This window comes from Mustela putorius, unplaced genomic scaffold (genome assembly GCF_011764305.1).
Source record: "Mustela putorius furo isolate JIRA1106 unplaced genomic scaffold, ASM1176430v1.1 tig00000738_pilon_pilon_pilon, whole genome shotgun sequence".
In the NCBI taxonomy this organism is placed as follows: domain Eukaryota; kingdom Metazoa; phylum Chordata; class Mammalia; order Carnivora; family Mustelidae; genus Mustela; species Mustela putorius.
In genome coordinates, this window is record NW_025421463.1 from 10,674,007 (window position 1) to 11,827,439 (window position 1,153,433).

The 1,153,433-nt window shown below is 45.3% G+C and overlaps 10 protein-coding genes, 2 long non-coding RNA genes and 1 pseudogene across 23 annotated transcripts; 6 read left to right on the forward strand and 7 right to left on the reverse strand.

Moving 5' to 3' along the window:
• Positions 1-114,079: 114,079 nt before the first annotated feature.
• SYN3 (synapsin III) lies at positions 114,080-561,590 on the forward strand. 2 transcript variants are annotated; one of them, XM_004743091.3, is made up of 14 exons: positions 114,080-114,220; positions 150,151-150,598; positions 168,507-168,564; positions 200,571-200,662; positions 260,331-260,487; positions 263,891-263,980; positions 490,065-490,127; positions 536,901-537,043; positions 542,075-542,149; positions 546,515-546,617; positions 551,029-551,163; positions 552,036-552,123; positions 556,893-557,181; positions 560,358-561,590. In XM_004743091.3, exons 2-14 carry the CDS (start codon positions 150,288-150,290, stop codon positions 560,488-560,490), a joined length of 1,737 nt encoding a protein of 578 aa, XP_004743148.1. In that variant the 5' UTR covers positions 114,080-114,220; positions 150,151-150,287; the 3' UTR covers positions 560,491-561,590. The 2 variants fall into 2 exon arrangements, with proteins under 2 accessions (XP_004743148.1, XP_044939898.1); XM_045083963.1 differs by lacking the exon at positions 490,065-490,127.
• LOC123393108 lies at positions 195,952-196,122 on the reverse strand (annotated as a pseudogene).
• Positions 265,837-322,358, reverse strand: TIMP3 (TIMP metallopeptidase inhibitor 3). Its single transcript, XM_004743089.3, has 5 exons — positions 321,921-322,358; positions 279,576-279,658; positions 271,788-271,899; positions 270,973-271,094; positions 265,837-269,772 (listed from the first exon to the last, which is right to left on the reverse strand). Exons 1-5 carry the CDS (start codon positions 322,039-322,041, stop codon positions 269,575-269,577), a joined length of 636 nt encoding a protein of 211 aa, XP_004743146.1. The 5' UTR covers positions 322,042-322,358; the 3' UTR covers positions 265,837-269,574.
• On the reverse strand, positions 429,920-463,047 carry LOC106004888. 2 transcript variants are annotated; one of them, XR_006607826.1, is made up of 4 exons: positions 462,960-463,047; positions 445,779-445,871; positions 440,042-440,165; positions 429,920-430,400 (listed from the first exon to the last, which is right to left on the reverse strand). It is a non-coding gene; the product is annotated as an uncharacterized LOC106004888 (long non-coding RNA). The 2 variants fall into 2 exon arrangements; XR_001177953.2 differs by lacking the exon at positions 429,920-430,400 and adding an exon at positions 437,579-439,961.
• Positions 561,591-566,813: 5,223 nt separating the features above from the next.
• On the reverse strand, positions 566,814-589,515 carry FBXO7 (F-box protein 7). Of its 2 annotated transcripts, none has more exons than XM_045083964.1 (9): positions 589,371-589,515; positions 584,783-585,077; positions 580,360-580,587; positions 578,471-578,612; positions 576,034-576,117; positions 572,402-572,497; positions 570,311-570,487; positions 568,448-568,485; positions 566,814-567,502 (listed from the first exon to the last, which is right to left on the reverse strand). In XM_045083964.1, the coding sequence occupies exons 1-9, from the start codon at positions 589,490-589,492 to the stop codon at positions 567,113-567,115; spliced, it is 1,572 nt and encodes a 523-aa protein (XP_044939899.1). In that variant the 5' UTR covers positions 589,493-589,515; the 3' UTR covers positions 566,814-567,112. The 2 variants fall into 2 exon arrangements, with proteins under 2 accessions (XP_044939899.1, XP_004743145.1); XM_004743088.3 differs by lacking the exon at positions 589,371-589,515 and adding an exon at positions 589,138-589,260 and having other exon boundaries at positions 584,783-584,925.
• Positions 589,516-589,733: 218 nt separating this feature from the next.
• Positions 589,734-601,439, forward strand: LOC123393094. 2 transcript variants are annotated; one of them, XR_006607828.1, is made up of 6 exons: positions 589,734-590,750; positions 592,832-592,929; positions 597,275-597,353; positions 599,132-599,309; positions 600,356-601,261; positions 601,391-601,439. It is a non-coding gene; the product is annotated as an uncharacterized LOC123393094 (long non-coding RNA). The 2 variants fall into 2 exon arrangements; XR_006607827.1 differs by lacking the exon at positions 601,391-601,439 and having other exon boundaries at positions 600,356-600,539; positions 600,787-600,872.
• A 60-nt stretch (positions 601,440-601,499) lies between these two features.
• Positions 601,500-641,257, forward strand: BPIFC (BPI fold containing family C). 2 transcript variants are annotated; one of them, XM_004743086.3, is made up of 17 exons: positions 601,500-601,555; positions 602,502-602,594; positions 610,064-610,187; positions 611,615-611,735; positions 615,517-615,645; positions 616,817-616,972; positions 617,097-617,160; positions 619,204-619,264; positions 620,752-620,843; positions 622,222-622,398; positions 623,544-623,597; positions 624,563-624,733; positions 625,370-625,437; positions 635,915-635,957; positions 638,003-638,066; positions 639,013-639,089; positions 640,647-641,257. In XM_004743086.3, the coding sequence occupies exons 3-17, from the start codon at positions 610,064-610,066 to the stop codon at positions 640,767-640,769; spliced, it is 1,524 nt and encodes a 507-aa protein (XP_004743143.1). In that variant the 5' UTR covers positions 601,500-601,555; positions 602,502-602,594; the 3' UTR covers positions 640,770-641,257. The 2 variants fall into 2 exon arrangements, with proteins under 2 accessions (XP_004743143.1, XP_004743144.1); XM_004743087.3 differs by lacking the exon at positions 601,500-601,555 and adding an exon at positions 602,016-602,127.
• Positions 607,613-608,207, forward strand: LOC101680010 (ATP synthase subunit d, mitochondrial-like). Its single transcript, XM_045083965.1, has one exon. The coding sequence runs from the start codon at positions 607,663-607,665 to the stop codon at positions 608,146-608,148; it is 486 nt and encodes a 161-aa protein (XP_044939900.1). The 5' UTR covers positions 607,613-607,662; the 3' UTR covers positions 608,149-608,207.
• A 1,598-nt stretch (positions 641,258-642,855) lies between the features above and the next one.
• On the forward strand, positions 642,856-662,493 carry RTCB (RNA 2',3'-cyclic phosphate and 5'-OH ligase). The gene is made up of 12 exons (XM_004743085.3): positions 642,856-643,119; positions 645,873-645,951; positions 647,160-647,227; positions 648,980-649,079; positions 649,989-650,145; positions 651,720-651,876; positions 653,486-653,645; positions 654,806-654,981; positions 655,478-655,666; positions 656,343-656,453; positions 657,798-657,917; positions 661,449-662,493. The coding sequence occupies exons 1-12, from the start codon at positions 642,871-642,873 to the stop codon at positions 661,554-661,556; spliced, it is 1,674 nt and encodes a 557-aa protein (XP_004743142.3). The 5' UTR covers positions 642,856-642,870; the 3' UTR covers positions 661,557-662,493.
• Positions 662,494-679,636: 17,143 nt separating this feature from the next.
• Positions 679,637-683,331, reverse strand: ASCL4 (achaete-scute family bHLH transcription factor 4). The gene has a single exon (XM_045083966.1). It carries the CDS (start codon positions 682,622-682,624, stop codon positions 682,109-682,111), a length of 516 nt encoding a protein of 171 aa, XP_044939901.1. The 5' UTR covers positions 682,625-683,331; the 3' UTR covers positions 679,637-682,108.
• Positions 683,332-700,489: 17,158 nt separating this feature from the next.
• Positions 700,490-728,684, forward strand: PRDM4 (PR/SET domain 4). 5 transcript variants are annotated; one of them, XM_045083968.1, is made up of 12 exons: positions 700,490-700,611; positions 700,996-701,262; positions 705,402-705,535; positions 707,335-707,520; positions 709,198-709,992; positions 714,245-714,394; positions 715,545-715,663; positions 716,855-716,940; positions 717,572-717,699; positions 718,357-718,671; positions 719,999-720,167; positions 726,962-728,684. In XM_045083968.1, the coding sequence occupies exons 2-12, from the start codon at positions 701,252-701,254 to the stop codon at positions 727,272-727,274; spliced, it is 2,406 nt and encodes an 801-aa protein (XP_044939903.1). In that variant the 5' UTR covers positions 700,490-700,611; positions 700,996-701,251; the 3' UTR covers positions 727,275-728,684. The 5 variants fall into 5 exon arrangements, with proteins under 5 accessions (XP_044939903.1, XP_044939904.1, XP_044939905.1 ...); XM_045083969.1 differs by lacking the exons at positions 700,490-700,611; positions 726,962-728,684 and adding exons at positions 700,625-700,799; positions 720,992-721,579; XM_045083967.1 differs by lacking the exon at positions 700,490-700,611 and adding an exon at positions 700,626-700,799.
• A 22,837-nt stretch (positions 728,685-751,521) lies between these two features.
• Positions 751,522-776,135, reverse strand: PWP1 (PWP1 homolog, endonuclein). The gene is made up of 15 exons (XM_004743084.3): positions 775,925-776,135; positions 773,138-773,196; positions 772,823-773,007; positions 770,555-770,640; positions 770,360-770,456; positions 766,328-766,438; positions 765,376-765,506; positions 764,719-764,780; positions 758,450-758,546; positions 757,726-757,787; positions 756,187-756,298; positions 754,169-754,259; positions 753,963-754,084; positions 752,646-752,751; positions 751,522-751,883 (listed from the first exon to the last, which is right to left on the reverse strand). Exons 1-15 carry the CDS (start codon positions 775,994-775,996, stop codon positions 751,774-751,776), a joined length of 1,503 nt encoding a protein of 500 aa, XP_004743141.1. The 5' UTR covers positions 775,997-776,135; the 3' UTR covers positions 751,522-751,773.
• An 18,468-nt stretch (positions 776,136-794,603) lies between these two features.
• On the reverse strand, positions 794,604-1,084,716 carry BTBD11 (BTB domain containing 11). 3 transcript variants are annotated; one of them, XM_013051557.2, is made up of 17 exons: positions 1,083,023-1,084,716; positions 917,045-917,194; positions 903,957-904,161; positions 871,584-871,736; positions 842,659-842,824; positions 840,304-840,393; positions 838,220-838,321; positions 836,162-836,255; positions 835,910-836,045; positions 834,964-835,184; positions 833,336-833,514; positions 819,311-819,416; positions 814,759-814,861; positions 811,561-811,642; positions 805,585-805,653; positions 803,735-803,848; positions 794,604-796,766 (listed from the first exon to the last, which is right to left on the reverse strand). In XM_013051557.2, the coding sequence occupies exons 1-17, from the start codon at positions 1,084,194-1,084,196 to the stop codon at positions 796,557-796,559; spliced, it is 3,354 nt and encodes a 1,117-aa protein (XP_012907011.2). In that variant the 5' UTR covers positions 1,084,197-1,084,716; the 3' UTR covers positions 794,604-796,556. The 3 variants fall into 3 exon arrangements, with proteins under 3 accessions (XP_012907011.2, XP_044939907.1, XP_012907012.1); XM_045083972.1 differs by lacking the exons at positions 834,964-835,184; positions 835,910-836,045; XM_013051558.2 differs by lacking the exons at positions 903,957-904,161; positions 917,045-917,194; positions 1,083,023-1,084,716 and adding an exon at positions 871,891-872,021.
• Between the last annotated feature and the right edge of the window lie 68,717 nt (positions 1,084,717-1,153,433).

Genomic DNA, 1,153,433 nt, shown 5'->3' on the forward strand with positions numbered 1-1,153,433 from the left:
CTACATATATTACATATACATATAGCATATGTGTGGTGTGCACATCACAAAATTAATACACAAATACTGTATAAAGTAAAACATCAAGAAGTATTCACAGTATGTGTTAAGTCCCCTTTCTCCATGGGTGTGTGAGAGCCTGCTTCCGCCAGTTTGCAGGAACCTACCATGTGCATCTCCTTCCTACTGTTGTGTTCTGTGCCTCACATTGTTTGTTGAAATTGGCCATGATGGTAGTATTTACACCATGGCCATCAGAAAATCACAAATCAGGGCACCCTCACCACCCCAAGAGCTGGTTGTTAAACATCAGTATACCAATGCCTTTTTCTCTTCCCTATAGTACACACAGAGATACACACACTTTCACTCACTCCAAAATCATCTTTTCTAGAGAAAACCATTGTTAGATGTAACTTGTAATGAGTCCCTACCAGCTACTTGAGCCGAGTGGAAATGTACTAGAAATATTGGTTCCTTGATGTTTAAAAATCAATTTTTAATTCCCTAAAGCCTTTTATTTTTCACATGTTTTACAGCCCCTGAATTCCGTCCAGCCACCTTGCTTTCAGTTGCCTATTTGTAGAGTTGTGACCATATAACTTACCATACAGATTGGGTCTCCTCCGAGAATATGAGCAGGTGCCAAGTACTTTGAGACAACAGGTATACATTGGAGGACGATGTAGCTTCATGTACCCTGAATTTATTTTTTAATTATTTTTATTTTTTTACATTGTGTTTGTTTATTTGCTAGAGAGAGAGAGAAACCGTGTGTATGAAAGGATAAGCAGGGAGAGTGGCAGGCAGTGGGAGAAGCAGGTTCCCTGCTGAGCAAGGAACCAGATGTGGGACTCAATCCCAGGACCCTGGGACCATGACCTGAGCCTAAGGCAGATGCTTAACTGACTTGAGCCACCCAAGCATCCCTACCCTGAATTGATTAAAGCCAGAAGCTGACTCTCCACACCAACAGGAGAAAGTCCTATTTCCCCAAAGACAGGTTCCTGACAATGAAGCCGGTGTCACTGAAGGCTAGAGCTCAGATGCTGGCTAATGCCCAAGTTCAACATAGAGGCTGCCAACCCAGGGAAGGCTGAGGTCTGCACAGCCTATGGAATGAGTTCCCAGAACTTACACTGGGAGCAGCAGGTCACTGCCAGCTCCAGTTCATGGGCTGTAGCCCTCTGGGCAGAGGCAGTTACTATGCCTGGTGATTCCTTAGTCTCAGAGTGCCAGGACAAACCAAGCTTATAAATGGATCATGCTGGTGTTTTCATGCTTCCATAAGCCAATACAATCTTGGCTTTCAGCTGGGAGGACAGAAAGCTTTCTCTCATGTAGCCCCCCTAATATCAGTGTCTGGGAGAGCGAAGATTCACTGAGTAACCACTATGTAAAAGGGCCTGTTGCATGCATTAGCTCATTGAATCCTTGCAGCAAAACTGCAAAGTTTTTTTTGCTATACTGCTTATAGATGAGGAACCCCGGGGAGCTCTGGGAAATTAACTCCCTGAAATTCACACCATCACTCTATGGCAGACCCAGAGTTCAAACCCATGCCTACTTGGATGGATGCCAAACCAGGTAACCTGTAATGCTGCTCCCTCCCCTGATAAGAAAGAAACATACGAAATACTGGCAGAGGAGAGGATTTGAACCTATATAGGAAGAGTATTAGATTTCTAGTCTTCCTCCTTCCACATTCATCCAGTAACACAGCCCAGACAGCAACCTCTCCTAGATGCTCCAAATCTTGCTACGCCCATGGACTTCTTGAAAATTCATTTGAAATAGACCTGGCAGTCGATAATCCTACTTGGATGGCTGAGATCAACTCTAGGGAGCAGTCATCGACTCCCTGAAGGCTTCTCCCAGCCTACATGGCACAGGTAGAGAACACTATGTTATAAGCTCCCCCTCAGACCTGAACTTAGCTGCTTGCTGCTTCAGAGTGGTCTCTGAATGTGTTGAGCTAATTTACAGAGCACAAATTTGCTGAGTTGACTAATAGCTTCTTTGTACCGCATCATGAAAGGACAGATCCTACTTTTAATTCTGTCCCTTTCAAAGACTCTACTGTCTTTGAGTTAAGACTTCATTTGTGGTCACCAGGCCTTTCGGGAGCTCTGTATTTAGTGGAAGAAACGTGATTAAAATCCCCTCAGACACGGCTCCTGCACCCTCTTAGGGAAGACAATAAGAGCTGCCCTTTCACTGAACAAAGATGTCTATGGTAGTTGGGAATGATGAGCCTTCACCAGAGCATAATAATATAAGGAAGGTGTTACTATCCCTGTTCTTTAGCTAATGGAACCGGCACACAGAAAGTATGTGAGTTGCCAAATCACACAGGTTGTTCATGGAGGTGCTGAAATTTAAGCCAAAATCTGGCTCACGTCAAAAACCCATGTCTTTCCACTCTGTGCTGTTGTCTCCCCATACAACACTGAAGTCAGCTTGGCTGCAGGCTTATGTGGCCACATGGTCATGTAGTTCGTGGGAATACACTTATTTTTTTCCCCTTGCTTTTTTAATCCTGTTTATTTTCCATTTTAATGCCACTAAACATAATGAAACATGAGTTATCTTCTACATATGTTCTAAGAAATTTCAGGCCCATAGAATCTAACATCAGAGATACCATGGTTTCTGTCTTCATTTACTTAACAAAAATGTTCTTAGCCAATGTCAAGGAATGATTGATGATCCCCAAAAGATAATGGGGGCATCCCAAACGTGACTATTTGACAGAGTCGGTCCTCGGTTTGTTCCGACACCTTCAGATCATCTTGAGAGACAGTATTTTCTGGAATGAAAGAGGGGGGTCAGTTTGGGGAAAGTGTTTCCGAGATTTGAAACCAATGAGGCCGGGACGATGTCAAGGAATGATTGACGGGACTTGCCCAGAGCAAAACTCTTCAGCAGATTCCTGGGTAGGTCACGCTGCTGAGATTCTAAAGGAAGAAAGAAAGGGCTGCAGTGGGGGCAGAATAATGTCATCGTACTCCCTGTTACTTCTTTCTGCGTTCCACTAACACGTATGGAGCATCTGCTCTGTGATGGGCACTGTGCAAACAGCAGTGAACCAGGCACAGGCAGCTTTCATGTCCAGTTACCTGGAGAGCTGAGAAGTACACATAATGCTATGAGAGGTTTCATTTTATTACATTCATGTAGACACTTTCAGGTTTTTTTTTTTTTTTTAAGATTTTTTAATTTGAGAGACAGCATGAGTGGGAGGGGGAGAGGAGACTCAAGCAGACTCCACACTGAGTGGGGATCCTGACGCAGAGCTTGATCTCACGACCCTGAGATCACAACCTGAGCTGAAACCATTGGATGCTCAACCAACTGCTCCACCCAGGCACCCCGGGTTTATTTTTATTTTTAAACTTGCATACAGAAGAGTTGTGAGAGTAATACAATGAAGTTCTATACATTCTCCATTTAGATTCACTGATAGTTAACATTCAGCCATCTATGCCTTATATCTCTCTATCTATAATATTTTTTCTGGAACCTTTAAGAGTGGATTGTAGATACCATGTCCCTTTAAGTCTGAATCCAAAAGCGTGTATTTTTTGTTTTAAAAGGACATTCTCGCATAACCACGATGCAGTGGTGAAAATTCAAGAAATTTTTGCTACAATACAATCATCTAATACACAGCCTACCTTCAAAGTTTGCCAACTACTCTACTAATTTATAAATAACAGGAACCACCCCTGGTTGGGCCATCCAGTCTAAGACACATTGCAGAGTTGCCTACAGTCTCTAATGAGGAACACTGTCTTGGTTCTTTACACTTTATGACAATGACATTTTTGAAAAGCAGTGATAGTCATTTTGCTAGTTTGTTGTTTTGAGTGAGAAATAGGTATACGCACATAAGACAATTCATAAAATAAGCATATATGTATTGTGACTTTCTAAAAAGCATATCATGTAACATAAAATCCTATGACAGAGTTCAAGAAACCAGTCCTCGGAAGGATCACCATCAGTGTGGATGCACGTGCATTGGTGGGATGATCCAACAGGTGGGACCCTACAACAGGCAGCACCTACTATCATGGGGACACAGCACTAACCCCACTTAGTTGTCTTAACACCAGACAATGAAAGTGATGACTTTCTACTTACTTGAAAGTCTAGTAGCAACTTTTTTTTAAAAAGACTTTATTTACTTATTTGACAGAAATCACAAGTAGGCAGAGAGGCAGGCACAGAGAGAGGGGGAGGCAGGCTCCTCGCCAAGCAGACAGTCCGATGCGGGGCTCGATCCCAGAACCCTGGAATCATGACCTGAGCTGAAGGCAGAGGCTTTAACCTACTGAGCCACCCAGGCACCCCTCTAGTAGCGACTTTTAAGATACATGCATTAGCTGAGCTGCTTTGTGTTAGGATGAATGTGTATTATGTGTGGATATAAACATGGACATTTTTAGTTCAGTTTCTCAGAGCTACAAGGGAAAAAGATAAAACAACAATGCAGGAATTCTAACCTTCATTATGTATGGACCCACATTAACCAGCTCATTAATATTTCCAACCTCCCCAAAGATTATTTAATACTTAGGTAGAACTGAGCAACTTGAATTTCTTATCCATGAATATTAAAATCAGCATCTAATATTCAGACCTTTAGAAGATCAGAAATGTCTTCTAAGTAAGTGAGAGAAAAACGGTCTCACCCGCTGATAGCAACAGTGGAAATGATATGGAAAGACAATGAGCCTTCTTTGTGTACACTGGCCTCAAAACAAAAAACCCCACGCAGAAATGCCTGTCTTCCTGCTGGTCCCTGGTTACCATATCACAGCAAGCTAGTCACACTCCGATTCCCAAGCCCCTCTCATCTCCGTGAGTGACGCACCCTACCGTCCAGCATGCCTGGTGTATGTGCCTCAATAATGGCAACTATGAGCTTGGGCTTTTCATCGACTCCGAGTTATTAGAATATAAAAATCTATGTCTCATCCAGCAGAAAAGACTGATGGAAGACTCCCTAGTTAATCATGACTTCCAATGGGTCCACTTTGAACATTCTGCTATTGCTCAGAGCTACCTTTGTGCAGCACCTAAGTGCTGGAGTGCTAATTCTTTGCTCCTGGTGTCTACAGGAATCCCACGGGAGGGGGGATTATTATTTTCATAAATAGGGAAACTGAGGCTCAGTGGGATGAAATCTTTGATGGGGCCACCAACCAAACACTATTTTTCTGACTCCACAGTTTGTGTATATGGAGGGGAAATGAATATGGAGTACAAGGACAAGGAGCATGGGGCGAATCAGCGGACAGAAGTCTGTCTGCTGGTCTCTTGCAGCATTCCCAAACCCACTGTAGAAAATCTAGACCTCATAGTCTCCTTCCCTAAGAGTCTAGGTCCTCTTATACTGCTGGTCGGGTGTCACGAACCATTCTGAATGATGCAAGCAAGAATCAGTTGGAGCTGGGAAGGAGGGGAATGGAACAGACATTTGCTGCTTAATACACAATTTGAATTATTTATTCAGCAACAGAAGGTATAATGCAGTACTATCTCTATTTTAAAGGTAAGGAAACAGAAGTTCAGAGAGGTTAAATAAGAGCCATGACAATCGAACCTAGATCTATATGCTCCAAAGCTCATGATGTTTCCAAATGTCTGCACTGTTCCTAGGGATTCAGCCAATACATTATAGAATCTTTGTTATTCAAAGGACCCTAGTAGTGAGAATAAGCCTAGGCAAAAGCGGGGTATATCTCTTCTTTGGCATACAACTAGTGCTTCTCCAACTATAATGTGCTTGGGAATCCTTTGTGAGGATCTCATTAAAAGCTGATTTGGAGTATTCATGGCCTGAAATTCTGCATTTCTAACAAAATCCCATGTGGTGCTGCGGCTGCTGGTCCACACAAGTAAGATGGTCTCTTCATACCCTTAAGATTCTCAGCTTCTCTCCAAATCTTTGTGGAGCTCTGACAGCTTAGCAGACATCACTAGACACCTTGGAAAATCGTTGTTCAAGAGATTGATTGGTTCATTTTTAAAAAACAGTTACTAGGGTTTACCAATGGTGCCAGGTGGTGATAATTCAAAGATGAATTAGACACAGTCCTGGAGCTCATGGAATCCACCTCCCTCAACCCTGGAGAAGACAGGTGCATGAAGAGTGACATATGGGAAAGTAGCAGGAGAGGGGCCGAGGGTGCTGTGGGAGCTTGGCAGAATGGGGCTCACTCCAGGCTGGGCTCCTGGAAGACTCTCAAGACAGATGATGCCTATTAAAGAAAAATTACTGATTGACACTCGTTAAAATGGTACGGATGGCTTTATTCAGGTGTCAAGACTATTGCAGTAGGAGAGAGAAATTGGACTTGGCTCTGAAGACGGGAGATTTATAAACAACAAGCCAACTAGGGGGATTGGTGGATGCACAATCACAAAGAGCAGACCTCAAAGGTAGTGGGATTCTTGCTAAACGGAGTTAACAGGATTCTTGCTGAAGGCACGTCAAGGACTTATGTGTCAAAGGTGGGAGTGGGGCGCCTGGGTGGCTCAGTGAGTTAAGCTTCTGCCTTCGGCTCAGGTCATGATCTCAGGGTCCTGGGATCAAGCCCACGTCTGGCTTTCTGCTCAGCAGGGAGCTTACTTCCCCACTCTCTCTGCCTGCCTCTCTGCCTACTTGTGATCTCTCTCTCTGTCAAATAAATAAATAAAATCTTTAAAAAAAAAAAAAAAGGTGGGAGTGAAGAACTTGCTCAGATGTCAAGGGTGATCAGCTATCAAAGGTAGGCGATTCTTACTAAATTGATTTAGCAGGATTCTTTACTACAGTGGGCTGGGCTTGCCAAACAACAGGAAGGGACCATGTCCCAAAGCGGGCTCAGAGGAACCTGTACAGAGTTTGGCTAAGGAGACAGTCCTTTTTGTCACACCTGACAGAGGACAGTCATGGGCCTGAAGAACAAAGAGGCAAATCTGATTAAAGTGGCTGACCCAGCAGGGAGAGACTGGAAACTGCCTCGTTTTTCTTCGCCCCCGCTTTAGGTCTGATTTCCCCTTGAGTGAATTACGATATGATGTTATCATCTGGAATCCAAGAGCCTTACCTTCAGGATTAAATGCAGTTTGTGAATTTCAAACCATCCCTCTGACCTTGAACAAGACATCTTTGGAGCATAGTTTCTATGTCTATGAGATGAGGGCATTGGGTGTGTGTGTGTGTTTGAACACAAATTGTGTTCCTGTTTTGGTTTTGATTTGCTCATGATTTTAGGAAACTCTTGGGTAGTACTTGTGTATCAGGCCCAGTTCTAATCATCTTTTAGAAAATTCAGTAGGAAATTAGTTTAAGTAGTAACCGCAGATAGGTACTATTACTAGACCTATCTTACAAAGGGACAAATTGAGGCACAAAGACGGTAAGTAGTTTGCCCAAAGTCACACAGTAGGTAGTGGAGCCCGGATCCAAACCAAGGTAGGCTGGCCCCAGAGTTGACATTCCTAAACACTATGTTCTACCACCTCCCGATGGGGGAAGAAATAGCGCACAATTATAACCGATATCCTTCCTTGTGCTCTTTGTATCTTTGTGGAGTGTATCATTTTTCTATTGCTGTGTAAAAAAGCGCCACAGCCTAGCTGATGTAAAACAACACACCTTTATTACTTCATTGTTCCTGAGGTTCAGGAGTCCAGATATGGGATGACTGGGTCCTCTGATCAGGGTCTCACCAGGCTGCGACAGAGACGTCAGCCATGGTATGGTTCTCATCTGGATTTCAGGGTCCTCTTCCAAGTTCACTGTTTGTTAGAAGAGTCCTCCTCTAAGTTCCCTGTTTGTTGGAAGAATTCAGTTTCTTGTGGTTGTAAGACTGAGATCTGCACTTTCTTTTTTTATTATTTTTTATTTTTTTTAGTCAAAGTATAACTAACATACAGTGTTATATTAGTTTCAGGTATACAATAATGATTCAACATTTCTGTATATTTATTACCCAGGGCACTGTGCACTAACTGTGCTTTTAATCCCCTGGATCTGTTTCACCCATCCCCCCACTCAGCTGCCCTCTGGCAACCACCAGCTTGTTCTCTGTATTTAAGAGTCTGTTTTTTGGTTGGTTTGTTTTGTTTTTTAAGCTCTACATATAAGCAAAATCATATGGTGTTTGTCTTTCTCTGATGGATTTCACTTAGCATAATACCCTCTCAGTCATGTTGTTGCAAATGGCAAGATCTTGTTCTTTCTTAAGGCTGTGTAATATTCCATCGTGTATATATACCACATCTTCTTTATTCATCCATTGATAGACACTTGATCTGCTTCTGTATCTTGACTATCTTGCTGACTATTGGCCATGACCACTCTCAGCAGTTAGAGGACACCCATCATTCCCTGCTAAGCGGTCCTCTTCATGACTTGCCAGTTTCCTTCTTCAGAGTCAGCAAGAGAAGCTTTCCCTCGAGCCTGCTAAGACAGAGTCTATTATAAGGTAATGGAATCATGGGATTGATATGCTATCACATCCCCAGGTCTGGCCCGCACTTGGGGCAGGGTAGAATTCTATAGGACTTGCACACCAGGAGATGAAAATCACCAGGACCTCCTTCTGCCTGCCATGGTCGGGGTGGGGAGTGGATTCTGACATGAATTTTGGCCAAAAGGATTTCTGCAGAGTGAGCCCATTGCCCTTGAGGGAAAAGGAAACCATTGGTTTTCATCCTAACTGAAAGGCACAGAGTTCTGTGGGAGCATGAAGGGGCACCCATTCTAGGCTGGGCATCAGTTCAGACTTCCTAAAGAGGTTTCACCTGAGCTTAACCTTGAGGGGCTGGAAGGACCAAAGGTCTTCCCGCAGAGGAAGCAAGCTGTGGGGAGGAGGGATGGCATGTGTCTCCTCATTGCAGAAGAACCAGAGGTGACACCAGCAATGAGGGACTACAGGCCTTAAACAGAAAACAGTGTGACTCTCCTGGCCATTCCCCTGTGTCCCAGAAAGGGTTTGACCAAAAGCAAAGGAGGAGTGAGAATTTCCAGAAGTTTTTAGAATGTCCTGGTCATAGGAGCTCTGTACTTGAGGTCAGACCCACAGGAGCTCCCGTCTCTCCTAGACCACTTAACAGCGAGGTGATGGTGAAACCAGCTAGCATCTCTGCCCCAGGTTCACTCAAACCTGGGAAGAGAAAACTGTGAAAAATCCTGCCTGTCTCTTAAGATTTTGAGAAGATCGAAGGTGTTAACGTGAGTGGATATGTTTTACACTTAAAGCACTCCATCCACATAAAGTACTGTTTGCTCAAAAACTCTTCCTGCATTTCCTTTCAGCATGTGGGCTTCTTTGAGTGGGGAAAGAGAACTAAGAGGGGTGTCATCATGAACATCCCATAAACAGAGATTCTTTGGGGGCATTTGTCTGAAGAGCTGGAAGGAAAGATCACAACCATTGTGGCCTCTGGTTGTCACCCAGTTTGATTCTTTACTCTAGTGAGGGAATAAATCATTCCAGGGTTGAGGAACTTGAGGCCAAAACAGAACAAACTGATTCCCAAAATCATGGTAGGACAGATGCAGTCTTCTGATTTCAGACTCATTTCTTTCCCTCTTCAACACACGGACAGGACCTTGGAGGTAGAAGAACCTCCCTGGAGTTCTAGAATGATAACAGGTTTGAGTGTTTGTCTGGGCCTGCCTCTGGCTCTGGGTTTGTTGGGGCTTTTCTTCTTTTGTTTTGCTTTGTATTACATCTTGGCCTTCGTTCAGTTTTTTCTTTTTTGTGCTTTTTGTAAAAGAAACCACCTTTTCACACATTCTCCTTCAGAGAGCCACTTTTGAGTCACAATCTGAATTTGGGACACAGGAAAATGGTCCCGGTGCCTTCAGGCAACGGTTGTATCTCAGGTCCTCTCAGGAGCGAGCACAGGTAGAAGAGCGGAGAGCCTGAGACGGAACCCCTAAAATCCCACTTGTCATTTTCTCTGGATGTTAAAACATTGCAAAACCTGTGAGAGAAAATAAATCCAAAGAACAACTCTGAGCACCAATTACAGCATCATGTGGAGAAACCTCTAGTTGGCACAACCCAACAATCGCAACACTGTCCTCTGTCTGGGTCAGACTGTGCCCTCCTTGAGAGAGTGTGTCCCGCTATGTCCGGTGACTGGGACTTTGTCCTTCAAGGGGTGCTGGGTCCTTGCTCAGTGTGAATTGCCAAATGTCAGAGACTGTACTCCTCTTACTCTGGGCGATGCCAGGTGTGGCACCACCACGCATGGGCTACTCACATTTAATTTTGAAAACACTGACTTCCAGGAGAAATCCCTCCATTCTGTGACAGATAGCTTTACTCCACAGTGACTCCTTCCTTATCATTTTTCTCTCATTCTCTTGCGCTCATTCTTTTCCAAGAGTGGGATTTTTCTTTAAGTAAACGCAGCAAACATTCAGTGAGAACTTTTGTGTGTGCTGGCTTTATCCCCGTGGGCACTGAAAGGACTCCGAGAAGAGACTCACTGTTTAGTGCAGGAGGTGAACATACAGAAACCACCAGAGTCAGGTAGGGGAACAGAAGTGAACACGAGGAGCAGCCATGACTCCAAGGGAGGTGTTTCCTTCCTGCGATTGGCTGAGTGGGATCATTTTTTATGTGACCTCAAGGTGGTCCTTTAGAAAGAAATGATGTCCCGGGCACCTGCTGTTGTGCCTGGGGAGCAAGATATCCTAGTAGTCAAGAGCTCAGACTCGAAAAATCCTCATTTTAAAATCAAGAAGGGTCACTTCCCAGCTAGTCATTACACATTTCTGTGTCCCCAGTTCCTCATTTGTAAGGTGATGACACAGAGGATCCCCACTTTCTAGGGCCAAGAGGTTTACGTGGGACAGCACTTGGGACAAAGTAAGTCTGTGTGCACACATTCACACACACAAGTACACACACACATCCTTTATCTTCCCTGTGGCTTTCTCTGCCCCCTTCACAGACGTTCCTTCTAGAATCCTTGAGATAAGAGAGAAAGGAAGGTCTTTCAGGCTGGACTCCCAGCCGACAGGGGGCTGGCAATGGTCTGTGGGAGGCCTGGATGGTGGGGGGTGGGCAGGATATGCCTTCTATACCAGGAAGGAGAGAGGAGAGATCAAGGCACACGGAAGAGGAAAAACAGAGGGTCCACCGACTGCCTCTCATGTTTTTCATGATAGTTCTCTCTGGTGTCAGACCACTTCTCATGTTACCCTCCTCATCCAAGGTGTTCTGTCTGCTTCACAAAACAGTCCTAAGGATAGAAGCAACATGCCCATTTTTATTCTTTTTTTCACAAATGAGAATGTGAAAGCTTGGAGCGGTTAACCAATGTGCTCCTAGGCATGCAGGAGAAGCAACCTCAGAGCTGGAGCTCAAGCCGGACGCCCAGTTCTGTGCCCGCGGGAGCCCCCTGCTGACAGGCTCGGCCAGAGAGCCGCGGGAGAGAGCGCGGGGTCCACGCGGAGCTCATCCAAAACCCGCTCTCAGAACCTGTCAGAGTCCGCCGGGTGCTCACGGAGGGGAAAATAAAAGGCTCCGGTTGACTGGAGGTTAACGGATAAAGGAAGCAAAGGTTGAAAAGCTTACAATAAATCATCCATGGATCTTCTGCAAGATTCTCGGTTGACTGAACAGTAAAACTGGCAGGCAGAAAACAGCGAAGGAGGCTCCCGGATCACTGGAGGGAGGGGGGAGCCAGCATGCGTTCAGCAGCCCCGGCGTCCTAGGGGCTAGATGCCCGGTCTGCACGTTCTCATCTAAGGCTCCGGCAGCCCTTTGGGATGGCTGCTGTGGGCCTCAGTTCTGTGCGTGGGGGAGTGAGGGTCCAGGAGGTGAAGCAGAAGGCCCACAGCCTTGCAGCTGGCACCTGGGTCAGCAGGCCTAGGGCCTCAGATCTGCCAGGCTCTGAAATCCATGCCTTTACCCCTAGCACATAGGGCGGGGGAGGGATGGGGCAGAGGGCTTTCACATGGGCCTCCTCCGAAGGGAATGAAAGAGGCTCTGACAAAGAAGGCTGAAAAGGCAGGCTTTATTTTTATTAGATATGACGAGGCCAACAGATCAGGAGGTGACTTTTACGGAGGAGGCAGTTGGTTACTCACAGTTCCCAAGAGGAGGCAGTGGGCCACATCGTGCAGGGCCTCATGGGGAGACACCAGGATCAGTCAGAGGCAGAGGTGGTGGAGACCTGATTGTGGTTTCCAGGGAGGGAACCGGTGAGGCAGGGGAAGCGGGGAAGCGGGCTTAGGATTGGCTAGTTTGAATAACTTTAGCGGGCTCTGGGGTTAGGGCTGTCTGGAGCTGTCTGGTACCCAGCCCTCTGGGGACTGCAGCAGGGGAGTGGCCCGAAGTGTAAGAGCCAGATGAAGGAGGTAGTAGGGGTGTTGGTTGATTTGCAGATGGAAGGCCAGCCATGGGAGGGGCAGTCCCTCCGCGGTCACGGTGCCTGCAGAAAAGCAGCATTCAACCAGGCAGACAGCTATCACAAACCTCCCTTGGTGGATAATAATGGTGCTCTGGGGTCTTCTCTATGTTCTTGAACCAGAGAGTGGAACTCTATAACACCAGGAGCGACCTCTCCCTTGAATTACCACCATTCGGAGAAATCAGGATGGGCAATACTTTCAGCACCCTGACAGCAAGTAATCACAGACCAAATGACCCAAGTGGATAAACTAATTAGAATTAATTGAGATTAATCAGAATAAGCTCTGTTATTCTTGTATCAGGAATGTCAAGAATATTGTTAAAATGAAGAAGTCCATGTGAAGAGTGTGTGTGTGTGTGTGTGTGTGTGTGTGCAGCACACACACAAATCAGGCTTGCAGAGAAATAGAAAGCATTCGACTGCCCAGGTGGCTAACAAAGTGTGATGTGACAAGGGCCTGAAGGAATGTTTTTCCAAGTTATGTTTTCACCCTTTGGATGGTTCATGGATATAAATAGAAATCGACTCTGCCTCCTCTTACTTCTCCTTAACATTATTTGTCAGTGTGCTTAAAGGTAAGGCATGGAAATAGGAATCAGATAAACCTTTCAACATTTCTTAGGAGGAGGATAAAATTTCTTATCATGGCTTAGAAGGAGCCACAGACTCTAACCTCTACCTCCATTTCTAACCCATTCATGCCCCGTTCTACCTTGCTACCTGAAATGCCCTTTGCTCCCTCATCCAGCGGCTGTCAGTCATGCGCCCATCGTTAGCTCTAGCTGAGGAGCGTGTGCTGATCTCTCCATCCAAGTCAACACCTCAAACTATGCTGTCATAGCACCAGGCTTTTCCTCATAACACCTGCCGCTGCTGAATCTCACTGTTCTTTATATAGTGATTGGTTCAGTGACACCCTCTCTGACAAGGCTGGAGGCGCTAGAGGTAGGAAGAACTGAAACTGGTTTTATTCACGGGGGGAGCTCAAGACCCTAACATGTAGTGGGTCCTAAATAGATGTTTGCTAAATGAATGAATAAGTAAGTGAACTTGGATTCTCTTCCCAGAACCATCTCTACACAGCTTCGCATTCCTGAGCAAGTCACTTTCCCTCTCTTGCCTTCCTTTCTTCATCTGTTAAATGGAGGAACTGACTACACGTATTTCTAAAGACTCTCCTGTTTCTATGCTGTTAAGGGCTGTTCAAAGGTTTTCTAGGTCCTATGGGGAAATGTGTTATTTCCTAGCAAGGTCTGTTTTCTTCATGGCAAGGAGAAAAAAAAAAAAACAAAAAACTTCCTTAAGATGCATGAAGGGGGTACTTGCAATGTTAATGGATGACCAGAGAAAACCTCACTGGTAAGATCAGATACTTAAAGGCAGTAAGAGTGAGACAGATAGGTATCTGGGAAAGAGTAGGCAGATAGAACAAAACAGCTGATGCAAAGGCCCTGAGGCAGGAGAATCTCTGGTGGGATAGATGATTAGCAAGAATGCAAGGATGGCTGGAGCAGCGTGAGCTGGGGAAGAATGAGAAGCAACGAGGACCCAGAAGTCAGGGCAGGAGGAGACACAACACACAGGGTCTGGTAGGCCATTGTAAGTCTCTGACTTTTACTCAGAATGAGATGAAAAACCACTGGAGGGCTTTGAGCAGACGTGAATTTAGGACCTAACTGGGTTTCTGGATGACAGTGAACAGATCGGCTATTGTAAATGGAGCTTATCTTCCCTATAGGTGCGAATTCCCTGGAGTTCCATTTCCATAAATCCATGTCATTCCATAAAGGTACTGTCCTTACTGAAGAAAACAAACATAAAACATACCTTAGAAAAAGACAGCTTTGGAATTCCAGCCTCTCCTTCCCTACTGCCTTTCCAGTGGCCTCCGTGTGAACAGTATACACAAACATACACCAGCTTCAGAGAAAACCCCCAATTTGAATTTTGTCTCTAAAAATTATCACTCTGGGGCGCCTGGGTGGCTCAGTGGGTTAAGCCGCTGCCTTCAGCTCAGGTCATGATCTCAGGGTCCTGGGATCAAGTCCCACATCGGGCTCTCTGCTCAGCGGGGGGCCTGCTTCCCTTCCTCTCTCTGCCTGCTTCTCTGTCTACTTGTAATCTCTGTCTGTCAAATAAATAAATAAAAAAAATATCTTTAAATAAAAAAAAAATAAATAAAAAAATAAAAATTATCACTCTGAGGCTCTGAGCAAGTAATCACTTCAATTCCCAGAACCTTATCTGCCAAGTGAACACAGGAGCATGTGTTAATATGCACCACACAGGGCTGGCGCAAAGGTTAAAAGAAAACACACCTGTAATATGCTTTGTAGCATTCAGTGTTTCCTTGGTGCCCAGCGCAGGTTGGTCTCCTTTCCTCTCTTTCCTTTTGCCTGGTTGGAACAGTAATTAATCTGGGGGCGGGGGGCTGGGATTTGATTTGTTAAGATAATAACAATACTTGTTTTTAATTTTTTTTTTTAAGATTTATTTATTTGAGAGAGAGAAAGAGAGCACTCGTGCTCAAGAGTGAGGAGGTGGGGCAAGTGAGGAAAGGGCAGAGGGAGAGCGTCTTTAAGCAGACTCCCCGCTGAGCACAGAGCCAATTCAGGGCTCAATCCCATGACCCTGAGATCACAACCTGAGCCAAAAACAAGAGCCAGGTGCTCAACCGACTATGCTACCCAGGTGCCCCCACAATAGTATATATATTTAACTAGAACTTAATTATGTTTCTAAACACTGTACTGGACAATTTTGTGAGTTCTCCGGAAGAGAGATTATTATTCCCATTTTATAGATGAAAAGAGTTCCTAAATTCGAGTGGCTTGAATAGGATCCCAGAGTGAATCAGAGGCAAATCAGGGGATTTTCCTTTCACCCAGGAGTTTTGCTTTTGTTTCCTTCTGTGTTCTTTTCAGCTACTTCTCCCCAGGGTTTGGCTTCAGTGTGTTTCCAAGGTCAACCAATTTCAAAGAACGTGGGGCACCTGTGGATGGTTTAAATAACAAAGGCATTCCCCATAGGTGTTGTCCACACTATGGCTAAGAATCTTTTCTGTAGTCCTCCACATGTGTAAAAACCACATTGGGAAGATTCAAGGAGCTGTGGCTTCTCTTTAGGTAGATTAAATCAGCTGGGAATTCCTAATGATAAATTCTTGGCTTGCCTTGCTGACAGTTCCCTGCCCAGGTAGGGGAGGAAGCATCAGGAACTGCCATTCTGGACTTGTTTTAGATCCATAAGGAACAACTGACTGCTTATCTGGAAATGACAATGAAGTAAGAGCAACAGGTCAGCATGGGTGAAGGGAGGGAGGCCTCCAGCCCTCTCCAGGCCCAGAACTTTGATAATGCAGATGTCAAATGTGAGGCAAAAAAAAGCGCACATGATCCCAGAACGGACTCTTCACAAAAGCAAAACACTTTAGAAGAAGCCTAAAAATGAAATCTGACAATATAATTTGAAGTATTTCTAGCCAGAGATGGAAGAGACACCTTGAGAAATGAATGCATTTGCACAGGTAAGGTCTGTGTCTTAAATAGGGTCCTTTTGAATGTGAATAAAAAAAATCCCTTGGAATTAAGTTTAAGAAATCAAATAAAGAGGAATCTATTTAAACGGTTCTAAAATAAATCACAAAATCCAAGGGCAGCTAAGCCTCTTTAATCTCAAACAATAAACTCTGATAGCAAATATTACATCAACTTACATCTGGTTTTGCTTTTCCCATCTTGCTAGGTTGGAGAGAAAAAAATCTTGGTTATCTGGGGGACATTCTTGTCTGCCTTTGCCCGAGGGGGCACCAAGGAACAGAAGAGTCCTCTCCAGTTTTTGGTCAGCAGTCATGAGATTCTACCCATTGTTCCCTTTTTCCCATTGTCTTTTTTTTTTTTTTAATTAATTTTTTTTTTTAAGATTTTATTTGTTTATTTGACAGAGAGAAATCACAAGTACACTGAGAGGCAGGCAGAGAGAGAGAGAGAGAAGGAAGCAGGCTCCCTGCTGAGCAGAGAGCCCGATGCGGGACTTGATCCCAGGACCCTGAGATCATGACCTGAGCCGAAGGCAGTGGCTTAACCCACTGAGCCACCCAGGCGCCCTTCCCATTGTCTTAATTGGTAGTTCATGTCCAGAAGTATCTGTCACTTTCATGCTGAATCAGACAGGATTCGATCTGGCTGTATACAAAAATTAAAAATAAAGTAGCAAAGAGTTAAGATAGAAGTATCTTTCCAACTTGTACAAACATGATTCAGGCACTTTGACATGGGTGGCTAGCTAAAATTTAGCAGGAAGAAGGAAAGAATAGAAATTGGGTAGCAGCTAGTAGTCTGTCCCCATGGCAGCCTCTGGACATGGGGACCTCTGGTGAGACCTGGAAGCGGGGTCCTGCTTTCTCAGACTCATGAGGCAGCCGTCCTGTCTGAGGTCCAGACCCATCATCAGACACTGTGTCAGTGTGTTGCAGGAACCACTGCTCTTCCAGGCCATTCTGATCTCCACTCTACCTGGGCAGCTTCCACCCAACACATCCCAGGTCCTCAGAGATGCTCCTTGCTCAGTTTCACCCTCCGGGACACTTATCACTGCCGTTGAACTAGTTTCAGGCTTCGGGGGAAAAAAACAACTAAGATCATTAAAAAAAAAAAAAAACCTTGCACATATTAGTTCTTTTGTGACGTGATGGTAATTGTTCTAGGGTTGTTACATTTTTAGTTAATTGTCATGATAATCCTACAAGGTAGGAGCATTATCCTTATTTTCCAGATGGGACATGAGGGTGACTAAGTCACTTGCCTAGGTTCTCACAACCAGGAGGTGACACAGATTCTTCTAAACCATATGGCCTGGCTCGAGACCCCTGCTCTTACCTGTAGCCCTACACTACTTCTCTGCATTGCTGTCAAGCTGTTTGCTTTCTGCCCTCTCACATGAACAGTCAAAGGAGTAGCAAGAGTCTAGCCCCTGCCTCATAATGGGAGCAGGAACGAGCAAGAATACACATAGAAATTTCCAGAAATTATCCTGCCATGCTTTGCTAGGACCTGGAAAGCCATCAGGTGCTCATCTCCTTGGCACACTATCTTTGCTTCATTCTATACATATGTCCATTCTTCTCTCACTAATTTATGGTGTACCATCTAACAAGGCTCCATTTCATGACTTCTGAGGTCCTAATCTCTCCACTCAAGTGGCCAACCTAGATTCAAAGAGCAATCCCGTCTCAGCTCTGAATTCTTGGGAGAGAGAGTCTGGTTTCCCAGGTGTCCACTCTTTGTCCAATCAACTTTGGTCAAGGAAGATCGTGGCCTTGCAGGAAACTTGAATCTGGCAAGGGGCTCTCAGAGAAAGGTGGTGACCTCAACAAGTGTCCCCTAGTATAGAAGCATATGTACAAAATATAGAAGAAGGAAATCCTAGCTGAACAACAACAAATTATGAGACCTGAAAGGATATTGCTAGGAAGAGCTGAGGCTGGCAAAGTTGTAAATAATGCCACGGAGGAGACAAAGGTAGAGACTCAGTTCTTAGGGCAGATACCAGAATGTTAACACATGAAAGAGAAAAGCAAATGATTCAGTTCCTACTTGCCTTCACTGCCAATGGGAATAATTCTAACAATAAATGGTAGAAAAGCTATCTTCAACCAGATAATTCCCAGAAGATAAAATATGATAATCAGAGAGCATTTAATGTGCTTTAAATTAATTCAAATTCTCAGGACCAGAATACTTCTATCTCAGGATATATAAATAAGTTGTGTCTATGTTGATGGATCAACATTTCTGCTAAAAAATGGGAAATTCAGCTAGACTGGAAGCCTGGGAAAAGGTAAACATTGTTCTGATCTATCAACAAGGTAAAAAGAAGGTCCCTCCTTTTATTATTGGAGTTTGAAATTAGAACAAGAAAAAACTAAGAATTATCATTAAAAAGATGGTTTGTGAACACTTACAACTTAAAAAGATAATTATTGGGCATTAGCAATGGTTTATATGATTGATTAATTTACTCATTTGTCAAAACATCTGCTGAGTATGCAAGACATGCCAGACACAGGGTCATAAAAATATAGGAGATTAAGCTTTACCACCAAGTTAGTAGCACTTACTAACAAAAATCCAGAACAAACTAGCTTCATTTCTTTCTTGATATTTTACCTACCAGTCTGGTGGAACACAGGTATGCACTGAGGTTTCAGCAAGCCCTTTGAAATGGACTCTGTAGCTTACAGATGAAATGGGGATATTTGGACTGGTTGATACTGGCTAAATATTTCCATAACTGGCTAAATCACCATAAGCAAAGGCTCTTGACTACCTGTCAGTCTTCCATAGTTGGAGCTCCTCTGAGACCCAGGCATTCTGTTTCCCAGTAGGTGGGGAGAAGTAAGCTTAAAGAGTGTGTAGGTTCCTTCTCTCCCCAAGGTGGGACAACAGTGGGGAAACTGATCCTATAATAGTGGCTGGTATTAGAATTTGAACAAAGCTAAATGATAGCACCTCCTTTTCTAACCCTTTGAGTTGGGTGAGAGTTGTGAAAATAAAGGCAAAGAGAGCCAAAGTGCCACTTTTCCTATCAAGAAAAGTTGATGCTAGTATCTATGATATATCTGCAGGCCAGCTGATCCCTGATACTAAAACCTAGGATAGACAGGTCCACCCACCTTGTCAACAGGTGGCCGGGTTGCCAAGTGATAGTAGCCCCTGTTCCATGTTTGGCATGATCCCAAGGGGAAATGGGAAGAAGGCACTAGGTTACCCATGCCCACTTTCTCCCTCAAAACTTACAAATCTGGGGCGCCTGCGTGGCTCAGTGGGCTAAGCCGCTGCCTTCGGCTCAGGTCATGATCTCAGGGTCCTGGGATCGAGTCCCACATCGGGCTCTCTGCTCAGCAGGGGGCCTGCTTCCCTTCCTCTCTCCTACTGTGATCTCTCTCTGTCAAATAAATAAATAAAATCTTAAAAAAAAAAAAAAACTTACAAATATGCTAAGTAGGCTAGTTAAGCCCAGGTGTGGTTTACCAGCTGAGCTACCTCCACATGGAAGGACCATCAGCAGTGAAAGAGAAGAGTGTCTTTTTTAATGAGCTCCAGAAGGAGCACACAAGTAATTCATATTCAAAGGAACACAGTAGTCCATCTTACTGCCAAAATTCAAGCAGTTGGCTCCAGGATATTCAACATGGTAAGGGAAGGAGGGTTTTCAAGGGTCCAGGTAGTGAGCAACAGTAAGGAGTCAGATTGAGTCATGGGCCAAACATCAATGGTAAGGTTCCAATCTTGGGGGGAAAAAATGGCAAAACTGAGGACTGATGTTCAGTCAATAGTCTGTGATTCAGAGTAATTCCCAGCGGGAGGCTTTCTGAATCTGGTCAGAATTGCTAGCACGAGCCTCAGTTTCTCAGCATTTGCAGAGCACTTCATTTGTTGCAAACAGAACACCAATGTTTAATCTTATATCCAGCTTGACAATGAGTAGCCTGAGACGCATCCCAGGTCCCACAACCATATTTCCTACTCTTTATTCCTTCTAAATTGGAAGATTCCAATTCATGATTATAAGGATATTTAGTTAATTCTGGATATTCAGATAAAACATTGACTCAGAAAGGACAGATTTATCACTGAAGATTGCTTTTCATGTTCCATTAGACATAAATACATCATAAACAAAGTTTTAACTTTCAACTTGAAAGATGAATACCAATTCATTCTTTGGTTGAATGTGTCTCTGGAATATATTTCTAAATGGTTTGTGGTAGCATTGGGATGTGATTTTTCAAACACTATCAATAATATATCATCAGTTTCTTTCTCTGACAGTAGAAGAAAGTTATTATCCATAATGACTGAAGGATTTCTTCACAGTTTGTTCTTCTTAAGAAATTCTAATACTGTATCCTAAACATTTGAAATTATAATCCCTTAGCTTTGAAATGATAGATTCACTTTATTCAGATACTCCAGTTTTGAAATATATTAGTTCATCCAAAGTAATCGAAATGATCAAGTCACAAAGAAATTTTTTTTATTCCTAACTTTAGAGGACTGGGTGTGGTGCATAAACAATGAATCACGGAACACTGAAAAAATAAAATTAAAAAAACACATACTTAATAATGAAAAAAAATCCATTTTTGTTTTTTATCAACCACTATGTGTCAGTGTGAAAAGAAAAAAAAACAGAGTTTTGTATTCACCAACCATTTCTCAACATGTCGCAGTGAAAAGATGTACATATCCTGGCTATGATTCAGTCATAGTAAAAATTGCCCCAGTATTTTCAACCTTGGATCAAAATTGAGAGGCATATTGTTGGCTACTGATTAGCCTCTATGAATAAAATATTCAAGGAAATATGTGTGCACTGTTGGTACGGGTCCCAGTGTATTTGTACTGCCCTCTTCTTGGCTCGCAAAATCATTTTCTCTTAAATGAAAAAAGTCTGCTTATGGCACAGGCTTTCAGGGATAATGAGCTGCTGAACACAGCTCTGTCATATATGCACTGCACGTATCCAAGGAGTTGATTTATACTCTGCAAACCAGTGGTTTGTTCTACATGTAAAGCAAACTACGTGCTAGAAATTCACCCTGGTACTTTCTCTTCACATTTTTTTTTTTTAACCATTGATAGTAAGCAGTATCCAAAAATGTTATTGGATTAAGGAATTTTGCAGTTTTCATTACCTTTTTGACAACTTTAACAGTGTTTTCAGCAATGGTGTGCTTCGTACATATTTTGAAGAATGCCTCTGGAGCTTTGGGGTCTCTTCTGCATTTGGATACACAATTCACTTAAATCATACTAGCAAATGCTATTTGGTGTGAGGACGAGGAGGGGAAAGGTGACTGGATTACCAAAGAGTTTCCTATTTTACTTGAAAATGGTACATTTCTTTGGCTATCTGTCAGTGTTTGCAAGGACTTAAAACTGACAGTTCTTGGGGCAGCAGAAGCAAATGGATTGCAAGCCCAATAAAATACATTTTCAGATAGGTATTATTACATTTTATGTTTATTTATTTATTTTTTTTTTGGCTGGATATTTTCTCAGCACTCTAGGTTATACGAAGACCTTCTCATAATTTGTAATATTATTTTAAATTTCTCTTCACTCTGCATTGTATGGAGATCTTTCTACAGTTTACATTTTTTATATCACTACTATTTTCATGATTTTTGTGTTTCAAAGAACTACTTGGAGGCAATGATACACTTTTTAAAGAACATTTTGAAACATAAGGTAACGTAGAGTAATACTGAAAAATAAAGCTTTAAATAAATGAAAACAAGCACACTGATGATGTAAATGATGTAAAGTATTATACCATGGCCATGTGTGGCATGCATAAAATTTTTAATGAATACAATGATTTTAAGAAACAATGAGATTTCTATAAAAAGCACAAGTAATTATAATTCGTGTCAAATATGTGAACAAAATTATTTCCTTGCTTTTATGTCCCCCTCTGTCAAACCACTTGCAAAGCATTAACTATTTGGGGTGGGGGGTATACTCTTAGCACACAGATAGGGAAGTGACAGGGTGAGGGGAATAGGAAAGTCAGGATATGGAATGTGATGTGCTATGAAAGGGGCATGTCTGCTTGTCATCTTAAGGATGCCCATATAATTAGGAGCAGAAGGAAGTACCCAAAAGGCATGACTGGGTCATCAAATCCCAGAGTGTGAGAGGAAGATTTGATAATCAACCCCACCAGTGAGAAGGGAGGGGAGAAGCTTATTGGATCTTGCTTCAGCCTGCATCTTCGTAGGAGCTTGAGACAGGGGAGAGTTAGCAGTGGCTCCTGTTCACTCAACCTGGAGTCCGCAGAAGCAAAGGAAATAAAGTAGGGCTATTACTTTAGTTGCTGGATCTCACAACTCAGAAAGAAGAGATCAAATCTAATGAAAAAGAGCTAATATGAATGACAAAAGTGGAACTGATGATTATCCTGACAGACTAGAATGAAGTGTCCAATTCAACTAAGTAGAAATTTGTAGTGTAACATGAAGTGTGTCCTTTTAATCTCCAAAAGTCAGTTGCATAAGTGCAGATGGGAAGGAGACCTAAATGGACAGAATTCCTGTAAGAACAAAAGAAGATATTTGTAGGATCACAAATTCAAGAGTACCAATGCAGCATCTAGAATACTAATGAAACTGCAAGCTACATTAATCGTTGTGTCCAGACACAAATATGTACATTAGTAAGGGTAATCATAATGGCTTATCATTTCATAGTATACTATTAGCAAAATTATTTCATTCTCTTTGTGTTTTTCCATTGCACTCTGCATAATTTTGTCCAAAATGGGATAGTTCTTGTCACTTTATTTAAAAGATGACAGCACTTTGAGTCATCTTCATGAGGTTGTCATAAATAAATTAGATAAGATATGGGAAGCCAGCACAGACCACACAGCAGCTCCATAAATGATAGTAGAGTCTGAAAGAGTTGAATCCATAAAGGTATGCGAGAGCATGAGGATAACATTTTCCTGAATTATTTTACCCAGTTTAATCTTCCTGATAACCACATAAGCTTGGTTTTAGATGTTCCTCACCAGGCAAACTGCTGTATATTCTTAAGGACTTACATTAAGTGTTACTTCTCAGGGGAAGTCTATCCTAGTCCTGAAACAAGGTTTGATAATTCTGTTCCATGCTCCCATTTAATCCTGTAATTTCCATCTCCTGGTGTTTGTCTCAATTTCTTGTTAACACTTCTTAATGATCTTTCCTCCTCACTGGATTACCTGCTTGATGAAGGTAATGACTATGTCTGCTTTGTTCAATGTTATATTCCTAGTACCTTGGACAGTGTGTGGTTAAAAAATTAGAGCTTAATAAGATTGGTTAAATGAATGAATGAATGAATGAATGAATGAATGAATAATATTGAGGTTCAGAGTGTTACAGATGCTAAAAATCTTATAATTTACAAGCAGTAAATTCCTGTATCTATACCCAAATTATCTTCCTCCAAAGGGTTTGGAAACTATGTCTTGCACACTTACTTTAGGAATGATCTAAATTTCTTCAAATCCTTAAAAGTGTGCCATATACTAGGAGTCAACTTACTCTGTTACTTCAGTGAACTAATTGTATCCAATAACCTATAGCACATGTCATTTCAGCTCCAAACAGGAAAACTTTTTAAAAATCAAGTAGAACTGCCCCATCATGGCATTTAGTACCTCTGGGGTTTCTTGTCCCTGGATATTTTAGAGCAAAATAGAATAATCACCTATTAGAGATGCTGGGAAAGAATTCCTGAAGTTGGTGGGAGTAGGAATCCAATCACTTCAAAAATTTTTAATTGTGGTAAAATACATATAACATAAAATTTACCATCTTAACCATTTCAAGTGTATAATTCAGTACTGTTAGGTACATTCACATTGCTGTGAAACAGATCTCCAGAACTTTGTCATCTTGCAGAAATGAAACTCTATATATTCATTAAACAACTTACCAGTCCCCCCCACCCAGCCCCTGGAAACCACCATTCCATTTCTTGTTTTTATGAGTTTGACTACTCTAGGTATCTCATATAAGTGGAATCACAGAATACTTGTCTTTTTGTGACTGGTTTATTTCATATAGCATATTGTCCTCAACGTTCATCCATGTTGTAGATTGTGTCCTCATTCCCTTCCTTTTTAAGACTGAATGATATTCCATTGTATGTATATACCACATTCTGTACATCACTCATCCATCAATGGATATTTGGGTTGTTTCTACCTTTTGGCTTTTGTGAACAATGTTGCTATGAACATGGGTAGATAGGGGTGCCTGGGTGGCTCAGTCAGTTGAGCATCTGGCTCTTGATTTTGGTTCAGATTGTGATCTCAGGGTTATGAGATCAAGCCCCGAAATGGCCTCCATGCCCAGTATGTTGTCTGCTTGAGATTCTCTCCTTTTGCTCCTCCCCCTGAGCTTTCTCCCTCTAAAATAAATAAATAAAATCTTTTATATATATCATATATAAGATACATATTTTGAGGCCTTGCTTTCCATTCTTTTGGGTATATACCCAGAAGTAGAGTTGCTGGATCATATGATAATTCTTTTAATTTTTTCCATGGCAGCTTTACCATTTACCTTTCCACCAACAGTGCACAAGAGTTCCAATTTTTCCACAACGACATCAACACTTTATTTTCTGTTTCTTTGGTAATAGTCATTGTTATACATATAGGGTGATATTTCACCATAGTTTGATTTGCATTTCCTTAATGATTAAGGAAGGTTGAGAGGGGATCCAGTTACTTTCATTGTCCTTCCCAATTCTGAGTATATGACAGTGGATTCTTTGATGGCCATGTGTTATGTCAGGGCTCCTTGAGCTTTTTCTTTTTCTTTTCTTTTTTTTAAGATTTTATTTATTTATTTGACAGAGAGAAATCACAAGTAGATGGAGAGGCAGGCAGAGAGAGAGACAGATAGAGAGTGAAACAGGCTCCCTGCCGAGCAGAGAGCCCGATGCGGGACTCGATCCCAGGACCCTGAGATCATGACCCGAGCCGAAGGCAGCGGCTTAACCCACTGAGCCACCCAGGCGCCCCGCCTTGAGCTTTTTCTAATTGAAGTTCCAGTGCATCAATATAATAGGAAGTGAGAGTTGAATTTTTAAGTCACAGTCAAGAAAAGGGAGTTTTCACTTATTCATTCATTCATTTCTTCACTTTGAATGACCCAACATTCCATTCTAGAGTATTCACCTAAGAGAAATGAAAACATGTGTCTACAAAAAAGACTAGTGTATGAATGCTCATAGCAGTTTTATTGAGGAAAGCCTAAAACTGGACACAACCCGATTGTCCATCAAGGAATGAGTGGATAAAGAAGTTCTGGTATATTTACAGAATTAGATACTACTCAGAACTGTTGGGGAAAGTCACTGAAAAGATGTCACCAGCAGCTGACCTGTGACCAGTGGACCCTGGCATTTGGAGGCTTTTCACCCCTTCCCCTATCCTTGGAATGTGGGATCCACTTGGCTTTCCTGCTCCTAGAGACTTATCTGAAGACATAGGCTTGAGAATGTGATGTGTTGGGGCACCTGGGTGTCTCAGTTGGTGAAGTGTCTGCCTTCAGCTCAGGTCATGATCTCAGAGTCCTGGGATTGAGGATTGAGCCCCTGTGTGGGTAGGGAGTCTGCTTCCCCCTCTGCCACTACCCCTCCCCCTGCTCATGCGCATTCTCTCAAATAAATAAACAAAAGGGGGAGGGTAATTTGAACACACAGAGAGAACACCAGGTGAAGATGAAAACACAGAGATCGGCATGATGCTTGTATAAACCAAGGAATGCCAAAGATTCCTAGAATGCCAGCAAACCACCATAGGCTAAACAAAAGTCATAGAGCAGATTCTTCCTCACAGCCCTCAGAACAAACCAATTCCGCCAATGTCTCAGACTTCTAGCTTCCAGAAACGTGAAACAATATATTTTTGTTGATATGCCGCCCAGTTTCTGGTACTTGGTTATGAAAGCCCTAGCAAACTAATACAGGTCCCTAGAGTTTAGTATTCAGCCTTGCTAATTGTTAAAATCAGCTTTTCTTTATGGAATGACATCAAGGTATTCTACACTATCTTGGGCCCTGTGGGAAAACACAGGAAATAAGAACTGCCCTCTATGGGGAACATATATATGAAAAAAAAAAGGGGGGGGAAAGAGAAACAGTTCTTTCGGTTTCCAGCAGGAGTTCTAAGATTGTATCCATGTCAACCAAATAATATGATTGCTTTAAAAAACAGCGAGCCAAAATACTAATTTACAATGTGTGATCTATCTGCCAATAGACTAAGAATGTATTCACTAGTCAACCCATTTCCGTCCCAGTTTAAGAAATCTACTTGGGAAGTGCATTAAGATTAGAAGACTGATTGGTGCATATACATTGAATATGGATAAGGGATATTTTTAACAAGTGCTGGGAGCAGAATGAGTCATCTTTCTCCACCACAGGTACATAACTTCCATGATGTCTTTAGTGAGTCAGGGTTCCCATCCCCTAGGAGTATATAATATAGTGACATACTGACAGTGTCTACTTATTAATTTTTTAATTTATCCATACATTTAACAAATATTGATGGAGAGCTTTGTGTGTGCCAGGCAATGTGCTAAATTTTGGAAATTCAATAGTGAGAAAGACCCAGTTCCTGCCTTCAAGGGGCACAGTGTAATAGGGCTGCAATGAAGAATTGTCCACTGTCATTATGAGAGCTCAGAAAAGGACATCTAAACCTGTTTCAAAGAAGCAGGAAAGGTTTCTAAGCTAATGGGATGGGAGTGAGTATGTGTGGGGAGGGGAAAAATTGTTTCAGGAGATAGGTATAGGATATGCAAATTCCAGATGTGAGAGAGCTTGTGTGTTTGAGGAACAACTAGTGGCTTATTATGGCTGAAGGAAGAGCACAAGGCTGAATTTAAGTGATGAGGCTAAAGAGGTACGAAGGAGCTTGGCCATGTGAGGGCCATATTAAGCTCAACTCCCAAGGATACAACACATCCTATGGAAGCTGCAAATGAGAGTGCCTTGTTGCCAAGACACAGAGTTCATAATACTGAGACATAACCTGAGCAGGACTCACCCAGGAAGGAGACAAGCTATGAACTTGGGTAAGTTATGGATTGGTAATTAGAAGAGAATAGAGACATCAAAGGAAGAGACAGTACTGGTACAAACTGAGTTTAACTGGATGGCAAAGTGAAGAGTATAGGGAACTCAGAAGAAGAAAATAAGTAGTGCCTAGACCTAGAGTTAGCAATGGACAAGAAAGAGTTCATCAAAGGCAATGGCTTTATGATCAATATATAAGAACACCTGTTCTCCCCAAATTGATCCATAAGTTCAATGCAATACCAACCCAAAACCCACTGACAAGCTTATTCTAAAATTTCTATGGAGTTAGAGCACTGGTCTTGTAGAATTTCTATGGAAATACAAGGAATTTTGAAGAGCTAAAGCAATTTTGAAAACTAAGGAAAAAGGGGACTTGGACAACCTGATTTCGAGACTTACAAGGTCAAGACAGAATGTTACTGAAATGAGGAGAGACAAACAGATCAATAGAAGGAAACGGTCCAGAGATATACCCACTCATATAAGGTCAACTGACTTTTGGCCAAGGCACAAAATCAACCAAAAAAGGATGTGAGGTCTTTTTAACAAATGGTCTAATATTATTAGTTTATTATTAATTATATTATTAATATAATAAATGGTTATTATTAATTATAATAATAATAATTATTATTATATATAACAAATGGTCTGAATATTATTTTGGAAAAAAGTGGCACAGGATTCATACCCAAAATATAAGAATGTAAAATCCTTCAAATCAATGATAAAAAAGCAAACACCCAATAAAAATGGGCAAAGACTTGAAGTGACACTTAAAATATGATATATAAATGGCAGTATGTAAATATTAATCTTCAGGAAATTTTATTTTATTTTTTAATTTTTTTTAAAGATTTTATTTACTTATTTGACAGACAAGTAGGCAGAGAGGTAGGCAGAGACAGAGAGAGGAGGAAGCAGGCTCCCCGCCGAGCAGAGAGCTCGATGCGGGGCTCCCAGGACCCTGGGATCATGACCTGAGCCAAAGGCAGAGGCTTTAACACACTGAACCACCCAGGTGCCCCTCTTCAGGAAATTTTAAACTAAAACCACATGATCCCAGGACCCTGGGATCATGACCCAAGCCAAAGGCAGAGGCTTTAACCCACTGAGCCACCCAGGTGCCCCTCTTCAGGAAGTTTTAAACTAAAACCACATGACATATTTCATACCCTCTGTAAAGACTAAAGTAAAAAGGACAGACAAAATCAAATGCTGATAAGGATGTAGAGCAACAGGAACTCTCAAACACTGCTGATGGGAGTGTAAAATAATACTACCATTTTGGAAACTGGCTTGGCAATGCCTTTCTACATTATGATCCAGCCTTTCCACTCCCAGGCATCCATTTTCTAGAAATGAAAACATACCTGCACAAAGCCATTCACATGGCTTGCAAATATGTTTTCTTCTGTATCAGGAGAAACTTGTTATGCATTTAACTGTCATAAGATTAGTGTCTAGAGTTTATAAGATCTTCTACAAATCTAAAAGAAAAATGTAAACAATATAATAATAAAATGTGCAAAAAATATGAGAGAGCAATTCACAGCAGAGAATATATGGAAATATTGTCAACATACTTATAGCCAGGAAAATTCAAATTGAAACCACTATAATATACCACTTCATGCTTATCCAGCTGCAAACAAAACAAAATAATAAATAACAACCTGTTGATACTAAATGTTGGCAAGACTACAGATAACTGAGTGCTATAAATCACTGCTGGTGGGAGTGTAAGTTACTCTTTTTTCAAAGCTGGCTGGCAATATGTATTTAAGTAGAAGGTACTCTTCAACCTAGAAAAGGTATATACCTTTTCCCCCAAATTCTGGCATGAATAAATTACCAACAATGTTTAGTACAGCATGGTGTTTTTTGTTTTTTTTTCTCTTTATTTTTTATGTTCAATTAGCCAGTGTATAGTATATCATTAGTTTTTTGATGTAGTGTTCAACGATTCATTAGTTGGTATTTTACAGTTTAAAAAATATGCAATCAGTCCATTGCCCCTCTTTTTCCATTCCTAATCAGGTTAATTTTTCTGTTCTCTTTTTAAAAATTGATCTTTTGTTTAATTTTTTAGTCTTTTGAAGATAACTTTGGTTCAGTTGGTCTTATTGTTTCCACATTTTCCATTTCATTAATTTTGACTCTTCCTCTTAGTATTTCTTCCATTCTATTTTCTTTTGGGATTATTCTTTTGTTTCTCTTCTTTATTATAACAGCTTCCTAAATTATTTTCAGAATTCCTTGGTTTTCAATATATATATTTAAAATTATAAATTTCCCACAAAGTACTGTATTAGCAATGTCATAAAGTCTTCTGTATTTACTGGTTTCATTGTTAAACAATGAAAAATAATATTTTTGAGCGATAAAAAATATTCTAAATATTTTCTAATTCCCATTGTAATTTCTTCTTCAAACCATTAGTTATTAAGGTGTATATCTTCAGTTACCAAGTGTGGCTTTAGCAGATGGTATTTTTGTTACTGATTTCTAATTTTATGGCACTGCAAAATATTACCATTACCAATTACTCTTTGGTATCTGCCAAGATCTTACTTAAGGGCTATTTGTGGTCAGTTTTTGCACTGGTTTCCCATGAGCCAGAAAACAAATGTATTCTCTGTGGTAGTAAATCTCTATGTGTCCATTAACTCAAGTTTGCTTATTAGATTTTTTATTCTAATTTTGTTCTAAATACTACTAATATTTGGTCACAATCTATCAGTTTCTAAGAGAGATATCTTGGAAAATCTTTTTGTGATTGTAGATTTATCATTTGTTCTTTGTAATTATGTCAGTTTTGCTTAATATATTTTGAAGTTCTTTGGTTTTTCCACTAAAGGTTGAAGATCTATTTTGGACCCTTATTCTACCCTCAATATCTAACTTCTATTTCACATATTTTTCTCCATGTCTGTTTGTTGCATTCTGGGTAATCTTCCTAGTCTACTTGTTCTCTCCTTAGTTGTATCTAATTTAATTTTAATGTAACCACTGGGTTTTTCATTTCAATGGTTTTATTTTCATTTCTTGAAATTCTATTTGTTGCTATTTTAAAAAATTCTAAATAGCTTTCCCCCCACAGTCTCCCATCTATCAGTATTTTTATTTCATATTACTTTGTTCATTTTAAATATACTTACAGCTCTTAGATTTATTATATTATTATTATTTATTATATTAGTTCCAGTTTAACAGGAAGGGGCAGATAATTTTCCTATCATCACACGTTCTCATGAAGGTTCATTTGCTCATGTATTTTGTAATTTTTTTAATCTTATTTTTTATTTATTTTCATGACCACTTGATTGTGAAGATGTTCCCTCAGAATAGTTTTACATTTAATCCTGTTTGAAACCTGTCCTGTGGTTCAAGCATCTTGGGCTAATTTTGTTTTCGGATTTTCAACAAAGGACTTCTCATGAGGCAGGTTTAATGCTTACATCCATGCACAGCAAAGGCATGGACTTTCGTCATCTCATGGGTGACTTTCTCTCTACTTCTTTTGCCTGCCACTAAATTACCTGGATAGATAGCAAACTTCCTCACCACTGACGGTTGGGTCTCTAACACATTTATATGGTTGGGGGTTCCCTATGAGTGGAGGGTTATGGTGCAAAGATTTGTTGGGAGCTGAAGTCCATCAAGATCCAACACTAAGCATCCATGATAATCTCTGCTTTTACTTACATCTTACTTACTTACTTAATTACATTTTACTTACATCTTTCAAAGCTTATCTACATCCATTGACTCAGTTGATGAGATGCCAGTAATTCCATGGTCTTTAAGCTTCAAGCCTTAAATCTCAGATTCCTGGTAAACAGGGGAGAACAGGTTCCTGAGGCATATTCAGAAGGCACAGGAGACTTACAGAAGCCTCTTCAGTGCTTGGAACACACTCCATCTTTTCAGACCTATTGAGTAGCTGTTGCATATGCCCATTTCCTGGGGTCTTCTAGCTTTGGGCTGGACTGGCCCTGGTGCTTTGTGCAGAGAAGTGGTAACAGCATCCATCAAACTCTTGGTGATAAATTATGGTTTCTTCATCTCAGCCACAGCAGGAGCTCAGAAATTGTCAAAACTGTTGCTCAATCTTTATATCCTACTGAGAAAAAGTTTGGTATTCAGTCTGGTAGAAAAGACAGTGAAACTTGCTGGTTGAGGTGTAAGCTGTAGCCCTAACCCAGAGAAAAAAATATTGATGGTTTCTTCACACCCCAACACTTTCCAAAGAAGATACTGGGAGCTTGATAGCAAGGAACACACACACAGAAACACAGACACACACGCACATATATAAAAATAGAACATATCAAAAAAATAGAACATATGGATTATTAAAGTAAGAGGAAACCAGATGATAGCTCCTGAGCCTATTACTGTGTGGGATATGAACACTAGTAGCAGGTTCTGTTTTTCCAAATGAGGCCCTGACAATATCTGTCACCGTTGTTTTTCTCTTCTGCAATGTGACCTTCACACTCATCAAGAGGTGGAGTTTATTTCTGCGCCTGTTTATTAGTCTTCTAAGCTGCTGTAACAAATTACCATAAATTGAAAGGCTTAAAACAATAGAAATTTATTTTCTCCTAATTCTGGAGGCCAGAAGTCCTAATTCTGCAGAGTCAGTTCCTTCTGGGGACGCAGGGAGGAGATTCCCTGCCTCTCACAGCTTCTGGTGGTTGCAGGCAATCCTTTGGTGTTCCTTGGCTTGCCCGTATATCACTCCCAACTCTGCCTCTGTTACTACAAGGGGTTTTTCCTCTGCATCTCTGTCTCCATGTCTCCCCTTTTATACCGGGATGCCAGTCATTAGGGTTAGGGCCCACCTCAATCCAGTATGACCTCATTTTCACTTAGTACATCAGCAAGGACTCTACAAGTTAAGGTTACATTCCTGATATTCTGCATGGACATGACTTTAAGGGAACACTATTGAACCCAGTTCAACCCTCTTATGTCTGGCCAGGCCTTGTCTCATTGCTTCAACTATCAGAATATTGTGGATGTGATTCTGTGCTGATTTTAAGCTGGTTTTGTTTTCTGCCTCTTGGAATGTTTGGTCTTGGACATCCCCTATTGGAACCTCGCCATCGTGCTGTGAGTTCTCCAGTGCTCCTTGCCAAATATTTCTATTTTCTGTCTCTTAGACACATGGTAGGATTGGCCCTTTTAAAAATAGCCATGGTCCTGTGATTCATATTGTCCAATAAAATGTATGTGGACATGGCACATGTCACTTCTGGTAGGGGAATTAAGAGTCAGCATTTGATACGCCACAGCCTTATTCTCCCTTAATAGTTGTGTATCACACCTTAGGATGGAGGCTTCATCAGCTGGGCCCCTGAGTGACTATGATGATCAGAGACTTTTTGCTGACACATGTTGGACATGTAGCATGAGCAGGACTTTTTAGATGAACACACTGTCTATGGGGGTACAGCTACAGCTGATCCTGAAAAATGTAATGTGTTTCCTAGCACCAAGGCATGGTGGGGACATTCTGGCCCATTAGAGGCAACATGATACAGGAGTACAAGGTAGGAATAATGTCCAAGATATTTAACTACCACTATGGTACAGGCTCTCATCAGTCTGCATAGTGGGACCTGAAAAGCTGGAATAGGAGCCTGGAAGACCCTGGAACTAACCCTTACTGTGTAGATTTTGAGCTGGTGCTCCTAGGGGTGGAGCTTTGGGGACAGTGTACCCAGAGGGTATTAAGTCCAAGACTACCAGTTTTATGCCAACAGATATAGAAGCATTTGACATTTTTATCACCTATGTGGGCATGATGTTAGGTAGTGATTAATGTTAGCTCCGGTTAAGAGCTTGGCCTATGCCTTGAAATCTGGTTCTGCCACTTCCTTGCCTGTAACCTAGGGCAAGTTCTATCTATGACTCAGTTTTCTTATCTGTGAAATGGGGGTAATAACAGTAGCTATTTTGTAGGGCTGATGATAGAATTAAATGATCTGATCAAATGAAGTTATAATCTATAATAGCACCTGGCATATAGTAAGTGTTACATAAATGGCAAGATTGATTATCAATATCTATACATGTCAACATTCTCTGAGATGTCCTTGTTCATATCTTAGGTAGAATGCCATTGTTTCATTCTTTTTTCTGATGACACAGGTTTTTAGAGCCTCCACCTATCTGTGCCATGTCTGACCTGTTCTTAGGTACAAAGGGCTTGGCCACTCATAATTTGACAAATTTTGTGAGATGAACTCATGCTTTCCTGCATAGATACAACACATAGCCATTGGGGTCTTATTGCTTTCTTATACTATTTGGGAAAGAGGATCCGGCAAATCCTCTGTACTTTTCCCTCTTTCCTTAAACTACCTATGGTTTTATTGTGCTCCTTGTCCCTTAGGCCATTGTTATGAGCTAAAAATGTGCCCACCAAAGTTTATATGTAAAAGCATTAACCCCTAGTACATTAGAAGGTGACTGTATTTGGAGATAGAGTTTTGAAAGAGATACTTAAGTTCAAGTGAGGTCTTAGGGTAGAAGCTAATCCAGAATGACTGGTCTCCTTATTAGAAGAGGAAATTAGGACAACAGATACACCAAGGGAGAAGAGAGCTACCTGCAAACGAAGAAGAGAGAACTTAGTAGAAACCAACTCTACAGACACCTTGATCTTGGACTTCTAGACTCTAGAGTAATGAGAAGATAAATTTCTATTGTTTAAGCACCTCCATGGTATTTTGTTATGACAGTCAAAAACCTTAGTCAAAAAAATGAGTAGAGCCAGGTCCCAGGGTGCTCAGCTAGGAGACTCTTTTCTTAGAGACCCTCTTCAATACCACAGCTTTGTGTCCCCCCGATACTCTCTTTTCACCCTAGTCTGGGAACTCTTTTCTCATCCGCCACTATACCTCTAGCTCAGAAAACTTGATCATGTGTTCTCCATGGTCTGAGCCTCCCACAACCCAGACTTCTCAATCTTGAGGCCTAAAAAAAAGGAAAGAAAGAAAGAAAGAAAGAAAGAAAGGTAGGGAACTAAAAGCAAAGTATGTGGGATGCCAGAAGGAGGAGAAAACTTATGACCTCTGTAGACATATGACATCTCTTGTACATGGAAATTCTAAGCATAGATCTGACCTAGACTAAATGCTTTGCAAGCGGGAAGGGCTGCTATGATATCATCGTTGTCAGCAGCAGCAGCACCCATCACCATGTAGGCTGCTAACAATATGATATAGGTAACTCCCTCTACCTGGAAGTTGACCACTCACTCCTACACCTTCATTGTGCTCTCTTTTTCTAGAGCCTCTCAGAATTCCTCCATGCCCCCTTGGATGCTCAGATGCTAGACCTGCCTTAGAAAATCAGCTCCTGGCTGATTCTAAGCTAGACCTGCCTTAGAAAATCAGCCTGGGTGGCTCAGTGGGTTAAGTCTCTGCCTTCAGCTCAGGTCATGATCTCAGGGTCCTGGAATTGAGTCCCGCATCTGGCTCTCTGCTCAGCAGGGAGCCTGCTTCCTCCTTTCTCTCTCTGCCTGCTTCTCTGCCTACTTGTGATCTCTGTCTGTCAAATAAATAAATAAAATCTTAAAAAAAAAAAAAGAAAATCAGCTCCTGATAAGATTTAGCAATTCTTTGGAAAATGAGAATTTGAATGAGTTGGAAATAACTCAGAATTCAAAGCACATCCTATGAAATTCTGCAGAGGTTTCCAAGACACATGAATTCCCCAGCTCAGATGACAAATGGTGCACAGAAATGCCACATGAGGCATGAGCATGGGCTCCTGCTTCCCGCTCTCAGAAAGGTGGGTTATATTTGGCGTGCAGTCACTTGCTCATTTTTCTCTATCATTTTGAAGCACAATCACCAAGTTCTAAAAGACATATGAGTCCATAAGTCCCATACCTTGCAAAATGGCTACCATCACTCTCCCATTTTTCACACTGCCTTGAGGAAAGGCCCCATTTATCTGTAGCTTCCATGCTGCACAGCTTTCTCCTCCCCATTACTGCTTTGTGTCTTGTCAAATAGACTTCAGTGAGGCCATCATCTCAGGATGCACTTCATCAAGTAATTATGCCAAGAGTTGGAACAGAGGAGCCAAAGTGAGAAAGGTGAAGCTTCAAGGCTTTCCAAATACCAGGAGGAAGACAGGACTTATCTCAAACCAATCTTCAGGCCATCTTCTGCCAGATTCCCAGGCCCATGGTGGTTTTATCTTGGTTGGTTTTTTTGTTCCCCTCTTCCCGGCAGATGAGAATGACAGAGCTCATCCTTGCCCTTGGTCCCCAGATGACGTCCACAGACTTGTCATTTGCAGGAAACATTGCAAGTCAGTGGGAACGCTCTACTTTGATGCTGTTACAGTTCTTGGAACAGAAGCATCTGCTGGGTGTAGAAAAAGCCATCAGCCTGTGCTTTTTCTAAATCATTAAAACGCCACTGGCAGTTTGACAAATTGGCACCGATCATCAGGCTCAGCAACTGGGAGTAATCTGTTTCGCTGGCTGAGAGAAACAGCTGTAAAATTCTGGTAAAAATCTGTTCTATTGTACTCAAATACATCTTAGGTAGAGAGGCTGATTGGTGAAATAGAAAAGGTATGGTCTTGAGAGCTAGCAGTATCTAGGTATGAATCCTGACCCTTCTGCCCACTGGCTGTTAGTGGTGAGCAAACTACTTAACAATTTTCTCATCTGTAAAATGGGGAGATAAGTACATTTCTTGTAGAGCTGTTGTAATGATTAGAGATAACTTTTTTTTTTAAAGAAAATACTTTTTTAAAAAAAATGTCTAGCACAAGGCTGGTACATCATAAATCGTTCTAGTGGGGAGGTAGTGAGGTTAACACAACAGTGGATTTAGTTACGGTTTCGGTAATAGAGGCAGTAATAGCAGTGGTTGTCAGGTAAGTATTACTAGTGGCTCTTGTTGTAATAATAATAATAAAGTGTGAAAATGTTGGCTTGGTTATGAGCCAGGAGACTTGGATTATATCAGTGATAGAGCTGACAGAATGAATGGGAGATTGAGAATCAAGACGCCTGGTATCTAGTCTTGGCAGTTTCTCTATATTTTGTGAGTTGGTGTAGAATTATAGAAAATTGGGAGATTGTATGGTCCTCTCCAAATCTTCATTTAGATGCCTTTCTCTTACCTCCAATAATATGTAAGTGGAATAGCAGATATCCCTTCCATGTTCTATGTTGTTTAAGTGTTAATAAAAATAATAGCAATGCATGCTAATTTATATTGAGTATGTCCATGTATCAGGCACATTTTAATATTACATATATTACTTCATTAAATTATTGCAAGTATTATATGAGTAAGGCCTTAATTTTATTCCTATGGTTTGGTACTGAGACACAAAGAAATTAAATATCTTACCTAAGGTCACAGAACTAACAGTAGAATTAGAATTAGATCTCAGGAAACCTGCCTCCAGAGCTTGCATCTGAACTTCTGTATTGTACCATATCTGCTTTAATGAAAGTTGTCACAACTGGATGTTATGTCACAGGGCTTGTATAATAGAGATTTATCTTTCTTTACAAGCTGATTTATAATCTAGCTATAGCAATTTAGCACAACTAAGATGCCAAGACATAAGGAGATATGAATTACTTTTGTTGTCTACGGCCATACCACCCTGAACGCGCCCGATCTCGTCTGAATTACTTTTGTTTATTCAGTCAACTAATCAACCGCCAAACAACTTATATTTACTTAATATGTATTTTTAATTTTTATTTTTATTTATTTTTTTAAAAAGATTTTATTTATTTATTTGACAGAGATCACAAGTAGGCAGAGAGGCAGGCAGAGAGAGAGAGGAAGGGAATCAGGCTCCCCACTGAGCAGAGAGTCCGATGTGGGGCTCAATCCCAGGACCCTGGGATCATGACCTGAGCCAAAGGCAGTGGCTTTAACCCACTGAGCCACCCAGGTGCCCCAATATGTATTTTTTAAAATGGGTTAGTGAATGGTCCAACCATTTGGAGGAGAGTGTTAGTTTAGGGAGTAGTAAAAGGTTACCTTGGAGAAGTTATGATGGGACATGATGCTGAAAGACAGAATGTCAAGTTAAGTCTGAACTTATAGACAATGAAGATTTAGACATCTCTCTGAGTGGCCATGGGACGCCACTTCCCTCCTTTACAGAGCATGCCCTCTCTTTATAGTGATTATAAACTTACCTGTTTCATTCAATATCTCATAAGCTCTTTGAGACTGTGATAATTGAAGTAATTACAGTTTTCCTGACCAATCCAGACAACTACGTGTGTCTTCCATCAGGGATTCACAGGCCAGTTCAATTACCTGCCTATAATATGAACCCAGCCTGTCTCCAAGAAGAGATTTTCTCTGAGAGGCTGGAGTAGGTTAAGAACCTAAAATTAGTCCTGACATATCTGCCATGAGTTTCCCTCCTTTCTCTAGAGAGAAAAAGACAGTTTTGTTTTCTTTGGGGAAATTCTAACTCCATAAATACTGGTATACAGTGATTTCCAGAGTCCTTTTAATTTGCTGCTCTACGGGGACAATGGTTAGACCCAATTGCTCTAGCATGCTCACCAATGTAGTGTTTCATCACTGCTCTTGAATATGAGAGCTGGCATTGAATTCCAGGATGGCAGTTATTTTAGTAAGAACTTTGAGGATACCATTTTACATATCTTTGGTCTCTATTGTTGTTATAGGAACTCTGCAGTCAATCTAATTGTAATTCTTTTGTAGGACAATGTTTTTTCTCTCTCATTGCTTTTAGGATTAAAAGGTTTTACTGTGATGTGTCAAGGTATGGGATGGTATTTATTTTCTCTTCTCAAGACTCAGTGTGTGTTTAATTATCTATGTATACTTTAGGAAAATCCTTAACGATTCTCTCCTTATATATTACTTCTCTCTCATCTTTTTATTCTTTCCTTCTGAAATCTTTATATTTACTCTTTCTGAAATGTCTATTACATGTACATTTAAACATTCTTCTTATGTCCTCATTTAAAAATGGCTCATAATTTTATTTCTCTGTGACATAATCTACTTTATTTCCTGAGGTTTATCTTCCAGTTTATTAATTCTCTTTGCAGCTGTATCTAATCTTCTAATTAGATCCAGCATGCTGTTTTCAATTTTAATGACTATACTTTTTATTTTTCAAAGTTTTATTTGCTTATTTTTCAAATATGCCTATTATTTTGTGCATACTCTTTATTTTTTAAAAAGATTTTATTCATCTGTCAGAGGGAGAGAGAGAGCATACACACAAGCAGGAGGAACAGCAGGAAGAGGGAGAAGCAGGTTCCCTGCTGAGCCAGGAGACTGATGTGGGTCTCAATCCCATGAGTCCCTTGCTCATGACCTGAGCAAAGGCAGATGCTTCACAGACTGAGCCACCCAAGCATTCCCATACTCCCTATTTTTAATATGACTTTTGTTTTATCATTTTAGTCTCTATTTTACATATTATCTTTAATTTTTTGTCAGCTTGTTTTCTTTTCTCCATGTTGTGTTAATTTTTCTTTTTATTTCCTGCTGAATTTCCCTATGATAACTTTGATTTTTAATTTATAATTTATTGAGAACTCATGTTCAGAAATTTTCTTCCCTCTGTGGTAGGTCCATATGTCCTGGAAGTATCCTTGCTGAGTGGTTTTGAATTTTTAGCTGCCAAGATCCTTGTGGTCACATTAATTCCAAAACAAACTGCCTCTATTTCCTATTTGGTGGTTTTCTGAATTTTGATAATAATGTGAATTCAGATCAATTAGTATGTATGCTTCGGGGTCAACAATTTTTTTTTTAACTATTTATTTATTTATTTATTTATTTTAGAGACAAAGTGTGTGCAGCCAGGGGGAGGGGCAGAAGGAGAGAATCTCAAGCAGATTTCCCACTGAACATGGAGCCCCCATAGGGCTTGATTCTACAAACCTGGGATCATGACTTGAGCCAAAACCAAGAGCTGGACACATAACCAACTGAGCTGCCCAGGTGCCCTCAGGTTCAACATTTATATTTCTTATGGTGACTTTGTTTTCTCACCCAGAGTTATACAGAAACTTCTGTGAGCTGGAGACTGAAGTTTTATCTCTTTTCCATGTTGTTTTATATTTCTTTTTATAGAATAGTATTCAAAGCTTGCAGCCTTATGCATGTGGTTCAGTTACAGCTCAATCAATCTCTCTCTCCCCCCCTCTTTCTCTCTCCCCAAAGTCAAGTATCTTACCCTTGTGCGGTTGTAAAAATCTCAGTCACTAGTTCATATGACCTATATATAAGAGCAGTAATCCTTTGGACCAGTACAGCATTATCCCTTACTTAACACTTCTGCTTCAAGTTCTTGTTTGGTTTCTAGCACCCAGGTGTTTCCTTTGATTCCTTTAGAGTGCAACATAAGGCCAAGAATATGGCTGGTATGAGAGAGAAACTGTATGTACTTAAACGACTATGTATTGGGGCGCCTGGGTGGCTCAGTGGGTTAAAGCCTCTGCCTTCGGCTCAGGTCATGGTCCCAGGGTCCTGGGATAGAGCCCCACATCAGGCTCTCTGCTCAGCAGGGAGCCTGCTTCCTCTCCCTCTGTCTGCCTCTCTGCCTACTTGTGATCTCTGTCTGTCAAATAAATAAATAAAATCTTCAAAAAAAAAAAAAGACTATGTATTCATTTCTTTCCAGTTTTAGTTTAGTTAGTATTTGTGGCCCTACGAAAATCCTGCAAGATGAGCTCAGTCTGACATATTGTGCCAAGTTGCCCTCTCCCCACATCATGGATTCTTAATTTTCACATAGAGCCAAGATTGAAAAAATATGCGGATAACTTCAGAATTGCTTCCATAGCATCCCTATGATGTTAAGGCACTGGTCAAGAAACAGAAAAACTATGTTGGGTAATTTTTTACTCCCACATAATATTTGCTTAACCAAGTACAGTCTTGGTAAAGATGTACTCCATCTCAGTTATAATGATTTAATTTGAGTGGCAGCTACACTACATGTATCTTTTATCTGTATCACCAGGACCTACTGTTATGGTTGGCAAATGATAATAACAACCATTAACATTTTTTGAGCTCTGACCTACATGTCAGGTACTGCTATTAACAGTTCATATTCCATTTTATCTTTACAACAAAGAACTGAGGCATAAAGAGGTTAAATAACTTGCTGAGGGTCACATAGCTAGTAAGTGGTGGGCCCCCAATTCAGATTCAGACATCCTAATAGATGAGCAACTCGAGTGAACACCTAAATAAACATCCATTGGATGAACAGGACTATGTTGAAGGCATTGTTTTTACTATTGTCATCGCCATATTTGAAGAAGATGAACGCATTGGAGAGAGACCCTCACTGACTGTGAGTGAATGGAAGATCAGTGGGCAAGAGAACACGGAGGCAAAAGCATAAGGAAGCTGTGTAGCAATAAGCCTGGCCCAATGACTTACAAGTTGCTTTTTCCCTTCACATATGGCTCAAACACACTGCTTAGGCAATTGATCATTGCATAAGCTTTTCTTTGAAATTCAGTTTTTCTCCTTCTGAACTGTTCAAGCCTTACTTAGCATTGCAGATTAAGGGTTTAAAATGAAGCAAATTTAAAAAAAAAAAAAACTATCTTTGGTAACACCACATAGTCACAGTGCTCTGTATAGTAGAGAGGACATATTTTTAAAGAGTCAAACAGGTAGGGGGTCAAATCCAAGCTCCACTGCTTACTGTGCCTCAGTTATCCCAGTTGTAAAATTGAGAAGACATACAACCATCAGGGTTGTTAAAAAGTCCCATTTGGATAATGTAACTGGTGGAGGAGCTTTAAGACAGTATATCTGAGCCCTTGATGGTGAGAAAAAGGGACACACTGGACAGCATTTCTTCTCTCAAATCCCATTATGTAAGCTTGGGCTTGTCTTTGGGAGTAGGTCACCCTCTGTGTGGATGGGGACCACTGAAGCGAAGTGTGGTGGGTAGTTAAGAGCACTGACTACAGAGCCAACTGACCTGGGCTAAATCCTGCTCTGCTACTTCCTGGCTGTGTGACGTCAGACAAGTCAACCAGTCTCTCTGTGTCTCATCTGTCAAATGGGAGTAAAAGTAGATGCTACCTTTTATGGTTGTTACAAATATTAAACGAGATAATATTTGCACAGCACGGTGCCTGGGACTCAGTAAGTGTTATGCAGGTCTGCTAAATACATAAATACACACATCATTTAGTTATTCAGAGGTAAAAGCAAATGACAAGTTTCAAAGGCATACGCTTTAGACAGGATGGTCAAACTTTCTGTTTAATAACCATAAGGCTATCTTCATCGTGGGTGATGCATCTCCAGTGCAGTGCGTTTACATTTTAAAAAGATTTTCTGCTTCTTCTTGGGAGGCCCTGAGGATGAGGAAAAAGAGAAGGGGCCTGGAATTGCAAATACAGGACTTTTAAGAGGGGATTTTTGTCTGACTAGATAAATAAGCCCCCATATCATGGCCTGAGGTCAGCAGCAAGGGGCCACAGTGACAGGAATTGACACCTGCGAACAGGCAGGGCTGATGTGTCCTAGAAGCAGTGGCAACAGATGTCCAGTTATGGAGTAGTGTCCTCATGTTATTCTTACACTTCAGTCAAACACAGTTGACACAGCAATCTTGTGTCTGCTGTGTTTTGGGGCTTCAAGGAGGATCCTGTGTCTGCTCTGGGGGTGAGGTGTATGTGGCAATGTGAAAAGTGGTTGAGAGACTGAACTATGGAGATATGAATTTGAGGCTGCAAACATGAAGGAACTCGAGTTCAGAAAGAAGCCCAGGGGGAAGGCAAATCAGGTTTTGGAATGTAAAGCAGTCTCTGGGAAGTCTCAGAAATACCTGGAAAATGCCCTGGCCTCCCAGTAAACTCGGATGCTTTTATTATTTGGTTATTTACCAATCAAGGCTTACTCTGAAATTTTGTAAAAGATGGATATCCAATATTTATTCCTAAAGCAGCCAGCAGTGCCTCGCACATCTTCTTCCCCTTATTTTTAAAAATTTTTTTTTTGTGGACTAAGGTAAGCCCGAGGCACCCCACAATGAGAACCAGGAGGGTGGCAGTTCCTCTCGCCCTCCTCCCAACCCCAGAGTGGCCTCCACAGCTTTGCTAAGCAAGTCAGTCTCTGCTGCCTCTCCTGGCTAGTTTTTCTCACACCCAGGGCTCTACCACCCAGGGACACCTGTTCCCTGACAACGCAGCAGATGTCGGAAAGCAGTGTCTTCTATCGGGATGCTGAGCAAAAGCTTTCTCACTGAGCCTTGGATGGCCCTGACAACCGATGCCAAGGGGACTTCATCAGGAAGTGCAGAGCGTGGAATTGTCTGGGTTTCCTGACAATGTCTTGGCAGGTGCTAGCCCACCCAGCGAGGGTCACGCTTATCTAAGCATTTCCTGCAAAAGAAGAAAAAAGTCTCCTCCCCCTTCCAAGCAAATGACTCTGAATAATTGTTCTGATTCATTTCCTCTGGCTGGCAGGCATGGCTCTGTCTTCTTTTGATGGGTTGACAGTTTGTGAGCTTGTGGGCCTGTGAGCCTGTGGCCTACCTCTGCTAGTCATTCCAGACACCAGCTCTCCCTGTCCTCTTGCTAACAAGTGTCACAATCTGTTCTGCCTTTGACAAGGCCTGTGGGTAGCCTGATTCACCTGGCACCAGGGGGTTTGTGGGCTCTTGATTCAGCTCGTGATGGACCCCAGGACCTAGGGCCATGCTTCCCGAAGTGTGATATTTGCACAATAGTTAATACATGACGGTGTTCTGGGGTGTGAGATTTGAACATTTTACTATAATACAAAGATATCAAGATACAGTTTTTCATTCAGTTAGGATTTTTACTCAAAACATTTAAGGGAAAAACGTGAGTTAATTTAAATGATATTAACAATATGGGTGTGGGAAAAGGTACAAAGGTGATATATGAATGAATAAATTTTGGACAAATGTGACTCATGGAGGACGCCACACTATGTACACATGTGGGGGAATTTATCTATTTATCCATTCATTCACCAGCTTTTTGAGTACCCGCTATGCTAGGCTATTGCAGAGATGGGGAAAACTGAGTGGAGGTTACACATGGATCCTGGATCATAGCTGGGCTGTGTAAGCACTTGTAGACTGTTTGGGGATTGGGTGACTGGTATTTATGATAACAAGCTGTAGGGTCAGGTGCTTGGTAGTTCTGAGAAAGATCTGGTATCTGAGACCTAAAATAAGATAATGTTAGAGGCTGGGGGCGTCTGGGTGGCTCAGTGGGTTAAGGCCTCTGCCTTCGGCTCAGCTCATGATCCCAGGACCTGGGATCGAGCCCCGTGTTGGGCTCTCTGCTGGGCGGGGAACCTGCTTCCTCCTCTCTCTCTCTCTGCCTGCCTCTCTGCCCACTTGTGATCTCTCTCTGTCAAATAAATAAATAAAATCTTTTTTAAAAAAAAGATAATGTTAGAGGCTGATCTGTGCAGAACTTGGACATCTTCAGATAGATATCACAAGGATGGTTCCTGGAGCCCAAACTGAGTCACAGACAGGGCAAGCCAATCCAGTAAGCAGCCTTTGTGGGACTAGACCGATTTACACGAGGGAAGAGGGAACTTGGTGCATGGGTGTCCTCCTTCCCCCTATCATGGTGTACTGACTGTCTCTGCCTGCAGGACAGATTTTACAACTCTGAAGGGTACCAATCTCTTCTTAGACATTGTCCATTTGTACCCAGATTGTGACAGTTTCCAGAAGATGATAGTAAACTGTCTCCTTCTATGCAAATCAGCACATCATGACCATTTTCCAGTAGATGGGAGTAAAGTGTCTTAAGGAAGAGTGCCTCTGGCAAATGCCTGAGCAGTCCCACACTGGGCATCTGGTTCCTTTTGATCTGGATTTTGTCTGCTGTCAATATTCTGGGTCCATTTTCTGCTCATGGCTCTGCCTTGCCCTTTTGGAATTGATTGCTTTAAGGTCTTAGGAAGGGATTAAGTGACAGTCTACTTTCTCCACCTGAGAGATGGGCAAAAATGTCTCGTAGATAGAGATAAAAATATCACCTTTATTACAGATGAAGCTGGAATAATATGGACAGGCCTTATGCAAAGTGGTCTTGTTAATTAACCCTGAGTAAGACATGCTTATTCATCCTGACACTGGCACAGATTCTTCACATTCACATACCTCCCTGGATAGGGGCAGCAGAGAGCAGATGAAATTATGTGCATGGGCAGATCCCAAAGAGCAGAGCTGAAAACTCCCTAATAAGTCATTTTACCTTCTGTGGGGAAAAAGGCCAGGAATGGTACTCAAAGGTCCCCATACAGAGTGATGTGCAAATTTCATGCAATCCATGCCAAGATTCCAATTACATTTTTCATAGAAATAGAAAAGACAGTCCCCAAAGGCCCTGAATACCAAAGCATCTTGAGAAAGAAGAGCAAAGTGGAGTCTTCACACTTCCTGATTTCAAACTATATTACAAAGCCATAGTAATCAAAAGAGTATGACATTGGGATAAAAACAGACACATCGACCAATAGAAGAGGATTGAGAGCCCAGAAATAAGCCCATGCATACACATATGGTGAATTAATTTATGATAAAGACACCAAGAATGCACAATGGGGAAAGGGCAGTACCATCACTAAATGGTGTTGGGGAAACTGGATGTCCACATGCAAGAGAATGAAACAGGATCCTTATATTATGCCATACGCAAAGATCGCTCCAAATGGATTTAAGTCTTGAATGTAAGACCCAAAACCATAAAAGTCCTAGAAGAAAACGTAAGGGGTCAGCTCCTTGACGTTGGTCTTGGCAATATAATTTTTTGAACTTGACACCAAAAGAAAGGGCAACAAAAGCAAAAAGAACCAAGCAGGACCAAATTAAACTATCTTTTATAACTAACATTTTTTTTTTCATTTTTTAATACAAAGAAGAAGCAAAAATTTTTTTTTTAAGATTTTATTTATTTGACAGAGAGAGATCACAGGTAGGCAGAGAGGGAGAGAAAGAGAGAGAGGGAGGAGGAAGCAGGCTCCCTGCCTAGCAGAGAGCCCGATGCGGGATTTGATCCCAGGACCCTGAGATCATGACCCGAGCTGAAGGCAGAGGCTTAACCCACTGAGCCACTCAGGCAGCCCCAAGAAGCAAAATTTTTACTTCAAAATTATGTCCTGACCTTCATTTGGCAGGTAGCTCCTCACAGGAGAGTATCAAGACTGGCAGGGTAAAGAGAGTGAGAATATAAGAAGAAAAGACACAGCCTCCTCTCCTGGATGTTTACAATTGACCTTCCTAGCCATGTGAACAACATAATATGTGTAACCAGAACTGTCTGTCAAAATAACCTTTTCAATTAATTCCTTTTTGCTCTTTCCTCTCTTTTCTTTTTCAAAGGCAAAGTACTGAGCAGAAGAGAGATAGGTGCCCCTCACACTTGTAATACATTTCCCATTGGGGGAGGATGTCCCATTCTTCTACTTCTAGGGGTGTGAAGTGAGGAGAAGAAACCTAGAGCCCCATGGGAGGTCCTGCCTGACCTTCCAGGTTTTCAGAGTCTCCCTCACTTGGGAGTGCGAGAGAGGAGAATGGGGCTGATCAGAGTCCAGAATCCTTGCACTCCTCATGCAAGACCGGGAAGCTCTGGCCCCTAAAAAGCAAGGGATTACATGCAGCTGTGTTTCTAAAAGAGAAGCATGAAGGATTCAGCTGAAAGCTTTTCTGGGAGATGGGAAGACACAGAGGAGGGCAGCCAGCACGGGCCTGGAAAAGGCGCCAACCCAGAGATTCGTTCTTTTTCTGGGGCTGCCCCCTCTGTTAAATAGCCTTATACTTCCAGTGGTCTCTGGACAGCCTCAGTGCTGTGCTCAGGCAATTTAAAATTCTCTAAGATTATCCCTCAATATCTGTTTCAGGCCCCTAGGGAAAAAGAAACAGGGTCACTGACAATGGTGGGGGGCGTCAGGACAGTGAGAATCTTATGCCCATGTTCTCTTCAAATGAAAAAGTTGGGAGTCAGGACCTAAATTTTCTTCCTCTCTCACCGGACTATGTTTTTCACCCTCGATCTACTCTGCTCACCTTCTCTTTGCTAACTCTCCACCCCCCTCCCTTTCTTTCTTTAGCCTTTTGATTTGGTGCAATTTTTCTTCTCTCTTGACTTTTCCACATTTTAAACAACCATGAAAACAAAACAAAAAATAAAACCAACCAAAGAGCAGATAAATATTGTTTTATAGCCTGACCTCGGAGTCTCTAACAATATTAGCATATCTTTCCCTAGAGAGACAGTCATTTTGAGAAAACAGCTTGAGCTGGCAGCAAACTCAATAAATTCCATGCTGCCCGAGCTGTGCGTGACCTCACAAATCCAAAAACGGCCTTTCTTGGTGCCTTTCTATTAAGAGAAGTTAGCAGTTCTCCCCAGAGCCAATAGTAGTGGAATTCAGGGTTGAATCAAAGCCATGATCGGTTGGATGATTCTAGAGGTTATCAGACGTCATAGGATGCTCTGCAGAAACCAAGCTTACTGCAGACTTTTATTAGGAAGTAATCATAAAGTTGTTTTTTTTTCTCCTCTCTGGACAAAGGCTATTTGAGTGGGAAGATTTCAGATCTTTTATGAAAGATGTTATTGGGAACAACCACCCCTGGTGACACTAGGGAGTTTTATCTTAACTGTCTCACGAAGCTTCAGGCCAGCTACCTGCTCCGTGGACAGGCTGAGCTGTAAGATCAGCAGGCATGGGGTCTGAGTTCTGGCAGCTTTAAGAAAAAGCCTCCAGAATCAAGAACAGCAGAGGGCCATTTCTGACAATGGCTTAATGCCTCCCTAACCTAAGGAATCCTAAATGGTGCTGTGCAGTGGGGTTTAGGGAAACAGCACTGGATTTGGAATCCAGAAGACTAAGGAAGGTGTGGGGTCCCTTTGCCAATAAATGCCCTATTGGCTCATACTTTTGTTCACTGTCTTACGCAATGCTTTTGGATCCCTACTCTGTGCAAAGCACTATGCAAACTGTGTGGACAGCATTGCTTTATCTCCTGGGAGATAGTTAATGATGCAGATTTCTTTCTTTTTTTTTTTTTTAAAGATTTTATTCATTTATTTGACAGAGAGATCACAAGTAGACAGAGAGGCAGGCAGAGAGAGAGAGAGGGAAGCAGGCTCCCTGCCGAGCAGAGAGCCCGATGCGGGGCTCGATCCCAGGACCCTGAGATCACGACCTGAGCCGAAGGCAGAGGCTTAACCCACTGAGCCACCCAGGTGCCCCAATGATGCAGATTTCTTGTCACAAATACCAGAGATTTTAATTCAGAAAAATTTGATTGAGGTCCTAAGCTTGCATCTGTTTCAGATACCTTGGAATTTACCCCTTTCAGAACTCTCATGATTTTGAGTTTTTAAGAATCTATCTTTAAGAATCTATCCCATTGTGTTAAAATCGTTTTTACCTATGCCTTTTCTAAAACCCCTGTATTATCTATCACAAGGACCATGTCTCATTTGTTCTTGTATCTCTGTATTATCTTGTACAGACTATGTACTTAAGGTTGGCTGCATGGAATTATTCTTATGCAACAGAAGAAAATCACAGGATCAATGCTTAGAAACTTCTCATTGTGCCTAAGCTTGGTGACCCCAGAGAAATTCATATGAAAGATGGGGACCACTAGAATATAAGCCCTGAAGAAAAATCTTATATGCAAACACTTCACTGGGGAGCTCTGTCTCAAGGGAGTGAGGGAAATGGGGTTGTGTGGCAAGGAAGGAGAACAGAGATGGCTACAGCTTTTTATGAGACCAAGAGGTTACTTGGTTTCCAAAGTCATGCTGAGAGGCTTCCTAAAGAAGGTGAAAAGGAAGGAGAATTTTTCTACTGGATTCCATCTCACATATTAGCCAAACGCCCATTATCGGCTGAATTGTGTTCCCCCCACCTTGAATTCATCTCTTGTAGCCCTAAACCCAAGTACCTAAAAATGACTGTATTTGAAGATAAGGCCTTTAAAAGGTGATTGTGTTAAAATGAGGTCATTAGGGTGGGCCCTAATCTAGTATCCCTGGTATCCTTATAAGAGATTAAGACACAGACACACTCAGAGCAAAGACCATATAAAGACACAGGAAGAAGTTAGCCATCTACACGGCAAGAAAAGAAGACTCAGAAGCAGCAGCCACCCAACAACTTGATCAAGACTTCCAGCCTCCAAAAGTGTGAGAAAATAAATTTATGTTGCTTAAGCCACACCGTCTGTGGTCCCTTGTTACGGCAGCCCTAGCAACCCAATATAATGCCCATGGGCATCCCCTTCCTTACCTTTGGGAAGGCAGCAGAGGTATCAGTGGAAGGAGGTACAGAGCATGGGGAGGGCCTGTGAGTGCCTGAAAAGCAGAGAACATGCCTCCCATCTGCTGGCCACTTGAGGGGCCTAGTCAGGTGTGCCCACTTTCACACAAAGCACTTGGAGTTGCTCAGTGGGAATGAGGGTGAAACAGGGAAAGTATACGTGGTGTGCACGCCAAGCTTGAGGCAAGGCGTGATCAGGCTATGCCTGTGAGTGATCTATCACAGGCTATGCCTGTGATCTAAGGGCTGGGAACAGTGGGTCTGTCGGCAGGGCAGGCAAAGCACCATGAAGGCGGTGAAGGCTGAGTTCATCAAAGACCAAAACCTCCCCTCTGTGGTTTCCAAAAATGGAGTTCAGCCTGGCGATCTTCCCGGAACGTCATTCATTCCACGGGACAGAAAACCACCATGTAGCCAGTGCAAGGATGCACGCAGACCCAGTTCCATTGGTGACTTTCTCTTGTAATTTTCCAGGAGTTGGGATAATTGACAGATTTATTTTCACCACTAGATGTCACCCTTGTGCCACCCAGCCCTCCATCTTCACTAGGGCTAGGTTATGCAGAGGGGAAAAAAAAGAGTATCAGGGCAGGGCTGTTGGTCCTGTGGAGGTATATGGAGGTTTGAGGTGGGGTCAAGGACCAAGGATGAGAAAGAGTTAATGCTGAGTGAAATAAGTCAAGCAGAGAGAGTCAATTTTCATATGGTTTCACTTATTGGTGGAGCATAACAAATAGCATGGAGGACATGGGGAGTTAGTGAGGAGAAGGGAGTTGGGGGAAATTGGAAGGGGAAGTGAACCATGAGAGACTATGGACTCTGAAAAACAATCTGAGGGTTTTGAAGGGGCGGGGGATGGGAGGTTGGGGTACCAGGTGGTGGGTATTAGAGAGGGCACGGATTGCATGGAGCACTGGGTGTGGTGCAAAAATAATGAATGCTGTTATGCTGAAAATAAATAAAAGAAAAAAAAAGAGTTAATGGGAAAGGGAAACTGACAGACTTCTGAATTTGGAGCACACAGTCTGTAGTACTTTACAATACCGTTTCTCAACTTTGGCTGCATACCAGAAACTTCTGAAAAACCTTAAAAGAAAAACAAAACAACACTCCCACCCCCCAAAAAACCCCACAAAAAAAACCCAAAAAACTGAAGTCTGGGTCTTACTTTCAAGGTCCTCTGTGTAAATAGGTTGGGTGTGAAAGTCCTAGGTATTTTTAATGTAGAGCCAAGGTTAAGATTGAGAGTTACTGTTGCAGGCTCTTATTGTGAATCCCAATATTGCATAAAAAGCAAATATTCAAATATTCATCAATTGAATCATTAGTGAAATGTACTGTGGGCACTTGCTTTCGTGAGCAAAACAGAATAGAGAAAAGTCAGTGGAACTGGCCCCCACACTATCACATTTTCCTATGTTTGAATTCAATTTGAAAGACATCCATTAAGCACTCATTTTATGTCACATCCTGTATGGGTTACATAACACTCTAGGGCTCTGAAGAGTGCCAGTGAGGGAGGCAAATTACTGTAGATTCCATCTGCTACCTATGTAAGTGTCAGCTCTGGAAAGCTGGGGTTGTGAAAAGAATCATAGAAAGACAGTTACAAAATGGAAACTGTAAAAAAAAGGGGTGACTAGGTACACAGTGGTCTTTTGGGCACATGTTCTCTTGCCATTAGGTTTCCAGAGGGATGCTCATAGACTTCCAATGGCCACACACCAGGAAAGCTTAGAATGCAGCACGAAGAGTAACGATGTTTCTGACACTACAAAGAACTACTACAAAGAATATGTAGGAAGAATACTGATGGTGTGGTCACCATGTTACCTGCTAACTAAGGAGCCCACACAACTTCAAAGTGCTGGATTGCTTGAAACCTAAAATACCTATGTAGGGGGAAAGAACTGACATATCCTTATCTTCCTAGATTGACACACCAAGGGAGATCTTCCAGCCCATTCTACATGCTTTGCCCTATTTCCTTGGATCTTATTTTCTTGGCCTTCTAAGATCCTCACCCTGAATTTCTTTTTTTCTAGCTCATCTGCATCTAAACAGGTATAACAGAAGCCACAAGCTAATGTCCGAAATCTGAGTGCAATGAGCACTGAGCAACCTACATTGTGAGCACGGGGCTCCTCTCCATGCTTATCATGACAAGACCCCTCCAGGATGATGACCAACACTCATCCATGCCCCCTCCCGTTTACAGAAAGAAAAGACTAAAATTTGACAATGAGTGCCTCAATTAATTGAAATTTGTTAGAATATGGAGCCATTGCTTTTAGGGGAGAAAAACTGTATCTTTTTTCCCTCTTCCCTTTATGGTGTTCTTTCTCCACCCAAGTCAAACTGGGGAGTTCTCTGAAAGGACCACTTGGAGATCCTGTGTATGCCTGCAACGTGGAAGCCTATTATCCCCTTGCCCTGTGGACATCTGCTGGAGGAGTGGCTTTCTCATCTTCCCTCCATGTCTATTCCTGCCCCCCAGCTTTACTGAAGTATAATTGACAGACAGAAATTGCACATAACTTGATGTTTCAATACATGTATACATTGTGAAATGATGCTCACAAGCAAGCTAATTAGTACATCCATCACTTACATGGTTACCATTTTCTTCCCTCCCTCTCCCTCCTTCTTTCCTTCCTTCCATTTGTGTGTTGCCTGTGTAGTGAGACCCCTTAAGATCTACTCTCTCAGCAAATTTCAAGTGTATAATACAGTATTAACTCTCATCACTATGCTGTACATTAGATCTCCAGAAGTTATTCATTCTGCAGAAATGAAACTTTGTACCCTTGACCAGCATCTCCCTGTTTCCCTCCTCTGTGTATATTTGAGTAAGGGGAATAGAAAGAAATGGACCAGTGGCAGGGCGAAGAGAGGAGCTGGTAGCAGAGCAGCTTTACCCTCACTTCCTGTGTGGGTCACCTGGAAATTAAGAGTTGGTCAGAGCTGAGCTTATCCTCCCAGCAACCCCTCCTTCCCACCTGCATGGATCCTAGTCTACAGGTGAGGCGACCGTAGAAATAAGGTATTCTGGAGTGTATCCCCTGGGGCAGGAGGGAGGTGGCTGTTTGGAGGAGGTCAAGTCAAAAGGTTCTCCCCCATCCAGGAATCATGCAATGGGGAGCCCTAGGTTCTTGCAGAACCTCTGAAATATGCAACTCAGTGGAAGTCCACCACAGCCAGGGAAGAACCATCAACTATACCCAAGAAAAAATGATTTCACCACTTGCCTCTTCTTTCAGAACCTGATCTTGGAGAGGTCCAAAGCATCAGAATAAAGTGGGAAGACGTATGAAGGAGAAGCAAAAGCAAAAGGGTCCAGTCCCTAGTGTGCAAGGCAGGCCTGGGCTGGTGGGAATGGGAGATGCTTTGAATTGGATATAAGAATAAGATTTTAAACTGTGCTAACGGGACTGAACATTTTAACATCAGCAGGTGTCTGGAAATCTGTGAGATCTGCCCAATATGACACAAAGGAGCAAGAAAGGAAGAGCCAACAGCACTTGTTTGAAAACTGAAGGGCAAAAGGTAATTTTCCCTTGTGACCCACCAAGTACAAGCATATCTCATTTTATTGTCCTTTGCAGATACTTATTGAAGACCTGTAACAACCCCGCATCAAACAGGTCTATCAGCACCATTTTCCCAACAGCATTTGCTCACAGTATTTCAAACAACTTCAACAGCTACTTCTCCTCCCCTCCCCCTCCTGCTCCCCCTCCTCCTCCCCCTCCCCCTCCTCTTCCTCCTCCTTCTTCTTCTTATCATATTTGTTATGGTGATCTGTGGTCAACAATCTTTGATGTTACTATTGTAATTGTTTAAGGGGGCCATGAACTATGCCCATATACAACAGTGAACTTAATCGATAAATGTTGTGTGTGTTCTCACTGCTCCACCACCGGGCTGTTCCCCCTTCTCTCTCCCTGTCCTTGGGCCTCCTTATTCCCCGAGACACAACAATGTTGAAATTAGGCCAATTAATAACCTCTAAGCGTTCTAGTGAAAGGTTGAGTTGCACGTTCTCTCGCTTTAAATCCAAAGCTAGAAATGACAAAGCTTAGTGAGGAAGCATGTCAAAAGCTGAGAGAGGCTGAAAGCCAGGCCTTTTGAGCCAAAGAGTTAGCCAGGCTGTGAAGGGGGAGGGAAAGTTTTTGAAGGAACGTGAAAGTGCGATGCTAGTGAACACACGAAGGATAAGAAAGTGGAACAGCCTTATTGCTGATCTGGAGAACGTTTGAGTGGTCTAGATTGAAGATCAAACCAGCCACAGCGTTCCCTTAAGGCAAAGCCAAACCCAGATCTTGCCAGATCTTGCCAGAGCAAGGCCTTAAGTCTCTTCAATTCTGCAAAGGCTAAGAGAGGGAAGGAAGCTGCAGAAGGAAAGTTTGAGGCTAGAAGGGGTTCATTTATGAAGTTCAAGGAGAGACACATTTCCATAGCATACAAGCATACAAGATGGAGAAGCTGCAGCAGTGACCCAGAAGCTCAAGCCAAGATCATTAAGGTGGCTGCACTAAGCAAGAGATTTCAGTGTAGACAAAACAGCTTTCTATGGGAAGAGGATGCCATCTAAGACTTTTTTTTTTTTTAAAGATTTTATTTATTTATTTGACAGAGAGAGAGATCACAAATAGGCAGAGAGACAGACAGAGAGATGAGGAGAAGCAGGCTCCCTGCTGAGCAGAGAGCCCTATGCGGGACTCGACCCCAGGCCCCTGGGATCATGACCTGAGCCAAAGGTAGAGGCTTAACCCACTGAGCCACCCAGGCGCCCCGCCATCTAAGACTTTGATAGCTGGAGAGGAGTCAGTGCTTGGCCTTAAAGCTTCAAAGGGCACATTTGACTCTCTTGTTAGGGGCAAAGCAGCTGATGACTTTAAGTTGAAACCAATGCTCATCGATCATTCTGAAAACCCTAGAGCCTTCAGGATATGCTAAATCTGCTCTGCCTGTGCTCTACAAAGGGAAAAACATAGTCTAGATATCAGCATGTAGGTTTACAGCATGGTTTATTGACTATTTTAAAGCCCACTGTTGACACTGCTCAAAAAAAAAAAAAGATTCCTTTCAAATTATTAGCACTTGTTGACATTGGACCTCATCACTCAAGAGCCTTAATGGAGATACACAATGAGACTAATTTTGTTTTCGTGCCTGCCAACACAACATCCTTTCTGCAACTCATAGTTCAAGGAGAAATTTTGACTTTCAAGTCTTATTATTCAAGAAATACATTTTGTAAGGCTATAGCTGCCATACATAGTGATTCTTTTGATGAATCTAAGCAAAGTAAACTGAGAGCCTTCCAGAAAGATTTCACCAGTCTTGATGTCATTAAGAACACTTGTGACACATGGGAAGAGGTCAATATTATCAACGTAAACAGGAGTTTGGAAGAAGCTGATTCCAAACCTCATGGATGACTTTGGGGGGTTCAAGACTTGAGTGGAAGAAGTATTTGGAGATGTGGTGGTAAAGCTAGAGATCTAGAATTAGAAAAGGAGCCTGAAGGTGGATGGCATTGCTGCAATCTCATAATAAAACTTGAACGGATGGGGAGTTGCTTCTTAAGGCTTCTTAAAGTGGTTTCTTGAGATGGTATCTATTCCTGGTGAAGATTTTGTGGAGATTGTTGAAATGACAACAAAGAATTTAAAGTATTACACAAACGGAGTTGATAAAACAGCAGCAGGGTTTGAAAAAATTGACTCCAATTTTGAAAAGTTCTAGAATTCTATCAAATAGCATCGCATGCTACAGAGAAATCGTTCATGAAAGGAAGAGTCAACCAATGCAAGAAACTTCATTGTTGTCTTACTCTAAGAAATTGCCACAACCACTTCAGCCTTTAACAACCACCACCCTGATTGGTCAGCAGCCATCAACTTCAAGGCAAAATCTCCCACCAGCAAAAAAGATTACAACTCCTGAAAACTCAAATGATAGTTAGCTTTTTTTTTTTTTAAGCAATAAAGCATGTTTCAATTAAGGTATGTATATTGTATTTTTAAAGGTAATGCCATTGTACACTTAAAAGACTACTGTATAGGGTAAACAACTTTTATATATACTGGGAAAACATAAAACTCATCAACTTGCCTTATTGCAATATCCGTTTTATTACAGTATTTGCTTTATTGTGGTTGTCTGGAGCTAAACCTGCAGTATCTCTGAGGTATGCCTCTTTAAATGTTCTGATTTTTTAGTTAATCAGTCAAGAACTTTCCCTCATTATCTAAGGCATAACAATCCTAGAGTGGGTCTTATCATACCCTCCCTGTTATGACCACCCCAGAGTCCCCTCTCCCACCTCACCTCTCTGCCCCTCTATATTCATGACCTGAAAGTTGTTATTCTTTAAGTTTATTGAGGGATAGGAGTGATGTGGAAATTTTAAGAGTTGGGTATGAAAAAGAACTGGAGATTAAATACTTGGAGATACATTTTATAATTAAAATTGCTTTCTGTGGTTCACTGTGTTTGAATGAGTTCTTCCCGCCCTTCTTCTGGAGACTGAGCAGGACATGTTGCCGGGGCAGCCAGAGGAGGTCACTCAGGCACATATTTAACTCTAGATCTGAGTCACTGGCCTGTTCGGAATTCACTAGAGATTCGGTTATGGCCCCAATAAAACACTCTCAACGGACTACCTGTGCTCAAAAATAAAAGGGAAACTTTTCTGCATCCCGTGTGGATCCATCTTCAGATCCACCTGGGGATTGGTCATCTAAGAGAAAGTAATCAGAAAAGTGCATTGATAGGAATGGGAGGGTTAAGAAAAGCTGGATCTTCCCTTGCTTGTTCCCTCTCCCAGATCTCCCTCTTGGCACATTGATTTGCTCCAGCAGCTGCATAAGAAGGATAATCTATCTTCTCTCAAGTGAGACAAATCCCTCTTCTGTCTCTAGAGGGTGCTGAGAATCCACAGATCTAGACACCAGCAGCTTCTGAAACAAGAGCACTGAAGAGCCAGAGCAGGAATAACACAAAGCAGCAGTGGAGAGCTTTAAAAAAAAAAAAAGGAAAAGAAAGAAAATAGAGCAAAATCCTCCTCCCTTTGGGGAAAGAATCAATGACCATTGGTTCTCTGGTTTGTTGGTCCATAGCATTTCAATGAGCACTTGGCCTTCACCCAACAAGTTTCTTTGGAGACAGAACTGATCTGTACATACTTCAGTGCCAGACGCCAGAGGGATAGCAGTATGTAAGAATGGAATAAATGTAACTATCATTAAATGTACATCCATTTTGTGTGTTACTCTGTTCAAGATGCTTTACCCACACACTATATCTTGTCCTCACAGCAACAGGACAGGATGAGTTTTATAACATTCACTTTATAAAGGTAGAAATTCAGTTGCAGACAAGGTGAATAGCCTGCCCAAAAGGAACACTACTTTTTTCATACTGGAACAAATTTCAAATCTACAACTTCTCCAGTACACCATCCAGCCCTTTCCTCAAGATCTCAAGAAGTCCATAATGGAGTTAAGTAAGCAATGATTACACACACAGTGCAAATTAGCAATGCAAAATTTTAAATGCAGCTTACTAAAGATCTAAGAGCAGGAGAATCTCAGGGCTACCTGACCTCAGAGACCATTCAGTTCAAAACACAAATCAGTGAGTCAGTCTTCATCATGTATTGAAAGGGTAGCTCCCCAGCTTCTGCTTTAAGGGCTCTAATGAAAAGGAATCCGCTACTTCACACATATATCCTTCCACTGATAAACTACTCTGTCAGAAAAATTTTCCTCGTGTCACCCCAGCTCTGCTGCTCTGAAACGTCCGGCAAGCTCCTAAAGCCATCCTTTTCAGCCACACAGTACAAGACCATTCTTCATTTTTAACAGCAACATTTCGCATGTTGCATGCCCATGTAGCTGGCCCTACCCCTAGGATCTCTCATCTCCAGGTTAATAAACAGAATCCAAGTTCCATCTCTATTGCCCTATATGGTACGGGTTTGAGGTTTACCCACTATTCTTGTCACCTTATTCAGACACATTCATAAATGTGGTACCAAGAACGAGCAAATATCTAATCATATCTAATCATTACACACACACGTGAACTAACTCACCTCTGTCCCATCCACTGCAACCATTTCCCAGACTGTTTCCCTTCTCAGAGCCATTCCTCTTTCTAGAGCTAGACCTGCACATAGCATTTCTGGGTTGTAATTCTAGCTCCACATCTGTTTCTTGAACAAGAATTTGAAGGCAGGAACTATATTCATCTTGACGGCCTTCACACAGTGTCTGGAACATACTGGATGCTCAATAAATGTTTCCGTTCTCTCATGGCAGAGATTTTGTCTATTTTGTTCACTGATGTGTTCTCAGCACCCACCCAGAGCCTGACTCTAGTTCTCAAGAAATATCTGCTGAATGAATGCGCGAATAACTCAACATAGTGTTCCAGAAAAAAAAAAAAACCATTAAATCATGAATTATTTTAAATGGTAATCTGCCAAGCTTATACTATGTGTGGGGCATTATTCAACTCAAAATAAGTCTATAAATGCAACCCAATGTGTCACTTCATTATTTTGACTGTTTAATATGATCTAGCACTCTAGGTTGTTTCCAGTAAAGACAAGACGCATGTCTTTTTTTCCAAGAGTCCTTGATGAAGCCATCCCTCTCACTTACCCTCACAGCAGTGTTCGGAGGTCTAGAGGCAACGTTGTAGATTTATTTCCAGTGCAGTTCAATTTGCTCTTTTCTTCCCTTCATGCCAGGCTCCTGATAGTTTTGTGAATCCCGATTCTATGACACAATCCATTTGTTCTTCCCCTCAGCCTCAGAGCATCCTGAGATTTGATTAGAGGGCCATCAATTCTGTTATATGAAACACTGATAAAAATGTGGAACCGGACAAGACCAAACAAACCTGGAGCTCTTTCACGGAGACCGTTTTCCTAGGCTGACACTGATCCATTAGTGAGCATTTCCAGGGCACAGCCATTCAGCTACCACTCCACTCACTGCTAATGCCATCAACATTTTATCATTTGTTCACAGAAGCATAATGAGATTTCGGTAAATGACACACTAAAACCCACTGCCCTGTGACCCTAGGAATCCCCTCAGTAATTCATTTATGAGCAAACAAACAACAAACAAGGCTTGTTTGGTATGATTTGTTCTTAGTAAACCTCTGATGTTTCTTTATAATCACTTTACTTTTCTGTGTCTTCATGTACAATCTTCTTGGTATTCTTAGCTAGAAACTCTCCTAGAATTTTCCATCAAACTCACAAACTATAGTTCATGGCTTCCATTTTCCTCCTATATTTGAAAATAAACACATTTTCTTATATCTTCGGGAAATCAGTCCCAATACTTCTAGGATCCCTAAAGCTGTCCAAACAAGTTAAACTTCTTTTGAACACTTACATATTAATTTTAAAAAGGGCAGGAGTATAATCTGAGGAAAGTGTTTATAATACGATGACCAAGGGCACTGTTTGTGTCATTTATCTGACATCCTCTTCTCCGAGAATCTATCCCAGACTCTTCTGCTGACAACACAATGCTATTCCCCGCCATGTCCCCTATGTGCTCATCTCTGTGTCACAGGAGCCAGAAAAGTGTGAAGGCTGACCACGTATCCCAGAGTTCCTGACAACTAGTTTGCCAACGTGAAGAATTTTCACAAATTTTGGAAGACCAGGATGGATGGATGGATGGATGGATAGATGGATCATAGTCTCAGCTTCTTTGGAAATAGAAGATCTGTGGGCTGCAGCAGATGTGAGATTCTGAGTAGCCTCCAGGCATTTTCTTGCAACTCACCCACCTCAGCACTGAAGATGTTTGTAGTTACTGCCAGCAGCTTCCTGCTGAGGTCCTTTGCCTTCCTGATTGCTTGAAAACTAGCATCATAACTGAAAACTAGCTGCCACTTTCCTTGGCTTTTTTCCCCTTTGGCTCTTACTGTAGTTTTATAAGTATCTGATTTTCTATATAGAATCTCTTACTGCTAACAAAATAGGGAGTGTTTTCTGTTCTAACAAAATGCCGATAAGGAAAGCAGTCCACCTCCACTCTATGTGAACCTTATCGGACTGACAATCAAGGTCATCTTTTTTTGTTTTGTTTTGAACCCCAAGAACAGGTATTGTTGGGTCCCCAATGTTGGGTCCCCCAATAATGGATCCGTGATTAAAGGAGCGAGACTGATACAAAGCGAAGGTCAAGCAAAGCTTTATTTTACGCCAAGCATCAAGAATCAAACCGACCGTCAAACAGACTGGTCGGGGCTTTTCCTTACAGAGAGGGCGACCTCTCTCTCCCTCACAGACTAACTTTTATAGAGCAAAGGCCATGTGGTTGGGCCTGGCCACACACAGGTGGCCAATGAAATTGTAACACATAGAGAAACTTGCATAGTCATGCTAGGCGACCAACTGAATTACAATTTACCCTAGTAGATATTTGAACTAGCCTATCACCTTGGTCAGAATTGGTGCCCAAAAGGTGCCCAAAGGGCGGGGCCCATACTCCTTGGTAACTAGGGAGACACTATTTGTCGTCCCCCCCCACCCGCCCCGCATTGGATGTCTCCACCTGGCCTGACCCACCCTTGTATTTGGGCTTTGTTACCTGGGACTGGTTTCCCAGACTTGTTTTTAATTAAGTTCCCCCGGGGGGGGGGGAGTGGGGGCAGAGTCCGTTTAAGTTTTACAACAAAATGACAGTTCAACCTGGGTGGGGCCGCTCTGGCTGAATAGGCCCTTACAGTATGTGCCTCAGACTGGCCAATGTACCCCATCCTCTAGTACAGTGATTGATCCAGGCAGGGATAAGTATCTAAACCAAGCAGAGAAAATCAAGAGTATTTTAAGTTTTGCTGTTAGATCACTGGACAACAGATTTCCCCTCCTCTGCACAATGGATGGTAAGGATGTAGGGTTGGGAGTACCAGTGGCTATCTGACCTGCCTCACAGAAAGATCCTACCAGAAGATGAAGCCAACACAAGAGGAAGGTGGGTTTAAGATATGGGAGAAAGTGCCCTGACTTTGTGGAAGCCCCTAAATCCAGAAGATTCTGAAGCCAGATGTGTCTTGGGACTTCCAGTTTATATTGTTGATGCCCTCTGGCCAAAGATCCTTAGTGACACATCTGTAGTTAAACAAGTTGGGGTTACTGATTACTGTGGTGGGAAAAGAGGGTCAGGGGAACAGTGGACCATTTCAGTAAAAGGGTTTTAGAAAGGTTTAAGGATTTGGCTTTAGTATTGTAATTTGGGGAAGGATAAAAGGAAGTGAACTTTGCTCTGCATTAGAGATTGTCAAGGGGGGATATTTTCTCCTTGGATAGTTTAATAAATCTCATCTATAGGGAGGGAAGACAGGAGCAAGGCTGAAGGAGTAATTGGAAAAGAAGCAGAAGTCACCCATATGACTCAGGATATTTGCTTATTTTTGTGGTCATGCATTTAATTGTTCCGTGATAGAGTGAATTCACTACTAGAGTAGTAAAAAAATAGAGTGAAATCACTACTATTTCCATGATATTGTCTGAGTTCAACAGACCTAACTGTGAGTTCCAAGCTGGCTCCTAGAACACCAGGACTTCTCTACCAGCACCAGGCCAACTCCTCAATATCAGGAATTGCTTTTCTTTTTTCTTAACATGCACTCAACTATTGTTTATTAAACACCAGCGATGTTCTAGGAACTCTGGGATACTGACATTTTTGAGAGAGACATATAACGTGCACAAATAAAATTAATAGGTAATTACAGATTTCGTCAAGCTCTATACAGGAAGGAAATAAATGGCATGATCTTCAATGAGCAAGTAACTCCCGGTGGACACTTTCAGTAAGGTGGTTAGGGAAAGACTCATTGGGAAGGTGACATACGGACAGAGGCATGAAGCATGAGAATGAGAGAGATGTGTCAGGCAGAGGAAACAGCAAGTGAAAAGAACCCCGGAATGGGCAAAGGGCTTGAGGGAACTCAGTAATGGAAAGGAGATCATGTGCCTGGAATATGGCCAGCAAGAAGAAGGTTAAGACCAAATAAGAGAAAGACTCAAGAGGCCAATCATGCCAGGTCTTATAAGTTCTTCGTAGGGATATTCAATCCTCCATTCCTCATGTCTCCAAAGGATGCAATTGAAGTAGTAGTTCTGGAGTCTTCATCCTTCACCCGCTCTCCTTAGAAGAAGGAACAATTTATCCAATGTGTGACTTTTAGAAAATGAACCCTTGCCTACCTCTCTCTTCTTTAGCATCCAAAGTACCTAAAGGAGGCAGATATTCTCTGTCCCTCCTTGCCATAAATTTCACATGGTCAAGCCCTACAGGAGGAAGCCTGAGGTTGTCCGCATCTGCCTATGAACCTGTAAATCAGACAATTTCTTGGGTGCTGTCTTAGCAAGCCTCTTGTATTAGTGGGCTTGGACCACCATAGCAGTATCACAGACTGGATGCCAGATAAACGACAGAAGTTTATTTTCTCATAGTTCTGGAAGCTGGAAATTCCAGATCAGTATGGTGGGGTTCTAGTGAATGCTTGGTTTGCAGATAGCCAGAAGCCATGCTGTTTGAGTGTCTTTACACAGTCTTTCCTCTGTGCATGTTCATGTCCCCTTCTCTCCCTTTTTAAAAATTTATTTATTTTTTTAAAAGAATTTTATTTATTTGACAGAGAGAGAGAGCACAAGCAGGGGAAGACGCAGAGGGAGAGGGAGAAGCAGGCTCTCTGCAGAGGAGGGGAAGCCTGATACAGGACTCCATCTCAGGACTCTGGGATCATGACCTGAGCCCAAGGCAGTGGCTTAACCAACTGAGCCACCCAGGCGCAACCCCCCTTCTTCTTTATAAGGACATTAGTCCTATTGTATTAGGACCCCATCCTTATGAACGCATTTAACCTTATTTATCTTTCAACAACACTATCTCCAAATACAGCCACACTGAAAGTCAGGGCTTCAACCTATGAATTTGGAGGAACACAATGCAGTCTATAATTCCTTCAGATGTCAACCTATTTCTATTTTTTTAAGAGAGAAAGAAATAGTGAGAGAGAGAACATAAGCTGGCAGGAGGGAGAAGCAAGTTTCTCGATGAGCAGGGAGTCCACAAGAGCCTCCAACCCAGGATGCTTGGACCTGAGCCAAAGGCAGACACTTAATAGACTAAGACACCCAGTCGCCCCCTTCAACCTATTTCTCCACAGGCTTATGCCATATACTCCAAACAAAGGTGTGAAAAATATTCATTTATGGCTTCCTCAGTTTGGAACTCAGGTGAAGAATGAAAATAACATTTTCCCGGCCACCGAAAACTCTCACATTGACCAAGGTAGGCCATAAGAATGGGAACATTCCATGCACTGGGAACATTTCAGAGTTTAAGCAGGAAAACAACACAATCCGATTTATGAGGATTAATCTCGCTATTGTGTGGGATATCTGTTTTAAGTCTTTTTTAAGCCCATGTGACCAGGTTCAGCTGTAAGTGTCTTAAATTATTGAATTTGTCCTTACTACCACTCAAGAGATGGATGCTGTTATCCCCGTTTTGCAGATGAAGAAACTGAGGCAAGTAGCCTCCCTAAGGTCGTGCAGTACTACAGACCAAGCCAGAATACACATCCACTACATCTAACCAACAGTTAAAAGTGAAAAATCACTTTTATGTGGTTGTCTCAAAAGTCTGAAAGGATGGGAGAGAAGCTATTAACAGTGTCTGCCCCTGGATAATAAGATGTTAGCAGCCATAATGCAGGGTGAAGAAGCTGCAAATAGCAGTTAAGAGCACATGCTCTGGAATTCATAGATAATAAATAATGGACATCCGCACTTACTCTTTTCCACACACTGTGCTGAGTGTTTCACAGTTGTTAGCTCCTTTATTCTTCAAACTAGATCTGCCTGCCCTTAAAATCCCATTCTTTTCCCTCTAGTGAATCTTGCCTGGATAACTGACATTCTTTTAGCAAAAGAGCATAAGAACGTGATGGCGACCAATAATGCTAATATCAGTTAAGAGTCACCACATACTGGGTACTGTTCTATGCCTTTAACATGTATTAGCTAATTGGATCCTCACAACAACTGTCGGTATTATTCATATCCCCATTTTACAGAGGAGGCACTGAGGCACAGGGTTATGTGACTGTCCCCAAGACATGAAGTTATTAAGTGGGAGAATCAGGTTTCAAACCAGAGCATGGCTCCAGCGATTGAGTCCACCATCTGGTTATCATCTTTCCTAAACAAGTGAAAACAACCAAGGCTCAGGGAGGAGGTTAAGTAACCTTCCTAAACTAGCAAGTCATGAACATAGCTGGGCAACTGTGCATAAGTTGCTTATCTTCTCTTGGCCTCAGCTTCATTAGCTGTAAAATGCGTAAACACTACCTGCACAATAAGTTTAGAGAGATCATTTTGTTTGTTTGTTTGTTTATGTATTTGTATTTTTTTTTTTAAGAGAGTGTGTGTGAGTGCACACCCATGAGGTCAGGGAGGGAGAGAGGAAATCCTAAGCAGACAGCCTATGGGGGCTTGATCTAATGATTCCAACATCAAGGCCTGAGCGGAAATCAAGAGCCAGAGGCTCAACCGACCAACCAAGCCACCCAGGTGCCCCTGCGGAGATAATTAAATGACATAAATACGAATGAGGCTCTATGCCAACTTCCTGCCACAAAGTTAGTGCTTGAAATAGTTCCTATTGATAGCTTGAGAGTTTTACAAAGAACATACACTCCTTCGAAAAAACAATAAAGACATTCCCAGTTTGAAATGAATGTCTAAACAATAAGATTTGAATGCATTGAAACAGAACAAGACACTCTCAATAGTTTTTATTTCCTTCAACCAGTGTTAGCTCCCACTCTCCTGACCCAGTGATTAATTCTCCCAGCGGGGAGGACAGAGACAAAGACGACTCTGGTCACAGGTTATACTTCTTCTGGAGATTTCTTTTATCGAACTAAAAATAGGCTTCCTACCAACTTGGCTGTTTCTGTTTCCAGACCCTCTTCAAAGGGGCTCCAGCCCGCCCAGCCCACCTGCCACATTTTGGACACCTCCTCTCCATGGCCTACTTATCAGGAGAGCTCACCATGCAGGCGCATCGACTTTCTTAGACAACAGCTCTCCCCACCTCTCCACTTCCTTCTCATCAGACCATTTGTATCTATTAACCAGGATTTCATTTTCCAAAGGGCTTTTCCTTGTACTTATTCATTGGTTGCATGTGTTACATTTTCTGAGTGCATCCCGTGACCACGGCTGCTACCACCGATGGTGACAACTGCTTTCACTCACTGGCGCCAGCTTTTGCTTTGTCCTCAGCCAGCCTCCTGCTCCCTCATCATCACTATGTGGCAGACACTGTGCTACGTACTCTGCATGTACGATCTCACTGAATCCCCTAACAGCTCTGGGATGAGGGTACCATTACTACCCTCCATAAATGGTTGAAAACAGAAGAACGAGCAAGTGACAGACAATGGGGACACTTTCCTCTATACCCGCCTCCACCTCCCAGGTCCAACCTGCCACTCCATCATCTGACTGGTTGGTCAGTCTCCTAACATGGTTGCCTATCTACAGCCTTGACCTTCTGCAATCTATTTTCGTCTCCAGCAAGGAGAAGTTATAAAACCATAAATAAGCCCTTTCGCTCCCTTGTTTAAAATCCTTCAGTGACTCCTCATTTTTCTTATGAAAAGTCCTTGTATGGCTTTGAACTATCTGGATTAGCTTGAGCTCTCTAGTCTTGATTTACTTCCCCTCGTCCCTTCCCCATAGCCTACGACCCAGCTCTATTAGACTTCATTTGTCCCTAGGCTTTGAACGGTCTGTGCTCTCAGCTCAAAGTGTCTGTCTCTTGCCTTCCACCCTCATCCCTGGGAGAAAATAAAGGCATCTCTCTTGCTTCTCTGCTTTATACTTCCTCCAAAACCACAAGAATTCCCAGGTAATTTAATGCATTTGCCAGATTTTTACTGCATCATTTAATTCATCCTCAATCCTCTACAGATGAGGAAGCTGACCTCAAGTGACCTGCTCCAAATCAGAGTTCCAGCAAGCAAGCAGCAGGGTAGGGGTGCCTGCTCCCGCCTGTCTGCCTCTGGACACTGATCTTTCCTCTGAGCTTTGTTGCCATGACGTTTTGTCATTTGTCCAATGTTAGAAACAATAGCAGGTAAACATGGGTATGGCTCAAAGGAGGGATTGTCTTTGAGGCTGAAACTCATCTAATAAAGGGAGAGAAAAGGCATCTTAACCTATGTCCCTGGGGATGGGAGGGTTGGGAATTGAGCTCCAGCTGGACAGTGGGTTTCTGCTTTTTGACTGAGAGTAATTTCCTTGTCTACCTTTGTGTGGCTACAATGACAGGAGCTATTTTATTAATGCCCTTGGCAAAGCCCAGCAAGATGATCTGTCCTTAGTGATGAAGGGGTAAGATGAGGTCAATTCTAGGGAGCCACAGACTCAACAGGGCACTCAAAGGACAACAGAAAGAAAATTTGCCAGAGAGGCAGGGATCCTGAGAAACCAAGGTTCTAGAAATTTGCTCCAGAGGGTTCTGGCCACCTCTCCCTCACCCTTCCCTGATACTGCACTCACTTGCTCATTTGAAAACTCTCCAGGGAAGGGTGGACCCTGAGTGTCTCACAACTTTGTGTTCTTGCTCTGCTGTGGGACTTCGTCATGTCCCATCCAGCTTCAGTTTCTTCTTTTGTAAAATATAATAGCAGTGCTACTACTGCACAGGGTTGTTGTGATTTCCTTGAAATCATTGTATATAAGAGAGACTAGCATAGTGCCTGGCACATAGACAGGTTTTTGGTTTTTCTTTAGCTTATCTGGATGCTGCCACTCTCCTACACCTGCAGAAATGTAATTGAGAAAATGCATGAGATTCCTATGTGGGATGGAATGCCCAGAACTTTTGGTCTACACTTGCACCTAACTTGCCTGAACAACCTTGATCTGAGTCACTTCCTCTCCTATTTCATCATCAATCTGCTCGCAACCACTGAGTGCACACTATTTGCCATGGACTAAGGAAAACAGAGATGTATGTTACCACTCATTGCCTACTGGCCCACTAGACGGACAATTGTCCTTGTCATCCACTAGGGCTGTTTCATCTGTTATCATCCTGTTCCATGGTAACAGGAGCTGGGGCCTATAATCTTTCCAAGGGCCTAGGGAAATCCTTGAGATCTCAAATACACAATTATTGGTTCTGAAATACGAAAGTGGTAGAATTTAAGTTAATAAACGTTGTGGTTAGTGTGTCTACAAAATGCATCACATCAATTTTTATAATTTTTAAAATTTTATAATGTAATTTTATAATTTATCATATATAAATTCCATTTAATGTGGGATGCAGGGGCAATTTAATATGTTTAAGGTGAAGAACCAAAGTCAGAAGACCTAAAGTTAAAGAAGGCCTTAGAACTGTACCAGGACCCTACAATAAACGGACTCCATCTGCTTCCCAATAAACCTTCCTTAGTTCTGTATTTCTTTGCAGAAATTATTCCTCCCCACTTTGTAGCTTGTGCTGATTGGCACTGGGCAGGGCCCTCTACCTCCTTAGAAGGCTGTCCTCTCTTGGCTTCAACATCCCCTATTACTGTCTGTTAATACAGCACAACCTCACGAACACGAGCCTACCCATGGGGTAAGGGACTTCCTTCCTCATGTAGACAAATCCACACAAAAACACAGCATTAAACCGAACTTCTAATGGATGGCAGATATCCCCTTTGGCTTTCTCTATCTAAGAATTACTTGAACTTGTAGGACCTCTCTAAAGTACTCAAATCTCTCTTGGCTGGACCCATTGTCTTCAGAAGCTGTCTTGATTAGGGCATTTCTCTGTAAGCTCCTCTATTGATAGTGGGAAATCAGGGAAGTTTGATAATAGCTACCACCAGCTCCTCCTAATTAATAATCAGGTCTCCAAGGGAACTGGTGCCTAGTGTGTGATAAAAGGCTCGGCGCCTTGCTCTGTCTTTGGCCCAATTCAGTTTAGCATTTTTTAAAAACATGCCAGACACACATCATACAGCTTTATCTTTATATAAGCCTTCTTTTTTAGCAGAGCTTTTTTATCTCTGCCTCACATGGAATTTTCCCCTTTGTTGTTTTTATTATCTAAGCAATGCATATTTATTATGGAAGAATTAGACCAACAGATAAACAATGACTCAAACCACATTACTTTGGCATTGTGACTGATGATCAAATCTGCCACTGTAGCAGAATGCCAAAAGCCTTCTGCCAGATGGTAAACAACTTGGGTAGAAGAGCCATGTCTGCAGCCAAGCACTGTAGGAAGGCATGGATCGGGGAGTCACCCTGGTTCAGACTTGGACTTGGACCCCACCTCTCTGTTTTCCTGGCTGTGCAGAAATCTTTCATGTATTTGGAATAAGTACATCTATTCGCCCACACGGATGAAAACTTCAGGGTTAGCTTAATCCAGTGGTCTCTGTGATTCTCCTGGCCATACCCACGCCCTGCACTATGGGGCATCCCCAGGATGATAGCAAGAAGTCTACAGCACCTCAGACCCATACACAACATCAGAGGACAGAACAGTCTCCTGCTAAGGATTTCTTTAAAGACTGGACAATATTTGCAGAAGCTGTAGAAAATTTTCCGTTGTACCTTTTTGATCCAAATGTACTGAGCTAATCCTGTGGCCAACAGAATGCTCTGCGCTAATTGGCTTAGGCCTGGGTTCTCCTGCTGGAGACTGGGATATGATTTCCATGATTAGCTGAGACTAATCAACTCCTGCCCCTGCAGATGGTGTGGACTGGACGTTGGGAAGTCAACAGCAACGCTATAGTCTTGGACAAGAGACTCAACTCCCCTGAGCAGGGACACTCTCACTTATAAACCTGGACTAGTGATACATTGTGTGGTGGACAGCACCCTAGATAGTTCATGTAAAATGACAAAATGCCATGATTGACCCTTAGTAGAGGCTTAATAAGTGAATAAGTGTTTGATGACTCTATTAACTAATTAATCAGTCTTAAAGGTAATAATGACCAAGTAGATTAACATTCCCAATTGAGCTCAAGATCTGCAACTTCTTGACTATGTTACTTGGAAACATGACTCTCTATCCCCAAACCTCAGTTTCCTCCTAGGTGAAATGGGTCAATAGTCAATACCCATTAAACATCGTGCTTTGGACGGGCATTGTTCTAACCAAGTACAGGTAGAATCTCATTTAATCCTTTCCACAACCCCATGGCACTTTTATAAACCCATTATAAAAGGAAGAAAATTGAGGTATAGAAAGTTACTTGCCTGAAAGGACACATTTAATAAGTGTGGAGTCACGATTTTAACACAAACAGTTTAGCTTCAAAGCATGGCTTCATCGTAATTAAATTCTACTCCCTCTCAGTAGTCATAGTATCTATCTCAGGGGATTTTTGTGGTGATAAATGATAAATGAACGTACAGTGCTCAGAAGGCTATAAATATTGTGAATTATTATTATTATTTGTCACATGTGGTTATGAAATATTTCTATGTAAACCCAAGACTTGTACTCCACTGTAACAATAATCCCTCTAAATTTTTTTGATTCATTACTTTAGAATATATTTATTGATGGTTCAGTCAACTGTCTCCCTACATTTGTTGAGCTTACAGGACTCTGATGGTTCTCCTGTCATCCAAGGGAAAAGTCCAGTTGTTTCCCGGATTCTGCCCTCACCAGAGAGCACAGCAAAAGGGTGCTCACCAGAGCCTGCTATGTTCCACTCACGTTGTTTCCTGTGGTAGAACAGTCACCTCCTCTCCCACCACGTTGACTGAGAAACTCCTTCTTCTTCAGATCAATCCCTCCTTCCTCTGTGTCCTGGAACCAGTGGGCAGAGCTGTCCATTAGCAGAGACTGTAATTGATCTGTTTCATCGGTTTACATGTCTGTCTCCCTCTTGGTCCTGGGATAGGACACCACCTGCCAACCACCTTCTTTCCGTGCTCGATACAGAGCTGGCACATGTACAGACTCATGGATATTTGTGGAATAAATCCCTAAATCACAATTAGGATGAACACCAATGAACACTGACTGTGTACGAGGTAGCACCCAGCGTGGTTCCCATGCTGCATTACAGCTGTGGTTACAAATGAGAAACACATGATTTAGATAAGCTCAGGAAAAGGAGGGAAATCTATAAGATGATAAAATCTGGTGGTTATTTATTTATTTAATATATATGTATGCATACTTGTTTTATTCATCTTCTGTATGTATATTTTATTCATTTTCCATGTGTATGTCTCAAATTTTACTTAATTTTTAAAGCATCCAAACAAAAACTTGAAGGCAAAAAAAAAAAAAACCCACCCTCATTAGTGAGAAGAATCACAAAATTAAATGAAGCCTCATGGTATTTGGAATATTAAAATCTGTAATTAATTTTTAATATTTGTTTTTAATGTGGTTTAAGATGCAATGTCCTAAATAAATGTTTTAAAATTACTGAAAGGCATATTGAAAGTGCTAGCTGTGGTAAATATATTGGATGATGAGCATAATAGGGCTAGAATCTTTACTAGAATCTTCAGTAGACATTATTCAATCTCTTACTCTTGGGATTAAAAGTTTTCTTAGTTGAGGGGTGCCTGAGTGGCTCAATCGATTGAGCATCAGACTCTTGATATCAGCTCAGGTTGTGATCTCAGGATCATGAAATCCAGTTCTGTGTCTGGCTACCTGTGCTGGGCATGGAAGACTGCTTGGGATTTTCTCTCTCCCTCCCCATCTCCCACCTGCAACCTTGTGTGTGCGTGCGTGCACATGCTCTTCCTCTCTCTCCCTCTCTCTCTCAAACAACAACAAACAAAAACCATTCTCAATTGAGTAGCCCCTATCATAGCATGAGAACAAATTTTCTCTCATGGTGATACTAAGGGATGAAAACCATCTTGAACTACTTTTGCTGTCTGGAGAAAACTATATGGATATTAAAATGCTGGATCATCTGAGGAAAATGAATTTTGACCTCTCTGGTCCTTCCATACTGACCTCTCTCTCATCAAAACTTTTGGTTGAGGTGGGGAAAATCTATTAACTGACTGAAGCCCTCTGTTACTTGGACTCCTGTGGACTGTTCTTCGGTTTGAGTTCCTTGTGTGTATCTTTGTCAGGGCTTAGTGAAGCCATTGGTGCTACTTGTTGTCCATATCCCTGTGCACACTCTTGTTGTCCATATCTTATTGTCCATATCTCTGTGCACACTCTTGTCTGCTGGACAGGAAGCTAGAGAGGGAGCCTCTCTCCCCAGCTATCTTCCAGATGCCTGGCACAGGAGAAGCACCCAATCAGTGGGGGCTGATTGAGCCTGGTTCATGGGAGTGTGCCATGGGTCATGTCAGCATTCCTTTCTCTGCAGTTAACATCCCATGCCAGTCTAGGACCTGACAGTGAACCAGGAGACTTGGCACTTGGGAAGCTGCTGAGATAAACTGTAAAGAATTCTGGAGCCAAAGGGAAACTTGAAAATCATCCGGACTTAAGTTTTTATCTTACAACTGAGCAAAAGGGGACCCAGAGAGGTAAAGGGTTTTGCCTTAGTTGGGACTAAACCTCATGTCACCTGGTTTCCAGCCCAGGATCCTCCTCCCTGTCACCCCTTCCGCAGCTCAGAGGGATGTGTGCCCTTGCTTTATCCGAAGTACAGGAAGTTTCCATGCTGTGAAGTACCCTGCCATCTCCAAGAAGGGGAGCTTGCTGCCACCCTGTCTTTGGAGAGCTCATTTTTCAGACTTATCAGGTCTTGGCATAAACAACCCAGGCCCACGGGAGATGTTTCTTACAAGGAGCTGCAATGCAGTGATTGTTCACTCTGAGAGCTCTGACTCACCCCTTCCTCAGCCCCTGGGCTTATTTTAGCCCCACTTTCTGGAGGAGGAAATGAGAACACGATCAAGGATCCCGTGGGAAGAGCCCGGGGCCCTCCAGTTCTCACTGGGGGCCTCCGGCAGCACCTCGCAGCTCCAGCTTTGTTAGAAATCCACAGCCAGAGGCTCCTATAGAATTAGGGCTGCCAGCCTGGCCAGGTTTCAGTGTGCCTGCTTTAGGAAAACCTGCCATCTGGAAACGAGAATTAGGCAAAAAGGACAAATTTGAAGTTGATAATTGACCTAGCAAAGAGTTTCTTTCCCTTCTTCCCTGAATGGGGAGCAGTAGAATGAGCAAGGCTGTTGGGAGGCCCTGTTTCCATTAATGAGCTACAAAACCTTGAGCTTGGGATTAGCTTTTCTGAGACGGGCAAGTGGGAGGAGTCCTGGGTTGGGTCCTAAAAGACAAGTAGGGAAGAGGAGAGGGGGTTAGGGCCAAGGTAGAAGCACACGCAAATTCTTGGGGTTGGGAAACTACATGACCTGTGCAGGAAGGGGATCTGGGTAGGCAGATCCTGGAGCAGACTCCTTAGTGACCAAGTGGAGAAAAATCTCTGCTATTGTCTATTTGTTTTATTTGCTTTGCCATGCAGTTTACTATTTTTTTTTTTAGTAATGCACAGTATAATTATAAACAAACACACATTATACATGTATATAGATTATAATTTGAAAATTACAAATTATATATATGTATACTAATTATTACAGTTACTCAGTGATTTGTTTCTAAACAGGTTATAACAATTCCTATTGCCATTAGCAATGTTTAAGAGTATATGCAACTCCTGACATCCATACTAACAACTGAAGATAAAGATTTTAAATGTTCTGTGTGGAGAAAGGTAACTGTTTTATTATTTAAATATGCATTTTCATTTTACTGTGAAATTTATTATTTTCACATGGTTATTTGCACTTATTTAAATGGCCTGTTTATCTTTTTTACTAATTTTTCTTTTAGGTAATCTTTTCTTGTATAGAGCTCATTTTTTTTTATACTGTAGATATTAATCACCAAAGTATCATTATGTGACCATTTTTTTCAACTTATCTTTGGTTTTATTGACATCAAATATATCTACATGTTGTTAATAACTTCTGGGTTTCCAATCTTGGTTAAGATCTCCCCTGCTTGAGATTATACACATAATCTCTTAAATTATACAGTAAAACAATTTTATTATTACTTTATTTATTTATACTTATGTGTATAATATATCTAAAAGGTTTCTTTTAATGGTTCAAGGGAAGGATCCAATTTTATTATCTTCCATTTAGATAGCTAGTTGTCAGCACCATGTATTAAATTACCTGCAGCTTCAGTCAAATATTAAATTATCATATATGTTAGGACCTACTTTAGGATTCTACATTCTGTTCCACTGACTGATAAGTTAGTCCATAGCTATGTCAATGTCATATCTGTGAAAACCCTCTGCTTTTACAGTGCTCACTTCATTAGTTCAAGCTCCCCCTGAGTGATCCCCTTTTCTTAAAGTCCATAGCATGTAGCACAACCTAACTAGAGGAAAATCTAGCATGTTCGTCATCCTGGACAGGGTTCTTAGGAACATCTTAGAATTCTGTCCACCGTGCTCTCCATACTCTTTTCTACAGAGGAAGGAGTTTTGCTTTCAGGGTCAGTTTCTGCTCTCCCCTGGAAGTGAAGAACTGGGCAGATTTCCACCCAAAAGCAGTGAGAGCTACAGCTACACTTCCTCTCCCAGCAGGCTGCAAGATGTAGAGAAGGCCAGGAGCATAGGCTTGCTGAAAAGGAAGGAAGTGGGCCAGTGAACTTCAAGACTGGACAAGGAGGATGTCATAGGAAACAGCTGAGGAGTGAGGGATGGGCAGAGGCAATGTCTGGGCCCACTACATGAGTGGGAAACAGGAAGAAAGAGGCAGGAAAGAATCATGGGCTTGGTTCCAGGTAAAGATTTGGTGAGAAGGCAAGAATGAGAAAGGGACTTGGGATGAACAGAAAAAAAAAATTAAAACATTGCTCTCCATTATAAATTGTATCTTCTGAGACGCTCTTTAAAGAAGCCAGTACAGGGACGCCTGGGAGGCTCAGTTGGTTAAGCGTCTGCCTTTGGCCTGGGTCATGGTTCCAGGGACCTGGGATGGAGCCTTTGCTGGGCTGCCTGCTCTCTCTCCCTCTACCCCTTCTTCCCACTCATGTTCTCTCTGTCTCTCAAATAAAATTTTTTTTTAAAGAGAATCCAGGAAAACATAAATTTGCTCTTAATAATGTTCATATTGGACTGCCTTTCCTTAAATAGGACTCTGTGCAAAGACTGGGCCTGATGACATATCTTACAATTGCACATGTAGGAACCTTATCTTACTGGTCAAGCTGCAAGCATGGCTGCCCTATAATGTCAACAAAAATATTAAGCAGCAGAATAAAAGCATAGATTTTTGTAGAAATGTACCATGATGAGACATCTTTTTCTTATTCCACAAAGTACATGATATTTCATTCCCAAAGACCTATACTGATGCCAGACATCTTCAGTTCTACCTGGGAACCTTTCTAGGTAACGATCATCACTGTGTTTCTTAGTTCCTAGCACAGAGTAGATATACGAAAAAATATGCCTTGCAACAAAATCTATTTGATTAATAAATAAAATTGCTAGCATCTATCAGACACTTCCAAAGTTTCAGACATTAGAAGATATTGTTCTATTTTGATGATAGAAAGTGAGGCACAGAGAGGTTAAGTAACTTGCTCAAGTTCACACAGCAAGTAGATTTCTAAAGCCAGGAATTTAACATAGGCATTCCGATTCTTTAATCCATGCACTTGTCCATATGCCATGAGCTTCTAGTAAAGGACAGTGGGACTAATATACTCTATGTTTTTTTACCTTGAAGGGAGAAATAAGACCCAGGGTGTGTGTGGGAGGAGTTAATGCAGAAGCCCCCTGGGCACCATCTCTTTCCTATGAGTACTGGGGAACACGCTGTGGCTTCTAAGTCCCTGCTACTAAAGGGTGTCTGATGAACCATCAGCATCAGCATCACCAGGGAGCTTAGCAGAAATGCATATTCTTAGGTGCCACCTCCAGACCTAATGAATCAAAATCTGCGTTTTAAAAAGATCCCTAGGTGATCTCTATGCACATTCAAGTCTGAGCAGCATATGACTCGAGCCACACTACCTAGGCCAGTGCAGCAGATTAAACTTCGTGCAGTGATGGGAAAGCCCTAGATTGGCACTGTTCAGTACTATAAGCCCTATAACCACATGTGGCTAGCATGACTAAACAGATGAATTTTTTGTTTTATGTAATTCTGATAAACTTAGCTATAAAAAGCCACACATGGCTAGTGACTATCTTACTGAGCAGCACAGATTCTAGGCTTACTGTTCCCCTAGGTCTATCTCCCTATGATCCAATCACCTTTTGTGAAGTCTCATTAAAAGAGCCTTATCTTGAAATAGCCCTGTTAGGGACTAAGGTAGAGCACGTTGTGTCTCCACCTGGCTTGGGTCAGAGCATTCCATGAGCTGACTAACCTTGCTGTCTGCCCGACACCCCTATGTGTTTCTTCGGCTGTCTGTGCATTCTATGGTCACATACGTAGTGTCATCTTCTGGTTACTCACCTGTATTAGCTACCAAACACATGATCTCCAAAGACAAGAGCCAAGATTTATTAGGAAATTGCTATAGCCCTCAGGATGCCCTCAGCTCTAAGTGACAGGAAAAAATTGTTCTCAGAAACACCCCTTGCATACCTTCCAATTTTAAATCACCACGCTCCTCCTTCACACTCCTGTCAACTTTCATGCTTTATTTTTCTTTGTACCATTTATTCCCATTTGACACATGTCGGGGGGAGGGAGAAGAAAACCTTTCTCCTCTACTCTATGTTTTCTAGGAGGCCCTGCTGAAGGCTTGCATATTAAGCTGACAAACAACAGACTGGCAAGAGTAAAACAGATTTTATTCACATATGCAGCATGCATACACACAGGAGAAAACCCGTGTTGAGTAATTCAAAGGGGTGATTAGAACTTGGGCTTATAGTGCATCTTAACAAAGAACAATAAGTGTGCAGAAGTGATAAGACAAAGAAGGCTTTAGATTTCCAAGGGTGGCAAGTTAGGGAAAGTAAGTATGTGCGGAAACTAATGGAGGGTGGTTTTTTCCACATCCATCTCATTGCTGACCTTCTGTCTTTCTCATGACATGAAACTTCCCTGGGAGGGAGGATTTACGGTAGCCCTCACTTCTCAATAGTTTTGCTTTGGTTTGATAAGGGAAGATCCTGGAAGGCATCTTTCTGAGTCTGTTGGTTTTCATTCGCCTCATTCAAAATAATCCTTATGTGAAAGTAGCCTATTTGGGGTGGCCTATTTTGATCCCCTATACTTGCTTTGTACTTTAATTGCTTATTTGTGTAAGGTCTCACTTCAACAAAAGCTTTATGAAGGCAAATACTAGTGTTCCCTAACACTAGTTAGGATAGCAAAACAAAAAAGTACTTTTGAAGTGTTTCAGGTAACTAGTTATTTATTAATAGATACCATATGATTAAGTTTGCCACTATACGCCATGATCATTTGAAGCACTTGACAAACATTATGTCATGTAATTTTTACAGTAACTCTAACAGAGCAGTGATGTTATTTCAGATGATGAGATTGATAGAATAAGTGTACCCACCTTCCTCTCACTTGACCTAAATTCTTAATGTTTGAGTTAGCTATTCAAAAGACACCAAAAGATCTTCTTGTAGGGGTACTGGAGCTTCTAATCCTAAGATTCAAAGAAAATGAGTTAATTCTCTTGGATAGAGGTGTCTTTAGAGGCTATTAAGATACAGTACTCTGTCCTGACTTATGTTTTTCTTGGGAAAAAAAATCGATTTATTTGATTATCTCTTTTGCTGTCCCCTTCCTCCATATTAATAGTTTAATCTTCCTGATAAGTGTTGGATGTGTACTGTGGGGCTGTTAACAGCAACTGGTGAAGTGCTTAACATTTTAAGGAAATTAGCTGTCTGGTGAAGAGGACTCCAGAGACAGAAGAGCAAGAGACAGACAAGATGTCTGATAATTCTGGTGTTCCTCTGGAAGGAGGATAAATGAAGCAGCTTTTTCATGGTCTCCTCCTTGCTGACTCCTTAAATGTGGATGTTCCTGAGGTACCCCAGCCTTGCCCAGAACAGAACTAGAATCAATCGGCTCCAGAAAAAGAAGTATCCAAATATTCACACCACATCACACTGTGGTGTGAATATGACAAGTCACTCCACTGAATGGACTCCGAGACTTTCAAAACCCTGCAGAACTTTCAGAAGGTTGCAAACCAAATGAATCCAAAAGCCTCTGGAGAGTTCTTTGGGGATGCCCTGGCCTTGCCCAACACAGGTTCTAAAACTGTGTCTTCTCAGTCTGGATGGACTGATAAAATATCACAAATAAGTGACTGATTGACATGCTGCTACCATCTAGGAAAAAAAAAAAAAAGACAACAGGGAATAAGGCCTGGAAGAAGGCCAACATACAGAAGAAAGCAGAGCAAAAAAAAGAGGCGAGAAAATATAGTGTCACTGGGATTCTTGATCCAGCCATGCTTGAAGCAAGACTATCCTAGGACTATCCTGGATATTCTTAATAGAATTCAAACCTCCATCATTTTTACTCTTTTGTTTTAAGGTGGCTTGAATTGAACTTACTATCCATTACCATCAAACGAATTGTAACAAAAATTTTCCATCCATATGGAGATGACCTCCAACTGGATATCCCCTACCTATGTTTCTTTCTGGAGCTTCAGACCTGGGTATTCAGTGACCAACTTATCTGGATACTTCTCTAGAGATCCTTACAGGTCCCTCAGCTAAACATGGCACCAGCTGAACCTGCCATCCCTTCTCCTCTGCCCTTTTGCCATTCTGTCCCTCAGACTCCATGACCTCCTTCTATCCCAGCTCCTACTCACCTAGTTGCTCCTTTCCATCTCCCCCACAAAAGCATTCATTTAGCTTTCCTCCAAAATAGTTTTTAGAGCTCATCTTCTCCTCTTCAATCCTACTTGTAGTTCCTTGAGTCAGTCTATTACCACCTCTTAATTGGCTCCACGCTCAATGTAGACCTCAATATAGGATTGATCTCACAACTGAGTTCATGACCTGAGCTGAAATCAAGAGTTGGACTTTTAACTGACTGAACCACTCAGGCGTCCCTGGTTTGTTTTTCTTTTCTTTTTTTTTTTAAGATTTTATTTATTTATTTGACAGGCAGAGATCACAAGTAGGCAGAGAGGCAGGCAGAGAGAGGAGGAAGCAGGCTCCCCACTGAGCAGAGAGCCCGACGTGGGGCTCGATCCCAGGACCCTGGGATCATGACCTGAGCCGAAGGCAGAGGCTTTAACCCACTGAGCCACCCAGGCACCCCTTGTTTTTCTTTTCTAAGTGTAGCTTACAATCATCCTATTCTACAGATATAAAACTATCACTATGCCCTCACCCTACCACTTTAAAAGTTTTCCGTGTCACCCTGTAACTCCTAGGATGAATTTCAAATCCTATAACATGGCATTCAAAGTCACTTATAACCTTCCCAGTCTCCATCTCTGGCCACTGAGCTCACCCATACCCTCCATGTGGTTTTGTGGTTTTGCTGTTTCCAGACTATTCCGTGCAAGCTGACATCTCTGTGCCTTTACATTGGTAAAACTGCACCTGTCACCTGTACCCTTCTCTCTGCAGCTGCCTCTGACCACACCTCAGAATCTCTAGGAAAGAATTAATTGTTCCTTGTGTGCTCCCCAAAGCACTATATATAAAGCTTCTTTTAATGGAACTGCATTATAATTAATTTCTGTCCTATGTTTATCTTATTCACTAGACTTCTGAGAGTTCCTTGAGCAACTGGACCAGGGCTTAGCTACTTTTATATTCATGAACTTAATGAAGTGTCAGACATAATAGATGCTGAATAAAAAATACTGATTTAAGTTGAAATTAAAGATGCGATTGACCCTTCTCTCAGCTTGCGTTTCTCATGTTCCCAGCCCACATTTATTTGCTGGTCTTTGTATTAGGATATACACCTATTCTAAAAATTATAATGTTATAAATTGTAATGTTATACATATATGTTATACATATAGGACAAAAACATAATCTTAACTTACTAAGCAAAATGAACAAAAAAGGACATTGATCAGATGAACATTATTTGGTCATATTCTTTGGTCCCTGCCAGAACAGGAGGAATACTGAGTAATATTTAGTTCCTATCCTATATCTACAACTTACTAGCTGTAGTAAATTGTAAAGATAAACATGAATCTTCTTATCGTTATATTCTTGCACTTTTGTAAAGTGACCTTGAAGATCCTCCCCTCAAAAAGGTGGATGCTATTTCCTGACTCCTTGAACGTAACTTTGACTATATGGTTTGCATTGAACAATATGATACAAGAATAGATTGTAAAACACATGAACATTAGTTCTTCCCTTGTTGTTCTTGGAAATTCTGTGACAGCTGCTGTATGAATAAACCCGGGATAGTTTACTAGAGACATGACCCAATCATCTCCATCACCCCAGCTGATAACCAGCACCAACTATCCAGCACTTGAATAAGACTATCCTAAAACAACCAGTTCTCAGCTGTAGAAATGAGCCCAAGCCTGACCAGTAGAAGAACTGCCCAAGGGATCTCAAGTTAGATTGCCAACCCACAGGAACATCAGCTAATAAATGAGTGATGGCTTAAACCACTAATTATTGCAATGGCTGTTATGCAGCAAACACTAGCTGATACACTATCTATGTGACTTGAGGAAGACATGTACTCTCTAAGCCTGAGATTCTTTTTTTTTTTTTAAGATTTTATTTATTTATTTGACAGACAGAGATCGCAAGTAGGCAGAGAGGCAGGCAGAGAGAGAGAGAGAGAGGAGGAAGCAGGCTCCCTACCGAGCAGAGAGCCTGATGCGAGGCTCCATCCCAGAACCCTGGGATCATGACCTGAGCCAAAGGCAGAGGCTTTAACTCACTGAGCCACCCAGGAGCCCCTAAGCCTGAGATTCTTTATAATTAAAAGGGGATAGCATCACCATCCTGGCTCACAGGAGTGTTATAAAGGTCAGCTGAAATGACTGTAAAATCCCTTTCTAAGTGAGGATCAATTTATAAGTATGGCACTTATTTTGAGATATTTAATTAATATACATATTTGGCACTGCTTCAATCTCTCTTTACAGACTATGCAAAGTGTACCTGGTCTTAGACCAAGTGTTCCCAGAAGCCAAGGCCAGTTTTTTATTTGCTCAGTAGTGTACATAGTGTGAAGAAAGAGACTCATTAATATGTGAGTATGGCACTAATGATGAGATTCAGGATATCTGAAGTTACTGGACTCCAAAGATATCTGAACCCTGGGAACTATCCAGCAGGAAAGTGGTGCCATCTTTCAGAGTCCCAAGGAAATATTTTAAAGACCATCAAGAACCCCAAGAACAAGTACCAATATTCAAATGTTTTTCAACAAAGTGCTTGCATCCTACTTGCTACTGTCTCAGTCAATGTGAATCACACAGTCAAGGCTATGTTCAAGGACAAACGGTCTCTACCTTTTCGATGGGAGGAACTGAAAGGTCTTCTTGCAAAGGAGTGAGAAAACTGGGATAGGAAGAATGTGTGTCAAAATACATTCTAAATACTAATACTAAATAACTAAATACTAAATAACTAATGAATTACTTCTGCATCCCCTAGCTCAGCAACCTCAAGACTAGGTATTATCCCTAGTGAATTATCCCAAGTGAAGAAACAAGAAAACTCAGAGCAGAATAGGGGTGGGAAGTGGGGACTTGCTTCAAAAGATCCTACAGGTCTATTCTCCAAGTAGATGCAGAGGGTAAAACCCTCACCACTGCTGAATGGGAGCGGGACCCAGTGATCTTTGGGTAATGGGGGTCCCAGCTGGACGTCCACGCCCGTGAACTTACTGACAGGGAGGTCCTGGCACTCTGGAATCAGAAGCATTGGTAGGTCTATTTAAAGCTATTACTCAGGGTGAGCTCAGGATTGTAAAAAACACAGGGCTGGGAAGCCCAGGCACTTCATAGGGAGGAAATGAGAGCTGAAGCCTCATCTTATTCTCCTCTGTAACCTCAGCACCTATACTAGTATAGGACTAGTATAGATGAAGGCACAGTGAATAAGCGTGTACTGAGATAACTTATTTTTCCTTTCACTCGTCATTTATGCCCTCACCATTTAATGAGCATTTTTATGTACATCCTATACACCAGGCAATGTCAATACACAAATATATAAAAAAGTAGTGTTGTAGGTTGAGTTGTATCCCTGAAATAAGATATTTTTAAGTCCTAACCCTCCCCAACGTGCAAATGTGACCTTATTTGAAAACAGGGTCTTTGCAGATGTAATGAAGTTAAAATGAGGCCATATTGCATAGGGTGGACCCTAATCCCGTGACTACTATCTTTTTAAGAGAAAGAGAGGGAGACTTCGACAGAGTCACACAGAAGAAGGGGATGTGACAACAGAGGCAGAGACTGGAGGGATGTACATGCAGACCAAGGAGTGCCAAGGATCACCTGCCATCATCGGGAGCTAAGAACAGTCAAGGAAGGGTCCTTCTCTATAGCCTTCAGAGGGAGCATGGCTCTATAGACTCCTTGATTTCAGACTTCGAGCCTTCAGAACTGTGGCAGAACACATTTCTGTTGTTTTAAACCTGTATGTGGTACTTTGTTATGGTAGCCCTAGGAAAATAATACACTGAGCCCATTCATATTCTAGTGGAGGAGGCATGAAGAGGTCATTGTAATACAATATACCAATTATAAAGTAATGGAGCTATGTGCAAAGTGTCTTAAGAGCATCGGGAGGGAGTAATAAACTCTTCCTAGAGGACCCAGGAAGTCCTCATAAATAAAGTGATATTTGAATAGGATCTTGAAAAATGGATGAGAATTCATTAAGAAAAAAAAAAAAAACTGGAGAAGGCTCTTTCAGGCAGAGTAGACAGCACACACAGAGGATATTGGAGGCTGGATTTGAAAGGTAATTTTAAGGGATGGCAAATAATTTTGAAAGACCACAGCTAATAGGGCACCCAGGTAGCTCAATCGGTTAAGTGTCCAACTCTTGGTTTTGGTTCAGGTCATGATCTCAGGGTCATGATATTGAGCCCTGCTCTAGGCTCTAAGCTGAGCATGGAGTCTGCTTAGGATTCCTTCTCTCTTCTTTCCCTCTATCTCTTCCCCCTCTTCACGGGCATATGTGCATGCTCTCTCTCTCTCTCTAAAAAAAAAAAAAAAAGAAGGAAGGAAGAAAAAAAAAGACCATAGCTAAGAGTGAGCTGGATGTGAGGTTGGGAAGTTCCACTGAAACACGAGAGTGAAGGATACAGGAGCCTTCTGATTGCCAGGAGAGCCTTTGAAAGTGATGTATAATCAGATCACAGGGAGAACTGGAGTTGAGACTGGAGGCAGGGCCCTGGTTAGGAGATTGTTAAGTACAACAGTCCAAGCAAGAGACAAAGAGCTTCTCAACCAGGATGGCAGAAAGAAGGGCTCGATTTGGCTAAATAACCAGTCCTCATATTGATCCAAATACGCTGCAGCCTTTTCCCCAACTTCCCATCTCCCACACCAGAATGGCTACAACCCTTCAGAGACAGTGTCTGCCCTTATCCCTTGGCCTCAAATGCACAGTGAACTCATTGCCGAGCTGTGTCCATGATGAGAAAGAGAGTTCTAATTATGTTCATTATATTGTATTACAAGGAAAGAACCCGCTTTCCTGGATTTAGAATAAAAGCACACTTTGTTACAAGGTTAGGCAGCCAGAATGTAGGTGGATCACTCCACCTACCCATAATACTTGCCTGTGACCCACTAGAATGACTCCCCAAATCACCTCTATAGCCTCTGAGGAGCTGGACATGGAACAATGAAGCTACTTCACTGTATTTATTAATTTGTCAAAGGAAATAAGGAAGGAAAAAATCCTACAGAGTCCACATATCTCCTCTTAAGGAATTAAAAGAAAAGCATGAAGTGTGTTTGCAGGGGTGCCTGGGTGGCTCAGTCGGTTAAGCGTCTGCCTTCAGCTCAGGTCATGATCCTGAGATCAGGTCAAGTTCCTGAGATCGAGTTCTGCATCAGGCTCCCCACTCAGTAGGGAGCCTGCTTCTCCCTCTCCCTCTCCCCCTGCTTGTGCTCTCTCTCTCTTGCTCACTCTTTCTCTCAAATAAATAAATAAAATCTTTAAAATAAATAAAAGAATTTTTTAAAAAAGGAGTATTTTAAAAAAAATACTCTCTAGTATTTTAGCTAGGGACTTAGGAGGCTGTATTTTGTGAGATCTGGCTCTGCGAATAAAATGTTACAGAGGATGTGGGGAGGAAAATTTTGCCAAAGGTACAGAAGAGATTTTCTAAAAACCAACTTCAAACCCTCACAAGGTTCCAGACAACTATAAACTCATCAAACCACTAAATTTTTGCAATACATTTCCAAGGTTGGAATTACCATCTTCACTTCACAGATGGAGAAACAAAGGTTTAGAGAGACTAAACCACTCCCCAGAGACTCACAATAATATAGGGGCAGTGCCAGGATCTGAACCCTTGCCTATTGATTTCGAAGTCCTTCTTCTCCTTCACTACACGACCACCAGGATGTAGGCCAAGGCCCAAGCCAAGGATGGGATGGCTCTGGCCTGGCCAGAGCATGGCCTGTGCCTCTCCAACCAGGCACATCTGGGCTCCCTTCTGGCCATAAAGTAAACAGAGCTGGAGCAGAGTCCGAGGACAAAGAGCATAAATCACATGTATTTGTCAGATGAGAAATGACATCAGGAACTAGGTATTGGCTTGGGGAAGAGAAAACTCTCGGGATGTGGCAGCTGTCTTCAAGTATTTGAAGGGCTGTCATGAGGAAGAAAAATGAGACTTATAGTCTGAAAGGCCTTCAGGGGGTAGAAATATAGGTGATGGACAGCAGTGACAGTCAGGTGTCAGCTCGGTGAAAGAGAGACTCTTACCTGGAAAAACTAGAAAGATGGTTTACCTTGGGAAGATGAGAGCACTCTGTCACTAGGGTGTCCAAGAAAAGGCAAAATAACTCTATGGTGGCAATGTTGTGGAAGGAATTCACAGATTGACAAACAAGAAAACTCAGTTCCCTTCAGTGTCTCTAATAGTTCAGAGAATCTGATTTTGTAGTCTACTTATACTCTCAGCACCCAAACTGACTTGAAATCACTAGGCAATTAGTAATACCAGGCCACAGTCTTCATAGTGTCCTACAAGGCCCTACATGCTATGGCCCCACCTCTGTCACTCCAGTCCTGACACACTGGTCTCTTTACTGTGTTCTGAATATATCAAGTGGACGCCCACCTCAGGACCTTTCCAGTGGCTGTTCCATTTCCTGGCATAGCCTTTTCTCAATGATATCTGTGCTTATTTCCCTGGCTTCATTCAAATAATTTGCCCCACACCCTGATTCTCAATGAGACCCAACCTAAAAATTTTGGTTAAAATTATTTCCCATCTCTACATCTTACAGTTCCAATTTCCCCTAGTCTGTTCTATTTTTGTCATAGTGTCCATAATTTTCTAACACACTGAATATTTTGCTTATTATGCTATTATTTATCACTGATCTCCCTTCACCACTAGGATGCAAGCTCCAGGGAGGCAGGAAGTTTGTTTGTTTGTTGTTGTTGTTGTTTTGGTTTTTACCATTTTGTTTACAGTGGAACCCCAAGCATATAAACAGTGTCTAAACCAAAGTACTTAATAAATGTTTTTAGAATGAATGGACGAATGAGATTTTCCTTCCATTCTCATTTTTCATTCTTGGGAGGACATTTGTTGGTAAGCCTAAGTGAAGAGGCAGAAATTGCCTAATGAGATAACACAGCTAAATTCAGCTATGAAATATGGTCAAAGTCAGCAGGAAGATTTAACAGATATTCTATCCTGCAGAAAAATGAAAGACTTATTGTCTCTTGGTGATAAGCTGGATCTTAAAGACTTGTGATTTCTTATTTATTTATTTATTTGAGAGCTAGAGAGAGAGAGAGAGCATGAGAGGGGAGAGGGTCAGATGGAGAAGCAGACTCCCCACTGAGCCTGAAGCCCAATGTGGGATTGGTCTCAGGACCCAAGCCAAAGGCAGTCACCCAAACAACTGAGCCACCTAGGTGCCCCAAGTCTTGTGATTTCTTAAGTTAGAATGAGTACGCTGTGTGGAGGACAGAGATATCAGGGAGAAGGTAGATGGAAGAAATCACAAAAAGAAGAAAATTCCTGGAAAAGACAGTCTCTTCAATAAATGGACAAAAACTGGACAACTACCTTCCAAAGAATGAAACTGGATCACTTTCTTACACTATATACAAAAATAAACTCAAAATGGATTAAATACCTAAATGTGAGACCGAAAACCAAAAACTTCTAGAAGAAAACATAGGGAGCAATCTCTTTGACATCAGCCTTAGGAACGTTTTTCTAGATATGTCTCCTCAGGCAAGGGAAATAAAAGCAAAATTAAACTATTGGGACTACATCAAAATAAAAAGCTTTTGCACAGCAAATGAACCCATCAACAAAACAAAACATAACCTTCTAAAGGGAAGAAGATATTTGCAAATGACACATCCAATAAGGTGTTAATATCCAATATATATAAAGAACTTATACAACTCAACAACCAAAAAACAGATAATCTGATTAAAATGGTCAGGGAACATGAATAGACATTTCTTTAAAGCAGATACTCAGGTGCCCAACAGAAACACAAAAAGGTGCCTGACATCACTTCTCATCAGGGAAATGCAAATCAAAATCACAATGAGACATCACCTCCCACCTGTCAAAATGACTCGAATCAAAAGGACAAGAAATATCAAGTGTTGGTGAGGATGCAGAGAAAAAGGAACCCTTGTGCACTGTTGCTGGGAATGTAAATTTGGAAAACAGGATGGAGTTTCCTCATAAAATTAAAAATAGAAATAACCTATGATCCCGTAATCCCACTACTGGATATTTATACAAAGCAAACAAAAAATACTAATTTGAAAAGATATATGAACCCTTATGTTTATTGCAGCATTATTTATAATAGGCAAGTTATGGGAGCAGCCCAAGTGTCCATCAACAGACAAGTGGATAAAAATCTGGTTATTACATATAAAAAACTATATATATATATATATGATACACACGTGCTCTGGAATATTACTCAACCATAAAAAAGAACAAGATATTGCCATTTGCAACAACAAGGATGGTCCTAGAGGGTATAATGCTAAGTGAAATAAGTCAATCAGAGAAAGACAAATACCTATATGATTTAACTTATATGTGGAACCTAAAAAACAAAGCAAATGAATAAACAAACCACCCCCAAAATGGACTCTCAAACACAGAGAAAAGAGTGGTGGTTGCCAGGAGGAAGGTAAGTAGGGGGATGGGTGAAACAGATAAAGGGGATTAAAAGGTACAAACCTCCAGTTATAAAATAAGTAAGTCATGGACGTGAAGAGTACAGCACAGGGTACGTAGTAATTAATACTGTAATAATAGTGTATGGAGATAGATGATAATTATACTTAACGTGGTGAGCAATGAGTAATGTATGGAATTGCTAAATCAATATGTTGTATGTCTGAAAGGAATATAACATTGTATGTTTATTATACTTCAATAAAAAAGGAAAAGGGAGTGCTTGGATGGCTCAGTTGATTAAGCATCCAACTCTTGAGTTCTGCTCAGGTCATGATCTCAGGGTCATGAGATCGAGCCTCGCATCAGGCTCCACACTCAGTGTGGAGTCTGCTCTTTCCCTTTCCTTCTACCCCTCTCCCCTCTTGCACTCTAAATAAATAAATAAATACAAAAATAAAATCTTGAAAAAAAGAAAAAGAAGGAAATTCCTAGATGTTCATCCATGGTACGTACACTCAGCATGGAAGATAACCATCACTAACCATTTACTGAGAACTTAATATGTGCCAGGCAGTCTTTAAAACAATATATAACGCTTATCTCACTCTTTAATAAATCCTAGGAGATAGGCCCTATTATACATCATCCCCATTTTGTAGATGACAAAAATGAGGCATAGCAAGTTAATTAATGTCCCAAAGTCATATAGCTGCTAAATCCTAAATCTTAAATCTTAAATACCCTAACAGCAGGACACTCTGGTTCAGGAGCATGGACTCAACTATTTTTCACAGCTTGAAAAAATAAAATAAACAATTTAAGTACTAGTCTCTGAATTTTACGTGTCACTGTGATTTAGTTAATTGTAAGACATATCAACTATGCCTATACATATTCCGTCAGCAACATGGGTTTCCCTAGCTGCTTCACAAAGCTGTCCTGCTTTCTACATATGACATGGATACTTTCTGATTGGTGTGGCATTCAGCCTGAGACAGATTTCCCACTGGCATTGACAAGACAAAAAACACTAACATTTGGAGAGTGTTTTAAAACTTATAAATAGAAATATTTTTATTTGATCCTCACAGCAAATATGTGAAGTATTGGAAGCAGTCTATTTTTTTTTTTAAGTAGGTTTCATGCCCAGCATGGAGCCCAGCATCGGGCTTGAACTCATGACCCTGAGATCAAGAGCCAGATACTTTTAAATGATTGCGCCACCCAGGTGTCCCCCAAAACAGTCTTTTTTAATGAGGAGAAATCTAATACATTCAGCTAAGGACCTACAGAGTGAAGACTACAACCCTGGTCATCTGGCCTAAGGTCTTATGATTTTCTCCATCACACCATGCTGCCTTCAACTATACGGGTCTCTATACTATTCCAACTTCTAGAATCCCCAGCAGTCTATTAAAACTTGGACATTGTCTCTGTACCACTGATCTTAGATTAGAGAGAAGTTGAGAATGATGCCACTATGTTTAGGTCTTAATTTCCAGGGTTCAAATGTAAAATTGGGGAAAGATGTATACCTGAGTTGGCTGATCCTAAAGAGGGTTGTTGATTGCATACAATCTGTTAGGTCTGTGCTATCCAGTGCAGGAGCCCTGGTCACATGTGATTTTTGAGCATTTGATACTAATGGGCTAATATCACTGATGAACTAAATTTTTAATATTATTTAATTTGTATTACTTTAAATTTTAATTCTAAAATGGAAACAACATAAAATATTTTCCATTAAACAAACCAAGCTTTGTTTCAGTAAAAGAATACTTCACTTTAGCTTTTGCACTGCAAAAGACAATTCTGTTGTATAGTAATGTATTCATGGGGTACATGGATTGTTTCCACCAATACAGATAAACACATTGCTGATCAACTTAAAGTTGATGTTTCTAGGGAAAAAAAAAAAGTTTTTTCCTATACATGTAATATTATAACATGTTTCTTAGAATATTTTATGCTGGCAGCTCCAACTACTGTGATAACTATGTGAATTTTAATTGCTAATTAAATTGAAATACTTGCTATTATTTTAATTATAATACCATTAGATTTTTTTAAATATACAGAATAAGCATGAACAAATTTTAAATTTTCAGAACAAAAACAGACCACTGATACAGAATTAAGTGGAAATGCAGAAGCTAATACTATGATCAGAATAGAAAAGAAAATAAGAGATTGGAAGAAAATTTTACAATGAATGGTAGTTGTAGTATATTTAGCAGAATAAAATGAAAAAGCTCTCTGTTTCGTTAATAAAAAAATAGCAGACAATATTAGGAACATTTACAGCAATATGGTTAATTTAATAAAATGTTTCTTCTCAATAGTCAAAATATAATTGACTAAATTAGTCATCTAATATCAGAATCAGCATTAATCAAAAAATTTTAAAGATTTTTGACAGAATCTGAACTTATAATTCTGGCCAGGTATACACGACAAAAAAAATTTTTTTATGATTTATTTATTTATTTGAGAGAAAAAGAAAGTGAGTGGGGGAGGTAAGGGCAGAAGGAGAGGAAGATGATCTCAAGCAGACTCTCACTGAGCACAGGACTCAATCTCAAGACCCTGAGACCATGACCCAGACTGAAACCAAGAGTTGGACACTTAACCGAGCCACCCAGGTGCCTGATATACAAGACAAACTTACACATACATACACAGAATCATTTTTTGATAGATAGTAAAATAAATTATTATTGCACTTAATAAATAAAAAATTTTTAGAAAATTATGAGGAAAATACTAAAAACGAGACTTCACAGAAGTGGAAGATCTTCAGTTAACACATCAAACAATTGCCCATAGACTGTAAGACCTCTCTAACAATATCAAAGATCAACATTAATCTAAATTTGAAAATTTTCAAGTATTTTTTTCAGCCTTCCATGAGTTGGTAAATATAAGAGGTACTGCCTAATAAATACTTTGGGTACATATTGTCTCAAATTTACAATAAATGTAAATAAACATTTACAATAAATGTTGCCACTACATAACTTAAAATATGGAACTTGTGGCATAGGTAATTTTAAATCATTGTATCTGTCAAAGAAGAATTTTACTGAGATGTAAAAAGAAAGTTCCTATCATGATGGATAATGCTCTAAGTTAGATTTAAAAAATAATTTTGATTTTTTGGAATTTTGAACAACAGACTGAGACTTTTTTTCAGTCTATGATATATATTGAAAATATTTGGATTAGGCTTCTGAAGCATACTCTGTGAAAACTATCATTTTGCAGTTGTTAAAATTCTTTAGTACATATATGTAAATGTTGTGAATGATTGCCAGTTTACAGATCTGTTGACCAAAACAGAAGAGCAATGAAGTCAATGATCTGCTGGGATTTTTTTTTGCCTGTACTTGTCACTTGAGCTGTTTTGTGAAAATTTACTGTACTGTCAACTTCATTTTTTTAAAAAAATCATATATTTTTTAAATTTCTCAGAGAGAGAGATATTATTTTTTATTTGTCAGAGTGAGTAAGAGAGAGCACACAAGCAGGGGGAGTGACAGGCAGAGGGAAAAGTAGGCTCCCTGACCCAATGCAGGACTCAATCCCAGGACCTGAGCCTGGGAAGATGCTCAAATGACTGAGCCACCCAGGTGTCCCTGTATTATTAACTCTAATTCAAGATTTTCTTGAAACAAAACTGAGTAAATCAAAGACAAAAAAAAAGTCAGGGTGATACATCACACTACAAAAGAACAGGCTAAATTTGAAGTATTGTGGAAAAGAAAAGCTCATTTGTGACTCAGCAAAACCAGAGTGAGAATTTGTTGAAATTAAAAATTCCATTACACAGAACAATAATAATAATTTAAGCCTTTTTCTAATGAGTACCAATACCCAGAAAATTATCAGTGCAATTAACAAAAATCATGTACTTTGGCTGCAAAAATGACAAGAGAAATTTGAAGGGTTTTCTGGTTGTTGTTGTTGTTGTTGGTAAATTTAGAACTCCTTTTCAATTTACACAATATCTTTTGAACCCAGTGCTAACACTGAGTTGACAGAAGAGTTGGTGGATGTATTGTGGACATAGTTTTGAAATGGACATGTTTTAACTTGAAAGTCAAATTAATTGCTCTAAAAATGATGAGCACTTTTGTCAATGTGGATTTGAATATTAAGGGAAAATGATATATTTTTTTAAAAGATTTATTTATTTATTTGAGAGAGAGAGAAAGAGAATGCGAGCAAGCGAGGGCAGAGGGAAAGGGAGAGACAATCCTCCAGCAGTTCCCCACTGAGCATGGAGCTCTATGTGGGGCTTGATCCCAGGACCCTGAGATCCTGACCTGAGCTGAAATCAAGAGCCAGACCCTTAGCCACTGAAAAGTGATATTTTTGTATTTATTTCAGTTTTTAGAAAACTTTTTAAGTATGTTTAGAACAGTTTGAGCATGTGGTTTTACTTTTCTGAGAATAAATTTTGTAAAATCTAAACATAGATCAAGTAATTCTGATGAAAATTTAGTTTCTGCATTGACATGGCTGTAAGCACAAAATACTCACTAGATTTTGAAGACTTAATGTGATAAACAGAATGTGAAATAGCTCGATGATTATTTTCTACACCAATTATGTGTTGAGATGGTAATGTTTTGAATATATTGGGTAAAGTAAAACACATTATGAAAATGAATTTCATCTGTTTCTTTCTACATTTTAATGTGGCTACTTGTAAATTTTAAATTACATATGTGGCTTGCATTATATTTCGATTGGACAGTTCTGAGTTAGGCAAAGAGAATACAGAGGTGACTAAGACCTAGCTCCTTCCCTCAAAAAGAAAAGGAAGCACAGAGACATCTCATGGTGAAACAGTGATGTTATCAAGCAGTAGTATAGATAGTAGATAGAAGATGCTATCAAGGGATAGCATCCAAAAGATGTGGAAGAAGTAATAGGGAGAGCATCTAACTTAGATTGAAGAAAACAAGGAAGACTTCTTGAGGAAAACAAGGTGATAACGGGATAAGACCTTTAAAAGAGGACTAGGGATTATATACTAACAAAATAAAAATAAAAAGGGCGCCTGGGTGGCTCAGAGGGTTAAAGCCTCTGCCTTCGGCTCAGGTCATGATCTCAGGGTCCTGGGATCCAGTTCCACATAAGGCTCTCTGCTCAGCAGGGAGCCTGCTTCCTCCTCTCTCTGCCTGCTTCTCTGCTTATTTGTGATCTCTCTGTCAAATAAATAAATAAAATCTTAAAAATAAATAAATAAAAATAAAAAATAAAAATGGATTTCCATTGGGGTAGTTATTATCGGCAAAGGCCTGAAGGGGTAAAATAGTATACTCATGTGGGGAATGAAAAGCAAGATGGCTTCTGAGGGTATAAAATGTGAGAAGGGTAAAGATAAAGGGTAAAGGCCAGAGATCAGGTTAGAGAGGTCAGTTGGATCATCATGGGTATAGTAGAGCAGACTTGGGTTGGGGCTTCTTTTGTAGGTGAAGGTACAATCCACCAGTAAATTCTGTAAACTCTAGTTCTAGGTTTTTCTTTCCTAATCTGTTTTGCAGAGGAGGAGTGAGCACAATGTTCATTTTCACTGGTTGGTTGAACAATGTCAGCTGCGACCTTGCCTGAGAGATGAACACTTATATTATAAGGTAGCTGGTTTCATGTCATTAGAATCAGGCTTTCCTCATATAACATATTTCTAAGCTGCACAGCTGATGTATTTCTGGGCCTGAAGCCTTACATTTCAGCATTTATTTATTTCACTGATAACTTTCTGATATAATGTTATATATTTGTGTTTCAGATTTCCCCACTGGAATGTAAGTTTCATGAATCAGAGACTGTCTTGTTCATGACTGTACACCTAGCACCTATAAGACAGTCTTTCATATAGTTGGTATTCAGGAAACAGGTTTGAATATATAGATGAGATAGTGGCATCTACTGGTAACATGTAGTATTGCAACCCAGCTCAATTGCCATCTGTAGATTTTTTTTTTTTTAAGATTTTATTTTATTTATTTGACAGACTGAGATCACAAGTAGGCAGAGAAGTAGGCAGAGAGAGAGAGAGGGGAAGCAGGCTCCCTGATGAGCAAAGAGCCTGATGCGGGGCCTGATCCCAGGACTGAGATTATGACCTGAGCCAAAGGCAGAGGCTTAACCCACTGAGCCGCCCAGATGCCTCCCATCTGTAGTCTTGTATAAGATGCTAAAGAAGCCCAATTCCACCAACAGGGTGTCATTATTTCTGAATGATGCTGACTTAACTGGCTCAAAAACTTAACTACAGGAAGTGGAAAGTAAAGGGAGGAAAATGTATATCTAGAAAAATGAGGCAGCCTAGTGTAGTGGAAGAAAAAAGACTTCAGACTGACACAGGTTTCAACTTCAGCTCAGGCTTTTTACTTGTTTTGTGACACTGTGTGACACTGTGCAAAATATCTCACACCGCTGAGCTCATTTCTTCATCCTGAAAAATGGGCAATAAAACCAATGGTGTTTGACATTGGAAATAACATATTTCGAGTGTGTTCTATAAAGGATAGCTAGTATTAGCTTCAATAGAAGATGAGAGAGGGAAGAAAATGGAGTGAATGGTTTGCTTGTCTGTTTCCAACTATTCTGTCTTCATTTTAGTCTAGGAGGATCCTTCCAATCATTCTCATGCACTTGGTTTTCAGAGAAGGTAGTTTCTTTGCTCATTGCATTATAGGCCATTTCCTGGCCCTGTATGATGGTGAGTGAATAAGGAGATGCAAAGATTGCTCAGGCTGCCGAGACCAGAAACATCTCTCAGGAGGTTTTTCAGGCACTAGAAATCAATATCTATTGTCAAGCAGCTTCAAAGCTGATTATCTTGAAATGAATGGTCATGCCTCCTTTTTAGGTCACCATCCTACTCTTGTTCAAAGGATTGGCTGCAATACATTAGGTTCCTAATTAAGAAAGATGATGCTCAGCAAATGACTTTTTTGAGCAGAATACTAAACCACTGGAAAAGTCTTGGAGCAGGTCTTCTGGCATCCACACAGAGACAGCATATGCAGATAGAGTTGGTACTGCCTTAATTGGTAGTGGTGTAGGGCTTATATTTCACTGTTCTGCTGGGAGTAATAAAGACTGACATTATAATCAGTGTGGCAGTAAAGAAATGGAAACAGAATCTGAGCTGTTCTGTTATTCAACTAGAGCCAGCTGAAAAGGAAATGGATACTGCCTCAGCTGGTTGAAAATACAGACCCTTCACCTAGTAGTAAAAATACCCATGGTAGAATGAAACAGGACTCTCCATCTAATAATAGTAATAACCTCCGTAGTGAAGCCAACCTTGATTCAAATTCTTTGTTCTTTACTACCTGTTTAGCCTACAACAGGTTGCTTAGTCTCCCTGATACTTGGTTTCATCATTTACCAAATAAGACTTTGAGAAATATGTTAAATAAGTTACCACAACTGGCAAAGTTTCTGGCACAGAGAAAGCTTTCTCCCTTCTCTTTCCCTATGTATTGTTCAAACATCTTTATATTTTCCACAAGTTCCCAACTTGTGGCCTGAATGGACATGACAGTTGGGAGCTGTGAAGCTCCTATAGTATAGGTAAAATGTTCTATGGGTGTTAACTTTTCTGGTGAGCATGTCTACGGTTTTCAGCAGATTCCCAAGGGGGGTTTTCACCCAAAAACAAAGTTTAAAAATCACTGGCCTGGGGCATCTGGTAGCTCAGTCAGTTAGGCATCTGCCTTCAGCTCAGGTCATGATCCCGGAGTCCTGGGATCGAGCCCCACATGGGGCTCATGGCTCAGTGGGGAGTCTGCTTCTCCCTCTTCCTCTGCCCGCTTCTCCCCCTGCTTGTGTGTTCTCTCTCTCTAACAAATTAATAAAATCTTAAAAAAAAATAAACATCAGTAGTCCATATCTTTCTTTTATGGTCTTGTTCCTGCCTCCCTCTGCACCTTCATTACCTACCATTTTCCTTCCCATTCATTATACTCAAGCTATTCTAACACTCTCTCTGTTCTTCAAACATGCCATGCTCATTGTGACCTCAGAGCCTTTTGCTTGTAAATCCCTCTGCTCCCTAGATGTTCACATGATAAACTCAGCTCAAATATGACTTATTGAGATGGTCCTTCCCTGATTTCCCAATCTAAAAAGCCCCTCACCCTGTCTCTTCTTATCACATGTATAATTAGTCTATTCAGGAAGGATATAGACTGCTGCATAGATTGGCGGGCTTAAACAACAGACATACATTTCTCACAGTTCTGGAGGTTGGGAAGTCCAAGATCAAAGTGCTGCCTGATTCAGTTTCTGGAAAGAACCCATGGTTTGCTGATGGCTGCCTTCTCACTGTGTCTTTACATGGTGAAGAAAGAGTAATCTCTCTTTTCCTCTTCTTATAAGCCACTATCCCATCATGAAGGACCCACCCTCGTGACCTCATGTAAACCTAATTATTTCCCAAAGGCTCCATCACCAAATACTATCACATTGTGGGTTAGGGCTTCACTATATGAATTTTAGGGGGACACAATCCAGACCATATCAATATCATTACATTTAAATGGCTTCAGAGCCTTTATCCTTAACTTGTTCATTCCCTTATTTATTTTATTCCTTACCCAATGCTTCATAGGGTGTAGAGAAATGTACCCTCCATAAACACAGGAAATTAGTCTTATTCACCATGGATTCACAGCAATTAGAACAATAATTGTCACATAGTGGGCATGCCAATCAATTACTGTAAGAATGGAAGTCGGGATGGATGGATGTCGGGATGGATGGATGGAAGGATGGATGACTTCTGAGTCTATCTTTCTGAGATATGGAAGAAATCTCCATTTTTACAGATGAAGAAACAAATTTAGACAGATTCAGTGTCTTGGAAAAGGTCTGTACACAGTTAATAAGAGCAATCTTTGGACCTGACCAGTAGAGTTGAAATCCCAGCTCTGCCACTTAAAAACTAGGTAACTTTGAGCAACGCACTTAACCTCTCTGTTCTTCAGTTTTCTCATCTGTAAAATGCTGATAATAATAATATATTATGGTAGCCTTAGAGCTGTTCATCAACGTTCTGGTTCTCTTCTTTCAGGCCCACTCGAAGTTAGGTATGGCCAAGAATTGTGATTTGAGTAACTGTATCATTTCTACATGGAAGTTTTTAAGAGCCAATGTGTGATCCATCCTTTTGCTTTCCCTGATATGAAATGTGAAATGTTCCAGATGGAGATTTCTCTATTAGCCCTGATCCTGGGGTAAACACAGTGTGGAACAGAATTCCTATGGACATATAATGAAAACATGGTGTGCATTAGAAACAAACCACTGAGATTTTTTTTTTTGTTATCACTGCATAACCTAGCTTAGTCTGACTAATATATATACCAAATCACTGAGCTCTTGTGAGGATTAGATGAGTTGATGAAAGTATCATGTGTTTGGCACATGGTAAATACTACATAAGTGCTTATTATTATGATTACTCAGTTAAGGTTGAACCTAGGACTAGAATTCCAGTTTTCTGACTAGGATTATGATGTGGTTTTCACCACATTTTGTTATTCCACAATCTACAAAAGAACAGTAGAGAAGGAGAGGGAAAGGATAAGCAGAAGTCTTGCCCACACATGCCATGTGCCTCTAGTTCTAAGAAACCCAACACTGGGAGGATGACTATTCCTGAAGACAAGTTCCTGAGCACATGCAAGAACAGGGTCACCCTGGCCAATGATTTCAGCTTGGGGAGAAGGGCAGGGACCTATTGTCATGGGTTTCTCCCTCAGCAGAACATCCTTCCTATCCTTTCCCTTCCTTCTTTTCTCAGGGCCCAGAGTGAAATTGTGCCTTGAGGGAAAATTTCTGGGCAGGACTAGTTGGCTGGGATATTCTCAGCAGAAGAGACAGTTCAAGGTTTGAAAAAGGGATAAGGGCATCCGTTTTGTGAGGCAACTGGGTTTGGTAACTGTGTTGATGCTTACGGAAAGCTGGGACATGCTCGAAAGAAAATGATAGTACATTGTCCAGCCATCTGTATGATCTCTAATACAACAATGAGGAATTAATAGGCATCAAAATATAATAATATAGGATATATTACATATATTAATATATGTAATAAAGGTTGTAGGTAATAAGCGTGATAACTAGCTACTGTGGTGTGCTTTTAGTAAAATGCCAGGCCTGCTCCAAATGATTCATGGACCTTAACCCATTTAATCCTCACTACACTACCAGGAAGTTATTACTTTTACCTCCCTCATGGTATAAATGAGAAACTGAGGCACAAAGAAGCTAAGGAGCTTGCCACAAGTCACGAAGTAGAGCCAGGATTCAAATCCAGGCAGTCAGGCTCCAGGATCTGTGCTTCTAATCACCATGGGGTACTCTCATCTGTCTCACACTTCCCTGCCTTTGCCTGCGCTGTTTCTTCTGAATTTTTGAAAGTTATATCCAGAGCTTGCCCTGACTTCTCACATCCTCCCCATCGAGGCTGTCACTTGCTCTTCTGTAACCCTCTCTGCCTTTATTATAAAGAATTTCAGGGGCGCCTCGGTGGCTCAGTTGGTTAATCATCTGCCTTTGGTTCAGGTCATGATCCCAAGGTCCTGGGATCAAGCACCATGTCTGGCTCCCTGCTCAGTGGGAAGTCTGCTTCTTCCACCCCCACTCCCCCTGCTTGTGTTCCCTTTCTCACTCTCTGTCAAATAAATAAATAAAATAAATAAAATCTTAAATAAATAAATAAAATCTTAAATACATACATACAAACTTAAAAAACCAAACAAACAAATTTCACACTAAGCCATGAGTGCCTTAGGGGCAGAGACTACATCTGACACAATGCCTGGCACAAAATAAAGGTTAATTTGTTACTGAATTGATGTTCAAAGATATGAGTACATAAAAGACAGTAGACATACCAACACCGAGTATAACCTCTGGAGTCAGATTGCTTAGTTTCAAATACCAAACATTAATTTTCATAACTCACAGGTATGAACAAGGGATTTTTTATTTTTTTGTGTGCCTCAATTTGTGCATCTATACAATGGGGAGAATAATAGTACAAACCACCATGGACCACTGCATGGATTAAATGAAATGATGTAGTAAGGAACTTAAGCTGGGTCCTGGAGCATATTAAGTTAATGAATGTATGTTCAATAAATGTTAGTTCCTTCTGCTTGAACATCCTGGTACATTTCACACTGAAGGTGCATTATAGATATGCCTATCACGGACTAATGAGAAAATAGCTCAGACGAATAAGGCTAAATGATGACAACTTGGCAGACTGAGATGTGTAAGCTAATCTATCAGTAAAGCTGCTGTACTCTAGTAATTTAATGCATGCCCAACAGCAATCAGCACATGCTTAACATTTTCCCATTCAGATGGATAGAGGTTGAGCAGTCAAAAATGGGGAAAAAAGAAATAACCCTAAGAAAATTGATTATACCATTACCAGTTATCTTCTGGGACCATAATAATGTAGCTTTCATTATTTCTTTTATATGCCAGTCTCTTACTGCAAATTGAAAATAGTACATGCAATTCAGATATCTCTGAAAAGAAGCCTAGTTTTGGAAAAGAAATGGAAACAAAACAATGGTGTATAAGCACATCCATCCTGACTGGACATGAACAACAATTTATTATATTCACTATGTATGTGGAATTTCAGGTGAAGAATGTTCAGAATTCTAGTTTAGACTATTAACCCCCAAAACTCAAAAAAGATCATCAAAATTATTTTAATAATGGGATTAGACGTGAGGACAGTAAACTTAAAAGCATAACATGTCCTAATCTCTGTATCAATATTCACAGATAAAATATACACAGCATGTCTTTAGGATCTCCACACTAACTGTGCTTAACTGGAAAAGGAATGGAAAAAGTACCCCTTACCACCCACTCAAGGAAAAAAGACAGAAATATTGGAAATTCATCATGTCTTCTGTGCAGTTATTATGGCTCAATACTGAAGGAAGATGTTCAATGTCAAAGTCCCGTTTGAGCCTGCAAAGTCTCTTTGAGCCACCACCTTCTCTTCTACAAAAAATGATGCTTCCAGGACCAGACTGATCTCCTTATCACCAACTTGGGAAATCAAAAATATTTAGGAGTAGTAAAGTGTTGTATTTAAGGGTCCAGATTTTGGATCTAGATAGCCTAGGTTCAAATCTTAGTTCTTTTTTTTTTTTTTTTTAGGATTTATTTATTTATTTTAGAGAAAGAGAGTAGGCAGTGATGGGGGGCAAAGGGAGAGAAACTCAAGCAGACTGTGTTGAGCCTGGAGCCTAATGAGGGGCTCAATCTCAGGACCCTGAGACCATAAACTGAGCCAAAACCAAAAGTCAGATGCTTAACTGACTGAGCCACACAGGCACCTCCAAATCTTAGTTTTGTTTTTTTTTTAAATTTTAATTTTAATTTTTTTTAAGATTTATTTATTTATTTGACAGAGAGAGATTACAAGTAGGCAGAGAGGCAGGCAGAGAGAGAGAGGAGGAAGCAGGCTCCCTGCTGAGCAGAGAGCCTGATGCGGGACTCGATCCCAGGACCCTGAGATCATGACCTGAGCCGAAGGCAGCGGCTTAACCCACTGAGCCACCCAGGCACCCCAAATCTTAGTTTTAAAACTGCTATGTGGCCCTGAGAAGTTACCTAGGCTCTCTGTGTATGAGTTTCCTCCCTTTATAATGGAGATAATAGTACACTTAGATTGTGATACTGTTGCGAGGAATTAGTAAATTAATGTCTCTTGCATAATAATCTCCCAATAAATTTTAATCATTATTATGCATCTTCAATATATTATTCATAAATATCCTTAACAAAAGACATGGAAAGAAAAAGTATAATAACAATAATGGATAGGATTTTAATATTGCAGGTTAAGTTTTCAGCAGTTTTTTATGTTAACCCTTTTGATCTTCATAAAAACCTTTTGAGGTAGTCTTTTTTTTCTTAAGATTTTATTTATTTATTTGTCAGAGAGAGAGCTCAAGCAGGGGGAGCAGCAGGCAGAGGGAGAAGCAGACTCCACACTGAGCAAGGAGCCTGATGCAGGACTTGATCCCAGGACCCTGGGATCATGACCTGAGCCGAAGGCAGACACTTAACTGACTGAGCCACCCGGCATCCCCCTTTGAGGTAGTCTTATCAGATGGAGGTGAAGTGACTTGTCCAGGGTCATAGTCATACAGCTGGTAAGTAGTACACCAGGGTATGAACCCTGACAGACTGATTTTAGAGCTCTCACTTCTGAGCATTAACTCTATAGTCACTTCTTTTGAGCACCTGCCTGAATGTATTCACCATTCACTCAAAAAATATTCACTGAGAATCTGCTCTGGGCTAAGTACCAACCCACTTTGGGATACATTACGAAACAATGAGAAACACAGGATCTTTCTCTCATTAATATTTAATATATTTAATATATATTTCTATAGATATAGATTCTTTTAAGCTTGTCCATGTTCATTTTGTTCATAGGGATAAATATTATTTTCCAGGTCTATAGCTCTTTATGAAGCCTAAACATTTGGTTTTGTTTCTTTTACCTTTCCCCTACTAGCTGTAAAGATCCACCTTTAGAAGCCTAAGGTCTTGTATAATTCAGCACCAGGGACAGTAGACAAAAACGACAAAAAGCATTAGGAAGATATATGAAGTTTTCTCTCAGATTTCATTAAGATTTGATACCTCAGCACACACACACACACACAGAGACACAGAGAGAGAGAGATCTGAACAAGTATCCTAGATTTACCAAGCACATCCGTGGAACAGAAAGGGAAATGTGCATCCACAAGGCCATACACGGGAAGCCAAGAACTAAGTTCCCAGAACTAGTCTAGTTACAATTAATCTCAAGTGTCTTGTTATCACCAAGCAGAACTGTGTATATATTCAGTAACATGGATGTGCCATATGGTGACAATCCCTAAAGTAGGAATCGAGGAAGAAGTCAAGTACTCTGGCTTAAGCTCCAGAGGAAACATTATTCAGTCAGTTAGGAAGATTCATTTCCTAATATTATTATCTATTATTTCCTATTCCCTGTATACTTGCTAATATATTTGAAAGCATGGATGAATAAAAGTTTCAAGGTTCATTAGAGGAGAAACAGATCCAAGTTACTACTGACCCTGCCTCAGACACTGCATTTCTTTGACATCATTGAGTACATTAGAATTCTTTCCGGCCTATCAATGTTTATTAGATTTGATGTTGCCTAATTCTGACGTCCCAAAGGAAGGTGACTCACTCCAAGTAAGTGTGTTATCAGTTTCTAAGGACATATCTAATCTGGATGACATCATCTTGTCTGGAAGATACATTTTAGGCAGATAGTTCCCAGAGCTCATGAAAGAAAAACTTTCCATTTGCTGTGCTTCACTAATCCCATTCCATTAAAGTGGCTATGAGAGGCTGAAAGGGAAAAGAATGTGATTCTGTGGAGGAATATAAAATTATAGATTTAATCACCCAAGACTACATTTAATATAATAGTGCAAAGTTCTTCAAGGAGTCTCCATTGATATAAATAAGGATCTCCCTAAATCTTTCTTCTCTGAGCTCCTTTCAACAATTAATCAAGTACTAGCATGTAATCATGGAAAGTTACTGAAGTCCTCTGAGTCTCGGTCACCTCTTCTGTATAATGAGGACTCTTTGACTTGTGATTCCTCACTGGGGCCCTGTGAGGAATAATGAGATAATTTGCTACCGCATGGTATAAAACAGTGGCAAGCAGAACCAGAGCAAATAGGGCACAGGTGACTGACTCACCTAAGGGGGCTGACATACAGATTTTTAAAAATGAAGGAAATCCCCCTAAGGACTGGCATAAGGACTTTCATTGTTACTATCAACAAATTTCTTCAACTAACCAAATGTTAAAAAGCCATGTGATTTGGGCGCCTGGGTGACTCAGAGGGTTAAGCCTCTCCCTTCAGCTCAGGTCATGATCCCAGGGTCCTGGGATCGAGCCCCGCATTGGGCTCTCTGCTCAGTGGGGAGCCTGCTCCCCCCCTCTCTCTGCCTGCTGCTCTGCCTACTTGTGATCTCTGTCTGTCAAATAATTAAATAAAATCTTTTTTTAAAAGAAGCCATGTGATTTGAAGTGAGAACTGGCCTCAAACCTCATCTCTAGCATAGAATAGCTACTATACCTTCCTTCTTCGCCAACTTTTACTTCTGTAGGCTACGAAAAATATAATTATTTCACTGAAATATAGTTATCATTATATATTGGTAAAAGATCCAGCCAGGGGGCACCTGGCTGGCTCAGACAGTAAAGCATGCAATTTTTGATCTCAGGGTTATGAGTTTGAGTCCCACATTCGGTACAGAGATTACTTAAAGATAAAATCTTTAAATAATAATAATTTTTTAAAAAAAGAATCCAGCTAGTTGCTTGGATTAAAAGGTCGATAATAGTGCAGGTTCTAGAAGTGATTTGGCCTAAATTCTGATTCTACCATTCATAAACTGAGTGACTTTGTGCAAGTTTCTTAATCTGTCTGGCGTGGATTTACGTATCTGTAAAATGGGGATAATATCAACAACCATCTCATGAGGATGTTATGAACATAAAATTGCTCATAGGTATAAAGCACTTAGGACAGTATCTGACACATAAGAAGGACTCAACAAATGTCACCATATAGGGAACATACCAACCAGACATAAAGTAGTCCAGGCGCTTCGGGTGGGTACCCCCTTTATTTACTTCCAGACAGAAGACTAAAGACAGAGAGGGGATCTTTCTTCCTCTGTAGATCTGTTTATTATGAAACTATATCTTCTTTTCACTTATTTATTTTTCTAAGGCCATTCTTTGCTTGGCTGATGATAATTGTGATCACGATTATGGGGGGGTTTATTTTACTCTACATCACGATGTATGGAGTTCATTCTATGGAAAGAAAGGAGAAGTGGAGAGGGGTCTGAGTGAAGGAGCAGGAGACCTAGGCTATAAAGAAAAGTGAATAAGGCTTGAAACAAAGCTTTGTGCTCTTGTTCTAATATTTACAGATGCTAATCTAGATGTCTGTTGATTCAGCCAGATTGTCATGCCTCCCTGTTGACGTTGATTCCAGAGCATAGAAACACAAGAGAAATCACTAGAACGAAGAGATAATGGACTTGGAGGCACTTGAGATGAGAAAAGAAGAGAGATTCATGAAGGAAGCCTCTAGTTAGGAGAGACTGGAGGTCTGAATGCCTCCATCCTACTATGGGAGGATTATAGGAATATCAGACAAATATTATTACAGTGGCTCTCTACAGGACTGTTATCTGTAGCACAGATGATAACTTGAAACACACAGATGAAGGACACAAGATTTATTAGTGTGTCTATATTCCCAGTCTCCATATCCTCTATGTCACCCCCATTAAGGCATTTTTTTTTTCTTATTTATTCAGCAATTGGTAGAGTTCTGGCCTGCTATTCCAGTTATTAGAGTTTTATGATGCAAGTTGAGAACAGGAAGAATGTGAATGAAGAGACAAGTCTGGAGATTCAAAAGAAAGGAGAAGAGAAAACAAAACAATAAAAGCTGCAGGGTTGGGGTGTTAGAGTCTGAGGGATTTCATGAGGATGGGTTCTGGAGGACCCCTGGGGGTGGGGCAGAACAGAAAGGATTAAATGAGACTTAAGAGAGTTGTTCTAGGTTGTAAAATAGACTCCTTTTATGGGTCTTCAAGAGGGCCAAGTATAGGTCAAAATTACTTTAAAATTCCATTTGACTGCTAGATTGACTTTTACGGATAGGACTTTAGAGACTGGCCCAGGGGCCCCCAGTAGTTTAAAGGGAATAAAACAAAATCCTCAGTCTTTTCTTGAGCTGAAGTAGAAGGCATTTAACTACCACCTCTAACCTCTCTGGAGAAGAAAAGCCAGTCAATAGATGACCTGTTTAAATTGGATGGGAGCTGACATAATGCTCACATCATCAGGGAAATTAACAACTCCAAGAATAGGAAACGCTTATCCCTTGAGACAGCTGCAAGGAAAAATTGCTCAGAAATGTCTGTGCTGGGGACTCACAGGGAGTGCAGCTGGAACGGGAATGAGCTCTGGGGTTTCCTAGACCAGTGTTTGACAGCCAGGCTGTAAACAGCCTTCACTAATATGAGCAGGGCCCAAGAATTGATGAAAAAGGATCCGGGGCTATGAACTGTGGTCTGGGGCAGGTGGCACTGGGCTGGGACTTAGAGCTGGGACAGAGAGAGTCAGAGCTTCCTTACTGAGAGGGTGAGGCTCTGCCAGGCTGGGAACTGGTCCATCACCCACTAAATGTTAGCCCAGCACTTGCCAGTTGGTCTACATGTCAGAATCTCCAGGGACTATCTTTAGAAATATACATTCCTGCACCTTACCTGTGGAGACCCTGATTCAGATTTCAGATGAAGCCTGGGCATGACTCTTTCATAAGTTTCTTGCTTAATTCTCGTGAAGCTTATTCGCAAGCCAGAATTTCAGAACTGCCAGTTGAGGCAATCACTACTATTCCCTTTCTAACCAGATCATTAAGACAATGATTCCACTTGTCACAAAACTATAAATTAGGGACTTCTTTTTTTTCCATTTCCATAGTAAACTCTCTTCATGACAAAATGACCGTGCAACCTTCTACTCCTCCTCCTCCTTCCCTTTCTCCCCCATCCTCTTCTTCCTCCTTCTTCCTCTCCTACCCTCATCCTCCTCCTTCTTTTTAATTTTACACCAAACACAAAATAGCTTTAATGTATACACAACCCACATCAAAACATAAATGGGCTCTGAAACGTAGTTGTCTTCACCAGCTCTTGAGAGACAATCCTGTAGACCCAGGAATGCATGAGGGAATCATGAGTGTTTGGGAAGGAGTGCTAAGAGGTGACAACAAGAAGCAAACATCTCACTCAGCATCACGCAGAGAGGTTCCCATTAGGATTTGTGGATAAAGGATCCATAGTACTCCAAACTCAATTCAGAGGACTTTAGCAGGATTAAGAAAGGTCAGGTGATGGCTCACACACAGTGAGACCAGGGACTTCAAGGCCCCCAGATGGCAAGAGTCAGGAACAGCCAAAGTATGAAGGTTGGAGCCTTGATATCAGTTGGCAGATCAGAGACACATCATCTGACTGACAGCGTAGTACTTCCCAAATACCAGACCCTGGACATCAGAAGTAGCCAAGGAACTAGTTTGAAACACAGACTCCCAGGCCCCACCGCATTTGTGATCCTTGCCGCTCTCCATCTTATTTATGGCACTCATTTACGCTCACTAGTCTGCTAACTGCATGAGAATAGGAACGAATCTGACTTGCTTAGTCCCAGGGTTTAGTTCAGTGCCTAAAAACAATATCTATTCATTCAGAAAAATGCAGTAAGTGCTTACTTTCTGCACTAAGCTAGGCACTAGGATACAATGACTAATAAGTATGTTCTCTATAGTAAGTCTAGTGGAGGGTCATGTCTGTCTTTCTTTTACCTTGTCCTTAGCACCATTTTATTTGACAAGTATTCAAACAATATACATAGACATTTCTTGCCTTCTGAATCCACCCCACACAGGACCCAGGGAGATTATCCTAAAACACAAATTCAGCCATGATATTGCTTAAAGACAGTCAATAGTTCTCCTATGACTCCTCTTCCCAAAGAGGGTCTATAGCCTCCATGTAGATAGGTGTCTAGAAAAGAAGCTTCCATGGTCAAGTAACTGTGGAAGACTCTGGGATAAGTTAAATGAAATGAATCAGGTTTCTTTGATGCAGGATTTGTCAGAAACTATATGATACCAACAAGACTTGTAAATCTCCAAACGATGGGTAGGGGGAGGTAAGTAAAAAAAAAAGGGAGGGGAAGGAGTAGTATTCAGTACCTTTCTTTTCATTCTTATTTGACTGTGGCACTTTGGGGGCACGTCTTAAATAACTACTGCTTAGAAAACAGACTTTGGAAAATTCTGTCTGACCACAACGGGCGCAATGTTCATATACACATCCCTCATGATCTCCTGCCAAAGCTCTGCTTCCCACTCTGGTTCTTGCACTTTAACAAAACCAAACTTGTTCTTACTTCCAAGCCTTGACTCACGCTGCCTGTCCCCCAACACACACACACATTCTTCAAGCCCTGGAACATCCTCCAACACACACAGAATTCTCCTGAAGATGATACATGTCTTTGTAGAGTCAGCTCCAGCAGAAGCTTCTGCTGTTCAGGTGCTTCTTCTGTGTGGGTTCAGAGTGCTCTCACCATTGCCACACAGCACTCACTGCGCCATATTATCTTGGTCCTGCTAGACCATAAGCTTTTGGAGGGAAGGAGTCTTTGTGAGGGTTTATCTCTGCTCTGCTACACCAGAGTTCTCTTGGCACACTTGGCACTGGGGCTGGAAAAGTCTTTGCTGTGAGAGGCTGTCCTGTGCACGGTAGGATGTTGAACAGCATCCCACTGGATGCTACCATCATCTTACCCACCAGCTTCCCCCAAGACGCAGGAACCAAAGATGTCCCCAGACATTGTCTGATACTTCCTGGGGGAACAAAACCATCCCTAGCTGAGAACCACCATCCTATATCAGTGCCTGGTATTCATTAAACAAGTATTTATTGAACATGTACTACTTGTCAGGCCTGAGCCATGCACAGGGAATACAACTGTGGACAAAACACTTGCCCCTGCCTTTAAGCAGCAGGACTCAAGAAGCAAACAGACATGATTATGAATATAATAATAATCATAGTTCTATGAAGGCTGAGAGAGACTTGTGGTATTTTGTTCATTTCTGTATCTCCCAGCAAGTTAAGACTGTATCTGGGACATCCTAAGAGCTCAATAAATATACGTTGAGGAATCATACCAACTAAAATTTACAGAGCACTTCTAATGTGCCAAAAACTCTTCTAAATACTTTATGTATATTAAAATAATTGAGCTCCATAAAGAACTTATGAGGTTCTATTATTATACTCATCTACAGATACGCAAACTAAAGCATAGAAATTTTAAGTAACCTGGCAATGATCATGTAATGAGTGCAAGGCAGAGTCAAGACTTAAACTCAGGCAGCCTGGTTCCAGAGTCCAAGCCCAAGTGACTCACATATTGTTACCAAGGATGGCCAATACTGGTGGAACTTTCCACCAGTGGCATAACAACACAATAAGTGATTTCTTTTACCTTGTCCTTAGCACAATTTTATTTGAGGAAACTTAAAGCACAGGATGGTTAAGTAACCTGAATTCTCGCATAAGTGGTAATTGCCTGAGCTGAATTCTATGCCCCGTCTGACTGTGGGGACCTGTGCTGTTAATCACCATGTTATACTCCCCAAATGTGGAAGCATAATAAATAACCACTAGATGACTGAATGAGGAATGGTCTACGTACTTTCTGAAACAACCCCCCCCCCCCATCACTAAGCACAGTGCCTATACAAAGATGGTGCCCCACACATGATTTTTTAAAATGATGGCCATCAAGTACAAGGAATGTGACTCTCAGTTAGGGATCAGGTCTGACTTCTCCTCCTGATTTTGCCTTTGAGTTGCTGTGTGACCTTGAAGACTTCACTCCCAAACAACCAGGTCCCCATCTAGCTCTCTAAAATGGGAGTTTTCCAATTTCCTGAGTTCCCTTCAGCTCTGATGCTGATTCTAGCAGCCAGTTCTGAGTGAACCCAGATAGTCCTCTTTCCGTCACCGGGGCCAACCAGGTAAAGCTCCTCCCCTGACTGTCCTGATTGGTTTGCTCACCTCCTGATGCAGGTGCTGTTGTGGTTGCCTGGTAACACAGTGATGGAGACTGCCAGTTCCCAGAGGAGAAATGAATGAATGAGCAGAGATATTCACAGTAGGAGCCGTGGCCACAGCCAGAGTAGCACATTGCAGATTTCATTAACTCCACCGGTCTGAAATGTGCTTTTCATCTAATGTTGATACAGCAGCCTAATGGGGAGTCTGGAGGTGGCAGAAATCCTTCTGTACAATCCTATCTGCCTATAAGAAGGTGACTCTATCACAAAAATCACAAGCACAGTAGTGTGTTTTAGTATTGATAATAAAAGTTCCCCCTGCTGTTCTCTTCCATGTAAAAGACTACTGTTCCTGTGTTCTATCCTGCCTTTAAATCCAGGTTCTGAATTACTGGTCGGGTCATATAAATTGGAACTGATCTCTGTGATCACTCTGAAAGGCAGGCAGAACTGAAGTTCAACAGAGAGGGGAAACCTTTAAAACAGCTAAGAGCAATGGTTTTGAAAGTATGTAGACCTAGGTTCAATTCCTACCTTTGCAACTTTTTAGAGCCTTAGTTTCTCCATCTGTAAATTGGGGATATTAACATCTATCTCACAGTATCACTGAAAAGAACTAAGTAAGATAATAGAAGCTGAGGCACTAACCCAGATGCTGGTGCCTATGTGAACAATTTTTATCATTATTATTGTTATTGTTTAGGGTCATATGCCATTTAAATGATAAAACTGCGATTTGAATATGGGTCTCTAGTAATCACAAAGCCAACTTTTGTCATCATGTCATCCCTTCTCGGAAAGGAAAAGTCATAAGCATGTGTTCCTTCAACAAAGACTTATGAGACACTACATAATGGTGTTGAAAATGATACTAACTCTTACATAGCAGTTTTGAGACCAAGCAGTGCTTTTGGATGCATCCTCTCACTTAATATGATGGTCACTTCTCTGACATCTGGATAGAGATCCTTCGGGAGAAAGCAATTGTCTGCCTCTGGAAATTAAACTCCACTCTTCTCCCAGGAGCTTGAAAGTCAGGAGAAGGAGCCCCATCCCCCAGTGCAGGGGAGCCACGCAAAGGGCATGTGAGCAAAGGGCACTGAATTATGTGCTTACGTCCCTGACCCCTTATGCAAGAGATAAGTGATCTCAGCAAGTTCATTTACCACGATAGGCCTGTTTTCATAATCTGTAAAATGGGAGTCATGTATATGTTTATCTCTGAGAGTTGTTGGGATAATTCAATAACCATATGACTGCAGAATGCTTAGCACAGTGCCTCCTTGGCAGCTGCCACAATGATTATGACAATCACCATGATCCTTATTATTCTTCCTTATGCAGTATGGGTACCTTCCAGGGAAGGTGGGCCTAGTTGAAATACCACAGTCAGCCCATAATCTCTAGGCGTCAGAGGAAAGAGAAGAAAGTGAAAGAGGAAGGGCAAAAGGGACAAACTGTATTGTCTTTGTAGCTGGCCCCAAGAGGGTAAGGACAGCGGGATGCCAGACTTGGTTGATGCTGTTGTAAAACCCATGGTCCAATAAAATACTTGAAGTCTGGGACAAATAAGATAGAAGCTAGTGGTGCATAAGGTTAGGCTCCATCCACACCTCTGGGTCATACTCCCTCATAACCCAGGGGTCAAGGGGTCTGCTCACTGCCTGAGCTCTAAATGATGAAATTTATGAGGTTCTTTCTGGGGAAATCTTGGATTTGATAATTTCAATGCAAATAAAATGGGGAACACTTGAAAAGCACTTATTATGTACCAGGTACTCCCCTAAGTTTATATGTTTTAATAGATTTTACCCTCGTGCAACTCCTGAAGGTAAATTTATCTCCCTCTTTATGTAGATAAGGAGTCTAGGCAAACAGTTTACCTAGAGTCAAAGTCTAAGAAGTAGCAGAGCAAAGACTCAAATACAGTCGAGTTCCAACTTTCATGTACTCAACACATATAGTTATTGCTTCTCCATGTTGTTGAGGGAAAAAAAAATCCACTCTCCATCTTGCCTGGCTATTCCTCTGGCCATTGAACTTGCTGAAATGATGGGGGTCTATATAGAGGCCAATCTAGGCAGAGTCATTATTATGTGGGGTTTAGGAAGGAAGGAAAATTACACAGAAGGGGTAGCTTCTTTGTTGTGCCTGTATGGACAGACTTCAGACACTCAAAGTGGTGGAAATGGAGAGCAAGGAGATTTTAATCCTCCCCCAAAAGTGGGTTTCCTAACCCCATGCTGGTAGTAAGTCACATGCAACTACTATTGGTGTTATGGTAATGGCCAGGCACTTTCACGGTTAAACTTCACAACAGTCTTGCAAAGCTAGTTATATTACCTTATTCTACAGCGGAAGCACCCAAAGCTTGAAGAAGTGTAGAGGCCAGTCCAGGACTTCACAGCCAGACAGGAAGCTATGGGCCAGGGACTCAAAATCAGCTCAGCCGTGCTCAACCTTGACTATACAATGATGTTACCTGGGGTGCTGACAAAATACATACCTACTGGTGAGAAAATATACACCAGTGGTATGGACTGCTGCCTAGGTGTTTTCATGGCCCATCCCACTGGAGCTGGTCTTTTTTCTGCCTCAATACATCTGCTTGCCAGTGAGTTGTGAAGGCAGATGTATTAGAACATTACCTTTGAAAGTGACTGATCAGCTAAAACCTTCAAGCACCCTTAATTACAAAGGAACACCCACTGACATCTGCCTCCCCTTAAGGGTAACTCCAAGGATATGGAAACTTATTTTTCTGGTTGCCATGACAATCTTTTGCAACGTCAGCAAAAATGCTCTGTGTTACAAACATGCAACCATAAAACCATCAAAATCTTTAGCTCAGAATTCATCTCAGCTCCAGACCATGCCATGCCCCCTCTGAGCCATTACCTAGGGATTCTAGAAAAGAACTATAGATGTCAGGACCCTCTAAACATTCCCCTCATTTTACTAGGGCTCAGAGATAAGATGAATTGCCTCATGTCAGGGAGTAAATTAATATTTTCAGATTTTCTTTTATTCTATACCTCATTTCCCCATCTTCCTAAGACATTTTTTAATCCAAAGAGAAAATAGCTGAAATTGAAAAGTTCTCTCATTTTTACTGTTCTTATTTTTATAAGTCAAATTTATTTTTATGCTTTTTAATTAATTTATTTTAAAATAAAAATGTATCTATTTAAGGCATACAACATGATTATTTGCATATATATATAGGGAAATAATTACTACCTCAACCCTCTTTGGATAGACTCCAGAGCCCTCTTACTACTGCATGTGTTTTAACTCTCACAGACTTATTTGTGTTTTGTACCCCCAATCAATTTTAATTATAGCAATTCATCTTTCTGCAGATTTTAGGCACCATGATAGGTAGTGAAGAGGAAATACTGAAAGATCATTGTTGTCATCTTAAAAATCTCTCCATGGGGCTCCTGGGTGGCACAGTTGGTTAAGTGTCCAACTCTTGGTTTGGTTCAGGTCATGATCTCAAGGTCATGAGATCCAAACCTGCCTTGGGCTCCCACTCAGTGCTGGAGTCTGCTTGGAATTCTCTCTCTGCTTCTCCTCTGCCCCTGACCCTGCTCAGGCGTGTACATGTGCGTTGGGTACATGTTCTCTATCATAAACAAATAAAATCTTTAAAAAAAAATCTTTCCATGGGGGCACCTGGGTAGCTCAGTGGGTTAAAGCCTCTGCCTTCAGCTCAGGTCATGATCTCAGGGTCCTGGGATCGAGCCCTGCATCAGGCTTTCTGCTCAGCAGGGAGCCTCCTCCCCACCCCCCTGCCTGCCTCTCTGTCTACTTGTGATCTCTGTCAAATAAAAAATCTTTCCATGGATGGATAACAAAATTAAGTCTGCCCTTGTTAGCAAGTATGAACAAACCATAGCTGAATAGAGGAGAACTTTCCTTGCTTGGGACCTGGGCTCCAGCTGCAACTCTGTCACTCACTAGCTGCGTTACATCATTCCAAGCTGTGTGTGTTAAGGCACACACACACAATGGCCTTCATTGTTAAGACAGCGTTTTGAGTTCTCACCTCAACTATGTGCTAAGCGACTTTGTGCAAGTCTGTTTCTTCCCCTATGAAATGGAGATAATATCTCCTTAAGAGGGTTGTTGGCCCATGGATATATATAGCACTTAGCACAGTGTCTGATAACACAAAACTGTGCTCAATAAATGAAAGTATTATTACTCTAATGAATACTATCTAATCTGCCTACCTCATAGGAGGGCATATGAAATAAGGGACTTAGCAAGCTAGAAAATTTACATATAAGAGGGCTTATTTCTACAGTTGATTTGTTATTATAGGACTTGCTTGCTTTTTTTAGATCAGATAAGAATAGCAGATCTGGGCTCTTATCAAATATAAATATCTTTTTAAACCACCACCACCACCATCCTGGAGGGTTGGATTTCTTACTGAGGGGTGAGACAATGTGCACACCTGTCACTGTGGGTGCATCCATATGTATGCAAATTCCTGAGCTGAATTGTTCCCCAGAGAAAGGATCCTATGATGCATTATGTTTCTCTCCTTCCTGGACCCATCAGGATTCTTGGTTAAAAGCGAGAGAAATAATGTAGGCTGTTAACACAAGGAGGGGATTTAGCAGAGATGGAACATTCATAAAATAAAATTGGATGGGGGACAGGATGGCATGAAGGATCAAGCTTGGGAAACAGGCAGAAATTAAAGGAATCTCGAGGTTGGCCAACAAGATTCATGACCAAGCAGCAACCAATGGTCCAGCCTCTTTAGGATGCAGATGCTGCTGCCATCATCCAGTCTGGTTAATCTCACAGCCAATCTCTTTCCATGATTGTCACATTCCAGAAAGACAAAGTCCCAAGAGTGAGCAACTTGGCCCAACTTAGGTGACACCGCTACCTCAAATATTTTTAGGGACCAGGAGAAAGCAAATTTTGGAAGGGTCTGGCCCTGGGAACTGCCAGGTCCCCACACAATGAAAAACTCCCCCAGTATCTTCCAGGCAACCACCTTTGGTCCAGCTCTCATTTCATTGATGAAGAAGGTTCAAAGAGGTTGTTCAATGACTGTGTATCAAGTCTTCTGTTTTCCAACCCCATATTTACTCTCTTACACAAAACCTAGCAATTTATAAAGTTATAAGTTGTTTCTCCGGCTTTAAACAATATCTCAGGTGGGGATAAAGGGACTTACTATGGAGAGTCATTATCTGTTTTCAGACCCTTTTTATTACATAAGCTCAGCACATGAGAATAAATAATGCTGGAATGCAGCTGACCTCTAATACATGATGGGAGAATCTCATTACTGCAAAATCCTTGGTGATAAATATAGAGAACTGGCTATGATACATTGAATTTTCAGCTGTAACCATTAAGCACTTCTGCATCTAACCGCCTTTTCTTTTCTTATTCATGGTGCAATAAAAAAATAATTTTCCATGCCATAATTTGCCTGGTTTTTGATCTACACTTCTATCCCACTCAGTTTCCTCTTAAACAAAACAAAAACAAAAATAAAAACAAAACTGGGGCACCTGGGTGGCTCAGTGGGTTAAAGCCTCTGCCTTCAGCTCAGGTCGTGATCCCAGAGTCCTGGGATCGAGCCCCGCATTGGGCTCTCTGCTCAGTGGGGAGCCTGCGTCCTCCTCTCTCTCTGCCTGTCTCTCTGCCTATTTGTGATCTCTGTCTGTCAAATAAATAAATAAAATCTTTAAAAAAAATAAAAACAAAACTGATACTAGTGGAGCTTTTTGAATTTATAAACCCAAACAAGAACACCCTTTCCATTTTTCTCCAAGCAACTCTCCTGTGTATATTTGAAAGCCAATAGTTTTTTTTTTTTTGAAAACTACATAAAAGTCCAAATCTTAGAGTTGGGAGGCATCTTAGGGGAGCTCTGCTCTGACCTCATTTCACAGGTAAGGAAACGGAAGCTTAGAAAGAATGTGCCTGGTAGGTAGAGGCAGAGATGGGCCAAATGCCATCAAAAACTATGCTGGGTTTCTGAATTGAGATTTCCTTGATCCTCTTATGTCCACTACTGCCATTATTTGCTTCTGAACAGAAACTCAGGAAGGATCTGAGGTATTGCTTAATCCAGAAGTAGAAAGTAGTAGTCAAAGGGGCAAATCCTGCCTGTACACGGGTTTGATTTTGCTCAACATTCTTGGCTCACAGAGTTCTTTAAAATTATTTTAAATTAATTGCCAACATATAAAAACCTGGAGATTTAACATAATCTGAATTTCTGACTCTTTAGTAAAAGTCAGATCATCAGCAACTCAAGGTCCCTACTGCCATATGGCAAAAATGAGTTGTTGCCGAGTAACAAGCTGCCCCCTTAGGCAGCTGTGCACACCCCAATATGCCACAGTCTCCACCCCTCCCTGTTCTATCACATCCTGCCAACTTCACTTGCTACATTACTGCCTGTCTCCAAAATTTGTGATTCCTAAGCTAGTCTTACTCCCTTAGATACTGAAGTTGCGTCACTCCCTCCTATTGATTGAGGTCACTTACTAAGGGTCATGCAGTAAGCACAGATGATGGAAGACAAACTTCCAAGGGCTCAGTCCTTGGCTCTCCTCTGGTCTCACACTAGGAGGTCTCATACTGCTCCAGGTCAGAAGACTCCCCCAGGCACATTTCCAGCCCCAGACTCACATCTTGCTCTATGCTTGGGTATCCAGCCGTCTCTTTGAACAAGTTGATTAAACCTTTCGGTGCCTTCATTTTCTCATCTGTGATATAATGACGATGAGATTACTTTTCCACCATACAGTTATGAGAATTACATATACAATTGGTTAATATATGCAAAACAATTTGAAGAGAATCTGGCACTACGGTTGTTGTAAGTTGCCTTATGGGTCTCTAGAATGTTCATGATGGAGCTTTTATTTCCTTCTGCCTCCAATCTGTTCCTTCCCAGGCTTCCTCATGTTGGTAATAGCACCATTATCCCATGGATGGCTCAAGCTGAACCTGAGAGTCACTGTTTGTTCATATGTTTTCCTCATTCCTTAAATCCAATTCATCATCAAGCTTTTCCATAATACTCTATAAATGTATTTCAATTGGTCTACCCTCCCCATCTCTGCTGTCCCCACCTTGGTCCAAGTCACCGTCATCTCTTGCCTGGGCTTCTACAGTATCCTCCTGTTATACACTGAACTATGACCGCCCTCCCCCCAATCATATGTTGAAGCTCTAATTCACAATGGGATGGTATTTGGAGATGTAACTAGATTTGGCCTTTGGAGGGTAACTAGACTTGGATGACGTCATGAGGGTGGGAGCTCATCACGGGGTTAGTGTCCTTATAAGAGACATGAGAGAACTTGCTTGCTTGCTTTCTCCCTGCCATGCAAGGATACAGGGAGAAGGCAGCCATTCATGCACAAGCCAGGAAGAGAGCTCTCATTAGAAACAGACCCCACCCGCACCTTGATCTTTACCTCTACAACTATAAGGAAATAAATTTCTGTTGTTTAAGCCAACCAGTCTACGGTAGAGAGTGAGCAGACTAAGACACCTCCTAAATGATCTCCCTGATTTGTCATTCTTTCTCTTCCAAAATCTGTTCCCCACACAACAGCAAGCTGTTTTAAACACGTCGTAGGCACCCCCTCCCTCCAATTCTTCAGTGGCTTATTTTTGTCCTTATAATGAAAGGAAGGCCTTCAGGGTGGCCCACCGGGTTCTGGGAAAATCCGCCCCCGTTACCTTTCCAACCTAGCGCCCCCTGCCCTTGCTCAGCGCTCTGGGCCAGCCTAGTCTCCGGTTCTGTCCTCAGAACCAAGGTGCATCTGGTGCCCCCTGCCGGCCACGCTCTTCCTCCAGCCGTGGAATCCCTTTTCGCTTTCAACTCTCACATCAATTATCACCTCCCCAAGTGGCCACAGGAAAGCACCCGATTCAGAGCGTCCCTGACCCCGTTCCTTATTTTAAATCACCTTTTCCTTTCATAACAATCTTACATTATCTTCTTTGTCTGTTTCTCTGCATTTAATCTGCCCCCTACCCCCGGCCCCATGCAAACTACAGGAGGGCGACAGACTTCGTCTTGTTCCCCGGCCCTGAGTGCCCATCACACTACCTGAGACACGCGCGGACGGTGCGGCGGGGTCTCTCTGAGGCGCCCCCTGAGGTCCTGAGAAGTCAGGTGCCCTTTTCAAAGCTGGCTTCCAAGGACGCTGCCCTCTTCGCACTCCCCAAGGGGCGTCGAGACGCTCCTGGGATCGAGCTTAATCACCGCACTCTGCTGCCTGAGCCTGGGGAGGGATCAGAGTCTGGGAGCAACTTTCCCGCGTAGAGAGGTGAAGCGCGAGCAGGGGGGAGGGGAGGGGAGAGGCGGAGGGGGCGGAGTCTCCGGGGGCGGGGCCTCGCTGTCCCAGCCAATGGGGCGTCTCGGCGCGGCGGGGAGGCCAGGCGGCAGAGGAGAGACGCTCCAGCGCGGTCGGTGCGGAGGCTGAGCTCGCGGACCCTGAGCGCTTCCTCAGGCGGGCGGCGCGTTGGAGGCAACCGCCCCGCTACGCCCCGGGCGCTGGTTTCCTGGCAGCTCGCACGGTAAGCGGAGCGCCGCCGCGAAGTGGACTTTGTGGGGTTTTCGGAAACTGAGAGCTAACCCTCCCGCCCTCGGCCCCTCAGAAAGGGGCTGCCGGTGGCGTCCTCGCGCCCGGCCGCGTCCCCGGCGCGCCGGCCCTGTGCCCGCGGGATGCGGGCGCGCGGAGGGCCCGGGAGGGAGGCGACGAGCCGCCGCGCCACGCTGCCTCCACAGGCTGCCGCAGCCCGGCCCGGGCCCGACCCTGCGACGGACGGGTCGGCGCGCGGGAAATGCCCGGGGCGCGGGACGGTGGCCCCCGGCCGGACCTCCGCCCGGCCCAGGTCTTCAGACCCCTCAGGACCTGTTGGCCTGGGGCTGGGGGTCAGATGTATCACCCTATTTCCCATTTCCACCCGTCCTGAGGCGCAGGAGGAGATCTCCGATCGGCTCCTCGGCCGAGCTCAGAGCGAAGACTGGCCCTGGTTGCCGCGCCCCGTGTATTTATTCAGCCTTTACCCGGCTCTCCCTGCTGTGTGCCAGGCACTATACTGAGCCTTGGTGTACGAAGACGGGCTTTGGAGGGCCTCTTGGGGCCCAGAGGGACAGTAGGAGGAACAGTTACCGAACACTGCAGTACGGGGGACTTGAGGTGGAGAGCAGGAGTGAGGAGCCTGGAGGGCTTCGGGGCGGAGGTGACCACTGAGTGAGGACTTGGAGGGTTAGCCCCGCTGAGAGCTGCGGGGAGGGGATGCAGGGGGAGGGCTGGTGGGACAGCGGGAATTCCAGATAGATTTTCTTGTGCGAGGCTAAGGAAGCTGAAAAAGTCCAGTATTCCATCAGATAATCACATCGGACTAAGGCTTACTGTGGGTAGCAAAAGAGCTGTGGGCATGGCAAGAGGCTAAAACACGCTCCGGCCTTAAAAATGCAGCCTTAGACTATCTGAATTTTGTCCTGGGATGGAGAGCAGTGGAGGAATTCTGACCTGTGACCAGGTCACTCTGGCAGCTCTGTGGAGAATGGATGGAGACCAGAGCAGCAGAGAGAGCTGGTTAAGTTGTAGTTGCTGTTCCGACTTGGCTGTGAATACTCTGGTTCCAGAAGGGAGCCCCAGCTGCCCAGGAGCCTTGCTCCCTGGCCTCCAGGCATGGACTGGGGCCAGGGAGATGTAGCCCACATTACATTTGATTCTACAACTTGCGGGCCATTTTTATATTGTTTCTGGAGGCTTTGAGCTCAACCTTGTCATCAGGGATGGACTCTGGAGAATGGAAGGGTACCTCTCCCCTTCTCTTTCTGTCTTACAGAGGCAGTGTCTCAACTGTTAGAGGCTGTAGTTAAAAGCAAGGTGTCACTGGGGAGTCAGATCAGAAGGTCATTTAGCTGTGTGCCTGGAGGGTGTAATCAACCTTTCTGAGTTTCAGTTTTGTGACTCAAAAGGAAATATCATAACTACCTTTATTAGGTCAGGTTCCCTCGAGAAAGACTCAGAGATTCAGAGGTTTGTGGGACTTTGGGGGAGTGGTCTCACTGTCCAAGGGGGTGAGGGGTAAGGAAAACAAGATTGGGCAGAGGGAGAAGTGGACCTGTGATGCAGTGCAAAAGAAGCCTCAGTTGATCTCCTGAAGTACGGGGGCCAAGCCTTTGAAGCCCCATGTTGACCAGCCAGTAGATGCAGGGGGGTCATAACTTTGGTTATGGTCAACATGGGGCTTCAAAGGCTTGGCTCTCATACTTCAGGGGGTCAACAGAGGCCGGGGAATTGGGGGGATTGAGAGCTGTGCCACAGCAGGCACCTCTACAGGATGGCCTTGGGAAGTAAATGTAGTAACTTGACAGAAACTGACTGGCACTGCATCCACTGCAGAACAGTCATTTAAAAAGAGTTCATTTCTCTTGCCTTTAAACTTCTTGACTGTGTCTGAAAGTGAATTGGGAAGTTAGAATTGGGTAAATAGGATTTTTAGAAGAAAGGACTTTTAATTATAATAGCCACAGTGACTACCACTTCCCATTACTGAGTGCCTATTACCTATATGCGTTCTCTCCTAGTTGTCTAGTAATATTTGGAGTCGGGTACTTTTGTTTTATAGTCAACCTGGTCTTTTCCAAAACACAAGAGTATGCATCCTTTGCCATAAAATAATAGCAATAACAACAGCAGAAATCAAAACAGTGTGATTTGTTACATGCCATGAAGTGATTTCACTGGTGGTTAATTAATTAATTTATTTATCAGTTATTAATTCCAACAATGTGCAGCGAGTGCTTCCTAAATGGCAGGGTGCTGTCCTAGGTGCTGGGAATGCAGTGGAGTCTATCAGGGGAGAGACAGACATTAAATGCTTTGATTTTTTTCAGGAGCAAATGTTGAAGGATAGAACATCCTGTTTACAAAAAATAGGTCCCTTTTCCCAATTTACTTTCTCATTCTTCAGTTTTAGTATAACCTCCTCGAAAAGGTTTCTTGGACCTTTCTGTGTAAGGCAGGTCTCCTCCCTTTTACTCTCCTTGATCATTCATTTTACTAATTTCCTTGTTGGTGGTCCTCCTCATTAGACTGAAGCTTCAGGAGGTCGCCTGTTGCTTTATCCCAAGATCCCAGCACAGTGATTAATACAGATTTCTTGAATGAGTGAAATGAATAAGGGGTAGATTTGCTTAACAGAATGGTTAGGGAAGGTCATATTGAGGAGTGATATTTATATTGAGATCTGAGGGATGAGAAGGACCCAGCAGTACCAAGCAATGCCAAGATCAAGAGTCAGAGAGAGCAGCTTGTTCAAGGATCATGAGGTGGAGGAAAGGAGCCCAGTGTGACTGGGGAACAGCCTGAGATGAATTTGAACACATCCTTGAAATGCCATGCTGAGCTTGGATTTTATTCAAAATGCAGTAAAGGTCACTGAGGGATTTTAAGCCTGATGATGACTTAAGGTTGTAACATATATTTGTTTGTTGCCTGTTATGCTTCTAGGAGGCAAGCCCCATGAAGAAAAGTGTTCAGTAAATATTGCTAGAGTTAATGGATGATCTGGTTTATGTAGCTACCAAGTGAAAAATGGAGGAGGGAGAGCAATAGGATTTTGTCACAGACTCAGAGTTAGGTGAGAGATGTTAGTGTCTTAGGTACGGAACAGCAGTGGTGTTGGAGAAAGGTAGAAAGAATAGAGTTATATTTGGTTGTAAAGTGGACAAGGACTTGTTAACACATTAGATGTTGGGAATAGAGGAAAAGGAAGAATCAAGGGTGACCTGTGGGTTTATGGTTTAAGATTGGGTAGATGCCAGATGCCCATCAACAGGTGAATGGATAAATAAAATGTAGTATATACTGACAGTAGAATATTACTCAGCCATAAAAAGGAATGAAGTGCTCCTATATGCTATAATGTGAATGAACCTCAAAAAAGATGCTAAGTGAAAGAAAGACAAAAAAGGTCACATGTTGTATGATTTCATTTATATAAAATGTCTAGAGTAGACAAATCTGTAGAGACAGAAAGCAGATTGCTGTTTGTCAGAGACTTGGGGGAAAAGGGTAAATGAGGCATAATTGCTTAAAGGGTAAACAGTTTCCTTTTGGGTTGATGAAAATGTTTTGGAACTAGAAAGAGATGGTGGTTGCACAACATTATGAATGTACTAAATGTCACTGAATTGTACACTTTAAGATGGTTAATTTTGTGTTATGTGAATTTCATCTCAATTTCCCCCCAAAAAAAAGAAAAAAGGAAAAATTGGGTGGATGGGAGAACCAATAACAGAGTGGAGGAGACTGGGAGGGGAGCAGGTTGTAGAATTCACGTGCTGTCTTAGAGATACCCGTGAGACATCCACATGGAGCCTAGGGGGAGGTCTGGGCTGGAGATATAAATAATATGGGAGTTGTCAGCACTTAGATGTCAGCCAACAAAAATGGATGAAATCTAGGGAGAGACAGTGTAAAGGAGCACATCACAGCCTGGATCATTCTTTAATTTGATCTTCATACCTACCAATGAAGGAGGTGCTGTTGTCTTCATTTTCAGATGAGAAAACTAACCCTTCTCCCCTGGCCCCCACATGAACTTGCCCAAGGCCAGACACTTTGTTCTTGAGCATCTCCTGGCTTCCAATGCTTTGCCATTCCCATCTCAGCATGATGCCATTTAGAACTTTAGCAAGGGCCTTCCCTCCCCTCCTCCTCTCCCCACCCTGACTGAATACTCACATGTGGCAGGCACTGTGCTGGGCATATGTTGGTGGAGAAAGTAGAAATGGCTCTAATTTTGTGGAGTTTACCCAGTAAACAAGCAACTGCAGTCCACTGATACAGGGCACCTTAGGAACCTGGAGCAGAAGCATTTGCCCCAGTTTGGGAGTAGCAGGAGGCTTCCTAGAGAAAATGACCGCAAGCTAATATTTGCAGCAGAAGCAGAAAGAGATGATTCTCTGGAGGGTTCATGATATCTGAACACCTGCTGTGGGAATTCACCATTCTTTTCATTCCCCAGTTTTTCATAGGTTACTGGCATTTTCCAACTTATTGAGAGGGTTTCCTATATTTTCTATAACTCTGGAAGTAGTAAGCAGACAACTGGCCTAGTTTGATTTCAAGCTTCAGAGGGGTAGCCAGGTAGAGTGCAAACAGCCTGATTTTCAAAGCCAGGCTTCATCTCTTGAGCAAGTGACTTATTCTCTCTGAGCCTTACTTTTTATACCTACGAAATGGAGCCAGTAGTGTGCATTGCTTAATGTAAGAAATAAATGAAATGACACTGTGAAGCATTAAGTACATAATAAATGCTCATAAAAACAATATCTCTTTTATCTTTTGGAGAGGAAGAGTTTCTGAAGAGACTAGTTAGTTAAGTCCTCGCACTCTGCACTATTTGAAATACAGATATCCATCTTTCCTCTGAAGGCTCTGATGGTTCAGGATGGAGCACAGTGTTCTGTATGTTTAGAAATAGCTCACATGATCCTGGTAAAAGCAAGTCTAGGAACCTTGGCTTGACCAAATACTTGAGTCATTGCTATGATGAACATGAAAGGGTTAAGCACCTAAAAGCAGAATTTTGCCTTCTAGGAATTATTAGCCAATGACAGTGCTGACCGATGATGTAATGTCTTTGGCTGGCACTCCATTGGTTAAGTGTATTGTTTCTCTCGCTGCTTCAGCTGTGTGAGGAGCTAAGCTGGAGCCCAAGGGTTAATAATTCTGTGGCAGCAGATAGAGCTATTTTTTTTTCCATTCCTCTTCTGTTAGGTGTGAGTATAAAGCCCAGCTCAGCAGATTGTTGCCCTTCTCCTTCCAATAAACAGCAGCATCTTCCTCCTTACCTCTTCCCAAGCAGAGCACATGTCTCCGTAGTACTACAGAGGAGGAGGAGGAGGAGGAGGGAGAAGGGGAGGAGGAGGAGGAGGATCAGGATCCTTTAGGGAAGAGAGAACCCTTTCAAAGTTCCACGCGGCAGTCTCTCCTTGCCACTGGGGACAGGCACAGCCCCTGCTGCTCTGGCCTACAAATGTCCCACTGGATGAATTGCTAAACTGTCACCTGCTACTGAGCATTGTTCAACCTGGCGGGATCCTCAGAACCGGGAGGTGAGCCCAGGGTTTTGGAAGAGGGAGTGGGCCTAGCAGAAAGGAGCTCTAGACTGGAGGTCTAGAGAAAGGAAACAGCTCTAGACTGAAGGTCAAGCATAGGTCCATCCCATAGCCCTGGCATGCGGTGTAGGCTTGGGCAGGATGGTTTCCCGCTTTGGGTCTGTATACTCAAGTTCACAGTGTGTGGCTTGGATTAGCGCCCTCTGAATTCTGGGAGACACCGGCCAGGGATTGTGCCGACCAGAGCGATAAGCATACTCTTGGTATAGCTTTCTGTCAAATGATCTCTGCAGATAAATGCTTTGCTCTGGGAACCTTGGGCAGCAGGGGAGTTTCAAGCGAGGGCTGTCTCCTAGGAGCCAGCTAAAATCCAGGCTCTTCCTCATATTGTCTGGACTCTGTCTTCAGTGCTCCCACTTGGCTGAGTAGCCCTCGGTAGACTCCAGGCTGAGGTTTCTCCAGAAACACCTGAATGGTCTCAGGGTTTAATCATGTCCTTTGAGGGGACCTTTGGGTCCTGACACTTGAGTTATCAGTGTGCCTTAATGAATTTGGCTTTCCTAGTTGTCCCATGCTGGAGCTCCTAAGGTGGAAGAAAAACTATTTTTGCATTATTGGATAGCTTAGCTGTGACAGTTTTCTTCTGTGTTTTTAGTGGGCCATGCATTATTGCCCCAGCCTGAAACTTCTCACCTTGCCCACAGAGGTCTTAATGTAAGCATGCAGCCTCATGGTATAAATTGAAAAAAGTAGAAATAGGGTGGGGTGGGGAGAGGGGAGCAGAGTAACTGGAAAAGGCTGATGATAAGAAACTCTGGCCTTCATTTCATAGGTAATTCAACAAAGTTTGCATTTTACAGACAAGCTATGATGCTACTTCTCTGTTTACTTCCTCTCCAAAAAATACATAAGTAAAAAGTTCTATTATTTTTATTTTTCAGAATTTAATTATGTGTGGGGAGTTTCCAATTTCTTTAGGGAAAGTAGAGCCTGCAGAGTGTTCTCTCTGTGTCTTATATGACCGTTGGCCTCTGCCGCCCTGTGTTCTGGGTTAGACTTTGCTGCTGAGGAACATATGAGCCCTTGGACAAGTCACTGTGTCCCTCTGAGCCTTGTGTTCTGCATATGTCAATCACAGGGGCTGGAGAGAGTTGAACTAGCTGACTTTTAGAGCCCTCATAGCTCTGGCTGTTTGTGCTTTGGATTGCAAAAAGCCTTTGTAATCTGAGGCTATTGATTAAATGGGTTGGATAGGTAAAGAATCTTTGAATAAAGGAATATGCAGCATGAGTCTTCTAAGTGTGGGACTGTATCTATGTTTTAACTCATTTAACTCCCTCAGTAACCCTAGAGTACATGGAATTAACCCCACTCTACAGATACGAAATTACCCAAGATCATCCTACAGTAAATACTGAGACTGGTATTTGTGCCTGTGACCATACTGGGACGGTGGTGCATGTCAGGGTAATGGAAGGGCTGGAGCTGGAATCCTTACCCTCCTTTGCTTCCATGCATCTTCTCCTTTCTACTTCAGATCAAGAACTGATTTTAAGATGGACTATTTCAGCCAGATTAATGGCTGAATGTGGACTATCCAGTTTAATATCTGGGACAGCAGAAAATTAGGGGACCCTGGGTCTGAAAAGGACCTTACAATCTTTTGGACCAGGTCCCTCGATTTATAGCTGAGAAAATGGAGGTCCAGAGAAATTAGGTGACTTGTTCCCTGTTACTCAGTGAGTCGGTAGATAGCCGGGATAGAGACCAAGACTCCTTGACTTAGGTGTTTGAAGGTATATTGTTATTAATAAGTTTAAAAAAAATACCTTCATCTGAGAAATTTGGGATCATTTGAATTTAGCTATTCTTAACTTTGTCTATTCTTGCCAGTCCTATTTGAAGTGCCAGTGGGTTGAAGTAAGAATCACTGAACACTTAACCTGCACTTGGCATTGTGGCAGGTGCCTGAACCATGAAAGGAGGGTGGTAAACAAGCTAAGTATGAGACCTGGTCAGTTTCTTTCAGGAGCCTCATGATGCAAACTGTATTTCATGAGAGTCTGACTCACAGGTCAGCGATCTCTCTTGCAGGATGAGCAAGAGTGGGTGGGACCCTGCCCCTATTACTGTGTGTGTAGCTGGCACCTAATTTATACCATTATAAGAATACTTGCTGTATGATATGTGGTCTCTCTTCTTTGTCTTTCCAACTAAGCTGCATGTTTCCCAAAATGTGGAATTTAATTAATCAATGGAGCTGCCTAATGGAGAGGTAGGTGTCAGTATCTTGGACTGCTGAGATGTACACCCAGAAATAAAAACCATCCAATTTTTTATTAAAAATTGTAATTATTACAGTTATTATTGTTATTGTTATTACAGTATATGCAGATACTTGACTCCTTCCTTCATCACTGTAACGTTAAGAAAGAATCCTCTTAACACAGGCTTCAAACATCCTAATGATTATCATAGGAAAGAGGGGTTATAATTATTCTGCTGGGCTGAAGAGCAAAACTAGCAGCAATGGGAGAAAGTTGAAGGGAAGTAGATAGGAAGGACTTAGAGAAGAAAAGTGTACTGATGGTAGGAGCTATTCAATGGGTCTGTCCTATCTTCCACACCCTTGTCATCAGAAGAGGGTGGACCCTCAGGGATTACTGCCCCCAGCTAAGAGTAGCACTTGGTAGCTTTTAATGCCCCTTGTAGACTTAAGATTTCTTGATTATTTGTAAGCAGGAGTAAATGAAAAGAGGCCTAGACTAGAACAGAGCTGCATCTTAGTCTTTAGGGTCCAAAGCCATAGAGTATGGGGTGGAAATCATTCATAGCCAAAATAACTGTTGACAGTATTTTAATTGCCAAAAAATTGCATTAATGTAGTTTTATGTATGCAACCCTAAATGGTAATTCATATGCTAACTAGTGTGTAAAACACTGATTTAGACTAAGAGAAGTAGCAACATAAAGCCTATCTGTAGTTGTTTGGGTCTTCCTACTGTTCTGTGTTTAAAGTAACTCTAAATTTCTCACCTCCATGGGGTAGGGGGTGGAGAATTCTCAACTGTCCTGCTGGCTTATAAGTATAATGCTGTTCTCTGTGGTTAACCAGTCTTTAATACCATTAAATGTGTTTAACAGTTTGTTTTTAATGATAGTGAAAATTAAATGAGATAATGTAATGGAAACCTCAAACCCAGGAACTGTTACAGAATAGATGCTCAGTATAATTTTACTGAAGGGAAATAAGCATCTTGGTTTAGCATACTTGTCTATGCAGGTCTCTGAAAAGTTTTAGAGAAGAACCTGGCCACCTGTGTCCAGGCTGCCATTTCCTATCTGAAGCCAGTCTTGTTTGGCTTCTCTCCACAGTGTTCACCCTCTTGCCTTTGAATACTGTTTCTAAAATCCAAAGTGGAAAAAGAATGAGGTTGGAAGCTTCACAGACCTAAATTCAAAACACTAGCCATTACCTATCATTATGTGTCATTGCCCATGTTACTTAACCAATCCATGTTTGTGAAAATGTGATCAGTCAACCCCACCTTGAAGAGTGGATGGGGACTTAAATGAGAAACTTTAGAGAGTATCTGAACATATATAGAGTAGGTGTTCTATAAATGGCTGCTTTATTTATTCTCCACCAAAGATGTTACAGAGAGGTGTTGGTTTTTTTTTCCCCCTTCACTCTCATCTCAAACTTCTTTGCCCACATGAGTAGCATTTCTATATAACTTTGTACAAACTTTCAGGAAACCCTATGTGACATTATTCTAAGAATGCATTTGCTTGCAGCCTTGTCCCCTCCTAGCTCATCTTCATGGCAGTCACCTAACCAAGCATCAGAAAGCTGCACTCAGAAGGGATATGTTGCACCTAATACATTTTTATTTTATTTTATTTTATTTAAAGATTTTATTTATTTATTTGACAGACGGAGGTAACAAGCAGGCAGAGAAGCAGGCAGAGAGAGGAAGAAGCAGGCTCCCTGCTGAGCAGAGAGCCCAATGCAGGGCTAGATCCCAAGACCCTGGGATCATGACCTGAGCCAAAGGCAGAGGCTTTAAACCACTGAGCCACCCAGGTGCCCCTACATTTTTAAAACCCCAGGGGCTGATTTAAATATTCTGGGCTGGGATACTTACTCAGGGGCCAAGTGGGCATGTAATTTGAGGGGTGCTACAGAAGCCAAAGTATGGCTCCAGATTCAAAGCATTGTGGATTTCTTCACTGAATTTTCATTCCTTGGGCTTATGTATTCATCCATTTAACAAATATTTATCGAGTTCTTATACTGTGATAGGCAGCATCCTAGGTGCTGGGAATAGATCAATGAACAATGCAGACAAGATCGCTACCTTTGTAGATCTTATATTCTGATGAGGAATGGAAAATAACCACAAAATAGTTACATTATGGTATGTCAGTCAGTGACAAGGCCCTTGAGGAAAAAATAAAACAATGTAAGGGCATAGGAAGAGGCCTTATAGAAAAATCCATTAAAGGTCTTTGAGGAGTTGCTATTTCAGCAGGGGGAGAGTTTGAGAAGGTATAACTAGAGGAGTACCCAGAACCAGGTCTGATGGGGACTCATGGGCTATAGAGAGAGATTTGGACTCTATTCTTAGTTAGTGGTTTCAAGTAAGGATGTTACATGGTTTGACTTATTCTTTTAATTGGTTTTGTTTTTTAAATTGCCATATGGTAAATTTGATATTGTTTTGGTATTTAGTTCTATGACTTTTACCACATGTGTAGCCACATGTGTAGATTCATGGAAGTACCAACATCACAATGAGGACAGTTTCATCACCCAGAAAGCTTCCTCCTAATGTCCCTTTGTAGTCACAAACTCCTCATCTCTAACATTTGGCACAAGAACTCTACTTTCCATCACGGCCATTTTGTCTTTCTGAGGTGACATCAGTGGAATCACAGTATGTAACCTTCTGAGGCTGGCTTCTTTCCCTGAGCACAATGCCTTTGAGATTCATCCTTGTTATTGCAGATATCAATAGTTTGTTCATTTTTATTGCTGGCTAGAATTCCATTGTGTGGATGTACCACAGTTTGTCCATTCATTTACCCTTGAAGGACAATTGGGTTGTTTTAGGTTTTGGCAGTTACATATAGAGCTGCTATAAACATTTGTGCTCAGATTTTTTTTATGAACACACATTTTAGGTCTCTAGGGTAAATACCCAACTGTTGGATTGCTGGGATATAACAATAAATTTACACTTAACTTTATAAGAAACTGCCAAACAATTTCCAGCCTGGTTTTACCATTTTGCATTCCTATCACCGATATGTAAAAATTCTACTTACTATGCATTCTTGCCAGTACTTGTCATTGTCAGTATTTTTTTATTTTAGCCATTCTAATAGTTTAATTGTATCTTTCCATGGTTTTAATTTACATTTACCTAGTAGCCAGTGATTGAATATCTTTTCACCTGCTTATTTGCCATCCTTATATTCTCTTTAGTGAGGTGTCTGTTCAGATCTCTTCCCCACTTTTTAAATTGCTTTTGTGTTTCTTACTGCTAAGTTTTGAGTACTCTTTATATCTTCTAGATATCAGTGTTTTCTTAAATATGTGATCTATAAATATTTAACTTGTTTTTAAGGAATCATTCTGAATTCTGTAGTGGGGGAGGGGTGGAAGCAGAAGAATCAGCAGAAGACCATTGCAGTAATTCATGGTGAGAGATGATGGCAGTTTGGACTAAAGTCATTTGGGTGGAAGAGGTGAAAAGTGGTCAAAATCAAGGAATCTTTTGAAAGTGGAGCCATCTGAACTTGACAATGGGTAGAATGTGGAATGTGAGAGAAAAGAGACATCAAGGATGACTATAGTGCTGGAGGGACTGAGAATTTAAATATAATTCAGGTACGTATAATAAACAGTTCACCTGGAATACATACAACCTCTGTGCTCACAGAGGTTATGTGAAATGAACTAGGGGAGCACAGATGATGGAAAATTTACTAAGTGTAAGATCTGTGAGGCCAGCTTTCTGGACCGCCACTCTCAAACTTCAGTGTCTGTAAGAATCAGGGGAAAAGGTTATTAAAAATGCAGCTGGCTAGGCTCCTGCCCCAAAAGTAAGAGACCTATGGTTATCAACTCCACAAATCATTCTGTGCAGGTGATTGACTGACTATTACGAGAAACTCTTGGGAGAACTGTGGGCACTTCAGAGAAGAGGTGATGTCAACTTTGAGTGTTTGGTGGAAATTGTGACTTGAAAAAACCTGTGGAAAGGGCAGCCAGGCATGGCATAGCTTTTGTGAGGGAAGAGCAAAAGGAAAACTTGGAAGAACTATAGAGACTGGCTGGATCCTAGAACAGTGTAGGTGGGGTGATGATGATGACTGTTGACCAGAGAGCACCTGTCTGGGAGTTAGTGATGGGTCATGGGACTTCCTGTGCTCAATGAGTCTAAAGTGGTTGCCACCACCCAGAGGCTCCCCAGGTACTAACAAGGGGCCCACGTGGTGAAATGTACCAGACAGTCCAATGCTGGTTGTTCAGGGTGACTGTTGTGCTTTCAAAGTCTCATGTGACCAAGTATCTTTGAGGAGAGAATGAGCCGGCAGGGGGTTTGCAGAAGGATGCCCTGTCCCCCGGACCACTTTGGGCCTTTCTTGAAGCTTACAGACTCTGCATCTCCTTTTCACACATGAACTTGCCTACTTCCCAAGGATGCTGAGCCATAGCTTCCTGTGGCACAACTACTAATCACTATATGCCAAGCATAGTTCAAAGCACTTTATATGGATTAAACCATCAAATTCTCCCAACAAGCCTATGGATGAAATGGAACAGTTATTTCTGTTTTATGATGAGCAACCGAGGCACTGAAAGATGAATGACTGGCTCAAGGGCACAGTGCTACAAAGTAGAAGAGCTGGCATATTAAGCCAGGGAATTTTGACTTCGGAGCCCATGCTTTTAACTGTTATGCCACATATGCCCTCTAGGGGCATCTGTAGAGGATGAGAGGGATCAAGAAGCCAGAGTGGCTGCAGTAACACTGGCACTGTAGTTACTGCAGCCCAGGCCCTGTTGTGCGGCATTCACAGGGTTATTATTCCCTGTAGGGACTATCTCAGTAATACACTTTAATGTTAAAAGATTTTTCTTTTTTTGATTTTAGCTTTTGGGTTAAACATTACTATTTTTATTCTTTTTAAATTTTGTCTAGTTAGTAACAATATGCTAAATCAATTGTGAGGTTCAAAATAGCAACATAAGGTGTTGTAGTATCATGATGCTCCTATAAGTTGTTGTTATATGTGGAACTGTTTGCCTATATACTAAATGGCCCTAGGTTATTATGTTTTAGAGTTCTTCTAAAATTGTTTTCAAGTAGCTGGTATATTTTCGTCTAGTAGAATTCTAATTTACCACGTCTGTTTAGATGAAGTCAGGGAAGGCAAATGACCAAATATACGTGCATTGTTTTCTAAGGAAGAATCAATAGGCTCTGACTAACGGGACTTTTCCTTTTTTTGTTACGTTCGGAGAGAGGTGTTGTAGACTCATGGATCTAGAGGCCTTTCCTGCCTTATTTTAAGGTTCTCAACTGTGCTGCTGTAACAAATTTCTGTAGACTGGGTGGTTAAACAATAGACATTTATTTCTCATGTTCCAGAGGCTGCAAAGTTCATAATCAGGGGTTCTGGTGAGGGCCTTCTTCCTGGTTCACAGATGGCCATCTTTTTACTAACATTGTGGAGAGCAGGGAAAGAGGGCATAAGCTCTCTGTGTGTCTCTTCATGACCTGATTATCTCCCAAAAGCCTCATCTCCAAACACCATCATGCTGAGGATTAGGGGTTTAACATAGGAATTTGCGGGTGACACAAACAGTCCATAGCAGTTGGGTGGTTGAATTTGCTATGCAAGAGATGTCCCGACAGTGCAGAAGGAGTACAGTGTGATCTGAGAGAATTTTGAAGTTTCCTTGCCAGAGAGAGAGAGCAGGAGTTTTAGGAAGGCTTCCTGAGCCTAGAGCTGAGTATTGAAAGATGAATGGAGTTCACTAATCCAGTGGGGTGAGGAGGAGCTTAAAGAAGAGTAAAACCGGATGCCATTCCAAGAGGCAGGAACAGCATTTGCAAAGGCACAAGACCACATGGCAGGTAAGCAGGTAAGTGTTAGTGAATACTATGTTGCCAGATGAAGCTGGAAATAAAACTGGCATAGATTAGAAAGGGTCTCAGTGCTGCATGGAAGGGCTTGGACTGACATCAAGGAGCAGCTGCCATATTTAAGTGATGTGGTCAGATTTTTATTTTTAAAAAATGTCTCCGAAGTTTGTGCTATGGAAATGCATTTGAAAGAGACCTAATTCTACGCAGGGAGACCAGGAAGGATGATTCTGCAGTGGTCCACACAAGAGATTATGCATGTATGAGCTAGAAGTTGAGAGATGAAGACAGTATCAAAGCTTCCCTTTTATTGAACCCCATACCCAGAATAACCCCCTTTTCTCTGTTATGGGGCTGTCTGAAGGTGAATTTGATATGATCCCTGTTCTCAAAAAGTTTATAATATAGAGATATCTAAGAAACCATTGGCAATGCAAGAGATGGATTTACCAAGTTTCTTCGATTCACAAATATCTTTTGAATGCCTCCTATGTGCCAACCCTTTCTGGGGGTTATGATGTGACAGTGAAAAAAAAACCCAACAAAATTCCTGTCTTCACGGGGGTCACGTTCAAGTTGGAGAGAGCACAGAAAGCAGACACTACAAAGGTTAATATATATAATATGTTACATGGTAGCGGATATTACAGATAAAAGAAGGGGAATTGGTGTTAGAGGAGGGGCTACAATTTTTTAAAAGGTAACATTTGAATAAAGATCTAAAGGGGGAAAGGGAATAATATCCATAAATGTAGAAACTAAAATACCGGGGCGCCTGGGTGGCTCAGTGGGTTAAGCTGCTGCCTTCGGCTCAGGTCATGATCTCACGGTCCTGGGATCGAGTCCCGCATCGGGCTCTCTGTTCAGCGGGGAGCCTGCTTCCTTCTCTCTCTCTCTGTCTGCCTCTCTGCCTACTTGTGATCTCTGTCAAATAAATAAATAAAATCTTTAAAAAAAAAAAAAAGAAACTAAAATACCTATCTGGAGACATCATGGTATAGCAACTTTGAACATGACCTTTGAGGAAAGACAGACTTAAATTTGAATACTGGCTGGGTGACCTTAGACATATTATTTCACCTCCTTGAACATGGACTTCCTTAACCCTAGAATGGAATTGGTGACATTCATCTCCCAGGATGGCTGTGAGGATGGAAAGTGATACTTCTTGCTTGATGCTGAGCCTGGCATATTGAAAATGCTCATTATCTGGTACATATTCATAATGTTGGGGGTGATTCTGGTGGGGCATCACCAAGGAAAAGAGCCCTGGCAGGAGCACCAGGGGGTTTTGAAACAGGATTTCCTGACTAGGGCTCTCTGCACTGCTGTTGCAGGCTCTGCAAAACTGAGTCATGGGCCCTTGGGGGCAGAGAGGCAAAAGTCCCAGAACAGCTTCTTCAGTAAAAAAGACAGGAGAGCCATGAGACCCAGTGTCATGCCATGTTCTGCATCTTGGGGAGGATTCTGTCCCTAGGCAAGTCCCAACCCCCTGGGAAAGGATGTGAGAGAAGCTTTTCATGCTTTAAAGAAATAATGGAGGTGAAAATTGGTGGGTGTGAAGGCAAGTCTGGCTTTTCTTTAGCAGTTTTACCGGTGAGTACAACAGAAATGGATGTTTTCTGCGTGGGCTAGAGGAGGCAGCTGCCAAAGCCGCCATTCCCATCCGGCTGTGAAAAAGCCCTTCCTTGCCTGCGAGTGACAGAGGAGAGGGCTGCTCTCCGGAAGGAGTCAGCAGCAGCTGCTGGGGATCTTTGGGTGGAAATCTAGGATATGAAAGCTCTGCTTCCCGTGGGCGCTTCCTTCTGCCTCTCTCATGTCATCAACCATTGGTATCATGGTTCCTGCCTGAGGGGGCATTACTGCCACTTGGCTAGGCTAGCCACTTCCCAAGGCTGCTTTTGGGGGACAGTAAGCCACTGCTGAGCAGGGCAGTGAGTGAGGGCACAGCATTGGTTGGGATTCCTCTAATCTGTTCCTTTTTCCTTTTTTCATTGTCTGAGTCTTCGTTTTCTTACATGTTTTTCTTTATTTTGTTTCATTATTTTATTCATTCACCACCACCCCCATTCTTTTTCTTCTTCTTCCTTCCATTTTCATTTTCTTCTTAGATCATTCTTTTTCTTCCCCTTTCTTTCCTTCTTTTCATCTACTCACTCTGTTAATTCATCATCAATCCATCAAGCCTGTTCTCTGTGCAGTGCTAGCCCAGGGCACTGATAACACCTTCCCTGTACTCAGGAGCTCAGCTGCTGCAGGAAGAGGGAGGAGTGGAAATAAACAGGCAAAGCCTGCAGTCAGTGGCCTAGACTCCAGTCAGACAAAACTGGTTAGAGTTAGCCACGTCCTCCATGTGTTACCTTGGGCAAGTTACTGAACCTTCAGCTCTCAGAGTACTAGAACCTTCTTCCTAGGATTGCTAGGAGTACAGGAAGGAGTGCAGGTGACATGCTTAACGGAGTGCCTGGCATATAGCAAGAATGCAGGCGATGTTTTTATTAATATAGTGTGACAAATATTATTAGGCATCAGGATAAAGGAAGTGAGAGAGAGAAAATCACTTTTCTATGTCTGGTTCTTGTCCTGAAAGTAAGAATCAAAGATATGCCACCGAGTTCCTCAGGGCCGAACCCCTCATTTTATAGATAAGCAAAGAAGTCCATGGGTAGAGGAGTGACTTGCCTTGGGGATGCCTAGGGATAGAATGGAGTCCAAACCACCTGAGTTGAATCCTTATCCTGCATAGAATCGTGGTGACAACTGTGCAAGTTACTCTAGCTTTCTGGGCCTTAGTTTCCTCTGTATGTAAGTGGATAATAACAAGGGATTACGGTTGGGACTAATTGGTTTAATATAGGAACAGGGCTTAAAACACTACCTAGCACATAGAAAACAGTGTATAAATATCAGGTGCTATTATTACTGATATTAGCATTACTGTCATCATCATCATCACTATTGTTCGGGCCACACAGTGGGCCAGCGGTGGTGGTTGCCACCCCCTTCCTTTATTGGAAATATGTATGCTAGCCTTGCCCACACCTGCCCCTTTGCACAAGTGGTGAGGCTGCCAGCTTTCCTAGCCTACGAGAGGGAGCTGTTTCCCCGTAATTGCAGCAGAGCCTGCGTATTTAAGCTGTTCCCTGAGCCTTCTGAACCAGTGCCTGGATTTAGGCGCTCTGAGGTGAAGGGCACTGCAGCCTGTCACAGGCTGCCCAATAGGTGTCAGGTTACAGGGAGTACCCCACTGATGTTTAGCACCAGGAGAGTTAGGGGAAGGGTGGGCCAGCAAGCCAGGGTGGCACAGTGGTTGAAGGTCTGCCTCTGGAGATGAACTAGACTGATGTAGAGGCAAGATTGAATTTTGCCTCATACCTGGTACATGATGCTCTGCAGGTCGCTTTACCCTCTTCAGCCTCAGTTTCTCACCTGTGAAGTAGAGTTAATGGTAGCATTTGCTTCACAGGGTTCTGTGAGGATTAATGAGATGACAGTTGTCTTGAGTTTAGTGCTAGTAAGCAGTGGGCCACATGGTGGCCACTACTTTCTGCTCTTGAAGAGAAAAGTGCTCCATGTCTGGGGAGAGTGAAGCAAATGACTAGCAACTGTGCATTGACATCCAGAGAATCTTATATTTTAATTGTGGTAATTTTGTAGTCAGAAAAAAACACTAGCTGAAAACTCAGCTAGTTCTGGTTCTGTTCTGGGCCTGGCCTGGCCTCTATTTCACTGAGTGACCCTGGACAAGGTACTTCCTTGTGTGCATTGTCTCTCTATCAGGCAACAAAGTCGTGGGAGCAGAACTGTCACCCTGCAGTTCTGTGTGTTCCACAGGGGCCCCCTCCCAGTCCAGCCCCACCAGGTAACTGTCTCTGTCAGGGCTCAGCCTGTGCCCCCCCCCCCTAATCCCAGAGTTCTTCACCAGATGCTTCCCAAGGGCCCATTGTGCCAGTCCCATGTCCAAGTGCTGTGCTTGGTGCCTGGATGAGGATGGAGAAAGCAGGGTCATGGGGGAATCTGGCAGGAAGTGAACCCATTCTTAATATAAGGAAAATGCTGCAGGATAATAGAAGAAGATGCACAGTGGGCTCCCTTATCCATGGTTTCACTTCCTGTAGGTTCAGCTACCAGTGGTCCACCTCCATCTTGAAGCAGATGGTCTCCTGAGGTAGTGTCAGAAGGTCACAGTAGCCTATACACTGCATCCCCATCCCCATCCCCATGTCTTCCACCTCACTTCATGTCATTACGTAGGCATTTTACTATCTCACATCATTACAAGAAGGGTGAGTACAGCACAACGAGATATTCTGAGGGAGAGATCACATTAATATAACTGTCATTACAGTATGTGGCAATAAATTGTTCTATTTTATTATGAGCTATTGTTGCTAATCTCTTACAGTGCCCAAAATAGAAATTAAGCTTTCTCATAGGAGGACAACAGCACAGAGCGGGTTTGGTACCATCCACAGTTTCAGGCATCCGTGGGGTATCTGGGAACATACCCGCCCCAACCATGTATAAGGGGAGCCTACTATAGTTGGTGAAGTACACTAGGGTCAACATTTAAATGGAGTGGTCAGGAATGGATGCTGAGGAATGACATTAGAGGTGGGACCTGAATGACAAGGAGGCAGCAAGAGGAAGACAGAGGAAAGAACATTCTGGGCAGAGGGAAGAGCAAGTGCTAAGGCCTGAAGGCAGTGGGGCAGGGACGTTGGAGAGTGAGGTCAGCTTGTTTGAGAAATAGAAGGGCTAGTTTACTTTGGGTGTAGAAAATGAATGAAGGGAAGGGAATCCAGATGATGTATGTGCCCCTCCCCACGCTGCCCTGCAGGCTGTGAAAGAAGCTTGAGTGCCATCCTCTGAAGGGTGAGAATCATGGCGGGGGAGCAGGTGCAGGGAACAGGGACGGCAGATGGGAGCTTCCTCGCTGGTCCAGGTGAAGATGACAGTGGCTTGGACCCGGGTGGTGGCTGTGGAGTTGGACAAAGTAGATGCACCCAGAGGCTGTGTTAAGGAGGAGGGTTGATTATGATGTGTGGGGGATGGCTGGAGAGGGAAGAATCATGGGATCTCCCCACATTTCTATCTTAAACAACCAAGTGTAGTTTTACTGAGATGGGAAGATGAAAAGAGTACAGTTTGGAGTGGGGGAGATGGCAGGAAACAGAGTTCTGTTTGGGACGTGATAAATTTAAGATGCCTATTAGTGTGCTTTTGCTTTTCTCCAGAGTAAACTTGCTAAATTACTCATTAGGGCAGCACCTGCCTGCCAGAAGCACCGCCAGGCTGGCCATCTGCCCTCCCAAGCTTGGGCAGGAGGCTGCGGACTCCTGAAGGTGATAGGATTGGATGTGCAGCACTCAGCCTGGTCTCTGCAGGGGTGTGTTCTCTCCCCATCTCTCTCTCTCTTTCTCTGCTTCTGTCTTTCTCTCACTTTCTCTGTCTATATCTCTCTCTGCCCCTCTCTATGTTCTCTTCTGTCTCAGTGTTTCCTGTCTCTCTTTTTCTGTCTCTATCTCTCCCTGTCTCTGGGTCTCCCTATTTCTCCCTCTGTATGTCTCTTTCTATTTCTTTCTCTGTCCCCCGTCTCTCCCTGTGTGCTTCTTTGTCTATCTCTCCCTGCCTCACTTTGTGTCTCTGTTTCCCTGTATGTGTATCTCTGTATCTCTCTCTGTCTCTGTATGTGTCTGTGTGTGTTTATGTTTCTCTGTGTCTCTCTCTGTCTCTTTCTCTCTCACCTATCAATAACATCATTCAGATGTTCCAGGTAAAGCTGGTGTTTCCCTTCATTTAAGTCTTTGTCCTTTGCCGAAGTGAGCCTCTCAGAGGTCTCATGTGTCTCTAGGAAGAAGGTTACTTACTTGGCTCTTTGTGTTTTCTGATCTGGCAGAAGGAAACACCATGTCTGGTTCCTGGACCTAGGAAATGCTTGCATCTCTCCTTGACTCTGGCTTCCCAGCTGTGCCTGCTACTGTCTCTAACTCAGTGAGGCCACAGCCACTCTTAGTCCCTCCCCCAAAACCACAGAGACAAGTGAGCACAGGGCTTTGCAGGGACACAGAGCAGCTCTGTTAATCTCAGTTGGTCAGTGAGAGTAGTCAGGGAAGCCTCCCTAAGGGAGAGGGGAATGATCTATGTCAGAAGTAACCAGCTACGGAACATAGGAGAGCAAAGGGAAGAGGGAACAGAGATGTGAAAACATTGTGTGGGGGCCAGGGTGTAGATGACTGGGAACTCTGAGCAGCTCTGTAGAGCTCAGCCATGTTTATGGCACCCAACAAGCCAGATTCAGGGCTCCCAGAGGCCCAGGGTACTGTGATGTAAGAGAAAATCATTAGGCCCTAGACCCAGAAAGCCCTGCATTTGAACCCAAATACCATGGAGGAGCAGTGCTGCCTAGTGATTAGGTTCATGCCCACTGGAGCCAGGTTGCCTGGGTTTGAACTGAAGCTCTGCCACTTAGCAGGGTGACTTTGGGCCTCAGTGTCCACAACTATAACATGTAGGTGATAATAACGCATCTGCCTTGTAAGACTGGAGGAAGGATGGCGTGAGTTAATTTGTATCTGGTGCTGTAATGATGATTTACAAGTTGACCATGTAAATTACTTATTGTCTCGGTTCTCAGTTTCTTCCTGTGTAAGTGGTGGTGATGGCTCTTCCTGAGCAGGATGGAGATACACATATAAAATGTGTGTGTGTGTGTGTGTGTGTGTGTGTGAATGCATACACATAGGTGTGTATCCTGCTCATGATAGCACAGTGTTTGGGATTTCATAGATTCTCAATAAATGATAGCAGTTAGTTTTACATTGTAAACTCTATAGAAGGGAGTTCTGTATGGACTAAGAAATAGTATCAACTCCAAGTCCCTTTTAAATTCAAAATTAGTTCCTGAAAAAGCAGCTCTGATTTAATGGAGAAATAGAAGGTAAAGAATTAGGAAGGAAAAAAAGAAGGAAGGAAGGAAGAAGTGATAGAGGGAAGATGAAAGGAAAGAAAGCCCAGTTTCTAAGAAGTAGCCTCTTTGGAAATGCTCTTTGTAAAGAGAAAAAAGACAAAAAAGATGGAGCCGATGCTGCCTAACTTGCATTTTCTGAGCAGGCCCACATGGAGATGAGGCACCAGGAGCTCTACTGAGGGAATCATCAGAGGTCCCCCACTGCATTCCCCTGCTCCCGCCATACTCTGCACCTCAGTGGCATACCCAAACCTCAAAACTTCCTGACTTCATATAGAGATAATCCAAGTATTCTGTTTCCTGGCCTGTTGCTGCAGAGCAAGGTGTTGGCAAGAGAACCTTCATGTAGGTGCCACTCCAAGGGCAAGGGCATTGGCGAACACAGACCCATAGTGATGTGTCCAGAGACCTGGATGTTGCCTTGGATACTAAGCTTTCCCATTGTATACAATAGCAAGGTTTTCTCAACAAAACCAGGACATGGGGCTTTCTGGGTTTTCACTGGCAGGGATTGAGGAAGCAGAGCATTCACAGCTCTGAACCTGCAAGTGGCCAGCACTTGGGTTTCCAGCCAGGAAGATGGGTATGAGAGCCATAGCTCTAGGAGATGCAGATGTTCTCCTGAGAGTTGGGAAGTGGATTCCCTTGGGGGAATACCACTCCAGTGGGTCAATCCCTGAAGAAAGGCTCTAGGACCCCAGTCATGGAGTCAATGCAGAGAGTGGATACTGCAGTCTTGTTGGATTACTGGTGGCTGGTAAACTGGAGAGCCCAACTGACCACAGAAAAGAAAACAACTTAGCAAGGTCAGCTCTTGGGCTACTCAGAGATTTGATGTTGGAGGTAATAGGCAGTGGTATGTTGACCTCAGGATTAAACAGGAGCCTGGGGTACCCTTGGACAAGCTCTGCATGTGACGGCAGAAAAGATCATCTGGGGACCTGAGAAACCCTAGCCTCCATAGTTAGTTTTGGAAAAGTGAGTTAATCCTAAATGCTTTCAAACAGGGCCGCAGAGAATATTGATTAGAGTTTTCTCAGGAAATAGAGAAAGAATTAATCAATTAATTAATGCTATTATTTACTAAGGTTATTCAAAGTGCTACAGATACAGAGCTGAAATACAGACCATGCCTTCAGTGATCCTGAAATCTCAGCTAGTCATTGCTGTATTAGGAGCCAGTAGTATAACAATCACAAACCTGATAGTGTAGATGATAAGCATTTGTTTTGCTCATGCATCTGCCAGTTGACTGGTCGCTGACTGATCTTGCCTGGACTTGTCTGGGTGGCTGTAAGGTCCTACTTGAATCTAAGTCTTCTCCAAGTGTCTCTGTTCCTTCTCAGGTCCATGGGACATGTTCTCATGGCACTGGCAGAGGTACCAGAGGGCAAGTGGAAATACATGGTGTCTCTTAGATCTGTGGCTCAGAACTGGTGTACTGTCATATCAGCTAAAACTAGTCACATGGCCAAATCCAAAGTTAGTGGGCAAGGGAGTCACTCAGCTTCTAGTGGAAAGAACTTCAAAGTCACTTGACAAATTGTGTAGATTCTGGGAGGAATGCAGAATTGTAGCTACTAATTCAAACTATAAAATTGCCCACCCCAATGTAGGTATGTTCATCTAAGTTTAAATCATGAATATTTTACTGGTATACTGTAACTATAAAACATACACCAAAAAGAATTTAGATTGAAAATTTGGAAATAAAAGTTCAAACAATTTTTTCCCTGTACCAGTGCATCATTTTGAGAAGCCCTAGGGGATGTATTTCCCATTTTGGTGATTCTTGTCCAGAGAACTAATTCTCAGAATGTAGCACATATACCAACTGCAGTAAATCATTTGGACCACTTGGAGAGCTTGTTAAATGCATATTCTGGGCTACTTTCCTAGCCTGCAAAATAAAAGCTTCTGTGGCGCCTGGATGGCTGAGTGGGTTAAAACCTCTGCCTTCAGCTCAGGTCATGATCCCAGGGTTCAAGCCCTGCATCAGGAATCTCTGCTCAGCGGGGAGCCTGCTTCCCCCTCTCTCTGCCTGCCTCTCTGTCTACTGTGATCTCTGTCTGTCAAATAAATAAAAAAAAATCTTAAAAAAAAAAAATAAAACCTTCTGAGGGTGAAGCCTGGGAATTTGTATTGTTGGGAGCCCCAGGTATTATGGGTGCAAAATGGAGTTTGAGACTTGTAAACCAACAGAGCAATCAGCCTCTAATGGAAAGAAACCCAAGCGTGGTTTCCAAGAACATTGAAATACCCCCTTTACCCGGCGCTAGGTGTGGTCAGGAAGGCCATTCCAAATGAGTGGTGCAGGAGGTGAGTGCTGAAGGAAGGGGACACTTAACCATAGTGTGTGGAGAAGGCTGTACCTAGAGGTCATTCCGTGTAGAAGAGCTGTCCTTGAGAATGGACCTGCCATGTTTAGGGAGCCCGTGGTTAGCATATGTGGACGAGGGGATCAGGGAATGCAACCCTGAAGAGTCAGTTAACAGATAAGACCGAGCAGGAGAAATGAAAGGAGGGTGGAGTGAGGGCAGGAGTGATCTGATCCAAGCTGGAGGTGAGAGGGTTGTAGTTTGCAGCATGAATGTAAATGACCTTATCTTGGAAGCTGTTGCAGCCACAGAAAAATTTTCTGCAGAAAGTGACATGATCACGTCTAGTCTAAGTGCCCAAGAGGTCAGCTGGCTTCCATGTAGGCAAGGGACTGGAAGTAGAAGAAGGGGTGCAGGCTGTCACTCTTGCACCCGAGAGAGGTGAGGATGGCCTGGCACTGCAGGGAGGAGAGAGATGAGATTGGATGCCATAATCCATGGAGCAATGAAGAAGCAGCAGAAGGAGAACTACGGAGCTATCTTTGGGCATTTAGCTTTAGTGGATATGAAGTGAATCTGAAGCCATGACAGAAGCAGAACCCTTGGGAGCGGGGCTTGCCCAGGGGGGTCTGCATTCTAATTGATCACCAAAGTGCATAGCTCTCTGGCCCAAGAGTTTAGAATGAAAATCCCTGGAAGAAATATAAACATACCCCCCAAATTGCATATAGTTTATTTTACATTAAGGTAACATTGCTAAAAGTCACCTTTATTTATTTTAAGGGCCCATCATGGTCAGCAATCACAGAGGGGGCCCAAAATGGCCATTTAGCTCTAGACCTCAGGTGATCAAGAGCCTCTTTTTGGATTTTTGACATGACGTTCAGATGAAGGTCTGGATCAATCAGAGACAAGCCAGTGTGATTGTCAGGTAACACTAAGCTCATGTCCCAATCCTACGTGATGCTGCCTGAAAAGCTTTATAAATTCTGTCTGTAAATGAATCCTGTGGTTATTTTGTAGATAACAGTTATACCTCCTTTATAATTTTAGGTTAAAAACTTGAACTTGTTTTATGTAAATGCTCATGTACATGCATATTTTTTTGTGAGCCTGTTTTGGCATTTCTCTATTGGAATATATTTTGGATTAGTATGGGTGGTCTCAAATAAATGGAAGACTTTCACTTCTCTTGAACTCTGGGACATTCTCTCCCATAACATTTCTGATACCCCGGGGTGCTCTTCAGCAAGGGGAGGGAGTTACTGATGCAGAAGCCTCTCTCACCCATAAATCCTAGCTCTAAAGCCCGAGTCCTACTTGGCTGGGGACCTGCGGTGTCCCATCTGTGGGAACAAGAGTGTTGCCACTCACAGGAGATCAAGGCCTGTGTGAGTGGATTGGAACTCATCAAAGATGGCACACACTTTCATGTTGATGTGGCTGAAACAGAGCTCTGCAGATGAAAGACTCTGCAGGTCTGTCTGTATGTGGAGATGGAGCTGCTCCCTTGGCAGATGCAGGTTTGACCTTTCTTCAGGAAATTAAGTATCTCTTAGCTTTGCAACTTGAGTGGCACAGCCTCTGGATTCTCAGGCTCACACTAGCTCCCACACCACCTTTACTCATCAGTATATTGATGAAGCCAAGCCCATGTTGTCTCCATGAATTTTTAAACTTTCTGCTCATGCAGAAAAGATTTTAGCAGCTGTTAATTACTCAAATGCTGGTTCCTAATGGGGAAGGAAGAAGAAAATCTGTCAGCATTCGCTGAACAGAAGATGGAAAGAGAATTTATGAGACTTGCTGTATTTACATGAGGGAGGAGCTCGCTAAAAATTAGATCAGATATTCTTTTGCATTATTCCAGTTGTGGTTCAGCTTAGGGTTATGTGTCATATAGCTGCTTTTCTTGTATATAATCACACTTCTAGACTTCACAAGCAAAAGGTGAGTGTGGTTTAATTTCCTTCAGGTTATTTTAAACATATTCACTCAGCAAATATTTATTGACCCTCTATTACATGCTAGCTACTTTTCTAAGCACTTGGGATACAGCAGTGAACCAATCAGAGAATAATCTCTATTCTTGGGGGACTTTCTATCAGATGGAACGGAGAATCAGCAATAAGCAAAAAAAAAGTATGTAGGGTTTTTGTTTTTGTTTTTTTAAAGATTTATTTATTTGAGAGAAAGTGCCTGTGGAGGGTGGGGAGGGCAGAGGGAGAGAAGTGAGGAGCCTGACACAGGGCTAGATCTCACAACCATGAGATCATGACCTGAGCTGAAATCAAGAGTGGGGTGCTTAACTGGCTAAGCCACCCAGGTGCCCCAATAAGTATATAGTTTTATGGAAGACGGTGCATGCTATGGAAAAAACAAGTGGATTGGGGAAGGAGAGACCCAAAGTACTGTACAGTTTAACATTGGGTGGCTAGGAGGAGGCCCCTCTGAGAAGGTGACCTTTGAGCAAAGATCTGAATGACATGAGAGAGTGAGCCATGGGGGTTTCCAGAGAAAGTGTTCCAGGTGGAGGAACAGCCAGGGCAAAGGCAGCTGGTGAGCAGGAAGTTCAATGGTTAGAATTCATCTTTCTTTATTTTCTAAGACATGTGCAGGGCCTTCAATGTTCCTTAACTAATGTCCCATTGTAGGAGATCCAGGTAATAGCCCATGAAACATTATGCCATTGACATTTGCAAAGCACTTGAAAGATTAAAAAGCAATTCCGTGTGGGGTTATGGAACTGTTACGCATACCCTGGTTGTGGCGTTGTTTACCTAAATGCATTACCATTCATAGAATTCTACACCAAAAAGTCTGTTTTACTTTATGTTAACTTAAAAAGTAAATATTTTGAAAAACAACTTAATGCATTTTCTTTTGGTAGGCTCCAAGCCCTGTGAAGTAGGAAGGGCAGGGATTAGCATCCTGCTTTGCAAATCAAGAACCTGAGGGCATAGGTTACTCAGCTGCTAGGGGCAGTGCTGGGTTTCAAAGGCAGATACTTTCTAAAGCCAGTTCTCATGTAAATACTGCAGTCCCTGGCACATTGTCTCTCAAACTAATGCTGACCACTCTGTTTAGACCTTCAGGAATGAGACATGCACACTGTCTAAAAAACAGAATAATAATAGCAGCTAAAACAGATTGCTTATCATATGCTGGCACTATTCTAGATATATTCTAGATACTATTAGACTATCCCCATCTTACAGATGAGAAAACTTGATGCACAGAGAGGTCGAGAAATTTACCTGAGGCCAGGTAGTTAGTAAGTAGCAGAGCTGTGATTAGAGCACAGGCTGCCTGGCTCCAGGGTCTGTGAGCTTAACCTTCAGGCTTACTTCCTCTGTCTGGCTGTGTCCAGCACCAGGATGCTGAGACCATAAGAGTCTTTCGCTGGGTTTGGTAGAGGCTTTGCACTTAGAAAGTCCTGTTTTTTTCCCCGAAGGGCATTTTTGTTTTGTTTTGTTTTGTTTTAGTTTAAGGTTCACAACAAATTAAGGGAAAGGTACAGAGATTTCCATATGGCCCCTACTTGTATACACATATAGCTTGCCCCACTATCAACTTCCCCACCTGAGTGGTATATATGTTTGTTACAATTGATGAATCTAAATTGACACATCATAATCATTCAAATTCTGTAGTTTACTTTATGGTTCACTCTTGGTGTTGTATATTCTGGGGGTTTGGACAAATGTATACTAACATGTTTCCATTAATATGGTATCATACAGAATATTTACGTTGTTCAGAAATTCTCTGTGCTCTGCCTATTCAGTACCCACCCCTTAGTCCCAGTAGCTCCTGGCAACTACTGATCATTTTACTGTCTTCATAATTTCGCCTTTTCTGGAATGTGATATAGTTGGAATTATAATTATACTGTATGTAGCATTTTAGACTTGCTTCTTTCACTTAGTAATGCACATGTAAGGTTTTCCATGTCTTTGCATGGCTTGATAGCTCATTTCTTTTTTCTACTGAGTAATACTCCATTGTCTGGATTACCACAGTTTATTTATTCAAGGACATCTTGGTTGCTTCTAATTTTTGGCAAATATGAGTAAACATGCTAATGTAAACAAGACTGGCGGGTATTTGCATGGTCATAAGTTTTCAGCTCCATTGAGTAAATACCAAAGAACGTGATTGCTGAATAGTATGGTAAGGGCATGTTTAGTTTTATAAGAAACCACCATATTGTCCTCCAAAGTGGCTTTACCATTTTGCATTCCCATCAGCCGTCTGTTGCTCCATATCCTCGCCCACATTTGGTGTTGTCAGTGTTCCATTCTAATAGGTGTGTAGTAGTATTTTGTTGTTTTAATTTGCATTTTCCTGATGACATTCAGTGTGGAACATCTTTTCATATATTTATTTGCCATCTGTCTTATCTTTCTTGGTGAGATGTCTGTTAAGGTCTCTGTCTCATTTTTAAATTTATCAGCATGTGAACCAAGTATATGGTAGGAATGATGGAGGAGAGTGGATGATATTGAAGATGTTGGGAGAGACAGCACTGATGGCCTGGTGACTAAGTGCTGAAATGGTGAAGGTCAAGAAGAAGTGAAATATGAGTCCAGGTTCTGGTCTGAGCGAATGGACAGGTAGTGGTACTTCTGGCAGGAAGTGGGGGGCCCAAGTGCATAAATTCATTTGAGAATGAGCAAGGAAGTGAATCTGGAAGTGGATTTGGAAGTGAATCTGTGAGACATCTGAGCAGAGATGTTCACTCTCCTGTCTAGGCTGATCAGTTGCTTATCTTTTTCCAAAGAAGCCAGTGTTACTGTTATGGGGCAGCTCTCATTCTTATGGAGTCTTTCCCACATTTTTTTTTTTTAAGATTTCATTTATTTATTTATTTGTTTATTTGTTTATTTAGAGAGTGCTAGCAGGTCAGGGTCAAAGGGAGGTGGAGAGAGAGAATCTCAAGCAGACTACCTACCTGTTGAGTGGGGAGCTCAAAACAGGGCTCAGTCTCATGACCCAAGTCGAAATCAAGAGTTGGATTCTGACTGAGCCACCCTGGCTCCCTTTAGCCACCCACATGCTCCATCTTTCCCACTTTTATGAAAAATTTTTGCCCCTATGATTTACACCTATTTCTGTCTTGTGGCTTAACCAACAACTCTGAGAAGTCTTCAGCCTTTTTTTACCTTTCCCATTTAAGTCTTCATTCCTGCCACAGCCTCTAAGAAGTAAGCTTGCAAAGTTGTATTTTATTTTATTTTATGTTTCCTTTCTGGTGTGGCCACTCCTGCCCTCTGGTGGCCATTTGTGAGGCAGCATAGGGCTGAGTACTACCCTGGCCTCCTCCATTCTGTCCCAGAGAGAATTCCTGTCCTTTTTCCCTCCCAGAATCCCTCTCATCCCCACTTTGTTTCACTATCAGATTACATTTAGCACAGAAGAGATATCCAGTGTCCAATGGCACAAGAAGTGAGTCACCCACAGAACAGGAAGATACCTTGCAAATCACATCATCCAACTTTTGTCTTTCACACCTAAGGATCCAAATGCCTGCAACAGCCTCCTAACTGGTCTGACTGCTTCTACCCATATCCTCTACAGTCTGTTTTCTACTCAGTGGCCAGGCAGACTAAATTATGTCTCTCTCTTTCTTACTTTCACACATGAATTAAAATCTAAATAATCATCTGTTTGGTCCTTCATGATCTTGTCTATTTCTCTAAACATTTTCTTAAAAAAATCTCCATCTTTTTTCTGGTTGGGCTGGCCTTCCTTCTATTCTTCAAATGTATCTAGGTCTTTCCTACTTTAGGGCCTTTGCAAGAGAAGTATACTTCTCTTTCCCCTCGTCTTCCATGTCTCAGCTTAAAGTTCACCTCAGAGAGGCCTCCTCTGGCCCAACCACATGTTAATCTTTATAAAATCACTCTAATCCTCACTAGCACTTGCCCTGATCCATGAATATTTGTTTACTTGTTTATTATCTGCTTTCCTCTATCACTGTGAGCTCCACTGGGACCTGCAGTAGGGAGAAGTTACAGGATGAGCCTTTGACTAACATTGGAGTTGGTCAAAGGATAATGAGGTGATTTGTCTTCCAGGTGTGGAATTCCCACCGTTGTAAGATTGACCAGAGTTCCTAACAAAGGGGTTGTTAAATAATCTCTGAAGTCCCATAAACTCTAGTATTTTATTAACTTCTATCCAGTAGTATAAAAATGGAAAAGGTTCAGCCTGATTAGTAACTCAGTAGCTCATGTTGGACTAATCCTCTCATAGATGATAATTATAAACTTTGGGTAAAATATTCAAAAGAAACTATTTGAGGTTCCTGGAGAGAAACAAAAAAGTAGGTAGAATCTGGAGGGGATTTTACCCTTGAAAGAAAAGACTCAAACCCACTAAGTGAGATCTACATTTATGTGACTTTTGCCCTGAAAGCATTCCCCAGTCCACATGGCATGGAACAGCTAAACCAAAGCAGGAAGTGGCAGTTATATTGCTTTGACAAGTCTCAGACGGAGTATAGGTTAAGAGAGTGGCTGGAAAATGAGGAAAGCTAAAGAGATGCCCGGCTCCATCCTCAATAAGATTGACTGATGCCTCTGTTAAAACTGCATTGCAATTCAATTCATTTCTGCTTTTCATACTTGCCTGCAGCTGTTAATCTTGGGAGTACTCTCCTATAAACTTCCTGCTTACAAATCACCATAGCAGAGTCATCTTACTGGCTAAGGAAACTGACCAGCAACCATCTAATTGATATTTATAAAATTACCCTAAACAACTGCAGAATACCCATTCTTTTCAAGTGTAAATGGAACATTCATCAAGATAGAGACTACTGAGCCATAACATTAATTTCAATTAATGTCAGAGATTTCAAAGGATTAAAGCCTTATAGACTATTTTCATTGCTCACAAATGAATATTAAAAGCAACAATAATAAATTGTCTGAAATAGTGGAATTTGAAAATTAAAGGCGTTTATATAATACACGAGTCAAAAAAGAATAATAAATTAAGAATCATTTGAATTAAACAAAAATGAAATAATGAAACGCCTAGTTTCTGAGATGTAGCTTAAAAGCAGTGTGTAAAGGGAAATACATTACTTTAAATGCTTATATTAGGGACACTTGGGCGGCTCATTCAGTTAAGTGGCTGCCTTTGGCTCCGGTCATGATCCCAGGATCCTGGGATCAAGCCCCAGGTAGGACTCCCTGCTCAGCAGAGAGCCTGCTTCTCCCTCTTCTTTTGCCTACCGCTCTGCCTACTTGTGCTCTGTCAAATAAATAAAAACTTAAAAAAAAAATGCTTATATTAGAAGAGATGAAAGGTTTAAAATTAATGATTTACATTTCTATTTTAAGAATGTAGGAAAAAAAATCAAATGCTTAAACCCAAAGTAAGGAGAAGAGAGGAAGTATAAAGAGAATAAAGAACAGATACAAGTGAAATAGAAAACAAACAATGGAGAATATTGGAAAAGCTGCAAATTGGTTCTTTAAAAGATTAGTAAATTTTGTAAATTCCTAGAAACGCAGATTAATCCAAAAGTGAGAGACAGAAAATCACCAGTTTCAAGAATATCAGGGAAAATCACTGATGAGCCTACATAAGGTAAAAGGATAATTTAAAAAATTTATAATAACTTTATGCCAGTAGATTTCACAACCAAGAATGGACAAAATTGCTTGAAATCACATATTGCAAATACTGAAATACGAAACAGAGAATATGAATAGATTTATAAAACAGATTGAGTTCATTATTTAAAACTTCCATGAAGAAAATGTCAGCCCCAGATGGCTTCACTATTGAATTCTTCCAATAATTTAAGAAAAAAATAATACCAATATTACATAAACTCTTTCAGAAAAAAGAAAGGGCAGGAACATTTCCCAGCATATTTTGTGCCAAAATCTAGTGCCTAATCCTAGTGCCAAAATCTAGCAAAGAAATTATTAGAAAAGATAATTATAAACCAATATTTTTCATCAACATGGATGTAAAAATTTTCCACAAAATATTATCAGATTGAATATATAAATATGTAAAACTGGCAATTTACTATAACTAAGTGGGATTTATCTCAGGAATGTAGGTTTGGTTTAACCTTGGAAAATCAGTCAATTTACCACATTAAACAAATAAGTGAATTTAAAACTATAGTTCTTCTCAACTGAAAATCACTTGGCAAATTCAACATCCATTCATGATAAAAATCTCAGGCAACTAAGGCTACTAGGGGACTGTCTCAGTCTGATAAAGTGCATGTACAAAAACCTACAACTAACATCTTAGTAAGGTGAAATTGTGAACATTTTCCCCCTAAGGTTGGGAAAAGGTAGGTGTCTACTTTCATCATTTCTGTTCAATGGTGGAGGTCCTAGCCACTGTAATAAAAGAGGTAAAAAAAAGGAAAGTCATTAAGTTTGGAAAAGGAGAAATAAAGATGTCTCTATTTGTAGATAACATGATTGCATCAATAGAAAATCTTAGGAACTCTATAAACAACCACTAGAAACAATTGACTTTATCACATCAACGTACTGACAATAATTGGCAAATACATGATACTAGCAGCAAACAAATGGAAAACAAAACTTAGAGAACAGAGTCTTTTAAAATACCATCCTGCCCCTCACCCAAAAAAAACACAGAAGAAATAATTGGGAATCAGTTTAACAAAATATGTGCAACACTTCTATGTTGAAAAACATAAAACGTTTCTGAGAGAAACTAAAGAATATTTAGTAAGTAGAGTGCTCTACCCTGTTCATAAAACAAAGCATTCAGTAGTGTTGAGATGTTATTTCTACCCAAATTGAGCTGTGGACTCTATATAATCCTAAACCATATCATCCTAAACCAATAGACTCTTTCATACAAGTTGATTTTAAAATGCATATGAAAACAGGACCTAGAATACGCTAAACAATATTGAGAATCAAAATCTAAGTTGGAGGACTCATTTTGTCTGATTTTAGACCTTTCTGTAAACCCACAGTAATTAAGACTGTTTAAGGACAAACAAATCAATGGAGCATAATAAAGAGTCCAGAGATAGACCCATACATATACAATTCGTTGGCAACAAGAAAGCCACCAAAGCAATTCATTGACCATTCTCTTATACCATACACAAAGATAAACTCAAGATTGATAAAAGATCTCAATATGAGGCAGAAATCCATCAGAATCCTAGAGGAGAACATAGGCAGTAACATCTTTGACATCCGCCACAGCAACTTCTTTCAAGATACGTCTCCAAAGGCAAAGGAAACAAAAGCGAAAATGAACTTTTGGGACTTCATCAAGATCAAAAGCTTCTGCACAGCAAAAGAAACAGGCAACAAACCAAAGAGGCAACCCACGGAATGGGAGAAGATATTCCCAAATGACTGTGCAGGCAAAGGGCTGATATCCAAGATCTACAAAGAACTCCTCAAACTCAACACACAAAACAGATAATCATGTCAAAAAATGGACAGAAGACATGAACAGACACTTCTCCAATGAAGACATACAAATGGCTAATAGACTCATGAAAAAACGTTCATCATCACTAGGGAGATTCAAATCAAAACTGCATTGAGATACCACCTTACACCATTTAGAATGGCCAAAATTAACAAGACAGTAAACAACGTGTGTTGGAGAGGATATGGAGAATGGGGAACCCTCCTACACTGTTGGTGGAAATGCAAGTTGGTGCAGCCACTTTGGAAAACAGTGTGGAGATTCCTTAAGAAATTAAAAATAGAGCCTCCCTATGACCCTGCAATTGCACTACTGGGTATTTACCCCAAAGATACAGATGTAGTGAAAAGAAGGGCCATCCATACCCCAGTGTTCATAGCAGCAATGGCCACAGTCACCAAACCGTGGAAAGAACCAAGATGCCCTTCAGTGGACGAATGGATAAAGAAGATGTGGTCTTTATATACTATGGAGTATTGTGCCTCCATCAGAAAGGATGAATACCCAACTTTTGTATCAACATGGATGGGACTGAAAGAGATTATGCTGAGTGAAATAGAGAGAGTCAATTATCATATGATTTCACTTACTTGTGGAGCATGAGGAATAACACAGAGGACATGCGGAGATGGAGTTGGGGTAAATTGGAGGGGGAGATGAACCATGAGAGACTGTGGACTCTGAGGAATTAACTGAGGGTTTTGGAGGGGGATGGTGGGAGGTTGGGTGAAGCTAGTGGTGGGTATTGTGGAGGGCACATATTACATGGAGCACTGGGCATTGGTGCATAAACAATGAATTCTGGAACACTGAAAAGCAATTAAAAATAAATAAAAATTTTAAAAAACAAAGCAATTCATTGAGAAAAAATATTTTCATAAATGATGCTGGAAAACTAGGTGAATGAACCCCACCTCACACCACTCAAAAATTCAAGTTTGGATGGATTATAGACCTAAATAGAAAAGTTAAAACTATTCAGTTTCTGTAAGAGTTTAGAAGACAATATCATCATGATCTTGGAGTTAGCAAAGGTTTTTAAGTGGATACAGAAAGATCTAATAAGAAGAATCTGGTAACTTGAACTTCATAAAATTTTAAACTTTTGTTTATCAAAACATCTACAGATTTATGTAACAGATTTCATATATGTACATATAAATATATATACTTATGTATGTATATATACATTTTGTATGTACATATAAAATATTCCTAATAGCCAAAATACAGAAGTGTAATCTGATAATATAAATTTTTTTCTTGTTGGAACGTTTTTATTTCAAGGAAACAACTTTTTGTAAGGGTTATTTTATTCTAGCAACTTCTGTTCACGAAGGACATGAAATGGCAAACCAAAGACAGAGAAAATGTTCACAATGTGCATATCTGATAAAGGACTTATATCCAGAACATACAAAGAACTCCTAGTCAAATAATACAAATCAATAATAAAAATATTAACAACCCACATTTTAAAAATGGGCCAAAGTCTTGAACAGATACTTCACCAAAGAAGATATATTAATGGCCAGTAAACCCATGGAAATTGCTCAACCTCCTTAAATGTTAGAGAAAATTCATTAAAAATACAATTAGACACTATTTTACACCCACTAAGATTAAAGACTGACAACAACCAAATGTTATGAAGGATGTAAAGCAACTGGAACCCTTAGGAGAAATGTGCAAACTAGCACAACGACTATGGGAAACTTTCTGATGGTTTCTTATAAAGGTAAACATACTTCTACCCTGTGATCCAATAAATTTTCTTCTAGATATTTTCCTGAAGAAAAGTCTCCCCTTCACTCTTTTTTCCCCCATTCTTTCTTTTTCCACAAAAATGCTTAAGGAAAAGATCCTTATAACAATCCTAGTCATAATACCCTCTAGCTGTAACCATTTCAAATGCCCATCAACAGGAGAGGATATAAAAATTTGTGGTTTGAATCATCTGGTGGAGTGCTACTCTGAGATTGAAAAACAGAATGTCTATTGATACATGTAGCCTAGATCAGTCTCAAAACCACTCTGTTGAGGGCAGGAAGCCCTTCAAAAAGATTAATACATATGATTACATTTATAGGAAGTTTAAGAAGAGGTAAAATTAACATACAGTGACAGACATCAAAAGAGTTTTGTCTACGAAGATGTGTAGGCTGACCAGAAATGGGCACAAGAGAACTTCCTGAGACGGCATAAATATAATAAATCTTTCATCAGTGTATTCATATATCAAAACTCAAAGAATTGTACACTTGAGAACTGTGCATCTCAGTGGAAGTAAAATTTACTTCTATAAAAATATAAAATAATCAAAACTCTATGAGTTTTTTGCATCATTTATATAATTAATTGCATAATTAGATAATCATATTTAAATAATTATTTTTCTCAATGGGTTATCTAGATCTCAAGTGAATAATCTGGTTTTTTTAAATTAACTTTTTTTCTTCTGTTCAGAAAAGCAATACATATGTTTTATTAGTCATTCTGGGTTGCCATCACAAAATACCACAGACTTTGTGGCTTAAAGAACAGAAATTTATTTTCTCACAGTTCTGGAGGCTTGATGTCTGAGATCAGGGTCCCACCGTGATTGGTTTCTGGTGAGGGCCTCTTCCTTGCCTGTAGACAGCTTCCTTCTCCCTGTGTCCTCACTGGATGGAGGGAAAGCAAGCTAGTGTCTCATTTTATAAAGCCATGAATCCCATCCGGAGGGCCTCACCCTCATGACCTCATGTAACTTCCATTACCTCCTGAAGGCACCATCTCCAGTTACCAGCGCATTAAGGGTTAGGTCTTCAACACATGGATTTGGGGGACACAGCTCAGTCCGCAGCAATATATATTCTAGAAAATCTTGAAAATATAGGTAAGTGGGAAGAAAAAGAAAAATAAACCACATAATTGCATTACCCAAATGTAATTATGGTTAACATTCCAGTGTATTTGCTTTCCAAAGTTATATTATCTCGTCCTTTATGTGGTTGTAGTCATTCTGTCCCAATAAACTTGTAGCATGACCTTCTTAATTACAAATGAATTATTTTCTATGGTACTAAAATCTCTTTATAAGTACCCTCTTTTAATAGTCAAAGGTTTTCAACTGAGTGACTGTGCTGTACTTTATTTATTCATTATTTTGTGACTGAAGGTTGGAATTCTTTCCAGTATCTTGCTAGTGTAAATAATGCCATGGAAAATATATCTGTGCAGGAGGCTTTTCCAGTAACTGAGATTCATTTCTTGGGATAGAATTCCAGAAAATCGAAATTATAGGTTAAAAGGTTATGCTCTAATTACATGTTGCCAAAGTCCTTTCCAAAAGGATGTCCCACTTTATATTGCCCCCAACAGTGGGGCAGGAAGGTGCCATATCTATTTGCTCTTAAGGGGTGGAGGTCATTTCCACTAATGTATGTGTTGGCTTGTTTCCACAGGTTAGCAAAGACAGCTGAAGTCGACTTGTGCAGGATTCCCCTGGCTCTTCTGTGACCTCCTCTCCCTGGTAGCCTGTGTTCTGGGCCTCACCTAAACAAGTCTGAGTAGGAACAAGCCATCTCTTCCATCCATAGCCATGAATTTCCTCCGGCGGCGCCTCTCTGACAGCAGTTTTGTGGCCAACCTGCCCAATGGCTACATGACAGACCTGCAGCGCCCAGACAGCTCCACCAGCTCTCCTGCTTCCCCAGCTATGGAGAGGAGGCACCCCCAGCCCCTGGCAGCCTCCTTCTCCTCTCCAGGATCCAGCCTCTTTAGTTCCTTCTCCAGTGCCATGAAGCAGACCTCACAAGCCCCCTCAGGGCTGATGGAGCCTCCAGGTCCCTCTGCTCCCATTGTTCAAAGGCCCAGGATCCTATTGGTGATCGATGATGCCCACACAGATTGGTAAGCCAGAATCTGTAGGAGCTTCCACCAATGGGCAAGAGAGGAAATGGGTTTCTCTCAGTCCTGGGGTGGCGGGAGGCGGGGGGAGCTGAGAGGCTTTGTGGTATCAGAGACTAGGCCGAGGGGAAAAAACAAACTATGTTTATCATGTGGTTGCTCCATGCCAAGCACCATGGCATCTGCTTTTTGCTTTACATTTATAGCTCCCAATCCCTTACCTGTAAATCTAAAACCAAAAAGCTCTGAAAACTGAAAAATATTTTATAATCCATTTGGCAACAAAGCTTGGTCTGAGGGAAAGTGAGATTATAATAGTCTTCATTATACTACTCACTGTGCTTGATCATATGATCTACTGCAAGCTTAGTTTACATGTTAATACGTTTGCTGTGGGGGTGCTGTCTAGAGCTCATCGGGAGTATTACATAATATATGGTATGTGTGCCATATTACCTTCCTAAAAATGGAAAACTTTAAAAATCTAGAATAACTCTGGCAAGTTGCTTACTATCTTTCAGCCTCAGCCATCCTCTGTCCATTCAGTTAGGTTGCTATGAGGGTAAAAGAAACGAACACAAGGCCCATGGTCCTTATCTAACACCCTTGGGACCAGAGTCCCTGGGTTTGTATCCCAGGTCTTCCATGTACTGGCAGTCTGGCTCCAGAACCTCTTCTCTTAACACCAAGCATGAGCAGAGGCGATGTTGGGCATGCCAACAGATGATAAGCTCTCCAGATGCAGAGACTAGGCACATGTGTCAAGGTCATTGCAGCAGTTGTTCCACAAGCAGTTACTAGTACCAGTCAAGTGTAAGTCACAGTCTTAGGTGCTCAGGTGAGTGGTGAACAGACCCTGTTCACATGGATCTGGACAGTTGGAGAATAGGGCTCTATACCAAATTTTTGGTAGAGGGGAGTGATAAATAGTATCAGTCCTAATTTGAGGCATAGAATTTGCAGTCCAGGAATTAAGTCCAAATGTGGAGACATGGAGGCACTCCATCCAGGGTGTTTCTGACAGACCCATACAAGATCATGGGGCTGGAGGGCAAGGTTGCATGCATATGTCTCCAAAGGCTGCCACATCGTAGGCTCTCAGTAAATACGTCTTGGTGAATAAATTAATGCGTATTGTTCACTGAGCATGCCGGAAGCTCTGCTGTTCTCACATGCATGTGTGTACTCACATTCATTCCTTCAGAAGTGAACTCAAGCTGGGAACGATTGAGCCTGTGCTTTGGAGTGGGATATTTATAGCATGTAATACATATTCAGTACAGTCAATATGGGAGCATGTTCAGCAGGTGTAGATAGCAGTCTTTACTTTCTTGCTAAGAAATCAGTTCATCTTAAGCAAGATGGTTATGTGCACGGCCTTTGTTCTGATCCAGTGTGCATTATCTTTGGTGTTGCTGCTTGCTTGAACTTGTCATCATGACGCCTTGTTTATTTGTTCATGCGCTTATGTAAGCACCATCTTTATGTCCTGAGCATAGCGGTTGATTTCTGCAGAGATATTGCTTCCAGGCACTCTTGCCTGTACAATTCTGCTGCCTGTCCACCCAGTAATCAAAATGCCTACACGGCCTTTGCAGTCCTCTTGTTTCTTTTTAACCCAGTGCTTGACCTTGATTTGGAGCATTCTCTGCCATGTTATCTCTAGCTCAGTCAGGGTTTGCCATGATATGGCAGTGGTCAGGGGTTATTTTAAAAACCTGTTTGTCAGGGAACTTAACTCTCTCTATGGAGGTTGAACTGATAAATGACAGCACAGTACAATGGTGAGGAACACAGACTTCAGAGTTAAGCCGTCTGGATTCAGATCCCATCTCTACCCCATAGTAGCTGAAGGACCTTTGCAAGTTACTGCACCTGAATGTCAATAAGACAGTATCTACCTTGTAGAGTTAATGTATGTAATTGGGTTAAAATCTCAGTTACTGTAAAAGTGCTTAGGATGTGTCTTATAGACAGTAGGTGTATGTCACTGTTGGAGACTATTTGTGACCTTCTATGCAACATTAGTCATCCTGACGGCAGCCCCTTATAGGCATGTTTATTTAATCTCTTCATCCCCAATAATGGGCAGAGTGGATTACGATTGATCTCAGTGCCAGAGTTTTCTATTAATCACTCATGCCTATTAGTTCCTGAATGATAAAGTTGCTTCTTAACGAATCTCTGTCCTCCTGGTGTCCATGGGGTAAGTAGTATAGTGTAGGGGCACAGTGAATGAGGTTGAAATGCAATGAATGGCCTCACCCAAGTAACCTTTATTTATTATTATTTGAAGTTTGTATTTAAATTCCAGTTAGTTAACATACAGTGTTATATTAGTTTCAGGTGTACAGTATAGTGACTCAGCACTTCCATACATCATTCTGTGCTCATCACGACCAGTACACTCCTTAATCCCCATCATCTCTTTCTCCTATCCAAGTAGCATTCACATTTTACTTTAGCCTTCCATCTCTCTAATCCACAGGTATGACTAATGGGTGAATTTTAAACTGTGCATACTGAGGGGGGACACAATTTTGGCTTAGAGGAATGTTTCCCAGTCTCTTTCAATCACGCCTGTTATACTCACACTTTAATTGGGCCTCAAAAGCAACAATCCTTTTCTTGCCCCTCAGTAGCTAATAAAGGGGAGAAGGGGGAAACTGACACTCATTAACTTACCTGGAACCTCATTCTGCATCCATTGGACATTTGTGATAGAGACTTCCTGCCTGCAGACACACCAGCTTTTCCTGCAGAACTCCATCTTAGATTCTTCAACTTCCTATCATCTCTGAATCTTAATTCATTTCCAGCTTTCCCCAGATCGATGCAGGCTGCTTAGGAATCCGAGTCCTCTTCTGCCGAGTTCCTGAGGATTGCCTGTCCCCGGCCACCAGGAGTGGCCAGCAGGTGGCGAGCCAGCCCCGCTGTCCTGGGGTGGCTTTGGCAGAGCCTGGGCTGCCTGAGTCAGCCCCTGCCCAACCCCTCTTCCATTGTGCAAACTGTCTCCTGAGAGGAAGAAGTTGTTAAAGGGGAGAAGCCAGTTCACAGGCCCCTTTCCCCTCCCCCTTTGAGATGATAATGAAGGGGGAGATAGCTACTGTCTAGACTGAGAGTGAACCCACCAGGAACAATGCTGCTCCCTTTTCTCCCTTCTCAGCCCCAGATCCTCTGTCTTCCCATTCTGGGTTCTGGGCTTTCCTGCAGAATCAGGTTTCCCTATAGCTAGAGAATTTGCAAGAAACTCCCTCTCTCCCCCTCCTGGTGGAGGCCAGCTTGATACTCTGGACCAGCCTGGGCCCCCCAAGGACTATCTGATACCTGCCCAGTGACCTGGGGGGAAGGACCTTTCATCCTTGGAGGAGAAACAGAGGGATACTTTGCTGAGAAACACAGTTCATGCTGAGCTTTGTAAGATCCCACCACCTTTTGGAGTTGGACCTGGAAGAGCCCAGCTAGGACAGTGGTGTTTAGGGAACTTTGGGCCAGCTCAGTAGTAGGTCTGAACTCAAGTTGGTGCTGTCCTTTGGGATGAGGGGAAATCAGTCAATCTTGAGAACTACAAGGGAAAGGAGAAATAAAATAAATGGATGTTAAACTCAGTATTCTTCAGCCCTACTGCCTGTCCACTCATTCTCTTGCCTAGAATTTTCAGCAGCCTCAATGGTTCTGGGTCTCCAGTCTTGACTTCCTGGTTAACTTCCATGTTAACCTTGGATGGTAACCAAAGGGTAATTTTTTTTGAAACACAGACTTGATCAGTTTGCTCCCACCACACATCCCCTATTATAATCCTGTGTTGCTGCATCATTGCCCTCAAATTTAAATCAAGTCATCAGCTTGCTTGCCTCCCTCTAATTCTGTCTCTAGCCCCACTTCCTGCTGTACTCTTTATTCCACAGAATTAACAAACAGCCTGTAGTTCTCAAACACATTTGCCTTAGCACCTTCTGTTCCCTGCTACCTGGAATACCCTTCCCTATCTTGTTCACTTGTCCAATTTCCATTCATCCTTAAAAGACTGCTCAGGTGTCACCTCTTTTGTGAAGTCTTCCCTGACACACTGCAACCTGCCAACAGTGCTGACAGCCACCTCCTTTATTTAACTTAGAGCATTTTGCATTGTGCTACAGTAATTTCACACTGTGTTATCATTGGCTGTTAGGTGGCTGTCTTTTCTGCCAAAACAAGGCCCGTGTCTTGTTCTTCCTTATATTCCTGGTGCTCAACAGTTGGTGTTCAATTAGCATTGTCATTGCCCCCCTCCAGTCCAATGAGGATAACTTTTAATGGGCATAATGAGGCATGAAACTCACCTTACCTTGAAAGTCAGCAATATAATACATAGAGTTGAGGGGTTTCAGTTTTTACTCACCTATGTATAAAATCTTGGCTCTTTATTTTCCAGTGTGGGAGTAACTGTAAGACTGCTATTTGAGATTGTTAAAAGAAAGTTGGCACAAAGCTTTTTTTTATTGCCCACTGAATATACCAGAACCCCAGGTTTGATTTTGAAATCAGAACATTGAACGCGACAAAAAAAGAGATTGCTCATATTCAGGCTTGGGTCGGATGTACCTCCCTGCTCATGGTTTTGCCTTTAAGCCCTCCAGAGCCTGGAGGAAGCTGAGTTAACAGGGTGTTGAGGTGAGGGGATAGAAGCAGCTAAGCCTTTGCCCCCACCCCCTCCCTCCAGTAGCTTGTAGAACTCTGGCTCTCCTCTCCTCTTACCTCACCCATGGCCTTGTTCCCAGAATGTCTGCTATTCCATTTCAACAATGATCTATTGTTACCTTCCCTTCAATTCTCCACCCTTCCCTATGTCTCTTTTTTCTCTTATTTGTTGGGTAGGAAATGAAGAAAGTATTCTTGGTTTGAAACACCCCTCTGCTACTGTCCTTCCAGCCCAGAGTGTATCAGGCTACACTGTCCTCCTAAATAATGATCGGTGATACCCAATAAGGTACCTTGTGCATTTTTAGATTCACCAAGAGATGCTGTATGATAATTTGTGTCCCCACCACCACCCTCCCCCACCCACTCCCAGATGGTCTATTTGCATCTCAGTGCCTACAACAGGGCAGGCAGTTAATTAGGAAATGTCTGATGACTGAATGAGTGACTTTGGAGGTGATAAGTTATTTGATAATGACAGGTGGAGATGGTGACAGTGAAACTAAAGAGTGACTTTGGTGACATTCTGAAATCTCCTTTTTCCCCTCTCATCTCATACTCAATCCAACAGAAAGTCACAGTAGTCACATGAGAGCATTTATACCCCAGAAACTGGCAAATGCTACAAAACAGGGCTTTCAGTTCTCTTCACAGAGCTGGTCATTAATCTTTTGCCAAGAGAGCTCTTGTCATAGTCACTTCCTGAGTTGCCCAGGGGGTGTTATACAGGTGAGGAAGCAGAACACAGAGACCATGCACCTGCTCAAGAAAGAACAGGTGGGAGTGGCTAGGGTGGGACTTGAACAGGTCTAACTTCTTAAAAGGCATTTCTAATGGCACCACAGTTCCTGCTGACCCCTGCACAGGACTTCAGCGTTTGGCACGAGGTAGATGCTGAAAATTCTTGGTCAAAAAATGAACAAACGCACAGATGAACAAATCATGAGCTCTTTGGGGATGGGGTCATGTCTTCATCATTGTCATGTGGCAAACATTTGTGTACTTTCCACCTCCAGACATTGTGCTAAATAGTTTTCTAATTCTATCCTCCCAACAACTGTATGGAATACTTTTACTATTCTCATTTTATAACTAAGGAAAACTGAGGCTCTGAGCCCAAAATCAAAATGGATGTCAGTGGCATCTGGGATTCATCTCGGACCATTCTGGACACCCCTGTTCCTTGTCTTTTTTCCTACTCCTGCCAGAGCACAAGCCCTCCTGTGCTGTGTGTGAGGGCACTGGCCTGCAGAGCCTGCTTGGGAGGCTCACACATGTACACACCCACACACGCCCAGTGTCTGAGAGCAGTGGGAGGAGACAGAGTGGCAGGACTCCATGTAACAGCACTGCAGCCAAGCACAGGATCCCGGTGACCTCACCCTCGGAGGAAAGTGCCCCACCTCAAGCCAGGCAGCTCCACCCTGCTGGAGTCGTGTGGGCAGCTGGAACGATAAGGTGCCAGGAGGAAAAGAGGTTCCTGTAGCCATCCAGACACTTGTGATCTCAGGTTTGGGAATTGGAACCTTCGTAGAAATTGCCTTTGGGCTATTTTCCTCTTTTTAAGGCTCTAGCAGGATCTTTTCTGCTCAGGGCTGGCAGGTGGCAGGTCAGAACTGAAGTCCCAACTCTGCCAGTCACCAGCTCTGTGGTCTTGGCCAAGCCGCTTTACATTTCCGAGCCTCAGTTTCCTTTTCTGTAAAGTGGGGACCGTAATGCCACCACTGTCACCATACCACTGAGCTCACAGGAATGTTAAAGGCTCCAGTTAAAAGCCTGTTGTTCCTCTCCCTCCTGTTGTCCTGTGTGTCCAGTTTGTTTGCCTGTGCTATGGTCTGTGCTAGAGCATAAGCTCCAGGAGGGTAAGGCTTAAACAAGCCTCCCTTGTTTGAATACCATATTGTCTGAGGCTAGCACAGTACCTGGCACAAGGTAGGATAGGCTACACAGATGCTTTAATCAACAAACAAATAGATGCTCTTGCCAGAGGCTGATACTACTATTATGGGAGAGTTCAGGATCAAGGATGCCCTAGGGAGAGTCTTTCTCAGAAAACACTCAGCTGCCCTGGAATTCAAGAGTACCTGATGTCCAGGCTTTGCCCAAGGCTCCCCCTTGTTGTTCAGCTGGTAGCTCAAAGGCTTCAGGCTCCACTTGGGCTGAACTGCTTCAGGCTGCTTTGACTGAAGACATGAGGACTGCAGGGCATCTTGGCAGGCTCCTTCAAGCCTTGCAGTGGGCCTAATTGGCCCCATGGGGACCACTGTGCCACCTACAGGGGGGGTATTTGAACTGAGAGCTGGCATCACCAGCAGTGGCTTTGGGGTAGGATGACTATATTCAACAAATAAAAATACAAGACCCTCAGTTAATACTTAGATAAATAATGAATCTATTTATCTCTTGCAATATTTGGTATAGACTTATACCATAAATAGACACTTATATGTATAGAATTTTTGGTTATTTACCCAAAATTCAAATTTAACTGGATAACCTGTATTTTATCTCGATAACCTGCTTATGGGGGATGACAATGAGAAACAGTTGCCAACATCTCAGTCCTGCTAATATGGGCCCAGTGAGAGGCTACCCTTTGCACTTCCTTGCTTTCTGGTTGGAGAACCAAAGCAGGCCCCCCAACTAACCCCATTCTCAGAGAGCAGCTTTCCCCACCTATAACAATGACTGAGGATTGTCAGTCAGCAGCAGGGAGGGAGCAAAACTAGTAGACAGTCCCAAGGCAGACTGCCTAGATCTCTTGTCCCTCTCACTTACATGACCTTGGGAAGTCTGACCTCTGAACTTCACATTCTTTAGCTATGAAGCAGGGCTATAGTATATCTTTTGTGAAAGGTCATTGCAAAGATTAGAGATGATGGCACAGGTGGGGCTGATACAGGGCTTAGCTTGTCATAACAGGCACTGAAATGGTAACTGTATTAACAATTAATTGCAATTACTAATTGCTGATGAATATAATGGTGCTGGAAGCCAGGGGGAAGGAAGCCACTTGGCATACTTCTCAGTTCAGCTGGATAGGCTCAAGGGCTGTCTTCCAGGAGCCCTGGAGGAGGGGTGTCTGGATGCTGGTAAGCTGGCAGGCACTCTACTGTGAGGATGAGAAGATGGAGGCCTGGGTTGGTCCCCTCCTCCTAGACTTGCTTGTGGGGCTCACAGCAGAGACACGTACCTCTCTGTTGAAGACAGGTGGCTCTGGGAAACAGAATCCTTACATCTCTCCCCACCACTTCCTCTATCACTAAACGTCTCCTTGAACAAGGCAGGCCCTGGCTCTTGCTAGTGGGGACATGCAGGGATGGAAGGGAGAGGAAGAAAGGAAAGGTCTAATGTCACCTTCCTCCTCACTTTATTCACCAGTTCACACAGGCCATCCAGCACCACCTAGAGTGGCTCTGGACTTCTGGATTCATCCCTCCCACTCTGGGCACCTGCCCTGCAATCCTGCCCCTCCCCCTTGCCGCCCTGGCCCTGGCCCTGGGGGAGGGGGAAGGGCCTTGGGCATTCCCCAGCAGCCTGCCTAGTCGCCTGGAGACAGGCTCCGTTTTCCCAGGCCCGGCCCCTTTTATCAGGGAGACAATGTGCGCACACAGTGAGGGCCTTGTGTGGCACCCAAGCCCCAAGCCCTTTGACTTGAGGAATTTTTCAAGTGCTGACCTCTCTCCGTGAGGTCTTCCTGCTGTCCAATCCTGAGGCCTGGTGCTCCTGCTGTTTCCTACCCAGCTCTTTCAGGGGGAGAGAGAGAGGGAGGGGGAAAACAGTGAAGAGCTGTCTCTTGCCTGGTAGAGTCTTCACCCTCTGAAACTGGCTAGAAAATCTGGGGGAAATGTCTTTGAGCTGAAGGGAATGTGGGGAGAAATCTGATAGATGCTGTTTCTTCCAGATTACTCCCTTCTCTATTGATGCTATGCGATCATAGTGGAGCCACTGTTCTCTCTGGGCCTCAGTTTCTTCTTAAGTCAAATGATGATGGGACTAAGATCACATTCCCCAAAATACGGTTTCTATCAGAATGACATTCAGATTCCCAGGCACCACTCTACACCTTCTGTAATAGTTAGAGTTCTTTGTTTGAAAGAAAAAGAAATAGACCTTGGCTGACTTAGTCAAAATGGGGGTGTATTGGAATGTGGGAGGCTCACAGAATCAAAAGGAGATATGAAAACCCAGGTCTTAGAAAGACCAAGACCCAGGGCTCTTCTGGGCTCTAGGAGGCTGGGACTTATGGTCAGCCTTCTCTAGAGAAGTCAGCTCCTGTTTCCCCCAGCCATGTGCCTCTCTGCTCTCAAATCAAATTCCTGGTGAAGAACAAATCTGGCTGGTTCCACAGTGTGTTCTGGGACACTCCCAAGACTGTGTACCACAGAACTGCTTGGTTCCTTCAGTACAAATGCAGATGGAGGTGGTGTTGCTGGATGTTCAGATGGGTGCAAGACAGGCCACAGTGCAATGTACCCTTAGAACTGCTAAATCAATGGAGCTGGGAAACTGTATTTTTTTTTTAAATGATGATGAGCCAAGTTTAGAAACCATTGAGTTAGAGGACTTCTTTCATGTGGCTTCCAACTGGTAGAGCTGGGAACAGTAGGGCCACCTACACTAGAGATCTATTTCAGCTCAATATATGGAATGGCGAAGATCCATCCAGAGATCAGTTGGGCTGCTTAGTGACAGTGTGAGCTCCCCATCATTTGCAGGCGTTCAGGCATGACTGGGCGGCCATTTGGGAAGAAAGTTACAGAAGAGGCCTGACTGTAAAGGGGTTGGCCTATAAGCCCTTATAGGAGTCTTGAGCCTAAAGCTTTGTGTTCTTTCCTCTGTGACTTTATGTCTCAGTCCCTTCTCTGACCTTGTCTTACTTTTCTCCAAAGATCTCAACTGTTCACCTTGTGAGTCTCCCCTCTTCCTCCAAAGCATGGTTTTCTTGCCCTGGTTCTCTGAATGACCTTTTCAGTGGAGTCCTTCAGATGCCATGGCTTTCTTAGCAATAGCCGTTTCAGCACTGGAGTCTACAGACTTCATCCAGCCTGGTTACAGCCTTGCCCTGGGGGAGGCAGGTCACTGGGAAGATGCCAGCCTCATTACAGAACGTCTCCTCTCCTGGGGCCTGTGGAAGCCTGCCTAGGATGTGTTCCCTTGGCAGGAGGGAGGCTGTCTGTGATGGCAAGAGAGAGGATGGTGCTTTGTGTCCATTTTCCTGACCTCCCACCCTTGGTCTGCAGGAAGGGTAAGAGTACAGGTTTCTTGAAGATTTTCATTGAGCTAATTGCCATCTTCAGAATGGACTTAGTTAAATTAGGGGTTGCATGTACAGCTGCTTATAGGAGACAAGAAGGTCGGTGAGTGAAGGGGCAGGTGGTAGGAAAAGGCACAACCATAGAGAAATATTTCCCTGCTGCAAGGAAAACAACAACACATGCTTTATGGCAAATGGTTATCTGCCACTTGGTTTCAGCTTCAGCAAGACAGAAAATTGGGGACTGTGTTGGGCGTGAGAACTGGCGTCCCCTCCAAAGGCAGCTGCTGCAGTTCACTCACCCAGTTGTTACCATGCAAGAAAAAGGGGCTGGTGTTGCCAAGTCATTGATTTTTCAAGGGCAGTCAGAAATCTGAATTTTTATATGAATTTTCTATTTTAAAATTGTAAGCATACAATTTAAGTCCAAAATAAGACTGTGGACTTCATGAAGTTTACCAGTCAGTAACTTCTGATTTAAAGAAGACATGAGTCAGGATAAATATGCAAGATAAATATTCTTCTGAGTCTGTCTCCAGCTAGATTGTATGCAGCATGATGGCAGGAGGGTTGTTTTGGTTAGTGCAATACCTAGGGTCTAGCACAGTCCTGGGTCCATAGTGAACCTTGGATAGGTGGGTGGATGGATGGATGGATGGATGGAGGGAGGAAGAGGAGGGAAGGATGGATAGAAAAGAACTCTTCTCAGCCTTTTCCTTCTGTTCCCCGTTCTTTATACCTTGAGAGGCCCCACACCCCCTTTCTAAATCAAACACTTAATATTCTCATGTGCTCTTCTCATCCTCCTTATACCATTTAAATCCCTTTTCTGGAATGATAGATATTAGTCATTTGCAGCTTGGTATGAATTACCTTTTCAGTGTATTGCCTTTCCCATGGGCATTTCCCCAGATGGGCTCTTAGAGGATGCTCAGTAAATGTATGTTTGGTGAGGGGATGGCTTAGCCTTCTAAATGTTAACAAACTCTCTTTGTGTAATAAAGATTGTGGACTTTCAGATATCCTTAGGAATGAGGGTGACACAGTGTAGTGTCTTTGGCAATGAGAGGGATAAGGACTGAGATGACATTCTAACCTGATTTCTGCTGTTAATGGTGAGTGGGTGGCGGATGACTTTGTTTGCCCTAAAGACCTGTACTGGGGAGGAAGGGGAGATCCCAGAGAGTTGTTCAGGCAGGTTTCCATTATGCTAGACTTCATGAAGCAGGAGTTCCTTTTAGAGCAAGGAATATGTTGCCCCTTCCTCCTCTTAGAGAGAGGAAATGACAGGTCAGTTCCCCAGGGACATACCCAACAGACCTCAGCCCTCTCCCCATCCTGGTGAAGATCAGGAGGGAAAGAGATGAGCATTAAACACCTGCCATATGTCAGAATGTGTCAGAGATAGCGTTCCTGAGCACTTACAAATGAAATGGGCGTGGGAAGGTTGATGTGTGCCTGAAGCAGCACTAGGAAATAAATAGCAGAGCTGGACAGAACTCGAGTCTGTCTCTGATGCTGGCAATGCCCATCGACCACTTTACCTGGAGAGGAGAAGTTCCACCTTTGCAGCCCACCAGTGAGCAGCACACTTACTAGCACGTTTTTGGCAGGTTCCCAGAGTCTTCCGAATCTGCATCCTCACTTAAGCCTCATACTAACCCTGTGGGTAGTCTTCCTGTCCCTGTTCTACAGATGATGAGGCAAGGGTTTGTCCAGAATCATATAGCAGGTGCCCCAGCTGCCAGCTCAAATCTGGGTCTTCTGCTTATGCCTATTGCTCATTTTCCCCACACAATTAGAATATGCCCCAGCAGAATTCATCCCCTCCCTGAGCACCCCCAGTACCTGCCCAACTCATTTGCCCTTGTCTGTGCCTTTCACACATACACATCCAGACCCTCTCACATTCATCTTGGTAGCCCTTGACCCTGGCAAAGAAGAGGCCCCAGATATCGGATACATGGATGGATGAACTGGACCACTCCCCAGGGAGTGACCCTTGCCCCAGAGATGGGCTGAGCTGGATCTTTGGGCTAATGCCCTGTGTAGTCATGGTCTATACATGGTCATACATAGAGTCTCTCCTTCCTGTTAGGTGGTAAGCCCCCCAGAAGCCAAGAACTACTTAGAGGCTGCAGGCCCTGGCACAAAGTGGATGATCAGTAAATATGTATTCGGCTTCTTCTGAAGAAGCCTTCCGTGACAGCCTGAGTGAGATCTCCCCTGCTCCTCACATCTTATCCCCTATCCTTTTGTGCATTTTATTCTCAGTACTGACCAGTTCTTTTTCACCTGGTCAGTTTTCTGACTTTTCTGGGAGCACGAGCTTCCCCAAAACAGGCAGCATGTCAGCCTTTTCCCCTTACGGCTGGTGGGGTCCCTGGTCCCTGGGAGGCTCAGTAGATAGTTGTGAATGGTGACCAGACCTACCCATGAAAATCTTTGCTGTTGCCGTCAGAAGCCAAGGAAGGGACATTTGTCACATCCTGTGGCTTGGGGCTCTAGTTCCTTACCTCCACAGATCCCCATATGGGTGCAAGGGGCCTGGCCACCCTCAAAAGGTCCCTCCCCTGCCTGACTCACTGGAGTTCCCTAATTGCAAGGTGGGATGGAGACGCTGCACCTTCCTTGGAAGATCCCCTCTGGCATTGGGAAGGGGCCAGGCAGGTTAGCTGTATTTTTGAGTAAATAATGGAGCTAGAACGGATCTCCGAATTGGACCTTTGTGTTCAAAGGTCCTGCTTTTGTCACACCTCCCTCTAGCCAAGGTGCCATTTGACTCTCCTCATCTTACTGACTGGGGAAGCCTTGAGCATGTCTACCTTCGATGGTTTCCTGCATGGTCCATACTCCATCTCACCCTGCTAAAGTCCAGGCCACAAATAAGCAGCGGATATGTTGCATCAGAAACACAAGACTCCCTTCCCCAGGGGCCAGATTCCTGCATCCCTGCCCTCCTTCCCCCTACAGGGGCCACCTGTGGGAAGAGGGCTATGCCTGAGACAGAACCTTCCTGACCCCTCCTGCCTGGGAAAGGCATAGCCAAAGCCCAGCCACATTGACTCTACATCCCAGACACATTTATTAGGAGAGTGCCGCTTGGACACAGGTGGATCCTGTTTGCGCTAATTCTCCTCTTCCTTCTGCCCCTGCTGTCGCCATGAAAGAACTCAGTACCCGCTCCTCATAAATCTCTCTCACACACCACATCCCGCCTCCCCAAACTTGGGATTTCCCACCCCAGGCAGCGCTGGTTTTATAATATTCTCCTTCCTGGTGCCTCTGATGTGGCAGTAAAATATGAGACCACCCACAGAGAAGGAAGCTTCCTGGAATCAAGAGTTTTCCCCACCCCCTTCCCAAGGCCAAGGCCTTGAGTGATTGGCTGGGATATTCAGGGAGCTCATTATAGGGATAAACATATTAGGGCATTGGGAAGAGGTCTGCATTAGGGAGACAGCCTTCAGGCACAGTGAGGCCCTCCATTTTGCCTGAGGTCAAACAGCCAGGCAATTACAAAGGCGGCAACCCCAGCCCCCAAGGCATCTAAAATTCCAGACCATCCCTACCCTTCCCTCTGCCAGACAGGACTGTTCAGAGGCAGCTCAAGCCTGAATGAGCCCCCGGCAAGGAGGCAGCAGTCTGTGTGGCCTGTCAGGAGACAGACTTCTGACTCCCAGCCAGGCAGGGGGATGGACTGCCTGACCCTCAGCTTCAGCCGGAGTCCGTCTGCCAGGCTTTGCAGTAAACATTCCAGAGATGGGCAAAACAAGTGTTTCTCCTGGGAAGGTGAGGCCTTGTGAAGGCCAGAGCTGCTTGGGTGGTATTGGTGTAGTGTAATGTGTTCTGCGTTCTGGTTAGAATCGAGTTGAGGGCTACCCGTCATTCAGGTTGGACACTGTACCAGGACCCCACATTGTAATCAGTGGAGATTTGTAAGTGTACTACAACGGTGTACCAGTAGATGACAGTAAAGTGTCTTGAGGACAGGATACGCAGGGCTTATCCCTAGAAGAAGTGACTCATTTATCCAGTGACCAAACACTTATTAAACGTGCCTTGTTCCCTGGCACTTGGTGCCAGATACTGGACTCCGTGAGCACTGAAACACAGTTTCAGGTTTCCAGGAGCTCTCAAACTGGGTGTATGCGGTCAAGGTAGAGACAAATACCGTGTGGTTACAACAGGGAGTGATAGGTGTTTTAATAGTTGTTAGTATAGGATGCTGTGAGAACCCCAAGGAGGAACACCTAACCTGGCCTCACTGGTGGGGTGGGGGTGAGCACTTTCAAGGAAAACTTGATAGAGGACGTGAATGAAGATCTTGGAGGCGCCAGCCAGGCAGAGAAGAGCAAGAAGCCATCCTAAGCAGAGAGAACAGCCTGTGCAAAGGCTCAGAGGCATGAAGTGTACCACCAGGCTAGAGAATCGCAGGAAGTTGCCTGTTTCTGTGACGTGGGCAGAAAACCAGAGGAGAAATGGGTCAAGGTTAGCTGGATCCAAATCATGAAAGACAAGGAGGGTCTGAACTGAATCCCCAAAATCTTTAAGTTCAAGATCTAAATCACCGGTGCCCCTTAGAGATTTAATGTGTCTTTGAACAAGGACTTCTCCATCTGGAATATATAGGGACTGATCCCCACCCTACCTACTCTCAGGGTTGACATTAGGGTCAAATAGGAGGAGGGATGTGAAGATACATGCAGGCCTTATATACCAACAGCGTCTGTTTATTATTATTATCAACACCCATCACTCATTGAACTGGTGGAACAGATCAAAGTGAAGTGAATCACATTTCTGTTTTGTAACCTCCATGAAGGCAAGATTATGTTTTATTTGTGGATCCCAACCACATGATACCCACAGGCACAGAGAAAACAGTCAGTAGTTCTTTATTGTTGATTCTGTTTTAGGCCCTGGGTTATATACTTTGGAGCTAACTATGTGCAGGAACTTTTCTGAATACTTTATACATCTTATCTTGGTTAATCTTTACAAAATCCTGTGAGTTAGTTACTAGTATCAAACCAACTTCCCAAATATGGAAACTGAAACACATGGAGGTTGAGTAAGTTAACCAAGGTTACAGTGAGTGGTAGCGCTGGGATTGCATCTCTGTGGTTGCCCTGAGTCTACTACACTCTGCTGTCTTGTTGCATAGAGGATCAGGTGAATTTATCCCTATAGCCTTGGCTGTAGATGTTATCACCCTTGACAAATGAGAAAACCATGACCTAGAAGCATGTTGGCTTAGAACATGTGGTGAGTGAGTTGTAGAGCTCCAATTTTGCCCAAGCCACACTTTTTCCAGTGTACCAGTGATTGTTCTCATTAGTTACCCTTCTGAAGTCCCAGGCCCATCTAGTATCTCTTTTAAACCTAAACTAGAGGGAACCTTGCCCTAAATCTGACTCCAGCCCTTACTAGCTGTACCCCTTCTCATAGCAAAGGAGGTCCCTGCACCATGACCTTGCAAACTGTACCCTTAGACCATGCAATGGATACACAGAACCCTAGAATTCCCTGCCCAAAGGGACCCTGGCCCAGTTCATGCCCTGTGTATGCCGGTTCCCCGTCCATCCTCCTAAGTCATTGCCAAGGCAGAACTGTTGGTGGGGGCATGAGTGAAGAAATGAAGCATGGATCATGGGCTAGGCAATCCATGAGCCTGCACAAGAATCCTGGGAAGTGCAGGAAAGAGAGAAGGGTAGAAGGGGAATTAGGGAAGACTGTAGGGACCAAGACATGGCAATCCCCATGTTGCCTTATTCTGGGTAGAACTCTAAAAATTCCAAGAAGTCTACATTCTGATCCTTCCAGGCCATTATGAAGTTGTACTTGTTGAGGAAGGAAGACAAACGTGTTTTATTTTAATGTTTGCTGGATTTATTTATCAATTATAAATATTAGATATGTGATATAAATATTATAAATATTAGATATGTAAATAGGCCTCCATTTGCTCTTTTTCCCCAAGCCCCACAAATATTAGAAGTGGACTTATCCCAGTATCTGTAGTTTGCTGACACTACATTTAAAGGTTTGTGGTAAAATTCACACTGTGGAAAGGTCCCCTTTGCATGAGCCTCACTGCACACACATTTTGTCAAACACCATGCCTGGAAGAAGAAGCAGAACTTTCAAGTCACAATAACATCTCCTATCCCACTAAAGTTTTGTTTAGTTGACAGCTAAGCCTGTCGACGTTGTAAGAAAAAGTAGAGTTAATGTTAGAGCTACCAGTCAGTGATTTGGACAGTCTTGGAAAGAGACGAACTCCACTGGCATCAGAGAAGTGTACATAGAGACTTTTTGAAAGCAGACAGACTGAAGCTTGGTCAGAGAATTTGTAGAAAATACTCCTTCTTTCATAAATGGCAGGTTGAGAAAACAGGTAACAACATGGATATTCCAGGAAGAAGAATGGAAGAAGAAACTAAGAGTATTCTTGGATGTACTACTTACAAATTATTGATTAGAACTCAATCAAGTAGCCACACCTAACTGAATGGAGAGTTGGGATCTTCCTGTGTGTGTGTGTGTGTTTGTGTGTGTGTGTGTGTGTGTGTGTGTGTGTGTATACCAATCTGTAAGCTCTCTTAACTGTGGCAAAGAGGAGAATGGGTATTGGAACAAAGAGCCATCTCTAACCCAGGAAGGTTTATGTAAATGCTTAACACAGTGCTCAGTTTATAGCAAGTGACTGAGAACTGTTTCTTCATACCCAAATCCAAAAGGGCAAATGGAAGCTTTTGTTACATTTGCCTTGTATGTGGGAGGACATCTAAACCTAGAGTACCCCAACATTTGCTACTATTTTTCAGGGTTGAGCAAAAACATAGACGTGGAATTAGAAGGCCAGGATTTAAGTCCCTTAGGGAAAATATTTCGTCTCTCTGGGTTTCAGTTTTGTCTTTTTTTTTTTTTTTTAATAGGATGGAAATAATAATGCCTTCTTCATGGTGGTGGTTGGAAGCATTAAATGAGAAAGGCTGTATGGGTTAAAGCCTACTGCAGTTTCTGGCACAGAGTAAATACTCAACAAGTGGGTTTTTTCCCATCTCTATCTTCACTCATTTATTCATTCAACAAGTGTTAATTGAGCTCCTACTGTGTGTTAAGTGCTCTGGTAGGTGTTAGGAGTATTTGTTCCTTACTTCAAGGAGCTGTGTTATAGTTTAGTGAGACACAGGCATTAAACGCAGTTACTGATTATAACTAATTATATGTAATAAGTACTATGGAAGAAGAGTAAAAAAAGAATATGTGAAGAGAGGTAAGGGGGTCAAGATTAGAGTGCTTATACAGAAGAACTGGCTACTGGTTGGGTTTGGGAAATAATTAGAATGTAGAATCAGTGGGGACAGGAAGAGAGAAAGAGATGACAAGAATGAGGTCTGTGTTTCTGCCTTGAACAATGGGTAGATGAGATGTCATTACTGAGAAGACAGAAATAAGGGTATAGAGGAAAGATGAAGGAAGGATGGATGGATGGATAAAGGGATAGATGAGGGCTGCTTCCTTGGACAGATGGACAAATGGAGGAACGAGTGGATGGATAGATAATTTATTAAGTATATAGAGTATAACTATAAATACTAAAAATAGGCAATTCTGCATTATTTATATACGTAAGATTCTTTATGTCATTTGGTCCATAAAATAACCCTTAGAAATATGTCATGAGGTATTAATATCTTCCTTACAGATAATAAAATTGAGACAGGGAGGTCGAGCCGCTTGGCAGAACCAGAACCTGAGTCTCCAATCTTCCCATCCAGTATTCTTTCACCTCTTGCCCACAATGCATAAAATAATGAGAGAATCAGAAGTCAAGGTGGGAGGAGAGAGCATGAAGTTACAAATGTGTCTGACATGCACCTCTAGGGGTAAGACCTTTGGGAGAAGAAAGAAAAAAATAAAGCAGTCTGCACCCTTACTCAGTAGCTCTCTTCCTTTCTTTCACAGGACCAAGTATTTTCATGGAAAGAAGGTGAATGGAGAGATTGAGATCCGAGTAGAGCAGGTAGGTTGGAGCTGGGTCTTTGATGCTATCACCCTGATATTTTCCACAGCTGGAGCAACCTTGGTCCTCATCTTATGTGGCTGCTGTGAGCTGAGATTACCAGAAAATCCTGGCTTATGCCTGGGAGTTTTACTAAATTCCAGAATTATTTAGCATAATGTTTTTGTTTTAGCAGCAGAACCTTTCTTCAAAGGAAATCTCAAGTAGGAACCCATTTTACAAAAAAAGAGACAAGTAGAGAAAAGAGAACTGATGAAATGGGCAAGGGGAGCTCAAAAATCTATCTGTTCCATCCTGTTCTACCTTCTCCCCATTCCCCTTATGGCCCCCAAGGCATCTCCTTGGAACTGCTTGGGCTAGGCACCACAGTGGGTTTGAATCCTGGCTCTCTCATTTAATAGGTATGGGGCAGGTGAGTCAATTACTCTGTGCTTCAATTCCCATGTATTGTGGTTGGGATTAAATTATTTAAAACACCAAATGAGACTAGAATTACAAATACTGGCTCTTGCTGTTACTGCTAATATCAACAGCTAGGCACCTCAATTTATGGGGAAAGAAACATGAACTTGCTAAATGCTACATAGGAAGTCAGTGGCAAAATGAGGGCTAGAACTTGTGATCTCCAGATCTAGGGCTCCTCCCATTCATTCAGTGAATACTTGTTGGGGCCTACTAAATACCAAGCATGGAGCTCAGCCTTAGGAGAGCACATCAAATCTTGGGCTCTGGAGCCAGACTTTAGGTTGGAATCCCAGAGCCACTCCTTACTAACTGTGTGACTTTGAGCAGTACTAAGCCCTTTGCAGCTCGGTTTCTTCATCTATACAACTAGGTATTAATAGCATGAATTTCATGTGGTGATTATGAGGATCAAATGAGTTAGTCTCCAAGTACTTGAAACAGCACCTGGTACATACCAGGCACTTAGGAAATATTACTCATTTATCATCATCATCATCATCATCAAAGACAAAGAGTTAATAAGATAGACGAGGTCCCTACTATAAGATGAACTCAAAAAAGTTCAGTAAGAAAATAGAGGGTGTGACTTTCTCAGCATTCTTTGAATTTGGTGTGTTGGAGGAACAGAAAGCCTTTCTGAGCATCCAATTTGAGTTGGCGTAGTATTAAAACACCTTAAGCTTGAATTTCAGTTTGATCTGTGGCTTTCAAGTCAGTCCAATGTCTACTGGTTTTCCTTCCATGGCAAAGAGTAGGTTATTTTTGTTCACTTAATAAATATTTGTCAAATGTCTACTATGCTAGCTCATTAACATGTGGGGAAGGAGGATATAGAAGTAGAGGCTCTGTCCCAAAAAGTTTGTGGTCTAGGAAGGGAGGCAAGATAAGTCTTCATAGAACCTCAGTACAGGTGGAGTCCAGGAAAGAGAGCTCCAGACTTAGTGCTAAGGGCAGCAGAGGCCATCACTAATTGAGAGAGTGAGAATGGCTCCAAGGAGGAGGTAGTATTTGAAGGGCATCTTGACAGATGGATAGGATTTCAACAAGTGAATGTGGCAGCGTGAAGAGTAGAGATGGAAGCATTGTAGGCAAAGTTAAGAAGGCTGGAAGTATAGGGTAGGGAATGGTGGGAATCCAATTTGGTTGAGTCCAAAATAGGACACATCATCTTCCTCTAGCCCCAATCTGTTTGTCCTCCCATGTTCTCTCTCTCAATAAAGAGCACCACCCCCTTAATCTTCCATGTTAGCGAGAAACCTGCACAGGCTCCCCGGTGACTCTCCTCCCTCCACCACTATACCCATTCAACTACCAGAACCTGTTGACTCCACATCCCATGTCTCCAGTCCATCCACTTCTCTCCATCCTTATTGCCTAGATCCTTGGCTGAACCAGCATTAGCTCTCACCCAGTCTTTCTTATCAATAGCCCTCTAACTCTATCCTTTTTACCCACTTCCAATCTTCCAATTTATTTTTACTACTAGAGCTGGAATGATCTTTCTTTTTTTTTTGGTAAAGATTTTATTTGTTTATTTGACAGACAGAGATCACAAATAGGCAGAGAGGCACGCAGAGAGAGACTGGGGGAAAGCAGGCTCCCCGCAGAGCAGAGAGCCCCATGCGGGGCTCGATCCCAGGACCCTGAGACCATGACCTGAGCTGAAGGCAGAGGCTTAACCCACTGAGCTACCCAGGTGTGCCCCAAATTGTTAGCTTTTAAATCCCTTCCTCAAAGACTCCTCCTCTCACACCTTGATCTAAATCAAATCAGCTAACCTGGTTGTTCCCTATCATAACACTGAACTTTTCCTTCTTAGCCCTCACCCATATATATAGGTGTGGGATTATTTGCATGAGCATGGGGACCATGGCTATTTGGATCTCACTTTGTTAAGTAGCGCAGGGCCTGGCACATACTAGAACTAAAGAAATACTTGCAGAATGAATAACTGATAGTTTCCACAGATTCCAGACTGCTTGTCAGTTTCCAAGGGAGATAAATCACTGCTTCTTAATCCCCCTCAAAAATCTGGTTTTTCCATAAGCCATCTGGCAAATGCTCAGTTACCAGTTTAGCTAGCCCTATCTCATCCCATTTGTGAAAATTCCAGAGCCATGTTTTAATTTTACCCATTTATCTCAATGATGCCCCTTGTCCAACTTATGGATATAAAATCCATGAGTAGGAGCATCATTGGTAATTGCCCTAAGAGTAACTCATGCAGAGGCTCTGGGGACACTCAGCCAATCTATGAAGCCTGCAATCATGCTGGAAAACATTGGCTAATTTAGAGTCATCCTGATTTCCAGCCATCCCCCTCCATAGAAGCCAGAAGGCAAATTAGCCAGGAGACCAAATAGCAGGTTATTTGGGCCTTTTTCCCTGAAAGACATGCCTTCCTAAACCTATCTTAGAGCCTGAATTGTTTGCCTTTTCCCATCTGGATGAATGGGCGGGTCACATAAGCAGCCCCCCCAGGAATCTCATATGTATTCTCTCACACTTAGGAAAAGTCTTAGGATGGAAGCCACTGTTTAGTCTGAGCTGGTCTCACATTTTGGAAGTTTGTCTCCCAACTAAGGGCCAAATTAACCAGATAATTGCGCTGTCTGGGTTTTGCTGGACAGAGCAAATGAATTAGTTGTGGTTGGCCTAGAGGAAGCCTCACCCTTCTCTCCACCCTCTTCCCCCCAAGTTCAAAAACTGCTTGCCTCAGCTGTTGTAGAGCCAGGAATCCTGAAACCCTGGGGGAGACTGGGGAGGTGAGGGGGGTAGGGACTGCATCATGTTGCATTCCATTACCCAGAATGCCCTGTTGGCTCTGTGGGGCCTCACAGCAGTGTCCTTGAAGGGTCTGAGACGTTCTGGCCAGGGTGGTTGGCGTGACAAACTCTCCTCTATTTATATTTAGGGCAAAAGTTTTTTTTCTCCACAGGTACAAGTCACCCCTCTGTGGGACTAAACAATGAGTTTGATGAATGGCTTAATCTCAAATAGACTCAGTTCTGAAAGAGGAGCAGACTAGGACTTGGTGGGACAGAGCCTTGGGCGGCTTCTTTCCTCTCTCATAAAAAAGGCTGCAATTACAATGGTCAGTCTTTCCTCAGTGATAATAGAGGTACCAAGGCATAAGCAATGACAGTGTCTTGCTCTAGCAGATGGAGAGAAAGACAAGAGAAGGTAAAGAATCTGCTCTTGACACCAATGAAGGAAGCTGGACAAGTCACAGGTTCACATATGAATGCCAGTGGCTCCCTTTGAGTCCTGCCTTCCTGTGACACTGGAGTTGGGATGGAGTTAGGTAGATGTGTGGATCCCAGGAAAGGCTTTCGTGATTCAAATGCTATTCATCTTCTGCTCTTTATTTGTTTCTTCAACTCACATGTCTTAGGAAAGCAAAGGTGGGATTTTTCTCTTATAATAGTTTAAACACTCTTTCCATGTTATGGACACTGCTGGTAAACATTGGGGTACATCGGGGTAAATACCTAATAGTACAATTGAATGGGAAGAGATCAGAGAGGGAGACAAACCATGAGAGACTCTTCACCGTAGGAAACAAACTGAGGGTTGCTGGAAGGGATTTGAGGGGGGGTGGATTAACTGGGTGACAAGCATTAAGGAGGGAACATGATGTGATAAGCACTGGGTGTTAGGTGTAACTGATGAACTGATGAATTACTGAACTCTACATCTGAAACTAATGATGTCATATATGTTCACTAATTCAATTTAAATATAAAATAGTTTAAACACTCAAGACCATGATGTATACATTTTGCATACCCACTTCAGCCTTCCATTCACAGTTCTTTATATGTCAGCATTTCTTGGAATGGATCTTTGCTGTAGATAGTCTATTGACCATAAAGACCATGTGGTATTTCAAGAAATAGTTGCTAAGAAGATAGAGAAATGAAAGTTGGATGTTAATTCAGATCGATAGATCGGTAACAGGTTGAACATTACCCCCTAGGAAATGATTATTTGATAGAAATATACCTTGAGAGAAATACATGTAATGGCAGAGCCCTTGACTTTATTCTTTTCCTTAATAGAGACTTGTCAAATTATGTTTGCTGATGACTTGAAGCTGAATGAGAGATACAGTATGCTACATTAAATCTGAAACAATCAAATGGAATATAATATAAGGCCCTATGGAAAAACTGAGCTGAAGAGCAGCAAGATCAGGGAGCCTTAGCTAATTAAAATCACATGGGGAAAGAAAAGATCTAAGATTTGAACAAATTCTTAATTTTTGTGGAGGAAGGCTAGTGTGGAGATTAAGATTGTAGCTTCAGAGTAGGAGGGACTGGAGATGGATCTCAGCTCTACCACGTTTTTTAGTCTTAACCTTCTACTTATAACATTTCTATGCATTTTCCTCATGAAAAATGAGGATAATAATTTCTACCTCCTAGAGTTATTGTATGAATTATATGAGTCAGAGTAATTATATGCTTACCAAGGTTTCTGGCACATATATTAGGTGCTCAATAAACTACAGTTATGGTTGCTACTCTCCCAAAACCTGATGCCTCTTCAGGCTACATTATTAAAGAACAGCATTTAGAATCCAGGAAGGTGATGCTGCATAAACACATGTGTGTACACACACACATGCACATGCACACACATATCTTACACACACACACGTACTTATACCGGTCAGACTCTAGTGACAGATCCAGTTTTGGTGTCACACCACAAGGGGTACTCCATGAAATGCCCTGTGAGGAGAGTGATAGGAGTCAGTGGAATCTGACATCTGTGAGCCAAGGGGATCAGGATAAGGAAATGGAGATATTTAGTCCAGAGACAGAGGTCTTTCCTAAGATCGCATCTACTCACTGCAGAGTGTCTACCACCTGAATGCTTGGGTGACCGTTTTTCATTGTTGGGATGAGCACCAGCATTGCCTCCATTTTATAGAATCTGAGACTCAGGGGTAGTAAGTGGCTTTCCCAAGGTTGCCCAATTTATAATTGGCAGGAACTTGTCTTTGAACGCAGGCAATCTGATTTCAGATCCCTCCTATTATATCTAGTGCATTTTTCTTCCAGTGGTGCAGATATCAAGAGCAATAACCAGATGTGTTGGTTAAGTCCCTTCATGTGCATAATCTTATTTCAGCCTCCCCACAACCTTTGAGATGGACATTACAATGCTCGCCATTTGGCAGAAAAAGAAAATGAAGCTGAGAAAGGTTCCATACCTTCTCTGAAATGAGTGATAAAGGATTCATGTGCAGGTGTGCTGAAAAACCACCCCAGATTGCCTCATTGGAGTTAGAGTTCAGTTCAGGCTAATAGTACTATCCTGTAAGAACATGGATTTCAACTTGGTATGAACATACTGTGAAGCACTACTGAGTAATGATGAATGGCCCATGCCCCTTAGGTAGATGGGGAGTTCCAGCACAAACTGGGTGGCGAATGTGGCGAATATTTCACAGAAAATTTAGGTACCTTATCAGAGATAACCTTTATTATTTTTCTCTTTTATTTATTTTTGGGGTAAAGGTAATATACACAAATAGCCAAAAATTGAAAAGGTAAAAAATGATATCTGATGAAAAGTCTACCTCCAACCTTTCCCCAACTTACCAATTTTCTTTAGCCATCCATTAACCAATTCATTTAACAATTATCACTAATTCCTTGGGCAACTTTACAGAGAGATTTTAAATGCAATGATCAAATATACATGTATGTATGTTTTCCTTTGTTTTTCATAAATGGTAGTTGCTTCAAAAAACAAACCAGTAGGTATTTCAGAAGATTTAATAGGAGGATTGATTACAATGGTTCAAAAGGGAAAATGTAACTACCCAGACCACAGCAGCCCTATGTTCCCTGTTGCTGTTGTCACTACTACCATGGCCAATGGAGAACCACAAGTCCGCACTCCCACTGATCTGTGGGAATTGCCACCAACTCACTGTAGCCGCTGAGGCTGTCAGTAGCTGCCTCCGGAAGCAGAACAATTGCTACCTCCTTCCTGACTTCAGCTCTTGCATAAGTGGCTCCCATTTGTAGAAATTAAGTGGGTATGCATGTGGCAAAAGAATCTGGGAAACATTAGATTTAGGCTTTCAGCCCCCACAGTACAAGAGAGAAGAATGGATGTGGGTCTGAGGGGCCATAGACATTGTGTAGCACAGTCCGACCCTTTAGCTTCATACCCTTCTACTTATCTGTACTGTTCTGCACCCTGACTTCTCACTTAACGTACTGGTTGTTTATTCCATGAGAATACATGCAGAGCTGCCTCATTCTTGTTAGTGGTTGCTTGGAATGCCGTCATATGGATATCTAGTAATTTATATTCCATAATTTTATTATTACAATTAATGCCAAAGCTATGTCATTGCAAATGTTTGTTAGCATATCCATAGGATTCCTTCCTAGAAAAAGAACCACTGGTTCCAAGAGCTTCACATGCCTTGAGTATTATAATACACCTGGAGGAATAAAGGACTTCCCCTAGCTGCTGGCATTGCTACCAGAAGCCAACCCTCAGCTGTCAGCCCTCTTCTGAAAGTGCCTCTGGTGAGGACAGCTGCCTTGCATGAACCAGCATCTGAGTTACCTGGTGGCAGCTACATTCAGTTACTGGTGGTACAAAGACCTTGCTCATTTACCCTAATTTGGGACAACTCTGAAGGGCCATCCCAGCTCCAGAGCTCTTTGTGGAGTTGACAGAGGCCTTTGCTGAGATGGCAGTGAAGCCCAACTTCTCCTTCTACCCAATGCTGCATCCTTCCTTTTTCTTCATATCCGGCAGTGGTGATTCCCGGACTGCTCCCTGATGAACCTCCCACAGACTGATGTCTATCTCAGAGTACACCTCCCATTATAAATATACACTTATAATTCTGATAGATATTGCCAGATCACCCTCCACAGAGGTTGTATAGATGATCTATCTATAAGACTCTTCTGGTGTGGATTTCTAGGGCTGTAATTGACCTATGGGTTCTGGTATCTATCATGCACATAACGTTCTCCGGGTTTCGGCTCAAGCACTGATGCTGAATTCTGAAGTGCTCCATAATTTGCTCTTCCTATTTGACCTCCTTGTGTTTGAAATTCACCAGAGCTTGGCGTTTCTCTGCAGGGCTGAGTCCGGCAGAACTCTACCCGCTCTGATCCACTAAGCCTTGTTTTGTTAACAAAATCCTGCAAGATTTATTTGTTTGGCTTGGCTTACCCTGACCTCAGACGTTCTGTTTTGTATTATTTTTAAAAGCGTGCAGGTCTCCAAGGAGGCCTTTTTCTTTTCAAATCTAAGAACCAGCTGGGGGAATGAAAAAAGCAGGTGGGACACTAGGGCGTATTAACTGAAACATAACTCATTAGAGGAGCAAGTGTGTCTCTTCTTAACCATGGCATTTTTAATGTGAGTGAGTTTAGCACCATCCTGGCTCTGTCTTTAGGCTCACCAATTTAAGACAACAGAGAAATGGAGAAACAATAGTAATGGTGATGGTGATTAACTTTGAACATTTTCTGTATGCTGGGTGCCATGTTAAGTGCTTCCTGTGCCTTGACTCATCCCGAAAATGCCTGTTGCTGAGGAAGCTGAGGCTCAGAGATCTTAAATAAATTGCCCAGCCAGGGTCACACAGCTGGTAAGAATGTGATGCCGCTGGGATCTGAACCTAGGTCCAGCCGATGCCAGGGGCCTGCTTAACCAAAGTAGATCTCTCAGAGTATATGTTGGGTCTTGAATTTGTCTTCATCGGGCTTTTTTGCATTTCCCTTCTTGGCTTAGGTTCCTCAAGCACATAATACCACCGTCCCTTCCTATTCACCTTACTCTTTTGATCTACTAGATAAATTATAATTTTTTATGAGATGTCCTTCTAGCAAAAGACTCCTTTATTTACTAATCCTGGTGGCTCTAACTCATCATTTGATGTTTCTGGCTTATTGCTGGATAGTCCTTCTATTAATAATTCTGTTTGTTCTTTGTTTTCCTCCAGGAGTAAATGTTTACTATTTGTTTCTAAGTGTAGTTGTACACTTCATACGACATGAAGACTATAAGAGCTCTAACTCTGGAGCCAGACTACCTGGGTCTGAGTCCCAGCTCTGCCACTCCCTAAGTGACCTTGAGCAAGTAACTTGACTTCTCTGTACTTCAGTGTCTTCAAATATAAGATGAAATTAATAATAGTGATAATAGTAATCACAAGATGTACCTACAGAGTTGCACAAATGCAGTAAATCACTGCGTGCGAGGTACTCAAAGCAGAGCCTAGCATATAGAAAGCGCTCATTAAGTGTTACTAACTCGTTTTACAGTCTCCTTTACATTGCTAAACACATGTCATGTGAGTAATTTCTGGGTGTCAGTCTCAGGGATTATTCAGAAATGGAAAGGATATAATCCATGCTTATGCTGTATTATAGTTGGGGGGAGGATAAGAAATATAAAACATTCCTGCTTATGTGTGTGTTTTTATCATTTACATATATATCCAGTCATATCTCCCCATACATATGGCATTCAGCTGGCATCTTGTGCAAACTTCTTCCTTGACAGCTGATAGCACAGGTCCTGGTCAAGGTGTTCAATAAGTGTCTGTTGAGTGAATGTTTGGTGCAATCATAGCACGGTGGGGCTAGAAAGGGAACTTAGAAATCATCTAATCCAACCTGTTTGTTTAACTGCTGAGGTTCAGAGCACGTAACACACCAATGTAGAGACTCCAGACTCCCATCTCCCATGTCACCAATTTTCCTACTGTATCTCTCCACCTGCCAATGTTATCTTTTATCTTCCCTATTTAAGAAGCCATTAGTCGGGGCACCTGGGTGGCTCAGTGGGTTAAAGCCTCTGCCTTTGGCTCAGGTCATGATCCCAGGGTCCTGCATTGGGCTCTCTGCTCAGCAGGGAGCCTGCTTCCTCCCCTGTCTGCCTGCCTCTCCACCTACTTGTAATCTCTGTCTGTCAAATAAATAAATAAAATCTAAAAAAGAAGAAGAAGAAGAAGCCTTCTGATGGTTTTGGTAGCAAGCAAGTTAATCTTAATGAGTTAATGAGTCAGGAAGTCCATGTTTTCCACATTTACCTGCAAGAGGCCTTCTTGTGGGGGTTGGAGGGTGTCTAGGATGAATTCTGAGCCACAGCTGATGGCCAGAGGCAAGCTCCACATATTGAAGACTGGGGGAATATTGAGACCGTGGTTGGATGAACCCTGCTGATTCTAAATGTGACAGGGACTGCTTTGTCAGGTGGACATTTCTTCATGGCCTACCTCCCTGGTTTGGCTGTACTACTCATTAGCCCCTTAATCAAAGACAAGAGGAAAGGAACCATAAGAATGAGGGCAAGTCCATCTTCTTGTACTGGGAAATTCAGCTCATAGTGCCATTGCCTCTACCTAGTATGTTTGGTAATTTTCCCCATCCTCACTGCCACATCCCTCCATCAATATCTGCTCTGCCCCCTGATAGTATCAGAGCTAAATGAGACTCCACTGAAAATTAAGCAGCAGTTCTAAATGAGAACTTAATAAGCTCTTTAATTTCTTGAAGGATGTGTATTAAAAAAAAAGAAGAAGAAGGACTTGACTTACCTCAACCCACTCCTTATTTCAATAAATGCTTACTGAGCACCTGCTCTGTACTTGGCCTTAATGACAGAACCTTCCACTTGCACAGTGTTCTCCCCCTGCTGGAAGGTAGACATTTGGGGACAGTGACTGTAATGCATTAGGGACCTGTGCAAACCCTAGTGAATACAGAAGAGAGATCACCACCCTTGACTAGAAAAGGTTTCACAGAGAGGTTAATGCTGGTGGGGATTTGGGGAAAAGAATTAGCTTTGCATCAGGCTATGAAGCAGGCAGATATGCATATCAGGCCTCCCAGCTAAAGAGCATGATTTAATCTCAGCTTGTCCCTTATGGGGAAAATGACCAGAGTATAGGGTGCATGAGGGGGTGTGGGTTGGGAGATAAAGCTGGAAAAGAAGGCAGAGAACAGCCTCTTTGTGTGGCAAGGCAGGCAGCTGGAAATCATGTCAAAGAGGCTGTGGGGACATACCTGCTAGATTTTTAAGCTGTGGAATGATATGATCATTTTCATTTTAGTTTTCATTTTAGGTTGCACAGGCTAATAGTGCTTTAGAAGTCTGGCTGGGTGGGAGTGGTGGCAGGAGACTTGAAACAGAGGAACTCCATCCTGAATTGAGTGAAAAATGCATCTTACCCTTGAGTACTGTGCTTGGGGTGGTTGGGTTCAGAGAAAGGGCTTGGTCACTCTCCAGCGAAAATATGTAAATCCCTGCTACATGGTCTTTAGGTTCATTCTGTACCTGCAGCTTGCATTTGAAAAGGAAAAGAGATGACCTATTTTTTTCTTAAAAGCAGAGAGGATGGAACCAGAGCCACATGTGTTTGAGCTGGCATCCCATAAAGCAGGCGCTGTCAACTACTCTTGTTCACCACCTTTGTCCCGGCCACTTGCCCTCACCCATTTCTCCCTCCACATTCCAGTTTACTCCCAACCTACCTAATCTCTGGCCTTGTGGTTGCCTTCCACTGCTTATTATATCCCTCCTCTGCCCTCTCCTCCCTACTTCTCCCCTTTCTTACAGCCTCTCCGGCTTTGACCTTTTCAGCTTTTGCTTGGACACACTTTGCATTTACTGCCAGCTCTACTGTCATCTCTACCATTTGGGGTCTGGCTCACTCCCTGATGAGAGGAGCTCCCACTGGCTTCACCCCACTCTGCCAACAGCCCCTGCCCGGATGTGCTTACACACGGGATTTCAGCCTTTGCATTTCAGTAGGAATCAAGGGTTATTAATTAACCCAGGGTGGAGCCTATTATGAAACATCCCAGAAAGCTGGAACAAACCAAAGGGACTTCTGAACTCACAGCAGGGAAAAATGCCTTTTAATTGACTAGGATGACTTCACCACAAAAATCTGTCTAGCTGTTATGCTAAACTGGAAACTAATCTATTAGATTGTCTAAGGAATCTCCCAGCCCACCCTGACCAGAATCTCCTGAGGAGGAGAGTCAGGCCTGCACATAAATAGGGCTTATGCTTTGAAATGGATTCTTTTGGATTCTACCCAGATTGGCTGCTGCATTTTCCAGTTCCTGGGAAAGAGAGGGGAAGCTGGTATCTGAGAGTAAGTTTGTATGTCTTACAGTGTCTACCTTTAAGATCACATGAGATTTCTTTGTCTTTTTTTAAAAGATTTTATTTATTTATTTATTTGACAGGTAGAGATCACAAGTAGGCAGAGAGGCAGGCAGAGAGAGAGAGAGGGAAGCAGGCTCCCCGCTGAGCAGAGAACCTGATGTGGGACTCGATCCCAGGACCCCAAGATCACGACCTGAGCCGAAGGCAGCGGCTTAATCTACTGAGCCGTCCAGGCGCCCCTCACATCTTTTCTAAGGCACCACTTACTTTAGAATTCAGCCTCCGCTGAACCTGGCTGGGACCACTTGTCTAGGGAAGTTTAGAGAGTGACGTGAGTGACATCCACATCCATGGATGGTATTGTCCTGGGCTTGGAAGGGACTGATGATAATAGTCACTTCTAATCACATGGTTTCATGCTGTGCACCCACTGAGTACTTCATGTGGATTAGTTCATTTCATCCTCCTCTTGATCCTGTGAAGAGCAGTTAGTCTGTGGTTCCCCATTCTCCAGATGAGGAAGTGAAGACTGAGAGACGCTGTAAGGCTGCACCGCTTACAGGCGGCAGAGCCAGAATTTACAGTCTAGCTCCAGATGCTATTTGAGGGGCCAAGGTGTAATACAGGGAAGTAAAATCTAGGAACAACTTGGTGAATTTCTTCTCATGTGTAAAAGCTGGCTTGTGCATGAAGCTTCTTCCACGGGATGCAAACTTGGCCTCCAAAGTCTTCTGTGACCTACCCCCTGCCTGGCTGGCTTTCCTCTCTCTATCCCCCCCCCCCCCCCCCCCCCCCCCCCCCCCCCCCGTTATCTAGTTTAGATTGCAGTCCTCACAAACACCTTGTGGCTCCTCTCCTGTCCTAATCCCGTCTTGTGTTTGCATACCCACCTATGCCTGTGCTCACGGAAATCTCTTCTCCTGGGACATTGTTTCCCAAGTTTTGCCATATCTTCAAGATTTAGCCCTGGCATTATTTTTATTCTGCTTCCCCTGACCACCCAGGGGAGCCAGGGCCAGGTCCCCCTGATCCATGCTCTTACACACCTCATGCATATTTCTGCCATTACACTTAGCAGATGGCTTTAAAATGACTGGTCCATTTGCCTGTCACTCCGTTTAGACTCTGGGCTTATAGAGAACTTTGATGGTATCTTGATTCATCCTATGAATATTTACTGAGTGCCTACTATGTGCTAGGGCTACAGTGATGATTAAAAACAGATATTGTCTCTGCTGGATAGAGCTTAAAATCTAAAGGAAGAGACAGATATTAATTGCATAATCAGTCTCTCTCTCTTTCACACACACATACACACACACACACACACATATACACACCATAATTACAAGCTGATTAAGAGCTGTGAAAGAAAGATACACAGTGTTATAGTAGCCTGTGGTGGATAGGCTACCACTGGGCACTTATTCACGTACTTAGCAGGTGCTCCGAGTACCCAGATACATAATCTGTGCTCACTTAGTATTGCTCTAACTTATCTGGGGTAGGGAAAAATGAAAAAGCAACAGAGAAAATATTGGATCCACCATAAGAACTTCCTAGGAGATAGACTCACCCAAATATCCTTTTGTCCAGTAAATGACACAGGTTAAGGACTAGTCTGACACCAGCGATACAGGTAAAGCAATGATACATACAGGGAAGGCAGTGATTGACATTACATGAGCACAACAAGCCAGCCATTAAGACATTATCTCTATAAATTCATTTACTTTCACCACAACCCCAGCAAAGAAATAGTTGGAAGTAAGTCTTGACGGGGTAAGTGTCCTGCCCTCAGCCCCACAGCTGGTAGGTGGGAGAGTGGAGATGTGGAGGCTCCAAAGATGCCTGGGAGCCCACACTGCCGACCCTACATCTTACTGCGTCGCCCCCTCTTTAGAACTGGGGCTCATCACTGCGTACTTCCTCACCCAAGGTCATGGTGCTGGACTCCTGTCTCCTGTCTCCTCTTGGCCAAGTCTGGCATTGGAGTTCCCAGGGGATGACCTTGGCAGTGATAAGAAGGTAGCACCAGACGGCAGAACTGAGCCTCATCTTGGGGCATCCGGGGTTATGCTTTGGGGGTTCTGAGAGTGTGTTAAAGGAAAGAAGGAAGATTAGCTACTGCAGATCAGCTGTGTGCTCATCACCCTACTAATTCTCTCATGTTGCTGTGCTCAGTCCTTCAGCAATGCCAGGAGCAGGAGTCTTGTGATTATCCAGATGAGGAAATAGGTCAGGAGAGGCAAAGTGGGTGTTTGTGGAGTTAGTGGCAGAATTGTGACTGGAACCTATATCTGCCTACTCTGAAAGCCCATGATTTTCCCCCTTAACTCATCTGTTGCCCATCCAGATCTGGAAAAAAGGCTTGCGTTGTATGGCCTGACACAGTTTCTCAGATTGATTTTCTCAGAGACCACAGACAGCCCCTCTGGTTTTCTGACCTCCCTCTGTGTTGCTGGAACCTTTCTCTGCTCCCTGAGCAACAACCCTGAAGTTCCCTTCATAAGCTTATGGGTGGGTTCTCAGCCTGTTTAAGATGGAATTGAACCAGATGACTTCCCACCCACCCCACCTCAGGGCCTCCATTCTGTCCAGACAGGGAGGAGACTGGCAGCCCACCCCCTCTGGCTTCCAGGAAAGCAAGGAAAACAGAGGGGTGAACCTCCCCTGGCTGGGCCAGCCATATACCAGGGACCCCCAACTTTATATTCATTAGACAGAACCAGGTTTTGATCATTTGTCTTCATTTGCTTATTCTTGTATAGCCGCTTTGGTCTTTCTCTGGCTCCCTTTGCTCTCCATGGTCCAGGCTCCTCCATGTCTGTGGGATGAAAGCCAAAGTCCTTAAGCAGCACCAATGCACTCCCCAACCAGGCATAAGCATGCCTTTCTCACCACCTCTCCTTTCCTCTTTCTGCCCAGTGGTGCCCCTGAGAGTCTTTGGAGCCAGTATCTAATTTATATGGTCTCTTGTTTATAACAGCTTTCCCTTAGGTTCTGCATCTCGGTTTCCAAATATATATATATCCATCTTTTCATCCATCTGTATACCTATTTGTTTATGTATTCACCTTCTCTCTAAAACCTAGGTCTTTTCCCTTCTCTTTTTTGTAGTCTCTAAGCAGTTTAGAGCCAGACTTCTTTCCTCTAAACACCATCATGAAATTTAGTATTTCATAGTACCAGTAACAGTGATAATATAAGGACTCCCATATGTTAAGTACTTGCTTTACACACACACAGAGATACCTGATACTCTGCTAAGAATTTACTATACATACCCTTACTTTATCCTCACAGTGGCCATGTAAGTTTCGTATTACTATCATAGGTCCAGGAAAGCAACTTTCAGTTGGCAGAGTCGTGATTTGAACCCCTGGCTCCGCAGCAGCCCATATTCTATAAAGCACTGTATTCTCCTAACTCCCACTGCTAACTCCCCCTTCATTCCTGGGGATATGCATCTACTACCTGTTCTGGTTTCTTCTAACCCTTGCCTTCAGTGCACTTTGCATATATTTATTGGGAAATGACATTAAGATTCTCGAAATAAACAGGCTAATTTTTACTACTAATTCTTATTACTACTCTATATTTTACTTGTGTGGAGGAAAATTATTTGTTGCCTCAGAAGAAAGAAGAGATATCTTGAGACAGTTTGGCATGATGGATGAAGCTATGCCTTGGATCAGAAGAGCAAGGGATTGAATCCTGGTCCTGCCTCTTATTACCTGTGGGATTTTGGGCATGTGACTCTATAGTCTAAACTTCAGTTTCTTTATCCATAAAATGGAGAGGGTAATAGCAATACTACTGTGTTCAACACGTTGTAAGAATCTGGCCTATTTTCATTAAATCAGAGGGGATCCTTGATCCAGGCTCATCATTTTGTAAAAGAAGGAACTGTCAAGTGCATGGAGAATTTTCTACCTGCCAGCCCTCCCCCAACCACAACAGATACAACTGCTCAATGAAGGTACTCTTCCCAGCTGAGCTTAGGGCAGGCAGCTTCATTATTCTGTACCCAGCAGCCAGAGCTGGCAGCAAAATGAAACCCATAGGATGACCCCAAAGGAACTTTCAGTTCTCACATTCTGTGGGTTTAATCCAAGCCTGCTTAAAAGGGATGACAAATTATGGATAAGGTGGTTGGATCCTGAAAGATGAGCTCGGTTAATAAATATATGAAGGGAACGAAACCAAGAACTCTGAACAGCAGACCTCTGATTCTGTTCTGGCGATCTGTAACTTGGAGTTATCTGCTAGAGCAACTGGTTTCCAGTTGTACCTCTTAGAGCCATGGTATTCCACAGGGGTACCTGGGGTTGCAGACCACTGAGAGTCTTTGGAAAGGCTTGAGGGGAGGGAGATAAGGGAGAGGGAGAGAGGAAGGAAAGAAAGAAGGAAGGAAATGGGGAGGGGGGGAGGGAAAAGGGAGAGAACTTAACTCATTCCTACTTCTATATCAATAATTCACAAACCAGGGGAGATTTTGGTCTCTACAGGATGTTTAGCAATGGCTGGAAACAGTTTTGGTTGTCACAGAAGGGAAATGCTACTGACATCTATGGGTAAAGGCCAGAGATGCTGCTAAGCATCTTAAAATACACAAGCTAGCCTCCCAGAGCAAAGAATTATCTAGCTTGAAATGTCAATGTGCCAAGGTTGAGAAACTCTGTTCTAGACAGAAAAACCCAAAGATGACACCTTTTGTGCCAGGAGTCCTGTGGTTCCATAAAGATAGGTAATAGTAGTATAGTTTATGGTGGTGAGGGCTTCCCAGATCAGACCTCTCCAAAGAAACTTCAGGGACAAGGACAGGACAAGGACCTTCTCCCACATTCTTACCCGACAGAGGCAGTGAAGCAGAAATTCCCATGTTTCCCCAAGAGCACACAGCTAGGAAGTTCCAAGAATGGCATCTGTCTTAGCCCATGCTGGGTGATTTTGCAATGCAATCCCACATTAAGAAATGTGTCCACTGGCTTGCACCCAGTAGCTCAGCAGAGGCCTAGAGTCTGTTGAAATCCTGCAGGCTGGATCAGACCTGTTGTAAAAGTACCCAGGATTTTAGGGAGAGGGTAGTTGGGTTATGGACGTTGGGAAAGGTTTGTGCTATGCTGAGTGCTGTGAAGTGTGTAAACCTGGCAATTCACAGACCTGTACCCCTGGGGCTAATCATACATTATATGTTAATAAAGAATTTTTTAAAAAGTACCCAGGATTTGTTTTAGTTAAGTATGGTGAGGTGCACGGAAGTGACTGACATGAAAGATAAGTTCATTGTATTCATAGTCCCCTAAATGTAGGTCCCCCACATTGGGGGACCACATGAATACCATGGCCCATTAGGAGGCAGAGGTGCTAGGGGGAAATGTGGGCGGAGCCTTTATTATGGCTTTGCAGGAAGGAAAAGGCAAGCAGGGTAAGCAGCCTTAGGATGGGCTAGCTGGAATAATTTCAGCAGGCTCTGGGGTGTAGGGGGCTGTCCCTGGTTGTCTGGTACCTGGCCCTGGAGTCTTAGGGCAGGGGGATGGTGGCCTGGAGTGTGAGAGCCCCACAGAGAAGGTGGTTGGCACATGGGCTCTGGATTGGTTTTGGCTGGCATTTGAAAGGCACTCCCTATGATGAGTTATTTACTATCTCTAGGAATTCGCAAAAACTCTGTGAGAGGCAGTCTTTCCAGGGTCAGCAAGGCCTCAGGATGTCAAAACATCAGAATACAGAAAATAAGACTTGGTTTATACACCTGTCTAAAATCCAAAGCCTCACCACACTACAGTTTTTTAAGTCTTTTAAAACAGAACTCTTTTATTTCCATTTAAATCTTAGATAAAAACCCCACATTTAAATAAATTAGAGAATAAAAATTACTGCTCTGTTTGATTCATAGTTGGAAAACCCCGAATCCTTTGACCCTCCAGAAATTGACTAAGGCCTCTTCAGAGGTAATTCTCCCTGCAATCCTACCACCACCTCTAGGCCTGCTGCTCCTCTTGCCTTAGGGTGCCAGAAGCCTGGTAGAGTAGCTAAGAGCAGAGACCCTGGGGGCCAGACTGCTTGTGTTCACTTGGTCTGTAACTTCCCTTGAGAAATAAATGTAATCTCATTATGCCATAGTGCTCCCAGCTATAAAGTGGACATAGTAATAAGAGGACCTGCCTCAGGTGGGTACTGTCCTTAGAACAGTGCCTGGCACATAGTAAATGCTTAAAAACTACTACATTTTAATCCTAATATAAATATCATGTATGATATGAAATTATGAATACACTGCCACTGGAAATACCCATGGTATCCATATAGCTACCTCATCTCGTCCTATTACAACTAGTCAGTAGTATCACTGTTTTGTTCTGCTTCTCCAAAGACTACAACCACTGCTTCTCCTACTTATGCCTCTGTTGCTGCTGCTTCTCTTATTATTGTTCCTACTGGGATCACCACTGCCACCATCGCCATTGGACATCACTACCACCAAGTGAAAGTAATATCAGCCAGGTCCTTAGAGTGAAAGCAGCTGTGAAGGTGCAGAAGACATCACTGCCAAGCCACCACTGACATACTCATCCTACATCTCTTATACCCTCTTTGCATCCCCCTTTCTCTGGGTGGGGGAATTATTTATGAAGTCCCTAGACACATGGGGCCATCATTGATGAGGCTGTGTATGTAATCTAAACTGATGAGGTGTTTTCTCTGAGCTTGCAAGGTCAAGAAGGACCCATTTCAACTCTTGTGGCACTGGATGTGCACGTGCCATTGAGAATCAGCAGTAAGAGGGTCACCCTGCTCCCCAGAAGTGGACAGAGGACCCCTCCCCAACCTTGCCTTGGCTTTTTGTCATGGGAGTGCACTGATCGCAAGTGGCTCTTTTTCCCTGTCCCTGCCCCTTGCAGTCCCCATGTGGGGATTCGGTTCAGGTTGGCTCTGAGCCCTACCTGGATCATGCGATCTTGGAACTACTCTGGCCCTATGGGAAGTAAATGAGCATCTGAGAAGAAGAACGTGGCTTTTTAGAAAGAAGAATCCCTATTGAGGAAAAAGAATCGAGGAACAGCTCCTTTGCAAGGAAGAAAGTGGCCCTTGGTCTCCCCCTTTCCTGAGCCCAGCCTTAATTTGGAGATATTTCACAGTGGGCTTTTGAAGGGTGACTGGTTCATACCAAGCTGCCTTAAATGCTTGAAGCAGAAACCTATGGGGACTTGCAAATCAACATCGGGAAGAGAAATTAGCTATGTCTTGTCTCAGAACTCCCAAAGCCTGCTCCAAAATAAACACATAAGCCGTGCCGGCCGGGAAAGCATGGGCCCTTTTTCTTCTTCATTTTAGAAACTCCATGTGTGCATTATTTTAAATAGGCGCCAGTACACGAGGCCCTTTTAACAAGATTGAAAACAGATGGGGCCTCAGGCTGTTCAGTAGCTCTCAGAAACGAACATGGGAAGTGCTAAGCCATCTTGTGTCCAGGCGAAGTTCATTTTCTCCTTGAAGCACCAGTCTGCCAGGCCTCTCATTCCCAGGGAGCAGGAGTCCGCTTCCTGCATCAGGTGTGTCAGCCAGGGGAAGGAAGTATCTCCTTTCACTGCCTTTATCCGTGTTTGCATTTACTTAACCCTTTGGCAGCTTGGAAGAAAAGAGAATTGTGCTGTCCTTGGAGGCCCCAGGCTTCTGGAGCTGGAAGCATTAGGTTTACCTTCCTTATTATCAATGGGATTATGATCCTTCATGGTTCACATCTCTCCAGAGGCTCCCAGTCTCACTCCAAGTATTAGCCAGAGTCCTTCCCACAGCTATAGGCCCTTCAGGGCTAGAGTTCCTGGCATTCTTCCTGCCCTTTCCTGCCTTGTCTTTCTTGCTTACTCTGATCCAGGCATGCTGGGCTTCTCACTTTTCTTTAAAAATCAAGTGACAGAAAACAAGAGTTGGTGAGGATGTGGAGAAATCAGAACCCTTGTGCATTGCTGGAAGGAATGTAAAATGGCACAGCTACCGTGGAGAATAGTATGGCTATTCCTCAAAAGGTTAAACATAGAATTACCAAATGACTGAGCAATTTCATTTCTGGGTATAGACCCCAAAGAACTCTAAGCAGGGACTCAACCAGATGTTTTTAACTCCATGGTCATAGCAGCATTATTCACAATAGCCAACAAGTAGAAGTACCCTAAGTGTTAACTGACAGATGAATGTGTGAACAAAATGGGGTCTATCCTTACAACGGGATATTATTCAACCTTAAAAAGAAAGGAAATTCTGACAAATGCTACAACATGGGCAAACCTTAAAAACATGCTAAGTGAAATAAGCCAGACATAAAAGGACAACTGCTGTATGATCCCACTTATCTGAGGTCCCTAGAGGACTCAGATTCATAGAGACAGAAAGTAGAATAGTAGTTACTGTGACCTGGGGGGAATGGGGAGTTAGGGTTTCATGGGTACACAGTTTTTGTTGGGAATGATGAAAAAGTTCTGGGGATGGATGGTGGTGACAGTCGCATGACAATGTGAATATACTTAATGCCACTGAATTATATACTTAAAAAACAGTTAAAATGGGGCATTTTATGTTGAGTGTATTTTAACACAATGAAAAAAAACTTTCAAAAACAGTGAGCACACTCTGCCTTAGGGCCTTTGCTCTTGCTGTTGCTTTTGCCTAGAACCCTCTTCCCCAGGGTATCCTCACTGAGGTTCTTTGTACCAGTGTCCCCTCCTCAGAGATGCTTGGCCATTCTCTCTGAAATGACACTCCTCCCATGCACATTTCTCAGTCACTCTTTATCATTTTACCTCCTTCATTTTCCTTCACAGGATTTAGTGCCCTGAGTCCTAAAATGCTAGCCTTTCCAAAGTATCTGGTGCCAAGCTGGAGCTGCTATAGAACAGCAGGGCCTCAGTGTCTGGGGTTAAAACCTTCATGTTCCCAGAAGCCCCAGTGGGAGGAAGTGGCAGGTCCTCAGCTCAGGGTGCAGATGGGATTAAACAGAGAGTAGGTGAGACACAAAGAGACGGGTGGGGCGCAGCTCTGGGAAGAGAAGAGGAAGTCCATGCTATGGGTCGCAGTGGGTAGGAAAGAAGGGTTGAAAGAAAGGTCTTTTCACTTCTACAACCCTGAAAAGGAGTTTGGACCTTCAAAATGAAAAAATAAAAAAGTACATTAAGGTAAGGTAGAGCATTTGAGTTTCTCAGAGTTTTGACGGAGAAGATATTCCTACCATCACATTTCAAGTTTAAGTTGGGAGAAAGAAACTCTGTAGAAATTAAATGTCATTAGCCTGTTCAAGTTCCCTCAGTGTCTCCCCTTAGCATACATGGCAAGGTCATGTGCACAACTACATCTCAGCTCTTCTCACCCCAGACAGTTCCTCCCAGAGCTCCAGCCTCCCAGTTTCGCACACACCTATGATATGACTGCATGCAGCTGTCCAGCAGTGGCCTTTACTTCCGAATCCCAGTCTCCAAGCCCCCAAATCTTCCATTGTCCCTTTGGGGAAATGTAGGGAAACTTTCACACCTGGTTTGCTTAATCCTATAAATATACTTTCCTGAACATTCAGCAGAGTAGTGTTTGAACATGTGGAGCCAGCTCAGCAACGAGGAAAAGTAGATGTCGAGGCGACATTAACATCAATTTCTCGGTGTACTTAAGCTGTGGCCTTAACATTTCTGAACATTTGCCTTACCTGTTGTAGGTAACAAAAGTCTGTGGTAGGTGGCAATGCTCTTTTCTAGGTCTCTCAACCTTAAAAGCTCAGGAGCCTGAGGTGGTCCCACCATTCTGTCTCCCTAGACTTCCCCTCCCCTTCCTTCCTCTTAGCTCTCTCCCATCCCCCTTCCCCTCCTTTCCTCCCCTGAAGACATTATCAAAAGCTCTCTTCATCCTTGAAGCTGACCTGGCAAAGGCAAAGGATGATGGGTCCAATGGGTATTTTTCTTTGATTCTCAGCTGCTGCTCTTTCTTGTGGGTACAGTTTTCGGGGAAAGAGACAGGAAGGGGTGAGTGGCAGAGCAGAACTCGAGCATTCCCAGGTGCCCTGGCTGCCATCCACCAGATCCCCACCTTAATCTTTACTAAACGCACATCTAAGCTCTGGAGAACAAAACTGGGCCATTTAAAAAAATCATTAAAAACCAGAGGGGTGCCACATTTATTAGTAATTTTTTTTCAAACTGGACTTCTGGGGTTCTTGCATTGCCAAATGTGGTGGTGATGGTGGTGATGGTGATGTTGAATCTTCCTCGTTTTCTTCATCGACTATGTGAAGGGGATGATGTTGCTCATGAGGATAGTGATGGTGGCAACACCTTAACCCTGTCATCCAGAATAAACTCCTGATGGGATCCATCCACTGGCCCCTCCGATCTCTTGTCCTTCCACTCATTCCCTCACTCCCTCCATTCCAGCCACACTGCCTTCCTTGCTGTTCCTTGAGCCCTGCACATATGCTCCAGCCTCAGGGCCTTCCTCCTTGCTGTTCTCTCTGCCTACAAAGCCCTTCCCCCTCTTACTGTATGTTTAGCAAAACTCCCTCATCTTGCTTGTCTCACTGATCAAGTGCCACCTTCCCCTGTCCCCCCTTATTTGACATAACACTCACCTCCTGGTGCTTTGTCCTCTTACCCAAATTGGTGTTTCTTTCCCTGACATATAGTTTATTGTTAATGGCCTATCTCCCCCACTAAATTCAAATTCCACAAGAATAGGGAATGTTGTTCCTTTTACTTCTACGTCATCAGACCCTATCCTTGGCGTAGTAGCTGTTAAGTGCCCGAATGAATGGATGAATGGAGTCAGAGTTGTCGCTCTCTTACTCCATAACCTTGTGATCTTGGCTGAAGTCATTTGTTCTGTCTGCTCTTCAGTTTTCTCTGTTTTTAGTGGAAATGCTAATATCTACCCTCATATCAAGAGGTTGTTGTAATGATCCAATCAAATAGCACAACTGTGATAGCTCACATTCATTATGCACTTATTTTCACTTAGGCACCTTGCTAAGGGCTTTTTATCAATTCATTTAATGCTCACAACCACCATAGAAAGACTCATTTTACAGATGAGGGACCAAGGCAGAGAAAGACTAGCGTGCTTCTAGTTGTACAGCAAGTTAAGGCATGGAACTCACACTCAGACTTGTGGTCTGAGTCTGAAAACCACTCAATACCAGACACTTTGTAAACTGCAAATCACTATTGTTGATTTTTTGCTCTGTTTCTAAAATGTGGCCAATCCTACCTAATTTTAGATTTTCCATTACTTAAACATTTAAGAATGTAGGTTTTATCATTTTTATTTTTTCTGTATTTTTATACTTATTTGGACATGTTTTTATGTATTTATTGCTCCCTGCCCTGCCTTCTACATAAACACACACACACAGGAGCATTATGATGTTTTGTTGAGCAGAAGATGCCTTTACATCTCCCCACCATCAGCACACTGACCCGGTGGCCCAGGCCCTTCATTGAGATGCCAGGTGCTTCTCCTGAGTGAGATTTCCTCAACTGGAATGGGCCACTGAGAGAGTCTGCAGACTCTCAAAGCCTCTTTTGTCTACAAGATGAATCTGAAATGGTGCAAAAGACTTCAGATACCAGTCAAGAAAGTCACTGAACTCACTGGGCCCTCAGAACTAAACACACAGCCTGTGCCGGGAAACCTACAGGAAGTAGTTCTTGCCAACAGCAAGCCATGGGCCACCTGCCAAGTGTTTGCTGGAGCGGGCACTTCGAAGAGGCAGAGTGATGAGAAGGCACAGGGGCCCTTGGCTTTTGATGACATGGGAAGGTATGAAAATGAAGGCAGCCACATGCATAAGCAAAGCCCCAAACCAGCCAAGCAGCCCTTTAGTTGACCCAGCTCTGCAGTACAACACAAGTTCGCCTCCACTAAACCACTTGGTGCAGTGTGAAAGGTGTTGGCCTGGGTTTGGGTCCCAGCTGATGTGACTATCGGATTGTAACTTTGGAAAAAGTCACTTTGCCTCCCTGGGCCTCACCTTTGACACCACAAAATAGACATTCATTTGTTCAGTGATAATTATTTGATCATTGTGATGTATGCCAGTTACTGGTTTGGGGATAGGGATAGAGCCATGAATGAAACAGACCTCACTGCCCCCTGGAACTTCTCTGGTTGAGAGAGATGGACAATTGAATATTAAATTGGGATGGATGTAAATCATGTCAGATGGGGATAAGTGTACAATTATGTCAGTAGGGGATGAGTGTAATAGGGTGAGTTCTAGCGAGGAAAGGGGGCATGGTGCACAGCAGATGCTTTGCAGGGGGTTACCTGGGGGTGGGGAGGCACCACTGAGCAGAGGTTAAGAGTGGAGTGAGGAAGGGGGCCTTGGCTGCCATCTCTAGGAAGCTCTAAGTATTGGAGGGCTGGAGCCTGGGATTTGCTCAGCATGCTTGGCAATGGAGAAGGGACCAGTGTGGCAAAGGCAGAGTGAGCTGGAAGTGGGGAACAAGGAGTGATGGGAGGCAATGTCAAGGAGGTCATCGGTTGTTAGTGTCTAAATTATGTGGGACATTAGAGACCAGGTAGGGCTTGGGCATTCTGTATTTAGTGTTACTTTATTATTGTTGTGTGTCCTTCTAATGAGTCTCTTAGACCTCGTGAGATTCTGTGAAAGAACTTAAGACCTGAAGATCACAGTACACACAGAATGCTGATTTTTTTAAAAGGAATTTGTTAATGACACAGTTTTGTTCCCAAGAGTAAACATAACAATCTATTAGGGATTACAGTGGAATTTTGATGATAACTTGCTAGAGGATGTAGGAATGCCCTAATCCTACCTTGAAAATCACCACCACCACTCTGTTCTAGGTTCCTAAGATAGCCAAATACACAGGGAGGAATAGCAAAAAAGAGTTGAAATACCACTAAGTGTTAGGCAGCCGAGACTCCTCCAATCCCAGTGCAGGGGTCTCTGCTAAAGCTGGCGTGAATCCTGAAGTTAGGCTCCAGATCATTTGTGGATGTTACTTATCAAGCATGTGGCTGTTATTACTAAATATGCCCAAGGTATAACAAACACAATTATGAAAAGAGAGAGCAGGACCTCTGGGACTTCTGGGAATCCATCAACTCATGGAAGGGAGAGCAGCAGAGGGAAAGATGGATACTGAGGTGAGGTGAGCACGTTTGAGGAGCTACAAGGAGGAGGGAAGAATCAACATGATGACCACCCAGATCAACAGGCACTCAACTGCAGAACAGCGAGAATCACACGTGGTTGCCTGACTTTTCAACCTAGCAATGACCTTGCCTGCTGTCAGCTATAGCATGATGATGTCCTGACCCACAGACTAACAGTCCTCTGCATGGGGTGTAATGGGAAAGGTTGGAGAATAGAGCCCAGGGTCAGAGGTTGACCACCTCACAGTAGGAAAGGTACTGGAAGCTGCCCACCTTTTTCTATCAACTCTGTCTGTCTGTCTATCTCCTTCTCTCTCCTTCTGAAAAATCTATGGAATGCCTAAGGCTGTGAAAAGGGGCATACTCTAAGGGTTTAAGGGTACAGTCTGGACCAGATAGGTCTTCACTAACTGACAGGAATTTCTAGTATCTTATCAGCCACCCTTGGATTCCAGAACAGTCTGTCTGCCAGTTTCTTGCCCTTGGGATCTCTGGACAACATCTTTTTATGTCAAAATCCTCCTTCAGTCAGGCTTTGTGGTCAAGGCCGATAGCTGCCACCTTCACATTCCCACACATTCTTGGTTTCTTATTCACATTCCCATCAGTCATCCATTTCCAAGTCCCACTTTCAGTTTCTGTCCCATTGATCTGTTGGCCTAATTGCATCCTTCAACTCACCATAATGATTGCAATCACCACTTCCATTCTGTCATCAAAGTCATTATCATCACAAATGCAATTATTAGTAACCAGCTTTGAATACCCCCATGCTTTCAGAAATATTATCTACTTGGCATCACATGCTTGCCAGGTGTCAGTTCCAGTGAGAATGCAGCCAAAGACCCTGTAGAAAACTGAATGCATTCCATGTTATTCCCCTGCATGGGGTGGGGGGAGCACATGTGTACGTGTGCTTGTGTGTGTGTGTGCATGCGCCCACGTGCATGTGTGTTTCGGAACTGAACGTGAGTTTAGTTGTAAAGAGGTGCTTATATCACCTTCTGATCTAAGGAGCTGTAGAAAAGATTTTGTTGGTGGATAGGTTTCCAACCATATCTTGTACCTGTAACAGAGCTTGGAGACTAGAAAATTCTTTGCCTGTATTTGTTATGTATGTATGTATATTATGTATGTATGTGTGTATGTATATATGTAACCACCCCCCTCCTCGGCAGCCTCCCATGTTTCCCAGTGCTCCCCCCCCAAAATGTTAATGCCCTACCCCTGGACCAGTGAAAGTGATATTCAAAAGGGACTTTGCAGATATGATTATATTATGGACCTTTGGATAGAGAAAGTGACTCTGATTATCTGGGCGAGCACACACAAGTCTTTAAAAATTACCTGTCCCCCTGACAGAAATGTGGTAGATGTGGAAGTTAAATGTCTAAGGATAAGAAGGACTTGATGTGCCATTACTAGTTTGAGGACGGAGAGTGCTATGAGGCACACAGTGCAGACGGCCTTAACTGGCTGGGGCAGGCTCCCAGCTGACACCAGCAAGGAAGTGGACCTCAGTCCTCCAACCACAAAGGGCTGAATTCTGCCAACTACCTGAAGGAGCTTGGAAGCACTTTTCTTCCCAGAGTCTTCCAATAAAAAAAGCCCAGATGATTGACACCTTGATTTGGGCCTTGTGAAGCCCAGAACAGAGAAACCCGCCAAACTAATATGGGCTTCTGACCTACAGAGCAGTGAGATAATAAACTTGTGTTGTTTGAAGTTGTTTACTTTGTGGTCATTTGTTATGAAGTAACAGAAATACTAGTAAGGGAAGATGAATGCACTATATAATGATATTTGTGTCCCCTCACAAGGAGTTCAAGATCCTTCTGGACTGGTCTCTGAGCCACCTTTCTAGTTCTGTTTCCTATTATGTTCTTGCATAAACTCCATGCCCCAGCTACAAAAGACATCCCACCTTCCATTGACCTGATGGCCCTATGTTCTTACCTGTGCTTTTTTTTTTTATTGTGTTATGTTAGTCACCATACAATACATTGTTAGTTTTTGATGTAGTGTTCCAAGATTCGTTGTTTATGTATAACACCCAATACTCCTGTGCTTTTGTTACTAGAAGCTTAGATTGGGCCTTTCCCCTCCTTTCTGCTTAGAAACACTTTCCACAGTGTTATGGTGTCTAATGGATCTGGCAATGGACAGAGTTTCACAAGGCAAGCTATACAGCATGCATACGTATCTGGCCATCACAAATAAAAATAACTCCTTATTCAACAAGCACTTTTGGATACCTACTGTGTGCCTGAAGCTGAGTATAAGGCAGTGAACAGCTTTCTACTAAAAATATTATTGCTTGGCATTCCTTTTTCATAACATGTGACGTGATAATTTTTCCTTCAGTGTTAATTGGGGGAACACTAGTTGAGAAAGAAAGAGCTATAAAAATGAAAAGCATTATAGATATAATTGACTCAGTTGATTATAACTCTTTTATTTTAAAAATGAAAAGAATTAGAGTGGAGAGTAAGGGATTTGCCTGTGGTCATGGTCATTGGGTCATTGTCAAATCCAACATTTAGATCCCTGGTCCTCAGACTTCAAGTCCAATTCCTTTCCCACTATTCTTTGATTCCTCCAAGCACATGTTTTTAAAAGTCACAAACAGGAGAACTCAAATAATCCAGAACTTTCAGGTATAATTGAGATCAGTGTTGAAAAACTCCCACACCAGTTTTCAGGTAGCAATAACTGCACCTTGGATAAATCTCATTGGCTACAATACTGCCACTGTGCAAAGCCACCAGGTTTTAACAAGAGTAACAAAATGCAAAATCCCCGTATGTGCTTAATACTGCAAAAATCTGCCTGTCTTTAATGATGTCTAGAGATAATCTCCCACAAATGTATAACATAATTATTTTCCCTTCCAAAACAAAATCTTGACAATCAAAATTATACACAGCCTCCTTCATCTTCCAAAGCCATACATCATGGTATTATTTTTTCTGTTAAAAATAAGGGAAATAAATTCTTTAAAATGCTCCTCATAGCAGATGGGGGAAAATGTAATGCAGTCGAGATAGTGGGCTCAAGCTTTCAGTAAGGTGTAAAGAAGCTCAAATAATAGAGGATGTTTAGCCCAGTGCTGAAACCCAAAAGTTCCTTTATAAAGCAAAGAGAAATTTGTAGGTGCAGATGAGCATGACAGCAGTGGAGTGCCATAGGCACCATTCCTCAGTATGGGCAAGACTTGAAGTCATGGTGGTGCTTGACTTCATGAACTTCTCAGCCCGCCTACCATACTTAACAAAACGGGAGGGGCTGAGCTCTTGATTTTTTTTTTTTAATTCCTTTTATGGACATTGGGGAGGGTACGTGCTATCCCTTTTTAACCTTTAGTGAGGTGGGGATCCCCTGAGGAGCTCTTTGAAAGGTCAGGCCACAATGGTGGGTTGCAGTGTGAATCAGAATAGAACACATTCCCTTCAGCCAATCATATCACTGGGGAAACATTCAGCTGGTTTATTCAGGATAGAGCCTTTGAGGACATCTGGTTGCCCAGTAACCTTATTTTGGAGTGGTTGAGGAGGACGACTTTATCTGATCAGAAGGGTGGTTATCCTACTTTGTCTTTGGACCTGTTATCACTGGGTCCTCTTTGGGCTACTTCCCTTTTGGAATATTGTACTACTTGATATCAAGACTCACTGTAAAGCTGCAGTAATTGAGACAACTTGGACTAGACTCCAGGATAGACAAACAGGTCGCATATGAAGTGACTTGAGGTTTGACAAAGCACTGATGCAATTCGGTGAAAGCATATTTAATAAACAATGTAAAGTATTTGAAAAACCATATAGAAAAATTGAAACTTGAGTCTTACATTAGATCTTATATAAAAGTTTAATTCTAGGTGGACTAAAGATGTAAATGTGCAAAGACCTTGTTTCTAAAAAAAGTCACGTTTCTATGTATCAGGGGTTAGGGTGTGGAGATATCTTTGGGGGGAGACAGTTCAAGCCATTACAGTTTCTTTTCCTTTCTTTCTTTTTTTTTGATTAAATGGTTATTCATTTATTTTTTACAATTTTTTTTATTGTGTTATGTTAGCCACCATACAATACATCATTAGTTTTTGAGGTAGTGTTCCAAGATTCATTGTTTACACGTAACACCCAGATCTCCATGCAATACATGCCCTTCTTAATATCCACCACCAGGCTTACCCGTTCCCCCACCCACCTCCCCTCTACAGTTTCTATGTGAACTCTGAGGCTCTTCAAAAATAGGTGCTCTTTGAGATTCTACCAAGAGGGCCATCATACTATCTTGAAGGAAAAGTGCTTGGTTACTTCTGTGTTCATTTCCAAGTTTTGTTTGTTGAAGTTTTTAAAAATAAAATACAGAAGAGTGCCCTCTCTTCGCTACCCCAACTCTATGCTTGATCCAACAGAGACTTGCTACACTATGAACCCAAGCATTCACCTCCTATAATCATTCATAAACCATAACTGAGAGATAGTTCTAGAAACCTTGAGCTGAACACGATGAACTTCTAACTCGTATATCCAAGCCTGAGTGTGTCTTTTATATAGATATCTCTTTCCATTTGGGCAGCAAGAAAGCCTCTGGGGCTTTGCCACCTTGGAGTTGGAGATTCTATCATTCAAAACACTGATTTACTCCCTTTCTTCACATTTTTTGGTAACCAAATGTTCTGTGTTGCAACTTTATTCTGACTTCTTTTTCTCTGCACACTCACGCAACAACTTTTATTGCCAGTTCTTCTTTGTAATCTCGCCAATGAAGTATCTTAAACATGATGGGACTGAATTTTTAGGGCATTAGACTTAATAAACAGGTCATTACCACTATTTACTAACCTGGACTCATTAACGGAGCTCTTTGCTTTTCACCTTGCCACAACATAATGAGGCTATTAATTAAAGCAAGAGACATAAGTGCTCTGGGTTTCCTTTAATGTCATCTGGGGAGATGACTAGGTCTTTGGTCATAATTCTGTTAAATGTTTCCAAGGGGATACATTTAAATCACTGTGAAATGATATTTCCTTTCAACATGAACTTGGTTTTCTCTTCAACTGGGTTATTTTTAGGTCCCCAAAATTCCCAGTTGTAATCCACCCAGTGCCTGATTCAGTTAAGCAGTGGGGGTAGGGAGCTATACCAGTTAAAAGCATAGGCTGGAGTCAGACTGCCTGGGTTTAAATTCTGGCTCTGCTACTTACTGTGTACATTTTGCAAGTTATTTAATCTTTCTTTGCCTTGGTTTTTTCATCTGGATAAGTGTGAGGATTAAATTAATTCGTACATGTAAAATGCTTAGGACAGTATTCTGGCACATAGTGAGTTTTTCATATGTATGAGAAGCTATTTTTATTCATTTAATCTTGAGAAATAGCTTTTGGCATCTTCTGTGTGTAAGGCACAGTTTGGTACTATGCATTTTCTAGGATAGGGTTATAGGTTCAACTGTCTCACAAAATTCACATGTTGAAGTCCTAAGCCCAGTACCTCAGTGTGATCTTATTTGGAGATAGGATCTTTCTAGAGTTAAAGTGAAGTCATTAGGATGGACCCTAATGCAGTGTGAGTGCTGTCCTTATAAAAAGGGTGTCTTTGGATACAGAGACATGTACAGAAGGAAGATGGTGTGATGAGAGGGAGAAGGTGGCCATCTACGAGTCGAGGGGAGAAACCTGAAACAGATATTTTCCTCACAGCCCTCAAAAGGAACCAACCCTACCAGCACCTTATTTTTGGACTTCTAACCTCCAGAACTATGGGAAAAGAAATTGTTGCTGTTTAAGCCACCTAGTGGTATATTTGTTACCTTAGGAAACTTAGATGGTTATAATAGCATGGAATCACTGTCCCCAAGGAGTGTATAGTCTGGTAGGAGGGATGTATTCCATAGGGCTTTGGTCAAAAGCAACAGAAATTCAGCAGATCTTGCTTAAACAAGTAAAAAGGCAAAAAGATGACTTACAAAGATACAGAGGTATTGCCTAAAACCCAAGGGTAGGATTGTAGCTGGCACATAAACATCAAGAGTACTCCTCATCTCTTGCCTCTACTCCTCCTCTCTTAGTGACTGTGATATTTCTCCCTCCACCCCCTTATTTTCTGTACTTTCCCAATCCAGATGGTAGGAAACATGGTCTTTAATTATACTTAGGTTTTATGTATTAAATCCAGCCCAGAAAGAAATTACATGAATCACTCAGCAGTTTCAAATTCTAATACCAGGGCACCTTATTTCCACACCCTGGGTCAGGTGCCAACCCCATCAGCTGTGACGGTGAGAGCAGTATTTCAGTGCATAGACATGGTTCCTATACTGTAACCATGTAGGTGGATAAAGGGGAGGGGCCATGACCAAAAGAGGAAGCAATGGGCAGATGATGAGGAGGACTCCATTAATTGGGTTACACGATTACTAGCTGTGATGTTTTACCACTGCATAACCTGAAGCTGAAGAAATGTAGGGAAAATGTTATATTGAACAGCCTCGTGTAGTCCTGAAGCTGGAGTGGCTTCTTCTGCTTTCAAGGAACTAGAAATTAGTAGTGGTTAAAAGCATAGGTCCTTGAATCAGAGACAGGTGGGTTTCGATCTAACTTTGCCTTTTATTAATTATGTGGCCTTGGACATGACAACATGCCTCTGCACCTCAGATTTCTCAGGTTTCAGAAAGGAAAGTAAATAATATTACCAACTTCCTAAGTTTCAGGAGAGGCATAAATGTGTACTTGGCACATAAAGAACCCAATAAATGTTAGTCGTTTTTAGCATCGTTAGTTTTTTTTTTTTTTTTTTTTTTTTTTTTTTTTTTTTATTTTTTATTTTTTTTAAATTTTTTATTTTTTATAAACATATATTTTTATCCCCAGGGGTACAGGTCTGTGAATCACCAGGTTTACACACTTCACAGCACTCACCAAAGCACATACCCTCCCCAATGACCATAATCCCACCCCCTTCTCCCAAACCCCCTCCCCCCGGCAACCCTCAGTTTGTTTTGTGAGATTAAGAGTCACTTATGGTTTGTCTCCCTCCCAATCCCATCTTGTTTCATTTATTCTTCTTCTACCCACTTAAGCCTCCATGTTGCATCACCACTTCCTCACCTAATAGTAAAATTTACAAGTCTCAATGACAAAGAGAAAATCCTGATAGCATCGTTAGTTTTTGATGAATCCTTTTGTGTTTTGCTTTCTCCTTCAGGCTGAATTCTCAGAGTTGAACCTAGCTGCCTATGTTACTGGGGGCTGTATGGTGGACATGCAAGTCATGAGAAATGGGACCAAGGTTGTGAGGTAAGGAGGACTGAGAATCAGAAAGCCTTCATTCAAGAGGCACGTGTGAGATACCTCACAGAGCTAACCCCTCTGTCAGCTGCCTCTGACCTGACTTCTGCACTACATGTACTCTCATGTACCGAGTATTACTTCCAAAGAGTTCTAGGTGCTACTGCTATAGGAATGACTAGCAACACAAATAATTGAGGGAAACAGTGGTGGTGGGCTGGAATGAGCGCTGGGCTTGCAGAGAAGAGACTGGATTCCATTTCTGGCTTTGTGACTCTATTCAGGTGTATTATTTGGTCTCTTTTACCCTCTGATTCCCATCTGCAGCATGATTGCAGCACCACAAGTAACAGCATGGATGTGAGATCGCCCTGTTCATTCTAAAGAGCTGTACAAATGTAAGGGTTTATTAGAATGAGCTATGGCCTGTTTCCAGCATATGGCAGACTAAATGTTCAAAGAATCCCCTCCCAGGACATCAAACCTTAAAGTACTGGATATGCCATTTTCCAGAGAGTCAGTTTATAATGTACGTTGAGCTTGAGGTGGAGTGAGAAAATTCTTCAGAAGCCCAGAAAAGTCAAGAAAGCACAAATCCACAGAAGAGATAAAGAGTTATATTAATATATTTCTACCTGTATTTCTAATATTAATATATTAAGCAACCAGAATAACACAGACCAGGTCTCATGAGGGTTTAGCTGGGGAAGAAATAGGATTCAGATTTGGGGAAGTAAAACAGGAAGAACTTTGAGGAAGAGGTGGCACTGGTTCTAACCTTTATCAGTGGTGGAATATGGGTATTCTATGCATCGTAAGGGGAGGAAGCAGTCTTTGTAAATGCAGACAGGCAAAAAAAAGAGACCCTGCTTGGGTATTTATGATAATTCAACTAATTCAGTCATCATTAACTGAGAGCCTACCATGTGCCAAGAAAGACATTATGTGGCTTTCCATTTCTAATAATCTTGGGCTAGATTATCTGGACCAACATTTCCATGGAAAACAATTTAAAAAACTGGTTTTAAATAGTATCATCTCTAAAGCCTTCAAAGAATTGGCAAGTCATTAAGGTATTACCAAGAAGAGAATGATGGGGAAAAGGAAACTCAGAGAGATGAATGTGTACAAGTTATATTTTTCTATGAAATTTGCTAAGTCTGGCAAATTTGAAAACTGGTTTTGATAGCTTATCAGGAACAATGGCAGTAGAAATCAATGTCCACTCAAGGTGGAGAGCGTAATGATAGGCCCTCCTCACAATAAGCTGAGACCCAGAAGGACCACATCTTCAAGGTAAATGTGAATTATAAGTACATGAGCCCTTACAAGTAATTGCAGCTTAAACTGCAGTTTGATTTTTCATCCAGGGAAACTTAAATTTGGTTTACAGTGATCCCAAACATGCCAGAAGTAAAAAACAAATCATATGTAGAGGAAGGCACTTTCATCTTAAGCTTCAAATAATTTTTTTGTACAATAGCTAGCACAGAGTCCGAGATAACCAGGCATAGACACCATGAATGAGAAGAAACAGAAACAATAGACAACAGAAAGAGACCTGAAGGACATCAGATACTGGACTAATCAAACAGCAATTCTTTCCCCCCCCCCCCCGGATATCATTGTTTGGGGGGGGAGTTGGTATTTTTCTTTATTAAAAATTTTTTTTAAATTAACACATAATGTATTATTTATTTCTGGGGTACAGGTTTGTGGTTCATGAGTCTTACACAATTCACAGCACTCACCATAGCACATACTCTCCCCATCAAACAGCAATTCTTAAAAAAAAAAGTTATTAAGTTGAAAAAAATCAGGTTTGAAGATATCTTCCAGAAATAGAAAACAATAATAATAAAAAGTGACACAGCCAATTTTTTTAAGATTTTATTTATTTATTTGAGAGAGAGAGAGAGCGTGAAAGGGGAGAGGTCAGAGGGAGAAGCAGGCTCTCCACCAAGCAGGGAGCCCAATGTGGGACTCAGTTCCGGGACTCCAGAATCTTGAGCTGAGCCAGAGGCAGTCGTCCAACCAACTGAGACACCCAGGCACCTGACACAGCCAATTAAAAAAAAAAAAAAATCAAATACAACTTCTAGAAATGAAAACTACACTAATCAATCACTAATTATTGGATGTGTTGTGTTTAGCAATATATGACACACCATTGAAAAGGCACTAATAAGTGAAAATAGAGCTAAAGAAATTATCCTAATGAAGCACAGAGAGGAAAAGAAGAAATGCAAAAGAGTTGATTAGATTTTGTGAGAAAGTCTCTCATTTAAACAGAATCCCAGAGGCGCCTGGATGGCTCAGTGGGTTAAATCCTCTGCCTTTGGCTCAGGTCATGATCTCAGTCAGGGTCCTGGGATAATCTCAGGGTCCTGCTCATGTCAGGCTCTCTGCTCAGCGGGGAGCCTGCTTCCTCCTCTCTCTCTCTGCCTACTTGTGATCTGTCAAATAAATAAATAAAAATCTTTAATAAAATAAATAAATAAAGTAAACAGAATCCCACAAAAAGAATGGAGCAGAGGCAGTCTTTTAAGAAATGATGGTTGAGAACCTTTCAGAGGGATACCAAACCACCAAAACCAGAAGCTTACTACTTTTCAGGGATCAATAAAAAGAATTATATACTGACACACAATAGTGTAAGTGCAGAAGGATGAAGAAAAGCATTAAAAACAGCCAGAGAGGAAAAGGGCAGATTACTTTATTAGAGTAACTGACAGCTCCCAGGCAGCAGCAGTAGAACAACAGCTTCAGGTGGCCAAAAGAAAATAATTGCCAAGCTCTTCTATCTTCAGAGAAATATTTTTTATGAATAAAGGCAAAATAAAAACATTTACAAAGATAATACTCTCACTAAGGAAGATTATAAAGAACCTGCTTTCAGCAAAAAGAAAATGATCCCAGAATAACAGAGCTACAAGTAGATGTATACAGCAAAGAAGGTAGTAAATGTAAATAAATATTGTCTATAAATAATAATAATAATGTCTTACAGATTTAGAAAATACACAAAGAATTAAAATACATGACAGGAAGATAGTATGGGCTGAGAGGAAATGGAATTAAGGTGTTCTGAGGCCCTTGTATTGTTAGGGAGGTAAATAATGTATCAATTAACAACAGGCTGTGAAAAGTCATAGATGAGGGCAACTGGGTGGCTTTCTAATCATTAAGTGTCTGCCTTTGTCATGTCAGGGTCCTGGGATCGAGCCCTGCATTGGGTTCTCTGTTCAGCAGGAAGTCTGCTTCTCCCTCTCCCACTCCCACTGCTTGTATTCCCTCTGTGTGTGTGTGTGTGTGTGTCTCTCTCTGTCAAATAAGTAAATAAAATCTTAAAAAAAAAAGTCATAGATGCATGATGCCAGTAATTTAAGTGATTACTTAAAATAAAGAAAAGAATGTAGTAAAACTTAAAAGCTATAAGAGAGGGAGGAGCACCTGGGTGGCTCAGTCGGTTGTGTCTGACTCTTGATTTCAGCTCAGGTCATGATCTCAGGGTGGTGGGATTGGGCCCTGCACTGGGCTCTGGCTCAGCATGGAGTCAGATTGTCCCTCTCCCTTTATTCCTCTCTCACCCCACCCCCCTGCTCTCTCTCAAACTAACAAATAAAATATATATATATATTTTAAAGCTACAAGAGAGAGAATAGAAGAAATAGTAAAAGAGGACATGAAAGAGAAAAAAACCAACATGGAATATGTATTACAACTAAAATAAGATGGTGGATTTAAATCAAAATATATAAGCAAACTGATTATTATTCTAAATGGCCTGTATAGCAGTGCTATAAGTACTGCTATACAGGCCATTTAGATTTAAAGTATTTAAAATTTGCTATACAAGTTGGTAAATAGCTTCTGCCCTCAACCTGAGTATCTTCAGCTACACTTACCCCATGGATGGGCAGACAATTGGACAGCTCTTTTGTCCCCCAGTTCACCACATTGCTGTCCCCCAGCTCATATCCTTGTTCTTCCCATGGTCAGAGGATGCCCAAACATTATAGGGAAGGCACACGCTTGGAAGCAGTGGTGGAACCCCAGAAAGAACATTCCTGATTTCCTCTGTAAAGGCTGTAAATGCCTGTGAGTCCACTGGAGTCGCCCTCTCATGGTCACTTGTGAGAACTACAACCTCCATAAAGTACCCTCTAAGTTGTTAAATATTATCACCAATATATATCATTAATTGCATTAAATGTAAAAGGACTGAATGCTCTAGCTTATAGAGCATCTACATTAAAAACGTTTAAAGTAGTTTTTTTAAAATCCAGCTATATTCCATTCACGGTACTCATCTAAAACATAAGAGTATAGGAAGTTTGGAAGTTAAAGGATGGAAATACACACACACACACACACACACACACACACATACACATTTAACTGGTCAAAAGAAAGCCAGCTGATGTAGCTATACTAATATTAGGTGAAAAGTGCTACTAGGGCAAAGGAAGTAATTTATTATCATTAAGATAAGAAAGAGACACTAATTTTAAATTTATGAGCATCAAACAAAAATGCCTCAAACTATACTTCAGAAACTATCAGATTTATTTGTGCTTATTTATACCCTGCTTCCTTATCTGGAAAAGGAACTGAATTGTCTTATTTTGTAATACATAGAAATGAGAACATGCATCCTATTAGTTCTCAAATTTGGCTATAGATTAGAATCACCTGGGAAATGTTTTAAAATCCTGATGGCCAAGGAATATGCCGGACCAACTTCACTAGAATCTCTGAAGGTAGGATTTGGACCTCTGTGTAGTTTTAATGCTCCCTAGGTAATTCCAATGGGCAGCCTGATGGAGAACCTCCCCAAACAGCTCTCACATTGGCCCTGCACCCTGGCTGAGTCAGCTGGGGCCGGGTGTGTTTCCTGACACAGAGACACAGGGAAAAATGCCATGTGATGATGAAAGCAGATTAAAGCAATGTGTCTATAAGCCAAGGAATGCCAGTGATTGCTGTCAATCACTGTAAGTGAGGAGAGAGACATGGAACAAAATGGAACAGATTCTCTTTCAGCCCTCAGAAGAAACCAATCCTGCCAACGCTTTGATTTCAGATTTTTAGCCTCCAGAACTGTGAAAGAATACTTTTCTGTCATTTTAAGCCATCCAGTTTGTGGTACTGTCTTTAGGCAGCTCTAGAAAACTAATTTAGTAGTGATTTTCACATTTTAAATGCATATCCACCCCCTAAAGATCTTGACAAAATGCTGATTCTCATTCATTAGGTCTTTAGGTAGGACCTCAGATTCTAAATTACCTACAGTCTCCCAGATGAAACCAATACTGCCAGACCTGCAGCCTCAGTTTGAGCAGCATGGGTTTGGACTAGTTTCCAGATGCTGCTGCTGGTAGAAGACCATACCTTGAGTAGCCAGAGCTGTGAGGGCAGTTGCCAATATGGCCAAAGCCCTGGGTTCAGGGCTCCGTGGAGCTGTTGAGGTTTATTCTGTCCATGCCTAGGATGGTGCTTAGTGTCTCAGCTAAATAGCTTGCTTCGGCAACCACAGTTACAGACCTGGGAGAATGTGCACACAAACCAGGTAGCCCCAGCCCAACTCATGGTGTGTCTTGCAGTTAGGGAGTCCGTAAGAATCTTCCTCGGCCATGTAGTGCAGTTTCAAGCCCTAACTGTGGTCTCCCAAAGTAGAATGTTGAACAGTGAGTGCCCTTGCCCTGCAATATATGCCTTCAAAGAGAATTAGGTGTTGCATTGAAAATGCCTTTAATCACTTCCAAGTGTGCAGTATGAGCAAGGCCTACATCTTCTGAAGTAATGTTCATAGGAAGTACCTTCAGAAAAGTTGGCCAGGATGGGTGGTAGAGCAGACCACAGCTGGTTTTCTCCAGCATCCGTTCTTTCTTCTTAGGGGAACAGCACTTAGATTTTCCATCTGGGTGACCCCTCCCCAATTTACAGTCTGTGTGGTGTCTAGAGCTGATGTCAGCTGGTGTCAGACTGAATCAGAATATTGCAGTGGGATCCAAGCCAAGCCAGTGAGGAAACCATTGTGATACTTTTACTGGAACCCTTGGGTGGGAGACACGTGTGTATTTTGCTGGGGCTGCTGAGCTGCCGGGATGGATATGTGGAGCTGCTGGTGGCCATCTCTTTTTTCCCTTGAGGGAAGGCTTTGCTGAGGTTGAAGCCAAGCAAAGGAAAATACAGCCAAGGGAGAGACAGAGAGTGAATGACCCAATGATGTTATTCAAGGCCCTGGATCCAGATTCATCTCCAAACCTTAGCCAAAAAATCCCTTTTTGATTAAGCCAGCTTGAATTACACATACAAAATTCATGAATTTTTATTTATTTAGCAAACACTTTATAGCACTTCCTACGTGCTAGGCACTATTCCAGGCGTTTAGCATGTATTGACTCATTTCATCCTTTCAGCAACTCTATAAGGTATGTACTATTATAATCCAGATTTTCTAGATAAGAAGTCTGAAGCACCAATGAGTTGGGTAGTAGAATCAAGGCCTCCAGTTGCTAAGTGGCAAATCTAGTGTTTAAATCTAAGCAGTCTGATGACAGAGCTTGTGTGGGGCACCACTGCCCTGGACCAGCTGTTCAAAAAGGGGGAGACTGTTTCACAGAGCTGCTTAAAGAAGTGGAAAGTTTCTCCTTGTGAGCAATATGCTAAAGTACCACAGCCATTTGGTAGGAAAATATTGTGGGGATCCAAGCACCTGACTTTCAGGCAATGGGAATTTACTAAGATGAAAGGACATGAATTGGTAACATGAAAACATATGAAAATATACAGTTCATCAATAAAGTTTAAGTATTTGTTCAGATGCAGAATACTCTAATAATGTAATGGTAGTGTGTAAATCATTTTTAACTCTAGTAAAAGGTTAAAAGACAAAAGTATCTTTTTAAACAAAAGTATTATGTCTTTTAAATAGCTATAGAACTATAAAGTAACTATAGCTATAATCATGTTAATGAATACATAATATAAAAAGATATGAATTGCGACATCAAAAACATAAAATGTTGGAAGGGGGAAGTAAAAGAGAATATGTGATCAAAGTTAAGTAGTTATCAGCTTAAAATAGACTGTTATTACTATAAGATGTTTTATATAAGCCTCAAGGTAATCATAAAGTAAAAACCTATAGTAGATGCACAAAACAGAAAAAGAAAGGATTCAAAGCATACCACTACAGAATATTATCAGATCACAAAGGGACACAGCAAGAGAAAAAAAAGAACTACAAATCAGCCAGAGAACAGCTAACAAAATAGCAATAATAAGTCCTTACCTATTAATCACTACTTTAAAAGTAAATGGGGTGGCGCCTGGGTGGCTCAGTTGGTTAAGTGACTGCCTTCAGGTCAGATCATGATCCCAGGACCCCAAGATCATTCCCCTGCTCAGCAGGGAGCCTGCTTCTCCCTCTCCCTGTGCTTCTGCCCCTGCCTGTGCTTTCTCTCTTGCTATCTCTCTCTCAAATAAATAAATAAAATCTTTAAAAAATAAGAAATAAAATAAATGGATTAAATTCCCCAATCAAAAGACACAGAGTGGCTGACTGATTTAAAAAAACAAAAAACAAAAAGCAAACAAACAAACAACAAAAAAAACAAGATCCAGCAATATGCCACCTGCAGGAGACTTTAAATAAGCAGTTATTTTAAAGACGCACATAGGCTAAAAATGAAGGAATGGAAAAGGCTATTCCATGCTAATGGAAACCGACAGAGAGCAAGGTCACTATACTTACATCAGACAGAATAGACTTTAAGTCAAAAACTGTAACAAGAAACAACAAAGGGCATTGTATAATGACAAAGGGGTCAGTTCATCAAGAGGATATGGTGATTGTAATTCCAACATCAGAGCACCTAAATATATAAAGCAAGTATTAACAAGTCTGAAGGAAGAAATAAACAGCAATAGATTAATAGTAGAGAACTTGAGTATCCACTTTTAACAATGGTTACATCATTGAGACAGAAAATCAGTAAACTAACATTGGACTTCAGATGCACTTTAGGTCAGATGGACCTAACAGAGACACACATACACAGAACACCACATCCAATTGCAACAAAATACAAGTGCACAAGAAATATTCTCCAGGATAGATTATATGATAAGTTATAAAATAAATTTTAGCAATTTTAAGAAGATTTAAGTAATAACAAGTATCTTTTTGGACCACAGTTGTATGAAACTAGAAAAAAATTAACAGGAGTAAAACTAAAAAATTTCTGCACAGCAAAGGAAACAGTCAACAAAATGAAAATACAATGTTGAGAATGGGGGAAATATTTGTGAACCACCTATCTGATAAGGGATTAATATCCAAATATATAAGGAACCCCTATAACTCAAGAACAAAAGACCAAGTATCAGATTTTTTTAATGGGCAAAGGACCTGAGTAGACATTTTTCCAAAGAAAACATACAAATATTCAACCAGCACATGAAAAGATGCTCAACATCACTAATCAGGGAATTGCAAATCAAAACTATAATGCAACTACTATGCAACTAATAAATCATTGAGCACTACATCAAAAGCTAATATGTTGGCTAATTAAACTTAATAAAAAAATCAAAACTAGGGTGATATATCCTTTTCACCTGTTAGGATGGCTATTAACAAAAAGGCAAAAGATAGCAAGTGTTGGTGAGGATGTGGGAACAAGGGAATGCAAATTGGTGCAATCACTGTGGAAAACAGTATGAAGGTTAAATTTTTAATAAAAAAAAGTTAAAAATAGAGCTATCATATGATTCAGTAATCCCACTTCTGGGTATATCTCCAAAGAAAATAAAATCACTATTTTGAAGAGATATCTATACTCCCATATTGCAGCATTATTCACAGTTGCCAAGATGTGGAAACACCTGCTTATTTGTCAGTGGGAGAATGGGTAAAGAAAATGTGGTGTATATATATATATATTTTTTACTTTATATATATTATATATATATATATAATGGAATATTATTCAGCCTTATAAAAAGCAAGAAACCTGCCATTAGCAATATCATGGATAAAACTGGAAGACATTATGCTAAGTGAATTAAGCCAGACACACAAGGCAAAATATATATGATCTTTCTTGTATGTGGAATCTGAAAAAGCTGAACTCATAGCAACAAAGAATAGAATGGTAATTATTAGGGGCTGGCAGATTTGGGGGAATGGGAAGACATTAGTCAGAGGGTACACACTTATAAGATGAGTAAATTCTGGGGAATGTACAGTATAGTGACTGTAGTCGATGATAATGTATTATATACTTGAAATTTGCTGAGAGAGATTTCAAGTGCTCTTAGCAGGAAGGAAAATGGTTAACTAGTTTGGTGGTGGATATGTTAATTAACTTGGCTGTTGTAATCATTTCATAACATAAGCATATATCAAAACATGTTGTATACCTTAAATATATGCAGTTTTTATTGGTCAGTCACCCCAATAAGGCTGGGGAAAAAGGAATTGGCAGCACTTGGATTTGAACCCTGGTTTTTGGTTTTATGCCAAGTGAATTTCCAAGTGTCTTTAAAATCCGGGATTTTGTTATTTTCTTCCTCACTTTACCCCTGCCCACTCCATGGCATCTGGCCCTGTTGAGCCTACTCCAGGCTGGCATCTGTGAACTCTGTCCCTATACAGAAAGCATCAGGACTCAAGAGATTTCTCCAGGACATTGAGTGTGGTGCAAAGCTCATCCAGGGTATAGGATGTGTGTGTCAAGCATTGGGTGTTTTACACAAGCAATGAATCACGGAACACTACATCAAAAATTAATGATGTACTGTATGGTGACTAACAACACAATAAAAAAAATAATTTTAAAAAAGAAATGTGTTGCTCAGATCTGAGGAGTTACCTCTCTGAGCCTTCATTTCTTTATCTGTAAAAGGTAATCATATTATTTTACATAATTCGGTGAAAAGCTTGCTCATTTGTTCCATAAATATTTATTAAGGACCTGCTAGGTTGCAGGCTGTGTTCCAGATATTGGTCATTGTATCAGACAAGAACTAGGCAGAAAGCAGAATTCACCCCCAAATGGGTTATATAAAGATGATAATGAAGGAACCACATACAGCGGTGTGTGTCAGGCTAAGGAAACATGATGCATCCAGAATCTAACAACAGCAGGAAGCAATTATCATCCCCAGGGACAAAGGGGCAGGAGAGGAAATAGAATTCGTAGTTTTAATCTAGTAGGTTTCACCTAGACTTGAATGGGAGAGTCCCCCACTTGAACCAGCAGTGGCAGAGGAATTCAGCTACCAATTCTCAAGCACGGTGGGCTTGAGAAAGACGCACTACTCTCCTTCCCTCCCTTGCCCTCTAGGCTCCAAAGTTAAGCAGAGACCTGTGAGTAAGAGAGCTGGGTTGATGCCTTCCACAAAGACCCCTGGGGGGCAGGAGGCACAAAAAGAGAATAACTCTCTTAGGAAATCACCAGTGAACAAATCAGAGCAAGTCTCTGTTCAAGGTCAATTTTTGTAGTGTTTTATAAATAGCAGAGTATTGCACACAAGTTGGTTAAATCATCAGTAATTATAGCAATTAAAATGATAGAGTCCCTTACTCTGGTTTCTGTCAAATTCCCAAACTAAGGGTGTGCTGCCAGGCAGCCTGAGGTGCTTAAGAGCAACCCAGACATCCAGGTTCTCAGTAGAGTTGCAAAATTCTATTTGGAAAGCGGAGCAGGGGCCATCCCAGGGCATGCTAAGATTCATGCTTTGTGATGGCCGTGGCTGTTCTGGGCCCAAATTCAAGACTAGCTCCACAATAGAGTGATAAAAAAAAAAAAAAAAGAAAGAAAAGGCGGGGGGCAGCCATGCCTATACAGACAGATGGGATTCAAAATACAGGACAGGAGAAATCAGGAATGAAAAATACTCAAGGAGGCAGATGTTAATGAGGCCCCAGGCTAATTACACAAGCCCTGCTCTCAGTTTCCAGCGTTAGGCAACACTAAATTACAGGCACCCGTTCAAACCACAGTGGCTGATAATGTGCATCCGCTCATTAGAAGGTCAGACCTCAGAGAGGGTTGAAGAGAGGGAGCCAGAATCCTAAGTAACACAAGACCTTGAGGAAAGGGATCAAAGACTCAGATATTCCTCCTGGTACCCATCCAGTCGTACTGTTTCCAGGTGTTTGGGATGTTTGGGACAAGACAGATGTGTGGACCTGTCCCAGAGAGGAGGGTATTTTATAAAATCTTAGACGTCCAGAGTTAGAAGAATCTCTCTTCCCTTTTCTTTGTGTCCCCATTTTACAGATGGGCTATCGGTAGCCAGGAAGGGAGGGAAGAGGGTGATTTGTTCAAACCTCCTCACACATTAGCTCCTGAGCCACTATCAGCTCTCAACTTCCCTGTCTCTCCTAGGAATTCTCAAACATCCCATTAGAGCATATTATAAAATAATGTTCCTTGACTCTTTATTTCACACAAAATTACCTCAAGTCTTCTGAGCTTTAAGAACCTAGAATTCAAAACCACACTGAGATACCATCTTATACCAGTTAAAATGGCCAAAATTAACAAGACAAAAAACAAGTGTTGGAGAGAATGTGGAGAAAGGGGAACCCTCTTACACTGTTGGTGTGAATGCAAGTTGGAGCAGCCACTTTGGGAAACAGTGTGGAGATTCCTCAAGAAATTAAAAATAGAGCTTCCCTATGACCCTGCATTTGCACTACTGGGTATTTACCCCAGAGATACAGATGTAGTGAAAAGAAGGGCCATATGAACAAGGGCCACCCCAAAGTTCATAGCAGCAATGGCCACAGTCACCAAACTGGGGAAAGAGCCAAGATGCCCTTCAACAGAGAAATGGATAAAGAATATATGATCCATATATACAATGGAGTATTATGCCTCCATCAGAAAGGATGAATACCCAACTTTTGTATCAACATGGACCGGACTGGAGGAGATTATGCTGAGTGAAATAAGTCAAACAGAGAAAGTCAATTATATGGTTTCACTTACTTGCGGAGCATAAGGAATAACATGGAGGACATTAGGTGAAGGAAAGGAAAAGTGAATTGGGGGAAATTGCAGGGGGAGACGAACCATGAGAGACTGTGGACGCTGAGAAACAAACTGAGGGTTTTGGAAGGGAGCCAGGTGGAGGGATGGGTGCGTGTGATGGTGAGTATTAAGGAGGGCACATATTACATGGAGCACTGGGTGTGGTGTACAAACAATGAATCTTGGAACACTGAAAAAATTAAAATAAATAAAATAAAATTCCAGATATTTATTCAACACATATTTATTGAGCAAATTCAGAGTGCCAGGCTCACTCCAGCAAGTATTATGTGGAGTGCAGTTTCTGCTCTCAGTGCCTGTGTCTGTTTGGAAAAGTGCTCCCTTTAACTCTCCTAAATTGTTACATATCTACTGAGCTTTGCCTGCTTTCTTTTCATATACTCACTAAAGATGTGCCAGGAACACAGGATAACAGCAGTGAACAAAACAGACAATAGCCCTTGTGGACCTGAGATCTATCTAAATGACAGAAAGTAGAAAACAAATAAATAAGCATTCTAATGGCAGGTCATAAGCAATGGTTGAACCAAAAGAAGACCTAGGGATTGGTTTTTGAGGAAGTATGAGCAGGGGAGGTGACTTAAGAAGAAATTTAAATAAACTGAGCAGAGTGAGCCCTGTAGGTTTGGGGGGAAAGCTTTCCTCTCTTTCTCTTGGCAAACATGCACACAGGTGAGGGACAGCTGCCTGGGGTGGGTCCAAACCCCACATTCCACAAGCCACAGGGTCCTGGATTAGTCTCTCCACCTTGCTCTAGCTCTTGGTTTCCCCATCTGTAAAGAGGGAAGAAGTGGCCCTTACTTCTAGAGTGATTTGTATAAAGTAGGTAAAGCGGTGTTTGGTGCATAATCTTTGCAATCACTTCCTTCATCCTAAAACACCATGCCTCACCCTCTCACTTCCTTTCAAATTTCTGATCAAATCCTGCCTCCTCAGAGAGACTTGCCAGAACATACTATCTCTGCTCTCTAGGCCCAACCTAGCACTTTTTTCTTTAGCATTTAGCACTCTTTGAAATTATAGATGCTTGGCAGGTGGATAACAAGCTAGCTAGCTAATAGATTACTAATGTAATATATAGATAAAGATGTAATTGGTTTTATTGTACTATTTTCTAGAACAGAAGACTGTGTAAGCAGGGACTTTGTTTTGTTACCACCGTATTCTCAGGCCCTGTCACATATGAAGTTCTCAATAACTATTTGTTCAGTGAGTGAAGGAGTGAACCAGCTTTCAAATGATCATTATTGTTACTTCTCATGCCTCCCACCAGACTGGACCTTCCTTGAGGATCAGGTTAAGGACTTTTTTTCCGAATCGTACCGCCAGTACCTGGCACAGTGCCTAAATCTTTGCTGAAAGCATTCAGGACCAGCCGACTCTTCGAATGAATAAGAATCTCACAACTTTGCAAAGTAAAGCCGTAGCTTGCACCAGGTGCGGACTTGCTGACCGGCACACCACCTCCTCTCCCAGGGAGGGGATGGGGTCTGGGAGGCCAGGGACAATGAATCATTGAGGGTCCCAGCAGAGCAGCCTTGGAGGGGGATCTATCTCTTCGCCCAGGGCCTTTGCCCTCACAACTGCAGGATAAAGCAGGATCCCTGGGGACTCGCAGAGGTGGGGCGTGGGAACGGGAAGAAAGCTGCACAAGAAAGAGACAGTGAGAGTCTGTAAAGAAATGCCAGGCTCTGCTGCCCATGCGTCTCCAGCCAACGGGCCAGCAGCGGATCTGCCAACTCCCCCAGGAGAAGGAGCAGCACTCTGACAGAGAAAAACAGTGTGGCTCCTGATTCCCAGAATCATAGAAATTGGGGCTGGGAGAGACCTGCAAGACCACCAGCCAGCCCCCGCAGCCTTCTGCACCTTCTTCCCACATGCTGTCACCGCTCCTGGAAATGGCTCGGATGCTGGGTCCCATTTCACGTTCCCTTGGCTCCCAACCTGACTCAGTCCACTGTGGAAGAAATTGCCCATGGACACCTGAGTGGTTCAGTCTGTTAAGTGTCCAACTCTTGATTTTGGCTCAGGTCATGATCTCAAGGTCATGAGATTGAGCTACACATCGGGCTCTGTGCTGGGGCAGAGCCTGCTTGGGTTTCTTTCTCTCCCTCTGCCCCTTGCCCATACTAGCTCTCATTCACTCTTTTTCTTTCTCTTAGAAGGAAAGAAAGAAAGGGAAGGGGAGGGAGAAATTGTCATTATGGTCACTTCAACCTTTGACGTTCTCGCCTTTTCTTATTTCTTATTTCTAAGCAATTACTTTTTACTAAAAAGCTATGGGGTACACAGTACTTCTCAGTGACAAGTAATTTTATGCCCTTTTGAAAGAAATGGGTACTTCCCAAGAAAGGTAATACCTAGTCTGAGGCCATGCAGCTAATGAATAGAGGAGTAGGGTTCAAACTACTGTGATTTTATATCACAGTGTCCTTCCACCTAATTGTCACCTGATTCCCAGCTTGATACTGGAAAAACACTAGGGTTGGAGTCAGGCAGTCCTGGGTTCCAATCTTGACTTCCCACTTGCTGTTTGCGCAATGGCCCGGGTAACCCAACCTCCTGATTCCCAGGTTTTTCCATTGGAAAATGGAAATAATGCCTACTTAGACTAAAACATGGAAAGTCTGCCAGTGTCTGCACTTCAAATGTGCCTTCTGCCCCTTCTTCACCACTTGTTTTGCACACTCTTCCCTACCTGGTGGGAGGGAGAGGGGGAGACCCCTTTCCAAGACAACACTGTAGAGTGAGAAGAGCTCCAGAATAGGGATGCAGTGATCCATTTACTTCGCTAAACTGTATTTAAGTAAATCCATCTGCTTCCTGAGGGCATGTGGATCCACCAATTCAGTGACTTTCAGAATTTCCCATGAAGGTGAAGAATTTAGGAACCTCCTCCCTTGCTTACTAAAATGCAGATGGTTAGCCCCCAAACCAGAAAGCCCAATTCCTGGCTGGGGGCCAAGCACTTTCCACAAGATTTCAATGCCAATTCCTTGGACCCCCACTTTAGAAACCATTGCACAACTAGCTTATGGAAAGGAGAAGGAGGCAGACAACTATAACACAGGATGGATGCTACATGATTTTATTCTTTGTAGTTTTAAACAAATGTGGAAATTTGTTTAACTACATTGTTTTATGTTGTTTTAGAACAAATGTGGAAATTTTAGTGACATATACTAAAAAAAAATTTTGAACTTACTGAGAGAAGTTATAGGTTCAAGTCTAGCTCTAGCACGTAATGCCTGTGGGACTTTAGAACAGTATCCATTTCCTCTCTGAGCTTGCTTCCTCATTTGTAAACGAGGATGGACAATTGGTAGAATCAGAGGAGGTCATAGGTCTGAGCATAGTTGATAAACTGTGAAGTTGCATATACACATTTGATGTTATATCCAGATGAACAGGTTTTTTCTGGGACATTTTTTCATTTTGCTAATGAGTAATATTTATGTGCCTTAAACCTATTTCCTGGCAGTCTGTAATGTGTCTTCTGTAATGTTTATCCTGATGGCAGTGAAGTGTCTAACAGCAAAGTCAACCCTCGGACAGCCAGTCCTTCATTGAAAGAGATAGCTTCAGAGAGGGAACCAGTGCCAACGCTGTGGGATTTGTAGGGTCTCCAGACCCCTGACGTTCTCCCAGTGATGATGATAGTGGTGTGTGTTTAACTTTCTCTTGTTAAGAGAAGCCAAGTCACCTTTCTCTCTCTCCTGGATTTCTGTAGTACCCTCCTCAGTGGTCTTCTTGCCATCACCCACATCTCAATTGCTATGTAACAAACTTCCCTAAAACGTAGTGGCTTAAAACCACAACGGTTTTACTTGCTTTCAGTCTGTGGGTCAAGAATCTGGGCAGAACTTGGTTATGCAGTACTTCAGCTTCATTTGGTGTTGGCTAAGCTAACATGCAGCTGTTGGCTTGGCTGGACTGGAAGGCCCAAGTGGGCTTCGCGCTCATGCCTGGTGTCTTAGTGCCCCTCCACATGATCCCTTCTCCATGTGACTATTATACTTCTTTAGAGCAGTGCAGTCTCAGGGGAGCTGAACTTCTCATATAGCAGCTGGTTTATAACAGGACAGATTACAAGAGGGGTGGAAGGTGTCTGTGTCTTAAAGGCCAGAGTTTAGAAGGTACATAGCATGACTTCTGCCATGTTCTAGTGGCTGGAGATGGGCACAGAGGAAAACGGGATTTAAGGAGACCCTACCTCTTAAAAGGAGCAGCAGAGAGGACATGTTAATCCCCCTTCAGTCCATTCTATAAACAGCAACCAGAGTGATTCTTCTAAAATATAACCAGATACCAAGCTCATGTTTAAAATCTGGCAAGGACTGTCCACCCTCTTAGAGTGAAATTCACAGTCTTAACCATGGTCTGCAAGGCCCATATACAAAATGTTCCTTGCCTGTCTCCAGCATGAAATATAAACTCTTTGAGTCCAGGGATCTCATCTGTTTTGCAATTCACTATGTCCCTAGTGCTTAGATTGGTGGCTGGCACTATTTTGGTTGCATGAGTGACTGATTTTTATATCCTGTCTCTTGTTTTATTTTCTGTATTTGAGCCTGCCTCCCTGCCACCAGGCTGAGAGGTCCTCGAGGGCACACATGTTGCATTCATCACTGCAACCAGCAGGTTCCTAGCATCATACTTGATAACCATTAGCTGGGTGTTCGTTGAGTTTGAGCCCCAACCTTTGCTTGAAGCCACAGGCTTACGTTTCCAGAAATTCCTATTGTCCTCCTTGGCTCTGAAACATACATTGAGCTCTTACTATTTTTCCATATAATGTGATAAGCTAGTGAATTACAAGCATCTTACCATTTAATCCTCAATACAACTCCATAAGATATGGTCTGTTATGATCCCCCTATTACAGATGGGAAAACTGAGTCAAAGGGTAACTATATAGCTGGCCTGAGGTAACACAGAAAGTTGAAGAGCCAGGATTTAAACCTAGGCAGGCTAATACTAATGCCTGATCTTAACAGCTATACCATACTGTTTCCCGAGTGATATTATCCTTGATCATGGCTGGTCTGCTTTGTGCGATCTTAAAACTGTTCTGTGCCAGCAAAGTCGGTTTCCCCAGTTAACTCAAGTTTGTATTTTCCATCCTCTTTTAAGCCAGTTCTGTCACTTATGCTGGGCAAGCTGATGAATTTTTTTGTGCCTTGGTTTCCCCAGATACAAAACAGAGGTAATTACAGTACTCAGTGGAAGGACTGGTTGAGGAAATGAAATGGGTTTTTTCACATAAAGCACTTACAACAGTATGTGCCACATAGTTAGCACTCAATAAAATATTAGCAATGATTGCTACTAATTTCCCCCAAAGCAGGAAACACAGCTTTAGCCCTGGGGCACTTATTCTGATAAATATTTTTGCCTCTCTTAGTAAACAGTGAGATTTTTTTACCTGTTATGAAGCTACCTGTGTTCTACCATCACAGGATGTCCACTGTCACCACACAAAGAGCTTTTGTATCCTGAGGCGCTTTGCCATTCTTCACATTGTCATGCTCATTATTTCACATTCAGCCTGTCTGGTGCCAAGCTTTCTGCGAGGCATTTCCTATGCACTGTGTCACTTTATATGTTTGTCCCCATATCACAGATGAAGAAATTGAAGCTCTCAGAGCTTAGGTAACTTGCCCCAAGGAGCTCAGAACCTAACTGGTCCTCCCCAATCCCCCAGCCCACCTCCAATCTATTCTCTACACAGCAGCCAGGGGTTTTCCTTCTCCTTCCTTCTTTTCTCCCTCCCTCCCCCCTTTTTTCCTTCATTCCTTCATTCCTTCCTTTCTTATTAATAGACTTTACTTTTTTAGAGAGGTTTTAGGCTCACAGGAGAATTGAGCAAAAGGTTCAGAGATTTCCCAAATACCCACATGTGCACAACCTCTGCCACTATCAACATCCCCCACCAGAGTGGTACATTTGTTACAGTCCATGACCCTACATTTATACATCATAATCATTCAAAGTCCATAGTTTACATTAGAGTTTACTCTCCATGTTGCATATTGGATGGGTTTTGATAAATGTATCACAGCGTGTATCCACCATGTATCTTTCAGAACAGTTTCACTGCCCTAAAAATTCCATGTGCTCTGCCTATTCATTTCTTCCCCCAATACCCTACCTACCAGCCACTGATCTTTATACTGTCTCTGTAGTTTTGCCTTTTGCAGAATACTGTATAGTTAGAATCATGCAATGTGTATCCTTTTTAGAATGAGCTTTTGAGTACTCTGATTTGATCATGTCATGCCATCAGTTAAAACCCTTTCATGAGCACTTACTTTTGCTAGTCCCTGCCCACCTCCCTGGCCGCCTCCTCGTGGTCTCTCCATCAGCCACATCGGCTGTTACTCAGGGCTTTGATCCATTCTCTTCACATGTTCTGTTGCCTCTGCTGGAAAGTTATTTCCTCCCTATTTTACCTAGAACATTCCTGCTCATCTTTGAGATCTCTGCTCAAGTGTCACTCCCCTAGAGAAACCACTTAAACCCTCCTATATGATATTCACCGCACCTGGTCCTCAGTCGGCTTGCAGTCAGTCTTCACTGATGGTGTGACAGGACCTATCTGTGGGGCTATTTGAAGCACTTACTATGTCTCAGGCACTTTGCTGGGCACTTTACATCTGTTATTTGTAATTCTTACATCCTCTCTGCATAGTCATTATGATAAGTTGTATTTTGTACTTGGGAAATTGAGGCTCAGAAAGGTTTGCTATCGTACCCAGTGTCTAGCAAATCACAAGGGGTGGAGTTGGTGTTTGAATTCAGCTCTGGCTGAATGTAAAAACTACGTTCTCACAACTATAAACCACGCCCCCTGCTTTTTCTAAATGTTAGAGCCAGTGTTTGGACCTCTGTTGGTGGCAGGGCACGGGGACTTTCTGGGTGGGTGGGCTAGTGACTACCCATTTCCATGGGTCAGGGGTCAGGAGAGAGGTTGTTGCCATTTTAATAACATGCAATAGCAGCTCTGCAGTTGGGCAATTGGAGCATTTGTTCACCATATGACGGTTTGGCTCCCATTCAGCTCCCCAGAGAGAGCCATACAGCCATCTTTTATTACCACCCTCAGTGCTGAGAGAAAGAAACATAAAGAGATAAAGTAACTGTGTGGCTTGCCTTTGCTTTGGGCGATGGGGATCATGCAGAGCTTCCTGACTGCACAGCGTCCATGCTCCCTCCTCTTATCCACAGCCACCACATGCATCAGGGCAAGGATGAGTCCATTCTTTGTCTTTCATGCAGCCAAATTTATGCTCTTTTTGTGCTTCTCAGACGAGATCGGGCGCGTTCAGGGTGGTATGGCCGTTCTTTTTGTGCTTCTCTCTACCGAACACTAAGGCAGGAGAAAGTAAGGGTTGTTGTGTAAGGCTGTGCAACTTGTGCACTGCTCTAAAGCATAATGCTACCCTCCAAGTGGGAGCTGAGAATCTGTCCATTCTTTGTTCACCTGTGCCTCTGCCTTTTTTCTCATTTACACAAAGATGTCTTATGGGTCAGTAGGAAAGAATGGAGAATTGGCTTGTAGAAAAAAGAAATGCAGATAGACTTGGGCTTGGCAACCACACATCTCCCAGTCTCTGCTTGGGACCTACATTCACTAAGTTGCCCAAACTCTGGAGCCTGTAATATCAAAATTCATGTAGGCATAAATTACTGTAGTCATCATTAACTTCCCCTCCACCTACTCTTGGAACCCCTTAAGCAATTACTATGACCAAGACCCTGACCTTTAGGGTCAAGAACAAAGCAGTCCCGGCTATATTAAGACCACAGTCTGTGTAGTTGAGCAGACTTGGATTCAGGTCCTCTTTCCATCATTAGCTTTCTGTGTGACATCGGGGAACACACTTCGCTTCTCCATGCCTCAGTTCCTTCACCTGTGAAGCAGAGTTGTGCTTATAAATATTAGATGTCTAATTTATGCACCCATGGCAAAAATGACTGACATCAAATTGCTTACTACGTGCCTGCCGCTGTTATAGGCACTTTTATAGAGATTAATTTCTTTAATCCCCTGAACAACTTCTTTTCCAGATGAAGAATCTGAGGCATAGAGATTAATTAACTTGCCCAGGGTCACACAGCTGCTAAACTGGTGAATCTGGGATTTAAATCATGGCACTCTACTGATTCTCAAAGTAAAGTATATAGAAGCAAATTCCAGCCTCTGGCACAAAGAAAGTTCTCAATAAATAAAAGCCATTACTTTTATCAGCAACGGCAGCTACAGATGCCAGGATCTGAGGCTGCCGGGGCACGAGAGTCTATAGATTGGCTATCATGTCATGCGGTTCTTGAGCCCCGTTCCACAGAGGTACCTCCTGGTTTCTTTCAGATTGTTGGTGGTCTTGGGGGCTGAGTGGGCAGGATTCCTTCTTTCCCCTTCTTACCCCCATTTCACCCAAACAATCTGTTCCACTTTCATCTATTTATATATTAAAATTTCAAGGAAAAATTTGTTTGAGAAAGATCTCTGCTGCCAAGCAAAAGTTTAAAAACACATGGCCCACCTTAACCCATTCATTTTTAAGTAAATGTGCCATAGAGAGGGCAAGTACCTTGCTCAAAGTTGCACAGTGAGTGAGTTGAAGACCATGCCAGAGCAGGGCTGTTTCTTGATTCCCAGAGCAGTGGCTTTTTGCTAAACCTCTTTCAGGGTCTTGTTTTTTGGTAAGCTCCTTTCAGGGTCTTGTTTTTTCCCCTCAAGTGGCAACCTGGAGAATGTATTTTGCTCACATTTCCCAGAGCCCCTCATTCCAACACGCTTCCTCCCAGTCTCCGAGCACACCGCCTATGTCTGCATCTGACCTGGGTGCACCCCCCCCCTTGCAAATGGTGACAGGTGCCCCCAATTCCAGGCAGACTGACCCTGGCACCACCCTGCTTCTCAGAGGAAAGTCCAGGAAGTTGACTTCATGATGCTGGCTCCATCTCTCGCTGTGCAGGTCAGACCTGAGCTCAGAGAGAAGGGAGGGCTGACAGGTTCATAGTGTTAATAGGATACATTTGAGAAATGCTAAACCAACAGTGTTTGGAAATTCAGGCCAGCAGCCAGGCACAGAGCCGGCCAAATTTCAGCTGGGGTGGGAGGGGTGGTTATTCTGAGGCAGAATTAGTGTCTTTTAAAAAACTGGATGAAGACATTGTTTATTCAAGACCCTGGGAGCACAAAGATAAAACATGCATAATGGATTTGGGGTCTTTCACCAGACAGCTCTCCTAAACTGTCTCCATCATAACAAAGAATTGCAGCCATCCCATGAGGCCTGCTTAGTGGCCTGTGCTGCTGGCTATGCATAGATCCTCTCCCTGCAGTAGATTGTATGGCACAGGTTAGGAGGTTGAGATTCAGAGAGAAGGAACTCATTCAAGGTCACACAGCTTGTGGGTGTGAAGGAGCCAGGATTTAAGCAGGTTTCTCCAACTAACAAATCTCCATTCTTGATTGAGACTAGGGCCTAAGACTAGGACCCTGACCTCTAGTGTCAAGGGCAAAGCAAATTAGGTTGAGTGTTTAGATTCATCATTGGATTTAGATGGAGAGCACTGAGATTCCCTAATCTGAGAGGGGCAGCATACTAGGTATGGATAATTAAGACATCCTCAGAACATTTTAAGTCTATCAGTCAATTTAGGCTATTAGGGTAGGTTACCTTAGCAACAAGACGCGTGAGTCTTGGCTTCTAACGGATATAACAGAAAGTCTGGACATTCCCAGGTAATTGTTCCTCTAGGCTTGATCATAATATGATATGCTAAGGCTTGACCGTTCATTTATTCAAAGAACATTTATGGAACACCTTCTCTGGGCCAAGCATTGTGCTAAACTCTGGGAAACAAGGAGGCATTGGCATTCATCAGGAAGTCCATAGCCAGGTAGAGCTGAAAAGTAATCATCTTCAGAGACATACCTGGATTCCTACCCCATCTCTGTTCCCTTCTGAGTGTGAGCTTCTGTGCTGATCACAGGGTATTCCATAGTGGTTAAGGGCTGGGGTTATCCAACTTTGTTAAGGGCCAGATAGCAAATATTTTCAGCTTTGCAGCCCATATGGTCTCTGTCACCACTGCTCCACTTTGTCATTGTGGTGTGAAAGTAGACCTACATAATACACAAGTGGATGAGTGTAGCTCTGTGCCAGTTAGATTTTATTTACAAAAATAGGTAGTGGTCTGGATTTGACCAGATTTGACATAGGGATATAGTTTACATACATGTATACTCTTCTGATTGTAAGTGTATGGCCTTTGGAGTATGGTTGCCTGGGTTCAGATTTTAGCTCTGCCTTTTACTGGTTGTGTTGACCTTGGACAAATCGTAAAACTAATTTGTGCTTTAGTTTTATCATATGTAAAATGGGGATGACGATGATCCTTTCCTTATAAGGAGGTTGTGAGAAATAAAATAATATTTGTAAGGTATGTATAAAACAGCACCTGGCATGTTGTCAACCTTCATAATCATTAGCTATCCATTGAGAGATTAGTGTATATGAAACAGTAAAGGTATTAATACCTGCCCTTGGGGGTCATTGTGCTAAGAATTAGATGTTCTTCTGAGCTCCATTAGAGCATGCATTTTTGAGTGTTTTGTTCTTATATTATTGTCCACTAATAAAATTTTTACAGAAACGGTTGCCCAGCCCATAGACCATGGCTTGACGATTTGGTTTTATTAAATATTATTTAAAGAGGGAGAGGGGTACCTCTCCCTCAAAATTTGTGCCCCAGTTGAATGCTTTACTTATCTCATCGTAGTTCTGGCCTGGCTGGAGCTTACTTAGAACAGTTCCTGGCACATAGAAGACATTCAGTTAATATCTGCTTGATGCCTGAAGTGCCTGGACAGGGGGTCTGGCAGTCAATGGGTCTTCCAGAAATGGAACCTCCGACAGTGTCTGTGTGTCATAGGGATTAAGAGCTCGAGTTTGGGAGTCAGATGGCCTGGGTCTGTATGTGGATGAGCCACTTACTGTGTGACTTTTTAAAGTTTCTTAGCCTCTCTATGACTCAGTTTCTTTACATATACTATGAAGCTAGTGGTAGTACCTATCTTATAAGGATGCTGTGAGGATTTTAAATGAGTTGATCCATCTAGTGTTTAGATTATGGGACAGATGGTGAATACTCAAGAGATAGTAACCTTTTTATTATTTTTCTCCTGAGGTTAAGGATCACTGATGGGCAGAATGGCTGACATGAATGGTACATCTAAGGAAGAACTTGGTGTAATTATTTCAGAGAAGTGGGGTTTTCTATTGTTAAAACTTGGTGAGCATCAGAAATGTCTAATGAACTCTTCTAACATGCAGATTTCTGTTCTCCCCTCCTGAGGATTTGGATTCATTATGTTTGTGGCCTTAGAATCCCCTTTTCTAACATGCCAGGTGCGTGTGATGCAGGGGGGTCCCAGGAGCACTCGTTGAGAAACGCCAGATCTTCAGTTTCCAGGGAATGGCTTCTCTCAGGCCTTGCGGCTTCCTGAGAACTGGCAGATCAGCCACTTCCTGTATCCTTTCCTCCCTCCTTGTCCCTGGAGGGGGCTCTGCTTCCAGATGGGGTCAGTTCATTTCAGCTGCTTCCAGGCTTTTCCCCAAGGCCTCCAGCTGTGCAAACCTCTAGCTGTCTTGTCTTGGGGACTTGTCGGCTAGCATGTGGAAGGCTCTGCTGATGATGCCTACCGTGCTGCACCCCCCCCAACTCAATGTGGGACCTCTCTGCCAGGGGGACCTGCAGGCTGAGGTGTCCGCAGCAATCTGATTCTGTCATTCTTGACTGTCAAAGGGCAGGATGCCAGAATCTCTTCTTCAAGAGCAGGGGAAGTGGGAACAACTAGAACGTTGGGACAGAGCTGTGCCTAGAGTAGAGCAGAGGCAAAGGAAGGGATGCAGGCTCTGCAACCACGCAGACCTGCTTCAGGTGACCTGTGTGGGGGCTTTGATCAGTAACTTAATATCCATATGCCTCTTGTATCCCTCTTCCTTGAAGAAGGACATTCATGCCCTCCTGGAAGAGCTCCTGTGAGCATGAAATATGAAGGCAAACCATCCACTTAGTGTCTTGCGTGCAGCAAATGCTCAGAGTGTAACTGTGTCTGTAGAGAAGCAGTAATTGGAGGTGGGTGGGGGGAATTAAGGTAGAGCTTTTCACTCTGCCAACCGACCATCTAGACTCTGTGCCCCTTTCTCTAGGATGTTTCTTGATTTTGTATGTATGCTTCTCGTGTTCCCAGCTAGGCTGTAGGTTGAAGGCATAAGCGAACACAGTATTCTACATCAGTTTGCCACCCACCTTAAGTATACTGAATAGCAACTCTTTGTGAAAAGCAACAAACAGTGAGGAATTCCAATTGCTCTTTCATTTCTCCCCCCAAAAATCTTATTCCTCTTCATTTTGTGACTAAATGAAATAATGTGGAAGAATGTCTGACCCGTCCTGGAATCAAAATATTTCTTTCTTGAGTGAGATTATAGCTGGCAAGAAACTCTCAAGTTCATCTCGTTCCACCCTGTGGGGTTACAGATGAGAAAACCAAAACTCAGAGAAGGGAAGTGGCTTGCAGTTGGGAGATGCTCCTGTGAACCACAGAACATAGAAAACTACGTGAGTTTCTATTTTCACAGTTCTCCCAGACGTGGTACATAACTCATGTTGTGTTTCTTCTTAAACTTTCTTTCCGTTTCTTTTATCAGGTGCAAGGGATACCTTTGGATTGGGGGCTTAATTTTCTCGCAGAACTGGTTGAGAAGGGTACCTGCTATGTGTGTAATTGGTACCAGAGCTATGGCTAACCCAGACACTTTACCCTATCTGAGAGCTTCCCACAGTGGGTGAGAGTCACAGTCCAGTGGTTAGTGGTGTAGAAGGAAGAGACTGTCCCATTGCTTTTTCAAATGCTTTGTAAAATCCAAAGACCCCACAAACATAAAGGGATTTGTCTGTGTGTTTGGAAAAGGGTAGAAAAATGCCTCTAAAACCCATGTTCTGGTCTTACTGTATATATTAGGGTAGGCCAGTTGTTGGGGGAAAACAAACTAGGTGGCCTACTATAAAAGAAGTCCACTTCTCAAGAGTTTAATATGGCAGAACTTCATCAGTTATTCGGGTGCCCAGGTGGACCCCTTGCATCTTGTGGCTCCATCATCCCTAGGTCCTCAGAATCCTCCATAGGCTGTCTGCATCTGCTAGCTGATGAGAAAGAGGGAAGAGGACTATGTGGAAAGATTGTTATGGGCCAGGCCCATTCATCATTCTCACCAGCATTTCATTCCTTTCAGTGATCAGAACTCAGTCCCATGGTTGCCCCCAACCACAAGGGCTGCTGGGAAATGTGGTCCAGCTGGGTACCCAGGTGAAAAAGGAAATGAATTTGGCCAACAGGTATCTAGTTCCTGCTACTCTTTGTAATTTCAAACAAACTTTCTGCTATTACCCATCTTTAAACCCAGGAGATAAGGCATGCTTGCAATATAGGATTGTGCCAAGGATCAAGAGAGATAATGACTGTCTGGGTGCTCAGAAACAGTGCATATAGGTGAACTTCATTACCTCCTGAATGCCTGGCCCAGAGCCAAGTATACAGTAGGTGCAAAACAAACCATTGCACACTTGGTGGTCTTCCCATCAGCCTCCTGAATGCATGCTGTGCCTCCACTAGCTGGCATCTGATTCACACACACATCTTTTCGACAACTCACCCATTGCAATCAGTCATTGCCGACTGCTCCTGCCAGCTATGAGCTGGAACACAGGAAGGGTTTTATCTGAAGCCTGAGACATCCTGAAAGGATTAGGCCTCCCTTCTTGGGTCCCTGGAAGGCTGCCCGTGGCACCTCACATTCTTTTCAGCCTAGCGGCCGATGGTAACCATGAGCTCACTGAGGGGCTTCCGCAGTGAGCTATGAAGGCAGCTGCTGAAGCATGGAGCTCGTGGCTTGTGGCCTGGAGACCTTGGTTCTTTTCCCTGATCCCTCCATGAACTCCACCATTGCTCAGAAGGAGGAGGAAAAGGCCCCAGAGATGCTTTCAGAACTTGATCATCAGCATGTACCTAGCTCACCATACCATATTTAAGTGGACCTTATGAATGTTTAAGACAAAAGTCACCTCTCAAATAGCAACAACAGTAACAGCTTATACTTATGTAATGTTTACTGGGTGCTGGGCATGTTAACTTGGTCTCCAAGATAACCCTATGAAATAGGCATAATTATTATGCCAATAGTACAGAAAAGAAAATTGAGGTATAAAACATTCACTGGCCTTACCCAAGATCAATCACAGAAGCATTCCTTTAGCATGGACTCTGTAGTTCACTGTAGTCCCCACTACTCCATAATGTCTTCCAAACAAAGGCAGAGTGCCTGTTGCCATTTCTTTGTACAAAAAAAGTAGTCGAGAGTATGCTCTTTAAGATCGTGGATGCTGAGTCCAGACCATCATAGTTTAAATCCTGGCTCTGCCACATTTCAGCTTTGCAAACTTGGGCAAGTAATAAACTGCTCCAAACTTCATCTGTAAAGTCTGTTTAAAATCACTGGTTCGGGGCGCCTGGGTGGCTCAGTGGTTTGGGCTGCTACCTTCGGCTTGGGTCATGATCTCAGGGTCCTGGGATCGAACCCCGCATCGGGCTCTCTGCTCCGCAGGAAGCCTGCTTCCCTCTCTCTCTCTCTCTCTGCCTGCCTCTCTGCCTACTTGTGATCTCTGTCTGTCAAATAAATAAATCTTTAAAAAATAAATAAATAAAATAAAATCACTGGTTCTGTGTGCCCTCCATGGGCTGTATTTAATCCAAGCTACTGATGTGCAATTTCTAACTTGAGGGATATTCAGATCTGCTCCATTTGCCAGTAGGAGTGAAAATGACCCTCTGGCAGATGAAAACAGATGTGGAAATTGGAGCTCAGAAAGTTCAAGTAACTTTTCCCATGGTCAGAGACAGTACCAGACCATCCGTGAGAAGTTGGGTCTATAAATCTGCCCACCAGCTGCATCATTCTTTGATGTGCATGTTTTATAAAAGCCTCTTCCCAGAACCTGGGGTGGATGTGTTGGAACAACCACTTACTTGCAGGGCGACTTTAAGCAAGGTACTTCCTGAGTCTTCATTTTCTCATCTGAAAAATGGGCTAATAAAAACTATATTCCATAAGTTTGTGGTCTGGAAGTGTTGGCCCATCTTGCCTGAAAAACCTGTTTTGCCATCTTACCTTCAGAGAATATCCTTGACATGGCCAATGTCCACCTATCTTACTCATTCCTTTTAAATACTTAATTGCATTTAGAAGTCTTCACTAGCTAGGTTGTCCCTCAGCCCAACCTGGGATTTGGGGCTGCATGGGATACCCTCACAACATTGTTTTAAAATGGCCTATATTCTTGCTTGTCTCCCAACACCATCCCAGACTCAAGGGCTGCAGATGTCTTGCTCAAGAATTTATGTCTAGCACCATGCCCTATGTTCATGCAAAAGAAATGTGTGTTGAGAACAGTGACAACCCAGGCGGTGGCATGGGATGTGCCTCCATTCCCTTCCCACTGGTGGGGAATTTGGAGCAGAGTTGGAATATCCTCCTTGACTAAGCTGTGCAACCTCTCAGTTTTTACGGGGATCTCTGGGCCTCTCCTAAGAGGCAGGCTGCACTATTAAACATGGTGCTGCTCTCTTCAGAAAAACAAAGATGTTGGGAGGCAGGAGCCTGATTGTTCCTCCCTCAGGCAATTTCAGCTCTAGCTGGCAAGGCTTTGCCTGGCTCAGAAAATGATTGGTGGTCCTTGTGAGGCAGAAAGTCAGTGTGGACCTTGGGCTCCAGACATAGCATTCAGAAACAGACATGCCTGGGTTTGAATCTTAGCGGGGCCCCTTCCCAGCTGAGTGCCCTCAGCAAGTTACTGAAATCTCCTGGCCTCATTTTCTCATCTGAAAAATGGTAACTGAGTTCAGAGGGTTGTCCCGGGGACTAAGGAATTAAAATATGTGAACTTCCAGTGATAAGATAAATAAGGACTAAGGATGTAATGTACAGACTGAGGACTACTGTTACCACTGCTGTGTCCTGTGTATGCAAGTTAAGAGAGTAGATCCTAAGAATTCTCATCACAAGGAAAAAAAATTTTTGTATTTCTATGAGATGATGGATGTTAACTAAACTTATTAAAGTTATCATTTCATGATACATGTAAGTCAAGGCATTATGCTGTACATCTTAAACTTACACAGTGCTAGACATCAGCTATATCTCAATAAAACTGGAAAAAATCTCTCAAGCATTTGTAATAGGATATGGTACATAATGAGTATAATAAAAATATTTACTTGTTAAATACAAGTCTAAGCAGGAAAAGTAGGGTACATGATCAGTCCCTGTGAGAGAAGCAAAAGGTAGGGACAGATGCATGGAGCCATGTGATGATAAAAAGAAAAAAAAGGGAGGGGGTGTTCACGGAGACTAAGGAACTTGACTCAGGGCTGGAGGATGGAGAGAGTCTGCTTTCATGGCAGGAAACAGTAAGAGCTAACAATTGTGCAGCTCAACTCAAAGCCAGATACTGGACTCCGTGCTTACTGTGCATTTGCTCATTCAGGGTTCATATTCCCAGTGAGGAAACAAGTGTGCAGGTGGGTTAAGCATCACCCAAAGACTCAGCTAGTAAATCACAGAACTGGGACTTGAACCCAGATCTTATTCGGGCTCCGAAGCCCATTTTCTAACACCTAACCTATAGCAGGAATACAGCCCTTTGTCATTCACAGCGCTGTTTTAGTTGACTGTCAAGGTACTTGTTACTGTGCTAGAAGCCCAACTCCCATTCCTAAGTGCCTTCTACTAAGCACCTGGCATCTGCTGTGCCTCCACCACCTGCCTAGGCTGGTTAGCACTACAGACTGCAGCTTGCATCATTTTGTACCTCTTGCAATTGCCTCTTCATTCTCTAGTACTCATTCATTCAACATTTTTTAGTGCTGTTTGCTAAATACATATCAGATGCTATTGCTACCTCAGCAAACTAGACAGACATATTTCTTGCCTTCAGGAAGCTTAGAGCGTGATGGGCAAGGGAAAGATATTAATCAAATAATCAAATGTGCCATTTTAGAATCTAAGTAGGAAAGTATTGGGCCCTGAGTCTTGTCCAGAAAAGATTCTCAGTACTTAATAAATGTCAGCTCATTGTTTGGGATGGGGTAATAATAATGGGTCTTTGTATCAGGAAAAAAAATGTATTGTGGACACTTGAGTGTCTCAATCAGTTAAGCATCTGACTCTTGATTTCAGCTTAGGTCATAATCTCAGGATCTTGGGATCGAGCCCCATGTCAGCTCCACACTTAGCGCATGTCAGGCTCTGTGCTCAGCTTGGAGTCTGCATGGAATTTCTCTCTCTCCCTCGCCCTCTGCCCCTCCCCCACATCTCCCAAACTCTCTCTCTCTAAAATAAATAAAATATTTTTAAAAAATGTATTGAATATATACTATCTGCCAGGCATTCCAGTGGAGAATTAGGGATGAGATAAAAAGTTTTCCTGACAGAGTGTACAGTCTAATAGGAAGGGTGACATGTAATATAAAGCCTATTAATACAATTACAGAAGTCTGTATAAAGGGCTGGATAGAAAATACTTTCCTCATTAAAATGATAGGGCATATATTTTATTTTGTTCACTCTGTATCCTTTAGAAGAGTGCCTGATACATAGTAGATATTCAATAAATAATCAATGAATGTATAAATGATCCTGATATAAACACTGGATTTTGAAGGATAAATAGAAATTTGTCAGGAAATTTGCCTGGAACTTGGCCATGACCTAGATATAAGGGATTCCATCAGGGCTAAAGGATGGAAGAATCTATGAACAAGGATATAGAAATGGTCCCAGGGTGAGTGGCATCTTGAGATCTATTGTATTTCAACACTCTCTTGACTCAAGTCCATCTTTATGCATTGGTCTCCGTTTCAATTGGAAAGTTCCATCAGAGACAGAGCCAGAAGGTCACACTCTCTCAGTCTGTTTGAGCTGGAAAAGGCCACAGAAGTTCTTCTATCTAACTTCCTCATTTTACTCATAAAGGGACTGAGACTCAAGAGGGGAACTGCCTTGTTCAAAGTTTTGGCTGGTTAGTGACAGGGCCGGGACAGGAAGCAGGTTTTTAACTCCAGGCCTATATTCTTTCCATTATGTGAGGGGTTTCCAAGCCTTTTAAATTTTTTTATTTATTTTTATTTTAAGCAACAGAACTTTTTTTTTTTCTAAGTAAAACTTTATGTGGATAAATGCAGAGCTGCCCTGGACAAAGCCACATGGAGGGCCAGTGGTATCCTCATAATCTCTATCACGGACTGGCTTTCCCCTCCCTACCTGCACACTCCTTCTTTGATAGAGACAGCTAACATTTTCTCTATCTTCTGAGGGTGCATGTGAATGCTGCCTCAATGCCCTAAGCCTGTTCCTGCTTATACAAAGATTTCTTCTAAATATCACTTTAAAACCAGTGCACTGTAAGTAGTACAAGTAAAGCTCTTAACATAACACCTGGCACAGAGTAAGTGCTCAATACATGCTCATTGTTACAATTTTTATTGCAGATTTGGCTCAGTCCATACAAATGAGACAAGTGGAGACAGGACCTGCTGCTTATGGGCCACCAGCTATGAAGGGGGTACAGGACTGGATATTTACCACATCTATCTTAGTTGATCTTCCTAACTAGATCAGTACCACTGTCTTACAGTGGAGGACACTGGAATTCGGACAGGTCAGCTACTTGCCTGTGGTCACACAGGCAAGGAAGGACTAGCCTAGGACACCAGTCCAAGTTTCTTGACAGCCCAAATCCCACTTCAAGACACACACACACACATACACACACACACAGTGATAATTCAGCATTCTTTGTCAGAGAAAACTGCCTTTCATTTTCATTCAGTCCTGACAATGGAACCATTCCGCCACTGAATGAATATTGAGCACCTACTATGTGCTGGGCACTTTAGTAAGCCTGCTGCAGGCATAGGCAGCAGAGATGGGGACAGGCAAGCACATGAGTAACTACAAGTGTGATGAGTATTACCAAAGGGAGAAAAGAGAATGATTTCAGCCTGTGTTATCACTCCCCATTATACAAATGAGGCAACTGAGGCCAGTTAAAGACCTGCTCATGCCAGGCATTTTTCGTGAACTCACTTAAATCCTCTTTACAACTCTATGAAGTACTGTTCTTTGCTTTATTTTCTAAAGGGACCCAAGTTACAGAGCTTGAAAGTAATTTGCCTTAGATTGCAGGGCTCAGAAGTCGCTGAGTCGGGATTTGAACCCAGACAGTCTGGTTCCAGAGCCTACATTCTCAACCCTTTAAATCCAGATGTGATGGACTCCAATGCTGCATTTCTGCAGAGGGAGAGAGCTAGAAGCAGGTTCAGAGTCCCTGCCCTTCTGGGCATCCTGGGACCCTTCTGAGTGTCACCGTGTCATTGTCATGACTGAGAGCCCTGCTCCTGGAAAGCAAAGATGCCCTTGCCAGGCAGAGATGGCTCCAAAAACAGCATCCTGCAGCTCAGCTTGGTCTGTGAAGCACCTCCTTGAACAAGTGGTGCTCCCCAAGAGTGAGCCTCAGATCTCAGGTGATTAGAGGAAGATTCACGCTTTAGGAATCTGAGACCTCAGCTGAAAGGAAAGCAACATTCCTGCTGCCAGTGCACCTTTCCCTTACACTGGCAGGCGCCAGGCCCGGGCACTGTCATTCCTGAGGTGCCCAGATGCTCAGCACTTGGCAGGCAGTTCGTCTGAGGGGGCGTCAGGGCAGTTCCTTCACAGCCTGCCTGGCCCCAAGGACAGAGAGTTTGAAGACCCAAAGAGAGCCAGAGAGAGTTCTCTGAGAGCGAAGTGTGTGAAACAGGGCTCTCAGGAGGGTATGGACCCCTTCCAGGGGATTGCACTGGGGGTGGGAGTACAGGCTGCCAAACATCACCGGAGAATACATGATTTCTGAGCCACCACATAATGTAACCTCACACATTTTTTGAAAACTGTTTTAGAAAAGTTAGAGAGTATTTTTACTCTTGCCACATCCCATGTGAGCCTCATGATACGTGCATGGTCTCTCATCTGTGAAATGAGAATTATGTTTATTATATAATGCAGTGAAGATCAAAATGAGACCAGGTTTGGAAAGAATTGCACATAATATCTGCCTTTTCCTCATACAATTCAAATTCATGACAGTGCTTTAAAAACTATAAAAAAAAATGCCATAAGTATCTTTTGCTATTTTACATGATCACAATTCATATCAAATCCTGAGGTTATCCCCAAATGCCTTACTTCTTTTGTTAACACATAGTAATGGTTCTGTCATCCACCAGTTTATCAGAATATTCCTTAAAGGCTGAGTTAAGTTTTTAGCCTTGTCTCTCTTAGAATAATGAACTGCTAGGTTTATTTTAGAATAGAAAAAGTAAAGGGATTCTCCTTTTTTTCAATTGTGGACGTTCATCTTTAAAGTTTCAGGGCCATATTTGTATGTGCAAGTGTTTTTTGACTTCCCAGCTAGACTCTAAACCCCCAAGGGTCTGACCCATGTTTAATTCTTAGCTACAATTAGCTTTTTTTTTTTTTAAAAGATTTTATTTATTTATTTATTTGACAGAGATCACAAGAAGGCAGAGAGGCAGGCAGAGAGAGAAAGAGGGAAGCAGGCTCCCCACTGAGCAGAGAGCCCGATGCAGGGCTCGATCCCAAGACCCTGAGATCATGACCTGAGCCGAAGGCAGAGGCTTTAACCCACTGAGCCACCCAGGCACCCCTACAATTAGCTTTTATTGAGCCCTCTTTTATGTGCCAGGCACTGTTCTGGGTGCCTTCCATGAATTCATTGAATCCTCCCACCAGCCCCATTGAACTATTCTATTATGATCCCTACTCTACTAGCAAGGAAACTGGTACACATAGAGACTAAGTAATGTGTGTAAGTGGGCAGTGGAGCTAGGCTTCCAAGCCAGGAGCCAGGAGATCTGGCCCTAAAATCTCCACTCTGACATTAATTCCACCACCTCCTTGAAATCCCTTACTTGGAATCCAGCACTGCAAGGCACTGAAAAATGCCATGGGTTTCATTTAAGGCCATTCCCTTCCCCTGTCTTACTCTGAGTGTGTAGCTGAGGAAATGAGGTTCATAGATGTGAGATGATTGGGTGGGTCAGGAATGCTCTCACCGCATGTAAGAGAAGACCTGATGTGTAGCAATGCAGGCAATGAAGACATTGCTTTTTCTCACATAGTAAGACTCTAGATGGAGGTGTTTCCAGATTGGGTGCAGTGAGAATTTGCTGTCAAGGATCCAAGTGTTTCTTTTCTTTCTACCCTGCCATCTTTAGCATGTTGGCATTTTATTAACCTGCTGAACACCTCAATGTCAATGTTGGTGTAGGTTCTCCAGAGAAACAGAAACAACAGGAGCAATATATAAATATGTATAATATATGTTGTATATGTTTTATATTATGTATTTATATGTATAGATTACAAGGAATTAATTCACATGATTATAGAATCCAAGAAGTCTAAGATCTGTGGTCGTCAAGCTAGAGACCCAGGAGACCTGATGATGTAGTTCCAATCTGTGTCCAGAAGCTTGAGTAACAGGAGAGCTGATGGTAAAAATTCCAGTTCCAAGTTCAAGTCCAAAGGCAAAAGGAGATTGGTGTCCCAGCTCAAGGTCAGGCAGAGAGAAAGCATTGTTTCTTACTCAGCCTTTTCTTCTGTCCAGGCCTTCAACTGATTGGATGAAGCCCACCCACACTGGGGAAGACAATCTACTTCACTTAGTTTATGGATTGAAAAGTTAATCTCATCCAGAAACACCTTCACAGATACACCCTAAATCCTGTTTAACCAGATATCTGGGCACCCCATTACCCAGTCAAATTGACACATAAAAGTAATTGTCACAACTTGTCACAACTTGGCTGCCATAGTTAAAGGAGTTGTGTCAATGTTTGGGTCTGGAAGAAGAGGTCCAAGGTGGCTCTTCTCCTCTTATGTCACTTCTATTTAAGGAAAGTAGAAATATCCCCAAAAGTCCTTCCTAGATTTCCACTTTTGTCTCGTTGCTTAGAACTGGGTCACATGGCTAGAACTAGATATAAGGGGGGTTGGAAAAATTGAGTATCTGACTTTTCAGCCTCAACAATAGAAGGCCAAAAGAGAAGGAGTTGCTGGGTTAGCCACCCACTAGCACGTATCATGGCAACCTGTATAAGGGCATAGGATCAATAATAGAAAATTCGAAGTAGGATTCTGGACCATTTTCTCCTTTCTATAATATCTAAAGGAGAATAGCTTTTTATTCTCTAGACTACAATTTGTATTTGAAGCCTTCACTCCACAAATCTTTCAATTTTGGTTTCTCATCAGTGATTCATCAGCCCCTAGCTCCCAGCCTGTAAGTGTTCATTATAAGATGGAGCAGTCAGAGGATAAAATACACACAAGCAGGCCAAGGACAGGGGCCCAGGATCTAACCCCTCTCTAGAACAAAACTATCCAGTTGAACAAACACTTACTGAGCGCCTACTATCTGACTGTCATAGTGATAGGCTGTGATAATGTTGCAAAAGAGAAAGCACTGTCTGTGCTCTGGATGTGTTCCCAAACTGGCAGAAAACCAAGTTGCAAAACAAATGTACACCACTGGGGAGCTGAGGGCCATGAGAAAGAAGTGTATAAGGTATAGTGGTGCACAGCAGAGAGAGGCCAGCTCCCCTGCGGGGCTCAGAAAAGGCTTTCATTACCTAGAAGGTAATATCTGAGCCAAGTCTGAAAGGATGAGTAGGTATTTGTCAAGCACACAAGGTAGAGGAGGCCATCCCAGGCCAACGGAGAAGATTATGCAGTGTGGTATGAACCTCTTAGGTTTTCCTGACTATGGAGTGAAAATGCTCCTTCCCCACACATATGTATAATTGTGAAGCTACAGAGTGCTTACACAAGCATTCTCTCCCTTCAGTGCCTTAATTTCCAGTCTCTGGCACTTGAGACCCAATTCACCCAGTTTTTAAGACTCTACTTACTCAAAGATCAGTTCCTCCAGGAAACTGTTCCTGGCTGATGTAGGCTTCCCTTCTCTATACTCCTGTGTTATCTCTGCCATTTCTTTATCATTTTAGCAGTATCTGTGTATATGTGAGTCTCTTCCAGTGTTCCATGTGCCCCAAGAGCAAAGACTGCCTTGTTCATCTCTATAGCCCAGTGCCCAGGGCTATGCCTGATACGAGTCATGAGCCAGTAAGTAGCTGAGAAATGAGGAGAATGGGCAAGCCCTGGAGGTGGGCATAGCCGACGTGTTTATTCCCACATACAGAAGAAGGAGCTGAGGTTCAGAGCTTTAGGCCCATGGTCTCACAGACAGTAAGTGACCCAGTGGATCTAGAACCTAAGTCAGCTCATCCAGTTTTATTCTATTTCACCATGCTGCCTCCAGAAGGAAGTGGAGCCCATTTTTCATTTTGGAAAGACCAGGAATAGATTCCAGATTATCAGAATTCCTGGCCATTTCACAGTATCCCAAGCAGCTGAACCTTCTCCAACACTTCTAAGTTCCCATTTCTCCTATTAACCAACCTTCTCCTCTCCTTTTTCCTGAAATGCACCTCTCTGAATTCTGGCTACTCAGCCATCCCCCCTTCACCCCACAAGTGGGCAGCTCTTCCCAGATATTCTCCAGTGTGTAACAAGCTGGCATTCCCGAAGCATATGGATAACTCAAGGGCAAAGAACTCTTCATCATCTTCCTGGCCAAGACCTGCATTTCTGCTTTCTGAAACTCTAATCAGAAGAATGGATGGATATGGGAGATGGGGCAGGCGATGATTCTGAGGTCTTAGGGTGGCTGTGACAAATGAGCCTAAATATCCAGTTCTCAGAAATGAATTGCTAGACCACTTTCTTTTTTCATTCCTTCCAGATTTACTGAGATCAAATTGACAGTATCTTGCAAGTTTTTAGGTATACAGTGTGATTATTTGATATCCATGTATATTGAGAAGTGATCACCACTGTAAGGTCAGTTAACACCTCTATTACCTTATGTAGTTACTATTGTGTGTGTGTGTGTGTGTGTGTGTGTGTGTGTGTGTGTGTGTGGTGAGAACACTAAAGATCTACTCTCATAGCAACTTTCAAGTATACAGTACAATATTGTTAACTAGTTGCCATGCTGTCCATGACATCTCCAGAGCTTGTCTTATAACTGAAAGTTCCCAGACCCCTGTGTATCTAGTTTTTACTTCTTAGAGACCCCCAACTATTTCCTTCATAGCACTCAGCACAATTTATAACTGTCTGTGTGTGTTTCCCTGAGTTTCGTTTGTCCATGCACTAGTGCATAAAAGCAGGAACCACGGGGCGCCTGGGTGGCTCAGTGGGTTAAAGCCTCTGCCTTCAGCTCAGGTCATGATCTCGGGGTCCTGGGATCGAGCCCCGCATTAGGCTCTCTGCTCAGCAGGGAGTCTGCTTCCCTCTCTCTCTGCCTGCCTCTCTGCCTGCTTGTGATCTCTGTCTGTCAAATTAAAAAAAAAGAAAAAGCAGGAGCCACATTTATCCTGTTCACTTCCATATCCTCAGCTCTCAGCACAGTTCCTGGCACATAATAGGTGCACAGCAAATCTTTGTTGAAATATATATAGATATATGTTTCATATATATAAATATATTTATATGTCATGAAAAAATATATATATATATAATGGCTTTTGTTCTTAGTAAAAAGTAGTCCTAGCAATGCCTGGTTTTCATGTAGTACTTTTTAGGTAGACCTAGAATTTACTTCCAATTTTACCACCTCCTCTGATCTTCACAGTAATTCTATGAGCTGGTAATTAGGGTGCCTAGTTTGTATAGAAGAAAAGTAAGTCTCACAGAGCTTAGTAACCCACCCAGAATTGTGCTAATACAAGGAAAGGCAGCTCAGTGCATTATATGGAGGTAAATATTGAGCATCTGCTGCTTGTCTGAGCCTGCATAGCTCTGAGAACAGTCCCCTGTATCAGGCATTGTCTTCTCAATGGTATGATTTTTAGAGATAAGCCAACTAGACACAGAGAATCTAGACAACTTGCTCAAGCAGGTATGGCTAAGCTAGGATATGAACCCAAGCAGGATAGCAAACTCAACCATTTCTATTATATCTTTTGCAAGGAAACCTGCATATAAAGAATGACATCAAGACCTAGAGGATGCTAGAGACATTGCAGTGAACACCTGCAGAGAGGAGGGGTGAGAAAAAATCTGAGCAAGTACAAAGAAGTGGCAGGACTTAGAATTCATGGGAGATACTAGAAAAATCCATTGGAATTCAGTGCTGGCAACAGAATATATTGTAGGAATTTTTAAGCAGATAGGAATGTACTGTATGGATTTAGGTACCTAGGCCATGGAAAGAACTGGAGAAGTAGGCTCCAGGCTAGGCTTCCAGGAAGCTCCTGGAGTACCATAGAAGTGACCCACCACATGTTTCAGTTCAAGAGTTTTCTGACATCACTGGGATTCAGAAAGCTAGAATCTGGAAGCTTCCACCATCTCGATGGCCTCTCAGCACCCAAGAAGCTGGAGCAGGGTTCCAGAGAAACCATTCTCATGCTTCTGGAAACTTGGCTGCCCTGGGAACAGACAGAGGGGGCAGAGAGATGATCACCACTTCACTTCTGCTCTCTGAAGTTCAGCAAGTGCTTCCAGTCAGCCAAATTCAGAATCTTAGCCAGAAGAGAGTCTGGGAATGAAGTTCCCAAAATTTCATCCTCTGCAGAACAAGAAGATACACTAGCAGGAGGCTGGATTGCAAGTTGTGTGAGCATCCACTCCATGAGGCACAGAGAAGCTTTGATACATCTCACACCAGTGGGATAGTAAGAGCAAGGAAAGTTAGAATGCCTCCTGGCTTGCTACCATGGACCCCTCTGTAACTCATCCCCATAGTCTCTCAGGAGCAAAAAGCCTATTCAGAGAAATAACAGATTCAGAGAAAATACTGCAAACGGCAACAAAGGATCACTACCCCCGTATTTAAATAGTCCTTATAACTTAATAAAGATGAATATCACAGCATAAAAAGAAAAAGTAGGTATAAACCTAATTCATTAAAAAGAACAGCCTGTGAACAAATAAAGCTAAAATCATGCTAAATAAATAAATAATGCTAAAAATGCTAAATCTCAGTAATTATCAAAGAAAACATGAAGGTAACCAGGAGACATTTTTTTTAGGTTCAGAAAGATTAAAAAGATTGATTTCATGTTGCTGAGAGTAGAGGGAACTGACGTTCCAAGTAACTATTTATATAAATGAAGTTTTCCAGGGGGCAGTATAAATTTAAGTGCTCTTTGGCCCTGTAAGTTCCCTACTAAAGATCTTTGGTAAGGGGAAAGTTAGAAAAGTCCAGATTAGTAGAGGCATTCTTCCCAGAACTTTTGTTGTAATAATTTTTAAAAAAATCTAAATGGACACCAAGTATACTATGTAGCCAACAAAAAGGTTTAGATGTTTACATTTTGACATGCATTTTGACAAAGATCTCTGTGAAATAAGTGCAAAAGAAGACTAGGAGATGGCATGTTTGTGTCATTCCATCTTATCTGGAAATGTGTGCATTTAGATGTATGTTTGCATATTGAAAATATGGGGGGAAATACTTTGGAATGTCAACATTGCCTCTGAATCTTGGGACTACTTTTACTCTCTTCCTTATATGTTGCTGTGCTGTTTTTTTTTTTTAATTGTTGTTGTTGTTGTTGTTTAAGCATATGTCACATTTATTAATAGAAAAATCCCTATAAAACTTCTTTTCCCCTTTTGAGAGAAAATTTGGGCCTTGAGAAGCTTATTAGGCACAGTGACTGCCTTTATCCTTCTCCAGATGCTTTAGAAAACCAACCTTCTCAGACCCCTTGAAGCAAGGGTGTTTAGATCTGAGACGTGGAGTTTGGGGCCATGGGAGTAATTAGAGTTGGGGCAGGAGGAGTGGTGAGGAGGGAGATGTGCTAATTAGAATCTCAGCTAGGAAGTTGTTCCAAGATTCCTGTAATGTCCCCTTCTACATGCTTAGCTCTGTCCTCCAGCCTCCCTCCCCAGTGACTGCAAGACTAACCCAGGCAGTAATAGACTTTAGACTGTAACAAAATGATCAAAATCTCTGCTGCTTTAAATAGAGGTGTTTGGCACCCTTTGGATGGCAGATCTGGCGAGCTGGGATTCTCAGCACTCACCCTAGTTTGAGGTCCTACAATGAAATCTGTGGGATTTGAGCTTTCCCTTCATCTCCAACATCTCTAAGAAAAAACTCCCCATTATCTGTACACTGGGTAGTACTGTCTGCCCATGAAGTCATCCAGGTCAAATCCTGGGGACTCTGGCATTCCTGCTCCACCGCCACTATTACTTAACTTCTCTCACTTTTTCTCCTCTTGCCCTTCCTCAAGACAAGGATTTAGAACATATTGTTAAAAGTGTACATTGTGGGGGCACCTGGGTGGCTCAGTCAGTTAAGTGTCTGACTTGATTTCAGCTCAGGTCTTGATCTCAGGGTCGTGAATTCAAGCTTAGCATAAAAAGCATACTTTGTGGGCCCTTTATAGAATCATAGAACTTTATCTCTTAAGGGACCTAAAAAATAGTATAAGGCATAATGGCTTTCTTTTATTTGGCATTTCTTAAAAGACAATCACATTATATATGTAGTGCTTTCTTAAAATAAGATATTGGGATGACAACACCTTGAGATTTAAATAAGTATTTGACAAAAGAAGATATATAAAAAATGCCAATAAGCCCGTTCAATGTCTCCAAATTTCATTAACTACCAGGAAAATGCAGATAAAAATCCATAATGAGATATCAAATCATAAAGACTGACCATGCAAACTGTTGGCAAGGATGTGGAACAACTGGAACTCTCATACACAGCTAGTAGAAGTGTGAAATGGTACTGCCTCTTTGCAAAAACAGTTTAGCAGTTTCTTACAAAGTTAACTATATATTTCATTATAATCCATCCATTCTCCTACTATATTTTTCCCCAGAGAGAAATGAAACAAGTCTACAAAATGACTCACACAAGAATTTTCGTAGCAACTGTATTCATAGTAACCCCAAACTGGAAACAACCCAATGTCCATCAGCTGGTAGATAGAGAAACAAAATATGATACATCCACATAATGGAATGCTTCTCAGTAACAAAAAGGAACAAACCATTGAGAGATATATATTACTTTTCTATGCTGAGTAACAAATCCCCACACATATATTGACTTAAGATAACACATATTTATCATCTCACAGTTTCTGTGGGCCAGAAGTCTGGGCACAGTTTAACCATTTCTTCTCTAAGACTGCAGTCAAGATGTCATACAGGCCTTGGTTCTTATCTGGAGGCTTGACTGGCAGTGGAACCACTTCCAAGTTCATGCATGTTTTTAGCAGAATTCTTTCCCTCATAGCTTTAAAACCAAGGCTTTTCACTGGTCATCAACTGAAGCCACCCTCATATCCTGGAGGCTTCCCACTGTTTCTTGTCACATGGCCTTTGCATAAGCCCTTGCACGACATCCCGCTCGCTTCTTCAAAGCAAGGGAAAAAGAGAACAAGTCTGCGGCAAGACAGAGACTTATATAAAGTAATGTGATCAGGAGAGTGATAGCCCATTACCTTTGAGTATTCTAGGAACAAGTCACAGATCCTGCCCATATTTAGAGGAGGGGCTCATATAAGTGCACGAACACGGATAACAGGAGTCATGTTGGGCTACCTTCCAGTCCATCCTCCGTAACATACAACACAGAGTCTCAAAAATACTATGCTGAGCAAAGGAAGCTAAACACAAAAGTGTACATAATTTATAATTCCATTTGTATGACATTCTAGAAAAAGCCACAGGACCAGATCCCTGGTCATTCAGGGATCAATGTTTGCCTAGGGAACGAGGGAATTGAGGGGGTTGACTGCAGAGGGCACAAGGCAAGTTTTCGGGTGATAAAAAGTAATTCTCTTGACTCGTGTGATAATTAGTTGGGCATATGCGTTGGTCAAAGCTCGTCAGACTATGCATTTTAAATTGATACATTTTATTTTATGCACATTTTACCTCTGTCAAGTATTATTTTTAATGGCTTTATGAATTCATATTTTTATCACCATTTGCCTATGAAGAAACTGAGGTCCAAATCTTTTGCATAGTCACACAGCTGATGGAGCTGGAATTCTAAGGCAGGTCTAACTGCAAAATCAATTCCCTTTTCCTCTATCCATAACTTCTTATTTTCTTGCAAGCTGCAGAGGCCTGTAAGGATAAAGAAAGATCCCCCAGGCCCTGCTTAAAGTGGCAGAGAGTCCAAGATTGTGTTTTCTGATTCTGAGTCAAGAGTTCTTTGAACTGCTAGGTCTGCCAGACTCCGTTAAAGACTTGCAGCAGATTTTAAGAGTTATAAATGCATTTTTAAATTTATCCATATGTCTCATTATAAATTCACTTAACAGTATTGTTCTCTTAAAACATATAATCAATCCTATGAGCCAGTTCTCATATGGCCATCCATGAAAGTAAGGGTTCAGAAGGTATGCTGTATGCTATTGGTTGCTTACCTTCTTTCTTCCCTACCAAATCCTGAGTCTATTCAGATGTTTGGTGGCCATATGCTTCAGGGAAACACAGGTCCTTCTCTGGTACCAGGGATGAATCTTGGTTCCTTTCAGCTAGTTTTAGTCTTTCTTTTCCCACTGAGAGATGCAGTTCTGACCAGGGAGGTCTGAGAGGCATCTGCTGGGGAGATTCTGGGAAGTCTACCAAGCTTCTTTAAAGTAATACAAGAAGAGGGTCCTTTCTGGCAGGCATGAGAGTATGACTCAGGGAGCTTGGGGGCTCACTGATGACACAAAGGGACAATATGAGGACAAAAATCTATCCCTGAGAATAAGAGTTAAAAGGATACAAAGCACTTAGGTCCTTGAGGATGAGGTTGAGCCCCCAATGTACTCACCCCTGTGACTCCCCCATCTCAGTGATAGAAGTAATACACTTTATTGACTTAATCATCACTGTTATTTGTAGCTCAAATCATCTTGCATACAGAAGATAAAAGCCAATACTGTCAAACATCTTTTTTTGTGCCTAACTCCATGGCACATGACATTCTTATAAATACTTACTGGCACTATATTACATTCAAAGCTGTATGGCAGGCAATTGATGTTATATGCGCCAAGATTAGTTTCATTCTCAGAAGTGTTTATTGATAGCTACCGATTAGAAACAACCTCAACTGTCCATCTGATATTGGGTAAGTAAATTAGCAAAAATCCATATAATGAGACACAATTAAAAATAAAGAAGTATCTGCATTTGTACTGATATGTAAAGATTTTCTAGATATGCTGCTATGTAGAAAAATAAAAGTCAGAATACTATATGGAAGCCTTTGAAATCCATGGTCATGGAAAAGCATCTGAAGTTCCTTGCCAGGACTGTGGTGGTACAGGCAAGGAACTGGGAAGGTGGACACAAGACCCTAAACAGAATTTTCACCAGGGATGGGACCACTGAGGACATAAAGTGATAATAGCACTGTGAGAAGCTTGTTGCTATCAACGGCAGGAAATCTATGGGACCCACTGGTGGAGCTACAACATGGAAACATCTGGCAAGTTCTGCTTCTTGAGGGAAAGCAGCAGGGATAAGGTGGTCATATAGCAGGGCTGCTGTATGGGCTCTCATGTACATGAATTCCCTATTTTTAAGCTATAAAGACATTTTAAAAAATCATATTTATAGAAACTCTGGTGTCACCAATGAATGCTACTTACCTGTCAGCATCAATATTATGTTATGTTATGAGCTAACATAACATTAATCAAGGGCTCTTTGTGTGCCAGATGCCAGCCTCAACTCTATCTGGATTGGCTCATTTGATTCCTGTAGCCACACTATGAGCTGCATTTTATTGTTACCATCCTAATTTTTACAGCTGGGTAAACTGAGGCATCAACATGTTAACTACTGTTTCAGGATCACATAGTTGGCAAGTGGTATAGAAACAGGAATTGATGAGGGTTGCTGGGGAGAGGGGGGTTGGGAGAAGGGGGTTTGGGGTTATGGACTTTGGGGAGGGTATGTGCTTTGGTGAGTGCTGTGAAGTGTGTAAACCTGGCGATTCACAGACCTGTACCCCTGGGGATAAAAATATATGTTTATAAAAAATTAAAAAAAAAAACAGGAATTGAGCCCAACGTCCATGCCCAGAACACTCCACTAATCAACCTCTAGGGTTATTGGAAAGATTAAATGAACTCATGTATGCTTAGTCAGTGCTTGCCTTAGCCAGTCATGCTCAAAGAGGAGTCTGTGCACCAGCAGTGTTAAAATTTTGTTAGAAGTCTATTAAAATCCTTAGATATATTGCCCAGGTTCAGCCATACTTGACTTTATGTGATCACCGCATGCTGGCATGTATCTTAGACAGAATTGAGTATATGGAGTCCCACCCAGCAGAGGAAAGAATAAACCCATACCCTGGCTGAGCCTTGGGGAAACATACCTTGCTTTCTTGTTCCATAGCTATTCATTGACAATCACCGCAATAGGCCAGAGGTATCTGACATGGTCTTAGGAGGTACTGAGACCAAACCATTCCCAGTCTGGCTATGTAATCTATGCACATCAAAACCAGATGAATAATTCTTCTGCTCACTTTAGGCGCTCCATGGGACAGAGATCTCAAACTCCTTCCTTTCCCAGGGCCTGTCATATAATAGATGGTTAATAACAGTGCATTGAATGAGGATGCCATCACAGCTCACCTGGTGGTAGCTGTCTTTTATGCAGAGAACACCTAACAGAAGCTCTCAGCCTTGGCTGTCCATTATAATCATCTGGAAAGCTTCTAAAAATCCCCAGCCTCAAGCCATCACATCAGAATATTTGAAGGCGGGGAAGGAGAGGGAAGTACAAGGTGTGAATAGTTCTGAGAGCTCCCCAGGTGATTCCAGTGTGCTGCCAAGATGGAGGGCCCCTACGCTAGAAGCCAAATTGCAGAGGGTTGACTTGGCAACTGCCAAACCAGCAGAGTCACAGTTTGAGATGCAATGGGTAAAGCACAGATGGCTTCCTCGAAAGCTGCTTCTACCCTCTACGTCTTTGATGGGTATATGAGTGGAGCTGGGAGCAGCCAAGATCCTGTCTTAAGAAGTTCCTGAGCACAGTGAAAGGTGCAGCTGGAAGCGTTTATGCTGGAAACCCTGACTGGGTGATAGTCCTAAAAATTATTGCCATCTGTCTCCAGTAGGGAGGGCCCACATTTGTTCCCTCCATCCTCCACAGCCTTGCCTCCATCCGCTGCTCAGTCTTCACCCATGGGGGCCCCTGGAGTGGCTCTATTTAGTTTAAGAATTTTATGGAGCATCTAGATTTCTTGCAATAGACCAGGCCCTAGAAATACAGATATAAATCCAACATCACCCCTTCCCTGGTGGAATTCACAGCCCAGAGAGAGAAACAGGAAATAAATCTACAGCTAGGATGTGGTATGATAAGGGCCACGAGAATACTACAGAGGATAGAGATCTTAGAGGAGGCAGGTGAGGAGGGGGCTTGAGGAGGTTCCAGAAGGCTTCTGAGAAGAAGTGGCAACAACACTGATGATTTTTTTCTTTCCCTTTTGAAATACTCATACACCTTTTAAAAATAATTTTAAAGATGTATAGTTGAACACATCAATTTATTGAATATTCACATTTTGCTGTGCTTTATTTTTTTAAATTAACATATAATGTATTATTTGTTTCAGGGGTATGGGTCTGTGACTCATCAGTCTTATATAATACCAAGTGCTCATTACAACACATACCCTCCCCAATGTCCATCATCCAGCCACCCCATCCCCTACCTCCCTACTCTCCAGCAATCCTGTTTGTTTCCTAAGATTAAGAGTCTTTTATGGTTTGTCTTCCTCTCTGGTTTCGTCTTCTTTCATTTTTTCCTCTCTTCCCCTATGATCCTCTGCCTTGTTTCTTAAATTCCACATGTCAGTGAGATGATATGATAATTGTCTTTCTTTGACTTATTTCACTTAGCATAGTACCTTCTAGTTCTATCCATGTGGTTGCAAATGGCAAGATTTCTTGGTTTTTGATGGCTGTGTAATATACTTCAGAGCCTTAAAAAAAAAAAAAAGATTCTAAACTATTTCATGCATAGAAAAAGTACAGAGAATACTATAACAAACACCCATATACTGAGGTGGTTGAGCTGCCATTCTGGAGCCAGGCTGCCTGCCTCTGCGGTGTGACATTAGAGAAGTTACTTAACCTCTCTGTGCCTCTGTCTTATTTTTTTTAAACCAAGCACTACCTCAAATAGGTAATTGTCAGAATTAATTAAGATAAATCTTTTAAAAAGAAAAATGTCCTCACACATACTCCATGATTCATAAACAATGTTACCTGTATGTTCATGACCCTGATTGTTGATTCTTAACATTCTGTGCATTTGTTTTAGATATTTTCTAATAAAGAGTATCCTATGACATAAACTTTTTAAGAACCCTCCGTACAGCGCCCCCCCCACCTTCTGACTGCTAAGATAGAATAAAGTTAGCCAGAGGTCAACATGGAAAAGTCCACTGCAGAGCACAGAGCAGGGGAGCCCCCAGGCTTCTGAGGAAACCCTTCAGTATGGTCAGAAAGGAAGTTGACCTATGGGCAGGGGCAGATACTAGAGAGATGGCCAGGGCACATCAGGGAAGACCACCAAGAGCTCATACACCGTCCATGAGTCCTACCTGGGAGCCCATTTCCCTTCACAGACCTCACATCCAACTCTCCCCTGCCAGGAAATCCTCAGAGTCTCTTTTAATGGCTCCCCTCAAAACATTAACAACAACGAAAAAAAACCAAAAATAAAGAAACTTCTCCCACACTTGCTCCCCAATCTGGAGGATTCCACCATGTATGGGCCAGCATTGAGAAAAGAGGGGAGACCCACAGGGGCATCAGGAAGGGGGCTTAGCCTCCCTGAAGTCACTGCCACTTGATTGCCCCAGAAGCAGGAAACGGGTGATTTAAGGCTGTAGCCCAGCCAGGACCATTTAGCTCCCCTGGGCCCCAAGACACTTGCACTGAGCAATTAGCTTGAGGAAGGAGTCTTCCTGGGAACTGTATACCCCACCAGGTGGATATTCATGCCGAGTGAGCTGATAAGAAGGCCCCCTGACTTGTTCCATAGTTAACCTGATAGAAGTACATATGTGGCTTGTCAGGCATGGATATTTGTGGGGAAGCCTTGGGTACAAGTATACACTACCGCCCAGTCTGGGTTGGAAATGTGTTCTCCCGTCACTTCCCAGCAGGACCATCATCTTTTATCTCAAAATGGGCTGTTCCCCATCCTTCCCTCCCCTCCACTTCTCCAGCATCCGTTCCAGCCGCTGCTGAGGAACAGCTGCTCTGAGGTCCGTCTCTCATCAGCTGCCTTATCTCCCTGATGAATAATGTTCCCCTTTCCTGAGCAGCAGCCTGGCAGGAGGCCTGCCCCGAGTGGAGCAGGCATGGAGCAGGCCGCTGACAGCCCTTGGAGCCCAGGCAGCTGTTGGAGAGTGGGGCAGTCCCCCAGCCCCCACATGGAGTGAGGACTGACACTCCTGCCTCACAGAGACATGCCACCCTGAGGCCCTGAGCCCGCCAGCCCTTGCAAGCAGCAGCTCACAGACTCAGCCGTTCCAAGCACATCTCAGTCCCTATTCACCATGCTGGGTGCTGGGGGAAACACAGGCACATGGGACCTTCAGGGATGGGGCCTGTTTGTGGGAGATTCGGTCTTTACCTACTAGTACAAACCTCCATACTGCATGTTGAATCACTCCAGGTCTTGGTTTTCCACATCTGTAGAATGGGCTAATTGTAGTGTTGTTGAGATGGCTGTGTTTCTCTGCTCTTATCCCCTTTGCCAGCCAGCACACCCATCCTCCAGCACTGTGAGTGCCCCAGTAACAGTTGTACCTCTAGCTTCTGAAGAGCCTTTGGCTGATGGGCTGATGGCCACTGCATCCCTGACATAATCTAAAGGCTAACCTCCCTCTGTCATCCATCCCCTTTTGGTCAGGGAGTTGGTAACTGAATGATACTGGGAATGTAAAAACTGAGGCCTCTTTCCTCAGGGTGAGAGCTTCAGAGCAAGCCCTGTAGATCAGACTAAAAGTGGGCTTTACTCACAACTACACCCCTTTCTGTCCTGCTTCCCTCACCCACTTCCCGGCTTTGCTTCAAGAGCACACCCTCCCTCCTGGAATCACAGCTTTTTGGAAGCTTGTTTGGGGCTTGACTTCTAGGAGGCCCAGCCCTAGATAAGCACCTACTTCACAGGGGCTTTATGTGAGGACTTGAAGAGATAAGGTTTGAAAAGCCCCTTGGTGCCTGGCACTCGGCAAGTACTCAGTAGCTGGTAATCTTGATTCTTATGAACTACTGCTATGTGACAGAATGTCACAAGGGAACTTGGACAGACACAACAGAGAGGTGGGTGTTGAAAGCCTTGGTTCTGAGTCTGGATTGGAGGGCAGTCATGCCAGGAAAGGCCCCTGGAGGTCACTTAGCCCACTTTCTTTGTCCCAGTAAGGAAACGGGACCCAGAGAGAAGCAGCAGTCTCAGAGATCCATGACAAGTCAGGGACAGAGCTGGACTAGCTCATGTCTTGCTCTTTTCCCCTCACTCTGCCTGCCATTTGGGCATCTTCAGATCCTCTTTTTTCCTGGTAGTTGTTGAAGTGTTGTTGTCTTTAAATGGTCTAAGACCCTGAGAAGTAAAGCCAGAGAGCACTCCTTTCCCATGTGGATCTCTAGGGTACCTACTGCATATGGGACACCTGCTAGGCACTCAGGGAAGGATCCACAAACATAAATACCACCCCCTGGTTGTTACAGAGAGCTTCACCACTTTCATAGTGTGTGTGTGGGTGTCTGTGGGTGTTGGTTAGTTAACACTAGCTTTCCCAAGAAGTGAATAATCCAGCCCATTCTACAGGACAGGTATTGTTAAAAGCAATCTTTTAAAGATCTTTAAAAGCAGGCAGGTGGGCAAGGGTATTTCTGGACTCACTGTGTTTCCATATTAAACACTAAGAAATATTCTTAATTTCCACAATGCTCTGTCTGAATGGTCCTTTGATATCCCTTTCATTTTCCCCAAGGGTGTACAGAGTTTCAAACACAAGACAAGTCAAGTCTTTTGGGGGATAGCTGTGGTCCCATGTGGTTAGAGTATACTGCATATCCTAGGGGGTGGCCTCAGTGGAACTCAAGAAGTCGACCGAAACCGTACTGAATGTAAGACATTGGTATCATTCAAAAGTGTTTGATCTACAAACAATGGGCAGCATTCAGAGCCCTCTGTCCAGGATGCTGACATGGTCAGACGTGGGTCCTACAAAGATCTATCTGGGCACTGTGAAGAAGAGACTTTAGGGGCAAGGCAAGACCTCTGTCCCCAGGAGATACCCTTGAACAGGTGAAGAGTTAAGTAGATGGCCACAAATTGTGAGCTGTCAGAAGACATCATATGGATAATTTCCATGTGACTAAGACACAACTGAGGGTGACAGGAATGGAAGATAAGGAGAATTCACTGAGGAAGTGGGGTTTGAGTTGAGCAAGTTTTTGAGGGGCAGATTCCTAAGCATGGGGAGTGGCAAGGACAGAGCGCATTTGTGAGCAGATAGAAGATGACTGTGAAGGGCAGCAGAGCCAGGGGCCAGGCAGAGGAGATGCAGCTAAGAGGAGAACCAGACCACTTTCTGAGGAGCACTGAGTACCAGGTAAAGAAGTAGGAACTCCCATCTGTTGTCAGGAAAGGCTCCTGGAGGGCTTTGAGCAGCAGCCAAGTAGCATGAAGAAAGCACGATTTGAAGATCAGTCCAAGAGTGGAATGCAGAAGTGGTTGGCAGTGGGAGTGTTACCTCCCCAAGTTACAGATCATGCACTGACCACTTCCAGGCCACATGCCCTGTCCAGGAAAGTTGGAATTGTCCACCCAGTGTGGTCCAGCACTTTTACAAAAGGCAGATTTCATGCAAAAGATCTCCTAAAGACAGATTTCTGGATTCATTTTAAAAACAGAGGATTTGGTAAAACCAGACGCAAGTATTTCCACGTGGACATTGTCTGCTGGAGTTGGGTCGCCATGGTCTTCTTTAGGCGCAGCCTTGAGTTTCATGAGAGTTTTCCCATAGAAATCCTGCTTTATTTATTTTTGGTGCCAGCCTGCATGGTGATTTTTAAAACTTCTTTTGAATGAGTCATCAACATTTAAGTTTTTGAGGATTTCATATAAATATCCAGATTTGGGCTTCAATAAAAAGTCATTAGGGCCATCCGGGACCTCATTCTTATGTGGCCATAATGGCTGGAGTTCAGGCTGTTCTCTCATTCACCAGCCCCCTCTACCCTGCCTTGCTCCTGGCAGAGGACTGTGTTAGCTGCCATTTATCAAAGAGATTATGCTTGCCTATAGAAGTAGGAAATGTTTCTTGTACTTGAGTCATTACCAAAAGTGGGAAAATGAAAGATGGTGCAAGATGTGTGCCAGAAAGGCCAGAGAGTACATTGTGGAAATTAAGAATATTTCTATGTGTTTACTATGAAAACAGAGTGTGTGTTAGAAGGATACCACTGAAAAAGCTACTGGACAAGGCTAGCACACTTCATCCAGCCCTGAGGTCACCTACTTGGGCCCTGTGGCATTTAGCTTTGGAATCCCTGGTGTGGAGGCAGGGAAATTAAATAACACTCAACAGTCTGGATTCTGAGTCAGGCCCTGTGGTACAGAGAGGAATAAGGTAAGAGAGTATGACCCCAGGGACTAGGAGCTGAGGGTCTATTGAGCTGTCCTGGGAATGAGGCAATTGGAGGGAAATGAGAGCAAGAGGGGGATACTTCTGGAAGGGAGAATCGGCAACATTGGTGGCTCCTTACACAGTTGGTGTCAGAGAGAAGAATCGGAGATGGCTTCAGGGTGACAGATCCTGAGATCCTTGGAGCATGATGGGTAAGAGAAGTCAAGCGATCCACTTTGAGCGAGGCTGACAACTTGGGCCCCGGCACAGGGATTGTGAAGTGCTGAGTGTTCAGGTGGGTGGACAGTGCTGGTTGTATCATGGTTATGCACATTGGCTTTGAATCACTCAAGTCTCATGTGGACCTTGTTCTTGCTTTGCTTAATCTCTCCATGCCTTAGTTCCTTGAAAATACTCCTTTCCATGCAAGATCATGGTGGGGATTAAAGATAGCTTAATTAAAGCTTAAAAATGACTCCTGGCAGGGGGCGCCTGGGTGGCTCAGTGGGTTAAAGCCGCTGCCTTCGGCTCAGGTCATGATCTCAGAGTCCTGGGATCGAGTCCCGCATCGGGCTCTCTGCTCAGCAGGGAGCCTGTTTCCTCCTCTCTCTCTCTCTCTCTCTCTCTCTCTCTCTGCCTGCTGCTCTGCCTACTTGTGATCTCTGTCTGTCAAATAAATGAATAAAAATACTAAAAAAAAAAAAAAATGACTCCTGGCACAGAGAGAGTACTCTCGAAACCTGAGTCATTTTCACTATTGCCTTTCACTATTGGCAAACCTCCTGAACAGAGATGATTCCATAGGCAAAGAACCAACATGGAGGCTTGCAGAAAAGCCGCAGGAAGGGAGAAAATGGTGAAGTGAAGAGCCAGGAAGAAGTATCTGGGAAACAAGGGGAGAGGGTGTCTTTGAGGCAGAGAGCAAGTGTTTGGGAGGGGAAGACAAAGATCATGCTGCAGAGGCCACGGAGGAGCTTAACAGCAGGGGTTCACCACTGGGAGAGATTTGGTGCCCAGAGGACTCTTGACAATCTCTCCAGACATTTTGGGTTCTCACAATCCGAGATGGGGTGCTATTACATTTAGTGGGTAGCAGCCAGGGATGTTCCTGATACTGTGCAATGCACAGGACATCCCCCCCCAACAAAGAATTATCCAGCTCTAAATAATCAATAATGCAGAGATTGGGAAACCCTTCTCTAGAGCCAGGAGGCTATCAGATTTGACTCATCGTTACACCACCAACAGATGTGTGACTTGGGCAAGTTTCTCAACCACTCTGTGCCTCATGTTTCCTTCTCTGGAAAATGGGGATGATAACACCTGCTGTCAGACTTAAATCAATGATGATATATAGAGGGCTTGGAATAGAGGCTCTTGGTATGTTAGCTATTATTAGAAATCAGGGAAAGTGAGGACATAGAAGAGGTCATTGCATCTCAGTTTGGCATTTTGGAGTGACCTCAGTGTGATTTCAGAGAGGTGGAGAGGAGGCTGAGCCAGATGCAGAGGCTTGTGGAGATAAGTACATGGGAATTGGGACATCAGGCATAGACTGCCCTGTCCAACAGTTGTAGCAATGGAAGGAACAAGAGGCTAAGTATATGGCCACCAGGCCAAGTAGAAGAGCTTGCTTCACATTCATTTATCAATGCCAACCTAAAGTTTTGGTTAATGCCCGAACTGTATTATAGTTGACCCTTGAACATAGAAGTTATTAGGGGCGCTGATCCCCTGCACAGCCAAAAATTCGTATATATAACCTCCAACTCTCCCAGAACTTAAATACTAATACCCTCCAGTTGATGAGAAGCCTTATCAATAATATAAACAGTCAGTTAACACCTACTTTGTGTACTATGTTTATCTATATTCTCACAATCAAGTAAATTAGAGAAAATATTATTAAAGAAATCCTAAGGAAGAGAAAATACATTTATATTACTGTACTATGTTTATAAAAAAAAAATCTGAGTATAAGTGGGCCTGAGCAGTTCAAACGCATGCTGTTCAAGGGTCAACTTGGTCAATGGAAATTTTCAAAACAAAAGAAATCACCAGCAGTCTCACCACCTTAACAAATTAGGAATTTTCCATCTCTTCTTCCAGGACCATCATTTTTACTGTGTTCCCTTTTCCATTGTTTTATGTCACATGAAATTGTCCCATAAGCATTTTCCATGATATTACATCATTGTTATATGTGTCATTTTTTTCCAAAATGAAGATAACCTCATTGTTTTTTCCTGGTTATAGAAATGCTCTGTGCTCCCCCCTCCTTTTTTTTTAATGCAGATAGTACCAAAAAGTCTGAAGAAGAATACAATAACCCCCGTTTTCTATCCCACCCTTCAGAGATAATAACCAAGTTAGCATTTTGGTAAACATCCTTCCAAATACATCTCCTTGGATTTATCAATGTGTTGATTTGTTAATTCTTCCATGTACATATGAACATTCCTTAACCAGCAATTCATTCTCAGCCTTAAAGCAGAAGTTTCTTTATTATTGGGGTGGGGGTTGTCTTGGGAAGTGGGGAGGCAGCTGTAGGGAGCCACATACAAGAGCAAAGAAAGCCAGGAAGCTCTGAAGGTGGTTAGGAGGAGGAAATGCTGCCTAGGTGTGCAGTGTACTCGTGACCACAGGCTGCTGTGGCTGAGCACCACAGGCTGGGTGACAAGCAAGAGAAATTTAGTCTTGCTCAGTTCTGGAGGCTGTGAGAAGGGCCACACCCCCTTCTCAGTGATGCAGGTGACTCCTTCCTTGCCTCTTGCCAGCTTCTTGTGGTTGCCAGCAGTTCTTGGCATTCCTTGGGGTGGAGACCTATCACTCCAATCTTTGGTTCCTTTGGCACATGGCATTCTACTCTTCTGTGTGTCAGTATCCAAATTTCCCTTTTCCTCTAAAAACACCAGTCATGGGATGAGGACTCAGTCTACTCCAGTATGACCTCACCTTGACTTGATTAAATCTGCAAAGACCTATTCCCAAATAAGTCACTTTCACCCCAACAGGGAGTAAGACTTTGGTGTATCTTTTTGGGGGACACAGTGTAATTCATAACATGTGGGATCTCCAGAGTGATGGAAGAAGAGGATAGAGCAAGGATAGAGCAGTGAGGACTCCTTCTCCGAAATGAAAGGGAAGGAAGAGACTAGGACAGAGAGATGGAAGATTCTTGAGACTTGAGAAGGGAGATGAGGAAGCCTCCTTCCTCCAGCAAGTCATGTCTGTGTTTTATTAACCTCCTGATGGTTCACAAAGGGGGCCCCGGATTCTTCAGAGAGCCCAGCCATCCATACACCCCATGGGCCCCCTTCCCCACCGTCATCATGCCGTGCAGCTGGCAGCCGCTGTGCAGGCCCCACAGGCCTCACTGCAGCATCCTGTTGTCCGCTCCTTGCCAGACTCTTGGTTGGCTGCCACCTAATTTCTTTTCAGCCTGGACTAATTTCTTGCAGTCCTCAGGCTGGCGGGAAGCATCCCTAATTCCCAAAGCCCTTCCATATGGCCCTCCGTCTGCAAAGTGTACACAATCTCCTCTGTTTTATCCTTGTCACAGGACAGTCATCCATAAGCCTTCAGGAGCATGGAGACCATTGCAGTGTTTTGATCTCCTCCCTTCTTCTCAGCACATCCGTGCTCATTTCTCTTGGTCTCCTTTCTCTGGATTCTGTACCCAGGGTTGAATTTTCAGACATGGAGGGAGATGGAGAAGGTTCAAGAAGTGTGGAGATGCTTCAGAAGAAACCAGAAGCCTCTCTGCTGGTAGACACCAATGTCAGAAAGCCTGGAGCCTCCCCAGGCACGGCTGGGGTCAGATCTGGTGTGATGGGTCAACATGTGATCCAAAACAGCAGCATCCCCACCCGTTGTCATTCTGACTCTTGGGGGGGAACAAGGGACCATTACAAAATTGCAGTCAAGTGGCTGAGAATAATGAGGCTTCTGCTTATTAACTTATGTCCTAGGCGAAGCCCAGCCAAGATCTGTTCTTGCTACCACAGGCTTCTGCATATTTGAGGGAGTCATTACACTTCTCTGATGCTTAAAAGTCACTCAGCCCTCGGCTGCCTGTCTCTTGACACTCCCTGATGCACCCCGTAATCTCCGGCACTGCATCACCTATCCCATCTCTACCATTTAATTATATGTTGTCCTTGATTTCCTCTTCAATGCTGACAGCCAGTCAGATCTGGAATCAGGAATGCAAATAACATAGCTCATATTTAAAGCTGAAAGTACAAGAAAACCCAGGTATAGGCTCCAGCCAGGATGTGCGATATTGAAGGCAGCCTTCTTTTTTTTTTTTTTTTTTTTTTAAAGATTTTATTTATTTATTTAATTTGATAGAGAGAGATCACAAGTAGGCAGAAGGCAGACAGAGAGAGAGGGGGAAGCAGGCTCCCCGCTGAGCAGAGAGCCCGATGTGGGGCTCGATCCCAGGACCCTGAGATCATGACCTGAGCTGAAGGCAGAGGCTTAAACCACTGAGCCACCCAGGTGCCCCATTGCCCAGGCATGAAAGACACAGGGCTTGGACCAAGTGGGACTGTGGAGACAAGGACGCAGGAAGAGGCTCATGAGAGCTGTTGGGATTTCTTACCCAGCCTCATCTTTTGCCACCACTTCAGACCTTATACTCCAGTAGCCTTATACACTCCTCTAACCAACTGCAAACTTTGCCACTTCTTCCCATTATCAGTCAGAGCAAAAGTAATGGCAAGCAACTGACCCTATTCACCAGTGTAGACAACAAAGGGAACTTAATAGGTCATATAACTCAGAAGAAAAAGATGGAGACAGGGACCATTCCCTCTACCTGGAACACCTCCAAAACCTTGCCCAAATGACAAACCCTAACTCTTTCTTCAAGACCCAAGCCTTCCAGCATACACTGACCCCCCACTCATTCCCAGACAGAGATGAATACATCTTTGGTCCACCAAATCTTCGAATTTTCTACATGCTCCTATTATTTCACTTACTTACTGTGGCACTTTGAAAGTCTTTGGAACTGCACCCAACTCCTTTTGGATTGTGAGTGTCCTAAAAACAGGGATCATGTCCCTGTCATCTCAAAGTCTCCAGCCTCTACCAGGGTGCTTGGACCACTGCCAGGGCCTAAGAATTGCTGGTGGCCACATCCTTGGATGTTGGAATAATATTAGGACTTGGCCATTCCCCGACTGAATAAAGAAGCTGGGGTGCTGGGAATGGAGGGAGGGACTTCCTGCCACAGGTCACTTGGTTCAAGGTACTAATTTTTCTGCATTCCTTGCAAATCCCTCCTATCACAGACTGTCAGGAAGGACCCTGTGCATTTTTTTGCAGCAGTGAGTGGTAGCATTTGAACTGTAATATGTGCCTGGTTTGCGCAGGTTTATCACTCATAGAAAGTGTTTATTTTTCACATATTATACTTGAGAATCTGAAGAGGTCATGGGGTCCATCTTGAATTCCCTAGGGTTAAAACTTTCTTGATAATGTTAATATATCTCTAAGAATACAGAGCATCTTCCCTTGTAAGGTAGCCCCTAGCCACATGATACATCCTGACAACTCTGTCAGCACCAGTTCTCTTCTCTAGGAGTACCGGTAGAGAGGTCCTTCATTTTTCCAGTGGTCATTTCACTTCTTGCCCATTCATTTATTTCCTCATTTACACATGCATTCATTAACTTGGTCATCCATTTAACAACATTGGTATGCTCTATTTTGTTCAAGACAGGCAGATCTTCTGTTCTCATTGGGCTGTCATCTTTAGTGGGAAGAGACAGATAAGAAAAAACTAAGTAGATAAACCGGAGAAACAAAATTGCCACAAGTGCTGTGAAGAAAGGAAAGTAGGACAATATGGGGTTTGACACAAATTTCAATAGAGAGACCAAGATCAGTATCTTTGTGGAAATGAACCCAAGCTAATGAGTAAGTGATAAGGATGAGGCCCCCTGGGCATCTTTTGGGGAAGAGCGGCCGGAGAGAGTTAGAGGAAGAGAAGGTGTCAGTGTGGCTCAGTGGAGGTAAGGGAGGGAGAAAAGTAAAAAATGAGGATAGAGAGGTGGGCAGGGGTCTTGTTGCCATGGTAAGGAGCCTAGGATATGCTGTCAGAAAGAGGAAGCCTAGAAGGGGTTTTTAAGCAGGGAAGGGCTATAGATTTTGAAAAAGAGCACTTTGAACATAGCATCTTGAGGTAGATTGCCAAATCCTTAAAGACAAAGAGGGGGTGACTACTACTTTTATTTCAAAGAATTAGAAAGATTCCAATTTAGAGGTGAGTTCTTGAAGTCCTAGAGAAAAAGCACATCTTAATATCTGGGACTGGAATAGGGCCATCCCAGCACAGGTACTTCTCTTGGACGATATCTTGGAAGGGCTCCCTCTTTTTCTAGAGAGCCAGATTTTCCCCCTAGGCTGTGTCTTTCTTATGAGTTCTCCCCAAACACTGAAAACCTAGCAGTCTAGCGAGCGTGAAAACTTTAATTATTTCCTCCTGGGGCAGAATGGAGTTACCCCCAGTGAGACACCAGGTTTGCCACTGCTGTTTTCTGTGGGGGAAGCTACACTGCTGGGAGTAAGGGGTGTCTCATGGAGGACCCTCTGATCATCAAAGCAGAGAGAGAAATCAGAAGGGAAAGACTGATAGATTTGACTAGGAGGGAATGGAAAATGTGTTTATATGGTTTTTGAAAATGCATAGCCATAAAAAAAAAGGGGGAAGCAAACAACTAGTAAAAATATTGCCACACAGGACAGTGTGATAAAGGACAGCACCCTATACACAGAGCTCTGTGAGCAGACTTTTACAGAAAAGAAAATGCACATCGTTAATGAAAGTACTCAAGCTCACTAAAGTCACAGAAATGCGAACTAAAATAGCAGTGGGGATATAGGGTATCTTGTGGGAAGTTACTTATCAAATTAAAAAAGTGTCTGCTATGCTGGGGAAGCCATAGTGATGTGGATACTGTCATGTGTAATTGGCGGCTTAGGTCTTTAGAAAGGGGGACATGTTTGGGTATTAAAAAAAAAAAATTCATACCCCTTAAGCCAGTAATCTCACTTCTTAAAAATCTATCTTAAGGAAATAGTTAAAAAGGAATTCATTGATTTGTGTGCAAACATGTATATGTGTGAAGTGTTGGAAACAGACTACTTGATAATAGTGGATGACAAGTTGACTTCATTACGGTATATCCATTCAGTAGACTGTTGGGTGGCTGTAAGAAACAATATTTTTGAAGATATTTTGAAGATTTGAAGATATTTTGGAGAGAAATGCTCACACTAAAATATTATTTGGAAAATAGAAAGCATGAAATCAATTATGAGTATGAATGTACATTATATACATTAAAAATAGATAATTGGATTGTAGTATACATATAAGGAGACATATAATAGGTTATTAGGGATTTCTCCGGTTGAGAATTACAGGTAATTTTGTTTACTTTTTTGTGTTTTCGAAGCTTTTTTTCCTTTTACACGGCAAACATACATTGCTTTTAAAATCAGGTAATAGCAGAAAATAGTTATATTTTGTGAGTGCTGTCGTCATCAGTTCCCAATTAGAAGCACACCACTTGCCTCTTCCTCTCTTCTTTCTCTATTGCTGTAAGAGCCAGCAAATTGGAACACAAAGAGCAGGAAAGCCAGAGGAGAGACCTGGGTGTGATGTGCTCTGGCATGGTTTTGCCTGGGACACATCACTGCCTTGCTATGGGCTTCGGTTTCTCTGTCTGTAAAACACATTAGTTGGACTGGTTCAGCTCTAAGAATGCAATAAGGATATAGACATAATAATTACAAGCTTCTAACCCAACTCTGACCCTAACTACAGAGTGACATGATTGACCATCTCCGTGACCACAGTGTCAGCCATACCCAACATGTTTCCATCCACCTTGTTCCCTGGAATGAGTTACAGCTCCATGGGGGAGAACTTAACCATTTCCTTTAGGGACAAGAGGATGATGTTCATGTACATCATTCATTCCTTCAACATGTACTTATTTCACCACTGCTCCCCTGGCACCAGACCCTGAGGTGTACAAGGAGACCCAAGCTCATACCAATTTGAGAAGTATCTGTACCTGCAGCTCATTCTTTCCTTCTGTCTCCAATGGGGCAAGTTCTTTCTGTTTGACAGTTATTTTAACTTGAATTTGAATTATTTCAAGAAAAATAGTTTATTTGAAGCTAAGTGTCTAACTCGGGATGAGCCAAGTATATCATACCATTTTAAGGGTAAACCACCTATGCACTGTGAAGCCGATTTTCTTGTGTGACCTAGAAGGGAGGAATCTAGAAATAGATGGATCCTTGGCAGTGCAAGTAAAAGAGTGTATGAATTCATTCCCCTGGAGCCATGTGATGGAGGGAAGACTATATGGACTTGGAATGATCACCCGAGTTCACACATGGCTCTCCTGCTTCCCAGCTTTGTGACTTGGGGAAGTTTGTAACTTCTCTGGGCTGTGTGTTCCCATCTACAAAGTGGGGACATAGTCCCAACCTTACCTTTGTCTGCTTGTGAATACTAATCAGTATCAGGTTTCCAAAGGGGCCCAGCAAAGAGACTACCATGTTCTTGGTACATGAATATTCTTGCTGCTTTCCTGAGGCTGCTACTTAAAAGAGACAAAACATGTTTGAAATAAGCAGATTATATATGGATGTACACATATTATGTATATATACACACATATATGTATATATACATACCATGATGCATGGTAGTTGAGAATTAGGGCCATGAGGCTACACATATCTGAACCTGTCGTGTACCTGCAGCATGTCTTTTTGAGCAAGTGACTTAATCTTTATGAGCCTCTGGGTGCTGTTGACACAAAATGAACAAATTTTGGAATAAAAAAGAAGAGTTATTCAAGCCCAAGAGTATACACAATCTTCCAAAGAAGAGAGTGTTCTGGTAAGGGAACATTTGATGTAGGTTTATATATATTTTGCATAAAAAGTTGCAAATTATTAGACAAAGAACATTTCAGAAAGTTGCAGGCCTTATCTTAAGTTTCTAATATTTGCAAGGCTGTGTGACTTGAATCTTACTAGAACCAGGGAAGTTTCTTACTTTTTCTTATCTTTGTGTTCAGAATGTTCCTTTTTGGTTATTTTCTTTAACAAAGCAGATATACACCATGCGCGCTTGGGGCAGACATAGAGCCTGTGCTTTGAGGTTTTGCCAAGTCATTTTGACCTTGGTAAATGGAGTATAGCTTCCCTGGGAGCTGAGGAGCAGGGCCCACAAACATTGAAAGTTGAAAATTTCCTTTATCAGTGCTCCTCTGTAAAATGGAATTTCTGGCAGCATTGCCCACGTTCTTGGGCAGTTATGAGAATTCAGTAAGGTAATAGGTGCTGCCTAATAAAATGGAGGTGCATTCACATTGTCCTCTGATAACAAATGAATATTTGTTCAATTTAGAAAATCTAAAAAACCACCTAAAAGAGAAAATGAATAAAATATGAGTTCTTTTCAGCCCTTCCATTTTGTAGCTGCTGTGCGTTTGCATCTGACTGTCCCCATCCACACTCCCCCACCCCATCCACATTCTGAACTGAGGTTCCTGGGCTGGCAGCACCCATGCCAGGTCATTGCTATCCCCTGTAGGCTGTGATCCGATGCCCTGGTGTTTCAGCAATGCCTCATGTAGTAACACTGCTGCGGGCACTTCTCTTTGCAGATCCTTCAAACCAGACTTCATCCTGGTCCGTCAGCATGCCTACAGCATGGCCCTGGGTGAAGACTACCGAAGCCTGGTCATTGGCCTCCAGTATGGAGGGTTGCCTGCTGTCAACTCCCTCTACTCCGTCTACAACTTCTGCAGCAAGCCCTGGGTGGTAGGTGATGGTCCAGGCTGACCTAGAGTGGGGTAGGGGGTTGGCAGCTGGTGGTCTCCCAGCCCTGAAATAGGCCCATCCTCCAGCATGGAGGCCTCAACAATAGGTCTTTTTTAAGGAACTGAATAAGCAGACTGGACCCCAGGCCCCTCCTGGTAATTATTGCCTAACAAGTATCATATAACAACATAGTATGAACATAGTATGATATAGTGTTATATTATAATAACATTAGTGGTAACAGGGATATTATTCTTACTAATATTAAATTATATCATTTTTGTTAACACTGGGCACTATTTATTGAGCACTTACTATGTACCAGAAAATTATGCTGCCTGGTGCTCAAACTATTGCTATCATGTGAAGTGGACATCATTACTCCATTTGAAAGAAAAACAAGCTCAGCTTCAGAGCAGCTAAGGAACTCACCCAGGGTCATGTAAACTATGAGGGATGAAACCAGAACCTGAAGCCATATCTCCCCAAATCCCAAGACTTTATTTTCTCTCCTTTGTATTCATAAATTTCATTCATCCTTTTATTTATTTGAGTCTCCATTCAAATGTTACATGGAAGAGAGGCTTTTCCTAGGATACCACCCCTCTATTCCCCCCAATACTTTCAATTCCCTTACCCTGCTTAATTTTCCCCCTAATACTTATCTCTATCTAGAAGGATATATTTATCCATTCTTTTGTGTATTGTTTGTCTTCCTACCAGAAGTAATTCATTCACTCAACAAATATTTATTCAGCACCTGCTATGTTCCAGGCACTGTTCTTAGTCCTAGGAACATGGCAGTGAGTAGATCAAAGTCCCTGACCCATGCATCTTATATTCTAGTGATCAGAGGCACATACAGTAAGTATATTAATAAATTGCCAAATACATAATATAAGTGCCAAGAGAAAAAATAAAGCAGGGAAGGGAGATAGGGAAGGTGGAGGCTGGGGATATGTACAATGTGCTCTGTGGATCTCTAGCCATCTTGTCTCTTGTTTCCCTCTGCTTGATCTCTTGGTGGTAGGACAGTGGTTGAGGACATGGGTTATGGAGCCAGACTGGCTAGTTTCAGGAGCCTCGGTTTATGAGCTATGTCATCTTGAGCAATTTGCTTAAACCTTCTAAGATTATTTTCCATATTTGTAAATGTTGATAATAATAAGGTCATTCTGGTAGGGTTATGAGTGAATACATTTGGCTGACACAAATCATACACTCAATACATGGGGACAGTTATTATATTTATTCAATAAATATTGGGTGCCATCAAGGTCTCTGCAGAGTTGGCACTCAGTATTTATTGAATGAATATATAGATTAATTTAGTAGATGTGGAGAGTTTTTAACCACTATTTTCATGGTTCTGGTCTCCTTCTCATTCTACCCTGAGATTTTTGGCTTATAGCATCCCAGATTTGATGCCACTGTCTGGAAGGGTCTTAGATAGTATTAGCCCACACCCCCTGTTTTTCCACATGGATATCGTGATGGCAGCAGCTACCACTCATCAGCCCTGTGTCCTGTGCTGAGCCCTTAATGTACATACTGTATTTGATCTTCAGAAATACCCTGATAAATACGTATTTCTAATATCTCCATTGTACGTATGAGGAAACTGGAGGTGGGCATCTCCAAAACTCATGTGCTTGATCGTAGACTTTCTCTCTCTCTAGACTTCAGTATCCTTCTCTCTAAACTGAGGGATCCCCCATTATTTCCCATATTTCTGAGTTCCCTCAAACCCTCTAGGTGGACTCAATGTAGCATCATACCTGCAGACTGTACCCCAAGAGTTTGCAGGCCAGTTCTAGTGTGATGCAAAAAGTTCTTAAGTTAAGCATTCTCTCTGTCTGAGCCTTTAGTGTTGAGTTACTCCATGTCAGTCTGATGTAAGACTTAGCGCCCATTCTAGCCATTGGACCCCAAATTGTAGCTTACTCCTTCCTGATCAGAATTTACCATGCCCTTTCCACTTATGACCACTAGGATTTCTCTTTTGCTTTCTGGGTAAGTTCCAAGCTCCTTGTTCCAGCCTTTAAGACTCCCAATGGTCTGTCATGGATCACCCTCTGTCATCCTCTCTCACTGTCCCCTATACCCAAGATCAAAGCTATGACAGCCACTGCGTGTCTCCAGGGCACTACTCTCACTGCACACCTAGAGTACCCTTCCATCTTCTCTTGTGTCATCGGTTCCAGGGAATCATCCTGAGCCCTACTCTTTCCCTCTTCCAGGTCCCTCAATCCTCTTGCTTTCTTCCAGCAAGACATTATTATCTCAGCCACCTGCCCACAATCTTCCCTCAAGGCCTGGTCTCCTGTGCTAATCTTCTTATGGAAATATTAAAGCACAGTACTGAGCACAAAATGAGCTCCCAAGGGTGCTGAGTGGGGTGGCATAATTGAGGAAAGTGAAGTCCAAGACCTGTCTTCCAGGAGCTTACCCTCCAGCTCTAGAGATGGTAGCTACCTCTATGGCAAAACAAGGCTGTGCTGAAGCAAGAGGAGCCAAGTGTGGAAGGGATACAGCTCAAGCAGTTGGAAATGAGTGTGGTTGTAAAAGCAGAAAAAATAGAGTTGACCCTTGAATAGTGCATGAGTTGGGGTGCCAACACCCTGGTGCAGTTGAAAATCTGTGTATAACAATTGACTCCCCCAGGACCTAACTACTGATAGCCTATTGTTGATTGGAAGCTCTACTAATAACATAAATAATTAACACAATTTCATATAATACATGTATTGTATGTTGTTTTCTTACAGTAGGGGAAAATGTTAAGAAAACCATAAGGAAAAGAAAATACATTTATAGCACTGAACTAAATATAGTTCACTGAAAAGAATCCACATGTAAGTGTTCCTGTGTAGTTCAAATCCACGTTGTTCAACGTGTTAGCTGGGATCTAACATTTGAGTGCTCCCAGGGACCAAGGGCAGCTATTCATACATTGTGTATTACTGGATCTCCTATTTTTTCCATTTACAAATGGATTTGCTTTCTAGGTTACACATTTAGGAAGTGGTGGAGAATTTGAATCCATAGTCTACACCATAAACTGTTACATAGTCCTACCTCTAGAAAAAAAGGCTTTGCAGGCTGGGATTGTGGCATGAATGTCAGCAGATTGTGCTTGTGTGAAATGTTGAGTGTGTAGTAAATGCTCATTAAATGTAATTGAGCTAAACTCAATTGTCTGGAGGAAATGAAGGGTTGATGCAACCAGATGATTGAGAGGATGAACTTCTGGCCAAAGAATCTGGTTTTTATCTTGTAAACAGGGACTAGCTATTGCAGCTCAGCTCAGAACAGTCAGTTTCTTGAGGCCTGGGATCAAGTGGGAGGTTCCACCATACTGGATAACAATGATTGACCAGTGCTCTCTTTTCTTCTCTCCTAGTTCTCTCAACTCATTAAGATCTTCCATTCCTTGGGTCCTGAGAAGTTCCCACTTGTGGAACAAACATTCTTTCCCAACCATAAGCCAATGGTGAGTGCCCTTTTTTACTCTGATTAACTTCGTGATACGGAATGAACACAGATGTCCATGTTTTCCATCCCTTTGGATGGAGGAGTGAGCTAAGGGGTCACTCCCTGACTACCTGGGTTCTAAGGAGGTTGTGGTGTCCTGTGGGAATGCCTGGTTTTCCTAGGGAAAGAATCAACACTTTAGGTGAAGTTTCAGGTAGCAGGGTAAATGACAAAGGTGGATGGCATTCCTTGGGATATTGAGGGAATTTTCAGCAAGTCTGGGGACAACTTGAGCTGGCATTTTGGAGACAAAGTTTGATAATAAAGATAAAAGATGTTTCAAAAGTTGGAAGTTGTTTCCCTTGAGCCCTGGGCAGAACCTGGTTTCAACTCTCATCTCAATAAAAACAGTAATATTTTATTGGTGTTGATCATCGAAGGGCAGTTTCCTTGTATGTTCTCTGCATTTTGACTTTTGGATGTACCTGAGGTTGTCTCTGGGAAATGGTTGGAGCTTAGCTTGGAGCACATGGTAAAGCCTCTCATTTGGAGGACAGCTGGGTGGGAAGGTTAACATCTTTCTGAACAGGGTAGAGAGTTCTCCACCCCACAGCCAGAAGAAGTTGGGCATGAGAGTTTTGTGCAGCTGGAAATAGCCTGTGATGTGTGTGCTTGTGTGGTTGGTGGTCTTCTTAAACTGGTTAAAGGAATGCTGGGCCATGGACCCATGCTTGCCTCATGAGGAATGTGAATCTTGGGGAACAGGGTAGTTAACACGGTATCCAAATGTCCTAGATGGACCCAGGACTGTGGCCTGGATGTAGAATCCCAAGCTCAGACTGCTGACCTGGACGATTCTGTTTGGAGGCACTGATGAGTAGGAATGCAAGCTCCAAGGAGGAGCAATCAAAACAAGTAAAAAGGTTTCCATTGATTATCTTTCCCTTATATCTGATCTGGTAAGAGTCTTAGAATCCAGGATGTGTTGCTTAGAATATGAAGATTTGTGGAACCTGGCATATTCCAACAAAGCATGAACACAGTAGAGAAAAGTCAAGGTTTATCATCAAGCCAGAATGAGTTTGAATCCTAGACTGCCAGTGTACTAAGTCTTGAGCAATGAATTAACTTGAGACTTGGGTTCCTCAGCTGGAAACTATGGAGGACAGTGGGGCAACCTCATTGGGTTTTTGAAGTTTAATGTATTCATGTGTATAGAGTGCTATGCCTGACATATGATAGGTGATATAAGTTGAATAGTTTAAAATAGGGGCATTATACCCTGGAACATTGTCAACAATGTAATGAAAGTTGGGTGAGGGGTCTGGAGCCAACCCAGCCCATTGAGGATAATAGATCCAGCTGTAAGCTCTGGGAGGAGCTCACCAATTAGTGGGACCTCTTGATTTCCTGGCATTCCCCACTAGACTGAGCCACACTTGGAATTTCAGGCAAGCATTTGGCATCGGACACTGATGTTTTCAGCCTTCCCCTCTCACTTCCATGGTGTGAGATTCTTAGGAAGAAAATGGGGAAAGCCATATCTGGTCTGGGAATACCTGTACTGGTTACTAATAGTTAATTAGATGGAGATCCAGATTCTGTAGAGCTATGGAGAACCTTGACTGTGGAATCAGGGAGCAAGCTCAGGCCAGGATTAGCAGTCAGAGGGAAATCTACAATGCCACTCTTGAAATTGTTCCAGCCTTGGGAAAGGACTAGAGCATGGTGGGCCCAGGCTGTTGAAGTGAATGAATGGAGGGGAACATACATGGACCTGCAGCCAGGACAAGCAGGACCAGCTTCCAAGGCCCTCTACTGTCTATATTACTCCCAGTGGTGGTCAGGATATAAGGAGGCAAGACACTGCAGGTGTGTGATAGAAATAAAACCATTTTACTGTTTAGAATAAAGGACACACTATAAAAAGTGAACATTATGCAACATTACAGACAATATACATTCACGGAATATAAAATTCATAAATAACATGGAGGAAAACTGTAAACAGTGCTACAAAATTTAGCAACAAATACATTCCTTCCAGACAGGGTTTTCTCTGGTTGGTTTCTCTCCATCACTTCTGGGTCTCAGGACAGCAGACTGGCTAAAGGGAAAGGTGTGGGCCTGGGAGAATCTATGAAGCCCTCCCCTCAAAGCAGGAACTGGTCTTTAAGTTCTTCCTCTCCTCACACCTCCCAAGAGCCAATTTGGAGGCTGTTGATTTCCATCTCCCCTATACTCCCACATTTTGTTTTGCATCTGTCATCAGATTTTTAAAGTGTTTTCCTTGTGTGAAACTTTTGTAGTGATATTTTTACTTTTGGTAGCCAGGAGCCAAACACTCAGGTGCCATCTTGGGGTAATCCATGTTGGCGACCATCGAACACAAAATGAAAGGCCAGGGCAGGGGAGGGTACTGTCTTCCAGGGGGCCACAGTGTCTCTGAGACAGAGTTGTTCCAATTGTTTCTTAAATTGTTCAAGAACCATCGTATGAAAATTGGTGCTCATGGGCTATACCTAAACTGCCATGATGTAGGTCTGGAGCTGGGTGACAGGTCTGGAGCTGGACAAGTCTCCAGTATTATCTACCCAGGCACATGGAGCACAGGTCTGAGAGGAGATAGGCTGGGTGTAGTGCTTTCTAGATAGGTGGATAGGGAGGCAGAAGAGATGGCCACATGAGGCCAAGAGGTTTGGAATTACAGCTCCCATAGCTCTGGATTTTTAGGAGAAATCATGGCTTCCCAATTGAGTGGTCAAAGATCAAGGGGAAGAAGAATAGGACTGACTAGCAGACTGCCCAGTGCCAGTTGATACAGAGCAAGGACATTTTCTTTTGAAAATAGCAAGTACTTCTTGCTACTCTAGAAAGCACTGGGATGCCGATAAAGGGAGGGGGACAGATGAATCTCAAGTGTTAGTTCCTTCTCATTTCTCCAGTTTGCCAGTCAAGCTGCCTGCACAGTAGAAGTATTTCACCCTCATTTCCACTGTAGAATTTGATTCAGGAAAATGGCGGCATGTGGGTTCCATTTTTTTTCTCTTAAACACAATGTACACATATCAAAGCCTACACATGACACAAGATTTAGCAAAATAAAACGTTCACGATATGATTGAAATACGGAAGTGTCTCAACTACATAAATGACTTTAAATTATACAGTAAGTGAACAGGTGAAATAAACAAAGCTATAGCTTATAGAAAGCTCAAAAACCGCCCTCTGCCAACATCGCTTTGCAAAGGACCTTTCTTTGCCCAGGACCTGCTGTCTCTTTGCCAGGGCCTGACAGATGGAACTGTGGTTCCACAACATTTCTGCAGGGAAACTTCAGATGACTCATGTTCAGGCCTCACCCCAGGTCCCGCCTTGTGTGAGTGGAGGTGGCCCCACCAGGGACCAAGAATCACTGATGCTTCATAGAGGGGATGCTGTTGTCCATTTGTGGGAGGGCACTTGTGTGAGTTGGACCAGGGGTTCCACCTTAGAAGACTTTGAAGTTGAAATCAAGAAATTCTCAGAACACCAAGGCTGGGGCTTACTTCTTAAGAACCTCTGGCCTGCTGACCTCAGCTCCTTTTGCTTATACGGCTGCATTGAAAAGGCAAAGCCTCCCATTTTCCACCTGCCAGATGGCATGACCATAGGTGAAAGATACAAGATAATAAAATGAATCCTACCGAAGCCAGATGCCTGTACTGCCTTCCCACTGAGGGGTTCTGCCAAATACCTTGCCTGGGCATTTGTGCATGTGTGTGTGTGTTTGTGCATGCAAGACATTACACTGTGTTGTCTGCTTCTTTTTTTTCTTTTTTCTCCTGTTTCAATTGGCAGCTCTGTTTCCTAAAGTGGAATGAACTGAAGACACAAATACTAGGAGGATAAATACCCATAATCTGAAAAAAGAGACAGAGCAATCATGTTAAATGTTACCAACCTACCACCCCCAACTCTGTAAAGTATACTTTATCACCTACACTTGGCATCTCACTTTCAATACTTAACTTAAAATAATTTTATTTAATCAGAGAACTTATATTATAGTTTTATTTAAAAAAAAAAAAAACACAACAAAATCCCTACAGCTGATTGCAGAGTCAGGCTTCTCCAGTGACCACTGATTTTAATCCCATGAGGTAAGGACCTCAGGAGATGGTGTTTGCCCACCAGTGAGCTGTGGGAAGAAGAGCAGGCTGTCTCGTAACCCAGGAAAGTGGCCGTCTAGCTGAGGCAGGACACTTCGCAGCTTTCACTCTTGTGCCTGGGGCCTCTGACCCACACTAACTCTCATCTCCCACCTGAGCCAAGCCAGTAAGGCAGTTAAATGAAGGCCCAAAACATGAAGCAGGAGAACAGGAGAGGGACAGAGGTCAGCTGACCCCAGTTAGAGGGATGTCAAGGGTGTTCAGAATTTCAAATTTTAATTAAAATGAAAAAAAAAAGTCAACTTGGAATGTCATGATTTTCTTCAAACAAGCAACGACAACAAAATAGAAGAGATTATACTACTGGCATATTTAACAGCATTGAACAGAATTCTGTGTCCTGTAAAAAATTAGCTTATGTCCCCGTGTGGGTATATGCAAATGTGTATACAAACACATCCCCCTAGGTGATCTAAACCCTACTTTGGAAATAGTATTCTCTACCCAAATCTACTCGGCTATATCTGTGGATAGTGTACGGTGTGTGTATTCCTCCAATTTACATAAAGGCAAGCTCCTGGCCAAATCTACCAAAGAGTTTTCCAGGAGGAAGTCTTGTGGGAGATAGAGAGAGGAAAGACATTCATCTCAGTCTTTCACCTGAGCTTTTGTACAAGGCAGGCAAATTGCCTCCTGACCTCAGGCAGATGTTTAAGTCTTCAACAACTAAGAAAGTTCTGTTATTCTGGCCTGGCTGCTTGCTCCAGACTCAGAAACATCTGGTCAACCCCAGCAGCACTGGCCTGGGGGAACTGTGCGTGCTGCATCCTCTCAGACCCTCTCCTGCCATCGCTGTCGCTGCCTTCCCTCCCTCACTCTTACATGCAGACACAGACAGACACAGTCTGGCTGGGACATGCAGTAGCATCTCCTTGGTGTATAAGATCTTCTGCGTACCTTGAGTCTATCTGCTTGCTGCCCTGGACTGATCCTGAAACGGTTGACCTCTCAGAAACTTCCTTGTCTGTGTCTTTTATGTACTGGGGTGGAGGAGAAGGTCCAAGGGAGAAGGGTCTGGGAGTTGGTGAGGTGGGAAAGAAGAGAGAGGGGTAGGTGTTACAATGCCCAAATGGGGTAGTTTTTCGATTTTTGTTTTCCTAAAAAAATAGATTATATTATCATGAAGAAGAGGAGTGTACATTCCTCATTCTTTCTGGCATGGCACCAAAAGTTCCCACGTGGAAATGGGTGATGTCAAGGCCAAAAAGAAGGGGTAGTGTGGGGCCAGGAGGATGGTTCCAAATAAACTCCATATGACAGCATAGACTTTTCCTTAAGTGTTCGAAGTGCTAAATTTGCAAGAAAACAGGCACTAATGTCATTGTCATCATCTGGGAAGAGTTAGTGTCCGAGGGAAGCTCAGCGGGAAGGGAGGGAGGTGAGGTGGGGCAGGGTCTGGTGCTCAGGGGTCTGTGGCATTGATGATGCTTTTGTCCGGGGGCGCCCATCCTCGGTACCAGCTGCAGTAGCCACCCTTCTGCCGGATGCAGGCATAGTGTTTGGACTGGTAGCCAGGGTAGCCGAAATTGGAGAGCATGTCGGTCCAGAGGCACTCATTCTTGGAGGTCACAAAGCAAGGCAGGTAGTAGCAGGATTTGATCTGCAATTAGAGAATATCCAAAGGTTGGTGGGCTCTCTCATGGGGGACCCAGTCTTGATGCTTCCTCAAGTCTAGATGCATACCACTGTAGGTGGAGCCCAGCCACATCAGTCTCTTAGTGAAAATAATAGAACACTCACTAACACTTTCTAAGTACCACTGCGTACCAGATATTCTGCTCAGTGCTTCTATGTTATTCTCTTTAGTTCTTAACACTAAAGTTGGGAGTTGGTGAGGTGGGAAAGAAGAGAGAAGGGTAGGTGTTACAATGCCCAAATGGGGTAGTTTTTCGATTTTTGTTTTCCTAAAAAAATAGATTATATTATCATGAAGAAGAGGAGTGTACATTCCTCATTCTTTCTGGCCCTTGACAGATAAGAAAATAGAGGCTCAGAGAGGTTAAGTAACTTGCTCCAGGTTACAGAGCCCGAAAGTGGTGGAATTAGACATTTGAGAGAGCTTCCTCTATAGGCAAGGATGAACGATCTCAGCTGTTGTGGCAATTAAGGAATTAAAAAGATTAAAACTTTGGGCATCCAGCTGCCCTGGGAGAGAAACCAGACTCAGTGAGCTGTGTGACCTGGGGCTAGTTACTTGAGCTCTCTGAGCCTCTATTTTCTCATCTGCAAAATGAGCATAGTAGTAATTAAAACGACACAGAGTTGTGAAAATTAGTGAGAGAACAGTGCAGCTCCTCCCACAGCAGGAAGGCTGTGTGCCATGGCCTTGCGCTTGAGTCAAGGAATTAGGCCTGATTGAGGAGTGATGTCCTGCGGTATTTGGTATCAGCAGTCCTGTGCCAGCTCGCCCACCTGTGGCAGGGGCCACCAGTGAGGCAACTTCCCTGGTGAGTCCACTTGAGACTGCTCAACAGGACCTGTCAGCGTGAAGGTCTTGCACCTGGCACAACCTTGAACCACAGGAGGGGCCAGGGATGCTAAAGAGTCCTTGTGACCCAGCAGCTGCCAAGTGGGCTGCATGGTGGCAGCGATGACAGCAGAAAGGCATTCTTCCTCCGCTTTCTTCATTGCTCAGCCTGGGGGCAACATTCCTTACCACCGCAGTTCAGACTTGCCCTTCTGCCCTGACCCAACATTCATGCCCTTCTCAGCACAAGGGCCCAGTGCCCAGTACTGCAGGAACTGATGTTTCTGGGGCTGTGAGCCAGCACTGCCCCTGCCTGCCCTCTCCAGGGCTTACCTTGCAGTTACAGCCCAGGTGATACCGGTAGTTGAGCCCCTTGCGCTGGGAAAGGGTGAGCTGGTCCCACCTCTCCACAAAGTTGCACAGTCCTGTGTACATCTTACCGTCATAGACACGGCCTAGAGGAGGAAAGAGGACAAGAGGAGAGTTGTTTTTTCCAGAGCTCAGCCATGAAAGAATTCTCACCCCCTGAGTACCCACCTTAGACCAGGTACTGTGCTAAGTACTTTCTAATCCTAAGATTTTGTTTCACCCTGCCCAACACCAAACTGTGTCCTTATTTTCGAGGTGGTGAAAACAAAGCTCAGAGAGGTTAAGTGATTTGCAAAAGTCTTAAACCCGTAAAGTGCTGGAGCTAGGACTAAGGTCAGCTTGCCCCTTCCCTCATCAGTGGTTGCTTGGTTTTGACCTTTTTTTCCCTTTACCACATTGACTGCCTAAAGGTGGGCAACTTTCAAAGATAGACCCAATAAATAGATTGATTGTGAGGTATAGAGGAATGGGTACTAGCAATCCTTTTTTATTTATATAATATAGTAAAACTAAGAAACTGCAAAATTAGGCAAAATTACATTTCTTCAGTGGGGCCGGTGGTGGAGCTAAGACTAAAACCTAGTCTCCATGCAGAGCCTCGAGTTCACACCACAAGCCAAGTGAGATGCACTCTACACAATACTCCTTACAATTCACTGGGTGGGTGGCCAAGGTCCTAAGGATACGTGGGCGTCAACTGCTACTTCTCTATCCTTCTGAAGGAAAGGACTGGTGGACCTTGGCCAAACCCTGGCCTAGATGCTAGAGTTGGCCATTACCTGTCAGCAGGTACTGGTACTTGTTGACTTCTAGCTTCAAGCCACAGAGACTTTCCGAAGCTTCTGTGTGGATATACTGCACGTGGGGCATCTTGGTGAAGCCTCGGTACATCTGTGGGAGAAGGAATGTCATGAGAGAGGACCAGGGCTCCGAAAGCTTGCTGGCGTTTGTTCTGTGGGGATCTGATCCAGTCACAGTCACTGACCTAACCACCCCAGGGCCTTCACTCCAGGTAAAGCCACCTATTCACCTTTTGTCTGAGCCACCGTTTGTGCCTTTCCAGAAAAACCTTCCCATCCAGCCAGTCACATCGCTCATTCCAACGTCTTCACAACACTGCACCAGATATATACTCCTGTCATATCCCAACACCTTTTCAGAAATCCAAAGAATTTGCTTGAAAGGGGTCCTGCCTCCCTCACCAACCTCAGCCCCCAAGTTCCAAGGAGGCAGCTGACCAGCATTCTAATGACAATTCTGGGACATTTCTCAGTATGTAAAAGCATTCCACTTACATTCCCCTCACTATATCCTCCCAAGAACCCAAGGATGTAGGTATTATTGTACCCATCTTACAGACAAGACTCATAAATTCTGTTTGGTTGATGGACGTTAGAACACAGGCCAGGATTCTCCATGCTTTTATTTTTCTGAGCATCTGTTGAAAGCACTGGGTTCCTTTACGCCAGATAAGGCATATAAACACATACACAAAAATTCTAGATTTTTAACTAAACACTTTATAATTACTAAGTTGCACTGTATGAAAATGCCGATACTTGGCCATTTTTATCTATAACTTAATCTAACATAGTGGTTCTCAACTGGAGGCAATTTTACCCCCACCCCCGGAGACATTTGGCCATATCCGGAGACATTTTTGATCATTACAGGTGGGAGGGAGTGGTGGTTGCTACTTACATCTATGGGAAGAGGCTAGAGATGCTCTTAAATACTCTCTGATGCACGGGACAGCCCCCAAAGCAAGGAATTATCTGGCCCCAAATACCAGCAGTACCAAAGTTGAGAAATCCTCTTCTAATATTCACCCACCTCATTCCCATGATAGCCCCGTGAGACAGGAACAATTTATGCCCATTTAATAGATGAGGAGCCTGAGCCCCAGACAGGTAAAGTGGCTTATCTAAGGCCATATTGTTGGCAAATGGGAGAGGTAGGATTCTAGGCAGGAGAATCTTCTCCAGAGTCCAACCTGTGCTGTCTCTCACTGTGGCTTCACAAGTTCATGCCCAAGGGCCTCTGGTACAGCCAAATGCTACTTATGGCTATTGTGCCTCCTTTATCTGCATGTCATCAGAACCACTGGTGTGACCATAACGAGGCTGACCCCACTTGGTGGATTCCAGGTGAAAACCATGAGTCTCACATAGGTTCAGATCTGTTGAGAAAACTCTATTAACTGTGTGAGCTGGCAAGGGTAGGAGGGGGCTCCAAGTTGTGGCCCAATCCCATTATCCCCCTGGTTCTCAGAGCACATGGGCCCAGGATGGCTGGTGGTCTCCAAGGGTTTACAACAGGGCAATGTCTCTCCCTTAGTTCCTGGCATGCGTTATTAATTTACTTACAGTAATTAATAAAAAGCCAGACATCACCTCATTGTTGTCCCATCTAAGTGCCTCCCATTTGCACTAAGATCTGGGTTTTCTCCTTATTTTGTTTTAAGAGGGCACTGGCTGGTGGGGGTAGATAGTCCACAAGGACCTCCACCATTATAAAGGGTCTGTTGGACCCACAGAGTTCAGGAGCCTCTGTCTTTTTAAGGGAAATGCTGTTCTAATTGTGTGCAACCATCAGTGCAGATGGTTTTAATTTACCTGGCCTCTCTTTTAACCCTTTTCTCCCGAGAGGCTCAACAGCTGAATGAGGAAACGCAGCCAAGCACTGTGAGAATTGCTGTCCACACTCGGTTTTCAATTATGCCATGGGGGAGCAGGGGCGGATCACATCGTACCCCCCACTTCCTCAGTGATGGATGGTTCCTCTCCGGCTTTAACAGGAACCATGCCTAAGAGCACTGCTCTGTGTGTGCCATCAAGTGTGGCCTTCAAAAAACATTCTCCACACTCCCTCCTGTGTCCAGCAGCTTCTCCTCTGTGTGGCTGTTCCTTGAGTTCCTGGCAAATGTTTCAACTTGATCCTCACTCGGGGTCTTTCAGACCCAGACCATTAGAGCCTCAGTACAACCTTGTCAGTCTTTCCCTTTCATGTCCTCTCTGCTTCATGAGTGAGGATCAAGGCCCTGTCTAGGGTCCAGTGACTTAAGCTGCCCAGTTGAATTCTCATTCCTTTTGAATTTGAAGGCATCTTGATTTCAGCATGGCTTGTAGCACTTGCATGCAGAATCAAGACGTTTGTGCATTGTGAACGATAAGGTCTGACAAGTACAATGTTGCCTTTTTTAGGGTCACTTCTGAATTTAACCATATGGTAAAGGCAGATTGTACTCATTCTGTTATCTTTTCTTTATATTAATCCCATGTTGACCTAAATATCGACCCTATAAGTATCATTAGGTCTATATTCATAGAGACTGAGAATTGGTTTGACAAATTTAGGAGGGTCATGATAGGTTTGTAATGCCCTGACGTCAGAGAATCATAGACTTTCAGAATTGGAAAAGACATTAAAGGTGACCTAATCCAGTCAAAGCATTGGAGGATTAATGGTCAGCTCAGGTTCTGGAAACAACCAGCCAGTCTGAACCTTGTCTCTGCCACTTATCAGCCACTTAAGCTCCTTGGGCCTCAGTTTCTTCATCCATAAAATGGGGCAAAGTATTTACTTCATAAGATGTTTTTGAGAATTAAGTGACTTAGAGTAGCACATGGTGTGCAACATTCAGTAAAAGTTATCTTAAAACTAGTTCTACTGGAATTCATATCAGCAGAGGGTAAGGTTTAGTCCTCTTCTTTCTCCATATCTTTGCCCAACCTTATCTCTTAATGCAGGGATTTAAAGCTGACTTTGAACTTCAAACTAAGTGGGTTGTGTTCTCTCTCTCTCTGCCTCTCTCTCTCTCTCTCCCCAGCATATTGAAGTGAGACTGACAAATAAAAATGCGTATGTTTAGAGTGTAACAACATGATGTTTTGATATCTGTATACGTTGTGAAATGGTCACCACAATCAAGAGAATTCACACAACCATCTCTACCAGAGTTACCTTGTGTGTTTGGGATTCTCCTTAGCAAATTTCTTGTCTTCAGTATGGTGTTATTAATTATAGTCACTATGCCATGCATTAAGTCTCCAGACTTAACTCATTCTAGTTCTGTAGAACTGAGAATTTTTACCTTCTGACCAACATCTCCCTATTTCCACCACCTTCCAGCCTCTAGTGACCATCATTCTACTCTGCTTCTGTGAGAAGTTCAACTTTTTTTAAAGATTCCACATAAAAGTGAGCTTATGCTATATTTGTCTTTTTGTGTCTGGCTTATTTCACTTAGCATAATATCCTTCAGGTTCATCCATGTTGTCACAAATGACAGGATGTCCTTCCTTATTAAGGCTGAATAAAGTTCTGTCATGTGTAGACACACAGCACATTGGACTCTATAAGCCTCTGGACATCCCATCTTGGTAGTATGTACACAAACGTTTGAAGAAGTTAGTTTCCCTGGGGTGAAAAACCAAATAATATAAGAAAGAAATTTCTGAATCTGGGGCCTTCGAATATTTCTTGTGGAGTGCCTGGGTTTCACTCTGCATTGACAGCAGGAAATGTCACCATCATAGCAAATATGTCCAGCGTGCCTGGATTTGAGCGCTGTGCTGGATGCTGCTTTACACCATGAATTCCTTTAAACCCGCAACTTTATTCTCATTTACAGACCGAGCAACTGAGTTTCAGAGACATTAGATACTTGACTGAGATACCAAGGGCAACCAAAGTCTTTCTTTTTCTATGAGAGAAAAGTCTTTCTCTTATTATAGAATGGGCTGTCTAGCAGGGGAAGCAGTGCATGTGAGAATGCAGGCCATCTCTGTTGAGGGCTAGCTGAGATACGCAGACCAGAAAGAGTTACAGGCATTGAGAAGGAGGAGAATGGCTCCCTGTGAGCTGGAGGGCAGAGAGGCTTCCAGCTGGAGCTTCAAAGGCGAGACCTTGCAATAGTGCTCATTTGATTAGACAAACCACTGAAGGAAGGAAGTCCCCAGGGGCCAAGCATTCCAATTGCCCAGCGAATCTGTCCTGCCCAGAGTCAGGACATGCAAAGCACATGACCAGTGCGCCTTCCCATGGATCTCCCCCCACCCCCTGCCCCGCTCCACCCAGCCCAGCCCAGGGCCAGCTGGGACATAATGTTCCCCACGTGTTGTCCCCTGCCACGTTAGCCTGGGAGCATGTCTCCACAGCATAAAATGCAGCTCCTGGCAGAGCCCACGGCTTTCTCATGGTCCTGACCGGAGATAAGGTCCCGATAGATTAGACGGACCAATTCTGGCAGCCGCTCCAACTATCTCCAAGTTTGATTTTGCAATAAGCTCCCTTAACATTTGTATACCCCCACACACACCTGTGGGTCTCTGCACACTCGAGATAGGCCTGTAATGTGTACCAGACATTCTGGAATTAGCATATGGGAGAGGGTCTGCCTGCCTTTCATCTGGGTGAGAAGTTCGAAGGGGGGATGTGGGAACTCTGAGACAGAAGAGAGGTGAGACAGGGCGGCTCCAATTCTCACGTTCTCCAAGCTCCTTTAGTTCTGCTCTAAGGGAGCCCTTGCTCACCCATCTGACTCTCTGGGGTAGACTCTCTAATCTACCAGAACAAAGCCACCCAGGGACCAGTGCCAAAACTCACGCAGGCTCCCCTCTCTGGCCTCTCCTTCTTCCCTCCTACAAAGAGTTTTCAGTGCACCCTTTGCAGGATGTTGCAAGTCAAGAGCTACACTGCTGGATGACAAACGGACAAATGCAAACTAACCTCTTTTTGTTCCCTGGGGAAACTACACACAGATGGGGTGGGGTGGGCCCCCAAGGGGGCAGGAATGATGAATCAGCCTGCAGCTCCACTGCTCTGTAATCTCTCTGTTGGCAAAGGCTCTATAGCTTCCCTGGCGTCTGCCACTTTCTATTCCTATGAACTTGACTGTTACATGACCTTTCCAAGTCTGGGGCTGCCTCACCTGTAAAATAGAGGATAATGTAGATCTACTTCATAGGGTTGTTATGAGGACTGTTCCATGCAAAGGGTTAGCAGAATGCCTGATACACAGTAAATGCTCAGTACATGTCACTTGAATAGAGTCTCATATTTGTTATAACAAATATAACAAATATTAACCTGCTATCCTGAAATTTTATCCTGGTAGCCTGAAGCACAGTGCTGAGCGAGAAGGGTGCTTCTGTGAGAGAAGAGAGCTCTCTCACAGCATAGAGAGAGAGAAGGAAGGGAGGGGAATGCTTAGACAAACTACTCCAATCCTTATACCCCGTACCTGATTAGCAAAGTGCTCCCTGAGAACAGCAGAATTCAGTAGCCTCTCAGGACAGAAGGGCAACGACCCTTCTATGAGTTATCTAATATTGGGCTGGTAGGAGGGGCAGAGTTAATAAATGGCATTACATAGTGTTTGATGATCAAAGCGAGATGGTGGGGAAATTTGGGGAGCCATGTAAAGAACACACAGGATTGGGAAGGAATCCCAGCACCTTAGCTTGGGAATGAGATCTGTCTTTAATTAAATGCATGACTGGGCAAGTCATTTCCCCTTTGAACCTGTGTCAGAAGTAGAACAAGGAATTTTACTTCCCAGTGCCCAGCACCCTGGTTGCAGGAGTCCGGGTAAAGGACAGTGAATGGATAGTGTGATGCCACCAGCCTGGGAGTGTGTGTGTGTGTGTGTGTGTGTGTGTGTGTGTGCTCTGAAGCTGATGGGTGAAGAAATGTAATTTGGCCTCCAAACATCTCCCTACCAGAGGCTGGCCTGACACCAGTGAGGGGAGGAATGGGACATTCTGATCACCCTGGTCTCCACGCCCGGAAGGAAGAGGGAAGCTAGGCAAGTTTAGGAACCACTGTCTCCCAGCTGTTTCCTCAGATCTGCTGGCCAGAGTGTCTATAATGTGATGAGTTGTCCCAGAGTGGGAAGGGAGTGTTGCTTGAACCCCTGCTTTGTCTAACATGCTTCGGCATTTTTGCTTGCTGGCTGCGGGGGTGGGGGGCATACAGTGGGCGTTTCTTTGGTTGTTGTTGATCTTCTTAGTTCTCCCCTCCAACTCTTCTCTCCCCACGGCTGTCTGAAGACATAAGCTGGTCCCATGACCAGACTTGGGCAGCCAAGGGCACCTAGCCAGGGCTGACTCTGGACATTACATAACCAGAAGGCTGTGGGTGTTTCCAAAGTTGAATCCAAAGCAACAGGTTCCACAAATGTAGTACATCAAACCTCAGGCCTCAGGATGCAGGAATAATGAGGCCTGGAAGTCTGCCTCCAGGATGGTTGGGTACCACCCATGGGCTGTGGGCGGTACCTGGGTGTCAAGCCTTGTCTCCTCTGGGGAGTTTTCAGGCCAGTAGGGTCTCAATATCATTTCTCCATTAGATGGATAAACATCCACCAAGTCCCTGTTGTGAGCCATGTCCTGCTCTAGTTTCTGGGGATGCAAATATGAGCAGTGAGTAAAAGGACCGGCAGTCCACTTGGACCTGAGCGTACCCCATATTGAACTTCTGAGTAGTCATGCCCATGTGTCTTGGGTCTTCTCTCCTGACCTGACTATACTTCCTGAACATAGGAACCCCATCTTCCTCGTGGCCTCCATGCTTCTGACACAGGGTACTAAACATAGGGGGGTGCTTACAAATGTGGGGTGATGGAGCAGCTGCTGAGCCATTCAGGGTGAGTGAGTACCAGAGTGAGTCCTCTGTGCTAAGACAAACACAAGTACCTCTTTCCAGCGCCCAGAGCAGCTTTTGCTTAGAAGTAACACCACACATGTCCCAGGGCACTTAGAATCCTGAAATGCCTGAGCTGGAAGGGCTCTTAGGGGCACTACGCCCAACCCTGCACTGTTAACAGGTGGCAAAACAGAGGTCCAGGAAAGGGGGGATTCCAAGGTAAGCAGGCTATTTGGGAGTGGAGCTGAGATACGGAAGCAGGTTCTGCAGGTTTCAAATCTGATGTTCTTTTTGGTAAGGTGGACTTCCTTAGTGTGCTTCATAATATTAATGTGCTCAGGAATATGTTCAGTAATATGAATATGCTTAGTAAATGGTGCTAAGCAGCTGGGAGGCAAGCTCTGGGAAAACAGGGAAAGAGGATGCAGTTCCTACTCCAGGATACGTTTCCTGTGATCAGCCAAAGTTCAGCGTAGAGATTCGAGGAGTTAAACGTAAATGGTACCCCGGCAACTGCGTAAGACCAGTAGGCACTCTTGAAACTCAAAACTGAGAGCTTCGAAGAAGAGCCTGTAAGACAAACTTGTCCTACGTCCCCTCATTTTACAGATGGGAAGACTGACACCCAGAGAGGGGCACTGACTTGGCCAGGGTCTTGCAGTTGCCAGAGAACAAAGCTGTCTACCATCTGGTTCCAGAATTGAGCCTCTTAATAATGGTCTCTGAGGGACTCCACTTGCACTGGCTCTAGGGTGAAGCAGCCACCTTCCCACCCCGACTTCCTGCCATCATCTCTTCTGCCTTAGCAATGCCCTCTCCAGCAGTGGGGAGGGTTATGCACACCCACCTAGCCTCCCCTAGCTAGGACTCTGCTGCCAAAAAACCAAAGAGCTCTCCTGGAGCTGGATTCTGTCACTCACCTTCATCTGCTTGATGGTGTAGACCAGCGTGCCAAAAGGCCCCTCCTTCACCAGCTTCTTCCCTACCACCTTGGCCCGGATCACTGCAGAAAAAGGCAAGATACAGACAGGAAAGAGGTTAGGAAGACTTGAACCACATCAGGGATCACATCTCAGGTTGAGTGACTGGAATTGCTTTCTTATCTCTGGGCCAACTTGAATAGATGACTGTGTTTATAAAAGTAAGAATTCAGATGAGAGACACTGGTTGGGGACGGGGGTGGGGAGAGGAATGGAAGAATGAAGGCAGGCAGTCATCATTCAACTTAATTATCCCAAACGTTCACAGTTGCCAACCCTGGAAATTCCTAGGCTGCATTCACCCCTGGAGGAGTTTCTTGACCCTGTGGGTTTACCATAATCCAAAATCTACTGCTTTTGTTAGAGCCTCTTGCCATCCTCCATTGTCCATCTGGCAATTGCCTGGTCTTGCAGAACTATTGTCTTTCCACCAGGACCTCTTCCTAAATGCTATCTCATGTGGGGCTCTCCTTTGCATGCATACATTCACTGAGTCCTGATGGGCCCGCAGGACTGCAAAGCATCCCAGCCGCTCTCTGTAGCTGGTCGGCATTCTGATGGGACCCTTGGTTCCCAGCACTTAGATGGCAAAGTATGCAGTAAAGCGTAGCTCAGTTAGGATGTGGTGGAGGAGGGAGCTGTTGGGAGTAGGAGCTCAGGAATCAACAGAGCTCTGCTCTGTATGGCTATTATGACTGTGGGCAAGGAATTTTGCTTCTGGCCTCCCATTTCCTCCTATGCACAGGATAATAATGGCACCAATCTCCTGAACTGAAAGCATTAGGTAAGATAACACATGTGAAACTCAGCGCCGTGTCTTCCACACGGTATATGTTACATAAACATTATTGATTTCATCATATCATCATCATCATCACCAAAAATTGCATATGCTGACGATAGAAGGGTTGCTGCCATTAAAATTTGCTCCCATCTATCACATGCCAACTCTATGAGGAAGTACATCTCATGCATTTACTCCTCAAGACAGCTTACACGGGCAGTATCACCATCCACATAATACAGACAAGGAAACTGACAGAGAAGTGAAGCCACTTGCTCTTCTGAACCTCAGTTTTCTCCTCTGGAAAGAGGGTATAACTACCTATATCAAAAAATTGGAATGAAGATTAAAGAAAAGATCTTCTGAAATTTCTTAGTACAACGTTTGGCAGAAAGGAGTTGCTCAGTAAATACTAATGGACTATGAACAGGAAAAGTATAAGACAGACCCAACTTGAGGAAGGCTGGAAGATAGGCATTTACTACATGCAGTAAAAACACAGAGAAGGGAAGCATTTCTTAGAGATTATAAGAGACTGTGCATTCTTTTTGTATTTTACATGAAAAGGAAGCACCCAGTAACTGCCTTCAGATATTTATGGAGCTCGCACAGGGAAGAGTAATGAACAGATCTTAAAGACAATTCAGAAACTGCAGATAAGTTGTGTTCGTTAGCTCACCCCCCCCAAAAGGCATCTAATAACAAAAACTGGCAAGAAACAGGGAGGGGCTGCCATAGGGATAGAGAGAGTCTCCATCAAGGGGTTCTGGAAGCTCTCAGGCTAGGACCTTCCCCAAAATGGAATGGATTTTGCATGTATAGCGGCCATGCTTTGAGTCACATTGAACTCTTCCAGTTCCAAGATCCTGTCACTTTTTTTTTTTTTTTTTTTTTTACCTCCAGTTATACTTAGCTCCTAAAAAAAGTAGGTCCTGAATAAATGTATGTTGAACAGAATACCCTACACACACACACACACACCCCTGCCCATTCTGGTGGCTCTGTTATCCCTGTTATCCCTGGTATGCTTCCCCATTTTGGATGTTCCACCACATTTCCCAATTCATTGACTCTAATCTCTAAAAACAAAACAACCTTTATTAGGAAACAACCTCCGCCATCCCAACTGGATTCTGTCCCGTTCCTCTCCAAACGAGTTGGGACCCTACTCTTCCTATCAGACATGAAGTCAAGACCCAGATGAACCAACAGCCCCTCCAGAACTTCTTGCCAGGGAGGGTAAAACACAGAGCCCATTGGCGAAGTTAGCAATTTAGCAGACACAGCTCAGTTTGGGAGGAGGCGAGTGGCTGTTTCCAAGTCCACTGCAAAAACGAGAGGTTGGCAAGATTCCAGGCAAAGCTCCCTCAAGATTCTGCCTCCACCTCTTTGTCTAACTTTGTAGCAGCATCCTTGGCAGGGAGCCAGCCTCCCAGAGGCCCAGGGACTATTTCCTCTACAGCAACTCCCACAGTCAGGTTGTAACAGCTTAACTGTTGGGCAGAGAGCATATCTGCCAGGACTTTACTATTGATTCTTCCTGAATTGATTTGGCTCCATCCTCTGCCGCTTCATTAACACAGAAGGTAAACTACCAAGTGAGTCTTTGCCTTAGGGGGGAAGAAATTGCAAAACGGATTTCTTTAAATAGCAGCTTCTCCCCTTCCCTGGCTCAAAAATGACTTCATTTAGACATAACATGTCATAAGCAGACCTGTCCCATAAAGCTAGGTACTTCTGGAAGCTTCTGCACACACAGCTAGCCAATTCCTTCCTTACCCTGAAATGGCCTGAGCTTGGAACCTTTTCATCTGAGAATTGTTCAGTGAAAAGGGAGTCAGTTTCTGTAGTCAGGAAGCCACATTTGTGTTTCGTTCCATCACTACCATGCGGCCTCAGGCAAACCCGTGTGTCCCCAACCTCCTTTCTCCTAAATCTTTCTAATTGTCTTGGCCCAATGCCCATCACGTGGCCTATAAGCGATGTCCTAATTCTAGTGGAGCAGCAGCATGGCAGAGCATGGAAGACCAAGGCTCTGGAGCCTGACACCTGGGTTTGAATCCTGGTCAAACTGTGGTGTCGCATGACCTTAGGGAGGTCATTAAACCCTTCTTTGTCTTCATTTCCTAATCTACATCAATTCCTCATAAACCTCATGCTGTGAGGGTTACATGTAGACACTGACAATGGTGTGTTTGCTGTCACTGCTGTTAGAATAACACCCCTACCAGTGACCTCTGTTGTAACTTGTCTGAGTTTCATTATCTTCTAACATACACCATAAGCTAAGGCCTTGGGGTGCTCTCTGGGATGGGAAGAAAGGCAAACTCCTCAAAATATCTGGCCGTGTAGAATTTCGGGGAGAGGTAGGAGAACACACATAAACTGGTCAAAACAAACATACCAGGTGTTTTTAAGTCTGGAGCACCCACCTCATCACAAGGACCTGCCCTATCTCATCACCCACATGTAACCCAAGAGCAGCCTACCAGAACCAAACTCGATCACACGGTTATGGTCCAGAAAGGCTGGCAGGGAAGGCCCAGCATGGAGGCCACACCAGTTTTTTCTTTATAAAAACAAAACTGTACTACACTGAACTAAAACTAAGTAATATTCTGCTCTCCCAGAGAGATTCACAAAGTTCTTCCAGAGTAAAAACACCAGCCAACCTCAGATCTGCCCATTAGGTCTGAATTAATATGTCTTTATTTGCTTCGGTTTCTCCTCTGCAATGCAAATGTGTGCTATTTTGTACTTTCTTGTCTGGCAGTAAGGGTGCTCCTGAGCATTCTCTGGCCTCAGGGCCACAGTCGACAGCGGAGGTATGGAAGGTCATGGTTCTCCAACAACAACAGAAGACAGTTTCCAAACTTAGAGCTGGCAGCTTGTGGGCTGTTCCCGCCACCTTGGTGTAGTGGCTAGAAGCCAGCTTTACAGATGGGCTGGGCTAGACAAAGGTTTTCTTTATTTTCCTTCCCGCTGGAATGTGGCCCCACACTGTCTTCCCAGTGTCCTCCGGCAGCTAAGCCAACATAGGAATGAGCTGGGTTGGTGTGCTGGTGGGCATGATGACGAGAAATAGAAGTCCCATTTCCTACCTCCACAGAGACAGTCTAGTGGGAAAACAAAGTTTAAAAGTTCATGGCTAGAGGGCTAACCTCCAAGGTGTCTGAAAGCACCAGTCAGAGAAAGGGGCAATGACGAACAGCCTGAATCTCAGTTTTGGAGCCTCTTATGCCCCGGGAAAGGAAGCTGGGCTTCCAGGGATATGGAGGTCAAATGAAAACAGAGTAAACAGTATTTTCACTTAAAAGTCTGTAAGAAGAAACTGACCGGGCTATGTGTGCTTATATAATTGGCACATAGACCTGTAAATATATGTAGGGCCCTCTTAAATATATCATACACCTGAGGATCCAGATGTAAAGGTATATTTCTATATAATTCTCTTTCTTCAAATAATTTTTGTGAGGAGGGCTAGTAAGAGCTTGCAAAAACAAGAGAAACAAGGCACATTTATCCCTTCCAGAAATATATTGGGTGCTGCCTGCCCCCACCTCCATCCATAGTAATGTAGATAGACCACAAGCAGCACAAGTTTTGAACAAAAAACAATTCCAGTGGCAAACAAGATTCAGCTTCCAGTGTAGCTTACTGCTATGTCCAGAAGTTGTACATCTCCTCTTTGTCAGCATATTCAGAGGGGACAAGATGCCCACGAGAAAGCCCCTGCCTCTTACCCTCTCCTTCCACCTCCCATACAACTACCTTCAATCAAGTCCAGACCTTTTTACCCTGATCTGATGGTTGGACTTTTCTGCCAGTAGGTTGGAAGGCAAAGTTTGGCTGGATTTTAGATCAAGGATCCCTTAAATGAATTAATGTATACCAACTTAAGACCATGGATTCTGCCCGTCTTAGATCTTGGGATCCTGTTGACAACACTATAAATCCTCCCCATGGTAAAGGAGTTGATTTAGCCATCAAATAAGTGAGATACTTTCACTACCACACACACACACACACACACACACAAGTGCCCCTCACCCACACACACACACACACTCTGCTCCCATTCCTGTCTCTCTGAAGGCCCTATAGAATGACTTTGCTGACTTGAGGCATGGTTTTTAGGAGGACAGCAATGTAGGTAAGGCACACCTGCCCAGCAGGTAGGATGAATTTCTCCAAAAGCAGAAGTCACTGTTAGAGTTAACCCTAGGAAGGTGAATGTTCTTCTGATAGGACCCTACCAGGCAGGATCTAGGTAAGCATAAAGGCCTAGACTATGGGCTTACCAGGCTTTTGACTTGGACTTGGAAGAAAAGAGGGGTCTGGAAGTGTCTGATAGTCACTTGATGTTCATTTCCTGGTTGCCATCCACATGGGCCTTTCTGAGGCCAAGAGCTCATGACAAAGACAATAAGCAAGAAACCCACAGCAAGGCAGGCCCACAGCCCATCTGGCTCAGCCCATTAGGCAATTCTCTGGTCTTGTGCCCCATGGAGATCCTGCATTTTAGCCTATCCAAAGAAGGCAGAGCCAGGCTTCCTTGCTCCAGCAGCTGCCCAGCCATTCATTAACCATCAGCTCTCTGCATTTCATTACATCATGTTTGTAAGTCTAGGGGAGAGGGAGGGACTAGAACACACTCATAACAATACCTACTATTCATTAAGCCCCTCCCATGTGCCAAGCATGCACGCATGCTATCTTGCTCTATTCTTAAGATAACTCTATAAGATGGCTATTATTGTCCCCGTTTTCCAACTATGAGGAATAAGATCAGGTACCCTGAGGGTGGTTTTGCATCCCAGCAGAACAAAAATTGGTGGGTCCCCTAAGAAAGTGGACTGCCTAAAGCCTTTTCACGGGATTTGTACTGATTGCAAAACATTTCATAATTTTCTGCACCTCCCCACTCCCACTGTCTGCTCTGGTAAGGATCAGAGAGATGGATTTGTCCCTAGGAGGAAGGCCCCCCTGATAAGCCTCCAGTGACCCCCATCCCTTTGATCACCCCACACTCTCTCCCAATTACTCACACATGTGCCCTCAGATTGGTAATAAGAATCTATAAGTAATCACCATCAGTAGTAGAACAGAATATCATCATGTGCTTTCCAGCAAGGCTTTTAAGGAAGAAAATAAAATAACTTAGAAACCACAAATCCTGAGGATCCCTGAGATTTCTCACAACACTATGGGTCTGAAGTTAATTAGACTGATTAATTAGATGAGACAATGTGTATGTAAAAAGGCACTTTGTAACCCTGAAGCCAAACAGATGATATACTATTATGCTGCTGATGGTGATTACTTGAAGGTTCTGAAATGTACTGATCAGAGGAAGATAGCAAGAGCCCTGATCCAGCATTTCCTCATCCCCCTGATGATCTTTGGTATCTTCCTCCAATGACCCTGGCCAGAGTTCTTCACAATTATCTGCTGCCTCTTTGGGGATACTTTGTTGATGTCCAGGTTTGAGGAAAGGGCCTTTGGAATGAAGGGTGGATGGCAGACACCTGAAGGCCTACCCTACTCAGGTCCTTCTGGTTTCCAGCCCATGTGTCACCACACCCAAACCCCAAAAGCCTCTCTCCAAGGACCTGGAGGCTGAAAGTTCAGATCAACAAAACCTGGAATGAGCAGGCCTGGAAAGTGTGGACTTGGATACAGTCAGGGCTCTGTCACTCTGTAACACTGGGCAAGTCACTTTCCATCCTGGTTTCTAGGTCAGGGTGATGATTACCAACCTGGAAAGGTTCTTGCCATGACCTAAGCTCCCTCTTTCTCTTCATCAAAGCAGCTCTCGTCGAGGTCACTGGAGACCTCCGCGTGTTCAGTCTGGGCAGTTGTGGGTTCCTCATCCTCCTCTCCCTTCCACCCAGCTCGTGGCTTTGTACCTCTGTACACTAGCAGCTCCCATTTATGCATCATCCAACCCCAGAGCCCCCACAACATGAGTCTACATTTAGTATCCCCTTATACGTGGAGGTCTAAGAGGACATTTCCAACTCAATCCATCCAAAACTGAGTTCCTGAAAATGCCCCTCACTCACCCATGGTCCTGTTACCTTCCTTATCTTTGGAAATGGCAACCTGTTCCACTCTAGCCCCAGCCCCCTACTCCTTGTGCACCTCCCCAAACACCACCTCAGGGCCTCTGCCCTTGCAGTTCCCCCTACTGGAACACTCTTCCTTCCAAAGCCACATGGCTCACTCCCTCGCCTACTTTGATTGTCTGCTGGTCAGGGGGCCTCCATGATCCCCCATAATCTTCCCTCATGCATTCCCTGTCACCCTTGGCCAGCCTCTCTGTGCTCCATAGCACTGGCCACCAGCTGACATAATCTGTATCCATGTGTTGTTCACTAGAATGCAAGCCTCACGAGAGGGCGGGTTCTTTGCTTTACTACTATAACCTGAGCAACCAGGGAGAGCCCGGCATGTAAGAAGTCACTACTATATATCTGCTGAATGTATGAAGTTAAAGGGCCACATACATGAAGGGTGATTTAAAAAAAAAAAAAAGAGAGAGAGAGAGAAATGACTCCTCTGGGTAAGCTTTGGCCTATGACCAAGTCTTTCTGAACCTTCTTCCATCAGAAGGGGTTAATAGCAGTTCTCAGGCTATAGGGCCAGATAAACATCTGTTCAACAATCATTGTGGAGTACTGTGCTAGGCTCACAGGGACAAGGAGATAAATGAGGCCCTGGGGAATTCAGAGGCAAGGAAACAGGTAAATGGTATTCAAGGAGAGCAAACACAGCAGTATGAGCAAGAACAAAGAGCTGGCATCGCACAAAGAGGGGTGAGGTCTGTTCAAGGGGAGGGGCAGCTAGAGCTCCCTAGACAGCGGATCTAGGCCTTAGCCCATCCCCAAGCAAAGACTCCGTTTGCTTTATCTGAATCCAGAGGAAGCAGAAGCCTGGACCAGATCTGATGGGGAGGACCCAAGGAAGGAGTTGGGAGTGAGGCAGAATCCCAGCCAGGCTCTGAGCAGAGCCAGGATCCACTTACCCACCTTTCCAGGAAGATGGCCCTGGAGAACAGGAGGGGAGCAGGGAGGGGCACCCCTGTGAGGAAGAGTGCCCCTTGGAGAAGTCTCACAATAGGCTCTTCCGGGCATCCTATCCTGGTCCCCTGAGGGCACTTCTCTCGGTCAGTTTCAAAGGCCTTTTTTCGTTGGTGTCAAAGCCAGGACCAGACAGTTAAGATGCACTCCCAAATCAAGATAGGGAGTCTCTAGTTCAAAGCCTGTCCTGACTAACTCTTTCCGTTAAGTAAAAATATTAATCTTGGTTTTATTTAAGCAGGTTTTTTTGGCACGGAATGAACCCCTGTGGCTAAAAATAAACTCAAATACACACACACTCTCAGAAAAATCTGGAGAGCTGCAAATCATTTCAACCCAAGTTTCCATCTCAGGGAAAGCTATTAAAAGCAGGAGGATATTAAAACCTCTCTGCACAGAGCCTCTTTTCTCAGTGCCTGCCTTGTGTTCTAGGGTCCTCGAGGCAAGGCTGTCCTGGGGAGGGCCTCCCGGCAAACAGGGGGTCTGCGGGGGGAGGAGGCACTTGTGGGCTCCTAGCTCTCCTCACCTTGGAAGCAGTGTGGGTTTCTGCCTGAGCAGTCGGGGAAACATGTTGGGGCCTCAGCTGATGTCAGTTGTATGTATATCAAATGAAGGGGCCCAGAGAGGCAAGCAAAGGGAACACAGGTCCAGAAAGGTCAAGTTGCCTGGTACTTTGAGATTATCCAAAAGGAACACAAGCAAATTCTGTGTCTTACTCCAGCTTTCATGTTTTAAGTGGCAATCTTGATTTTAAACTATTAAAAGACAAAATTTAAGAGTCACCACCTAGGTATATGTCTGGACTTGGCATTAATACATTTCATTTGCAGTGTAACCACTTTCAAAGTCGGCCACCCTCAATTTCTTCCTGTAGCCACAGCCAGTTTGGGAGAAAAGTACAGATCATTTGACCCAGAACAGGGTTAAAGTCCTAGGATACAGGGCTGACTTACTTGGGGGGGGGGTTGTGAGGACCATCTGAGAAGGGAGGTGCTGTTCCTATGATCTGGGTTTCTAAAAGGCTGGTAAGGTGACTGCCCCAAAGGGTTTACCAAAGCCTTAGAATTGCTGAAGCTTTTGTCCTGCAAAGGGTGGCCAGAGGGGAGATGTCAGTACCCCAAAGTACAGAAAGTAGGAAGGGAGATCCTTCCCCAGAGCCCCCTCCACATTCTCTCAGTAACAGATGGGAGTGACAACCCTACCCACAGCCCCCCAAGCCTCCCTTGGTTTTGCAACGTAACAGGATAATTTTGAATAGCACAGTGATGTATAAATGGGTCTCTGGGGTTTGGATCTCATCCCAAGTCCTGCCACTGCAAAGCCTCCAGCACCCCTTATAACTTCCCTGCTCCCTGCCCCACTACACTGACCTGCCCTGTGATGCCCATTGTCTCAGTGAGAATGACTTTCTCCCCAGTCATTTGCCTACACGTCTGTTTCCCTATAAGACCTACCTACCTGAAATGCCACCTCCTCCAGTAAGACTTCTGCCCACCTTAGACCACACTAAATCCCTCCAGTCTTCTTGGCTTCCTTTTTTCCCAAAGATGTTCTACCTTAATGGTCAGTTGCTTGGCACTCATTAGCCTGAATTGTTAGATAATAGGCCTGAATCTGACTCTAGCACCTGACAAGGTGCCTGGAATATGGCAAGGTTTCGCCAAGTGTTTGTTGAATGAAGAATGAGGCTACAGGAGGGAATCAAAGGTAATACAATAAAAGGAGACAGAGATGGATTTGGGTTCAAGCTTTTGGAGTGCAGGTCAGGAGTCTGAGCTCCTAAACATCACCCAGAAAAGAAGAGAGGGAGGCAGGTAGAAGTGTGATCTGAGAAGCTAGAATGGGACTCTAATATCCAAATGCTGAAGATTCATATCTAAAAAGAGGGGAGTTATGGGGTCCATTTACAAGAGGCCTAAGTTAACAAATGCCTTTGGGGGGGGCACCACCCAAACTTCAGTTAAGAAACCCAAGGTTTAGCATCAGAAAGGTCAGTGGTGCCACCTCCTTATTCTCCTCCTCCTCCTCCTTCTCTGTTCTCCTCCACCCTCCTCCACCTGAGTCCTCCCCCCTCCCTCCCTCCTCTTTTCTCCTCCTCCCTTCTCTCTTCCTCCCTTTTCTCCTCCTCCTGCTCCCTCCTCCTCCCCCTCCCCCTCCCTCTTATGCCTCCTTTCTCCTCCTCCCTCCCCACTTTCCTCCTCCTTCTTCTCTTCCTTCCTCCTCCCTTCCCTTCTCCTCCTCATCCTTCTCCTTCTAGCATGAGTTGGAATTAAATCACTTATTCACTATTACTTCAGACGTGTTCGACTACATGCCTTGGATCTTCTGCTATGCCTTGGGGATTCAGCAGTCAGCAGGTAAACAAGGTCCTACCTTCACGAAGGTTATTTATATCCTGAGACAAAAAGACAAGTGATTATAGCCCAGGAAGCCACAGGAGCATGTATCAGACACACTTGGCCAAGCTAGGCAATTTCTGTACTTTGGGGTATTGGCATTCTCCTCCTGGTCACCCTCTGCAGAGCAAAAGTCTCAGTCATTCTGATCATGCTTGGTGAACACTTTGGGGTAGTTGCCTTATTAGCCATTTAGAAACCTAGAGCACAGTAACACCATCTCCCTTCTAAGATGGTCCTTATTCCCTAGGTAAGACCTGGTGGTGCTATGGATGCGTGTAGGTGGGAGACATTCTGCCTTGCTGAGATCTGAGAAATCAGCAGAGGTCAGCTCAAGCGAAGAGGATTAAAAGGCCTTCAGGTGGAGGAGGGAGCAGAGGTGAAGGCCCAGAGGCTGGAGAGCCTAGCCTATCAGAGTAATAGAAAGCAGTGTGTGTGACAAGGGGCAGGGGATGGTGGAAGCCAAGAGGTAGGCAGGAATGCCCAACTCTGTATAGGCTGGGTCTTGCTCCAACACATGTCATTTCTCAGGTGGGAAGTGATAGAGAAATCACTTCATCCTGGCCAGCGACCCTTATGTTAATATGTGCCCAATGTGTGCCTGAATGGTCAGCTGATAGGAGGGCCCCAAAGCCTCAAGAAACCCCTAGAAACATGTTCAGGACTTGTTTGCCCCACTTTGCATTAGACCCATTAATGGTCCCATTCCAGTTCACATCCTGTTTCTGATCTCCAAAGTTAAGATTTAAGGAATCCATGTCTCCCCCAACACCTTCCTCCAAGCCCCTTAATCTCTCCCAGTCGTCTTACCTCGGGTGCTTTGGCTGGCTCAGCTCAGTGTGTGCCAGAGCCTAGGAAGCCTGCTGATCTCTAGAAAGCTCTACCCTACTTGGTTCAGAGGCACTGACCTGCTCACTGTTGTGCAGGCACACAGGTCAGGGGTGCCCAGAATACACCCTGCCGAGTGCTCCAGCCCTCCCCTGGGGCCCATGGGAAACTTTATCCCAAACAAGAGGCCACCAGAATAGCAGCCTGGTCTTCAACCATGGCCCCTTTGAAGCAGTGCCCAGAAAAATACCGTGCCGACGAATGGTTCTCGGAACTTAGAGCTTTCAGGTCAGGTCATTTCTGTGAGACCAGAATGGTTGGCAACATCTCAGAAGGTGTCTATAGTATTTTATTTTTCTGCTAATTGGGATTTTGTTTGCTAGGAGAGCAGAGGGAAAGCCAAGGAACTGTAAAGCAAAGGGACCTCCCTCGTTTGTACAGCAGACCTGCAGATGTGTCTTTGCAGACAGGGAGTGAATCTGTTCCCAAAATGCAGTGAGGATGGATAAGAGACTTTGTTGTGGTTTCAGTAAGAAGCAATGTCTGCTCCCCTCTCTGTCTCAGGGGATTATGTAGCACAGATGCCAAAAAGAATGTGGTACATTTATAATAACCCTTTGGGTAGCTTTTAAAACAGTCATTGCTTCCTTTCTCTCTTTAACTTCCCTAACTTCAGCCAGGAGGACTCTGGACACCAGGTGGACCCAGTGCAGGGGTTCCCATTTAAAGCAGGTGCTCCCCTGCCTGGCTTACTCAGAACATTCCCACCGGCTCAGGACCCAGGTAGTGGGCACTCAGGCAGAAACAGGTATGAAGAAAAAGAAGGCAAGACTATAGATCTTCAATCCCCAAGACAGTTATCAAAAGTAGCTAACGTTGAAAGTGTGGAAGAATGGCTGGAGATTAGATACAAGAGCCGTTTAAGGAAGCCAGCCTTGTTTTAAAGAAAATACAGAAGAATGCTTAAGGCTGCCCTCTTTGGTCAAAGTGGGTAACAGCAGAATGATAAACCTGTCCCTGGCATCTTTGCACACAACCTGCCCTTGCAGTGTGATAGGAAATTGTGACAATGGTTAAAAAAGAGAGAAGAAAGAATGAATGAATGAACTACTCACCCGTCAAACCTGAATGCAATCCATAGTGCCTGAGCCTCTTGTGCATTCAGTAAAAATTTCCTGAGTGGCTACTATGTGTCAGGCACTCTGTCAGGTGGTGGAAATACACAGTGAACAAAACAGACACACCTTACCAGTGTTACAGCTAATCCTTGAAACTAACTTGCAAGAGCATTTTTTCCATTGGGTAGATCAAGAAAACAAGACTCAGAATAGATAAGAAACATGTCAGAGGTTACACAGCCAGAAATTAAATCAACATATGTCTGCTAACAAAGCTTATCTTATCTGCTTGACATTTCACAAATCTGAAACAATCAGCCAATTCAGATGCATCCGACGTGCAGAGTAAAGGAAAATTCTTAAGGCTTAATTATCAGAGAATTCACATAAGCCATAGATGAGAATTCACATAAGCCATAGATGAGAACCTTGAGGTGGGGTTAACTCTCTAAAACAGAGAAGTCCAGTAATCAGCCTAACGCCTCATGGTTTGGGGAGGGGAGCACAGGGCTTAGGACCAAGAAGGGTGACAAGGGAGGAGACAAGTGAACTCTACTGGACACTTGATTGTCAACACTGGTCTAACTCTGCTCAGGTGCAAGGGCCTCAGGGCCTTTGTACATGTCATTCCCTCTGCATAAGACCTTTTTATCTAGCAACTCCTATTCATCCTTCATATTTCAACTCAGAGATACTTCCTCAGAGGAGGATTTCCCTGACCCCTCCCTCAGCACCAGATTAAAATAGTAGTCCTGATAGTACTCTCATATTGCTCAGTTTGTAAGTTTGTTTGGGAATTCTCTTGAATAATGTCTCATTTCCTAGCATTACACACTAAATTGAGATCATGACTTGTTTTGCTTATCACTATATCACCCATATCTCACACAGTGCCTAGAACATAGTAGGTGCTCAGTAAATAGGTACTGGGTAAAGGAAGATACCTTTTCCAACCTGGCATATATTGATTACTTCCTGAAAACCTCCCACTCCATCTTCCTCTATGATACAGCTGCTTCACTCACTGTATCTGGCTGTAACTGTCCATGGCCAGTTCCACTGCCATGAGCTGGCCAAGAAAAAATGTGTTGAGTTTTGAACATGGAAAGAAAAGAAGGAGGATATTCTAGACAATGGGAAGACCTTAAGTAAATGCCAACTTCCCTGGGTGATAGAAGCTTGAATGGGGGACTTTTCAGGACTGTCCCACAATCTGGGTCTGTAGACAATGATGCTACTACTTCTCTGTTCCTGGGATCATCAGCCCCCCAAGACTCTGCCTGATGCAGTTCTGATAACATTTCACTGGCCATGCTCAGGCTTATGAGTGTCTTGGAGAATGGACTTTTGAACCCAGCCCACTGACTCATTCCAGCTGGGCAGGATACATAAACTCCTCGGGCTTCATTTTCCTTGTTCTGAAGAAAGGTGACTTATATTTATGAGGATGAAAAATAATGAAGATGGAAATCAGCTGGCACAAGTTTTCCAAAATAAACCCAAACTCCCTCTTCTCCCTTTCCCCCCAGTTACTCCCCAATGTGCAGGCTCATTCCCTCCCAACAGAGTTTCCCATGAGCCCAGTGGTGCCACTGAATTAAGAACATAGATAATCTCAAAAACATTTCAAGGGCCCAAGACTCGAGGTTGAGTGGAACCTCCTCTGAATTTCTCTTCAGTCTCATCCCAGGATTAATCTGGCAACTATGCAAACATCTCTGAGCTAGGTCAGCCTGTTCCATGTTAAGCCATATTTTGACTATACCAAAATTCTTTCTACCGCCTCTCTGTGGCCTTCTCCCAACTGCTTGACATCTTAAGCTTACACAAAAGAAGATAATTGAACAGCATGGTCATATTCCCTAAATCATCTCCAGAATAAATATTTTCATAAGTTTTGATGGCTCTTCCCCACCTGTGATGTGGTTCCAAGTCTCCTTCCATCTCTGTCTCACTTGGGGCCTTTACCTCTCTAATCTGTTGGTAGAGGGGAAATGCACATTTCCTAGGAGTTGCTGCCCAGTGTACAAAGTTGAGAGATTCACCTTCCTCACCCTGGATACTTTCAGTGCTGGCAATGCAGGTTAAGATTCTACCACCATCCATGAAAAACTCCTATTTTCAAAACAGATTCTGTCTCCCAGTTTTGACATGATTTAATAAATCACCTATTCCACTAAATAGCTATATTTATTTGGGTTTGGAAGTAAAATGATTGTTTTTGTTTGTTTGTTTGTTTTGGGAAAAGGGTCTTATTATATAGAAAGTATTGAGTAGTAGGAAGAATTCTGGGCCAGGAGTTGGGAGCTAGGTTGTCTGTCTGGTTCTCTCCATTTGCTATGAGTCTGACAAATCCCTTCCCTCTTAGAGCCCTAGTTCTTTATTCTGCAGGAGAGAGAGAAGTTGGAATGGATGTAGTCTAAGGTTCCTTACAACCTAGTGGTCTCAGGTTATTACCATCCTCTTCTAATATACACACATCCTCTGAGTTCGACTTTCTCTTCATTAGTAATGATCCCAGATGCTGTGTCCTCCCTGTGTTCTGGGTCTAGAATCGCATCTCTGAAAAGTTAATCAAACCTAAATAAGTAATTAAGATACTTTAGGCACCTCTTCTGGCCTTGTCTCATGGTCTTCCTTCACCTGATATCTGTCTGGACAATTTGCTGTGGCCAAAACTGGCAACAGCCACCAAGTACGAAACTGGCCCCTAAGTCACCCCACCTAGTCCATCAACTCCACGGTTTGAGTGGCCCTCACCAACCTGTTCTCTTTATACCGCTGTCTGTTCTTGTTGCTGTGGTTTCTGCAGCAATCATCCTATTATCTAGGCTGACGGTACAGCAGAGAGTTTATTTCCCCAAATTTAAACAAACCTGGGATGGTCTCAGTGGTTAAAGTATATTAGGGGAGCATTAAACATTAATGCCAGGTAGGGTCTGTTGTTCTGAATGTCCCCATATCTACCGACAGAAAGATTCTAAAGACTGCTGAGGAGAGGACTTCTGTCTTTAATCCCCCCAACTGTATATTAATCTGCAGTAATAAAGATGCTTCCAGGATGACATCTCTATGGGGACTATGCTCTAATAGCCTCACTCCCGAGAGGGGATAGGCTATGTGCTTGAAGATAAAATACTCCCACACTTGCCCTGATGATTTAGGTTGACAGGAGCTAAGACAGTGTTGGAAGAGATCTGTTGATTCTCTAGCCCATCCAGTGCTCTGAGTAACTTGGAATAATTCCCCTGCAGTTTCCTGTAGAGTGGGACAGGATACTGTCTGCTTCCATCATCCCTGGATGGCTTATTTAAAATGCTCCTTGAACTCCTCAGAAAAAGCTGTTTTTAAAACAGGAGGGAGCTCTCTTTTATACCCAGGCTCAGTCCCCATGGCCCCATGAAGGGTGTACTTTGAGACTTTATAAAGACCAAGCTGCCACCTTGATCCCAGACTTCAACCACAGTCCAACCTGAACTCACCAAGCTGCATCCCACCCCCAGACATTTCTATCTTTGAAACAGAAGTAATATTCAATATTTTTCACTTTGTCAATATTTTTACCTTCATCTCCCTCCTCCTCCATCCTGTCCCCATGCCCCTGGTTGGGGAAAAAAAGATTTTTTTTTTAAGGCCAAACAAAAACAAAACTCAGCCCAGGCTTAGGCCAGCACATAGTGATGTTCTGGATGGATTTCGCTACGTGCCAGCAAAGACTGTCAGCAAGATCTACAGGAAACACCTTGCAGAATCCACTGGGAAAAGCAGAGGCCACCAAGAAGTGGAGGGCAGATACACTCTTGGTCTGTGTAACTGGCTTTCCAGGCCCGGGGTACAGGAAATGGCTGTGGGATTCCAGGCCTTGGGAGGGCAAACACACAGCGGGGGGGGGGGGGGGACTTACAGATCCTTCTGGTGCTTTCCATTGGGAATTACTTCAACTTACATATCTGTTCCCATCTGCATGTGCATGATCTGTGCTGAGGGGACCCAATAAGGGTCAAAGGCAGCTTCCCAGGGGTCTTCTGTTCCAGGGTACAACCAAGCTATGTTTTCTTGAAAGAGAGACGTGCAATGCAGGAGTCACAAGCATGAGGATTTGGGCACCAAAGAAGCTGGAGTTGAATCCCAGCTCCAGCTATTATAAGCTGTGGACGTTTGGGCAAATCATTTAATCCCTTTTAGGCTTGAGAGTGGAGATGCCATCAAGCCTGCCTCAGAAGGTTGTGAGGTTGAAATGAGACACCCAGTCTATGGAATTTAGCCCAGTACTGGGCACACAGTAACCTCTCAATAAACAGTGGAGATGATGAAGATTTCACGATAGCTCCCCTTTCCCAAGGCAGTGAAGGGGCTAGAGGGCAGTCGGAGAAAGAAAGAAGCAGTTCCAAAAAGAGAGAAAAGAAAGTGGGAAGCATTAGCTGGGACCCATATGGGACATTGTAAGCTCACAGCCTGGCTGCCAACCTTCCCCTCGTGAAATGTCGGCTGCCCCACTTACTCTTGTTCAGGACATTGCAGTTTCAGGTCAGGTTGAAGTGAAGGACATTAACTGGCATCAGTCCAAGTCGAATGAACACCCCAGAGCAGTGCAAGAGACAGGGAGAGGAGGCATTGCTAGAAATGTTTATGAATAATTAAGCCTTTTAGAGTCACATCTTGGTCCTCTTTCTACCCAAGAACAAGGCCAGTTAGGCCCAAAGTGGTCTGTCAGAATGTGTGGGTAACCCTCCCTAACCTTCCTTGCAGAGAAGCCATGGGTATGGGAAGCCAGCCCTGATGTGCAAAGTGAGGACTGAGAGCCATGGAGTTGGCAGGCCTGCTCAGGCCCGGGTCAGCGGCCAGAGCCCAGCATTGTTCTGGCCGGAGGAGGGAACAGCCAGAAGCCAGCATTCTGTGGGGAGGCCATGGTAGAGTGAAGGCCAGCTGCAGAGCAATTAGGATTTGATGGAAACCAGGGCTGATTTTTACAAAACAGGAGGTGGGCAGCCCTGCAGTGGTAGACATGCTGGCTAGATGGAACATCTAGCACCCATCAATCCCCAGGTCAAGCAGCAAACCTCCATGTGGGTACAAATGAAGTGACAAGGTCACCCGCCTACCCCTCCATCTCTGCTATAATGAAGTGCCAACTGGGAGCCAGCTGGGCAAAGAGGGCATGTTTCCTTGCTCTGTCCGCTGTTTAGTAACAATTATGGGTATTCTTTCAGCACCACCAGGAACAGTAAGCTGGGGGCATTCTTTGAACCTCCAGGGGTGATCAAGAAAGGAAGGTTCAGATCAAAGAGTGTACTGGTCTGAATGTTCAACACAACTCATGCCTCTCTGGCTTGGGATTGGGGTCAGCATTGGTGGTAGGGCCTGCTAGGAAGTGCTGAGCTGAATTTAGCAGTTCCTTTTTTTAATCCCTGCCCCCTCTTCTTCAGCATTATACTCTGGCAGGTAGAAACAGTGCCAGTTTCAGCTAGTCCCTTGTGCCAAGTTCAGGTCCACTATAGGGAGCAAGCTTGTGGTCTCCTCTCACCCTCAAGGCTACATCTGGGGCAGTGAGCAGGTAAGAAGCCTCAGAGATCCTTGTTTTGTTTTTGTTTTTTTTCTCTGCTTCCCCATCATGGGGACCCCTAATAAGATAAAAGAGTGTGAATTTCCTTATGTGACTCTCTCCCCCAGCTTGGCCACTGGACTGTTTCACCCCAACGCCACTCCCCTCTGCTGGCCCCAGTGCTGAATCTGAGAAGGCTCAAACCAGTGTGCTGATGAGCCAAACACATGGAGGCAAAATGTATGGAAGAGTGATGTACTTTCTCCCAAAGCTGGGCCCAGCAAATCTACAGTGGGTAGATAAGAACTCTGGCTGAGTTGGGAACCATGACCACTAAATCATGAGGTAGCCTTGGGAGCAAGTTACTTCCCAATCACTGGGAAGCAGAGAGCTTGAATAAAAGTCCTTAAAAGTCTATGAGTCCATATGACCCGTGGTCAAGAAAGCTCATCTAGATAGGCAGAAAAAGCTTCTTTAAATTCTGGTCCTTCCTTCCTGGGTGGGCACCATTCAGCAAGAGTCTAGATTGCTGACCTCCTTCCGAGGCTAACACATCGGCCGACAGATGGCAGAATCTCCCAGAGGCTTGTATCCCTGAAAGATTTGCTGCTTCCAACAACATAAAAGAATGTTGCCCTGAGAAGCTGTCTGCTCCTAAGTGGCCCTGTAAGAACTTTCCTTCTTGAGTTTCACCCACTCTAGGCTGGAGTATTGGAGCTAAGTTGGAGTCCAGTATTGCTAGTCACTAGCTGGGTAAACTGTGATAAGACACTTCAGTGGTCTAAGCCTCAATGTCTTTGTCAAAGGGCATTTGTTCATGCATTTAAACAAATTAATATTTCAATATGTTCTAAGCAGTGAATGAGCAAATGAGGTCTCTACTCTCTTGAGTGCTTAAATAATGATGTAGAAAACAGACAAAACAATCTGACATCTGCGGCTAGGGAAAAAAGAAGATAGAGAATGGTGGTGGTGGTCGGCAGTGATAATAAGATAGGGTAGCCAGGGAAAGCCCCTGTGGGAGGGTGACAGTCAAGTTGACACCTTCATGATGACAAGGAGCCAGCCAATGAAAATCTGGAGACAATGTGTTCCAGGGAGAGGGGGCAGCAGTTTCAAAGACTGTGAGATGAGGACAATTTTGGAGCCTAGAGCATTCGAGCAACAGCTAGAAGGCCAATGTGGCCACAGGAGGACAAGGGAAGACAGAAGCCAGATCCCCTAGAGCCTTCTAGAACTTGTTTAAAGAGTTGGAAGGCTTTGAGAAGGGCATGGTTGAGATCTGAATGACATATTTAAATGGTCATTCTGGCTACATTTGGGGGACTCGATTGAAGAGGGGTGACTGGAGTAAAAGCAAGGGAATTCATAATAGTCATAACCACCACTTTCCTGCCCACCACCCAGGGTTACTGTAAGGTTCCCATAAGATTCATGCTGACGCCTGGAAAAGTCTAGAGGCACAGGCAGAGGTATGTATTCTCACAAGTTTTTAAATCCATTTCTACAAGTAGGAGCTTGCAGGGCCTGGCACCAGCTATTTGAAACTGTGTTCCTGTATGGATTTCAAGGAAACAGGGTAGGGTGGCAGATTCTGCCCTGCCTGAGCTATGCAGCTGTCCAGGCCCAGATGAATTCACATATTTAAACCAGGAGCCACGCCTGGCTCTGCTCTTGGGGCTGGTGCCGGACAGCAGTAAGCTAATACCCAGCAATGTGGAGAAGCTGACACTCCACACAAACTCACTTGCTGAATTCCTGGCAAAAGCTCATCTCTCCTGGCCTCACTTTTCAAGGCTGGGAGGGAAAGAGCAAAAGAAATGGAGATTTGTTCACTTAGGCATTTTTCATTTCAGAGGCGTCCCTTGCAAGGATCATGATCAGCCAAGCCCCCAAGAGAACGCGTCCCAGTGCTCAGAGCCTCAGAACTGGAAAGCATCAAGGGTTCCAGCCCTTTTCCTTCTGCTGGGGCTAGGGGCACCAGCTGGGAAGCCAGAATCGTGGGTTCAAATCCCATCTCTGCCTCTAGGTTTCCTCAGCTGTAGTTAAGAGATGGACAACAGCAGCAACCTCTCAAAGCTGTTGCGGGGATCGGGTGGGAAAGCGAATGCGAAACCGCCTGGCTGAGTGCCTGGCTTCATTCACTCACCATTCACTCACTCACGGACTTCCTCCAGGTGACAGGCTTTGGGCTGAAGAGTGGATAGCCTGGTGCTTAGTCAGGGTTTAGGGAATCTGAAGATGCACAGTAAGTTGTATTTCATCTAAAATGGAATACTATCTAAAATGCCAGGAAGTTTGCAGAAGAGACTAATTAACATGCACTGAGTATCATGTTTAAAAATAAAATTAACTTCTCAGAACCTCAATCCCCTGTCACCTCAACAGCAGGGACACTGAAATCTCCTAAGGTCTCATAGCTGGAACTTGACAAAATGAGATCAAAATGTCTTTTTTTACTGCAATTTCTGGTCCACGCTCTACCTGTTTGTTTTCTGGGACTTTCTGTATGCTTTCTATTTTCTTGTGTTACTTCTTTTTTACACAAGTAATACAACTTGAAAGTTGGGAGGAAAAAAAAGTGGTACAGAAAAAGAAAACTGTATTTTAAAAATTTGTTTAAATTACCTATATTCCCACTATCCAGTTATAACTATGCTTCAAACTCATTTGTTAACTTCAAGAACTTTTCCTTTCTTTCTTCTTTATCTAAATTCAATTAGCCAACTTATAATACGTCATTAGTTTCAAATGTAGTGTTCAATAATTAATTAGTTACGTACAACACCCAGTGCTTTTCACATCACATGACCTTTTCCTATGCTCATATAAACCTGTTATGCGTCTTTCCATAATCTATAATAGGATCATATAGAACATACTTTTTGGTGATCCTGGGTTTTTTCAATCCTGATATATCAGTCCATATAATTCTGCTTCATTTCTTTGAAATAGCTGTGTTGTTTTTAATTGCATATTATACAACAGTTTATTAGGCATTTTTATAAACAACTCCATGATAAACATCCTTGTGTGTCTGTTTATGTATATGTACACGTATACAAATGTTCGTGGACATACATATACTAAAACATGTATATATATCCACACATACATCTTAGCATACTTGCCTGATGATTTCCTATGGGTCTAGAATTATCAATACTTTTTAAACCTATCATTTTCATATTAATGGAATCCAAGTCAGCAAACCTTTCCCATTTATGAGGCAGCTACTCTGCAAACACCTTAGTTTTGCACTGAACATAACTAAAGAAGCATTAGGCACAGTTTCCTACAATTCACTACAACCTACTCCCCCCTCATCCCCCCACTCCCAGCTCCTGTCCCTACCCTACCATGGCCAGCTGGTGATCAGGGCTGAAAGAAATTCTGCCGAGTTCCATCCCTTTTCTGCCTCGCTGGACCCAGGATGCTATTTCAAGTTTTTTATAGGGTCTGAGTAAACATCCCAGGACAGGCAGGGTCCAGAAGAGCCCAATTTTTTATGTCATAAAGTCACTAGTGAAAGCCACCTCCCCAAACAAGGTCTCTTCCTGCCTCTGTGTGCCCCTCTCTACTTATAAAAGCTCTCGTTTGTAATGGGCAGTTTTAGTATGCTGCACGGGTAGGGAGCATCCCTTTGCATCAAAGAGTGAATGCAAACTGCCTTCCCCTCTCTTTGCTTAGTATCAAAGGCATTTGCCTCCAATATGGGTCCTGAAGCAAAAGAATGACATTGAAAGGAGAGAAAACAGATCAGAATGTTTTTCATGAAAAGAACTATAAAAATAAAACATTCAACTAATAAAAGTAACTTCCTTCTAAATGTGTACGGGGAATTTACACCATACGTGTATACCTCTAACCAATCTGAACTCAATGATTCTGTTAGGTATAACTTAAGTATATCTTATTGTTAAAAAATATATATATATATATGTACACACACATATATGCACATATATGTATATATAAAATAAAACATATACATACAAAATACATTTAAATATATAATAAAATTATATATATATACATATCCATTATTTATATACACATATGTGTGTACATATATGCATGTGTGTATATTTTTTTAAAGATTTTATTTGTTTATTTGACTGAGAGATCCCAAGTAAGCAAAGAGGCAAGCAGAGAGCCTGATGCTATGCTCGATCCCAGGACCCGGAGACCACGACCTGAGCTGAAGGCAGAGGCTTAACCCACTGAGCCACCCAGGCGTCCCTATATATATATATTTTTCTCAATTTTGAAAATTCCAGTTCCTCCCACCCCTGACTTCTGAGTGAGCTTGGCCAGGGTTCTGCAGTCTCAGTGGCATCAGTCCCTGTATGGCTAAAGGATTCAAAGATACAACATGTGATTGTCTTAACGTTGTGCTCTTCCTTCCCATCCCCTCAGAAACAACCCAGTTCCTCTGAGGCTGAAGAGTGATTTGTGTCAATGCCCAAGGAAGACTCAGATAGAATTATAGAGAGATAGCACTGTTTTAGAGGGATTTCAGAGCTCTGAAATGTGGCTAAATGTGGCTCTTCGCCTTTCTATGTGGTGACTTTCTAAGGTGTCCCTCCATTGCCTTTACAGCCATAGGTGCCAAAAGACCTTCCCCTACAATCACCTTGCTCACAGGATGTAGGAACACCAGTTTTCTGGGTATGGAGATGGGGGCTTTGAAGTAGAGTGACTTGCCTAAGATCTCATGGATGGTGGGAGGTTTCATGATAACTGCAACCCAGGTCTTTTCACACTGAGCACACCATTCCCTCCCTGCCCCTGAAAGCCTGTGAAGTCTCTTCTGGCCTCAGCTGGTCACCAGGCTGCATGTCCAGAGCCTAGTCCTCATGGTCCAAGTTCCTCTTGGTGATGCTTCTCTTCTCCTTCCCTCCAACTATTCTTTCTGTTGGTGGTTGCTCAGCCAGTCCAGACCACACCCCTCCACCCCTGGCCATCCTTTGCACCCTGGCTATTTCTAGTCTGGGACAGAGAGAGCCATCTGCTTCCTGGTTTCTCAGATGTTAACTCTCTGGCAACCCCCCAGGTGCAAATCTGGTGCATCTATTTAGAAGAGAAGCAAAGGAAACCCACCCCGCCCACAGCCCACAATGGGAACACCCCCTTCCTGCATCCCCTATGGCAAATACCAGCAGCTCCCCCGCCCACACACACACTGCAGGTACCCCAGAGATGAGGGGAAATCTGCACAGGTCCTCGAGAGCAGGACAGATGGACAGTAGGGGTTCCCAGAGAACCCACCGGAGGATGTAGTAACCCTTCATCCCCAGGAGCCAAAAGTGAGCACCCAGGAAAGGGCCAGGCTGCTATTTGCATCCCACAGTAGTACTCTAGACTCAATCGAGGGGATCGGCTGGGTCCTTACTTTCCCACCATTGTTCTTTTATCTGATTCTAAAAATAATGTGTCACACCTTAAAAATTAGTCAAAATTAAAATCACCCCAAATTCTGCAACCCAGAGGTAACTAATATAATATTTGGTATTGAGACTTTCAGATTTTCCTCTAAGCATCTATATACATATTCATACTTTTTTTTTTTTAACAAACTATCTTCGGTTACCCAAAAGTGCAACGTGGGAATATTCCCACATCAATATTTAGAGACTGTTCAAGCTATTTTATGGCTTCCTAGTTGTCCACTGCATGAGTGCACCATAATTTAAGCAATTGATTTGTGACAGACATTGAGGTTAATCCTCTGTGTGTGTGTAATTATGAACAATGCAGACATGGATCCCATTGCTTTATTATTCCTTTGGACTAAATCTCTAGAAATGAGATTATAATCTAAAGGGTATGCACAACTTTGGGACTCTCGATTCTTAGGGCCACACTGTCCACCAGAAAGGCCATACCAATTGTTTTTCCCCTCAGCCATCTGTGTAGGCAAGAGACCAAACTCTGTGAGGATGGAAAATGCCGGTGTCTGCCTTCCCTGCACCACTCCACCCAGTCCAGGGACACTATCTGGAAATCCCCAAAAGCATTAGCGTGGGAAACAAACTAGATGCTGGCAGTTATGGAAAGGACAGGTGAGAGGGGCTCCAATAAGTTCTGGAGGGCCCACATGAGGTTCCCTTTGTCTTCCCAAATTGTCCCTCCACTGTCCACTGGGTGAGGCATAAGATGACAAGAGGGTCTCCATGGGGCAATGATGATACCCAGCCCAGAAATAGGGTCACTGGAAGCTGCCTTTATCAACCAGCTGTGCGACCCTGGGGAAGGGCCTCACCTCTCTGGGCCTCTGTTTCTCCATCTGATCTGTCAGACATTCATAATTCTTTGATCTCAGAATCAGCTTGAAGACTAGAGTAGAGGTCTCCACCCCATCTTCTCTCCATTCACTGAGTCATTTGCCTTTGATCTCTCCATCATATTCATTTATATAAACTACCTCCATGAAAAAACACACCAACATTTTTTGGCTTCTGTTTTTATTAGCATGGCAAACCTTAGTGGTTTGCAAGAGAGAGAGAGCAGCTCTTCACTGGAAAGTAAAGAATATATTTTTCAAATTCAGCTTTAGTTCAACTTTTGCAGGAGCCCCGACCCTGCTGATAGGGCTCACCCACCTTCCCATCAGCCCTACATTATCACTGGGTCTCTTCCCATTTGCAGTTGGGAAAACCAAGACTCAGAATTTACATTTTAGTCAAACTTACCCCATGAGTAAAAAGGCAGAGTTGAGATTCAATCTCAAGTCTATTTGACATCAAGCTCCATCTCTTTCTAAGCCTTCCACTGTCTGTCTAACCAGCCCAATGGAAGCATTCTTCATGCTCAGAAACATGAAATACTGTCGTCCAGGGCTGAGAGTTGGAAAAGCATGAAGTCACCTAAATTTCTCAGATTGGTCATGCTTGGCTCAGGACCTTGAAGCCAATTAACATGTCTCTCTGCCTAACTTTTATCATCTATAAAATAAGCAGGAAGAGAATTAATTAGCAGTATCTGGCAAAACCTGCTCAGCCTCTTAAACATTCATACAGTACTTCACAACCAGTAAGTAAGCAGTAAGTGTCCATTCCTCCTTCTAAGAAAGAACCAGCATCAGCAGCCCTAGATTACAAATAGGTATGAGCAAGCTTCTGTGATTTCTGCCCCCGGAATATAATGCAAACCCCAAAATCCACTCGTACCCTGGTCCCAGGTCTTTCCTGGCACCTAGTGGTAGCCAGGTCCTGGTGACCCCAGGACTTGAATTCTCTGAGGCCTGTGCCCATCCCTAAATAAGCATGTTGCAGACTCAAGATGTTCCAATGAAATATGAGTCAGGAAAAATCTCTGACTGACTCTGAAGACTATCTCTCATCCTAAAATAAGTGGGATTAAAACAAAAAGCCAATGAGCGGGGTACCCATTGGTTCCTGATGCCAGGCCTTGTCCCCAGGCTCAGCTTTTTAGGTCCCCAGGTAGTACCAGGAGCTGCCATAGAGCAGGTTGACAGGCAGAGTGCCTGCGCGTGCGCATGCACTCACGCGTGTACACACACACACACACACACACCCCACTGGTGAAAGAAGGGAAGACTAGGGAATGACTTGTGGTCATGCTCAGGAATGAAAATGGCTTTGAGCCTAGAGCCTCACAGAGGGCTGGTCCAGGAGAGAGGTCTGATTCACTGCCCTTGCTAAGCCAGGAGCAACACCTATCCGGCACCTCATGTGAATCAGAAAAAGGCAACCCCTGCTAGGTGTTAGCAGCCTGCATCACCCACTGCACCGAAGAATACCTCTAAGGTCCAGTGCTCTTGGGCTCCAGGAAGAAAACAAGTTAATGGGTTTCCAAGGAAGCCATGAGGTAGGATGGGCACCAGAGAAAATTTCCATGGACCCCTGGGCAGAAGAGGAAGTCAGGCAATGAGTGGGCTACAAGACAGTTAGTACATTGGCTTCTGCAGAATCCCTTTTTTGTTTTCTGAATCTTTGAAAACCAAAGATGTGGTGGAAAATGGGGGCCCTTTAGCGTGCTTCCTGCATATCCTCAATTGTCCAAGCTCTGGAACTGTAGAGAAGAGAGGGCAGAGCCATAGCAAAGAGGAGACAGGCTGAGCAACAGCTTCAAGAGTAGGGGCCATGGCCTATTCACCTTTGTGACCCCAGCACCTCTCCCAGTGCCTGGAACATAGCAGAACATAACATGTTCAATAAATCTTTGTTCAAGGAGTGGATGGACCCAGAGCAAAGGTACTCATGGGACCCTTACAGAGGGAGGGAAGCCATATGCCCAGCTGGGCAGGAGGCAGCCAGATTGGGAGATGATGGTGATCAAGGCCTGTGCTTGGTGGTCTCAATGAACACATGGCTGGTAGCTGAGGAAGAAGATAGAAATTGGGCCACAGATTTCTGCGTGTTTGGCCTCTCACATGGGGCCTGGCCGGGCTTGGGAAGGAGGCCACAGGTCCTGCCAACATGGCACCCAGCCCTCTGAGTATCCTGAGATGCCTTCTTTTTAAGCCCTTGCTGCCCTGTAGCCCTAGGATCTACAGCTAGCAGAGAGGCAGCTCCTTGCAGGCTTAACCCAGCACCTGCCCAAGGGGGAGGTTAAGCCTCTTCAAGCCAACACAGATTATTTCCTCTTTCACTACCTCATTCCCTAGTGGAAACAACAAGAAAAAAAATTCCCCTGAGCAACCTGAAACCTTGTGACCCTCTAGCTAAGTGGCAGACGCAGCTCCACCTTAGTCCCTTCCACTTTGCTCTGGCTCACCTATGCTTAAGCCCAGAGGCCAGCCTCGGAGGTTATTTATAACTGTGTCAGAGGAGAAGGAGGCAGGAAATAGGAAATTATGAAGGAGGGGGCGAGGAGGAGTAGCAGGGCCAAGTGACCCCGCTGGCTTGGATCCTCCGCCTGCCTGGCCTGTGGCGTCAGAGCCCCATGACAGGGATTCTTCCCCAGCCCACACTCCTCCCAGCCCCAGAGCCCTACCTGCTTCTTTCAGGCCAACCACTTCCGCTTCCCCAGGCCCAGGTGGGAGCAGTTTCATGCAGAGGCTTCTCTTCAATCTGACTATATGGACTTTTCCACTTGGAGTTAAGGGTACAGGAGCTGGGGTTCAGGCAGGAGGCTCAGCCCTGGGAGTGGGATAGGCAAACACCCAGCCTTTCTTCTTTCTTTTTACTTTTTTTTTTAAGATTATATTTATTTATTTGACACAGAGAAAGAGAGAGAGAGAGGGAGAGAGCATAAGCGGAGGGAGTGGCAGGCAGAAAGAAGGAGAAGCAGACTTCCAGCTGAGCAGGGAGCCCAATGTGGGGCTCAATCCCAGGAACCTGGGACCATGACCTAAGCTGAAGGCAGAGGCTAAAGGGCTGAGCCACCCAAGTGCACCACCACCCAGCCTTTCACCACCAGCAGCCCAAATAACGCCCTTCTCTCTTTTCTTCCCCCTCTTGTTTAAAGACCTTGGAAGCTGGAGTCTGATTAGTCAAGGCTTCAGACCAAAGACTTATCATTACCTGCATCATGGGGCCTCAAAATGGAGGAGACTCTCCTAGAATTACACAGCCAGAAGGAGCAGAGCTAGGCCTGGTGCTCTATCTCTTGGGGGCATCAACCCCTATTCTATAGCCCCATGCTGTCCTCCCTGGGATCCCAGCTAGCCAAGACTTCTGGTAAAACGTGAACATAGCTGATACTCTGTAGAGGGTAGGAGTTTCCATACTTGCTTAGTCCAGAGCCATGAACTAGGAGATGGCATCCCAGTTGGGCAGATTCTATATAAACTGAGGCAAAATATTCAGCAATGAGTTCATGTACCAAAACATTCCAAGCAACTGCCGAATCTGCAGTGCCACTAACTTTCAGTTTTGGATTAAGTTAGGTATTCTTGTTTTGTTTTGTCTCCTTTGTTTCTTGCTTTGTTTTGACACATCATCATCAACTCAGTGATTCTTTAAAACAACTGTTCTGAATTGGGTGGATGGGTTGATTACAGATGGCTTTCAGGAAGATGTCAGAAACTCTAGAAGTTTGTATGTATAGCTCTAATCAGATTCTCAGAGACACTCCCCTCTATGAACTGATTAAGATGCTCATCTAAAAGAAGCATAGACTGAGAGCTCAAGCTAAGACCAGTGGGGGACCAGAGGTAGGTATATCCCCTTTGCTACCTTCTCCACAATACTTACCTCTGGTCTTTCAAGTCTTAAATATGTCCCATTCATGCCAGCCACAGTTCCCTTCCATCGGGTCTCTAATAGTATCAAAGGATACCAGGATTTTAAAAATCTGATGTGTGCCCAGAACGGACCAAATAAGATTGTAACACAAGTCATGGACAAAGGCTGGATCATTAAATCTGGCCAGTGCTTGGCCTTGAAGGTCACTCTTTCCTTCCTCCATTTTGTTCCAGCCCCATAAATTGCCCCCTCACTGATGCAGCCCTCTTTTTGGCAGCCCCAGATGAGCACCTTTCCTATGCAATGCAGATAGTAGCTCTTATTTTTTCCTTCCCTCTTCAACAAACACACTTCTGCAAGAAGGCAAAAGGTTTTCAGAATCCTCAGGTGGGCAGTCTTACCACTTAAAAACTGATTCCTTGATCAGGGAAACACTAGATTAAACAGAACTGAACAGGTTACCACACAGCAGGACTTTTCAGAACTTTTACTATGCTAATGGTCATTGTGCATCTCCAAGAGGGAACTACAATAAACAGCTTTCCTAAACATGTTGGCTGAAGGAACATTTCTTAGGACTACAATAAACAGCTTTCCTAAACATGTTGGCTGAAGGAACATTTCTTAGGACTCGTGTTTGGAAGATCACACTCTGGGAAACACTGCTCTAGGCTTTCCCACAGTACCTGGAAATCTTCCTTGCCCCTATCCTCACAACTCACCTGATAAATTACACAAGGTGGCCGTGCTAAATTTCTGCCAGGAAGGCAACCTCGATTCTTCCAAGCCAGACCATGAGGTAGCCTTCAGGAAGGACCCAGGAACTTGGTATTGGAGAATGGATAAAAGTCTCAAGACAGATTTGGAGGTTCCTATCTTAAGGCTCCAAGGAACTAGAATCTGCAAAGTGTTGTAGAGAACACCGAAGTCAGGATAATAGAACAAAAGGAAGTAATTCCCATCTTTCTAGCCAGGTGGAATAGCAGGAAAACACAATTTGTCTTTCTCTGACATTCTAATTGCTTGTTGTTCAGCTGGCCCCAAAATAAAAGACATTGGCCTCAACACAGCAAGAGTAGACAAATAAAAGTAACACAGGTCTCCAGCCGGCAGGGAGACCCAAATAACCTAAGTCTGAAGTTCTTTTTATATAGAGCACAGTCTCACTGGCTGAGGGCCCCCTAATGACCCATTTTCAGTATTTGTTTATTCCTGTAGTGTACCCACATTTATTGAGCACCTACTAAGTGGGATGGCCTGTGGTCAGGAATACCCATCAATTTCCAGGCAGCAAGGCTATTCTTAGTTTTCTGGTCTCTATTTAAAGAGTGCTAATCCTCTCAGCCTCTCCCCCCTGCAATTAGACTCATACCATTTTCCAACCTGGTACACTGACCTCGCCCAACTGGGAAGGCAGAATTGGACAAGTGTTCTTCCCACCCTCTTGCACTGGGCCAGGAATTTGGCCTTCAGGGGCTCGGGCAGCCTGGGAACCAGCCAAGCCAGAGGAGATGTGCCTGCTTGCCTGGACCTTTCATCAGTGCTGGAGTCCAGAGCCTCCCTGGTCTGGTTCTTACTGGCAGCAGGGTGAGGCAAAAAGTGCTAGGAAGTCAGGAGAAGTATGATACAGGCAGCAAAGCAGGACGGTGAAGGAAGACCCTGGACCACGGAACAGATGTACCAGCATTAACACCAGCTTTGCCATTGCATGGCTGGCTGACTTTGGGCATAATTTGTAATGAAGAGCTTGGACTCAAATCTAGCAGCCTGGGCTCAAAGCCTGGCTCCATCACGTCCTACCTGCATTTTAGGCAAGTGATGTAGCCTTTCTTGGCCTTTTTTCCCATCTTTAAAGTGGAATGGTGGTGACAACAATGGTAATAATTCCTAATGTGTAAGCTTACAGAAAATCATAGAATTTATATATATGCATATGAAGTTCCTAGAGTCACTGTCAATAAATATTAGCTGCCTTAATGTTTCATTCCTTTGAGGCTAGGTTTCTTCATCAGCAAAATAGAAATCAGAGTGCTTTCTCATCGGGTGGTTATGAGCGTTTAAGGAGCTAATGCATGGAAAGTTCATGTAACATGAAAACGATTCCATAAATGTTAGATGTTACCAAATATAATTTTTATTCTCTTTCCATCTCTGTGTCTTAGGCCAAGCTACTCCAACTCTCTGGATCTCAGTTTCCCCATCTGTCAAGTGACAGCACTAAGTCACATGCCTCCTACAGTATCAGAGCAAAGGGGCTCCCTGCACTGGGCCCACATGGCATAAAAGTCACTTGCCACAAAGCTGAGTCAGGAGGCTCAGAGCCTTGATTGGCCCAATGCACCTCCATTTTCCCCACATTTCTGTGCACAGCTCATTAAACAACTGAAAGGAGAAAAAAAAGATGCCTTGTATTTGCATACATTCTATCGACCCACATTGTCCTGTTCATGTGGTGGCCATTAACCATGGTGTCTGTTGAGCTTTTGAAATGGGACTAGTCCAAACTTAGACACGCTATGAGCATAAAATAAATACTGAATTTTAAAAACTTAAAGATTTTAAAACCTTACTAATAATTTTAGAATTGACTACATGTTGAAATGATATTTTGGATAATCTCGAGTTAAGATAGTATCAACATTCATTTCACTTATTTTTTGTTGGTTTCTTTAAGGCGGCTGTGAGCAAATTTAAAATTACATACATGGCCTGTGTTTGTGGCTCTCCATATTATTTCTCCTGGTCCGTGCTGGTCTACCCTTGGCCTTTTTGTCTCCCTGCTTGTGAGTCTCCCGATAAGAAACTCCTCTCCAAGGAATAGAGAAGGAATTTGAACTATTTGGGGTTAACTTTTTAAACAAAATAAAACACAGATGTTGACTATCCAGGTGGGGCATTAAATTTTAAGAGCCTCCAGGAATCTACTCTGGCTTAAAGGGACCCTGAGTAAATAAAAATCTGTCAGGCTGCCAAAGCATCCATGATGTTAGCACTCGTGAGCACCTGAGCTTTGACATCTGCACTCTGCTTGCCTCAGCCAGCTCTTGTCTTCTCAGCCGGAAAAGGATGGCCAAGGGCTTTGGTCTCATTTTCCAGGACAGTTGCCACTGTGTAGCATGCTATCCAAGCAGCTTAGGACAGCTTTTTCTTGTGGAGCTGCTCATTGCTTAACATGTGAAAACTGATTTCTCATGTCTCTCTCTCTCTCTCTCTCTCTCTCTCTGATACACACACAGAGCCAGTGAACTATTGCCTGGGAAGTTCTTTCATATCCTGGAAAAATATCTTTCTCAAAGGTCCTCCTTCATTCAAGTTACTTTTATCTCATACCTACTATGCATCAGGCAGTGAGCTGGTATGGTGTGACTCCATTCTCCAGATGGCTCACCATCTATGGGGAGGCACTGAGTAGTAAAAATCTGATAGCTGACATTAATCAAACCGTCACTACAGGCAGGCAGTGGGCCAAGCCTGCAACTTCCATTATCTCAATGAATTCTCCTACAACCCTATAAGATTAAGAGGACTGTTCTGGTGTAGTCCATTTTAGAGATAAGAAAAATGAGGCTGAGAAAGATTGACTTGCCTGGGATATATAGCTAGCTGTTGATGGAGCCAAGGTTTGAACCAGTCAGGCAGTCTAACTCAAGAACCTGTGCTCTGACCCACCTCAGGAACTGTGGAGAAGTGTGATAACAAACATATAAGCAGTATTCTCTGGTAAAACAGAGAACAAGGTACATCATTTTGCCTGAAAATGCAGTTGATCTTACTCACCTAGAAATCCTACAGCTTGAAGAGATTCAGACCATCATCTAGACTCAGAGTCACAAAACTCTTAAGTCACAAGGCTGAATCTGGCCCAAGGACATGTTTTGTTTGGCCCCCACAAATATGTGTGTGTTTTTCTTTAATTGTGACAACATTTAAAAATTAGAAGATTTCATGTAAAATTCTGGGTATCTAGCTTCTACTAAGAGACTGGAAATCTGGTAATCCTCCCGGGCTCCCCTTCTGAGAGGCCAGAGCTGATTCCTCCTGATCCGCTGGAGAAGGCACAGGGATACTTCAGATCACATGGTTGCTGTTCTGCTCTGTTGCCTCCCTCACTCCAAGGCCAAAGATGAGCTGCTACTTAACATCACACCTGCCCATTGTTTTGCTGTTCACCTTAGAATAAAGAAATATTTTTAGTACCCATTTATCCCTTCCACAGTTGGAAAACAAGAGACTAGGTAACCACATACATATTTTCTTGGTAGAAATGAGTAATGTTTCCATTTATTTCATAGGCAAGCATCTGGCTTCTGTGACTGGCCTCTTTAGGCATTAGGGTTTGTGATCTGACCTAGGTAAGAGGTAAGAAAACCCAGGCCAAGAGAGAATCAATCAAAGAACAAACAGACTCACACCTACACTTGCCTGGCTCAGGTGCAGCTTCTTTGCATTGTACTCATTTGCTCAGAAATGTACCCTGAGAACAGTATGGATGTTGGGATTCTCTTATATCTGGCTGTCCTTCTGGTAAACATTTTTATCAAGAAGCTACAGTCAAGGGAACTGGGGGGTTTCTGTCCTACTGTTGGGGAGAGGAGTGGTTTGTGATTGCCCAATAGGACACAGGTTTGCTCTTTGTCTTCTAAACTCTGTCCTCATTCATGTGAACCATGTTCCATCAGATCACATACATTTTAATCACAGGCCTTCATCTGAGCCTGCCTTACACAAGAAAGGTCTTCTTAGCTACAGAGGTTTCAGCCAAGCCATTAGCCACATTTTCTGGAATAAGGAACTCCTCAGATAGACTGGATCGGGAAGACCTTGTTTTGATGAATAAGGAGTCTAAATCCCACTTCTTATCCATCAGCTTCAGTGATGGTGTTAATGGGGATCAGAAGAATTTTTACCAGGCTCTCCAGTCATCAATGACAGACACCAAAGTGATCTTGATTTTAAATTCTAGCCATCAGCTAGGTCTGCAGGGTTGCTATCTGTTTGGCAAATCAGCTCTCCTCCAACAGGAAGTTTGGTGGTCTAATATGTCATCCAATAAATTATGTCAGCTCATTAGCGGTTTTGTTCAGTTGAAGCCCTCATCCACTTTACAACCACAATCCTGGCTCTTTTCATAATAGACCATATTTCTAAAGAAATTACCTCCTAAAATGTGTTGTTGATAGATGTGGGTGCTCGGTTATTCAACTAGAGAGCCCCTTTGAAGAGAACTTGACACACAGTAAGTGTTCAGGAAAATAATATTACCAGAAGGATATGTGAAAAAGGTACATACATACCACATAGAGCCAATCCTGCTATTTTATAGATAAAAGCTTGAAATCCAGAGAAGTTTATATCACCAAGGTACTTCCAAAATCAGGTGGTGACTCAGATCTAGAACTCAAGTGTCCTGACTCCAGGCTGGTGCTCAGTCCTATACATTGCACCTCTCCTAACCCCAGGATAAATGGGGGTAGATGGGAATATGAACTCGACATCCAAGTTCATTGTCACTGATCAATTTCCCAGGCCCTCCCATTGGGTACCCCAGCATATTCTACCTGTGCCTGTCAGAGTCTAGGAATATGGGATTTGGCCTCCCAATTTCACGTGAGGGCTGTGTGACCAAGCTCTAGAATCATACTAGTTCTCACTATCCACATCTGTGTAATGGGAGCAGTGACCCTCCTCATCCTGTTTTCCTTGGTGGAATGTTGTGATCATCAAATAAGATCAAGTGGACTTAAGACTCTCAAGTAGGGAACTTGGTTATTGGTTTCACTGTTTTGTGGGAGGCAGTGTGGTTAAGTGGGAAAACATTAGACTGAGGGATAGGGGTCAAACAACCATGATTTTGAGACTCAGCCCTCTGTGTGTGGCCCTGGAAGATATCACATCTCTCAGAGCCCCATTTTCCTAATCAAAAATAAGTGAGAATATGCATTCTGCCATATAATACACCACCACCACAACTAAAAGCTACTCTTGGTTGAGCTTTTAGTATGTGGTATACTCTATGCTAAACATCTTTCTTGAGTTATTTCACTTACTCACCAACTCAATGTGGTACTATCATTCCCCCTTATTTTGAAGATGAGCAAATTGAGGCCAGAGAATTTACCCAAGCTCATGAACAGCAGAGCTCATAAGAGCTACTGTGTTTCCAAATCTCAAAGGCTATGAGCCTATTCATGATGATCAAGTCCAAGTCAAAAAGAAATCCCTCCTAACACATAAACCACAAGCATTCAACCAAACACTGGTGATCCTTTAAGTGTTGAAACTATGTCCTTATGAGCTCTGACCCAGGTTGCAACAATGTTGGCCTTCCCATGCATAGATCTAGGGGATTGCAGGAGCCCTGTATTTCTGAATGAAACAGCCCTTCTCTACAGGCTACTGAGCTCTCAGATGCCCGGTGCCCTCATTCTGAGAAAAATGAAAAATGAGAGGAGGTGAGGGGATAACTGCCACGTGATATTTAAGGTCTCTGGTTCTAGACTGGCTCTGATCTCTCTGATCTGTGCAAGACTCCCCAATCCCTGTCCTACATTCCACCCCCCTGACACTGGCTGAACTTTACCTTGGGTTCTCTGAGGCCAAATCTCACAGCTCTCCTTCTCTTCCCCACTCCCACAAACAAGCCAGGTGGCCATAGGTCTGGGTATACTTAGCATCTCTCCTCTCTCTGCTATGAATGCCACTGTTAGGTGATACAGTTTACATGAACATAAATCAGAACTGGGTGTTGGGCAGCATGGATCATTCCTTCTGTGGCAGCCAAACCATCCAGGCTCACAGATGCCTACAAATGAATCAGAGTTGGACTGTTTTTTTATTAATTTTCTCTCTATTCTGGGAAAAACCACCCACCACATTTCGTGTGTCAATGATTTTTCCAAGAAAACCAGTTAAACTATACTTATAATGGCTGAAAATAGCCATTTTTTCCCGACATAATCAGCTAATACACAAACTATTTGCAGCAAGAAGCAATGATACTTGGAGTCTTCTTAAGCCTGAGAAGCTTTCTCATGGGTTATTGGATGGTTTATTATATGATTTGAGTTGGCTTACTGAAGTGCTAAAGATAGCACATGGACCCTTTGTAGACCACTATTCTTCACTCTGAACAACTCTGAGAGTCGTTCTTTAGTTTTACAGTGATTTACCATCCCTCCTCCACGTGGGCAGGCCCGCACACTTAAGACTCTTGTCATCCTTCTGTTTAGCCACAGCGCTAAGAACGGGCTGGTAGAGCTAGCAGGTTACCAACATGTCCTACATAATCTTCCAGAGGAGGTGACATGGGTTTGGGTGTTTGTTTTCCCGTGTTCATCTCTGACGGGCTGAAGTAAACAAGTACACATTGATTATAGCTAAAGGAACTCACTAAATAGCATTTGACAGGAGGTCACAAGGTGTCTGTCCCAGCCATAGTGGAACTAAGAGAAGTTTTTGCTTGGTTGCTTAAAAAATTAGTGTCTAGAGAAGGCAAGGGGACCTAGAGAAAATGTCCTTATTTGAAATATAACTTCAGGATAGACCAAGCAACTGTAGATTCTAATTCTTAGAGGTGTGGTCTTGGACAAGCAATTTTACCCCTCTCACCTCAGGTCACTCAGCAGGCAGCTGGGATGGGTCATGTCTACCTCACAGTGTGACAGATAAGCAAGCAAGGATTTTGGTACAGTGCCTGGAACACAGTAAATACACCTGAGGCATTTTTGGTGACCCCTGATGGAATGGCATTTAGAAATCTCCAAGCTTTTTTCTCTGGGAGTATGAATGGAGTATTATGGCCCAAAGATGGGACTGGACTGATCAAGTAATGCGGACAGCAGAGCAGGTGCTTCCTTCTCAGAGGGGTCAGATGCATCCCTCTGGGTAGAATACAGCCCTTAGGTCTCTCTCAGCCCAAAAATGACCCACTCTGGGAATTTCCCATGCTGCTTTGGAGAATTTGGTTTTTATTAAACATAGTGTTTTTCAACATGCTCAAAATTTTGGGCAAGGTGTGACTATTCTTCTACACTAATGCCAGGGAGGTGGGAAGGGAAATGAAACCTGAATGGGAAGTTGATGAGGGTGTTCAAAAACTAGAGGATAGCATGGGCCAAGACCCAGACAGAGAAGCTGAGCAGCAGGAGCTGGAAAGGCCAGTGATGAAAGAATGATGAAGAAGGAGGCAGGGGTCAAACTGGTCCTCATTAGAGTCATTTTATGACACTTCGTCCCAAGAGTTCAATGAAGGGTTTTAATCAGGACAGTGACATTCTCTCTTAAACCAGTCCTTCTAGCTTCCATAATGACCCCGGCATCTTTCTTGGCTAGAACCCACCATGCTTTCCTCTTTTCAGTCCATCTCCATTCCCCATGGCCTCCCACCATTCCCATCCAAGCACCATCCAAATACAACAGCAAGGGCAGTAGGGAAACAAAGGAATGAGTCCCCTCACTGTCACCATAAGTCTGGATAAGGTCAGTCAACAAGGGGACATTTTTGAGTCGGCAAATAAAACCGTGCACACATTTTCAACGTACAGCCACATGTGCCTAAAACTGAGCTCATAGAAAACCCCAAAGTCAACAACTTAAGGTAATGAAAGCCCCTTGCTTACTATGAAAGCAAAAAATGAAACCATCCTCAACTGGAAGACTCCCAAACTGCATCATGTCAAGAGACATGGCTTTCCGAGCACTTAAGTATTATAAAAATACTCCCATCAACTTAATCTAAGTGGCCCTAATTTTGCTCCCTTTCAGAGGGACAAAAGGACAAGCAATAAGAAAAAAAAACACTTCAGAAAATAAATAAAAATTAAAAACTGTTCTCCATTTGAGAGAAGCATGGAAGTCCCTGCAGCACAGGGCTGTCATAGTCCCTCCACTCCTTCATGTTGCACATCCAAAAAGTGCAGTGTGAACAGAGCCACTCTGGAGAGAAAACTGGCAGGTGCTGTTTAAAATATAAATACAGTTACTTATGTCCAGTAATTCAAGTTGTATATTTGCTGTGAAGAAATATTTGCACATGTGAACAAGAGGATTAGACAACTCTTTATTGCAGTGCTCTTTGCAAACAGGAAAAGCTATTAAAACCTATACACCTATAAATAGAGAAATGGCTAAATAAATACATTCTGTACTTACAGGGATACATATTATAATAAAACAGCATAGAGTAATATAGAATATTATATAATATAAGGCAATTAACATCTAGTATAGCAGTTGATTATATTTTAGAACCAGTCCGCTGGGTTTTAAACAGTCTCTGCTATAATCTCGAACAAGCTATCTAATTTTTCTAAGCCTCAGTCTCCTCATCTGTAAAATGGGAATGACAGTAGCATACTTGCCTCATAGGACTATTGAAAGAATTAAATGAGTTAATGCATGTTAACTATTTAGAATGGTGCCCGGCACTTAATAACCACTCTATACCTGTTAGCTCTTTACAGTTATAATCCCATGGAATACTATATATAGAATGATGTGGATATGTATGTGTACTAACTGAGAACAATCCCTAATACACATTGTTCAGTTACAAAAAGCAAATGCTCTATGTGGTATTCCGTTATTTATTGTATCCTATCATTCATGTGTCTAAGAGAAAAACTACTATAAATTTCCCTTGGGTACCTATAAATGTAAATGCATAGAGAAGAAAGGACCTGGAGAAGAAGCTAGAATTAGAGGAAGTGGTCCAAAAGGACATCCGCTCTATCTAATTTTAGATAGATGATAAGTAAATAGATACACATGTGCATATACAGTTACATACATGGGCATAGAATGTATTCATAGAACCCTTGTGACTTTTAAAGTGTGGAGAAAACGTAAAGGGCCAAGGTGTTGCAAATTATTATTCCTCTTTTATAAATGAGGAAACCAAAGCTTAAAGACATCCATTAATGTGCCTAAGAGCACACCACCAACAGGCCCCAGAGGAAGGATTTAAGCCCAGCTCTGCCTGCCCCACAGCCTTTCCACCACCCCATGCTGCCTCTCAAGGCCACCCAGTAGTTGATGATGACAAAAGCTAGAAGAAGGGGCCTCCTTGTCCACACCGGATGGAATGGTAAAAGTCAAATGCAGTGGAGAATTGTGTTGTTGTTTTGTTTTTAATTAATGAACCTGTTGGAATGTGCCATTCAGCAGTGGAGCTGAATTGTTCCTGCTGTTCCTGCAAAACAAACAAAAGTCCCTCCACCCAAGCCACTTCTGTGACCACTTTTCTAGCCTTATCTATCCAGGGATTGTGAAAGGGACACAGAACTGTTGGCAGAGGGACCTTCTCCCACCAGCAGGGACCCAGTCTCTGGTCTTCCTGCCACCACACTAGCCATCTACATAGACTGGGCATCTCACCCTCGGCAGCCCCAACTCATCCCCATATAGAAGGGGAAGAATCTTGAAGTCCAAGGTGTTTTGTCTCCATTAGCTTTACTTCTCCCTGGGTCTCGGTGTGATAAACTGAGTCATTATTTTACTGTGACTTGGTGGTGTTGAGGTTCTCTTTCAGTTCTAACAGCCAAAAAACTTTAGAAATTTTCCTCCCTTTATACCCTAAACTAATAATAATAATAATAATAATAATAATAGTGATTATTATTATTATTATTTCTCCTTCTCATAAGATGATATTTACTTAAAACCTCAGGTCATTTTGGCTCTCTTCATACTGTTAATGAAAACTTCCCAAATCAATAAGTAAAGCATCCTTCAAAAGCTAACCTTCCATCCCCCTTCAGTCAGAGGAAGGGTCGTTTTCCTTAGACTATCAAGGGTAAATGAAAGTTGAAAAGGTTTTGAAGAATGGCATAACTAAGAATGAATTCATTGTACCATTTAGTAGCTGGGTGACCTTGGGAAAGCAAACCTTTCCTAGACTTGATGTTTTCCACCTGAAAAATGGATGTGATACCTACTCTTAAGGTTGCTGGGTGGATGAAGGACACGGGATCTGTGAAATGCTTGTACTGAGTAGGAGTCTGAGAGCTGGCCCTTCCCTCCTACATAGAGCAGCTCTCCTCTTTCCAGGGTTCCCAAGATTTGGGCAGCCTGTGTCCCCTCCCCAAGTGGCTGGCTCCTCTCTGAAGTCTGATCCTTTTTATTTTCCTTTGGTCACAAAGCCTAGTGTGGAGTGTAATTGTGTGTGTGTGTGTGTGTGTGTGTGTGTGTGAGAGAGGGAATGGGTCTGGCTTCTTTGAAAATGGCTTCTTTGCTAAAACCACAACCTCGGATCTGATACCAAAAGAATCTGCTGGCACTGGTCCCTGTCAAAACAATTCAGAGATATCCAGAGACTGTCCTCCAGGGCTGGCAGCGGGCCCCCAAGCTCAGCCTCACTCTTGAATTCCCAACAGGCTCAGGAGGCAGGCCCCCAACACTCCATGGCACAGCCCCATTCCTCTATGCAAAGGAGGCTGAAGAGAAGGGCTTGGCATTCTGAAGCAAAATTCTCTCTCTCTGCTGCCTGCCTCCTGCAGAAACCACACACACACACACACACACACACACACACCAATTTTCAGAAGGCTCTTGGCACTGCCTACCCCTTCCTGAGCTGGACAGAGCTGCTGGAGCAGGATCTACCCAGTCAAGGCTGCCTCCTTCATTCCCAGCCCCCTCCCTTCCCTCCTCCAGAGTCAAGGTTTTGTCAGGAGTTTCAGGGGCACTGACTGGTGGGGAGGGGGCCACAGACATCCTGGCTGCTGCCAAGTCCTTTTCTTTCCCCCACAGTATGTTTTATAAGCCGGCATGTAGTTTATTCTTCTCCTAAACACTTCACTAGGGTGCAGGGCCTGGAGTTGCCATAGAAACACCTTTTAACTCCTCCCCATCCAGAAAGCAGTGCCAATCCCCAGGGTTTGAGGGGAGAAAGGCAAAAAGAGACACCTGTGGATGAGGAGAAAGGAGAGGGAAGACCATGGGGTTCGTTAGACAGGGCCAAGTCAGGCATACGGTTCCCTTTACCCAGGAACATGGCACTCAGCCACAAAGAGAAAACAGCCAGGAAGGTTCTGGAAGAAGAAGCTGGTGGTCTGGCCTGAGCATCTTTAATGGGCTACAGCGTTGAATGGTGGGGTCGTAAGGGCCAAGGAAAATGGGGAGCTCCTACACATTTCCTTCAGGGAGAGGACAGGCAGAGCTTCAAGCCAGACTGGAAACAGAAAGGCTCTTCAGCTAGGAAAACTGGGAGCCACCTACTGGACACCAGCTGGGTACTGTAAGGCAGCGGAGGTCAACAAGCAAGCAGTCCACATCCACACCTCCCATTTTGAAAAGCATTATCTCATCCCTACCACTAGTGCAGTGCACCAAACCCAGGCAGAACAGTTTTGGATTGGTGCCAGCATATCGAAAAAAATTTTTTTTGATTCCTTTTTATTTTCACTACCACAATGTTCTGGTCTTCGGGTACTTCCTATTAACTTAGCTTTTCTCTGGACAGTTTATCGAGGGTGGGGATTGTTAAATCAGTCCAGAGAAATTACAAGAAACTTTCTGCATCAGCTCAGACCCACAGCAGGGAACCTAAGAGTCCGTCAGAGCAACCATTAAAAGCCGGGTCTCCTTGTTGCTGTGTCCACTGCTCTCTGGTGAACTTCCAAGGTGAAAACCCAAAAGCCAAGGGCAAGGGGGAGTCATGAGGTCTTCCTCTCCCCACATACCAAAAAATCCAAGCGAACACACCCAAGCCATTGCCCAGCAGAACAGGGTGCCCTGAATCCACCTGTCAGCCTCGTGGCCTCTTCACGGAGCAAAACCAGAGCTCACCTGCAGTAGCAGCAGCAGCTCCCAGCACTACTCAGGTGGGAATGTTACCAGTGGGGGGATGAGGACAGGCCAAGTGGAATTGGGGTGGGAGCAGTCAGAGGAGAAGGAAGAAAACCTTCCAGGCTTCAGGCAGCCCAAAAGAATCCTTCAGGCAATCCACAAATGGAGGGGCCAGCCGGATTCCCCCGGGGAAAGGGAAGGGTGGTGCACAGCATGGTCCCCAGGAAGCCTCTAACAAGGGTGACCCCAGGTCACATAAACACCCACTCCTGCCAACTGGACTGACCTTCTGGTCACCAACCTCCCTGACTTCTCCTAGGCTCAGCAGGGCCCCCCAGCAGTGCCCCTCCCAACCTCGGCTGCCTCCTCTGCCAGGCTCCTGTCTCCTCCCCCTCCTCTCCTGCTGCACACTTGTGGAGGCCCTCACCCAGGACCCAGTGGAAAATTTTCCTTCTTCTTTATGACTTAAAACACACACGCTCCATTCTTCACCTCTGAATCGACACAGGCAGAGGGCAGCTAGACTGTGCCCCACCCCACCCCAACCCAAGTACACACACACACATACACACATACACACACACAACAGGGGCCACTGGACTTGCATGCTTTATGAGCTGGAAAGTAGAGGAGAGATGTTTTCCAGCTGCTACTCCACCTCTGGCCATCCAAACACAAGTGTCCCGAACACTCCCAAACAAGTTCTCCCAGGACACTTGCAAGGCCCTGGAGAAAAACTGGTTCTACCTCTTGCTGAGTCTCTAATCAAGACACCAAGTCCAGTTTGGAATTGTCACCATGATGGGACCCTTGGCATTTTTGTTCTTTTGGTGACAAATCTGTTTTCCACTGCTCATTCTCCCCCTCCCCACACACATTCAAGGAAAAAAAATAGCCTTCCTGTGAATTCTCACAGCTATGTGATAAGTGATCCCTCACACACGCCACCTCCTGCTTGCTATCAGCACTCTCAAATACGGTTCCTCCGGGAAAGGGTCAACCCCACAGCTTTCTTCTCATTTCCCCCCTTAAATCCACTCAAACTTGGCAGTCCAAGAAGCTCCCTTAGCCCTTGCCTGGGAAGTGGGAGGCTGGGTTGGGTCTCAGTGAAAAGAATGAACTTCATGGGTGCAGGAGAAAATGCAAACTCAGAAAACTTCAAGATTCCCCTGGAACTTTGTGCACATGGCTGGCAACTTTTTAAAAACTACTGAACATCCCAGTACTTTAGTTAGTTGGCATTCCACGTTTTAGGAATCCTTTTCCACCCTTCTCCCCCAGCCCTTCCTACGTGATAGTGAAAAAGGGAAATTTCCCATATGTCAAAAGGACCAAAAGGGACCTCACGCCCTAAAAGGAGAGCAAAAGCTGCATGGGGTTCACTCAGCCACTGCAGGTTTTCTCTGCAGGGCATCTGCCCCTTCAGCTATGCCATATCCTCCGACCAAAGCAACGGAGTTTCGCCACCCCACCCCAGGCTCAGGCAGAGAAAAGGAGCGGGGCTTGCCATGCCACCCGGAGCTGCGCCCCATTCCCGGCTGCAGCGCAAGAGCGGGCACCGCGGGGGCTCTGGCGGGGACACCCGGAGCGCTTACCGATGTCAGAATTGCAGAAGGCGTCCTGGGGGTGGCTGGGCGAGCATGTGCACGCCTCGGCGCCCCAGTCTCCCAGGCTCCAGCTGCCCAGGAGCACGACTAGCCCGAGCCAGGGAGTCATTGCCGCTGCCGCTGCTGAGGCTGCTGCTCGCCTCTCCAAAGTTGTGCGCGCCGCTGGAGGGGCCGCTGCAGCCCGAGCTCTCCTGCTCCGCTGTGCGAGGCAACTTTGGCCTCGGGCGCGCTGCCCCGGGAGTGCCCAGCCGGACGGGACGGGACAAGGCGAGGCTGCCTCAGCGCTGGCGCACGACTCTGCGGGCCGGAGGTCTCTCCGGGTGCAGGAGCGGGAGCTGGGGCGGAGCAGGACGAGCAGGAGGAGAAGCCGTCTGAGCGCCCGCCCGCTGCCCGCTCTGCGCCGCTGCCGGGCGGCTGAGTGATATAGTGCGGGTCCCCGGGCACCCCCTCCTCGGGCACACGGCGTCCGCCCCCTGCGACCAATGGCAGAGCCGCATTACCTCATCGGCCCTCCGAAAGAGGCGGGGCCGGGGGCGCGGGCCGCCGGGGCGGGGCCCGGCCGGACCGTTCAGATCCTTATAGGGAATAATGCGGCTGTGGGCACCCGAGTGGGTGAAATGGAACGTGTCTTGAACCTACGCTTGCCGAGTGACCCCCGGAGCGGCGCTCCCGTGTCCCACCTCGCCAGTACCCTGACCACACATCCACCCTTCTGAGTACTTCTGACCCAAACCAAATCAACTGCCACCCACCACAGCACTCGGCCATCCTCGGGTCACAGGGTCACAGGGGCCTTGGTCCTGGAGACCCTGTCTGCGCCTAGTGGAAAGGCTAGGGGAAAAGGCTAACTCTTCACCTTCTCTGGAAAAGAGCAGGCTCAGAGGGGAAAGGATCAACTACACACCCACCCCCGACCTTTCTGGAGGTGAGGACGCAACCTGCCCTTTGGAGCTGGCTATAACGGACTGCTGTTTCCCTGGGGGCTCACCCAGAGTAAATTGTGAAGTCATTCAACAAACGCTGTTCTGGATGTTGGATGAGCACAACAAAATCCTTGCTTCCACGAAAGTTTCAGGCAGTGCATCAGTGAATTCACCAGTACACCAAATAATTTCCTGCGGTGATGGTATCATGAAGACGGAAAAACATAGAGAATGGTTTAGAAATCACTGAGGAGAGGGAGCGGTCACTGTTTTCTATGGGGTAGTGAGAGAAGGTCTCTCTAAGGGAGTGACATTCTACCTGAAAGTTGAGCAAGTAAAAGGAGCAGGAGGAAATCTGGGAAGAGAGAACACCAATCAGGGAGAACGGCAAGTGTAAAGACCCTGAGCTTATTTGAAAAGCAGTGAGTAGAAAGGGCAGGAGGAAATGGTAATCTCACCAAGGCCAGACAAGTCTCCATTCTTCAGCAAAGAATTTGGGGGTGAATTGATCCAAAACTGGGGTAACTTACACCAGATTCTAGAGAACTATCCAGGATCTTAGACTACTAGCTATAATGGATAATTGCTAATAACTAATACTATGACTCTCCTTATTATTAAGTAATATCTTGATTCTACCTTATAGTTTCCATGCCACACCTCATTATATCTCACAAAAAAAATTTTTCAATAGGAAAAACACAAAATACTATTCACACTTTCCAGATGAGGAAACTGGCACAGAAAGGTGACATGACTTGACAAGCAGCCAGGAATTCCATTCACTCATTTGCACCCGAAGAGAGACTTTATTTCCCTGGACTTTAGCAGTAATTAGCTGTCGCGGTGCAGATGCCCTTTTGCAGCTGGAGTCTTCTGTCTTTCTATCTTTGTGTGTGTGTCTCTCTCTCTCTTTCTCTCCTAACTCATTCTGTTTAGAAAGAGACTTGAATGTTTTGGCTATAGATATGCAGAAAGTTTGGAACAAAATAATCCTCAGAAATGCAATTTCAACTTCTTTCTCAGACTCTATTTGCACCTCCGAGAAGTGACAGTGGGATGGCAGAAGCAGAAAAATTGATTGAAAATGGTATTTCCAAAAACATTTGTTAACCTCCTTTGCCACCATGCCCCCCTTAATAATTGTAGCTATAAGGAAGGAATCAAGCTTCCACATTTTTCTGCCCTATCCCCTTCCCAACTTTTAAGCCCCTTTCCACCTTAACTCTAACAGTAGCCTGCCCCAGATAGATCTTTCCCTTTTTAAATGTCTACTTCAGCACTTAGCTCACTATTTCATGGAATATAATTGTATCATTTCCCCCAATCACATTAGAAATACTTTGAGACCTGAGATACGTGGCCACCCTCCTTTTTTAGCTCTCTGAATACAAAATAGGGTCCCAGGAGACTTGGGTATGGGTATGGCCAGCAGCCCATAGAGTCTGGAACAATGGACACTCCAAAGGCCACTCCAAGGATCCGGGTTGAATGAGGGCATACTTTGTGGGATTTGAGAGTTTTGCTTATCCTTGCATGGTGCCAGTCATGTGGAAGGTTTTATAAGCCTTTCCAGACCAAGTCCACTTGGGATAAGCGTCTTACATGATAAAGGCCCTCTCTTCTCTTTTTTTCTTCTCACTTTACAGTTTTGTCCAAAATGCCAATATTTTGTTCAAGGGAAGTCTATCTAGAACATGAGTATCAGGCAGGTAACTTTTGCTGAACTTCAAGCAGCAGGTTCCTTATAGAAAACATCTGAAGCATTTGATTCTGGCAACTACTTAATTATGTAAGCACCAAGAGTAATCTGATTGTTTTTCCAGCTGAAAGGTAATGAAATTGCCTTTGGGTTTATTTCTTCTTGCTCCCCATCCAAAGCTGATCCATGCAGCATCTTTGGAGTTTAGTTTCCCTTTCAGTTGGGAAGTTCTTCCTAATATCTAACTCAAGCGATTTCTCTCTTCCCACCCATGAGAATTCAGTTCAGTCCTCACCCTGAGGAAGAGAAAGAACAAGCTCCATGAATCCTTGTGAAGAAGAACCTGACTGCCAGGGTCAGCCCGTGCAGCAAGCAGACCTCACAGGCATCAGTCTGGATGCCAAGGTGTCCTTAGACTTAATAATATATAAAAATTACTTTTTCTTTTTTTTTTTTTTAAAGATTTTATTTGACACACAGAGAGAGAAAGAGAGAGAGACAGAGAGAGAGAGAGAGAGAGAGATCACAAGTAGGCAGACAGAGAGAGATGGGGAAGCAGGCTCCCAACTGAGCAGAGAGCTCGATGCGGGGCTCCATCCCAGGACCTTGAGATCGTGACCTGAGCTGAAGGTAGAGGTTTAACCCACTGAGCCACCCAGGCACCCCAAGAATAACTTTTTCAAGACTATTTTATAAGCTGAGTAGACTTGCAGCTAAGGTTAAGAATGACTGTACTGTACTGGCTCTCCCACCTTCTCTTGACAGCTAAGAACAAGGATAGATTTGTAAACCTCAGAAGAACTGCAGAAATTCCAAATCTCTCTGGGTTATCCTCAACCTACCAGGCTGCCCTGATTTCCCCTTTCCTGAAACTTTTCTAGGGTAGGTGAGTTCATGTCCACCTCCTTCATATCAAGTTACGGGATGCTGGAATCTTTGAGAAGCCTCTCATAGACATTTAGACGTCCTTTAAAAGGACCTCAGAGACTACCCATCCTAATTTTATAGATGGGAAAGATAAGGTTCAGACAGGTGAGAAAATTGTCTCTCATGATAAGCTCGTGGGTAAGCCAGGAGTGCTTTGTAGCTGCGTGATTCCTTAGCTGGCTCTCATGCACTTGTGGACCTCAGTTTCCCCAGCCGCAGTGCATGACCCAATGTTTGCACCCTAGTTGTGGAAACTCCAGCCACTCGTGCTCTGGAATTTGCATGACAGATCTGCAGATGAGTTTGTTTCAGAGTCTCTTTGTTCAGTGTGTAAAGCATGCCACCTGCCCTCACTAAAAGGTTCTCCATCATAACAATAACCACCTCTGAGCCAATCAGGACAAATGCCACTCTATTCTCCTCAGAGGTTTATCTCCTGTGTATTTATTGTTTCCTGTTCTAAATTATTACTTAGTACTTTGAAAACATTCCAAACACATTACTGCAAAGAAATCCATGAAACTTTATTTCTGGGGGACAAAGAGAGGCTGGGCTGGGGTGGGGGGAAGCAAAAGAACTGAGATTGGTTCCAAATGTTGCAGAAGAACAGTTGCGTGTGTGGACTAGTCACCTCATCTGTCCAGACTTCAGTTTGTGTTTATTGGATGAAAGCTGTAATTTAATGGTCTCCAAGATTCCCCTCAGCTCAAAAAGTCTTAGGGTTCCATGGGAAAGTCTCAAGGACAAGGTAGGGAAGATAGATCTTGCCATTTAAACAGGTTTGAGACAAATCAAATGTGTCCAAAACCGAAGCACATCCATCAGTCTCTCAGTCAACATTTAGTGAGTGAGTTCCTATTTGGTTCTCTCTGTTCCCCCCTTGAAAACAAAGATGGTGCTGGTGAAGTGTTAGGAGAGACTGAAGCTCTTGTTTCTGAGAGAACCTTGTTTTAATTACTTGTTTATCTGTCTATTTACTTCTCGGGTCATAAGCACTAAAAGGTCAGGAAATATGTCTTTTATTGTCTCTATATTTTATTTTCAAAATGCATTGAACTACTGTTGCAGTTTAAATATCGTCTGCCCCAGGAAAGCCTCCTCTAATCCCCCTCCCCAGTCTTCATCAATCACCTGCAGTGTGTTCCCACAGCACCCTGTGCTCCTTTCTTTCATACTACTTAGCCGACAAGAATGTGATTGTTTATCCATCGGTTTCCCTTCCTAGATAGAGGCAATCCCTTGAAGACAGTGTTGTTAACAAAGAGTCAGCAAGTATTGGCTGAAAGAGTCTAATTAATTGGTCCAACCAACCCTTTCCCACTATTCAGATAGGCCTTGGAGAGCTCACAGAGCCCTATCCCTCTGACCAGTGCTAGGGGGCGCTATAAGCCAGCGAACACCCATTCCCTCAGCCCGTGTCTCTGCCAGTCTCCTGGAGAGGAAGGGAGAGGCAATTCCACACTAGTCACCCACTTTGAGTGGGTGAAACTAACCCCTCCCGTCTACAATGGCCACAAAGCTGTCAGTCAGTATCCCGTCTGGGTCCGCAGCTGCCCAGCTCCTCCACCCCCAAGCTGGCCCCATGTCAACCCAAGGGGAGACATGTTCTCAGGAAGCTACATACTTGTGAATCATGGGTTTGGGGGGAACTGGGAGATCTGGGAACACAGCAGACAATGCTGCGATCCCACTCTTTTGGGGCAGAGCTGGCCTCTGGAAATTAAATGAGAAGAAGTTGCTGACAAGACATTTGTCAGTTCTGTTGCCTCTTCGGGAAACACCTCTTTTCTTCCCTTCCTTTTCCCCTCTAGACCCTAGTCACGATGCCTTCCCCCAAACCCACAGTCCTCATCTGAAAGTCATTACATTCAAAATAGCCTTTTCCAAGCAGCAGACAGCCCTGGTCCACCCATCACCATGAGCCCTGGCCAGACCCTCAGTGGGGCTGCTGCCCAGCCCTGGGTATTATGAACCTGAGATGGTAAGCACTTCTGGTTCTCTGTGTGTCTGGCACCAGCGGGGAGTAAACACCTTTTCTCATTTCCATCTGGAGCCAATTTCGTGGCAGTAAAATTGCAAAATGTCTCTTGCCCTAGCTCCCCACTAGTCTTGCCATGGAGTGAAGACCCTTCAGTAAGAGTCTCTGGCTGCATTTACCTGAAACCTGGGCTTTTCATATTTCCTTCCAACCCCAGCTACTCCCAGGGATTCTTAAGTCAGAAAACACATGTGTGCTGTAGAGACATGTTGTACCCCATGTTTTCTGGTGGTGAGAGGTAGGAAACAGAGTTAATATTTCATTCAGCTTTTGCTTTAAAAAAATTTTTTAAATTATTTATTTTTGACTATGTACTCAATTATTTCTGTGAATGGTAATATAAGTGGAGGGAGACCTTCTCTTCCTCGACCCTGTCTTAATGTCTTCCTTATGCTGGTGGAGTTCACGTGTTTTTCCTTTAAAATTGAGTAGCTGCCTTGTGGTTTCTTTGAAGATTGCACCTGCAGCTTTGCAGAAAAGGTGCATGTGAGTGTCTCTGCTGGGTGCTCTCATGGCTTGGGAGGGAATGGGATGGACAGCATGACCAGTCTCCTGTCCGATGGGGTTGGAGATTCTGTTTCTGGCAAGGCACTTGAACTCTCTTCAACAGAACTGGCTGAAACTGAAGTTGACCGGTCCTGTGTGATGGGGATGGTCCAAGAGCATTTGACACGGTTGACCACATCCTTCTTCAAACTTGGCTGCTGAGACTCTAGTCCCTCTGGGTTTTCAATTTCCACCTCTCCAACTGTACGTTCTCAGTCTTCTTGGCAGACTCTTTGGACTCCTCTTGTCACTGAAATGTAGGTGTTTCCCAATTTTCTGTCCCTGGCTTTTAGCCTCCACACTCTCTCTGGCTAATTCTGTGCCCTGGTCTAGCTACTGCTCTGCTGTGTACACAGGAATGGTCACTGCAAGCAGCAGTCTCCTCTGAGCTACAGTCAATAGTCAGCTTCCCCTTGGATAATTCCCACCTGGAGGTCCTTTATCACCTCTTAAGATTCCACTGTCTTTCCCCTGATATGATATTACCCATCTGCACCAAGGGCACCACCTTTCACCAAGTCCTACAGATTCTCACTCCACAAATCTCTTCTTACCCTCCCTTTCTCCCCATTCTCACCATTTCTGCCTTGGATCAGGCCCATGTAGAGTCTTGGCTGACAGTTTCAATAGTCAAATAATTCGTCACCCTGTCCAGAGTCTTTCTCTGTCAAATGCAACTTTTGCCCTGTTGCTCATGTGAAGTTTTTCAAATATAAATGTGAAATCATGCTGTCCTTTGCTTAAAATGATTCATTTGTCCTCCATGGCTTTCTGAATGGAGTCTTAAACTCCAAAGAAAGCCTTTTGAGGCCCTGTGCTGTGATCTGGCTCTTCCCAGGGTCCCACTTTGACAGGCCATTGGCGTAGAATCCAGTGTGATCGCTACCCCTGTAGTTACGCAACAGAAAGCCCTGTGCTAGCTTATCTCTTCAAACCTATGCCCTCATTCCTTCCTCCTAACCCAACCTGAAGTTCTAGCTGTCAGTTTCCTGTCTCTAGGGCTTATTCACACTATGCTCTTTGCCTGGAATCCACCCTCCACCGTCCTCCATCTCATCTGTAAGGATTCTTATCTTTTAGGATTCAGCTAGAGTTACCACCTCATGGATGTTTTTCTGAGCCTCTATCTTCCTCAATAAAATTGACCTCCACTCCTTGGTTTCTTGTCCCTCATTCCTTTCCCACACACACCATACACTCTAGGTTTCCACCCAGTGCTTCTCACAATCTGTTGCCACCAGTGGTTGATAGGTCTTTCTCTCCTCTAGACAGTATCTGGGGAGCCTAACACAGAATCCACGCATCGTAGGCACTTGCCAAATATTGAAAGAATAAATTAACCAATAAATAGCAGGGAAAATAAAGAGGGAGGTGATCAGAGTATTACTTTCACAAATTCACCATTACAGGGATTCTAGAATCTAGCTTTTTAAGTCAAGAAACTCCTCTGGGTTCAGTTCCCGGACTTGATCAGTCCCAGGGATACTATGATTCATAAGAGACCAGCAAGCCAACCACAATTCCATTGTCTTTGCTTCTAATGAAGTATTTACTTGTCACATAGGTTAGGGCACTCATATGTGACCCCCATATTTTCCTCCTTAGAATCAGAAGACTTTGTGTGAGGCTAATTTCTCATCAGAAGGTTGCTTTGTTGTGTATGGAGTCAGAGCAAAGGAAATGAGGTCATTGTAAGGAGGGCTTTTCAGCTGAGATACTATAGAATTCTCCTCACTGAACTGAGGTGAAGGCTTTGGCATGGGAGTGATAATGTTCACACCCACTGGCAAGAGCCCCTCCTGCTAGAAGTTAACAATGCCAGACACACATTGCCAACTTTGGAATCTTTGATCTTCCTATTTCTCTGCTCCAAACTTGCCACTCTTCCCTTCTTCCACCCAGACTTTTTCTGCTCTGGGACTCTGACAATCCATTTGGTTTCTGTGTTTTAGATTATAGTCACCATTCAATGATTCTTTCCAGCCAACTAGTTCGGGTTCTAGATTTTGAATGTTCCCCTTACTGTGTCTCAGTCTGCTACTACAGATGGCCAAGCACATGTGTGGTGTGTGAATTTATGACTTCAGAGCTCAGAAGATAAATAGCCTTCTTTCCAAGATGTGGGTGGACTCTTCATTAACATTGCTCCACCGACAATCTTTATTTGCCTCACAACTTGTTTGTCATGGTGTGATTATTAGGTCTTTGGAGGAAAGGGACAGGATTCTCTCCTTTCATCCTTTCTTCCTGCAGATATTCCCCCAGATGCTAATTAAGTGTCCACTGCTCCACACTAGGTGCTGGAGATCCAACAGTGAACAAGGCACAGTCCTGCCCTCAAGGAGTTCCCAGTCTCATGGGAGAGAAAGACATGAAAACAAGAGTGGGTTGTACAGACTACAACAGGAGAATCAGTGTGCTGTGAGATCACAGCACTGGATCACCCAACAAGGGAGTGGGAAGATGCTTGGGAACCCATATTATGGTAAGAGCTAGGAGAGAACTGTAGGTCACCAAATCCAACCCTCTGATTTTCAGATATGGAAAAAGGCCCAGAGAGGTAGGCATTTATATACTCACACTGGATTATTGACAAAGGCAAGACAAGAAATCAGACCCTTTAGTACTTCATCACCTTCCCATCATCCAGTCTTCTCTAATCGAGGGTAAACAATTATTTCCCTGCCTTGTAATATGTAATATGGTAAGCTGAACTATGTAATTCATCTGTAATATGGTAAGCTGAAAAGGATTTCTAAGACAAGAAAAAGGGAAGGGGACTCACATTAGTTGAGTACCAACTATGAATGAGTCATTTCCAATACAGTATTTTCTTCAATGTTCACAACCCTTGATAATAGGTATTGTTTTATGTCTGTTTTACGGTTATGGAAACTGAGGCAAAAACAATAACTCAAAAAAAATATATGCACTCCTGTGTTCACTGCCATATTTTTACAACAGCTAAGACACGGAAACAACCTAAGTGTCCACTGATGGATGAATGGATAAATTAATTGTAGCATACACCACCCCACACACACTGGAATATTATTCAGCCATAAAAAAGAAAGAAATCTTCCCATACACAATAACATGGATGGATCCCAACGGTATTGTGCTGAGTGAAACAAGTCAGAGAAAGTCACATTCCATATGATCTCTCTTATCTGTGAAATTTAAAAGCAAACAAAACAAAAAATCAACTAATTGATAGCAGGAATGGGACACATATTGGGTTAGGGAGAAATAGGGGAGGGGGTCAAAAGGTAAAAGAAAAAAGAGAAAACTGAGGCACAAAGAAGTTAAGTGCATTTTCAGTTTCTTACAAGCATGATAGAGGCAAAGCTGTGAATCAGACCCAGGGGTCTCTTTCCAAACCAATGCTATTTCTGGAGCCTGAAAATCGCTATACCCTCAGGGTCATCAGGACTTTGGAAGTGCTAATAATTTCCTCTTTGTCTTCTTGGTTTTCTCTGAGGGCTCAGAGCTCATGATCATTGTTAGAACCAAGCAGAAGGACTCACAGTACCTCCTACTGAAGGCTGGAGAGGGACTTTTATCACCTGGCAGGTGAGATGCTTCTCTTGTTTTGCCTGATTAGCAGTGGAGAGAAAGCAGGAGCAATCACAGAGCAGGCAATTTCTGCTGGTGTAGGTGTGCCCTTTCTTACTCAGAATTTGGATGGATTCCATAGGAACATTACATTTGTATTACAGAGAAAGGGCCCCGAATCTAGAAGCAAGCTGATAGAATATTGCTCGGTACGTTTTTAACAGCCATTGCCTATGGCTTCATATCCTCTTGAAATTTCAAGCATGAGATTGAGGCATGTGCCAGGTTTTTCTTCCAGTTCTGCATCATACAATATCTGGGTGACTATAAGTAAATCCATGAACCCCCTTTCTTCAAAAGTAAAACCAAGGAGGTTAGACTTTATGATCTCTCGAAACTTCTCAGGGAAGTACTTTGGGAGGAGACTGACAAAGGGGTCAAGGACCAAGGCCTGTGACATCAGTAAAACTGGGTTTTCATCCTTCACTTTTTCACCATGACCTTGAACAAGTTCCTTAGCGTCTTGGAGCCTCAGATGTCTAGTGGTAAAATGGAAGGGAGATTCATACCTCCTAGGATTTTCATGAGTATCAATGAGGTGTGGTGAGTAAGGCACATGATAAATTCTCACTGAGAACCTATATGCACCAGAGTGTGACCCTATAGGTGTAGGGGTGAATGAGGCCTCTGCCTTCAAGCAACCTGCAGTCTAATGATCTGGGTTGATTAAGGTTGAGCATGTTCCCATATCCCCTTTGACCATGTAAGTAATACCCAAAGAAGGGATGAGGTAAAAGGAAGAGGAAAAGAAAACAACAACAATAACAAAAAAATGGTAATAATGGTGAGTTCTTAAAGAGTTCTTCTAAGCAGTTTGCGTATATTAATTCGTAGCAAAAACTGTGAGGTAGATGGAATTATCCTCACCATCCCTGTTTTCAGATATGGATACAAAAGTACGGAGAGTTTATGTAACTTACTCAAGGTGACATGGTCAGGATGCTGCAGTGCTGGGATTCGAAGCCAGAGCAGCCTGGCTCAAGAATTTATGCTCTTAACCACCCCACTAGCTTCCTTTTTCCCAGAGAAGGTGAGCATGCAGAAAGTAACAAGTATACAAAATAGCAGACAGCCAGTGCCTGTCGTCAGTGTGTCTTCTTTCTCAGAACACCTTGTACCCAAGATCAAAGGGTGTGAGAACATGAATCAGATGTAGCCTCTATTGGAAGAGACACGTAGTAGGGCAGTGAGCACCTCTGTAGACCCTCCTGGAGAATAATACTCAGTGGGTTCAGTGTGATTTCCAGCCCTTAGGATAAGCACTAAAGCTGGTGAATCAGAACACTTGATTGTCCATCTACCAAGTTTCTCTCTAGCTTATATTTATACTCTATAAAGGGAAGACAAACATCTAATTCACATAGGTATTTTTCAAGGGCTAAGTAATTAAAACCTGAGCACTTCCTATTTGCAGGCCCTGTTCTATGTACTTGATAGATACAAATATACTTAACTTCCACAACTTTATGAGGTAGGGGCTGTTATCATGCCCATTTTACAGAAAGGAAAGCTGAGGCACAGAGAGGTTCAGCAACTTAGCCAAGACCACACAATTAATAAGTGGTGGAACCAGAATTTGAAGTTCAGAGTCCAATGCTGAACATCTCATCACCTCTCTGTACTCTGATGAACAGTCGAAAACATTTTATAAACACTAAATGGTATTGTTGCTCTGTTCTCATATCCATGTCTTAGGTCTTGGTTCTGCTGTTTCCTTGCCGTGGAGTGCCTCTCTTCCTCTCCCCTGGCTGTCTCTTACTTGTCCAGGGCTGAAGAGTGGGCCTTGAAACATCGAAAGGCGTGATGAAACCAGCTCACCTTGGCTCCTAAGAGCCCAGTTCTTAGATTTCCTGGAATTTTTTGAGTCAGTTGTTAAACACAGCCATTATTAAAAATTTAATTATATCGACTTATAATCAAACAAGTTATATTAGAAATGTGATAATGAATACTTAAAACTCATCACTTCCTAATTATTTCATTTTATACTCTCATCTATGGCCTTGAGGCTATGTCCACCTACTGTGTCTGCAGTGGAACTATCGTATCATGGTGAGCTGCTCCCAGTGACATCCGCTGGTGACTTAAAATTGGCCATGATGGGAGCATTTATGCCACAGCAATTGGCAGATGCCACAAGTCAGGCTTTTTGTCCTGGAGAGCTGGTTGGTAAATATTCACCTGTACACCGCTGTCATTTCTTGGCTGTATATTCTTGGACAAGTAATCTTCTTGTGCCTCAATTTTCCCATCTAATAAAGTAAGGACAGCATTAAGTGTTTATCTCACAGAATTTTGAGGAATAATCAAGAAGATACGTGGAAAGGCTTTAGCAGAATGCCTGACACAGTGTCAGCTCTCAATGAATGACCACTGTCAGTATTAATATTAAGACAATCTTATTATTAGGCATCATCTCCTACAAGTGGCCTTTCCTTCTACCCAAGCTTGGTGCCACCCATAAAGGATGAACTCTGACTTGATATTCACTACAGTACTTCGGGACTGTTCGTTTCAGTGGCATTTTCCCTCTTTAGAAAGTGAGCTAATGACAGAGGTGAATTGAGTTTTCTCTTCTGAGCACTTAGCCCAATGCCTGACACTCAGTAGGTCCTCCATAAAACTGGTAGATTAAATTATTAGTGAAGGAAGAGTTTTAGAAGTACTGAGAAAATCACTGAAAGTCAGAATTAGGAAACTTGGAAACTTCTCTAATCATATTACAAATTTTTTTTTTTAAAGATTTTATTTATTTATTTGACAGAGAGAGATTACAAGTAGGCAGAGAGAGAGAGGAGGAAGCAGGCTCCCTGCTGAGCAGAGAGCCCGATGCGGGACTTGATCCCAGGACCCTGAGATCATGACCTGAGCCGAAGGCAGCTGCTTAACCCACTGAGCCACCCAGGCGCCCCATATTACAAATTTTTAAGAAATTCTTCACATCCTAGCATTACCAGGATATTCTGTTTAGGGTTCATGTGTTGGGAGTACCTTATAATGAGGTCATTTTGGAATTTAAAAACTAAAAGCCTCCTGATTGGTCCCTAGACAGACCCACCACATGCTGAACTTTGCTTTATAATGAAGCCTCAGTGTATATGGTATGGTTCCCCTATAATAGTCTTAACATGTCAAGTAGGGATATGACCAGTAACTTTCCAAACTGCTTGAAGGTAGCTGGAACTGCCTCTGCCTCAAGTATTTAGAGAAAAAAAAATCTTGATGTCACATCAACAAACTCTGAAAGAGATTGCACATACCTGGAGTGCTTTTCAAGGCCTGGGAGCCAGTGATTGGAGGCAATTTCGGGGGGAAAAGATGGGAGAGGCTGAAGGCATGTTGAAAAATCATTTTTTGTCTGTTGTTCCTTTGTATGAACTGGTTGCTGGCTTATGCAACGCCCAGTAATTAAAATGGCTGGAATGCTTTGCATTTTTACAGCAACGTGAAGGCGGCTTGGAAGCCTGGAGCTAGAGCCAGATGGAGGGGGCCCAGTGATCCTACCCTGGCTGCCCCTTGGCCTGGCAGGGGTGGCTGACATCTGCCTTGGGGTGGAGAGTGTGGCAGGGGGGAGGGAGGAAGTCAGTGCAGCTAGGAGTAGCTCCTGCTACTCTCCCCCTCCTCTGGGCAGGTGCATCCAGATGCACCGCCTTAAATGAAGATATGCACAGACCACCCACCTTCTAGAAGTCTATAATGATTAGTGGTGCTGCCTAGGAATGATAAACAATGATAAAGCTATCCTTTATTAAATATCTATGCTGTGCCAGGTTCCATACTCATAACATCGCATATATTATCTGCCTTCATACACATGAAAAATCAGATGTTATTCTTCTGCTTTAAACACTTTATAGATCCTAGTGCATTTGAGATGAATTCCAAATGCTTCACCCTTTCAAACCCAGTGTGCTGTTGTCCCTGCTCTCATTGCCTTTATATCCCCCACCCTCCCACAAGTTTACTGTGTTCCTGCCTTGCTGGGAGCATCCTTTCACCAAGCTGAGCTCTGTCCTTGCTCCAAGGCTCTCCTGCCTCCTCCCTAGGCCTTCCCCATGTCTTGCCAACACCAGCTCTTTCTTATTCAGCTTCCAGCTCAGACCTTTGTCATCTTCTCGGAGATATCTGCCATGGCTGAAGTAGCACAACCATCCCCAGTCACTCATGGCTCCCATCATCCCATTTTTCAGATTTTTTTTTTTTTCAGTATTTATCACTATCTGGAAAAGCCTTATTTGTTTATATGTCTATTCATTGTCTTTTCCAACTAGAATGGAAGTTACTTGGGAGTGGGGCCCTCATCAGTCTTATCCACTGATATATCTATAACACCTAGATCAGTGTTTCATCAATATCTATTAGGATAATGGATCTTTGCAACAACTCAGTAAGATAGATGTCACTCAGTAAGAAGATGTCCCCATCTTCCAGATGCAAAAACTCAAGCTCAAGGAGATTAAGTCATTTGTCCAAGGTCATCCCCTAGGAACTGATATCACCAAGTTCTGCCTAATGGCAGAATCCATGTTTTGGGATAAGTATGCACAGTCTTTCCCTGTGGACATCTACTTTAGAAAATAGTGGAAAGATGGTGTCTGTATTTCAAGAGAAGGAACCAGGACTCAAGGCTAACTATTAGCCCTTTAGTTGTATAATGATGGTGGCACCAAAAAATAAGAATGTAAGTTCTTGAAGGGGACCCATGATACTGGTGTTCTAATCTAAGTCTTGCGACCTGTGTGACCTTGGATGCATTCATTATCCTCTCTGGGTACTATCTGGAATATGCAGAGTTTCTGCTTTTGATTCTGCAGGGGACAATTACATGACTGTGTGAAAGCCCAGCACTTCAGCATCTTTTTCACACCCTGGGATGGCAATCAAGGCTGTTGTCCCCATGGATCACTGGAGTGGAAGTCATACCTTGGGGGAAGGATGCTCTCTGTCCCTGACCATGGACCTGTGCCTGCCTGTGGGTAACTTCAGGAATAAGGAGCTGGATTAAGAAGCTGGCTTTTAAAGACTTCAGGGGTGTTGGAGGATGGGCAAAACATGGCTAACTGAGAATGTCACCACTGCTCCTACCACTGTCCCAACATTGCGTCCCTGAGGGTCATCTCAGGGACCTCAAGGTCCCTGAGAAAACCTGACCACCCAGCCTGGCCTTTTAAGCCTCGGGGTCTGCCCCAGTCTCCCTCCCACTCGACTTCATTCTCACTAAACAGGATCTGCACCTTCCTTATCATGATGCAAATTGTATCTTCTTCCCACCATTGGCTCTTTCAGAAGTGTTCTGTTTTGATATAATTCCAACTCACAGAAAGGTTGCAAGAATAGTTCAAGGAATTACCAGAGACCTTTCACCCAGATTCCCCGAGTGTTAACATATACTGCATATTACTGCATATACTACATATTTCTTCTTTCCCTCCTCACTTCTTCCTCCCCTCTCTCTCACACACATTTGGACACACACACACACACACACACACACACCCATATACAATTTAAGAGTAAGCTGCGGAGATGATGCCTCTTTACCTCTAAATATTTCAGTGTTCACTCTCTACACGCAAGGGTGCTATCAGCTTTGAAGTCCAGAGAAAGTCAGCCTCTGGAAATCAGCCTCTGGGGCTCGCATTCCAAACCTCAACTCTACCTGTCACTAACTGTATGCATTTATGCAGAAGATTTCACTTCTCAGCACTTCTCAGCTTTCTGATCTATAAATGGGGGACACTAAGAGCACCTAACTCATAAGACCAATGGGAGAATTCATGAGACACCCTATTTTGACGGCTCAGCACTGTGCTCAGAACATGGAAAGTCAAAGTGCAGAGTATGTAAATGAGGCAGTGTTTTGCTAGAATGCTTTGGTTCTTTTCTTCTTTGAAGTTGTTTGGATTCCTTGGATTTCTCCTTCCCGTTCAGGCCAATTCTTATAAAAATAGCAAGACAGGTTCTGTCATTGATTCAGCCCTTGTTTACTGAGCACCCATGCTGGGTCTGACCATGCTCTGGGTACTGAGATACAGCAGCAGACAAGACAGGTGCAGTCCCTGGCCTTTGAGCCCATATTTGCATGATGGAGACAGACACTGGACATGGGAACGAATAGATGAACCACTTCAGTCATAAGTGCCATGAAGAAGGTAAAGCCGAGTGACTGGGAGCTAGGGAGCATGCGGGGAACTCCTTTAGTCGGGGTAACAAGAGAAGACTTCTTGGATGAGATTAAAAAAAAACCTCGACTAGATACTTTTAATCTAAGAAAATGCCTTCTGGGAAAATATCAGACACAATTTCATTGCTCAGTAGATGTACTCCTTATGAGTGAGTGCAAGCTAGAATGAGTGAGAGTTTTAAATCCTCCCATAAGAACACAGTGATGGGAGCACGCCCTTCTCTGCCATGTGTTTGGAGCCATGCACTTGCCATATGTTATCCCATCAGCCTTCCTGAACTTGTGAAGCAGGTGTCATTGGCCTCATGTAATAGATGAAGAGACTGAGGTTCAGAGAAGCAAGTTCATTTTCCCAAAAGCAAAGAGAATGTAAGGAGGGAACCCTCTGACAGCGCATGTCTCCAAAACTCCACAATGGCAACCTCTTACTACTCCCACGTATGAAGATGGCAGGTTTTAATTTGACAAAACAGAGCTGGTGTTGGAAGGCATGGTTCCAGCCCTGGTTCTGCCACGTATGAGCCATGGGGCCTGGTAGAACCATCCATTACATGGGGTGGTACTGGCTGCTCCCTTGCATCCCCTCCAGTTTTAACAGGTGAGGTCACCTGTTGGTTTTTTTTTTTTTTTTCTTCCTCTGACTCCCTTTTCATGGAGAAAATTAGCACAAAAAGAAAATAGAATTAGGAGGAAAAGAGATGAGCTGCAGGTATCACCCACCCCAGATAATCGTTTCTGGAGCTGAAGAGCAGGTCTGGTTCAGAGACAGCACAGAAGGGGGACATGAGTCCTCTGCCTCCCAACATCTAGCCCAGTACTTTGTGCCCAGCAGTAGGGGCTCCCACCCTGCTCTCATAGGAACAGGTGCCTTTGTTCTCTAACGCAGTTGGAAGAGATCTGACATTATTTCACAGCCACACTCATACAGCATGCAAATAATGCCTACTGTGATCTGCTGTTCAATTTCAGGAGCTCCTGTTTCCAGTAGGCCGCTGACATATTTGAATTTCCAAAGTAGGGTGAATGTGGGAAAGTTACTATGGTTGACTGTTTTAGTTACCTTTTGCTGCACAATGATATTATCCCACCTTTAGTGGCTTTTGTCAAACAACACACATTTGTTATCTCATGGATTTTGCGGGTCAGGAGTCTAGGCCTTGTTTTGCTGGGTCTTCTGCAAGGCCACAGTCAAGATGTTAGCCCAGGGAGGTAGAATGTACTCCTTTGGTCACATGAGTATTGGCAACATTCAGTTCCCAGTTTCTCTCTGGCTATGGGCTGGAATTCACCCTTGGGTCCTTGCCATGTGACCCCATAGGCAGCTTATTATATGGCAACTTGATTCTTCAAAGCCAACAGGAATGCATCTCCTCCTAAAACAGGCATTGCTGTCTTATACAGTGTGGTCATGCAGGCATAATCACATACATCCTTTCTTCTTTACTTTTCATAGACCCTGCCCATACTCAAGGGTGGGGAGAGGTTATGTAAGAATGGGAATACCAGGAGGAGGAGATCACGGGAGCCACACTGGTTTACCCTCCAAACAGAGTGATCAGACAGAGTGTTGGAAGCCCTGGAAAACATGGGTACAGGGAACAGTGGAAAGCACTTGAAATGTTTAACCTGGGGAAGAAGAAAATAATATTGACAAACACTGAGGACTTTGTGTAGATCAGTTCACTTAACCGTCATATGACTCTATAAGGTAGGTACTGTTATCCTCATTTTACAGGTAAGAAAACTGAGGCACTGATAGTTCAAGCAACATGCCAAGGTGACACAGCTATTAAATAGTATTGCTGAGAATTGAACCAAAGCAATCTGCTTCCACGGTTCATGCCTAGGAAGAACAGTCAGTCATTGGAAGATGAGGTTGAGTTCTACCCAAAAGACTTCAGGACCAAAGGCTAGAAGTTACTAAGTGGTAAGTTTGGAGCTTATGATGATAAAAAGCAAGTAAAGCTGTGAGTTCTGATGAAGTTTGATCTCCAAGTCATGGGGGAGTGATAGGTGTTTCTACTGAAGGCTGCCCAACCATATCTCAAAGATAGTGTAGAGGGGATTCCTGAATAGTAAAGAACGCTGGGCAAGGTATCCTTTAAACTGTCTTTAAAGAAGAGGATTAAAGAAGATTTTTAAACTGCAACTTGAAGGCCAGATTTGGTCCACTGATGGATTTTCTTTGGTTTATGCACACTTTTCTTTTCTTTTATGTAATTGACAAATTTTCAGAAAAATTCAGATTTCCAACTTCTCCTGAAAAACCAGAAGCTCTGAGTCCACTTTGCCAGTGCATACTAAACATGTGCTGAGGAGCACCTGTGCTGGGTAAGCTAGGCAAATGTGCTTCCGCACACCACAATCCCCAGCACTCCCTGATGTCCCTTCAACAGAGGCTATAGGTCTGTTATTTCCCATACTGGCCTGTTTCAAGGCCCCAGACCCCGCCATAAACTCCTAGGCCAAGCATTCAGGTTATATAGACCATGCTCACAGGAGGAAGTAAAGGAGGAATTAGGTCTTAGGGACAATGTGAGTTCAGCCAGCGTAGGAAGGGAACAGAGGACAAAAGTATCAGGGGCTCAACCTCTGCTGTGAACTTACACGAAGCTCCTCACCTTACTGGAAGAGACCAATTCTGGTCCCAGTGGTCCTTTTGGAGGATCTAGTGAGATCCTGGAGAATAGGAACAACTAACTCCTAAACATCTTTTGGAGCCCAGATCCATAGACTAAGGGAAGCCAGATTTTTTGTGTTAGAACTACAAGACCTGAAAATCCATTTGTTTTCTTTCTTATCGGGGAATTGGCCTTCAGAAATAGTTTTAAAGGGGGGGGGGAGCCCAACCTTTGTGAAAATAGGAAGGGGAGAGCTCATGGTGGGAAGCTTTGCTGTGGAATAGAGTTTTTCACTGATGCTTTTTTGTTCTGTTTAAAAAAAGAAAGCTATTCTTCAAGAGAATGAAAAGGAAAAGGAGGGAGGGAAATGTATTCTGCTGCAGGTCTTTCAGGAGCTTTAAATCTCTGCCTAAGAATCCCAAGACAGCCCCTGGAGAAAAGAAAATGCATCAGAAAAGGACCCAGGAAACCTTCAAATAGCAGTTGTGCCTTAGCCCCACCTCAACCCATCACCAGCCATGTGGGGCAAACACAGTATCATAATCTCCCTTGATAAGTAGGGATACTAAAACCAGAGAGGTAGGGTAACTTGCCCAAAGCCACACAACCCATCAGTGGCAGAGCCAGGATGCCAACACTTGTAGTCTTACTGTAAGACTTGTGCTCTGAACCATGACCTGTTTGGACCCTCAAGGACTGACTGAGCAGGTGCATGGGAAAGGCATCATGCTAGGTACCAGAAGAGTGAGAGGAAGGAGGAGGGAGGCTTGAGGAAAGAACAAGACCCTAGCTGGGTCTTCCAACCTAGTCCACTTTCTGTCTATGGGACCACAGGCAAGACTGTGAGCAACTGGATCTTACACATCTTGGTAGTTCCAGTGCCTTATACAATTAAAAGACAGTTTATGAAAGGAGGTAGGGAGGGGTGAAGAAAAGAAATAGAAGCAATAACTAATAATTAGTTCTCATCAAGTGTTTATTAGACCAGATACTATAAAGTGCTTAACATACATTATAGCATTTAATCCTCATAATAATGCCCCTATGCTGTGGTTAATATTATTACTTCCATTTGAAGGATAAAGAAACTGAGGCACGGGAAGCTCAATAGCTTGTCCAAGGTCATGATGCCGGTAAATTGGAGATCCAGGATTCTGAACAGGAAGTGTAATTGTAGTGCCCAGCCTCTTAGCCAGTAATGAAAACAGTAAATATTTGAGGTCAAGTTGTAATTCCTCCCATTTGCAGGGTATTTGGTGGATTACAAAACTTTGTGGTGAGGTTTCCAAGGGTGGAGATGGGGACAGAAATTTCCGGTGATTTCTGATGAGACTTAGCCAGTGATTCTTACCTAACATTTAGGTGCAAAATGCAAGGCATGCAGAGATGGGAAACAGAAACCGGAGTGGCTGGTGGTGCACTGCTCGGAGGCCCTTTAGTGGCCTTGTCAGGCACGGGTCCCTCTTGTACAGCCATAGCCTGGTCATCTGTGGCTTTTACTCCCCAGGACACACTCCTGACACTCCCAGCTCTCTTGCTTCCTCATCCCCCCGGGGCCAGCTGCAGCCCCTGCAATTTCAGCCCAGCTCAGCAAAGCACAAACCAGCTGCAGTGTCCCATACCAGTGAGCCGGCAGCTGCTTAATCTGAACCCAGGCAGGTAGGCAAAGGAAAACAGAATTCAAGGCAGAAAGCTTCAGGAGTTTGGTCAGGGCACCCCACTCTGGGGCTGGACTTGACCAAGCTGTTAAGAGAAGGCAGAGGTTTGCACAGCCTTAACCTTAAGAGGGAGCTCTTGGTTCCGGCTTCCTCTGCCTTGCTTCCCTCCTCTGCCCTGGTACTCTGCTTGCAAAATGGAGCTACCACTACCTGCCAACTTGTATCATGGCCAGGACTGAGGATTGAAGGGGTTGGTATAGATGACATCATAGCTGTAATCTGCAAAATTATCGCTGGCAATACAGCTGGTATAGTTTTTCCTATTTAATGTATTTCCTGGAGAGGCAGTATGTCTTAGGGGCCTGGGATGGGGGTGGGAGGGAAGCACAGTGTGAATGTCTCACACACCTCGGTTTGATTCCTAGCTTTGCCACCCCCAGCTGTGTGTCCTTGGGTAAGTCATTGCCCTTCTCTGTGTCCAGGTTCCTTCTCTTGCTAAATGGGAATAATAATGCCTACTTTGGAGAGTCAATGCAAAGATTAACTAGGGCAGCATCCAGCTCGTGGAAGAAACTTAATGAGGAGTAACTAGTGATTCCTTGCCTCACATCCTTAGTTCTCTGCCATTGTCATTCTCTTAGGGCAGCCTCCCTCCTGGGACCTCGAGGACCAGATCAGAATCCACGGTTACAAGCCAGCATTGTATAGCAGTTCTTTGTGTAGTACACATCACATTGTCCATTTATCTGGTTGATTATTTGATTAACATCGACTTCCTTCACTAGCCACATGGAGATAGAGATGTCTATCTTGGGCCATCACTGTAATCCCACTGTTTAACACAGGCTTGGCACATAATAGGTGCCCAGCAAACATTTGTGGAGTAAATTAATGAAGGAAATTAGCACCCCAATACACTGGTATATTCCATTTGTTTGCAAGGTAGTGTTACAAGTAAAATTTTGTTATTCAGAGTTGCAGTCCTAGACTTTTTTTTTACTTCCTTTTTAAGATACATGCGTGCTCAAGATTATCTTTATAGTGGTGTCATCCTCTTACATTTTTTTGACATGCTTTCTTGGGTGGGGCTACAGTTAAATGGAAGCCCTGGGGATTACATTCCACCCAGTGTAAACCCATGAGAATGTCTCCTGCAGGAATGTCATTTGTCATTGGGTCTGTTGGAAGCAGAAGTTTGAAATATGTGGTCTTACATCACAGATCCCCTTTGCTTGTAGTCTCTAGAAAATTGGAGACAAGAATGGCCTGTCTTTCCCTCAGATGGCATGAACATTGAGAAGTTAATGCTTCTAAGATCCTAGGCTGAAAGCAAAGAATTATCTGCTTCCTGCCATAAAACTTCCTGCCTTGAGATGCTGTTTATCAAACCATTAACCCTAATGTGTCTTGACCAGTCAGAACTTGATAGGAGAAAAGCATTTTCCTCTTGATCTGGCAGCCTGCAGACTAGATATGTGCTGTACTGGAGCAGATAACACCCTTTGCAGTAATTTAGTAGTTCCCACAGGTTGCGGACAGTGTCCCCATGAACTTTTTTATCTACGTTAATTTTTCAGTATATTATGTAGTATAAAAAATTTAACTAGCAAATTAAATCCACAAATTCATGGATGTTATTGCTGAGATAAACCCAAATCTAGCACTTACAAGAAAAGAAAAGTCAATGCAAAGAAAATACTAAATAAATATTAATAGTAAACTGTTACAAGAAAATGGCAAAAATGAATGTGAATTTCTAATGCATGAGTTTCAGAATGCTGCAATTATTTATTTTCTTGTCTCTTTTCCCATTAATTTGCCAGTTTCTTTGGGAGAGAGACTCTTTTTTATTCTTTTTATCTTAAGCATTAGCACAGTCCCTGGCACCATGGAACTCAACAAATCTAGAGAATGTTGGATGCCTGGGTGACTGAATGGTGGGCATCTTGGGCACCAACAAATTCATGGAGGTTGGGGTCTTCCCAGAGCGTTGGGAGCAACAGTATTTCTGTGTAATGATAATCAGAAAAGGAGGGTTGGGCTGGCTCCAGGCCATGAAACGAAAGCTAATGTGCCCCAATGCCTGCTTTTCCCTCTGGGATTCTCTCCACTGGATGGAATTCCCAGCTGCCTAGAAGGAGCTAGAATACCGAAATCCACAGGCACTTTGGACAGAACATACTAGCTGTGTGGCCTCAGGTCCATCACTTAATATCTACTTCTCTGTGGACTAAAGGAGTCATTACAGCAAAGGAAACTCTACGATTCTGGGAAGGTTTGGTCTGAATTTGAAAAGTACAGAGAAGGCAGGTGGGAGGAGGTGCTGATGAGCTGGGGCAAGGCCAGACTCAGGCTTGAAGAGCTGATATCCTGATGTCCAGTGATCACCTATGTGGTCGTCGGCATCTTGAGTGGCTCTGGGTGGTGACATCTGTGAGGTCACCCATGGCCATTTATGGGTTTAGAAACTTCCCTGTGCATGTGCTGGGGGGTCATGGGATGACTTCTACTGCTAGGGCTCCCCTTTGAGTTCTTATGCCTCCACCTTGACTGCCCTTTACAGCCAAACACTTTCCATGTCCTCTGTATCATCTGATCCTCACAGGATCCCAGAGGAGGCCACTTAGGGTAATACAGAGGAAAGGTGGGAACCAAAGACTCATGGCCATGTGGCTCAGTAGAAGGAGCACCACTGTGGGCACGGAGCTTACCACAAAGTGGCCCAGGACATGGAACTTGGAACTAGACCCCTGTGTTCAAAGGCCAGCTCAACCAGGCGCAAGGAGAGTTAGATGTCTTCTCTGGGCTGCAGTTTTCTCATCTGTAAAATGGAAATATAACAATATCTGCCTCCTTGAGCTGTTGTGAATATGAATGAAAACCATCCGGCGCATAGTAAATGATCAGATTTCATTACCCCATGGTTACTTTGAGGATTTATTAAGGTGATGAGTATGTTCATTTCCTAGAGCTGCCATAACAAAATATTACAGACTGGTGTCTTCAAACACAGAAATTAGTCCTCTCACAGAAATTAGTCTTCTCACATTTCCAAGAGCCAGAAGTCCAAAATCAGTATCAGTGGGCTGGAACCAAGGTGTCTTCAAGGCTGAGCCCCCTCTGGAGGCTCCAGGGGAGAATTCCTTTTTTGTCTCTTCCAGTTCCTGGTTGTTGCCAGCATTTCTTGGCTTGGGGCTGCATCTCCCCAACCTGTTTCCATCTTCATATGGCCTTCGGGTTGGTGTGGGGGAGCAACCATACACACACATGCTTGCATGTGAGTGTTAATTCTCCCTCTGCCTTCCTCTAATAAAGATATGTGTAATGGCATTTAGGGCCCACCCAGATAATCTAGGATAATCTCTCTGTCTTGGGATCCTTAACTTAATCACATCTACAAAAACCGTTTTTCCCAATAAGAAAACACAAATTTCAGGGACTAGGAAGTAGGTATCTTTAGAAGACCATTTTTCAGCCTATCACATGGCCCTTTTCAAAGTAGGCTGACCCTGTTCTAGAAGGATAAGGAAGCCACTCCCAGACTGGTTAGCTCCCACCCTCTGATGTGCCTTCTGGAGGCCCTGTGTCTCATTCTTCATCTGCATCTGGCCCACTCCAGGGGTCTCCATTTTGTTATACACTTCCTAGGACAGCCTATGTCTTCTTCACCTCTCCCCCTGCCTCTTGCAAAAAGATAATAATAAAACAACACCAACATTTGCAACATTTTTTGACCCCTGATCCTACTTTTATGCCCTGCATTGTCTTCAAGGACAGAAAGAATGAGAGATGTTCTCAGTGGGCAAATTCTGTTTTTCAGTGTAGGACCCTTTCTTTACCTTATTTTGCAGGCTCAATGGCCTTTCCAGATGCCCTAGGAGAATTTTGCCCCATCCTCTCTGGGCTGAAACTGCTGTCCAGGCATCCTATTCCATCCTTCCTAGCAAACAGCCACTCTTCCCAAGACAAACTGCCCCAAGCAGCAGCTTGCTAAAAATTGTACTCTGTCTCCCCTTTCAAAGTCTGATCGTGGAAACAGAGATATGTTCATTTCCAGGTGTCCTCCTTGGTTGGTAAGACAAGCACAAACATAGTGATCAATGACTATTTGCCCTGGGAAATGAATAAACCCCACACAAGCCCATGGGTTCTGCTCCATGTGGACTCTGCATCCTTTTGCACACTCCATAGGCTTGAAAATGAACAAAGGATATCATTCATCTTTTCGTGGAGTATTTGAAATGGCTAATCAAGTACACCAAGTAGGGGCATCAGAGTTCTGGGGATCAGTATGTCATGTGACCCTCCCCTGTGAGGAGGGTTAGACAGATGTTATTTTCAGTTCACAGAAGGGAAACTGAAGTTCAGAAAGGTCAGGTAACTGGTGTAACATCTGTGGGTGGCAGACTTGGTTCTGGAGCCCATTTCACACTCAGTATTGTTGTTTCTGCTGTCCAGGGAAGAGTCACTGTATAAGAGGCATTATGAAGGATGTGCCAGGGGTTTGCCTGACTCGGGAGCTAAAAGGCTGCTTCTGGTGTCTTCTCCATCTTTGTGTGGGTGAACTTTTTCTTCCTGGTACTCAGTTTTCGGAATTTTAACATCTATGTGGGGAACAACCTCAGGAGGCCAGAACTAGTTGCACAAAATAACAATAACATTAATAATAATAATAGCCATCATTTAATTGAGCACTCACTATGTGCCAGGCACTATTCTATATACCTTACATGGATTAACTCATTTAATCCTCACTGCATTCTTATGGGTGCACTTCTTATAGCCACCTTGTAGAGGAGAAAACAGAGATACAGAACACTTAAGAACCTTGATCTGGGCCACACACGTATTAATTGGGGAATATGGAGTGTTAAGAATAAGCTGGTTGTTATATTATATAGGTGGGTGAGGGAAGGTCTCTCTGATGAGGCTGACACATGAATAAAGGCAGAAAGAGAGAGCCATGTGAGTATCTAGAAGAGTTTTTAGACTAAGGGAATATCAGGTGGAAACGCCCTGAGATGGAGATGTCCTTGGTGTGCTCAAGTAGCAACAAATGAGCAAAGGGAGTAAGAGGGAGGGGCAGGAGGTAGGATCAGAGATAGGATAGGGGTGGGGAAGGGCAGATGGTGTAGGACCTCATAGCTCATCCTAAAGAATTTCTCTTTTGATCAGAGTGAGCTGGGAAGTCATTGCAGGGCTTTACAGGGCTTTAAACAGAAGAATGGCATTCACGTTAACATTTGAAAGCTTCAGGGTGCTTCTAAATTACTTTAAAATAAATAGCCTACAAACAAAATATTTTTCTTTCAACTGCCTTAGTTCACAACTTTGATGGTCACAGGCAACCTTCTCCTTGTTGAGCAGGTGTGTTTTCCTATAGTTCTCTTCTTCTGGCCTGTCTGACTCCACATGGGCCCTAGGCCCCCATCCCTTCCCCCACACTCCCTCTTGCCAAACAAACAAGATTGGTCATGGTGTTCATCTCTTGTAAGCAAATGCCAGCTTATTGAATAGGAATGCTAGCAAGTAACCTATTGGGAAAGATGGAGAGCCACATTACTGTGAGGGCATCTGGGGTTGTTTCTCACCAGTGTGGGTCTTTTCTGATACTGTAAGGATGGGTCCAGATAGAGTATGAGTCAGTCATGGCAGGCCCAACCTCAGAAGGCAGGCCTGGAGCATCTGGTGTTCACGAGTGTTAGAGGGCTGGGGGCTAGCTCTGAATGTGAGTCTTAGGTAGAAGCGCATCTTTATATTTTAGGGCACTCTGGAACGTCAATCCCTGGACAAGACCGTCATCACATAAGAACATCAACCTTCTCCACCTGGTGGCACAGGATGATAGGGCAGGAGTGGGTTGGTTTGGCCTTGCTTTTTTATGTGAGGTGAGCTAGGTTTATGTTTTCCCTTTCCATTTTCCCTCACTGGATGAAAAGGACATAATCCAAATCCCTTTTGTTGGAGAATGTCAGTTTGAGGGGAAGTGGGAAGCCAGAAATGAGAATACTCTGAAAAGATTATGAAATACAGATTTTCATTCTTTCAAGCTTATTTGTAAATACTTATTTGAATGCTGTGTATTTGCACAGGAATTTGAGCAAAAAATGTAGAGAGTCCAATTGATATTCTTTCCAATTCCATCCAATTCCAGTATCTAATTGGTATTCAGTCCTATTAATGTGTATTTAACCTCTGGGAAAGGAAAGGGAGAAAGGAGGGGTGAGGGAAGAAGGAAAAAAGCATCACTGCTTGCGATGAGAAAAATGGGGGGGGGCAAGGGCAGAAACAGAGAGAGAAGATGGAGTTGATCGCAGTAATGCAGGAGAAAAATGGTAGTGACACTTGGTCCAGGGAGGTTGTAACAGACATGGTAGAATGTAGTCAATTCTGATTTTATTTTAAACATGTGGCTTACAGAATTTGCATATGGATTAGATGTGGGATATAAGAGAAAAATAAAAACTAAAGGTGACACCAAGGCTTTGGGGCTGATAGAATAAAAGGAGTTGCCATTCACTGAGATGAGGAAGTCTGCATGGCAACGGGCAGAGGGGCTGGCTGCTGCCATATTTCATTAGCAGTGCCTATTAGGCATCAAGTGGAGATGTTAAAGGAGAAATTGAATCTAGAGTAAAGGAAGAAGATTATCTGGGGATATAAATTTGGGAATCATCAGTATGGAGATGATATTTGAAGTCATAAGACTGACTGAGATCACTATGGGAGACAGTGTCAATAGAAAAAAGTATAGACAACAGTGCTTCAAAATTTAGAGGTCGGGGGCTCCTGGGGGCTCAGTCGGTTGAATGTTGTCTCGGTTTCAGCTCAGGTTATGATCTCACGGGTCATGAGATCTAGCTCCTCTCAGTGGGGAGTCGGCTTAAAGATACTCTCTTTCTGCCCCTCCTCCAATACATGCACACACGTGCACACATGCACACTCAAATAAATAAATTAAGGTACACCTGTGTGACTCAGTTAAACATCTGCCTTTGGCTCAGGTCATAATTCCAGAGTCCTGGGATGGAGCCCTGCCTTGGGCTCCCTGCCCAGTGGGGAGTCCACTTCTCCTCTGTCCCCACCCCCCCGCTTGTGCTCTCTCTCTCAAAATAAATAAAATTTTTTTAAAAAAATAAAGTAAATCTTTTTTAAAAGTTAGAGGTTAAGAAAATGAGAAGGAATCAGCAAAGATGACTGAGATCAAGCACTGGGTAAGAATCAAGGCAGGGTCTCAGAAGCCTAGTGAGGAAAGTGTTTCAGAGAGGTGGAGTGATCAGCTATGTCAAATCCAACTGCTTGGTAAAGTAAAATGAGAATTGAAATTTGGTCATTATATTCAGCATTAATGGAAAAGAGGAAGCAGAAGTATAGACTTTTTGCTGTGAGGGTGAATAGAAAAATTATATGGTAATTAGAGGAGAATATAGGGTCAAGAGAAGAGCTTTTCTTTTAGGGAGATCTTATAATAGCATGTTTGAATGACAATGGGAATGTTCCAACCATAAAAGAAAAGTTGATATGGGAGAGAGAGGAGAAACTTGTAGAGCAATGTCCTAAAATTATTGAAAGAGTGATATCTGGAGCACAAGTGAAGGGTCCCCATCGGTAGGAGCAGAATTCATCCAGAGGAACATGAAGATGTATCGTGACAGATGATGTATCGTGACAGATGATGGAAGAGTAGATGTAGTGAGAGCTTTGGCAGCTTTCTTCTCGTTGCTTCTCAAGTGAAGCAAGGTCTTCATCACTGAGAATCTAGAGGGGGAGGGTTTACTGAAAATGTGAGAAGAAAGAATATAATGTTAAATAGTTGCCTAACAGAACAGGAGAGTGAGTGTGCTGGGGAGTGCACTAGGATGATAGAGCAGTCCTGAGTCCTCAAGCTAACGGTAATGTCCCTTCCCAGACATATTTAGATGTGGTATATTTTGATTACTTTTGCAGCTGAGGGCAAAATAAGATGAAACAGAATGACATGTGTAGTAGGAAAGAAAGATTAGTTTTGAACACATGGTTGAGTGCCTTTGGATTGGATGGCCAGGAGGCAGTAGATTATATGTATGATCTGGAACTCAGGAGGTCTGGGGTAAAGGCAGAGTCATCAGAAAAGAGAGAGTCGTTGCAACAGAGAAAGTAAGTGTGATGTCCAAGAAAGGAAGTATAAAGAGAAGAGCATAAACTTGGGAAACACTTCCATTTTAGAGGATGAAAGGAGGAAGGATCCATCAAAAAAGATAGAGAAGGGAACTTAAAAATTAAATGAAGCATTTTTTTCCTGAAGCCTAGAAATGAGACGTTTCAATGAAAAGGAGGGAAAATCATTCAGAGAGGCTAGGGTGGCAGGGGGATGTGGGGGGAGGAGAAAGGCTCCCAGCTTCGCTCAGAAGAAAGCTGGTAGTAGACTATATCAGAGCACTTAGTAGAAATGCAAAGAAAAGGAATCATGAGCAAAATACAAGGGGAATGAAAGAAAAGACCCAAGAGAGCTATGTACAAATAATAGGAGCTTTGGGAAGAGAAGAGATACTTTAAAGATAAAATAGAAGAAAATGTTCCTGAACTAAAGAAAGACTTGAGTCATCTGATCAAAGGGGTTCTCTGAGTCCTAGAAATATTAACGATAAAATAAATACAAAGATAAAATCAGATGATAATTCTGAGCTCCAGAGTAAAAAGAAAAACCTGAAAAGTTTCAGAGGAAGCTACTTACAAAAGAAAAAGGAGACTGGCAACATTTATCTGCAAAGCTAGAATCTCAAGGGACAGTAGAACAATTTTCTCAGACTGAGAGAAATATATGTTATATAGGATTCCCTTACCCAGCCACAATGCCATTCGTATTAGAGGGGCTTTAATATGCAAATTATGGTATACTCAAAGTATACCATCCATATACTCTTTCAGAGGGAATGACTCTTTCAGAGGGAATGTACTCCAGTGAAATGAAAAAATTCAATCAGAACAAAGATCTCAAAATGAGGGAAGACAAAGCATACAAGTGTGTGTGTATGTGTATGTTTTAAAAGTCACCAGCAATTCAAGGGAATGATCCTTGGAAAGTAGTGGGAGCAGAAACTGGGTTGCAGGGCATTGTAAAAGCAATAGGGAGACTACTTGTTGAAGAAGTGTGGAGATAAAATAATAAGAGAAGATTACTTAAGGGATCAAAAGAATACTTGACTTTATTTATGAAAGCAAAGCTCAGGCATGTTTGTAGGTAGAGGAAAAGGAGTTTGAGCAGGCAGAGGGAGAAGGTGTACTAACACATGAGTCCTGAGACATGGACTAAGTCATTGCTGATAATTTGAGAATAGGATCCCTTCATAATATGGAAGGCACATGCCTTTCAGTAGCTTGGCTTTAGGAAGGAGGGAGAAATACTGGAATGGTCAGAAGAAGGAGAGAGGGAAGAAAGGGTGGGGGAGGGGAGAGAAGTTCAAGAAACCATTTTCTACAAATACCCAAAGATCTCTCAGAATTACATGCATAGGGGAACCTGGCTGGCTCAGTCAGAGGAGCATGCAACTCTTGATCTTGAGGTTGTGAGTTCAAGCCCCGTGTTCGGTGCAGAGGTTACTTAAAAATAAAAAATCTTTAAAAAGAATTGCATTCATAAAGCTTATATCTTAGTATAAGTGTATTTAATTCTGTAATCTAGGAGCATAACCCAGTTGATGCATCATTCAACTGGTATCTATTATTACTCATAGACACATAGCTAGAGTGACCTCTGAATGAAGGGTACAAAGGACTGATCATTGTTTGAGGAAGGATTAATTAAAGCATATCTGAAAGTCATGGACTGGGCACTTGGGGAAAAAGATCAAGACATTTGATTCTCAGTGGCAGGACAAAAGTGTGGAGAGCCCCAGGGAGGCTGAGAAGGGAACCCAGGACAAAACCAGATAACTTTATAAAACAGCATTGCATAAGGATGAGGCTGCCTATATGACATACTCTGCATGACCTTATGAGCAGCAAAGATTAAAATCTTGGCTCTCATTCACTGTGGGAGCTTGAGAGTGATTCCACTTCTTGGAGCATCAGCTTCCTTATCCATAAAAGAAGAGGATAATAAGGACTTTGCAGAGTTTTTGGAATATCACATCCATTCAGCAGGTTATTGCAGAGGGTCCACTATGTGCCAGGCGTTGTTCCCAAGGCTGGAATTCCTTGGTAAAAAGAAAAAAAAAAATCCATATTTCACCTTCCTGGAGTTTCCATTCTAGGTAACTGTGAGAAGGAGAGCAGTCATAGAGCCTTTGGCATGAAAAGAGCAAAAGGTGCTCAAAAGATATCACTTCCATCCTATCCCTTTCCAAAGTGGTTTTCACAAAGGTTCTCTCGCCCACCCACAGCCCTAGCCTCCAACCTCTCCAGGGTGGGCAGAACTGCATGGCTCTAGATACCCAGTTGCTATTCCACAAAGATGAAACCTTAGCTGATTTTTAGCAAAAATCCTTGAATACCAAGCTCTCCCACTCGGACAGAAGAAACCTAGTGCTTGCATCCATCCCCTTATCCCCCTCACCCCCTACTTCCCCTCCATCGGTTTCCAGGACCTGAATTTCAAGCCCAGCTTGTAAAGGATGGCTCTCTACAGGTTCCATCTCAGGTTTGGCCTCTCTCCTCTCCCTGACATTCTTCTCCATGGCCTGTGTTTGATGCATGAGCTCTAGACACTTGAAAACACAGACTTTCACACTCAGTAATGTGTGGTCTTTAAAAAAAAACAAAACAAAACAAAACAAAAAACAAAAAAACAAAAAAAAAACACAACACAGCCAATCATTCTATGTGTGCAAAGGGGTGCACAGCCCCCAGCTTCTCCCCAGCTCCCCTTCCTCAAGCCCTTTTCCACTCTGCTTCCCCTGCTCAGCATGCCTGCTGTCTGTCTCCCATGTGCCCAGCTCTCCCAGGGGGCCTTCCAGCATGTGACATGCCCCCCTTGCCTTGTGTCCCTTCTGCACTGTCACCCTCTCACTTTAGTGGGCCTGTCATTTTCTCATTGTGGTCACCACCCCAGACCCGAACTTGTCTTCTTCTTTCCTGTTTCCAATTAAACCTTTTCCTATCAGGAATCCTAGACCACACTGTCCCGCAGTCTCCAGCGATAATGAAAGCGTGCTCGTAGAGGGGGGATTCCCACTGACCAGCCTGGTGAGCTCAGCCAGAGATATTATGGGGGTGGGTTAAAAGCTGTGGAGACCCCGGGGCAGAGAGAGTGAGCGAGTCATTTGTGGTGGGTGTGGGCGGGGTGCATTTTCCTTCCTTGTCTCGTGCTTTCTTTTCACAGCTGTGGTTCCCTGGAGCCCTAACATTCCAGTTCCCAGAGCTAATTTTAGGTTCTTGGGACTGGCTTGTTCTACGTGACCCTGGCCCCCGCCTTTCCCCTTTACCCGACATATTCATTCCCGCCCGCTGGCTCACACAAGCCGCACTCTCTTGCTGGATCTCAAATCAGTGAGTAGCAATTGTAATCCAGGTCCCCCACCAGCTCGAAGACCCTCAGGAAGCAGGAAACTGAAGAGAGGGGGCGTGGAGTGGGAGTTCTGGAAGAACAAAAGAGGGTGGGGGTGGGGAGCAACTTCCTGCCTCCCAAATAAGGAGATGATGTTTATCGCCCTGGTCCTGAGCACAGGACCTTCCTAAAGCCTTTAAGAGAGAGGACCAAGGAGCAGGAACACAGACTTGGACAGACAGATGGACACCTGCCATTGCTCTATCACGACCGATCTCCATTCAGTGTTTACGCAGCAGGTGAACCTGGGCCTTCCGGGGTGGCCACCTTCAGTCTCACTGGACTCTCCAATCGTGACGTAAACATTTCATTGAGTTTTTAAGTGAAAGAAACAGAAGAAACAGATGTTATCTTTGTCATGCCTCTAATTCCACAGTGGGGTAAACCAGGGCCCAGAGATAAGACATGACTTCCTCAAGGTCAGGAGTGAGTACAAGGTCATGTGAAGCCAGAACTGGGACCAGGGCTTGAACCAGGTCCTCCTGCACTCCAGCTCAAAGTTCTTTCAGGCACCAAGCTGCCTTCAGCTGAGGTTCTGTTCATTTCCTATCATTTGAGAGCAGGTTGCCCATTCCTCTGTCTCCAGCAACGGTGGGGCGATGAGGTACTTCTCTCCCAGACTTGCTTTCTCAGCACTGCCTTGGCCTGGCTCTTAACTGAGGGTGTAATGGAAGCTCTGGGAAGTAGTGCTAACCCCCTGGGAAATGAGCATCATCTGCTGTGGGGGGTCGCACCTGGGGAGCTGTGAGTGCTTAAGGACAGATTCCATTTCCGAACTTGATCTTTGTCTCTGTCAATGCACCAGGAAAGCTGATCAAGAACTGGCTCTTATACACCAAATTTTAGAGGCATCAATAATCAGACCCTCAGCAGTGACTGTCTCCTTCCTTCAGATTCTGCTCCTACTGCTTGAACCTCCTTTCCTATGCCTTGTTCTTTTTCCCACTTTCAGGTGCATTTGCTTCCTTCCCCTCTGTTTCAGACCCTGGGCTTTCCTCACCTGGGCAAGTAACAGGTTCCACCTGGGACAGAATCTTCCAGTAGCCTCTTGGGGACCTCTCAGTTTCCCAGCCACTGGTGACTCCAGCTATCCTCTTGAGGAACTGGATACCTGAGGCAGTAGCACATGACTAACAGTATGCAGACAGACTGGGTTTGCAACCCAGCCATGCCTCGGTTTCCAAATCTGTAAAAGGGGAATAAGCAGTGTAGGGTTCTTGATGAAGATTCAGTGAGTTCTGTGATATATTCAAATGTAAAGATTCATCAAGCAGTACTCTTAAGATTAGAGCTCTCTGTTAACTTCCTATGTATAAATTATACTTAAATAAAGATTAAATGAGTTTATACACTTAGTTTATACATTTGACTCAGTGTGACAAATAGTAAACACTCAATAATGATAGTTGTTATAGTAGCTGCTATTACTTAACCCCAGGCCCTCTGAGGACTAATATTCATTCCCCTAATATTTAGAATAATGACATCTCTTATTTGTGCCATGCTTTCACATTTACTAAGCACTTCCTCATGCATCCTCTCACTTTCGTTTATCACAACAGCCCTTCGAGTTGGCTTACTATTTTTGTCCATTTTAAAGATAGGAAAGCTGAGGCTCAGAGACACAGACACTTGCTCTAGATCATGCAGCCCATAGTGGAAAACTAGGACATACCCCCAAGTCTGCGTGACTCTTGGGCAAGGACTTCCACCCCACCTCGCTCTGCCCATCAGCAGCTCTATTCTCAGATCTGTCCTGACTTCCTGCTTACAAATACCAGGTTCCTCTGACCCTGGACATCTCTGTGTCCTTCGGGAAGCAACCTACACAAGGTCCCATGGCTTAATAAACCAAAGCTGAAATAGGACCCACGTCTCCTGAATTTCCAGTCTGGCACTATTTCCGCCACAACCTTTTATCTTGTTGGCCTGATTCCAATTTAGATGCATTAAAGACTTTCTTGTTTTTCCCACTGAATTAAAGGAACCAAAACATTGCATCAAGAATTGGGATATATTATAGCATGGGTGAAGAACATATGGACATGCGGCAAGAAGGTTCCAATTCATATTCCACTGCTATAACCATAGTACCTGTCATGCAAGTCACTTGTCTTGCACAATGGAGTTCAGACCTCGACCCGTGCCTTCTTCAGGAAGATGGCACCCTCTAGAATCTGCGAGGTTGGGGAAACAAATGCTAAGACCCCCATCCAAGTCCTCACTGTGGAGAGTCCTCCCTCCAGTTACCTGAATCCTTCAGGAGCCCCAAGACTCTGCTTTCAGGTTTTCCTCTTCTTCTACCCCCAACTGGACAATCTCCTGATGCAGTTATTTTAAGGAAAGTTCCACAAGGCAGAAACCTCACAGGATCACTGATGTTTGAGGGTTTGGTTCTTCCTGCCTCTCATTGGAGACTGGTTTTGAGGTTGTTTCGCTGAATCACTGGATAAAAAGTAAATAAATAAATGAAGGAAGGAAATCTTGTTCAAAAGGAATTCTGTTGCTTCTCCAAAAAACAAAAAAAAAAATTAAAAAAAAAAACAAAAAAAAAAACAAAGCATCTGTCATCATCAAAGGAATCTGTAGGACCTGGCCTCTCTGGGACTATACTTCATCCTAGGGATTCAGAGGCATCCCCACCAGAGAAGATCTTGCCCAGCCCCTCTCAGCCTGTTCAAAACTGGGATGCCAACCCTCAAGGGCAAGCTGGCTGTCCCAGGGCCTCTGGGTGGCCCGACCTTGCTAGTGTCCCTCCTCCCCAACAAGGTAGGAGAAGAACCGGGAATGACCTGCCTCTGGGACCTGATAACCTGTGAATGTGCTATTCTTCCTTTGGGGGTCACCCCCTTTTCTGGTGACTTGTGCACAAGGCTTCCACCGTCCACCCCTTATCTCTCGCTCATGTCCTATTACTTTTCTAGGCTCCTCCCACTCCCATAAAGATAAAAGGAGAGCTCTTAGTCCAACCCTATCATCTTGCTGACTTGGAGACTGGGGCCAGAAAAGCAGCAGCATCTAACCCTCGGACCCATAGCACCTTTGTGCAAAATCAAAGAAGAAATAGAAGACAGAGAGTCAGTGGATCCCAACACCAGAAGCTGCCAGAACCACCGTACTCTGGATGGGAGAGCTGCCTGGGCCTCCCTGAGCTCTGGGAGCTCCCCTGCTAGAAAGAAGGGCCAGGGAAATGAGAGATTGAGGGATACTTTCAAGAAGAATCCCTGCAGCCGCCTGACCAGTTTTGAAGTCTCCTAGTCCACTATGAGTAGAATCTTCTTAAAGTACCTTACTGAGCATCTCTTATCCTGCTTAAAATCCTTCCATTGCCTCAGTCCCAGTCCATCCCCAGTATTACTGGTGTTCAACACCTTCCAACCTGTTCTCCATCTTCTCTCCCAGTCTGTATACACTTAACCCTGCTTTTCTGAACCAGTGGTGGGAGCAAAGGACCTCCACTCCGTCTGTGTTCGGTGAATCCTAGGAGCTGGGTAGTGGGGTGTGGGCTGTGGTGCTCTGCAGGTGACTCTGACAAGCTGCCCCATTGTGGCAGAAGGAAGGCCAGCCCTAGGAGACACTGCCCCAAGCTCACTCTGAGACCTAAAGCAAATCACTGGCGGTCTCTGAGTCCTGTTCCCTCAAGTATGGGATATTGCTTCCCATCTCCTCCCATCTTGAGGAGATTTAACAGCTTGGATTAGGGAAAAATAAAGCTCCTGGTATGTAGGATGTGCTCAATCAATGTTTGCTTCTGTCCTTCACTTGAATGACAGGGTGGAGGAGTGGCATGGAGGGAGTTCACTTTCCTGGAATGTTTGGAGGGCTCAGGGATATGCTAGGCACTGGCCCATGGTGGGCAAGTGTGGGTGGGAACATGGCTCCTCATCTCCACCTCTGTCTAGACAAGGGCCTCAGAATTGCTGAGTCTCAAGGTTGAAAGGAACCACCTTCCTGAAAGGTCAAGTAGTCTAGTCAGAGGCTGTTTTGAAAACACACTTCTGTTAGCTTTTCCATGATCCAGAATTCATCCCAGCTAGATCATAGCAGGATCTTGATTTTCATTGTCAACTCATTGTTGTTGAGCTCCTTCTACACATCTCCAGGCTTTCCCGTATCTGGTCACTTAATCATCTGTAATCACAGCCCTATGACCATCATTTCACTGTGAGGGAATTGAGGCTCCAGAAAGTTAAGTAATTTTCTCAAAGCCACACAGCTGATAATTTTGTCGCACAGATATTTGTTAAGCACCTAGTATGTGCCAGTAGACCTGGAAATACAGCAGAAAACAGTGTAACCTGGATCTTTCTAGATTCTGGATCTTTCCACCATTATCTTGCTTGTTGCCTTTTCCATCCAGATGCCACTAAATCCAGGGCTTGAATAACTTAGAGAGATATTAAGAGGTTGGTATATAATCTTTGAGTAAAACTTTAAAATGTGATCAGTAGTTCTCTATGGGGGCAGTACTGTCCCTCAGGGTGCAGTTTGGAAACTGGTGGAAAGACTTTTGGTTGTTGTCACAAGCAATGGGCACTTAGTGGAAGGGGCAGGGATGTGCATGGGACAATCTTGCAGCCCACAGGGCAGTTGACCATCCCACCAGACACCACACAGACGAAAACCCATTTATAATATGCAAACCTAGGACCTAACTCCACATTATTTTGCACACAGAGCATTCAAGCAGGGACCAGTTTTAATATATATCCACTCCCCACCAAATGCAACCACCATGTAAATTCAGGGCAGGTTCCCCTTTGTGTTTTTGGAACCTTAACAAGAGTTGTTTCAACAAATCTTATCACCAGTGCCAGCCCTACTCCAGGCCTTTGAGTTGCTAATAAAAAAATCCAAATCAGTCCACATTTGTAGATGTTAAGTTCATGACTTTTTATGCATAAATGCAGACATCGGACTGTTTCATTATATCTTCTAGTGTAGTCACGGGCATGTGCTTATAAGTGGAAACACTCTATTTTATTACAAATTATTTTTATCTAGTTTTTATTAGAAACTATTTCTATTTGATCTCTCTTTTATACTACATTTAGGGCACCCTATTAATTTTTTTAAATTGTGCTTATAGGTTAACCAGGAATTTCATTTCAACATGGTTTAAGGGCATCACACAAAATTTGTGGAAGAAAGGAGCATGGGTATAAGAAAGTGGGGGTAGGGCGTTGCAGTAAAAGAAGGGTCACATGGGGCGATGAGCTCTTCCTCATTCCTCCATCACTCCACTGAAGACAGTGGAAGCTATGCTTCCAGGACTTGTAATAGATTTGGGCATGATTACTTGGCCACGAAAGCTGTTTGTCATTAAATTAAATAATTGAATGGAAAGGGCAGAGATCGGTGTCAAAAGACATGTATTTGAATCTTGATTCTACTAGTTCCTGAAACCTGGCAAAACCTCCCTTTGTTCCTACATGGTAGAGGGAGCATCTTGAACTAGAATGAGGTGATCCTTGTGGCATAATATTCCATGGCTCCAGGATCAGTCGTTGAGGGCTCTCAAGATTTCTTATGCTTCTGGAACAGTAGGTCAGTGCAGTGGGTCTGGAGGCAGGGCAATAGGAAAGTGATAAGAGCATCTTTCTGGTTTAACCTGGCTATGCCACCTTTGGGAAATGCTGAAATGACATATGGCATTTTATTTCTCTTACTTTTAGTTTTAGCCCCAGTAAAATGGGAATTAGAATGGCCTTACCTGGGGCACCTGGATGGCTCAGTCGTTAAGCATCTGCCTGCAGCTCAGGTCATGATCCTAAGGTCTTGGGATCGAGCCCTGCATCGAGCCCTGAATTGGTCTCCCTGCTTAGTGGGTAGCCTGCTTCTCCTTTTCCCACTCGTCCTACTTGTGTTCCCTCTCTCTCTGGGTCTCTCTCTGTCAAATAAATAAATAAAACCTTTTAAAAAAATAAAGAAGAAAGAATGGTCTTAACTTTTGGGGGTTGTGATGGCATTTTGGGGTGTAACAAATAAAGTATGCAAAGGGTGTTGGAACTCAGTAGTTCTCTGTAAATGTGACATGTCAGTTCCCTACCTCCAACCTCCATACCTTCCTCAAACTCCCAGATCATTTCCCAACCTCTGCCCCCTGCCCTGCTCTCCTGTCCCTTCTGTCCCAGGACAGGGCTGGGGAAGGAAGGAAGTGGATTTGTACTGAGTCTCCACCTTGTCCTCTCATGGGAAGCAAAGGTTAGAAGTCCCCCCCACACTAGGGAGTTTCCACTTCCCTCTCTGTCCAGCTGTAGGGGTCAGTGGGAAGAAAAATGACTAAGAGAGGGAGAATTTCTGGAGTCCCTCTGGCCTTGGCCCAAGACCCCACCCACTGGGAAAAGCAGAGGAAAGTAATTTCTCAGCCTGAAGATTCTGGACAAAGTCTTGACTGATGGGAAATGGAGATTCTCACCTCCTTTTCAGCCATTGCTCAGGGTACAAAAGCATCAAGGAATAAAACTGTGGTATGCTCAGAGAATCTTTGAGAACTTGCTGGAATTCATAATGTAGATTCAAGTAAGGGAAGTGGGATCCATGTGGAAGCACTAAGAGAGGGCTAGAGTCTTCAGATGGCAGGAGGTCTGTGGCAGCAGAAGATGGCCCAATGGCTTTGGGAGTGTTCACTAGTCCAGGACTGGGAGGACAACTAAGGTGTAGGAAAGGGGGAGGAAATATAGGCACCTGCCATGAACAGCCCCTTTCTCACAGTGCTCCCCTTAGGGCATCCTTGGCAGTAAGACCTTCAGATGGGAGCTCCTCCTTTCCCAAGTCAGCTCTGGAAGACTTTTTCCCATGGAAGTATGAAAGATTCAAGCCAGCTCTTCCAGAAGCCACTTTATCTCAACAGGGATCAGTAATTTCTTCCAGGGGAGTGGTATGGTAAATATGCCATGCCCTGGGGAAGCATCTTAGGAGAAAGGGGAGGTTGAACCAAGAGGTCCTGGGTTTCTGACCCTATATCACATTGGACATTGGAGACTCAGAGCTGAAAGAACACACTGCTGCCCACAGGAACCCACCTTCCAATTTTAGTATATGTGCTGCTGAAGCGAGCACAGGAACCCACCTTCCAGTGGAGACCCAACAGTAAAAGAAGGGCTTGAGGATGGAAAAGGCTTCCTAGAGGAGATGAGGCTGAGAAGATCCTACAGGAATAATAAGGGATCAGTTGGTTAGAGAAGAGGTGAGGAGGCCAAGCAGAGGGAGCAGATCCTGAAAAGGCCTGGAGGCACCACAGTCTGGGGGCTTCAAGTGATTGCAGGAAAGTATAGGGATGGAAAGAACTGTGTTGGAGCTAGACGTATCTGTGTTCGAGTCACTGCTCTGTAGCCCATCACCTCTCTGAGTCTCAGTTTCTCATCTATAAAATGGGGGTGATCCCTCATCAGAGTGTAAAGCTCTATGAGGACAGATGCCCTGTCTCTCTCGTTTGCCCAAGACCTAGACCAATGCCTGGCCCAGGTGATCCCTTGGTCTGTGTTTGCTGAATGGATAAAGAACACAACACCTATGAAGTGTTCAACAAAAAGTAGATACTCAAGAATACATATATATGTCCTTGAAGTTGGGGTCACAAAGCATAGGGTTATAGGTGAGAATGGTAAGGTGGTGAGGACCTTGGATGCCAATGATTCAGACTTTTTCAGTAAGCAGTAGCGGCAATGAAGTGTTTGGTGGCCCCAAGGTCACCAGGTATAACCCCGGGCTGGGGAGTCTGACTGTGCCTAAGCCCCTTCCTGAGGTGGAGCCAATTCTCTCCATGACCCTTCCCCCAGGAAGCTTTCCATGAGTCACTGTCACAGGGCGTCAGGGTCTTCCGGACGCTCCTCTAGAGACAGGCTGAGTCAGGAATTGGGAATTTCTGGATGTGATCAAATACTGACCCCTGGGGTTATTCCTGGGACTCAGAAGAAGCACGTGCCTGCCTGACTTGAATGTCACAGACCCACAGGACCCATTATCTTTAACCTTTGCTGTGAAGAGGGGAGGGCTCAGTGCTGCCCTCTGTAGCATGTCTTAGTCAGGGTCCCAGAAGCTCCTTCTGGCCTCAGCTGGAGGTTCTGGGACTAGGCTTACCACCATAAGGAAATCCATGTTGTTCAGGGCCAACACCTCACCCTTCTCATGGCTTAAATGGCCCTGGTTCTAGGGGAGGCCATGACTTTCCCCAGAGTTCTCACCTTCTCCTTTGATGACTCCTGGGCCTTTGACTCACCTCCCTTCATTTGTCTGCTCCCCACTCTACTCCTTTGTCAAGAAAGCCAGATCGTGCACTCCCTACAGCAAAACATGGCCTCCACCACCCCCGGCATTTCAGCCTTGTCCATGTCTGTCTCAGAGCCTGTCCTAGATGCATAAGAGACTGACAAAGGAAGCAGGACTCTGGAGGGAATATAATTTATTGGGCAGAGGTACAGATTGCTTGGTTGTCAGTAAGATAGGAATAACTGGGCCCTTTTGGGGTACCTGGGTGGCTCAGTTGTTAAGCATCTGCCTTTGACTCAGGTCATGATTTCAGAGTCCTGGGATCAAGCCCCATACTGGACTCCCTGCTCCACCGGAAGCCTGTTCTCTCTCTTCCACTTCCCCTGCTTGTGTTCCCTCTCTTGCTGTGTCTCTGTCAAAAAATTAATAAAATCTCTTTAAAAAAAAAAGGAATAATAAGGCCCTCTGAAGGCTGCTGTGAGGATTGAGAGGAGACCTGGAAAGGGATAGCAGAGGGGCATATGGCAAGCACTCAGCCAAAAGACAGGTAGTAATAATAGCAGTAGTAGTGATAGTAGAAATATAAGTAGCAGCAGCAGTAATAGTAGTAGTAATAGTAGTAGCAGCGATGGTGGTGGTAGTAGAAGTAATAGTAGTAATGATGGTGGTGGTGATAGTAGCAGCAGCAGTAGTGGTGGTAGCAGTCATAGTAGTAGTAATGGTGGTAGCAACAGAAGTATTAGTAGTGGTTTTTATCATTTTCTGAGGTAGAGTTAGAGGAAGTAAAGAAAGAAAAGGGTAGCCACACAAAGAATCCTAAGGCACTGTGCTTAGGAAGTTCAGGCCTACACCCTTGTCCTGAGGAAACTAGGGGGAGGCTGGATCCAAAGATACAGGAGACCAGTCAGAAGTGGCACCATGGAGGAGGGCTCATAAATGAGCAACATTCTGGAAGTGAAGAGGACCACTTCTTGGTGAGGAAAGGGGAAGGAATGTTCTAAACTGAGTCAGTGACTTAGACACAGCAGCCCCAGGGTGGCTGAGGGTCAGGCCTAGCACTTAGTTAACAGCCAGTATAAATAAAGCTGCTATGTGTGCAGGTTTGGGGGTAGGCCTAAGTTTTCAACTCCTTTGAGTAAATACCGTGGAACATGAATACTGGATCACATGGTGAGACTATGTTTACTTTTGTGAGAAACCACCAAAGTGTCTTCCAAAGTGGCCATACCTTTCTGCATTCCCACCAGCCGTGAATGAGTGTTCCTGCTGCTCCACATCCTCATCAGCATTTGGCGGTGTCAGTGTTCAGATTTCCACCATTCTAGTGTGTAGTGGTATTTCATTGTTGTTCTAAGTGCATTTCCTTGATGACATTTAATGTGGAACATCTTTCCATATGTTTACTTGCTGCCTATCTTTTTTCATAAAGTGTCTGTTAAGGTCTTGGTCCATTTTTTGATTAAGTTGTTTGTATGCTAAGTGTTGAGTTTTCAGAGTTCTTCATATTCACGATAACAGTCCTTCATCAGTTGCATTTTTTGGACACTCATCATGTTTACCCCTTGCCTCCCTGGCTCTTCCTTCTTGGTCTCCTCTACTCATTCCTTCACACTATTTGGGGTCTGGGGTCAGGGCTCAATACTATCTTCCTTTCTCCTCTACCTGTACCCACACCTTTACTCCTTTGTCAACCTCGCCTAATATAATGGTTCTAAAAGCTGGAACTCCAAACTCATGTATCCAACACAGCTATGCATTCGATGTCTCCTCAGGACATCCACAAGGCATTCAAGTTCACATGACCAAAACTGAACTCCTGATCTTCTTCCCCAAATCTGCTGCCCCTCAACATTCCCCCACTTAACTTAGGTAACTCTGTCTTTGACCTGAAACCTTAGAGTCTTCGAGTGCTCCTTCTCTCACTACCCCTTCTCCCTCATAACAGAATCCATCAGAAAATCTGTAATCCTTCCTGTCAAAATCTATCCAGAATCCAGAATCCTACCATCTCTCACCTGGCTATTGTGGTCCCCTTCTAACGGGTTTTTCTGCTTCTGCCCTTGCTGACTTTTAGTATATTCTCAGCAGAGCTAAATGGCCCTGACAAATGCGGGTTCATCCATACACTGCTCCAAACTCCCAGAGGCTCCCATCTCACATAGAGCCAGGCTCTACCACCTACGCCTCCTGTTATTTCTGCATCACTCTGTTATTTCTCCGACCTCGTCCCCACTATGTGAACAGGTTTTAGAGCAATAGGAGTCCAGACACCAGCTCTAGTTTAAACACAAGAAATGTGCTAATTTCAGGGCTATGGCCCTGTTCTCCCTTACCTGGAATGATCTTCTCCCAGATATGCATGTGTCTCTGTCCCTCACCTAGTTCAGATTTTGATTCAAATGTCACTTTCTCAAGACCTTCCCTGGCCACACTATTTTAACTTGCTATCATCCCAACCCATGGCATTTTCTATCACCTTTCTCTGCTTTAGTTTTCTCTGTAGTTTTTATCCCCACTGATACACTATATAATGACATATTTATGTGTTTATTGTTCTCTCCTACCTCATCTACCTTCTTCATCACTGTATCCCCAGCACCTAGAATAAAGCCAGCACATAGTAGGTGTTTAATGAGTTTGTCAAAAATACCATTCAGCCTACTGACTCCATTCCCAGCTCCTCTGATCCTTATTCATTGCCTTGAACTCACTTGTGAGTATTGATTTTCACTGCGCTTAGTGAAGTCTAATCTGTTTGAAACAGATGCTTATTTGGCCCTGACTAGTTACTCTCCAGAAAAGCTTGACATCCCAAGTTTGACCTGGGACCAGTCACTTTGCTCCTGTCTTCAAACAAGTTTCAAACCCTACCAAATTAAAGCTTGACAGAGAGGCTAATGTGGGGGTTAGGCCTAGTATTGCAAAGCAAGGATCTTTAGATAAAGCTAAAGTGACATAATCCAAGAGAGATAAACAGGAACAGCTTTTTGGAGAGGGAATTAGAGGAAGAGGGCAAAATTTCCCAGAAGTTTCAATAAATCATAGTGCAAGGAAGTCCAGGAAAGGGAACCCAAGAGTATCACCATAATAGAATTCTGATCGTCCTCTAAGCCAGAACAATGCCATGCCATGGGATGGCTCAGGAGGGCCAAGGGAGACAGGGGCTAGAAATGTTCCGGGGGAGCATCAGAGCCAAAGAGCAGAGGCTGCTAATGTTCCATTTGAGGTGGCCCCATGCCATCTAGGGGTCACCTCTGTGCTGGTAGAGGATACAGCATGGATCTTCTTGCCCACAGATGTTCTGTTCCTCACCTGTAAACAGTACTTTGCACACAGTTCAAACAGTCTAAATACCTTTAGACAGTTTAAACACCTTCCAGGTAGTATCATGATCATATCTAAATGGCAGTCAGTCTCCCCCAGAAAGTTAGTGTGCCCCGGGACTCGTTTTGGTATTCCCAGGAATAAGCCCAGGGGCTATAGTATTGACAGCATTCCTAAATGTTGAATGTATGAATCAATGAGTGAATGAACATTAATTCACTCCAAAAGAGGAACCCATTAGTTCCTCTTTTCACAACAGACCATCTGAAGGTAGTTACTGTCAGCCTTGTTTTTTCAGTGAGAAGACTGAAGCTCAGAGATGATGTCATCTGCCCAAGGTTACACATCTTATCACTGGCAGAACCAGCATTTGAAATCAGAGCTGTCTAACCCCAAGCCCCATGCTCTTTCTCCTTTGTCACCTTATTTGTCAAATAAGGTTTGATCTATTTAATCTCCATATTATGAGACCCATATTATTCCTTTTTACAAATGGGAAAGTAGAGGTCAGTAAGTTTACTCATTTTGCCCAAGTTCATCCAGCTGCTAAGTTTAAGAGCTGGATTGGAACCTGGCTTTGACTCCAACATTAAGCTCTTTCCACTGCACCACAATGCCCATGATGCAAGGCAGTGGCCAGGCTAGTTGACTCCTGGTGATGGGCACAGGCTGTTGCTTCTTCCTTGCACCTGTTATCTTTGTGCTTTTCCAGCTTTGCAAACTGATGTCACTGTACCCCTTACCCTTCCCAGGGCCCCAGGAGGAATCACAGGAATCAATAACCAGGCCAATCCAGAAGAGGTCAGTCTCCATGTCTGGGGAAACAGGGCCAGCAACATGCCTCTCCTCTAACAGTGGCTCCCGGGCTCTTGGGGCTACTTACTGCATGATTCCTGCTTAGGTGCCAAGGATTAAATCTTAGCAGTATAGTAGGTGATTAAGAGCTCAAGCTCTAGAATCTGAGTTCTTGGGTTCAAATTTAGGTTACTCACTGGCTGTATGATCTTCATTTGTTTCCTCATTCCTTCTTAGCAACACTTTCCTCATCTGTAGAATGAGGTTAATAGTAGAACCTATCTCATAGGGTTACAGATCAGATTAAATGAGATAATGTTGATAACATGCTTCCAACAAAGCACTTTAGCAATGTTTAATCAGTAATAGTTCCACTTACAAGCACTTCTTAGTACTCAGGGGTTAAGAAAAACTGAACAATTCATTAAGCCAAGTGAACAGGAAAATAATCGAGAGCTCTCTCAGATACCATCTCCCACCTTTATGTTGATCTTACACTGGATCCAGAGTCCAAAGATCCAACTTTAGATCTGACTCTGTGGCCACCTCCCCTCTCAGCCTTTTCTACTCAGCTGGAAAAGAGAATTGGTGATATTAGAACCTGCACTCCTTAGCCATAGGATTCCCATGAGGTTTAAACAAAATAGTGGATGTGGAAATATTATGTGAAGTGTAAAATGCTGGAGAAATGTTAGTTACTGTGTTAAGATGGTTGTCTTCTTTGTCCCCCACCCCACCCAGGCTCTCCCCAGCCAGCAAGTCTACCTCCCACCCTTTTTGGCTCTCAGCTGCCCTGGAATTTCGGTTGGCTCCCAGAAAGGATTCAGAGCACAGCACAAATTGTCCAAAGGTTGCTTCCAAAGCCTCCGGCAGCTAAGCCTGGCCCCAGCCCTTCCTCCTTGAAAATGTCTGGCCTAATGGGAAGGAATGTGGGCTGGCATTTGAGTCTCATTCATATCCACAAACATCCATTGAGTGTCTGCTCTGTGCCAGGCTCTGGGCACTGAGGATCCAGGGACTGAGCAGGATGGCCTGTGCCTTCAGAAGCTCATAGTCTGGTGGGGAAATAGTCACACCACAGACTAAGACAATACAATAGGGTAACTCTGTGACCAGGAGCCCAGAGGAAGGGACTGTACATGATGTGGGAAAACCAGAGAAGGCTTCCTGGAGGAGTGAGGCAAGTGACAGGAGCCAGACCTCCACTCAGTCATGAGTGAAACCTTCACCACACTAGCACCTCCTCACCTTGGTGGTCACAGATGCGTCAACACTGTACGCTAAAGGAGGCTTTAAAATATTTCGTTCAGCTGTCATTATAAAAGAGGTGCAGAGAGCTGATGTGGCTTTCTCAGGTCACCCACCCAGCTTCTTCAGGTTTTAGGACACATTGGGCAGCTTTTATGTGACCATCAGTATCTCTTCTTGAGCTTCCATTTACAATCAGACCAGCTCCCTGGAAAAGGATACTAATTGGTCTTAAAAATAAATCCAGAGGGGGATTCTTAGAGCTCTTTTTTCTTCTGCCCATTATCCTTGCTCAGCACTTTATAGCTTATATAGCCTATCATATGCCTCTGAGTCCTCCAGCTGTAGCCACTATCATTGAACATTTTTTACAGATAAGGAAAATGAGGCTGGACAAAAATCCCTAAGATGTGATTGTGGGACTGGGGAATTGACTTGAGAAGTCAGGGAACCCTTAATCAATCACATTATTTGACTTCAAATTGCTAGGTCTATTTTATTACTAAGAAGTTTGTAACTATTTCCTTGCACTGTCCTCTTTTCTCCTTTTTTATTCTTTTATAACATTACCTTCTAGGAGGCATAAATCACTGGTTGGCATGTGGCTGAGTGTGGTTTCTGGATGGGTTCTGTTCTTTCTGCCTTTTGGTCCTGCCTGTTGTTCTTGTCCCCTTCTCCATAGCTCACTGTCCCTCTGTGTGTGTGTGTGTGTGTGTGTGTGTGTGTGTATGTGTGTGTCTCAGTCTCTCTCTCTCTAATACTTCCCTCTCTCTCTCTTTTTTCTCCTATTCTCTCCTCCTTCCCTTCTGTGTCTTTTTCTACCTCTCTGACCTTTCTCTATCCCTCTCTGTCTCATCCTCTACTCTTTTTTTTTCTCTATCCTCTATCCATCCCTTCTCTATCTCTTTCTCTCTGTGTGTCTCTCTTTCTGTCTTTTTTCCCCCCATCTCTCTCTGCTCTATCTCTGTCTCTCCTTCTCTGATGTATGTGTGTATGTCTGTCTTTCATCTCCTCCCTGTACCTTCCCCTCCACGGGAAAGCTTTCCAGGTACTCGGACACACCACATAGCTTTACTCTGACTAGCCCAGGGCTGAAAAGTGGCTGCCTTTTGCAGACCTCTCTGGGTTCCCAGCCTTTAGCTCCTGAGCCAGTGGGAGGGGAAGCTGCCAAAAAATCTGACAAAGCCCCTGCCCAAGGCTGCACATTCTCCTGACAAGAAAGAAAAGAAGAGCTGTGGAGAAGAGACAAACAGGAGGCATCAGTCCTCAACAGCCCCCTTCCGGTCCCCTCCCCCAACTTCTGGTTTGAGGAAGGGTGGAGTCCCACCTCTACAAATGGGCAGCGTTTTGCAGGAAAAGGCAGTGTCTTCACAGCCGGCCTAAACAAGGAGAATGGAAGTCAATATTAGTAAAAAGCAAACTCCCTGCAGTCCATCTGGCCACTGGGAGCTCAGAGTTTAGAGGAAGAATAGAATACAAGGTGCCTCTCATCCCTGCCAGCCAGTTCTAATCCTGGATCCTCCCTTGTCCCTCTTCCCTCCTATAGTGACTATAGCAGTCACTTCTCTAAAATACCTAGTGCAGGGCACCTGGGTGACGCAGTCAGTTAAGCGTCTGCCTTCATCTCAGGTCATGATCCCAGGGTCCTGGGATCCAGTCCTGTGTCAGGCTCCCTGCTCCACATGGTGTCTGCTGCTCCCTCGGCTTCTCTTCCCACTCGTTCTCTCAATCTTTCTCTGTTTCTCTCTCTCAAATAAATAAATAAAATATTTTAAAAAAATAAAATAAAATAGCTAGTGCAGAGTGTGGCAGGTGCTGGGTACTCGGTGCACACTGGTCCCTTCCTCCACCTTCCAGGAAGTTTTCCTGGACAAGCCCAAGTCCCACTGCACTCCTGCTCTCTGCTCTCTCCAGCTCTCTATTGACCTATATGACCGTTAGTCCTCCCCCAGACCTCCTCACTGCAGCCTGGGCAGTAGCCAGCCCATCACCATCATTACTGCTATTCCCATTGCTGTTGTTCATCCTCAGACTGTGTCCTCCCAACACGGGGAGCCGTCACTTCTTGTTGACAGCGCTGACAGGGAGGCACCCCCCCACAGACTAGTGCAGAAAGCATGGACTTTCAGATCAGACCTTCTCTACTGACTAGTTACGTGCCTGGGCAATGATGTAACCTACAAAACAGGCATCATGACAGCCGGATTGGATTCTGAAGAGTGAATAGATGAAGAGCTTAACACAGTGGGCACACAGCAAGCCCTCCATGAATCAGGGATCTGACCTGAAGCTGTTACTGCATGGCATTTTAGCTCCCCCAGCACCTAGCACAGTCCCATGTATCAAGTGCTAGGCATTCAGTAAATAGAGGTGGAGGGAATGGGGCAGATGTCATAGGTCAATGGTTTTCCATGGTGGCTTTTCGATTTCTGTTTAGCCTGGTTGGGGGCTGCTGGGAATGCTTATACTCTCAAACTCAGAACAATTTCAGGAGGCAGCTAGGTCTGGTACCCATTTCCACATTTAGAAGGGAATGATGAGATCCTGAGGAGCGAAGGAGATATACTTAAACTTCTTTTTTTTTTTTTTAATCATGTTATGTTTGTCACCATGCAGTACCTCATTAGTTTTTTGATATAGTGTTCCATGATTCTTTACTTGTGTATAACACCCATTACACATTACAACACGTGCCCTTAATATTCATCACCAGGCTAACCCATCCACTGAACTCCCTCACCTCTGAAACCCTCAGATTGTTTCCCAGAGTCAAGAGTCAGTCATGGTTTTTCTCCCTTTCTGATTTCTTCCCATTCAGTTTTCCCTCCCTTCCCCTGGGGTCCTCCATGTTATTCCTTATGTTCCACATATGAGTGAAACCATATGATAATGATCTTTCTCTGCCTGACTTATTTCACTTAGCATAATCCCCTCCAGTTCCATCCATGTCAATGCAAATAGTAGGTATTCATCCTTTCTGGTGACTGAGTAATATTCCACTGTATATATGAACCATGTCTTCTTTATCCATTCATCTGTTAAAGGATGTCTCTGTTACTTTCACAGTTTGCCTAATTATTGCTGTTTATTGCTGCTGTGGACACTGGGATGCATGTGTCCCTTCCTTTCACTACATCTGTATCTTTAGGGTAAATACTCAGTAGGGCAATTGCTGGGTCATAATGTAGCTTTCTTTAACTTTTCACAGAGTTGCTAGTTCCCTATTAAAATGAGAGGAGGTAGTATCTGGGCTTTGTTGTCCCCTAACTTCTGAGGGTAGGTAATGTACAAGCCACTCTCTGACAGCAGCCTTGCACAGAGGAGAGAGAGTGAGTGCAAGGAGGGCCTGGGAGGACACAAATGGGCGACCTCATTAGTAATCCCTTTTACCAAACTGGCAAAGTATATCCAATTCTCTCTGAGAAGTTCACTTGCTCAAGATCACACAATTCAAAGTCCTAGTTAGTGAGTAAGGACTCCAAACTGGGTATGTCTGACCTCAGAGCTAGGTTTTTCATGATACCTGCTGCCTCTGGATGCCACCCAGGAGAAAAGGCCCCAAAAGGAAGGTTTGGACCCCTGGAAGACCAACTCACTGTCCCCCCAACACAGGGTGCATCAGGTTGCTCAGTCTCCTAGAGGGAAGGAACAGGGAAGGGGTGGAAAATGTTGACAGCCCAGGTGAGCCTTCAAGTTCCCCTGTGCTCCTTGGAAGCCATGATGAGGGGTAGCAGAAGACTCATGTCACCCGAGACCCAGAGATGCTGACAGCCCTCTCTTTGCCTGAGGTGAGAAAGTGGTTTATCTCTGCAGTTTCCATTTTAAAACATATAAGCCCTTTGGCAAAATTCATGGAACCCATGAGATTTACATCTTCCCAAACACGTTGGCCCAGCCAGCATCAATAGCTGACTCAGACATCAGCCTCTCTCCTCTGTCCTTTTCTTCCCCTAATTCTCCCTTCCTCTCTTCTGCCTTCAACCTTTCTTCCCTGTGTACACTGCTCCATGTTAGAAGGGAATCCAGATTACTGCCTGACTTGGGGCACCAGGATAGCTCGGGATTATCCACAGGGCCAGCAAAAGATTTATTCATTAAGTCCTGTCCTGCTGATGAGATTATTCAGAATCAGAGATGGAGTATTAAGCATTAGACCACTGTAACTTCCAGCATGGGCCCCAGCCTCACCACACCCTCGACCAGTACCATAGGAATCCATCAGTAATTTCCTGTTTCCCAAAGCCACATGGGAGTCATTCTATTATACTCATGCAGGGGGTAATGGAAATAGCTAGCATTATTAAAAATACTGATTATCTCATGTTGATCCACTGATGGATAATTTAGAGGTCTTTGATTAACCTAGAGCATTCTATTGACTTGCAGTTATTCATTATTATTTAATAGACAAATAGCTATGTTACTTTGGGTTAAGTTATTTAATGTCTCTGATTCCTCCTCTATAAATGGAAGTTATCATACTTCACAGAGTCCTTGTGAGGATTAAATGCACTTCCAGGGAACTTGTAACTTTTCACTGTTAGCTGTTTTTGTGATTAGTGTTCCAATTAATGTCATGAGTAGATGGAATATCTTTAAGAACACCATGCATTCCAGGAGAGTTGTCAATAATGTAGACTGCTCATTTTGCAGATGAGAAAACCAGCCCAAGGAGGTGCAATGGCCTTTGGACTCAGATAGAGTTATACTCCAGTCGCAGCTCACCTGCTTCCTTACTGGGTGACCGTGGTTGGCTTGCCTTTCTTCTCTGAGTCTCTGTGCCCTCATAGAACACGTCTCTGCTTGGCTCAGGAGTAGCATTCAAACAACAGCTTCCATGGTGACGATTATCACATCCCTTCTCAGTCCTTCTGACCTTCCTTTGCCTTCAATGCTGAGCTAGCCAGGCAGTTTGACTTGAGTCAGGTCTTCTGCCCTTCTGTGCATGGCTTTTCTGGAAACTTCTTTAAGACCCTATGAGAGCCCAAGCAGAGGCCTGGGAACCATTGTGGGATGTATGGCAAATCGCCTGGAGATTTAATTTCTGTCTGGTAAGATGGGAAGTTTTAAACTAGCAAGATAATTATATAGGTTAAAAAACTAACTTCATATTTGCTTTATCTTACTTATCAAGGAAGATTCTGGAGCCCGTTGGATAGGGACACTGCTATAATCTAGTCAATAGCAGACCTTGGGGAAGATGTTCCATAAAGGGATTCTGGGAGAAATCCACCCATAAAGTGAATAATGTCTCCTCCTAATTTATCTGTTGGCAAATAAAGGTCTGTACTAATGCTGAGAATTCTCTTTAATAATAAAAAATAGAAGTCTGTCCCACAAGGGAAGGTTACAGCTCTACTGGTATGATGGTTAAGAACTGAGCTCTAGAGTTAGAGTCCTTGGGTTTGAATCCAAGCTCTGATACTTCCTGCAAGTTGCATAACCTCCCCCTGCCTCAGTTTCCTCATGTGTAAAGTAGGTACAATTTCAGTGTGGAGGCTGAATGAGTTGACCAATATAAGATGCTAAGAACTGTTCTCATGTGTGTTCCAGCCCATCATTGTCATCTCTTCTCCACACCCCTCCTCCCCCATGTTTTGATGAAAGATATTTGAAACCTATCCTTGATGCCCAGAATAGAGAGCCAGAATCTCCTTTGTTCTTAACCACCTGGAAATAAATTAGCTGAAGCCTAAATGGGAACCTTTATTTACAGCACCCACCCGAGTGGGTCCCAAACCTTCTCCTTCCATCCTTTGCTGCCTCTCCACAAGACTGTTATCTTCTCAGAAAAGCCGAAGGTTGCTGTGGATTATCAAGGTCATTTCATCTGACCACTTTGGTGTTGTTCTGTATGCTAACCTCCCTTCAAAGCCCCCAACCATCAGTTCTCGAGTGCTTTCAATGACAAGAATTTGTCACATCCTGCTTTTCCCTCGTTGCCGTTGCGACTGTGTCCAAATTCCTAAGACCCCTTCATATTTTCTCCAGTTGCACCCCTCTCCCACAAGCCTTAGATTGCAGTCAAAATCCAGGTATCATTTGTAAATGTTGCACTGTTTTCTAGTCCCATTACTCTGCGTGTGCTATTCCCTCTGACTGACAACTTCTTATACATTCTCTGACTCTGATCAAAACCCATCTCTTCCAAGACCCTTGCCAGCTCCGCAAAGGGTGTCAGGGTTTCAGGACTCCATTCTCTGAATTTCTCCACCACCTCTGTTTACATATCTGACTCCCCCACTAGTTGCAACCTCTTAATTATTTTCCACATTGTACCTTCCCTCCAACCTAATTTAATACCAGCAAAGAATAGGTACCTGGAAACTGTTTACCCAGTGAACACATAAGGACTGGATTGGCTGGTAATTCCAGCCATTGCTGCAAATCCCATCCTTCTTTGAACCAGCTGCCCTTCAAATATATGAAGACAGTCCTCCAGGTCCCTGGAAATTTTCTCTCCCCTCAGCTGATCTCCCCAGTTCTGCTAGCCTTTCTTTATATGGTGTGGTTTCATGTCCCACTTCAGCGCTCTCACTCTCTCCTGGACAAATCCAGATCTTTCATTTCTCTCCCAATGTATGCCTTCCAGAGCTGAACCCTAGGCCCTATGGTGGCCTGGCATGTGCAACAGGGCGTAGGATTGTCCCCACATGCTCTGTGTATGAAGTGGCTCATAGTGTGAAAACTTGCAGGCATTAGAACCAGCTGGACATGGGTTTAATCTCTAACTTTGACATCCACCAGCCATGTAACCAGGGATGATGCTCAAAATATTTAACAACTGCCATGGCCCAGGAATTGACTAGTCAACTATAGCTTTATAGAAAAGTTAGCAAGCTCTGCTGTGCCTGGTGTTTCCCTTTAGTGTTTGGACCATGAGGTGTGGGAGTGGAGAGGAGGTGGTCAGAGTGGTAGCTAACTAACAACCATTACAGAAACATCTGAATAATTTAACAGCCAGTTCAGCCATACCTGTGTGTACTAGGTGCCTAGGAGTCCTGGCTATAACCAGATTCAAGGGACTTCAATGCTCTGAGCTTTGGTTTCTTGGTCTGTGATAGAGAGTTGGAAGTAGTACCTATTGTTGGGGTCTCTGAAGGGATACAAAAAGTAACACACTTCTTTCCTGACAAAATTCAGAAGTAATGAAAGAATAAGGAAAAAGAATGAGCAAATGGGAATGAAACTATCACCATTACTACCTGAGAAAGTTTGGAAGGTTGGGCTTCTATCTGCAAGTGACAAGGCTCCTCACTGACCCCAGAATTAAACCCACTCACCTTCAAGGTTACAGGCTACACTGGCCCAGTTTCAGCCTCCCCCACAGTGCAATTGCCCCCCAAAACTCCATCCTTACTCTATCGTACCTCATATTCCAGCCACACTGAGCTCTCCGACAGTCTCTAAATATGCCAAGCACACCCCCCCCCCCCACTACCCCATGCCTTACCTGCTCTTCTTCATGGAACGCTCTGTCTTTGCTTCACTGGCTGACAAACTCTTATTCATTTACTACTAATACTAGCTTACATGTCTCCTCTTCCAAAGCCTAACCCTACCTATAATCTTAAATTGGGGGTTCTGGATGTCATGATTAATCCTGAGGGCAATTGAGAGCAAGCTATTCAGAATAACCTAATGGGATTCATTTTTATAGGGAATCAGATTTCAGAAAGAACTTTCATCATATTCATCATCATGCAGCAAGAGCTTCATCTTGACACACTGAATTTACCAATGGGAAGGGGAGAGGAAGTCTCCTATGGGGCTCTTTTCTTCCCCATCCAGTACATTTAAAGACCTTTCAATTTCTGTTTCCCATTTGAGCCCTATGTTTCTTGCTCCTGGATGAAGGAAGTGTGGATTCTTCTTAGTGACATAATGTCCACACTCATGAGAGCAGGCATTTTTTTCCAGGCTCTTTCAAATGTTTGTATTATCTTTGGTAAAGGAATTTAGCTTAGGCCTGAGAATTCTGCTTCCAAGGGAAAGTCTTATTTCTTGTATGTCCTTAACAAATCCAGAGCTCACTGTAGCCCAGATATCTCTTATGTCCATAGGTAAGCTAGAAAGGTAAGAAATTTGAGGAATTGTCAGATGTAGAGTGCTTAGCACACAGTGCCTGGAACAGAGTAAACATTAAATAAATGTCAGTAGTTGTGGTTATCATTACTGTATTAGTCAGGATAATTAATGTTCAAATGCTACAACAGGCAAACCCTTGACATTTCAGTGGTTTACCACAATAAAGACTAATTTCTTCCTCGTGTGATATCTGATGTGGGTCAAGCAGTTCACCCCATCTGGTAGCTACACCATCTGGAAGAGGAGGCCTCCACAGTCACCACAACAGGAAAGAAGGGTAAGATGGAGGAGGTACATCAGCTCTTAACTGACTCCACCAGGAAGTGATACCCTAATCCCTTTGCTCATAGTCCATTGGCCAGAACTGGTCAAAACGCCCAAGCCTGATTTTAGGGAAGGATGGGATATTTGATAATTTGATAATTAATACCATCTCTGCCATATTATTTAGGTGGGTGGGAATAGGTTTGCTTTCTCACCTCATTTCAAAAAGAATTTGGGAACAATGAGGCCATCCATAGCAAAGATTCAGAGGAATTTACTCAGTCATATTACTTAGCCCCACTAATCTTTAGTTTCCTCTTTAGCAGAATGGAAAATACTAAGAGTACCTAATTCATGAAGTTGTTTTGGATGATGAATAGGACAGTATATAGGACCTATATACTGTATAGGCTGACCTATTATGGCTGTTTTATAAACATATTAGTTGGGTCTGGAACTCTGGCTTTTGGTTCTATGACATCATTGAATCCCCCTCACCTATCAGATTTAGTGTACACAAAAGCCCCACACTGTTTGCAATTCTCTTTCTATGCTTCTATAGCTGGTTTTTTTTTTTTTTTTGATCCATTGACTTATTTTCAGAGATATGTTCCTGCTTGCTTAATGATGTGACCAGGGCCTAGTACGTTGCCTGGTCCTCGTCTGGTAATCCTGCACAGGTTTTAAGCCAGTAAGAAAGGGGCCACCTGGGTTTTTGAGCCTCCTTCAAAGGAGGCTACATGATATGCTAGAAATCTAGGTCCTTGGATTCCTCAAATATTAAATATTCTGCTTCTGACTTGCAGTGTTATCCTAATCAAACTGCTTCCATCCTGCCTCTTTCTCTGTCTATAAAATGGGAGACAGTAGAGCATGATTCTTAGGACACAGATTCTAGAATCAGACCTTGTTCAGATATTTGTTCTAACTTGTACACACTGTATATTTGGGGACAATTATGTCTCTTGAGCATCAGATTTCCTGCCCATGAAAAGAGCATAATACAAATACTTACCTTATAATATTGTTGTGGTGACTTGGGGAGGAAATTTGTACAAATCATTAGGACTATGTTTCACATATGTCCAATATTGTTGAGAAATATTATTAAAATGAAGGAGTAGGTATTCTATACTACAGAATACTACTCAGTAACAAAAGAGAGTGAACTAGGTAGGAAGCAACGGTATAAATGAGTTTCAAAAGCTATGCTGAGCAAAAGAAGATGCAAAAGTACAAACTAATTCTATTTTTATGAAACTCTAGAAAAGACAAAACTAATCCATAGTGGCAGAGAAACCAGCTAAGTGCTTAAGGTCTGGAGTATGGGGTCTATGTCTAATGTTACATGTCAACTCAGATGGGCCAAAGGATGCCCAGATAGCTGGTAAAACACTCTTTCAGGGTGTGTGTCTGGGAGGATCTTTCTAGAAGAGATTAACATTTGAATCAGTAGACTGAATAGAGAAGATAGCACAAAAAGACAGAGAAAGGATGAATTTGTTCTCTTTCTTGAGCTGGGACATCCATCTTCTCCTGCCCTCCTTCTTTACCACTCTTGGTTCTGGGACTTCCAGACTCAGATTGAGACTCCCAAACCATCAGCTCCCCATGCTCTCAGGCCTTTGGACTTGGGGTAAATAACACCACTGACTGTCCTACGCATCCAGCTTGCAGATGGAAGTGTATAAGAGTTCTTGCCTCCATAACTGCATGATCCAGTTCCTACAGTGAACCTTTTCTTATGTCTATCTGTATGTATCCTATTGGTTCTGTTTCTCTGGAGAACCCTGACTAATAGGGGGCTGCATTGTGAAAGGGGCACAATGGAATTTGAGGGTAATGGAAATGTTCTATTTTATTTATTTGTTTATTTATTTTATTAGAGAGAGGGAGGGAGGGGCAGAGAGAGGAACTTAAGCAGGCTCCAGCATGGAGTCTGACATATGGCTTAATCTCACAACCCTGAGATCATGACCTGAGCCTAAATCAAGTTAGATGCACAACCAACTGAGCTACCCAGGTGCCCCAAGAGTAATGGAAATGTTCTATATCTTGACTGTGAGAATAGTTACATGGGGGTATCCATGTGTCAACACTCGGGGACCTGATTACTTAAAACCAATGCTTTTATTGAATGTAAATTACACTTTGGCAGAGTAGATTTAAAAATTAAAATAACAAAAAAAATTTCTAACCTCTAAGTTCTAAGTTCTAAGTCCACTTCTAAGAGAGCCTGACAGGTATGGCCCCTGCTCCACCCACCAAATAGGACTTGCAGACCAGGAGTCCTTTTTCTGTCTTCCCTTCATCTAGGTATCTGCCCCCTCTCTGCACATTCTGGTCCTATTTTTTGCCCTCAAGCCAGCCAGCTACTACTCTGCTATTTCAGCAAACCATGATAAGGATGCAGGCTGGAGGGGTATAAGGCCCTAGACTTGAGTGGGAGCCCCAGTTATTAGCTCATAATGGGGATGAAAATGTTGGCAGTGCCCAACTCACCACTGGGCTGGGGGACCCAGTGACCCTTCTGGCTGCTACAGTCTACTGACTATGATTCATGAGCCAATGTGGGAGGTGGCAAGGGAGTCAGCTGATGGTGACACTTCAGGGTCTGACCTTCTTTTTCTGATCATTAGCAACTGTCAAGAATAAGACAGAGCTCCCTTTAGCTACTCAGAACTTCCAGAGCCACCAATTCCAGGGCTAGATATAGAGGGAAGCTGGAAAGGGGATAGGAATGTTTGAGCCTGTACTACACAAATTCTTTTCCTTCCCGCTGTGACATTATGGGCTTGAACTGCTAATTGTAATAATAGTAATAACAGCTAGCATTAATTGAGGATTTACTATGTGCCAGGCATTTCCTAAAGAACTTTATGTTCTTCATCTCACCTAACTTATATAACAGTTATGTGACATAGATACAATCATTATCCTCATTTTGCTGATTAGGAAATTGAGTTGGGTTTTGGGTCAAGGCACAGAGAAGTTAAGTAGCTTGCTCAAGGCCTCACAGCTGTAAGGGGCACATTTGGGATTTGAACCCAGTTCATCTGATAGCAAAGTCTGCAGAAAGCAGATGCCTTGGTGTCCTACCCCTCAAGATACATAAAATGAGTTACCAGAATCAGACTTCTCTGTGTACAATTCCACAGAAGAAACCAATGACAGAGCAAAGACCGCAGGAATGTGGCCTTTCCCCTCTTCTGCCTCCCAAATCTTGTACAGATGCATATAATCAGGAAGACCCAAACCACATTTAAGCCCTAGCTCTAAAGAGGTCTAGGGATGTAGTTTTAGCTTTTCCTGATTCTTTCATAACAGGTAGACACATTAGAAAGAAAGTGGGATGGATACTAAAGACCATATTTACCCTGAGAGTCAACTTTGAGAGTTAAGGCCATGGAGAGGTTGCATGGAGTATTAGGTGGGACCCTAGGATAAGAAGTAGCAGAAACCAATGTTAGGAAGCATGCTCAAACAGAGATTTAACCTGAGACCTATAGGGAATATCTCATGGCACCCAAAGGCATCAATAAGTCCAGAAATGGTCTGGAACCAGGAAATACTATCACCTCTAGTTTCAGCCCTGCTCTGTGCATCTGCCTTATCCTTTTCCTACATTGAAGACAGGATTCATCCACTCTTCAGATCCTTGAAGAATGGCTGGCCTTGCTATCTTCTCTCCCCACCCATTCCCTACCACTGGAGATAAAAATGGGCAGTTAAGATGGTGGGAGGGGAGAGTGTTGATCCATAGACTAAGAACACTCCCCAAAATATATCTTATATACATATATCCACTATATACCATTCACTGGCCTAAACAAGGCTCAGGGATTTTTCAGATTGCTCCTATGTGAAAAGATGCCTCCAAGCTGTTGACATTCAGACATGAGACAAGAGATTACATCTGTGCCTGGCTCAGGCCCTTTAAGGCATTAGATTCATCTACTCTATATACACCCACAGACCATGGCAGCAATAGCCCTAGACAATTTACATTTATTTTTGGAACTTTTCTCACTCAGATGATATCTCCTCTAGAGTGCTGGCTCTACTTAGCTCAATCCTGGCTTCTGGCCTTTTAGACTAATTTTCAGTTCTTGGGTTCACACTGTACATCTCTGTTCTTTCAACCAGGATTTGACTAGGCTTGGCCTTGTGATCCTATAGTGTTCCTCCATATCCAAAGTATCCTCAGGAAAGCCATTAGTCACTCTCTTAAAACTAACCCGCAGCTCTTATTGTCCAGCAACCTGGCTATGCCAATATGAGGTCCCCAGGTTGAAGACTTCAAGAACATGCCATGGGCTTTGTGCCTTTGTATTTGGCCAAATTCTTGGGCTTTGGTCCAACAATCTGTGAGTTTGAAATCTACACCAAACCTTGTGCCAGACAACGAGACACAGAGATGAAGAATATAAAGCTGGTTGCCTTCAAGCAGACCACAGATATGGCAAAGTTGGAGCTCCAGTAGGCACTGGCCATGTTAAACATTGGATAGCAACCAAGAGCCATCTACAAGGAACAGCTCTTCTAGACCCAGACAGCCAAAGGAGAACTCATGACAGCCCAGAATATCAGAGATAATTCTGATCCTGGCATAAAAAGCTGGAAGATAAGAAGTCTTTGTTAGTTCCTCCTCCATGGGTACAATGAGGTATTCATGCTATTCCCCTCGGGACTTGGGAAGTCTTTTAGGCCCAAGAAAGGTCTGTGCGTCATCATAATTGTGTAATATGGCTGCCCTCTTTCCGCCCCACCCCTTGACATATCCTGGTCAGGCGAGATAAAGTTCTCTTGATGCGCTGGCTGCTGTGGCCACCATCAATCAAGCTCCCTTCAGTGGCCTTTGATTTGGCCTTCCAAAGAGCTGGAAATCTGGGGACCACTTCCTTCCACCGATCTTACCCCCTATTTTCTGTGACCACGTAAAGGGATTGATTCCATTTAAAAGCATTGTGATGTAAGAAGAAGGTATCGCCTCTGAAGTTTAACTGCCCTGAGTCTGAATCACTTACCAGCCATGAAGACTTGGACAATTTTCTTAACCTCAGAACCTCAGGATTTTGTTTCATTTTGTTTTGGTTTTATCAATGTGTAACATAAGACTTACGGAATGGCTTCATAGAGGTGATGTCCAGATTCAATGAAACAGCATATGTAAAGTCCCTAGAGCTTTACCTGACACCTAGCAGGTGCTCAATAAATATAGTTCCCATTTATAGGCTCTAGGCAGGGTTTGGTGAGATAAATGCACATGGTCCCCACCTTCAAGAAACCTAGGATCTTTATCATAAAGATAGGTGCTTCTTTATCATAAATATGGGTGAGTAAGCCTACCTGTGTAATTGTAATCTGTAAATTGGGCAATGAGATCTACCCCCACGTGATATGTAGGCACTGTTAACCCCCACTTTACTTATAAGATGATGAGGTACAAAAAAAAAAAAAAAGATGAGGTACAGAGAGATTGAGTAACTCATCTGTGGTCACAGAACTGGGAAGTAGAGCTGGGATTCAAACCAGCCTTTGGCCCCAGAGCCCATGTTCTTACCACTCTACTCAGCTACCTGTATCATCATGCTGAGGAGTCACTAGGAAGTAGAAGGTAGTGGAAAGAGGGTCAAGTTTGGAATCAGGAAGGTTGGAATCTGACTTCACAATGTTGGTGGTTGGGTACAGATCACTCTGTTTCCTTATTGGCAAAATGGTACCAGTAACAACCTCTGCCTGGGAGTTCCTATATAGATCTCACTAGACACATTGGTTCAAAAAGTGGTTGTTGGAAGCCTGTAGTGTGCCAGGCACTGTCGTAGGTGCTGGGGATGAAGCTTTGAACAAGAGACATAAGCTGGTTTTGGATTGGGTCCCTACCCTATTGTCCAATGAGAGAATAAGATCTATGCTTAGAAGTACTTCCCGAACAGAAGCTTGTCATTGGTATTAAGCAAGTGAAAGGACTTGCAGCTCTACAGGGATTTGATTAAAGCAAAACAACAGCAATAATAATAGTAGGTACTGTGTATTAAGCACTTTCTCTGTGCCAGCACTGTGTTAAGCTCTTCATGTGGATTTTTTATAGCAATCTCCTCAGAACATTGCATAAGGGCATCATAATTGGTTCCCATTTTACGCAGGAAAAACTGAGGCCCAGAAAGTTTGTTAATTTTTTTTTTTTAGATTTCACTTATTTATTTTACAGAGAGAGAGCAGTCACAAGTAGGTCACAAGCAGGCAGAGGGCAGGGAGGTGGGAAGCAGGCTCCCCACTAAGCAGAGAGCCCGATGCGGGCCTTGATCCCAGGACCCTGAGATCATGATCTGAGCCGAAGGCAGAGGGTTAACCCACTGAACCACCCAGGCACCCCAGAAAGTTTGTTAATTAACCAGTTGAATGGTGGAGCTGGTTTTCAAACATAGGTGGTCTGCCTTCAGAGCCTCCAGTCCTAAGTATCACACCATATGGCGTCTTCATCTTACTGCTGCTTCTGGTTACTTGTATCTCAGGAATATATTTAGAAACATCTGGAAGTCTTGTAAAGAGTTTTATCATTGAGTGTGGGGAATTTAGCTCACAAGCCTCCATCGTCTAGTCAAGCCTGGCCTTGATCCTGTACCTACTTTAGACATAAAGACAGATGCTCAGCTGAAGGGCTAGGGAGCAGAGTGCGATGGCATTCACTGGTGACGCCTCCCAGCCTTGGCAGTTACCTCACCACTGGTCTTTACATCATTGCTGGCCAAGCCAAGAGCCTGGGTTGTGTCCTGAATCTAAAAGCTCACCCTAGGCTTTTATGAAGCTGTATCTTGCTGAGAACTTCCTGGGCATTACCTCACTTATCCTCTATCAACTTCCCCAGAAACTGTGGCTGGCAGCTTAATCCTAGATTTATAGATTGTGGAGCTGAAGCCTCCAGAAAGAAAAAATGACTTTTTCAAGATGTCCCAATACAGGTGGGTACAGAGATGTGAATCCCAACCCCAAAATGGCATCTGTAGCATTAATAGCCAGAGACCTCAAATTGCACCACTAGGGGCAGCAGAGTTCAGACAGGAAGTCTGTGTTCCTGACTTATTCCAAGATGCTTTCCCTTCATGGAGCTGCATTCATTCTTTTACTGAAGAGATATTTATTGATCACCTACTATGTGCCTCAGCAGGCACTCAGGATCGCAAGGTGGATAAAGCACATGTAATTCCTGCCATTACAGAGCTCAAAGGCCAACAAGGAAGAGACCTGGTTTACAAGTAATTATAACTGTGATGAATGCTATGAAGAGAATAGCAGAGGGTTCAGGGACCACACATCAGGTGACATACCTTGTACAGGGGATCAGAAGAGACCATCATCGAAAGTGATGTTTATGGTGACAAATAGGATGAGGGAGATTGTTTCGGGTGAAGAGGAGAGAGAGGTACTCTAGTCAGAGACACTGCATGTACAACCAGAGATAAGTTCATTGAAGAAACTGAAATATGGTAAAAGGGTCCACGGCAAGAGATGTGCCTGGTGGGTAGGTACAGGCAAGATAAGAAGGCCTTTGAGGTTTATATTAGTCTTCTAGACTGAATAACAAATTACCACTCATTTATCAGTTTAAGATGATACCCATTTATTACATCGATTTCTGTGGGTTAGGAGGCACCAGAACCCAAATTTATCAGCAAATCCTGAGCAAAAACACTATTCGGGGGTGGATATATGTTAACTGAACTTACAACATTATTGTATAAAAGTGAAATGAGAACCATATAGTTAACACGTAGATCAGAATACCCTTGAGTACGTAATCAGTTCGTCTTCCACAAAGATATGTAAAAATCTAACTGCAATCAGAATGCCAACCTATTAATTCACAATGATGAAGTCTGCTGAAATAAGCAAATCCTGGAATCTTCATATCTAGGCCATTTTCTGAAAGCCAAAACACGTGGAAAGCCACAACATTTTCAGATGGCTGTTTAGTGAGTGTCTTAGCAGCATCAGAGTAATGGGAATTAATTCAACAGAACCAGACTAAGACAACCTGTTCCAGCCACTTTATAGTAGGTTCAGTTGGGCCAATGGGATGGAACATTTTTGAGGTATACACCCTCAGCAAATGTCAGCCACTATGACAATGACTATTCTTTGTCTTAATGTCACTGTCTAAGGACATTTAAGTAACATCAGTAACATCCGAGTTCTCTTATGGTGCTGATGTGTTGTGGTTCCAAAAGCACAGGGTATAGTAGAGATCCTGAGCACATTCCCTTCCTGAACAATAGAAGCCTTTGCCATCACCATCAACATCATCATCTTTAGTAGTAGTTTGGAAAGCATCATTATCTAGGGACTGCTGCCTATGTTTAGGATCATGCTGTTAAGCACTACTGATTAAATCTTCACAACAGCCTTACTGCGTAGTTGTTCTCACTCTCCACAAGCAGATGAAGAAAGAAGAAACTGAGGCTCAGATAAGTGGTGTAGTTTGGCAAGGCCACCAAGTGAATGAAAGGGAAGGAATTCCAATTGCATTCAGCACACTGCCACTCTGTCACACAGATAAAATGGATCATGCTTTGCATGCCTGGTGAGCAAGTGCATACTGTAAATTCAGTCTCTTCTCTCCCACTCAAGAAAGTAAATTGGATTGCAAGTCAGTGAGAATGATGTCATTATAGGGGTAACCTTGAACCTACTTTAATTTATTGAAAGAGGAAGTGTTTATACAAACTTTGGTAATGTTATTAGTATGATGACTGCTGGCTTGGAAGTTCACAAACACCTGGAAGTTCCCATCAGTGTAGTCCCCAATTATTCTAGAAGGTCCCCCAAAGATGGTCCCCCAAAGATGCCTCACGTCTACCCATAAAATAGCCAAAGGTATCAGTCACCTTTTTCTCTCTCACTATCCCTGCCTTCCACTTGTTTATGTCCATCATCCACATGGTCGTCTAGAACCAGCTTCCAACTAAATAGGGGCCATGTTGTTGTCAGGAAGAAGCACATTCATTTACTCATTCGTTTGTTCATTCATTCATTCATTCATTCATTCATTATTCAGCTAATATTTATTGATGGCCTATTTTGTGCCAGGCACTGTTCTCAAGCCTGGAGAGAGAATAGTGAATAAGACTGATACGTCCCTGCTCTTGTGTAGCTGATATTCAAGTTGGGGGATATGAAGAATAAACAATTAAGAAATGGGTAGCTTAATAAATAAGAAATTTTAGAAATAAGAAAATATAATGAGAATAAGATTTCCAGGGTAGAGAAGCACTGGATAGGATGGTATAGAAGACACCATTGACGCCCCACCCCACATCTCCTTGGCCCACCTTTGACTTGACTGGCAACTGCAGTGGTCAGTTCCCAGGCGCACAGACATCATCCTACTTGCCTCTCTCCATTTCTCCTTCTGACAGCATTTTCTGGTGCCACAGTATTGTGTTCCAGCCAAACACGGAGATTGACTACCCCCCAGGCTAACCTTTAACCAAGGAGGGCAATAGCCAGTGGATGAATACTCCAACTTCTCCATCTCTTGGTGGGGCAATTCTGAGACATGTTCTGTATGATATCTTGGAGGTCCCCTGTGGGACTGATCCTAGGTTTCCTGCAGATGTAACCAACTGAGTAACACATCCTAACACACCCATCTCTGTTGCACTGTCCCAACTCCCTCACTTGTGCTTTCTGAGATCACTTCACAAATAAGTAATTATAAATTACTTCACAAATAAGCCACCTATACCAAGTCTCTTTTAGTGTCTGGTTGTAGGGAACCCAGACTGAGCTATACATTCAAGAACGATGCCACTGAGAAAGTGATGTTTGAGCTGAGACCCAAACTATGTGAAGTACTCAAGATGTCAAGATCTGGAGGAGAGAATTTTCTAGGGAAAGGGAGGAGCAGGAGCCAGTGCCCCAAGGTATGAAGGAGCTGGTGAACTCAGGTTACAGAGAGCATTTGTGTGGCCTGAGCACAGGGTCAGATAAGAGCTGGTAGGAAATGAAGTTGGAGAGGTAGGCAACAGACCATGACAAGGACCTTGGATTTCTTTCCAAGTTTAATGGAAGCATGGAAGGTAGTAAGCAGGGAAGAAACCCCACCTGATTTGTATTTTTAGAAGAGTTTTCTTGGTGCTTTATTAAGAAGAGATTGTGGGATGGTATGAATGGAAGCCACAGCTACTTTAGAGACTAGTTCTGCTGTGACCAGAGTCACAGAATTGCCCTTAAATGGTTCCATTGGTGGGGGATTGGGAGGTTGGGGTACCAGGTGGTGGGTATTATAGAGGGCACAGATTGCATGGAGCACTGGGTGTGGTGAAAAAATAATGAATACTGTTTTTCTGAAAATAAATAAATTAAAAAAAAAAAGAAAAAAGTATAACAGAACTTAAAAAAAAAAAAAGGTTCCATTGGATTTTGCCTCTAATGCCCCCCTCTCCTTTAAGACTGCAAGACAGAGACCAGACAAGACAAGATGCCTTTTGATCTTCTGTTTTCCTAAACAAGGCATCTTCCCAGCACCCTCCAACTTGCAAAACATAAGCTCCCATATATGAAAACACAGACTGACAGAGTCATATAAGGTGGGGGAGGGAAACGTGAGCTGTATTAACAATAGTCAAACCACAATGCCTTGTGTATTGCTAACCCAGTTGTCGCCTACCTTTCCTCCAAGTCCTGTGTCACACATTCTGCTATCATGGCTGCCATAAATGGTCCCATGACAGCAAATGCCACATGCTACTAAGGTCAACATGGATACAGAATTCAGACCTTCTCTGAATATCCCCAAAGAATCATGGGGTTGTTAGTGAGAAATCCGGAGTTTATTGAGTATCTCATAGGAAAGGTGGAGAAAAAAGCTCACATTGCTTCCCTATGTATTCCTGTTATCCCCAAGATCAACTCCTGGGATAAGAGAGAGATGAAAAGGAGGTGAGTGTCAGGGAGGAGCCAGCCAAGCTGGTCCTTTTTTCTTCTTCTTCCTTTTTATTTAAATTCAATTAGCCAACATATAGCACATCAGTAGTTCCAAATGTATAGTTCAGCAATTCATCAGTTTCATATAACACATCATCACATCATATGCCCTCCTTAATATGTGTCATTCAGTTACCCCATCCCCCCACCAACCTCCCCTCCAGCAACCCTCAGTTTGTTTCCTAGAGTTAAGAGTCTATCATAGTTTGTCTCTCTCTCTGATATCTTCCCATTCAGTGTTCCCTCCTTTCCCCTATGATCTTCTTGTGCTATTTCTTATATTTCACATATGAGTGAAACCATATGATAATTGTCTTTCTCTGATTGACTTATTTCACTTAGCATAATACCCTTCAGTTCCATCCACATTGATGTAAATGGTAAGGTTTCATCCTTTTTGGTGGCTAAGTAATGTTCTATTAGGTGTATATACCACATCTTTTTTTATTCATTCATCTTTTGATGGACATCTGGGCTCTTCCCATAGTTTGGCTGTTGTGGGCATTGCTGCTATAAACATTGGGGTGCAGGTGCCCCTTTGTATCTTTGGGGTAAATAACTAATCGTGCCTCTAGTGGGTCATAGGGTAGCTCCATTTTTAACTTCTTGAGGAATCTCCATTCTGCTTTCCAGAGTGGCTGAACCAGCTTGAATTCCCACCAATAGTATAAGAGGGTTCCCCATTCTCCACATCCTCACCAACATTTGTTATTTCCTGGCTTGTTGATTTTAGCCATTCTGACTAGTTTGTGATGGTAACTCTTTGTGATTTTGAATTGTAATTCAAGCAGTGCCTTTTATGTCATGCTCAGGAGCACTTGTTTTGGGGAGGTTATGCTAAAATTAGACCCAAACCACACATAACAAAGCACAGGGCTAAGATGGCCAAGGTCAGATTAAAGCAGAGCAGGGCAAATGTTGACTATGCGTATGAGTTTCTTGTGGCTGCTGTAACAAATTACCACCAATTTAGTGGCTCAAGGCAACAAAGTTTATTGTCCTGCAGTTTGGGAAGCCAGAATTCTAAAATAAGTCTGCAGGGCTGGTTTTTCCCTGAAGGCTTTAAGGGAAGATCCCTTTCCTTATCTTTTCCAGCTACTAGAGGCTGCCTGGATTCCTTGGTTTATCACCCCTTCATCACATTACTCCAACCTCTCTGCTTCTGACATCTTTCTGTCTGCTTCTGACTCTGATCCCCCTACTCCCTATTATGAGGATCCTTATTGCATTGGGCCCATAATCCATAGTTATCCCTCCATCTCAAAATCTTTAAACTTGATCAACCTGCAAAGTCAATTTGGGAACATAAGAATGTATTCACAGGTTCTAGGGATTCGTATGTGGGCATCTTGGTGGGGAGGTGGGGGCATTGTTCTGTCTACCACACTAAGTAAGCATGATTTTAGATGTAGAATTGGAACCTAAATTTTATGGTGAGTTTCATAAGAAATAGTTTCTGTTTTTGGCCTCAGTTGGCATCCCAGCACAAGCCAGACAGTCAAAGTGGCAGGCAAAAGAATAGGGACAGGTCTGTGCAATGTGTCCCCACTCCTGGGAAACCAAGGCATTTTTCTACTGGCATCATACACAAAAGCAACAACAAAAAAAATTTGTTGCAGTGGAATGAAGCCCCTGGACCTGGGTTCTGATCTATACACATAATGGGTGTTTGGCAAATGTTGGCCCATTCACTCTTCTCAGAAGATGTGAATGAGTATTGCTCAAGAACAGTGAATTAGGTACTAGAAGATATAGGCTCTTTTCCTGTTTCACCATGCCTTGCTGGGTGACTTAGGAAAATTGCTCCCCCTCTCTGGGCCTCTGTTTCAATAGATACAACATGAGGGGCTTGCACAGAAAAGAGTTTGCTCTAAAATTAGCCTTCTGTGTTTCTAACATTGGTAGCCTATCTCACCACCTTACCTTGATTTGACCTGAAAATATCATGCCCACAAGACGTGGCATTTGCTGTCACATGGCCACATATGGCCAGCAGCACCAGGGCTAGGCCCCTGAGGCCCCTTCACGTGGTATGGCCAATAGCTCTCCCATCCCGTGGGCCTTGGGCAAGGATGCAGGCAACAGCCAGCAGCCACAAGCATGTGCTGTTTCTGTGGTTTCTACTTAGAACAGTTTCCTACTTCAACCTGCCAGTTCCTTAAAAGCATTAGGCTGAGGTTTTGCCGAATGACTCTACTCTATTTTCATAAAGGGGTGGAGGGGCTCCTCCTGGGAGCCAAGCCCAGAGCAGAAATTCCACATGAATTAAGGGTATAGAAAGCTTGGAAGTCTGTCTCCTGGAGAAAAAGAAAAGAGCCTGGTGGGTGGTGACTTTCAGAGAGAAAAGAGAGTTTTTCCACTAGCCAGGTTCATGGGCCCAATTTGCTTAGGTGGCTGCTCTCTTCCCTTCTCTTGTCCTCAGTTCTCCTATCTGTTACATGAGGGGCTTGGGTCCTCCCTCTAGGTTCTAGGCACTCCCAGGTATATCAATGAGACTGTCTAGTATAGACTAAGGTAATTTTAACAGTAGTAGCCAACACTTCCATAGAATTTTCTGTGTTGTTCTAAGCACTTTATAAATACAGTTTCTCTTCACACTCATAATAACCCTCCTAAGTTGGCACTCTTACTGTCCTCATTTTACACATAGGAAACAGAAGTAGGGTTGACAAGTCAGGATTTGAACCCTGGCAGTTTAGCCCAAAGTCCACTCTGCTAGATCTCTCAAAATAAGACCTTTCTGGAGGTAGACAGCAGGGAAGAATCCAGTCATATCAGTCTCAGAGGGCTTAAGTTCAAGCCCTGGACCCAGGACTCAAATCTAGGTGTCCTTGGAGGTGTCACTGAATTCTTTGGAGCTTCAATTTCCTCATCAATAAAATGGGGACATTAGCCCCAGGCTAATCTCCCAAGTCTGTGAGGAATTTGAAGTGATGTTTATTCATCAAAAAGCTTAAACAGGGGCGACTCGGTGGCTCAGTGGGTTAAGCCTCTGCCTTCGGCTCAGGTCATGATATCAGGGTCCTGGGATGGAGCCCCACATCGAGCTCTCTGTTCAGCAAGGAGTCTGCTTCCCCCTCTCTCTGCCTACTGCTCTGCCTACTTGTGATCTCTCTGTCAAATAAATAAAATCTTTAAAAAGAAGAAAAAGCTCAAGAACAAGATAAGCCTTCTCCCGGCTGAGACTTTTACTATTGTTATTATAACCAAAGAAGTTTCTACCAACCCCTCCCTCCACCCCCGCCCTCATGTAGGGATGCTTTCACTTGGGAGGGATTCCAGGAGGAAGGCCCATTTGACTTCCTGGCAGTTCCAAAGCCCCCTCCGTGGCCTGGATGTGGGAGAGGGGCAGTGCCTTCTTAGCAGCCCTGAGTCAGAGTCTACAGCCCTTTGAGGGCCAAGCATCTTCCCCCACACATGCAGGCATCTGTGTGTGGGTGTCTGTATGACCAGCCTTGGCCACTGACTCCAGATGTCTACCCATCTGCCTTCTGTCTAAGAGGTATCTCCAATTTAATCTACCCAAATAGAACTCTTGATTTCCTTCTTGAAACTTGCTCTTCCTGATCTCCATCTCGATAAGTGCTACACCATCTACACAGACTGCTCAGACTAACACCTTCCAGCCTTCTTCCTCTTTTATAGCCCATACCCAGTCCATCAGCAACTTATTTTGACTCTTCAACTCTCTTCCCCAATGTTTCCTGACTCTGTCCTCTCCTGTCCATCATGCTGCCATCACCATGAGCCAGGGGAAAGATGGTGGTCTCTCTCCATCTTGTACTTGGTCTACCCCAGTAGCCTCCAACAAGCCTCCCCATGTGCACCTTGCCCCCTGTCTCTTTCTTGACACAGCCAGAGAGGAATCTTTCTGAAAACACGACACAGTTCCTGTCAGCCCTATGCTTAGAACTCCCCCATGGCTTACATAGCTAGAAATTAAACTTCTTACATGATTTCTAGGCCCTTTGGGAAGTACTTAACTGTCTGGCTTCATCTTATACCACTCTTCCTCTTCTTGTTCATTTGCTCCTGCTGCACTGTCCTTCTTTCTGTTTCTCAAATCAGCCGAACTTATTCCCATCTCAGGACATTTGCATCAGCAATTCCTCTGCCTTTAATGCTGTACCCTCACATATTTCTGTGGCTAGCCCTTTGCTATCACTAGATTTCAACTCCAATTCTACCTTCTCAGAGAGACTTCCTCAACTACCTTGTTTAAATGTGTTTCCTACTCCCCAACCATTCCTTTCAAAGAGATACCTCTGTTGATTTTGTTAGAGCATTTACCATCATCTGACATTATTGTGTGTGTTTGTTCAATCATTTACCATCTGCCCCCATTGCTAGAATAATCAGGAAGGCTAAGACATGTGCTTTTTTTTTTTTTTTTTTTTTTTGCCGTTGTATCCATAGTTTACCTCCAGTGGGAATGGGAGTGGGGATCTGGCACATGAAAAAGACCAATAAATATTTGTTGAATGAATCCAAGAACTTGCCATGTGACCTGGAACAAGTTAACTCTCTTGGTTTCAGTCTCTCCATCAGTAAAGTGAAGGAGGAGACAGGACTTTTGAAAGGACTCTCTTGGTTCCAATTCTGGACTCTCAAATTCCCACTGGGATGCTTGGATGGTGGGTGGTAGGTGGATGGATGGATGGATGGATGGATGATTGGGTGGATGGACAGGTGAATGATTTCTGGGGTTCTATTGAAGCCACCCAGGACAAAGGAAGTATCAAGAAGAGAACGGGGACAGAGAAAGAGGGCAGGTACCTCCACTGGGAGTTTGTTTCTCCTACGCCATTTGAGAGAGGAGTATGATCCCCTCCATCCTTTCTTACTCACCCTGCAGACCACCTTCCCTCATGGCTGCACTGGGAAGATGGCAGCAACAGCAGCTGCCTTCCCAGAGCTCCACCCAGGAGATAAAAAGAACCAAAGGAATGTGCTGGCAAAGCGGGCGTCCCTGTCCTCTCAGGGGTGTAAATGGCTTTCCTGCTCCCACAGGTTCAAAGAGCACTTCATTTCACAGCAAAAGTACAGCTAATGAGAACCAGATTTTCTGGCTCTGGCCACAGCCCTAAGAAACCAGGAGGCAAAGGAAAGCCCCCAAGAACCTGGATTTGAACGTTTGCACCATAAGGCCTTTTGCTCTCACTCTCTCTAGGGACATTCAACTGTCTCAGCAACAGAGGAAATAGGTTGTTGAGAGATGGGGATAGGTGCAGGAGCAGAGTCCACATGTAAATGGTTAAGAGGGACCTTCAGAAGGAGGGCTTCTGAACTATGGGTCTTCCAACCATTCTGAGGTTTTTTGGGTCATTCATTCATTAATTCATTCAGTTATTTTGGTCTGGAAGCCAAGTTGGGCAACACCTAACAAAAACAATAGCTTCCTTGTTCTGGGGGCTGCCAAGGTGCCAGCTACAGGGTACCCCAGTGGGAAGGCCACTTGCAGTTTCAAGGCCACAAGACCTGATTAATAGACTCTGGGCCTTAGTCTTCTCAGCTGTCCAGTGACCACATTGGTGGTGATCACTGAGAATCCCCAAATTGTTATCCATCATGCAGTGAAAATAACAGTTTGAGGGCCAAAGACCTGGGTTCTAGCCTTCGTTCTGTTGGGTGTATGACTTTGGGCAATGCAGGATAGGACAGTAAGTCTTGGATGATTAAAAAAAAGGGGGGGCTACTCTCAAATTCTAGTTCTTTCTCTTGTTTTGCTAGCAGTGTTAGGACAAGTCACTTGGGATCTCTGAACCTGTCTTCTTATCTGTAACCAACACCAATAATATCAACTTCATGGGCGTGGGGTGAGGATTAAAGGAAAAGAGACACATAAGCTACTATACTAAGTAGGTGTTTAAGGATAAGGATGGAAACTTGTTTGTTCAAAGACCTTAGAAGGAACTGGGAAATCTCTGTGGCCAAATCAGAAGACAAATCCAGGCTGGACACATGGCCAAACAATACAATAAAACTAACAATAGTAGAGTGCAGTATCCCATGCTGTATGCTCAGAATCTTAGTCTTTGTGGCAGACATTGAGGCAACATTGAGGCAGATACTACTGTTTTACCCAAATAGCTAAAACCAGGACTTAAAGAGAGAAGGTTGGACCCCAAAATATATGCTAATGCACTCACCTCTTCTTCAAAGCTTCTCTCTTGTAGCCTTCTTCCCTCACCTCTAGGTGACTACCTGCCTCTGGGACCCCAAACTGTGTCCAGTCTTCAGTGGGCACAAAGTTCCCAGTCCAAGCTGCTAGCTCGTCCCTTGTGCCTGCCTTAATCTTCAGAGTATTAGAAAGAGTATTTCACTCATTCAACAAATGTTTCCTGAGTACTTTATGCTGGGCATTTGAGACACACAGTGAATGAAAAAAAAGAAAAATCTCTGTTCTCATGGAGGTTATATTCTGTAAGGGGGGGGGTATAGATAAAATGAATAAATGGACAAATAAAAGTATTAAACATTAAGTCACAGTTTTGCTGGCATTAGTTTATTAAAAATTAGTAAGATACTTATTTGTGTCCTGAAATAATTTAGTTCTTGTATTATCCATTAAAATATTTAAAACAACTATATACCAGGAATTATGCTAGGAACTAAGATCAAAAAGCTGAATAACACAGGACACTTAGATGGCTCAGTTGGTTAAGTAACTGCCTTCAGCTCAGGTGTTGACCCTGGAGTCCCAGATTCAACCCCCACATCAGACTGCCTGCTTGGTGGGGAGTCTGCTTCTCCCTCTGAGCTCTCCCCTGTCATGTGCTCTCTCTCTTGTTCTCTCTCTCTCTCAAATAAATAAATAAAATATTTTTTTAAAAAGTTGAATAACACATGTGCCTTGCCTCTGGTGGAATTCTATGCTAGAAGGAGAAATAGAAATATTAAATAATTGTAACACATGGTACTAAGAACTATTTTGGAGGAATGTCCCCCGTATCTCAAAGAAGGGATGAGGGAAGAACCAGGAGAAGCCTGAGGAAGGTTTCACAGAGAAGATAACACCTGAGCTCATCTTTGAAAGATAAGTATGAATTCACCAGACAGAAATGTAGGGAGTTACTTCCTGGAGTAAGAATAGTAATAGAAGCATAAATATGCCAGAAGAAGAAGAAGGAGAAGGAGAAATAGCAAAAATATACACAGCATGTTTGGGAACACAGAGTATACATTCCTATGTAGGTAAAGAACAGGATGAACACAGGGGAGAAATGAGACTAGAGTCAATTTAAGAAACTCTGGGGGCCGGCAGGACCTAGTGAAGAACTATAGGAGATTCTCTAAGTAAGAGTGTGGAACCCAGTAACACATTTATTTTAGTTACCTGTCTTCATCATCACTAATCTTTTCTTCAGCTGCGTCTAAACTTATGCTAAACCTATCTTAAACCTATCTTTCGAGTTCTTAAAATGTGTTATTTCGTCTTTCAGTTCTAGAATTTCCAGATGCTTTTTTGTCAGTTTTATTTCTCAGTAAAAACAAATTCTCACCTTTTCTTCTGTTTTCTTTCCTTTTTTTTTTTTTTTTTTTTTGTTTTTTTTTTTTTTAAGTAGTCTCCACAACCCGCATGGAGCCCAACACAGGGCTTGAAGTCATGACCCTGAGATCAAGACCTGAGCTGAGATCAAGAGTCAGACGTTTAACCGACTGACCCATCCAGGAGCCCCCTTTTCCTCTATTTTCTTAATCTATGACTCAGTTATTTCCCAGTCTGTGGCTGTAACACCAATATGTGGATTTCCTATGGCTCTGCTTATATTGCCTCCCTTTTGTTTTTTCAATCTTTTTTGTCTTATCTCCTAGAATGTTTGGCTGCCTTTGGGTCACGTGTCTGTCAGTGATCACCTCTTGCTCAAAGAAACATCCTAAAGTCTTTTCCTTGGCAGAACTTTGAGGCCAGAGCAGTGTTCTTCCAAAGGTCATGGTGGACACGATTGATGTGTTTGGTGGGGCAGAATCTGGGGAGATTCTGATGGAGAGAGTAGGATAGCAAGGAGGCTTTCAGAAGGGGATGCAGAAGAATGTGGGTGACAAGGGTGTGGACTCTCCAGCTCAAGACCCCTCCACACTCACTGCCTACCAGCCAGACTGGGAGTAGTATAGCATCAGTCACTTTCCCCTCCACCCTGCTCCAGCTGGGAAAGACATCCTGGCTGTGTAAACTAACCTTATGAGTCTATTTCCAAGAAGGCCAAGGAATTTGACAGGAAACAACACAAGCTAGTCGTCTTAGATCTCTGTCTGGACTTGACGTGATTGGGTCTGAAATAGCTACAGAGAGCCTCATTATTAGACATTTTGAACCCACAATGATACACACACGTTTGCATGCACAAACAGGAAGGTTTAAAATGAGGCCACCAAAGGGGTAAAGCCATACAGGCCTCCACACAGGAACTGAGACCAAGGCTTCAATTTCAAGTCAGATCCCCAGTGGAAGGTGTCTGACAGGCCTTGTCACTCAGATTCCAAAAATCTGTCTCCACAGCCAAGAATCCTTCATCTCTGTCCGCACTCTCCATTTTGACTATTCTTGTACATTGCAGGCGGCTCAGAGGTGGCTGTTTTCAAGAGCAGAGTGAGCCATCTCTGCCAAGAGCCTGTCTTGCCAATCACTTCCTTGGCCCTGGCCCTCAGCTCTTCCAAGTCTGACATCACCCTTAACCCACCACCACCACCACCCCCAGAATAAGAGCCACCTCAGAGGCTGTGACTGCCAGACCTAGTCCCACTCTGTCCCAGACATTTCTAGCTGACAATTCTCACAGAGGCAGAATCCTTCCCAGCCGTATGCACAGCCCTCACTTCTTGGGGTGGTCAGAATAGCCCAGATCCACTCTGCTGGGGGCTTGATCATCTGATATGGGAGGGAGGGATGGTGTCAAGAGCTGATCCCCAAAGGCTGAAGGGTTCTAGCCCTCATGCACTCAGAAGACTTAAGGACCCTTACAGGGGTCTTTTTTCTTAATGAGTCTGGAATGAGTGCAGCCTTAGGCCTGAGATAAATAGGAGGTAGCACATCATGGGCTCAGGGGTTGGATCTTGCTGACTTCACATACTGGCTTTGCTGTTCCTAGCGCTATGGCCTTGGGGCAAATTGCTAAACCATTTCTTCATCTTTTCGTTCATTATTTAAAGTGGAGATGGTTACTTTGTAAGATTATATTAGGATTAAATGAATTGATTTATGTAAACTTCTTAGTACGTAGGTGCTACAGAGTTGTCAATAAGTAGTATCAGGAGAGGCAAAGGGAGAGCAAGTAGTTAATAGGGACAGAGTTTTAGCTTGGGGAAATGAAAAAGCCCCAAAGTTGGACAATGGTGATGGTTACACAACAAGGTGAATGAACTTAAGGCCGCTGAACTGTACACTTAAAAATGGGTAAAATGGTAAATTTTATATATGTATATGTTACCACATTTTTTTAAATAAAATAACAACTGTTATTATTACTTGATGGGACTAACTTCAGCTCCACATGGTGCTCCAAGGTAAACATAGTATCTTTGCCCCTGGGAAGGAGGAAGAGCCTTCTCCTTCAGTATGGAGTTTGGTTCCTGGTTGGGCTCCAACACGTTCTCACACCAAAGAGAACTAAACTCTCAAGACCTCTAGGGGTTCCACCGAGAAACTTATTACCTAGGGAGCCCTCGGAATTGCAAACATTTAGACACACATACACACAGACATATCAAAGAGATAGACACACAGAAACATGCCCAAGGAGGCAGACAAGGAAGGGCTGCAAAGGGTTGAGATCATCTAAGAAAGACCAAAGTTCTTTCTTAGACCATGGGTGCTCCAGGTAAGACCCTGAAGGAAATTAGATGAGATGGGGGCAGGGTACCAACCACATGCTCATTACATTGTTCAGGCCTCCATTCAAGCTCTGCCTGCTTGGAGTAGCCTCTCTCCCTGATCTTCTCCAAACCCCTGTTCCCTCCTGCTGCAAGCCCCCCCTTGCTGTCAGCCTTAGCTGAAGGCTACCTCCAGCAGAGGGCCCTCCCTATTCTCCACCCTCCCGAGAGCCCATTCTTCACACTGAGCATCAAAGCCTCAATGTATTCCTCAGCTCTGGCTCAGCTGTTGTTCACCAATTACTTTATGTATGTCTTCTCTCTAAAGATGGGAGCTGTGGCTTTTCTTCTCTGCACTCCTCTCCTTGTACACTACCCCTAATTAAGTAGACCTCACTTATACTTTTTTAAATGATGGCATATTGATGAATTTTTTGAACATACACACACCAGTAGTTCCCAAAGTGTGTTCCCAGTAACACTGGTTCCATGGGATATCAAGAGGTATTATGAGAGAAGAGGGTTCCATAGTCTAATATATTTGGAAAATGCTGAGCTAAGTAAGGTTAAACAGGCTTATTTATTATAGGACATATCAGAAACTATAACATGCTAACAATAATTTTAGTAGTGTGTTGGAGCCAGCACCTTCCAGCTCAAGGAAGCCAATTCTGCACATCTCCTCTCAATAAATTTAATGATGCAACATTGGTAACTTCAATTGGCCATGGTGAGAGTATTTACACCACAGAAATCAGCAAACATTACAAATCTGGGGTTTTGTTTTTCTTTCAGAGAGCTGGCTTACTAGCACATTACTAAATACCACTTCAAGAAGAGAGTATGGCATGCAGGTTTTCCTAATGTAATTGAACATAGCATTCCTTTGTCCTCTGGTGGGAAGTATCATGGGGAAGCAGTGTTCTACAGAACATTCTATGGGGTTACTTGTCCTGTGCAAAGATACTTAATCCTAATGCCAAGGGACATGATTCAGAGGAACTTATATTAATTGAGCCTCTGCTGTGTGCTCAGCAAGATGTTGGTGCTTTGTGTACATTTAATTCTTACAACACTGGAAAAGCTATAAATACTGCCCACATTTTGCAAATGAGGAAACAAAAGATCAAAGAATTTTCCCAACTTCACATGGTCAGGAAGTGGCAGCACAAAGCCCGTCTCAATCAGGGATTACAATGTCTAATGGGGGAATATTTGCAATAAGATTTAAGTAATTGTAGAAAGGTTTGTTAAATGACTAGTGGACAGGTCATGAGCTTTATACTTAGAATCTAGTCATCCAGAATTGCCAATAACACTTCTAGAAAATAATAGAAAGGTTACTTCTAGAAAATAGTAGAAAAGTTAGAAAATTTCAGCTGGCCCACATCTTGTCTTCTTCCTACTTGTCATCTGCCATGGGTTGACACTGCAGAAAATCATAGATTTCAGAATCTCCAGGGTACTTAAGAAAAAATGCTGGTACCTGAGCTCAATCCTCTCCCTGGGGCAATTCTAGCCTGAAGCCAGGATTGAAAACCACTGAAAATGATATGGAAAGGCCCTGCTTGGAGTAGCCTATCTCCCTGATCCTCTCCAAACCCCTGTTCCAGTCAGACCAGCCAGATTTACTTTAAGGATGAAGAGACTGAGGCCCACGTTCACTTTAAGGATGAGGAAACTGAGGCCTACAAAGGGAAAGTGGCCTGTCCAGAGTCACACAGCAGTCAGTTGCAGAATGTTAGACCAGTGCCTGAGCTGCTTGGTCCCTAGGTGATTCCCTTCCCTTAGCATAAAGGGTCTTCACAACTCACTGCCTTTGAACTGAAACCCAAACTTATTTTGGATAACTGAGGGCTGATTACTTTTCCACCAAAGAAGAGCTAACTTTATTAGCTAAGGGTATTCCAAGTGCAGTGGGAAGACCCTGAAGGTTTTGAACTGACGAACCACACCAGATGTCCTAGGAAATACATCAGAACCTCAAATCACAGTCTTATTAGCTAAGGAGCTCATACCTGCCCCATTCAGGCTGACCCTGGTAAGACCAACCCCCCCTTTGCAGCAGTGACTTTTCTTCCCATCATGAATTAACTCAGTCACTCAGTACCTGCTCACATGGAAGGCATTGTCCTTGACAGTGAGACTACAGTGAGCAAAACTTAGTAGACAAGTTCCAAGGAGCTTACATCTTGTTGGGGGAGAAAAACAATAAAAATCAATCATGTCATATGAAATTGTGGTATGTTCTATGTGGAAAATAAAATAGTAATTCTATGAAGAGTGTATGGGGAGGAGAAAGTCACATCAAGTGAGCCAGTCAGGGCAGAAAGAAAAGCAAGGGCTACACTGGGTGAGATTATCTGACTGGGGTTAAAAAGCCAGAAGGATGGCCATGGTTGCCAAACTGTGGAAAGAACCAAGATGCCCTTCCATGGACGAATGGATAAGGAAGATGTAGTCCATATACACCATGGAGTATTATGCCTCTCCATCAGAAAGGATGAATACCCAACTTTTGTATCAACATGGACGGGACTGGAAGAGATTATGCTGAGTGAAATAAGTCAAGCAGAGAGAGTCAATTATCATATGGTTTCACTTATTTGTGGAGCATAACAAATAGCATGGAGGACAAGGGGAGTTAGAGAGGAGAAGGGAGTTGGGAGAAATTAGAAGGGGAAGTGAACCATGAGAGACTATGGACTCTGAAAAACAATCTGAGGGGTTTGAAGGGGCGGGGGTGGGAGGTTGGGGGAACCTGGTGGTGGGTATTAGAGAGGGCACAGATTGCATGGAGCAGTGGGTGTGGTGCAAAAACAATGAATACTGTTATGCTGGGAAAAAAAAAAAAAAAAGCCAGAAGGACCAGGAGGTAGGGTGGGAGTCTACATGACCACAGGCAAGTTACCAGGCCAGATTCTATGCTGGAAAGGAGAGGCAGTTTGCCAAAATGAAGAGCTGACATGGGATACCCCATCAGAGGATCTAGCAATTCTTGCCCTGTACCTTATTCTTCACTTGTGCCTGGTCCACAGACTAAATCCTGGAAGCATGAATTTCCAAGAAGATGTTTAAACTTGGTCTTATACAAGATATGCAACTTTTAATGAGATTAAATGAGAAGTCCACTTTGGCCATTCAGGTTGATTGAAGATGAAAATGATGGGTAATAACCAGGAGTATTGAACAAGTCTCTTCACTTGCAAAGAACTGATATTCCTTCAGGGGAATTTCTAAGAGGGCATAAGCTATTATTTTTGAGGATACTTGCACAGGAATCTAGAGATGAACGAACAAGAAAGTCCTTGGGAAGTGCAAGAACATTGAAGAATCTTGTTTCTCTGCTCCTCTCTCTGCTTCTTATGACCAGTTCCTTATTCCTAATTTTCCCTCCCTTGTTACTTCAGCCAATACTTCACTAACTGATCTCTGTCGTCCACTCTTTCGTTAATGAACTTTCAGACCTATTTCCCACTGCTCATTGATACATTCCTTCCCTGTTCCCAAAGCAAATTCCTAAAAGAAGTCGGATTGACTTCAGATGATTCCTTTATGCAATGTGATTAGACACCCTGGGCCCAGATATCCATTCCCGGTCCAATCACCTATAGCTAAACTCAGCACTGGAGCATTTTGGGCTCTCGTAAAAGTCCTGGCTACACAGCTGGCCAGGGTACAATGACCTACTCATCTCAGTTTGCTTGGGACTTTCCAGGTTTTAAAACTGAATTATGTCTCAAGACCCTCCTCAATTGTGAACAAACTGGGACAGTTAGTCACCCTATGGTGTGGCTGAAACCATTCCCTCTAGAGTCCTGGAAGGACAGATAGAGTAACAGACATCTTCAGCATGTCAGTGGTAGGCAGGATATGAGGAAACCAGCGTTTTTTACCCACTGATGGTGGGAGTGAAAATTGTTATGACCCTCCTGGGGGAAAATCTGGATATATGTGAAAAGTAAAAAATATGTATATTCTTTGACTTAGAAACCCTTCAGTGATTTCTCAGCCCAGAATGCAAAGATTTATGAGCAAAGCCATTCATTGAATCATTATTTGTAAAAGTAAAATAATGGAAGTAGCCTAAGTTAACTACCAAGAGAGAATCAGGGAAATAAACCAGGATATATCTAATGAATACTTTGCTACCATTAAAAATAATGATGTGGCTTTCTAAATGTTGATGTGGAATTTTTCTATGAGATATTCTTAACAAAAGGGAGATGATCAAATATTTATTATTCCATAAATAATCACATTTATGTAAAAAAGGGCAAAAGGCACATTGAAAAAAGTTATGGAAATATCCCAGTGGTGAAATCGCAGATGATACTCATCTTTATACTGTTTCACTTTTTCTGAATGTTTTTCGATGCATAATTATTATTTCTGTATTTGGATTTTTTCCCATTTTTTAAAAACATAAAATATCCTAGTCCAACAAGGCTGATGAAATGGTGTTTTCACTCAAAGATGTTTTCATTTTCCAATTTTGTTTTGGTCCATTAATTTTAGAACACATAGTGGGTTGATTCAGGTTCCAACTGATCCAGTTGGGTTTGGTTTTTGTCTAAAAACAAAAAACAAAGTTGATTCCATCTGAATTGCGTTTATAGGAAATTAATATTGGGGTTTGGTTAAGGATTTGACCAGTCAAGTGGTTCACAGTTTATGCAGTGCAAGTCGTTCCTCAGAATTCCCACAAGAACCCTGAATAATTGGAATAAAGGCAGAGAGAGAGAGAGGTTTGGAAGCCTGAATTATCTAGAAAATTGCCGTGTCTCTCGGTCTGGAAGGCCTGCAAGCAGCCATTTCCCAAGAGCACAGAACAAAGCCACAGCTGGGACATTTCCAGGAGGCCTATTTGCCCTGACCACAGTGTGACCAGAGCCATGCTGCCCCCTGACCTTGGCGTCACCACATCTCTTACCCTCTGCTTGCTCCCACAAGGCAGGAGCTGGCCCCTACAGCCCAGCAGAGCCTGGGGGCTTCCCTCTTCCAGGACGGACCCACGCATGGTCACCCAAAGCAGCTCCATCTGGGCTATACAACCCGCGATGAAATTCCTGCAGCATGAGGTCACCCTTTAGCCAGAGCTGCTCAGGCAAGGGCATGGCTTCCTTGAGGAGGGCACAAGTGTTGACCAGAGCTCCTCACAATGAAACCTGCACCCTGCTCCTTTTTAATGTTTTTTAAAGTGTGGGCATCCTGGCTCTGTGGAGGGAGGACTCTTAGAAGCAGAGGGAGACAAGCATGGCGAAGGTCAATTTCTGCCTCACACAAGCTGCTTCTATGAGATAGGCTCAGCAGCACACTCACCCAGCCTCTGCACAAGACAAGAGCCTTGGTAGGACACCACTCCTTTGTGCTTCCTTGAGACCATCAAAGCCTCAGCTGGGATAGTTTTAAAGTTGTGTTGCCTGGAATTAGTAAGTGGGTGACCTTGGGAAAGGGTCTTTTGCTGCACCTCAGTTTTCATAGTTGTAAATAAGCAAAGGAGAAGCATACATACCTCTCTCCCAGGGTTGGCATGAATATTAAATGAAATCATCTTTCTGGCATCACTGCCACACAGCCTACTACCAGTAGAGCTCTAAGTACAGTGGGAATGGTCCACCTGGAGTGCAGGCCAAAATGGGCCGCACTGCCTCTAGATAACTTACAAGCCATTATAAAGCCAGCTAAAATCTGGGTCTGCTTCTTATGATCCCCACCCATCAACATTTCTCAACAATGTCAGTGACAAATACTCTGCATTTGTTGATGGTATCAGTCACTCCAGAGCTGGGCACGCCACTGCCTGCCACAGATGACACGCTCCATGAATGGCAGATATTTCTCTTGTATTATGAGACATTAGCAGCAACTATATGTAATTGGCTCTCATTCATATATAATAACAATCCTTTTTTTCAGATATGAGTCATAAGGTATCATACAACAGATGGGGAGATCCTGACAAGATCATTTAATGGTTCTAAATGTTAGTTTCTCACCTGTCTTGCAGAGCACTGTCAATGTACAGTGTTTTCACAGGCATAACCCCTCCTAAAGCTCACATGGCCCTTTGAGGTAGGTGCAGTTGTGCCCATTTTATAGATAATGAGACTGGCCCAGGGGCATTTATGAAAATTAGACACAGTGCCTCCAGGCTTCTTCCCCACCAGCCCAGTGTGGAGCCCAGGACTTAAAGCACTGTCCCCCAAGATCATTAATAGGGAGAGAGCAACACAACGATAGCACTTGGAGCTACTTGCTTAAGAGAAGAGAAAGGGAAAATGCTCTTATTTCCTGTGGGGCCCTCCCATTTATCTTGTTTGGGCATCACAGAAGCCTCCAAGGCAGGTCTGTTCTCCCCAGTTCACAGGAAATTATACCAAGTTTCTGGAAGATAAGGTTTACTTACCTGGAGGCAAACGGACAAATAAGAAAGCCCAAAAGTGAACCCTGGTCAGTGTGAGACTAACACCCTACATCTCTTTTTGATCCCGGTGGCCTTGAGCAAAGGGAACGCCTCACAGCATGGTTGACTAGGAAGAGAGAAGATTCTGAGTGTCTAAGCAAGAAGTATTTGGAAAAAGGAATGTAGAGTCCCATGCTTCTCGGAATCACAGTGGTTCTGAGTTGAGGTCTAGAGGCAAAAGCGATGACTCAGGTTTTCTTCATAGGTCCTGGGTTTTTCCTGATTTACACTACCACGAGTCCCTGACCAGTTGTGTGGCAAGTGCCCCCAGTTCCTGAGGAGGTGGAAAGACATATCTGTATCCGCTCATGGATCCTGAACTTGCATCATTTGAGGGACTCTGGAACTGAGAATCCTCATTCATTATCCCATGAGTTCATTACGCATCTTGGGTGCTGAATTGTCCCACACTACTTCCAGCCCGCAGGGCTTCTGCTGTTATTCTGCTTTTTTGTCCCTCTGTACTGAAGGTCTCTTTCTTCTCTGCTTCTCTCTCTCTCTCTCTTTTTTTAATTTTAAATCTAATTGGCCAAGGTATAGTACATCATTGGTTTTCTTCTCTGCTTCTTAAATTTCCTCTTTTTCCCTGGTTTTCTGCAATTTAATTTTAAGTTCCTCAGTGAGGTTGCCTTTATGGTTTGTTTGTTTTTTCTATTTGAAGTTCATTGAGCTTCTTGTGCTTAAAATTTCTGTCAAATTTGGAAAGTTTGTCTACTAATTTTTTTTAAATTTTTTATTTCTTTTCAGCGTAACAGTATTCATTGTTTTTGTACCACACCCAGTGCTCCATGCAATCCATGCCCTCCCTAATACCCACTACCTGGTTCCCCCAACCTCCCCCCCACCGCCCCTTCAAAACCCTCAGATTGTTTTTCAGAATCCATAGTCTCTCATGGTTTACCTCCCCTTCCAATTTCCCTCACTACTAATTTTTAAATATTTTCTTGTACTCATCTCTTCAGGGATTCCAGTTACACATATATTGGACTGCATGATACTGTCTCATGGCTTACTGGGGCACTGCTGTCTTCTTTTCTTTCTGTGCTTTAAACTACATAGATTCTGTTGCTACATCTTCAAGTTCACCAATCTTTTCTTCTGCAGTTATAATCTGCTCTTAATCCTATTTAATGTATTTTTTCATTTAAGATACTGTGTTTTTCATGCTGTAAGTTCCAAGTACATCCTATTTACATAGTCCATCTATTTCTTCATCACATTCATATTTTTCTTTGTATCTTTGGAGATATATGATATATGACTTATATATATATGACTGATTTTATATATATACACATATATATATGATTTATAATAACTTTTTAGCATTCCGTGTCTACTAATTCAAACATCTCTATCATTTCTAGATCTGATAGTATTGATTGGTTTTTCTCCTGGGTACCACTTATATATTCCTGCTTCTTTGGTTAACTGATCATTTTTTATTGGATAACAGATTTTGTGATTTTTTTTGTTATTGGGTGCTGGATTTTGTTGTACGTATTTCAAGAGCATTGGATTTTGTGCTAGTGAGCAATTAAATAACTTAAGATCAGTTTTATCTTTCAGGGAGTTTCTTATGACATATCAGCATTTATTTTGGGACTAATTTAGTCTCCGTTATTAAGGTATTATACCTTTAAGGACTCTATTCATTGCCTCTGAATTACAAGTTTTCTCTGCTTTGGGCTGTCCAGAATATAAATTATTCCCATACTTTTGTGAGCTCTAGGAATTGTTTGGCCTGCTGCTCTCCAGTGTTTTTCCCCCCAGTATCTGGTAGCTTCCTCTCATGTGTGCTCAGGTCAGTATTCAATCAAAGACTCAAGGAATTCCTTTGAAGATGTGGGGATTCTCTCTTTCTGTGTGCGTGTGTGTGTGTGTGTGTGTGTGTGTACAGTGCCTTCTTCTTCAAGTGTCCTGCCCATAAGTTCTAGCCTCAGCATCCTCTAACTTCAGTCTCTGTCTCCTTAACTCAGTCAGGTTCTGTTTCAGTTCCCCTCCCTGTGCTGCAGCTTGGGAACTGGCTCCAAAAAACTCGGAGAATGATAGGGCTCACCCTATTTGCTGCTTTTTTCTCAGGGATCACAGTCCTACCTATTGTCACTACCTACCTATCACAATCCTGCCTATTGTCCAATGTCTGAAAACCATTGTTTTATATGTTTTGTCCAGTTTTCTATTTGTTTATGGTGCTAAGGCAATTTCTATAACAGTTAAACCTTTCAGAGGTGGAATCACAAGTCTCCACTGAGACGTTTTAAGCAGGATTGTGACCAAATCAAATTTATATTTGAAAAAAACTAGTCTCACCGCTCTGTGGCGAATGGAAGTGATAGTGGGTTGCAAATGGCCAATTCTGAGTCTGTTGAGACTAGAGATTCTGTTAACTAACATTCAGGGAAGCAGCAGTTAAGATGGGACAAGTGGAGTCATATTTAAAATGTTTTGAATTTATAGGACTCAGTGATTGATTAAATGTGAGGGGTTGATGAGGGACAAGTAATTATCAAGGATGACTCTCATTTCTGGAATAAGCAACTGAGTAAGTTATAGTGTTATGTATCAAATAGAACAATGAAAATTTGAGGTGAAAGACCATGAGTTCTGTTTGAAAAGTTATGTTGTGTGTGAGACATTCAAGCAGTGATGCTGTGTAGGATTCTGGTCTGGAACTCAAAAGAAGGATCTAAGCTGGAGTTGCTTAATAATTCTATAGTATTTAAAGCTACAGAGGATGGATGAGATGTTTTTCACTTAGTGCCTGGAAGCATTAGCCGTATAAGTGTTTGTCTAATCCCCAAGTTCTGAGGTTTGGGGGATCAGGCTTGGTTTGTTTTCTCTTTTGTATCTCCCCAAAGTACCTGGCACATTTGTTGCACATAGCAGGCCTTAGCTGGTGTTTGTGAAACGGACAATGATGGTCAGGGACTCCTTGCGTGCTTTGAGATTTGCATTGCCTCCTGGTTGTCTAAAAGGTTGCCTTAAGCTTCATTGTTCTTGTTTGTTTTTCTAGTTGCAGGCAGACTTTTCAAATTAGCATGTTAGTCATCAGGAGAGGGTCGTGACCCTCTTGTTCATAATAGGGCTTGTGTCATGTCAACTTGGGTCTTATGTCCTATCCTGGGGCTGGAGTTGGGACCAACTATGCAGGAGGCAACATTCCTTCCAGGGTGGCTGCTTTCCAAGACTTGGGCTGCTTGGGGGAAATCTTCAGAAGCCCCAAGGGACACTTATGCCTTTGGATTACACAGATTTCACATAAGCCTAAGACTCTCAGAGTCTCCTTGGTCAATCTGAGTTAACCCTGAAAATTGTTCAAAGGAGGAAAGAGCAAACCTGTTTTAAAAGATCTGAAAGTCTTGGATTTTAGCCTTGGAATTGCAGAAAATTTTAAATATTAAAAAACAGTTTTATTTGGGAATGATAGATTCTGAATTGTGGGTCTGAGACTTGTTGTATGACATTGAGAAAATAACTTCCTATCTCTGGTCAGTGTCCTCATCTAAAACTGGGAAGATTGGACTGGATGACCTCTAAGTGCCCCTCTATTTCTGACATTAGAAGAATTCTATGTGCTTGGCAGTGTGAGTCATAGGCCTTGCTTCAAGGTGCTTAAAATTCTAGAATTGAATTGAGGGGTGGGCTCTCCCTCTGATATCTGAATAAGAGATACTATTTCCTGCAAATGTGCATATATAAAAATCTGGAGAGGTCTTGTATGTTAAAAACAAAATTCTCACCTTAGACTACACAACCAAAACAGCTCTTAGAATTTTAGAACTTGGGGCACCTGGGTTGCTCAGTGGGTTAAGCCGCTGCCTTCGGCTCAGGTCATGATCTCAGGGTCCTGGGATCGGGTCCCGCATCGGGCTCCCTGCTCGGCAGGGAGCCTGTTTCCCTCTCTCTCTCTCTCTCTGCCTGCCTCTCTGTCTACTGTGATCTCTCTCTCTGTCAAATAAATAAATAAAATTTTAAAAAAATAATTTTAGAACTTGATCCTGAGATGAATCATTCATATGCATATATATATGTATATGAATATATGTCTATACTCATCTTTGGAAAATGAAGAAATGGGGTCCCAAGAGGGGATGTGACTTGTCTATCCAAGGTCACACAATCAGTCCATGATAGAACCTAACCCACTACCCTTCCCCTCCCCTAAACCCCACAAATCTGTTTCTCCATCACTCCCTCCCTTTTGGCACCACCTCCTGTCTCTGCTAGTTCTGCTGTCTCTGCAGTGGAACATTCCTGCACATAGGGGATTAAAAGAGCAGGGGTGGAATGCTAAATCTCCCTGCCCATTGGCAGTAGCTTCTCTCCTGAACTGAGCCCAGTGGGTCTTAGCTCAGGGGAAGCCACCAGCCCATGTGCAGCCCTGGGTTGTCAGAACCAACTTCAGTGCACATGCCGGGGGTTGTCCATGCACTGCTGTCAGGTAAAGCCTCCAAAACAAGTGTTCTGTGGTGGGGCCACTGCTGAGTTTGGGTGTTGTGCTGGAGCCTTTCTGAGCCAACTCTGTCAGTGTGCCCCGCCAAGCTAAGTGGAGCCATTGGAGACCCTGGGCCAAGCTTTGTGTGAAGGCAGGCCAAGTTTCAGAGTGTCCAGTGCCAAGGCTCAGTGTCTGGTTCAGTGGAGAAAGTAAGAGGTCCAGATGATTTTCTTCAGTTGACCTCTTCTTGGCTTTCTGACCTTGGACCTTTAATGACCTGTTGGGGCCTCATGACCATGTACGGATAAAATGGATACAATGTCACCTTGCCATCTTGGAGCATATTATCCACATTCTCCCATCTCATGTCACTGAGTATTTACATAAGTCTATTTCTCATATCTTTCTCATGTACACAGAGGATAAATAATGCTTACTCTTAATAGTTAGCTCTCAGTTACCCATTAAAGAGAAGTACTGAGGGTATGGATGCTCTAAAATTACTCAAATAACATTGAATATTTCCAAACCCATTTACTAACTGCCTAAAATGATCCAGGAACTTTGTTAAACTTTACTAAGCTTACCTTAACTTTACTAAGGATAACAGAACTAATAATGCACCATCACTGTCCTCAAAGGACTTCCCTTGAGTCATGAAGAAAAATAGAGATTATTATTATTTATAAACCACTGGCTTCTAAGGAGGGTAGTTCCCACAAATAGTACCTTGCCAAGTACTTGGGTCCTGAATATCTGGGACAAGTCCTAATTGTTCTATGGAAGAAAGAATGAGATTTTACAGAGGGGATGATCAGATGGGAAAAAGAATAGATATAAGCTGGCAGAATAGTGTCCTGTGTGAATTTGGAGTAAAGGAGAAACCTTGGTTAGCATTCCAGCCAAAGAAACAAGAGAAAAGCCATATTAAGTGGAAACTCATCATGTTGTGTGATGTTAAGCTCCCTTTAGACTTTCCCTTGAAGTCCTCAATAAAATCTATCATATTATTTTTTTTTTCCCTGAGGAATGCCCTATGCACTAGAGAGCTTGAGCCCAAGACAGTGTGTAACAGTTATCCATTACTACAATAATGGTGTGTAAAAAAAAAAAAAAAAACTCCTAAACCTCAGTATACAAGAGCAATTGGTTATTGCTTATCCATCTGGCATCAGATGGGTTTGGCTAAAAGGCCTTTTTGATCTTGTCTGGTCTTGCTCAGATGTCTTGGGTCAGCTAGGTATGGGCTGATTTAGGGTAGCCTTGACTGAGTAACTGGGATATCTTGGCTCCACTACACATATCTCTCTTGCTTCGTCAGCTAATTCAGGCATGTTCTTGTGTTGACTGCAGAGTTATAAGAGCTCAAGCAGAAATATGCAAGTGCTTGTTCAAGTTTCTACTTCCTTTGAGGTCCTTAACATCCCATTGACTAAAGTAAGCTAGATGATCAAACTCAGAATAAAGGAATAAGAAATATTCTTTGCCTGTTAATGAATAGTGAGTGACAAAAATTTTACACGGTGGCTGTTCCACTGAGGATTACTTGGGGCAGAATCTCCACCTGACCTTCTGTGGACATGTAGCATAAGCAAGAAATAAGTCTTGAGCTTTTTTTTTTTTTTTTCAGATATGAGGTGTTAGGGGTTTTGTTATTGCAGTAAACCAAGCAAATCTAGCCTATTATTGTTTATAATATGCCAGGTACTATGTTAAGAACTTTATATATATTTGGTGTTTATTTATTCAATACATATTGAATATCTCTTTCATGTCTAAGATTGAACTTAATTCATCTTTGTAACAACCCTGCAAGATAGATATTATTTATCAATGTTATTGATGAAGAAACTGAATCTCAAATTGCTTAAATAATTTGTCCAAGTTCATACAGTCAGTAAATGGCAGGGCAGGACTTAAACATAGGTGTATTGGATTCTAACGACAAGCTCTTAGCTGTCTAGTCTACTATTTTTCTATTGATGCCCCTTTCTGGGAACTATCCACTTTGAAAAAGGAACCAGCTATAAGAAGTAGATTTGAATATAGTGCCTGGTCAAGGCATTTAAAGCAGGGAAGAGTCATTTCCTTCATCAGTCTTTTCCTCCCTCACATGTGTTTGATCCACACCCTAGTCCCACTTAATGTCCGTGACTTTTAGCACCAGCTGGAGTGGTAGCACACCTGGCATCCTCTCCAGTGAGTTCTGTTTCCCTAGACAGAGAGATTTTCTTTCTCCAGTGTCAAATCTTACAGCCAAGCTGCAAGGAGACACATTGGTAAATGTTGCCTTGGCAGCAAGAAGCCTGCTGAGCCACAGACCAAGCTCTAACCAGACCTCACCCAGGGGAGGGTTGAATCAGTGCAAGGAGACAGAAGAGACAAGTCTTGAGCCAAACCATGAAAGGAAGAGAAAGTGGAGAAGAGAAAATGGAGCAGCCCTAAAAACAAAGAGGGGATTGAAGATTAAGTTGAGAATGAGGAAGGTGGGGAAAGCATTTTTTACCCAGACAGGAATTCATTCTTTCTTCCAGGAAGAATTTATTGAGCATCTATTCCATGTCAACCATCATGCTGGGAGCTGGAAAATATCAAAAGGTTAAGTCATGGCTCTCATTTAGAGGAGACCACAGATTAGTATAGGAGAGACAGATGTGTAAATAGGTTATGAGATGTTTACTGTACTCCCTTTTCTGAAACACAAAGAATGAAGAATTAAAGTAGTAAAGAAAATTCCATCTTCAATTAGGAAATCACTATGGGGCTGAGATGGTTAACTGTTTGCCAGAGTTCATTCTTGTCTTTCCATAATAGCGAGGAGTGGGTAGGGAACAGCCGCCCAAGCAGGACCACATTTCCCAGGCTTTCCATTGTGTTTCATTGAGCCATGTGACTAGTTCTCATGGTTGGAGTGTGAATAAAAGTGATCTATGTCATTTCTGGGCCGGGGGGCTAAGGGATGGTTAAGATTCCTTCTCTTCTCCCTCTCTCTCCCCTTCCTCTTGCTGGATAGAGGGGCCTCTAAGACCCCACAAAATAGAAGTGCAGACCCCTGAATCACCATGTGGCAGGCTGCCCATTGACTAGAAACATCTGCATCAGACTCTGTGTAAATAAGAAGTGAACTTATATCATGCTTAATCATTAAAAATTGGTGGTAAAATTGTTGCTAGGGAAGCTAATATTATTCTAAATAAAACAGGCTAAAACCAGTATCTGCCACATTCAGCAAAGCTTGGACTTCATCAAAGGAAGACAATGAAAGGAGTCACATATGTAGCCAGATTTCCTTGAGAGTAAGAAAGAGGATCCCTAAAAGCCAAATAAATGATCATTTGCTGGAGAACAAAGGAGCAGAGGTGTGGGTGGGCCATGGAAGAGTGAGGTTGGTTGGCAAGGAAGACGGCCACAGGAGGCACTATGTAGGTACTATTATTCCTTCATCCCTGATTCCCATTTCTTAAACATCTTAGGGATGAAGTAGAAGAGAGAGAGAAACAAGAGAAGGGAAACAAGAGACTTGCAGCTAATCACCAGAAGAGATATATAAACATTAAATGACCAGAGGACCCTTCAGCTTTGCATCTTTCTTGTGATCCATACTGACCTCATCCATGGACGGATGCTTGAAAACCCAGATAGATGCACTCCCAGGGCAGAGCATACTTGGTAACAGAGTCTGAGACAAGAATCTCGAAGGTAATCTGCTATCAAACCCAGCTCATCCCCTCATTCCACCACATTATATCCCTAAGAAAATAACAGACTCGAATTAAACATTTCCAAAGTAAAACTACAAATAAGCAGACAGGATCTAATGTGAAAAAAATTTAAATAACAAAACTCTATGGAGGGAAAATAATAGCATCAGTAAGATGTGGAATTCATTTAGTTGAGAGAAGAGCCAATAATATAAATAGGGATTGGGGCGCCTGGGTGGCTCAGTAGGTTAAGCCGCTGCCTTCGGCTCAGGTCATGATCTCAGGGTCCTGGGATCGAGTCCCGCATCGGGCTCTCTGCTCGGCAGGGAGCCTGCTTCCCTCTCTCTCTCTCTCTCTCTCTGCCTGCCTCTCTGTCTACTTGTGATCTCTCTCTGTCGAATAAATAAATAAAATCTTTAAAAATATATATATAAATAGGGATTAAAAATGGAAGAAATGGGAAAATAATGAAGACAATGAAATAAAATAGAAAGCAATTCTTATGAAATACAATAGATATTCAAACATGCATACTGGGTATTTCTGAAGAAAAGAACAGAACAATGGGCCACAAACATTTTCAAAGATATTGTAGAAGAAAACTTCGTAACTAAAGAAATGCCTTAATCTACATAACAATAAAAAAAACAGCCTTAATACTAAGGTAATGGAATTTTGATGGAGAATATTCAGGTAGTGAAATTAGGAAATATTCTAAAGGAAAAATCAGGCTGGCCTGTGACTTTACCCTTTAGTGCCAAAAGACACGGTAGCAATGGGCACAAAATTCTGAAGGTAATGAATATGTTCTCAAATTTAGTAGCCAGTCAGTTGTCTTTCATGTATAAAAGTAGCTGAATGAATAAAGAAGATGTGGCATATAGTCATACCTTGGAATATTACTCAGCCAGCAGAAAGAATGGAATCTTGCCATTTGCACCAATATGGATGGAACGAGATGATATATTATGCTAAGCAAAATAAGTCAATCAGAGAAAAACAAATATATGACTTCATTCATATGTGGAATTTAAGAAACAAAACAGTTGAACATAGGAGAAGGGAAGGAAAAATAAGACAAAAACAGAAAGGGAAGCAAACCATAAGAGACTCTTAAATATAGGGAACAAACTGAGGGTTACTGGAGGGGTGGAGGGTAGAGGGATGTTAGGGTAACTTGGTGACCGGCATTAAGGAGGGCATGTGATGTGATGAGCATGGGTGAATGAATATGTGTTTTATGCAACTGATGAATCACTGAACTCTACCTCTGAAACTAATAGTACACTATATGTTAATTAAACTGAATTTAAATTTTAAAAAGGGAAAAAAAGTAGCTGAAGGACATTCACCAGCAGATTCAGAAAAATGGCACATAGCATTCAAGTTCAAGGCAATGGGGGACTTGATAATAAAACCTAGCCCCCCCAATATATCAAAATTACCAGCTTAAGAATGGAGAGGCAATGAAATGCATTAATTGGTGGTGAACATTATACTCATTTAAATATAGAACGAAGGCTGAACAGCTGTGGAGATTATGGTCGCAACACAGAATGTAAGTGTTCCAATCACAGCAGTATACAAAGGCTTAACCAACAGCAACATCGGAGGAAGGATGTAGGAATGTATACATGCCCCAATTTGTGTGTCTTTGGTTGTGGAGGGTCTGTGGATTGAATATGGAATAAAATTAATAAACCCAGATGTTTATGGATACTATTTAAAGTTATAAGGGTGATAACTTCAAGGATTAAAAACAGACTATAAACCTTCCAAGCCATTAGAAGAAAGGAAGGGGTAAAAAAAGAAACCTCACAAATAAAAGAGAGAGTCAGAAGGAAGAGAAGAGGTAGAAGAACAAAGAAGAAGAAAAAGGAGGAGATTACATAGCAAAACAATAGAAAACACAGTAAACATTTTATTTTAAAAAATCAGATGATGGATTTTAGGTCAAATATATCCAATAGAGCATTAATGTAAACAGTTTTTCTGCAAAAATGAAGATGTCCAATAAGGGAAAAGTGCAAGTTGCAGAGCAATAACTTTATATGACCCATTTTGGATCAAATAACTGACAATACATAACCACATTCACATATATGCTTGCTTAATAGAAATTTCTGGAAACCCCCCAAAGAAATTGCTAATAGGGATTAGCTTTGGGGTACTGTGCTTGAAGGATGTGTGGTAGGAGTAGGGGAGGATTTTATTCTTGGCTTTATACAGAAAAAATGTTAGGTCTGTGTTTTAAAATGTAACTTAAAATCAAGTAAGTAGAATGCAGTATAAGAAATGTCATCATGGCAGAAGGTACAAAGGGCTTTGGGAGATGACAGGAAGAGGAACTAATTATACCTGCTGGAAAAGGCTTCAGAAAATAGAGGACCTGTGAGCTGAGCCTTAAAGAATGACCATCATTTTTTGAGTACAGATCAAGCAGACAAGGCAGAGGCTGCAGAGACAGAAAAATATGCATATTTTTCACATATGAGTAATTTTCCTGGGGTGGTAGGAGCATAGCACATGTGGGTCAGAGCTGGGGTCTGCTTTTTCCTGGGCCTGAATGCATGCTAATTAACAAGCCCTGAAAGGTCTCAAAGGAAAGCCTTAGAAAGGAGAGGCCACTGCTGTGGAGAGGTGGAGGCTGGCCATCCACTGAGCTCTGGCAGGAGGGCCAGCATGCAGAGGTAGGTTCCCAAGGCTTCCCTGCACCCCTAGCTGTACCACCCTACCACCCCCAGGAGCACATAGGGGGACACAGCAGTTTCTGAAGGGAAGGCAAGAAGAGGTGATGTATTTTTTTTCCTGATTTCAAATCAAGCCATGTGCATGCTCCACAGAGTCCAGAATATGGACTTAGGGACTGAAGCCCCCAGCAAGGACCACCCCCCACCCCCAGGTCAGACTCAGTGAGACTTCAGGAAGAAGAGGGGAAGTTCTGGAGGAGACAGAAAAGGACACAGCCATGTCCATGTGAAACCAAATATTAAGGAGGGGCTTATCCCACTAGTGCATCAACCCCAAGCTCGCACTCCATCACCATTTTACCTTTTCCTTCAATCTGAGCACATATCTTCCCCATTCTGCCACCTCCCCTTTCCTGCTAGTCCAGCCTTCTATCTCTGTAATGTTGTACACAGGGGCTTCTCTTTCTCCTTTGGAGGGAGCAGCCACATGAATCCACCCACATGGACAGAGGAAATGTCCTCTGTCTCAAAGTTAGAACCTTCCTTGGTACCTTTCCCTAATAATGTGTAACTTTTCACTCCCTTCCTTCCTGGGAGCACCTGATCCTCTTCTGCTTGCCAAATCTCCCACCTGATGAAGGGATGTGGGACAGGTAGCGGATCCTCCCCTCTCAATTCCTGTTTGACATGCTGGGGACAGTGCAGAGAGTGAATCTAGGACACTGGGAACAGGAAGGGGCTTGCAAGTGCAGGAACATGGTGAAACTGCTGCTCCCTTTGTGAGTGGCTGGAATCCAAACAAGGGCATAACAGCTGGCCTGAACCCATCTGAGCCCCAGGAATCCAGGAAGCCCAGAGCAGTGAGAAGGGGGTCAGACAGGAGGTTACTATGGAGGGAAAGCCAGACAGTCAGCTCCCTCATCAACCTGCTCAGTGACCTTGGGCAAGTGACGGCCTCCAAGTTCAAGTTCAAGTTCTCCACTACAAAAAAGAGCTAAGAACAGTTGGAACTCAATAAAAGGTAGCTGCTATGTTTGTCATTTAGGAAACAGAGAATGCAGGTATGGATCCCAATTCCTATTTGTGCCTTGCCAGGGAGATACCCTGAAACAAGCTCAGAACCAGGTGGCCCCCAGGCCCTTAAGACACCAGAGCAAGAGTCACTGGGCAGGGTGAATGGCTTCCTGTATATTAGCTGTAAATTTGCTCCAGTCCTCATGATGCCCCTTGACATGGAAATCATTGTACCTATTTTATAGATGCATCAACTGAGACTCAGACCAGCTGTCACCCCGGCACCCAGCTATTAGATGGCAGAGCGGGGATTTGAACCAGGTGACCCAGAGGTCATTCACTTTCTATCCCTTGCTGTCCCTCATCCTAACACCCAACAAGGGTGCCTTTGTCACTTCCCCAGACTAGACCTTTCAGCCGCCCAATCTTAGCAGATACCCTCCCTTCCCTAACCCACATCTCTGATCTTCTGTTTCCAGCCCCACCAACCTTAGCCCTACCAAAAGCTAGAGAAGGAAAGAAAACCATTTTTTAATGCCCATTATTTGCCAGGTTTTTCTACCACTAACCCTAAATGAGATATTATTATTGTCACTTTACAGTTAAGGGAATTGAGGCTTGCCCAAGGTCCAGCTCTAACACAAGGAAAAACAAAGACTGGAAGCTGGCTTTGCTCACTCCCAGACCATTATCTGAGGCTTCCTTTAATGGGACATGAGCCCAGGTGCTTTGTCTACTGAGGACTGCCTCAGGATACATACAGGACTGAAAATATAGAGGCAAAGCCCAGCATGAAAGCAAAGGGAGGTTTCCATCCAGTGAGTAAATTGGGAAGCAAGCATGGTTATACAGTCCCCCAGTGGTGAGCTGGGGAGGAATGGGGGCAATGAGGGATAGGCCTCCGCCTGAGGGCCAGGTATAAAAATTCTCTGAAAAACTGGGTACAGAGACTTGTAGATAGAACATGGGCTACCATCCAAGCCTCAGGATTTAGAAGTTGTTTTCCAAATTCCTATCAGAAATCCCATAATTAAACAGGATTGAAAGCAGGTCATTACATTCAAAGCAGCAGACAGTGGGGATTAAGAGTTTTTAGGCTGCCCAGAGCTAGCTAACAAAGAGAAAAATATTTCTCTTTCCCCAAATGCTAACCAAGTAACATTTCCCCAGTTTCCCCAGGACAAGACCTCCTGCCACTGAAAACTATATATACTATATATATATATATATATATATATATATATATATATACACACACACACACACACACACACACATACATATATATACCAATTCTGAATCAGACACAGCTGAAATCAAATATCCATCTAGCCATCAGACCCATCAGACCCTGAGGCATAGGACAAGGACAAGATACTAGGCTGAGAAATTAGGGATCGGGGTTTTATGTTCACATGTGCCACAGACCACAGAGTTACTTACTGGCTCCACTGATCCTCAGTTTCTTCATCTGTAAAATGGCCAACATGGAAGTTTTGTACTGAAGTATTGAAGGCTCCACCAGATGTTCTGATGGCTAGAGGTGTACAAATATATGCAAGTATTTACTCGGTTTCAGTGAGTAAATATTTATTGAGTGCTATATCATGCCCTCTGACAGTCACTGGGATATAAAGAGGTGAACAAGACACATTAATTTTATCCTAGGGGTGCCCTAAAGCCTCATGGAGTGGGTCGATAAGAAAGGAGCAAAAGCAGTTATGGAACTATGATTGTTCTGAGTGCTGTGAAGGTGAATCACAGGATGGACTGACTGATTCAAGGAATCCTTGAAAAGATGCCATTTGCCTGAGATGATAATAATGAAAATCACAATAGCTGTTACTTATATATTACTTAGGATGGGCTGGCACTGTTAGAGACCTAGAAGGTTAGTTAGGATTAACACCAGCTAACATGGAGAGAGAATTCCAGGCATGTGGAATGGCATGGGCAGAAGGTCTCAGAGAAGAGGAAAATGGTGGGTTAGAGCACTGAAGGGCTGGAGGAGAGATATACAGGATGAGATCAGAGAGGAGAGACTTTGCAAGGTCTTATAAAACCTGGAAGGCAGGGGAGCGATGAGAATAGTTAGGAAGCTATTACAGTGGGCCAGTCAAGAGACAAAGGGGGCTGGGATTGGTGGTAGCAACAGAAAGGAAGAGAAATAGGATGGATACAAGATATATTCCTAAGGTAGACTTAATAGGTCTTCATGCTTGACCTGTGCCAAGGATAACACCCAGCCTTCTGGCCTGGGTACCTGATGGGATACTAGCACCAGTTCCTGAGTTGGGGAAAGCTGGAGGAGGCCAGGGATGATGGGGGAAAAATCCCAGTTTGGTAACAGCGTGGTCTGAGAATCAGAATCCCTTTGCTCTAGTTCTGCCTCTACCGGTATTTACTTAGGTGATTCTGAGTAAGTCAGTTCACAATATCAAAGTCAGATGTAGCAATTGGACTAGATTACCTGCATCTGTCTTTTCCAGCGCTAACATTTCGTGGTTTTACAGCAGGCGTTCCAAGTGAGTAGCTTAGGGGCTAGATTCAGGTCACAGGAGTGTTTTTTGGGGGAGCCACAAAGAGTTTAATCATTGGTAAACACCTACCACAATCCAGATTTCTGGCTTTTCTTGAAAAGAAAAAAAGAAAGAAAGAAAGAAAGAAAAGATAAAGCTCCACAACACTGGGTCTGAATCAGATCCCCATGTGGTAACAGTGAGCCAGAGTTGACTGGTAGCTACCACTTCGGAGAGACTGGGCTCTGCCTCTCATCCAGTGCCCAAAAGTCCCATCGCACTCACTCAAATACATAGTCTGCTTGAGGACTCACAGAGTGCAGGGATCATTATTCAGTGAATCAAAGTGTAGGAAAGTTGTTTGTAAAGTGCCATATGCTACGAAGAGTGAGTCTTAATGGCTATATTTAAAGATGATGTGCTTCTTTTTGAAAAATGCTTGATGATGATGGAAGGCAGCAACATTAATAAACTCTTTTTTAAGAGTTTATTTATCTATCTCTTTATTTATTTATTTAAGAAAGATAGGGAGAAAGAGCATGAGCAGAGAGGGAGAAAGCATGAGCAGAGAGTGGGAGAAGCAGACTCCCTGCTGGGCAGGGAGCCTGATGCGGGGCTCGTTCCCAGGACCCTGAAATCATGACCCGAGCCTTAACGAACTGAGCCACCTGGTGCCCAATAAACTCTTTCAATAGAAACTAACAGAATATTCACCTCCAAGTAGTTAAGAGAAAAAGGAAATTCATTGGTCCTTGTATCTCAGAGGCCCAGGAGTAATGGCTTCAGGTACAGCTGGATCCAGGGCTAGAAATGATGTCACAAGGATCTGCTCTACTTATCCCTGCATCAGGGAAAACAAGGAGTCCTCTGCCAGGCCTAAATGTGTTCAAAAAAAAAAAAAAAAAAAGGTGGCGGAGATACCATTTTGACACCATATTTCAAAATTTCATAGAAGGACTCTGATGGTCTTTTCTTGAGTCATGTGTCCACCACTGGGTCAATTATTATGCCCAGGTACATGCAACATTCTAATTAACCCACTGTTGTCAGGAAATCTACCTTCATGCTTGATGCTCCATTAGGATCATATGGGGTGGGAAAGGGGTTGTTCTCCTTAAAAATGAATAATAGCTACCCAAAAGCCACTATGGAGAAGGACATTGTTATGAATTTAATTGTGTCCTCCCAAAAAGATATGTTGAAGTTCTAACCCCCAGTACCTCAGAATGTGACTTTATTTAGAAATAGGGTCATTGCAGATGTAATTAATTAAGATGAGGTCATACTGGAGTAGGGTGGACCCCTAATCCAATACGACTGGTGTTATTATAAGATGCCCATGTGAACACAGAGAAATGTCACCATCTGATGACAAAGGCAAAGAGCTTGGAGTGATGTAGCTGCAAGCTAAGAACACCCAAGATTGCTGACAAACCACCAGAAGCTAGGAGGAGGAGGAAAGGATTCCCCTACAGCTTTCAGAGGGAACATGACCCTGACAATACCTTGATTTCAGAATTCTAGCCTCCAGAACTATGAGACCATAAGGTTTTGTTCTTTTAAGCCACCCAATCTATTATAGCAGCACTAGGAATGGAATATAGTAATTCTAAGCAGAAGAAATGACTTCAGTAATGGCTGAAGGGATAAAAGTAGGGCCATAGAAGGCTTGAAAGGAGAACATTCCAAGAAGTAGGGGCTTGGTCAGCATGATCACCTACCCTAGGATGTGGAAGGTGATAAAGATGAAGAAAAGGTGAATCAGCAACACCCACTGCACTAGTTCTCTCTCCAATAGAGGCAGAGCAGGACCATAGTATTATTGGTGTGAATGAATTATTCCATTGGCATGACTGAGACAAGTTCACTTTTCATCACCACTTCGTATGAGTCACCATTCTGGAATTTTATTGACTCAGCTTCTTGCTCTCCTGTAATAGCCTGCCCTCCTTATATCTGCTTGTCTGGTCTTGTATGCATGACCTTCCAGTATCTGGAGGAAAGACCCTAATATAGACATTTTTCAAGAGCTTAGCTCTGCTAGGAAAAATGGCATCAACTCCTTCAGGTCCCTGGTGCAAGTGTCTATTCTTAGCAGAATGTGTAATAGCCTCATCAAGACACCTCCCAAGGGCATGTTTGCTGAATGATAACATAAGAGGACCACAGGGGAGTTCTACCTGGCCGTCTCCAACAGGTTTCCTCCTGTGCCTCTGGAAGGGCATGTGCCTGACTTGCAGCCAGGCTTCTACTCTATTGATAGAGAAATAGCATCATCCAGAACATGTCTTCTGAATGGTCAGCAAGTGTAAAATAAAAACATTCTTTTCTTTTCTACTGAAACCCTTGTTTGTATTCAGGGATGTCAAGCTACTTAACTCCAGTCTAAGTGTTGGGGTTAATAAAGATCAGACACAGTCTAAAGAGATAATAAACATGAAAGCCTGGCACCCTCTAGGTGCTCAGTAATGTTACTTCCCTTCTTACCTGGCTTCCAAGACCTGCCACCCTAGAGGGGGATGAGTCACCGTATATCTCATGCCTGGGGTATGGTGGTCACCTCCAGGTTGATCTCCCTGCTTCCTCCCTTGCCTCTTCCCCACATTCTATTTTTTCTCAATACAGCACCTCCTTTCAAAGTATAAAGCAGATGTCACTCCTCTGTTCAAGTTCCTCGAAAGATGCCTCATCTGACTCAGAGCAAAACCCTGGAAGTCCTATAGGTCTCTACACCAGAGTTTCTCAGTCTCAACACTATTGGTATTTGGGGCAGTATAATTCTTTTTTTAGGGGAGAGGGGAGCTTTCTCATGCATTGTAGGGTATTTAGCAGTATGTTGGCCTTTATTCACTAGATGCCAGTAGTTCTACTCCTCTAAAATTATGACAATCAAAAATGTTTCCAGACATTGCCCCAGACCCCCCAGGCTCAGTATCATCCCTGATTGAGAACCACCATTCCACACATCTGTAACCCCTCTGACCTTGTCTCTTACACCTTCTCCTTCCTACTCCACCAAGCTATATTGGCCTTCTTGCTATTCTTTGATCCATCTGAAAGGCTCCCACTCCAGAACCTTCGTATCAACTGTCTATGGGATGCTCTTACCCCAGACTGATTTCCCCAGACTCTTCCCCAATTTCACATGACTAATTCTCTTACCTCTTTCAAATATTTGCTTAAACATCACTGTCTCAATATGACTTCTCAACAACTGTATTGTATTTACTACCACATGATCTCAGGACTCTCTATCCCCCTCACCGCTGTTTTTTCCATACTACTCACCACTTTCTAGTACTTCACATTTTTTTATTCTGTTTATCATTTTTGTGTAACTCCCTCCAGTAGAATATAACTTCCATGAAGGTAGGGGCTTTTGCTACATTCACTTGTCTTGACCACTTAGGACAGTTCCTGGCACATAGGAGGTGTTCAATAAATATTTATTGAATAAAGCAATGTGCCACTGAGAAAGGTGAACTGAGTAGCAGCTGTGGTAGGAAAAGGGTAGTCTACCCAGTCAGGCAGAGATGAACTTTAGTCTTGCCCTGGCCACCTACTAGTTGGGTAACCACGATCGAGCACCTTAGATTCTGTGAGTCTTGGTTTTCTCATACGAAAAATGGGATGATATTTAAATCCCATGGCTACTGGAAAGATAGAGGTTGTACAGTTGAAAGCCTTTACGGCAAGGCCAGGCACATAGTAGATGCTCAATTACTGTTAAGATTATTATGACAAAAACGGTAAGTGAAAGATGGAAAAGACTGCATTGTGCTGAGCCCTACAGGGTGAGTAGAATTTAGTGAGTGAAGGAAGATGGGTGGAGAAGGGCTGGAACCATATTTGCTGAGGTTCACAACTTTCTTCTAGAAATGGAAGGAGTTATTTTGCACAGCTTACATGTCTGCAACTGGGATTTTTTTTTTCATTTATTTTATTTAAACTCAATTAGTTAAGATATAGTGTACATTAGTTTCAGATGTAGACTTCAGTAATTCATCAGTTGCATATAACACCTAGTGTTCATTATGCATGTTAGTGATAGCCTGGATATATGGAAGGAATCTGAAGAGAGGAAAATTAAGTATGGAAACCCTTCAATTCTTCAGTTGGTTTTGAACTATACCATGAGTCAAAAGAGAGCAATGAATGGAGTTGGATTTGTAGTTTGGACATTGAAATGCACAAATCTGAATAAATAGGGAAATCTGAATCCAAAAGGGTGAAAGCCATCTAGCAAGTTGAGTAGAAAGGACAGCCTTCTGAAACAGAGGAGCCAACCGTGACCTAAAGAGGCTTTATTGGGCAAAACAGGTAAATGAATGGACCAGTCTATCCAAGAATTGCTGTAAGAGTGCCATCAGCCAGATTCCATCCCATTCAACAAGATGTATTGAATTGAAACACACAATGAGCTGGATGCTGGGAGGAAAAAGAAAAAAGTAAAACATGTCCTCTATCCTCATGAAGTTTACAATCTGGTAGGGAAGACAAATAAGAAAACAACACATTCTACTATCACATAGAATTAAAAATAAGTGCAAGAATTCCGGCAGAGGCAAATTGCTACAGGAACATGGGGAGGGAGTGAACAATTTTGCTGTGAAGTATTAAAGAAGACTGCATGGACAAGGTTGCATTTGAGTTGGAGCTACAGAAAAGCAAGAGAAATATATGAGGACTTGACTAGGATGAGAGATTTGTCCAAGGAACCACAGGAAGCTGTGGTTTAGAAGTAAGTTATCGTAACACTTTCCTTCAAATATAGAGCTCAAGAGTCATGTTTTCATTCATTCAATTACAGAATATTTACTGAACCTCTCTTATGTGTAAGCATTGAGGTACTAAGGATATGGTGGTGAATGAAACAGATGAGGGCCCTTCCCTCATGGAGCTTATATTCTAACAGAGGAGACAGAAGAGAAACATGTGGACAAATGAATGAGATAATTTCAGAGAGAATAAGCTTCAAGAAGACTACTGTGGAGGCTTAATTCCTCTCCCAAGCTCTCCAAGTAGAATTTTGGTAGGAGTGGGGCAAGAAGCTCTGAATATTCCAAAAGTTTTCCTCCTCCTGGAGACACAAATAAAAAGAAAACATTCTTTGGCCTATCTCACAAAAGACTAGGTAGGAAGATAGGATTGCCTGTTGAGAGTGTAGAGGACTTGTGATCACATCTAAAGCTGCCAGCATTAAGATTCCAGATAAAGAAAGACAAACCAGCAAAGATCAAGGCCAGTGTGGGAGAAGAAAATCCAGGAGAGTATCCTATCATGCAAGTCAAGAGTTCAAAGCATTTTCATGGAGGAGGACATGGCCCCTGAGTCAAAAATGCTTTAGAGGGAAGAAGGAAGAAGAAAGAGAAGGTATTTGGGAGACATTGATGATCTTAGAATAGCTCTTTCAGTGAAGCAGTAGGGACAGAGATGTCTTAGAGCTCACTGTCTTGCCTGGGATAATTGTTAAAGGATCTCTTCTGGGCATGGCATGGGTATCATATGGGACCTGACACCCCACACTTTGAGAGATTTGGGAATAGACAGGAAATGTCTAGATAGGGGAAGGAACTCTGGACGTCCCCAGTGAGTCTGTGCTAGACTAGATGAGCCACAAAGGCCTGGACACCCAGACATTTCCCCTACTTCAACACTACCCTACCTTCCATTCTAGGTGCAAATTCCTGTTGGAACACAGCCTTGAGTCTCCTCAGCTCAGGCCGATGTCGGAAGATGTTGTCCAATTGCCAAAGTAAATCCTCACTCCAACCACACCTGCTTTTCAACTCCTGGGAACCTCCTGCTTTCCTCTGAGGACTCGCCTTCTTTATGACACTAGAGCGGAATTGAGCTCTTAGTCATTCCCCTAACCATGGTTTACATCTCCTTGACCTTGACCATACTGTGTCTTCTGCAAGTTATGTGTATGGATATGTGCGTGTTCATAGATGCATACACATGAAAAACACTTCTGCAACTTTCTCTTCACTCAACAGATTTTATGTAATTTTTAAAAAAAATTTATTTTATTTTTTCAGTGTTCTAAGATTCATAGTCTATGTACCACCCTCAGTGCTCCATGCAATACGTGCCCTCCTCAATACCTACCAGGATCTTATGTCATTTTGATACAACTGTGAACCCCTCCTTCTAATGGTTTCAAAATATTCTTTGGTGTGTTTGGACCACAGTTTATTCAACCATTCTGCTACCAAGAAGCCTCCCAAATCTTCTGTGAACAAGGGTACATCCTAGAATGTATATCTTACATACCAGTACATTTGGAAGTTTCTTATTCTCCTGGCACACTTCTACCCATTGTTCAAAAGTCACTTAAAAGATCTCTGCCTCTGAAAAAAGCATCATTGATGACCCAGAAAGAGTGAACCCCTGCTCCTGTATCCTCTAGTCCTAAATGCTTACAACTCTGCCATAGCATTTTCAGGAGTGTGTCAAAATTTCTACTAAGTGTATTCGACAGGAAGCTACTTGAGCACTGGGACAGTGCTATTTATCTCTGAATCCCCTGAGACTAGTACAATGCCTACTACAAGATATGTGTCTGATAAATATCTTATTGAATTAAATTGCAAGGAATTTGGGCTTTTGAAATCAGACTGGCTGAAGTTTGAATCACCATGGTTCTATCATTTACTAACTGTGTCACTTAGCCTCTGAGCTTGTTTTCTCGTCTGTATAAAGGGGAAAAATAATCCTTTACTGTGTATAGTTGATGGAAGGATAAAATGAGATCATGTAACACTCAGCCTGGCATATGGGTGGTGTCAAAAAATGGATGCTATGATTGTCCTTGAAGAAGGACAGATTGAGACTGAGTTGGCACTGGGCCCTTTCCACACACCTTCAGGCTTTGCAGATAGGGAAACTCCCTAAAACAAGCTGACATTTCCCAGACAAATGCCCAGATAAATCTTGCAGGTGCCAAGCTGTCTGGGACCTGTTGCCTCTACCCATTCTCTAAGTACCAAATCACTAAGTCTCCAGGTGGAGATGACTGGTTTCCAATCCCCGTTACATACCTTGATCGACAAGCATTGTGGACATTCTCCAAAACTTCTCTCTAAGCCAACACACTGTGCTATGAAGGTGGAAGCCTTGATGAGAGGCAATCAGTATTGCTTTTGATACCGTCAAGATGCAACTGGGGCAAGAGCTGGGAAGGGATCCTCAGTGTAAATTTTTCTGGTTTCATCTAAGACACCTGAAGGTATTGATCCAGGTGAGGCTCTTTCCCTTTTTCTTTCCCTGTTTCATTCCATATTTTCCTCAGAATCTAGTCTGGGGGCGTAAGAATGTCCTGGATCACTAATAAGGATTGATCACTAATAAGGATTGGGGACAAATATTTCCTTCTGCTGGACAATCCACCTGGGTCCTCACGGTACAGCAAGATCAGGTTACCTGGACACTGATTCAGTTTCTGGTCCTTCATGGGACTTCTAGGGCAGAGGAAATTTCTGCCCCCCACCACGTGATCCTTGACTGTGGTCTTGCTTCTGCCCTCATCACTTGATGAGAACCCCATCACAGAGAGGTTTTCATCAAGTCTGTAGTAAGAATAAAAAGAATACAAGCAGGCAAGTGAATATGTCAGACTTCACTTAACTTAGCCATCTTTTAGCTTAATACTCATAAATATGGCACTTTGATCTTGGATTCCATAGCAACCTCCTTCCCTCAAAGCTGTGACTCATCTCTGCAGAGGGTGTCCTTGGGTGCAAGAGAAGAAATTTGATGTTCTGGAGCCAGGGCGAGGGTGCAGAATTGTATGAAGCACAATGTTTATAACATATCCAGTGTCTACCCAGCATACCAGACACCAGCCATCATCTGGCCCAAGAATCACCCCAGCCTCAGCCGCTGGACAATTCCAAGTGGCCACCCTGTGATCCCTGCAGAGAACATCGTAGGCACCTGTTCCTGGCTCTCCCCAGTGGGGCACTCAGCGATAGGGTGCTTTCAGAGAAAAACTAAACGTTGTGCTAGGCGAAGGTTTCTTGGTGTTTTGTCAGGTCTGGAAACTCTATGACCAGGCCTGCATATAATTTCTTGATAAAGAAACCAACCAGCAAGATACTCTTTTCCACTTAGTACCCAGCTAGGCCAGGCCCTAAGCAGATTTCTCCAGCCCATTTGGACTCCAGCAAACCTGGAGTTCTCTTGGGACATTGCAGGGTTTTGTTTGCTTGTTTGTTTGTTTTCCTCTGCCCACAGTCTTTGGTGCAACCATATTTTTTAAATTTCTTACCTGAAATGGGAGGTCAGAATAGAGGAAAGGTAGTCTTAGGAGTCAGAGAGACCTGTGTTCATAGTAGGATCTACTCCTTAAAGCTTTTGTGACAGTTGAGATAATATATATGAAGCACCTATGAGTTGGGTTCCTGGCGCCCAGGGAGGTCTCTGTCCAAGCTGGGGATGGTGTTGCTGCTGATGATGAGAGTGAAACTCTTACTCAGCTATCACTGTTTGTGTATTTACTTATTGATTACCTAGGTTACATACTGCATTTACTCATATACTCATACAAATGCCACCATCCTTCTCTTCATGCAGCTCATTTCCACCATCCTAGCCACCCTTGGATAAAAGAGAATGATAAAACCAGAATCATTTTATGACATTGCTGTGACGTCTCAAAGGGGTCCAGTAATTTCATTCCACTCATTGGAATGGCAAAGTCCCTGACCCTGTATCTGTAGTCTCCATCATTTTTCCATTGAACAAATATATTTTTTTGAGTCTCCTGTGTGCCAGGCATTATTCTATCAACTGGAACACAACAGAGAGCAATACAAACAAAGTCTGCAGTCGTAGTGAGAACATTCTGGTGGGGAAGACAGTTGATAAATATGCAAACCACAGTCTAGTCTTTCTCTTAGGACCACTCTCTTTACAGGAACATCCTCCCCACCCCAAACCCAGCTGCAGAACCATTCCTCAGGGTCAGATGGGCTGCAGAGCTGACTTCATCAGAGCTCTAGGTTACATTTCACAGCTTGGAGAGCTCAATCACTACTGAACCAGAAAGCTGGTATCCTTTTTGCCTCCCCTTTCTCCTTCCCCATCATCCCTGGAGCCAGCCTCTCCCCTCTCCCAGCATCCAAATCCCATGCCACTGACAGTTTATTTAAGCCTGGAATGTGTCCTGAGCTCAAGTGGCATGGTCAGACATGAGCTGTGGCAGGCTCGCTGTGGCAGGCTCGCTGTGGCTGCCTATGGACATTGCATTCAAAAGGGATAATTCAAAAGGGATATTCATAGTAGGATCTACTCCTTAAAGCTTTTGTGACAGTTGAGATAATATATATGAAGCACCCATGAGTTGGGTTCCTGGCGCCCAGCCTTTGGTCTTTTCCTTTTCAAACCCAATGTCCATAGGTAGCCACAGCAATCCTTCCAAAGCTCACCACAGATCATGCCACCTCGGCTCAGTACTCATCAGGGACTCCTCCATAACCCAGAATGCTGTCCAAACTCCTTGGCATCATCTTGTCTGATTAGGCCCAAGCTCATTTCTCTAGCATCATATCATCTCTCCTCAACTTACTCAGAGTAAAATCTTCAACCATATTGAACTCCAGCAGCTCAACTTCTTTCTCTCACCACCAAGATTTTGCATGTGCAATTCCTTCTTTCTAGAACACCCTCACCCCTTGTTCATTTGACTAATCCCACCTCATCCTTGAACTCTCAGCTTAAACATTGCTTCCTCCAGAAAGCTTCCCTGGCTCCCCAAATTCTGAAGAGGTTCACCTGCCAGGATCTGCACAGCACCTTGTGCCCCTCTATCATGGTGCTATATCATATTTGCCTATTGACTCATCTTCTTTCCCTACTAGATGGGGAACTCCTTAATTCAGGGGAAATCTTTCTTTCCTACATTGTGTCTGGAACGTGGCATTCAGATTCAGTCATTTCATCCATGTGCAATGACAAATCACCCATTGCTTTGCATCAAAACCCATGGTGGTAAGGGTCCTGTTTGGCCATATTGGGTGAGCAGTCCTTGACTCATGCTACTTGGTCCCTTTCAGGAGGAGAGGACAATGATGAAGGAAAAACCACCTGGCTCATCCCTCTCCTTTTCTAACACAGTGTCCTATGTATAGAGATCTCTCCTCTCTTCTCTCTCCTTTATCAGCACTCAGCACTCCATAGAGGACCCCCTTTCAGAAACATGACTCCCACTTTGCCAAAGAACATCCCACCTACCCTCAATCTTGAGATTTTGTTTGTTTTGCTAAACCTCCTCGACTTCCCTGGAGGAAAAAGGAGTGGTTTTTTTGTTTTTGTTTTTGTTTTTGTTTTTTTATGTCACCCAATAGGAGATCCACATCAGACTCTCCATGGAGGTCCATTTTCCACCTCCTACTTGCACACCATACAGGCCCACAAAAGGGGCTGGGACCCAGCCTAGCCAAGTGATAAAACAGCCAGCCACTTTTCTATGCCCACAGTAGTATTAGGGGCCAACCAGTCTTGACCTGATGGGAGGGGACCCTCTCCACAAAGCTCTCTTTCTCTGGCCATTTCTGCATTATATAGAATCCCCAGGGAGGGGCCTTGGTCTGGCTCTTCAACCAAGGCCAAAGGGTTCCCCAGGCCCCACCCAGTTTCTCAATGTGGGAACCACCCAGCTGGCCGCCTCCCTGGCTCACAAGCTGCAGAAAGAAAAGGGCTCTTGAAAGTGGCTTTGAGTTCCCACGCAGGAAGGTGCCAGCTCGAGACAGCATGGCTTTGTGCTTGCCAGGATCTGTCTTCTTACCAGACAGAGGGAAATCATGTCCTGTGAAGGCATCAGAAGACCCTGTGAGGATGATGGGACCATTCCTGCCCTAAGCAACAAACTGGAAACGTACCTGCTTTTAAGGGGAGAAGACTCCTGACCCAAAACATAACTCTGAGAAAGGCTCTTCCCAGCCTTCTCCAAGACAACCAAAATTTCTCTCAAACCCCACACACCAGAGTTTCTCTACTTTGGTAACTGTTCATTTAGAAAATAGCCTCAAACTAAAAAATACCATACATCTTAATTTTATCCCTAATCTACATATATTTAAAGATAGAGGTAGAGATCTTCATAGATGGGCAAGATACTGTGTATAATAGGGTTTATGAAGACCTTTTTTCATAAGTGCAGCTCCTCAAGGGTCTACAGATTGCACTTTGCCTTCAGCCACTAGAAGACACAGGCTATGGCAAATGGGAGAATAAAGGCAAAGGAGAGTAGAAAATCCTAGACATTTGTTTGGACCTTCATCATCATTACTTTTCTCTGTATAAACTGCTGCTCTCTAGAATTTTAGGCTCAAAGCCTCAGGCAGTTCCCAATTTGTAAAGACTCATGTACATTTAGAACTTGTAAGGAACACACAAGATCATCCAGTCCAGCAAACTGATGATTCATGGTCCACCATATGTGTTTGAATGTATGTGTGGGAGTGGGGGTGCAAGGTGTGTGAGAGTAAGTATGTGTGAGTGAATGTGTCAATATGTATATGGGTAAGAGGATGTTTGTTTTTGTAGGGCATGGAAAGAAGACCTAGTGAGGATCTCCAGCATCATAACCAACACCCCAAGAACCTCTGTAAATTAAAAAAAAAAAAATACCTTTCAAAAACAATGGAGCAAATTCAGGCTAATTTAACCTCATCACTCTGCAAATGTGGAAACTGTGACCTACTAAAGAAAGGGATGTGCTAAATAGTTTTAAGTTTTCAGGGCTAGAAACCAGGTCTCCTGGCTTCCACCTGGTCTATCATGCTTTGCTCCATTACCACCAGAATTACTCTCATTATTCTTGAACATCTATAGTGTTCATATAGGGGGTATGCTTTCCAGGTTCATCTTTTTAGAAAGTGTGCCCACTTATGCCCTCCTACTCCCCACTCCCTACATATCTCATTGCTCCAAATATTTAGCTCATCATTCATTATGGAATTAACACATACTCAGTTGTATAAAATTCAGTCTCCACATTGTATGAAGTACACACAAACACACACACACACACACATTCTGCAGGAGCAGTTCTCTTGCACAGCATGCTTTCTGGCAAGACTGATTGGTCTCCAGGGAAAGCCCTGAACCAAGATGGGCCAGTCAGGGTTCTTCCCTGAGAGTCCTGACAACAGAATAGAGAAAGAGAGTCATCACTTTCTGCTCTATGCTGTGAAACTTGTGTTAAGTGTCAGTCTACAGCAACAGATTGAATATGAGATACAAAGGCTCCTAGTGGCTCAGATGATTGGTCATCTGCCTTTGTCTTAGGTCATGATCCCAGAGTCCTGGGATCAAGCCCAGTGTTGGGCTTCCTGCTCAGCGGGGAACCTACTTCTCCTTTTCCCTCTGTATGCTGCTTCCCCTGCTTGTGCCTGCCTTCTTTCTGTCAAATGAATAAATAAACTCTTAAAAAAAAAAAAAGGAATCTGAAATACAGAGAAGTAGGGTTAAGAGACATGGAGAAACACAATTTCCAGCTTTTCTAAGACCCAGTTTCATCTCTGGGCATTCTGTAACTTGAGTGTTTTAACTTCCCTTGGATTTTGTGAACCAGAACACTCTCCTTTGCACTTAAATTAATTGATTAAGGTGAGGTCTCCTCCCCCTGGTAACCCAAAGCCAAAGACAACAGTGTAACCATATCCCTTCGACCTTTTTGGCATTCATGTCACAAATCTCTGTTCTCCTTTTAATTAAATGTATGTTACTATAAAAACAGACAACACATGTAGAAGAGCTGTATTTAGTTCTAACTTCTAGGTTAGGAACAGGATAATTTAGAATCACATAATAAAATAGAGGCAAAAGTAGAAATAAAACAAGTCTTCTGACTACCAATTTAGACTTTTTCAAAGAAAACATGATGATGTCTATTAATTGGTAGGAGTAACAGAGAGCCAAAACATTATGCCTTAAAATATGACGAAGGCTTAATTTTCTTGTGCATTCAAGTCCAAAAGTAGGTAATCCACATCTTGATGGCTTTGCTCCATGAAAACCTGAGGACTCATTTCCTTCTGGCTTATTGCCTTCACTCCCTTCTTAGTTTCTTTATCTGTGAATTGTTGATATTGATGTATTATGGCCCAAGATGGCTGCTTCTGTTACTGCCATCACATCTGCATTTCAGCCAGCAGGAAGGAGAAAAAGCTGAAGAGGGAAAAAATATTTGTGTCATCTCCCCTTAAGGAAGTTTCTCAGAAGCTGTCATATGACACTTCCACTTAAATCTCACTTGCCAGAATATAGTCATCTGACCACATCTGATTTGAAAGGAGCCTGGGAAATACATCCTTGAGTCTGGGAAGCAATATATATATAGCTATAAATTAATAGTATTTAACAATAGAAGAAGAGGAGACTGGATATTAGAAAACATTGTACCCACCATATTGTTATCATTTTTACTTTTAATAGTTCTGCCATTTTTCTAGTTGATTACTCGAACTGTTGCAAGTGGAAAGGGTGGTTTTCTCAGAACCTGTTCTCCTTTCCCCACTGTCTTCTTTGCATTTAATGTTTATGACCCCAAACTAGTGGTTTGGAATGAATGAACCTCATTTGGAGGTTGGGGCTAAATGGGTCTGTTAGAGAATTCTGGAACAGAACCTATGGTTCACTTTGTCTCTTTCCCAAAGAATTTTGGCCCTAACCCTAGCCAGCCTGCTGGCTCACAAGAGATGACAAGCTAGAAAGTGTGAATGACTCAGTTCCTACACATGCTACTCCAACCCCCCATTTTATTAGAGAAATATCTTCTGACAGGACCTTTATAAGGGCAGATCTGATCCACTCATCATGTTTATTTATTCAACACATAGTTTTTGGAGGTAGGATGGTAGTTAAAAGGACTAGCCCTAGAGTCTAACTGCTTGGTTTCAAGTCCCAGATCTACAAGCCTGAGGAAATTATTTAACCTTTCAATGACTTGGTATCCTTATCTGAAAAATAGAGATTTCTGTACTTGCCTCATAGGACTTTTGAGAAATTATAACAGTTAACCTAAGTCAGGCATGTAATAGTAAGAGCTCAGTAAATATCAGCTAGGGGCACCTGGGTGGCTCAGTCAGTTAAGCGTCTGCCCTTGGCTCAGGTCATGATCCCACAGTCCTGGAATGGAGCCCCATATCAGGCTCCCTGCTCAGCAGGGAGCCTGCTTCTCCCTCTCCCTCTGCCGGCCACTCCCCCTGCTTGTGCGCTCTCACTCTCTGTTAAATAAGTAAATAAAATCTTTTTTTTTTTTTTTTAAGTGCCAGCTATTTCATCCAGTGCCTCCTAGATGTCAGGACTGTGCTAAGAGTGTGGGAAACACAAGAGTGAGTCCTTGCAGTTATGTGGCTCCTAGAGACATAGGCACCACAAGCTTGGACCCACTCTGGATTCAGTGGGGGCAAGTGGCAGCAGCATCTGAGCACTGAGGCCTTCTATGGAGCAGAGAGCAAGATCCTGGAAGACAGAGGGGTCATGGGAAACAAACACCCTATTACCTTTTCCTCATCCTTGCCCTCCTCCTAAATAGATAACCTAGAGCGTTTTTGTGAGCCGTGCATTGTGTTGGGATGGTCTTAATTCCATGCCCAGGGAGTCCCTTTATATCAGTTCTGCAAGGATCTTGCTGCCTCCTTGAAATACCAGCAGCTTCCAGCAACACCAAAAGCCACAGAAGGGAAAGAAGGAAAGAGGGAGGGAGAAGAGACAAAACCAATTGTCATTTTCATTGAAAAGACAATAACAATTAACAATTCCACTTCCACGGCATCCCTTTTTTTCCCACAGTACACAACTGATTACTTTTTTTAAAAATCTAATTTAGAATCTTGACATATGCTTTATTTTCTGCATCTTTGAGTTGATTTTCAAACTTTTATCTCATTACTCATTATAAAAATAATATGTGCTCATATAGAATTCAAACACTAAAAAAGAATAAAAGTAAAAAGTAAATGGCACATACATATAGTAGAGTCACACCAAACATAATTAAATATGCTCAGAGGAAAGAAAAATGAATAGAGACAGATAAGCAATTTAAATAGTGCAGGAAGTTCCTACTTTCTCCTCCAAGAACAGACACTTGAGAGGAGGCCCAAGAAGAGAGATGCATCCCCTTCTGCTCCCACAGGAACTGATAACAATTAAGGGACATTTAGCATTTTACAACGAAGTGGGTAGTTCTCACAGCATAGGCCCTAAATACAGTCTAATAATTATTTTATCTGGTGGTCAATGGAAAGACAAAAAAAAAAAATCTGTTCCAATGTTGGAGGAAAACATTGAGAGGTGATGGAATTTTATATTGTCTCTTTTTTTTATTAACATATAATGTATTATTAGCCCCAAGGGTACAGGTCTGTGATATATTGCCTCTTATAGGTTATATTGGGATTTTTCAGAATAATTTTTACCACATGCATCATCTTGGTCTTATTCTCATACTTTAGAACCAAATTCATACAATATACAACTACTTCATTTCTTCATTTTGCCTTCCCTTCCTTCCTTCCTTTCTTCTTTCCTTTCTTCCTTCCTTCCTTCCCTCCTTAGGCCCTCCCTTCTTTCCTTTCTCCTGTCATGCACCCTCCCTTCTCTTCTTTCTTCCATCATTCTTTCTTTAATATAAATGAGATAACATCTTGCATACTATTTGGCAGTTTTCACCTAACAAATATCTTGACATATTTTCCATCAGCATGGAGTATTCTATAGAACTAAAGTTTATTAAACCAGCCCCTGCTGGCAGTGCTACAAAGTGTACAAAGTCTTGGCACACATATCTTTGTATACTTGCTCAGGATTTTTGTAGAGTAAGTTCCTTAAAGTTCATTGTTGGGTCAAAGTGTGTGCACATTTTAATTTGCTAAATGACCAGCTGCCTTCTATATATATAGAATATACATATCATATATATATATATTTATATATATATGATAAATATTCTATATATTTATATTTGTATTCCAGTGTGTATTCATTTTCTTCCCTATGAGCATATATATTTGTATTCCAGTCTTCCAGTGTGTATTCACTTTCTTCCCCATGAGCAGTCATATAAAGGCTCTAACTTGTTTTTATTTTATTTTATTTTATTTTATTTAGTTTTCTGGAAGAGAGTAGGTCAATTAAGGTGAAGGAAGGTGAAGGTCACGGGAAGCTTCTAAGAGGATATGACTGTTAAACCAAGCCTTGAAAGATGGCCTGACTTTTCAACCCATGGCAAAGCACATTTCAGGCAGAAGCTGGAATATGAAGTCAAAGAGGCTCATGGAGCATGGCTGAGGAGTCCATTATATCTGGGCAAATCATTGGCTGTAGGTGGTCTATACCTTAGCTCTCATGACAGGCTCAGACACTTGAGTAAAATGCACAAAAATATACAGATAAGCAGATACATTCTTTTTTTTTTTTTTAAGAGAGAGCACAATGTGGGGCAGAGCAGAAGGAGAGGGACAAGAAGACACCCCACTGAGCAGGGAACCCAATGCAAGGCTCTACCCCAGGACCTAGGGATCATAACGTGAGCTAAAGGCAGACCCTTAACCAACTGAGCCACCCAGGCACCCAAGCAATTACATTCTAATGGGAGAAAACAGACAATCAACAGAACACAAAGCCAGCTACATGATATAATAAATGGTGATAAGTATGATAGGAAATTAAGATCAGAGAAAAAAAGGAACAGATAATGTGCCTGGGGAAGGAGCAGGTTACAGTCTTCCATAGGTGATCAGGAAAGCCCTCACGAGAAGGTGACATTTAGTAATGACCTGTAGGGAGTGAGGGAATGAGCTTTGCAGATTTCTGGAGAAGGAACATTCCCACAGAGGGAACAGAAGGAGAAGGGCCCAAAGGTGGGAGAGATGCTGGTAAAGAGCAAGGAGGGCACATGACTGGAGCAGAGCCAGCAAATGGGGGGGGGGTGCGGGCAACTGAGGGCTAAGTTCTTAGAGGCCCCAGGACTGGATGCTGGCAGGCTCTGCAGCCATGATAAGGGTTGGGCTGCTTTTCAGAGTTAACTGAGAAATGATTGGGAGGCTTTGAGCAGAGGGGTGACATGGTCTGACACATGGTTTAAACAGAGATCATTCCAGCTAAAAGAGAAATGAGGGCCAAAAATGGGGAGACCAGTCCAGAAGTTGTGGGAATAATCCAGGTGAGTGATGATGGTGGCTTGGACCAAAGCAAGGCAGTGGGGTAGTAGAAAATGGTCAGATTCTGGGTATATTTTGAAGGGAGACCTTTTAGGTTAGACATGAAATGTGAAAGATAAGGAATCAGGACAACCGCAAGGTTTTGACCTGAGCAACTAGTGTGATTAAGCTGCCATTAACTAAGGTGGGGAGCACTTTCAGGGCAGAATTTTGGATCTCAAATGTGTGATTCCTATTAAACACTGAAGTAGAGATGTCCAATAGGCCATCAGATATGTTAGAAGGAATTCAGGGAGAGGTCAGGGCTAGAAATATAAATAGATGAGTCATTAGCATGTAGGTTGTTTTAAGACCCATTAGACTAGATGAGATCACTTAAGGAATGAGCATGGACAGAAAAAGAGAAGAGGTCAGAGAACTGACCCCAAGACACTTTAATGTTACAAAGTCAGGAAAGTAGAGCCTAAGGAAGGTGGAATGTGGGAGGCCAAGCAAATCAAGTGTTGGGTTGACTATTGCTGCTAAGTCAAGAAAGATGAGGACAAAAACACTGTCCACTTGATTTTCCCTGAAACACAATGTATTACTTTTAACCAAGTGTTGGTCAAGCCTTCCTGGCCATGGATAGAAACCAATAGTACTTTGCATATCAGCCCCCATGTACTGCATAGATGGTTTCACTTCCATAGGAATATCTTATTTCCAAGTCCTAAGGTAGGATTCCTGACAGAAGGAAAAGCACATATCATGTGCAGGACACTAGACTTAAGAATGGGGTCAAGTGACCTGAGTTCTAGTCCTGGCTTACCATTTGCATCTTGGATGACCTTGAGACCACCTCTACCTCTCAGCTTCTTCAAATGCAGTATGGTGGGTGATGAGCAGAGGAGGCCTGACCAGGGGACCACTGAGGTGCTCCTCATATGCACTACTCAAAGCTATAATTCAAAGACACTTTCCTCTCTCTCAGTCCAGGCTGGCCACATAATTTGCAGGGTCACTTGTTCAAAATGCAGGAAAACTATACCATTGAAGGTACTAAAACATAAAAATTTTCCTTTCTTCCATGGCCTCTCTAACTTGTCATAGGTTTTTTAAAATCTGCTATTCAGTATCATTCTAACTACAGATGTTAATTTTTAAATTATTAACATGAATATTAACCACTTGTTTTTAGATTGTGCAATGCCAACTTTATATGTAAATACAAGAGCATTTAGCTCATATGTAGAATCAATGAAATGACACAATTCATATTTCATAGCTTACACACATGTATGTGTATACGTGGATGAATAGTGGAAATGCAACAAAAAGCTAGCTCCACTGTTTTATTCCACTTCTCAGTATGCATGCATTCTATGAGCAGTCTCTACTTCTGGCTGACTGATGAGTAAGGAAGGACTAGAAAAAGGAACTCTGGATTTCCTTATCTTTTCCTTTCCTTCTGTGTTATCATTTTCAGCAGAAGTTGCGGGCCAGTAGGAAAGACTATGGGAGGATTTCTTGGTTGTTTTTCTTAGAACACCAATTGTCTTCTTTCTGCATTGGAAGCAAGTGCCAGTTCACACAGCAAGCATGGCCTCTCAGGGCTGTCAGCACTCCCTACTTATTCAGCTGTAGATATCACACACATAGCTTGCACTCACTTTGAGTCTCACTGAACTCCCATGTATCACAGGTCCACTGGGATTCTGTTCTCATGTGGCATCAGGAGGCTGTCTGTGAAGGAGATGGCAAGGAACAGCAGGGGACATGTGCATGCACACAGGCCCCTTTGCTCGTGTATATGCTCCATTGTCACCACCTACTCTACACAAACTCAAAGGTGAGATTATTAAGAACTTCGGAGTGGACACAGTAGAGACTTAAACCAAGCATGGAGCCCTTCTGAGCATGGGGCTCTGTGCACCTGCCCAGGACACACATCCAGGAAGCTCACCCTACTGTAAGTCTCCCTCTGCAAACACCATTATGGCACAGATCACACTGCCCATAAAGCTTGCATTGCCTTGGCTCTCTTCTGCCTTCAGACTGTAAGGCATTTGGATCAGTTCTAGTACAGGTCATGATGCATACTAGGTATGTATCAGATGTTTGTGGGATGAGTATTACTGTAAGAACAAGTCATTCTCTAATACCTAGCCCATGGCCGTGAGTGGGTTTTTTCCTTGACAGTTCCCATCTCCTCTCATTTTGTCCATTCACCATCTTCAGAAGCTCACAGTTTGAAGGGAGAATAGACATTGAAATAGAAAATGCATTCATCCATTCATGCCGTGTGGGACCAAGCACAGCTCCTGGGACATATCACATGTTCAATGAGTATTTGTCATGAGGAAGACACAGTAAAGTCCAATGGAGAAGGCAAATAATTCAGCACTGAAAATGGAGTCCAGTGAGTTGTGTTACTCACTGTAACACAACTGTGAGTAGGCCCTATGGAGACACAAAGAAAGGACAGCTAACCCAACCTCAGGCTTCCAGGACAGTTGCTCGGAAGAAGTATCTCTAGAGGAGAATGTCTCCTGAATGGAAGGGCTTTCCAAGCAAAGCAAGCAGCCGATAGGAAGGCCCCAAGATATGCAACAGTGTGGCTCTCTTGGGCACTTGTATACTGTTGAGCTGAGTGTGATGGGAGAGGCAGTGCGAGATGAGGCCTGAGAGTGAGCTTTCTTAGGACTTAGAACTCTGTAAAATAAATGCTATGGCAGTGGAACAAAGTGCTCTATAAGAACAAAAGAATGAGCTGCTCGTTTCTTATAAGGGCAATGACAGTTGGACTCAGTCTGATGGGTGAGTAGGAGTTTACCTCAGAGAAAAGTATGAATAGCATCCTAAATGAGGAGAATGGCCTGAAGTAATAAAAGCCTTTTGTATTTAAGTAACGGTAAGAATTCAGTGTGGCTCAAATGGGGAAGGTACTGAGATGCATAATAAAAATAATAGCTCACATGTATTGAGCATTTACTATGTGCCAGGTATTGTGTTGTTGTTATTGAATTAACCCATTTCCTCTTTTTTTTTTAAGATTTTATTTATTTATTTGACACAGAGAGAGAGAGAGAGAGAGAGATCATAAGTAGACAGAGAGGCAGGCAGAGAGGGGAGGGAGGAAGCAGGCTCCCTGCTGAGCAGAGAGCCCGACTGGGGCTCTATCCCAAAACCCTGGGATCATGACCTGAACAGAAGGCAGAGGCTTAATCCACTGAGCCACCCAGGGAGCCCAGCCCATTTCCTCTTAACGACAGTCTTATGAAGGAGGTATTTCTATTATCCCCATTTTACAGATGGTTAAGTAACTTAGTCAAGGCCCCATAGCTAGTTAAGTGGCATATCTGGGAGTCGAGCCCAGGTCTATGAGATCCCAAAGCACATGCTTTGAAATATTAGCCATCCTCTTCCCATCATTGTTTGGCAATTGAGTCAAAGCAATCAGAGAGGTTTGGAGGAAAAGGGTGAGTTCAGTTTGGGGCATCCAGAGAAGATGCTGAGAAGGCAGCTATACATGTTTGTAGCCCAAAAAAGATGAACAACTGTAGTGAAGATCGGGGAGTCATCAGCTAATTTTTAGGCACTGAAACCATGAACATGGATGTGGGCTTAGGACAGAACTCTCTGCAGCTTGGACATTTGCAAGCCAGGTGGAGAGCAAAGGATGCCGATAAGGAGAAACTAGAGAGGTAGGGAGGCAAAAGTGAGCATGAAAACCCACATGCTACCGAGATAGCCAGTCAGATGAAGACTGCAAAACGGCCTGTAGGTTTTGCAAATGACCTCACAAGTGACCTTGTGCAGACCAGTTTCCTGAGACTGGTAGATAAGGGGAAAAGGACAATTGATAGATTTATAATGAGACTTAGTGCAACTTCTCAGTTTTTGCTATTCATGAAAAAAAAAAAAAATTCATCCTTTGTCAACCACATTTCCTGAATTGAGGTACAGGAAAATGCAGTCACTGCATCAAGACGTCAGCTGTAACTTGGCTATAAGGGTATTTGGCAAGCAACTTACTTCCCTTCTTGGGGCATCAGCTTCCTCATCTGTAGACAAAGGTACTGGAAGAGACATACTCCTAAGTTTTCTCCCGGATGCAAAATTCTTTTCTCCTCCATTCCAGATGCTCTTTGGGGATGTCAGTGTTGATGAGGAAGGTGAAATAGGACTCAGGCACAGGGAAAGAGAAGGGCCCCCTTTAACTGCTACAGCTGCCCCATGGGGCTTGTTCCCTCTCGGTCTTGTTTGCTCCCCGGTCCTCCAAGGCGGCTGTTGGAGCCAATGATGAGAAACACATGTTTCTGGGCAGCCCTGGTGTTCCGCAGTGCCGCCAAGGGAGGGCAAAAAAGAAAAGGAAAAAAAAGAGAAAGGAAGGAAAGAAAAGAGCTTTGGTATTCTCAGCCTCCACAGACAATTCCCCCATTGATGTGCTGTGAGTCACGGCGGGCCGCCAGGCCATCGCGGTTTCTGAATCACTTCCTCCAAGAGGGGCTCTCCACTTGTTCCCCGAGCTGGTTTTGGCCAGGGCTGGAATGCAAGGAGGTTGGGCCCTTCAGAGTGCCTCTGACTGCTTTCCTCTTTACTGGAGCTCCAGCAGCAGAGGTGGAGGTGCCAGACGCCAGGACAGGGGGCCTCAATGGAAGGTGGCAAAGGAGCAGGTTGAACTCGCTTGTTCCAGCTAATGGACCCTATGTCAGTGCTAAAACTCATGCCTCCCTCCCTGGTTAAAGATGGAAGTGAAGTAAAAACCCAGATTAAAGGCCGCAGTTTTCTCCAGTGGGCACCAGACTCACCAAGTTTTCCATCTTCTTGACCTTGATTCTCTGGCTAGGTGGACAAGCTGATCTCTTTTGAGCAGAGGTAGATGTAAAGGTGATCCTGGCCATTCCTCCAACAACTCACATTAGTGTGTTTTGGAGTGCATCTCTTGATCTCCCATCTTTCCAACTTCCATTTTTGAGGACAAGGATATTAATGGCCCAAGATGCCCTTAACCTGGGTGATGATATTCAAGCGAGAGTCTATTTTAAGTTCTTTCTTAGGATAAACTTCATTCATTCAACAAAGAGCTTTGTGCTCATTCGAGTTTGATTTTGCATAGACATCAGGGGTTCTGAGAGGAAATGAACATGGTCCTAGCTGGATCAAAGAGGAAGACTAATAAATGAACAATGGAATTTCAATATGGTAGGTGCTCTGGTGGAGGAGCACAGAGGAGATCATCAAACACAACTTAGGGATGGGGAAGCTCAGGGAAGGCATCCAGAAAGATTTGTTTGATTGAGTAAGTGACATTTAGTACCTTTTTCCTTTGTCTGGCCACCATTGCTCCCCATTCCCCCAGGTTTTTCCAGAAGATCAGTATGTTCACTGAACACTGGTGATGAGACCTCCTCTCAGCCCTTGTAGGAAATGAAGGGTCTCCTCCACACCAACAGAGGGCACGGTTTCCCAATGACCTTGGCTGTTTGGGAAAATACTAGAATGCCGCCATCTTGTGGGCACGCTGAGCCATGTTCATTTTACAACGCCATGCTCCTGGGGACCTTATCAGAGATGGGTTGACCTGGAAGGAATGCCCAAAAGAAACGGTCTGGCATGGCTACTTATCTGATTATACTTACAGGTGAAGGGTAAAAACAATACCTTTTAAGAAGTTGGCTCTGTCCACATGTAGCTGGCTGGTCTCCCCTTACGGTGGTAGCTTTGGACAAAAAGCTTCTTTAGAGCATGCACCATGTCTTCATCTTCTCTGTGTCTGCCACAACTTCTACCAAAAGATCGGGAAAGTAATAAGTGCTCAGCTCATGGATGTTAGATGGAATCAGTCACTGTAAACAATGAGCCAGAATAATAGCTAGGGCTCTCTCTGCCTTGTACCACTGTGTTCCTAGCACCTAGCACAGTGCCTGGAGTTACAAAAACATGTTACATGAATCAGTGAAATCAGACACTTGAAAGTAAAGTTCTAGAAACAACAAATGTTGTTTGCTGGAGGAGAATAGAGACATTGCCTTTATTGTCTAGTAGAACCTCCTCTTTCTTGGTTATAGCACAGAAAGGTACAATGATTTGCCCAAGGTCACACATCTAGTTTCAGAGCTGGGACTAGTGGGTATCACTTGTCACCTGACTTGCCACTATGGGTGCCTGGCCAGGTCAGCCCATGCTTACGTGAAGAACAAAGCAAAGCAGCATATCTGTCTAGAGCAGACACTTGTCTATAGTTATTCTTGGTGGAAGAGCTTTCCAGTGAGAATTTCTGAAGTGTCTTCATAAGGACTCTAATACTGGCCTGTACTCCTGGGGAAATAAGGAATCTAGCTAGTGTGCTGAATATAGAGGTAAAGGGTGTCTGGCAATCCAAGAAATATAGAAATAGCTGAAATGCAGTCACTGGACACAGAGAATGTGATGCAGAAAGTGCCACAGCTATATCATAGGGTCCACATGGGACCCTTGTCTCCCAGGAGAGCTCATGATATAGCCCATGTCTTGTTGGTGTATGGACTTGAACTTCAGAGTGGGCATTGGATATCCAGATGAAGGAGAAGCCTGGCCCACATATAAGAACAAAGGGTCTGGCTGTCCCCCCAGTACATCCATAATGACCTCATTCTCTCCAGTTCACCCTCTGCCCTGTGCCACACCGATTTTTCTAACAATCACCTGCTTAGACTATCCATGGCCCCCCATTGCCAACAGGATAGAATCCAAATACCTTTGGCTTCTTTTTTCATCTGGCCCACTACACCTCTTTAACCATATGTTTCATCCCTTATCACCTATCCCTTCACACCTTGATCACCCTGCTTGCCTGTCTTGACTAGGTTCCAGGCCTAGGAACTCACCACTTGTTACCACTGGGACCTTAAGGAAATCACTTACCTCTCTATGCCTCCATTTCCTCATCGGTGAAATGGAGATCCAAGTGCATCTACCAGACCATGCCATTGTGAGAATTGATTTAACCCAATGTGAAGCTTCTAAACAGTGCCTAGCACATGTATGTTGTCAAAATATGTTAGGGATAGTTACTATTACTATCACTAAGTCTACCATGCTTCCTCATGCTCACATCCCTTTGCAAATTCTATTCCCTATGCCAGAAAAATCCTGCCCTGCCTTCTCCTTCTGATGGACAACAGCTCATCCTTTAAGAACTAGCTTAATGTGCCCTTTTTAACCACAGAGGAAATTAATTGCACCCTCATCTTTGTATACAACCTACTGCAGGTTCATCAGAAATCCCACTGACACCCTGAAACTCCCCATCAGTCACATGAGGTAATGGCATCTATGGATCATGATGCCTCATGGATCAGATGGGTAACTCCATTGTCATCCTACAGAATGTGCAAATTACAAAGCCCTTGACAAGCATGAGAGATGTGTATTTTTATAATTTGAGAAGGAATGTCAGCCACCCTGCTTCTGACCTACTAGAGCTGGATCAGCCTGTCCCTTGCTATAGTGACCCAAGACCCAGCCTTTAGCAGTGTCCTCTCCCTCTCATACACACTAGCTCCATCTGCAGCCCAGGTCACCCACGCTTGCTTCCCAGGCACTGGCAGCTCCTGGCCTACCCATCCAGGGAAGGCTGGGACTGGCTGTTAGCACAGGAAGACAGCTTCTCATCCACCTCCTTCTTCCAGTTCCTCCCCGCCCCCCCAGACTCTGGGAGCCACCTTGGCTGCCCTCATCTCCCCAGTAAGGCTCTGCCTTAACTTCTAAAAGTAAATTTTACTGTGTTTACCATAAAACGGAAAGGTCCCCTCGTGGCCCCCCACTCATTCTCCCTTGTTCCTCCCTCCTCCCCCATAGTTTGTTTTAACATCTTCAAAACCATCTCAGGGCCTTTAACAACCCTTCCTTCAGGCACTCATCAAGTGTTGTGTGAAGCACTTACTCTCTGCAAGGCATTGTGGGAGATTTCAGCAATGAAGAAGAGGCAAACAATGGGCTGGAAGGAAGGGGTGGCAAATGTGTGTTGGTCTGCTCAATGCCAGCGCCATGTCAGATACTTAGGTCACTCCCCTGAATTTGCACCCCTCGGGGTAGGTTTTTTTTACATAATCCCCACTTCATTGCAGACACAGCTGAGATTAGGGAATTTACCTGAAGTGACACCACTACTCACTGGCAGAGGTAAAATTTAAAACCTGCATCGTTTCCCTAAACCATGCCTTCCTATAACACATGGCACAGTAAGAGAGATGCATGCAATATACGGCGAAGGGGCTTCCAGAGTCCAGGGATAAGCATTCTGAAGGCAGTTTTGGGTCAGATATCATCTTTGTCAACTGTTCACAAACACCCAAAACCGCTGTATTTCTTCCCTTTTCTTTAGACCCAACTTTAGCTCCAAACTTGCTGGAGAGAGCTACCAATCTATCATTTGAGTTATAAGATGATGTCTCCCTGTTCCCTAAAACAGACACTGGGCAACTGGGTGGCACCAAGAATGCTAGCAAAAACTTACAAAGAATGCATTACACATGAGAATTTCACCTAGATGCTTTCTGTGCGCTGACTCAGTACAACAACCTGATAAAGCTAGTGCTATTATTATCATCATTTTCGTAATAAAGACACAGGTACAAAGAGTGAAGAAACTGGCCTAAGATTACACCGCTAGAAGTGGCTGAGCTGGGATGTGAGCCCGGAGAGGCTGGCTTTGGAGTTTGGGCTCTAAGGAGTTCACTGTGCTGCCTCTTAATGGTTTAAAATACAAATACTCTACAGATGGGGCACTCATGTGCTGGACAGCATGCGAGATGCTAGGGATACAATGACAAGCAATTATGCATGGTCCCTGCCCTCATGTAGCCCAACCTCTCAAGGGGAAATCAGCTATCTAAAAGCCAGCAATTTCAATAGTTCAGTCAGTGGCCTGGAGGTCAACAGATACAAGGTTATAAGTGGGCTCCAGATTCTGCCTGAGTTGGAATCTCTTTTCCTCTACTTCCCGGAGGTGTGGTCTTGGGCATATTAGCAAACATCTCTGTGCCTCTATACTGTCAGTATCTATACCTCAGGGCATCACTCTGGGAAGGATTAAATGAGATAATATGGAGAGATGGTTAACCTAGTGCGACATGCTACTTAGCTTTGATTCCTGATTCAGTCACTTCCTAGCTACATGACCTGAGCGTTATTAGCCCTCTGTGCCCCAGCTTCCTCATTGAGTGGGAATGATAGTATCTACCTCATAGGGTCATCATCAGAATAGAATGGGTAAATGTAAAACATGTAATCTATGAGCGCTTGTTATAAAATAACTGTCATTAACAGTTGAATCTATCCTCCCAAATATCACCAAGTGTTACCACTAAATCCACTATGCTTCCTCATGCTTCCATCTCTTTGCACATGCTGTTCCCTATACCTGGCATGCCCACCCCTACCTTCTCTCTCAGATAGACCACAGCTCATTCTTCAAGGTCCAGCTCAATACCCCCTTCTGCTGCCTCTCATAGCCCCTGCTGGAAGTTAATTATCTCACCTTCGCACATGTCCTTCGTTCCCCGACCCTCCCTTGTGCTCAGCAGACATGGGGCTAAATGCTGAGGACTCTGTGACACTTCCTTCCTAATTCCACATTGAATCATGTTGCCTGGGATCAAAGATGACTGTTAGTGGATTCTAAAATTTAGTAATGAACTTAAAAATGAGATGTCCTATGAGAGAGTTGTTAGAAACTCTCCCCCAATATAGGGCCTATTATTGAATATGCAGTTTACTCTATATTTAATATTACTATTAGTCTATTGTGTGATGTTATTTATTGGCTGGAGCTGTAAAGCATGTGGATTTCTAATACAAAATCATTTGTGTTCTGGTTAGGTGGATTTTGTTTGTTTGTTCCTGAGACCCTAAAGAAAGAATTAAAACAGGTATCTAGGAGGAACTGAGAAAGAGTCTTACAACCCATCCTACATTGTCATGTATTCATGCCTGCCTCTCTCACTGGCACTGCCAACCTCACTGAGGTCTGCCTGGGTCAGACCAGTCTCTGACTGAATGTGAGAGGCCCCTGACAGAAGGGTCACCTGGGCCTGGCGGCAACAACCTTCCTTAACAAGAGCCCCAGCCACCTCTCCACTAACTTCCGACTGCCCCTCAGGCACTTATGGAGGCCTCTGCTTCCTTTCCATGTCACAGGAAAACAGAAGGCGTCTCCAGAGTGCAGAATCAGGCTCTCTGGGCTGAGGCTGATAGAGCACAGGGAGGCGGGGGCAGAGAGGATGCCTGTGAGGAGGTCTCTTCCCAGAAGTCCAAACGAGAATCAGGCAGAAGTGCCCTCTCCCCCTCACCTTCCTCATCAGCTTTCTCCTCAAACCAGAGAGGTCCTCAGAAATGGCACTTTAACTCAGGAGTTGCAGGCACCCCGCTTCTCACCAGCCCCTCCCTCTGCTTTTCTCTCTCTCCCTGTCCTCCTCCCATAGACCCTTGAGGTGAAAGCTGACTTTATTTTCCCTCCTCTCTGGACTTCCCTATATCATGTCTTCCTCCCACGGGCATTTGCCCTTATGGTTCTGCTTAAATAACAACTTATATACAACTAACTACAATATGAAGTAGAAAGTGGTCAACGCCAAGAGATAAGGGACGGGTGCTGAGACATTCCAAGGCATGGACCCCAACCCCAGCACAGAGAAGCAAAAAGCTGAACAGGTAGGAGAGGGCCAGGCGTGGCATCTTGGGAGTGCAGGCTTTAAGCTGGATATTGACCTTCGGCCTGGAGAGAGAGAGACCATTCCAAGAGTGACACAGCAGGGCAAAGGCTCAAAGACAGGAAGTCATGGGGCACCTGGGTGGCTCAGTAGGTTAAGCCTCTGCCTTCGGCTCAGGTCATGATCTCAGGGTCCTGGGATCGAGCCCCACATCTGGCTCTCTGCCCAGCAGGGAGCCTACTGCCCCCTTGCTCTCTGCCTGCCTCTCTGCCTAATTGTGATCTCTCTCTCTGTGTCAAATAAATAAATAAAATCTAAAAAAAAAAAAAAAAAAAGACAGGAAGTCATGAGGCAAGTTGTCCTGTTTGGATGGCATATGAAGGGAGAACATGAAGGGGACCAGGGGAAGATAAGGCTGGGGCCAGACCACAGGAGGCATTGAATATGGAGTCAAGGGACTTGATCAGGGGTTGCTTGAGGAGGTCACCAAGGACAGATTCATTTTTAAAATCAGGTAAGACTGGAACCAGGCTCTGAGAAGGTGAAAAGGTAGCAGAATGAGCAGGATGGAGTTGAGGCTGGGAGTAGAGTCCAGACAAAAAAAGTTAGGATGAAGGGGAATAGAATGGTAAGGTACATGAAGGATATGAAACAGACAATAAACTTTAAGCAGTCTGGCCAGTCCAGACTGCTCCTAAGGGACTTACCTATTGGCTGTGACCAGTCTCTTCTCTAAGGCATGGGGCCAACAGGAGACATCTGGGCACTGTAGTCCCACACATGGGTCCCAGGAGCTGCCTCTGTCCAGGTAAACAGTTTTTGGAAGAAGTCGTGGGTGAAGCCAGGCAGGTAATAAAGGTCAGTGTTACTTGTTCACAGAAAATACCTCTCTCTTACATTCCATGGGCCAGAGAGCAAGGGTGGGAAAAGAAGCTGGCAGGTGGAGATGGATGCATTTCCTGAACATTCACTCTAATCTTCAGGTGGTATTTGCAGATTAAAGAAATTGAGCCTCAGGGACGTTGAGCAATTTTCTCAAGGTCACAAAGCTGGCAAATGGCAAGTAAGAATATGCACTTAGGCTTCCTGACCAGATCCACTCAATACACTGTCTTCTCCGAAACACGCTTCTCTCCTCCTGACCCCCAGCCTTTCCCCCTCCTCTGCATCTCCTGATTGGAAGTTGTCTGCCATGGAGGAGCGAACTAAAATTGTCTCCTACTGGGAGACCTCCCACTAAAACATAGTGTCAGCCCAGTACCTGCAGACCCCGGGCCAGGATTTGGTTCGAAGTAGGGTCCCAGTATTTTTGTTTCAACTTGTTTTCTTACCTTCTTTTTCTTCCTTTTTTTTTTTTTTTTTTTTTTTTTTTTTTGTCTTGCCTTGTTTTTCAAAGGAAAGAGGGAGAAAATGTACGGGGCTAGGAAAAAGCAGTGGCGGGAAGGCAACTTGATAACTGATGATTTTCTGAGTGCTTCAGCCTGAAGGAAGCCAACAGCTGCAACATATTGGTTACATGGAAATCATTAAGTCATTCTGGGAAGGAATGACAAATGTGTGCGCCTGTGTATATATGGTAGACATGTGTTTACGTATGGAGCGAGGCACCCACAGAGGGAATTGCCTCAATGCCGCCTCCAGGCCAAGAGAAGAAAAGAGAAATTCAAATAAAGCCCCATTGCAGGAGATGACTCTGAAAATCAAATTCTTGTTTAACATGAAGCTTGAGCTTCAAACTTAAGAGGAAATCATTTCTTCCTTGACATCTAATCGGAGATGGGCTCCCTTTAGCAAGAGGTAGCATGGTGGGGTAGCATCTGCCTGGACAGGGTGTGAGGAGCCCTCTGTTGTGACTTCTTTGTAACTAGAATGTGATCCTGAGGAAATTTCTGTCCTCTTTTGGGTCTCAGTTCCTCAAATATAAAGTGAGGGGGTTTGACGGGATGGTCTCTGACATTGCTTCCTGCTCTGACAGTCTGTCAGTGTGCAGTGCATCCTTATAGCATAAATTCTGAGACTGAGCTACTGCTCTTAGAAAGAGCTATCTGTCCCCCCCACCCCCACCCAAAAAAGGGTTTCCTCTAGTAAAACCAGATTTTTATATAAATCTCATTTGCCTAGTTGCATGTATCTGTTAACATTCACAATTACGTTATGCCCCAAAACTAACTCCCTAGGTATAAGACAATGAAAGATAAACAATTATTTACTTCCAGCAAAGGTGCTCACTCCCCAGACCTGGATGCACAGAAGGACAGAAGCACATCATGGTCTCTGGGACAAAGCACTAGCTTCTCCAGGCTTGGCCTCTGAATTAGTAACACATGGACTGGGAGGCACTTGAACCCACCTCGACCCACTTGAGGTCTGTCCCTGGGCCATGGAGAAATCTGGCTGTCATTGCTACTTTAAATGTGTGTGTTGGGGTGGGAACTTCAGGAAGAAAAGAGCAGAAGCTAGCTCTTGGTCAGACCCAATTTGATCCTCTTGACCCTCAAGGTAGATACCATTTTCATCTCTGTCTTCAAGTAACTGGCAGAGGTTGGACCCAAACCAGTTCTTCTACATTCCAATAGGTGTAGACTCTTAACCGTAATACTCTAATGCAGGGTCTCTCAACCTCAGCACCATTAATATTATAGACTAAGTAACTCCTGGTTGTGGGCATGTTATGGACTCAACATTTGTGTCTCCGCAAAATTCTTATGTTGAAACCCTGACCTCCAATGTGATGGTATTTGGACATGGCATTTGGGCTTTATGAGAGAATTAGGTTTAGTTAGGTGAGGGGGCTAGGACCTTTGAGATGGGATTAGTGCCCTTTATAAGAGGAAAGAGGGATTTCTCTTTCTGTTCACATTCACACGCCTGGAAAAGACCACATGAGTACACAGAAAGAAGGTAGCTATCTACAAACCAGGGAAGAAGGCTCTCACCAGGAACTGAATCTGCCAACACCTTGATCTTGGACTTCCAGACTGCATAACTGTGAGAAATAATTGTCTGTCATTTAAACCACCCAGTCTATGTTATTTTGTTATAGCAGCTCCAGCTGACCAAGACAGGGAACATTGTAGAATGTTTAGAAACATCCCTGGCCTCTACCCATTAAATGCCAATATCAATCTCTCTAGTTGTGACCACTAAAAATATATCTGGATATTACTAAATGTCTGCTGAAGGCGAAACTTGGCTCTAGGTGAGAACCACTGTTCTAATGTCAACCCATGGTAGGAGGAGGAAATGGCAGCCACAAGGCCTATAAAACACCATACTCAAATTCAAGTCCAAGGAATGAATCCAGAGATACAGTTGGGTGTGGCATCAGTAGCAATTAGGAAATCATGGAGCAGATCAGATACATGGCAAGCAGGTCCGTGATTTCAGATAGGAACAAACTATGATATTCAGAGCACCTCTTTGTGAACAGATGTTAAGAATGGCTGAGTTGATGGGGCACATGGCTGGCCCAGCCAGTAGAGTATGTGACTCTTGATCTTGGGGTCCTGAGTTCAAGCCCTACATTAGGCATAGATCCTACTTAAACACACACACACACATGCACACACACACATACACACAGAATGGCTGAGTTGGCATACATCTGAACAGGCATTGTTGAACTTAGTTCAAAGTCTTTTCATTCATTCACTCAAGAACCATGTGTCAAAGGCCTGCTCAGTTCCAAACACTGAGCTGGCCCTGGGAAGCCAAGATGAATGAGCAGTGCCTTCCAGAAGCATGCATTCTATAGAGAAAGGAATGTTAATAATGGCATTGGTAATAACAACCTTAACCAGATGTCAGATGGAGATCTCCTGATCCTTCAGCATCTAAGGGAAATTCCTTGGCCTCCCTTGGATTTTTGCTTGTCCCTGGTGGGCTCATTCTCTCCAGTACACACAGTCTTTAGGGCACCGTTATCCCCCAGGCCATCATCCCACAGCATATCAACCATAACATCAAGTACAGCTGCTTCTCCCATTCCCACCACAAACAACCACCTCTCCCACTAGGAATGGTGTATTTAGTAAATGCACTGTTGACCATAATCAGGTCCAAGGAAGGGGTCTCATCTCATGACACAGAGTCTTCCTTGCCCTTTCATCTTCATCCTCAATACTCTCCCAGTTCACCCAATCTCCAAAATCTCATTTTCCTGTGCAGGGCATTCCCTGACACCCATGAGGCCTTGGCTCTAGCTTATGCCAGACCCTTAAGGAAGTTTGCCTTCCATCCCAACCACTCACCAAACTATTTTCCCCACAAAATCTTCCCTCCCTAAAGAGAATTGTGGAAGCAGCTGTTAGAAGTTAATAAATAGATTCATACCAATATAGTAGGACTTGGTATTAATAATAATATTTGGGGCACTCTACCTAATGTTAGGCAATGAGCTAAGTGCCTAATGGGCATTATTTCATTTAATAATAGAATGGGATCATTACAACACTGTGCAGTAAACATCAGCAGAGTAATTCAGACCATACTCTCTAGTGTTCAAATCTCAGTCTCTTAATAGCTGTATGAGCTTGGGTTTTTCACTTCACTGCCCTGTGCCTATTCCTTTTTTTTTTTTTTGTAAAAATTTGTAAAATTGATTAATAGGAATATTCCCTATTCCTATTAGAGTTGTGGCAGAGATTGGAAGGGTAAACAAAGGTGTAAAGTGCTAAGAACAGTGTCTGGCACTTAGTACTCACTCAGTAAATGTTGGCTGTTACTTATCACTGAAGGATTAAAAGAGGGATTTGGGATTGAGTCTGCTCATGACAGGGACAGATCTCATGGCAGGAGAATGGAGGAAGTGTTCTAAAGGATGAGCAAGAACATCTGATGCCCTGAATTTTATGAAATGAACCCCTGCTGGTCATGCTTTCTCAACCTTGTCAGCTTTCCCTCTTGGTTTTCCCCCATCAATTTCTCATTCCCACAAGGCTCAGTGAGACACTTGGGAAAATATTTTCCAAAATAAATTTCAGTCATCATTTGACCCAAACCATCCGACTCTGTGACCCAGCCCTGTCTACTAATGTTACCACCCTGTCCCTATTTAGACTGAGGTTTTATAACCACCCAGCCCTTTGCCAGGGCTTCCCTGTCCTGCCCCCTCCTGTCTGAGTCATCCTGTGATGTCATAGTCCTAGATTTATGATGTTGGCCAATGTGGTCTCAGGGATGACTATAGACAGGACCAGCCTTAGGCCCAGCTGTGAAACCAGTCATATGGTGTTCTGCCTCCTACCACCCCTTTCTTCCATGATGTACTGGAAAGATCATGTTCTGGGACTCTTGGTCACCTCCAAGCTCTGTTCTTTCCCCTGCATGACCATGGACTGGAAGAGCTTTCTCCACGTCCATTTCCTTAGGTTTCTCCAAGTCTTAGTAAACAGGGATGTTTGAGGACCAAATTCAAAAGCTAAGTAAAAGCGCCTGAGCAGGTGCATAGTAGGGGTCATCAACAACTATCAACACAATTATCGTGCATTAAAGGGCACCCCAAAGCTCAGTGGCTGGAAAAACAGCCATTGTGAGGGAATTAGCTGATGCAGACTGGGCCTTGCAGGGCTTGGCTCTGCATGGACTAGCCAGCTGGCCAGGAAATCCTCAGGAGGGCCTTGTCCAAGCACATGCTACCCCACTGTTTGCCTCCTGCCTGCTAGTATTCTGTTGGCCAAAGCAAGTCACATGGTGATATCCGCAATTAAGAGCAGGGATGTATATTCCTCCTTGGAGGAAACTCCAAGGCACCTGGCAAGAAGTGGGATACAGAGAGGGGGAAGAATTAGTAACAATGAGGCACGCACTGACAGTATAAGGTCAGGACATACTTGTTTCCTTACTTCCAACTCTTCCCCCACACCCAAGGTCTCTTGGTTTCACTTCAGTCCTCATCCAAACTCACTGTGAGAATGTGAAATAGGTGAAGGGGACTAAGCGGTACAGACATGTAGTTATAAAGTAAGTAAGTCATGGAGCTAAAAAGTGCAGCATGGGCAGGACAGTCAATAAGACTGTAGTAATGCTATGTGGTGACTACACTTATTGTGGTAGCTCTTGTGCAACATACAGAATTGTTGAATCATCTGGTTGCACACCCGAAACTAATATAACATTGTATGTCAACTACACTTAAATTAAAAAAAAAAAAGATTTAAAAAAAACACGCACTGTGAAGAAAGAATATAAAATTCCCAAGCTCATCAAATAAGCAACCAGTAATACCTCAGTATTCCAAGGGTACTTTTCTAACAACAACAACTGTAATTGTTCACCTTGGTATTTACTGTGCAGCAATCTCTGTATTCAGTTTCTACTCTATGTGCATTATGTCATTTAATCCTTACAACAACCCCATGAAGTAGTATCTTCTCATCTTTTGTTCTTTTCTTATTTGTTTAAAATCAATTAATTAACACATGGTGTATTACCAGTTTCAGAGGTAGACCTTAGTAATTCATCAGTTACATTTAACACCCAATGTTCATTCCATCAAGTGTGCTCCTTAGTGCCCATCACCCAGTTGCCCCATTCTCATTTTATAGCTAAAGAAACCAAAGCTTTGAGAAGTTAATCAACCTTCCAAAGGTCATAGCCTCAAAGTCAAGTCTCAAGTGCATATGTATTGCACCAATGCTGTGTGGTTCCCATTATGCCCTTGAGGGCAGAGTTCTGACTGGAGACAAAACTGAGTGTCCCAGACTTCAATCATCAGTCACAAACTGTACAATTTTTACCATATTCATGAACTATCCATAATTTTAATTCATAGAATCATTAACTATTCTTTAAATTTGGTCCATTTTAACTTAAATGTATTTTTTAAAGATTTTATTTATTTATTTAGTTAATTAGTTAGTTGTTTGTTTGACAGAGAGAGAGAGAGAGATCACAAGCAGGCAGAGAGGGGGGAAGCAGGCTCCCCGCCGAGCAGAGTGCCCATTGTGGGACTCAATTCCAGGACCCTGAGATCACAACCTGAGCCGAAGGCAGAGACTTAACCCACTGAGCCACCCAGGTGTCCCTTAAACGTATTTTAAAAGAAACTCTATGATGCCCATAAATGGAAAACCAATGTCTCCTTCCATAAACAAAAGAAGGGAACCACAAAAAGGTTTACAAAAACCAAGAAACATTATGAAATTCATGCTAGAGACCCTTGTCATCTGTGAGCTCCAAGAGCAAGTTGAAAGTTGGCAGGTGTGGGGATAAAGTACACCAAGCCAAGACTCTCCTTGATGGAATCCGAAGGCTGGACAGTCACTTTGGAAGAGAGTAACCTTCTAATGATGTACTCCAGTCTATTAGGCACTACATCTAAGCATCACCAATATCCTTGCAGGGACCACCAGGAACTCCAGCCCAGCCTCCTAGGACTACCACCTAAGAGGAAGAGCCCTCAGCAAAAGACCCCAAGAGACTTTCTTAGAGATCCTTTGATCCCACTCCTGCTGACCTTGGGTTTGGTCTCCACAGACCTAGAGAAGGGACATTCTTGATGGTGTCTTCCACAGGCAAAGGCCAGTTTCCTCATGACATAGAGAATAAGGGGAAGAGAGAAAATCCAGACAGGTAAAACAAATAACCAGACCAGCTGCGAGCTGTAGCAGTCCCAGGGATATACACACCCGGGCTGATTCAAGTCCCAGAGAGGTCCACTTGGTTGTCCAGCCACACCAGGCAGGGGCTTCTGGGGAATTAGCCTTGTCTTTTACCCTGATGGCTTCTTACTGTCTGTGCAGAACTGCTCACCAAAAATCCCCCCACCAGAAGCCCAGCATGTCTCCACTCACACCACCTGCCCCACCTGAAATACACACCATTAGCCTGTCTCCTCTGAAATCGAACCACAAAGGAAAGGGACACATACATGCTGTCCCTGTATTCCTGCAACATCCATCTCTGTCTTTCCCACCATATCTTTGTTTCTCAGACTTCCCACAAAGGCATCCCCATCAAGTGCCTCCACCCTTCACTCCAACCTGGGAAAACCTCACCCAGAGTTTGCAGAGCCTGGGGACACCTTGAGAGGGTATCCCTGCATCTGTAACACTGCTTTGATATCCTCCTGGAGCACCTCTTATAATACATTCTGCTCTGTCTTTATAAATCTATCATCTATCATCTATCAAAAACATCTAGTGCAGAGAAGTACTCAAGAAATGTTTAACACTCAAACATAAACCTTTATGACAACTGCCAACATCAAGCAAGCATGTGAGTAGGAATCTCAGCCCACCACCATCCCAAATGAGTAAGATGTAAGAAATGGAACTGGATTTTTCTATGGTTCAACTGATTTTCTATTTCAAGCACTGACATGGACAACATCCAGTCAATTTGGGGTTCCCTCACTTTCTCCTAGAATTGTGCCCAAGTTTGGGAGCTCTATTTAGTTCCAAGGTATTGGGAGGGAACAGTCAGTGTCAGTGTCATTGGTCCAACTCGTATCCCTGGGATGTCTGTCACCTATGGTCCTGAGTGGATGGTCCCCCCAGGTTGAATCCAATCAATTCCATTCCTTTGGTTCCTTTCTGGTCCCTCTGCTGCTTCTTTGTCCCTCTGGGATGCACAGGAATCTTTCTGCTCTTCTTAGACCTCTCATTAGGCACAGAAAGTTCTGCTGGAGGCTCCATCCACCTACCATTTTTTCTCTAGAGCCCTGCTGCCTCCCCAGTGATGTAGTTCTCCTAGAAAAGAGTATATAAGTCCCCTCTGCACCTGAATCCCACAAAACCTCCTTGGGATTTGCCTCCTGCCCCCCATTACCCATGTTGTGGAAGGAGGATAGAACTCCCTATTCCCCCCCCCCGCCACAAAAGTATCCACGTTTATGGTTTTACCTCCTCATCTCCCCTTTCTCCCAGACAAGGGAATTCTTTTTCTCCTCTTAGAGATGAGAGACTTTGCTCTCCCAAATCTATATAGCCTGCTATGCCATGAAGGGTTTGGGTTTTCCTAAGGACTTAGGCTTTGAAACTCAAAAGCTGGGATGTATTTCCTTTTTTCTTGGTTTTTTACTGTCACATCCCTTTCCTGAGGCAGTGACCACAGAACAGCCAAATGTCTCAAATCAGAAAGGATCTCAAGGGCAAAAGACAAACCAGAGCAAAAAAAAAAAAAAAAAAAAAAATCACCAGTTAATTTTTCAGAAACATTATCCAGCCTCACAAACATTAAACAAACATGAAAGCACATGCTACTTTTAGAACAAATACAGCAGCCAAGTTTAAGATACAAGGAGGTATTTTTCTGCTGTTCCTACATCCTTTGCTCTTTCTTTTTTAAAAAGATTTTATTTATTTATTAGAGAGAGAGAGAGGGAGAGAGAGTGCGCGCGTGTGCGTATGAGCGAACGCATGAGTGGGGGAGGGGCAGAGGGAGAAGTAGACCCTCTGCTGAGCAGGACGCCCAAACCCAAGCTTCCTCCCAGGACCCTGAGATCATGACCTGAGTTGAAGTCAGACGCTGAATTGACTGAGCCACCCAGGCACCCTTCTTTGCTCTCTTCTAACTATTCTTTGGCTTAAGGAAGGATATTGAGTCCCTTGTACATGACTTTTTAATTTCTAAGAAAAATGTTGCAGAGGAAGGAAAATCTGTTAAAACACCCCTTTTTACCTCTAAGGCCTCTCCCAGTTCTGCTCCATCTGTATTTTCTTAGAACTGAAGACCTCTTCTTCCCCACCCTACCTTGCCATCCTCCTACCCCTTAATGGTTTCACACCCTGACATTGGAAATCATTCTCAAGAGTCAAGCTGGGGAGACACCTGGGTGGCTCAGTGAATTAAGGATCTGCCTTCAGCTCAGGTCATGATCTCAGGGTCCTGGGATCGACCCTGCAAGCTCAGTGGAGAGTCTGCTTCTCCCTCTACCCCTTCCCCCACTCATGCTCTCTATTTCTCAAATAAATAAATAAAAATCTTAAAGAAAATAAAGAAGAATTAAGCCAGAGTCTGAGTTGTGAGGCTCAGAGGTCTAGTAGAGGCTCCGTGATTCCAGAGACTCGAACCAGGTTCTCCCCTACTGCCTCAGCTTTTGGAGAACAGCAAGAAAGAGAAGTCCTAAAGACTTCAAACCCCCTCACAGCCTCCCCAAGAATGGAAGGAGGGAGGAGGCCAGAGGTGGAGAGAGGCTACTCCTAAGGGGATTTCTTCACTTCCTAGCAGGCTCCAGGACACAAACGTGTTTGTTTAGGCGAGAAAGGAATGTCATTGATTGCTCCGTGGTGGTGGTAAGGGGAAAACAAAAATAATCTGCCCAGCAGTTCACTCTGCTTCCTGTGCATGTGTCTGTGTGTCTACTTTGTGGGCCTAGCCAGCTCCCTGCTTGTTTGGGCTGGAAAGGATTCATTTGGGAGCGTTAAATGGAGCCAGGGCCTGCTGCAGATGCACCCCCAGAGCACCTGACACTCACCTGGCAGGACAGCTGCCACCTGGCACCCAGAAGGAGGATCTTTTTCTTAGTTATAGCTTCTAGGAGTGGAGAAGGTACCTCTCTCCCCTCCTTCTCCCTCCTCTGTCAGCATCGGGCCCTGTATATATGGCCTCACATGACTCTTTCTTTATGCCTCTTGTCTCCCCAATAAACTGTGGGCTCCCTGAAGGGTAGCAATTCAGTCAAATTCCCTTCCATATCCAGTTTGGGCAGAGAGTAGGTTCTTGCCTACAGTAGGTGCTCAGTAAATGTTTGTGGAACTGAACTCTTCCTCCCACCTCCCTCCTTTTCTTTCCTTCCACCATCTGTCTTACCTCTTTCCTTAATCACATTCTCTCAGTTAATGCTCTGAACAGTCCTATAAGGTCAGTACTATTATCCCCATTTTACAAATGAGAAGGCTAAACTCAAGGTCAACTGCACCCAGTTGAAAACTATTGTAGCTTTAAAACACTGGGATTTGAACATGGGTCCTTCTGATTTTTTCATCTAGAGCTCCCCCCCCAGTCCCTCCTCTCTTCTCCAGTTGTCCTCCCTTTACGAGCCTGCTCTGCCTCCACATATCTCTGATTCCCCTCCTAAATATTCTTACATACCTTGACTGTTGATTTCAAAGACACACTGGGCTTCTGATTTCTGGAGAGAGATTAGGTGCCACGAAGAAAGTGTGAGCATGAGTTTCATGCAGATTTCTACCCAAATATCACCCCTCAAAGATTTCCCTGTTTCTTCTTTTTAAGCTCATCTTATAAAATGTAAAGTGCATGCATATTTGATCATGCTCATAATGAATCTGCATAGTAATACAAGTATAATTTTTAAATGGTTAAGCACAAATAACGTCATACATTGAGATGCATCTGCAAATTGTTTTCATTGGGCATTGATCAGAAAAGCTCAGGATGGGACACTGACCACGTTCCAGGTGCCTCACAGCCCCCTTCTGCAAGAGGGAGGGCATGCTTAACTAGAAACACAGTGAGACGCTTTCCAGAGGAAATGTACTGGAAGTGGGGGCTCCCACCTTTGGAGGCCAAGGGGGATCAGTCTGCACCCCTGTGAATCCAGCAGTGCTTAATTTGAGAAACCAGAAAAGGGTTCATCAAACGGTGGGGTACCCCTTACCTCCCTCACAGGCCATTTGTTTGGCTCTTCTTCTAACATTACTGAGGTATCATCCGTATATCATACACTTCACCTGTTTAAAGTGTGCAAGTCAGTAGTTTTTAGGATATTCACAGATCTGTGCAACCATCACCACCTTCACCTTAGAAAGGTTTCCTCCCCCTGAAAAGAGACCTTGTAGCCATGAAAGGGTCACTGCACCCTCCCTCCTCTCCCCTACCGCCCAGCCCTAAGCAACTGCTAGTCTGCTGTCTCCTAGATTTGCCAATTCTGGACAATTCCTTTTCTGTATGTTTGGCCTTTTTTTTTTCCCCCACTTATAATCTTCTCAAGGTTCATCCGTGTTGTAGCAGGTGTCAGAATGTCATTCCTTTTCAGGATGAAATTAATATTATGTGGACATACAACATTTTGTTTGTCCATTAGTCAATTAATGGACATTTAGGCACTGTCCATCTTTGGGCTAATGTGAATAATGGAGCTATAAACACTTAATATGATTTTTTGTATGGACATATATTTTTATTTCTTATTTCTTACTTATTCTTCTTTCTTCAGATACCTGGGAGGGGAATTGTTGGGTTAAGCGCGCTTGTTTAAAATGCACATTCTTGGGCCTCCAGAACCTCTGTATCAGACCCTGGGAAGAGGCCTGGAGTGCATAGTTTCACATGTTCCCCAGGAATCCCAAAGGGCCCGAGAGCTTCAGAACCAGTAAACACATGAGCCCCACCACTCAGGTCCCAAGGCAGAAAGACACTCGCCCCACCTGATGGCCTATATTTTAACCACCACTCACTAACATTTGTGCATGATTTATTTCCGCTTTTCTCTTATGTGATGATGCCATGAAACCACACTGAATCCTCTCAGCCGATCTGAGAGACTCGTATCATTGCTCCCATATTGCTGTAAAGAGACAGAGGAGCCGACGCCCACGTGCACCCAGCTGTAAGCTACAGGGCAAACCAGGGGTTCCAGACTGGAAACCCTGTGCTTATTTATAATACCTCTTCTGACTCTGTTTTCTCAATCAAGGGTGGACCCATGTGCTCAGGCAAGTATTGAGTATATTTATGGACAACTGAGTGGCTAGGATCTGGAGTCCTACCTGCTCAACCCCTTCCCTATACCAACAGAGGCCCCCCACAGTCCTTTGATAGAACCCCTAGTGCTCTGAGGAACATAGTTTGAAAACCACTGGTCTAGGAATTCTAAGCCATCCTTCAAGGAGGTTTTAATCTCCTTGATTACCATTTCATTAATTCCATTTCATTAATTCACCAAACATTTCTAAACAGCTGTCTTATGCCAGAGTCTGTAGTAGATTCTGGGAACATCCCCCCCCTCAAAAAAAATGTTCCCAGGGGGCTTATAGTCTAGCAGGGGACCAAGAAACAATGTAAGTGATAAACTTGTGATATCAGTAGTTCATACCTGGGAGTATGGGCAGAGGAGGCAGCTAATGTTGGCCTGGGGATAAGAAGGAAGGCTTCCTAGAAGAGGTGAGGCCTGAAATGAAACTTGAAAACATAAGGGTCCTTCACCATGAAGAAGAGTGTTCCAATTTCCCAGATGTCCTTATTTCAAATATTTGGTCTCACTCTCTACAGATATGTTCTGATTTGAGTTGAGAAAATGAGCCAGTGGGGCAATGCAGTATCAGTTATGAATAAATATTTCCCTCTTATCAGAGTCACTGGGAATTCTGATCCATTTGACTCAACCAACATCTGCGGAGCCCCCAAACATATGCCAAATACAGTACAAGATTCTGAGGATAAAAATAAAGAAGATGGAAGATAGAAAATAGATAGGTGGACAGGTGATGGATGGATGGATCGATCGAGGGATGATATATAAGGAGTACAGAGTTGAGAACATTTGAGTACTCCCTCTCCACATCATTTCTGCCCAATGTGGAGAGTAAAAATGGGCAGAGGGTTCAAGGGCAACCCAGAGGAGCCATGGAACCCAACAAGGGGAAATCACAAAGGGCTTTCTAGGGAGGAAGCAATGCCTGGGGGCAGTCCTGAATGATATGTAGAAGTTCAAATGAGGAAAGGGTAAAAGGAGAACAGGCAACCAACAGCAGGAAGAGCCATGAAAGCCTTTGAGGTAAAGAAATCACCAGCACTTGAATTGTTGGAGGCTGCCTGAATTTAACAAAGAAGTGAAGCGAATTTAACAAGAGAGTGAATTTAACAAGGGAGTGAAGTGGTCAGATCTGTATTCCAGAGCCTAGCTAAAATTCCTTGTCAGGGATGCCTCTGCGCCCTGGTCCATGATGACTGTCTGCATCTCCTCTGTGAACAAAGGAGCCAGTATTTGTACTCAGTTCCATATAGTGTAGCAGGAAATGCTGAGAATCGTGAATTTATTTGGTTAACCACGCTCCTGTTGAGTTCAGCTGTGTAGCATAGCAATTAAGAACATAGGTTCTCGTGCTAGCCTGCCCATCCAGATTTGAATCCAGGCTCTGCCATTTATCAGTTTTGTGACCTCAGGCAAGTTACCTAACCTCTCTGTGCCGTGATTCCCTGATCTGTGAGACAGGGATAATGTTGGTCCCTACTTGATACGGTGATTGTGAGAATTTTGTAAGTAATTAACTATGGAGTGCTCAGGAACAGCGCATTATAAGCATTCAATAAATTAGCAAGTATTACTTCCATTTTTATCTCCTACAACTCTCCTCCCAGAATGCTCTGCCCCAGGAGGCAGCGCCTGCACCGTCCTCTAAATAGACTCAGTCATTCTTGAACTGACATTGACCAATGTCATTTCCCTCCTACGCTCTCTTTTCCTGTCCTTCCGCCACAGGTCTCCAAACCTGCTGTCCTCAGAATCGCACCAAAGGCCTTACCCAGCCACCAGGATCCCTCCTCTTTTCTTAGTGCCTAAGCACTTGGGACCAAACTTGCTTTGAAGGACACTTTCTCTAGTATTGCCTTATTTTTCCACAGAGAGGTCAGGGCCTTGGGTAACAGTGAAAATGGCCTGGCCTTGTTTCAGAAACTGTGGGATAGAAGGGATAGGCTCTTGCCACTTACTAACCGTCTGAGCCAGAAACAAGGGTAATTAAATCATACCAGCTTGATGAAGCCAATAGGTGTGTCGAATCAGAAAACGAATATGAAGGGGTGCCTGGCAGACTCAGTCGGTAGACTGTGTGACTCTTGATCTCAGGGTTGTAAGTTCAAGTCCCACATTGGTTGTAGAGATACTTAAAAATAAAATCTTTTTTTTTAAAAAAGAGAGAAAATGAATATGAAGGGCTTTGTACAAATAATAGACAGTATGTTACAGATTACCATGGGCCTGATGCTAAATGCTTCACGGCATCACATCCCTTAAGCCTCAGCAGGCCTATGCACTGTTTTAGCTCCATTTCACAGACAAAGCAACAGAGGTATGGAGCAGAAGGATGTAATTTGCCTGAAGTCATACACTTGTACGTGAAGGAGCTGGAATAGAACCAGAGGGTTGTAGCTTCACAGCCAACACTCTTGACCACTGTATAAACTGTCAAGTGCGGGCCAGGTGACGGGCTTAATATTATTATCCATAACAATCCCATGAACTAATGGAAGCCAGTGCCAAAGACATCCAAGGCAGTCCCTTACTCTTCTGCATTCCATAAATAGAAAATGAGATCAAGGAAACACAGTGAAGCAGTGATTGCCTTGGCCTTTTCGTTTATTTCTCTATCAGTAATATAATCAACCCTTGAGCCAAACTCAGAAATAAATAGGAAGAAGGCTAAGGAGAGGTTTTGCCAGACAGCTGTTGAAGGGGAAGGGCTTGAGAAGGCTTCTGCCCCAGCACTGAGCTTCCTGCCCCCAAGCCCCTGAGCAGAGGACTACACGTTCACAGTCATAAAATCCTAGGGCAGGAAGGAACCTGATCTCAGATAAAAAAGCTAAGGCCTCGAAGGGAAGGTATCTTGCCCAAGGTCACAGTGTTTATTTCTTACTAATTTAGGACTTACCAAATACTGCACGCTCACAAATACAGTCACATTTACGGATGAGACCCTAAGACTGAAAGAGGAAGTCATTTGCCTGAGGTCACATGGCTGCAAAATGTCAGCAGACATTCCAGATCCCCAGGCATCCTGGCACCCTCACTACTCAGGGCTGGGGGGAGAGGAGGGGTAGAACCCCATGTCCAGGTTGTGATTTCCAGTCTCCTCTTAACACCAATCTGCTGCCTCCAGTGTCCTAAGAGATCACCACTCCTTACTCTTACCACGTGCTAGAAGCCAGTGCTGGAATATCCAGGCTTCACGATGTGCCTCACGATATGGGAGCACTCCCACTCCCATACCCCAATGCTCCTGCATTGTGCAATGAACCCACACCCCCCTATCCAGTGATGCTATCATACCCTTATCTGCCCAGGGCAGCCCCCATCTGCCAATCTGTAACATCTCTCTGGTACCCGGTGAACCAGCTGAAAGGGGGATATGATCCTGGGCCTTTGCTATGTGACTTGTTTCTGTAAGAAGTAAAAATAAAAGCCAAAAACAAATTCCTCATTTTTTGGACTATTCATTCCCTGCCTTTGGTGTCACAAAAAGGTCTCTGACTTGGGCAAAGCAGACTTTAGAGTGGAGGTGCTGGGAGTCTGATTGCTCTGGGTTCAAACATTACATCATCTTTTGTTGCTGTGTGACCTTAGGCAAGTCACTTGCCCTTTCTGGGCCTCAGCATCTTCGTACATAAAACAAAAATCTTAACAGTGCCCACCTCATAGGATAGTGGGAAGATCAAATGAGATAATGAATATAAAGCACTTTGATGCCCGGCACATAGTAGCTGTTCAGTAAAAAGTGTAATTACTCCTGAACCTTAAGAAAGACACAGCACCTCTAAGATTGCCTATCTTTGAAAGCCTGGAGTTGTGTCAGGTGGTTGCCAATGGTCCTCCCTGCTCTAAGAATCTGTGAATTATTTGACTCCAGGTAGATTTTAATTCTCCTTACCCTGGGGAAACTTAAGGGACATCCCCCCATCTTAAGCTTGAAGCAGACAGAGCTGTGCAGGAGATGTACTCAGGTGACTTCAGGGCCCAGAAAGCTGAGGATTTCAAAACAGGTGGCCACAATGACACCTCAGACACCATCTGGCCTTTGAAGGCATCTTAAAATGCCTCTCCAGCTAGGGTTAGAGTTAGGGCTGGGATCAGTGAATTCAGGGTCAAGTTTGGCCTTGAGAGTCTCAGCAGTGTGGTATACTAGACAGACTGGAGTGTTTAGGTGAAACACACCTGTATCTGGATTCAGACAGAAAGGGGAGGGGACACACCTGCAGCCCAGGAAGGAGCCAGTACAGAGGGATCTGATCTTTACCCAGCAGCAGTAAAAACCATTCTTCCTTTGAAGGGTTTGACGCAAGAAGGGGTGTTTGTTCTAAGAGGGAACTTTCTGGAGTGATGGGAATGCCCCCATATTGTGATCAAGTGGTGGTCATAGAGCTGTGCACATATGTAAATATTTATGGAGCTGTACTCTTTAGATATATTCATTTTACTATATGTAAACTATACAGTAACTTTAAATTTTATTTTAATTTAATTCAATTAATTAACATAGAGAATTCTTAGTTTCAGAGGTAGAATTTAGTGGTTCATCAGTTGCATATAACACCCAGTGCTCATTCCATCATGTGCCCTCTTTAATGTCTGTCACCCAGCCACCCATTCCCCCTTCCTGCCTCCCCTCTAGTAACCCTCGTTTGTTTCCTAGAGTTAAAAGTCTCTCATGGTTTGTCATCAACTTTGAAAGGAAAAGAAAAAAAAAAGTATGCTCAGCTAGTAAGAGGCAAAGCCAAGACTCAAATCCACAAAGGGCCGGGATTAGGGGGAGGCGAGTGAGGGAGGAGTACACAAATACAGGGCCGGATTCTGCCTTTATTTAAATTATCAATATTTTGTTCATCAGGCATTGACTTGTACTGAATTTTATTTTTAAAACAATTACACTACATACTCATTTTGATTCCTGAGTTGGGGACATCCCCTTATGGTCCCCTGGACCAGCCAGCCTCCTCTTCCCTGAGGTTTGAGGAGCTTTGAAGAAGAAACCGCCAAGAGATACTTAGATTGAAGAACTGGTCAAAAAGGAAGAATGCAACAGAAATTCCCAGAGAGTGACTCTAGCGAAATAGACTGAGAAGCATTTAGAAAGTGTTAAAATAAATCTGTGGATGAATAGAAAAGATAGTGAGAGAAGGGGGTGCTGTTTGGGTCCAGGCTGGAGGGGGGTGGTTAGCTGCTCAGGGAAGAAGCGAACTCCCACTGGCCAGTATCCCCCCCGACTCACCCCATACTTCTTGCTCAAGAAAGCCGGAGTTGGGGATGCCTGGGTGGCTTAGTTGGTTAGGCAGCTGCCTTCGGCTTGGGTCATGGTCCCGGCGTCCTGGGATCGAGTCCCGCATCGGGCTCCTTGTTCGGCGGGGAGTCTGCTTCTCCCTCTGCCTCTGCCTGCCATTCTGTCTGCCTGTGTTCACTCTCTCTCCCTCTGACAAATTTAAAAAAAAAAAAAAAAAATCTTTAAAAAAAAAAAAAAAGAAAGAAAGAAAGCCGGAGCTGGCTGTCCCCAGGATCCAACCCAGGGAGTCTGCCTTTTCAGTCTCTTTCCTAGTTATGTTTGTAATCATCACCCACTCAACCCAAACCTTTCGAGGATAGTTCTTGTCTAAGTTAATGTGTTGCCTGGTGCTTTAGGGTTTGAAGATGCTTCTATACATGCTGCCCAGAGGTCAGCGGGGCCTCTCTCCTTACCTCTCTGAGCTCTCGATCTCATTTTCTTGAACCTTCATCCTCACCACTTCCTGGGAGATTTACACCAATTCCTGGAAGACCAGGGGTGCCATTCTGCTGTCACTGAGCCGGGGCTCTCACTGGAACCCAGAGCAATTTCTGAGGATACTGGATTTTACCAACAATTTGGGGGGCAAAATGGAAAGGCTAGCACCTGGGGACTTCAGCTTCCATCTCTCGGGCTCCAAACCCCTTTTCCCTCCCAATTTCCTGGCAAGCTCCAGATTCCCTTTCTAATGGGCAGTGATGCCAGAGTCCCCAGGTGTGGGGAGCCATCTGCTGTCCCATTCCCTCCAGAGGGCCTCACTGTTCCCCTGGACCTCTTCTCAGGGAGAGAGGAGACTCTGCCTCCAGAGAAAGGCCCTCACTTTTCCATTTCAATAGGAGAACTCAACGCGTGCCAAAGCAAGCATTCCAGGGACAACACAGGTTGTAGAAGGGAGAATTAGGTGTCTCCTCAGTGGTAGACAGAAATTCCAGTGACTTTTCATTTTCTTCTCTCATTTTGTTATCAGAGGAATTGTGGAGCCCACCCCCAGGCCTTCTCTTCAACCTTCTTTTCTCCAGCCCCTTTTGGGCTACACTTGATCAGCACAATGAGAAAAGTGCCTAAGTCCCCCAGGGCAGGCCAGGTGACCCTGCTGCTCCAACCAACCCCAGATGCCTCCACATGAGTCATCTCTCCCAGCCCAGCTCCCCTCACTTCTCTTTATTCATAAAGAATTTACTTTGTGAAAGAAGAATTTAAACTTTAAATTATATGAGGACACTACGTGGAACATTCTAGAAACATAAACACCACAGGGAAAGGGGGAAAGGCAAAAGGACTTGCTCCCTGCATCATGGAGCCTTTTAAAACTTGATCTTGCCTGTCCACTCTCTCCAGAGGACTGAGTCCCAAGGCCGAGGGGGCAACAAGTGTGCTGAGGCAGGAGCTGTGGGTCTTCTTTAAAGATACAGAGGTTCCCAAGGGACAAGTGGGCTTCCTGACTTTTTGGGAAAATACTCCTCTGTGTTTGTACAGGGGGACCCTGGTGGTAAGAAGAGATGAGTACGTGTGTGTGTTCAGTGTGTGAATCTTTCTGTGATAACATCACGGAGCTTCCAAGACTGTCTCTGTGTGTCCATGTGTCTGGATGTCTTAGTATGATGATGTGTATCTGGTGTGTGTCTCGGGGCATGGGGACCTCCATGTTTCTAGATAGATGTGTGTATGTTTTCTTCAACTTCTGCATGTGGGACTGTCCCTCTGTTGTGAGGTTTGGGTGGTGTCTCCACAGAAGTCTCGGCTTCTGGGATGTCTGTGTCTCTGTGTGCCTGACGGATGTGTGTGTGTGTGTGGATGTGCAGATGCACGTGTGTGTACAGGGCCAAGGGTGCATGAGTACTTACAGAAGCCACAGCGAGTATACATGCTGTCTCCGCAGAGCAAGCCATCTGTTTTCCTGGTTTTGTTTTTCTCCTCCCCATGGGCTCCAGACCCCACTTGAAAACAAAGGGAGCTTAAAAAGCGCAGCCCTTCCTGTGTTCCCAAATGTTCAGAATGCTGCGGTGAGCTCACGCGGTGCCAGCTTGGATGCCCAGCCCTGCCACTGCCGCAGGAAGCCACCAGCCTGCTGGGCCACCACCACCCACTTACATAAGCCTTTGGGAGGAGCGTGGGCAAGAGGGAGGGGCCCATAGCTCACAGCACCCCAGCTCCTGAGCCATTACTGGGTCCCACCAGAGACCTGACAGCCCACGCGGGGTGCAGGTATCCCTGGGGTCTTCCTTCAAAGAGGAGGGCTCCCTGGGAGTGGTGGCAGGGGACACACATGGAAATTATTACTAACCAGGTATCCAGGGAACTAAATTTCCAGCTTTACCATGTCAGTTCCATGCAGAAACCAACGTTTTAGTCATTGGAACACACATTTACTAAATACCTACTATGTCAGGCACCATGAAAGTAAGACTACTCGGCTTTGCCCTCCCAGGATTTATTTCCCCCACTGCCCCTTCCCCAGGGGCCCCTCAGGGTCCTCCAATGTAACATGAGGAAGTTGAGCTGGACTCCTCCAAAGCCTCTTCCAGCTGGGAAAGTCTGTGATTCTTAGAATGGCAGCTTGGTGACTCTACGCTCCTGTGCTGCTTCTCCCTTCACCGTTCCCTGATTAGAGCAGGTCAAGTGTCCCCTTCCCTCCCACCTCTGTGGATGTTCATCCACATTCCTCCCTCCCCTCCTTCCCTCTGAAAAACAAGCTGTCAGTCCTTCACTCAGAAGTATAAATCTCTCCTCTCCCTTGTCTACACTTTCATGGGGTTCCCAGGCTTCATCTCATCCCATCTCCTGCCAGAGCAGTCAAAGCCCTCCCAGGCCTGGCTCCACCCAACTTTCCCATCTTGGGCCCCACATCATCTCCCCCCTGCCCCTGTGCCCCGCCACACTCTGCTACATGCACGCCCTCCTCCCTGCCCCGGCTTCTTCACAAACCATTCCCTCTAACTGCCTGGAACACTCTTTCTTCCCCACCCCAACCAATTCCTATCTTTGGAGATCCTAGTCAAACTTCAAGGCCCATCTCAAACACCTTGTTTTTCATCAGGCCTTTCTTGATCCCTCCTGTCCCTTCCCCGGGAGATGGGAGTCGTCCTTTTTGAAACCTTTTCTATGATGCTGCATAGTTGGCCTTTCCTTTGGTCATCTGTGTCTTTGTCTATTACCCTAAACATGACTGAGATCCTTGAAACTGATGGTCAGGAAATGTGTCTTTCTTGCACTTAAATCCCCATGCAGGGCCTATCGCAGGTGTCCTGCAAGTATCTGCACAGTCCAGTGGTCTAGGTGTGGGACTAGTCACGGAATATCAAGATCTGGGTATCCCGGGTGGAAAGAATGGCATTGCTGGGGAAGGAAGTGGGCAAAGAGGAAAAGAGGGACCTCAGAAATCACAGCCCAGTATTCAACTCATTACTGTCCCTGTGATGGGACTGAGACCTTCAACACCTCCCATACCCTAAAGGGCCTGAAACTAGGGAGAAAGTTCATGAATGCTGAAGTGGCCTATGTATTCCATCCAGATCACAACTTTTCCCAAAACAAAAAGAAAGGGAGTGTCATGTGTCAGGAAGACTGTGGGCCAGTAGTGGTGGGCCAAGGGTGGCAACCTTGAGCACCTCTGGGCCAACAATTGCCTGGAGCCAGCTGGAGAGATGGGAGTGGGTGGTGGCAAATAGAATTACATGTCCCAACCAAAAGAAGCTGGTCATGCCTCCAGAAACATGGGCACGTCAGTGGCGAGATCCCCAAAGATTATTTAAGAAAAGCCTTATATCCAAGTTTTCATATAAAATCCACTTTATAAGTGTTGGCAAGTTATTTAATGAAAAAAAAATCAATAACACCAGGTAGGCCCAAAGAAAGAGATCTGCAGGCCACATTCAGCCCATGTACTGCCAAATCAAGACTACTACTAAGGTCCGTGCCAAGTTTACTGAGTAATGTGATTGTGACTGACTCCCCGCTGAGGCAGTCTGACACCCACTCAAACTAGAGAAAATGTCTCCTGTTCTGCTAAACCAATCATGGGTGCAGAAAGGGAGCTGATGAGGGGTAGAAGAATGTCTGGAATGTCTTCATGCTCCTTGAAGCCAAGATCTTTGCTTCCCTTGGGTGCCATGATGATGCTACACCCTCCCAGGGGATCAGTCACTGACCAGCTCCTCGGAGCATGCAGGTTTGCTCTCCTCTGGCCCCAAGCTTTCTCATTACATGGTGCCACCTTTCTTTCTGTTTGGGGGAAAGTTGTGTTCTAGGGGGAATATGTAGACCACCTTAATACCTGTGATCTTTCTTCCCAAGTTCAGGCCCTTTTGGGTATAGGAGATGTTACCTTGGGTATCATAACCGAAAGGACAGACAGAAGGCTTGGATCAGTCACCACCTTGCTATGACTTGAACAAATGACTTCCCCTTTCTGAGCTGCGTGTTCTCCTCTGCACATTGAGTAGACTAGACTAGAGCACCTTTGTGGTGCCTTCCAGCCCCTGGCCAAGGAAGTGTTAACCCTTGATCCCATGAGGACTGGACCCCACGCTGTGGCAAGAGGGAATTCCTATCAGCAGTGCCCAGGCCTTGCCCCAACCTCACACCGTCACAGCTTCCTGCAGGCATCTGGCCACCAACGGGCCAGCCACAGTCCTTACATCCCTTTGCAAAGAGTAGTAGCCACACTTTATCAGAAGTATGGAGTAGGTATCAACTGTTAGAAGGCTGCTGGACAGGGCCTAGAGGGGCTTGTTGGGAGGAATTGTGAGGAGTTGGCCCAGGGGAGAAGCCAAGGCAGCTAGAATGACAGGATGGCACCCCAGCAAATGATTTCCAATGGAAATGAAAGTATTCCAATATTTTAACAACTGGTATAGCCAGGCAGGTGCATATGCACTGATAGGTACTCAGCCCTTGTCAGAATGCTGCCCTTCCTGTGTACAGCAATGCCGACCCAGATGCCAGCAACAGATTGGAAAGTGAACCCTCCTCCCAGCCTCTGGGGACCTCACGGAGCCCACTCCTCCCTCACAAGCTTGCTTCACTCCAGGGCCCCCACCCCAGGCCTCCCTGGGCATTGGCAAAGAGCAGGCACCATTCCAAACCCTGACTTCATGCTGACCATCAAATCCCCAAGCCAGGGAGGGAGCAATGATGTCATTGTCCCTGTGTTTCAGAAAAGCAATAATCAGACTCGGAAGAGGATCAACTTTCAAGGCAGAAGGCCAAACAGTTTATCTTGGCAAAGGCCTCCAAGGATTGCCTCATAGAAAGAAAGGGTTGGCATGCTCATGTGCATCATTTATTATGAGCTGGGAATCCGCAGTGTCCTTGGAGTCAGGAAAACCTCGGGGACCCTATTGAGATGGAGGATGTCGAATCTTAAACAAATGACCATTAGTGTCATCTCTTACCGTCAGAACCCTCTCTAGGGGAAGGAGGGGGCACCTCAAAGCTCAAGGAGGAGCCTCTTGGCACAACAGAGTTGTGCCACCCCACCCTGGGCCGGAGTCCCCTCTTATTATTATAAAGATGTCACCAGTTTTCTCAATTTGAACAAGTTCCATGAAGGCCAGAGACCTTGTTCACTACTGTATCCTGGCATTTTGTATGGAGTTAAGAAACCAATCAGTATTGGCTGAATGAATGGCAAAAGGAATGATCAGTGAATTAGGAAAAGTGTTCCTGGATTCTAGGCATCGGGGTCGGGTGGGAAGTGTATCCAGGTTCACCACCTGGGCTTGAGCAGGCAGGTGGGGGGAGGAGAGGTGTTGCCATTGATTGGTACCGGTGTGCGTTACATATCTTCAAGGATCTATCCTTTGACAACCTCTGACTCCTTTCTTCCCCTGGATCATAGATCTTGTCTTTGCACTTCTGCTAAAGTCTTTATGCTTACCCTTAGAGCTATCTGGTCAACCTTTCGAAGTTTAAACACCATTGATAAGGCTCCACTTCTGGCAAATATGTTTGAGAAGAGCAAGTCTCCCCCACCACCCATTCTAAATCATACTTCCGCTGGGCTGTATGTAATCTGAGCTCAGTCACTTCAATGACCTTGAGCATGACACTTCACCCTTCTGGTCCTCAGTTTCCCCTTCTACAAAAAATACATATAAAGTAGAAGTGTTCTGTGTACTTAACTTTTAGAGGGCAGTGTCACCACCCCCTTTTAGAAACACAAGAAGCCCACTGAGCCTCTCCTTGAGAAATACAATTCCTTAAACGTAGAAGGGAACATTTTTGTACCTAGTTTCCAGAAGTCCGCAGCCCCTTGCAGCTGGTGAAGGAGCCCAGGGTCAGAGCCTTTTGGACTTGCTGAGCTGTAAGTCCTTCTTGGCCCTGACTTTCTGGAATGTTAACCCAAGTGTGGCTGTGAGAAAATACATTCCAGCTGCCCTTCTCCCCGGTCACCTCAAGCCCCCCTCTGAGCTGCCCCTCATGGGTGAAGGAACTTGGGCTTCACTAATGGCCCCAAACACAGCCCTTAGCTTCTCAAGATCCACACCTCAACTCAATAAAGGTAGGCCTCACGGAAATGAGGCAGGAAGTGAAAGGAGCTCCAGGCAGCTCAGCCCTAAAAGGAATTTCCTCTCCTCTGCTTCTCCTTCCTATTTGGTCTTTCAAGATTTTGACAAAGGTGGAAACAGAGGAGGGAAAAAAAGTGCTGAGACTTTTTTTGATCGAGGTCCAGAGAAAGAGGTGGAAAGGTACCACAAAAATAGAGAGGTCAGGCATGGGGACACAGGGCAGGGGACACTGACGAGCATGGGTGGGGCCTCAGTGCATTCTCCAGGACAAATTGGACTTTTCCAGCCCGCTGATTTTTGAAAGCTGTTTCCGAAGCTGGACTAATCCAGCCCAGCTGTGAGATGATAAGTAAACAGGGCCTTTGTGGAGATCCAGAGCACCCCTTCTTAGCTTGTACTTCCAGAGCTCACTCCATCCTTTCTGCAGGGAAGGCAATGAGGTGTCAAGGTCAGGCAGGTGAAGTTGAACCTGAGTCCGGGTGCAGCCCTACCTGTCACCACTCTCAAACCTGGCTGGTGTCACCTGGGCATCAGGATGCTCACACAGATCTGAGTAAAGATGCCTGCCCCCCTTTCTGTTAGCTGGGTAAACTTAGGTGTGCTTCTTCATCTTTCTGAGGCTCAGGGTTCCCATCTTCAAAATGGCCACAGTAATTCCTATGTGGTAGAGTTACAGGGCAGTATAAATGAGAAATAAAAGTGAAAGTCCTGCAGGCAGTGTTCAACCCAGAACTGGCCTCTCTTGGCTATACCCATAGCTCCTTTATCCTTCTCTCTGGAGGAGAGACTAACATATGTGGAGACCTTGAGTGAATTAGGAAAGAGACAACCCCTCTGAGGGGGGTGACTTGGAAAAGGCTGCTTTCCTTCAAGCTGAAAAAGCAGTCTCCAGTGCCAGATGCACACGTGGCTCAGTAAATGAATACCCATTCTGCCTCCCCTCACCAGCCAGGCACCCTGGTGCAGACCACCACCCACACAGCTGTGAGCAAACAGCAATCGCAAAACCCAGCTGCCCTGCTAGCCCTTGGGCTGAGAATTTTTTCTGATAGAGCTCCAGTCCTTTAGCAACGTCACTGATCCCCTTTTAAGATGCCTAGCAAGTGTTAAAATTGGAGAAAGGCATTTTTACCTGGGTTCCTGGTTCATTCCTGCCCTAAGAAGGAGGCAGAAGGAGGCAAAGGTAGCCAGGACCCAGCCTTACCTTGCCCTCAAGACAGTGCTGTGCTGCCCCACTGTTCTAAAGGGGCAGCCCCTGCCCTTTAACTCGCGGGAACTCTCCTGCTGCTCTCATGCTAGCCCCGAGCGCACCAAGCTCAGAACCCAGCATCACTTTTTTTTTTTTTTTAAAGATTTTTTTATTTATTTGAGAGAGAAGAAGCACGAGAAAGGGAAGGTTTAGAGGGAGAAGCAGACTCCCTACCGAGAAGGGAGACTGATGCAGGACTCGATCCTGGGACTCCAGGACGCTTAACCTACTAAGCTCAAGACAGACGTTTAACCTACTAAGCCACCTAGGCACTCCCAGCATCACATTCGTTGCACTGTCTTGGCCAAAGAAAGTCACAAGGCCATCCCACATTCAAGGGGTGGGGGGAAATAGACTCCATCTTTTGTTGGAAAGGACCTGTAAAGTCACATTGCAAAGACGTGGATATAGGGAAGCCAATAACTGGGAACATCGGTGCAAGCAATCTACCACGAGTTGGGACTGTGTCTAATGCTACTGGAGCCTGTGTTTTCGAAACCAAAATTTGGGATTTAAGAGCCGATCATGTGACACAATATTTTCAAATGGGGCTGTCTAGGAGGCACAGTCATACTTGCAGCTCCACACCACCCTAACACAGCCCAGCCCAGCAGCCTCTCCTCAACACATGTTCCCTGATGATCTGGCCACTTTAAAAAACCTGACATTTTAAACAAGGATGAAACTCCTGTGTACATTTTGGGATCAAAGGCTGGTTTTCATTAGCAGTCCCTGAACCTTATAGGACTTCAGATCTAGAAGCCATTTAAAGTGATATCTTTTATTTTATAAATGAATAAATTTAAGAGGTAAGGTAACTTAGCCAAGATCACATGGTCCGAGAAACCAATGTTTCTCAAAACTTAACATTGTACACAAATCCCCTGAGCATCTTGCCAAAGGCAGCATCTGGCCAGTAGGTCTGGGGTTGGGCTGGGGTTTTGAATTTCTGACAAGAGCCCTGATACCACTGGTCCAGGAACCCCACTTTGGGTATCAGAGCTCAACAGATCCTGGAGAGAGGAGATGATAGGTAGACACCTGCGTTTAGATCCTCTTTATTCTTTTGCATTCCTTCACTTCGACCCATTTTACCAATGAGTAAACTACAGTTCAGAAAGGAAGTATTGGCTTTGGACCAACTCCCTGAAATTTTGCAGACAAGGACCCGCTTTCCTCCATCAGTAAGCAGCTGTCAGGGAGGTGAGCTCAAGAAGCCGTGGACCACTTTGAATTTCCGGTTCCTCGACATAGGGGTGTTCTTCCCGGCTGCGACCTCAAGCTGTGGGCCATCTTTTCACTTGTTGGGGACTCATAGTGCTGGCCCAAGGGTCTTTAAGTCCCAAGAGCTGGGATTGTCCTGTCTGGTTAGTGATTTAGGAGCTTGGCAGCCTCTGTTGTTCTATTATGTGGCCTCTGAACATTCCGTCCAACGGCCTGTTGGCACGCCACGCATTTTCAAAATGAAAGGAGGAAAAAATGAACATTGCCCTTGCTCATTTGCCTAATCTAAAAGCGTCAAGAAGCTTTTTTTAGAAGGGGGAAAAACATCATCCATTCTGAAATGGAGGAAGCATCTCATCAAGGAACCAAGAGAGAGATGGAGACATAAGTTTCAAGGGCTGGCATATTAATGGACAAACCCTGTGCCTGGCCTGTTTTTTCCCATCTCCTTTCAGCTCAGAAACCGCTGCCTTTTTGGAAGCTCTTGTGCTAAGAGGAAATTGCTTTTTCCGAAAGGGAGAACCAACCCCCCCTCACCCACCTCCGGCACTGGTGTCCTGCAATTTCACATCAGTTTAGACCAACCCGCAGACATTTATAAAAGGGCTATGTGATGGATCAGGTGTTGTGCAGGACTGAGTCATTCCTTCCTCAAAGATTTCATGATCAGAGACGGCCCTGTGCTGTACATTCACCCATTCGCTCAACCATCGGCTATTACCAGGAATTGGGCCGGCTCCAGGGATAGGGAGGGAGGAAGATGGGCATGGTCTGGCCATACCTCGTCTAGCCGGAGAGGCAGTAAGTAATTCTTATTGACCTATCACAATAAGGAATTACTTGTCGTGACAAGAAGCTGTAATTGAGCCTGATGCTGGGAAAACAAAGATGAAGGAGATCTTGTTGACATCCATCCCTCCCTTCTGTCCCCGGGGCCACTGACTTAGCTTGGGTCCTCTACCTGCCCCCATCCCTTCTCCCCAAGCACACCCACACCCCTTACATCTTCTAGATGTGAGCTTTCCCAAATGTGAATCTAACGGTGTCAGTCTCCTGCTACAGATTTCTCCCTGGACTCCCTGTCATTTGTGGGATTCGGTCCAAACCTCTCAGAATAGTGTACATGGCTTTTCACAATTTGGCTCCAATCTACTTTTCAGCCCATGATCCCCCTTCCTCTTCATTCATCCTCTCTCACAATGAGGGACATCCTGGGGCCATCCTAGGGCCCCTCAAAGCCACTCAGAATAAGGGAGGCCTCTCTAAAACATGTTGTTTTATTATGGAAATTTTCAAAGAAAGTAGAGAAAGATGATGACCATCCATGTCCCCATCACTGCAGTGCATGCCCAGTCTTGTCACCTCTACACCCCCAGGATTATTTTAAAGCAAACCCAATCCTTTTATCTGAATATACTTCAGGGTGTGTTTCTGAAAGGCAAAGACAATCCTTCAGTTTTTTGAGACACCAGGTTTATTTTTTTGAAATTCCAGAACAGGATAACCACAGTTGTGGTACAGGTTTAATTTGTACATCTAACAAACCATTGTTGTTAACACACACACACACACACACACACACACACACACACACGACTGTGTGTATATCCTCATTTGGAAAAAACATTAATGAGCCCAGCCCAAATTTGAGGGTCTTGTTAAATATGAAACCCTGACCAGCCCTGCTGTCCCAAGATCACCCTCCACTGACCTTCTACTCCTGCAGTTGCCCTGATGTTTCCTAAGTCCTCCAAGAATTTTCACACCCTTATGCTTTTTCTTTGGGGACACTCTGCCTGAAAAGCCTTTTCTCCACTTGGCAAACTCTTATTTAACCAGCAAAGCCTGGTGTAAATGTCTCCTTGTCCATGAGACTTCTTCCAGCAATCCCTCTCCCTCACAGATGATACTCTTCTTTGCTTCTATAGCATTTCCTTCATAATTTTCTTGAATGTTTACATTATTGAGTTGAAATCATTCGTTTATAGATCTTATAATAACCTGTGAGCCCCTGAGGGTAGGGTCCTCTCTATGAGAGGCAGTGTTCCCAAATCATGGACTCTGGCCTCCGCCAACGTGGGCAAGATGTTTAATTCAGTCTTCAATATTTCACTTGCGAATTAAGGATGATAACAGCAGAATTAGGATGAATGCTCAGGAGGACGAAGTAAGAGGGGCCCATTCAGCTGTTGTGGAACCTGCCTCGTGTAGACACCGAATAATTTTTGGCCTCTATAATCCGTGGCCAGCATGACTCCTTCCTTAAAGGAAGGAAGTCCTACATCCAGAGACATGTCTTAGTCTTCGGCACAAGGTCCCAGTGTCTGCTCGGGTCCTGATAGTTTTACCCTCTGGGAGAGATGGTGGAAATTTCCCTGCTCATTCCCTGCAACGCTGCCCTGGGCTCCTGCTCAGCCCTCACTTTCTCTCTCTCCATGCAGGAGAGCCAGTCCTGGGAACCATGCCCCTTTCCCTCAGGGTCTCCTCCATAGACCTGGACAGTGTTGTTCTCCCTCCACCTCCCAGCTGGGTACAAAGGAGCACTCCCCTCTTCTCCCACTCGCCCAGAACCCGAGTCATCCAGCATTCCCTGGAAACTTCAGGAACTGGGAATTGCCATCTTCCAGGCCATTTGTGACCCTGGGTGGGTCTCACGGCTTTTCCTTCGGCTGCATCCACTTGCACACCTTCAGTGGAGAACTTACGGAGACTCGGCCCCATTGCCCTCCCCCGACTGTTGTGGAGATGCTGTCCCCATCCTGCTTGGGCACCCACCCTTCTCCCCGGGGCGCCTGATCCGTTGCAGAGGCGTGGAAGGGAGGCTGAGAACAACCCTCAAACCGACCCTCCTCTCCCCACATCTCTGCTCCTGCAGGCAAGTGGAGGTGAAGAATCTGCCTGCTATCTTCTCTGAACCCTGGGGTGACATTATCTGGCTTTAAAACAGCCTCACCGCAAGATTTTGAGACCAAGTTCCTTCCTTTATCCAAGTGAGCACTCCCCTACAGCACACTCCCAAACGGAGAGCAGCGTTTCCACCTGGTGGCTGTTCTCACTTCCACTAGAACAGGCAGAACTGGGATGGCACGGTGGCCTTGACCACTGTGGCTGTGACTGTTGTCTGCCTTCTCCCCCCTCTCACTCTTCCCTGTCCATTTGCACGTGTCCAGGGTTTTTGTTTGGCTCCAGCGGAAAATACGGAACAGCACTGAGCAGAGCGTCTGTCTCGGGCAAGCCCCAATAAAAAACGGGCACAGTTTTAAAGCTTCCCACCATTATTCCTCAGGGAACAGTATTTTTTTTTTTTTCAACGTTTGTCTGAAACTTGCAGAATAAAAGCCTCCTTGGAGGCAAGGCGCTGCTCCCATGGGACAGGCACAGCGTGTGTTCCATAGAAAACATTTTTTTTTTTTTTAAAGTGGAGAAGACGGGGGCTGGGGCAGAAATACTTCTGAATTGGCAAGAGGGCCTCACCCCAGAGTTTAAGGCTTGGTTTTGAAGCTTCATTCTGGAGCATTGGGCAAGTACCTTCTCCCTGCATCTCAGTTTCCTTATTGATGAAGCAAAGGCAATGCTTTCCCTCTCTTAACATCTTTCGCATAACCAGAGAGGCAGGGTGCCTGTGGCTCAGTCAGTTAAGTGTCTGCCTTCAGCTCAGGTCATGATCCCGTGGTCCTGGAATAGAGCCCAATAACGGGCTCCCTGCTCAGCAGGGAGCCTGCTTCTCCCTCTCCCCCTGCCTTCTGCTCCCCCTGCTTATGCTCTCTTAAATAAATGAATGGATGGATGGATGAATGAATAAATAAATAAATAAGTGAATAAATAAATAAATACAATCTTTAAAAGAAATAAATAACCACGGAGGCAGAGCAAAGCGGGGGCTGGAGGGTGCTAGTTGGAGACATGACCCTGCACAGGATCTCTGTCTCTCTGACCTATATCCTCGTATAGGGAAGAAGTTCTGTTGTGCGGATTGGTCCCAACCCACGTCTGACCGCCTCCGGTAGGACAATGCTTATCTTACTATCAGATCGGGCAGGAAACACCAGTGTATAGTGCCATGAGGAAGAGTAGGCAGGGGTGAGCTTCGAGGGCTATCAGATCCCTCCATGGTGTCCAAACAGAGCTCTTGATTCTAGGCCAGGAAGGAGCCAGAAAGACCCTCATCCACCTCTGTCTTCAGGCTCAGATTCATCACCTCGGGACAGCCTTCCCCATTGCTAACACACATCCATCGACTGCAGACCTTTGGCCACATGGGTCACCCCTTAAACCCTTGCCAGCCTTTAACTTGGAAGACCAGGTTGCTCTTGGCAGGTGTCACCTTGGAAAGCCTGGAGCAGGGAGATGGGGAGACACAGAAGCAGTTGGAGAACAGCAGGAGGTTAAGAATAATACCAACAGCTAGCATGGTTCCAGCCCTCCCTGACATGCACAGCCAAGTGCTTTGCACAGAAAAGTGAAATAACTTGCCCAAGGACACACAGCTCGGCAATGGTAGAGCCCCGTGCTCAGCCCAGACAGCTGCACCCAAGTGCTCACTGTGCTTTGTATTCTCCTCCATAGATGGAAGGAAGCGGGAAGGAGAGGCTAAAGGAAGGGTGGTGCCCTGGTGGGGCCCAGATAAGGATAGAGATACCAAAAGTGTACTGAGCTCCTGGAACGATGGGAAGTTCGATGCCAGGGAGAGAGCATCTCTAAAAGTAGCGCAGTTGGTCAGTACTGATAATGATGGTGGTGGCAGTAATGAGAATATTTATATTTATACAGCTCTCAGCACTCTGTTCCTACATTCATTTGCTGAGTTCTATCAACATATACTGGCCACCTGCTGTGTGTTGGGCAAACAATGAACAAAATGAATACTGGCCTTGCCCTCATGGAGCTCAACAATAAACATGAAAATAAACATATAAGGCCAATCACAATTTTAGCTTTGGTGGTAGGATTATAAAATCCACCCCTCAAAGCTTCCTCTCTGAATGGTTTCAAAGGTACCCATAAGTGTTTGGATAACTTAGGTCATTTTCAGAAGGGAAGGGATAACGGGTTTGTAAGGAAAAGGGAGAACCAGGGGTAACTTTCTTTCTCTTATTCTACTCATGGATACCCCATACCAGCATTTCTTGAAACTTCCTTCTTTGGTTCCTAAACATCTTTCTTAGCCCTTCCCTTTATCAGCTTGTTTATGGGATGACAAAGTCAGTAAGAATGTGCTAGAAGCTGAGGTCTTGCTTGCTTCAGTAATTGGCCCAATGATCTGGCTCAGGCTCTCTGTTTGCAAGGGCTGAAGAAACAATGGGGAGTAGAGCAGACAAGGCAGGATGCAGATACCTGCCAGCCAGTGTTGGTTTACCAGTAAAAAAATCCGCTTCCCTCCCAAATAGTATACATTCGTGAGATGCCCAGCTGGCTAATATAATTCTTTCTGATCCAAAGTATTATCCTTGTTCACTGAAACTTGCTAAGACATTCATTTGCCTTCATGGTTTGCAGTCACTGGAAATACACAACCAGACCATTCCAAGGTGTATTTAAAAATCAGGCACCATCCACACAATGGAATATTATTTGGCAATAAAAAGGAATGAAGTCCTGACACCTGCTACAGCATGCATGAACCTGGAAAACATTATGCTCAGTGAAAGAAGTCAGTTGCAAAAGGTCATGGGCTGAATGATTCCATTTATACGACATTTCCAGGATATGCAAATTCATAGAGACAGAAAGTAGAGCATAGGCTGCCAGGGGCTAGAGGGAGGGGTGACTGGGGAGTGACTGCTAATGGACATGGGATTTCTTCCTGAGTGATGAGAATGTTCTGGAGTCAGATGATAGTGATAATATTTGCACAGCTCCGTGACTATCCTACACTGAATTTCTACTATAAAAAGGTGAATTTTAGGGTGCCTGGGTGGCTCAGTGGGTTAAGCCACTGCCTTCGGCTCAGGTCACGATCTCAGGGTCCTGGAATCGAGTCCCACATCGGGCTTTCTGCTCAGCAGGGGGCCTGCTTCCCTTCCTCTCTCTCTGCCTGCCTCTCTGCCTACTTGTGATCTCTCTCTCTGTCAAATAAAAAAAAAAAGTCTTTAAAAAAGGTGAATTTTATGGTATAGAAATTATACCTCAATAAAGCTGTTATTAAAAAAGAGTTGGGAAGGGGCGCCTGGGTGGCTCAGTGGGTTAAGCCTCTGCCTTCGGCTCGGGTCATGATCCCAGGGTCCTGGGATCAAGCCCCGCATCGGGCTCTCTGCTCCGCAGGGAGCCTGCTTCCTCCTCCCTCTCTGCCTGCCTCTCTGCCTACTTGTGATCTCTGTCTGTCAAATAAATAAATAAAACCTTTAAAAAAAAAAAAAAGTCAGGAAGCCTGAGTGGTTCAATGGGCTAAGCATCTGCCTTCGGCTCAGGTCATAAACTCTGCTTCCTGGGATTGAGCCCCATGGTGGGCTCCCTGCTCAGCAGGGGGTCTGCTTCTCCCTCTCCCACCACCCCCACCCCCCACTGCCACCAACTTGTGCACTTGAGCTCTCTCCCTTTCCGAAATAAATAAATAAAATATTTTTTAAAGTTGGATACTATCATTGCAGCTGTAATGGGTCAGAGCTCTCTGTATTAAATGAAATGCTATGCAAGATTTACAGGATAAAAACCAGACAGTATGCCATCATCAGAGGCTAAGTATATTTCTGTACTAGAAAATAATGCATAGAGTCATTTTTTATGTAAGGAATATCTGATCAATCCATCAGTCAACTTAATGATAATTTTTAAGTCATTTCAAAGCAATTTTTACATTAAATAGTACAGAGATGAACACTTTGAAAGAAATGTTCGTAACTACATCCAGTGGTAATCAGGGGGTTTTGCCCTAGGATGTGAATCCGCTGGTTCAAATTATCCTGGAAGAATTTCAGCTTGGGATTCAGCTCTCCAGAGCATGTATTTGACATACAAACGCAAATCTTCACAATCCCTTGAATTGCTGGTGCGCCTCTGCCCATTTACAGAAAAAGCAACCAAGACTTGAGAGGCTAGGAGACTTGTCCCTGGAGTACACCTGTAGGAAGGGACAGCAACAGACTTCAAAGCCTGCATTGCTCTTCTTTCTCATGCTGTGGCGTTCCACGAATCGGCTTCCCCAACCCAGAGAAAATGCTATCTCCCTTCGCTCCTAGCCCCAAGTAAGCAGTGCTTGTTCTAGACAACACCAACAGGTGTACCTTTAAGCAAAGCTTTAGATGTATCTTTAACCTTAAGACATCACAGTGTGGATATAAACTGAAACAAAGAAATGCAGACACTCCTGTGGTGTGATTATTCTGGAACTATCTTCTGAAGTCGCTAAGAAGAGGAACGATGTCAGGGCTCATCGGACTTGTCACAGGGGTTTTTCCCACCGGGAAATGGAACTGAGCAGCCTGTGAGCAGAAGAAAGTGACATGGAAACCCCCGGCAGTTGGAAATGCCATGGCGGAGAGTCTCCACGGGATTCAGAGTAGTCTTAGACGCTTCGAGTCAATTCAGATGGTCCCCGATCCACAGTTTCACGGGAGATGTTGTCTAAACCATGAGCAGCACTCAGGAGAATCCTCATGGGAGACAGGCTGGCGGCCCGAGCCTGTTCTGTGCCATAAACCTCACGGTGAGAACCAGCAAAGCATATCTGCGGACAAATATTGCCATCCTATCGCTTTGTTTATTTTTGACTATTCCGTTTCTCAGGGAAACAGGAAATGTAAGAGAAAGGAATGTTTGTATTTTTGTAGGGCAGGTTTAGTTTAATTTTTCTAAATATGCCACCGGTATTTTTCCAAGACACACCAAATGTAGGAGGAGGTGATGCAGAGGGTTCAGAGGTGGGATTCCAAGGGCAGAGAGCGTTAAGCTGGCGGGGGGGGGGGGGTGAAACCACGGAACTCACTCAGCAAACATTTCCTGGGCCCCTCCTTGGGTCTAGGGCAGTTTCGAGAATGAAGAAGGCAGTCAGGGTCTCTATCTTGGGCACTTGGGTGGGTGGAGGGCCCAGTGACTGAGGTTAGGATATTGGAGGAAGAGAGCATTTTGGAGGGGTTCATAAGGTTTCTTGGAAATGTTGAGTTGGAGGTGCCTGTGAGACTACCTCAGGGCTGGGTGTAGGAGGCAGGTTTATAATTCAGGAGAGGCCCCAAGGGTTCAATGATAAGCAACAACAGACACAGATCCACAGCTCTTTATAGGCTTATAGTCCAGTGAGGGAGTTAGACATTTATCCAGCAATCACAAAGACAAATTAAAAATGGCAGAAGTGCTAGGAGAGAGACAGAGGTGAGCCGGCCATGACCTAAGCAGGGAGCTGAGAGCCAGCTTTTTGAAGAAGCAACCTTAGAGCTGAGATCTGAAGCATGGCTGGGAGGAGCTGGGACAGTGTTCCAGGACAATGAAAACAGCATGTGCAAAGGCCCTGCGGCTGGAGGGAGCAAAGCGAGTATCAGGGCCAGAAAGAAATCCAGTGAGTCTGGGATAGAGAGGCTATTGGGGGAAAATGGGTGAGATGGGGGTAGAAAAGAAGGCAGGGACCTGGTCACACAGAGCCCTATAAGCTGTTGTCTCAACTTGTTTCAGTCATCTAGGTGGGAATTTATGGATTTGTCACAGCAGTAGAGAATTGGAAAGGGCTATCAAAGGTCATTGTATCCATTCTCCTCCCTCCAGACAGGAGTGTCTTTGTGTGCAGCTTGCGTTCCAAGGAGATTCTGTCAGATACTGCATAACGAGGCTAAGGTTTATCAAGCAGCTGCCAGGATATTTCTGTTCTCTCTTCTGAATGAGTCTTTTTTAAATGCCCAAAACAAACCCTGCTTCTGGGCTGCCCCATTTCTGTCAAAGGCTTCATCAGGCTCCCTGCTCACAACACGGACATCAGGCTTCCTTCTCCTCTCTTCTCCCCTTCCTGTATCTGAGAATTGAATGCGTCCTGTCTATCCGCATTTAACGTTCCCCCTACCCGAGTCCCCAGGATCCCAGCTGTGAAGGGAATAGAATGGGAACTAGTGTGGATTGCTGCCCTACTACATGCCAGTTTATACATCTCCTATCTCAGTGTTAGCCTCTTCACTGGCAGTGAGAATTTAGTGACTCACATCTATGATAACGTTGATTCTTCAAGGATCTTCCTGTTTGGCAGATGAGGAAACTGAGTCACAGAGCAGTCAATGATTTGCCCAAGGGTTCATAACCATAGGTATTGGAACTAGATGTGAAACTTGGGGGTCCCTCCGGCTCCAAAGCTCGTGCTACTCCTACCATTCCCTGAACTGCATGATTATTAGAGTAGCTGGCCTTGTCCTAATGAGTCTGCTGGCCTCCACCCACCTGCCCAAGCAAATCAAATGAGTGGACCCTGTTTCTGGGCACAGGGGAAGCACCTGATGGTGCAATGAATGATTATCTAGAAGTAGTACCGTGTGGGAAGCAGGGCACTGAGCTCTGGCCAAATCCTAGCTCCCCCACTTTCTTACTGAGGCAAGAAACTTCACTTCTGTTGGCCTTCATTTCCTTGTTTGTAAAACACGGGTAAAAATAGGAGCTATCTCATAGAAGTATCAAGAGATTTAGGTGAGGTGATATAGTTAAAGGGCTTAGCACCATGCCAGCCACACTGTAAGTGTTCTAGAAAGGGGAGCTGCTGTTACTGCAGCCTTCAGAAGGGTCTTCCTAAACCTGGTTTGTATATGACTATCCTCTGCACACAAACCCTCAATGGCTGCCCAGTGCCCACAGAGTGCATCCCGAACTCCTACCTCTGATGCAAGCAACCCCCAAGCTTGCCACTCCCTATATTCCTACCCTAGTTCACACTGCTTCCCCAGCAAGCATCTGCACAAACCAGCCTTATCAACAGCTTGTCCCCAAATCCTTTCTGATTCTACTTGTTAGCACATGATACCTCTCCCTGCCAGGGGAGGCTTTCTCTAACACCCATCCAACAATATACTACCATGCACAGCGTCTACTATATCCAGTCCTCGTGTGGAGCCTGGAGATACAGTGGTAAATAAACCAAAAGAGACTCTTAACTCTAGGAAACAAACTGAGAGTTGTTGGAGGGGAGGTGAATGGGGGATGGGGTAATGGGGTGACAGGCATTAAGGAGGGCACGTCTTGTGTTGAGCACAGTGTTATATGTAATTGATGAGTCATAAAATTCTACCTCTGAAACTAATATTAAACAAACAAACAAACTAAGCACCTTCTTTTGTGCGAGCTCCTATAGGGGAGTGGAGAGATGGACACAAAGGAAATGAACATATAATTGCACTTGGTACCTAGCACTATGGAGGGCAAGTTCAGAATGTGATAGAGAAGACAATAAGAAACACCCACTTTAGACCAGTGGCCAGGGGAAAACTCTCTGGAGACAGAGCATTTCAACTGAGACGCCAAACATGAGAAGGGATTGGCCTTGTCTCAATCTAATACGTGCCCTGCACAGTACTTGCCAGCCACATGGTTCTCACTCAACTAGTGTCCACTGAATTGATTTGAATTAATATTATATTATTGATCATTAGGCAGAGTCTTTCAGAGAAAGAGATCAACATGTGCAAAGGCCCTGTGGCTAGAGGGAGTGTGGCCCATTGAGTAAAAAACTGAAAGTCCTGTGGGTTAATACATAACTAGTAGGCAGAGGTTGGGGTGGGTAGGAGGGAAACACAAAAACAAAACAGAAGAAGCAAGAACTAGATCAGGTGGAGGCTTATAGGCATGAAATGGACACCTAGCTCCTCACTGAAATCTTCCCAAGCTTCTTTAGTCCTTGACTTTTTTCCTCCTCCAGACTCTTTCTGGCCTTGTTTTCTCCATACTTAGCCAGGACTGGACACTGAAAGTGTTTAAATCTCCAGAGACTCATGAATGCAGAGAGAATTGCCTCCTTCTGGGGGAAGCTGCAGAAGGCCCCTCAGAGCCCAGCTTTCTAATTCCATGGCTTGAAGAGAGTGCTATAGTACTAATCTGGGCTCCCGCTGCTCTGACTCCACCCCCACCCCCACCCCCCCCAAGAGAACAGCCAGCAGGATGGCTGGGCCACCCCTACTTATTTTGGCTTCTTGGGAGACTGCTGAATAGAGCCCTTATCAGGGTGGGGATCTCTGGTTTCAAAAATTGATCTGCCTCTTCTAACAGGATGTCAGGCCTCTCACGCCATTGGGCAGTGCTGAACTCTGGGGCCCCGGGGGCATGTGAGCAGGGACAAGGAGCCTGCCAGAGGCTGGTGCGGCCTCCCATCCCCAAGGGGACTAAATAAAGCTATTGTTGGGAAGAGAAGAGAGAAAATAGCCGACAAGATGTTTTTTGTCCTCCATGACCTGTGTTAGGGGAGGGGCTGGCCTGTTGCAAATGAGTGGAAATGGGACTGGCCCTTGGAACACAGCTGAACAGCTAGGGAAGGGAAAGAGCTTGAAAGGGGAGAGAAGCTCCACCATTCCTCACCTGCCTGACCTTGGGAAAATGGCTTGTCTCTGATCTCTTACTTGTCTCATGGGGAAAGGAAGGTGCTATCATATGTAGAGTGCCCAGTACCATTCCTGGCTATTATAAGACACTCCAGAAATGCCATTGTCATTAGCCTGGGAGATTGTATGGCGGGCTGCACCCACTTTCATTTCCTGAGCCCTTAGAAACCCCTTGAGAAACCTACCAGAATGTCTTCAAATTCTGGCAATTTTCCCCTTGAAAAGTTCTTGGCCTGCCTTCTAGGAAGTAGCGTTATGTCCCCCAAAATGGGTCTGTGATTAAAGGAGCAAGACTGATATAAAAAGAAGGTCAAGCAAAGCTTTATTTCGCGCCAAGCATCAAGAATCAAACTGACCGGCCAGGGCGGCACCTCTTACAGAGAGGGAGATCCTTTTCTGTTTCACAGACTAGCTTTTAAGGGCAAAGGCCATGCGGTTGGGCCTGGCCACGCACAGGTGGCCAATGAAACTGTAACACACAGAGGAAACCCCACAGTGATGCTAGGTGACCAATTGAATTACAATTTACCCTAGTAGACATTTGAACTAGCCTATCACACCTTGGTTAGGATTGGCACCCAAAAGGTGCCCAGAGGGCAGGGCCCATACTCCTTGGTGATTAGGGAGACAGTATGCATCCCCCCACTGATCCTATGTTTCCACCTGCCCTGACCCACCCTTGTATTTGAGCTTTGTTACCTGGGGCTGGTTTCTGGGACTTGTTTTTAAGTAAGTCCCCTGGGGGAAGGGGAGCAGGGACTGTTTAAGGGTTAAACTATGTTATTGTTTTAACCTTGATGGAAGCCTCTGGCTAAATAGGTCCTTGCAATTAGGACACTTGTTTGTAAGGATACCTGCACAAAGATATTTGGTAGTCTTGTTTGTAGTAGCAGAGAGAAAGAGAGACAGACAGACAGAATGTTACACAAATGTCTATTAATAGGTAAACGACCAAAGAATTACAGCACCCGTGTCCTGTGGAATATTGTGAAACTTTAAAACTATTGGATTAAGGATATACCTACTGAGGTGGGAGAAGAAGTGTACATGGCCTGATATTCAGTGAGAAGAACCATTTTAGAAAAAACAAAGAGCAACCTCAACCATATATATATTTGCAAAGATTAAGGATAAAAAGCAATGGGCAGGAGTATGCACTAGACACGCCAGGCAGGTGAGATCCCCAACCCAATGGAATGGGGAAGGGAATCTAAGAAAAATTAAAAAGACCATGGCAAAATAGGAGGGAAAAACTTAGGGTATAATGTTAAATGAGAAGATAGATGTCAAATTCTACCTCTAAGATTATTGCAGAACATTCCATTTTTTAACTGGACATATAAATGGGGATTATAAAGTAATATGGACCAATACAAACACTGACTTGATTAGATGATGAGGTTGTGGAGATTCCTCATCTTGGGTTTCTATGCTCATTTGAACACTATTATTTCAATTTTTTAAAGCATCACTTTAAAAAAAGAGAAAAAAGAAAAACTCGGGAGTATCTCCTCTTTCTCCACCATCCCCAGGCCAGCCCCGGCCCAACCAGTGGTACTTGGTTTAGTTGTAATCAATTCCAAATTGGTCTATGGCTTGTTAGTGTCTGCAAATACAATCTATGTCTCCTACAGCAAGCAGGTCACTCTCCTTTTCCAGATCTGAACTATTTCCCCACTGCCCATCCAAGAGATCTAGACTCTTGCCTTCAGCTTTGAAAGCCCCCAGCAACCTGGCCCCAAATTGCCTCTTTCTTCTCTCCAACACCAGCCTAGAGCCTTCCCATCCAGTTCTAAAAAGAATGCTATTCCCAGGGTGCCTATGTGTCTCAGTCCATGTGTCAGGTGATGTGTCCAACTTTTGCTATCAGCTCAAGTCTTGATCTTAGGATTGTGAGTTGCCCTGCACTAGACCACACTGGGCATGAAGTCTACCTCTCTAAAACAAGAAATTTTGGCTCTGTCTCCTGTGTCCTGCATAGCATAAAACACAGTGTCAGCCACCTACTTCTCACTCCAGTGAATTCATTTGATTCAATATTATTGTATGAATCATTATAATTAGAAGAATTTATTGTGCCCTAGATACACATGTGGTCCCCAGGGAAGTGTGCCTTGGTAGACAGAGTGCTTGATTGAGAGTCAAAACTCATGGCCTTGACTTCTTTTTTATTTTAAGATTTTATTTCTTTCTTTATTTATTTTAGAGATGGTACGGGCTGAGGAAAGGAAGAGAGAATCTCAAGCAGAAAACTCGCCAAGTACAGAACCCAGTGCAGGGCCCAATCTCATAACCCTGAGACCATGACCTGGACTGAAATCAAGAGTCAGACACTTAACTGACTGAGTCAACCAGGTGTCCTAAAACTTATGGGCTTGACTTCTCATTCTGCTATTGTGGGGCATGAAAACAATCGCTTTTACTCTTTGGGCTTCAGTTTCTAGGAGGACACACACATGTATTAGTTTCCTGTTGCTGCTCTAACAAACTAAGCTGTCAAAAAGAACACCTCTTTATTATCCCACAAATCTGTAGATTAGAAGTCCAAGCTGGCATGTCAAGGTGCTCTGCTTAGGGTCTCATAAAGCTGAAATCAAAGTGCCAGCACATTGTGTTTTCCTCAGGAGCTCAAGATCCCCTTCCAAGCTCATTCCTGTCAGGACAGAATTCAGTTCTTTACAATGAGGTACACCTAGGGCCCCCATTTCCTTGTTGGCTATCAGACAGGCTCCACCTTTGGTTCTGGGAGGCTACCCCCATTTCTTCTCAAGTACCCCCATCTCAAAGCAGGAATAGTGTGCTGAATCCCTCTCCTGCTTTGACTCTCTGCTTCCCCCTTTTGCCACCAGCCTGAGATGGTACTCCACTCCTAGGGTCTCATGTGATTTGATTAGATCCTCCCAGATATATCCATATTTTAGGGTCACATGAGCCATATAACATAAAACAATCCTTATATGGCTTTGTATAACAATCTCATCACATTTGTGGCCTCCAGAGATTAGAGTGGGACACCTTGGGGAGCATTCCTAGAAATTTTACTTCCCACCACATGGAAACATGGGGTCTAGACAAGATGATTGCTAAGTTCCTTTAGATTTCCCTTGTTGGACTTCATTTCACCCCCTGCCATACTATCACATACTGCCAAGCAGCAACCTCTGCTCTCCTTCCTCCTTCATCTAGCCTTTCTTCACCTCTGTCCTTACTACCATGAACTAGTGTCAGCTCCTTCCTCCCCTCAGCCCTACTTTACACTTTGAGTTTGAACCTCCCCTGAGTGCTAAGCAGTATGACATTCCTTATTTCATTTCTTCTTCCCACAATCATCAAGTAAGCTAGGCAATATCATTCCCATTTTGCAGATCCAAGAACTAAGTTTTAAAAAGGTTAGATATCTAGCCCCAGATTAGAGAATAAGTTTAACTCCAACACCCACATTCTTTCCAGTACCCATCAGCATGAGGGAAGAAAATGAGACCAGAAGAAGTGGAGGGGAAGACAGAGCACACCCATTCCCCCATCCCACATGCTCCAGCTTGAAATGAGATAGAGATAAAGCCCCAGAAGTGACCTGGGCAGTTCTTGGATGGCTGGTGGTGTCCGGAGTCTGTTAATGAATGGCTGGGTATGACAACTCTTCTGGGGAATGAAAGCCACTTGGTGAAAGTGCACCCATTCATTCCACTTCACATCCCTTGGGTTGGTAAAATTTAATTCTTTCAACCTCAGGTGTTGGGGGCTCTTTCCCTGCCTGTGAGAGCGTAAGTCGGTATAACTACTTTGGAGAGCAAATTTGGCAATACCTGGCAAAACTGAGAAGAGCGTTGCTTAGCCCTAGCAATTCTGCTCCTGTGCATGTGCCCTGGAGAAACTCCCCTGCACATGCAGGGGGGATGCACTAGTATCATTTATTGGAAAAATAGAAATCACCTAAATGTGTATCAGCAGGAAGTAGACAAATGGTAATGTGTTCATATACTAAAATACTATGTAGCTGTAAAAATCTAATCCACATAGAGGAGCCGTATAGAGGAGCATGCATGAATCTCACAAATATAATGTGCTTAAAAAGATCATCAAAAATAGCTTGTTTCGATACCACTACATAAAGTTTAAACATGTGTACTGTATATTGTTTGAGAATCATATAGTTAAAATATGTTAATAATACTTAAAATATGAATAAGTGTGAGGCAATAATAAACATATCATAAATAAAATTATATCATGATGATTACCTCTGGGTGGGAGAGAAGAGAGTGCAGTCAGAAAGTCTATCAGGGATCTCATCTATGTGGGCAGTGGCTTATTTCTTAAGTGGGGTGATGGCCATGATAATGCTCTTTAAGTCTTTTTCATATGTGAAATATTTTGTAATAACTATTAAATGGACAAGTAATCACTACCAGGAATATGCTTAGCACAGAACAGTAAGTGGAAAGAGCAGGAAGCAGAAGTGGATATTCAGTATACTCCCAAGGTAGAACAAATGGGAAGAAAAAAAAATGTGGATTTTTAAAAAAGAAGACCATTTTGGAAGGGAGGGGTGTAGGGGGAATAGGTAAGCCTGGTGGTGAGTATTAAGGAGGGCACGTATTGCATGGAGCACTAGGTGTGTTGCATAAGCAATAAATCTTAGAACACTGAAAAAATAAAATTTACCAAAAAGGTAAAATAAAATGTTAAAAAAAAAAAACCAACAGATAATACATCTGTTGAAAGTCTGAGGATGATCTTTATTGTCTTCTGTATAATAACAATATAATACTTCATTACATTTTCCAAAATTTTTACATAGTGAGTACATACTGCTTTTGAAATCAAAATCAAATATTGGCCTTTTTTAAAAGATGCATTTGTTCTCTCTAAGCACCAAGACATGATAAATTATAGCCTGGGGGTGCCTGGGTGACTGAGTCATTTGAGCATCTGACTCTGGGTTTTGGCTCTGGTCATGAGCTCATGGGTCATGGGATCGAGCCCCATGTCAGTCTCTGCACTCAGCAGAGCCTCTGTTTGAAGGGTCTCTCCCTCTGTTTCTCTCCCCCACTTGTGTGCTCATGCTCTCTCTCTCTCTCTCTCTCTCTCTGTTTCTCTCAGATAAATAAATCTTTTTTAAAAAATCAGCATCAAAAAGGGGAAAATTTTTTTATTCAACATCTACTACAGGAAGCCCTGAGCTAGATCTTAGTGAAAACCTTTCACATCAGGCTTGGAGTCTGACAGGCCCACCTTTAAGCCCCAGTTCCACCCATTCCCAGCACCCACCTTGAGTCTCAGAGTTCCTATTTGTGAAATGGTGATTAAAAACCTTCCCTGCTTACCTCATGGAGCCATTGCATGGGTACAATGAGATGAGGCCCATCGAATGACTCTGTGACCCACAGCAGACCCTTCAAAGCACCTACAGCAGCACCTCCATGTCAGACTAGACTCTGGGCACCAAGAGAGAAGAGCCAGTTTCTTCCTCTCAAGGCAGCCAGAGAGTCAGTACAGACAGCACTGTCAGGGACAACCCAGGACCAAGGACAGATGGCCCAGAGAGTGGAACATGATTACCCATGGTCAGGTAGATCCAAGTAAGGGGACTGAAGTTACTACTAAATAATTAGAAGGGAAAACTTTTACCCTCAAGCACCTCCAAGTAGACTTGTAGACACCAAGCAAACTCATCTCAAACAACATATGAACAGTTAAGGGAGGAAATGCATAGCCTAAGTTTGAACCTGGTGCCCTTACTTCCCAGCTGAGTGACCATGGTCCTGAGTAAGCACCTAATCTTTTGAGCCCCTCTCCTCCTCTAAAGAGAAGCATGCATGCCTCCTAGGTCTTGCTGAGAGGACTGGTTGAATGAAGCACAGACTCCTTACCAAGCACCTTCTCTGGGCCAAGCTATGTTCCTGGAGCTAAGGACACTAAAGGGAACAGCGAGACAAGTAGCATGGCTCTCGAAGGGAGATGATACACAGCGATTGCCCAGAACAGTGCCCAAAAGGGTGCAGCCAATACATGTCTGCGCCACTGTTAAGAAACTTCATAGGGTGGCCTGGAGAGGGCTTGGGGGGAGGGAGTGTGTTTCAAGATACATGAAGGTTTTTGAGGGATGATGTAAGGCAGAACCATGGTGGGAGTCACGAAGCTGTGGTTCATTGGGTACTTAAAACGTAAAGGCTTCACATGTAATAATTTATTTGATCCTCGCAGCAATCCTGTGGGATGGACACTCATCGTCCCCATGTTACGGGTGAGCAAATTGAGCCACAGATCATGTAAAACTCGCCTAAGGTTGCACAAGTGGTGAAGCCAGGATCCGAAACCAGTCGCTTTGTTCCTTCCTGCAATCTCTCGGTGGGTGCCCCAGGCAGGCTGCTTTTAAGTGCTCAGGGCTTCTTTTGGAAGCCCAGATCTCTGGCATTTCGTGCATTGGAGCTGCAGCAGGATGACCATCTGTCAAAGCGTTCTTGTGGGGATTCTGGGTAATAGCAGATGACTGAATCTTCTACAGAACAGGCGGAGCCCAGTGTCTCTCGGTGGCAATACTCTGGGATGCTAATGAGTGATTTCCTCTTGTCTCTTACAGCTCACAGCGCCCCACTTCCCTGTGGTGGTCAAGCTGGGACACGCCCATGCCGGAATGGGAAAGGTATGAGAAGCAGCTTTTAGACCCACATTCATACCCATACAGCCTCCCCAGCCTGCTTGTTCCCCTCTCCCTCTGTCCCCTGCCAGCCCCACCTTGGCTCCATGGCCCAGAACAGTGTTGGAGGAGCCCAGGATGCAGGATGCACCCTGCCCTCCCCACCCCTTGCCAACCCCCCCGCCAAGCTCCTGTACCATGAGTGTCTCTCTAGCTCAGTCTGTACCCACTGAACCCTGCCTGGAGTTGCTAGCTAATTGTTTCCTATGATTGTGGATTCAGAGCAACGAATGTAAATCATTTTCTAGATGCTGATTCTTTTGTTCCCATCCTCATTTCCATGGTGGCTCTCTAAACTCCAGTCTTACTCACGTCCCCGCCACACCTGCGGGGCCAGGACCTAGAAGAAGGTGAACACATAAGGCTCTGTGGAGGAAGGCCCTGGAGTCAGTTAGCTTCTGCAAGAGTAAATCATATATGTTACACAGTCACAGCTGACATATTTGTCATAATTGGTCAGGTCCTTTCAGCTGCAAGTGTGGAAACGTGACTCAAATCAGGAAGCGAAAGAGAATCCATTGGTTCCAGCCACCGGGAAGTCTAGGAGAGTTCTTGATAGGTCTGCGCAGAGCTGGCTTCAGGAGGCCAAGCAATGCTATCAGAGCTCGGTCTCCTGTATTTCTTGACCTTGTTTATCTCTGCCTGGTGTTTTCTTCAGATAGTCAAGATGGCTTGGGGACCTACCCTGGTCCCCAAGCTCACTGTCACAGAGGAAGAAAGACCAGCATCTTTATATTAACCCCACAGTGGAAGGCTGGTCAGCCTTGCTCGGATTCCTGGGCCCATCCGCTAACCAGCGCATGTGAAGATGAGTACAGCCAGTCGAACCGTGTGAACCAGGATGTCCACAGGAAAGGGAGATTTACTCCTAAAAAAGAGGGGTGGGAGTGTGGGGAAACATGGGGGCCACCACAGGCCTCCTCTCAAACCTCTGGCTCAAATAAATAGAAACCTTGATCTGAGTAGGCCCAGCCCCCTCATAAATAAGCCTGCACCTGGCACCTTTATTCTTCCCCACCCTCTAATACCTTCTATGTCATCTGTTCCCACCTAAACTTCATCCCCTTCAGGCAGCAAAGGGCCAGACGGGTCAGGGCACGACCCACAGCTCTGACATTCATGTGAACTTGAACAAGTTGCCATCTGACCTCTCTTGACCTTCTCTGTCAAAGGGTGATGATTCTAAAAACCATCTTTAAAAGAAATCCTTCCTTTAAAATACTTCATCTTCCTGAAAGGACACACCGTGAGGGCAGAGCTCTTACCTATTTGCCCACTGCCATATCCCTGGGGGCCAGTAGCCCCTCGGCTTGTTGGGTAAACGGATGGATGAGGGGCCCCCTCTTTAGACATATTGCTGTGTCTGTGTCCCTGCGGCCCCTCCCCGCAAGCCCTCCTGCACCTCTGCCCCTGGGCTCTGGCACTGCCCTTGCCTTAGTCCTCAGTGACTCTCTGCTGCTGAATGAGCAGGCACTTTACCGTCCTCATGGGAGCTGACCTTCCTGTATCTCTTAAAGCTGCTGGTTTTCCCTTCCGCCCAAAACTCCTTCTCCAGTGGCCTTTAACTCATGCTCCTCTCCTGGCTTTCCTGTCTCTACCAGTTCTTCACAGTCTCCTTCGTGTTGTTTTCTTGCTGCACCATCTTTAACGTGCACGTACCTGCACTCTCAGCTCCTAAGGTCACCTGCGTGCCAATAGTCCCCAGGTTGGATTTCTCATCCAGAGCCTCAGCTCTTAAATCCAGTTCCCTCCTCTACATGTCCCGCTGGTCTTCCATGGAAACCTCAGACTCTAACAGTCCCAGAGAGCCTTCTCCCCCTCCTTGCCTTCCTCCTCCTCCACCTCCTCCTGTGGCTGTCTCTGCAGCAGGAACCTTCAGTCCCTCCATTGTCTCAAAGCAAAAATCTGGGAGTCGGCTCCCCACTCTATGTCTAATAGGTTGTCAGGTCTTTTCACTTGCCTTTGTCAACGTTGCTCAAACCCATCCTTTCCTTTCCACCCACTGCCACCATCTTGGACAACTCTGGTAAAGTGTTCCCAAGAATTAAATTCTGTATCTCCAGCTTCAAATGATCCCAGACAGGAGATACTTAGAGAGACTGAAGCAATGCTCAGAGGAGGGGGTGCTCTGAGAAACTCTGGCCCAACAGGGACTCCTCCATGGAAAGGAGGACACATATCCAAAGATAAAAAGTGTCACTGGCTAGAATAAACTGAGGTTTGCAGAAATACTGACATCAAGGGGGAAAGGCTCTTCTCCTTCAGTAGGCAATGAGAAAACTATCGGGAATGGCCTGGGCATGCCAACTGAGCAGGTGATGTCATATTCATGTCTGAGAGGGAGAAAAACAAAATTGGTACCTTCCATGGTACTTCTACTTCTCTCAAGAGGGAAGATGGTCCTTCTGGAGACCAGCAAAGAGAACATTCCTAGGAGGAAACTGGTGAAGAGGTTGCCAATGGACTCAGTGTTGGTAGAAATCTACCTAGGTCCCCGCTGCCATCATCAATTATATTTTGCTCCTGTGTTTGTATATATTGAATAGTGCCTACGTGGTGCTGAGAACCAGAAGATAAATAGGACCCAGTTTCTGCTGTCAAGGAATTGAGGAGACAGGCACGTAAATAGGTATAATGTGTGTCACGGGTCTAATAGGAGGGTGTGCAGTGAGTATGGGGATTGAAGAAAAGAGCTTAATTCCACCTAGAGGATAGGAGAGTGGAAAGAAGTTCCATGTCTGGGGAACTGTGCATGGTTTGCTGTGCCTTGAGGTAGAAGGAGTTCTAGCAAACAAGAAAGATCCAAAGAGCCAAAGAGATGGGCTGATACTCTCTTAACAAAGAATAGAGGCTGTCACAAGACACAGAAATCAAAATATAGTGAGACACTATGTAGTTTGGGGGCACTTAGGTAAGAGGTGATCATGTGAAGGATCATGGGTTGCTTAGAAATCAGTCAGGCTAGAGCAATGGTTCTCATGGGAGGAGGAGAATTCTGCCTCCACGGGGCAATTTTGGTTATCACAACTGGGGGTGAGGTTGGTCCTACTGGCATCTTGTATCTACTGAGTGGAGACCAGGGATGCTGCTGGGAACATCCCACAGTGCCTGAGCCAATCCCACAACAAAGAATTACACAGCCCAAAATGTCAATAGTGTCTAGGTTGAGAAACCAGGGACAAAACTAATTTCATTTCCTTTGTTGAAACTCTTACCAGTCCAGAAACCAGAGGAAGCAGTGGTTATTATAGAGTTCAACAGGCTTCAAAGTCTGTTCAAAGCATTGTAATTATTCAGATGCTAAAGCCTATGTTGTTCAAATAGGTTTGGAAAATGCTGTGTAAGTTTTTATTTTATTCTTTTTAATATCTTTTTTATTTTTTATTTACATTCATGTAATTAATATATAGGGTATTATTAGTTTCTGAGGTAGAGCTCAGTGATTCATCAGTCTTATATAACACCAAGTGCTCATTATATCACATGCCCTCCTTAATCCCCATCCCCCTGTTACCCCCCCCACAGCAACCCTCAGTTTGTTTCCTATGATTTAGAGTCTCCTATAGTTTGTCTCTCTCTCTGATTTCATCTTGTTTTATTTTCCCCTCCCTTCTCCTATGATCTTCTGTTTTGTTTTTTTAAATTCCACAAAGGAATAAGATCATATGGTAATTGTCTTTCTCTGATTGACTTATTTCACTTAGCATAATACCCTCTAGTTCCATCCATGTCTTTGAAATGGCAAGATCTCTTTTTTTTTTCCCTGTATTCCATTGTATATATATATACCATATCTTCTTTATCCATTCATCTGTCAATGGACATTTGGGCTCTTTCCATAGTTTGGCTATTGTGGACATTGCTGCTACAAACATTAGGAGACAAGTGCCCCTTCAAATCACTACATTTATATCTTTGGAGTAAATACCTTGTAGTGTAGTTCCTGGGTCATAGGATAGCTCTATTTTCAACTTTTTAGGAACCTCCATACTGTTTTCCAGAGTAGCTGTACCAGCTTGCATTCCCACCAACAGTGTAAGAGGATTCCCCTTTCTAAAGTAAGTTTTTAGTGTGGAACTTAAGAGTCATGAATTTGCTTAGATACACTGTTGGGGGAAAAGAATGTGAAAGATGTGCTGAATTCCCCAGACTTAGCTGACCACAGGAACCTTTGTCCATTTTTTTATTGTGTCCTCTTATTAGTTTGTAAGAACTCTTTCCATATTAAGCACTTGTCTTACTTTGCAACTCTTTTTCTCCATTTGACAGTTACATGTCCATTTTATTATTTAGTTTTTAAGCATTTTTAAAGGTTTTTTTTTTTTTAATGTAGTCAAATGTTTCCATCTTTGGGAGCCAGCGTGTTATAGTGGCTCAGGGTGTTGATTTGAATCTAGCAAGTTAAGTTATGTAGCCTCCCCCGCCTTTGGTTTCTTCATATGTACAAGCAGATAATCACAGTAGCAACCTCATAAGCCGGTTGACATGATGCATGTCAAGCATCCAGTGCCTGGAACATGGTGGGCTCTCAATAAATACTAGCTGTCATGAGTATTAAGAATGTTCAGGGGCACTCGGCTGGCTGGATCAAACGATGGAGCACACAACACTTGATCTCGGGGTCATGAGTTTGAGCTCCACAACGCATGTAGAGATTACTTGAAGAATGCTCAGACATGCTCTGGGAACCTAAACTTGAAGTCAATAAAGGAGATATGACTAAACAGCATCATCTGCAAAGACTATATTCCATTTGGCTGTAACTTCAGGATGAGTCAGATGAGTAAGGAGTTGCCAAAACCTCTCATCCATAAATACACAATAAATAGATGAAAATGGGCTCACCCACATTAGTCATTAGGGAAATGCAAATTAAAACCACAACAAGATGCCACTTTGTAACCACCAAAAGAGCTAAAATTGAAAAGATGAATAACGCTAAGCGTTGGCAAGGACATGGAAGAACTGGAACTCACACACACAACTACTAAAAGTGTGAATCGATAAAACTGCTTTGGAAGATGGGTTGATATTATCCGCTGAAAGGTTGCACAAAAGTTCTGTTAGGGCTGGCTAGCCTAAATGCATGTGTGTGCTCACCAGTGTTTTTATAGCAGGTCATTCATAATTGCCAGAACCCAGGCACTACCCACATATCCATTAAAAATAGAATAAATAAAGTACAGTATATTCAGACAAGTGGGAAACTTCCAGGTCATTCATAATTGCCAGAACCCAGGCACTACCCACATATCCATTAAAAATAGAATATTCAGTATATTCAGAATATTCAGACAAGTGGGAAACTTCCAGCAATGAGAATGAAGGAACTACAGTTATAAGTAACAATGTGCACACCTTCCATACATGTATTTCATTGAGTGAAATAAGTCACATACAAAAGAATCCCTATTTTAATGATTTCATTTATATGAAACTCAAAAACCAGGGAAACAAAACCATAGCTTAAAATGGGATAGGCATTTAGATGATACAATGTTTAAGGAAAACAAAAATGTTATTACCAAAAAGAGTAGAAGTTGCCTTTGTAGAGGAGGAAGGAGTGATTGTGGGGAGGAGGCAGGAGTGAGCAGTTCTAGTTCTGGATGTGGATGTTTACTTTGTGATAGATACCTCGTTGGACTGTTCTTTTTGGACTATGCAATCCTCTCTATATGTGTTATAGTTCAAAGTAAAATAAGGCTTAAAAAATGGAATCTGCTCTTAGGATATATTCATGGAGATCTGATGTCCAGAATACAGTGACACTCCTGTGCTGCCCTGGTCAGTCTGTGGCCAGGAGATTGTTTTGGGTTCTGGGCTCTACATCCATTCTGGGTGTTTGAGACAGCCATTGACAAATCAGTGTGTCCCAGGGAAGGTTAAATGAGCAAAGAAGGAAAGAGGCATCTGCTAGGGATAGTGTCGGCAGCCTCTGCAGAAACGTAGAGAATCGTCATGGGCAGATGTGGTGGGACTTGAAATAAATCTAGCAGGCAGAGCTGGGACCAAAGTTAGGAGGAAATGAACAAATGTCAATATGTCAATGGAGCAAATTTCTAACAGTTGGAGGGGAACATTAATGGAATAGATGGTCATTTAGGGAAGAAGTTCTCATCAACACAGATTTGGAGCAAAGATGCATACTTACTGGAAAGTTTCAGGACCATTTAAGCATTGCATGAGCTCTTAGCCTGAGATTTTGAAACCCCTGAAATTGGGACAAATCTCTGTATATGTTTTTGGGAGGGGTGTGTGTGTGTTTATGTGCAGGTATGATACAAACTTTCTGGGTGGGAAAGGGTCCATAGCTTCTTTCAGCTTCTCACAGGGGTCTGTAACCCTTACAAAGGTTAAGAAACCCTGGAGACACTTCTATGTATCTTTCAATGATGAGAGTCTGTGGTTATTTTCAATAGTACAAGCAGTTCATTATAAGGAATGGCACAATATCATGTTACTATCAGAGGATTAGAAGTCAAGTTCAAGGCCAGTTGCCAGTTGGGGGGTGGGGGGTCGTTAACGTTTATGGTGTCTGGATTTAAGGTTTTGGGGTTGGGGTCCAGGTTGACCATTTCCTGGCCATGTGTCCTTGGGGATGTTATTTAATATCTCTGTGCCTCAATTTCCTCATCTCCAAATGGGGACAATATCGCCCTCCTGGGGTTGTAATGAAGATAGAATAAATCACCTTGGGAGAGTGCCTGGTAAACATTCACTGAATGAACTTTAAAAACCCACTACAAATATAAACTGTTATTCTGATTACTTAACTGCTTGTCTGGGCAACATCCCCAGGAGAGGCCAAAATAACAAGTTAACTCCACCCTGGGAGGTGCCTTAGCCTTATTTCATAGATTCACAGACTATCAGGGCTTGAGTCCTGGCACCTCATCTAGAAGATAAGAACGTGAGGCCCAGAGAGGAGAAGGTTTTGCCCGAGGCCACACATTGAGAGAGCATCCCCAATAACAGAGCAGAAAGGGAAAGAAAAGACCTTTGAGATTATCTGACTCCAACCCATACTTTAGAGATAAGAGCAGTAATAATAACAAAACATAATAACTACAATAATAATAAAACCTAATGCTTAATAGAGTTTACTCTGGGGGTGTCTGATGGCTCAGCCAGTTGAGCGCCTGCTTCGGTCAGGTCATGATCTTAGGGTCCTGGGATCGAGCCCCGTATGAGGCTCCCTGCTCAGCACGAAGCCTGCTTCTCCCTCTCCCACTCCCCCTGCTGTGTTCCCTCTCTCGCTGTCTCTCTTTCTCTCTCCCTCTCTCTGTCTCTGTAAATAAATAAATAAATATTTTAACAAAATAATAATAAAAATTTTTTTAAAATAGAGTTTACTCTATGTGGGCACTATTTTAAGTGCTTGAGATACATTCACTCATTGAGTGCAATCTTTATAACTACCCCATGAGGTAGGTAGAGTTGGTAACCTCCCCTTTACAGATGAGGAAACTGAGGCAGAGGGAGTAGGTGGTGGAGTTGGTGTCCGACCCCAGACAGTCTAGTTCCAGTGCCTGAGCTCACAGAGGTGAAGGACACTGACGTGGTCACAGGCTGATAAGCCCAGACCTGGAAATCCTAACTTTTCCTCTGCATGCACAGGGGCTGCTGTCCTTCTAAGCCTGGAGTAGTGACAGGGTTCAGGTGTCCCTGCATCTGCGCTGGAGCATCAAGGTGGCATGCTCCTCAACTCCATGTTCCAGCAGCCCAGGCATCTTGCACACCCCACTGGGTCAGGGCTGCTTCTGTCATGAGCTCTGAGCAACCTGGACTTAAGTATCATCTCTTGGACTGACTCATTCAGCGAGCTTTTCCCAGCATCATCCGCTCTTTAAGTGGGAGTCATGGCCCAAGAACATAGCAGTGGAGGAGGGAGGATGAGGAATGAGCAAATGGACAAATGGAACCCAGGGGAGCCATGAAGAAACCAGAAGGTTCCCCAGCACCTGGGAGACCTCCAGAGAGTTCAGCAGAAGCCAAGTTGGGTGAGAGCAGGGGAGGGGTGTGAGCCAGCAAGGTGTCCCAGGGGAGCAGCTTTCAAGGTCCCTGCCAGACCATGAAGTAGGACAGGGAGGGACCCTCACCCATCCCACCACCCTCCCTCTTAATTCTCCCTCCCCCCACGTCCTCTCTCACCTACCCACCACTCCCTTGGGATGACCACTGGCCTCATGTATTCTCTGCTTCTCTTGAGCAACATGGACCCTTAGTGGAGGATCTATCTGTCCTTTACATGTTAGTGAAAATTTTGAGCACTGTGTTCTCCTTTTCAGAACCTCTTGCCTGAGGTTGTCTGTTCTACCAGCACAATATAAACCACCCATTCTCATTATTCATGGATTCCATACAAATTCAACTATTCACTAAAATGTATTTGTTATTTGTAATCCCCAAATTGACTCACAGCACTTTCATGCTCATTCTGAGACATACGCAAAGCAGCCAATAATGGGCATGTTCCCGGCTGAGGTCCAGCAAGGCAATGTTCCGCCTATTTCAGCTCTCATACTATAAACAAGTGTCCTTTTCTCCCGTGTGGCTTGTATGTAGAGCCACACTACACATTCTTGCATTTCTCGTGTTGATTTTATTGTTTAAAATGCCGCCCCACATAAAAGTGTGAAGCTGAAGTGCTGTTAGTGCAAGAAATCCTAAGTGCAAGAAGGCTGTGATGTTTCTTATAGGAAAAAAAAAAGTGTGAGATAAGCTTTGTTCAGGCATGAGTAATAGTGCTGTTGGCTACTAATTCGATGTTAATCAATCAACAATATATATTCAATAAGATGGCTTGAAACGGAATCACACATAGAACAAGGTTATGTATTGATCAGTTGATGGAAATGTCTGTGACCAGAGGCTTCCAGAAACCCTGTATTTCCCTTAGGAGCAATAGTTCGGTATTCACTAAATCGGTATTGGCTGCAATGTTATAGAACATAACTACTGCAGATAACAAGGTTCAACTCTGTGCACCTGTGTGTACGTGTATGTGTGTGTGAGTGTGTGTGTTATTTGTACATATGTGTGTACATCACACACACATGTACACACACACACTACATGTTCTGTAGAGTCCTAAAGGTCTCTTTCTTCCTTTGGATGCCAAAATGCCAAAATTCTAAGCATAAACAGAAGCAAACTAAAACAGTCATTTTATGATCTATCTACCCTGATGTCATATTTAAGGTAAAGTCATCTGGACCGTCCACTCATTTTTCTTAGGATGACTTCAGGCTTAGACCTCTAATGGCGGCACTTCCTCTGCCGATTCCCACACCCGTGCATTGCTCTTGGTTGGCCTGGGTTCGGGAGACCTGGATTCTCCTTGTCCGCCCCGCACCTCGGAAGCCAGCAATATCCACCTGAGCAAGTCATTTAAACACATAAGTGCTATGTGTCATGATTTTCCTCACCTGATCGCTCAGAAGAATAGTGAGTAAAAGTGTTAAAAGTAAATGTGAGATGGGGAGGTAAGTGAGGGAGAATATGGGCTTTGAACTTAGACCTCCTTGCATTCTCATCTTGACTGCCGTTTGCCAGCGTTATAACCTTGAGCAAATTACTCGACTACTCTGAGGTCACTCAAAGCAGAGGAGTCAGGAGGATGAATAAGGAAGAGAGAGGGTATTAGCAATTCTGAGCACCTGAGCCAGGATACGCATGCCTTCAACATCTCTGATCCCAGCTTTGCAGAGGTTCCAAGAGATTCTTTGCCCAAGGTCATGGGTAAGTGCTGGAAGTAGGATTCGAATCAAGGTCAGCAGGTCCTTCCGCCCTTTGCTTCAGGCTGTGTGGGACACTTGGGAACGGTGCTGGTGGAATCATCTCTTCCCTTGATAAGGCGACCCGCCAACTTCATTGGAGAGTTGATTTGTAAAGAATTTCACAGGGCCCACCCAAAAAACATGTCAGTACCTTGGAGACCAGCACTGACCTTTTCATATGAACTGCTCTTGGCTGGTGGACTGATCTCACCCTGGGCCCGAAGCCAAGACCGAGGACACTGATGCAAGACAATGAGAAGGAGAAAAAGAAAACTCTTCCTCCTGGCCCAGGGTTTCAAGGACCGTGTGCACCCCCACGCCCCACAAGACCCATTTTGTCAAAAGGGACAGAAGCCCAGGAACAGACTGATCTGGAAAGAATCAATTACCTGCTTTTGTGCACTCACCACACAATTCTTCCATGAAAAGCAGAATATTTTTGAACGGACGGACATTGAAAAACAGTAAGATTTCCTTTTTTCTCTCTCTCTTCTCTGTTTCCCTGGTGATGTCTATTGGCCCATCCTGGTATTGTATCTAACAAAGGCCTGGGCCATCATCCCCTTAGAAGTCCCTCAGAGAAAGGAAGGTGCGCGTGTCACCTGTTGAGGTGGGAAATGCCGCATGTAGTTTACCACAATCTGAATACTGCCTCCTTGCTTTTCTCCCAGCCTTAGACAGTCCCATCCACAACAGAGGCCTAGTCAAACTCTGGCCGTCCTTTAAGGTGGATAGTGCTACCATGGTGTCCATTTCTCAGATGAGGCAAACAGAGATCAAGGAGGCACAATGATTTGCCCAAGGTTGCACACAGCATGCCGGGAAGGCTGCATGCTCTTTCTACCGGTGCTGGCACCCGGGCCAAGGGGAGGGCTGCTTCCAGACTGGTCCATGGGGAGCACAGCCTGCATGTCCATGGAGGTCATCCTCAGCCAAAATGTGCAGGTGCAGCCCTTTCTTACTGTTGGCAGGCAAAAGAAGAAATGTCTGGAAGCAAGCAGAGGCTGCCTGCCTCACTGAAGCTCACTGAAGCTCACTGAAGCTCACTGAGGCTCAGGCCCCGGGCAGCCTCCCTCCAATCTTCCTGGAAGGGAAACAAGCCACATCTCTGCCTTCTTGGAAGTCGGTCCTTTTAGGGTCAGCGGGCTCCACTGCTTATGGGGGGCAGCAGCAGGGTTGTTTTTGAGGGAAAGCCGGGGAAGGAGGTAAGCAGGGAGCTTGCTACATTTTGGAGCGTGTGCATGTGTGTATTTACACATGTGTGCATGTTGCTCGTGTGTGTGTGTGTGTGTGTGTGTGTGTGTGTGTGTGTTTGGGGCAAGGTGAGCGGATGTCTTAAACATGGTTCTCAGCAGTCTCTACTAAGCCTCTGGACAAATGAGACGCTCGTTCTCTTGCCTCCACTCCTGGCCTCCGGTTCCCAGAAACCTCCACACCAATGCCCCATCCTCTAGGATCGAGGCCAGAAGGTGCTGAGGAGGCCGTGTGGTGGGGCAGTGAGTGCTGTTCAGGCCTTCTCATGTCATGATACTCGTAGCAAATGGCTGTATTTAGAGGATTCAGTGGAGTCGATGGAGGAGGCTGCTGGAAGCTACTGAAAAGGGCCCCCAGCCACCCCGAGGGATAGAGGAACAGAAGCAAGCAAGAGCACCTATTGAGATGCTCCAGGGGATGAACCAAGTGTGTATAGCCCGGAAATCACACAGGGCTAAGCTCCTTGACAGCCTTGCTTCTCAAAGCAGGCTCTGCGGAAGGACTGGCAGCCTCAGCGGCCCTTGGGTCTGTCCCCAGACCTGCTGTATCAGGTTCAGTGTTGTAAGAAGATGCTCAGTGATCCCCAGCTGGTCTGCACAGCCAGAGGGTGCCAACTCAGATGCCCACTGCATCCGGGCAGTCTCCAGAACGAGTCGGAGGCCAGGTGGAGACTGTAGGGACCCAGAGAGGCCAGGCCAACCTGCATGGGCAACCGCAACTCAGCCCCAACGGGACAAAGCCCTGAGACACCACACAGCTTGATCATCTGATTCTTTCATATGAAGCCAATTCTCTGGATCTCTTATGAACTCCCCTGATTTTTAGAATATTGGCAACCAATTTTTAAATATTCAAAACACCATGTAGGCCAAATAAAACATATCTGTTGGCCACTGAACACCCTTGGGACACCAATTGGGGGCCTCCAACTTCAGACCATGAGTGTGGGCGTGCCCTCTCTTTCCGGAGGGCTAAGAAGTTTCATTGTTAAGGCCATGGGGTATGCAATAGACCCAGAAGTTCTAATCCCAGTTCAGCCACTCATGTATGTTACTTTGGTTGAACGCTTAACTCGGAGTCTTTGTTTTCTTACCTGTCCAATGGCCCCAGTAGATCTCCCTAGTGAGTGTGGGGTTTTCATCCTGACTAATTGAGATAAAGCACTTTTAAAAATTTGTAGATACGTAAAAGATATTGATTCAGTCCCTCTAGAACCAAAGTGCCTCCTACATTTTCAGCTTTTTACAGATCACTTGCAGACCTTACTAAAATGAAGATTCTGATTCACTAGGCCTTGGCCGGGTGGGGGGAGGGCCCACATGTGAGGCTAACAAACTCCCAGGTGATATCCGTGCTGCTAGTCCATGTCAACTAGTCATGCTAGTCAGGGCTCTGCAAGCTTTTTCCGTACAGAGCCAGATGGTAAATATTTTAGGCTTTCAGGCCATATGGTCTATGGTATCTACTCCATTCTGCTTTGTAGGATGAAAGCAGCCCTAGACAATACGTACATGAATGAGTATGGCCCTGTTCCAATACAACTTAATTTATGGACACTGAAATTTCAATTTCATATAATTTTCATGGAATATCACTCGTCGTTTGATTTTTTTTTTTTTCTCCCAACCATTTAAGAACTATTCTTAACTCATGGGCTACACAAAAACTGGCAACAGCCCTCAGGCTGTAATTTGCAGACCCCTGTTCTGGGGCATCTTCAAATCTGAACCAAATCAACCTCCTCTGCTGGGTTATAAACTTGCTGGGTGTGGGAGCTGGACCCACTGACTCCACCTCTCTTCCTGGTTGAGGCCAGGCCCTGGACAGCACGCCAGGCCCTGGCAAGCCCCTTCCTTCACCTTACACAATGCATGAGGGCCTGGGGAGCTGAGGTGTTGCCTTGCAGAGCTGACATTTGTCAGGGTCCTCCCTTCCCTTCCATTCAATCTCATGGTCACACTGTAACTCTATAAACATGCAGGCAAAAGAATCAGTGACCTGGGAACTCAAGAACAACAGAAGGAGCTTTGATTTATTACGGGGAAGAGCAAAGGAAAGGAACCAGTGAACTGATAAGCACGATAATTGGGCAGTTCCCTAAGCAGTCTATCAAAGACGCCCCGTTTCCATCACTTCCCATCACTCCTTCTGACCCCTGGCAACACATGACCCAAGCCAGCTGGGGAGAGGACACCCTTTGGGCTCTGGGTCTCAGCCTTTGGAAGGATTGGAAGAGGGGCAGAGGCTTTTGAAAATTTAAGGCCAAGGGCTCTTGTAGTCATTCAACAAATGCTAATAGATTTGGAGCCCAGCTGTTCCGAGTTGGTGACTCAGTAAATGTTTATTGAATATTTTGGCAAATATTTATGAACATTTGTTGTGCAAAGAGTGGGCTACACTCTGGAATAGAGGACTCTTGGTCAAGATCCAGAGGTGAAATTAAAATAAACCTGTATGTTAACTACACCAGAATTAAAATTTTATTAAAAAAAAATAAAGTAAATAAAATTTTAAAAATAAATAAATAAATTTTTAAAAAGATCCCGAGGTGGAAAAGGACGTGGTTTCTGAATGCAGGAAATTTATACACAAAACACATGGGCTCACACTAGACTACAGTCCGCAGCAAGGCTTAGCACACTACCACCCACAAGCCAAATCCAACCCCTGACCTGGTCTTGTTAATAAAGTTTTATTGTAACATAGCCCTGTCCATTTGTGTGTGTTACTGTCTCTGGCTGCTTTCACAAAACAACATCAGAGTTGAATAGTTTTTATGGTCTGCAAAGCCTAAAATATTTATCATTGTACTTTTCACAGAAAATGTCTGCCGACTCCTGGTCTAGTACAAAACTTTTCCAAAAATTCGTGTAGTAAACCACTGTAAGTACTAGATTTTTGTCTTGCCAGCTGATTCCCATATAATTATATATTGTTATAAGTTTCAAAGAATAAAACTTGCCTTTTCTATGTGCAAGTCATTCTGATATGTATTGTTCCAGTCTGTCATTTATAAAATATTGGTTGTGACCAATTAAATTTATTTCATGACCCATTTCAAACCCATGGTTTAAAAAAAGTCCTGGTCCACTGGAAAGCACAGCATGTTTACTCATTCATTTATTTGAGAAATATTTATGGAGTGCTTTCTACATGCCAAGGACTATTCTGGACACTGGAGATACAGTAATGAACACCACAGAGTCCCTGTCCTCATGGAGCTCACATGCAATGGTGGGAGGCAGACGAAAAAAGAATAAACAAAAAGCAACAGTGATATGTCAGTGATGAGAAGGACTCTGAGGACAAAAGAAACAGGATGAGAGACACAGCATGGTGGAAATATGAGTAAGGAAGGCTTTCTGTGAGTTGACATGTGGAGGAAGAAATGAATGAGCTTATGTACATATGGAGGAAGAATATGACTGTGAGGGAAGAGCATATACTAAGGCCCTGAGGCAGGGCCTCTTTGTGGTCCAGGAATGGGCAGAGGGCCTGCGGGGCTACAGTGAGTGCTTGAGGTGACAAGTGGCAGGAAATAAGGCCAGAATGCTGGAGAGAGGTGATAGAAGATCATGTAGACAGCTGACTGCAATCCAAGCCAAATGAAGCAAACCTTACAGCAGAAATACCAGCCAAGTACTAAAAAGGGAATCCAGATAAAAACTGAATGAAGGCAGAGGGGGAAATTAATTAAGTCATGATAGAGGGCAATGTCAGGGGGAGTGGGAGCATCTTCATGGGAAACCAGGGAGACTTCCTGCAAGTAGGAGCTTTAGCTACATCTCAAACAATAGGGCAAATACTGCAGGTGGATACGGCTGAGAAAAGCTTTCCAGGCATCAGGAGACACACACACACACACACACACGGGGTAAAGGCTCCAGAGAGTATCGGGTGTGGTGGGGACAGTGGTTCTCAGGCTTAGCAGCACCTTAGAATCACCCAAAAAGCTCTGAAATTATACCCCTGCCTGGGGCCCACCCCCAGAGATTCTGTCGTGATTAGCTGTCAGAGGGCCCAGGCATTGGCATTGTTGGTCCCAGGTGATGTTAATGCAAAGCAAGTATCCCAGAGCTCTGGACCAGAGTGAGCCCTGGAAGGGTAGGTGAGGCTGGGGAGGGGACAAGCCAACTTTACGTTGCATTTTACAATTTGCTCTTAATCTTCTAGCTAAGAGAGAGAGAGAGCCACCGGTGGCCTGGAAGCAAAGAATGGGCATGTTCGTAAGGCAGGATTCATAAGGCAGTAGTGTGAGAACGGAGAGGAGTCGGGGGCCAAGCGGGGGAAATTAGTGTGCCCCCTGGAACCCATTAGGAAGAAACCATAGCAGTACAGAGAAGAAATTAGGGTTTGAACCAGGTGGAACCAAGGCAGTGAGCCATGAGATAAGGATGTCATCAAGGGATATGGGAAAAGCAGAATTAGAAGAACTCAGTGAGCAACTGGGTGCTGGGGCAGAAGAAAATTGAGAACATGATGATTCCTTGTGAAATCAGCAAGGACAGGCCTAATGGGGAAGATAATAAGCTCAGTTTTCAACATTTTGAATGTGAGTTACCTATGGAAACAAACAACTGTAAGAATAATCATGATCCATTCACCCAGGCCCCGCGAGGTGCCAGGCCCTTGGTTTTGTGCTCGTCCTGTGCAATTGTCACAAAAGCGCTCAGAGGCGGGCAGTGTGATGATCTTCATTTCGCAGGAGGAAACAATGAAGCTCAGAGAAGCTAGGCCAGTGGGAAAAGGATGCTATCTGTGCTTGGGGGCACATGCCACTTTGCACTGAGCTGGGCGCATGGGGCATGCTTGGAAAACGTCACTCTAGCCAGTCCTTATTATCTTCTCTCCAACACGGGAAGGAAATGCAGGTCAAGTCTGCTGAGAAGGGAAGCCAGTAGTATTTCGGAGCCCTGTGTATATATAAATGTGTATATATATCGCCAGAGCCATACCCAGTCTGCTACTGCTTTTTATTTTTGGCTCTTTAATTAGGCATCTGAGTTGCTTCTTAATCTTACTCATTCTCAAGCTGTATCCCACACCCACCCCATAATTATTTTATTTTTTACATTTCTTCTCCCAAAGTTAAACTCCATCTACTCACATTTGTTCTGCTCTGCGAGGGAAATCGTGTGGCTGGCCGGGCGGCCAGAGAAGGGTTTTTTTCTGTGGAGAGAAGGGGAACTTTATTTACTTTTTTAATATAGCTCCTCTCGCCTGTTCCAATGCCAAATAAACAAAGCTGCTATTCATTTCAGCATCTCCCCATCTCTGTCGTGCCCAGAGTCATTTTATCAGCGGAGTCTCTTGGGCTGTCTCTCTGAGAACCTGGAACAGCAAATAAGAATGTTCTCAAAATGTGCTTTGAAAATAGAATCCCGTTTAATGAGGCCACGGAGAGCAAGGCTGTTGCTTTCTTGGTAAGGGCAAGGGCAAACATTATGTTTATAGTTGTGGCTGGAAAATGCTGTGGCCTCAGCAAAAAGCCTATCACTAGTTTGTGACTCAGGGGCAAAGATCTGAGACAGCTGGAAGGATAACTTAGAATCAGGTCACCCCTCTCCCCAAGACCCTATCCTCATGCCTGGGACCCCCAGATGATATGTCGGCCATGCCCTGCTCTTCCAGCTATCACCCCTCCATATCGTCCCCGTGTCTCATTCACAACCCCCCCCCCACACACACCAGTATCAAGTTGAAGGCCTAGAGCCCAAACTTCCATCCAGGGCTTCCTCCCTAGTGACCTGTCCTTGTTCTTTGGTCCCCGAGCCTTTTTTCCAATGGATGATGAAAACACTCAATATATAAATCATATCCCTGCAGCCAGTAAGATGAAGGGAAAAGATCTAGAGTCCCACCCAACTGGTCTCCTTACATGGGCCCATCTCCCAAAAATGGGCCCCTCAAATCTTCTCCATGGTGTTTAATTTGAAAACCACTCCCTTAAGGTCAAAAGAGTCCCCAGTGACCATCCATTCGTTCATTTATCAGAAAATAGCTTCCAAATACCTACTATGTGCAAGGAGCCAAGGATATGGTAGTGAACCTAAGAGACAAGTACAAACTCTTTCAGAGCTTTATATTTTTGTAGGGGGCATAGACAAATACAAGATAATTTGAGACCATGATAAATGCATGAACCAAGCCAGGATGATGTAATTGAGTATGACCGGGCAGTGGAAGAGCTGTTTTAGATCAGATGATCAAAAGAGGCCTCTATGAGGAGGTGACAACAGAACAGACAAGATGAGAAGGAGCCAGCTATGTGACGATCTGCAGAAAGGGCTTTGCTGACAGAGGGAATAACAAGTACAAAGACCCCGAGGCAGCCCCGTGTTCTGCAAGTTCTAGGAACTGAAAGAGTCAGGAGTCAGGTGACAGGAGATGACCTCTGAAGAGGTCAGCAGGGCCAAGGCATGTTGGCTCTTATAGGCACAGGCATGGGTTTACTTCAAATGTTTCTGGCACCCACCATGATGGTGATGTGGTTTCCCACTGAAATAATGAGATTTGGACACATTCCTTTGTCCTACTGCAAAGATGCTGGATGGAGGCCCAAGAGTCCTAACTTGGAAAACCCCTTTCCTCCCTTCCAGGCTTTCCTCTCTTCTTTTTCCTTTCCAGAAGCTACACCACTCGAACCAACCTCGTCCCTCTAGGGACCTTCAATTTTCTCTTCCGTAACATGAGTTGACTGGGAGACATCAGAACCCTCCTCTTCCAGTGAAATCCTACATGGAGCTTGAAATTATGACAGACACAAGAGTAGTATTGCATTAGCTATAATTTTATTCTGTAACTTTTAATTTAAAACTTTTATCACCACATCTATTAGGAAAACACTGAAGGTCTTCCGATGAACTTGGTCTGTATCAGCCTCGGCGCCCAAATTACCTCTATGTTTTGTGTCCTTGCAGAGCACAGTTTTGAAAAAAATCACCAGTATTTTACCAGCTGGCTCTGCAATCTCTGGTGGCTTTCCAAATAAGCCAAGACACGGAAGAAGTCTTACTCGGAGGGCTCCACAAAACACACTTGCCCAGGCAGCCCAAGTAAATGCATATTAAACATTCGAATGTGCTTTTTGCATGCTTTAAAACCAAGCTTTTAAATATTTGATTTTAACAAAACAGTAATCCAACGTTTATTGCAACACTCCAGATCCTTCCATGGACGTTAGAAAATAACCAGTAGGAGTCAGCTCCAGGACACCACTGCTCCCAACGCTCACACATAGTTGGGGTTTCCAGGTAGAGCCCCCTTGAATGCCATCATCCCAAAATAGACACCAAAGTAGACACCTACAGTGACACACAAGACCCTGAGGCCTTGGGCTGGAGCCAGGGAAGGGCGGCTAGAGTAAGGTAGAGAGCAAAGGGAGCTGGAGTAGTTAAGTCCTAGTTTATTGTCAGAAATGATCCGAGTGTGTCCCCAGGAAGAGGCAGGGTGACACCTCCTTAAGCCAAATCCTCCCAAACTCACCTGCACCTAGTACATTTGAAATCATACATTGAGATATCGCCCCCTTGGGACTCATCCCTCTATACTTGGCTAAAGCAACTTCTCTTTGAAGCATTCTCTGTCTTACTCAAGCATGATGACTTCTGTCCTTCTGCCCTCCTTTGAGCCAGCTCTGAACCTGACACCGCTCTCTCTCATTGCACCATCTTGCTCTCTTACAGTCCATGTTCTAAGCTAGATCTTGTCAGTGTTCTAGGCTAGACCTTGAAGGCAGAAACCATGATTGGAGCCCCAATCACGGGGCCTGCTATTTTCATTAATTGATTCAGTAATCAATCAATTAATTGAGCCCCTTCCATGTGCCAAGCAGTGTTCTGGCCATTTTCAGTGCTCTCTCAGTAGAGAAAAATCAAAGTCCCTGCCTCTATGTGTGGGAACACTCAATATACCCTGAATTATTGTCTCGTATTCCCCTGTGATCACTGCTCTTAGAAACACTAGGAGAGGAGGGATTTCGTTTATTTTCTTCCAATCCCAGCACAGAACTGGTATATAAATAGGGTCACCCTTCATAGTCTATTTTTTTTAATAGACTTTATTTTTTAGAACAGTTTTAAATTGACAGCAAAAAAGAGCAGAAGTTACAGATTTCCTATATACCTTCTTCCCCCACACATGCATAGATTCCCCCACTATCAACGTCCCCCACCAGAGTGGTACATTTGTTACAATTGGTGAATTTTATTCAGTGCTAAAAAGAAATGAGCTATCAAGCTATGAAAAGACATGGAAGAAGCATCAGTGCATATTACTAAGTGAAAGAAGCCAGTCTGGTAAGACTACATATTATATGATTCCAACTAGCTGACATTCTGTAAAAGACAGAACAACAGAGACAGTGAAAAGATTGTGGCATCAGGGACTAGGGTGAGGAAGGGATGAATAGGCAGAGCACAGAACATTTTTAAGGTAGTGAAGTTTTCTGTATGATTCTATAATGATGGATACATATGATTATTCATTTGTCAAAACCCATAGCGTGAACCAACCAATTAGTGAGCTCTAATATAAACTGTGGATTCTGGGTGGTAATGATATGTCATTGTGGCTTTATAGTCTTTTGGTTTTATTTTTTATGATGACTTTGGGATATCTGAAGGCCTATTAATGTACCATTGTCATGGGACATTACATATACTGGTTCCATATTTATCTACTGGAACCTCATAATATTTTAGGCTGAGTTGTTTCACAGGTTAGGCAGCTCTGGAAATAAAATGAATAGGTGGGGTGAACTTGAAATTCCTGGAGACAGGATGAGAAGAAGGCCCAAGGCTCTTCCCCCCAGCCTCCCGGGCCTTGTAGGAATCCTAGCTCCTGGGACGGGGAAAGCTCACTGAGTAGCCTAGAGCTGGCTGTTCTCACCGCTCACTGGTTATTCTGGGTTTCAGAAGAAAGAAGACAAAGGTTAAGAGAGAGGAAAATATAACGGTAGGATGAGGTGGTGGAGAAGGTAATATAGAGGTAGGGGCGGGAGCAGAGGTTTGCTCCTGCACAGACTACAAATAACAAATTCTAGGAGAACTGAAAGGACCTCCCGGTCTTCTCCTGCAGCACCAAGCCCTAAAGATAGGGGACTGTGATCATGATTTATAACAAACCTACAGGTAACCAGTTGTTCTTTATCCAACATTTTAAAAACAATCCCTCCACACCCATACTCTCTCTCTCTCTTTACTCAAATAAATGTATTTTTAAATGACATTTTATATGACTATCACAGTTTTGAGTTTTATGGGCCAGGTCATTTTTCCTAATACACATTGAAATAAATAGCTGTTATAATTCAGTGTTCATCTGTGTACCCTCTAAGTCATCCTGAGGACCACCAGCATCACACACACGGACCTGTGACATGACTAGTAGAGAGAAGTCAGCACTCCTGGCCCTGAACAGACTTGGAGCCAGTCTTGGTCTTTGATTTATGAGCAATTTATGGGCAAGTCACATGTTCCTCCCTAGGTGCCCACTATTCATCTGTAAAATCAAAGAGTTGACCGGGAGCGCCTGGGTGGTTCAGTCAGGTAAGTGTCTGCCTTCAGCTCAGGTCAGGATCTCAAAGTCCTGGGATCGAATCCTGCATCAGGCTACCTGCTCAGTGGAGAGTCTGCTCCATCTTTTCCCTCTGCCCCTCTTTTTTTTTTTTTTTTTTTTTTGACAGACAGAGATCACAAGTAGGCAGAGAGGCAGGCAGAGAGAGAGAGAAGGAAGCAGGCTCCCTGCTGAGCAAAGAGCCCGATTCGGGGCTCTATCCCGGGGCTCGATTCCAGGACCCTGGGGTTATGACCTGAGCCGAAGGCAGAGGCTTTAACACACTGAGCCACCCAGGTGCCTCTACCTCTGCCCCTCTTGCTACTCATGTTCTCTCTCTCTCTCTCTCTCTAATATAAATAAATACAATCCTTAAAAAAAATTTAAGACTTAAAAAAATAAAGAGTTGACCAGATGCCTCCTCCAATCCCTCCATACTCTGAGGCTCTGCATTGTTCATTCGAAGGGTAGAGTCACTGAAGGTGGCACACTCAGGACAGAGTTCTCAGCACCCTGCCCCCCTTCCCACCTTCTGAAGATTCTCCCCTTCGCCTTGTTACACCCCCTTTTCCCAATGCAAGGCCCATCTGCATAGGAGACAAGCCTGCACAGATCCAACCCCCAAATTAAATAAAGTTGTTAAATTAGAAGAAAAATACTCAAGTTTTGCCAAACCTCAGCACAATCCTCCGATACCCTTTAAATTTGGTGAATTGAATGATATCCTTTGCCAGGGAGGCACATCCCAACCCACACAAAAGAAATCTCTTTCTTGTTTTTGAAAAATGTTTACGAGACCTTTCATATCTCAATCTTTCACAAGGGAGCCAGACAGACAAAGAGTCTAACGGTTCCCAGGCAGGACTTCCCCACTCAGCATCCTCCTCCACTGTCTGGTTGTAGAGAGACACGTCCAAGCCCTTCAGGACAGTCAGCAGGTTTCAAACCCTCCCTCAAAGGGCAGTATGTGGAGGGGGAGAATTAATTACTGTGGGCAGTTGAACGCAGAATCTGCATGTGATCAAGATTGCCTGTGGCATCACTATACCTAACAGGCCTTTGGCACAGCCCCTGGTAAAGCCTCTTTCTAGAAGTTTGTCAGAGAGACCTCCACACTCAGAAAACAGGAGCCACCAGGTCCAGAAAAGTAAAGGAAATAGCTTGAATTCTATTTGTGTGTCTCAGACTTTATGAAATCTCCAGATACATTGTTACCCAGAACAGCACTTAGAGTTAATGCCAGGCAGCCTATACCCATTGCTTTGTGCCAGGCCCTGCTGAAATTGTGTACATTGCTGATTTCACAAAATTTTTGTAGTAACTCTGAGAGGCGTGTATTATTATTAACTCCATATTATTATAAACTCCATTTGCTCACAGAAGAGCAAATGAGAGTTTAGGGAATATAAGAAATTGCCCAAGGTCACACAGCTAGTAAATGGTAAAACCTGATACCTAGACCCAGGCTTGAAGCAATACCTTCCACGTGTGGGTCATTTTGCATTTTTTTAGTATCCTATGCATGTCATAATAACAATTAGAGAAATGGATAGATTATAGGTTAATAGAATAGACAGACAGCAATATAATTTCTAATCCTCCCAATCTTGTGAGGGTAGGTATAGATATTATCACCTCCATTTACATATGAGGAAATTGAGCCCCAGAAAGATTTAAGAACTCGTTCCAGGTCATGGCATTTATAAGTGCTTAAGCCAGGATTTGAACCTGGATCAGGCTGACCCCATTTAGGCTTTCACAATGCTGCCTGCAGAATTTCATCTGATTTTTCTAATGATGTTGTGACTTCTGTAAGAAAAGGAAAAAAGTGTGGTGTAGTAGAGCCTAGATCCTATTAAATGAATTTCTGCAAACCTGGCCTGACTGATCACCTTTAGAAGGTCGCTAAATATTCAGCCTAATGCACAGTCATATGTACAACTTCTATCACTTTCTGGCTTGTGTCTTCCAAAGCACTTGCACACTAGCTGCTTCCTATCTGTTCGTTACCTCTTTATCAATCTATCAAACCACCTCTTTATCCACTTACTTATTCTTTACCTCCCCAACTAAAATAGTTCCTCGCATCTGTCTTATGTATGACTGTATTCCAGTACCCAGCACAATGCCCTCAGTAAGTATTTGTGGACTAAGTGAATGAGCACATGCTCAGAAATAAATGGCTATTAAACCCCCAAGTGGCATAGAGCCCTGTGGGAGTTCAGAGGAGGAAGGAGAAACCCCTGTGAATTGGAGTGGACCAGAAAGGCTTCCTGGAGGAGGTGGTGGATTTTAGGGCTTTGATGGGTGAGTAGGTATCAGGTAGAGGAGCAAGGAGACCATTCCAGGAAGGGAAGAAACCAGAGCAGAAGCTCAGAGAGAGCAGGTTGGCATCATCTAGGACCCTGTGGTAGAAGGGCGTCAGAGCAGCTAGAAGCAAAGTCTGACGACGCTTCTGCCCTGGAAGCCCCAGTAAGACCCTCACAGCTTTGCCCTCAATGAGGAGCATGGATCATGCAGAGGACTTCATTTACCCTCTGCAACTGGGGATCACCCTCATTCATGAGCTTACCCCCTCCAGCTCAATCTGTGTATTAAATGGTCATGGCTCTGGCCCAGACCAGGGTTGGCAAAGGAGGAAGGAGGGAACAGGGAACCCATGTCAGCAAGGGGTTCAACAAACTTGTTCTTCCTGGGGCTTCATCAATTTGGAAACATGGAGAAGTAAAAGCAGTAGGCTCTGGTCCCAGACAGTCTTCTCACTTGTTGGCTGTGTGACCTCAGTCTGCTCACCTGCCCTCTCTGTAGCTCTTCAGTCCCATCTGGAGGATCTGGAGATGGTAATCCCTGCCTCCATGACTTTAGGATCAGTATCCACTGTCCAGAGCAGAGTGGGCCACGTCAACGCCACATGTGAAATGTTCAACTTCAGTACATCCCAATTTGAGGTCAATCACACTGAGTCATAACCTGTAACACTTTCTCTTTCTCTTCTGTGTTAAGAACCAACTGAGAGTGTGGGGAGAACCATTCCCATCACACATATCTAATTCCAAAGACTTAGTTACAGAAAATGAGAGCACAATATATATCATTCCTAATTTTTTATGAAAATGACACTTGGAAATTATCTTTAAAAATTTATACATTGGGGCACCTGGGTGGCTCAGAGGGTTAAAGCCTCTGCCTTCGGCTTGGGTCGTGATCTCGGGGTCCTGGGATCGAGTCCCACGTCAAGCTCTCTGCTCAGCAGGGAGTCTGCTTCCCTTCCTCTCTCTCTGCCTACTTGTGATCTCTGTCAAATAAATAAATAAAATATTTTTTAAAAATTTATACATTATGTTAAATAAAATATTTTCTTATAATTAATTTCATCATCTTTTTTTCCCCCTTTGAATGGGACTACTAGAAGAATCTAGAATTACTCATGTGGTTCTGGGGACAGTGATGCCTTGGATAATCACGTCCACTCCCGTGGTCCCACCTGGTAGTGGCCACCCGGAGCCATTCAGCATAGTGGTAAGGAGTGCAGTCTAAGAGTTCCACACTGAGTTTGAATCATTCTGCCATTTACTAGTTAAATCACCTTGGGCTAGTTCCTTAGAACAATGCCTACATATGGAAGACACTTGATAGAAGTTATTTCTTCTCACAGAGAGGCAGGCCTCTGCAGTATTTACAACTGAGAGCTCTAATACCTGAATGCTGGACTTGTGTCCTCTTTTGCTCACTAGCCATGTAGGCTTGCAATGACTCAGCCCTCCCTGGGCCTCAGGTTCCCCATCTGCAACACGGCTGGAATCCCAGTGTGAAGGATGCCCAGCCTTGGGTGCTGGGTGGTCAGCATTCTGCAGTCAATACTGTGGTTCAGCAACCTCATAGCCCCTCACTTCTGCCACATGCATCTCCTACCCCTCCCCCTCCTCTCTCTTCCTGCTGCCTCTCTCCTGGTCTCATCTGCAACAGTCACTGTCTAAGTCATCTCCAGCCTCCTGGATGGTCCCTCCCATTCATTTTCCACCACAGCTGCCAAAGAGCCTGTCCTAAATCCTAGAACTGGCCACATCACTCCTTGCTTGAAACCCAACTGTGGCTCCATGTTGTCCCCAGGTAAAGCCTGCAATATCCACCAAGGTCTACTAGATCCTCCAGGTCCTCTCTCAGCACAGACTGCCCCCCCCACACACACACACCCAAGGGTCTGGCCCCAACCAGCCCCTCTCCAAATCCCAAACATTTCAGGCTGTTCCGGGCCTCTCTGCCTTTCCCTCCTTCTTTTATCATCAATGAGTGTCCCACACCTGTGTCAGACCCACACCACACCCAGCTCAAATTCAAGAGTTTCCTGAACTTCTCCCCAACCCCTCAGTGAATGTGACATCCCCCTCAGACTTTGTGCCCATGCTGGGCTCATACAGAATTCTGCTGTCCCATGGGACACCTGGGTGGCACAGTTGTTTATCTGACTCTTGGTGTCGGCTAAGGTCGTAATTTTATAGAGTTTTTTTTTTTTTATTTGACAGAACACAAGTAGGCAGAGAGGCAGGCAGAGAGAGAGGAGGAAGCAGGCTCCCTGCTGAGCAGAGAGCCCGATGCGGGACTCGATCCCAGGACCCTGAGATCATGACCTGAGCCGAAGGCAGCGGCTTAACCCACTGAGCCACCCAGGTGCCCTAAGGTCGTAATTTTAGATTCGTGACATCCAGCCCTGCATTGGGCACCGAGCTCTGCATGGGGTCTGCTTAAGATTCTCTCTCCTTCTCCCTCTGCCCCTCCCCACCCACCCAAGCAATGCCCGCTCACACTCCCAAGCAATCTCTCTTTCTCTGAAATAAATCTTTAAAAAAATATTCTGTTGCCTCATTTACAGCCCTCTAATGTACTTTCAGTGCTTTGCCTGACTTCCTTTATAGACCATGAGAGTCTTGGGAATAATGGTGATAATCATGAATTTCTTGAACACATGCTCTGTGCCAGCCCTGCCTGAGGACTAAACACAGCTAACTTACTCCTCTTACCTAGAGCACCTCTGAGTTGGGCATTAATGATCATCTTATAGTTCAGGGAACTAGAAGCCAAAGACATGGAATAACCTGCCCAAGTATCTGGGGAGCCAGAGTTCAAAGCGGGGTGATCTGGCTTCAGAGACCACACTCTCTTCACTTCAGTGTATTTTTTTTTTTTAGATTATAACTGATATATAACATTGTGTAAGTTTAAGGCATATAACGTGTTGATTTGATACATTTATGTATTGCAAAGTAATTGCCATCGCAGGATAGCTAAAACCTCCAGCACATCACATAATTATCATTTCTCTTTTGTGGTGAGAACATTTAAGATCTACTCTTCCCAACTTTGAAGTACCTAATATAGTATTGTTGACTATAATCACTCTGCCATGCATTAAATCTTCAGAAATTATTCATCTTCTAGTTGCATATGTACATCTTTGAGCAACATCTCTCCAGTTCCCCCACACCATCCCCAGACCCTGGTAATCACATTCTACACTCTATTTCCTCAAATGAGTTCAGCTTTTTAAAATCATATGTATAAGTGAGATCATCTTATATTTGTCTTTCTCTGACTTATCTCACTTAGCATAATGCCCTCAAGGTCCAACCATGTTGTCACAGAGGGCAGGATGTCCTTCTTTCTTTGAGCTGTGTGTGTGTGCAGACACACGCATAAAACATCCATCTATTCATCCGAGGACTGACACTTAGGTTGCTTCCGTATCTTGGCTATGGTGAGTAATGCTGCCTTCAATTTACTTTTATTTTCTTTCATAAGATATAGTGGTGGTGGCCAGGATGATTTGCTTTTATAACCTAAACTAGCATGGTTAATTTTTGAAGCCAGGAGTTCAGAGAAGGAAAGTTACTTGCCCAAGGTCACCCGGGAGTTCTCTTCCCATCCAAAAGTGGAGTCTGAGCCTCGTGGCGCTCAGTGTTCTTTTTCTTGTTTTTTCTTTGGTCCTGTGTCCTTGCCACAAAAGCCCAGGCTGATGCACCCCAACAACAGGCAGGAAGGTCCCTGGGCACTCGCCTGCAGACGTGGCCAGAAGCAATGAAATGTCCACAGTGAGACAGGAGAATAAGCACAGCCAAGGGAGCATCTGCTTTGTTTGCTTGGCTTGGTGTGTTTTCATTACAAACAATCTGGAATCTGATCCCGCCTGGGAGGCACAGAGGCTTCCTCTCTTCTCCGGTAGGGCAGAACAGAGAGTAGGGTGGAACGGCTTAGCTGAGAAGTGCTGACAGGGAGGCAGAACCGGTCAAGGCCAGGGTTGGGGCACTCCCTGTGGAAGCCCAGACAGAGAGGGTGCTAGCTGGAGACGCTGGGGGAGGGAGGGGGGATGGGCTCTCTGTCAGAGCCTGTCACTCAGAGGGACGATCATTTCACGGTGAATAATACCCCTCCAAGCCAGCTGAGATGGGGCCTTGTCTGAAGGTCAAGTCCTTGGCCCCAAAAGGAAGATTTACTAAGGATCACGTTGGGCAAGAAAAAAATCAGACCTTGAAGAGCTCTGTGAGAAAGAGGGCCCTGCTCGCCTCTCCTCCACCCACAAAGCCAGGCCAGCAAGGAAAGTGGGAAAGGGCAGCAGGTTCCAGTCAGACGAGGGGAGGTTCCAGCAACTTTTATAAAACCATTGCTATTGGTTATTCATTGCACAAGTTCGCTTATGAGAAACTATTGAATAAATGCCTTTCAGAACTAAGTGTTAGGGAACAAAAAAAAAAAAGAAGAAAGTCATGTCTTTGGCAGAACTGGCGCACTTCCCTTTGTTGGGTAATAGAATCTTCGGGTCTCAGACCGATGAAGCCTTAAAGTTCATTGACCTGACTCATGCTTGATTTGCTCCTAAAACCAGTCAGCGATGTTGCAGACTCTCTGTGAGTTGTTGGCGTACAGTAGGAAACTGGAAAAATAAAATATAACACCTTAGTACAAATAAAGATACCAACGAATATGGCTTAGGTGTGCAGGGTTTCTCATTACTGAACCCCAGAATGAGACTTACCCATTAAATACAGACAGTGTGGGGCTGCCTCAGGCTTCCCCACATCGGGACCTGACCTGAAAAACACATACTCTGGGCAGTATAGACATTTTAACAATGTTTATTCTTCTGATCCAAGAGCATGGAATGGTCTTCCATCTTTTTGTGTCTTCTTCTTCAATTTCTTTCATGAGTGTTCTGTAGTCCCTTGAGTACAGTTCCTTTACCTCTTTGGTTAGGTTTATTCCCAGGTATCTTATGGTTCTTGGTGCTATAATAAATAGAATCGATTCTCTAATTTCCCTTTCTATATTTTCATTGTTAGTGTATAAGAAAGCCACTGATTTCTGTACATTGACTTTGTATCCTGCCACGTTGCTGAATTGCTGTATGAGTTCTAGTAGTTTGGGGGTGGAGTCTTTTGGGTTTTCCATATAAAGAATCATGCCATCTGCCAAGAGAGAGAGTTTGACTTCTTCATTGCCAATTTGGATACCTTTTATTTCTCTTTGTTGTCTGATTGCTGTTGCTAGGACTTCTAATACTATGTTGAACAAGAGTGGTGAGAGTAGGCATCTTTGTCGTGTTCCTGATCTCAACAGGGGCGGGGGGTGGGAGGTTGGGGGAACCAGGTGGTGGGTATTAGAGAGGGCACGGATTGCATGGAGCACTGGGTGTGGTGCAAAAACAATGAATATTGTTACGCTGAAAAGAAATTTAAAAAATTTTAAAAACACATACTCTGGGAAGCAGTGCAGATCACATGCGGTTTGTAGGAAAGAGCTCTCAAAAAGAAAGGAAAGGAGAATGGGCTGGGCTACTTACTACGTTTGCCCATTTGGAAATAAGAATAAGTTTGGAAATCAGAGTTTTCCCCCAATAGCTTTCCCCCAACCTAAAGTTGTTCTGCTCTGAAGAAAAAGACTCAGGGGCCCCAGCACCCTTCAGAGTAAAAACTTCTGCCTCAGACAAGAGCCTCGGGAAGAATACCTTCCAGCCGACACACCCACGGGCCAGCAAAACAGGTCTGGGGGGCCTGTAGCCAGCCACCCTGTATCAGGATTATTTTGGCTGTGAGTAACAGAAAATTCCACCTCGATCTGGCTGAAACACTCTGAAGACTGGGGATTAGCAGCTCAGCAAAGTCCTCAAGGTCCTAGGCTCCTTCTGTCTCTGAGCCCTTCTGAGCCCGGCCTCGGGCTCAGCTTCATTCCAAGACATTCCCCCTGTGCTGGGCAGGCTGCCTATGGCGCTCTGGGTTACGTGTTTCAAGCTTCCCTGCTCACATCCATCGCGGAGTAAGATGTTCTCTGGCATCTGATTGGGAGCATTTACTCCCACGTCTGGCCCCGGGGCCCCAGACAGAGGAGTGCTGTGTTCTGAGGGACTTAAGGTAATCAGTAGCTACATTTTGTGTTGGGAGTTGGGTCAGTTCTGCTGAAGCCCGTGGCTGGGTGGAGGGGGGAGAAACCTAACGAAAATTAGAGTTCTATCAGGATGGAGGAAATAGGGAAATGGATGGCGAGTAGAATCTGAGGTGGAGATTTGATCCAGCATGTTTGGGGGTCTGCTCTGGGAACGTTCTGCACCTGGGAACACCCACTTGAGAAGTGAGGGAAGGATGTTTGGGGGGAGGGTGAACTCCAAAGTGGTTACAAGAGGGACCTCAGTTGATCCCACGGGGAACCCTAGAGCTGAGAAGGCCCTTCCGAATGGTCATACATCATGGCAAGAAAGCTGGGCCTTTTGAACTCCTGCACTAATTGGTCATTGCACGTGGGCTGCCCTAGGAATGTGATATAAACTGGGGCAAGGCCTTGCCCCCTTAGCTGAGGGCAGTTCCTGGAGAGCCACTCTCAACCATGAGTCATCAACTGCCGCCATTCCAGACAGCTGAGAGAATGAGTATTTCTGTCCTGCTGGGGGCGAGGGGGTCCAGGCGGCACAGCACAGCCTCCACTGCAGAAGGCAGCAACCATCTTGGCGCACCTGTCTTGGCCTTGCTTCTATCCCTCCTGGGAACCCAAGATGGAGTCCCAGGTGATCATGGCAGACCCTCCCTGATACCCTGCCTTGAACACCCTGGGCTTCCCCTCAGGAGCCACAGGAGAGAATTGAACATGAATGTGTTTTGTAAACCACAGAAGCACGAGAAATTCTGAGTTTCCGGAACGCTTTCTTAGGATTCTTATCCTATTTGGTTTCAGTTTATTGTTTTGGTCTGTCCCTTTCCTCGGCTAGGTTCATGCCCGTGCCAGACATGGAACCTGGCATGGAGGAGGCACAAGCGGGCAAGAGAGAAGGTGTAAGTCTGTGTTTGGTGAAGTCAGGTGAGAAGCAAGGTAGGGAGGAGAGAGGGGGAGAGAATGGAAGGGAAAGAAAGGCCCAGAGTCACCTTAAGGATAAGGACAGAGCTGATAAGCCATCAGGTGGCCCCTCGGTAACAACCCAGATGCGTCCTTCTGGAGAGGAGTTACGAGTTCTGTTTAGCTTTCCAAACAGGATGGCGTTTCAGAGAACACTCAGGCTCCCCTGATTCTCCTCCTACCCCCTGGCCATGCCTCCCTCAGTCCCCTCTGCTAGTTCCCTCTGATGTCCCTGACCTCTAACCTCTGGGTCCCCCTCCATAGGCTGTTTCACTACCTTCCATGGCTTCCCATACCACATGCACATCTGTGACCCTTAATATTAAATCCCCAGGCAGGTCTTCCCTTCTGAATTCCAGAATTGTTTGTAGAAACGGCCACCAGGACGTCTGACAGTGGACACAACTGGGCACTTGGGTTTTCCACAGCCTTTCCCATTTGAGAAGGGAGCAAAGGGGGAGCGGGAGGATCCATGTTTCCAGCTGCTCCAACCAAAACCCTTGAAGCCATTCTTCAGTCCTGCATTTTTCTGGCATCCTACCCATCAGCAAATCCTTTCCACTCTGCCTTCATACTCATTCTAGAATCCACCATCCTACTTCAAGCCACTGTCATCACTCACCTACATTATTAAACCAGCTTTTCAACAGGTCTCTTGCCTTTTTAGCCCTTGCTTTGGTTTTCTCATAGCAAAGTGATTCTTTTAAACCATAAGTCCCATCAAGTCATTTCCCTACCCTAGAAACCTCCCTGGCTCCCCATGTCATTCAATGTGAAAACAGAAGTCTTCCTGTTAGCTTTGACACCTATGTGACTTGCGTCCCTGCCCCAACGCCCTGACCTCCACCCACGACTCTGGCCTCAGCTCACTTGGCCACAAGCACACCTGCTTCCCTCGGACTCGTCAAACACACACAGTCTCGGCATTTGCTCTTCTGCATCCAGGGAAAGCCTGGGTCTCGTTCCTTCACCTCTTTCTGGTCTCTGCTCAATGCCACCTTATTAGAGAGGACTCAAAAAAGCTGTGTATGAAATAACATCCCCACCCTAACCTCCCGTAAGCCCTACCCACCTTAGCTTAGTTTATTTTCCCCGTAACACTTGTCTCCACCTAAGATGTCATGGATTTGTCTATTAATTTCTCACCCAACCCCACCATTGTATCCCTGGTGCCCGCAACAGCGCCTGGCTTATGGTAAGGGCTCCATAAACACTTGTCAAATGAATGGCTGGGCTTTGGAATCAGACAGACCTTGGGTAGATCTCGGCTGTTGCATGTGCCAGCCCTGGGCCCTGCAGCCAATTACACAACTTTGCTGGGCTACAGTTTTATCATGTGTGAAATGGGAAAACAACTGTACTTACTGCATAGGATTGTCATGAAGACTAAGTGAATTAATCTATGGCTGTTAGAATAGCACCTGGCACATAAAAAGCGCTCATTAAAGGGAGCTGTCATTGCCCATCATTGTTACTACAATCATCGTTATTATGTATTCACAGGGTGAGACACACAGTCCCAGCCCAGTGCCCCACCCCAGCCCCCCAGCCGCTTCTTTCCAGCAAGAGGTGGAGTGGGTGATTCAGGTGCTGGCAGTCTGCCCTGTGACTCAGTCCTGAACCTCAGCCACATCGGGGTCCCCTGGCATGGGCTGCCTTAGCCAAGGGGCCTTTGGGTTGAATCATCAGGACCGTGATTCCAGCTGGGGGATACCTTGGCTGTGGAGTTTGGCTGGTAGAGCTTGCCTCCCTGGGTCCTTCCAGGAAGAGCCTGGGCACCTGCCCTATTGTGCTCTCAGCAATTGCACTTGGCCAGCCCAAGTCCATCTGTCAGTAGAGCTTGAAAAAGAGCCAGTTGAGGATAAGGAGGGAAAGGAAAAAGTAGGAAAAGAGAAAAGTCACTTGCATCCTTTGCCATCAAACAGGGCAGGCAGTGTCATCAACAGATCACAGCGCTCTAAACTCACCAGACCTGGATGTGACTCTCCATCCCTCCCCTGACTGGCTGGGGGATCGTGGACAAATTGTTCACTTCTCTGAACCTCATCTGTGAAAAGACGGGGACAGCATCTCCCTCTCAAGGTTACTGGGAAGATACACAGTGGACTTGTGTTGTCCTCAAGTCCCAAGTTCTTCAGAAACATGTTTCAGTAACTTTTGTAAAAGAAGAGGGGGACTCCTCTAACTCTGCATTTTCCTCTTAACTCCCTATTCCCCCACTGCCCCCCAGGAAGGGGAGGGGACAATCCGATGTGTCCTTCCTTCCTTCTTTTTTTTTTTAAGATTTTATTTTTATTTATTTATTTGAGAGAGAGAAAAAGAGAGGGTTCTCATGGGTGGGTGGGGAGGGGCAGAGGGAGAGGAACAAGCAAACTCTGGACTGAGTGTGGAGCCCCATGCAGGGCTTGATCCCAGGACCCTGACATCACGACCTGAGCCAAAATCAAGAGTCAGACTCTTAACTGCTTAACTGGCTGAGCCACGAGGGGAAGGCATCCCCTTCCCTCTTTCATTCAAGAGCTCCTTATTGAGCACCTACTGCCTGCCAGGTGCTGTGTTAGGCACTCAGTATAGAAGTCACGAGCTAATAGGAGAGGCAGATAGTATATAAATGAGCAGATAATATCCAATTATAAAAAGGAAAGAAAGAAAACCACATTGTGGAACTATCAGAGAAACTGAGGCAGTGCCATTAAGACAAGCACGAGAAGAATGGCAGTGAGCCAGCCATGGGAGCCAGAGGAGGGAAGAACCTTCCGGGGACAGAGAAGAGCTTATGCAAAAGCCCCAAGGCAGGAAACGTTTAGAAAGTGCAGGAGACCCTGTCGGAGGTCACAGGCCAGCACAGAGTGACAGACGGGGCCCAGAGAGGGTCCAGGTGAACACGGGGCACACCTTCTGAATTTCCCTTCCCTGACGGCTCGCGGCCCTGCAGGGCCTGCTCCCACTGCCTCGGACACTTGCCTTATAAAGCCTTTCTGGTCTTCTAGTTGTTTACAGAGACAGGGCCAATGTGGCTATGCCATGGCCAGAAGCCTGTAGGGTTGTTTTCCCCGCTTAAATGAGATACATATAACCTGTGTAGTACCGTTCCTGGCAGAGTTTGTGCTCATTAAAAAACAGATCAGAACTCTTGAAAAAAAATGTGTGAAAATATTGAGATCAGTGAGGGTCAGTAACAATCTGTGAATTGTCATTGCGCCATTTGAGAAAGAAGGTAGAACTTTGAATTTTTAAACTCATCCTTTCCCCCAAGATCATTACAATGGGAGTTGGGTGGACCCTATCCCCTTATCTGGGAACCCTTCTCTGCCCCACTCACCCCGCAGGCCTCAGGGTCCCTCTGCTGTCTGCAGAGGGCAGCCCCTCTTGAACAGTCTATCCCCAAATCTTTCTATTCCATGGGCTATGAGCTCCTCCATGATGGCAACTGGGCCTTAACCATCGGTTTAATGCAGCCCTTGGATGATATTTTATTTTATTTCAGGTATGTTTAAGGATTCTCCTTTAAAAAAACAAAACAACAAAAAAATATATATATATATATATATATCAGAGAAAGAGTACAAGAGGCAGGAGGAGCAGGCAGAAGGAGAGGGAGAAGCAGACTCTCTTCTGAACAAGGAGCCTGAAGCGGGACTTGATCCCAGGACTCTGGGATCACAACCCGAGCTGAAGGCAGACGCTTAACCGACTGACCCACCCAGGTGCTCCTAAGGAGTCTAAAATACCAAGCTAAACCAAGCTCTAAACCACCTTTGCACTAATAACATGATCCTTTCGAACAACTACCCTATCTTTAAAAGTATAATATCCAGGGTGCCTGGGTGGCTAGTGGGTTAAGGCTCTGCATTTGGCTCAGGTCATGATCCCAGCATCCTGGGATGAAGCCTTGCACTGGACTCTCTGCTCATCAGGGAGCCTGCTTCCCCCTCTGCCTCTCTGCCTACTTGTGATCTCTGTCAAGTAAGTAAATAAAACCTTTTAAAAAAAAAAAGTGTAATATCCTTTTAATTTTCCTAAAGCGTGGCCTGGTTTGAAGTGTAGATTGGTTCATTGGAGATCTCCGCTCCCGTGGCTTTCTCAGACCTCGGTTTTCCATGAGAAGCAGGCAGGCGTTATGCCAGGGTGATTGCACGAGGGACATGTGTTCTTTTCTGCCGGGGAGAATGCCAGAAGTAATAACATTAGGCCCTCGGTTCCCAACCCCTGCGTTGGGCTGCCCTGGGAGCGGCATGGTATATTCTGAATTTTCAAGGGAACGGCAGTTCTAGGCGTCTGTCAGACACCATGCAAATGGCTAAATGAGGTAGTTCACAGTTTCAACATCACATTACGACATGTTCCTTTCAATGACGTCACATCTTTGCAAAGCTGGGGTTTTGGTGCTGGTGAGCTAAAAATTAAGCAAGTACCCCATGAAAATCAGTGTGGAACAGGAAATGAGGGTGATGGTGTCCAATCTGATTCTGCACAAATATCACATTAGTAAGTAATTGTATTTATTTGAAAGGAAATAAAAACATGATGCGTATTTTTTTTTCCAGTTACCAAGTTGTTAGGACATAAGTACTTGGTAAGCTGTTTCGCTCTAAGTGCTCTGTAGATGAAACTGCTCGATATTTCTTTTGGCCTAGAAATGCTGTGAAATAATTCCTAAGATGGAAGCCATGACCCCAAGAAAGTCTGGGAACTTCTCCACTCAGAGCAACTCCCACTTACCTCTTACAGAATTTTGATACCGACCTCCGGAATGAATTCCGAGCTACACTGTAAGCACGGCTTGACATTAACGACATACCCACAGAACCTAGACTTAGCCCTGCCTTGAGAGTCTTGGAGCTGAAAGACTGGTAAAAAAAATTACTGGGAGGGAAAATAGAGATGTAGCCCATCGCTCTTCACCCCATCTAACTAGTTTCTTAATGAGCGAATACGACTCTGGAATGAGCTGGATACGTGCCTTCCTGTTATAAAAACAAGCCTCCATTTGTGGGCTGGGGTAACGGCTTAATGTCTCAGGCGAGGAGTGGCCTGACCCTCCAACTGGCCCTTCAAGCTGATCCCTGCCAGAAAGACCACAGAGCAAGTGCTCTGAAGCTACAGTTATTATTGTTGGTAGCTGTCCTTATTTTAGCTTATTCGTAAATAACCTGGTTCAGTAAATTGCCTCATGCAATTCGTTATCTTTGTTTGGAAAAAACAAGTTTGTCTGGGCCATCGCGCCAGGAGGGAGTGTGCTCCACACTGGGCTTTCTGTGGGAACTTGACGGAGATAGATGCGGCCAGGGTGAGCCGCTGGTCACACTCGCCTGAAATGTTTCCTAGGCTATTGAAATAGGGCAGTGGACTTCCATCACTCATGGATCTCTGTATCGGGTGGATTCCAGGCCATTTTCTGGGAAGGATCTTGGCCCCATTCTCTGTGTGCATTTGTATAAGGAGATCGGGTTGCCCCTATTCAAGCATGAAAACGTATTCGCCCTCAGCTTCCATGAAAAGGTGTTAAGCTCAATTGTCTGTTTTCGTGAGTCTCTTTTCTGTAGATACCCTGAGCCTCAGGGCCATTGCACCTGCTTTTTCCCTCCTGCCTAGACTCTCTGCACTCAGCTGTTACCACAACTGGGTCCTTTGTTCACTCTTTCAATGAATATTTATTGAGTCCCTCCTGTGTGCAAAGCACAATTCAGGGTGTTCAGGATCTATTATTGTTATGATAACAATAATCATAACAGTTAACATTTACTGAATGCTTGTGATGAGCCAAGCTTCCTTCCTGACTCTTTACACGTAGTATCTTATTTAATACTCGACAACAAACCAGTGATGTGCAATAGTAATCCAGCAAGTTATCTGCATCTGATGTGGAGTGGCTACTTTACATTACCAAGAACCCAACATTTTTTGATAGGGAAAGTGAGACACAGAGAGGCTAAGTTAACTTCCCCCAAGGTCACACAGCTCATAGGTGACAGAGCTGGGATTTGAGCTTACATTCTATAACACTATTATGTGGTCTCTCCAGCAAGATGCAGAAGGCCCCTAGTCTTGATGGCTTACATTTTTGTGGAGGAGACAGTAAGTACATTAGCCAATAAGTAATTTCAGATGGTCAAAGATGGTGGGAAAAGAAGTAATAATAATAAACTAAGGCAATTCAGTAGAGACTTCCCAGAGTAGTCAAGGAAAGTTAGCTACTTTATTTTTTTTTTTCCTTAAAGATTTTATTTATTTATTTGACAGACAGAGATCACAAGTAGGCAGAGAGGCAGGCAGAGAGAGAGAGAGAGAGAGAGAGAGGAGGAAGCAGGCTCCCTGCTAAGCAGAGAGCCTGATGGGGGGCTCGATCCCAGGACCCTGGGATCATGACCTGAGCCAAAGGCAGAGGCTTTAACCCACTGAGCCACCCAGGCGCCCCAAGTTAGCTACTTTATATCAGGTAGTTGGAAAAGCCTCTACTAAGGGGTCATCTGGGCTGAGACTTGAAGAAGTGGGGCATGGGAAGGCATTCAGGAAAATTGTTCCAAGCAGAGGAAATAACAAGTCTAGAGGCAGTGAGGCAGGGACACATTTGGCTTACTGCGAAAAAGAAGTAAGAAGAACCCAGATCACACAAGGTCCTGCTTTGTGACCTGGGTTGTACACAGCTGCCTGGGGGAGCTTCTAAAGATACTGATGGCTTGGCCCACACCCCCGGAGATGCTAAGGAAATCAGTCTGAGGTTTGGCTTGGGCATGAGAAATTTTAAAAGAAGATGGTTGCAGTGATCCAAAGAAAGAGGTATGGTGGTAGCTTGGACCAGGTGGGTAGCCCTTCAGCCATGGCTCCCTCTCTCCGGGATTTTAAATGGCTCAAGGCTGGTGTCTCTCCTACATAGACCACTGCAATTTATAGGAAGAACTCACATTCTTAGCCTGGAGAGACCAAAGTCTGGGGTGCTGAGCTGTAGTATCCTGGGAACGCATCAGCCCCAGCACACCAGCTCTCCCTTGCTGCTCAAACACCCATCAGTCTTGTCCCACTGATGCTCTTACCAGATGTAGCAAGAGGACTAGTGACTGGTACAGCTTTTTCCAAAGAAATCATCCCCTCAGAATCTCGAATCTCCAGCCAGCCAACCTTGTTATTTATATCAGTGTGGGTGAGTCTACCTGTTATTGGCCACAGTAGTCTCTGTCACAACTTACTTTGGAAGGTGATACCTTTGTCTTCTTGCATCAGCTGTCACCAAAACAGTGCACTTGTCACAGTTGTCCAAAGAAACAAGAGCTATAGGAAGTGTATAAAATGAGATAAAGAGATTTATTTTAAGGACTTGGTTCATTATTGGGGGTCAGGCGAGTCCAGAATCTGCAGAGTAGGCTGGTAGGCTGAAGACACTGAATTTTGATCTATTCAGTCCTTTCACTGATTAAGTGAGGCCCGCTCAGATTATGGAGGGCAATCTGCTTAACTCAAAAGTCCAGTGATTTAAATGTAAATCTCAACCAAAACCCCTCACAGAAACATCCAGAACACTACTTGACCAAACACCTGAGCACCATGGTCCAGCCAACTTGATACATAAAATTAACCATCACAGACAAGAAAAGATTCATTTTCTATCTTCTTACAGTATAGTCATAGACTATTTCCAGAAGAGTACAAAGAAATCTTTTCACCAGGGGACTTGGGGTTTAAAGTAAAAAACACACTTATTTTTTTCCCAGATTTTATTTTTATATTTTTGACCTTTTTTGTGTGTGTATACATTCATTGCTCAAATAAAAAGTAAAGTATAACAAATACATCAAAGTGATCACTGGATTGCATTTATTGGTCATCTGCAAAATCACCTGCTTAATCTTAATGAGATGACACGAGGGGAGCCTGGGTAGCTCAGTCAGTTAAGCATCTGCCTTTGGTTCAGGTTGTGATGCCAGGGTCCTGGGATCAAGTCCCCTGTCAGGCTCCCTGCTCAGTGGGGAGTCTGCTTCTCCCTCTCCCTCTGCCTGCTGCTCCTCCTGCTTGTGCTCTCTCTCTGTCAAATGAATAAATAAAATCTTAAAAAGAAAAAAAGAGATGACACAAGCACATGAGCTTACACTAAGTGGTATTATAAGTAACATCAAACCATCATTGGCATTTGTTGGCATTTGTTACACATCAGTGTCCTCTATAAGAGGAGCCCAGGAGATGTCACATGGATTTTAACTCCAAGAATGGTTGTGGAGCACCTGAGTGTCTCAGTTGGTTAAGTGTCTGACTCTTGATTTTAGCTCTAGTCATGATTTCAGTGTTGTGAGATTGAGCCCTGCATCAGGCTCCATGCTCATCAGGGAGTTTACTCAAGATTCTCTCTCTCTTCCCCTCCCTCTGCCCCTCTTCTTCATCATGCCCGTGTAATATCTCTCTCTCTCTCTCTCTCCCTCTCTCTCTTTCTCTCTCTCTCTCTTAAAAAAAAAAAAAAAGAATGAATGAATGAATGGGTGATTGTAATTCTCTTAGGCACCTGGTTGCATTTCCTCTTAGGGAGACTGAATTATGTTACTGACTCCTGCAATGAACACAACCAAATGGGGTCACACCCCTAATCAGATATTACCAAATGGGCTTTTAACCTCATTTGAAGAACAGTTTTACATTCTCACTCTTATTTGTCTTTCTCTTTTAGCCCTGCCTTTTTTTTTTTAACACTTTATTATGGAAATTTTCAAATATACACAAGAGAAGAAAAGAACAGTAAAGTGTATCCCCAACTACCAATCACCCAACTTCAACCATTATTCCCTGATGGTCAGTTTTGTTCTACATACTCCTCCACACTTCCTCTCAAAAGCCATTGGATACTTTTTCATTTTTTTAAGTTAAAATATTATTCTCATTTTATAAAATTCATCCTTCTAAAGTGTACAGTTCAGTAACTTTGAAGCATATTCGCAAGGTGAAGCCAACACCATTACATAATTCCAAGATATGTTTATCATCCCACACCCAGCAGAAGTCATCCCCCATTCTCCGTTCACCTCAGCTCCTGGCAACCCCTCATCTCCTTTCTGTCTCTATGGATCACCAGATTATTTTAAAGCAAATCTCAGATATCACATAATTTCACCTATAAATATTTCAGTATGTATTTGCAATACATAAGGTCTCCTTTTCTTTCCTTTAACACAGACAAATACCAGTAGGATACAAAAAAATTAATAGTAAGTCTTTAATATCATCTAATACATATTCAGTGTTCCATAGTTTCCTGTTAATTGGTTCATTCTCATTGTATCCAAACAAGGCCTTCACACCTAACATGGTTGGTATAATGTGAGTCTCTTTTGATCTACAACAGTTCCTTTTCCTGTGGTTGGTTGGTTTGTCACTTATTTGTTAGAAGGGGGAAAAGGTCATTTCCTTGTAGAATTATCTACAGTCTGAATATAGCTGATTACAGATGAATGGTGTTCTCTTACTGCCTATACATTGTATAAACTGGTGGTTGAATATAGAGACTTGCTGTGACTCAGGTTCTGGGTTTTGGCAATACTTTCCAGTTGGTAGTGGTTGTTTTCCTTGCACATCTGTAGACATAGTCATGTCTGCCTGTCTTTTGGGATTTAAGACTGACCTGTGATGGGCGCCTGGGTGGCTCAGTTGGTTAAGCAACTGCCTTCAGCTCAGGTCATGATCCCAGAGTCCCAGGATCGAGTCCCACATCAGGTTCCCAGCTCCATGGGGAATCTGCTTCTCCCCCTGACCTTCTCTTCTCTCATGCTCTCTCTCAAATAAACAAAATCTTTTTTTTTTTTTTAAAGATTTTATTTATTTATTTTGTCAGAGAGAGAGTGAGTGAGAGCGAGCACAGGTAGACAGAGTGGAAGGAAGAGTCAGAGGGAGAAGCAGGCTCCCTGTGGAGCAAGGAGCCCGATGTGGGACTCGATCCCAGGACGCTGGGATCATGACCTGAGCCGAAGGCAGCTGCTTAACCAACTGAGCCACCCAGGCGTCCCTCAAATAAACAAAATCTTAAAAAAAAAAAAAAAAGACTGACCTGTGATTTCAGGTACTGTCTGCCTGGTCTGCACATTTGGAAGTTCTCCATCAGCCTTTCCCAGAGGTCTTACATGGATCACTGTTGCCTAGACCCATTATTGCATTAAGGAGGTAGTTGCAGAAGGATGATATCCTTGTTCTCTTACTCCTTCTGCATTAATGAGCTGCAGTTGATCTAAAAAGAACTCTTCATCAATTTGGGTGATTATACAGGAGATAGATATTGTAGCTACAGGATAAATAATTGTGTAAATAACTGTGTAAGAAGTGTTTATTGGTGGTTCAGTGTCAACAAAGAATCACAACACTTATTTAAGAGAACCAGCTTTTACTGAGTACCTACTGGGTGCCAAACACCATGCTAAGTAGATACTTTGACATTCACTATAATTTCATTTAAAAATCATAATAATCTGGGGTGCCTGTGGCTCAGTCAGTTAAGCATCCAACTCTTGATTTTGGCTCAGGTCATGATCCGGGTGGTGAGACTGAGCCCCGCGCGGTCGGGCTCCATGCTCAGCAGGCAGTCTGATTGAGATTCTCTCTCTTCCTCGCCCTCTGCCCCTCCCCCTCACTCACTTGTGCGCATGCTCTCTCTCCCTCTAAAATACATACATACATATGTATATACATAAAATCTTCTTTAAAGATCATAATAACCCTACAAGGCAGTTGTTATCTCATGTAACAGATAAGAAAACTAGAACTTAGAGAAGTGCCTTAAATCAGGTCAAACAGCTGGAATTAGATATAGCACAGGGGCACCAAAATCATGATTGACATAGAGCTGAGTGGGGTAGTTAATAGTAAGTTAGATGACAGAGTCAATATTGGAAGGTGAAGAGACAGATGAAAACATGAGAGTTTTAATATTTACAGGGGGAAATGTAAAGTCCTGCTCTGGGACTGGACACACTCAGGTCCACGCATGGAGAGACGTGAATTATCAGGATCTTATGTTTCCAAATGACCTGAAGATATTAGCTTCAAGCGAGCTCTATATGGATCTTAGAAAAACTACCATTGTATTAAGCCAAGTTAATAGGGGCAAGTAATGAAGCGGCTCAAAGCTCCATTTGGATTAAAATCATAAATCTCTTTTTCCCTAGTGCATCCCCAGGCTCCAGCATAGTCTCTGGAAAAATAGTCAGTAATTACCTGAATATAATGGACACTCAGTACATACCTGGCAACACTTAGCTATATTTATTCAATCATTAGCCAAATCTGTCGGTTGCTTGTTGCTCCTTGAATGCTGTTTTCAGTGCTTGAAATCCCACAGCGGTCTTGCAGAGCCTCCATTCTAATAGAATGGTAAGGGAGAGAGATGACAAACAAATAGATAATGGTGTGAAGTGGGATGGGGGGAGTGCCATGAAGAAAAACTAAGCGGGGTACAGTGGATAAGGAGTGCTGGGTGGGAGGTGGTGTGGCACAGCTACGGGTCAGGGAAGACTGCTCTGAGCAGAGACCTGAATGAAGGGAGGGTGCAGGCCACGCAGGCAACAAATGGCAAGTGCAAAGGCTCTGGGGCAGGAGTCTGACTGATGTACATCTGCCAGATGTATTGCATGTAGAGGGAGGTGACAGTCTTCTCCAGTCTCAGCTGGTGAAACCACATCTGTAGTTGGGTGTGATTCCGGACACCACATAGTTTAGGAGATTGTCAAATGAGAGCATTTCAAGGCAGTAGAGGGTCTGGAACCTGCTCGTGTTAGGGTGGGTTAAAGAAGAGAATGACTTAGGCATACCTGGCTGTCTCTCCTCAAGGGTGTGAAGAGTAGACACAAGGCTGAGGGCTGAGAATTCCCTTTCATGATCAATAACTGGGACCATTCATTCATTCTGGGTGTAATGTACAACAGAAGCTCCCCAAGGGGAAATTAACTTTCTTGCCCAGTAGTGAGCCCCCTGTTCTCAGAGGTGTTTAAGCAAATGCAGACAATCTACCAAAGAAGAAGAGGACTCCCCCATCACAGGCTGGGATAGGAGACCTCTGAGGTGAATCCCATCAAGGAGATTCAGAGTTCTCTCCCTTTCTGCCCTCTCTGTCTCCATGCCCCCCACCTGGCCCCCCTCAGGACGAACCACACCCATGCACACAAACACACAAGAGCAGGTAGAACAGCGTAGGGTACAGGGAGAAAAGACAAGCATGGCAGAGTAAGAGGGAAAGAAGAGACAGGGAAGGGAGAGGAGAGGGAGGCAGAGACATGGGAGGGAGAATTCAGAGTCAGGGAGTCTGTGGTGACCCCACTGCAGGTCCCCAGAGCAGCAAATGGGTAATCTTAAATCACAGTTCATTTAGGGCTTCCTGTTTTCAGCTTGTCTCTGTGAACATTTGGAGGGTTTTCCAGCTAGTAAATAAAGCAGAGTGCCAAGACTCCCTCTCCAGGCCAGCAGTCACTTCATCCCTGTGGCTGCCCGGCCTCAGTGCCCCCTAACCTCGGCCTATCCTTTTGCCTGAGGACCATGCCAGAGTCCCCTCAAGGACCCACTACACCCTGCCCCAGGCCCCCTGCCCACTTCCCCACAGTTTCTTATTTGATCGGGTTCTCACAATGGAAAGAAACCTCCAAGAGCATAGAACCCAGTCCAAGCAGTTACAGAAAAATTCACCTTGTGAAAAGACCAGTTTTGGGGACACATATTTTCTTTGCCTTTTCCCAAACTCCCATATTCTTCCTCCCACTTCCCTGCCCCCTCCCATGTTATGAGTGGATCTTTATCCAGTCTTCTTAAATTCAATCCAGCAAACACATTGGATGCATCTGTGACAGACACCTGTGTTATGACTTGTGGGGGAGACTCATTGTCTGTGCTTGAGAAGCTGACCATCTAATGGGAGGAAGACATCCGCGGAGCTACGCTTTACAGGGCCCAGAGATGCACAGTTTGAAGGCCCTCTGGAAGGAAAAGAACTTAAAATTGCCAGGGACAGGGGCGCCTGGGTGGCTCAGTGGGTTAAGCCGCTGCCTTCGGCTCAGGTCATGATCTCAGGGTCCTGGGATCGAGTCCCGCATCGGGCTCTCTGCTCAGCAGGGAGCCTGCTTCCTTCTCTCTCTCTCTCTCTGCCTGCCTCTCAGTGTACTTGTAATTTCTCTCTGTCAAATAAATAAATAAAATCTTTTAAAAAAAAATTGCCAGGGACATAAGCCAGGGCTTGTCCTGGGGTTTTAGAAGAGTCCGTATACAAGAAACCAGGATTATATCCTCACTAGAGGAGAGGGCAAGGTGAGCACTGCAATCCCAAACCACCCAGAAAAGGTGCACAAGGAGAGGCTGGGCTGACCACTAATTAGTTAACTAATTATTTCATTAAACCCCTATGTTTACACTGTCTCTCTTTGCTCTCTTTTGTCTTTCCTGTGAAGAGATGAATGCATGCATGATGTATTCAACAAATACTTAGGGCTCCTATAATAACTGGGACAAAGTTCAGCTGTGTAACAAAAGACCTAAGGTGGCTTAAATAAGCCCGGACTTTCTCTCACACACAATGGTCTGGGTGAAAGCAGCCCAGGGCTCACATGGAACTTCCTTGGTTTTAAGGGCCCAGCCTCCTTCCATCTTGTTGATCATGCAAACCTGGCGTGTTGCTCCTCAGCCACAATGTCAACTCCAACTAGCAGGAAGAGCAAAAACCCTCCCCTTCCCTTTAATAGTAAGCCTGGAAGTTCGGACTCCATTTCTGCTCGCAGAAGCCGAAAACATGATCACATGGTCACACACAGGGGCCTGGGAGCTAGGGAAGTGTGACATTTACTCTGTGGGAGGTCGTGTGCCCCCAGATCAGGGTGCTTCATGACCATAGAAGAGAATGGACGTTGTGGGCAGCTCAAAGTGTCCAAGACATCTGGCCATGTATGCTATGCTGTCTAGGAAGAAGTTCTGGTCCTTTCCAGAGCCACCCAGGGACAAAACTGAATTAGACAAGCTGTCCTTGCAAGCTTCCCCCACACGACCACCCTTTCTTTCATTGTGGTGACTCTCTCTCTCCACAAGACCCCAAATGTTGGCTGAAGATGGAATGCTCTGATCATTAGAGGGAAAGTTGGAGGAAGGGGAGGTGATAAAGTGAAGAAGTTGGCAGGAAAAAAGAGAACCAGACGAGAGTGATAGTGTAGAAACCAAGTTTCAAAAAGCTCAGCAATTTCAGTTGTTACAGAATGCCAAACAGGATGCCGCGCAAAGGAATGCTATCAGATTTGCCAGTGAGGAGATAACAGGTGACATTTGCCAAATCAGTTTCAGTGGAGTAGTGGGGAGCGACATTTTGAAGATGGTGGGTTTGGGGATGAGTGGGAAATGAGGAGATAGAGAGAGCATGGAGTACCTGGGGTACTGAAAAGCAGGAACAATTTGAGGAGAATGGAGGACCCATAATCATGTTGACCCAAAATATAAAGGATCAACAGAGAGCAAAAGACAAAAAATACAAGGCTGAAATATAGTTTGAATGGTTTAACGAGAACCAAATAACAGTGACTTAAACAAGATTAAAGTCCATTTCTTTCTCATGTAAGAGTCTGAACATGCTCAGTCAAGGGTAGATTGGGAACTCCATGGTGTTGGGAATCCAGGTTCCATTGACCTTATTACTCAGCCATCCTCAGCATGTGGCTTCCATCCTGTGGTCTGAGATCCCAGCCAAGGAAGAGGGAAAAGAGACTGACTGGGAAGATTCCCTTTGTGGTAAAGGCACCACCCTGAGGTTGCTCATAGCGCATCCACTCTCGTGTTCACTGACCAGATTCCAAGACTTGGCTACGTCTATCTAGGAGGGAGACTGGAAAAATCCATTTTTAGCTGAGAGACTAGATGCCCCGATAAAACTTAAGGGTCCTATTCCTGAAGGAGGAGGGGGCAGTGAGCAGTCAGTCTTAGAAGACCTAGAACAAAGGGCAGGTTCAGCCATGAGTGGGAGGAGGCACACCGCCATCTAGAAGAAGGAGCGGGAAAGCTGGTGAGCTTAGAAAGGGATGGCAAATAGGGAACTCTTGCTTGGTCACTTTTATTTGTTCCGCAAAGTAGGACTCGGCATCATCGCTGAGAGCTGGGACTCTGAGAGAGCCAAGAAGAGATAAGGTGTGCTAAGCCTCACTCCCCATCATTGTTTCCCATGTGTTAGGGTGGAACAGCAGGCGTGCACTTGTAAGATACCCTGAAGATGGTTTGGAGAACAGCTGTGCTCTTGGAGTCCTGAGCTTCCTTCCCAGCTCTGTGCTTAGCTGCCCTATGGCCTTGGACGAGGCAAGAAATATGTTTCTGCATCAGTTAAATGACCATAATAATGTCCACACTGCCCACCTCACAATCCTGTTTTGCGTCCCATGAGAGAGCTGTGAAGCTTCTTTGGAAGTTGTGAGGTTGGGCTTGTGCAACTTCCTGCGGGGATGGAGTGGTCAGAGCACTGGTGAGACTTTAAAAGAGACAGGGGAGGGCGAGGAGGGACTTTAAGGACCAGACAGCCTCCCACACAAGCTCCTCGGCACCGGCCAACCCCCCCCCCCACACACACACACAGGGGATCTGGGCTCTGCCCACCTCTGGTCGAGCATCAGACTCCTCTGCTATCCAGGTGAGGGTAAAGGGGAGGGGGCAGCACTCCCAGTGGGCCACAGCAGCTGGCAGTCAACTTTTCTGTCTTGAGGTCATGGTCTCATGACCTCATGGCCTCATCCCCTGCATTTATTTGGCCTTGGAACTTCTCCTGGGACCTCTCCTTGACCCCAAAGCGCCACTTCATGTTCTTGGCCTCAACCCAGTAAACAGTGTGAGTTTCTCCCCCAGGCCTTGGGTTGAATACAACCAGCCTTGCCCATCACATATGCATAGGTGCACATGCACACACACACTGCTTGCACACACAAGCACCACATACAACACACCACATATATAACATATAACACACCTATGCCACACACATGGACTCCCCATCACACACATGTCCCCCCACAAACTGCACATACATATAACCTACATCCACATACCCAACACTTACACACTACACACACATTTATATATACTCCTTTTTTTCCAACTGTCCCCAGGCCCGTGTCACATTCAACCTACCTTACAGCCCACCATGCAAATACTTGTAGGATTTTTTTTTTTAATTCAGCTAGCCAACATATAGTACATCATTAGTTTTCGATGTAGTGTTCAATGATTCATTAGTTGCGTATAACCCCCAGTGATGAGGGATTTTTCTAAAACACAAATTAGGCTCCTTTCTTGTTTAAACTCCTCCACTTCCTCCAGTGGTTTTCCAGAGCCCGCAGGCTGAAATTCTAGTCCCTTACTAAAGCAATTGAGGTCCCCCAAGGTATGTTCCCTGACAACCCACCTCAGCCATCCATCATCCTCCAGCCCCATCAGCCAGTCTGAACCACTTGTGTATTCCCCATCCCTGTGTGGCTCCTCTGCCCTCTGCTTTGCCGGTCCCCTCTACCCTCCATAGAAACGCCCTGGCTGAAAATTATACATATTCTTTCAACCCCAGTTCAGAGCTCACCTGTTCTGTAAAGATTCTTTTGACAACTCCAGTGGAATGTTCCCTTCCTCATCTACCGGTATGTAGTGGAATAACTTGTTTCTTATGTCTGTCTCTCCTGCTAGGCAGGTGACTTTCTCAAAGTCACTAAACACACAAAACACTGGGTCCTGGCATTGGGTAGGTGCTCCATGAATGCTGGCAGGCTGGCACTCACCCCATGATCCTCCCAAACAGATCAAAGTAGAAAACCAGCATGACTACCAGGACATCACCAGCATGGTGGCTATGGCCAAAACCTACGCCACCACTGAGGCCTTCATTGACTCCAAGTATGACATCCGCATCCAGAAAATCGGATCCAACTACAAAGCTTACATGTGAGTCTTTGGGCAGGGGCTGGGTTGCTGGGAGGGAGGGAGGAGGACATAGGAGGAACAGAGATTACAGATACTGGTCCAGCCCTGTCTCCTCCACTGCAGGATAGAGACCCTTCAGCACCTCATTATTCTCCCTTTATGTCCACTTACTGCCCTTCTTTTCTGGTCAGTATGGCTAAGTCCTGATGCTTTCTCAACCTTATCATGGGGTAGAAATCTGTCTACACAAAGAGAGCTGCTTCTCCCAGAAGAAGAAAGCTACTTGGCATGTTTGAGGGGGACTTCAAGTATCTATGAGATGTATATCATAAGAGAGCAGACTGAAAGAGAAACTTGGGGACAAGTCAAGAAGGGCCTTGAATGCCTTGCTGAGGGTTTTAAGTTCTGTTCCATTTTCTTCTGAGCAGAGAAGTGGTATGATCTGACCTGCATTTATAAAAAGCTGGCTCTGGGGCCATGGGCTGCAGAGAAGTTTCCCTGGGACTAGTAAAACCAATCAGGAGAGGACATCAGATTTCTCTGGCTGTAAGCAACAGAAACCACACCTGACTACTTTGATGGAGTTTGGAAAGGGAATTTATTAGAAAGCCACGAATGATCAGAAACCCTAAAAACAAACAAAACCACTCAACTGTCAATTTCAGAAGTATTACAATTCAAGGCAGCTGCAGGAATCTGCGTGGCCTGAGCAACAGACAATTTTCATGGCACCCCCATTGGAAAGTGCATCTGCCTGAGTCATTTTTAGTGCTTAACTCAAGGTTGTGATTCCGTGGAAACAGTGCTTATTAATCCAACTTGGATCACGGGCTTACCGATTAGAGAAGGGCAGAAGACCAATATGGAGAGTCCCACCAAGATGATACACAATCTGGGCGGGGTCAGTCCCCAGTGGGAGTAGAGGTGCTGTGACAAAGGGAAGGGGAATGAATGCCAGAAATTCAACACACATTCAGCCCAGAGGTGGTTCTGGCAGAGGATGACTCATGCTCAAGTTACTGCGGTCATGAGAATGAGACTTCTTGAAAAGGTGGGAGGTCTTATCTGCTTTAAGTCCTCTCTGTGTCTGATTTTGGAATGTTATTGTTGGTTCTCCTTGAAATGACAAGACCTCAGAGAGCTAATCAGTGCCTTGTTGCCAAGCATTCCTGGAGCCCTGGCTGTGTGCACAGCTCCCCATCCAAGGTCTGCCAGGTCAGGCTGGGGACCTTTGGAAATCTCTCTGCAGGCTTTTGCACTCTGGAGCTTTCGCTCTAGGTCGGGGTCAGCAAACCACTACCCACCAGCTAAAATCCAGCTCCTACCTGTTTCTGTAAATAAAGTTGTATTGACCACAGCCAGACACATCTATTCGTGCATTATCTCAGGTTGCTTCTGCACTACCTGGATTGCCTAGATTGGGCCTCAGCAGACTTTTTCCATAAAGGGCCACATGGCCCTTTTAGGCTTAGTGGGTCCCACAATCTTCACTGCAGCTACTCCACTCTGCCATTGCCTGGGGAGCCGGAGAAGAGGCAGACCCTTTCCTTGAAGTTGAAAGGCAGACTTTCTTTAGACTTACCTCTAAGGAAAGATTCCCAGGAAAGGGACAGAGCCAGTTCTCAAGGAAGACTTCTGCCCTATCTTGCCAGTTACTCACTGCCACCCATGAACAAGGCCAGACCTGTCACTGCTCTCAGATGCCCTCGGGGTGATAAGGTCGGCTCTTCCCTGCCCCCTCTGGGTTGGGGAGCATTCCAGTGCAGCAGTCCAGTGCATTCCTGAGATCTCCACCATCCGTCATGATATCATTTCCCTCCTCTCCTCATTGTTCATGTTTCCACTTGACATTGACAACACCTTGTCCCAGTTTCTCTTCTTGAAGATTAGCTCATTGCTGCATTCTTTATGCTAAGCCTTTGTGCCCTGGCAGCTCCAGCTTGTCATTAGTTATGGCTTTTCCTGGACCCTGGGTTGGCCCCTGTCCGAGGGAGGGGAGGTTCATGTCAGACCTCAGTGTAGAGCATCCTCTCTGCCCATTCAAACTCCTTTCTGGCCCACTTCCTGCCCTGCACTCAGGCCTCTGTGCTGTTGCTACTGGGAGGTCATTGTGACTCGGGCCTCAGCAGATGGAGCTCGGAAATTCATAGATGTACCTTAACCCATGCGTGCACACATATCTGTAATTATTTTTATATATTTCCAGCTCTATCTAGAGCTAAAGAGGGTTCATATTGATGTCTCCGACTTTCCTCTAGTACCACATGATTCATTTCGGCCTTCCCAGATTGCTTATCTATAACTTCCCACTCTAACAGGGAAAATCCTGGCTCTTACCAGCCGCCATCCATTTACTTCAGTTCAGTCCCAGTCCAAGTGCAGAACCATGAATGTGGAGCCCCGTGGGAAAGAGCTTTACCCACTCCAGGGCGGTGCTCAGGTACAGCTCCCCTCCATTCTCTTCCAAGATTATTTGGGTACACACCTTAGCACCCACGCCCACCCTCTTCAGCAAGGAGGTCGACATCATGCATTTGCAATATAGGTCGACTCTTCTGGCACAGTCTACATACTGTCCTACATTCTAGCAGATGCATCAGATTTCAGCCAAGTGAGTCTTTTTCCCCAGCCTGTGATGGGCTCTGCCATAAAGAGTCATGGTTAAGAGCATGGAGTTTCTCAGATACAAATTGGTGGTTTCTGCCACTCAGTAGAAATGGTAATAATGGTAATATCTGTCTCATTAGTTTCTATGAGACTGAATGTGCCAGTGTTCATGGAACCCTTAGACCCATGTCTCAGAGAGAGAATGCGCCCATCGAATAGCAACACTCGCTATTACTGTTTTCTTGGCAGGAGAGCAATCTGGCTTGTGTTCCTGCTGCTTCTGGCATTGCGATGCCTTCTTTTCTTGACTCCACTGACTGATAAATAATTGAACTAAGACATTTGTAGGACTATTTCTTTTAGTCCACATTATATATAAGGATGGAGATCATTCCCATTTTACCAATGGAAAAAATAAGGACTCATAGATGGTGTCCATAGTTATACAGCCAGAAAATGCTGGAACCAAGATTCAACCTTGCATCTGTCTGACTCAAGTCAGTTCTTCCCTTCTCTTGCCGCCATGCAGATCCCACTATATCAATGTTACCACCCTTCCAGGCACATTCAGTGGTTACTTTCTGGGGGTCATGTTGATTGACTCTGGTTTCTCCTTTGCTTTCTCCAAGATCTTCACTACTCGGGTATGCTGCTAACCTTACTGTGCCTCTACTCCAGTCCACAATTCCAGGTAGTGAGCAGCCTTAGGATGGGTTACCAAGACAAACCTAATACCCAGGACACAGAGTGGCCCAGTGAGTGTTTGCTGAATTGAATTGAGTTGAGTTGGGGTGAACTGAAAGGACATAACTCTTATCAATGTCACTGCACCCCTTGACAATTCTAGCCCTTGCTGGCCATCAGCAATTCTCAGCATCTTTTGTCTTCAGATATACCTTCTTTTCTGTTTTAGAAGGATATATTTGTGTGGCAATTCCTCCTCCCACTTTACCCTTTAATCTCAAGCACATGCCTTCCCTTGGCCATGAAACAAAAAGCTTTACCTGCACCACTCTGCTTATACTCATTTAGTCTTAGCTGAGTCCAAATATACCACCGGAAATTATTTGTCTTGATTTTCCCCAGTATACACAGTCCCTTACCCAGGAGTTGTTTACTGGGTACCTTCTACATACCAGGTCCCTCTGGACACTGGGGGGACAAGGGATGAGTCAGACACGTTGCCTGCCCTTGGAGAAGACTGGACACTAAAGCGGTCATTCCAAGTGAGATTAGCGAGACTAAACATTGGTTTAGGGGCATCTACTCTTGTTGGGGGAATGGGCTGTTGGGAAGTCACATCTCATATGAAATGCGAAGGATGGGCAGGCAAAGATGGAGACGAAGACTGGATTGGGCAAAGGGAAGTCTTGACCTAGGAAAAAGCCCTGGCATTGGAGCACCGCAAAGGAGGTTGGTGTTGCTGGAGCAGAAAAGACATAGGAACAGAAGGGGTGTTGAGGCCAGAAGGCCTTCCTTCCTTTCACCATGAAAAAGTGTCCTCTTCTCTCCATGGATCATTTTTCCTACATTTTGGAGTCCTCAAGAAATTCCAGAATCACTAATGGCTCTATTGCCCTAGGTTTCCTTTTCAAAAATAAGAGGCCAAGATTTGAAAGATTTCATCTGATGGCACAGACATTTTTAAATTTAATCTTTAGAAGCACGTGCACCTGAATGTTTATAGAAGCAATGTCCATAGTAGCCAAATTATGGAAGGAGCCGGGATGTCCATTGACAGATGAATGCATAAGGAAGATGTGGTATATGTACACAATGGAATACTACTCAGCCATCAGAAAGGATGAATAACTACCATTTACATCGACATGGATGGGACTGGAGGGTATTATGCTGAGCAAAATAAGTCAATCAGAGAAAGACAATTATCATATGGTTTCACTCATATGTGGAATGTAAGAAACAGCACAGAGGACCACAGGGAAAGGGAGGGAAAATAGAATGGAAAGAAATCAGAGAGGGGAAACAAACCATGAGAGACTCCTAACTCTAGGAAACAAACTGAGGGCTGCTGGAAGGGAGGTGGATGGGGGGATGGGTAACTGCTTGACAAGCATTAAGGAGGGCACATGATGTGATGAGAACTGGGTATTATATGCAACTGATGAATCATTGAATTCTACATCTGAAACTAATGATATACTATATGTTGGCTAATTGAATTTAAATGAAAAAGTAATAATCTTTGGACTTCAAAGGTGGCCTAGAAAAAGATACATAAGATCCAACAAGTCAATATGACAATCAGCCTAAAGGAAAATAAAAACAGGCAAATAAAGCTGGGGGCAAGATGTGTTCCTACCAACACATGCCAGAATGTGAGCCAGCTATTTGAATTGGAGCCTCCTAACAGCCAAAGCAAAGAAGAAAAGCAGAGCAGTGACAGAGGTCCTAATGCCCTTGGTGTTAATTTTTCTGATACAGGAGAACCTCCATCTCTGGAAACTGGAAGGCCAACACAGGCTCTGCCATGCTGGAGCAGGTGGCCATGACAGAGAGGTAAGAGACAGAGGAGGTGTAATAGGGCACAGCAGCAGCCCCAGCAGGAGGTGGGGGAGGGATACAAGAGACCCATAAGGAATGCCACCTCACTCTTTGGCCAGGGCCTCACTACCCACACAGCACTTTCCTAGACACGGCAGCCATTTATTGCACCACCCCCTACAGTGTAGATGGTATTATAATCCCACCTTACAGGTGGCAGAAGCAAATTCAGAGAGGGAAAGTGACTTGCCTGGGGTCACAGAACTGAGCAATGACAGAGCTGAGAGTAGATCCTTGATGTCTTAACTCCAGGTCCTGGGGTCTTTTCCAGCCCTGCACAGCTACTGCAGAGAGAGCAGGGAGTTCTCCCCAGTCCCCTCTGTGTTCTGACAGGTACACAAAAACCAACCTTATTAGGGCACCAGGGCCCTGGAATGTCCATTCCTCTCACCAGGGCCCTGGAATGTCCATTCCTCTCTCAGATTTCTTTTTTCAGCTCAGTGTCAGGAGGAAGAGGTTATTTCCACTGAATCATGAATATAATATGTGCACTTTGTCTGAAGGTCCCTTAGGTCTTTCTGTCTTTAAGCACTGCTGGGAACTCTCCTCATCTGAAGGAGGGCCAGTCACCTGCTTCCGGGGCCAGCAGCGCACACACGTTCTTTCCTGCGGGCCCCATGACCTCTGTGTGCAGGCATGCAATGAGAATGAATAGAGTGTGGGCTTTGGGGGCAGAAAGATCTGTTGAGTGAGCATTCGTTGAGTGCCTACTGCATGCCATGTTGTGCCATGTACCAAAGGGGTCAAGATGAAAAGATCCAGCCCTTCCCTTCAGAGATTCTGTGTCCACTGCAGGTTTCAGAACACAAATCTCATTGGTCAGAGACAAGAGGGGGGTTGGTTGGCTTGTAGCAATGAAAATGCCAGAGGTACGGCTCTAGGTAAGAGCTTAGGGCTCATCCGCACACTCCTGAGTTCAGCTTTCTTCTGCGTCGGCTTCATTCCTGCCACTGTGTTCATCTGGTAGCTCACAGTGGCTCAGGTTTCCATCCTGACGCTGTCAAGCCCGGCAGGACAAAACTCTTTCCCAGCCACCTCAACCAAAGCCTGGAAGTGAGCCTTCTTTATGGATTGGCCTGCCCTGGGTCACATGACCATCCCTGAGCCAATCACTATGGCCCGGAAGTGGCACCTGAACAGCTGCCTGGTCCCACATCACGTCTCCACCCCTGGAGACTGCCGTGGGACCAGTCACTGGGCCGGCCATGACTGGGAGGGGCGGGGGGGGGGGGTAGGTGCTTTGACACCACGTGACATCAATATTGTGCAGACTAAAACTACAGAGGTCTACTCCGGGCTCCTCAGCCAACATAGCAGATGGAGTGTGGTATGTGGGGGTGAGAGTGGGCTGTGGGTGCTTGCAGAGGGCACGCAGGAAAGGGATACCCAACGCAGACTAGGGAGGGATGAGGTCAAGGAAGTCTTCCTGAAGGAAGCCGTGCCGCAGTCGCCTTGTAAAGAATGAGTAGGAGCTGGGAGGCTTTCCTTCATTTCCTTGTCCGTCATTTGTAGAGCATGAGCTGGGAGCCAGGTGTTGAGGGAAGCACCAGGGAAACGGTGGCAAACAAGACAGACAAGTTGTCTCCCTTCCTGGAACTCATGGCTCACGGGCTCAAAGAAGCTGAAGGCGAGTGAAAGCGAGTGGTCCTGTCCCTTCCAGGCCAGGTTACCTGGAGCAAGTTAACTAATCTCTGTGAACTGCTGCAGCTGTTAATTGGAGGTGATCAGCCAGAGTGCCTGATCGGGAGAGGAAGGTTCAGGAGCTCACCCAGTAGCAGTCATCGCAGGGAGGGGCTGCCTTTCCTTCCCATCAGCCCTCAGGGGCAGCTGAGGCCCTCACTCTGGGGGCTCACGTATGCCCTCTGGCCTCGGAGAGGGGTGTGCTCATGGCCCAAATCATCTGGTTGGAGGCAGTCACTTCCTTCTCCCACTGAGCATCCACAGGACATCATGGTCCTTTTCCCTATGGCCTTTCCAGAACGTGAGCCCAGCCTTCTGAGATGCCTGATGAGATGCTCACAAATGGCCCCAACAGACCACCATATCCCCAGCTCTGCCCAGTTCCCGGCCATGTGGGCCTGCAAGAGCCTACATCAAGCCCGGGTCCACTTGGGCCTAGGACTCACTTTCCCTTCTGTAGATCATGGGCAGTACTCCCAAAGGCTGGGTCAGAGCTCCCCAATCCCACCTCCATGGGGGAAATCTCTGGGGGCCCATCAACAGGCTCTGGCTCCTCTCTCCACCTGGCCTGTTTGCCAAGTAGCCTGACTCCTCAGCAAAACCAGCAATGTGGCTTGGTCGGTGCTGGTCCCAACCAGCTGGAGGGGAGCGTGGACCCATGGTCTCCAGTCTCTTCCACACTGCCCCACCCATAAAGCCCCTTCCTTGGCCCAGGGAAGGGGGGGTCTGTGCCCCATGGGGTGCAACTGGTAGGTATTCTGGGAATTCATCGTTGGAAAACAGCCTCTTAGAAACCAGTTTTCTCTGGGTCTTGGTCCAGACTTCCATCTTTCATGGAGAAGAAACCTGATTTAGGAAGGTGTCTCAGGGCACCAGTCTCCTTAAACTGAAGGTGCCTCACCTGTCAGCCACTACAGCCAAATATGGGGACCCTGGTCAGAGAGCCCCGGGGCTCTTAGAGTTCTGAGGACCAAAGGTCATCCTCAATGGTGGCTGCCAAAGGAATCCAATGAGAAGCTTTAAAAGCATGGAGAGAGTGTTCTAACATAGGGCAGGGCCCCCAGAGCTAAATGTTTACTCTGCGTGTGTTTGCTTAACTCTCCTGGTGATGCTGATGCACAATGAGAATAATACCTAGGCCTTCCCATTTCTCAGATAAGGAAACTGAGGCTTCAAGAAGAAGACGCTTACCCAAAATTATTGAGGAAATGACTAGCAAGCCTTCAGGTCACTGGTCTGCCCTGCTGAGAGAGAACAGGCTGCATTGTGTCCCGATTGGGAGGAAGGGTGTCTTGCTTGGATTGTGGAATCAGACAGAATCTAGGTTTGGAAGCCAGCATGTGACTGACTAAGCTCTCTGAGCCTCATTGTCCCCTCAGAAAGATGGGTTCAACCTTCCTGACAGAGTTGTGGTGGGGGTTAGAGAATGGTCAGCCCGCACAGACAGCCTGCCTGGTACCTATCAGGAGGTGAAAAGGTGTGAGTTTTCATCCTTCCTTTTCTTTCTGTAGTCTCACATGCTCCTTGCTACAGCTGAATGAAAGAACTGAGCAAAGAGCCCGGAGATCTGTGTAATCCTGGCTCTATGACCATCCTGCTGTGTGACCTGGCCAAGCTGCTCTGCCTCTCTGCCTCTCCGGCCCTCAATCGGACTTGGCCATAAGGATGAGAGAGTTGGTTCTAAGAACCCTCCGGCCATGATCTCCCCTCATTCCAGGCTGTATGGCTCAGAGACACAAATAGATCTCAGAGCAGGCGTGCCCCATGTGACCCTGGAGAGTAAGGAGAAAAGCAAGAATATTGACACAAAGTCCCCTGTGACTTCCAAATCCAGCCACCACAAGGGAAGCCAAGTGTAGGCCCGGGAAGACTTCTCCAGATACAACCGTCCCCTTGTTGCAGGGTCAGAGTCCAGCATTGAGATCTTTCCCTGCAAAACAAACTGACCTTGCAGCCCTCGAGTGGCTGGAAAGGGAACAAAAGCACTGGGTCCAGAGGGCCAGGCCCCGGCCGGGAGAGCAGCCTGCCAGGCTCCCCTGCCTGCCCGCCCCAGGCTCAGGGCAGAATGCACCCTTTGTCCCCTGCCGGCTCTCATGGAGCACGGTCGCTGGGGCTCGGAGGGCGGCCTGGGAGGGATTTCTGAGCCCTTCAAGCAGCTTTCCCAAGGGAAAAAGATCGAGGGAGTGGCCGGGTGTCCAAGATGTCTCCGGGTGGGGACAAGCTCCCCACTACTACCGAGCCAGCCGGGTCCGGAGGGGACAGGGGCTGGGTCTTGAGACCTCTGCCACCTCTCATTCCTTCTCCCCCTCATCTTTCCTCTTTCTCTCTTGCTTCCTGGCTCCCTTTCTAGTCCCTCTCCTTTCTCTCTCTCTCTCTCTATCATCTGCGTCTCTGCTTTGTTTGTACGCCCTTCTGTCCCTCCCGCTGCCTCTCCCTTTCCCTTCTGTCTGTCTTGCTGCATCTCTGTCTCTTGTTATTTTACCTGTCCGTCTCTGAACGCATGCGCCCGTCTCTCCCTGTCCTGTGGCCTGTTTATCCATGTGTCCGTGTCTCTCTCTCTGTCTCTCTCTGTCTCTCTCCCTCTGCTCCCCCTTCCTGCTCCCTCCCCCGATGTTCACTGTCTGTCTATCCGTCCTGCAGGTACAGGCTGTGGGTGGACAGCTGCTCAGAAATGTTTGGCGGCCTGGACATCTGCGCCGTCAAGGCCGTCCACAGCAAGGATGGCAGAGATTACATCATTGAGGTGAGGACAGGCGTGCCGGAGGGACAAAATCCACGTGCGGTCTCCAGCGTGGTCGGCTCTGTCCTTAGCCCTGGGGGTCTGGGCACATGCGGCCGACTCGCAGAGGCTTCTCACCCACCGGCCTCACACATCTCCCCATCCCCAATCTCTGCCGCATCTCAAGCCTCTGAGCTCGACACGACGTTTGACGACCCCTGGGCCTAAGGGGAGGGGGAGCGCAACAGGCCACGAGGCAGCAAGACTGTGGGCCATTGGGCCTCTGAAATCTCCCGCGTCCAAGTTTGTAAACAGGGCACGTTTCCCTACCCACGCAGAAATTCCGTCCTCTGTACCTTCGGCACACTGGTGCTTAGGGGCTCCCCAGGGCTAGGCATGGGTGTGGCTCTGGGGACAGAGCTGTGACCCAGACAGGCATGGGGTGTGCGGGCTGGTGAGGAAAGAGGATGACGAACAAGTCATGGAGGGCACTGAGCACAGGGGACAGAGCACTGCCGGGGTGTGAATGGAAGGAATGATGAAGGGAAAGAGAGAATCTCTCCACACCGCTCCTGCAGCCCATGCCGCGCCCAGGCCCACTGCCGCCCGCCGTCCTCCAGGAGGGTCACCTACCCGTGTGCCTCTAAGCCCACACTCTCCTTCCCCTGCTGACTTCCTGTCTGTGCTTCCCCCAGACCATCTCACAGTCCCCCTGTCTCCTCTAGGACTCCCCATGTCCTTTCCAGGTCCTACAGTCTCCCCTCCCCCCACAGCTCCCCTCTGTGCTTTTCCTAATCCCACCATCCCCCTCTCTCCTCCAGGACTGCCCCCCCATCCTTCCCTGTCCCACCGTCCCCCTCTGCACCCCAACCTCTCTCCCCTGCTCTACCCCCGCAGCACACACACACACACACACACTCACACACACACACACTGCTTTTCCCTGAAAATGCCCCTCTGGCCTCAGAGTTCTCCCCTCTCTCCCCAGCTGCACATCTCCAAGGCCACACCCCCATGACCCCTTGCAGGGGTCCCCTTCCATGGCCTTCTCAAACCGCAGGGGATGGGTGGTGCTGACACAAGGCCAGGACACGTTTGGGAGAGCCCTGCGGCCTCCCCCCGGCCCCGCCCCGGCTTGTGGGCGGCTAATGGCAAGCACATGGCTGGGCGACCACAGGAGCCAGCCCGTCCTGCAGGCCCGCGTGCCTGCACGGCTCCCTGGGACCCACAACACGGCAGAGCCAGGTGATTCCATGGGCAGGAGCCCTGATGCTTTCTGCCAGCCACACCAGGAAGGGATCGGCACCCTCCCCGGGCAAGGGCCACCCTTGGATGGACACGGTACCCCTGCCCTCCCCAGAGAGGCCAGAAAACTCCCAGGATGAGCTGTCCTGTATTTGCAGGTTCTGTCCTGCTCTGGAAAACAGCTCTCCTCTCGAGTCTGGGAACCACTTTGCCTCTGGCAGCCACCATAGCTGAAACCACCACCCCCCTCAGGAACCCCTTCTCGGAGGTGGTATCGGAGGGGCCAGGAGCACTACTTGCACACATGCTTGCTTCTGAGCCAAAGCCAGGCTGCCTCCTGGAAGCACGAGTTCCCGCCCTCCTGAGCAAGCCCTGGGGGTTTTGGACCGGGTTGGACCAAGGGCGCTCTGCCTAAGGCGTTCCATCTCCTGAGACCCCTCGCGGCCCTCCTGCGTCAGCATCTCCTCACAGGGACCAGCAGACTCGAGCTCAGCTGTGGCACACACGGAGTTATCCGTCCTTCGCTACTGAGCCCCTGCACAGGGCACCAGGCCCCCAGCCGGGTGATGGGAATCCAGCAGTGGCCATGGCGGCAGGGACGCCTCCATCTCGAGCTTCCATCCAGAGAGGGGACAACAGTCATGGAGGAAGGGCTCCTTGACTCCCCTTCCCCTCCCGCCCATGAGTTTAGCATTCTCTCTGCCCTGAGAGCTCCTGCCTATTTGAGTTTTCTCAACATTTGTTCTGAGGAAACAAAAGACTGTACTCGTGGGCCCAGACGCCCTGCCTCCAGACATTCAGAGGGTCAGGGATGAAAGACCTCTTACATTTTTTTTTTTTTAAGCAAAATTAGTGGGTTTGGACTTTAAAAAACAAGTAAACAACTTCTCAAAATGTTCCAGGGGGAAAAAAAGATGACTTTTCAAATTGTTTTTTCTCTCAGAAACATTGCAGAGTTGTTCCCCTTGCTTTGGGGTTTACAGTGGGGTTAAGATGTAAAGAGATGGGGAGCTCGCTACCAGGAAGATAAAAGGTATTTTTTCCCAGTCAGGTAAAAAAGACAGAAGAGATCCAAAAATATTGTTTTCTTCAGCCACCTCTGTGGTGAGAACATAAAAATTGTATGACATGTTTTGTGAAAATCCTCACAGTAGAATTCTCAGGGGAAACACCCTTGACCTTGTCCTCCATGGCCTGTCCAGGGAACGATGTTGCTCACTGGAAAAATGTTTCCTTGGGGAGACCAGAGTATCCACCTCCTTTGGCTTTGTCCACCATGGGGATTCCAAAATGCTCTGACCTCAGGTTTGTTGTGGTGGCTGTTTTCTACTGCAGGAAGTGTAGGAAACAGAAACCAGAACAGAAAAAGATGGGTAGGGTCAGGGGGAGGAAGGACAGGCCTGTGTCCATCCAGACAGATTCCACAGTTATAACTCAGTTCAGCCCACATAGACCAAGAGGCTCTCCGTGTGCTGGGCACTGAGAGGACTCAGGACTCAGGCCCAACCCTCAAGGAGCTCAACTGAGGACAGTTCGAGGACTGTGCTAGAATCCACATTCACATCCTTGAACTGGCTTCTCAGCCTCCTGACCACATGGCTGCTTTAGACACACAGGCCCCTAAATGCCCCCCAAACCCCCCAGTTTACTTGAGGAAACATGGGCCCCCAGGGGAAATGACCTGCTCAAGATCACACAGCAAGTCTAGAGCAGAATACTGGCTTGGATTCCAGGTTCCCGTTCCTGGTTTTCACCACAGAGGGCTGTTTCAGTGCTCAGGGAGAAACAGAAGGACCCTGGCTTGCTAGTCATGTGTCCTGGAACTTACTACTTGTTTGACGCTCAGTTTCCTCATCATGATGATGAAGATGGTAACAGTACCTGCCTCCAGGAGCTATTCTGAGATTGGTCCGAGATCATCCACACTCAGTCTTCGAACAGTGCCTGGCACGTAATGAGTGCTCAATAAAACACAGCACGCACTGGTATCCTGATCACTATGAGCAGGACTTAGCGCAGGGACCTTCCATCTCTCCGGTCGTAGGAACTATTGAGGACCTGTCTGCTAGTCCTGACCCAGGGCCCATCCCTGCCCTCAGGGACTCATAGTCCTGTTGGAGAGACACAGGTAAGCAGGAGATGTCAGCACCATGTGTTAGCTCTCCAAAGAGGAGTATAGGTGAGCAGCTGGTTAGAAGTTGCCCAGATAGAGAAGAAGGGCTTAGCTTCATGTTCCGGGAAGGATGAAAAGGAATTCAATGAAGAGCGACCAGAGAGAATGGGCATAGATAAAGACCTGGTGGGAAGAGAGAACCTGGTGAGTCCAGAGCTTGGGAAAAGGGGAAACAAGGCTGTGCATTTGATGGCCGTGGGGTGGGGGAACAGGCCCGGATTCCCACAGTGGAGGAGGGAAGAGAATGCCTGCCTGGGCCTCACTGCCCTTCCAGACCGTCCACAGATGCCCGTGCCTGGGAAAAGCACCCGTGGTTGGCCTTGTGTGACTTTGGCCAAGTTGCTTCCCATCCCTAGGCCTCAGTTTCCCCATCTGCAAAAAGAGCGGATGAGCAAATGTAATATGTCAGGACCCCTTCCAACATAAGCACTTCGTCTCCTCGAGAAGCAGGCCATTCCCTGTGGAATGTGTTTCTCTCCAGGCACATGGTCTGCCAGAGCCCCTGAGAACAGGCCTTTCCTCATCCCTCTTCTCTCTGAACACAGGGTCAGCTCTGGCCCAGGTCATTTTTGGTCATAAGTGAGCCCCCACCTTCACTGCTTCCAGCTTTGTGGAAAGCCTTGACCTTGGGCCAAAGTTTAGGAGGTAGGCCCCGCAGCCTGGGCAGGAGCCAAGGTGGGAAAGGAGGGGGCAGAGACTGACTCCCCCAAAGAAAAGAGCAGAAAAGGTCAGCAAAGGCTTCCTGGCCCTTGGTCACATTTCTGTAGCCCAACAAATGTAGGCTGAATTGAACTAAATCCCGAGAGCTGATTCCACGGAACTGCGGGATCTGGGTGTCTCCGTGGGAACCATTCCCGGCTGGAGGCGCTGGGCAAGGTGTTTGCCGGGAGAACATCACCATCTAGTGGTCGCTTCTGTCCCGAGCCCTGAGCCAGCCCTCCAGGGACACGCACTGCCCTCCGGGCTGCCCGGCTACTCTGGCATGGGGTTCCCTCAGGCCTCCTTTCTCTCCCACAGGTGATGGACAGCTCAATGCCCTTGATTGGGGAGCACGTGGAAGAGGACAGACAGCTGATGGCTGACCTCGTCATCTCCAAAATGAGCCAGCTCCTGATGCCGGGTGGCACAGTGCCCTCGCCCCTGAGGCCTTGGGTAAGGTTCTCAGGAGCACAGGAGACTTTGTACCTGTGAGAAATACTGGGCTATCTGGGACTGGGGAGTCCCTGGATCCAAAGGAGATAGTTCTAGAATGGAACCAGCCTGGGGAGAAAGGAGTGGGGTGTGGATGGAGGCTGGGCATGTGAGCTCGCACCCCAGCACCCGCAGGGAAGTTTCAGAGGCTCTGAGACCTTCCTCCTTCCACCGTCACAGGTAGAGAAATCTTGCCTTGACAGCACCTGCAGGCAGAGATTATTAATGTAAGAAGTCGGTTGTCCCTTCTGTGCCCTCCATTCGGGGCCTGAGCAGGGAGCGGCGGGTGCGTGTGGGCGTGTGTTGTTGTGTGCATGCACGCGTGGGTCTGTGTACACACATGCCCTTTGTGTGTTCCCAAGACAACAGTCAATAGAGATTACTGTGTCTTCTGTCTCTCCATCCCCCAACCTCAAAAGCTCCCACACAGCTCCCTTCCATGGTCCTCACCGCAGATTACCAGATCGTTCTCCAAAGAATCTGCTAGCTCTCCGCTTTCTGGAAAAGCAAGTCTCAAAACCTGCTACCCCCTTGCCCCCCACAAAAACAGATCTATGGTGATAGCTGTCGGAATGGTGGTTATACTTGAGGGGGTTGCTGGCTGGGAAGGTGTGGGGGGCAGCCTTCTCCACCGGAATGTTCTGTCCGGATCCCGGTGGTGGCCACACAGATGTATGCACACATAAAGGGTCATGATGGTGCACTCGTAAGAATCGTGTGCCTTACGGAAGTTTTACCTCAGTGATAACAGGATCTTTGTAAGCCCTGCCCTCCCACCCAGGAAGCAGAGGGCTGTGGCAATCGCAGCAGGCTTCTTTCTTCTCCTGCTCTAGGCTCCGCAGTCCAAACCAGCAAAATCCCCCGGGCCGGCCCACATGGGACCTCTGCTTGGACAGCCCCAGCCACGGCCACCTACACAAGGTAAGAGCCACAACAAGTCACCAAGGGAGATTATACAAGGATGTTGAAACGCCCTCAGGGGTCCATGTGTGATGGTCTCCAGAAGGCACTCTGGAAAAATCCATCTTAGTACTGTGTCCACAGAATATGGGCACTCCCTCTGCGTGCGGGACAAATGAGCCTGTGATGTCTGTCACCCCCTTCAACTCCGACAGGAAGGACGGGGAGACAGGGGAATTTGCTGAGTACCTCAGCTGTGCTAGGCCCCCAGTGAGGGACTTTCTCATCTATCCACCCCCCCACTTTTTTTTTTCTCCTTTGTCTCCCAAGCACTCCCCAGTGAAAACATCAGTAGCCTCTTTATCCCAGAGGTGAACGTGGAGGCTCTGCCCAAAGAAGCACAGTGAGAAAATGCAGGTTTATACGTCTGGCTTTTCAGATCTTTGAGGAAGTGTCCATTTCTTACCCACTGGTGGTGCCTGATTGTAGATTTACGAGCCAAGCAGCCAGAGTGGGAGAGAAAGAAACACGGAACATTATATATGACTTTGTTGATGGAAATTCTTCCTCAAAAACTCTGCCAGCATTACTGTGTAAATGCCACCACTTAGTAGAGAACGATCCGCTAGTGATGACAGGATGTAACTTTCTCACGGAATGTCACCGCCTGGGTGTTCCCCTGCACAGGCCTGGGGGGACACCCATGCCCCTCCGCCTCCCTCACAGACAGAACCTTCCAGGCGCACTCACTGCTCCAGGGCCAGCTTAGAACCTATCAGAAAGAAAAAGCTTTACTCTCACATTGTGGCCTTTCCAGTCACTTTGATTAAAGTAACATACTCATTGCTTCTTGGAAAAAATCAGCCTTGGACATTAAATAGCTTCGCCTCCCACAGGTCTCAGATAAAGTGCCCTGTCCATGTTTCCTGTGTCTGTGTCTCTTCTCAGAAAAGCAGAAAGTAATTAAGAAAAGGGAAATTGCATAACTTCTATCACTATGCACTTGGATGTCAGGATTCTTCTTGAGGCACATAGATGTGGTTTTGAATCCTCCTCCGCATCTCAGTACCCTTAAGCCTTAGGAAAGTCACGTCTTTTCTCTGAGCCTTGGTCTCCCCAGCGGTATAACCGCTGCCCTGGGGGGTTATGGGGAGTTGTCCACGGGCAGTGCAGCCGAAGCAGCTAGCAAGGTGCCCCGGGGGGGGGGGGTGGTAAGGCCCAGCAGGTGTTAGGTTAGTTTACTAGGAATAACTAGCTATCTAACTCTCACGGTTAAACACTTACTATCAACAATGTGTGTCTTATTAACAATTAAACTATCCATGTTGTTCTTAATGATCATTACTGTTAACCACCCTTAGAAGGAAAGCAGCCCCACTACCCTCCTGCCTAGCGGTAATTCCATCGTTATAAATGTTCAAAAATAATTTATTCATCCCCCTGCCAGGCTCCTGGCTGTGCCTCCGCCCTGCCCTCTTCTTCCCCGCTCTGCCCCAGGACTTACTTTTTAAAACACATTTGAACAGAGCACTTTTAAAACAGAGGGCTACTGTATTCTGGTTTCCTCTCCCGCCCAGAGTACAGACATGCTTGATAAAGAGATATTATTTTAAGGGACATGGGGCTAAACACACTTTTAGTGAGTTGAAAAACAATCAATTGAAAACCAATTAAGATAATTAAAGCAAATGCTTATTGAATTAACATTCAGATTAAAAATAACAAGGCTAATTAAAAAACAATGCGTTCACTGAGTTCCCAAAATAACAGGATCACATTATTAACTTGTTTGTTTGAACTCATCGTAAAAAGTGAAGTTTTCTTTTAAAGAACCTCATAATTTTTTAGCACCAATCCTGAGCTTGGGCAAATACTTTCTATATATAAGTTAACGGGTTTTTGTATGTGCTGAAATTAAAAATACTAACTTGTTTGCTTTGCCAAGATGCTAAAAGAAATGAGTGTCTCTTGAGGAAGCCCAGGTGTCTAAGTGGGATTCGACAAATAGTTAATAAATAAATGAATGAATGAGGATTCAGGTTTTTCCAAGATATTATTGGCCCTAGGATGGGGGTGAGGACAGGACAACTTGAGATAAAAGTAGAAAACAGAGGTTTCCTTTGACCAGAAGTGGGTTTAAAACACACGAGAGTAAGCCAGCATTTAGAAATCAGAAACTCTGGCACGAATCTCTGGATTTCAGGTTCTCTGGATAGAGCAGAAGCTCTGGAAGCCAGGGGCCTGGGTTCCTCCTCAGCCAGTATCCCCACTGTGGATCCCACGGGCTCCCTGGGACAGCAGGACTCCCCGTTTGCCTCAGGCCCCTGCTCCTCCCTGTTGTCACCTTCACGGCCACGGCCACGTCTGTAGTGTCGATCCTTATCTCCTTTAGCTTGCATCTTCCGACCTAGGTTTGTATCTCAAGGGGAAAATGTTTTTAAAAATTTAAAGTAGCAGTCTGCTCGGGCTGCCCTGAGGTTTTTGGATACTTGCCTGCTTCATTTATTGAGCTGTTTGGGTTTGAGATTTCTGGGCCCTCCGAGCTCCTGGGACAGATGGTGACAAAGGCGAGTGCACAGCAAATCAAGGCCATGTGCCGCCAGTTGCTTCCTCTTTGCTGCCGTCCAGTCCAGTGTCGGAGGTCCTGCCGGGGCTCCCAAGAACGACCGTGGGCGGGGGTGGGGCGGGGGTTGGGGCTGTGGAGTGGCTGCTCTGAGGGCCTCATTTTATAGACGAGGGCCCAGAAATCCAGAGAAAAGGGACTTACTCATGGCCCCATAGCAAGTTAAAACCACAATGGAGTTACGCCCCCAGGCTCCTGGTGCCACGAGTGTGGTGCAGCAGCCACCAGACATGCAGGGCGTGCCATCTGCAAAGGTGCGGGCTGGGATGACATGGCCTGGGTTGTGAGGGGTGGGGGCGTGGGGAGGGGGGCAGCTCCTCCTGCACCTGGCTCAGAGGGTCCACCCCTGGAGGATAGCACCTTTTCTTCATTTGCACAAAGATGTGAGGACTGAGGGCAGCCCTGCATGGCATATTGTGGGGTTTGGGGTTTTTTTGTTATTGTTGTTTTTAAGGAAAAAATGGAAACGGGGCTTTTGGGTCAAAGAGAGCTAAGCTTGAATCTTGGCTCTCTGAATAGAAGTGACAGCTTGAGCAAGTCACAGTATATCTGGGGCTCAGCCTCTTTGAAAAATGGGGACCATGCCTGCTGCCCGGCTACCCAGCCCTAGGTTCAGGGTATACTGTGTTCAGTAAGACCTGGGGAGGGCAGATGAGCGGAATACGCATTATGAAAGGGCCCCAGAGACAGGCGCCAATCCCTTTGAACTCCCAGTGTCCTCACCTGTCTGAAGTTATCTCAACAAAGCCAGACGAGGACAACCATGGTGCTGCCCACTCTCCCAGGAGCAGGGCATCGTCTGCTTGGGCAAGATGCAATTCACAGTCCGGATCCCCAATACTCTCAGGCTTCCAGAGTGAGGAGAGAGCGCCTTGCGTGCCTGAGGCCTTGGAGTTCCACTTGAAGTCATTTCTGGGTGCCTAAAATGTCCCCAAGCTTACGATGCCCCTTTGCTTGTCCCTGAAGGCTCTGTGCAGCGAGAGGGAGAAGCCAAGACCCCATGAGCTTCCTGTGGCTACCCCTACTGGCTGGGAGACCCTGGGCGCACTCAGTGTGCATTTCCCCTTGAGAAGGATGGCGTCTTCCCTACCAGACCCTCCCTAGAGCAAATGACATACATGTCTTTGAAAGTTCTTCGAAAAGCTTAAAGAGCTATTGGAAAGTACGGGATAATTCATTGTCTCAAAAACAATACATCTTCAGTGTGGAAAACATCAGTGAGCAATAGGAAGAGAATTAACCCCACCGCTTTCATAGTCATTGAGCCATGCCTCTTACTCAAAGCATGGAGAGCAGAAGGATCACCTGGGAGCTTGTCGGAGACACAGAACCCCAGAGCCTGCCAGTAGCGGTCTGCGTGGGCCTCCGTAACAAAATGCCAGAGATGGAGTGGCTTCAACAAAAGACAATTATCTTCTCTCCCTTCTGGAGGCTGAAGTCCAAGGTCAGGGTGCCAACGGGGCTGAAAGTTCTCTCCATGGCTTGTGCACAGCACCTTCTTACTGTGTCTTCACATGGCCTTTCCACGTGTGGCCCTCTACCTGTGTGTGTGTCTCTCTCTCTTCTAAGGACGCCAGTCCTATTGGATTAGGGCCCCACCCTTATGACATCATTTAACAATAATTTGTTCCTTTAAAGCCCTATCTCCAAATACACTCACCTTGAGGGTGAAGACTTCAAAGTATGAATGGGGGGGGTGAGGCACAGTTCAGTCCACAACACTCTCCCTCCCGTACCTACGTACCTACTGTATCAGAATCTTCATTTTGACAAGATCCCCCAGTGATTCGTGTGCACATTAAAATTAGAGACACACTGGTTCGAGGGGACAACTTTCCAGTCTTCATGTTTTATGGAGCTACATCCATACATGTGTGCTAAAATGGAATAAGTCTGTACCTGCTATTTTGTAAGCTGCCTTTTTGTTCTGCGGTATATATTCAGCACATATTATCAACGATGTTCTGTCATTTACTATGATTCTGCCACAATATATAATGGCCACAGTATATTCCATTATATAGCTGTATCTTAATGTTGATCAATTGTGCAATTGGGCATTTATATTGTTTTCAGCTTTTCACTGTTATAAAAAACTGTAATGGACATCCTTGAAGCAACAAGGTTTATCTTAAAAACTTGACCATCATCATCTTTCCCCCTGTAGGGGGCCCTCGCCAAACTCCGACCCAGGCGCCTGTGCGATCCGGAAGCCCGTCCCAGCAGCGGCTCTCCCCGCAAGGCCAGCAGCCCCTGAGCCCACAATCCGGATCTCCGCAGCAGAGATCACCAGGCTCTCCGCAGCTGTCCCGGGCATCCAGTGGCACGTCTCCAAACCAGGCCTCCAAGCCAGGCGCCCCCCTCACCTCCCAGGCCCGGCCCCCCGTTCAAGGCCGAAGCGTCTCCCAACAGGGTGAAGAGTCCAAGAAGCCAGCACCACCTCATCCTCATCTCAAGTAAGTGCTCTGGGATTGGGTAGGGTCAAGGGTGGAGCTGGGCTGGGGGCAGAGCTGGGCTGACTCAGGACCGGGACTCAAAGGCAGAGGGCCTCACCCAGATTTTAAATGGTCCGAAGCCTAGAAGATGGAACTTGGATGGCCGGCGGGGCTCAGGAGGTCAGAGTACAGCATAGCTCCCACTGCCGTCCTCCAGACACACACACACACACACACACACACCTACACACACACACACACACACACACACACACACACACCCCTACACACACACACACACACCAGTTATCTCTTGCTGCATAACAAACCTCCCTGAAAGAGTAGCTTAAGAAAACAGCCACTTTCTGTATTCGTAGTTTTTTGGTTCAGCCGTCTATGCTGAGTTTGACTCCGCTGGGAGGTTCTTCTTGTCTCTCCTACAGAGTTGCCAGATAAAATACAGGATGCCCAGTTAGAGTTGCATTTCAGACAAGTGATGAATAATTTTGAGTATAAGTATATCCTCAAAATTGAATGGGCTATACTTATACTTTAAAAAGTATGTTCTTCATCTGAAATTCAGATTTAACTGGGTATCCTGTGTTTTTATTTACTAAATCTAGCAACCCTACTCTCCTGGGATCATCCATATGGCTGCGGTTATCTGGCATCTTCACTGGGGCTGGATGGTCCAAGAGGGCTTTACACACACATCTGCTGTCAGCTGGACCTCTCTCTCTCTCTTTCATGGGCCACAACCTCCAGAAGGCTGAGTCCCCCCTCCTCACATGGTAGAATTCCATCCCCACAGAGCACAAGTAGAAGCTTCAAGGCCTCTTGAGGCCCAGCTTTGAAGGCACACAAGGTCATTTCATCCCACTACATGCTTTTGGTCAAAGCAACTCACATGGCCAAAGAGACCCTTGGTAGGAGGGCCTGCCAAGCCATGCTGGGAAAGGCTAGACCCCAGGCATGGGGGGAGCTGTCATGCCATGTTTGTAAACAACTCATCATGACACACATACGTGTCCCCTTTCCTCTCAAGCCTTTCCCTCAGTTTGAGGTCAGAGAGGTCCCAGATGTGTTTTTCTTGGGAAAGCCCCTCCCTTCCTTCAGTGCCAAGCACTGATGTCGATAAGCATAGCCTCACTCCCAGCAGCCCTTGCTTACTTACTACATGCCAAGTACTTCACCTAATTGGGGTTATTCGTCAATTCTCACAGCTTAATTGGGGTTATTCGTCAATTCTCACAGCTTAGTAGTTAGTAACTGTTATTATCCACATTTTACATATGAGGAGGAGATGAATAACTTGCGAGAGTTCCCACTGTTGGTGAGCGGAGGAGCCAGGATTGAGCACAGGGCCAGTACGCAGATCGGGCTAACCGTAATGTGTTTGATGAGTCATCCATTCACGTGGCCCAGAGATCTAAAAGATATCAACAATAGCAAAGGTACACAATGAAACATCTTCCTCCCACCTCATTCCCATCCAGAACCTTCTGCCCCCTGCTCCCCAGAGGTGACCGCTCTTCTTAGCTCCCTGTGCGCCCCTCCCATGTTTCCTCACACAAACACAAAAATACATGTTGGTTCCCAGCCCCACTTTTTCCAAATGGTAGTGCTTCCTATCCACCCCAGCATCCTTGCTTTTCACGTTTAACAATAAACCCTAAATTTCATCCATCAGTTCACTGAAAATGCTTCCTTTTCACAGCTGTGTCGTACGTATTCCTCTGTAGAGCTTCCACCCTTCCACCGCAAACAGAAATTTGATTTGCTCTTGCGGAGAAGGCTACAGGGAATAACCTTGCATATGCATTGCTTCTCACATATGCAGGATCAGCCGTACAGAAGATGCCAGCAAGGCTGTTGCTGGATCCAAGGAGAAAGGCATTCTGAACTTGATAGGTATTAGCAAGAGGTACCTTGGGAATTATGACCCGTGGTTGAAAGCTCAGATTCCAGAGTCAGACCACCTAGTTTCGAATGCCAGCTCTCCCCCTGCAAAAGCTGTGTGACCTCAGAAACATGGCTCAACCCCTCTGTGCTTCAACTTCCTCACACGCACGATGGAGACAATAGTACTTACCCCACAGGGTTATTACGAAGATTAAAATGGGTTTACACACAGTTAGTGCTTAGAATGCGTCTGGCAATTAATAGATGTATCTAAGACAGCCTTTCTCTACTCAGCCCATCCCAGGACAGGCGGGGGCTTTGGAACTGGGGATAGTAAGCACCAACCCTATAGCAATCCAGCTAAAAACACTGAAACTCCTGATTTACTGCTTATTTGTTTCAGTTCAAGTCGGCCAGTATTTACCAGATCCCCAGTCTGCACCTAGTTCTGGACAAGGCCCTTGCGGGATAAGCAAGGGGTACAGGATGGTCCCCATTTAGGAGAGGATTGGGGTTTTATGGTGATGACAAGGCTGTGCGGAACTTTCTCGCACTTTGGCCTTTTTACAGCAGCTCTTCTGTGTGTCACCCCCACCAGAGGGTGGGCCTCCTGAGAGCAAGGCCCCAGTTACATCCATCTCCACGGCCCCATCAGCAAGACTTAGGCTGGCACCAAGGCTCAAACAGGGGCACCCTGAGAATCCCGAGGCGGGCGGAAATCAGTAGTAAAGGCTTCAGGGCAAAGGTGGGAACTGAAGGCCCGAGTGGGAGAGAAGCGGCCCGGGGTGAGCTCGACTGGCTCTCCTTACATCCATGTCCTTTTCATCGAAGGAGGCCCTGAGCTGCAGGTCACTTGGCGAGGCCGAGGGGGCAGATGGCAGAGCGGGGTCCAGGACACGGGCCTCCTGATTCCCCAACTAGTGTGAGGAAGGACAGGAGGAGCCACCACAGCCTGATGCCAATCCAGAAAACTCACAGTTGGCCACACGGGTCTGTGCACGGAGGTGCCGGCTGGGAACACCTGCCCTCTGAGCAGCCTGGCTTAGTGGGCAGAACGTCAGCCTTGGGCGCTCCCCAGTTACCTGGTGTGAGCCCCGATTTCTGCACCAATCACCACTGCACGGGTGAAAGGCTGTGTGTCATGCATTTAGCATCACGTAAGCATTGGGATGCCTCGTTTCCGGTCATCGCATCATTGTGATGACTGGGTTCACCTAGCCGGCTTCCAGGCAAGCCGCAGCGACTGGTGTCCCAGGCCCGGTCGCCCCCCAACCCCCCTCACCTTTCTGTTTCAGCAAATCCCAGTCCCTGACTAACAGCCTCAGCACATCTGATGCTTCCCAGCGCGGGACCCCAAGTGAAGACGAGGCCAAGGCCGAAACCATCCGCAACCTGAGGAAGTCCTTTGCCAGCCTGTTCTCGGACTAAGCCAGCCGGGGCTGGGACAGGGGAGTGCTCCGTTCCACTCGCCCTTCTCCTGTCTCACCTTCCTTCTCAGCCTTGGTTCCCGATGGGAACAGAATGGAGGGCCTGAGAATATACTCTCTAAATGCCTTTGACCCAGGAACCGAGTATGTATACATGTCCCCCTCCCTTTATCATGACATTCCAGCGTCAGCCAACTCAGTGGTGGGCCTTTGAGAGCCTCCAGGTTCCTCAGATCATGCCCTAAAGGCATCACATCACCCTGCCTGCCCACATGCTTGCTCCCCTGCCTTAGATAACCAAGTGAAATGTCTGTGTGTGGCTAGTTTTCACATTTCTTGTTAGTGTTTTGCTTGCCTTCCGGCAAAGGCCCCCTCTAGGCCTGGCCTGCCTTCCATCAGGTGCAGGCACTGGGACCTCAGTGACATTGGAGGCAATAATCCTCTGACAGTGCTTTGCAAACAGAAGGAGAAAAGCCCAGCCAGGGGTACCTACCTACCCATGCTAACTCCATCCAGGCTCGAGATCACCCCTCAGACCAGCCAGGCTGAACCCCATCCCACGTGGCCACCGGTGGGATCTAGAGAACCGTGGAAAGGAATCAGATCCTGTGTGACAAGTGGGGCCTTCCGGAACACAACGGAAATGGAGGGGAAGTCTTGAAGAGCTGCTCACGCCCAGATTGGACAGCTAAGAGCAGACCACAGGTTCTTCGATGAATCATCTCTAGTTCCAAGAGGAGGAAAATGCCTTCCACTTCCCAAGGTGGGAGTCAGCTTGGGGCTCCTCCAGCCATTCTGTGTTACACCACGAGTAACTCTGAATTCCCTCCAGGAACGCTGTCCCCTCCTCCAAGATAGAGGACGAGCCAGAGAGAGTCCACGGATCAATGGCTCAGGCTGAGAAAGGGCTGTGACAGCAACTTCGAGGCTGGCATGTCAGGGACTGTTGTCAGCAAGGCACGGTAGGTTACTCAGTTATAAAAGGGTCCCATGCTCAAATATGTTTAGGAAACACTGTTTCTATTTCTTGCTTTGAAGTTGGTAGTACCCATTACATGTCAAAGGCCCTCCGGCCTCCTGCAGTAAAGAAATGAGCTTTCACCTTGCTTAACCCAAACTTATCTGACAATACCAGTTCCCTGCGGAGCTGGCAGAGGTCCCGACTCCTTTCCCAAAGCTCTTTCCCTACATCAGACTGCCTCCCGTGATCAGACGGGGTGCAGGGCTGCCCCCAGTTCCCACGCACCCGGTGCTATAAACATTGCAGGTGCCAGAACCAGCCTCCTGGGCTTGAAAAGAGCCCAGGACGTTAGAACATAGCCACCACGCTCTCCCCTTACAGCCTACCTTGCGACTTGAGACACGTCTTCCCCTCCCTGTTGACAGAAAGAGAGAGGGAGGTGACACTGAACTTGTCCTTGGCCTGGAGCTACATTCTAGAGGAGAGGAAGCTTGCAGGACAGGGTGTACCACCACCACCAAGCCCACGTGATTGGAAGATCAGGAACACAGAAACCACCCGAGGCAATCATCACTCACATGCACGGGAGATTCAGATCTGAAAAAGTCAACCTCACTTGATTCTCACTTAGTAATTAATCAAATGCAACCCAAAACACACAACAGAGGGGTCATAGGCCCGGCAAAGTTTCTTGAAGTGTGGGCGCAGCTAGCTTCATTTCAGACCAAAGGAGTCGGGATTTCTGGTCGTAAGGCCCAGACCCTGTGCTGGTCAGTCTCCCCGCGTAGTTCACGTGCACACAGAAGCGCATACTGAGGTCAGCCCCGCAGCCCCTGCTGAGCGGCGTGTGAAGGCCACGCGGTGAGAGCAGCACTGGTAGGGATGCTGTACACCCAGGGAGCCAGATTGGACAGCCAGATTGGATACCCCAATGCTGTACACCCAGGGACCCAGCCCTCAGCCCTTGGTGAGCCGAACCCGTGGTTCCATGAACAGGATTGCCTGGCTGAAATGTTCCCATTTCCCTATAATCTGTCCCCTCCCTAAAAACATCTCCACTTTCAAGCTCAAGCTCCCAGATACTCCAGCTACAGTACTGCACACTTTTCTCATCCGGCCAGGCATCCCAATTTCTAGAACCGTGCACACATGATCCGTGACAATAACACCACAGCCAGCACATCGGAAGCAATCTTCCACTGGAAAATTTGAGCATTGAGACAAAGCGTGGTCTTGGCAAGAGCACGGAGCCCCAAAATGGGCTGTTTGCTCACATGGGCTGGCACGTGCCCCTTCCAAAATTTCACCTTTCATAGCTGTGACATTTTGGACTGGGAAAGGACAAAAGGAAGTGAGGAAGGGCGTCACTCTGTGGAGGTTCTGAAAGGTTGTATGTGGTTTTGCTTTCGACCCAAGGGAAGCCTAGCATTGTCCCTCCAGGCTGACTTAGTGAGGCTGAAACTTGAGGAAGAGCCCTTTGGTTTGTGCTAAAGTGACGCACAAAGGGGTTTGAAGGAGGTAGCCTCAGGGGACACTGTCACCAGCACGAGAGAATACCGTGGTCTTCCTCCTGTGGCCATGGTGAGATGGTTCTGTGGCTTAGGTGTAAAGTTGGCTTTCCAGGGACACTGAGTATACACACCGTCTCTCTTCCATTATCCCCCGGGGTTCTCCTCACCATCACTGCTCTCCCTCCGAACGGTCATGCCTGCCGAGTAGGCAGGGAGGAAGGGCCCTCACTCTCACGGCCGCAAACACCGTAGCAAAGCCCGGGGGGGCGCCTCCTGACATTCCCTTGAAGTCTGCGGTGGAAGGAGCCCTGGGGAAATCAAGCTGACGAAGGCAGCCTGAGGAGCAGCTACGTGAGTTAAGCACGGGGCACACTGCTTGGCGCACAGGTATCTAGGACATGTTTTAGGTACTAGTGAAATGTACACAAAGTGTGAAGATTGGAGAAAATGGCTGTCTTCAGAAGAGCCTCTGTGCGAGGAAGTCACTTGCCCAGGAAAAGAATCAGAGTCTGAAAAGGAATGGGGGCAGAATCAGGAGGCCAGGAGGCCGCCCCTATGAGGCACGTGGCCAGGGGGGCAGGGGCGGCCACAGGGCTACTAGGGCCAGGAGCCGGCGGGCAGCCGACTATGCATCGGCACAGTCAGAAGAGGCCGTGGCGAGTGGACCAGGACAATACGATGGCTCATACAGCAGAGACCAAGACTGAGAGGCCCCGTGCAGACCACGCACCACACCAGAGCCCAGCAAAGCCTCGCAGACAGCCCCAGCTCCAGGCCTTTCACAGGCATACTGGGTCCCTTTGGAGCCCGCCCCTCCCAGCACCAGGGAGCAGACAGCTCATGCTTCACTCGGTGTCATGGGACAGGTCAGGGGCTCGTTCTGCTTTACGAGTTTAGCACGAGTGAGAGGACATGGGTCAGAGTCAGAGCTGAAGCCGGTTGAGTCAGGCAGGCGGAGGCAGCAGTCGAGGAATCAGCTGGAGGACTAGCTCAGAGCCTAAGTGCACTTTCCTTGTATCAAGCGCTTTCTTCATGCTGGAGAGCACACCAGCTGGTTACTAACCCTACTGACAACAGTCAGAAGCTGTCCCCGACTCCCACTCAGTCAGTGATAAAATTCCGAGGTTCAGTCTAATATTTGGACTCTAAGAGAAAGCATTTGGGGTTTGGTTGGAGATGAATTGGAAGTTTGGGCAACAAGCAAGTCAGATCGGTCCATTAACCAAACAGAATGCACGAAGGGCGCAGAGGCTCCCTTGTGTGTCCACACAAAATAGATGACAAAATAGACAAAATGGATGAGATCAGGACTCTTAGATGCTGGGCTGAGAGCTCTCTCGACCGGCCAGCCGAGAGGAAGAGGAGAATGGCCAGGACGTGATTTCTGAAATCAGGGCAGCATTCCTTTAAGGGAAAACCAATCAAAAATGCAATGTTCCTTGTACAACACACGTGTGTGAATCCTTTAAATTCCCCCCTTGCCTTCCATGGTTTGTGTTCCGATTACTCGGTCTTCCCACTTGTGGTTCCCATTTCCAAACTCTCACTGTGTCGGCATCTGCTATCTGCGGTCTTCCGCTGCGTCTCAGGCAGAAGCAAGTTAGCGCTTGGCAGCCACCACCCGGGGAAGGAGAACGGGAAGTCCTGGCGCCCGCCCCGAGCCCAGGGAGCAAAGGGTGGAGAGTCGGCTCCGTCAAAGTAAGAATTACTGAGATCTGAGGCTGAGCAGTGATCTCAGAACCTGGAACGCCAAGAGTGAGAGGATAAAATTAACCATTTTTACAGAGGGAATCACAAAACCTTCCATCGGAGGGAAAAGATACCTCCCGTGATTTGCTGTCCAGCCATGCCAAACCGGATCTTCCATTTATAAAGAGAAGGGGAGGGGGCGCTCCTGGGTGGCTCAGTCAGTTAAGTGTCTGCCTTCGGCTCAGGTCATGATCCTGGAGTCCTGGGATCGAGTCCCATGTTGGGCTCCCTGCTCAGCAGACAGCCTGCTTCTCCCTCCCCTCTGTCCCTCCCCCTGCCTGTGCTCTCTCTCTCAAATTGATACTTAAAAAAGAATAAAACTAAGTTTAAAAGAGAGAGAGAAAGAGAGAGCACTCCTGTTAGTAAAATTAACTGTAGGAGGAAAATACGGGGCCACAGAAAGTCGTTAAGGCTCCAAGCCACCAAAGAACCGTCTTACCGCAACGCTTCCAGTGGCGCTCGACGCTTTCCAGCCTCCGGCCCAGTAGGATCGAAGTGATGTCAGAAGGTCACACAGCGCACATGCCGCCGCCAGACCGTGATCTGACCCTCATGACCCACCAGCAATACACAGGGCTCTACAGTTTCAGCCGAATGAAAAGAATGTAGTTTACAAGCTTCTAAACTATAAATTTAGCTATTCAAGAGGAAAAGCTTTGAGGCTGGTTTAAGGATTTAGAACAAACTGCCGTTCGAGGACTGCAAATCCAGGCATAGGGCACACCGCCAATATGCTCCCCCAAGACATGTGTCACGCTGGCCCGGAAGCCGGAGGTGTGTCGAAGGGAGGAGCCCCTGCAGCCACCGGACACCAGCACCATTCGTGGACCTCTCGAGGGCCCTTCAAATACGACTGCATTTTGCAAACTCATTGTTTTATAGTATTTGGTGCTTCTGGTCATCACTATGTTCTCCCACTACACACGCGCGTGCACGCGCACGTGCGCACGTGCACACACACACACACACTGCAGCCTACCACCACAGACACCCACGGAGAAGTGTAGAGATAGAGGAGGGTGTACTTGGACCCACCAAAGCTTCAGGTAATTCTTCAGCCCAGACCCAATTAGAGCCACACTGCATCTAGTGGACACTTGTTTTTTTGAAAAGCTGTCCTATAGCTCAGCTGTCACAAAATATCACAGAAAGAAATGTTAAAGCCCCAATCCTTTGCCTAGGTACATTAAGCTACTACAGGCGGCATGGCCTCCAGAAAATCCTATTGACTGAATTTTCTTCACTGTGATGGGAATAAAAGACTATATGTGTAGCAAAAAAAAATATTTTCACATGTATGTAGGACTCAAAATATTCTTACGGCATAGAACATTCCAAGCCATTTCCTTATATGCAAAACAGATTTTTTAAAAAGCAGGAAGACATTGACAATATTCCTAAATATTGTCTGCAAATACTAATGGGGTTTTATTTTCTGTGTTGTGATTCAGGTTTTCATTTGTCACTATAGCATGTTTGTATAGTTGTACGATAAGACATGTGTGTTTGGCCTTTTTCTTGTAAGATGAATAAATCCTGAATTTTGTGCATTTTAAATCTTAAAAGCAAAATGTTCTTCCAAGAATAAGACGCTGTCTTTGAAAACAAGTATTTGACCAGCACTCAAAGCAGTGAAACGGATGTTAAAAGCTGTCACCTGTTCAGATTACAAATCAGGCACCAAGTGTTCCAAACACAAGGAAAAAAAATCGTAACTCCACTCCAGGAGAAGCCAGAAACAAAGAGTCCCTATAACCCAACGGTTGTCAAGAAATGCTGCTGCAGAGCCCAGAAGTCCCACCAGAGAAGCTGCGAAAGCGCTGCAGGGAGAGGAGGTGGACGGAGCAGGTGGGTGTCCAAAGCACCCACCCCAAGTCCAGTTCAACCGAGCTAGCTTGGCTTTTATTCATTTTATAAATCAGGCTTCTGCGAATGATTCTGTTTGAAGAGAAGGTGCCCCTGAAAAAGAATTTTTACAAAATCGCCCGCCACAATCTGATGGCACTGAATGGGTTCTCTAATCACTCTGAAACCTCCAAGTAATGTTGTGAAGCTGTTCTGAGTATTTATTCTCTTTCTGTAATAAAAATTAAGACTGCTGTGTGATTTATACTTAATTTTTTTTTAATCTGGTGCAGAACATGTATCAGGGAACAACTTTCACTCAAGAGGAGAACTCAGAGGGGGGGAGGTCAGGAGCCAACTATTTCCAAGGCCAACCCAGTCCTACAGGACCCTGTGGGCCCCACCGCCCCTGGAGCTTTAAGTATCTACGGAAAGGCCACGGGGAGCGCGTTCCTCAGCGTCACAATCAGGAAGCGCTGGGGATCAGCACCCTGACAAGATGGCATCTGCGGTTTTCAAAACAAAAAACCAAACAAGCTCCAGAAGATTACAATCAATCACATGAATGGTGGCCGGCTGTCGGGTGGCCAACCCCTGCTGGGCCTTAGGGGAAATCTGTCACTCGGGCCACCTCGCCCTGGCAAGGTGGGGCTCGGTCCTGGAAGCGGGCCAATGGGATCAAAACGTGGTCTGAATGGAGGGAACTGGCCTGGTGTCTGCCCGGGCCCCGGGATGAGTGAACTGATGGGGTCCCCAACAAAGGGAAGTGTTACTCTCTCGTCGTATTCTCCACCAATAATTCCTGGAGGGAGGAGAGAGCTGGGAGGGAAAGGCCTGGGGTGCCAGGGGCTGGGGCCGAGCGGCATGGGGTGGGGCGACGGCGGTGGGAACACCACGCGGCGACCTCTCTGAGCTTCTCTCCTTTGTCTGTACCTCTTCCTGTAGAGCTGCAGAAACACAAGAACGACACGCGGTAAGTGATCTGGAGGTTTCTCCAAAGTCCCAGTTTGCTTCCACTGCTCTCTCTATACTTTTCCTTTGCCCACACTCTGGGGCAGACAAAGGAACCGGTGCACACAGAGATCTTCGACCAGTTTCCATCTGCACAAATAAGGCAGTAGCTGTGAAGACAAGGCCGAACAAAGTGTCCTCTAACCGCACCGCAACTGAGCAACTGTGTCTCCCTGGAGAAACACTCACTCCCAAGGCAGGATCACTGAGGGACACGCACTTCCAGATGGCAGTGCAGAGCGCTTGGACTCATATATAATTTTAGGTCAGGTTTTCTTGAAAGTGGAAAATTTAAATATCCGCTGAGAATATCATACCCCCAAATATAAAGTTAAGGTCCTGGGGGGCGGGAGGACAGCATTGAAATACACTTTTTCACCTAAACCACGTTGCTAATGGAGCGCAACTTAAACTACAACAAAAGGGACACCAGCTTCAGAGGCGGGGCTGTGAGCGGACACAGCTGAGGACCCCTCTCTAGCCGCCCCCCCGTTTCTCGGGAGCCCTGCCCCCGTCTTGTACAGTAGGCGTCTGCATGTCAAACAACACGTACTCTTGTCCCAGCACACATGTCTAATGAGCTGAACAGCTGGACCACTCCAGCACAGAAACTCAACATTTTTTGCAACAGAGGAAGAGAGAATATTTTATATTAAGTAAAGGTGAAAAACAATCATTGAGGTAATGTTTCTTTTCCTATGTAATTAAGAAAAAGACTGAGTCTAAGGTAATAAAGAATGCTTTCAATTACTGAAAATTAGCAACAAACGTACTGAAAACAGATTTCATCACACAACAAAAGTGATAATATGCCTTTAACGTATTAACTCACTAGTTATTTCTGTGCTTATATTAACATTAGCCTCAATAGTAATACCTACTTCTTTCCAATCTGTGTCTCGAGCTCTAACAGTCCCATCTACGAAAAAGAATAAAATAAAATACAAATAAGGATTTAAAATGCTTCATTCATCCAGCACTAAACAGCACTTCTGCTTTTGTCCTAAGGAAACTGAAGCTTACACACAAAGCACAAAAAGGAACACAAATCATTTGTTTACCACACACCGTAGGGCCTGTCCTTGCACCGGACTCAAACCACTCTCGCTGGCTGAAGGCGACTGTCGCTGCTCCTGGGAAGTCCGTGCATGGACGCCCTGAGGAATATGGAGGCCCACGGAGGCCCCCGCCGTCCCTCGCTGCGCCCCCCACCCCCACCCCGGCCTCATCTGGGTGTGGCCGCTTCTTCTAACCCGAGTCTCTGTGACACTGTCTGGGTGACGAACTCCGGGTGTGCATCGCAGCCCATCATTACTGGAGGGAAAGCTGACTTCAAATTTTCTTCCATATCTGGGTTTTCTTCTCCCAACTCGTAATAGTATGACCAGGACAACTCGCATTATGCCCATAGAGAAATTTATTATGAAATCTGAACCCTCAGCTTATGGACTACAATCTGGAAATGAGATAGAGACTGATGTATTTTATATCTGAATTTGAGAATGTATGTAAAAGGGCTTTTTGCCCCTTTTTATCACAGCCTGCTTTTCAGTTGGTTCTTCTATATACTTTGGTCATTTTATCTTTTCTTTTTGACTATAATTAATTTTTTTAAAATTTGCGATGATACTTGCTGTCTCCTGGCACAAAATGATATTCTGAACTCTAGATTCAGAGGCAGGAATAATGTAGGGCCTCAGCAATCGAGGAGGAGGACGAAGAAAATCCAGGTTGTTCACGTCTTAGATTTTGAAGTTTTAAAGAAAAAAAAAAGTTTTTTATCAATCCAAATGACTCTACATAATATTCTCAGTACGAAAAAGAAGGAAGGGGGTCTACCCACCAGATTTTTACAGTTGCCAAGTATGTTATACATAGCACCATCACTCACACTCTTTTGATGGGAACCACAAATATTTTTTACATCACAATGCAGTATACACTTATATATACGTATACTGAAATAGAAGTTTACAACTATTTTATAATGGTTGTTTTATATGGTTTTTTGTTTTTTTTTTTATTGCATTGATTTCATGATCCACCTAAGGGTCACATCAGTTTTAAAAAAAGAAAACAAAAACACTGACACACAGAAAAGAAATTCCATTATCAGGATTCCAGGCTAGTATCTGGAAATCTTGATACACCAGGCAAAGGGCTTTTACATTTGGGGTAACCTCTCCCCACCCCCAAGTTCCACCATCATCACTGCTACAGTGATCACCAGGTCACCATAAATCAGACTATATGGAAATAAGGCCACACAGAAGCAAGCAGGGCTCTCTTAACTTGTGCACAAGGTCACAACCATGGGAGCTTGGAAATGTACCAGACTAAGTCACAAATGGAGGATGTTCTAAAAAGAAAGAATAAACTTGAAATTTTTCTAATTTCCAAAATTTTCAAAATTCCTGAAATATTCTACGTCTACTAGTCTACTTATGGAGAACACAAATAAGACTGGGAAGAGTTTTCAGGATATAGGCAAAAAAGTATATGAGGCTTAGAATCTCCTTCCGATAAGGATATATATATATATATATATATACACACACATATATGGCTATATATATATACACACACATATATGGCTATATATATATATATGGCTTATATATAAGGCTATAATTATGATTATTTGCAACGCTCAAAAAAAAAAAGAGCCTACAACTAAAAACTTGGTGAGCTAAATAATTAAGACCTTAGTAAGAAAGAGATTCACATGTTATCGTAACAATCACCTCTAAAATCCCGCAGATACAAACATCTCCATAGCAGCTGGTCATTTGAAGCAATAAGGAGGTCACGACAAACTGCAGACAAAGAAAGAACAGAACGAACATCTAGAAGTCGGAAGATCCGCAGCTTCAGCTCCAAAGGAAGGACTACCAACCCAAACACGTCTGGTAGGTTCAGTGCTGCAAAGAAAAAAGAAGAAGTATCACTAAGTAAAGAACATCGAGCTTTCCCCACGTATTTAACAGTTACCAACTTGTTACTAAGTGACAAATTAGAGGGTTATCTCCACAACCCAAGTATGTGACACCTCCAATAAACTTTTAACCCCAGGTCAACCAGATGGCTACTACTAAGTCCATTATTCCCTCAACGATTTACTGAAAAGATGAATACTTTTTAATACAGACCAAATAAGTAACTTTGACAACTTCTAAATGTTAGCCAATGGCCTCCCTTGTTCGGAGCAATAGTCAATGCAACAAAGACTTCTCTACTCAACTATGAAAGACGGATGTTGGCTTTTGTAACTGGTTCCTAATGCTGCCACTTATCAGCTGTGTGCCTTGGGACAAGTTACTTAAACTATAATTCAACTTCCTAATCTGTAAGATGGGGGACTAGTACTGCCCACCTCCCTGAGGAGAATTCAATGTCTGGATACACACAGAGTGGTCAGAACAAACACTCAAGTGTTAGGCAGCAATATTATCTGCAGTCTAGCAGGCTAGGCAAAAAAGGAAGTAAGATCAATTTCAGAGGCAAGTCAAGAAGGGAAAAGAACATCATCTTCCAAAGTCAAATGAAAATGGTTTAGTATTAGCACCTTGAAATAGATGTGATATTGTTCTCCACTAGCAAAGATAATCGAAATCCAATAAAAGGTTTTAAAATTCATATTTTTCTCTTCTATTATCACCATCTAAAGAAGAAAACTATGGCAATAGCAGCCTGGGCGCATGCAACTGGAGACCTAAAATATCTCAATATACAGAGTTAATGAAAGCCACATACGTATTTGTATAAATCTGAGTATACAAATCTGTATACATTCCAGCTAAAGGATTCTCATTTTCTAGCCTCTAATTGCACTTCCCCACTCTACTGCCATCAGGCTTGGCCATTTTGATTGGTTTTGTGCAGTGAAATATGAGTGGAAGTGGCACATCACCTCCAAGCAAAAGCTTAAAGAACCAACACGCGGCTGGGCCACTGGCCTTTTTCCTCTGCTACAAGAGCATGTCCTGGAGAAGGACTACTCCTTCAGTCACAGCTAACCCCTACACAATACATACGTGAGTGAGAACAGTACACTGTTTGCTTTGAGTCACTGAGATTTTAAAGTGTTTTTTTACTACAACATAAGTAAGAGCTCGCTAATATGAGAACTCTGAATGAATTACAAAACCTCACAAAAATAGTTTCTTCACCTATACAATGAGACTAAAATCTCTTTCAAACTTGTTAGCATTAAAAAAGAACGCATGTGGGGGTGCCTGGGTGGCTCAGTGGGTTAAGCCACTGCCTTCAGCTCAGGTCATGATCTCAAGGTCCTAGGATTGAGCCCGGCATCAGCCTCTCTGCTCAACAGGGAGCCTGCTTCCCCCTCTCTCTGCCTACCTCTCTGCCTACTTGTGATCTCTCTCTTTCTGTCAAATAAGTAAATAAAATCTTGAAAAAAATAAAGAATGCATGTGAAATATCCATAATACCTAGCATAGAACCCCAATAAATCATGTTTAAAAAAACTTAAAACCCAATTTACAGACTCTCCGTTATTATTTATTGAACACCTATTATGGACCAGACCCAGGGCCTATTCCCTACTTTCAAGATATATAAACCACAGGCGGAAAGAACTCATGTCAACAATTATGATACAATGGAAGATAGGCTACAACAGAGATACACAAAATGCTGAGGAAATACAAAAAGGAAGTATATAACGTTAAGGAATTAACATTAATGCTTAGTTGAAGAACAGAACTTCACTAAGAGGAGAAAAGAGGCAAAGTCTTATATCAGAGTCACAGGCTTAGCATGTAAACTACTGTTCTTTCTAGCCGTCCGACCTGGGATCATTTATCATCTCTCACCTTGTCGGGTAAAAGCCAGAAGAGGATACACCAGCTGGTCTTTGAAGAGACGAGAGAGCTTCTGAAGATCTTTGTATATCTTGGCTACACTTGCCCCTAAAATATATTTTTTAATGAAAAATTGAAACACAAAATCAAATGGCACAACCTGAAATGGCAAAACCTGAAATGGTATCCTCTACTTCTGCCAGATCAAAGTGGTATATTTTCACAAGTAATTCCTGCCTGGAGAGACACGAACCACAGTCTCTAGCAGATGAAGAAATGTATCGTTTGGCGCTCTGGAAACTAACTCTCAGATGTAACGCTAGAAATCTCACCATTTCAACAGAGCTGCAGGCAACGTACAAGCTCACAGGTTACAATTATAGTAGGACAAACTGTGGGCTGAGAATTGTAGACACAACATGATTTCCTGAGCGCCTGCCCCACTGTCCAGGCACTGGGAGAGCCCAGCGGGGGACCGCTCCTCAGGTCCCAGCAGAAGGAGCACTATCCCCATCTCCTGACGACCAGGTGTTGGGAACCATGTCAAGCATTCTTCAAGCTCTTTCACATCAGTAGTTCCCCCGAAGTAGGAGACAAATACCCTGACCCCCATGTTAAAAACAGGACAGATACTGAAAGACACCCAAGGCCTCACAGTAAGTCTTAGCCACACCTAAGTCTGGCTCCAACGCATTTAGGTCACTCCACTGCCACTCCGCAGTGTGGGTCCGGACCACCAGGATGGCCATCACCTGGACACTGTTCAGGAGCACAACTGAATCTTGGGCCCTACCACAGACCCACATTTTCACACTGGAACCTGCATTTTCCTAAGATCCCTGGATGATTCACCTATAGATACACTGTAGCATGGGAAGCCCGGCCAGATGCCACCCATGCTCCCACCGCAGTTCCGGTGTAGCTCTACCAGGCTCCGACCCCCCTGATCCAACACCTGTTTGCTCACCTACTTAAAGGCGACACCACCGGTGCACCTAAGAGTGGTTAAAATGTAAAGGTCCGTGCACGGGGCCAGGCGCATTACAGATCGTCAGTACATGTGTGCTCCCCCCATCCTGAACTAGGCACGCTTCGCCATCTATAAGAAATAGAACGCTCTTCGTCATTTGTTTGCTATCTTCGTTGCATGAACTACCATGGACTTGAACTTAAATGCCAAGATATTTAAAAATCAGTTTGGTTCACGGCCTTTTTTGAAATGTGAAAACTGACTTTTTTAAACAAGCTTTTTCCTTCAGTTACCTACTATAAAAGTAATCAGGAACTTATTCATAAGTATAGATTAGGTACTGTACTATAAGTCACAGTAAAAAGTAATCAAAATGACTTGTCAGATGGGCAGTGTTAAATAACCCTACCCAACATAAAAGTACTATATTAAAAATATTTAGTTAATATAGTCCATAAACTTAGCATAATAGAACAGTATTAATTTTCTTCCTCCCCTTTTACTTCCTCTTTTTTTAAATAAAGATTTTATTTATTTATTTGGCAGAGAGAGACAGCCAGAGTGGGAACACAAGTAGGGGAAGTGAGAGAGGGAGAAGCTTCCAGCGGAGCAAAGAGGCCGATGTGGGCCTCGATCCCAGGACCCTGCGATCATGGCCTAAGCCGAAGGCAGACCCCTAACAACTGAGCCATCCAGGCACCCCCTACTTCCTCTTTAACAGAAACCAGATGAGGAATATGAATCTGAGCTATATTCCTATAGAAGTTGTCTTTTAAAAATAGGCTTAGGAAGGGCACCTGGGTAGCTCAGTCGGTTAAACGTCTGCCGTCAGCTCAGGTCATGATCCCAAGGTCCCAAGTCCCATGTAGGGCTCCCTGCTCAGCAACGAGTCTGCTTCTCCCTCTGACTGTCCCCTCTTGTGCTCTCTCTCTTTCTCTCAAATAAGTAAAATCTCTCAAAAACAAATAGGCTCAGGAATCAAATCTATTCCAATCCTAAATTCCACCATTTATTAGCTCTGTGATCTTAAAGTAATTTAACCTTCTCTAGACCTATCTCCTAATCTGTAAAATGGTACCTACTGTGGAGTAGAGAGTATTTCTGCTCCCCATAGCAGGTCCTCTCTAGTGTCAAGATGACTAAAGTGTTGTGGCCAAGGAATTTCAAGTTTTTCTGGTCCCAGTGGTAAGACCGTCTTTACAGATTTATCAGTCTAGTTCATCTACCTGTGCAGTGTCCACTACCAGGTGCAGTATCCACAACAGGACCAAAACTGGTTCTTGGCAAACAAAACAAAACCCTAGCTATACCATTGCTTTGTGACTGTCCAAAGAGTCAGAGTACACAAATGAAAATACTTGTATCTATGGTATTAAAATTCCATGGGAAGAGAATGAGTGGGGGACAAGTTCTGTAAAGGCTCCTCAGGGGATTGATAATGCAAAGAGGACTAAGAAAACACTGGTCTCTGGTCTAACATGAAAAAATGTCCATCATCGTTAGTCGTCAGGGAAATTCAAATCAAAACCACACTGAGATACCACCTTACACCAGTCAGAACGGCCAAAATTAACAAGACAGTAAACAACAAGTGTTGGAGAGGATGTGGAGAAAGGGGAACCCCCTTACACTGCTGGTGGGAATGCAAGTTGGTACAGCCACTTTGGAAAACAGTGTGGAGATTCCTTAAGACATTAAAAATAGAGAGCTTCCCTATGACCCTGCAATTTCACTATATTTACCCCAAATGATGTTAGTGAAAAGAAGGGCCATCTGTACCCACAATGTTCTTAGCAGCAATGGCCACAGTCGCCAAACTGTGGAAAGAACCAAGATGCCCTTCAACGGACGAATGGCTAAGGAAGATGTGGTCCATATACACGATGGAGTATTATTCAGCCATCAGAAAGGATGAATACCCAACTTTTGTATCAACATGGACGGGACTGGAGGAGATTATGCTGAGTGAAATAAGTTAAGCAAAGACAGTCCATTATCATATGGTTTCACTTACTTGTGGAGCATAAGGAATAACATGGAAGACATTAGGAAAAGGAAAGGAAAAGTGAATTGGGGGAAATCAGAGGCAGAGATGAACCACGAGAGACTGTGGACTCTGAGAAACATAATGAAGGTTTTGGAGGGGAAGGGGGTGGAGGGATGGATGAGCCTGGTGGTGGGTACTAAAGAGAGCACGTATTGCACGGAGCACTGGGTGTGGTGCATAAACAATGAATCTATGAACACTGAAAAAAATAAAATAAAATTAAGATGTGAGAAAAAGCAGTAACAACACTGGTCTGGCGTGACGATAAGTGTTCAGAGACCATTATAAATAAGCTTCCTGACATCACCTTCTCTCATCAGTTTTGGTCTGTGGGAGTTCATGGACCTCAGGGATAGAGTCTCCAGGGAACTAAAAGAGTAAGTATCTAGGCCTTCAAGCAAAGACCTAGATCTAGGGAGCCTTCCCTCAAAGACCCTGCTGTCAATGCCACTACCCCACGGCACCACTCCAAGCCATAGGAGGACAGTAAAACCCTCCTGAGTTTCCTACGAGGAATTTGCTTTAATCTCATTCAGGAATTTTCAGTCTCTCAGACATTACCTTTCAGTTCTTCTAAAGTGAACCTCTCAAAGCTTCATCCCCAAAGTTCGATCATGCTTTTCCTACCTGGTTCAGCTTCGCGAATAAATGATCCCGGCAGCAGCTGCAACCTTTTCACACTTCTGAGCTCACTATTGATCTTTAGTGTGGCTGTAAATAAGCAAAAGAGACAAATAACTCGTCAGTTCACCAATGGCCTTCACGTCTTAGCATGGGCTTGCATCTCCCTGCCCCAGCATACGAAGGACACAAAAGAAAACAAACTGCTCTAAGCTTATTTCCTTCCCTCACAGCAAAGTGTAAACCTGCCACCACACCAAATTAATTATTCTACAACACCCTTAAAAACTGAAGTATGCACCCTTTATATAAAATCCACTAGGTAGGGGCGCCTGTGTGACTCAGTTGGTTAAATGACTGCCTTTGGCTCAGGTCGTGGTCCCAGGGTCCTGGGATCGGGCCCCACATTAGGCTCCCTGCTCAGTGGGGAGCCTGCTTCTCCCTCTCCCTCTGCTGCTCTACCTGCTTGTGTTCTCTCACTCTGTCAAATAAATAAAATCTTTAAAAAAAAAAATCCACTACGTATTAGTGGATTATTAGTAATTGAAAGGTTCTTAGTAATTGAAGGCTTATTAGTAATTGAAAGATACGCAACAAGGTTAACAGGAGACTGTTAAACATAATAAAATCGTTATTTCTAATAAAGTCACTAAAAATTCCAATTATTTTTTTATTTAACCGTTGGCAAGGAGTCTTCCCTTGTTTATTAAAAGAATCCTGTTAGTTTTCACAACATCATCTCTTTCTAGATGCAAAGAACCACTATTCTTGACATCACCAGAGGGTTCAGTTTTAGCCGTGTACACAAAGGCGCACTTTATCTCATTCCATGAAAGAGCCCAGGCTGTGCTTAGGCACATGTGCACGGAGCAGGAGGTCCTCGGTGAAGGAAAGACTTAAGGACACACTGCTCCTTTTCAGAGAATGAAGCCTGGAATGGCCGGTTGCCACGCAAGTCTGCGAGCAGCCGATGTGCCGAGAACAGTAAAACAACAATATAAGAGAAACGAAGAAACACCATCGCGAGACCTCGCAGCCATTCTCTGTATGCTACGTAGCCCGAAACCAGTGAACAGAAGCTATTATGCATGTTGTTAAAGTGCTTTTGGAAGAAACCACCTCGTGGTCACGACCGGGTAGCTTCAGCCTTGCAAGTTACGACCTGATGGAGCAGAGCCCCTGGGAGAGGCAGAAAGGGTCGCCCCTGCGTGTGCAAGAACGCTCAGCTGGACGTCTCTTGGGCTCTTGGGAGGAACGCTGAGGAGACACGGCTAGTCCCGCATCAGACAGCCACATCCTGACAAACGTGGAATGCCACCGGAGCCGTTAAAGCTGTTGAAATCTGAGCCTTGAAAGGAGCATTTCAAAGAATCTAGTGATTAAAGGGAAGTAGCAGAAATCACATCACAGGGGACCACAAATGATCTTTCATTTCCAAGATAAAGACAGGGTAGGACGGTGGTTTTCAAAATCAATTTTTGCAGAACATTTTTCAAACAAAGTCCTACAAGGGACCTCGATAAATGCAACAGGCAAACGTGGTGCGGCTGGAGGTCTGAGTGCTCCCTCGGGCCCCACTAGGCCTCCCCCCAGCCTCAGCGGAACAGCGGCCGCTGAGACCTCGGGGCGAAGGCGCATCGAGGCAACCGTCTTTGCTACACAAAAGGCAGGCTGTCCTGAAGAATCAAAAATGCCGTCACCCCAATCTCATCAAACTATCTTTTTTAACTAAAGGGATAAATCTCAACAATCAAGAGAGCAGAAAAGAAAGATTCTATTCACTCCACTGGCTCTCCGGAACGTGAGACTATGGGACGATTCCACAGACCACTGTAGACGTATGGACTTGTGGGTGGCATCTGAGTTCAAATGAAATACAAAAATGGAACGGACTGCCATCCTTGGGAAACTGCCCATAGGAAAGAGAAGCAGAAAAAGCAACTACTCAGTGACGTTCCTGTGGCTCGGGTCAGGGAGCAAACACACACACACACACACAGGCCGTGCTCAGCCGCATGTCTACGCATTACTCTTCAGAGACACCAAACGGGATAAAAAGCGACCCCCGCTCAATCTCACCTCTTCCCTTCGCTCACTTCCTGACCTCGGTCAAGAAAATAAACATAAAAAAGTCCCCCGCAGCACAAAGAGCTCTTACATAAGAGATCCTCTCATTCCGATGATCACAACACCCTCGGAGCAAGAACACCACGAGGTGAGGACAGCCGGCCGGCGCCTGCCCTGGCCCAGAAGCCAGCCGCCACAACGGCGACCCAAGTCGTCCAGCACCTTGCCGACTTGTGTGATCAGCGGCCTAGGGACTACGCGGAGCTGGGAAAGCCTTGACTAGACCATGAGCGCCAAACACCGAAGCAGCTAGACATCTGGAGAAGCATAGGTCAGCTCTGGTGAAGTTACAGCGGTGAGCGGGCCAGCCAGTTACCGTTTATGACAAGCAGGGCTCCCAGAGGCACACCCGTGAGAGCAGCCAAGCCGCCCTCGCACAAAGGATGCATGTACCGCAGCTTATACACGCCGCCCGACTTCCACTGCTCTGGCATGGCCAGGGCTTTAGCCTCGGTCCCCTGGGGAGTGAAAGCAAAGAGAAACGAGTAAGGAAGAAAAGCGTTACTCTCAAAAGATTAAAAATCCGGGGCACCTGAGTGGCTCAGTGGGTTAAAGCCTCTGCCTTCGGCTCAGGTCATGATCCCAGGGTCCTGGGATCAAGCCCCACATCAGGCTCTCTGCTCAGCAGGGAGCCTACTTCCCTTCCTCTCTCTGCCTGCCTCTCTGCCTACTTGTGATCTCTCTCTGTCAAATAAATAAAAAATAAAGTATTTAAAAAAAAAAAAAAGACCAAAAATCCAAGAGTCCCCTAATTTGTCTGGAAACACGCACTCCATACAGACCCCTTAATCAAATTTGCCAAATCATGACTATCGTCATTAATAAAATTTTTTTAAATTTTTTAAGATTTTATTTATTTATTTGACAGACAGAGATCACAAGTAGAAGAGAGGCAGGCAGAGAGGGAGAGGAGGAAGCAGGCTCCCTGCTGAGCAGAGAGGCCGACGCGGGGCTTGATCCCAGGACCCTAGGAACATGACCTGAGCCGAAGGCAGAGGCTTTAACCCACTGAGCCACCCAGGCGCCCCTCTCATTAATAAAATTTTGATAGAAAAAGTTACAATATATTATCCTTCATCAAAACGTTTTTCGAGTAGATATAATAACATCAGAGACAGGGATTGATTTCTCTCATCAAAGACTCACTTTTTTGCCCAGCAAAGCCATATAAGACCATTCAAGACCCATAGCTCAATTACCATTTTGTTTGTCAGGCCATTTATTTAAAAAAATCATGCCATTCTCTTTGATCCCAACCTTCTATTCATATTTCTATCGTTACACACTTCTATCATAATACATCATAATTTTCTTTTTGTTTCTCTCCCCAAGTTACAGACTCCTTGCAGACAAGCACTTATCCCAGGATCTTTACATCCTAACTCCTGGCCCCAGGCATGGCATGCTACACAATGACATGGCACAACAGTCACTGAACTGCTCTACATCTCTGTCACTCATAACATGGATGCAGGGTCTCTGGCTTCACCCTAGCCTTATTAATTCCAAATCTGCAGGGGCGCTTGGGGGGCTCAGTCGGTTAAGCATCTGCCTTCAGCTTAGGTCATGATCCCCAGGTCCTGATCGAGCCTCACATCGGGCTCCTGGCTCAGTGGAGAGCCTGCTCCTCCCTCTCTCTGCTCATGCTCTCTATCTCTCTCAAATAAAATTTAAAAACAAAGTAAATAAATCAAAATCTGCATTAGTAAGATCCCTAAGTATTCTTAGGCACACCAAGGCTGGAGAAGCTCTAACTGTTCTCCTCTGTGACTCCTGGCATCCCACATACTTAGACATCTCTCCCAGGATGTCACCAATACAGTAGGATGGACTATAAACTGTCTCTCTTCCCTGGACTGGGAGCAACCTGACAGTGGGGACAAAGCACTGCACTGTCACAGGCACATACTTACCAAATGGAGAATGAAGGAAGCAAGCAAGCAAGCAATGTCCCTCTTCCTAACTGAATCTTACTGGATTACTGGCAATTCAGAGCCATTAACATAAAAACCCAGCGAGTCAACCATATAGATATACCCATCCCACATTCTTGGCCATAGTTTATTACATATCACCAGACATAATCTTCTGTTTTTAATACAGAAATCTAGAAAACCACAATACCCTAGTGATGTTTATCAATACACCCCACTCCCAATGGGAAACTGAAGCCCTAACAGGTTTGATTTCTGCCTGTCGCCTTACCTGAGGTATGTAACCTGACTCCAACATGAGCAGATGCACCGATACTATCAAGGCATCGTTGGCATTAGAACAGTCCGCTGACTGATGCAGGATCTCTAACGAATGTGGCACCTGCCCTTCCACCGACTCGCTGCAGAGCATGGGTTCCGAGGGAAAGACACCTGTGCCTTCTTCCATGTCCACAACATCTTGAACCGACCCAGCTTCGAAAGTCTGACCGGGCCCCGACTGAAAAAGAAAACAAAAAGCATGAATTCATTAAGCAGGCTTTTATTTCTGCAGTTTACTTTGTACCCTAAAGCGAACTCAGATTTGTGCTCAAAGCCACAGCACTTTCGTTTCAGAAACGGGACACGTTTTAAGCGAGCTCTCCTAAATCAACGAGCGGCCATCTACTCCCCCAGCCCGAGCTGCTCACCCCCGCGAGTTCCGGTCAGTGTGCCCCAAACCTGGACACCATCCCGGCCTTCTCGCTCTACTGTCCTCAACTCCATGTGCTCGGTCTTCCAAGTTCCACTGAATCTACCTCCCAACTAACCCCGAACTCTGCCCCTATGGCTCCCCAATGCTACTTCAGACCCATTCACCGCCCGGCTCCGACAACGGCTGTATCCGTTGTATCCAAGTATCCGCGATTCCACTCTCTACTAAGACATTTCACCCACGGCTGCCAGAGTTTCTGATGATTAACAATCCAACTGTGGCCCATGTCCAAGCTTAAAACTTCCCAGCGGTCCCCCAATGCAGGCAGCAGCATTTCCCTAAATTGTGCCTTGGAACGTAACCCTAGATGTCCTCAGAAAATGAGTTCCACGATCAATGAAGTTTGGAAAATGCTACTGGAAGCTACAGCCCCCGACCCTCACCCTCCACATTCACACAATCCACTGTGGCATTACAGAGCGCTGACAATTCCAGTAATAACGTGTATGACACTTAGCCAAGAAACACCACCCTTCTTCCCCAATGCTCTGTAACACCTCCTCACAATCACAGGAAAGAAGTGTTTCGTAGACAAAATGCCGAGAAACACAGGCCTAGAAAATGAAGTCCAAACTGCTAAACCTCCTTAGCATACAAGGCCCTTTATCACTTCATCGGTCCCGGACTCTGTCAAGCCCACTCCCTGCCACCCTCCCCACACCGGCGCTCCTCCCCGGTGCCAAACAGGCAGCGGTGACTGCCCCCCTGCCCGGCAGAGGCCTTGACTACTGCACCCAATGGCACTGCACTGCACCCTCCTGATTACGCATCTACATCCCACCAGGACCGCAGCTCAGAGAGGAACAGACTCCACGTCAGCTACTTTTGTAATCCCAGGACCATGCCTGGCGCTTAGTAGGTGCTCGACAAACGCTTGCTGAGCCAGTGTTAAGGACTGTTATCTTACAATCTCCTACTGATTGCTTTGTCCTCAGGGTCTTCTCATTCGCACCATACAAAAATTCTATAAAACAGGCAAGTCAGATGATGTTGCCCTTTTATACATGTTTTCATTGTGATTCAGATTAAATAACATAATTAAGGTTAACAGCTAATAAAAACCTGAACTGAACCAAAATCTCCAGACTCGCAGTTCAGGCTTTCAGACACAATATGCTGCTTCAGGAAGACTATGTGACCTATATTAATTTTGATCAGGTTTGTTTCCTACACATGTGCTCAACTCTTGATGCAAAACACATGGTTCTTCTCTTTAAGTTCGTATTTCCATGAAAGAAGGGACAGAGGAAATTAAAAATTATGTAGGACAGATGAAAGGGTAGAAATATATAAGGGAGCAAGAGGCTGTTCTTCCAAAATCCCTGAGGACCTAGCCCTTACTAACTTCTGGAAAAGATCCAAATTCATTTGTTAAAACCTAGAGGCCAGTGACAATTCGCACTACCTAAAAAGGAGGCGCCATCACATTTTTGAATAGAACTACTTATTAAAACCATTTAACACCTAAAATATGAAGTAAGCTCTTCACTTCTTACTGATCTATCCAACTTTTAGCTACTTACTACTTACTAACAGTAAGTAATACAATACATGTGAAAAAAATATTAAAAGTTACCCTAAACTTATAACGCCGTGGAGAAAGATATCAGAATCCCCGGTGAGCTTATGCAACCTTCCTCCCACTCCATGAGAACCGCTGACATTCTGCGTCATTCTGATATGATTGTGAATACTTATCACACTCTTCATGCATTGCAGAAATGGGAAAAAATGTTCAGCACCACCTCTCTATTTGTCTTGATCACTTGTCATGTCATTTACAAATTATAGGGACAAGTAATTAAAAGTCAGCTTAGGGCTAACATTAGGGTCGATACCCGGTTATCCCCATTTTCCATCAAAGATTCAACAGGCACTAGAATTCCCAAATATACGAAATAAGAAAATTAATTCACACTTAATTACAAGAGTAAAATCTTCCCATTGCTTCCTGTTGTACCCAGCTGTTTCCCTTACTAAGACTTCTACAGTGAGTGAGAGCATGCTGCTGCAAGCACTTACAGCATACGTACAGGAGATTTCAAGCTCACCTTCCACCTAAGACTCTACAGTCACCCTGTACAAGTCTTAGAATACGAAACAACGTGCTTTTAGAACTGAAATTAACCTGAAGCAATACTAATTTGTCAAAATTTTCCAAAAGGAAACTAGTAAAGTAAGTATCAGATACACCATGAAACGTTCTTGCTGGGTATTTTACAAGTACACAAGTAAAAGGAATGGACCCTTCTACCAGAATCTGAGTTTATCAACAAAGAAGATTCAAAAACACAATTTAAATATGTGGCTAAATAATCTATTAATTACTCCCTAAATAACCTCCATGAAACATAAACAGAGAGATAATTTCTAAAAAAATCATAAAAATACTTTGAGCTTTACAAAGCCTTTTTTAAACTGCTTAATCTCTTTCAATACTATTATTAAAAAATCTCTGGGGCGCCTGAGTCTGGTAAGCATCCGACTCTTGATCTTGGCTCAGGCCATGATCTCAGGGTCGTGAGATCAAGCCCCGAGTCAACCTCCTCACTAGGTGTGGCACCTGCTCAAGATTCTCTCTCCCTCTGCCCTTCTCCCCATCCCTCTGCTCAAGTGCACTCTCTCAAAAACTAACAAACAAAAAAACCTCAACATAGATGATTTTCATATTTTACCGATCTTTTAAAAAGCATTTCTTAATATCTGTCTACATATGACAAGCATAATGCATACTTAACACTCACAAATGTTTAAGGCCTGGGGGTGGGGGGGGGGAAATAAGCTGAAGTAACATGTATACACACAAAAAACTGTGAACATGATGGCATATATGTAGAATTAAAAAATTAAGTGATATATGTGATCATTTGTGCCATACAAGAAATCAAAAAACAGGATAATAAATAATGAGGTGTTTACAAGGCAGTAAAGATAATCAATACTGAGAAATTAAAGACGATCACGGACTGTGGCTGGCGGGGCCTTGGAAGACAGGCACAGACAGGAGAGGGAGGGAAGGTGGTGCATTCCAGGCTTGGCAAACGGCAAGAGCAAAGGCATGAAGCAGCAGGTACGGTGTGTGCGCACGCGCACACGGGAACGTGTGAATGTGCCAGCTGGTATAGGAGACATGATAAGGAGTCTGGTCTGACTGGAGATGATAGCTTACTGGCGGGAAGAACAGAAAGCAACCCTAAAAAGCCTTAAAAACTAGGAAGAGAGACAATATTTTCCCTCTCTGTAATATGACAAGAATTAAACTAGAGACAGTTGGGTCTTTTTCAGCTCAAAAATTGTAAGCACAGGTGTATTAATGACACAGAGTTACTAGAGAGCAAGGGAACAACATAATCAAAAATGTGCAGGAAAAAGATGAACCCAGAAAGCAGACTGTAGGACAGACACTAGAAGCCTGGAATGGAGAGAGGAACGGACAGGGCTTATCGAAGGAGTCAAAAGATCACTGCAGGGTCTCAAGCTCAGGAAGACAGTAATGCCACCAACAGAAAGGGCAGCTGGTTTGGGAAGAAGACAACATTCTTATTTGCAAATTCATGTCAGCACAGAGTGTGAGATACACTCAGAACCCAGGTGTAAGCGTCCTGCAAGTACTCTGGAAGTAAGCGGACTCTGTACAGCCTTAGTGAGCAGAGCAGACCAGAGCAGCTCTGCTCGGAACCGCAAGCCTGGAGGCAACAACAGGAACCAAGGGACAATTTGGCTGGAGCAGTAAATGTCTGAACAAAACAAATATGTAAAATCTGGGTTCTTCAGAATCCCAGTCAAATACTGGTCCAGGCATTCAGCAGTTTAAGATTTTCTACAAGAATGTTATCTACAGTCTACTAATCATAATTATTCTAATGGACACAGAATTCAACTGAGGTATTCAGTGTGCTTTCTCAACTACCCCATTTCTCATCTTGGTATTACTACCTACCGTACTGTCATCACTCCAGACGCCGGTCTGGGCTGCCTGTCCTTGGACTGAAGCACTGGGCTGTTCATCCTGTGCACTGGACTGATAGGAGCTGGCGGCCAAAGAGGGTTGGTCATTATTCTGCAGTGAGGAATGCTCTGAATCTGTGGATGAAGGTAAGTTAGGTGCTGGAATGGCATCTTCAAGAATCAAACATATCAAGTCCCCAGAAACAATCCCATATGAAGCCAAGGTCTCTTCATCTCCAGTGAGGGCATCCTTGTTGTTCAATGTGATTGCAAACCGGGTATCGGAACTGCCAAGAAAGATGGATAAGGATAGTAAGAGCTACCTACCATGACCTGCTACCATTACCCTCAATAACACACTTAGAACATATATAAGGTACACGGTATGATCTTGGAAGAGTGAAGTGATGAAATCAAAACAAAAATAAAAAGGAAGCCAAAGTTCTGTAAAAACTATCCAAATTAACTTGTTCTTATCACCAGATGCCTAGGTTACAGATTTCTAATGGCTACAATTCCAGCCCAGGGAGCAGGATATAGTAATCCTCTATCATTAACCCATGTTCCCACCAATTCTAAGGTACACACTTCACATCTTTTGTAATTCTGGTATCTCTGAAACAGGGATGCTTCTTAAAATTGACGACACATCAAAGGATAATTGCTGGCAACTTTTCCTCTAGTGTTACATAAAACAGTATGCATCTTAAGATTGATAAGATCTTACTTAAAATTCAGTCAATGAAATATAGTCTTTTTAAAATACAAACTACGTCACATCATTGCTCTGCTGAAAATCCTCCAATGGCTTCTATTCGAACTTGGAACAGAACCTCTAACATGGCCTCCAACACCCACCATTTGAACCCTCCCCCTTTCTCCCACCTCATCTACCTCAACCCCTCAATCGCTGTTCTCTCTCAATGCAAGCTTTCTATCCCTTCCTCAAAACAGATCAACCTCACTGCAGCCTCTGGGCCTCTGCATTTGCTCTTCCAGATCTTCCGGGGACTGACTCTCATCATCTGGGTCTCAATTCCCGTGCCACCTCTTCCAAGATGCCTTCTGCCTAGCCTCCATCACTCTATTCCACTGCCATGTTTTATTTTTATTACTACATCACTATTTGAAAATTCCATATTTATCATCTCTTCTCCACCCCCACTACAATTTAAGTTTCATAAGGTCAGTCATCTTGTCTATTTCAAAACTATTTCTCTCCAGCACTTGGCAAACAAAAGTATTTGTGGAATAAATGCAACCAACAAACATGAGTTGGGAAGGTGATGAAGGTGAAATCAGGGCTCCCCAGTCATTGTCTCAACAGAACAGTCAGCTTATGTCTGTTCCAAAATACTAGACCCATGTCCTAGATGAATATTCACAATCACAAGAAGATGAGTATGTAGAGGACCGAGTATAAATTCTCCCCTACCACTGTTAAATACATGATCACCTTTCTTACTGATGACCAGTTACGTATGAGGTCTTTTTTTTTTTTTTTTAAGATTTTATTTATTTATTTGACTGACAGAGATCACAAGTAGGCAGAGAGGCAGGTGGGGGCGGGGGGTGGGGGTGGGAAGCAGGCTCCCCGCTAAGCAGAGAGCCCAATGCGGGACTCAATCCAGGACCCTGAGATCATGACCTGAGCTGAAGGCAGAGGCTTAACCCACTGAGCCACCCAGGTACCCCATGGATAATGCCTTTTATAATGAAAATAGCACAAATCCAAAAACCTACCGCTAAACAAGGTAAGAGCTCAAATCAGCCCGAAGCAACGAACTCTCCCTTCCTTATCATAGCTCCTCTGATCTGAGAGAATAACCATCATTTCATCACATAGTGGTGAAGAGTAACTAACAAACCAGTGCACATTTTATAAGGCGTTTACACTCAACAATGCTGACTTAACATTAACTTTTTGAGAGGTCAACCAAGGATGAAGTCTACTGAAAATCATGAATAAACAGGATTCTTGCAATGCTGCATTTTCAAAAATGCTCAAAGTAATTCATTTGTTTTCTTTCACATGTTAAGACATTTTTTTCTTACCAATTACAGTGTCTTTGTTGGAGAAACTGCCAAAGTTTTGCTTATTAGGAAATAAGTTGCTATGCTTCTGTTATCAAGGGTTTTCAAACCCTTTGAAAAACATTGAAAATCTGCCAGATGCACCAAAAAACACCATCCCAACAGATAAAGAGAAAAATACCTCAAATGTACTATGTGTTTATGGATCATCTGTCATAGCAAAAGGTTTGTTTTTTTAACAGTACCTAACAAAATATTCATTCAAACATCTATCTGTAGAAAAGCTCAAGGATTATATGATGAATAAAAGTGTTGGCCTACTGTCCCCATTTAGAAAAAGGGAAAAACTACTTCTAAAGTAACATACAAGGTCGCCTGGGTGGCTCAGTCATTAGGCGTCTGCCTTTAGCTCAGGTCATGATCCCAGGGTCCTGGGATGGAGTCTTACATTGGGCTCCCTGCTTGGTGGGAAGCCTGCTTACTCCCACTCCCCCTACTTGTATTCCCTCTCTTGCTATCTCTCTCTGTCAAATAAATAAATTCAATCTTTAAATAAATAAATAAAATTTTAAAAATAAAGTAACATACACCTTTTCTGCAGAGGCATTAAAACTGGTTTTCTGAAACTAAAAAAAAAAAAAATTTAACTTATCAGAAAATGCCATTTTAGGGGCACCTAGGTGGCTCAGTGGGTTAAGTCTCTGACTTCAGCTCAGGTCATGATTCAGGGTCCCGGGATTGACCCCCACCCCGCCAATAGCATTGGGCTCTCTGCTCAGAGGGGAGCCTGCCCCCCCCACCCGCGCCACCGCCACCGCCTTTCTACCTACTTGTGATCTCTGTCTGTCAAATACATAAATAAATTCTTTAAATTAAAAAAAAGAAGAAAATGCCATTTTAGAAATACCAGGCCTTTTAAAAATATTTTATGTCAATCCCAGATGCACTTCTCAGCGAAGATACTTTAAAAATAACATTTTAAATTTTAAAAAGGCCCATTTTTATCAAGTGCAGGTACTTCAGAAGAATGAATTTACTTTCAGAAGCTGAAGCTTACATTTCTTCCAGTTAACCAGCTCAACTATAAAAACAAACTCAGGGGCACCTGGGTGGCTCAGTGGGTTAAAGCCTCTGCCTTCAGCTCAGGTCATGATCTCAGGGTCATGGGATGGGGCTCTCTGCTCAGTGGGGAGTCTACTTCCCCCTACCCCTGCCGCTCTGCCTACTTGTGATCTAGGTCTGTCAAATAAATAAATAAAATCTTAAAAAAAAAAAAAACTCAAATTAGAAACTGACCTGGGCTCTTGTAAAGTCCTTTCAAGACTGCCCCTAATTTAAAAAATAATATCAATAAAATATAAATACAGATATACGAAAAAAATCTTTTTTAAAAAGTTGCTTTTGAAGATTTATGGTGGGGTAATGGCATCAGCATACAAAACGCTTAGGTTTAACATCAAAAATAACAAGAGGCACTTAATGTCACTTAATACAGCGCTTAACAGTTATGTCAGTATCTCATCTTTAATTTGGAGACAAACAGGCTTACTTTTAATACCGTGCCTTTACCTGAAAAATGAAAGGTGAGAAGTTCATAATATGACCTCATTTTACTCTATTCTCTAAAAATAAAGTCAAAGTATATAAAAGTCTCATAAAAACGGTCCACTTAATTAACAGATTTTCTTTTGACGAATTCACCCAAAAAGCCCCAGAGACCGCCTTTTTCTGTTCTCAGTACCCTCAAATTCCAAATTCGCTACCTCAGTATGTGAAGAGGTCCGCCCTCTGTCTGTCCCTCTACCCCCAGATTACTGTCCCCAGAAAATACTCTCTGGAAACAAAGCAGTCTCGTTTGCAGTCCCTAAATTAATAGCGGAATCTGGTCCGTCACTTGTCAACCTCACTGCCCCCAAACTGTAAGCCCTCCAGGGTCCTCCCGTGGCCAACGTTTATCTTAGTTTTCCAGCTCGCCAGGAAAATAAAAAGGATCTGACCCACGCCGACACCCCGTACTGTGTAAAACTCTGCGGCGGGGAAGTCAAAGGGCTCCCCGCGGGCCGGGACCCCGCACACTCAGCGCAGCCTCCACAGTCCGGCGGCCCCAGCAGCGGCCCGCTCACAGGTGGCCTCGGATGGAGGGCCGGTTTCTAACTTCTAGAACTTTCCTGACTTTCTCCCGGGGACACTGCGATAGCTGGTGATGGTGAACCTGAATCCCACAGAGCCTGGAAAGGTCTGCCCCCAGCCGAACCCCTGCGCTCCGCCCCGTCCCCGGTTTCCTCCGAGGCGGAAACGGAAGCGATGGCTCACCCTGCAAGGGAAGGGGGTCCCCCGGACGCCGGGCCATGTCCTCCGCGACCCGGGAGCCCGGGAGCTGCAGCCCCAGCGCCCGCGCCGCGCCCGACCTGCGCCGGTCGCAGTCCCGGGCACGCCCGACCCGCGACGCCCCGCGGGGGGCCGACCTCACGTGACCGCCCGCGGCGGGCGCGCGCTCCCGCGCACTGCTCCCGGGTCCGCGGCGCGCGGCCGCCGCGGCCGCCTACCTGAAGCCCCAAGTGGGGAGCAGGGCCTGGCTCAGGTGCGCGCGCAGCTGGCCCAGCGTCGGCTCCGCGTCTGGCATCTCGAGCGGCCACGTCCGCTTCTGTAGCCGCACCCGCAGCTTCATGGTGGCAGCGGGAGGGCCCGGGGGCCCGGACCCGGAGGCGGCGACGGCGACGACCTCGGGGCGACGGGCCCCGAGCGGCGACTACGGGAGCCGCGGGGGTTATTGAGGACTTCCGAGCGGCGACAAGGACCTACCACGGCCCCTGCCGGCCGGTCTCTGGAACATGAGCGCCCCGCCCCTCTCTTGAGGGCGCCCCCTAGAGCCCACCCCTCGGACGGGCAGCTGCCCGGCCAGGCCGCTGGGCAGCTTGTGATCGATGACTCGGCGCGCAACGGCTCCGCCTGGGAGTAAGAGGCGCTCAGTGCGCAGGTGCCGAGACTGCCGCCGGCTGCGGGGTGTCGCGGCTCTGGCGGCCGTGGGGGTTCTCCTGCGGCGGCTGTGCCGAGTCCTTCCAGACGTGCTCGGGGAAAGTTAACGCCGAGAGAGGGGCTGCAGAATACGGGACTCGCCATTCCGCAAGCCCCAGTGCCTGGTTCTTTATTCATTTCCTCCGCGGCGCTCGGCGCTAGCCGTAGGCATCTGCTCTGGAAGCCTTAGTTGAACCCAGGCTCCCCTAGTTTCCTCTTGTTACAGCAAAGTATGAAACAGCTTGTAGTCCCTGATCTGTGTCGCTGAGTATAGTAGTAATCTGTTACATAGCAATCACCCCAAAGTTTGGCAGCTTGAAACAACAAAGGTGAAGTGTCCCCCAGGTTCCTGGCGTCAGGGATTGGGGCATGGCGTTGCTGGGTGGTTCTGTCTTGGTCTCTCCTGAGATTCCAGTCAAGATGTAGGCCAGGGCTGCAGCAGGCCGGACAGCCTGCCTGCTGGATAGCTCACTCACCTGAGTGTTGGCGGGAGGCCTGTTTCTCACAGCACGGACCTCCCTACAGGGTGAGTTGAGTGTCCCCATGACTTGGCATCTGGCTTCTCTCACAACACGTGGTCCCCAAGAGAGCAAAGCAGAAGCCACAGTGTCTTTTGTGATCAAGCCTCAGAAGTCACATACCATCACTACTGTCACTGCAGACAACCCTTCAGTGTGGAAGGATCAACACAGAGGTAGGAATTCCAACAGACAGGGAGCGCTGGGAGCCACCCGGGAGGCCGGCTACCATGGAGAGTCTGACAATGATGGTAACGATTATCACTTAGATGAGAGAGAGCGAATCGTCAAATATCCTTGTTTGAGAGCCACTGTCCAAATCCTTATGAAAAAGCCCAATGGAGTTTCCTCCCAGTAGGTGGCAGTACTGGTCCACTTCCTGATCTTCCTTAGGTAAATAAACACGTATTAAACACCTGCTTTGTGCTAGATATCATTCCAGGTGCTGGGGACGCAAAGAATGAGTGAATTCACAGTTGAGTGAATCAACTCTTGTAGTAGAGCATAGTGAGTTTTTTTGTTTGTATGTTTATGACAGAGGTAAGAGCAATCCTGGGGACTGGTGTACACAGAGAAGGGTGGTTGTGCCAGTAGGATTCTTTAGTGGCAAGCAATCTGGGATTGAGGAAGGGTGGCAGGACCAGAGTGGCTCAGTATGGCCAGAGGGAAGGACAGAGTGGGTTCATCTGAGATAAAGAAGAGACTTGAGCTGGGCAAAGGATTCGAGACTATATTCTAGAATGCACGGGAAGGCAAGGGAGAGTTTTAAGCAGGGAATTCTTTTTTTTTCTTTTTTAATTTTTTTGACAGTGATCACAAGTAGGCAGAGAGGCAGGCGGTAGGGGGGTGGGGGTGGGGAACAGGCTCCCTGCTGAGCAGAGAACTCTATTAACCAACTCTATTCCCAAGCAGGGAATTCTTTATCAGGTTTCTTAGTGCTGAGCAATAGAGACTAACTCTGGCTGACTAAGAAGAATTGGAATATGTTAAAAAGGATACTGGATAGCTCAGGGAATTCTGGGAAGGACTAAAGTGGCTCCAGGCTAATTCAAGGAATGAAACTCAGAACCACGCTGAAGAACTGGCCTGATGAGGACACTATCCGGCCTGACTGGGGTTGCTGCTGCCGCCCTACCCTGCCCTGGAGGAAACTGCTGTCACCCTGACAGGAGCCACTGCGGAATGGCTACCACCTTCAAAGGCTGCACTGCTTTGCAGTCTCCCCCATCAACAAGATGCCGAGCTTCCGAAAGAGCCTTTTTCTTCACCTTGCTCACTTCTAAATCAAAGGCTCATAGGAAGGCATCTGATTGAGGGAGACGGAAGTTCCATGCCTGAGTCCTAGCAGCAAAGGAGACTGAGATTGTGGGGTCTGAACTCCTTCCTTGGGAAGGCTAATGTCCCCAGATGTGGAAAGGTCATTCAAAAGATGATAGGAAGCCACGAGTCTGACAGGTGTACACCACAAGGGACATAGGTCAGATCTGAACTTTGAATCTATCACCTGTTGAGTGTAGTGGATATGTTAGATCAGGGTTCCTCAGCCTTGGCACTGTTGACAGGTGGTGCTTCTTGAGTCTTGGTTGTGGAGGATTATGCTAGGCCTTGCAGGATATTTGGCAACATCTAAATCTACCAAATGCTACGAGAAAACCTCTCCCCAGTTGTAAAAAGCAAGAATGTCCTCAAACTTTGCCACATACTCCCTAGAGGGTGAAATTGCCTTGAAAAGCACTGGATTAGGGACCAGCTTAGTTTGGCGGCTCTTTTTGGTAACTGAGAAGAAAGGAATTAGTAGAATGGCAGTAAGAGTGGAAATGATGGGTGGGCAGAGATGACATCACAGAAGTAGAAATAACAGAAGTTGGAAAATGGTTCTATTTGGAGGTCTTATTAGTTAGAATGTAGCTTCAGCTGCCTTAAGAAATATGAAATAATAGTGACCAAGACAAGATACATTTATTTCTCTATGAGATACCACTCTTGGTATATCAGTGCAAGGCTAATAATGATGGCCATCTTTAGAGACCACCTACCACAGTCTAACTCTCTGTACGACGTACACCTGGATAAGTGACTACCTATAAAAATGCAGAGTGGGGTGCCTGGGTGGCTCAGTGGGTTAAAGCCTCTGCCTTTGGCTTGGGTCATGATTCCAGGGTCCTGGGATCAAGCCCCACATTGGGCTCTCTGCTCAGAGGAGAGTCTGCTTCCCAAACCCTACTGCCTGCCTCTCTGCCTACTTGTGATATCTAAGAAATGAATAAAATCTTTTTAAAAAATACTTTTTAAAAAAATGAAAAGAGTAACAATGTATCAGACAGCTGTGTTGTAAAGATTAAGTGAGATAATACCTTTCTTGGTTTTCTGTTCTAAACCACTAAATTTGTGATAATTTGTTAAACCAATAGATTTCTAATAGATTAGAAAACCTGTCTAACTGGGATTCTTGTCTCAATCCTTTGCCCCATTAGATATAACCATCGGCATGGAAGAAGTCATCCAAATACAGGGGTTTAGAAGGGTCCTGGAAGAGAACCAGAACATCCACAAGGCACCACCAAGATTTAAGGTACTCTGGAGGATAATCCTCCTAAACTTCAAAGATACATGAAAACGTTATATACCTCTTCTCTCAACTATTTCTCTCCTTGAAATTGTTTTTTTAATTTCTTGAAGGATGTCACTTTAATGTCTGCAAGTAACAGTTACTGCAACTCTCAAAGAATTCCGAAAGTTAAATTTATTTTTTAATGGACCATTCTATAGAATATGAAAAGGGATGATATCACTCTTCTATGGGAATACATACCCTCCCTGTAGACTTTTTTTTTTAATATTTTATTTTAAAATGGTTTTAGATTTATGGAATAATTTAAAGAATATACCACACACCCAAGTAACCCTATCAAGTAACATCTTAGGTGAGTGTAGAACATTTATCAAAATGAATGAATTAATGTTGACATATTTGTATTAACCCAAGTCCATACTTTATTCAGATTCCCTCAGTTTTTTCTTTATGTCCTTTTTCTGTTCCAAGATCCCATCCAGGACACCACATTACATTTAGTCATCATGTCTCCCTAGGCTCTTCTGGGCTACGACAGTTTCTTAGACTTTCCCTTTTTTAATGACCTTGACAGTTTTAATGATTACTGGTCAAGGATTTTGTAGAACGTCCCTCAACTGGGATTTGTCTGATGCTTTCTCATGATTAGACCAAGGTAACATGCTCCTGGGAAGAAGATCACTGAAGTCAAGGTGCCATGCTCAGCCCATCAACAGTGTAAACTGTCAGTATGACTTCTCGCTGCTGTTGTTAATCCTAATCACTTGGTTTCTCCACAGTAAGAGTACTCCTTATTTCTCCTTTTCATGTTGTAGCCTTTGGAAGAAAGTCACTATGTGCAGCCCACACTTAGAGTTTTAGATTTTAAGGGTGGAGTATCTATATAAATTATTTGAATATCTTCTGTACAGGAGATTTGTCTATTCAATCCCTTATATCAGCATGGACTTCTATTTATTTTATACTTCTGCTTATAATCCATTACTGCTTCATTTATTTTGTTGCTCACATTGTTCCAGCTTTGACCACTGGGAAATCTTTCCACTGGCTACTGTATCCATTTTACATTATTGTGGATTTTTGTTCATTCGTTCCGTTCTTTAGCACTTTCTTATTTTCTGGCACTGTAAGATGCTCTAGGATCATTTTGTATATATCCTGCCCCAACCCTAGAATCAACCATTTTTCCTAGGTACCCTAGTGCTTTTTACAGGAGAGTGGTATTAGAAACCACGACCTGGGTGCTAGAGGTGCTCATTGCTATTGAGGTGTTATTAATTCTAAGCATTCTAAGCTGACAGAGCAGGGAGATACATGTATGTACACACTATTTCCATACATAACCATCTGTTTCTGTATTAAGCTGAGCATGAGTTCATTCTGATGTTTCCAGCTCTAATCCATTACCACATCATCATTCTGTTCTCCTCCCTTGCTTATCTGTAACTTCCCAATCCAAATGTGACAAATCTAGCTCCCCCATCCACCATCCATTTACTTAGTCATTCATTTCCAGCAGCTATGTGTCGTGGTTTCAAGATTCTTAACCCATACCCTTGTCAAAAACAATATTGTCAGCTGGAGTACAGTGCTTCAACAATAGCTCCTGCTGGCCTCCATAGCACAGCTTCCACTCGCTCGCAGAGCGACACAGGTCAGCACCTTGCTCTCCAATCCCCTTCACCAAGGTTGTTTCATACACTTGTAAAGCATTTAGATTCTTTTCTCACATTCTGCATTCTGTCTTGGATCCCCTCAATCTCCTATGTGATTTTTTTTTTAAAACTACGTACGTTAAGATTTATTCTGGCCTATAAAGTTCTATCAGTTTTGACAAACGCATAATGTCTCATTTCACTACCTAAAAAGTCCCCTGCCCTTCAACCTTCTCCACCACCACCTGCCCCGAGTCTCAGGCAATTACCAATCTCTTTACCATCTCTTTAGTTTTGCCTCTTCCAGAATGTCATATGTCTGGAATCATTGTGTAACATTTTCTGGCTTCGTGACTAACTTCTTAGCAATATGCAGTTGAGATTAATCCATGCCTTCTTGCGGCTCCTGGTTCATTTCTTTGTAATGCTGAGTAACATCCCATTGTATGCAAGTACTACAGTTTATCCATTTACCTATTAAAGGACATCTTGGATGCTTCCATTTAAGGGGCAATTATGAATAGAACTACTATAAACATTTGAGTTGGAGCAGGTTTTTACATGGACCTAATTTTTCAAATTAATTGGATAAGCACCCAGAAACACCATTGCTGGATTGTATGGCAAGAGCAGGATTAATTTTGTAGGAATCTGCCGAACTGTTTTCCAATATGGCTGTACCGTTTTGCATTCTCTTTAGCAATGTACGAGAGTTTCTGTTTCTCTACATCCTCACCACTGATAGATAGATAGATAGATAGATATAGATATAGATATAGGTATATCAATCAGGTTGTTTTTGATTCTAGTCCTTCTAATAGATGTATCTCATTGCTTTAATTTGCAATTCTTAATAATGATGTTGAGCATCTTTCTGTATGTTTATTTGCCATCTATAGATCTTCTTCCGTGAGATGTCTTCAAATCTCTTGCCTGCTTTTTAACTTTTTTTCCTTATTGTTGAGTTTCCTATAGTTTTCTGAATATAAATCAGATTTCTGTGCATGATAAAAACCCTTACTAGTCCAGCTGGAAATCACTTTCTTCAATTTTCCCAATGACCCCTATAGACAATGCAGACTGCCCCTCCTCCAGAATGCCTCTCCCCCTGCTTTACATCCTCTCCCACCAAGTAAGTTTGTGTGCTCTTGTGCTTTTGCACATGCTGATCCTTCTGCCTGGAATACTTTCCTTTTCCTTCTTTCAAGGAAAGTATGTTGCTCCCTCCTTTTGTTCCAAGAGCACTTGGAACATGCTTTTCAATGGTATCCATCATATCATAGTACAATTATTTGCACATCAGGCTTTCTCCAGTCTTAGGTTATGAGTTTTTCAAGGGGAAAAGACAGGTTTTAATCCATCTTCACAACATTCAGTCCCGCCTCCTTGTTAGGACTAATTAAGCAAAATTTAAAGTGGTATAAAGATATCCATTGTTGGGCGCCTGGGTGGCTCAGTGGGTTAAGCCACTGCCTTCGGCTCAGGTCATGATCTCAGGGTCCTGGGATCGAGTCCCGCATCGGGCTCTCTGCTCAGCAGAGAGCCTGCTTCCCTCTCTCTCTCTCTGGCTGCCTCTCCGTCTACTTGTGATTTCTCTCTGTCAAATTAATAAATAAAATCTTTAAAAAAAAAAAAAAAAGATATCCATTGTTATCTCTAAGTTTTTCATATATCTGTTTGGAATTAAGATTTTCATTCTGTCTCTACCAAAGAAAGCCAGGTTGGCCTTCATTTGAGTATTTACTTAAATCCAATCCATTTTCCTGAATCTCGAGCTTTAATGTACACAGTTTTCTAATTTAGCAGGTCTTGAGAAGGGCTTGAGAATTTGCATTTCTAATGATTTCCAGGTAATGCCACTATGAAACCACACTTTGGGAACCACTGGTCTATACCATGTGGTCTTGCTGTGGTTGTTTTGGTTTTCTTAACACTTATAAAGTACTTTGAGGTATCTGCTATGATTGGTAAGAAATTGAAATGGACCTTAAAAAAGTGTTGTGAAAGGAAATTCAAGCCGTGCAAATTAGGAAAAGAATCTTCAGAAGTTGTTGAAATGATTAAAACCCTATCCAGGGTCCAAATGAAGATGTCTGAAATCTATTGAAAGAAAGAAAAATATTCATGGAAAGCAAACTAGAAGCAGGCATGCAGAAGACAGGGATAAGGGGTGGAAGGAGCATCAGGGATTTTCACGGCTCAATATGTAAACTTCAGTGTTGTTTGAATCTGTCACCAAGAGAGTGTATTCAAATATGTATTGATAAGTAAGAAAAATATTATTAGGATAGTAGAATCTGACCCTCCAGAGGCACGCCAGCTTCTACAGCAAGGTAGATAGAATACTTGAATATATTTTATTTTCTTGCTTCTCAACCAAGGCCTGTCCAAGGACATTAGTCCTAGTCTGGAGACATTTTTGTCACAACGAGAGTAGGAGAAAGTGGTGCTGCTAACATCACAGTAGAGGCAAGAGGTGCTGCTAAGTGTCCTACAAGGCATAGGACAGCCCCCACATCAAAGAATTATGCTGCCCAAAGTGTCAGAGCGTCGAGGTAGAGAAATTCTTGTCTGAACTGGGCTCACCCTGGTGGTTCTCAGACATTTCAGAATTGTATCACATTATCTTGTTTGCTTGGTTCCACAGTATCTCTCATGTCTCATAAAAGACATATGTATGTTCATTTCAGATTTAACATGAATTTAAATTTGGTTTGAACTGCAAATAAGAAAATGTAACTCCCTTTTAGACAACTGATAATAAGTGAGGTAAGTAAGTGGGTTTGTTTATTTTTCAAAACCAGGAGGAAATCCATGCTGTAAACCGTTGCAGAGAGTGACTAGCGGGAGAGCCACGGTCTGGGTCAGTCACCACAGGCATCAGGAGAGGGTGGCCTGGGACAGAACTGGGGAGAGACGGGGAGATGCTGCCAGGGGACGGGGCAGTTCTGCCAGATGTCTCCTCAGCCCGTCCAGAGTGAACCACTGATCTCTCTCAAGAGCCACACAAATTCCAGACAGCTTCCTCTGGTGGGCTAAGCTTGCAGCTTCAAAAAAACACATCTATCTGTGCCTGTCAATAGCATCCTTCTCTCTCCTCAACTTCCGCATCCCCTGGGCTGTGCGTTGCCCATTAGCGACCTTCCTGAAGAGGCAGGATGGCATAGAGGTTAAGGGCACAGACTCTGGGAACTGGGACATCTGGGTCCTGAGTCCTGGCTCTACAACTTTAGCTGTGACACCTAAGCTTCGGCATATACCAAACCCCCTTCGTTTTCTTACCTATAAAATTGAGATAATATTAGTACCTCATACTGTCTTGGTGGGGAATTAATAAGATAATATATGGCTGGTGCCCAGAATATAACAAAAATGTTAACTCTTCTTTTTCCCTACCTCTTATTCCCTCTTCGGGGTGTCCTTTTAACCAGTTTTCACCAACACAAAATATCGTTGTTCCCCCCCACCAACGTACAGATGATCCCTGTCCCCTCTTATTCTCCTGCAAAGAATAATATAATTTGTCTTCCAAGTGCAAAAAAAACTCTGGTATTCAGATAGCTTTTGTTCTATATGGGAAGAGCTCAGACATTCTAGAAACCAAGAAGGAGGGTGCTCAGTTCCTTAACACTGGATCTTGAAATTTTTCTTTAGTGAGCAATTATTCTACCTAGTTAATTATGATGTTTCTTTGGAGTTTTAATTAAAGGTGTCCCTTGATCTGTAGAGACTAACATGCTGTCAGACATTAGTAAGTAAAATAATTAATCTTGCCTTCTAAATTGCCACTGTGGGTAGGCTGGATAAGCAGGAATTCCCAGCACATTCTCTCAGTTAAATCTGAAAAACTAAAATAAATTGTGACCCTGGACATAGTGCGACTGGCTTGTGATGTGATGAAGGATTCTGCAAATTTGTCTTAAAGCCACTTGTTGAGCAAAAAGGATGCTGAGGAGCTGAAATCTCAGGCCCTTCCTAAATGAAATAAAAACAGACTAGCTGCCCTCTCCTCTTCCACCTTCGTCTCCTAAACTCAAAACTATTTGGGCCTTTTTTTCCCTAGAATTATTCCATGTCCCACCAGAGCTGCACCGTTATTTACTTTTCCCCATAAACCAGTCCACTTCTTAAATTGTATGTACATTGGTTTAGGGGCGCCTGGGTGGCTCAGTTGGTTGTGTCTGACTCTTGATTTCGGCTCAGGTCGTGGGAATGCTGAGATGAGATTGAGCCCCGCGTCAGGTTCCACGCTCAGCACAGAGGCTGCTTAAGATTCTCTCCCCCCCTCCCTCTGCCCCTCTCTCTCACTTCTCTCTCTCCCTCTCTAAAAAAATAATGATAATTTTTTAAAAGCTGTATGTACATTTGTTTGAGGGGGAAGCTATGTTAAGAGAAAACTTATTAATTTCCAAATAGAGGGTAAATGTAAAAAATAAATACCACGGAAACTCTGAATGTTTAAGATAAAAATAGAGAAACATAATGGTGCATCTTATTAATACTGTATGAAAAACTATGTGTTAGCTCATTCAGCTTCATTCTTTCAGTGACTCTGGATGGCAGAGACCCACAAACGGAGCAAACTGCCCAGCGTCCCAGGTGGGGCGGGCAGGACAGGTCCAGCACCGCAGGACAGAGTCGAGTTCACTTTCTCCAGGCCACCTTTCCTGAGAACTCCCCTCAAATCCCATGCCAGACGCCCCAGGATAGACAACAGTGATTCAGGTTTCCACCAAGACTTTCCACCAAGACTTTCAGGTTTTCCAGGACAAAAGGGAAAATTAGTAACTGCTTCAGGAAAAATACTGCTGTTTTAACGTTCAGCTTCTCTGGGAGTCTAGCAGATCCTATGCATCTGGTTAATGGATGGGAGAGGCCAAGGGGGCTGAGAGGATGGGGATCCTACTGACGGCGGTGGGGGAGGGTAGGCCAGCAGGGGAGGAAGTTAGGGCCAAGCCGCTGCTCTGGGCAGGAGAGATGGGGGGGCAGGGTGCAAAACTGGTACTGCCACCCAGGGAAGATTCTGAGGAAAGGACAGAAATATTTGGGGTACTTTGTCAATTTTGTCCACGTGATCTGTGATGTCATTCCTCTGCTTCCATGTCTCGTTGTGTATTCTTTTCCCTCGTACACTAAAAACACTAAAACAATGACAATCGAGTGTTTCTCCGTCAAGCACCTAAAATCATCACGCAGCCCTCAGTAGCCCTTCCACCATGAGACACCGCCCCATGTGCACCTGCCAACTTCTGGGCTTTCTTTTCGCCGCCAGCATGGTGATTTATTTATTTTTCTTTTTAATAGAATCTTTTTATTGTGTTACGTTAGTCACCATACAGTACATCATTAATTTTTGATGCAGTGTTCCAAGATTCATTGTTTACGCACCACACCCAGTGCTCCATGCAATATGTACCGCCCTTAACACCCACCACCGGGCTCACCCACCCCCCACCCTCCTCCCCTCCAAATCCCCCAGTTTGTTTCCCAGATTCCCAGAATCCACAGTCTCTCATGGTTCACCTCCCACTCCGATTCCCTTCCCTTCGCTTCTCCTTTCCTTCTCCTAATGTCCTCTATGCTATTCCTTGTGCTCCTTAAGTCTTTACTTATTTACTTATATAAGTACTATACTTATATAAGTATACAGATACTGAATAAGTATATAAATACTAAATAAATATATAAATACTAAATAAGTATTTACTCATTCCTTAAGTAAGTGAAACCGTATGATAATTTACTTTCTCTGCTTGACTTATTTCCCTCAGCATAATCTCCTCCAGCCCCCGTCCACGGTGATACAAAAGTTGGGTGTTCATCCTTTCTGATGGCTGAGTAATATTCCATTGCATCTTTGGACCACATGATGATTTAGAAATTCACATTTCCAGCCAAGGTTTCCCCAGAACTCCAGCTCCCCACCAGACCCTGCTGTTCAGATGCCGAATGCCTGTATGTCTCTCCTTCATACAGTACGGGGGTCTGTACCCTTATTCCCTTCAGAGCTCAGGTCTCCGCTCCAGTATACCGCCTCAGAGAAGCCTCCCTGGGCCATCCCACAAAGGGAGCATGCCTCCCCCAGTGACAGTACCCTGTCCATTACAAGACCACACACCAGCACTGCCCCTTGTTTCCTTCATAGTGTATGACGCGATCTCTACCTTTTTATTCATTTTGCTGTTTGCTTGTTTGTTTCCAGCCTCATCTAATCAACTCCACATGGACAGGGAATCTGTCTTTTTTTTATTGAAGAGGTCCTTGCCCAATATTTGTGGACTGAATGAGGGGAATCTGTAATGACTGACACTAAATGATTCAATGAGGAAAGTGTCTTCAGGCTTGTGTCACCATTGATAAGGCCACATACCAATGAATAAAATTTTACAGCATTTTTCAGTTTTAAGAGCTATGGTCTGAATGTTTGCATCCCTCCAAAATTCACATGTTGAAATCCTAATCCCAAAAGTGATGGTATCTGCGGGCAGGCCTTTACGAGGTACTCAAGTCACGAAGGTGGAATCCTCATGAATGGGACGGATGCCGAAGAAAAGAGGCTCCAGAGAGATCCCTGGCTCCTGCCACTGTGTGAGGATACAGCCAGAAGGCGCTGGCTGTGAACCAGGAAGATGTGATCATGCAGGCTCCTTAATCTTGGACTTGCAGTCTCCAGAACTGTGAGCAGTGTCTATTATTTGTACACAACAGCATCCCCAACCGGCTGACGGCCAACTTCTTTTTTTTCCACCAGATCCTATCAAGGTAGATACTATTTTATTTAAAGATTTTATTTATTTATTTGTCAGAGAGAGAAAGAGTACAACCAGGCAAAGTGGCAGGCAGAGTCAAAGAGAGAAGCGGACTCCCCACTGAGCAAGGAACCCCATGCGGGACTCGATCCCAGGACCCCGGGATCATGACCTGAGCCGAAGGCAGTGGCTTAACCGACTGAGCCACCCAGGCGTCCCAAGGTAGATACTATTTTTTATTCCCATTTTGCCCCTAAGGAAGCACAAGTTAAATAGGTAAATATAACGGGAGGCGCCCAGGGTCAGAGACTCAAAGAGCTCTCAGGAGTGCAGACAATACTGAATAGTGTGCCTGTTGTTCTTAGTGTTACCAGGCTCCTGTTCGCAGGACTGTTCTGGTTTAAGTACTGAAAATCCTGCTTCCTGAGAAAATCAGGACAGTGGGTCGCCCTATCTGACCCAGAAAACTGTAAATCAGACCTGACCTTAGCTACTTCATGCCGTCAGATCCCTGGCCATGTAAAATGCGAAGACTAAATCGTGGGGGGACGAGAGGGCAGGCAGGGTTTAGAACCTACCGGTGTGAAGTCGTGTCAGAGCTGAGGCGCCTACCCAACCGAACCTCAAAGAAATGCTGAGAGCGGAAGTCACTAACAGCCTGAAAAGGAACAGGCACTTAGAGATACCATCTGCGCGCTGCTCCTACCCTGAAAGATAAAGGTGGTAACTAGGTCAGCCCGGTTATCAAGCCTCATGCTTTCAGACTGAATCCGATCCACCAAAAGTCCCAAAAGGTATTCTGGGCAGTGGTGGGGCCATTTACTGCAGGCACCCTGACCAGGAGAAACTGGCCTATTATTCCAGAAAGGAAGAAAATTCTTCATCTTCCAACTCAGTCCAATTTGACACCATTTTAAGTACATTGGAAATCTTGAGTTAATCATTCTGGTAGCATCGTCATAATTGTGTGTGTGTGTGTGTGTGTGTGTGTGTTACAGGGAGTAATCACTGCATGGGTGGCACTGTCTGCTCATCTAGGTAGAGGCTGTAGTGTTCATTCATGCTATTGGGCAACTGAAGTGTAGCAATCATGTATCACATTTTGAAAGAGGCATTTAAAAAAAATCCACCACTAGATGATTCAGACTTAATTATCTTGTCTTTTCAGCAGCTGAGTTCAAGGCTCAAGTGGAGAACACATAGCTTCAGAGGCAGAAGGAGTCGAAGGTGCTCCCAGCTTTGAACACCTCCCCTACTTGAGGTAAGAATCATGAAACTTTTGGTCTCTGCCAGCGGAAAATCTCCCAGTTAGGGATTACCCTTCCGCTGGTCACGCCCCGGTTCAGTGAGCTGTCGTGTAGCCTGCGTCTTTGTTGTCTGCCCAGGGTTTTCTGTTTTGTGTTTGTCTTTTGTGTCACTCATGCCCACCTAGAAGGTTCTGAGAAGGTCTGAGAAAGAGTAGATAGTTGGTATGGACGCGTGATTGACATTTGCTTCATTCGGCAACGTTAAGACAGTCCCTCAATCTTCTGGACTTATGTTTACCTTCATTTCAAGGGGGAAGAAAATTCTAGTGGCAGAAAATTATAACTTGTCTCTAAGTCGAACCAGTGTGGATCAAGGAAGAAGGGGCTGCTCTGATCTCTGTGTTTGGGGCCAGGTCTTAAACCACATCAAGTGACCTACATCCTGCCAGAGCAAAGGGCCCTCCCACTCGCAGGAATTGTTTAACCTGTTTGTGTTAAGTATGGAGTTTGGGGAAGACTCGGTATAAATTTTTTTAATGCCCTTGTCATTTGAGATCTTGGTAAAAAATCAGGTGTGTGAGCTGAATCCCATGAAACTGCCCCAGTTCTACCCATATTCTATACCTGTTGATTTAGACTCCTTCTACACATTTTGTCTTCACAATTAGGTTGGAATATTCTGGCAGTCCAGGCTTCTTTAAACCAACTGGACTTAATTTTTCAACCTTTGCCCCTGTTTTAAAGGCCGCACTTCATTCACTGACCACCTGCGTTAACTGATTTTCCCAAAGTCTGTCTGGTATTCACCATTGCAAATACCAATGGCAAGTCGATCTGTCTCGAGAATTTCCCAAGTTGTACTAGAGTTTTCTTATTTCTGGTCATCAGAATGGTTCAGGCAAGGGCCACCTGATACATTCATGTTTTTATATATTAAGTTTTTATTTTAATTCTAGCTAGTTAACCTACAGTGTAATATTAGTTTCCGGTGTACAATATAGTGATTCAGCGCTTTCCTCTAACACCCAGTGCTCCTCAGGACAGTGCCCTCCGTACTCCCCATCACCTGTTTCATGCACCACCACCACCACCCCCGCCGCCGCGACCTCCTCTGGTGACCATCAGTTTGTTCTCCATGGTTAAGAGTCTGTTTCTGTTTCTTGGTTTGCCTCTCTCTCTTTTTCCCTAGGTCAGTTGTTTTGTTTCTTAAATTCCACATATGAATGAAATCATACGGTATTTGTCTTTCTCTGACTGATTTATTTCACTTAGCATAATACTATCCAGCTCCATCCATCTTGTTACAAACAGCAAGATTTCATGCTTTTTTGTGGCTGAATGAAATTCCATTGTGTGTGTGTGTGTGTGTGTGTGTGACACCTTCTCTATCCATTCATCTGTCAATGGATACTCTGTTTCTATGGTTTGGCTATTGTAAACAATGCTGCTAGAAACATAGGGCTGCATGTTTCTCTTCGAATTAGTGTTCTTGTATTTTGAGGCTAAACACCCAGTAGTGCAATTACTGAATCATATGGTAATTCTATTTTAAACTCTTTAAGGAACCTCCACTCCATTTTCCACAGTGTCTGTACCGGTTTGCATTCCCAAAAGTGCATAAGGATTCCTTTGCCTCCACATCCCTTGCCAACACTTATTGTTTCTTGTATCATTGATTTTAGCCATTATGACAGGTGTGAGGTAATATCTCACTGTAATTTTGATTTGCATTTCCCTGATGATAAGTTATGTTGAACATCTTTTCATGTGTTTTGTGGGGTGTCTGGATGTCTCCTTGGGAGAAATGTCTGTTCATGTCTCCTGCCTATTTTTAAATTGGATTATTGTAAGGTTTGGGGGTGTTGAGTTGTATAAGGTCTTTACGTATTTAGGATGCTAACCGTTTACTGCATATGTCATTGGCAAGTATCTTCTGCCATTCCATAGGCTGCCTTTTAGTTTTGTCGATTGTTTCCTTCATGGTGCAGAAGCTTTTTATTTTGATGAAGTCCCAATAATTTATTTTTGCTTTTGTTGCCCTTGCCTCAAAGACATAACTAGAAAAAAATGTTGTTATGGCAGCGCCATCTAATTTAGAAGGGTTATTCTGTCCATTTATTGGTATGGAAAGGTAATGACTTCTGAGGCTTTGAATCGTGAAAGAAACAATTCCTTAGGCACAACAAAATAGGTAACTTGTGGGCAGGGTTTTTAAGTCATCTTGGATCCCTCCTTTTCATAGGCAACTCATCCTGCCCTTATTTGTCAGCCAAATTACTTAACCTTTTAGGACTCATCTCCTTGCTTGACAAAGTTCCTTCCCTCCTCTGCCTATAAATTATCATCCTAACAAACAATTCAGCCGAAAGTTACATGCAATCCTTTTATAGCCCCGTAATTTCATTCACCCATAAAATTTCTAGAGGAAAAATATATTTTTCTATGTGCAATTTTGAGTTCCTGGATCTCCATCAGTGTAGACCATTTCAGATACTCCCTTCACTGAAGAAGGGAAAATAGATTTTTGCTGCTGGAAGGACATTAAACTTCCATTTGTGCCCAAGAAAATACAAAAGGATTTGCACTTCGACACTTGAAAATCTCCAGATACTTCCTGATTTTTTTTTTCCACATAGAAGATGGCATCAAGCATCTCCTAATGTTCCCAGAAGAAAATGAAAAATCTAGCACTTATCAAGCAATTAACTTCATAAACACTAGAATTGGGAACCAGAAGAGCAAGGTGTGGTTCCCAGGTGCCTGACTTACTGTGTGGTCTCGGACAGGTCATTCAGACTCTCCAAGTCTCTGTGTTCACATGCCTGAGAGGGAGGTAGAATTATAGTAACATCTGTCTCCAAGGATGATTGTGGGTTGTGTAAATGGTAAGAGTGTATGTGTGTGTGTGTGTGTGTGTGTGTATACAAATTCATTATTTTACTTGTTACCCCATTAACAAGTAATAGCTCTGTTCTGGTTTTTATGCTTTTTCACTGTAGAAATGGAGTTATTTTATGATGGTTTGGTTTTCTCCCCCATTTGAACACTCTTCTAGAACCTTTCTTAGTTAACCAGAATCTTGTAACCCAGTCAGTTGGTCAGTTAGCAAATACTTACTGAGATCCTAGTTACATGCCGGCAGAGAGATCATGTCAACCTTAATTGTGATATACAGTCTAATGTGTACAAACTTTTTGGTCTAATTTTTTTCCTACCACATTTCACTGCTATGAAAATATTTTCTTCTTTAAAAAAAAGAAAATCTCTCTCATGCCTGCCTTGGCCTGACGCATCATTTACAATTCTTTGCCCACAGCAATGTCAGTGTGAATGCACATCCGTATGGCTTCACCATTTGTTAAAATGTGGACATACTTTCATATCAGCTGGTGAATAGCCACTAATCTCAGCCCCAGGAGTGTTGCCCTGACTCCCATAGTCTCATCCATCTCTATCCCCTTCTCCAGGACTCCTTGACCACACACCCCCCAAACCCAGAATAACAAGGACCAAGGAGGGCCTAGCACAGATGGTGGCAACTGGCCCTAGCTTCGACATCCATTCCGAGTGTAAGATGTTAGTATCACCCTGCCCCTTGCTTGCTACCCACTCCTCACATTTCCTCCCTCAGATCACCTGCTGCCCAACCAGAGACGGGTCTCCTACCCCAGCCCCGCCCCCTTGGCTCTTATTGTCATTGCTCCCTGCTTCCCTTGATGTTCTCTGCACCCGACCATCCCCAAGCCACCACTCCATAGCCCTGCCCCCAGCACTGCCCAGGTCTTTCTGCACATTGTCCAGTATACCCAGACCAACACTGTAGGGCTGAAACAGCATACTGAATGCTAAGACCGCAGCAGTCTTAAGATATTAAAATGTCCCCCTTTCTTTCTTTCTTTTTTTTTTTAAGATTTATTTATTTGACAGACAGAGATCACAAGTAGGCAGAGAAGCAGGCAGAGAGAGAGGAGGAAGCAGGCTCCCTGCTGAGCAGAGAGCCCAATGTGGGGCTCCATCCCAGGACCCTGGGATCATGACCTGAGCTGAAAGCAGAGGCTTTAACCCACTGAGCCACCCAGGTGCCCCAAAATGCCCCCATTTCTAATAGTAAATAGTTAATACTCTGAGTCTCCCACCCCATTTCCAGTACCCCAGCCACACTGACCAGTCCTCCCAAGACTTCTCCTGCCCTCCCCGCCGCCTGCCTCTCTGCCTACTTGTGATCTCTCTCTCTGCCAAATAAATAATAAAATCTTTTAAAAAATAATAATAATGCAGAGCAAGGTAAGGGTTCTTCCTTAATTTATGATTCATTGAGTCATTCTACCAATAATTATCAGTCACTCTATGTTTGAGACACCAAGCCAGGCTCTGGGGCCTCCAAATTAAAGGAGGTCTCTGCCGTCATGGCACTTACATTCTCACAGAGGAGACAGAGAGCACGTGAGAAAATAAATATAAATACATGAATAAGTATCTGTTTTGACCAAGGATTCTGAAGGAAATGTGATTAACTTAGAGAAGGCTGTATTTAAAATGAACCTTAAGGAGGTGCAGGGTTTCTACGGGCTCAGGTGAAGATGAACAGCATAAGCGCAGGCTTTAGGCAGGAAGCGAGGTGAGTGTTTAAGGACTAAGAGTCCAGTTGGTCTGGACAGAGGGCTCCTTGGAGACCAGACGAGGAATGTAAGCAAGTTGACTGACCCAGCCCCTTCTCATACCTGAAGGTGGACGGATACACCACCAGACAGACAAGTCCGGACCCCAAGTCTCAGCCTCATGACCCTCCAGCAAAATACCCAGATAAACATTCACTAATCTATACATAAGTCCCCTGTATAAATTGGGCAATGTGTATACTAGCCAAAATGCAAAACAGCCCATGGGGTGCCTGGGTGGCTCAGTGGGTTAAGTGTCCTACTCTTGGTTTTGGCTCAGGCCATGATCTCAGGGTCATAGGATCAAATCCTGTGTCAAGAGCCTCACTCTTTCTCTCTCCCTCCCTCTCTCTCAAAAATAAATGAATGACCGTTCCTTGCTGCTGTGGACTCTGGGCAGCCGGGGTCGGTGAAGGATCTCAAGATGGCTGGGCGAAAACTTGCTCTAAAAACCATTGACTGGGTAGCTTTTGGGGAGATCATACCCCGAAACCAGAAGGCCATTGCTAACTCCCTGAAATCTTGGAATGAGACACTTACCTCCAAGTTGGCTACTCTCCCTGAGAAACCCCCTGCTATCGACTGGGCTTACTACAAGGCCAATGTGGCGAAGGCTGGCTTGGTAGATGACTTTGAGAAGAAGTTCAATGCCCTGAAGATTCCTGTGCCAGAGGATAAATACACTGTTCAGGTGGACGCTGAAGAAAAAGAAGATGTGAAAAGTTGTGCTGAGTTTTTGTCTCTCTCAAAGGCCAGGATTGTGGAATACGAAAAACAGCTGGAGAAGCTAAGGAACATAATTCCGTTCAATCAGATGACCATTGAGGACCTGAATGAAGCCTTCCCAGAAACCAAATTAGACAAGAAGAAGTATCCCTATTGGCCTCACAAGCCAATCGAAAACTTATAAACTTGAGGTGGGGAAAGAGCTCTGGCCCTCGTATTATAAACGCTGGACATTAAAAATAATGGATATGGAAAAAAAATAAAATAAAATAAATGAATGAATAAAATCTAAATATTAAAAAAAAAAATGCTAGCCCAAGGGGTGAGTAGGGCAGCCCTTGCTTTCCCTACCAAGCTGGGCACACTGATACGGGGTTTTTAAGAGTCTCATGCTCTACCAGCTGAGCTAGCCAGGCACATGGCATGGGATTTTTAAAAAACATTTTCTGCTTGCCCCACTTTGTGCCAGAAGGCTGGTATATCTCCAAAGGGAACTTTTTCCCATTCCATACAGAAGGCCAAGATAGGCTAGCCACAGCCCTGCACGGATACTCCTCTCCCTGGTCAGACTGCTCTGTTCCGCTCAAGTAAATTCTCTGGAACACCCCTTTGTCTACACATTCCATTCCTATCTCTACGGCCTTATCCATAAAGCCCACACAACCCCCTTTATCAAACCTCTTTCTTTTTTTGGCCCAGCACCCCAGAGACACCTCTTGAAACGATCGTTTCCTTCATCCAGACTGTTCCTGAATCCCAGCCCTTCTTTGAATCCTTCCCTGCCCACCTGGCCTGACCCCTCCCTTCGCATGGCTCCCACAACTTCCTCTTCCTTCATCACCCCCACAAATAGTTCCCTGACTTGTTTCATGTTTGTATGTGAACTCAGTGGGAATCTGTCACCTGTGGGTCTTTGACACGTATGAACACAGCAATGGTAGCTCACCCAGATTGCAAACTGCCAGAACTAGAAACAAGGCCCGTGAACATATTACTCACTCGCCTGTCATTAAAAGAAACCCATGTCACCATTGCTATGGGTAACTTGTGCTTCATTCATCAAGAAAATGGGCTGAGGGGCACAGGGGTGGCTCAGTCATTTGAGTATCCAACTCTTGATCTCGGCTCAGGTCTCAACCTCAGGGTCATAAGTTCAAGCCCCATATTGGCCTCCATGCTGGGTGTAGAGCCTACTTGAAGGAAGGAAGGAAGGAGGAATGGAAGGAAGGAAAGTAAGAAGGAAGAAAGGGAAAGAAAATAGACTGTCATTAATTCATTGAGTCCATTCATTTAATAAGTATACACTGAATATTTAATATATGCCAAGCACCAGCAATATAACAGCAAAAAAAAAAAAAAGAGAGAGAGAGAGATGTGGTCCCTCTCCTTGGAGATGTTTATTTAAGATTTTGTATATGTGTATCTACGGCATGCCGGGCATTGTACTAGATTCTGGGGTGAGCCTGGCATGTGTGTTAAAGAAGGAAGTCTTTGAGGAGGTGTAAGTGTAGAGTGGGGCAAGGCCTTGCCACTGGGCTGCGAGCTTAAACCCTGTCCTGTGGGCAAAGGGGAGTCATTAAGGGTCTCTAAGCAGATGACTGATTGTTTCACATCCCTAAAGCCACCTTTCTAAACTACCAACTCGTGTTCTGAAGCGGTCTAAAATCCCACATCCCCATCCTCTATCCTTCCCAAGACGTATCAGCAGTGTTACATTTACAGTAAGTCTCTTGGGTTGCATTGCATTGTATTGTATTGTCCTGAGTCATAATCATCTGTGTGTGTGTCTGACTCACCCACTAATCTGTGAGAAACAGAAGCCAAGGACACACAGAGGTCATCTCTGCATCCTCAGCACCTAGCACATGTTCTGATGTGTTCAATAAATGATTACTGGATGGGTGGATAGATGGATGGATTGATGGTTGGATGGATGGATGGTTGGATGGATGGATGGATGGATGGATATATGGACTGATGGGTGGAAAGAGCGAGTTCTGGCAATGAGCAATGAAACAAGAAATCATAGAAAACTGTATGGAATTGACCAACGAAAAGTCAAAAATAGTAAAGGAACCATAAATGTTGGTTAATTGCAGATGCATACAAAGGCAGTCCAACTCCTCTGGGGATGTTTCTTCCTGTGGAATCTCTACATCTCATCTGCCCAGACCGTTTACCCTGGAATCAAGGCCAGGGTTACTCAGCAGGCTCTGGACTATGGTAAGTCAAGGGCTTCCAGAAGCCAGGCTACAGCCTCTGAGGTGGAGTTTATATGAGTTCCAAGCTCATATTGGACTGTCTCATGACTGAGGCAAGCTCTCCTGTAGAATGATGTGGAGACTGCTAAGACAGCTGGGAAGGAAGTGCTGTCCAAAAAACAATCACCTTGATGGTAGGTCTGTCCAAACTTGACCGCAGATACTCATTCTCTCCCCACCTCCTATCCCCTGTACCCCCTCATGCACATACCATGAACATCTCTGCTGTAAAGAAGGATACATCATAGGCTAGAGGGGAGGAGATGGGAGAGTGAAAGTAGCACCTTAGAACTTCAGAAAGGGCTTAATTCCAAAAGGAACTAAGAATCCCCTAAAATTGTGCGCCAAGTTTACTATAGATGATGATTGGGAATTTTTCTTGAGAGAGGCTCCATATTTTCATTACATGCAAAAAGGAGCCCGGGACACTGAAAGATTAAGTAAAACTCCTTCAGAGATGTTTATAAACTTGGGGAGGGAAAAATGTTGAGCAGAGCTGGGGTGAGGGCAGATTGTGTATGGGAAAGGAACTGGGAAATCAAAGTGTGTGGGCCTAATTCTATCCTATAAATCTTGGCCCAAGATTAGCTGAGTACAGGCAGATAGATTCACTCCAATCCCTTCTTAACTAAAGCAGTCAGCCCAAGTACTGCTAGTCTAACTCAGAAACTCCTAAGTGTGACCAGGAAACACCTGCTGCACCAAAAAAGACACGCAGGAAGGACGGAGGGAAGGAAGGGAGGGGAGGAGGAAGGAAAGACAGTTTGGGGCAACTCCTTGTTGCCAGTACCTCATCTGGAACAGTGAATCTAAGGTTGACCCATGTTGCACAATTGCCGTATGAGCTGGCTCTATACTGAGAAATACACGCCGGGAATGTATGTCAGTATCCACATGTCTACATGCGTGTATGTATGTGTGTATCTTGTTACTGTACTGATATACTTATATGCGCAGAAATATGGATCAGAAATAGAAATCTTGTAACGTTATTGAAGTTGTGAGAAGTGTTTATTCCACTCTCAAGATCAAAGCAATTAAAAGAACAGATCTAATCAGTTCCCACGGGTATGGGTCTCAATTCTGCCCCTTTCCTCAATATATAGGGTTGGCCCAGTGGGTTTCTCATCTGGAAAACAGGGAGAATGACCATAATGGTGCCCCCCCCCCATCATGATGTGAGGACCAGATGGGACCATCTGTAGAGATGCGGCGTGGGGTGGTGGGGAAGGACAGGCTTTATTTTTTTCTTGAGATTTTATTTATTCATCTGACAGAGAGGGAGAGAGCACAGGTAGGGGGAGCAGCACAGGTAGGGGGAGAGAGCACAGGTAGGTAGTAAGCCTGTCATCTTCGTCATTACCAGTAAATGCTTTCTTTCCTTCATAGGCGTTCTAGCTGGGATGGAGATCATTGAGCAAATGGTTAAGGAAAAAAAGATCCCAGACCTAGAAGGCTCTGAATCTCTGGAATTTTTGAAGGTTGATTATGTGAACTACAATTTTTCAAAGTAAGTAGAAGAGTATTTTTAGCAAGTGAAATTATTCTTTAAAACCTTCGGGTTGTGGCTATGCCCTCGGTGTTCTGGTGTAACACCAGGGACGTGCAGTGTAGAATTTAACCCATCTTTGGTAAGGGGCTTATCAGGTGAGTGACCTCAAGAAAGAGGGGTCACAAAGCTGACAAAGAGTGGAGGATTGGGGTCAGAACACCTGGGCCCAAGTCCTACCCCTACTGCATACTTGTTGTGGCACCTGTGAATCTGCTCAGAGTCTCGATGTCCTTGCCTCTTTCCTAAAAGGAGAACTCCTTGCCCCTTGAATAAGAAGAGAAATTTTTACCCAGCCCATCGCTGCCTCCACCCCTTAAACCTAGATACAGGATTCAGTCACAGTCTCAAAACCAAATCTACCCTCAGCAAGGCTTCCCTTACTTTAGCGATGCATAGTTGAGATATCAGAGGTTATAGAAATGGGCCACAAATAAGAAGGTCGAAAGAAAGAATAGAGGGTGGTTCAGTCGGTTAAGTGTCTGACTCTTGATCTGCACTCAGGTCTTGATCTCAGCCCTACATTAAAAAGAAGAAGAAGAAGAAGAAAAATAAAGGATAGAGAGATCCTATGGAAGCCCACCATTTTATCTGAACCCAACCTTTTTGTATTTCTCTGCCCCACCCCCCTCAGTGCTGGCTTCTGTCCTCACGTTTGTCTCGTGGCTCAGTATGGCCACCGCAGCTCAGCCATCAAACCCATATTCCAGTCCCAAGAAGAAATAAGAGGACTCAATAATGGACGGATTTGCCGTAGTCTTATGACCATACTTATTAGTATTAGCCAGAGAGACTGGAAAATTCATTTTCCAAGCAGATATCTTTGTCATCCTGAACAAATTCAGGGATTCAGAAGAAGGAGGAATGGATGTTCAGATAGCAGCTGGCCGTCGTAGTTGCCCAAGAAGGAGGAATGGATGTTCAGATAGCAGCTGGCCGTCGTAGTTGCCCAAAAAAGCCCCAAAGTGCGATTCAGGGAGAGAACATCATTGTCATTTTCAGCTCAGTCTTGAAGGTAAAGCAGAGTCAGGATTTTATAAGCAATTATCTGTGATTCACAATTTGCCCCCAAGGCTTTAGCAGTCCAGTGATAATTCCCTGCTGCTCTAACCCTTTGGAGTAATACTTTCCATGTTATCAAGGGTACCATTCTATAAAACCATGAGTTTTTTGGAAGGGTTGGGGGGATGGGGAGAAGAACGTGATCTAGGAAAAGCTCCTAGCAAATGCTCTAGTTGCTAATAGAGGCGGCCATTCAATAAGTATTTATCGAGTACCTACTAGGTACCAAGGCTTTGTTCTAAGCATAGGGGATATTGTAGTGAGGGACACAGATATCCCCTGCCCTTAATGTCCAATAAGAGAGATGGACATAATATGTTTGCAAAATGAATTATTTAGTCAGTGAAGATAATGCCCCAGCAGAAAAATCCAGAGTTAAACATGTATTAGATGTGTAGGTGAAGATTGCTATTGAGAGTAGAGTACAATACTCTTTGACCTGTGCTGCCCACACAGGAGCCACATGTGGCTATTGGGCATTGGAAATGGGACCTGAGTGCAGATCAAGTAGTATTTTTATTTTTAAAAATAAAAAATAGCACTCAAGTCAATTATTGAAAAGCTTTTAGGTATGCATGGAACAATTTGAGGATGGAAATGCACTTCTTCTGTTGACAATTTTATCCAATCCAAATATAGGGCAAGGACTTGTGATGAAATTCAATGTCCAGACTGAGTCCTATTATGAATGTAAAAAAAAAAAAATATGTTGAAGACTTATTTTGAAAAAGAAAAAACAAAATATCCCATCAATAATTATTATATTGATTACGTGTTGAAATAATACTATTTTAGGTATATTGGGTTAAAAAAAATATTAATAAAATCACTCTCACCTGTTTCTTTTCCCTTTTTAAAATGTGGTTACTAAATTTTTAATTATATATGTCGCTCATATACCATTTTTATTAGAGATATTTTATTTTTTTAATATTTTATTTATTTATTTGACAGAGAGAGAGAGAGAAAGAGAGAGATCACAAGTAGGCAGAGAGGCAGGCAGAGAAAGAGGGGAAAGCGGGCTCCCTGCTGAGCAGAAAGCCCGAAGCGGGGCTCGATCCCAGGACCCTGAGAGCATGACCTGAGCTGAAGGCAGAGGCTTAACCCACTGAGCCACCCAGGTGCCCCTATTAGAGCTATTTTAGAAGGCTATTTACAAGGACCTTTTTTTTAATGCATGCCCTTCGACCTACCAATCCCACTTCTCAGCATCCTTACTAGAAAGACACACACATGAACAGCATGCTTGAGGATGTTCAGTATGGCATTGTTTATAACACAGAAATAGCTGGAAATGACCTAGATGTCCAGCAAAAATAAATTATTTTCTTTAATGATATATCCTAGCTTGGCTACAAAGAATGCATTAGACCTATACATATCAGACTGAAAATATTTCCAAGATTTGTTAAATGAACTTCTACCATCTTCTCCCCATAGTGGACTCAGAGTGTATGACAAAGACATGTGGGACAGGATGCAAAGTAGAAGAAATAGTAAATAAGCATTTGTTATCAGCATCACATTTATGTTTTATGTTTTTCTTAATCTTAGTTCATAACGATGCCTTCCTCCCATACCACAGTTATAAGCAGATGATCTCATTTTGTCTTCTCGACGTACCCATGAGTAACCCTTCCTCTGGGTGACTAACTGAAAGAGATTAGTGTCTCACCCAGGGTTGCACGGCTAGCACAAAACTCAGCTCCAAGTCAAGGGCCCCTTGCATAATGCATGAAGTGGCATGGCCTACTGGCTAGGAACCGTCTGAGACAGATGGGGGAGGGCTCCAGGTCTGGTTCTACCGCTTATATATGACTTCAGCCACGTTCCATATCTTCTCATCTCTGGATTGCAGATTGCAAAACCAGCAACAACCTCATGGGATTATTGTGGGGATTAAAATGATCTAATGCATGTAAAGTGCTTATTGCAGTGCCTGGCAGGGAGCAATCACTTAGCACATGAGCTGTCTACCTATACAGATTCCATGCAGCCCGTTGCCTCCTGCTTACCATTGACAGCTCAGACAGTTCTAGGGGAAGTAAAACTCTGAGTTTCTAAACCAGGGAAGATACTGTCCACATGGAGGACATCTGGGAATATGAAGAAGGCGCCCTTGTGATTGTCCCATGATGGGGGGGGGGAGGGGCTCTAGTGGCATTTAGTTGGCGAATAAGCCAGGTACCCTGAGATGTGTATAACAGTCCTCTATACCAAATAGTTGTCCCATCCAAAATAATATTCCCCCTCACCGAGAAACACTGGAGCAGCTGAAGGGAAAAACCATGATGGCAGTGTTGTACCTCATACTGTCTTTAATGAAGCTAAAAAAAAATTGATTATTTTCAAATTTGTTTCTATACTTGCTCATTTCCCCCTCAATTAGATACCAGGGGCTTCTTGGCAAGTGTTAAAGGGGAATTAGAAGGCAGTACCCAGAGGTACCTGGGGGGCTCAGTCAGTTAAGCATCTAACTCTTGATCTTAGGGTTACGAGTTCAGAAAAAAAAAGAAGAAGAAGAAGGCAGTGCCCTGAGACAGCTCCTCCGACCTGAGGTTCCTTCCTCCATAGGAAGTCATGATTGCTTTTGCGAGTTCCACAAACCTCCTCTATGATTTTGCCTTACTTAGAGATGCGCTAGAAGACATGGGCTAACCTCTCTGTTTTTGTTTTATAGCATAAAAATCCATGCCTTCTCATTTCCAAATACTTCATTAGCCTTTGTGCCTGGGGTGGGAATCAAGGCCCTGACCAACCACGGTACCGCCAACATCAGCACCGACTGGGAAGTCAAGTCTCCGCTCTTGTAAGTATTCCTCTCAAAGCTTCTGTGGCTGTTCTAGGGAGAAATGGAACGAAATTGAAAGTACATAATTTAGCTGGTGTTTTTGACATTGGGCTTCTTTCCCTCTGCCACTAACAATCTTTCTCAAGAGCACAATTTTCCAGGAGAGATTTAAATCAGAATATCTCTGCTGGGGTCTGGGCAGGGGAGAGTGGGAGGCTGAGAAGCATCCTTCCCTTAAAGGCAGAGCAAACTGTCATTTAAGACTTCCTAAGAGCTGGGAGTCCCTGACCATTGGAGCAATGGACGTGTGCTCAACATTTTAGACCTTCAGTAAGTCACTGTGTGTTCTTGGGCCATTCCACACACGTCCCCCTCCTTGGGGCAACTGATGGGAAATGGGCCTTCCTACCTCACAAGGAGATTAGAGGATAAAAGTTACTGGGAGCCCAATTCTCTCCCTACCAAAAGGCCTTTGCGCACTCTCAGAGAAAGGAGGGATCAAATTCAAAGACCAACTACTCAAAGACCAACTTCTGTGTGGAAGTCACGGTCATGGGGTAATGTTTAGGTCTACCCCAGTTGGTTCCCCAGAAAGAACATCTACTCATCGACTTGGTCATTCAACAACCACTGATCGAGTGCCAGCCAAGGACCATTTATCCCCATCTCAAGAACTCTACACTTGTACACTGTAAAGAAATGGTGTATTTATTCTCCCATAAGTAACATAGATTCCGGGATTCATTCATTTCTTTCCCGACTCATCAGCCACATACTAAGTGCTTATGCTATGTGCTTCTCCTGCGGGTATGGAGTGTGTAGCACACACTCCAGTCCCTCAAAGAGTTCACAGACTGCATCTAGTGTCCCGTCCCTATCTGTGCTCCACCTAAATAAGCCTACCCCATGTTCTCCATCCACACAAGCATTGTACATGAATGGTGCTTAATACGTGCTCGGCCACGGTGGGGGCCAAGCCCCCAGGATAAAAATGCTAAGCTAAAGCTGTCCCCATTCCCATATTCATTACGTCTTTTGTTTGGTAAAACGCTCAGCACCTACTCTGCTCCTACCTGTTCCTGGTGACAAAGGTCCTTCCCTCCAGGAGCTTAGAGGCTGCGAGTAGTCAGAGAAAGGACCCATCTCACCCCTGCCCAGGCCTGGGTAACCTTGCACTTTCTCTCAACAGCCAAGACACAGGAGGAGCTGATCTGTTTCTCTCTGGCGTCTTCTTCACTGGTGTCATTGTCCTGGCCCGCAACGACTTTGGTCACCCAATCATGAAGCTCCAAGACTGTTACGCCCAAGTGAGCCACGCCCACGTGTCATTTTCCGGAGACCTCAGGTGAGCGATAGCATCATGGGCAGTTGCTGGTCTGGAACGGGGTTACCCGGCAGAGCCTGAGGAGGTTCACCACCGGCAGATTCGATTCCTGAATTAAGCCCGTTTTTTTCTCTTTTCTCCCCAGTGTCCTGTACAACTCCTTTGCTGAACCCATGGAGAAACCCATTTTAAAGAACTTAAATGAAATGGTAAGTCTTTAGAGGTGATACAACTACAGTAAAACATTCTGCCATGTTTTACCTAATTCTTAGTCAATAAAGCTTTATTGAGCACCTGTTGTATGCCAGGCATCATCCAAGGCACTTTCACACACATTATCCCTTGCACCTTACTAAGTTTCGCCAGTGCCCACCATGTGCCAGTGTGGTAGGTGCTGGGGGTGCAGGAATGAATGAAACAGTATTCCCTCCCTTGAGTGCTCAGCACAGGATGGGCAAACAACCCACATGCGTTTATTTATTGCGCACCTACTGTGTGCCCAGCACGAGGCTACAGGCTGTTGGGGATATAAAATAGGAATAAACTTATTATGTTTTTAGGTAAACCCAACTCAGGCTTGTGGAACAATGACTGAATGAGTATTTGGATTTAATACGTAATTACATGGTCATTAGACTGAACCAAAGGGGTTCAGGGAAGTGGAAAGATTCAGTCGAAAGGGCCTGAAAGTCTCCTGGGGGATAGTTTTTAGAGGATGCAGGACTTGAACTGGGCCTTGAAGAATAAGTACAATTTTGACAGGTAAGGAATGGGAGAGAAGAAAGGGTGTTTCCAAGAAACAGTATCGGTTAAGATAACTTCCAAAATTACAAGTGTCTCCATTCCAGAACATGGTGTTTGAGGAAGGGGAGAGATGGAATTGGCTGTGTGCCCTCTTTCCAGTCCAGGCCAGACCATTTCTGGATGCTTTGCCCATATGTGGGGGGAGATGAGGAGAAGGATGAGGAGGATGGGGAATGAGAGGGTGGAAGCGGTATCTGGAAGCCTCCATCCCCGTCCTCCCGGGCAGGCAGTGGGTGCTTGATGAATGCCAGTGAGGAAATCAACGTGTAAATACATTCGGCAGCTTGTCCGAGGAGCTTGCCCAGCTGGTCGGGGCACTCCGAGGTTGCCCGGGCTTTTCCAGGCTCACCTGGCAGGTGCTGAGCGCCGGCGCACGGGCGTGCCAGAGAGGGACAGGGAAAGCCCTGCCGGCTGGGGGACCCCACACTTGCCACCGCTCCTCTGCTGGAAACCAGGCGTGGTTCTCTGGCCTCAGACAGGAAGCCACTAGCTAAGTTTGCCTGGAGCGTGCGCAGGCCTTAGAGCCGGGGGCGCTTTGCTTCAGGTAGGCCCTCTGTGCCGTGGGAAAACAGAAAAGAGCGCTCAGACCACAGCTCGCTGGATTCCAAGTCCCAGTTATGTAACCCCTGGCAACCCACTAAAGCTCTCCAGACATCATTGTTCCCATCTGTGAAGGGCGGGCTGTGGTGCCCCCCTCTCAGCACTGCCATGATGCTAACATGGGGTTCAAGCAGCACAGCTGACATTTACTGAATGTTTGCTGTGTGCGGGCGGCCGTATGTGGATTACTTCTGTTTCTGCTCACAACAGCATGACGAAGTAGGGACAATTGTTACAAGTGAGGGAACAGAACAGACTACAAATCACGTGCCAAGGGAGTCAACCCAAGGCGGCCAGGCTCCCAAGCCTCTGCTAGTAACCGCCACGCCAAGTGCTTAGCACATGCCTGGCACACGGTGGCCCACCCATGTTGGCACACTTCCTCCTTCCTAAAGACAAGCTCGAGTCCAAGTCAAGATCGCTTGTCTAACTCCAGAAGGGGTTCTGATCTAACAGAGGTCTCACAACTGGGCTCTCAAACCAGCCGAGTGGGACAGTGAGGGTCCCAGCTTGCGCCCAGAGACAGTGGCGTCCCCACAGCCGGGAAAGGCCCAGCAGCAGGTCCTCGGGGTGACCGCACGAGAAAGAGAACCCAGGGGCTCATTCTTTCACGGGGCTGACTGGGTGTGGTCCCGGTTGCTCCCAAGTTCAGCCTGCATTCCCTGACGTGGCACGTGGCTCGCATACACACAGAGTGTGGGGCCCACCGGCATCAGTGAATTTGAGGGAAGGTCCTGGAGGCCGAAGGGAGGATGGATCCTAACCAGAAGGACTTGGCTGGCAGGGTCTAGACCCCTAAATAGTGCAATGTGGTAACCTGCAATTTTTTTTATTCCTTTTATGGCCAGCTCTGTCCCATTATCATGAGTGAGGTGGGAGCCCTGAACGCCAACCTCAGCATGCTAGAGGGTGAGTCCTCGGGCTGCCTCTTCGGGACGGTCCTCTTCCTGCCCTCAGACTCTGGTGCTCTGCCAGCTGACTTTTCAACGTAAGATAGGCCAGCTCTCCTACCGGCTTTACCCTCTGCAAACTAGAGCCACGGGAAACGCCCGCTCTCGCACAAAATCCATCCTCTTCAGGATGATCATGCTAATCTCAACCAAGTTAGCCCTTTCCTCCCCCTGTTCTAGCCCCTTCGGTGGCTGCTTGCTGCCTCAGGATCAGGTCCAAATGCTTTCACAGGGACTACAAGACCTGCCCCCCACGCTCGGGCTCAGCCCACCCGTCTCAGCCTCATCTTGTCCCTTTCTCTGCTCTCCTGCCATCAGACTGCTTCTACTGCCCCCATGCCCTTGCTGGGCTCGTGCTGCCCTCCCCGCCTAGCAGAACTTCCCCTCCCCCCACTTCCACCCACTTATTCAAATAGACGTGTATTGAATTCCTATTTCTTTACCAGCACTGCATTAAACCCTGAGGGGTCCAGTCCCTTCCACTTCTTTCCCCTGCACCATCCCTTGTCTGTCCACTCCTCATTATCATTTAAAATGGGCAGGTCCTGCTCCCCTCACAGCATGGTGATGGGATCTGTTCAGACTGAATTTGAAAGCATTTTAAAAAACTATAGTGGGGCACCTGGGTGGCTCAGTGGGTTAAAGCCTCTGCCTTCAGCTCAGGTCATGATCTCAGGGTCCTGGGATCAAGTCCCACATCAGGCTCCCTGCTCGGTGGGGAGCCTGCTTCCTCCTCTCTCTCTCTCTCTCTGCCTGCTTGTGACCTCTGTCAAATAAATACATTAAAAAAAAATAACGATAGTGACATGGGGCACTACTGTTCCCTCACCTTGGCAAGTCCCTTTGTCTCTTCTTGTTTGCTTACCACCCTCTGTGGAATAAAGCAGCCCGGTGTGCAAGAGGAGAAGGTGTGCTACTCAGATGTTTTGCTCTAGATCAGGGGGGAGGTCTTCATATCACAGAGCACGTGGTGCTGGCCAGGAAAGCTGCTCTCCCAGGCCGGGTCTGACTCCCAAGCACTGCACTCCTGGGCATACAACCTGCCTCAGACTCTGAAATCCTGCCTCCTGCAGCCCCTCGCCTCCTGCTGTGCTCTGAAAATGATGATACAAAGAAAGAATTGGGGTGCCTGGGTGGCTCAGGGGGGTAAGCCTCTGCCTGCAGCTCAGGTCATGATTCCGCCTCTCTGCCTACTTGTGATCTCTCTCTGTCAAATAAATAAATAAAATCTTAAAAAAAAAAAAAACGGGGGGGGGGGTTTTACTTTCTTCTTTTGACTTACCTACTTAGCCCAGGTTTTGAAAAGTAAGTATGTATTACTTACGAAATAAGAATAATTATTTTAAATAACAGAGAATTAAAATTATATTGCTCTGCATAGATCATAGTCAGATGCTATCCTATACCTTTAATAAATATGAATTTTCATTTTTATTTGTTATTTAGTTTTAACCAAGATTGACAACTATACTCTCCTGGACTACTCCCTAATCAGTTCTCCGGAGATAACTGAGAATTACATGGAGCTGAATTTGAAGGTAACTTTATCGTCACCAAATTCTCGTCCCGGCTATCAACAGCCAGTATTCAAAGAGCAAATATTCTATGCAGAAGGAATTATCACTAAATACCCTTCAAATAATTTAATGTCCTTTCAAGCAATTCCCTCATGTTCCTTCAAAAGACCCTTCAGCAGTTTCTTGATCGGTAAATGATGGTTCGGATCTGCCCAACATACGACTGCCTGCCTTAAGGAAAGGATCGTGATGATTGTGTCTGTGGGGTCAGGTCTGAGGCTAAGAGGCAGCAGGAAGGGGGGCTCAACCCATCAGCAGATTGTTCATACGGACACTCCTGTTCCTGTCTGGTCAGCCACTTTAACTGAGGGCCGTCGACCTTTTGACCTTGGTCAGGGCCATTTGCACATGAAAATGGTATTTGCTGATTCTGGAAAAGAGACTGTCTTTACATTTACTTTTGCCCCATGGTTAGTAACTGTGGGTTTTTTTTTTTTTGAAGTGCATATTGACTTATATTTCTTTCTTTTTTTTTTTTTTTTAAGATTTTATTTATTTAGGGGCTCCTGGGTAGCTAGCTCAGTTATTAAGCATCTGATTTTGGCCCAGGTCATGATCCTAGGGTCCTGGGATCCAGCCCCACATCAGGCTCCCTGCTCAGTGGGAAGCCTGCTTCTCCCTCCCCCTCTGCCTGCTGCTCCCCCTGCTGTGCTCTCTCTGTCAAAGCTTTTTTTAAAAGAGATTTTATTTATGTATTTATTAGAGAAAGGCAGCGAGCATGAGCTGGGGGAAGGGGGGATGGAGATGGAGAAGCGACTGTCTGCTGAACAGGGAGCCCAGATGGATTCGAGGCTCGATCCCAGGACTCTGGGATCATGACCTGAGCCAAAGGCAGACACTTAACCAACTGAGCCACCCAGGCACCCCTGACTTATATTTCAATCACTTCGAGTCTTTCAAATCAGTTAAATGTTACTCAAGACATCTTGTAATAACATCCTATAGCCACTGAGGGCAGCATCAGGAATGCGTGGGAAATGCTTTAACCCATTGAGAGCCGCGCCGGGTCCTTCTGAGGCTTTCTGTGCCACCCCAGAGGCTCAACAGCCACAGAGTTCGAAGGTCAAGGGTTTGGCATCTCTCTACATGCTCCTCAGGAACTATGCAGAGCTGTGTGTCCAGGTAAAATACACCTGCCTTCTGAGAGAAGGTTACAGCCCAGAGTGGACAGACACGTCCACATACGCTCAAGAACTCATCAGAGCTGCCAGACCATCGTCACTGGTCAAGGAATCAAAAGGCCCTGTTGTGTTTTAACCCCTACTGAGTTTCTGGTATTTGTCTGATTCTGAATGAGCAGATCCACCTTCTCAGTGCTGTTCTCTCTGTTTTCCCACAGGGCGTATTCTACCCCCTGGACAACCTCAGCGACCCCCCCTTCTCACCAGTTCCTTTTGCGCTGCCAGAACACCACGACTCTATGCTCTATATTGGAATCTCCGAGTTTTTCTTCAAGTCTGCATCCTTTGCTTACTTTACAGCTGGGGCCTTCAATGTCACTCTCTCCATGAAAGAGGTAAGGAGAGTTCATGGATAGGACCATCAGCACCAGCATTTCGTCTTACTACAAGTAGTCCATTATGGGAATTTCATGTCATGGTTTCTATTTCCTGGGCCCTTTTAGACTATCAACCCTAGCAGGTCATGAATAAAGGGATTGTGAACTGAAAGCTTTTAGTATCTTGAGAGTTGCTGGGTTTCTAAGTCACAGTCTTTCAATTGTGTAGGATACCAGGCCACTGTTCTAGATTAATCTTAAATAATGCCGGGACTCCCCTCCACCACTTATGACCTGTGACTTTGGGCATCTTCAGTGTATTTAACTTCTCTGTGCCAGAGTGTCATCATTTAGAAAATGGGAATAATAACTCCATACTCATAAGGTCGATATGGACAGTAGAGAGGTTTGAATATACAGAATGCATTCGTTCCTGGCACGGAGGAAGTGTTCTTTGTGTGTTGCTTACCATCATCATCATCGCCATGCCTGGTTTAATGCCAGCACCAGTATTTGTCCTGTTGGTAATTGCAACTGAGTTATCTACAATGACCACTAAGAGGACACATACTCATGGATTCTCTTTGCCACGCCCCTCCCTTTCATGGTGAGAACATTCTCTCTAGCCAACCAACAACTTTTATTAAGCATTGCCTATTAATCTTTTCATTCCATGGGTCTTAATAATACAAGTGGTTCTAAAACTTGGGTTCAGAATACCAGGTATGGCAGCACCCGTGACTGCAGACTGCTGAGAATTAGAGAAACCTAGCTTCAGATCTGGAAAACACTCATTTGTGAAGATAAATTACTTAAGTATTTTTTGTCTCAGCAACCTCTGAAGAGGTGGGCAATACATACAAGGGTTCTTGTTAACCACTGTAGGATGGTTATGCATGGATCGTACGTGGGTGGCCTACACAGTTAAAAGGCACTTACTGAAAAGGAAGGTACTTCCTGTGTGACCTTGGGCAAGTGACTTCACTTCTTTGAGCCTCAGACTTCCTATGGTTGGGCTATTAAATGATAGGCCACTATTAAACACTAATTGTTTGTTGATGTAACAACTTCATGATTCATAAAAATACAAGGAAAGCTAGGTTTTCCCCTTAAAAGAGAACCCAGGTAAAAATTACAGTAACACGATGATCTTGATTTTCCAGATTTCCAACCATTTGGTTCAAAACTCTCAAGGCCTTGGCAATGTGCTCTCCCGGGTGAGTACTGGGAGCCTGACTCCTTGGTAGTGTATCTGGATTCACGGCAGTTACTTCTGGAAGATTTGTGGGTTCTCTCTATTCCTTTTCGGTCCAAACCTGAGTCCATCTTTCCATTCTGAAGAGATTTTGTTTTCTTTTTTTGGTAAGATTTATTTATTTTAGAGAGAGTGAGCATAAGCAGCAGGGGAGGGGCAGAAGGAGAGTCTTAAGCAGACTTGGCGATGAGAGCCAGCCCGATGCAGGGCTTGACCTCACCACCATGAGATCTCAACCTGAGCCAAAACCAAGAGTCAGTAATCTGACTCTGCAGCTGGGGGCCTCAGATATTTTTTTTCTTTTAATAAAATAGCCACAGATATTTATTAAACAAGTTACTGTTAAAGGCATCATAAGTTTACAAAACAAATCAGCTGTCCCTTCCCTAAGTTTCCACCACACATTTGAATTAATAAGCTTCAATGGGAAATGGGGGAATAGCGCCCATGTCTGTGCCCTTAGTGAAGCAACTCTTAATGTCATGCCTTCTCAGCCCCTGAATATTGGAAACAGTGTCCTGAAAGGCTCAGGTTTGCTCTTAAGGACAGAGAGATGCTCACCGAGCTTCCTGATTCTAGAGCAAGGACCTGGAGACACACCTAGATTTGAATCCCTGTTCTTTAATGTATCTGGAAGTGAAGGAAATTATTTAACCAGAGGCTCACTGTCTTCAGCTATGAAAGGGGGTTCTGATAGAACCTGCCCACAGGGATTTTGTGAAGATTAAACCAGACAATTCAGATAAGCTCAGTGAATGTCAGCCGTCATTATTATTTGTCTTGTGTGCGGTGGTGGTATAATTGCCAAAGAGCTTTATTTCTATTCTGACAGCATGACGTAAAGTTTAATCACCCAGGCTACCCCAAACGTGTGATTTCCCATCAGCCCAGCTCCCTGGTCTCCACTTTTTTCTTTGAACTTTGCAGATCGCGGAGATCTACCTCCTGTCCCAGCCCTTCATGGTGCGGGTCATGGCAACGGAGCCTCCTGCAATCAGTCTGCAGCCGGGTAACTTCACCCTGGACATCCCTGCCTCCATCGTGCTCCTCGCCCAGACCGAGAACTCAACCGTGGAAGCCATCGTGTCCATGGACTTTGTAAGGCCTGTGGGGGCAGGAGGGTGGCCTGGGGAGACCCGTCCCGTTCCCACAGCGGGCCACTGACCAACAGGGCTCTGCTCAGTGTCTGGGAGTGTGAGGTCTGATTTGTCAGTTAGTGGTGAGGACAGGGGTGGGACGGGGCGGGGCGGTGGGGGCGGTGCTCATACCCCTCATGGTAAAACAGCTCTCCCCCTCCCCCACGCCCTACGCACCCTTCCCTCAGCTGCAGTTACATCGATCACTGACTTTCTTTTGTTTTTCCCCAAAATAAGTCAGTGGAATTCAAGGTTATTTGAGCAGAGGGAGGCCAAACACAACCTAATGGAAAGGGACAAATACAGTGATTCTACACGAAATGTCACACACACACGTACACATACACACACATACACACAGAGTACATGGAGAAGAAAGGTGAGGAAAAAATAGAGCAATTTAAGGGAGATTCTTAAAAAGTGTTTATAGTTAGTTTCCCTGCCCACAAGAGAGCATTTTCAGATCTGCTTCTTCCTAGTATCTCTAGCAATACGAGGAAAAGTGGAGCTTCTGGTATTTCCAGTATAAGGAATTGTATTTGCAGCCAAAATAGACAGACTCATTCCCCTTAGTAACGAGCGCTTTTGTTGTCTGCAGGTTGCTAGCACCAGTGTTGGCCTGGTTATTTTGGGACAAAGACTGGTCTGCTCATTATCTCTGAACAGGTAAGTTTAATTGATTTGACTGTTGACAACCTTAGTGGTAAGTGATTCAGCAGACCACAGAGACAAAGCGAACTTTAACAGAACAGGTTAAGTTACCACCGGATAGAACATGAATCACTTAGGTACTCCTCTTGGCATGATCCCGATGACGTCAGACTACGGGCTTCACTAAAACTTTGTGGTGGAGCCTTTCTTTCTCCTCCCATTAGATGCTGTTCAGATAAAACGCGCAACCGAAGTGTAAATATAATTCCATCATATAAATTCACTTTCTAGTGGTACCGTGATATAAATTAAAGACCCTCCTCAACAATTCCAGGAAGCGTGCTCTTGAGGAAGGAGGTCAAGGAACAAAGAGTCAAATCCCTGGTCACTGGTTGCTTAACCAGGAGCAAGTCTAGGAACCTCGTTGTGCCTCGGTCTCCTTGTCTGTAAAATACTGAAGTTGGGCCGGGTCGTCCCTGAGGTAGCTGCAGGCTCTGACACCCTGACCCCTTACTAGACCGTAGAGTTTAACAAAACCACGGCCCATGGCCTAGCTGGTTCTCCAAAGAATGCAGCATGCCATGGAAGGGGTCGGGCGGGTCACGTGGGTAGACTGTGGACAGTGATTGCCATGGAGAAGAACCTTCTGCAAAGCCCCTTTTCCTCCGCCCTGCGAGGCCGACAGTCGAAGCCATGAATGAGACTACCTGGGAGGAGGGGAAATGCTATTCGGAATGACCAGATGGCTCCGATGAAACCCACGGAAGGGGGAAGAAATGCTATACAAAGGCCAGAGAACGCAGTGTCGAGAAAGAACAGGAAACCAAAAGAGGGGAAAAGTAAGTCAATCACCATAAGTCAGCGGACGGTTGTGAAGACTACTGCAGACACACAGAAGGTGCCCTCAACAACACGATATTAAATGGGACAAACAGAATGGAAAACTGCACAAACGCAGCAGTCCGCTATGTAAAATAGCTTTCCATCTGGACGAGGAAGTGAATCACAAAGAGTGCCATTAGGATACGGGATTGAGTGAGATTTTCCTCCTTAAAATTATCTTTGTAACTATATTGTTACAAATGACAAAAAAGAAAGAAAGAAAGAAAGAAAGATAGTATGGTTTCCCAGAAAAAAAAAAGATTTCAAGAAGACTCTGTTAGTTTCTACCCAGCTCTACAATACGGGACTGATTTCCCCATTAGTCTCAGCAGGCACAGAACCTAGAGCCATGAATACTTCAGGGACCCATGAAAATGTTTTAGTGTATTTTTAAAATAATTTAAAAATGAATACAATCCAGGCTGGACTATACTTATCTTTATAATAACATAGTCTTAAAATATAATTTTTAGTATTTCTTTATGGAGGGAGGGCTCCCAGAGGCAACAGTTGCCTCAGGGCCCCCCAAAATCATACCGTGGCCCACCCTGCATAAGGTCAAGGCCGATGAAACTCTAAACCTTGATGGGTCATCTTGGAAATGACAGTTCTACCAGGTGAGAGGATGGAAGCCAGAGAGCTGGAGAGGAGGAGGGAAAGGGAGGCCGCTGAGAGCTCGGCAGCGTCAGGGCAAGGCCAGACGGGAAAGGAGAGAACTTGCAGTGCAGTTTGCCCGAGCCGCCCCACCGCTGACCCCTCCATCTGCAGCCTGAGGGCAGCGCCATAGGAAAGGGGGGGCTGGAAATCTGGAGGGAGGTGGGAGAAGAGAGGAAGGGCCGCTAACCGAGGCAGCAAGCTCTTGAGAAGGGAGAAACCACGTGCGCCCTTGAGCAGGGCCCTGGTTCACGGGCAGGATGGATGGAAGGACTTAGTGCAGGTGGGGCTTCAGGCTTGCAGGCCGGTGGGAGAGACCTTAAGGAACAGAGAGACTAGGTCCCCTTCTGAGCTTCCGCTGGGCGGACTCTCCTCGCCAGCGATCCTCCCCGTAAGAAATGGCACGTTCAGAGGGTATTGGGTTTCGGTTCGTGGGGGAACTGCAAAACTGATTGCAACCCGCTCGCTTCACATCACCCAAAGAAATGCGCGGACCCATTCTCCGGCTTCCCGCAGCCCACAAGCGTGCTTTGACCCAGTGAACACAAGCTGAGGTTAAGACTCCTGCCTTCCTGGGGTCTCCTCCGCGTTCCGCTGTGGTCTCCTTCAGATTCTCGTGCTGGGGAGGTTTCCTGGGGCCTTCGTGGGGTCTGAGCAGGACCAGCTATCCAACTCGCAAGGCCCATTGCAAAATCAGAATGGGGAGCCCCTGGTTCAGAATCTTATGAAGAATTTAAAGATGGGGACAGCAGGGCCTTGACCCAAGCATGGGGCCCCTCTGAGCAAGGCCATGTCATGCTGCAAAGGTCGCCGGGGGTGGCTCCTGCTGGGGGTGCTGTGCCGGACCTCGGGCAGCAGGAGGATGAAGGGTAAGGTGGATAGGCCAGGCTCACTCAGTCCCAAGGCGGCCTGTGCGAGACCGCGGAGAAGCAGAGGCTGCGCTGAAGGGGTGCCTTCCCTGTGGCTGCAGGAATGGCCGCGCCACCTCCCACACGACTACCCCAGCCAGCAACTGCCACTCCCGGTTCCACAAGCGCTGCTCTTCCAGACCTATGGCCTGCTGTGGCCTTGGGTGAGGTCAGAGAGGCACAGTGCGGAGAGGCATAAAGTGGGGTGGGGATGGGTGAAGCATCCCCGAGAAAACCTTGGGAAAGGGGGTCTCCAAATTAGGCTCCCAGAATACTAACCCCCCAAACACTTTTCTAAACATCCCCTGCCTGAATGTGTCCCTTTCTGGAGCTGCTCACAGCTGGCTACTGAGACAGGAGATAGAGAAATCAAGGCAAATCCAGTGTGGTGAGTTTAAAGACGCAGTGAGCTCAAAGGCTTTAGAGTCAAGACTAGCTGGTTCAGATCCCCGCCCTGCCATTCATTAGCTGTGGGGCCTCAGGCAAGTTACTTAACCTCTCTGGGCCTCCATTTCCTTCTCTATAAAATGAGGCTATAATACAACCCACTTCAGGGGGTTACTGTAAGGACTACATGAGTTAATACATGTAAAGTGCATCTTAAGTGTTCAGGAAGGTTGACTATGGCTATTACTTAAAATTTGGGGCTGGCCTCATCCCGGGGAAGAAGGTGCTCCATTATACAAGATCCTCGCAAGAGTTCCCAAGTCAGAAAAACCCTGTTCAGGAAACGCCTCATTCCCGTGTCTCCCGCCCAGTGACGGTTATTAGAGAAACTGCCTTTTGTCCTAGTATTTATGACTACTTAATTATTGAGTATTTGCTGTCTTCTGGTCCCATGCCAAGAACTTCACACATATCATTTCATTTAAACCGCACAACCCTGGATCTCCAGGACCTGGCATGGTCTTCAATCGACGTCTTCAGTGAACAGACATGGAGGTCGCTCATTATCCCGGTTTTACATTTATAGAGGTCGACTAACTTGTGCACATCACAGAGCTACTGAATGGCAGACCCAGAACTTGAACCTGGGTGAGTGGTTTTCACAGCCTTGGGTGTTCACTTACGACATTATACTGCCTTTGATGCGGAACATGGCCAAGACCTAGAAGACTGAGACAGTGAACACCCTTGCCCAGAAGAGGAAACCCATGAGCGCGGAGTCACACGGAACTGAAGCAGGCAGCATGTCCTTTCTCAGTGTGAAGACTTGATAGAGGAAGAGAAGCCACAGGCAGACCATGATCTGCGGTAGAAAAAGCGCACAGCCCTTTGCACACAGCCGCCTTGAGAAACGAAGGGAAGGAAAAAATGCAAGCAAAAGCAGGGAGTACGAGTAATCACCGTGACCGCGGTGGGGACATCTCATTACGAGCACAGCCCTGTAGTCCAGGCGCTTCTGATTTTGAATTCCGCCTCTGTCGCTTGGTAGCCGTGTGACCCTGGGAAAGTCAGTCAACCTCTCTAAATATCAGTTTCCTCATCAGCAAAACAGGGCACCTATTCACAGAGCTGTTTTATGGGGAGACGAGGTAATGTCTGAAAAGCACGATGTTCTGCACGTAAGCAGTGCTCAAAAAATATTAGTTACTACCAGCAGTAGAGTTTTACTTTTTTTCTCCTTTTTGGGATCAAACTTTCACCAATAAGAGGGAGAAATTGATCCCAAGAGACATGACAGGTCAGGATGGCCTTAAAAGCCTTAGAGTTGGCCCTCAGAGTCCTAAACCAGATTTGAACTGGTCCATCCACAACGGAGACTTTTGTTCCAAACACAGCTCTGTCGGGAGGTAACCCCAATGCAGGCTGATCCATATACTAGACGTTTCTAAGACCAAATGAAATAACACTTTCCCTTTTTTCATCGCCATACAGATGACTGAATTTTAACACCCCCCTTTTTAAATTTTTTTTAAAGATTTTATTTATTTGAGAGAGAGAGCACAGCAGGGAGGAGGAACAGAGGGAGAGGGAGAAGCAGACTCCTGGCTGAGCAGAGAGCCGGACGTGGGGTTCAAATCTCAGGACCCCGGGATCACGACCTGAGCTGAAGGCAGACATTTAACTGACTGAGCCACCCAGGCGCCCCTTTAAGCTTACAAAGCTCAAGCAATCCAATATACAGAATCTTTGGACCATTTAGAACTCTGGAACAATTTTGACATTGCCACAAGTGAGGCATCGGACATGCCCAAACTGTGCCCCACACTGGTGACAGCAGCGCACGGCACCAGCGCGCACACACACACACACACACACACACACACTCTACAACCCCTCCCAGGCAACACCTTCAGAGAATGCAAAGAAAGCTGACTACAAGCACACAGGAACCCCACCCAGCCCTACTCCTCATGGCTTGGGCAATAAGCATTTCCCAATGTCAGCCATCTGGAAAGAAACCCAGAAAGGAAAACAGGTCTGGGAAGAACGGATTCAGTTTCTGTCAGAACAGTGCTTTAGACAGGTCACCAGAGCTCAGGCTTCGTCCCCGGGCTGACCGCCATCTCCACCCTCCCTCTCAGCTACCGCGGAGGCCGGCGCACAGGAATGTCACAGTGCGAGGCCCCTGTTAGAGGAGGAAAAACAAATGACTTCCCCTTCTCCCAGACTTGTTGGGGGAATTTCCAGGCTGCAGAAGGCAGTGAAGATAAAACACTGGGGAACCCTTCCTCCTCAAGAGGGTCCTTTAATACTGGAATGGGCTTAACACATTCCTCACATGAAAACCTTTCCTCTTTGGGGGCTCTGGGGTGGCACAGTCAATTAGGCGTCTGACGCTCTTGGTTTCAGCTCTGGTCGTGAAGTCATGGTTGTGAGATCGAGCCTCATATCAGGCTCCACACTCAGCGAGGCATCTGCTTGGGATTTTCTCTCCCTCTGCCCCTCCCGCTCATCCTCTCTCTAAAATAAATCTTGGGAAAAAAAAAAAAAGCCTTTCATCATGGATGAAATCCACAGCCTGGGGTTGTCAAGCACTTTGACTACCTTCCAAGTGAGCCAATCTTCCCTCTCATAACTCCCTAAAATGAACATTCTGCTTTAGACTGGCCCCCTTCAAAGCCACCCCAATTCCAATAACCCCTTCCCCACCCACCCTTTACTCATTTATCCATAATCCATTCCATGAGAATTTCTTGGGCGCTGATTATGTGCTCTACAGTGTTCTTGATACAGATAATAAAGAAAGGCAAATGTTTCTACCTCCCAAATCTAGAGCCTGCAGGAGAAACACTCAGATTAAGAGGCAAAAACTGGGTGCTAAGAAAAAGGGTGGCGTGCTTCTCTCAAAGGGCAGGTTTTTTTTGTTTTAAGATTATTTATTTATTTGTCAGAGAGAGAGAGATCACACAAGCAGGCAGAAGCAGAGAGAGAGAAGCAGGCTCCCTGTCAAGCAATGAGCCCGATGAGGGACTCAATCCCAGAACCCTGGGATCATGACCTGAGCCGAAGGCAGCAGCTTAACCGACTGAGCCACCCAGGCGTCCCTCAAAGGGCAGTTTTATTCCCACCCCCATATCTTAAACACACACACACACACCCCTGCCTCCAACCCATGCTGGTTTCTTCACCATTTCATACATTCTTAGAATTCCTGCAGCAAGTCAGTGTAAACCCACAAAGGAGCACTGAAGACAAGCTGTTTTGTATTATTCTGCAAATCCTTCCTCTACATGCAGCTTCTGTCTGTCCATCATCAATATAATTAATGTTCTTCCCGTTGCCTAGAGCATTACTGAGCACAGAAGGAGCTCTTAGGAATCCTCTTAGGCTGCCCATCTTTTCTTCATACTGCAGCCAGAGTGATCTTTCCAAAAGGTTTTTAAAAAGGGAGATAGGTTCCATAGGTTTTTAAAAAGGTGGCTCAGTGGGTTAAGCCTCTGTCTTCAGCTCAGGTCATGATGCCAGAGTCCTGGGATCAAGCCCTGCATCAGCAGGGAGCCTGCTTCCTCCTCTCTCTCTCTCTGCCTGCTTCTCTACCTACTTGTGATCTCTCCCTCTCTGTCAAATAAATAAAATCTTAAAAAAAAAAAAAAAAACTTCCATAGATTCCTTGCCCGTAAGATAAATATCAAACTTTTAGCATAGCCTCTGATATCTTAAGATAAATATCAAAATTTTACCACCATTGTCTGCCTCCCGAGCACCCTCTTCCTAGCCTCTGTTCCCTCCACGGGGCCTTTGCAAGCTCCGCCAGACCCTCCCCTCTTCCTTCCCCAATCTGCCTTTTTAATCTCGCTTACCCTTGATATGTCAGCTCTCAAGGACGTATTTCCTTACTCCGAAACTTTCCTGCACTTGCCAGTTTAGATAGCGTTCCTCTCTCATTGGCCTCAGTGAACTTTTTCTTTCCTTGAGAGCATTTATCTCAATTCATCATTAAACCGTCACCAGTGGGCTTATTTGATTACTGTGTGCCTCCCCACGAGGCTTTAAGCTCCGTGCGAGCAGTGGCCGTGTTTGATTGAACTCACAGTTGTGATCTCCAGCACCTGCCACACGGCTGACGTGTATTAGGTGTTCAGTGAGTATCTGCTGGACAGATGCCTGGATGAACACTAAGTGCCTTAATGTGCCATGCTCTGGACTCAGTCAGGTTCACAGTCAGAGGACACAGAGATAAACAATTATTATGCAGTACTGAGTGCAAGGTATGATTTTCGACGTCTGCCATGGCCACAGGGTTGGAGAAGCGGCATTGTGAGTGCCTGTGCCTTGATCTACTTGAACTCCATTATGCTGTATTTGCTATTGACCCAGATCTTGACCCCACCACCATCCGACAGGCTTAAGTGCTTGTACTTTGTTCTGGTTTTCAGTCAGGACGGTAAACCTCCAAAACTTTGTGAATAAGCTGTGTTTTCTATATGTCTGCAAGGTAGGGCTACTTGAGCTTCCTTTCTCCCCACGAACTCTGTGGTTCTGTAATAAAATTAGTTCCTAGTAGTTGTGCTTTAAGAAATAGGTTAGGGGGGCGCCTGGGTGGCTCAGTGGGTTAAGCCGCTGCCTTCGGCTCAGGTCATGATCTCAGGGTCCTGGGATCGAGTCCCGCATCGGGCTCTCTGCTCAGCAGGGGCCTGCTTCCTTCCCTTCCCCTCTCTCTGCCTGCCTCTCTACCTACTGTGATCTCTCTCTGTCAAATAAATAAATAAAATCTTAAAAAAAAAAAAATAGGTTAGAAAAAAAAGAAAGGGGGAAGAAACAGGTTAAGGGCTCCCTGTGAGGATGAAAGGTCAACAGACTGAACTCGGTCGCCACCTAGTGGTCACAGTTGCGCTCACCTCTTTCATTAATATCTATCTGCTCCTTAAATGTAATAACAGAAAGGTGCCTGGAAGAGGTAACTCCTGAGTTAAATCTTAAACATTGAAAAGAAGTTAACCAGTCAACGAGACAGGAGAGGGGCAATTTCAGAAAAAGGGAACAGCAAGAGCAAAAAGCATGGAGACCAGAGGTACCATGGAATATACAAGGAAATACTTTGCAGTTGTTTCAAGATCATTATGACCTTATCCACTCTAATTTTGAATGACCCAGCCCCAAATATATGGCACATATTCAAATGCATTCCACATGAAATATAATTTAAACTTAACCATGAGTGGAGTTGAGTTAAAGTGATTAGTCGCCGTAATGTTAACTTGTTGTGGGCATGTATTAATTTTCTTTTTTTAGGATATTTTTGTTATGTGTTTTGAAGCCAATACATTTTTTAATCTCAGATATATAATGCCTCGTTAATAAAATAGCACAGTGGTGCCCAGGTGGCTTAGTTGCTTCAGTGTCCTACTCTTGATCTTAGCTCAAGTCCCAATCTCAGGGTCATGAGTTCAAGCCCAGCATTGGGCTCCAGGCTGAATGTGGAGCCTACTTAAGAAAATAAAATAAACAGATGAATGGATCAAGAAGATGTGGTATATATACACAATGGAATACTATGCAGCCATCAAAAGAAATGAAATCTTGCCATTTGCGACAACATGGATGGAACTAGAGCGTATCATGCTTAGCGAAATAAGTCAAGCCGAGAAAGACAACTATCATATGATCTCCCTGATATGAGGAAGTGGTGATGCAACATGGGGGCTTAAGTGGGTAGAAGAAGAATCAATGAAACAAGATGGGATTGGGAGGGAGACAAACCATAAGTGACTCTTAATCTCACAAAACAAACTGAGGGTTGCTGGGGGGAGGGGGTTGGGAGAAGGGGGTGGGGTTATGGACATTGGGGAGGGTATGGGCTTTGGTGAGTGCTGTGAAGTGTGTAAACCTGGTGATTCACAGACCTGTACGCCTGGGGATAAAAATATATGTTTATAAAAAATAAAAAATTTAAAAAAAAAGAAAGAAAATAAAATAAAAAATAAATAAGCCAGCATAGCACTAACCAGTTCAGAGTTCTTGAGTATAATATGCGGGGTAGAGAATGAAAAGAAGTGAGAGTAAACAGGTAACCGGACACCAAAATACAGAAAGGCTTGGGTACCACCTACATGACTTGGACTCAGGCCATTAAAGAATTCTGAATGGGAGCGTGTCCTCTTCAGACATGCTTGCCATATAGCTCACTCTGGGAATGGTGTGGAGGACAGATTGGAGAAGACCAAGACTGGAGACTGGGGGAGCCATTTGACGGCTGATGCAGGGGCGTCTGGGTGGCTCAGTCAGTTAAGTGTCTGCCTTTGGCTCAGGTCATGATCCCAGAATCCCAGAGTCCTGGGATCGGCGGAGAGTCTTTGTCTCCCTCTGCCCTTCACCCCACTTATGCACATTCTCTTTCTCTCTCTCTCAAATAAATAAATAAAATATATATTTTTTAAGTTTCTAAAAAGAAGAAGAAGAAGGCTGATGCAGAAGTAAGGCTGGGCAAAAGTGAGCCAGGGAAGGACAGGAGGGAAAGCAAAGTGAGGAAAGATCCTACAGTGGAAGGGAGGTTTGGGTTGGGCATCGAGAGATCAGAGTTTTTGGTCCTAAATCTGCCATTAATTGGACCTCAGTTTCCCCACCTGTGATATGAAAGGATCCTCCCTGTTGGTTACCACTGCTTCCTCTTACTATGTCTGACAAATCAAGTCTGTGTTCTGAGAGTTCAGACCAAGAAGACCTGAAGACTATTTCTCCCACCCAAGTACTAAGCAAGCCCCACCCCACTTAGCTCCAGAGATCAGATGAGACGAGGCACAGGGGGTGCTCGGCTGGAGCACCGAAAATTATTTCTTAAGATTCTTCTTGGTGCATAAACAATGAATCTTGGAACACTGGGAAAAAAATTAAATTTTTTTAAAAAGAAGGAAAAAAAAGGAAAAAAATTCTTCCACCTTCAAGTTGCCAACAGTAAGTCCTCTATAGCAAATGCATACGGGGAAACCATCCTGGTTACAAATCCAAGCCTTCTGATAGAAAGCTCTGCTTCTTAAGCAGCAAATATCAGGTAAAGATGTACTAGAACATTATATCCTCACCAGTCTGTGCGGTTTTTTAAAATAGTGACTTATGGGTCACCTGGGTGGCTCAGTTGGTTGAATAGCTGCCTTCAGCTTGGGTTGTGATCCCGGGGTCCTGGGATTGAGCCCTATATTGGGCTCCCTGCTCAGTGGGGAGCCTGCTTCTCCTGCTCCCTCAGCTTGCTGCTCCCCTTGCTTGTGCTCTCTCTCTCTCTCTGTCTGTCAAATAAATGAATAAAATCTTTAAAAAAACAAAAAATAAATAAAATAGTGGCTTATGGATCTTTAAAAAAAACAAATCCCCTTTCCTTTTTGTTCCTTTCTATTGAAATGGGGTTTTTTAAAGATTTTATTTATTTATTTGACGGACAAGAGAGCACAAGTAGGCAGAGAGGCAGGCAGAGAGAGTGGGTGGGAAGCAGGCTCCCCACTGAGCAGAGAGCCCCATGCAGGGCTCGATCCCTGGACCCTGGGATCTCGACCTGAGCCAAAGGCAGAGGCTCAATCTACTGAGCCACCCAGGCGCCTGAAAGAGTCGTTTTTAAATCTTCCGTCCTTTAAACCTTTCCTGTTGACATTTGCTGTTTTGTCTCGTTTCAGATTCCGGCTCTCTTTGCCAGAGTCCAATCGCAGCAATATTGAGGTAGGAATCTGAGCTCTCAGAGTTCCCGTCAAGGGTAAAATGATAGTTTCCCTACATAGTAGCTGAATTAATGTTTTCTGAGCCTCTAAATACTTGATTTCCCCTTGAGGGTAGGTTTTAACTTTAAAATTCCTTGTGTAGCTTCTTGTCTACCAACCCCATCACTTTTCAGAGTCCTGAGTGCTAACCATTACACAATGGAACCCAACCCCATAACTTTTAAACAGGACAGGAACTCTCCAATTTTGTCTATTCAGAAAGACTTTTAAAAGAATTTTCTAAAAACTAAGACCTATGTAATATCGGCATTTTCAGGGGGATTTTCAGGGCAATTTCATTCTTTGGATAAAATAATCTTTGATAATTAAATGTAAGATCCAGACTCCCAAAGTATGAGGCCATCTTCAAATTATGAGGCCATAACTGAGTTGCTCTTGGAAGCCTTTCTAGCCATCTCCGAAAACTGTTGCGAGGCTGGCTGTGCAGATACTTTGGGGTGAGGGGAGGCCAGCCTGGTGACCTCCTGATGGGAAGAGTATATCCCAACTTGGATAGACTTGGAATCGAACCCCACCCCCCAAGCTGCAGGAAGTTCAGCCAAATCACTACTTGGGTGTCCCTGCCCTTGTGGCACTTACATTGCAGAGCAGCAGTTCTCATGTCGGGCCAGTTTTGCCCCTCAGGGACATTTGGCAATGTCTGAAGACATTTTTGGTTCTCACAGTTTGGGGGATGCTTTAGGAACTTGGGGGGTAGAGACCAAGGATGCCGCTTACCATCCCACAGTGCATAAGACAACCCCCACGGCAAAGAAGGATCTATCCCAAAATGTCAATAGTGCCACTGTTGGCCACTCTTATTTCTAGTGTGTGTGTGTGTCTCTTATTTCTAGTGTGTGTGTGGGGGGGGGCAGACAACAAGCAAATATATTTTGTCTGCTGAAAAATATTGTACAGAAAAGTAAATCAGAGCAAGTGTATGGGCAGTGCAGGTGGGGACAGAGCTGGCCATTCCAGTGTTCAGGTTGTTGGGACGATTCGCCAGGATTATATATGAGGTTCATTTAGCACATTGGATATATGGCAGATGTTACATAAATGATCCCCATTGTCTCAACTGAGACATTAGTGCTGTTATCTTCAGTTCACAGTAGAGGAAACTGAGGCACACAGAGATTAGAGAGCTTTTCCAACTTCACAGAAGTGGTAAAAACAAGAGCTAAACCTAGGAAGGCAGCTTCAGAGCCCTGCTTGCTAAGCTGCAAGGTTTGCTGAGCATGTAGGATATTCAAAATATATTCATTGAGTGAACCAATGTTCATCACAGTCCATTTATTTTTTTTAAATATTTACTTGTGTGTGTGTGTGTGTGTGTGTGTGTGTGTGCATTATAGTGGGAAGGAGAAGGGGGGAAGAGGGGGAGAGAATCCCCAGCAGACTCTGCACTGAGCCCAGAGCCTGACCCTGAGATCACGACCCCAAGTTCATGACCGAGCCAAAACCAAGAGTCGGAGGCTCAGCTGACTGAGCCACAAAGGCACCCCATCGTCCATTTGTTTTTAATACCTGAATCTTCCCAGGAACTAACACTTTTCTAAGATTTAACAACCACTGTGATTTATTCTGGGTAAATTGGGTGTTCTGGTGATAGTGTTAACTATAGAGCATAAGGTAATGCAAAGGACCTCCATTAAGGAAAGACAACTAACTGAGATACTTAGTAGTTGTTTAGATCGGCTCACTTGATAGATACCTAAGCTGCTGTGTTTGCTGCCACCATGTGGTCCCTCTACATTTGTCGTCACCATGATCCAGCCTACGCGGAGCAGACATGTCCAACCTCAAGGAGGAAAACAGATTGGGAAACTATAATATGGTTTCCCGCCAAGTAGCTTTCAGTGTCTGGAAAGCTGGGTTATCTCCATGGGGAGATTCTAATTACCGCCCTCTGTACTGAAAGGTCTGGGAAAGTGTATATTCGGACCCATCATGGTACCTTCAAAATGCCCTGATTTTGCAACTGATTGGTATCCCCTTTCATCTTAGGTCTTGAGGTTTGAGAACATTCTGTCCTCTATTCTCCACTTTGGAATCCTCCCACTGGCCAACGGTAAGGGAGTCTGGGGAAACACGTGACTCTGACATTAGCTGAATGGTGGGGATTGTTTGGGACTTTCCACTCCGAAGGCTGTACTCCTCACACGTAACCGTGTGAATCCAGGCCCATGCTGGAACTTACAAAGTTTGCATCATCTGTGGTTACAAAGTTAGTTATTCCAGATCCAAGCCTTGTTAGCCACACTACCTGTAGACTCAGCAAGAACCCCTAAAACTCTGGTTGAGTTGAAGAGATTGAAACCACACCCCTTAGGTGGTAATGATTCTCCTTCCCGTCTGCCAGAAATGAAATTCACCTCCCTAGAGGGCATCTCTGTGATTCTTATGCACAGACCACCATCTGGATAAACAGTTAGGTTTTTTTAAAATATTTTATTTATTTATTTGATAGAGATCACAAGTAGGCAGAGAGGCAGGCAGAGAGCTGAAGGGGGTGGGGAGCAGGCTCCCTGCTGAGCAGAGAGCCCCTTCTGGGGCTCCATCCCAGGACCCTGAGATCATGGCTTGAGTCAAAGGCAGAGTCTTAACCCACAGAGCCAGCCAGGCACCCCTGGATAGACAGTTTGAATGAAGGACAATTCTAGGCCCTCTCCCTGTATGCAGTCGTTCATAACCTGCAGTATCTTGAGTTTGACTTGGTTAAAAGCCACTTTGTATCAGAGACCAGAATGTTCTCAGACACTAATTAAAGTATTTTCGAAATATAAACTGGACAAGTTGCCAGCATTTTTCTGCCATCCAAGTGTACATAACTGCTTGTGCATTTTTACTAAGCACTTCAGTAACTAATTAAGTATTCATCAAGGAAAATGCAAGGAATATAAAATGAAAATATAGAATCAGGAAGAAGGAAAAGATAGATTTAAAAACTGCTTATTCGTCTTTTACCAAAAAGTTTGCCAAAACTTCTGTGTGTGTACCCCTGTTCTGTTTTTCAGCAAAATTGCAGCAAGGAATTCCCCTGCCCAACCCACACAAAATCTCACTTGTCAATTCTGATATTGAAGTTCTTGCGGTAAGAATGTGAATATTCTCTTTACTGGCCCCACTTTTTTTAATTTTTTTAAGATTGTATTTATTTATTTGACAGACAGAGATCACAAGTAGGCAGAGAGGCAGGCAGAGAGAGAGGAAGGGAAGCAGGCTCCCTGCGAGCAGAGAGCCCGATGCGGGGCTTGATCCCAGGACCCCGGGATCAAGACCTGAGCTAAAGGCAGATTTTTTAAAAAATATATTTTATTTATTTATTTAATAGAGAGATCACAAGTAGACAGAGAGAGGGGGAAGCAGGCTCCCTGCTGAGCAGTGAGCCCGATGTGGGGCTTGATTCCAGGACCCTGAGATCATGACCCAAACTGAAAGCAACTGCCTCTACTTTTCACAGTAGAAGCCTCCTCCTAGTTTGCTTATTCTGTTTTTGCTACTTTGCTCTGCGTTGTGTTTTTCCAGCCCAAGGAATTTTATAGGCAAAAGGTTTAGTGCTTAAAGCTTGCAGTCAACAATGAAAACCATTTAAACATGAGTTTAAGAATCAGACCAAGGCTGATTTCCCTTGGCAGCCAGACTTACTCATGCTGTAGTAAGAGAAGGCGCACTGCAGTGTTGTGGCGCCCTCTGCCTCATTCCTTCCGCAAAACAACCTGTGAGGCTGGGATGAACGGCCGCCTTTTTTCTTTTCTTTTCTTTTTTTTAATTTTTTCAGTGTTCCAAGATGCATTGTTTATGCACCACACCCAGTGCTCCGTAGAGTACGAGCCCTCCTTAGTACCCACCACAGGCTCCCCTACCCCCCACCCCCCACCCTCCAAAACCCTCAGTTTGTTTCTCAGAGTCCACAGTCTCTCTTGGTTCGTCTCCCCCTCTGATTTCCCCCAATTCTCTTCTCCTCTCCATCCCCCAATGTCCTCCATATATTCCTTATGCTCCACAAGTAAGTGAAACCCTATGATATTTGATCTCTGCTTGACTTATTTCACTCAGCATAATCTCCTCCAGCTCCGTCCATGTTGATACAGAAGTTTGGTGTTCATCCTTTTTGATGGAGGCGTAATACTCCATTGTGTATATGGACCACATCTTCTTTATAATGGCCCCGTTTAAGATAAGGAGAGCAGGGCCTGGCTGAGACCTGACTGGTTCCTCTGATTCTCTCAGTGAACTTTTGCCTGAACCAAAGACCCTCCTCGAGGTTCAGGGATCTGCTGTGAGCTGTTTCCTCATTAATCATTTTCAACGAACTTCAGAACACTTTTTTTCTTCCATTTTGGCACTTTTGGGGGTCGTGGAGGAAATAAGATTCTGCAGGAACTCTCCAATCCCATGCACATCCTGCCTTCCCCCTTCCCTCCCCACCTCCCCTGCTTCTGTAGCTGCTCAAGTTACCTACGGAGACAATAACCCCAAGTCTGCTCTGATGTCCGAGGCACTCACAAGGGGACAGCGGCAGGGAGGGAGTGACACAGGAGGACCTGGGAAAGAAGCCATCTCTCCCCCACCCCTTAGCAAACCCCAGAGGTCTATGGCTGCCGGTGTCCAGGGTGTGACATTGTCTTCATTCTTGCCTCCTTTTCAGGGATTTCTTTTGATCTCCACTGACCTCAAGTATGAAACGTCCTTAAAGCAGCAGCCAAGTTTCCATGGTTGGGAAGGTCTGAACCTCATAAGTGGACAGTGGAGGGGGAAGCCCGCCGCTTGATTGCCTGTTTGGAGCCCACCCCAGGTGGCCAGTGGCCCTTAATCCACAGCTACTGTAAGCCCAGAAGGGGAGAACAGTGCACGCTGGATTGTAAAGCCCTGCGAAGTGTTTAGGCTGACAGTTTTCCTTCTCAAGCCCTCAGGGACAGAGGGAGGCAAACTGAGTTAAAGAGCCAAATCAGGGTGTGTGTGTGTGTGTGTGTGTGTGTGTGTGTGTGTGTGTAGGGGTAGGCGTTTCAGTGTTTCATGTTCGAATGCACATTGTGTGTTTCTGGGTTTATAAAATGCTGGGTACTGGAGCTAACCGTGTGCCCTGGAGGAGGCGCATGAGAAAGCCCAAATTACAGATTTGCCCGAGTTCTTCCTGGAGGAGCTCCCTTTAGCTCTCTCAGCAACCCAGGGTTTCCCCCACTTCCCTCCATATTGGATTGTATGTTTTATATTTACTGCTACTGTCCCTTGTATTTAATTAAACTCGTTTTCTATTAATGTGAGCTTGTCTTTTTATTTGAGAAATTCTCTGCTTCTGCTCTGGATTTTTTTTTAAATAAAATAAGACAAAGATGAGAGAATTTAACATCTTTAACTAACATCTTTAATTTAATATCATTAACATCTTTAATATTTTTGACAAAAAGGGTATGCAGACTTCAAGGCTTGATCTAAAAAGGGACCAGCTTGGGATGCCTGGGTGACTCAGTCGGTTAAGCGGCTGCGGTCAGCTTAGGTTATGATCCCAGGATCCTAGAGATCCTAGGGTGGAATCCTCCATAGGCCTCCTTGCTCAGCAGGGAGCCTGCTTCTCCCTCTGCCTCTGCCTCTGCCTGCCACCCCCCCCCCCACCGCTTGTGCTCCCTTTCTCTCTCTAGCAAATAAATAAATAAAATCCTTTAAAGGAGGACAGCTCAGAAGAACTGTGGTCCCATTTTACAGATGAGAAAACGGAGGAGGAGAGAGATGAATCCCAGAAGGCTGGTAAAGCAGCCTGTGCTACAGGGCAGAGGGAGAAATTGAGTCCAAGTCTTCCCCATCCCAGATGTTTCTGGTGAGAAATAGTGGTCATAGCAAACTCGAGAAGTTACATCGCTTCTTTAAGTTTTAGGGTTTTCCCTCCCAGATGAAATGGTAGTGCCGAGTACTTAGCCTAGATCATTTGTCGCTGGGGATCTTAAATTGTTAGAGCATCTAATTACTGGGGTGACACTGGGGCAGAAGAGGAGGAAAGGGGAACCCGTATGGATAATGCAAGAAGGACTAGAAACCACCGACTTTGCCTTTGTGGCTCTCACAGTCTCCTGGGAGAGTGGATGCCAAGCCCGGTGCTGGTTACTCCAGGACAGTCAGTCACCTAATAATCACAGACGCTCAGAAGAACTGTGGTCCCATTTTACAGATGAGAAAACGGAGGAGGAGAGAGATGAATCCCAGAAGGCTGGTAAAGCCGCCTGTGCTACAGGGCAGAGGGAGAAATGGAGTCCAAGTCTTCCCCATCCCCAAGTCACCGCTATTTACATGCGGTAGGACTAGAAGCGGAAATACGTGAAAACCGCTTACTCTGGGAGCAAGAGAGGCATGTAAAAGAGCACGAACAAGGGTTCCAAGTCGTCCAAGAAGGGAAGCCCGGGCAGCCCGGCTGTCCGCCTGGACTGCCGTCCGCTCATCTTCAGGGCGCGCCTCTGGCCACAGCAACCAGCCCATCGGTGTTCGCTGGGATAACGGGTAAACTGTCACCTTCATTCTTCGGAACGTTCTTTTCTGGCAGAAAAGTGATTTAACGTGCCTCCACACATGCGTCCTGAAACACTACATGTGTCCAGTCATATTTATTTAAACAGGCTTCGCGGCTACACGCATCTTTTTTCCCTCCCTGCTGGGAACGTAAACTCCACGCAGATTTTCATTACAGCAGTTGGACCTGATCCAGATTCAGTGCGTTCTTCAAGTGCTGAAAAGCACTTCCAAAACAAAGGATGACTACAAACTGGCTAAAAACGACTGCATTTAGTTCAGCTTTAAGCCCGAAGAGGGCTAGTAAATATCCAAGAAAGATAAACACTAGAGGGCAGTCTAACTTAACGAGAGAAAAGCGATTTGTGGGGGCCATGAGTTTCGAGCCTCGACGCTTGCCGTTGCCCAGCCTGCGGCGGAGCCTACTGCGCCTGCGCGTTGGCTTCCGGAAGGTGGTACTTCAGGCAGCGGGACAGCGCGGCAGCGTCTCTTCAAAGCGGAGCCGGGAGTTTTCGCCGCTTGTCGCCGCCATGAGTCGCAGCTATAATGATGAGCTGCAGTTCTTGGAAAAGATCAATAAAAACTGCTGGAGAATCAAGAAGGGCTTCGTGCCTAACATGCAGGTGAGGCGGGGAAGCAGGAGCCCGTGACGGGGCCTTCCCGGGGGCCCGCGGCGCCTCCCTGCCCACCCGGCCCGGCCTTCCCCCTCGTCCTCCCGACTCCTGGCTTAGCGCGGGGACCGTCCCCGTCCCCACCCTCCGGCCGGCCCCCCCCTCCCGGCGGGAAAGGTCCCCAAAGCGGCACGTTCCGGGGGAATCCCAAGTGAACGCGAAATTGGCGCTTGCACAACGCTTTCGCGTCGAAGTCCCCGAAACGCGCCGCAAGATGTTACATTCTCGAGCTTTAGAGACGCGAGGGGTAGCTGTACACGGTGGCCCAGCCAGTCCCGGGTGGAGTCGCTGGGGCGGGACTCTGTTCCTGAGTCATGCCGGCCATCTGGGTGACGTTTACGAGACCTTTGTTTGCTGAAGCCAGGTATTAGCGTTCACCGTTCACTAAGACGTCTTTGCGTCTCGCAGCGGTCTAGAAGCTTCCCAGGGCAGGGTGGCTTGTTTTGAATACTCACTTCGCTAAGGATGGGCAGGTGACCCAGCTTCCTCTGGCCACCTCGTAAGCTCGGTCAGGACTTGATGCCCATTTGACTGCTTTTCTCCGACGGAATGATGTATTCGCGTTGGAGACTTGGAACCCAACACCGCGGAGCGTGAAAGCCTGGGCTCGCGCTCTCGCGCAGGCTTCGTTGCCATTTGTGTCTATTATTTTCCATTAAAGGGAAGAAAACAGTCGTTTGCAAGGTTCGGGGACCTATGTTGTTAAGTAGCTTTTGAACTCTTTTAAGGTGCCTTGTTAGTGTATTGAAAGGTTTGTGAGCCTGTGATTTGGTAAGAGTTCCTGATAGCCACTCCACTCTTTTACTCAATATCAACTTACTGTGTGTCCCCATGAGCAAAGCTGGACTCAGACGAGAAAAAGGCCACGGTCATAAGATTCCTTTTTGCTCTTTTCCGTTTAACCAGTTTCTGTCTATGGAATCTGGTTCCCTGAATGAGGGAATAGGAAATAACCATGACGTGATGGTCATGATAACCCACGGTCAGTGTCTGGTAGTGATTCTGGCTTCACTTTTGATACACACACTTGCTGCTGATTCTGCCTAAGAGCAAGTCTCGTCTTGCCATTGGCAGCTACGGTTTCACTGTACACTTGACTACCACTTCTTTCCTAAGAGCGGAGAGTTGAAATCTCAATGTACTGCTCTTAAAGTTACTGACCTTTGTGCTAAGCTTGAATTCTATTCCCGCAACTTGAGAGATGAGTGAACTTCGCAATAATTACTGTATCTATCCTACTTAATCTCCAGTAAGATCCACATGCTGCACTAAAACTTCCTCTCCCTAAAACACCCCCCTCCCAACTTTATGTCATTTTTGTGTCTCCTTTATATCTCCTGAATGTCTTGCAGCTCCAGTGATGTCTCTTGTCTTTGAAGAGCTGGTTCAAACAGTGAGCACCCGTCAAGCCTCTCCCAGCTCCCTAGGCTGCTGAGCTGCTTCCTCCGTTTTTTCTATAGCACTTTCCTATCCTAGTGCTCATCTCATTGCACCCTTAATTTTCTAGTTTGGGCTGCATCCAGCTGGAAATTCCTCGGAAACAGCATGAGGGACACCTGGATGGCTCGGTCAGTTAAGCGTCTGCCTACGGCTCAGGTCATGATTGCAGGATCCTGGGATCGAGTCCCTTATCGGGCTCCTTGCTCCATGGGGAGCCTCCTTCTCTCTCTGCCTGCCCCCACCCCAACAGATGGGTGAAATCTTAACATATTCTTCATCTCTCCCCTAGTGCCCACTACAGTGCCTAAAACATAGTAAATCTTTGGTGAATTAATGAAATGTGCTCCGTAGAAAATAGTACTGGAGACATTTTGCTTACACTGGTGTTATTCAAGCAGAGGTCCTCTTTCTTATAAAAGAAAGAAATTTGTCCAGGTGATTGCCCTCCTTAGGTGGGCAGCTCCTTCATAGTCTTTGATCTCATAAAAATATTCTGGCCTTAGGTGTTACATAATTACATTCTTCCTTGTCATTTGTATTTTTTGTCAAGCTCCTTTAGCCTCTTAAAATTGTGTAGATTCTAGAACTAAGCACACAGCTGTGTATCTACATGTTAAAATTTTTTTTACTCTTTACCTAAGTATTGATTTATAAATGAGTATAGGACAAAATAAAGTGTAACGTGCTGTTGTCTCAGGCACAGAAAAAATACACTACGGTTAGATGACTGCATTTTTATGTTTAGAATCTTACTCTTTTGATTCATCTGTTTATCAAGACCATGGATTTTTAGAAGCACAAGAGTAGTAGGACTTTTGGCCTTGGTGAGAATATAGTTAGAAGACTATTTTTTTTCCTAGAGGTTTTATTTGAGAGAGAGAGCACGAGTGGGGTGAGGGGCTCCATCCCTGGGACTTCAGGAACATGACCTGAGCTAAAGGCAGATGCCCAGCCAACTGAGCCCCCCAGGTGTCCCAAGACTTCTTTATCACACGTGCAAAAAATTCTTGTTGATTTCTTAAGTGTGGCTTTAAGAATAGGGGAATAGGCAATTTGTGAACATTGCAGAATACATTTTTAAGACCTACTTAAAGATATGAACATCTCATCTTTGTTAGGAAGTTTTCTGCTTGCTTAGGTAATGAGAAAGTGTTCTATAAAGGGTAAAGTAAAATAAATGTTCCGTATGGTATTTGTATTCTAACCAGTGCCTGCCTATATGTCATGGACGTGTGCTTAGAATTTTTCTTTTTCATTCTTACCAGGTTGAAGGAGTTTTCTACGTGAATGATGCTCTGGAAAAATTAATGTTTGAGGAATTAAGGAATGCCTGTCGGGGTGGTGGTAAGTACTTCAGAGTTCTACATGTGGCCATATAAACAACATTTTCCCTGTGGCATGATAGTGGTGACTCAGTTATAATTTAAAAATACAAAAGTATTGTCAAGTAATAATCAAAACTTTTAAATGAGACCAAAAACCTTTATGATCACACTGTTGGCCACCTGGCTCTGTAGAAATTATGTGGAGCTGGGTAGACCTGGTTGGTTTCACAGCTCACCTTGGGCAGTTATAACGAGCTACCATTTATTGTGCACTTATTATGTGCCAGGCACTTTGCAAGGTGCTTTATGTAGATTACCTCATGTAGTTCTGAATTTTAAGAGGAAAATGTTATTTCTGTTTTACAAATGTGTAAGGCAAAATTCAGTGATATTAAGGGGTTTTTATTTAGTCCAGTTGCATAGCTTCTCGGTGACAGAGGTGGATCTCTTATTCAAGAGTGTCTGATTTCAAAGTGTGCATTTTTAACCAGTACCTTGATTAGCCTCACTGAATTTCAGCTAATCTCATTGTAAAGGGGAGTTGATTACACACTTATCTTGCAGAACAGCAGCAACGTTTAGGGATTAGTGTATAAAGCTCTAACGTAATGCTCTAATGGTCACAATGGTATTACAGTGGGACATGGATTTAACCCTTTTATTTTAGGCTCAGCAATCTAAATCCGACCCCTCGCCCCACCAGGACATCCTTACTTGCCTAAAATGACACCACGACCAAGTGACGGACCAGAGCTAGAGCCCCATATCCCCTGCCTCTCGGTCCAGTGTTGTCCCAGCTCTTCTGCATCGCCGCCTTTGTCACTTAGAGTAAAGCCAGTGTTGATTTTTTTTTCTTTTTTTCTTTTTTTTTTTTTTGGTAAATAATACTATTGAAAGAATTCGGGTTTTTTTTTACGTCGGCAACAAAACATTTATTAGTTGTTTCACATTTCTCAGTACCGTGTGTGCAAGGAACCTTTTCATGGTATGCACAGATGTGGACAGGATGTGTGTGATTACTCCGGTTGCCTCACTACCTTCCTGTACGTGCGCTCCCTCCTCGATGAGGCCCCCTTCCCACTTCAGCCCAAACGTCCTCTCCTGCTTTGTTGTTCTGGTAGTCCTGGCCACTGCCCCTTTGTTTCATGCAAGCTAGAAACATATGAATAAATGTAATATTAAAAGTCAACTGCGTTCCCTTTCCTAATACTGAATTTTTGTCTTCAGGTGTCGGTGGCTTCCTGCCAGCCATGAAGCAAATTGGCAATGTGGCAGCCCTGCCTGGGATTGTTCATGTGAGTCCTGGTTCCGAGTTTGAATCATTTATATTTTCTCTTAGACTCAGAGTTCTCTGAGTGGATGAATGGCCAGCCCTAACCAATAGTAGCATCACTTAGTGACCTTCAAACTTCCAGAAATAACCATGGAGTTTAAAGCTGTAATTGAGTCTGGGTGACATCTCAGTTTCTGCTTGCTTTTTGCTAGAACCTGTAAGCATTTGAAAAATCTTTGAAGTAGTTTTGTTTTCTTGTTTCTTCGTCACAGTAGAGCCTTATTACTGGCCGAGGGTACCACCATTGAAAGTTTCACTCTGGCCCCATTCAAGAGGATGGTTGGAGAAAGAATAGACAAAAGTGTAGGATTAGACCTGTGGGGGGGAAGAAAGGACAGGGCAGCTGTGGGAGGCACGGTTGGGAAAGGAGGCTGGGGGTGGGAACAGGTAGGCCTGGGTGGGGCGAGGTGGAAGGGGGAGCCTCCGCAGCCTTGTGTCAGGTTCCACCGTCACTGGAACGTGTGAAACCCATACAACAGGCATTTTTTTGAGCCCTTTATACCATTTACTGTGCTGGCACTTGGAAGGAAAATGAAAAGAAAGGGCTTTTGCATGTAAGGAACTGTTAGGTGTCTAGGTGTCTGCATTGACCTGCATTCTTCCTGGGTCAGGGCCCTTTCCTAGGTGTCAGATGTAGCAGGTGTACAGTATTCATGCCAGCCAAAGGATTACATTTGCCAATGATTGCTTCAACACTAAGGGCCTGTATAAATCCGATATTTCCCTTCACTTCGCCTGATGTGACCACAATTTATCCATGTCTCAAGATTGTCTTTAAAATGTAATTCTAGGGGCACCTGGGTGGCTCAGTGGGTTAAGGCCTCTGCCTTCGGCTCAGGTCATGATCCCAGGGTCCTGGGATCAAGCCCTGCATCGGGCTCTCCTCAGCAGGGAGCCTGCTTCCTCCTCTCTCTCTGCCTGCCTCTCTGCCTACTTGTGATCTCTGTCTGTCAAATAAATAAATAAAATCTTAAAAAATAAAAAAAAACAAAATATAATTCTACTTTGGGTGTCTGGGTGGCTCAGTTAAAGTTGAGTTTCCACTCTTGATTTCGGTTCAGGTCACAATTTCAGGGTCATGGGATCGAGCCCTGCTTTGGGCTCCACACTCAGCGGGGAGTCTTCTTAAGATTCTCTCCCTCACGCCGCCACCCTGCTCTCACTCACCCTCTCTGAAATAATAAATCTTTTTTTTTAATAACAATAAATACTTGTAATGTAATACTACATTGAAGTTAGTATGTGGCCCTCTTACAGCATGTCATACTGAGCCTCATACTGAGGCTTTTCTGTTCTAGTTTCCTTAGTTAATGGTCAGACTTTATTAAAAAGGTTTTTGGGGGCACCTGGGTGGCTCAGTGGGTTAAAGCCTCTGCCTTCAGCTCAGGTCATGATCCCAGGGTCCTGGGATCGAGCCCCACATCGGGCTCCATGCTCGGCGGGTAGCCTGCTTCTGCCTGCTTCTCTGCCTACTTGTGATCTCTGTCAAATAAATAAAATTAAATATAAAAAAAACTTAAAAAAAAAAAGATATTTTTCCCGCTATTTTTAGCTTTATGATTAGAAGTTTTTACACTTAATTTCCACCAATAGAGAAGGTTTCACAAGAACAGAATCTTGATTTGGGGAAGGCTTTGGCCCAGAGCCCACGTGAGAATTAATACAGTCTTGTCTGGGTGAGAAAGCTGGATCTCATTTTCTGATTTTCTTTCAGCGATCTATTGGGCTTCCTGATGTCCATTCAGGTTATGGGTTTGCTATTGGGAATATGGCAGCCTTTGATATGAACGACCCTGAAGCGGTGGTGTCCCCAGGTAAGGTCACTGTGCAAGTCTGCCGTCAGGGGTGAAGCATTGTCCTGAAATAGTGTGTGGACGCCTCTCCGCCTCATGTTCTGTCCTTTCCCGTCCCCTCATTTACTGAGAGGATGAATTGTGGACACTCAGAGGCTATTAAAATATCAGTTAAAGCATACATTTATGGAAAAATTATTTAGGCTTCTACTATATGCCAGGCACTTTTTAGACATTGGCTACAAAACAAACAACGCTTTGCCAGCAAATTATGTGTCTTCTTTGTGTCCCAGTTAATTCTCCGGCACATGTTAGGTTGGTAATGTTAACTCCATGTGGCATTACTGTGAGGAGTAAATGACCTCAGCTGTGAAAAGTACTTAGCACAATACAAGGCCCTTAGGAAATACTGGGTAAGTGATTACTCTCATTATCATCGTTAAGATTAACATCTAGTTGTATACATCTTTTTTAACCTGGTCTAGGTGATACTCATTGTTCATTACCACCTTCCTGGCCTACAAAGTACCCATAGTATGGACATTACTTTAAATGTTTTGATGTCATCAGACTTTACCTACTTTGTGGGCTGCTCTTAAAAAATGATCTTCAGGGGCACCTAGATGGCTCAGTGGGTCAAAGCCTCTGCCTTCGGCTCAGGTCATGATCGCAGGGTCCTGGGATCGAGCCCTGCATCCGGCTCTCTGCTCCGCGGGGAGCCTGCTTCCTCCTCCCTCTCTCTCTGCCTGTCTCTCAGCCTACTTGTGATCTGTCTGTCAAATAAATAAATAAAAATCTTTATAAATAAATAAATAAAGATCTTCAAAAGAAGAGCTGTCTTTCAAACCCATGTTAAGGGTGAGAAACCACAGGTAGCCTTGCCCAGCTGCCCGGTGTTGCTGATCTATGACTAACTTCTCTATTTCGCAGGTGGCGTCGGCTTTGACATCAACTGTGGTGTGCGCTTGCTAAGAACCAATTTAGACGAAAGTGATGTCCAGCCTGTGAAGGAGCAGCTCGCCCAGGCTATGTTTGACCACATTCCTGTCGGCGTAGGATCAAAAGGGGTCATCCCCATGAGTGCCAAGTAAGAGGACAAGATTCCAGTAAACGGATAGGGAAGGAAAATAGCCACATGACCCTCATATTCATAACCAGTGCAGGATGCTTAGGGAGTGGGGATTGTTTAGTCACCTTTCAGGAAGTGGTAATGAATTGTTCTTTTACATGTGAGGTCCGCCCCCCCCAGTTGAGTAGAGAGATTGGTCACATGATGTTCATTAGAACAGCTTTGACATACAATCGAGTTTATAATGGAAAAAGGCCCACTAACAGTTATCGAGCACTTCTACATGGAACACCCTGTGCTATCGTATACGTCTGTCATGTCATGACATCTCGATAATAACCCTAATGTTACTCCCAACTGACAAGAAAGGAAAGTGAGGTTTAAAGAGGTAGTAGTAAGCTAGTAAGTAAAGTCAGGGTTCAAACCAAAGATCCTTTGGCTTCAGAGGCCGTGTTCTGAACGGCCTTTTGTCAGTGAGCCTGTAGTTAGCCATGACCTTCCTTTTTGAATGATGGCACTGAATGTTGTATATTAGCCAGGATGTTAAATATTTCAGTGGTAGAGAATGAAAGTGAAGGCCACAGCATAACTGCCTTTTCGATGGCCATTGACGATACCATAATGGCTCGTGCAAAGCTGTGTGTCTTAAACTTTGCAGAACATGTGCTTAACAAGAATGTTTCTTTTGCATCTTCTGTTTTATCTTTAAAATTCATGTGACTTTTGCATCCTAATTTATATATGTGTATATATGTTCATACCATTATGTTTCTAGCTATTAACAATTCTGCAGCTCCTCTCCAGCAAGAAAAAAAAAAAAAATTGGAGTAAACATACATTTGGAAGATCTGTGATTTCACATGGTCCCTGACGTGCAACCCTGGTTTGAAGAGTGTACCTAGAACATATAAATTCTAAGATCTTCGTAAATATTTTAGATAGGAATTTTTGTCCTGTATCATAAATAATATTTGAAATGGGCTATAGTAGGGAGATGACATTGACCATTTAACCTTCCAGATAGTGTATTGGGAGGGCTGGACCTTAGATGAAGATGAAGGCTGCTTCCTTCTAGGGATGTAATGTATATGCCCCTTCAGAATGCACGTGCACTGAAGCCATGCAGTATTTCTGCAGAGGTACCTTCAAGTTCTTCCTGTGTCACCTGAAGGCATTTACATAGGTTTATCATTTGGCTGTAATTTTTCATAAATTATTAATGAAGGGGTAGCTAAGTTAGTGGTGGTTGGTGGTATGCGAGATGACAGTTATATGATGACAAATTATCTTTGCTTTTCAGAGAGGCAAATCTAATGTAAAAAAGATTTAAAGAGGAGAAGGAACTGAATGAATGTCTAAAGAATGATAATCGTTTCTAATACAATCCTACTATTTTATATCACAATTATTTACGTAGCTGCTTTCCTCCAAAAAATCTGGAGTTGCTGAGAGCATAAACATGGCATCTAGCACAGCGCCCAGTATATAGGCGAGAGTAGATGGACTGTTTCCTTCTGCCCTTTTGAGATGTGGTCATCTCAGCTTTTGTTCTGTCGTGGCCATGAAATGACCAGACCTTATTATTCCCTCAGAGACTTGGAGGAGGCCTTGGAGATGGGAGTGGACTGGTCCCTGAGGGAAGGCTACGCCTGGGCTGAGGACAAGGAGCACTGTGAGGAGTACGGAAGGATGTTGCAGGCCGACCCCAACAAGGTCTCTGCGAGGGCTAAGAAGAGAGGCCTCCCTCAGGTAACACGGGGGAGGGGCAATGTGCTGGGTCGGGGAGGGGTTTCCTACGCTTCCGTTGAGGCAAAAATGTTGTCTTCTGTGTAGCAAATATATCCCCAGGTTTTTCACAGTATATCAAAAAGAACACAAATTTATTTATACCACAATTTTACTCTTTTGAAAAAGTGTTAGGAACTTGCAGGTGTTCATAAAACAAGATGTGCTGAATTAGAAATAGATGGAAGAAAAATAGGCTATCGGTATAAGGCTTAAAAATGTATGCCCAGGGGCGCCTGGGTGGCTCAGTGGGTTAAGGCCTCTGCCTTCAGCTCAGGTCATGACCGCAGCGTCCTGGGATCAAGTGCTGCATCAGGCTGTCTGCTCAGCAGGGAGCCTGCTTTCCCCCCCTCTCTCTGCCTGCCTCTCTGCCTACTTGTGATCTCTCTCTGTCAAATAAATAAATAAAATCTTTTTTAAAAAAAATGTATCCCCAAATTACATATGTACATACTTGGACAGTTCACAGATGTGGCTGTTTTCTGGAGTCTAAGATGAGCAGACATACCTTATCTTACCCATGAGATAAGAATATAGCACATGTTTGAAATCTATAGCTAGTGGCAATGGCATTGCTATTAATTCTCTGTGACTGTGGGCAAGTCTCTTTTGCCTGAGTCTGGTTTTGTTTTGTTTTCTTTTCTTTTTTAAGATTGTGTCAAAGAGTGAGAATATAAGCAGTGGAGAAGCAGAGGGAGCGGCAGGCTCCCTGCTGAACAGGAAACCATGTGTAGGGTTCAATCTCAGGACCCTGGGATCATGATCTGAGCCAAAGGCAGACACTTAACTAACTGAGCCACCCAGGCGTCCCTCCGAGTCTGGTTTTCTCATCTGAAAATCGCAGTAGTTAAAACTAGGCAGCCTCTAAAGATTCTTCCAGCACTTTTGTGCTGCGGTCCCTGAATCCTCTATCAACTCCAGTTACAGGATGTACTTTCAGTGGTGGATAATGGTAGGTGTCAGCAAACTCAAAGATCTTTCAAAACTCATTTGAACTTGGACCTTGTTTAAAAATCCACACTCAGGAGTTTATCCCAAAATTTGACCCTTGTGTCCACACGTTTAAAGTGTCCTCTGAGCCATTTAATGGTCTGAATTTGGGTTTATGAAGTTTTCAGAACATATTTGTATATACCTCAAGCAGGTAATGATACAGTGAGTTTCAGGAGCTACTCTATCATATTTTTATTGTGTATTGCTTTAAATGCATGAAGCATTTCTGAGGCTCAGAAATTTCTTTATTGTATAAAACTGATTATTTTTTGTTATCGGTTGATTTTATCAGTTTGCTTTTTAAATGGATTTTTAAAAAGCAGAATAGTAATCTGGCACCTCAGTGCATTGAGTGTCCAACTCTTGATTTCCAATCAGGTCATGATCTCATGGGTTGTGAGATCTAGCCCCATGTCAGGCTCCCCACTCAGTGAGGAGTCTACTCGTAGACTCTCTGTCTCTGCCCCTCCCCACCCAATTTGTGATGCACATTGGCACTTTCTCTGTCTCTCTAAAATCAATAAATAAACATTTAAAAGTGGAATAGAAGTCATTTTATCAGATATTCTTACTTTTGCAGTTGGGGACCCTGGGAGCAGGCAACCACTATGCAGAAATCCAGGTTGTGGATGAGATTTTCAATGAGTACGCAGCTAAGAAAATGGGCATCGACCATAAGGGACAGGTGTGTGTGATGATCCACAGTGGAAGCAGAGGCTTGGGCCACCAAGTAGCCACAGGTATATTCTCAAGTGCATTTTTGACTCAGTGCTCAAACACGCATTTATGGGGAACCAAATAGAGATTTCAGAGAGGAAGCTCTAGAACTATATACTGCGTAGGTTTTTACTGTTTCACTGGTGTTGTCATAGGAGATTAAATATTTCAAATATACTATTTCATTTATACACTTACGATGTATGCAGATGTGTCTCACGTACCTGTACTGCAAGATTAAGTGTTGTGGTGGATTCAGTGATGAAATTGGCAAGGAATTGCCCTCACGGTGTCTCAAAAAAGAGATAATCACATTAATTAAAGTGAAAAGGTAATACCTGATAAAATATAAGACAGTCTATATAAAGCATTTAGAAAAAATACATTGGAAGTGGCATGTTGAACACCTACTGTTTGCAGTTTGGACAGTCATGCACAAAGGACATTCATGATCAAAAGACAGCATGGACAAAAGCAGAAGGCAGGCGAATAGCAGCAGGATCACTTTGGATGACTGATAGGACGTGTGAAAGCATTTATGCATTTATGAGAAGGTATATATACACGTGGAAATTACTATAAACCTTAAGTTGTGTGTTATATAGTTCATCCTTGTGTTTGCATTTCATCCTATGCTAATTTAATAATTTGGGCCAGTGTGACCCATTAGAATATTTAATCTAGCAGATGTATGGAGCACTGACTAGTAATTCCGAATTCTCTGCTGAGTACTTCTCTACACTTGGCCACGGATTTTATTTTCCTGCTCTTCGAGCAACTTGTCTCCAATTCTTTTCTGTTAAATCACTAAAATATTATTTTTTAAAACCGTGATAGTAATAAAATATATTTTACTACTTGTGTTCATTCATTCTCATGCCAGGAAAGGAGAAACTAAGACCATGTTGTTGCTGTGTGTGTACACCTCTCGTTCCCTTTCCAGGTTCCTGCAGGGAAGGTATTAGCTTTGTAGCCGACATTCTTTGTGTCACACAGCACGGACAGAAGATTCTCAGTAACTATGTCTTGACCAAGCAAATAGATGAATCTAGAAACACTTCAAGGAAAAGTTGTATTTTATTTGCTTTTTAAAAAATGAGTTTGAATGTAACCTAATTTTCTTCAATAAATCTAATTATAAAGGGAAAAGCAGCCTCTTTAGACTTGCTTCTGTCTTGTCCAGATGCACTGGTAGCTATGGAAAAAGCCATGAAGAGAGACAAGATTATAGTCAACGACCGGCAGTTGGCTTGTGCTCGGATCGCTTCCCCAGAGGGTCAGGACTACCTGAAGGGGATGGCAGCTGCTGGCAACTACGCCTGGGTCAACCGCTCCTCCATGACCTTCCTAACCCGTCAGGTACGGTTGAAGTTGCTCTTCTGTTACTCGTGTTGAGGTTTAAAACAGAGCCTACAGAATCCAGTTTTCAAAATCTACATGATAAATATTGGAAATATTGGCAAACTCTCCAGGCTTTTGAAGTCTCCTTAAACCAAATCAGCAGAGTATCAGGTGTGGGGAATGGGAGAAGAGAAGCCAAAATTGTTTTTAGAATTTGCCTTGAGCATCAGACAGGATAGATTCTGTGCGTTCACGGAGACGAGATGGCTGAGGAAGCTGTTCTGCAGGGTGGGATGAAGAGTAGCCCAGCAGCTTTCCAGTCAGTCGGCATTTCCGGGGTGGCATTTGCAATGTCGTGTAAAAGATGTTTTTTGTATTTTATGTGAAGGAATAATACTGCTGTACTTGAGCTCATAAATTCCTCACTCCCTATAGGAACAGACCAGCTGAAGTCCATTAGAGGAGTTCGGAAGAGCTGGTTCTGGCTGCTTTTAACACAGGCTTGTCCTTTCAGGCTTTTGCCAAGGTCTTCAACACCACCCCTGACGACTTGGACCTGCATGTCATCTATGACGTTTCTCACAACATTGCCAAAGTAGAGCAGCACGTGGTGGACGGAAAGGAACGGACGCTGTTGGTTCACAGGAAGGGATCCACCCGCGCTTTCCCTCCTCACCATCCCCTCATCGCTGTCGACTACCAAGTATGTACTAAGCCATTTGCGGTGGGAAGCCGTGGGGGGCGTGATTTAGGTCGTTCTGAACAGGAGCGAGTTCAAACAGAAAGGCAGCAGTTGGGAAAGGTCTGTCCTTCCTGGGAACGGTGATTTCCGGTCTTCTGTGAAGCAGTGACTCCCACCTCATCTCTGCCTGCCTTGGGAGGTCTAAAACACCCTCAGTGGGGCATCTTTTACTCCGTAAAGGTGATCTTTTCAAGGCCTCTGAATGATTGGAAGGCAAGATTAAGATTAAACTCGGTCTGTTCCTCTCTCCTCCTCTCTCGTTGTGTGGCTGTGGTAGAGGTAGAAGGGCCCTTAGCCTGCTCCCGTTTTCCCTGTAATAAGGCAACCGGAACCCGGAGAGGTCAGGCACCTTGTCCTGGAATGTTCTTCCTAATGACGTTTCCCGAAACATTTGCTCTTGTGTTGTCTGTCTCTGCTGCCTTTCAAGTCCTCACGTTTTTCGTTCCTTTCCACTTCCCTCTCAATTACCCAAGAATTAAAGTAATGTCATAGTAACAGTTGGGAAAGCAATGTATTTAGAGGCCCAGGTTCCTCCCACAGTCCTGCAGTGCAAGAGGAAGTGTAAATCTCAGGCATAAAAAGCTCATCTAAAGTTTTTCTAAATGGTGGTATGTTTGATTTGTGTGTGCTTCCTCAGCTCACTGGACAGCCAGTGCTCATTGGCGGCACCATGGGCACCTGTAGTTACGTTCTTACCGGCACTGAACAGGGCATGACCGAGACCTTCGGAACAACTTGTCATGGAGCGGTAAGGAAAACAGAAACTGACTTAGAAATGCTCTCTTCAGTTTAATCGTCATTTTACATTTCGACAGGTAAACATACTTGATTGGGCATTAACAAAATTGAAGTTTGGATCCGTCTTGTCTTCTACCTGAATTTATTCTCATGATATATACTGTCTAGTGAACCTACTAAGGTCACCTAGCATCTCTACCTTAGTGGTCATTGTAGGGCGAGGGACTGTTGCCCATCTCTGCAAGCCCACAAAATCCAGACTGGGAAATTGCCACACTGGCCCCACCAATACAACTTTGAATGATGCAGGGTCACATCACAGCTTATGTCCGCGATTCACTGGACCTAGTCATTTGCATAATTTGTTCCTTTCTAGGTAGGTCCACTCAAGATTTGGGGGATTCGCACATCAGAGCCCATGCATAGATGCACACCTGTCTCACCATATTGCCTCTTCTAAGCCAGGGGTTGGCAAACTTTGTAAAGCACCAGACAGTAGATATTTGGGTCCATGTGGTCTCTATAGTAGCTATTCCATTGTGCCACTGAAGTGAAAAAGCAGCTATAGACAATACATAAACCAATGGGAATTACTGGTTCCAATAAAACTTTATTTGCAGAAAACAGGTGGTGGGCCAAATTTGGACCACAAACCAGTTTGCCCACCCCTGTTCTGAGCCATGAGAATGCTTAGCTAGTGATGGAGTGGCAGATTGAAACTCAAGAGTACCTTCTCATAAGACAGACCCTAACAAACACATCTGAGCCTGCCTTTTTCTCTGATCCTTTCTTACTCTTGCTGCCTCCGAACTCCTCATTGTAGCCCAGTGATCAGAACCAGCACATCTCATCAGCAACACCGAGAGGCTTTTTTTTTTTTTTTTTTTTTTTTAATGTCACAGAAAGGGTAGGGAGTTTTGGTACCGGCATCTAGCAGAGGCCAGGGATGCTCTGAACAATCTGCGTGACATAGAATTCTCTGGCCCAAAATGTCAGTAGTGCCAAAGTTGGCAGACTATTTCAAATCAAAAGGCACAAAGTTTTTATGACGACAGACCTACTGTTTATAATTAAAATCAATTTATTTATATTGAATTGATAATTGTAATTAGAAATACAGAACTATATTTTTCAATACTGAATGTTTTGTATAGATGGAAAGTTGTTTTCTAGAAGGATATGAGATTTGTAACGAAAAAACTAAGGTTGATTAAAAAGAAAAAAGATTATTTTCTAACTCTAAAAGAAGTCAAGGAAAAGGCATATAATTCCAAAGGATTAAATAATTGCTGGAGTTGAAAATAAATTGTAGCTCAGAATTTATAAAGTAAAGTTCATTTCTTTTCTAATCTAGGGCCGTGCATTGTCCCGGGCAAAATCTCGTCGTAATTTGGATTTCCAGGATGTCTTGGACAAACTGGCAGATATGGGAATCGCAATCCGTGTTGCATCACCCAAACTGGTTATGGAAGAGGTGAGTGAAATTTTGATAAATATTCAGCATAAAACTGTCCGTGATTTATGCTACTACACAGCATAATTTTTGGTATTGCTTATCACATACTATGTTTGTTTTTAAATAACCTCAACTATAGTTTATTGTTGTCTTTTGTTTGGAGATTAGTTACAAGGCAAGTCACAAGAACGATTCTTATCTTTTTTTTTTTTTTTTTTTTTTAAGATTTTATTTATTTGAGAGGGAGAGAAACATTTAGTGAGCAGGAAGGAGAGGGAGAAACAGGCTTCCTGCTGAGCAGGGAGTCTGAAGCCAGACTGGATCCCAGGACCCTGGAATCTGGTAGGATCGTGATCTGAGCCGAAGCAGATGCTTAACCAGCTGAAAAACCCAGGCACCCTGATTCTTAACCTTTCTATGTATTAAACTTTAAAATTGTTTGAGCTGATTCATTTTAACCTTTCTTTTGCACAGCTATTATATATTAGAATTTGAAAGCAGATTTTAAGAGACAGCAGTTTTATTTGATTCACGAGGGAGCCAAAATTTTAAATTATATGTATGTACATATTCAATTTTAGAAGCAGCATAACTTTTTTTAAAAGTTTAAGAGTAAAGAAAAAATCATGTAGAAACTCAGTATCCTAACACAACTGTTAACCTCCCTTTTTAGGACACTTACTGTCTTTTCCTTTTTTTCCCCTGAATGCTTTCTTTTCTTTTCTTAACCAGTTATAATCATAGTTTACATTTTGTGGTCTTTTTTCTAATTTCTTTTTCTCACCTTTTTTGCTATTTTCTTTTTTTAATTTAGCACGTTACTGTTATACTGTTTGTAAGCATCACTTTTTAATGATTGTCAAACATTCTACCAGCTAAGGACCGTAAGTTTCTGCCCATGTTCGACATTTAAGTGGCTTCCAATTTTTTTGCTACTGTAAATTAAGTGTAATGCGTGAAGCTTTTTTCCAGCTGTCTTGGTTTGGTTTGGTTTTGGATTTTTGTTTTTAAGATTTCTTTATTTGACAGAGAGAGGGCAGCACAAGCAGGTTGGGCAGCTGGCAGAGGGAAAGGGAGAGGGAGAAGCAGTCTCCCTGCTGATCAGGGAACCTGACGCAGGGCTGGCGTCTAATATGGTTCTCAATCCCAAGACCCTGCAATCATGACCTGAGCTGAAGGCAGACACTTAAACAACTGGCCCACCCAGGGGCCCCAGCCAGCTGTTTTTAATAATGAGAGTGAAGGGATGCCTGGGTGGCTCAGTTGGTTAAGCAGCTGCCTTCGGCTCAGGTCATGATCCCAGAGTCCTGGGATCGAGTCCCGCATCGGGCTCCTTGCTCGGCAGGGAGCCTGCTTCTCCCTCTGCCTCTGCCTGCCTCTTTGTCTGCCTGTGCTCGCTTGCTCTCTCTCCCTCTGTCTCTGGCAAATAAATAAATAAAATCTTTAAAAAAAAAAATAATGAGAGTGAAATCCTGAGAGTAGACTTACTGAGTCAGAGAGTATGACAAAGCCTTATTTCTTAATAACAAGTAATTTTTTCTCTGATTTTAAGAGTATGGGGCACCTGAATGGCTCAGTTGGTTAAGCAACTGCCTTTGGCTCAGGTCATGATCCCAGGGTCCTGGGATCAAGTTCCATGTTGGGCTCCCTGCTCGGAGAGGAGCCTACTTCTCCCTATGCCTCTGCCTGCTGCACCCCATGTTTGTACATGCATGCGCTCTCTCTCTCTCTCCTCTCTCTCTCTCTCATAAATAAATAAACTCTCCCCCCCCCAAAAAAAGAATAATACCTATTTATGGGGCGCCTGGGTGGCTTAGCTGGTTAAGCATCCAGCTGTTCGTTTCAGCTCAGGTCATGCTCTCAGGGTTGTGAGATCGAGCTGTGTTCTGTGCTGGGCATGGAGCCTGCTTAAGAGTCTGTCTTTCTCTCTTTCTCCCTCTCCCCCTGCCCCCCCTTTCCCTTCCTAAAAAAAAAAGAGTAACACCTGTTTCATTAAGAGCTTTTGGAAAATGCAAAGAAGAAAACAAAACATCTAAAATTACACCAACCAGAGATCACTTCTATTGACATTTGGTATTTTTCTTTTGTGCGTGTTTTACATATGATTTGTTTGTTCGCTCAGGAAATACTACACATCTTTAGTCAGGTGCTATTCTAGGTATTAGGGGTACTGCAGAGAACAAAACCAACAAATCCCTTTCTTGTGAAACTTAGCACATAATAAAAAATCTAGTATGTTAGATGACAGAAAGTGCTATAAAGTATTAATTGCACAGGGATAGGGAAAGATAGGAAGTGGGTGCAGTTTTAAATAGGGTGTAGTGGGGTGACACTTGAAGATCTAAAAGGAATGAGGGAGTGGGTTATGTAGGTATCTAGGGGCAAGCCTTCCAGGCAGAGAGAACAGCCACGTGCAGAAACCGTAAGGCGAGATTATGCTTAGACATTGGAGAAATAGCAGGGAGGTCCCTGTGGCAAAAGCAGGCAAGGGGGAGCTGAGGTCAGAGGTTAGGAGCACCAGATCCTGTGAGTCCTTGCCTTGCCTTTACCGAAGGACTTTTGTTCTTCCTACTCTGAGTGAGGTGCTGGGAAGACACTGGAGAATTTTGAGGAGAAGAGTAACATGATCTGGCACGCTGATGAGAAGAATCTGGAAGAGAAATTGATGATGCAGAAAAGCGGGGGGTCACTGGAGAGGTGTCCTTGGATAGATGAGAGGAGATGGGATCGAGTGTCCCAAGTGGATGGGGTTGGTCCTTGCTAGGAGCTCAGAAAAGGAATCTTTAATAAAAGAGAAGGTAGGATGCAGGTGGTCAGGGAAGTGGTGGTGAGATTATATGGAGATTTTGTTCTGATGGTTTCTCTTTTTTTGAGTGTAATAGAAAGTAGTATCAGCAACTGAGAGTGAGAATGCAGGGGAAGGTAGGAGCCCTGTGGAAGTTCGCTGAGAGGAGCTGCTGTGGTGCCGGGAACAGGGAGAGAAGGTGTGTGATGAGATGTGATGAGACTAGTTCTGACTGGCTGGGAAGGGGGTGGGGAGGTCTTGCTGGGAACTCAGAAGAGTGTGCGTGTCCGTGTATAGACACACAAACATAGAGACGATGTTGGTAATACAGATGCATTGAGTAACTTTCCCTTGTTGTGAAGGTAATAGCTGTTCATTCCAGAAATTTTGACAACTGTAGAAATAAAATCAGAGTGGCCAATAACGACCAACCAAAGATAATGGTTTGATGCATTTCCTTTCTGTTGGGTATTAGTGTGTGTGTTTTATTCAGTTACGTTAACTGCTTTTGCTAGTTATACAGGTCATATATATGTAATGGGAAACTATGAGACATACAGAAAAAATAAAAAACCAGGTAAAAGTGTTTATGTTATTATTCTCTTACCAACATCGAGTTTAGTCATCGTCTTTGTATGACACACACACCAAAACGAAAACTCAGTATTATTTTAATGTACATTTCTTTAATCCCACGTGAAGTTTAATGGTTTCAAGAATTACACTTTAAGTAGATTTTTACAGTGTTTAACTTCTCCCCTCAGGCCCCCGAGTCGTATAAGAACGTGACGGACGTGGTGAACACCTGCCACGATGCTGGAATCAGCAAGAAGGCCATTAAGCTAAGGCCGATCGCCGTCATCAAAGGATAGAACGCTGACCACAGCCGCCAACGCCACTGCCCCTCATGGGATGGAGGCAGACAGAGATGCTCCTCAGACATTAGACTCCAGACCCACAGGCTCCCAAGTGCACAGCTGCAACCGCCAGTTCCCGAGGCATTGGCAAGCGGCTGCTGCTCTCGGGAGCCAGGCCTGGAACCTTACCTTCCGGGAGGAGTCCCCCTGTCCACCCTGATTGTCCCCCCAGTTTTCGTATTGGGGGTGGGTATAGATCAAGATGCTGCCCAACTCAGTCATAGAAGTGTGTAGCCAGCAGAACGAAGTTCTTGACAGCAAGCCCTGTTTATATTCTGAGTCTTGAAGAACCTTCTAGTAACTAAGGTTTTCAAATGTTTCCTTTCCCTCCTCCTTTTGTCAGTTTGTCCGTTCACCCACCCATCCATCCCCTTCCCCTGCACCCAGCAAAACCTCGACCACCACTCTCACTTGGAAAGCACCCACGGCGTCCTTTCCAGACGGGAGATGAATGGATCGTGGGACACGTTGAGGAGGGAACGGAGGTGTAGGAATAGGGGCTCAGAGTCATTTTCCATAGACTGACTTCTTTGTTCAACCTAGACGTGAGGCAGAGTCCTGCCGTACCTGCACAAGGCGCCTGTGGGGAGCTGTCGTTAAGTAGGCCTGGTCTGGTAAACTGTTCCGGGTGAGGTCTAGCACAGCAGCATCGGCGACCTGCACGGAAAGCTGAGTATCTTTATGTTCGTGGTTGAATTATTATAAAAGCCTTACAGGACTGTGGTGTTAGCGGTGGTTCTGTTGGACAGGTTGACTGGTGCCATCTAATCAGATTTCGTGTTCTGTACTGTGACACCTGTAGATGTGGAAGGGACAGGTTACTAAGGCCTTTGTTAAGTCCAAACAGCCAGTAAAATAGAAAAATCTAATAAAGTTGCAATAAGTTGTTTTATCTTGTGCTTCATCGTTTATTTCTTGGGACAGTTAGTATTTGTGCTTGGTTCACTTTGCTTAGTGCTGTTGCCTGATTTTCTCCCAGGTTGCTTTCAGTGACTCACTCTAAAATATTCTTCCCTAAAACTTACCTTCAGCTTACAGTAAAAACTCTCCTTGGAGTATCTTCTAGATGCTGCCGTTTGGGGTGCCTGGGTGGCTCAGTGGGTTAAAGCCTCTGCCTTCGGCTCAGGTCATGGTCTCAGGATCCTGGGATCGAGTCCCGCATCAGGCTCTCTGCTGGGCAGGGAGCCTACTTCCTCCTCTCTCTCTCTGCCTGCTTCTCTGCCTACTTGTGATCTCTCTCTGTCAAATAAAAAAAAAAATTACTAGATGCTGCCGTTTGGAAGGCTGTAGAAGACAGGCTTCCTCTGAAAAAGGTCTGATAGGAATTAGCCTAGCATGTCTTCACTCTGAGCTCCCAGTCACCTAAGTATGTTGATGTAGAGTTTGAATATACCCAGCAAACCAGTTAGGACTCTTAATGTAATAATTATAGACTCCATGTGCCTTCAGACTGGGCCAGCCACATTTGTGCACTCATGACTCAAGGATGCACATTTCCAACGAATGCTCGAGGGCACCTCAAGGTGAGCAGGCTTCTGGCGGCTTCTCTAGGGCTGAACAGCGGAGCATAGACTCCCCCTGACCGGGCTTGCTTAATGACATGTCATTTGAAACTAATTCAAAGCAAGGTCCCCTCCCAAAACTAACTGATGTCAGTGCAAGAAATGCTGTGCATCATCTTAAATACCTATGTTGAGTTTTATTAGAAGCTTTGAAAGTTACCCCGGGGAGGCATGAGGAGGCGCAGGGGATACAGAGAATGGTTCACATGGGGGCGTTTCTGCTCTGTGAGCTCGTCTTGAATATGGCATTGGCAGTGAGCTCAGCCCTTTGCATGATCATAGGAAGTAATAGTTAACAGTTTGAGTTCAAAAAGAAAGGTACAAACATTGTTTTCCTTTTTCTGGAGATGTTATTTTCCCATTTGAGACACTCAACAATACTTAAAAATATTAACAATACTTAGTAAATGCTCAAAAGCAGCAGACATTACCAGCTTATTGCCCCGAGTAACAGTGCCCTAGGCCCATGCACACATGCACAGCTAAAACACCCTTCCATAAGGCCCTATCTGGCTCCTTCAGACATTAGAAGTCCTTAGCATTGCACCTCTTGGTCCATTTTAAGGCCCTCTAAAGTCAGTTCATTTTTTTTTTTTAAGATTCTATTTATTTATTTGACAGATTACAAGTAAGCAGAAGGAGGGAGAGGGAGAAGCAGGCTCCCTGCTGAGCAACGAGCCCGAAGCAGGGCTCGATCCCAGGATTCTGAGACCACGACCTGAGCCAAAGGCGGAAGCTCAACTCACTGAGCCACCCAGGCGCCCCTAAAGTCAGTGCATTTATAGGTAACCTCAAAACTTCACACTGACGGGGGCGAGGAGAGGACAGTGATGGGGGAGGGGCATTCACAGAGAAGTGAGTGGTGATTTAAGCTGTAGCTTGTGAACAGGTAGTGAATAAACTGCCAGGCATGTAGTTGGAGCTTAACACATTAAAAATCACCGTTCCTGGGGCGCCTGGGTGGCTCAGGGGGTTAAAGCCTCTGCCTTCGGCTCGGGTCATGATCCCAAGGTCCTGGGATCGAGCCCCACATCAGGAATCTCTGCTCAGCGGGGAGCCTGCTTCCTCCTCCTCTCTCTCTCTGCCTGCCTCTCTGCCTACTTGTGATCTCTGTCAAATAAATAAATAAAATCTAAAAAAAAAAATCACAGTTCCTGCTCTGTAGCTTACCCAGTGTTTTTACACCGAGTTTGAGTTCTTACTGATGCTGAGGGAAGGAGAAGGATGTGAGCCGGTCACCAGAGTTTAATGAGGTTGGCAAAGGAGGTATTATCCCCACGTAACAAGTCAGAATACAGCCTCAGAGAGATCCAGCGGGTAGCCCAAGGGCCCCCAACTAAGGGCACAGAGGCACAGAGAACTAGGTCTTTTGACTATTGAGTTTAATGCTGTTTTCCTGATGTCACACTGCCTCCTAGAACCATTTTGTGCTGCTTTTCCTCTTCAGTACAAGCAGCCGCCAAGCCCACTCTGGAACTTTCGATGCTCAGAGCACTCACCAAAATTTCTTTTAAATGGGATTGCTCGGCCTTGCCGGGGCAGGCCAGATTCAGACCACCATTAAGGATTCTGTGATAAACTATAAAGGTTTTATTCTGCTTGATAAATGGGTGTAAACCAGGTCTCTCCTTTTGCCTTTTTCTATCACCCACAAATCAGTAAATTACAGGTAGCCCTCAAGACACCAAGAACCTCCGGGGACTCAGCACCCTGGACCCGTTTGCCCACTTGTAGCGTGTTAGCTTGAGAAGCTGTTTTGGACTTTGCCTCAGCTCCATTGCTACACGTTTCCCTCCCAGAGTGGGACAAAAACTGGAGAGGCAGGCGCCAAGACTCTTGGCCAGGTCCCTGAGGTAAGATCACCCTTTACTCAGGCTCCAAATCCATGTTTCATCGATCGAGTGTTTTAATTTTACTGTGTTCGGTCTTAATGAAGTTCGCACAGATAAAGTCATTGGCTGCCTTCAAGAACTAGAGTCTAGATGAGGATGTGGAACAGATGTTAACACGTTTAAAACGAAAGCTGCTGAAGACAACTGAGGTGTTGACTGATAAGCACAAAGAATATGTGCTTTCGGGGGGGGGAAAAGACACTGTCCCAACCTATCTTCCACCACAGCCAAGCTCCTTCAGAGGGATGGATGCCTTTGTCCGAAGCCTCAGCTTCCTCAGCTCCCCGCCCACCCTTGATTTTCCTTAATCCTGGCTTGTGCCATTACCATTCCAATGAAACTTCTCACCAAAGTCACCCGTTCCTTTGTAGTTGCTAATTAGATGGACCAATTGAGCTTTTTTTTTTTTTTTTAAGGATTTTATTTATTTATTTGACAGAGAGAAATCACAAGTAGATGGAGAGGCAGGCAGAGACAGAGAGGGAAGCAGGCTCCCTGCTGAGCAGAGAGCCCGATGCGGGACTCGATCCCAGGACCCTGAGATCATGACCTGAGCCGAAGGCAGCGGCTTAACCCACTGAGCCACCCAGGCGCCCACCAATTGAGCTTTTATTTACCTTCTGCAGTATCTGAGGCTATTAGCCACTCCCAGCACACTCTGTGGAACACTTTCACTGCCAGATCTTGGCCTTCTCACTATCTATATTCATCATGGCTCATTTCCACCCATTTCCATGACTCCAACCATCACCTATGGCTGGTGACCCCACATTCATCTCCAGGTCACATCCCCTGGACGTCTCTGTCTAAGGATCCATAAACACGTCAGACTCAGCATGCAAGCTCAGTCATCACCTTTCCTCTTCTAAAATCTCTTCTCTGGTGCTCGCTTCGGCAGCACATATACTAAAATCTCTTCTCGGTCTCAGGAAAGACACTGCCACCCACCGACCATCTAAGCCAGAAATTCATGTCACCTTGGATTCCCGCCTCTCTCGCACCCTCATATGAGTCTTGTCAGTTCTGACTCCTGGGTATCTCGAAGATGCTTCTCTTGGTTCTCTGTGCCTGCATCGCTTACCTGTTCAGATCCTTATCTGCCATCTCTCAGACTGTGCCAGGGGTCTCCTTAGCTGATATCCTGCCCTTCGTAAGTCCTCTGTCTTCCTGGTGATGGAACCCACAGTTCCTCAGACAACCATTCCAACCCCATTCTCTGTTCATGTGGTTGGGGTGAATCGACTCCACCCCTAGACCCAGACCTGGATACCTGCATCACTTCCTCCACCTCGAACCTCCAGTCCCAGAAACTGCTTGAGGAATTGGCACCTGGTCCAGTTAGAATAAAAGCTAATCTGGGGAGTTTTCCTGTATTAGCTGATACAGGGTGCTCTCTTGCCCTTGATGTTGCCAAGGATACGAGGTAAGCCTGGGCTTGTGGGCTGCCATTTTGCCGCATGAGCAAACTTGCCTGAGAATAGAGCCCCCATGAAGGAAAGCAGAGCTATGGGAGAGGCAAGCAGGAGACTCCCAGTGATTCCAGATTTGAACTCCTGGACTCATCTGCGCGTGGAAGCAGGATATCCTTGGATTTCCCAGGTATGTAAGGAAATTTTTTATTTACACCTAAGTCAATCTGAGTTGAATTTTCTTGCAACCAAAAGATTCTTAGCTTGTATAGCAGTAAGACAATGGAAATCTAAAAAGAGGAGTTAGTGAATCCAGGACTCCGTGCCTGGGGGTACTAACCACAGGTGGTTCCCCTCTCAGAAACCAGGACGTGCTGGGGAAAACGGACTTCCGAAGGCTGTGAGGAGTTGGCCCCACTTAACGGAAGGGGCTACACAGGACAACAAGGTGGCAGTTGTATTACAGGAGCGCAGAATAGAGACTAAACAGATGATTAGATTTCAGAGAAAAAGAGATTCGCGAGAGAACCAGGTTAGAGGAGAGGTGAGGGCTGAGGTGGGGCTCTGCTTGTTGATGAGAGGGGAGACAGAAGCCAAGGCCTGGACGCAGAGTGAGCCGAACCATCTCCGCCTTGGTGCCAGCCTTTAGCACTCCCAAAGAGCCACAAAGAGCCAGGCTCTGTCCTGAATGCGGGGGCTGATGACTCAGTCCCTGTCCTCAAGGTTCACGGTCTGTTGGGACCAAGCAGGAACAGATGGTTAGGCTAGTATCAACCAATGTGGGCACAGAAACAGGAGCAAGTTTCTCCTTGAACCTCATTCAGAACTGCAGAGAAAAGGAGCTCTGAGAAAGATCCATGGGACTTAATGACCAGCAAACCACTAGAGCAATAACCAATAGGATATTTGGGCAAATGGCTATTTTAATACCAAAACAACAGCTATAATTACATAACATTTACTGTGTACCCGGCACTGGCCTCAGCCTTTCACCCATCGTGACTCACTTTAACCTCAGAACAGTTCTCTGAATTCGATACTATTATTCCCATTTTTCACACTCTTCTCATTTTATTATTCATTTGGCCCAGGAGAGTAAATATTCTACCAAACTTTTCCAAGAGCTTGTGTCATAAAGGTCCTCAATGTAACGCTTATGTGATTCTCAAATGATTTATGCCCTTAACAGATGTCATGTCAGTACAAACCCACTGAAAAAGTCCCAGGAAGCTTATCTTGCTAAATGCAGTTTCAACTAAAGAATGCTCGTTGAATATGGGTACGCCTCTATTTCTTTTTTTTTTTTAATTGAAGTACAATTGACATACAAATCCTATTAATGTCAGGTGTCCATCAGTGATGCAACATTTTTAGACATAACGAAATGGCCCCAGTAAGTCTAGTTACCCTCCGTCACCTTACAAAGCTATTACAAATATATGTTTAATCGCAGTGTAGTTGACATACAGTATTCTATTAGTTTCACCTGTTCAACACAGTGGTTGGTTCGACAGTCCTACACATTTAGACATTACGCTGTGCTCACCACCATCAAAGGATCCGCCATCTGTCACCTTACAAAGTTATTACAGTATCACTGCCTATATTTCCTCTGCCTACTTCTCCCTGTGATTTGCTTATTTTTGCCTGGAAGTTTGTGCTTCTCTTTGTTTTGTCTTCCCCAGAAGAACGTGGGCACCATGAGAGCAGGACGGTGCCTGCCTGCTTCATCGTGTCTGCACTGAAAGGTCCCCCACTAACGGGTCCGTGATTAAAGAAGCGAGACTGATATAAAGCGAAGGTCAAGCAAAGCTTTATTCTGCACCAAGCATCAAGAGTCAAACCGACCGGCCGGGGCTGTGCCTCTTACAGAGAAGGCGACCTCTCTCTGCCTTACAGACTAACTTTTAAGGGCAAAGGCCATGTGGTTGGGCCTAGCCACGCACAGGTGGCCAATGAAATTATAACACAGGGGAGAAAGCTGCACATCCTGCTAGGTCACACATAAGTGACCAATTGAATTACAGTTTACCCTATAGTAGACATTGAACTAGCCTATCACCTTGGTCAGAATTGGCGCCCAAAAGGCACCCAAAGGACGGGGCCCAGACTCCTTGGTAGCTAGGATACCGTATGCGCCCCCCCAACTGACTGGATGTCTCCACCTGGCCTGACCCACCCTTGTATGTGGGCTTTGTTACCTGGGGCTGGTTTCCAGGACTTGTTTTTAAGTAAGTCCTTTGAGGGTAAGGGAGGCAGGGTCAGTTTAAGTTTTCCTGCATAAACAACAAAATCACTGTTTAATCCAAGATGGAATCGCTCTGGCTAAGTAAGCCCCTACATGCACTACGGGAATACTCTTCCGGTCCTGGGAGAACAAAGGGAGACCAGGTCCCTTCTCCCAAAGAGGAAAACTGGTGCTCTTCATGTATACGTGGCAACAAGAAAAACAAGAGAGAAGTCAAAAATTACAGGAACTCCATAAAATGAAGTTACATAATACCGAGTGGGACAGCCCACCATGCAGCCCAGAAACCTCAAGTAATTTGTCCAAGTCTCACCCAAGTTGCTGGTGGCCAGAGGGAAGGGCTCTTACTTTTGCTTGAGAGTTTTTCCCACATCTCACACTGTCTTGCCATTTAAAAAAAACTAACAACATTCCTAGTCTTGCCTATAGGAAGCTTGCAGCAAATATTGTCAAATATTGTCAAGGGAATGAAAATCAGGGAAAGGCTGACTAACTGGTCCAGACTGAAGAAGTCTGAATAACATGACAACTAAAGGCAATGTGTGTATATTCCTGGATAGGATCCTGGACTGAAGGAGGAAAAACTGACATCATCGAGACAGTCATGAAATTTGGGCAGAAAATCTATAAGTTGGTCAGCAGTGATGTATAAATGTTGATTTCTTTTTTTTTTAAGATTTATTTATTTATTTATTTATTTGACAGACAGAGATCACAGGTAGGCAGAGAGGCAGGCAGAGAGAGGGGGAAGCAGGCTCCCTGCTGATGCGGAGTTGGATCCCAGGAATCTGGGTCCATGACCTGAGCTGAAGACAGAGGCTTTAACCCACTGGGCCACCCAGGCGCCTCTAAATGTTGATTTCTTGATCTGGTGTTTGTGCATGTTAGTATCCTTGTGTGGTATGGTGATTTACAATAAGAAATATATATTTGGTCTCCATCCTGGTTTCTGGCACAAACCTCATAAAACCTTTGGAATTTCCTAAGATAAGAGCGATAAAGGTGTCTGCTATCCATAACAAGCCTCTTTCAACCGCACCTGAGTGTATGTTAAGGAGGGAATTTTGGAAAACCCCTAAAGATGGGGGCTGGTTGCCGGGGGAAACCAACCAAGTGATTAGAGGGTTGTAACTTTCAGCCCCACCTGTGATCGCAAGGAGGGGAGAACAGCTGGAGATTGACTTCAATCAACCACTGACGGATGATTTAATCAACCACGTCTGTGTTATGAAGCCTCCATAAAAACTCAAAAGGACAGGGTTCAGAGAGCTTCCAGGCTGGTGAACCAGTTTGCAACCACGTGCCAGGAGGCGGGTGTACCCCAAACTCCTACGGGCACTTCTGTGTTCAGGACCCTTCCAGACCTCTGAATTTTTTCTTCTGGCTCTTTGTTTGTATCCTTTAACATCTTTTGTAATAAAATGGCAATCTAATCAGTAAACTAGCTTCCTGAGTGCTGTGAGTCACTCTAGCACACTGACTGAACCGAGGAGGGGGTTCCTCCTCTGAAAGGGGCGGAGTCATAGGAACTTGTGATTTACGCCAGAAAGCCAGAACTACTGTGGGAAACAAAGGTAGAAGAAAATGTAGATAAAATTAAATGTCCTTATAACCTGCAGCCCATTGACAAATACTTGAGATGGGCAGATCTTAACACTCCTCCAGGATCCCCAGTCTCCTTTAGCGTATAAAAGTCTTCTTGGAACTTTCCTTATCTTTAGTTCCCCTGCCCACACCCCCCAAGGTGTATAACCGTTTGCTCCTCACAAAGCCATGGCAGCAGGCAGCAGTGACAGCCGCAGTTCTTTCTGCCCACCGGTCTCATCCCTGTGTTCTAATAAAACTACCTTTTTGCGCCAAAGATGTCTCTTTGTTCTAATAAAACTACCTTTTTGCGCCAAAGATGTCGTCGGCTCTGGACCCCACCAAGGTCACCAACATTCCAAAAAAAGCTACATCAACAATCACAAGTAATAATCGGGGTTTGCAGTTGACATTGGCATTGGGGGCAGTCTTGTGGGACTGAGGCCACCTCGGTACATCATGTTAGAATTGAGTTAGATTGGGGGCGCCTGGGTGGCTCAGTGGGTTAAGCCTCTGCCTTCACCTCAGGTCATGATCTAGGGTCCTGGGATCAAGCCCTGCGTCGAGCCCCACATCGGGCTCTCTGCTCAGTGGGGAGCCTGCTTTCCCCTCTCTCTCTGCCTGCCTCTCTGCCTACTCATAATCTCTCTGTCAAATAAATAAATAAAATCTTTAAAAAAAAAAAAAAAAAGAATTGAGTTAGGTAATAGGATACCCGTTAGTGTCCATTGGAGAACTGGAGAATTGCTTGGTGGTGGTGATAAAATACCCATCAGATCTTGTTTGGGAAAAATACATACTGTAGTGCTGAAGTAGAATGGGACATCATGTTTGAAGATTCCAAAAATGACAAATGATTATTAGTACATAATTAGAGCGAGCAAAGGAACAAATGCGATAGAATATGAACACGGGGTGGGGGAATGTGGGGGAATGGAGAGTTCAGAGGCTATGGGAGTTCTCTGTACTGTTTGCGCAATGTTAACGTAAGTTTGAAATCATTTAAAAATAGTTTGTTTCAGGGGCGCCCGTGTGGCTCAGTCGATTAGGCGGTTGACTCCTGAGTTCCGAGCAGGTCATGATCTCAGGGTCATGATCAAGCCCCGAGTCAGGCTCCATGCTGGGCACAGGGCCTATGCTTAAGATTCTCTCTCTCGGGGCGCCTGGGTGGCTCTGCCTTCGACTCAGGTCATGATCTCAGGGTCCTGGGATAAAGTCCCACACTGGGCTCTCGGCTGGGAGCCTGCTTCCCCCCTCTCTCTGCCTACTTGTGATCTCTCTGTCTCTCTCTGTCAAATAAATAAATAAAACTCTTTAAAAAAAAAAAAAAAGATTCTCTCTCTCTGCTTCCCTCTGCTCCTTCCCCATCCCTCTCTAAAGATAATTAATTAACGAATTAATTAGTTACAAGGTTGTTTCAAAATAAAGAATGACATATAAAAGTACTTGCGGTAGGTCAATTACCAACACGGCCACAGACATTTCTCCGGTCCTAGTCACCACTTTGCAGTCTCTCCCAGCAAGAGGTGGAGTCCATGTGTTCCTTCTGCGAATCTGCAGTGGCTTGGTGACCTGCTTTGGCCCAAAGAAAGCAGGCATTCTGTGACTTCTGAGCCCTGGCCTCCAAAGGCTGGCAACCTCCATTCTTGTCCTCTGGCTGCTCTGAAATGATCATAGAAAGAAGCCCAGACCTCCAGGAGGATGAAGGACCCTGCGGAGAGAGGCCACGCTGAGCCATCCAGCAATTCTAGCTGCATTCTCACAGCAGCTTCGAGCCTCCGGGAGAGCAGCAGATGAACGTCCCAGCCAATCTCCCGCGGGGGTTGTTGCATTTTGGAATCTCTCTTTAGACAACATGAGAAAACCTAGCATGGTACTATTTCCATCATTCTACTTAAGAATTTAATCAACTGAATTTATGTTGAATAGAACTTCCCTCATATTGGATAGAGTAGTTGCGCTTCTCTGCAAAAGGACCCCTGTCTTCCAGGGAACTGATGTGCAGATCGGTAACCATGACAGCATTTTCTAGTGTACAGGAGTCTTTGACTTAGATAGCCATGTTTCTCCTTTACCGCAACCCTCGGAGAAGGAACAGGTGTTACTGCCCTTAGTTTTACAGATGAGGAAAATAGGTTCAGAAAGGTAATGTCTCTTGCCCAAGGAAATGCAGCCAATAGGCCCCAAAGTTAGGACTGGAATCCACGTTCTTCCTACTTCGTCAAGGTGCCGCTGAAGTCCAGCGGCTCCCGCAGAGAACACTTCGCTCTCCCTCCTGATCTCAAACCAGGAAGATGCCAGGAAGTGTTCTGATGTCCTGCATCAGGCTTGGTTTGCTGTGAATGTGAACAGGGACTGACTGCATCCCCTAATCGACCAGGGCCCCACATGCACTTTATTCTACTCGTCCCTCATCGTTTTAACATGGATATTCAGCCGTGTGGTCACAGTGGGTCTCGAACAAGGAGACTTACTGAACGTCCGTCTTCAAGTGCGCAGCTGTGATTCGAAGCCATCCAGTCGTTCAAATCTGCTCAGCGCGGCTTCTGAACCACACGAGAAGAGATGTCCGTGGCCCCTAAGGTTGAATTATAAAAATCTCTGCTTTATTTTTCTCCTTAGCCGTCATCACCAGCCAAAACATGAATGCATGCTTGTTTGCTGACTCGCTTCCTCTTCCTACACTTCAGCGCCAGGCAGGCAAGCAATAGTCGCTGATTGACGAACGGACGGATGAAGACCAACCAGACAACCAGAAGACCTCCCACTGACCTGTGTACGTTGCTTAGGCTCTCTGAGCCTCCGTTCATCTTTAAAATGGAAGTGATGTGTAATACATACCCCGCAGGATCGCTGTGATCGGATGAGGATACTGCCCACGAAGGGCTAGCCTGCCAGCCCACAGGCTCTCGGGAAGTGTAAGCTGTTGGCGAGTTTCTGTCATTAGAGGGCTTTCTGGAGAGACGAGATACACTTCTATGAAACTCTCCTACACAGCACAATTTAATCCTTCACTTCACTAAAACCCCAGAGCTGGGTCAGGTCAATTTTCAAGGCTCTTTCTAGTCCCATGACTATGAGATAGGATGCTTCCTTCAGAGATGGTTTCTCCCCCACTGTCAGGGAAAGAAGAAACGTCTTCAGGAGTGGCCCCCGCGAGGCTTGCTCAGTAGGCAACAACCAGTTCAGAGAGTTTCATTGTCTGGACACACTTTCTTCTGCAGCATCTGTGGTTTCTTTTTGGCCAGGGTTAATGGCAGTGAGTAACCCAACAGGAAAAGGCTGCTGACAGGTTTGCACCAAAGGACGCAGCTTAGTAACCACGGAAGGATGAAAAACCCATCTCACCACCCAGGGAGCCTTTGAGTAGCACACGCACACACATGACGCTAAGAATCAAAGAGCTGGAAAGGGTTCTCTGGTTTCATAGGTCAATAAGGATGAGACCATGTCCTTCTAGGCCATCTGCTCCCCGCCAGGAGCCTGTCCTCCGGACGAGGAGATGACGGGATTGGTGGTACTGACCAGGGTCCAGAGGAGCTCGCCCAGAGAGAAGAGTTTGCCTTTTTAGTGATCACTCTGCAGAGAAGGATCCCACCAGTCCACACTTCCATCAAAAGTCTGGTTCTCGGGGCAACAAGTTTGCCTGGATTGCTAAATAGATTGCTACCCATTTTTGGAGATGATGATGATGATAACTTTGGGGGCTTTGGAGAACACCTGTGTTCAGACAGAAACGGCTCAAAAGTTTTTGGAAGGGCACCATCTGGAACCTTGGTTGGCTTGGTTACAGCTTCGTAATGCTGACTCATCCTGGGAAATGTTTCCTTGGCCTTGTGGGACTTTGCTCTCAAACTCAACTGAGAATTATAACCCCAGGAGTCGAGAGGATGACAGTGAAGTTCAGGAGTCCAGGGTTGATGTGATGTTGCCCACAGATCACAAACTACCGACAAAGGAGCAGTTACCATTTGCCCACATCTGGATGGCTGAAGGGCGTACCATTTCTACTCTCCAAGCCCTGTTCCTTTTCCCTCTGCTACTTTATTGTCCTTTCCCTGCCTCCAGAAATTCCACAAAGGGAAGGAAATAAGGTACTATTTTCTCTTTCCCTCCAGCCCTTGATCCACTGCATTTCCTCTGCAGTGGTTCCTCTGCTGAAGTTTTCCTACGTAAGAATAGTATCTTTTTTTATACTCAAGAAGTCACAAATAAAAGGAAATTAATAAGTTAATTGAGCATCCATTCTTCACTGCCAGACTCTTAGGTAATATATGTTGTATATATTAGCATTATTTCATATACTAAATGCTGATGAACTTTCCAGAGTTACATATGGTCCCAAAATGATAAAATAAAAAATAAATACAATATTATTTTTTTAAAGATTTTATTTGTTTATTTGACAGAGAGAGACAATGAGAGAGAGAACACAGACAGGGAGAGTGAGAGAGGGAGAAGCAGACTTCCTGTGGAACAGGGAGCCCGATGTGGGGCTCGATCCCAGGAACCTAGGACCATGACCTGAGCTGAAGGCAGACACTGAATGACTGAGCCACCCAGACGCCCCTACAAATACCATTTGAAGTGTGGTGTCATCACAGAGGGTTTTGTGCAACTTTTTAACCAGCCCATTAAACACTCTTAACTCGATGCCTTTGAAGCCAGGCAGTACCTAAGGAACAACTCCCATGCAATGCTCTTCTCATGTTCATTGCCATTCTCTACACCTGCTCCGTCTTCTTCAGTGACGGAAACACCTAGCTTAGTCTCAACTCGTTGCCTTCCAACCCACTGCCTTTCCAGTTCCCTCATCTCCAGTTCCTAGGACCCTCCCCTCCACTTGACTTCAGAGTCTCGGAAGTGTTGTCACAGTGAGCCTCTGAATCTTCCAGAACTGTCTCACTTGGAAGACCTCAGGCTCAGGCCTGCCTTGGCTATGCCATCTTCTCCTCCACTGGGTTTTCCTTCGCACCCTGCCGGCTGTCTTGCGCATTGGCTGCAAAGTATCATGAAAGGGCGGGCTTCAACCTCACCTCTGCTTTCTCCTCCCACCTTTCATGCCCTTACAAAGGTTTCCAGCGAACTTTCAGTGCCCAACTCCAAGGGGTCCCCCCCTCACCTAAACTCTCTGACGCTCTGATTTATACGATGCTGTCAGCCACTCCCTCCTCCCTATAAAATGATGCCTGCTGTCATTGCCATGATCTCACACCAGCTTGTTCTCCCTCCTTCTTAGTCCTCTTCAAAGCCATTTCTGCACGGGCCACTCCTTCAGGGAGGCCTGCCCCAGCTTTCTCCTGCTCTCTCAGTATTTTCCCTAGAAGATCTCCGCCACTCCTGTCACTGCCCGAAGGTACATGACTCTCACTCTACAGTTCTTTGTCTTCCCCCCCCCACCCCCCACCTCAACACTGGCATCTCCAACTGCTTGTGGACAGAAGTAGCTTATCTGCAATCCGGCATCTCTAACATATGATTTTTACCTTTGAAATCTGCTCCTCATTCCGTGTTCCCAGTTTCAGTTGATGGGAACTCACTGGAGTGGTCTTCGGCATCTCCCTCTACCTCTTCCCCCACCCCCAGGCTCTGAGCGGCCTCACCAGTCAGGGACACACCCACATCGCCTCGCAGCCCCGCCCTCCTTCCCTTTCAGGGGCCACTGCCTTGGCTGAGGCCCTCCCTCCGACTCTTCATTGCTGCAATGCCCCTTAGGTCGGCTGCTTCCTGCCACCAGACTGATCCTCAACCACAGCATGGAACAGTTTACTCTTTCTCTAAACCAAATAAATACATAATAATAATAATAATAAAGAAAATCAGTAGTTCAAGTTTTTCAACCTGACTTTCAATGCCTTCTAGAATCTTGTCTCAGCCAGCTTCTAGTCTGTTCCTCAGCTTCTTTTTTTTTAAATTTATTTTTTATAAACATATATTTTTATCCCCAGGGGTACAGGTCTGTGAATCACCAGGTTTACACACTTCACAGCACTCACCAAAGCCCATACCCTCCCCAATGTCCATAACCCCACCCCCTTCTCCCAACCCCCTCCCCCCAGCAACCCTCAGTTTGTTTTGTGAGATTAAGAGTCACTTATGGTTTGTCTCCCTCCCAATCCCATCTTGTTTCATTGATTCTTCTCCTACCCACTTAAGCCCCCATGTTGCATCACCACTTCCTCATATCAGGGAGATCATATGATAGTTGTCTTTCTCGGCTTGACTTATTTCGCTAAGCATGATACGCTCTAGTTCCATCCATGTTGTCGCAAATGGCAAGATTTCATTTCTTTTGATGGCTGCATAGTATTCCATTGTGTATATATACCACATCTTCTTGATCCATTCATCTGTTGATGGTGTTCCTCAGCTTCTATTCTCCAAACACAGTTCCTGCCTTCTGGGCACCTGCTCCCTGCCTCTGGACCTTCTGCGGGCCGTACTCATCCCATTTTGCCTTCCAAATGCTGCACCTCCAAAAGCCTTTCCTCCTAGTTTTCTACCAACTTAAAGCTGGCATAACTCCCTCCTTTCTCTGTATCTTGATACCATTTTTCATTTTGGACATCGGTTATAACACATATACCTTTTTTCATCATATGGAGGTGAAATAGGTTAATTTTCCCTCCAAACTGGAAGGTTCTTCAAATTCCACTCAACAAAAGAAAAAAATGATGTAGCTTGCATTTTTTAAACTACTTTTTAAAAGATTTTATTTATTTATTTGACACCGAGTGAGAGACAGAGAGAAAGCACAAGCAGGGGGAGCAGCACAGATAGAGAAGCAGACTCCTTGCTGGGCAAGGAGCCCAATACAGGGCTCCATCTCAGAACCCCAAGATCATGACCTGAGCCAAAGGCAGATGCTTCACTGACTGATTCACCCAGGCACCCCATCTGCATTTTTTTTTAAAAGATTTTTATCCACTTATTTGACAGAGAGAGAGATCACAAGTAGGCAGAGAGGCAGGCAGAGAGAGGAAGGGAAGCAGGCTCCCTCCTGAGCAGAGAGCCCGACGCGGGGCTTGATCCCAGGAGCCTGGGACCATGACCCGAGCCGAAGGCAGAGGCTCCAACCCACTGAGCCACCCAGGCGCCCTGCATTTTATTTTTTAATGAGACATTGTAACAGCAACTAGGACTCAAAAAAAAAAAAAAAAAAAGGAATTCCTGTCCTGGAGTTGGAACTCTGGCGGGAAAAGATGATAAACAGAGCTGCTGCACTACGTGACCGGAAACAGGCATGTCTTGTTGACACTGGTTTCCTCGAGTCCAGGACGGGGCACATGTTAGGGGAATGACTTTCTAGAGCTGGAAAAGCCTAAAAGATCATGCAATCTAAACTTGAAGTGTCCTACCATAGAGGACTGAGACCACAGAAATCAGGAGCCTACCCAAGGTCACCAGGCTTGTGAAAGGCAGTGCTGAACCAAGCCCTGTCCAGGGCTTGCGCCGTCACAGCCCCTCCTCCTTGGCACCCTCGGGGTTGCGTACCACAGGGTGAGCAGCCGTTAGAGTTGTGAACCACAGGAAATATTCCAAAAGGCAAGATATATGATAATCATTGGATCTGTCTGAGCTGAGTGGCCAAAACTAAAACCAAAACCAAAACCAAACAAACAAAAAAACAAAGGGAAGATTTCAAAGGACAGGTTAATACTTCTCCTGTCATGAATGCACCATTTCCATAAAACTTGGCTCACCGCATTGTTTCTACATAACTTTTGGTCATTTATTTTGTTATTTCCAAGAGTCAAATTGTCTAGTGGTTAATTAATACCATCCATCCACAGGAAAAAAGGAAGATTGAACGTTTTAAAAGGTCTCATTCCTGAATTAGTGCTCCTCCTGTAAGCCATCTGGAAGATTCCAGAAAAACTGCCTGATTTTTTTCCAAAAGGCTTCTCAAAATCATTGCCTTAGTCTCAGGAGGGCTTCAAACAAAACCACATGAAAAATCTCTCAAGGCAGGGTGCCTGGGTGGCCCAGGCATTAAGCGTCTGCCTTCAGGTCAGGTCATGATGCTGGGGTCCTGGGATTGAGCCTCACATGGGACTCCCTGCTCGGCGGAAAACCTGCTTCTCCCTCTCCCACTCGCCCTGCTTGTGTTCCCACTCTTGCTGTGTCTCTCTCTGTCCAATAAATAAAATCTTTTCTTTTTTTTTAAAGATTTTATGGGGCGCCTGGGTGGCTCAGTGGGTTGGGCCGCTGCCTTCGGTTCAGGTCATGATCCCAGGGTCCTGGGATCGAGTCCCGCATCGGGCTCTCTGCTCAGCGGGGAGCCTGCTTCCTCCTCTCTCTCTCTCTGTCTCTCTCTCTGCCTGCCTCTCTGCCTACTTGTGATCTCTGTCTGTCAAATAAAATAAAACATTAAAAAAAAAGATTTTATTTATTTATTTGACAGAGAGAGAGATCACAAGTAGGCAGAGAGGCAGGCAGAGAGAGAGAGAGAAGGAAGCAAGCTCCCTGCTGAGCAGAGAGCCCGATGCGGGAATCGATCCCAGGTCCCTGGGATCATGACCTGAGCCAAAGGCAGAGGCTTAACCCACTGAGCCACCCTGGCACCCCAAATAAATAAAATCTTTTTAAAAAAATCTCTCAAGGCATTTTTACCCAGAGTAAAATTCTTTTTTTTTTTTAATTCTATTTGTTTATTTTGGGGGGAGGGGTGGAGGAAGAAGGAGAGAGAATCCTAAGCAGACTCCATGCTGAGCATGGAGCCCAAGTCTCGGCTTGATCTCATGACCCTGAGATCATGACCGGAGCCAAAATAAAGAGTCGGACATTTAACCGACTGAGTTGCCCAGGCGCCCCTGGAATAAAATTCTCTTTTAAAATTGCCTTTGGGGCGCCTGGGTGGCTCAGTGGGTTAAGCCGCTGCCTTCATCTCAGGTCATGATCTCAGGGTCCTGGGATCGAGTCCCGCATCGGGCTCTCTGCTCAGCAGGGAGCCTGCTTCCCTCTCTCTCTCTCTGCCTGCCTCTCCATCTACTTGTGATTTCTGTCAAATAAATAAAATCTTTAAAAAAAAATAAAATAAAAAATAAAAAAATAAAATTGCCTTTGTCGGGGCACCTGGGTGGCTCAGTGGGTTAAAGCCACTGCCTTCAGCTCCGGTCATGATCCCAGTGTCCTGGGATCGAGCCCCACATCGGGCTCTCTGCTCCATGCGGAGCCTGCTTCCTCCTCTCTCTCTCTGCCTGCCTCTCTTCCTGTCAAATAAATAAAATCTTTAAAAAAAAATAAAATAAAATTGCCTTTTAAAATAAAATAAAATAAAATTGGCTTTTCTTTATAAACCACTCATCTCCACAAGGTATATTGTATTTATTCACCCATTTTGTGCATTTATTTTAGAGAAGTAAATAAAGAAAAGAAATCTTTATTTCATTTTCCTGTATTTAAAAGCAACCACAGTATATAAACAAAATGTACTCTTTCATTGTTATTACTCCTACGGTAGAAAAGAGAACATCCAGGTGCCGGCCATGGCTGAAGCAGAATGAAGGAACGGAGAGCGTCATTAGCCCTTATGTTAGACCCTTAAAAAGTTTCTCAAGGTTCTGAACAACTTGGTGCATTACCCTCTGAGACCTCCAGCTCAGCCAGGGAGGTAAGATGGGTGTTTTCCTTTCCACACCGCCCCCAACAATAAATACATCTCAGGGAGTCTTGCTTCACTGAAACCTCTACAAGGAATAACCACCTGCCTGAAGACCAAAATGGATTCATGACAGATGTCCGTAAGGCTGTAACCAAGGAATGGGCAAGGGCAAGCTTCCATCTTACTCCTTCAAACCCAACATCTCTGCCACGTTCTTAAGAAAATGTAAAGATTTGTTGTGAATCCCTGCAAAGCATTTATCTGTGTCTCCAGAAACACAGAATCCATTAGAACTCATTGTTACAAATATTAGTAATTATACGGCTTAACAGGGATGCAGCTTCCACAGGTCAAGTCATGTCCCCTGAAAATTTACAACAGAAGGCAAAATGCTAATACCATGGGGTTACTCTGTCTTCCTTCTAACACACTGAAGAAATCACACTAACTCCACCTAGAGATCATTTTCAATCAGGCTCCCCTTCCCATAGTATATAGGTAATAGTATTTTGTACGAGTACAAGTAAGAGTGTTTTCTCCAAAGGATGATAACACGACTAATTTACCTTTGGATAGTACCTTGCAGATTACCATGGTCTTTCATCTAAATTTCTCCTGTGAAACAGTACAGACGAGGAAACGGAGTTGCTGCACGATTAAGAAGTTTGCTGTGTCACTCCACTAGCAAACAAATGCCCAAGGGAGGACAGGGAACCAGACCCAGCAAGTCTGGGCTTTAGGGTCAAACTCTGGATGGAATCTCAGCTCAACTAACCACAGCAACACAAACCTGGGCAAGGCCCCGTTTTTTAACCACATCGCATGTGTAATACTCACCTCGCAGACCAATGAGAATGAACTAGGGCAACATGTAAAAAGCACACGACAGAATTTCTGGCTGATAAAAGATATTCATTGCATATTGGCTTCCCTCAGTTGACACAGCTATAAAGTGGAGGTACTAAAAAACCTAGCTCATGAGGCCCCTGTGGGGATTAAACCATGCCCTGTAAGGGCTCACCAGGAGTAGCTTTCTCTCCTTGCCCATGTCCTGGCCTGGCTCCCACCCCCATATCAGGCCTGCCTGATATGAAAAGGTCAATTCAAGATACTAGAAAACAACTTTAGAGAGAGGAAGTTTATCTTCATAGGTCAGCAAGCATTTTACTTATCTGCTGAATTTCATAATTGTCCTTAAGACAAAATGGACCCCAATTAAATGTTTTTCAAAGACCAGGAACTAAGCCAAAGTCACTAGATAATTTCAATATACCCAGAGGCTCTCATGGTGATGAGATTTTGAGAACATACCAGTTTCAGTCCACCTTGTTCAACCATCTACGCAGTTCCTTTTTTTCTTTTTTCTTTTTTTTTTTTTTTTAAATCAGGGATGTCACTTTAGTTTAACCAACGGTTAGATGAAGTGAGAACTACAGAGGATAGAAAGAAAAGGAAAACCAGTGGGCAGAAACAACTGAGAAGTTTTCAAACAAATCTGAGTTCTCTTTCAACGAGATCATGTACAGTAACATGTTCCTTCCTGAATGTTAATGAAGTTTCCAGATGGCCACTTCTGGATAAGATAAAGCTGGTAGTATCAAACGATGGCCCCGGTCTTCTCCAGCACCACGTGCACGCAAATGCGTGTTGGCTCAAGCGTCAACTTAGAGTCACCTTCACCCAAACGGACGGTGTCAGTTATATTTCAAATACAATTCCCAAAGGAAAGCATGCAGGAAAACGTTCCTCTTGCCCTAAGGGCTGTGATTTATTTATTTATTTATTTGGAAAGTTCTTTGGTTGGGTTGAATTTGATTCGATATTCGTGTACCTAACGTACCCCACCCCGCGGGCTGTGGGACATATTTCCCATTGTCGCCGCCCTCTGAGTTTTTAGAATACTCGTTTTTAGAATCCGGTGCTCAGAATCCGGCTCCGTGTGCCTTGGAGAAGTACCGTGGAAGAGTTTCCGTCATGAGCACCTTTAAGCTTGCAAGCGCATGACCCGTAAGGAGGGGGGGGGGGGAGGGCAACCAGAATGTCAAAATACACTTTTCCTCCGCAAAACACGCATTTCTCGTTCCTAAGATTTAGTCGTGGAGGGAAAAACCGCATTAGAAATGCAAACCATCCCGGGCGAGACTCTTCGGCCAGACTCCCGGGCCGCGGGGGGCGCGCGGGGGGACCGGGCCGGGCGTCCGGCGCTCGCTAGCTGCCCGCCTCCTCGGGCTCGCTGCAGGGCGAAGGCGCCGACGAGGCCTTGGACTCGCCGTCGCTGTTGCACTCGGCCGGGCGCGGGGCGCGGGCGCCGGCGGGACCCTCCGGCCCCCGCGCGTGGCGCTCCAGCAGCTCCTGGAGGTGCCTGATGTAGCCGATGGCGGCGCGGAGCGTCTCGACCTTGCTGAGCCGCCGCTCCGCCAGCTCGCGGGGCAGGTGGGCTCGCAGGCGCGCGTAGCCCTCGTTGACGCAGCGCACCCGCTGCCGCTCGCGCTCGTTGCGCCGCCGGAGGAAGGCGGGCTCGAAGGCGCACTCCAGCGGCAGCGGCCGGCACGGCGGCCTCGCGGCGCAGCCCCCGGGCCCCCGCGCCCAGCACGCGGCGTCGGGACGGGAGACCCTGGGGGGGTCCCTGAGAGGGAGGCGGGGCGGGGTCCCCGGCAGGTCCAAGGGCACGGTGCGGAGGTGGTAGGGCAAGGGCGGCAGTCCGGCCGGCTTACGCTTCTCCATCCCTCGCCGAAAAGCCAACAGATCTCCCGAGGGACTAATCGCTGACAAGCTGAGACTCAAATAAATCTTCGAGGCGAAGATGCTGGTCCATTCAGACAGCCCGGCACGGCCGATCTGCCTCTAAAGAAGTTTCTGGTTCCAGGACAGGAAGCTTTCCTAAATTCATCGCACTCCTCGATCATTTATAAAGATCCAGACGGAGGGGACAGGCAAAGATTTAGGACCCCCCTAATGCACACTTCAAACCCTGTCTTCCCCTCTGATCTTCTTTTATTTCAACAGATAACAAAAGGGATGCTTCTGCTCGGTCCCTTCGCCTGGGAATGGGAGCGTAGACCAAACAGAGTAATCTTCCAAAAATCACCCAAGCTTTTCAATTACTGTAATCCACCCGCTCTGGGTCTTCAAGAGCGTAGGAATCTTCCCGCTTTCAAAAAAAGCCCCTCCCAGGAGCCCACAGAGGTGGCGGCTGAGCGAAAGTCTACCAGAAGCTTTCTCCTTGAAAATCAAAACTTGACTGCCCTTTGCGGTTTCCGGCGTCCAGGGCTAATGGAAAGAGCTTTTCAGACTGTTTGCAAACTTGCCCTGGTTCTTTCTTCCATTTCTGTGGAGGTGGAGGGAAGACCTCATCAAAGGAAAGACTGCTCCCTTGTGGTTAAAAGATGTGTCAAGCAAAGGGGGACCTCGGGGGATGCTTGAGGGTTTCTTCTCCAAAACCCAATCTTTTAAAAATCCCAGTTTGACATTTTTCGAAGAGAGGAGGGAGGGAACATACCTTAGCGACGAAGGTAAGTGTCCGAGTATTACGATCCTGCTTGCGTGGAACGCAGGACTTTTTTTTTTTCCCCCTGTGTGTGTTACTTTTTAAGAGCACATCAAAAGGTTGAACAGTAACAAACACTTTTAGTCAGTTATTCTCACGGTGCTTACTGTAAACACAGGTTCAACCCTGCTTCCCGAGCTCTTCTAATCCCACCCAGGATATAAGACCATTTTTCCATAGTGCAAAAAGTGTATTTCTATTGTATTCTTCTTTTTGTCTTAAAAACAAAGATGCAATTTATTTTCTCCCTTGGGGGCAGGTGAAGAGCCCCAGTTCCAGGGATAAAGGATGATGGCTTTGAAGACTTGTCTTTTTAACATACCACCAAAAAAAAAAAAAAAAAAAAAAAGAATAATTAATCCATCCATGTTGGTGAAAGGCTTTGAAGATGAAAGTGTCATTAAAAACCCAACAGTGCTGGTTAATGTCAAAAAGTGTGTTATCACACTGAAAATCAGATTTCTTGTTCTGCAAACCCAGCACATTAAAGGCAGCTTCTACTTTTAAAAGTCCAACTTAAAAACGAGAAGCAAAACCCCCCGACATTTATGATCAGACTTTCTGCCTATTCCTCAGGAGCCAGGGTGTAGCCCTGACATGTTTTTTTGACAAGTGCTATGCTTACCTGTTTATCCTAAATGATTTTTGCCTGAAGCAACTGGAAAAACACCTCCATCAAGGCAAATAAAATAGAAATAATTATTCCTTTTAGGCATAAGTTAGTCACATTTTAAAAACTCCCTATGAGGCATGTACCAGCAAACAACCTAATGTGTCACCTTGATTTCTCAGTAGAGTTGAGAACAATCCAGGGAAAGCTCTTCCGGTTGCGAGACAAACCCCCCAGAGAGGTAGAAAGACTACTGGACCACAAGGTGCTTTGGGCCATGTTAAGGATTTTGGCCTTTGTTCTAAGAGTGATGGGAAGTAAATGAGGTGCTTTAAGCAGAAAGGTGATGTAGTGAGATTGTGTTTGTCAAGAACATTACTGTGTCTGCAGACTGGTGAGTAGACTGGAGATGTGGGGAAGCGAGAAGGATAAGAGGTACCATATTTCATCCTCAGACTGGAAAATCTAAAAATGGCTAATACCCAGGGCAGGCAAGAATTTGGGGAAAGGGCAGAAGCATAAATTGCTATAAGCTTTTGGGAAAGTGACTTAAAATTAATAGTGTACATCACATGTCCTCTGACCCAGAGATCCTGCATAGATAAATGCATCAGCGGAAATTTATATGTACAATGTTATCTACTGCAGCATTGTTTGTAGTGATTTTTATTATTTTTAAAGATTTATTTTATTTATTTATTTGACAGAGAGATCATGAGTAGGCAGAGAGGCAGGCAGAGAGAGATGAGGAAGTAGGCTTCCCGCTGAGCAGAGAACCCGATGCGGGGCTCAATCCCAGGACCCCGAGATCTTGACCCAAGCCAAAGGCAGAGGCTTAACCCACTGACCCAGGCGCCCCATAATGATTTTTAAAAGGAGAAAAAGGGGACAGTCTGAATGTCCATCAATAGAGGGAGGGCTAATACTTTGAGAATATTATATTATTACTAAAAAAATGAGTTAGAGCTACATGTAAGTACTTGCAGAACTGTACATAATGTGGTGAGTGAAAAAAGCAAACTAACGAGGAATATATGCAGTGTGAATTTATTTTTTTTTAAAGATTTTATTTATTTATTTGACAGAGATCACAAGTAGGCAGAGAGGCAGGCAGAGAGAGAGGAGGAAGCAGGCTCCCTGCTGAGCAGAGAGCCCAATGCGGGGCTCGATCCCAGGACCCTGGGATCATGACCTGAGCTGAAGGCAGAGGCTTTAACCCACTGAGCCCCTGCAGTGTGAATTTAAAACAAACTCTTCTACATGATACATAAGTCTTTATATGTGTTAATGTGAGCACAGGGAAGGAAGGAGAAACACACACAGTAAATTTCTATCATTGGTTGCCTTAAAAAGGTGGCTCTGGGGAGAAGAGGTGTTGTTCCTTTTCTTTATAGATCTCTCTATTGCTTAATTTGTTACAAAAGGCATGTATTACTTTTGTATTTTTTAAGTCTAGTTTAAATATTTTTTAAAATAATAAGACAGGGGCACCTGGGTGGCTCAGCGGGTTAAAGCCTCTGCCTTAGGCTCAGGTCCCGGGTTCTGGGATGGAGCCCCGCATCAGGTTCTCTGCTCAGCGGGGAGCCTGCTTCCTCCTCTCTCTCTGCCTGCCTCTCTGTCTACTCGTGATCTCTGTCTGTCAAATAAATGAATAAAATCTTTAAAAAAATCTTTTTAAAGTAATAAGATAAATAATGTTTAAGACATTGAACATTAATAAACAATAATAATGCATTATTATAATAAATAAAAGTAAAAATAGATAAATGTCTTATAATAAATAAGACAAAATATGCAGAAAACTCAAATGATAACCTGATCGGACCCAAACCAACAGATTTATCATTATAATGTAAACATCTTGGGCCAAGTTTTCTGGCTTCTTATAAATTCTGTCTCTGAGGAATAAATATCTATAAGACTTTTGTTTATACTAAAACCGCATCAGAAATGGTTGGATCCTGATTCTCTAGTTATCTTTTTATTGAGTCCAGGTAACGTTATGAGATATCTACATGGTCACAAAGGATATTGTTAGTCTTATGCTTTCTGAAGGTGCAAGGGCATTAGAAATAAGTAGCCTCTTGAGTAGGAGCATTGTTTTGTTACATAATGTGAAGGGGGGAGGGGCCGTTATTGTCACATAAGAAATCAAAAGAGGAGGTTCTGACTCCTGATCTCTCCGTCCGTTTTGATCCAAACAGATGTTCTCGCCAACTTTAAAGGTGTCTCCTGGCTGGATCAGGTCTACATATGTTGCAGATACATCTAGAATATATGACAGATACGCCAAACCTTCAAGGATGCTTCGGACTAGGTTTAGTTGTCCTTTTCAGGATCTGCTTGTAAAAAGGGGACATGGGGATTCACTAAAGACTGGGCACAGTAGATTCAAAGATCTCTCGGAGGCTATGGAGGACTTCCATCTCTAAAACTCAGACAGGTCCCTTGTCAGCTGCTTTAAATATCTGAGCTGAAGACTTGAGATTGGCTCTTCTTCCAGAGTGATTGATGTCACGTAGATTTTGGTTTCCTAGGCTGGTGGCACAGAGGGGTACATACCTGGCTGTCCCCACACTTGCTGTTTGCATCAGCTGCCACAAGGAGAAACAGGAAGACCCATGTTACGACCTCATGGTAGAAAGATTTCTCACAGGTGTAGCTAACTAAATCACAAGCTGAATAGATCATATGATTCTGTTCTATTCAGTTAGTCCTTTTCTACCTAGCTCGGGAGTGAGCTCTCTATATTTTCATGTGCAACATCTCCCGGGGGGCCTTGGGGTACAACTAAATACTGAGACTCAGTAAGACTCTCCAGGGCCATATTTGGTGTCAGATTCAGTGGCAAGGATATAGATCAAGAACAATGTGAGGGGGGCACCTGGGTGGCTCAGCGGGTTAAAGCCTCTGCCTTCGGCTCAGGTCATGATCCCAGGGTCCTGGGATCGAGCCCCACATCGGGCTCTCTGCTCAGCGGGGAGCCTGCTTCCTCTCTCTCTCTCTCTGCCTGCCTCTCTGCGTACTTGTGATCTCTGTCTGTCAAATAAATAAAAAATATTAAAAAAAAAAAAAAGAACAATGTGTGGCGGGGTGCTTGGGTGGCTCAGTGGGTTAAGCCCCTGCCTTCGGCTCAGGTCATGATCACAGGGTCTTGGGATCGAGCCCCACATCGGGCTCTCTGCTCAGCGGGGAGCCTGCTTCCTCCTCTCTCTCTCTGCCTGCCTCTCTGCTACTTGTGATCTCTGTCTTTCAAATAAAAAAATAAAATCTTAAAAAACAAAACAAAACAATGCGTGCAGCAGGGCTGAGCTCGGCATTCGACCTCCCTGGGAGTCCTTGTAAGACTGCATGGCAATCCGCACAGGTGTGTCTCCCAAGTCCCCTGTAGCCAAGTGACAGCTCAGGTATGTAGAAGCAACACTCACATCAGCCCCGTGTGGTAGCTCTCCCAGCTTAAAGGTCTCCTTCCCCTCATGAGCCAGTTTCATGCCCTTCAGACCCCTTAGGACGCCATTGCTTAATTTATTTATTTTTTAACTTTGAATACTAATTTTTTTTTTTAGTGTTTTGGTTTTTTTTTTTCAATTTTTATTGTCTTATGTTAGTCACCATACAGGATATCATTAGTTTTTGACGTAGAGTTCCATGATTCATTGTTTGCGTATCACACCCAGGGCTCCATGCAATCCGCACCCTCCTTAATACCCGTCACCAGGCTCCCCCATCCCCACCCCCTCCCCTCTAAAACCTACAGTTTGTTTTCATACAAGTAAGGTTGCCTAATGACATAGTTGACATTCTATCTTTATCAGGTTTCAGAGGACCAGAAAACAGAAAGTTAACTGAAGGTCAGATTGTCACGCAGAAGGGTGAAACCTTCATGACTCCTTCACCTGCATCATTCCATTCTATTTTGAAGATAATTTACAGCAAGATTTAAAGACCCGCAAATATTTAGGTACAATTTATTACTAGCTTTTCTGTCCTTCTCCAACAGTATTTGCATGCTAGGCTTTTCTCTGCAGTCTTTTATCATACAACAATGTAAAATTTTGCTGTAGTTAAATATATTCATCCTTTCCTTATGGCTTTTTGTCTTTTCTCTCTTCTTTAAGGCTGTCTTTTCCTGCCACAAATTTTGCATGGCCTTTTCCTTGCCGGTGTCTGGCACCTCGGTGTGAGTTAGAAAAAGAAACCAAACCCAAGTCTTGGAGACTGGATGGCTGACTGCACAAGTCATTTGGAGGGACAGTTCTTGAACAAGGATGTCTAGATCTGGAGAACTGCTGGGAAGGTAACATGCACTTTTTATTTCTGTAAAGATACAAACAAAATTTGGGATTCTAATTGGGATCGTGTCAAATATATGGATGGATTTGGAGAGAGGTTGACTTTTTGAAACACTGAATCTCTCCTGTAAGAACACAGTAGAATTCATTCATCCAGGTCTTCTTTTTTTGCCCTCTAAGGAAGTTTCACAGATTTCTTAGTGTCAGTCTTATGTGTTTCTTATTACATTTATCTCAAGACGTCTCATAGGCCTGGTTGCTATTGTGAACAGAATTTTATTCTAGTTTTTGAAGCTAATGATTTAGCACATGTTAATCTTTAATCCACTCATTTCACTGACTAGTTCTATCAGCTTTTAACTGACAGAAAATCTACATTCAGTGAAATGTACTATATTAAACATATAATTTGGGGCACCTGGGTGGCTCAGTGGGTTAAGCCTCTGCCTTCGGCTCAGGTCATGATCTCAGGGTCCTGGAATTGAGCCCCATATCGGGCTCTCTGCTCAGCAGGGAGCCTGCTTCCCTTCCTCTCTCTCTGTCTACTTCTGATCTCTGTCAAATAAATAAATAAAATCTTAAAAAAAATACAATTCAGTGAATGCTGATAAATGTGCACACTTGTGAAATAATGCCCCACTCAAGATAATTCTAATAGTTATTTTCTAAAAATTATTTTCTAGAATTTTTTTAAAGATTTAATTCATTTATTTGACAGAGGGAGAGAGAGAAGCAGACTCCCTGCTGAGCAAGGAGCCCGATGGAGACTTGATTCCAGGACTCTGGGGTCATGACCCGAGTCAAAGGCAGACACTTAACTGCCTGAGCCACCAAGACACCCTATTTTCTAGGATTTCTTAAACTACAATCATATTGTCTACTAACAATGATAGTTTTGTTTCTTCCTTTCAATGTAACTCATTTATTTTTCTTATTAAATTTCAATGCCTAAGAACTTCCAGTTCAATGCTAATTGTCGTAGTAGTAGCTAGCATCTTCGCATTTTTATATGGGAAAACATCTTTTTTTTTTATGATTTTATTTATTTATTTATTTATTTGTCAGGGAGAGAGAGAGAGTGCGTGCACAAGCAGGCAGAATGGCAGGCAGAGGCGGAGAAAGAAACAGGCTCCCTTCCTAGCAAGGAGCCTGATGCAGGACTCGATCCCAGGATCCTGGGATCGTGACCTGAGTCAAAAGAAGCGGCTCAGCCGACTGAGCCACCCAGGCATCCCTATATGGGAAAATTTCTAATGTTCTACCATGTAGGAGATAATTTTTTTTATCAAATTAAGGACGTTTTCTTCCACTCTTAGTTTGCTAAGAGTATTATTAGTATTTAGTGGCTATTAAATTTTATCAGATGCATCTATGAAAATAATCATGCATATTTTCTTCTCTAATTTAGCATTGTAGTGAATTGTGATAATAGATCTCCTACAGTTGCGCTGTCTTGCATTCTTGGGATTCAACCTTACAGAGTCATGTTTCTTTTAGTACACTGCTGGGTTCAATTTGTTAACATTTCATTTAGAAGTTTTCTCTCTAGAGTTCCAATTTGTATTGGTTCCTAGTTTTATTTTCTTATACTCTTCTTTTCTGGTATTAGGATTATTTCAGACTCTTAAAAATCAGCTCAGTAGCTATCTGTCTCTTTCTAGGCTCTGGAACCATTTGTAGAAGGTAGAAATTACCTATTCCTTGAAGACTTGGTAAAAACCATCCTAAAAACCACATGGAGGGGCGCCTGGGTGGCTCAGTGGGTTAAAGCCTCTGCCTTCGGTTCAGGTCATGATCCCAGGGTCCTGGGATCGAGCCCTGCATCGGGCTCTCTGCTCAGCGGGGAGCCTGCTTCCTCCTCTCTCTCTGCTTGCCTCTCTGCCTACCTGTGATCTCTGTCAAATAAATAAATAAAATCTTAAAAAAAAAAAAAAGAAAAAACCACATGGAACTTTAGAGCTAAATTTTCAGTTACTTTATTTATTTTTTTTTAAAAGATTTTATTTATTTATTTGACAGAGATCACAAGTAGGCAGAGAGGCAGGCAGAGAGAGAGAGGAAGCAGGCTCCCTACTGAGCAGAGAGCCCGATGTGGGGCTCCATCCCAGGACCCTGAGATCATGACCCGAGCCGAAGGCAGAGGCTTTTACCCACTGAGCCACCCAGGTGCCCCTAAATTTTAGTTACTTTTAAAATTTATTTTATCTCTCCTGTTGGAATTTTTGGGGACCATTAATAATGTTCTGACCAACACCCTCCCCCCATTTCCACCCGCCTTCAAAGGCAACTCCTCCTCCTTTGTGTGTCATCCTAGAATCCCAGTCTATTTTTTGCCCCATAAAAATCTCTAAAATGGATCAGAACAATACTTTAGTTACATGAACCCCAGAACATGGTGGGCTAGGGTTAAAAACTCCTTCCTGATTCTTTTCCTTTCTCTAAGGAAGACCATTCCATTATAGTTGACTGGAGGTTATGTAATCAAATAATCATCAAGAAAGAATATTGAAAATTTTAAAATATGCCTCCCATTTTCAAATTGTGTTAATTAAAACCCAAAGTTTAAAAAACCTTAGCTTAGAAGTTCACATTTGAAGGTAACCTGAAAATGCCTTTGGTTAGACTCCACTGATCATTCCTCCCAGTTTCTTATTCCACTCAGGCTGAACCAGGAGGCTCTTAGTCCAAAGCCTGAGCAGAGTTGGGATTCCTTCCTTAGTCACAGCCTGGGGGATCCTGAAATTAGCATAGCTCTGTCAAGTCTAAGAGATTGAACTCGTTCAGTGATGCATGTGTTCTGCTTCTGAGGTTCAACAGTGAACAGAACACACAGAATTATGTCAGCTCCAGTCCTGTATCCCCAACATTTAGAAAATAAGCCCTTCCGCACTGCTTAAAGGAGTGGGACCAAGTCCAGACACACCCCTGAGATATTTTGCTGGTGGAGTTCCAGGCCACCACAATAAAGTAAACATCACAGTGAAGCGAGTCAAATGTTTTTTTTCCCAGTGCATATAAATGTTACATTTATTCTACACTACAGTCTCTTATGCATGCAGTAAACAGCATTGTGTCAAAAAACAAAAAACAAACAAACAAAAAACAACCTACATATGTTATTGGGACACCTGGGTGGCTCAATCAGTTAAGCATCTGCCTTCAACTCAGGTCATGATCCCAGAGTCCTGGGATCAAGCCCCACATCAGGCTGTCTGGCCAGTGGGAAGTCTGCTTCTCTCTGTCCCTCTGGCCCTCTCCCAGCTCATGCTCTCACTCTCTCTCTCAAATAAATAAATAAAATATTTTTAAAAAATTATTTTCTTTGTTTTCCAATTTTTTAAAAAAGATTTTATTTATTTATTTGACACACGGAGATCACAAGTAGGCAGAGAAGCAGGCAGAGAGAGGAAGCGGGCTCCTTGCTGAGCAGAGAGCCCAATGCGGGGCTCGATCCCAGGATCCTGGGATCATGACCTGAGCCGAAGGCAGAGGCTTTAACCCACTGAGCCAGCCAGGCGCCCCAATAAATAAAATATATATTTTTAAAATTTAAAAATACATTATTCCCAGGGCACCCGGGTGACTTAGCAGTCTGTTGAGTGTCCGACTCTTGATTTCTGCTCCAGTCATGATTTCAGGGTCGTGAGATCGAGCCCGGTGTCAGGCTCCACATTCAGTGTGAATCCTGCTTGAGATTCTTTCTCTCCCTCTCCCCCGCCCCCTGCTGTGCTCTCTCTCTAAAATAAACAAAATCTTAAAAAAATATATGTGATTGCTAAAAAATGCTAACCATCACCTGAGCTTTCGGCGCGTTATCACCTTTTTGCTGGTCGAGCATCTTGTCTTCATGTTGTTGGCTGCTGACTGGTCAGGCAGTGATTGCTGAAGCATGGGGTGGCTGCGGCAATTTCTTAAGTCTTGAACCTTGCCAAGTCACCTGTGAGGGTTGGAATCAACTTCTTCCAAACCCCTGTTCATATTGATATTTCGACGTCTTCTAATTAATCATGAATGTTCTGAATGGCATCTAGAATGGTGGAACCCTTCCAGAAGGTTTCAGCTGACTTTTTCCAGATCCGTCAGAGGAATGACTGCTCATGGTAGCTATTGCCTTAGGAAATATATTCTTTTTTAAATTTTTAATAGGCTCCTCAGGGGAAGGGGCTTGAATTCATGACCCTGAGATCAAGACCTGGGGTGAGATCAAGAATCAGACGCTTGGGGTACCTGGGTGGTTCAGTCATTAAGCGTCTGCTTTCAGCTCCGGTCATGGTCCCAGGGTCCTGGGATCGAGCCCCGCATCAGGCTCTCTGCTCAGTGGTAAGCCTGCTTCCCCCTCTCTCTCTCCCCCTGCTTGTGCTCCCTTTCTCGCTGTGTCTCTCTCTGTCAAATAAATAAACAAAATCTTAAAAAAAAAAAAAAAAAGAATCAAGACGCATAACCGGCTGAGCCACCAAGGCATTCCCAAAATGTACTTCTTAAATAGTAAGACTTGAACATTGAAATTACTCCCTGACCCACTGGCTAGAGAATGGATGTTGTGTTGGCAGGCACGAAAACAAATTATCTGGTTGTCCATCTCCATTGGAGCTCCTGGGTGACCAGATGTGTTGTCAACAAGTAGTATTTTGAAAGGAGTCTTTTTTCCTGAGCAGTAGTTCTCAACAGTGGGCTTAATATATTCCATAAACAGATGTAACAGATGTGTTGTCATTGGGCTTTGTTGCTCCCTTGGTAGAACACAGGCAGAGCGGATTTAGTATAATTCTTTTTTTAAAATATATTTTTAAAAGATTTTACTTACTTATTTGACAGAGACCACACGTAAGCAGAGAGGCAGGCAGAGAGAGAGGGGGAAGCAGGCTCCCTGCTGATCAGAGAGCCCAATGTGGGGCTCAATTTCAGGACCCTGAGATCATGACCTGACCTGAAGGCAGAGGCTTTAACCCACTGAGCCATCCAGGTGCCCATATTTAGCATAATTCTTAAGGGCCCTAGGATTTTTGGAATAACAAATGAATGTTGGCTTCAACTTAAAGTCATCAGCAGTTTTAACCCCTAGCAAGACAGTCAATGTGCCCTTTGAAGCTTTGAGGCCAGGTGCTGACTCCTCCCCTCCAGCTCTGAAAGTCTTAGACGACATCTTCTTCCCACAGAAAGCTGTTTTATCTATACTGAAATCTGTTGCTTAGTGCAGCCACCTTAATGATCTCAGCTCCAGCTTCTGGGTCCCTCGCTGCAGCTTCTCCATCAGCTCTTGCTGGTTCACCTTGCACTTGTATATTATGGAGATGGGTTCTCTCCTTGAACTTCATAAATGAACCCCTTCTAGCCTCAAACTTTTCTTCTGCAGATTCCTTCCCTCTCTGAGCCTTCAAAGAATTGAAGAGACTTAGGGCCTTGCTCTGGGTTCATCTTTGTCTTAAGGGAACGTTGTGGCTGGTTTGATCTTCAATCCAGACCACTCAGACGTTCTCCAGATCAGCAATAAGGCTGTTCCACTTTCTTATCCTTCGTGTGTTCACTAGCGTCGCACTTTCACTTTCCTTCCAAAACTTTCCCTCCCCCTTCACAGCCTGGCTAACTCTTTGGCTCAAGAGGCCTGGCTTTCAGCCTGTCTCAGCTTTTGACATGCTTCCTCACTAAGCTTCGTCATTTCTAGCTTTGGATTTAAAGCGAGAGAACGTGCAACTCAACCTTTCACTTGAACACTTACAGGTTATTAATTGGTCTAATTTCAACATTGTTGTGTCTCGGGGAATAAGGAGGCCCAAGGACAGGGAGAGAGAAGGGGGAACAGCCCGGTGGTGGAGCAGTGAGAACACACACAACATTTATCGAGGAAGTTCACTGTTGTATACGGGTGAGGTTTGTGACACCAAGGAAACCTACAATAGTAACATCAAAGATCTCCGATCAGGGCACATGGGTGGCTTGGTCAGTTAAGTGTCTGACTCTTAAGATTTCCACCCAGGTCTTGATCTCAGAGTTGTGAGTTCAGGCCCCATGCTGGGCTCCATGCTGGGCATACAGCCTACTTTATTTATTTATTTTTAAAAGATTTTATTTACTTACTTATTTGGCAGAGAGAGAGAGAGTCAGCAAGAGAGGGGAACACAAGCAGAGGGAGTGGGAGAAGAAAGCTCCCTGCTGAGCAAGGAGCCTGATGCAGGGCTCCATCCCAGGACCCTGGGATCATGACCTGAGCTGAAGGCAGACGCTTAATGACTGAGCCACCCAGGTGCCCCTGTAGCCTACTTAAAAAAAAAAAAAATCACAGATCACCATAATAAATATAATAATACTGAAAACTTATAAATTTGTATTATTATTGGTTTTTTGTTTTGAGAGAGAGAGCAAGCGAGCACAGGGGGTGGGGAGGGGCAGAATGAGAGGGAGAGTCTTAAGCAGGCTCCAAGCCCAGCACAGAGTGTAACACGGGCTCCATCTCACAACCCTGAGATCATGACCCAAGTGGAAATCAAGAATCAGATGCTCAGTTGACTGAGCCACCCAGGTGCACCAATAATGAAAACTTTTGAAATATTGGGAGTATTACCAAAATGTGACACAGAGACATAAAGTGAGCAAATGCTGTTGGAAAAATGGCACCAAGTGACTGACTGACACACGGTTGCCACACACCTTCGATCTGTAAAAAATGTGCTATCAGCAAAGTGCCGTAGGGTGCCCGGGTGGCTCAGTGGGTTAAGCCACTGCCTTCGGCTCGGGTCATGATCTCAGGGTCCTGGGATCGAGTCCCACATCGGGCTCTCTGCTCAGCAGGGGCCTGCTTCCCTTCCTCTCTCTGCCTGCCTCTCTGCCTACTTGTGATCTCTCTCTGTCAAATAAATAAATAAAATTCTTAAAACAAAACCAAAAACAAAACCCAGGCAAGCAAAGTGCCGTAAAAGGAGGTATGCCTGTTCTTGGACATTAACTCTAAAGAAATACTGTTGCAAATACTAGTGCTTAATCTTTCATACCCATGTAACATTTCCAAAGCTCTGAGCAGAAAATCAGTAGTATCCAAGAAAATGAAGGCAGCCTCCTTCAGAGTGGGCACCAAGGACATTACCCCAAGACTCAGTCACTTAAGGCAAGAACTATTTATTTAGTTCTTGAGCCTGAAGGGCAATGATTGAGGCTGAGTTCTAGTAGAGTCTAGTATGGCCAACTCAGAATCAAGGGGCAGAAGAAAAGGACTCTAGGTGATACTGGAATGAGCTGTAAAGTCACAATTTGAAGTAGGTACATTTTAGAGGTTCACAATAACCACATGTGGTTGATGGCCACCATGTTGGAGTGTGCAATTCTACTCTCATTGGCCTCCTTGCAATTCTTTAAACCTGTCAGATGTTCTTCTACCTCAGGGCCTTTGCACTTTCCCTTACCTCTGACCGAAACCCTCTTCTTCAGATGTGCATATGGATCACTCTCTCACCTCCTTTGGTACAGATTTCACCTTTCAGTGATGATTTGTCTATCCTATTTGAAAAATTGCAGCCCCTACCTCCGAGCATTTTCTTCCCTCCCATAATTTTTCATGGTATTTATTGCCATCTGGAATGTTATAAATTTTAATTAGTTACTTGTTTATTATCTGTATTCCTTCACTATAATGTAAGCTCCATAAGGACTGGCATTTTTTTTTGCCCATTTAATTCACTGCTGTATCCCTAGTACCCAGGGCAATGCTTGGCATATAGTAGCTACTCAACAAATATTTGTTGGATAAATTCTAGCTTTCCCATGCCTTTCTGCAAATATTATATAAAGAAAAGTGTCAGAATCTGATGTAATAAATTGTAATTGTTTCAGGCTTAGGGAGAGAATCTCAAGAAGGCTGAAGAACAGGTTTATCCACAAAAAGTGATATTTCCAGACTCTTCCTAACATGAGAGATCAAAAGCAGGATTTTGTACCTTAATTAGAGTCAAATAAAAAAAGGGATATCCTGAGCAGCCCAGACTAAGCCCCCATTTACCCATTCTTCCTATGTCTTTAATGCTGGAAGATAATTTTCCATCCAGCAAAAATGTGAATGGTTGTGATCTGGTTGGTCTCATATACACTTATCTCTAAGTTTCAGCCTTTGGGTGCAAACCAGCATCTCTGTTTCAGTCACTTCAATACTTAGGTTCTAAAAGAACGGTTACACTCTTTGTTTCTATTTGTCTGATTGGTCAGTAGTTCTCCCATTATTTTGATTGTTTTACTGGCTCCTTGGTGTCTCCTTAAAGTGGCAAGTCATCCTAAATCAGCTCCGTAGGAAACCTTTGAAGCATTCATTTTTCTGTAAGTCTCCAAGGAAAGCGATATGTGAGTTAATAAGCATAGTATACAGTTATGCCAGTTTAAATTTAATGTATGTATTTATTTGTAAAGATGTATTTATTTATTTGAGAGAGGGAGAGAGAGAGAGAGAGAGAGAGCACGAGATGGGGAAGGGTCAAAGGAAGAAGTGGACTCCTTGCTGAGCAGGGAATCCGATGTGGGGCTTGATCCTGGGACTCTGGGATCTTGACCTGAGCCGAAGGCAGGCGCTTAACCAACTGAGCCACCCAGGTGCCCCTAATTTTCATTTATTAATCAAATATTTATTGAGCTCCCAGTATATGTCAGGTATTGTGCTATCTCATATAGCATTAAATCAGATAGACATGGATCTTGTTCCCAAAACTTAAAATCTACTTGGGAAGACAGAAAATTAAACAATTAATTACAATAAAATTAAGAATGATGAGAGAGGGGTGCCTGGGTGGCTCAGTCATTGGAGGTCTGCCTTCAGCTCAGATCATGATCCTGGGGTCTTGGGACTGAGTCCTGCATCAGGCTCCCTGCTTGGCGGGAAGCCTGCTTTCCCTCTCTCACTCCCCCTGCCCATGTTCCTGCTCTCGCTGTCTCTCTCTCTCTCTGTCAAATAAATGAATAAAATCTTTAAAAAAAAAAAAAGAATGATGAAAGCATACGGTGACCTACACTAAATAGACTTTCTGATGATTTTTACATACAATAAAATTCACCAATTTCAGTGTACTGCCTGATGAATTTTGACAAATGTATACAGTTGTGTAACCACTACGACAATCAAGATAACTTTCATCAGCCTTCAAAGCTTCCTTGTGCCCCTTTATAGGCAGTCTCATACCTCCCATTCATCCCCAACTCCTGACAATCATTTATCTGCTTCCTATGACTACAATTTTGCCTTTTTAGCATTTTATATAAGCGGGTGCACATGATATGTATAGTCTTTTGTGTATGAAAGATGCGCTTTATCCACATATCAATGTCTTGCTCCTTTTTGTTGCTGAATAGTATTCCACTGTGTAGATATACTCCCATTTGCTTATGCACTCAGCAGTTGGGCTGTTTATAGTTTAGCACTATTACAAATAAAGTTTCTATGAACATTTTGTACAAGTTTTTGTATATATGTTTTTATTTTCTCTTGGGTAGATACCTATGAATGTAACTACTGAATTGTATGGTATAAGAAATTACTAAATTGGGGGCGCCTGGGTGGTTCAGTGGGTTAAGCCACTGCCTTAGGCTCAGGTCATGATCTCAGGGTCCTGGGATTGAGCCCCACATCGAGCTCTCTGCTCAGCGGGGAGCCTGCTTCCCTCTGCCTGCTTCTCTGCCTACTTGTGATCTCTCTCTCTGTCAAATAAATAAATAATATCTTCAAAAAAATTACTAAGTTGTTTTCTAAAGTGGCTGTAGCATTTTTCATTCCCACCAGCAAAGTGTGAGGGTCCTAGTTGTTTTGTGTCTGTAGCAACACTTGTTATAGTTAGCCTTTTAAACTTTGCCCCTGGGTTGCTTGGGTGGCTTAGTGGGTTAAGCCTCTGACTTTGGCTCAGGTCATGATCCTGGGGTCCTGGGATTGAGCCCTGCAATGGGCTCTCTGCTTGGCCGGGAGCCTACTTTCCCCTCTCTCTTTCTGCCTTCCTCTCTACCTACTTGTGATCTCTGTCTGTCAAATAAGTTAATAAAATCTTAAAAACAAATAAACTTTGCCCCGTCTAGTAGGTGTGTAATGTTACCTTATTGTGTTTTGATTTGCATTTCACTAATAACTATTTGTGTTGTTCATTTTGTGTGTGTGTGTTTAACTGCCATCCATATATCTTATTTGGTAAAGTGGCAGTTCAGATATTTTGCCCATTAAAAAGAGTTGGTTTTGGGATGCCTGGGTGGCTCAGTTGGTTGGACTACTGCCTTCAGCTCAGGTCATGATCCCGGAGTCCCGGGATCGAGTCCCACATCAGGCTCCCAGCTCCATGGGGAGTCTGCTTCGCTCTCTGACCTTCTCCTCGCTCATGCTCTCTCTCACTGTCTCTCTCTCAAATAAATAAATAAAATCTTTAAAAAAAAAAAAGAGTTGGTTTGTTTACCTCCTTATTATTGAATTTAAGGGCTTCTTTATATATTTCAGATAAAAGTTCTTTGTTAGATATTTGTTTTGCAAATGTTTTTAAAAAGATTTTTATTTATTTATTTATTTGAGAGAGAGAGAGAGAGTGCACAACCTAGGGCAAGGGTAGAGGAAGAGGGAGAGGGAGAAGGAGGAGCAGACTTCCTGCTGGGCAGGGAGCCTGATGCTGGACTGGGTCTCAGGACCCTGGGATCATGACCTGAGTTGAAGGCAGATGCTTAACAGACTGAGACTCCTAGGTGCCCGGTTTTGCAAATATTTTACACCCACTTCTGGCTTGACTTCATTTTGCCAACAGAGTCTTTTCAAGACAAAAAATTTTAATTTGAGGGGGCGCCTGGGTGGCTCAGTGAGTTAAGCCTCTGCCTTCAGCTCAGGTCATGATCCCTTGGTCCTGGGATCGAGCCCCGCATCAGGCTCTCTGCCTACTTGTGATCACTCTCTCTGTTAAATAAATAAATAAAATCTTTTAAAAAAGTTTTAATTTTGATGAAGTTCAATTTTCCATTTTTTTAGTGGTTCTTGACTTTCATGTCCCATTACAGTTACAAAGATTTTCTCCTCCATTTTCTTCTGTAACTATTAGTTTTAGGTCTTACGTGATTCTACATAATCATGATTTTTACATCTCTGAAATTAATAACGTTTGAAAAGAATAGGCGTGGAAAACTGGAGTAAAATTATTCAGCCTTTTATAAAACGCACCATTACTCTCTAGACCCCAGGTTTGAATTTGGTATTTTAGGGAATATTGTCTCTCATTTACTTGTGAGATGATGACTTTCCTGACTTAGACTTCTATTTGTTGTCAACAAGAGAGCAAACCAATGTGACCTGTCAGGGTTCAGTGATTAGTTCCCTCATCTGGAACTGTGCTTTCTTTTCATGAGAAGGGAAGGGAAACACCACGCTCACCTCTCATTCAAAACATTGTGCGTGCCTCTTTGCCCCTTTACCTGGGATTGAATTTGCAAAAACTCACCTGTCTTAACTAGACAACAAGCTATTCAAGGTCAAGACCTGTATCTTGTTTTGTATTTCTATGTTTGAGATGTCATTCAGTAATTGATTTGTGAAGGAAAGGAGGAATTCCTGGGTCTCCGCGGTTTTGCTGGTAGTTACTAGGAAGTACCTTTGCTGGAAGGTACGAGGCAGTTTGTTGTAGTTTAAATGTCCAGTCCTCACAAACTTGACATTAGAGAAAAATGATCCCATCTCCGTATTCCTAGAGCTTAGCACGGGGTTTGGCGTACAGGAGAGAAGGGCAGAGATGAGGGGAAGAAAATCTATACAAATCCCACTCCCCCATTTATGACTTGAAGCAGGGAAACTGGGCATCTTCAGGTGTACATAGGGTGAAAGCTATTCAAGACGGATTCCCAATTCCTCCTGGGCAACAGCGCCAACATCTTTGGGCTTAAGTCCCTTACTTCGAATCTTTGGGGCTTGCGTGGACCCACGCTTCCCCAGGAGGAGAATGGCAAGAAGACTAAAACCTTGAATCTGAGGATTTAGGGGACTCAGAACCCCTTTGCTACCTGCGCATTAGCTCTGGTTGCCTAGCAACTGTGGGTCGATAGCTCGGCGCTCGATGCAATCCAGCCCGCCGGAGACGCGGCGCTCCCGGCGGAGCCTCTCGCAGCCAGGCACCCTCGGGCCTGGGTCCCCGCAGCGCGCACGCGCAGAAGGGGTTCGGTTGGGGGAGGGACGCCGGAACGCCGGCGCCGCTAGCGGGCCAAGGCGGGGAGGGGCGCACGCACGAGGGGCGGAGCGGCAGGCGCCCCGAGTGGCTGAGGAGCCGGAAACGCGCTTCGGAGGGTGCGGCCCCGAGGAGACGGCGGGCTAGGCTGGGCTGGGCCGGGCCGGGCCAGGCCGGGCGGGAAACGTTAGGCCGGCGGCCCCCGGGGCGCGGGGGTCGAGCGGGCGGGGAGGGCCCGAGGCGAGCTCTGCCCGGATGAGGAACAAAGCGGTGGGGCAGGCGCGCGCGCCCCTCGCGCGACCGGCAGGTGGGCTGCGCACGGGCCCGGCCGGGGCGGGGCGAGGGCGGCGGGGCCTGCGGGCCCCACGCCGGCGAGCGGGCGAGTCGGCCGTCCGCCCCTGGGAGGCGGCGTCCGCAGCGCCTGGGCTCTCCGGTGGCGTGGGGACGGGGCCTGCATCCCCCTCCCCCGTTTGGGTGACCGCCCTTGTCCTCCCCTTCCCCAGGTTGGGCAGCCTCCCTCCCGAAGCTTCTGGAGGAAGAGCCCCGGGTGTCCCTCGGCATGCCCCATCTCGCGGCGGGGAGCGCGGCCGCCGGCCCTCGGGAGAAGTTGGGCGGCCCTGGGCGGCCGCGGGGCCGAGTGGCCGCGTTTGTGCAGCGGTTGTAAGCAAGATGCGGTAGCACGTGACCCTGGAACGCAGTCCCTGATGCCGGTTCCCCGCCACCCGTGTGTTATTTTCTCTGACACTTGGCCCCAAGCAGATGCATCACAGGTGAGTGGCTTGGTGGGCTCCGCGCTGGTGACGTCCGTGGAAAACATTTGGCAAAGGAGAGTTTAGAGTGCCTTTCTTTGGTTTTTGATGCCGCGGGGGAGGGTTACAGGTGCTATTTGAAGATGGATGTATGTCCCAAAAGGATCGAGAAATCCAGAAGCCAGAATTGGGTTGAATATACTCTGATTCAACCAGATTTACTCCAAATGTGAATAGTTCCAGATAGCCACACATGGATTGTTGGTTCATTGACATTTTCCCTATGCCTTTGAGTTACTTGAGCTTTTTATATCTTGATTTGAATTCCAGAGTGTGTTTTTAGCTTTTCACCATGCTTCCCCTTGAATTTTGCTGGTTATCCTTTGACTTGGACGGTAATGTGGAGAAATTAAGTTCTTAATTTTGCAGGTAGAAATGATTAGTTTTGCAGATTTCGTGCTAATGTTTGAAGTATTTAATCATACCATGTCAGTACAGAAATATGCCGGATATAGTTATGTTTGGCTATTCTTTTGGGACCCTTTCATAGGATGTATGTTTAGGATGGAGGAATATAAAACAGATTCACTGAAGTTGCTGAAACTGCCCCTTGCATTTTGCAAAGTGCCTGCATTTCAGTTAGCTTTTTTTTTTTAACATGACTAATTTTTTTTTTTTTAAGATTTTATTTATTTAACAGGGAGAGAGACAGTGAGAGAGAGCACAGCAGTGGGAATGGGGGAGAGAGAAGCAGCCTCCCTGCCCAGGAGGGATCCCCATGTGGGGCTCTATCCCAGGACCCCGGGATCATGACCTGAGCCAGAGGCAGACGCTTAACATCTGAGCCACCCAGGCACCCCTCATTTACCTTCTTATATGTCATTCTAAGAAAACGGCGTAAGATTCTAAGAAAAAGTCATTAGCAACTGGCAAATGATTTATTCCTGGGTCAGTTAGAAACACACACATAAAATGTAGAAGTGTGAAAGAAATGATTTTACCAGGAGTGAGTAGGAAGAAGAGAGGTTGGTATGATTTGGGCCCTTCTTCCCAGATTGCTTCCCAGAAACTCCTGTGAGAAAGGTAGGTAGAATAGAATTGCACTTCAGAGAGAGAGTCTTAGGAGGATCATATTGAAATTCCTCCCTTCATCTGCTTTCCCTCTGTGAGATACTAGTTACCTTTGGTTTATGGCTGCTGAGGTCATCACGTTTTAGTGACTCACAACGAAGCAGAAATCTGCTGAGGTTCTCACATTAAACTCTGGTTTGAACTGGTTTAAGAGAAGGCCTAGGAGTCAACCTAGAAACACCATTTTGATTTTTATCTGGAGATTAGGTACACAGATTAATATTCAGGAATTTTTAGAATGGGATTTTAAGCTGTAGACTTTTAAGTGTACTTTAAAAAATTATTGTAACCCATTTGTTGTAACCCCCTGCTCCAGTGGTTGTAGAGTTTTAGTTATATTTGTAGCTATAAAAAGTTACAGGAAAAGTCCGTTTTAAACCAACCCACGCCTAGAAACTTGGAAAATTAAGGTAGCTATTGTTTCTTTAGGCTATAAAGATTTTTTTTGCACTCTTTATAGCACAATTAAATACTGTTATTAATGTGCTCTCCTTTGTAAGGTGTACCTCATTTGTCATGTACTTCTAGTTGCCTTTCTAGTGGCGATGAAAATGCATTGCTCCATCCATATCAAATATTTCAGAGTGCCTGTTCTCCACTGTGAGCCTTGTTCATTTTATTAATGTCTGAGAGTTTAGTTTAATGAGCTACGTGGCCTGGGGTAAGATTAAAGCCTCTGGATGTAGAATAATGCAGGAACAGATCTACCTGGGACTTTAAACACAACCCGTAATATAAATACACAGATCCTAATTATTGGAACTGTGTAAAAGGCAAATGGTTCTTTTAGTATCATTGTCTAATTGTAGTTAACAGCTTGAGTTTCTTGAGTTTCTTTTTAAAACTTCTTTTTATTGTAGGGTCCCCTGGGTGGCTCAGTCGGTTAAGCATCTGCTTCGGCTCAGGTTATGAACTCAGGGTCCTGGGATCCAGCCCTGCATCAGGCTCCCTGCTCAGCCGAGAACCTGCTTCACCCTCCCCCTCTGAACGGTGTCCCCCGCCCCCTCAAATAAATAAATAATAAAGTCTTAAAAAATTTTTTCTTATTGTAGTTGACTTACAATATTGTATTAATTTCAGGTGTTGACATACAATGTTATATTGGTCTTAAGTGCACAACATACTGATTTGGCTTAGATTTCTTAAATTGGGAGACCTGGATTTCAATTCCAGCTGTCACTTGTTATATAATCTTGGGTTAAGTTTCTTAGCCTCTCTGAATCCGTTTTCTCATCTCTAAAATGGGATCAAGAATAATACCTACCTCACAGCAGTTATAAGGATTAGGTGAAATAATTACATGTAAATTACATGTAAATCACTTAGGTCAGTAAGGGAGTAGTAAGTGTGAGCTATTATTTTCAGGTTTATTGATAGCTGATACTGCCATTTTTCAGATTAAAACCTATTTAGGTTTGCGTTCACTGCTAAGGAATATGTAGATCCATTTGATTCCTCCTTTCTTTACTCCTCCCATGGGATAGACGCAGAAGAGCTTGCATTACTGTGCCCTGTGCTTACTCTCAATATAGAATTGGAGATTTTTCTTTTTTTTTGGTAAAGATTTTATTTGAGAGTTAGAGATTACAAGCAGTGGGGAAGGGTAGAGGGAGAAGCAGACTCCCCACTGAGCAGGGAGCCCGACTCAGCACTGTAGGGCTCTATCCCAGGACCCTGAGATCATTACCTGAGCCAAAGGCACTTAACTGACTGAGCCACCCAGGTGGTCTGGGATTGGAGGACTTTAGTAACCTTTGGATAACCTGTTGGCTAGCTTATTGAAATTATAATGTTTATAATATGGCAGTCTCTAATTCTGACATAGGAACTAATAGTTCTTGATAGCCTCCAAGAGCAAGCAACTTGCTCAAACAAGTGTATTTTTTTTTAAGATTTTATTTATTTATTTGACAGAGAGAGAGAGATCACAAGTAGGCAAAGAGAGAAGAGAAAGCAGGCTCCCCGCTGAGCAGAGAGCCTGATGTGGGGCTTGATCCCAGGACCCTGAGATCATGACCTGAGCCGAAGGCAGAGGCTTTAACCCACTGAGCCACCCAGGCGCCCCAAACCAGTGTATTCTGATAATACTGTTAAAGATAATGTAAGATAGTGCTGTGAAGTGTGTAAACCTGGTGATTCACAGACCTGTACCCCTGGGGATAAAAATATATGTTAATAAAAAATAAAAAATTAAAAAAAGATAATGTAAGATAGGTTGCAAAGAAAAGGTGATTTTCAGATTTTTTCGCTTGACAAAAATGGTCTGTAGATTTGAAAAAAAAAAGGTTTGATATAGTAAGAAATTTTTTGGCAATGTTTTGCAGCATCATCTGTGCTCTTCTACTTAATTGCTAGGATTTGGTGCATATGACATGTCCTCTTTGAGACTGGTTTCCTCATTTATTATGACGAATTGGTGAAAGAATATGAAGTAAATTTTTATAAAGTATGTAGCATAGCAAAGCTTACATAATGAACCTCGCTATATGGCAGATATTATTAAGGTTTTTGTGTGGAATTTTAATAAAATCTAATCCATGGTGGAAGTACGGTGCTTCTTCACACAGTTAATAATCTAATTCAGATTCTGTATCACTGTAACTCTTAGTAAAAAAAAAAAAAATTACCTTTTGAGTGAGTTAAAACAAACTCTACAAAAGTCTCGTTTGAAGTAACAAATAGGCCATCTAAAGAAAATATTGTAAAAGGAAAAACTTAGTGTTTGAATAAAAAACCAAACTCTTACTGCCGTGTGCTCTAAGGATTGGAGTCTGCTTCAGTCAGTGTGCATAGGGTTTGAGTTAAATCCCGTTTCTGCTTTGTGACATTGAGTTAATGACTCTGAATCCCAGTTTCCTTATCAGTAGAAAGAATAAGACCCTCCATGTCAGAGAACTGTAAGCATAAGAATGCAGTAGTAGTTGGTCAGCTCTCATTTCCTTACCCGCATCGTTTCAGGTTCTTCCGGAACTTAAATGGAATCACTGAGGTAAGATTTTGCCTAACTGGTTGTGTGTGCTCTTCCTTAGGATGAATGAAATGAACCTGAGCCCAGTGGGGATGGAGCAGCTGACTTCATCCTCTGTGAGCAATGCCTTGCCCGTCTCAGGGAGTCATCTAGGGTTGGCTGCTTCACCCACTCACAATGCCATCCCTGCTCCAGGTGAGAGTAAGGGAGAGCAACTGAATTTCCACACTTAATTGCATAATTGTTCTCAGTGGGTCCTGAAGGGGGAGAGAGCCCCTTTAAGAGTGTAAAGGAGAAGCCAAGCAGGTCTGAACATCAGTTCCACATGTGGCACCATCATGGAAGAAATGTTTCTGGAGTTCTAGTGGAGAGGAGTAGCAGTTTTTTCTGATTAGTTCTCTTGTGGGGTTGGTGGCCTTTATCTAGAGATGTAGTTGACTTCACATTTTATCTAGGTTTATCAATTCATCTGGTTCATACCCTTGGTACTCTGTCCCCGGGTTAATAGAAGGGAATGAAAGTTACTCCACTCACTCTTCCCAGAAATTAAGAGAAATTGAGCTTTATTTTTTTATTATACAACTGCAAATGCCCCAGGCTTAGAATTCAAAGAGGTGATACCAGAGATGGAGCTCCTACATGAAACTCCCATGAGCCTCAGTACTCAGAGGAATACTGTAGAAAAAACTCATTTTCCCCCATTGTTATACTTGTAAAGCCTTTTTTTTTTTTTTTTTTTTTTACTTGTAAAGCCTTTTTATTTGTTTTCTTTTTCTTTTGAAGATTTTATTTATTTATTTGACAGAGAGTCACAAGCAGGAGGTGTGTGAGAAGGAGAAGCAGGCTTTCCACTGAGCAGGGAGCCGGAGGTAGGGCTCAATCCCAGGACCCTGGGACCATGACCTGAACAGAAGGCAGACGCTTAACAACTGAGCCACCCTGGTGCCCTTGTATTGGGCTTTTTAAAATCAAAATTAGAGTTAATGCAGACATCTGGCTGGTTCAGTCAGTGGAACATGTGACTCTTGATTTCAGAGCTGTAAGTTTGTAGAGGTTACTTAAGAATAAAATAAAAAAAAAATGTTTAAGTGTATTTTAAATCTTTAAGTTGTTTAAATAGTTCTCTGTAGGGAACTACCTGCTTAATTGCTAAATGCAGCGCTAAATAAATTCATCTAAACTAGGTCTCCATATTCCTTTCAGTGTCCATAAAAGAAATTTTAAAAAAATTTATTAATATTTAACTTACTCGATTAATGAGGCATTAATCAAAAGGAATCTTAGGCATTCGTTTTAGTGAACACTCTTATTATGGAGGAAAAGCATATTTAAAAAAGTGCCACAGGCAAAAATAATGCAGATCAACACTGCTTAAGTTAGTGAGTCGTCTTCATTATTCTTAGGCATGGTAAGAGTCACTTCTACACCTTGCACGTATAATCCAAGGTAGATGTAATCTAAAGTTTAAATTTTTTTAATCACAAAATACAAGACATGTACAAAAGACTGTGTGAAAGTATATTTATACAGTTTTGGATTTAACTTCTAAGTATAAACATATCTATGAATTTTTAAAAAGTAAAACATTCTCACCATATAAAATGGTAAATGTAAAAAAGTAAAAAAAATTCACAATATCAGGGCTCCTGGGTGGCTGGATTAAGGCCTCTGCCTTCGGCTCAGGTCATGATCCCAGGGTTCTGGGATTGAGCCCCGCATTGGGCTCTCTGCTCAGCAGGAAGTCTGCTTCCCCCTCTCTCTCTCTGCCTGCCTCTCTGCCTACTTGTGATCTCTGTCTGTCAAATAAATCAATAAAATCTTAAAAAAAAAAAAGACATATTTGTGGATGTCTGCATAATACTGTCTGGGGATATAAAGGGCTATTCAGTTAGATTTTTTCCCCCCTATGCAGAAACCTTCCTAAGAGTTTAGTGATTATAGAGAGAGTTTTTAAGTACTTACCTTCTTTTAATTGAGAAAAAAATATTTTGTAGGTCTGCCAGTGGCAATTCCAAACCTGGGTCCCTCCCTGAGCTCTTTACCTTCTGCTTTATCTCTGATGCTCCCAATGGGTATCGGGGATCGAGGGGTGATGTGCGGGTTGCCTGAAAGAAACTACACCCTACCTCCGCCACCTTACCCCCACCTGGAGAGCAGTTACTTCAGAACTATTCTACCTGGTAAGTATTATGGTTATTTGGGCCATTAGAAGAAAGAATAGAGCCTCCTCTTAACCTTCCTACTTGAAGACTTGAATAACACTTTTTTCTGTTTGTCAGTATTGGATATTAATCTCTAGGTGGGTAAAAATACATAGATTTTTGTACCTTTCCTCTTAGAATGTACAGATAACACATTATTAATATAGCAGTTTGACTAGACTTAATTTCTTAATGGCACATAAAGAAATTTTTTTTCTCCTTTTTCTTCCAGTATTTCCTAGGTTCAATTTTTATAATTCTGCAGTTGTAATTCTTGTCAACCACATGTCCTGCTAGTGTCATTGTTTATTATAAATTAAAGTTTTTTTTTTTTTTAAGCTTACTGACTTTTTTTTTTTTTTTTTAAAGATTTTATTTATTTATTTGACAGAGAGAGATCAGAAGCAGGCAGAGAGGCAGGCAGAGAGAGAGAGGAGGAAGCAGGCTCCCGGCCGAGCAGAGAGCCCGATGCGGGGCTCGATCCCAGGACCCTGGGATCATGACCTGAGCCGAAGGCAGCGGCTTAACCCACTGAGCCACCCAGGCGCCCCTAAGCTTACTGACTTTTTATTCTAAGTGTATATTTATTTTACAAAATTTAGCAAATAGAGAACCACTCATAGTCCCTTCATCTATCTTTTTGGTGTACGTCCTTCCTGCCTTTTATCTTGGTGTATAGAATTTTTACTATTTTTCATAATTAAGACTATACTATCTATATGATTTTATATCTTTACCTTTCTCCACTTCATATTTTTATGTAGTTATTTTCCATAACTGCTGCATGGTTTCCATAATTACTCTTTTTACTGCTGCATTACATTCTACTGATTGGATATGCCATGGTTTATTTATATATCAATCTTTCTTGTTGGACACTTTGGTTTTTCTAGGTTCTTGTTACTATTGTAGGAATGACTTTGTATATAATATCTATAAAATGCATTTAGGCAGGATTATCCTAAGTGGAATTTCTTGTACAAGAGCATATGAGTATTTTTGGAATTCTTTATACATATGCGTTCCAAAGAGGTTTTAGTAACTTACACTCCTACTGGCAATGCAGCAAGTACCATTTCACCACATCCTGATAAGCCCATGTGTTCATCCATTTCTTTTGGTTTTAATAAAGCAGATTCAGTTGTGACTTTTGTTTTGAATAGAATCTAATGTGCTATGATAGTTTAATAACTTAAAACTAGGTTATATTTAAATTTTCTTAATTAAATTTTTCATGTGGAAGACCTGCTTTTAAATCATTTTACTTTTTAACTTTGATAGAACAAATATAGCTCCTTGGGTCTCAGGAATTCCAACTATGTGTATTTTAAAGGCATCATTTAAATGCTTAATTTCCAGTGACTTCAAAGGAACATAGTTAATCTTTTGCAGTTTCTCAGTTTCACAGGGAAAACTTGAATTATATATGTATGTTGCTATTTATAAAGTATATATATATCAGTTTAACCAAATAAGGAGCTAGAAGATTATTTTATGGTCTACTTATGTTGCTATTTTTATAAAGTATATCAGTTAAACCAACAAAGTAGTTAAGAGATTTAGTTAAATTTGTAAGGAATATGGTTTCTAGCATTTGGAATTCCTTATATTTAATGATGTACTAACAAGTGATATCTCATCTTCTCCTTTTCTCAGGCATTTTGTCTTATTTAGCTGACAGACCACCTCCTCAGTATATCCACCCTAACTCTATAAATGTTGATGGTAATACAGCATTATCTATTGCCAATAATGCTTCAGCTCTAGATCCCTATCAGTCCAATGGAAATGTTGGATTAGAACCAGGGATTGTTTCAATAGACTCTCGCTCTGTGAACACACATGGTGCCCAAAGTCTTCACCCCAGTGATGGCCATGAGGTGGCCTTGGACACAACAATCACTATGGAGAACGTCTCTAGGGTTACCAGCCCAATCTCTACAGATGGAATGGCAGAAGAACTTACAATGGATGGTGTCGCAGGCGAGCATTCCCAAATCCCAAATGGCTCCAGAAGTCACGAACCTCTGTCTGTAGATTCTGTGAGCAACAACCTTGCAGCAGACACTGTAGGACATGGTGGTGTGATACCCATTCATGGGAATGGCCTAGAGCTCCCTGTGGTCATGGAGACAGACCATATTGCAAGTCGGGTCAACGGGATGTCTGACAGTGCCCTCAGTGACTCCATTCACACCGTGGCCATGAGCACCAACTCTGTAAGCGTGGCACTCTCTACCTCACACAACCTCGCCTCCCTAGAATCTGTTTCCCTTCACGAAGTTGGCCTAAGCCTAGAACCTGTGGCTGTCTCCTCCATCACCCAGGAGGTTGCTATGGGGACAGGTCATGTAGATGTATCTTCAGACAGTCTTTCTTTTGTACCACCTTCACTGCAAATGGAAGACTCCAATTCAAACAAGGAAAATATGGCAACCTTGTTTACAATTTGTGAGTGTGTTTAGCCTTTTTCTTTTGGAAATATTGGTACATAGGGCCAACGTCTCTAACAGATTTAAACACAAAGTCAGACATTAAGGGAGTATAGAAAGTGACTAGATATTGGAATTTTTCTTTGTGTATTGTTCTTTATATTAATGTGCCTTTTCCTCAGATAAGCCAAATGACATATAAGCATTTTGTTGGTTCTTACAGTATTCTGAAGTAAGGAAACCATAGTCGTTTCCTTCTGTATTTTACAGATAAGGTTAGCCCAATAGTATTCAAGATGTTTCCCTGGGTTTCAGAAGTAGATATAATAACTTTAGTTATTATAGAAGTAAACTTCAGTGAGATATTGTCTATGTGTCATGCTATGTGTTTTTTCCAATGTAAGACAAATTTATTAGATCATGTGTACTTTTTTTATTCCCATGGAAAAATGTAGGAAGATACAAATGCAATTTTTATTTTTGTTCAGAATGCATATAAATTACTGTAGTTGGGCACGTAGAAGTTTTTCTCCGTGGGACAACAATAACAGAAAGCAGTGTAAAAACTGTTCATTTGTTGGTGTCACTACATGCTTCATTGGTGCAGGAAAACTGTGGAGGGCTTACTCTGTGCCAGCCTCTGTGCTAGATGCAGTGTGGAAAACAGTGTGTAAGAGACAACACATGCCTTTAAAGAGATTATAGTCTGATGGGAAGCATAGGCTGGTAAACAAGCTGTTGCAATCTAGTCTGGTAAGTGGGAAGAGGGGATTAAGTGCGAGGTCTCAAAGAGCCCGGGGCGGGGGGGGGGCATCCGACCAGGCCATGGAGGGACTAGAGAAGACTTACTAGGGGAGGCTGTGCATGTGTTAGCACAGACCTGAAGGGCAGGAAAGATGTTGGCAGCTGAGTATCAAGAACAGTGTCCCAGACAGGAGCTGGCACCCGTAAGTGCCTAGAACTAAAAGAATTTTGTGTGGTTCAAAATTGCTGAAGCATAATATGGGGGTGATGAGAAAGAAGTAGGAGCCAGAATACAAAGGGTCTTCTAAGACCAGTCAAGGGTCTTAAGGACTGAGATTTGGGATGGGGGCTCTCTGCAGCATGAGGCGAGTAGACAGGTAAGGAATAGGATGCCGTAATTTCAGTGAAAGGTGATTTTCTAACCTAGAGTAGAGGTAATGATGATGAGGAAAGTGGGGAATATTTACGAAGAACTTCGTAGAGCTTGCCGATGGGTTGAAGTTGGGGGAGAGATTGCTTAAGGAGATAACCCTGGTTTCTGGCATGGGAAACTAGGTGGATAGTGGTACCACTCCTTAGGATAATGGTGGAGGAGGACCGCCTTTTTTTTGTTTTTGAGGAGTGATGTTGAGTCTGGTTTCCGACATACTGATTTCAGTGTATAAAATACCCAGGAGAGATGTTTATTGAGATTTTAATATGGAGCACAGAGATCTGTCTGCAAATATTCAGGGATCCTGAGTATTAAAACGTTATTTATGGGCTCCTGGGTGGCTCAGCTGGTTAAGCAACTGCCTTTAGCTCAGGTCATGATCCTGGAGTCCCGAGATCGAGTCCCGCATGGGGCTCCCAGCTCCATGGGGAGGCTGCTTCTCCCTCTGACCTTCTCCCTTCTCGTGCTATTTCTCACACTCTCTCTCTCTCAAACAAAGAAATGTTAATAAATAAAACATTACTTACAGCCATGGATGTGGGGTGGAATGATCTCCTAGTGGGAGTGGAATGTAGGAAGGCTGGGGATGCCAAGACAGTGGTGGAGGAAGAACTTCCAATGTAGACTGAACAGGAGGGTCAGAGGAGTAGGACAAAGCTTGTGGTGCCTCAGGAGCCAAGCAATGAGGAAAACTGTGCTAATCTTTGAAAGATTATTAGAAATTATAATTTTAAAATATCATAATTTGGGAATGTGATTAATGTAGGCTCTTTCTCTTAGCAGATGAGGTGTCCTAAATAAGTCTATTGATTCTTTTTTAAGTGGGCATGTGGAACCTCTTGCTCCTTTGTGCGTTTCTTTAAAAATGAGCTATGCTGGTTTGCCTGGTGGCTCAGTCAGTTAAGCATCTGCCTTCAGCTCAGGTCATGATCTTGGGGTTCCGGGATCGAGCCCCGCATTGTGCTTCCTCCTCAGTAGGGAGTCTGCTTCTCCCTCTCTCTGCTCATGCTCGCTCCCTGTCTCTCTCAAATACATAAATCTTAAAAACGAGGAAATGAAATATAATTCCCATATACATTTTAAATTATACAACTTAGTGGTTTTTAGTATATTGACAAGATTGTGCAAGCAGCACCACTGCCTAACTCCAAAATGTTTTCATCACCCGGTAAGTATGCTCTGCTTGGAGCTGTTCGTCATTCCCACCCTTCTAACCCCCTCCCTCCCTACAACCATCCTCAGTAACCACTAATCGACTTTATATAGATTCACCTATTCTGGACACGTCATATAATGGAAGCATACGGCATGTGGCTTTGTGTGCCTTCCTTCCCTTAGCATAATGTTGTTCTGCTCATGCATGTCATGGCAGGTATCAGTCCTTCGTTCCTCTTTCGGGTTGAATAATAGTCTGTCATGTGACTGGACCACATTTTGTTTATCCACCTTTCATTCATGAACGTTTGGTTGTTTCTCCTGGTGCCTATCATGAATAATGCTGCCGTGAACGTTCATTTACAAGTTTTTGTATGAATATGTTTTTAAGTCTCTTAGATGTATATTTAGGAGTGGAATTGCTCCGTGTTTAACTTTTTGAGGAACTGCCAGACTGTTTTCTGAAGTAGTTGGATCATTTTGAATTCCCAGCATCAGTGTGTGTGTTTTCCAGTTTCTCCACATCTTCTGAACACTTTCTGTTATAGCTGTCTTACTGGCCGTGGAGTGGGTGGGAAGTAGCATCTCATGGTGTTAGCATTTCCCCAGTGACAATGATGTCAAACCTCTACATATTCTCATTGACCATTTGTGTATTTTCAGAGAAACCTCCAAGTATTTTTTTTTTTTTTGCACTATGAAACCTGAATCTCCTTTGGAGATTTAGCCGGGTTTCTTGTTAAGAGCACTGGAGAATCAGCTCTCACCAAGTATAGGTGATCTCTAATCTGATCTTCAAAGAATTTTTAGTCAATAGTTGAAGTAATGTATTATTTCTGCTTTGCCTAAATATGAAAACTGCTATTTTATGTCATTTAAGGAGAAATGTTTAACAATTGCTTAGGGGGAAAAATACTTAGATGGCTGTGGTTCTGCGGTTGATGTACTCACAACTATTTTGTGGACTAATTTGGAAAGTCTGTGCATAACCAGTGACTGATAGGTCACGTGTACTGTTCCTTAGCAGTGATAGAGCACAAGATTTATGGAGAAAGACACTCATGAGCTTGGAAAAGTGAAGTTAACAGTAACCGTAGAGAGCAGCACCCTTTCTGACAGTGCAAAAAGAACATACAGTAAGAAATTTAAGCAAACATGTCTGCAAGAATGTGATTCTACCTACTGTCCCTAAGAGCATTTTTTTGGTTGGGGTGTTTTTTTGTTTTGTTTTGTTTTGGTTTGGGTTTTTTTTCTGGTCCCAAGAATCTCCTCAAAACCTGGGTGACCAGTTTGTTTATAGTGAAGCAAAAGCAAACAGTGTCTCTGCCTCCGTTGATCTATGTTATCATCTATGTTGTGGCTTTGCGTGATGGCATTTCAACTCCAGTTTCCTCACATAGTTTGGTAGAATTAGAATCCTGGGACTTTAGATATCAGATCTAAAGATATTATCTATCTAATGTGTCTACTTTAGGTAAGAAACAATGTACTTTTATCTTAAATTAATGTAGTGTTTCCTTTTAGTCTCTATGGACTAAATAGTAAAATTGTCCTATGAGATTTAAAAAAAAAAAATCAGATCTTACTGGAGAGAGATGTAAGAGTGGGATATGTAGCTTGGTGTAAGAAAATGATTGTTTGATCAGAGTATTTTTTTAAGATTTCATTTATTTATTAGAGAGAATGAGGAGGAGGAGCAGAGGGAGAGGCAGACTTCCGGCTGAGTATGGAGCCTCATGTGGGGACCCCAGGATCATGACCTGAGCTGAATGCAGATGCTTAACCAACTGAGCTACCCAGATGCCCCATCAGAGTATTTTTACTAGACCTTTGCTTTTTACTGGTTATAGTTTAGTAATTAGCATTTAAATAAGAAAGTAGGTGGTACCAGTCTGCTTGAAATAACCCCATTTTTGTCTTTCAAATTTCCTAACCATAGGGTGCACTCTCTGTGACCGAGCTTATCCCTCAGACTGCCCTGATCACGGACCAGTGACTTTTGTTCCTGACACTCCAATAGAGAGCAGAGCAAGGCTTTCTCTCCCCAAGCAGCTTGTTCTCCGCCAATCAGTTGTGGGAGCAGAAGTTGGTAAGAATCTGGGAACCATAAAACCCTGTCAGTTCTCTTCTTTTGTAGGATAGGGTTGTAAAAGTGGATATGTATAATTTCGTCATTATTTGGTTGATTTGGAAGTCGATTTACTTGACTTCTTAAGATTTTTCTTTCTAGGAATGTTTGTCCAGTGATAACAGTAAATCAAGTTGAAAGTTTCTTGAGAAAGTTCCTCTTTCTTAGAACCAGAATTGAATACAGGAAAGAATTGTGGCCTGAGTCTGAAGACTTTTATTCTTGGCTGTATCATTCTTTAACAATTGTGACAAAACATTCCTTAATACTTAAGTTTCTTTTATAAAACATGGTAAATTCATCACTGATATCTTTCTGTCAGATTGAATGTTCAAAGATTGTCTAATATTCCTTAGGAAAAAGGAATAAGAAATACAGACTGCCAGAGTTTCGTTACCCATATTTGAATTTAAAATGGTTTTTGAGGGGTGCCTGGGTGGCTCAGTTGTTAGGCATCTGCCTTTGGCTTGGGTCGTGGCCCTTGGGTCGTGGGATTAGCCCTGCATCAGGCTCCCTTTTCCCTCTCTCGTTCCCCCTGCTTTATTATCTCTCTGCCTGTCTCTCTCTGTCAAATAAAAATAAATCTAAAAAATAGTTTTTGAATTACTGTCCATTTCTTCGAAAGTATCAAGCTAGGTTCATTTTTTTAGCTGTAGTTTGGGCTTGAGTCAGTTGAAAATGTTAAAACAGCTTAGATAACATCGAGCAGTGCTTTAAGCACAGATCATTTTATAAGTTTGATTCATTTTGTAGTAATTGCTTTATGTTTTTATAATTGAGTAATGTCCTCTAGTCTTTTTTTATGTATTAATTCCAAAGTAACACTTGCAGGGACTTGGTTTGGTTCCTTGTGTATAACACTGGGTTTAGGGATTTCTGATACTGCTTCTTACTCTGCATATTTCTTCTGAGCCACATTTAATCTGCTCATTACATTTTCCATATTTATAGGATAGAACCCATAAGACTTAGCTACCTTACAGGAGTGCTGGAGTATCTGGAGTTGTTCCCTAAAGATAACATTCTTTACATGAACTAAGCCACTCTCTCTTATGTATCTTGTTAGATGCTGAAATCATTGATTGGGCAGTTGGTATCTTTTCACTGATAGGTGTGTGGACTGGAGAAACCATTCCTGTGCGGACTTGCTTTGGGCCTCTCATTGGCCAACAGAGCCACTCCATGGAAGTAGCGGAATGGACAGACAAGGCAGTCAACCATATCTGGAAGGTCAGTGTTCATGAAGCTTTTCTGTGACTTTTGGATGTTTTTACTATAGTGAGGTAGTTAAAAGTGATGTAAAAGCAAAATTTGCCAAGACAAGTATGGTGCCACAATTCACCTGTCAGGCACTTATTTAATGTTCCATCCTTTCTGTTCTTTGTAGCCAAATTATAATATTTAGCAAAACACCAGCTATGGAATTTAGAAAATAAACTGTTTATAGTCCTCCTGTTGTTAGATAATCCAGTGATTCTTCATTTTAATTACTTGAGGCAGCTGAGGGCATGGAATTTGTTTATATGATGAAAGTCTTACTTTGTAATCAACTAAAACATCCCTCAAATAGTTAGCTTGGGAAACAGTTCTAGAATTGGAAGCTAAGAGCATTTCTCTAGTTTTCTTTTCTTTTAATGATTTCATTTATTTTTGAGAGAGCAAGTGATTGCAGTCAGGGAGAGGGAGAACCAGATTCCCTGCTGAGCGGGGAGCCAGATTTGGGGCTATATCCCAGGTCCTTGGGATCATGACCTGAGCTGAAAGCAGATGCTTGACTAACTGAGCCACCTAGGAGCCCTGGATCATTTCTTTCATTTTCTACTGGAATCCTGGAAATGCAGGGTTTTGATGTAAACAGATACTCCTTTAACATAGTTATAGAGTCACTTGTAGTCAATAGATTGGGAACAATACCTGCAAAACTGAAATGAGAGGAAAGTGGGTCTTGCGAACATTGGAAAGGTAAGGTGCTGCCAGCATTGGGGACATTAATTTTGGTATCGAAAAAGAATACAGAAGAACACTAGGTCCACTGGAAAAAGACTGAGAAGAGATGGTTCTATGACCTTAATGTCTGTTTAGTCAGCTCCTTGTCACCATGCGGTAGGTGATGAAGTCAAATAGGTTGTTTTTGTTTGTTTTTTCCAGTCCAGCCAAAGTGTGAATAATGAACAGCAAGGTCATTGTATCTATACCTTGAGCACTCCCTAGTGGTCTCCAGTGGTCTTTATTACCTTGCTGGAGATGGGGGCCTGGTGAAATGACAGGGAGCACGCCTTTCAGACGGTAGCCGTCGAGTTCCACCCTGATGAGGAAAGCAGAGGCCTACTGCAGAGTAAATGGGATTGTTGTAGCCGAAATTCAGTAGCACTTTGTGTTGCTTGTCAGTTCCTTTGACATGTATTTGCCTTCTGTTGGCAGATCTACCACAACGGTGTCCTAGAATTCTGCATCATTACAACTGACGAAAATGAATGTAATTGGATGATGTTTGTGCGCAAAGCCAGGTAAGAGTAGTCTGGGATGAAGAGATGGTTAAGATTTGGATGTTTTTCAGTGGGAAGCTTTGCATAGAATAGGGAAGAGCCCCAAATTCCAGATTATACTGATGTCTAAACATATGTTCAGGACTAAGGCTTTTTACCTTCTTCACTTCAGTAGTTGTTAACTAATAGTGATTATATAATCAACCCAAACAGAAGAAGCTATCCTTTTTTTAAATGAAATAGTTTATTCAACCTACCAGCACAGTAAGGAATAATACAGTCATCCTGAATTTGCAAGTAGGTACCTGCTCTTTATATCTGCCGTTAGTCAACCCTCGGCTGTTGTTGCAGTGAACTCTTCGTTCAGCTAGCTCTCTCTGTGTCTTTGTGCTGTTGCTCTTTTAAAACGTAGTTTTATTTAATTTTCTTACTGCAGAAACACTGTAGGTGTTTCTGACTATAAAGGGCAATCAGTTGATGGACAGAAGTAAGAATTCTGTTTTCTGTGTCCCTCCTGATAGAATAGGGAATTAGAAAAATGATCCAAAGAAAACAGTTCCAGGTTTTCATAAAGAATTTTGCTTAGGGATATGATATGTTTATTATATATTCCAAAATTAGTATGCTTGATCTATTAAATGTGATAACTTAGGAACCGGGAAGAGCAGAATTTGGTGGCTTATCCCCATGACGGAAAAATCTATTTCTGCACCTCACAAGATATCCCTCCTGAAAATGAACTGCTTTTTTACTATAGCCGGGATTATGCTCAGCAGATGGGTAAGTTACTATAAGACTTGTTTCTCCTGAATTTAGCATAATAAAAACACCACCAAGGACCAGAAGTAGTTTTGGTAATGATTTATATGTTAGCTGAAGCAAATCACATACGTTTGTATATATAAAAGCAGGGTATTACCCCTATGTTAGAAGTGTTAAAATCTGTGAGGTTCTTCACAAGCTGAATGTTATCAATCCAGCAGTATTTGTATGAAAGGAACTTCTGTGTTAAGGTTTTGATTTGGGGTATTTGAAGTTCCTGAGGCTGCTTTTTTGAGGCCAGTATCATTGTAACTTAAGTTAATAAAGAAAAGAAGGTCCTTTAACTGATTTAACCTTCATAGTCTTTTTCTTTGCACTGTGTCATGATGACAAGCAATGTTTTATTAGAGTTTATACTACAAAAATTTTTAATGAAAGTTTTTTTGCCTAGGAAAGATGTATTATAATCCGTTATGTACAAGTGCTTCATTTGTGCCCAGCACGCTATATGAGATGATGCTGGGAATAGAGTATTAAACAAGGCATTCGGTTTTACAAGTAGTGGGCAAGATGGAAATTTTGGTAGAATGGAAAATTGTAAGCAACATTATTAATATCAAGAACGAGTTTTAAACTTTAAGTACGAGGAGACATTGAGTAATTTTTTTTTTGAAGGTGTTCCTGAACACCCAGATGTGCACCTCTGTAACTGTGGCAAGGAGTGCAATTCCTATACAGAGTTCAAAGCTCACCTTACCAGCCACATCCATAACCATCTTCATAGCCAGGGCCACAGCAGCAGCCATGGGCCAAGCCACAGCAAAGAAAGGAAGTGGAAGTGCTCAATGTGCCCCCAGGCTTTTATCTCTCCTTCCAAACTTCATGTCCACTTTATGGGTCACATGGGTATGAAGCCCCACAAGTGTGATTTCTGTAGCAAGGCTTTTAGTGATCCCAGCAACCTGCGGACTCACCTCAAGATACATACAGGTAAGTTATATTAGACCATCAAAATGGAATTTCACAACAATTAGAAATTGGGGTAGTAAATTGCAGCTAGCTAGTCTTGTAGGTACAGTTAACACGTAAGAGTGTGGCTGACAGCAGGACTTCATTGGGTGATAGATCTTGGTGGGATAATTGTGCTTCCTCAATGTTAGCTCCCATTATTAACGATATTTCACCTTCCAAGTGCCCCCACCATAGTTTGAAGGTGACTGGGAAAATGGACTTCATCAGGAAGTTGATGCATGTTTGGACTGAAAGCAAAGGGAATTCTGTAGAAACACTCTGAGCCTTGCATAGACCTTATTCCTAGTCAGTGGCCAGAGCCAGTTTTTTTTCCTGTGAATATTGTCTAGTCAACACTGCCAAATTTTGCATTTTGAGTTTCCATTCACTAAACTCCAGGTAAACCAACCCCTTTCTTTTAGCACAGATTTTTTAAATACAACAAAATAACTGATGACATCTTGGTTTTCTTGGCTGGGTCATTGGTTCCCCAAATCTTTGAAAGTAAAATTCTGCCTTGTCCTTTTGCATTTAAGACTGTGTGGTCATGATGGAGACTATATGACCCACAAAGCTCCAGATACAGACTAAACTTTACAAAAGGTTGGCCAATCCCTGACTTATAGTAATCTTATTTCTGCATTCTTTTTTTTTTTTTAAAGATTTTATTTATTTGACAGAGATCACACATAGGAAGAGAGGCAGGCAGAGAGAGAGAGAGAGGAGGAAACAGTCTCCCCGCTGAGCAGAGAGCCCAATGCAGGGCTCGATCCCAGGACCCTCGGACCTTGACCTGAGCCAAAGGCAGAGGCTTTAACCCATTGAGCCACCCAAGCGCCCCTTATTTCTGCATTTTTAGAAGGATTTTATTTCACCTCTAGTTTATGAGGTCATATGTTTTAATAAAGAAAACTGTAGGTTGCAAAAGTATGTTTGTCTATTCACAGATGTTACAATTCATGAGGTTTTTTTAAACATCATTGGGTTAGGTTGGTTGCTAGAATTATAAGTAATTTCTTTCCAGATTTCATATGTGTCAGCTATAAATAGTTAAAAATAAAATACATATAATAATCAGGTAAGTGGTCCTAGAAGGAGGTCAGATTTATTAGCTTCGCTGGCCTTTTGCAGAATATAAATTCATTTTCTCTGACTGGTTCTAGGTAGATAGCCCTAGAGAGTGATGTTCCAGTTATCAGTTCTGTTTCATTCCTGCCTCTGCCACATACCCACACTTGTGTCTGTCTGTCTGGAGAATGCTAGTGATTGTTTTATTCACAGCGTGACAATTTGGGTTAATGTGCAGGTCAGAAGAACTACAGATGTACTTTGTGTGACAAGTCTTTCACCCAGAAGGCTCACCTAGAGTCCCACATGGTTATTCACACGGGTGAGAAGAATCTCAAGTGTGATTACTGTGACAAGTTGTTTATGCGGAGACAGGACCTCAAACAGCATGTGCTCATCCACACGCAGTAAGTTACCCCACAGCACACATGCTTCTTAGGTGGTGCATTTGAGTTCTTGCAAGTGCTGACTCATTGTCTCCTACCTTGATAGCTGCTTCCTGTGTTCACATAGCCAAACGAAGGTTGGAAATCTAAGTTTTGGGGTTTAACCTGGAAGATTTCACTTGTTTGCTTTATTTTTCTTATTTTCTCCTCTATTTACTTTTTTCAACACATAATCTCATTTAACAAATATTTTTTAGGTGCCTCCTCAATGGCCACCATTCTGCCAAGTGGTAAAAATACAGAGATGAAAGACACAGACTTTGTCTTTAAAGAGCTCAGAGTCCACTAAGAGAGCCAGAACAGTAAAACACTACCGTACCACGTTGCAGTTAGAGTAAGCATCAGATCCTGAGGGGCTGTAAAAGAGGGTCACAGACCCAGCGAGGGTGTCCTGGAAAAGCTTCCTGGTAGTCTGAGCTAAGTATTAAGATAAGTTAAAATGATTCACAGAGGCAAAGAAGGGTAACAGGGTGGGAATATCTAGACGTATTCAGAAACACAGATGCAAGAAGGACTGGAATGCACGTGGTTCTTTACAGTTAGAGCGTATTGTACATACGAGAATGATAGAGAAGCAGCAGTGAAGTCATGAACCTTTTATCCAACTAGGAAAATTAAATTTCTTTCTGGAAATAATGGGGAGGCACTGAAGGGTTTTACCTCCCCATGTAGCTGGCACTGTGCTGGGTGTGTGTTTTAATTATAGTTAAAAAAAAAAAAAACCCACGAAATATAAAAGTTACTGTCTTAACCATTTTAAAAATTTATTTATTTATTTATTTTAGCCAGGGGTGGAGAGTTCGATGGGGGAGGTGCAAAGAGAGATTCTCAAGCAGGCCCCATGAGCAACACAGGGCTCCATCTCACAACCCTAGGATCATGACCCAAGATGAAATCAAGAGTCGGATGCTTAAAATGACAGAGCCACCCAGGAGCCTCACCGTCTTAACCATTTTTAAGTATACTGTTCAGTGATGTTAAGTGTGTTCACACTCCTGTATAAACGTTGAAGGACTTTAAGAAAAGGATGTCATAGTGAGATGTCCGTTTGTAAAGATTACTCTGGCAACAGGACAGGATGATTGAAGGAGAAGGTCAAATATTGCTCGACCCATTAAGACTTCATTGCATGAATCCAAGTGTAATTAAATGTCGGGTTGTGTTAGTTACGGTAGTGGTAAAGAGAAAAGAATAGATTTTGTGACCCTGAGCCTTTAGCAAATGTTAGAAGAGGGAGAAGACATTAGTTTGTATTATGGAGGTACTGTTTAGAAAGTCATGTTCAATGGAAGCATGATATTATTATTTTTTTTTTCAAAGATTTTTAAACATGTATTTGAGAGAGAGCACATAAGCAGTGGGAGCAGCAAAGGGAGAGGGAGCAGAGAGCCTGACATGGGGCTTGAACCCAGGACCCTGAGATCACGACTTGAGCCAAAAGGTGCTTAACCGACTGAGCCACTCAGGCATCCCAAGACTTGATATTCTTATTCTGAGGTTTAGTTAGCTACTTTGCTTTCATATTTGCTCTTTTGTCTGATTCCTTTTTTTTTTTTTTTTTAAGATTTTATTTATTTATTTGACAGAGAGAGAGAAAGATCACAAGTAGGCAGAGAGGCAGGCAGAGAGAGAGGGGGAAGCAGTCTGAGCAGAGAGCTGGCTGTGGGGCTCGATCCCAGGACCCTGAGATCATGACCTGAGCTGAAGGCAGAGGCTTAACCCACTGAGCCACCCAGGCACCTCTTTTGTCTGATTCCTAATCATGCAATCTGAGGGGCATCTGACTCTTGGTTTTGACTCAGATGATATTCTCCTGGATCGTGGGATCAAGCCGTACATGGGGTTCTGCACTCAGCGGGGAGTCTGTTTCACTCTTCTTGCTCTCCCTCTGCCCCTCCCCCTGCTCATGTATGCGCCTCTTTCTCACTCTTTTTCTCCCAAATAAATAAATAAATCTTTTAAAAAATGCAACCTGAGATACTAAAATATCAATTAAGTTTGGATCTAGATTCATAATTCTCAAAATGACTTTTTAAAAACAGTGTTCATGAGGGAGCTCCATTATTAGTGTGAAATTTTAGAAATTAGACACACGAATTATTAAATACTATATAGAATTATACATCATTAGAGCTGAAAGAGATCTCTGGGATCATTTAGTCCAGCTGCTTATGTTAGTCAGCCTGAGCTCCCATAACAGAATACCTTCTGGAGACTGGAAGTCCATAATCAGGGTGCTAGTATGGTTGGATTCTCATGAGAGCCTTCTTCCTGGCTTGTAGATAGCTGCCTTCGGTGCTGGGTCCTCACATGGGAGACAGCAGATGAGCTTTGTTCTGTCTGTCTTTTCTTCTGACACTTACCCCATCATGGGGGGTCCAGTCTTCATGACCTCATCTAAATCCAATTACCTCCCATAGTTTCCACCTCCAGATACCATAACATTGTGGTTTAGGTCTGCAGCATAAGAATTTACTGGGGGATGGGGCACACAAGCGTTCAGCCCATAGCACTGCTCGTAATAATCACTTGGAAGATGTGAAAAACAGTTGGTGCCAGGGCCCTGCCTCCAGGGATTCTAATTTAGTTGGTTAGGGATAGAGCCCTGGCTGTGGTAATTTTTAAAGCCTCCCCAAGCGACTCTGATATCCAGCCAGTGTTGAGAGCTTCTGAGTTCATCCAGATGAAAGGCTTGTTTCCACAGTGTCTCTGGCAAGTGGTACTGTGGTTTCTTCTAGAATACCACACAACTGATTTATTTAGTTCTGAGCAAAAGTTTTGCTTGAATCCACTTATGTCAGCCTCTATCCATTCACTCTACACATGTCTCTGGAATGATGCATGTAGGTTTAGTATCTCTTTAAACTCACAGACTTTAGTACTTAATGATTGCTGTCATATTCCCTTTAAACCCTCATTTCATCAGGCTTAAAGTCCTAATTTCTGCAGCTTTCCCTCTTATCACCTGGTTTCAGATTCGGTACCCAGAAGTAAAGACAATATCCTGGATGTGATCTGTGCTTATTAATAAATGGAATTACTTTCTTCCTTGATTTTGACTTTCTCTTCTTTTAGGTGATGCCTAAACTTGCACTTGCTTTTTCTGTAGCCATTTCACAGCATAATGCAATATAAATTATTTTGAGGTTAGTGATGTAACTATTTCTCCATTGAGTTTGAGAATTGGCTTAATCAGGTATTCACCAATGAAAACAATTTTCTTTAAGTGTGGATCCTCACTCTTTGTCATAATAACCCTCTTTGCCAAACTCCCATGGGATACAAAGTTTTTAGGTCATCAGAGCTTTAACCTAGTATGTAAGTCATTCATAATTAAGCACTACTCAAAATATTTTTTTAAAGATTTATTTATTTTAGAAAAGCAGAGAGAGAGAGCGCACGTGTGTGCGCACATGATAGGGGAGGGACAGAGAGAGAGAGAGAGGAGAGACTCTCAGGCAGACTCCCTGCCGAACGTGGAGCCTCATGCAGGGCTTGATCTCATGACCATGAGAGCTGAGCCAAAATCAAGAGTCGGATGCTAAAGCAACTGAGCCACCCAGGTGCCCCCACTCAAAATGTTTTTGAATGAGACTATAAATTTTCCTGTGGAGATCACTGGTAAAACTTTCAGATGTTTGCATTTTTTACCTTTAGACGTTTCAAAATGGATATAGCAGTATTGAAATTCATTTTGTTTATCTGCTTAGGAACAATCTTAGCTACAGCCCTAAAGCAAGTGCAGGAGGAGTTCCTTTCCCACAGTTTGAGGGGAGTGCGAGGCATGTGGCAGAGACTGACTTGGCCCTTTCCCTCAGAGCATCTTGAGAGCCCAAGCAGGGATGCATACTACTGGTCATCTCCGTGGTCCCATGGCTTTTTAGATACCATCTTTACAATTTATTTATTTATTATTATTTTTAAAGATTCATTTATTTATTTGACAGACAGAGATCACAAGTAGGCAGAAAGGCAGGCAGAGAGGGAGGGGAAAGCAGGCTCCCTGCTAAACAGAGAGCCCGATGCGGGGCTCGATCCCAGGACCCTGGGATCATGACCTGAGCCGAAGGCAGAGGCTTTAACCCACTGAGCCACCCAGGCGCCCCCCATCTTTACAATTTATATCTCCAGCCTTATATATCTAACCATCCACTCAGCATCTCTCAGTTGTCCACTAAGGCAACTCAAACCTGGTATGTCTAAAACTCAGCTCTTAATATTACCCCCACAAACTTGGTTTTCCCCCATTGATCATCAGCTCAGGAAATGGTGCCCCCGTTCATCCCAGTGGCTTAAGCCAAACACCTCAGAGCTGTCTTTAACTCAGTCTTCTATTCTCCATTTAGCTTTATCTAGTCAGGACCATCAGCATCTTTTGTTTGGATCAGCTCAGTCTTCCAGCCAGCCTCTCTGCTCCTGGTCTTTCTGCTTCTGTTCTTCCCAGACATGCATATACAGGCGCTGTATTCTGTCACAACAACTGGAGTGATCCCTTTAAAACATAACCCAGACTGTGTTATCTCTGCTCATAATTCCCCCACGGCTTCCCATCATACTTAGGTTAGAAAGTGTGAAAGTCCCTTCATGATGTAGTGGTATGAGACTGCCTCTCCCACTTCATCTTGACTGACTTTTCTACTCATGTTCTGCTTTAGCCACATTGCTCCCCCGCCCCTGCCAACCCTTGATGAGACTCTGGCACAGTAAACACACTTCAGGCTCAGGAGCTTGTCTGCCTGCCCCACTTCATTCAGGTTATTGCTCAAAAATGTCATCTCAGAATGGCCTTCCTTGACGATCGTTTTTGTTTTGTTTTGTTTTTTAACTATTTTTATTAACATATAATGTATTATTTGCCCCAGAGGTACAGGTCTGTGAATCATCAGGCTTACACATTTCATAGCACTCACCATAGCACATACCCTTTCCCTACCTCCTCAGCCCCCAGCAACCCTCAGTTTGTTTTGTGAAATTAAGAGTCTCTCATGGTTTGTCTCCCTCCCGATCCCACCTTGTTTCGTTTTTTCCTTCCCTCTTCCTTGACTATCTTCTCTAAAATAGAACTCCATCACTCTGCCCTGGGCTTTGTTGTTGTTTTTTTCCCCCATAGTAGTTTTTACTGTTTGATCCGATGTTATGTATTTTTTGTTTATGGTGTAACTCCTCCATTAGAACATACGCTCTGAGAAAGCAGGGGCTTAGCTTTCCACATCCCGCAACTCTGCAGAATTCCTCAGTGCCCTCTTCTGCTGGGAGAAGGTGGTAGAAATGGTAAGGAGCCAGACTTAAGAACTTCTCGCTGCGCCCTACCACTTCTTCAAGGATTTTGACCTTTTTATCTGTTTTGCATATTGAGCCTGTAAGATGTAGGGTTCAGGGGTGCCTGGGTGGCTCAGTGGGTTAAAGCTTCTGCCTTCAGCTCAGGTCATGATCCCAGGGTCCTGGGATTGAGCCCCGAATTGGGCTCTCTGCTCTGCAGGGAGCCTGCTTCCCTTCCTCTCTCTTTGCTTGCTGCTCTACCTACTTGTGATCTCTGTCTGTCAAATAAATAAATAAAATCTTTTTAAAAAAATAAATAAAATTTTAAAAAAAAAGGATGTAAGGTTCAGCTGCTCAAAAAAAGAGTTACAGAATTCCTGGTCTATATGATGTCTTAGGTTTTTTTTTTTTTTTCCAGCTCTAAGATGTCTTAGCCAGGGTTACTCAAGCCTTGACACAACTGGCATTTTGAGTTGGGTAATTTTTTGTTAAATGGGATACCATTAGCACCATAGTGAGATCCCATTATGTATTGGGCAGTTGTCAAAAATGTTCAAATTTGAATCTTCCAGTCGAGAATGTGGGGCAGCAGGAACTCCCAAGTGGCTGTTGATGGGCATGAATGTATTAATACTACCTCATTAGAGGGGCACCTGGCAGGTTCAGTTGGTAGAGCATGCAGCTCTTGATCTTGAGGTTATAAGTTCAAGCCCCATGTTAGGGGTAGAGATTACTTCAAAATAATTATTACTATATATATATTTTTTTAAGATTTTATTTATTTGACAGAGATCACAAGTAGAGAGGCAGGCAGAGAGAGAGGGGGAAGCAGGCTCCCCACTGAGCAGAGAGCCCGAAGGCAGAAACTTTAACCCACTGAGCCACCCACGTGCCGCTTCAAAATAAAATCTTCAGAAGAAATACTGCCATATTGGAAAAGTTTAATATTACCCAGTAAAGTTGAAGATGTGCATATCTTTTGATCTAATTATACCATATGTGCCCTAAAGAAACTCATGCATATGCAGACCAATATACAAATATAGAAATATTCATAGTGGTCTTTCCTGTGAAGATAAATAATTGGAAAGCACCAAAACATCCATAAACAAAAGACAAATCCGGTACCACATATAAGTTGTGGTGTATTTGTAAGTCGTATATACAGCCCTGGAAGGGAGCAAACTGCTGGTACTTGGAGCAACTTGAATAGATTTCATCATATCAGACACAAAGGAGTTAAATACAGTGTGATCCCAAACAGGCAAAGTCAAATATTAGACTCAGGTTTTAATCTTAGGGTTGTGAGTTCAAGCTCTGGTGTTGGTCTCCATGCTGGGCATGGAGCCTACTTTAAAAAAAGGGAGCGGGGGCATGATCTGATAGAATGGTAGAGCTTTTCTGACAAAGACCTGAGGAGGTTATGAAGAATAAATGTGTGCCTTACTTGTCATTTGTAACCCCAAAACAAATGTTTTCTCTCGTGTTCCTCGTAGAGAACGCCAGATCAAGTGTCCTAAGTGTGACAAGCTGTTCTTGAGAACAAATCACTTGAAGAAACATCTCAATTCTCACGAGGGAAAACGGGATTATGTCTGTGAAAAATGTACAAAGGCTTATCTTACCAAATATCATCTCACCCGCCACCTGAAAACCTGCAAAGGTCCCACCTCCAGTTCATCAGCACAAGAGGAGGAGGAAGATGATGACTCAGAGGAGGAAGAACTAGCGGACTCTGTGGGGACAGAAGACTGTCGGGTCAACAGTGCCGTGTATTCAGCAGGTGACTCTCTCTCGGCACCTAAGTAAAAAGCCAACAGTTTTGGATGGACAATGCAAAAGGGAAAAACATGCAACCGGTTATCCACTACAGTGGTTTTTATATAAAATGGTTTCTGATTTTCTTCCAGCCAAACAGTCAAAGCAGACTGAATGGGAATGGATAAAGCACTTACAGAAGAGTATCCTAATGAAAACACTCTAGAACAGATTGGGAAAAGAGAGCAGGCTAAACTGTTTTTAAGTGATGTATGGGGAAGAAAGTGTCAGCTTCTGGCGTCCGTTCCTTATTTTCCTGATAAACTAGGTGATGCATTTATACCTGAGTCCAAGCTGTCCTCCGCCCAGACAGATCAGATTTATTTGAAATTCTTCCCCTTGTTCCTTTTTCTTCCCGGCCCTGTGATGTAGTAGCACTCTAAACTTGGTCCCTGCCTCGCTGTCATCCCGATTGCTGATTGTGGTCCTGGTGTTGTGTTTTATGTAGACTGTTGTGACTTAAGTCATCCCAGAATGAATTGGAACACAGCAGTGTAAGCTTATCTGACTTAAGCTGACAAGTTTAAAGTACCACCTGCCTTAGTCTCTCTTGGCTACTTGGGAGTTTAGGGTAGATCTTCCCAGAATTTCAGCAGATGCCTCAAGGGCAAATGAAAAAGAACCAGTCAGGCAACAGGCAATGGTGGAGAAAAAAAAAAGGAGAGACATCTGGGCCACTGTCCAAAAAAACTAGCTTTGATGGAAGCCAGTTTGAGACACCTGTTTTTGTTCCTTAGAGATCTTTGTAGGTTTAGACATGTCTCTCTCTCTCCAGTAAAGCTTCTAGCCTCTAGACAAAGGGGAGCTGGAGGTGTAGTGAGTCATATAATACCTGTTGGATTATCTCCTGACAACAAGCACGTGTGGACTCAGCTGGCTAAGTGGTACCTTGGACTGTGGAAAGGAGGAGGAAATGATCCTTTATATCTGCCTTATCCTTTGAGAAAGAACAAGAAAGACACCATTAAAATGTTGCCAACTCAGAATGACGAAGGATTTCAGATATTAGTGCGTTTGCAAGGTTAGGCCTCAGTTGTCTGTGGTGAAGGGTCTCATCAGTTAAGCATGGCCGGTGTTAACGGATTTCGAAGGTATGGAAGGCTCGATGGTCACCACATGGGTGTGTTTTCAGGGTCCCAGTGTAGTTAATCCATCCATCTGATCTTTCACTTGATCTCACACATATAACCTGCTTTCAGCAAGAAGCAAACACATCGTTGAGATGACGTTGAGAGGCTGGTGGATGGAACTGCTTCTGCTCTAAAGGGCAGCCTCTGGGCTGGAGTAGAGCGGACTCTGGTGGGAGGGTTTTGCTGCTAATGTATTTATGGAATGAATGTATTTCATTCAAATCTGTATTCCTCTAGGAAGGATTAAAATAAAAACCTTTTTTAAAATACAGGTTTCTCTTGTAATCTCATTTTGTGGAAGAAGAAAGTCATTTAGGGAAAAATTAGGTATAGCTTGGTTTTGTTTTCTATGGTTAGAAGTGGAGAAAGTATTTTCTAAGTAGCATAACTTTGGGATAATATTGTATTTCTGCATAGCGGTGGCTAAATGAACTATGCTTTCTCTGTTTCCCATTCTCATGTCCGGCCCTCGTCCTCCCTAAGGGAGTGCCTTTACTGCCTTCTTGGAGAACTTGGGTGGGTGTACAGTTGAGGAACTGGGCGAGGTGGTGGTGGTTAGAGCTGGCTACTTGATACTGGGTCATGAAGCCTCTGTCGATAGCGCTGGTGGGACTGGGGCAGCTCCAGACAGCCTTTTGCCAAAGGCATCCTGAGGGCAGGCCACCTCTGTTTCCAGGAAACTTGGTGCTGAACTACCAGCTCCGGCTCTCCATCCGTCTCACTAGCTCATGCTGGGTTAATTGCCTTCATTTCCCAGCACTGGTTGAGATGCTGTCCACGATTGTTAACCTGATAGGAAAACAAGAAACCTGGGAAGTGGTTTGAGAATGTAGCTGTTGGGGGCGCCTGGGTGGCTCAGTGTATTAAGCCGCTGCCTTCGGCTCAGGTCATGATCTCAGGGTCCTGGGATCGAGTCCGGCATCGGGCTCTCTGCTCAGCAGGGAGCCTGCTTCCCTTCCTCTCTCTCTGCCTGCCTCTCTGCCTACTTGTGATCTCTCTCTGTCAAATAAATAAATAAAATCTTTAAAAAAAAAAAAAAAAAGAATGTAGCTGTTGCTTATTTACAACTATCCTTTCCATGTTTTCCCTCTTAGACTTCTATGGCACATTCTAAGTCATTCCCAGGAAATAAACCAATTGGTAACTGCACTTTTGCCAAGGGTTTACTCAGCCATCTGTTACTGTTGCCGGTGGCCTTGTCTGCTGCTGCTGTTGGAGTCAGTCTATTGTTGGGTAATGGTCACACTGAGAGGCAGGACGTGAGTTGTGGGCTCTGGAGCCCTGCCGAATGTCTGCACTCTGGGCTTTGCTGCATGATGGTTTGTATCCTTAGCCAAGTTTTGTGAACTCTTTATTCCTCTGTTAACTGTAAAAGAGAATAGTAAGTGTTCCCATTTGTAATGCTGTTTGATGTTAATACATGTAAAGGGCTACCATGGTGCCCCACATACGGTAAACAGTATTAGCTAATCGTCCAGTTTTAAATTAGCCCAGCATAGATTTCTAGTCTGTAGGTGACCCAAGAAGCTCCAGGTTTTAATACAAGTAAAAGACTCATGATTTGAGTTTTCAAGGCCAAACCTAGAAGCTAGTTTGCAGTTTTCTTGTAGTTTAATACACGAGGCTCGGTGTTTCCTTCCTTAAAAAGTGAGTTGTTCATAACCTCTCGTGTGTGCTGAGCTGAGTTCCTCAGCACATCAAAGGGCAAAGGTGACAGGAGTTAAGAGTCTCCTTTTCAGCACGTTGGCCTGTGTACACGCTTGGAGGTAAACACCTTCAGCTGTGTCCTGAGGAACATGAGCGTACCAGAAGCTCTCAGCCCGTCATCAGGTATGTGAACTTGTAGTATCTGATCGCCAAAGCTGCATCGTAGGGCCAGACACTCCAAAATCGCCTATCTGCATGTATACAAGTGACTACTGTGTTAGGGGTTGAATTGTGTTACCCCAAGGTTCATATATGGAAGTTCTGACCGCTGGTACCTCAGAAGTATGAGCATATTTGGAGATGACGTCTTCGAAGAAGTGATTGAGTTAAAAATGAGTTCCTTCATCCGTGTCACTGGTCTGGTAAAGGAAACGGACACGGGTGAAGATCACTCATCTGTAAAACAAGGAAAGAGGCCTCAGAGGAAACAACTCTGCTGATACCTTGACCTCTGACCTCTGGTCTCCAGAACTGTGAGAGAACAAATTTCTGTTGGTTAAGTCAGCCAGTCTGTGGTACTTTTTTATGACAGTCCTGGCAAGCTCAACAGTGGCCAACTGAAGGTGGCATCTTTATGATGATTGCTCAATGAGGAGGAGCTTCCAGAAGCATGGTGATAACTGTAACCTCAGCTTTGCAAATCCCCGTGAGCAACGTAAATGGCAGGAGCAGTTCACCGTGGTGTGTCCGGTCCCAGACCCTGTGCTTCTGGAAGGGATAGAATCACCTTTCAGCAATGTTTTGTTCCTTCATTTTACTTGCGTATACACACCTTGAGAGTCATGAAGTGCCCCAGACCCATGTAGTCCTCAGACAAGGACAAAGCTCTCAAAAACAGTCTGAGTACCGGCGCAGTTTAAGGCATTATAGGTGAACAGAGAAAAGGAGCCGGGACTCTAACCCTACCCTCCGGAAACGAAATCTTGCAGAGACCTGATTGTGCAGTGGGATCACCTAAGGAGCTAAGAGATGTCAGGTGTCCACATCGGCCCCAGGCCTACTGACAAGTCTGCTGGGATCCCTAGGCCCAGCTGATCCTGGAGCTGTCCACGAGTCTTCTGTTGGGAGCCTTGGAAGACAGGGGTGCAGACGTCTATCCCTGATGCAAGCCAGACCATGGTGAGTGTTGCAGGTGTAAGTATTATTAAAATCCAGGAGCAAGAGTGGAAAAGTCCTAAGAGAAGACTAGTAAAGAAAAGTGGGGTAGACCCGCCTGGATCTAAGTCGTAATAAAGATGGGGCAATGTGTTCAAGATAGAGGACTAAAAATTTTAGAATACCTGGTTTACCAAATAAATAGCTGCTTTTTGATTGTTTTTAATTACAGGGATAACAGTTTACTTGTGGCAGGCGTTGTTCTTCTAAATGCTTTATAAATAACATTTAAGCTGCATAGTTGACCTGTGACCTGTGATTATCCTTACTTGATATCATAAGAGGCTGAGATACAGAGAGTTAAGAGGCAGATGGTTCCCTGACTAGTTGAGGTGCAGTCTGTGCCTCGCTAGCCAGGCTTTATTGATTCTTCAAGTGGCCCAATTAAATTTGGAATCTCACCATGGCATATATCCATTACACATCTTCAAAGGAAATCACAAAATCTAAGCTATTCCATTAGATAACGCTTATTTATAGACATGAATTAGGGAGCTCGTGATGAGTATGCTCTAGTTTTTGTGTTCTCTGCTCTGTGGCAGCACATCCCTGGCCCTTCTGTACTGCTTCGGACTTGTTGAGGCCCAGGCTGGGAGACGGGCTTTGTTTGGAGATGAACGTCAAGGTACATTTACAGCCACAATAAGAGAAAATCACTCAAGGAGGAAGGTAGTGATGGTAGGAAAGTTGGTCAATGGACCACTTCTGGCCCTTCTTAGCCAAGAACATGGTCTCCTGCATTTTTGACACATTTACTTGCACAGACATCCTAGAATAATAGTAGTATATTTTAGTTTAATGTCTGTTTAGTCCTAGAGCATTATGAAAGTAGGTTTTATCTCATTTTATAGATGGTGAAAACAAAGTTCAGAAAATTAAGACTTTCTACATTTCCTATCAGTGATCTGCCTGGTAGGACTTGCTGAACTGTACATATTTCAGGGTGCCTGGGTGGCTCAGTTCAGCATCCGTCTCTTGATCTGAGCACAGGTCATCATCTCAGGGCTGTGAGTTCAAGCCCCGCACTGGGTTCTCTTTCATGTTCCTCTGACGATGTGACACCTCATTTCAGGGCGCATCACGCTGCCGCCTGTAGTAGTTGTGTGTTTGCCCTGGGGTGAGAAATGCATTTTTATAAACAGAGAACACCTTTGTGGGTTATTGTGCTTAATTGGCTTAGAGAACTGGCTCTCAGCTTTGAAAGATGAATTATTCAGAAGCGTGGAAGATGACATCATACTCAATTACGGAATTTTTCAAGATGCCTGACCCAGATATGTTTCAGTGAAATGAATGCGAGCCAGGCTATTTTACATCTGAAATTCCAAAAACCCAAAGAGCGTTTCGGTATATACTCTCTTTGGGAAAGGAACATGTTAGACTTCAGGGGTGGTAGGGAGAGACGTGCACATGTAAAGAAAAGCAGTGGCTTGTGACCCAGAGATCCAACTTCAAGCTTCTAAAAAGGAAAAAAGAATGAAAAGGGTATAATGAAAAAGATATGTACAGCATCCTAGTCCTTTCTTATAGCTGTGTGGTTAGGACGGAGGACTATATCGGTGTTTTTAACAGTGTAGATGGAAGAAGTCTAAGTGTCCTCCGGAAGGGCAGTGTTGAATAAATCATGGCACATCCATAAGAACAATACAGTGCTGTCATCAATCAGGATGAGGTAATCCGTATGTTAACGTGAAATTATCTCCAAAACATACAAAGTGAAAAAGCATGTTGTCTGACCCATTACCTATATCTACATAATACGGTAATCAGAATTATACAAAGAAGATACCATAGATTATCAATTCCCTTTTATACTTTCCTGAGCTATAGAGTCTGGAAAGCTAAAACCTGCTTCCCAGACTCCTTTAGAGCTAAGATTCCAAAAAAACCCCCAAAGTTCTCTGATCAGATGCACTTATATGAGATTTTGATGCAGAACTGAGTTATGTTGGGGGAACAGCAAGGCCTGAGGCATCTATTATATTATTATGCAGGCTTGGCTCTTACCAAGGGTGATTTTGGAGCTAATGGCTGTGATGGATGGAGGTTTTCTGATGTGGCAGGAACTTCTCGATCATAAAAACAGCAGCTGTGCCTTGCAATTTCACTTCTGTGATTATGGGTTTGGAAGTCATTCCTGGAATTCAGCCTACAATCCATTTCAGGCCTTTTTCAGTGATACCATGAGTTTACGATGCTGCTTCATAAATTCCTTTTGCTTCAACTAGAGCAAGGAGATTCTGTCGTCTGAATATAAATGCTGATCAAGTAATTGATATCAGAAATATTGCAGGAAACAAATCCTCAAGGAAACGTGATCTTAGTTTAGTTATATGACCTGTCTGGGTTTCAGGGCAGAATGGGACACAGAATTATACTGGAACCTGGTTTAGAGCTTCACCTTTGATTATTGCATTGAAATGTACCCTTATCAATAAATTCAGCTTGATCTAAATTACGTTTGTCTCCCCTTGGGTTAGCATTCTCAGAGGATTTTGTTTTTGTTTTTAACATATATTCCTCAAGAGTTATGAAATCCTTGTAACTCTGTTAATATGTAAGCCTTCTTTTCCAGGGTTTGACTTTGGAATTACAGAGAATTTGAAGGTTTGGCTTAGGCAGGGGTCAGAGGCAGTACGAGGTGTAGGAGTGGTAAATGAGAACTGGAATTTCTGTTTTGTTGTGGTCATTAGAGGGTATTCAAGAAAGTCAGCCAAACACATTAGATAGGGGAGGAGGAGCTGCTACTGTTGACAAGGAAATCTTTGGGGTTTTGGGTGCTTGAAGTTACTAGAATCTTCTCAAGTATCACCATTTTACCTTTCAGGTTTTTACTCCACCACCACCACCGCCCCCATAATAATTCTCGTTTAAGAAATCTGTTGAAACTGTGAATCCAACCTGTGTTGTAAATCAGTAAGAGCTACAAGAGGGAAGATATTATTCAGAACAGTCATGGATAATCCCTGGTTCTCGGAACTAGCTTATATGTCTATTAGGCAGTTGGATAGGAATGTGAAGTGTGCCTCACTGTTAAGATTTTCCATTTTTTTTCTTGTAACAGTTCTGGTAAGTTGTGCTTTTCTAGGAATTTGTTCATTTTGAAAAAACATGTTCAAATTTAGTCACTTAAAGTTCTGTATTTAATCAATGTCTATAACATCTGTAGTGTTCCCTTTTTTGTTCCTGGTGTTGATAAATATGTGTGTTTTTTTGTGATTAGTATTGCTCATAGGTTTATTAATTTTTTAACATCCTAAAGAATCAATTTTTTTTTTTTGCTTTGATCATTCTCTATTGTATGTTTGTTTCCCATGACATTAAATTCTACCTTCAATCGTTCTGTGTACATTTTGGCTTTAAATCACTCTTCTTTTTCTTAGTGTGGCTACTTAAATAATGGAACTTAAAGTCTATTTTGTCTGATACAAGTATTGCTAACCTGGCTTTCTTTTGACATCTATTTGCATGATAAATGTTTCTTCATCTCCTCACTTTAAATCTGCAGGTGTTTTTATGTCTGAAATGAGTCTTTTGTAGGCAATATGTGGTTGGATCTTGTCTTTTTATCCAATATGGCACCCCGTGTCCTTTGATTGGAGTGTTTAGTACATATACCTTCAAAGTAATTATTTCTTAACTATTTTTTTTAAGTAAGCTCTATGCCCAACATGAGGCATGAACTCATGACCCCAAGATTAAGAATCACCTGTTTTACTTACTTAGCCAACTGGGTGACCCTCAAAGTAATTTTTTTAAAAGATTTTATTTATTTATTTGACAGAGATCACAAGTAGGCAGAAAGGCAGGCAAAGAGAGAGGAGGAAGCAGGCTCCCTGCCAAGCAGAGAGCCTGATGTGGGACTCGATCCCAGGACCCTGAGATCATGACCTGAGCCAAAGGCAAAGGCTTAACCCATTGAGCCACCCAGGCACCCTCAAAGTAATTTTTGATATGTATTTATTGCCATTTTGTTACTTGTTTGGGTGGTTTTGTAGTGTTTTGTTTTTTTTTTTTTTTTCCTGATCTTTCTCTTGCTCTCTTTCATGGTTTGTTGGCTTTCTTTAGTGATCTATTTGGATTTCTTTCTCTTTATTCTTTACATACCTATTACTGCTTTTTGATTTGTGGTTAGGTTTGTATATTATATCTTCTGCAGGTCGTAGTCTATACGAAGTTGATGGTTGTTTGAGCCCATTCCTTTTTCTTTTTCTTTTTTTTTTTTTTTTAAGATTTTGTTCATTTATTTGACAGAGAGCGAGATCACAAGTAGAGAGGAAGGCAGAGACAGAAGGGGAAGCAGACTCCCTGCTGAGCAGAGAGTCTGATGTGGGCCCCCATCCCAGGACCCTGAGGCAGAGGCTTAACCCACTGAGCCACCCAGGTGCCTCTGAGCCCATTCTTTTTTTTTTTTTTTTCCCTTTTTGTAGGCTCCACATCCAATACAGAGCCCAACCCAAGGTTTGAACTCATAACCCTGAGATCAAAACCTCGGCTGAAGAGTCAGGTGCTTAACTTCTTGAGTCTTCCAGGTGCCCCTGTTTACCCGTTCTTTATTCTTTTCCCCCACCTTCCGTGTTTTTTAGGTAGTTGGTGTCATATTTTATATCCTTTTATTCTATGAATCTTTTCTCTTTCAGCACTTTTTTTTCCCCCTTTCAACACTTTGAATATATCCTGCCATTCCTTTCTGTCCTGTAAAGTTTTTGTTGAAAAATCCACGTATAGCCTTATGCAGTTTCCCTTGTGTGTAACTGTCTTCTGCTTTATTATTATTATTTTTTTAAGAAGTATTCTCCTTTTTTTTCTTTTAAGGTTCTATTTATTTATTTGACAGACAGATCACAAGTAGGTAGAGAGGCAGGTAGAGAGAGAGGAAGGGAAGCAGGCTCCCTGCTGAGCAGAGAGCCCAATGCGGGGCTTGATCCCAGGACCCCAGGATCATGACCCGAGCCGAAGGCAGAGGCTTTATCCCACTGAGACACCGAGGCACCCCTATTATTATTTTTAAAAATATTTTATTTATTTATCTGACAGCAAGCACAAGCAGGGGGAGCAGCAAGCAGAGAGTAAGGGACAAGTAGGAGCCCTACTGAGCAAGAAGCCTGCTATGGGGCTCAATCCCAGGACCCTGAGATCATGATCTGACTGAGCCAATAGCTGATACTTAGTTGACTAAACCACCCAGGCGCCCCTCTTCTGAGGCTTTAAAAAGTTTTTTAAGGGCACCTGGGTGGCTCAGTCATTAAGCATCTGCCTTCACTCAGGTGAGGGTCGCAGGGTCCTGGGATCGATCCCCACATCAGGCTCCCTGCTCAGTGGGAAACCTGCTTCTCCCTCTCCCACTTCCCCTGCTGTGTTCCCTTCTCACTCTCTCTCGGTCAAATAAATAAATAAAATCTTTTTTTAAAAAGTTTTCTTTAGGGGCACCTGGGTGGCTCAGTGGGTTAAAGCCTCTGCCTTCAGCTCAGGTCATGGTCCCAGGGTCCTGGGATCGAGCCCCGCATCGGGCTCTCTGCTTGGCAGGGAGCCTGCTTTCCCCCCCCCCTCTCTGTCTGCCTCTCTGCCTACTTGTGATCTCTCTCTGTCAAATAAATAAATAAAATCTTTAAAAAAAAAAAAGTTTTCTTTAGCACTGCTTATTGCCATTTTGTGTCTTGTTATGAACTTCCTTAGTTTGATTTTTTTGGGGATAATCTCTGTGCCTCATGGATCTGAATATTTGTTTCCTTCCCCAGGATAAGAAATATTTCAGCTATTATTTCTTCAAATAAATTTTCTGTCCTCCTTTCTCTCTCTTTTTCTTCTGGGATCCCTATAATGTGATGGTTATTATACTTTATGCAGTCACTGATTACCCTAAAACTGTTCTCAATTTCCATAATTTTTTTCTCTCCTTTTATTTGTTCAGCTTGGTTACTTTCCATTACTCTGTCTTCCAGGACATTAATTAATTCCTCTGCTTCCTCTAGCCTGTTATTTATTCCATCAAGTATATATTTTTTAAGATTTTATTTATTTATTTGAGAGAGAATGAGAGAGAGAGAGAGTGTGTGAGAGCAGGAGAGGGAGAAGCAGAGTCCCTGGTGAGCAGGGAGCCTGATGCAGGGCTTGATCCCAGGACCTTGGGATCATGACCTGAACCAAAGGCAGAAGCATAACTGACTGAGTCACCCAGGTGCCCCCATCAAGTGTATTTTTAATTTCATTTATTGTCTTCATCTCTGGTTGGTTCTTGTTTTATCTCTTTGTTAAGGATTTCACTGATGTTTGCCCCTCTTTTCTCAAGTCCAGTGAGTATCTTTAGGATCATTAGTTTAAATTCTCTGTCAGACATATTACTTATATCTGTTTTGCTTAGGTCTCGTGCTGTGGTGTGGTCCTTTCATTTGGGACATATTCCTTTGTCTCCTCATTTTGTCTGACTCTGCTTCTGTGTGTTAGGAAAGTTAGCGATGTCTTTTGCTTTTGAAAGTAACAGGCTTATGAAGAGGTCCTGTAGTGCCCTGTCATACAGTGTCTTTTGTTCCCCAGGGTCTGGTACTCCATGGAGTGTCTCCTGTGTGTGTTGTATGTCCCTTGCTGTTGAGTCCCGGCCTTTTTTTCTTTCAGTCCAGTTATCTGCAGTAGCTTTCTTTTCCTATTGTGGGCAGTGTTTGGTCCCTCAATGGTTGGGGCATGATGTTTTAACAACGTGTATGTTGATCTGCTTTCGAAATGTGACATGCTGCCACCACTGCTGCTGGAACCAAGGCCTGCGAAAGATGAGATATTAATGGGGTTTGTGCCTGCGTTCTGGGGGAAGTGGCCCACAGCACCAGGACTGAGGCAAACATGACTAGGAGGGGCACATGGGGGGTGGGGCTTGGTGTAAGCAAGTTAGGCAGTGTCAGAGCAGGTTGGTGCAGGTGGCCATATGTTTATCCTGGAGGGTGGGAGAGGAAAGTGGTACATGCCAGTTCCTTTGTTCCTGGGGTTGGGGCCTCCCTGCACTCCGTCTCTGCAGGATATGCTCTGAGATGAGTAAACAACTCTCCCATCTGCCCCTGGCATTTTTCAAATTGCTGCTTCTACACTGTATCTCTTTGCTGGCTGTTTAAGGGTGGGGACTCAGATTCCTAACATCCTCCAAGCTGAACCCCCCAATTTAAAAATTCCAGGCTTTAAATCCCACTGATTGTAAGAACTCACAGGATTCAGCCAATGTTGCTTTCAGAGCCAAATGTTACAGGGATTTGTCTTCCCTGTGTGAGCTTCGCAATGAGAGAGTTAGTATCCTGTCCTTCACAACCCCGGTTTCCTCTCCAGCATGGATGATGGCCATGGTCCCTTTGGTTCCCAAACTACATCTTCATCATTCCTACCTTCTTCAATGTGACCTCTTCTCTCCCTTTAGCTTGTTCTGCTTGTCTTGGGTTGTTTTTTGGGTTATTTATGCTGATGTGAGTATTGTCTAGTTGTATCAGATGAGGCAATCTTAGGGTCCTCCTACTCTGCCGGCCTCCCCCACTCTTTTACTTTCAATCTTTAAGTATACTTATAGATTGTGGCTCCTGCAAGCAGCGTATACTTGCTTTATTTGGTTTTTACAGATTTGAATAACCTGCTTTTTAATTACTTAGATCATTTACATATAATATACTTTTGACTATATTTGGGTTTAACTCTTCTATCTTACTGCTTGTTGTATATTTATTTCACTCATTCTGTATTCCTTTTTCTCTCCTTACTTCTTTTGGATTAATCAAATATTTATTATCTATACTCCTCCTCCCTTTTGGCTTATTGTGATTTTTTCACTATTCTTTTAGTAGTTAACCTATGAATCACAACATGCATCCTTGATTTATTAGAGTGTAGTATTCATTGCTTTTTTTTTTTTTCTTTTTTGAAAGGGAGAGGGAGGAGGTGAGGGGCAGAGGAAGAGAGAGAAAACCCTAAGCAGGTTTCATGCGCAGTGTGGGGACCGACACAGGTCTTGATCTCATGACCCTGAGATCATGACTTGAGCTGAGATCAAGAGTCGGTTGCTTAATTGACTGAGCCACCAGATGCCCCATATCCATTACTTTTATCCCTTCCAAAATAACATTGGTATCACAAAATAATATACTCTCTTTGTCTCTTTCCAGCCTTTGATATTATTGTCAGGCATTTTAATTTTACAGACATTTTAAATCCTATGCAAAATTGGTGTTGTTGTTTTATATAGTAATATTTACTTAAATTTACCCACATTGATCATTATCCCTTTTCTCATTTCCATGTTTCCATCTGGGATCATTTTCATTCAGCCTAAGTTTAATTAAAAAAAAAAAAATAGGTTCCACAACCACAGTAGAGCACTACATGGGACTTGAAGTCACAACCCCGAGATCAAGATCTGAGCTGAGGTCAAGAGTTGGATGCTCAACTGACTGACGGAGCAACCCAGGTGCCCTATGATTCTGTATAAGTTTACTGTAGGTTTAAAGATAATTAATCTTCTTAGTTTTAAGACAATTGCATCTTAAAACATCTTTGTTTCATCTTTTTAAAAAAACAGCTTTATTGAGGATGTTTACTTAATCATAAAATTCACCCATTTAAACTGTACATTTCAGTGGTTTCTAGTATATTCAAAGATGTACAAGCATCACCACAATCCTATTTTAAAATATTTCTATCACCCCAAAAAGATCCCTTGTGCCTTTTTGCCCTCACTTCCCATTCTCACGGCTCGTGCCAGGAAATCAGTAGTCCACTGTCTCTACAGATTTGCCTTTTCTGAAAATTTAATGGATATGAACTCCTATAATATGTGGTTTCTTGTGTCTGGCTTTTTCCACGTAGCATGTTTCAAAGGTCCAGTCAGTGTGTATCAGTTCACTCCTTTATCACAACAGAATTCTGTTGTGTGGATATGCCACAATTTGTCTACTCACTTGTCAGGTGATAACGTTTGGATTGTTTCTACTTTTTGGCTATTATGAATAATGCTGCTGAGCACTTGCATACACATCTTTGTGTGGACAAGTTTTCATTTCTCTTACGCATTTACTCAGAAGTGGAATTGCGGGTTCATAAGGTAAATTTATTTTTTTTTTTAATTTTTAAAGATTTTATTTATTTGACAGATAGAGGTCACAAGTAGGCAGAGAGGCAGGGAGAAGCAGGCTCCCCACTAAGTAGAGACCCTGCTGTAGGGCTCAATCCCAGGACCCTGGGATCATGACCTGAGCTGGAGGCAGAGGTTTTAAGCCACTGAGCCACCCAGGTGCCCCAAGGTAAATTTATCTTTTAACTTAAGAAACTACCTATTTTGGGGGTGCCTGGGTGGCTTAGTCATTAAGTGTCTGCCTTTGGCTCAGGTCATGATTCTGGGGTCCTGGGATTGAGCCCACGTTGGGCTCCCTGCTCAGCAGGAAACCTGCTTCTCCCTCTCCCACTCCCCCTGCTTGCGTTCCCTCTCTCCCTGTGTCTGTCTCTGTCAAATAAATAAGTAAAACATTTTTAAAGTGCCTATTTTCCACAGTGGCCGTATCACTTCACATTCCTGCTAGTAAGGAATCACTTAGTGTTAAGGTTAAGGAATCACTAGTGTTAGGGTTCCAGCATCTGCACAACCTCCCCAGCACTTGTTTCTATGTATCTTTTATTTTATGTATCTTTTCTATGGTTTTTCTAGTGGGTGTGAAGAGATAACTTATTATGGTTTTAATTTGCATTTCCCTGATGTTGAGCATTTCCCTCCAAGGGCTTCTTTTATTGGTGCCTTTCATCAGTTTTGGAAAAATTCTTAACCATAGTTTCTTTGAATGCTGCTTTCTCATCCGTTCTCAGATTGCAGTTACGTGTATGTAGACTTTTGCACCATGTCTGTTGGTGTGTTTTATGGGGTTTTTTGTACTTTTCTTTTTTCTTAAGATTTTATTTATTTCACAGAAAGCACAAGCAGGGGGAGCTGCAGGCAGAGGGAGAGGGAGATGCAGACTCCCTGCTGAGCAGAGGCCCCGACACAGCTCAATACCAGGACCCTGGGATCATGACCTGAGCTGAAGACAGAGTCTTAACTGACTGAGCCACCCAGGCACCCCCTGTACCTTTCCTTTATACTTTAGTCTGGATAGTTTCTATTGACCTACACTCACTAATCTTTCTTTACCTGTGTCTGGTTGGTAGTTATCCCATACATAAAGTTCTCTATATATCTGTTATAGAATTCCCACTTGATTTTTTATAGATTCCAGTTCTATGGTGATAATACTCACTGTTGGTTCATATTTTATTGGCTGTGTCAATCTTGGTTATTTCAAAGTCCATGTCCGGTCACAGTCCATTGTGTGAATTCCCTGTGTGGGTATGTTTCTCTGTAATATTTGATCTTAAAAAAATATTTGAGAGAAAGGGGAGCAGAGGGAGAGGGACAAGCAGACTCTGCTCAGTGTAGAGCCTGATGCAAGGCTCAGTCTCACAACCCTGAGATCATGACCTGAGCCAAAATCAAGAGTCAGATGCTTAACCAACTGACCAATCCAAGCACCCATAGATCTGTTTCTCTTTTCGTTCTATTTCCTGGTATGTTTGGTAAGTTCTGATGAGAAACTGGGGATTGTATATGAAAAACAGTAGAAGCTGTGGATGAAATTACTTTTTCCAGAAAGGATTCACAATATCCTCTGACAAATAACGAGAGCAGGGACACCTCAGTCCAATCAAGACTGGTATTTTTCCTGGCTGGACTTCAGATGTGATAAAGTCGACTACCTTTAGTACACCTCAGTTTCTAGATGCAGCCTTTCAGGGATCACAGTGAGAGCCTGAAGTTTTGAGAGGCCTCCCTCCTGAGGTCCTTAGGTGGTTTTGTTTTTCCGGTGTTGTGAGTCTAATGAATGCTTCGCTGTACCCACCTTCCTTCCTTCCGTGAGCAGCAGGCAGAGGGAGAGGGAGACGCGGGCTCCCGGCTGGGCGGAGGGCAGAAGGCACACCGGTACCCCACGAAGCCACTAGGCACCCCTCTGCTGCGCTCTTCGCCTGCATGTTTTTTCCCTTAGTTTCTCACCTGACACAACATGGAAATTCGTGAATACCCGAGAAGACAGCTAGCCTAGATCACTTCCCTACATGTCCTTTCTCCCAGAATCTTTGCACCGTGGGTGTTAGTTGCCTTAGAAACTCTCTAGTGACTTCGAATCGATGTAGCTTGTGTTTGTTCAGCCTTTTTTCTTTTTAGTGGCAGAGTGTTACAAGCTCACCTGGCAGAGCTGAGACAGAAGGATAGAACAAGTTATTTTTAAACCCAAATTCTAGATGTTTTCTCTGATGGTATTTTTTTTTCTGTTTATTAATTTATTTGGGACCAGGAAAAAAAATGTGTAGTATATTGAATAATCACCTTTATTGAGAACTTTTTGGTAACGTAGCTGGGGTTGTCACGGACAACTGAGGCCCTACCGTTACACGTGTATAACGTCACTCCCCAGCCCTCAGAATAAGTTGCTGTTCTACTTTGTGTAATAATTGGTCTCAGTGAAATTGAATTCCAGGATCTCATTATGTAGAGCCTACCTATTTCTAGTGCAATTAAAAAAAAAAGTTAGTGTTAATTTTTCACTTTGACAGACAGGATCAACCCCCCAGCCTCCCCACATGCTGTCTGCTGAGAACGCCGATCACCAACAGTCAGTCATCTTGTTCTCCAACTTTCCCCGCCACAGGCGTTCTCTCGGGGCTGCAAATCTTTGGGCTCAGATCTCTTCACACTTAAAAGTGGTGCCTCCCTATGGCAGGAAGTGACAGGGGACCCTTCTCTCCGTCCGTATGGCACCGTTGAGCTTCCTTTGACCTCTCTTATCCTGACTTGGATTTGAATCCCCGTGTTTGCGTGTCTGCTCACATGTCTCACCTGCTGCCCGCACTGGCTTTCAGCAGCGGCTACAAGCCCGGCCCAGCGTTCTTCTGCTCCCGGGGGCCCAGGTCTCCCCTTCCAGGAGCTCCCCAGGCACATGATCTTGGCTCTGAGCACACCCCCTGCTCGGCATTTGTCACGCCTTGTACTTCCAAGTTGGAAATAGAAGTGTCAGCTCTATTTTACTATTTAAAATTGTTTTGTATTAAATACACATTCTTATTGTTAGACGTATGTTTAGGCAGAGCTATATGTCAACATAAAACTGTGAAAATTATTAATTATTTTTTATACATAACTATTTTCCTGAGAACTGAAGTGTAGGATTTTTTTCTTTTTCTTTTTTTTTTTTTTTTTTTTTAGTACGTAAGCTCTAACAGCCAGTGGGGCTTGAAATCACGACCCTGAGATCAAGGATGTTCTATCAGCTGAGCCAGCCAGGCACCGCCCCCAAAATGCATTTTTTTTTCCTGTTCTTTGTATTCAAAAACGCCAAATTTGAGATAAAATTAACATTGAGTTTAAACCTACCAGAGATTTCCTTCTAGCTGTCACTCATTTTTAGTGGTCTGGGGCTTATTTTAATATCTAATTAAAAGCCAGATCAAAACAAAGAAAAACCAAAATTGTTACCCTGTCCTTCAATCTGCTGTTTCATTTATTTTTTTTAAAGATTTTATTTATTTACTTGACAGACAGAGACCACAAGTAGGCAGAGAGGCAGACAGAGAGAGAGGAGGAAGCAGGCTCCCCACTGAGCAGAGAGCCCGATGTGGGGCTCGATCCCAGGACCTTGAGATCATGACCTGAGCCAAAGGCAGAGGCTTTAACCCACTGAGCCACCCAGGTGCCCCTAATCTGCTGTTTTAGAAAGAGATTTTGGTGAACCCAAGTTACTGTGCCTTTATACCAGTGTCTTACTTGGAACAACACTTCACAGGATTCACACTCAAATGTTTGAAGTCGTATTCATGACTGACACAGGAGATATTAATGGTTCATGGACTGATAGCTTTTTTGTTCTACCAAGTTACAATGGATCTCAGAAGGTCATTTTTACTGATTGTTAAAATTCACAATCTGTAATTATATTGTTGTCCCACTGGGTAGAGAGCAAAGGCTTTCCTTATTCACACTGGATCTCCCATGCCCCGTATAGCACGGGGCACAGGAGAGGCACTCCGTGTTTGAGAATGAACAGTACGCCTCTTCTTTCTCTCCCCTTCCAAGTGTCCATTTATGTATTGTCTGTGGCTATTTCAGTGCCACAAGAGAGTTGAGTGTTGTGACAGATGCAGTTAGCTAACTAAATGGAATGTCTGCTTTTTGGAAAATTTGTGATCCCTTGCTTTACGTCATAGTAATCAGGATACACCTCATGGCCAAGTATGCTTCTGGGCATTTTCATCCTTTGGGTTAGGTTTCTCTTTATCACAGAATTCTTCTTCTTTCCTATATTTTAATATTTGCCTGTTCCACTCATTCTAGTATGGGCCTCCTGATAGGGAGTGCTCTAATTTTATTTGAAAATAACTTTCACTTTTTTCCTTAAAGGATACTTTTGCTAAGTACAGTATTCTAATATGGCTATTTTTTACTTGGAATATATACATGTTCTCTTCCAGCTTCCACTATTTTTGTTAGGTCATCCGGAAGTTGAACTGTGGCTCCTTTAAAGCTAATATGTTCCTCCCTGTCTTGCCATGGCTACTCCTTACCTTTGCTTTAGTTTTCAGCAGTTTACCATAATGTGCCTCGATGTGGTTTTCTCTGGCATATTCTGCACGGGGTTAGTGGTGCTTTCAAATCTGTTGTTCGATGTCATTAGTTCTGGAAACTTTCTACCCCGTAATTTTACACATACAATTGGCTTTTTCTTCTCTCCTTCAAGAGAATTACATATGCCATTTTGCTTCTTTTCAGTTATAGCTAATCTGTTGTTAAAGCCACTTACCAAGTTTGTAATTATCTCTTATGATGCCTTTCAGTTCCAGCTTTTCCATTTTGTAGATTTTATTTGTCGGGGGGCGGGGGGAGAGAGACTGAGAGCACAAACGGGGAGCGGGAGCGGGAGCGGGAGCGGAGCGGGAGCGGGAGCGGGAGAAGCAGGCTCCCTGCAGGGAGCCCATTGCAGGGCTGGATTCGAGGACCCTGGGATCATGATGAGCCAAAGGCAGGCAATTAACCGACTGAGCCACCCAGGCGCCCCAGCTTTTCCATTTTAAATTCAATTTCTACTTTTGGCTAAGATTCTCAATTTTTAAATTCCCTTGACCATGTTAAAGATAAGTTATTACAAAATCTGTTTCTGATAGCTCCTTTATTTGGATCTTGTATGTTCCTTTCCATGGTATTTTTCAGTTTTGAATTATGTTTGGTTTCCTTGTGTACCTGGTTATTTGTGTGCCCTGATTTTTACATGTCAAAATTATAATAAAAGGGGTGCCTGGGTGATCTCAGGGTCCCGGGATTGAGCCCCGCTCTGGGCTCCTTGCTCAGCTGGGAGCCTGCTTCTCCCTCTCTGCCTGAATTCCCCCTGCTTATGCTCTCTACCCTCTCTGTCAAATGAGTAAATAATTAAAATTTTAAAAGTTTTTAAAAATTATAATAAAAATGTGAGGCCCAATATGACATTATCTTCTTCCAAGGAGGATGTGTGTGTTTGGTAGACAGCTTAGGGTATCAACAACCCTGGATTACATTAGTGAATTATAATTCAGATATTTAAAAACTGGCCTTCAGTCTGTGGAAGTTTCTGGTAGTCATTATTTCTAAGCCAACTCAAAGCCTTGGGTAGTTATTCAAGCACCACCTACTTGATCCTTCTTGATACCGGTTTTGTTTCCCACTTGCACTGCATGGTTTAAAAAAAAAAAAATCAAATGTTCAGTTTCTCAGGCCCTTAGCCATCTTTCTGGAATCTACACATATTCATTCTTAGGGGACAAATTGTCCCAAATGCCAGGCTCTTTTTCTGGTTTGTTTTCTCCTGGCTATTTCCTCAGTGATTTAATTCCTCAGGACTTCTGGGTTTCTAGGACCTGTATTTCTTAGTCCAGCATTTGTAGAATTAGGAGGCGAACTCTGTACGGATGCTGGCGTGTACCACCCAGAACCCCGTCCATGAAGCAGCAGCTCTTTCCAGAGGCGCTGGCAACTGACTTCTCCCGGAAGCGGATGTTTTCTCTGGAAATGGCTCTCAGTTTATGGCAGCTGCCTTGCCTGGGAGGACTGCTAATTTCTAGCAGAGTCTGAACCAAATGCTGAGGTGGGGTATGTCTCAAACCACAGTGCCTTACTTAATTCCAGGCTTTGTGGAGGGTCATTTCAGCTTGACAGCTAAAGATCTGAAAGGGAAATCTGTTGAAACTTCATAATGGTTCAACTTTTCCCTCTGCCCATTTCTGCATCCCCGATTTCCTTACAGGTTTTGTTTGGAGTCCCTCCCAATGTAAACAAATTCCAGTAAGCCGACTTTACGTGTCTGTTTAATTTCTTTTCATATAACCATTATTATTTCTTTTTCGTTATATTTAACTCCTTTTGGGGGGAGAAAAGTTAGTGTTGGGATAAGTAGAGCATTTGGGAGAAGTAATATACTTTGGCCATGACAGAAGCAATTAAGATAAGATACACTGTTTTTTGCCTCAGGGTGCAATCTTTACTTTGTGTTTCACATTCACTTTTTAAAAAATTGAGATATAATTGACATATAACATTATATTCGTTTCAGTTATATGACACTAAGATTGGATTTTGCTCAGAACAACTCTAGTTAATATCCATCCACATACACTTACAATTTCTTTGTAATGCGAACTTTTACAATTTACTCTTAGCAACTTTCAAATAAACAATACAATATTGTTAGCTATAGTCACCACGCTGTATATTACATCCCCATGACTTATAACTAGAAGTTTGTACCTTTTGATCACCTCACTCATTTTACTCACCCATCTGTTCTCTGAGTTCAGATTAAAAAAAAAAAAAATTACACATGGGGCACCTGGATGGCTCAGTGGGTTAAAGCCTCTGCCTTCGGCTCAGGTCATGATCCCAGGGTCCTGGGATCGAGCCCCGCATCGGGCTCTCTGCTCGGCAGGGAGCCTGCTTCCTCCTCTCTGCCTCCTCTTCCTGCCTCTCTGCCTACTGGTGATCTCTCTCTGTCAAATAAATAAATAAAAATCTTTAGAAAAAAAATTACACATATAAGCAAGATCATATGGTATTGTCTGACTTATTTCAGTTAGCATAATTTATGCACTCAAGGTCCATCCATGTCTTACATATAGCAAGATTTCCTTTCTTTTTATGGCTGAATAATATTCCATTGTGTGTATATGTGTATGTATACACACACACACACTTTTCCATCCATTGATGAGCACGTAGGTTGTTTCCCTATCTTGGCTGTTATAAAGCTGCAATGAATATGGCAGTGTAGCTATCTTTTTGAGTTACTGTTTTTGTTTCTTTTGGATAAGTGTTCTGCTCATTTTTAATCAGATTTTTTTTTTTTTTTTTTTGAGTTGTAAGAGTTCTCTATGTATTTTGGGTGTTAACCCCAAAGCAAATGATTTGCAAATATTTTCTCTCACCTTAAAGTTGCATTTTTATTTTAAGATTTTAATTATTTATTTTGACAGACAGTGAGAGAGGGAACATAACCAGGGGGAGTGGGAGAAGCAGGCTTCCCGCGGAGCAGGGAACCTTATTCAGGGCTTGATCCAGGACACCGGGATCATGACCCCAGCCGAAGGCAGACATTTAACTGAGCCACCCAGGAGCCACTGTAAGTTGCATTTTCATTTTGTCAGTTTCTTTCACTGTGCAGAAGCTTAGTTCGATGCTATCACACTTAGTTTTTGTTGCTATTGCCTTTGCTTTTGTTGTCAGATATAGAAGATTATTGTCAAGACTGATGTTAAGATTATCACTGATGTTCTAGGAGTTTTATGGCTTTAGCTCTTATGGTCAGGCCTCAATCTATTTTGAGTTAGTTTCTACATATGGTGTGAGACAGTGGTCCAGTTTCATTCTTTTCCATATAGCCATCCAGTTTAAGCAACACTATTTAATGGAGAGACTGTCCTTTATCCATTATATTCTTGGTTTCTTTGTTGTTGGTTGACCATGTATGCGAGTTATTTCTGGGCTATTTGGTTCCATTGATCTGTGTGTCTGTTTTTATGCCAGTACCAGATTATTTTGATTACCGCAGCTTTGTAACATAGCTTGAAATAAAAAAGCGTGATGCTTCCATCTTTGTTGTTCTTTCTCAAGACCGCTTTGGCTAGGGGAGCCTGGCTGCCTTAGCTGGTGGAGCTTGTGGCTCTCAAACCCTGGATTGTGGGTTGGAGTCCCATGTGGTGTGTGATTACTTGAAAATAAAATCTTAAGATTGCTTTGGCTATTTGGGGTTCTTTAGTGGTCCAACATAAAATTTGGTATTATTTCTAAGAAAAACGCCACTGGAATTTAGATAGGGATTATACTGAATCTGGAGATTGTTTTGGGCAGTAGTGTGGACATCCTAGCAGTATTTTTCCATTTCAAGAGCATGGAATATCTTTTCATCTATTTGCCTTCAATTTCTTTCATCAGTGTCTTATCGTTTTCAGTGTACAGGTTTTTCCCCTTTGGTTAAACTCCTATTTTGTTCTTTTTGATGCAAATATAAATAGGATTAAGAAATTTCTCTGATAGGGGTGCCTGGGTGGCTCAGTGGGTTAGAGCCTCTGCCTCTGGCTCGGGTCGTGATCTCAGGGTACTGGGATTGGGCCCCGCATTGGGCTGTCTGCTCAGTAGGTAGCCTGCTTCCCTCTCTCTCTGCCTACCTGTGATCTCTCTCTCTGTCAAGTGAATAAATAAAAATCTTTAATAAAAAAAAAAAGAAATTTCTGATAGTTGATTGTTAGTGTATAGAAATACAACAGATTTCTGCATGTTGATTTTTGTACCCTGGAACTTTATTGAATTTTATTATTTTTAATAGTATTTTGGTCGAGTCTGACTTGGATGACTTTCCCTTTCCCAAAGCCTAATTGCTGTGGTTAGGGCTTCTAATACTAGGTGGATAAAAGTGAGGAGAGTGGGCGTCTTTGTTTTGTTTCTGATCTTAGGAGGAAAAGCTTTCAATTTTTTACTATGTTGGCTGTACACTTGTGGTATATGACCTTTATTATGTTGAGGTACATTCCTGCTAACCCACTGTTTTTTAGAATGGATATTCAATTCAGTTGGATGTTTTTTCTTCATCTATATTAAGGTGACCTTATGATTTTTATCCTCTATTAATGAGATGCATCATGACTGATTTCCAGGTATTGAGCCATCCTTGCATCCCTGGAATAAATCCCACTTATGATAAATGATCCTTTCACTGTTGAATTTGTTTTGTATTTGGTAGAGCTTTTTGCAGTTATGTTCATCAGGATACTGGCCTATAATTCTTTTGTGGTGTCCTTTTCCAGTTTAATACCAGGGTAATGCTGGCCTTATGAAATGAAGTATTCCTTTCTCTTCAATTTTTTAAGAGTTTGAGAAGGATTAGTTAGAAATTATTCAGATGTTATTACTTAAATGTTTTATAGAATTCACAAGTGAAGCTGTTTGGTCCTTAACTTTTATTTGATTTTTTAAAAAAGATTTTATTTATTTATTTGATAGAGATTACAAGTAGTCAGAGAGGCAGGCAGGGAGAGAGGAGGAAGCAGATTCCCTGCTGAGCAGAGAGCCTGATGCGGGGCTTGATCCCAGGACCCTGAGACCATGACCTGAGCGGAAGGCAGAAGCTCAGGTCACCTCATGATCCCATCCCATCAGGTCACCCACTGAGCCACCCAGGTGCCCCTGCTGAGATGTTTTTAATGAGTGATTCAATCTCCTTACTAGTAATTGGCCCCTTCAGATTTCCTATTTCTTCATGATTCAGATTTGGTAGGTAGTATATTTTTAGGAATTTTCCATGCCCTCTAGGTTGCCTGATTTGTTGTACTCTGTTCATAGTAGTCTCTTAGGATCCTTTGTATTCTGGTGGTCTATTGGTTGTAACAACTTCTTCCTCATGTTTGATTTTGCATCCTGTGTCCTCAGTCTAACTAAAGGTTTGTCAATTTTTCTTTAAAAAAAAAAAAAAAAAAGGCTCTCAGATTCATTTTAGTTTCTATTTCATGTATTATTCCACTTTGATCTTTATTTCCTTCCTTCTACTAACTCTGGGCTTTATTCCTTTTTGTAGTTTCTTGAGGTGTAAAATTAGGTTGAGAGCTCTTGTTTCTTGATCCCAGCACTGAATGCAGTGAACTTTTGGTATATCCCTTAAGTTTTGGTATGTTGTGTTTCCACTTGTCTCAAGGCCTTTTCTCTCCTTTCTTATTTGACCCATTGGCTGTTCAGGAGCATGCTATTTAATCTCCCTATATTTGCAAATCTTCTAGTGTGCTTCATCTAATTTTCTAGTTTCATATTATTGTGGTCAGAAAAGATACCTGATATTTCAATTTTCTGAAATTAAGACTTTTTTTGGTCGTACATGTGATCTTGGAGAATTTTCCATGTGTGCTAAAGAAAATGTGTATTCTGTTGCTTTCAGAAGGAATGCTGTGTATATGTCTGTAAGGCCAATGTTTCCATATTGGTTTTCTGTCTGAATGGTCTATTTCTTGATGAAAGTGGGGTATTAAAGTCTGCTACAATTACTGTATTGCTGTTTCTCCCTTTATGTCTGTTAATATTTGCTTTATGTGTTTAGGTGCTCCTATGATATTTATGAATGTTCTATCCTCTTGTTGGACTGACATCTTTATCATAATGTAATACCTCTTTTTCTTTGATAACAGTGAATACTATGCTGGGGGAAAAGAGAAATTTCACCTTTAATTTAGTCACTGAACTTTACAAGTAGCACTGAGGACATTTCTAAAATCATGAACATTAGCTGGAAAAGAGTCAAGTCAGTAAAGAGCAATTCCTGGGGCACCTGCCCGTGTTTATGGCTACTGTGCAATCTTGGCCAAGTCACAACCTTTCAAGGCCTGGGTTTATCCATCGTTTAAGATCAGAAGATTTTCGGGATGCCTGGGTGGCTCAGTTGGTTAAGCTGCTGCCTTCGGCTCAGGTCATGATCCCGGCGTCCTGGGATCGAGTCCCACATCGGGCCCCTTGCTCAGCGGGGAGCCTGCTTCTCCCTCTGCCCCTGCCTGCCATTCTGTCTGCCTGTGCTTGCTCTCCCTCTCTGATAAATAAAATCTTAAAAAAAAAAAAAAAATCAGAAGATTTTCTTCTAAAATTCCATAAATTATTACCTATTTTACAAACCTATAGGTTACTTATGACATATGGCATATTTTAGGAATTATTTTTTAAAAACCTCTTTATTATCCTCTTCCAGAAATGCAGCAGGATCCCTAAACCCCACACACTGAAAAGGCAAAGCACGAAGACCAGCCCTGTTTGTACTGCCGCCATAGCTGCAGAGGAATGTCTGGCAGCAAGAAATGAAATGTGTTTCAGTCACTACATGGCTGTAGCTACACGTGGAGATTTCTCGGCCAGGTTTTTAAATCTGAGTTAAGGTAATAAAAACCAGGAAGTTTTTTGCTCTGCATTAAGACTCCATTGGTGTGTCTGAGCTCCTGCTCCCAAAAGGGCCACTAATAGATGAACTTCTCGTATGGCCAAGCACAAGCCTCTCTCGTCTTCCAAATGCTTCATTTACTAAAACACAAATAAACAGTTAAGAAGTTACCAGGTCAGAAAATTAAGAACCTATGATATAAAATACAGAGACGCAGAAATGAACAAGGATGGTTCTCTGCCCTAGTGTGGAAGTTTTATGAAACTATATTTAACACCTTATCAACGGGAAATGAAATAACCAACAGAGAAGTCCAGATTAACATTCTGAATGAAGTTAACCGTGTTTTAAATTGGTCTGCTATTTAACTTACTTTGCCTTGTCCTGGTTTTAATCCACCTTGATAAAGTGACTATTTTCTTTCATTAACCAGCAGAAAACTTTTTTGGATTTAAAACCCTTTTTCTACAAGGAAGACTGAGGGATCAGAAGAGCTACATCTTCTGTGTGTACAGGACAAGCCAGACAACCTCAAGGTAATAAATAAGCAACCAGGTTCTCCTGAAGTCTTCGGAGAAGAGGGGTCCCTTAAGGAAAGCTGGATTTTGGGGGAAGTAGTTGAGAAAAGGTGGATTATTCACACTGGGAAGGGGAGGGCTGTTCTTAGAAACCATGTTATATTTCCTTCTAGCTTTCCCATAAATTCAAATTTTGTCAAGTATTTAAAAAATAATCTACATTTAAATTGTGAAGACAAATTTGTGAACATGAACATCTCCAAATTACATGTGATCTTGTCTATTTCCCCAAGCGGACTACATTACAGGATGAACACCAGATCTACTTATTGTATTCAAGCCACACATTTTTCTCGTTTAGAAAAAGGGAATTAAAATTCTTACCTGATGAGACCGTGCTTATATCCCAGACCCGAAGCCCTTCTTTCTGACCTCCAAAGGCATAAATAAATGGCAAATCAGGGCAACAGGAAGAACAGAACAGAACTCCCTAGGAAGAGGAAAACAGATGGTCAGTCCTTCCAGAAAGCCCCAATGTAAACCCCTGCTCCTATCTACATATATTTGAACCAACTCACCAGTATCTCTTACGTCTCTTGCAGAGTCTTACAAGACAAAGCCATGTAAGTTCAGCACGATGGCCATTCTGTGAGGATGTATGCACTCTGACTACTGAGGTCTCTAATCTCAGTTTTCCCAGAAGCTTTTATTTCCTTTTTTTTTTTTTAAAGATTTTATTTATTTATTTGACAGACAGAGATCACAAGTAGGCAGAGAGGCAGGCAGAGAAAGAGAGAGCAAGGAGGAAGCAGGCTCTCCGCGGAGCGGACAGCCCGATGTGGGGCTCGATCCCAGGACCCTGGGATCATGACCTGAGCCAAAGGCAGAGGCTTTAACCCACTGAGCCACCCAGGCGCCCCTTTTATTTCCCTTTTTAAGCAATGATGTTACTGTAGGTCACCATTAAATCATTTTTTTAACTTCTGAATTTTTTTTATGCTTATTACTAATACATATGCATTATAGAAAACAAACACAAAGTATAAAAATCAGTAAGATAATACTGTTTAAATTTAAAATCTTATTCCAAAACATAAACATTTAAGCATTTAAATATAAGTGGGAGATAGTACTATATAATTGCATCTGTAACTTACTTTCCCCACAAATATTTATACAAACAGATGCACAGTGTTCTGTATCTACAATTATACTAACTCAGTGCCTGACATATAGTAGGTGCTCAATAAATATTTGCTAAATGAATTCTGGTTATTTCTAAATTTTTTGCTACTACATAGTAATCCATTTCGGTGTAGTCAAAACTAGTTATGCAAAGATGTAGTGATAGATAAACTGACCCTAACAGCTACAGTGCCCTAAAGGTCCAAGCTTTCCTGGGATGGGCCCCAATTTGGAGTTAAAAAAAGAAAACCATGGCCATTCTCCTCAAGTCCTAGAAAATCTCTTTCCATCCTTCTTCCCAAACAACTGTTCATTGTGTCTGTTAGGAAAGGAACCAGATAAGGACAATTTTAGAGGATCTTAATGACTCACAAACCTCCCACCAAGTTTGACTAAGCTCAAAATGAACCTCCCAGCAAACCCATATTCTTTAATGCAGTGATTCCTAGGGAAAGACAATACAGGTCAGAAACAAACAAAAAAGCTGAAAAGGAAGATGCCCAGATAAATTCTTACCATTTTCATGTCCCTAGAGTGAACCAGACTTGGCCTGTCTCCTAATATGTCCCAGATCTTCACATACTTGTCTGCTGATGCTGTCACAAGACAGCCCTTGATTTGACTACTTAGATCAAGACCTAAAGGAAGAGATTAGTTCAGCCTCTGAAATGTAGATTTACTTCATCGTAAGTTAATAGAAATGAAACACTATTTGGGCTCACCGGAAATTTCATCATTGTGTGCATTAAGTGTAAAAATTGGCTTATCTGAACGTGCATCCAAATTATACACAAAGCCGTCATCCGTACTGGCCTGGAAAGAGGAAAAGACAGTCAAGGTCATGCTACATGGCAAGAAAATTTAGCAATGGGTAAGCAGTGTAAATTATAGTAGAAACCAGCTATTTACCTGAGGAGCTTATTTAAAACAAACAAACAAACAAAAAACAAAAAACCCACGAAAAATTTCCTGGGGTATAAGCGGGATTTGTCCCTGCATGGATTAATGCAGCTGGTGCGTGTACCACGCAGTGGGCATGAGGATGAAACTTTGGTGGTGGTGCGGGCGAGGCTGAGAGATGGGCTAGCTGAGGTCACGTCCAAGGGAACAGAGGCCTGGGAAGCACAGCCTTTACGGTACAGGCAGAGGGAACCAGAGAGAGAGGGTATAATATAGGTCGTCAGGGGAGCAAAGAAATAGCGCTTCTGAAGAAAGCAACAAAGGTCAACATTTGGCAGCGAGGCTTCATGAGTAAGGGAGGCAGATTACGGTGGATTGTTACACTCCCAAGAAAGGGGAGAAAAGAAGGAGCCAAGAGACAGACCTAGTCTAGGATAGGAGAGAGGCTTGGCCTGTGTGCCAGCTGAGGGCAACAGCCACGGCAGGAAACGAGGGGAAAAAGGAACAAGTGAGAAGTCTTAATGGCTGGGCCGCGAAGAGGACAAGAGGACAGAGGGCTCATCACGGGAGCCTGGCGTGAAGGAGGCAAACCATTTAATTGTAATCACTTTCCATTTTCCTAAATATCTGTGATTTTAGTACCAATGAAAACTTGTTAGCGAATAACCTCAGAAATTATGTGTGCTTCAGTGCTGAGAGCCAAATTACAACACAACATTCAAATACCACTGGCACTTCACTCCTGATAACCATAAAAGGGAATCTGGCTTCAGGCGACACAGCTGGGAACAGCAATGTGCCTCTGAGCAGAGGGAGACTACATGTGCTCAGAATCAATGTTTCAGGAACCTTAATAAAACTATCCACCGATGGGCGCCTGGGTGGCTCAGTGGGTTAAGCTGCTGCCTTCGGCTCGGGTCATGATCTCAGGGTCCTGGGATCGAGTCCCGCATCGGGCTCTCTGCTCAGCGGGGAGCCGGCTTCCCTCCCTCTCTCTCTGCCTGCCTCTCTGTCTACTTGTGATCTCTATCTGTCAAATAAACAAATAAAATCTTAAAAAAAAAAACCAAGAAACTATCCACTGATTTTAAGAAAGCATTTCTTTCTCTCATTCATAAAGTACTACATATTTTACTTTAGGAAAATTAGGAAATTTATGGATGTACCACAGTTTCTTTAATCTTCTGGATGAAAGCTTGGGTTTTATTTCTCCATGGATTGAAAGGTCTGCAGAATCTTTGGATGCTACACAGAAAACTGTTATCCTATACATATTAAGGATACTTAAACCAAGAACTTAATACTTTTTCCTATCTGGGAGACTGCTATATTAAACAGGCTAGCATTCTCATCACTGAAGCTCCATTTAATTTAAATAAAATCATCTTCTTGGATGAAATTAACTATTAAAAAATATAGATTAGGTATGCTTAATATTTCAAAGAAACACACTAATAATACGATCAAAATCAGGAACTAAAATGTGGCACTTTGAAATGGCTGGAAATTAGCAAAATCATTTACATGTTAACCATCTGTGGCTGCCCCATTATTGTTAAGAGTTTTTTTTAACCCTAAAATCTAACTATTCCATAGTATTAATACAGAAAAAGCAAGGCGATTGGCTGGCTCAGTTGGTAGAGCATGTGACTCTCCATGTCAGGGTTGGGAGTTCAAGGCCCATACTGGGCGTGGAGACTTAAACCCAAAAAACCAAAAAACAAACCCCAACCCTCCCCGCCCCAAAACAAACAAACCTCCACCAGAGAAAGATTCTCTCTACAGTGGAATTAGAGAAGTCATTAGTAACCTAGATAAGCAAAACAGTATGTAGCTTTACCAAAAAATGACAAGGTGAAAAGTGATTCCAAGTCACTCTCTCAATCTGCCCGCTGAATCGCCACATTCGATGGCTTTCATCTGGACTTCGGCAGTCATACAAAGCCACTGACCTGGACAGACAGGCAAAGTTACGGTTTTAAGAGTTCAATTCGTCTATATGTTTTATATTTATTTATAATGAAATGGTAACAAAACAACACTGTGAACTCAAGATCCAATTATATAAAGCCTGTTTTAAGGTTCTAAAATAAAGAAGAAAAGAGGAGTTGATTTTCACTAGCTGGTAGACTCTGGTTCTGTCACTTGAAGGCACTGGTGGCTCTGGATATCACAGCAGACTTGACCGTCTCCAGGCTCAGCCATCCACTCACAAGATGAATCCTCTCTATTTCCAAAAGACTAGGACAACTTTGAATTTTCCTGTTCCCAGCAGTGTTCAGAGCCAGATAATTCATGTCTTAACCACATTTACTCTATAAGCAGGTTACCGTGCTGGGGAAGCCAGTGGATAGACTTTATAATTCTGAATGAATCCGAACTAAAAAATATAACTATTACTCTTCAAAAGAGAAGGAATCAAAATAAAGATTGCAAGTTGGTTTCTGCTTCTACTGGCTCTCTCTCCCACCTTCAGACCCAATCCGCAAAAAGGTGCACACGCATGACTGGAAAACCCCTGTGAGGGACTGCAGTGGGTCTAATTCCTCCCTTCCCCCTCCAGCCACACTCTCTGTCGGGGTTACAGGAATTCTGCCACAAATGCACTCTGTTCCCCACTCCATGTTATCTCTTTCCGCCTAGAAAGTAAGCCAGAAGTATACTAGTTCTGAGCCTAGGTCTAAAGAGGCGTTGGTATCTCTGCTGAAGCGTCTGACCTCACCATGAGAACATGCGGGGGCTAGCCCACTGGTCCCGAGGATATGAAACAAGGAGAGCCCAATCTCCATCGCCCCACCAAAATAAGCCAAGATCTACCAGTTGAACCTAGCCCAGATTAGCTCAATCTTGCAGTGGCATAAGAAATACATGTCTAGGGACGCCTGGGTGGCTCAGTTGGTTAAGCAGCTGCCTTCGGCTCAGGTCATGATCCCAGCGTCCTGGGATCGAGTCCCGCATCGGGCTCCTTGCTTGGCAGGGAGCCTGCTTCTCCCTCTGCCTCTGTCTGCCTGTGCTCTCTCTCTCTCTCTCTCTCTGATAAATAAATAAAATCTTTAAAAAAAAAAAAAAAAAAAAAAAAAAAAAAAAAAGAAATACATGTCTATTGTATGTCTACTCTAAGTCACTGAATTTTGGACAGCCTGCTTTGTAGCAATGGCAAACTCCTATGCCCTCTAAAAATCAAAGCAGTTGCTAGTTAGGAACTACATTATTACAAGAGAACAACATTCCCTTAGAGACCGAAAGGACCAGGGTTGAAAGGGACAAGTGAGTATCACTGCAAATTTAAACACTCAGTATTGTAGTCTGAGCACCAAGTCATACTTTCTGAATTAGAAGATTCAAAACAGCAGCAATAATTCCTGCAGTGTTTTCTTACTTATCATAGGATCCAGAAATCAGAGTCTGTGCTTCAAATGGATGAAACTGCAAAGTCTGGACCTAATAGGAGAAAACATAAATAAACAGATCTATGTTTGTTTGGTTTTGGTACAACTGCTGAGTACTTAAATCCAGAAAATCAATTTGGCAGTGTTTCTATAAATTTTTCCCTTTGAAATTTAGTAGTATTTAGAGAAACAAATGTACTACATAATCAAAAGGACAAACATTTTCAAATAAAAGCAGATACTTTAAAGACAATGCAGGATTTCTCAAGTTGTGTTTGACAGAATACTTACATCCCTCAAATGTTAAATATACTGAGAACAAAAGAGCGAGCAGTCAAACTTACTGGGCAACTCTACATATTCTGACCTATTCTGAAGTCCCCGACTGCACGCTAGGACATCTGACCTCTGAGTTCTGCAACAACAGATCTGTTAAATCCTTTAACCTCATCTGGTGATTGACAGCCCTGTCTCTTTATGGGTCTCTGTAAACATGCTACAAATTACTAATGTTTCCAGTCACTTCATCCATCTCCGCAGTTGGAGCTCTAAGATGAGTAATTCTAACTATCATACTGGGCTCTGTGAGGGTCCAATAAGATAGCATGTCAAAGCACTTTATAATTCACAGAAAGTCATGTATGTTTGGGATTATTGTAGCCAACATTTGTCCCATACTTTTTAGACTCCCTTTTATCCACTCAATCACCATACCTTGTCTGTGTGTACAGCAAGGCTAGCTGCTGGCTTCCCTAAGGACATATCCCACAGAATTACAGTGTTGTCAGCTGATGCACTTGCCAGCACGTTTCTGAGAAAGGGAGGAGACAAATCAGGTGATTGGTTTTAAAGTCAAGAGCACGAAATTTAAGAATTCCATTTTCAATGACATCCAAAAGAATAAGATACTTAAGAATAAATTTAACAAAAGCATTTAAAGTTTACATATTGAAAGCTACAAAAGATTGTTGGAAGAAAGAGTATCAGAATGAAAGGAAAGATATCCCATGTTCATGGATTGGAAGACTTTTTTTAAAAAAGATTTATCTACTTATTTAAGTAATCTCTACACCCAATGCGGGGCTCAAACTCATGGCCCTGAGGATGAAGAGTTGCATGCTCCACCAACTGAGTCACCCAGGCACCCTGATTTAATGTTGTTAAGACAGAAATACTGCTATTTACAGACTGATCTATGGATTTGGCCAATCCCTTTCAAAATCCCTGCAGACTTTTTTTTTTTTTTTTCAAAGAATGGACAAGCTGGTTTTAAATTCATATGGAGGGGTGCCTGGGTGGCTCAGCTGGTTGCATATCCAACACATGGTTTTAGCTCAGGTTGTGATCTCATGGGTCATGGGATCGAGCAGCCCCTCATCAGACTCTGCACTTGGTGTGAGTCTGCTTGGGATTTATTTTCCTCCCTCTGTCCCACCCACTTGCATGTACTTTCTCTAAAATAAATACATCTTTAAAAAAAAGTTCATAGGGAAATGTAAAGGACTCAGAACAGCCAAAATAATCTTGGAAAAGAGAGCAAAGCTGAAAAGTACACAGTATGGATTTCAAAATGGACTGAGAAGCCACAATAATCCAAACAATGTCGTACTGGCTTAAGGACAGACATACCAGTTAACAAAATAGAATGAAGAATAAATAAATCCTTAAATTTATGGTCATTTGTTTCTGACAAAGATGTTAAGATTATTCACTGTTCACTGGGGAAAAGAAAAGTATTATCAACAAATGGCTCAGGGACAATTGGATATCCTCATGTAAAAGAATGAAGTTAGACCTCTATCTCATACGACCTCAAAATAGATCATGGACCTACTAATGTAAGAGCTAAAACTATTAAACTCTCAGAAGAAAACAGGTATAAATCTTTGTGACCCTGGGTTAGGCAATGATATCTTAGGTATGACAAGAAAAGCCTTAGAAACAAAAGACATAAATGAAATGGACATCACCAACATGAAAACCTTTTGTATTGTAAATGAGATCAAAAAAGTGAAAAGACCACGGAATGGGAGAAAATTAGTTGTAAGTCATATCTGATAAAGGACTTGATTCTAGAATATATAAAGAACTCTCAAATAATAAAAAGATAATCTAATCAGAAGATGGGCAAAGAATATGAATGGACATTTCTCTAAAGAAGATCTATAAATAGCAAATGAGCATGTGAAAAGTTGTTCATTAGGGAAATGAAAATGAGAATATGGGATACCACTACATACTCACAGGACAGGTATAACGAAAAAGACAAACAATAGTAACTGTTAGCAAAACAGAAAAATCAGCTACCATGCTGGTGGGAATGGAAATGGTACAGACACTACCATATGGCCTAGAAATTCCACTCCTTAGGGATAGATCCTAGAAAAGAAAAACAGGTCTGTGCAAAAATCTGTCCACTAATATTTACAGTAGCATTATTCATAATAGGCAAAAAACAATCACAAACAAAATGTCTATTAACTGGTGAATAGATACATGAAATGTCATACAAGCATTCAATCAATTAAAAAGGAACGATGTACTAATTAATGCTCCAACAGGATGGACCTTGAAAACATTATACAAAAGTGACAGAATCCAGACACAGAAGGCCACATATTTTATGATTCCTTTTCTAAGAAGGAATGTCCAGACAGTCAAATCCAGAGAGACAGAAAGAAGATTAGTGGCTGACTGGGGCTGGAAGCACAGGAGGAGGAGGAATGACTGTTTATAGTACAGATTTCTTTTTTGGACTGATGAAAATGTTTTGGAATTAGACAGTGGAGATAGGTGTACAATTTTGGGAATACACCCCAAGTCACTGAACTATACACGTTAAAGACTGAATTTCATGATATGTGATTTTATATCTCGATTTTTTTAAACTAGAAAAGGGCATGGGACGCCTGGGTGGCTCAGTTGGTTAAGCGGCTGCCTTCAGCTCGGGTCATGATCCCAGCATCCTGGGATCGAGTCCTACATCGGGCTCCTTGCTTGGCAGGGAGCCTGCTTCTCCCCCTGCCTCTGCCTGCTATTCTGTCTGCCTTTGCTCTCTCTCTCTCTCTGACAAATAAAGAAAATCTTAAAAAAAAAAAAAAAAAAGACATTAAATGCTATTAATAAGAAAAAACAATTTACCTACCTCTTAGGGATCAAGTGATAATAATGTCATTCTACAGGAGAACACAGGCCTCAGAGCCCAGAAAACTTGAAAAGGGGTTCCTGGTGGTGCTGCCATTTACTAATCGTAAGTCTTAGAAGTCAGTCTCACTTCCTTGCCTGCCGATGAGAATGCTACAGCCAACTTCAAAGGGTTACTACTCAAGTACATGGCTGAGTGACCAGAAGACAGTAGGTCCCTGATTAATGTTAGCTGCCTGTCTTTCCTCTTTGTAAAAACAGATATTCCTGGGGGCGCCTGGGTGGCTCAGTGGGTTGAGCCGCTGCCTTCGGCTCGGGTCATGATCTCAGGGTCCAGGGATCGAGTCCCGCATCGGGCTCTCTGCTCAGTGGGGAGCCTGCTTCCTTCTCTCTCTCTCTCTGCCTGCCTCTCAGTGTACTTGTAATTTCTCTCTTTCAAATAAATAAATGAAATCTTTAAAAAAACAAAAAAAAAACAAAAACAAAAACAAAAAAAACCAGATATTCCTGGAACCTCATTCTTCACTATCTGATTTGAAATGGCTGACACAGAATTAAGTCATTAGTGATCATAATATTTGTCTAGAAAATCAATATGCTATTAAAATAAAATGTTGATGGGTTTATTTCTGGAGCATTATTTCCTCAAGAAATACTTCCATTATACAAACTGCTTTCTGTTTTATAACTCACATTTCAGTGACACAGGCAGGGTCTCTTAAGAGGATCATGTATATTATTTGATTCTAATCAATGAATTTCAAATTTCTACCATTAAGTTCCATATACAAGTCATTAATGTTTTAAGTCCTTGGCAGGTCAAAGATTTAATGTTACTTAAATTCCCAATATTTTGTTTATATTCAATGCCTGCCAACAGCAAAAAGTTAAAATTTTACAGTACATTTTTCATCCTAGTCCTTCTCCCAACACTTGAGATTCCTTTCATATTAAAATTCTTAGTGTATCAGGCTTAAAAATAAATTACCAGCCCCTCAAACTCCCGAATGCTGTACTCCCAAGAAGAGTACAACAATAAGAGTATGAATGAGCAGAGAACATGCATGTTGGTCCCGGGAGCATTTTATTTCCCCAACTAGGAACAACATCAATATGTTATTCTTCACGATCCCAAACTTTTCTGTGCACCAGGGCATGTATGGCAAGTATTTAAAAGCACTCGTGTACCTTTTCAGTAAAGAAAGGGGAAAGGAGAACCAAGGTCTGTAATAAGATGGAGAAAGTAGAGGAGTTAAGGAGCAAAGACACGGGTGGCCCTGCAGTCACGAAGGTGTGAGTGCAGACAGGGTGCGGCAGGGGTACTGGTGCTGGCAGCGTCTGCACGGAGCTCGGGAGCTGTGGTTGGGCAAAGGCACTGCTGGATCAGCCGGAAGTGATGAGGAACTGTTCTGCCAGAACAAACTCAGTTACTCAAATTAACAGCTACTATATGTAAGAATTTAGTATACATAATTACCGTGACAGGTCAGATTTATTAACAACTGGGTTCCTAAAAGCAGGGCACACTCATTCCGATCTCTTATTTGTCTGCCCATTAGTTAAGAACGGGCCCAATTCAGATAAAACCTGGGGAAATTTTTAAAAAACAAAACAACACAACAGATTCTTGGGCCCTTGCTCCAGATGTGACTCAATCTTAAGGAGATTAGAGACCAGGAATTTAACCTTTACTTATTTTTTTAAAAGATTTTATTTTTAAGTAATCTCTACACCCAATGTGGGGCTTGAACTCACAACCCTGAGATCAAGAGTCGCAAACGCTACCGAATGAGCCAGCCAGGTGCCCCTCACCAAATGGTTCTAACTCTGAAGAGGTGTGAGCGCAAACAGGAAGACAGGCTCTCGTCGGTGAGCCAGCACTCTGGGCCCCTCCTCCCCGCGCTCACAATTACAAAGGATCCCGTGTAACAGAGAGGTTGGGAAAATGGGTCTCGGGTGACCCCGCTTGTTCTTACGCCTCAAGTAAGCTCAACCTGATGCTCATCTTCCTTGCCTTAGAAGCCCCTCAAACCAACCATGCTATTAGGAAAATGGCCTTCTGGGGTAACTGCTGTTTAAAGAGGAGTATAAAGAATATGCAGACGACACATGCAAAAGAAGGAAGTGGAACTCTTACCTTCGACTGTGCGCAACACTTAACTCAGAATGGATCCAAACACCTAAATGTAGGAGCTAAGACTATAAAACTCTCAAGGGAAGAACCTCATGACAAGGATCTGGCAAAGATTTCTTGGATAGAACACTAAACGCACAGGCAACAAAAGTAAAAATAAATTGACTACATCAAAATTAAGAACTGTGCGTCAAAGGACACTATCCCAAGAGTTAAAGGGGATCCATCAGATGGGGGAGATGTTTGCAAATCACATATCTGAGGAGAGATTGTATCCGGACTATATAAAGATCTAAAACTCAGTGAAAAACCAAAAAACTCGATTCAAAATGTGCAAAGGTCTTCAAAAGACATTTCTCCGAAGATAAACACAAATGGGCCAACAGGCACCTGAAAAGTGCTCCACAAAATGGTAAACACAGAACTGCCACACGAAGCAGCAATTTCACTTTCGGGGAGACACTCGTAAGAACTGAAAGCTCGGATATTTGTACACTAACGTTATTTACATCAATGTGTGTAACCGCAGCACCGCTCACAACAGCCAGGAGGTAGGAGCGACCCAAGTGTTCCTCGACAGATGGAAAAACAAAATGTGGGTGATCCGAACAATGCAATGTCATTCAGCCTTAAAGAGAAAGGCAATCTTGCCACATGTGACAACATGGAGGACGTCGTGCTAAGTGAAATAAGCCAGTCACCAAAGGGCCGAGACTATACAATTCTACATTTCTAAGGTAACTCCAAGAGTTGACTTTACAGAGACACAAAGGTTACTAGGGCCTGGGGGTGCCAAGGATGGAGAGTTGTTGTTTAATGGATACATGCTTTCAATTTTGGAAAATGACAAAAGCTCTGGAGTTGGACATTGCACAACAACGTCCACTGAACTATACATTTAAAAATAGTTCAAGTAGGGGCACCTGGGTGGCTCAGTGGGTTAAAGCCTCTGCATTTGGCTCAGGTCATGATCTCAGGGTCCTGGGATCGAGCCCCACATCAGGCTCTCTGTTCAGCTCTCTGCCTCTCAACCTACTTGTGATCTCTCTCTGTCAAATAAATAAAATAAAAAAATCTTTAAAAAAAATAGTTCAAGTGGTAAATATTACATATATTTTATCACAATTAAATCAGCTGAAAAGGGACGCCTGCGTGGCTCAGTTGGTTGGACAACTGCCTTCGGCTCGGATCATGATCCTGGAGTCCCGGGATCGAGTCCCGCATCAGGCTCCCAGCTCCATGGGGAGTCTGCTTCGCTCTCTGACCTTCTCCTTGCTCATGCTCTCTCTCACTGTCTCTCTCTCAAATAAATAAATAAAATCTTTAAAAAAAAAAAATTAGCTGAAAAAAATTTGGATGAGATTTTGTGCAAACTAAACGAAATGAGGGAAATGTTTCCCATGAAAAGAAACACAATTTGGCACCACTGGCATTGAAGCAGCTTTTCCCCCAGTGCTGCTGGGAGGGCGCTTGGTCACCAAGTCTGTAATGAGCCCGAGCCCCTACAGACCTTGGAGCTGGCAGGTGATGTGTGGGCTACGAGGACACAGACGGCAAAGCCCTTGCCTTCAAGCGGCATACACTGCAGGAAAGGGAAGGAAGACACAGAGACCCCAACACATGACGTGGAGACAGGGGTAGGCATGAGTTAAGATGACGGTGGTTACAGTCTCTAACAACCCTCCAAATGTTATTTCTTTTTTACCTGATCAGCTTATTCCAGGAAAGGTCCAGGACAGCGTCGGTATGCCCCTCCGCGGAGGAACTCTGTAATAATTGTTTCATTACTTTTTGTATTAAAGTGACCCCTGTAATTGACCTTAATTTGAAAGATTCTTTAAATCTTGCTGTTTGATCTTCAGCAAACTTGCTTTCAAGCTGAAGACCTAAAGAAACACCTTGCCTTCCTGTTACTTTAGGGATCCGGGATAAATACTCCTTACAGAAGACAAGCTATAGCAGTTCTTAATCTAGGTGGTAGAGTTCTACAAATAACCACCCCCCCACCCCAAAGTTAAGTTTTAAAAGCGGCAGGAACTAATACATTGATATTTAGAATTCAACATACTAAAGGCTAAACAGAATTCTTTCAAAAATTCCAAGAAGCATAGGAGTGTGAATAGTTACTATACCAAAAGGGTCAAACCCGAGAGTAAGTGGTTTGGGGAAGGATGAGTAACATAGCAATGGGTGCAATCAGAGATCCGTGCTTCCCTGGATGGGCCTTTTGAAACCCCAACTATGGACAATATCTGTCCTGTTCTGCCAAAGCGTCTAACTGAAATACTAACTGTATGCTCTCCTGACTCCACCCCACCAGTAAACTTCTCTGTCGTGAGAGTTTAATTATTGACTTGTTTACCTTCTTCCCTTTCTTTTTCTTCTTTTTCGATAGCTTACTTCCAAGAGTGAAGACTGGTTCTAAAGAGTCCACTATGTCAAGGTCCCACACTTCAATAACGGGGGTCATGTTTCCCACAGCAATATAATTTCCTACAGGAGGAAGTGAGGTATTGGATTTGAAACATTTCTAATGAAAAATACTGCACCGTGGGTTGAGTGATTTCTTAGAGCACTTTCTCTCAAACTTTCACATGCATGTGTTGTCACCTGAATATTCAAATGCATATTCCATTTCAGAAGGGCTGGGGTGTGCCCCTGCATAAGCACTCTGACCAGCTCCCAGGTGTACTGTACTGTGCTGCTGGCCCTTGGACCATAATTTGAATAAAAAGGGCTCAGTCTTTTGACCCCAGGGTCCCTACTTAGGTTCTAAGAACAAAACTCATCTTCCACCTTCACCCGTGTTGTGAAAACAGGGACTGAATCAGATCATGAAGGTGAATAAGCTTGGCAAATGAGACGTGAGGTTGAGCAGGACCAGATTTGACCTTTCTTAAGAAGCAGGATGCGGCAACTAGCAGGGTGCGGCTGGGGCGACAGCAACTAACACAAGAACCTACTTACTTCTCTCTTCAGTCTGGTTTTACTTGAAGTTTTCTAAGAAAGGTCATGCCACCAAACTCTTGGGCCATGCTACTTTCTATTGGGTTTACTTCACACCATTTTGCAGCTCCTAATGCTGTTAGCCTGTTCTGCCTACAGCAATAGCAGTTATCTGACGTCTGAAGACACACAGACTCAAAACAATTACGTGATTGTGTTTTAAGAACTAACAATGTAACTTCATAAAATAACAATTTCATTTAAAAATCAACAATTCTGAGAACATTCATAGAGAATACATAACTTATGTGGCTAGAAATAACATACAGGGCTAGGAACCCCTGAGCCATCTTAGCTTTTCTAATTACCTGTAGAATCATCTGGACTGGGATCAAAATTCAGCCATTCCACACTTAGAGGGTATGCAGACAGCAGTATATCATGATGCACATAAAAGGAATCTTCTTCCTGATTATAAACTGAAAATATAAAACATTGGGACGAGACTTTATTGTGTCAGAGTAAGAAATCACATCCCACTGAAAAGGACACACTCTCCCTGTTAAACCTACAGAAGCCCATGTGCTTAAAGCGAGTCACATCTGATGGCATCAAAAGGAGCCTCCCAAGTTGTTACCGCTCAGCAAAATTCTGCAGGTCTCATATATTCCTATCACCTGGTGTGCTCCAAAGGAACAGGAACAGGGGCAAGGAACTGACATTTGCCTGAACCCCCCCATCGGCAGATGCACTGGTTAGAACAGTCCTATACTCCAGTCCACCCACTACAGAAAACAAATGTTCATAAGGGATCCATAGGGAGCATTTGATTATTATCTTTTAAAGGTCTATCTGGCTATAAGAATAAATAAAAAAATAGAACTGGAAAGAAAGAACTCACATTTAGAAATCTAAATGCTTGTCAAGAATTACTGCTTTAGTATTTAAAGATCAACAATGTAAATAAAGCTTTTGAGAACACTTTCGGAATATGACAACTAAAACAACTGGCTCTTATCATTCAGAGTTATAATGTTAAGGAGCAAAGATATTGTTAAAATCAATGACTAAGAAGTCTTTCAAAAATTATGCAATGAAACACTGATGAAACCGAGCCCAAACAATCAGAAATCTGCCCCCTCAATATGCTTTTTATTAGAAAGAAGCAAAGTTAAGAGAGACTAAGAATTTTTAAAGAAATTCCTCAGACCACTTTCTATGTATGTTCTCTGAGGCAAGGGAAACAAAAATAAACTACGTAGAAGCTACATCAAAACTAGAATCTTCTGCACAGAGAACGAAACAATCAACAAAACTAAATGGCAACCTACAGAATGGGAGCAGATATTTGCAAATGACATATCTAATGAAGGGTTAGTATCCAGAACCTATAAAACTCAACACCAAAAAATAACTAATCCAATTAAAAAATGGACAGAAGACATGAACAGACACTTTTACAAAGAAGACCTACAGATGGCCAACAGACACATGCAATGATGCTCCACATCATTGATCAGGGAAATATAAATCAAAACTACAAGGAGAGACCACTTCGCACCTGTCAGAATGGCTAAAACCAACCACACAAAAAACAGTAGATGTTGGCAAGGATGTAGAGAAAGGGGACCCTCCTCTACCCCTGCCTGTGGAGATGTAAACCGGTGCAGCCAGTCTAGAAAACAATACAGGGGTTCCTCAGAGAGTTAAAAACAGAACTACCCTACAATCCAGCCATCACACTAGTAGGTATTTACCCAAAGAATACAAAAGTACTAATGTAAAGGGGTACATGGACCCCGATATTTATATTTATACATTATCTACAACAATCAAATTATGGAAAGAGCCCAAATGTCCATTGACTGATGAATGGACAAAGATGTGGAGTGTGTGTGTACACACACACACACACACACACACACACGGAGGAATATTATTCAGCCATAAAGAAGAATGAAATCTTGCCATTTGCAAGGATATGGATAAAGCTAGAGAGTATCACACTAAATGAAATAAGTCAGAGAAAGACAAATACCATATGATTTCACTTACATGTGGAATTTAAGAAACAAAACAAGCAACAGGAATAAAGAGAGAGAGACTGTAAACCAAGAAACAGACTCTTAACTGTGGAGAACTAATGGTCACCAGGATGGAGGTGGGCGGGTGCTGGGAGCAACTGGTGTTGGGGATGAAGGAGGGCACTTGCTGTGATGAGACCCGGTGACGCATGGAGGTGCCGAATCACTGTAGTGTACACCCGAAACCAGTATTACACTGTATGTTCACTAACTGGAATTTAAATAAAAACTTTTAAAAAATTCCTCAAACCTCTGCATCTGGGTTAGATCCTGGATCGGCAGATTCCAAGTCACGTTCTATCCTATCACTTCATGACGAATGTTTAAAATGGAAAACTTGTGGTCCTGCGAGAACCTCAACTGTGGTCCAAGTACTCAGCTAACATTTTAGATAAATATAATGATGAAGCTGTAAAATAATCTCCTTTTATCCATGTCAAATCAACATTCAGATCAGCTTTTAAATGCAATTTTGAATTTATTCTTGCCTAGAGATATGCTAAATAATTTGGAGATCCACACCATTCACCAGATCCAAGTATCTCTTTAATGATGTCGATTAGACTAAGGAAGTAGGACTACCACTGCTTTAACTTCTTAACCCCTCTCCGATACTCACTAAATACAAAGGAATGACTCCAGTAAGCTCTCAAAGGAAAATGTACAAAAATCAATGTCAAACTGAGTTTCGATTTTTGAAATTAGAACTTTAAGAATTTATTACAGAAAGAGATCATAAATAGGTAGAGAGGCAGGTGTGGTGGCGGGCAGGAAGCAGGCCCCCTGCTGAGCAGAGAGCTGGATGTGGGGCTTGATCCCAGGAGCCTGAGACCATGACCTGAGCCAAAGGCAGAGGCTTAATTCATTGAGCCACTCAGGCACCCCTGGAGTTTTTTTTTTTTTTTTTTTTTTTTGGTAAAGATTTTATTTATTTATTTGACACAGAGAGAGAGAAATCACAAGTAGGCAGAGAGGCAGGCGGCGGGGGGGCGGGGGGCAGCAGGCTCCCTGCGGAGCAGAGAGCCCAATGCGGGGCTCCATCCCAGGACTCCGAGATCATGACCCAAGCCGAAGGCAGAAGCCTAACCTACTGAGCCACCTAGGTGCCCCTAGAATTGGATTTTTAAAAATTTTGCCACATGGTTTTTATTTGAAATATGTAAAAAGTTCAAAGATCTTTAGAAGAATAACTTTGCACTAAGGTTTCTGCTATTTAAAGCCTTTTCATTTTATAAATAGATCCACAATGGGCCATGGGATTAAAATGGCCTAATCCACAGACTTCCTGAAGGCAGTCTTAAGGATTGTGAGGATTTCCAAAAATCCAAGCTACAAAATGGAGTAAGTGACAAAGTAACCTAGAAGATGTAAAAAAAAAAAAAAAAAAATTAAACATAAAGATTTTAATTTTCAAGCTATGCAACTGTGCTTCTATAGCAAAAGGCCTTAGCTTAATATCTTTAAAGCTGCAAATTTTAAAGACAGATGATTAGAAGATTGTTGAGTAAGGACAGACATGTCTGAGGATGTGCACAGGAGAAGGGACAAGAAAAACAGAAGGGAAAATCTAGAGGCAGAATACTGCAGACGTCCTGAAGGTCTATTTTTTTTTAGAAAACAGTTATTCAATTAATGTTTGTTGACATAATAAATATTGACATTAAATACATCTGATTTAAAAATCCAAATGAAAAAGAAAAATTCGAATCAGTGCCCACTTCAGATTCAAAGCATTCACCTCCGGCTGTGGTGCAAATATTCGTTGAACTGGGAAAGGAGACTGGAGGAATGGAAGCCCTTGCATTGAGTTTTTGTGAAGAAATGCAGGGGAAATATGTGAAAAGACTGTGGAAAAAAGCAGAATAAAAACCTGCCTCTTGAGTATAATCTTCACCATGTAAAGAAAAAGTACACAGAAAAGAGACTGGAGTAAAAAGCCAGGGCAACAAGTTACCTCTCGGTAACAGGACTGTAATTGTTTCCTGTATTTTTATATGGCTTTACTTCTAGGTTTTCTCCAATGGGGAGAGAGGGAGAATGAAAAACTGGCAAAAATGTTCAAAAAAATACTAAACCTGCACGCACACACACACACCAGGAGACCCATTTCCATAAATAAGTCCTGTACGAGCCACATACCAGACCACACATGCCCAAGCACAATGACCAGCGTATCTATGAACTGTATATATATAATTAACCATGTAACTTAAATGAGATCCACCAGGAACTGTGCCTGAAAATTCACAATAGTAGCTATTATAGTGATTACTTTCATCTTAGAGAACCTTTCCCCAAGGGCTGCCCGCCACTTACCGTGGACCTCTAAATTGCACTGGTCTTGTTCAGCTCTGCCACAAACTATCAGATTGTCACTGGGCTTGATCAAGAAATCTTCACGTTCATATTGCTCCTAAGTGGAGAGAATAAGTCGTTAACTAGAAGCAGATATTTGGTAAGGTTTTCCAAACACTTAAGAAGCATAATTAGAAAAGCCACATAAATATTTACCGTATCTTTCAGAGTAACATAAGGATCTTGATCATTACTTCCATAGACTGTAAGACCCAAGAGAGATTCACCAAGAGTTTCAGTATCTGTAAGAATTCATAAATTGAACAGTCATTTCGACAAAAGCATTTTCCTAAGGTATCCCATCTTAGCTCCAACTATCTGTTTCATAACTAACTGGATCATCCACAGGTGGGAAAGGAAATACTGGATAATAAATAGGAATTTAAAAGCCAATTTTAGGGGGGCATGGGTGGCACAGTCAGTTATGTGTCTGACTCTAGGTTTCAGCACAGGTCATGACCTCAGGATCTGTATCGGGTTCCGTCCTCAGTGGGGTCTGCTTAAGATTCTCCCTCTCCCCTCAACACATATGCTCTCTAATGAATAAATCTTTAAAAAAACCCAAAAAACATTTATATTTGACTTTGGAATGCATACCTGATAGTCTTGGTCTTCACAATGTTCCAATAAAATTAAACTGTAAAGCTCTCTCTTAGAAAATACTAGCACTCTGCTCAGATGGCTTGGTCAGTTAAATGTCTGACTCTTGATTTCAGCTCAGTTTGTGATCTCAGGGTTGAGATCAAGCCCTGAGTCGGGCTCCATGCTGGACATGGAGCCTGCTTAAGATTCTTTCTCCCTCTGTCCCTCCCCACTCCTATTAAAAAAAAAAAAAGAAAAAAGAAAAGTGTACTTACTTTTAAAAAGAGATAAAACTATCCTAAGACACCGGAATTGATATAGAATAAGGGTTGCCTGGTCAAATCAAATAAAAAGAATGATGGGCTGGGGCACCTGGGTGGCTCAGTGGGTTAAGCCTCTGCCTTCGGCTCAGGTCATGATCTCGGGGGTCCTGGGATGGAGCCCCACATCAGGCTCTCTGCTCAGCAGGGAGCCTGCTTCCCCACCCACTCTTTCTGCTTGCCTAACTACCTGCGATCTCTCTCTCTGTGAAATAAATAAATAAAATCTTAAAAAAAAAAAAAAAGAATGATGGGTTTCACAAAGTTAAATTGGTTATTATATTGCAAGATTTCTCGGAACTGCTTCTGTGCTAATTTACTATATGACTCTGAAAGAGATGCTATTATGCCTTTTTCACTAAACTTATCTCAAAATTAGAATTCTCTTATGGCATATCTGCAAGGGTGACCTAGAGTAGACCCCAAATAACATAAAGCTCAGGAAAGAAATATACTCTAATTGTTAGGGAAAGCTACTTTAAGGAGGCAGGACTAATCTGTCTTAAACATTTGATTAACAACAAAGATGGGAATTTCAACCAGACAAGAAAGACAGCCAATAATCCACACAGTGTGGAGATTATTAAGAAGCAATTAAAAAAAAAGATTTGATTTATTTATTTGAGAGGGAGAAAAAGAACATGAGCATGATCCCAGGACCCTGAGCTCATGACTTGAGCTGAAGTCAGATGCTTAACTGAATGAACCACCCAGGTGCCCCAAGAAGCTGTTTCTGAATGCCATTTCTCCAGGCTGGGTTAGCTCTTTCTTTCTCTGTATTCCCATGGTATCTGTCCTAGCAGGATGGTCACAAGTTTAGGTGTGCACAAAGAGTCCAATGGAAAAAACTATTCTCTGCACCTGATGAAGTGTACTCTAAGAGTAAAGGCTTTGCAGCAAGAGAATGTTCAACCCTCAGCTCCACTGTCCATGACTGTGTGGCCCTGGCAAAGTCAGATGATCTTTGTAAGCCTCAGTTTTCTTTGTAAAATGGGGGTAATAACCCCTCTCTCATTATTGCAAAGAGACACAAGTTACAGATTAAATTTTTTTTTTCATTCGGGTACAGCTGAAACACAGTATTAATTTCAAGTGTACAATGCAGTGATTTACCTTGATCACTTATGCTTCATGCCAGGCTCACAGGTGTAGCAACCATCTGTCACCACAGAGTGCGATCACAGCATCTCTGACTATATTCCCTACACTGTAGCTTTCATCCCCAAGACTTACTCATTCTGTAACTGGAGACCTGTATCTCTCACTCCCCTTTGCCCATTCCCCAACTTGAATTACAGATCATACCCATCACTTGCAATAAAATATACAATACTATGCTTTTTTACGTCTTAGTTTAGTAGGTTAGCTTATTTCTTCAACTAGTTTAGGAAGCATGTTAACTGCCTTAGACTTGAGCCAATTATTTAACCGATATAAAGGACAACAAAAGCTCTGAAACAGCAGAAGCATGATCTAATACACTGAGCCTGTGATTAAAAACCAGAAGTAAGTGAACTCTAACCTGGGTCACCTTCCTCATCGTATTTATCTAAGTTGTATTCAGCCAGTTCATCATCATCCAGCGTCCTGTCGTCCTCTGGGTCGCCATCTTCCAGGGGCTCCCTTGGTCGTGCCTGGGTACGTGCACTCTGCATGCCATCTTCCGAAGGATCGCCTGTCTCCTCTTCGTCACTGCCACCTTCTTCTCTGTGCCAAGGAACAAAAAAGAGAAATCACCCAAATGGTACCATCTGACAAGAAGACCACTTCATCATCAATGTTTGAAATTTACATTTCATCTGGACTTGACTTTAGACATCAACAATCCTAAACTTACTGTAATTTTTCCTTAGCTTCAGCAATGAGACGTTTTACTTCTTCTTTACTAAGTTCTACCTATAAGAGAGCAAACATTCCGTTACCATACAGTTAAGGAAATCTTTATAAATCTCTGAGTTAAAAAGAAGTCTGAGAACTAATGTAAAATATAACTTCAAAAAATATCAAGAATCAAACTTCAATCCAGGCTCCCTAAATTTACCATAAATGGGATTTTCACAGGTCTTTATAATTATTAAATCCATTTCCCACCTGAAACTGTTAAAAAACAAAAAACAAAAAAACGCTGCTCAGTCTACTTCTTCCCAGACTTTTCAGAAAAGACTAACTTATATAAACTGGCTTCTGTGACAGTCCATCTCATTTTCTTTCAACTATTCTGATTTCTTCTTGGCTACTTCTCATTTCCCCTGTGAGTATTCCTAAATAAATTACCCCAGCCTTGGTCCCCTCCTCTCTTCCTGGTTCTCACTGTGATTCATTATGAATCACACGCTGTCACTTCCTTGCAAAGGTCATTCATTCTGGAGACTAAAACTATCACCTCGGAACTGATTACCCCTAACTCATCCTTCGCTAGTGCCCCCAGACTCCAGTTGCATCTTTCTGTCTTTCTTCCTTTTTTTTTTTTTTGGCAGACTCCCTGGAGTCTGACAACACAGGACTCTTGATCTCACGACCCTGAGATCATGACCTGAGCCAAAATCAAGAGTCAGATGTGTAACCTCCTGAGCCACCCAGCCACCCCCCCCCAACCTTTCCAGCTGCCTTTAAGAGTCTCCACTTGGGAAATCCTGTTCAAAAGGATCATTGGAGTCATTCTCTTTATTTCAAAACTGGCATTCTTTCATCTAACCAATGCTTTAATACCTTTTAAAACATCCCATTATTGCAAAACTGTAAACTCACTGAAGACAGAAACAACTTATTCTGTGTTTACACACATAATTCAGTGCTCAGCCCCTGATAGGGATGGATACTTGATGACAGACGATGATTCAGTCAATCACTCAGTTTGCACTAAACATCTCTAGTAATATGGAAATCCTCCTGAGGGAAGACATTCATTGTTCCAGAAATTAAAGGCTTTTGAAGTTAAAGATTTTTTTTTAAAGATACTTATTTTTCGGGGCACCTGGGTGGCTCAGTGGGTTAGGTTAAGCCTCTGCCTTCAGCTCAGGTCATCATCTCAAGGTCCTGGGATCGAGCCCCACATTGGGATCTCTACTCGGCAGGGAGCCTGCTTCCCCCTCTCTCTGCCTGTTTGTGATCTCTGTCTGTCAAATAAATAAATAAAATCTCAAAAAAAAAAAAGATACTTATTTTTCTAATTACTCTCACTGATTTCAGTTTTTCTGGGATTTTGTAGAATAAACTTAATCTCTTCTTCCTATTTTGATTTTGTAGAATAAACGCAAACTCTTCAAGCAGTGGTTACCTAACTTGTCTGCCATTAAAATCATGTGGTGGGGGGAGGGAATCTTCTCACACTCCAGACCAATTAAATCACAATATGCAGGAGTGGGGCGCAGGCACTGTATTTTTTTTTTTTTTTTAAGTAAGCTGCAGGCCCAATGGGGGCAGGCGGGTGTGTGGCACTTGAACCCATGACCCTGTGATCAAGAGCCCAGGCTCCACCAATGAAGCCAGTGAGGTGCCCCAGACATCACTACCTTCTGAAGCTCCCCAAGTGGTTCCAGTGTGTGGACAAGTCTGGAACTCATACAGTCTTTAAAAGGTTACATGTCCCTTTTTAATAACAACTAATACCTCCTTCAATAATTTCTATTGAGATAATTTCCTGGCCTTATTCTTTCTCTCTCTCTATATATACACGCAATGAGCACCTACTGGAGCCAAGCACGGGAGAAACTGGTGAATAAAACAAGCACGGTCTGTCCCCTGGTGGAATTTAAACCTTCCAAGCCCTCATTCCTGTTAACCTCACCTCCCAGCCACTTACATTCCTATCCCTTTTCCCATCTCTGTCATCACTGGCCCAAATACATTCAGCCCCCCCCCCCACTTTCCATTCCTAGCATTTACTCCCACGCACATATATGTGCATGTCAACTCCATAAAGGCAGGGAATTCTTCTGTCCTGTTTATGCCTACCCCTGGACCCTGAACAATGCCCAACCCACAAAAAGCACTGAGTAAATATCAGCTTAACAACTTAAATTATCTTCACCTCTACCACTGACTCATTTTCGAACTTCTGCAGGTTTTTTCCTTCTTAATGTGTCAGGTTTACCTCTCATCACCCACTGCCACAACATCTCACTTGGATCACTGCGAGAAATTCCCAATTCAGCGCCCAGCCTCACGACGTCACAGTCTCCACACCCGTTGTTCTACTCTACAGCTCTCGTCCTGGCCAGCATGCCCAGCACACGAGTAGAAAGTGGTTTCCCACTATCCCGTGCTCCCTCTTCCCGCTATGCCTGAGAACGCACTAGAGTGGGGGTGAGCCCTCACTGCTGTCAGTGAGAAGCTGAGAGATTCCCCACTGAGAGCAGCACCCCGCCCCCTTCCCGCCCGCCGGGCCCACGTGCTCGCCAATTCCGGGGTGGGCTGGACTCGTGGGAAGAGGCCGTGAGGGGGCGCGGCCCCCGACTCGGAGCCGGAGGGCCCCTCACCACAATCAGGCCAAAGCCGGCCTCACCCCGGCCAGTCACACCAGCCAGGCCCAGGCCGCGTGGAGGGGGTCCAGGTTCTCTAGGCGGGCCTGGACGAGGATGCCGCGAAGAGGCCGCTCCCCCTACCTCCGAGCGGCCAGGCCTACCTTGTCTGGCGTCTCTTTGGCCACGCCGCAGCGGACCCAGGCCACGCACGTCACCTGCCGACTGCGGTTCATGGTCCTCTCAGCTCAAGGACGCCTCACGCTACAGATTCGGCCGCAGCAGCACTGAGACCCCCGCCGCCCTGCGGTCGCCAGGCTCTGTGACAAGCCTGGGGGCGGCTGCTTGCACACGGCGCACGCGCAGACGCTGATTTCTGCGCCTCCGCGCCTTCTTATGACGTCATCCCAGGGCGACCGATGGGAAAGGGGTGGGAAAAGGGTTGGAAGCCGAAATGGCTGGGCGGGGAATCCACGCTGGGGTGGCCCGGGCTGTGTGGGTTGATGTGAATGGGCTTTTCCAGACGGCCCCACCTGTGACAGTCTCTGCAGACTTCACGGAGGCAATAAATAAAACTGGAACTGTACGGGTCAGAGACCTTTATTTTGCCTGCAGTTGCATAGACTTCGCTGACAAATGGTAGCGGTTTGTGGTTTTCTTCTTTTAAAGCTTTCTCCAAAATAGCTTTGTCATTTCAAGGGAGTTCAAGCGCTGTGTTGGGCTCCACGGAGCCTATGAAAATAGAAAGTTTGACTACCCCGAGGCCACTATGTTGCGAGAAGGGCACATAGGAAGAGGCCACGCTTGGGCGCTCCAGTAGGCAGTCCCAAGTTTTGGGGTCAGCCCCGGCATGTAAATGTAAGGGCTCTAGATGGTGCCAGCACCCAGACACCGATTCACCCCCGCCTTTGAGTCTCTCTGACTCAGGCCCAGACACCATGGAGCAGGAATGAATTGTCGCCACTGTGCCCTGCCTCACATTCTCACCCCCCAGAATCTGTGATCTTCGTTAAATGGCTGTTTCAAACCGTTACGGGTTTTGTTTTTTTTTTTAATTCTCCCATAATATTTTTCAGATGACAAAATACGTATAAAATTTACCATTTTAACCATTGTTATTAGTTTTTTAAATTTGTCATTTATTTGAGAGAGGGAGAGAGAGCATGAGCGGGAGGAGGAATGGAGCGGGGGAGACAAATGAGAAGCCGACTCCCCAGTTAGCAGAGAGCCCAGTTCGGAACTTGATCCCAGGACCCTGGGATAATGACCTGAGCAGAAGGCAGTTAATGGACTGAGCCATCCAGGCGCCCCTATATCATTTTTCAACGTGCAGTTTGGTGGCATTAAGTACCAAGCCACTAAGTTTGGTATTTAAAAAGGCATTAAAATGCATTTTTAAAATGCAGCAATCATAACTGGAACAGGCAAGCACCTGTGCTATATTTAGAGGAGGGCACATGAAATGATTTATTAGTAGAGGCTGATTTAATAACACTAGGCTAGGCTCAGTCAGGTGTGCGGGTGGAAATGCAAGAAACGGGCTTCTGTTTGGGTATTTGCCTCTGGATCTCTTCCCTCCGTGGGATTCCTTCTTAGGAATGAGCTGTTGCTTTATCATGGTGCCTGCTGCAGAGTGGACACTTGATAACTATTTTTTTTTTATTTTTTTTTTAAATTTTTGTTTATTTGACAGAGATCACAAGTAGAGAGGCAGGCAGAGAGAGAGAGAGAGGGGAAGCAGGCTCCCTGCGAGCAGAGAGCCCGATGCGGGACTCGATCCCAGGACCCTGAGATCATGACCTGAGCCGAAGGCAGCGGCTTAACCCACTGAGCCACTCAGGCGCCCCGATAACTATTTTTAAATATATTTTATTTATTTACTTGACAGAGAGGAAGAGAGAGAGAGCACAAACAGGAGGAGGGGCAGAGGGAGAGGGAGAAGAAGACTCACCACTGAGCAGGGAGCCTGACATAGGGCTCAATCCCAGGACCCTGGGATCATGACCTGAGCTGAAGGCAACACTTAACCAGCTGAGCTGCCCAGGTGCCCTGATAACTATTTATTTTTTAAGTGAATGAGCAAATGAAAGCCTAGAAGGTGGGATAGAACTCTGGTTATTTGGGGCCTGCCAAGCTTCCACTTGGATGCTGAGCTTATTTATCTTGGACATTTGGCCACTTCAACCCAAGTTGTAAATTCCCTTTAAAAATGAAAATCCAACTGCAGTTGGCATTATTCTTTATAACAAGAATTGAAAATGATTGAGCTTAAGTAGCTCCATTTCTAAGCCTGAATCTTGGGAACGCTGATGAGTGTATTTGAGTCAGAAAAGTCTCTGTGCCAGAGGCCAGAAAAATTGTACTTGGTTGCAGGTTGGTTATTCTTAGAGTTAAAGGTCCCAAAGGAGAGGACCCAGGCCCAACCCAGGCTCATGTTACACACTCTAGCTCAGGGCTGTGTATAATTAGGCTCATAAACATTAGTTCTGATTGGTCATGAGCTCTGGTAGGAAGTGAAGCCTGGGTACCCTCCTCCCTGGTCATAAGAGGCTCTCTTTCCCACCCCTCCTCCAGCTAACCCCAATAGTAGCTGATGAGGAATGGAAGGAATAATGAGATCATTACCAGTTAAGTGCTGGGGACTTGTACCACAAACAGATTTCCCAGTGACAAAATCAGGTATGCAGAAATATTACTTCGTTATTCTAGTGAAGTTCATTTCCATGAGAACAGGAACCATGAGGGGTTGTTACCATAGAAAAGCCAACACCTAGCATGGTGTCTGGCACGATGAATGGCCATAAATGTTGAATAAATGAAAGATATCCGAGTTCTAAACTGAAGTCTGGAGACATCAGGGAACTTGCCCAGGGTCACATAGTAAATGACATGACACTGTCTTGGCCCCTAGCACAGAATCCTTTCCTCTATGCCAATGTTTTCTGGTTCGTTCATTCATTCATTCATTCATTCTTCTGTCAGGACTCTTGGATGTGAGTGACAGGTAACTCCACTCTAATTGACTTAGACAAGAAATGGAAACTACCTGCTCAGATGATTCAAGAATCCAGTGGCAGAAATGGCTTCTGACTCAGCTGGATTCAGGGGCTTAAAGCATGTCACCAGGATCTGACCCCTCCCATCCTCTCCGGCTTCGACTGGTTTGGCTAATTCTAGGTGTTCAGCAGCTTCAAGCCTGCCGCATCCTTGCTTCTTGCAGACTGAGCAGAAGAGCACTTGCTTTCATCCCCGCTTCTGTCTCCTTTGTCTCCTCGGTTCTGGAATGATCACTTGTCCATTCTCGAACCAGTAAGTGTGCTCTGGAGAAAGTGATGTTTTCCTTGGTTAGGCCTGGCCATGGGTCCAGCTCTGGAGTCGGGGAGGGAGTGAGCCCTTACATGGAGCACATGGGTGAGAGCAGGGAAGGGAGCGTGCCCTAGAAAAACATTGGGGTCCTGCTATCAGGCATGGCTGGCAAGAGAGGACTGTTGCTCACAGAACTTAGCAAACGTTCTCCTTGCCACCTTCGTGCAGAGTTCCATTTGGGAGACAGGGAGCTACGGAGGTGAATATGTCCCAGGAGCTTCTACTCTAATGGAGGTCAGAGCTATAAGTCAGGGGAAAAACCAAATAAAATTAATCAGATGCAGTTACAGCATCCTAACTGGGGACTCACTCATCTACTCACTGGCCAGCCGCAGGACGACGGCCCAGGGTTCTGACCCCTTACCGTCCACCAGAAACCGTGTTTCTGGAAGCCCAGCCTTGTTCATCCTACCACCCTCTCCTCCTCTTAGAGAAACTCCCCCTGCCAGGTTCAAGGAGAAGTTTTCTGGTCTCCCCTAGTTTTTGGATAGAGGAATGTTTATCTCAAAGTGAAACTTCAATCCCATATGCTTTCCAGCTCAAGTTCCGCTTGTTTTTCAGCTCCAAGCTCTCTCTAGAGGACCAACTGTGTGGTCCTGGGGTCACAGTCCCAGACGTGGGCCCGGCACACTATGAACAAGGCGGGGAAAGGCAGAGAAGTGGGTGGGGAGCCCCATGGTAGCCAGTCTTGAAGGTCATGGAAGGGAGGCCGGCTGTGATCAGCGGGGGTGCGGCAGATGAGTGATGTGATCTAACTTGTTCTCACGTCATTCGATCTCCTGTGTGAAATGCACGTTGAGGGCAGAGTGACAGTGGGAGAACCTCTGGCAGGAGCCTTATGGCTAATCTAGGGAAGATGATGTGATGTGGATTGGAGGGTGACTGGCTCTGGGATCCAGTGGGTGAAAGACACCACCTCCTGCTGGGAAGGTCTGTAAAGAATTTGTGGCCATATGGAGTCTACCGCAGATAAGGAGACTGAGGTCTGAAAGAGAATGTGATGATCCACGACCACACATCATGTTAGGCTCAGAGCCTGGGCCTCCCGACATCAGCCTCCAAGGTTCCATCTATACCTACAGAGCCTCTCTTGGAAGGGGAGGCAGAAATGTGTGCCCAGGGAAGAGGGAACACTTTTGCCTACTCCACCTATAATGAAATCAGTCTTGGGGTGCCTGGGTGGCTCAGACGGTTGAGCATTTAATTCCTGGTTTCAGCTCAGGTCATGATCTCAGGATTGTGGGATCGAGCCCCATGCTGGGCTCCTTGCTATACTATATGTTAACAAACTTGCATTGAAATAAAACAATAAATAAATAAAAGAACTACAGTGTTTACTGTTGTATCACGTGTCATGCATACAGTAGGTGCTTAGTAAATATTTATTGAATGAGTGAGTGAGTGAATGAATGAGTGAGTGAATGAATGAGTGAATCTTTTCAGTAGCTCACTTATGAGCCAAATTCACGCTCTAATCCAGAGAAACGTTGGGACCGTGAATGCAGAAGCGTGGCTCCACCTAGTGGACACTCGGGATTATGCTTGGAATATAAACGCTTTCCCCCACTTTTTTTTGGACTGTGTAGGTTCTGATTGCTTAATCCCACAGCACCCAGTTTGGCACAGCCCACCAAGTATGACCACATAGCCTTGCAGGTGAGAGAATCCTATCTGGAGCTCTGAAATGGGCAATTTGAGAAAGATTCTGTAAGGGGTCGGAGAGGGCCAGATTGATGAAATGGTTTAGAGCAGCTGATGTGTAAGGAATACTGGACCATGTATTCAGAGGCCTGTCAGTGCTTTGCTGTGTGGCCTTAGGGAACACACTTGCTCTCTCTGAGCTTCAGTTTTAGCATCACAACGCTGTGTGCCCCTCGTGTTTCTGGGCTAATGCTCAGACCCTAACACAGCCTCACTGGAGATTTGGGGACCACCAGGTCAATTACAGCTGAGGAAAGTGGCTTTAGATTAAGGAAGGAGCCCAAAACCTCACAGCAAAGGGTCTGAACCAGGATTAGAATTCAGATCTGTGTGACTAACACCTGGCCTGTTGACATTGCCCTATACCTCCTCGAGATGCTTTCTAAAGCTCTTTTATGGTGCTACACAACTTCTTATCTCCCTTTGAGAGGCTGTCAATGGACAGGGTCACAAATGTGGTCTCTGGAGTCAAACTCTGTCGATTTCACTTACATACCTGATTCTACTCATGGACCCACTGATAAGGTATGTGACCTTGGGCATCACTTTTATTTCTATTTTGGTTTTCCTGTCTGTCAAATGAGATTAATAACAACAAAGGGTTGAGATTATGTGTGTGTGTGTGTGTGTGTGTGTGTGTGTGTATATCTATAGGTACATCTATACATGGATATATATATATATATATACACATATACACACATTTATACAAACACACACTCAGATTACTACCTAGGACATCCAATAAGTATTTGTATGTTTAAACTACTATTTTTTGCCTTTGGACTTTTGCTGCTCCTTATGACATGGCCTCCAATAGCTGTACATTTAGATTTTTATTATTTTTCCAAGTAAGCCCTATTCATAGAGACACACCGGTAGGACTCAAGAAAGCAAAACTCTCACTGTGCACTCTCAGGGTTGGATTCCATCACAGGATGACCCTCCCTGTAGGGCACGATGAATGAGTATATGAAGTGTAGAGATAATGCAGTGATACCCTGACTGGTACAAGCATATTGATTCCACTCTTTGGGGACAGTATTAATTGCTTATTTGCAAATATTTAAAATGCACTGAAATTTTTATCATCTTATTTTTGTCTTTCTTCATTTTTTATACCTAGAGCTTCCAAAACAAATGTGACCTGGGTTTCTCTTGGCCTCTCAGAGGCCCCAATCTACACCAAGTAGCAGGACTGGGAAACATTTCTTCCAGAAATGCCCTGGAAGATGGAATATAAATGAGCATGCTCTGCTGTTTGAGGAAGCCCATGATAACCTGGCTGAATGTGGTCGGCCTTGGCCAGGGGCGGGGCAGGGTGATGGAGGGGGCGGGGCACAGAGAATCTGAGCTCATTGCTAGAGACTGTGCTCTTGTTGATTTTCCTGTGATTCAGGAACCTGTGGGGAAGAAATTCCTTCCAAACCACCATGCTGCGCAGTGAGTGAAGACCCAAGCCCATGTCCTGGGAACAGAGCTTCTCCACTTAGGCCCTGCTGTCATGGGAGGCTAGATCATTCTGCCATGTGGGGCCTGCCCTGTGCATTGTGCCTTGTGCATTGTGGGATGGTTAGCTCACTGGTTGCCAGGAGCATCTCTCTCCCTCAGTCAGGACAACTACAAATGTCTCCAGACGTGGCCAAATGTTCCCGGGGGCAAACTCTTTCCCACCCCCCACCCCCCCACCCCATGCCATAGTGTTACAAGGCAGGTGGTTTGCTAAACCAAGTCCCAATCATGGGGTTTGTGCTCCTGGTCAGAGCTTCTTGGTGAAGGACAGATGATGGTTTGTGCACAGGGGTAGCTGAAGTGGGAGGTTGTCCTTGAATTATCTAGATAAATGATCCATTCTCCTCCATGCTGCACTGGAGGCAAAGCCTTGGTCTCCCGGGGATGAAAAAGTTGTGTTTCATTAGTAGGGATATAGTGACATAACCTGAAGGACTAGAATCCTAGGAGTACGGGCTCTCCGTAAAAATGACAGTTTCTTGTAACTTTCATGCTCTCAAAGACATTTCTAAGGAAGCCGTTTCCGACTGCCACAGGGTCCCTGAGCTCATGCATCCTCTTTCAAGCCTTCTCGATCTTTCCTTCAATCCTCTTCTCCATTCCTGCCCATAGTGGCCCGTCTGCCTCACTTGGGACACAAGCAGCTTTTGGCAAACCTCATGCATGTGTATGTAGTTTTATAAACAGCCCTTAACTTTCTGTGTCATTTTTCCCCAGAGTGGGATGATTTTTATCTAATGCTTAGTAAAGAAGCTAATTCCTAAAGTTGTCAGCAGAAACAGGTGGCTGGAAAGGGTGATTGTGTACACAGTGTTCCAAGGCTTTGGACACAATGTCCCCCCTGGTGTGCCACAGGCAGGAAAGACGTGGGTAAGGTAATTTACCAGACATTCACAGCAGGCTGGAGAAGCATCTCTTACCTCTAGGCAGGGGAGAAATTACTGGCAAAAGAAGGGTGCACAATTGACTCTCTGGGATTCTGAGAGAGTGTGGCAGTCTTAAAATGATTCACTCCAGCCAAATGGATCAAACACCCTGAGGCTCTTCTCCCACACCCCACCCCGCTCAGCTCCCCAAGTCCTGACCACATATAGGTCACCTTTCCAGGCACGACGTGTGCGCTGTTCTTAGACAGAAGCGCCTGATGCACTCCCAGCAGCCTGCCCTTCTCAGACTCCAGGAGCTCAGCATTTGTCTGAGCCTCTGGGGAAGAGGCAGATTCCAGGGCACTGGGTCTGGGGTAAGAGGTTAGATTTGGCGTTCCCAACGGGCTCCCCATGAGCTCGTGTGACTATCTGTGGGCCCCACTTTGAGAAGCAAGGAGATGGAGCACTTCTTTTATGAAAACTATCAGCCCCGAGCAGTGGAGGAATGGTGGGGGATTAGAGGAAGTATCAGACTTGCCGTGAGATGCCAAGAGCAGTGGGGTTTCTGAAGGAGGCGTGGGGCTGGCGCGCTGGTGCTGGAACCGGGGTTCCAGTCTCTGCTGTGCTGTTTCTCTCCTTCAAAATAGAAGCGGCTCCAGAAGGAGCAGCAGCTGGGCTGTAACCTCCTCAGTGGACAGTTAGAGGACTCTACCCAACCAGAAAACTCCTCAGTTCACGGCCAGTCCTACCTACTGTCTACCACTCTGCTTGAACACGAGCACAGGATGACAGACACGACAAACCCGAAACGAGGCCAGACCACCCTCCTCAAGGCCAGCATTCCTAAAAGCCCCTCGGGTGACCCTCCTCCCAGCTCAGCCCGAGCCCATGGCCACACCATACGATGTTCAATGTCCTGACTGCCCGCCGCCTTGACAACCCCAACCAGGAGTTACCGGTCTCCTGGTTTTACCAATGCAAAACAAGACAACAAAACCCATATATATCCTGGGCTTTCTCAGGCTGCCCCTGGGCTCTGTTCCCCTGAGGACAGATGTTTTGAAGGTGAAGATGCTGTGTGTATTGTCTGAAATGGGAGCAGACAGAACTGGGTTGCAGGTCAAACTGGCCCATTAAAAAACAAAAACAAAAACAAAAACCTCAACCCCAGGGCGCATGGGTGGCATAGTGGATTGAACGTCTGACTCCTGGTTTGGGCTCAGGTCTCTATCTCAGTATGGTAAGATCAAGCCCTGCAGGGGGCTCTGTGCTCAGTGGGGAGTCAACTCGAGTTCTCCTTCTCCCTCTATCCCCTCCACGCACTCTCTAAAATCAGCCAATCAATCGATCTTAAAAAAACAAATAAAACCCAACAACCATGAAAAAACTAGAATGCCCAGGTCAGCTGGAGGAGTTTCTGGCAGCTTATTTTTTGGTGCTTCTGAGAGGTTACTGCTAAAAGCAAAATTTGGTTTTCTAGTGCCCGTGGCAGCAGAAAGCAAAGGAGCCTCTTGTCCTCGGTGTGGAGGCCAAAAGAAGCAGCCCAGTGGATAGGCAGCAGGCCCAGGGGCCTGGGGTCCACTGTCTCCCACCTCGGAAGGGGGGCCTTCCCTCTCTTCCAAAGCTCTGTGAGGCAGTTGAGATGTTGAAGTCTTCCTCAGCTGTAACAAGGAACTAAAACTCGAACCTCCCAAACTCAGATTGTTCCCTGGGCCTGGGAAGAGAAATAAGCCACACCCACTTCCCCCCCACTCCCTGAGTGGCTGAGGGCAAATTGTACAGGCCAAGAGGGGCCTCTTCCATATGCATTCCTGGGTCAGCGATGCCCATCACCGAGACACTGTTTGGGGGTGAAATCAGCCATTGGAGAACTTTTCCAGATGCTTTCTCTACTTATGAGCACGGCTGAGGACCCAGGTGGGTGGGACCTCGGCTTAATAAAAACCAAAAATCTGGGGCACCTGAGTGGCTCAGTCATTAAGTGGCTACCTTCAGCTCAGATCATGATCCCAAGGTTTTGGGATCAAGTTCCATCCACATCAGATTCCCTGCTTGGCAGGAGGCCTGCTTCTCTCTCTCCCACTCCCCCTGCTTGTGTTCCCTCTCTCGCTGTATCTCTGTCAAATAAATAAAAATCTTAAAAAAAAAAAAAAAAGAACCAAAAATCTGAGATGGGGAAGGTGTGGCTCAGAGGCATAATGGGCCAACCATGTCTCCTGCCTGTCTGATGCATGGCCTCGAAGATCATGACCTGGACTGTCAGTGTGACCTTGGGCCCATCTACCCAGGAGGTGCAGGGGTGGGGGGTCATAGGGGTGGTGGTCCCTTCACACCAGGAGTTGGCCTGGCAGCAGCTCTGCTCCCAGGCTGTGTCTGTGTGTCAGGAAGCACCTTGAGGGACCCCAGCTTCCTCGCCTCTGTCCCCAGTAACAGTCAATACCCACTGAGGACTGGTCCATATGAACTGACCCTTCATACCAATCAACACTCCTGTCTCTCCCAAACAAAACTCACAAACAGAAAATTGCATCCAGAGGAAGTTGACCTTGGCACAACCAGCTCACCACAGACTCACATGCTTAACCTTCGCCTGACCCCAGAAGGTTTTTTCTTCCTTTTCTGAACAGCTATCTGAATGGTCATTTTTTTTTTTTTTTAACAGCAGAGAGAAGGATCTTTTCCCCACCTCCATTGAAAGGAGGCATTTCATTTTATTTTTTTTAAAGATTTTATTTATTTATTTGAGAGAAAGACAGTGAGAGAGAGCATGAGAGGGAAGAAGGTCAGAGGGAGAAGCAGACTCCCCATGGAGTCAGGAGCCCAATGCAGGACTTGATCCCGGTACTCTGGGATCATGACCTGAGCTGAAGGCAGCCACCCAACCAACTGAGCCACCCAGTTGTCCTTTTTAAAAATTTTTAATTTATTTTTTATATTTTTTAAGATTTTAAAACCCAATGTGGGGCTTGAACCCACAACCCTGAGATCAAGCATTGCATGCTCTGCTGTCTGAGCCTGCCAGGAGCCCTGAAAGGAGACATTTTAAACAAAGAGCATGGCAAAGGGTAAAAGCTTGCTTAGAAGTCAGACCAACGCAGTTTGCACCTACATTTCAGCACTGCACACGCTTTTAGCCCTGCTGTCTGTACCTCAGTTTCCCTATCTGTAAAATGGGAGTACAAATCCCCATCACGTAGGAGTCATGGTGAGGATGGAGATAATGTACATAAAGCACTCGGTCCAGTGTCTGCGGCAGGATAAACGCTTGATAAACATTAGATCTCACTGTGGTGAATCAGAGCCATGTTGGATTTTTCCTTGTTTTCGTGTTTCTACACATTGCAAGGGTCTCTCCCTGGCAAGTATGCACAGGACTGAGCTGTGGCGGTCCTTCTCTGTCAGGATGGCCATTCTCTAAAACCTACCTTGTCTTCCCAGGCCAATTTCTGCGCTCAGAGGTGTAAAAGAGGGACCCAAGATATAGAGGGACGAGAAACGCACTGCTCTCCAGTGCCCTGGAAATGCCTTTCCAGCCACACGGAAGCATCTTCGAAGCAGCACACAGAGGCACAATCCTTGAACACTGTTTCCGTCGCCTCTAGGACGGAATGTGACAACCAGCTGACAGTTACTTAGTAAGATTCCATATCTGAGAGCCCTGAGCAGGAGATGAACACAAGGCTGGTGTCCCCTGGGGGCTCCAGGGAGTGAGGCTGTCAAGGATGTGTCATGAATTAAACTGGACCCCGACACGTGACTCCTGGAACTCAACAGTGTGGGAGGAGGGCAGCTCGCAGGGGCCGTGGGCAGGATGCTGAGAGAGCCACTGCTGGCCTGCGGGGACCTGAGGCTGGGGGCGTGGTGGATTGAGCCAATCAGCGACATGGGAGCCAATCAGCCAGCTTCCTCTTGCTTCCCCCGTTTGATGGACAAGGTGTGCTGCGTTGTGACAGAGCCCTACCTACCAGTGATTGAAGCCCGCCATCACTCTCTCACCCGCTGTGTCAGTGCAGCGACATCCCCATTATGGAGGAGGGAAGACTGAGGCTGGCCTGCCCCCGTGGCCAAACTGACGCACGCTCCTGGTTTTTCTCTGTTGACTCTGGTTTTTAAAAAAAAAATGCACAACGGATGCGGTATTGACACGTGCAACTTCCCAGACGTGGATTTCATTCTACTCTCAGAAATGGCCCTTCCCTAACTTGATTGCTTTACTGAAATCCATTTTTTCCCCCTTTATAAAAAGAAGTCCCATTTTTCAGTAACGGAATTGCTGCTAGCTACTTTTTCCTCTTTCCAGCTGGCGAGGGTTCGGAGACCATTTCTCTTCCTCCTATATTAGATAAGTAAGAGTAATGAATTGATCTGCTGCCTCACTAACATGATGAGGATAAATGGGGAAGCAGGCTTTAATAAAATGCAGCACTGACAAAAATGAAGGCAGGGAGGTCATTATAAATTCTACACAAGATATATCAAGATGGGTTGGTTTTCTGAGGCCAAATAGGTGATTAATATTGGAAGGAGAGAACAGAAAATAACAATATCTCTGAGTTGTAAGGGACCTTTAAATTCTGCCCCTTTATTGTTTGTATCTCTATCAAGTGGTTGACCAGCATTTTCTTGAATGCTTCCTGTGATGGGGAACTCACTACCCGTGTCAGCTCATTCTGTCTTTAGAAGACTTTGCTCTGACTTTTAAAATTTCTTATTCATACCCAGGTCTTCCTGTTTATATTCCAAACTTCCCCATTCCTTCAGCGGCTCTTTCACTGTCTGGTTACTTTCTTCTGATAAGTCTGTGACCTTCAATAAGAACAGGGGACATCTGTCATGTTCATGGCCACCCATCATCTTTCTCCACAGAAATCCCCTGGGATCCGTCCTGTCCCCAAAAGGCAGCAGTAAGAACTGAAACTCTCATGCTGCCCTCCTCCCTAAGCAGAGTCACGTGACCGATGTGGTGCTGGAATGAAAGCCTGATTCTGAAGGGGGCACCATGAGGGAATGGGAAGGGGAGCTTTCGTTTTGTGGTTCAAGTGGAGACAGAGGCCTTGAGCTTTTTGCTGGGTTTGCAGGGGAAGTCCTGTGGGAGGAGTGGTCCTGGTGCTTGTGGCCGTAGAAATCAGGTTCTCTGTCACCATGGAACTGCCATTACTGACTTTGGCCTTCACAGCATTTGGTGGCAGCAGCAATAACAAGGGTTTCAACAGGCCTTTCCTGTGTCATGGCTTGTAAGTCATCCCTAAAAGCTCCGCCTTTCAAGTGGTTTCTCCAGTCCATCAACAAATGTCTGAATTATCTAATATCTGAGCAAATCCCCTTTCTTCTTAAATTAGTCAGAGTTGCTTGTTGCTAGGAACCCTGACTCATGCAGGCCCTGAACCTAATGCACGTCTCCAGGAGGGATCTCTTCAGTGCAGAGAGGAGCATCATCACCTCCTCATTGTAACGATTATGCTTCTATTAATGCAGCCTACAGCTAAATGAGCTCTTCTAAGCAACCGTACCATATTGCTGATTTTCCTTAAACTCACTGGTCAGCTGAAACTCTCATATATCAAGGGTAGATATTCATTCCCTGGTCTAAGGAACTTCTAGAAAAAAAAAAAAAAGACTTTATGTACTTTCTTATTACTGGCTCAAAGAAAACAATCTCTAAGAGCACCCCCCAACCACAATATTTAATGTATGAGAGGGATTCCTTTGAAGTGCTGAAAATCCAGTTATTCACTTGACAAGGAAGGAAAGTAATGAGTAATTATGGATAAAATCTGCCACTCTTTCTTCTTGCCACCCACTCATTCCCCACAGCAAACGGCTGACAAGTCTCAAGGTCACCCAGCAGCCATTTGGAACCAGATGCTTCCCTCATCCTGCCCCACTATCAAAGTAATTTTAGTGAAGATGGGAGGGACAGTTGTCTTTGATCGTTCCCTTCTTGGTCCTCCTGGGTGTCCTTGCCATTCTCAGGATGGGTCTGTGAGCCCGGAAAGAAGTCTCATGAAATAGTCTTGCAATAAACAAGAGATCTCTTCTTTCCTTCTACTGCCAATGCCAAAGGAAAATGGAAAACCAAAGTGCGTGCGGATGGGTACTTCATGTCAGAAAAGAGAGGCAGGTGAGGTTCCCCATGCATGCTGGGGCATCAGTGAACACCTGGGGCATAAATACATTTGATTTGGACTAAAAACAGACCATGAAAACTGGAGGTAGAATGAGGTTGTGGGTGAATAATATGTTGGGCATAATTTAGATTCTTTGGACCCTCCACCTAGGAAAATTTAACTTCAAATGATTTCCCCAGATGTATAGCTAAAATGTCTTCATCGTCTGGGACAGAAGGAAAGGCTCATAATAACCCACAAGGTTGAGATTCCAGAGAGGTGGGTAACCAGACAGAAGCCACGGGTTAGTCTGGCAGCACAAAGTTTTGGAGATGAATCTCTGATGGCCATACTTGACATTGGCTGGGTGCTCCGCAGGTTGGCAGCAAGAGGCTCACATAGATGCTTATTGGAAATGCTGAATTTCAAGCCTGATCCAGCCTTACTTAATAAGAACCTTCATTTCGACGAGATCCCCAATGATGTACACACAGAGTGAGTCTGAAAAGCACTTCCCTGTGCCATCCTTGAGATGTTTGGAGAAGTCAGTCCACGATAGAAGCTAAAAGACCATTTAGGACAAGGCAGAGCTGTGGTCCTCCGTGATCAATCACCGACACCAAAGTGTTGGACTAACATCACAAAACTGTCTCCCCTGGATGCTGCAAAATGAGAAAGTCATGTCCGGTTCTCAAGAGACATCACTGTTTTTTGGGAGCCACAAGCAGAGAACAAGTGGTCAGAGTCAGGTTGTCTTCCTGCCATACTTCCCAACATGTGCCTTAATTTGGTTAAAAGGAGATGGGGGATGCCTGGGTGGCTCAGTTGGTTGGAGGACTGCCTTTGGCTCAGGTCATGATCCCGGAGTCCCGGGATCGAGTCCCGCATCAGGCTCCCAGCTCCACAGGGAGTCTGCTTCTCCCTCTGACCTTCTCCTCACTCATGCTCTCTCTCAAATAAATAAATAAAATCTTAAAAAAAAAAAAAAAGGAGACGGGCCACAGGGGAACGGTACTCGGCAATAAGAAGGAATGGATTCTTGGTACAGGCAACATCCTTGGACGGTTCTCAAGGACATGGTGCTGAGTGAAGCAAGCCACTCATTGTACAGTTGCATTTATAGAATATTCTCAAGATGACAAACCTTTAGAGCTGGAACACAGATCTGTGATTGCCAGGGCTGGGATTGTAGGAGAGGAAGGGCGTGGGAGTGACTAGGAAGGGGGAGCACAGGGGCACCTTTGTGGCGTGGGACAGTGATTGGGGTGGTGGGAAAATGGATCCGTACTCGTGACGAGATGGCATCGAACTGGACATATGTGTTGTGCTGATGTCAGTTTCTTGGTTTCAATATCATACTATAGACACTTCAGATGCCACCGCTGAGGGCAAGTGGGTGAAGGGTACAAGGACCTATCTGTACTGTCTTTGCAACTTCCTATGAATCTGTAATTATTTAATTTTTTAAAAGAACTTATTTATTTATTTGACAGACAGAGATCACAAGTAGGCAGAGAGGCAGGTAGAGAGAGAGGAGGAAGCAGGCTCCCGGCCGAGCAGAGAGCCCGATGCGGGACTCGATCCCAGGACCCTGGGATCATGACCCGAGCCGAAGGCAGAGGCTTAACCCACTGAGCCACCCAGGCGCCCCTCTGTAATTATTTAAGAGCAAAAAGAGAAAAGAACAAAACAAAAAGGAGATGCTGGTCGCGAGGCTATGATTTGGTAAGAAGCAGCCTCATCATAAAACATGTGTGGAGCGTCGTTGGAAGGCGTTTACTGGATTTCTTACCTCTTTTACTAAAGACATCATTGTGCACTGAGGTTCCTTTACCTGAGTCCTCCTGGATGCATGAGTGTAGCAAGAGGAGTATGATGTGTTCAGTCCAGGTGCACAGAACATCAGCTCAGAAAGGCTTTCATTTAGAGTAGGTCCAGAATGGAGAAGGGGCCTGATCAAGGTCACCAAATAGCCAATGGCAGCAGCAGGACCAGAGGCGGGATCTGGTGCTCAGCCCAGAACCCCTCCATTCTGCCACCCGCCAACTCTCCTGGCAGATCTTCATCCCAGAGTTCTAAGGTGGCATTAACATTCAGAACTCATCCGAGGTTAACTCTGAAAGCAACATCCAAAGAATGCATCAATGCCATCAGGGCATCTCTTTTAATTGCCTATTCACGCCGACAGATTGTCTTTTCATATTCGGAGCTAAACTTGGAGGCATGTCCTTTCATAGGGCACTCATTACCCCACTGCCTCATCAGTAATGGGAACTAATGTGCAACGTGATTGCTGAGTACAAGTTCTATTTTTTCCTACCAAGCAGGAAGTTTAAAATCTGCTGGGTTATTTTTAAGGAGGGCAAAAAAACAGGCATCCTACCAGCTTCCCAGTGGTCCTGTCCAAAGGTACATGCTGCTTTAGCCAAGGCACTGGCCAGCTTGGGAAGGACACAGGTGATGTGAAGTTTCACCAGAGAGATTTTTCCATGGAGGGGTGGGGGGGTGAGTGTCCACACACTCAAGTGGCAGGAAAGGGCGTGGGCTAGTTGCCACTTTGCTGAGGACAGCAATCCTGGCATTTTCTGGAGTTGACATTTGGTGTTTACTTCCCCTGTGGCTATCTGTCTCCTCTTCAGCCATGGTCCCCAGCCCTAGACTGAGAGTCAATCTGGCAGGTCTGTCCCTGCTTGGTCACTTCTGGGGCCCTTCTGGGCTCAATGTCATGAATCACAAATATGAGTCTTATGCTCCTGAGTCGATGAGGAGTTTGGGAGAGCAAATCCCTGCAACTCTAATATTTAGCAAATATAGTAATAGCGTGAAAGTATTTTTAGTACTTACATTTAGTATCTATATGAAATATGTATAGTACTTATATGTAGGAAAATCTAGTTGAACTTGGCTTCCATTGACTTAAACATTTCTTGATCACTGACTTTGCGTGAGGCACCATGCGAGGAACTATGACTGCAGTGGAGGTGTTTTTGGGGAATTTCTCCACCTTCCCTGGAAAAAGTAGTGCAACCCTAGAGCTCACAAACCACCCTGGGCATGGCTGCAGTAGAAGGTTCTAGAAATGAAGGGCAGGTGATGGGCATTGAGGAGGGCACTTGAGGTAATGAGCCACCAGGTGTTATAGGCAACTGATGAACCACGAAATCGTACCTCTGAAACTAATAATACAAAAAAAGAAATGAAGGGCAGAATCGTTAACCTTCCCTTCCTTGTGTGAACTGTCAAGTTCTCCTTCCCCCTGCTCCGTCTCACAAGCTTGGAAGTGCCTTTTCCTGCTGCTGTGTAGGACCTGTTCAAAATATCTTGCTTAATCCTCCCAACGATGCTAGTAACTAGTTATATTTACATCAATTTTTCAGAATGGAAAAATGAAAACTAGGTTTTGTGAGTGACTTGTCCAGTGTTCCAGGGCTAGGGAGGGGCTGGGTTGGTTTGGATATGTGCAAGTTTCCAGACCTGCTCGCAGCCTGAAGTCTGGCAGTGGATGGCTGTGCATCTCCCAGACCGGACCCCCCAAGCCCCGAAGCCCAGAAAGCTGTCTTGCAGGGTGTCCGGTATGGTCCATCCTTGAGGGAACCCGAGTGGGGGGATGTGGGTCTGCGCCCATTTGTCTGTGACTCAAGCTTGCGACGGCAAAGCGAGGGGCGGAGGGAATGAGCGAGGAAGGTGAACAAGCAAGGAACCCAGGACTGGGGAAGTACAAGATTTTCTCCAGGGGCTGTGTGGAATCCTTGCCCCTTATCCACCCCGCCTGCAAAGCGCGCCGCCCTAGGCTCCTGGAATAACTGGGGAGGCTGGGGTGAAACCACGCCCACCTGGGCTAACACTTTCGCCCTGGGGCTTCAAGCCACGCCCACCTGGACCAACACTTCCGGCCTGGGGCTATACGGGGGCGGGGGAAACAATGCGAGCCACCGAGACAGAATCACAGAACCTCACGGGCGGAGGAGATCTTAGAAGCCCGTCCGTCCATCTGGACCCTGAAGGGTGCCTCTTCGGGGAGGCTTCCAGCTTCTGCCTCCCTTGATGGGAGCTCACACACCTTGATCCCCCTTTTGGAGGAGGGGTTCTCCTTTTGGGAAGCACGGATGACATGTAAATACAGGATATACAAGGTCAACCGCACACATGCAAATATTTTGGCGGCCGCAGAAGCCCAGCCGGGGCCTTCGTGTTTATTCGGGTGGCCGTGCACCCTCCTTCCCCGCACACGCTCCTCCCGTTCCTCCTAGCAGTGGAAGGGGTGCAGGGAGCTTTGTGGCCGGCAGGTGGGCTCAGCCTTCTCCCCGCAAGCCGCTAAGGGCTTCAGACGCTTTGGGCTTCACTAAGGACCGAGTGACAAAGCCTCCTGTCAGAGAAGTAAAAGGCGAATGCCGCAGCAGCTTACGCTTGATCTTTGCAGAAGGAATAAATCAAATGGTGTACTCACCCCAGAGGCCACGTAGGGGGTGAAGCACAGTCAAAAATAAACCGACCTTCTGTTCTCCAGGCGGGACTAGCACTCGGAATTCCGGCCCCCGCACTCGGATACTTTGGTTGCTTCTTAAAGAAAGAGCTTGCCTGCTAAGCAGGGCCTCGGGGCTGGTGAGGGTTGGTGAGGTCAGCTGTTCACCCCAGCCTCCCTGGCCAGGCTTCCTAGCCCTGCTTCCTGTAGGCCGTGTGGATGGGTGCGGGGTGTGGGGGGACTCAGTCTCCACCCAGACCCGGGCTGGGCCACAGCGGACCGGGTGGGGCCTGGATCTGACCGCAGTGATGAGGCTACCCGAGAAGAGAGCTGCTTGTCCCTCTGTGGATCCCCCCCCACCCCAGAATGCTGCCGCCATCCACAAACATCAAGTCAGGCTGGCCCTTGGTAGGGGACACGCCATGTGGGAGGGGCCTTTTTTTTCTCCATTTTCCCACCCCCCAGAAAGATTCCTCAAGGCACAGAGGAGACAGCCAGAGCTCAAACCCTCTGCAGGCTGATTAGCCTCATGAGGCCAGTACCTGAGGTGGTCTCGCCTTTAAGTCCTCCAAAGGGGGGGGGGCACCCAGAGGTGTACGCAGGCCCCAGGGGACTTGAGCCTGGGAGGCCGACATCTCTTCCACAGAGTGGACTGGGGGCATCCCACTGCCAACGACACGAGCCCCTCCCTCTCTCTCACCTGGCGTCTTCATCTTCCATGACTTTTGTCTGCGGGACCACGTTTTCCAATCTTTCAAATGAATGAAGTTCTCGGGCCCCACCTGGCGGGGAAAGAGCTCCCTCGTACCACACACACGCGATGCGCGGCTTGGGAAAATCGTTTAATGACAGAGAAAGCACACACCAAACTGCAACAGAAGCCTGTCGGGAGTCGCCACTGTACAAATCGGAGGCCAGAGGCCCCAAACTAGCATAAGACATTCGCAGGGAAGTCAGTCGTGGTGAGGGGAACATCACACAGCATTTCTGAGGATGCGGAGGAGGCAGGAGGCAGCGGTGACTCACACATGGGCTGTGTATCTTCTGGAATGTGGCCTCCTCTGCAGGCAGTCCCTCCCCCCTTCTTCATTTGATGGTAGGGCCTGGGGAGGTTTGCAAATGACCAAGTAGGAGAGAGGCCTTGTGGATCCAAATCTCTCACGGGCCAGCGTTGTAGGCAGACACGGCCCGGGTGCTCACGGGTCACACCCATGGTAACTCGGTATTGGTCCTCTTGGATGGTGGCTCAGGGAGCAAGTTCGATGGGTGACAGCAGCTCCTCAGAGTCTAGGGTCCGTGCACAACTTCCCAAAGGCATGCGAGGAAAGAGGTTTTTACCAAAGAGACTTTGCCAACCCCAAAGGGTAAAAGTCATTCTCGTTTCTAGCTAGGTTCCAAATTAAGGGACAAGAAAGAAAATGAAAAAAAGGCAGCAACTCAAAAATTACCTGGAATATTGTGGCACTTCACCAATCCCTTTTGTTTATAATATATGGCAGAGAAAAACGGACCCCTGTCGATATAAACTTTCGTTATAGATAACCTTATAACTGTACACTCTCGGGATACAGAAAGAATCCTTCTATCATACATGTTTCATCTTTAAAAATAATCTAACATAGTCATATATCTGGCTAGTAACAAACTATTAACATCTTCTGAGAATACAGAGGAAACTTTGGGATTAATAGTAAATCCTCTGGCGTGCGCCCTCCCCGCCCCCCATCAGCATCATCTATGAACACGTTTCTGCAAAAGCATCCAGAATCATTGTTAAAGGAAAGGAATAGGTTCTAGTTTTCACCAAATGGATTTTTAGCAAGAAGTGATGGAACATTTTTTTACCTTGGCAAAAATGAAGCACAAACATAATATTTCACTGGTTCGGGCCCATGCAAATGCATGTTTTGTTATGTGGGCGTGTTTTATTCTCACCCCAAAATCACGATTAGCATGCACGTTGTTTTCAACTATCGAGTTAATTATTGGCAGTGCACCTCTTTTGTGTAACCATGATCACTAAGGCAAGGTTATTATTTTACCTTGTATAGAATATCAGTAATAACTTGTCAGATGCATATGTTTATACAGTACAGACCGGCAACTTACTGTTTAAAAAAAAACAAAAACGAACCCAAACTCAAAACACAGATCCCTAAACACAATTCAATTGAAAATGAACTGTTAAGCTTTTAGAAATAGATTTTAAACTACAAGGCTGCCCTGTTTTTTTGTTTTGTTTTGTTATGAACATTTTAAAAAGTTCCCACCCCTAAAAATTTGCCAATTTATTTCTTCGTGATTGGTAACAATCTCGCAAATTCGCTACCACGCTGACTCTCCCTGAACCACAGAGACGAAGGTCCTTCGTGGGAACACAACCCTCGCTCATCAGGGTCAGACCAGTCACGTTCTCCAGCTCTCAACCGGTAACCCAGACGACCTTGAGTCCTCAATTCATCCACTGGACGGTGGTCCCCGCCCCGCGTGTTTGACTGCCCCAGGGGTGCTTTCCGATGGGCTTGGCTTGGCTGCCCAATGTTGACCTTCAAGCTCCGAACCCCGCTGCCATCTGACCTACAGACCAGAGGCATGTCCTTTGTTTTTCAACAGGAACACACAGGAGCTGAAATTGCTTATTCGACAGAAGCTGAGGCAGTAGAGACAGCTCCTTGGCCTAGCCAAAAACAGACGCCAGGTGAACTTGGTATGTGTTTGTGTGAAGCCAGTGCAGCAGCAGGGTCTGGAAAGTCCCTGGGGACTGTTCCCTGCCCTGGACGTTTCATACGACAGAACCTTTGGAAGAGGACAAGTGGATTGACTGAATCCTGATGGCCAACGTCCTCTGTAAGTCCTGGAGCACATCCTGGCCCGTCCCTTCGCCATTTTTGTCATAGAGGAGCTGCTTGAAGGCTTCATTTTCAATGAGGACCATCATGTTTTTGAGAAAATAGCCTTCACAGTAGGCTGAGAGCTCTGTGACTCCAAGAAACTGGAGAGAGACAGGAAGCAGGAGAAGGTTAGGTTTCTGGACCACCTGCGTACCTAATAATGGCTAACAGCCGTGAGGGTAGATTGATGACAGTGGCTGAGATTCTCTGCGCTTTGCTGCATTCCCCTAGGGGACTGGGGTTCATTTCTCCCGGGCTTGGCCTTGTGACTTCCTCAGGCCAACAGCAGGTGGCAGACGTGAGAGCTGCCAAGCCCGGGCTAGCTTAAAAGGGCCAGGTTCGGACTTCCACGCTCTTGCTCAGAACCCCACCTCTGCAGAGAGAACAGGCGAGGCGAGCCTGCTGGGAGGGTGAGCGGCTCCAGGAAACTGAGAGGCGCCAGTGACCGAGCCCAGCCAGGGTCACCCAAGCCAAGCACAGCTGACCAGCCAGCTGACTTCAGAAGCAAGGCCCGTGGAGACCAGAAGAAACTTCCAGCTGTCCTGTGGACTCCTGTGCTGAAGACCTGCTTACTGGTTTAACCCCCGGGTTTTGCGTTTCTTTGTTGTACTCTAGCGAGCTGGCGCATGAACAGAGCTGCAGACACAACTCTAAGCACCTGGAGTGTTAGCCCATTTGACTCTCACAGCAGTCCTGGGTGGGCATGGACTACGTATGCCCTGGATTTGGGGCAGTGGTTTCTCTACCAGGGCTGATTTGGCCATCCAGGGGACATCTGGAAAAGCCTGGAGGGAGTTTGGTTGTCACGACTGGGTGTGGCGGTGACGTGTGTACCACTGGGATCTAACGGGTGGAAGCCAGATATGTTGCTGGGGCTGCCACCATGCGCAGGAGAGCCCCAGCAGCAGAGAATCCTGCAGCTCAAGCAGGCGGTGCCAAGGCCAAGAAAGTGATCTGGACATAGGGTTCCTTGCAGACTAAGCCAGTGGGGAAGGGATGATGTTGACCTCGATCAGGGGCCAAGTCGAGGGTCGGCAGATGGCACATTCTTAGTACTTGTTGAATGTAGGAGTGAATAGTTAACTAACCGAGTAACAGACTCACGGCAAACGTCGACCAAGAGCTTACAATGTGCCAGATACGTTGCCAGGCACTTCGCCTGCAACATCTCATTTAATCTCCAACCTCCCCGGAGGTGGGTGTATTACCACCTCCAATTTACAGAGGAGGAAATAGACAAGACAATAACTGACAACAAACTCACGCAGTGCATCCAGGGCAGAATCGGGCATGAAACTCTGGTAATTCAAGTCCTAAAGGCTGTGTGGTTAACCACCAAGACACTGCCTCTAGCCCAGCACCATTACTCAGAGGGTGGGTATTTAGCCTCATGCGTGTGCCTGGCGGAGGGACTCGTATTTGAGGCACGGAAGTACATGTGGTTATGTGGGTTGGCTGTCTTCAGACCTTTTCTACACTTTCCAGAGCTTGTAAGTCTCTCTATCACAATGAACTGGGCATTCAGAAGTTAAGTGCTCCTTGAGATGACATCCTGCTGCTCTATTTAGATGCTGAATTATCTACATCATCTAAATGCTGAATCATCCTTCTGAACTCCCCGATATCCTGTCCTTTAAACCAGACATGCACTTTAAGTTGTTAGATATGGACTGGTGCAATGATAATGAGGCAGTGCCGACAGGGTTCCGGGGGAATGAGCTGGAACACTTGGATTCAAGTGGGGGCTCCTCTACTTTCCTGAAGATGTGACCAGGGCTGGGTCACTTTGCCCAAGCATAGGTTCATCATTTTCAAAATGAGAATGAGGCCACCGGCATCCCAGACCTGTCAGGATGATTTATGGCATGATTCTGTCATTTGTCACACTTAGGAGAGGCAGGTTAGGAATGTAGCTAAGAGGGGGGCCTCTGGGATCTTTTTTTCCCTTCCATCTGCCCTTCCTTCCTTCCTTCTTCTTCTTTTTTTTTTTTTTTCTTCAGATTTATGACTTTAGCCATTAGCTGTTGGGCGAGTACATAATCTGTCTTTGCCTCGGACTTCCTAACCATAAAATGGGGATGATAATACCTCCCTAATAGTCTGTTGTTGAGATTAAATGAGATCACGCATGGAGCATGAGAACAGTGGTCAGTTGTACTCAGCACGCAACGCTAGCTGTCATTGTAAATGTCAACTATGTTTATAATTATCACTCTCTTTCTCACCAGCTGGTATCCAGTGACCCACGTGGACAAAGTAGGTGGCCAAGCTGGGATAAGGGGAACTGACTGTACCTACAGAACCTAGCCCAGGGGCGCCTGGGTGGCTCCGCTGGTTGAGCATTTGACTCTTGGTTTTGACTCAGGTCATGCTCTCAGGGTTGCAGGACTGAGCCCCACATCAGACTCCATGCTCAGCGGGGAATTTGCTTTAAAAATTCCCAACCCTCTGCCCCTTCCCCCATCTCTCAAGTAAATAAAAATAAATCTTAAAAAAAAAAAAAAAAAAGAACCCAGCCAAGCCAGCTGGCCCTTACAAGGACCAAGCCTGTAACCACGAACTCCCTGATGCCATGTGCTCATTCGCCAAGTCAACGGCAACGGTATGCAACCTTGAGCAAGTCAGATCACTTTCCTATGCCTCAGTTTCCCCAGCTATAAAATGGAAGGAGTGAACCAGAGACACTAGGTAATTCGTGGTCTCTGAGAGACCCAGAAGACATGGTGAGGTTTAGCAGTGAGAGAGCTTGTTATCACCCAGGGTTCGCCTAGTATCCTGGGGGCTGGGAGACACCTCAGGAATGATTTCATTCTTACAACATGAACCATGCTCTTACAGTCCTAGAGCACAAGGCTTCACTCTACAGCTGGGGCAAATGAGGCTCAGCGTTGCCTATCTTTGATTCTGCGGACACCCTTTACCACACCTGGCCATGCACTTTGTCTATCAATGTCCCTCACTGTAAGGCAGTAAGTGGCGAATAATAAATACTTACATTTACATTTGGTGATATTTACTCAATGGTGACTGTAGGTCAGACCCTGACTACCTCCACATAGCTAATTACTGACGGAACTGGGGTGGAAACTCTCATCTCCTAGATCAGTGGTTGACAAACTGCAGCCCTTCGGAAAAATCTGGCCCCCCACCTGCTTTTGTAAATAAAGTTTTATTAGAACACAACTACATCCATCATGTACATATCGCCTATGGCTGCTTTTGTGTGGTTCAGCACAGTTAAGGAGGTACAAGGTGACTGTGTGGCCTATGTGAAAATATTTACCTGGCCCTCTACAGCACAAGTTTGTTGAGCCCCATCCCTAAACTGTAATTTTTCAAGGGCAGAGACTATGTCTTACTAATTTCTTATTATATTCTGATGAATACAGTTTCTGGTAAACAGCAGGTGCTCAATAAACACTAATGAATGAATCCCCTGGTTTCCAAACCTGTGTTCTTTCTAGCACAGAGCACTGCTGAGCTTACTACTCTAGCTTAGAATCAATTTGATGAACTAGCCTATTCTTTTTCCCAGGTTGAAAGATACCACAGAAGGGCCATCAGTAGCTCTGGGGCCCCCTTTGTTTTTGTTGTTTTAAGATTTTATTTATTTACTTGTCAGAGAGAGAGAGCACACAAGCAGGGGGAGCAGCAAACAGAGGGAGAAGCATGCAGGACTCCATGCCCGGGACCTGAACCAAAGGCAGACGCTTAACCGACTGAGCCACCCAGGTGGCCCCCGAGGGCCCTTTTTTCATGACTGAATAGTTTGGAACAGCTTTGCCAGAGGGGAAAAAAGATGGCCAAGCTATGCATTTATGGGATGGGCTTCTCATCTGTATGAAATTCTGCAGCTGTCTGAAACAGATGTCACAGAGAGGTAACATTGCCAAGGGCTTGTTGACATTTGCAGCATTGTTTTAACGTGTAAACGCCTGTGTTTCCTGGGGTGCTGAACCAAGAGTTGGTTTCTTTCTTTTCCATCTTTTACTAAACTAGCCTCAATTTGCAGTACAATCTGCCAGGAACAGAAGCCACATGGCATGTGATCATTCGTGGTGCTGTAGTATCCGGAGCACAGGGGAAGCAGCACAGAGAAAAGGCAGGGGCCGGCTGGCTTTGCCCTGTCCTCCATGCAAATAGCACAAAGGGCAGCTTTTGCATTGGAAACACACCAGGATGTGGCCTGGGAGCCACGGCAATGGCTGGTGTCTGCCAAAGTGCACCTGCAAAAGAGGCAGTTCCCTGCCTTAGGTGTGCAGAGCCTGTAGCACCCGTGGATTCCTGGCCTGGGCTCACACCGCAGCCAGTTTCATTATTAATGGCAAGAACTACGGAGCCTCCTGCCAAGGTGGCTGGAGTGATTAAAATGGATTGCTGTCAAGACGACAGGTCATGGCAAAGCCACTTGTGGATGCTGGGTTCACAGGGCACCTGGAGGTTCCGTGGCCAGGGGAGGCAGAGAGGGAAGAGGGAGAGGGGGAGGGACCACAAGATTACTAATCAGGCTCTTCTCTTGGGGAGACAGCAGCCTCCGATGCTTTCCTGCAAAGTCATTAGTTGAAGATTAAAGAAAAAATGTGCTGTGTCCTGAGAAACCAGATTTTGGTAAAACCTTCACTTAACCAAAATACCTAGTGTACCTGCACACGTGTGTGTGTGCATGTGTGTAGGAAGTAGCCTGTAGTTGTCGATTTATTGATGACCAATTAAAAGATCTTTTCTGTGTATCAACAATTATTGCACATTATTTCCAACATTTGTTGGGCCAGACAGTAAACACAAGGTTAGGAGCATGTGCTTTTCAGGAAGAAAAAAATCTAGATTTACACTTCTGGGTATATACCCCAAAGAACGAAAAGCAGAGACTTGAACAGATTATTTGTCCCCTGTCCATGTGCACAGCAGCATTATCTACAGCAGCCAAAGGGTGGAAGTCACCTGTGTGTCCACTGATGGGTGAATGGACAGACACAGTGTGGTCTCTCCATACAAGGAAACATCATGCAGCTTTAAAAAGAAATGAAATGCGTTGCCTGGGTGGCTCAGTCATTGGGCATCTGCTTTTGGCTCAGGTCATGGTCCCAGGGTCCTGGGATCGAGCCCCACATCGGGCTCCCTGCTCAGCTTCTCCCTCTCCCACTCCCCCTGCTTGTGTTCCCTTCCTCGCTGTGTCTCTCTCTGACAAATAAATAAATAACATCTTAAAAAAAAAAAAAAGAAAGGAAATTCTGACACATGCTATAGCACAAACGAACCTTGAAGGCACCGTGCTAATGGAAATAAGCCAGTCACAATGGGCCAAAACGTGATGATTCCACTTATGTAAGGTCCCTAGAGGAGTCAGATTCATAGAGACAGAAGGTTAGGTGGAGGTTTCCGGGGCTGAGGGGAAAGGGAAATGGGCATTAATGTTCTGTAGGTACAGAGTTTTAGTTTGGAAAGATGAAAAGTTCTGGAGATGGATAGTGGTGATGGCTGTATGGCGGTGTGAATGTGCTTAGCCCCTGAAATGTACACTTAGAAATGGTTAAAATGGTAAATTTCACGTTATGGCATCTGCCACGATAAAAAGAAAAATCTCCACAGCCGTGGGATCTTAAGCAAGTTCCTTCACCTCTCTGTGCCTCAGTTCCCTTATTACGACATGGGACTAATGATAACGTTTACCTCAAAGAGCTGCAGGGAGAGGGTTACAAAGGAAGGTGTGACAAGGATCTTAGCACAGGGCCGGCATGCTACAAGGGCCTGTTAAGATAGAAAACATCTCAAAGGCAGCCCAAGTTTTCAGGAGGAACAGTGAGAGCGCAATTCAAGTCAGTCGTCACTGGACAGTGGATGTGGGGGAGGTGTCCTGAGCTCCAGCCACACAAAAGAAGGCTTTTTTGTTTTAATTCCTGATCTCAACTCATTTCGTTGTTTCTTCCTAGCAAATGCTAACGAGCCTGTCCTCAGCGCAAGGGACCAAATGAAATGGCACCTGAACAAGTATTTGAATTCTCTTGGTCCCAGTATCCCCACAGTGACATGAACTGGATGAGGACAGTGTTCCCCCCAAATTGGAGTTAAGACCGGTCTTAGGGCTGAAGCCACAACAGTGACCCCAGGAGCTTGTTAAAAATACAGATTCCTGGGGCGCCTGGCTGGCTCTGTAGGTTAAGCACCCGACCATTGATTTCAGCTCAGGTCATGATCTCTTGGTCGTGAGATCGAGCCCCACATCGGGCTCCCCATGCAGGCTAGAGTTTGCGTCAGATTCTCTCTCCCTCTCCCCACTCACGTGCTTTCTCACTCTAAAATAAATAAATAAAACCTCTAAAAAATATATATACAAATTCTTGAGCCCCACTGCAGAGACCACTGTGGGGTAGGGGCCTAAAGATTCAGGACTCTCCCCAGGTGATTCTGACTAGGTGTTGGGTCCACCTGACCAGGAGGACCCCTTAGGGGCTCTCCAGGGCTGTTCTCAATCTTGGCCAGTTCTAGAACAGCAGTGCTCCCCCTTGAGCACGCACCAGAGTCACCAGTAGGGTGTGCAAAGCCACAGATGGTGCGCCTCTCCGCAGAGCTTCGGTTCACGAGGTCTGGGATGGGGCTCCAGAATATACATTTCTAACAAGTTCCCTGAAGAGGTTGATGGTTTCTAGATTGGAGGACACACTTGAAGAACCACTATTCCTTGCTACTCAAGGTGTGGTGGCTTAGACTGGCAGCAGAAGCTTTACCAGGGAGCTTGTTAGAAACACAGACGCCAGGGTGCACCAGGCCTGCTGAGTCAGGGTCTGCACCGTGATTCGTGTTTGGGAAGCACTGTTTTGAGAAACAGCTTTGTTTTTGAAAATCCCAAGAGTTCCTGCTTTCATTATATTTGGGAGGAGTGAGATGAAGGGCAAGGCATTTTTTTCTAGAGCGGGAGGGAGGCTGAGGCGGGGGAAGGACTGCGGGCAGCTCAGCCCGGAGCGGGTAGGCCAGCGTCTGCTCTCTGGCCAGACTCTGTGTCTGCGAAGGAAAAGCCCGAGCCACGTCCGTGCACCGCGCATGCTTGGGCAGCCCGGGCGGGATTGATTACCTTGGCGTGATTGTAAATATCCACACAGTTGTCAGTGTTAATGCTCTTTGCGCAGATAATCTCACAGTGTCGCTGCAAGGCCTCCAGCTGGAAAAATTTAGCGGCAGACAGAAGCTAAAAATCGTAAGAAGAGCCTGTTAGAGGTTGGGAGGTGGAAATAAAGGGGGGACAGGGGTGGGGAAAATCTCCATCTTCCACAGAGCTGTCCCAAGGAAAAGGGCTGGGGGCACAGCGGTGGGTCGGTCACTTTAAAGCACAAAGGAAACCCCAGAAACTAAGGCACAGGGATTGAACTCTGTTGCGGGCGAATATGGCAGGGGGGGAGGAGGCTGAAGGGAACCAGATTTAGCATTTTAGCAAAAATGCCTGCAGTTGCTATGTCCAGAAACAAGGGTGAATGTCCTTAGCAAGACAGACATGGATGCGGCGAACTCCCTCTGTTCACCCAGGTGTCCTACACAAATGTCACCTCAGAGAAGCCTCCCGGACCGCCCCACCTCGGGTCACCTCCCTCCGTCACTGTCTGGCCTCCTTCCCTTGCCTCAGTCTTCCTCGGAGCCCTCCTCTCAACAGACATGATGTCATGCCTGGCGCCCTCAGAGAGCCCGCGAGGGCAGGGGTCTCTGTCCCTTTGCATCACCGCGGTGGCCGGGCCCCTGGGAGTTTAAAGGGACTGGCTCTGTGGGGAAAGGATGGGGGCGGGCGTGGGCGGCAGGGTGAGCTGCTGCTCGGTGACAAGCTCTTCTGCATCATTTATATGATTTACATGTGCATTCGTTATTTCAATTCTAAAATAAAAACAAATGTGACAGAAGAGCCTGCGTCTTCAGAGGGTAGCTTGGTCCGCAGGTAGAGAAGTGTCAGTGCAGAGGTTCAGAGAGACCAGAGAGGAACTGGGGGGTGGGTGGCGGGGGTTGGTGGGAGGTTACAAAGGGAAGGATAAATGGGTCACACAGTGAATACCCAGCCTATGGCCCTCCAGGTGCCGGGAACTGTTGCAGGCACCTTATTATAAAATCCTACAATCTTCAAAACCCAGCGAGGTAGATTTTGTTATTCCCATTTCCAGGTAAGGTAATTGAGGCTTGGCAAGGTTAAGTCATGGCCAAGATGACACAGCTCTGCAGGAGCAGAGCCTGGATCGAAACTCGATTTTTCCACCACTGTGTGGGGTCATCTTCTGACGGGCTGACCGTCCTGACATCTCTAATCGGCCACGTGCCCAGGACTTCGGTCACCTGAAAAGGATCCTGGTTCCTTTGCTTGGGATTAGTGGAGTGATTTTGGCTTCCGGTTCAAAGCTCCCAGCTTTGAGCAGGAAAACCAACAAGGGCTCCACTTTGAGGAAGGAGCAGGGTCCCTTGGCCTGGGAGAAGGGAGCAGAAACAGGCCCCTGGACTCAGAAGGGGAGGACAGGCTTGGCAGAGAGGTAGACAGCAGATGGGGTGGGGGAGCCAAGGAGCCTCGGGAAGGAGGGACGGTCACCGGGAGTCCTTATAATGGGCTCCTGGCAACCACATCAAGGAACACACTGTGATTTATGTTTCCTGGTGACAGAAGTCACCAAGATAGCTCCTGATGGTGATATTTGCGCCCCCGCTGTGCCTAGAGCTAGCCGGAGCCTCCTCAGTAAGCCCCCTCTACCCGCCCCAAAGCCAATTAAAATTGGATTTTGCAGACTTGCTACCTAGCACCCCAGCTCTCCAGGAAGGGGCTCTGCCAAGAAGCCCTCGGGAGGTCCAAGGAGGCAGGCAGGACCCCAAAGCCTGTAGCCAAGAGAAAACCCAACACAGGTGCCCTCAGACACTGCCAACACATGCCAGTGACCTGGGTTTACAGGGATGCCTTACCTCCATTATCTCGTTGTTTTTAATGAGCAGTGACTCTGGGCCACCGTAGTAGAGATACTGCATGACCAGCTGGAAGAAAGGACACAGAGAGCAAAGCGTCAGTCCGAGGGCAGCACAGACACAGTTCTCTTCCAGCCGGGCAGTCTGTGTGTCCCTCTAGAACATCCGCTCCTGCCGGATCGCTGCCTCGTGGGAGAAGTTCCCCTTAGGACACTTCCTCCTCATTGGGCAGTTTTCCTTATCACCACTGCCACTTGTCTCCCCGTGGTTCTACTGGGCTCCAAGCGCACCCCAGCTCTGCTCTCCATCATAGATGGCAATCACAGCTTTTCCCTTCCATGTCCCCCCCCATTCGGCCGCCTCCAGGACACTCGGCTTAAACAGCCTGCACCAGCGACCATTCCCCTCCGGGAGCATGGCCCACAGTGACTAGAAGATTCTCTTTAAATCCCAGAGAGGAACTCTGGGTTACCATGGGACCACCTGCTCCTTTTTACAGCTCAACAAGATGTGGGAAGTAGCCGTCAGGGGTCGGGGGTTTCATGGTCTTGTGGATGTGAACGGTCCTAGCCAGGCTGCTCAGACCGTCCATGTGATTCAGGAGGCCTGAATGGTGTGCCAACCAGAGCTTTACCAGCTGGCGTCCCTTTAGAATGAGGCCCCCGGATGTGCAGAACTGGCCGTCACCACCTCCCACGAAGCTGTTCATTTTTTAGATGGTGCACAGGCTTTCCAAGTGGGCATGGTCTTCACCATCGTCCTCTGCCTGCCTTATGACACGTGGACTCCCTGCCTGTCCGCACGGCAGCTGTGCTGGAAGCATCTGTGGACTGGCTACATCCCATCTTTGGGCACTTGTAAAATGAGGCACTGGGGCCGGGATGTCTGCTACGGTCCCTTTAGGCTCCAAAGGTCTGTGACCACCATAAGGGAGTGCTTAAGGAAAAGGAACCTGCACTCGGGCTGCCTCAGTCTCCGATCAGGCTCTGACACTTAAAGGCTGGGTGACTTGAATTAGGTTAGGCCCCTCAGTGTCTCAGTTTTATCATCTGTAAAGTGGGGCTAACATTGCCTACCTCATGTGAGGAGGATCACACGACAGGGAACAGCTCTAGCAAAGTCCTGGCACGTGGCAAGAACTCAGTAAATGTTAGCTCTTTGATTTCCTGAGGTGGAAGCACCTTTTTCCTATAGTACCTCTACCACCTACACTCAGGCCTTTGAGGCCCCGTGCGACTGATCTCAATCTACATTTTGCATGCATGTTTACAAATAATAGTTTTCTTAAAAAACATGTTTACAGGGCGCCTGGGTGGCTCAGTGGGTTAAAGCCTCTGCCTTTGGCTCAGGTCATGGTCCCAGGGTCCTGGGATCAAGCCCCGCATCGGGCTCTTTGCTCACCAGGGAGCCTGCTTCCTCCTCTCTCTCTCTCTCTGCCTGCCTTTCTGCTCTGTCTGTCAAATAAAAAATTAAAAAAAAAAAAATCTTAAAAAAACTCCCCCAAAACCATGTTTACAGATTTACTGAGATATATCTCATGTAATGCAAACTGTTTCTGTTTATAAAGTGTCCAGGTCGGTGGTTTCAGTGGATTCACGATCTTGTGCGACTGTCCCCCCTGTCTAGTTTTAGAACATTTCCAACACCCCCAGGAGAAACCCCGTGCCCGTTACTAACCGTTCCCACTCCCTCCTGGCCTGGTCCTGACAACCACGAGGGAAATACCCATTCCAGACATTTCGTATGAATGGAATCCTCCGACACGTGCTCTTTGGTCTGGCTGCTGTTGCTTTGCATCCTATTTTCAAGATTCACCCTTGTTGTCACAGATCTTTCCTTCACTCTTTTTTATGACTGAACAATGTACTGCATTTTGTGTAGCCCTTCATTAGCCCAGGGGCATCTGGATTGTTCCCACATTTTCACTGTTAGGAATCCGGTTGCTAAGGATTAGTTTACTTTTTCAAATCTCATCTGCCACTCTGCCCTTCTCTCTCCTCCTCATCTTGACAACATCTACCTCTTATACTCTGAACAGTCCCAGCCACTTGCCTTTAACCGAACCTACCACCGCGTTTTGTCTCAGGCTTTTGCCCAAGCTGTTCTCTCTGCTTGGATGCCTTTCCCTTCTTCTTCTTCACTTGTTGAACTTGGCCCCCTCTTTTGGGATCTAGCTCAGTGGTCACATCGATGAAGCCTTCTCAGATCTCCCAGCTGCGACCCCAGGCGATGGGGCAGCACCTCATCCACAAATACAGTGTGACTTTTCCCTGGCGCTTGAAGGCCCAGGTGTGGACCGTCCATCTATGCATTCCCGTGCCTAACACGGGGCCTGCGCGCCCAGGAAGCACGCTTGAAACAAACACAAGCCCTCTGTTTCCCTTTTGTGCTTGCGTCTCCACGTGCTGACTTTGGGCTTCTGCCGCTACCCACCTGTCGCAGAGATGGCAGAGTGCTGATGGTGGTGGCGGAGGTGATCCTTGGTGAAAGGATCACACAGCCTCATGGCCCCTCCGCTCCCCCAAGCGGATGGGTCCTGGGGATCTGCAATACCACATCAGCGTATGGCGGGGTCCTGCTCTTAGGCAGGTAACAGATTTCCCTAGCTCCTCTCTTTTCTAAGGGCCGGACCAATAACCACCACCACTACCACCACCAGAGCCGTGAGAGGAACTTCCCTGAACACAGGCCCTGCTCCATTGTTTCATCTCATTTATTCGGGTCGGGCTGTGGGCTGAAAATGCCGCTCCTTTAGAAGATGGAGATCCTGGGGCTAATGGGATTTAAATCAGGCCGCCCCTCTCCGCCTTCAGACTCCGCCAACACAGGCCTTTTTCACAAGGGGGCAAAACGAACCCTTAGGAGGCCAAAGGGCCTGTTTATGGAGTTGTTTTTCTTGGCAGCTGAAACCTGCACGAAGCCCGGAGTTAATCGCCTCCTCGGCCTCCGGAGGCCCCCGCTTGCAGGTGCAGCTGCGTCCGGTGCTCGCCTGTGCACGATGCTAAACCGTCTGGCGGGGAGGAAACTCCAGGCAGTTTCATTTGCTAAAATTCTTCTGTCAGCGTGGAAGGGAAGTGAACAGGCCCCTGGGAGCCTCCTTCTGGGTCAGATTCAGCCCTCTTCGGCCTATTTCAAGCCACAAATGAGGCTTTTCTTTTATGGGGACGGGGCAAGCACACAGAGAATTCCCCGGGGGCTCACTAAACCGTCCCTCCTCCTTATAGTAACCCGAGGCTAATGTGACCAGGAAACCTTCCCCAGTCAAAAGCAATTACAGGCCTCAGAGTCCTCTGGGGCGTGCTTTCCTCACGCAGGTCTCTCTCATTCAATGGGTCTGCACGGCAAACATGCACTAGATGCCTACTCTACGGTTCCTATTACAGGAACCTCCCCAATTAGTTCCAGGCTTTCTGGCGTAAGTGCCCCCTTCACGAACATGGGAAGAGGTGGGAGGTGTGCATTTTCCAGCCCTTACTTCATGCTCAGACTCTCGTGGGCCTATGATTCTTTCGTCTGGGCTGGCTGACTTCAGCATCCTGATGCTGCCTGGGCTCCAGCCCAGGTTCCGATGGACAGCCCGGGCACGGGCAATTTTTAAAGCTCCTCACATGACTCCAATGTCCAGCAGAGGCCGAGAAGCACCAGCTTGGAGCCCGACACATAGCCAGCATTCAAGAAATGGGGGCTGTTCTTACCACTGTCCCCCTTTAGAAAGGGCATTCCAGGACCAAGTCCCTAGGCTTTGGCACCAGATGGACTGGGCTCCCATCCTGGCTCTGTCCCTAAGTAGCACTAAGACTTGGGGCACAGGATTTAAGTTTTCTGAGCCTCAGTTTCTTCGTCTCTAAAACCAGCAAGAAAAATCCAGATAACCACGGGCAAGCAGAGGTCAGTATCTCATTCATAGTTAAAGCCCCACAAAGGTTTCTTCAGCGTCCTTCCTCCGTGAATCCTAAAGCAAAGCAGCAGTTCTTCTGGAAAATTTCAAACTCCATAGCCATCACTGTTCCAGAAAGGACTGTGGCCACTTGGTTTTCAGCAGGAAGTGTGGTGCGACACTGGGGTGAGAAGCTGGGTGTGGGGGCGCGCCAGTGCCCTAGTCCTAGGCTGGGGCTCTAGCCTCCTCACCGCGCCCCTTCCCCGCCCCAGTGGAATGACTCACCCAGATTAGCCTTATCCTTAGAAACCTCATTTGCCCTTTCTCCCTCGCTCAGTGCCAAGTAACCTATTCTACCAAGTCTTGTGTTGAGTAGGAAGGTGGTTTGCAAGTTACAGCTCAGAAAAACAACAACCCTCTTAAATATTGCCAAGTTGAACGCTTCCTCGTGTTGTCCTACTTGCTAATCTCTGCAAGAACCCATGACCTAGAGGTGATAATGATTAAATTGTTAAAAATGGAGGAAATGAGCCTCAAAGAGTGCCTTACCCATAGTTACTTGGGAAGGATTCTTTCTTTTGAAGTTTCAGCATAACCAAAGAAATGAATCTCTAATGGTGGAGATGCAGGCGCCACAACAGGCTTTAGGGGCTTGTGTGAGGGTATGGTGGCTTCCTGGCAGCTCTCTGAACAGCAGGATCTGGGGGACCAGGGTCAAGGGTAGAGGGAAGAACCACCATCTGGCCTGCCTTCTGACTTGGCTCATACTATGTGGTCCCAGGAAGTATTTTCAGTCTCCAATATACCCTAGGACCCAGCTGAACAGACGGATAATCACTTTCTCTCAAACACACCCCATGACTTCCCACAACTGGGCCTTTGTTTATGCTGTTCCACCGCCTGCGGTAACCCCTCTCTCCTCTCCACCAGACGAGGAAAGGAGCCTCGGAGGGGCTGGTGAAATGCCCAAGGCCCCGTGGTAGATACTGATTTTAAAGAGAATTTTTTTTTTTAAGATTTTTTCTAATGTATTTATTTGACAGAGAGAGATCACAAGTAGGCATAGAGGCAGGCAGAGAGAGAGAGAGGAGGAAGCAGGCTCCCTGCTGAGCAGAGAGCCCGATGCGGGACTCGACCCCAGCACCCTGAGATCATGACCTGAGCCGAAGGCAGTGGCTTAACCCACTGAGCCACCCAGGTGCCCATAGATACTGATTTTAAATAGGAAAATGCTGCATTTCAGTCCCAGACTGCAGCTCTGTCCTCCCGTGTCCAGATTAGTAGCCTTGTCCCGCCGCCCTGGCCATGGCCAGCCCTGTCTCCTGTCCCTCCCACTTGCCACCATATCCGAGCCGTCTCAACAACCCTCTTGGACCATGAGTCCCCTGCGGACCTGCCCGAGCCTCAGCCACCCGTGTGCTCTTCCCAGGGCTGTGCTTCCTGAGCTGAACAGCAGGAGACCAGGTCCTGCCCTGAGTCCCGCAGATTCCGGCCCTGAGTCCACCCACGCGGACGGCGCATAACTCTGGCTGCTGTGGGGACAGCACTGAGGGAGTGCACTCTTTAAAAGTTGGCTGGCTCCTCATTGCACGAGGCTGACCACAGCTCTGGGACTTCATCCCTGCTGTTCTCTGCCTAGAATCTTCTAACTCCCTTTTTTAAGCCTCAAGGCTTCCTATGGTTCCCCAGATTCTCCTCAGCCCTCACTATTCCAGCCAACGCCTCCCCAGGAGGCCTTCCCTGATTTCTCTGGTCTGAATTGCCGGAGCACATTGGCTCTGCTTCCTCTCTCTCACCCATTCCCACGTTGTACTGTAAGAAATTAATTGCTCAGAGTTACCACCCCCGGACTGTGAGGCCCCAGGGGAGGAAGATCCTTTATCCCTGTGTCCCCAGGTCCTAGCAGAGTGCTAGGCATACAGTAGGTGCTCAATAAATCCTGTAGGGATAAAATGATGGTAAACTGGAGGGGGTGCGAGAAGGGACTCAGAGTCGGGGACTGAGGACTCTGCAGTGGCCAGTCCACAGCCGGAAGCCTGCAGGGAAGCCCTGTGCCCTGCGCACACCACAGGACGTTCCAGGCCACGGCAGGGTCTCACCTGAAAGATGGGGTACTTCACGTAACCGATCTCTATGCAGGTGCTGTCATTTGTTGGCTTGCTGGACAGGAGCGCTTTGAACCTGAACAAGGACACAAGAAGGGAGATAAAAAGACCCACAAACACATCCGTAGTTTGTGAGAATCTCCACTCTCTGATGAGAGAGACATGTAAAACCCTGTATTCCCCCACTTTGCACTCCATGGGCGACACGGCCCACAGACACCCTAAAGCGACCGTCGCCTCACCCCAGTATGATGCCATACTTCAATTTGAATTATTTTTTAGAATTTTTAAAAAAGATTTTATTTATTTCTTTGACAGAGGGAGACATAGTGAGAGAAGAAACACAAGCAGGGGTGTGGGAGAGAGGGAGAAGCAGGCTTCCCACAGAGCAGGGAGTCTAATGTGGGGCTGGATCCCAGAACCCTGGGATGACCTGAGCTGAAGGCAGATGTTTAATGACTGAGCCACCCAGGCGCCCCTATTTAAAGTTTTTTATTTAAGTAACCTCCCTGCCCAATGCGGGGCTCCAACTTACCACCCTGAGATCTAGAGTAGCATGCTCTTCTGACGTGAGCCAGCCAGGTGCCCTCAAACCATCTTTTTAAATTTAAAGTTTTAGGGATGCCTGGGTGGCTCAGTTGGTTAAGCGACTATCTTCGGCTCAGGTCATGATCCCAGCGTCCTGGGATCAAGTCCCACATCGGGCTCCTTGCTCGGCAGGGAGCCTGATTCTCCCTCTGCCTCTGCCTGCCATTCTGTCCGCCTGTGCTCGCTCTCTCTCCCTCTCTCTCTCTGACAAATAAATAAAATCTTAAAAAAAAAAAAATTTAAAGTTTTAACTTCAGGGGCACCTGGCTGGCTCAGTTGGAAGAGTTTGCGACTCTTGATCTCAGGGTGCTGAGTTTGAGACCCACACTGGGTGGAGAGATTCCAAAAAAAAAAAAAAAAAAGTGGTTTGAACTGCTATTTCTCATACAGGTGATTGGAACAGAATGAATACCGTTTGAAAACCCACCTGTCCCTCCTGCAGGACCCATCACAAGGCTGGGTCCTTCATGGGGTCCCTCCTGAGCGCAGGCTTCACGTCCCTCTGGGGCTCATGGAGCGCCCCACCTCCTGTGAGCTCTGCCCCGCACACCATCTTTGCCCCAGGAGGGCAGGGACTCTGCCTTCCTGACCCTGTGGCATCCCCAGAACCCATGCCAGCCTGGATCTGAGGCATCATAGGTAATTAATCATCTGTGGCCTAACGACCTCTCTACGGATGACTTTCCTACTGGGTTTTAGATGTGCCTCCCTGTGATCAACAGAACTGTAGGCTCCGAGTGGGTACAGACCCAGGCCACGGAACATACTCGTACACATTAAGGAAGAAGCTAAGCTATGTCTCTTTTCTTTCTTTCTTTCTTTCTTTTTTTTTTTTTTTTAAGATTTTATTCATTTATTTGACAGAGAGAGAGACAGCGAGTGAGGGAACACAAGCAGGAGAGCGGGAGAGGGGGAAGCAGGCTTCCCACTAAGCAGGGAGCCCGATGTGGGGCTCGATCCCAGGTCCCCGGGATCATGACCTGAGCCGAAGGCAGATGCTCAATGACTGAGCTACCCAGGTGTCCCTGTGTCTCTTTTCTTAAACTTTTAATTTTGAAATAATGGTATATTTGCAGAAAAGGTATAAAGACAGTACAGAGCTCCTACAGGCCCTCCGCCCAGCTTCTCTTGATGTTAGCATCCTACAGATCCATGGTGTCAAAACCAAGACATGAACATTGGGGCAACTTCTCTTCTGCTTTTATATGCATCATAGCCGAAAACCACGTAAGGCACAACGCATTTTTCTTATGGTGGCAAAGCAGACATCTGGGGCTAGTTTTCAGCTTTGGGGGGAGGCAGTGGGAGACCAGGGGAGCCTGGGAAGTACTGGTCACATGCATTCATCAGCAAACATCCTGGAAATGGGCACCCAGTATCCTCACCTCGGCGCACCCCGGCGGCCTCCTTATCCGACATCTCCTTCTCCTCTGTGCACCCTCACTAATCCCAGTTCAGGTCTTTGGATAATGTGGTTCTAAATGGTCAACTCATTTCAACTCAAAGCGGAAGGACTAAGGGCCATAGCAAAGTTGGCAGGGAGAGGGCCAGGCTGTTGTCAGCTCCATAGTCAGAGGGAAAAGTCCAGTTCAAGACCTGTGCATTTCGGGTGGCTCATGCCAGAGTTCTGGGATATTTGGAGAGCAGGCATGAGATGTTTCAGGCTGGAACCGTGTGAGGGCTCTGGGCCGGGGGAGCTAAAATCCAATCCACACTCTGTTCCAAAAGCTCGGTGCCCAGAAGAACAGGTGCCCTTGCCTGAGTCACACAAAGGCGCTGCTGTTTATGCTAGTGGCTGCTCTGTACTTTAAAAATCGTGGTAAAAAACACATAATAGAAAATGACCATTGGGGCACCTGGGTGGCTCAGTGAGTTAAAGCCTCTGCCTTCAGCTCAGGTCATGATCCCAGGGTCCTGGGATGGAGGCCCGCATTGGGTTCTCTGTTCAGTGGGGAGCCTGCTTCTTCCTCTCTCTCTGCCTGCCTCTCTGCCTACTTGTGATCTCTATCAAATAAATAAATAAAATCTTAAAAAAAAGAAAAACGACTATCTTAACCATTTAAAGCATACAGAAATGTTAAGTATATTCATTCTGTTGTGCAACCAATCTCCAGAACCTACTGTGTACCCAATTAAACAACTCCCCCTTCCTCCCCTGCTCCCAGCCCCCAGCCCCGGGCCGCCAGCATCCCACTTTCGGTCCCCGTGAAGCAGACCACTCTAGGTACTACCTGTAAATGGAATCCTACAGTATTCATCTTTTCATGACTGGCTTCTTTCTTTGCATAATGTCCCCAAAGTTCATCATGCTGTAGCATTTGTCAAAACTGCCTTCCTTTTTAAGGCTAAATAAAATACGTATATCCCACACTTCGTGTATCAGTTCATCTACTGATGGACATTTGGGTGGCTTCTACCTTTTGGCCACTGTGAAGGTTGTTGCTGTGAGCGTGGGTGCACGAGTGCCCTCTGCTCTTGAACTCTTGTTTTGGAAAAGATCATCTTCCCATCCAGGGAAAGTACCACCAAAATTGAATTTCAGAGAACGGTAACAGCAATGGCCACACTCCTGATTCAGCTGCTTTGGAAGCTGACAGTACGTACCTGGGAGAGGCCGTGAATAACAACACTTTGTGAGCATAGAACGGTCTTCCTTCTACCAGAAAGGTAACATCGGACATTTCTTTATTGTTCAGAAAATGAGGATCTAGAACAGGAAGGGGGGGAAAGGGTTGCTTTAGTGAAAGAAGGGTGGCGTTTGCATTCCTCTTCTGAAAAGTGCCAAGAAGAGCGAACAGGGAAACCATGGGGATATGGTATTCATTGGCGAGACAGTGACCCAAAGGGGACAGACAGAAACAATCACAGGAACACTCAAATTACGGAAATTCAGTCTTGCATAGGAAATCATAGCTGATTGTGATTAAAAGTAGTATTTCCTCAGAAGAGACTCACCCCGAGCCCCATGCAGGTGACTTCCAGATGTGAAAGTTATGCCCACCTTGCCCATTAAGAATGCCACCCCCCACCTTTGCTCCTCCTTCTAGGGCTCAGCGCTCTCCCTGCCTGATGGAAAAGGGGTTTTCAGGTGATTTGAAATCCAAGCCCTTCTCTGCCAGAGTCAGAGTCACTCGAACCAGTTCCCGGCTCTCGTCTCCCACAATAACAAAGAGAGTAGAGCCGCTGCTTACTGAGCCCTTAGGACGGGTCAGGCACTGTGCAAGCTGGCAGGCACATGCGCCAATGCACTCGGTCCTGGGAGGCAGGGACCCCTGTCCGTTGTGCAGCTGGGGACACGGGCACACAGACGTTCAAGCCAGTGACAGGTGGAGGAGCCAGGATTTGAACTCGGGCATTCAAATTGGAGCACCTGCCTTGTTCAGCACTAGGATTCCTCCCGCCCTCCCTACTCTGCCCCGATCTGCCTGTCATTTGAGCCACGGAGACCCACAGCTCCTGAAGGTGCCAGTCTGTCCACTCCTTGGGGCTTCTGCTGCTTGGGAACATCCACTAACACCCCTAACCCTGACTGGGTGCCACCCCGCTCAGGTCCTAAGTCAGTCTGGACCCAGGTTCAAGGGCAAGGTGGGTCTAACCGCTGGTGGGGCTTCCTCTTAGGTCACCCACCCTGAGCCCACCTGGGCTGTGCTGCCCCAGGAAGGACCTTTAGAGGACTCTAAATGGAAGATGACTTTTCTGGGGGTTTCTGCATCCAAGTTCTGAGTCTGAGGATGTGCTGCATTCCCAGCTCATGGGAAGAAGATTCTTTCTGCAAAATGTGCCTTGCCTGGTGCCTCTGGTCCCGTGAACGGCACCGCCATCTACCCACCGCCCAAGCCAGGGATTCGAAGGCAACAGGACACCTTCCTCTCCTGGGCTTAGCCAAACCGAGTCTATCACAAACACTGGCTTCTCTTCCTCCTAAGTGTTTCTCGATTTCCCTGTTTCTCTCCACCCCCAATGCTGCAGCTCCCCCAGGGCCACATGGTCTCTTGTCTGGGGACCAGTGGGAGCCTCTGTTGGTCCCTGCCTCTGCTCTTGGCTCCTCAACCTGATGGTCCACCTCACCACAGGCATCCTTCCTAAAGGCAGATTTGATCACACCCCTCCTCTGCTCTAAACCTTTCCATAGCTCCCCAGAGCTTCCAGGAAAAAGTCCCAACTTCCTAACGAGGCTCCTGGTGATGGGGCTTCTGTTGCCTTCTCTGGCCTCTCCCCAGTCACATCCCTGTCAACCAGCATGCATGCTGGGCCACACCAGTGCTAAACACTCTCCCCTCTGGCCCTTCCCCTGCTGTTCCTTCTACTCAGAACACTCTTCCATCCCCTTCCAAACCCTGTTCTCCCCAATGTGGTCTTCAAGCATCAGTGCAGACACCTTCCATTAGTAAGCCTTGCCTGATTCCCCCGCCCCCCCCACCCAGATGGACCAAAGCATGCCCTACCTGTGCTCTCACAGCGCCTGTATGCCCCCTGGGTGGGTTCTGAAGCCATAAATCTCAACTGTGTGACCTTGGGCAAGGTATTTAACCTTTCTGAGCCTCTGTCTCCCCTTCTGTTTAATGGGAATGGTAATACCCATTGTGCATCTACATCCGAGTTTCTGTGAGCATTACATGAACTTCTGCAAAGTACATAGCAACATGGCGGACACACAGTACTCATGACCCTTGTTCCACAGTCTTGTTCTGAGAGCCTGTGGAGGACATCAGGCCTCTTCTTAGTTGGAGGACCTGCTTGTTGCTAGGCCCTTCTCCAGGGCTTAAAGCGCTATGCTGAAATGAAACTCCTGCTGCTTCCTTTGGCTGGGTTTAGGCTGGGGGTTTAGACCAATCCCCTGCATTCCTGGGGGCCATGATGCCAGTCATTGGGCCCCCCCGACAGTAGTACCTTGGACCCTGGCCTGGCCCCACTTTGCCCAAACCCTGCTGTAACTTGAAGCCAGAATTTGGATTCCTGGCGACGCTTCTCTTCCAGCCTTCGAAGGGGAGGTGGCCCCTCAGCCCCCGGGTGGCCCCAGAAGGTGGCTCTCCATTCACATTTCTGTCGCTACATATAGCTACCTCACTTCTTCCCATTAAAAAAACTTGAAACTTAGAACATATCAAAAAAGCATAAAACAGGCAAAATCACTTATAATCCCACTATCATTAGGTATTTTATTAAAAAACTCACACACTTCTGAACAACCCAGATGAAGAGAAAAGAGGCTACCGGAGATGTCCTCGGAGTTGACTAAAATTCCCTTCTCCACTTGCTTTAAACACTAAAGGTTTGGCGTAACCTTCTCCTTCTGAACAACCACCCCCTCTCACTCCTACTGCCCACCTCCAACCAGCCCCCACTCCTGTTTCCCAAATTACTCATGTCTCCTACCTGTGGTTCTTTTAACCATTCTCTCCCAGAATTCACTGGGAGGGCAAGAGGACAACGCAGTCACAGAAAAATCAGGCATCAGTGGGCTACAACCCCCACCACTCCCTACTGTCTTATAGGGAACCCATTTCACTCACTTATATGGCCTCCTGGCTCTTCAGAAATTCCAATCTGGGACCCTAGTCATGAATCACACCTATCTTGCCTTTAAAGCAGGTCTCTAAAGGGCCACTGTTTGGCGACTTTCAGTCATCCTAGCTGGAAATGCTCTACTGAAGAGGGAAGCCCTACGTTTTCCATCGTGCACTTACTCATAATTTTATTCTGCCCTTTCTCCTACACAGTAAGCTTTGAGCCTCTCAGGCCTGCCTGTCTTCTCTCAGTGCTCACCCCTGAAATTCTAATGCGTGGCTTGAAAACGAGGCCCTTTTAATTGCAGGTGAAGGAAATCTCAGCAAATTCAGGAGGAAAAAAATGTTCCCTCCTCGCCTATAACTACAGGAAAGCAGATTTTATGCTGTGTCATTGAATGGCCCCTGCAAATGCTGGCTCTAAAGAGGGTATCTTGTAAAGGCACCGAGATGTCAGACAGGATTGCTACGGCCTGGGAGTGTAACAAAACGTCAGTCTCTGAAGTCTGTTAATATGATTGGTCTTTGCAATGCGTTGCCCTGATAACAGTTTAATTAACACCTGCTTTCTATAAGGTGGAAATATTCGTGGTTTTGGTACCTTGTACCCAACGGGCATAAAGGAAAACAGACAAGATTTGACTTGGTTACTAACTTTTTTGTTTTAGCAAAAAGTGGTATCGTTTACATTAGCAAGTTCTTCAGGACTTCTCACTAATTTTAACTAGTGCACCTCTTCCAAACGTAATGGTTTTGTTAAAGAATCGCATTTTCAGATGCTCCCATCTCTCAAAGGCTTCCCAGTCTTTACAGGAAAAGTTCACAGGAAGTAGGAAAGTCCCCAACCTTCCCTGGAAAAGGCATTCTTTATCTTTCATATTTTATCATTTCCCAGGCAGCGAGGAGAAAGGCCCCTGCAGCAGGAGCCTCGTATATCAGGCTTCAAGGCAGCCAAGCATTGCTTTGCTTTTTTTTTTTCAGACCGATCAGCCAGCTTACGGCAGTCCCAGGATCCTCTGAATGAAATCAGTGCCTGATGAAAGGGTTCTTCTGGAAAATTCCAGAAGCTGGGACTGCTAGGCTGGGGCCAGCCCCATGCCATGTCCAAGCAGAACAAACAGGGATTACTGCTACTCGGATGGGATCTCAGAGTGATCTGTCTCCTCAGCTCGAGTACACTGTGTGTGTGTGTGTGCATGGGAGCACTTGTTTCCTCTCCTCCTTGGTCTGTGCAGAGGGACTCCATTAGAGGAACACTGCTGGCCTGTCACTGTCCCCTGCTTGTTCCTCCTCAGGGAGGAATGGGGACTTCTTAGATGAGAGGGTGAGGACGGGGCTAGGGGGAGAGCTGCCCGCACAGCTCAGCCTTCCTTCAGAATGGGGAAACCACCTGTGCAGAAAGTGCATGGGCCCTGGGTCTGTCTCTCTGTCTATCTCTGTGGGATGAAGTCCTTCAGTTAGAGGGACGAGGTATTGGCCAGTCTCCTGTCCACATTTCCAAGGTGTAGTCTCCAGCTATCCTGTGATCACTGGTACCACGATCTCTACCTGCCGGACTCCTGTATCCATCCTCCGTGCCCTCCAGCACCGCCTAAGATTCTCTAGGGGACTTTGCTACCTCTGTGGGCTCCAACCGCAATGCCACTCACCCAGGCGCGAGGTCTGCTTGCGCTTGATCTCCGTGAGCTTGGGGATGGGGTAGGGCCCGTAGCAGTGGGTGAAGATGACGCACAGCTGCTGGCTGATGACCTCGTTCTGCAGCAAAGAAAGAAAAGTTCATGCTGCTGGGCCCTGCATGGCCTCATCCAAGCTGTCAGCAGGAATGCCTGCCTCCCAGGCGAGAGGGGCCCGAAACTTTTGGCAGGTTCTAAGGCCCCCCACCTCCCCTCCGCCCCCTCCACCAGGCCTCACACCACTCAGTGTGTTTCGCAAGCCCTGCATTTGCTTGCTGTGTTGGACTGTTGTCTGTTTCTGGTCTGTTCACTGGCGAGAGCTTACTTTGTAATTAAATCCTTCTCCCTCGCTCCAATCAGTTACCACCCGTCGGAAAGCAAGTTTCACAGCTCGCAGAGTGGAAAATAAGTTTTTACCCCAATCACACCTTGATCAATACTCTGTAGTGCTAGAAGCAGCGAATTATCCTGAAAGCAGCAGCAGGAAGCCCTTGTGATCCCATGACTGCTCTCCGATACCCAGACACAAATGCTCCTGATTCAGCTTTCTTAGGAATGTGATTTTGGTGCTGAGGCATATCCGGATCCAGGAATGCTCAGCTGAATCACTTGCTCCAAATAAAGGGGGGAAACAAGTCCTGTGGTACAGAGCGACAGCTGCCTCTGATCGCCCAGGGACAAAGGAGCCCGTTTCTCATTGTCCCGTGTTCTTCGTGCTTTTGCCTCTCCCCGCTGGGCCCCGCTGCTGATCATTAATCTGCCTTCATCTGCAGGTGCGTGGGAGGGAAGCCACGAATCATGGCATCTGATGCTTTTTACTGGGTGAAGGGGGTTGAAACCAGGAGCTGAAAATGGGGGTGAGGTAGAAAGGCATTTACAATATATTACGGAAAGTAGGTTACAACACAGTGTGTACCGTGTATTTTTGGAAATAAAACCCTCTACACATATATACTCAGATTGACAGGTACAGAAAACATCTGGAAGAGTAGGGTTGCCCCCTTTGGGTGGGCTCACGATGTTTTCCCTTTTCAGTTTTATCGGCATTTTCTATGACCACGCACAATAAATATTATTTTTGGTTTTTTTTAAAAAGATGGGTTTGGAGCAACTGATGACGTCCGTGGTTTGAGATATTCTTGAACCTCTTTCATCGTGCTCCCGAAGCAGGATACAGCTCGACACATGAAAAGAGAATCGACCGTTTGATTAAAGACACCACGATGCCAGGGGCGTGATCCACACAGGTGCCTACAGGGACGCAATCAATATTGGACAAAGGAATTCTGCTTTCAAAGATGACGTCTTAGGACCAAAAGGTGTTAAACGCTCCTCTTGACATCCACAAAGCGATAGCCTGTCTCATGGCTTCCTGTGGTTTCTCAAAGTGTGGTCCCTGGACCAGCAGCATCAGCATCACCTGGAGTCGTTGGAAATGCAAATTCTCTGGTCCCATTCCAGACCTTCTGACTGAGAAACACTGAAGGCAGGGCCCAGCAATCTTGATTTGAACAAGTGTCCTGGTGATTCTGGGGCTCTCTTGGGTTTGACCTGAGCTACAGCTGTACATTTGCTTCCCCTGGCCTTAAGCCTGTGCCTCAAGATGGGTTCCAGAGACAACCAGCAGCGAAGAGGCCTGGGAGCCTGTCAGAAAGGCAGATGAGCACCCCAGGCCCACTGAGTCAGGATCCATGATACCGAGCTCTGCCCATAATTCCCAGGCACACTAAGGTTTGAGGACTGCCGTGCACTGGGCACAGCTATGCCCCCCCCCCCCCCCCCCCCGCCGAGACTGTAGTCCCCGAATCCCTGGCACTGAGAATACCGTGAGATAGCACGCCTGCAAATATGTTCCATTACAGGGCAAAAGGGGCTCCATGAGGATAATTAAGTTTACTAACTAAGGTTTCAATTGACCTTAAAGTAAGTATATTATTCTGGATTATCCGGGCAGGCCCACTGCAATCACAAGAAGCCCTTAAAATTAGAGGCAGAAGAGGATTCAGAAGGGATGGGGGAGAAGAGGAAGTCAAGGGATTTGAAGCCTGAGAAGGACTTGATGTGCTGTCGCTGGTTTCCAGATGGAAGGGACCCCATGGCAAGCTTGAGTGGGGGAGTGCGGGCAACAGCTCTGCGAGAGAAATGGGACCCCCAGTGGCAGGCAGCAAGGAAGTGGGGCCTTAGTCTTACAACCACCAGGAAGTCAATTCTACCCAAACCTAAATGAGCTTGCAGGTGCATTCTTCCTTGCAGCTTCTGGAAAGGAACACAGCCCTGTGGACACCTTGACTTCAGGTCTCCGTGAGACCCTAAGCAGGGAAGGCAGCGAGATACTGTGTCTGGTTTCTGTGGAAACCACAGAAAAACAAGCAAGTGTCTAACCACCTCGGGTAATGGAATGAAGGAAGATGTACTTCCTGGACTGGGTGGCCTGTGGTCAATGTTGGCAGTGAACACTCAGGTTGAGAGTGTGTGCCCTTAATGTGGTGGGAATGGCACTTGACCTCTGTAGTCCTCTGCTCTAAACCCACAACCTCAGTCTAACAGCAAGAAAAACATCCCCTCTTCCAGGAGAGGGCATCCTTTATGGTATATTTGATTAGGACTCCTCAAAATTTGTCAAGGTCACCAAAAAAACGAGTCTGAGAAGTGGTCTTGGCCAAGAGGAGTCATGTGGTGTTCTGGATGGGATCCTGGAGCAGGAGAAGACGATAGACAAACACTAAGGAAATAGGAATAAAGTATGGAATAATGTCTCAGTGTTGGCTCATTCACTAAAACAAATGTACCACGCCACTGTAAGATGTTAATAACAAGGGAATGTGGGTGAGGGGTTGTGTGGGGACCCCTGTGCTATCTTTTCAATTTTTCTGTAAAGCTAAAGCCATTCTAAAAAATGAAGTCTATTATTGGCGAAATAAACCCCCCTACCCCCTGAGAAAAGAGGATGATTATGATGAAAGTATTAGAAGTTCAGGAGAAAGAGAAAGAGGAAGAGTCAAGGGTCAAAGTGGACACTGGCCATTCCCTGGGCTTTGGTCACATATCCCCTAAAGTTCTCATGAATGTGAACATCACACCATGTGCTAAGCCATGTAGCCATTCACGCGGTAATTCTTTCTTCGACTATTGACTGGGCATCTGCTAAGTGCTGGACACCACGTGAAGGTTGATGGTGATGCTCCCAAGGTCAGGACCCAAAATGCTGCTTTTCTCAAGGCTTTCAGGCCACCTCTCTTTCAGACACCAGCCCCCCGCAAGAGAAAACTCCCCACTCTATCCTTGACTTCCTCTGGGTTTGTTGAGGTGTCTGCTCTGTACCCTTTCCTGTTCCTTTCCTCCAGGTAGAGGGGTTGTTGGTCTCATTCCCTCTAGTTCCCCAGCACCCAAATGAATCACAACCCCAGGAGGGCTCCTCCGAGCAAGAAGGGGTGCTGTAATTAGTATCAGTTAATAGCTTCAGTGGGGAGAGACCCGCTGAGTTAGATGGTCAGTTTGGGGTATCTGTTGGGTTTGGTTAACTCTGGCCTTCAACTGGAAGGCAGCAGAACGGAGGTGTGGGTAGGTGGGGTAGGTGTGCTGGGAAGATACTTATACTCTCCTCTGAGTTGTACATTTAAGAGAAGTACTTTTAGGTGAAGGCGTAGGCTGGATGGGTGGACATCTGGCTGAGCTGAGTACATGGCACCTGGTTAGCGGTGGTTACTGGTATGCTGCTAGGGACCAGCCATTCAGGTCTCTCATGGAAAATGCTGGGTGTGCACATGGTGTGAACTTGGGACTTGAGGATTCAGAACCATGTGGCTCCATAGAATGAAAGGGGAGTGAAGTGAAGTTCTTAATGTCACGGTTGGTAGGCAATGCCTGAGGGGGGCACCTGTGAATTTGGGGATGACATCTTTCCTCTCTTAGACCCTCACTTCTCTCCTAAGAAGACACCCAAACATTTTCTTTTCTTCAGAAAGGAATGCTGGGATTGATCCCCAAGTGCCTTTTTAGGGGAATTAGGCAGGGGTTCTACACAGTGGTAAAAACATGGGGCAGTGGGGCCAGATGGGGTTGGGTGCCAATTCTGGCTCCTCGTTCACTAGCTCTGTGACCTTAGGAAAGTTACTCAGCTTTTCCGGGTCTTGGCATCCTCTTCCAAAGTGGATTAAAAATATCTGCTTGCTGAGGTTGGTAGGAGAACTAAAAAGGATCAGATCACAGCGTACCATTAGACTGAACCAAAGGAAAGTGCCGAGATTTGACCATTTTTGTAACCCCTCAAACGAACAGCAATTTCCTACAATTCAAACCAATCTCTCTTTTTCTAGATTCTAAAATGTCATACAATTATTGGCAGCTTTTAGGGAGTGAAAAAAAAAAAAAGACCTCACTGCATTAAATACACACATCCGTTTTCAAAGACCTATTTCAAATTGTGAAAAGCTAAAAGGTGAAAAAAGCCACATCTCAAAATCAGGAGATGCTGGAAATACTGTTACTTTCAGGGGGACAATGGCAGTGAGTTCTCTGCCTCAGTCCATTGTCAACAGTGGTTTGTCCCTAGACGGGCCCTCCTTTGTGGGATGTGCTGGACTGACCTGTAAGTAATGGTCCTCTCTCTGCTCGAACACACCCGGAAAAAGTATGGGAAGGGCACCAAAGAGATGGGAGGGCCCCGGAGTTCCCTGAGGTCAGCCAGAGTCCCATGTCTGTCACTGGAATTGTGTAAAAAATGAAATCGAACACACAATAAAGTGCTTTTAAATAGTCACCTGTGTATTCTGATATGTCCCCTCTATTCATGGCAAGTGATGCAGACTTTCTGTTTATGGTAGTACTTTAACATTTCCTTTCTAAATGCATTTAACAGATGATAAGTTGATGTAAAGGAAAATATCAAACAAATAATAACCCGTGACAGTATCTTTTAGTAATAAAAGGGAAATCAGACATTCTCAGATGAAGGAAAACTTAGAGAATGTGTGACCAGGAGAATTCCCCTAGAAGAATGGTTAAAGAAATTTCCCTAAATTGAAAGGAAGGGATAAAACAGTAAGCTTGGAACTCAGGAAGGAAGAAAGAACATGGTAAACAAGAATATGGGTAAGCATAATAGGCTTCTTTCTCCTCTTGAGTTTCCTAATTACATTTGATTGTTGGTACAAAAATTGTAACACTGTTTGATGTGGCTTTAAATGCGGGTAGAGGAAATATTTAAAGACGATTATGTCATAAGTGGGGGAGGGTAAATGGGCATAAAGGGAGGCAAGGTTCTTTATTTCACTTGAACTAGTAAAAAGATGGTGCCAGTAGAATGTGCTGTTACATATATATAATGGAATACTGCAAGCAACCACTAGAAAAGCGATATGAGACTATACAAAAGCTATCAAAAAAATTACAGACAAATAAAAATGGAATTCAAATATATGTTCAAGTAGCCCACAGGAAGGCAGGGAAAAGAAAACCTAAGGCAGAGAAACCAAACAGAAAACAAAAAATAAGATGGCAGACGTAAGCCCTAAAATATCAAAAAATATAAATGGTCTAAATATACCAATTAAAAGACAGAGATTGGCAGAATGGATGAAGAGCTCAACTATATGTTGTTTACAGGAAATCACTTTTTAAAAAATTTTTTGTTTTTTATTAACATATAATGTATTTTTAGCCCCAGGGGAAGAAATCATTTTAAATATAATGAAAAAGGTAGGTTGAAAGTAAGAGGGTAAAAAAAAATTATGCAAACCTTAATCACAAAGAAGCAGGAGTGGCTATATTATTATCAGATAAAGTGGATTTCAGAGCAAAGAAAATGAACAGAAGCAGGGAGGAGCATTATTTAATGATAAAAGGGTTAATTCACCAAGAAGATATTGCAGCCCTAAATGTGTAGGCGCCCAACAACAGAGCTTATATGTGTCTTCTATGTGATTCTGAGAGAACTGATAGGAGAAACAGACAAATCCACAATTATAGTTGAAGACTTCAATACCCCTATCTGAACTGATAGCACAGGGAGAGAATCTGTAGGCTACGAAGACTCAACATCACCATCAACCAACAGAATTTTCCTGATGCTTATAGAACACTCCACTTGACCATAGCAGAAAACAGTGTTTTCAAGTGTCAATGGAAGATATCACGATAGACCATACGTAGGGCCATAAAGCCAAACTCAAAAACTTAAAATGATCAAGTAATACAGAAGGTACTCTCTGACCTCAGTGGAGTCAAACTAGAAATCAATAACAGATAATAAGAAAATCTCCAAACATTTGGAAACAATCTGTAAGTCCAAAAAAAAAAAGAAAGTTCCAGGGGGAAATAAAAAAATAACACTGAACTGAATGAAAAATGAAAATAACATCAAAATTTACGGTACACAGCCAGAGCAGCGTGGAGAAGGATATACACGGTATAAAATGCATATATAAGAGAAAAAGTCTCAAATCAGTAATCTAAGTTCCTATTCGAGAACCTGGAAAAAGAAAAGCAAAATAAACCTAAAGCAAGCAAATAATAAAGGTAAGAGCAACAATCGATGGAGGTTAAAATAGAAAAATAGTAGAGAAAATAATGAAACACAGAGTGAATTCTTAGAAAAGACTGTCAAAGGAAAAAAAAAAGAACACATATTAACAGAATCAGGAATGAAACAAGGGCTAGCACAACAGACTACAGACGTCATAAGATAAGACGGGGGATTACGACGAACAACTCTACCCACATAAATCTGTCAACGCAGATGAAATGAACCAATTCCTCCCCAAAAAAGTACCCTAATGCATCCAATATTAAAGAGATCACCTGAATAGCTGTATAGCTATTAAAGAAATTGAATTCATAGTTGAAAAAAACTCTCCCCCAAAGAAATCTTCAGGGTCAGATTGAAAAGGAAGAAATACAACTATCTTTATTTGCAGATGACATGATTATCTAAGGAGAAAATCCCAGTAGATCTACAAAAAATTCCTAGAATAAACGAATCCAGCAAGGTTGGAGAATACGAGATAAACATAGAGAAATCAATTGTATTTCTTTGTCCTAGCAATGAACACATGGACAAAAAATAAAAATATATACAATTGCTCAAAAAAGGGAGAAATACATTTAGACAAATCTAACAAAACACGACTTGTATGCTGCAAACTCCACAGTATTGATGAAAGAGATCAAAGACGATTGGGACGCCTGGGTGGCTCAGTTAAGTGGTGACTCTTGATAGCGGCTCAAGTCATGGTCTCAGGGTCGTGAGATGGAGCATTGCGTTGGGTTCCCCGCTCAGCAGGGAGTCTGCTTTAGGATTCTGCCTCATCCTCTGCCCCTCTCTCTGCTCTCCCCCCCTCAAATAAATAAATAAATCTCACAAATCAAAGACAATCTAAGTACATGAAGAAATACAATTCATACACTGAAAGATTTAATATAGCAAAGAGGTCAATTCTCACTGTATTGACCTAGAGGTTGAACGCAATGCCCATCCAAATTTCCGCAGGATATGGTTGTTGTTTGATACAGTAAGTTTATTTTAAAATTTATATGGAGGGGCGCCTGGCTGGCTCAGTCAACGTAACATGTGACCTTTTATCTTCAGGTCGTGAATTCTGGATCCAGAATTTTAATTGGAAAAAAAAAAAAACAACCAAACCCAAAATTGATATGGAAAGCCAAAGAACATGGCTACCATCATTTTTAAAAAGAAGAATAAAAAAATTAAAAAAAAAGAAATAGAAAATAGAAAGAGTAAGTCTACCTAACTTCCAAATTTATTTTACAGCTACACTAATCAAGACGATATGGTTAATGGTGGAGGGACAGACACACAGATCAGTAGAGCAGAGTGGAGACCCCAGAAAGAGACCCACACGAATATGCCCAACTTGCTTTTGACAAACGTGTGAAAGTTATTCAATGAAGGAGAGACAACCTGTCCAACAAGGGAAGCTAAGATACCATCCCTAGGCAAACCAACAAAAACACAAAAACCAAAAACCTTGATGAAAGTCCCACACCTCATACAAAAATGAATGCAAAACGACCCAGTCGAAAACATAAAACTAAAATTTCTAGGAAAAAATATGGGGAAATATTCATGATTTAGGGCAAGGCAAGGAGTTCTATTACTTGATGCCCAAAGTGTAATCTCCATAAAAAAAACCCCACTGATCCATTAGATTTCCTCAAAATTAAAAGCTTTTGCTCTGTGAAAGACCCTGTCAAAAGGATTAAAAAAAAAAAAAAAAGCTACCGAATGTGACAAAATAGGTGCAGACCACCTATCTGACAAAAGATCTGTCTCACTCAAAATCAACAGCTAAAAAGCAGACAACTTAATTAGAACACAGGCAAAGACACAAAGAGACATTTCACAGAAGAAGAGGATGTACAGATGGCAAATAAGCACATGAAAATATGTTCAGCACCGCAAGCCATTTAGGGAAATGGAAATTAAAGCCACGAGATGTCACTTGCACATCTATCAGAATGGCGAAAATAAAAAAAGAGCAGTAATGACAAACTGCGAGGATGTACAGAAATGGGCTCATTCCTACTTTGCTGGTGGGAATGTCAAACGGTACAGCCACTCTCCAAAACAGTTCAGCACTTTGTTTAAAAACAAATCACACAGGGGCGCCTGAGTGGCTCAGTGGCTTAAAGCCTCTGCCTTCAGCTCAGGTCATGATCCCAGGGTCCTGGAATCATGCCCCACATCGGGCTCTCTGCTCAGCATGGGGCCTGTACCCACCCACTGCCCCCCACCGCCGCCCGCCTGCCTCTCTGCTTACTTGTGATCTCTGTCTGTCAAATAAATAAATAAAATCTTTAAACAAAACAAAACAAACAAAAAACCCCAAATCACACAGCTAGCGCCATACAACCCAGCAATCACACTCCTGGACGTTTATCCCAGAGAGAGGAAGACATACATTTGGATGAAACCTTGTGCATGAATGTTTAGAACAGCTATATTTGTAACAGCTTGAAACTGGAAACAATTCAGCTGTCCTTGACCTTTGGTGGGTGAGTGGGCACGCAAACCGTGGTATGTCTGTGCTACAGGGCACTGCTCAGCAATGACAAGAAATAAACTATGAATACATCCAACAACCCAAAGAATCTTCTGAGAATTGTGTTGAGTGAGAAAATCTCATTCTAAAAAGTCCTATACCGTATGATTCCACCAAAATTACATTCTTCTTCTTCTTCTTCTTTTTTTTTTTTTGGAAAAGATTTAATTATTTATTTGAGGTGGGGCTCAGTCTCATGACGCTGAGATTATGACCTGAGCCAACACCAAGAGTCGGATGCTTAACTGACTGCGCCACCCCAGCACCCCCAAAATTACATCCTTGAAATAAAATTAGAGAAATGGAGACCAGATTAGATGTTGCCAGGGGGTAAGAATGGGGTGGCGGCTGAAGGGAAATGGGTTTGGGCTGAGAGTACAACATGAGGGAATCCTGCGGGGGATGGAGATTTCTCTGTGTGTTGGCTGTATCACATCAATCTCGTGGTTGTGGTTTTTTACCATAGCCTAGTAAGATACTGCCAGTAGGGGAAACCGAGCAAAGGCTATATAGTAGTATATAAATTGCATGTGAATCTATAATCTCTAAATCAAAAGCTTAAAAAACTAAGATGTTTCAATTAAAAATTGAGAAAAAATAAAACTGCGTACAAATCACAAGAAAAAAACCCCCCACAGATAAGGTCTTGTCTCTGAAACCTCCAGCGGTGATCTAGTCACCGCGTGTGGAAGGACACTACACTTTCCACCATGGAGAATGACTCGTGCAATCTGATTTTTTCCTCTGATTCTTATTTGTCCCCTGCATCAGTCACCTTGCTCTTTTTCCTGTCACCTCAATACACCAAGCACATTCCTGTTAAGAGCCTCAGCTCCCCACTTGGAATGCTTTTGCCCCCCCAGACCTCTGCACAGCTGGAGCTTTTTCCTCACTTCAGTGGTCGTTCAAACGCTACCTTCTCAGGGAGACCTTCCTTATGCCTTGTCTACATTATGCCTTGCCTGATGACTCCCCCCTGCAGACACTGTATCACTGTATCCTGTATCACTGTTTCCTTGCTTACCAGGTGTCTGCCCCTCCCCTGGACAGAGCAAACCCCAGGAGAAAGAATGTGTCTGTCCCATCACCACTGCGGCATAGTCAGACCTGGTGACTGTGGAATGATTCAATGCCCTGGGGAGTTACGTGTGGGAGAAATGGACCAGGAACTTTCTTTAAACAGAAATGGCTATATTGTTCTGTTCCTGGAAAATCTAGAGACGCTGAATTCCTTTGAAGGTAAAATTTAGAAGAGGGAGAAAAAAATAAATCCAACATACACACACCTGCAACCAGATTTCAAGTAATGTATGAATGAGCTCAAGGCAAAGATGGGAAGGCATATGCTTTACTTTATAGGACAGCTGTATTTCTGTGAGTTGACCAGAAAGTGAATTTATTTCTGGGATTTCTATCTCCTTATCCACTGTTTATTATCCATCTGATAAAACCAGATACCTGTCCACACAGAACAACAGACGTGATGTGAACAGGACTCCTTTAACGAAGGAGAAGGAACAATGCCGGCTGGTTGTGTGATGTGTGGCTACCATCATCCTCCAATAGGTCGCAGGGGAGGGCAAGCTTTGTAGAGCTATCTCAACTCTTTTTCTGCCCCCATCTTTCTCCAGTCTTCTTTTGACCATAAGGACATCACTCATGTTCTGGGAATGCTTGGCCTCACACCATAGCCATGGGAAATCAATCACCTCTTTCCTTCTACTGCCAATATACATAATGTGTAATACCCCACTTCACCAGTAGGGGTTGCCACTGAAGCCCTATAAGAGCAAACCCAACTCGTCCTGAGTGCGCCATCCTTCCCAAGTGGTCTGCTCCTTACAATTTGTTGCTCCTGCCTCATGCCTGGGTCCCTCCACCCTTGAAGATCACTATGGCTGATGGGGAGCAGCCTCTAGTCCACATCTCCTGGCAAAGGTTCCTCCCTTCTTCCCCACAGCCCCGCCCCAGCCATCAGCTGTCCTTTAGGGGGTAGTAGCTGAGTGGGGCATAAGGGGTCTGCTAGGGTGTAGTAATGTTCTCTTTCTTGGGTTAGGTGCTGACCACACAGGTCTATTTCACTAACATGAAAACTCACTAGGATCTATAGTGACGATCTGAGCACTTTTCTGTATGTATGTCACACTCCAAAACTCCAGCTTACTTGAACTTACTTTAAAAACCTATGGATTAGGTTTACTTAATATACAGGATGCCTCAGTAATTTCTGGAATTCCTACTATAGCCTAAAAATGGAACAAACAAAGACCAAGAAACCAAAAACAAGTTAGAACTTCTAACTCTGGGGCGCCTAGTGGGGGCTCAGTCATTAAGCATCTGCCTTTGGGTCAGGTCATGATCCTGAGGTCCTGAGATCAAGCCCCACACTGGGCTCCTTGCTTGGTGGGAAGCCTGCTTCTCCCTCTCCCACTCCCCCTGCTTGTGTTCCCTCTCTTGCTGTGTCTCTCTCTGTCCAAAAAAAAAACAAAAACAAAAAAACAAAACAAAAAAACAACTTAGGAACAACAAAACAAAACAAAACAAACAAAAAACCTCTAACCCTGGGAACAGATTTAGGAATGTTTTCCACTGAAGTGGCTTCTTAGGTAATTGCTAAGGTGAAAGTGCACTTCATTCATTCATTCATTCATTCATTCAAAGTTGGCAGGCTGAAGAGTGACGGGCAGGGAGGGTTTGGTTTTGGATGCTTCCATCAGGTTTTGCTCTCTGTGGAATCGCTGTGGCTTGTTATGCTGGCACTCACGCTCCCGCTTTGGGTCCTGGTGGGGCTTCCATTAGGTGCAAATCCAGCCCAGAGGGGGCCCTGAGACTCCGGACTGAGGCTAGGCTGCTGATGAGAATATCTCATGAGAGCTGCTCTGGACCCCAAGCCAGGGGCTCCGCAGCGGCTCGAAGAGCAGACGGGCCTCGTTGCTGCCACTCTGCTGCTTGGCCAACCCTGCCATCCTGAGAAAGGAGCTCTCTGTGCCCCTCTCACTCTTTGGACAGCCTGTTGGCCCAGCCTGGCAAGAGGAACCCATGCTGCCCTTTAGGTTCAGAGGCCCATTCCTCCTGAGACTTCAGGGGCCTCACTGTCCTAGAGGGAACCTCAGAGTTCTAGAAAGTGTGTTCTGGAGCAAAGGGGTAAGAGGCTGGTGCTAGAGCCAGGCTGCCTGGGTTCAAGCCCAGCTCTGCCACTTAACTGTGTGACCTTAGGCAAGTGATCACCTGCTCTGTGTCTCAGTTACCCACCTATTAAATGCAAATAAGAACATTACCTCCTTCCAAGGTTGTTTGTGAAGATTGAGTTAATCCTTATATATAGTAAATATATAATATATATAATATATATATTTTTCTATAGTAAGTATACATTATTTACTATAAACAAAACATTTATAAATATATATCATCTTCTATAGTAAATATAAAATATATATTTTAGCTTAAAAAATCCTCATTTGTGTCTTGAGACAGTTCATTATAAAAGGGTTCCAAGGTCAAATGAGTTTGGGAAACACCTGATTGCCTTTGTGAATTAGAGTATTCGAGACTCTGCAGGAGAGAAATTGGAGTAACCCAATGTTAGCCTGCAGAAAGAGCTCACGGCCAAGAGTCTAGCCTGTTCTCAGGTCAGTATTTGTGGCTGGTTGGTACGTGCGCTGCAGTGGGGTGTTAAAGATTCTGAGGGGATGGTTTCTACAGAGCTCCCTCTGGGAAACAGTGTTGCATCCTCTCGTGAGGCCGTCTTTATGGCAGAGTCACTTGCAAAGCCCGCACTAAGTTGCAGGGACAGTTTGAAGGGCATTGAATTTTGTTATCTTCACAACCACCCTAAGAGGTTAATATAATAATTATTATTTAATAATGATAATAATAATAATTATTAATTATGATTAATATATTATAATAATACCTTATTATCAGGGAGGGACACTGAGGCAGCTGGAAGTTAAGTAACTTGAGTGGGGTCACAAGGCTGGGAGGTGGCATAGCGAGGCTTGAATCCCCGTAGTCTGGCTCCAGAGTCCACGCTTGGAACCGCTGTGCTATATAGGCCCTTGGGGCCTGCTCAGAAGCTCCAGGGTGTGTGGAAACTAACAAACTCTTCAGAGTGTCTCAGGCAGACTGGCCATGCCTGGTGCTTCCGTGGCCTCGGTGGTGGGGCAGCGGTCACAGTCTCCCACTGCACTTGGCTCTCCCCCCGAGTGGATGGCTGGGGGATGGGCCCATCTCTGCTGTCTGTCCTCAGAGCTCTCCAGTGACACACACAGTAAACCCACAGGCCTGCTGGCTAGGACCAGACATCTATGTGGTAGCGCCAAACAAGTGACCCCGAAGACATTTTTAAGAATTGATCTCCTAATGGCCTAAGGGCTGGACTGATGTTTTAATGGGGTTGCAGCATTTCCCTGTTGCAGGAATTAGGAGGCCCCTGAGGAAGGGGTGATACTCATCTGATCCTCTGTACCCAAATAGCTTTCTCCAGGGCCTGGCTTTGCAGGATTCTTGGCAGGGTCCGTATCCCGTTGACCCAAGGAGCTGTATCATTTCCCTCTTCCCGTTGAATTCCCATCTGCCCGTCCAGGCCTGCTCATGTCTCTGCACCTCCGCTGACACCTTCCCTGACCGACTCACACCTCTTAGAGCCCGTGACACCCACTGTACACTGTTTCATAAACTCAGAGGGCCTTGGGCCACATGCGAAAGCACCCAGCTTTCGTGTTAATTCCCTGAGATAGAAGGTATCTCTCTACTCTGTCCTGTGTGCCCAAACGACAGCACAAGTAGCTGGAGCAGCTGGGTGTTTGAGCCACCAGTGGCCATGACCGCGGGATTCGTACCCAAAGGGCAGGACCAGGCCAAGGGACTGGCGAGGTCGTGAACCTCCCGCCTGGTTCTCTGCCACCGACGAACCGCAAGGGCGTTAACCTTCTCCTACCTTGCTCGCTTTCAAGATCTCAAACATCAGGGGCAGGCCTTGGGTAACGAGCTCCTCTGTGTACTCTTCCTCCTGAATGGTCTTGAACTCCTTCAGCAGGCACTGGATGAGAGGCCTGCGGTGCTGCTGGAAGGCGATCCGCAAAGACTCCAGCCACGTGTGCAGCGTCCACGGGACCCCTGGGAGGGGAAGGGGAGGGCCCGGAGGGGAGGAGAGGAAAGACAGAAAACAACCACAACAGAAGGTGTGTTTTTATCTGCAAGCGGGCCTTTCCCCAGGACAGCACCAAATGACGAGACCAAGACAAGAGCCGGACGTGGGGTGAACAGCGCCAGTGTTGCTTTTTTTCCCTGAAGACGTGTGGATGTTGAAATTGAAGCTCATAATTCAGGTCCCTTAGCTCTGGGTGTCCAGCTGCGCACGCCGTCCACAGTACGAGGAGCTGCATTCTACCAGATCTAACCGTCATGTAGAACATGGACGTGTCACGTGCTGCTTACACCTTCTCCCTACTTCTGGGTCCTGACTCCGTCTACCTCTACCCCTTCTGCCTTCTGGGGGGCGGGGGAACGGAGGCTCAGGGAGGATGGGTCTTGCCCAGGAGCTGGTGACAGAGCTCAGAGCTGGTGACACTCATCGCTGGACTTGACCCTCTACTGCTCCCTCCAGGACAGCCATGGGATGTCAGAGAGAGACCCTGGAGGATACCCCTGCCTGCTGCCGCTCTGCACGAGAGACAGCTTTGCCATCTGTGGGTGCTTCATCAGGCCTCCCTCCCGGAACGGAAACCGCTTGGGCAGCTGCGAGGCACCGAGGCAGAGCGCATCTCCCTACTGCTTCCCAAGAGCGGGCCGTTCGGAGTCCGGAGTGTCATTGTCCTGCTACAGAGGCTCACGGGGCAGTGGCATCTGTGTCCCATGTACTAAACAGTCACTCTAAAGGAGAGGCCCACGTCCAGAAGGGCGGCGGTGGGGGGGGGGACTTTCCTCAGCTCCTCTGCCCCCCTCTACCTGCCACACTCGTTCTGTTGAAGGCCCACGCTGGGCCCAGACACGGAGGGGAGGGCTGGCCCGGTCCCTGGACACACGGAGGGGCTGGATCCGAGCTAGCTCACTCAGGAGGAGCCACCCCTGCCTTGCTTTCCCCCAGGGCGGCTTTGCACCCGGAGCTCAGGCCTTCCTGGCAGGTCTCCCGGCCCCTGCTTCATGGACCTGGTTCTCTAAGGCAGTGATTCACCAACCACTGGGAACCACCTGGGATGATTGTTAAACATAAAGATTTCCGGCCTTTATCCATCCAGACCCTCGACAGCAGAGCCTCTGGGTGTAGGGCCTGGCAATCTGTATTCGGACAAGCTCCCAGGTGATTCCGATTCCTCAGTTCTCAGGGTCTGGAGTTTGGGAATCATGAGAAAATGACCTGGGGTTGGATGGGCCTTTGGGGATCGTGTGGGTGTTTTAGCCTGCCTGTGCTCCAACCAGCACATGAGAAGCTCCCTGGCCCCGTGGTGTGTGTGTGTGTGTGTGTGTGTGTGTGTGCGTGCGCACATGGGTGTGTGTGTGTGTGTGTCAGTGAGCTAGGGCTGGGCAGGGGTGCTGTGGCCAGCGGCAGAGGGCGCCCAGACTGACCTATGCTCCTGATATCAATTGTGACATCCACGTAGCCATGCTCAGCGCTGTGATACATGGCCTCCCTCAGGGCTCTCAGTTTGGCCTTGCTGTTGCGGCTGGCACACAGGGGAGGCGGGGCTGTCTCCGCCAGGTCAGTCCCCTCGGCCAGAATCTCCTCCAGGGACAGGATATCACTCTTCTCCTTTTCTGGCTGAGCGAGCAGTTTGCGGAACACATTCCTGTCAATCATAAACCCAGAGAGGAAGACACTCAGAGATGGTAGGGCTTTGCCGGGGCAGGGACGGGGTGTGGGATGCGGGGACCACTCATGGGAGACAATGGAATGATGGGAATGACTCTGGAGTGGGGGGTGGGGGGTGGTTTCAGAGGCCTGACCATGGGTGCTTATGTTTTAAGGATGAAGGAGACAGTGGGGCATGAGTGGCTTTGTTTCCTTGAGGGCAGTCTGGAGCTAAGTGCCTTCCTCAAGTATCTGGAAGGTTCTAGAACTGTGCCCTTTTAACTGTCAGCCTGCACAGGGGCCCCACAGTGAGTTTGCTTTATTTGGGTTCTGTGGAATAAAACAGGATGGGGGAAACCCTGAAGGAAATGTAGACAAGGAGTAACCAAACGTGTGGGGGTTTTCTTCTTTTTAAAATGGATTCTTGTCCCTTCCTGGCAGCTGAGGTGACGGGCTCGGACCAACCCTGGCCAAGGGGAGCGTTTCTGTGAGGTGAAAGCTGGTCGGGAAAGGACAAGACAAGGCCATCTGAGTGGATGTGCACTGCGTGGAGTTGGCTCTGAGCAGGAAGCTGGCGGTTAAGCTCACTCTGGCCAGGCCTGGGGTCTGGCCTGCCTCTGGGCCCCACATCCAGAGATGTAGTGGGTCTGGGGTAGGCCTGGGAATCTGCATTTTTAACAAGCACCGCTTGGGACCTTGTGGCTTTGGCCCGTCCTAGCCTACCTGTGTCCGTGGGCTGCAGCCTGGCTGAAAGAGTTCATATCCCCCTGGGGGGTGGTGGAAATTCCATTCCTGTACATGGTTCCTATCAGGGGATCCGCACCACGCTCCAACAGCAAACTAACCAGCTCAAAATTTCCTGCAAGCCCAGAGAAGGGGGTTTTATAAGCGAATCAAGCAGAGATACAGTCACAGACACACTGAGGGCCAAGGTGGCGCAGACCCTTGGCGGGGACGAGACTCGGCGGCTCTTACCTACAGCGGCGGCCAGCTGCAGCGGGGTTTCCGAGTAGTTCTCCTCGCCGTGCTCCACGGAGCCCTCCACCTTGGCCCCGGCGTCCAGGAGCAGCTGCGGAGGAAGAGGGGCCACTGAGACATTTGAGGACATGCACGGTGAGGCCACGCATGAGGAAAAGCTGGTGGAAGTCAGTGCGATGCCAGGGTTCCTGCCCTCCCTCTGGGTCAGGGGCCATGGGCACAGGGCGAGGGCAGCTGGACACCAGACGGTGAACGGACAGCCGCTTGAATCTCCTAGAAGCTCGGACTATCCAAGTGTGGTCCGCGGAAAGCAGCATCAGCATCGCCTGGGAGCTTGTCGGGAATGCTGGCTCTCGGGCCCCGCCTCGACCAATTGAATGAGAGTCTGCATTTCAGCAAGATCGCCAGGGGATTGATATGTATGTTCAAGTTTCTAGAAGCACTGCCTTCGGTGCTCACAGCGCCAGAGTGCTGGAAGACTCCCTTTTTGGGTCTGGCACACAAAGCCTCGGAAAGCATTAGTGTGGTCTCTTAGAAACACAGAATCTTGAGTTTCGAAGGACTTTGGGGACCATCTGGGCCAACCAGGGCCACGAGTCCCTTCTAGAACACTCTGGGTAGCTCTGAGGACAGCTGAGCAAGTTTCCTGGCCAGCTAGATCAATTAATTAAGTGGCAGAGTGAGCTTCAAGGAGTTTACTCTGTTCTATGCATTCCCAAAGATACTGGGCTTCTTAGAGAGGGCGGCTGTCCATGCTGGATCTCGCTCACAGTGAATGCGTTCTCAACACTGCTATTGGAAAAAGAGGGGGAGCAATCCGCCTTCTTTACTCCCTATCCGGGGCTCCCTGAGGGCACAGCTGGGAGAGGGCTGCTGAGGGCTTTCCTTGCCTTGTGTACCCGCAGGGGAGAGGTGGCCTGACTTCTGTTTGGCTTTGCTTGGTTGCCGCTGCTCCTCCTCCTGATTTCAAGGCTTGAGGATGCCCCTGCACTTTAAGGGAAGGCATTTGTATCCACTAGGCCACCCCCCTGGTCCCTTCTTTCCTATATCCCTCACCCAGGAGTGAACTGGGCATGACATTCTACAGGCAGAAGTCAGCTCTCAGTGTGACATGTCCTACACTCCGCTTCCTAGAACATGACTTTGGATCTGTCTGAAGGAGTCCCATGACCGAGGAAACAACTAAAGATTCCTGTGGATCTCCAGCATTGCCTAGTGGTCCCTGGAACACTTTTTCCTGCCCTGCAGACCTCTAAGAGTCTTAGATGACATAAAAGCAAGTGTTTCTGATGTACCCAAAGCTCAGCTCTATGAGGTCAGGAGGGGTAATGGACCTGGATGCTGATTTTTTTTTTTTTTTCCAGAAGCACTGAAGACCAAGTTTAAGATCTAGAATGTGCTGGAATGGCTCGTCCTTGAACACCAACTGTACAACAACCAAAGAGTTCAAGCAATACAACTTAAATGCCCAGAGGACCTTGGATGAGGACATCTCTCCATACCTGGGATGGGGGGGCTGTTTCAGAAGGCCCGTGCAAGTGCAAAGGCCCTACTCTAGACCTCTGAGATCAGATTCTCATTAAGGAGTGTCCCAGTAAGTGTCCTTTAGAACCACTCCCTTGGTGACTTGGGCATGCTTCTTTCCACTGGTTGGTTAGAAACCACTATACAAAACACCAGGGTCACACCTAAGGGGATGTTCTAAGGTCTCACACCAGTCAAATCTTATGTTCACATTATGACAAGCAAAATGAGCAAATCCACAACATCACAGCTCAGGCCCCACCCCCGAGCAACCAGGAACAGCTTTGTCCGTGTGCCACTCGTGTGTGTGAGGCTGCGTGTGGGTCTGTGATCATTTCATATTGGTTAAAGCCAGGCCATATAGATCATTACATATGATATTTGTGTTTATATGATATGAATGTGCTATACTTTGTTGCAATTAACCAATATGAATCCCTTAGGGGATGTGCATGCCGGGAGAGGTACAGATTTGCATAATGGAGGAGGTAAAATTAAAGGTCAGACGTGGATAGGGAAATCCATTAATACCTGAACTACAGGAATATGTCCATGCAACACAGCAAAAGTCAGAGCCGTCCAATGGCGGGTCTCGGGGTGGACGGATGGATATTTATGAGGAGTACTGACAACCTATAAACAAATTGAAGTTATTTTCAAAATGTGACCTTGACAGTATTTCAACTAGCAAATCTGACCTATCTGTGGCTGGGCACGTGGGCTAGAGATGTACAGAAGGGCATCCTGGGAGCGCCTGGGGAAATGTTGGTGATAGCGGGCTGGTGACTTTAAGTCCTCCGTGCATCAGAAGGACTCCTTCTTGCTTCTCACCTAAAGGGAGTTAAACTGATGGCTATGGACCTCCTCCAAGGACCTCCAAGGTGCCTTGGAGAAGCTGTGATGGCAGCTACCATGAGCCAGCTCCCCAGCCGGCCCCCTCTTTCTGCTTAAGGAAGGGTGGTGCTTCAGAGGGCCAAGGCATGGCAGAGAGCAGGAAATGCTGGACCAGGACACCCACACCTTTAGGGGAAATTCTCAGCAGCAGCAAACCTCAGGCAAGGTGAGTTCTGCCTCAAGCTCTCAAGCCAGGGGTGGTCACCACCCATCGGATGGAATGACAGTCCCATCTGGTCACAGCTCTCCTGACCTGTCCTCATTTCACTCTTTGGCTGGCTTCCTGGGAGACAAGGACCCTGATGCTGCTGGAAACTTGGGCACAGGCCCTTCCTGGACACACTGTGGGTGAGCAACCTGACCTCAGTCTTTCAATATGGGGCCTCAAAACACCCTAGGCCAAACGAGAGGCAGCAGGGCAGCTGAAGGCTGGGAATCTGCAGGACTGGCGCCCACACATGGCTTTTCTCCCGAACACCCCTGGGGCCATCTAGCCATGATGCCTGTTTCATTCAGAGCAGCTGAGTTCACTAATCACCTGCCAGGGGGATGGGGGAGGGGAAGCCTTGAGCTGGGAGCCATGGGATGGGCCAGAGAGGACCCGAGAAGCTCACCAAGGACCCAAAGATCAGGAGCCCTTGCAGGGGTCTGCACGGTGCTGGGGGATTCATAGCAGGCAAGAAAGTCCCCAATACTTGAAACTTGTAATAGCTAAAATGGTCTGGAGGCAAAACTGTGTCTACTGCCTGTTTTCCTCAGAGGAATATCAAAATTACTAATTAAAAAAAAAAAAAAAGCCCGGTAGTAAGACTATGAGAACATCTGATATTGAACTAACAAGGCTTCATAGGGCTGCTGAGCTGGGATCGCAGCGTGCCAACCTTTCCAGCCTCTGGGGCTGCCAAGAGATGGCTGCCAGACAGACAGGATAGAACACGGTCAAAAAGCGTGAATTCACCTATTACAAGCCTCATGGTGTTTTGGGGAGGGGTGAAACCGGTATTAACTGAGTCCCAAACTTAGGCTAGGTACCCTTCGTATTTAATTCTTCCAGCAACCCTGAGATGTGTGTGATGCTGCTCTTCCTGCTGTGGATGGGGACGCGGGGGCTCCAAACGGTTACGCCACCCGCCCAAGCACAAAAGCAAGTTGCTAAGACTGGAGTTTCTGAATTTGAGCCTGAGTGTCAAATTCTAAAGCCCGTGGGGTGTGCTTTCCACTATACACATCGCACTGCCTCTAGGAAGCTTTGCGATTGGCTTTTAAGACTTGGGGCTTCCGCTTGGCCAATGGGCGAGCCAATCAGGATTTGGTAGGGAGGATGGAAGATCTGGGGAAGTGACACCTCTGGGGTCCACGGATCAGCTCTGGATTAGGCAGAAAGGGCTAATGGCTCAGGAGAGCACTCTCTCACCCAATCCCCAAAGGAATGGATCAGCAGTAAGAATCAGACTCAGTCTGGCTGAAGCAAAGGAAAGCCGGTGTTCCCTGTAGCTCCGCTGGTTGTTTTAAAATGAAATGTATATGCCCGCAGCCCCTTGGAGTGTGGCTGGGCTGGGGCCTTGCGCTGGGAGGAAATCCACCAGCTGGTCTGACCTATTTTGCTGGACTGAGCACCCTCAGTGGTGGCTCTTGGGAGAAAAAGTACCCCCGCCCCCTGCTCATTTCCCACCTCTGGGGATGGCCAGGCCGAGGGGCCCTGCAGGGCTCTGCCCCCTCACCTCGACATTCAGATCAGCTCCGGCATCCAGCAGCATCTGAACCATAGCCTCGTCCCCACGGACGCAGGCGTACATCAGGGGGGTCATGCCCTGCAGTGGGTTAAAAACCAGAAAACGGAGAGGGTTTACACGGTGGCTGCGTCACTCAACAAATGGAAACTCTCACCTGCGTGTAGGTGGCTATGCTTGTATTCAAAATCCAGCATTAAAAAAATAAACGTGCTGCCCTAGGACTCACAAGGTTACACACCTCCATGTTTTGAAAACCAAAATGGAAGCAAAAAGTGGGGGCAGATGAATTGCCCCCCCCTTTTTTGGCAATTATTTTTGCTTAAGTTGGAGTATTTTCATCTGTCCTAAGGAACAGTAGACCTAAGAGTGTTTACTAAAACAAGTGGCTGATTTCAACTTAAGGGTCTTAGGAACTTTCTGGATTCTGCAACATCAGTTCAAACTACCTAATTCATAAACACTGTTTCCTTGACATTTTCTTCTTCACAATAAAACAAGTGTCATCTTTGCTTTATATAAGCTGCTGGTCAGTGTCGAGGGAAATTGGATGCCTCTGAGCTTGCCTCCACCACTGACGTGTGGTTTGACATTATCATTTACAAGCAAAAGGCAAGAGGATGAGGAATGGCTTTTAGGAATTCCCTATTTGCTTGTGACTCCTGCTAATTTTGAAGTTCCATAGCCAATAGAAGAAAGGGACAGATTTTGCAATAAATAGTGCTGTAAATGTGGCTATTCGGAAAAACATGCCAATTAGAGCCTTATCTCACACCATACACCAAAATAATTTCTAGTTTGACTACAGATATAGATAAAAAAAAATTAAAACCACAAAAGACATCTAATCGGATCTGTTTTTAGGTGTAAAAGTAATGGAAGAAATCATAAACAAAAATCATCAGTGTTGAGGACATAAATTTGTGAACAGTATAAACAAAATTGAAAGGCAGATAATAAATTGAGACATATTTGTCATATTATAACAAAGAGTTATATGTCTAATATGTAAAGAGCTCTTCTAAATAAAGAAGACAGTAAGGCTCCAGTGAAATCCTCGCCCAAGGTAAGTAAAAGATTAATAGGGAAACACATACATTGTTGGAGGGTGTGTATAAGGAAACAAAGTCTCTGGGAAGGTAATTTGAGACTGAGAACCTCTAGAAAGGTTGATGTGTTTGAGCCACTATTTCCACTTTTAAGAATTTCCCTAATGATGAGCATAGCATAACATACAGGATCGTAGGATCATTATTTTGTGCTCCTGAAACCACTGTGTCAACTATACTTCAGTTAAAAAAAAAATCTCCCTAATGAAACAATCAGGGATTTGAACAAAGACTTGTGTGTTTAACTCAGCATTATTGACGTAAATAATTAGAAACGACCTAAATATTTAACAACCAAGGATGGTAAACTGAATAAATAACATGACCATTTCATGTAGCCATTAAAAGTGATTTAATAAAAAAAAAGTGATTTAATAAAATATTTAATGATACTGCAAAGTACTTTTAATATACATTATTGGGAAAGGCAAGATGTTATAATTCCCTGTTTTAAAAAAATATAAGAGAGAGAGAGAGAGAGAGAGAGAGTGTGTGTGTGTGTGTGTGTGTGTTAGGACTCCTCACTGCCGAGGAAAATTCTTAGCTGCTGTTCCTTCCCTGGGACTTGCTGCATGAGCTGTCCGTATGAGAAACAGCTCCATCTGTCCCTTGTGACTCTCCATCTGGGGCTCACATTGAAAACCGCTGCTTGTTTTCTCTGTCCGTGACATCGTCAACCACATGGTGTCTCCGGACTGGTAGAAACATGAGCCTTTCACCACCCCTCAGTTTCAGGGGCTGGGGGACAGCTGCCGATCTCTGAGGTGCCTCCTAGGGCTCTCCAGAACGACTTCTGTGTATCTCAACGTTTGGTAAAAATACTCCTGGAGTTGTTCTGTGATGCAGTAACAGACAGGCAGGCAGAGAACTAATTTTAACCACGCTGAAAAAAGGACTTGAAGGACACATGCTAAATATAAATGACGGCTATCTGGGTGATGGCATTATTTCCTTTCTGGAATAGGCCTATTTTTCTCTATTTTCCATTTCAGCTGCAACGATCATGTGCAACTTCTATAAGGATGAACAAGGATATTTTTATATTTTAAAAACTAAAACTAACTAAATAAAATAAAATTTAAAAAGTGACCCTAAGTCACCAGCAGGGGGAGTGCGTGCGTGCGTGCGTGTGGGTCTGTGTGTGTCCAGGGCCTGCTGCTGCAGCCATCTTGGGACATGGGGCTGCGCACCTGCTGGAGGGGTGGGGGGTGTTCGCTCAGACTCTCGGACCCTGTACCTGTTCGCTCATGGTGTTGATCCCATCGGGCCCCAGGAGAGACACTGCCTGCTTCACCAGGTCCGTCCGCCCACAGTTCAGCATCCGGAAACCCAGGTCCTGCTTAAACTTGGCTTCGATGGCCACTGCGTCCAGCTTCCGAGAAGCACAAAAGCAATCGTCGGCCCTAAGGAAGGGAGAGATGGTCAGTTGGTTGCAGCGGCTTCCCCAGGAACTGGTCCTGGAGGACCAGGAGAGCTAGAAAGAACCAAGGATCCTTTGCATTTTCCACGTTAATGGCCCGTTCCTAGGCTCCAGTTAAAATACCGATGTCTTGATCCTTGGTCCTTTGTAACCGGGGCTCATCTGTCTTCCTCTGTGCTAAACAGGAGAGAGGGAATATTTACTGTTTGCTACGGGCCAGGTGCTCTGCTAAACTTTTTTTTTTTTTAAGATTTTATTTATTTATTTGACAGAGAGCACAAGTAGACAGAGAGGCAGGCAGAGAGAGTGAGAGCGGAAGCAGGCTTCCTGCTGAGCAGAGAACCCGATGCGGGACTCGATCCCAGGACCCTGAGATCATGACCTGAGCCGAAGGCAGCGGCTTAACCACTGAGCCACCCAGGCGCCCCTCTGCTAAACTCTTGACGGGAGTTCGTTTGTTCAATCCCCGCACAACCCCGAAAGGCAAGGACTATCATTACCCCTCTTGTAACCATGGAGATAGGCATACAGATAAAGGACTTGCCCAGGACCACCCAGCCAGCAACCTATAGAAGACACTGCCGCAGACCCCCTTCTATCCCCTCTCCTTGCTAATTCAGAGGGTGGAAACTGAGGAAAAGAGCCAGGTGCTCAGATTGCCTCCTTCCACTGCAGCTTCGAACTAAGCCACCTTGTGGCATAAGAAGAGGTTAAGTCTGTGAGGGAACAATGTTCTTTTTTATCTTTGGAGGACAGGAGAGGGGCTACTGTTCCAGAAAGTTTATGGCACCGAGGTTCCTCTTTATCCGTAAGCCTAGGACCTGGGGGAGAGCCTTGAGGGGCGAACCACAAAGGGAGCCTCAGGAAGTGGGTGGGGTGGGTATGTGCTTGACTCTTGGTTTGGTTTGTGATGTATCCTTCATCTCTGCGTGGGGAGAAGGCCACCCCGAACTAGGAACCCAGGGTAGGAGATAGTAGGGTTCTGGACAGGAGGCAGCAAGAGTTTGCTTCTGGCCACCAGGGGGCGCTGATGCAGTGAGGATAGAAACCGGAGCAAGGCGTCTGAAAGCTTGGTGTGGATGTGGGGTGTAGTCCGCAGGCACACCTCAGGAGCTGGGTGTGGGGTTAGGCCTCCAGGGGCCTATTTGTATGAGCACGGGGAGGGACCAAGAAAACCCACAGCTGGCCAGGACCCTGAACTCCAGGATTAAGACCTTTTCACGGCAGGCAGGGGAGACAAGACCACGCACTACTGTTGGAGGACTCGCCAGGGAAGCTCCGCAGGTGGTTGAGGGGGAGGGGAGGACAGAGGGACCCTTGGTCTCAGCATCAAGATGCGATGGGGTTTGTGCCATAAGGCGTGATGCATGCGGCTCTGGATTTGGGACTCTCACAGTGAGGGTTGCCAGATTTAGCAAATAAAAGTTCTAGTACACTAGAACGCTATTTGCTGTTTAATTCTGAAATTGAAATTAAATTTTTTTTGAATTTTTTTTTTTTTTTTTTTTTTTTTTTTTAAATTTGGGAGCAGGCAGAGCCACCTGCCATGATTTGAAAAGAACGCAAGGAAAGACCATGGATCCCAACCAGCATCTGCAGGGGAAGAGAGGAAATTCTCAGTGTGGCAATGGGCTGCATCTAAGTTCTCCCCCCCAAAAGGTCCAGGCCGAATGGACAGGACAGAGCAAATAGGAGGAGTGCAACAGGGCCAGGTTCTGGGGCATAAATAGAGGCTTCTGGAGAGGGAAGTGTTGGGGTCTGCATGTGTTGTGTGGCCAGGTCTGGAGCCTTGACTGGATGGCAGATAGGGAAAACTTTTCTTCTAGAAGACCATTTATCTAGTCCCGGAAGAGGCTGATTTGTGAAATCAAGGGCCTCCTTCTTGAGAGCAAAGATGCTACAAATTGTCATTGTTTGTGAATTTGCAGTTTCCTCTCCCCTGTCTATGTCTAAGTCCCTTCTGCTATCCTCCATGCTTGACTGACTCTCTCAAATAAGCATTTTTTTTTTTTTCCCCTGGAGTCAAGTTGAATTCCACATGACTGGAGAAATGTATACTGAGCACCCACTGCGTGTAGGCACCACGATAGGGGCCAGGAGAAGGGAGACCCAGACCCCCCACCCCATGTTCCCTGAGAGCCCAGACTCATAAGCCAGTAACTCCAAGAACATCACCACAAGTGTTTTCCAGCTACAGAGGCCCTTGATTTTAATTACAAAGAGACAAATGGCAAGGAAATTACTGTAGCTAAGATGGTGATGATGATAATAATTGTTATTATAGGAAGCTAACATGCGCTCTGAGTTCTTATTATTGAAATCTAAGCTCTTTCCGCATATGAAGTCATACAGTCATCACGACAAGCCCACAATAAGGGCTCTCAGGAGCCCCCTTCTAGACCTGAGGAACCTGCCCCCGTCATAGAGCTGGTAAGCACGAGCCCATATAGTACTGGGTGTCTGAAATTCAACTTTTTCTTTCTTTCTTTTTTTTTGCAACTTTTTCTTAACACATCCACCACCCCCCAATTTCCCAAACCTGTCCCCCAGTCATCCTGTCCCTCTGTGAATGGCACCCCTGAGCTCCCAGATGCTCAGACCAGAACCTTCTCCCATGCTCTTGGCCATGGCATCAGTTGGGTGATTTTGCCGCCCCAATTCCAAATCCATCCCCTGCTCTCCAGCGGCCTGGCTTCCAAACATCGGCCCCTGAGACCAGGACCCGAGCCGAAATCAAGAGTCGGAGACTCAACCGACAGAGCCACCCAGGTGCTCAAAGCAGTCTCTCACGCGAGAGTGAGCTTAAATTGTAAATAAGACTGTGTGGTCCCTCCGCTTAAAACCTTCCCATGCCTTCCCCTGTACTGAGACTAGAATCCAGCTCCCGGGGCCTGGCCCCGCAGGCTCTGCAGGGGTGGAGCGCCCCCCACCCCCACCCCCACGTCCTTCAGCAGGTGCCGCCCTCCCTTGCAGGCTTTATTCTCGCTCTTCCCTCTCCTGGCTCTTTGCGGGGCTGGCTCCTTCTCGCCCTCCCAATGTCATGTCCAAAGGAGGCCTTCTAAGGAGGGTACCCCCCTTTCCTGCCTTTCCACACCCCATCTCTGGCCAATTTCCTCCTCCCCTTTCTTAGCACGTTTCACAATCTGTGACTACAGCATTCCATTCTTTCTGTCTATCTTACGGTTTGTTTTCAGCCTCCTGGGGGCAGGACCACATCTGTCCTGTGGTGCCTCTTGTTTGTCTGAAGCATTCGGTCTTGCTTGAGAGCGAAGCCCTGCACCACTTGCCTTTTCTTCTTCTTTTTTAAATTAACATACAGTGTATCATTTGCCCCAGGGTACAGGTCTGTGATTCATCAGTCTTACACACTTCACAGCACTCAGCATAGCCCATACCTCCCCCAATGTCCATCACCCAGCCACCCCCATCCTGCCCACCCTCCTCCCCTCCAGCAACCCTCAGTTTATTTCCCCAGATGAAGAGTCTCCTGTGGTTAGTCTCCCTCTCTGGCCTCATCCTGTCCCATTTTTCCCTCCCTTCCCCTACAGCAGGTCCCGGGAAACACCTGTTTTTCAAGAATCCCTCAGTCATACAAAGTGAGTAATGGTTGTGATTACTCAATGTTACCAGCTAAAGCAAGTAAGAGACATTTTCCGTAAAGGCTTGTGAAAACGTGGCTTTCTGTTCAACCTGGTTTGTTAGAAAATTTACCTCTGCAACATTGAAATTCCTGCAGCACTCTTGTAAACATGACTCAGAGATCCATTTACTCGTTCTGAAGGGCCTGGAAGGATCTGCCACGGAAGACCAATAGGTCCCCTTGGGGCCTGGCAAATACGTGCACCTCCCGAACGGTGGGACTAATTTATGCAGAAATCTATGAGGCCGGTCCCCTGGGGCTTCACCAGAAGGGGATCAACTCTGTGGTTTCCCCCTCCAGTGGCTTTCAATGACGCCATAAAAAATCTGATCAATTTAAGTAAGAGGTCAGCTATGGAAGTAGTCAATTTCTCTGATTTCTCAAGGGCCCTGGCCCCGAGAGACTGCCTCGATATTGTCTACCCCTTCAAGAATGTGACTTCAGAAAGATGTTTTCCAAGGAGGCCCCAACACAGCAAGCGATTGGGTTGACTTTGGTCCCCTGGGAAGGAGGTAGCACTGGGGAGGGGTGTGATGTTTTCTGCTGATCTCTTGATGAACTCCCACTGACACAGGCAAGCAGCTGAGGCCTCAGACACATTTTATTCATATATTCATTTTTAAAGCTAGCATGCATGGGAGTTGTGAGCATGAACTCTGGTTCCCAGTTCTGCCACTCAGCGGCTGTGTGATCTTGGGGCAGGTTCCTTAACCTCTCTGATTTTCAGCTTCCTCCTCTGTAAAATGAGTTTAGTAAGAACACCTTCGTCCTAGGATTTCGGATGTGGGTTAAATGAGACAATCCACGTATGGTGCTTAGCAAGGTACAGAGCTTTGCACACAGTTCTCATGAAGTGTTCACGATCGCATATCATAATCGTTACGGTAAATCACAAGGCAAGGCGTAGCCTGGAGAGAACGCACTGTATTTGGAAGGACCAAATACAGAGACTTGGAGACTGAAGAACACTGTAGTAATCGTGCTTCTTAAGGTTTCAAAGGAGACACTGCAGCTAAGAAATTCCACCAGAATAAAGGCAGTCCTTTTCCCTGTGGGGAGACCCTGGCCCCCAGAAAAGCTGCCAGGCCTCAGCATGGTTTTGCAAGCAAACTGTAAGTGATGACAGAGGTTGGAAAGGGAGGGGGATGGGGTCAGGCTCGAAGAAAGCACAGTTTCTGGAACATTTCAACAAGCAGGAAATGGTAGAGCAGAGCCACTCAGGATGCTGGGGGCTGCCCAGCCAGGCTCCCAGCCCCTCTTTTTTCTCCTACCCCAGGACCAATCCTGACCCCTAATGCTGGAAGGTGCCAGGCAGTTCCCAGGCTCCCTGAGCGATGAGTCTAGCAGCCCCTCTCCAAGGGTGTGGCTTGGATGCCTGCCAAGCTGGGTTTGTCACTAAGTGCTTATGCTGTGCACCTAACCTTGCACAGGTAACTCAGTCTCATTCCATTTTCTCACGTGTAACATGGAGACCCTAATATTTTTACATATCTTACCGACCTAACAAATACACGTTCTTACCACGTACCAGGCATATTACAACTTTTGGCAAGTGTTAACATGTTTAATTCTCACAATAACCCCACGAGGAAGGCTTTATTGTTATCACATTTACAGACAGGGAAAAATGGGGCACAGAGAGATTAATTAACTTGTTCATTGTCACACAGCTAATAAGTAGGAGTCGGGATTTAAGCCCAGGCAGTCTGGCTCCTGAGTCTGTTCCACTAAGTGCTCTGTACAGCCTAGTTCTTAGCAAGGTGCTGGCAATCCCTGGGCTTCTGTGCATGACTCTGGGATCTGAACCTCAAAGGCCCAAACAGTCCCCAAAACCATGACCTGCCCTCACCAGTAAAAAAGAAGCCAGCCCTTACTGTTTGCTCTCTGTGTGCCAACCACCATACCGAGCGCTCAATTCCTACCACTTCAACTGACTTCCCCTTGAAGGCATTGTTATCATCATTCCCATTTTCTGGACAAGGAAATTGAGGCATGGGTGTGAGTGTTCGACAGCAAAGCTTGTCTCCCACAGAACAGGCAGAAGCTACTGCTTTAGACCTGAGTTCAGACCCCCACCCCCACCCCCTGCCCCGTGCTTCAAGCCTGCTGCCTTGGGCAGGGAAACTAACCCGTCTAAGCCTCTCTTTTCCGATCTGCAAAGCAGGGATGGTAACCCTGGGACTTATGCCTCTATCTGGGATGAGGATTAAGAAATAAAGCTTTGGAGCCACTCAGCACAGCGTGTGATGATAACTGCACACAGAATGCATACTTATTTGTATTTGTCTATGCACACTGTTTTGTGATTGTAGGTCCTCTTTCCCGGGATTTAACGAGGCATCTGGAAGTCCCCCACTCCCTACCCTCCCACTCAGGCTTCTTCAGTCCCAGGGCAGGTCCCTCCTTGCCTCCACAGCTCTTTCCAGCCGCCGTGGAGCCCGGCCCTCCTCACCGGGGCCTTGTTTGCAAGAGCTTCTCACTACCTTGGTCTACCAGCAGGCTGGCAGTCTGGGACAGAGCAGCTTCCCAGGCCCATCCCAGAGGCAGCTGCCAGGGGTCAGCCTGCAGGGGTGGGGGAGGCGGGCTGTGGGAGGGGTGGAGCCGCTCTGCCCTGCTCTCATGGAAGATGCCAGTGCCCGCGACCGTGGGGCACAGACAGAGGTGTTTACCCACAGTGGGGATGACTCTGGGTGGGGGGTGCAGTCCCCCTCTGGTGCTTGGGCCCCAGGACCTGTGATCTGCTTTATAGTATGGTTCCCAAGTCACATTACTTGCCTTTTTTAACAGTGGTCAAAGAAAGAGTAAAGATTTGCAGTTTTCCTAACACACTATAGTCAATCCGAACAATGGCATTTTACAGATAGCCTTCCCAGTGCTAGACATTTCCCATGTAAGAGCTCATCTCATCCTCCAGATAATCCCACTGTTGTCTTTATTTTACAGACGGAGAAACTGAGGCACGAGCTTCTGTCACTTGCCGGAGGTCACACAGCTCATAGGTGGCAGAGCTGTCATTCAGCCCCGCTGGTCTGACTGCTGAGCCCATGTTCATGTCCTGCTTCGACCCTCACAGGAACCCCAAAAGGCAGGCTCCCATATCCCCATCTTACCGATGAGGAAGCAGCAACCAAGTGAAATTAACTATCTTGCCTTCAAGTCACTTGGCTCTGTCTGCCTCCAATCCTACCCTGGCTGGGGGAAATGCCACGATTCATTCATTCCCATGTACTGTTCCCTGAGCGCCAGCAGCAGGCAGGTCAGGGTCAGGAGCTGGGACCAGCAGCAGTGAGCTGGCCAGATCAGGAGCTGGGACCAGCAGTGAGCTGGCCGGACCTGGCCCTGCCCTCGCAGGCTGCACGGGGAAGGACATGAAGCAGGCTATTGGCTAGCCATGACCACTTAATGGAAAACGGAGGGGTCCAGGAGAAAAACGAGAAGCTTAACCCCAACTCTAAGTCCTAATTGAGACTCCCAACAGCCGGCCTTTCATGTTCCTTGGTGGGATACCAGAGAGATGTATGATGTCGAGGAGACAATGATGCTGATTTCATTTATCTGGACCCCAGGAAGCTTGCTGAAGGGTGGCAGAGAGAACTACTGATGATGTATATCCCGAAACAGCCCAGCTCCTGGCTGCATAACCCAGGGCAGGTCTCCCCAATCTCTCTGGGCTTCCGCCTCCCCATCTCTAACGCGGGGAGAACAGGACGTATGCGTTTGGGTTTTGTGGGGGAACAAGGCAGACTGTGCACATGAACCTGTCCGGCTACTCTGCAGACCTGGTGGAATAGGGACACATGCCTAGGAAATGTGGGATGTGTGATGCTGACAGAGACTATGACTTTCTAGAAGACGCGGACATCGGTCAGCCATCTGAAATGCAACAGAAACACGGACAGTCAACGCCCCCAGCACCTCTTCAGGAACAAGGGCCAACGTGTTGGCTCTGAGACAACACCCAAGCCAGGCATGCAAAATAGGGTTCATCTCAGGCACGAACTCTGATTCGTTCGTACGGCTGCTGGAGTGTGGTGGGGGGATTCTGAGGCCAGGTCTCAGCTTGGCCAGGCAAGAGGAACATGGCGCGCCCTTTAAAAAAACATTCTGAAAGCAACTGGTAAGGTGGAATAGGGCCAGAGTAAAAGCTCAGATAAATGTGGTTTTAAGTCGTGGCTGTACCCCCATCAACTGTGTGACCTTGGATAAACCGCATTTCCTTCAACAATGTCAGTTTTTCTCCTCTGTAAAATGGGGCTGTGGGGCTAGTCAAGTTCTTGGGGGCCTCCAAGCATGGACATTCTCTGAGTTGATCCCATGTTTTCTGGTGCTCATGAACCATTCCCTCCTAGGCACCAGCTTTCCCCCCTTTCCTCCATCACAACCCTTGAGTGTCTCTGTTTTTGCTCTTACATCACTCAAACTCTTGTTCATGGCCAAGAGGATCATCTGGGAAAAGATGTGTGGCAAGGAGTGTTGTCTCCCAGCATGCGTTCTCCACCCCTCCACTTAGAGTGGCACAGAATCTTCTGCCTTCTTTGACTTTTGGCACGACTTGTGGCTGTCCCGTTAGAAAGTCTATTTCCCCTTGTGGCTGGTGACAGCCATTTGGCTAAAGTTCACACCAACACACATGAGCAGAAGGGACATAGGAAACTTGCATGTCCTGCTGGGGAGTGGGAGCCAGGTCGGACTGGCTGGGAAAGCCAGTGCTGTGTATCTTCCCCATTCTGGGTTGGCGACATCTCCTTGTCAGCCTGAAATCAGCCATTGTGGAAGCATTTACACCACGGGAGCCGGCAGACACCACAAGCCACGACTCCCGCTGAACTTTCACCAGCACACCACTGTCTATGTCATCTGCTTAAAAAGAATATTCTAGCCCTGGGATAACAGTCCCATCTCCCCCTCCCCAGCAGATAAGCAGACCTGCCTATGTCCCAGCGCTGACCACACAGGTGAGCCGAATGCACTAGGGCAGCGCTGGCCAACTTTTTCTTAGTGAGAGAGGTTGTCACTATTTTCAGCTTTAGGCTAGAGGACAGCCATAGACAAATGGGTGTGACTGTGCTCCCATAACATTTCATTTAAAAAAAACAAACCAGACTGACTCAAGGGCCACAGTTTGCTGACACCTGCTCTCAAGGAGCCACAAGCAACAAGATGGAAGGGTTGGGGGTCTTCAAGGGATCTTGTGGAGCGGAGCTGCCCCATTGGCCTGCCCTGGATGAACTATTACATGGCGGAGAAATAAACATCTAGTTTAGTTAAATCTCCATACTTGGAGATGCTCATGTCATCTAACTTACACAGAAGCTAAGAAAGTAACTGCCTGTTAGGGCTCCTCTCCTGATGCATCAGAACAGAAATATACATTTCCTTGAAATGAAAGGGTCAGATTTGGCTGCTTCCTCCCATTTCCTAATTTCTGTGTCTCCAGATAAGAATACGAGCGCCTGCAGGTCCAAGGCAGGGTATGTATTCCTATAGGGTATGTAGGAGAGTAGTTTCCTGGGTTTTGTTTATAAGGATCTGGTGACCCACAGGACAAAAGCAAGACTGTGCTCTCAGCGTCTTTGTGGCTGCCAGGCTGCCTTGGCGGGGGGTGGGGGGTGTCCTGAGGGGTGCATCAGGCCTGCAGATGCTCCCTGCCATCCCCGGCTCTAGCTTCTTAGTTTATTGGGCGTCTGGATGAGGTCAGCCTGGGGAAGTGGAGGGAACAAGGCCAAGAATTTGCTGGTTGATACTTTTATCACAAAGCAGCTCAGTGGTTCTCAAAGAGCCAAAGAAGAAAGCCACGTTCTGTTCTTGCTGTGAGATGCAGGAGGTCTGACTGGAGGAGAACTTCAGGGAGCAGGGAGATGTGCAGGGCTTGGGTGCTGAGGGACAAACTCTAGGCCAGGGCAGTCCTAAGACCTATGCTGCTGGCTGACACACGGTTTGAAAACAGGCTGCAGATAACTTTCATGTGGGGCACCCCTGTGCCCAGTCCTCTCTATTGTCTTCTATCATGCTGGGTCCACGCGTGTGTTCTTTGCTTGTCCCTGGGCCTCTGAGTTTGGATCCCGGACTAGCGAAGGATGAATGTGGTAAGTTCTAGACGTACAGGTGACTGTGGTAGGTGCTAGATGCAGAGAGAGATACTAAGGAACTAATATGTTAAGAAATCTTCATTATGGGAGGGAGACAAACCATAAGAGACTCTTAATCTCACAAAACAAACTAAGGTTGCTGGGGGGAGGGGCAGAGGGAGAGGGGGGTGGGGTTATGGACATTGGGGACGGTATATGCTATGTGAGTGCTGTGACGTGTGTAAACCTGGCGATTCACAGACCTGTACCCCTGGGGCGAATAATACATTATATGTTAATAAAAAATAAAATATTTTTTAAAAAGTAATAAAAAGAAGAATTCTTCATTAATTCATTCTGATCACCTATTATGTGTGATACACCTATTAAGTGCTTCCATACTCAAAATATTTTATGGTTCCCAAATAATAATGATAATAACAATAATAGCATAACATAAAGCATTCCTTTTTTTCTTTTTTCACAAAGCATTTCTTGTGCGCCAGGAACTATTTTAATTGTGCCTATATATACACAAACACAAATATAAATGTATCCTACACATACCTGCGAATGATTATGTGATGGCGTATGCATGTCTATATACATGTAACATATATGTACACACACATACACTCATTCACATATGTGATATTATAGAATCCTTACTTTAACCCTGCAGAATTTACTGCATCTTTCAGAATTTATCTGTATCTTAGCCCAGAGAGACTAAGAAACTCACCCAGGTCCCAGAGCCAGCAGATGGTAGGACAGAGATTGGAACCAGGCAGGCTGTTGCTGGAGCCCTGCTCCTCCCGCCCTACCCCTACCCCACTGCCTGTCTGTGCTACTGAACGTCATCCATGTTCACTAGATGCTATTCAGATGCTGCCTAGTTCACTACTAGATGCCACGTCCTGGGCAGGGGGCCAAAGAAACATAAATTCCCGTGCACGGGCCTCAAACTCGAGGCCCTCTTGCAACTGTCCCTCCCGAGAGCTCCTCATCACCCAACCATTTCTTCTTTCTCACCATTTCAGCCAATGAGGCCCACTGCCCATGCCACATACACGTCTCCTTACTGCTTTCTTGCCTGCACACACGGTGTCCTCACCTCAGATCCTCTCCCCGTGTCTCGCTTTCTTTCAAGTCCTCCTGCACTCACGAGTCCCATTAAGCCGCCTCTGGCTTGCAGAATCCCAGAACGTCAGTGCTGAACAAGAGCAAGGACACTGGGGCCAGCTCCTAACCTTCCTAAGATCAGAAGTGTTAATTGGAAGGGGTCCCGGATGTATCAAGGAGCAGAACTCGTGTCTTCCTCTAAGGTCATTTGGCAAGTCTCTCTATGGATACCTTTAGACTTGTGTAGAGCAGCGATTCTCAAACTGGGTGCCTCTGTCACCCAGGGGCACCTGGCAAAAACCTGGTCACAGCCTGGGTGGTCACCGCTAAGGACAGGCTGCTGGTGTCTGGTAGGTAGACTGATGCTGTTGACAGCCTGCAGTGCACAGCACCCCCCACCCCCAATAATAATCCAGCCCCAAATGTCCACAGTTGAGAAAGGCTGAGGTTGAGAAATCCTGGTGGAGGGTAATAACATTTTTTTTGCATCACCTCATATAGATCAAGAAATCCCCATTACAGGATTCTGTAAGCATGACCACAAAATGGTGCCTTCAAAAATGAATCGTGAAATGACAATTCAGAGGACGACAGGCCTGACTTGGATACCAGCCCCCAGAACCTCCTCCTCAACACGTTTGCCCAAAAAGTCAAATTCCTTTTGGTAGGCTTCTAGGCCCCCAGCTGATGAGTTCTTTCTTTTCTTTAGGGTAGCAAAAAGATGAACACGTTTAGACTCTTTTTGCAGAAGTAAGTCACACCAAGATCTCCATGCGCATTTTTTTTTTCCGTGCACCTTTTTAAGAAAAAAAAAATTGTATTATTGCAGCAAATGAGACATGTAATGGTGCAAAGTTCCTAGGAGAAGTCTTTGTCCAAAAATTGTGTCTCGTTGCTGTGTAATGCTGCTACTGAAGTACAGAGAAGGGCCAGATCATTAACCTGCTTCAGGGAAGGTAAAGAAAGTATGATTCCACGTCCTCCTCCCAGTCCATCTTTTCTGTCTTGTGAGAGATCCCAAGGGGCCTGGAACCTTCCTCCTCCTCAGAAGCCGATGGCCAGTTAGTGGCAGAGCCCACTGTGTTTGCCGCCCCACAAAACAGAAATTTTGGGTCCGTTCAAATATGTGAAAAAAAGATCTCTCTCAAACGCAAGAGCTATATGGGGCGCCTGGGTGGCTCAGCGGGTTAAGCCACTGCCTTTGACTCAGGTCATGATCTCAGGGTCCTGGGATCGAGCCCCACATTGGGCTCTCTGCTCTGCGGGGAGCCTGCTTCCTCCTCTCTCTCTGCCTGCCTCTCTGCCTACTTGTGATCTCTGTCTGTCAAATAAATAAATAAAATCTTTAAAAAAAAAAAAGCAAGGGCTATAAACACTCAGGAGAATGAACCAGTGTGCTCATTCTGAAGGTGCTGTCATGTTCTTTTGAGTAGAAATTAATGAGGCATCATCATCCATCTCTTGTCTTGGCATCATGGCTTATTTTAAAAGAGTCGAAAATGAGACCTATCCTTCAGAGAAAAGTCACCCCTAATTTTGGCAAGTGCTTCATGTACCCCTTTTTGGCAGAGGCTGATTACTGTCCTCCAGACAGTCCTTTATTTCCTCCATGTATTGTTGTCAGACCTGAATTTTTAGCTGGGCACACAGCTGCCCAGAGAAAGCGGCCCTTCCCCTGGCTTCCCTGGCAATTAGCGGTGGCCACATGAATGAGCGCTGATCAACACGAAGGAAGGGAAGTGACGTGGGCAGTCTCTGGGGTCTGCGTGATCCTCCTTTCCCTCTTCCCACGAAAGCGAGGAATTCATATCAGGCCACACAAAGGAAGGACTCGCCTATGGGAAGGCAGAGCAACAAGAGGGAAGGTGCCTGGATCCCTGGCATGGTGTTGCCCTAACAGCCCCAGGCCGATCACTCCTGGACTGTTGCTGCATGTGGGAGAATTTTCAACTCATGTCTAATCCAAAGCACAGGCATTTTATAGATGTGTTCTAGCTAAGGACTCTTGTATCCTAATGAAGCCACTCCACAAGTGGGTTTTTAAATGAAAACCAATTCAGGGAAGCACCCAGGAAGTGCCAAGTACCTAACAGCTATTGGTTTGGGTGCTGGAGAGTCAAAGAGAAAAGTACACACATCATCTGCCAAGGAATCTAGAAAAGAACAAGGGGTCTCCTAGATACTCGTTCGTAAATACACACACCAGCTACTGTGGTAGAAGGGCAAAGCTCAGGTGGGACAATCCCAACACTCCCAGTGACACTGGTCCCATAAGATGCTCTACAATGGGTGCACAAATGTTTTCTGCAAAAGGCCAACTAGCAAATATTTTAGGCTTCGTGGGCCATAAGGTCTCTTATTACTGCTCAACTCTGCCACATGTGAAAGCAAAGTGTGAAAGCAGCAATAGACCGTAATAAGCAAATGGGTATGGCTGGTGGTCCAGGAAATTTCATTCATAAAAACAGGAGGCAGGGGCGCCTGGGTGGCTCAGTGGGTTAAAGCCTCTGCCTTCAGCTTAGGTCATGATCCCAGGGTCCTGGGATCAAGCCCCTAGTCGGGCTCTCTGCTCAGCAGGGAGCCTGCTTCCCCCTCTCTCTCTGCCTGCTGCTCTGCCTACTTGTGATCTCTGTCAAACAAATAAATAAAGTCTTTAAAAACAAAAAACAGGAGGCAGATAGCTCTAGCTCGCCAACCCTTGCTGTCTGGTCAAGTGTTTAACTAGGATAACCTTTTCTTTGGGACTTACAAGAAACCCACGATGTTAAAAGCCTGGGTTTTTTAAAAACCCTATTTGATTTTTATTTAGGCCAGTATTCCCCAAATTTATTGGGCTACTTGCCACTTTCCAAAAAGTCATGCTTGTTAACATCCCAGAACTGGCCTAAATACGCTGTTGTAAACACTGGCTAAGTAACTCTTACTGTTAATAAATTAATTTAGGGCACATATAAAATGAAAAGGTAATACAATGACACCGATATGCTCACCACCCAACCCAGTGGAAAAAAACAAAGCATCATTAAGTACCACACACCCCTCCTGATTCGATCATGCCATCTATCTTCCTGAGATCACCGTCTCTCCTCTCTTTGACGTTTATCATCCTTATGCATGTTTCATACATTTTACTACTTTTACTCAATTCCTGATAATACGCAAACCGTTTTGCACGCTGGTAAACATTATGTAAATGTTAGCACACTATACAAAATCCTACCTCGATTTGCCTTTTTTTTTTCTCTTTTTGTACACAGTATTACATTTCTGGGGTTTTGGCTGTGTAATAACATGTAGATCTGGTTCATTTATTTTCCTTGCTGTCTGGTATTCTATTGAACGAACCTTTATTCATTCCTTGTCTTGCAGACAGCTTGTTTCTTTTCTTTTTTCTTTATTTTGCTATTATAAATACAGAATGAACATCTTTGTATATGCCTCCTTATTTCCATATGGAGGAGTTTCTCTCGGGTATAGATTGAAGAGTGGAATAACGCATTTTCAAGTTTACTTGAAAGTGGATTCGGGGGGTGGGGGCGTGCACCTGGGTGGCTCAGTGGGTTAAAGCCTCTGTCTTCAGCTCAGATCACGATCCCAGGGTCCTGGGATCGAGCCCCGCATCAGGCTCTGCTCAGCGGGGAGCCTGCTTCCCCGCCCCTCCCCGCCCCCGCTTTCTCTCTGTCTGCCTCTCTGACTACTTGTGATCTGTCAAATAATAAATAAAATCTTAAAAAAAAAAAAAAAAGAAAGTGGATGTGGAGCGCTACATGGTGGTACAGGGGCAGTCTCACCGCTCTACACCTTTGCTCAAATCTGGGATCATGACACTGTACCTTTTTTGCTTGGTCCGATGGGGGGTTAAGGGCATACCCACGTGTGGTTTGGAAAGCATTTCAGGATAACTCGTGAGGTTGAGTCCTTCCTGTATATTTCTTGGCCAGTTGGCAGAATATTTCCACGTTAAGTCTTCACAAGGATATTTGACAACGGTCCGCGCTGAATCTGTTGGGTTGGTGCAAGAGGTGGCCGTGCACCCTAATTTCTAAGAGGAACAAAGGCCAGAAGCTGAGCCTTTCAAGACGAATCTGGGGGCCTCATTCAAAGTGACTTTCACATTTCCCCATATTGATTCTCTGACTGGAGATAGCCCTTTGGCAGAGACAGACTTGGTTCGAATCCAAGATGGGACACATTATACATGTGATGGTGGGACATCCTAACTTCCCAGAGACCTGGTGTTCTCGGTGTGCCAAGGAAAACAAAGCCCTCTCGTAGAGCTGAATGGAGCAGAGTGTGAGAGGCAGCCAGGATGGTGTCTGGCCCAGGCAGGTTCTCCATCGCTAGTTCCCTCTATCATCTGCTAAGGTCCAGGAGCAGCCACGAGTTGATTTCTTTCCATTTTTGTGTGCCTCGGTTTCCCCTACAAGTAAAGGTCTCATTGCCATCTGCCTATCTAACATCAGGCCACAAGATGGAATAATCTTCAGGGCTAGAAAGGAGATCTTTGGAGATCATCGAGTTTGGGGGTTCTCAACATTTCGTAGAACAACTTCATGAGCTGGTGAAAGAGAAGTTCATTCTGGAAAAATGGCGCGCACACACAGCACTTTGTGAAGACTACAGACATGCAGAAGGAGGGAACCTGCTCCTTCTTTGTTATCTGGAGCTCCTTTGTTGTCATGGTTTTTTTTAAAGATTTTATTTATTTATTTGACAGAGAGAAATTACAAGTAAGCTGAGAGGCAGGCAGAGAGAGAGAGAAGGAAGCAGGCTCCCTGCTGAGCAGAGAGCCCGACACGGTTGTACTAAGTACTTTGTACCAAGCACAAACCTCTGTAAAAAGTACTGGTTGCCTGACTGATTGCAAAGGAAAATACTGTTCCTGTATAAATAATATTTTATTTTATTTTTTAAATTATTTTTTTTAAGATTTTATTTATTTATTTGATAGACAGAGATCTCAAGTAGTTGGAGAGGCAGGCAGAGAGAGAGAGAGAGAGAGAGGAGGAAGCAGGCTTCCTGCTGAGCAGAGAGCCCGATGTGGGGCTTGATCCCAGGACCCTGAGATCATGACCTGAGCCGAAGGCAGAGGCTTAATCCACTGAACCACCCAGGTGCCCCTATAAATAATATTCTAAACTAGAGTTTGAGAGATTTGCTGGCAGGAAAGTAAATATGCACCCTGGGTAGAAATTTAACAAACTCAAGGGGAGGCCCCCGACAAAAGAAGTCCAAAAAAAAGAAAAAAGGAAAGTCCCTGTTCTCTGCAAGCTAAATCCCAAATGGCAGACACAGACCCTCACATTGCCAGCTCGGTCAGAAGCTCCAGCTTGGAAGCAAGCCCCGAATGCCACTGAAGACGTAGTTCTCCGTGTCGCTGTGAGCATCCAATGTGTTTCTGTTTTGCTTTCAGCACTCTGAAAGCTCAGAACAAATTCCAAGTGTTAGCAAACTGTCTGTCGCCTGCAATATGGTTTCCGCCCACGCCGAGGCATAGAGAGCGCGGCTGCAGACAGTGCAGTTCTTTCCAGGATGTGGGGGCCGCAGCCTGGGGTTCTGGTGGTCCCTCTCCGCCTGGGTTCCCTTGGCACCTGCCACCTCACCTTCTTCAGGCTCTTCTCTGACCTAGTGTCTCTGACCTTCTCCCTTCGTGTCATGGTGATTCCTCTGCATCAGTCCCTCCCCTGGGGCACTCTCACCTGCCCTGCGAGACATCGGTGGGCTCTCATCTGCCAGCGTCTCCCCCAAAGGCCTCCATAGTTGAGACCTCTCTTGGAGACACCTGACTTTCCTGTGTCTACCCATGTCTCCATGATGAAGCCTCTTTGCATCTGCTTTAATCCAGGAGAAGTCTTAGTCTGTTGACTTTTAGTCCCAACGACATACCTAGTAACTCAACTGTCCTCTTTCCTTCTACGAATACCTGCTAGACCCAGCTATGCGCCAGGCTCTGTGGTAGGTCCCAGAATTCAGGTGTATCTGATTTCTGCCCCAGCTCTAACAAGATAAATAAGCCCGCTGTCTCAGTCCGTGCTGCATGTCCCCTTCTTCTGGAATATTCTATGCCCCCTAACCTCTTCCCTAACTTCTTGCTCACCTGAGACAAGGCCCTGCCGATCAGGAGCCATATGGACCTTTGTCCGCACACACCCTCCTTTCCTTCTGCGACCTCTTCCCTCTAGTGACCCCACTCACGGGTCAATGCCGCAGCGATGGGCGTGCGACTGCTTTGAGGACATGGGGTACTGGGGTACTCTAGCCAGCGATGGCCTTCAAAACTCTTGCCTGTCACTGGGGTGGGAGAGGGGCCCCCAGCTAGCTGGCCAGGTTGATTCTCTTGCTGCATGTTGGGGTGGCTGCCTCAGCAGTGGGGGCGGGGGAGGGTAGAGACTCGCCCGGCCTCAGTCTGGGCTAAAAACCGTGTCCCCGGTGGGATCCTACCATGTCTCCTCAAGAAACTCATCTCCTCCCTCTCTCTCGGAGGAAGGGGGCTATTGTTTTTGGCAACAAGGAGAAGCAGACCTTCTTGGACCTGAGTGGCGGAATAAGCATAATCACTTATCACTTTAATGTGCATTTACTATGACCCAGGTGTGCTACATGGTTTATATGCCACGTGGTCCTAATAAATACATATTTAGTTTTTTAAAAGATTTACTTATTTTGGAGAAAGAGAGGGAGGAAGAGAGAGCATTAGTGGGTGAGGGGCAGAGGGGAGAGGGAGAGGAATAAGCAGACTCCGCACTAAGCATGGAACCGGACTCAGGGCTCGATCTCACGACCCTGAGATCATAACCTGAGCGGAAATCAAGAGTTGGATGGTTAACCAACTGAGCCACTCAGGCGCTGCCCCATAAATGGGTATTGTTTTATCGGATCCTTCCCACAACCTTATGAGGTGGGCAATTCCCTGTTTTGCAAGATACAGAAACTGAGGCCCAGAGAGGTGAGCAACTTGTCTAAGGTCACACAGACAGTCAGTGGTCAAGCCAGGACTGGAACTCAGGCAGTCAGCCTGCAGGGCCTACACTCCTAAGCACTGTGCTCTGCTTCCTCCCTATTAGAAGCTCGGGGAGTGCACCTGACCCCTGGGCAGGCTGGTTGGGGAAAAATTCATACACAGACTCTCACATTTCAGTGGACAGCCAGCTCTCCCTGGCTTGGACATTTTCACAACTGAACCTACTCTTACTTACCCCACATTGTCCTTGCCTCGTATTTGTTAAAATCATCCCTAGCTACACACTCTCCCAAGACAGAAACCCCAGAGTGACTTTATGCTGTAAAAATCTGGTGAGGGGAATTGGTACTTCATGCTACAAAATCCAACATTTAAGTGAGTTTCCCTCCCATCTCTGTTCCCCCCATGGGATGGATTGAATTTCATTAATACGCTGACATCCTAGCTCCCCACCCCCTTACCTGTGAATGTCACTTTGGAAACAGGGTCTTTCTGGATGTAATCAAGTTAAGAGGAGGGTCGCAATCCAATAGGACTGGTGTCCCCATAAGCAGATGAAAATGTGGTTGGAGACACAGAGAGAAGAAAGGCCACGTGAGGAGGAGGCAGAGATTGGGGTGATGCTACACAGGCCAAGGTATAGCAAGGGCTTCTAGAAGCCGGAAGAGGCAAGGAAGGATCCTCCCCCAGAGGATCTGAAAGGAGCACAGCCCTGTCGACACTTTGATTTTGGACTTCTGGCCTCCAGAACTGTGAGACCATCACATGTGCTATTCTAAGCCATTCTGTCCACGGCAGCCACAGGAAACCCATACACCCTGTTTTCCAACCCCCTCCTCAGGTACCGACACCACCCTGGGTAGCGGTTTCATATCTCCCCGTCCAGAGACAGCCTAACACAGATGGCAGATATATGCGCATTCGTCATACAAAGCTGACCCCTTATACGCTGTCCTGCATGGTCTTTTTCACTTGGTGATACGGCCATTAAAAAAAATTCTGGTAGGGGCACCTGGGTGGCTCAGTGGGTTAAGCCGCTGCCTTCGGCTTGGGTCATGATCGCAGGGTCCTGGGATCAAGTCCCGCATCGGGCTCTCTGCTCAGCCGGGAGCCTGCTTCCTTCTCTCTCTCTCTGCCTGCCTCTCTGCCTGCTTATGATCTCTCTCTGTCAAATAAATAAATAAAATCTTTAAAAAAAAAATTCTGGTAAAGTATACGCAACACAGATTTACCATTTCAAACATTTTAAAGGTGTTGTTCGGTAGCATTGAGTATGTTCCCACTGTCGTGCCATGGTCACGGTCGCTTCTCCCAAGAGCTTTTTCATCTTCCCAAACCAGAACTCTGTCCCCAGGCAACACTGTCTCCCCAGCACTCCCCCTTCCCCTGCTGCCAGGGTCACGCCTTACACCCTTCATTCCCTCACCCTGGAGGGGTCACTGAGTCCTGCCACTTCCACCTTTGCTGTGTGTCTGCCCCCCGACCCCTCAGTCCAGCTATAGCTTTTCTCGCTTGGGTTCCTGCAACAGCTTCTGGACCCCTGGCCCAACCCCGCCATCTGGTCCACACGGCCACCAGCCCCTCTTTCTCCAACATAAATCTGGGGGCGCCTGGGTGGCTCAGTGGGTTACGCATCTGACTCCTGATCTCAGCTCAGGTCACGATCTTCGGGTCCTGAGATGGAGCCCCGCCTTGGGTTACCCGCTCAGCATGGTGTCTGTTTGAGATTCTCTCTCTCTCTCTCTCTCCCTCTACCCCTCCCCACAAGGCATTCTCTCTTGCTCTCTCTCTAAAATAAATAAATCTTAAAAAATAAAATAAAATAAAATACAAATCTGATGTCCTCTCCCAGCCTCAGAGTCTGTGATGGTTCCCACCTCCTGCACACACAGTCAGAATTCCATGTGAAAGTCCGCCACATGTAGAGCTCAGCCCCACATCCCATGCCTGGTCCAGGGCCTGGCCCCCAGGAGGCGGCTCAGACCCGGGGATGCTCCCGTGGTCTGAATTCCTCATTTCCTCCAACACACGCTCCCACCTGGAGGCCTTCCGAGGTTCCCCCTGTGTGGACTGACTTCCCTGCCTCTCCTCTTTTCAGTGTCTCGGCCTCAGCACTCTGTTCACCCTGCAACACGCACATCAAAGGCTGCCTCCTGCCTGTCTAGCACTCCTGGAGCCCGGTCTTGCCTGCCGGATGTTAGAAGAGTGACCACATTTTTCGGTAATCACTTGGAGGTCCGTCTGTGCTGCCCGCTAGACCCCTGGGTGGACACCGTAGGTGCTGGGTACGCGCCTGCTGAGCCCAGGACTGCCTGGCCGGCCGGCAGCAACTCCTGGAGCAGGCTTTGAGACTTGTCCCTGACATCATTAGGGAAGGACATCGGAGCCCCACAGTGACTCTCCTGGGATCATGAGAGAGCGCTTTTCTGAATTCCTGGAGGCGCTAGTGCACGGGCCTCAGTGTGGGGGTGGCGGGGGCTCTGCTGGGGTCACCCTGGGGCTTGCAGCACGGACTTCATGCCCACTGGTGGTGAGGACAGGGGTGGCGTCCTGGGGCTGTGCTTTCAGGCCTGCCCAGACCAAGAGGCCTCGGGGAGCTGCAGGAATTTTCCGGAGCCGGGCAAGGACAAGGGCATTCCAAGGAAGAAGAGAGAGTAGCTCCCGACTCCGTGAGAGGCAGGGGAGCCTTCCAGAGCCCATGGAGCCGTGCCAGGGCCCAGGAGCTCCGCTTCCACAGGTGACCTTCCGAGGGAGAGAACGGGGAGGCCCCAGGTCTGGATTCAGGGGTTGATGTGGAGGTGACCAAAGGGAATGCTGGCCTGAATGTGACTCCAGTGTCCCCTGCCCATGATACCAGTGTACCTTGTCACACTGTCTTTCCCCTCCAGAGCCCAAGATGCTCTCCAAGCACCTCTTCAATTCCTATCTGCCCCACACCGGTTCACTTTCTTTGTAGCACTCAGACTCCGTGAAATCATCTTGCCCATTCGTACTATTGTTTATTGTCCGTGTCTCCCTAGTGGTGCCTCGGTCCTGGGCTCTCTGTCCTCTCTGAGCCCAGAACAAGGCCTGGCTCCACACAGATGCAGGAAGGACGGGGGGGAGCCTCTCTCCTTCTGACATCCACAGTCAGAACTCCCCTGATCCTCTTATAGGAATGAGGGCCAACAGCTCCCACAGCACGAGGTCTGTCTCCTCGGTGACTCGGTGACCACCAGATGCTGTGGCGCTGATGTGGCACCCCTGTGCCCCCATGGGGCCTGACCGCCCAGCAGCATCCCATACGTGTTTGGTAAACGAACCCAAGCCTCTAGCTGTCATTACAGGGCTCGGTGGGAGGCACCAGAGTGTTAGGACAGGTACTCTTGGGGCACAACCTTCACCTTAGAACCCAGTTTGACCCAAAGTGGACAAATGACAAAGCCTGTTAACCTCTAAAGGTGGTCCAGAGACCCAAGAAGGGTTAAAAGTAGGTCAAGCTTTGGTGCGAATCGTTAAATTCATACTCGACTCCCTTCTGGGGGTCCCCAGCCCGTGAAGCAGCTGTCATTGCATCTTTACAGGGAATGAATCTCATCCCATGAGGCCGGTGAAGCAACTTGTCCAAGGTCACCTGTTACAAAGCAGCAGACCCAGGAGAGAGCATCTAGAGTGGGGTCTGGCACCTAGTAGTGCTCAATAAACACAGCAAAAGAGGGAAGAAAAGAACAAAACGACCCTGGTATCCCATTCTGACACCCTCTGTGTGGTGCCATTCCCAAACTTACCCATTCTGGGACAGCTCAGATTCTGGTGCTCCTTGCAAAAAGAGTAACTATTTCCCGGAGCAAGCTCAAGGTTCGGACAACCCCCAAATCCTGTTGCTAGGTGCTGTTTATCGGCTAAGTTAGGATTTGAGAACATGCCTTATCACCATTATTTCAATACAGTTCCACTCCGGAGCAGAAAAATTGCCTCTTAGAAATATGGGAAAATAAATAGCATTTAGTCTTTGTATTTCTAAAATGTTTCAAGACCAATCATTAATAAGAAAATGTAGAAACGCTGCCAGGATGTCTTATTTGTTCTTTCCTTTATTCTGTCTGGACCTCCTCTCCCACCTCCCCAAGGAGAGGGAAAAGAAAAGAAAGAAAAGGCTGAATGTTCCAGGTTTAGATTATCTGATACTTTAATTAAGGAAGAATAAATGGGGTCACACTGTCAGCTCCCACACTGCGGTGGCATCAAAGGGTGTTCCTTTTGAACAAAACCCATCACAGTGGTGAGGCTTTATCATTAGCTGAGTAAAGACAAAAGTGCTTTGGCTGCATTTGGCCAAGGTCACTCTGAAAATCAATGGCTGCACTAGGAACAGACCTGAGAATCCTTGACTCTGGTGGCTCTGTCCCAGCTGGTATCCAGGCTGCCTCCCACCAGGACACCTCGGCCAGCTGGTAGGTAATTATATGTGCTAATCATCACGACACTCTAGCCGCCAACACCAAGATCCCAAGTTCCTGAATTGGTTAGAGCATCCAAGGACCTGTCCCTTTCTAGGGCTGTTTACGGAGAGAGGCGAGCTCCCTCCTCTGTGCCTGGGGCTCAGAACAGGAGCCTACCTGGAAACTGGGAAGAATGAAGTCGGGGGGGGGGGAAGGGGGGGGCGACAAGGAGACCATGTTGTTATCTCCACTCCCCAAGTCCTCTATTCTAGAACGCACCTGCCTCACAGTAGCTGTGTGACCTCAGATCATTTCCACAGCCTCAGTGAGCCTCAGCCTTCCCATCTGTAAAATGGGATAACCAAGCCTGCCTTGCACAACTGTTGGGGATGGCACGCCATGAAGACTGAGTACCAGGCACAGAGTAGGAGTCCAATACCTATCTTTTGGATATCTGAATGGGCCAATCTTTCTGCAGACTGGAGACAGCAATTCTTCCTTCAGGTCACATGAAATGAGGTGGGAAAATCGATGTATAGATAGGTCTGCATGTTGCCTAGACTGAAAAATACTTTTTTTTTTTTTTTAAAAAAACAGGTCCCTCCTTCATGTACTTAATTTAGTCTAGTTAATGGAATTTCTGAGTCTTATGCTTACTATTAAGGAAAGCTAATGAAATATTGTATTTTCTTTTTCTCTTCAAAAAGGATTTCCAAACTTGAACACTTGGCTGGGCCAGTCAATGATTATGTCTTCTACACACCAATCATGGTTCTGGAGACAAAAGAGTCAAGAATTGAGAGCTAAAGGACTAAAAATAGCCTGGACACCAAATGGAACTGCCTTACTTTGTCTCCCTGCTCTGCACCTGTGCATTCTGGCCTGCCCAGGGCATCTCGCTCACATCCTGTGTGCTTGGAAGAGCTCCGTGCTGGACTTGGGGCATGGAGATGGACACCGGCTCTTGGAAGCTCATGCTCTGTGTACAGAATTGCAAGAAGGAAAAGAATCATCTCAAAGAGGGTTGCTAGAATCCTCAAAGAGGACTGAGTCTAGGTCTAGTGTTGGGGAACCAGAAAAATTTGATCTCTGGGTGTCTGGGTCTGATATCTGGCTCCTAACCCTGTCACTTAGTAACTATGTGATGCTGGAAGAATTACCTCCTCTTGCTGGGCCTTGATTTCTTCCTCTGTAACTTGGGATGGCACTACTTTCCTGGATAACAACAGCATCCCTTTTGAGGTTCATGTGAGAAAACCTTAAAAGCTTTTAAGAATTATAAAGTGATATGGGGAACCTGTATGGCTCGGTTGATTAAGTGTCTGCCTTCACTTCAAGTCATGATCCTTGGGTCCGGGGATCGAGCCCTGCATCAGGCTCCCTGCTCAATGGGGAGTCTGCTTCTCCGCTTCCCTTTGCACCACCCTCCACTGTTTGTTCTCTCTCTCTCTCTCTCTCTCAATTAAATAAATGCAATCTTGAAAAAAAAATAATTATAAAGTAATGCATAGCTAAAAGTCTCCATTGTTATTTCAGGGATAGTAGAGGCATGGGAGCAATGTTAGTTAATACTGACCATGTCGTGAGCACTTTCTTTCTTTCAGGCCTTGTCTGTGCAGGTGTGTCATGGTCTTGGGCCCACTTTGCGCCTGCACCAACAACCTCTGACGGCGGCTGCTTTCATAATGGCGATGTTACGGGATGGGAAACAAGAGGTCCAGAGAGGGTAACTAGCTTGCCCAAAGACACACAGCTAATGAACTGTGGTGGATGGGACTCTGGAGCCCAGTCTCCTAACCTTTAAGCTATGGAGTCTCCTGAGAGCACGGCAAACAGGGAATGCTCGGCAGCCATAGTTAAGGAGACATCTTAGTTTCCCGCCACCCAGCAGACTCAGGACTGTTGCAAAGAGAAGAGCTGGAGCCTCGAGGTCAGCTCAGATTCAAGCTGGGCTCAGATTCAAGCAGCTCAGATTCAAGATGTAAATCTCCTGTTGTAATCGGTAACTGGCACATAGTAGGTGCTCAATAAATGCTCCTTAGCCTCTCCCCAAGACATGCTGTTATTCCAGACGGCAAGGCATGAGGGACGGCAGTGCAGGTAGAACCTGCCTAGACTGCCTGCACAGAAACCCAAGGAGAGTACAACTCAGTGGTTAGGACTGTGGGCCATCCGGGTCCATAGCCTGGCTTCATCACTTACTAGTTCTATGATCTCGGGTGTGTTATTTAACCTATCTGTGCCTCATTTCCTTACCAAGTGGGCACCATAAAGTATCCACTTCCATAACATTTGGGAAATATTAGTTATTATTCATCTGTGTAAAGCACTTTAACTAGCCTAACATGTGGCAAACATTTGATAAACACCAGCAATGACTTAGATCAGCCCCTGCGTGTTCTCTGGCTGAAGGGCACCTCTGGGTCTTCAGGGGGCTCTGTTTTATGCTGCAAACTCTCCATTTCCTTGCAGACCCCAATCAGATCCTGGAAGGGTGGAAATCTCTGCGGTCTGGTCACATGATTGGGCTAGATGAAGGGATTTGAAAATGGTGATTATGTGTGAGTCTGAAGTCTTCCACAGTGTGTGTTCGGTGTGTAAAGTCTCTAAACTCTTTGAGGGCCTGTGTTCCCGGTTTGCCTCTATGGCATCTGGGGTTCAAGGCGTGAGCCTCTAAACTCATCCAGGGTGTGGGTTTCCAAGTTTGAGTCTGAAATATCTCCAGGATGTTTAGCATGTGAGGCCTCTTAAATCTTTGAAGACATTCGTCCTAAGGTGTCTTAAAAATTTATTTTTACTTAGCGAGCCATAATTGATGTACGGGATTATATTAGTTTTAGATGTACCCAATAGCGTGATTTGACACTTGTATACATTGTGAAATGGTCACCACCAGAAGTCTTGTTACCATCTGTCGCCTGACAAGTTAATAAGCATTACTGAATATATTCCCCATCCTCATGACTTACTTATTTTATTTATTTATTTTTAAAGATTTAATTAATTTGAGAGAGGGAGAGAGCATGAGAGGTCAGCGGGAGAGGCAGACGCCCTGCTGAGCAGGGAGCCCGATGTGGGACTTGATCCCGGGACCCCAGGACCATGACCTGAGCCGAAGGCAGTCGCCCAACCCACTGAGCCACCCAGGCCCCCATGACTTACTTGTTTTATAACTAGAAGTCTGTACGTCCTAATCCCCTTCGGCCATTTTGCCCACTCCCCCATTCCCTATGCCGCTGGCAACCACCAATCTGTTCTTTGTATCCATGAATCTGAGTTTTGTTGTTGTTGCTTTGATTTTTTAAGGTACCATATATAAATGAAATCATGTGGTATTTGGTCTTTCTCTGTTTGACGTATTTCACTTAGCATAATTCCCTCAAGGTCTATCTGTGTTGTAAAAGGCAAGATTTCATTGGTTTTGATGACTAAGTAGTATTTCGCTGTGTGTGTGTGTGTGTATGTATATATATATATATATATATATATAAAAAAATATATATATATATAAAAATATATATATATATAAAATATATATACCACATCTTCTTTATTCATTCACCCATTGATAGACACAGGGTGTGTCCATATCATAGTCATTGTAAATAATGTGCAATAAACACAGGGGTACATGTATCTTTTCTAATTAGTGTGTTTATTTTCTTCAGGTGGAACTGCTATTCCATCTATGGTAGTTCTATTTTTAATTTTTTGAGGAATTTCCATAGGGGCTGTACCAGTTTGCATTCCTACCAACAGTGCATAAGCATTCTCCCTTTCCGCATCCTCACTATAACACTTGTTTTCTTGTCTTTTTGCTAACAGTCATTCTGACAGGTGTGAAGCGATCTCTGTGGTTTTGACTCGCATTTTCTTGATGACAAGTGATGCTGAACATCTCTTCATGTGCTTGTTGGCCATTGGCGTGTCTTCTTTGGGAAAACGTCTATTCAGATCCTCTGCCCATTTTATAATCAGATTGTTTAGTTTTTATTATTGAGTCATATGAGTTCTGTACATATTTTAGACTCATATCTTGAAATATAGATCACCAAAAAAGTTCAGTAACTCCACTTGTCAGCACAAATCCCCAATAGCAGATAGACATGAAACATTTAACAACTTGGAGATCTCAAACTCTGTGACAAGGACAATCTACCTGCTCACACAACTCACACGCTGGATACAGATGCCCAAACTTCCCCAAGCTCTCATATTCCAGAGATGCCCACACAGCTTGTAAATGTAGACTTATAATTGGCTCAAGGGATTCACTCCACTGAACACAGACACCCAAGTTCAGAATGTGATACTCTAAATACAGACTCCCCAAATACTTCTAGAACCTCACAATCTGAAGATAGACACAGAAACAGAGCGAGGCTTGTGGACAGACCTATTTTGGGTACATACCCAAAACTCTCTTGAACACCATACACCAAGAATACAAACCCCTAAACAGTCAGAGACCTCCCGTCCTGGGAAACAGCTAACCAGTTCAGGGCCCTCAAGAACAAAGTCTCTGACCAGCCAATAGGCTTCACACTGATTCAGAGTGAAGGCTGATTCAGAGCCTTTCAACAGCTCAGAGGGCTTGTACTCTGAGTTCAGAGAGAACCACCAACCTTGGGGGCACAACCCCCAAGGAACCTAGGGTCTTCCAACCCTGCACAGGAAACACGAAAGAGCCGGGAGACTTCAAACCTGGGACACAGACCCTCAAGTTGCCAGAAAGCTCCACGTGTGAGCACAGACCTGCCAACAGACTTGTGACACAGACTTCTCAGCAATGCAGGGACCTCATACCCAGAGATACACACCCCCAAACAGCTCAGAAGTATCACACTCAGGGACAGGGGCACTCAAGACCTCACAAACTGAATGACCCCCCCCCCCCCGCCGCAAACTGTTGAGAAACTCCAGATGCTGAGGAATGCCAATCGAACCCACAGGAGCTATGGCCTCACACCTGTTAGAATAACGTTCCACAAAAAGCTAAGAAATAACAAGGGTTGGCGAGGATGTGGAGAAAAGGGAACCCTTGCATCCTCCTGGTGGAAGTGTATATTGGCATAGCCACCATTTCACCCATAGAACACAGTATGAAAGTTCCTCAAAAAAAAGGAACTACCCTATGATCCAGTAATCCCACTTCTGGGTTTATCTCCAAAGAAAGTGAAAAGAAGACTTCAAATCCTGCAGCCTCCATGTTCGACTGTAGTGTGAGTCCCCATAGTCAAGATATGGAAACAACCTGAGTGTCTGTTCGTGGAGGAATGGATAAAGGAGACATGAAAAAAAAAACTGTATGTGCATAATGGAATATTATTCAGCCACTAGAAAGAAGGAAACTCTACCGTTTGCCACAGCGTGGAAGGCCCCTGAGGGCATTATGCTAAGTGAAATAAGGCAGACAGGGAGAGAGACAAACACCCGGTGCTTTCACTTCTATGTGGAATCTACATGGAGCTCAGAGAAACGGAGAGTAGAATGGTGGTTGCCAGAAGTAGGGGGGGTGTGGGGACAAGGGGAGGTGTTGGTCCAAGGGTACATGCTTCCTATTATAAGATGAATTTAAGTTCTGGGGATCTCATGTGCAACATGCTGATCATAGCTAAAAATATGGTATCCTATACACCTGAAAGTTGCTAAGAGAATGGGTCTTAAATGTTTTGCCCACAAAAAAGAAATGGTCACTGTGTGACAACAGGAGGGAGATGTGAGCTAATGTTTTGATGGTCCTCGCTGTGCAATATTTAAATGTATCAAATCAACACCTTGTACACCTGAACCGTCCACAATGTCATATGTCAATTACATCTCAGCAAAGCTGGGACATAAAGGAAATGATGACCATGACCCCCCAAAGACAGCAGAGTCAGGACAGCGTATCCACAGGCACACACAGCCCCCAGCTTCCTGCTTGTTGCATTTAGACCGGTTTTGACTCAAGCCAAGGGAGCAATTGCATTTCTTTTGCTTTGGGTGAAAACTAGCCCCCCCCACCTCCGTGCATTGGGGTCCCTGAGGGGCCCAAGAAGAATTCCTATCCTGGGGGAAGGGGAGACGTGGGTACAGACCTAGGAAAGAGAGCCACCCCATGTAGGCGACAAAGCAGAGACGTGCTCTTAGCCAGCCAGCAAGTGTTCCCTGCAAGGTGTTAACAGCAGGACTGGCATTTCCTCCTTGCGGAGAGAGGGGAGGAGGGAGGGAGGGAGGGAGGGAGCGAGGAGAGCGGAAGGAGAGTAGAAAGGAGGTGCACAGAAAGAAGCACTCGGTTATCTGGTCGATCGGAGAAGCGGCGCATTCCCACGCAGCCTTGCTCCTGTCCTTCCCCGTCCCTGCAAGTGCAGGGCCCCGTGGCTGGTCAAGCCCGCACGGTTCGCTGGGCGCCAAGCGCAGGGCGGGGCTCCGGCTGGCGGGCGGGGGGGGGGGGGGGGGGGGCGGTGCCCAGAGCCCCAGCCCTGCCTGCGCGCGGCCGGCCGGCTCCCCGGGGAGGGCGCCCCTTGATCGCAGCGCCCCGGCCCTACCTGAGCTGGCGCGGCTCGCAGTCCACACCGGGCAGCAGCAGCCGGGCCGCCTGGCGGACGTCGTCGCTGTCCATGGAGAAGCTGCGGCGGTGGCCGGCGTGCGCCACGGCCACCCGGATCCACTCCATCAGCGGCGGCAGCACGAGGAAGGGCCTGCGCCGGAGAACCGGAGAGAGTTAGGGCCGCCGGGTGGCGGGGGCTGCCGGCTCAGCCCCACCCCCTCCTCGCCGGTCCCATCCCAGTCCCGCGCCCCCATCACCCGCTTCCCCAACCCTCTCACCCCTCCCTTCCGCCCCGGGGACCCTGCCTCTGATTTCCCGAGTGGTGGGAGAGCCGTCGGAGACATCCTGATCGCACTGGTGACCCCACTGGTGACCCCGGGGCAGGCTCTCCAGAGTCTTTGGGCCTCGGTTTCCTCATCTGCAAAGCTGGGATCAAGTGGGCCGATCCTGAGAGGGTTATCTCCCTCAGAGATCATGTGAACACACAGGAGATGGCTCACTTAAAGCACCAAGCACTGGGGGCCGGCCTTCGTGAAAACCCCAACAAACGCCTGAGGTGATGAGTCCTGGGGGCTCCCCATTCTGGGCCCAATCCTAAGGTGTCCTCCAACTCTCCCTTCTGGTCTCCCCACGCTCCCTTTGTGGAGCTCTCCCAGCCCCTGCTCTGCCTGAGCACTGGGCTGCCAACAGGCTAATTTTTAGCACCTGGGAAAGCTGCACAGGGCCAAGTGGACAGGCAGTCCTCCGGGAGATCCAGGCCTCGGGGATGCCCAGTCAAGGCCCACAAAACTGTCTTAGTTGGGGAGGGGAGGTGGGGGGGGGTTGGAGCCACGCCCCTGAAGCTCTGGGAGCCTCAGGTTCTCCACTGGCTAATGAGACCACAGCAGGGGACAGCTTGTTTGCAAGAATGAACAGAGACAATGCCCAAGGCTCAACTATACACTTTGCAATCTCATACATTTGTGCCAACTTCCAGTTTCTTCCAATGATCATTATCTACTCTGTCCTTCCATTAGGATTAACGGGTTGGTGGGGAAGCTTCTGAAGGAATTCCAATTTAATTCATCTAGGATGGGGCTGGATATTGGTAGTTTTTAAAACCTCCCGCGTAAGAATTTAGTGTGAATCAGAATTAGGAGAGCTTGTTAACATACAGATGGTGGGGCCCCAGTCCCAGATGGTCTGAGTCTATGGGAAAGGTGGACAAGAATCTGCATTTCTCATGAGTTGTGCTGATGCTGCCGGCCTGGGGCTGCTCTCAGAACTTCCGTCCTAAAGCACTGTATGGGTAGAGGGCCTGGGGGTGTGTGTGTGTGTGTGTTTGAAATGCTGACCCCTGACCTTGTCTCCAGAGATGCTGATTGTGTCAGGTCCATGAATATAATTTTTAAGAAGCGGCCCCTAAGATACTGATTTAAATAGACCAAGGAACACACTTTGAGAAATGCACTGTGTAGACCAAAAACGCTTCCAAGATTTAGCAGAGCCCCTGCCAGGGTGAGGCAAGTGGGGTGCCTCGGGTGCAAAACTGAAGGAGGCCAGGTCACGCACATGTGTCCTAGGTACCTCTCCTGCCTCACCTTGACCCCAGTGCCACCATTCCATCCGGCATGGCTGCTGGGGGGTGGACCGAGGGTGGTAAAGGGAGGCTTGACAGGCAGCAGCAACCCCCCCCCCCAACAGTATGCAGCCGTCACAAGCTCCCCACCAAGTTTTTAGCGGTGAGTTCTGGTCTGCCTAGAGAGTGAGCTGTTTCTGAATGTTAATATTCAATAGCTAAATAAACCTTTTACATTCATCTCCATTAATCTCACTCATGATCTCCTCTAAATGCTTGGGACCAACACACGAGCTACTTACGGTTCTGCCTATTTTCTAGATCAGGAGAATGAAGTTTACTGAGGTTAAGTGGCATGTCTGGATCACAAGGTTAGCAAGGACGAGAGCTGGGAGTCGGACCCAAGATGTCTGAGTACATAGGTCACGTGCCAAACCCCATGTGATCCCGACATTCCCTTGTCTAACTTCCCAGCATGCCTCTGATACCAGCATGCACCTGCTACCCCCCCAGCAGAACCTGCTGATCTGGTCACAGACCTTTGCAGGCACCCCAGTTTCATTCCCGGCCACGCAGCTCAGTCCCCCGTCTGTAAGGCCTCCAGCCCTTTAAAAATCCACATCCCACTTCACCTTCAAACCACAGTGCAAATCCTACCTTACCCTAAACGTTTCTCCTGGTGTGGACCCCTCCCACGGCGGACCCCACTCCACTGGCTTTGCTGATGCCCCAGTAGAATGGAAAATCCATCGGAGCAGGGACCCGGATCTGCTAGGTTCACTGATCCACCCCAACCCCTGGACAGGCCTGGCAGGCTGGAAACACTTGATAAATATTTGTTCACAAGACTCAGATTTACCCATTTCCTACTAGGTGAAATGGATGCAATTGAGTTTTCTGGCCCCTCGGACCTGTAGGGCAGCCTCCCAGGGAATTTCTGGCCAAGTCAGCCTGCTGCTTGGGCTGTCTTCCTCATTCTCTCATTCTCTCCATCACCTAAACTGAATCAGGCACTCAATAAACACACACTGACTTGAAATTGAATTGGATTCTACTGTCTCAGGTGAGCAAGACTTATTTTTGTCACCATGTCTCCATCACGTAGAAACCAGCCCCGAGCGCTTGGGAGAACTCTCCTCTGGGAGAACTCTCCTCGTCAGAGGCGGCTCCTGCCATAACGTCCTGCCTTTCCTTTGCCCAGTGCCCCTGGAGCGCGGCCCCCAGCTCCCAGTCCCTGGGGGGTTGTGTCTCTCCCACGCAAGGCCCCTCGGCCGCTGCCTCTTCCCGAAGTGCTGAAGCCCAGGGCGTGCTACCAGCTGAGGGAGACTGAAGAGGAGAGGTCGAGGCCCTGCTGCCTTCAGGTTCACGCCCGAACCAAGACAGCTGGTGAGCACCAGAAAAAGAAACCTCGAGCCCCAGGATTCCAAGCCTCCTCTGGAAATTTCTGTGTACCTGTTCTCCTTTCAACGCCGCCTTCTCTTCATCACCCCGACTTCAATAGTTTATAAGCTCATGAATTCTTTGCCAGCAACTCATTTAAAAATCTTCTTATCTCGTCTACTCAGAGGCGGGGAGAAAGTGTTATTGGTGATGTTTCTTTGGGAGGCGTTGGAGATGGGAAAGAATTCTAGGGCCTTGAGCTAGTGGCGGGGGGAAGGGGGAGAAAGCAGGAGAAAGATGGCCTTCTCCTTAGGTATTTTTAAAGGGAACAATATTCCACTGGCTACTGACTTTGTTCTGAAGTTGTCCTCAGTGACTAACACCTAGAGGACGCTTGGGAAGCCCATGGCTTTGTGAAGTGGTTCTGAGACTGTGCTCAAGACCAGAACCCCACATGTGTGTGTGTGTGTGTGTGTATGTGTATGTGGGTGTGTCAAAATTCCCAAGGCCTTGGGCTACCCCCAGAGTTTTGGTTCAAATCTGGGGGTGGGGCCTGGGCATGTGCATTTGAGATTAGGTCCTCTGGGAATCCCAGAGCAAGCTGTGGTTGAGAACCCCAACTGGGTGGCCTGAGGTGAACAGAGAGGGGGACACGGTCCACTCTATCAGGGCAGTGGCCGTCGAAATCTTTACTGTGGTGTTCAAACAGGAGGTCTCTGAGGCTCCAGAAGGGAACCGGGGATTTCACAAGGGAAGGGGTCAGGGGTTCCAGAAAGGAAGAGCAAAGTCTAGGTGGGTTTCTTGCAGAGTCAAGAGAGCAAGTCCGCTCAGGAAGCTCGTTGGGCCCAGATTCCAGTGGGAGATGAAGAACATACATGAGTGGGGTCTTCCTGAAACGGTGAAGGGAAAGCAGGTGAGGGACGGTGACCACTCAGAATTGAAAGGGAGTTCGGTTGGGGAGGGGCTGGATAATAAGGAGAATGCTATGGTATGTTCAGGACTCTGTGGAACTGGATTCTAGTCCTGAACCTGCCAAGAGCTCACAGTAGGACCCTGGTCTTGGATCAGATGGTCTGTTTCAGGGGTCAGCAAACCTATTCTGTAAAGGGCCGGATAGTAAATATAGGTTTCATGGGCCATCTAGTCTCTCACTCAACTACTGACCTCTGCTGTGATAGTGGGAACGCAGTCCCAGAGAATATGTACAGGAAAGAACCTTGCCGTGTTCCAAGAAAACCTTATTCACAAAATCACAACGGGTCATAGGTGGCTGACCCTGGGTCTTTCTGGTTCCTTCTTCCTCTAAAATTCTTTGAGGGTATAGACAGGCGGCTCCCTGGGGGCTCAGGAAGAAGCCCTGAGATGGGAAAATACAAATAAAGGTCCTAGGAATGGGGACAAATAGCTTTGGAGAGATTTGAAAACAGGACCTTCCCACAAAGAGGTCGTGTTTGCATCTGGGGAATACTGAGCCACAGGCATGCCCAGAGGTAGTACCTCAAGAATTAAAGCCAAACCTGGCCATGGGTGTGTAACCGATGAAATGTCATCTGTTGACCTCACTTATTCATCTCACAATCCGTTAGGGAGCACGCATGTTGGAGGCACACTTCCAGGACCGGGAGAGAGAGAATAGGACTTATCAAATCCTTGTTCTCACAGAACTAACAGTCAAACAGGGACAGAGATAAGGAACACATAAACCAATAAGTAATAAAGCAATTACACACACCATGGTCAGAGTCAGGGTGCTGGGATAGAGAATACACCAGGCTGAGGTAGGGTGGTGGAATGGCCTCTCTAAGAAGGTAACAAAACCTCAAAGATGTGAAGGAATGGGCCATATGTGAATGTTTGTGTAGAGAGACGCATGCTCCAGGTAGCAGTAACAGACTATGCAAAGGTCCTGAGGCAGAAAAATCCTTTGCAACTCACCAAGGGCTTTCATGGGCATCATCTCCTATTTTGGCCCTCCAGGGCAGCTGGGGCGGCCAGGACACAAGCATGGAAGGGTCACTGTGGCAGGCTGAATAACAGCTCCCAAAGACATCAAGTCCTATTCCCTGCAACCTGTGAATGTTGATGGCAAAAGAGACTCTGCCCCTGTGATTCAGTTAAGATTTTGGGAAGGGAAGATTAACCTGGATTATCCACGGCCCTAAATGCAGTCACAAGGGGAGGTGTAAGGAGAGAGTAGGAGACATGAGGACAGAAGGAAGTAGCTGGACGAATGCAGGAAAGGGGCTGTGAGCTGAGAGATGCAGGTGCCTCCAGAAGCTACAAAAGGCAAAGGGATTCTCCCCTGGAGCCTCCAGAAGGAACCAGCCCTGCTGAACACCTTCCCTTTAGGCCAGTGAAACTGATTTCATACTTCTGGACTCCTGCACTGTAAGATGATACTTTTGTATTATTTTAAGTCTTCGCATTGGTGGCAACTTTTTTTTTTTTTTTTTTTTTTTTTTTTTTTAAAACAGCAGCCATAGGAAATGAACACAGAAGGTTATCGCCAGGATTGACTGGGATGGTGTACGTGGCCTGGCCCCCGGTCCCCGATCCACAGGTGGCAGCTGTGCTCGTCAGCACCACCGGCTTCACCACCGGCTTGGTTTTCAGCATCACTCAAGTGTTCTCTCCACTGGTGGAGGAAAAGCCTGGCTACGCAGGACACCATTCCTGCCTTCCCTCTTTAAACCAAAGCAAACCCCTGCAGTTGCTATGCCTTTCCTTTATAAATTGTCTGGCCTTGACTTCACATCTCTGTTATTTGTTAAGCCTCAGACTGGAGAGAAATTTAGATGTTTGGCTGTGGGTTAGGATGCTCCTAATTCTAGAGATACAGAGAGTGAAGAAGAGTAGCAACATTGATAGCAGACAGTATCCAAGGCTGGTTTCCATAGCAATAGTCACTGTAATCGCACTGTATTTGCGGGCACCAGAGCTAAGCAGATGCAGAGGTCAGAGGTGGCTTGCTTACTATAGTGACGGCCCTCTTGTCCAGAGGAGAGTCACGCTGCCCTCGAGCATGGTTCCCACAGAAGGGCCTGGGGTCAGAGAAGCCAAGGGGTGTGCTTGAGGTCAGTGCTTCTAGAACATGAATGTGCACAGGAATTGCCTGGGACCTTGTGACAATGTGGGTTTTGGATTCAGTGGACCTGGGGCAGGGCCTGAGATTTTACATTTGTATGTAACAAGCTTCCAGAAAGCAGGGAGGGTGAGTTCTCTTATGTGTAAAGAGGAGAAAGCGAGTCCAGGAGTGAGACAGTTACAAGAGGGTGTAGAGGCCCAGGACACAACGGAAGGGAAGGGGGAGCTCATTTGGATCCGGAGCTGCGGAGGCTCTTGTGAACCTAGGTCGTGAGTTTGTGCCAAGCCACAAGGGAGGCTGGGACAGCAGGTGTCTGGTGATTGCAGCTTTGATCCTGGGAGTCGGGTTCTGCCCCCCCCCGCCAGGCTTCTCCTTTAGTCTCCCTGCAATCTTAGGAAACAGACACTTTCTGCCCCAGGGGAGTGTGTTCTGACCCAAGCACCCACTCCATTGTCAAAAAAGGTATTTGGTATTCGTGATGGTGTTTACCATCATCCTGGAATGTAAGTACACCTTCTAATGGCTGATTTTATCTGTCCACTTGGCTAGACCACAGTACCCAGACGGGTGGTCAAACGCTAGTCTGGATGTTGCTGGGAAGGTATGTTTCAAGAGATTAGCATTTAGATCAGGGGACTCTGAGTAAAGCAGATTATCCTCCGTCAGGACGGTGGGTCTCATCCGATCAGACCCAGGCCTTAGGAGCTGCAAAGACCAGAGGGTTCTGCCCCCCTTGGCCTTCAGACCTATGCTGGGAAATCAGCCTGGTAACCCCCTGTTTCTGTGTGGACTGGGCCCCCTCATCGTCACGCACCATCGCCGGGGCGGGGAGGAGGCCTGGGGGCTGGGTCCCTCCGAAGACCACTTCCAGCATCCTGAGGGTGCCTAAACACTGCGTGGGGACGGTGAAACAGAGACATCACGGGTGGGCTCAAAGCTTTTAGGGCAGAACAAGACATTTTGTACCAATAGGACCAATCTTTTGGGTGTGAAAGGCAGCCCCACGAATAGGTGATTCTATAAACTTCCCAAAATGGGGCAAGGGCCAAGGGGTGCTGGGTGGGAAGGGGACTTCTGCTCATAGTGCCAGCATGCCCTATTAGATGCTCCCTCTAGGCGGAACAAATACGATATACCATACCGAGGACTAACCGTCTCCTCCCTCCGCCTTTGCCCCAACTTCACCTCCCTGCCCATCCTGGGTAAGAAGGTTCCTCCTCCACCTGCCCCCCATCTGCTCTCCTGGGGACGAGGCTCCAGCACGGACCTGCCTGCCCCTTATCTCGGCCCCTGCTCCTTTGCCTGTGGCCACCCCCATCTAAGCACCCCACGTGCTCCCGTCTCCCAGTCAGAACAGGATAGGAGCCCCAACGATGGAGAGCGAGAAGTCACAGCTCTCCGGGGACTGAAAAATCTCTCCCTGGGGAACTGGTTAAAAGGCACATTCCTGTGTTCCCCCCAGCTTGCTGGGTGCATGGGTCTCCTGGGGCTGGTGTCACAAGGTACTACATACTTGGCGGCTTAAACAACAGAAGTGTGTTCTCGCACAGTGCTGGAGGCCAGAAGTCCAAGATCAAGGTAGCAGTAGGATCGTATTCCCTCCAGAGGAATGAGGACAGAGCTCATTGCTTGTCTCTTCCAGCTTTTGGGGGCTGCCAACATTCCTTGGCTAGGGCTGGGGCTCCCTCTTTTCCTCTCTGCCTCTGTCCTTATATCTCCTGGTCCTCGCCTGTGTCAAATCTCTTTCTTCTAAAGATGGGACGTAGGACCAGCATTAGGACCCTTAACTAAAATCACTCCTGCAAAGACCCTTTTTCTTTGTAAACTGTAGGCTGCAGAGATCAGGACCTAGTATCCTCTGGGGCCATTACTGAGACAGTTACCCTGGGTAGATCCGCACCTTGTTCATTCCCTGCAGGGTTTCTGATGCCCAGCGCAGCGGAGCCCCTCACGACTAGAGAATGCCAGCTCCGAGCTGCTGGGTGCTTGGCAGCCCTGAGGTCCTTCCTTGCACACCACTCAGGGATCCAAAGACCAGCCTGTCCCTCTCCTCTCTGGGCTGCTGGCTGCACCCCAGCCAGGCCTGGCTTAGGGGCACAGAGCCTCTGCGGTGGGAACCTGATCTCGAGTGGGTGGAATGATGATGGGGCCTCGGATATAAATGGCCCTGGGAGGGAAGCCGGGGCTTCAGAAGTGGGGAAGCCACAGGCTCTGTTTGAGGCCGCCACAGAACCTTCCTTAGCAGGCTGAGCACTGAAGATCCACATTTGGGAGGCGGCGAGGGCTGCCCAGCCTCACATCCCTGGGAACAAGGGCTCCAGGAACCTTAAAAGGGCGGGGCCTGGGCTGGTGCAGGCTGAGAGGCAGAGGCCAGCAAGGGTCTGCAGGGGTCACCTGGGCTTGACCCTGCTTCCAAAAGGATTATCATAAAAGTCTGCAAAAGGCAGCACACAGCCTTACAAAGGAAACCTGCTGCTGGTGTGGTGCTGGTGTGGTGGGAAGGGCACGCACTCTAATGACAGAAGGCCCAACATGTGAGCCGGTGACTTGCTAGCTGTGGGTGGGACTTGGGCAAGTTGCTTCACTTCTCTTGTGCTTCAGCTTCCTTCCATGTAAAATGGGAGAAATAGGCCACTGCACAGGATTGTTGTGAAGATTAAGACAGTCTCTGTAAGGTGCTTAGCACACAGTAACTGCTCAACAAAGCCAGCTGCCATCAAGCATTTGTCTTTTATTAGTTCGCTTGATAATGACAAGAACCATAAAGTACTATTCTTATCTTCATCCCACGGATAGTGAAACACAGGCACAGAGAGGTTAGACAACTTGCCTAAGGGTACAAAGTTATAAGGAGCAGTACTGGGATCTACACGTAGGCACTAAGACCCAGAGCCAGGGCTAGTAGCCAGGCATTCTCTCATTTCCAGGCAAAAGAAAGAGCACGTGCAAAGGCCCAGAGGCAGGGGAGGCATAGTGCTTTGGGGGAATTCGGCTTGATGAGGTTAGACCTCAGGTGGAGGAGAGAGCTCAGGGGAGGAGGTGGACTGATAGGATAACACTGGAGAGAGACAGGGAAAGTCCATATAGGGCCCATTCCTTCTGGAATAAAAGCATAAACTCCTAATACTCTAATTTATCCTCAGTTAGGACTGCAGTGGAAAAACACAAAGTCAGAAAAGCATCTGAAAAGAAATATCAAGAAAGGACTGACGGGGCGCCTGGGTGCTGCCGTGGGTTAAGCATCCGTCTCGATTTTGGCTCAGGACCTGGTCTCAGAGTTGTGGGATCAGGCTCCATGCTCAGCAGGGAGTCTGCTCGAGATTCTAGCTCTCTTTTTCTCTCTGGTTCCCTCCCACCCCCGCTCACACCCTCTTTCTTAATAAATATCTTAAAAAAAAAATGGATTGGCCAAAATACCTCTGAAAATGCAAAACAAAAGGTTCACTGTAACTGTTTAGAAAGTTAATGGAGAATATTTTTATACTCTGGCAGAGAGGACTGGGTGTCTCTCTGTACGCGTTTTCCTCTTTTTCCTTAGTAATAAAACCCCCAATTGTTAGCTGGGCTCATGACTACCTACTACACATTTTTCAGCCTCCCTTGTTGCTAGGAGACTGGTTCTTACAATGATATATGCAGAAGTTTCTTGTGAGACTTCTAGGAAGGGTCCATAGAAGGCCCAACTTTCTCTGGTCTTCTTCCATTCCGCTGGCAAAAGCGTAGATGTGATGGCTGGTGTAAAAGCAGCCACATTGGACAAGGAGGTGGAAGCCACATGTTGATGATGATAGAGCAGAAGGACTTGGATTTCTGACAATTGCTTCAGTGGCCATACCTCACCTGGATTCTTACTTCCAGACTCTGTTTATATGAGACATAAGCTTCTATCTGGTTTAAACACCTGCTGTTTGGGTTTTCCATCATTCAGAGCCAAATCTAATTCTAACTGACACTAATATCACTTCCTGTAATGTTTAAGTTAAATCTGTATTTTTCCATTATTGTGTCATCATGGATTTGAATTCGTTTTCCCTTTACAAAAAAGAGGTGAATGGGGCACCTGGGTGGCTCAGTGGGTTAAGCCTCTGCCTTCAGCTCAGGTCATGATCTCAGGGTCCTGGGATCAAGTCCCACATCAGGCTCTCTGCTCAGCAGGGGGCCTGCTTCCCTTCCTCTCTCTCTGCCTGCCTCTCTGCCTACTTGTGATCTCTCTCTGTCAAATAAATAAATAAAATCTTTAAAAAAAAAAAAGAGGTGAAAACCTTCCCTTTTAATACTTATCCTCTAAGACTGCAAACTTGGAAACTCGAGACTGTATTTGTTCCTTGAAGCTATATGTATTAAAATATTTGTTACAATGAATTGCTTCTTCATTTAAAGGTGTAAACTATGTCACCAGAAGTTAAGTTGATTTATCGACTTTGTGAAAATACACTGACAATGGCCTTGAGCTCATCATAATTAACCTAACTAATAAAAATAACAACACAGATGCTCTTGAAATCAGAAACATATCTGCAAGTCTTTATCCTTGCAGAAGTTATCCTGCAAGGAAACATGATCTATTTAAAATTAATAAATCAATTTCATTTAATTTCAGCTCTTCTCACCAGCTTTGTTGAGATGTTATTGACATGTAACATTGTGTAAATGTTAAGGTGTAAGGCATGATGATTTGATACACTTAGAAACTCCAAAATGATTACTAGGGTAGGATTAGTTCACACATCCATCCCCCCCCAGAAAATTATTCTTTCTTTTCTGTGGTGAGAACATTTTAGATCTATTCTCTTACCAACATTCAAGTGTAGAAGATAGTATGGTTAACTATAGTCACTACGTTGCCCATTATTAGATCTCCAGAACTTATTCATCTTCTAGTGGAAGTTGGTACCCTTTGATTAACCAACCTCTCCCCAACTTCCCTGTCCCCGAGCCCCTGGCAACCACTGCTCTACTCTCTGTTTCTGTCAGCTCAGCTGTGTTAGATTGTACCTATATGTGAGATCATATAGTATTTCTCTCTCTGTGTCTGTCCTCAAGGTCCATCCATGTTGTAAATGGCAGGGTTTTATTATTTTCTCATGACTGAATAATATTCCATTAACAGATCAATCTTAAAACACCATCTCTTTCCTCCCTACCAAAAAAGGGGCTAAAAGGCGAGACTGAACATGGTCTAGGAGTATCCCCCTATGCTGTCCTTGGTGTTCATACCACTGGGCTGTGGCTTTGAGGAAATGATATTCTTGTTCTCTTATAAGAAACCCTTTGAACTCAGGATAGAGCTGGTGTGGCCAAGCAGCTGAAAGTCTAATTACATTCAGTTTTAGTTAATTTAACTTTAAATAGTCACGTGTGGCTAGCAGCTGCCCTACTGAGTAGGGTTGTTCCAAGGGATGTCCTTCAGGTCTGTATAATTGCAGACAGGAATCCTGATAGAATGCTAGTGGAAAGAAGGCTACATACAGGAGACATTAGGTAACCTAAGTTTTTTTTTTTTTTTTAATATTTTACTTATTTATTTGACACAGAGAGATCACAAGTAGGCAGAGAGAGAGAGGAGGAAGCAGGCTCCCTGCTGAGCAGAGAGCCTGATGCGGGACTCGATCCCAGGACTCTGAGATCATGACCTGAGCTGAAGGCAGAGGCTTAACCCATGGAGCCACCCAGGAGCCCCAGGCAACATAAGTTTTGATCCAGTTTTTCCATGAGAACAGTGTGGCATCGACTAAGACACTGAACGTTGATAGAATGCTCTGAATGATAGAAAACCCGGTTATTTGTCTGGGAAGGAAGGAAGGAAGCTAGGCCAAATGAACTCTAAGATCTGCAGGAAGTAGGAAAAGGCCATGATTTCATACTTGTCCTTTGGGGCAGGGTGGGGGGCACTTTACATAATGAATGCTATTGTTTACAGATGTGGCCACGGGACTCAAAAAGACCCCGACCTGAGCAGAGTCACTAATTTCCCTAGGTGTAACCCTAGACAGTGTTATAGATTGTTCTTATTTTAAAGATTTTGTTTGCTTGAGAGAGAGAGAGAGAGCACTCACATGTGAGCTCACCAGCGTGCAAGCAAGACAGAAGAGGGACAGGCAGAGGTGAAGGGAGGGGAATCTGAAGCAGATTTTCCTGGACTTGGGGCTGATCTGACAACCCAGAGATCACGACCTGAGCCGAAACCAAGCATCCGACCCTTAACCAACCGAGCCTCCCAAGGGCTCCTAGATTGATTTAAAAAACTCCCCAGGTGACTCAGATCATCAGAAAGATCTAAGAGGATTAGCCCAGGATAGAACTTGCTAAAAGTCAGAAATGATCCTCCTGTGAACAGTTTTTTTGGTAAAAATTATGTTGTATAACTAAGTCATTATTTATACACGATTATTAGATAAGCATCATCTGTCTCAGCGTATACCAAAGCCCCACAAATAACTGGAATAATAAAGTAAAAAAGAGAGTGTTATCATGTAGAATGGGGGGGGTTCCTTTGAAAAGGTAGCCGATGGAAATGGGATAGAATTTTCCAGTAAGAAGAGAACAGAAAAGGGACATGGAGAAAGCAAGCAAAGAAAAGAAAACTTCCTGGAGAGCCTTAAAAATCAAGGAAGAGACGGGGTCAAAACAGAGGCAGTTCTGGTGCTCATACAAAACAACTCTGTTCATGTAGCAGATTTATAGAGTCTCCACATGCACGAGAAGAAAACATATGTGCAGTTTACTTCTCTAAATGTTACCGATTCTACATTTTGCAGAATCTGGAAGTGAGAGATGACAGAAACTAGAAAGGTAGGTTTAGATTTTAGATTTTAGAAAGGGCTATTTCGTAGGTTGGACTCTGCTACTACCTAGGAAAGGAGTCCTTGAAGAGGGCAGTGCTCCAGCGAAAGCCTCTCCAGCTGCACACGCAGAAGATCCAGGGCCGCTCATCCGGGGATGGCAAGAAGCCTGGGCGTGTCTGCGCCTCACCTGTCACAACCTCTCTGGTCCCCTCCGGAGAGGGCACTGCAGCTTCTCTCTGCAAACCAGCAGGTGAAGGTGTTGAGTCCTAGGGCCAGCCCCAGGGCAGGCAGAGAAATTTCTAGCTCGAGGGACCAAAGCAAACCTCATCCAGGGATGAGCTTGGGCTGGGGAAGGGAGACCCAGGGGGGTCAGGAACAGCACTTCTCGGAGAGGGAGGGATGCAGGCTGGCAAGCAGGTGAGGATGTCTGTATTTGTCTGGGACGTGGGCGCTGCTTCTGAATGGAAGCTGGGCGCATGGCGAGTGGATGAGGCAACGATGTCACTTAACCCTTAAATCCCTCTCTCACCGGGACAGTGAGGATGGTGCCCAGTGGTCCTTCCTTGCAGGGCCACGGAGAGCACAACAGGTGACACAGGTGTGGAAATACAATCAGGGGGAAGATATACATTCAGGCATCTCCACGTGCATCAGGCACCTAACACATATAGTCTTAAGTTGTTACCAGTTTAAACATCAGGGTAAGTAAAACTCAACTGGAAAGACAAGTCGGTTCACAAAGCCCTCACTTTGTCAGGGTCCTTTCCATTTCCTTGAAGCCCTCCAGCCCAAACTGTAGCAATACCACAGCCTGCCTGAAGGGGGAGCCCCCACACACATGCTCACTGCACAGGCTCTGTTCGCATGGTTTTTTTTCTCACCCGTTCCTTACACCTGTTCTCATTCTGCTTCCAGCTTCCCAGTCTTGCTGTATTCCTCTCTGTCCACCACTGGGGTGTGTCCAAGTTGAAGCTCTGCTTTCCTCAAATCTGACGATACACACCAGTTTCATGCCTTCCACCTTTCTAAGTCTATCCCCCTCTGGTAGCTTCCCGGGATACATCCTTCTTTCCTAGGCATAGACTCTGCGGGGGTGACTCCCCCGAGTGCTACCAGCAGAAACCAGGGCCGTGCAAAGGACAAAATGTAAGTCACCATCTTCTGAAATAGCCACCCTGCAAGCCAAAGACAAGGACACATCATCACAATGCTTGGGTGTTGACTCCACTGTCCAAATCACTAGAATGGGGAGCCCTGGAAATTATTAACCATGCTTATTTACTTTAGGTTTTCCTCTATGATATCAAGGACAGGGATTTTCATAGTAATAGGTGCTAAGTAAATGTTTGCCAAGTTAAATGGATAGCTATTTCCAAGAGCGCAAGGCTTTGGAGTCAGCTTTGGGCTTTCATCCTGGAGCTGTCCGTTAACTGGGCCAATGACCAAATCCCAGCAAGTCACATGAGCCCCTGGTTCCCATCTGGAAATGGGGTAACATGTGTCCTGCACACCGGCCTGGCACACAGAAGGGGTTTGGTAAATCACGGCTGTTTCTAAACAGTGAAAGGTTGCAACTGAATTAGGAATTGGACTGATTCTAGAAGCCCCAAAGAACAAAAGAAGGAGTAGTGGTGGCACCTTCCGTGAGCAGACTTCAGCTTGACATATGTTAGACCTCAGAGGAGTCTCATCGGTCTAAAGCTGGAAAGGGAAGGAAGCCTCTAGGACTGGTGCCTTGGTTGGGTGAAGTGTCCCGTGGAGAGGCCATTAGGAAGGAGATCTAAACATCCAGTGGGTGCTTGGACTAAAGGCTCCCAGTCCTTCCACACTCTATGAGTCCCACACTCCAAATTTAGCTGATTGGTCACTTATATACAGACTCTTTCTAAATTTGGACGATTGCATTATTTTCACAATAATTTCCTCATTCTAGTTGTTCTCTCCAATCTCTTCACTTACTCGCCAAGATGAATGTGGTAACCTGTAAATCTGGTCGTCTGATAAAAGTGTCAATTCTTGGCCTGGCCTCATCCCACATATACTTTCATTGTCTTGTGCTCCCACCTCGTATCTGTCCAGCCCCAGTGTGTTCCGGCCACACCAGATGACCAGTTTTTTCTGGAACACCCGTGCCTGCTCCCATCTCTCTGCCTCTGCTCTACTCTTGTTTTCTTTCTTCTTTCCACCCTCTCCATCCAATTAAGTCCTAAGAGAGTGATCAAAGGTCACCTCCTCTGAGAAGTGTTCCCCAAGAGCCCCCCATAGGATACAGTTAGCTACTTGTTTCCCTCAACTGCCATATAGCACTTTGCACACAATTCCATGATACATGTGTAACATATTATTGTTATAATTTATGCCTTTATAACCACCCCAACCACATCGTGAAGGCATGAATTATTCACCTTTGTACCACCCCCCCCCAAACTTGCAAGTAGTAGCTCTTGCCACCACCCGAGATGACATTTTATTTGTGTCTTTGTTTTGTCTCCTCTGTTAGACCAAGAGCTTCATGAGAACAGGGACGTATCCTGTGCTTGGCTGGATCGTCAGTGCTTAGTACAGTGCCTCGTTCATAGGTCCTCAACCTTCTTTGAATGAATGCACAACTGTTTATTTGCTTAGCTTAAATTCTAGTGGGTTTCCCACTTCCCTGTGGGTGATGGTTCCCTGGAATGTTTTTATAAGAAGCAAATAAAATTATAAAAATAGCTAACTCTGGTTTATTTTCAGTTGTGTTAAGGGTTGGAATCCACGTAATTAAGATTCAATGAGAACCAGGCTTGGGTAAAAACTATGTTAAAAGTCAGGTCCAGAACCCTGGCCAAGGGCCCAGAATAAATCCCAGTGACCCTCAGAGACTTCAATAAGAAAGTCAGAAACGAAACATAAACAATGGGCAGGCATTAGGCACACATTCTTCTTGAGTTTAGATGTTCCTTGTACCCCCCTCTGCTGCCACAATGAAACTAGTGATGTGGTGGCGGGGGAGGCTGTAAAAGTGTCACTGTCCACAAGACTTCTGGAACAAGGCTGTGCCACAGTTCCAGAACAGGTGAACTCATACACTAACAGGTTTTAAAGTTGCTAAATGGGATTATTCATAGTGCTTTTCCATTTGTCCGTAACAAGGAGAGACTCGGGATATTGCAGTCCAGAAGCTATATGCTGTTCACGCTAACGTGAGACCCAATTCTGTTCAGTTCAGTGGAACCCAATTCAGTTCTGTTCCATTCAACTAAACTCAAATAATTCAATTTAACAAACTTTACCGTGCGTCTCACCACACATGAAATAGAAACCAAACTACGCTGCATGCCCAAAAGGCTCCGTGAGATTTGACCACTCACCTTGGACTTCATCTCCTACACTCTCCCTGCCCACTCATTCTGTTTCAAGCTCACTGGCCTCCCTGCTGTATCCTGCATGTGCCAAGAATGTTTCTGTCCCAGGGCCTTTGCACTTACTGTTCTCGCTGCCTGGCAAGATCCGTGTTCAGATAATGACATGGCTTACTGCTTCCCTTTCTTGAGGTCTTCGCTCAAATGCAATCTCCTTAGAGAAGCCTTCCTGGACCACCCTACCTAAAATTGCAACTTACGTCACTCACACATAATCTGAGTACCCCGTTTTACTTCTCTTTATACCAGTTATCTGTGATGGATACTTTATTATTTATGCATTTGTTCCTCATCACGCATAGGGTAGGTGTTCTACAGTGGTTGAATGGGTGAGTAAATAAATGAGCATCTACTGTGTACCAACTCATACACTAGGCGATACTGGAAAATGTCCCTGCCCTCAACAAACTCCTGAGCTCATGCAGAAAACATGAGAAAAGAAGCTATCCAAAGAGTTTTACGCATACAATCTTACAGGAGAAGGAGTCAAAATCAGCCTCAGCGAGAGGAGTGGGAGTGTGGTGCGAAACGCCACCTGGAGACTGGAATCTGCGACAGAGAAAGGCTTGGGAAGAATCCAGGGAGAGGAAGTTAGCTGAGGAAATGCAGAGCAAGCTCAGGGAACTCTGGACTGAAGCAGCTGAAGGGCTAAGGCGGTAAGAGATGTTGTGGAAGATGCATCTAAGGGATACTAAAGGCGTGAACAGGGAGGGCCATTTATGGAGTGGGCCGGGCACTGAACCTGTTCCCTGTTTATTGACTGTCTTCTTGGAGCAGAGGTCTGCGCTGAGTTTTGCAGAAGGTATAAGAAGTTAAGACCTGGACCCTGCTGTTCAATCTAGCAGAGGAATTTAGTGTGGCCACACGACCCCAATTTTCCAGGATAGCCCTGAGCACTAAAGTCTGTTTAACTGTCCTGAATTAGCTTTGGGTCAATCAAGTTCTTGGCTTGCTAGATTGGAGCATCAGGTAGCCAGCCATCAGGGAAGGAAGGACAGATAACCACGGTGTGAGGCTGACCATGAAGAGTGAGGTGGTCTTTTAAGGTGCTCTGGGGTCTGGAGAAGGACAGAGCCTCCAAGGAAGGCTTCGGAGACGGTGGAATGTGCTGTTCGTGTTTTCAACAAGGTGGTCCTTGGTGTTGCCTACTTACTGGTTTTTGTCTTTTTTGTTTGTTTGTTTTTCTTCACAGGACGTTCCTTCCACACCCTCCTACCATAGGGTCTCCTGGTAAAGGATGAGATTCTGCGTAAGGATCTAATAGCGGACAGTGTGACAGAAGACTGCCAAAAAAGGCTCACTCCAGCCTGGGAGTTTGAATTTTTCAGTGAAACAGAAGCCCGGGAAAATATCCACCTTCTTTTGCCAGCACATTCCACCTCAGGTCCTGGGCCCGCCTGAACCTGACTGGCCAAATCTTGACAGAATTCCTCACTCCAGTTTGAAAGACTCAAGGAAGCCCTCATGGGCAATATTTCTTATAAATGAGAAAAACAAAAACAGAGTAGTTTAAAATCCAGAATAATAAACACAACCACCCAACCAGTGATTCCTGGGGGAATTTGCGGAGACTTCCTAATCCCTGGCCGCCGCCAACAGCAGCCACCATGAACTCTGCCCACGGCATCTGCTCAAAACTTGCTTTCTGATGATGCCATATTAAGGCTCTGCTCCATTCTAGAAGCAAGGCAGGAAGCAGGGTGGGGATTTCCAGAGATCCCCAGAGCAGCTCTTTGGTTTCTATCTGGCCACTCACTACATGGCTTTTGGGCAAATCTCATGACTTTTCTAGAGCCAGTCTCTTTAAAGTTATGAAGAGCTGGTCTTCCCACTCCCAGAATGCAGGGAGACGGTATGTGTGGAAGACTCCTAGACACAGTAGAGTGCTGGCTTAAGAGATTTTTTATATCGACTGTGTGTTTCTTCCTGCGAAACACAGCAACTCACGGGATCTGGGATGGGGCCTAGGTAAGCTCGCCTCTCAGGGGTCCCCTTTTCTGCAATTTCTCATTCAAAGGGGCCATCAGAAGCATCATGAGTTAACCCCTCAGTTGCTCTGCTCCAAAGAGATTATTACTCTTTTTATATCCGTTCCCTCTGCATGGATGTTTTAGTCATGCTACCGTGTGCAGTTTTTAAAAGAACAGCAATTCACAAACTGGAAACAGCCCAAATGACCAGCAACCTGGGAAACATTAGGTAAATTATGGTGCATTCACAAGACGGAGTATTTTGCAGTCATAAAAAATGATGTTTATGAATGTTCTGCAGCAGAACCAGGAAGAATGCTTATGGCATACTAAGTGAAATAAAAGGAGATATAAAATTATATACACATACACAGTACAGCTATTTTAAAAAGCCCCACTCTCTGTATTAAAAACAAAGATGAGAAAAGGTATCAAATAATCATTCCAGCTACCTCTACATACCAGAATTGTAGATGATTTTCATTTTCTTTCTTAGGTTTTCCTGTATTTTCCAAAATTAAAAAAAAATCAGCATATATAACTTTTCAGTAGAAAATAGAATATTAAAATTTGAATTGAGAGCACCTTGGATTACCGTTGTAAAAAGGTGAGGTCCGTGAGGAGAGCAAAATGGAAGGAGGGGACGATGGGATTGAGTCAGTGGAAACCTAGGACAGTGGCCGACTAGGAGACGTGCCGACCCATGTCGGTTTCATGGGGGAAGTCAGACTTTGAAAAACGCAAGATCAACTCAGATGCTATGTCTACTGGGCAAATGACCAGATTTACTGCCTGGGCTGTTTTCCATAATGCGTGAAACTCAGGTATGTGCTGGCAGCTGTCAATATCACTGTTTCTGGAAGGATAAAACACAGTAGAAACTTGGCACAGGACAGATGGTTTGAAAGCAGGCTGACCCGGGGGACTGTTCTCTCTCCATGGGCCTTTCTGCTTCTGGGCACCCAGGGTTCCTGCTGGCCCTTGCCATGCTGGGCCACCCTTAGTTTGCACTGGGCAGCTTCAAGGGCTAATTTTCACTAATGTTCTTCTTTTTTTTTTTTTTTTTTTTTTTAGACATTTTATTTATTTGACGCAGAGAGAGAGAGACCATGAGAGAGGGAACAGAAGCAGGGGGAGTGGGAGAGGGAGAAGCAGGCTTCCTGCCAAGTAGGGAGCCTGATGTGGGGCTTGATCCCAGGACCCTGGGATCATGACCCGAGCTGAAGGCAGACACTGAATGACCGAGCCACCCAGGTACCCGGCACTAATGTTCTTTTGAAAAATGTTTTCCTACATGTGTAGGATATTCATGCACTGTGCCCGAGGCCTCAGACATAGGGCATGTGGAGAGCTGCCAGTTCCCAGCAAAGGAGAAGGAACCAAACATCCAAGAGGCTCATGCAGCTTCCCTCGAGACCTTTCAGGCCAAGGGAGGAGGCCAGTTGGCGACTTCTCTTGCCGGGGGACATGGGAGATGGCACTCAGTCAAGCCACACGCTTGTCATCTGTCTTCGGGGCTCTCACAGGAAACTTCCAACCAGTTCCTGCATCGTGCCAGCCTCCATTCTCCTGCTGCTTTGCACTCAGACTGATCTTTATGTCCCCGTCCACTCTGTGCGAGGGCCTGGTTGGCTGCCAGAGAAAGCACGAGCTGATCAAAGCCCAGTCCCTGCCCACGAAGAGCTCAGACACAGAAGCAAATGGAAACACAGCAACGGCTGCGGCTATGCAGGAGGCGGCTGGGAGCACACAGGCTCTGGATTCGCAGAGTTTGGGCCTGACCTCCAGCCCGGCCACTCACAGGCTTATCTGGGTGACCTTGGGCAAGTCCTTGAACTTCTCTCAGCCTCCCTCCTCATCGGAAACTAGGCAGAGCAACAGCATCTCAGAGTGACCCAAAGTCCGCTCATCCTAGGGCCTGACCCATGATGGCTCCAAGTGTTGTTAACATTTGCCATGGGGGACTTCACAGAGAACGGGGGAGGCCCTTCCTGCTGGGGGCAGTGGGCAGGGGCGGGGGGGGGGGCAGCAAAGAGTTCACAGCAGCAGTGAAGATGCAGCTGTCTCGAAGGATGAGCAGGTGACCTGCATTTAGCTTAGGTTTCTCCCTTTGTTCAAACCTTCATCCAACCAAGGGCCCAACAACATCTGTAGGGTAGAATTTTCTCCCATACATTTTCTTTTTTTTTTTAAATTTAAGATTGCATTTATTTATTTCACAGTAAGAGCGCACAAGCAGGAGGAGCAGCACAGGGAGAGGGAGAAGCAGACTCCCCACTGAGCAGGGAGCCTAAGGAGGGACTTGACCTCAGGACCCTGGGATCATGACCTGAGCCCAAGGCAGTTGCTGAAGCGTGTGAGCCACCGAGGCGCCCCTCCCATACACTTTCAACTCAGCAATGATATCCTAAGTATGTAACCTGGGTAAGTCTCCGACACATGTACATTCTGTGGTCTTGAGGCAGGCAGTCTCCCCCACCCCAGTGCTGTGGACCCGGAGGTCTTGCTGCAGGTGCTGGATGGCAGGGACGTGCGGGGTGGGGTGGGGTGGGGGGGTGGGGGGCGGGGATCTGGGCCAGCAGTTCTTTACCAACCCACAGGGAGGCATTTCAGCATTTTAACAGCTGGCCAAACAGCTGCACCTGTGTGATCCAGCTGAAGGTCAGCCTGGCCTCTGCTGCCGTCGCACTCGCCGGTCTACGGCCCATGGGAGACTTCCTACCTCAGAGCCTTGGCTAGTGGTTCTTCCCACCTGGCTTGCCTGACCTTATCCATGTATCCGTCCGCCTCCAAACCCGCTTCCCGGATCCCCTGCGGCGGTTTATCTGCGTGCCCCTTCTGACCCTTCGCCCTTTCTTTCTCTGCTGATAAATGAGCTGCACAGGGCAGGAACCATGCAAGATCCCCAGGTCCCCCATCCCCGGCAGGAGGCCTGGCACACAGCAGCAGCGTGTAATAGGAGGGAGCTCTGGAGCCGGCAGCCACTCCAGAGCCCTGGGACCTCTCTGCCTCATCTTCCCCCTCTAGAAAGGCCTATCATCCTGAGGTTATCCCAAGGGACAAATGAGTTAATCAGCGCAAACTATTTGCAATGCACACAGAAGATTCGATCGACACCAGCTCTCACTATGTTCAGGCACTCAATTCACGTTCGCTGAATAATGAATAAAGAATGAACACCGGAATAAGAAGTTCAATCATAAATAAAACAAGTGATAAGCAAGTTTTAAAAATTAAATAAGAAAGGAAAAGTTCAAGGAGCATCGTGGTGAAGATTGAAGAGGTAGGTTCTATGCTGTTAGAAACTTGTTCCAGGAGATGAGCGTGTTTCTCAAAGAGGTTTAACTGCTGTCTAATCAGATGAAGTGATTTGATTATCATCCTTCCATTTTTTAGCAATATTTATGGAGGCCTAAGCCAGGGAAAATACTAGAAGGAAAAAAACAGGGGAGGGGGAAGCATATTAAAGCAAGAACATTCCTGGTTGGAGATTTTCAGGTTTTTGACCTTGAGAGGGACCCCGTACCCTCCCTCTGAAGCCCGATGGTCCTTCCAAGTCCCACGGCACAGCACACAGTTGGGAGAGCAAACACTGGGCTGTGCTGCATCCCACTCTGCCCCCCACTAGCTGTGCAACGTGGGCAAGCTATACAACCTCTCTGAGCCTGGCATTCCGCCCGGGAAGGGGGAGACAGCAGTCATGTAAGGTGGTGCTAATACACTCCTAGCGTCCTTGGGAAGGGTTCAGTGAGCTGATGCACTCAGAAGGGAGAACTGCATGTTACAAACACCTTGCAAAATTTGGGGGTGATGATGATGATGGTTGCTTTGAAATATTGGGCTCTAAGATCGTCAAAACACGGGGACATGGAATATGCTTTGGCAGGTGAGCTGGTCCCTAGTCCTTACAATGACTCCTCGCTTGTGTATTGCTTTGGGAGCACTGATTTTCATGGGCTGTTTTTCTAAAGGAGGGAGGGGGTGCTACCTGCATTGAGCCTCTGGTTCAGCGCTGTCCAATAGAAGTTTCTGTGATGATGGAAACATCCTATCATGTGCTCTCCAAAAGAGGAACCACGGGCCTCACGTAGCTATTGAGCATTTGAAATAAGGACAGTGGTACTGAGGAACCGAGGCTTTAATTCTGTTCAATTTTTACTTGCTCATTCATTTATTATTATTATTATTATTATTAATTAATTTATTTTTTAAAGTAGGCTCCATGCTCATCATGGAACTCAATGCAGGGCTTGAACTCACGACACTGAGATCAAGACTTGAGCTGAGATCAAGAGTTGGACACTTAACCCACTAAGCCATGCAGGTGTCCCTAATTTGCATTCATCTCCATTCAAACAGCCCCACAGGGCTGGTGGTTACCATACAGGACAGAGTAGTGCTAGTTTCTCAGTCTCTGTGCACGAAGGTAAGGTTTGCCTTCCTTTTCCCATTAAATGAAGAGTGGCTGTGTCGGACAAGACCAGACCGCCACGGCAGCCCTTTAACCGGGATTCAGAGAAGACCTGGATAGTCCAACGATCAAGGGCAGTGCATGCCTCTGATCAGACTAACCCTGCGTGTTGGGACAGAAGGCAGCTGTTCTTGAACTTCAGCCTCTCGGCTTGTTACCTGAAGCCAGGTGCAATCTCTGCCCCTTGGCTGGGAAAAAAGACCTCCCGAGTCAAAGCCATTTGACAAGGCCTGGAGGCTGGACGTGTTCAACACAGTGAGCATTCAGATTTGCCCTGCTGCCTCTCTCCAGACAGGACACCTGTGAAATCCCGCATCACCTTTGCCTTGCACGCTTCTCGCTAACTTGCTTTCCCTGAGCTACTTTAGACGAGACACCTTGTTAGGCTGACGATGATCATTATATTCAGACACTCTGTGTCTCCCCTTGGCTGTTGGAGCTCCCTACTTCTGCAGGCTGGCCAGGTCTGACCTCTGGGATCTGTTCATTTCATCAAATGACATGGAGCTCCAGCCTCTCAGGAGGCTCAATCCAGCCCCCAAAGTCTATTATGTGCGAAGCTCTCCCAGAGAGACAAAAGTCACCCTAAAATCTTATTTCTTGCCCTTATGTAACTTAAACATGGGGGTTGGAGTCAGTTGGTGAAAGGAATGACAAACCCACAAAAAACTATTCTTGTTATTCACGGTGTGGCCCGTGGACCAGCAGCATCATCTCACCTGGGAGCTTGTTAGAAAGGAAACGTCTTGGGGCCCCTCCCCCGACCTATGAATAGAATCTGCATTTTAATGAGATCCCAGGGGATTCAGATGCACATTCCAGATTACAGTCTGAGAAGTCCTGCTACAGTGTGTGTTCAGGTTCCAAGAACCATGACAATGAGAATAACAATGGCCATTATCTATAAAGCACCTAATGTGTGCTGGATTTGAAGTGCTTTATATATATGAACATATAGAAGAAGGCGTCAACCTGAATTAAGGGCGTAATAATTCCTACCATTTATGTATCATCTCCTATGTGTCAGTGAATGCATATGGCACTTGCATAAGTTGATTCACTGGTCACTGAAACAGCTCCATGAAGTAGGAACTATTATTTATTTACAGCTGAGGAAAAGAGCCCTGGAGCACATGAACGGTGTAACAGGTGCCAAGCTGAGCGCTCTCTGTGTTGGAACACACAGGTTTCAGACCCAGCTCTGTTTAGTTCTGTAAGCATTTATTGAGTGCTTACTATATGTGACACCCTGAGCTAGGCCCTCAACATTTAGTATAGCCTGAGGTGGTAGGGAAGGGTTCCTCGAAGAGGTGAAGCCTATAATCAGTCCTGAAGGATGAACAGACTAAGCCAGTTGCTAGAGAGGTAGAAAGGAGGCAGTGTTCCAGGAAGAAGGCAAAGCCTGTGCAAATACCCTGGGGTACTTCCCTGCAAAACCACTACAAGTGCACTTATGACCCCAGACAAGTCCACACATCCTGCTAGGGCTCAGTTTCACCTTCATCATGGAACATGTTCAATATGCCTGGTCTCAAATCTCTCTTGACTTTAAATGTCCAGTGATGGAATGGTCCCTCGAAAAATCGTGCTTTTGAAGGCTACTCAGTGACATGGATCAACAAAACTGCATGGTCCTTATTTGGTGAAACAACCAAAAAACTTTGATACAGACAGAATATATGCCCTATATGATCACAGTGCTTATGGGTGATTCAAATTGTCTTCTTTCTCTTTGGTGAAACAACCAAAAAACTTTGATACAGACAGAATATATGCCCTATATGATCACAGTGCTTATGGGTGATTCAAATTGTCTTCTTTCTTGATTTTTTTTTTTTTTGGAATTACCACATTTTATTTGATACATGTACTTATTAGTTTCATATCCTATAAACAATCATGAAGATTCTTAAACATATTCTAGGGATTAGGAGTGAGGCTTTCAAACATTATTATTTCTTTTGAAACCATAGCCCACCAATAGCAGAACAGCCTAATGAATGTGAGCACAGACCAGAGCCTGACTCTAAGGGTTCAGACACTAATTCTGCAATTTTAGCTACATGACCTTGGACAAATTAATCATGTCCAGTTAAGTTAATATAGTGGGGAAAAAAAAAGAAGTTTCACAAAACATCTTTACCTTACCTCATGAAGACTACTTGGATTTTTTTCTGTTCAATTTTAGTTCATTTTTTAAAAATTTAGGTTATAATTCACAACATCAGGGGTCAGAAAACTTTTACTAGAAAGGGCCAAGGAGTATTTTCTGCTTTGTGAGCCATTTGGTTTCTGACACAGCTAATCAAGTGCAAAAGCAGCCACAAATAATATGTCAACAAATAGGTATGGCTGTGTTCCAATAAAACTTTATAAAAACAGGCAGTGGGCCAGATTTGGCCTGTGGGGTATAGTTTGCCAATCTCTGCACTGCACTGGTTTAATGGCCCATTAATGAGCTGTAACCCACAGCTTGAAAAATAGTGGGATTAGAGTTGTTTTTCCCTTGGCCAGATGAAGTAAATTGCAGCCATGCTCAAGTTATGAATGGATCAGGTTTTAGAACTTTGTTCCTCAAGTTAATTGTTTAGAATTCAACATGCATTTCCCCCTTGTTTATATGGTGGTTGGGATTCCAGGCCAATCCACCAAGGCCCATGTACAGCCTTGCAGCTGTGGTCCCCTCATTCTAGCATGTTCACAAGCATCTGTTGGCTCTGGATTTCTCCAGGACCCTGTAGCACTGGGCTGTACATAGGATGGGTCTTTTGTGCCAGACATGATGACGGGGCTTGACGATGAGGAAGTAGCGTTCTTCCCCTGGGAAAAGGCATTCTGCATCCCTGTTGAGGATGCCAGGAATAGTCCTCCTCCCTCCTTCTCCTTCCTATCCGGGTTCCCAGCGTGTTAGTCTAAAGAGTCCTTATGTTGAGGTGGTGTTTTGGTTCTCAGCTGTGGTGTATACGCGCATCAGTTTGAGATGTGTGGCTAACAATGGTCAAAAGTCCTGAACTGTACAAGTGCTTCACTTGTATGTTGCTTATATTAAAAACAAGTAAATTAAAAGAGTGTAGTGCACCTCTGTCAAATTTTTGACTTCTCAGAACCACTGATGACTTTACTGTGTCTGGAGAATTTCCCATATTATTAGTCCATGGTTCAACAAGGTAGTAATTCACCTTCCCAGACTCCCTTGCAGCCAAAGTACAGGTATGCGCCCTGGGCTCCATTGATTTGGAAGCAAGTGGTGTGATATAGGTGGAACGTGAAGTTGACTAGGGTGTTGGTAGAGACATTCAGCTTTCATGGGTAATGGTGTAGCGGTCCTGCTAGGAGTGTCCAATGCCTAGCATTGGTGGTGTGAAGTCCGTGTCTGTGCCCAGCCCTGGTGGCTGTGAGGTCTTTGCTAGAGCAGTCTTAAGGTGTAATTTGGACACAGTTCTAGGTTGTGCAGCCCTGAAGCCTGGTTCTCTGGCTTCATCATCCACCAGAAGTCTTTTTAAGCTCTATTAAACTTTTAGACTCATGGGACTATCATAGGCCACACTTGACCCAGCAGGGTAGCATCAGATGTTCCTTTGGTGGGAGTCCTTATAGCCAGCCATCCTTGAGCTATCTTGCCCAGGTGACATGCAGGTGCAAGAAAATGAGATACACGGGGCACCTGGGTGGCTCAGTGGGTTAAGCCACTGCCTTTGGCTCAGGTCATGATCTCAGGGTCCTAGGATCAAGTCCCGCATCGGGCTCTCTGCTCAGCAGGGAGCCTGCTTCCTCCCCCCTCTCTCTCTCTCTGCCTGCCTCTCTGCCTACTTGTAGTCTCTGTCAAATAAAATAAATAAAATCTTTAAAAAAAAAAAAGAAAATGAGATACACTTGAGGGACTGTGAGAACTATCCTGTTTGTGAACCCCAATATCTCTTGTAGCAACTCCACAGATATAGTTTCCAAGGTTCCTGCAAGGACACTGACAGTAACAAGAGCCAGTGGATTCAGGGAAGCCCAGAGCTCTGGATATTTATCAAGTATTTACAGCACTAGCAGGCCAGATCAAATTTATCAATCTAGAGTTACTCTGACCATAAGCATGCTTCTTGGTAACACAGTCGATGCTGCAATTTTTATCATGTTTCCAGGAGAACAGAGCTAGAGAATTAACCCAAGATCCAATTCTCATGCAGAAGGGGAAAGGATCTGGCAACCATCTACTGACACTGGGGCTCCCAGAGGTCTTCTTTCTGCTTCAAGCCATCATAGTAGGTTTAACATTTGCAATAAGCATTTTTACTAGTAGTACTGTTTGTGTTAAGGATACCTCTTCCCATTTGTATTCTGATATGCACTCCTTAGGGCAAAGGAACAAGGAAGAGTTATAATAGCATGCTGGAAATTTTGTATAACCCTGAGTATGTCCATTGGTGTATGTTAACACTTGACTATCACCTTTACCTATGCCACAGATGAAAAAGCATCCAGAACTGATGTGTTGTAGGGATTTTTTGACAGAGTAATTGTCTTGGAAGATGTATTTGGGTATCATTTAACTTCTAATGTCTGTTATGTTTGCTTTATTAGCTCTGTTTTTTCAAGTGTAAATTCTTCTGATTGTTAGGATTTGTTTCATTTCTCCCCAACAGCTGGTGACTGTTGATTGTATACTCATATTTTGGTTCAGCTATCCCTGGTAGAGAGTGTACCACATCTGTTTATACAGCTCTGCTTGCAAAAGGCACAAGAGCTGCCACTGCCCAGGTATGTGTTTTTGTTTGCTTTCGGTGCCCCTGGGGGAGGACAGACCTACCCAATTGTGTAGTCTTGTGGGTAAAACGATCTCTGATCTTCTCAGGCATGACCAGCTACCTCAGGCAACAATATAGTCCAATTTATCCTATTATTTTTTCTTTTTATGGTCATTGCTGAAGTCATCCATGGCCAAGCACATCTAGGAATCACTGATATTTCCAGTAATGATATAGGGGAGGAAAATCTTATCACAGACTGAAGATGATTCTATTTAAAACCAGCAGTTTCATATAGCTTCTACTATCAAAATCAATGTTTACATTTGTCATTACTAAAATAAATACTGCCTGACATAAAACTTACAAAATAAATATTGCCTAATCATACATATATGTTTACACATAAATATATAATAAAGTAAATATTGCCTAATCATAAATCTTAGAAAATCTGAGTGTTTTTAAGTAGAAATATGACTAAAGTCATATGAAGTCATTCTGAAGTACCTAAAAGATTTTATTGATTGACTGATATTATGATATGTGTTTATTTTGATATTTAGTTTAGACTATTGAAGGTTCTGTCCTAGGAAAAACATATGTAGAATTACCTCTTTCCTAGAAATTTCTTAGAATAAATGAAAGTCAGAAATAAGGATGGCATTTGAGCTTAGATTTCTTTGTAAAACATCTGATGCTCCAAAACAAAACAGGCTTTGCTGATGACATTGTTTGTATTCATTTTTAACTAACTTAGCAAATACTTGTTAAGGATGTGTAATGTATAATGTGCCAAAATACTATGTTGGGCTCTAGAAAAACATATAAGAGGTAGACTGCCCTCAAGGAGCTTTATTATAAATGGAATTAAGGAATGAAAAAAAATTAAGTCACAAACCAGCAGAATGGGCTGGAGTCAATGCTGGGTACCATAATTAATAACAATTTATTCCTTTCAATGGACTGTGAAGTTCCTCTCTTCCTGGAGGCATATGCAAGAGAGCATCATAAATCTCCAGTGGCCTGCCTTTGGCACCTACAAAATTCAGTGATATCAAAGATCAGACTCTCCTTGATAAAGAATGTTCCTCCTCTCTCTTCTCCATGTTGAATTTGCAAACACCTGACTTGAACAGGATTGCAAGTCCAGACTTTTAGTCTCAGTCTCTACTCCATGTGGTCTAGCTCATGCCTATCTGTGTCACTCTGGAGCTCTCGCTCTTTACAGGACCTGGTCCCAGTATATGCTTCCAGAGACCCAAAGAACTGCTCTGCAGGATTTTAGAAGCTCAAGAACTAGTAGCCAAAGCTCTGGGAAAACTTGAACTGCAGACATTTCTCACTGGCACCGAGCATCTTCAAAATCCCACAATGAAAAATGAAACTATCCAAAACAAATGTAGTAATCCTCGAGCTGGGCCCACATGAGAGGGTAAAATGGTGCCGGTAGGCCTACTTCCAAATACTCCAGCCAGGGAAGAAGGCTTTTCTGACTAGCAGAGACGATTTGAGGCACAAAACAATCCAGATTTCAGTCCACAAATGTTTCCAGACTTTCGGCTGGGCATGGACAAAAGCAAATGATATTCAGCCCCTTTCCTGAAGAATATAGTCTAGAGAAAAACCATATAAGCACCATGACCCTACAGAATAAAAACAAAGAGTTAAGAAAATGTTTTTGATTTTGGGGGTGAGGAGACAGAAAGAAAGAGATAAACAACTCCAAATTAGAGTCCACCTCCCACTGGAAAATTCTTGTTCAGAGGTTTTGGTAGGGAGCTGGTATAAGCAGTTGACTGAAAACAGAAGTCCTCTCCCTCTGAAGCCCTTCCATGTGTGATTTCAGATGCTAAACGCCAATGCCTATTCCATCAGGGAATGGGAGGAATAGCTTTTTGTCTAGAAGGAACACACACACAGATGGGCTTCTGTAGGGACAACAATAACAGCATTTTAGAGCCACCCAGTTACTCTTCTGGGGAGAAGGAGAACTGCTCTCGTGGCAGGCATGGCACTGGTGGCTTAGCTGCCATATTGAATTCACTGCTTATAGCATTCCCGTGAGGCTGGTCTCACTCTCAGTGTACAGTTGAGGTAAAGAGGTTTTGTGAGGAGGAATGGCTTTTTCAAGGTCTCAGAGCTAGAAGAAGCAGGGCTGGGATATAAAGCCAAAGGTCAGTCTCACTCCCAAATCCACACTCTTTCTGGAGAGCCAAAGTGAACACAACTGAAAAATGACAAGGTCTACTTTGCATTTTGTTCTGAACCCTGAAAAATCAAAGAATATGGGAAAAATCAAATCAGAACTGATCCCAACATATCTGGGGCCCTGTTCTCCTTACTCTGCTCTCCCTCAAAGCCCATGTGTCTTTACGTCTTGTTCCAGAAAGTCTGGAGGCCTCTGATGGTCTCCTCAGACTGACAGCTACTCCAGCTACACTCCAAACCCTGAAAGGAATTCCAGAAAGGAAGATGGATGCTGCATGATAGAAGATGTAATAGGTTGTGCCCCTGTGTTGAGTGGGGGGCAAGGAGTCCATCACATGAAGAGATCCACATTCTAGAAGTTTCAGTCATGAGGAGGATGGAGCTGCTCAGAGAGTATGAAGCCTCACATTTGGGGAGACCATTTAGAAATCAGATGCCCCTGTGTTGAGTGGGGGGCAAGGAGTCCATCACATGATGAGATCCACATTCTAGAAGTTTCAGTCATGAGGAGGATGGAGCTGCTCAGAGAGTATGAAGCCTCACATTTGGGGAGACCATTTAGAAATCAGATGCGGTAACAGAAGCAAGATGGAACAAGGTGCCTGACCACACAGCGGCCGCAATTAGAGAGACGACTTAGAAGCAGCATCGGTAAGATCTGCTGACCATTAGCTGTAGGAGGGAGTGAGGGAGAGGAAGGAGTGTGGGGCGAGGCCCAGTTTTCTGACAGGGGTGACCGGGTTGGTGATGACGCCATTCTTAGGGATGAGGGAGAGAGAATGAACAGATGGTTTGACAGCAAAGAGGGCAAACTCAGATTTGAGGTAGCCCGTGAACACACCCAAATGGCAATGTTCCACAGGCAGCCAGATCAATTGTTTGCCCAATCTTTATGCAAATACTTACTGACTCCCCACTAGGCACCAGATGTGAAGTGACACTTGGCATTAGGTGGAGAGTGGCCACCAAAACAGATGTGTTCTCTGCCCTCAGGAAGCTGTGGTAAGTGTTACCCAGAAAAGAATAAGGTACTATGAGAAGAAGAACCAGTCTGGGTGTGTGAGACTTGATGGGGAAGCTGAGGCTGAGCAGGATGAGAAGATTCTGGATCTCAGAGGATCCCAGAAGATTCTGGACCCCAGCACCGCTTGGCTGGGGATGGAGAGGGGACCCCTGGGGGTCATGCGCACATTGGTGGGGGTGAGTCAGAGACACTGTTGCACAGGCTGTTGGGGGCTGGGGGCCAAAGAGCTAGATAGTCCAGGGGCCGAGGCTGCTGGCTTCCGTTCCCTCAGCGCTAGGGCATGCTCGCAGGGAGGGGCACTCCTGGTGTCTCGGGCTGAGGTCCTAATCTGCCCAGGGACAATGAGCATTTGGCCCCTTCTCCAAGGTGGGTGTGTTCGGCACATGAGAACCTGTACGGGGCACCCACGGTTTCACCTAGATAGCGGGAGGCCTGATGAAGCAACCTCCAGGCGGGACTGAAATCCTCACGCTCAGGTTCTTAAAAACAAAACAAGAATAAAAACCTTAGCAACTTTTTCTAACTCATGCTCCATTCTCTTCTCGGAAATGAAAGCCAGGAGAATGTGGGTTTAGAAGGGAGCCCAGTTAAGCCCCAGTCCGTCCCTGTAGCAGCACAACAACCAGGGAGCATCTCAAAACTGCTTGGAACCATTTAGCAGAGAAGAGAAAACCGCATTGAGACCAAACTGGGAGCTGTTCGCTTATGTGCAGTTAGTGTCTACGATGACAGCAACCAGCGCAAACACTTACTGTGTGCTGGCTGCTGTTTGCGTCACTCAGCCTTCCGACAGCCCTATGCAGGATTTACTTTCATAGTCCTATTGTGCAGATGAAGAAACTGAGGCACAGAGAGGTTAAGGTGCTTTCCCAAGGCCCTTGCCCTTTTCCGACATTTAATTGGAAGAGTCAGGATTTCAAGCCAGAAGTCTGGATCCCAGAGCCCACTCTCTTAACCAGTCTTCCGATAAATGGGTCGATGCTAGAGCAGCTGGAGTAAAAGGGACTGATCTGTGAGGCATTGTGGGGAGATGGACTCCCAGGGGAAGAGGGATGCCCCCAGGCAGTCTGGTTTCTGACAACCTGCCCCTGAGAGGGAGTCTTCCAGATAGAAGGGGAGCTGGGAAGTGCTGAGTTCAGCTGCTGGTTTACAGATGGGGAAGCTGAGGCACGGGAAAGTGGAGGGACTGCGCTAGGGAGGGACAGAAGCTGGGTCAGAGGGAGTGTCCTCTTCCAGGAAGCCTTCCCTTCCTCCCTTTCCCTGGAGGACTCTGCTTGAGCAAGCCCAGTCTCCCGTGTACCCTCGGGTGCCACTTCTGCTGAGCAGGTGTTTATGGTTCCCCATGGGAGTCCCCAGGGCAGCCAGGAAAAAATGAAGCCACCTCCCCGCAAGGAGCTGGCATCTCCCGTAGCTGCCTTCACAAGGACGCCACCCAGCACAGCAGAGACCCTTACCCTTTTGCAATCTGCAGAACCACCTTCCTGACCCGGGCCGTTTATATCCTGCTCAGCATCAACCCTAAGCGGCCCATTTCAAACACCCCACCTGGGTCTCAGACACCCTGTCGTGGCACAAAGTTCCCACCTGGACCCCTCCAGTGAGTTTCTGGGAAATGTGTAGTTCTGACCGCCAGCATCGCTCCTCTCCCACACCCCGTGCCACCCTGGGTGAAGTACCCACCCACCGCAAGGCGGCGGCGGCCGGAAGGAAGCTCCTCTCTTTGGCCATCTGGAGCCAAGGCCAGTCTTACCTTTCCACCTGGAGGTTGACTTTGGAAGGCTCCACGTTGGGATTCTCCCATTCCATTTGCGGGCAGTGCATGAAATAGCAAAGGGTGTACAGCGCCTCGGGCTCCCAGTAGAGCGCCCCCTGCTTGTGGTGCAGGGGAGTGCCGTTGCCGTGGTGCTTGGCATTGAGGGGCTGCAGGTGGTGCATTGCTCGCGACACCAGGTCACCTGCGGACAGAGGTAAGATTTCAGATCCTTCAGGCAGCCATGACGTGCAGAGATGTGCTGAAGACCTCTGCAGAGTTTCCGATGCTGGGACTCCCTCATTCAACTGCGGTGGTCCTCTGGGACCTCTGAGACTGCACATAGGCTATTCCCTTTATCCAGAACATTCTCTCTCTCCTCTTCTCCAGGCTAACGCCTACTGACCGTCCAGGTATCAGCGGATATATTGGTTTCTCCAGGCAATCCTCCTGGAATCTCCCCACTCCCCCGCGTGTGTATCACACTGTACTTTCTTAGCATAGCAGGTAGAGGCTGTGTTAGGGCTGCCATTTCCTTGTGGGTCCTTCCCAATGGCAGCAACTGTCTTAAACGACACTTGTGTATCGGTACAGTTCTAAGTACCCCAGTTCATCTCCCTAAAGTAGGTATCTTTGTAAACCCATTTCATGGATGAGGAAAGAGGTCAAATAATTTCTCAAGGTAATGCAGCAGCCATAAGTTGCAGAGTCAGGATTTGAACCCACGCAGTCTGCCTCCAGAATGTCCATGCTGAGCCATTCTCCTTGAGGACAGGGGCTCTGTCTTACTTTACTCTGCACTAGCAAACCTGGGATACGCTCTAGTCTTTCTCCTGCTTTCTCCAAAGGAAACCAGCCTTCTCTTCATCAAACCAAATGTATACCCCCAGGTTGGCCGCACAGGGAGGACCTTCCTGTGGGGAGGCTGGCTGGACCTGGAAGCCCTCACTTTTCTAGGCTAAGATGGCATTTCCCAAACTTGGTTGTTTGTATGCTACCTTCATGAGTACAGCTGTATCCAAGTCCCACCTGTGCCATGACTTACTTAATTTTAGATGGATTCCTTTAGATTTTTTTTTTTTAAGTATGGGGATCTAAAAAGGAAATGTTCTGTCACTTATAAAGGGAAGATCAGTATCACTTGTCATAAACAGAAGATCACTATAAAAGTTAATTTGATGGAAACAAAATAGTATAATTCATTTTTAAAAAGATTTTATTTATCAGAGAGAGAGAGAGACAGAAAGAGTGACAGAGAGCATGAGTGGGGAGGAGAGGGAGAGGCAAGATCCCTGCTGGACTAGAAAGGGGAATATTTGCCTGAATGGGGAGCCTGACGTGGGGCTCGATCCCAGAACCCTGAGTTCATGACCTGAGCCAAAAGCAGATGCTTAACCAACTGAACCATCCAGGTGCCCCCAGTATAATTAATTCATAGCTGAATTCTGGTCCAATTTTGTTGTTGTTCTAAATGACACGTGTTAGAGAAGTGTTAGGGGCTCATCCCAAATGAGTGTTTCTTCTTGAAGCAAACAGAATTAAAATTGGATTTAAAAGGATCACTCCCTGACCAATGTTATTCAGTGTGCTGCCCTGTTCCACTTGTCCAGTGGAATGCGTAGCACACTCCAGATAACACTCATCTGAGGTACTGTAATGACTAATTTCATGGGTCAATGGGATGAGGCTATGGTGCCCAGTTATTTGGTTAAACACTAGCCTATAGGTTGCTGTGAAGGTATTTTTCACATTAAATTTTAACCTCAGTAGATTTTGGGAAAAGCAGACTCTCTTCCAAGATGTTGGTGGGCCTCATCCAATCAGTTGAAGGCATTAGGAGAAAAGACCTTGAAGAAGACGGAATTCGGTCTTCAGGCTCAAGACCGAAACATTAATTCTGGCCGGAATTTACTGCTCTCTTCCCCACCCAGGCAGCCCCTGGTCGGGGAGGGAGACTGTCCCCCCAACTCCCCATCTTTCTCTGCCCAGCTGATACCAGGCCTGCGGAGACCACCACTTCTCTGCCATCCACCCGTACCTTTTAACATGACACTCTGACCTCAAACCCAAACCCAAGAATGTGAGGCTCAATGAGAGGCATGAGTTTCTCCTCCAAAGGCCCAAAGTCCATTTTCTAGTCTGAAAGTGGGGCCAGAAGGGCAGAAATAGCAAATATTCCCCTTTCTAGTCCACGTCCAAGGCAGACATGGTTAATCAATCACAGAGCTCTTACACACTGAGTATAGATGTCCTTCTGGAGACAAGATTCCAAGTGGCCACTATTTCTGAGAGAGGACTTTTCAGAAGAAAGGAAACTTCCTTGTTGTCAGAGTCCTGAGGCCTTAACAGGACAAATGAGCCAGGATGCAACCTACCAAGCTTGATATCAGGACAGCAAGCAGATGCAGGGGCTGGACAGAGAACAGCGAGGGTGGCAACCCTGCACCCCTCTGCTTCTTACCATGCCTCGCTCAGAGCCTGACCCTTCTCTCTCCATTTCCCAAAGGCGGGAACGTATGCCCAAGAAACTCCAAAAAAGAAACAGAGAAGGAAATTCTCTGTGAGAGGTGGGCAGCCTGGAAAGACCCCCAGGGGACCTGCAGATGGAAAACTGGAGAACCAGCACTCACTGTCAAGAGGGAGTTCAAATCCCAGCTCTGCCGCTCATCGGTGCACAAAACAGTAAGTCACTCAGCCTCGGGTAATAAGCTGCCTCCGTCTGGTGGTTATGAGGGTTCAGGACAAAACGAGGAAGGGCTTGGCATGCTGTAGGCATGAAATTAGCTGCCCTCTTAGGTTCAGGTCCCGCCGGTTCACCCTTCTCTCTGGATGGTGAGACCTGGAGGTTGGGTGCCTGGGAAGTGTGGGGACAGTCCTGCCGGTGTCCTGACCCAGCGCCTAACTTGCTTTGTGCTAGAGTTGATCTTTTCGGAACTTACGCTACAAAGCTGCACACTCCAGGTGTCTGTCTGGGGGTCCACTTAGGTCCTTAGTTGCTGCTTCTTCCCTGTTCTCTCTACATCTTTTAGAAGCATGGAGGGAAGAGAAAAAGGAAGCCAGAAACCTGCCTCTGGCCAGTCCTATCAGTCAGTCTCATAAGAGGCAGCTCCAACCCCTGGGAAAGAGCCTGACCGGCGAATGTAGAGAAGGAGCCTGGGAAGAACAAGATGGCAGGTCTGGACTGGGACTAGACACAATGATGATGCTGTGCATCTTCTGATGAGGAGGACATGAAGTACAGGGTAGTGGCAGCAGGAGCAGAAACCACAATATATGGAGAACCTGACACGCCTCAGGCCATTTATACACTTTCCAGTTTAATTATCTAAGAGCCAGAGGGGACATAAACCCACTTCAGAGATGAGAAAATCAAGGGAAGAGACAAATGGCCCAAGTGTCGCACAGGAAGTAGCAGGCTGCCACTCCAACGAGGCTGCCAGGGCTCATGTTCTTAGCCAGTACATCCCCGTTTCTTCTAGGATCTATGTCAGGGTGTGGCCTTTGAAAAACTCTGGTGAAGAGTTTGAGGCCTAAATCCCCAGTCTCCCCAAATATATGCCATTGTGGATTTCAGGGTGGGGGGCTCAGGAGATGGGTCTGCCTCTGCTGGCAGAGCGGAGCTTCTGGCTAAGGGGTCTCAGCGTCCGAACCGTCTGCAGGAGGGGGTGGTGGCTGCTGAAGCCCAGTCTCTGGAGCTCTCTGCCTCAGGAGAGCAGGAGACAAGGAGGTCTTCATTCTTTGGTGGCATCAAGAGCCCATCAGGAGCTCCCGAGGTCATGGCTGGCTTGGCCACCCCCAGAGTCTGCACAGCAAGGCTCAGCCCATCTGTAACCGGCACCTGTCAATAACCACATCCTCCGTGGGTGTGGGGTGGGGACAAGCCACAGAGGCCATGGCAGACAGGGCCAATGGCCAGTAGCTCTGGAAGGAACTGCACACTTCCCAGTTCTGCCCCTGGCTGTGATGTCAGGGTCCTCAACGGTGGCCCCAGCCACGGGTGGGGGGAAGGGGTGAGGTTTTATGAAGATTCACGGGAGGCCAAGAGCACAGGCTGAGCCCCAGCAGGGCAGGAAGAAGGGAGACGCCATCTGGGGAGACTTGAAAATCGCGGGGTGAACTTTGCAGAGGTGCTGGGTTTCCGCTGAGTTTGCATGTCGGTGGCAGGGTCTGAGGGGCTCTCCCTCACCCCCACGCATGTGCAGGGAGAAGGACCTGGGCTCACCAGTAACAGACTCAGCACAGCCTCCACAGCCCTCCAGGAGGAAAGATGAGTTGCAAACAGCAGGGGTGTGTGTGTGGTGGGGGAACAGTGAGGGGAGAAAGGCTCCCATCAGGAAAATCTGAGAGGTAATTCTGTTCCTAAGTAGTAGGAGGCACGCTGACCGCTGGAGGGAGCAGACAGGGAAACCGCTGGATGCTTTTGGCCAAAGAACCAAAGACCGAGAGACTCCTAGAGCCGGGTGTGGCCTCCGAGCTGACCCACTGTGTTCTCCTGGGTGTGATCTCTGTAGCATCCAGCCATGGGAAATGTCACTGTCATGTTATTACGAACAGTAGTGACAGGAGCCCCTACACTGTGCCACAAACCTGAGTCAGCACCTTGCGTGCACTGTTCCTAATCCTCTTGTGTTCTGCAAAACACTCATGATAGTAATCAGTTTAATAGCAGCGATCTGCAGCCGAGTGGATTCTGCCTGCCAGAGGACACTTGGCAAAGCTTGGAGCCATTTTGGGTTGTCATGTCCAAGGGCCCGCTACTGGCATCCTGTGGGTGGAGGTTAGAGCTGCTGCTAACCATCCTACAAACGGTCCCCACAGCAAAGAATCGAGCCCCAAATGTCAATAATGTCAAGGCTGAGATATCTTATTTTACAGATAAGGAAATTGAGGCACAGACAAAAGTCCAACCTGGGTCCATCTGACTCTAAAGCCTGTGCTCTCCACCCTACCCCCTACCGTTTTCTTTTTTTTTTTTTTTTTTAAAGAGATAGCCCAGGGCAGCCGTGGTCAGCTCCAAGTCCAATCTGGCATTATGTAGCCAAGGTGTTAATGCTTCTTACCCTCAGTTCAGTAATTCTGTTTCTGGGAATCCTTCCCAATGTTAGGATCCAAAATGCAGCAAAAATCCTTACGCACAAGGATTTTCATCCAATCCTAATTTATGGGATCCAAAATTTAACAAAGAAATATATATTTAAAAATAACAGCATGGTTAAATAAATTCTTGTATATCCATGTGATAAAATAAAAAACTTGTGCAGTCATTAAAAAGGTTTGCACTGATCTGTAATACTACGAAAAAAAATCCTCTTGTTAAAATGGCAAGTAGAAAAAAAGCGAAACTCACAATTGCATACTGTGAGATCAGGATTACATTATTTAAAAACTTTGCATAAAGTCGATATGAAAACCACGCCTCCCCCAACAAGCCCCCAAATGTTGACTAAGGCTTTCTCTCCCTAGTGGGACTGTGGGTGGTATTCCCTTCCATCTTGTTTGTAGTTTCTGAATTGTGAATTACAGCTACTTGGCGTTATCAGAATAATAAGCTTACTAGGCTGATATGTTTTCTTTCTTGTACCTTCCATCCATGTCAGACTAGAGTATCATCTTTCCATCTGTCTTTCTCTAAGCTCTAGTATAAAAGCTCAGGACAGGGGAACCCGGGTGGCTCAGTCAGTTGAACATTCAACTCTTGATTTTGGCTCAAGTCACGATCTTAGAGTTGTGGGATTGGGCCCCACATTGGGCTCTGTGCTCAGAGTAGAATCTGCTTGAGATTCTCTCTCTCTCTCCCCTGCTCCTTTCCCCCCATTGCTTATAAGTAAATAAATCTTAAAAAAAAAAAAAAAAAAAAAAGCTCAGAATAAGAAAACTCACAAGGGAGTGAAGAAGAGAAGGTCCATGATTTGGGCCCATTCCGCAAGATGCTGGGACACCTTTGACCGTGGTTGGGCTAACTACCTCCTTGCAGCATTGTTCAGCTAAACCTAAACTTCCAGGTTTCCTGCTTTTGCTCCTGTTTTCTCACCTTGGAGTGCCTTTTCCCTCATTCTCCCAACTATTGAGGACCTCTAAGGCTGTGATCAAGTGCTACTTCTCCCATGCAGCCCTCCAGGATGCTCCCAGTCAGAATCTCCTCTTCCCCTTTTTACCCACAATACCTGCTAATAAAGTCTAATATGCTACTTGCTTGATTCTGTCATGTTTCATGTCTGCTTCCCCCACTGAGCCTCAAAGGGGAGAGGCTGTGCCCCATTTGCTGTCCTGTTCCTGGAGGGGCAGAGTGTGTGTGTGTATGTGTGTGTGTGTGTGTGTGGTGGTCAGAAACATGCTGCCTAAGTCTGAGCCTCCAATCTGCCACTAACTAGCTGTGTGACTTTGGGTGCATTATTTAACCTCTCTGTAAATGGAGATTTTTATCACCTAATGGATTTGTTGGATGGATAATAATAGTACCTACCTTGTAATATTAAAAGAAGTCATGCATATAAGTCACTTAAAACACACGGGAGTCTAGTATATCCTAAGTGCTTAATAAATATTCAGCCCTATTTCTTTTTCTCATCACCATCATCACCACCACCACCACCACCATTATCACCATCATTATCACTACTATCATCTCACTATCACCATCATCACCACTGTCACCATCATAATCATCATCATCTTCATGACCACCATCTTCATCACCATCATCATCTTCATCAACAACATCATACCACCACCATCATCATTACCATCATCACCACCATCATTACCATCATCATCTTCATCACTACCACCATCACCACCACCATCATCACCATCAGCAAATCTTCACCAGCATCATCATCATCAGCCCTGTTCTTAATCAGAGGCCCTAAGGACATCTCTCAGGAGGGCTGGCCACAGAATATGGATTTGGCACAGGGGTTCTGCAATCCCTAGCTCCATCTCAAACCCCACTCTATGTATGTGCTATCCACTGCTTCACCCTTCAGCTTTTGTGAACCCCAAACTACAAATCCACTTGTCACTAGCGGCTTTATGTTTCAGCAGATGGAGCTGGTTCCAGAAACCTTATAGAATTTGCTAATAACTGGTTTCCCAAATGTCAGCCACCTGGGAATCACCACCAGGTCTTCTCTCATTATCTGTGGGCTGCAGGTACAATTTATCTACTTAATATTTTTCTTTAAATTGGCTCATTCTTTCACTCATTTTAAAAGGAAACTTCATATCAGTGCCATAAATGGAAAACCAATATTTTTCTAGTGCTCATGAAAAATTCATGGCAATTAAAAATAAGAAGTGTTGTGTGTATCACCTACGATCATCTCCTATCCCGCCCTTCAGAAATGCTGCTCTAAACTGCCAGACTCTGGTTGTCAGAGCAGCTCCCACTAAGTCGCCCCCTGCCTGCCAGCTACAATCGTCTGGGACAAAGGGCTACACATTCCAACGGTGGCTCCTTCTGCCCAAAAGACAGCAGCTGAGGCAGCAACTTCATCTCCTTCCCTCATCTACAGTCAGCTGCCACTTACTACAGTATGTTTTCAAAACCTCCTACAACCCTGGGGGAGCAAGGATCATCACCCTCTTGTCATAGATGGGAACACCAGGGATCATAGTGACTGAGTCACTTGACTTATACCACACAGCACAGGTGAGAAAACAGAGGTGTTCTCCAGCATCACAAACTGCTGTTTAAATTTCCCCACCAAAACCCCTTCCTTGATAAAGAAAGAATGGAAAGACCACGTGTAATCCAAGTCATTAGGGACAATGGAAGACTGAACCCTGGATTGAGCAGGAAACCTACCATTCATTCATTCATTCATTCATCAAATATTTACTGAGTCCTGCATGTGCCAACCATTATCCCACGCCCTAAGGATATCATGATATTTTTAAAAAACACAACCCAGGGCGCCTGCGTGGCTCAGTGGGTTAAAGCCTCTGCCTTTGGCTCAGGTCATGATCCCAGGGTCCTGGTATAGGGACCTCTGCTCAGCAGGGAGCCTGCTTCCTCCTCTCTCTCTGCCTGCTTCTCTGCCTACTTGTGATCTCTGTCTGTCAAATTAATAAATAAAATCTTAAAAAACAAAACAAAAAAACACAACCCTCTCAGCTGTCGTGGGTTTATAGTCTTGGTGGGGTGGACAGACAGTATATAAATAAACATATGGTATGTCAGGTGGTGATAAGTGCGGGATGAAGAAGATTGAAGCAGGAAGACTGTATAAAGAGTGGTGGGGTAAGGGTGAGTGGGGTGGTCACAGGAGGGCCTCTCTGAGGAGGGGAGAGTGAAGCAGAGGTCTGAATAAAGTGACAGAGGAGCCCTGTAAATACCAGGGGAAGAGCTTTCTAGACAGAAGGGGCAGCAAGTGCAAAGGCTCTGTGGTAGAGTGCAATATTAGAAAAATATCAAGAGGCTAGTGGCCACTTTGCCATCAGAGAGGGACACAGGTGCACCCCAGGGGCTGGAGGCAGGACTCAGCAAAGAGCCCAACTCCATTCCAAACAAGGAGAGAGACCCTTTTGTCCAAGCCATAAGGATTAAGTTTCTTTTTTTCTTTCTGGGGACACCGAGGAGACACAACCCAGAAAGCTTTTTACTCACTGTTGTAAATTAATGGCCCCCTTTTGTCTGCCTCATTGAATGGGAGCAAGAAGTTCACAGTTGAGTGTGAAAAGTAGTGTGAATAGGAAGAGGCATTTTAGGATGAGGCTTTCATTTTTTTCCCCCTTTAACCCACAGAACGCAAACACTACAATTAGTGACTGCTGGATGGGGTTTCAACTGGGAGCTTGTGGATAGGGCTGGCATGTCAGGCAGAGGAGCCGAGACAAGACCTCAGAGGACACGAGTGTGGGACTGAGTGGAACCCAAAGGACAGTCAAGTTGGTTCAAAAGTGAGCCTCAAGCCGGGGCCTCTGCTTCTTCTGTGGCCTCAGTGGGAGAGCCTGGGCAGACCCGATTCCCCTAGATGTGCTCACTGGTTCAGGGAAAGAGAGCCTGAAGGGACTGCTCACCAGTCTCTAGGTCAGCTGTGAAGTTCAGCGTGTCACTGTGCAAATTTCCTAGGGCTCAGAGTTTAAAAAAAAAAAAAAAAAAAAAGGCCAGCCTGTGTCAGTTTGGGGGCTGAGTGGCATCCTAATTTAGCTTCGCACTCCAACAGTTAAGGCATACATGGGCTCAGTTCCAGGTCTCTGAAATCAAAGTCTGGTTCTATAGAATATTTAATATCTGACTGGACTGTCATTAAGAGTTCCCCTCCCCGGTGGCATTTTCTTCCGATCTTGTTTCGGAGACCAACTCGCTGCATATTCCCCTCTTGAGATTATCTCCCAAGTCAGGGGTGCTGTGTTAGGGGCTCACAAGGCAAAGCTGAACCGGACACAGCATAGTAAGGCCGGGAAAAAAAAAAAAAAACCCAAAAACCAACTGGATTTCGAATTATGACTCTGCAATTTACTAGCTGCATGGCCTTGGGCAAAACCTTTCTCCTTCCAAATTTCAGTTTTCTTATCTGTGAAATGGGAATACCTTTCATCTACCGAAGGCACCTGGCACACAGTAGGTGCTCCAGAATGAGCGGATTTATCTTCACCCCAAGCCACAGCAGGCCGGACAAAGGTAAGTGCTTTGAACATCTTGGGTGATCAAGTTCAGATCAAAATGTGATGCCCTGAGGATACGGGCGGGGTTATAGGGAGAGGTCTCGGGCCTAGGGTGGCCCCCTTCCAGGGGATGTCCTTTGTGACTTTCTGTATCTCCAGGTCTGTTGAGAGAAGAACATTTATGATGCATTCAACAGAGCAAGCTACCGATCCCCAGAGCTGGAAGGAACACAGCCCTCACTGCACCTGTAACATGTAGAAACATCTGCCGGGGTTCTCCCCGAGGGACAGCAGTCTTGTGGTGAAGCGTGGAAGCTCCGCCTTAAGAACCGCACTCAGTCCCAACTCCTGCAGCTCGTGGGTGCGGTGGACCTTAGACAAGTCGTTCATCCTCCTCTAGCGTCCCTTCCCGCCAGTGTGGACAACAGCGATGACACTGGAAACAGCTCGTGTGGATTTACCCTAGTCCCCTGGTCCTGTAACACCAGCTGCTGCCGATCATTACTGACTATGGAGAAGGCCAAGGGTAGGCGCTCTGCCCTTGACCCCCACACAGCCTGATTCCAGAAGAGCAGGGATATCTGGGAACAGACTCGCTCCAGCTCACCTTTGCAGAATAACAGTAGTTTCTACAAGCCACACTGATAGAGTAATCTTTGAATATGAAGAACAGCTCTCTAGGTACACAGAGAGAGCAAGGCTCGTATTGATTCAGACCACAGAGCAAGCCGCTCTAAATTACAGTCAGATCAGAAAAGCGGGTGATTTTATTACCTCTGGTTGCCGAGGCAGCTTGTCAATGTGCTTGCGCACATACCTTCTATGGGCGACTTAATGAAGGTACAGAACCCCTCTGTAATTAGCAGCACCCATTTGTGTGCCGACAATTCATATGTGAAAGTCAACATCAGTGAGGATGACAGCGTCTAATATACAGAGCAAATTGACCTTAAAGACAATTTCTGCGGCTAGCTGCTGCTGCAGCCTGCCTGCTTTGGCGAAGTACAGATTTATTAAGCAAATCTTTTCTTTGTGGAGAGCCGGAGTTAAGCAGAGCCCCAGCCCAGGTGTTAGACTCAAAGAGGGACCCTTAAGGTTATCCTAGGACAAACCCTGGAGACCCCAGCAGAGAGCTGGTGATGAAGCTCTTCCCAGGTTCTGCCCATGCAGACATGATCCAACCCTGTAGCCAGATTCTGCATTTCCAGGGTCAAGGGCATGTCTCAGAAATTCGGAAAGTCCCAAACAGTGTGGCATTTCTTCTTCGAGCAATGTCCCCCACCCCCGGAGGTGCTGCTTGGACCCTCCATATCCCAAATCCGTGGGAAACTATTAAAGTACAGACATTTTCTTATCCCTTTCCAATTGTTGGAAATATTTCAAAATATCATTCACACATATCACTACCTCCAAATAATGGGGTCATCGAAGCTGCTACTAGATCTTATTATATAATGTGCTGCTAAAAAGTACAGAATGGCTACATCACAATTTTTATAAAAATATTGCAGTAACTGACTTTTAATATAATTGGTTTCCTTTGTAAATGTGTGCACGTATTTCATGCATTTAAAAATATTATTCTGAGGCAAGGTCCATAGGCTTTACCAGACTGTCAAAGGGGTCCATGGCACCCAAAAGTTGAAGAATGATTATATAGCGGACGGGGAGCTGGAAGACCCTGACCCTGTGATGAGCAGCATCTTGTGACTTCTGGGTTTGATGAGGATGGAGGTGCAATTTCCAAATTCAGGTGCCAGAAAGTAGCTCCTTAAAGACCAGAGGGCCAGCCACAGCCTACATCGGCTGTGACTTCCCTTTCCAGAGGGGGGCGCAATGTGCTAAATGGAGGATGCTGTGTATCCTGTGTGTATAGGGACTTGCTTTGGGAAGAGGCACATGTTGTCTTCTGGACCCTGATTTCTTTCTATGGTTCAGAATTTTCCAGAATGCCACACCGATTCATGCTTCAACATAATCCATCGTTTCTAAGATCAATGCTCAGGTCTCATGAGGAAAACACCTTCAAGCAATTTGATAATCAACTGAACATAAGTAAATTCAGTTTTATTTTCTTCTGGTTGGCCAGACTCCGAGGACACAGTCCTGAATCAGGGATGCAGAAGGGTTTCAGATCACTGCTCAAACTCGAGACACCCAATCTTTCGACAATCCTTCCCTTATCTCCACCTTTCTGTGCTTTCTCTCTCCCTGTCTTTCCCCTTCTCTTCACATTTCCTGACGGCATGCTATGTGCCAGGCAGTGTTCTTGGCATTGGGGTTACATCAATAAAGCAAATTATCTCGATTCTCTGTGAGAATATATTCTAGTAGGGAGAGATTAACAATTAAAAAAAAGAAATGAGTAAAATAGAGTGTGGTTAGGTGGAGGGGGGAAGGGTAATGACAGCTAATCACTACCGTGTTTCTTGTTGGGGTGATGACAATTGATAGTGGTTGATAGTTGCTACACTTTAGTAAATAACTAAAAATTGCTGAATTGTACACTTTAAAGAGGTGAACTGTCTATAAATTATATCTCTGTGAAACTTTTATTAAAAAACAAAAAACATTAAGGGGAAAAAGGCCTTTGGGGTATTGAAAAAAATTTTTTTGAAGATTTATTTATTTGAGGGGAGAGGGGGCAGGAGGAGAGAATCTCAAGCAGACTCCCTGCTGAATGCAGAGCCTGGTGTGGGGCTCAATCTTAAGATCCATGAGATCATGATCTTAGCTGAAACCAAGAGTCAGATGCTTAACCAATGGATCCACCCAGGTGCCCCTAAAGGGTATTAAAATTCTGGGTGAGGCTTGAAGGTAATGAGGGAACTAGCCATGTGGCTATCTGGAGGAAGAGCAGTTGAGGAAGAGGGAATAGTAAGTGCAAAGTCCTGAGGCATGTCTGCTATAGTCAAGGAAAACCAAGGGGCCAGACTGGCTGGAGTTCAGGGGGTCTTAGGGGACAGCAGAAGAACAAAAGGGATATGTGGCGTGGCCTACAAGCAATTCTGAAAATTTTAGCTTTTTCTGTGGGTCAGATGGAAAGCCAGTGGAGGATTCTGACCAGAGGAAAATGTGATTTACGCTTTAAAACGATTTCACTGGAAATCAACAATGAACAGCCACCATCTATAGAGCATTTACTGTGTGTCAGCCACCATGGCAAAGCTTCTTTATGGGCATTAGCTCACTGAATCAGCAAAACCATACTTTAAGTCAGGTACTGTTATTTTCTCTATTTTATAGAAAAGGAAACTGAGGCTCAGAAAAGAACTTGACCTACAACAGTGACAGCGGCAGGAAATGTTATCAGACCTGCCTGACTCCAGAACCCTTGCCTTCCCTATGGCTACCATGGCAGTGTTCTGTGCACACAGCAGGTGCTCAATACAAGCTGTCACCTGGCTGGTGACGAAGCACTGTCCTGAGGGGAGGGGCACCTTGGGCACGGAGAGGGCAGAGAACCAGCGTCCACTTACTCAGTTCTGCGATACTGCCCACACGGGTGGCCAGCAGGGACTGCTCGATGGTCCTCAACTCCGACTGGCTGAACATGGGCAGGTCGCCCGGCTTGTTTGACCGCTGCGGGTCCCTGTGAAGGTTCAGGCTGTCTGGCAGGCACAGCACTCCTGCAGTGGGCGAGGAAAGACAATGAAAGAAAACAGTGTTATTTTTTCAGGTAACCAAGGGAGAGGTGCAAAACCTTGCACCACTTCGAACCATGCCAGGGTTGGTACTGCAAAGCCAACATGGCATCCAGGGCTCTATTTTAAAAGATCCCCTGAAGATCCCGACCTGCTGATTTTAACAGACATGTGGGCATTCATCTGCATGCACATATTGCCAAAGGACACAAACTAGAACCCTTTCCTCCAGCCTGGCTTCTATTCAGTCAGAGATGCCTCTGGAACCAGTGGTCACTGTCCCATTCTCCTTCCTGGAGTCAGCTGCCTCCCCTGAATGTCCATGAGCAGAAGAAGAGTCTTTGCCAGCTGTCGCTCCTGAGGGCTTGCTTTATTTCTCCAACAAACTTAACTCTGGGTGGTTGGGCTATTATTTGTTAGACAAAACTCGGGCTTTCTCTGTGGTAGAAGAGTCCCTGTGGACTTTTGTGATTTTATGGTGAAAACCTATGGGAAACCTCTGGCGTCTAATGATTTCTTCCCTTGCTTGCCATCCCATGAACATTTAGCAAGAGCCTGAGAACTTACTTGGGGAGGTTATTTAGAAATATTTACTTTTCCCTCCACCACCAAAACTTCCCTAGGCAGGAGCCTGCTTTCTTGATCCTTGACTTTGGGGTTGACTGACTGACTTAGTTTGGCCAAAAGACTAATGCTCGTGATAGAACCGAAGGCCTGAAAAGCGTTTGTACAGCTGAACTTGCTCTTTTGTAATTCTGCCATTATCACAAGAAGAACATTCCCTGGCTGGCCTGCTCGCTCGAGGTGAGGAGACACATGGAGCAGCTCCAGTACCAACCTGTAGCTTAGAGCTACTCTACAAAAACCAATACCAATTTGGTCTGCCTTTGAGATAGTGGAGGTTAGCTGGTAGTCAGCATTGTTAGGGTGATGACTAACAGATACACAGATCACTGAGGACCCAATGAACAAGGCAGGTGGGCACTGTGCTGTGCTAGAGGCTAAGGATAGAGTGATGGATAGAACACACACACTCCTGGGGCACCTGAGTGGCTCAGTCAGTGGAGCGTCTGACTCTTGGTGTTGCTCAGGTCATGATCTCAGGGTTGTGGGATTGAGCCTCATGTGAGGCTCTGCACTGGGAGTGGCGTCTCCCTGGGATTCTCTTCCTCTGGCCATCCCCTATTCATATGCACTCTCTCTCTAGAATAAATAAATACATCTTAAAAAAAACAAAGAACACACATACTCCTTGTCCTCAGTGGGCTCACAGTCTAAGCGAAGGGGAAGATTATTACCACACACAACCACGAAGCCATATGGTATGTGCCCTACAATTCGAGAATGTGAGGAATGAAGGGACGTCTTAGAAGGGATCCCAGCAATGAGTAGTTGTTAACACACAGGAAGCATTTATTGAGTCCCTACTCTGTTCCCAACCCTGCAAGGCATTTTGGAGATGCAAAGGCAGCAGAAGATAAATTCGAGTAGTGCCTAAACTAACTGAGGAGGCAAGAGAGCGAATGGCAATAAAACCACACACACAGAAAAACAAAAAACCCATGGGAACAATACGACGGTATCAATACAGAGGTGCCAAGTGACTTAAGCCAACTGGTAGGGTGAGGGGAGACAGACAGATTGCAGATGTCAGCAGTTCAAGCCCATTTCTCACCCTGCTTGAACCACAAAATTTCAACAAACAAAGGTTCCTGCTTTGAAGATGGGCAGGCTTGAGGTGGCCCCGGTCACACACAGCTCTTCTTGCCCCTGTTGCCCAATTAGTGACTCCAGCCACACTGAGCCTGTCACTTGCTCCTGGATGTTTCCCATTCACACCGAACAAGATGACCCAGCAGACAAAGCAACTCTTGTAGATGACTGTAGATGAACACCGAATACATAGATAAACAATGCAAAGGAATGACCATTAGAGTCTCACATTCCTATAAGCAGGAAACTGGCCAAATAAGTGTCTTTCTAAAATTGTTCTCTACTATTTTTCCAAACACTTTGTGAGTCAGAATAAAAATGTATTTTATATCATAGTCCAGTGTACACACACACCCCACCACCACCTCCACTGCACACTTTTCATGTTTTTCATGAAAAAAGTTTCCCGTAAAATAATACTGATCCTGACGATGTATGATACACTCTCATTCTTTTTCCTTTTCTCTTCTCTTCCATCTCATTAATAAAAATGCTGGTGTGCAGCACCAAAAGTGATTTCATGACCCACTCATGGGTCACGACAAGCAGTTTGAAGAACAGTGTGGCTGACACTGGTATACAATTTGGCATTAATTGGACAACACAGGTTCACCATTCATTGGACACTAGTTTGTGCTGTGAGAGGCTCTGCAGGGGATGGAGAGATGACTGAGAGGTGGTCCCTGCATTTCAGAAACCCTCAGCCTGGCAGGGAAGACAAGACCTTCACAGAAATACCCAACATCCAAGGCAGGTCTTCTCCCTGCCTCCTTTGCCTCAATAGATGAGTCACCCTCCCTTTCACCCTAAGCAGGGACACCCTGAGTCATCCTTGCTTCCTCCTGCTTACTCACCTGCTGAGACAGTTGGTCCAAGGCCAAGTTGAGAAGCCGTTGCCACGGCAACGGATATTGGTCCAATCCCTCCCCAGAGGCCCCCAATGTCCCTGACTCTTATTCAGAAATTTACTACCCGTGGAGGCTCACTGCAGATGGCACCAGATGATCATGACCCAGTGTGATAAGTGGCCCCAGGTTCCAGGGTATGAGGTCCTCTGCTGGGAGAAGCGGTTGGGAGCTTCACGGCAAAGGGGACCCACAAGTGAGCCCTGAATGTGGTAGAGGACAAAAGTTTTCTAATTCATCGTATGAATGACCCTTGCACATATGCACAAGCTTGTTTTCTTGGTATTTGCATTACATACAGCAAGTTCTTTTCTCAAGCAGACATCTGAGACATTGTTTCACAACTGGTTGAGGTGCAAGCATGGGGGTTGGTCTGGATCCCAGAGCTTCAGTCCTGGATCTGCCACTGTCCACCCATGTTTCACCTGAGGCAGGTCATGGGGCCTCTCTGGACCTAAGTTTCCTCTTCCATGACATGAAGGTTAAAATAATGGCCTTGTCTCCCAAAAGGCCTTGCTGGGCGTGAGCAATGAAATGGAATCATGTGTACTGAAGTACTGTGCATGTGCTAGGCATAAAATAGTGGCTCAACATATGTTAATGGAGATGAAAATCAGCTAATATGTATAAGCCCAGATTTGGACTGCTTTATGCTTTATCATAAGAATAAATAATTTCCCTTGGAACTGTTCCTCCTTCTTTTAGAAGGTTATGGAATTTAAATGAAAGTGTATTTATTCAAAGAGGCTTTGAAAGCTTGATTACTGAGATTTGGAAAATCTATAATTGGTCTATTATGCAAAGATTATATATCAGGGTTTTCTTTCTTCTTTTTCTTTTTGAGGACTCTGTATGGGATATACACATAAACTGGAGTTTTGGGTTTTTTTTTTTTTTGGCATAAATATCAACTAGGTCAATAAGAAGATCTCAGCATCAGCTTTTAGTGTCAGACACAGGCCTGAGCTTTGGACAACTCATCAATTTCCATTACTAGAGCCAAGGACAGCCAAAGCCTAGTGATTAAGACTCAAGTTCTAAGACGGGGCGAACCAAGGTTCACATATGACTTCTTTGCACCTAGAAGGAATAATCTCCCTGAGGAGCAGTTGACCGTAAGCCATCATCAACCATGAATGTGAAGGGGTCATGGTCTCCCTAAAATTCTCTTACTTTGGAATGGCTTGTGCATTTGTCTAAAGGGGAAGTTGATTCGCATTCTCAAATGGGTCTCTGGGTCCTACAAGATGTTGAATTAATGCCTTTGGGTGTCCGTACTGCCAGGCCTCTCATCTCTAGTGCTTGCCGTAGGTGGGGCAGAGTGGGCTTGGCAGAACCATGGACCCTAATCCCCCGGCAGCCTCCATGCAACCTGGACAAAGAACTTTCCAGATCCCCAGTCTCCAGGTCTGCAAAGAGGGGTTAAAATATCTCCTTCATTGGTTTATTGTGGTGATTACACAAGATAATACGGATATTTAAAGCTTCTGGCCTATAGAGTAAGCGCCTGCTAACTACCCTGTTGCCACAAATGTGCAGTTTTGTTTATTTAATGTCTGAATTCAAACAGTCTTGAGGATCATCTTTCCGAAATCTTGTGGGACTGGAGACAGACAACCTTTTGGTTAGGTTGCTTAGAATACAAAATATGAGAACTGCTCCTCTGGGCCAACCACATGGGCATTCTGTCTCGGGTGGGGATGATCTGGGTTGCTCTTCTGTCCCTGTCAATGTCTCCTTCCTGTATGCATTGGACAGCCCCTTGGCAAATAGAATGTTCAGCCGTCCCTTCTCTCCTCTGAGCTTTCCTCTGTGTCTCCATCCTATTATTGGATCTGGGTGCTATTTACCCACCAAGAGAAACCCCAATAAGACAGCCACCAGCCTTTAGCTATTCTCCCCTCACTGATGGTGGTGATGACAGTGATGGAGGAAAACAAGGAGATGATGCTTGTCTTCTTGTCTTGGCACCGACGACATGGGCTTGGGTTTCTGCCTTGCCTGTCTGGCTACAAGAGGAGAGAACAAATTCTCCAAGCCTCTCCTGCCAAGCTAGGCCTTGTTCATTGCTCAGTTATCCCCAGAATTTAAAGTAGAGGGTCCTGGCACCAGTACTGGCTTTAAGAGATGGGAAGGAAGCAGCTGGCGTTTAGCAGAACTACCCTTGAATGCGCACCAGAGAGATCTGGCTGGGTTCAGATTTCGGTGCTGTTATACCCCAGCTGTGTGGCACAGGGCTTGTGACTTGGCTCCTCTGAGCCTCTGTTTCTCCCTCTGTAAGATGTCTGACACTATCTACCTCCAGCATGGTGGGGAAGCCATATGGCATAATATACATGGACAGCCTGGCACAAAAAGGGGGTCAATAGGGTGCCTGGGTGGCTCAGTGGGTTAAGACTCTGCCTTCGGCTCAGGTCATGACCCCAGAGTCCCGGGATCGAGCCCCGCATCGGGCTCTCTGCTCAGCAGAAAGCCTGCTTCCTCTCTCTCCCCACCTGCCTCTCTGCCTACTTGTAATCTCTATCTGTCAAATAAATAAATAAAATCTTTAAAAAAAAAGGGGGGAGGGTCAATAAATGTTTGCTAATAATCTGAGTGAAGTTCTTTGAAGCTAAAGATTGAGGAATTCAATCACATGATGCCAGAAGGCTTTCATTTACGGTTAAATGCCTTAAGGAGCAAGATAGGGAGTTAACAGATTTTTAAAAATATTTGCACAACTGGCTTGGAAACCCCTTCTTGCTTAAGATACTTGGCAGTGGGAAACAAATTCAGGGCTGGCTTGGCCAAGCCATTCGTCTGTGAGAGGCATACCATACTCCAATTAGGATAAACCCAGACCATGGTTCATTTTTCTTCATCACAAGTTATATTCAAAGGGAAAGTTCATAGGACTTCTGAAGCCAAACCATCCAAAGAGATAAGAGGTAGAAAACACAGAGATGGAGAATTTTCAGAAATGGGTTCAATAATGGGCCCATCTATGGAGCCTGGAGTACATACAAGGAATGAGCACGTTGACCATGAAAGAACACGAAGATATTTACAGATCAACCACAAACACCGAGCCCCACAAAGACACCAGGACACATTTGTGCCCCCAAAGGCCCCTTCCTGGTCGGCAGGGGAGACAGACCCACCACCAACTGAAACCCTATGGGAGACACATAAGGGCTGACGTGTGCATGGGGTTCCACTAGGGAGTGCAGGTGGGTGAGCCCAAGTTGGCCTGGGGTCTTCAGGGAAGCTTCCCAGGGGAGCTGGGCCCCAGGGAAGCAGACACCTTACAGCAGAGCAGAGAGTGTGGAATCTGGAGCCCAGATGAATGCCCGGGTTGAATCAGTACTTCACAGCCACATCACCCAGGCATGCTATTTAGCCTCCCTGTGCCTCAGTTTCCTTGTGAATAGCACAGGAATGGTATAGTGCAATCTTCATAGGGCCACTGGATGATGAAATAAGTACATACATGTGAATCTTGGTCCCTAGAAATAGCTCAATAAATAACTCACTACAATAGCTTATTATTATTATTATTATTATTATTGGGACATTCCAGGAAGAACAAAGACCCAGAGGCACTGCATCTAAGAGTGGCTGGAGCTCTGCAACCACTTCCTCCATCAGAGGGAGCAAGATGGGAACAGACGGTGTCGAAGGACGGAGGAGTGCAGGGAGCAGCAGGACTGGGAGGCAGGGACCACAGAGGGCACTGGGCCATAAGGGGTCTGGACTTAAAAACTAAGCCTTTCCCTTCTGGCTACTGTGCATCTCTCTCTTCCCTTTCACAGCCAAAATTCTAGAAGGAGTGGTCTGCACTAGTCATCTGTACTTCTTCCTGAGCCTCACTGTCTCTAGATCTTATTAACTCCCTGTTTTTGCTCAGTGCCCAGCAAGTTCAAGTTCATCCTTCAAGGCCCAATACAAAGGTCACATCTGAGATCTCAAGACTCAAAAAGATTGCAGCCCCTGTTCTTAGGAAGCTCCCAGTCGGGAAAGGGAGATCCTGAGACAATAAGGAGACTGGGGCTTACTGGAGCGGGTGTGCCTACTGCATACTGGAGCGGGTGTGCCTACTGCATGCTGAGCTAGCTCCCAGCTACCCTGGGAACAGGGTAGCCTTACAGAAGAAGAGGCAACCAAAGGGGACAGGGTAGGCTGCCCTCCCCATATGAGCCAGGTGCAGCCAGCGTTCCCTAGCAGCCAGCTCAGGAATAAGAGAGCTAATAAGAATCTTGAGTTTGGGCATGTGAACCTCGCCAGCAGGACACAGAGGCAGCCACACTGCTATTAAGGAACTGTATATGCCACGGGGCACCAAGACAGGGGGGCGATGGGGCAGCTCTAACACTAATAGCATAAATGAGAAAATTGACTGTTATGGGATGGTGAAGAAACAAAAGGAAAACACTCTGACGGGTCCACTCCTTCAGTGAGTATTATTTGAGTACACCCTAGGTGCTAGGTGTTCTTCTAAGTACTAGGGGTCCTGTACTTAGAAGCCAAATGCTGGAAGTCCTTGCCATCTTGGTATGTTTGTTCCAAACATGTAAGTGGAATATGTAGCTGGTTGGGTGGCCAGCATCGTGGAGAAGGGCAGAGCAGGAAAGGAGGGGAGGGGAAGCTGGGTCTGGGAGCAGGTCACACGGAGAAGGGGGCATTCTAAGAGAGATGTCAAGGAAGTGAGCATGTGAGCCCAGCCAGTGTCTCAGGGGAAGAGCTGACCAGCAGTAGGGACCAGCAGTAAGGGGAAAGGTCCCAAGAGGGGTGGGCCTGTCTTACTGGGGAAAGGAACAGACATGGTGAGGAAGGAGTAGGCAATCAGGTAGGAGAAGGGGTGAGGGCAGTTTGGGGGGAGCCCCAGGGGCAACTCTAGACTTTGGCTTTTACTCAGAGTGAGATGGGAGCCATTGGGGGTTTCTGAGTAGAGAAGTGATGTGCCCTAAGCTTTTTGGAGGGTCACTCCAGCTCGTGAGTCAGAACAGGCTGTAGGCAACAGCCAGGGCAGAACCACGGGAGTTAACAGTGGAGGTGGTACGCAAGAGAATCTTCATTCAGTGTGAAGGTAAAGCCAGTGGAGTCACCAACTGGGCATGGGGTGTAGGAACAAGAGAGGTGCTGAGAGCAGCTTCAGGGTATCTGGCCTGAAAGGATGGATTTGCCATGTACCAACACTGTGGCGGGGGCAGGTCTGTGGAAAAGACCAAGAGTTTGGTTTTGGTCCTGTTCAGCTTGAGACAGCTGTTGGATACCCCAGTGGAGATGCTGGGCAGGCTTCCTTGCTGTCTCTCCTGACCTCCCATGTTGCAAAGTCTCATCATGTCAGCCCCATGGTGGCTTATGCCTTCCCCCCATCTATCTCCTCTTCCCTGTCACTAGAGAGCACTATTAAATATCCTTACAAGATGGCTGGATGCCTCCTTTGCCCTCCCTCCTCTCCCAGAGTTCTCCCTTTACTGGGGAGAATTTCCTTGAATTTCCCCCATAGAGTTCTGAGCTACATCCATTGCAGAGGGGCCTAGAAAAGAAAGAGTCTCATGTTCCCAGTATCCTTATCTCTGTAGTGACAAGCGTCCCTGCAGGGCTTGTAGTATCTGCTTTGGTCCCTGACTCCTCCTAAGGAGCATTTTGGACCTCCAGCTAGGTCTTAACTGGTGGAAATGTCAGAGATTGGTTAAATTTTAGAGATCATCTTGACCCCTGGGTCAAGAGCAACCTGGGTTTCTTGGGAGTTTCTCTGAACTCCCTTGCTCACTATATAACAGTGACCCAGGATCAGTATTGAAAGATGAGCTGATGGTCACTAGGTGAACTGGACTGGGGCTGAAGGAGAGAAGGGAAAACCAGAGAAAGCAGCAAAGGTGTACGGCAGGAAAACTGGTGCATTGTAGGGACTCTAATAAGCTGGGGAGCTGAACTGAAAAGAATCACAGTGAGGGTGTGATGAGGGAGGTGGGTGGAGACTGGATCATGGATGGCCTTGAGTGCTTTGATCAGGGGCTTGTACATCATGAGGAGAGGGGCAATGGAGTCCCTGGGAGGTAACTCTGATGCCTCATTTCTTGCCTCCATGAGGTCAAGGCTCATTGTTGGCGTTCTAGCCAGAATAACCATCCAACACCCAACGACACCCACAGTCAGTGGGAGATAGGACAGAGGGAGAGCACAGCACTCTGCTCAGGCTGCCAGCAGACCCAAATCAACACATTGCCCCATATCATTCTTGGCCGCTGACATCTCCTGGATTCAGAATGTTGCCGGAGGAACTTTTCTGGCTCAATGGATGACTTGAATTTGACCTCTGGCTTTCCTGAACTCTCGACACCCACTTTATCCTTCTCCATCTCTGTCCAAGACTCAGGATCTCAACCAGCCCCTTGGTGTGACTGAGCAGGGCATCTGACTGGATCTCCTGCCACCTTGGCACTGTCTTGACAGTATCCAGCCCAGACTGACCCTTTGCTTACTTATCAACATGTTGAGATAATGTAGTGAGTTGAAAGTTCACCTCCAGGTATCCTCTGTCTTCTCCTCACCACCCACTCTCATCTTTGACATTCATTTAAAAAAAGTGAGCTACTTTCAAATAATTAATTATAAAACTATACATGCCCATTTCAAAAACTTCAAAAGTAATAAGGGAATAGAGTGGTAACCTGAAAGCAATCTCCTTTCCTCTCCTGCAACTAGTCCTACTCTCCCATCATCACCACTCTTCTCTGTTGGTTGTGTGAGGTTCCAGAATTTTCTACCCATTCTCATTTACTGACTTATTCATTCACTCAACAAATATTTACTGGGTCTAAAGAATGTGCAATTTGCAGAAAACACAAAGGTGGTGTGAGCAAAACAACACACAAGTCCTACACTTATGGAGCTCAGAGTCTGGCTGGGGTGACAAATATCTATCAAGTAATCATACAAATAAATATACAAGTGCAATGTGTGAAGTGCCATGAAGAAAAAGCACACGTGTGTACACCATACCCTAACCAATAAGCCAGCTGACAAGCTGTCTCTAATTTGATTTCAAGTAATTATGAGCAAGATAGTCTCATCACAGTCACTAGCACCTGTTTCCCTTTGTTCGGGAAGTGCTTTTGCATACCTTTGCCTGGTTTTTGGTAGAAATATCAAATTCTCACTGATTTGTATGAGTTCTTTCTACATTAAGGAAATTAGCCTCTTGCCTGACAGGTGTCACGCACATGTGTTTTCCTAGTTTGTCATCTGCCGTTGAATATTTTTACAAGATTTTTCCAAGTAGAATTGTTTTCTTTCAACACAGGCAAATGTGTCATCTTTCTCTCTTTGATTTTTTGGTGTGGAGTGGTAGGTTTTAAATTTAGTTACAGGTGGTCCTGACTCATTTCTATTCCTTTCTTCTTTCTTCTCCTTTCTTACCGCCCCCCACCGACTTTATTTTTCAGAGCAGCTTTAAGTTCACAGCAAGATTGAATGTAAGATACAGAGATTTCCCACATATCCCCTATGTCCACTCATGCAGAGCTTCCCCCATTATCAACATCTCTCACCAGCGCAGTACATTCACATAATCGACGCACCTACATTGACACATCATAATCATTCAAAGCCCACAGTGTACGCTAGAGTTTGCTCTTCGTGTTGTACATTCTAGGAGTTTGGACAAATGCATAATGGCAGGTATCCACCATTATGATGTCATATAAAGTAATTTCACTGCCATAAAATGCCTCTGTGCTCCTCCTATTCATCCCTCCCTCCCCAAATCCTTGCCCATAACTGATCTTTTAACTGACTCCACGGTTTTGCCTTTTCCAGAATAATACAGTATTTAGCTTTTTCAGACTGGTTTCTTTTACTTAGTTCATCCACATCTTTTCATAGCTTAATATTCACTTCCTTTTAGTGCTGAATAATACCTCACTGTCCAGATATACTTGTTTATGTATTCATTCAATTAGTGGAAGAAATCTTGGTTGCTCCTAGGTTTTGGAAATTATGAATAAAGCAGCGGGTTTTATGTGGACACACATTTTCAATTCCTTTGGGTAAATACTAAGGAGATTAATTCCATATTAACCTTACATCTTGGAACCTTGTCATTATTGCCTAATACTTCCAAGAGTTTTGGTCAGTTCTTCTGGACTTCTACATAGATGATCATGTCCTCTATGAACAAAGAGTTGTATTTCTTCCTTCCCAATCTGTATACCTTTTATTTCCTTCTCTTGTCTTATTGCATTAGCTAGGACCTCTAGAACAATGCTGAAAATCAGTGACGAGAGGGAGCATCCTTGCCTTTTTCCTGAGCTTAGTAAGACAGATTTGAGTCTTTCACCATTAAGTGTGATGTAGCTGTGGAGTTTCTGTAGGTATTCTTTATCAAGTTGAACAAATTCCCCTCTTTCCTAGTTTACTAGGAGTTCTTACTATGAATAGTGCTGGGTTTTGTCAAATGATTATCTGTATCTATTGGTATGGTTATGTGATTTTTCTTCTCTAGTTTGTTGATGTGATGGATTACATTAATTGATTTTTGAATGTTGTACCAGCCTTGATTACCTGGGATAAATCCCACCTGGCCATGGTGTATGACTCTTTTTATACATTACTGGATTTGATTTGCTAGTATTTTGTTGAGGATTTTTAACAAATTTATGTTCATGATAGATACTTGTCTATAGTTTTCTTGCAATGTCTATGTCTGGTTTTGGTATTAAGGCAATGCTAGACTTGCACAATGAGTTAGAAAGTATTCCATCTGTTTCTGTTTTCTGAAAAAGACTGCAGAGAATTGGTATGATTTCTTCCCTAAATCTTTGGTACAATTCATCAGTGTTTCCTGTTCTGGAAGGCTATTGTTGATTCATTTTCCTTAATAGATATAGACATATTCAGATTATCTACTTCTTCTTGTGTGAATTTTGGTTCATTTCACCTAGGTTATCAAATTTGTGGGTGAATTCAGAGTTATTCATAGTATTATTCTTTTAACATCCTTGGAATCTGTAGTGATGCCCCTCTTTAATTGCTAGTATTAGTAATTTCTTTTTTTCTTAGTTAACCCTTAATCTGGCCAGAAGCTTATCAATTTTATTGATTTTTTTTCAAAGAACCAGTGCTTGGTTTTGTTGATTTTTCTATTGATTTCCTGTTTTTAATTTCATTTACATCAGCTCTGATTCTTATTGTGTCTTTTCTTTTGCTTACTTTGGATTAATTTGCTCTTTTTTTTTTTTAACCTAGTTTCCTAATGCAAAAGCTTAGATTATTGACCTTACATCTTTCTAACCTTACATTGACCTTACATTCTAACACACTCATTCACTATAATAAATTTTCCTTTAAGCTCTGCTTTCGTTGTATCCCACAAATTTTGATAAGTTATATTTCATTTTCATGGTGTTAAAAATATTTTTAAAATTTCTTTTGAGAGTTCTTCTTTGACCCACATGTTATTTAGAAGTATGCTATTTAATCCTCAAGTATTTGGGACTTTCCAGTTTTCTATTACTTATTTCTAGTTAATTCCATTGTAGTCTAAGTAGACATTGTGTGATTTTTATTCTTTTAAATTTCTTTTTTTAAAAAAAAGATTTTATTTATTTATCAGAGAGAGGGGGAGAGAGAGAGCGAGCACAGGCAGACAGAATGGCAGGCAGAGGCAGAGGGAGAAGCAGGCTCCCCGCCAAGCAAGGAGCCCGATGCGGGACTCGATCCCAGGATGCTGGGACCATGACCCGAGCTGAAGGCAGCATGGCCTAGAATGTGGTCCCACTTGACGAATGTTCTGTGTGAGCTTGAGAAGAATGTGTATTCTATTGTTGTTGGATGAAGTAGTTCATAGATATCCATTTTGTCCAGTTAATGGATGATGCTGTTGAGTTCACCTGTGTCCTTACTGCTGGATCTGCTCAATACTGACAGAGGGGTGTGAAGATCTCCATCTATAATAGGGGATTCATCTATTTCTCCTTGCAGTTCTGTTTTTGCCTTTTGTTTTTGAGAGTCATGTCGAGGCTATTTTAATTGTTTCTTTCCCATTTTAACGCTGCCTTCAGGATCTAAGTATGGAACTAATGAAGATGGTCACACTAGAGAGGGAAGGGAAGATGGTGAGCAGTCGGGGAAGCATGGAGGTCTATGCCAGATTATGAAAACTCTGGATTCATTATTTGAATATACATTATATGCCCTGAAAAAAATCTAGCTATACCCCCTCTGGCCAACTCCCTGATTCTACTGTGTCTCACTGAGACTAGCTAGATAAACACATGTTGAACTAATGAATGAATCCTGGGTAGTTCTTGATGGGAAAGAGACATTAATTAAAAAAAAAAAAAAGATAAATTTTAAAGAAAGGTGTTCATGATATATTAGCACCCTACTGAGGATTCCTCCCTGCTAGAGAAGTAAAAGGGGACTGAAAAATGAATTTCACACCAACTGTTAGAGCATCTTATGCCAAGGACAAATATTCACAGATCTGTTATCCCCGGGATGTCTAGAAAGCAATTCCAGGTAATTGTGAGGGTACCTTCTACAGTGGAATCCCATGTACTTGGCAGGCTTTCAACTAGAAATCTCTTTCTAAGGGAGCTTCTGCAAAGTAAGAGCGTGAGGATCATTTATATTCATCACAAAGGCCCCCAAGGCCTGTAGGATCCTGAATCACCCAAAAAAGATTAAATCATGTTCAACCAAGCTTTAGTGCTAAGTATATTTAATTGTATCCCAAGTCTTCCAAGACTGATTATCTTTAATTAAACAGCCTGGCGACTACAGACATATCACTTATTTGATATGATAGAGTGAGGAACTATTCAGTAGGACGTTTAATAAGTTGAAATACCCTATGGCTGACCACATGGGATGACAGAGGCGCGCGCGCGCACGTGTGTGTGTGTGTGTGTGTGTGTGTGTTTATAGGCATAGAGGAGGTTAAGCCAACATTTTGAGATCTGGCTAACTGCTGCTGTTAACACAGTGTGGATGTTAATGGCACATAAAAGCATAAATCTGCCATTTGCAGCCATGCATGTGTACGTGGATATAAATAACTAACAAGGCTTTCACAATCCATCCAAAATACAAAGATTACTAAATTGGCTTTTAAAAACATTAGAATCCCATTAGGCCAAATTCAGCAGCTGATTACTGAGCAAAATAAACCGCCAGAGGACTCTAAATTCTCCTTTGTTGCTGCTGTTAAAAGGTACTGCACTTTCAAGGAGGCCACAGGCCCCTGGGGAAGGGAGCACACAGTTTGTGCTGGCAAAGAGGGGCGGTGCAGCTAGACATCTGGATGAAGATGCTTCTGGAGAGATAGGAAGCCTGTCCAGGAAGAATATATGAAGCAGCTCAGATTTAAGTCAAGTAGTCCAGATATAACTTCTTACCATTATTTATTATGGTCTCTCCCTTATTATGAAGTCTTGACTCAATAAGTCTTTTTGCATATTTTCTTCCCTGCCTAGCCCCAACTTCTACCATATTCACCACATCTTTTACTTTTTGTATCCTGATGCTCTGAGGTCTGGGGCCTCACTTAATCTGGAGGGTCTGCCCCTCCCTGGGCTTGCCAGTTCCTGAAAGCAAACAACTTGCCAGTGAAGGTGCTTTCCAAATAGGAACCCACCAATCCAGAGCCCACACTCCTTATTAATCAGGCTCTCAAGCACCCGGTCACTAGCCTCCTACCCTAATCACCCCTGGGGCCAGGTACCAAACAACCAGGGACAGTCCCCTATGCCCCAGAGCCCACTGAAATGACTCAAACCAGTCAATTCTAAATCTGCTCAACCTGCCTCACCAGCTTCTTCCAGTGCAAACCACAAGAAAGACTCGTTTGCCCACACTCCTGTTTTCCCTCTGTCTCCTGACCTGTCCTGGTGCTTTCTCGTGTGCGTGTTCACATCCTTTCTCTTGGGACCCGAGAGTCACAATCTACCTTTTCAAACTCCCTCTTCGGATCTGGGGACCTTACTGTGCCTCAGATTTCCTGTCAATGTATGTTATTTTTAAACCCCATGGAATTTTAATACTATGGATACATTGTGTGTTTCGGGGCATCACAAACCACAGTAATGCCAAAGTATTCTTTTGCTTAAAGCAAAGTCTTCGAGCTCATGACTACTTTCTCCATTTGAACAGCTTTCAGTGGCTCCCTGCTGCCTGGACGGTAAATGGTAACTTCTTAGCAGGGCATTTAAACACCTCTATGAACTTTACCCTACCTAGCAGTCCAATCAAATGTCATAGGGCTTCTAAAGTGACAGAGGTACTCACTTCACTTGCTCTGGATCCCCACCTCCATGCCTCCGCTCACAAGGTTCCTCCCACCTAGAACACCTTTCCCTTGGCTTTTTACAGGGAGCAATTCTACCTGACTTCAAGGCAGAGCTCAAATGTGACCTGCTTCAGCAAGCTGCCCCAGATTTCCACAAATGCTAGGATCCTTCTTCCCAGAGCAGGGTGCCTGGTGGAACGTCCATACCGACTGAGTGTTGTGTCAAGATAATAATAACGCTGATGAAAAACAACAGTTAAGATTTTGTGGCCCTTGCTTCGAGCCAGGCACTATTCTAAGCATTATACATGTATTAATTATTTTAATCCTTACAACACCCCTTTGCAATTGACATTATAATTATCGAAAAGTAGACTAAGGCATGTGTGCATGTGTGTGTGCACACACACATACTCTTTCACCCTCTGTATGTATATACATATATGTGTACATATGTACATATACACACACATTTATAATTGTTCATCCATTCATTTAGTGTGTGTATGTGTGTGAGTGTGTGTGCGTGTGAGCATATGTGTGTAATCAAAATGCCTTCTAGGGAGCGCCTGGGTGGCTCATTTGGTTAAGCCTCAGACTCTTGATTTCGGCTCAGGTCACAATCCCATGGGTTGTGAGACTGAGCCCCACACTGGGTTCCATATTCAGTGGGGAGTCTGCTTGACATTCTTTCTCTCCCTCTCCTTCTGCCCCTCCCCCTGCTAGTGCACGAGTGTGCCCTCTGTCTCTATAGATAAAATCTTAAAAAATGCCTTTTAGGACAAAGATTTGTGCCACATAGAAAAATGAGACGCTTTCTGCCTAGAAGGAGTTTCTTGACAGATGTGAATACTCATTTTGGAAAATTTGTGTTTTATTTAGAACTGTGAGTCATGAAATCATGGACCTTGAAACTGGGAGGGCTAAGACACCACTAGGTCCAGCGCCAACCCCGAGTCAGTACAAATACTTTCTGAGTGTCTGTTATGTGCCAGACCCTTGGTAGGAGAGAAGGGGAAGCCATGGTGGCTTATTCTGAGAGCTTATAGCTAAACTCTTCATTTTAGAGATGAGAAAACCAAGGTTGAACCAGAGATGCTAAGTACCTTTCCTAAGGTCACACTAACTTGGTTTAATCACATTTCTTGGTAATAGAAAGCCATTTCCAATTCCAGCCATGAATCCCCAATTTTGAAAGAATCAGAATGCTATCCTATATTCTTAATATCGTGTGGTAGGCAAGATAATGGTCCCCCAAGAGGTTGGCATCCTAATCTCTTGAATCTGTGAAGATGTTAAGTACCATGGGGGTGGGTGGGTCAGGCATTACAGTAGCAGATGGAATTGAAGTTGATAACCGCTGACTTTAAAATAAGCGGATAGTCCTCGACTATCTGGGTGGACCCAGTGTATTCATGAGGGTCCTTCAAATGGAGAAGAGGCAGGCAGAGAGTCTGTTTGGGAGTGATGCAGTGTGATACAGACCCAACTGGCCACAGCTGCTCTTGAAGATGGAAGGGGCCACAGCAAAGGAATGCGGGTAGTCTCTAGATGCTGGAAAAAGCAAGAAAAGGGATTCTCCCCTAGAGCTTCCAGAAGGGAACATGGCCCAGCAGACATCTTAATTTTAGCTCAGTGAGACTTGGTTTGGACTCTATGTCCAGAATGGTAAGAGAATAAGTTATGTTGTTTTGGGCCACTAAGCTTGTGGTGATGTGTTACAGCATGTACAGGAGACTAATGCTCCCCACATTTAGGCTGAGTCTTACCAACCTCCTTAGGGGGCCTGATGGAGTTGTTCTGGCGTGAATGTCACTTATCCTTCTAAAAGCCCAGACATCTAATCTCATGTTAAATCATAGGAGCTGTTTTCAGTCAGGGCACCTCCATCAGCCTTTGACTTTTTCCCCTGTAGGTAAATTCCAGAGTTTAATGCAGAAACAGAGATGACCAAAGAATGCCATTTTTCATAACTTCCTTTCTCAGTTCTTCCAGACACTTCTTGCTTGGCCTTTAGATCACTGTCTCTGTTGTTTTATTTTTATTTTTTAAAAATATTTTATTTATTTATTTGACAGAGAGAGATCACAGGTAGGCAGAGAGGCAGGCAGAGAAAGAGAGAGGAGGAAGCAGGCTCCCTGCTGAGCAGAGAGCCCGATGCGGGACTCGATCCCAGGATCCTGAGATCATGACCTGAGCCAAAGGCAGAGGCTTAACCCACTGAGCCACCAAGATGTCCCTGCCATTTTATTTTTAGAAACAGTCTTGGTGTTCACTCCTTGCAGCCCATTGAAGAAACACCCTTTCAGGGACCCATGTTGCTCTCCATGGCCCCCAGCCTCTTTCCATTTCTCAGTTTCTGTGTCTGAGACTGTCTTCTGCTTTGGGGATGTGCTTCAGACCCTAGGCCCTCTTGACGTGGAGGGAAACAAGAGGGGCTTACACGCCTGGGTGGCTCAGCCAGTTAACCGTCTGCCTTCAGCTCAGGTCATGCTCTCGGGGTCCTGGGATGGAGCCCAGCATTGGGCTCTCTACTCAGCGGGGAGTCTGCTTTTCCCTCTCCCTCTCTCTCTCAAATAAATACATAATTTTTAAAAACTTCTTCTTAGTTATTTATTTATTTTTTGTAAAGAGGAGCTTATGGAGCAGGGCCAGGCTCTGTTTCCTGCTGTGAGGAGGGGGAACTGCTCCTGCCCACTGAGACCAGAGAGCTGAAATGGGACTGAGCCACTTCCAAGAGAAGGAAGGATGCAGCCACTGTCTCAGGCGAGGGAGGTGGGCAACGAAAGGCTTCTCTGGGGACTCAGAGTATCAGAGCATTCGTTGTCTGACACCAAAAACTGTTCCTCCTAGGAATGTGAATGATTGTGAGAAATGCCTCATCATTCATCATTCAACAAAATGTTCACTGAAAGTCTTTTTAATGCCAGATTCTGTGCAGGGGAACTAGATGATGATGGTGATCATAGTGATGGTGGTGGTGGTGTTGCTGGGCGTGCTCAGCAGTCACGATGATGGGGCTGTTGCTGGTGGTGGTGATGGTGGTGTTGATGGGGCCAGTGGTGCTGATGGTGCTTCTCCTGCTGCTGATGGTGCCTGATAGTCATGATGACAGTGCTGGTGGTACTGATGTTGATGATGGTGCTGATGGTGATGGTGCTGCTGCTGATAGTGCTGGTGATGCTTGATGGTCATGATGATGGTGATGATGATGGTGATGGTGGTGCTGATGGTGGTCTGCAGTTGATGGTCAAGATGATGGTGCTAATGGTGGTGATGGTGGTGGTAGCGCTGCTGATGGTACTAATGGCACTTGATGGTCATGATGATGGTGCTGATGGTGGTTCTGATGGTGATGCTGATGACGATGGGGATGATGCTTATGATGACAGTGCTGTTGCCGATGATGGTGGAGAACACCCAGTTCTAAGTACTTGGTTGTTTTAAGTACTTGCCATAAACTCACTGATTATGGCAAGTACTGTTCTAAGTACTTGCCATAAAATAAGTACTGTTCTAAGTACTTGCATAAACTCACACATTTTGTTTGGCAGGTGTATAATACTTGCTGAATGAATGAAGAGAGGAAGACTTGGTCCTACCACGCTAAGCTCACAATGAGGGGAAGGGACAGGTGGAGGAGAATGAAGAGAAGACAGGAGAGGGAAAGCAAATAGAAATAGTAAGGAGACATGGTAAGATGGAGCAGTGGTCAGGCATACGGGCTCAAGAGCCAAACTACCCAGGGTCTAAATCCAGGCTCTGGCACCAATGGGCTCTGTTAACCCTCTAGGAAAATTAATAAACCTCTCTGTGCCTGTTTCCTCATCTGTAAGGTGTGGGTAGTAGGAATATCATAGGGTGTGGGGTACGTATGCACACTGAACAGTGTCTGGCACACACTGGAGGCTCCATAACCCATGTTTCTTGTCACCCGCTCGGCAGAATTCACCTAAGTGAATCAGAAGCAGACTTGGTTGCTTAGGGTTCCTGTCTGGCTTCTTCCCAAGACCAGTCCTCAGCATCTATGTGGGAGTCTCGCCTGCTCCTATTCTTGCTGCCATCCTGGACACCAAAATCCCCATTTCTGATCAAATTTGGTTCCCTGTTTTGTATCTTGATCTCCTCCCCCACCCCCGCCAAAGAAGGACCTCATGGGACATCTGAGCTGAGACTTTAGGAATGTTTTCTTTCTTTCTCTTTTTAAAAAATTTACATATAATGTATTATTTGCCCCAGGGGTACAGATCTGTGAGTCATCAGTCTTACACATTTCACAGCACTCACCATAGCACATACTCTCCCCAATGTCCATCACCCAGCCACCCTCTCCCTATCCCCCCCACCCCAGCAACCCTCAGTTTGTTTCATGAGATTAAGAGTCTCTTATGGTTTGTCTCTCTCCTGATTCCATCTTGTTTCAAAGGGCTAGGATCAAAGAACAAATAATCCAATCAAGAAATGGGCAGAAGACATGAACAGACATTTCAGCAAAGGAGACATCCAGATGGCCAACAGACACATGGAAAAGTGCTTCACATCACTCAGCATCAGGGAAATACAAATCAAAACCACAGTGAGACACCACCTCACACCAGTCAGAATGGCTAAAATGAACAAGTCAGGAAATGACAGATACTGGCGAGGATGCGGAGAAAGGGGAACCCTCTTACACTGTCGGTGGGAATGCAAGCTTGTGTAGCCACTCCGGAAAACAGCATGGAGATTCCTCAAAGTGTTGAAAATAGAGCTACCCTACAATCCAGCAATCACACTACTGGGTATTTACCCCAAAGATACAAATGTAGTGTTCTGAAGGGGCACGTGCAACTGAATGTTTAAGAGAAGGCGACTGGTCCAGCTAGAGGGAGAAAGTGAGGTAGGAAGGGTCCAGTCCTGGTGGAAATTCTGGGCAGTGGGCTGTGCCCGAGGATAAGGCGGGAGCCTGGGGGGCAGGAGGCAGAACTACATATGAAAAGCCACCATAACATTTGAGAAGGTCCATGGGAAACCATTAAAGTTTCCAAACCTTTATAAACTTGTAGTTGTTCTGGACATCCTAGAGGGGGGTGTTGATCCTAGGGGCAGCATTAGTCCCAGTCCCAGGCGAGGTTGCGGCCATAATGGAATTAAGAGCAGCAATAATCATGGTAGGGGCCCCAGGACTGTGGTCATACTAGTGGCAGCACTGTGGGGACTGAGTCACCAGCACCATCATTCTTACAATTCACTGTTACTCGTACGTACTTGCTACGTGCCGTTCTAAATATATGGGGTTTTATCTCATGGGATCCACACAAGAACCAGAGGAGATCCCTACTATTAGTACCCGCATTTTACAGATGGGACAACAGAGTCAGAGAAGCGTGACATGACCTGGGCAAAGCTGCGCTGGAAGCCAGACACCAGGACCTGGGCACAGTGAGAGGCCGCCTGGGCCCGCCTGCTGGGAAGTGGAATCCTCACAAGGGAGCACTGGAGCAAGGTAGGAAACAGCTTCTCTGGAGCTCCGGGAGCACATGTGGAGGACAGGTCCTGAGAGATGACTGTGGGACCCTGGCTGAGCCGTGGAGTTGGTCACTGAGGGAGCCACAAGTCCCCGCCTCTCCGAAGCCCCCTTGCCCTCCGCCAGGGATGGGGTCCTGGGTCGGCTGCACTCTGTTCTAGTCATACCCAGGCCAACACCTATGATTAGTGCATGCGGGGCACCGAAGCTCCCTCTGCAGGCCTCTTGCCAGCTGCGGATGACGATCCCCAGGGTGTGGGGGCAGCCTGGGCCCCCCTCCCCCCAGCCCCACTGCTGCCCGCCTCGAGTCTGGTGTACCTGCAGCGCACAGAGCAGAGGGGAACTGCAGTACGGCTGAGCTGGTCTAAGGGGGGCCTGACTCCCCCCACCCCGAGGCTGGACACCGGCCAAGTGGTCCAGCGGGAGGCAATGACAAAGGCAAAATGTAATTACCCCAACTGCAATTTAGCTCTGCTGCCTGCAAAACATGTCATATTCCCCTTCGGCTCCCCCTTCACCAAGGGGAAGGGTGTGGCATTCCTGAGGACAGCAGGAAGTACGTACAAGCCTCAGGTCCCAAATGCTTCTGAGTAAGGACCCTCAGGCAGGTGGGGGTCCTGGCTGCCCCCTGCCTTTCCCTGGGTCCTGAGAAGTCACAGCCAGCCTGCTTGCTCTCTATTTGTTTCCCTGGCTCTGTTCGTGACAGCTCCCCTGTGTCCCCCATAATTCCTGGCAGGAGACAGAGCTTAAAAGGCCTGTTCTGCAGGCTCCTGGGGGACTGCGACGCCATATTTCCGTGCCTTGATTAAGAATGATCCTGGGGCCCTGCTGTAGGAGAGGCTGACTCCCCTGACAGGGTAGGGACAGTGCAGTGCGAGGGCCTCCACAGGAAAGGGAGCTGCTGCCTGGGGACAGCTGCTCAAGCCCGAGGGAGGTGGCATGGGGAGCAGAGCCAGAGGCCTGTGCGGAATAACTTGGTTACTCCTGGGGGAGGGGCCCAGGCTTTGAAAGCCTGCAGGAGAAGAACATTAAAGAGAGGGAGGGGCAGGCTTCCTCAGGCCTCCCGGTGGATGCTCCAATGACCTCCTGGTCCCCGTGATGTCAAGCCTTGGAGCTGGGACCCCTCGACTCCCTGGCTTCCCCCAGCCGAGGCTGGAGAGTCTTTTGGCCCCTTCAGTCAGCTGGCTGCGGGGCTCCCTCTGATTTCTGGTCAGCTCCTTACCCTTGACTTTCCCAGATACTGTACCAGGGACTCAGCTTGACATCGTCTGGACTAGTCCTGCCTTTTCGGCCCAGCCCCTGAGATCATGGAAAGGCGGGACCTGGCCCAGGATCCCAAGATGCCTAGCCCTGTCCCACGAATCTCCTGGGTATCTTTTGCTTCCAACCACGACCCAGAATTCAATGCTCTAGAGGCTCCCAGATAGTCTGTGCTTGGAGCTGAACGCAGCAGGGCTCATCTCATTTGCCTTTCTTCCTTTTCCCCTATCTTTTAAAGATTTATTTATTTAATTATTTATTTGGGGGGCGGGGCAGAGGCACAGAATTTCAAGCAGACTCCCCGCTGGGTGTGGAACCCAACGTGAGATTCCATCCCATGACCTCGAGATCATGACCTGAGCCGAAACCAAGAGGCAGACGCCTAACTGACTGAGCCACCCAGGTACCCCTGCCCTCTTTTCATAATTAGTGTGTGGGTTTGGACAAGTCACTGGACCCCTCTGAGCCTCAATTCTTACATCTGTAAGATGTGGATAATAATACTTCCCTTTGCAGTCTTGGTGCGAATCTAAGAAGGTAACATACTGTTTTGCGTTCCTAGGGCTGTCGTCACAAAGCACTACAAACTTACTGGCTTCAGCAACACATTTATTCTCTCATTGTTCTAGAGGCTGGACATCTGGGATCAAAGTGTTGGCGGGGTTTGGTTCCCTCTGAGAGCAGCGACAGAGAATCTGTCCCACTCTTCTCCCTGAGCTCCTGGTGATTTGCTGGTGTCCTTGGTATTCTTGGAGTGGAAAAAGAATCACCCCAAACTTTGCTTTCATCTTCACATCTCCAATACCCCTGCTGTCAGGGGTCTGCCTTCATGCTCTGGTTTGACCTTCCCGTTAGGGATGTGTTGCCTCCAGAGAACATCTCCTTGTTCCACGCTGAGGCTGCCCTCTAGGTGACAGGCTTTCTGCCCATGCCTCCCTGTGGGGACCCTGAGTGGGAAGTCCCAAAGAGCTCCCTCCGGCCCCTGGTTACTCCTCTGGGCTGGAGCTTGGCCATTTCCCTCTATTTGCTGTCACAGAAGAGAATTCTTTCTCTCCTGCTCAGTCCTGGGGAAGCTCATCTCTCTAGCCCTGGGGGTTCGCGTGCTTCCTGTTTGTCTAATATCATTTTAACAGACTGAGCCACCCAGGCATCCCTGTCTAATATCATTTTGATCTTAACAGCAGCACTGTGAAAACAATACCGACTAAACACTGATGCTGGGTGGCATGACCAGCATGGAGCTCCTTCCAGATTCTCAGCTGACTCTGCACCAGCAGCCTGCCTCGGAGGTGTTATCTCCTGGGAAGGCGAGTGGCGGCCCAAGGGCACAGAGCTAATAAATAAGCAGAGAAGTCAGCACAAGGTTCTTCCCTGCGGCTGTCCCTAAATGGTACTAGCTTGAACTGTGACAATTTTTTTTTTAGTTGTGTTGAGTGTGGACGGTTGGCCTGGGCAGACCTGCCTGTCGGGAAAGGAAGAGAGGACAGTGAGAGAGGGCCTGGGGCGGAGGACAGGAAGGTGGGGGGGGGGTGCTTGGTCCACAGGGCTAAACTGGGGACCGTGACGCCTGTGCCACTGCCCTTAAGAGCAGTACCGGCTCTGGTGGGAAAGAGACCAGCTCTGGAGCCTGGAAGAGCCGAGGGCACATCCTGCCTTTTTTCTCTGCCTTCCTGAAGGGCACCTTGAGCAAGGCTCTGTCGTCTCTGACCCTCAGCCTCCCCACCTGTAAGACAGAGAGGGCCAGCCATGCCGCCCAGGGATGCGGCAAGACCCCTGGATCAGCAGCGTCACCCCATTTCTCAGACGACAAAATGGCGCGTGGTCCGTGCCAGCAGGTGGAGGTGACGGGAAGCTTCCAGGAAGGGGCAGGTGAGAGGGCATTTTTTTTCTACTCTCAAAATCTCGATTCTCCTCCATGGGCTTCAGAAACATGACCTTATAGTTTTCTCAGAGCACTGCTGCTTTTTACAATGCTCCCCCCAGAGCTCCTGGACCCCAACAGGCTAGCACCACCACGACTCGACTGTGTTACCGGATGAAAGGGTTTATCACTGTTCACTGCTCCATCCCAGCCCTCGGGCAAGGACTGGGTTCCGTTCCGCTCTGGTTCTGAGCTCGAGGCGTGGGACAGGGGAATGACTTGATGATGTTTGTTGAATGAAAAAATGAGCAAACGGGTGAAAGAAGGAATGCCTTTGAAAGGAAACAACCAGCTTCTGTCACCACATTCTCCTCCTGTTTATTAAAGTTGTGGGCAGACCTGAGGAAGAGAGCGTGAAGACAAGGAGTGTGCCCTGCTCTCAACCACAGGACACTGAGATGCTGAGGTACACAGCTGAGGCATCATTATTCATGACAAACAATGACAACCATATGACAAACAAACGACTGAACCATGGAGAGCTGGTCTTCTCCTTATACTTGGCCTCGGGGCACCTGATCCCTTGGCCACAGGAGCCCCCCTACTCTGCGTACATTATGAGGTATGGCCCCAGCAGGCTTTGGAGCCGGGAAGATGGGAGTTCTAATCCCAGCTCTGCCTCTCACAGGCTGTGTAGACTTGGCCCGTGATTCAGCCTCTCTGAGCCTCTTTCCTCACCTACAAAAGGGGATGTCAATAGCCAAGCGTGGTTGTAAAGACTGAATTGAAGTGAGATTATTTAAAAGCTCCTAGCACAGTCCTGGAAACACTGTGTTTCTCCCCAGTTCTTCACCATAGGTCAAGAAGACAAACTGCTTTGCCCAACCTTGCCTCAGTTTCTCCCTCTGGGAAGTGGGGCCAAAAGTATCTGCCCAGCTTTCTCACAGGACTCTTGTAAAGAGCCGAAGAAAATGAAGGTGCTATACAAACATCAATGGACGGAGGAAAAAGGCGTTTGTTTGTGTTGTAGCTAACTCCTAGGGGCCTTTGTTCCAACTTCATTCCTACAGGCGTGAGAGCTTCCTGAGTTGGCTTCTCCCCCCTGAATATCCACATGCCTCTCCCCTCAGCACCGACATTTCTGATCCTACTGTCTAAGAAATCCGGGGGCAGTCCTAAGCCACCATTTGTGCCAATTTGTGTCTATGGACACGGATACCTATGAGTGGGTCTTACTTTTGCAACAGGTCAATTATTCCCTAGCTGTTCCGTATAAATAAAACTTTAGTCAAAGTCTATCTTCCATGCCTCAGGGTACCTCCCTATGCAAGGGAGCCCTGCAGCACATTTCAAAAAAAAATGTTCAAGGGTTCAAAGCCATGGTTTATTGAACTGTTTCATTAACTGAGGACAGTCTGGTTGGTGTGCACTTGGGAGCTATTACCCAAAAGGCCAACAAATGAAGTTCATGGATATATGCACATGGGTATGCATGCGCAAATACACACACACACACACACACACACACACACACAGCTTCTCTGAAGTCTAGATCATTCTGAGAATGGATTCCAGGAATTCACACCAGATCAGGGAAAGAACCATTTTTTTTTAAAAAAGAATGGTTTTTGACCTGTATTGCCAAATTAGTTTTCTAAATAAAGGTTGTGCCCCAAGTGATAGACAGTAGTGACAATATCCCCATATTTTACTAGCATTCCCTATTATTTCGGGACTGCCAGAATCTTAGGCCAAATCCTATGCCACAAATAGTAGTATTACAAAGAGAGCCGAGATATCCTTTCATTTCTTCTTGGAAATCACAGTCCTCTTTGATGCTCCTTTCTTTCTCATACTCAAATTACAATCATTCACCAAATCGTATGGTTTCTTCGGTGCTAAGTTCCACGCCTATAAATTCATCTTCCATCCGGGCCCTTAACATCCCCACATACACTATTCCAATGACCTCTGCAGGGGCCTCCCGTGACTGTCTCTCTTGTCGGGGTCATCCCGCCCAATTCCTCTCTTAAAAACAAAATTTGGGGGTGGTGATAGTTTCACAACACTCTGAAGGCACCGACAATAAAATGTCCCTTCTAAGCATGCAACCACATGAGTTTCGGCAACGGTACAACTTGTGGAGCTAAGATCCCAACCAAGTCATAGCACATTTCCACCATCCCCCAAGCATGAAGAGATTTAGCCAGCCAACAAACGAAGTGGCTGAGAATTGAAGCCAGGTCTGATTCTGGAACCAAACTCTTGGCCCCTCGTGGCTCTCGTATCTCCTAGTACCCTCCAGTTAGGACTCGTCAGCTGTGTCTCATTGGCTGGAGCCTCCTGTACCTGAACCATACCTTCCACCCCCACCTCTGCACTGGAATGCTGCTGCTCCTCCTCCTGCTTGACCGAATGCCACCCAAGACTAGAGCTTGGCTCTAATCTTTCCTCCTTCAGGAAGTTTTTCTGGCTTGACCTAGCCAGCCCAAAGGCAGGGCTCCTCTCCTCTGAATGCCTGCTTTGTGATCTGTGTCACCCCTTGGACTCCGCTCAAATGCTCAACTGATGGTGATCAAACACCATTTTTATTTTGGGGAATAAAAAGAAATTGTCCTTTACCTCTCATGGACCAAATGATCCCTGAGTCTTTCTGGCAACGACTGTGATTTTTGTGACTGCAAAAATGTAGCCGGGGTCTTTGTGAATCATCAACCCCACAGGAATGAGAGGGGTTAAATTACACCTGCTGACGTATTTCCTGGTGCCGGCAGAATTCATGGGGCTTTACCCCTTACGAGTAATCAGTGAGGCCTTTGAAACGGCAGCCAAGTTACACTGAAAACCGGTGAACGGTGAACGTGGCAGGTAACATCCTTTCCTTTCCCTGGGAATGCCTCCCAGCCAAGTTAAATAGACCCTGGCACAGAGCCTTGGCCTTTTCCTAATGGTATTTGGAAAGTCAGAGGCATCATGTCTCAGGCACCAACACAGGCAGAAATAACAAGCCAAGAGGAATGAAGGAAAGAAAGAGCGAGGCGGCCAGAGATGGAAGGGTTCCTGGTCCCAGAAAAATTCTCCCCTTCCTCTCCCACTTGCTGAGCCCACTTCCTTGAGGCAGGTGCCAGGCCGGGCCCTGGAGCTCCAGAGATGAATAAGCTGACCTTCCTGCCCTTGAAGGGCTCACCGTCCAGAAGGTGACCCCACCTTAACCGTTAGCCCCTGAGCACTCGGTATGTGCCAGGGACTAGGGTGTAGGGTATGGGGTGAGGAAGAGCATTTTTGCCCTTGAGGAAAAACTGGGAAGAGACAGACATGGATGCACTTCCTTATAACATAATGGAATACGTGCTGTGTAAGTCTCAGTTTCCCATCTATAAAATGGGGATAGTAACCGCCTGCGGCGGCAAAGTGGTGAACACGCTCCCCTCTGAGGACAGGCCCCCTGGGTCCAAACTCCAACTGACCTGTTTAGCAGCTGTGGGGCTATGGGAAAGTCAGTTAACCTCTCTGTGCCTTGGTTTTCCCATCCGTGACATGGTGATAATAAAGGGATTATCACTATCGCTCAGAACTGTATGGAGGTCAAATTAGTTCATTCATGCTACGCACTTAGACCAATGTCTGGTACACAGTGTTCTATGAACAACAGTGATCATTAGCTCTTCAGAGCCCCTTGGGGGGCCTGAGGGGGATACGGTTAGCTTTGTCTTGGGTTTGGGTGGCTTAAGAGGTTGCTCAGTAGAGAGATTTCTTAAGTGGACCTTGCAGGATGCATAGGAGTTTGCTAGATTGTGTGTGTGTGTGTGAGAGAGAGAGAGAGAGAGAGAGGGAAAAGGGGGGAGAGAGCTTGGTCCACCTTTCCTATAAAGAGCCAGACAGTAAATATTTCCAGCTTTGTGGGCCATATGATCTCTGTGGTAACTACTCAGTTCTGCTGTTGAGTGGGTATGGCTGTGTTCCAATAAAACTTTATTTACAAAAATGGGCCCTTAGGCCACAGTTTGCCAACCTCTGAGTTAGAGGATTAATGGGCCCTAAACCCTTATTTATGGCAGTAGTAGGCCTGGCAATGCTCCTTTAGATGAATGTTTTTTGGTTTTGGGTTTTTTTTTTTTTTGTTGTTTGTTTGTTTGTTTGTTTGTGAAGAGCTGATCCCCAGGCTCTTTTCCACAGCGGAGTCATAAACATTTCTTTAAAACTTCTTAAAACTAACTAGAGGTGAAATTAATGCCCACATAATCATCCCTTCATGCTATGTGTGTATGTGTGTGAGAGAGAGAGAGAGAGACAGAGACAGACAGACAGACAGAGCCAGTATGTCTGCATCTCTGCCTGTGCCAGAGGAAACATCCTGACATCTTCCCTTTCTGGCTGACATTCCTGGGAGCCATGAAGTTTCAAGAAGAGGCAGCTCTGGATGGCAAAAAGGCTGCCTCTCCAGGAAGTCCTCAATGCATGCCACCCTGAGGAGGGAGGCTGGACAGACGCTGATGTTCCCCCATTGCGTCCCAGTCAGGTCACGCCCCACCCCCACGCCCGCCCCGACAGGTTCTACATGGAAAGGCTGGGTCCGTGGGTTATTGCTCATGTCTGTCAGCACTGGGACTCGCTGTGTTCCCTGACCCCACACCTGGGTAGAATTTTCAAATGTTGTCTGTGGGGCCAGGATGGGACTTACAAATGTGGTGTAGGAGAAAGAACGCGGGCTTTGGAGCCAGGTTCAAATCCCAGCTCTGCCGTTTACTAGCTGAGTGATCTGGGGGCTCTCCTCTGGACCTCAGTTTCTGACCTGTAAAATGGGTTGCTGTGAGAATTCAATGAGGCAATGGATGCTAAGTAACCAGGTTAAGCACATTATTAAGACTCCAAGGATCTTGGCTATCTTTATGTTGTTACCCATACAAACTCCCGACCAATTCATTCTCCTGTCCCAGACTCAGAGCTATCTCTGCCCTCCGCAGCTCACATGCTCTGCTATCAGGAGCTCGGATCAGGAAGGCCTTGCCACTTCAGCATACATCAGAGAAACATTTAAGAGAGTAAAATGGATCTATGAAGTCATCTTTTCAGATTAACCACAGAGACAGTATGTGCTCTCCTGAAAATAATTTCAACCATAGTTTTGGGCAGGCCTGGAAACATTGCTTTCCAGAGAAAGTTATGCTGTATTTTAAGAGAATATGAAAAAAAAAAAAAAAAAAAAAAGGAAAACAGTGATCTGGCTTATTGCCCTGCAGGTGTAATCCCCCTTGGGCTGGTTGAGCAGCTAATTTATTTGCAAGGTTGTTACTCATTGCACAAGTTCAAGCATTCTGTTATTTTCATTGTTCTGGCTTACAATGTGTAAAAACATGCAGAGACACACACACAGAGTCTCCCTCTTAGGAAGCAAAGGGCACAGTGCTAGCAGAAAGAGGCATTAAAGAAAAAGCAGGGGCTCGTGGGTGGCTCAGCTGGTTGAGCATCTGACTCTGGGTTTTGGCTCAGGTCATGATCTCTCGGTTGTGAGATCGAGCCCCGCCTTGGGCTCTGTGCCGACAGCAGAGTCTGCTTGAGATTCTCTGACTCTCCCTATGCCCCGTATCCCCTCCCTCCCCCGCTCATGTGCACAAGTGCAAGTGTGCTCTCTCAATCTCTCTCTAAAATAAACAAATAAATCTAAAAAAAAACCCAAAAACCTGCACAAACCAAATGGCCCCATTGCTCTGATTTTGGGAGTGGTACCTATGCCACAGTCACCTACAACCTTGCCTGCCTGGGACACAGTGGTGGCAAGGGAGGGACTGGGATCTGGGGCTGTGGAGGGGGGATCTCGTCTTCCAGTGGGGATGATGAAGGTAGCATTCCCTGGCTATCCATTTCTCCAACCAGGTTTTTAATCTCTTGAAAGCCTGTGGGAATAGCACGTGGAGAGGAAAGAGGAAATGGATTTGAAATCAGAGAGGCTGGGCCTGCTTTGCTATATATATAGGCTGATTCTGTGATGTTGGGCCAGTTACTTACTCACCCCTGTGACCCTCAGTCTCTTCCTCTCTGAAATGGGCATCACCAGATCTACCAGGCCATGGTTCTCAATAAAGGAAGGAATGTGTGAAGGTCTGTCAGCCCCTGAGCACGCCTGCTTCAGGCTTCATCTTGGGGGATGTGCACTGGACAGGACATTGTCCCTTGGTGTCAAAGGACATCTCACACTGAACACGTCCCACAGGCACTTGTGGCCGCCTGATGTCCCCAAACCTGCACCTCCAGCCTCTTCCCCAGGCTTCTAGGACTCTAGCCCAAACCCTGGACCCACCTTGACTCCTTGTTCCTCTTACAAACCCATCCAATCTGTCTCTTGCCTCTTTTTGTTCAGAACAAGCTCAGAACCACTTCTCAATAGCTCCACTGCACCCCCAAGCCGCTACGTGGTCTCTGATGGGGATTACTCTATGGCCCCAGCAGTGGTCTCCCTGCTTCCATCTCGGCCTCCGGGCACCCAGGTCTATTCTCAACATAGCAGCCAGGTGAGTCTGTCTAAAAAAACCCCACTGGATCAGGTCCCTCCTCTGCTCAAAGGCTTCCGGCGGCCCCCACCCCACTGGGGTAAAGGCTGAAGTCCTCCAATGCCTGTGTGCGGGCAGATCCACCACCCCTGGGGCTCACCTGCCCCTCCTCCCCAGCTGGGTCAGTCCCAAGGCCATGACCTGGCACAGCCTCCACCCCCGGCATTCTCAAGCCCCCCCCCCACCCCATGCTATTTCTGCCCACTGAGCTTTTCTGACCTGAACACTGGGTGGGCACAGAGTAAGTACCCAACGGACACCCACGGAAAGATTTCCAGATGTTTCTTTACAAGAGGCACACTTAATATTCATAGTTTGTACTGGATTACAAAGAAAACAGCCTAGACCCATCTAACCAGTGCCATCTTGTCTATATCTGGAACGAGCTTTGGGCAAGCATTTTGGAATCAGACCAACCAAGCTCTTTCAGCTTCTAGCTGATGCCTGTAAAGGAGCTGCCAGGAAAGGGGTCTGCAGGGAGAGAGGCTGAGGGTGCCCAGGATTGCATAGGGAATGTCTGCCATGCCAAGGGGTCTGACAACCCACTGGTCCCTGGCAAAAGCAGGGGCCAAGGAATCCACATGGTGACAGTCATCCTCCCTCCTGTGCTCTAACGTTGAAATGGGATTAAAATAAGCATCGGGGCGCCTGGGTGGCTCAGTGGATTAAGCTGCTGCCTTCGGCTCAGGTCATGATCTCAGGGTCCTGGGATCGAGCCCCGCATCGGGCTTTCTGCTCAGCAGGGAGCCTGCTTCCCCCTCTGTCTCTGCCTGCCTCTCTGCCTACTTGTGATCTCTCTCTCTGTCAAATAAAATAAATAAAATTAAAAAAAAAAGATTTAAAATAAGCATCAAATGGAGCTGGAGGCAGGGGGACGAGGTGCGGGGTGGGGGCGGAGAAGACATCCTGCACCGGAACCAAGGCCTGGAGTGGAAGATGAAGAAGGCAACACGCACTCGGTTCCTATTCCCTGGAGGGAAGGTAGTAAGCTGACGGTTGAGTCAGTTCCCAAGTCCTGGATCTGGGCCCTTCTTGTCCTCCATCTCCAAGTCCCTGCCCAGTCAAAGCCTCCTGCCTCTGCTCCCTTGCCACAAGTCCCAGCCTTGAAGAGAGCAGGGCCGGAGCTCCGATTCCACTGCGCCGAGCTCCCAGCCCTGGACCCTTCCCTCCCAGCTCTGTCCTACCTCTTGCTGCTCTGGGGCAGGTGTCAAAACCAGGGTGGGACCTGGGGAGGCAGCAGCTCTGCCTTAGGAGGCTGTGGCAGAGCTGACAGAGCAGGGCAGTTACTGGCTGGGCATGGTGACCATCTGTCATCCTGGTCCACCCAGGGTCCACTCCCCCTGCCTCTCATACCAGCATCTCCAAATTCCTAGTGGAGGACCTCCCCCTCTCCCGCTCCCTGTGCAGGCAATGCGGCCTCTCTGTCTCTGTCCGCTCCGGGCTGGTCATTCAGAACACCACTTCTCTCCGGCAACACCGGGGCGGATCGGGGGCAGACAGGTTCCCTCATTCACAGTCAGAAGTGCACTCTCAGAGAACACAGGGAGAAAGGCACTTTATGTCTCCCTTGCTTGAAGCTGTGAAGGTAGAGCCTGGAAACCCAGTGATTATCTTGCCTCCAAGAAGGGAGGCCATGCCCTAGGGGGAGAGCAGAGCGGAGAACAGTAGAGCAGAGTCAAGAACCTAATGACGTTGTCCGTGCCCCTGGATCCAGCTGTGTCGGAGCCATACCGCTGGATCGTTCAGTTCTTGAAGGAAGACCCTTGGCTTCATGTCACCAGAGGAGCCCACATAGATACACACCCACAGGCTCGGGCAAGTCGGTTCACTTCCCTGGGTTGCAGTGTCTTTGCTCAACATGGGGGATCGGGGTGGGGGGGACTCAGTGATCTCCCAAGCCACGTCCAGCTCTGTGCTATGAGTCTGCGCAGAGAGCCATCCCCAACCACCCAAGTCCTGAATTCCTGCTAAAGAGGAAGACATGCACCTCGGTGTCCAGAGGGAACCAGGCCAAGTGGGTGCTGGGCAGGGCCTCCTGGTTCAGGCCCAGGTCCCACATGGTCCCTTTTGTACCGAGGGCTAATGGATATCACAAAGCCTTCCAGGCACCTGCTCACCACACACAATTCTGTCACTCCATGGAAAGCTAATTAGTTCTGGAAGCTGAGCAGCAGAAGGCACGGAGCCAGTGGTCCTGCTCAGCCTCTGCATATTTGTAAGGCAAAACTCCCTTCCTCTCTAAAGCAGGGTTCTACATCCTCAACGCTATTGATGTTACAGGTCAGATAATTCTTTGCTGCTGGGGGGCTGTCCTGTGCATTTAGGAGGCTAAGCAGCATTCTCTAAGCATGAGATGGCATTAACCCCCCTCACCCCCCTCCAAGTTATGACAGCTCAGTGTGTGTCCAGATGTTGCCACATGTTCCCTGGGGGGGGGTGCAATTCACCCCTAGTTGAGAACCACTGCTTGAAAGAACGCTGATTACCCAAGAGGACAACTCTTGGTTCTGAGACCTGAAGTGTTCCTTTTCCCTCTGTCCTTCTCTCTTCCCACCCAAATCAATCAATCAATCAATCAATCAATCTCTTTCTGTGTTTCTCTTTCTCCTTGCTTCTGGGTTTCCAGGCATCGTGCCTGCAGAATTCTGGGCTTCACCTTGGGGTGTGACCCTGGGGGCGTCGCTGAGGCTCATGGCTGTTCTCGCAGTCAGGGATTCATCCAAGGAGCTGAGTGGACGTCTCCCAGCTCAGATGCTCGTGCGTCAGCTCGAAGGACTCACACGCATCCCATTCTGCCTGATGTCGGTGTCGTCAGTCTCCTTCTAGCTGGAGCTGCAACCCCTCAGAGTTCGTGGGATTTCTTCACCCTTTCTGACCTTCTGACAGGCTCGGTCATGTCTTTGCCCCACAGAGCAGAATGAACACAATTTGGAGTCAGAAGACCTCTGGAGTTGGGGCTGTACCCTTCATTAGCTGGATGATTTTGGCCAAGGGATCCGACCTCACTGAGCCTGGGTTCTGGAAAATTGGGACGACCTCCCTGGCGTAGGTCTATAAGGAAAATAAGGCACCATCAAGTCCAATGATCTCCCAGTATCCATTCTCCCCACTTCTCATTCCACCTGACATTCCTCTGCCAGGTTAATCTTCCTAGAGCACAGGTATGGGCGTGTTCTCCTGTGCTCACACGCATGCCATGGCTCCCTATTTCCTAGAGGAGAGCATCCCTTTTCATCCTCCAGTGGGGTCCTGTTCTAGCTTTCTACCCTAGCTAGCTACTTCTGTGCTTAAACATTTTCTGAGGTTTCCACCTTTCTATATTTGTTCATGCTGTTCCTATACCTGCAATGTCTTTCTCTATCCTCATCTTGGTTTATCCTCTATAAGGCCTGGCTCAAAGGTCACCTTGGTGGAGGGAGACACAATCTAGGCCCATCCTAAGTTCCTGTAGCCCTTGGCATCATGGGTTCTGCCTGTACCCCTCCAACAGCAGCTTCAGGCCCAAGGACATGCCTCCGGGTAGCAGGTAAGAACATGGGCACTGAGGCTCTCCGTCCTGGATTAAGCCCTAGACACCATTTGTTTCTTCAGTTTCTGCCTGGGCCTTCTCCTCCTCAGCTGAAAAATGGAGCTAATAATAGTGCCTCCTTCCAAGAATTGCACACTGTGGCAGGCACTAAGCCAAGCTATAGGATCTCATACAGGCCACTATGTCAAGTATATATATCAAATGCTTCTATCACCGTGCCTGGCACAGAGGAGGTACTCAATAAATTTCAGTACTATCACTGCCATCATTAGTAGGCTCCAGGGAGAGATAAAGAAAAAGACTTCCACAGGGCTAAGGTAAATTGATAACGACCAATTAAAGGACACGGACCAGCTTCGAATTCCTTAGTGGCCTCTGGAGGAGGAGGAGAAAATTAGAAATAATAACAGCAAACATCTACTTTGTGCTGAGTATGTACCAGGCACTGTCCCAAGTCTTTTGCATGAGTTTACTCTGCAATTCCCACCGCAGCCTCGAAGGCGGAGACAATTAGCTCTCTTTTAGAGATGTGGACATTGAAATACAGAGAGGGCAAGTAATTTGCCTGAGATCACACAGCTGAGCTGGGACTCAGGCCCAGGTCACCTGGCTCTGGAGCTCCTGTACACTCCTGGCCTCACGGGGTATGTTTGTGATCTCTCTCGGGACAGAGACCCTGGGTGGCTCTTCAGGGGACATCTCAGATCCGGAGAAGACAGTGGCAAAGCCCACACAGGAATCTAAAAGGTGCCTTTCTGCAGGCCTATCTGTTGTTTAGTCTGAGCTCCGTCTACAACCACCTGGGATTGGCCCACCACATAGCAGGAGCAGAAAACATCTGGAGCCCAGATGTGCCCACCACTCCCTGGGCCAAGAAAACATATGCACAATTTTCCAAACTCGTTGGTTCTCAAAATATTTTAAAGTGCTTTGTAGGAAGGAGGAAAGAAGTTGGGGGGCCTGGTTAGAAAGAACATCTCCAGGAAGAATCTCAAACAAACTCCATTTCCTCTAGTAGCTTTAAACTTCTGCTGGCTCTGGTCGTTCAAAGGCTACGACTCCTGGGTCAGTGCCCAGAAGCTGGCTGGGGCCCAAGGTCATTCTGAGGTGGTCAGAGGCTGAGAGTCTGGGGAATCCAGGGCAGCCAAGACTGGAACTACTCTTGGATTCCAGATGATGTGAAGACCAGAGCCCTCTCTCCAAGACCTGAGATGGGACGGGCATCAAGGCCCCTGCACCCCAAACCTGTTAGTTACATAATAGATAAAGTCGGAGGAATGAAACTGATTTGTTATCTAAGACCCCATCCTTCCTGAATTTAAGTCATTGCCTCTTTATTCAGACTCTTCAAATGGTGGGAAAGGAAAAATGGCTCAGCTGTGTCCACTCCCACTGTCTTAACCTGGATCAATTCGTTCCCAGCCCTGTTCTCCTTCTAGCTCTTCTCCAGCCAATGGTCACAGCTTTCAAAATTCCACTGAGACCATGACTTCTTAAAAAACAAACACGTATGCCCTATAACTAAATGCCCATTTAAAAATCATTGCATATAGTTTCAGCTCTGGGACAAGAATCCCTGTGCTAAACCCATGCAAGTAATTGGCGGGAGCAGTAGAGTTGGAAGTCTGTGCTTGGAGGGAAACCACAAAGGTCTTAGAGGAAAACCCCTCAGGTCTCAATATCAGCCAACTTTGACTTGTTCTGATCAATAGTCTTATTTGAGGGCCATTGGGCTATGTAACTGACCAGGTTCCCCTTTTCCTAATGCCTTCCAGGAAGCTCAGAGCCCTGTTTCTAGCTCATCAGAGCAAGCACATAGAGAGGGTGGTAGAGCGTTGCTTGCAAAACGCGTCTCATTTCTGGCTCCGTTTTGTGTCTTCACCTCTCTTTTTCTTTTATTTCAGTCACTGAGTTCACATTTAGTTTACCTTTATATAACCTTGAAAGCAAACTTTAATCCTTTCTGGAACATGTTGTTAGATAAAATAGAATTAAATGGAATGGAAGGAAATAAAATAACAGTGTTGAGCTTGAAGTTTTGAAACCTTCCAGGCCTACCCATAGACCCAGATGACCTGTCTGTAGCATTCACACTGAAGTACAAAGAGTACTGGGGCGCCTGGGAGGCTCAGGTTAAGCATCAACACTTGGTTCTGGCTCAGGTCATGATCTCAGGGTCATGAGATCGAGCCCCACATCAGGTTCCATGCTCAGTGAGGAGACTCCTTGAGATTCTCACTCCCTCTGCCCCACTCGTGCTTGCATGAATGCATGTTTGCTCTCAAACAATAAATACATCTTTAAAAAAATAAATAGGGGCACCTGGGTGGCTCAGTGGGTTAAAGCCTCTGTCTTCAGCTCAGGTCATGATCCCAGGGTCCTGGGATCGAGCCCCGCATCGGGCTGTCTGCTCCGTGGAGAGCCTGCTTCCTCCTCTCTCTCTCTCTCTGCCTGCCTCTCTGCCTACTTGTGATCTCTGTCAAATAAATAAAATCTTTAAAAAAATAAATAAATAAAAATAAAAAATAAAAAAATAAATAAAACACAAAAAGTACATTCTAGCATCTTCTTTCCAAAGGCCCGTCCATATGGGATTAGACTCTTCCCATCCCAGTGGAAGCATCAGGCAGAAGCAAGTTGAAGAGCTGGTGTGTCTGCTAATGACCTTCCCATCCCAAGAAAAAAGAGCTTTTGTTGCCAGCTCCCCACTAACAAGCATTAAGAGGTGGTCAGCTTTCCATTCTTCTGTTTTTCACAGTGATGTCTCTTGACCTACTCGTTGAACTCTATCATGGACACGTGCAAAAGGCAATAGCAGGAGAGAGGCCCAGGCCCCCTTGACCTTACATCGGTCAGAGGTGACTGATGGAAGTGGCCTTGTGCCATCTTTGAAAGCATGAGCACCAGGGCCTCATCTTTCTTTCATTTTTAAATTAGGCTCCATGCCCAGAGTGGAGCCAACACGGGGCTTGAACTCATGACCCTGAGATCAAGACCTGAGCCAAGGTCAAGAGTTGGATGCTCAACTGACTGAGCCACTCAGGTGCCCTAACAGGGCCTCGATTTTGAAGCCTAAAGGCCCAGCACGCTCACACACAGAGTGGAGATGGATTTAATTGCCCTTCGTGAGCCAGCACAGAGGATGGGCAGGCCTGGGGACACAGCTGATGTGGGTTTCTTCTGAAAGCTGGACACCGCCCCCCCGCCCCCAACTCCCTCCAAACTGGAAAACAAAACTGCCTTCTCCACAAATATTTACTGAGGGCCTCCTATGTGACCTTCCTATCAGGCACAAGTATATGGACACAAAGTGAATACGGAGTAGATATGTTGTTTATACGTGCACAAATTAGTACGTTAGCAAGCAGGCAGAACCAAGAACCAAGAACCACATGTATGTGCCCTGCCTTCAAGGAGCTCACAGTCCAGCTTGGGGGTGTGGTGACAGACATTGGCCTGTATACAATCCTGGCTCTCTCCATTCCACCAATTTTTATGGAGAATCTCCAATGGAGATTAAACATCACCTCCTCGGAGAAGCCTGCCCTGATTTCTCTCCAGCCTGCCTGCCCCCCAGGCAGGTCGGGTATCCCACACATCTAGTGACAATACTGATGCTCTGGGACACCCCCCATGCTCTAGCTGTACTAGGGAAGAATCTGCAGAATGTTCCCCAGTGAGCTGAAGTAGGACTATCGTTCTGGAGCACGGCTCTGGGTCAGGCACGGTGCTGAATGCTTTTCACGAACTATTTGCTTCTTACAGAAGCCTTACGAAGCAGGAGCTGTAATTATCTCCATTTTGCACACGGCAAAGCTGAGACCCTAGGAGACTGCCTGACATGTCCTGGTTTCCCCTCCAGGCACAGAAAGAGCCAGGATGAATCCAGGCCTCTTGACACCTAAAGGCGAAGATGGGCAAGAGATGATTAGGTGATTTCCAAGTTGCTCATTTTCCACTTTGGCAACTTCCGGTTCCTTGGTCTTTTGGGGAACTGAAGTTTCTGGACTTCAGTTTAGAAAGAGGGCATAGGGTAGGGGAGGGCCGGCTTAGTGGCTCCCAACTTGCACCTGGCTCGACAGGAAGCCTCATAGGGAGGGGCAGGCAATGCATCACACAGCCTGAGTCAGCCCTGAGCCCAGTCTGCTTGGCCTCGATGGCCGGAGGTTTGCCCGCCAGCCAGCCAGCTCCCTCTGCCCTACCTCTCACCCAGCGGGTCCCCCTCTTTGCTTGGCTCTCTCCCCACCCAGTCTACCAAAGGAAGGGGTGGTTTGATATTGCAAAATAAGCAAATGAGGGCCCCAGCTGCTGGAGGAATGTTTGCATCTTGCCCCATCCTGCAGAACTGCAATTGCTTGAATCCCCAGCCACCAAGAACCAATATCTCAGATGCCAACACAGTGGCTCCAGGGGCATGGGGAGCTGTAAGGATCTTCACTGGCCAGGCAAGGCGGTCCTATTCCTGAGGCATTTTGCAACCATCAGCGGGCATGGTGTGCTCTGCTGTTGGACAGTTACCGGTAGGAGCCAGGGAAAGGCCAGAGAACAAATTGGTACGAAGGAAAAGTACAAGGGCTTTGGTGTCAGAAACCCTGAGTGCAAGGCCCAGCTTTATCCCTGACTAGTCTGTGTCTCAGTTTCCCGTTTCTAAAAATGAAGACAACAATAGTGCTGGGGGCTCAGGTCTGACTTGCAGGAGGGGGGAATACAATTGCTCATGTAAAGTCCTTATATCCCGGGGTCTGGCACAGAAATGCTGCAGGTTCACCCTTGCTCTCTTCAGGGGTTGCAACACGGGAGGGTCTGAGTCAAATTTGGGTTCTGCTAGGATCCTTGGGGAAAGACCAGAGGAGACAAGGTTGGAGCAGGGCTTCTAGGCAGAAGGCCAATGCAACAGGCCCTGGGCAGCAAAAATAGTTTGCTCTCACCCTTGGGTTCTGTCTTTTATGGGTGCCCTGAGCACCCAACTTGTCAGGTGAGTCACGGTTAGCATCTTATGTCCGTCATATCCTTTGGGAATCACAACAAATGAATCTAGGTCTTATTATTATTTCCAGGCCACAGAATAGGCTGAGAAAGGTCAAGGTCAAGTCAGACTTCCATGGAACCCATTAGCACAAGAGTCTGCTTTCTGATTTGGGGCCTGGGGTGAAACTGTCCCCCAAAGGTACCAGAGGGAGGTCCGTGTTGAAGGGGTGTTACTTAAAAGCAGCCTGAGGGGGGCGCCTGAGTGGCTCAGTGGTTTAAAGCCTCTGCCTTTGGCTCAGGTCATGATCCCGGGATCCTGGATCGATCACCGCATCAGGCTCTCTGCTCAGCAGGGAGCTTGTTTCCTCCCCTCTCTCTGCCTGCCTCTCTGCCTGCTTGTGATTTCTGTCTGTCAAATAAATAAATAAAATCTTTAGGGAAAAAAAAAGCAAACTGAGGAAGTCAAGCTGGGATGGACATTCATTGCTGGATGGTTAATAAGGTACATGTGGAAAAAAAATCATCTAGAGAAACCCAGCCGGGGAGAAGTTAGGGAATGGGCTGAGGCTGTGAATTGTGAGTCAAGAAAGCCGAGTCCCTTTTTGATGGGGCCCAGCGTGGGCCAAAGAGATGGTCCCTTAAAACAGTATTTTCCAGACCTGAGTGGGCACCAGAATCCCTACTGGGGCTGGTACAAAAATATTGTTTCCATGGCTCCAGCCTGGCGGAATGTAATTCAGCGGAAGGCAGTATATCAGATCTCTGTGTTCAACTCACCTCTAGGGGCACACCCCCCCCACACACACTCGGAGGAGGGGGTGGTGGGAACCCAGCACTCTGCTACAGGTTGGTAAAATGTGGTACCAAGTTCAGGTTCCTCATATTATCCACCCTGATTCAATGTATGTTTGGCTGTCCCCTCCTTATCTGTCCTTCCAGTGCTAAGGGCATCCTAATCTCAAATCTTCCTGATTTCTCTCTAATGCCCTATCTCCCCCTGTGGGGCTGACCACCACCTTCCCAACATCACTGGTCCAGTGACAAGTCTGTGGTCCCAGACCATCTGTCCCTGGGCCGAGCCATTTCAGAAAACAGGCTCTGATTTCTTAATCTTTGCTCAAGCATCTCTGCTTCCCATGGCTTTTAATCACTCGGAAAGGGCCTGCTGTTCAGAGCAGCACTCCCTGAAATGTGTCGATATCTTGTTATAAATCTCCATGCTGCTGCGTCTCTAGGGCCTGACTCAGGGTCACAACCGCATTAGAGAGACAGTGAGCGGAGGTGGTGCTCAGCAGCCGTGGCTGGCTGGGCAGGCCTGTACCAGATTCGGCTCCGAACCCATGCTCAGTAAATGTGGGCTGATGGGCGCCTTGCAAGCCTCCTGTGGCTAGAGGTCCAGGGCAGAGGTATCGGCCATGCCACTTGCAGGAATATACCCAACAGGACTTGGGCAAAACGTCACCAAAAACAGGTTCTAGAATGTTCATAGCAGTACCACACATGGTAGCCCCAACCTGGAAACAGCTCTAATCGATGCTGTACCAGTCAAGACAGCATTGCCCTGGGAATAGGCAGTGACTGGAGGAGGGGACAGGAGGGGCAACCTTGCTCCCAGTCTTGGTCTGGGGGCTGGTGACACAGGTGTGCTCTTGGTGAGAATTCAAGGACTTGTACACTTTTCAGGTGTGCAGTTTCCATACGTCTATGACATTTCAAGTTTAAAATGATCTCACCCCAGAGATGTCCACGAATGGGCAGAGGGGAGGATACCAGAGATCCAAAAACGGCCACATGGGACTCTGTCCTCACTCAGCTACCGGCCTGCTGTGGCCTCTCCTTGATCCCTGGGTCTCCGGGGCCTCAGTGTCCTCCTTCACCTATAGAGCAAAGGCACGGGATTGTGATGACCTCTGGCATCTAAATGGGGACTGGCTCTGATGACGGTGCTAAGGGACATTCAAAAGCAAAGGTCACATCACACATATCTCTGGCTTCCTTGAATAGCGGAACATCCCTGGACTCAGCTAAACCTCTCTAAGGGCCCCATTCTGTCATTATGTCCTGTGTCACCAGCCTGTGAATTCCTCCAAGTCCCATTTATCTTTACACTCTGAGGGCCCAGCCCCAAGGAGAGGATCCCATCAACTTGTGCTGGACTGAGTAGCAAGTGCTCCCATCACAGGCAATAATGATACCAGGGAGAACCAGTGCTTGTACAAGCTTTGCTGCGTCTGTGCCAGGCACCGCTCGAAGTCCTTTCCAGGTAGTATCTTATTTAATCGTCGGAGCAGCACCGTGAGGCGGGTTCTACCTCCTGGCCCATTTTACAGCTGTAATCCAAAGAACAGAGGGACCGTGTGAATTGCCTAAGGTCACACAGCTAGTAAACAGCAGGGCAGGGTTTCCAATGGAGCAGTCTGGCTCCAGGGTCCATGTTTTTACCTTCTCCCTAAAGCTACACTTCGATTTGTCCTGGCCTCTGGCATTTACTGTCCTGTGTTTGCTCTGCCCACCCCTTCCCTTTGACATCTTATAGGCTGCCATCTTAGCCTCTTGGCCTTAATCCTCCTAGACTGGAGAGGACTTTTAGGTTTATCTGTACACATCCACAGCAGCCACTCAGGGCCCTTCATCAGTGTGGCTGCTTTGCTCTGGACCTTCCAGTCTGGATGTATCTTTGCCGTAGCAACAACAGGGATGGATGGAGGAGCTCTGTTCTGGGCTCTGTCTGATCAGACAATATGCAAGAGCCCCTTGATGTTTCCGCTTTGGTCCCCAGTATCCTTCCTGGTCATGACCAGCTACCCTAGGTCTAGGTTCAAGAGGTGCTGAGGAGCCCCCAAAGCTACACTGGGCTGGGAGCCCTGGGTTCAAGTCACCTCGAGTCCCTGTTCTAAAAAGCAGTTCTCTCTACACCCAGGGGGTGGGGTTCTCGCCAGGTCTAGGAGGAAGATCTGGGAGCCTCCCTGACGGGAGCTCACCTGCGATTGTCTAGAAGTCTTCAAGGGAAGGGAATCAACATCCCAGAATTCCAGGCATGATGGGGAAGTTGGCATCCACTATGCCACTGAGCCTCACAGCCTCATGAGGGAGGCATGCTGAGTCCCATTTTGTAGAGAAGGACACTGAGGCTCAGAGAGCTCACCCTGCCGTGGGCCTCAGGATGCATGAGCCCCCGTGGCCCATCTTAAAGCCTGACCTGCCAGATCACAGAGGGAGAAGCTGCTGCTCTACTTCCCTCCCAGAGACTCCAGGCCCATCTGCAATGAGTCCCATTTACAAAGGCTACATACTGGGGACAAAACTCGAGCAAACCTTACCGTATTGCTACTCTAAAGGTCAACTAAGATGAAGCATCTCAGGGGCTCAGTAAAGAACCTGGCACACAGTAAGGACTCAGTACCTACTGGTGTTACTAGCGGTGGGAGCCCCTACTTCTGTGCCTGATCCTCAGATTTCAGGGAAATGAGGGGCAGACCCTAGAAGAAGATTAGACTCACTCCCATGACCCTTCTAGATCTCCCAAATCTTGTGAACCTTCTCTTATCCCTAACACTCCTTAGTCACATGACTTCACACTGGTTACTGGAATTCTCTGTGCCTTGGCTTCCTCATCCATAAGATAAGATGATAACATCTTTCATAGAATTCTTATGAGAATCCATTGCATAAATTGTTATATGAATAAGTGCTCAGAGTAACGCTTGACTCAATGCACCATGTAAGGATTTCTATTACAGTGTATGTGAGAAAAACTTCCTGAGCACCAACTGTATACATACAATCCCATCCAGCTATGCATCAAGCCATTCAACAATTTATTATTTACTGAATGCCTCCTTTGTGCCTGGCATGCTCGGTACCTCCCGTCTGTTCTCTGACAGCAACAATTCCCAACAACTGTTCTAAGGTGTTGGATACAAGGGCAATAAGACCTCCACAGCTCACACTCTCTCCCTTGCCACACCCCCATTAGAACAAGCTCTCATTTCACCCAGATGGCCAGTGAGGCGTCTGGCTAACTCCAGCTTTCCAGATGGCTCAGTGCCTTCTCCCCCCAGGGTCTTTATTCTGGGGGGGGGGGTTCCTCCTCTCTGGCCACCATCTCAAGAAGCAGAGACAGCCCCTCCCAGCTGAGGTCCAGCCAGCTAGAGGCAGGCACTGGGAGAGGTGCCACCAGACCAGGGTCGGTTAATCTTGCCTTTAATTAGCATACATGCTAAGTGACGGGGCCAGGGGTGACCCCACAGATGGCAGCCTGCTCTGCTGCCCGTGATAAATTGGGTGCATCCAGTTCTGTGAAGGGCCATATCTGAGCTGATTCTTGTGACTGCACTTCTCACACCTGCTGCTCGGGCACGACGGCACTGAGAGGGTAGCATGGCCAGTTCAGGTGCCCTCAGTACCCAAGGCCAAGACTCCTGTCCAGCAGCCCAAGGGATATGGGGCCCAAGCGGAAGAGGGGAGGGTGGGAAGCTCCGCTTTCCCTGGGCTCCCACGCTGGCTTCGTCCAACCAGATTCTTTGGGAGAAGGAACCAAACATTTATAAAGGCCCTGCCACAAGCAGCTTGCTACGAAATAGTAATAACTACTGGGTCAGACTATAGAAAGTTGCCATGTCTGGAGGTCAACACAGAATTGAATACAGCCAATCTCATGTGGTTCAAACTACTATTATCTGACAAGTGCTTTCTACGTGTCAGGCGTTGTTCTCATATTAACCAGCTGAGTCTTTACAACCACACTTGGAGGAGGGGCTCCTTGCTGGTGGGGGGCCCTCCTCTCTCTGGCTTTGTGCTTCAGAGTAGACGACTTCCATTGGAACACCAGCTTGTTCCCTGACTCTCTCGACCCCAGTGTGTTCCAGGCCCTGTCCTAAGTGACTGACATGTGTCACCTCATTTATTCCTCATAGGAATCCTATGGGATGGGTACCAGTGTCGTTCCCATTTCAAGGGTGAGGACATCAAGTCCCAGGCATGTTGAGCACTTATTCAAGGTCATGTGCTTAGTAAAGCGCAAAGGCAGCCCTGGAAGCCAGGCTGTGCCATCTTGTTGGGGAAGAAGCTGAGCCCCTACCTCTCTCCTTTCTTGTCTGCTTCCGGGAGCCAGCTGCCTAGAGGAGACACACGTTCTGCCTGTGGGGTCCCTTTATGCAGAACTTCACAGAGGCACGATCTGGCGTGTGGGGGGGGGCCTGTGTCTGACCAGAGGCCCCGAGGGCTAAGGTCTGGTAATGAGGCCCACTGTGGCCACGCAGGGAAGCCATCTCCTCTAATCCAGCCTTCCCCCATCAGAAGGGACATATCGCCATCATTGTCTGTCTGCCTAGTTGGGTCTCTGTCTCTCCATCAATTCCAAATTTAGGGGGTATGGGAAGAGTGGTGTTATTTAATGGACCCTTAAAGTCCCTACCCTAACCATCCCCATTTCGCAGATGAGGAGGCTGAGGCATGGGAAGCTTGTGTGACCCGGCTGAAGTTCTCTGAGATCCGATGAGCCTCCTCATGTCCGCTGGACCACGTTTCAGCAATGTCACCTGGGTCTAATGGCTCCAAATCTTGACTGCCCCGCAGGGGTCACAGGAACAACCCCATTCAGATCATAGAGTGGCCATGAGAGTTAAATGTTAGAAACCACAGGTTTAAGACTCCTGGAAACATGCGTGGTGCAGAGTAAACACTCAATGTTAGCTATAGATCAAGAGTAACAGGAAGAACACCCCCTCCCTTCTACTCTCGTATCCTGCTCCGTTTTCCATTGCATTTATCTAAACCAGAAGTTATCATGTTAACGTATCTATGCACTTGGTTCTTATTCCCTGCCGCCAGCAAAGTGTAAGGTCCATGAAGCAGGGTCCTCATTATCTTACTCATCTCTGCATCTCCCTTGCCTAAAACAGTGCCTAACACATAGCAGATGCTCAACAAACCCTTGTGGAACAACCTTATATATTCCCCAATGATGGCTTCTTTCCCTTCCCCGAGGCCAAGGAACACTCAGCTTACAACCCGCACCCCAGGAGCTGCTCCTCCTTCCAGTTCATCCTTTCCCACCCAGCCTCGCCCACAGGGGACTTTGGAAGAAGTGCTGCGCCTCTTCAAGGTCATGCTCAAGGTGTCTTGCTCTCACTCCCGTCCCTGGCTCTCTGCGACTTTCACGGCCCTAGTGGCCCCCTGCCAGAAGGCAGCACCCCCTTAAACTCTCGCTGCTCGCAAGACTCCTGTCTGGCCAGCTCCTCTCCCTCCCAGCATAATGGGGGAAGAAGCCCTTTCTCCCGCCAGACCCACAAAGCGAGAAATGAGAAACGCACACCCCACCCAGGCTGCTGGCTGGCTCCGGCGCCCGTTTCGCTGCTGCCAGGGAGTGCTTGGTCTTTAGCTTTCCCCCTTTTTGGCTTGATTAATACAATGCCAGTTTCCTGCTGCCCAGCCTTTGGAGAGGCATGTTTTGCTTTCAATTCGGCTGACCTCAGCTCCTGCGGGAAGGGTTCATATGGGAAAATCGGGGGGTCGGGGGAAGGGATGGATTTGGCAATCTTGGTTGCAAAAACCATGAATGAGGCTTAGCAAAGCTCAAGAATCAAGTCAGGGTGAAGACCAGGAGTGGGGGAGGGTCTCTGAAGGCGTCTCCCTTTGCTTCTTCCTGCATATGGGGGGCCGGGGCACCTCTGGTCGGTTCAAGCAGATCACATCTGGGGCTGGCAGTCACATCACATCAGGAGCGCCCAGAGGCCGCCACGCCTCACCTCTGCTCTTTGTTTATTATGGGCCTCGGCAGCTGAGTGGCTCCAAAAGGCGAGGAAAAGGCAGGAGGGAACAGTTCTCTTTCAAAAAATGTGGGATAACGTTTGATATAAAACAAAAACAAAGCGTTTTTCTCCAGGGCCCGTTCCCTAAAGTCTCTTTCTGTGATGGAGTAAAGCAGGAGAGAAATGAGTGTCACCTCAAGGAAACTGGTTTCTCCCTGTCTCAGAGGGGGTCATAATATAGACGGGGTCTGGGCACGCGTCTGCGGCACCCGCGCGCGAGTGTGCGCGCTTGCGAGTGTCGGGGCTGCGCGATCCGGCCGCATCTCCAGCAGCTCTCGAGCGAGCGTCTGCTCAGAGTCAATAGAGAGGATTCAACCCAGTGAACAATTATGGAGTGTCCCAGCTGCTGCTGAGGACAAGAGGGCGACAAGACAGCCCCGGCTGCCAGGAGCTCGCAGGCTGGCTGTCACACGCCAGGCCATGGGCACAGGATGCCCCCTGGGAGCACTCGCCGGAAGTGGCCGTGACTGCTGGTCTCCACAACCCCGCAGCACAAAGACCCGCTTTGATGCGGTCCCTGCTAAGCTGCAGCAGGCCGCCATGCAGATGGCCTCCGTGCCCCACCTGGCTGTCTCCTTCACGGCACCCCGACCCCGCAGACAGCAAGCGCTGGCTGAGACTCGCTCAGCACATTGGCGACGCGGACAGCTGGCAGCCACCTGATACCCACTGTGTGCTGTCTGGCACCGTTTGGAGGGCCGGGCGGGAACAAGCTGATTTTGATTCCCCTCAACTCCCCTACGAGGGTGACGTTGCAGACACACAACCCCTTCTCCCAAGCCCATGGAGCCAGATGTGGCTCAGAATTCAGAAACTCTGGGATTTCAGGAAGAGGCTACGGCAGATATGCTGTATATCACTAATGCGCACCCAGGATCCAGGAGGATTCCCATAATCGATCATCTTAGTGCCTGTCCAGCAACGGGTAGGAATAGCTTCACTCGGCATGGTAAGACTGTAAAGAACCCTGCGTCCTATGTGCCAGGGTGAGCTGTCAAATAAATTTCTGCCAGTGTATGGAAAAAACCCCTCCTGATTCCAGAGCTTTCTGGGATTTGCAGTTACAGATAATTGGGGGTGTGAAGCCCTGTTCTGCACAGAAGAGTAAAATGTGGAGACACAGAGCTGGGGAGGAGAAGCAGGCTTCATTTCCAGGCCAACTGGCTCCCAAACTGAGTTCTTAGGCCCTGCACATGGCACAGCCTTGCTTACATGTCTGTGGGGACTCCCGAAGAGTACATCCCTGGGTGCAAAGGCCTCTGGGTGCAGCTCCCATCAGACCTCTCCAGACCCAGGGGTGTTCACATACTTTTGTTCCGACACTAGGAGCCGACCGCACATGTTTCTGAACACACCAGGAGCTTTTAGTCCTGTGGCTTTTGCAAATACTGTTCCTCCTGCCTTGAATGCCTCCCACTGTTTGGCCAACTCTTATTCATCCTACAGAAGCCACTCAAATGACCCTTCCCTGGCGAGCCACATACCAATCCCAGTGGGCCCAGGATGACTTGTTGGATCCTTTCTGGCCCGGCTCAGAGCTGCAAGGCTCCTTGCTAACTCTCTGGGAACACTTTCCACTGAGCATTTAAGCCAGATGCCAGGGGACCCTGCCTGCTCTTTGGGATGGGGACAGCCAGGCCCCAACCCCCAGTTCCACATCCTCCTGAAGTCCAAAGGCTTTCTCAAGTTGACTGTGGATGCAGCCCATGGTAGCCTCCAGTCTTCTTCCTCTGGGCCGTGTCATTCACACAGTAGCCAGCACCCTCCCAAGGCCCACCGCCCATCCACAAAGCATCTGTGAGCAGAGCAGCCTTTGCGGGGCATTTGCCATTAGGGCGGGTGGAAGAGAGGCAATGTTGCCACCGTAGGAATACAACCTATCTCAAACTGAATGTAGGGTTTTGTTCTTAAATGGCCCCCACAGGACAATGTCTTGTTCCTCCGCTCTCTGGGTCCCAAGCCTCCCGCTATCTCACAGGTGTCCCCCCCAACCCCGCCATCCCCCCTACTCTGCTCTCTTCTCGCCTCTGGCCCACCTCTCAATGCAGATCTGACGCCAACTCCAGTTTCCTCTACTCTTTCCTTTTGCAGGCCCTTCCCACCACCCTCCTACCTCATTGCCCTTGGCCTCGGCTTCTGTCTTCCATGCTCCTGTAGGAAGCTCGGGCTCCCACCTTCAGTACCATAAGCAGCTCAACCGGACTTTACCCCAAAGCAGGCAGCATCCTTCTGGGGGGCTGGTTATGTAATAGCCCATTATAAAATGTCTCTGCTTATCAGAGTGGTTTACTATCTGTCTTCCTGGCAGAGGCCTGCTTTGCTCAGCTCAGAGTGTCCTCTGTCTCTAGCACAAAGCTGGGGGCACAGGAGGGCTTCGAGAAGTGATTCTGTGGAATAAATGAACGGGAAGTGAATAGTCCTGAGATGCATAACAAAATGCAGAGAAGTTACTTCCTACAGGAGCATGGAAGACAGAAGCCGAGGAGTGTGTGTGTGTACACACGCATGTGCATGTGTATTTTCTGGGAGTGGGGGTCACGGATTGTCAGGCCTGGGAATATGTAAGGTAGGAAGAGACCAGATAAGACAAATCCATGAGATCAGTAGAGATGCCCAGAGCCTAAGGCCTGAGTCACCAAGAGCATCCTAGTGATCAAGAAACGTGGTGGGGACTTTGCCCCCAGGGCAGTGGCCCCGGCTGTGCCTTTCCCCCCCTAGTATGTAGATGAGGACAGACCTTACCCATCTGTCCTCCAGCACTCTCCTCCCCTGATTTGATGCCTATATTTTCAGAAGGAAGGGACAGGATTTAAGTCTAAGAGCTTCATGTCTACTTGTGTTTAATAAGCCATTACTGAGCCCTTACTATGTGCCAACCCCAGTACCAGGTGCGGGGGATACAATGGTATAAAGGGGCTCATAGAGGTCCACACAGATGATCCCAACACAGGCAGTGCAGGCTAGTGGCCATGAGCGTGTGCTCCGGGGTCAGACTGCCTAGTCAGAGCCTGGGTCCTGAACATATGACCTTGCCAAAGTCATTGTACCTCCTTGCCTTGGGTCCTTCCTCCCTAGCATGTGGAGAGTAATGGGGCCTCCCTCACTAGAGAGCTGTGAGTTTTAAATGAGTCAATATGTATCACGACTTCAGAATACTTACATGACTCCATCACACTCTGCGGGAGTTGGACATACTCCTACTGATGACGATTACTATTACATTGTGACGAACACTACTGCAATCCTTGTCATGGTCCTTGGGCTCCATCCAGACCCTCTCTGACCTCAACTCTCAACAATCCTCCACCGCTACCCCCTCCCCCCCGCCTCACTTCAGACCAGGGTTTCTCAATCCGAGCATTATTGATACTCAGGATTGGAGATCATCTTCGGTGTGTGTGGTGGGGGAGGGTGCTGTCCCGTGGACTATAGGACATTTAGTAGCATCACCCCTCCCACACCCAGCTGTCACCTAAAAATATTCCCAGATACTGCCACATGTTCCCTGGGCAGGTGAAATGTCCCCGGGTTGAGGTTCACCACTCTACATTCAGTCATCTTGCTGCTCAACTAGGGAAGCCTACTTAGACCCCAGGGTCTTAGCACCTACTGTTCCTTCTACCTGGTGTGCTCTTCCCTCAGATAAGAAGATGGCTCAGGTCTCAGCTCAAATGTCACCACCTCCTCAGAGAGGCCTTCTCTGACCACTACGGCAACAGGCAATGCGTGCACGCATGAGCTCGTGTGCACACACACACACTTCATGGCTCTCAAACTCCTTTTCAGCCTTCACCCTATGGTTAAACTCCAAATGGCCAGAGCTTGTGCCGGCCCGACTCAAAAGGCTGTGGGTTCCACATAAGGTAAGACGCAAAGCCAAGCTGCCCCCAGATGTGTCTCCACTGGCCCATCACTCCCTGTACTGACTCTGATGAGCTGTGGAGATCATCTGGTCTCCCCCTTATTTTCAGCTGGCACAGCAGAGGCCCAGAGACGGGAGGGGAGAGCCTCCTAAAGTGGCAATATAGGGACCAGAACCCCCAGCTCTTCTGATCCCAGGACGGAAAGGCATTCTCCTGAAGCCAAAACTGTAAGGGAGGCTGGTTGAGGTCCCTTCACACAGCATTAGGGCAAGCTCTTTATCTGCAAAATGAGGGTAAGCCCCTTGTGGGGTTGTTGGGGAGATTAAACGGGATTGTTTATAGTTTATAAAACACCCAGAACATGCCCGGTGCAAAGCATCAGCTTAACAAATCACATCTGTTATTGGGGCTCTTATCATTATTATTGCGAGGCCTTATCTCACACCAAGTGTATGTGGCTTAGCTACAGGCTTTGGAGTCTGCCTGTGGTAGTGCAAATCCCAGATCCATTGCCTCCTGGCTGTGTGATTCTGGGCAAGTTATTTAACCCTTCTGTACCTCCATCATCTTGTGCATAAAATGCAGGTAATCGCAGAACCTACCTCATGGGAAGCTTACGAGGATGAAAGGAAATCATGTACGCAAAGTACTCAGCCCCAGAGCCAGTGCTCACTAAAGGGGACTATCGCCACCGTCATCAGTGACCACGACCATGACCTCCACCACCATCATCACCACCATAGCCTCCTTGTTCTGAAGTGCTCACTCAGTCTGGCCCCACGCCAGCCCCAGAGAAGGGCTCCACACATCTCCGTGCTGACTGACCTTCAAGTTCTCATCCCTTGGTTCCCAGGGAAGCTTTTGCTTCACCCAAAACTCTTGCTCAGAGGATTTCTCTACTCTCAGAAATGGTTCTAAACATGACAGATATCACAGGAGGGTCCCAGAATGCACTCAAGATAGTCTTGATCATTGAATATTAAACTAATATTAAAATCTCCCTTCTTTCAAAGGCACTAATAAGGCATAATAAACTAAGGCATAATAAGATAAGACTTCCATCTTTCTGCAAATAAAAAGTCCTTGCAAAATGTACAAAGATTTGCAGGACTGGCAAAGCCCCACCCAGTCCTTTCCTGAAGGGATTTTTAAACTGAAGCAGATTGAAGTCTTACAATTCTCCCCAGGGATGCCCCCAAAGGGAAACAAGAGTCCTGACTCTTCTCCCATTCAGCCCCTCTTCTCTTGGGACAGCTTCTTCTTTGCCCCAGCCCACGATTCTAAATCACATGGAGCTCTGCAGAGACACCCTAGCTCTGGTCGGCCCTCCTTATTTATTCATCCGCAAGTTCAAGTCTAGCTGACTTTGGAATCATGCCAGGAGGGGGAAGACCATTATGCCGATAGCTTCCCGCTCTGGATTCCCGGCCCCGGGCCTGGTTTCTTTTCTTTCTCTGGAGGCTTCAGGGCTGCTGTGAATCTCTGAGGTTGGAGTTTTGGTGTCCTTCACCTCCCCAGCTGTCCCCTCCCCTCAAAGCTGTCTTTCTTTTTCACGGCAAATAGAAAGTAGAAAGTTGGTCATTCAGAAGCTGTTAAGAGTCAAGGGTTTGGAAACCAAGGAGAGGGGTCGGTCTTGGGTTCCCAGAGCTGCTGTAACAAACCCCCACAAACTCAGTGGCTTAAAATAATGAAATCTATTTTCTCCTAGCCTGGAGGTCAGAAGTCTGAAATCAAGGCATCCGCTGGGTTGTTCCCTCCAGAGGCTCGGAGGGAGAATCCATCTCAGGCCTCTCCCAGCTTCTGGTGGCTCTGCGAAGGTTTGGAGCTCCGGGGCTTGTAGCTGCATCCCTTGTCCCCGCCTCTGTCTTCAGGAGGCCTCTTCCCCTTTGTCTGTTCTCTGTGTGTCCTCTTTTCTTTTTATAAGTCCAGATTGGATTAGGGGCCCACTCTAGTCCAGTATGACCTCATCTTAACTAATTACACCTCCAAGCCCCCTAAGGTCACTTTCTAAGGTTCCAGGTGGACATGGATTTTGGGTGGGGACAGTATTTAACCCAGTACAGGGGGCAAGGGCTTAAGAAAATGACTTCGTACTTTCCCCCACTGGAACCCTCTCTCAACGCCTCACCTAGGCCGCAGTCCCCCAGTGCAGCCTGGAAAAGGGAGAAACACTGTGGCCCCTCCATGGGAGAATGTGGAGATTTCAAACCATTTTCCCACCAGTGTGTCCGCGTGATCTCATAATGACCACAGAGGGAGACTGGGCTTCCTCATCTTCCAACGACAAAATGACTCGGAGAGGTTAGGCCACTTGCCTAAGGTCACATATCTGCTAAGTGGAGAGTGGGGCCTAGATCCCAGGCCTTCTCCCCCAAATCCAAGGCTCTTTCTGTCTTTCCATTTCCTCACCAGGGAAGATACAGGGCTGGTGAGTTTGCAAGAGAAACCTGGTGGCTTGAAAACCTGTTGGGGGTTTGGAGAGAAACTGCTTCTGAAGAAAGTAAGAGGGAGTAAGGAAGCGTCTCCAGAACACAGTAGCAGGGGCCTGGCCAGGGAGGAAGAAGGCAGCTTGTTTCCCCCACCATGAAAAAATATCAAGGGAAGCTGCGGTTTGGTGGTCTCCCTTCCTGCAGTTCCTCTCCGCATTAGCTCTCCTCTCCTGCTGCAGGCTCCTTGTGCTAATTCTGTCTTTACCTGCAGGGCAGCTTTGCCATCTGCGGAGAGATGAAAGTGAGCTAGGACAGGTGTCTGGAGCGCAGGCGGGATGAGCTCAGCGCACCTGCAGGGGGCGCTTGGAGGGCAGGCGTCTCGCTGGACACCCCAGCACGCAGGGCTGGGCCCCAGGGAAGTACAGGCAGAGGCCAGTCTATTTAATCAATGGTAATAAGCTAGAGTTTGAGAACTAGCCTTGGTGTGTCCACCTACCTTGGGGCTGCCACACCTGCTGTTCCCTCTCCCAGAACATTCTTCCCCCAGAGGGGCACATGGGCACTTCCTCACTTGCTTCAAGTTCTGCTCTGTGCATGACCAGCCTTCTTAAAATCCACACCCCCCCAACTCCCTAGCTCCCTCCCTGAATTCTTCTCCAACATCTTATGTATTTTAGTTTTCAGTTTTGTTTACAGCCTATCCCTCTACGTCCTAGGGTCCAGGAGAGGAGGGATTTACATCTGTTTTGTTCACTGTTGAATCCCTAGTGTCTGCCATGTAACCCAGACCTCAATAAATATTTGTTAAATAAGTTGGTACGTGAATGAGTGAATTTACTACAAGATTCAGCATGGTAATGTGAGGCTCTGGATTCAGATTCTCTAGAATCAAATCTCACTCCTCACTGCCTGGCGTGGGACCTTGGGCATATTCCTTAAATGTCTCCGGGCATCAGTCTTCTCAAATGTCCAATGGGGATAATACGAGTGCCTATCCCACAGGCTTGTGAGGAGGTCAGCTGAGTGAATCTCAAGTGCCTGGTACACTGCCAACCTTCCATGTATATAACAGCTATCATGATTATTGGATTTATTAGTATTTGGGAAAGAACACTGCAAAGTTGTGCAGGAGAGAGTGTGAGGGAGACATGCCCCCCCCCCCATCCTCAGGGGCCTTAAGAGTTTCAAGCACTCACTGAGCTACCAGCATTTATCCCAGTGCCTGGCACAGAGTGGGCCTTCAGGGGGCAGCAGATAAAGAGAACGTGCCCCATTTTCCAGCGCCCCTGACAAAGGATGATTCCATGTTCCCCCCCATGCATGGGAGGCAGCAACTAATTCCATGGTGAGGGGAGTAGGAAGGGTGGAGTATGTCCAGAAAAGGTGGGTCATCTGTTGGCTTTCCATCACGTCTGCCTGCCCAAGGAGGCTCCCTCAGACATCTAGGGTTCAAGTTCTGGCTCTGTCCCCAGCTGGCCTGACCATGCCAAGTTTCTACCTTGAGGACTTCCAGAAGGAGATACATCCTGCCAGATTCTATCCTGACCCATTAGGTAAGTATTGATGGGGCTGTTGTTCTAGGTCCAAACCTCTTGCCAGCTGCCTGAAGGGTGTTGGATCTTGGTCTTTGCACCGACTGGGCTCCAGTCCCAACTCTGCACCTGCTTGAGGAGAGTGACCTTATGCAAGTCACTCAATTTCTCTGACCCCATTCTCTTCATCTATCAAATCACGCGCGCACACACACACACACACACACACACACACACCTTTCACTGCGCAGAGGAGTGTGACAATGGAGCAAATACCCACAGCAGTGCCTGGTGTACAGCAGGGGCTCTGGACACAGTGCTTCCCTTCTCTTTCCCCTGGCAGGCAGAGGGAGAGATGGGGGAGGAAGAGAATGAAGATGGCAGGAGTGAACATTCACCATGTTCTTGTACCTAACCCTGCACAAAGTTAAAAGCTTTGCCCATTTCAATCTCCTTACTATTCACATTTTACAGGACAAGAAATTGAGGCTAGGCAATGTCAAGCAAGCTGCCCAAGGTCATACAGACCCCAACGGACAGAGCAGGAACTCAAACCCATTTCTTTCTGTTGCTAACGCCTTGGTTGTTACCGCAACACATGGCCTGCCTCTCATGGAGTGAGCACTGAGCCACTGGTTCCCTCAGCCCACTCAGCCAAGCAGGAAGGTACAGGTGGAAGAACACGGCAGGACGCTTGGCACACAGCAGGCAGCTGAGGCCATGCCTCCGGGGCTGTGGGTGACATTGCAGCTTTTTATCAAGCCCTTTGGGCGGGGAGCTGGGACAGCTCTGAGCTCACAGAATCCTTTCTGCTCTAACCAGATTGAACACTGTGAATCTCTACCCAGAGACCTCATCCATTAGTTGATTAAAAGCCATAGATCAGCCTGCCTGGCTGCCAGCGCCATTATGAATAAGAAGTGTCAGGAAATCTTTCGGCATAACCAATGTCTCTGAAATTGCCATGGTGACAGTTAATAAAACTTCGGAGTCTCTTTTGGCAGGCGGGCTCTGCCGCCAAGCAGCAACATTTGGGACAGCCTTTGAAATCATTTGTATTTAAATGAGCCACGAGTGCCATAGCTCAAAGTTCCACACCCTCAGATTTAAAACAAACACTGCCATCAAAAATGAGCTTGTCAAACAATTATTCCCAGCCAACAGAAGTGGCTACAAACAGCATTCAGGGCACCCAGGATTAATGAGAGGCAATAAGACTGACCACCTTAGTGGGCATAGACATGGTTACTAGAGTTAAACTGCTCAAGTTCAAATCCAGGCTCCAGCACCCCTCTACCTGTGTGAACTTGGGTAAGTTACATAACCTGTCTGTGCTTCAGTTTCTTCCCATATAAAATGGGATAAAGCTTAGTAACTCTTTCAGTGGGCTGCTGTCAGGATTCAGTGTATTACTACTGATCTCTTGGTCAGTTTGGGCCACTATAACAAAGTACTCTATACTGGGTGACTTATGAACAAGAGAAATTTAAAATCTCACAGTCCTGGAGGCTGGGAGGTTCAAGATCAAGGCATTGACAGATTCAGTGTCTGGTTCACATTATGCTGGCTTTTTACTATAATCTCATGTGGCAGTGGGAACAAGGGAACCTCTGGGGTTTCTTACAAGGACACTAATCCCATTCATGAGGACTCCATCCTCATAACATAATGACCTCCTAAAGGTCCTGCCTCCAAACACCACTGCCTAAGGGGTGAAGCTAGATAAATTCTGCAGGGGACATAAATATTCAGTGTAGAGCAATGGAAAAGGCTTAGAATTGTCCCTGGCATCAGTTTAGTGCATACTCATTTACTTACTAAACATTTATTGGCACAATGTCTCCAATTTTTCAAACCACTCTGACTCATACTCTCTGACCCATACCCTTCCACATCAACTCTGCACTGGACTTGGGGGCTTCTTGGATAACGGCAGTAGGGGAAGAAATACTTGAACCTTTGCATTTGTCTCCAAACAATGCAGTGGACTGATGGTGTTCTAGTTCTGAGCCTAGTCCTGAAGATCTTGTCACATTCTCCTCCCTCTCTTGGGGCCCTAGCAGGGCCAGGTGAATGAACCTAACTAGCCTGCTTCAGGGTGACAGACTGTGGAGGAGAACCCAGCTGACCCCCACACCTGTGAGAGCCCAGCCCAGAAAACAGAACCAACTCCCCTGACCTAGAGCGGACTCAGAGGATGCATGAGAAATCCTAGTGGAGACTGGAAGAGCCATCCAGTTGTACCCCAAATGCGCATTATTAATAATGCTTAGTGTTTAATTCACTTGAGTTTTGGGGTGGTTTGTTACACAGCAATACCTAAAGATACAGGACCCACTACATACTGAGAACGGAGTGCGATACTATCATCCCTCCAAGGGTTCACTGTCCAGCAGAAGAAACAAGGCCAACAAGGCCATCACAACCGGGCCTTGTGGGATTGTCCACTGAGAGGGAGGAGGGCACTCCAGGCAGCAAGACCAGCATGGGCAAAAGCTGGGAGGTGAAGAAGAACCATGAATCTGACTCTTCCTTGGGTTTGGAGACAAATGCAAAGGTTCAAGTATTTCTTCCCCTACTGCCGTTATCCAAGAAGCAGGGGATCTGAGCATCCCATCTCTCAACCAGGAGGAAGAACACAAACTACAGAACCCTCTCCAGGTCAGATGCAGGAGCTTGGCTTTCGATAAACCCATGTCCTCATCTCCACAACCGAAGGAGGTAAGATTTTTCAGAGAGGCAAGAAGGCCGGGAGACTCGCCTGAAACCATTCAGTTAAGAAGTGGTACCGATGCCTCTCCCAGGTATGAGGCACCATGACCCAGCTTTAGAAGCAGAGGGACAGCAGTTCAACCCCCTCGCTAGGTTTGTGCGGGGGGTTTTACTGTCCCTCACTAACTGTGTGACCCCAGGCTAAATACAACCCACCTGCAGATAAGGTGACATTCCCCAAGAGCTGAAGAATCAGTACCCATTTGTTATCATTACTTATTATCATTCAAAGTAACTTCCTTCCCCAGAGAATTAATATTAACAAATGCTAGAGGAAAGGAGGGGGAGGAAAGGAAAGCAGCGAAAATGCATCCCCTCCCCCGCACAGGGTCTGGAGTTCAGAGGTCAAGGGCTGCTGCTTCCTCCTGCCCCAGAAAGGACACCAGCCACACAAAGGCCTGCCTTCCCACCTCCAATCTGGCCTCTGCCCATGAGACCAGGGCCTGCCCAAGAGGTAGATAGGATACATCCTCCAGGAGAACTTCACAGCTGAACTGCTCCCTGAGACATGCAGGCTGCACACAGTCTGTCCCCACGGGGCCCCTTGCACATCTGGGCTCCTGAAGCCTCTAGGGAAGGTTCTTCAGACTTTTTCTCGGAAACCCAGGTAGACCCACATTTGCCTTCAAGGAGTAGGCTTCCTACTTAGGAGAAGGGCCTCTCAGGCTTGGTTGATGCTCTGCTGCCACTCACTTGAATTTCTTCATGCTTTTTAACCAGGGACCCCTGCCTTTTCATTTTGCGCCATGGCCTGCAAATCACTTAGACTCTCCTGCTTGTGGCCTGTTCCAAGTGTGGAGGCTGCAGGTATCCCCAATCATATCTTTAAAAACAGGGATCAAAGCTGCAGCCCCCTTTGGTCAGGCAGACTTGGGTATGTATTCATTCAACAAGCATTTAGAAGCACCGAAAGGCCTGGCACATGGCTACGTGCTGGGGGTACGTACAATGAATGAGACAAAGACAACCTTTAAGAACTCTGCATATCCCAAATGTACTCTTGATTTCCCTTAGTCCTGCTCCTTTCCTCCTGCCCCTGCACTTCTCCCACTCAGTCAACAGTGTCACCATCCTCTCAGTCTCTCCAGCTGGAATCCCAGTCATCGTGATTCCTCTAACCCCCTCACCCCTGCATATGGAACAATAGCAAGTCCCATGGGTCTCGCCTTCAAAGCTTAGCTCCAATCTGTGCACATCTCTCTATCCCGACAGGTATCCCTTCTCCAGGCCAACTTCCCCTCTCATCTTAGGGCTCCAACAACTCTCAACTGGTCTTCCTACCTCCATTCTTGCCCCATTCTATTCCCTATCTTCTTCCAGAAGAATTAACATGTAAAGAAACCATATTACTTCCTGTTTAAAGCCCTCTAGTCACTTCCTATTGCCCTTAGTATCATATTCCTGCTCCTAACCTTGGTCTCAAGCCACAGGCTTCCCAATATCACCTTCTGCTTTGCCCCCTTGCTCATGATTATCTAGCCAAGTGGGTCTCCTTTCAATTCCCTGAGTATATCAAGCTCTTTCCTGCCACAGGGTCTTTGCATATGTTGTTCCCTAGACCTGACCACTTTCTGTTCTTTTGGACTATACTGTCCCTTTCTCTCCTTTTAGTTCTTTTTTTTTTCTTAATATTTATTTATTTGACAGACAGAGACACAAACAGGCAGAGAGGCAGGCAGAGAGAGAGAGGGAGAAGCAGGCTCCCTGCTGAGCAGAGAGCCCGATGCGGGGCTCTATCCCAGGACCCTGGGATCACGACCCGAGCCGAAGGCAGAGGCTTTAACCCACTGAGCCACCCAGGCACCCCTCTCCTTTTAGTTCTTAATAGAAATATCAAAGCTCCCAAGAAGCCTTTGCTGCCACTCTGTCTAAAGGTTTTTCAGCCTTGTCCCATTACCCCATATCCCATCTTGGCTTTTTTCAACAATTACTTATCACAACGGGTGATTATTTTGTTCATACATCTTTCTAAATTTTTACGTCTCCCTCCATGACCTACCCCTGGATACTGTAAGCTCCATGGGGGCAGGGATCTTTTCATCTGTCTGAATCACTCTTAACCCCAGTACCAAACACTGTGCTTGGAACATAATCGGTGTTTGCAACTTGCTTGCCAAATGAATGAATGAGTGAATGAATGAATGAATGAGCTCAGCCCTGGGCAGGAGGCAGAGAAATAAAGCAACAGTTATGATCCAGCCTAGACCATGAATGCTGCAAGAGCACAAAAGAGGCACCATCTTTATCAAGATGGGGAATCAAAGGTTCATAACGGTTTCGCTGTTCTAGTTTGGCTAAGGTGTAAATGTATATAAAGTGTTTAGCTCTGTGCCTGGCAGCCATAAACACTCAATACCTGTTAGCTATTGTTACTGTATCGTTATTATTTTCCAATATGTTGAGAGCTAAGCAGAGTCTCGAAGGGCAAATGAGATTGAGAGAGGGTAGACATCGCAGCAGAGAGGCCTTGGAAAGCAGGAGGCAGGACAGAGCACATGCATCGGGCTGTCTGGGAGGAGGGCTGGGTGAGTGGAGAGCACTGAGGGGTGCGGCTAGGGCTCAGATCCCAAAAGCCTTGTTAGCCATGCTAAGACGCCCAGGCTTCGGGGGCAGTGGGAAACCCCTGGAGAACTGAAGCAAGACATAATCTGGTTTTGCCAGTGCATCGCGGTGGTTGCGTGGAGGATGAATTAGAAGGGGCCAGGGGAAGATAGTTATTTCCGAACTCCAGGGAGCTCATCACCCATTTCGTGCAGCCCTTGGAAGGGCTCAGGATCACGTTACAGCAGCGGGAGGGTGACGGGGGCATTGCAGACAATCCTGCCTTCAATGTGCTGTAAACGGGCTCACCTTTGGAGTCTCAACTTCCAGCTGAAATAGAAATGAGGTTTCCAGCTCACATTTTGCAAGGAGGAGGGCAAAAAGAGGCATCAAAGTGCACCAACCTCATCCCAAATCAAGTTGTGAACAAGAGAAAGAAAATCCATCCTCTGTGGGGCCATATTCTTCTTGCTTTAATGCCACTTCTTTCAAACCTATCAAAGCAAAACGTGCTCTGCACAGTGGTCGCGTTGGCAGCTGCTACGTGGAGTCCATCTGCCTTGCAAAAGGGCACCATTTAGTTCTAATGTTGAATTCCTTGGTCTGAGAATCTTCCGAGTCATTTTACATGCTCTCTCTCTTTTTTAAGGTATATGTATCTTAACCCAATGGGGGAATTCAAATATTCTTCTGCTCTCTTATGGGAAGAGATGGAAGTGGGAGGGGGAAGGGAAGGGAGGGAGGAAGGAAGGAAGTGAGGAAGAGGGGGAAGGAAGGGGAGGAGGGAAGAGGGAGAGCAAAACCAGTAAGAAGAAGATCAAAGAAAAGTGACCCCCGAGAAATGCTTCTGATCACTTCCTACCCATCTCCATGGCTGTTCATGATTCAGAATTCCAGCAACCATACGTAAATCATTTGGACAGCAAAAACTCCCTATTAAGGGAAGCAGAGTGTTGACATTTATTGAGCACCTGCTGCATACCAAGCATGGTGCTGAACTCACCGTCTCAATTAAACTTCCCATCTTTCCTTCAGAAACGGCTTTCTTACGACCCTTATTTTTAGATACAAAGACAGCACACTGAAAGGTTAAGCGATGTGGCTAAGGGTATGCAGAGGGCTATGAGGACTGTTGGTGCTATTGTGCTCCCTGGCCAGCACAACGTGGTGCTTGGAAGGATGCCAAAGTCAGGGAAATCGGGGTCTGCCCTTGAGAAGCTCAGGGCCCCCTGTATTAGGAAGGAAGATGCGGGCAGAGCCTTGAGAAGCAGAGGAGAGGTTCCCCGAGGCCTCCACTTTGGGATGTTTCTTAGTTGTCCCACATGCCATCTGGACACTGGCAGTTCGGCTGTCAAGAGAGCTGCACAACCGGTGCGCACCGGGCCTGTCAGGGCGCTGAAACAGGCCCAGCGCAGGAGGGAGAGAAATCCAACAGCTGAGTCTCTCCCCAACAGTGCGGCCTGGATCTCCAGGACCCTAGCACGCTGGCTGGAGAAGCGTTGGCACTTAGTTTCACAAGTGGGGAACCTAAAGGCCAGGACATATGAATGTCTCATCCAAGGTCACACGCCTGGCATCAGATGTAGCTGATGGCGGGTGCTTTGCAGGACTTGCCTTGGGCTCGGGTTGAAGTTCTTCTGCTTTACGTTTAAATTATCTCATTTGGGGTGCCTGGGTGGCTCAGTGGTTAAGCCGCTGCCTTCGGCTCAGGTCATGATCTCAGGGTCCTGGGATCGAGTCCCGCATAGGGCTTTCTGCTCAGCAGGGAGCCTGCTTCTGCCTCTCTCTCTCTCTGCCTGCCTCTCTGCCTACTTGTGATTTCTCTCTGTCAAATAAATAAATAAAATCTTTTAAAAAAATAAATTATTTCATTTGCTCTTCTAATTTCTCTGGAAAGCACCCTCCCTTCCCTTTGGATGCCATGTATGCTGACCCCAGTGGGCACCAGAGCGCAGACTCTGAATGGCGCTCCCTGGGGACAGAGCCTGGAACTAGTGGCCGAAGACTCCGGGTTCTCTCAGGTGGGATGTAGGCTAATCAACCAACCACACAACTGTCACTCAACCGAATTCCCGCAGGATTCCACGTGTTCCTTCATTTGTCTTCAGGACAACTCCTGAAGCCAGTCAACGGTCAACGGTCCTCATTTTTGCAGGTGAAGAAGCTGAGAGGATTGATATTCTGTGTAAGTCACGCAGCTCACCTTGAGGGAGAGCCTGGTTGGGAGATGGTTTCAGCTCAGGTTAGTCTGACACTTGCTTCCATCGGGGCCTTGTTCTTGCAATCTCTACAATGGGGACTGCAGAACTTACTTCTACAAGGTTGCTCTGAAATGCATTTAAGAGCGTTAAGGAGGGGCGCCTGGGTGGCTCCATCAATTAAGTGTCTGCCTTTGGCTCAGGGGGTGATCCCAGAGTCCTGAGATTGAGTCCCATGTTGGGCTCCCTGCTCAGCAGGGAGTCTGCTTCTCCCTCTGCCTCTATCCCCGCTTGCACGCATGCTCTCTCTCTCAAATAAAGAAATAAAATCTTTTTTTTTTTTTAAAGGCAGTTTTAGAGAAGTCCTTCACCATGCTTGGTTATCGGCTCTTTCATGACTATGTGGGAGAGCACAACATCCCAAATGCTGGCTGAGCAGGGGCCCCTGGGACATGCCCTGGCCATCATCACAGAGCCCACATGGCTGTGGGTCATAGGTCAAGGCTCCAGTTCTCCCTTGGCCTTCATAAGCAAGTTCAAAGTCACATTTTCAACTTGCAGGAGGGACTTAACAAAGAGGCTATGCCTGGTGCCTCTGATCTCCCTCTCTCTCAGCAGAGGAGACCAGGGAGGGCTCCATAATTCATGGAGACAGAACTAACACATGGGCTGACCTGTGAGTTCCACCGTGAGCCGAACTGGTAATTGTGAAAGTTAATACAGTCTGGGGAAGCGGTGCAGCTATTTAAATTTCAAATGTGGCCAGATGCCAGAAACGTCCTGGTGTGCAAGTCGGGTGCATTTCATTCTCTCACCATCCCTGCCCCCAACCACTAGCTTGGATTGTAGCTTTCGGAGGACCTGGAGTCTCAGGTAACCACCAACAGGAAGCACCAGGCAGGGCGTAGGGAGGCGGAGAGGAGATTTTAAAAAGTCAACTTAAGGGCCTCCCCACTTTTCTCAGCCTGGGAGCAGAGGTCTGGGGCCATACATACTGTTACCTCGAATGTTCTGGAACAGATTGTTCCAGAAAACAAGAGCTAACTGAGAAGGGCTATGAGATACTGAATGACCACCTTTCAAAGACTGAAAATACGTTTCTAAAAACTCTACTGTTTTAAAAATTACCAAGCTCTTTTGGGGAGGCACTTCTCAAAGTATTCTACCATCAAATTTCCTCACAGTTCCCCTGGAGTAGAAGTTATTATCCCCATTTTTTAGATGAGGAAATTGAGGCTCTGAGAAGTTAGGGAAACTTGCCCAGGGCCACACAGTGTGGCAAGACAGCTGGGATCTGGACACAAATCTTCAGAATTTGAATCCAGCCTCTTTCTGTCACCCCATGTCTACTGGACACTGCATTTGGAAGGTAGTTCTTTTCTCTGGGATTAAGGACTTCATAGGCATCACTGGTCACTCTGGAGATACACACAGAAGCTGGCAGAGCCTGGGCTAAAGCTCTTTCAGCCTCAGGAAGGACTGAGGAGCTTCTCTGACCTTCACGTGGTCACCTGGGGCTTGCCTCCCTGCCCAGATATTAAGGGACACCACGGAGGAAATGATCCCAGTCATCCATCATGTCTCATTTTCTTAAAAAAGATTTATTAGAGAGAGAGAGTGCTCACAAGAGAGAGTGTGCCCATGAATGGGGGGGAGGGGCAGAGGGAGAGAGAATCTCAAGCAGACTCCCCACTGAGTGTGGAGCCTGATGTGGGGCTCCATCTCATGACCCACGAGATCATGACCTGAACCGAAATCATGAGTCAGATGCTCAACCGACTGATCCCCTGGAGCGCCCCTTGAGTTGTCCACGTTCTAGTGCACATTGGATTTCCAGTCTCTATAATTTATAAACCTGTGACCATCCCCCCTCCCAGTCTGCATGGTTCAAGGCCCTCCTGTCTCCAAATGGTCCTCCTGTCTTAAGCCACCACAAATAAACACACAATTCAAATAAAGACAGTAGACCGGATGGAATATGGTAACTTTGGGACAAGCCTACGGCCCACCTTTTTCTACCCAGACTAACCCCCAGGCCCTCCTCTCAAGGAACTCCAGAGAGCCAAAAACCACTTCTCACCTGGGAGAGGACCTGAAAAATTTTAATTCTTCTTCCTAAGCATTCACAAGGCACTGACACTACACCCACCTTGCCTGGGTTAAAGCAATTTCTCCAGCCTGGGGTATCTTCCCATCTGCGGTGGATGGACTAATGGCCCCCAAAGATGGGGCTGGAACCAATGAAGATGTTACCTAATGGGCCAACAGTAACTCTGCAGATGCGATTAAATTAAGGACCTTAGGATAGAACGATTATTCCAGATTACCTGGGTGGCTCAGTGTAATCACATGGGTCCTTATAGGAGGGAGGCAGGAGGGTCAGACACAGAGAAGGAGATGGGGATGACAGGAGCGGAGTCTCAGAGAGATCTGAAGACGCTATGCTATCGGTCTTAAAGATGGAGGAAGGGGCCGCAAACCAAGGAACACAGGAGAAACTAGAAAAGGCAAAGAAGCGGATTCTCCTCTAAGGCCTAGGGAAGGCACACAGCTCCAACTTGGTTTTAGGGTTTCTGACCTGCAGAACTGCAAAATCCTAAGTTAGTGTTCTAATCACTAAACTTGTGATAATTTATCACAAAATACCACTAAATTTGTGATAATTCTTCACGAGAACTTCTCTCGGTTCTTCTCCAGAACGCAATGCCCACCAAGGACTTTGCTCAAATGTGACCTTGACAAGGAGACCTTCCTGGGTGCTTTCCCTCGCCTAGCAATTCTGTGCCTCACCCATTCTGGCTTTTTCTCCATAAAACTTATCATCATCCAATGTGTTCTGCATTTTACTTATTTACTTAAGTATGCAATTACCCATTTATTTCTATATTTACATGTACACTTATTTTCTGTCTCCTCTCCTAGAATATAAGCTCCCAAGAGTGCAGGGGCTCTGTGGTCGTCATGGCAGTATCCTCTTCTAGGTGCTAAGGCTGGGGCAATTAACAAAACAACGTGGGCGTTGATCAACAGCTGCTGAATTAGTGAATGAATTAATAAGTGACTGAGTGAGTGGCTTGTCCTTCCAGTCCCGTGCTTCCTGGGCTGACTCCTCCAGTTTCTAGCTTCCCCCTGCCTGTTTCTCCCAGATGGGCTGTGTGGGGCACCCCAATTCCTCTGCCCAGCTTACTGCCTCCTCTTGCCAAGTTTCTCCCTTGCTCTTGAGAAACTCAAGAGAACAAGTCATACCATTGCATTTTTCCAACTCCTGCTGACCGAATGCAGCCCACACTTTTGTGGATTTGTCAGAGGAGCATGGCTGTGTTGGGAACAGCATACGCCAAGTGAAGGAGAGAAGACTCAAGGGTGACCAAGCAGGCCAGGCGCCCCCACCTTCTCCACACTCTTTACTTAAGAGTCCTCCTGGGTCTCTGGGAAGCACAATTATCTCACAGGATTTACATGCCTTATGCTTTTCATGAGTCCCTTACCACCTCTTCCAGAACCATTACCAGCTGCGAGGAAAAGAAAAGGAGGAAAAATGGGAGAAAGGACAAAAAAAAAACCTCGTAGATATTTTACTGGCTATTCTACCTCCTAAAACTTTGGAGCCTGGTGATGAAAAGCTAGCAGATATTAGGCTCTTTGGTGAAATAAATAACAAATAAACCTTCAAAATCAATCCTCCCCAGTTTGCAATATACATTTCAATGACAACCAGAAAAAAAAAAACAACAAAAAAAAAACCTGTGGATTTCAAAGGGCAAAAACCAAGTGAAACCTATAGTCTTCTCTGCTTTTCAAACACAAATTAGGTGATAGCCCAGAATGCAGGAAAGTGACTAGAGCAAACGTTCTATTAAATTCTAACAGGACCTGAATTACTTTAGAAATTGCTAGCTTAATTGGAAAACAAGGATCCAAACTGAAAACCTTCACTCATTCACTCGTCCTATCCAGTTAGCGCATGTTTACTGAACACCAGCTACGTAATCCACGCCAGGCCACGGGAAAGCAATAGAATAAGAAAAGAGTATAGACCAAGGTGTTTAAAAAATAGTAATAATTCCAGGAACCCCTTCCAAAGCTACTGAAATCAGAACTTTTGAGGTGACATTGGAATTCTGCATTTTAAGGAAACACCACAGGTGATTCTTGAGCACTTAGAAACCTTTACTTGAAGTTTGAGAGCCACGGGCTCATCCTCCCGCCAGGAGCAGAGGCTGGTTCTGTCTCTTCCTCCAGTGCCCAGCTGGAGCCTCATTCTCCTCATCAATAAAAGTGGAGAAATACTAAAAACTTGGACAGGTCATGGTGAGACTTTAAAAGAGCCTGTGGATGCCATGCCCTTGGTTCAGGGTCCAACATGGTGTTGGCATTCACTCAACATAGCTGTCATCTTTATTGGTCTCGTACTGGTGGGGGCCACCCCCCAACTCACTCTTTTCCCCATCTTTCTTTCCCTGACCCCCTTCTTTCCCTCTTCTGTCTGAGAAATAATTATCATGTGACTCGGAGGTCCCCAGCGCTGTGTCAGGCAGTTGGGAAGTTCAAGTGTGCTCATTACAAGATAGATCCAGGCCTGGTGGAACAGACATTCTCATGGGGAAGCTGATCATGACATGCCAACAAACAGATGAAGTGATCGAGACTGCGCTAATCTGTACGAACAAAACACAGAAGGCACAGAGGCAGGGGATGAGGGAGGGGCCTAACTAGGAAGCATGGAGGAAGGAAGGCCTCTTTTGAAGAGGCGACAGCCACAGGCAGGCTAGAAGGATGAGAAGGGCTTGGAGACAGGTGCCTCCCTCCCAAGCAAGGGGAACAACACAGAGAGTGCTCTGGAAAGCAGACGTGAGCTTGAGGTGTTTGAGAACCGAAAGAGGTCAGTGTGGCCGAACGGAGGAGGCCAAGGAATGAACCCAGAGGGGGAAACGGAGGCCAGAAGATGTAGAACTTTATAAACTGGGTGGTGGGGCAGAAGAGCAAACAGGCCTCCAAGGCGTCTCATGGATGCTGACCGTGGTGCTGAGGCAGGGGTCTCACGGCCCCCAAGATACCAGGTATTATCTCTTCCCTGATGGGATTATGAGGAGCTGTGGGGGTGGAGGGATTCCCAGGCCATGGCCCAGACAAGATTCCTAATAGACGGTACACAGCCCCCAGTGAGTACCAACTGAGTATCACGCCAACGAATAAGTCACGGGAAGCCATTTAGAGTTTATTCTGGGCACAACGGGAAGCCCCTGATGGGTAAAGCAACAGGGAAATAACACCAGCAGGATGACATTTTAAAAATGCATTCTGTTTGCTGTGTGTGGATGAACGGCAGGGCCCAGAGTGTGAGCAGAGGCAGGAAGCAGGCCTCTGAGCTGGTCCAGGAGAGATGGTGGGCGTGGCCGTCAGTGAGGAGAAGTGGGGCCAGTTGGTAGTCTCAGCCCCGCCTGTGTGGTCCCCAAGGCGCCCTGGAGCCCAGCCCACCCACGGGCTCCTGAGCATCCCCAAGGGCTCACCAGGGGGGGATTGTGTAACCCAAGCATCCCTGCCTGCAACCGGAAAGACAGGTAGAGGTGAGATTTCTGACCTGCAGATGCCTCTCTGGGAGTAAGGGGCCCCAGCCGAGAAATGAGAGGCTAATTGGGCTAAAGACTTCCTTCCACATTCCAAACATTCCCAGAGCTAAAGTTCAAACCCAGCTCATGTCAACTGGAGACAGCCAACCTTATTATTAAGCCAGGCATGCCTGGCTAAGGTTAAATCCTGGAAGAAGGAAAAAAAAAAAACAAAAAACGCAGACATCTGAAGGGCTATTATCTACGAATTATAGCACCATGAAAGACGTGCAAATTATTAGCACCTTGTGTGTGTGGGTGACTGTCTTTATGTTCAAGCAACAAACAGTTTGTTCTTCAAGAGACAAATGTTAGCCACACTTCCATGGCTGCTAACAACCACAAGAATAAAATAAAACAGGTGATGCCTTATGTTTGCAAAACACAGTCCCACTGCTAATTGCCTAATATTGGCACAAGCAGGAACGCTTTCTTCAGCGAAACAGATATTAAGTAAGATTTTTTTTTTTTTTTTGAAAGGCAGTGTGACTGCTTGGCATTCAAAGTTATTTCACCGAGAGCAAGTGCCCTTTGAGACCAAGGAGCTGGAGCCTCCGGAGGCCAGAATTTATTTTTTCCATCAAGATCATCACTACGAAGGACCTGCTGCTAATGTATCGTTTTGTCTCATCTTCGGTGAGAACTTTGGGGTCGCTCCATGAAATGGCTCCAAGAACTCAAAGGGAGAGGGAGCAGTGATGGTGGTTTATTGGTAAAAACAGAACAAAACAAACAAAAAAACAAAAAACAAAAGAAAAAAGAGAGAGAGACAGAAGAACGGAAATGTTCTCGGAGGGCTGATGCCTTTTATCTGCTGGAAGATGTGTTTCCACAAAGCACCGATATTTTGCATTTCCAGAGGACAAAGCATTGCACATGTAAAGAATATCACTAGTGTCTCTCTCAAGGTGGCAGCGCGCAAGTTTCTGACAGGCTAAGACAGAAGCAAAGCAGGAAAATAGCAGACTCCGTGTGAGGGTTCAAACACAGCTCCTTTGAGTTCAACACCACGCTCCCACCTGGAAGAATCCATCATGAGATGCCACAGAGTTGGAATAAGACTTTTTTTTTTTTTTTTTTTTAAAGGCAAACTCATTTCTGTGGCCTGGAAAGGTGTGATTTGCTGGCTCTCCGTTCTCAGGAGAATGGCTTTCGGACAGCCCCTTCCACACCTGCCAATGCATGAAAAGGGGGAGCCGTGTGAAACACTCACCACCACCACCCCAATCCCCCTTCATGCTTCTAGGAAATAGCATTGCACAGTGTTGGCAGCGACTGTAACCCAGAGAGAATCGGTGCCTTAGAGCCGAGCTCAGAGCAACTCAGAGTTTCTGGGTCACCTTTCCACGGCCTTCCCGTTAAAGAATATCCTCGGGAGAGGCAGCTGCCATGCCGACTGAGCGGCTGCCAACCAAGGTCAAGTCTGTTTGGGAGTAGTATGGGGACAATGGCAAGAGAAAGCAAACAAGCCCCCATTCCCACAGTACTCAGCTGAGGGATGTCCCCCGCAAAAATATGTGTCCACATCCTAATTCCCAGAACCCCGAATGTGACCTTATTTGAGATGCAATTAAATTAAGGATCTTGAAGTGGGATTATCCAGGTGGGTGTGAAATGCAATGATAAGTGTCCTGATAAGAGAAAACCAGGGGAGAGAATGGAGAGAGACAGGAGGGGAGGAGGTACTGGGACTACAGAGGCACTAACAGGACCAGGCAGCTTCAAGGGAAAAAAATGCCTCAGCTGCCAGAAGCCAGACCTGATTTCCCCCTAGAACCTCCAGGAGTGCTGCCCTGTCCACACTTGACTTTGAACTCCTGGCCTCTAGAAGTGTCAGGGGACAAGTCTCTGTTGTTTTAAGCCAGCCAGTTCATGTGTTATGGCCACCACCTAATACACGTCATCAGAGGACGTTACCCAAGGGAGTGCACACTGCCCGAAGCCCAGGCTTTCTCAAGAAGGATCCATGGACCCCTAGATGCTCCAGGATGGCTTTCTACTCCTGAAGTCATACAAAAATGTTCTATGTGACAGGGTGATCGGGGATGCTGGCGGGAAAATACCTGCTTCCACCAGACTCTCAAAACGGTCCAGGATCCCCAAAAGCACCAAACCTCACAGATTTCCATGAAGGCCCAGAGCTGTCCAGGGTCACACAGCTTAGCACTCACTCACTCGCTTATTCTTTCAACTTTTCTGCGAACATTTATAAAGCAGCGACTATGCGCCAGGAGCCCAGCTGTGTGCTAAACAAGCAGAGCCAGTAGATTTCCCACTGCATGCTGGGAAAAAAAAAAAAAAACAGAGACACAAGCTCAACACCTGGAGTCTTTTTGCCCACGAGGTCCAAACTCCCTTAAGCCTTGACTGCCTGTTGCATCTCAAAGACGGTGGCAGGCCGGAGAAGTCTCCCGTGTTCTGAGTCAGTCATAGGCTTGAGTATGTGTCCACGGAAAGCCCTCACACCCTTCCTTACAAGTTCCAGAAATTCCAATATGGCGACCATACTCCTGACTGCCTCTCTCAGCCAGAAGTGGCCCCAGACCCTTGTTTAGATCATGTGATCACATTAGTGGTGTAGAAAGGACAGCCCCAGGGCTAACTGCAAGAGCCGCAAGCCCAGCCCATCCCTCCCTCCTCATGTCTCCTATTGGCCTTGGATTAGGCCTCTTAGCATCTGTCACGTCATTTTTGGAAGGAATATGGCTCCTGGTCCATAGCTCTTAAAGGCAGAGGTTGGGCATCCCTTCTGAGTGGTGTTCTCTCAGCACCACATCTGACACCTTGGAGAACATTCAGTGCGCATTTCCTGAATGAAGAAACGAGCCAATGGACTGTCCCCCTTTTTCCACTCCTTCCACCGCAGCTGAGGGAAAATCACCAGAACTCCATGTGGGCAGATGTGGGGACCTGGGTGCACAGGCACGCGAGTGGGTTGCATTTTGAGGAGGGTGCTCAGGAAATACGGAGAAAGGGTTTAAAGCAGTGTGCGCCTGCACAGTCCCATGTGGTACCCACTAGCCCCATGTGGCTACTTAAATTTAAATTAGCAACTCAGTCACACTAGCCCCAATTGAAGTACTTAATAGCCACTTGTGACTAATGGCTGGACAGCGCAGACACAGGACCCCTCTGTCAGGGCAGGAAGTTCTGGGCAGCATAGGGCTCTCTCCACTTTAGGAATTATATCCTGAGGAAATAATAAGGGGAGAACAAAGTATCTGGGGGTAGAGGGCACCACTTAAAGCAAGGGAAGGTTGGAAACATCCCAAATGCTTCCACCCAGGAGAGTGGTTGAACAAGCTCTCAGGAAAAAATCATGACCCCTCACTCCCTCCACAAATATTTATTGAGCACCTACTGTGCAGCAGGCCCCATGATGCGAAGACATGGAAGCCAAATGAGGCAGAGACGATCTCTGTCCTCGTGGTTCTTTTGTTCCGGAGCATGGGGGGCAGAGGCTGAAGGTCCATGAATGAATAAAGATTATTTCAAAATGTGAAAGTATCATCAAAGATATAATAATCGCAAAGCCACAACTGTGATGGTGGGGGGAGGGTCCTACTAGCAAAGGCGTCCCTAACCCTTCGAAGACACGCTGGCTTCTCTCAGCAGGTGGATTAAAGTCAGGACATCAGGCTACGTGCGCACCAGGGTCATGTGGAAGCCCCCAGAGGGATGGCCCGGACACCCCAGTTCCTTTTCCGTCAGGACATGGGGACATCAAGCAACAGCAACCGGAAGAGAGCTCGGTGGCCTGAGGTTTAATGAACGGTCTGCAAGTATGGTTTTGGTGTGTTTGTATTTGTGACGCTGTTGACATTCACCGTTTCCAACAAAAGAAACTTCAGGGGCGCCTGGGTGGCTCAGCGGGTTAAAGCCTCTGCCTTCGGCTCAGGTCATGATCCCAGGGTCCTGGGATGGAGCCCCGCATCAGGCTCTCTGCTCAGCAGGAAGCCTGCTTTCCCCTCTCTCTCTGCCTGCCTCTCTGCCTACTTGTGATCTCTGTCTGTCCAATAAACGAATAAAATCTTAAAAAGAAAAAAAAAGAGAGACTTCAAATTAGGGCCACACCAGTGTGTTCACGGCGGACCAGGTGACCACTTAGGGCTGGTGCCTGTCACACTCAGGAGCCACCTTGTCCCTCTGACACTACCTGTTCCTGAGCAGAATTAATTGTTTCCTCTTCCGTGTGTCCATCTGCCTTTTCTCCTCATGCAGAGCTGGTTCTCAGACATTGAACTATAGGTCGCATCTGAATCCTGGGTCTTCCTCCAGTATGTTTGGATGGATTTCTGAGGCTGATGGAAATTGGTGTCAGAATGTCTCAGCTGCCTTGCCCCACAGGGAGGGTAATTCTGAGCTGTGTTCTGTGCTGGCTGGGAGTAAGTCACAGTCCCCACGGGTAGCTGGCTCGCTAACACACCCCTCATTTGGTTCTCTTCCCTTCCATGACTCATGACTCCACTCCTCTCCCTTTACCTCCCGTGTACATTTCTAGCACTCAATCTCTTGCTCAGAGTCGGCTCCTGGGGGACTTATCCGGAGACCAGGTTAGGTTAGAGACCTACCCTACGTGAGGCCGTATGAGGACTTGGAGGCGAGAATAGATACCACATTCCCAGAGCGTCACCCAGCAGGCACTTAACAAACTGGACGTCCTTCCATGGGGGCTGCTCCCTTCTTCGTCTTTCTGTGTTTGCAGCACTGCCTTGGCCAGCAAGCCCCGCGGAGCCTTCCGGGGCTGCCTATGTCCTGTTCTACTATTTCCCCAACAGCTGTTTGGGTAATTACAGTTTCTAATTATAACTCATCTTTGTGATTTGGATAACTCCATTAGAGCCACCTTCAACAAACCTCCATTGCTCGTCTTGTCTTGCATGGGTGAAGAAGAGGCAGGCAAAGAGGTGTGCTTGCTAATGAGTGGGCTGCGAACAGGAAGCTTTTCATAACATAATCTCATTAAGCATCATCGCCCAGAGCATGGGCCTCAAATTAAAGAGCCCATCAGAACCTCTGGGGAAGGGGGGGGGCAGTTGTTATCAATTCACAGTCCTGGGCCCCTCCTGCAGAGACTCTGATATGGAAATTTAGACAGAGTTCAGGAATATGCTTTTCAACAACTGATACCTCAAGGAATTCTGACACAAAAGGACCCCCCACCCCTCGCCTGGCACACACTCGGGAAAAAACAGTCCTCTTGTTCCTTACTGGCATCAGTGGTCACTGGCCCAGGGTCTGGAGAGAGCAACTTCCCACCCAGGCATCCATCCAGCATCTCTCACTGCACACCTCTGTCCTGGCCACAAAGCAGGGCACTGGGACCACCAGAAAGACTTGTCAAACGACGGGGCACATGGGTGGCTCTGTCGGTTAAATGTCTGCCTTTGGCTCAGGTCATGATCCCGGAGTCCTGGGATCGAGCCCCACATGAGGCTCCTTGCGCTGCGGGGAGCCTGCTTCTCCCTCTCCGTCTGCCTGCTGCATGCACCCCTGCTTGTGTTCTCTCTCTCAATCTGTGTCAAATAAATAAATAAAATCTTAAAAAAAAAATTTGCCAAATGAGAACAGGCCCTTTCCCGCTCCTTTCAGTACACCGGAAACCTGCTTTGAACCCACAGTAAGCTCCTTGTGAAGACGTACAGAATTGTCGGGGCCTTCCGCTGTGAGGGGGTGGCTAATGTCTCCACAAGAGGTGAGGGGCCTGCCTCGCCAAGGCCTCTGTAGTTTTATGGTGACTCCAAGAGGTTAAAATGCCCCCGAGGGTCTTACGCACGACATCAGCACGCAGCCCACTTCCCTCATACACCCTGGCTCTTTCCCTCTCTCCCAATAGCCACCAGCCTCTTCAGCCTCAGAGTGACCTTTGACCTCTAGTGCTCCTCCCACCCGACCCCCCTACCCAGGCCCCCAGTACCACCCACCGCCCAGCCACACAAGGGAGGAAGAAGGGGGTGGAAGCTCGTAATACAATCTCACTTGTGTCTGGCTACAAGGACCTTACATAATTGTAAATCAGCGGCACCCGGGCGGCTCAGTCAGTGAAGTGCCTGACTCTTGGGTTTCGGCTCAGGTCATGATCTCAGGGTCATGAGATGGAGCCCTGAGTTGGGCTCTGCACTCCGTGGATGGTCTGCTTAAGATTCTCTCTCTCGCTCTCCCTCTGTCCCTTCCCCTGCTTGCGTGCGCCCTCTCTCTAATAAATAAGTTAAAAAAAAAAAAAAGGTGTCATAATGTAGAGTTCTTTGGGTTGACTTTTTTACAGTACCTACTATATGCCAGAAATTTCGGGAGTGCACAAATGACGAAACCAAGCCTGTGTATGAGTTGGAATGAGCAATTTCCTCCCGCTGGTCAGTGTTTAACAAGAACAGAAATCAAACCCAGTGAGTCAATTTTTTTTTTTTTTTTTAGCACATGAACCAGAGCCCCTAATTCCCTCTCTCCCAGGTCATATAGCCCCTGACTCACTTACTAGAAATATCCAGCAGGAGCACAAGCAGGTACATGTTCAAGCATTTATGGGGTCTCCAAGAATGGAGAGCCAAGAAGCTTCTCCATTTATTTTATGATGTTAACAAAAACTTAAAACCACAGGCAGTGGTATGTCCTGAAAATCATAATAGGAAGTGTTGACTAAGACAAATTTATTCTACTAATAAGGTCTAATATTAGGAAAAGCATATAGTTCAATCACACTGATTGATCCTAGGAGATAAACAAATGGTTTTCTCTATAGATGACAAAAGATAGTTCATCATTTGCTCTTAAGGTTTAAAAAACCAAGAGTGCAGGCCATTTTCCTACTCTTGTGGGCCATGTGTCTTTAACTAATATCAACATCGTTCTTAATGATATAACAGTTGAGATATTCCCGCTAAATTCTGGCACGAGAAAATGCGACCCAGGACCACTACTTGTGAACATCGTTCTGGAAGCTGTAGCCAGTGCCCCGAGGAAAGGATGGATGGATGTCAGAATGGACGGAAGGAAGACGTATATTGGAGAGAAGTGACCCAAGTCACATATGCGGGTGGGGACTGTCAGTCTAGAATGCCGAAAGTGTGAGGAAATGGAGGTACTTTTAATGCTGACTAGTAGACTATAAATCATACTGCATTTTCACCTGTAGTATTTCAAACATCAAAAGCAGAAGTCTTCACACACCTTTTAATCTGGTAACTACCCATCTAGAGATATGTCTTCAGGAAATAATCTGAGATGCGTGGGCTCAAGTTCACCATTACACTAGCTATAAAAGTACAAAAGAAGAAAAACATCAATGTCCAGCGAAAAGGGACTGGATAAATAAATAATCATTTCCCTAAAAGACGGATAGACTATAAAACAGTACTTCAAAATTATATTTTTGATGAGCAAGGCTTCCTGCAGGAAAGAAGGCATGACAGCGTGCTCCGTGTAAGCTTCAGGTATAAGCAAAACAGACTAGAAAGACCCCGACAGATGTGGAAACTTACTATCTTGGTGGTTTTGTTTACTTTTTCTTTGGGCTTATTAGCAAGGAGTTAGAGGGGGTGCCTGGCTGGGTCTGTTGGAAGAGCATGCAACTCTTGATCTCAGGGTTGTGGGTTCAAGCCCCATCTTGGGTATTGAGATTACTTTAAAAATAAAAGCTTAAAAAAAGATAAGTAGTTAGGGGCACCTGGGTAGCTCAGTTTTCAGCGGAGGTCATGTTTTCATCTCGGGGTCCTGAGATCAAGCCCCACGTGGGGCTCTACGCTCAACACAGAGTCTGCTTGTCCCTCTCCCTCTACTCCTCCCCTGCCTCGTGCCTGTACACACCCATGCTCTCTTCCTCTCTCTCTCTCAAATAAATGAATAAATAAAATCTTTTCAAAAAATCAAGTAGTTAGAAAACACAGTGTGCTATTTAAAAGTGATTTTGACATAATACTAATGAGCAGTAAGCATGGGGCTTGGATCTCAGAAGACCATTCCTGCCATGGGCACCCAATGCCAGAAACAACAAAGCCTGTCCATGGACCTGTGACAAGGCTAACAGCTTTGGACCATGTGTATCTGTGAAGGCAAACCAGATCCACACAATCATGAACCAGACTGTTTTGTGCACTGAGCCCTAGACAAAACCTACACCAATGGCCAAGTCTCTCATAAACCCCTGTTCACTTAGTAGCAACTTGAGGAGTTCTGAGAAATGAGCAGTTTCTGTGCTGACCTTGCAATTCAAACCTGATAGGGGAGGACTGACGCCGAGCTTCAGAGAGCCCAGCCCACAGGGTAAAGAACCTTTTGGCCCAGGTGAGCGGGTGAGACCGCTGTGATTCACCACCCCCACTCCACATCCCTAACTCCCAGGGAAGACAGCAGACCAAGCATGAGAATCAAAACTTAACACCTGGCGTGGGCTGACAAGGGTGGTCGACCAGTTGTCGAGGTTGATGGCCGAGTGGTTCTTGTCTCAAGCAGAGGGAGGAGGAGACGGAGGGTTACTGACCTGGGCCTCCAGGTGGAGAGGAGAGGAGGGGAGGGCGTGGGAGGGGAATGTGAGCCTTGCTGGGGTAGGAGGAGGTGGTGTGCAGCCCAAGGTCAGCTCAGCAGCTGGTCCTGCTCCTGCCACAGGCACCACCCAGGCTGGGGCCTCTAACTCAGCTCTGATGCAGACGAGAGAAAAGAGAGGAGCCTACCGGCTGGTGCCGAGAAGACCAGCACTTTTTTCTGTGCTTTGAACCAGAGAAACAGCCCCACACCTCCTTCTGCGCTCACCTCTGGCAACAAATCTTCCTTTACGGGTGGGCCTGCTCTCCCTCTCTTCCCCCTGGACCTCCCTTCTCCGTGCCTGAGGTGCTTGAACTAGCAAAGTGGGGTGGCAGCCACATGACTGGGAATACACCTTGTCCCCGCGTGGGTCTTTCGTCTCGGAAAGAGGCCTGACAGCAGCACCGGCCTCACAGGGCTGCTGGGAGGACCGGACCGCAGGATGTTGGCTGATGGCGGTGCCTGGTTACCAAGCAGGTGCTCAGTAACGTTACCCTCTATCATTTCAGCCTGCTTCTGTGTCTTTGCGGTGGGTAGGGTTCGAGTTTGGGTTCTTCAAAAGCAGATCCTCCAGCAGGGACTTAGGTGAGTGGTTGATACTGGGAGGCACTGGGAGAAAGCAGGGAGGAAAACCCAAGGGAGCCTTAATGAGAGGGTTACACTATGCATGATTGGGGCTCAGCCTTGCTGGGAACCTTCTCTGAGGCTGTGAACACACCGCAGAGCTGTCCCACCAAGGAGGCAAGGGCACTGGCTATCTACCAATTCCCATCCTTCATGGGTGGAGGGTCGCTCCTCGGGTGTTAGCTCCCAACACTTTCCAGCCTGCCTAGGTGGAAGCTGAAATGCCCCCGTGGCCAGAGGACGTGCAGGGTGGACACGCAGGGGTAAGTTGTGCGAGGGGCTGAGGACACGGGTGGGTCACTGACTGCACCTGTTACGGGTTGGTGAGGGATGTGGGACAGTGTGATCCCTGACTATTAATTATGCTAAAATCTGCCAGGCATTTCGGGGCTTTTTAGGCAAGCTGGTCTTCCCTATTGTATACATTAATTTGTTCATTTCTTCGATCCCTTATTCAGCCATTCACGAAACATCTACTGAGCCCTTCCCGTTGGCCATGTGCCAGACGCTACAGGAGTCAGAGGAAGGAGCTGTGAAAGGCAGAAAATAGCTGGAGGTGCATTCCAGGCTGAGCTAAGCACATGCTAAGACTGGGAGACAGAAAACCTTCATGGCAACGGGGAGGTAGCAGGTGGCATAGTCTGGCTAGACCTGGCACTCGTGAGAAAATGAGGTGGAGACAAGGAGGGCCGAGTGCGTTAGAGGTGTCCCTGGGGGGTGTTCTAGTCTCATGGGAAGGTGCTAACATGCTGGGGACATGCAGGCACAAGGTCAACACTCAGTGCGCCCTGACAGGCAGAACTTGACTTTGCTCTGTAAGCCACGGGGCGCCATCTTTCATTCCTGCAGAGAGACGCAGTGTTTGGGAAGCTTTGTAGAGGTAATTAAATTCAGGATCTTGGGATGGGGAGATAGATTATCCTGGATTATCCAGGTAGGCCCAATGTAATCATGAAGGGCCTTCTAGGAGGGACACAGGAGGGTCAGAGGTCGGAGAGGAGAAGGCCACGTGATCACGGAGGCAGAGCCTGCAGGGTTATGGCCACAAGTCAAGGAAGGCCGGCATCCTCTAGAAGCCAGAAGAGGCCAGGAACAGCTTCTCCCATGGAACCTCCAGAAGGAACCATCCCTGCTGACACCTGGTCTCCAGCTCTGGAAATTTCATCTTGGACCCGTACCCTCTGTAACTGTAGGAGAGCGCACAGAGTCACAACAGCCACAAGGCTCTGGGGACCCCTGCAATGGCTCTGAGACGGTAGGGAAAATGGATGAAACTGGGGTAAGTGCAGGAGTGGAAGGGGCCACCGCTGGGTCCCAGGGGACGGTGGTTGAAGGGCGGGGCGGCAGCGGCAGGCACGAGGGAGGGGCTGGGTTAGAGAGGAATTACACGGTGGCAATCCCCGGGCCTTGGTTGAGGTGGGAGAGGTGGGAGGAGGGGGGCAAGCCAGGCCCAGGCTTCTGGTTTGGGTGATGGAGCAGAAGGTGGTGGTTCCCGAGTTCCAGGCCCTCTTACTCCCCACGGTGGAGGCAGGGCCAATCCTGCTTCTCCTGATCAGCTGCTTTTCTCGGCTGTCTGACTCTCCGAGGCTAGCGTGGGCCAGTGAGCTAGTCCAGAAAAGCGAACTCAATCACAAGGTGCAAGAGAGCCATTGCGGGTGGTGAAGGAGACATCGGGATATTGTCCAGGTGACCAGGGAAAGAAGGGAGGAGAAGCCAGCTTGGGTGGGCAGGAAGAGAGGCCAGCAGTGCCCCTGTCCCCTGGCTTTGTTGAGGACGCTGCCACAGCGGGCCCGGAGCCCACTCCAAGGCTCTGGCTCCATGGACCTGCCCACGTGTGGGTTCGAGGACCTGGTCCCGCCAGGGATGGTCAAGGCCGCCCGATGGGATGCACACTGACTCCCAGCAGGCTGGCAGCTACCCCGGTCCTTGTCCCCATGCATCCACCCACCATCTGCCCAGACACAGTGGGGCCAGCGGGCCACTACTTGGCCCCAGTTCTGTCCTTAATCAGTTGAGAATGCTCCAGAAAGAGGGACACGGCACCGCTGTGAAGTGCTGATGGCACAAATCTGGAGAGGAAAGCAAATAAAAAGGAAGCACGCAGGAGAGGAGCGGGAAAGGAGATGCCAACGTTTCTGCAATTATGCCCAGAGCTGTGAATCCCTCTGGCTGGGGGTGGGAGGGAGGTGGGCCAGGAAGCCACGGTGGGAATGCAAATGCCTTGTGCCGCCCAGCACAGACCCTCGGAGTCTGAACTGCAGAAGTCTCGTTAGACAATGACGGGCTGTCAAAGCCCAGTGGGCACAGGCCTCCTCCCTTCTCCAGAATGTGGGGACTTGAAGGGTTACAACCTCCCAGGAAGACAAGATGGGGTTGGGGGTTAGCAGCCTCTGAGACGCCCTTGCGTGCCTGGCCCAGCGCTAGCCGCAGAGGGTGCTGGCTGCGTGGAGCCGGATGGCTGCTCTCGAGGAGCTCCTGGGCCGCTGGGGGCATAGATGTGGGGACAAATGAATGCCGAGAAGTCCCAGGGGACATCTGATCAAAATTGAGATGGCATATGGCGGGCATGGGAGCCACGATGGGAGAGGGGTCTGTTCCACGTGGGTGAGTCAGAAAGTCTTCTTGAACAGGCAGTTCTTTTTGTTAGTTTAATTGAGGTGCAATTCACGTAACATAAAATGAACCATTTTAAAATGCACGATTCAGTGGCATTTAGTATTTTCGTAATGCCGCCCAACCACTACTTCTCTGTAGTTCCCAAACATTGCATCACCCCAAAAGGAAGCTTTAGCCCCCTTGGGCATCCCCCATATTCCCCTCCCCGAGCCCCTGGCTGCTGCCAACCTGCTTTCTGTCTCTATGGATTTCCCTTTTCTGGTTTTCCCATATAAATGGAGTCCATATAATATGCAGCCTCTGGTGTCTACTTTAATTCACTCAGTGTAATGTTTCTGAGGCTCACCTGTCTTGCAGCAAGTCTCAGTACTTCATTCCTTTTTATGGCTGAGTCATAAGGCAGGTGATTCTTTTGCTAATTGTGAAAAATGAGTAGATGTGTGCAAGCCAGGGAAACAAAGGGGGAAGGGGGGGATCCTGGCAAAGACATGAAAGCATGACATAGCAGGGTCTCCTCCGGGGACCTCATGAATGCTGGGATGGCCAAAGGGCTGCAGGGCAGCAAACGATGAGACCTGGAAGGGAGAAGGGGCCTAGGAGGTTAAGGGGGCTCCGTGCTTGGGTAACGGGAGCCATGGAAGGCGAACCAGGGTACCATAGGACTAGATCTGCATTTCAGGAAAGATGTTCTGGCTGCAGTGTGGACCAGAAGGGAGACCAGTTGGATGCTACTGGGAGGTGATGGGGGCAGGACTAAGGTAAGAGCCAGGTAGGGACCCAGAGAAGGGACCAGTCGAAATGCAACAGCCTTGACCTTGCAAATGAGCGAGATGAGGTGACCAGCTGTGGGTTCTTGGGTCATTCAGGTGGGCCCTCCTGCAGCAGCTGGCTGGTACCCTGGACTCGGTCAGGACAAGTGTCTGGGCTGAAGAAGAAGGTTTATGAATCTTGCTTTGTGTATTCCTTCCTGCATTAGAGAATGTGCTCCCATTCTAAAGACAGGGAAGTGGAGACCCACGGAGGAGAAGCCACACACCCACGCCCACATAGCTGATTCAGCGCCAGAGTCAGGGTTTGGCCCCATGTTTGGTGGGTTCCAAAGGCTCCTAGCTTTCCGGGAAGCCAAACAGGCTTTTAAATCCTTTCACTGCAACTCCCACCTCCTCCCCAAATTCTAAATTCACCCAGCACTTCCACAGGAGAAGGAATATGGGCCTGAACGTGACACTGAGCAGCAATTCTGCCATCTTGATGTTCCGCTGCAGGGGGCAGAGAGGGGAGGGGGAGGAAGGAAGGCCCTGTTTTCCAAGTAAACACTTAAAATTCCCCAGGACACACTGGAGATGCTGCTGAACTTGAATTAGACCCCAGCGTGGAGAGGACACGGCGGCCTCTGATAACGTAGCCAGGGAGACGTCCCCGGGGTGGAGAGCTGGAGTCGTGTGTGTTTTTTATAACACTTAAGTGCCCACTCCAGCCTCTCAAGGTTAATGGCATTAGCCGATCCCTCCCACGTCACGTGGCCCAGCTGATGGTGCCACGGCGGGGAGCAAGATGCAAATTAACAATTTCATGGGCCAACGTGGGGCTCTGGGAAGTTTCTTAACTGGGGAGAAGAAAGGAGCCCCGGAGGCGAACAAAATCCAGGCAAGAGCAAAATGACCCAGCAAATAAACTGGGGGTGGTGATTAGGTGTCATTCGAAGCGAGAGAAACGATGGAGGAGCCGTTATTTTCATGAAACAGAAATGGCATCAACTCAGAAGGTTTCAGCGAGTCCAGCTTGCATCCTCAAGGCCAAACAGCCCCGGCTGCGGAGGACCAGGTTTGGAGCCGCACCATGTGGTCATGAAACTCGTGTCTGAATCATTCACTGTGACTCAGCCACTCTCTTTAACAGAGAAACCTGCTGCCCAGGGGTCATTAGGCCTCACTGGCTCTGTGCGACAGCCCCTGACTGTTCTCTGAGCCGGCTCCCCCTCCTGCCCTGCCCCCAACCTCCCCCCACCCCCATTACGATCTCCCTTCTCCCTATGCAATAGCTCAGGACACTGTTCTGTCCCTTCTGAATACAGGGAATATTGGGCTGCTTTCTGCTCTCACTGGGCTCATCAGGTAGCTAGAGAACGTGTGACTGTCAGCTTTTCAGGTTCAAGTTCCTTTTCCTGGCATGGACACATCACGTTCTGCAGCTGGGTACTGGGTAGGGAAGTACTTTGAAACCTGGTATCCAGAACACTGAGGTTTTCATCCCTGCAATTACTTTTTGTGTTTCTGGGAAAGCACAGCGTGTGACATAAGGAAAACGAGAGGGGAAAATTCTCGTTTATTTAAAAAAAAAAAAGTCTAATTCCCAGGTACTATAAATTGGTTATTTTTGTCTACACAGCAGCAACTTTCTATCCTTCTAGCAAAGCAAAACTATTTGTGGGGGGGGAGGGCACGTTTCTCTCCTAGTCACCACCCCTGGTTCTAGGTTGGTTACATAGCAAGGGATGCCCTAAATGTATCCTATTTCCTTGGACTGAGTGATTGGGTTAGGCATACAGATGACTTGAGGTTGATGAATCCATTATGGAAAAAATACCCTTTTCCTCCTCATGCTATCTGCACAGTCTGCATAAGCCTGGAGATGCTGGTGGCCACCATGTGGGAAACGAACCCAAGCTAAGATAAGAAAAGAGATAATAACTATACCCTGAACACAGGCTTTGTGCTCCTGGAACCAGCCATACCTAAAACCCTTGTATGGCTATGCTGTTCTACTGTTATGCTGATTGGGTTTTTGTACTTATAAGCAAAAGGGTCCTAACTGCAACCTACCACTGTGCTTTGTACAGAGAACATGTAAGAGGTTCTCTTTTCATTTAATCTACTAGCAAATCCTGCTGGATCTATCTTCAGAATATATCCCAAATCATACCACTTCTCGTCACCTACAAGGTCCAAGCCAACAATATCTCTCACTACTGGCTTCACTGTCTCCGTTCCTATCCCTCCACAGCCGATTCATTCCTTAGGCAAGCAGACAGAAAGATCTTTTTGCAATCCCACTCAAACCAGGTCATTCTTCTGCTCAGAACTATTCAATAGCTCCCACCCCACTGTGGATAAAATCCAAAGGCCTTCCATCGGGCCAGCTCCCTCTCTCACCCCTTTCCCATGAACCCCTCCTCGCTCTCTGCACCCTGGCCAGGCTGGCTTCCTGGCACGTCCTTGTTTGTGTCAAATACTTTCTCACGTTAGGCCCTTTGCACCTACTGTTCCCTCTGTCTGCAACCCTCTTCTCCCAGTATTTTCTTGCCTCTCTCTTTGCTCAAATATCACTTCTTCAAGGCCTTCCTTGATCATTCCATCAAGCCCCTCACCTTACCCTGGCCTTACTTCACTGCATGGTGTTGCACTCTCTACTACCTGACATCATATGTATTTCCATCTGTACATTGCCTGCCTTCCCCACTGGCCTTTAAGTTCCATGAGGACAGGACCCAGCACGGTGCCTGGCACATTGTAGACACCTGATTAAATATTTGCTGAGAACCTGAGTGAGTGCTAAACTTGTAACGGATGACCTTGGACAATGAGCAGCCTCTTTGGCTCATCCATTTTCCCACATGTGAAGGAAATGAAGGGATGAGATTTATGGTTTTCAAAGTACATTCTGTCTCCCTGCTTCAACAGAGCAGCTCAACTTTTATTTTTATGTACTCGGGTTCCACAGAAGAAGCAATTGTGTATTACTGTTAAGAGGTGGCTCCGACGGTCTCCTGGGTGACTTCAAGGATAGCCCGGCAAGTTTGCTCTCGCTCACATCATTCTAGAACTTGTCACATCTACTCTTAGCAGAAGGCCTTTGTGGGCTCTCTTTCTTTGCCTTAAATTCTGAAAAGTCTAAGCGGATTCTCTTTCTCTTCATTAAAGAAGTACAGAGGTGTTACTGTCTTCCAGCACCGATCTGTTATCTGGTCGGTACTGCCATGGAAGGTCCCAGCAGAGAGGTCCCCGTGCTTTGGAAGTTTAAAGGAAACCCCCTCCCTCCCCCTCACTTGGCAACAAACTGCTCCTTTTTCTTTTACCGCACGCCATTTAGAGAAATTGGCAAATTTCTCGAAAACCGCAGAGACGTTAAGTTTAAACAGGAAGGGAAAATTGATCTGGGTATGAGGCTAATTAAAAAAGCTCTCAGAAGGACTGTGATTTTGCCTATTCTTGTACCTTCTCTTGGAGGCAAAAATTTTCCTCCATAGACTCAGCATATTGAGAAATGTACCTGGGGGGAGAAAAAGGCTCAGAGTCGACCTTAGACAAGAGCCCTCCGGTGGATTTCCCCCAGGAAAGGGGCTTTGAGACCTCTCTTCTCTTTGACCAGAACGTTGGTGGAAGAGACAAGGAAAATTGGGAGCCAAGACTTCTGTAATCTGAGCCATGGGGATTTAGGCAGTTCCTCTGGAGAATTCCTAATTGCCTTGGGTTTGATCCTCATACGGGGTGAACCCCCTTCCCCCAGCTCCTCCCCTAACTCTGCTGTTTCCTCGGCATCTTGTTCTTCCAACACGCACGTGAACGAGGGCTCTCTGAGGCCTCAAGCACTAGCGAGGCGTGGCCAAAATTAATGAGGGTGATAACGACATTAACATTTACGCAGCACCTCCTCTGTGTCCGACTCTGGGCTAAGGAGAGTAACTCATTCACTTCTCACAGCCATGCCACGTGGTCAGGCACCATCGGTTCACAGCAGAGAAGCCAAGGCCCAGAAGGGGTAAGGAGTTGAGGATGACAAAACTGGGAGGGGTCAGGTAGCCCCACGCAGTGTTAGGGACTAAATGTTCAAAATTCATATTGGCTGAAGCCCTAACCCGAATGTGTTGGGAGACCGGGCATTTAAAGAGGTAATTCAGATCGAGTGAGGGCATAAAGATCGGGTCCTGATTTGAAAGGGTTAGAGTCCTTCTAAGAAGAGATAACCAGAGGGCTCTCTCTTTCTCTCTTTCAGCTCCTACCAATCACCAAACTGCCGGAAGCCTTGATCTTGGACTTCTATTCTCCAGGACTGTGAGAAAATTAATTTCTCTTGTTTAAACCACTCAGTCTATGGTTTTTTGTTATAGTGGTGCAAGCTGGCTAATTTGGGGAGTAACAAGAGTAGTGTTCCAGGCTGTTTTCTCCAAGGAGGTAGGGGACATTGCAGCTGAGCTCTGAAGGGGGGGTCATGGGAGCACCTGGTGGAAGAACCACCCAGGCAGAGGAACTAGCAAGTGCAAAGATCCTGTGACAGGGACCATCCCTGCATACTGGAGAAACAGAAAGGCGGTGAGTAAAGGGAAGCTTGTACTGGGAGGGTCTGGAGAGGCAGGCAGGAGCCCGAGTGTGGAGGGCCTCTGAGGCCACGAAAAAGAATCTAGATTTTATCCTAAGCGCCCTCCCTGGCCTGCATCCATCGTCCAAGCAGACCAAGCAGCTCAGCGCCTGCAGGAGTAGAGTGAGAGAGGGAAAGTTCACAGAACAAACATCTTTGCCTCCTACAGAGGCCACGCCACGCCACGCCACGCCACCCCAGAGCCCATGCTCCACACCACTCCGTGGGTGCCGTGCACGTGAGCTCTGCTCTAAGTACAGTCCCTCAGGCTGGGCAGCAGGGACCCTGCTCACCCAACCCTCAGAATTGTCTCGGAGAACAAGCATTCTCAAAGTGGTTCCCTGTTATTCTTAAATCCCAGTGACCTGCTCCCCTTCACTGCATTGAATTACCAGACCATCTGCTGCCTGGGAACAGAGGAGCCAGCAAGCAGCCCGAGGTGGGGGAGGGCCGTACCCAGGAGACAGCCTTGTGCTCCCTCCTGAAGACATTCTCTTTATGCACATCCGACAGCATCTGCCTGACCACTGGGATGGAAAGAGAAGAGCAGTCTGGAGAGTGTGGTTTTTTGTCTACAATTCTTGCTGGTGTACAGATACCTGGGAATGAGTAGGAGATGGGCAAGGGGAGCCCGTGGGTCCTGAGGGCTCCGTTGTCTCTTGGAGGTGACCCAACTCAGGCCCCGCGTGTGATTCTGCTCTGTCGGGGCAATTCTGACCAGAAAACGACTTTCCAACCCAACACCTGGGTGAGGTGTGGCCTCACCACGTAGATCGGAGGTGAGAAGGCGCTGTCAGTGCTTCAGTAACCCCTGAGCCCCTGCGCTGCACCAGTATGGGGTTGGTGCTGGGGTTCATGACAAAGGAAAATGTCATTTCAGGGGGGACAGAACAGCACAGCAGGGGGTGACTCCTGAGATGCCTCGTGAAGGAAAGACAAATACAACGAAGTCCTCAAATATTTGACTACGGAAGACATTGAGTTCCAAAGATTAATAAAGTCTCAGCATTTTGCCCCCGAGGGGCCCACATTCTGCTAGGGGAGCAAGACCATATTCAAAGGACCATAAGAGCAGGTAGTACATACTGTGAACAGAATGATGCCCAAATGCCCGGGATTGAAAGAAATACGGAAGAGTAATTCTGTCTGGGAAACAGAAGGGACGCTGCAGACAGGAGGGAACGTCGGAAAAGCCCCCGAAGGACAAATTTGGTATCTATCGCAAGGCAGGTGTGGTTGGTGGAATAACAGCCCTTTAAGATAGCCTTCCCCAAAGCCTGGAACCTGAGGATATGCTATGTTACAAGGCAAGAGGGGCTTTGCAGAGGGATGAAAATTACGGATCCTGAGATGGGGGAAATTATCCAGGTGAGTTCAGTGTCTCCCTAAGAGTCCTTGTAAGGGGAGGTCAGGAGGGTATGAGCCAGAGAGAGAGATACGATGTTGGAAGTAGTAGTTGGATGGACGCCGCATGAGGAAGGCGGGTAGCTTGTCGGCTTTGAAGATGGATGAAGGCGCCACCAGCCAAGGAACGACGGAGCCCCTAAAAGCTAGAAAAGTCAAGAAACAGATTCTCCCCTGGAGTTTGCAGGAGGAACACAACCTTGCTGACACCTTGATCTTTGCCCAGGAAGACCCACCTCAGATTTCCGCCCTCCAGAATCGTTACTAGATTGGTGTTATTTTAAGCCATGGGGTTTGGGATGATCTGTTACAGCAGCCATAGGAAAGGAACACAGCGGGGAAAGGCATTCCAGGCAGGAAGAACAGCACATACGGAAGTGCAGAGGCCTAACAGGCAAAGCTGCATTTCGAAAACCAAGTGGGGGACTTGGCCACAGGGTACATGCAGGATACATGCTGGATGGGACATCGACAAGTAGTTGGGGACAGGGGGTTCCAGGCCTTTGCAGTATGTCTGAAAAGTGGGTGTGTACTCTGGAAGCACTAGGGAAAGCACTCGGGATCTTTAAGCCCAGTAAGATGGGGAGTGGGACGAACAGATCTGTATTTGGCAGCGGAAATAGTCTAAAGGTAAAAGGAGACAGAAGTCACTGAGCACCGGTAACCTCAACACCCATGACTTGTGGGTCACAGCCCACGACCAGCTGGACTCCTGCTTCTGACAGATGGGGGCGGCCAGGTCACAGCCCTGCAGCAGTGTCCGTGGCCCCAGTCCCTGACCTCCCTGTCATGAATGGGAAGAGCCAGCTCCAGCGCCCCCGGGACTGTGGTCACGCTCAGCCTCTGTGGGGAAAAGTGCTGCGATGGATTAGTCATGTCTGCTCTGGACCCGAAGGGGCACATGGGCTGTGGTAGCAGAGGACTGTGGCAGTGCTGGTGGGGGTGGGAAGAGGATACAGGGGGGCTGTAGGGACAGGGCATGATGGTACTCTCTTGAGAGAGGGTACAGAGAGAAGGAAAGGGCTGGGCTGAGGCAACTGGAGGGTGTCAGTCCAGCTTGGGCCAGGATGTGACCTCTCTTGTGGCCCCCTTCCACCTTCCATGAAGTCCACAAAAATTCTTGGAGTGAGGGGGTGTTCCCGGGAGAGAGAAAAGGGGGTGAGTTCTGCATCCTGATTCTGAGGGGTACTTGCAAATGAGGAAGCAAGCATGGACGCTCGGAGAAAATCATGGGGATGCCACGGGCCCTGGACAAGGGGAGGACCGGGGCCAGGAGGAGCCTTCTGTGGACACAGGGCTCCCCAAAAAGGGATTCTGGGAAAGGTTTTAAGATACGTGTACTGTTTTTTTTTTTTTAAGGTGGGGAACCACTGCTCAAAATCAATGCTACAGATCTTTAGCTGGATATCTGAGACTTGAGGGAGCTCAGAATCTTGCCCAAGGTCATACGAGGGAAATGAAAGGCAGGGATGAGCACTCCTGCCAACGTTCTATCATGCCAGTTCTCCATCCCACTGTCTCCTTCCTGGCTGCCCCATTTCTAGGCCATAACATGCCTTCCCTGCCCTCAGGATTTCCACACCCCTGTCGTCCATGGAATGCCTACTCCGTGGGGGATAAGACATGTCCTCATCCATTCCAAACCCTGAGGAAAACCACGGTGGCTAGGGCAGGTGGGCTGGGTGGGGGACAGGATGCAGGGCTGGAATGCCTTCCAACAGCCAGGCGCTCATTTCCTCCATCCCGCTCACAGGTGTCCTAGGATGAGCTAAGGAACTTTCTAGAAATGTCTTTACAACTTTTCCCTATTGGTGGGTCATTCCACACATAGGCAGGGGAACTGAATTTCGCAGAGCTGCCGGGTACTCACAGGCCTCCAGTGTGCGTAGGAATGAACAGAAGTTCTGCAGGCTCTATCATAAGGGGTGTGATCTCACTTCTCAGGGGACATGGTGTGAGCTCAGCACAATGTCTCAGCACATCATAGATGCTCAGTGAGTTAGAAGAACTGCTGCTGATGAAGAATGAGCTGTGTATGGGCACTAAAAAGGTCTTCGACATCTTATCCCTGGGAGGTATAGACTAGAGGCATCTCCGTTTCTCGGTCAAAGACTCTGAGGCGCACAGAGATTTAATGACCGGTCTAAGGTCATACAGTGGGGGTTGAGTGGTGGGATCTGTAAATGTGGAAAGAGTCTTGGCAGAGGTAATTAGGTGAAGGATCCTAAAATGAGGTCATTCTGGACGATCTGGGTGGGTACCAGACCCAATGACAAGTGTCCTTAGAAGGGATGGGAGAGGAAGTGGCCATATGAAGACAGAGGTAGGGACAGGAGGTCTGCTCTGGAGCCTGTGGCCACCAGAAGCTGAAACAGGTGAGGAAGGGTTACTCCCTCAGAGCGCAGCCCAGCTGACACCCCTTGGATTTGGGCCATCCATCCTCCAGAGCTATGAGACAACACATCTCTGTGGTCTCGAGGTTCCAAGTTTGTGGTAATTTGTTCCAGCAACCCAAGGACCCTGGCACAGGTCACGAGGCCAGGGTGAGGGCTGTGCGTCAGTCTGACCCCAAAGTCAGTACTTTTAATCATAAATGAGTGGATCCACAGCCAGAGGGCTGAATGAGGGGAATGTCCTTGCTGCAGACTATCAATACTGTTTCCTTGATGGGAAGAGGAAGTGGGAGATCCAGCGGGGAAAATCAGTTGTCAATTTCTTTGCCCTCAGGTGTCACATTTAACACCCTTAATTCCACCTGTTCATTCATCATTAGGGTTTCCATGCTCAACACAAAGGGAAGAAGGGGCCACAGGCCTCGCATGGAGAGGCCATCGGGGGAAATTAAGATGGAAATGCCCGTCTCAGCCAGGCAACCAAACGCTGTCGCAACGTGAAGGGGTCACTCCTGGAAAGAGACCAAGAGGGAACACGAGGAGGAGGCCGGTGTCTTAAGGGACATGCCTAACAAGGCATCACGATGAACGGATTTATCCTTCAGAAGGCTACAGGACCTCAGCTGTTCCTCCTGTTTTCTGCTGACTGGGCTCTCCCACCTCCTGCCCCAGGCCGAAGGGGTGGGTGCGGTGCCTTCAGAGCAGAGGAAGCGCCAGCCAGTGGGATTTCCTGAATTTGCTAAAAGGTTCGCACCCTGCAGGTGCTCAGCAGAAAGAAAGAAGCAGAACATTCTCGATCTCTTGATCTCGGTGTCAGTGCCTGACATCCCGCTTCAAAACCGCACAAGCGACGGAAGGGAAGATGAAGGGCCTTCCTGCCCACGACCACAAACACGTCTGCCCTAGCGCCTTCCCCCAGATTCTGGGCTTCGTTATGACAGGCGGGCCAAGCATTTCTCCAGGCTGCGTTCACCTACTGCTGTTCCTGACCACAGACTTTTCCAATTTGCAGCTGGGCCTGCCTGAATTATTTCAGACTCCGGAATTTTTCCAAACTCCCATTACTGGCTGGCTGTGAAACAGAGCGTAAAATGCCAGTCATTTTTTTTTTTCTTTCAAATTCCATAGTCATCTGACATCATAACAGATTTCAAACTCAGACAGTCAAGCTGGACTCAAACACCTCTTGGCTGGCCTCTGAAGGGTAAGAGGCCGCTGGGCATGATGGGAAGCACCTTGAACTTGGGGTCAACCAGGGTTAAAAAGCAAATCCTCACTCCACCGTTTCTAGGCAGCACGGCCCAGATAAGCGCCCTAAGCTCTGACTCTTGGGGTGCATGTTCATCCTGTACCTCGTTCCTGAGTCTCCCACTGTGATCAGCACCACTTCTCTGCCAAAGGAGGCAGCTGGCAAACAAGAAAGATTGCCGATGTGATACGCGGTACTCAGACTGTGAAAATGGTCAGTGTCAGAGAGAGTGGCCAGCTGTAGCTTTAGACGGAGTAGTCATGGAGGGCTCCTCAGAGGTGGTGATGTTGGAAATAAGACCTGGGTGTCAGGAAGCGAGCTACACAAAAGCAAAAGGAAAAGCATTCCAAGAAGAGGGAACAGATGGGTGCAAAGGCCCATAGGCCGAGCCGAGGCATGCCTGGAGATCTGGATGGAAGGCATTGGGCTGGAGCTTAGGGTATGGCTGAAGATGGTGGCAGACGATGCTGAAAGAAAGGTGGGGACCAGGTCCTGGAGGGGCTGGACACAGGGCCGCACAGGATGATGGATGAGGTGCAGGAAAAAACGTGACAACTTGTCATGACATCAAATAGATGAATCTCAAAATAGATTCTATATTTTAATCTAAAATTTGAATCTAAAAATAGAAGAAGGAACTCAAACTCCACCTCTGAGAATTATTGCCGGTAGCATAGACACTTAGTTTCCAAATGAACAGGCACAGAATGAAGGGACACGCTCAGATTTTTTTGGTGGGGGGGGGGAGCACAATAAAAAAGTTCAGACATCACTAGTGTAGGGCTTTGTAAAGTGAGCAGTGGGATGGTGAGCTTTCAGAGAGCTTTCGTTGGGAGGAGGACAGGAGCTGGTCGATATTTTGGAAGCATCACTCCCTGCAGAAAGGTGCTAACTTCCCCAGTCTGTATGACCCACACAGGGTGTTTAGAGCCCTCACTAAGAAAATACTTAGTAGCACTGTGTTTACTGCTTGCAAAAATGTTACCCGCACAGCCTCAGAGGTGCTACAACTGTTCCCAATTGCCATATTATCCCCATTACTCAAATCAGTCTAAAAAAATTCATGCTCATTTGAGTCCAAATATTCCACTGGTCTCTGAATTTCACATTGCCCATCCCTGTCTCCTCTTACCAGTACACACTCTCTCCATATTTACTGTGGCCTTCCTTTGCTAGCTTTCTTTCCTCTCATACACCCCTGATCACCAAGCTAAGAAAACAATCTATATATTTCTCTTTCTGGAGATTCATAATGTACCTTGGGCTTTAAAGTCCCTGAGAAGTTCTGCAGTTGAAAAAATAAAGTCTGTTTAACTCTGTCTAGCCCGATGGCTTTCAACCTGGCCATAAGTCCACATCAAAGAACTTCTCAAAATTCTATGCCTGGGTCCTGTCCCCCAATACACAGGCATGTAGCCTGTGTATTGGGGGTTTTCAAAACTTCCCAGGCGACTCTAATGGGCAGGCACAATGGGAATCGCTCCTCTAACACAGTAGTTTCTAAACTTATTGGCCAGGAGGATTTTTTTCTTTATTATATAACACCTATTAATGTCTCCACGGAACTAAGATGGTGTTCTACGGAACAGGCAGGAATACTGAACTAAGGCAGCAATTTCCAAATCTGACTACACATTAGAACCTGTGGGGACCTGAAAGAAGCCTCATTTCCCAGTTGCAACCCCAGACGTACCACATCTGCAGCTCTAGGGCCATGGCCTGGAATCTGCAGTTCTAACAGGTGCCCAAGGGGGCTCATGATCTCTTGAGTCTGGGGCACAACAGGCCCTAGACAGGTAGGGTGAAGGATAGGAGAACCAACTGAGGATGAGGTCTCTCCACTCAGAGTTTCTCTAATTGGTGGGGGGGAGTCCTGACTTTCCTATCTCCTTGCTTCCCTGCCGTTGCTCCCAGCAAGAGCACCTTCATTGAGCTGGGGGACCTCGTTGGCACAAGGCAGTTTGACAGGGAGGTCAGGGAAGGATGCGTCTCCATTAATCTGTGTGTCATCTGGCACACCTTCCATGGTTTTTCTCATTTGCAAAATAACCAGGGGAGTTCTGGGACCCTGCTCCAACCTTCCACGTCTCCATGTTCCTCTGCCAATGCCATTTCATGAATGGCATCATCACTGGAAGACCTTAAGCACACACGGCTTCCCTTCATGGTCTCCTTCAACCTTGCAAGACTGCTGTGCCCTGCTTGGATGCATCAAATCCAACAGACAGTGTGTGGACTCAGGCAGCGGAGCCAAGCTCACACCATGAGCCATGGGACCCAGAGCATATTATCTAACTTGCCGGAGCGTATTGTCTGAACTTGCCAAACCTCAGCTTCCTCATCTGCAAAATGGGGAGAGATGTGACTATGCACACCACTAGGGCTATTGCAGAAATAAAATAAGGCACTGTATACCGAGTGTTAGCACAGCGCCTAGCATCCGCCAAGAGGGTCCGTAAATATCTGCTGTTGATGGTAGCAGTAAAGGGGAGTAATAGAGGGCCAGCCCATAAACATTGTCAATTGCTGTTGTAAGGCCAACAGGTCCCCAGTGACACTGAAGTTGCTCGGCCCTCTCCAGGAGTCAGGGTTTGCATCCTCGAAGGGAGCCCAGAGCAAGTCACTGCCTTTATACCTCCCAGTGTGACAGTTCACAAGGAGACTTACTTTTGGTCCCCACAACCACTGGGCGAGCATGGCTAGTTGGAGCTCAGAAGTTTATCAACTGTGCTGTCCACTCGTTGATTTAAATCATGCCTCACAACGCACAACAGATCAGTCCTACAGGGCAGAGGGACATAGGGAGGGGAAGCCTGCGTCCGCACAGCTCCTTAGGGCCCCTGGCCCGACTCAGAGATGATGGCTCCAAGGCTCACAGTCCTACCTATGAGAAAACCGAGCGTCAGAGGGGTGTCGACACTCACCAAGGCATCCTAGTATTTATTCCAAGTAATCCACCCGTGAGGCAGGCATGAAATCTACACAAAACCAAACAACCAAAGCTCAGGCAGGAGAAACGACTAGAATGCCTAATACCAAGGCCAGCTTTGCCGTGCAGGAGCCGCATGACCCCGGACAAGATATTTAACCTCTTAGTACCACACTGTCCTCATTGGCAAAATGGAAATCACAGGTTTACCAAAGATAAAATATACATGTAAAACACTTAGAACAATGTCCAAAGCTCAGTGCTCAAGAAATGCCAGCTCTCCCCAGCTCTTCCGAAATCCAGTCCAGCTCTCCTCCCCAGCCCCCTGCAATCTTCCCAGAGATGAGCCCTTGTCACTAACAGTCAAAGAGCTCCCAGACCATGCCAGTGTTTAAACCATTTCCCGACGATCTTTAAATTTGCAAATTAGAAATGTCAACACACGCCTTGAATGAGCTAGATAAGGATGGAACAGCAGTCCGCTGGACTCTGGATTGTAATAAAAGAAAAATAACCAACAATATCCATTAAAAAAAAAAAACACCTGATGTACAATTTCCAAATTACTGCTCTTTGCATTTCTTTCCTTTATGCGTGCTGCGGTAAAATTACCTTTCTCAGACAATCTCAGCCACACAGAGCATGCTTGCCTCCCGACAACGCTGCATACATTTTTAGCATCCACTTGGGGTTTCATTGTGGCGAGTACAATACCCAGCGAGACACAGTTTATCATATTTGGTCGGTTTGCCCCTCGTGTTTCCAGCTCACAGTTTTATTTATTTCTTTTGCAGGAACAGGTTTCATGGAGCGGTGCAGGGGGGCGGGGGAGCATTCCTGGGCTTTGCAGTCCAGCCTACCCGTGCCCATCCTCCATCTTCTCACAACATTTTTGGGGAGAAAACCCCATACTGCATCCCTGGGACAATGTGGGTGCAGAAAGGAAGTCAACTTCTGGAGCAGTGATCCAATGAGATGTTCAGGGTTCCTGGCCCCATGATACGGTTGAAACGCCTACCCAAACCAGTGGCCCTCACTGGCAGTTCTGACCCCAGCCCTCTCCTGGGAGTCCTTTTTTTTTTTTTTTTTTTTAAGATTGTATTGATTTACTTGACAGACAGAGATCACAAGTAGGCAGAGAGGCAGGCAGGGGGCGGGGGGAGAAGCGGGCTTCCCGCCAAGCAAAGAGCCCGATGTGGGGCTCGATCCCAGCACCCTGGGATCATGACCTGAGCCGAAGGCAGAGGCTTTAATCCACTGATCCACCCAGGTGCCCTTCTTGGGGAGTTCTTGGGAGGCCCAGCAGATCCCCTTAATGTCCCTCAGTCTTCATGCCTGCCTTTACGCACACCCTCTTTCGTGGGAATCGGCAGTTCCCTCCACTAAAGGACCAGAGTCTCCTTCTCTACCTGCTGACTTTGGGTTTGGCCATGTGACTGTTTTGGCAACAGAATGAGGTGGAAGGGATGGTCCTGTCCCAGCCTAACCCTTCGGAGGCCTTAAATGTTTGCCCTCCCGCACCTCCACATCGCAGTGAGAAATGGGTCCCTTGGGGGCACCTGGGTGGCTCAGTCGGTTGAGTGTCTGACTCATAGTTTTGGCTCAGGTCATGATCTCAGGGTCACGACATCCACCCCAGCACTGGGCTCTGTGCTCAGCGGGGAGTCTGCTTGAGATTCTCCCTCTCTCTCTGCCCGTCCTTCCACATACACACTCTCTCAAATACATAAATTTAAAAAAAAAAAAGAAGAAGAAGAAGAAAGAAAGATGTGTCCCCTGTGTGGTTACTCCTCTCTCAGACAGGCCCTAAGATGAAGGCATATGGAGCAGATCCGAGCCCAAGCCTCAGCGAGGAGCCCCATCCTGCTGGGCCCCCAGTGTAATGCCCAGGGGCCCAGTCAAACCTAGAATGTTCCTGCTGCCTCACCTGATGCACAGATATGGAGGCAACTGTAAGTTGTTGTTGTCTGAAGCCCCTGACTTTGGGACGAGTTTTTTCATAGTAGTAATTCATCAGTCCAGGAGAAGAGAAACAGCACCCGCTCTGTGCTAAGCCGAGAGCTTTACATGCATTCTATCGCATTTTGGCTTTCCATGTGCCTCCTGTGAATTAGGTATGATTTTCTGTCCATTTTACAGAAGAGCAAACTGAGGCTCAAAGTCTCTCAGTTTTGCCCAAAGTCCTACAGGCATAAGCACGGCCATTTCACAGATGAGAAGACTGTTACCCAGAGAGGTTAAGTGACCTCTCCTCCAGTAAGAAGCCACGAAATCATAATCAGAACCACCCCACTTAACCACGACCTTATGCTGCCCCCCCCAAACCAGAATGGGGAAAGAAGAGAATTTCCAAGGTCATCTAGAACACGCCCTCATTTACAGATGGGGAAACTGAGGTCAGGGAGCGGAAGCATCATGCCCAAGACAGGGAGCTGGATCCGTACCTGGATCTCTCAGTACCCAGTTCAGACCCTGCTTCACAGGACACACAGACCGAGGGCCCGGCTGGGGCAGGCAGGGTGACAGAGGAAGCCCAACCCCACCACCTGTAGGCAGGAAGGCCCTCCTTGGCTGGGGTCCATGCCAGCGCGTGTGTCTGTTTCCAGCACGGCCTCCCCCAGGGACCGGCTTCCCTTCCCAGCGTGCGCTGGCGGGTCAGCTGCCCGCCTTGGCTTCAGCCCAGACTGGAGGATTTTCTGTGCCTGCCACTAACTCTGCTCTCCTGCAGCCAGGCGGTCGACCCCTGGGCTGCCCCCGCTCGGACAGCGGCTGCCTTCAAGAAGGGATGATGCTCTAGATGTAAAGAAAAAGATGAGTAAACGCAATAGCGACCTTGTGACAACTTACTATCTGATCCTTACGATGACTCTGATAGGCGGCTGTCACCATTATCCCCATCACACAGGTGTGGAAAGAGAAGTGGAGAGCCCAGTCACGTTGCCAAAGTAAGAGTCAGCGCTTCCGGCCGGCCAGGGACCAAGCCCAGCGCTCTGTGTGGATTAAATCATGACGACACCGCGGACAGGCCCTACTGTCACCACCGCTGTCCGGAGAAGGACGCTGAGGCTCAGAGAGGTGAAGTACGTTGCCTGCGGCAAGTAGTGAGTAGAAGACCCAGGCAGTCTGATTCCTAACCGCCCCGCCCTCCTGCCTCACGTACCACAGATGCAGCAAAAATCATGGCTTAGTGTTCGGATTACTGGAACCTGGGGAACTGAGCTGGTCCACTGCGGCCACGCTGGTCACTCCACCTCCTCGGGGGCAGCCTGAGATCTGGTCTGTCCCAGCGCGCTCATGGCTGGCCTTTCTGGGGACCCTCTACCCCAACACTAATACAACCCCTCCGAATAGGACATCCCAGCATCCAGGCCCAGACTCTGCTGGGGCTGGGAGTTCAGGGCTGTTTCTCCAAATCTTCGGCAGCCAAAGCTGGAAGGTTGCTTAGTATTTAGTTCAAATGTTTTTTGTGATGACTTGTTTATTTATCACCACCAGAAGTCTTTAATCAAAGTCTCCCACAGAAATCTGACAAACAGAATAAGTAACAAGGGCATTGTTCCAGCATCTCTGAGCGCCCCCCCCCACCAAGGACCCTAAAAGTCTGTGGAACTCACCTTGAAAACCACTGTTATGTGCCAAGCCCTGACTTTACGGTTGAAACAACCAAGGTTCAGAGAGGGAAAGTGATTTGCCCAAGGCCACATAGCAATTAGGAGTCCAGTTAGGACCAGATCAGGGCCACCTCCTGGGCAGGAGGGCCAAGAGTAAGGTGGCAATGCCCTGGCTGTAGCCGGGTGGCAGGGGTCCGGAGATGGTGGTGGGGAGGCACGAGAGGCTAATGACCAAGGACCTGGGATCTGGCATGGAGCCTGCGTCAAGATCACAGCATCAAGGCTTCTGGGGGCATGGTCTTAGGAGTGTTATGCTCAGGGCTGTTTTTCTTGTTTGTAATGAAATTAACACCACACAGGGTTGTTTGCAGGGAATCAAGTGAGATGGAGCCTTTCCCAAGACACTGTCACATAGTAGGTGTTCAACAAACATCAGCACTTATCATGGCCTCCGAGCCCACGGCCTGAGACCACTCAAGATAGAGCCCATGTATATTCATCAATTAGTTTAGGGCCGGTCTGTCTATCTGTCTGTCTCTCTCACACTCACATACACACAACCTTATAGGCCAGTGCACCTACCTACCCTCCGGGAAAGAGATTGCCTTCTTTTCACAGCTTCAAATGGATGCTTTGGAAGCTGTGATCCTAAGCTTTGTCTGGGCCAAGAAGCTTGGCTGCATCTGGAAGAATCCTCAGTATTCTGGAAGGGGCCTGCTGCCCTGCTCATGCGCCAGAAGATCCGGCTGCAGTGTGGCCCTCTCTTGCTGCCTTTTGCGTGGGCCGCTGAGACCCCTGATGCAGGCAGCTGTCCGTTCTGCCAGGTCCCACCGCCCCCACCCCGTCTGGACCGCGAAGGCCCCTGGTGCAGTCTGCTACCATCTCAGACTCTGGGCCTACTCTCTCCCTTAAAACACACAGTGAGCGTCCTTCAGCTGCTCCCCTGCTGTCACCCCCGCCAAGGAAAAGGATAAGGCGAGCAAGGCCTCACACCCAGCACACGTGTATTCGGCAGCTGGGCCTCTTCCAAAGGGCGGGCCAGGTCAACCTGTCATGGTGCATGCCGAGTGCGGTGCGTCCTCCTCTGTCCCTGCCCACAGCAATCCTTACTGCCTGCCTGGCCTTGGTTGGCCCTTCTGGCGGGCCTGCCCAGCCCCTCCCTGGGACAAACCCTTGGTTTCTTCCACCCTGGGTCAATCCTCATGGAGACCGGTGGGTAGCTGCCTCCTTGAGTTAGGTGGTCCAGGTCTGAGAGGCCCATGATGCTAGCTGGGGTGGCCCAGGGACCAACAGGGTAGGGGAGCACCTCCATTCCATGACTGTCTGCGGCCAGGCTGGTAAGGCACAAGTCCCTTGGGAAGAGCAGGGCATATCTTTGCTTGAGTGGATTGACTGGCTTCCTCGAGGCAGCCACCTCCTGAACAGTGGTAGGACACAGGCTCTGAAGTCACAGAAATGGGGGTTCAAATCCTACCCACCAGTTTCATGTCCTTGAGCAGGGTCCTTGCCCTCTCTGAGAATCTCCCGAGCTCTGTGAAGATGGAAAGAGATTGCTCATAGTGGATATGTAGGCCCTAGGTCAGACCTGGCACCTGGAGGCCTCTCTCAATTCATAAACCCTACTCTTGTCACCCCCGGCAGCAGTCCCTTTCTCGGACTTTGCCTGATTGCACAGAGATATCAGGGGCAGCCCGAGAACGAGAAGACGCACAGCAACGCCTATGTGATCATACACACAGCATAAGTCACAGCAGCCAAAAAGTGGGAACAACCCAAAGGTCCATAAGCTGGTGAACGGAAAAGCGAAACTGGTCTAGCCACACAATGCAACATTATTCGGCCATAAAAGGGGATGAAGTTCTCATATGTGCCAGAACCTGGATGAGCCTTAGGAATGGACTTCCGGGTAAAAGGAGGCAGACATCAGGGATGACATACGGTAGGATTCTACTTCTACAGGATGTTCGGAAGAGGAAAATCTGTAGAGACAGAAAGTAGACTAGTGGTTGCCAGAAGCTGGGGGAGAGTTGAGGTGAAGACTTCCTGAGTGCGGGGTTTCCTTCTGAGGTTTTGGAAATGTTCTAGAATGAGACTGTGCTGGCTGGGCAACTCTGTGCATATGCTCAAAACAACTGAATCGTGCACTTAAGCCATTAAAAAGGAAAGAAAAAGGAAATGTGGTCAAATAAATAAATGATGACTTTATATTTTAAAACAACAACTAAAAAAGAAAAAGACATATGGCGGTATGCATCATATGCAAATTTCCTGGTGTTAGGTGACCATTAGGAGGACATCAACTTATCCATTCAACGAAAACCACAAACCATTTATTAAAGATCGAACATGTGCCAAGCCTCGGGCAAAGCACATGAAGAGGCAGGACGAGACGAACCGGCGGTGCCCTCCACCCACTCGGGAGTCCAGTCACGGCGACTCTTCACACAGTGGCCTGGCTGTCGTGTGGATGCAGTCAGTGAGACGCCGGCAATGTGCTCCAAGGAGGATCAGAGCAGGGCATGGGGAGCCCCCTCCCAGGGAAATCAGGGAAGACTTCACGGAAGAGGCCATACCCAAGCCACACCTTGTAAGGTGAATGTGGACACAGGAAAAACTCGGCCTGGCGTTCCAGGTGTGGCAAATAACACAAGCAGGGGCCCCAAGGTGGGAAAGTGGAAGGAATGTGTGGGGAAAGATAAGCTATTTGACTGGTCAAGAGCGTGTTGGGTAGTGAAAGGGACAGTGGGAAATGAGATTGTGAGAGTCATAAAAACAACAGCAAATGTGAGCAGCCACCATTCACGGGGTGCTGACTATGGGCCAGGATCGTCCCAATCACTATGTACGGATGAACTCCTGTAATTACTGCGCCAACCCTCAGAAAAGACAATGCTCTTAGTCCCTGCTTTATAGATGAGTAAACTGAGGCACAGAATGGTTACTGAATTTACCCTAGGTCACATGAACAAAAGGTGGCAGAGCTAGCTGTCCAAGCCACAGCTGATGAAGCAGTGCATAGTCTCCTGAGCCCTCCCGCTGATTAAACAGCTGAAAACAGCTGGAAACCCAGGGCTGACATTCTGATTGGGCTGCTTGTGCACTGCACGATTTTAGAGGGCACCAGGCCCATAGACCACACTGTGACAGGTACCTTTCGAGTCGTGTAGTGCACAACCTGGCCAACTGTACACTACAGTCCAGACAGAGGTGCCTCCTAAGGCTGATGAATCAAGTCAGTATGTCATCTACTCCCACCACTGACTCCCACTACTAACATCACCCTCAAGATCTGCTCATCAAAGCACAGTGTCACACAGAACCACAGGGCCCTAGGTTCACACCAACCTGGGCTGGCACCCTGGATCTGCCATCTCATGCTGACGTAAGGCTTGGGGAAGTTCCCGATGCTCAGCAGACCTTACTATCCTTAACTACAAAATGGACAATAATCAAGAGCGCCTTCCTTGTGGGACACGTGAACAGTGCCTCAAACACAGCGGGCGCTGGGAACATTGTAGCCACTGTGATGAATGGAGCTTGCAGTAGGGAGAGGGAGCCCTGATCTAGGCTGCCCCAACCAGGGAAGAGGTTGTGCCATCCATCAGGGCTGGCGGTGGCAGTGAGAAAGCACCTGCCTCGAATGAGCGTCACAGAACCATTCATCAGTGCTCTCCAAACCGGTAGAGAAACTGGGTATGCATTATTCCTAGAAGCCAGAGGAAGTCCCAGGAGAACCAAATCCAGCAAGTTATTCACAGAACACTCCATCTTCCCAGATACTGTGTAAGATGCTAGAGTTGCTTTCAAAGGCAATCTTGAGCAGATCTGTCTCTATTACGCATTTTAAAGAGATGGGTGCGATGACACAGAGTCGCTCGTGAGAGGCAGTGGGGAGCCAGGCACAGCTGCTGTGCTGTCTGTCTAGGGCAGAAACTGTGTCTTCACGGCGCCAGGACCCCAAACTGCAACATCACTGGTTGCTCTCCCTCAACTCAGGAGATGGAAAGCTTTTGCTGTAGAAACAAGTTCTTCCCAGCAGATGGGACATGGATCATTACAATAAAATCTGGTTGCCATTGACTTTGCTTTCTACGTGAAGTCCAAAGATTCTGGGCATTTTATTGGGCTCCCTCTGCTCTTTCTGATGTGTGGGGGGTGGGGGGGGTGGGGGGGAGTGGCAGGAAAGGGTGGGCTCTCACTGACAGCCTTAGGGGTTCCTATGAAACACACAGCCCTTCGGAGCGGTGCGCTCCTCGCCAGGCATTTCCTCCACACTCTGGGATCTGTGATCCCAAAAGACTCTCTGGCCATCCAGTCTATGCCCCTAGAGAGCTGTATATTTTTTTGTATTTTTTTTTTTTTAACAAGAATGTACTTATATTGATGGAGGGTTTTGTCAAGGGGAAGGGGAATAACATTTATTAAGTGTTGACTGTTGGTGAGCCTTTTGTAGACATAACCTCATTTTATTCTCCCTACAGCTCTGGGAGGTATTATTAGGTATCTGTAGGCCCACTCAAACAAGGAGAAAAGCAAGACCTATTGCAGAGGTGAAGGCACAGCTAGGCAGAGGTAGCTGGTAGGGAGGTGGTGGTACCCATCCCCCAAACTTACCATGTGGATTCTAGAAGCAGAGTCTGCTTAAACAACGCACTACCTTTCTGACCTGTGGCATGCCAGGCACAGAAATGTTTAGAATCAAGAAGGCTTTGGCAAGTCCGGATCTGTCTGTAACAGACTATGGGGATATGCACATCTCTTCGCCCTCGCCAGGCCTTGCTGTGCTCATCCACCAAATGGAAGTTAACGGGACCCGCCTCACAAGCAGTTAGGAGGATCCGCTGATGCATGTGATCGACAGACCATGCCTGGGACACACCCGGGACATTCCAGGTGTCAAGTTAAAGGGAATCCACGTAAGCAGAACATGTGACTTGCACCCAAGGCTGGGGGGAGCCCTCTCAGCAACCCGGGTCTAACTGGGGGAAAGAAGGAGCAAGGATCCGTGCATAAGGCATGCTGTGGCTGGGCTCTACCCACCTCCCCACCTCCCACCAGCTCAGCTTGGGGAGGGAGCAAACATGGCATAGCGGGGACTCCAGAGCCCCAGCTACTGCCCTAGACACTGTGGGCTCCACGTTTCCAATCCATGGGGCTGGACTTAGAGATGCAAATCCAGGAAGAGGCGGTAGTTAGGGGTTAGCAGAGGGAGCACGATGTCATTAGCTAGGAATTCTGTCCGCAAGGCGTTGGGGTAAGGTAAAGCAGGGCTGGGGGGGGTGCGGGTACTGGGCACCCCCCACCTCCCACAGTCAGAATCCTGGGGGCGGAGGTAGCAGCTTGGGGTGCTGGTCAGGACTTGAGAAAGGTAATAAAGCAGTGCGTGGGGAGGCAGGGAAGCAGCAGCTTGGTTTAATCACCGTGGGAAGCAAGCTGCAGGACTGAAGGGCAGGAAGAAGTCGCAGGGAGCCTTTCGGAGCCCAGCGGGTACGTCTGGGTGAGGAGAAGGAAAAGGAGGCACCTCTCCCAAACGCCTTCCATTACCTCACGTTTTCCTCAGCACATCCGTGGCCGGCCACTGCTACGAGGACCCCTTTACAGATGAGAAAACAGAGGCTCGCAGAGGTTAAGAGCCAGCCCTAGCATAGTGAAGCTGGGCTCTGGGCCCAGGCCTCCCCTTTTCCCCTGCCACGTCTTATCACGAGGGAGGCAGTGAAAGCACAGGCTCTGTGTCCGGCGGCCTGGGTTCACATCCCAGCTCTGTTCTTCAGAGCTGTGTGGCTTTGGGGAAATGCTTTAACCTCTCGGGGCCTCAGGGTCCCCACTCTAAGACAGGGAAGCCACTACTCTTCATGGCACCCGTCTCCCAGTATTGTTGGGGAGACTCAGTACACTGAGTATGACAAGGGCTTAGCTCACAGGAAGGACGTAGCCGGTGGCGGCTGGCTGTGTTATGCCGACTCTTCTACGCCCATCTCCACCGAGCCCGGCTTAAGACTCAAGACAGGGCTGGGCCCGCAGGCAGGGAGGTTTCCAAGGAGCCGCTCTGGAAACTGGAAGTGGGGAAGATGGGGAAAAAAGACCGGGGGAGCCAGCAAGGAATCCCTAAGCACCTATTACCAATTGTGTGAAGAGCAGAGGCTGAGGCTTAAAAGGCAAAGCGCAAGGGATTAAAAAAGGAACAAGGGTCCTTTTATATTGTATTATTTTGTTGATTATGTTATTCCTTCATATATAAAGCAGTGGTTCCAGATTCTAGGATTTCAGAGATCAGGAATTTCTCCCCAAAAGAGACGGCGATATTAGAGACCAATTTCGCGTTATAACAAAATGACAGAAGCCACCACTAATTATTAGCACCATCATTTTGGATTTGGATTTTTAAAAGGATGTTGTTAACATCCACTCGAGATCAAGCGCTAGCCTTTAAACTGTATGGATTCTGCAGGGGTTTTTTGGAGGGTGGGGTGGGGGTGGGAAACCTGATTTCCATCTCATTTTGCCACAGACAGTGGAGACCTGGGGAGGGACCGGTGTGCGGGCCAGCGATGGGGCCTTCTTGGTATTGAATATCCCCCATCCAGCCACTGGGAATGCTGGTGACTCGAGAGGTGTCTATTTCCTATAATTACTGCGCGTTAATGTAATCACCGGAGCGGAGAGCCAGCTGGAAAGGATGGAGTCCGACATCCCGCAAAGACAGACAGCTAAATAAGTCATAGGGCCTGCAGACAGCCTGGCTGCTGGGGTTATGTAATCACCTCCCCTTGGCTCCCTTTCCATTGGTCTCTTTCTCCGTTTGGCCTTTTTGTGCTTTTGCTTTTGCCTTCTGAGGCTGAGCCTCTACAATAGGCTGAGAAAATATTGGACATGAAAGAGAACCCATTTGGGAACACGGTACAGACAGCCACCTCATTTGTCTCCAGGCTCAGAACCAAACCCCAGGTTTCCATGGGAGCTGGGCTGTGGCCTGGCACAGCCCGGTCCAGCACGTGAGTGTGGCATGGGCGGCGGCCCAGGGCACGCGGGCAGGAGGCAGGGGCTGGGCCCTCCCAGATGGCTGGTGGCTCCTTGACAAACTAAGTTCATGCATTTTAATTTGACCAGGGCCTTTTGAAACCAGGCTGCTGAGGGAGGCAGGAAGTAATCAATTTCTCTGCCAATCCATTTTCCTCTGGGCACCGGCTCTCCATGTAAGAAAGGGCGAAAGGAGATTAGCTTGAGTACATTCCCAGCAGTCAACTGGGTCAAGGCCACTCCATCGGGGAACATGGGTGCAGGGGTGTGAGTCTCTCTGTGCGCTCTGCCCACCTCCAAGTAATAGTAATAACAACAACAATGGACACACTGGCCGCTTACGGGGCACCAGACATCCCGCTTTGGATGCTCTGTCTCACTGAATTCTCATGCACTCTGGGAAGTGGATCCCATGGCCATTCTGCTGTTGCAGAAGAACAGACTCAGGCTCAGGAAGGTTTGGTTCATGGGAGAAGATACATGCATGCAAAGTGATGCAAATTTCACCATACCAGCTCAGCAAAGAAACGAGGACAGAGAAACAACGATTCTGCATTTCCAAAACCCATCTGTACATAAGGGTTACCTGGAGGGCCAGTTAAACACAAAGATTCCCAGGCTTTGCCCCAGATCTACTCAATCAGAAACTCCGGTGGAGAGGCCAGGCAACTGTCTGGTTAGTGCGTGGCCCAGGTGATCCTATTAAGGGCACAATGGAGTGTTGATTACACACACATTGCCAAGTAAGTCAATATCCATAAAGCACTTAGAATGCTGGACACGTAGTGTTGGCTGATGTAATACTAGTGGTCCAGTAACTATTATCATTTTGGGGGCAGGTGATTCCACCCACTCTTCAGTTGGTAAGTTCAAGCCCAGAGTATAGAGAAGATGGGCATCTTAAGTTCGCTGCTTCCTCTTGGGCTCCCAGCAACCCAAATGTTCTCCTCTCCCAGCCCTGAGTATGAGTCCACTGTTCAAAGACGGAGGCAGAGCCAGGCTCTAACAGTGAAGCGAATGGGTCTGGGGAAGCGGGGAGCTGTGCCCCTGCTGAGGAAGCTTCTCAGGGTCCTGTTTCCACATGGCTCCCTTCTCCATGGTCTTATCAGGCGACCGTGTGACTTCAACATTGTGAGAAAGGAGTCACTCTCAGTGAATGGCCTCGGTGAGCTCCTGTGCCCCGCTCCTCCCTGGCCAGCTGTGTTTCTGTTTGAAGGTAACTGGTTTCCAAATGCATCCCCTACACACACACACACCACCTACTTCATCTGCTGCTCAAGCAAAGAAACGGCAATCTGCTCCAGGAAAACTGGCTGTGCTGGATGTCTTTTGAGAATGTCATGTCTATACGTTACACTTGAGAGACAATGCAAGGGATTTTGCCGGGTAATACACTGATGTTAGACGTAATCCACCTCTCCCAACCCCACCTTGTGTAAGATGGGTCTCCACCAGAACTCATCTGGGATCACAGAACTCAAGGCCAAGTCTGGTCTCCAGAGTCCAGCATGTTAATGCTTTAGGGACTGTACTGATTCTTTGAAGGTACAGGGAAGCCAGACTGTGCTTCATAAATCACACAGAGTTCTGTGAAACTCCCTGTTAAATGAGTCTTCTGCTGTGTGACTTCAGAACCTCTGTGTAAAACGTAAATGACCACCCTGCACCCCTAAACCTCTCCCAGCCCTAATTCGCGGGTCTCTTAAGTCGCATGGATTTTAAAGTGAGGCTGAGCAGCATGGGAACTGTGCATCAATGCCACATCCCGGAAGGCAAGAACAAGAGGCGGGCAATGATGAGACATTTCTGAATGCCCTAGACTACCGGCAAATGCGGCTGCATAAGGATGTGGCAACATGAAATGCAGTGTCTTGCAGCTGCCCAGGCGACCAGAGTGCTTGCTTTGCAGTGGATGGGCTCTGCTCCTGACCTGGGGAGAACCCACCTTGGGAACTTACCTCCCCCACCTCCTCTTTCCATTGGAAAATGCTAATCTGTCCTGCCAATGGGCTCAGAAGCTCTGATTTTTGTAAGGGAGCCAACTTGTGCTATTGTGCACATGCATGACCTAATCTCTGTGTGGACAGGTCTGCTGCCCTGGTGGGGCTCCTCTTAAGAATGGCTCCATCCCAGGAAAGGCAGGCGTGCATAAACACCAGCTTCCATGAGCAAACTTGAGACTCACCTGCATGCAGCCACCCAGAGTGGCGTGGCACCTGTCCCTGCTCGATGAGTCAGGCTTTCTTCTCCCAAGTGGGTGCCCACCCCAGCCCCAACCTGCAACTGTCTGCAAGGGCGGACAGTTCACACAAGGCGGCTTGGCCATGTAATAAAAAGTCCATAACTCATATAAAAGCTGAGAAAGCAGCAGAATAGAGAGAGCACAGAAATGAAAGACCTCCCCAATGCCCCAGCTGTAAGTTCTCATAGTATCTTGGGCTTCTCTAGCATAGCATTTGCCACAATTAAGATTAAATAATAATTTATATCTATAGATAGAACAAAACAATGAGCCTAGAGAAAGACCTACATATACCAGTCAACGCAGTATAGAACAGAAATGGCATTATGAAACAGTGGGAAGGGGCGCTGCTTTGGGCTCAGGTCATGATCCCAGGGTCCTGGGATTGAGCCCCACTTCTGGCTCCCTGCTCAGAGGGGAGCCTGCTTCTCCCTCTCCCTCTGCCCCTCCCCTGCTTATGCTCTCTTTCTCTCTCTCTCAAATAAATGAATAAAATCTTTAAAACACACACACACACACACAAAGGCAAGCATCCCAGTAGGAAAAAAAAAAATGGGTAATGGATTTGAACAGGTATTTAACTGAACAGGGCACCTCAACATTCCAAAAACTTGGAATAATGTTCAACTCACTAGTGATCAGAGATATGCAGATGAAGCCAAAGTATGAGATGCCATTCCACACCCAATCAGATCGGCAAAAATTAAAAAGTCTAATAAAACCAAGCACTGGCTGAGAATGTGGAGAAGCAAGAACTCTCATATGTTGCTAGAGTAAATCAGAACAAACACTTTGGAAAACAAGTCAGCACTGGCCGGCCGAGCAGCAAACACGCAAACCCTATGATTCAGCAACTCTACTTCTAAGAATACCTCCTATAGGAGCTCAAGGAGAAGCCTGCCGACAGGATCCCTGCAGCCCTGGGGGACAGCAAAGATTGAGAATTTCCAGAATAGCGTGTGCCAATCAAAATCGATAAGCAAACTCAATGTTTCAATGTGGATAAATCTGAAAAACAATACTGGGTAAAAAAAAAAAAAAATTTGAGTTGCAGAGTATCACCTACAGTTTGATGCTACGAATATAAATATCACATCCAAAAATTCGTGATTTATGAACACACAGAGAAAGCAAAATAAAAAGGCAGACTGCAAGACCTGCCCCATATTCAAGCCTCTAGGGAAGCTTCCTTCCCTAGAATCAAGGGTGGCTAACAGGCGAATTTCAGCTTTAACAAAAATGTTTGCTTTCTTTTGAGAAAATCATGCAAATATGTGGAATTCTTAACCACTGTTAATTCTAGTGGGGGGGGGGTTATATGCTCTGCATTTTTAATTACTGAAAAGAGCATTCATCTCCAAACAACATTAAAATCCACCACTTGAGAAAAATCATGCATGTCCCTATCGATTTTGGAGTCCACCTCCCCCAAGGGCAGAGCCTGGGACCTTGTTGTCTTTTACAAAGCCAGTGCTGCTGAACGAATGAACCTTTCCAGTGCATTTACACTTCTTTCGGTCCTCACATTTTTAGAAGTTCCCCATAGTACAAATGAGAAAATTGTGATTTGGGAAGGTTAAAAGACTTACCCAAGCTCACAAGGCTAGCAGTTTTTGAACTTGGGTCTACGGACATGGGTGGGGCAAGTTCAGAGCACACAAGAGAAGCAGGAATTTGGGGAGAAGGTGGGGCACAGTGCATGAGTTTGTAGGCATTGTTCTAAATTCTCCATGTGGATTAGCTCATTAAAACAACACGGTGACCCTATAAGGAAAATATTATTATTAATATGCAGAAGACAATGAGGAGAAGCAGAAGGAGATTAGGTTGGGTTGTATAGGGTCTGAAAATCAAGGGATGGGCACACTTGGTCCCTGGATCTCCCAAGTTTAGGCAGGGCAGTGCCAGGAGGACCTACCAAGGTCAGGAGCTGCCCAGAAGCACACACCTGCCCTAGCCAGGTCTGTGCCTTCCCTCCTTGCTCCCCACTATGGTGCAGTGCTCAGGTCCTTGTCCTGTCACCTTGGGTATCCTTCGAGACCTAGCCTCCTGGCACACATCACATCACGTTCTGAGTGTCTTTGGTCACCATCCTTCTGTGAATTACTCATCCTGTACAGCAATGGGGACTTAGGAGATGGTGGGTGGGAGAGGGGAGGCAGCTGGAGTGAGGGATGTGACCAGGGCTGGCCCCTGCTGGGGGGTGGGTGGTCGCTCTCCCATGGCACCTGCGGAGTGTGGCGGATCTGGAAGGCCCTGGACATACACCAAAGGATCCTCTGTTGGGGTGGGTGGCAGCACCCACCTGTCCAGGGTTAAATGGGGGGTGCCTACAATTGAGAAAAGGCTTGGACACACTGGGCAGTTGGTCTGGAACGGTGCCCAGAGCAGGTGCCCAATAAACGTGTTTGAACAAAACAAATTTGGAGCCACTGGCTAGGGGCACAAGCAACACACGTGTGTGTATTGCAGGGAGAGGATGTCAAGGTCAGGGGCCAATAGCCTGGACTTCCAGATAGCATCAGCAGGGATGCCAAATCGGGAAAGCAAGGCAGAAGCCCCAGCCTGGGAAAGAGGTAAACCTAGAAGCAGCGGCAGAGAACAAAGTTCTGGGCACGCGCAGTCGGGTGTGTGGGTCTGAGGGGTGAAGACAAGAGTGCTGCCCGAGGCTCCCGCTAAGGAAAATAGCAGTGGGCTGCACAGGGGCTCCTACCTTGGCCAGACCACAGGGGAGGACAGCTGTGCAGGTGGGAGCGCTCAGAGCTCCACGGAGAGGCCAGAGAAGAGAGTAAAACGTGCGAATGAGAATGAGGACCCTGGTGGAAAAACCCCAGGACCTCTGCACAGAGCGGCCCTCCAGGGCTGACCACTGGGCTGCATGGGTTCTGCTGGGAGCCACCAGGCCACTGCAGGGAGCCCCTGGCCTGCCTCTGTGTGGGAGAAGAGGAATGACGTCGGTGATCCTCACCGTAATGATGGCAACGGTGACCAGAGCTACGATGTGCTGAGAACTTGCTCTGCGCCAGACATTGTTCTCAGCGCTTCAGGTGCACGGACTTCCTTCGAGAGTACAATCCCCCACCCCCATGAGGAAAGTCAAATCTTGCAGGGGAAGAAACTGAGGCACCAAGGGGAGTAGTAACACTGCTGGCCTCGGGGCTGGGAAGCGAACCCAGCACATGGCTCCAAAGTCCATCCCCCAATGGGCCATGCAAACCAGCTCACACATGCATGGCGCTGCCATGTTTACAAACCAACATTTGCATGCATTTCCTCATTCGAATCTAACGTGGTCTTCATGCAGGGATGCGGCACCCCTCACCACCGGGGGCATGGGGACCAGAACAGACAGAACTATGGATGCCAAAGCAAGTACTAAGCTAACAGGATGCAAAACTTCCCAACGAAATGTCTTTATAATTCTGAGTTTGGTCCCAGAACTCTGTTGTCTACCACTCTGTGACCCCAGGTAAGTTGATTATTCTAAGCCTCGGTTTCCCTGAAAAATGGGCCAACACAGGACACGCTCAACATCTGCTGGAAGAATTATGTGAGACGTCAGGTACAAATTGCCTACGGAAATTCCAGTTTGGGGGGTTGCTTGGGGGGCTTCAAGAAGCATCATTATGGGGTCACCTGGGTGGTTCAGTGGGTTAAAGCCTCTGCCTTCCGCTTGGATCATGATCCCAGGGTCCTGGGATCGAGCCCCGCATCAGGCTCTCTGCTCAACAGGGAGCCTGCTTCCTCTTCTCTCTCTCTCTCTGCCTGCCTCTTCAACTACTTGTGATCTCTGTCTGTCAAATAAATAAATAAAATCTTAAAAAAAAAAAAAAGAAGAAGAAGAAGAAGCATCACTATGTAAATTCTGTGCAAAAGGACTCCACAGAGCAATGGTTAAGAACCCTGGTTTTGGAGTCTGGCCACCCTGGGTGGGCATCTGGACTCCACTAGCTGTGCAGCTTTGGGGAAGTGAATTCACCTCCCTGTGTGCTTTGGTTTTTATCATTCATTCAACAAACATTTACTGATTGCCTACTATGAGCCAGACACCACAATAGGCATGACTGTGAAGTAGGGGTGGGAGTGGGAAGCTGTGGTGAAGACATGACATCACCTCTGGGGAGGGCATCACACGGTGCTTGGTCATAGTTACTGCCATTGGGCAGCTACTATAAATGCTAGAGCTCAGGGCTGTGCTGTCATTTTTTTGTCTCCCGTCCACATTGCCATGAAGCGCAAGAACTGTGGAAGGCAGGCTCTGGAGGCTATCAGATCTCCGTTTCCCCAGATCTCCTGGCAGCCCTATGCCCGTTGCACCTCCGCTGAGATGTGAAATGAGATCCAGAGATCCTCTCCTGTGCCCTGCTTACTAGAAAGCACAGTGTTCTTCCTGTGACCTCATTAGAAAACCACAAAAGATTTATTTTTAAGACGGGAGGTGATGATTGCACTTTGCAGAGCAGGAGCTCCTGTCGCTGCCTGACTGTCCCCAGGACCCCCCAGGGAAGCATTTCCTGCATGCCAATCACCAGTTTCTTCAACAGCAGCCAGAGAGGCACACCGAGGCCTGGGAGGGGCAGATCCCGCACACCTGCTTCCCCCCTTCTCCTCCCCAACAGTCCTTGCCCTGAACACTGCACCCTGATGAAGGCAAAATGCCTCACGCATCCCCAGCCACTTTCCTCCTCTGGCCCTTTTAGCGATCTGTCCACCTCCAGGAGTCTTTAAGGGCAGAACTTCCCCGAGTCCGAGGAAATCTTTCTGATTTGCCTTTCTCTATGATTAGCATGACCTACACTTTTCACTTCGGTGCCCACTGTGGACCTGACACTGGGCCTGATTCATCAGAGGACCGGATTCCCGCCCTCATGGGGCACAGTCTTGGAGAGGGGACAAGTGCTAATTGGGAACTAATCCGTCCCAACTTCTGTGCTGGTTACCGTTAGGCTCATTCCTCCCCTACAAGCACTCACTGCTTTACCTGCGACGTCTCCAAAGAGCCCCCCTCAAAACGAGCCCCCCATTGGGAGGGTCGGCGAAGCCTGATAACCAGGATTCTTGTTTGGGTTTGAATCCAGCTCCGTGACTTTAGGAGCCATGAAAACTTGGCCCAGTTACTTCCCTTCTCGGGGCCCCGGTCTCCTCACCTGTAAAGTGGCATTAATGATGGCCCCCAGGTCTTTGGGTTGTTTGAGGGCTCAAGGAGGGAATGGAAAGCTAGAAGTACCCTGTGTACCACATATAATGTGGTATCCGTTATGTAAGTTCAATGATGACCACCCCGGCACTCAGACTTTTTTCGAAATCCCAATCGCTTCTTATAGTCCAGCGTAAGCTCTACTTCCTTAAGAAGAACCACCCGAGGTTGCCAGCCACGCTCTCTCTCTTTCCATCCTTGGAACGACCAACCCTTTCCGCACCAGCCAGCCTCGCTATGGCGGCTGGTCTCCAGAGGAGACCCTGCGTGGGCCAACCCTCTCAGTGCTGGGCCTAAGGTTAGTCTCCTCCCCCATGCGGAATAAGGCTTGGCAGCTTCTGCTTTTGAGATTTTGGGGTTCCTGGAAAGGACCCCTTTTGGGGTCATGCTGGAAAGACCACATGGAGAAACCTATGGGAAAGGCCACGTGAAAAGGAGGCGGCCCTCTACCAGGGGAGGAAGACAGACACATGCTCCTGGGTGTCCCACCGACCCGCCCGACTTCAGATGTGCACCCATCTCCCAGGACGACATCAGACATGGCAGTGAGCCCACCGCCATATGCCAGTCCAACAGCCAGAGCTGTGTGGAGTCCCGGCTGACATCACTGGAGAGAAGAACCACTCACTGAGCTCAGTCAACACCCAGAGTTCCAGGAGATGAGACGGTTGGTCGCTGTTTCAAGTCACTACACTTCTGTTGCGTGGTTACATAGCAAATCGTACCCAGAAATGTTCGCTCTGTCCCGGAGTATGGGAGGAGACCCACCCCGGGAGTTAGGGTTGTCATGCCAATTTCAGAACCTGTGATGTAAAAAAGTTCTTGCTGGGGGCAGGATGTCACCGTGGGAAGTATGTAGCCACAGGTGACTCTGGGTTCTGTCAATTACCAGCTGTGTGGGCTTGGGTGTATTCCTGCTTATACCTGTTTTTGTACCTGTAAAATGGGATTATAGGGGTTGCTGTAAATTTAAATGAGATGAAAGATACAAAAATGTCTCACACGTAAGAATGAAACGTTTTGAGCTCTTATGGGGAAGAGACAAGCAGCCATAATCGAAACGATGCAGCTTCTTTACAGAGTCTTGTTTAATTAAAAATGTTTCCCCAAATACTGTTGCAAATGTGTGGAGGTGAATCCCATTAGCCTCCAGCTCCGTTTCCAACCCGGAGCATTCATACAAAGCTGCTATGGGGTCCCCCAGGTTCAGAGGCACAGTCCCAATTACCACAGCCTAGCTCACCTGCTGCTCACATGCTTTCTTTGAAAAAAGAAATTTAAAAAAAAAAAGTGAACTCTGACGTTTTGTGTGATTCACTCCAACACAGGAAAATGTAAACTCCCAATGCTTTTCCTCCAAGGAACACAAAACGTGAGCAAACCCATCTGATCCTTGTTAAATTCATGTATCCATGGAAGAACTGAAGAAGAAAGCCTGCTAATAACGTCACCGCTGTCACCAACGTGGTCACGACTGCCATGTGTTTCTGAGCACTGACTACGTGCCAGGCTCTGTGGCAAGCACTTTACTCCGATTACCGGAGCCTGGGGTGGACCCAGCCGGGGAGGCTGGGAGATAAGGAACACCCCACACAGGAGACACTTCGGTGCTACACAGATGACACTCGTGCGATCCCCAGCATAGGTCTTCAAGGGCTCAGAAACAGCCTGGTACAGGGAGTGTTCCAATTATGTGTTTAATCAGTGCTAAACTGAGACTGATTGGAATACATCAAAGTCCCCAAGTCCCAGATGGGAGGAACAGGTGTTGTGGGCTGTTCAGAGGAAAGTCACCACCCTCTGGCCTGGACATCTAGGAAGGTTCCAGAGAGGAAACCAAGCACTCTGCCTGGCCCAGAGCAGGTACCTCGAGATATTGTTGAAGAAATAAATAAATGGACTTAGGAGTGCGACATCTCTCCTGCCATCCCCTCCCCTGTAACTTTCTTTGCAGCTCCTGGAACCCTAGCTGCCCTACCTTACTACACCTGCTGATTCATTTAACATCTGTTTCCCTAAGCCAGCAGGGACCCTGCCTCTACTGTCACCATGTCACCATTTGAGTCCTCAACACCCAGCCCAACATTTGGCATACAGTGATCATTCAACAAATACTCACTGACTTAGGGACAGACCGACTGAGGGACAGAGCCTGCCTATTGTCACCAGCGGGGCAGGAAGGACCCGCCGGCAGGAGGAGGCTCGCGAGTGTTTCAGGTGGGTTCGGAATACAGCTGCCTGTCTTACCGATACCACATCCTTGTGCATTCATGCACCCACACACAGACCTTCCGCTTCTCAGTGTTCCACCTGGGGAGGCCTAGGCCGCGGTGACATGCCAAAGATATCACTGTGACATGACACAATTAGAAAGCTGTGTGTGGCAGCTGCAGGGAGAGGCTGAGTCAGCCAACCTGCCATGGGCTCAGGAACACCTACCCTCATCTATTCTACAACAAAGGCCACATCATGACCAGTTAGGGGTGTTGGCTCCCTGGGCACAGGCTGACACTGAAGATTGAGCAGGCAAATGAGCTTTAGGTTCTAGAAAAGTTAACTCAGATCCCTGAGGAAACTGAGATGCTTCCCCCAGGTGAGTGCTAGAGTCCCCGGATAATCAAACACCTCCTTTTTTGTCTAGAGCTTTACATTTAGAAAGTTCTTTACCTACACAATCTTGTCAGGATACTCGTCCGCAACAAAAATTTACTGAGAATCTACTATAAGCCAGGGACTGTGCTACGTGTTGACACAGACACAGACAAGGTGGTAAGACATCCGCTGTCTTTATGGCATATAAAGATGTCACCGGTCTGAGAATCCCATGAATGTCAACCAACAACTGACCAGTGACAAGCAGAAGGAAGGGAGCTCTAAGTAGTCCTCGGAGGGTGGATAATGGGGACCTGACCTGGTTTGGTAGGTGTGATAACTGACTAAGACCCAAAAGAAAAATGAAGCCCATGAGGTCAAAGGGAAAGGGGTGAAGAATATGCTAGCAGAAGGAAGAGCCCATGCAAAGGCCCTGAGGCAGGAGAGAATTACCCAGAGAGGTAAACAAGAACATATTCACCTCATCTCCACCTGACAGAAAAAGGACTAAGACCCAGAGAACCACATGGCAGAGCCAGGAAGGCCCAGAACTCAGACTTCTGACTCTAACCCTGGCTTTGTGAAACTCCATGAACTCTCAAAGTCCCCAGGGTTCCCTTCTCGGGCCCTGCCATGTTCCTGGCTGAGGTCAGGCTGGGCAGGTTGGTGGAGACGGCAGGAAGGTAGGGGCAGGGGTATAGCCACGAGGCCTTGCAGGCCAGGAAGGGGCAGGAAATTGCACCGAGTGATTGCCCAACAGGATTCGGGGCATGCGGTTAGCCATCAGGCCCCGGGAGCTGTCAGCATGCCAGAGCTGCTCTGATCCTCACCTCTAGGGTCCTGGGCCCAGTGCCAAGGGGTGGGGGGGAGGTTTCCCAAGGAACACGTCAGCCCTGCCCGGCAGAGGACACCACACCTCTGGAGAAGCCGTGCGGAGCCCCGCCCTAGCCAGCAGGAAGGAGACAGGCTCCTGAGCTCTGACAATGACACCCCAGACTGTCAGTCAGTTCTGTTCAAATAGTTAGTGCTCGTCACGCTCTAGTCAGGTTGCAAAGATGCAGAAGCCACCAACTCATCTTTTGGTCACCTTCGGGAAGCCCACCAGACGGTCTCGCAATCCCTTGCTGTACCTTTACCCCAGCGCTCAGCACTACCGGAAGTTATCCCACAGGGTGACCTGTCCGTTGTCTGTCTGCCCAGGAGAAGCCACGTGCTCTGAGGAGCGAGCCCATCCTCGCCCGCCTTCTCACGGCTGTATCTCAGAACCTGGCCCTTACTCAGTACTAGGGCGTTCAGTCGGTTGAGAAGACTCTTGATTTCAGTTCAGGTTCTGATCTCAAGGTCGTGAGATGGAACCCTGCGGTGGGCTCCGTGCTCAGCAGGGAGTCTGCTGGTCCCTCTCCCTTCCCTTGCTCGCACTCTCTCTCAAATAAATACATAAATAAAATCTTTAATAAAGAAGAATGAAGGGGGCGCCTGGGTGGCTCAGTGGGTTAAGCCACTGCCTTCGGCTCGGGTCGTGATCTCAGGGTCCTGGGATCGAGTCCCACATCGGGCTCTCTGCTCAGCAGGGGGCCTGCTTCCCTTCCTCTCTCTGTGATCTCTTCCCTTCCTCTCTCCTACTGTGATCTCTCTCTGTCAAATAAATAAAATCTTTAAAAAAAAAAAAAAGAAGAAGAATGAAGGACTCCTTCAAGAAAGGGAAGAAGAACGAATGCGGGGTGTCTAAACGAGCCAGAGCCGGGCCCAGAGCTTTCTTCCTCAGTCCACTGACTCCGGCACCTCCCTGAAAGGACGGGGTCGTTCCCACCACCGAGTGCGCAAGGTTCGGAGTCTAGACGCAGCCCAGCGAGAAGTGCTGAACCCAGGAGGGCAACCGAGAGAAGCGGGGACAATCATGGATGTGCCTAAGGAAAAACCGCAGGACAGGTGACGTCACGTGGGGGCTGAGAAAGAAACGAGGTGCTGGCCACCTATCACCCAGGTTCCGGGGTATGACTCCTGATCCCACAGTGATTCCAGCCCGGCTTCACAGCGATTAGAAAACCGTAGAACTGGTCACGTCCGCCGTGCCTGATGGAGGGGACACTGTGGGGTTTCCTCCCATGGCCCTCTGGTTCACGGCACTCTGCCCCCAGCTGCCGAGTCCCTTCTCAGGAGGCTGACCCGGTCACGCACCCCGCAGGGACAGCTGTATCTAACGGCCAGTTCGTGTGGCAGTACAGAGGCCCCCTCGCCTGAGTTGAGACAGGTCTAAAGGGGCCTTCCAGCCTCAGAGCTCCCCATGCTATCGGCCGAGGCCTCTGTTGCAACCAGATCACCTCCTCTGTCTTCTTCTGCTTCTCAGAGTCGAGTCCAAGAGCTCCCTCCAATGAACCTCCAGCAGGCAGATCTGAGAGTTGCTTTTCCAGGAAACCCAACCTAAGACACCTCCCAAGACGTGCTTTGGAAACCAAGGAAACCCAACCAGGACCTCCGTCTGGGGTCAGTGCCACTGGCTCCCAGTAATCCTGCTGCTCTACCCACTGGGACTTGGCGAGCTTCTTGCTCCTGGCGAGAAACGGCCACACGCTGGGTAAGGACGTTGTTGGCTCTGGAGGCGGGCTGCCTGAGTTCAAATCCCAGCCCCACCCTCCCCAGCTACAGGACCCTAAGCAAGCCTTTTCAGTTTCCTCATTGGTCAAAGGGAATTCTGTCTCCCAGGACATGGAGGATCACATAGGTGGCGACACAGAGGCCTTTAGAACATGACCTTGCACCCTGTAAGAGCCCGAGACCTGTTAGCTCTCAGCCGCCGCTGGTTTTACACGGGGCCCATGTGCCCTCTCTCCTGTAGGGACCACACTGCAGCCCGGCACAGCCGGGGCCTGACTCTCATCCCGGACGGAGGGGCGTAGGGGTGCAAATCCCGCCTGCACTTGGAGGGGTATCCCCTTGCTTCTACCTTACGTAGCCTTCTAGAAGCTTCTAGAATGAAAGCCCCAGGGTAGATGGAAGATACTGTTATTATCTACACTGTCTGAAACTTGCTTATCACCGATTCAGATCAACTAGGGACACGCCATTTCCATAAATCAACCGACCACACAACAGGCCCACCCGGCAAAGCCTAAGATGACAATAATAATCATGCGTATTTATGCGGCGCCTTTGTTCTGCGAGGCTCCCAACAGTCGAGAATCATTATTCCTGTTAACGCTACAGCCATCTTGGGAGAAGCGGGCAGCGAACACGGGCCTCTCCCCTTGAACAGGCAGGAAAAAAATACCGAGAGTGACCGGGAATGCTTATTGATCTTTTATTCGGTGCTGGGCCCTATTTCAAGCCCTTTATAAATATTAACTCACTGGTAACTCTGTGAGGTAATTACTATTATTATCCTCATTTCACAGAGGAGGAAACTAGCGTCTAGAGAGTGGAAAGGGGCAGGAGCCGAGAAGCAGGTGACCCTGCCCCCCACGGCCTGCTCCTGGGGGCCTGCTGGCTTCATCCCCGCACCGGGCTGCCTCCCCAAACCCAGGAGTCAACGAGGCACTGGGAACAAATGCAGAAGTCAGAGCTGTGGGTCGGGGGACACCTCAGTGAGGGTGACGGCCCCGGGCCAGCGACACGTGCAGGGAGAATGGGGAAGGCCGACAGGCCCTGACTTCAGGAGCGGGTCCGCACTCCAGACGTGGCATTCACTTGCTGGCTGGTCTTGCTCCCAAACCAAGAGCCACCAAGTCATCCACTGCTGTCATTTGGACCTTTGCCTGGCTGAGCGTCAGAGTGCCACATGCGACAGGGAGACAAATTAAGGTCACTGGTAGGAATGGCAGGTGAAGGTCCCATCCGGGGGTGAAGGGACTCGAGAAGGGGAAGACAGACAAGACCCTCTTTCTCCATATCATCTTTTCCTCCCATTCTGCTTGAGTTCAGGCAGCGGCCATGGGCTCTTTTCAAAGAGAGCCAAATCCCATCGCTGCCTGATCAAACACACACTTTTCCACCCAAATCCTTTACCTTGACAAGACTGGGTCCTCTGCTATCTCTCCAAAATCTTCCCCTCCATTCCCCTTCCCCCTGCTACACCCAGATGCACTGGTTCTTTGGGGTCTTACACACACCCAATCTTGCAGCAGGTAAGTCACCTCCTCCAGGAGGCCCTCCCGGGGTGCCCAGCCTGAGGGAGTCCCCAGGCACCTCTCTCTATATAGCCCTATTCCAATTCTCTTCGTAGGCTTCTCACTGGATGATTTGTTCTTGTTAACTTGTTTATTCATTTATTATTTTTCCTCCCCTAATTACAATGCAAGCTCCATGCCAGGGTGGTTTATGTCTGATTTGGTCACGACTGTATCCCCAGCCTGGAGAACAGCATGATGCTCAATTAATATTTGTTGAATGAATTATAATAAGCAACACTTGCTGAGCAGTTATCCCATGCCAGGAACCATCTCTGTGATTTACATAAATTAGCTCATTTAATCCTTACAACACCCTACGGAGGCCGGTCCTGTTATCATCCCCATTTTGCAGATGAGGGCGCTGAGGCAGAAGGATGAAACCTCCTTCTGAAAGGATAGTGCCAGGATGCGAATCCAGACAGCCTGGCTTGCTAGGTTCCCGCTCCACACCACCACAAGGACACCCTGCCCTCAGGATCCAGCCTCGACTCCTGAAAACCATGAGCCAGGTTTTGGTGACCGATCTGACCTCCTTTCTAACACCATTCTCGGAGGCACATATGAAGCCTCGGCCCCGCGGAACCTTCTGGAAGACCCTGCCCTCTCTTGTCTGTGCCATTTGGCCTTGCTGTTCTCCACCCGGAGCTCTCATCTTTCTTGACCAACTCCTGCCTTACCCTTCAGGGACCAGCTCAGGCAGCCTCTGTCTAAGAAGCCTCTCCTAGTTCAGACACTCCCTCGGTGCTTCCTTGACTCCCTGCACATCCCCTAACCCTGTACCTAGTCTACTCTGATGGGCATGTGCATTCACCTGTCTGCTGAGACACCCGGCCAGACCCATTCATTTGTTTCAGCAATTATTTACTGTGCGCCCACTACATGCCCAGCCCTACGGGTACTGGAGAGACGTCAGCAGGCAAATCAAAGTCTCCAACTAAGCAGAGCTTTCTAGTGGGGGAGACAGACAAGAAGCAAACAAAAATATAATGTAACATCAGGAAGAAAGAAGGAGACAGAGGCAGAGGAATGGGAAAGGATTAGGAGGTAGAGCTATATCCTAGACAGAGTGGTGAGGATGGTCTGTGTCCACTAAACCCACAGGGTCCAAATATTTTTGATCACACACCCCTACAATCCTTGGGGATACCTCCCCAGTATACGGATATATGGTTACATTTAATTAGAGACTACACATAATCACTGCTGTGTTTTTGTATTACACAGTTCACTATAACATATATATAAAATATAGAAATAAGAAAAGGATGGGCAAACAATTCATAGGAAGAGATGTTCTAGAATGTTCTTCTTGCCCCCCACACGCTCATGCATGCACTCTGATTTAGAGACTATTGTGCCAGAACATCAGCTCAGCTTCGAGTTAAAGAGGAAAACCGCAAACAAAGAAACAAGGCTACTCTCGATCCTAGCTAATTACACACAGCAGGCACCCCAAAATAATCTGTCAAATGACTCAGGGGGTGGTGTTCAGTAGCTGTTAGGTAAGTCAGCCTCAGGTCATTTCCTAATTCCTGGTCTCAGTTTCCCCATCTGTAAACAGAGGGTATGGTCTGAATCCCCATGGGAGTCAGTCTACACTGGCTCAGAGGGGAGGCTGCAGTTTACTGAGCCGCTCCCCGGGTAGGAAGGGGGCTCCTCAGTGGGAGTGTGACGTGCAGCCGAGTTCTGGAGTGGGCAGGGCTTTCTTTCACTGGCCTTTTATTGATTTTTACTGGTTTACACAGAAGGAGAAAAAAAATGCAAACAAGGAAACAAAGGCACTCCATCTCCAACCCGGACCAATTATGCAGAGATTCAAGAGAGTAATGAAAACCATAAAGCATTCACTGAAATAAGAGCTCCCAATCTTCCATAATCTTTGGTGATAAAACGCAAAACAGCAGGCCAGTGACATCCATTCATAAATCCCAGGTCCGTTTACTAGTGCTCAGTTCGGAACACATTGGCCGGCGCTGAGAGCCCATTCTGTTGTTCTGCACGCTGGGTGTTAGGGCAGGTCCTTTAAGGGTCACACGTGACTCTCCTCATTGCACCAGAGCCAGCGGGAAGGACCCTGAGGATGCTGTGGCCACGGGCACACAGATGGTGGGAGGGCACTTCCCCTGGGGACCGTAGCTGGACACGGCGTTGTCAAGGGCTCATGGGGATGGGAGAGAGCCTGCTGTTGGGCTAAGGGATCCAGGGCTTTGAGAAATGAACTTGTCCTTGAGTCACAGTTTAGGAGTGGAGCCCAGCCTCCAACCAGGGCTTCCTGGCAGCCTGACCCATGATCTCCAGTTTTCTGGAAGGTTCTGTAAGCTCCTCAAGGTTGGGTCACTCTCCCTCATTCTCTGTCTCCCAGTGGCCTGGCACAAGACTTTGCTGGCAGTAGGTGGTAACTGACAGTGAGGAAGGAAGGGAAGGAGAGGAGGAAATTCAAGGTATGGCTTGTCTGCCAGTCCTGAGAACAACGCTAAAGTAAGGACAGTTAGAGCCCTTACTCCACACCAGCTAGACCAACGCCGCCTTAAATGTAATGTCTCATCTACTCTCCAACTCCCAACGACCTCTGGGGAAGCCACTGTTGTTGCCATTGCACAGAAGGGGAAATGGAGGCTCTGAGAGGTTCAGTAACTTGCCGAAGATCACTTGGCAGGTAGGTGGTAAATCCAGAATGTCAACTTTGACAGTTCTGGTGCTTAACCACCACCGCACACTGCCTGCCCCTGAGCAGGAATCCACTCTTGAACGCTTCCCGGTACCTTCTGTTATTCTGTGGCCCAAAGCAGGAGTGACTTTCACATCCGTGGAGGCAGCATCCTGGTGATCCCCATGTCACAGCCTTCTAAGGAATCAGATGGTTGTCCACAGGGCAGGGGGTGCAGCCAAAGCGCTGTCATGGGGCATTTTCTCAAGGGACAGAAGATCCGTTCTCATTCCCAAAGGCAGAAGGAGCCAATGCAATTGTCGATCTTGGCGTTACCAGTTGGGACCAGGATGGGAAAGAGAAAGCGGAGGGAAGAAGGGCCAGTGTGTAGAGGCACGACCAGGGAGCACAGGGGGAATGAGGGCCGGCTTCTGGGGCATACCAGGCTGCCAAGATGGAAGCCAAAACGAAGGGAAAGTGGGCACCCGTCTCCAGGAGGAGAGCCACCGGGAGAACGGGCTGCATGGCTGCCTCATCCTGGTTCCATGGCTCCCTTCTCTGAGACACTGGACAAATCATCCCCCCAGAGCCTCCGACTGTCATCTATAAAATGAGGATAGGAATAGTACCTACCTTATAGAGTTGTTAGGAGGATTAAATAAAGTCTATAAATTGCTTTAAACACGGGGAAATGCTCCATTGAGCAACTGTGATTGGTAGTGGTGGTAGCACAGCAGGCAGGCTGATTTGTAAAGCGATGGGGTGGGGGCAAAGGCAGCAGCAGGTAAGATAGAAGGAGGAGCCACCACTCCACCCCGATCTGCAAGCGATGCAATGTTCACAGACCACATCTGAATCCAGCCAAGCCAAAGAAAGTGGTTCTGTGACATGCCCAAGGCTGAGTCACAGCATTTTCTGGGCAGGGACCTGGCTGACTCATCTGATAGTCCGGTCCCTGGCATTGGCTTTGCACTCCACTAATGGCTGAGAAACCTACAAGTGGCTGAGGCTCCCAAAGTCTATCATGAGATTACACCCCCCACTGCCTCCCTTTCCCTGATTCCTCTTTCCTTCCCTCCCTGCTGATTCATTTATCTTCTTCCACACTTCTTGACCATCTACCTACTCTAGATTGCAGTCCTTCTGGAAAAGAGGAGGGTATTAAAAGAAGTCCCGGACAGGACTGTAATTGAAGCAACGAGACATAAACATTGAACAACCAGAATATAAATTACGGATTACGCGCAGTGGTTTTCCCACCACCTACCCAAAACAAGTTCTTTCCCTTGCCTGTGCAGGCGACATGTGAAATCTTCAAAGGGCAATCTCCTTCTGCTTTCCCATTCCCAAACCATCCGGTCCCCAACAGACATTTGCCTAAGGCCATGACGTGGGCTTACAGTGGCCCAGGAAACACTCGTTCATTTCAGCAGCGAAGTATTACAACTCTGAACCACAGCGAGAACCAAATGGGGTCTGATGCTGACCGCTCTCCTTCCTCTGGTCATCACGGCCAGCAAACAGCTGCAAGCCTTCAACCTGGCCCTCTAAGACCCAAGACACTTCTAAGGGGATACAGTGGAGTCTACGGGACAGGCTGGGTCCCCTGAGAAGCAGAAGAGGAGGTGGGTATGAGCATGTGGCCATACAGAGAGAAATACAGGATATATATTTCCCATGTATCATACATGTCATATATATACACACATATCCTATATACACACTTAAAGGTGTAGCTCTTGGGCTTGACCCATGTAAGGGAAGGCGAGAAGCAGGACTGGCACAGGGAGAAGCTGGGAGGGCCCTTTAGAACTACCCTAAGTTGGTGAGCGGGGCCAGGCTCATAAGGTGTACCTTATGTCTATGGGTCACTGAGTGGGGGCTGCCTAGGAAGGGGGCGTGACTTCACTTCCAATGCTCTCTTGAACTAAAGCAATTTCTAAACACGACAGGAGCAGGGGACTGGACCAGTCCTCAGTCTAAAGGGGATCCTGACCGTTCCTCTCTGTGTCCGAGACAGTTCAGGTAATAGCCTCCAACTCCTTTACCCATTGAACAGCAGGAAGACACATGGCTGGGGTTCAGATGTGGGCCTGCGCTCCCGTGGAGAGCCTGCCCCTTACCCCTCTAAGCCCCTCACCTATAAAATGGGGCCACTAAGAGTGTCGTGCAGGTCAGCTCCTGTAGGAGCTTGACCCAAACAACACAGTGCAAGGCAGCTGTGGTCTTTATCACACACCCAGAATCGAGGAGGAAACTGCTTGCTTCAGGCCACAGCTGTAGGGTTTCTGTTTCTTAGCCTCACCCTAATGCAGGTTATACCAAGAAACATTTCGGGGATGTTCCGCGGTCATGGCAGCTGACTGTCAGGGGCTAAACAGTCTCTCTGTGTCCTCTGAGCAGCCTCTCTCTGTTCCAAACACTGGGTGAGGCCAAAAACACTTAACCTTTCCCCAGAGGCACGTGCCCTCCTCCCTCCTGAAGCACTTACACAGGGCCCAGGAGAGAGAACACTCCTGTTCTCAGGGAGTGCGCACAGCGGGCTCCCGCACCACGGTTAGGCTCTGCTCCTAGATGTTTCTGCGGGGTGGAGGCTACAGAAAAACGTGAGAAGATTCAGGCCAATGCCAAGAGGCCACCCGCTCAAATCCTTCTTAACTGCACCGGGGCTCTCCAGCTCTCCTGGGACTTGCTTTCTGTACCTGAAGCATCACTCTCAGGCAGGGTGGCCAAGAATCCCTGTCGGGGCAGGCTGGGCGGAGCTGCCAATATTCGGGACAAAGACCGCAGCTCCTTTGGAAAAGACCAAGGAGGGTGGCGGCTGGAGGAAAGTGCCTCCGGGTGGCAGGCCAAAGCTCAGAGATCTGAAAGCCAGATCCCGGGCCTGGTGTGGGGAGGGTCCCAGGCGGGGAGGGCTAGGAGGGGAGGAAGGCCTCAGACCACACCCCCTGTAGGGCAGGGGAGAAATCTGGGCAGCTCCAGGAGGGGCCTGGCCAGAGTGAACAGCAGGGGAGGGAAATGTAGGTTAGACATCTAGGACAGTTCTGAAGCCGGGGCTGTGTCTGCCAGGAAGTCAGGCAGGGGCGGGACGAGGTGGGAAGTGGAAAAAGACCAAAGACCAAGACGGCCTCAAAGCCTCCGATTTGGAAAAGGAGCCCAGGGGGCAGAAAGAAGAGTCCCTCTGATGAAGCAGGAGGGGTGCTGGGGAGGCCGGCCAAGGCGGGGCAGAGCTGCCAGGAGCCCCCTCCTCTGCCCACTCCCGCAGCGGGCACGGGGGCTAAGGGATACAGGGGCTGGGCATCCCCGGGCCACCACGGGCATCCGTGGAGACTGGAGGCCGGCCCTCAGGCTCACTGGGCAGTGTTCCGCTAACGTCCTTTCTGCCAGAATGAACAGTCGCCCCGCCGTGCGTCCCGAGTTCTCGGCATGGACTCCACTCCAGCATTTATCTCGTCTGACTTTTATTTGCAGGGTTTGCACTCAGATTCTTCCACAAATATTTACGGAGCATAAATAAGGCGCTGTGCCGGGGGTTTGTGAAGGATGCTGTTACAAGATCATCCCTCTCTCAAGGACGGCAGGGATCCCGAGGCCAGCTGGGTCACTTCCTGGCTGTGCAACCCGGGGCAAATTCCTCCCCTGGTCTCCATTTCATGTCTCTGCAAAAGGGAGGGGCATGGGGCTGGGGGTGGGGGGGGGGTGATAAAGCTAAAAGAGCAAAGGAGGAGGGGCCGGGTCGGGGCCTCTGCGTAACATCACGACTGCCATTTATGAAAGCACCTGGTATGAAGTGTCCGGAACTGTTTTGGATGTGTCTGGCTGTCATTACTCACCCGACAATCGCCCCACCAGGTGGGAAGTGCTCAATCTCGGCCGACCCAGATGTGAACCTGGCTCAATGCCCTGCGCATAGTAGGACTGGGAACAAAGGCTGACACCTGTTCATGTTTCCTATGTGCTAGATGTTTTGAGGCCAGTGGTTCTCAACCAGAGGACACTGAGCAACGAGGCGGGGGCGGGGGAGGGGAGACAGTGCTGCTGGCATCTAAGCAGGGGGCAAGGATGATGCTCACCATCTTACAATGCACAGCACAGTCCCCACGACGGAGAATTATCTGGTCCAAACTGTCAGTCATGCTGCGGTTGACAAACCCTGCTCCAGGACTGGGGACCCAGGAATGCACCAAAAGGACAACGTCCCTGGAGCTCGTGTGCCAGGAGCGTGGACAGATAAAGAACAAGTAAATGTACAGGTATCTGTTGGTGCCACATGCGGAGGAGAAAAATAAAGTTGGACAAGAGAAGAGAGAGTGACCGGGGAGTCCCGGGGGACATAAGAGGTCATGCAAGAAGAGACCAGAAGGAAGTGAGGGGCTGAACCCGGGGCCTCCTGCTGTGATGAGCCAAGGCCCTGTGCAGGGCACACAGGCACCCTTGGGAGGGCAGGGGGGGTACGTGGCTGGAAGGCTGTGAGCACAGATCGAATGGTCAGAGTCAAGGTTGGAAAGGTGCTCAGACAATTTAGTGAGCCGTGTGGATGCTCCTGGAAGTGGTGAGTACCCTCCTTGAGGACACAGGTCATACCGTTGGATACAACTCCTTTGGGCCACACATTTGCTGGAACCAGGCTGAGGAAGAAGCCAAGTTGAACTGCATTTTGGCTGAGGGGAGGCGGTTTCCTGTACTGCAAAATTTACACGAGACAAATTGTCCCCGCTTTGTTCTGGTTTGGGGCAGGAAATGAGTTTAAATGTGCTGTCAGCTTTTTTATAATTATTGGTTGGCTTTCATTCATTTCAGGAGAGAGAGACCATAATGATAACTGAGCCTCTGATACTTGGTACTGTTAGGGCTGTTAGTCCAGTGCCAACCCAGACGCCCGGGTCCAACAGAGACACACTCTCTGGTGACACAAGGGGAGAATATATCGTATCGTCCCCCAGAGAAAAGGCCTAAGCCCAGGGTGGTCCTGGTTCATGGGGGCCGCACCGCTACCACGTCATTTCTAAAATGAAGATCTGTCGTAGCTCCTGCCTGAGAAATATTTCTCTTACGGCCCCCTGGCCTCGCAATGCCGATGTCCCTTTCCATTGTGTCAGGAAACATCTTCCTGTCACGGGCCCCTGTTGACACTGATGTTCACAATCACCCCAGCTGTCACTGAAGTTCACTGCTGGGTCTGTAGAAAGGACCTCTTTACTGGGTCACTGGGAAACCACAGTTCTGTGGGTTTTCTTTGGTCTCACATCGGTACAGGTGCCGTGATCCTGGGATAAACACCTCCAAAGAGAGGGAAGCGAGCCCTAGAGCTGAGTCCGAGCATTTCCACACTGTTCTTTTAGTCTCCACAGGAAGGCAGTCGCTCATTGATCCAACAAGTAGTTGTTGGCGATGACAAGAGGGCAGAGGACGCGAAGAGGAGTCAAGCACTGATTCTTCTCTCAAGCGACTTACGGGATGGTAGAAAAGTTCCAACACCTATCTAGTTAATAATACTGGGTACAAAGTCCTAACTGAGAATTCGATGTTTACGTAGAAGGCAGGATAGCATGAAGATTTCATCTCACATGCCAACTGTGATCAATAGTGGTTGCCAAGAACAGTGTTGAGAAGGATTCTGAAGTCCCATCTGAGTTCAGGGAGAGTTAGGGCCAGGCTGAGTTGATTGTGTCTGCTGTAAACAGAGAAACCACGTGGCAAGGGTACCAAGTATCTTAGTCCTCCAAACATAAAGTAGAGACCAATTAAGTGGACGTGTAGCTTTAAGAATGAATTATGTCCTTCCTTTTAATGTTTAACATAGAAATACAATAACTATGTTACACTATTAGAGTAGAAAGGAAAGAGTAGTAAAAACCCAGCTTAATGCTAAGTGTGTATTTTTTACCTCCTTAACTCTAGGAGTATTTAAAAAGCAAGAGAAAGAGACTCACCACTTGAAATCAGGGCAGCGCTCTGGGCTGAGGGCCCCTCCCCTGTCCACTGTCATACTTTCTCTCCCCAAAGATCCTCCAAGACCATCGTAGGGAGCCTGGCAGTGGAGCGGTGAAGTCTCATCCTAGAACTAGATTTGCCAGTCAAATCCGCTCTTCTTCTGAACAGAGAGGGCAAATTGTCCTTCTGTGACTGTCCAGTCCTTCAAGAGGCTGTTCACCAACAGCTTCCGGGGTAGACTTCCTGTCTCCCTTCGCTGGGACCCTGCTCACACCCAACTGTTTGAAGAACCCTGTGGGCATGGTGGAAGCAGCCCAGACAGGGATTTAGTCTCATTCTGATACAACGAAGCTCCAGAATGCTCTCCCCACTAGCCAGTCAAGCTACAGTGGAGCCAAAGGCTGCACACAGGATCCAGAATGAGATGGAACTGCCTTCTTAATATCACAAAGTGGAGGAGAAAAAAAGAAAGAGGGTTCTGGATTTGCTGTGCCAGCAGAGCTTCATTATGGAGAAGAGGAGGTCAGGTGGATTCACGCCCTCTGAGGGCCGCCACCTTGGGAGGAAGTGGTGGCCCTTCCTGGCCACGTGTTGTCAAGAGGAACTGCTATGTCCTCTCACCTAGCGGGTCAGCCCTCCGAGACTCAGGAAGGAAGGTGACAGAAGAGAGCCACGACCAAAGGATCAAAAGCTTAAATTATAAAATTTTTTTAAAATCTTTTCTTGAAAGGCAGCCCAAAAAAGGCCTTCACAGAGCTAGCTCTATGGGGACTTTAGCCCCAACCACTTCCAGCAGCAGGGGCTGAGCAGCCCACTAGGCTGCCCACACCAGGGCTTGGCCGTAAAACCTTTAGTACTTCTTTCACACAGGTGGTCCAGAGACTTGGCTTTATTTTGCTTTTATTTTTATTTTTCATTTCAGGGGAAAGGGCTGAGGTTGCGGGGGGGATGGAGAGTAAAACAGAAATACTACATGTTCCCAAAGTTCATCTACACAAATGGCCAGGCAACAGAAGCATTCTGATGACTCATTCAGCCTACTTAGCTAAGCATCTACCATGGGCCAGGCCCTTGTCTCCAAGCCTTGTACAGCTGGACAAAGCAGGTGCTCTATGGAAACCCCTGCTGTGCCCACAGGTGTGCTGGTGGGAAGCCCGCTGGGAAGCTTTCACGAGGCCACATGGACCACCGTGGGGACAGCCAGAAACAACTGAGTACAAGCCATGGATTAGCAGGTAGGGGCAAGAGGCAAGGACATTTGGGGGTTTGGGGTAACGAATACCCACAGCTTGCCAGCCTGGGGAAATGGCTTACAGAGCCATTAAAGTCATTGTTAGATAAGGATGATCAAAGAGGAAATAACATTTATTAAGTGGTATGCATTCACATATATTATAGCATTTAATTCTTAGGACACTCCCAGAAGGGTGTTATCCCTGCTTTACAGATGAAGAGACAGAGGTTCAGAGGGGTTGAAGAAGATGCTCAAGTTCACAAGGCTGGTAAATGGAAGAGCCAGGACTGAGTGCAGGTTCATCTGACCCCAAGGTTCCTGTTTATTTCATTATGGTTCGCCACCTCTTAGCATTACCGGAAATCGTCAAGGTTCCCCTACTCAGGACACACCATACAAATTCTGCAAAACAAAGCCTCCTTCAGCCTCGGTGTTTGAATGATAAAGCTCAGAGCACTCAGAAGAGAGAAAGAATCTCAGAAATGAACCCATGTATGGAAGAACACGACTTAGGATAAAGGTTGCACCTCGTATCACTGGAGAAAGGAACGGCTCTCTAGTAATGTTGAGAAAACTGATCACTAAGTGAATTTGGATCTTTCCTGTGCACGCGACATAAAGGGAGACTCCAAGTGGATGACAAAGCTGCACGTGAAAAGACAACCCCAAAGCTAACAGAAGAAAGTGTGAGACTATCTTTGTGAACTTAAAGTACAGAAGAGCCTCTTACATAAGATCCCCCAGAGCACCAACCATAAAGCCCAGTAAGTTGATAGATTTGATTACACCAAAATTAAGGGATTCTGTTCAACAAAAGACACCATGGACAATGTAGTGTAGTTGCAATATTATCGCCACACTAGGATGGCAAAAATGAAAATGCCACGCTCATCCCAGTGGGGGTGGGATATGAGTAAACGGGAGCCCTCACGCACTGCTGGTGATGGTTCAGATTTGGGCAACTGTTCTAGAAACTCATCTGGTAGTGACCATGGAAACCAAATATGTGTAAGTCCTATGACCCAATACACCCACACTCAGAGATAAAGCCCCAAGAGAGAGATTGCACAGGTTCTTGAGGGGACAAGTAGGAGGAGAGGAGGATATTCATGGGGCCGCGGGGGGACCTGGGAGCCCCTGGTGCCTATCACTTAAGAATGAATAAATTCGGGACGCCTGGGTGGCTCAGTTGGTTAAGCAGCTGCCTTCGGCTCAGGTCATGATCCCGGCGTCCTGGGATCGAGTCCCACATCGGGCTCCTTGCTCCGCAGGGAGCCTGCTTCTCCCTCTGCCTCTGCCTTCCACTCTGTCTGCCTGTGCTTGCTCTTGCTCGCTCTCTCTCTCTCTGACAAATTAAAAAAAAAAAAAATCTTTAAAAAAAAAAAAGAATGAATAAATTCAATGTAGAGGGGGTTCCTACTATATGGTAGTTGTTAGCGGCACTCAATAATTATTTTCAGCTTTCTTCCTTCTGATCCCTTATGACGTTGGGAATGACCACTTCTGGAGTTGAAGCCACCTGGACCCGGGTGCCATTTGCCACCTTCTGAACAGAGTCTTGACAACCCAGTGAGTGGCCACTTTCTCCTCTGTCTGCCACGGTGAGAGGCGGGGGCTCCCTCAGCCTAGGCCCCCAAATAAGATGTGAAGCAGAGCTCCTACTGACTTGACGCGCATCAGATATGGCCCAACAGTAAACCTTTATTATTTTAGGGCTCTAAGATTTTGGTGTTGCTACTGAAGAATAAGTCCGCCTACCTCAAATGAGACAACTAGGCACCTGTTAGAGATAATGAACCAGACATACAGCCAACTGTATACAGCTAACTGTGAGGATAGATCTTAAAACCATGGTGAGAATGTGGTGATGTGGTCAAAGAAGCTCCTAGGGGTCATACCATTTCCAGAAATCAGTAACACACACACACATACACATGCACACGTGCACACACACATGCACACACATCAACAATGCATGTTTGATAGACACACACGTTCCAGGGTATTGAACACTTGAGATGGGTTCTTTTATGGGAGAGAAGATCACAGAGGAAGAGAAAAAAAAATGAAGAACTGAAATGGGGAGAGAGCCTGGCACTGATGATGATGGAGCTTCCATGAATCCTCAAGCATGAATAACTCAAGTCTCTATCGAAGATCAAAAGGAAAGAGGAAGGAGTGTAAATAACTCTTCTGGGTTGACTTCGGGATGCATTTTAAATCCTGCAGGCCAATCAGTCTCCTACTGGCACAGCGCTCCCCTTTTCCCACCAAACTTTTTTTTTTTTTTTTTCATTTTTTTAATGATGGAAGTACATAGTTAGGAAACCCTCGTGCACTATGGCTGAGAATGTAAACTGGTACAGCTGCTGAGGAAAACAGTGTGAGACGCCTCCAAAATTTAAAAATAGAAATATCACAGGGTCCTGGAATTCCTCCCTTTACCTAAAGAAAATGAAAACGTTAGTTCAGAAATATACATGCTCCCTCTATGTTTACTGCAGCACTATTTACAACAGCTGAGATACGGAAGCAGCCCAAGCATCCATCAATAGATGAACGGATAAAGAAGAGTGGTGTATATATCACACACACACACACACACACACACACAGAGGAATATTATGCAGCAATAAAAAAAGAATAAGCTCTTTCTCCAGTGCTCACTGACCCACCCAGACAGGCTTTCACCTCACAGTCTCTGTAGTGACCACACCTTCTTGGCCAGCCACAGCAGCAACTGCCCAGCTCCCATTTCTCTGTGAGCTGAGGGAAGATGCCTCCTGAGGGAACAGACATCTAGCAGCCCGACTGGAGACACGAGAAGGGAAATGCACCCACTCTGACAAACTCCAAGCCAATGGCATTGATCAGCTGTGTCCTCCTTTCTGGGGAGCACTCCTGGATCCCGACAGATCTGAGTTGAGAACAAATAGCCAGCTCAGGTCCACAAGTGCAGGAGATGATGCAAGGCTCAGTCAAGTGCTCCTGGCAGGCTGTGTTTCCTGGGTTCCGGGAGTGGTGGATTCAGGAGTTGGCTGGCTTGGAATTCCACTACCTAGCCTCATCATAGCAATGGCTGTGCCCAGCACGCTGAGAGACAAGCACAGTGCAGCTCAAACAGCTCACCGGAGAGGCTCCCTGCTGTCCTTTTCTTTCCTGGGTTTAGTGCAAAGGGGCTGGGCTTGGAGTCAGGCAGACCTGAGTCTGAGCTCTCTCCCCCTAGGCACTGAATTAATTCAGGGCATTGGGTTTTTTTCCTTCCATGCCTGGTACTATGTCAGGCACATAGCAGAAGCATATAAATATTTGTTGAACAGAACTGTTTATGTGCTTCTTACTCATCTTCCTCAAGAAACCACCAACTTGGGTAAGTGCGTTCATTTTATTTGAGGCACTTGCTCCTAGAATGTAAATAACAGTAATTCTTTTTAATTATCAAACGTGTGACACAAGGTTTTTTCATACTCATTTCCAAGATTAATCTTTATATTAACTCTCTTATTATGCTCTTTATATAGATAAGTAGGATAAAGCTCAAAGAGGGTAAGTAATCAACCCACGGGTTTTCGGGAATGCACGCTAATCAATGTGGAAGGAACAACAGAATTAGCAAACCAACAATTTGCAATCCAAAGCATAACAACCAGCTCAGGTAAGGATTGGCAAGAGATGCAAAGACTTCTGGGAGAAAGACAGTTGGAGAACAGGATGTTCACATGCTCTCCGGGTATCACTCACGGATCCCATAATAGCTACAAAGGGAAAATGTGTCTTTACAATGGGAAGATCTTGCCGTCACCACCTTTAACCAAGAGATCTAACAATGTTTCCAACTGTAAGGCATTCAAGTATTATGTGCTCCCAATAGGACACAGTTAACAAGCACACAGTAATGCCTGTGGCTATTCCTGCCAAACATCTTTCATTTCCTTATAACCATGAGGAAGCCATCGGACAAACCCAGAAGGGGGCACATTCTACAAGACAAGTAGTCTGTTTTTCTTCAAGAACAGTCGTTTATGAAAACATAGAAAGGCAGGGGAGCTGTTCTAGACTAAAAGGGACTAAAGAGGGGCGCCTGGGTGGCTCCAGTTGGTTAAGTGTCTGACCCTTGCTTTTGGCTCAGGTCATGATCTCAGGGTCATGATCTCAAGGTTGTGAGTTCGAGCCCCACATCAGGCTCCACACATGAAGCCTGCCTAAGATTCTCTCTCCCCCTCTCCCTCTGTCCCTCCCCGCTCCCTATCTTAGAAAAAAAAAAAGGCAGGGGGACTAAAGAGACAGAGCAGCCAAATGTAATGCATTTGCTTTTTATGTTCTTAAAAAGTTACAAAAGTCATTCTTGGGACATTGGAGGAAAATTACATAAGGATTGAATAATGCATGGTATTACTGAATTAGTATTAATTTGGGGGAGTGTGATAATATTATGTTAGATCTCTTTATTGTGATAATGGTCTTGCGATTATATAAGAGAATATCCATATTCTTAGGAAATGCAACTGAAACATTGGGAGTAACGATTAGGGGTCAAGTGTCTTGATGGCTGAGACTTACTTCTAAATGGTTCAGCAACACAGAAGAGTGTGGGTGTGTAAAGAGAGGGCCAGGGAGGAAGGGCAGAGAAAGGTACCAGATGCTCACAGCTGGGGACTCAAGGTGGAGATAAAGGGTATATCGGTATTCATTTGCCTATTCCTTCAAATTATCTGTAGGTTTGAAAATTTTCAATTAAAATAAAGTTGGGAAAAAAGCATAGGTGTTCTGACTGTTTTAAAAAAGATTTTTATTTATTTATTTGACAGATCACAAGTAGGCAGAGAGGCAGGCAGAGAGAGAGGAAGGGAAGCGGACTCCCTGTGCTGAGCAGAGAGCCTGATGCGGGGCTGGATCCCAGGACACTGGGATCATGACCTGAGCCGAAGGCAGAGTCTTTAACCCACTGAGCCACCCAGGCGCCCCAGGTGTTCTGATTTTAAAGCCAAGGATTACCCAGAACACTGACCCACCCCCTAGGAGGATTTTGGTGTGCAAGCAATGTGTCTCCTCCCTGTCCCCAGGACTGCCACCAAATCCCTTTCTAGCCAGAAAGAATCATGAGTCCTTCAGAGATAGGGGGTTGCTTTCCTTCTCGTTCATTAAAAAAATACTTTCTGTTGATAGCATACCACTATATACTCAAGATGGATTGGAAAATAAAGTCTATTTTCCACCCCATTTTCATCTTAATAGTGAGACACATTTGCTAAATATCCCAATTAAAGGTTGGAGAAAAGGCCATACTTCATTGTTTAAGCTGCCTTTTCACTAATTTGGTCACTAGTTAAGGGTTTAAGAGAGATGGCACCTGTCAGGTGGAAAATACTGCCCCCTCCCAGCCTTTCCCCCGCTCCCAGCAGACATGACTAATCAATTACCGTGCGCTTTTCTCCCAAGCCTGAACCTTTTCCCCAGCCTCCCATGGTCCCCTGCCATCTTTCTGGTGGTAGGCTTTTCCTTTCCTACTTCCTTTCCCTTTCTTTTTTCTTTAAAGACCTTAGAAGAGAAAAATATTCATTCTTCCCTTCGCAGGAGACTCATCTCCAAAGAGCTTATGTAAGAAGTGTTCTTTGGAGAATAGTCATTTGTGAGGTCCCTGATTTCCTCCCTTAATTATTCATCCAGCGATCATCTGCTCACCGCCTACTGTGTGCTAGTGTCTGGACAGCCAAGATGCAGGAGATCCAGATCTCCTCCTGTGGGCTCACCAAGAGATACTGACAGAAGTTCAAACAGGGCACAGAGCAAGGAGTGACCAACCGACTGGGTAAGTGAAGACAGGGCTTCAAAGAGCAAGAAGGTGGACACCGAGGCCGACCGTCGGCTGATCCCAGGATGAAACGGTCATTGACAGCCAGTCCTCCTTTGCAGGTGGTCGCATTCTGTGGCTGCTACTCTCCCGTGAGGGAAATCTAACCTTGTACTCTGTACTGGGTCTGTTGATGACAGCAGGCGGAATGGACAGTTACCCGTCAGTGCCCAGTTGGATCCACCCAAGATCACAAAACACCTCCCTTCCTGATGTCTGGAATTCCACCCCATCAGGGGAATAGCTCTTTATCAAAGAGAGGACATGAGGGGACAGGGGGAGGGCGATGGACACCAGCCTTTACCGAGCAACTACGAGGTTTACCTCCACTTACCTACCTCAACAACATTGGGAGCCTGGGAAGGAGTGAAGCTGCCCAGGTGGCTTCCCGATGCTAGATCAGGATCAAAATCTGATAGAATTATGAGGCAGATGGACAGAAAAGGAAAAAAGCAAGAACTTTTGGGTGTTTGCGTATTAAGTGTCCACATATGCGATCTGAAAATCTCTAAGAGGTATTACTATTCCCATGTTGCCAATGAGCAAATTCAGGCAAGTTGGGTACCATCCCCTGGGCTATCCCAACACAGTTACTACTTTGTATCAGGCTCTGCAAACATTGTATTTCTATTCCCTTCCTTCCTTATCACAGCAACCCTGTGCTGCCAGCATGATGATGAGGACCTGAACTGTGCTAACAAGCACTATTCCTACAGTGGCAGACACAGCACAACTCACCCCTATTCCTGGCCTTCTGGGCCACATCTGCTACCTTGAATTTAGGGACAGCCATGCACTTTGCTCTGGCCAATGAAACGCGAGCAGAGTGACTTGTGTCACCGTCCTTTGAGGCGCTGGAGAGCCAGTACATAATTCCCGGTAATCTGTCTTCTTCGCAAAAGCAAGCGTGCAAGGACATAGATACAGAGGGGCAGTAACACCGAAGCAGGCACAAGTGTGTTGAGCCAACACACCAAGGGCAGCCACGTTGGGAGTCATCCAGGCCTTTGGAGGACTTCACATGAGTAAGAAATAAACTTTGGTTGTGGCAAACTTCTGAGATCTCAGATTCGTCTGTTACAGCAGCGTAAGAGCAGAAGCTAGCCTACTCTGATGAAGAGTCAATGAATCCTCCTATCAGGTGTACAATGCGGGTGCAGTTATCCCCGTTTTACAGACGGGAAACCAGAGCACAGAGGGGCTAAGTAATTCACCAAAGATCACACAGCTAGTAAAAGGTAGAGCAATCGTGGACCTCAGGAACTCAGAGTCCAGAATTCATGCTCTTTATCAGTACCCTGCAATTCCTCACTAACATTTTTAATCAGATATACTAATGCATAAACATCAAGCTAAGTTTCTTGGTATATCTTAGCCAATGTTTAAAGAATAAAAGAATTATAAGAACATATAATTAAAGAAACACCAAAACTGCTTGCTTTAAAAAAGAAGAAAAAAGAAAACCAGCCTAGCTTCTGCTCGAAAGGCAGTTAAAACTGAAAATGGGTTATAGCAGAGGTGACTGTTCTTTGGAGAATTGCCTGGAACGAGGGAAAACCACTTAAAGAAAAACTCAGTTTCTCTTTCTTTACCCAATTCCTTAGAGTTTACCCTAAAGGGCCACAGGCACAATTAAAAGTATAATTAGTGTTCTCACCCACCGCCCCCAAATACATGTTTTTCCCTAATTAAAAAAAAATATTTCTTTAACAGATTCATTATATTCTTCTTAAATCAAAGCAAATCCTTAATGAGTTGCTGAGATTCCCCCAGATAAATTGGAATCATCAGAAACCGCACATCGTGTTTCTCTCCCAATCCTCTTTGAAGCAAGGACACTTGTCAAGGTCCCCTCTGTGTGCAGTCGTCAAAATCGCTGCTGGTCGTAATTTAGGACACTTGGTTAAGTGGTTCTTTCCAAAGCAATTAATGAATTTCATGGGAACAGGGCTGGTCAGAAGGTCTACGGAATGTGTAAGGGGTATGCCATTTCAACCTGGGGACCCTGACAAGCAGGCCGGTCTGGCTCTCAGCTGACTCTTCCCCCTATGTGGAGGGCGTGTCAACCTTTCAAAAGTCAGATGATGCTGATGGTGAGAGACAGATTATAACTGCTGAGACAGTGTGGTCTCTGGAGTCAGGGGGCCTGGGTCCAAATTCCAGCTCCTTCCAGTCCCAGCTAGGAGATTTGGGACACACTGCTTAATCCTCTAAACCTCATTTACAAGACAGAAAGGGCCAGAATATCTACTTCATTGTTAGAAGGATCAAAGGAAAGGATGCAAGTAAAAAGCCTGGCATAGTAGCAATACAAATTAGCTGTCATTTTAATAATAATTATCAGAGAATACTTATTGCCCTTTATGGTTGTTTCCTGCCTTGTGGGGGAACATCCATTTGTTTAACACTCCTGGCTTTTCTCACTCCCTTACGCACTCCTTCCCTGGGGAGCTGGAATGAGTCATCTGGTTGCTGAGCCACCATGGCTCAGCCCCTCGGCTCACCTTCTCCCTGGACGCCAGCTGCCTCTAGGAAGCCAGCATTCTGCTGACCTCCAGCATTGCCATAGCTTTCCAGGGGGAGGGCTGCGGTTTTCCTACATGGCCCAGGAGTAGGAACTTATACCTGATTCGTTGAGGGGTCTAGGATTAGGAAGGTCATTGTTACTGCATATCTAGGCCATGTTCTCCAAACTAGTCTTTATTAGTTATAAAAGGGGTATTTTTTTCTATCTGCCTGGCATGTCCTGTCTCCATCAGCTGCATTAGGACAGGTGTAGAGAAAGGAGGTAGCATTTACGAGATTCCCTCTAACCTCAGTGACTGTCACAGCAATCTCACTGGCAGGCACTCAAGGCTTTTTAGGAGCTGCCTGGTCCTGCCCCGCCATCCCACGGTTAGCCACGTATCCTTAGGATATAACCAATCACATGCAAAAAGCTGTATTACAGGGTAATTCACTACAGAGCTGTTTACAGAATCAAAGACTGGGATACAACCTAAATGTTCAATATTAGGGAACTGACCATAAGAGCATGGAACACTTAGTTTAAATGGTGCTGTCAAGGGGTATCAATGGCCTGTCCAGATGTTCATAGTCAGGTGAGTGCAGAACATGTACTATTTTATAAGGAAAATATCAGACACATAAAAACATTTGGAAAAAAAATACCCATTGTTAACACTTTAGATGGTGACATGGTGGGTCCCTTCAATTTTTTCTGTTATTGCTTGTGTAAAAATGCTCAAAATGTCTCCCTGATGGACATCTATTTCTTCTAAAATAAGCAAGGAAGGTATTTTTCCTTTTCCAAAAAGCCCGGTACACAATGGCTGATGGAGAGAATTCCTTTGAAGGGCTCAACCTCTGTTTCTTGCTTCTTTGAAAAAGAGCCAGTAGGTCCACATGACTGGGCTCATATAGTCAAGTCTTCCCTGACTTAGCGGTGGAGGGTCTGCTTGTTCTGACTGTTTTGGAAGAAGTCAGGCTGGGGTTCTGTATGGCGCAGGAACTCTCACAGGACTGACAGTGCTGGCTGGGAAGGGTGGGAGGTGCTGACCCAAGAAAGGAGCCTGGAAAAGCCTGGAAATATCCAAAAGGAAATGGGCACCTGGGACTTGGGTGGCTTCCCTGCCAAAGGTGAGAGTCCCCAGTGCTAGGCATCTGAGGCCTTTCTGATCTGACCCTCGTACCTATCCCACTGGCTCAGTTTCAGTCCAAGAAAACTCTTGCCACTCCTCAAATGGTTCATACCCTGGTCCCTCAAAGCCTCTGATGAGGTATGTCTTCTTCCTCCCCTCCTCCAATTAGCTCCCACCTCTTTCTTTCTTTCTTTCTTCCTTTTTTTAAAGATTTTATTTATTTATTTGACAAACGGAGATCACAAGTAGGCAGAGAGGCAGGCAGAGAGAGAGGAGGAAGCAGGCTCCCTGCCGAGCAGAGAGCCCACTGCGGGTCTTGATCCCAGGACCCTGGGATCATGACCTGAGCCAAAGGCAGAGACTTTAACCCACTGAGCCACCCAGGCGCCCCTCCCATCTCTTTCTGATGCTCTTCTGTACCACCAGCATTGCCTACGTCTGCCTACGTTGCCAGTGTCCCCCATGCCTACCTGCAACACCACTGTCCCTCACACCTCCCTATATTACAACACCCCTACATTGACACAACCAACACCATCTATTACAACCCAGCATCAGTATTCTCTGGGCATCACAAAGCTCTGGGACTGTGGGTACAACCTGAGAAGGAGCAGGTGCCTACAAGCCCAGACAACCCACAGGAATTCCACATGGATCTAATTAGGACTCATTTCTCCCTTTGATCTTCTCTGACAAATTGGAGGCCAGGACTGGGTGTCCTCAGGCCTTCTCTCCTCTGATAGTCAGTGACCCCATCTCCAGGGCATCAGCCCCTGCCTCCCTGCCTCCTACCTTCTGTTCTTTACAGCCATCCAACCTCGGTTTAAGCCCAGACCCAGCATGTGACCTTTCCCATCAATGTGAATGTCAACTAAGAGGATGGCATTTTTTGAGGTCAGGAGATCACATCAAGGATGACTGCCCCTTTTGTCTTAGCCCACAAAACAGAGGAACAACAGTCCATGCAGGGGCGGTCATGTGTAGCCTAGGTGTTTGATAGCAGTAGCTCTCACATCAGAATCCCCCAGGAGAGTTGGTTCAAATAAAGATTGTGGATCCCACCCCCAGAGGTTCTGATTCAGCAGATCTGGGCTGGTTCTGAGATGACATTTTGAGAACCATTATTTAAGACCTTTCAAGGTCTGGTTCCCACCCCCCCCCCATTACTTGTCTGAACTCATCTACACTTTCCCCTTGCTCAACCGACTCCACTCAGGCTCCTCACTATTCTTCAAACATGCCAAGCACATTCCTGCCCCAGGGCCTTTGCATGGACTATCCACACTGCCTAGGAAGCTCTTCCTCCATTGTCTCTATAGCCCTTTCCTAACTTCTCAAAGTCTTTGCTAAAATGCCACTCTCTCGGTGAGGCTTTCCCCACTGTATTTTTCTCTGTAGGACTTAACCTCACATAGCATACTATTTTATGTCACTGGTTATATATATATATATATATATATATATATATATATATATATATAATGTCACTGGTTTTATTTATCTCTGTCCCTTGGACTAGACTGCGGGCAGGGGCTTTTCTTGATTTCGTTTCCTGCTATATTCCAGAATAGCATCTGGTCTATTGCAGGTCATCTAGCATTTGTGGAAGGAAGGAAGAGAATGACCAAAGCAGAGGGGTAAGGAGGGGAAATGGAGAAAAGGAAGCAGAGGAAGAGAGTGGGGAGGGCAGAAGGTAACAAAGAAGGAAGGAAGAAATTTTAGAGAAATAATATCTTTTACCAGCTATAGATTAACAAGATGGGCGCTAACTTTATTATTCTGTCACATAAGAGCTTTAAAAGCTCAGAAACTTCAACTAACATCTATCTCATCAGGGCCCTGCAGGGGGGATCAGAAGCCACAAGTACAGGGTAGCCTACCCGGGTGGATAGTGGCCCTGGAGATGAACAGTCAGCAGCCTGTGCAGCACCACATGGCACTCCAAACACCACCATTTCATGAAATAAAGGATATTTTATTTATTTTTTTAAAGATTATTTGAGAGAGAGAAAGAAAGCATGAACGGTGGGATGCCTGGGTGGCTTAGTCCGTTAGGCATCTGCCTTCGGAACTCATGGTTACAGCTCACACATTCCAGAAAAGGCCAAACAAGAGGGCCAGAAAGTAAGCCAGGGTGGCTAAGGGTTAAGGGTACGTATATGGAGATAAGAAGAGATAACACTTCATACCCACTAGGATGGCTGTGATCAAAAGTATGGATATTAGCACATGGGGAGAGCGAGGAGCCCTCACACGCTGATTGTGGAATTATAAAATGGTGCTGCCCCCGTGCAGAAGAGCCTGGAAGTTTCTGGAAAGGTTATCCATGCAGCTACCTTGTGACCCAGGAATTCCACACAAAAACATGTGCGCCGACGTTCACAGCATTCTTGGTAACAGCCAAAAAGCAGAAACAACCCAAACGCCTATCCACTGACACAACGAGAAACAAAATATGGCACAGCCATGCCATAAAACACTATTCATCAGTGAAAAGGAATAAAGCACAGATCCATGCTACAACACGGACGAACCTTGAAAACAGGCTGCTCAGTAAGTAAGCCCGTCGACAAAAGCCCAGATCGCATAGGAATCCGTTTGTACGAAATGTCCAGAATAAGCGAATCCATAGAGACAGAAAGTAGACGAGTGGTTGCCAAGGGCTAGGGCACGGGAGGAAGGCAGAGGTAGAGGGAACGGACTGTGATTTCTAAAGGCACAGGGTTCCTTCGGGGGTCATGAAGGGGTCCTAAACCTGAACAGCTCTGTGAGTACACTAAAAAGCACTGAATTGTATACTTTCAACAGGTGAGTTGGATGGTATGTCAATCATAGCTCAAAAAGAAATGTTACAAAAACTAAGAGATAATAAATTACTACAAGCTTTTTAAAAAGTACAGGAAAAGCTTAACTACAAAAGGATAAGGCAAGGGAATTGGGGTGGGGGCAGTTAATTGAATAGTCTAGATCTTATTTGTGGTTCTGATTGCCTGACTCTATGCATTTGTCCAAACTCTCAAAACCGTACACCAAAAATGCAGAAATAAATTAGCCTATCCCAATTAATATTAAAAATGGTTATCCTCAGGGTGCCTGGGTGGCTCAGTCGGTTAAGCAACCAACTCTTGATTTCAGCTCAGGTCATCATCTCAAGATTGTGGGATCGAGCCCCTACATCGGGCTCCACACTCAGCAGGGGTCTGCTAGAGAATTCCTCCCTCTGCCCCTGCCCCTGCTCACTCTCGCTCTCTCTCTCTCTAGCCTAAATAAATAAATCTTTTTTTAAAAAATGGTTACCCTATAGTAGACCCTATGCTAAGCACTTTACAGGCCTTGAATTATTTAATCTTTAAAGCAAACCACTTAAGTATTACTCTCCCCCATTTTATAGGTAGGCAAACTGAGGCTCAGAGAGGTTTTGTGACTTGTTTTGGATCACAGTTAGGAAATGTTTTTAGAACTTGAACCCAGTTCTGTCTGACTCCAGATCCCACATCAATATCTACTGTGCTCTGCCCGCTTACACACTGATCATCTGGAACATTCTCTGAGTACCTCTCGGGTCGTCTTCGATGGTGGCCTGTCTGCTCATGACGGCCCCATAGGTGCGTTCCTTCAGGGCTGAGACTGTGCCTGAGAGCTTTGTATCGCCCACAGTGCTGGGCACAGAGCCAGGCACTTTAACAGCGGATTGGACTGGGGTATAATGAAAGAGAGGCAGCGTGAATGCCCTTTGGAAATGCAGTTGAGTAGTCTGAGAGCTGAATTCTCGGGTGTCCTGCCTCTTGGCCTCCAGTCTGGCCAGGCGGCCACACGCCCTCACTCCACGGGCCTCCCGCAGTTGGGTCAAACATCTGAGCCTGAGCTGGAGAGCCGAGACCACACCTAAACTCTGGCTCTCTCAGTAGCCTGGGGGCAAAACGCTTAGCCTCCTGGCTGTGTTCCTCAAAGATTTAGTATTGCTGCTCCTGAAAGAATTTCCTCACTTGACTCACTCACAGGAGGCAGTGAGAACCGGGTCTTTCCCACAGGCGACATGCTTCCTCTGTTATTTCCTTCTCTCCGTTCCCGCTGTCTCCCCAGGCTGCCGTCACAACCACTTCTGCCTACAATCTCTCCCACCACCCTGGGCCAGTCTCCTCCCCAGGCCTGATCCTTCACCCAACATACCCCACAACCAGAGAAAAGGCTTGAAAACATGAATCTGATCACATCACTCTCCTGATATCGAGGCTGGCATCGGCCCTTAAGGCTTCTTGATAAGAATGAGCAAAAAGTGCCCTCCTCCAGGCAGCCACATACCTGTACTGGGGCCCATACCTTGGTGAGCTTAGAGTCACCCTCTTAGTTGGCACCCTTGTGCAGGACACAACCTGGGTAACCGACCAGGGCAACCCTGAGCTTCACTGTCTGCCCACTGCTGTGAGAACAAACACCAAATTCTTGCCAGGGCCCTCTAAGGTCCCGCACAATGTAGCTCTGCTCTATTTCTGCAGGTTCTCCCCCCTCCAGAGTAGGCACCACCCCCCTGCCCACCACTGCACTCTACCCTCTGTCTGGACAGTCAGTACAGCTCTGGATTCCCCAAGCGTTCCATGTGTGCCCTCCCTTCGCACAAACTGTTCCCTCTAAGCCTAGCCAACTCCTGCACATCTTTTAGCTATTACCTTAAATGTCCCTCCCTTCACCAGAGCCTCACTTGGCCCCACCATCCCAAACATGTGTCTCCCTCCTAATAGTCTTCTTTCCTGATACCACCGTAAGAGCCTGCTTACTTGGACTCCAAGCTTTGCAAGGGCAGGCACCTGCTGCTTATTCACCAGTGTATCTGGGGCATATCCTTGGCACGAGGTAGATATTTATTGAAAGAATTAGCCAATCAACTAACAGAGGTCAGTGAGACAAAATGGTTTGCAGTAGGACACAGTTCAGTTCGAGAAAGGGCTGGACCCATCATCTTACTGAGAAGGAAAGAGGCCAATGTGTTAGGGAGGTCCCACGACTTTGCTCAGCTCACATGCACCAGTCTTTAGAGGCCAGGCCAACCCTCCACCCATGACAGCAGGCAGAGAAAACAGAAGTCCCTGCTGCAAAGGGGACACTCCTACAGGAGAAAGTCTGATGGCAAAATGCTGCAGAACGTGGTGTTTAAGCTCCAGGCCTTTGCGTCGGCAATCAGAAGGCCCAAGGCTGCTTACTAGCCCTACACTTCGGGTCTCCAGTCTGTAAAATGGGAACCCGGGGCCCATACTGCATGAGGTATGGGTAGAGATGGAAGAGATTCAGCATGAAAAGCATTTAGCACAGGGCCTGGTCGCCAGCTCATCAGTTAAAATGAGCTGTGAATCCGGTAACTGAGTAATGCTTCCTACCTCCGTGATGCATCCTCCCTCCACTCCCGCTGGGCCCCAGGTCCAGGTTTTCCCCCCATGCCAATCCCATCAGCAGAAACGCTTACCTCCACCTCCCCTCCACTCCTCACTGTGGACCAAGGGCCAACTCAAACCTCACTGAAAGCAAACAGAGGACTCCAAAAACAGTCTTCAGATTTGCAGGCCTTTCCAACCACCCCCTCATTCTAAAATATCCCCTTCTGTGTCTGGGAGAGAAGAGGGAGGCTTCAGGAATGCAGATCAGACCACGTTCAATATGAGGCCATCCATTTGCAAGGGAAGATAAGAATGTGTCTGGCAGGTAGCACCTTTTTAAAAATATTTGCAACCTGTTCTCCCCCCCCCCCCCCCCCCCCAGTATCTCTATGCTTGCAGCTTTGGGTAAATTTTAGTTTGGAAGCAAAGACTTCAATTGTGTGTCTCCTATGAGATCCCTGGGTGGCATGTGGCAAATTTACCTCTAGATCTCCAGGGAAGCAGAATAATGAATTATTAGCATTTTATCTGCGAGATGTACATTCCACAAAGTCAGGGAACAATGGGATTTTCCCCCAAATTAATTTCATTTCATTTTAAAATGGCCTATAGAAAATGAGAGGGAGAAATAGACTGCCTGTTTCGTGATCAACAAAGATCACCTTGTGCTTTGAGAGGGAAGAAAAAGAATTCATTTTCCCAGATTCGTAGATGGAAAGTGAACGTGAACTCTCCACCTCATCTAATGGGCCTGGATTTTGTGCTCTCGTGGCTTTAATTCCACAGTCACTGGGTATGTTCAATAAGCATGCCAGCATTCGGCAAGGGAGGAGGTCTGGATTTTTTTTTTAAGAGCCCAAAGGGGGCTGTCTGTGTTTCCACAGCACACAGTCTGTACCTCTGACGGGAGTCACATTGCCCTGCACTGCAGTCCTGTTCCTCATGCCCACCCCCCCCCCCGCCCCCCAGAAGGTGCTCCTCAAACTCAAGCATCCCTCCCCTGTCCCACCTTGCATCTTTATTTTAATTAAAATACCAATGCACAGTTAAGACTAAGACGTAATGTCAGAGAAGCATGCAACATTCAGGACCTAATGTATGGTAAAAAGCACTCCTTGTTTATCTGACATTCAAAATCTCCTCGGCACCCTTTTTATTTGCTAAACCCGGCAATCCTGACCCCAAGGTTCCTTCTCCTCTCATCTACGTGACTCGGAGAAGTCATACCCATTTTCCCATTTTATAGTTGAAGAAACAACGGCTCAGAAGGGCTAAACACCCTGCTGAACGCACACGGCTGGCAGGTGGGCGAGCTGAACGTGCAGCTCGCTACCGTTCCACCCCCAGGCTCGGGACCTGTTGGGGAATGAATGAGCGCGCGCATTCACTCCCGAAGAGCAGCGAGGGAATCCACTCTGCGCCTCACTCTGAGTCATCCTTCCCGCTCTGGAATCCCAGGCACAATTCCTTATTAGCCAGAGTGCTGCCCCACATTCCTCTTCTTGGGAAAGGGCCAGCTTCCTGGGAACAGCACTGATGCCGTGGCTGAGGCCAGGTTCTCCCTAAGTGAAAACAAATCTCCCCGGTGCCAGGAACAGCAGGGGGGAAGGTGGCTGGATATAGGGCTGGTGGCTCAGCACCCTGAGAAACCTCCGGGTGCTGGGGATCAAGGCCCGGACGCTGGCCATCCCCCACCGGCAGCCACCCTCCTCTGAGCTCAGAGCAGGCAGAAAAGCACGGGACAGGGGTCCTATGCCCACTGCAGCCGTGTGACCTCCCGGAGCTTAGGGTGCAGGAAGGCGGCCTCGCAGAGAGAACCACAGTGTGAGGCACAGGACTGACACCAAAGCCGTTCACACCCTGGCAGCTTGCTCTGCTTGGAACTCTCTGCCCAAACCCCTCACCTCTGCTCAAGGGAGGTCTCCCCAGAGGTCTTCCGGCTGCCCTGATTAAAACAGCACCCCTGTGGTCTCTTACCCCAAATCACGCGGCAGACTGCAAAGTTCACTAGTTTACCGCTGGTCTACATCACAGACCTGAAGTTCACCAACAGTCTCTCTTGCTCCGCACTTTTACTTTCTTCGCCATCATAGCCGTAGCACCTAGAACACTCTGGTATACGTGAGATACTCCGGACGCAGCTGCTGAGAGAAAGCCTGAACCGAGGTCTCTGGTTAAAAGAAAAATGATAGGAAGGACTGGGTGGCTCGGTGGGTTAGGTGGCTGGCTTCAGCTTGGTGCTCGGGTTGTGATCCCGGGGTCCTGGCATCGAGTCCCGCATCGGGCTCCCTGCTCAGTGGAGAGCCTGCTTCTCTCTCTGCCTCTGTCTGCCCCTCTGCCTGCTTGTACTCTCTCTCTCTGATAAATAAATAAATAAATAAAATCTTTAAAAATATATATATATATATATGGATATGGGTATATATTTTTATATATACATAGATAAACACATATGCACACACATATATACCCATATCCATACACACAGAGAGAGACAAAACATAAACCCAACTAATTAAATATAAGTGTGGCGGTGTTCCCGGGTAAACCCGTCAGAGGACCCTATCACATGCCTTCACACATACTATTTCCTCTCCCTGAAATCCACCAACGATTCAACTTTCAAAACCCAGCTGGGTTGCCTCCTTCTCTGACCTCACCCCCTCCCCACCCTGTTGGAGAGCCCATTACCCTGTCCCCTCTTTTGACTTGCTGGTGCGGTCACTGTTGTGGTTATTACACTGCCTTATAATTTACTCAATTGCACATTTTGACACCCTTGTGGCGGGACTGCATTTTACCAAAGACAGCTGCCGCAGTCTGTCTACTGCACGTGTTTGGCTGCACAGTGACCTTGCCCCTCCCCCGCCAGGACGTGGAATTCCTCCTGCTCCCTTGGAAGTGGGCTCCGGGGCTGGGCTTTGTGCCTTCTGACTGCTTTGGCTCGATGGCGGAAGTGAGGCCATATCGGTTTGAGATAGGACCGTTAGCAGACCTCAAAGCTTCTACTTCTTGCCTCTTGGAAGCTGGCCACTGCATCAGAAGGACAATTACCCTAAGACCTCCATGATGCACAGAGTCCAAGCCAAGGGGAGAGGCCCCAGAAACAAGATACTATGTAGCAAGAGATGGGTGGAAAACCATCATGGCACCGAAGGCGTGAGTAAGGAGGCCCTCCCGGGAGGGAATTCTTGAGCCTCGGCAACCCCACACACACTCACCAGAGATGATCGGCCCGACTGAGCCCTTTCTAGATTCCTAATGCACAAAACTGAGAGCAAAATAAATAGGTTGCTTTGAACCAGTAAGTGTCGGGGTAGTTTGTTTCGAGCAACAGTTCATTGGAACATCCTTGAAGACAGGAACTCTATTTTATTTAACTTTACATCTCCTAATCTAAAACCATGCAAGGCTCGTAGCTCAATAAAATTCAGCTGAGCCGAACTGGCTCAGATTGAATTTAATTTTCCCCAATTTAGAAGGACTACTTTAGTAAATAAAGCCAAAGTGTCCTCAGTCATCAGCTGAAGCTATAAGCTGGCCCATGTGCAGAATGGAAGGGTAGAGCTTATATGGAAATTTATAGAATATTACATGCTACTCTAAACAACAGACTTTTACAGGGATGAAATAAAACTACGATTATCCCTAGTAAGTTCTAGGAATATTTCTGGTAATGACAGTCACTGTAAAATCACCGCATAAAAATACTCCCTATTTTGTGTCTGGTGCCAGGAAGCCCTGATGTATTTCCCCATTCCCTGAAGGACCAGAATGGAGATGTGATTCTATGCCTTGCCTGTTTACTCCCATGCACTCAGAGATAGGGTCTGGCAAGTCAGGGTCCCTGTCGCCAGTGAAAATCACATTTACTTTTTATTGGCTAAGATATGGGAGCAGCCTCGACGTGAAGGGCTTCCTGTTCTGAGGAGGAAGAGGATGTGTCCTGTAGCTGAGATCCGGCTTCAGGACACCTTCCCTGGCCCATCACAAAGGACATTCTCTGGTCTGAGATGTCCCTTCATAGAGCCTACCCTCTAACTTCCCTCTCAAGATCCTCTCAGGTGAGCTGCCGCCTAAATCTAGACCTTCCATCTTTCCTGACATCACAAACTCAGAACCTAAAGGGACCTCGGAGTCACCTAGGTCATGCCCTGGTCAAACCCCCGCTCCAGAACACAGACAGGCCTTCTTCTTCCGGTGGGCAATGCAGCTCAGGGGACCAGGGACAAACTCTACCTCACCAGCCCTAGGAGGGAGTCATGATTCCACTCTTTATAGACAATGGGGCCTAAGACAAGTCCAATGACCTCATTGGGTCTACCCAGGCCAAGGATGCTCACGGGAATGAGTCCCAAGAAGACTGCAGGAGATGGGTATGTGGGGTGAATGAGTGAACATCGCTAGCAAGGACTGAGCACACTCTAACAATCTGTCAATTTTAGCCTGAAATAACTGTTTTTGTGCTGCAGCCCCAACAGCCCCATAAAACATCTTGGCCATTCTAGATCCCGACTTCACTCCCTAGAGTTTCTGGATGTTGGAACTGCATGGTCTCCAGCTCTCTGGGACCACCCTGTGTTGGGAAGGAGCCTCATTTTGACATGGGCAACCCCCCGCCAATAGTGACTAGGTCAGAGGTGGGCCCCAACCCTGTTTGGTCAGACCCAATGCGCACAGGACATGGGGATGAGGATATCTGGGAAAGGAAAATGTTTCTCTCCTCCTAATACAATCTGAGGAAGTCAGATCTGGGATAGTGAAGCTCATATGACTAGCCCACAAGAAGCTGAGCTGAAGATAAACCCACCCAGGGAGGAAGGTATGGCTGGCAAGGGCAGAGGGCAGCTGAGGCCAGAGCTCATGATGGCGTCCTCAAGCACGGCTCCTGAAGCCAGCCCTGTTCTAGACTTCTCATTTTCATGAGCCAGTGTTTCCCTCCTCTTTATGTTCACATTGGTTTGGATGTTTTATGACCTGAAGCGGACAACTTGCTCTTTCTATCTATGGACAAAATCAAAGCTCCCTCTAATTCTCTTTGTGGGGCAAATCCCACAAAACTCTACCTTCACAGAGAGTTCTAAAATCAAAGAACGGAGCTTCTTCCTGGTCTTACATGTGGCCTCAGAGATAGATTTTTCAGGCCCACCTAAGTGTCTGCTTATTTATAAAGGGCCCCTTGTCTCCATCATGCTTGATTCTACCCATCTTTTCTACCCGGAGACAGTCCATGGTGATTCACCAATAAGATACTTCACATTCACCTCCCCAAACCTACCCTGCGAATAGAAAACAGGCAGGTAAAAAGGGACTCCCTTCCAGACAGAGGGAACCTCCTGAACACCAGTAAAAGCAAGAGAGGTATCCAGCTAAAGCCTTATCTGGTGAGCTGGGATGAAGAACCAGACCAGGCTGGAAGGCCACTGTCTTCCATTGGAAATAAACAAGGTCTGGCCATAAAGTCATGAGTGCTTTTTGGTCCAACTACAATGTCCTTTAGAGTCCCTTTATGGACCAGAGTGATTTTAAAAGAAAATGAGTTATTTTTGAAAATCAGAATTTATTCTTATTTATATAATCAGGCTATTCCATTAAACCCTACAGACAAACTGAAGCTCAAAGTTGTGTGGAATCAATATCATGATCATTATCAAGTTTGGGGACAATGACTTAAACACAGAGGTCATGGCCTGGCTCCAAGTTTGCTTTAGCAAATCTTTCAAGTAATCCAGAACACAAGGACCATTCCTCAGTGCTAAAGGATGAAGTGGCCATGACAAGGGTGTCAGCCATCACCCTCTTTATGAGGGGTGACCGTGGGGTTCAAGGTGAATCATTCAAGAAATACTTGTCTGAGGATGAAATCCTGGAGAAACCTGACCACTGAAGTCCTGGGATTCACTGGCAGAAAATTGCAAAGAATGAACTAGAAATATCGGCTGCCTTCTTTGATAGGTACCTCCTGAGCCTCAAAAACAACAGGTGCCCTTCACCACCACAACAGGCATTGCTGGCTGCCAACCCAATCAATATTCCTTCCTGTGCTCTTCCTTAGTAAAAGCACTCAGATTGGGTAGTGGTGGTGGGAAAAATATGTCCAGCTAAAGAACTGAATGTCTTAGCCTCCCTTGGAGAAGTGGTGGCTCAAGAGGGACTAAGTGTTGGTCAAAGAGATATAAGCAGAATTACTGGGTGGGGATATCAGTGAGGCACCTTAAAAGAAGAACTGAGGCCACTGGCAGGCACCCTGTATTCCACCCCTCCTCATTCTTCATTGTGCTTAAAATGTGGAAGCAATGACTAGAGCTGTAGCAGCCATCTTGGGACCATGAGGTACCTTGAGAATGCAGACTATGTGTTAAAGATGACAGGTCAGAAAGACAAGAGCCTGAGATGTTGCAGAACCACCTACCTGACCTTGGACTTCCTATCTGCCTTGGGTTGTTGTAAGAGAGAAAACCAACTCCTTGCCTTATTGGAGCCAGTTAGTTTGGTCTCTGACACTAGCTGCCAAACACAATCTGGCATCAGATGGGCCAATTAAAATCAAGGGTTCTTATTGGTCAAAAATGACATCTGCAATTCACCCTGGGACACCTTTGACAATCAGAATGCTCTAATTGGATAATATAGTTTGTGCTCTAATTATTCTAGAAGGTCTGATCAAGTCATATCTTCACTGAACACAGGGCAGGAAAAGGGGCAGAAGAACTAAAAGATCCAAACTCTGCCCTCAAAGAGCTTATGGGTAATGGGAGAAGCAGGTCACAGCCACACAAAAGGTTTCCAACAAAAGGACCCATGTGACCCACAGCGGAAGCATTTCAGACAGCAACCAAATGCTGTGGGATTTCAAAGAAGAGAAAAATCTGCTTATTCTGGGGCAGCCCCAGGTAGGATGTAGGGCTTAATTTGGAGCCTGAAGCTGAGAGAAGTGGGAGAAAGGAGCCATTCCAGGTAGACAAGGTGCTTGAGTGGAGGCTTGGAATTAGGAAGGAAAGCGTTTGGGGGAGGGTGGAAGGAGCTTGGGAAGCCACAGAGGTTCCACTGAAGCAGGACTTGGTGAGGGGCGGGTACCAGGAGGAATGGACTGGGGGAGTGAGGCTCCAGGAAGGAGGCTGACTGTGGTCTGTAGAGGGCCCTGAGATGTTCTGGGTGGGGATGGAATTCAGTGGCTCTGGCCCAGGTGGCAGATAAAATGACAGTGGCAATGGCACAAGCCAATCCTCCAAGCTGAGAGACACCCTGAAGAACTAGAACAGAGCGAGCCAACCACACATCATCCCCTCCCCCCTCCCCTGCAGGCAGGCTTCTTGGATGGAAGCCTCAGCGTTTATGCTCCTCCTACCCCCCAAAGAGAAGCAGGACACAGATCTGGCATCCAGAGGCAGAGAAGGCTGACCGCCTCGATCCAACTGATGGTTCAGGATTCCAGAAACAGGATCATGACAACTTGGGATGGAAGGGACCTCACCTGTCATCAAGAAGCCACAGAACTCTAGCATGGGCTCCTCGGATCATCTCACCTACCAGTTTTCAAACTGGGTTCCATATGGCAGTAGGCTTCACTATTCGCAGAAGGGAGAGTGATCGAACCAAAACAACTCTGCCTTTTCTGTTGTGTATATTGAGGTTCCCAAAAAGGCTGCATTCCAAACCAAGTCTGAAACCCACCAACAACCCAGCTCCCTCCTCTTATGCTCCAGGGGAGGGAAGGGAGGCACACAGAACCCTGAACCCTCTTTGCTTGTAACTCCCATGGATCCTGCGTCACATGGTCAGTGTGTACATTTCCAGGACAGCCTCCTAAGGTTGGGGCAACGCTGTTCCCACTCACTGCGGGGCCCTCAGCTCCTAGCAGAGGATCGGCCGGCCACAAGGTAGGTGCTTCATAGATACCTTCGAAATAGAGCCACAAATGAAGGTGCTTGGAGGTTGCTTTCAGTGGCAGAGCCATGGTGACTCAATCCCTGCCACGCCTGTGGCTCAGCATGGCCCATTCAGGCAGGGGCCAAGCTCGGGCATGTGCAAACAGCATCCTTGGTTCCTCTGCACACCAAGCTCCCAGCTGCCTGTGGCGGGGCTGGGGGTAGGGGGGTGCGTTCCTGCCCTCCCCAGGGCCAGCTGCCTCCAGCCTCCACGCCAGCCCCCATCATCCTGTCCCTGAGTAAGGGCATGAGCTTCTCAGGGGCACCAAGTGCATCGTATCCATGGCTGCCTCTCCAGCACTCAGCACTACCCTTCTGCTTCTCTCTACCAAATCCCTGATTTAAAAAAAATAGTAATTTAAAAAAATGGCAGGTCTTTGAAAACGCTGGGAACGTGCAGACTGTTGCAGACACTGAGCTGAGACGTCCATTGTGGGACGTCTCTGGTGAGCCTCCAGGAGTGGTTTTTTCCGTCTGGTGTTCATTTTTCTCGTTCTCTCTAAAATGGGAAGGTTGGCTGCTTAATCAGCCTCCAAGGGCTGCATCAGTGCTCCGTGTAGCTGCAGGAAAAGGAACCGGGGAATCGTGGACACAAGGAAGCACAGCACACCGCAGGCCACCAACTGTGGTTTCGTTCCACACCTCTGAACCCACACACCCGTGGACCAAACTTCCTCTCCAGACTTGTAGACGACACACAGTGCCGTCCACAGGGAGCGAGGAGGGGCTAGAGAGCGATGGCGGTTAGGTTTGGCACTAGATTCTAACTACGTCAACGCAAGCATCGTAGGATGAGTGTGAGCATGGGTGAGACCACGTGTGAGTGAGTGTGTGTCTGTGTGAGGGACCTCCGTCGGGCAATGGACCTCTCAGAATGACCTTTCTGAGGCCAATATCAACTTGGTTTCTTTTTCTTTTTCTTTTTTTTTAAGATTTTATTTGTTTGACAGAGATCACAAGTAGGCAGAGAGAGAGAGAGAGAGAGGAAGGGAAGCAGGCTCCCTGCTGAGCAGAGAGCCCGATGCGGGGCCCCATCCCAGGACCTGGGATCATGACCTGAGCCGAAGGCAGAGGCTTTAACCCACTGAGCCACCCAGACGCCCCTCAACTTGGTTTCTTGATGTCAAAATCATGTGGTCATTTTTTCCAGCTAGGCAACTCAGTTCCTGGGCCTCTTCTTGGGCCTACAGAACTACCCAATGCCTTAAAAGTGAAAATTATCAGCTCCAAAACATGAAAAGAAAACTGCAAAGCCATAATTAATAGCGGTGTAATTAAGTGGCTAAAACCCGTAACACGAAGTCAACATTATGAACAGCTGATACCGACATTCATCACAATTTCATTACATTTGTGCTGGGGCTGGGGAGAGGCTGGTGAGATTTGTCTCGCTTTGTAAGAATTCCTGAGGACACACGAAGACAGCAGAGAAATCAGAGCGCACTGAAAACTGAGAAGTACACACAGCAAAATAATTTCAAAAGCAAAACCGTTACAATTTTTTTTTCCTCAGCGGTAACAGAAATCCGATGGGGTTCATCTGAGTGTGATGTGTGTGCCGCCAAAGACAGGGAGGCTAGAATTAAGGAAGCCGTTAAAACTACCTACGTGAGAGTCTGCAAATTTTAGCTATCAAAACTCAACCCAGACTCAGAAGTCCTGGCAAATGCCTGATTTCTGACAGTCTTGCTGAATAGAGGCCTGTGTGTGCGCGCACACACACACACACACACACACCAGCTGCCTGCCTCCCGGTCCTGCTGCAGTTAAGAAATATCTGCCCTCACTTCTTCCCAATGGAAACAAACTGAAGTTTTCCTTGATAAACGATGTATAATCAATAACCTCCTACTTCTCCTTTCATAGAAAACTCATTTTACTTTAAGGAAAACATGATGAATGATTAAGATCCATAACAGAGACCCGGCACACAGAATACATAAGGATTTCTAGTTATGACAAGTCTTTGCAATGGAAAACTTTGGGCAAACTGAAAACAGAGGTTAGAAACCTGTCTAGGAGCAGATCTCCCCCTGGGCACGCCCCCTCTCTACAAGCACCCGGTACAACACAGGTCAACCTCTTTCATGCAAGAGCAGGACGGATTTTGCAGTTGAGCTGAGGTACACAAAGCTTTGGGAGTCTCTGCGCTTGTGTTTTCTTTCAGAAGGAGATTGCTCAGGCTGGACCGGATTCCTCTAGAAAGTCTACCAGTGCAGGGGCCAGAGGCCCATTCTGTCTGGGCCACTGGGAAATTGGTGACGGGGCTGTCTGGGTTCTGCAGAGCCTGGCAGGTACACTCCTCCTTTCTGAGAGGGCATTCCAAGAACTTCCCAACTTTCAAATAGCAGCATCTGAGCCCAAATCACGAGGAGCCCCCCACCATGGCTGAAGATGCAAAGGTAGAGTCTGGTCGGATGCAAGGTTCCACTGAGGCCTGGCAGACTACAGGGGAAGGACACAGTATCTCCATGCACCCAAAGGTTGGGAGGGCCCAAAGCTGCGGTAACCTTCATATCCTGTTCAGTCTTCAGATGGGATCCCTGTGTACTCTTCCTCCCCGCCCCCCATCCCCCGCCTTGGGATAGCCAGTCCAGGTTCATAAAGCACTTGAGCACCAACAATGCACAAGGAGTGGCCTTGGGAAGCACAGAAAGAGCACTGGACTAGGAGCCCAACAGCTGCCCAGTGTTGCCACTTACCTGGCGACTCTGGGCAAAATATGTCCCCTGTGCCACATTCTGCTTCCTCTCATGCAAAACCAGGCTACTAGTGCCTACCACTCCTCCTAATACCCATGGTTGTTAGGAATATTGATAGAAATAATTGATGGAACTTGGCAAACGGTGCAAACCTAAAGAATGAATAATAACAAGGCACTGTGCGATTCACAATTAGAGTTAGTGCAGCCTGATAAGTAGCAAACGTCTCCTCCTGTCTTCCAGCGGTCCCATGCTTCAATTCCACTCAACTGGCAGGTGAGTTTGTTCCCCAAGGAAGGGAGAAGAAGAGGCAGACCTGAATAAGTCAATAGGGGCATTTAGTTAAACCGGCTCAGATTAAGTATTTGAATCAATACATGTCACACGGTTCTGGAAAAAAAGTGGTCCTGGTCTTTCTAATCACAAAAGTGGACTGGATATTGGTAGTGGTGTGTGCTTTCCTCCTATGCCAGTGCCTGGCACTTAGTAGACGCTGAACCCTGCTTCCCCAATGAAGGACCAGGAGAGATGGAGAGAGACCAACACATCCACAAACACTGAGTCAACAAGACGGAGGACTAGATATGTGCTTGCTTTATCTTTACAATTCCACACTGCCCATCTGATGAAACTGATCACTCATCTGATAGCTGATATTTTTTTTAATCCCCGGGGGACTGACCAGCTGCATCCTTATGGTCTCGACACAGTCCTAGGCTACCAGAACATTTAAGAAATTTTCAACAAGTCACATTGCAGCCTTGTTGCAGACTGCCGGCAAGGTTCACCCGCTGAAGGCAGGCCAGGTGGCCAGCAGGGTGGGGAGACAGCCAGCTCCTGCACCCTGCCAGCGTAGCCGTCCATGAGCCTCGTTAGCTTCTCTGGGTCAGGTCCCCAGGCTGTGCAGGACCTGGGTGGGGGGTGGGGGAGTGGTAAGCACAACTGAGGAAAGGGAACAAAGCCTTGTTTTTTTTCTTCCTGGGGCAGCCTGGCAATGTGAATGCCAACCTGGGGATTCAGGGAGCACAGGTCCAGCCCCAGCCGAGAGGTGAGGACCTCCCACTTGGAAAGCTCAGGACTCTTCCTCACCCGCTCATATGCCAGCAGCTGTGCAGCCCCACACAACTCTGGTAAGCCTCCCCGGCTCTCTGGTCTCTGGTGCACAAAATCCACCCGACACCCAACCTGAAGGCAGCAGGGCCCCCCAGGAGCATCGTGTGGGCTTCCTCCAGCTCTAAGATCCATGCAGCTTTTCCTCCAGCTCTAAGATCCTACGCAGACACAGACTTCAATTCTGAATTAGAGCGAGATGCCATCTCACAGGAAGAAAGTGGGTATGAGGGAATTAAGGAACAATCATTCTTTTTTTCCGCACTGCAAAGAGGGGCAAGTTTTGAAAAGGAGAGGTTTTCAGGGCTGGGAATTTGGAAACAGAGTGGGAGACTCCCAGCCAGTTAGCCAGTGGTTAGCTCCAGGCTCGGGGTTTGCCTGCTAGTGACGCTCCATTGATTTGTGGTTCATTTCACAGATGACCAGTGTTCACTCAGAGCCCACGATGTGTGGACGCTGTTCTATGTCTCGGGCTGACAGCGGGGAATGAAACAGACAAATACCCTGCTCGCACGGGGCTTATGGTCTATGGCCTCATTCACTCACCGAAGTGCTAACTACATGCCACCTGGAGACCCAAAGATGAAGAAGAAACAGTCTGGACCATAAAGATGAACAGGGAACGTGATGAGTGCTACAGCAGAGGTTTCAGGGGCTGCGGGATGAGAATCCCAGCGACACCAGCTGTCATGTGTGAGCGTTCACCACCCCCACGCTAAAGGCCTATCACATCATGGTATTTCATCTTAGCCCCAAAACATTCCTATGCACTGGGGGGAAACTGAGGCAGAGAGAGACACAAACCCATCCAGGATGGCCCAGCCAGTAAGGGATGACGCTGGGACGTGGACCCAGGCTGCCTGACCTCAGATGCTTGGTTAGACAACACGATACACCACACTGACTGCTCCCTAAAACAACAGCCGGGTGAGACATTTTAGTGGGTAAGTAACGTAAGCCACAACATCCCAGCGTCCCCAGCTTCCACACTGGGGTTTAGGCATCCAGGGCTGATCCTTTCCGTGGATGTAAAATTGAGTTAGTCACAAAACTTCTTAGGAAAAAATATACGTATTTCTTTAACACAGAGGCAAGCCAGTTTTGAACCTCAGACCTTCAAGAGCCAAGGTTGACATGCCAACCCTGACAAATGAAAGCAAGCACTTTGGCCTAGAAGGTTGGGATGCATCTGGGGGGACGGGGTTATTTTTGGCTCAGAGAGAGCTTTGACGAATTCCAACTTTGCTCTCTTGTATCAAAAATGGCACCTGGGAGATGAGGATATGGCAGTGAAGAGGGAATAAAAAGAAGCGCTTTGCATCAGGAAAAGAGCGGAATTGCAAATAATCAGAAGGAGATGCTCGGAAGCATCTAATTGGACCCTGCATCCTACCAGTCCCATTTATTTCCAATACTGGTTCTCCTCCTTCCCTTTCTTCCAACCCTTTTGGGTCCTAGAGCTCTATAAGGTTCCAAGCACAGCACCTACCTTCCTCTCCCCTCCCCGTCCCACCGGGCTTGGTGATTCTCTGAGCCTCAGGAGGACACTCCCCTGCTGCTGGTCCAGACAACCAAAGACAAGAAGGCCCAGCCATACTGTGGGATCCCCGCTGCCCGAGCAGCTGAGGCTCCTAGGATGCCAGAGCTGAAAGGACTTGCTAATCATCTGGGCCAGTGCTTTTCAGACTCTACTTGGCCACAGAATCCTTTTCTCAAATGCATCTTCTGCAAATGTCCGATATGCACAGCGCAGATGGAAGGGGAGGATCTCTGGTAGATGTGTGTGCAGGGTGGGGACAGGAAGACTCCCCACCCCACGCTTTATGGAACCTTAAGATCATGACAATCTGAAGCTACTGATCGGGCCTAAGGCCCTTAGTTTATAGATGACATCCTGAGACCATTTTGCCTCCATCCCGTTGAGAAAACAGCCTGCAGGGAGAAATACCCCCGCAGCTGGGGCACGATGGTGGTAACTGCTTCGCAGGCCACATGACACAGTGGAACCCTTCCTCATCCCAGATGCTCTCTCCCGCTGACTGTGAGAACATTTCTATTCTCTCATTTTCCTGGCTGTTCTTTTTCTTCTATCTAGCCCAAGCAAGGGCCCAGTCCTTGTTCTTCCTCTCTCTTCTACACTCACTCCCCAGGTGACTTTGTCCTATCTCATGGCTCTAAAAACCATCCGTATGCTCCCGACTCCCAAATTTATATCTCCAAACCAAAGTCTCTCCCGAACACAGCCATGATTATTCAACCACCTAGCTGACATCACCACCCACAGGTCTCAAAGGCTCCTCAGACAGTGCAGGAAGGAGAATCAGAAATCTTAACCCCCACCCCTCACCCCTAGGGCCCTTGAATGTCCGGTGTCCTGAGGCTGGCCTCAGCCACCCCTGGAGGCCCCCAGGAGGGGCAGCTGGGCCTCCCCACACTTCATCCCACCGCCTGAGGAGGCTTTGTCAGAGGACACCATGAACCTCTCCTCAGAAGCTCCTGCCATGGGCGCCCTTTTGCATTCAGGGGATAATCTGTGAATCAGCTAAACCCACCCCAGGCCTCAAAGCCTCAGGAGAGCCAGCCCCATGTCCGGCGCGGCCCACAGCGGCAAGTCCAGGCCCTAGGCCCTCAAAGTCAGCAAAGATAAGGCTTCAAGGGGTGGGGGCAGGAAGGCCTAGGAAAGGACAAGCTGCATCCGCTCCCCAGGACCCCAAATTCTCTGAGGCAAAGAGAGAGGGAAGGCGATCTGGGGGAATCTGTGCCAGCCCGCTCTCGTGTACGTCCTGACTTATGGGTGGCGCCGTGCGCTGGGATCAGGACGAAATGAGGACACCTGCCACCCAAGGTCCCCAGGGAAATGCAAGCAGCCTCTGATTTGCTTTCTGATGTCAACGCCCTGGGGAACTGCTAACATGATTCCACACTGAACACACCTGATCTTCGCAATAATTGCCTTCACTGGCACAGCCACGAGCTAACGGGGACCTCCCTGATCTGTACAGTGAAGACCAGAGATGCTACGGCCTGGTCACAAAGTCATCTCCGGAACTGCTGTAGACAACGCAGCCTCTCGGCCCTCGCTGCCCCCCAAGGAGTGATCTGGTTTGGAGGAGACAATGCATCACAGAGGACAGGAAATGGGCTAAGAATCCAGAAACCTAGGTTCCTGCTCTGCCGTGTGACCTTGTGACATGGGGCAAGGAGGGTCTCACTCTGAGCCTCAGTTTCCCCATCTATAAAGATGTGAGAGTTGAACCAAGGGTTCCCCAGGGATGGGGCACAGCTAGGAGGAAGGGAGAACTGAGCTCCCTTAGACTTGCGCTCTAATCCCCACCCTGCCATTTATGGGTCAGTGACTCTGGGCAAGTTACGAAATGTCATAGCCTTAGACTCCTCTTGTGTAAGCTGGGCGTGGTAACAATGCCTAACTGGCCTTCCGACACTCGTCCTTCCCTTCCTTCCTGTCTGTCCCAGTACTGCATGGGTACGGCATGAGCTTCTTAGAATACAAATCTGATCATAGCATCTCCCTCCTTAAAAACTTTCAAAGGCTTTCCAGCATCCTTGGGAAAAGACAGACTCTTTAATCTGGCAGGTGGCCGGGTCCAACCTCTACCCAGCTCCCCTCACTTTGTTCTCCCAGTCAGGCCACATTGGACGCTCTCTTTCTCACCAGGCTCCCTTCTGCCACCGGCCCTTTGCACATTCTGTTTGCATTCATGGAGGACTCTTCTACCTTTTTAACCAAACGGGCCACTCTTCCACTTCACTCAAGCCTCACCTGGTCGAAGCTTTCTTTTACTCCTGACTGCATCAAGAGCCTCAGAAAAGGCTCTTCCAGTCCCGTGTATCTCCCCTTTGTAGCAACCATCACAGCTGTTATTTGATAAAAAAAAAGTAAACTCCATGAGGACAGGGACCACGCTGCTTAACTAACACAGTACCTACAGTAAAAGTCATAATGAATATAACAAAATTCATTTATTAAGCAACATTTATCAAGCAATTTCTACTGTAAGACACTTTCCTAAGAATTATACTGTGTTATTACTCTCACTTAACAAAAGGGAAGACTGAGTCACAGAGAGGTTAGGTAACTTGCCCAATATCACACAGCTAGTAAGAGGTCAAACCCTGAAGTCTGGTTCCTGGGAGACTATTTGGAGCCTTTCACTCCGCATGAAGCAGGGTTCAGATGTTTAAGCAAGGAAACTGGCACTTCTTAAACATTTGATAATAATAATTATAACTGCCAACAGACACTAAGTATTTATGATATGTCCAATATTACATACTCTAGGGAGTTTTACATGAATCAACTCATTCTCTTAAGGACCCCATGAGGAAGTACTACCATTGCCCTCATTTAACAGATGAGGAAACTGAGTCTCAGAAGGTTTCCCAAGGTCATCAGAGTTTACCCCTTGGTCCCTCAAGTCTAAAGTCTGGGAAGACACCAGCTCTGGGATTCTCAAGGAGGACCAGGACAAATTCTCCACCACGCCGCAGATTTCTACATTCAGTCCTAGTCAGAAGGCATGCAAACCTCCTGGCCCTGAGCCTGCCCAGCTAGGCAGAGTATGGACAGAGTTATCCCCTGGAGACTCCAAAGCCAGCCACTGCCCCGGGGCCTCCGCTGAGGAGGCTACACAGCAACCTCACTGGGCAGGCAGGATGGGGAAAGCCAGCAGGGGCTAAGAAAAGAGCTGTGACCACATACTGCATAAATGACAATCCTCGACCAGGATCACCACACCGGGCCAAGCTGAGCCCCTCACTCCACACACCCCTTGGGCCGCGCACTGGAGTATTTCTGGGATCCCCTCAGAGGCTCATCTGAGCCGGAGTTCACCACGATGCTGTGGCCCTTCAGAGCACAGGTTCTGAAGCCCAAACCCCAATTCTACCCCTTCGGATCTATTGCAACTCAATCAGTCACTAAACCTGTCTGAGCTTTGGTTTCCTCTCCTGTAAAATGGGAATAAGAAACACCCACTTCACAGGAACGGTGTGAAAACTGAATGAAATATTATACATTATATATTTACGAGTCTAGTCTGTCGCCTAGGATAAGTCAGAGTCCAGTGCCTGGCCCAGCGAGGGTCAGTCCCTCAGCAGGAAAAATACCGGGGAGAGCACAGGTGAAAAGACAGGTGATAATACAATTTGCCCAGGACATCCACTCTCTGGGATTTCTATTTTATCCAGGCCTGAGAGTTTCATACCAATTCACTATGAATCCATACAACACCTGACTTTAAGAACAGGATGGCAGTAACAATGATGATACACCTAAGGGATGATAGCTATGCAGTATGTACTTAACATGAGACATTGGGAAAAATACTTTGTAGACACTATTTTAGGTCTTTCATATCATTTTAACTTCACAAAATATCCTACAAGGTGGTCCAGAGCCAGGCTGCCTGGGTTCACATCAGACCCAACCATTTGTTAGCTTTACCTTAGCCAAATTCTTTCAACTTTCTGTTCCTTCACTTTCTAATCTAGAATTACAGCTGGGAGTGGCTGCCCTGCCAGAGTCCGGCATTCCCAGTCCCTTTGTTTCTAGTCGAGGCCAGGTGACTTGAATTCTGGTCACGGGACAGTGGAAAGAGATGATATACACACATCCAGACTGTCCTCTAAAACCTGCCTACACAGTCTCCCACACCTCTGTTGTCCCTGAGCAGGAAAGTTCCCCAGAGTCAGTGTTCCAGAGGACAGAGCCTCCATCAACCACCACAGGACAAAGAGCCTGCTTGCCCTGCCACCACTCAGAAGGTCACTTTTACTGTGGTTAGCCACTAAGATCTTTGGGTTGATCTGATGCGACATCTAGCCTCACCCTGCTGAAGAAATTGGTACCAGAAGTGGGCTGCTTACATATGTGGCCCTTGCTTAGAAGTCAGAGAGCAGAGCCCAGGAAAAAGTGGTAAAATGTTTGCTTAAACTGTCACCGAGGATAACTCAGAGGCCCAAACTGGGCCAACTGAGCCTGGAGCCCCCAGAGAAAGAGGTCTGAAAATAAATAAATAAATAAATAAGTAAAGCAAATAGCAGGATCTGGTTGCTCCTGGTGGGAGTTTAGCAAGGTACTGGAAAGAAAAGAGGAGCCATGGCACAAATTTGCAAGTGAAATCGGAAAAGAATCATGGAGAACTGAAAAGGACAACTATTTCTAGACCCCAAATGTTAAGAGGCAAGAAGACTTTTAAGTGAAAGAAAGGATCAGATTCAGGGTAGAAGCTTCCCGCCTAAGTCTGATGGCCCCAAGGTAGCTGTCAGGACACGGAGAGATAAGGAAGGGTACCCACTTAAGAAAGGGAAGAAATCATCCAGGCTCGATAATTAGCCCTAGGAAAGGACTATGGGCGTGGCTATTGATGCACTAGATGTCGTCAATGAAAACCCTACTATGTAGTTAAGGGAGCTCCACTGGCAAGATCTATGAGCCTCCATTTTGGGTCTTCCACGGTTACACCATCAGCACTATCCTTGGGTCCCTCACAGTTCAAGGGCAGGAAGTAGGTTACAAAAAATGGAGAGTCTTGGGTGGGTCATATTCCTCAAGAGCCACTTGGGGAGTGACCAAGAAGGAAAATGGACAAAGACGATCTTCCCACAAGGCAGAGCCAGGAGGTTGGAGAACAACAAACCAGGAAATTGTTCAAGCAAGGAGCGTCACCCGTGTGCAGAACACAACCACACAGTGCCTGCCTGCCAAGGTTTCCTAAGAACTAAGGGCAGTCCCTTGTGTGTGCCTTCCACAACTGTGTGCTTCCCTTATGGGAGTTTTCCTGTGGCTGTCCTGCCCTGCTCCGAGATGTCGTATGGACGCAGAATGGCAGATAACATGTCTGTATTGGCTCAGGGCTCCCTTCCCCAAGAAGCCATACACACAATCCAATGGATAGGACTGAGCTTCACCCCAAGATCCTGAACTTTCCCTGGAAGCAGTGATTGCAGAGAATGTTAGTCTCTTCCCTTGGGAAAGGGGGAACACGCGTTGCATGGCAGAAGGACACACATAGATATTTGGCGGCTAGGGAGCTAGTGACACACCTGGCCAAGGATATGCGGGCACAAGGGATGGAGATCCCTTCCAGGCTTTCGTAAGATCCACTACCTTCTCCTTCTTCCTCTGCGTATTGGCTGGATGACTGTCCTGAAGGCCACATACTGATAATAAAGAAAGCCAAATCCTTCAGTCTTAATCCTTCAGGGCCTAAATGACCCTCTTGCTGCCCCGCACCTCGCTCCTCCCCCAGACTTGACAGAGTAAGAAACAACCTTCTATTATGTTCAAATCCTAAGATTTGGGGCTTGGTTTCTATAACAGCTAATGTAATTGTAATGATTATAATATAAAGAAACAATGCCCGGCATATAATAAGCACGACACAAGTGTAGCTATTATTATAATACCCATTTTACAGATAGGAAAACTGCCAAGTTGTGAGTGTGTCGAACTTCAAAGTCAATGGTTTTTTCTATATATACTTTTCAGTTGATGACAATGAGACGTATTTTACAGGTGAGTTTGGTTCAAGGCCACAAATAATAATAGATCCACAATTAGAGGCCTTCCCCCTATTTGAAAGCCATCAGCATGCCACACCCAACCCCAGGTCCCTAGATTGATCCCTCATTGTCTTATTTTGCTGTTATTTTTATTTTCTGTTCCTTGAAACGCCCTACTTGCGGATGCCCCAGCACTGAACTGGCAAGTCTGCAGAGAAAACCAAATAACCCTCCACTGACCCAAATTCTGAGTTTTAATTTACATGCAGCCAGTTAATTAAAAACGTGCTCTGTGAGCACAGACATGGCCATGGCTGACTCCTGAGATAGTTTTCCTAGTCTTCGTCAGAAGCTAGGTTTCTTCTGTGACATTTTTGTTCAGCACAGCAACACTGCACCATGGAACAGCATGGCCAGCTGGAGGGAATCGGAAAACCGCCGAGTAAGCATTTAGCGCAGATCGGAATCTAAAGGGGCAACAGTGAAGCAAAAGACCTGAAAACGGTCCTACTCATCAAGCCAGTGCTGCCAGGGGCCAGGGCTCATGTTAATTAATGTTTATAAAGTGATTTGGGATCCCTGAATGAAAGAGACTATTCAAAATCACCAGCCTGGATAATCAGTGTTTTAGGGAAGCCATTATAATTGAGTACCTACTATGTGACAGGTGTTTTCACATACTTGATCTGATTTAATCCTTTAATCACTGTATGGGGTAGATTTGGATTTTCTTCCTTCTTTATGCCTTTTTGTTTTGTTTTGGCAATCCTCACTGCACAGATGAGAAAACCAAATTCAGCAGAATTAAGTCATTTGCTGGAAAGCAGCAGAGCTGAAACATGAGGCGGAATCTTTCCCAGTATAAGGTCTTTATCCCTTTCATCATACCACATTGCCTCTTCCAGTCTTCCCTTCACATTTAAAACTAAATTTCATTCAAGGATGCCTATGGCTTTGTTTTTAATGTCTTCTTTACTGCTGTAACATTTTAAAATACAGCAAAATGCACACATCCTAAGTTTACAATGCAATCATTGCATTTTGACAAATGCACGTACCCCCTGAACCCTATCACCCTGGAAAGTTCCCTAGTGCCCGTTCACTAAGCATGTCTTTAATAAAAAATACGGCAAATAAAATGAGCTACTTTCCTTTGAACCAAACCATCTTTTTGTAACCTTGGCAGTGGGGGCTGAGCCCATGGAGCCAATCCCTGAGATGAGCCCCCTCGAATTATTTGACTTTGGGAATATCAGGAAAGGGGAATCAATCCAAGTAAAATTCTGTACCCTGCTGGCTCCATGCCTACTGAACTCATGGAGATGAGCTAATCTGGATGAGATAGAGCTGTGAGATAACATTAGGCCTGGATTACCACGACTACTGCCACCATTTTGGCCCCTACCATGTGTCAGGCAGCAGACTATAACATCCTTACACACATAATCTCACTTAATCCTAATTATTATCTCTATTTTATAGCTGAAGAAACTGGGCTCAGAGAGGTTAGGTAACAAGCCTAGGAACACAGAGCTGTAACATGACAGCCTTGAAATTCGGATCCAGGAAGCCTGACTTCAGAGGCCTTTAGAGAGGTCGATGACAGATGCTGGTGGGTGAATTTTATTTTTTTTTATTTATTTTATTTTTTTTTTTTAAAGATTTTATTTATTTATTTGACAGAGAGAGAGATCACAAGTCGGTGGAGAGTCAGGCAGAGAGAGAAAGAGAGAAGCAGGCTCCCGCTGAGCAAAGAGCCCGATGCGGGGCTCGATCCCAGGACACTGAGATCATGACCTGAGCCGAAGGCAGCGGCTTAATCCACTGAGCCACCCAGGCGCCCCGGGTGAATTTTAAATCCCAAGGGCTTAAGGCACCACTTTTATTCATTCAACAAATAGTACCCGGCATCTGCTAGGTATTAGGTGCTATGCTGAGTGATATGAAAGGAGAGACAAAGATGAATCCAACATAAGCTTGCACTGGAGGGGCCACAGTGTGATGGGGAGTGACTTAAAGCAAGGTCAGGGTCAGGATTCCCAAGGGAGGGGGAAAGGTCTGCCTATGGCACAGGCATGGGGATTGCGGAAGGGGCTGCATCGAGGGTGGTCTCACGGAGGTGTTGGAAAGATCATTCTTGACCAAGTCTCCAGGGATGAGAACTGGCCAGCTCTTAAGTGTTTGAGGTAAAATGACTCACACACACAAAATGGCTTGCAGAAGCACTTCTGCCTGCCCCTTATTTAGCTTTTGCAAAAATCAATCAAGCCAAATTTTAAAACCCCATAGAAACCCAACGTCCAGAAACCTAACGTCCACTGGAGTCTCTTAGCTCCTACCCCAGCTCCTCAAAACAGTTCAAAATCAACATAAGAAAAAAGCCCTCTGAAGCGTAAAACAGTCCCCACAAAGTACATGTCCTAAACCCAGTCCTATCATTTTTGAGAGCCGCCAAGCCCCTGCTTACAGCTAGGTATCTTCCGTTTTCTGAACTGAGTCCCGTGTGATTAGTTTCATAATTCCCTGGGCGTGGCCGTTTAGCCCCAGCAAATTTAGAAGTGTGGACAGGTGTAGAGATGGCAGGAAGAGGGGGCAACCAAAGTAGAAGGATTTGAAAAGATGATTCAAGAAACTCAAAAATCAATAGCTTCTTTGGGAACATCATTGTATAATATTACACAACAGCTTGAGCAACTGAACAGGCATCTAGTAAGCTCCAGCTGTATACTAGGCTCTCTCTTAGACTTAGGTAGAGGTTATAAAAATGTAAAATCTGGTACAGCCCAGTGCAGTTTGAAAGGAACAGAAAGTATATGAATTGGGACAGAGAGTCAGGCTGTAAAGGGTCTCTGTTCAACTGGGTAGATAATGAAGGGCAAGTCGGTGGCCTAAAGACAGGGAATTCATAAGAGCAAAACACTTAAGTTCCCTGTGCCTCAGTGCCTCCTCTAAACAATGGGGATAACAGGAGCAGCTTTCCAAGGGAATGCTGAAGATCAAATGGGTCAACATACAGAGTAATGTTGGAGGCACGGTTACTACTTCTGGACCCCAGTACTTGCTTGGTCCTTAAGTTTATTAACCGCTCAATAAATATCGATGAATAGACAAATTCACAAATGCATAAGTGAGACTGCTGAGTTAAGGGGGAAAAAAAAATCGATCACATAAGACACGGGCTCCTTAATAAGGCTTGCAGATCAGAAAGACTGCCATGAAAAATAGTTTAAAAGGTTTGATGTTTAATGTACGTTTCAGATACCTAAGAAATTAATTGCTCATTCCTTACTCTTCAGCATAAATGACCTGCCATTTTACACAAACTCAAGGAAAGCAGAGAGAGAGAGAGATTCACAATGAAATGACAGCATATCTCATAGTAAGGGATGGGCTGAAGGGCCCTGAAACCCAGGAGTTAAAGCTCTGTGGTGTGGGAATCTTTCCGAGGGCAGCAAACCCCAACCGCCACACACTCACCCTGCCCAAAACCAACTCTGTGGTCTTCTCCTTCCTTAAATTATACTTACTCCGAAAAGGATAAACACAAAAACTGTCTTTAAAATATGTTGAGGATCATAAAAGTAAAACCGATTTGAAAAAACCTAGAGGCTACTAATACAGACAGAGCTACAAGAGGCCCTTGATTTACAGAGGAGGAGACTGAGGCCCAAGGAGAGTCAACCAAAGTCACAAGTTCAAGAACATGGCAAAGACAGGTGGAGCAGGATTCCCAGATTCCCACAATGGTGCCTCCTAAGGGAAATGCTCCTTCCTTGAAGAAAACACTGTGAGAGCTTAGGAAAAGCAGGGTCCAGTCCCAGCAGGGGAAAAAGGTTTGGCGGCCAGTAAGAAGTAAAAGGACGATTGTAATGGGAAAGGTAAGAACAGGGGAGGTTGGGCACACCTGGTGGAAATAAAACTAAGCCCTTCTATGCTTTTTGTGGGGGTAGGGCAGCAGACAAGAGCAATCCAGTCCAAAGCTCTTGGGTTTTTCAGGTGAATCCTCCCCCTTTTGAAGAAGCTCATACAAAGACCAATGCCTTCTCCTGCATGTTTCCACCGCGGTCAGGATTTCACGTGTGCTCGGGGTGGGGGGAATGGGGAGGCTCTGCGTCCACGACTGCCTGCAGAAGGGGAAGGTGTCTGGCAAAGAGATTCTCAGGAGTCTCCAGATCAACGCGGAAGTCGCGATCCCTCCCCTCCCCCCAACCACGCCCACTTTTCCTTCCTTCTCCTCCTCCAACGATGATCAAAACCAGGTGAAAGCACCGAGAGCAGGAGGGTCAGCTTCCCGAGAGCTCTTGCTGGGGCGCCGCGCGCCTGCTCTTTCCTGCGCACACTCACAGGCACACTTAACATACACACGCACAGGCTCACACACTCTCACAAACAAGCACACACTCACATGCACACACACACTCGGCACCCCCAGAGGCCCGGCCGCGCCCGCTGGATCTCTCTTTCAGCCCCCGGGAAACAGGCAGGCAGCAACATGAATGAAATCTACCCAGAAAGACTGCATTTCAACTCCAACCACGCAATCTCCGGCCAAACCGCCGACTATGTAGCAAAGTTTTATTTCGCTTTAGAGTCTCCAGTTACTCTTCTACCATTTCCTGTGGAAAACTGAAGCTTTGAAGTGTCTAGCTCGGGCTTTCGCAGACAGGCAGGACGGCCAGCTCAAGCTCTCCAAAACAAGAGCCCCCGACCCCACCCCCTCCGCCTCCAGAACTGCAGGTTCAAACCCACCCAGCTCCAGCTTCCGATAGAGGGGATGTGGGAGGGGACAACAGAACCTGCTGGAAACGACACCCTAAACTGACAACCCCCTGCAGAACCCCGCCCCACTCCCATCTTGCCCGGGTCCCTTGCGGCGCTCCTTAAGCAAAGTGGTGACAGCTGCAGCTCCCTGCCACCTCGAACCCAGAGAGGCGTGAGCTGGGAAGTCGGAAATGGGGGGAGGGGGTGTGCATCGCGCTGCACCCACCAGCTGTGCGCTCCGGCCTTCAAAAACTGCCCCGGGAACACTCAGGACCTATAAGTCTTCAGCTCCACACTCCCACCACACACCCCTCTCCCCGACTGTTTCTAGGCCATGCGAGCTCTAAAACGTTCTGCCTTGACGGCCGCGGGGCCTCTGGTACACCCGCACCAGCTTAGCGTCCTGGAAGGCGCGGGGAAGTACGTGAGCGGGTCGGTGGAAGGAGGAATGTTCCTCCTCCGGAATTCCAGGGAGCAACACTCGTGCGTCCGAGAATTTGGCATCTTCAAGGTCAAAAAACAAAACAAAACATGGGGCTTTGGCAGAAATATGTACTACGGCCAAATGACAAAACCTGTGTCCGCAAACGGTGATGGGTTCTTCCCACAGACTGAGGGCGGCAGTAGCCGCCCCGCCCGGCACTAGGGACGGAACAGTGCGCTCCCGGACTTGGGAACCTTAGGAGCCGCGTAAAGTACGCGGATTCCGAGCGCGCGAGTGAGCAGGCGAGTTTCGCACCGCCTTCCGCTCCGCGGCCCTCTCAGAGGATTGGGACAGCTGTGGGTGGCCGGAACGACGCGAGAGTGAGGGCGCGAGGCAAACTTGCAACCAGAGTTGGCCAAGTGGGGTGGGAGGAGACGGCACAGCGCGGCCACTTACCGCTGGCATTCTTCCCGCAGATGAGGTGCTGGTAGGGCTGCAGGAGCCCCCAGATCTCGGAGTCGTTGTTGACCGTGTGCTCCAGAGTCTCCACGGTGAACCTGGGCGCCTCGTGGAGTGCGTGGTGGTGGTGATGGTGGTGGTTGGCGGCGGCGGCGGCGGCCACGGCGGCTGCGGCTGCCGGTGGGGCTGCGGCGGCGGCGGCGGCGGCGACAGCGGCGACCGGCGGGGCGCAACAGCTGCTGCCCCCGCTGGCGCTGCTGGCTGCGCTGCAGGCGCCGCCGCTCGCCGCTCCCCCTCCGGGTGCCTCCCGCTCCTTATCTGCCGCGGGGGCCGTGACGGGGCCAGAGCCCGGGCCTGGGCCCGAGCTGGAGCCCGAGCCAGGGCCACTGCAGCTCCGGGGCAGCCCGGAGGCCACGACCCGCGAGTAGATGTCCCGGAAGAGGCTCTCCATGCAGGCGGTCAGGTAGATGGCGGCGTGTTCGTGGATGCGCAGCGCCACGCGGCTGTCCACCATCCAGCGGTACACGCGGCCCACAGAGAAGGTGAGGCCGCAGCGCGCAGACTTGCCGCGGCCCAGGCGGTCGCCGCCGGCACTGCTCATGTTGTAGAGGGACAGCGCGGCCAGCGCGGCCGCTGTGCAGTGCGCCGCCAGGCCCCAGGACAGCACTATCTCCATGGCGCTCTGGATCTCGTACTTGGTGCACTTAGCGAAGCGCAGGCTCAGGCGCTGCGCCTCCTTGGCGATGCGAACCAGCGCCCGGCTCACCAGCATCGACAGCTTGGCCAGCGCGTCTTTGGGCAGGCCGCCGGGGGCCACCAGGCCTGCCCGGGGATCCCGCGAGCGCAGCAGCAGCGCCTCCAGCTCCTGGAGGGTCCAGGGGACCTCGTCGAGGTCCGGCAGCAGCCGCGAACAGTGCTGGCCGGCGCAGTCCAGCCCCTCGGAGTCTTCCACCAGGGCAGTGTTGACGGTGTCAAAGCTGTTGTGCCGGCTGTGCATGGAGTCAGCTAGAGGCGGCCAGCAGCTCCCGCCATACGGGGACGCCGGGTGCGAGTCGGAACAGCACAGGGACAAGTTGGAGGAGCGCACCGAGTCCGCCGCGCCACCATAACCCGAGTCCAGCGTCAGATCCTCCAGCGTCCGCACCACAGGCTTCTTACCTCTCCTGGCCATCGCTGCGCCACTTCATGCTGCGGCCGCCGGGGAGCCGAGGGGAAGGAGCAGCGAGAGCAGCGGGCGCCGGCGCGCGGGGAGAGCCCAGTCCGCGCTGCCTCGGTTCACTTTTCACCAGCTGCTACTACCAAGTGTTTCTACTTTCGGCTGCCTACCCGAGCCGCCGCCGCTGGTAGACTCCGGGCGGACCCTGAAGTCATCTTCCAGAGCCTGGGCCGGAGCTGGGGCGCACTGGGGAGCGAGAGAGGCCAGGAGGGAAGCTCACGCCGGGACTCGCCCCTTTCTTCCCAAATAAAATAAAAAGTGTCCGACCCGCTCCTCCCTGGGCCCCTCTGGGCGCAGAAGCCGCCGGCCGCCGGCCTTAGTGTTCGTAGGGCGGAAATGGACGCAGATGCTGCCGCCGCAGCCGCTCTGCCGGCTCCCGGCTCCCGGCCCGGGGTTCGCTGGGCGCCCACCCGGCACTGAAGCGCAGCAGCTACCGCGGCGGCTGCAAACCCGGCCCAACCCCGCAAACCCCCAGCAGCCAGCGGGGCGGGCGTATGTAAAGCAGGGCCGGCGGAGAGCCAATGGAATCAGAGGATGCTAATTACCTCGCCCTTTTTTTTTTAAAATATATTCCTCAGCTCCACGTAGCCCCGCCCCTCACACACGCCCCCGGCGGTGACCAGGGCCGCAGGAAGTAAGGGGCAGCGGCCTGGGGATTGGGGGTCCGGGAGCAACGTAGAGACGCGAATGTTATCTCCCTGTTGCTATCCCTGCCCGTCAGGCTCGTGGCTTTGGTACCAGAATGGAAGGGTGGTAGGTTGAGCAGGTGACTCCCCCCACCCCCCTGCCCCAAGGTGTGCTACCCGCCAGTGGTTCACAGTGTCAGCCTGGGGTCGCTTCCTGCCGCGTAGTTTTGGATTTCACTTTCCTTTTTTTCTTTAACACGCAAAGCGTGTTTTTTCTGCCTTACCCCTTCCCCCACCTTCGGGTCCCCAAACCAGTCAAGGCGGTCCTCTTTCCCCTCTAGTTTTCTACAGCGTGGAAGCAAGGTTAGGAACCAGGCCACCGAGCCAGAGGCCAGGGCACTGGACACCACTGGAAGGCTGAAATGTCAGGACATCTTAGCCACCTGCCACTTGGGCACATTAACTCGGTTCTTTTCCATAGCCAGGAGGACGACCCTGCACCCATCCTTCAAAGGCCTGGGAGGTGCCCCAGGAGGGAAAGCTCCTGTCCCACTTTACCAGCTTGGTGCCCCTAGTTCCAGACAGCTCGGCCTTAAAAGGGTAAATTTGGGGCACCTGGGTGACTAAGTTGGTTAGACAACTGAGTCTGGAGTCTCAGGATCAAGTCCCACATCAGGCTCCCTGCTCGGCAGGGAGTCTGCTTCTCCAGCTGACCTCTCTCCTCTCATGCTCTCTCTCATTCTCTCTGTCACAAATAAATAAATAAATAAAATCTTTAAAAAAAAAAAAAAGGAAAATTTGCAGGGAGGAGTTTTTTCTTTGGCGAAAGAAAGCTGTAACATTTGCGTGAAAGAACCATACCTTTTCACGAGGGGGTTCCAGCTCCCATACAGGCCTCTGCCTGAGGTTAGGAATTTTCAGCTTAGAAATCCCCTCCCACAGAAAGGTAGCCCAGATCCCCAGTATCCACCTGGGGGCCTTACCTGCCCATTCCCCTTTTAAAGCTGTTGATTTCTGTAATACTAGGTAGTTACCATACAATAACATGTCTAGATTGCACACCCGACTAGGGAGTCACCATGCATAGACCCGTCACAGAGTAGGCACTTAGTAAATAATTTGCTATAATTGGGTGGATGAAGGAAGTACATGCTTCTGAACTCTTGGTTTGAATGTTCAACAATGGACTTTCCCAGATAACTCTGTAGATTATCTGACGTTTCTCTTATCTGTCATCCCAAATCCACCCATCATTTCACCCCCCAATAAACCATGCCCCTCATAGTTATCATCCTTGTACCCAGGAGCATATATGCTCAGCACCTCTCACTCTATTATAATATTCTACCAACTGTTGGCCTTCTCCCCTGCCCCTTCCTTCTCCAAACCATCCACTCCCAGGATCTTGAAAAGCCTAGTTCTAATCTTGTCACTTGTCACTTCCTTGAAAAAAATTCAAAGGCTCCCAATGGCCTTCCAGATAAATAAAGTTTATACTGATTAGCTTCAGGGATCTCTCCATTCTATTCCAGACTCTCTTTCCATAAAATTCCAAATCTTTTAATAAGGGAGCATGATGATTAATTTTATGTATCAACTTGAGTGGGCCACAGGTGCCCACTTTAAACATTGTCTCTGGATATGTCTCTGAGGGTCTTTTCAGGTGAGATCAGAATTTGAATCTGCAGACCCAGGGAAGTAGATCGCCCTCCCCAACATAGCTAGGCATTACCCAATCCAAACAGTAGAAAAGGTAGAGGAAGGAAGAATTCGTTGAGTTTTTTTCCCACCTCACTGATTGAGCTGGGACAATATCTCATCTTCTTCAGCCCTCCAACAGGCATTTACACCACTGGTTCTGCCCGGTTCTCAGGTCTTTGGACTTGGACTGAATACCACCAGCTTTCCTGGGTCTCTAGCTCACATATGTCAGCCTGTGGGACTTCTCAGCCTCTATTATTCATATGAGCTAATTCCTCATAATAAATCTCTATATATTTGTTTTCTCTGTTTTTCCAGAGAACCAGAACCAATAGAAAGACAGACAGACAGACAGACACACACACACACGCACACACACACACACCTGATTCTCTGGAAAACTAACTACCACGTTTTCTTTAATGACATAAAGCGTGCCTTCCTCTCTAGATTATGCACCATCACACTAACCTCCTAAAAGTATATTCACACTCACGTACACACACACACACACACACACACTCTATTTTTAGCCATACTAAAATCACTTGTTGGTTTTCCAAGTTACCATGTTATCCCTTGCATCCCTTATGCTTTTGCAGAAGCTGTTACTTTTGCTCCAGACACTTGTCTCTGTCTTCTCCACCTGGCAAACTTCTCATCCTCTAAGGTTCAGCTCCAAGATTGTTATCACTGTGAAAGTTTCCCCATGCCTGCTGTCCACCCAGCCCAGACCTGGGAAGGTATTTCCATCTCTTTTACTCTGGCTTTGTTCCCAGGGCCCTTTTTCTTCTCCTCTGCATGTTTCCCTGGTGATCTCACCCACTCATATACCTTCACTTACCACCTATGTGCTGATGATGCTTAAGTGAGCACCGCCCAGTGGTGCAGAGGACTGGGGAAAGCCTCATGCATGGGGGGCTGGGGGGTGGGGGAGAGAGACTGAAAGAATGAGCTTAACATTGATTTATTTTCTTCTGTAGCACCAGGTCAACTTGCATTCCAGGACTGCTTCTGCCAATTCTCCAATCATGTACCTGGTGTTCACTCATTTCATTTTTTATTCTCCCTTTCTTTGCCTTTGAAATGCACAAAATAATCACAGCCATCTTTAGAGGGTTGCTGGGGGTTAAGTGAAATGTTTCCACATAAGGACTGAACACAGTGTTCCACATGTGATAATAACCCTGGAAATGTCTGTTGTCATTTTATGCATTTTCCTATCCTCTACAAGAAACACCTATCTCTTATAGAGTCAGCGGGAGAGTGACAACTGTTACATAAAAATCCAACTTCTTCCAGGATGTGCTGAATTACTAACTTCCCTGGAAGGTTTTCCTAATATCTCAGCAGACATGCTCTTCTCTCTTATGCTGTAGATGTCGGGCATATACCTTCTCCCACCTTCCAGGGACATACCCATTGAGAGCCAAGATCTGACCCCTAGCGCAATGCCAGTACTAATGGGCGTACTCCTTAGTATTATGGATAAACCAAAGCTTAGGTCCATTTAGTTCACTAAAATAAGTCCTTAATGATAATGTTATGCATCTGTAGGTAAATGACCTCTAATCAGTAGGAAGAGTGAAAGCATCAACCAGACATTAAAAATTAGTCTCTGTATTAGAAAATTCCATGTCTGCAAAAATGTATGATGCAAAAATTCAAATTGCCCAAAATCCCACCTTACAGAGATCATTTACATGAAAAATTTCTTGTATTTCCTTCTAGTCTAATTTCTTTCCCATCTTTTTCTTCTAAACTTACAGTTTAACAGTTGGAATTATTCTGTGAATTATTTTGCATTTTGATTTCTTTCCTCAAAAAAAAATTCCTATTAGGTATTTATCCAAAATTATTCTTTTTTGTGTAGCTACAAAATATTTTAACACATGTTTTATCTTAATTGGTGTGTTGGTTTCTCTTCTGGTTGTTGCTGTTTTCTAACTAGCGTAGGTAATGCTGAGATGGACCTCTTTGCATATAGATAAGTCTATTCTTTGAAACCAGAAGTCTTAATATATGTTATCCTCTAAGAAATTCAATGGACAGTAAACATATATTCAAGATTAAAAAATAAACAAAACAACCCCCTCCAGGAAATTAAATTCCTGGGATTATTTTGCCTATCAGGTTAGCAAAGATTTCTAAATTCAGTCATGATGGATGTGTATCATGGTGGGGCATAAACTGGGGCAATCTTCTGGGGGGACAGTTCACCAATACATATCAATATGTCAGTGTGCATTCCTTGTGATTTCCCAGAAATCGTATCTTCTGATTACCCAAGGTGATTCTTATGAATTTTTCAAAAGTCTACAGGATGATCTTGGTAATGTTTTCACATAGGACTTTGGGAAACAATCTAAATGTCTTTCAATTAGGTCTGATGAAATGTATGATAGTGACTCATACAAGGTAATACCACGCAGTTGCAAAGAATAATGGTGGTGATCTTTAGTTCCACATCATATTGGCGAGTGAAGAAATTTTTGAAAATAGGTTTTGGAATTGCATATATAATATGATCCCATTTGCGTAAAATGCTTTCTGTAGAACTAAATATGTCTATAAGCGTGTAAATGTGCCTAAAAGGACGGAAATAACAGCTATAAATAGTTTCTTGGATTTCTGGAGGGTTTTTCTTTTTGAAGGAGTTTGGTTTATTCTAGCTCTATCCCTTTTTTCCTTCTTTCTCTCCTTTTTTAAACTCATGATTTTCAACTTTCTTCTTTGTACTTCTGAACTTTGATGTAATACATATCGTATCAAAATACATATCATTTTTACCAGAGCCCAGAAAGCTACTGTCAAAAGAAAATTAAATTGTTTTCTGCCTACTCTTCTGAAGTCCACCAGTTAATCAAAATAGTAACATAATCTTTGTCCTTCTGCATTCTAGAAGCCCAAGAGAAAGTGTAGCAACTAACCCAACAAACAGGGTGGCACAGTGGGTTAAGCCTCTGCCTTTGGCTCAGATCATGATCTCTGGGTCCTAGGATGGAGCCCCATATCAGGCTCTCTGCTCAGCCTACTTGTAATCTCTGTCAAATAAATAAATAAAATCTAAAAAAAAAAAAAACCCCAATCACCATAAGGTGAACCAGCTTCGCTTGGCTGGATTCTCACATGTTGGGTGCTTCAGCACATGCTTCCAACACATCTACTGTACCCGAGCAGCAAGGTCACTTACATTAGAAGTGGGCTGAGTTGATATATCAAGGTATGTTTATTCTTGTGTCCCCCTCCCCCAGGTAGGTAAGGTAGGTAATTAACAAAGGCAAACCCAGGTTCTAACCACAGGTGGGACATCAAAAGATTATAATGAATTTTCTGTTACAGTTAAGAAATCGTTGTTGAGATAGTGTTTCTCACTCAGATTTGTTTATCTGTAAGATAGTATCACTGTTAAATCACCTCTCTTTAAAAGGATGAAAGTAAATGTGTCCGTAGTCTGAATAACAATGTTTGGGGGCATTTATTGCTTCTATAGCTCATTCTTAATTTGATCTTGTAATAAATGTAAATGTAATAAAAATATGTAAACAAAAAAAAAAAAAAGGAAGAAGAAGAAGTGGGTTCACTTATCTACCAGCCATGTAACCTTGAGCAAATCCCTCAGTCTCTCCATGCCTCAGTTTTTCAACTTTAATTGGGGAGAATAATACCACATGCATCAATGTTTGCCTGTGAGGATTAAATGAGATCTGTAGAACAGTGTCTGGTCAGTTTCCACCTGAAATGCTTCATCTCCTAACCACATTATCTGGTGAAGATCTCTGGGCAGCAACTCTAGGGAAAATGGACAGGCCCATTCTCCCCAGTGGCTTGTTGCTGCACCAAAGTCTTCTACTAAAACATACTTCAAAGGAAAGCATCACTGCTAGAATAATGTGCCCTACAAAAGTGCCCAGCATTTACTAGGCACTCAATACATGGTTGTTGAATGAATGAATGAATGAATGAATGGGTAGATAGGTGGAAACTGCACCATAACCCAAGTAAAGCACCAGGAAGACAGAACTAGAGTTCTTACCCTTCCTTATGTCCCTTCTCTTTTTAGATTCCGCACAAGGGAGTTAATGATGATGATCATTGGGATCCAAGGCTAGAAATCAACCAAATCTTTCTTGAGTGATTGCCATATACTTCTTCTTGGAATTCTAAACATGGAGAGAGGCCTGGGTGGCTCAGCTTGTTGTGCCTCTGCTTCTGCTCAGGTCATGATGTCAAGGTCCTGGGATCAAACCCTTTATCAGGTCCCTGCTCAGTAGAAAGTCTTCTTCTCCCTCTCCCTCTGCCTCCTCACCCCTTTTCATGCTCTCTCTCTTGCCCTCTCTCTCAAAATTAAAACAAAACAAAACAAAAAACTAAAAATGGAGAGGTACTGTCCCTGTCCACTGGAACTTCTGCTTCAGTGGGGTATCCAGCCAGGAAATAGACACCCCTCTAGGTGTCTCCATCTGAAGGAATCTAATACAAAGAATCAGTTACAGAAGAAATGGCAGAGCTATGTGGGACAGGAAGGAGACAACCAGGATAGTAGCATCAGCAAGAAGATGTTATCAACACTAGGGCTGGTGGGACAGGGAGAAGATGGTGTTACAAGACCTCACAAGCCAGGCTGAGTTGGACAGGCTCTAGAGCCAAATGGAGGCTGAGCTGGAGTGGTTGCTCTATGTTGGGAGGGGCTGCCTGGCAGGGTTTGGACTCAAGGATGAGACATAGCTCCTGCCAAGAACACAACCTGAAGTGGACAGATAGGGATTAAAAAACTTTGGGCTCTCCATGATCCCCCAACCCCTGTCTTCTGCTAGTGCTTCCCATTAGCCAAACCCAGCAAGAAGCTGGAGGGGGAGGGAGTCTGGGAAAGGTAGTGCCTGGGATACAAAGGTGACAAAGCAGGTCAAGAGAAGGGGAGGTATGGAAATGAGCATAAACAAGCAAAGGACCAGTTCAGGAAGACAAGAAGATTATTTCTAGACATGTATCTATTATGGAGTGACCCAACATAATGCTACATCATTCAGAAGCAGAAGCTTTGATACTGTTTCCTCTTCATTCTCACTGACCTTGCCTGGTAAAATAATTCATCACCTCCTGTGGGACTGTCCAGTCTCATTCACTGCCATCTACCCTGGTTACCTGCTTCCACACTCTCTACAAACTAAGAATAGTTTCTTAAATACACTGTGTGGCTTAATTCATGCTATTTTTCTCTGTATTGAATGTCCCCCCCCCCTTTTTTTGCCCATTGGACTCCTATGCATCCTTCAAAGCCCGTCTCAATTGTTACCACTTGGTAAGAACTACCCCACTCATCCTGTCCTGCACTGTAGAACTAGCCTTTCTCTTTGCTCTGCTTTTTTGAAATATTAAACACAGGCTTCCATTATAGCCTTGATCGAAAATTATTAGCTATTGATATCATTGTCAGCAGTTACAACAGCCTTCTGTTCTTTTCTCTGTGTGAAAGAGCAATAACTAAGAGTGTAAACTTGAGGTCATAAAGATCCATGTTTACCAGTGGCTGGCTGTGGTTTTTAGATAAGTTTTTAACCTTTAAATTTCTATTATTTTTTTATGTGGGGAAAATCATGATTCCCCATTACCTCATAGAGCTTTAGCTACATGAAACAATGCATGTAAAATACTTAGCACAGTGCCTGACACATAAAAAGTCTCCACTCAATAAATACCAGCTACTGTTATATAATCTTAATCTTCAAGGTAATAATAACAATAATGATAATGAGATTATATTGCACATATTGATTTTCAAACTACTTTTTTCATTAAGATATATCACAAAATAGATTATCACCCCCAAATCACAAAATACTATCATAATGTCATAAAATATATCAGAAATTTTTTTTTCATTAAAATATATCTCATCACTAAAAAAGTATTCTTTTTTGTACATTTTGTACTTTTGAAATTTTTTAAACAGGGAAGTTGATAGAAATACACGCCATCCACCATTTACTAGATTCATTAGGGCTGACATTTGCCTTCTTTCTAGTTCTCTGTGAAAAGTATGTATGGGTGTGTGCGTGCACACATGTGTGTATGACATAATGTCCCTTTCTTCCTGAACCATTTGAAAGTAAGCTGCAAAGATCATGACATTTCAGCATGTCCCCCCACTACACATACTCCTTTCCCTTACAAAGCATACCCAAGAAATAGCACTGACGTATTAACATTATCTAACATATAATTCATATTTCAGTTGTCCCCCAAATATCCTTTGGAGTGGTTTTTCCTTACATCGTCTGATGACTACAGAGAATTCTACTGAATGGATGTCCAATAATTTGTTCAATGAATCTATTATTTTTAGACATTTTGGTTCTTTCCAGTATTGCATCATGGTACATAGCTCTGAAAAAAAAAAGATCTTGACAGTAATTTTTAAAGTATATTTGACTTATTTCCTTGGGAAAAATTCCTACAGTGAAACTTGGTCCAAGGCAATGCAGCATTCTAAGAACCAGCTGCAGGAAGCTAACCTTCCCTGGGAGAAGATTGTACCACTTTATGCCCACCAGCAGTGTACAAAAGGGCATCTCCACACCATTAACACCCCTGCTAGTATCATTTCTATATTTATCAATTGAATAAGAGAAATAATAACTAACATTTATGTGACATTCCTAATATGCAAGCTGCTATTCCAAGAGTCTAACATACATCAACTTGCCTCGCCCTTGTCATTACCCTATAACCTTCATTTTACAGATCAGGAAACTGAGCAAAGAGGGTTTCAGCAGCTTTCCCAAGGTCGCACAGCTAGAGAGCAGCAACCTGGGGAGCCCGAATCCAGAGACTGTGTCACGATCTGCTGTATACTATTACCTCTCAGTAGAGTCTAACATTTATTTGATCACCCTTGAAGCTGATTTTTTTTACATATTTGTCTTTTATGCCTTTGCTTGTAAGAATATCCTTTTGGGGTGGTGGTATGAAGTAGGTCCCAAGGTGTTCATCTTTTTCTTAATAATTTTTTAAAAAAATTTTTTATTTCTTTTCAGCCTAACAGTATTCATTGTTTTTGCACCATACTCAGTGCTCCATGCAATCCGTGCTCTCTCCAATACCCACCGCCTGGTTCCCCCAACCTCCCACCCCCCGCCGCTTCAAAACCCTCAGATTGTTTTTCAGAGTCCATAGTCTCTCATGGTTCACCTCCCCTTCCAATTTCCCTCAATTCCCTTCTCCTCTCCATCTCCCCTTGTCTTCCATGCTATTTGTTATGCTCCACAAATAAGTGAAACCATATGATAATTGACTCTCTCTGCTTGACTTATTTCACTCAGCATAATCTCTTCCAGTCCCGTCCATGTTGCTACAAAAGTTGGGTATTCATCCTTTCTGATGGAGGCATAATACTCCATAGTGTAAATGGACCACATCTTCCTTATCCATTCATCCGTTGAAGGGCATCTTGGTTGTTCTTAAAAATTATTAAGAAGTGAACAGGCACTTCTTAACAATTTTTAAGAACAACTTGTAAAAGAAAAATATAACAGTTTTGGGATGCCTGGCTGGCTCAGTGGGTTGAGTGACTGCCTTTGGCTTGATCATGATCTTTGGGTCCTGGGGTGGAGTCCTTCATGGGGCTCCTTGCTCAGCAGGGAGGCTGCTTCTCCCTCTGCCTGTCACTCCCCCTGCTTGTGCTCTCTGTCTCTCTTTCTCTGACAAATAAATAAATAAAACCTTTAGAAAATAATAGCAATTTTTCTGTATTGCAGGTAATTCTCCACAGCTCGACATTTTCCCCTTTAAACTTATTTATTTACTTGTCTGTTTATCCATCTAGCATAAGTTCTTTTATTTTCTCATAGTTAAATTTGTCAATCCTTCTGTTTAAGTTTGCTAAGGGAAAAAAAGTCTGCCCTACTTTCTAGAGGATAAACATTATATTTTCCTCTTACATCTTCACATTTTACTTTAAAATCCTCAATCCATCTCATTTCTCAGCACCTTTGCCAACATCAGCTTGGCCTTATTTCTAAAGCAGACCCCAAATACCTTCCAGGGGTAGAAATGGGACATTGTTTGCTGAGAGGTCGGTCCAGGGACATTTACGATTTTATTAAATCTGGAAAGGTCACGTGCATTCCTAAGGGACAGTGTGCCAAAGACAAAATAGGATTGCCATTTCAATCTGTTTCCTAAATGAGCTACCCTTTTCCCCTACTGCTTTCCATCTCAAATATGAAACGCTTGGTACATGTTAGACAGTTAAGACAAAAGCCCTGTTTCTCCGGTCTTCTCTGAAGAGGGCTAGATGGAGGGAGCAGAGGTAGTTGAGGGAAAGGCATGCCAAGAATTCATTTCAATTTGAAAGACCTTTTCAGGGCTTTATTTATTCCAAGAGTTCTTTAAACATTTTAAATACAGTCCGATGAAGTGTTTCAGGCACTGTCTCAATAACGATTATGTCTCCTCTCCTTGAAGACAATGCCTTGCTTCAGTACACATTAGTGTTTTCAGCAGACCTTTGATTTTAACACTAACCAATCCCATTCTTTCTCTCCTTTGCTCTTTGCCGAAATATTGTGGCTGAAACCATTACTCACAAAATGAAACAATTAGCGTATTTCCAAAAATACTTCATTAAAAATACAGCAACCCCATCACCCAAGTAACAATTTGGTGCTTTGCAGTGCCTTTAACATAGTAGATAATCAGTCAATGTTTGCTGAGCAAATTAGCAACGTGTGCATGGGGTCCAGGGAAAGAAGAATAGCTATTAAGTCTATAATGTACAAAGGGGGCATACTCTGAAATTTTTGTAGGAGAGCTTAAGCCTTTGAAATTACAACTTTAATTCATTTACTCATTTAGCTAATAGAGAATTTTCCAATGTGTGTTCCATAAAACATTTGCCCTATGAAATGCAGACAAAAAAAAAGTTGAAAAGTTACAGACCCATTCTCCCTCTCTTAGAGAGTCAAGATGAACATTTGCATATTAAAAGCTCTGTCTCTTCCCACAGCATAGAAACATGTTTAAATTAACTTAAACCCCATAAGGGCAGAAGTCAGGTTTGTCGTGCTCAATGTGTCCCAAGAACTGCATATAACGCTATTAGATATTTATTGAATGAAAAGAATATCCTACTTGTCTATTGCTGATAAAGAATTACCCCAAAGCTCTGAGGATTAAAATGACAAACACTGATTACCTCACAGTGTCTGTGGGTTAGGAATCCAGGTCCAGCTAAGGCGGGTCCGGCTAAGGCGGGTCCGCTGCTCAGGGTCCCACAGGCTACAGTCATCTCGAGCCTCATTTAGGAAGGACTCACTTTCAGATCACTCACTTGGCTGTTGCTGGCCTCACGTGCTCACTAACTATTGGCTGGAGACGTCACATGGGTAGCTCACAAATTAACAGCTGGTTTCTTTCCCTCTGAGTCAAAAGCAAGAGAAGGTAGCCACAAGAGAGGGCAAGACAGAAGCCACAGTTTTTTTATAACCTAATATCAGAATTGACATGCCATCACTTTTGATATGTTCTGTTAGATGTGAGTCAACAAACCCAACCCACGCCCAAGGGTGTGATTACTGGCAGTGGAGGATATATATTAAAGATTTTACTTATTTATTCGGCAGAGAGAGAGCTCACACCAGGAGGGGGATCGGAAGGCAGAGGGAGAGGGAAAAGCAGGCTCTTTGCTGAGCAGGACCCTGGGATCATGAATTGAGCCGAAGGCAGATGCTTAACTGACTGAGCCACCCAGATGCCCTAAAAAACCAAATTTTCAGGAATTAGCACTGTCTCCTTGAAGAGCTTAGAGCTTCGGCCCAATCTGAGAGTCCCTTTTAGAACGTATCACCTTGGAAGAAGCACACTTAACAGATCACCAATACAGATTCCAACCGAAAGAGACGGGAAAGAATTCTGTCATGGTTATGGCCTTCTGACTGACTAGATTGTGCCCTCCCTCCTGTGCCTTCTTGATGGAGCACCGGACATGACCTAAACTTGGCTGGAGGGCTGCTTCCACCAGGATTTTGAACTTTTTTTAAAGTGACCTCTACACCGAACGTGGGGCTCAAACTTGCAGCCCTGAGATCAAGAGTTGCATGTGATACAGAGCAAGCCAGGTGCCTCCAGACTTTGAATTTTAAGAGTTACACAAAATACAGAACAAGTGAGCTAGCATTTGTGGTGGAAGTGGCATTGGAGCTTGTGAAGTCATCAAAGCTGATAAAAAATGTAAGAATTCTTATTTATGGGTACTTCATAGAATTGTATTTCCTACACTCCCCACCCCCTTCCCCAAATTGGACATGGTCATATGCCTTGCTTTGGTCAGAGAAATGGGAGGGGAAGTAGCATACACCACATCAAAAAGAAGCTTTAAGAGCTGGTTCAATTGATGGGCTGCCCTTATCCTTCTCTTTCCCAGATTCTGGGATCATGGAAGCACAGGCCTCCATTGGCTTGGGACTTTGAATGACTCTGATGAGCAGAGTCACCCTGCCCATCACTGTAGAGATGCAACAGGAATGAGAAATGAACCTTTGTCACTTAAGCCACTGAGATGTTGGGGTGGTTTGTCATGCCAGCATAGCCTTGCTGGCCCAGGAGTCCAGCAATGGCAGATGGAGCATCCAGTCATGGTGGTGCCAATGTTATCAGCTTAAGAAGCCATGACCTTGGCTGATTTTTTCTAACTTCTCTTCGTTCCCGCTTGAGCTATGAAGCTGGCTCTGTGAACTTATTCCCTTCCAGTACCTCACCAATGAACCCTTCTTCTGCATACGTCACTCAGGGCAGGTTTCTCTTGCTTGCAGCCCAAAACCTTGTCTGATACTCATTCTGTTTCATTCAACAGGAATCTCTTGAACCCAGGGTAGTCATCATTGTCCTAACAGCAGGCAAGTTTAAGACTGAAACTCAATAACAAATACGACATATTCCTTACTCCTTGATCTCAAGTAATTTCTAACCTCATTAAACAAATAATATGCACGTGAATGAAACTTATTGAGAAATTTAAAATAAGCCTGGGGTGACACTGGAGGCTCTGGGGTGAGTTCTTTACCTAGGAAACACATACATTTAAAAAGTAGGGCATATCTATTTTAATCTCTCCATCCTACCCTTCACCGACCAAAATTTACATCTTTCCTTTTGAAAGATATTTTCTCGACACAGGAAATATGATTATTGCAACCGTGCTTGGCACACCAGAAGCCATAAGTAAGTACAGATCTGTTGAGTGACTCGATGAATGAGTGTGAGGAGGAGCATGTGGCGTTAGAATCGGCAAGCTAGTGTTCAAGTCTTGCCTCTATGCATTTATTAGCTGTGTGCTGTGTCCCTTTAAGTCACTGAGCCTGGAAATGGAGACTTCTGTAATCCTCAGCACAGAATGGAGATGCTAGTATTGGTTTCCCAGGATTGTTGCCAGAATTGAATTTATATGATGGTATAGAGAGAGCCTATAATAAATGGAAATAGGCATTTAAATACCCACATATATGTACCTACGTGTATGTGTGTGCACACACTCTCCACAAGTCACTTCCCTTTTATTTTATTAATTCATATAGAAATGGTCATAGAGATTTTATTCATTCATATAGGAGTATAAAAATAGAGCATCTCCTGTATGCTGTGTGCAGTGCTAACGGCCGAGACTCAGTTGTGGGCAATGAGATAAACCTTATGAGGGGTGGGACAAATGTCAAAGGATATTCAGGGAGCTAAGGCCATGTGATAGGGAACATTGGGACTGACCTCTAGTAAAAATCAGCACTTGGCAGTTTGCCAAAGTCTTGGAAGTTCTCCCAGGTTTCTCCCTCTATCCTTCTTCCAACTGAGAAAAAAAAAAAAAAAATCAAAGGCCAGATATGACAGATGCTATAAGTCACCTCTCCAATATCCACCTCTCCTTTCTCCTACCATTAGAACTTTGATTTCCAGGAGTCTGGGTGGCTCAGTGGGCTAAGCATCTGCCTTCAGCTCAGGTCATGATCTCAGGGTCCAGGGATCAAGCCCTGTATCGGGCTCTCAGCTCAGTGGGGAGCCTGCTTCTCCCTCTCTCTCCCTCCCTCTCCCCGTGCTCGTGTGTGCACTCTCTCTTTCAGATAAATAAAAAAATCTTAAAAAAAAAAAAAAGAGCTTTGATTTTCTTCAAGATAGTCACATGTCCTGCTAGAAGACCACATTTCCTAATCTTTCCGGCAGCAGAGGGTAGCTGCAGGGCTTGGTGGTGGCCTAAGGGACACAAGAAGTAGTCTGAGAGACGTTTCTGGGAAGGATTTGCTTTCTTGATGTGTCACCTCCTCTTCACCCTCCCTTCTTTCTTTTACCAGCCCAGAACATGAAAGGGAGGCCACAGGTGGATTGAACTCCTGTACCCACAAGGACATCATGGGGAAAAGAAAGCTGTCCACCACAGGTGGCAGAGAGGAAAGCTGGAGGAGCCAAGGGGCCCTGATGACATCGTGAGCCACCCTACTGGCCTGACTCGGCCAACGTCATTTGGGTCTTCTGGGAGGCAGCAGAATTCCGAAACTTTAATGTTATATGTATCCATTTGGCAAACATTTCTTGAGCATGTACAACGTACAAGATATGATTCTAGGTAGGGATAGAGCAGAGCAAAAAGACACTGAGGGGAAGAATATTCCCACAGGGGGACCAGCCAGTGTCAGCAATGGGCTAAGTGTGGAGGGAGCAAAGTGAGCAAAGAGAAAAACAGAAGAAGATGGGGTCTGACAGGTGAGTGGCAGTGGGGAAGAGAGGGGTTAACCCAGAGCAGGGGTCAACAAACATTTCCTGTAAAGAGCCAAGAGATCTGAGCCGTTGCAGGTCATGTAGTCTCCACTGTAATGGCTTAACTGCTCAAGAAAGCAGCCAAAGACATCATGTCAACAAAGGGTGTGGCGGTTCCAGAACTTTCTTTGCAACAGGCTGCGGGCAGCTGGGTTTGGCCCGAGGGCCATAGTTTGCAGAACCCAGGGCCATGTAAACCAGGGCCTAGTCCTTGAGGACTAGGACCTTTACTAGAAGTAATTGATTAGCTCTTGGAAGGCTTTGAGTATGGGAGTGACATGGTCTGAAAAGCATCTTAACAGGATCACCCTGGATGTTGGGTAGAGAATAAAAATTAAGGGTAGAGGGCATGAAGAAAAGCTGGGAGACCAGTTCAGAGAGGACAGCTACAGTCCAGGCTTGTGTCACATAAAATATTCCCTTGGTTTCCCAGTCATTGGCGAGAGTATGACAGTGTTCCTCAAATGATTTATTCAACCTGCCATCCCTTGTGCAGAATTAATGATGCCCACCTTCCCTCCTGAGGGGAGGACCCCAAGTGCTTGGCAACCTGATTTGCCAAGCAGAACATGAAGAACTTTGTATCTAATTGAAACAGTGGGGGGAGATTTTAAATAGGCAACATGAAATCAGCTAGACTGGAAGAGACACGGGACACCAAGGCTCACACACGCACAAAAAATCAAAACCAGGAGCAGCCCAGCCCCGAGCTCAGATGTTCTGCAGGGAATCAGACCTGGGACCGGGGCATTCTGTTGACTTCATGGTAGAACATGGTAGAACAGACTCATCCCAAACACTGAGATTCAGACAGCCATAATGGAGAAGTTATTTTCCTCCTGTCTAATGCACATATGAGGTTGGCCATGGGGACAGGAAAGGCTCATGATAAAAAGCCATGTCTGATTCAGGTCTGGCTGAGATGGACATGCTCAACAGCCACCTGCTGGTACAAGAGCCATGTTGGGCGGGGAGGGGGAGGAGGTTGACTGACACTGCTGTGGCTTCCCCATCACTATTCCTTCCTTCCTTCCACTGAGAAGACTCCTTGCCTTCATTCTCTGAGTAGCCAAGTCCCCAGACAGGCCCCTTCCCCACCCCAGGGGTGAATCCTTACTGGTCTGTGCCAACTATGGGGCTCTCTTTCTCCTTGCTAAATGCAGTGGCCATGAGAATGTGCCTCTGAGGTCCCCTACTGCAGGGAGTGTAACTGGAAGTCAGCCCAGGGGCTATGCTCGAAAATCCATCCCAGCCTTGGCCATGACTCACGTTTCCCTTGGACTGCTCCCAGCCAGTGACAGAGAGTGGCAGGGATACTGAGGCAGACTTATTTCTGGGAGATGGGGGATTCCTCCCACAGGTGACTGCCCTGTTTTGCCAAGAGCCTTGCGGAACATTCCTTAGGCTCCACTGCAGTGCCTTCTTCACCCAGCTTTCCTCCTGCTCTCTCTCTTTCACTCAGGGTCAGACCCATGTTACTGTCTGCCGGCTATCCCGTCGCTTCTAGCTCCTTCCCATTTTCTGTCAAACATTCCCCCTACTACCTTTCTAGAATGTTCAATCCTAACCCAACATGTGCTTCTTAGAGAACCTGGACCCAACACACCAAGTAACTATTAAATCATGAGCATGTGTTACAATTTGGCCAATGAGATGTAAAGGGGACTGTGGGGAGGGGAGCTTCTGGGAAGCTTCTATAGTCTTAGAAAAGGGATTCAGGTTAGGACAGGTTTTTGTTGTCATTGCTATTGTTTTGTTTGTTTCTTTGCTGCCTCAGGACAAGGGGTGGGTCCGGATTTTGTGAGGCATAACACTTATATAATTTGAAGTACCTTCTTTAATTAAGAAAATGCACATAGGGGCGCCTGGGTGGCTCAGTGGGTTAAGCTGCTGCCTTCAGCTCAGGTCATGATCTCAGGGTCCTGGGATCAAGTCCCGCATCGGGCTCTCTGCTCAGCAGGGAGCCCGCTTCCCTCTCTCTCTCTCTCTGCCTGCCTCTCCATCTACTTGTGATCTCTCTCTGTCAAATAAATAAATAAAAAATCTTAAAAAAAAAAAAAAAAGAAAATGCACATAGTTTCTTTCCAAAAATTTCACAAAGGTATACGGCCACCTGAGCACATTGCCAGGCCTTGAAAGGGCCCATGAAAGTGAGAGACCTTGAAGCTCAAATTTTATTAGCTTCATGGAAACTTTCCTCTGCTTTTGAGGTTGCCATCAGCATGAGATGACTGGAGCTGGGGCAGCCATTCTGGGATCATGAGCCAACACAATGGAAGGAACCATTGATGGTTCCACTAACATTACCAAGCTGCCTGAGTCCCCAGCTCTGGAACTACCCTAATTCTAGATTTAAGGTTATGAGAGCTAATGAATGAATAAATGTCCTTATTCTTTAAGCCAAATTTAGTTGGATTTTCTCTGACTTGCAGTCAAAAGTATTTTCACTGATTTCAGATTTATTTCTGAAAAGGTTTCTTTTGTCAACCCCATCCCATGTTATACACTAGGTGATGAAGAGTGATCTGGGATGAGAAAAGAAAGGAGATGACATAGCAACCCTAGCAATGGGGTCTCCACAGCTGATGTTTCCTGAGAAAATCCGGAAATTCTTCTAAGCAGACATAAGTGAATGAGTGATCGAGTTAGAGAACACACTTGACTTTGGGAAAACAGTGAGCGTCCTGACAAAAAGGAAAATATTTGAGACTTTGGTTGTGATCTGGAGCTGTGAGTCACTGGAGAGGCAATGGGAGGTACTCAGTCACATTGGAACTGTTGTATCTCTGTGGAATACAACGAGAATGTCTCAGAAGACAAAGCACTAGCATCGAAACACAGGGTTTCAGGGCACACATAAAATCCCTCTTCCTGAGCCAACAGTACTTTAACCAAAAAACTGTTATCTTGATGACTGTAGGTAATGATGGCCTAGGACATGAATTGAGCCCTGGCTTTATGCCAGGCACAGTGCCAGCACTTTACACAGAGCATTTCAAGTAATCCTCATAGTAAATTTATGATAGAAGAACTCGTATCCCCATGAACAGATGAGGCTATCGAGGACCAGAAAATTTGAGTTGCTCAAAGGCACAGTCAGGAAATGGTGGAACCAGATCAAATCCCAATAGTGTGGATCTAGCATGAGCTTTTTCTTGCCTCATTTTTCGTCTTCTTGAGACCTTCGCAATCTCTCCCAACTTTATATACAAGGCCAGATCGTAAATATTTTCAGCTTCGTAAGCCAGACTGTAGCTGTGACAATTACTACTCCACTCTGCCCTTGCAGCGCAAAACCCACTGCAGACAACATGTAAATGAGTGAGGGCAGCTGTGTTCAAATAAAACTTTATTTGCAAACACAGGCAGAGGGCCTGACTTGACCTGTGGGCCATAGTTTGCTGACCCTTGTACCACATCATCATCACTTACATCTATTAGTGACCCGTGCTTGCTACCACCCCTGCTCTGCAATGCCCATTGCCAGTGACATACAGATGTCAGGGTAGTTGGCTAACTCCAGATTAGCTGTGGCTGCACAGGTCGATTGTCATGAAGTTCCTGAGGCTTCAGTTACATAGGCTCACTTGTACTGGTTTCTTCTAAGGCCCCGGATGAGCACTTAATGAATGTTAGCGATTTTATTTTCTTTTCCCTTCATTGTTCTATAAAAATGAGTGGGAAATAGAAAATGGATAACATTGAGATTAGTACTAAGAGATACAGCTCTCAGAAATGTAACGCTGTTAAGAACCAAGAGGGAGAACAGGGAGCAGACATTCTGTCAATTTTTAAGTTGAGATGGACACTTACTGATATGATCTGGCCGATCATATTCATCTGTGAAGGCAAAGAACAGAATGAAAAAACATGAAGCATGGAACCACATCTGTGGGAGGCCGCAGTAAGGCTTGAGAGAGGACCAAACCAGGCCCTGACTTGTGCCTCCTTTAAAGTCCGAATAACCTAACAAAAGGTGTAGGACGGGAAAAGTTGAGTAGCATTGAGAAAGGGTCTGTGCTATGTGTTGTGCGCTCGCCTACGTGACTTCCCACACGCTTGCTAAACAAGAGAGAACAATTCGGTTGGGGTCAAAAGTTCATTGCTGGTCCTTGCTGCCCTAGTACTGCTCTAAATTACTTTCAGGTTTGCTATATCAATACAGAACAATTGTACCAGCATCAACCGTTTGGTGTCATGAGGTCTGCTTATAGTTAAATGGGAAACTTATTATGGGAACTCGTGACTGTTTAACTAGACACAGGTGTATTGCTTCTCCTATCACTATATATATGGCCTTAGTGCTTTGAATAAACTTAGCACTGTTGCACATCCTCCTCAGTGCTCCTCCTTCCCCCCATCTCTTTGTCTCTTAATTTCTTTTTGCCATCCTCTTACCCTCACGTTCCTGGTCGATTTGTCACGCTGGCCGCGACACACATCATCAAAGGTGATGCATAAGTAGGAATTCCACTGTAAATTCTTCATAACAAAGAAGCCTCCCTTCCTTCATCACTTACAACATTTGACTTACACACTCAGTGCCAGTCGCTCATTTTTTAAGTCAGACACCGAGGAAGGACACTTCATGGCCCTGAGCCTCCATTTCTTGATCTGTAAAATGGGGATAATACCATGATTACTGTGAGACCTCCGTTAGGAAATGTTTGTGAAAGTGCCTGGCAGAGGGTCAGGCCCCAGCGAGTGCCCAATATGCTGAACTCTTTCCCCCACCAGCTTGTTGAACATGGAGTGATGAGTTAGACAATGTTGAAGGCCTTGTTTTCCAGTTTGCCAATGTCTGTACCATTTCCTGCTCTGGCCATTGGCTTAGGGATGATGCTGAGTAGCACCCTACTCTTGTTCAGAGATGATTTCAACCCTTGGCATTAGATACAGACCCCTGGTCTGAAATGAGAGTATCTGGCAACCCTGTGCTGCTAGGAATGGCCTGGAGTGATGAGCACTCCAGAGGAGTGTGGGAAAGACAAGCACCTGAATCCTGTTTGGGAAAGAGGAAATAATGGGGAGCCCATCCTTATTGAACTAGCCCTGCACTGGGTCTTCTGAGAGATGTGTTCATGCCATGGACATTTCACCCTCACAACAATCCTGTAAGCTGGAAATCATTATCCTCTTTCACAGATGAGGAAACCGAGGCACACAGATTCCAGGAACTTGACCAAGGATACACAGCAAGACAATGGCAGAGAAATTCTAGAGCCCCGATTCCCTGAATGCATCTCTAATGGTCTGTGACACTTGCTCCTCCCCCATCACAGAGTCCATGGCTCTCCCAAGGCTTTGGGAGGGCTTCCCTGGTCCTGCTCTGCTTCTACCACCCACCCCTCTCCAAGCAAGAAGAAGATTCTGTGATGTTGTTCTTACCAATAAGCCAAACATCTAGAAATTCTAGGGTCATGGGGAAATCTCTGAGGATGCCAGACCAAGAATTCCAAATCCAGAGAGCTCTACTTTTAGTTTACTTGTGAGAAAACACTCTGTCCCAGATTGTTCGTTCATTCATTCATTCATTCATTCATTCATATGTGAATTGAGTATGCACTATGTGTCAAATGCTGTGTGGGGTGCAGGGATACAATGCAAGATACAATACAATACAGCTATGGTTCCTCTTTTCCTGGACCTTACATTCCAGTGGAGAAAACAGGCAAACAGATAAAGAATATTACTGCAAAAGGTGATAAGTATTAAGTAGGAGTCCAAATAGGAAGTTGAGATAGAGACAAAACTTTGGTTCAGGAGTTCCAGGGAGACCCCTCTGAGGAGGTGACATTGAATCCTACTTCTAAAGGATGAGGAGGATGCAGCCAATCAAAAGGTGAAGAGTAGGGATGGGGAAGTGGTCCAGGTAAAGCAAACAGCATCTGCCAAGTCCTGAGAGAGGGAAGTTGGACCTGCTGGAGGTACTAAGATGGCCTGTGTGGCTGGAGAAAGGGGAGAGCTGGAGAGAGTAGTCAAGAGTTGAGTTTGAAGAAGTTGTTAGGGTCCTGCTAATGTTGGGCCTGGTAGTCATGGGGAGGAGTTTGGGTTTTTACTCTAAGTGCCATGGGCAGTCACTGAAGCTGAAAACCATTACCTTCTAGCTGTATTTTAATGGAATAGTCAATCTGTTAAAGTAAGAAGATCCCAATTTGGACGTTCATCTCCAAATGATGGGCTGACTGCATTAGGGGTCCCTATTCTTCACCCCTCTCTATATCCATGTCTTTTGCCATGACCTTATCCAAATCTTCTCAGTAAAGATTCACCTAGAACCTGAGCTAGATGGGTGACTTACTTTGGCCAAAAGACTGTAAGTAAATGTGATAGAACAGTAAGTTGAAAAAGTACTAGCAGGTTTCTACTTCCTCTGCCATCACCATAAATCATATCTGGCCTCCCTGAGAGAAGAAAGACATTGACCAGAGCTGAGACCCAGTCATGTCATTTGAGGTCATCCTGGCCTCAACAAGCCAACTCCTTTACCTGTGAGTAAGCATAAGTAAGTCAGCTGAACTGATAATCCCAAATACAACTGATCACAGGCACAGGTGAGCCCAGCCAAGATCAGCCCAGTCTGCAATACATGGACCATGAGGAACTAATAAGTGTTTATTGTTATAGATCACTGAGGTTTCATGGTTGTTTGTTACACAACCTTATAGTGGCAGTAGGTAACTGACATACACATCAAACTCAAACTGCTTAACTGTAAATTCCTGAAATCTCAAAACTGATAGTTTAGATGCAATACTTAAATGGCTTAACTCCTTCCAGCATGAACTCTGAACTTTCCGTCAGGAACCTTAGACTCACATCTCAGCTCTGCTGTTTATTGCCTGTCAATGCTTGTACAAGATACTTCACTTCCCTGGGTTTCAGTTTCCTTATCTGTAGGATGGGTTTAATAATTCTACCTACCCCATAAGACTGTTAGAGGAATCCAGTGAGAAAACACTTTGCCGAGAGTAAATACTCTCTCTGCAACTCTTAGTCATTATCATTGTCTTCATGGATGGAGAAGAGAGAATAAAAGGAAAAAGAAAATGGAAAGCATGGCATGGGAAGAGACATGAGTGTGTTGTGGTTAGTAAGTTGAATCTGTTGCAGGAAAAGACCAGGGTATAGTGTTATCTGGGGTATAAAACCTTTTGGTTGTAAGTCACTTTTCAGGTGATGGATTCAAAAGGATAACCAGAAGCTAAGAAAGAAGCTAGTGTTACCAGAAGCTCAGAGGGGACCTCCTGGGCTGGCACTGCCCAGTGATGTTCCATTCAGTGGATATAAATGGTCAAGGTGTCCTACCTATTAAACAAGGTCCTGAGGCTGACAGTGGCATATTCAGGTAAAGATGGCTCTCTCCAGGGGCACCTGGGTGGCTCAGTGGGTTAAAACCTCTACTTTCAGCTTAGGTCATGATCCTGAGCCCCACATCAGGCTCTCTGCTCAGCAGGGAGCCTGCTTCCCGCCCCCTCCCCACCCTGCCTGCCTCTCTGCCTACTTGTGATCTTTGTCTGTCAAATAAATAAATAAAATCTTAAAAAAATAAACAAACAAACAAACAAACAAACAAAAAAAACAGATGACTCTCCCTGGTCAGGGGTAGTTCCCCCTCCTGTGCTCTGATCCCACCTCCTCCTTCCTAGGAGGCCCTGCCTCATTTATTCCTCTTTCTTGCCCCTCAAAGCCCTGCCTAATACTGTATTCTCCTTAGAATACAAAGTAGAATACGAACATGTTCAAGCCCCCCTATTCTGAAGTTATCTCTTCTACCATGCTCTCCCCACTCCTGCCTTTGTTACCACCTTCTACACAGTTGTCTACACTTCCCACTCTGTAACCCTTCACTTATGCCCTTACGTCTCAGAAGCATTCAGTTCAAGTTGTTTCTTGGCCCCCAGCAACCAATGCTCATAAAATGTCAGAGACTTTACATCCTTAATATCCCCTTGTTGTTCTAATGGCTATGACCTTGGTTTTGATACCTATCACCTTTGATTTAGAAAATTACAGTAATCTCTGGTCTCTCTCTTTGTATTCTGTAGCATTTCTGGGCTCTACCCTCTGAATCATAGCTCTGAGCCTGGCTCTCTCTTGCTCCAAATCTCTCAGTGGCTCCCCATTGTCCACAGAAAGTTTAAACTCTCTCAGGTGCTTCACAAACCTTCATGCTTTGGTCTCATCCGGTTTTTTTCTTTTTTTAAAATTTCCTACCATTCTCAATCATGAATCCTATGCTCCCATCAAACTTAATTATTGGTCATTCCTTGTACATACTGAATACGAATACCTCCATGCCTTTGCTCGGGCCGTTTCCCCTTCCTAGTCCATCTCGGCAATTTTTACAGCCCTGATTCATACCAAATCTTCACAGACCAGCATAAATACTTCCTCCTTCATGAAGCTTTATTTTATCTTCTCAGGAGAAATAAATCTTTCTCTTCTCCTTCCCTGTAAATTGATATTTTGGGACATTTTTTGTATAGTTTTTGCACATATTATATCTCTCTTCTTGGACTGAGGGCTTCTTGAGAGCAAAACTCATCTACGTATCACCATAAATACTCTGCCCAGTGCATTGCACATAGCAACTTGCATTTTTGAACAAAGAAATGTATATATTTCAAAATATCATTGGCATAAAGATGATAGCTATAAATCATAACCACTAACAGTTATACCATATCCTGAAGTCACATTTATGATACTAGTTAACCGAGGCATTGCAAACTCAAAAGTCTATCAGCATCAGACAAGTAGTGTAGATGGCAAAACAGGCTTGGTTAAGTCCAGAGGCAAACGTTACAATATCTGCCACATCTAATGGGGGCACCGGACATTCATTGGCAGTCGGAAGTATGGGCCCAGTGTGACAGGTTATTTGATTATCAGAGAGATATTAGAAACACAAATACTGTAAAACCTTCCAGTTTTTAAAAGTTGGCAACTAGCTCAGTTTTTTAACAGTGGGGTTTCCAATTTGCAAGTTCTGGGTTGGAGAACTCTATATTCTGTTTAAGTGAAAACACTTGTTAATTGACTTACCAGATACAATATACCCCATCAAAGACAGCTGGCTCTCCAAGAATTAAAGCATCTTACAATGCATTTAAGGCTGGCTCCATGGTTGATTCAGAAGGCACTTTGTGGCTTTGCCATGTCTAGGCATCTCATTTCCAACATCAGTCATCATCAGGGAAAACAGAGAAGAGCTTTCTGAGAGCTGAATCCCTCTGCTTGTCTGTATTCTAGAGACAACTACTTTGCCTTTTTTTTTTTTTAATGACTGCATCTATTTGCAAGCCTGTGCACATTTCCTCACAGTCTCTTGCACTGAGTGATCACTCTGCTGGCCTCTGGGCAGGTATCAGAGAACTGCGAGTTCAGCTCTCCTAGCCCTTCCGACTTCATACAGCCTCTGTGGCTTGGCAGGGCCCAGACCCAGGGAACTGAGGGCCAGATAAGAAACCACCACATTCCCCCAGAGTCCCAGAGCATCTGTTTTGCACCATTTTTATAGGAATTATGTACTTGATGATATATATAGGAATTAATACTTGATGGTACCAATGACTATGTATTGAGCCCCTAAGTTAGGCATTTGACAAATTTGCTGTTGTCACAACAATCCTGCAAAGTAGATAATTGCACAAATTGCTAGGAAAGTTAATAGTTATAACAAGACAACCCCTGAAATCCCAGTGGTTGAATTCGAGGAAATGACTATATTCTTTTATTTCTTGCTCACCTCACAATCCAGTGTGGTTTGGGTTGGGTGAGGGGATCTCTGGGGTTCTTTGGGGTTCTTTGGGGACCAAGGATCCTTCCACCTTGTGGCTGGACCCTCCTCTGGGATCTCCAGATTCTCTCTCTTCATCTGGAAGATGGGGGATAGAGAGCAAGAATTGCACATAGGAGATATTCATCAACCGGTTCTAGAAGAGGCTCCCATCATTTCTTCTCCTGTTCTATGGACCACAACTCAGTCATGTGGCAGTACCTAACTGTAAATAGAGTCAGGCATTGTGCTCAGGAAGAAGAGGGGAGCCAGACTGATGAACCCGAGCAGTGCCCTCCATAGCAGTCATTCCCATTTCCCTGCCAAGAAAAACAAGAGTCCAAGAAGTTACATCACTTGACCAAGGTCTATGTGTTGGAGTTGGGCCTCCACCTGGGCTGGCCTGGCCCTGATGTTCTTTTTTCATTACTCCATTTGGTCCTTTTTGCATCTATGAATGTGACCTGTCCACTCCCAGAAGGCCACTTGCATCTGGAAAATGTTGGCTTATCCCTGTAGGATTTTGCCTAAAAAGGCCCTTACTTCTTAAATATTTGAACTTTTCCAAAGAGGCACAGATGGCTTTCTTCTAGGATAAAAAAAAATAAAGGAGTGGGCCACAAGTGATGTGTACTACACCTGTCCATCAAGGTTTACCTGGGGCACTCTCAGACTAAAGGTATGCTACTTTGATTAATTGATTAGCTTATATATTGCTTCCCCTCCCCCCAGTTTCTTGAGAGCACAATGAATCTCATATTTCCATACTTATCAGCACTATTCATGTATTTTGGTTGCTTAATTTCTCAGAGTTAAGGTAACTTAAAGTTTCATATGAATGTGGCAGTGTAAGTTATATGATAGAATTTTAAGAGTAAAATTAATTATTAGCTACAGATAGGAAACCTCAGTGTTATTCTTTTCAGAACTATCTTCCCATCCAAAAAAAAAAAAAAAAAAAAAAAAAAGGCAAAAGCAAGAACAAAAACAAAAACAAAAAACTTGACCACGTGATCCTGCTGCACACTCTCTCATTACTCTGTATTCTCATAACATCGTCACAATTACAATTTTTAAAATCACTTGAGTTATCTTTGGTTTAATGTCTGTCTTTCTCTCTAGACTGTAAACTCCATGAAGGCAAAAATCATGTCTTTTTTGGGGTGTCTGGGTTGGTCAGTAGGTTAGGTGTCCAACTCTTTGTTTCAGCTCAAGTGATGGAATCAAGCCCCACATTGGGCTCCGTGTCCAGTGGGGAGTCTGCCTAAAAGATTTTCTCCCTCCAGCCCTCCCCCACCTTCTCTCTCTCTCAAATAAATAAACATTAAAACAAATAGTCATGTTTTTTGTTTACCACTTGTATTGTCAGCTAATGCTGTGTAACAAACAATAACCAAATGTAGTCACTTTCAACAACAACTATTTATGATCACTTACATATTCACAGATCAGCTGGGATCTGACTGACTGAAGCTCGTCTTCACTGAAGTTGACTCCAAGATGACAGTGTTTTTATTCTTTAGAACCACTGTCACATTTTTCTCATGGCAAAGACAGAAGTGTGAGAGGCAGTGAAATCAAAGTTGCTTAAGTCCTGGTCTTAGATCTGTCTACCTCAGTCCACACTCTATGACTAAGGTGAGACATATGGCCAAGTCTGACCTTAGTGGAGCGGGAAAACACACTTTGCCTCTTGCAGAGCACTGCAAAGACAGACAGCATAGGGCACAAACACAGGGAGGGGTGAATAATGTTGTGTTTCCTGTGGCTGTATCTGCAGTAGCTGGTGTACTTCATTCTACACCAAAGATTTGAAATGAATATTGCTTCAATAAATGTAGAGGGTATGCCTATAAATTAATCTCTCTAGGTTGGAAAGGATCCCACTGGTTGGTAAGGATGGACTAATGTGGAAGGATAATATGTTAAAAGATTGATTTGTATCTGTTCCTTCTAAATCTTTCCCTTCCTGCAGCTGGAATAGGGAGCTGGATGGACTTCATGTATCTGCTTACAGGGTAGAAGAGTTGAAGCCAACCAGAGCTAGTTTTTTCCATCTTTTGTTCAAATCTGAGCCATGTGAAGGGGAAAATGTCAGTCTAACCCCTCCTCCCCCAAAAAAAGGGAGGGAAGAGAGATTTTTGAGAGAGGAAGACTTAGCCAGTCAGGAAGAGGAACACTGATAATTGAGTACAGCAGAACCCCATACACTGCTCTGTGATCAAGTCTGAGAAGATGGAAGAGCTTCAGGGAAGACAGTTGTTCAGGGTCCCTGAGACAGACAGACCCTGGGATCATCTAGCAAGATCCCCAAAACCTGAAAATGGTCCAGAAGCAAATAGCTCTGGACATCAGAGTCCCCTCAGTCTGGGACAGTGAGAACATTTGACCAGTTGAGGCTCCCACAGGTCCTGAAGGAGGCCCCAGTCCAGTTGGAGGCTAAATTTCCCACATTGGGTAAGGGCCTATAGTCATAATTAAGATGTTTTAAAAGAAATAAAGAAAATGCTATTTCCTATACATGTGAGTTAGAGAAGAGTTATTCACACTCATTAAACCATGGAAACTGTAGCTGGGAATTGGCAAACCAAGGTTCTTTGAAAGCTTCATATAATAATAATATTTCAATATTTTGAGGACATTATTACCATTTTCATATGAAACCTTACAGATCCATACAAAGGTCTGCACAGAGCACTAGGGGAGAGATGCTGATAATAAAATCAAGAACCTTTGCCCATACCTTGCAGGGTTTGAGGGCTCTTTTGTAAAACCCACACAATCCCAGACTGTGAAGTTAAATTAGCAATAATGTTTAAATTATGCAGGCTCCCAGCTGTGCTGTGATGTTTGCACACTTTCTAGGAAGTGACTAATTATAATTAGTGCTTAAATACAAAAGACATACCATCATTAAAAGAAAAGGAGAAAATAAATCTTATGTGTTAAGACCTTGGTCTCCCAGCACTGGCTGTATTCACTTATGCTGGGATTGTTAGCTGAAGGACAGGAGGGACATGTTGATTTCCACACTACATGTGAGGAGATGGATTTAAATGTTTGTGGGTCAAGTGAGGACACCAGACATAAAACAATTCCCAAGATTAAGAATCTGATGTCACTGGTCACCTCACCAGGAAGGGAAGGAGGAGCAGAAAAAAGGAACAAGCCATCAGCAGATCTGGGTTCTTGTCCAGAAGACAGACCCTCACTATTTGTGGAAGGTCACTTAGCTTTTCTCAGTCTCATTTTTCTGATCTGCAAAGTGGAACCAACAATGCCTGCTCTGAATGTTTGGTAAGTTGTATGTGTGTGTGTGTGTGTGTGTGTGTGTGTGTGAGAGAGAGAGAGAGAGAGAGAGAGAGAGGGAATATCCTTTTCTTTGAGACAACATCCACTATTTTTTGAGGGCTTATGTGGTGCTAGGCCCTGGGATGGATCCTACGAATTTGAGGGTAAAGAGGAAACACAGCACCTCCCCTCTCCTGTCCCAGCAGCCTCCCAACTTATCTTTATTATGATGGTTTTCCCTTTCACCATTAGTGACAGAATCCAGGTCTTGGTCCCATCCCTAGCACTACCATTGTGTTTGCACATTGTAGAGACTCAATAAATATTGTGTGGAAGAAGGAAGGAAGACACTGACAGAGAATGATTTAAATATGTTAGTCTTGCCTCATCTGCACCATAAACTCTTTGAAAACAAGGGGCGTGTCTAACATCTTTCACTTACTACAGCACCCTATGGTTCTGCACGGGCAATTGTTGATCCATTTCCATGAACACGAAGTGACTCCCTACCCTGAAGAAGGCTCTGTAGTAGGTGCTGAGGGCACAGCACTGAAAACATAGCCACCTATCTTGCCTCGTGGGACTTAAATTAGAAAGGTGGAAAGGAGAGTCCGATTTTTAATGAATCACCAAACCAAGGGAAACCCAACCACAAATTGTGAACAGCAAGTAATGCAGCAAAACACTAGTCACTGCCTAGTAGGGACCAACCCCCTTCTTTCTTTGGCTAACACAACCCTGAATTTGTTTAGGAGCCATATCCCCAGTCACAAGTAACTCAACCAAATGTAGACGGGTTGAACTAAACTGTCAGAATACCTCTATTTCCCTTGGCCACTCATTGGTCTAGAGTGGGCATGTGACCCAGTTCCGGCCAATAGGCTGTGAGGAGGAGTCTACTGGTGACTTCTGGAAAATATTTTCTTCCCTGATAGAAGAACAGCCCTTTTGCCCATTTTCCTGTCCTTCCTGCCTGGGATGCAGTCATGTGACAATATGGTATTTGCAGTTGTGGCAGTCATCTTGTGACACTAAGGGACACATTGTTGACACAGGGATGATGGCAGAGCAGCCATATTTGGGTTCCTGCTGGCATCTGTTGGAGCTTCTCAAGAAGCCAGATGAGTAGCTTCCTTTTTCCCATTCTGAGTTTGAACAGATTGAGAAATCAGATAATGGAGAAAGATGAAGGGAAAAATATCTTGGCTGCCTAAGTGCCAGCTTTGGGATGTAACTTAATGGGAGAGTCAGTAGGGTTTGAGCCCCCAAGTTAGGCAGACTTAGCACTAGTTACAGATCACACCCATAGTGGCAGCAGCTGAGTCCTGCATGTGGCATGTTGAGCCCTAAGAGGAGCTTGGCCAATTTACCAAACAGATAAGCTACTCTTCCTCCCCAGGGACAGAGAGAACAAAGGGAAAGAAAGATTGAATTGCCTTCAATCCTCCTATGAAATGAGACTCATAAACCTCTATTGGTTAAGTTACTTTCAGTCAGGTGTTCTGTTCATTACAGCCAAAGCATCTTAAGGATCTAAGCACCATAAAGGAAAAGCAGAGGACAATGAAAGGGCTTTTTCCATTTTCATTTAGACAGAGGTCCAGGTAGCCATGGAAAAGCATCTCCAGATTTGTGTTTAAGCTGCTCCTGAAGGATGAGGGACAAGGCTACACAGACAGGGAACAGAAGTGAGAGGACCCTGATGCATCAAAAGAAGGTCCCCGTGGCCAAAGTGGACTCAGGGAAAGGGAGATACACCAGAGAGGGAGACAGGTGCTGGGTCATAGCTTTATAGGCAGGATGCCACAGGCTGGGCTCCTAGGAAGCAGGAACCCAGAAGGTTTGTATGCAAGGATGTTTATTACAGAGTGTCTTAGGACCTCTCAGCTGTGATAGAGAAGGAGGAAAAGAAGCTGGTTGGGCAGAGACAAGTTGAACTGTGATGTAGGCCCAACAACAGCCTCAGTTGAACCCCGGGAGAGTTGTGGATACAGACTAGCTTCATAGCAGTACTAAGATAGGTCAAGACAATCAGAACCTTTTACACCCTCACGTGGATTTGTCATTGCATGTGGGTTACCTGGGAAAGGTGGTACTTAGCTGGGATAATGCCTGAAGGGGCTTACAGCTGAGAGGAAAATTGCCCACATAAAGAACCACTGTTGAAGCCACAGATACTTCAATAATTTGCCTCAAAGCAAAGGAACATCCTATGTGACCTTAGCCTAATTGTTCAAGATCTTTGGGCTTCTGCTTGGGGATAGGGTGGGAGTTGGGCTTAAGGAGTGCTTAATGACTTCTTAGAGGGAGGATTAATGATTTCAGCAAGACTTGCACACCTTAAAAATCTCCACAGGTACAGATACCTCCACTGCCCTTTAACCTACTCACAAGCTGATGAGTTACTGGGCTTGATGAGTTTTGTGAATAAAAGCAAGATCACAGCTGCCGGTCTTTCTGCTCTCTTACTAAACAGATTCATTGTCTTCCCTTCTGGCATTTTCCTTTGGCTTCTTATCAAGGGTGACTCAGCCATTGCTTTCCTTCAGAATTTTCCACCTCGCTTTGGACTCAGCCCCCAGCACATATTCTCTGTGTCTTTATTAATATGCTTTGTGTCAACTTCTGCTCCTGCAAAGAATTAGCCACCCAATTTCTGAACCATTGCCTCCATGATAAGAAGGCGCTCTCATAATTGGAAGGGATGCCTTACAGCAAAAACACTTAGACATTGGAGACTGAGCTCTGTAGTTCGCATCTGATGGGATTTGAGGTCTCCATAGCTCCCCCTTGTTCAACTGGTAACTTTTCCTCCCATCTTTTGGGGGAATCACCCTTGGTGTATACTATCAACCATGTTCCATATTCTGACCTTTGGGGTTGCCAAGGTCAGGAAAGATGGACCAATAAGAGGGTCAATTTCTTCTGATCATAGTGATTGATTGAATGAATGAGTATGTGGCCTCAGCTGAACCAATCACCGCTCAGCTCCTTCCATTCTAGTCATAGATTTGTATGAACCTGGAGCTGCTGGTGGCTAGCTACCCCACCAGAGAATAAAGCCCACACAAGGAGAGATAGCAGAACAAGGAGTAGAGAGACATGACAGCATTTGCAATCCCTTATGACAAATGTCCTGGAGGCCAATCCATCCATCTCCTTGATCAGGCAGGGCCAGATTCCATATCCTTCCCCACCCCACACTTTAAAATTTTTTCTTAAATGAGTTTGAAATGAGTTTCTGTTACTTGCAGGGAAATGTTTCTGACCAATACAGATTAATTAACCATGACACCCGTATCTGTAGTTCTATCAAATATGAACACCAAAAGATTATTTATTCATGTGATCATTCAACAAATGTCTGTCAAGTGCCTATGAGTTTGAGAAGATATAAAAATAGAAAACTACCACAAAGAGTATGAGCAAAATCTCACAGAGAGCTCTACATCAGCTAAGTCAGTGGCAGCCATTTTCTCTGTTATGTCTGTGCTACAGGAGATGGTAAGTTTCTTTTCAATGACGTATCCAAGCAGAGAGTTAAGGGCCATTTGGCAGGAAGAAGATGCTATAGATATTTCCAAGCATTAATGGAAAACAAGAGTAAATGAGTTTTAGGGTTTCTCTCAGTCATGACGTTCTAGGGTAAGGGTTTCCATCTCTTTTACCCTTTCTACTAGAGAATCTTCCTAAACCACTCCAGATTCTGTCCAGTTCCAGCTTGTGGAATGAAGGCATTCTGCATGGCTCAGTGAATGTTATCTAACATTCTTAACAAAGTGTTAAGTGAAGACCTCCTTTCCCCTTTGCTTCAAGTTTCCAAGGGGAGGGATCGCCATTACAATAAAACTTGTGCCCTCTTTCCCTAGAGGAAAGGCCTTACCTGATTGGTGAATTTAAGCTGAAGTGAGCATCTTCAGTTTCATCTCTCTCTCTTTCTCTCTTTGGGGACCAGATGCTCACAAAACATTCTCATCAGCTCTAAGCAGATCTATACCTGCAGGAGAGGCCTACGTTTGGGGAATTGGGTTCAGTACTGGAAGCGGAGCAAGCAATTTGACCAGATCTAAGCCATGCTTATTGTTTTATCAGCAGCAAAACTGACAATTTTATTTGCATCTGCCTGACTCCTTGGGGTTTTTTCTCAATTAATTAGGAATCTGGGCAGGGAACAAGGTGTCATCTATTAGCTCCCTAAATCCCAGCCGAACAATCTTACTTACAGACAAGATCTCAGTTTGGTTTACCCACCTTGTAAGCCTCTTCCCACACTACCTCCTACCCTCCTTTCTATCCTCCAAGAACATCAGGTTACTTGTCATTTCTTTCATATTTCTTGCAATTTTGTGCTTTTATGCCTTTGATTATGTTATTCCTTCTGTGGCATATCCACTCACCCCCAACACACTGCTTCATCAGCTAATGCTAACCCATTATCTGTCCATAATGCCTCATCTCAAGGAATACCTCATCCAGGACATCTTCCCTGGCTGTCACCTTCCCACCACTGTAGGCTCAGTTTGATGAATATTCTGTCATCTTTTTTTTTAAATGTCAATCTCTCACAACTAGATTGTGAGCTTATTGAGGTGACTGTGATCTTATTATTCATCTCTGAGTCCCTCAGAATTCAGAACATTTCACAGAGGACATGCATGGTAAATGTGTGTTAAATCAATGCATAAATTAGCCAATAGTGGGCAATACCCATTCCTATAGGCCAGGCAGAACTGGGAAGGGTATTTCCACCAGCCAGAGGTCAGGAGCAGAATCAAAATTATAGCATTTAGATCTCAGGGCAAGGCAAGGCCAAAAAAAAAAAAAAAAAAATACAAAGTAAACACAGGTAAAAACAGACAGGGGGAAGAAGAGGCTAAGAAGAAATACTCTACAAGGAATGGGCCAGAGCAAGGAATACAGAACAAAGGCTGTGAAGGGCAAAGGCGCCTGGTACTCACTTATTACACAGCGTCAGGTGTGTGGTAAAGGGAAGGGACAGAAATCCCTAAGATCACAGGCAAAGATTTGATGACAGTGGAGTGTAGGGGATAGTCACGAGAGCAGAAGAGTGTGGAGTCTGGTCCCAGCTCTGCCACTAAATACTCAGGTGAGCTTGGACAAATCACTTTCTTTCCTGTGAAAGAGGTTCCTCATCAATGGGCCTTAACGGCATGTCCTAGATCACTTCTCACTTCTCTTCCAAGTCAAATGTATTGTGATTCTTCAAATGTTATTCCATAGTACGATTACAGAGGATTCTTTTGTTACATAAATAATATTTCATCATCCTGTTATTCTTTATATTCAGTCAGCCAAAAGGACTACATCTATTTTGATCTCAGTTCTGAAATCAAGGAGATTAGACTCAATTATTTTTGTGATCCCTTCCAGCTATAGAATATTTACGGTGCTGCAATTTTCTCCATTCCTTGAGAACATACTTTTGGTGCCTCTATGTGCTTGACACTGTGGCCTTCTCTGTTCTGAATGAACAATATATGAACAATCCTATAAACAATAAGATTAACATCTTCAAAGAGATTGAGAGAGAAATCCAAGTCATTGTATAATTTAGTGCTAAATGATGTGTTAAGGACTATAGGAATCAACTGAAATGAGTAGGATCAGGAGTGGTTGAAGATACTGGGGAAGATTTCCTGGAGGAAGTAGGCCTGCAAGGGTGAATAAGACATAGATCGGAAAAGGGGAGATTGAGATGGACAGATGGTTGGATGATGGATGGATGGACAAGTGGATGGATGGATGGATGAAGTAGGACATTCTTAAGAGGTATAGCCCAAGCAAAAGCAAAAACTTAAAGATGATCATGATTTTGTGTGGGACTCACTGTGGAAACTTATCCTAGTAAAGTAGGAACAAGGAAAAGGGATGCAGGTTAATATTAGTTGTGCTCCTACTGTGTGCTGAGTGTTTGTAACTGAGATGTTTGGTGTCTGTCCTCCTACAGGGCCTCGCTCTAGGAATCACCTCCATACAGAGCTGAGGGGGTGTGCCTACCAAGGGCTCACACCTTGGTCACAGACAACTGGATCAAGGGTGGACACTGGACCTAAACTCAGTCAATCCAGTTTTTCCTTGCAGAAACACAGTATTGGACACAGGAAACCTGAACAGGACTTTCTGTGACTAAGCTAGTATATAGAAAGGTCGAGAGGATAGGAAAATAGAGATGGAAGGGATCTGAGCAAAGCTAAGGAAACCAGGCTATGGAGAGCAAGGAGCAGGAGAATATCCACAACGGAAAAGCTGGGACACTGTTGACAGATTTGGTGGCTCCTGGAGATGAAGCATATACCTGGGTTCTGACAATCCCATTCCTCATTCCTCCTCCTGACAACTCTGTATTTTATTTCCCATTTCTTGATATCAGCCAAACCAACATAAGTGGTTTCTTGTTCCTTGTAATAAAAAGAGCCTTTACTAGGACAGTCTGTTCACAAACATTTTCTCCAGGGAATCCTCACAACAATTCAATGAGATAGGTATTATTTCCAATTATTAATATAGCTACCAAGACTTAAAGAGGCAATATTACCTGTGTAAGCATTCAGCTTAGTAAGTGATTAAACTGGGATCAGAACCCAGGCCTGTCAGGCTCCAAAGACCTTTGACTTTACCACACACCATCCTGAGGGAACTTTGACAGTGTCGGAATCAACAGCTGATCACAAGAACACTTTCTCTGAAAACTGCACCAAACATCTCAACTCTAAGTAGTATGCTGTGTTTATTCACAGGCCTGTTCAGTAACTTTCACTAATTCTGAGATTCTCCTGAAGTGACCTAGAAAGCTTACTTAAAATACAATAATTCAGAACTTATGATAACTTAGACCCTGTTACTCTTAATCAGTCAAATTTAAAGCACTCTTGTCCTCCAGGAATATCCAGAGTCTAATGAATGAAGAGAAACTGGTTAAAATTAGTGGAATTTTTCCAACCCAAGAAGATTAAGAATTTCCTTAGTGTGGGGTTCATTCATTCTAAGCAATATTCACTCCGTGGTAGCCATGTACTTGACACTGGCTACCACGGTGTGAATACTGCTTAGATATTAATATTAATATTATATATTATATGTTAATATATATTTATATATAAGATATATATATAAATATATATATATTTAAAGATTTCACCTATTTGACAGACAGAGACCACAAGTAGGCAGAGAGGCAGGCAGAGAGAGAGGGAGGGGGAAGCAGGCTCCCCACTGAGCAGAGATCCCGACGTGGGGCTCGATCCCAGGTTCCTGGGGCCATGACCCGAGCCGAAGGCAGAGGCTTTAACCCACTGAGTAACCCAGGCGCCCCTCTAATTCTTATATTTTAATGGCCCATGAAAAATACACCTTCTTCGTGTAGTCTACATTCTAGTCAGACTCAACTCTTCCAATCCTCTCAAATACCATATTACTCCAACCTCCATGCCATAATATGTATGAAAATTCATTTCCTTCTGCCAGCCCATCTGGAAAACAACCATTCTTCCTTCAGGATTCAGCTGAAGAGTCACCTCCCCCACCAAGCTGTCTTGGCCACCAACTATCTGCCCCATGCAGGTCAGCTATTTCCTCTGTGACTCAGGAGAGTCTGACCTCAACTCTCATCCCTCTGTGTTGTGATTGTCTCTTTGCTGATGAGGTGAGATGTTCTCGCTCCCTGCTGAAACCATGCCCCTCCGCCCAGGGTTAGTGAATTAGAAACTCACAGAAAAATTAAAGCTTGTTTTTCAGAGGACTATTTTTCCCTAATCAACTATTGTGTCTCTTCAAACCCAACTAACAGATCCACTAGCTTTCTCTGCAGTAGTTTGCACTCAAGTCAACTGATGTAGTTCTAGCCTATGAACAAGCAAGGCCCTGCATCCCTTACCAGAGATACTGAGTCCAAGACCCCATCCAGTTTATAGTGGCTCCTGAAGTATATTCATAGCCCCTTCTCCTTGTCCTAAGATGACTTCCTGAGGTCAGGTACTGAATTTCGCCTCATTTTGATGTTAGGTCTCTACCCTAAACTGAACACGGGATGTATGTCACATATATGTTTGTTCAAGGTGCATGCATTATCCTTCTTCATGAGAAGTTATGTTTCCTTCACTTTTCATCAATATGTATGTAATCTCAACCTCCACAACTAGAAAACACTTGTTCTTGTCCCCTTTGAGGTGGCAGACTTGAGGCTTGCCCTCCTGTCTCCTCCCTTGGCTGCCTCTTGAATAAATTCCTTCCTTGCTGCCTCGCTGATATCTCAGTGATTGGCTTTGCTGAGCACTGGGCAGACAGAACTGGGTTTGGTTAGGATGCCAGAGCACCTCTTTCTTTTCCCATTCCCACCTTCCCATCACCCCGCCCCATGCATCCTCCAACTAATGGGAAAGTAATTGCTAATCTGATATACTTGAGAGGTTGATTAGGCCACATTTCATTAATGAGTAAGGTTACCATGGTCAGTCAAGACCCTTCTTCCTGTAATATTCTAGTCCAGGGATTCTCAACCCCGGTTGCACATCGGAACCACTGTGCTCACCAGAAATCCTGATTCTGATGTGAGGCTACATTTGAGAATGGTTGGAAAGGAGAGCTGAGCCATCCCTCTCACCCCACCCCACCTGAGGCTGTGAGTTCTGCTATGCAGCCGTAAAAAAGAAGCTTCAGGAATCAGTAGATTTAAGTAGAGCTCCGGGTGACTTTGACTTACTGCATCTCCTGTGCCACAGACCTACCATCTGTGAAAATAAGAGGTTTCCTCAAGAGTTTAGCTTTTAAAATTCTGGAAGTCATGGCACCTTTGAAATTCTCATTGAAAACTCTGGACATCTTGCCAGGAAAATGACATTGTCCCACACTCATATATCTGCATATGGGTTCTGGGGTGCTTGGACTCCCTAAAATGCTGGCCTAAAGGACATTATTCTGGCTTTCAGGTCCATAATCTTAAACTCTTCAGCCCCTGCTAGGGACGAGCCCTGGGCCAGCCCAACCTCACTCCTTTTCCACAATGATTCAAAACACACATGTTTATCACATCACATGCCCTCCTTAATGCCCGTCACCCAGTTACCCCATCCCCCGCCCCAGCAACCTTCAGTTTGTTTCCTATAGTTAAGAGTCCCTCATGGTTTGTCTCCCTCTCTGATGACTCCCCACTCTGATGACTTCCCTTCCTTCCCCTCTGATCCTCTGCATTGTTCCTTATATTCCACCTATAAGTGAAACCATATGGTAATTGTCTTTCTCTGATTTACTTATTTTGCTCAGCATAATACCCACCAGTTTCATCTATATAGATGTAAAAGTAAAGTATTCATCCTTTCTGATGGCTGAGTAATACTTCCTTATATATATGTACCACATCTTTATCCATTCACCTGTCGATGGACATCTTGGCTCTTTCCACAGATTGGCTATTTTGAATGTTGCTGCTATGAACATTGGGATACAGGTACCCCTTCTTTTCATTACATCTGTATCTTTAGGTTAAATACCCAGTAATGTGATTGCTGGGTCATAGGGTAGCTCTATTTTCAACTTTTTGAGGAACCTCCATGCTGTTTTCCAGAGTGACTGCACCAGCTTGCATTCCCACCAACAGTGGAGGAGGGTTCCCCTTTCTCCGCATCTTCACCAGCATCTGTCATTTCCTGACTTGTTAATTTTAGCCATTCTGACTGGTGTGAGGTGGTATCTCACTGTGATTTTGATTTTGATTTCCCTGATGCAAATGATATAAAGCATTTTTTCATGTGTCTGTTGGCCATTTGCTGGCTAGTTGAATTTAAATTAAAAAAAAAGTTTACAGACTCAGCTGATCTAACAAATAGACACCAAATACAATGTTTAAACTAGGGGGAGAAGAAAGAACACCAAAGCCACACATGCTGTATCTTTCAACACCAGCACCAGCAGGACGCCCACCCCAAGAGCTGTTTGTAGCTTCTGATGACAGCAGAGGGAACTGCAGAGCCAATTTTTGGTCAAGTACTGAGACCTACTAGGCGCCAGGCTCAGGGGCTGGTGGCGAGGGAAACAAAACAGAATCCCCGCCCTCATCCCTGATGGGGGATTTGCATGAGGACAAGTGCTCATTGAGTGGAATTCCTCACTCTACTTAAAAATATGTCTCTGTCTCTTTCTCTAATGGCTAAAAAAATTGGCATGGTTGGCTTTTTACAAGAAAATACAGCATTTTCCTTAAAACTGGACAGAGTGACTCTACCATTGGCCCACACATTTGAGGGTCCTGCTCTGCCCCTCCTCTGCCTCTGCCCACCTACACAGAGTGAGGAGTCCATGAGGCTAAGAATCTACATTCACTCAGAGGCTTCATGCTGCCCTCCCAACCCAGGCACTTGTCACCGGTGACCCACATTCCCTACCGCAATGTCCCAGAGCCCATCCCCAGAGCCCTGCATCTTCTCCTCCAGACCTGTCCTCCCTAAGCCAGACCACATGCCGGGCGGCCCCAGGGCAGCTGTTTGCTGGGGTGTGGAAGGAGCTAGCACACGCAGGCTGGCATGTCCATGGGAGTGGGTGAGGTCCCTCACAGAGATCCAGAGATGCTGACAGAGGTGGGGTGGGCCACATACTTGGGGGTGGGAGCTACCCTTCTCCAGGCCATTACCTGGCGGTTCTAAGTTTGGAGACAACGGAGAATTCTAAATTCTAACCTGCATTCCAGGCCGTATAAAGGTAGATTTCTCAGAGCAGGAAATAGAACATATTGTAGTTAATAGTCTCTTAGCCTGATTTATTACTTTTAAATATTTATATAAATGGTGTTGGGGCCTCCATATGTAGCCTTATTCGAGGCCCCTCCAACATTAGGGGAAAGTCTGACGGAACATGTCTGAGGTATGAACTCACCCAGCGGCTTTGGTTTCTCATGGCTTTCTTTCACCACTCCCTTATAATAATGATGGCGATAGCAGCTAACCTTTTAAAACATAAAATTGTTAAGCTAAAATTACACAGCTTTGGAAGTATTCCATTTGCTATTTTTTACTGAAGTGTCAATTCTGCTTCAATAAAAAAATAAAATAAAATTCTTATTGAAACATAACATACTTCCAAGTTTTATTGAAGTGTAACAAACATACACAAAAGTGTGCCATCATAGGGTAAACACATCCTTGTAACAAGAAACTGATCAAGACACAGAACACTAATAGCAGTGATGGCCACAGTCACCAAACTGTGGAAAGAACCAAGATGCCCTTCAACAGATGAATGGATAAGGAAGATGTGGCCCATATACACTATGGAGTATTATGCTTCCATCAGAAAGGACGAATACCCAACTTTTGTGTCAATATGGGCGGGACTAGAAGAGATTATGCTGAGTGAAATAAGTCAAGCAGAGAGAGTCAATTATCATATGGTTTCACTTATTTGTGGAGCATAAGAAATAACATGGAGGACATGGGGAGATGGAGAGGAGAAGAAAGTTGAGGGAAATTGGAAGGGGAGATGAACCATGAGAGACTATGGACTCTGAAAAACAATCTGAGGGTTTTGAAGGGGTGGAGGGTGGAAGGGTGAGGGAACCTGGTGGTGGGTATTAAGGAGGGCACGGATTGCATGGAGCACTGGGTGTGGTGCATAAACAATGAATTCTGTTACACTGAAAAGAAATTAAATTTTTAAAAAAAGACACAGAACACTAGCAACTTCTAGGTCCCCTTCCAATGACTACTCTCTCCCTCCTTCCCAAAGGTAACCAATATCCTGCCTTACTTTTGCCTTTTATTGAACTTTATATAAATGGAATCATGTGTATTCTTTTATGTCTGGCTTTTTTCCCTTGATATTATCTTGATGATATTCAAACATGTTACTGCATGTAGGACTAGATCATTCATTTTCATTGTTCTCTAGAGTTCCAATGAATGAATATACACCCCCGTGTGCTCATCCTATTGTGGATGGACATCTGGATTGTTTTCACTCAGAAGTGCTAAGAATAATGCTGCTATGACCATTCTTGTTTGTGTCTTTTGGTTTCCATGTAGACTCATCTGTGCTGAGTATGTACTCCTAGGAGTGGGGTTGCAGGGTCTTAGGGTATGTACAGATTCAGGTTTACTAGATATGGCAAAAAGTTTTCCCAAGAAATTGTACCAATTTCCATCCTTATCTACAATGTATGAGAGTTCTGATTGCTCCATATTCTTGCCAATTACTTGATATAATTAGGTTTTTTCCTTTTAGGCATTTTGGTGGTTATATAGGGATATTTTGTTGTGGTCTTCATTTGCATTTCCTTTGTGAATATTATTGTTAATATTAAGAATAAATATGTAATAATGATGATTTTGCATATTCAGTAGCTACTTGGATATCCTCTTCTTTTGTAAAGTGTCAGTTTAAAAAATTGGGTTCCGTGCCTTTTACTTTTTGATCTGTAGTTCCTTATGTATTCCCAGACAACAAGTACATTGTTGGTTGTATCTAATACAAGTATCGTTTCTCTTCTTTGGCTCTCTTAATGGTGTCTTTTTTTATTATTTTTTATTATTTTCAAATTTTATTTATTTATTTGACAAAGAGAGAGAGAGAGAGATCACAAGCAGGCAGAGAGGCATGCAGAGAGAGAGGGGGATCCAAGCTTCCTGCCAAGCAGAGAGCCGAATGCGGGGCTCGATCCCACGACCCTGAGATCATGACCTGGGCCAAAGGCAGAGGCTTAACCCACTGAGCCACCCAGGTGCCCCAATGGTGTCTTTAGATAAATAAAAATTGTTTATTTCAAAATAGTTCAATTTATTAATCTTTTCCTTTATGGTTAGAGCCTTTTGTGCACTGTTCAAAAAACCTGTGCCCATAAAGACTATTAAGATCTACAAGCTTTGTTTTAGCTTCTGTATTGAGATCTATAACCCACCTGTAATTGATTTTTGTGTGAAGTGGAAGCCCAAGATTTTTCATATGCAGAACTCCTTGACAGAGCTTGGCCATTTATTAAAAAGCCTTTCCTCTCCCCACTGCTCTGCAATGCCACCTTTACCATAAATCAAACACCCACACAAGTGTGGATGTGTTTCTGGATCATTTTTTCCCTCTTTCATTAGTTCATTTGTCTATCCCTGTGCCAATTACCATGCTGTCTTAGTTGCTGTAGCTTTAAAATAAGCCTGGTTATATCAATGTCGTTCTTCTTCAAGATTATTATCTTGACCATGGTGAACACTTTACATTTCCACATAAATTCAGAGTCAGCTTGTCAAATTCCAGAAAGAAAAAAAGTACACCCTTCTGAGGTTTTGATTGGGATTGCATTGACCCTGTTGATTGATTTTCAGAGAATTGGCATCTTTATAAGAATGAGCCTACAGGGATGCCTGGATGGCTCAGTCAGTTAAACATCTGCCTTTTACGCAGGTCATGATCTCAGGGTCCTGGGATCAAGCCCCATATCTGGCTCTCTGCTCAGTGGGGAGTCTTCTCCCTCTCCCTCTTCCCCTTCTCCTACTTGTGGTCTCTCTCTCATTCTCTGTCTCTCAAATAAATGGATAATGTCTTAAAAAATGAGCTATTGGAGCATTGTTTACTCTCTTTCAGTAATAATTTGTACTTTATAGCAGAGAGGTCTTGTACTTCTTCCCTTACTTTATCCTTAGTATTGGCTATATTTTGTTTCCATTGTAAATAGAATTTTAAACAGTCTTTTTTATCTGTAGTACAGTATATAGAAATAGAATTTATATTATACTTAGGTTATATTATATTTATTACATTCAGTGAACTTGCTAAATTCATTTGTTAATTCTAGGAGGTTATCTGTAGATTCTTTCAGACTTCCTATGTTCATAATCTTGCCATCTATGAATATGACAGTTTCTTTCTTTCCAATCCTTACATTTTTATGTATGTTTTTTCTTTTCTTTATTTTATACATTTGTTTTTTTCTCTTTTACTAGACTTGTAGGATGTGTTGAATAAGAGTGGTGAGAGGGAACATCCTTGTTTCATTCTTGATCTCAGGGGCAAAGCTTTCAATAATTCATCATTAAGTATGATGTTTGTGGAGAGGTTTTTTTTTTATGGATATCTTTATCAGATTCGGGATGTTAACTTTCATGATATATGTTCCCAGTTATTTACTCATGTGGCAAATGAATGTGGCAGAATCCATACCTTTGCTATTGTCTCAAGTAGAACAGAGTGCATTTCCACCGCTCTTGAACTTGGGGTTGACCATGTGACGTGCTTGGGTTGGCCACATGGGGTGCCTTGACAAATGGGTTGTTAGTGGATGTGTCATGGTCAGAGGCTTGAGATGGGCTTGGGCTGTGAGCTTGCATTCCTGTACTTCTGCCATCACCATGAGAAGAGCATACCTGGGTAGCCTGAGCTATAGAAGGTGACAAGAGGAGCAGAGACATCCCAGCCAATGCATGGACTCATAATTTCAACCATAGCTGCTCCACTCAACCCGCAGAAGTATGAACAAGAAATAAGTGCTTTATGTTTTATATCACTAGTATTTTATGGTTAGTGGTTGTTGAACAGTAGTTGGTAAAACATCTTCTAACCCTACTTTGTTAAGAGTTTTTAATGTGAATAGTGTGCAGAAGCAAATTTCTAGTTCAGCTAATGAGGCTTCATCTTCAGGATGCCTCACTTCCAACGACCCTCTTCAAGGCTCTGGGAGAAGCCCTAACAATGCATTTACATGAACAGATACTATAGACAAGTAAGATCAGTGTGCTTTTCCATCCTAGCTTACTCTGATTATATGTCAGGTAGCTTGTATGTGGCCATGAGCATCTTGGGGGGATCTAATGAAAGTAACTGAATTGAGGATATGTTTAGCTTCATTCTTGGTGGGATATACTTATGTAGTTTTCAGTCATGTCTCTGAAGAGTTAAGTTACTGCCTGATTTCTTATTGTAGGAATGACTTTCACAAATACTCCTATTAATTAATGAGTGTCACCAAAATTCAAAGGCTACTTACAGATAGCCACTACGCAAGAAAATTTATAGGCTTTGAAATGTTAGAGTTCATGTACAAAAGAAATTTGATAGATTTCCCCTAAATTGACAACAATCCTAAATGTTAGCATTTCATTTCCATTAAAAAGTGGCAAAGACAAAATATATTTTTCCAAGGTATTTCTAAATAGTTAATAAAATTTTAAAAATTTTATTAATATATTTCTAAATATTTAATAAAATTTTAAAAAATCATGCTAGAAAAAAGATCAAATTATCTTTTCATTTTGTCTATAGAAAGTATTGCAAAAAATTATTGTCAGAAAAAATAGTGACTAAAGATTTATTCAGCCAAAAAATGTAAGGAAAAATAATATATTGAGTTAGGACAGACAAGTAATAAAAGTAATTTGTTATTATTTCGGGTTTTAGGATCCTGTGAAATTTATCAGAATTTATAGAATTTGTAACTTACTAGGATTTCTTATACTGAATTCACTGTTGTGCCTTTTGTATTCTGCATTGGTAATTGTGCATAATTTTAATGAATATATTAGAAATTGGGGGCGACTGGCTGACCTACTCGGGAGAGCACTGTGACTCTTAATCTTGGGTTCATGAGCTCAAGCCCCATGTTGGGCATGGAGTCTACTTAAGAAAAAAGAAAAAAGTAAATGTATTAATTTCATGTCTCTCAGACCCTCTATATACTTCTGGATGTTTTAGCAAAGACTCCCTTGGTATCCATTTGATGCTCCTATGACTTTTCCCCCTTTGTTCTGTGAATGTAGCAAATTACACTGATTACTTTTCTAATGTTATATCTAACATTCGCTCCTGAAGTGTATCTAACTTGGAAGCAACATCTTATCTTTTTACGATGTGGCTGGATTTGATTTGCTAATAGTCACTCTGGAGTCTTTAGGTAGGCCTAATGCCTTACATTAAATTCACATTTTACTTGAACTAATCTGGATGGGTTACTGTCACTTGGACTCGAATGATTTCTGACCAGGCTCTCCTGACAAGCCACCTTTTCCTCCAAAATGCTTCATTAGAGTAAAATGCAATATTATCTTTTACCCCAGATAGATATTGCTTTTCTTCCCAGAGCTTCTGATTGGTTAACTTCCCCCCTGATTCCATTTATTTCCTTGTTTTTAAAAAGACACTCACTGGACAACTCCCTCACACCCATGGCTCCAGGAAACCTACCTGGAGAAGGACACATTCTGGCTCCAAGTAGGCAGCCTCAGTGAAAGAACGAAGTCCTCCAGCAAGGTCAGAATTCCACCCGGCTTGCGTTCTGAGACCCAAAGCACAGCTTGAGCTGTGAGGTAATTGAGCCAGATGCTGAGACGCAGCAGCCACATCCCCCAACTCATTAATCTGCCCCCCTCAGCTAGGAAAGAGACACATGGCTTCCATTTCAGCAGCGTGAGGTAGTACACCATTTTCACACATCATTCCACAAAAATCCCCTCTTGGAGCACTTACCTAAAAAAAGTAAAAATAAAAATACTCAAGGAATAAGTCTCTGTAGCCACACCTAGGTTTTTATTTAGCAAATCTCACCTTACAAAATGTACCCAGCTGTTTATTTTTCCCACTCTTGGCCAATCATGGTATCCAGTGGGGGGTTCTTTTGTTCCATTCTAGTAGTTCACCCAGCAATCTAGACTTCAGGAAAAGCCCATAGAAAGGTGTTCACCTAGGACGGCACTGGAGGCAAGAAGAAAAGTGTTGTTAGGGAGAATGACCTTCAACCATGTTAAAGGTCAACCATTCAGCCAGGTTGAACCTGGACCATTCAACCAGGGTGCGAACAATTCCTCTTTGTCAGAACAGAACAAGGAAGAGGGTGACAGGTATTCATCTTGTCCAGTGGATCTGCTGTTCCCTGGTATTCAGAGAGAAAACTTGAGTTTCTCAGGAAAAAAGAAGTAAGAGGCCAGTAAGAACTTAGCAAGGACACCAAAAAGGATTTGGGCTGCTTGTCTCAGGATTCCAACAGAAATTCTCCCAACTCCTGTCCTAGTATGATGATGGGGATGATGATGATAGTTCATTTGATTGGCTGTTGTGTGTCAGATGGGTTGTACACATTATCTCTAAGCAATCTGAAAGGCAGGTCTTTTTCTTATAATTTTACTGATGAGAAACAAGAGGTTAGAAAAGTTACATAATTGGCCCGCAATTACTCTGTAAGGGGCAAAGCTGTGATTCTAACCTAAAGCCCATGCTCTTTTCAAAATACCACCCTATCTTCTAACTTCACTTCATTGTCACACCAAAATGGTAATGGATATTGTTAAGATGAGATTGAATCTGCTTTATAACAGAGAAACTATTCTCCCACAGAGAAACAAAATAAATACTATCAGACTATTAACCATATGACAAGTTATTAAGTGGGAAATTCTCTGCTTCCTGGAATTGACAACTAAGAGAGAAGAAGGTTCCAAATACCCAACTTTCCAAATAGAGCCATAAGCAACTGGGCCATCTATCCACCTGGTACTTCATAAAAGCAGTAGAAGGACTAGCTCTGTATCAGGAAAAGAGAGGTGTGGGGGTTCTGGGTAGTTACATGCCCAGTGGATTCTATTGCATTTGGGGTCAGAGCCTTTATCTTCCATAGTGGATGAGAGGAGTGCTTCCCCATTTCATAGCATAGCAGTTCCCATAATTTTTAGTCTCAGGATTCCTTTAAATTCTTTTTTTAAATTAAATTTATTTATTTTCAGAAAAACAGTATTCATTATTTTTTCACCACACCCAGTGCTCCATGCAATCCGTGCCCTCTCCAATACCCACCACCTGGTACCCCAACCTCCCACCCCCCGCCCCTTCAAACCCCTCAGATTGTTTTTCAGAGTCCATAGTTTCTCATGATTCACCTCCCCTTCCAATTTACCCCAACTCCCTTCTCCTCTCTAACACCCCTTGTCCCTTTAAATTCTTAAAAAATTATTGATAACTCTGAAGAGCTTATGCTTATGTAAGTTCTATCTATGAATATCCACAGTATCAGAAATAAAAACTATAAATTTTTGTTATTTCCCTACTAATTCATTAAAAAAAACAATAAACCCATTACATGTTAGCATAAATAAAATGTTAATGAAAAATACATTTTCCAAAAATAAAAAAATTAATGAGAATAGTAACAGTGTTCTACACTTTTGAAAATTTCTTTAATGTACAATTTAATAGGAGGCAGCTAGGTCTAAGCTCAGGTCTGCTTCTGTATCCTATCTATTGAATTAAGTTGCTTTGATCAAAGAACATGAAGAAAATCTGGCCTCACACAATTATGCAGTTGGAAAAAAAAGGACTATTCTAATAGCCTTTCACATAACTGGGAATATTCTTTGATATTACACCAAATCTCAACAAGTGGTCATTTCTTTCTTTCTTTCTTTTTTAACAAGTGGTAATTTCTTAAGGATTATTTGCAATATGGAATCTGAAACCAAGTCAGCCTTTTAAAAAAATTATTTTGTACTTTGTTATATTAAAATCCATTAGTCTATCTTGTACTCAGAACAGATCTTTTAGTCATTTCTTATAATATCATTCCTTTATTGGCCATTTGGAAATATTAGTTCACTGAGTTAAGCAGATATTTCAAATCAACCTACTCTATCACACTAGTCAAAAATCACATTTGTTGGGCGCCTGGGTGGCTCAGTGGGTTAAGCCGCTGCCTTCGGCTCAGGTCATGATCTCAGGGTCCTGGGATCAAAGAGTCCCACATCAGGCTCTCTGCTCAGCAGGGAGTCTGCTTCCTCCTCTCTCTCTGCCTGCCTCTCTGCCTACTTGTGATCTCTCTCTCTGTCAAATAAATAAATAAAATCTTTAAAAAAAAATCACATTTGTTATCACCACCCATAATGCCATTAGAAAAGTCTTTAAATATAAGAAACTACCAAGCTCATAGTTTTAGGTGTAAGTCTTGCATAATTCCAATTTCTGCTTGAAAACTCAAATTTTGTCACTGGCAATAAATCCTGTTAGCAATTTTTCCTGGAAGTAACTGGCTCTCTTGGTACATTTTCAAGAGCTGCCAACTACCCAAGTCAGGATAACAATTGCCTGTACATCAGTCTTTTTTTTTTTTTTTTTAAAGATTTCTTTATTTATTTTAGAGAGAGAGTGAACACAAGGGGAAGGGCAGAGGGAGAAGGGGAGAGAATCTCAAGCAGACTTGGTGCTGAACCTTGAGTCCCATGTGGGGCTCAATCTCATGACCCTGAGATCACGACTTGAGCCAAAACCAAGAGTCAGATACTTAACCAGCTGCGCCAATTGGAGGCCCCACCAGTCAATCTTTTAAGTAAAAATAGTGTTCCATGAAAGAAGGAGCTAATTCAATTCTTGACTCAGTTGCTGAAGTGTTATTTTCTGAAGACAACCATCATAGTTCAGCAGGTAACACATGGACTTTGTGTGCACTTCCCACTTTGGTGCCCAGAATATTATTATAAAGATATATATCAAGGGTAGAGGTTTACTCAATTTAATCATTTTTACTGCTTCATCAAGACACTCTTAAGTGACACTAGAACTTGTTTCTATTGGGGTGTATGCGGTGGTGAAGAGCCCAATGACCGCTAGCACATTCTCACACATTCAGGAACCACCAGCATTTCTACCCACCAATTATTTTTGCACCATCAGTACAAATGTCAACACAGTGAAAAAGGTAAATAACATTTTGTTGTGAAAATAATTTTGACTTTGTGGCTTCCTTGAAAAGGTCTTAAAGACCCCAGGAGTTTACAAGCTACACTATAAGAACTACTGTCTCAGCCAACTGGGAGGAGGTCAAACTCCCAGAAAGGGGGTTGCTTACAAGAGAAGACTGATCCTCTCTCTAGATGTTTGCAGCAGTGTAGCCACTATACCTACCTTGATGGGATTCTAGGGCGAACCTGACATGTATCCCCTGGAATCTGGGGGGAGCCACAGCATAGGACTGTGCATTTTTGTCTTGCATTAGGATGCCTGGTGGAGGGGGTGACTAGGGCTGAGGAGCAGTGAGAAAGGGGAACTTTCTGGTAACTGGTAACCCAAGAGGGTGCCTTTTTTTAAAAAAAGATTTTATTTATTTATTTTGAGAGACAGAGACTGAGCAAGAGAGAGTATGAGAGTGAGAGGAGCAGGGGGAGGGGCAGAGGGAGAACCAGGCCTCAAAGAGGGTGCCTTTTTAGGGTCTGCACAAGGCAGACTGTGTATTCAGTGGCAGCTCTGGGTGGGAGCATGCATTTACCCAGGGGCTTCTCACCTGGACATTTTGAAGTGGGGAGGCTGGCTGGGGTAGTCTTGACAAGAGGGAGAAAAGGCTCATGGATAATGTCCTTAGGAAGAAAATGATGCATCATCTGCCCCAGCCCAGCTCCCTGTGGCCATCTGAGAGTGTCAAAGAGGAAGTCAGAGATTCCCAGGGCTCCAGGTCAGGCAGCAGGGGGTCCGAGGAAGGGGCAGAAGATGTTGATGGCCCAAGGGTGCCAAGAGAAGGGATGCCCCACAAAGTGAGGAGCCAAAATCAGGGGATTAGAGGGTCTAGATGAAGCTCAGGATGGCCCCTTGGTTAAGTGTACAAAGAGTACCTCATCAAACAGAGGAGACTAAGGGCATCTCCCCGCCCCCACCAGCTCTTCTCTTCTCCCTGATTCTCAATATCCTACAGGGAAGAGTTCCAGAGAAGAGGGGGGAAGGAGTGAACTAGATGCTGCTCAAGCCCTCCTCCCTTTTCCCCCAACAAACTCCACAATTCCCACAGTGCAAAGAAAAAGGAAAAGCAGCAGCTCACCGTCCTCTGTCTGGGAAGGGGCAGCCAGAGCGTTAGAAATGGACATTTAGAACAAGAGTTTTAAAATGGACTGAACAGAATTTCAATCATCCAAGATGTCAAGCACATTATTGGATCAGCTCATGCACCCGATGAGGGATCTACCCTACCCAGTAGGGAAGAAAGATTTAACACAGCATAGCTGAGGACAGTGAACAGAATAGATAAAATTGTTATGTGCTTATTCCCTGAAAGAGCTGAAACTCCTCAAACCAGTCACATTTAAACAAAGAAAACTGGCTAGAAGGAACAATGACTATGATTCCTTTCAACCACACCCTTAATGAACCCATGCAAATAAGAACAAATGTTTCTTGCTCTGCCTGCCATTGGCTGAAAGGGCCCCATGGCTTAGTGAAGGGAATAACTAGTTAAAATGAAAAAACACAGCTTCTGCCCTCCCTGCACCCCTTTTTCCATTGTCACTGTACAGATTCCATCTCTTCTGGTGCCAATGGACCATCAATCACATTGCCTTGCTTTTCCTCTGACTATGGAAGTGGACATGTGATTCAGGCTTGGCCAACAGTAACACCCTATTTTGTTACAACTGTTGGTATAATGGAGGAGGGGGAAGACACAGGACCAAAGCAGGCTAATCAGGGCCCCTCCAAGTAATTTGATCTATGGTAACTAGGAGAGGCAGTAGCTCTCTGTTTTTTCTAGAAGAACAGAGCTCAAAAGATGGTCTAGCTTACTGCCAATAGAGGCCATCTTTAGTGGATGGAACCTACGGAAGAATGAAGAGTTGAGAAGCAAACAAAGCTGAGGGGTAGAGAGGCAAAGACCAAATGCTGGGGCCCCTGGCCAGCTGTACCTAGACTGAATTCCACCCCTGGGACTTCCAAGCTTGGGTCTTATTTGCTCTCTTTGATTAAGCTAGGCCAACATGAGGTTTTATTGTCTCATATGACCAAACAGAGTGGGTATTGTGGAGGGCATGTATTGCATGGAGCACTGGGTGTGGTGCATACACAATGAATTCTGGAACACTGGAAAGAAATTAGGTAAAAAAAAAAAAAGTGCACTGGATTCTAGATTTGGCTATTTTACTTCCTAACATTTAAGCCTGGGAAAATTATTAAACAGTCTCTTCGTTCTTTCATTTATTCATTCATTCAGTCATTCAAGTGCAAGATCCTGAACTTGGCACCCAAGGAAGAAAGATGGGACTATTTGATCTTTGTCTTTAAGGACCTCACAGTCTTCTGGGGAGACAAAAATGGGGGGGGGGAAGTAAATACAAAAATAATGAAAAAACTGTTTTAAAATTCAAGGGGTGTATAGAGAAAGCACCTAAGTCTGTCTGTAAACATCAAGCAACGCTTTGAGCTTGAGAGTTACTGCTAGAGACAAGGGCATTCCAGATGGAGAAGAGCATCCACAAAGGCACGAAGGCAGGAGTTGGACGACTCTAGCATAGTGTGTGAGGCAGGGAGTGGGCCCATAAGGCAGGTGGACAGGGCCAGATCATGAACTATGTTATGCAATTTCAGCCTTGGTTCTAAAAGTCGTGGTGAGGGGTGCCTGGGTGGCTCTGTTGTTAAGTGTCTGCCTTCAGCTCAGGTCATGATCTCGGGGTCCTGGAATCAAGCCCAGCATCAGGCTCCCTCCTCAGTGGTGAGCCTGCTTTTCCCTCTCACACTCCCCCTGCTTATGTTCCCTCTCTTGCTGTCTTTCTCTGTCAAATAAATAAAATCTTAAAAAAAAAAAAAAAGTCATAGTGAGCCACTGAAGGATTTTCAGTATGAGAGATGGACAGGGCTTGAAGGATTAAAAAATCCAACCAAAAAATAACAAAAACAATTCCAGATAATTGAAAGAAGGTAAGGGGTGCCTGAGTGGCTCTGTAGTTAAGTATCTGCCTTCGGCTCAGGTCATGATTTCAAGGTCCTGGGATTGAGCCCTGCACCCTGTTCCCTGTTTAGCAGGAAGCCTGCTTCTCTCTCTGCCACTGCCTCTGGTTGTGTTCCCTCTCTCACTGTGTCTCTCTGTCTGTCAAACAAACAAGCAAATAAATAAAGAGGGCAAAATGGGAGACAAAGAGATGAAGTGCTGGGTGGGAGGTGTGGAGGAGGTGGTTGTTGAGGTCATCCATGTGTAAGATGGAGAGTGATTGGGCTAAGGTAGTAGATAAAACACCTGAATAGCCAGATCATGGTGGCTCTTTGGATGTGGGGTAGCCGGGTGAAGATAGTATATTACCTTCTCTGCTTGGGGTGAGAATAGTGCTTGCATCGCTGAGATTCCCAGCATTATGGAGTCCTGGATCCCTTTGGTGAACTGTTTGAAATCTATATACTCTCTTCCCAGAAATATTAACGTAACCTAATAATGATAGCTAACATTTTCTAAACACTTCCTGTGTTCTGGTCACTGATCTAGAAACTTTGTTTATATAATCATCACAACAAACCTAGGCTGGTACTACCTTGGGTTCATTAACCTGTCCAAGTCACGTAGGATGCAGCAAGGTCAGAATCTGAAGGCAGGTCATCTGACTTAAACTCAGTGATTTAATGGCTAGGCTTCAGTGTTCTTCATATGAGGGTGCCTATGGTGTGCCTACAGTTCAGGAGGGTCACAGACTCCTCCACCCAAAGCTCATATGCCATCACTTAAATGTCCTCAGATCTAGTAGAGCTAAGAATGCCTGCTGTATATGAAAGCCTTTGGTAAATTCTATGGAGGAAGATCAACGTCAAGGGTTCTCATTATTGACCTTGTGTTGCCTCTAACCCACCTCACACCTCACTGTGGCCAGAAGAGGCCAGCTTTATGTCCTAACCCACTATTACTATGGCCCTATCTAAGGAGAATTCAAAAAATTTTTTTCTGAGTAGATTCCCCTGAGACGTTAATATGAATATACTATCCAACTGCTTATGTGTTGTGAGTAGGTCTGTGATTTATATATAAAAATACAGGTAAGCTTTTTTTTTTCAGTCCTCCCTCTCACCAGGAATTAACTTTTACCTGGTTGAGTCATATTGTTCCCACTGAGAATATACACCCCAGCCCTAACCACCCACCAGTTAGAGCTGTGTCCTGGTATTCACACCTTGTGTTCATATATTTGTGCCCTCTCTTGAGGGTAGGCTGACTTTTTTTCCCCTATCATTTAAAAAAAATTGTTGTAAACTACACTTAACATAAAATTAATCATTTTAAGTATATAGCTCAATGGCATTAAGTATGTTCAAACTGTGGGTTGCCTGGGTGGCTCAGTAGGTTAAGTGTCTGCCTTCAGCTCAGGTCACAATCCCAGGGTCCTGGGATTGAGCCCCATGTCAGGCTCCTGCTCAGCGGGGAGCCTGCTTCTCCCTTTCCCTCTGCTTGCTGGTCCCCTGTTTGTGCTCACACTCTCTCAAATAAATAAATAAATAAATAAATAAATGTGTGTGTGTGTGTGTGTGTATTCACATTGTTGTGCAACCATCAGCACTATTTCCAGAACTTTTTCATCTTCTAAAAATGAAACTCTGTGCCCATTAAAAGCTAACTCCCCAGTCCATGAATTTGATTATTCCAAATATTTCATATAAATAGAATCATACAATATTCTTTTGTTACTGGCTTATTTCATTTAACATAATCAAGGTTCGTTCATGTTATAACAGAGATCAGAATTTCATTCCTTTTTAAGGCTCAGTAATAGTCCATTGTATGTATAGACCACATTTTGTTTATCTGTTCATCCACCAGTAGTTGTTTGCACATTTTGGCTGTTGTGAATAATGTGGCTATGAACCTAGATGTATAAATATATGTTTGAGTCCTTGCTTTCAATTCTTTTGCGTATATGCCCAAAAGTGGAGTTGCTGGATCATATGGTGATTCTGTTCTTAATTTTTTGAGAACCCCCATACTGTTTTCTACAGTGGTTGCACCAGCTTATATTTCCACTGGCAGTTCATGATTTCTCCTCTGCTAACTTACTGGTTTGCTTCCAACAGAGAGAATAAGACAGAAGTGATGGGTTGTCACTTCCAATGCTAGGTTATAAAAAGGCTTGTTTTGGGTACTTTTTTGGTTTGCTGGCTCTAAGGAGGACAACAGTGTTGTGAGTTTTCCTATGGAGAGGCCCACATGCCAAGGAACTCATGTGTCTACCCAATAGCTGACAAGCCTGTGAGCCCTGCCAACAGCCACATGTGTGTGCCTGAAGTAGACCATGTCCCCATGGAGCCTTGAAATAATCACCTTCCTGGAAGACAAACTTGACCACAGCCCTGGGAAAGAACTTGAGCCAAAGAGACCGAATAAGGCCAGGTGCAGATTCCTGACCCACAACACACGGGAGGCAATAAGGCTTGTTTTCTTAAGCTGCTAAGTTTGGGGAGTAATTTGTTAGGGAGAGATGGATAATGAGTACAGTGGGGCCAGATACAGGTTTATGAAGAAGGAAGGAAGGAAGGAAGGAAGGAAGGAAGGAAGGAAGGAAAGGAAGGAAGGAAGGAAGGAAGGAAGGAAGGAAGGGAGGGAGGGAGGGAGGGAGGGAAGGAAGGAAGGAAGGAAGGAAGGAAGGAAGGAAGGAAGGAAGGGAAAGAAGGAAGGAAGGAAGAAAGAAAACAGGTTCATGCTGTTGGGAGGGGTCCTGCAGAGGGAAAAGCGCAGGAGAGAGAAGAAAAGCCAGCTGAAGTGATATCATTTGGTAGCAGGAATGCAGTCCTGTGAACGAGAGGAGGGATTGCCTTCAGAGAGAGGTGGAAGCTCATCTACACTGTGAGAGATGAATTCACTGGAGAAATACCACATGAAGTCAGTGGTCATGAATTTTAAGTGAAACCAGCAAGAAGTTTGTGTGATGTTTCTCCAGCCATGTTTTGCCACTCAGATTTGGACATCGAGTCAGTGGTGCTGGATTTAACCGGGGCTTGTTTTTTGTTTTTGTTTTTGACAAGAGAAGTTGACATAGCTAGAGGGGACAAGAGCATCAGAGATATTTGTGAGGCAGTGTATAATATATACTATAAAGGTTGTTATATATAATAGTATGTAATATATATATGTATAGCATATATATATACACATATATATATATATATGGTATGTGTATGTGGTATATAATATATATACCACTATATATCTATTATAATACTATAATGGTTGGCCATGGATTGTCACATGGTAGGAGCAATAAACTGGAAAAACCAGTGGGGACTGGATTGTTGGGAGTTGGAATACTTCAGAAAAAGACCGTAGTGACTAGAGAGTAGACACAAGAAGTCAAGATTAAGGATCGAGGGCAGTTCTAGGACGTGGCTACGGGGGACAAGGACAGAGAGAGTGTGAAGAAGGCCTCTGAGGGAAGAAGTTCAAGGAACTGAACACTGAATCTTTCAAAAATAACTATTTAAAAATCTAGAACAAAAATAGTCAAAAGGGGGAAGAAAAGCTTAATAATGGCTAACACTCCCTGCTCGATGCTATTCTAAGTGCTTTATGTACGTGAGGTCATTTAATCCTCACAACAGACTTGGAATGATAGGTACTGTTGTTATAGCATTCGTATTTTACAGATGAGGAAGCTGGCACAGGGAGGTTAAGTAACTTGCTCCTAAATCGCATTGCTGAGAGGTAGAACAGGTGGTATTTGAGCCTCCGCAGTCTAGTCTGGAGTCCTCACTTGGCATCACCAAACTGTACTGCTTCTCCCTTTCTTCTCTTCCTCAGTTTCCTTTTCTCTAGACAGTTCTTAAGGCATCGGGGTCAGTGCCACACAACTGGTCATGCAACCATGTTGTCTTGAATTAATCACTGTGCTTGCTTGTGTGTTCCTCTTGTCCACAACTCATGGCTGAGATACCTGTGTAATTCTCACTGTACTCCTCCTCTGATCCCACATGCGCACACACCCATGCTCCTGTGCATGCACACACACTTGCATATTCCTCTGACACAAAGCTGGATTCACAATCTAGGGCCTTCCTGGGAAAGGTGAACTAGGACAGGGATATGAAGGGGCTCTGCAGCCCTGTATTGGTTATGTGAACTTGGGCTAGTTCCTTTGTTCTCCTGAGCCTTGATTTCCCAGTTGTAAACTGGGAACTCCAATAGTCCCTTCCATGGGGAACAGTTGTGAAGATGAGTGTGAGTCATCTACCCAAGCCAGTGTCCAATAAAAGCTGTTGTTGTTGCTATTATTACCATTACCTCCTTCCTGCCCTATCGCTCTTCCCTTCCAGGCCATTGGCTTTCTGATAATTTCTTGCTCCTGTCAAGCTCTGTCCTGCCCAGACCTTTACACTTCTTGTGTCCTTTACCTGAAATATTTTTGTTCCACATTTTCATGGGTCATCATGAGATTTCCTGTGATTTTTATGAGATTCATTTTCCTTTGATTCAGGTCTTTGCTCAAATGTCACCTTGTCAAAGAGACCTTACCTGATTATCTTAACACACACACACACACACTTCACTCTTTAACCTTTTATTATCTGTACATCACTATCTGAAATTATTATAATGTGTTAATTATTTATTGTTTGTCCTCCTCCCTAGAATATAAACTCCAGATAGTCAAGAACTTTGTATTCCTTGTTCATGGCAATAATCCAGTGCTGGGTATAAGGAAACAGTAAATAAGTCTTTGCTGAATGAACATTGCATAAGAAGTAGCCACAACTGCTTATAATAAAGACCACCATAAACAGAGTATTTGCTCTGTGCAAGGCATTGTGCTAAGTACTTGATGTGAATTGCTTCATTTAATCTTCACAAATAGCCTAAGAAATACTTATAATGGTACCCAGATTTACATAAGACACACATGAGGGACAGAGCAGCTTAATGATGTGCTCAAGGTCTCACAATAGATAAATGGAAGAGACTTCAAATCCACCATTCTGTAGGCAAAGCCTGCAGTCTTGACCACCATGCTTCTCAGGTAAAAGACTCTCCTGTCCTTCCTTGCCAGAACATTCGCTCTCACATTCCAACACAGCTGCTGATCTGGCACGGAGACAGGCTGCCTTCAGATCCACGAGGGAGTATCTTGGAAAAAACTCAACTCCGCTCCTTGGAAAGGAGCCCCAGCTGGGCTGGGGGAGCTAGGGCCTGTGAGGCCACTGCTGGCTCACAACCTGCCTGCTGATGTCTCCACATGTTGGTGAGGACCCTAAGGAGAAGCCACCAGGTACAGGAGTTGCTGATCCAAGGGTCTTAACAAGCTCCTATCCTTCATATCCTACATTTGCTGGCCCCCTACGTTCTAGCTGCATCAGAATACTTGGTATTTCCAGGAGAAGCCAAGCTGTGTCTCTACCCCTTGCCTCAGAATATTCTCCTCCCCATGCCTAGCATGTCCTTCCTGCCTCCTTGTCCTCCAGCAAACTCCTGCTCAACCTTTAAGACCCAGCCCAAGAGACACCCTCTCTATGAAGCTTTCTCTGATCTTCCCCAGGCAGTGCGGACTGCCCTTCCTCTGAGTCCCGTGTTGTAGAGAGGAGGGATTAAACAGGTGGGCCTGGAGTGGGGTGAATTAGATTCACACATTTGCTTCTCTGCTGGTGATCTGCGTGACCTCAGAAAATTATTTACACTCACCAAAATGTGCTTTTCCCATCTGTAAAATGGGAACAATAGTAGTACCTACTTCATAGTTGGCGTGAAACTTAAATGAGATAACTCATGTAAAGTGCCTAGCACATGCCTGGTATGTCTGAACCTTCAATAAATATCAGCAGTTATCATTATTAATTCTATTTTAAAGGACCTACCAGTCTGTATTGAAACCTGTGTGTCTCTTCATCTCCCTCACTAGGCTGTAATCTTAAGGACGCTGCCTCATACTCTGAGCCTTGCCCTGGGCCTGGAACACACTATGTATTCCAAAAAGGTTTGTGGAATGAATCTGGCAACTTTTAAGAGGCATACATTGAAGGATGGGAGAAGAGAGTTGTCTTTAGCCTTGAGAAGTGACTGGATCAACACTGATTTTTCTCTCTCATTTTTGTAGTTGTTAGCAGGACTGGGGTTGTCTTGTTAGGTTTTGGATAGTAAGGATGGCAGTGTCAGAAGGTAGCAAACAGACCAACCAACCTCTGCAGCCTCTGTGCCTACCCTGAGCCGATAACCTCAGTTTCCCTCAACTTCCACCTACAGTGGGAAAATCTTATTGGAGGATGGTTGCCGCAGACATCTCAAAAAACCCAAAGCCCAGAAGAAGTTTTTGGCCCATCTTCACGGGGCTCATGTGCCCAGATTATTTCCTGAGGATTTCCTGAGGATGTGTGTAATCAGATTCTTGATTGCCCTGTGCTAGGGAGACAGGAACAATGTTCACCTACAGGCTCACTCTGGGGCTCAGGGTTCATCTTGACTTCCTGTGCATTTGCTGGTCATGGCTTAACTGGTGATGAATGATCCCACGACTCAAACTGCCACATCATGATGGGGCTCCCTGGGCTTAGAAGGGGGACCCCTACTCCACACCCCTCTCCTCACCTCTCTCCCTACAAGGGGTCAGTGCTCTGACTGCAGTGGGGGCACCTCCTTCTTACCATTTCTTCCCCATTTCTCCTGCCTCTTCTTATGTTTACTTTTACTTGAAGAGAAATCCTACTTGAAGCCAAAGTGCTTTCAAGAGAACTTCTTATAAAAAATACTCTACATTAGCATAGTACATTAGAGTCTTTCTTTTCTTTAAAAAAATAATCTTCCCATTATAAAAGTAATGAATGCTCATTATAGAAAATGTGGAAAATGCAGGGACATTTTAAAAAGATATTTAAATCACCCATAATCTCAGAGCCCCGAGAAAACCACAAATAGCATTTTGGCACATTTCCTTCCAGACTGTTACACATGCTTATATATACATTGGTACATAATTAATGCCAGACTACATATTAAACAGAGATATATGCCATACACTTTGTATATATTTAGATCTCGTGGCTTTCCATGACATGTTCCCATCATTTCGTTTCCCCCTGGCTACCATCAAAAAAAGGAAAGCAGATGTTAGTGTCCTGGGATTCTGGATGCAGGAAAACTATGACCCAAAGAAATAAAGTCACTTTCTCAAGGTCACACAGATTTCTGGCACAACTGGGATTGGAGCCCAGGTCTCTTGGATCATGGCCAAGTCTTCTTTCCACTGGACCGAAAAAAGAATCTGCCCCAGGGGTACCAAGGAGAAGAGTCTTAAGTACTGATGCCAAATTTATAAAATGTAGAATCAGAGTTCTTAGGTTATTTACATTTTTACCCAAAGTCCAAAGATAGAAAGTATTGAAATGCTTTTCTGAAGCAAATTTGAAAATGTACTGTGGTCAGTGAAGAGAGAGAGAAACCTCTGCTTGGCCCTGACCTTGGCACTCTCATCTCTTTTAGTTAGGGTTTTAATATATGAATTGAAACATACTTACTCCTATTTTATGCAGAAAATTAAAGTATTCAAGGATATCAGGTGCATCACCTAATCTCCAGAAAGACTACAGAACAATGTTTGATATCCATGTAGCTAAAGACAACCAGACCTAGGGATAACTGTCAAATATTTGACAACTGTGTGACACAGGGTCCAATTAATCAGAACAGTGGAAAGTGGCAAATAACCTCTAGAGCTGTGCTGGGGCGAGCTCACTGAATATCAGCCCTACCCAAATCAACCTTGGAAGTACTCCAATAGGAATACTGTATTAATCATGCTTCTTCTTTGATATGCCACGTAACAACAGATTATTCTTCTATCTTAACAACGAACATCCTATTTTGCCTTCATGGGTTGGTTGTGGTTTGGCTCATCTTACCTGGGCTCAGCTGAGCTTAGTTGGGGTTTGGGCCAGGTTCAGGTCTAGTTCGGGTATCTTCATTCTAAGACCAGGCTGAAGGGACAATGGCTATGCGGAGCACGTTCTCACAGTGAGGGTGGAGAATCCCACTAATGGAAACTTGCCCTGCTTCTTAGACCCTCTGCCTGGGTAAAACTAAGACACTATCCCTTCTGTCTTCTTTCTACATCTCAAAATAAATCTGACAACCAAGCTCAAGGTCAGTGGGCCTGGAATGTAGTCTTTGTCTAATGTCATGGAAGGCACTGCTAGTCACATGTCCAAGGGCATGAATTCCATTGTAGGGAGAAAGTGAAGAATTAAGATAGGTATTTAGCTATGATGCCCCTACTGCTGCTACCCCTAAACATAGCACCTTCAGTTTACATACCAATGTTGGGCACTAGATGCTACTGCTGGAACCTCTGTCCCTGCTGCTTCTTGTAAATTGAAAGTGTTTGCCAGCATTTTCGTCAGAATGGATTCACCCCAGAAACTGCTTTTCTGCTTCACTAGTTTCCAGTTCATTTTCTAGAGCAGGTGCATCCTATTGACTCTATCTTGGCTACCAAGAAGGCTGGAAAAGCAAGCTTCTGGCTTCAACTAGAATGTAGATAGGAAAATCAATTCAGTTAGAATGGCTAAAATTAACAAGACAAAACAACAAATGTTGTTTTGGAGGTTGTGGATAAAGGAGAACTCTTCTACACTGTTGGTGGGAGTGCAAGCTGGCAGAGGCTCTCTGGAAAACAGTATGGAAGTTCCTCAAGAAGTTAAAATTAGAGCTACTCGTGGAGTCTGGGTGGCTCAGTTGTTAAGCGTCTGCCCTCGCCTCAGGTCAAATCCCAGGGTCCTGGGATCGAGCCCCACTTCGGGCTGCCTGCTTGGCGGAAGCCTGCTTCTCCCTTTCACACTTGCCCCTGCTTGTGTTCCCGCTCTCACTGTGTCTCTCTCAGTTAAATAAATAAAATCTTAAAAAAAAAAAATAGAGCTACTCTATGATTCAGCAACTGCACTATTGGGTATCTGCCCTAAAGATACAGATGCAGTGAAAAGAAGGGGCACCTACACCCCAGTGTTCGTAACAGCAATGTCCACAATGGCCAAACTGTGGAAGGAGCCAAGATGTCCTTCAAAAGATGAGTGGATAAAGAAGATGTGGTTCATATTACAATGAAATATTACTCAGCCATGGAAAAGATGAATACCTACTATTTACATCAACATGGATGGAACTGAAGGATATTATGCTAAAGGAAATGGGTCAGTCAGAGAAAGACAATTATCATATGGTTTCATTCAGATGTGGAATATAAGAAACAAATCAGAGGGCCTTAGAAGAAGGGAGAGAAAATTGAATGGGAAGAAATCAGAGATGGAGACAAACCATGAGAGATTCTTGACTCTGGGAAACAAACTGAGGGTTGTGGAAAGAGAGGTGGATGGGGGGATGGGATAACTGGGTGACGGGCATTGAAGAAGGCGTGTGATGTGATAAGCACTGGGTGTGCAGCTACTGAATCACTGAATACTACATCAAAAACTAATGATGTACTATATGTTGGCTAATTTAATTTAAATTTTAAAATGGGGGGAAAAAACTTGATCTATAGGTACAGTGCAATTCAAATAAAAATAGCCAGTTAATTTATGGGTATCAACAAACTGAAGTTTGCTGTGAAGAGGCAAAAGATCCAGAATAACCAACATAAAATTAAAGGAGAAAAACAAATTTTGAGGACTAATGTTACCAGATTTCAAGACTTACTATAAAGCTAGAATAGGGGCGCCTGGGTGGCTCAGTGGGTTAAGCCGCTGCCTTCGGCTCAGGTCATGATCTCAGGGTCCTGGGATCGAGTCCCACATCGGGCCTTCTGCTCAGCAGGGAGCCTGCTTCCTCCTCTCTCTCTCTCTGCTACTTGTGATCTCTCTCTGTCAAATAAATAAATAAAATCTTTAAAAAAAAATAAAGCTAGAATAATTAAGACAGTCTGGTATTGATGAAAGAATGGACAAATAGATGAATGTAACAAAATAGAAAACCAAGAAATAGATCCCCATAAATATAGTCAACTGATCTTTGACAAAGGAACAAAAGTAATACAGTGAAGTAAAGATAATCTTTTCAGAAAAAAAAAGATGCTGAAACAACTAGACATCCACATTGCAGAACAGTGAATGTAGATACAGACATTACACCTTCACAAAAAAATAACTCAAAGTGGATCATAGAGCTAATGTAAAATGCAAAAATATATAATTCTTAAAAAATAACATAAGAAAAAACCTAGAAGGGGGCGCCTGGGTGGCTCAGTGGGTTAAGCCGCTGCCTTCGGCTCGGGTCATGATCTCAGAGTCCTGGGATCGAGTCCCACATCGGGCTCTCTGCTCAGCAGGGTGCCTGCTTCCTCCTCTCTCTCTGCCTGCCTCTCTGCCTACTTGTGATCTCTCTCTGTCAAATAAATAAATAAAAGAAAAGAAAAGAAAAGAAAAGAAAAAACCTAGAGGATGTTGGGTGTGGTGATGCATTTTTAGATACAACATCAAAGACTGATCCATGAAAGAAATAATTGATTAGTAGGACCTCATTAAAATTAAAAACTTCTTCTCTGCAACACAATCTCAAGGGAATCCGAAGACAAGCCACAGACTTGGAGAAAATATATGAAAAAAGATACATCTGATAAAGGACTGTTATCCAAAACATATAAAGAACTCTTAAAACTCAACAGTAAGCAAACAAACAACCTAATTATAGAATGTTTCAAAGACCTTAACAGTCACCTCACCATAAAATATAGACAGATGGCACATAAACACATGAAAAGATGCTTCACATCATATGTCATCAGAGAAATGCAAATTAAAACAATGAGATACTACAACACACCTATTAGAATGGCCAAAGTCCAGAATACTGAAGACATCACCAAAGGCTGGTGAGGATGTGGAGCAATAAGAACTCTCATATGCTGCTGGTGGGAATGCAAGATGGTACAGCCACCTTGGATGATAGTTTGGTGGATTTTTTACAAAATTAAATATACTCTTACCATATGCTCCAACAATCTCATTACTTGGAATTTATCTAAATTGAAAATGTATGGCCACACAAAAACCTACTTATAGTTGTTTATAGAAGCTTTATAAATAATTGCCAAAACTTGGAAACGACCAAGATGTCCTTTAGCAAGTGAATGGATAAACTCTAGTACATCTAGACTATGGAATATTACTCAGTGTTCAAAAGAAAGGATCCATCCAGACATTAGAAACATGGAAGAATCTTGAATGCGTATTGCTAAGTGAAAGATCTGAAAAGGCTACATACTGTATCCATGTAACATTCTGGAAAAGGCAAAACTATGGAGTTAGTGAAAAGATTGGTGGTTGCTGAGGGGATAGGGAAGGAGATGGATGAACAGGCAGAGCACAGAGGATTTTTTAAAAAGATTTACTTATTTTTGAGGGGTGTGTGAAAAGGCAGAGGGAGAGGAAGAGAGAGAATCTCCAGCAGACTCTCTGCTGAGCACAGAGTCAAAGGGCATGAGATCATGACCTGAACTGAAATTAAGAGTTGGACACTCAACATACTGAGCTACCCAGGTGCCTCATCAGAGAACTTATCATACACTGTTTGATATTATGAAGATGGATACATGTCATTATACATTTGTCTAAACCCACAGAATGCACAACATAAAGAGCGAACCCTAATGTAAACCAGGGACTTCGGGTGATGATGATGTGTCAATGTAGGTTCGTCCTTGATGGAAATGTTCTGTTCTGGTGAGTGTTGTTGGTAATGGAGGACAGTAGGCTTGTGTAAATGCAGAAGTTACATGGGAAAATCTCTGTACTTTACTCTTGATTGTATGGTAAGCCTAAAACTGATCTTAAAAAATAAGGTCTTTTGAAGAATGAAACAATACTGCACTTAAGTGCAGCAGTGTCTTACAATTTAGTAAAGAAGAAGGAAACAGGGACAACCAACTAATCATGGCAGAAGACAATAAATGCAAAACAGAGTGTAGGCAAATACTAGGAGCAACTCTATTCCAACTGGAGATAAAAATACAGAATAAGGCCCATTTCTGGGTTCTCTATTCTGTTCCATTGATCTATGTGTCTGTTTTTGTGCCAGTACCATACTGTCTTGGTAATTACAGCTTTGTAATAGAGTTTGAAGTCTTGAATTGTGATGCCACCAGTTTTGGTTTTCTTTTCTGAAATTTCTTTGGCTATTTGGGGTCTTTTCTGATCCTATACAAATTTTAGGATTATTTGTCCCAGCTCTGTGAAAATTGCTGATGGTACTTTGATGGAAAACAAAGACAGTCTCTTCAACAAATGGTTTTGGGAAAATTGGACAACCACTTGTAGAAGAATGAAACTGGACCATACATAAAGATAAACTCAACATGGATGAAAGACCCAAAGGTGAACAGGAATCCATCAAAGTCTTAGGGGAGAACATAGGCAGCAACCTCTTTGACCTTGGCCACAGCAACTTCTGGCTAGACCTGTCTCCAAAGGCAAGGGAAACAAAAGCAAAAATGACTATAGGCACTTTATCAAGATAAAAAATTTTTGCACAGCAAAGAAAGTAGTTTAGAAAAGTAAGAGGTAAATGGGAGAAGGTATTTGCAAATTTCTTTTCAGATAAAGGGCTAGTATAAAACATCTATAAAGAATTTATCAAACTCAACACCCAAAGAGCAAATAACCCAGTCAAGAAATGGGCAGAAGACATGAACAGACATTTCTCCAAAGAAGACATACAAATTGCCAACAAACACTTGAAAAAGTGCTCAACATCACTCAGCATTAGGGAAATACAAATCAAAACCACAATGAGATACCACCTCACACTTGTCAGAATGACTAAAATTAACAAGCTAGGAAACAACAAATGTTGGCAAGGATGCGGAGAAAGGGGAACCCTTCTATGCTGTTGGTGGGAATCCAAGCTGGTGCAGCCACTCTGGACAACAGTATGAAGGTTCCTCAAAAAGTTGAAAATAGAGCTGTTCTATGACCTAGCAATTACAATACTGGGTATTTACACAAAGGATACAAATGTAGTGCTCCAAAGGTGCATGGTGCACCCCAATGTTCATAGCAACAATGTCCACAAAAACCAAACTATGGAAGGAGCCCAGAAGTCCATGCACAGATGAATGGATTCATATGTGATTCATATATATGTGATTCATATATACAATGGAATATTACTCAGCCATCAGAAAGGATGAATACTTACCATTTACATTGACATGGATGGAACTGGACTGTATTATGTGGAGCCAAATAAGACAATCACAGAAAGACAGTTATCATATGGTTTCACTCATATGTGGAATTTAAGAAACAAATCCAAGGATCACAGGGGAAGGGAGGGAAAAATAAAATAAGATGAAAGCAGAGAGGGAGACAAACCATGGGAGACTCTTAACTATAGCAAACGAACTGAAGATTGCTGGAGGGGAAGTGGTGGGGGGATGGGGTCACTGGGTGATGGGCATTAAGGAGGGCATGTGATGCAATGAGCACTGGGGTGTTACACGCAACTGATGAATCTCAAACTCTACCTCTGAAACTAATAATACACTACATATTAATTAATTGAATTCAAAAAATAAAATAAAATAAATACAGAATAGAAATACAGAACAGCTGATTAAATATTATTTTCAGATAAATAACAAATGAATTTAAAGTATGTTCAATGAAGTATTTTAGACATGCCTGTATTATAAATCATTCTCGTGTACCTGAAATTCAAATTAAACTCAATATCCTGTATTTTTACTTGCTAAATCTGGCAATTCTAAACTTGAGAGGATCAAGGGAGACTTCAGGGAGGGAATTGTCATTTGAATTATGCCTTAAGGGATAACGAATAGGATTTCAATAGCTGGATTATGTAAGGCTACCCCAGTCTAAGAAGCCAGCAAGAACAAAGGATGAGAGATTGAAAATGTCTGGCCTATCTCAGTAACTGTGTTACAGTTCGGTGATTCATCAAATGTGGCTATCATTTTGGTGGATCTAGCTAATATTGAGCCTAGTGACAGATATAGAGAAGTGTGCAACCATGTTGCAAAATTCAAAAACTAAGATCTGGGATCCTTAGCACCAAGACCATCTAATAGTAGATGTCCTAAATTTTGAAAGTCCAATTAAATCAGAAAATGGAGAAACGAAAGAGGAGTGTTAGATTAGTGACCTTCTATTTTTTTTTTAAATTTATTTATTAGACACAAAGAGAGAGAGATCACAAGTAGGCAGAGAGGCAGACAGAGACAGGGAAGCAGGCTCCCCACTGAGCAGAGAGCGTGATGCCGGGCTCGATCCCAGGACCCTGAGATCATGACCTGAGCCGAAGGCAGAGGCTTTAACCCACTGAGCCACCCAGGTGCCCCATGACCATCTATTTTAAGAACAAGAATTGAGCGGTGACTGGATGGCTCAGTGGGTTAAAGCCTCTACCTTCGGCTCAGGTCGTGATCCCAGAGTCCTGGGATTGAGCCTGGCATTGGGCTCTCTGCTCAGCGGGGAGCCTGCTTCCCCTCCCCCTCTCTGCCTACTTGTGATCTCTGTCTGTCAAATAAATAAATAAAATCTTAAAAAAAAAAAAAAAAAAAAAAAGAACAGGAATTGCTACCCAGGGCTTTCTTTGCAAGATAATCATAGTATGTGCTTTGTGAAGCTTCTGCTCAACTCATAAGCACCCTAGTCTGCCTCTCCACCCTCAGCAATGACCTCTAGGCAACCATGTATATTGTATGAGGCCTCTATCACCAGGCCCAGTGTTGACTGGCCAACTATGAATATGTGACTCATGCTCAGCCAAGAAGAATCCATATACTGGTGTTTAGAATTGGTACTAGAAAATTCTAATTCATTCTGAATTTATCTCTTGAAAAGAGGAGATTTACAGTTATTAACTAAATCATTGACTATTCCAGTAAAGTCTTATTTCCACAATGGCTTCAAGAATTCTGCTCACTGGGTGGATGCCTGGGTGACTCAGTTGTCTGAGCATCTGGCCCTTGATTTAGGGTTTGGTCATGATCTCAGGGTCCTGCATTGAGCTCCCCAACCCCCTATAAGGGGGTCTGTGCTCAGCAGGGAGTCTGCTGGAGATTGGCTCTCTCTGCCTCTCCCTCTGCCCCTCCCCCAGCTTGTGCTCACTCTCTCTCAAATAAATAAATCAATCTTAAAAAAAAAGAGAGAATTTGGCTCTCTAGGTATGATGAGACTAGAAGCCCAAAGCCTGGAGACTCCTCTCTTCTGAATTTGATGACCATAAGTTGGCAAAGTTCTCTGCTTCATGCTAAAAATGCATACAGTGTCATACTGTGAAAGGTGCAAACAGGCTGATAATCTCTTTTTGCTCTCCACTAATTATTCCTCCCCTCTTGTCAGGGTGGGCCTGGGACCTTAGTCAACGTGCTGGCTGCAGCTGGCTCTCTGGATACATGCTGGCCCCTCACCCTATTTAGTCTCCAGAATAGGAGTACACATGTATCCTGATCCCCAGGAGTTCTCTGCTGTGTGTCTGCTCTAAGCTGTGAGGCCTGTGGTTTGCATTATTGATAAGGAGGCAGAGAATCTGAAAGGTCAACACCGCCGCCTCACAGACCTCATGCCTGCATAGGCTTGCACACCACACCCAGCCTCACAATCCTAGTTTGGTGAGTTTGGGATTTAATGAGACTCGTCTGGGGCTTGAACTGGTTTTGATTTGCTCCTTTAGAACTCCCGCAGAAAATAACTCAATAGAGAGAGGAGATGGGCTCTCTCTGAATGAGAGTGAAGTGGCTACAGTGTCTGGCCCTCATGAATGGCAGTCAGGAAAGAAATTATTAAGGAATTAAAACTGCAGGGTGATTTCCCTAAACCTACTATCTAGATGTGTCCTTGAGCCTCATCAGCTTTGGCATAATTGTGGACAGAGGATGCTCTGAATTGGGAAGCCAGAAAGGACCATAGAGAAAGGATCTGCTGGTTTCCTGGAAGCAGAGCTTGAAGGATGTCTCTCTCCAGCATTCTATCGAAACTATCCCATTTCTAGAAATGGGATAGTTTCGATAGAATGCTGGAGAGAGACATCCTTCAAGCTCTGCTTCCAGGAAACCAGCAGATCCTTTCTCTATGGTCTTTTCTGGCTTCCCAATTCAGAGCATCCTCTGTCCACAATTATGCCAAAGCTGATGAGGCTCAAGGACACATCTAGATAGTATATGGACTCTGAAAAACAATCTGAGGGTTTTGAATGGGCAGGGGTGGGAGGTTAGGGGAACCAGGTGGTGGGTATTAGAGAGGGCACGGATTGCATGGAGCACTGGGTGTGGAGCAAAAACAATGAATACAGTTACGCTGAAAAGAAATAAAAAATTAAAAAAAAAAAAAAGAATCTCAATTCAGTATTGTTTATAGTAGTAACACCAAACTGGGGAATACGGTACCAAACTTCAAGTCACCCAAAGTGCTGGACAGAAATGATTCTCACATCTGGGGCCTGGGAAGGGGTAATTCATAAACCCAGCAACCCTATTACATAACTGGTTCAGCTAGCCTGGCCAAGTGGACACAGGGCTCTCGCCTAAGTGGCAAAACCCAAGAGTGGCTTCATGATTAAAAAGGTAAAATGTATTCTTGGTAATAACAATGAAATCTGTTATAAGGGAATAGCCCCCCGTTCTGTGAACTGAAGTCATCTTTCATCAGTGTCCATGTTTAATGCCTTTCTGGGACTATAGGGGATTTTTAATACTTTGTGTTTCATGTGTGAGATTAATCTGATGTTCCATTTCTCATAGAAGGCTCTAGGGAACAATAGTAATTTTCCACTTTGTAAAGCTTTCTTTCACTTTTCATCCCATTCAAAGGCAGCTGTTCTAAATTTTGAGCGTCTTTTGTATAATATGGGGATTCCTGGGACTCTTGCAGAAGGCTTTTTAGAAAAGTCACTTCACTCTGGCTACACCAGAAAAACGGTCTTATCACGTGGAGTTACATTCCTTCTGAGGGCCGGTACTCCGTGTTTTATAGACTCAACCACAAACCCTGCACTTAATCAGCTGTCCATTATATGCCTGCACATTAGACAGTAAAACCTTCCAAATTATCAATAAATCACTAAATCAGGACAATGCAGAAAGGAACCATAGACATTTTATTCATTCAGGAGTTCCCAAAGAGAGGAGTTTTATGAGAAAATGACCCAAAAAACTCCCACAGGGGAAATAACCCCAGGATATGAAGAGGTACCCCTCCTCAGCTTAGGAACTGGAGACAGAGTGTGCTTCTCAAAGCACAGTGAGTGGATAGATGGTTGCTTTCCCTGCCTGTGCACATCAGGATCCAGGCTGAAGACAGACACATCTGGGCTCCTGGCCCAGCTCCACTGCTTACTAAGTCTGTGAGCCAAGATAAGGCATTTTAACCTTCCTCTGCCTCAGGCTCCTCATCCATAAAATGAGGATAATTATAGCATCTACATGATAGAGTTATTAGACAGTTAAATGAGATAGTGATATTAATATTAGTAGCCAACTCTGCCAGCCAGGAAACACAGACCCCTCTGGGTCTTTCAACTAAAAGGAATTTAATATAGGAAAAAGGTAATAAATACAGGAGACAATAGAGCTGAACCACCAAACAGGTGCCTATAAAGTGGCTGTGGGATGCTGTTAGGATGGGAAGGAGAGCAGGAGGTTGTCCTGCAGGCGCTGAAATCCTAGGGAGGTCTGAGCTGGAGCCATGGAGGAAATGCCACAAGATGCAGATGAAAAGGGAAGAAATACTCTGGCCTTTCCCCAAATCTGCTTCCTGGTTTTCCACTAGAACTTCCCACGGCTGAAGCTCCCTGGGAACTATAGAGTCAGGGGACCCAGGAAACGTGGCTCCCTCAATACAAAGCAGAGCATGGGAAGGGCAGGGACAGAGGGGCACATAAACAGGTGGTTAAGAGCAAATGCTGACACTTACCGAGCTCTACCATGAGCAAGGCACTGGGCTAAGGACTTAATATGGATTGATTCATTTAAACCTGTGAACCAAGGTTTGAAGTGCCCAACAAGTGTTAGACCTATATTGAAGTACCTGAATGTTACTGAATTGTTACCCTTGGAAATAATGCCACGTAGGTGCATTTACTAGATTGAAACAAAACTGGGGGGAGGGAATCATGTCTTACTTATCTTTGGGTTCTCTGCACACTGCAGGTACCCTACCTACAGTGATCATTTGGCTCATATATGTGAGTCTAAATGAAATTGCCGGCAATGAAAGTATGAATCCGTGAAGTGGGTCTGCTATAAGTAAAAAACTATCTCCTGCCCTTGCTAGGAGTTTGAGTTTTTGGTTACTGTACCATTCCTATCATCTCCC

What these genes read in the sequence shown, in the direction of transcription:
- SYN3 (XM_004743091.3), top strand. Translation starts at nt 150,288, where the DNA reads ATGAATTTCCTCCGGCGGCGCCTCTCTGACAGCAGTTTTGTGGCCAAC. An exon ending in TCTGCAGCAAGCCCTGGGTG is followed by an intron (nt 260,488 to 263,890) that starts GTAGGTGATGGT and finishes CTTCTCTCCTAG; the next exon opens with TTCTCTCAACTCATTAAGAT. An exon ending in CCACCTCATCCTCATCTCAA is followed by an intron (nt 557,182 to 560,357) that starts GTAAGTGCTCTG and finishes TTTCTGTTTCAG; the next exon opens with CAAATCCCAGTCCCTGACTA.
- TIMP3 (XM_004743089.3), bottom strand. Translation starts at nt 322,041, where the DNA reads ATGACTCCCTGGCTCGGGCTAGTCGTGCTCCTGGGCAGCTGGAGCCTG. An exon ending in ACACCATCAAGCAGATGAAG is followed by an intron (nt 271,900 to 279,575) that starts GTGAGTGACAGA and finishes CTTCTCCCACAG; the next exon opens with ATGTACCGAGGCTTCACCAA. An exon ending in ACCTGGGCTGTAACTGCAAG is followed by an intron (nt 269,773 to 270,972) that starts GTAAGCCCTGGA and finishes CTCTAATTGCAG; the next exon opens with ATCAAATCCTGCTACTACCT.
- FBXO7 (XM_045083964.1), bottom strand. Translation starts at nt 589,492, where the DNA reads ATGAAGCTGCGGGTGCGGCTACAGAAGCGGACGTGGCCGCTCGAGATG. An exon ending in AGTCAGGTTACATACCTCAG is followed by an intron (nt 578,613 to 580,359) that starts GTAAGGCGACAG and finishes TTCACTCCCCAG; the next exon opens with GGGACCGAGGCTAAAGCCCT. An exon ending in AGCCCTGCTTGTCATAAACG is followed by an intron (nt 576,118 to 578,470) that starts GTAACTGGCTGG and finishes GCTTATTTACAG; the next exon opens with CCACACTAAAGATCAATAGT.
- LOC101680010 (XM_045083965.1), top strand. Translation starts at nt 607,663, where the DNA reads ATGGCTGGGCGAAAACTTGCTCTAAAAACCATTGACTGGGTAGCTTTT.
- BPIFC (XM_004743086.3), top strand. Translation starts at nt 610,064, where the DNA reads ATGCATACAAAGGCAGTCCAACTCCTCTGGGGATGTTTCTTCCTGTGG. An exon ending in GAAGTCAAGTCTCCGCTCTT is followed by an intron (nt 615,646 to 616,816) that starts GTAAGTATTCCT and finishes TTCTCTCAACAG; the next exon opens with CCAAGACACAGGAGGAGCTG. An exon ending in TCACTCTCTCCATGAAAGAG is followed by an intron (nt 622,399 to 623,543) that starts GTAAGGAGAGTT and finishes TTGATTTTCCAG; the next exon opens with ATTTCCAACCATTTGGTTCA.
- RTCB (XM_004743085.3), top strand. Translation starts at nt 642,871, where the DNA reads ATGAGTTTCGAGCCTCGACGCTTGCCGTTGCCCAGCCTGCGGCGGAGC. An exon ending in GCTTCGTGCCTAACATGCAG is followed by an intron (nt 643,120 to 645,872) that starts GTGAGGCGGGGA and finishes CATTCTTACCAG; the next exon opens with GTTGAAGGAGTTTTCTACGT. An exon ending in GAATGCCTGTCGGGGTGGTG is followed by an intron (nt 645,952 to 647,159) that starts GTAAGTACTTCA and finishes TTTTGTCTTCAG; the next exon opens with GTGTCGGTGGCTTCCTGCCA.
- ASCL4 (XM_045083966.1), bottom strand. Translation starts at nt 682,624, where the DNA reads ATGGAGAAGCGTAAGCCGGCCGGACTGCCGCCCTTGCCCTACCACCTC.
- PRDM4 (XM_045083968.1), top strand. An exon ending in CAATGCCATCCCTGCTCCAG is followed by an intron (nt 705,536 to 707,334) that starts GTGAGAGTAAGG and finishes AATATTTTGTAG; the next exon opens with GTCTGCCAGTGGCAATTCCA. An exon ending in CTTCAGAACTATTCTACCTG is followed by an intron (nt 707,521 to 709,197) that starts GTAAGTATTATG and finishes TCCTTTTCTCAG; the next exon opens with GCATTTTGTCTTATTTAGCT.
- PWP1 (XM_004743084.3), bottom strand. Translation starts at nt 775,996, where the DNA reads ATGAACCGCAGTCGGCAGGTGACGTGCGTGGCCTGGGTCCGCTGCGGC. An exon ending in CCAAAGAGACGCCAGACAAG is followed by an intron (nt 773,197 to 775,924) that starts GTAGGCCTGGCC and finishes GCTCTCTTATAG; the next exon opens with GTAGAACTTAGTAAAGAAGA. An exon ending in TTGCTGTACACACAGACAAG is followed by an intron (nt 757,788 to 758,449) that starts GTATGGTGATTG and finishes TTCTCCTATTAG; the next exon opens with GTCCAGACTTTGCAGTTTCA.
- BTBD11 (XM_013051557.2), bottom strand. Translation starts at nt 1,084,196, where the DNA reads ATGGCCAGGAGAGGTAAGAAGCCTGTGGTGCGGACGCTGGAGGATCTG. An exon ending in TGCGAGCCGCGCCAGCTCAG is followed by an intron (nt 842,825 to 871,583) that starts GTAGGGCCGGGG and finishes TCCCTTCCTTAG; the next exon opens with GGCCGACGATTGCTTTTGTG. An exon ending in CAAGCAGACCTCGCGCCTGG is followed by an intron (nt 814,862 to 819,310) that starts GTGAGTGGCATT and finishes TTCCTGTTCTAG; the next exon opens with ATCCTCATTTTCTGAACAAT.